Source organism: Coturnix japonica, chromosome 1 (genome assembly GCF_054131305.1).
Source record: "Coturnix japonica strain WE chromosome 1, WE-NBRP24, whole genome shotgun sequence".
NCBI lineage: Eukaryota > Metazoa > Chordata > Aves > Galliformes > Phasianidae > Coturnix > Coturnix japonica.
The window spans coordinates 76,469,762-77,594,846 of record NC_140663.1 but is presented as its reverse complement, the minus strand read 5'-3'; the positions used below and the strand labels follow the sequence as shown (position 1 = coordinate 77,594,846).

The window sequence follows — 1,125,085 nt, the reverse complement described above, 5'->3', positions numbered from 1 at the left end:
TTGGCCTTAAGTCCCTAAAATGCTTGGCAGAGTAGACTTTCTCGTGGCTGATTGGTTGGTTGTTTGCTGCTGATACTGAGCACTGCCCCTGAAGCATGTCATAAAACATTTCTTCAAGACTAAGTGCTATGGTAGGAATTTACAATTAGTGCCTGAATAACTTTTCAGAGAAGTTACCTGAAGAAAGCATTGCAAATTCACATCTGTGGCTTTGAGACACGCAGGTCTATTACACTGCTCTTGGTGCTGTGCCTGGTTTTATGCTTCATCAGAGTTATCAGAGATATCAGGCACTTATATCCACCACAGCAAGAACTCTCCTCTGTACTTTGCCATTTGCTCACTGCCACACATCTGTGCCTCAGTCCAAATGCATTAGAGACAAATTAGAGTTACACATGTTCTAGGATTACTTTCACACTGTAGTTTGACCAAGAATGCTCTTAAAGGCATCAGAGCCAGTTTCAGCTTGATCACTTGAGGCACTGCAAAGCACGCAGTTGAATAAAGAGCAAGTGCATACATTGGCTATGCCTTAAGAAAAGCAAACATCGACGTTCTCTTTTCATTACAACTTGTTGCAAGCAAAATAAATGAGAACTGAATACAAAGACCCATTTTATAACAGCCCAATTTTCAGAGGTCTGCTAGGGATATTTGTTCTTGTAGGGATTGAGAAGACACAGATTTAAGTCTGCAAAGTTTTAAAAGGTTTCTGGGCTTAATTCTGCCATCAGTAAAACATGTGGTTATATTATACGCAGCATTTTAAAAGTATTGGCTTTAATTGTTATTAATTATGTTATTGTTACATAATTATGTAATTACGTATTTTATGAACTTTTCCTTTTTACACATTGCTCGTAAAATTCTGTAATGATTTTTTGTTTTATTTTCAAGCTTATGTGCTCTCTTGGCATTAACCAGCAACTTGCCAAGCTCACTCTTACCACATATAAATGCATACCCCCTTAAGAAAGCCTTCCACATAGAATATCATGCAAAAATAACTACGGAGAGAAAAAAAAGTAGAAAGAGGAACCCTTACATGCATTAATAGAAGAGCTGCAGGTGAAGTATCTGAAAAAATCCATAGGTCGTGTAATTCGCACTGCTTCAAAGTGCTTGTTGTCCTTTGAGCTGATCTAACAGTTTGGCATATGCAATTTAGTGCAGTAAAGCCAGAAATGCCAAACATACTAACAGTAAGAATGTTCTGTATGGACTTCTCCACTTCCATATATTGAAGACTCAGAATGGAGGAACCTGGGGAAAGCAGAAGCACCATAAGAGAACATTTTGTACAACATGAGTATTTTACTTCTCATAATCTCAGTTCTTGAATGTTTGTATTGATGCTGTGAGCTGTGCAGGTGTGTTCTTCTACAAAATGAACATGTATGCAAACAGTGATCCTTATCTGAACTTCACAAATAAAACATCTTTGCTTTTCTTGTCAAAGCCCGTTAAATGAGAGCAAACATGATTTCTAAGGCTGCAGAAATATGAAAATCAGCTCTAAGAAGAATATTTCTGATTGGATGTGGCTTGCTCAAGTAGCTGTACTACACTCCCTGTAAGCAAAATACCTGTATGTGGAACTATCATGGCAGTCCCAGTGTCAATTCCGCAAACTCATGTCATGGTTTTAGACTAAGACAGGGGAGGTTTAGGTTAGATATTAGAAGGAAGCTTTTCACACAGAGGATGGTGACACACTGGAACAGGTTGCCGTGGATGCCCCATCCCTGGAGGAATTCAGGGCCAGGCTGGATGTGGCTCTGGGCAGCCTGGTCTGCTGGTTGGTGACCCTGCACATAGCAGGGGGTTGGAACTAGATGAGCACTGTGCTCCTTTTCAACTCAGGCCATTCTATGATTCTATGATTTCACTGCACTTCAGCTTGCAAAGCAGGTTATAACTCAAAGGTAATGTCAGACAAGGGAGATCTCATCTATTGTGCTCAGTCAGGGTCAAATACCAGGCAAAGCCAAAGTTTATCAGTTGCTGCAAAAGCTGGGATGTAGAAATATGAGACAAAGGACTTTCAGAAAACATGAGACATTCTGTCTACTAATGAAAGAAACTAAGGCTATGGAGAACTAGAAACTGTCCCAACCACTGTTAGATTCCTTCAGTAAAGGCACCCAAGAAAACCTTATGAAGAAACCAGCGGTTCTGAATGCCACACAATTCTCAGGTTGTATGGTGGTAAATAGAGCCTGTCATCAGACACAGAAATTTGGCAAGGAAGTGCAGAGACCAGCTCCATTCCCAAACGCTGTCCTTCATTTACACTAAATGAGGCGCTAGCCCTGTGGGAAAAGTAGTATGCAGTCAAATGATTAAATCATGTCACATAACACATGTTTCAATGGGGGAAGATGAGAGGGGGTCGAGCTAAGCTTTCAGTGGCAGCAGATTTTTCTTGTTCTTCACAGTTTAACATGTTGAGCCCAATGGTGCTCCTTTGACATTTTTTATGATGCAGTTTTGTCTTCCTCATTGTTTTGCTAATTTCTGTTCATTCTGTCTCTGACTCATGTGCTGTTCTCTGCACGTAGATCGGGTGAGTCAGGAGGGAGGGCTAGCAAGTGGGGAGCATATCGGGGTGAGCAACACTCTGGACAGAGACACTAAGCAGGAGCAACAAGAGGAGAAAACCTGCCAGCTGAACAGCAATATGAAAAGCACCAGCTGCAGTCCAAGCTGCAGGGAGAGAGAGAGAAATGCTTTTACTGGGGAAGGAGGAAAAGTGAGAAGAATAATATGGGGTGGGAGGCTTTGTGGAGGAGGTACGGGCTGGGAGATCAGAACTGTGTGTCACCATGAAGATGTTGCCTCCTGTGATATGTCCTTAGCTTGTCTAGCTTGCCTTCAGGCTCCTTTGTGGCCGTTACATGTCAAACTTTTGCCCTCCCAAAACACCTCATTTTTTGCCCAGATCCTTGTCTACCAACCCCAAACTTGCAAACCAGAGCCCGCTCTGCACTCTCTCCACTATGCTCCTCCACAGCGATGCCCTATTCAGATGGTCCCATTCAATACACCAGCTCCAGCTCCTTACTCCTGGCCTCACTGGCTCTACTTTCCCAGGAGCTACAAAGCAGCAGCTGTATAGCATCAGTCAGCTCTCCTTTATCTCTGCTGGAATCCATGTGTCCTGTTAGTGCTGATGAGGGTGCAGGCCCACCTCCACCTCCCTGCTGTAGTTTCAAGATGTCCGTCTGTCTGTCTGTTAATAGTTGTGCGATAAGCATCTGACTGTGCATTGGAACTTACAGGGCAATGTCAGGCAGCTAGGCATCTTTTTAGGAAAAGAGGTGGTAGGGAAGGAGGACAGTGAGAATGAGAAGGCTGTTTGGAGGAAGAAAGCTCAGGGAATGCAGAGGTGAGGTAGTAGAAAGGAAGAATATAAACCCAGCCTGCAGCACATTGCTGGTGTATGTCTGTATATATATATATCAGCTATGTATTTATGCAGCACACATACAAACATAGTCAGTATGGATCAGAACGTGATGGAGATATCTTGAAATGTGTTCCTAAACTTCCTTATTTTCAATTATATTGTATATAAAAGGTGCCTTTAATGTTTATTTTTATTGGGTGGAGGAATGCAAATTAAGGCTGTGTGACAAGTAAAGAAGAGCCATGAAATTATCTGTATAAAGCTGCATAGACCTTCTTAAAGTAACTTATGTGTTCTGGACACAGTTGATCTGTCAGAATAAAGGCCAAATAGGTGCCCTGAGGCAAGAATTTCCCAAAAGTGAGTATTAGAAGAGAGCTTCCCAAAAACTTTTGTGTATTTAACAGTGAGAATACAGACAGTAGAACTGACCGCTGTGAGCACAGGTGACAGACATTTTGGCCTAGAGAAGCAGCTCTTCTCATCCCTGGAGATGGGTGTGCATTGATCCTAAGGAAAGCAGGAGCCACAGGGACCTCTTTCCTTTTGCAGGGGCCCTTTTGGCCTGAGCCTTCAGAGTGTATGTTGGTGGGAGCACCCAGGGTGCACACCATCAGTAGCTCCCAGGAAAATGAAGGTGAACTGTGTGCTGGAACACACATTCTTGGTGTGAACTGCAGCACATCTGCTCAATTGGCTCCCTCTACTGGGAAATTGCTTTTTATGCTGTCTAGCCATAAAATGTTTTTTAAACGATGTATTTTCTATTACATGTGCTTTTTTATTTACAACTGTCCATAGAATTGTAAAAATATTTCACCTTCTTCCCTAAACACTGACATATTTCCATAACATGCATTGGGGTTGAAGGGGTTGGGTGTTGGTTTTTATCTTTAGAGTTGGTGTCTGAAGTGTATAAAAAGCCGCAAAACATAGAGAAACCTTGTAATGGATTACTTTGCTGAGTGAGGTTTTGATTATTATTTTTTTTTCTTTTGTAGCTGGAATCAAAACTTGACTATTCCTCTCTGTAGTCCTAAAGGATCATTTGTTCTTGGCTCTTTCATCACAGATGAAAGGAGTCTGTGACTGACATTGCTCAAACACATGGACACAAACTGTCGAACAGGTTGATTTCCTTAGCAGACACTTAGAATTACACCATTAAAAGCAAGTGGAAAAGAGTGCTAGCAAATAGGGTCTTAAGTGTTATATTAGCAAAGTTATTTGCCAGGAAATTTTATATGCACATCCATAAGAAATTAAAATCCTTGGTCTAAAAAATGTACTGAGTCAATGATACTAAGGAAGCAAGGGTACTGTTATTAGATGAAGCCAAAATCTAGTCCTGGAGACCAGAGAGAAGTAAGTATCAAAAGCCATCATCAGAATGTGCTATGCAAGATCCAGAATATACAAAATTTGATTTTTTTTTCCTCAGGAATGTGCTCTATTCAGTACTTTCTCCTTCAGTTTCTTTGATACCAGACCAACAAATATTGAAATTAAGGTTCTGTGTCTGAAGTACGGCTATCATCAAGGACACCATCTAAACCACCTAGTTTATCTCTATGGAAAGTGGTGAACCCTCTTACACCAGAAATTAAATGAATATTTTGCTTCTTGCCTGCAGTGTCAGTTTAGAACCATAGACATGTGAACACTCAGATGCTTACAGCTCCTTTGGAGCATTGGTATCTCCCTTATCTACTAATTCAGTCATAAAAAGAATGACACACAGTAGCTAGAGCAGTGATTCCAGCATGGCCAATCATCTTTACCCTTGGTCTTTGCATAAGTGCAAAAATACCTAAAAACAACTAATGGTCATACTGAGGAGTCCTCTGCTTTCTACAGAGCTTCTGATAATGAAGGATAGGTGATGTGTCTCCAACGAACATGAACATCACTTTCAGCCACCATCATTCAAGGTCTGGAGAAACTCATACGTAAAGTCCTTCTACTCTCCACATAGCAAGTTAAAGAAAAAAAGGGGCCTTGGATTTTGTCACAATACTTCTTTGTGAAAACTGTGCATACAGCGAAGTTCTATGTTGCTGTCAGTTCTCCAGTGATCATGGCAAATAACACATAGATGCAAATCTTTCTCCTTTAACAAAGGAAAAAATTTCATCAGACTTGAATGGTCTCAGCTCAGAATAACTTTTCGTTAAGTAATCAAGTTGCTGAGTAACCTAAATGAGCAATGAATATTAAGAATGATGCTTGGTATCTGGATTATAATAGAATCATAGAATGATTTGGGTCGGAAGGGACATTTAAGATAATCTAGTTCTAACCCCCTGCTATAGACAGGGACACCTCCCTCTAGACCGGGTTGCTCAAAGGCCCATCCAGCCTGGCCTTGAATGTCTTTAGGGTGAGGCATCCACAACCCAACTGGGCAACCTGTTCCAGTGTCTCATCAGCCTCACAGTAAAAAACAGGAATATTATGTCAGTTCCATGTAAAATAACAGAGTAAAGGAAAATCAACCCCCTAATATGCTATATGCTATGATGAGGAAGCATATTATAGCATTTGCTTGTTGACAGCTATCTTAACCTCTGGTACAGCAGGTAGGGAAGTATCTGTGAAGTTTGTGTGATTTTGGTACTTACTTCTCTCTGGTCTCCAGGGCTGGATTTTGGCTGCATTATCCTTCTGAACTTAGTTCAAGACATGCTCTTTTTTCAGTGTTTTTGGCAGATGGCTCTAGAAGTTCAGGGTCTCGTGATTATAAATTATTTCTTGATCAGTAATTCTGAACATCAGATTTGATTATACCTGTATTTAATTTTATATTTTTCACGTGTAGAGTGAGTGCATTCAGAGCCAGGGATTTTGCCTTGAAGATGCCCACCTAGGAGATCAGGTAATCACACTACAAGATCTCTTCTTACCCCTCTTAGAAAATACTGTGCTGTAACTGGATCTTGCTGCTGAAATGCTTGTACATACCCAAGCCCTAACATCCCACAGGAACACTTACAAGGTAGCTGAAAGCAGTGGGAAAGATCTACGAAGGTCTACCAAAGCTTTGTCTCCCACCTTGAACCACAGCAAATTAAAAATGTATTTCATGGACCTCTGAGACAGGTCAGTTTTCAATGACAGCCCACAGAATAAGTGAGCAGCCTGCCTCTGCTGCCTTCTTTTCCACTCTGTTCTAAAACTATTGTATGTGTTCTATGTTATCTGTTACTGAATATTCTGGAAAAGACATTGTTGATCCTTCTGTCTTTGCTGCCTGCTAACTCATCTTCTTTGTATCCAAGGTTTGGATATTGATCCAATTCATAGCCATCCCACTCTAGAAAAGAGAAAAAAAACCCAACATCTGGGAATGAAAACCCTCTAGAGTTCTTTTGATTACTTGTACATCCCAGTTCCATTTTCAGTTCAAATAGAAATATCAGTCATGCTATTCCAATCAGAGCTCTCTTTGAATGATTACCTTCCTTCTCAAATGCCTGATTAGTTATGGAATAATTGCTGATATCTGTGGAGAATGATTTTATTCCACTACGCAAGTTTAACTCTATAAGTAATGCTGCTTGCGTAAGCTACATGGGACTACACTGGAAAGTGCTGTTATGTGGTACAACAGAAAACATCTGAAACATTCTGTCTCCAGAGCTACACCACAGGGCTGACGGCAGGGCAAAAAAGAACAAAAACGTTGAAAAACTCTCCCATTTGAGAGATGGAATTCAGTGATAAATACGGGAGCTGCTTTCAGAGAGCTGATACAGTGAGGGGCAGACCTGCTAGGCTGCCTTGGGGGCAATGGGTCTTGCCTGTGCCTTCATGAGGTAGTCAATAGCAAATCAGAGCCAGTACTCATTAAGGTCCCTTCCAACCAAGCCATTCTATGATTCCATCCAGGTTTATTGTATTGCAGTCTTCAAATCAGGACTATAGGAGGAAAGTTATCTGCATGAAAATTTTGGCTGATGGAAGAATTTAATGAAAATCCAGTCTGGACTGGGGTGGACAGGAACATGCATAAGAATAAATATTTTTTCAGTCAGATTTATTATTTTGTAATATATGTTGCCAGGCAATAAACAGCTTACAAGCATTAGCAAGGGTTCAGCCACTTTCTTTTATACCCTCAGAGTCTTATATAAAGCAAAACCAATCCCAAAATGAAGATAAGTGTTATAAAGTTTTGAGGATGCCCTAAGCTCTTAGAAGGTTGAACATTCAAAATTAAGGCTCTAAAGTAAAGTAATAAAACCTTTGTTAATTACAGAAAATCCTGAGAAGAATACATTGTGGATTTTGATTCTGGCTCATAAATCCATCAGTCTTCACTATCCTCTATTACCAAAGCAGGCTTTCTTCATACTAGGCCTGGAGAAATTATTCCCAGTGACAGAAATTTTCTCTGAAGGGAAGACTCACATATCAAAAAGCTGTTTCTGAGCATATGGAAATTGTATTCCTCTGCAAAGAAGGAAATCTTACTTAGACATGATGAGATTTACAGTTGAGTTTAGGAGATCTTCAGCCAGAGAGAAAAAAAACAGAAACCCAAGACATGCTTATCCCTGGTGGCGGAGCCACTTCCCAATTCCTTTGTTTGGCCTTAGCTCATGAAGAAAGGAAAAAATGAGAAGGATCCATCACCCTGAATTTGTGGCAAGTATAATCAGCCCCTTGAAGATACTATATAGAAGTACAGGAGGCTGATCATCTCTGCTTTTACCAGAGGTTTGAGCAAGGCTCAAATTTTGAGGAGGCAGGACTAGAGTTGTGACAGAAGAGTCTTATAGCTACGAGTCGCAGCTACAAAACAGAAAACGGAGGGAGGAAAGGCCACAACAGAGGAAAAGCTGTCAGAAAAACTAGTTGTGTGACTTTGGAAACGAGACTGAGGACATGGGAGAGAAAAGAAGGATGTCAGAGAAATGAAAGTTGTATTGCAGGGACAGTGATAACAGCAGTGTGTGGAGGAGAGTGTGAGGGCTTGTTTTCTGTCACCTCCACAAATTTGGAGTTGGGAGATGGTCAAAGATAAGAGACCCCTGTTTCCAAACCAACTCTAAGTCAGAGTCAGGGCCAAGTGATGGATAACAGTTTATGTGTACGTTTTCTTTCCCAAACTTTCTGTTTGCAATTCAAGGAGAAATATAAGGGTTTCAATGTCTTTGCACTGCTCTGTAATACATAGATGTTCTCCTCTTAAACAAACAAACCCACTATTGTCCTACTGTAATGCTAAATCTGCCTGAAACCCTCTACAGGTGTGGTTCACTGCCCCATATCTCTGAGTGGGGTCGCATTCCTAGTGGAAAAAGAAAAGACAGGAATGTAGTAAAATGGTATCCATTATGCAGTTGAATTTTAGTTTCATTTTACAGCTTTGGATTTGCTCTAGCTAATAAGCTTCTTCTAGCCAAAACAAGAATGCTCCCTCTGTTCATCAGAGATAGTGCTAAAATTCATTAGCCCAAGACATTCTAGCTGCCTGTGCATCAGTATCCTTTCTCAGTGCTTGCTTGTGATGGGAACTGTTCCTTGTGTTTTGCAGGTATAGCATCTGAGCGCTCTTCTTCCTGTGCTCGCCCTGGTCCTGATTTCTCTCCCATTCTCTTGTGAGACTTGCTCTTCCTCAGATGCAGTCTCTCTCTTCTCTCCTTCATGCCTTCAGGTTGCTAAAAGGCAGGATAAAAATAAAAGAGAATTTAGTGACTCTTACATGATCAACAAAATCTGATAAAGATATTTCAGTAGTAATGTGTAGTGAAATACTCTATTTACCAACCTCAGACAGATCAGCTTTAACACAATGGGCTCAAACTCATGGCCTCAGCCAGAAACCCTAATACTCAGCAAGGGGCAACTCTTTTGATGATACCATGTGGGAGGTAGGAGGATCATCTGCCTGGAGAGCAAGCTTGGGAGAGGAGACATGAGGGAAAAAAAGGAGGCTCTGAAATTTCATCTCAGGCTCCTTTCTTATTTCATGTGATCCATGTTTCTTCTGGTCTGTAAAGTCATATATAGGGCGGTTTGAACAATACCCGTAAGGTTCCAAAAGCATGACTCTTCATATTCTTAGAGGACTGAGCACGCAGGGACTGTGACCATGGGGACTGATCATGTAATTATGCCATTTATTGAAGAGAGAGTCTTGTTTCCTCTCTTATTGCTAAATGGAAGGTCTGCATAGAGGGATGAAGTTTACTTCTCCATTTGAAACTATCAGTGTCAAAAAAACCTGAAAAAATAAAGGATACTTCCCTTTGTTGTTATTTGAGGATAATGTCAAGTGCTATTCAAGCACAGCTTTTCAGTGGGGTGACTGAATTTGACATTGTTCTTCCAATATTAAAAGGGACTTACTGTTCAATACCCACCCCTCCACTGTGTGATACAACAGATAGGATGTATCATTATGGTAAATGTGTTAAATTGTCATAGATAAAGGTCATTATTGGGTACTCCTTCAATGCAAGCCATGCAGAGTCATGCCTCAGAAGAGACTGACAAGGAGAAGAATGAAATAGGAAAAGGATCCACACTGTCTGCATGCCCTTACAGTGAAAATATAGCAATGTCAGCTGCTGCAGTTGTGCAATGACACTGCAGTACCAAGGAGTAAAGAGAAATCCCCAAAACACCATGATGCCTGGCAGTCTTACAGATAACACGGCCTGTGGTTAAACCAGGTCAACAGAAATGAGAAAAAGACCTGGATATCACAGCAAAAGTGAAGCAGATCTGTTTTTGTTTTGCCTTGTTGCCACAGAGAGTGCAGTGTCTCATTCTGAAGATACACACTTCAGAACAAGTCTAGATGGTGACACTACATCCAAAATGCTCATACTAATGACATTAGCAGATGTTCTTGAACTACAGTAAGGATCACATCATTCAAGAAATTCTAATTGAAGCTTATTTCTGCTCCTCCCCAAGCAAAAACACAAAGATTATACAAAGGATAAGGCTGGCCTGATTTATTTATTCTATTTTATTTATTTATTTATTTCTGAAGTCTTCATAAGGTTGCTGCTAGTTGTTACCTACCAAAGAAACTGAGCGTTTGCTCTTGAAATGCAATTGCTTCTCAAAGGACTCTGCAAATTCCTGCATGGAGTTTGATCTTGTCTCTGGGCCCGAGCTATCTCCTGAAGGTGTTCTGCTTGCCTTCTTGTGGCGATGGTATTTGACATCTTGGTCTTCTTGAAATTCCTTGGAGCCCTTGAGATGACCTGAAGATGAGCCTTTGGCAGAGGCATGAAGTCTTGTTGTATGGAGGGAGGAAAGCCTGGCCTGCAAAAGAAGAGGACTTTGCTGAGTACTGAATACTAAAAGCAAAGCACGCAGGATAGATTCTACTGCAGAGTACTCTCCAAGCAGTATTGCAGAACAAATAACTTTGCCCAGACTTCTGTAACTTTCCTTATCTGTGCAGAAGAATCACACTGTCAAAGAGCTTGCTTCCTTCGGGCAGCAGCAGAATTTACTCATTCCCATTTTTGAGTATCTAAGTTTTGGCACCCAAAATAAGCATTTGAAATATGAGGTGTGCCCACTGTCGTTGAAAAGAACTGGGACACTTCATAATTCCAAACACCCAGCTGTCCCCCCTGTGAATGGGTTCTAGGCAGGGCTTTCAAACATCAGAGACCCAGCCCTTTTGTGGCCAGATGAGCGAGACACTGGGTTTGACCCACAGGTGCTCTGGGTCTTCATAGAGATTTGAGGTCATTTGAGTGTGACAGAGACCATTCCAAGCCCAGTTTTATTATATCTGCTGCCCAGCCTAAATGCAGACAAGATAGTCTACTGTACATGTTTTTTAGTGGTTTCTTGAGCATATTCGCCCTGACGTCATAAGAGATTTTCAGGGCACTAAGGGACACATCCTTAATAAAGAAGTGATAGAATTGTAGAATCACAGAATTGATAAGGTTGGAAAAAAAAGAAGCAGGCTTTTCATGCTGGCTTGATGAGAGATGTTAAATCACCAGTAAATCTACTTCTGTTGCATCTTCCAGCAAAATACCACAGCTCCAAATCTACCATGTAGGTAGATTTGCCTCCCTCATTACGAATTCCTGCATGCAGCTGTTAGCAATAACTGAGGGATTATATATCCTGCTGCTTGTTAATTTATAATTCCCATTTTCACAGACATCTGAAACTCTTTTTATTGTTGTTGTTGTTTGGGTTTTTTGTTTGTTTGTTTTTGTTTTTATAGAAGTCTTCTACCTTCTAGATGTACTTAACACCTAAGGGTCACCAGCTCATATAGTGCAAGTTCAACTTCATTTCCAGCCATAAGCTTACTCTAGCAACTAGTATTATAGACTGCTGCTGAGAGTAGTGGTAATGATTCCTGCTATGCTATTTTTACTTTGAGGCATACTGGTACAACAGTAGTCAATATGGCTGTGATTTCTGTAAGGTCATATCGTATTGTCATTTGGAAAAGCATCAAAGCAATCAGATTGTTCTTGAGGGACTGGAGTACACATGCCACATCAAGTCTGTACAAGCTGATAATCTTCTATGCCATTTTAATGGTATCAATGTATATTGTTTCCTGGAAGCACACATTCAGGTGAAATTATAGTGAAGCCTGTAGTTCAAATACTAACATAGACACTATGGTTCAGAAGATGGACAGGCCTTCCTCTGAAATGCAGATTTGTCTCAGTGAACCTAGGGTACAGCTACGCATATGACAAGGGGAAATGGCTTTAAACTGGAAAAGGACAGATTTAGACTAAACATTAGGAAGGAATTCTTTACTGTAAAGTTCGTGAGACACTGGAACAGGTTGCCCAGAGAAGTTAAGAATGCCCCCTTCCTGGAAGCATTCAGTGCCAGGCTGGATGGAGCTTTGAGCAACCTGGTCTAGTGGGAGATATCCCTGCCTATTAGCAGGGGGGTTGGAACTAGGTGATCTTAAAAGTCCCTTCCAACCCAGACCATTCTATGATTTTTTGATCTTGTAATCACATTATAGTGGCCATGCTTCTTCCTGTGGTGCACACACACATTAGCATGTTACTGTCTTATGAACACAACCTGACAGAGGACATAGGCCTTAATACAACTGCTAAGAATGAAAATTTCATGGCTTATTAGTACAAAACAGTAGTCTTCTTTTATTTAAGATAAATTCTGGCAGCGAGTTTACATAAGATCCATACGGCTTTCTTACCATTTCTTAGATATAATACATGTGTTTAATATACAGATTTGGTGCCAAATGGATTCATGGTACCACTGTAAATAAGAACAGGCCTGAGACATCTTTAACTTATGCTTCCCTTCCTGATGTCTCAGCAGCTGCTGGAAACAGAGATTCCCTCTTTATCCACGCTCTCTTGTCCACTCACCACTGCTGCCTTCCCTTGCCAAAAGTCTCTGAGCATTGCTCCAGTGTCTGTTCCCATCCTTGCCCTACTAGTTGCCTCGTGCTTACATGTGGTGCCTCTTTAACAAGCTTCCATCATCTCTGGCTTCTAGGGTCTGCCCTTGAGTAGTTCTTAAACTGGAGAAGTGGAGAGGAGGTGAAGCAAGGAAAAGGCATGGGAAGGAAGAATGGTATCTGTTCTTTGGTATCAAAATAGGGAATTTTTGAGAACTCTCAATGCTTGTTTCTCACTCCCTTTAGTAATCCCCTTTTCTGTATGAGCCTTTGGATGATGCCAGTCATGCTTAGTGTCTGTTTACATAATAGGAAGCAGATTGTTTGCTAACACAGAAAAAGCACAGAAACAAAAAATCCTCAAGAACTTGGTGCCAATATCGTTTGTCTATTCTCTTGCTCAGTTTCTGTTGGAGACAAGATAATTTCTTCCATCTTTTGGCTTTGATCTGAGAACTCACACAGCTGTCAGTGAGACAGTTAATCTTCAGAGTGTCTGTACTGCATTCATTGTTTGCTCAAGTTTACATAATGACCCCAGTTCTCTAGGAATATTTTGGAAAATCTGACATTCCAGTTCTGTCCAAGAGCATTCTTTCCTCCCCAGAAGCTTATAGCCAAGCATGAATTCCTTAAAAATGTTTCAGCCTAGGCTTCCACTGATCTACAGTAATGATATTGCAATAGATGTTTAGTCTGATTTTAGTTTAGAATAATTGTCATTACCTTCAACTGTAGTCAGAAATTCTGCTCTTACCCTTGGCTGTTTCTTATCTGCTTTTCTGTCATGAGCAGCAATGTCTACTTCAGTGTGCTCCCATATGTAGGGTTGTAAAACTCTAACCAGTGTGCCTCTGCATGCAATGCTTTCCCCACAACAAAATGCCTGGGAAGTAGGAAACAGTCCTGAGTTGAAATGATAGAGGACAACTAGAATGTATCAAGCAAAGTCATCAGCTTCAAAAAGAGAATTACTTACTGTATCTAAAATTTGCAGCATACAGCAAGTTAATTAAAGCAGTTGAAAGCAGATGACTTAGTTCTCCTCAGGCTGTTTCCATATTCACTGCAGGCCAGTGCACTTTCCAGGGGAGTGGAGGTAAGTGTTTTAATGGAGGATTCTGGACTTATTGTTTTAGCCTGTTTTGGCATGAGGATTCCTGAGGCCGGTTACATGCTCTGCCAGTGTCCCAATGAGGGATGAATATAAGTTCTGATCATGAGAATGATCAGAACAAAGGCATTTTGTGAACCGCATCTCAGTATTGTTTGTATTACAAGGTATTATAAGATCTGGGGGAAAAAGAAATAAAAATTATTGTGTCTGTGAAGAAATCACAGAAGAATTCTTCTACAAGGCTTTGTTCATATTTTGAGAGGCTCCTAAATGACAGGATGCCACAGAAATCAGCTATAATGTTTTAAGTGAGATGAGCCAAGAAGTACTTGTGTGGAGGACTATCGTGAAGGCCAGACATAATGAAGTGTACAGGGTAACTTCGACTGACTGAATGGTCATATAAAAGGTCACAGTCTTCTCTCTCTAAGCTAACTTCAGTAAAGTTCTAGCTGATTCAGGGATACAATTATCATTAGCAAAAGCACTGAAATAGCTTTTGATCAAATTGAATTTAAGAACATGCTTCAAATTAAAAGTATGTGTACACACACAAATATGCGATGAAGCTGCATTCAGCAACTTGCTGAATAGAATGCAATTTAAAGTACATTCTGATGCTTCGATCTGTATTAGGTGTAAAGAAATCATGTATGTGTAATTCTCTGAAGAACAAAATTAGAATACAGTATAATTAATAAACAAATAAATGTTAATGAATTTTGGTTTTAGGCATTCTGATGGAATTCATTAGCAAAACTCTGCCTCAGAGTCTGTTTTTCAACCTGTGACAAAAGTATATGTAATTATACTATACTAATATTTAGTAGATGTTGCTGATCAGTTTAAATGAATGGATTGTGATTACCTTTCCAACCTATTCATGCATTTAAAGATTAAGGAGGTAGATTTGTTCCACTTCGCTCCTCTTAAGCATAATTTTTGAGAAAAGAAAAAAATTTTCCTGGAGGTGTTCAAGAAACGTGTAGATGTGACAATGTGGGATGTGGTTGAATGGACATAGTGGTGATGGGCAGATGGATGGTTGGAATGGTGGTCTGTTTCTCCCTTAAAATCTTACTTCATAACACAATGAGCTTTGTTATATATTGGGTCCTTATTTTCAGGTTCAGATACTTTAAACAAGGATGGACCTTACCCTCTAGCTTTAATTCAGTTACACCAGCAAGCAGCTAAATCCCAGAGAGTAAAGCACACATCTTCCTTGAGAAGAGTGGTTGTAGAATTAGGTCAAAATCCAATGAATGTATATAGGCTTATGTGGTTTTACGTGTGAGAAAATACTCATTTAAGACAAATTTGTGCATGCCAGATATCTGAAGTGTTTTTATCTCTGTCAGGTCATGCGTACCAGACAGAAAATCATAATGCACAGCTACAATTCCAGCAGTTATTACAGCCTTCTTCTTCCATGTTTTGGTCCCATCTTTCCTCATCTTGAAGTTTGCTTATCTTCCTCTATCCCAAAGCTATCTGAGGATTCTGGCATGGAGCTGAGTTCAAGAAGCAACTGATTTCTGCCAGTAGGAAGTGAATGTAGTTGACAAGGTAAGTGAGGCATTCTCATCCCAGCGTTATCTCCAGGGTTAACTTTTGGGATGTTTGCACTTAAGATCATATGTAAGCCACATGCACATGCACACAGAAAACTGCACACAGCTCTTACCGGAAGGGAGGCTCTCCTTTCACTAAGGGATCGTGTTTGACGTTTCTTGTGGCCTCTTCCCTCTTTCTCATTCTCATCAAGCAAGCTGTGGCCCCAGAAACTGCTCATCCATCTTGCAAAGGAAATATCATCATCCTCTTCATATTCCATGTACAGACAATCCAAACTTGCAGCAGTCTCCCAGCCAGACAAGGAAAAGCAATACTGAAGGATCCCAATAAGCCAATAGCCTCACACTGTTCTGTCAACGAGAGGAAGAGGAGATGCAGTTTCAGCCACTCTTTCTGCACTTCATCCCCCAAAGCCCAACCCACTGCAGCCCTAGGCACTGTCTAAACATAAAGTCAATCCTTTCTCATCTATTTTCAACAAGGTTTCTTTTAATCTTTCCATTGCAGAGATGTTCAATATGACAGTGCCGCAGGGAGCTGATAGGAAGGGAAATATGTGCTCCATATACATTGCAGCTGAGTGCACCAGCTGTCAATCCCAATGGAGAACTGCCCATAGTAACATGCCTAGGAGGCATGTACTCTAACCCAAAGCAGGCTTGTGATTTTGAGAAGCAGAATTGACATATTGACAGTGGTCAGAAACTGGCACATCTGCCTGCAGAGGCCTAACTGACTTTGTGGAAGGCAGGACAAATAGTCCTCCTCATGCTGCCCTCCCTCCTGATCTGTGTTGACTCTACGCTTTCTTTTGGTGTTCAGGAAACATGGTCTCTCCAGGGAGAAGGCTCTCCTGAGAAATTAATTTTTGGGTTATGGCATGATGCATGAGCATGCATCATCTGCTTTTCACTAAAGTCAATTCATCTGCCATATCAGGTTTATGGTGGGCCTGGCTTCAGCTCATTGAACACAGGGCAGGAATAAGTCTGACCACAGTCTTCGTAACCAAGCACTGGGTTTGGGCTGTCTTGGCCATGTCTACACTCTAAAACAGAACAGGGCAGGGGGCTGTTCCTCACTCCTGAGTCCAAGTGGCTACACTGGACTTCTCCACTCTACACTACATTTCTGTGTTGTCAGTATCTTGTTACAACATTTGTGGCTTTTATTTTAAATTTCAAAATAGCTGATGTTGCCTGAGAACGCTGTTGTAGCACATTAGAATGTTGTTTGTAAAGCATGAAGCTGAAGAATGTTGCACTATGTGTGCTTATTGCTCTCTTCAAATACCTGGAAGGTGCTTACACTAAGCGAGAGTGGGGTTGGTCTCTTCTCACTGGTGACAGGTGACAGGACGAGAAAGGAAGGGATGCCATTCAGAGGGACCTTGACAGGCTGGAAAGCTGGGCTCGGGTGAACCTAATGAGGTTCAACACAGCAAAGTGCAAGGTTTTGCACTTGGGCCGGAAGAACCCCAGGCACCTGTACAGGCTGGGAGGAGTTGTCCTTGAGAGCAGCTCGGCAGAGAAGGACCTGGGGGTCCTGATGGACGAAAGACTCAACATGAGCCAGCAGTGCGCTCTGGCAGCCCGGAAAGCAAATGGGATCCTGGGCTCCATCAGGAGAGGGGTGGTCAGCAGGGATAGGGAGGTGATCGTCCCTCTCTACTCTGCTCTTGTGAGGCCCCATCTGGAGTACTGTGTCCAGGTGTGGAGCCCTCAGTACAAAAAAGACATGGAGATTTTGGAAAGGGTCCAGAGGAGGGCCACAAAGATGATCAGGGGGCTGGAGCACCTCCCCTATGAGGACAGGCTGAGGGAGTTGGGTTTGTTCAGCCTGGAAAAGAGAAGGTTGCGGGGTGACCTCATTGCAGCCTTTCAGTACCTGAAGGGAACTTACTCCCAGGAGGGGAGTAAACTCTTCGAAAGGGCTGACAATAGCAGGACACGGGGAAATGGTTTTAAGTTAAAAGAGGGAAGATTTAGGTTGGATGTTAGGGGGAAGTTCTTCACTAGGAGAGTGGTGAGGCCCTGGAACAGGCTGCCCAGGGAGGTTGTGGATGCCCCGTCCTTGGAGGTGTTCAAGACCAGGTTGGACGGGGCCCTGGGCAACCTGATCTAGTAAAGGTGTATGTTTGGTGGCCCTGCCAGGCAGGGGGGTTGGAACTACATGATCCTTGAGGTCCCTTCCAACCCGGGTCATTCTGTGATTCTGTGATTCTGAGGGGAAATGGCCTCAATTTGCACCAGGCTATGTTTAGGTTGGATATCAGGGAAAACTTCTTTACAGAAAGGGTTGTTATGCACTGGAATATGCTCCCCAGGGAGGTGTTTGAGGTCTCTTCAAGGTCCCTTCCAACCCAAACCGCACTATAATTCTTAGTCTATGATCGCTCTGCACAGTGTCTGCAGTCCTCCACTCCTGCAGGCGGCGCTGCAGGCAGGGTTCTACCGGAAGTTCCCGCCTGCCCAGCGCTCTCCCGGCCTCCCCTCGTGTCCGGTGACCCCGTCCCTCCCCTCTCTCAGGCGGCGGTGTGAGCGCGTCATGGCCGCCTCGAAGCCCGTGGAGGTGCCGGGCGGCGGCGGCGGCCCCGGTACGGGTCTGTCCCGCTGGCAGCTGGCGTTGGTGCTGGGGGCTCCCATCCTGCTGGGTGCCGGCGCTGTCTACCTGTGGGGGCGGCGAACGGCCCGCCGAGGCGGGAAGGGCGCGAGCGAGCGGAAGACCCCAGAGGGGCGGGCGAGCCCCGGCCCCTACGGGAGCGGAGCGCAGCCCGATGGGCCCGGCCATGAGGACATGGTGAGCGTGTGCTGCCCCCGGAGCGAGGCCCATCCTGCTACGGGGCCGTTGGGGCGGGGGGAGGGGACGGGAGTCGCGCCTAACGGCCGGGCCGGGGTCAGTGTTAATAGAGATGCTGTCAGAGCTTCGTTTATCCCGCTGTGAATGACTTGGCTGAGGGTTTCCAGGTAAAATTGCCCTAGAGTTGAAGGGCGACTTGGAAATCAAAGTCCAAATCAGATGCGTGGCTCCCTTGCATAGCTGTGGAAGGTATTTCTGTCGTGTGCTTTCAGATGTGCTGTGACACTCGTGTTTGTGCTGAGGGGAAGTTGTGACTGCTAAACACACCTACAGTGTTGGATTTGGAGTCTGCTGGAGTAGGAGAGTAATCAGTGCTTTTATTTTTTCTTGTGTTGAAGTTCTTGTTTGCATGCAGGAGCTGGTTTTAAACTCGGCTGACTGGAGCTAGCTTAGAGCCACACTGACATTGTGAAGTAAATCCCATTATGGTATTCCTGTAGCTTTTTTTTCCCCATCTCCTTCTTGTATATGTCCCACAGAGTATCGTCTGTGCTGATCAGTGTGAAAACTGTTGAGGAGGTATGAAGAGGTAATTTTTAACCCTTAGCACTTCAGTGATAATGTTATGCAAGTGGTGGAACACAGAGCAGTGGTGGAGAAGGTGAGAGCTTTGCGGATAGGCCATGATAGAACTGCAGGGAGCTGTAAAACCTTTTGTCCTGGAGGCGGTCACTTGGATGTAAGGATTTGTTCAGAGCAAGTGATGCACAGGGGACTTTCTGTTGGACTCCGTGCATCCGAGAGTGAGTATATGGTTGAATGGTGCGACCCAGAGTACCTTGATGAGTGTCACTGTGTAGTGCAACAAAATGATGACAGTTACTTAGGAAAGCAGAAGATGGTATCAGATTTGCCTGATTATATATGACAATGCTGGTCTAAATATGGCTGCTGCAGAACAATTAATGTGGCAGCTGCTTCCCTTTGTGTGTGGGAAGGGTTGCCTTCCTGTTCATCACATCCAAAGACATCATGTCACATAGATGTCATGTTTCCATATACATTTTCTTAGTTATAGATACTATGCAGCTGAAGCTTTTGTTTTACCTGCTGCAGTAGCCTCTCATTTTTCTCTGGGTTGTGTCTGTGTTACAGGAACCTCCTGGCATAGATGTAGTGGCCAATTGTGACTGGCATCGTGTTGGCAGAAGCCCTTAGCACAGGTGCTATACTGGGAAAAGCTCAGAGACTCCCGACATTGCTTCTTTTATAAGCTTAGCTCCTCAACAGTACAGTGAGCTGGTATGCTCCTATCACTTAAACACTGGTGATAAAAATGTACCTATGGATGTTCTGATAAAGGTCGGAAAACCAAAGTTGTCATTGAGACTCATAGTTTGGGTGGAACGTGTTGTAACTACTCAGTGACAGTCATTGATTTTTAGATGCTCCGCTTTGTGGGGAAATAGGACACGGGGAAATGGTTTTAAGTTAAAAGAGGGAAGATTTAGGTTGGATGTTAGGGGGAAGTTCTTCACTAGGAGAGTGGTTAGGCCCTGGAACAGGCTGCCCAGGGAGGTTGTGGATGCCCCGTCCTTGGAGGTGTTCAAGGCCAGGTTGGACGGGGCCCTGGGCAACCTGATCTAGTAAAGGTGTATGTTTGGTGGCCCTGCCAGGCAGGGGGGTTGGAACTACATGATCCTTGAGGTCCCTTCCAACCCGGGTCATTCTGTGATTCTGTGAAATTGGCATGACTTAAAGTTGTTGGAGAAGAACTACGCTTTGCATTTATTGCATTGGTTCATACTCAATTGATCTGTGTTCTTTACTTATTCTGTGGTAACTTCTTAACAAGTTTGTCCTCCCTGTGTGAGAACAGTGCAGGCTGGTTAGTCAGAGGGTAACGTGTTGGATGTTTCAGTATCTTTTTTTTTCCATCTAAGTTGAAATAATTTCTTTAACAAATCTGTGATGGACCATATCTCACCCATTCACTGTTTCATCAGGTTTGTAGACTAACCTTATGCTTGAGGTGAGATTCTTGAGCTGTTCCATCTGTTTCTGCGTCATCGTGTGTCCCGGTGGCGCAGTGGTAGAAGTGCCGCGTTGCAACACTGGGGCCTGAGTTCGAATCTCCCTGTGGCACAAGTGGTAGAAGTGCCGCTCTGCTACACAGAGGCTTGAATCCCAGGGGGTTGGACTCGATGATCTCTAAGGTCCCTTCCAACCCGCACGAGAGTATTACTTATTACCTATATTGTCTGTAGCAGGCAGAGCTGTTTCTGTCCACAGCTGGACTTTGCTGTTATGCACGTTTTTGCTCAACGTTTTCCTCTGAGCTGGCTGTGCTCAGTGCTGGGTGAACGTGTCCAAGCTCGTTGGCTTGTGTGATGCCACATATCAGGATCAACAGCCAGAAAGTATGGCTCCTTTCCAGGATCTATTTTAATAGCCCTTGATGAATGTTACCTGTCTCAGCGCTGAAACGTTAAATCACTGTAGGAAAGAATTATCAGCCTTTGTCTAGATATATTTATTTGGTACTTTTTCAGAATTAATCTAAGCAAAAAGTGCAAGAAGTCGTGTCTGTTGTATTGTGCACCTATTGTATCAAAGGTCTTATCAACCTATTGTAAGTCCGGTGTTTCGTGGCAGCTGTAGGAGACAGGTGTAGGAAATCCAAATGTGTGTGTAAGAGCAGTGGAGCATTTGCTGGACTCCTGGCAGCTTGGGCAGCTCTTATTCATGGTAGGCGTGGACGACACTCATTTAAAAGGAAGGTGACAGATGAAGAGCATTGAACAGGCTGCCCAGGGGGGTTGTGGAGTCTCCTTCTCTGGAGATATTCAAGACCCACCTGAACACCTACCTGTGTGACGTGGTGTAGGGAGCCTGCTTTGGCAGGGGGGTTGGACTCCATGATCTCTAGAGGTCCCTTCCAACCCTTACAATTCTGTGATTCTGTGACCAAATGTGCTGTAAGTTTGAACTTGATTGTTTGTAATACGTCCTAGTTAGGGCTCTGAATTTGTAGCTTAGTTTTGTGGGATGATTGTTTGATTATTCTCCTATTTTTTTTATTGCTAAGGAAAGTTTTAAAACCATTTATGCTCAGTTAAAACCTTTCAGTGTGGTTCTGAGATAAGACTTGGAGTGAACATCAGTAAAAAAACAAAGAGGGTTGGGGGGGGGGGGAAGAAAGATGGTATTGAGTAGTAGTGACAACAATGCTTTTTTGGTGCCTGATTGTATCAAAAGGACCCTCTTGCTTGGAGAGGAAGAAAGAAGTGTATTACCACGGTTTCTTTGGAAGCCAGTGAATTGAGATGGGTGGCTGGAGTATTCGGCCCCTTTTTCCATGTTGTCTGTTAGCAAGGGGCTCATACAAATCATACAAATCCTTTTCAGCCAAAAGAAAATACTGAAACATGCCACTGTAAACTCCTGCCATCATTGGCTGGCAGCAGGTTTCTCATCCCGCTTTAAAAAACAATGTCCCTCCAACCTAACCAAACTTGTGATTCATTTGTATCAGCATTGCCGGAGGTTGCTGTGCTTCCCTCGTGCAGCTGCCTGTTGCCGTGAAGTGGCTGCTGTTTGCATGGCAGATTCCGAACAGTTTGAGGAGAGCACGTTTGCTGAGGTCAGAGTAATAGTTAACAGACATTGGCCTATGCTGCCTGGTCTTTAGAAAGCTCGGAATCTGCTTATTTAGTTAGCTAGATAACTGATCGCTTCTCAAATACACAAGTGTCCTTTGGCTTGAAGTCTTGGTTTTAAGACTTGTAGTGAACAGCTTCTGCAAGCAGACCTCAATACAGAGATGGGGTTGTTTTTTTGTTGTTTTTATCAAGTAACTTCAGAGTTGTATTGTGAATTTGTATTGTATAATTCTACTCCAGAGGAGATGCGTTAGCAAAAGTTACTGTAATTGCTGCTTTTATTTTGGCATCTGTGGGCGCTGTCCTTTGGCTATGTGCTGAGAACACCCAGGAAACTCCTACATTCTCTATGTCTGCACCGTGAGTGTCAACCTGGGATCTCTTTGCTGATATAATAGTATTATCTAATGTCTTTTGATGGGATCGAGTGTCACAGGTGAGAATGAGATAAAGTTCCCTTCTTGTTAAGTTGGGAGTAGAAGGAAGCCTTGTGGTTTATAAGCTCTGGGGCTTTGAGACATAAATGCATCGTTTTTTAAAAATGTTATTGCACATTTTGTATGATGTGTGTATGGGATTTGTTTTACAGACTCATAGAATGACCCGGGTTGGAAGGGACCTCAAGGATCATGTAGTTCCAACCCCCCTGCCTGGCAGGGCCACCAAACATACACATTTACTAGATCAGGTTGCCCAGGGCCCCGTCCAACCTGGTCTTGAACACCTCCAAGGACGGGGCATCCACAACCTCACTGGGCAGCCTGTTCCAGGGCCTAACCACTCTCCTAGTGAAGAACTTCCCCTTAACATCCAACCTAAATCTTCCCTCTTTTAACTTAAAACCATTTCCCCGTGTCCTGCTATTGTCAGCCCTTTCGAAGAGTTTACTCCCCTCCTGGGAGTAAGTTCCCTTCAGGTATTGAAAGGCTGCAATGAGGTCACCCCGCAACCTTCTCTTCTCCAGGCTGAACAAACCTAACTCCCTCATCCTGTCCTCATAGGGGAGGTGCTCCAGCCCCCTGATCATCTTCGTGGCCCTCCTCTGGACCCTTTCCAAAATCTCCATGTCTTTTTTGTACTGATGGCTCCACACCTGGACACAGTACTCCAGATGGGGCCTCACAAGAGCAGAGTAGAGAGGGACGATCACCTCCCTATCCCTGCTGACCACCCCTCTCCTGATGGAGCCCAGGATCCCATTTGCTTTCCAAGCTGCCAGAGCACACTGCTGGCTTTTTTGTGCGTATGGGATGTTTAACAACTGTTTTTCATATAAATCACTATCAGATTTATTCATTATGCAGAGCTGTATCAGCTCTAACATGGCGGCTATTTGGGAACGGTACACTGTGTGCATAGAGAGGGCTATGGCAGAATAACGTGACAAAGGTTGCAGAGATGCAACCATTCATGAGTTAGGAATCACGCTTCAGGCAGTACAAGAAGAAAGTTTGTTTCTTTCTTGCGTGGGCATTATTAGTTACTATTACACTGCAGTATGTTGTTCTCTGACTCAGGCCCCTCCACCGCCAAATTACTTGCCTCATTTAATGCATGGGGTGGTGAGTGATCACTGAGTTGGCATTTCCTTGTGGCTTACTGTATGTTCTTTGGCTTTACTGATAATAAGCAAGCCTTGTTCTGGTCACAGCTACTGATTTTGAAGGGGTTTCCCTTTGGCATCAGGCCCATATTCTCCAAGTTCCCCCATCCCTCAGTACAAAAAAGACATAAAGATTTTGGAAAGGGTCCAGAGGAGGGCCACGAGGATGATCAGGGGGCTGGAGCACCTCCCCTATGAGGACAGGCTGAGGGAGTTGGGTATGTTCAGCCTAGACCTCATTGCAGCCTTTCAATACCTGAAGGGAACTTACTCCCAGGAGGGGAGTAAACTCTTCGAAAGGGCTGATAATAGCAGGACTAGGGGAAATGGTTTGAAGTTAAAAGAGGGAAGATTTAGGTTGGATGTTAAGGGGAAGTTCTTCACTAGGAGAGTGGTTAGGCCCTGGAACAGGCTGCCCAGGGAGGTTGTGGATGCCCCGTCCTTGGAGGTGTTCAAGACCAGGTTGGACGGGGCCCTGGGCAACCTGATCTAGTAAAGGTGTATGTTTGGTGGCCCTGCCAGGCAGGGGGGTTGGAACTACATGATCCTTGAGGTCCCTTCCAACCCGGGTCATTCTGTGATTCTGTGAAGAGAAGGAAGAGTTGTAGAAAGAGCCATACTTGGAATGTACATGAAATAAGTATAACCTTCCCTTCAGGTTTAGGTCTTATTTTAGAAGTAAAAATTTATCATAAATACAATTCTTTGGTTTCCGTAGAAATATTTGCATTCCAATTCTAGTTTGTGTATCCACACAGATGAATCCACACAGATGAAAGCAATGGGTGGAAAGGGGTACAATCAATCATCTTTTACCAACTGGAATTTAAATCACTAAAATAAAAACTTAGAGAAATGCAGATTCTTTTGTTCCATGAGCAGTGGACATGGCACAGATGGCATTCCTGTAAGCCTAGTGACTGGTGAGGTGTTACTGAAGAGCTTTGCTGGCAGTAGGGATATTGAAGAGATACTCTTCCTTATATGGTTTCACTGGTAAGTCTCTTCAGGAGTATATCCTGGGTATAGTTGGTGATGCTGGCAGTGAATGAGGGTCACGATGAGAGACAAGTATGGTCAAAGAAGTACGACATTTATGGTTGCCAGCAGGCCCTAAATGATCTTTTCAGTGTGTATGATTCAGCGAGTGAGAACTAGTAGATCCTGCAGCTGTTGTTTAAGGCATTACTGTCCTTGGTTTTGTATACTTTACCCTCTTCCTCAGAGGGGTTGATCAAATGGCATGTGTGCTCAAACATCTGTTCCAGTCTGGTAGGCCAGCCTGAACTGACCCACTGTACTTACTGCTGAAGGTAGGCCAGGGAAGGGAAGTATAGATGAACATTAGGATCTTTTTCAGCTCTGTATGTGTTGAATATGAGTCACAGCCCTTTGATTAAAGGGGAGCTTTTTACGTATGATTCACTGTAAACTATGTTTATGATAACCGGTCTGTAAATCTGGGATTTACATGTGCAGGTAGCAGTGCTTGTTTCCTCGCAAATGCAGGTGATAAACAGGCTGCACACAACTTAGAGATTCATTTAGCAAGGTCTGGATAGCCCAAAGTTTTCCATCATCTGCTAAGAATGACAGAACTGTGATGGTTCAGCACTTTCTATTAGTGGATGGATGAGCAGGTTGTGTAAGGCTGTGAAGTTAATTAACCCAGTGGAAGAGAAACAAAGCAGTTGAGTTTTTCCAGAAAGTGTTTTTCTTAGTTTGAGCGAGCTGGGATTGTTCAGCCTGGAGAAGAGGAGGCTCAGGGGAAACCTTATAGCTCTCTGTAACTTCCTGAAGGGGGGTTGTAGTGAGCTGGGGGTTGGCCTCTTCTCTTGTGTAATCAGTGATAGAACTAGAGGGAATGGTTTTAAGCTGCGCCAGGGGAGATTCAGGCTGGACATTAGGAAGTATTACTTCTTGGAACGGGTAGTCAGGCATTGGAATGCACTGCACAGGGAGGTGGTGGAGTCACCGACCATGGGAGTGTTCAAGAAACATTTGGATGTTGTGTTGAGGAATATGATTTAGCTGGGAAGTATTGGTGATGGTTGGACTAGATGATCTTCTAGGTCTTTTCCAGCCTTGATAATTCTGTGATTCTGTAGTTCATGTTCTACTGAGTCAACTCAGATCTCACAGGCTGTATGTATTTCAGTAGAAAACTTTTCTTATTTGAATTGCTTTGAGAGCTTTGTGGTTTTCACACACTTGTCTTTGGAGAAATATCTCTCAATTTCAACAGTAAATCTCATTGGTTCTTCTGATCACCAGTCACAGGAGATTAAAACTCATCTAGCTTTCCAAAGAGAAATCACTGTATTGTTAAATACCGTTGTAGTGAATTTTCTTAGAAGCTTGTCTGCTGTTTCACATGGTTGCACCTGAAATATTATTTGTTTTTTTTTTCCCCCAATGAAACAGAAGGGAGGTTTTCAGAAGTCCAGGCTATAATTCAACACTGGCCTCCATTTTATATATCTGAAGATGAGCCTTTAAGCGCCTTGCTTGTGAGGAGCAAAGCTTTTCTTACTCAAATTGACTGATCAATTTGTTTTTCCATTTTTTTCTTTCAGAGCCCTCTTGATAGAGCCCAAGCAGCCAAGAACAAAGGAAACAAGTATTTTAAAGCTGGAAGATATGAGCAAGCCATTCAGTGTTATACTGAGGCTATCAGCCTGTGTCCTCCTGAGAGAAATCTTGATCTTTCTACCTTCTACCAAAATAGAGCTGCTGCCTATGAACAGCTGGTAAGAAAGTAGTGAATTATATGTTTATTCTGAAAAGTTGAATTTTAAATTACGTGTATTGTCACTTTAGTCCACTGAAAGATCCCAAGTGCTGATACGGGCTGTGTTCACAAGATGCCATTGCTTGTAGCTGTTTTTCTTTTGTTCGTCATACTTTTCCACATACAACTAAAAATATCTTCTCTTAACTGGAGTCTGTCTTAGGTGATCCTTAAGTATCCCTCTCTTATAAGACAGGGTTTTAATTTCTTACCCTCTGGAATAACTTTCTCTTTTACTTGTTAGTTTTGTTTCTCTTTACAAGACCATTGCTTTAGCTGTTGAGTGAAAGGCCAGATATTTCAGAGGATGCCACTTCAAAAATGAAATATCACAGTGCATCTACTAAAGCCCAAGCTCTTAATTTTGCACTCGTGGAAGTAATTACTTGGTAGCTGTGTGTATGTGATATTAGTTTTTAGAAATCAGCTAGCATTTATTTATTTTTTTAATTATGATCTCAGTAGATTTGCTTCTAAGGTCGTGTTGGTAAACTGTATAAAGGAATGGGAAAATTGGCTATATGTGGTCTGGAGTATCAAGTTAGAGACTGAATGATTTAAGAAATCAAGGCTTGAGCAGACTTTTTAGCAGGATCTGTGGCAAGAGAACAAGGGACATGGCTTCAAGCCCAGGGAGGCTAGATTTAGGTCAGATAAAAGGGAAAAATCTTTTACAGTGGGGGTGATGAGGCATTGAAACAAGTTGTCTAGTGATGTGATTGGCGCCCCATCCCTGGAGACATTCAAGGCGAGGCTGGATCAGCCCCTGAACAACCTGATGTAGGTGTGCATGTTCATTGCAGGGGAGCTGGACTAGATGGCCCTCTCCTTCCGACTTGTAAGGATTCTCTGATAGAGAATGGATACAACTGTTCTTGTTTAATGGAGTACCACTTATAATGCTAATTCATGCCATAATTAATGATTGACTAAATAATATATGTGGTTCTTTTTCAGTCATTAGAAAAGCCTCTTTTGACCATTAATTTTGAATCATAGAATGGTTTCGGTTGGAGGGGCCCTTTAAGATCACCTAGTTCCAGCCCTCTGCTATAGGCAGGGATACCTCCCTCTAGACCAGGTTGCTCAGAGCCCCATCCAGCCTGACCTTGAATGCTTCCAGGGAGGGGGGGGCGTTCATAACCTCACAGAAGATGTGTGTTTTTAGTTTTTAATAGTCATAGCCAGTTCTACATACACACTTATCATTCCTTTATAGTGTGTTGTGAATTGCAATATCAAATAAAAAGCAAACAAACAAAAACAAAAATTGAGTGAAGACACACAAAAACTAACAGTTTTAGTACTTTGTTAAACTTGTCTGGTGATTTTCATCGTGTTTTCACCTTTTTTCTTCTCTTGTTTGTGTACCAGTCTTTCAGTTCCAGTGTCACTTCCCACAAGTATCTGCATCAAGTCATTATCTTCTTCCATATGCTTTGTACAAAAACTGTCTGGTTTCATTTTTCTGTAGGAATTCCTTTTCAGTTTTGTGGCTCTTCTGGTGCAGGTGGCTTCCAGTGGCGCCTGGCAATTTCTTACTGAGAAACTTGCAGAAATAGAAGCAAGCAGGTAGAACCAGAGCCCTGGGAACTGCAGCTACTGTTAGGTGGGCATGACCCTGGAGTTGGTAGCAGAAAGCTAATGTCATGCAGCTGAGTAGGGCTTCTTTCATCATGTTTTTCTGCCCCACAGCAAAAATGGTCAGAAGTGGCCCAAGATTGTACAAAGGCTGTGGAGCTTAATCCTAAATATGTAAAAGCTCTCTTCAGACGTGCAAAGGCTCATGAGAAGCTAGACAATAAGAAGGAGTGTTTAGAAGGTGAGTGTCTCTTGATATGTATATGTAACGGTGCTCAGACACTTTGGAGATGATTAAACTTGCATAATTATTATTTTTTAAAATTATTGTAACTACAGTAGCCCCTAACTATTTTTAAATGTCATTTATAGTTACAACAAGTGCGTTTTGTTCTCTTTTAAGAAGAAACATTTAGGTCTGAAATAGCTCCTGCAAAATGGATCTTACTGTAGCCGCTTGGGGTATTCTCTGTCCAGGAAGCTCCCTACTTGTTGAAACAGAATTCATATAATGTGTTGTGTAGGTAACGCAGGCAAGGATCATTCTAATTCTGTGCGGTAATAAGGTTTCTTCCTTTTTAGAGAAACTGTACTGGTCCAGAAACAAGGTGTTTTCACACATAGAGGTGCTTAGCCATAGACAAGTGTTACAGCTGTTTAAATGCTTGTGGCAGGTGTAAAAGGCAAAACAGTTTCAGTAGCATTTCTGTCCTGATACGTAAGAGGTAGGCACATTAGAACAGATAAGAATAAAAATCCTTTTTTTATGTTAATGATGTGCATTTGGAAGAATCTGCTTTTTCCAGTTTAACTGGAAAATAAATAGGAAGAATCAATAGTAGCATTGCATTAATTAGAGGAAATAAAGATATTGTACCCTAAGAGTGCGTTTCACAATGTGGAGCATTATTGAGGCAGCAATGGGTTAACATTCTCAGAGGCTCTGTGTGAATGAAAGTGATATGAGTTAGCACTTCAAATGTGCTAGCAAGATGCTTCTTGTAAAGCTGTTTCTTTCCCATGGTACAGAGGTAGGCAGAAAAAGATGGAAATATAATACAGGAAGATATCTTAAGAGCTGAGAAAGGAATGAGGTATGATTGAACAAAAAGTGAAGTTTAAAAGCAGAAATTTATGTAGAGAATGGTGACCAGTCCCAGAAGATAAGCTGTTTTGATTCTTTTAAGATGCACAAGTTATTAACTTAATTTTCTTCATTTTCTGTTATTACAGGACATGTGTTAGTTTGAGGGTAACTCATTGTATTAGTGGCACATTTCAGTTTTTTGTAACTATCAGAATTGGTCGATAATCTCTATTTTTATATTATTTCCTAGATGTCACTGCAGTCTGCATTTTAGAAGCCTTTCAAAACCAGCAGAGTATGTTATTAGCTGATAAAGTTCTCAAACTCCTTGGAAAAGAAAAGGCCAAAGAGAAATACAAGGTAAGGCTTGTGATGCTGCTGACAAATGCTGATTTCTGACTGTTGAAATGTTGTTTGTTGGCATTCTGATAACAGTTGCAAGTTGGTCGCTGCCTTCACAAAGCTAATATGTTACCATTGTTGTTTTCTGGGTTCTGACCAAACAGCTTGAAACCTTTGTGGGGAAGAAGGGCTTATTTCTAACAATCAGGTTGTTTCCTTGTAATGTTCAAAATTATGATGGTGTTCAAGAGACACTCCTAAGCTGATGTGCTGCCTTACCTGGGTTTTTCTGGGCTCGGATGATAACGGATGTTAGAACAACAGCAGTCAAATGTTCAGTTGCACATCAGGTGTTAGGAAAGTTTATGAACAATAAATAAAAACAAATACAAAACTTTGATATGTAGCGACTAGCTTAAAATGAGAAGGATGATAATAGAGGAGGTTTTACTCCTAGGTTGTTATTCTTGGCTTTGTAGATAGAAATTTCATGCAGGAAGGATTAGGTCAACCATGGAATTTCTGGGTTTTAGAAAGTGGCTAAATAATATTGTTGGGTTTGGTTTTGTTCTTAAAAAAGCCAAAAAACATCGCTGAAAAGAAATGATGTAGAGCAAAATCTCACCTTTATATTCATGGTCAGACTTGCTGATTCTGACTTAAGAAATATGATTCCATCTCCCACAGGTTATTTGCAACAGTCCCTGTTCTTCTGAGTCAGTTATGTAAATGGATGCTTATGCTTGTACTTTTCTGTTTGGACACAGATTTCTTTGCATGAATGTTTGGAAACTGCAGCAACAGGAATTGTGGAAGTATAGAGTTAGCCAGGAAGAGTCATTTTAAGTGGCCTTAGGTTGGGACATACATTAAATTATATTGGCTTGTTTGTGACTGCAGTTTACCTACTGAAATCCACACTGACTTAGAGATGCTGAATTTCTTTTCTGTAGAAACTCACATAATTGTGTGACATCGAGGTAACAAAAAATAAATGGTACCTGTAGTAGAATAGTGGTAGCATCATAAAATGGATGTTCTCTCTGTCAGGATTATTATGACTGAACTTAATAGAGAAACAGAGAAGAGTGTATTCAGACTTCACCTGCAGGAGGGATCGAACTGTAATTCTCTTTTGCAAACTTCTTATGGCTGTACAAAGGATTTTGCGTCCAAGGTGTTATTTCTCATGATTCAGATAAAATAGTTGATGTCTGGGCCAAGCCCCAAGTAAGAATTAGGATATTACCATCTGATTTTACAGTCTAGTGAATTAACCTTGTATTTGTGTTTCAGAATCGTGAGCCTCTGATGCCCTCGCCACAGTTCATTAAATCCTATTTCAGTTCTTTTACGGATGATATCATCTCCCAACCTTTGCTTAAGGGTGAGAAATCAGATGAGGATAAGGATAAGGAGGGAGAAGCTTCCGAAGTAAAAGAAAAGTGAGTGTACAGTACAGTTGGAAATTGTTTGCTGTTAAAATTGTTTTTAGTGGTTTTGGTGTTCTTTTCAGTTTAACTTGCTGTTATGTTATAGTACCTGAGATCTGTGATAACAAAATAAACCTATGAAGTAAAATCAGTGTTAAAAAGGAAACTTTGGAGGGCTGTCTGACTAATTCCAAACTGTAAATGTCTTTGATCCCTTAAACAAAGAAAGTGCAAAATGGTGAAGACAAACTAAATATTTTCTAAAATACTGTTGTAGAGATTAAGAAAGAAGTAGAAAGTGCTGAAAGAAAGGAATAATTACATTACGCTAAAGGAGAATTCTGAAGGGAAAGAGCAAATCATCCTTTGGATTGAAAGGGAGAAGATGGGCTCAGAAAAAAAGCTGTCTATTGGTGAGAACTGAATAACAGCAACTGAGGCTGAAAGGATATTTATCTTTTTAGAATCAAATCGCTCATAAGCAAGTTTTGTTCTGACAAAGAAAAAGCATTAGTGCTTTTGCACTTGTTTGTTTTCTGAGTGAAGTTTGAGCGCTAGGTTAATGGGCCTTTGACTTATTGTGCTGCTTTCCAGTTGATATTCTGGAGGATAATCACTGCTATCAATATGGAGGCCATCACAAACAGCACAATGAATCTTTTAAATCAGGGTAGAATGGCCTGATATACAGGCAGATTCAGTGAATCCAGGGCATGAAGCTGAGAACAAAGCAGTATTTACTGTAATTTTTTAAATCTGAAATCCATTCTTCTGCATATAAACTGCGCATTGCTAGGTTCACATTTTTCTGACCTGGTGTACCATCTTAGGCCTTCTGTTTTGAAGTACAGATTCACATTGTCCTTAATGTGAAAAACATTCAAGGGACAAATGAAGCAAGTAGGTGGGGAAAAAAAAAAACTTCATTTCTTTCTTTCTGATGTTACTGTGGCATTTTATGTCTAAATTGTTTTGGATCTGTGGTGGTTCTGTCCAGGAATATTTGTTACTTTTAATGCTGGTGTTATTACTTAGTACAGCAGAAATTAGTGTGTAAGTTTTAAAGAAAAGTCTGAATTGAAATTGCAGTGTTCAGTGAATACAACTGTTCTTACATCATTTACAGCTCTGGCTATTTGAGAGCAAAACAATATATGGAAGAGGAGAACTATGACAAAATTATCAGTGAGTGCACAAAAGAAATTGAAGCAAAGGGAAAATACATGGCAGAAGCTTTGCTTCTGCGAGCTACTTTCTACTTACTTATTGGCAATGCAAATGCTGCCAAACCAGACCTAGATCAGGTCATCAGCATGGAAGATGCAAATGTGAAGGTAAGAAACTGTCACAGCTGGATTGAGGTTTGGGTTGAGAAAACATGTCTTGGATAATAAACTTGAAGTATAGCTCAGATTTTTCTTTATTTTTTCCAAGTTTTGAAGTGCTTTAATAGAAATGTTTTAGTGTCTCTTACTGTTCTGTCTTTTTTTTTCCCTTAGCATCTGTGCTAAGTGATAGAAACAAAAGAACAAAGGAAGCTGAATTAATTAGAGGCATACATAATCTGAAAATTAAGTTAATAAATAAGAAGACATTAATTACAGTTGTGTATTGAACTACTAAAAATGCTAGTTTATTTGTATGCATATGGAAATTATCTTTGAATTAATTTTTTGGGGGATGAAAATCAAATGAGGCGGAAGCATAGGGTGATATATTTGAAACTAGGCAAAGGAATTCAGTTGTTTTAGACTCAACGTGAAATTTATTCCTTCTTTAGTATGAATGTTATGTGTCTGTAGGAGAAAGCAGTCACTTGACAGCTTTAGTGTAATTGTAATGAAGTTCTAAACTGGGAGGAATGTTGGAGTGTTTAATACTTCTTGGAACTTGTTGTTTTACAGCTCCGAGCTAATGCTCTGATCAAACGAGGAAGTATGTATATGCAGCAGCAGCAACCTGCACTGTCCACTCAAGACTTTAACATGGCTGCTGATATTGATCCTCAAAATGCAGATGTTTACCACCATCGAGGACAAGTAAGAATCATTAGAGATTTTTGTCCCAGTACACAAGTGTTTCTGTGTGTACTAAAAGAATAGTAAAGAGCAGTACATAGGCACAGGCTGTGTATAGACAGTCTGAAATGTTTATGGTAGAAAAAGTTGAAGTCCTAATTTGGAACTATTGCACAGTAAACATGCATTCAGATCTGCAGGTTGAGGTTAGGAAGAAGCAGCTAATTGGTATAGGAGAAATGCAGAGCAACAGAAGTTCAGCCCTCTGTCAATACCAACTCTGACTTGAAACTATCAGAGTTTATATACACTTGAAACTATCAGAGCTTATATAAACTACTGTGTGAAGGGGCCCGATATGTCAGAGCAGTAGCTACACGGGGAAACTTTGTTAGAGCAGATGTAACCACCTGTTTCTGCTAACTCAGAGTCTGCCCTGGTACACAAAAGGCTTGCATCTGTTCATTTCATCCTTACTCACTTGACACTGCTGGGAGGACTACAACTGTGCTGATTGCTGTTGTAGGGGAAAATAAAATCATGCAGCCAAAGCTCAATTACAGTTAAAACTGACCAGTATTATGTGGGACAGCAAAAAGGGATTGTTTTAAAATAAGCTGGCAGCAAAAGGAGGACCGGAGATAACGTTGGTCTGTTACTTGGTGAGGGTGGTTGTCTCACAGATAGGGGCACAATTAAAGCATAGGCGTTCAGTGGTTTCTTTGCTGATGGTTTTAATAATGATGATGGTTTCTAGGACCCCAAAGCCCTGAGTTGGAGGTCCTTGACTGCAGTAATTCCAAGCCAACCCCAAACTTGTGCGCAGGGTTTGCTGTTCCAGCTGGGTGCATAGGATTCTGTGGGGCCCGATTAGGTTCACCCCAGGGTATTCCAAGAGCTGGATGATGTCATCATGAGACCTCTCTGAATTCGGTTTCAATGGTCTTGGACTTTGGAGAGATCCCGGTCAACTTGAAGCTGGTAGACTTTGCCCCAGTCTTTAAAAAGGCAAGAAAGAAGACCCTGGTAATTACAGGCCTATCGGTCTCACTTTGGTGCTTGGTAAAATTGTGGAGATTATTATCGGAGTTACTGGAAACAGCTGTAAGAGAGTGCAGTCATTGGTCACAGCCAACATGGGTACTTGAGGGAAAGCCTTGTTTCCCGAACTGAATCTCATAACGAAGTTACTCACTTAGCTGACCAGGGGAAGCCAGTAGGTGTGATCTTGTTGGATTTCAGCTAAGCTTTTTATACTGTTACTTGCTCACAGCTCATATTCAAAGGGTTGCAGTAAATATGATTATTAGATCAGGTTGATGGCCAGTCTCTAGTTGAGGTCCACAGGATGGTTTGGATACAGAACTAAGAGGTATACTTAGTTTGTGAACAACACTAAAATTGACTCCCTTGAGAGTAGAGTGGCCATGCCGATCTTAACAAACTAGAGGGTTAGGCAGTTGTGGAGTTTAACAAGAGCAAGTGCTGGATTCCACACCTGGGGATGCAGCAGCCCCGGATCTGTGTACAGACTGGGAAACAAGAAGCTGGAGAAACAGCCTCACAGAAAGGGCTCTTGGGGGTTCTGGCTGTCAGCATGCTGAATGTGATTCAGCAGCGTGCCCTGGCAGCCCAAAGGGCCAACCGTACCCTTGGGTGCATCACACCCAGCTCTGCCACCAGCTCTGCTCTGTGCTATGTGGCCTCTTTTGGAGGAATCAGAATATTAAAACACCAGTTGGGAAAGCCAAAATGTTTTGACATCCAGATAGTTCACAGGCATTAATTACAGTGAGGTAAAGTAACTTGAGAAAATATGGAAGAGTTTTGGAGACTGGACATTAAGCTCAAGCAATATTGGCAATACGCCAGTCTAAAATGAAGGTGTTCTCAGTCTCTACACATGAACGTTGCCTTTTTATGTATAAAGTCAATGTTTCATTGGTGGTCTTATTGTTTTATGACGGTAATTTATTTTTTTACTCATGGTTTTTGTAAATTTCTAGATCTAGAACTGAACTGTGGACAATATGAATAGCTGATGCTAATTGAATTATCACTTAAATGTACGAAGCACAGATTAAATACAGAAATAGGATTTTCTTTTATTCTGGCTAGCTGAAAATTCTGCTTGACCAAATTGAAGAGGCTGTGGAAGACTTTGATGAATGTATCCGATTGCGACCGGATTCTGCCTTGGCTCAAGCACAGAAATGTTTTGCTCTGGTAGGTAATGCACTGGTGTTACCTGGGTGCTTTTAAAGATTTCTTTTAAACATAACTTTGTTTCTCTGCTTTCTTCCAATTTTATGGAAAAAAAAAAAAAAAAAAAGCAATATATTCTAAGGCAAGAAAATAACAATCTTTTAGTTGGGATAAGGATTTACTATTATTTCACAATGTTCACTATTTAACAGTAGGTTGTCTTGCCTGTATTGTGATCGAGGAGCAGAAATTTGCACTCTATCACGCAAAGCTTTATTTAAGTCAGTGTTAAGTAAAATGTCGATCTTCAAGTAATTGGAAACAGTATTTCAAGCTGCGTGCAGAAATCTCCAGGGGACAGCTTTGCATGGTGTAAGAAAAGAACAGAACTAAGCTTGTAATTTCTAGGCTTTTGAAGTAGTGGGAGGCTTTTGGCAACTATTGAGTCTTGTGTATTCTTCCTCTCACCCTTTCTTCTGTTGTAGTCCATTCTGCTGGGGGCTCAGAAACATGGTAGATTCCTCAAAAGCAGGTTTGATAGGGTGTCACCTCCTAGAACTTGGAATTGTCATGACGCGTGCATCTCTTGGGGAAGTGAGTAGGTCTGATGAACTGTATTTTTCTTATTTTTTCTCTTTTTTCTATTTCCTTGAATAGTATCGCCAAGCGTATACAGGGAATAATCCTTTGCCTGTGCAAGTAGCTATGAAAGGCTTTGAAGATGTCATTAAAAAGTTCCCAAAGTGTGCTGAAGGCTACGCTCTTTATGCTCAGGTACATTTCACTCTTTCCTTTATAAAAACAGGTGCATTTTTGGGTGCCTTTTGTCTGGGATAACATACAGTTCTTGAAATAAAGATCTTTGAAAGTAAGTTCTGAGGTAATACACAATGCTTGGATTTATGGGTGTGGGTGTGCTGGGATGGAGGAAGTAGGCAGAATTGATACAGTCAGATGGTAAACAGTGAGAGTCAAAAGTGGTTATTAGGACGGAAAGGTCTGGAGAATATTTCCTATTGAATTCCTGCATGTATATGATAACTCATTTGATTAATGGCAGGGATTCTGTCTTTAATTTAGGAGTCATATGTGTACTAAGGTAGCAGAATAAAACTGCTACAAATTATCTACTCTGTTTGATCAAGGAGAATAAACTATCTATGTTTAAAGTATATTTGTAACAGAGAATGCAATTTATTCTTTAAGAAAACGTGCTGCTGATTGTGGTAGTATCAGATGTTTTTTTTTAAAGCAGGGGGGTGCTATGGAAGCATATATTTTTGATTCCTTTTTACCAGTTCAAATAAATAACTGAAGGAGAAATACATTTAAAAAGGAAGAAGTTGAGATGTGCATTTACGGACTTCTAAAATGACTTTTATTACTATCTTTACTTGCAGTACTCTTAACATGTTGCTTGGGGGGATCTCCCATTACAGATGGTACTGCAATCAGTAACTTCTGCACGTGAAAACTAGCAGCTTTCTTCTAAAAAGACTCTGTTTTGAAACTTAGTTGTGGTAACTGGAGTGCTTGGCCTGTTCTCTGATAAGAGAACTATATCCAATCTACTATTAGAATTAGTTTCTCTGAGAGGGCATGTTTTGATGATGTATTGATACATCGGTTTCTCTTTTGTTGCAGGCTCTAACTGATCAACAGCAGTTTGGCAAGGCTGATGAAATGTATGATAAATGCATTGACCTTGAACCAGACAATGCTACTACGTATGTTCATAAAGGGTATGTGTGAAGTTAGCAGTCCTTTGGGTCGGGGCAGTTGGCATATTTAGTGTAATCAATCCAAACTGAAGGTAGATGCTGAGAAGTTTAGCCAGAAGTGGCTTTGCAAAAACAACTTAGTGCTGTTGTTTCTACAGTCTCTCTTAACTGAACTGGAAATGAGATGGAAGTTTCAGTGAAGTTTCATTAATAATCATTCAATTGAGTATCTGCTTGAGGTGTAACTGACTGTTACTTTTAACTCCATCTTAATGTCTGCCATGTTCCACCCTTAAATGTGATCTGCGTTACTGAGAATATGTGAAGTTCTAAATTTTCTCTTTTCTTTTCAGTTTACTCCAGCTTCAATGGAAGCAAGATTTAGACAAAGGCTTAGAACTCATAAGCAAGGCCATTGAAATTGATAACAAATGTGATTTTGCATATGAAACCATGGGAACGATTGAAGTACAAAGGTAATAATGAAGCACAGTGTTAAAAATTCCAAGTTATCTTTTGAAATTACAGCAGTCCTTTAGCTTTTCCCCCAACCTTTCTTAAGATCATCTCCCAGTGCAGTGAGAGGCCAGTTCTTAACTGTTGTCCCAACTACTGTTCTATAACTCATGGGCAAAGCCTTGCTTATATTTGTGGCATAATTATGGTTTATGGTCTGGACAATTTCATACTTACTGGATAACATGTAGATGAGTCTGTGTGTTTAAATACATCCCTTCTGCATTTAAAATTACTTCATTCATCCTCATTATGCTTCCTACATATCTAATATAGTCCTTAAACATACCTTAATGGACTATTTGTATATGGGAGTCCTGACCTATACACCCAAACCTGACCGTTCGGGCTCAGAAAAGGTGCTGCAGGGATGCCAAAATTAATTTACCAGTCTTAATTGGATGATGTTTGGGTTTATTTCAGAGGTAATCTAGATAAAGCCATTGAAATGTTCAACAAAGCTATCAACCTGGCCAAATCTGAAATGGAGATGGCCCACCTCTACTCGCTCTGCGATGCTGCCTACGCCCAGACAGAAGTTGCAAAGAAGTACGGATTGAAACCACCAACACTGTAAAGACAAACACAAAGCAAACAAGAGGAGGAAATGACTTCACTTTAGAAGTTGCCCACTTCAGCCAGCCCTAGAGACGCTGTTGCAAACCATGTTGAATGGTGGAACTTAGTTTTTTCCCGTTCGTGGTGTTGTCATTTGCTACATCTGTTAAATGTTTAGGTGTTGTGGGAGTGGTTGTTCAAGAGAGTACGCAGTGTTGCATCTTGTTCTTTCTGCAGCAAGAACCTTAAAGAGATTTAAGGGGGAAAAAAAAGTTGCGGAGGAACAAATGGACGATACTTAGGCCATGCAAATAAAAACTTTATACTGGTTCATTTTGAGTGATTACGTTATGGGTGATTTTTGCTTTACTAAACAATATTACAGCATGTTTTTGTTTCTCCCCTGTTGATTTTAAAGGTAATACTAGTCAGTGCTGTAAAATAGGGTTCTCTTTTATATGCGATTAATCCTTGAGGGTTGATTTTAATTTTGCAAAAAGGAAAAAAAAAAACCAATTTACAAACTGTTTATTAACTGAGATTATTTTTTTTTTTAAGCCAGTAGCTGTGAAGAGAACTGTGTAAATATATGCAAGCATGAACCATCTTCCCTTCAAGCCCTTCCCGCCCTCTGCATTACAACTTAAAAATAGTCCTATGGCAGCTATTAGGGAATTCATTTGATAGTCCTTATCCTCACCCTAGAAAGCCCAGGTGTACTGTGTAGGAGAGCTGGTACAAAGGTTTCTTGGGGGAAGAGGTTAGGTAACACTACTTTAATGCAGATTTTACTGGAAGAGACGCCGTGTTCCTATGCAGCAATCTTTACTTGAATATGACGAGAAATTGTTCTGTAGGGTTCTGAGAGACTTTCAAGGATTGAAAGCACTGCTGGGAGTGGAGCTGCCAAGGTACGGTCATGCTTGCCTATGATCTTGTAATCTCTCTCTGTTGCCGAAACTTAACAGTTAATACAACTGTCTAAATTCTCTTCTTTGGTCCCTAGAGAATTCTGTGTTCTGCTCTATACCTTGTGATAGCCCTCTGCAGGAGTGAGTGAGATAAAGAACAAGGCATAGACTAAAACCTCAAATCATGGATGTAGAACCTTTGCTATTTTCCTTGTTCTTCAGGCCCTTTATTGTTTAAGATTACAGATACTGAACAAAAGAAGCAACTGTTTGGCAAATAGCACATTGGCAAGTTACTACTAGTATAAACACTTGTCCTCTAACTATGAACTTCACTGAGGGGTTCTCTGTTTCTTTGGGTTGATCACTCTGATGCCACAGTCAGTCTGTGGTGCCTCTCCCCAGGTTGATGTGGCTGGATAAAACTCATGAAAATAATTGATGCCACCTAGTTTATCATGCATTGATCTGGGCTTCTTCCCATCCTAAAATCATAATTTGCTTGTGCTGAATTTTCTAGTGTATTTCACCTCCTAAAGAAATGAAACAAACTGCCATCAAACTGTCCTGTTCTCTCCTTGTGACACTCCATAGCAGCAGCTTGTGTTTTCAACCTGACTTACCTTTCTCCCAGCAAAAAACAATTGAAATGGTGAACTGGAGATGCGGAGAGTCAATCTTTGTATTTTAGTAAGCTTACTAACGTGATCCGAAATCATAGTGTTGGCTTAGAATTGAAGGCACTGGAAGGTACCTGCAGCTGCTAAGGGCATTGCGTGCAACATCTTCCAGAACTTGGTATCTCTGCATCAGTTCCTGCATTTGTTCCTGAGAACAAAACTATGCCAGTCTGACCGAGTCGTCCTGTTCTCCCGAGGAGTTTCTATTTGCATGGCCTTATTTACATTGGCATTTTCACCTCTCCACCCTACCTTTACCCCGTTCCTGTCCCCACCAAACCAATTAAGGGAAAAAAGCATGTGCTGTCAAATACTAGCATTCCAAATCATCACAGACTCTTGCCTGTTCTTGAACTAGTTTGAAACTGCACTGAAAAGGATGCATTGTCTGTAATTCTTTTTGTAAATGACGTATCACCTGTAAACCAGAAAGAAAAATAAATATTACCTTCGAGTATCACTCTCTGACATGAATAAGAGCAGGTTTTGATGAAAGTTTTCTCTGCAGTGGTATTATCTGTGCTTATTTCGTGTCATTCCACATCTAGGAAGAATTAATAACTGACCTCATCTCTCACCTGAACTTTGAAGAAAAGATAAGGAGACACGGAATGAAGGAACCTTATCTCTGATTGCTACCTGCAGAGGTATGATCTGGAGGGCTGAAGATTACAGGGAGACAGGAGAACTGGGAATCTTGAGTAGCTGACACCCTCAGGCTCCTCCTGTCTATGGAAAAGGAATTCATTTCTTTAATGGCTGGGGCTGGTCTCTTCTCAGTGGTGACAGGACAAGGTGGAAATGGCCTCAAGTTGTGCCAGGGTAGTTTTAGGTTGGATATCAAGAACTTCTTTACAGAAAGGGTTGTTAAGCACTGGAATGGGCTCCACAGGGAGGTGGTTGAGTCACCATCCCTGGATGCGTTTAGAAACCATTTGGATGTGGTGCTCAGGGACATGATTTAGCAGAGGGTTGTTAGAGTTAGGGTACTATGGGTAGGTTGCTGTTGGACTGGATGATCTTTAAGGTCTTTTCCAACCTGAGCAATTATATGATGTAAGTGTGAGGTTTTGCTTTATGACAGGAATACACGTGAACCCACCTTGAAATGCTTTTTTGTTTGTTTTTTTAATAGAGGTCAAGGGCTGCTGTTGGAACAATTATTGCTGTTACTTAAAAAACAAAAACAGCAGTGAAATCATGTAGGAAGTTAGTACCGAAGGTCTGGATTGACTCTGCATATCATAGAGCCTGTGGGAAGTTGCTTCTCCGCATAGTTGTTACGCATCTTAATTCTGATCACATACAGTTCCTGCTGTTTGTGTTAAGACGCAGAGGCTAGTTTGCCAAAATGGAGGTGATTAAAAGCAGTGCCTTGATTTACTAGGATCTACTTTCACAGCCATTTCAGAGCTGGTTTTATGTATTTAACAGAATATTGGTGCACATGCATAAAGTGGAGCATTTCTTTAATCCTCCAAAGATAAGTGTTCCGTTTTGCTGTATATTAGTACAGAGTCGGGGTGGTGGGGAAGATGTGGTAGTTGAGAAGAAATGGATATATAATAGCTGGTGTGGTTTAGGAGTCAGACCCCTGTGATGGCCTTTTAATTAATGATGATTGTTATGTATGCGGCAGGCACCAATTTAATGCAGTAGCTCTGACTCAATATCAATTTTTTCTATATTTATTTTTCAACAAATAAATTTTCATTTCACCTTACGCTCCATGGCGTGTTTCTTAAGAGTTCCAGTACGGTGTGCATATATAATGCTGAGAAAGCACAGAGACAAAAGGCTGCTGGAATAGATAATACCACTAAGTGGAATGATGGGATCTGGCTTTTAGGTGAACGACTTCTTAGCGTTTAACTTAATGTAACCACTCATTCCCTTATAGGTGGCTGGGGCCTCTGAACAATGCAGCTGACTAACCCCAGAGAAGTCAAAGAACATCACAAAAAGAAGATAGCTGTGGGAGAAGGAGGATGGCTGAAGAAGGAACAGGTAAGGTGGTTTAGGGAAAAAGTGGCTAGATAGAACAAGACAAAAGCTTTCAGCTGACCTCTCTTGTAATGTGAAGTATTTTGCCTGTAGATCACCCCTTGTGCTGGTGAAAACTAAAAGCACAGAGGTAGAGAGTGAATAGTCATATGTGCTTTTTGCTTCCCACTTAAGGAAATAAACTGCCGTTTGCAAAAACAATACTTGGCTTTTTCATTAGAAGTGGAACTGCTAAGGTGCCCTCCTGCTAAGAAAAAATCTCTTTAAGTTCTTTAAAGCCACCTTTAACCAGTTTTCTGATCTCTTCAGCAAGAGCAGTGCAATGGGGCACTTGTTCCATGCAGCTGGAAGGAGCTGGCCTCTAATACAGATATTCCAGACAGGATCTGTTAACAGGTTCTTGCATAGTAACAATTCTGTTTGACTGCTTCTTGCATGATCTTTTGAGTAGTTCAGACTGGAATTTGGCCTATGTTGCTTAGTATGTTAAACTTTAAGCTTGCCTGGTTTGAAGTCGGGCATTTAAGAAACTCAGAGTTGTTCAGGTACAGATGTGGAAGAGTCATACTTGTAGAGCACCTGATAATTCAGTGAAAAGTTCATGATACTGAAGCTGACTTCAGAGGATTTCCAGAGAGAATGTGATTCCCACCTCTCTACGTGCTTCAAAAAAGCCTCAGAAACTTAAGAGCAAAACAAAAGTATCTAAATGCAGTAAAGACTGAAAAGATTAACTGCTACTTCACTGATTACACCTCCAGCTTTATCCTGTCTGTTTAATAATGTAAATTAAAGTTGTGCTTCAATCAATTTTAGAATGATACCAGTAAGTCATTTTGTTCCTAATTCATTATCTCAGTAGCCTGTGGAGCAACCAGTGAGGGAATCCTGAAGATGGAAGCAGCAGCTACTGTGCCACTAGAACCTTTCCCGTTCACCCAGCTTCACTTTTTCATCTCTATGCCATAGAGATCATAACGTTTCTGGCTTAAAATAGGAATTTGTTGACGGACTTCTGCAAGTTTCTTCAAATCTGGAGGGGAAAGAAAGAGCTATTAGAACAGTGGTCAAAAAGGACTTGCTGACACGAGGCAGGAAGAGAGCAGTTTTCACAGCGATTGAGTCTGTAGGGCACAGCAACTGGGCAACCAGAAAGGAAGCTTCAGCTCTGCTCTTTCCTAAGGTGGCAGCTTCCTCACAGTAAAGAAGCAGGAACAGTCCAGTCCTGCTGCTGCTTGTTCTTTCCTCTAATAAAGGTTGAGAAGGGGTGGGAACACTGCTCCATCTGGAACAGGATGAATGAGGACACAGAAAAAAACAAAAAAGCCTGTCTCTTTAGTCTTACGCATTGTACTCATGAAAGCAGGACAAAAACCTTTGCTTACCGATATCTGTGTAGATAACTGTTTCCTCAGGCCCAGCTTTGGCTATGACTTCACCCCTGCAACACGAAGCACATTTGTTCACAGCATTAAGGCAGTCTCAAGGCATCAGATCAGCTGCTGCTGTTTGTATAAAAGGGAGTTTCTACCCTTGATGTCCACAGCTGTAGCCACAGGGCTGTCCTCAAAATAGCATCATAACTCTGTGATAGAAACAGCTTCCGTGCTTTACAAGTGGCATGTTTTAAGTGTGGCATATACACATACTTAACATAAGCATGTTTCCAAAGATTAAAAATAGGAGTGCCAATGAGAGCCAGCGTGTGAACATGGAATGTACCTCAATGAGAAGGAAGCTATTTCATCAGGAAGAACAGCAAAGATTTTTTTTTAGAGAGTAACTGGAAATATGGGACTGAAGTGAGACTCGCATAGAACATTTAGCAATTGTTTTGTGGGTATTTTTTCCTGAACTCACCATGGATTTACTACAGTGCTGTGTCCCCAGGCAACGTAGGATGCTTTTTCATCTCTAGCAGGAGATACAGCAGCTACATAGACTTGATTATCGACAGCTCTGTGTTCACAAAAAGAGGGAAGAAAATGAGTAGGCTTCTCCCATTCCCTCCTCCCCCAGTACCACCAATTACCCAAGCAGGTAACAGAACTCCTGCCAAAGAATGTGCTGTCCAGCCTCCTGAAGGCCTTCCAAAAATCATAAAGGACATGAGGGTTAGAGGCAGAAGGTGGAAGGAGTCTCTACCACCTGCCCCAGAGTTAGTGGACAGAAAGAATTACATGTTAGTTTAGCATGCAGTAAAACTGATGGAAGCAGACCTGGTGATTAATACCGCCTAATTTGGAGTCTCAGGATCTATTTCTGTCTGCATTTAAAACAGTTCTCACATCACTGTTGCTGTCTGTTGGCCGTTCTGTGTAGGAAGTAGTCTACTTTGTTCTTACCGTCCCCTTTGTAGCAATTCCCAATGAGCCGGTCCTGTTGTCATATTAAAAGCCCCTGGATATATCAGCAGCTGGCAACCTTTATTAAAGAAAAGCAGAAGCCAGCCGTCACTAAGGAGAAGAGGGTTTACCTTATAGTGACTGCACATAGAAGCTCTAGGTTAGCTTTCCTTTTTCCCTGACTTTTGTCAGGAAATAAAGTGAGCCCACCCATGCATCACACAGATGATTATGCCAACAAAGTGCTATGATACATTGCAATGTGTGGGGCCATGTACATCTCCACGTAGCAGAAAATGACTGTTACTTTACTCAAGGAGAGTAGATATTCATTTCAATAAGAAAACCCCGTCCATAAGCTGCATTTTGTGTTAATGGACAAGGATAAGAGCTCCTGAACACACAGGGAATTCTCCATAGATATTACACACAGCCCCCTTTAGTTCATGCCTTAGGGCAAAGCATGACCCAGCCTTACCTTTCTGTCCATAGATTTGAGCCAGCTCAGCAAATCTGATGTCATAGCAGATGCCCAGGCCCACTTTACAGTACGCTGTTCTCAAAACACCAGAAATAACAACCGTATTACTGTCACAAGCACAGAAGAGAAAGACAAGTATTCCCCTCTGATTTAGATGCAGGCTTTTCAGCAATAAAGCAAGCACTCTCTGCACTGCATGGACCAAAGCTTCAGTTGTGTACTTTCTTAGGGCACGCACATTGCCAGGAGGAGAAAGTCAGCATGAGTCAAGACTCTTAGGAGAGCTCAGTTAAGGGGCTGTGCTAATTTCTGAAGATGGGATGTGGGTAGCTGTATTGTTTGAATCTGATGTAGTTGATTCAAGAGCATTGGGATAGGATTGATAGTTGATTCCCTTTGTTACAATACCATCCTCACATGAAACAATGTGCCAGCTGTTGGCTACATGTATTTCTTTTCCACATCATGTTTTATAGACATCGCTTTAAAAATGTAACCTCTATTAAGAGACAGTAACTTCTCTTCAACAAATCATTAGGCCAGCTATGCTTCATCCCCTTCTACTCCGTCCTTTTTCAATCACATTGCCTATCTTAAAACGTTCAGAACTAACCCCCACACTTGGAATATATTTGCTGTTGTTGCCAAATGGCGAATATAAACCTGACAGTCTAAAAATCCATTCCTGGGGAGAAATGAGAGGGAAGAGAGCTCTGCAATGACAGCAGGAAAGAAGGTTTGTCTTATACTCACGAGTGTCAAACATGGAGAAACTATCCCCTGGACTCAGTGTTTCAGACTCCTTGAACTGTATCTTCCCAGGAACATTAATGTCAAACAAATGAATCTGCAATTACAATATCATCAATAACAATTTCTCCACGTGGTGTTGGAGCCTTTTCCTATTTGGCACGTGTATGCTAGTCACTGCAGTCTGGATGAATCTTTGGCCAAGATCCCAACTAAATATTGCTTAAGATTACAAGAGCTTTTAAAGATGATCTAAAGCAGTTTTCTTCTTTACAGAAACACACCCGTCTAAAGTTATCTGGGAAAAACAACGGCAAAAACAACAACAACTGAGCACACAAACCCTGTAACCCAAGCAATGTGCCTATCAAATGTCATTTTCATCACCTCTGCCAATACTGGCCATGTGGATGAGGAACATAACAACTGCACTTTACCATCTTACCTTCCTGTGCTTTGCCAATATAGTGCCGTCAGGCCCAAAGACAGTACACGTATTATACAGCTTTCCACCATCCTCTTCTGGAATGGATCCTTTATAATGTAGATAACAAAGATTTATCCACCCTGCTGCATTCTAAGGAGTGTTGATTCAGTTGCATCAGCAGACATTTGCTCATTCACCCCCTGATAGAAGCAGTCGCTAGGAATACACTACCTCCAATGAGATAAATGCTGCACTCCTTTGCAACTTCCGAGAGCTTCTGCGTTGATTCTCCAGGGATCTTCTCTGCATATTCCTTAAAGTACTGGGTTCCGTATGGAGAATTAAAGCATTCCTACGATGATACAAGAATTAAGTTAAAATCTCAAAGCCGTGGAATCCTTGTGCTCGTCACCACAGCATGTTTTCTTCATTTTCAAAAGGCATGTAATACTTTTAAAGATGACAGTACAAACTGTCAGTACAAACTTTACCTTCCCAAGCAGAAGAAAACAGGCTTTTGCTTGAGAGGTTTTACTCTAAGAGCAGAAATTACCATTTGTTTGTACACATGAAAAAAGCAGCAAATAATAGATAATGTAGGAGGCCCAGACAGAACAATCAAAGGTCATTTTTGCAATAGAAGAGCTGTGTTAGTGCAAAGAAGAAGGGAAGGTTGCTTAATGTTTTGCCTGTGAGAGTGGGAGGAAAAACATTCTTTGTGTAAAGCATTCAGACCAAAAGTTCACCCAGAACAGAACTTTGCACTCCCAAGTCAGATGCTGTAGAGCACAGCACATGCATGGTCAGGTATGCTGGGAAGATCACCTCACTGACATACAGAGAAACAGATGAAGTCCAAAAAGTAAATCATAAGTGATCAAAAATGCTGTCATTGAGTTTCCACACAAAGATGTTTTTCTCTGTTCTGGAGCCTCATACAGCATCCATGCATAGAATCATACAATGGCCTGGACTGAAAAGGACCACAGTGATCATGTAGTTTCAACCCCCTGCTACGTGCAGGGTCACCAACCAGCAGCCCAGGCTGCCCAGAGCCACATCCAGCCTGGCCTTGAATGCCTGCAGGGATGGGGCATCCACAGCCTCCTTGGGCAACCTGTTCCAGTGTGTCACCACCCTCTGTGTGAAAAACTTCCTCCTAATATCTAACCTAAACCTCCTCTGTCTCAGTTAAATCATCCAAGCACATCCAGGGAGAAAAAGGAATAGGCAATGCCTGGATAACAGCAGACAAAGGTTTGCCAAGAGTTTGAAGTACAGGCGTTTTGAATCACAATGCAAAATTAGATTAAAACACTTATTTAATAAATTATGTAAACGATGATCTTTACTCACGGGCAGAGCCACAACTTTTGCTCCTTTGGCTGATGCTTCCCTTATCAGCCTGCAGGCTCGCTGAAGGTTATCCGATTTAACAGCAGATACATGAAGCTGAATAAGTGCCAGGCGGAAGTCTAATGGCAGAAAAGAAGAAATTACCCAGCGAAATTCCCCCAGGTTAAAACTTCACAACCTTAATTCACGAACGAGCGTGTAACGGAGTCTGTGTAATGACCACAATGATCACGTAGTTCCAACCCCCGCTATGTGCAGGGTCGCCAGCCAGCAGACCAGGCTGCCCTGAGCCACATCCAGCCTGGCCTTGAATGCCTCCAGGTTTCATTCCAGCCTCATGTGGCAGCAGCAGAAGAGCTGCTCGCAGCCCGGCCTGCAAGACAGCCCCCCCGCCCAGCTGTGGCCAACTAGGAGCGGGTGAGGCTGCAGGCCCGAGCCGCCCATTACAACAGCCATTAGCAGGGCACACCCTGCGTGAGGTCCTGCGTGAGGACCCTCCGCTCGACCAGCCTGGCCGCCACTCACGGGCCATGGCTCCGTGCACCGCCTGCATCGCCGCGCACCGCCCCGCCACGGCCGGCCGCATGCGCGGGGCCAAAGCAGTCCCGGAGCGTGGCTACGGCCCGGGGCGGAGCAACCGCGCACCAATAGAGAAGGGACCGAGCGGAAGGGCCGCACGGGTACCGGCAGCGAAAGGGTATCGGTGAGGATGGGTGGCGTGCAGTGATGCGTAACGTAATGTAATATCACAGCATCACAGAATTTTAGGGGTTGGAAGGGACTCTAGAGATCATCAAGTCCAACCCCCCTGCCAAAGCAGGCTCCCTACACCATGTCACACAGGTAGGCGTCCAGGCGGGTCTTGAATATCTCCAGAGAAGGAGACTCCACCACCTCCCTGGGCAGCCTGTTCCAGTGCTCCGTCACCCGCACTGTAAAGAAGTTCTTGTGCACATTAGTACGGAACTTCCTATGCTCCAGTTTCTGGCCATTTCCCCTTGTCCTGTCTTCATGTACCACTGAAAAGAGCCCAGCTTCACCACTCTGCCCCCCACACCTCAGATATTTATAGACCTGGATCAAATCCCCTCTCAGTCTTCTTTTCTCAAGGCAAAACAGACCCAGTTCACTCAGCCTTTCTGCACTGGGGAGATGCTCCAGGCCCTTCATCATCTTTGTAGCCCTCTGCTTGACACTTTCTAAGAGATCCCTATCTTTTTTGTAATGGGGAGCATATAAGCATATGAGATGGCTGGAATTTACAGATACCTCCTCTGTGATCTGCTCAAAAGCTCATCCTGCCCTTTTGGGAAAGCTGAGCACAGTTCACCCAAAATTACGTAATACAACAGTCAAAATTCCAGTATACTTACATTCATGCGCTACTGACAGCAGCTCCCCATGATCCATCACCAGCCGCCTCTTCTGCAAACAACGAGCTGAATTCCACTTATAACTCCCATTTGCAACATGCCTTTAAGAAAACCCGCTCATAGATTCAGTGAATCCCACACTATGCTGTCAGAAGTTATGTTCAAATTGTACTGGTTTATTTACATCCGTCGTTTTATAAACAGTAACACAAACATCTTTACATGAAAAAAATCTCATTGCTGAAGTAGGCACGGAGTCAGAGACTCTTCAGGGTATTTTCAGAAGGGAGTAAGAAGAAGAAAACGTAATACAACAGCTGCTGGGCAGAACTAGAAATACACGGGAGTTGGCCCAGGTGCAATTTCATGCAAATATCTTTAACCGTTCATGTTCTAATGGTATTTACTCAGATAGTAAGAGAAAAATAAACAAACAAGGAATTAGTTCCAGAATTAAGGTGCCCTAGCTTGATTCCTAGTAAAATAACTTAGGATAACTGGCTTTTATAAAGGTCAGTTTATTTTTCTCCCGATGATGTACCGGTTCACAGGTTTTGACTCAAATACTCAATACAGCAGAACTAATCCCTAACATTTTAACTTCACAATTTTTGGTAATGTCCACAAAGATGTCTACAAAGATGCTACGCCTCGGCCATAAGGACGTTCCTGTACTGGGCCTTCTAGCATGAGATCCGTTCTTGTACCACGTACAAGGCCAGAAACACACTATTACACATCTGCCTTCTCTCAAACATTCACTAGCTCACAGGTAGTTATTAAAGGAGTATAAACAAATGTTGAACCAATCAAGGCGGCCTTTATTGCAAGCATACAGCACTGGAAATCTCTTCACTTTAATTGTATTCATTAATTTTCCAGCCACATCTTCAATCTTCAATTCTGCGCTGAACTGAAGGCTTTTAAAAGTCTAACTTATATTTTAGACATTTTGCTTCACAGGATCCAGATGACTGGTATTCAATTGCCATACGCATCTCAGTGCGTGTACTCATCCTCACATGAGGAGCAATTCCAACCTATCAAATGTTAAGTTTAGCATAATTAATGAAATCACAACCCTGTAGTAAAGGTTTATTGCGCATGGTTCCTTTTGGTATTTAAAGATACCCTCGTAATCAATTCCAATTATTTACCTTTGTAGTGGAGAGGACTGCTAAAACATTAGCTTTCCAAACTGTTTGCATTTCTCCCCCTTCATATCTGCAGCCCAAGCTGCACTTACCCATTGCTGACTGGAAGGAAGCGCTATTCCTAACATTTTATCCGCTCTGCTTACAAAGCTTGTTTTAACAGTTCAAGTTACTACCCAGTAGGCAAAACTAAAATTTATAGACTGTAGGCTATGGAGGTATTTTACTTTCAAATCTCAGTCATTTAAAGCCATTCTGTCTTCAACTGCTTCTCCGCTTTGCCTCATTCTTTTGATATACTTGTAGGAACCCAGCAGCACGCTCCCCTATAAATATGCACATCACTCATTGAAGGTGCATCGCAATAAAACAAACTGACCTTTATAATATGTACTTCTACAAAAGAAAGGAAATTAAAAGTCCTGTTCAGAAATTGGTAATAATTTACCCTATCTTAAGCCTGCTATCCAGGCACTGCCATCAGTAAATTGAAAAAAACACAAAGTTAGTATTCGGTTGGGAAACCATCAGCTCATGTTCACATACAGTATCTTCGTCACTTCTCCTTTATAAACTCTTCTCTACAATGTCTTTAGTTATTAACTCTCCAAGGCATCCAATACTTTCATGATCTGTTGTTTTATGGCTTTGGTTGCATCACCTGCGTTTGGAATCAGATACCTTAAAAAGAAAAAAAAGCCATCATTAATTCACTACAAAACTTTCAAGCGTCAACTGAAATTCTTGCTTTCGTGTTTCTTTCTTGCACAGATAAAAGGGAAAGAGAAGGGAAAGCTATTAAAACTAAGACCTACTGAGGGACTAACATCTATTTTTCATGTAACGTTTTCTGTCTGTGAAACTGTATCCGCTGAGGAGGATTTCACAAACCATTCTAGAAAGGGAAGATCCTTCATTAGTTACCAGTGGCAGAGATTGCTACCGGTACCAATGTCTGACGTATGTATGGCAGCCCTTGGTTTTCTTTTTGTTTCTTATTCTGATGAATATCTCCAGGTAATTTAAGTTACCTGTGTCTCTTTTGTATTCACTCCACTCAATAACCTGGTGAGGAAGTAATCCAACAAGCAGTGTAGCTCTCTGCAATACGTTGAACTTACCTGTGTTGGACATAATATCAAACTCATTTTACTCTAAGCAGCCAACAGCTATATAGAAACTTTCCTATTGAAGCTAGGAAGCTCATATCTGAGTATCTGCTCCTAAATAAAAACTGTTAAGTTTCAACTCGATTTTGGGAATTACAGCACACATCTGATTTCCAGCTGACAGCATCCTGTATATCATTGCTACTTATACCGGTGCTACTAAGAGGGCTTACCTTTCAACGGCCAAAATTTCTATGCCTGAAGTATTGCTATTTCCGTATTTAAAGGTGATCAGTTCCGGGTGCTTCTTCTTGGATGTGATTTTGACTACAGAGTTGAGTGCCTGTCGAGACTGTATGTAAGCCAGTCCCTTTCGTGACGGGATCTCCCTCAAACAATACATATGGGTTGCCGTTACTAGGAGATGACTTGAAGGGAAAGAAAGAAGACAATTACACTTCTTATTTCACTAACTATCAGCTACTTAAAAAGCTAAATTTGACAAACAAGTTACACAGAGAACTAGATAAAACAGTCAGCAAATCTAAGGAGTGGTTTCTTGCTTCTGTAAATTAGGCATGTTTACAAAACACTTCCATTGTTCCCAGTTTACTGCATCATAACCATTTTTTTAACAAGCACTGCAGCCTCATCAGCACACATAATGAGTGAGCAGTTCGCATCAGCACCTCATCACATATGCTATGAGCGCTATCAAAGATCAAAACCCCCTCGAACAAGCCTGGCCATACAGTGCAGGGAAAATATCTCCATCCTCTGTCTTCCGTCCTTCAATCATAACCCAATGCCACCTCTTCATCTACAGTATTGCAACTCTATGTGTGGAGCATCAGACCTGAGCCATGACTGACTGCCTGTCACTATACAAGCACTAATGTGGAACTGCTCGCTTGGCCACTCAATTCAAGACCCACTTTCGGCTTCTTCCCAGAAGCATCGCATGTGTGTGACAATGTAGAAGTTGAGTGACAGATCACATTTCATACGACATGTGATTTTATGTTCCTATTAGATTCATTTTAACAAAAGACATTAACAGGCTGTGATGAAAGAGAAAGATCATTGTAATTTTCTGTCATCCATATTCAGTAGGATTTGTACTTTTTAGGGAAGCTAAAATGCAGTAAGCATAGAATTCTAGAATGGTTTGGGTTGGAAGAGACCTTAAAGTCCATGCAGTTCCAACCCAATGCCATGGGCAGGGCTGCCACCCACCTGCTCAGGCTGCCCAGGGCCCCATCCAACCTGGCCCTGAACACCTCCAGGGATGGGGCACCCACAGCTCTTTGGGCAGCCTGTGCCAGCGCCTCACTGCCATCTGAGTAAAGAATTTCTGCCTAACATCTAATCTAGATCTCCCCTAAAGCATCATGTCCTGCACTTGCAGGTTTAGCAAGGTCAATGAATCTTAGGGGTAAGATGAGCAAACAGTACAAGGCAGGGAGCTAGATAAGAACAAACTGAAGCAATAGGTACTTGGGTCTACAGACATTGCTACAGAATACAGACATTTTAATTATGTTTAGAACTAATTCCAGTACCTGGGAAACATATGTCCATTTTCTTTTACTTCATTACAGGGGAAGTTATACTTCACATCAGGTTTATTTATCCATGTTTGGATGTTGACAACCTCTTTTCGATCATCATCAGACATCGAAGAGCTGTCAATTTCATCTATTTGAAGAAAAGGTGGTGGTTTACAAGGAAAAAAGATTATTACATGTCAGACAACTTTTCAATTCACTTGAAACAACAGAAGCTACGCTATTTTAAACCAGGGTCACTGATGTGACAGAACACTGCAGTGATTCTTCTTACTCAGGCCTAGTAGTGCTTTTAAGAGCAAATGTGAATAGAAATCAGCTAAACATTACAGTAGGCATATCCTAGGCAATTAATCTTCTAGGACCTGGTTTTCTGAAACCATAGAAACTCTGAGCATCCATAATATTTTGTGATAAAGAATGGCACAAACTTAAACTTTACTGCATGGGACTCGGAGAAGTATCTTGTTCTTGTTAAAGCTCGCTTCATTTTGCTCCCTCTCAATTCTTATAGAAGAAAACAAGTGATCATTTAAACAACTCCAGATATTATAAATCTCTTTTCTTAATTTTCCTAAATCATTTCATTTTCAAGTCAACAATTCCTAGTCTACACATCTGTTTGGACACAGGATGGCTACTTGTGCTGTGTGTTCCAGTTTCGCCTGTAATTTTTCAAGTGGATGAAACACTAAAATCACCACTAACAGCCCTGATCAATGATAATACTTGGAAAAATGCCATACTGTAAGACAAAGATGTGAAATATGCACTTATGATTTACGCACACTTAATGTCTAAGTATGTTTATCTAAGCAAGAGGAAAATCATCTGCTTTACCAGTGTCATATTCTTCTTCATCTCCGATGCTGAATACAGGTTTCACACCACGGTAAGGTTTTCCTACTCTGTCACTGCTGCTGACATGTCTGCTGGCAATGAAAAGGAAAGAAGGGGCATTGGATGGATGGCAAGAAGACAAATAACTTTCAAACTGATGATATGAATCCTATCAAAACGTACTAGCAAAACATGAATGCAACCGTGCAATTGAAAAAGAGAGATTTCCATAAAGCTGCCTACAAGGAAGCTGGGGCTGACCCATCAAGCATTCTGGTTAGTGAAAGCGTGTATTTCAGTTATCTGGCAAGGCTCAGTACTGTAAAAAGTAAAAGGAACGCTTAGAAAGAGCTTCCGATCACCTTCTCAAGTGACGAGATACATTAAGAGACTGGAAAACTGAAGACATGCTATGAAGTTTCAAGCATGAAGATCTCAAGTTCTATCTGAAGTATTTCTGAACATCAAGGATGGGTTTCTAAAATACAGTGCCAAACTGGCATGGAGGAAAAGACAAAGACTCTTAATTACCAAATCTAGAAGTTCTTTTTCTAGTAAACAGGTCACTCCTCAGAAAGATAAAATACCTTAAACATCTCAGAGAGGGGGTATTATAGACCATTCACTGTAGTGTGAATTCTGAGTTCCTGTCAGGATTGCTTCCTCCATTATGAGTCCAGTCCTGTAATCTTTAGACAAGCAATTCGTACTGCTAACCTCAGCATCACTGGGATTTCTGCACAGATACTGACTGCAAAATCACATTCAAATCTGCTTCTAGATAATGTTAAATGACACAAGCAAACATAACTGAGTCTTAATGTTTAATATGTCTTCAGTTACCAACTGAGACAGCTTAAAGGTCCAGCTCAGAGTACTGTGAAGATAGTCACAGCTGCCATGTTAAAGGCTCTGCAGATCAAATGCAGGGAAATACTTGAAGCAAATACGAGAAGACCTCGGGTGTTCAGAAAGCCTCCAAATATGCAAGTGCTGAAGAACAAACAAAAGCAATACCAAAACAACAGTGCCCAAAAGTTCATGATTTTCACCTTTATAATGGGCAACATGTAACAGTTCAAAACAAAATCCATCACCCCAAAACACACCTGTACCTTTCTCCCATTGCAATTTCTATAACATTTTCTCCTCCACAACATCTACTCATGTTTCCTATCAACTACAAGACCCGGTTCCTGTTCTGAGTATGTTCACACACTTTATTACGTGATACTGTAGAACCAAGTTACAGAGGCCACCTCTCCACTAGTACAGAAACAAATGCTAATGCACGTGATAGACCTGTATGTACCTATCCGAAAGAAAATTTGAAAGCTTAAAGAAGCAATCTGCATTTTCTGTGACTAAAACTTATTAATGAAGATGAAACGAGGAAATGTTTAACAGGAAAAAATGCATTCTACAAAAACAAAACCCCAACAAAAAATGAACATATAGAAACATGCTAATTAGTGCTTTAGACAATAAGCATCAATGACACTGACAATTCAGGAGGGCAGTGTTTCTTTAGGTAGATTGTTGTAAGTACGGAATTGTTTTAGGAATACGTAACCAATTGAGTCAGAAGAAACACATTCAAATCACGTTGACTTGAATTACACAGGGAGGATTTAAGGGAAGGTCTTGCTGGTGTTTAAAGAGCAAAGTTAGTCAAGATGAGAAATGAAAGAGCCACTTCAAAAAAATAATGGTCATGTCTTAAACTAGAAAATAACTTCCTATGGAAGTTATAATTACATAATTACTCTGGTAAAAAATGAATGCAATTCCCTTCTGTGGCAAACCTGCACAATGAATTACGTTGGTGATAAAAACAAATGTGGATCCAATTAAAAGGGTGAGGAAACGTTTTTTCAGAGTTGCAGTTTAAAGAGGAGTTTTTGTGTGAGTTTAGTGTGAGTTTCTTATGGTGTCTGCCTCATAAGGAACATCAGCACTGTGAGTGAGAGCAAGTAAAATAACCCAGGTAGAATCTCACTACATCAAACCTTCTTTGTTTCAAAAACAAATATAACTGTGTGTACCAATGTCATAACATGTTTTAGTTGAAATTTTGGCACATTTTAAAGCATTCAAAAAATGGATCAACAAAATGGGCGTAAAAATTTCCACAATATTTGGGATTTCTAAATTAAGAAAATCTATCAGCTACTGGGACAGCTGCACTTTTTACTTTAGTTTTTTCAAGGACCCTGGTTAGTGACATTATTGGTTTTGCCTACAGGCAAATATTGTTTTCAAGCATGTACAAACAGCTTGGAAAACAGGGGAACAAAATCCTTGAAAACTCACAAAGCACATTAATTCTCCGTTAATCCCAGCAGCAGTCTTGGTGCTTTTCAGTCCATGAGGGTAAAAAGCTGTAACATGATGTTCCTAATGTATACGTAAAGTTCTTAAGTGATTACACAGTGACTGTGGAAGCATGTACAGGTGTGGAAGGTCCTTTGCTTATCACAAAGCCACACTGTTGGTTTGTGAAATAATGATGAGGTAATATACCTGACACAAATGTGAGGGCACTCCACACCTCCGTGAGATGCAGCAGTTACGGGAATAAGGTGAGGGAAAGTTTCAAGGCACGTTCACCTTATTACCTCAGCATTTTTCTTTTCCCAGTAATGAGTACCTCCGGTTCTATCAGTGTATTCTATCAGTGTATGCAAAGCAGCACATAAATTCCAGATTTACAGACAGAATTTCAGAATGGGTTCCTTACAGAGTAAGTCCACCCCCTTATGTTCTGACACTATATGAATAGTTCAAAGCAAGTCCTTTTTGTAGGCTCTACAAGGCCACAACTCCTTCAGTAACTGCTCCTGGCGTCTCACTAGTACAAGTCATTTAAAAAATATAATAATTAGAATGAAACAGAAAAAGAATTGTTCTGCAGAAAGTCACCATGAGGAAGAAAACAGGAGTAACAGAGCAGAACCCAAGAGAAGAAAGCACTTCCGATGCATTCTTTTCTTCCTCTAGTCCCGAGTAGTACTTGTCCAAAACTTTAACAGATTAAAACTCACTGAATTAACATGAAAATATCTGAGCAATTTTGTCAGTGTAACCAATGCTTACAAATATTGCGATGCCATGCTAAGTACGACAAGGGTGATTTTAGTCAGACTGCTGAATTCTCAAGCTTACCGCTCCAGGCTTGCTCTGTCTGGCCACGGAATATTGAAAGGTATTCTATAGCAAATTGGGGCAGAACAAAAGAATTACCAAAAAAAAGAAGAAAAGAAAGGGAAAAACCCAGAGAAGCAATGGAAATGTACTGGCAACGTGTCTCTCTCAAAGAGATCGCTTGTAAAGAAACTTAGCAATGCCCTGGGACAGCTAGCCATGAGATAGAGAAATCTGTAAAAATGTTATCAACGACGTATTGTTTAATGCTATCTGTGGCATATACATATATATATGTCCTACTTGAACTCCTCACAAGACAAAAGGTGCTATCAAGTGAGATTTAAGAGTTTTTTGCTTCCTGTTCTGAATAGTTAAAAGAATATTATTCTAACACACCAGCACCAATCTGTACATTTGATTAGATACAAGATTACTTAAAAATTGCTGTTGGTTTGACCTATGTCTTAATTCCTGCTATCAAGCAAACACTACCGCTGTGACATTCTGGAATACTAATGCCACATTATATGTGAAATCTAAAGGCTGAAAATGTAAGGTAACTTTTGTCTTCACATTTATAAAATAGCCACCTGAAATAGGTGGCATTCCTTATTGTTAACCATAGTGAGGTATAAAATGACCCACCTGTCTACTGGAGTGGATGTATTTTCAATGAAACTAATTACTTTTTCTTTCACATTCACAGATTTAGTCTTCAAAGCAACTGTCATTTTATTCATCAAGGACTTGACTCCTTTTCCATCACTTGAACCATTAGGAGAATCACCCTGTAAAAGTAACTCTTCTCAGGATTAATCATTAAAAAAAAAATCAGGCAATTTAATTAGGGGTCCTGTTTCTTTAAAAGACAAAACAGATCACAAGATATTAAACTCAACATAACATTAATTACAGCATTACACGTTCTGAATTCTATCAAATGACAGCGACAATGTGGGTCTGAACTAAAAATCTGAAAAAGCAAGCTAACAAACCATACTAATCAGCACTCTGTGTGAAAGATAGAGAAGGAATTCCATTTGTGCCAAACTGGATCCAAATTAAAAGCCAAGTTCTAGGTATAACACATTAGTTGTAGAGAAAAGACAACTGTGAGCTGTCCCATGAAACCCTATGCCACCTTTGGAGTATCTCATCCCCAGAGTAAAAAAAGGAGCCACAAACGCACTGTCTATTATTATACTCTGATGGAGCATGACTGCTTATACTCTGTTGAACTCTTGGAGAGTTCTTTTCTATAGGTAGGCTCTTCCTTTCCAGAGGATAAGAACCAACCAGAGGCTGAATGAAGTCTGAAACTGAACACAACTAAGAACAACTGTGACTTGCAGTAATGCACTTCACACGTGAAAAGGAGGAACATGAAGAAAAAGTTGGGTACATCTGGGGCTCTGAAACCACTGAATCACTTGACCTTAATGTTCACTTACATCGACAGAGGAATTTATGCTACTTCTGGAGCCTGAGGTGCTAGCAATCCAGTGACCGTATCCATTTTCTGGTCCTTCCACGTTGATATCTGCTAAGTGCTGCTGAAGGGCTGTTAAAAGGCCGTTAAAATGTTCAGAACTACAGTGGCATTAATCTGTAGATAAAAATACTGTATAACCAAGACTAATCTGAAACAACTTTTGCTCCGCATGAATGACTAAAGCTGATATATTCAGATACTGCTATAACTGGTTTCTTTTTGTGTTGCTCTTTTGAGTAATAAACGACATACAGCAGTTGCAAAAAAGAAGTCATTGCTTTGACCCTACAGGTAGTGGCACATATTGACTAGCAATACTTCTGTACTTCTGTACTGTACAGACATTTCCACTGCTATAGAGTTGTAGGTTGCCGACTGATTCCAGCAACCAACTGTGAAATGACAAATTAACAGTTTAAGAAAACACAATAATTACTAAGCAGCATCGTTGCATGGATCTGCAGTGTACAGAGACCAAACACAAGGAATGGACACTTAGAAGGATGAGAAAATTTCCCCTGCTTCCTACACTGATTTTTCACCAATCAGAAATGCAGGCATGCTGTAACAGTTAGCCACGCTTAAATGCAGATCGGAGCAAAACAAAACTGTGGCAAATGAAACATATTTGCCATTCATTTCAGCAATTTCTAGCCAAAGCCTAATAAAAATATCAACAACGTTAAGATAATGTGTTTTCTTAAGACAATATGAATACTGAAGTTGTTATTATTAGACTTACCCATAAATCCTCCTTTGGCTATGCTTACGTACTCCTTATTTTTCTGCAACAGAAAACATAATTCTGGCTGAAGAAAACATCCTTGGATTGAGTTTTGCAAGCATGGCAATCAGATGCAGCTTTGTTTTAAAACAAAAATCAACACAAAATCTGAATAATGATAAAACAGTTCATATTTGAAAGGGAAAAATAGTTTGTCATTTAAGTATCAATCATACATACAGATAGACTTTATTTCAACTATTAAAATCAACAGTAATTTAGTTGTACCTGTAAGAAGTGTGCCAGCACCATGTTCATATACATATCTTCTTCTTCCCTGCCACTCCCCATGAAGCAGAGATGTTCTCCACCAGCAATAGAGCCAGACTCAATAGACTGTTTTTGTGCTTCTAATAGGGATTTTACAGACTGTGCAAACTCTGATGGATTTTGAAGCATCTGTGGAATGCATTAAAAAGTCTGTTTGACACATAATGCAACAGAACTACTCCCCAAGAAAGAAATACAACTTCAGTTTCTCAACTTATTAGCAGACACTAAATAATGATGGGAATACGTCAGAGAGACCGGACTTCCCTTACTTCTATATGACCAAGTACAGCACTTTCTAACTTTGCCATTTTGGAAGCCTCTATAATACCTAGAATTTATAGGTGCCACTAAGGTTCTCCTCTTGTCTCCTTGGAAGGCTTTTTTCATTGCCCTACCAAGATTTGGGGAAAGAAGCTGATCAGAAATATAAGGAGATACCTAGAGTTCTTAGTACTCTCAAAAAGTTAAGGCTGTGGTCTCCTGAAGACCTATCATGCATGCAAAATCAATGAGCTGCTACAAAAAAGAGATGGAGAAACATGGACATTTTAGATTCATCTGAAATTTCTGCTTGCTATAGTGAAGAAGGCAATCAATTAAATCAGTGAGGTAATGCTGATCTGTAACTGGATTTATAGGGGAAAAAATAACCATTACCTAGCTTTTACACTGGATTAAATGAAGAATTACAAAGCACACAGGGTAGCCATCAGTACATTTGCCTGAATTTTAACTAGGTTTTCCTAGAACCAAGTGCTGGTGCTTTATTACTGCGAGCATGCAGTAAAATTCAGCCCCTATCTAAGGCTGCCAGTTAGCCAGGGAGTGTTTTTGCCCGTCAGCTTTCCCTAAAGCAAACTGTATTTTCTTTGCATTTAGAACCATAGAATCATCAAATTGCTCAGGTTGGAAAAGACCTTAAAGATCATCAAGTCCAACAGCAACCTAACCATAACAGCCCAACTCTAACAACCCTCTGCTAAATCACATCCCTGAGCACCGCATCTAAATACAATATATATGAATACACAAAAAGCACTGAATTTCCACTCATGGCTTTTTGTCACAAAGATTATTTTTTAATAATTTGTTCCTCACACTGTATTTCTAATAATATAAGTGAGTCTGGCAACATTTGTGTGGCATGACTTGCAATGGATCTTTAATATATCAACTGACGCACAATGCTACAGAGTAACTTAAATATGTAATAACTAATAACATCCAATTTAAAAATTACTTTTGTGGACATATTCCCCCATATGCTAACAAGCTTTATTAGCAGTTTATAATGCTTATTTTTACTTTATTGAATCTGGTATACAATGAAGTCTAGAAAAAAACACTCTCGTGTACTGCTGGGAAAGTTCTTCCTAAATAATGTTTTATCTAAGTTAAAACCCCAAACACTAAACATTTATACCTGTGCAAATCATACTTAATAATACAGTATCTTAACTACAGAGATTACGATACTAGAGGCAGGATTGTGTTTCTTAACTGAGAAAGGTAGAAAAGCTTGCTATGCCATATGTAAAGAGAAGTTAATTCAGAGTGTTTATGGGAGCAGTATGGAATGAAATATCAGAGGGTTAAAATAGAAATGAAGCACAGGTGATTTGGGGAAAAATGACAGAAGTCTGACTGAATGTTCAATTAGAAATTCATAATCAAGCGGAAACTACAGCGAAATTTTTAATAAAGTAATTAGTCTATAATACATCCCGGTCCCAAGATTAATGCACTTCCTCTCTCCTGCTATGTAGCCAGCATCTTAAAGGAGCAACCACACAGTTCAGGACATGTGCTCCTTACCACCGGGCTACCGTAGTGCCAAAAAGAGATGACTTCTCCAACAATGTCTAGATTTTTGCCTTTAGTTTTGAATCCTTGTAATGTAGCTAGACTACAGCTGTCCAGACAAGCTGTTCTTTCAGGACAAATATTCTTCTTTCCTTCTACTTAACATGGGATTCAAAAATCAGTCGAGAAACTAAAAACATACGAACCAAATCTGAGTCTAAATGAAAGGCTGTTGATAAGTGCCCAGCATTGTACTGCTCTGCAGGACGACAATCCACTACGAAGAACCTCACCCCGTCCTGAAAGAGAAAGATTTTACCTATTACAAAAATGTTTAAATCACATTGTTTGTGATAGGAATGTACATAATCCAACTATATTTTAGTAGTAGTTCCAAAGCTTCAGGAACCTCCCTCAGATGGGCCAACAGCTATCGGAAAACTGAAATTTAAGTACTCCATACTATTATTATCAGATCACCAGCAGTGTTTTAGTAGTGACTTCTCATTGATATACATGCATAACTTTATTTGGACTAGGAAAAGAAATGCATGCATTCTCCAGTGGAGGCCTATAAACTGCTACATAAAACCAGCAGTGAAGAAACACTGTAATCTAGCTACAGCATTATCCATGTATTGGTTTTAAATATTGCAAGCATTGTATCAAGATATCTTACATACTGTTCCCTGCATCAAAGTATGTCTGCAACGAACTACCACGGAAATAGCTTGAATCCATTTTTTGTGTATTTAAGCAGCTCTTTGACAAAAGACCATTATTTCAGAACATCATTTTTCTCAAAGGTGGTGGGTTTAAAATTTTTCTCTCTAGTAGCTACATCTGGAAAGAAATTCAAATTAGTGAATTACTTCAAGCATCCACCCCTCAGGTCTAGATCGTCTGTATTAAGTTCCCCTTTGCTGTAGCTCTAGTTGCTACAGTACTACACTACTAATAGTGCAGTCAACACATTTACAATGGGAAACAACTTCAGTACAAGAATACTTTCTCGTGAAATAGCAAATATTTATTTGCGTGTTTGCACTCAGAAGTAGAAGTCAGGGATTCCTCTATTTTTCTTAAAATTGGAGAAAAGTAATTCAGCATACTGACTCCTTGCTGCTGATTTGCTTGGAGAATCTCAGACACTGAAACCGCTAGACAGAGAGCCTGGCTCAAGTCTGTGTCATCATCTTTGAGGCCCAGTAAGCTGCTGCCAAAAAGACTGTGATTGTCCTGTAAAGGCAAGAGGGGATAAAAAGGTTAACTGAAGCCACTGTCTTTAAATGTGAAGGCACAAAGTAAAAATACGTTTGCAATATAAAAAATATTAAGCACAATATATGCATATTTTGTCCACATAGTCAAATCTGTTTCATGAATTCACTCAAGTCAGATTTCTTAGAGTAAGGAAGGGCTGCAGGAACAGAGCATGTGATGACAGCTTTACTTCAGCTTCCTTCTGCTTGCTGTTACAAGTACAGCGAGAACTGCTGTGCCGTCTGCTACAAAACAACAGCATCAGCATGGAATTTGTACTTCATTTGTTCTTACAAGAACCTGGTTTGCAAAACAAGGTCACCAGTAATGAAGCAGCAATACTGCAGGGAAGCTTCTTGCCAACACATTCTGCTTAAACTTCTTACCTTTCCAAGATTCTCAAAGTAAATGCTGCCAAGAGTAATAATGGGAAAAAGATGCCTAAAACATCACGATTAAATAATGTGATACCATCAGCAGAAGTTTTCAGTCACCAAAAAGAAGAGGATTTCAAAATTACTTTATTACCTTCCTGAAAGAAGCTGGAGTTTTGCTACAGTAATATTGTGCCAAAGAGAAGAGATCCTCTATATCTTCTACTTCAAGATTGGCTGGTGAAGTTTCTAGAAACTCTGGTACATACAGAAACAACGTAAATGCATCATTATTTCAGAGAAGAGCCAATGTGCCATATTTTAAGTTATTTCTAACTTTTTGATAAATTTGAATATCTTTTCAACTTTTTATTAACAAAGCACGACATGAATGTTGATTCATTCTCTAAAGGAAACTACTCCTCATTCTAAGGAAGCCAGTGCTATCTGACACAAATTCAAGGCTTTGATGCAGAGTAGTTCAATTTTACCACACTTGAATCTCTTCACAGTTTTAATTTTCAGTTGTAATATTAACTCAGATGTAGCACAGCAAAAGTACAAGAAGAAAGGAATTAGTAGGTGAGGGAATGTATTGATGAGAAAAATCAGTGGGTAAAACAGTTCATTGATATTCAGTTATTTAGTAATAAACATAAACAAAGAGGATTGTGCTATATGGTGAATATTTCACTAGGAGATGTATAAGTGAAGTACTTACTTAGCATTTCTTCTTTCTCTGATTCTTGTGCTAAGATAACATCCCTGAAAACAGTAAAGTCACAGGCAAAGATTAAGACAGTAAAACCAAAATGAACCCAAAGTAAATTGCAAATGTCAGCAAGGAAAGCTTCAAAGAACGAAACGTACACTTACTTTGCATTGACAAGGATGATCAACATTAAAAAATAAATAAAGAATGGATCTGCTTGTTGTAGATAACCATCCCATATTGCCTGAGTTACTTCAGTTGAACAGTAATAGGAGAAAAGGCTTCCAAGCTAAAAATTTAGAGAATATAGTGAGCAAGAGATATACATAGGAACAGTCTTATCTGAACAAGATTTTTAAGAGATATTAATCGGCTTAAATAAAAAAACGAACAAAAACATGCAAAAATATACCTTTTTGCTACATATTGAAAGCCAGTTATAACCTAAAAAACTAAGCAATAGGAAACTAATAAAAGAATACACTTAGTCAAGTAGCTCAGCAAACAAGAATTAAAGGATTCAACTAAGAGGCTAATTGAATATTGTTGTACATTAGTTCGATGATGTTATTTAATATTATATTATAATTAGTTTAGGCTGACTGATTGAACATTTGCAAGCAAAAGAAAATTTTCATTACCATTTAACAAACTGGCTGTTCCCACATTCCCATTTAAAAATACACTATCTGAAATGCAACGTTCAAAGTGGATAGAAGAAAGGGTAGAAATTCCCTTTTATGCATCCCAGATAAAATTTGTAATCTCAACTAATTTAAATGTACAGCAGCTGGCTCCATTGGCATCTTACTGAGCTTTCTGTTGCATTTAAATTTGTATCAACAAAATAACAGCTTTCAAAAGTCAGGATGTCCCTGACCAGTGACACGACAGGTCTCTGAATATTGCTTATGAATTTCTACACTAGAAAGCCCTATATAAGTTTGTAGTGAGTTTCAATGTCATCTCATAATATGAGATTTATGATTGTTCTCTAAACTTGTACATCAGAGAGCATGACACTGAGTCAAGACAGCAACATTAGCTCATTTCCCTACATCCTTTCAAACAGAATAATTTTTTTCCTAATAAATCACTATACTTTTAATAAACAACTTTAAAGAAGTTTCTGTTTACTAGGGAAAAATATAAAAAAGCAGGTATGTAGTAAAAAAGACTCAGTTCCTCTATTGAATATTCATAACTGGACAAAGGCCAGAGAATACAAAATTATTCCTGGATACATTTTCACATTAAAACTGGTAACAACCTAAAAAGTCTTTCTAAACACAATCGAGCATAACACTAACCTTATAGTTTAATACATTGTTTTAGCATTCTTTAACTTACATAGGGAATGGAGTTACAAAAAACATTGCAAAGCCAAAGACAGAAGACTATGGAAGAGCTTATGAGATGGTAATGAAGCCTTCTTTCAATTTATGTTCTTCAAGCGCTGTATCATGTCATTTTATTGTCGATACTAAGACCCACTGCAACATGAGAGCTTGGCTGCTTCAATAGTCCTGCTATGTAAACTTTACCAAAAACCTTTTTGATGTAAGCATCTTCAGAACTACCTGCAATCAAGGCAGTTTCGAAGCTAATAGGAGAAAATGAATGATTCTTGAAGGCCTGAGCTCTAGCAGGCGTAACAGCTGTGTGCTGTAGCACTGTACTAGGTAGTAAAATTTATCCACTGGATAACTGGATATTCTTATCTCAAAACAAGCTTATTCAGAAAGACCTGTGTTGATGTTTCTCCATTGATCTACAAGCATTCAACAGCCCACTTTAAAAACTAATGTCAAAAATTATGGTTGCTTAATATTTTGACTATGTTGGTTGCTCTCATTCCTAGTTATTCCACATAGCTTCTGGTATAAACAGCTCTATCAACATATAGTACAATAAAAATGTCATGTTTACAAGATCTTACACCTTGCATCACACAACTGAAGACAAAGAAGCCCACATTATGCCATGTAATTTATTTCAATTTACAAAGCTGTAGTCTCTTGTACTACTCTTTTCTAAACTGGCAATGTAAAATTCAGCGTAAGATAAATTTAGTTTTCATTATGTTTCCCTACTTTCACTTTATTACCCAGTTGAGTGCATATGAATCCGGTGTCATCTTCTTAGTATCAAGAAAGGAGCAGAGTTCAGGCTCATGGTACTGAAGAAGCAGCCTGAATAAGTGAAATGGTCTTCCCTTCAGAAAACAATCCCTGAAAACAAGCAGTGAAAATAATCACGAACCTCTCCAATAAAATTTCAGTCGTCAGACTTAAAGTAGCAATTCTTTATCAGCTGTGATAATGTAATTTCCAACATAGTTCTTATAATTCACAATCGCTAATCTTGAAACCAAAATACCTCAGAAAATTTAGAAAAACCGGACCCACAAACACCAAAAAAACCCATTGTGCTGATAAGATAGAGAAAGAATTTAATACTTCTGTATTATACCCTTTCTCAAATATTTGCAGTATTAAAAGTATTTAAATATCAAAACAAGCCTTGCATAGTTAACTCAGTGTTGTGAGCTCAAAATAATATTATTCTAATACAGCAGCCGATGGAATTTTAAAGGGTGGTAATTTTGCACACAATTAACAGTTAAATGTCAATTCATCAGGCAGGAACTAAAGCAGTATTTAGAATGAAGAAAATGGTTATTGATAAGGCAATAAGAACAGATCTCAAGTGTTTAAAAAGTCAAGTAAGCTTATGTGAAATGTGATGCACTGATCTCCATAGAGTTATCAACCTCACTTTCTTAAACAAAAGTACATCTAGGTTAGTGAAAGGAAATTATTCATAGCAAATTACATGTGGAGATTCTTTTTGGAAAGTATCAAGCGATCTCTAATTTCCCATTAAGTTAACAGGACAAAAAATGTGAAAAGAATAATGTTCTATTACTGAATTTAGCATAAGATTCTAGACTTCCATGTCATTTTCTTTGAATGGCTAATATGGTCAATTATTCAAGTCAGTCAGTAATTCCTTACCACATTTAAACAATAGGAATGGATATATATCCAAAAATAACTCCAAAAAGAACCTTCCAACATTTCTACTGACAGCAAAGCAGCCCTGTTTAGACATTTTTCTCAACCATTTTTTCAGTTTCTTTTTCCCTTTGGTATCTTCTGCAGTAATCAACTCTGAGCAGCACACCCAGCTTGGAAAAAAAGAAAAACCAAGCCACCTCATCAAGAATTTATAGCCAATAGGCATTGAAAAGTGGTTAAATTTATCAACATATCAGGGAATCTGACAACACTGCTAAAAACAAAGCTCCTGTAGCCCATACCAACATAAACACTGCTTCACAAAATACTTCTAATGCCCTTAAAAACAGCATACAGACAGAAGAAAGCATTTTACCTTGGAATGTATTTATTCATGATAGCGTAAAAGCAGTTGTACAAATCACTGCGTGGCAATCGGAGGTGAACCAGAGGTCTGAGGAGATGTATCCAACCAAGGCAAGAACTGTATTTAACATTGCGTGATTTACAGTAAAAAGTAATAACAGACTCAATGTCCAAAAGCAATACTGACTTCTCGTCTTCTGGCACTGACAACCGGTCTGAAATAAGCACAGACATAGAAACCATGTTAACAGCTTTTCAAAGAGAGTGAATAAGTTTAGTTCATAGCGCAACTGTACCACTATGGAATTCTGTATGCTTGGGAAAAATAAGAGAACAGCAAAAAAGCCCCAAAATTGGCAGCACAAATTAAATACTAACAGAAATACCTCTTGAAATGCATTGAAATACGAGTGACTTTTTCAGCCTCTGTAGATTGAAATGTTTAATATCACAACAAAACAAAATGTGAGAAGTTAGGATTTACTGGAACCTAAATGAAACAAAAAGTTAGAGCCTTTAATTCTTCTATTTCTATTTGATATGCTCAGCAAATAACTCCACAGCTCAACTCCACAGCATTTGAATTTCAGCACTGATCAATTCATAATGCATACTCTGCAGTTCCTCAAAAGCCCACTGATGCGCTGATTCATGAATTATCAGTAGTTTGATATCAGCAAGGATTGGAAACTTAAATTCTAGTCTTTATGTATAAATCACATTTTAATATCTACTCTTATTTTTGTAAAAGGTGTTTAAATTTGAGTTTCTTGGGTAACTATAAAAAGAAAACAATTTGCTTACAAACAGGTTTTAGATTAGGGTTAGCACTGTTGCTAATCTGAAAATACACCATGAACATATGCTCTTTTATATAGTGCAGTTCGTTGTTCAACTTCTTATAAGTGTTGTGAGGAACTGGAAAGTTAAGATGTCCCCCATTTACTGACAGACTACTTCTGAACCCATCAAATAGCACAACATTTGGGGATAAAAGCAGTTTGGTAATTGAAGTAGTAAGGCTAACACTTCTTAAATATCATCATGGCTGAGCTGGATACTTACACAAAGCTTCAGCTTTCATTACTTACAAAGCGTTTTTCTGCATAGACTCTCACTTAAAAAGCTGGCAACACTTCAGAAAAATTACTGGCACCTCCCTCAGTGGAGACAGTGGTTATATGCACTTTTGTGCTATGGCAGCTTTTCATATTAAATACTGACAATTAGGCAGTTAAAAACTTGATGGACACCACGGGAAGTTTGGAAGATAGAGCTTGGAAAAAAAGATACTTGTTCTATTTATTTTTTTTTTACCTCCTGGAGTTTTCATCCCACTGGACTGTGTCCACATTTGCTATCACTTATGAGTCATTACTTTAAAATTCCATGACATCTGCCATCTCAGGGTTTGAGCAGATACTTAATTTCTTACAATGTTTCTGACTTTCTGCGCGTTGCTTCTCATCTTCCTCATATCTTCCTCCAAAATGTAAACATTATTTAGGTTATTTAATTCAAATAACAAATCCCTAATACAACAGAGAACAGTTTTCACATAGGGGATCTAAACACAACTGAACTTACCAATTAGCTCTTGGCAATCCTTGTGAATTATATTCTGTTCTGGTAGATCTAAACAGCCATCCCAGGATGCGAGGCTGTCCCCCTTTCCTACAACATTAAGTGCAATCTGGAAAGAAGAATACAAAAAAATATATTCTGAATATTTTAGTGCCCTCAAAAATTGAACTCACTAAAGAACATCCTAAACCTGAATCAATGTACACACATTAAAGTTCACAGAATCACAGAACTGCAGGGGTTGGAAGGGACCTCTAGAGATCATTGAGTCCAATCCCCCTGCCAAAGCAGGTTCCCTACACCACGTCACACAGGTAGGCGTCCAATCGGGTCTTGAATATCTCCAGAGAAGGAGACTCCACCACCTCCCTGGGCAGAACATGGAAACATTCCAGTACACGGAAACAAGTTGGCTTGTTTGTGAAGATACCCAATAATTAAATCATTCACCTCTAATCACACATAACCTCTTCAGGTATTTCCTGCTTTTTAAGATTGTATTTACCTTCCAAACGTTGGCCCTCAGTTCAGCAGGTAACTGCCTTCCTTGAATGATGTTTCTTACAGTTTCAAGATCACAGCCTCCTTCTTCTAGAGCTTCAGCGAGATCTTTTTCCCTGTAATAACAATACATACTGTGTGTATTGAAAAAATAACTAAAACAAAACAAAAACCATAGAACAATGTAATACTTTTAATTCTGCATAGACAAGAGGCTACTACCAAGCAAAAAGACACACATATGTAAAGGTATAAGACAATTGCCCAGTTACCGAAACAATGACGACAAAAAGGTGAAACTATTCACTCCTTTGCTCTTAAGGCTGTTTGTTCAATTCCTCATTCTATTCTATTTACATGAGAGAAAAAAGTAAGTTCAGATCAGTTTTGTTTTTTTTTTTTATGTAGTGACAATGCTGGAAAATGCTGCCCAGGGAGGTTGTGGATGCCCCGTCCTTGGAGGTGTTCAAGGCCAGGTTGGACGGGGCCCTGGGCAACCTGATCTAGTAAAGGTGTATGTTTGGTGGCCCTGCCAGGCAGGGGGGTTGGAACTACATGATCCTTGAGGTCCCTTCCAACCCGGGTCATTCTGTGATTTCAGCAGTCCCAGTGCTGTCGGTAATGGGACAACCACAGCTGATGACTGGAGGAATTTCAGGATCATGTAGCAGAGCAGTGACAAAAGATCTGGTTGACTGGAAAAATAGCAATGGCAAAGATACATGCGTCCCATAGGCAAAGCTTCTCCCTCCCTGGATCCTCTTTGCTGTTCTCTTGGAGCTCTGACACATGCCTTAAGAATGACTCTGCGTCACCCACCTGACTAACCAAACACACACCCTGAGGTTTATAGCCACAGCAAAACACAGAATATGGCTGTTTATTCAGGACGGATAGTGAAGTATAAAGATTCACTCCTTGTAAAAAAGCACATACTTATTATACACATGGGATATCAGACATTAAGGGTGATCTCAGCACCACTCTCCACTATCCCAGATGTTAAGTGCTATTAATGCAATCTAATCCAAACACCTGTGGAAAAGAGTGTGAGCTTTTGAGTTTGCTCTACTTCTTTAATTTGCATGCATCCCCAACTAGCTAAATTCCTCACTACAAACCTTGACACTGTGTGTTAAATACCTAAATTCCATCAGTACCTCTGATCTTGACAAACTGATTTAAACCTCAATCCTATGCAAGTATAAGCATATATATCACAAGCAGCTACCATCACTTAAGACTTCTCAAAGAATTTATAAGGTTGAAGAGCAGACGCTTTCCTAGCAACACACCAGGGTTTCTTTTCCAGCACTTTTTGGCATTGCTTTGTATTTCCAGCATACAGTGGGGCACAGCCAGCAGCCAGTTTCTTTGGGTACCTTTGCTAACTTAAAGTACAGCTTACAATAATTTCCTTGTATTTCAGTACTGAATATAATATCCCAGAGCTCATAGACCTACAGACTGCAAGGGAAAATATTCACTCACTGACAGAATAATGAGGGGTAAAAACACACGAGCACACTTGCACATCATCTCCTATCCTGTTGTCTAACTGTGTATGTAACAATCAGTGCTGGAGAAATTAAACCACCAAATTGGTTCATCCTGAATATGAATGAAGGATTTCCAGGACACGTACATAAAAGACCTGGTGCTCAGCAGAACTGGATGAACTGATGGGTGATCTAATGGCAGTAAAAGCAAACATCAGACATAAGCTGAAGGGAGACAGATCTACCATGGCTACAGTCTATTTCAAGAAGCCATCTTAGCTTTGATTAAGACATGGACAATCCCATTCTATACATAAGCCATGACCTGAAAGGTTAATTCCCACAAGGCATGTGGCTCTAAATGTTATAAATCACAGTAATGCTATTAATGTTTCTGGAGTAAATTTCCACACTACAAAGGATCTCTGAAATTCAAGCCAGAGGCCAATGATCTTCAGGAACAGTGTGCCCAGGGGGCCAGGAAGGACAGCAGCATCCCGACTGGTATCAGAAATAGTGCAGCCAGCAGGAGCAGAGGAGAGATCTGCCCTCTGTACTGGGCACTGGTGAGCCCAAACCTTGAGTACTGTGTTCAGTTTGGGGCTCCTCAATACACGGAAGACATCAAGGCTCTGGAGCGTGTCAAGAGAAAGGCAGATAAACTGGTGAGGGGTCTGGAACAGAAGCTTTATAGGGAGTGGCTGAGGGAGCTGGGATTGTTCAGTCTGGAGAAGAGGAGGCTCAGGAGTGGCCTTATCGCTCTCTACAACTACCAGAAAGAGGTTGTGGCAAGATGGGGATCAGCCTCTCTTCACACTTAACAGCAAAAAGACTATAGAGAATGGCCTCAAGCTGGGCAAGGAGAGATTCAGGTTGGATATCAAGAAAAAATTCCTCTCTGAAAGAGTATTAAGGTGCTGGAATGAACTTTGTAGGGATATGGTGGAGTCCCCATCCCTGGAGGTATTCAAGAACTGTGTAGATGCGGCACTGAAGGTTGTGTTTAGTGGGCAATACTGGTAGCGATGAGCTGACTGTTAGACTAGATCTTAGTGGTCTTTTCCAATCATAATGTATATCAACTGTATCAACTGTAAGAGGAGGACAAAGGGAAATCTCATCTCTCGTGTAACCAGTGATAGAACTAGAGGGAATGGTTTTAAGCTGCACCAGGGGAGATTCAGGCTGGACATTAGGAAGTATTACTTCTCAGAAAGGGTAGTCAGGCATTGGAATGCACTGCCCAGGGAGGTGGTGGAGTCACCGACCATGGGAGTGTTCAAGAAACGTTTGGATGTTGTGTTGAGGGATATGATTTAGCAGGGAAGTATTGGTGATGGTTGGACTAGATGATCTTCTAGGTCTTTTCCAACCTTGATAATTCTGTGATTCTGTGTTCTAGAACATCAAACACATCCAGTTTGCATGCTACAGTTATTGGGAATGCATGAAAAGAGAACGCTAGGCACACACAGAGCAGTGATGCCATCACAACTACTAGCACAGACGGCAGGTATCAAATGTTGGTGCCACGCTGGATTATTTTATTCCCCTAATAAATTCTTGTGACAAGGAAGGAAGAGCTAAACTGCATTTAAAGCAGATGACTTTACTTTGAAGAAGCTCACAACAGCCTATGGTTTTATAACACATTCTAATTACACACGTGGCTTACTTAAAAGAAAACCTGGGAAGTGACAAATGCCTATGAACATTTCCCATGTCAATGGCTAATATCAATGTATTTTTACAGCCATCTTTTACCTTCCTGACACAGGAAACCATCTACATAAAGTCTACCATTTTCCCCAGAAATTTACTTTATATTTAGTAGCTGTGGTTACTGAGTTTAGTTTACGATCCTCCTGACCACTGAAAAAAAGCCTCAACAAGAGCCGTATTAAATCAAAAGTAAAGAAGACTGTCCATTCATAGAATGAACCACAGAATCACAGAATGGCCTGGGTTGAAAAGGACCACAAAGATCATGTATTTCCATCCCCCTGCTATGTGCAGGGTCACCAACCAGCAGCCCAGGCTGCCCAGAGCCACATCCAGCCTGGCCTTGAATGCCTGCAGGGATGGGGCATCCACAGCCTCCTTGGGCAACCTGTTCCAGTGCGTCACCAGCCTCTACTTGAAAAACAGAGGGAATAAAATGGTTCCAGGCACTAATAAGACACATTATGAGAAGAGAAAAAACAACAACAAAACCCAGCACTGTCACACTGTTATCTGAAACAATTCAGATTGTATTTTGGGACCCACATAATGAATAATTCCAATGTAAAGTGAAGGAAAAAATTCTAGGAAATTTTGGCAGAAATAATTCTCTCCATATTTAGATCCATATTTAATCAGTTCAGGTCTTAGCTGTGAAAATACAGATATTAAAATAAAAATACTACTTGATTAAGTTCCCAAAACACTGAGTATTAAACAAGCATCTGCCTCAAAGCTTAACAAGCTTATTCATTACTGTGTATGTCCTTACCTGAGATTGTGAAGAAGAAAAATTAAATCTATATCATTTATTTCCTTCTGAAACGAGGGGGAAATTATTATCTTACTTATAGTTACAATAATTGTCTGCATTACAGGTGATGTCACAGTCTCTGGAGATAGAATTGCATTTGTCTTTGAATCCCTCTAAGGAACTGAATATAGGACAAGGAAACAGAGCTGGTCTTTTCAGTCCCAGACTTCAGACGTACAGGTGCATCATTTTATGCTTCATTAGTTTTCTTTTTAAATGTAAAATGTTAGTGCACAACATCATATGTAGATTTCAACACTGTGATAATACAGTACCAAATCTGCTGTAACTACTTTTTAACTAGGACTAGTCAGAATAGTAGTATTGCACTATTAGGTCAAGAACCAGCCTTTGCATTTCATACCTAACAGGAACTTTATCAGCTTGTTGCAGTCTGAAAGACTAATACTCTTTCATCTTTGGTAATGAACAAGGTTTGAAGTATGTTTTTTCACAGATATTTCAACATTATTCCCTTATTCTATGTCCAAGGTTATATTCCAAAGTGTCAAAACTGAACAGTCAATGACTCCATCCTTAGTTTTGTAACTATATATACCAACTGTCAGGACTATTTAGAAATAATGGTACCAGACAGTGTACTTGTAAAAGCACTTCATAAACACCGAAGTTGCAACAAAAACCTAAACAAGAAAACAAAAATGAAACTCCAGTTCATTCCCCTTTGCTACTAAATTACACTGGGTTGTTTCATCCCCAAGAGCTGTATCTGCAGAACCAGTGCAGACAAAGAACAGACACCAGCTACATCTGCATGCTTGTCAGCTCTGCTTGTTTTCATAGAGAGACAACAAAGCACAAAGAAGCCTGGGCACAGTGAGCATCTGACTTTGGATCCTCCACATTAAAGTACAGAAGCAAATCAACACTGGGAAGGAGCAGCTCCACAACGCACTGTTTGCACAGTGCCTATGTGGAAGGGACAAAGAGCAAGGCAATAGCACAGCAATACACGCAATGCAGAAGCGCAAAGAGAAGAATAAAGGGAAGATACGGAGGTGGAGAAGTGTGGGGTGCAGTAAAAACAACTTCAGTGTTGAACGCCCCGTCCTTGGAGGTGTTCAACACCAGGTTGGACGGGGCCCTGGGCAACCTGATCTAGTAAAGGTGTATGTTTGGTGGCCCTGCCAGGCAGGGGGGTAGGAACTACATGATCCTTGAGGTCCCTTCCAACCCGGGTCATTCTGTGTGATTCTGTGATTAAATTCAGCCTCAGACACAGACGTGTGTGATACTGAGACCCCATCAGCACTGTTACCGCTGAAGTGACGCTACACACACACAAGAAAGAGACTGGTGGACTAGGGATACAACACAAAATGCATTCTAAGTAATAGCTGCGCTGGGGGAGGCCGAAAAGCAGAACTATTCTATAAGCAGCCCAGTACTTGGCAGACTTGCAGGGAAACCCAGCAAAGCCACAAACTGCCCGCACCATGAGGCTCCCGGCCCGCCCCAAAGCCACGGCCCGGCCCTGGGGCAGCCCCCATCCCTGCGCTCTGAGGGCAGCGCTTCCCCCTCCAGCACCCACCAAGGGTTGGGATGGGATGGGATGCGCTCGCCCCACTCTGGGGCCTACGGGCCCGGAGGGAGGGTGGCACCGAGAGGGCTGCGAGCACGGGGCCATCTCTTTCTCCCTCTCCACAGCCTCCCCCTCTGTTCCCCGGCCCCGCTCTGAGGTGGAGAGGGAGGGAAGGGACACCCAACTCACCAGCTGCTCGGCGGCGCCCCGTCCCCTTCCGCCATAGCTGTTGACGTGCCGCCCCGCTCGGCCGTAAAGCACCTCCGGGGAGTTGGTATGTTGTTGTTTCTTTGCGACAACCTCTCTGCCCTGCCGTCTACGAAGCTGTCGCAAAGCGAAGGCGCCGACCGCCAAGCGCGGAAGCCGGGCAGGGAGGAAGGCGAACCCGCGTGGCGCTGGCAGCATGGGGGACGAGCTGGACGAGCCGTGGTGGGAGGCGGCGAAGGGGGAAGGCGGCGGCACAGGTACGCCGCGATCGGAGTGGGCTCTGAACCCTCCTTTCCCTGCCCGCTGGTTTCCCCGTTCCCGTTTGCCCCCCTCCCAGTCTCAGCTTTTAACGTCCCGCTTTAAGTTTTCCTCTTTTTCTCGCCACCCGGCAAAAATTCGCTTTACGTGGGTTTAAATGCAGAGGGGTGGGAGTGGAGGAAGGCGGCACGCTGTGAGCTCTGAGGGCGGCTGCCCCATGAGGATACTTAGTCTGTACAGCGCTGCGTTCCCATTCGTGTTTAGCTGATGATAGAACCACACAGCATCCCGAGCTGGGACGGACACACAAGGATCACCGAGTCCACCTGGTGGCTCTAGGAAGGAGCGCCCCAAACCCAAGCCCTGTGTCTCGGTGCCGTGTCCAAACGCTCCTTCAATTCCTGCAACTCGGGGCCTTGTGAAAGGGTGTTGCTTAATGTGGGCTGATGACCATTATCATATGCGAATTTATGGTTCTGTGAGGCTTTGGGAATCCTAAACCCAGAGTCTCTGGAGGGAGAAGTACCTGTGGTACCTGAGTGCATCACCCATGTGGACTCACCACCCTACTGATGTGCTGTGGAAAGGACAGGAGCCCAATGGCTTCTTCTTCCCCTCTTTGAACACAGTGTTAAGGGTAATTTGTCTCTCTTCCCAATGGTGATGATATCTGGCTCTTACACTTGGTGTCTTGTTGTAGAATCGCAGAATGGTTTGGATTGGAAGGGACCTTAAATATTACTGTTTCCATTTCGTGCCTTGGGTAGGGCTGCCACCCACCAGTTCAGGCTACTCAGGGCCTCATCCAGCCTGGCCTTGAGGGCCTCTAGGGATGTGATATCACAGCTTCTCTGGGCAGCCTCTGCCAGACAATTTACTTTGAAAAGGCACTTGGAAAGTCTATTGAGAGAAACTGTACATAAATATTGTAAGGAGGGGGTCACGAGCCTTAATGAGGCTGCTGAACATTTCATTTTAATTCTCAGTCTCATCTGTGTTCTACAAGCACTTTCTATTCCCATGGCAAATGTTCTTCTCAAGGTATTTAGGACTCTTCAAGCCCCTGTGCGCACCCTGCCAACTAGAAGTTACCTTTATTGTGGCTGGTAAACTGCTTTTTATTTAATATTGACAGCTTTCCTTTAGAAACTCAGAGTGTTTCAGGAAAATGTTTATTCCCTTGGATGATAAACTCTTGGCATAATGGATAAATCACAGAATCACACAGAATGACCCGGGTTGGAAGGGACCTCAAGGATCATTAGTTCCAACCCCCCTGCCTGGCAGGGCCACCAAACATACACCTTTACTAGATCAGGTTGCCCAGGGCCCCGTCCAACCTGGCCTTGAACACCTCCAAGGACGGGGCATCCACAACCTCCCTGGGCAGCCTGTTCCAGGGCCTAACCACTCTCCTAGTAAAAAACTTCCCCCTAACATCCAACCTAAATCTTCCCTCTTTTAACTTAAAACCATTTCCCTTAAATCATCTGACTTTGAGCTGAGGATCCCAGCTCTCAGTTACACACAGCTCTTCTGGATTTTTGCAGTTGTAGGATTGCTAAGGTGTCTCATACAGCCCTGTGCTAAAAGCACTATATGTAGCAAACTCCTAAAATACTGTGTGAATGTTTTACTACTTAAATTGCAGGTGAATGTTGTGCACACCACTTATGTGTTCTGATCTCCAGATCCCACCTTTGCAAATTTGTTGACAGGTTCTTTATGTGGAGCCTGCTGTTGTATTATGTTGTCACAAGCCATCAGTTAAATAGAAAGACTGTCCATACATTTTTATTGTGTGTTGCTGCTCCTCACATACAGCAGATGTGAAATCAGTTGTTAGTTTGTACCACGTCTTGTGGACACTATAAAGTGCATTAAGATCAAGTGGCAAGAAATAGGAAGTCAGGGTTTGCAGTGTACGGTGCAAGCAGAAATACAAGAATATATTTTCCCACTAGAGCTTTTGACAGATTTGATCACGTTTATTTCTGTGAAACACATAGTTTGTTTAAAAAACTATCCGACTTCAATTGCTGACCTATTTTAAAAAGCATCTCCGCCACAATGATGGGTAGAAAGCAGGAAAAAAAATAAACTATATTCTTTAAATACCTACCTTGTGCCAAGTTCCTTACAACTAGCACTAGAATATAAACTGACCAATGAAATATTCATCCCAATATCTCAGCCCTCCTCAGTGTCTTCCATTTTAGTAATTTGTACTCGGAAGACACTACTTCTAAGAAATAGTGTATGAAAAGTGTTCAGACTCACAAAAAGAGGATGAAGGTACAGAACACGTATCCTAATAGATGGATGTAGGAGTAATCCCTAGTCTGATTTTGACCACATCATTAGAAACCATTTGTTTAGAGTCTGTATTAAAAATTGAAGGTAGTTACTCTCGCTTTTGGGACAGAAATGTTTGCATGAAGGGATTAGCCATCTATTTACCTTGCCACATGAAACAAACTAAAGTATCTTGCCCAGTAACTTCTTCAACATACTTTTTGCTTTCAGAGATGTGTAGAAGGTCTTTAGTGTCTCGAGTCATATAACTTCAAGGCTTCCTTCCTTCCATTTTACCAGTTCATGCCACAGTGATGTGCAGTACCGAATACCATTTTTGTGTTCTACTCAGAGCTAGAAGGAGACATGAAGGAATACTGAGGAGTTTGTTTAGTGCTGGGGTAAGACACCAGCTGTTTCCTTGTCTCTCCATGAACAGAGCTCTTCTAACAGCATTACAATGTCTCTCTTGCCTATTACAGGTGTGCTGCATCTCCCGGCAGGCTGAGGGAGGGGGACAGGCTTTTATTTTCCAGAAATTCTTCCAGTTGCCTCTTTTTTTCTGCTGCTATTCCTTGTCTTTCATTCTCTGTGCTTTCCTTGTCTTCCTTTATCCCGTAAGACTGTAGTATCTGTCCTTGTCAGTCCTTTTACATCCTTAAGGAAAAAAGCTGTATGGATCTTGTCCCTTGTAAGTTGAAATGAATTGTATCATCCCATGTCAAAGCAAAAGACATGGAAACTCTTTTACGCCAGTAGTAAAAACAGGTATGGAGTATAATATTGTACTGTGAATGATGATCTGACAGTGCTACCATTTGTATGCTCTAAATCAAAGGAAGTTGTGGGAATTCATTTTTTTTTTACCCATAAGTTTTTATGTTCTGTTTGTAGGCTGGTAACAAATGGTGCCAAGTGGCATCAGTTTGTTATGTGGGCTTTGCAGTTACTGAGAAGTGGGCTGTTCATTGTAGCTCAATTATTGAGAGATTTGTTGCGTGATCAGAGCTGGGATCTGTTGGTGAGCAGGCCTGTGTACGGAGAGTTTTCTCTCTTTCCTTTGGCTCATCCATCAGCTGCTGTCCTTTCTGATGAAAGCTGTTACTGTGCTGATGCTCCTCTTCTCATCTGTCTGATGAGCATGTCAGGCTGTCAGCTGCTTTTTGGAAACCACTGTACTTCTTTGCATCACACACGCTTGTTCCGTATCTTGCAGAACATATCACGGAGTGCTTCAGTGAGCTTTATTCGGACCAGAGCATATGCCACGTGTAGCTTCAGAACCTTATTGTTAGCTGTAGATTTAGTGAATTACATTGGAGTGCTTCTCTTTTTAATGTAGAAGAGGCTTTTCTTGATTTCTGTTCTTTGCCAAAATGTGTCTTGTAAGGCACATGCTGAAATAAGGTTTTGGTAGGCCGATCTTTTGAAACCTTCACTTTTTTTAACTACCCATAGAGAATTTCTTGTGAGGCTGTTGAGGGAGCCATAGGTTTCTGTTGTGGGTTTGTAAAAATAGTCCCGCAGGAGTGCTAATGTGTTGTACTGGCTCAGTGGCTAAGTTAAACATTTAGCTGTGAAATAAAAGGGAAACAAATTGGGTAACCGAACGCATCAAAAGCTCTTTTTGCTTCAGCAAAACGGTCCCAATTCTGGCTGTGATGTTGCGATCACCACCAGCTTTTGCTTTATTTAGGGATTAGGATTTGGCAGTTCTTAAAGAAAGACCTATGTGAAAGGAGCTTTCCCACAAATTATCAGTTGAGCCATTTAGACTGTTGGAATGCACTCTGTTAGGGGAAGAAGAATGAGGGAGACATTAATACCAGGGAAATAAATTAAGTCTTATATTCTAAAACAGTAACTCGGGTTAGTTGGTATTATGGAATTCCTGCGGTAGAGTTACTTGCAGTAATAGTACCTTGTTAGTTTTAACTTTTGACAATAAAACAGTCAGGAATTTTCTTGTTAGGACACCAATTGCTATTTTTTTTTTAGTTATTTGCAGATAACTAAAAACTAAGAACAAACGTGGAGCCTCTTTTAGCATTTGATTTTTTTGTTTGTCTTGGTTGGCAGGAAATTTGAGTGAATTTTAAGTCTTTAAAAGAAGTTGTACCTCAATTATTTCATGGGTGAGCAAGAACTACTTGTGCAAAGAATTGATTTGGCTTAAATAAACTTCACTAGAAGATATGACTGTAACTGTCCTTTTTCCATGCTAGTGGGCAACTGAAAGGGAGGGGCAGAATTGCAGAGGACCGAAATAACACAGTTGCACTTCTTTACAGTCACAAGTATTGTTATACTTGACACAAATTTTGATCAGTTTCAACCAATACTGTTTAAGTGAACTGAAATCTAAATACTGTATTCCAGATAAAAGAATGACAGCTAAAATAACTAATACAAGCAATGTCAATCTCAGTTTTGCAGCTGTTCTCTAAAGGTAATGTCTACACTAACACAAGTGGGGCAAATCAACTCACTGAGAATTGTTTGTCTTCAGGTTATGTTTCTAAAGTGATGTTTGGCACAGCAAGGAACTTAAAACTTCTTGAAGCTCTATGCATTATAAAAGAGTCAATTTTTTCCATCCCTCTCCATTTTTTCTTTGCTAGCTAACATAAAACACCCAGATTGAAGCACTTCTTTACTAGACTGACTGAAAATGAAACGTTCCCTTGTTCAACCCTGTTTCATGTAGTTTGTTGCATGAATCTGTAGAGGCAAAATTGGTGTTGCTGTTTGTGGAACATGTCAAAACTGATTGGTATCTCATTTGTTTCTTGTCTGCAAGGGCCATGTTCTGGAATTATAATAATAATTCCTATACACCTATACAACTATAATTGGTGACTGTTAACCTACTGACCATGTGGATGATTTCAGACTTCACCCCAATGGAAATAAAGGTTCAATTGCTTAAACCCGCATCATAGATGATAGAAAACAATTTACCTTCTCCCTCCGCTGTGAAGGCAGGTTTTAGACACAGTCCTTATAATATGTAGCTTTCCAGAACTGCTGTCTTGAAGTGGCTTGTTGACATGTCCAGAAGGGATTCTGACAGGTAGTTTAGTTGCATTTGTTGGCTTTGGTTTGGGAATCCGAGTTGGAGCTGATTGACGGAAAGCATCAGTAATCTTGAAGTAAATGAACAAACAAAAGGTCATGTTAGGAGGAGACGTTGGTTGTACGCTTAGCACTTTACTGTTCTTTTCCACTTCATGTAATTAAACATGTTGCTCTCACTTAGAACTGTCTGCCTGAACTTCCTTACCCTCATTGGTAATGAGAATGTAACACTGTTTCCCTTATTCATGATCCACCTAAGGGAAAATAGATTCACAGAACCATTGTGGTTGCAAAAGACCTTTGAGATCATTTAGTCCAACCATCAACCCACCCCCACCATGCCCTCTAACCATGTCCCTCAGTGCCACATCTACATGACTCTTTAACACCTCCAGGGACGGTGACTCCACCACTCCCCTGGGCAGCCTGAGCCATTGCCTCACCACTCATTCTGACATCTTTCCTAACATCCAACCTGATATCCAACCTCAGAAAGGCACTGGAATTCTGAGGTCTGAACCAATGCTAGGTCTAACAGTGTAACTTGTTTCATATTTTTATTTTTGAAATCAGAAAGTATTAATTTGTAGCTTTAATCTATACACTGAGAAGGGAAAGCGTTTGGCCTTGAAAATGAGAAAGATCATGTCTTTTTCTTTGCTTTGTGGTCTTTGCAAGATTTTACCTCTAGGTGGCAGCAAAGTTTGCGGGTTTGTAATGCATCGTTATTTAACTATAGCCGAACTGAAACTTTTAATTAAATGCTGAATTGAAAAAGGAGATGCATTTGAAAACGAATTTTGCATGTAATCACTCAGATTGTTATCACGAAAGGGAAAAAAACACAATTTCTTTTCCCCATGCAAATGATTTATACCAATGGTAAGTGTCTATGTTAGGATGACTAAACGTGCACATCTGCAATTGGACTGTATTTGACTGTATCACCGTGATTTCTGTTATAGGCAGGGATCTAACAAACTATTCACCTAGCTCTCTCCCTCCTTTTTCATCTCTTAAAAACTGTTTTTTTCATCATTCCTAATACAAATTATAGAGAGAAAGGGGTGAATAACTTAAATTTAAGGCAAACACTTAGGCTGATATTTAAGTTGTTGACTTTTATTATGTGTATAGCTAGATCAGTGATTCAACTTTATTTTTCTTAAGCTTGCTACTTGACTTAGTGACTCTGCTGTGAGTTGCAAGAATATTTGGGGGCAGTTGACTAGAGAAGTGCTTAAGCTGCTGTGTCTGTGACTGTACCTGTAAAGAGGGGGTGGCGTTATGTGGAATTTGTTTGGAAAGTACTTGGAAACAACTTTATATCAAAGACTTCACTTATTTCATTGCGTAGTGAAGATTTCTGAACAGTCCTCTTAGTGCTTTCCCTACTACTTGATCTAAAGGCCTGTATGCAGGTACAGTAGACATGACATGCTCGTATATTTTTAGGGAGAACTACATGACTAAAAAACTGTATGAAGATATTGGTGGCCTTTTCAGTTTGTTATTTAGCTCTTAGCTATTTATGGGTAGTCTGTGTGCACACCAAGAATGTCCTCAGATTTTTTTCAATCCTTTTTACCAATCCATTTCTTCCATCAAGAAGAATGGTTTTGTGTCTACCCCATTCTTCATTGCCATCTACTTGTTTCCTCAACTTGCCAGCTACGTGTTCATAATCGGTGTTAAGTTACAGCTCCTTGAGTTCTCATTTGGAAGACACTTCTATTTGCTTCCTTTCTAAGTGATGGAAGAGGAAATATGACATTGATCCTTCAAAAACCAGGTTGAACTGCCTTTCATACTCCTCTTTTCCATTTCCATCAGTGCTCTCAGAACACTCCTAGAAATTGTTTCTAGCTCCCTGGATAAGATTTTAGCAGTTGTATGTTTTTTCTTTATTTCAGTATCTGTAGATGCACTTATGCAAATATAGGCAAATAATTACAGCAACAGTAAAGCAAAGACATTAAACTAGTCATGCTTTTGAAATTATTAGGTTATGGAGCATGTCTATCTGTAAGAGTAACATTATTTTACTAATTTGAGGGTGGATTAAATAAGTAGGTAAAGAAATGATCTAAGGTACGAGAAAACTGCTGTTTCATAAAGGTTTTTTAACTTCTTCAGTTTTAAATTGGCTTCTATTGTTGCTGTCAATCACCTGAAGTAGGAGCAGGCGAGAGAAAGGGCATTACCCTGAGAACTTATATGGGGTGCAGGTGTTTGTTATCCCACAGTGGATGGCAGTGGGCATTTCAGGGATCAGAATAAACACTTCACAGGTGACAGCTGTCAGATTTCACACACAACTGTGAAAATTTCACACACAACTGTGAAAATGCCCTTTTGTAACTTCAGGAAGTTGGCTGAGAAGGTTTGCTCGGACATACCAGTATTTACATTCCACGTACCCTTCATTCTTTCCTAAGGACACAGAGGCAACTTATCAGTTATAGACACGGGCCATCAGGCGTTCTGCCACAATGCTGTGCTGGTTTTCTGGGGAGGGGCTAAGACAGGTGTGCATGTGGATATACACCTGTTTATGTGCTGCTGAAGTAGTTGTGCCTTTGGTCCTAATCTCATTTTGCTCTGGAAATGCGGTACATGCTTTGTTTCCTGTTTGAACTGTATTTGTTTGAAAAGAAGGGAAGATGTCACGCTTCTGCAGTAGGCTTTCTCACTTATCTTTCTGGTGTTGTTGTAGAACTGTGTCTAGGAGAAGTAACTTCAGATCCGGTTCTCTCTCACTCCTTAGATTTTTTAGTTTAACAAATTTCAGCAGTAGAAAGAATCATATGCAACATAAATGAAAGTGGCCAGGGGATGGTGCTGAAAAGCCCTTACACAGAAACCCAGATGTCTGCACGTGCAAGAGTGAGCTGCTTGCCAGACTGCAGCTTATTCCTGGATGACTGAATGCAGACAGAACCTAAGCCAGGTCTGCAAGTGAGGATGAGTTAAGATGGAGTGGCAAAACTAAATATTCCCTTTGGTGTCTATGCAAGATGTTTTAGGCTGAAATTTTCACTTGGGCCCCTTGAGCTGCACAGGGCATTTGACTATTTCCTTTTCTTTCACTATGTCCTGGCATCCATCTTCTTGGAATCCAGTGGGAAATTTCTCAGTTGCTCTGTATTTCCTTTTATGCGACTGGATTGTGTGCATGACTATATTCAGATAGCAGGGTCAGTAGTCCTTATTAATATTGGTTAGACCTCAGCCAGAGTACTGTCTAGCTTGGGGAATTGCATTTTTAGAAATAACACACACCATTATAAATAGCTGTGCAGTGGGGAAATAATTAGTGATCTGTATAGCTGCAGTACTTGAGCTATTAGGTGGGAAAGCGACTGGGTTTGTTTAACCTGGAGAAAACAGAAGTGAAGAAAGATATGTTAATTGCTTTCTAATATGTGAAAGGCTGCTGCTGAGAAAGTAGTTCTCCAATTCCAATGGGAGGACAGGAAACAAAAACTGGATATCAAGTTCAGCAAAGGGAATTCAGTTTACAAATTAGCAAGTCTTTTAGTGGCAAGAAAGCTTCAGCCCCATTACAGATTCCTGGGGTTACTGAGAAATTATCATTGCAGAAGTTTTAGAACAGGAGGGGCCAAGAATGGTTTAGGTCGAAGTGTAACAGGAAAATGGGTAGAAAAATGTCCTGAGGTCCCTTCTGTGCTCAGTTTCCTATGATTTCTACTGTTTTGCTGACAGTAGGCCCATTACAGTACCCGTGATTTCAACAACATGAAGTTATTTGACAGAAAGACTTACATTAAGATTAGAAATAACTAACATATACATGATGAACTGTACTCACGTGCCACCATGGTGTTGTTTGCTGAACACCCAAGCTTACATCTACTTTCTGATGGTGGGGTAAAGAAAAAGTGTTGGACAGAGTCGGGGACCAAATTGGAATTCCTAATTACTAAAGTTCTGCCATGGGACATCCTCACTGGGAAATACGGTAATCTTGAAACGTAAGGTAGTTATAGGCTCATTTTGGAATAGACAGATGACAAGGCACAGGGAAAGGTGAGTTTGTGTTGGGGGTCCTAGGATTTCTCCTAGGGGAAGGACTGACCTGGACTCACAGGGCAGTGCAGCCTGGCCCTTACTGAGATGGAATGCCTCTTGAATTGAGAGAGGCTCTTAGGTGCCCTATTAGGGCTTTGACCATCGCCAAGAAGAAACTGCGTTGTTTTTGGTCTACGGAGCACCATGCAATATTAATTCTGTCCATGGGAGGGCAGCGCTGACACTTAAATGTTTCTGCTGGTGCTTAAAAGTTTGTGTAGCTCTACAATGCGTTATTTTACATATGTTTATGAGATCATCAATTCTCTCGGTTTAAATCACTGCTGTCATTCGTGGAGTAGAAGTCTTGACATTGAGTCTCATTCTGTATGGATTGTGTGGGCATCTAGGGAGGGATGTGCTTGTATGTTTGTAAATATCCACCTCTCAAAGGTGTGTAGAACTGAACTGATACCTACAGGCAATTTTTAACGTGAAAGCATTCTTAGTATTAAAATCATCAGCTCAAAAGCTCTGTGAAAATATATTTTCTCATATAAATTATGATATATGTTGAAGAAGTTTACGGAGGTAACCAGGTTGTGTCCAAGAATACTCTGCATGGAGGAGAAAAAAGAACCCTGTGCTTTTATCATCAGGGCCTTTTTCCTGTGTGGGAACAGGCTGCTGTGGAGGTCACATTTAATGGTGTGTTAATGAGAGTCCCATTTTTACATGGAGACGTATATTTTTCTACTCAATTAATATATATGTAATTATATTATTAAACTAGCTACATGTTTTAAACATAGACAAGTCTTTATATATACTACACACATAAAAAAACACCTCTGTGTTTGTCCCCGTTTGTCCGTTTGTTGATGTTTCTATGGCATAAAGCACCACCTATAAAAGCTTCAGTGTGAGACAGTCAAAGATAAGAAATTCTGGATTTTAGTTAACTTCTCCCATTTTTCTTCTCCTCTCAGCTGTGAAGTGAGAGTCATTTCTTAGTACCCCAGAAGGCTGTTAGTAGGACTGTTGAATGGTGGTTGTACATTTGGAGTGCTTTGTGATGTATTTATGTGCTAGATTGCAAATCTGCAGACAGTCCTGGTAGTATCTAAGAAGATAAGACCAGCGCTTTGGCAGCAATTTCGGTATAAAGAGGTCTCATCTTTTGTTGCTTGTCCCAGCGGTTTTGCTGACATAGCTGCTTGTTTGAGCCGTGTTATGAAATAAACCCTTATTTTTGTTTGTTTGAATCCAGGTTAGTTTCTTGATCTGATTCACAGTGCTACTTCATGAGCAGTAATATCAGCATAACTGAATGGACAGTACCCTGTGGTAGGGGTAAGAGGGGAAGTAGCTTCTCTTGCCTATCCTTGTATGAAGACCCTGCTATGTCAGGCCAGCGCCTGCAGAGCGGAGTCCCTGATTGAAACAGGCTTTTCCTGCTGCACTCAAAATGTGCTTTCCGTGAGTGCTTACCTTATTAGTCTGGGGACAGTCAAGTGCAATTGGCAGCGCTGATAGTTGAGGCTTTTTGGATGTCCACACAATAGATGGGACATTTGCTGAGGGGCTATCAACCAGAATTTGGCTCCATCAGGGGGCCACTGACTGCAGGTTTGTGGAAACACTTCATTTGTTTTAAACTTTTAAGGAAAGCCTTTTTCTTGAGCAGTTTCCCACTTAGATTGCTTGGTGCTTATTTTGAAATGTATTTTCGCACCCACTCCTGCTGTATCTGAACCATAAGATTTTTTTCTCTTCTATTTCTTGTTAACATAATGTTTGGTAGTCTTCAGTTAAGCCTGGAGATTAGGCAGTTGCCAGTTATTGTTTTGCCTGTCTCAGTAGCTGTTCTTAGGGGTAAGGCCCCTGGGAAAATGGGTACTCCATTTCTATCACCTGACCCTGCAGAATCCACTCAGCCTTAATCAGAAAGTAATACTTTATAATTCTGCTTTTTATTATTTTTTCCTTAATGTGGGAAGTATGTTTTTTAAGCCTTTATGAGATCCATACATAGAGATCTTTTTTCTTCTTACAGCCTTGCATTCAGTCCCCAGGTACCATGTTGATGTTATCTGCTGTGCTTTGAATTAGGAAGTGTAGCTGGCTAGTCCTGTATTTGTTTGTCAATTATATTCATGAATTAGCAACTTGAGGGTGGGATTCATTTCTTAAACCTGAGATACCTTTCAGCTGATGGATGGGCACTCTACTCTCAGTACCATTATTAGCTCTTAGTCTCTTTTCCTTCCTTCCTTCACCTCCCTTCCCTCATCTGTCATTTTTTGTGACAAAAAATATATATATAAATATTTCAAAGGAAATATTTTATTGCATAAAGACTCAGAAATGCTGAGTACTGAATTGTTGCCTTTACACTACCTTTACTTGCATTCCTTTGCTTGCTTACAGAACTAAAACTGAAAAGAGAAAGCAGGCTGATAACTTCTGCCATTTCCTTTATCATTTAATTTTTCCTTTCTGTTTCTGGGGACTTAACATGACACTCAGCGGAGAGAGCGGGTTTGTAGATCTGAGAGCAGGTGTCTGCACGCTGTTTTGGAAAAGGGATGGCTTGATACTGTGATCTGCTGAAAACTGTTCTTATGTTCTGTTTCACTGTTTAATCCCTCAGGTATACCCTACTTAGTGGTTTGGGTTATTTTTTTCTTTGCAACTGTATTTCCCATTAATATTTATTTATATCGCTGTTGTAAGTATCTGTCAAATTTTAGGCTATTGGGCAAACACTGAAAAGTCTCATCTTCCAATATTAGAACAGCAGTACTTACCACTCGGTGTGCATCTGAGTCCTGGAAAAATCTGCCTTGGTTGGTTGAAATGTAATACAGTTATACTTGGTGTTTATGTTCAGTGTTTAAATCATTTTTCAGACATGTCATTTAATTTTTCTCTTGCTCTGTTCTTTCTTTGCCTGCTAAGCAAGTAGGTGAATATTCCCCCTCAGTATAAAGAAATCATCTGAAATAAGGAGCGCTGATCTGAGCAGCTTGAAGTAAACTTGTAAACACTTGCAGTTTCACTCTCTAAGCTATGCTTTCTCATGATGAAAATAGAGCTAGCTTGTTTTTATTCAGACAGCTGTGTAAGTTTCTGCTCTCAACAAGTACATTCGAGCAAATGTTCTTCTCTGCTACATATTTTGAAACGGGTATTGGGAATTTGAATGGGATGAACAGGTTCTATTTTGCAAGTAAAATTATTAGGCAAGATAATAACTGTATTTTTCATATGTTGAAAATCTATGACAAAAATTCCCGTGTGAAGTCAGTTAAGGTGGATTATTTAATTAATGGGGGGATATAATTGTACCTTAATCAAGGCTTGTTTTTTAGGAAATGTAGCAAGTTTACTTACATGTAATATTGGTACATCTTATTTGAGGATTAATGGTAATGTGTGACTAATTCCTTTGTGTTTTGTTAATTGGACAGTTCCCGGTAAACCACCAGCAGAAGTACTGAGACAGGAGCAGAAGTTCGGTCCTGTTTAATGATTAAACTTAAAAGCGTTGTGAACTTTGGCCTAGGCTTTGTATTGAAAACTTAACTTTAGATTGTGAAGTCCTTATTCATAGTATCTTGGGAACTGTCCAAAAGTCTAAATGCACTTTTTGCTATTATGTCCTGTTTTGTGATGTCTTTCAAAGACATTGTCATAGATGGGCAGGTAGTTAATAACACATTTCTGTACATTTTGAACACGGCTATAAAGTGAAATATTTTTCCCACAAGGCTTTAAAGTCTGATTGAAGAAAATGGTAGCGTTTCTGAAGGACAGTTGTTTATCCTTTAATTTGTAGAGAATCTGGCATCCATTAGTACGCTGTCAAGTATGCACTTCAGGCACAGTTACTCAGTACCATGCTTATAACATGCCCCTGCAGAGATCTTGGGTATCAATCAACAGAACATGCAGTATTCCAGATTCTAGACGTGCAGAGAATGCGTTCTGAATGGACTGCTTCTGCTTTTCAATTTTGGATGAGCCTTTCAGTTAATAATGTGTAAAGTGAATGTAAGAAAGTTACCTGTTCATATAATTGGCACGGTTATAGTAAATTTATTATAAAAATCAAGTTATCATCTTGGCTTGCCTGAGTGCTTGCTACTGTCTATATCAGCAACCTCTGCTGAAGTTGGTGGGCGCCAACTTGCAATGTCCTGCAGGATGAGACCGTTCATTTCTTCTGACCCATAGAATCACAGAATCATTTCAAGTCAGCGATGATAAACTGAAACAAATCTAGTGTGAAGGACCTCTTCTGAAGCTTGATAACCCGATACAGCAGTTCTTGAAGCTATTCATGACATTAAGCTAGACTTATACCATCCCACATTTTGACTTTAAAGTTTCTGCTGCTCAGCTGTAGTATCACAGAGTCATAGAATGGCTTAAGCTAGAAGGGACCTCAAGGATCATCAGGGGACCTCCACGTACATTTGCTACATTGAGTTCCAATCACAAAATCTGTAACTTCATAATTTTTCTTCCTATCACTGATTTAACCTAGAAGAAGTGTGTGTGGGTGGTGGGCTTTGCTTTTCAATAGAAGCTATTCCTTCAAATATCAGCTATTACCTACGGTTGTAACCATTTGGATTCCTGTTCAATAAAAGTCCCTTTGTTATGTTAAAGTGTGTGCCAAAGTCCTTTGCCGAATCAGCTGCTAAATTATACTGCAGATAGGATTTTTTTTTAAACTCCAGATAATGTAAGCAGAATAATGATACAGGTTTAGTGAAGAAATGAATAGGAACTTTGTCCTTACATGCAAACTTCCTTGTCGATAAGATTTTATATTAATTCCAGTCCTTCCACACCTGAACATAAGTTACTTAGGCACTTCTTTAGAATTAGAGGCTGCCTTTCCAAATTCACATTTTTTTTTAAGACAGCTTTTGTGATCTGAAAGTGCATTTCAGGTCTTTTGGCTTGATTTACATTCAGTGTGAAGCTGGTTTACTACTTGCAGTGTTTTCTAGGAGGTTACAGTTTGCTATTTGGCCCATATGTAAACTGAGACAGCACTGTTTATGTTTCTGTCCTTTTCTTACGCACTAATACCATGTCCATCACTGAAATATCTTAACCTGCTTTTGGCTGTACTTTGTATGGTATTTACCCTAGTACTAGAGGTCCATGTGTTCAGAGAGGTGGTCTAGTGCTACTTCTTACTACTTCAGTTGAGCTTCCTCTGCCTATTATGTGTAAAATATGATGGTGGATCACAGTTGCTAATCTTGTTTCTCCTTCAGTGTACTTATATAGCATGTTGGAGTGATAATGAAGAGCTTAGATGAAATTCGAGTGTTGTATGTGAATGCATTCCCTTTACCATTACCTCTTAGAAATGTATTTCTGTTAATTCTTTTACAGTGTACTTAAATGATAGTAATTTTTCTGTTGTATTGGAAAAAAAAAACACAAACATTTGCCTTATTGGGAGGGAATTAGGGTTTACATGAAGTTATAAAAAGAGATTTTATAAAAGGATGGGGATAAAAAGTGGTTGTCTTGGTCTGGAACATATCGTTTATGCATCATAAATCTGACACAAGATACAATACATGTTATTTTGATTGTGTGTGTGATATAATGATAATTATCTGAAATGAGAGCGCTAGGAGGGATTTGGAAGAAACGGAAGGTAACAAGTTAAGTCTTTTCTGACGTTAGCAGGCAATATTATGGCTTAATTCAAATTGTTCCATACATGCAAAATAAAATAAAATAAAAATACAAACACACACACACACACAAAGGAACCAAAAATGTTCTGCAAGCAATGATAAAAATAATCAATTATTTACTGTTTTTGTAATGTTAAAATATTTCACCAAGGCAAGTTGCAGTCAAAAGTAATGTGAGTTATTTTGAAAATGGAAATACATAAAGATGCATTTATACAAGTGCAAGACTAGATATTTTACATAACTGTATTTCAATTAGAAGATATACAGTAAGTGCACACTTGATAACACTAAGCAGGCAAAACTTAACGTTAGTTTCGTATACTGTTGTAAAGTTCATGCACAGATCTCTCCTATAGGACAAGGGCTGTTCCAAATAATTCTTGCTGGGATGAAAAACAGGATGGATTGCTGGTAAGGGTGTCAGCATGGATGAGGGTCAGTTATAGACATTACTTACTGTAATTTGTGATTGCCGTGGGAGAGGAGTGGCTGTTGGTGTGATAGTAATACTGCTGGTGATTTTATTGGTGGGCTTAGTGGGTATTCCATTAGCTAGTGCTGGAGTTCTGTTATCTTGCACTGGGGTACAAGGGCTGACGGTCTTGGAACCGGTGAGAGCTTGGACGTAAGGACTTCCTAAGTGGATGTGGATTTTGTTATCCTCAGTAGTTATTACACTTGATCCCGTGCTGTTAGATCTCTGAAACTGCCATGACGACTGCCTGTCAGGGGATACTCTGAAAACGGCATGCTTGGCTCCCATTTCCAAAGGCTCTGAGGAGAGCATTTGTTCCTGAGAACTTGAGCCTGGTAAAGCCAAAGGGGACATTGTTCTTTCAGGCGTTAAGGAACCACATGAGTCAGGAGTTTGAGATCTTGCAAAAGCAGCCATAGTAATGGGAGAAATGGCTTGCTCTGGGCTCATGTAACCTTCTGATACTTTTGACTTTACAGGAGCAAAGGAGGCATTTTGAATAATAGTTATTCTTTGTTTGGGAGTGCCACAGTTAGGTATAACTGCTGTGCTTGTATAGGAGTGAGGACTTTCAGTGTTAGGACTTGTTATTTCGAGTGTTGCTGTGTTCTGTCCATGGTCCGGAGTTACTTTTATGTGCAGAGGTTGGCCAGGTGTATGGCTTAGCACTAGGTCACCAGCCTGTGCACAGTTTCCATTTTGCTTTGTATGAATCTTTCCATTTTGGTGGTGGCTTTCTTTGGACTTCATCCAAGGGATCCATAATTTCTTGTGCCTGGCATTCCCGATGGATGAGTTGCTTCTGAAAGACACCGACTGCTCCTCCTCATTGCTAACTTTGTCCTCATTGTCACTGTCTTCATACAGCTGCCCATTTATGACTGCTCGCTCTAAAGGCATGAGTGTTTTGTAATCGGGCGGTTCATTGTCAGCAGGATCTGTCTGGACTTCTTTAGAGAAAACTTGCAAGTCAGAAATCCGTCTTCCATTAACACCGGCTCTGTGGCTCTTACTGAAACGTCTGTACCTCTCCAACTCTTTGGTGAGGCTTTCCATTTCTCTTGCTAACTCCCTGTTCTTGTTTTCTTGCTGGATGAGTTTCTTCTGTAAGACTGTATGATCACCTCGGAGGTGACAGAGTAGGTCTTCTGTTGCCATGTATTCATGCATTTTCTCTTTCAGTGCATCTACTTCTCTGGAAAGGTGACTTGATTTCGCTTCTTCTTCTTTGAGCTTCTTAAAAAGACGCTGCTCTTGATTGGACTCTGCCTTTTCTGTTAGTTTGTACCTAGCTACTTCCATTTTGACAGCCTCCAGCTCTTCTGACAGGAGCTTGGCTTTGTCCCGTTCATTGACATATCTTCTTTCTAGAGACTCAAATTCATCTTCGGTTTTCATAAGATCATCTTCTATGGCCTTCATTTCTTTCAGCTTCTGCTTAAGCCCCTCGACTTCTTGAGAAAGCTCTTTGATTTTGTTGTTCTCCTGCTGCAGGGAAGTGCTGGATTTAGTAGTCTCTTTAAGCTTATTTTTAAGAAATTCTTTTTCAACAGCTTCCAGTGACTGAAGTCTTTTTCTTAGAATATTTACTTTGGAAGCAAGATCGCTTCCTTTCTCCTCTTCTGCTTTGAGTTTGTTTTTCAGTTCATCTCTTTCTTTTGTGACACTGGACACTTTTTCCTCTGCATCAGATTTTGATTTCAGTGCCTTTTTACTTTCCTCAATTAGTTTTTCTGTAATGGACATCACTTTATTTTTTTCTACCTGGAGCTGAGAAGTTGCAGTTTCCAGCTTTTCTTCTGTTTGCTTTATTTTTTCACTCATAGTTTTTCTTTCATCCACAAGCATCACTGTTAGAGTCTTCAGCTTTGTTAAATCTTCTTTAAGCGTGGACTCGGTTTTTTCTAACTTGCTTTCAATTGCTTCGAGCTCTCCAACTCTAGCTTTTAAGCCTTCCAGCTCAAGGGACAGCTGTTTAGTTACCATTTTTTCTCTTTCTAGGTTGCATTTCAGGGAGTAGCATTCCTGTTTGCTTTTGCTGAAAGCATCCTCTAATTTCTCCAGCTCCATAATTCTTTTGTTAAGTTTGTCAACTTCCCCTTTAAGGTTCTTGCTCTGCGATGCTTCTTTTTCTAACTTTTTATTAAGTTCTCTGCACTGATCTTCCATTTTTATGAGCTCTTCATCTTTTCCTTCCATCTCCAGCAGCCGTTTCCTTAACTCCTCCACTTCAGACATAAGAGTGGAGTTCCCATATTCTCCCTTATTTATCTTATCCCTTAGGTCTTGCAGTTCATCTTCTGCTTTTCTTAAAGATTTATTGGTCTCTTCCAGCTCATCAATTTGCCGGCTGAGTGCATTCAGTTTTAACCGGAGCTGACGATTCTGGCTGTCTTCATTGGTTAGTTTGGCCATCATCGCTTCTTGATCTTGGGAAACCTTACTGCTTTGGACTTGAAGTTCAGCCTCCAGCCTGCTGGCTTTCTGTTCTTGCTCTTGAGCTTTTGCTTCAGCAAAAGCGAGTTTCTCATGTGCTTGGTCTGCAGAAGTGGTTAACTCTTGAATTTTTTGACTTTGTTGATTCAATTGCTCAGTGAGTCTTTGCTGTTCATCCACAACCATTAAAGCAAAGGATTTCAGTTTAGTCAATTCTTCTTTCAGTTTAGCTATTTTCTTGTTGTTTTCCTTCTCTTTTTTTTCTTGATATGCTGTTTCTTGTTCAAGAAGCTTTTTCAGTCTAGGGAGAGGAAATAAAAGAATATTTTGAAGCCATTTCAACAGGCATTTAAAAACACACTTGAAATATTATGACATCTGCCAGATGTGCTTGAACATTCACTTGTAACTAGAAGCAGACCTCTCCTTGTAGTGTCATAAGGAAGATCCTATAGGTCCTAGCTTTTCTACTCAGATTTCCTTTATAGTGGACACTTGAATAATTATCATTAACACTTAAAAACTTCCACAGTTATGCATCTGTAATTACATTTTTAGCTTTTGACAGGTATCAGTGCAATGCAGCTGTTTGATGTTCTGCTCTGGAACAATGCTGATTTTGGCTGTCTCCTGAGACTAGGTGTGTATGTACAGGTTATTTTGATAATCATAGTGGTTGAGAAATTAAATCAGTGCAGCCCTCAAGGGCAGGTATACGTTACAGCTTTATAAACCTAATACCTTTGAGCTACTTATAAACCATCCTGATCTTTTATGATGTTTATCATTAAACCTTACAGGTGTTAAAGTACGTGAAGGAAATGTACCCACACTAGGCTGTTAGATGCACTGACTAATGCCGCTTTCTAAACAGTGCATCAAAGCAAAAACCAAACAATGTCTCTCAGTCTGTCTTCTGAGATACAGATCCTATTACGCTGTATCACACCAAAAATCTTCTGTCAAGAGATAAACAGGGGTTTAGGTTGTGAATGTAAGAAGGCCAAACTTTCTTGCTCCCCGCTGGATTCAGATTTGGTCCCATATTAAAACTTCGAAGATGCACTGAAGAGCATCCGTACCTTATAGGACTCTTGAAACTTTTCACAATGATTTCCCCAAATCATTGCTTACAAATTTATACTAGTGCTCAGTCTTAGCCAAGATGCAACACACTTCAATGGTTCAAGGCCTGTGATGAGGTTGCACATTTGTTCATGTAAAATTCTAAGAAGCCTCCAAAAATCTCAAATAATAACAAAGTTCTTTTGCAGATTTTTTTGTTGGGGAGGTGCTTTTACATTGCATGAGTTAAGATTACATTTGGCAGCACACCTTCCTCCTTTCAATTAGATTTTTTCCACAGCTGATCTATACATTAAGTATGTTCTGATATTCAGTAAATTACTTAAAACCCTAGATTGAAATAATGAAGCATTAGAATTTTTTATGCTTCACTGTTGTTCATATATATACGATGTGTATTTAGTTGCATAGAGTGGCAATAGGGAGAAGGAATTGCCTTTCAAGAGTGTTCTTCCTTTTTCTGAAGTATGATAAGGACTTTCCAGGAGTAAGTACTGATGCATAAGGTTCGCGTTCTGCATTTGTCCCTGGTGAGCATTGTGATGTCCAAGCAGGGAGTCTTTACAGCTTTCCACTGACAAGTTCATGTTGCAGCCCTTCTTTTTGTTCAGGACAAGTTTAGATAATGGCCTCCTTTGCGCAGCTCTTTATTAGCTGTTGACTGACTGGAGGCATGTATTTATGGGGCTTTAATAGGCTGCCTCAGCAACATCCTCTTTGGCTGCATGGTAGATTTTGTGCGTGTAGAGAGGAAGCCCCTGCCATTCTGCAGCTGTCTGTCAGACTTGTCTGGTTTAATCACAGAATCATAGAATTGCTCAGGTTGGAAAAGACCTTAGAGATCATCAAGTCCAACCACAACCTAACCATACTACCCTAACTCTAACCACTCTCCACTAAATCATGACCCTGAGCACCACATCCAGATGGTTTTAAACACATCCAGGGATGGTGACTCAACCACCTCCCTGGGGAGCCCATTCCAGTGCTTCACAATCCTTTCTGTAAAGAAGTTCTCCCTGATATCCAACCTAAACTTATCCTGGTGCAACTTGAGGCCATTTCCCCTCGTCCTGTCACCAGTGAGAAGAGACCAACCCCACTCTCCCTGCAATCACCTTTCAGGCATTGGAAGAACCTGCCCTCAGCCTCCTCTTCCCAGACAAAACAGCCCCGGTTCCTTCACTCACTCCTCATAACGCATATTCTCCAAGCCTTTCACAAGGCTTGTTGCCCTTCTTTGGACCTGCTCCAGGATGAGGATACTAGATAGAAATCTATGACTATCAAATTTCTTAACACCTTCACCGCCACCCCCACAGCTTTTATTTTAGTGCAGCAGTTCTCTACGTTCAGCGTAATGAAATGCTTGCTGTGAAAAATTGGTGGAATGGGAAAAAAACAGTAAACTGAGTTGATCTCAAAGATGTCAAGCAGCTCCAAAGTCTTTACAACAGTAGATTAGTATAATGGAGAAAATAGACATGAAAAGGTGTAAGGAGAGAGGCACTGGTTTGGGAAGCGAGCTCAGAAGAATGTTGCTGGCTGACAGAACAAGAGGACTACACCATCTTCAAAGGCTGCTTTTTACTGTGCTGTCAGTGCATAAGCTTGGGTCATCTTTTTAATGTCAGTTAGCTTGATTTCATTTTAGCATAAAAAAATCACTCTCCCCTCCCCACCCTTGTCTCTGAATGCTTTAGTAGTGAAGTTCAATCGATGATTTACTGTTGCCATAGATATAAAAACCATAACAGAAGCACAACTAACAATTTTGTTTGGAACAGACTCATTTTTTTTTGTGTGTGTATGAAGTTAAGACATATTAACGTGGATAAAACAGACTTGAGCTATTATCATGTATTTTATTTTAGCTTGCTTTTTGTAAGGCAAATTTAGCTATAGTGATTAATATCTAAATTAATCTTTCTCAACACTTCTTTATTAACTAGTTGATATCTTTCTGGCCAAACAAAACTATAACATTCCAATGACTGATGCTCCTTAAACTGCTTTAGAAAGAAGACTCTTGAGCCATACATTAACCAACAATTCTAATTTTCATAGGGATGCTGTGTAATGTTTTATGGTGCAACTAAGAATACTGTTCATAAATAAATCAGTAAAGTTGGTTGGCAGATATTTGAGTGAATAATCCCACAAGTCCTTCCAGTGAGCATTACATACAAGTACAGTTTCTGTTATTTTCCCATTTTCCTTTTCATTTTTTGTTCTATATCTTCATTTCCCAAGTTTTGATTCAGCAAAGTGTGAGACTCCAGCCCAAAGTGAGCTCTTATCTGAGGGAGTCTAACCCAAACTGTGATCAGTAACCACGTATTCCCATGGTTGATTGAACAGAAGTGCTTAAACTATTAGTAACTGAACTGGATTGCTGTATAAGCTGATAAGAATTTCCAAGAGATTTTGTTTCCTTGGTCATTCCAAAACACTGTCGGGTAGGTGAAAGTGTTTCTTTGATTGAAAACATAAAGTGCAATTTTAACATTCAAGCATACATTGAAAGAAAATACTTCTAACCCCTTAAATCTATAACATGACTTCAGTGAAGTCAAATTATGGAACATAGTTAGAAGCTGTTAAATGATTTTAATGTTTTTCTAAATAGAAGAAAAGGGGTGTATTATTATTACTTTTATATATGTAATTAAATATGCTTTTGCACTTGCTTTTGGTAACTGTGGGACTGCAAAATGGAAACTGAATACTTGCTGGACTTTCTCCTCAGCCAATGTTAAGTCTGGCTTCTCTTGTCTTCTGTTATAAAGTCTGGCCACATAAGCAGAAGAAAAGTAAAAGTGAAGATGTGACTTTGGACCTGCTGTGTTTTTAGCCATAACATACGGTTCAAAGCTGCCAGGTCTATTTGAACAACCCAAGTATGTTGGATTTGAAGGAACAATTTCACCAATAGCATTAGCATGCAAAGGTCAGAAAAAAGGTGGCTTTAAAAAAAAAAAAAAAAGAAAGAAAAAAGGTAGAAATAAAATGGACACCCCCTATCCCATAAAATATTTTAGCTTTTTCATTTCCAGTTGAATTTCGTGATCAAGTGATTTCATTTTAGACAAAGGAAGGTATATTATTTAGACAAAGCATGCACAGATAATTCCAGGGAGTTGACTTCATAGGACTACAGGAACCCTTTCTGAATCCAGGCCAGCAAAAACAGGCACTGGAAACTGCTTTTATGAACATGAATGTTAGGTAGTTAAACAGAGTCGGACCAGTGTCTTATTACTCTTACTATGCAGCTTCTGTTATGAATTATTGTTTTATTGTGTCTTACTATCCTACCTGTTTGCAATACTGGTCTTTATAGCTAAAAGAAATACACTGTCATTGTAAACTCTCCTGTTCACTGTAATTGCTTTTCTCCATCCTCATCCTATAGCTTCTTGTCCTTGATATCATGTATTCAATTGAGTTGTCTTGGGCTGTACAACATTACACTTAGCAGCACGTGGCCCTTACCTTTTAAGCTTTTTAGTTTGTTCTAGAATTAATTGTTACTCTTAGGATCATCATCATCATTTCTAAATGCATTTTTTCTTAAGCAGTCGCAGAATGAATTCTCTAAGGATGCTAGTGAAGTAGGTGTTGGCTTTTGAAGCTGGACTTCTATCATCTCTTTTGCCAAACTATGGAGGAGATTTCAATATGTCTGTGATAAGTATCAATGTTTTGATTTGTATCAGCAGAAAAGACTGAGATTTTGAATGTCAGTAGTGCTTTTTTGCTAAGTTTTCAATGCACCTATTTTTTATCAAGCTCCTGTTATCTCCCCACTTAAATACAAGGCTTACCAGAGGTTCTACAGGTTATAACATGAGGGAAACTTGCTTCTAAGGTTTTTGGGGCATGCACTTGAATTTCCCCCTGTACAATGCAAATAAAAATGCTAAGCTGAAAGCTTTTAAATGTAGATGAAGTCATGCCTCTTCATCTGAGGCATTCTTCCCAGTTAGCAATAGGCCACGGTCTGGCTTTTAATAAGAGAAGAAATGCGCTTCATCATTTCTGGTAAATCTTACAAGTTGGTGTAATTTTTGACACCAATACAGCTAAGTATTTCTTTTCGGCAGAAAGCCAGTCTGTCTGTGCCTTCTGCAGTTTGTGGCAATAAAATCTGGGTTTGCTGAACTAGGTTTCTGGCCCTGGGGTGGCTACGCGTTTCTTTTCTTTGCCTGCAGTCCTACTTTCTGATGTGTAGCTTTTATGAAGACATATGTTTTGGCTACTTTTATAGCTCTCTTTATTATCTTTATTGATGCTTCTTTCCCCCCCCCACCCCCACCCCCTCGTCATAAAGAAAGTCAAAAGCCTTTGAAATCACAGCAGCAACAACATACCATAGCTGTTGTGTAATCTGTTGCCTTTATCTGAATCAGTCAGCACTTCCCAACAGAATGCTAGCACTTACTTTCATATTTTTTTTTCCCAGCATGTTATTTATGTATAGATATTTTAAATCATTAGTTTATATTAGGATGCAAATCTCCACAAAGGGTGTCTCAGCAGCAAGAGGCTGTTTGTAAGGCAGATCTCCTGATAAGGAAATTTATTAAATGAGGACTTTTAATTAGGGGAGTGTGAGTTCTGCTTATTACTCCACAGACTACCGCAGAGAGGTAATCACTGTTTTATCTGATGCTTAAAATGCTGACTTGCTTTGAAAGGCTTAATAAAAGTCATATATGATGAATGGCGTTGCCAGGTCTGGGTTAACTTGGGCAAAATTTTAAATGGATAACCAGATATACTTAGCTGTGATGCTGAGTAAATGTAAACAGGATTATTTGGTCTTTGAAAACCTAATTAATCTGTAGGAACAACACTGATTGTGACCATGATTTCACAACTACTGTGCTGCTGAAAAACCATCCTGGGGGATAGGGATATAGATATTAGGACTCTGGTTGGAGTCATTTTAATCCAGCACTAGAATTCAGTTTTATTTTATCATAAATTTTATCTTCAACCTCAGTTTAAGAAAAGTCTATCTTGAATTATGACCTTTTCATATCTGGAAGTTTGTGTAAATCATCTATCGGGTCATCAGTCTTCCATAAATTAACTTCGTGTCATTAACTGCTCATATTTGTAAGTTATGATGAGTTCTTAATTCTGGCCATTGATTTTTAGTCTTGTAATGCTAGCCCTGAGATTTGCAACACCCGAGATTTACAAGAAGATGCGGGATTCTTAGACAGGAGTGAAGATGTTGCCATCCTATTCACTTGCAGGCAGTTTAGGTTTTTTTTCTTGACTGCATATCCTGAGAAACATAATTGTAATGAGCTCTGTCTGAGCGCAGTAGTATTAAGCTTTACTTGGGGTTTGCCTTAATAAGTCTCATAGAGTTCAGCTACTGGAAAGCACGGCACGATGAGCTGTGGTCTGTGTTCCGGTGCGTTACATTTTGGAGATGTATGTCACTTTCTTCCTTCCCTCTTTCTATTAACAGCTATTTCAGGTTATTTAATTATTCTTCGAAGTTAGTATCTGTTTCTTTTGGCATTTCAGTGTCATGCAAGTGCTAATCCTCTTCTGTTCTGAATCTAAATGGATGAATAATTTCACAGGCTCACAGGAATACGACTTGGGTTTTGCTGGTTAATAGTGACAGGGATTTTATCATATTACCATAGCACATTCTCTCCTTCCCCCCCCAGCAAACTGCCTGTAAAGTCAGAAATAAAGCAAGTAATTTCAGAATTTGGAACTCTTCAATTTTGCGTCAGCCAGGAAATTATAGTTTTGCAGATGGAAAGCTTTCTGAAGGAAATGGAAAGATGAACCACAAGAGATGTGGTTTAGGGGTCAAAGCAACAAGACTGAGGCAGATCTTCTCAGTTACTAATCCAGGTCCTGCTTTTTTGCTTTTCAGCTTAAAAGAGTAAAATTTTGTTCCTTAACTTCAGATTTATTAAAATGGAAAAGCAGTGTTGACCTACTGTAACAGGCTACATTGAGAATTAATTCAAAGAGGTCTTAATGGTACTGTTGCTAGACAAAATAAGCCAACTAATGCTTTGTGTGACTTGTGAATTTTAAATGACAGCGTCACTGTGATTTCATTTTGAACAAATTAAATTAGTAGGAGAGATCATGTGTCTTTATGAACCTGAGCTTTGTATTTAATGTTTAACTATTTAATCATTGCTGGTAGAGCGTTACTGCTCGACCACATGTTGTTGAACTGTTCTTAGAATCACCAGTGATATAAAGCACTTGGTACTACAGGGGTAAACAGGATAGTGCATTCTCACCACTTTTACTCATTTTTATTTCCCATTGGCAGATGTATGTGTTTGCATTCTCTGTACAGAGTATCTGTACCGTTTATTCTTACCACCGCTGACTTCTACCTAGTATTACACTGCATGTAACACACTGTATGCTGTGTTTCCTGTTCATACAAGTGCCAACAGTTTGAGGGTTGGCTTTTTTTCTTAGATATCTAATCTCCATCATTCAAGTAACTGATGAGTTTGCAGAAGTTTTGAATCCCTAAATGTGTCAGTCGCTTCGCTCTAAGTAAGTGTGTAACACTTAAGCCTTCTTTTTGAACGTTTCGGTTGAATAATCATACTGCTACTAGATTAAGACAACAGTCTGAAATTTGTTATCTTTAAGCAATTTCAATAGATAACTCCTGCCTATAAATAGATTTGATTTCCTATCCCTCTCTCCCCTTGGTATATAAGAATATAGTATGTAGATTCAAGGTGGATCTCCACTTTACCAATGCTCTTCTGGAGGCAGCTGGGTAAACAGAGATGCTTTCCTGCTACCTGATTTACCTGGAGTTGTGCTTTTGTCTTGACCAGAACTGAGCACGATTGTGCAAGTATCCAATTCATACAAACTTTTTTTCAACTTTAATTAGTTAATATTTTTGGTATGACAGAAGATGGAATTTAGCCAACAAAAACACATCATGTTTCTCAGAGGAGACTGGTTAGTCATAAATGTCATTTTCCCATAACATTTACAGGAATTGGATGTTCTCTAAAACAATTTTAACACACGTTTAATATAGAAGTAAATGTCTGGGGCCACATTTTCATCCATGGGCAGAATAGGCATTGTACCTCACTCTTATGCCGCCCTAGCCTTATTTGTATGTTACTGATCAGCAACAATGCTAACATTTAGAATTTTCCATGCTCCCATGCATGCTTCTGTTGGACTGAAAGGTTGAACTTCCAGCTGCCACCAATCCTGGGTAGGCTTCTAAGTCATATAGTGGCTCCTTGCTCTAAGGTGGAATCTGGCTGCAAACAGGGACGCATTCTTCATGTGCTCAATGAACATGGCAACAATGTATGTGCTTAAAGTGTAATAAGATCATTTAAATTACATATTATAAGATAGGTGATCAAGGTACTTTAGTCCAGAATGGGATTTTCTGGGAAGACTTCGAGTTCTCCATCATTTTGAGGAATGGGAGATACATAAAAACAATCAGACAGACATTCCTCAGACATGATGGCGGTATCAACACTCCTGTGTGGGAGGACAAAACTACGTGACTTCTTGAGGTCCTGCTCATATCCATAGTCTTCATTATATACATATATACTAGGACAAAAATAAGCCATTTTTGGTGTGCTTTGCTTCTGAAGTAGCTCTGTGTATAATAAACTCTGGGTGCTTGAAGACTGGGCTAGGGTAGCACCCCGTTCCATTTCCTTGGGGCAGAAAACATGAACCTCAGTTGTTACTGAAAATTTAGACTGAGATAGTTAAATTTTCTGTGATGCAGAGTTGCATAAAGCAGTGCTGTTGAGGCTTACCAAAAAAGCAAAGTATTTTAATAAAATCAGGTTTCTTGATATGGCTGCAGTTTTTTCTAGTAGCTAAGACTGGAAGCAATAACATCAGTAATAACACTTATATAAAGCAGAGATTTCCCATTGAAGCTAAACATACATAGTTTTTCTTGCAGACCTGATAATATGGAGGTATCTGCTTTCTCTAAAATGGACTTTTCCAGCACTTCACCTTGGAGGATGCAAGTGAAAAGGAGACTGTAGGAATGTATTACAGTGCAGCCCACTGGCTAAAGATGGCTTTGAAGTTAAAAGTGATGAAGGATGCTGTTAGTTTCCACATTTGCAGTATGGTTCCCTCCGAAATTGTATTAAAACTATCCCTATATGTTACAAATCAGTTCTCAGCACAGTTTTATGTATTGAAGCTCCAATTCTGCTGACATCACCTCCTGGGAAATAACTCAGTTCTTTGCCATCTGTCCCAGTCCTCTAAAATGTTTTGCTTTATGTCTCCTACATCTGAATGTGTTGAGACTTGAAGTGTGAGATGCTCAGTTGTTGTGTTTTCTCTTGTTTCAGTAGGACACCGGTCCACCTTGGCCTGGGAATATTCAGTGAATCATCTAAAGGTGCAAAGCCAACACATTTAAAGCATTTTAATCCTTAACGTTGATGCTCTTGTTGGGGATTTAGATTGACATGACTGATCCTCTTCAGGAGGACTACTCCGCTGTTTTAGAATGTAGGATGGAAAGCTACAGTTGAGAGCTATTAATGAAAGTCTGAGAATTTTCTTTTAGTTCTTTTAGTAAAGAGGACAGTCATGTGAATTTCTATTTCCCTTACCCCTTCAAATAAAGACTTTTGCATTCCAGGTATTCCCTGATCTTCAAACAACTGTTAATTCAGTCACGCAATCACTACCTCATGGTTGTACCCCCGACTGATTTATAACTGAGTATCAGTATGTGACTAAAGGGCATTTGGCTACATGCCCTATTTGATCTCTTCTCTTGCCTCTTGGCTGACAACCTGTGATGTTTAGGTTATATTTTCCTATTTTCAGATGTCACTATAAATGAAGGACCTGTAGCATGCTTTCATGTACAGTATGCTTCTGATGTAATACATTTTAGCTTTTATCATTAATTTAAAAACTTATTTCAAATGTTGAAAATAAAAAGACACCATTATCTCTAGACAGAACTTGCTAGTTGTTTGGTTAACTAGAAATATGCAAGGGTCATATACAGGTTATAAAAAGTTGCATTGTCAAATTCTGATATTTTTTCCCCTCAGTTAATCCTGATTGAAACAGGAGAATTCTGCCATTTACAAAGATTCTCAAGCAGAGAATGGGAACAAGCAGACACTTTCCAAAGGTCTCCTTTGGCAGTTATTAAGCTGCTTCTGAGAGATCTCTAAGCCTTCTAACCTATTGTTTCTTCTAACTTCAGTGCAATTGTCGTGTTCTTTCCCAGGCCTTTGGAAGCCTGTAAAGGACAATGAAATTTGGTTCATGTATTGTTTTACTTCTCTGAAATGTATGCAAGATTAATCCACCAGCCCACGTTTAAAAAGAAATAATGGTAAGGCTTTTCAAGGTCTCAGTGCTGATTGTGTTGGATATTGTATAAACATGAAAACTGAATGTTGTTTGTCCTGTTGGGTGTGAATGCTGCTGGCCAGAACATCTGGCAAGATTAGCAGAAAGGTTTTTTGTAAACTAGAAATGGTCCTATTATGAAACTGTGCAAAGATCAAAACACCTCTGGTAGCTTGGTATTTTTTTCCTTGTCAGAAGTATTTCAGTTTACTCTTAGCATCTGCATTCTCAGTAGTGTTCTTCAGAGCTTTGTGTACCCTGCCTGTGGTACTTGTGTCACTGTCTGTAGAAGCCTCGGTGGGCTCTGCAAATAGGCAATATGATGAATTCTGCTTCATTACCATGGCAGCCACTCTCTGGTGGTCAACAACAGGTCTTGCACACAGCTCAAGGCTGAAGAAAAGTGTGTGCACGTGATGTGCACAATGAGCTGTAGCAGAAGAGGTGACTTCTGCAACAGAAAAAAATAGGTGTGTTTATCAACCTGGATGATGATGTGTTGTTTTGAAGTGTTGCCTAACAAGGTTGGTCTGAACTCTCACCCTCAAGCTTTTTGTTTTATAATCAAGGGAGGGTTACATGGGGTGCTGGTGCTGTGTGTTCACTTGTCTTGTATAACCTAGCACTCGCTTACTGCAGGAATGTTCCTCCGCTCTATCACCTCAGTTCTGTCACTCTGCTGAGCCAGCAGTGCTTTGGGTGGGACTGGCTTTACACTGTCTAACCAGGAGGCTATGCTGTGCTACTGAAATTCCTCAAATAGCATGTCCTTGAATTCCTGAATGCTCGAGGATGGTGGGCTGTAAAAGCTGAGCATGCTCCATCAGTCAGGCAGCAAGGTGCTGTTCTGACCTCCTGGAGACCAGATGGTGCCCCAGAGCTGCAGTCAGCGTGGGTCTTCTCTCACTGACAGGAAACACAGCAAACCCCAAAGTCAGCGGTACAGGCTGAGAGGTGTTAGGACTCAGAATGCCCATTACCTCACTTAAAGCACAAGGCTTATATGTACTTACTTAAGAGTATTTCAGCAATGTCTCCTACCTTCCTAGAGGGCAGGAGTGAGTGATTGAACTAAGCAAGACTTCAGCCACACCGAGAAAGCTCCTCGTGGATATCCAGTTATGAGGAATCCATTTATGAGAAAGACAAACCTAAGCAATGAAAGTTGATCTTTTTAAAGTGGTAAGGCATGGTTTCTAATTCACATCAATCTGATGACAGGCTGAAGTATTAAAGGGAACTATTAATGAGTCAGAATTAAATTTTATGGGTTAGTTTTTAAAGGCAAGTCTTCCTACATTATAACCTCCTTAGTACGCTCTGACTTAGGTATTTTATAGGGTATTTTAATTGAGTCTATAATGAGCTGTGTTCTGGTGATACCACACCTAGGATCTGAGAGAAGCTGTGTGCAGGAGAGCTCCCAAGGAGTGATGGCTGTGCACTTTCCCATGCCGGCCTACCCCTGGGTAAAGGACTTCTCCTGAAGAAAAGTGCCAGCTTTTAAGAACTGACACGAAATGCATACTGTCGCTGCAAGTAGAATCAGGCTGTTGGGTTTTCTTTTGTTGTATTTTTTTACCCTCCCATGACAATGACAAATGTGATAAATCATTCCAGCATTAGGTAAATAACACAGGGGTGATGTTATTAAGCCAAATCAAGCAATGACTTGTTTATACCGGTACTGGTGGGGAAAATAAAATAAGGACAAGTTAGATTCGTTGATCTATGAGATCAATCTCTAAAAATTCCCGTCAGCATTTATGCGACATCGGTCAGTGGAAGGAAGGGAGTTGACAGGGAAAGAACAGAGGGTCAGTGCAGTTAGATAGGGAGCTGACCCTCATTTCTGCTTGTTCCTAAAGCACTTTCCCTTTACATTGTTTGTTGTAAAAAAACTTGAGATACTTAAGAAAGTTAAGAGAAGAAATCCAGGTGCCAAAGAGCAAATTACATGATTATTCTTTCCCCTTACTGTTCTCTTTCCTTTTAGTGCTAAGTGATATCAGCTAAAGTTTTGTTTACTTAAAGCTTGATAGTTTTGAGACGTACTAGGAAATCTATGACAAAACAAAGGCATGTAATGCTGTGGGGGGGGAGGGGGGAATAAAACTGCAAAAGATGTTAATCGTTATACCTGAGTCTAATTATTTTGGACTTCTACCTGTAGAAATGAGATCAAAATTAGTCTTATAGGTATAAGGCAAAGAATGTTTTCCTTTTAGGTGTACAGAAGACAGACCATGGGAAATAAAGTAGTTTTGTTTTTTAACAGATACCAGGATTTGCATTAGACAGGTAGTATTCACAGCACAGATGGTATATGGATATTATCAAAGCAGTAGCTAATGATTCACATTGCCCTCATTCTGTTTTGGATTTGGAAGAGCTAAAGTAGTCTCTTACATACGGATAGGCTTTTTTCTGTTTCTAGTTACAACCTTCATAAAATATACTCATTGCATTTGTAGTACTCCTGCAAATGCTTTTTACTTTATCATATTGTAGTCCTTTGAGTTCACTTTCTCCTTTTCCTTCAGATCTACATGAAAGGCTGCTTTTAAATTCTGCCTTTAAACACATCTTCTCATTATGTAGCTAACATTTCCACTTCAGAACTTGCCAGGGCATTTTTAAAGTATTAAATTGACCGAATTTATGATGTATAGGAAACAACATTTATCAGGGAAGAGAAGTAGGTCACTAATCCGCAGATACAACAGAATAGGAAGCAGAAGGCTTTGGAAGGGTTTAGGATACTGACCAGGGGTGTTAGTTATCTACTATAAACTTCCATTTGTTCAGCTTTCTGGGGTTTGTTTCATTCCATATATACTATATACACTGCCCCTGAGATTAGGTAGTCCAGCGGACTGATAGCATCAACAGAAGTGTAAATTTTGCTCATTCCAATTAAAACTACCTTAGAAAAGTGACATCTATTTAAATGCCAGGGTTCTAATATAGAAACACCTGAGTTATCTTTGAAATGAAGTGTACATACATATATATGTAATGGTTTTTAGAGTCATGTGGAAAACAACTACTCGAATATTACGATATATACGATAGCTCAGCATTGCATACGGCTGTATAGCAGCTTAGACTTTTCTGAACAAGGATTCTGAAGGATTTTAAAGCACTGAACGAAGCCAAAAATAAATAAATAAATAAATACACACCTCCTCAACTTTCTGCTGCCTGTGCTAGCGTTTCATAGCCGTGTAGCTCTGATATTAAGGAAAACGAAAAGAATACAACAAAACCCGGTTTTTCCTTTTGAGTTTGCCCGAATTTAAGGGTCTCGCGGCAACACTTCAAAGTGCGCATCAGCCTGAATGGGCAGGTAGGACAGTGCAGCTGACCTGAGTGCGGTTGTTCCTACGAGCGGAGATGTGACGGGACAGCCGCGTGTCCCCGAAGACTCCAGCTAAGAGCCGTAGGCTGCAGCCGAGCCCGCCCGGTGCCCTTCCTGCCCTGCAGCGGCTTCTCTCCTTCGAGAATCGTTTGCTCGGTGACCGGGATTTCAGGTTTCCTCCTCACCCATCGCCTGACAGCTCGGCGCTGCTGTGACTTGACACTTGCACACAAGACACGGAAGAGGGAAGCAGCGTGTAGGAGTTGGGGAGTTTTGTCAGTCTCGGAGCTGATCGCAGCTTCTTGCTTCAGACGGAGCACAGCTCCACGGCACAACTGCGATATCGGCACCGTGAACTACAGCAGAAGTTGCTCAGAAGTCTGAGCACATGCTCGGAGATATCACAGAATCAGAATCACAGAATCACAGAATGACCCGGGTTGGAAGGGACCTCAAGGATCATGTAGTTCCAACCCCCCTGCCTGGCAGGGCCACCAAACATACACCTTTACTAGATCAGGTTGCCCAGGGCCCCGTCCAACCTGGTCTTGAACACCTCCAAGGACGGGGCATCCACAACCTCCCCGGGCAGCCTATTCCAGGACCTAACCACTCTCCTAGTAAAGAACTTCCCCCTAACATCCAACCTATATCCGTGTGCTGCATCCGTGCGGGTCAGAGCAGCACAGAGGGGCAGCAGTTCTCACGCAGCTGTAACGCAGCCGCGATGTTACCCGGCTACGGGGAAGCTCCCGCATCCCTACCTCCGTCCTTTCTCACCGCTGAGTTCGCTTGCTCCGCAGCACTCCAGCTACGCCAGGTTACACGGTAACAGGATGCTGTGCCAGCAATGTGCAACCTAGGGACTTTCACCCTCATCCCTCAACGCCCTTCCCTAAGCAGGGTCCCCGCAGTCCGTCCCCTACCTCCCTCTCTTACCTGCCGCTCCCGGAGCCGCTCGGGAAGCTCCGGCTCGTTGTGGCCGTGAGGGCTGCTCGCCTCCCGCCGCCGCTCCGCCGGCAGCACTGCGGGACGGGCGCCGGGCGGCCCGAGCCTAGGCGGCATGACGTCAGGGCCGCGCCATATAAGGCGGCGCGGCTCTAAGGGGAGCCGTGCCCCCCGGCCCTACACGTCGGGTCGTGGCCCTGGGACCACGGGGACGGTCCGGGCTAAGGCAGGTCACTTCTAAGGCAGGCAATCGAACTGCTGGCTGATCAGCTGTAACGCTTTGCAGTTAGGTTGAAACTTGAGACAAGAGGGGGTATATTATATGCGAGAGCATCTCCCTTAGTAACTTGTCCTGAAAGTCTTAGTTGGGTTCGTTTGTTTGAATTATATTTTTTCTCTTGCTTTCTTTTTACCATGACAAAAAACATGAGTTCAGCTCAGCTCTTCAGAGCTGATAGGAACTTAAGCTTTTTTTTACCTCTCCCCCCCCCCCCCCCCTTCTGTAGGGGTCTGCAGAGGATAGTATTTTATTTCCTGATGATGTAACTACCAAACAATTCTGCGAGTGATGATGGGAAGGCCAGATGAAATCTCTCTTTTATTTTTACTTCTTTTTTTTCTTTCTTTTTTCTTTTTTTTCTTTTTTTTTTCCTTGTCTGCTGGGTGTTTTTCCTGCAGAGTCCTTTCCTTCTCACATGTTTGTGTTCCAGCTCACACAATTAAGCGGCCCGACCGGCCTATTTTTAGTAAGGCCTTAGAGAAATGAGTCGTTTGTTTTAATGTTTAGGAAAAAGGCAGAAAGCCGAAAAGAAAGGTTTAGATGGAGGAGCTTAAAGCGTATCTCTTGTATTCCGTGTCCTTCAGTGTACACCCTGAATAAACATGGAGAACACAAGGGATAAATACCTGAAATAACAGTAAGATCTGTTGTGGAAATTCCACTAAGCTACTGAAATAAAGTCTTTCGGTGCTGATGAGTAAATAAGGCCATGCAGAGAGCACTCGGTTCTGTTTCGTGCAGCTCTGTTCATGTTAGATGCCACCACAACATTTGAATTTTAGTCTTCACATAAACTTTGGTCTGACCTACTCGTCGTATGACCTACCTAACCCGACCATCAGTCCATCCCCACCATGCCCACTAACCACATCCCTCAGTGCCACATCTACACAGCTCTCCAACACCTCCAGGGATGGTGAGTCCACCACCTCCCTGTGCAGTCTGTGCCAATGCCTCAGTATATAACACAGTTCAGTTATTTTGGGGTGCTGTCCACGTGTTTGAAGACAAACAGTGATTAAAGTATTTGTATTTCATTAAAAAGAAAGATATCTCCTTGCTACTTGCACTTACCCTGCACATAGTCTTAAAAATGCATTTGTTTTTCAGGTGGATTTCTTTAGCCAAGCCTTTGCACTGTGCCTGAATAAGCTAGGGCTTATTTAGAAGTACATTGCTAGTGTGCATGGAGGATACTGCTGTCCCCTTGTAAGTGCTTGAGGAAGTTCAGGCTGGTGTGATCAAAGCCTTCCATATCTCTTTAATAGTGAGATACCTCTGTGTTGATCTTTAAAAATCTATTTTTTATATATTTCCTTTTTTATTTAATGATTTGTTCTTTCCTTTTCTATTTTTTTTTTTCACCTGCATCTTGCCCTTTTCATGCACATCCCCTATCTCTCTGGTCTTCATTGTATGAAAATTTCCTGCATATTTGTCCTGCCACATGAAAGAGTTATTGTCGCCTAGGAACAGCTTTGAAGAAGACTTCCCAAAAGCAGGTAAACAAAAGAGCATCCTTACGTTCCAGTTCTGTTTTAGAGCTGTTGGGAACAGAGGTCAGGTAGTGCTGGCGATAAGTGTATTGACAGTCTGGGAGCAGGATAGAGCAGGGAACAGGGAAAGCAAGTCCTCCTGTTTAGAAGTCTGTTTACATCTGGGAATGGCTGAAATATGAACTTCAAGTTTCTTAATTAATTTTCCTCTGTAATACAAAAGTGCACATCTGTGACTTTCTGCAAAACCACTTTGTCAAAGAGCATCAGCTGAGTGTGCAATGACCTGACTTACTTCTCTTGCATTGTCACCACTTCATAAAAGACAGACTACAGCACAGTTTCAAACATTGTTAAGGAGATGCATGATTAAAAATTCCAGCTCTTGGATTCCTGTAACATAAAAAGCTTGTATTAGAGGCTGAGAAGCATCTTCCACTATCTCTAGGTGCAGATCTGTCCCTAGTGAAGGAGGGAAAGAATTGGTTCATGTGAACCAATCTGGTTTCCTTAGTTACTAGTCAGAGTTGTTCAGAACTGGTGTATTTGCAGGTACTGTGACAGCAAAAGGAACTGGATCTGTAGAACTTAAAGACGAAATGAAAAACTTATTCGCTGCATTCCCTGACAACGTGGGGCTACTTCCTGCAGCCTGTTTGCAGTATCTTCTTTCTAGTCTCTGTTCTCTCTCTGCTTATCATTGTGCTTTATTATTTGCAACCGCACTGTCTTAGGATTGGACTTGAAAAATTTGAAGCTGAAAAGATGGCAGGTTATCAGGCAGGGAAGAGATGGGGCAAGTAAGCTAAATGACTTTGAGGCTCTTGTTTAGGCTCTATCTTAAAATATCTCATTTCCTCCAGTAATTTCCATTGTTAAAACTATTACTCTTTCTTCCCATGGCAGCTCATGGCGGCCGTTTCAGTGTCCTGAAACCCACAACCTATCTATTGCAGCATTTGACCCCCTTCCTGTAGCCATTTTGTATCTAAGATAAATAAAGGAAATTAGAACTTGGGCCTCGGTTCAACAAAGCACTTAAACATAGTCCTGTGTATTTTTGTTGAAAAAAGTAAGGACTTCGGCATAAGCCTGATTTTAATGATATACTGGAATTCTTGGCTGGATTGGGCTCTTAGTCACGTTTCCTCCATGTAGATATTGCTGAAGTTCAGTCTTCAAAGTTCCCTGTGGGATCTAAGCCTTTTGGTTACTTTCATATTCCAAAAATAGACATCTACAGAAGTACAGATACTGTCAAGGCATTTGTTAGGATTCTACATTACTTAAAGCTATTTGCTTTTTTGGATGGAGTTCTGCTGAAGCTTTGCAAGGGATACTGGAGTATTGAAATGCATACAATATTGACAAGTCTAATTTAGTGGGTTGTATAAATGGGATCTGATGTTTAATGTTTTAATAGCTCATGTGATTTCAAGGACTTTTATCCAATGTATACTCAGCATTTTCTCTGAAGTCTATGGGAGTTTTACCATTAAGTCATTGGAAGAGGGCTCACTTTCTGAGTGTTTTCCTGGATTGATAACATCTTTTTCCATTTCCCTGTTCAATTTCTTTTTATTACTTTCCCTACCATCGTGGTTGACAATCTCTTAGATTTCATCAGTAAAGACTGTTTTAGTGTTTTATATCCCACTGCATGTATTGTTTTCTGAATATTATGGGAAGAAATGTGAAGGCCATTGTGGCTAAATGATAGTCTGAAACGCAGTGACTATTGATAAATTGCATGTAGAAGGCAAGGGGGAGAAGCAAGGGAAAGTTGTAAAGATAACATTCTTAAGATTCATGTGTCTGGGCTATGGACTGTGGACAGAAAGAGATTCGTATCTTCATTACTATGTGTTTTTAATTTTTTTGGCAGCAGGAAGAAATATTTTCCCAAACTCCCCTATTGTTTGCAGATTCCATTATTCTCCTTATTTTGTCAGATACAAACAAAATTCCTAGCCAAATACTAGGGATAATTTGATCACTTTTTGTTGAGTTCTGCCATGAGAAGTGTATGACCGCATCTTTCCATGTCATCACTAATGACTTCTCTCCTAAGAGAAACTGGCAAATGTTCCATGTCTTTTTGTGACATGGAGTCCTGTTGTATATAGAGCCAAGATAAATCTTTATGAAAAAAAGACATTTTTTGTGTGGGACAGAGCTTGCCATGAATGGACACCAACTGAATTTAATTCGTATGCCTTCTTGTATAAATCTTATGTGACCAAGTAAATTTTCTGTGTAATGAGTAGAGATAACTTCTTATGGTCTATGAAAACCCTGCACAATAGTCTATTTTACCAAGCAGTTTGGGCTCAGAAGTTTTAATTAGTGCTGTTTTGCATTGATTTCTTTTAATAATTTTTTATTTTAGTTCTGCAAATATGCCTGTCTTTTCAGTCTCTTTCTGGATGCATGGCAGTCATTTCGCTATTAATGCGGTAGCACAAGGAAGCTGTAATCATGGGAAGACTATTGTCCTGATTGGAGGGAGCTAAGTTGTGTGTGCTCAAACACATTTGGAAGTAGAACATATTTTCAGTGTCTTTCTTTGGTCATTGGAACCCAGCAAAATAAATAAATAAATAAGCAACACTGTATATTCAGTTGCTTACTTTTCTTCCTCTATGTCCTTTTAAAGGCAGCCAAAGCAGTAGAACTATACAGAAATAGTGACTGAAACATTTTAAACTCTAAATCAGAATCCGTGTCTCAGGATTCTTTTTCCTGTGTGTTAAGCTGTGAGTCCAGTCATTATAATTAAACGGAACAAATCTTTCTGAGCAGTTTACCTAACCTGCTGCATAGACATGACCTAAGCACGGTGTCAGTGATGGTTGTTCTTTTCAAGGCTTTGATGCAGATGAAGCAAAGATGTAGATCAAGTTGTCCCTTTAGTTCCTCCATATCACCAAACTAATGCTTTTCCCTTTGCGTCTGTTGTTTCTTTACTTGTTACTGAGTGATGCTGATCCACAGGTGCCTTGGACTGCTAAAAATACATTTTAAAATGTTTTCCTTATTCTCTGAAATTTCAGTAGTCATCCAGTAGACTTTAAGTTATCAGTGATTCAAGGAATCTATACTGAAATAACACAGAGGCAAGTCTATCCCATACAGGGCGTTTTAGATGGTGGATTCCCAGGGATGTAGTGTACCTTGAAAAACTTAAATCCCTTTGGGATTCAGAATTGCGGATCTATCTGATAGATTAATAGCTTAAAAATGTGACTTCATTTTGTGGTTCAATTCTGTAGTCTGGAAAAGCATTTAGAGAGTTTCTTGATCTCCTCGCATGTTGTCTCGTGTAGTTCTTTGTATTAGTATTGCCCACAGCAGGTACTGTTCAAGGAGTCTCTTGGGCATGGGGAAATGTATTTAGCAGACTCTGACTCTCCGTAGCTTTAGAGTCTGCAACAAAAATTTCACAAAACCCTTGAGTGAGGAAGGAGAATAAATGCAAAAAGGTATTAATTTGGCTATTTTTGTTGTTTTTATGGCAGCCTGCAAGAAAGTTGTCAACACTAAGACCTATTACCTTAAGCTCAGCAATGTTAAATTTGTGCCTGTATCTGGGAACATTTTTATTGATCTCATGTCTTTGGAAGTTGTGTCAACAGGACGGACTGTTACTAAGAAGGTCATACAGGAGATGAAGTAAATGCTTGAATAACCCACAGATTGCTTCATTCTTGAATGCCGTACTGGAGCACAAAGAAATGACTTAAGGCGATTCTATTTTAGCACCTGAAGCAAAGGCAAACAATTATTGTTAGTCTCTACAATTCTGTGCTCTTTTAACAGTCTTCCCTGCAACCTTCCCTGTGCTTTCTTGTCTCCTTTATCTTGTGTTGTTTTGGTTGTTCTGTTGGTTTCTTTGTTTTGTTTTGTTGTTTGGTAGCTTATTTTTAATCTATTTTTTTAACAATTACCTATATTTAAGTTTTGTATAAGGGCAGAGTTTCTGTTCTTTTCCTTTGAATGTTGTTTCTCCGTGATAACTTGGTTGGAAGCATTCTCACAGGGCATTGTTTCTGTTTGCTCCAGCCACTGAACTCAGCAGCTCACAGTATAAAGATCAGTGTTCGTTAGATGAATGACAGTTACAACTCGGATCAGTTTGTGTGTATGTTATGAGTGTGATGATGTGATGTACTATGTAGAACTGATTAAAGGTAGAGATGCATTGGATTCTCTCATGTAGTAATGCAGTTTTGTATAAAAGAAACCCAAAGTGATTCCTTTTGCTACCAGATCCATTGGTATGTTTGATAATCATTAAGCAAGCTGACTTCTTAAATGAACACATAGTTTCAAGTTGTAATCTTCCTTATCTTTTTAATCTAAGTTGTTTTTACCAGTGAGGGTAATACAATGGAGTAGTACAGGCTTTAGTACTCTCAGGTAATCCTTGAAATATAATAGAATAGTACAGTACTCTCAGGTGATCCTTGAAATACAAAGAATTGAGCATGGTAAATTTATTAATCCTTTTTTTTTCCCCTTCAAAAGTAAATCCATAAATGTATCTATAGGTAAACATATATACATAACTCTCGCCAGTAGCAAGGGCAGAAGGAGGAAATCAGTTCTAGTTACTGTAATATGATTCTTATGATACTGCTTGCAACCTTTTTGTGAAGAAATGACAACATTCATGAGTTACTTAAACTTTCAAAGTGATACCTAAAGAAGTGTCTGGATTCTGCATATGAAGAACAGAGGCCTAGCACTGGCAATTGCAAAAGAACATGTATTTTCCAAATTCCTAAGATATATTGTGTTGGCTAAATAAGACCCAGTTGTGGATGACCTGATAAAATTTGATTAAAGTTGGCTTTCCCTAAGATGTCTGCATTTGTGATGCTTGAATTTTTTTGTTCTTTGATGCATTTTTGTTTTACCCTGATCATCTGGTTTTATTTATTTCAGAATCCCCATAGTAGATGAGCAAAGGCTATTCTTACATAGTAAAAAAAAAAGTCTTTTTGATATTCCTGCTGAGTAAAGAGGAGAATACATGCATCCAACTCTACTGAAATAGAAAAGATTGTTTTACTAGAAGTCTAAATTGTGTCCAGAGTGACATACGGTTATACAGAGCTTAACAAGAATAAACACTTTTATTTGGGAGTTATAAAAATGTCTTTGACCTTGGAGCTGGAGTATGTATGGTGGAGTCTTGCAGCTATCCACGTGAATCTAAATCAGTGCAAGTCATGTCTGAATGCTGCTATGTATAGTTTGCTCCGTGGTCAATGTGGTGAGTGAGCAGAGTTCTTGGAGCAGTTTTGGTGCGATAGAAACCTGTGTAGCAGAAACATGCATGTCTCAGAGGCTTGTTGAAACCCTTACTGGTGGTTTTGCTTAGGTAGAGCAAGGTCTGAGTGGTGGTGAAATCTGAAATCCCTCCTGACCTTTAGGGAATTGCTCTGAAAAGTTTGCCTGTGTAAATGTACACAAAATAATTGTAGATACTGCAGAGCTTTTATGGGTGATGGTTGCAAAGGATGTTGATTTATTCAGTGTGTTATTCTTTAGAAATGTGTCTGAGAGCTGTTTATGATACTCTTAGCTTTAGATGCCATACCACTATGTTTTCCACATGTATTGATGTCACAATTTGGATTGTTTAAATGAACTTTTACCATTATTTTTGCTTCAGTGTTGTGGGAAATGATTTCTTGGAAGGATCTTCTCTATTTTAGGTATATCATAAAAGCAAGAAAGCTATCCATTTTTGGCAGTGAATTCCTACAGGCTTCAGGGAATAGCATTAATAACTTAAGTAATACAAACGGAAGATGGAAAGCATGTTTGAGGATCCTTTTAGAAGTATAGTAATTTATTTGCTTTAAGAGCTGCAGGAGAAACAGGTAGGTACAACCATCCTGATATTTTTATTTTTATTTTCAACTACTTCACCAGATGTTAATATGAATTTTGCTGTTCTCCTCTTGTGCTGTTCTGTGCTCATCTTAGATACTTAAGGGCATGCAGGAGCCAAAAGCTGTAAAAGAGGCAAACACTTTCATGTGGAATTCTAGTCTGCCTGTGGGATATTGAAGAAATTCAATGTGTAGGTTATTGGAAGGTGTGGGAAGGACCATGTGAAGGTACTGATGCTCGTTAAAGTGACTGGAAAGAAATGACTGAGACACTTCTAGCATTTGTGCTTGAATGAAGGGAGGCTTATGATCAAACTTGGGTTCCTTTAGGAATGTCATTGGACAAGAGAAGAGTACCAGAATAACAAAGTGGTCCTCAGAGAGTTTCAAACTCCATTTAGCCTTAATCTGAGTTAAGAAAGAATTTTACTGTGGTGATAATAGAATTTTGTTTTAACACTGCATGATTCTTCTAGTAAATGTCAGAATGTTTTAATTCTTGTAAGCTCTTTTCTTTTTTTCAGGGCTTCTTCATTGTCCTGTAATAGTAGCTTATATATGTGTGTGTATATATATATATATATAAATATACAAATCTGGTTTGATATCAAAACCTTTAAGAGCTAAAGAGGCAAAGAAATCAAAAAGGGAAAGAACTCCTGATGTCGAATAGTTCAGACTGAAATGTACTTTGGCTTTTGAAATGTGTGGTTGTTACTGGACATGCTCATATGTTTCATTACAGTGCAGTCACTTCCAGAGTAACATTACATCATCTTATTTGCAAAGTCACTATGCTGTAGTTGTCTTTACATCCAAAAGAGCTCTCAAGTGGGATATCAAATTATAAAGCATTACGTAATCAGAACAATGCCCTTATTGGTTGATTGTACCCTTAGGGTGGGATGCTGAATGGTAGTTGCATATGGAAGATATAATCTTTCAAAATTAACCATTTCTTAACCATTCTATCAACAACTATGGTGTTAAACAATTGACTGGAGGTAGAATTAATGCGGGAAGGGTGTAATTGAAAAAAACAAGGTTTTAAAATCAATGGAGCGTTCACTTTACTTTTGTAAACAAACAGAAGGAGCCAGAAGAGTTTTACAGACGTGTTTATAGACCAGTTTGCTGAAATTTCATGTGGTGTAATTCCTGTTGTTAATGAATTCAAAGGAGGCAGGCCAGTTTCCACTAAGTCTGTAGTTTTGATTTATTGGAAGATGATACTCTTAAAAATGTTGGAAAGAAACTCTTTGGTTATGGGATATTAAATTTGTCTTTCAAAGCTAATTGAAGCTCTTTTTAGAATTATTCACTTGTTGAGGACAGTATGTGCACAATTGCTGCTATGTGTCTGGCAACTTTAGTCAGCCTAGTCTAAAACTGATCTGATTTTACTAAGAACCTTTTTTTATTATTATTATTATTTTAAATGAAAGACTGCATATAGGGTTTATAGCTCTCAAGGTATATATGAAAGTGATACAGAGTTTGGTCTTTTATTGCTTGTCCTGACATTTTGTGTGATCTAAGTCTTGTTTTCATGAAGCTGGACTTCAGAGATCTTAGCCTTAATAAAATAAATAGGTAGGTCCTTGCTTGATGGAAAAGGAGACCATATTTAAAATAATAATAATAATAATAATAATAATAATAATAATAATAATAATAATAATAATAAAAACACCTAAAATCCTAAGCTTGCTGTTATGATGATCTATAGATGATTTCCTGTGTTGTTGTAATATACTTTTAATGTGTGCGTTAAGAGTAAAATTGCATTGAACTTTTAAAGTAAGACTGCTCAATAGCCTTTGGACATGTTTATCTTTTAGACCATGGACTGTTTCTCAGTGAAAACTCCAGCTCAACCCAAGGCTATGAGTTGAGCTCATAATATTCCTCTTAAATAAAATATTCATCTTGGTACTTCAAAGACAACTGGGACATGTGTGCAGTAACAGTTAAATTTAAAAAACAGGTAAAAAACCCCAGGTATTTCCAGGAGAGGTCACTTAGTAACAAAACACAGTGCAAAAGCAAACTGTGTTTGATAGTACTTAGCACCAGTACATCTTTTATTTTGTAAGGAAGATGTTAATCACTTAAAAAAAAAAAACAAAAAAAAACTGGGTTTCATGCAGTGCATTTTCATTGATTTCATTATTTTCTTGTGGATTTAAATGGAGGAAAAAGGTAATTCTTCATTCTCTGATCATGTAGTTTTCTAGCATTAAATTTGTGATTCCAGTTTCCTTTGAAAACTGCCTGTATGTCCTCACATAGAGAAAACAAAACAAAACAAACAATCTCAGAGCAACCCAGGCCAAAAAAGCCCACTATGATATAGAAGTACAAAGTGGCATTTTTTATGCCGACATTCATTATAAGAGCATCAGATAAGGAAATAGTGAACGCATTCATTTTCAGTAGAATTCATTTTAGTTTGATAACATTTTTTGGAATCGTAGAATGACTGAATGGCTTGGGCTGGAAGGTACCTTGAAGCCTATCCAGTTCCAATCCCATACACCTGGGCCTTGAATGCTTCCAGGGATGGGGCATCTACAGCTCCTCTGGGCAGCCTGTTCCAACACCTCACCGCCTTCTGAGTGGAAAATGTCAGCCTAACATCTATATCTCCCCTCTTTTAATTTAAAACCATTTCCCCTTTGATCTCTTATTATTAGACGATGTAAAAAGTTGTTCTCCCATCTGATTATAAGCTCCTTTTAAATACTGGAAGGCTGCAAGGATGTCTCCCCAGAGCCTTCTCTTCTCCATGCTGACCAAGCCCAGTTCCCTCAGCCTTTCCTCATAAGAAAGGCACTCCAGCCCTCTGATCATCTTCATGGCCTTCCTCAGGACCCTCTCCTTTTATGTCATGAAGAGTTTCTTGGGGGTAGATAAGTTCTCTTGAAACTATCCGACACATCTTACTTTTGTGCTGCGTTTGTCATTGAGCAGCTCCTGGAAGCATTTGGTTATTTTTTAACCTGCTTTTGAAAACGTTTCCTGATGGATGAACTTCCGGTAACCCCTCTTTAATGTTAGCTAGGTTGAAAGGTAGCTGCTGGCATCCATTTTAACCGATAGATTTTTTCTTCCAAATTATTAGAATGCTTGAGATAATCTGTCCCCATGGGCACATGTTCAGCCAGGTTTTCAAGGTGCCAGAATAACCACCTTCAGGAGAATGGATTCTTTAACACTGGGGGATTCTTTAGCATTTAAATCATCAAGCGGACTTGCTTTTTCTGTTGTTTATGCCTCCTATTTTATTTTCCTACATTGATCTTTTCTCCTATTTTTTTATTGATCTTTTACTGGATTTCTTTTCCTCTTTGAATAATTACGTTCATGACTTTATCTTTTCGTGGTCTTTTCTTGAGGGGAAAAACAAGAGCACAGATACAGCTATGCATGTTTTTAGAGGCCCACTGCACCAAAATGGTGTAGTGTGCATCTAGGCTGACCCTGGGGAAGTAGAAGTTCCAGGGACAGAGCTTGCAAACCACTGGTAAACTGAGCAATGAGTATACAGGAAAAGAATGTTGGATCACCAGTGTTGATGCTTTGGTAAGCAATTCACAAAAGAATCCTCCATCTGGAAACTGAAAGGAGAAAAGGTTTATTTAAGGTGGCCTTAAAAAAAAAAAAAAAAAGAAAAAAAATACTTGTCCAGTGCATGGCTACAGCTATATATTTTGTAGCATGACTCATGGATGGCTTTATAGTTACACATCCCCTTGCATAGGAGGAATAAACTTTGGAGAAGAGGAAGTTAAGAGAAAACAGAAGTGTGAATAACTGCTAATGGTGCTCTCTCTGGCTCCATTCAGTCTGCCATTTCATCATACATGAAGGGGGTAATTCAGAGATTCCTTTCTTGGCACATAAGTGGCAACATATGTTTGAAACAGTGAGTGGAAACTGTAGGAAAAAAATGACAGGCATATGGCAATAGGAAGGCAAGGGAAAATTTGTTGCCCTAATGTTAGCCACATAATTGGTACACTTAACTTCTGAGGGACTGATTTATTTAAAGACAAAAATGCATGCTCCGTTTATTCAGGTTTTCTGTATGTAGCCCATATCTTACAGTTTCTTCATAATGTCTGTCCAGAGAGCTCTCCAAGGGAATGGAAGGTGATGTGCGAGATACAGAGCGTCTTTGCCAAGGAATAGAGGGAAAATCTGGATGCAAAACATAACCCTGCCTTCAAACATATTCCCATTTTTAAAGGAGGAAAAAATGAAAACTTCATATATTTTCATATTGTTTGCTCTTTTTTTTTTTTTTTTTCCTTCCTCTTTTTCTCTTACCACATTAAGTTAGCAAGAATGTTTATGGCTTAATGCAACTTAAGATTTAGTACTTACTGAGAAGAAGAGCTGTCCTGGAAACTGACATCACCCAAAATAGTGTTTCCAGTGTGAAGTACATGCTGAGGTAACCCACTAACTTTAGTCAAAGGAGCATTGCTAGCCTGAGCAAACATCTGTGTACAATTGTAAGCAAAATGCAACCCCCCCAACTGTATGTGGCGTGCAGGAAATGTGCAGCTCTTTCTGTTTTGGTTAATTTTGTGTATTGAGTTAAATAATCAGTTGCAAGTGGGAGCATCATTGAGAGGGTCAAAGTCAAAACTGGTCTTAAAGGCCTTTTGTTGACATATTTAAAGTCATAACATTTTTAAAGTGTTCACGGACATCGTTTGGCCTGCAACTGAGAACTCTTCAGTCCAGAGAATGTTTTCTCAAAGCAAAACAAAACGAAAGGCTTAGGAGGAAAGCAGTGTGTTTTCTTTCTATTGAAAAATGATTGGGTGAACCTGAATGAGAATGCCCCTCACTGTATTTGCCTTTGGGAATATGGCCTCTGTCTTTCTAGAGGGTGCCGTGGCCCTTGGAAAGCTGTAACTGAGCAACTGTATGCAGCTTGATCAGTTGTGCTATGGCTTGTGCTCCTCAGAGATCTTAAACCCTTCCATAGGAAAGGAAAATGACACTTTTTATTTGTTCACTCTTCATTGTGACCTCCTCTGGCTCTGGGGTTCTATGGTCTAGTGGTTTAATTTTGGAATGGTGAGTGCTACATGATCATAAAGTAATGTTCATTTATGAGATGGTTGTGTTAGAGCAGCAGGTGAGCTGGGGTGAAGGATGGAGGTTCTATTGTTCCAGCTTAGGCTGGTAATGGAGAAGAGTAGCACACAGTATTTAAGAACAGATCAACAACTAACTCTAGATTTTTTTCTAGCAGCTCCCTAATTCGTACTCTGTGTTAGCAGCTGGCACACTGAAGACTTGAGAAATCTGAGCTGTGGGTTCCTTTCGTTTCTTTACCAGAGTAAATGACATCACAACAAATACTATAGTAAAAAAGAATGAAAACAAATTTTGCAAAAGGAAACCAATTTACATTATTTTGGTTGTCACCCATTCTAACTAAGCACTGGGAGAATGTATTTGGTATTTGTAGGAATCTGTGGAGCTGGTTAGGTTTTTAAATATACTTCTGTATTACTTGTTTAGTAAAACAATTCATTTGTCCTGTCGTTTGTTGGTTTTTTTTAGTAAGTTGACTTTGGTGAAGTCAGTCATATGCACACAGAATCCTGAAAGTCACTACGTGGACTGGTGTGATGTGGGTCAAATAGGATAATGGCTTAGAGCTCTGGTCCCTGATTAAGAGTCAGTTTTGCAGGGTGCATTTAAGGAAATGCTGTCATTCTGGTGTTCTGTTTGGGTTTCAGTTTATGAGAAAATAATTGTGAAGAAGATAGCTACATTTTGTACCCCTGTTTTGAGTTCTTGCATGAACTGGCTGTTGCATGGGCCTGACTTGCTCTTATGACTTGCCTTGGGTAACGCAGAGCTTGTTGCTTCAGTATATTTGTTAAAGTTATATCAACCAATATTCACTGTCAGGTGACAGAAGAGAGTTAACTGACAGCATTTACATCATAGTGTTCCACAACCATGAAACCGTGACATTTTTATGGTGTGAGAAACTCCGCATGATTTGTATTACCTTTTTAAGCAAGAGGGTTGCAGCTTGTCTGTGTGCCATGGCTGGCAACAGTCCTGCAGAAGAGCAAATTTCAAACAGACGTGCAGGCTGCCTGCTGGGCATGGAGAACATGTGCACGTGTCTCCATTTCTTGTGTAATGCTAACGTTTTCAGCACGAATGAACTCATCCCTTTTCTTTCTTCCTTCCTTTTCTCATGTCCAGTGCTGACTCTACTGCTCCCTGTTATCCCTGTCCCCATCCAAGGGACGCTGGATGAGGGCCAGCTACTGCTGCAGCTCCTTCCTGATTGAAGACTAAAATGCCTGAAAGGTCTTTTATGCCACCAGAAGTCTTGCTTTTTTTTCTATTGGAGCAAAATACACCTCTCAAGATCAGCTGAGCTTTAGGAACTACTTCTTTCCGTAAGACCTGGCAATTAGTTGCCCTATAAACAGTTTCTCTTTTTTAGGGAGCCATTGGTTGCTTAAAGCACATCTTCAAAGCTTTGATGCGTGTATGTGTGCAGCTCTGAAGTTCTGGAAACTTGCCCAATTTCCATCTATTTTGTAGAGAATTCAGGTAGATAATCATGTCAAGTATCAGGCTGCTGCTCATAGTCAAGATCTGCAAATGCATCAGTCTTTGAGAAGAGAAGGACCTAATTCAAGAACTAATTCAAGAGCTGCTTTGAGTATTTGTGGCAAGAGTTGGTCAGTGGGTTTGGAAGGGGTCTGTTTTCCATTGCCTGAGTTAAAACCCATCTAGTGCTCCATTTTCAATAGTCTGTTGTATTTTAGGCTCAATTATTGGTGGAGATGGAACTGAACTTCATTATATACTGTCGTATTTGTTTGGCTTGCCATCAGGGCTTTGGGAGAAATGTCTTTTGATCCCAGTCTATCATTGACTTCTTGGTGCTAGAATTACAGAGCATTGATCAGAAGTCAGTTTCCTCCAGCTACAGACATTGTACTTGCTGCTCTGAAACCCCATTCAATTTGCTACTCGGGATGTGTACTGAGCACTCTCGTCAAGCGTCTCTCCTTGCCTTCTTTACCAAAACCTTGTTCTTCATTCACTTAAGGTATCTTTCTAAGGGATGCAGGAAGATGTCTGAAGTTCTGACATTGTATGGATGACCAACACTACTACTACTACTACTAGCACTACTGAGTGGCACAACTCATCAGTGCAAGGCTGCCTTCTCTCTGTCATAGCTGTGCTGTTACGCAGCAGTGGGTACTGGTTATAGTGAGGCTTTGGAAATCACTGCCATATTTGGGTACAGCCTGAGAAAGTGCCGATATTCTTTAAACTAAGGCTTTTAACCTGGGTAGATATACACCTCTTTGCGATATAGATCCCTTGAAATAATTTCCTCATTTTGTCCAGCATCACCAAAGTAATTTTTTCAGGATTTGATGTGGGCTGTGTTGGTTTGTTCCACTGGGATGAGTTTCTGCTGTGGGTCTTGGGGCTCAGTTTTCTTGTTTACTTCCCCAGCCTGCCCACATTGCTGTTGTTCTTGTGGATTCTTTTTTATGTTGTAATTCTACTGAGAGATGATTAAGAATTGCATTCTCTTGGTAAACTAACAGACAGAAAATCTAGTGCTTTTAGGACTTTATTGCAAATGATAATGCAAAGTTTGTAAATATTATAAGAAAAGGATGTAAGATGATTGCAGTAGAGATCCTTTGTAAATATTTGTTTTTTAAAGCCTAGAATGTCATCTGATGCTATTTTATACTGTTTCCTTTTAAGGATACTGTTTGTATGTTTTTCAGTGATGTAAAATCTTTCGATATTAGCTGATTAGTGTGGAGAAATTAAGGTGTATTGAAAAAGCTTCCATGTAGGCTAATGAATAAAGTATTTCCATAATATAAATGGATGACAGTAATTGAAATATAGGTATCTACCTTTTGAGATTACGGTCACCATGTCAGGGTTTTTACATTTATGGTTGAATATGTTCTTATCTCCTTTCATGGAATAAACATTGCAAATTCCTTTCCCCTTGTTCCCTTTCCCTCCAAGGAAGCCAAAACATCCTAGTTTTATTTTTACACATTTGTTTATTTAAGTTTAGGGTACCACCAAGCACAGTCATTGTCATTTCATCATGACTTGGTAGTAGGGAATAAAAAGATTGTCTAAACTAAGTTTTACAAAATTTACTACAGTCTTTCCTACTTGTGGTTGTTTTGGTTTTCTTTCTTTCTAAATTATAGATAATTTCTGCCTTTTCCAGATGTTGCTAAAGAAACTGCAAATGGAGGTGTGTGGTGTAATATTGTTTTTGAGAGAAATGCAATACATTTTGCAATACATATTGCTGTGCACTACCATGTAGAGAGGCTGAAGCTTTCCTTACTTGACAGACATATTTGGAGATGAAGTTTTATTGGATCCTTTTTCTTATGGTAAGAATTCCTGTTGATCAAACATCAAAATGTAAAGGTTTCAAGCTTGTGCAATTTGACTCACTTTAGTAACCTGCAGCAATGCTAAATGTCACAACACAAAAAGCAGCTGAGGAACATAGTGTGTAATCCTGTGTGGATTTTGTTGATACTGTGAAAGACAAACTATAAACACAAAACTTAGAAAAATCTTATCTTGTTTAATCTGCAGAATCACTTCTACAAATTTCTGAATTACATTCTAAAGTATATTTTGGTGAGAAATGATGGGTCAAACTTTCTCATATCCTTTATGAGAGGGGCAAGCATTGTATGGCACAAGTACCCAAAGCTGGCATGGAGCCCTGGTTGTCTCGCTGTTCCTGCCATTTCAGTCAGTACTTAGGCAGTGCGTTGCCAGTACTGCTTGTAAGAACTACAGATAAACTACAAGCTTGCAGGGCATGTATTTTGTACACCATAATCTGTAGCTCTGTGCCAGACCTCATCCCAAGTTTGTGCATTTAGGATAACTTGAGGTTTTAGTTGATAACTGCTTTTTCCCAACTTCTTTTTCTGAAACCTCATTTTTGATCAGGAGAGCCATTCTGTGAGCCATGGGTTGGGCACAGTTTGCCCGCACACATCACCAGGCTTTTTCTCCTTTTACCATCTTTCCCTGGGGCTCTTCCATCCCTTTAACAAAACTTGTAGTTGGAGGCCACAAGGCCTTTTCTGCTCTCTATTTAACTGGTGGCTGAGATGCTGGTAGAGTTGCAACTGAGCAGGTTCCATGTCAGAGATTGGAAATTGTGTGGCATGTGCCCATGTTTAGAGTGGAACTAGTGTGAATGGGCTGTCTAAAGGATGAGAACAGCCATGCAATACTGTAGGGTGAACCCATCAGCCTGTGCACCTTTCCTCTGCACAACTGGCCAAATGCTGTTTTAAGAAGCATCGGTATTGTTTGCTCCTTACAGCTTGTGTAGCGTTCTGAATTTCTTAAGATACACAGTAAAAGAAAACACGTACAGTGAGCAGTCATGGTATATTCTAAAATACTGGTCCTGAATAAATCTTAAAAATAATGATATCCTTTGAAATCAGAGCCTTTGTATTGCTATGTTAGGGCACTTTGTCAAACATACTGTGAGGACTCTTTAACAGTGAATGACCTCGGATGACCAATGAACCAAACTGCAGGGTAAGCAGAGACAGGATAATTTCTTTGGTGATAATGTCTCATTTTGATTTCTAATAAGTGATACATTTGACCTCTGAAGAATCTTTTTCTTTTCTTTTTCTTGCTTGTCCCTGAATCCTCAAAAATTGCAGTAACTGTTATCTATTTCAATGCCCTTGCTTTGCATGTAAAAACACAGTAGATTTTCCTTAATTCTTAGGTTGAGAAACTTCAGGTGGAAGTGAGTGTCATCATCTGTTTACCAATAACAGAAAGAAAAAACTTTTGGATAATTTTAGTTTTGGAGTTTACATGTTTCTATGTTATTAGAAGCCCTCTTTTCTCATATAATAACACATAGACTGAAAAGCAGTTCCTGAGCAGCCTTCCCCATATTCATCATGCATTGTATGTGTGATGCATTTGATTATCCTCTCTCTTCGTATATAAAACAAGAACTCCAGTAGAAAGAGTAGATGGAAGAATTAATGTATAAATAGGTATAGAAATTTTACTGACTCTGAACATTTCATTTTGAAGACGGAATGTTAATATAGAACCTCAGATGTTCAAAACAATAAAATATATCTTCATGTGCATATGTGCAAAAATGTATGCATGTATGTATGCATATGCATGCGTGTATATATATAAACAGACTTTAGTTCATCTAATGCATTAATGTTGAATTCCCAAAAAGGTGGTGATGAAAGAGGACTGTTTTAGCTCATGTCAAGACAATATGCTTTAGTAATTTCACCATCCCTCGAGAGCTTATTAAACACTAAACAAAATGGCTCAGAATGTAACTGATTGAGTGTTTTAAATTATTCACTTTTGGTTGGCCCATGGCCAGCTTCTTGCAATGGCTTGTGGCAAACAAGACCTGTAATTTACACTGACAATGATAATACAGTTTATTCTGCTAGCTTCTCAACTCGGAGTTTTTGTAAACATTCAAACAAAGCTCAGGTTCTTGATGTAGATACATTTTATAACACTAAACCTAGTCAAACAGTTGAAATTGAAACAGTGATTGTACCTTTTCCTCTTTCCATGATAAAGTGCTGATACGTTTTTCCTTTCCTTTGCTGATAAATAGGAATACGCAACTTGAATAAAGAGAAGAGGTAGCACTAGCCTAAGAACTTTTTTTCAATCTCATATCTCCTTTTTAGCTCTGTGGCTTTAGCACTAATTTCCTATCTGTCTTATCCTCTACTGCCAAATGTGTCCTTGTGAGACTTGACAAAACTCCCATACATGGTGTATCTGCTAGCTAAGTTCCACTTGCTCCACATGCAGAGTGCAGAACAGAAGTTACTGGGCTTCTGTGAAATCTGTAATTTCTGGATATTTCTGGGATTTCCATCTCTTGAATTTTTCTTCAAAAGATGGTGGTCCTTCCTTCTTAAGAACTGGAAAGAGAACTCTAATTGTGTAAAAAGAGGTGGAACAGAAAGAAATCTCAATAGGCTACAGAAGCATATCAGGGATTTACTAGATCAAGTCAAAGGAGTATAATTTGATCATACAACTTTATATACGTGAATTTCGTTTCACACATGGATTTCATAGCACTTCACAGATGTTTGAGGTATGGACATAACTAAGAGTGTGAACCATGTCATAGATTTTATTATGTTAGATCCAGTAGTAGGCACCTTGGAGGTTTGTTTTTGTAAACACACTATTCTGGGCCTCGGAAAGCAAGTCTTATGGTGACATGGCACTCCAGCAAGAATTGTATCAGACAACAGGGCTCATTTCTGAAACAACTTCATGCAACAACTTGGGCCAAAGAGCATGGCACTGAATAGGTATGTCATATCCCCTATCATGCACCATCCCCTATCTAGAAACATACACATAACACTGTATTTGTGAACATAAACACCCTGCAGAAAAAAGAGAGAAACAAATGCACAATGTGAGCTGATAAACTGAAAAAGTGAAGTGTTGCTTCCTAGATGCCAGGCAAGATTAAATCAAAAGTTGCCTGGTGAGCCAGCTGTAGAGATTGAGGGGAAGATAAATTTAAGGAGAATTAGAGCTGAGAGAAGGTGAAAGACACAGCAGATGTGAACCTGCTAAGCTGGGTCAGATTCAATGGTCTGTGCTAGCACATGAGAGAGAGGACTAAGATACTCTGATATTAATGACTGTATTATAAATGCAATTAGTAGCCCAGTGAAGATTTGTCTTTCAAATTGCCTATGAAAACAGATGACACAGAAAGCAGCAGTGAACCTGAGATCTTAACAGCTGCCACTTCTGGAATGGGATTTTACTCCACACAAAGACGCCTGTTCAGTCAACTGAACAGGCCATCATGACTGTCATGGAAATCCATGGGCAGCAATGTGAGCTCAGCTGCCTGCCACACAGTAGAGACATATGTATGGGAGCTATGAGGAAGTGCTATGGTATTCATTTTTTTTTCCTACATTCATGGTTTCATTATCTTCTTGTGTTCAAATCCAAGTCCTCCTATATCATCAGTACTGAAGATATTACAGTGTCTTAAAAAATCATTATGCACATTCTATGCACTGGGGTCAAACTGGTATCTTGGGCTAAATGCCCTGAACGCTGAAGGATGATCACTGTCAGGAACCCAGCAGGCATTCCATAGTTTAGAGATCTCTGCTTCTTTCTTACATTTCTTCTGAAATTTGCTGATGGATGACAAAACAGAATGACGATGGAAAGGCACACAGCCGTAAAAAACTTAATTTTAAAACTGGCCTTTGTAAACATCTATTTCAAACAATTCCAAGCAGCTTGTCAGACCCTTAAATTTTGTTTTTTGGCGTGTCAGAGATTAAGTGCTTGAAAAACATATTGATGCTGGGATAGGGATGAATGAACTGCTGTGAGCTCAGTTAGTCTTGCTTCACTTGCAAATACCAGGGTTAATGGGGGGATAGAAGGGCAAAGCATTACTCAATTGAAGGACTGATGAGAATGGAGAGCAGACTCTTGGCACACAATTCTGCTTTCCTCTCAACTGGCTGGAATATATTTTTTTTTGTATTTGCCTGATATCTGTTAGCTCTATTCTTTCATTTCCTTTAATTAGCTGTCAAATCAGTTGAGTAAGTCTTCAGTTCTACTTGTGTTATTCCTAGAATCTCCAATTAAAAATGAATACTGTCTCCCAATTCTCTGGCTTTTCTAGGGGAGGAGTTAGCCATCAGATAATAGCTCACCACTGCTCATGCAAACTCGTTAATACCATTCAGTCCTGCTTGTTGTTTTGTGTTTGCCCAAATCAGACTTAAAACTTTTCCTATTACCAGTTCAGCTTTAGCTTGCTTTGTGAATTCATACTCCATAAAGAGACTCATGTGAACACTTCCTTGATTTCACCTTCTTTACAAAGGTGGGCAGTGATAGGACAAAGGGAAATGGACTTAAACTGAGACAGGGGAAGTTTAGGTTAGATTTTAGGAGGAAGTTTTTCACTCAGAGGATGAAAACTGGAACAGGTTGCCCAAGGAAGCTGTGGATGCCCCATCCCTGGAGGCATTCAAGGCCAGGCTGGATGTTCCTCTGGGCAGCCTGGTCTGGTGGTTGGTGACCCTGCACACAGCAGGGGGTTGAAATTGGATGAGCATTGTGGTCCTTTTCAACCCAGGCCATCCTATGATTCTGTGATTTCCCACATGGTGGAATCCAGTGTTGGCAGTCAGGACAAAATTAAAAAAAAAAACAACAAAAAACCCCTCAAGTAGTGCCCAGAAAATGAATTTTGTCCTTCACTGTTTGCTGAGGAGAAGGATGTCCATGGCAATTCCATCTTCTCCACTCTGAGTGAGATGCAGACTTTCCTCTAGACAGTTCTTAACAGCTTTTCTTTTGAGCAGCATTTCTATTTCTGATCTGTCATCCTGGTTTGAACAATTTCCCTTCTTATGATGTCTTGATGCCTACTTTATTTTACTCATTTTAAACTGTGTAGCGTGCTCTAAGGAGAATATTTTAGTTCGTTTTGATTTGCTGGTATGAATTTATATCGAATCTGTTTTGTTACAGTAGTTGTTTCCATGGTGCCTTCAAGCAGTTTTAGTCTTTTAGGAGCTGCATTTAATTAGGTTCCATCAGTATTATGTACCTATCTCACCTAGAGCTAATGTTTTTGTTTTGTTTTGTTTTTACTTTTCCTTTGCCCCTCTTAGAACTAACAGGTTGAATTTGAGAACTTACTCATCCCTGGCTTTTTATTATGTACACTGAGGGCTAGTTCCTTGCTCTAGCAGAAGCCAAAACCATAATTTGCTCCACCTCTTACAATTCATGATTTGATGTTTTACAGAAGTTAGACTATTTAAACAGCTGTTCTCTGTTGTACTCTACCGTGATGCTTATGCAGCATGTGAAAATAACTGCAGACTCCCCTTACGCCTCCACTTTCTACCTCTGATCACTCTGTGGTTAGTGTTGTTATTTTAGACTGATGGCCAGCAGTCTAGCATTCGTATGATCATCTGTTTCTACAGGGAATTCGGCTCACAGTCTTTCACAGGATTACATTTACCTGGTTTCACTCTGCTTTTCTTAAATACTGTTTTGTTAGACAGAACGTAGTGCAACCTGTAGAGGTCTCATCTCTTCCCAAAGCCCTTCCACAGTCTAGTAAAACTAAGCCATTTCTTTCTGCAGTGTTCTTGCAACTTTGTATTGAAATGCAACTTCACAGCCAGAACTGGCACTTCAGTACCTTCTCAGGGATGCAGTGATAGAGATGGGCTTTTAGTCAGGTGGTAAAAATGCTAAATTTGCCTCTGAGCACTTTTCAGATTCCTTTACATTTTGATATTTTTATCCTTCTCAGTTTTCTTCAAGAAATGCTCTGGATGCCTCCTGGGTGTCATAAAAACAGCGATCTATGCATTTAGAAATCAGAATACTCAATAGCAAGATTGCATTATGAAGTTTTAGGAATCACATCTTTACATAAGAGTTGAGCTACACGTTAAATGAAATGCTGGCAGTGAAATCAGAAACATTACGAAGTTGGCTTAGTCATAGGCTTGGTTACAGACAAGAAATTTACAGCAGAGGAATCCTAGAATTTGTTAACACTTTAAAGCTTGTACAGAAAACAAAGCCTGATTAAAAGAATGAACATATTTTAAATGTTTTATATGTTCAACTAGCAAAAGCTCTGTTGTGTGACTTCTTATTGTGCATCTGAAATTAATATGGGAAAATAGGAATTCATAGATATCAGGATCTTGAATCTGTAAGATGCGTACATTAATAAGACTCTACTGAGCCGCCATACTGTGCTGTTGGATTTGCGCTACTGCAAGAAATGATGATTTCAAAGTGGTATCTTAAATCTCCTTTCTTTCTAGTAATCTGAGAGCTTATGAAGCTAAATCAGCTAAGTATTTCTGTCTTTCTGTAGGTTCACTGCAGTGTATTTTGTTAAGTTCTAGTCGAGGTCTTATAGTCAGGGAGATAGATGTAAAGTGCACATAGACTGTAGCAGTGGTCTTCACTGTCTTTTCAATGGAGTTGAACTGTGCAAGCCCTGGTTTTATTCATTGCTCCTTCAGTCAGAGCTGCAGCATGTGCTGTTACGTTGTGCTCAGAGACCATAAGAGAGCTGGGTTCTGAACCAAAGATGATGTATGCAGGGCTGATATTTCAATAAAGATTGTGGATGACTTAGCAATTAATAACATGGATTTAGTGCTGTGGCACCATTTAACAATGGCGAGGCTTTGACAAGCATGTTTATGAGGTCCTTTGAGTTTTAATATAGTGGTTTTCATTACATTTATTTATAACCTATACTTTTCATTGGCTGTGCTTAAATCTAGTCTATAAGAATTTTGAAGGTTTATAGCAAACTTAAAGTGATATAAGAAGGTAAGTAACTTTATCCAGCGAGTGTGTTTATCCAAATATGTCATTAAACTTCTCAATTTCCTTTTTAGAAGGCCAGTTAGGGACAGACTGACTCATGCTCCCGTCTGACAGAATGCAAAGACATCCAGAGTTTAGCTGGCAAGACTATTGAAAAAAAAAAAAAAGGAAACTTTTAGGATTTCAGGGAGTGTGTCTTGCTTCTCAGTCCCCCAGCTGGATGCAAGATAAAGTGTTCGAATGAGAAACATGTGAAATCTTGTCTAAACATCCCAATAAATGTTGTCCAAATTTCTTGATTACTTAAAAGAAACTGGAGGATCTGAACATCCCTAAATGTCAGTTTAGCAGTCATATGTGTATACATCAGAATGTGGCTTTCTGATGTTCCTAAAATCATTAGCGTGTAAATTGAGAGGAGGGTGTAGCGTTTCCATTTCGGCTATGTTTTATTTTTGTTTCTGCAAGATCATCTGGTTTTGTCTTTTGTCTTTTTTTAAAATTATTATTATTATTTTTGCCCCCAGGTTATGAAGAAGAATGTGCAAGTGAGCTGGTAGTGATTATACTTGACTGAAGTGAGAGGATAATTCAAGAGAGCCCATTTTTTGTCACTTGTAATGGCTGGTGGCCATGTCTATTTAGGTTTCATTCTCTTTACTTGGAGCTGCCTTTTTATTGTCTCAGTTCAGACAACTTATATATATATAACAACAATTATAACTTAGAATAAAATAATACAAAATCCATCCTGTCTTTTCAGTCTATATTAGTAAGACATGGATTTTTATTTATTTATTTATTTATTTTCACTTAACTAGTATCATTTTGATACATCCATTTATACCTATGTTTATCAAATCCCTCTAAATAGACTGAAAAGATTGGATGGATTTTGTATGCAACTTACTAATAAGACTTCATTTTCTAAATAAATGTTCAACCTTAGCATTTTTCTCATGTAAAACAGTCCTGATTTTAACGTGAGTGTACTTCTTGACTTGGTGGGAGATAGAAAATTCCAATAGAATTCTGGATGGGATTTGAGTGTAATCAACATCTTCCAGGATGCAGTACCATGACTACCTTCCCTTGTTTTCTCCAATGACTTGGTGATGCTGTGAATCAAAATGATATGGCTAAGGAGCTCTGTGGTAGGCAGTAAAAAGTAAGATTCCTTATAAGTGGCTTTAAGAACTCTGTTCAAGTTGCAGGTTTTTAAAATCAGTTCTCTGGTTTTCAACCAAAAATTGGAACTTGAAATGTACTGGCAAGGAAGTAAATATAACATTGTTACAAAGAGTTGTTTCAATGATTTTCTTTTGTAGTTTAATAACCTGATGTTCTCTCCACTGAAGTCGCTAGGAGCATCTTGAGCAGGTCTGCGCAAGGCATATCTAGTCAAGCTCATATGCACCTTTGAGAACAACCATGTTTCTTTGTTCAGTGAGTTTCCCTTCTCCACAATTCTTGGCAAAGGTAGGGCCTGGGAGAAGACAACTGATGTTAGGCCAAGTTTGGCAGACACAAATCAGTTAGCTGTCTGGGTATTTTCAGTGTGACTGTCCCTTTGGCACTTTCATCTTCCTGCTTTGGGGGCGAATAAAAGTTTTCTTATGGCATAATACCTCTTCTTTCCTCTTCCATTAGTCTGACATCACAGCTGTTCCTTAATTTTCAGGCAGGAAAAAATAAAGTTGTCGACGATCAAATGATGGTTTGAGATCCTGTAGTACTGGAGCCTTGTGCTGTCAGTATGTCTGTACATTTTTTGGCTTTTACCACTAGTGTTCCCCAGCCCTAGTTTATCTGTGTGAGGGTAAAGGGATTGGCAAAGTCTCTATGCTTGCTCGGCCTTTGGAATACCTTCAAACCATGCCTCACAGAAGCTGCTATATCAGTTTCTCTCCCAAGGGGTATGTTTTGAACGCCAGTAAAGAGGACTTTCCAGTTCTCCATTCAAATGCCCCTTAGGTAGCAGACTGGCTGCAAGCCACTCAAGCACCAGTCTCGGGGTTTTTCTGCTATAGATCTTAGACAGACCTGTATCTATCACCTCTCTGGTCCAGATTATTTCTGTATTTATGTGCATTCTCTGGCTTTGTCCTGATCTTCACAGCTAAAAGGCTAAAATGTTCAACATGCTTTTTCAGCGTGTTCAGACTGCGCTCGGTCTTCAGATGCTAAGTAGGTTGCCTGTTTCTTTGTCCACATATGTGTTTTTTCTCATTGAAGTTTATATAGCATGCATTTCAGGTTCAAGAAACAAACAAACAAACAAAAAATGTACTTAAGCAAAAAGCAAAATTATCACATATGATAATTTTGTTTTCTTTTAAATGAGTTGGTTCTTTTTATAGTAATCCTTGTTCTCATTAGATTCAGTGCTACTGATTTTCCTCTTAAAATTACTGTCTTAAGCCCAGCATTTCACTTAAAGTGCTTCAACTCCCATGTAAGCTTCTTTCACTGATATACATATATATGTGTATATACAAAAGTATATATATATATAACTAATGCTCAGTGATTTGTAGTGAGGCATAAATGCAGTTAAGTTCATAATATGCCATGGGAAACTTGGTTGTGAATTTTGACCATGGGTCCTGATAACTGGTGCATGACCTGCATCTCCTGTTCTCATGGCCATTTTTCTCTCGCCTGTCCTTAAGATATGAAGCTAATAATAGCACATAGAGGTCGTTTAAATTGTTCCGTCACGAGAAAGATCTTAACTTCATTTGGATTTCTCCTCCACACTGAAAAAGGAGTGTAGTTTTTCCTACAGCAATGATTTGTTCTGAAAAATTATGATGGCATCAAACTTTTCTGCTATCTCAGAGAACAGTTTATCGATTCTTCTCTCTGTCTAATGCCAGGTGTTTTCTTTTAAAACTGGTTGCAAAATCTTGTGCCAGTTTCTGCCCTTTTCCCTGCCCCACCCTGCAGTGAATCAGAAGGGCACTGTGTCTTTTTTTGGTCACAGGTCTCAGTGCAGTCATCTGTTTCTATTGTTGCTTGCGATGAGGCAAGTTATGCTGTGCTGTATGTAGAGCAGTGCACTGCGTCTTATTTGGAAATTTAAATCAGTGAGTGGAGCAAGTGCCTGATTACTAAGTGTAGCATCTCACTATGATTATATTTTGCCAGTCCTTCATCACCCATGCTGGTCACTGGTTAGGTTGCAAATAGAATATATGGAGTTGGTGTTGATTTACAAGAGCCATAAATATTGTGGCACTTGCCAACTTTCAAAGATCATCTTTCCCTTTGAGCTGTGACACCACCATTAGAAGTGCTGACTAAAGCTACCACCAAGGTGATTTTCCATGCTCATCCCTCTCAGAAGAATTTCTTCCCTTTTGCTGTGAGGGCATATGATGATGCCCATTGGTTTCCCCATCTAGGAGGGAAGATAGACTAGTAGGGTAGAAGGGTGTTTGACTAAGATTTTTCATCGTGTCCTTTTGTGCCTCAAAGAACCCAAAGACAGTATGGATTTGTAGTCATGACAGTGCCTTTGGCAGTGGACAGTTATCTCCTGTACTCAAAGTTTTCCATGAATGTTGGTAGAGTTGCATGAGAAATGCGTATCACCAGATCTTGTACCTGCTGGCTGATTTGCACTGGGTGGAATAATTGAAAATTGCACCACAGATCCAAAAAAATGTCTCAGTTGTATTAACACTGAGTGGAAAGCCCTGATTCTGTTTGCCTATCTCTTTACTCTTTGCTTTTAAGTAAACGTAATTTGACCTTACTGAACAGTTTTGAGAGTTATAATTTCCTTTGATAACCTGATTTTATTCATGTATTTTTAAAAATGAAGTATTTTACCCTTCATCGTTCACAGAAACTGTTGCATAAATCTCTGAATCCTTGAATTTTGACAAGAGTTTAATTTCGCAACATCTGTTGAACGTTATGTAGTATAATGGTACAGAGTACTTCACGTACAAGCATGAGGTAATTAATGTGCATACATCACTTCCTTGTGTCTTGTCACTGTGCCTCGGTGGTATTTATTATTAGTGGGACTGTTCCATTGGGATGCAGTGCAGAATAAGAATGCTAATGTTTTGTTTGTGGTGGGTCTCCCTTGCTCACCTACAGAACACTGGATACCCATGAAAAAGGTCAAATGTACAGAGATCTGGCATCGATTTCACAACTTGCAAGACATAGTCTCAGGCATATGTAATATATATAACTCATTGCCAGAAAGCTAACAGGAAATGATTGCATTTGAGTACAATGCAATCTATAACAATAGTTTAGTGTGCATGAAATTAAAAACTGCTGCTAACATGTAGAATAAATAAGTTGACAGTGTTTATTTTTACTGCAGCTTTCTGTAAAGATAAGATCCTGCTTCTTATAGTATTTAATTGGTTTCATTAATAAAATCAACAAATATTAATTATACCCATGGTTACGGAATATTGAATTTTCCAGTACTGAACATACTGTTATCCCAACGTGTGAATGTGTCAGAATTCAAGTACATCAGTGTTACTCTGACAACATACTAACTAACTTCACGTCTGAGATGAGATTAGTTCTTTTCTTGATGCGTTGTACTGATTTTCCAGCATTGCTTACTTGACCTTCTACATGTAGCATGTAGCTTCATCTGTCACTTAAAAAAGAACTCTAACCCTAAGTGCACAGTTATCTAAAACCACACATCTTACCTAACTGTAGTACAGTTATATTGTGATGGAGGGTTTGGGCCATGTAGTTAAGTTCAAGTAGAGGATAGGGATGTGTTATAAAGGTACACAAGAGGACATACATAACCTTAATACAGTAATGATCATGCATCCATGGGGAGCTGAATGGAGAAGGATGAAGTAGCTAATGTGGAAATGATAAAAGATGTCTTTGAATGAAAGAACAGAAAAGTGCTGGCAGTTGGTAATCTTCTTTGTGTTTCTTCTTTCTTTTTCTTGGAGGTGTGAAGAAGAACTTGTGAGACTTAAAGATAGGAAGGTTCAGAGTGAAAATGGACCTAGATGTAATAAACTGAGTGACAAATAGAATGACTTCGTTAACGTTGTTTTATGAAATGAAGTGTTAGAGAACCTTAAGGATCAAACCACGGGCAGGGGATAAAAGATTGACTTCCCTTCTGGTTAGATAAAGTTCTCAGGTTCCTCACAAAAGGTGAGATTTTTGTGGTTCTGGTGGTTGGAGTAAACCTGAGAATCTTCAGCATAGAGGTGGCAGCTGATTTTGAGATTCTGTGAAAGTAAGCACAGAAAAAGAGGAAGACCTAAAGAATAAGACGTATGGAGTCCTGTAGACAGAGCAGAGGTGAACAAAATGGAATTTGCAATGCAGGGTACCGTTGTGCAGAAGCTTTTAGAGAAGTAAGGGGATTTCAACTGATTAACTAACTCTGTGCAGGTGAGATATCAAGGAAGCGTGTAAAATTCATTTGTGTCCAAGGTAGCTAAAAGAGAAGAGATGATGATAATGCTCTAGGTTGAGAGGTTTGCTAGAAAGGAGGTTGCTGAGCTTGTAATAATAGATGTTTCACGGCAGAAACGAGAGCAGGCTGATGCCTACAATGAACCTGAAAGAAAGGGTCTCCAGGCAAGGATGGCAAAGAATGTAGGAGGAGCCTATAGGTTGGCAACAGAATCACTGCCCCTTGGAGTTCTTCACAAGTCAGCTGGAAAAGGGTCTGAGCAACATTCATGTAGTGAATTTGAAGATGGACTACTTCTATTCACTGGGAGATTTCTTCCTTTCCTGCAGTCTAAGCATTCAGGTGTGCTGTGAGCAGACGGGGGTTACTTCCACTCATACCTTCATGTCCTTTTAGTATTCAAAAAACAGAAAATAACTGTGCTCACATAATATTTAAAATTCTTTGATATTTGCAGAGGAAAAGGATGTGTAAGTGCTTATCATTTTACTCTTTGTGTTTCTTTTCTCTTCTTAGGCATTTCATTTTGTTTTGTGAGGTGGAGAATAATACGTCAATATATGAACATTTGCATGCATATATCATGTTTTCAAACTAGAAGCATATCTATCTTGTAAACTGTCTAGTTTCTTATTTTAGCATTGCGAATTATGTCCTAAAGTAACTTATATTACATAATTGTACTCCAAGAGCATGGAATATATACAAATGTATCTGGACAAGTAGGTACATCCTCAGTAAAAATACAGTAGTACCTATATTTGAATCTATGTTTTAAAAATTGTTGTGTATTTTCAGGATTGTTTTTATTTATCCTTCTGTTTATTAACCACGCTTTCTGACAAATTGGTGGGAAAGGAAGGAAAGGGAACAGTGGTCCAGAATGTACTTATTCTTCATTCTTTGTAGCTGCCTTTGAGAATAAAGAGGAGAGGGGCAAAAATGGGAGTCTCAGGAAAGGGCTCATGCTTCTAGGGGCAATGAAATGCTCTTCCTGGCATATTTTTTCTTTCCAGCTTCCGTAATTGAACACTGAATTATGTTAATTGGTTGCAGACATTTAAACTTGGAATAGATTCTTGTTTGAGATACTGCATTGCTTTCATTGTTGCTAGCACGGGACTTGCAGTTAATGTGAAGTAAAAAGGTAAAAGTGAGGTGTGAGAAAAACAAAACATGAAAATGATAAGATGGGAGGGACCAAGGAATAGTTCAGGAAGAAAAGATTATGTGGTGCCAAACGTTAGCTCTGTTTATTTGAGAGAGGCAAAGGAAGTATTCTTCCTAGTCCTCAATCCTGTCTTCGACCCTGCTCACCTGTCATGAAATGCAACAGCTGAACAAGTTCAGTGGCTGCTATGCAATGGTTCTTCAGGTGCATCTCATGTGTCTAGTATCTGGAGAATCATGTAAACTCTTGAAATGATATATTTGGGGGCTGCTACAGTAGGGTTTTCCTCTATGGACTAGATTGGAGTAGCTCTAGGTCACTACATTGCATGTACAATTGGTCTGTTTCTATCTGATTTCTACACACAAAGAGTTCAACTCTTGATGAAGTGTAGGAAAGACCAACACAGTCATTGCCCACCGGCCTCCTCTTTTCCATAAAACTGTTTTTTATTCAATAGAAATTTGTCGTTACACTTTCAAACCATATACAACTAGTAAGTGTCTATTGCTTAGCAAATAAATGCTATTGAAATGATCCTTCTCCCCCTTACAAACTTGGAGAAGTTAATTCCCTTTTAGGTTGAACCTGTGAAGATTGAGACTTTCCAGCCTGGAAGATCCATTTTCATTTCTACAGGAAGACTATGGAAAACTATCGTTTAACTTTCTAATGAGAACTGTCATGTGTATAGAGGGAGTAATGCAGCAGAAAGACACTATGGTGGAGGCTTGCCTGGTTTTGTAAAACATAAGATCATCTAATAAAGTAGTTTATGACTCAAGTTTTCATTTACGAATTCAACAGCTTTACTCTTCCTGAGAACATACCTAAGAAAGAGGAAATGCTTTCCCTCCTCCTTATCTGATAATAGCTTTAATTTTATGTAAGAATTGGATCTGACTCTCAGTTTCTTTATTCTGGATGAGGAGCTATGAGATCTGGTTTAGTGGCTTGTAACAGGAGTAACAGGAGGACGGTTGGACTAGATGATCTTGTAGGTCCTTTCCAACCTTGTGATTCTATGATTCTCTTTCTGTTATAAACAGTAGTTTTCAGTCCTTCAGCAACACCACCCCATAACATCTAAGTCTTTTCATGTTGATCATATAATCATGTATTACTCAGATACATTGTTTGACTTGCATGCATTCTGTACTCTTGGAAGTTATCTTACAGCACATACTGTAGCCTTGCTCTTTCAAAAAATAAAACTCTTTTTTGACTAACTGAATGGAAATTCAGGATTTTGCTTCAAAACTGAAATCCTGTTACACTGTGTACCTTTCCACGCTGGAAAAGGAATACTGCTTCTTGTTGCAAAAGAAAGTTAGTTCTTCAACAAATGCTTATGGCTTTTCTGTATAGTTTGTTTTGAAATGGAATTTCAGCAGGGGGAACCAAAATTCATTGTCACTGTTTATGTATGAAACTTCTCACAGAGTTTTATTTGTTCACATAAGCCAAGAGCAAAATTTACATCCTGTGAAGATTTACAATGAGACTAAGATTTTTGACATGAAAGAAAAGGTCACTTTACTGTGTATGGGTATGTATTATGAACATCAAGTTGTTCAGGCTAACATAGAAGGAGATGTGCGTTAACTTGCTGAGCGCTTTTTGTTTGTTTGTCTTTTTTTTCCTTTTTATTTCTTTCTTTTTACTGTGGCAGGCAATTGCGTGGAGATCTTGATGGCGACATGACTTGGCAAACATTTTGGAATCGGCTCAATACGTGACATCACACCCCCTTACGGTTTTCCACATAAAACAAGTCCTCCAAAGAAAATAGAAAAATTGAGACTTAATCTGAAATCTATTATTACATTCTCTAAGGTCTCATTAAGCACCTCACTACTTTCTTTTTCTTTTCTCTTTCTTTTTCCTTTTCATTTTTCCAGGCAGATAGACTAAATGTTGCAGATCACAGTGGTAAATATTTTATGGGGAGAGGTGCAAGGAACGGAGTTTTATTCCCATGTCTACCTTGTTTTCACAAGGATAAAATCCCACAAAGATCGTGATGCTTAGTCTCTCCTCCTGAGCAGCTTTTCAGGCTGTGCGAGTACATGTGTCTGATGTAACGTTTAGCAATTGTGGTTGTTTAGCTCTGTCTCTAAGAGATAGATGAGTGACTCCTAGTATATGGGGAAAGGACAACACAGATGAAAGCCTCTGCTCAGCTCAGACTTTCAGTTCTCAATACATTGATGTTTCACAAATGCAATTTTTAGAGAAAAACATCCATTCTGCCCTTTGCAGGGGGACTGTATGTACCTTTCTGTGTGTGCTTGTGGTAGCTTGCATTAGTACTCTTTTTTTTTTCTTTATTTCTGATATGCAAATTATTTTTTTTCCCCAGCTTCTTTAAGCGCAGCATGTAAATATGGCTGTGTACTTGGTGGGAAGCATATGTGCTATCACTGATAGACATGAAGGAGAGAGGTGTAGTGGAAAGGGTGAAAGTAGTAAATGCTGCCAAAATACATGGAACATGATGTTACACAGGCGAAGCAGAGGAAGAATTATCTATGCATAATGTGAGTTTAGAATAAGCTTGACATTCTCACACCCAAACATTTCCATCTGGAAGCTGTTCTGAAGCAAAAGGAAACAGAGACAATATACTCCTATCTTCTGGAGTAGTTATCCACAGAATAGGAAATGTTCTTCCAATTTTTTTTTTTTTCCTTAGAATGTGTTCAGTTTTGCAGCAGATTCAGAAAAGTTGTCTTTTGAAATTTTAAAGACAGTAAATGGCATTAAATTCTTCTGTATCCTTCTGGAAATTGGTGTCAAAACCCTCACATTATGCTTAAACAAGCTGTTGCGATTTTCGGTTATGGTTTTTATACCAGTCCTGGTGCAGGAACTTATTTTCAAAGCTTTCTACAAACTCTGCCTTTGTGTCCTCATTCTGTGCTTCGATTTGTCCAAACACCTTCTGTTTTTCCTCATGTCTTTCTCTTGCCATTGTAGCCTGCACGCTGGATTTCATATTCTCTTACTTACATCCCACTGTGCACATGGAACATCTCAAACACACTGAAAGACCAACCTGCTTTATGTTGTTATAACTTAAAACACACCTGTGCATCTCCCTGGGCTCACTGTATTGTAACACACTTGTTGCTCTCTAATGGAGCTGATGAATCTACCAACATGCTGACCTACACCACTCTTACTTAGGTATAATTCATTATGCTTTTATAGCCAAACTCTTAAAATATGACTTCACAAATATTCCTATAGTAGATGCAGAAAGCAGACAGATCCGTACACATTATATTAAATTATAGTTATTTCTCGGTACTGTGGCAAGTGGTAACCTTACCTTTCACGTTCCTTTTCCAGTAAGCTTATAAACTCATCACTTTTCTCCATGTATTCACTGTGCTTCCTCTTCTCTTCCTCTAGTTCATACAGTGTCTGTCTGTGTGACTTTTCTACCATTAGAAGTTGCTCCAGCATTCGTCTGTGAGTTTCCTTCTGTTTCTCTACAACTTTATCAAGCTGGGGGGAAAAAGCAAAAGAAGTCCTGAAATCTTTCAAAATTCTTAATCACTTAGACTTCCATCAATAAAACATTATAGGATAAGCTTACTTACATAAAGTATGTTTAATAGCCTTATGGCTCTGTTACCTTTTTGGAAAAATGGACTTAATTTCATCAGTCTGAATCTAACAAAGTCGTAAAATTAGTTAAGGTACTGCTTTGTGGGAACATCGGTCACCTTCTGTGCCTCCTCCTGCCATCACTGGGCTTTTGTCATTGATAATTCTGATACAGAAACAGACACCTTGGTAGAAGTAGCCTCTACTTCACACAGAAGTAGACCCTATTTTTGACTGAATAGAAGTAGGAATCTTGTTTGTAGCTGTGTAGAAAATGAGAGCATTGAGTTGAGGCTGACAGATCATAAAGCGGTTTTCTGCTGGTTTCCCAGCAAATGTCTGATATAACCAAGAATGGAAAACAATCCTGTCTCCTTTGCTTACTGCATACAGGAATCTGTTTCTGGAACAAGTAAGTGCTAATGTTGTTAATGGATGGGAGTGTTTTCAATGAACAGTAGGATTGCTTTGAAGAAATTGCATATACTTCTTAGAAATAATAGCCCAAAACCAGAAGTAGGGAAGTAAATAGGGGGCATTTCCCATTTATTCCCTCAAATTTCATGTTGTGAATGCGTTTGCCTTGACTTGTAGCGCACTTTGAAAATCTAAATCCTTCCCCTTTTTATTTTTCTAAACAATTTTTTTCTAAAAATAGAGATAATTACATGACTGTTAAAATTATGAAGAAAATTATATCTATGAATGGAGATAAAACTGTCATGTTGAGGATTCCATTATAATTTTGAATTCAGTACGTGACCAAGTTATGCAAACATCTGTATGAAACAAGAAGGGATCTTCCTCCTTAGACATTACTCATCTAGCTGAAGTTTGAGGAGGGATCCCTGGAAGCCATCTAGAGACCTGAGGAGAATTTGTATTTGTGGACATTTTAGTTCATTGCTCATTCATCCTCCTCTGAGGAGGCTGTCTTCCTGATTAGGTCAACAAGAGAATCCTCAAATCTCTTTTGGAGAAGATAAATTTTCAATGCAAAGCCAGAGCCAGCTACTTCTAACCACAGAATATTCTAGCAGTTGAGCTGCTTTGCAGTAGCTACTCTATTAATAGGAAAGAATTCACGAATGGGCAGTGTGGGAAGCAAGACTGGTTCTGGTTCTCCAGCATTTCCCCCACTAGGAATTTCACATCCCGCAAGGCATGTTGGGCCTTCAGATTCTTAGAGTCACTGCTTATTTTAGGCAGTATAATTCAGAGAACAATAATAAATTATCTTCTCTTCATGCTTATTGACAATTTGGCTGATAGAGGCTATGTCAGGAATTACAATATCTGAACATGAGTTTCTGGAATGACTGAGAAAATCCTCTACTTTTACATGGGCTCCTCTGCTTACTTCTTTCTGAGCATATATTCTCTTGTTTTTCTTGTCATTCTAACTTTTTTTGTTGATGATTATATGAATAAGGAAATAAGGTCTAGAGACAAAACTTTGATGATGACTTGAATCTAAAACGTTCCATCAGAAATTATGGATCACTTTGAAAATTGCCTGTTCTTTCTGCTTATGGCATCGATGTCTTTACTGTTGCAATGCGCCTGAGTTACTTTCATCCATGACCTAAAAATACATAGAAAGTGATGGCTGTCCTTGTCAGCTGTTTTATGGTGCTATTGCAGTAGGTTGTTAAGACTTGCTCCATCCCATTCCCCGTCATTAGTGTACTTTTACTTCTACAAGGTCAATGGGAATTATGAATCTGAAGTAGGATCTCTCTTGGGATAACATTTCTTATCGAAACCCTTGCATACTCAGGCTTTCTCAGGAAACAAGTGTCACCTCTTCCAAACCCCTTGGCTGTATTTTCCATGTATTTTCCAGGGGTTGAAAACTGAATTGCCTTAAAAGGTCAGATTGAAAAAAATCTGGCTATATTTAATTTCTCTACATTCTTCTTCCACCAGGAATGAGGATTTCAAAATTTTAAATCTTTTGCTGTAGATTTGGCAGAAAGAGAGAAAACTTTCACTGTATTTTATCAGTCTTCTTCTCTGTCCAGGATTTCACAGGGGGGTTTTGTTGCAGCTATGGCACAGATGCAGGAAGCCTGAGTTGTGATCCTTGTGGTCTTGTCTTAGACCGTGCCTTAATTAAGGTGACTGTATGCTGTCCTCTGAAAGCAACCAGCATTGATAAAGTTGTGTTGTGGTGCTGTTTGTGGCTATGGCCCTGTCTTGCTTAAATTGATACAAACTGGGCCTCAGCCTTGCATGATCACATTTGCTGGTCTCAGCCCTCACTGTGAGGTTAGGTGAGGAAGAAAGTGAATGTGTGAAACTCTTACTTATTGTGGCCGTAAGCCTGTATGGATAGAGTTAAGAAAATGAAAGAATACATTTACAGTGATACAAACACTGCTTCAAAAGCACATGCAAGAATGTGAGAGGATGCAAAAATCATTATCATAAGGAAACAAAGTGAAATTTCTAGCTAAAAGCTGATCGTAAATCAAATGACTCGTGTATTCCAACATATAAATGACTGATGGAGATGAGAGTTACTTAAACTAATGAATGCAAACAACATGGATCAAACAGAAATATTTCTACTTCTGCATAGTTGGGTATGAAGGATGTGGGACCTGCAGTGGTGTTTTATGGGTTTGTTTGCTGCAGAGTATTTGCAAGGGACCAAGAAGAGAGCACAGTTATGATGCTCTATTGCTGTTTGGAAGCTCTGTTCTGTCCATGCAGGAGAAAAGGGTTCAACTTTGGGGAGCAAGTTTGCCCCTAGCATTTTCTTGTCATGACTTGCCCATACCAGCAGAGAGGAGGGAGAAACCCTGTGAGCCTCTGATAGCATGAGATACTCTCAAAAGAGTGTTTTCCAGCAGCTGTTTCTTCCTCGTGTTACCCTGTCCAAATGCTAGATGTGCACATATGAAGATGTCCATTTATATGTACACACAGTGTTTACTCAGCCTATACAGTTCTTGGCGGAAAACCCCAAAGAAGACTAATAAGCGGCAATATAAATGTCTTCTGTGGAAAATTAAAGTGATAAAATCTTGATTAAGTGATTTGTTGTTTTGTACTTGCTAACCATATGGGCTTGTTGCTAGAATTAATAGTTGAACATAGTGTACAATAAAAGTGGAAAGAAGAGGCATGAAGTTACGTAACCATGAATAGTTTAGCACATTAAAAATTCACAGGCATCTAATTGTTTTGCCACCAATTTGTGTTTGAAGTCAAATTAAGATGGTGCATCTCGTATTCATTATGTTAGAACTGAACTTATTGTCTTTCTCTTTAGCCTGCTTTGTGTTTGGCACAGAACCAGAATACGATCCAAGCTAGTTACATTTATTTATCCAAAATTTAGTGAAATGCTAGTCCTGCTAATAATACCCTCATGGTCATTGTGTGGGTGTAAATGTATAATCCTGAGCTGAGGATATCTGGAGACGGTGGGAGCAGTTCTTCCCTTGTGTTTTTCAACCCTGGTTGTATCAGAATTTCATGCAGATATATTGATCTTCTTTTGCTGAATGCCGTGTTATCAGCATCTCTTCCTGTGAGTGTAACTCTTTGGTTTCCTACAGCTGCCTTCCCTTGAAAGCTGTGAGGATACAGTCAGTTATACTTTGTTAAAAGGCTCATTCCTCAAGTTGATTGGTTCTGGGATTTTTAAAACGGGCTCCACTTTTAATTATCCCTGACTTATGCAGAATCTAGGCTTTTGTCTAACATCACTGCTTTTCAAGCTCTTAAAGTGTAAAGAGATCCTGTTCATTGAGTTTCAACCAGTGAGGTCTCCAAGTTTTTATATTTGTCTATCTAATTTGAAACTGGGGGGCAGTTATAAACCAGAACTGGCTTTCTAATTCCATGAAGGTTTGAAACTTGAGACAAGACAACATTAATTCTGCAGTATCGTTCTCTTTGTCTTCCCTCTGTCTCTTACTACATCACCTTGTCTGAGTTGATTTTTGTTTTTAATGTTATTATTTGGATGATTTAGGGTTTTTATTTGAAACTGTTAAAGTGGTTCTTTTGCAGTATTTACTATAATGTTGAATACCATTTGCATTCTATTCCAGAGAAGTGGCAATTGATCTGAAGCCAGAGTTTTTCATGAATATCTGACTCAATCATCTCAATTTATAAACCATGCAAAGATGGAAAGCCTTTTCAGAACTTGATGTGTTAGACAGGAGCAAAAACAAAGAAAGTCTATTTTCCTTTCTTTAAGCTCCTTTAAACATTAAGCATCTTATTGTATTTTGAACTGTAAGTAATGAGAAAACTTATTCAGCATTTGTTAAGTTGCAGAAAGGAATAACTGTAGAGCAAATTTACCTGAAAAACCCTCTGCTTAAAATAAAATAATATAAAAGTATATATATAATAGCCAAGGATGATATGATTTTGATGTATCACAATCCTCATTATTTTTGCAAAGGAAATCTATTACTACCAATTTCTGTTTTGCTTGACTTCACCTGTGAATCCTGTTCCTAGTGACTAAAGTTATCCAGTCACCAAATTTTACTGCTCCATTCTTAACCAAATTCACCAAGAAACTTCATGAAGTTTAAGTGAGATGAGTAAGTTGTGAGAGGATGCTAAAAAGTTTGTATTCATAGATGCACTCTGAATTTCACTGTTTTCAGTTGTGAACATCCTCTGTGTTCAAGGTCACAAAGCTGAAATGATGTGCTCTAGAGAGACTGAACCAGCAGGAATTTTGTGGGCAGAGAAGAAGATTCATTGCTATGGTGGCATGGGGGAGATCTAATGGTCATTTCCAACCCCCCTTTTGTGCCAGGTTTTCCTTCTCCTCTCTCCCTGCCACCCCCCCCTTTTTTTTTTAATATCTGAAAAAAAAAAAAAAGGAAGCAAAACCAAAATAGATCTTAGACTTAACTGGGAGTATGAAGATGTGAAATACCTGACAGTTATGGCATCCTTTGGTTTATGAAGACATATAAAATGCTAGGGGTCTTTCTACCTTTTCAGTTGCTCTTAGGATGTTTACTTTTGCCTCTTGGAATTGCCAAATCAAGTGGTGTTAGAAATCCTTTCTCTGCCATTAAGTGTAAGAGGGAAAAATCGTGTATAAACTTATGTAAAGTAACAGACTGAACTTATGTTTTCAAACCCTTTCGGACTTCTCTTCAAATCATTTCCATTTGTGCTCAAAGTTTCTGTGACATAATGCCACAGCGGGCTAAAATAAATTAACCTCCGGAGTTGAACTTTATCTGTTTCAGATTATAGTCAGAGATTTTAACCTCTGAGCCTCTGAAATGAGTGCTGACCTTTTGCCTGACAATCTTCTCTGAAATAAGCTTCGTATTCTTAGCTATGACTTTCATCAGTAAGTTTGGAAAATGCTCAGTAGAAGAATTTTGTTCATAATTTCTGTTTTTCTTTTTAAGATAACTATAATAAGCAGAACATTAAAGAAATGTTGATCTGACCCAGCAGGAGACATTGGGAATTCTTCTTTGGGAAACAAAAAATGTTACTGATATGAAGGACTTTTAATATACAGTGACTTGCATTTCAGGACACAAATGGAATCCGTGTTGCTTGTTTAGAAAGTATGATTCCTGCTACAGAGTAATTCAGCTAAATATTACTTATATGTAGTGTGAAAAGATTAGATTTCTGCTTGGATTAAGTAATGACAGTTCATTATTCAGATCATTCACATATACCCATGATTCTCATAGAATTAGTGTGAATTGGAATATGTGGGGGTAGATGGCCATGACATGAGTGCTGTGGAATAACCTCACTGAGGCTAACAGAGAAGTATCAGGCTGTAGGAGCTCTGAATTAGGATAACAAGAGAAAAAAAATGCAGTTTTAAGTGTTAAACACAAAAGGCTGATTATCAGAGTTGGAGGTAGTCATAAACAGTCTCTCCACAGTCATGTAAGTGAAAAACATCAACTACCTGCTTTTATCACTGGACCCGTTTCTATGTTAGATTTTAGACCTAGAGCACGTTTGCTTTCTTTCCCTGGAGTCAGTGAGATCTTTACTGTTGATTTCTGTGAGATCTATGGTTAGCTGTCAGTAGTACAATTCATACCTCTCCCATAGGCTTTTCATAGATGTCTTCTTGCCATTGCTCAGCTTTTGTTTGAATAGCATCTCGCTGGAGGGCTTCCAACACCTTCTTGGGAGTAACAAAGCCATACTGTGCTTCAAGCAAAGCCAAGTCAATTTTTTCAGCCTTCAGTATTCCTATAACTTCATCTTGAGCCTGCAGAAAGACAATGTAAGTTTTCATTTTGTTATAACCTCATTTGTGTATTTGCAGGTTAGTTGGATGCTTTTTACTTTTGGCTTTAAGGAAACAGAAGAACTTTTTGAAGAAAGCAACAACTATATAATGCCCCAAGGTAGTAACATGGGGACAGTTAAAGCACAAGGGAAGCACTGGTGTTTTTAGTTTGTGAGTCGTGCATAAAGAACAGGATTTTCAGAGTCTTCACTGGTGCTTATTTAATTCATTAGCAGTGAGGTTGAAATGCCATGTCGGGAGCAGCTTGTACTGGAAAAACTGTGACTCGTGGCATTAGAAGCTGATTTTAATTTTTTATTTTTAGTGAGTTATTAACATGGTTCTGGAAGCCTAGATGTGTGTGGATGGTTTGGGTACGGTGGTAGCTTTTGTAGTTAAAGCCAGCCTGGAGTAGTCTGCTTTTGTCATTGCACTGAGCGTGTTTGAGCGCTGAGTGTGGGGAAGTATATGGTGCAGGGGATGTGACCTTTCACAAAACGCATTCCAAAACCATGCTATAATGGCAGTTCTTTAAAACAAGATTGATTGCCTGCAAAGCTGGCAGTTGGGGCCTTAGTGCATGGATATGTACGTATGCATGCATACATGTATGAGATGGTGCCTTCTATACTTAGAGATATATAGATGTGCACACACTTGTGCATGTGCCCTCAACCAACCTTGCCACATCGTTTCTTGGAAGTAATTGCTTTAGTGGCATTCTCAATTTGCAAATGCACACTAAAGAAAGAAAGCACTTTAAAAGGTGAAGTTTAACATTAAGTTGTGTTATCTGGTGCCCCCAGATTGTGTCATTTTAAAATGCATAACCTGAAAATGTGCCCTGTACTTTTCCTTCTTTGATGTCACCGCATTTTTTTCTTAATCTGACAAAATATCTGATGGCATTCTGTTCCCAAAGAACAGACTCAGTATGCAGGTGCATTCTCAGTATGTTATTCCATGTATGTATTTCAGAACTGGTTTTAGACGCTGGCAAATGCACGTAACATATTCCTGTTTCATAGCATTGCTCTAAGTCCATGCTGGATTGTATGCCTGCAGTGTTTGAAATGGTCTGTAGACACTCTGCTCTTTAACAACAAAACACTTCTTTGTTCTGAAGTCACGAACTGAGAGATGTGAAGTTGGAGGAGACAGAATATCTCCTGTATATATTGTACTGATCGTCTGGAAGTCTCGCTACCAGTGATTGTGTTGTTTCACGGCGATATCTGCTTATCTGAATGTTTCCTCTGCAGGACAAACTGGCTCAGGTGACTGCCTGCCCCAGGCTGTGCCCAGCTGCTTCTCATGGGTAGATATTGTCCCCCTCCTCCGTGACAATGGCACAACCACATCATTGTCTCAAACATCACTTGCAACACCTCAGCTAAAAGCAAAACTAAGGACATACTAATCCTAGAAGGGAGGGAATTGGAAAGAGTGGTGTGTTAGGATCAGTAACAATTTTGCTCTGACTGCTGTTGGAAAGAACACTCCTATTTCCCTATTTGTGTCTGTGTTTAAAAGAAAAAGAGGAAAAAATCCATTTCTAATCTGTGTCACAGCAGAAAAAAAGCCAAGAGAGCGATCTTTGTGAACCTTAAATGGTCTGGAATGAGAAGGTTATGGCACTCAACTTTAAAACTTAATTTTATGTCTGGATTGTCAGCTGATCTTTAGAGATTTGACTTGGCATTATTGGAGGTGGAAAATCAGGGATAAAAAATGACTTCCCTCTTCTTTTTCATTGGTAACACTTTCTTTAGAATGTCGGACGCAATTGGAAATTTTCCTATCAGGCTCAATTGTTTTCCAGTTTCTCATTTCATTTTGTTCCGTTTTTAAATCTTCTGAGTTGAATTGAATGCGGGTAATATAAATAAATAATGTGTATGTATGGATGGGTATGTATTTATCTTGTGGAAAAAGAAGGCTCTTTTGGAGGAGCGAATGACATCTGAATTTTAATCTAAATTTAGGCAGGGTAAGTGAGCACCCCCAGAGACTGGCGTGTCTATCAAAAAGGACTCATGTAGCATGTGTGTTCCATTAAACATTTCTATTAGCATGTATTATGTAAATACACATGCATATGTTAAGGAGGAAACTACCAAGGTGCTAACCAGGCAGTAAACTGAAACAATGTGCTACAGCCATGGAAGCTACTATGGATGCTTGCTTATCTCTCTACTTGTAAGCTGTTTAAAGTGGCTGTCACTCTTTCTTTGCAGTTGTCCATTGTAGAAGTATCTCCTCTTTTCTCACTGGAAATCTGGTTCCCAGTTCCTGAAGATATATTTGGCTTCCTGGCATCATTGGCTGCTTGGCAGCTGACTTTTTCCAGATAGAAAAAATCACTTTCTTCACAATCTGGTATGTTGCAGGTTAACTGCGTGTTCTGCCTATGATGGGAAATGAAAGGGATATTTTGGTTTGCTAACAAAGTTAGAAAGCTGTTGTGTGAGTTACTTCTGGTGAGTTGGCGTGTGCCAATTGTTTTGTAATAATGCTCATGACTTCATAGGAGAAGGAAGACAATAAGTAATTAAGTAACATACCTTAAAGATCTCTGCAATTTCCTCCATACAGTTTTTATGGTACAAACATTTTGTAGTCAAAATACTTACATCAGGGCAGCATAATAGGAAAGTTCTGCAAGTTCTCTGAGAGTTACACAACTGTATATAGTGGATCATGCGTGTTTTAGTGTTATACAAACACACTGTGTATAAATTTTATTTGCACTTAGGAGAATGACATCTTTTCATGTTGATAACTGTTCAACTATTCTGAATATCTGGATAATCTATAGTTTTCCATGCTTTGTAGTTTATATTAGTCCTACTCCAGCAAACTAGGTAGGATATTTCCTTAATAGGGAAGCTGCATGTGTTTGCAGTAAAGTGCGGGGAAGGGGAAAAAAAAGAATTTTTTTAGCTTGCAATACAAAATAAGACAATAAGTCACCTGTAATTCACCCTCAAGGACACTAAGAAGAAATAGCAGATCATCACGAGAGAGGTCCTCTCTTTTCTTGAAAGAACTTCTTTGCTTTTTCTCAGCTTTAGGGCTTCTTATGATGGTGCTGGCTTGGGGCACATCATCTTTCTCCTTTGACCTTCTTTGCACGTTCCCTTTCCCACTGTAACCTGTCTCTTCTTTATGGTGGCCTTTTGGCCTTTGTTGGCACGGCTTTGGTCTGGTTGGGCTTTCTGCACTGTTACTTCTGGAGCGCATGGTTTCTCCGTCTGAAGCTGAAGGAAAAGAGGGAATAAAATAAAAGTTTTAACTGACAGAGAATATAACAATCTTATGCTATTTTATGGTGGTGTCCTTCCCTCCAGACTGGTAGTTTCCCCTCCCACACTGAGCTCCTTGTCTTTTGAAAGGAGCTGACAGCCTCGCAGGAACCAACAGGACTGAACTGTCATCCTTACTGGGTGTCGAGTGGCAGTGAAGGGAGACTTACCTAGTCCTGTACATCTGGAAAAATCTCTTGGCTAACACTTGCAAAGGCAGCACCCTTAGTAGCAATACTGCAAGCAACACTGCAGAACAGATTTCCCATCTGAGAGACAGTGTATGCTGTCAGCCTTTCAGGTGAGTCCTTCTGTGATAAGGCAAACTAAGCTTTAGAAGGTTTTCATTAGGAAGATCTTTCTGTCGTATTTCCCTTATTGGATATCAGAGTTTTCTTTTTCATTCTCTTTCCAAGGAAGAACTCAAAAGCGATCCTCTGCTACTTTGAGTTGTGTTCCTTCTAGTTTATGAAGCATAGAGGTTAGTATGTTCATACTGTTAGGCATGAGCCTCACCATACCTGCCATTCCCTAGTGATCACAGTGCCTCCCTGTTAACCATACAGTGTGAAGTCTCACTGCTTCTTTTCTGCTATACTCTGAGGCCATCACACAGGTGTTAGCACTTCACCACCAAGGGAAGCTTAGCCTAGCTTGTCCCTTTTGAAGTGCCCCTGTTACATAAATACACTGTAATGCCTGTGCAGACAAATTACTAATGCTGTATAAATATTGACCTCAGAAACTCTGTTTTGCTTATGATTGCTACAATGAAGGTATGAATGGATTATAATCTACCTCTACAGAAATACTGTGGTGTGGTCATGGATACAGTTTAGCAGACAAAAGCCCAATCATGTGATTGGAAGGGGAAATTATGTACATTCCAAATACAAATAAAGCACATTCTTTTCATATTAAAGTATGAAGCCAATTGCTGGAAGTTGTATTGGTGAAAGCTTATTGGTCATTACTTTGCAAAAGAACAAGGAAAGAAAGGCTTGAGCTCAACAGCAGCTGTTTGACTTGAAGTGATGATTGTCACCATAAAATTGTTATGACCCATGGGGGGCAAGAAACTATTGTGCTGCTTTTTGGCCATACAGCTCTGTGGCTGATAAAGTTCTTCCAGAGCTCCCCCTTCAGCAGGGTTCTGAATCTAAGTCTTGAACAACACTCTACAGCCATGCTCTTTAACCATGGTAATTTTCCACAGACTCCTATAAGCACATCCTTTTGCAAGAACAGAGGAAGGGGAAAAACATTTTGTTTGGTATGAATGGTGGTTGAAATCTTGCAAACCACATTTGTCTACACAACTAGCGCTAACATTCAGTGCTTCAGTACCACAGCAAAAATGGTCACATTTGTTTCTAAAACAGCAGTTCAGCCAAAACGCCTTGGCTGAATACATAGAATATTTTTAGAATATTTTGGGAAATTACAGTGTCAATGCATCTGAAGTGATGGGAGAAATGAAGGTTTTGTCTTTCCTAAAGATCTCTTCCCATCAAAATGTTATGATTTAGTTTACTGTCACTTCTTTCACTGAGGTCTGCTTATTTGGCTTGCTCATTTTTTGTATCTTGCTTACAGAATGTTGCTACTTTGGAAAGTGACTGTTGATTTGCTTTCAGCTTCAAGTGCTGCATGTCTGCTTGGTTTTCGTATGTGGGTTAATGGCCAGTGGTTGTAGCATCAGAGCCGTGAGCTGTGAGTTAAATCAGATAACCTGAACTCACTTTAGGCTCGTCCATGCTCTTTGATGATGCAGGCACAGGATGCAATGAAACGTGTAAATAGCCCACAAAGTCCTTCCATTTTTTCCCCTCATGTACCAGGTGCAGCAGCACGCTTGATTGGATATCAGGCTGTCAGACTTGTGACCAGTGTCAACATAGCATTCTTCACTGAATGGAAGTGGAACAGATGCATAACAAAGAGATTCTTGCTTTTCCAAGTTACTTTTCTTGGTTGACTGCACTGGAAACAGAATCCTGAACTTGAAAGGGCACAAGTCTCAGCAATACTGATAAGATGGACATCTGCCGCCTGCTATTTTCTTACTTTATATACATTCTCTTGGCTTCAAAGGCACATGCTATGCACAGTTTTCACAGCTGAGGAGGGCTTGTGATGACTTCTGAGCCTGTTGTGCCTGCTCCTTGATCTGGTAGGTCAGTCCTTATTACACTGACCTGTAATGTGCCTGAGAAGGTCAGCCCGCCTGCTGATTAGATCACCTTCCTACTGAGTTGGTGCCTTGGCAGAATCCCAAAGGGGATTTTTCTTTTCTCATTGAGCAGCCATTACCTACACTTCATTTGCATTTTGTTCTGGCATTTCTGAATGCTGGGGTCTACTATTAAACCTGCTAATGCCAATGGTTATCAGATTCAGCAATGAACACAAATGATTAAAGAGTGAAGTGGCATACTAAGTGTATGCTTTAAGCACTTCTTTTATTGGCAAAAGAGACACAATCTGGTATTAGTAGGCTGCTTTATTGCTGTGCTCCTTATTTATTCATTCATTTAGTCTTTCTTATTACCTGTAAGTTACCTGGCATTCTTACTGTCTGTTGTGCTGCATGCTTACATAATAATGATAGTACTAATAATGTGTTCAAAGGATGCAGATATGACAGACTTGGAGTAGGGTGGAATGTTTCTTTTTTGCTCAATGGATACTTAATAATTTGAACTTATGTTTGAATTAAAATGAAGGTATCAAATATCCATTTATTTATTTTTTTTTCCAGTTCTGAATTAGAAGCTATTGTACTTGAAGCTGTCTGCATGTGGTCTGATGCTATTGCATCAAGATTGAAAGGGACCATCCTGATCACAAAGTCACACCTCCTGACATCACAAACCATCATGTGCTGGGTATTTAATTCAGATGAATCACTGGACAGGACCTCAGAACTGTGCTCTTGTACTCTCTTTGCCACAGGATGCTCTAACAAACCAACTTTTAGCTGTGTTTTTTTTAACTTTACTACCCATGAGTGTACTGACGTTAATATTCTGCAGTACTGTTCTTTGAGTCCTGATACAGGCTGTCTATTCTACTGAAGAGTTTGCAGCAGTATCTTGCTTGATATCACAAGGTGATGATTTCCAAGTCTGGTAGATTCAATGCAGCTTGGTAGATTGGTCCCAGTTTCAAAAATGGAGCAAGGGTGATGCTTACATTGAAACATTCTGGTAAGCCAAACTATTGCAAGCAACATTCTCAGCAAAATTTGAATCTATTCTTAGCATTCATGTTTTTGTTCTTTTTATAGTTTGTTTCTCATTCTGTATTCTAAAGAGCTTGCTCATCTCTGAACGTCTATGCTGCCTTCCTGCATATAAAGGAAACATTTTCTCTTAGAGATGTGCATGTAATCTGAGGGATCAAAATATACTTTCCTGAAGAGCCAGATGATTAAATGACCAAATGTTTCTATGATGTTAACTTGGTCTCCACCCTCTCAATCATATTCTGAAGGAGATGAAACTGCGTTTGTCTCTTTGGCAGCAGCAAACAAGCAGGTGGTTCAGAAATCCTTCCACTTTTGTGGGAAAAACTGAAACATCCGTCAGAGATGACTTCATCACAGACACCAAAGGGTTTTAAGAGGCATCCATTATTTTTCCATCTATTTTTCCCTTTACTATTTTCTCTTTAGGTAGTGACTGACTTATGAGCTAAGAAAATCCGTCACAGGACCAAATCTTCTCTTAATCCCAGGGTAAGGATCCTGAATAGCAGAGAAATTTCTTTTTCTTCCAGTAATCCATGACTAAGCAAGGAATCAGTCTCTGTTTTTTAACATCTCTTAAAGTGATATAATAATGCTTTTGATTTGCTGAAATATATAAGGACTCTACCAACTCTACCAAACCTTTGGGACTGAAGAGATTATTGCTCAGTGTGTCAGTGTTATGGGAGAGCACAAAGCACATCTTCTCTTTCGAAAAGAGACATGGAACCTTCTTTTCACCACTATGAATGTGCTTTTAAGTAGTCGACTTATTTGTTACAGGGCATTTCTTGCATGACCATGTAGAAAAGCTGCTGTGAAGCATCATGCTCAGCTTGGAGTGCCATGTAACTGTCTGAGGACAAATTAATCTTCTGTCCCAGTTCTCTTGCCTTCTTGAGTGGCCATGTGCCAGGTATTGTGCAGGCAGAGGAAGGGGCTTTTGGCAAGTGGCCACATCCTGTGTTCTGCCAGAGAAAGCAGTAGGTTTGTCTTGTTCTCTTTCTGTAGTTCTGGTGTGGCCTGTGGGCAAACTATTGAACCATGCTGAGCAACAAGAAGAAATGAAAACTTCATCTTATTAATTGGAATCCCAGGATCTGGCCATTTTGTGGCATCATGGAGCATTTTCTGAAGCTGATACTTTCTGACAGAATGCGTTTCTTAGTTATTGGGACTTTCAAGTGGAGAATGCAGAGCTTTGTGGTAGTTTGGCACTACTTCCATAGATACAGCCCTTCCTTTTGGGCAGACTGTTTTAGCATTTTCCTTGAAAACCATTTGCAGTGGCATCTATCCAGAATCTTGTTCTCTTGTAGCAAGGCTGATTACCTCATTGGGACTGTGCTCTTATTCATAGTAGATTCTTGTGCTGTTTTGGTGCATGTGCTGGGCAGTAAATGAGAAGAGCCTTCTTTCCTGTAATGGGTTCTTCACCCAAGCACTCTGGAATAAATACACTTTTCCATCTTGGCATGGAAATTGCAAGATTAAACTGCTTTTCTGGGAAAACTGATGAGGGAGTGCTTACCTGCTTAGCCTGATCCATCTGTTGGCATGTGGAGTCACAGGGATTCAAGTTGGAGGAAGACAGAATAGATTAGAAGTCTGCTTTCCTCTCATGGAATCTTTTCAAATCTTGGTCTTTGAAGCCCTCAGGAGTCCTGAAGGAACAGTGCTGTCATTGTTCAGAAGAGGAATTACTCAGATGGGAAGAAAATCTGGATTCAACAGAGGATGTAAACACTACTGGACAGGAAAAGTGCATGGGTGAAAGCTGGATGTCATTTTTCTGTTCATCATGACTTATGTTCTCTTGACTATGAGACAGGTTTCTCATCCCCTGGAGTTAGGAAGCCTATTCTGAGGAGATGAAATGCTGTTTTGGAGAATGTTAGAGAATTGTCACATTAGTTACTTCGCTGATGGCAAAGGTGTTGTACAACTTCCACTATCTCTTGTCTCCCATTCCAGTGATTTGGCATTTTGCACATATACAGTGATTGGACTCCCTGTTGTATTACGTAAAACTTCTTTGACAAAAATGGAGTGGTTGCTTTGAAACCACAAAGACTTGGATTCTACACAGGTTCCAGTTTGGAGAACAGTTTTGTTTTCTGACAGGGGCTGAACTCCATTTGTCATTGAACTCCATTTGCCCAGTGTAGCTAATGGGCAAAGGCACTCCCATCACTTTCTCCTCTTGCTAAACCCTCAGTCTCTCTCTTCCACAGGCTCTTTGTGAATCCAGTTCTCCTAGTTTGATGTACGACATATTGGCAAAGTTGATGGTAGCCTTGGAAAACCACAGTATTTGTATCACTTTATATGTAGGCAGTTTTTGTAGAAATGGGTCAGACACATTGGATTTTTTGGAGCTGATTTATCTTCTCAGTGAGGGACTACACATGCCACAAGGGCAGAATGCACAGATTGGGTTTTAGTTTTAGTGGAAGGATGACTGTGGAGATGTGGACCCTGAACATGCTGCTGCAGTGAAACACTGCACTAGTACAATTCCATTTTCATGTGTTCAGATGTTTGAAGAGGAATCAAGAATAAAAGTAAAAGAGCTCGATTTTCTTCAGTGTTCTACTTCTGGGAATTGAGAGTTGTGGGGAATTTTGTGCAATTACACTGAAGTACTCCTGATTGACTAACATGGGGGACTTTTTCTCTGTTTGTTTGCTTGGGTTTCATTATTCTTTTTTTGTAAAGTGAAATGTTCAACATTTGTCTTTTAATTAGACTCTGTTTCGGAGGGCATGTGTAAAAAATGTTACTATAACATCAATTCAGAGTGTTCAATATGGGAAACTACAATTCTGTGTTATGTGTTTGTCAGTAAAAAAGTTAACCTTGCAGTTGTCTGTATGACAAAGCTTTGGTAGTAAATTACACTGAAATCAAATTCGGCAGTTTCAATTTCAACAAAATGAATTTACTCTCCAAACATGCAATTTTCTTATGTTTTATGAGCATAAAAACCAGTTAACATTATTTAATGCAGTGATTGTGGTTTAATACTTAATATTCTGCTGCTGTAATTTCGGCTTCAGTGCATAATTATTCTATAGTTACAGCATTATCCGAAGTGAATAATAGTGCTGCATGGGAAGAAAATGTTAGTATCTTAGATACTATTTACTTAAATTCAGGTGTTTTTTTTCCTGCATATCCCGAGATTATCTGAACTGCAGATATTTACATAGCAAGAAAATTCAGCTCCAATTTAAGTACTACAGTGCACATAATGAAATTTATTAAAAAGAAAAGAGAACAAAGAGAAAGAAGAAAGAGAAGGTTTTCTACTGACCTGTCTTTGGTTGTCTACACATCCTAAGTGATATTAGACCCACTCTCCTTCTTCATTCCCTTTGCCTTTCCCACAGCTCCTCCCGTTTCCTCTGCAACCACCAGAACAGCCCCACAATCCTACTGCATCTTCAGCATTCTCCTCTCTGCCATTCACAAACCCACATCTCTCTGCACAGCTCCCAGGAGGGCACTAAGGTGAAGGCATCAGCTTCTGTGGCTGGGGCTGAAACCAACGTTTCAGTTTTTGCTCACTGTGGCAGTCTCTCATCTCTTTCTTCTGGCTCCAGTCTTCCTGGACTTTTTGTGTCATCAAATTTTATATATATATATATGCACTTTTTATATAGTTGCCTCTCCCCAAAACCTCTCATTTTCCTCCAAGTTGGACAGTCATAGAATCATAGAATTACCCAGGTTAGAAAAGACCTTGAAGATCATCCAGTCCAATCACAGTCTAACCTAACCATAGTACCCTAACTCTAACAACCTTCTCCTAGATCGTATCCTTGAGCACCACATCCAAACAGCTCTTAAACACATCCAGGGCCGGCCACTCAACCACCTCCCTGGGGAGGTTACACTGGAATTGGTTACTACACTTGCTACATGGTCTTGAACACCTCCAGGGATGGAGCATCCGCAACCTCTCTGGGCAAAAGGAGAAGCCATCTTCAGTTCCATTTTAGTCATTTTTGATCTTGGTATTTGCATGGAACCCATGCAATGGGCTCTAGATAACACAGTGAGTACTACCAGGACTATACCTTCAAAGTCAGTATATGTTAATTTTCTTTTAGTGTGTTTCTGACAATCATAGCTTTGTTGAGACAGTTCTTTGTGTGGGTGGGTTCTTGCAGTATTGCTGTTCTCCACACATGAAAATAAGCCACAGGCTTTTAAATATCCTGAGAAAAGTTCCTTCAAAGAAAGATCAAAAGTCTTTATGAATGTCTGAGGAAGCTGCAAGGATGCCTCTCTTGTGAACTCATGTCTGTGGGGTGATGACTGAGACCATCAGTTCCATTATTCCATGGACTTGATCATTTGCAACCTATTATAAGTGCAGAAGTATTGCTTGAAGAAGGAGTAGGCAGGGGAATCTACAAATGCCTTCTGACTTTACCAAGATATAAATTAAAAAAAAAAACAAAAAACAATAAACCAAACTCTGCTGCTTTTGCCATTGTATTGTGTGCAACGATCGAGTTCAAACAGTTGTCTTTGACACAACATGTTCACTAATTCAGTATAAGTGCTAATGGATTGACGTTTTTAATACAGAATTTTATCTGCTTTGGTGCCTATCGCGATTATGTGAACTGTCCAGATGTGGCTTTCAAGGCTTCAAAGAAATTGTGTACTTGATTATTTTGGGGTTTTGTTTGTATTAAGTTTGGTTTGCCCTAATTTTTCATTGTCTGTTTCCGCACCTAAGTGATACAGAATTTATATTAACCAGACATTGAAAGTTTGTGTACCTCTTGCTTATCTGGAATTTCCCACCTTTAGACAGCTTTCAGGGCAACAATTTGACTTTTGTTCTTCCCATACTACTTTTAGACGATTGGACTGGATGATCTTTTAGGTCATTTTCAACCTTGGTGATTCTATGATTCTACGATTTCCTTACTTTTTTTTTTTTTTTTTTTTTTTGTAATACCTGCTTGACTTCCTAAACTGCATCTTCTCTACATCAGAGCAATGCTTTGTGTGCTATCTGGTAGTGGAAAATACTTAGAGAAGCTGTTGCTTTGTCAGTAGCTCCAGTTCTCTTCTTGCCTCGGGGCTAGAAACACTGATGAACAGTGCCCCATATCTCTGCCACCCTGTCCCACTGCTACTCTCTTGTGCTGTCACTGAGCTTGTGAGGACTGATGGCACGTTGTGACTTTCATGAGCACTCCAAGGCTGCAGGCTACTGTAGCTCTTGACAAGTTTTGAGAATGCTTTTGTTGCTAGAATTAACTTAAAGATGAACCTGCTGCTGTGTTGATCTTTTGAATCAAGTATCTCTTTACAACTAGAATTTGGATTTGTGTTTTTAGTTGTTTTGGAGGCTTTTTTTCTTTTGTTTTTGTTGACTTTTACTGGGTTTTTGTTGTTGTTTTTATTCTGGTTCATTCTGGTCCAATCTGCTCATTTTGTGGCAGCAGGATTCTCTTAATAATCTGCACGCAACTGAAAGCAAAGGAAACGTGAGCTGCCAGGTAGATTCTCAAGTCGGCTTTGTAGTTGGTTTTATGTTTTTGAAGAACGTTTCATTGAGTTTGATATTGCCTGAAGTAAGCCAAAGTAAAATTATGACTTTGAGTGATGGCTTATATATATATTTTTTTATTGTTCTTATTAATTGGTGACTGCGGCTATGTGCATTTGCCAGGAAAAAGTGAAAAGCAGAGAGTTTGAAAAGTAAGTGAACGGAGTGAAATTGATTTTTGTATGTGTTCAGATTACAGATTTTACTAGCCATGACATTCATTATTGTAACGGCTTACGGTTTGGGACATTCAGCTCCCATAGGAATATACTCTACTCTGATGACGCAACCTTGGAAAATGCAATAAAAATGCACTGGAAACCACAGCTTTCTAATAGGAAGTTTCTTAAAAGTTATAAAGTTAAATTGCCTCCACATAGAAAAAAGGAATTGGAATGAAGTTCAGTAAGTGAAGTAGATGGACCTCCTGTGTGTCCCTAACTACCTTCTTTTTCCCCTCCTTGCTTGAAATTTTGTCCTGAGGCCATATGCTGTGCTTTGGCATGGAGCAGATGGAGAAAATATGTATATTCTTCTCATTGCTCCGTAAGGACGCCACAGTTCCACTGAACGAGCTTCATGCTCAAAAGCAGCTGCTTTCTGTCCACAGCTGGGACTTCTCCTGGGTTTGGTTATACCGTGAGCCCTCTGGAGCAGGGCCAGAGCAGGGCAGGCTGGAGAGGTGTCACAGAGCACATGCTGTCCTTTGTTCCTTTCTTTGTTTTTCCACTTGTTCAAATCAAATACGGCTCTGGCCAGCTTCTGGGCCAGTTTTCAACGGGAGCTGAGGAAAGGGATTTTCCAGGCGTGAAGGGATGTGTGGGCATTTTAAAAGGTTGTGATGTTTGCAGAAGGTCTAAGGGCGGTCTGCAGCCTAGGTGCAGGAGGATAGTCCATACCCCTGTATAGGCCACTGAATAACTGCTTATCTATTTGAAATTATGGTAATCAAATCTACCATAAAAACAAAATCTTGATATCCCAGTCTTCATAGACCAAGCCTTGACAACCCCCAGCACCAGTTGCCATCTGCTCAGCTGGAGGTCATTTCCCTGGCTGCTGGCACCAGAGGGACTCACAGGGAGCTCACCAGCCTGTTCACCATGATGGTGACAGGCTGTGATGGAACAGGATGGAGGCAAGGTAAGATTCAAGTGCAGCAAAAGAGGCCTTTCTGCTGATGGTGTTCAGCATTGCAATGATCACAGGAAGATTTTGGAGGGAAGCACTGCCTGAGCAGCATGCACCATCAGTGGGGTGATCTGTCAGTGAGCAGCTTGTTTTGGTCTCAGCTGCAGCCACGTTAGGTTCTCCTAGTGGTATCTTCTTGGCAGCGGTGGCCAGGTATGCAATTTCTTAGGTGTGTTGAGAAAGGCATGAGCATGTAACTATCAATATTTGCATTTACATGCAAGTCCTTCCTAGCAAAGTAGTGAGTCATATCCTGCGGGCACACAGGGCCTCCTTAGAGCTGCTGTTTAGTAAGGCTTCTCTGACATTATTTTATCTGAAGCTAATATTTAGCTCCTGGGAGTACTGTGCCTCTTCTGCATGTCAACAGTGCTAATTTGTTATAAGTCATGTCAGGAAATTAATGCCACTTATGAAAATAGCTGTGTACCACATCTGAGCATATCCTCCAAACTCAGCGTTACACAAGAACACGTCTCTCTGATAAGCATATATGAAAAAAATACACTTCCTATTCAAACTTCATATATATAAGTTTGTTTGTGAACGTTTGCTTAGCAATCAAAAAAATAAAATAATAATAATAATTCCAAAGTAGCCCCATATGATTTCTGAATCACTGTTGATTAGTTGTAAAGGTGTTCCTTCTTACCCACAGTGAGTGTGGGCCTCATGATCACACATTCCTATGCATTAATAGTATTTATGTTCTTAATCTATGAGGATAATTTTTTCTTAGCACTTTATTCCAAACAATTCCATTTTGAGTAAGTGAACAAGTATCTCGAAGTGTTAACAATGGAGCGGATTCACCCTGATTAAAACAGTACACAGGCCTTCAACAGTAAGTTGTGCCTATATGTGCCAACAGCTCTGGTTGATTGATGATCACAGATCCTAAGATTGCTCTGACTGCAAAACTTTATGTTTCCTGCTCACATTTGTGGAGTTGAAATGAAGAGAAGGCTATTAAATGAAAGACTGGAGAACCTGTACTGCATCATTTCATACCAAACAACCATCATCACAGTGTGAATTTCTGCAAGCTGCCCTCTTGCAACTTGGCCTGTTAAAGGCTGTGGAGCTGCATGTGTAAAATTGGATTACAGGATTGAGGACTGTGTTTTTGTGACCCTTGTTTCTAGTATAAATCTGAGTAAATGCATTTTCCATTAAGCATTAGTACAAGCGTAGTTGTTAATGAAGGAAACAACTCTAGTGACAGTAAGATATTTTCACCTTACTTTAAGCATTAGTCATTTCCTTGCTGGATATCTAGAAAAAAGAAAACAACATGTAACATCCACCCTAAAAATCAGTGGAATGGGAGAGGGGGAGGTATTTTCATGATGCATGAGAAGTAATACTGACTGTCCAGATTGGCTTATAGGGTATCAGAGCTGAAGGGTGGGGAGAAGAAAAATGCTTACATATGATAAAAAGTAAAGTAAATCATGGCTCATAACAGTGTTAGTAATAATGACAGTAAAACTGTTTTATCTTATACATTGATCTTTATTTTCTTACCTTATGTGAGTCTTAGGTAGACTATATACATTAATACTCAAAGATTTTCATGGGTGATATTGTTTTTGTCATAATTTCAGGCTGTTTTCTTTTTTTGCAGTTCAGGGATGCAGACCTGAAACTTACTCAGCTATTTAAGATTGTTTATTTACTTACATATAATTATAGAATCATAGAATTGCTCCGGTTGGAAAAGACCTTAAAGATCATCAAGTCCAACCACAACCTAACCATACTACCCTAACTCTAACAACCCACCACTGAATCAATAGAATGCGTATGGCTGCAAGCAAATGCTCTAGCAGTAAATAACAGGGCTTAAGCATCAGAATTTGTTTCAGGAAATGTAATTAAAATGGAATTGTTTTAAGTTGCCTTTCTACTCTCCAAGAAAGTTAAATAAAATCTTCAGTCTTTTTTGAGCAAAATGAAAACAGGTTTTTGGAAATGCATATTCCAATTCTAATGTTGTTTTATCAGTACTTGAAGGATGATACATATTAGATCCTAGACTTAGTTCTTAAATGCCTCTAAACAAATTGACAAGAGTGATTGCTTCATTCAGAAATCTGGTCATCTTTACCTCAAAGCATCTGCATTCTGCAGTTCAGAATGAGATTGTTGCTGTGAGAGCATTGCAGTGCACCGCGTCTCTTCAGGGTCTGAATGATGAAAAAGCCTTGTGGCAAATTCTTGTGGCGTTCTTCATATAGCCATAAAACCAACAGTATCCCAGCTGATGTCCTTTATGTTCTGTGATCAGCAGGATTTGTCAGAGATGTGGGGTTTTAAGGTTCTGGACTAGATATAATTCAGTTTAGCAAGTTGAACTTGATGCTAAATGCTTACTATTGTTCAGGGCCTGTAAAAATAGTTTGGGGGCTTAGTCAGAACTACAGTAATAAATATAGTGTGCAAGCTTTGAAAAAAAATAAGAAGAAGAACAGGATCCTGTGAAGTTATACAGGCCACCTGTGCAAGACATAACCCTGAGGAGATTTAAGGCCGTCTTCCCTAGGGGCTAGTACAATACTTGTCAGAAAGAGTTTTGTTCAATTTGCAGCTGCCTCACTAAACATGGACCCTGGTCATCCCCTCCCCTGCTTGTCAGGTGTAGCAGAGGCAGCACTGGGGCTGTTGTCTCATGCCTGGAGCAGTAATGCCTGTCAGTCTGGCTCCTGAGGGATCCCCAGCCGCTGGCAGTGTCCCCTGTGGGATGGACAGTCCTGGCTGGGCACATGCTCACCACTGTGTGCTGGAGCACATCTCTGCACCATGAGGGAGTGGGGCTGCCCAGCAGAGAAGCTGGAGGATGGAGGATATGCCAGGAAGGGGCTTTGGTGAGATGTGTACAGCAGCTTTGGGAAGTGGCCACTATTAGTGGCATTTAATCTTTATTTTACAGAAGCTGTACATGTTGGTATTTCAGGGTGAACAGCACCAAGTGTCTGGAAGCCTGAGAGTAATGCTGCATTCTTATATATTTACATGTATAAATAAAAATATGCTTATGAACACTTACTGTCAGGGAAAATTGTGAGGACTGAGACCATGACACTTCGTAGGACACTGAATTCAGTGGCTGGCTGGTTAAGTCCCTAAGCACAGAACTGAGAGAACTCCAGTTCACTTGGATTACCAGTGCTTTGTCTGCTGGGACTACCAGACCATGACTGTTGAAATAGGAAAGAAAATGGAGATGTGGCACCTGATTTAGGGCTCAGAAATCCTGAATGACACACAAAGTATATGGAAATAAACATTTTCTCATGGTGTGATAGTCAGGAGACACTCCATGACTTTATTTGACACCATTCAAACAGTCACAAGACTAAAACAAAGTCAAGTACTTCCTTGCGCAGCACACATTCATACTATAGTAGTGCAGTGGGATAACACAAAGGCCAGAAGCAGTAAGTTCAGTAAGAAGATTCGTGGAGGATCAGTTCAGTTGTGATTGCTTAGCAGGTTGCTCTGGAGACAGCTTAAATCATGGCTGAGGGCAGGCTAGGAGGAAGGTGACTCTGATGATGTTCACTTTTTCTCCTTGGCCAAGCATCTGTCTTGGCCCCTGGCAGGAAGGTTTTGGAGTTCAACTGCTGGATTTTTTTCTGTGTTTATTCTTTGGTAGAGGTGAGGCTACTTCTTCTCTAGTACCTTTTAAAACCGGATAGTGAAATACATTTTGTTGCACTGATTATTTACAGAAGGGAGTCAGGCTAACTTTGCCTCGCGATATTGTATGTAATCATCAGTTACAGCTGTCACAAGTCATTATTTCCATGAAGAACAGTGATTCATCTTTCCATGAGTCGTCAAGAGATCTCACTGTGGGAGTGAAATTTTAACTCATGTCACCATTCTGGAAGGGGAAATACTTGAGTTACAAATGGAGACAAGACATGATGTTTGGGTACATGTGTTTTCAGTTGAACGGGTTGTCTTTAAGAACTTCTGTCTCTTTCCAAAGTGTTTTGAGTGAATTTAGTGTTTGTTCACTGCTAGCATCAGCATAGTTATTGCACAGGAAGAAAGCTTGCTGTGGTGTGCTCTTCTATGTGAAGGCCCATGAATGCTGGAAATCTTGGAAAGAGCAGGTATTTGGAAAAGAGAATGTAGGGATCTAGCCCTTAATAAATCCAGTGTATCACAAGTTACTTCGCACTTTGATTATGCCCCTGTGTTGATTTTGTTGCTTTTGTTTTCTTTTGCCTCGGTTGTATTTTTAATACCCATTATACAAAGACTGCAGGGGAGTTGGAATGGAATTTGGAAATATCTGAAATCCAAATGTCACAGTTTTATAAAGAGAATAAATATGTTAACAAAGAGCATCTGTATCAACTTGGGGTAACATTGTGCATATTTTGAAGTATTGTATTTCTCAGGAAGAGGTGTCTTTTATGTGAATGTCAGTTCCAGTGCTGAATCAAAGGACAAGATTCTGAGAGGTCTTTGAATCCCTACCATAGTAGGACGTAATGCTTAGACCTGCCCTCTAAGAGCTTAATTTTGTTCAGTATTTCTCCCATATTCTAGCTTTTGGAGCTAGGAAGCTAGCATCCCTGAAGTGATTCTTCACAGCATAAGCCCTTTTGCTGAAGAGTCTTTTTACAGACTTGGGGTTCACGAGCTTTGTGAAGCCACACGGGTGATGACAGTCAGAGAAGCACTGTGAGAATGTTTTCAATCTACTTTATCTCTTGGTGTTTCTGGCAGCACTCTATAGCTTAGGCAATGGTTGTGGTAAGAGGCAATTAAATTGATGTTAAGACCAAGTTGATTTGACATGTTTTTTAACCAAGTGTTTATTAGTTGAAATAATCTTGGGCGTTTTTTGGCATAATTTATGTTTGAGTGGGAACTTGACTCATTCTCAGAAGTCTGTGTGTATTTGAGCACGTTAAGCTGGTGTTACCAAGTGGAACGGTGGGAGGCTTTGGCTTATATTTAAGGAGTATGAACCAAAGCTCCTACCTTGCTGCCTCCAGAGCTACAAAAATATTAATAGAAATCAGAGATGCAAGAAAAAATGTATTCCATATAGCCTGTCAACTTGCCAGTTCTGGCTTTTTCCTCGGGCTACTTTCCACTGTTTTGTTCCATCTAGTTTTAAGGATCACAAGGGATGAGACTTCCTCTGCATTACTTTGGAAATTATTTTGCAGTCCTCATAAGATTTGGTGAAGTTTTTCCCCCAAAGCCTCTTTTATATTTCCCAGTCCTTAGATTTCCGTGACAGAACCTGCACCCGGACTGTCAGGGGTTGCCTGCCTGTTAGCTTTGGCAAAATGATTCGTGCTCCGCTCTTGCTGCTCTTTCTGGTTTTGTTTAACAGTTTGAAATGGTGAACATTTACATGCTTCAAATTACAAGTGTTTTAAGGTGGGCATTGGGATGCTTTCTGCAGAAGGGTGCTGTGAACATTGTAAGCCAACCTGCGTGGTTAAGTGAAGTAGCTGTAGCTGCTAGGATGTCTTTTCCACATTCTTTTTTGTTTCCCTCAGACCTATTCCCTGCACAGAGCTGGTGTCTCTTACATCTTCCAGTGTTGTTTCCTTCATTCCTCTATCCCTGATGCCTCTTCTCTTTACTGTTGAGGTGCTTTTGCATAAACCCTGTGATAGCCCCATGAAAAGGTCCATTATAGCCTACAGAATTATTCAGACACTTTAAGCTATATTAAGATAAAGTCTCTGATTCAACAGTGGAAGGAAAAAAACATAATTTAAGCTGCTGATTGGACAGTTTTTCCCCATTTCAGCAAAGAGAATTTGTCCCTGAAGAATGAGTTGTATGTATCTCAAGAGGTAGGGGCCAGTGCGTACAGAACACAAGACAACATTGATTTGTACTGTTTGAAGAGCCTTCAAGAGTATTGTAGTTTTTGTCATTGGTTCAAAACCCCAAATGTTTCTGGTCTGTTATCATGGAATTAGTCTCCTCTATTTCATATATATACATGTATATATATATACACACATATCCTCTAATCAGTATAGCTATGGAAAAAAATAGGGGATTGAGGCAACTGAGAAACAAATGTAAATAACAGTGTACATGTTTTCAGTTTTGGCTTTGGGAGGTTACATATTTTCTTGATTCCTAAGAATTAGTAAGTCTTGTTTGCTCTATAAAGAGGGATGTAGGCTAATAGAAACCACAAGGCATGAGCTTTATGCAGGGGTCTCTTATGCTGAAACAGCACAGATAGAATTACCAGTGAATGTACAGTTCTCAAATGCTTCTAGATTTCTGGAGCTAGAAAGGCAGGAAGATTTTGACCTTCTAAAACAGTTGCTTCCTAAATGAATTTGTAATACCTGTTCAGGGGTCTTGGCAAGGAAATGATGTTTGACAACTTCAAAATTCTTTACAGGAGCTGTTGGAATCCCGAGCTGTGTCCTGATACCTGCAGGCTCTTCCAGGTTGTCTGTGGGCCTTACTCCTTCATAATCTGATTTGCAATATCACTCTCAGTTTAGAGGAGAGGAGTTGGACAAAGTCTACAAAACATGGCAATTTTGCCCATTTAGCTAGAAATATCATTTTTTCCTGGTTCTTAGCTCAGTTGTCTTAACTCACGTAGCTTCTTGTGGCAGAGATGCCAAACCAGGTGAGATGCCAGAAATGGCCAAATACAGGGTTCCTTATGTATTTAATAACTAAGTGATTTGCAGATCCTTTGTTAGGATCAACAGCTTTGCCTTCCTTGAGTCCATCTGTCTCTTCCCAGCGCTAAATTATTTTAGAGACTATCCAAAAAGTAAAGAAAACAACAAAGCAACACATAAAAACATACCACTCCTGTTACTGTGGTGCTACATGATAATTATCAGCTTAAATGAAGCATGTCTTAGCCATCTCACTAATTGTCAGTGTGCCCTTAGCTCATTAAGAATAGTTTATGCTGCATTCATCCTGATGATTTTGTTCAAGGCTTGGGAGAAATCAAGCCAAACTTGACTCATCCAACTTCTGTTACACTGAGATGGACTTTCAGGCCACTTCTGTCAGTTGTCCATAACTGTGTGGTAACCACAGAATCATGGGGTTTTATAAAGGAACTCCCTTTTTTGGTCAGAAAGAGGGGAAGTGGACCCAGAGTTCTTCTGCCTGCAGTATTGATCCTAGGTTGTGACGAACAATCTGTTTAGTTGAGAGCAGCATAATGTTTATTGCAAGACAACTTCACACAACATTAGGAGGCTGTCATTTGACTCTTGAACCCAGTGAAATCTGGAAATCTCTAACATTCTCATTTGTTATTGTATTTTGTTTGCTTTTGCTGGGGGCACAACTGAGTTAATTTCTTCTGTGTTGGCTCCCTTCTCGTATCAGCCTTTAGCTTTCTATGTACAATAAGGTGCACTGTGGCAGCTGCCTTTTGAAAAGCTGCTGTTTGGAAAGGAGCAGAGAGGGCAGCCCTGCAGACCTGCACACACATGCACTGCGTCTGTATACGCCCTAGCCCAGGTGGGGACAGAAGCAGCCAAAGGCATTTGAGTGCTTTTGCAAGACAAGGTGACTTTGGGGAAAGACTTTTTTTTCCTTTCTTCTTTCTTTTTTTTCCAAGGTGAGTTTGTAAATGCCTTGTTGGATCTGGCCTGCACCCTGAAGTGTTGCAGTGCAATAATAGATTAACTGAGTTGCTGGCTGCCAAACCCTTGTGAAGTATGAATGGTACACAGCCTGAGGAGGAACACCTCTCTGTTAGAACTCTTCCAACCCTAATATTGTAAGCAAATAATGATTTAAATCACAGACGCATCATAGTATCCTTGAAATAAGTTGTATACGAGGTCTGCTTGACAAAAACTTAGAAGATGAACATGACTCACATGAAGGCATTGTGATAAAGGGAAGTAAGGAGATGTGGAAATCACGTTACCAGAACACTGGTGCAGCATAATCATGCTGTTTGTTTCTCATTGGTCTCATAGCAGGCTTATTAAAACATCTTCACACTCTGTGGTGCTGCTCTCTTTCTGCCTTTGTCCTACAACAGTGAATGTGGTAGGACAAAGTGGTAACCTGAACATTCTTTCTTGCTGATTTAATGAAAATATGGGCATGTTTGATACAAGTCAATCTCATACATTGAAAGATTCATTCATTCACTCAGCTATTGCTAGCGATTATGGGACCACCATTTCATGAACAAGTTAAAATGCTTCATAACGGCCCTCCTGACTTGAGAAAGCCTGCTTTAAAACGTCAGGAGGTTTTGTGATGCTGTTTGGGATGGAAGTTATAAGCACATTATCTCTAAGCTCTGCTTTAACTCAGAGTATGTTTTCCCACTAAAACAGGCTTAGTTGAGCTTTACTGGTCATGTTGACCAGCTGTACAATTTCATTTGCTGAGAGCCAGCCAAGTGGATCTCAGTGGAATGATGCTGATAAACCTTACTGCTTTAAACCCATCTCTCTCTCTCTCTGCTGTTCTCAATATAATGTCTAATGATACCTACAAAGGTGGTATCACTTCTCCATTTTATGTAATGAGGCTTGTTCATGTTCTTTTCCATTTTTGCTTACCTGAAAAGCTCGGTCTTTTATTTCCCTCAGTTAAGCACCTGGAGATTGTTCTATGGAAGGCATCTCATGCACCCTGAAATGTCATTGTTACTGTGGTGTTCCTGTAAGACTGTGAAGTCTGTTCTGATGAGGAAGTGAATGAGTTAAGGACTTTGGAGTCCCAAAGAAATGCTGTAAAGTATCCCTACAATTCTAGCTTACCTCACTCTTGTCAAACAACAGTGATAATATCCAAAAACAGGTGCAAGACGGGAGGTGTTGCAGGAAGCTGTGTTTCATACAGAGGCATCAGAAATGTGCGCTCTCAAAGGGCCACTTATTGTAAGATCCATATTAATTCAAAGAGAACAGTAAAATTCTGGAATGTGTTTTCAGAAACATTTTTTTTCTGTCCAAAATAACACTGTTTGTTGTTCTAGTGTACAAATGGCAAAAGCAGACAAGTTATCCACTCTCTGTTTTTAAAGTAATGAGATAGCTGCCTATGCAAGCTTACTTTTTTAAACATAAGGAGGATTTGGTTACAAGATATTAATAGTCTACAAAATTACCTGGGAAAAGTACCCAGTTTTCCAGATTATTTTCATCTTATCTAAAAACGAACATGAGAAATTAGCTTGTTTTTTTTTTCAACCCTCATTGCACCCACTTAAAAACGTGCATAAGTAAATGAATAAATAAATAAGTCCTACCAGTACAGATCTCTTTGTCTTGATAGTTAGGGATATTTCCCTAAATTTCCTTTGTTGTGTCCAGAATCGTCTCTTTTGTAATATGAATCTGTAATGAAATGTAGAAGTCAATGTAATTATTATTATTATTTTTTAAAGCGTAAGTAAATATTGCTTTTATCAAACATAAGTAAATAGATGAGATCCAGTAAGGATACTGCCAAAGTTATGCACTTATAGTATGCTCTTCTGACTTAGTTCTTTGAAGGCTGACGCATGCCTGTAATAATAGTAATATCAATTGCTGCTATTTAATCTCTGACTTTTGTTAATTCAAAGACTTGTTCCCTCAATGCTTGCTTCTGTATTCTTCTTTAGTTTCAAAAATATTCCTTTACTGTGACAGGGAGAGAACAAATTGTTGACTTAAGTTCTACGCATTTGGGAGTTCAGTGGTCATGGAGTTAGGTCACTGTTGTAGCCATCTTTATCAGAGTCTATCCCATAGCCAGGCAGAAACAGGAGTGGAAAGAATACCACAGTATTGATGTTGAATTATATGCAAGTAACCATCTTATTCATGGAGATGTGGCCGTGTAACTCAGTTAAAGCACAATATGAACTGAAGGCAGGCCCCGGAAAGACCTCAGTGAAACTGAACTTGATTCTGTTGTATGCTGAAGAGTAGAATGAATGTAATCTGCATTTATAGATGATGTTCCAAGGACTTAACAGAAGAGAAAAGGAAGGAAAGTGGGAGTACTTGGAGACAGGAAGCCAATTTTTTTTCTATTTGCTAGTAACAGCTCACTTAACATAAGCTCAAGACTTGTTTCAAACTGGATTATGCTTTAAATTTACTCATTGTTTTTGAAAGTTAATGCCAAGAGTGAAAGCCACTTAATGTATTTCTAGTATTAAATCATCTGATGGGTAATGATAGAGTAGACAGAGAAGGTACCAGTTAATCTGCTTTAGCTCATGAGTTCTGGATAACTTCTTGAACTCTTAGATTTCTGAATTTCTACCAGGCTGTGTCAGTTTTTCTCTGCTTTACTGATGTGATGAACTGTTTCCTCTACTGTGTCAATGTCAGGTCATTTCCAGTAATATCTTTATATTGTTTTCCAGATAATATGCCATTTAATCACTTTTCTGTAAAGCTGTAAAGGAAGAAGTACCGTATAAGGCAACAAGTACCATAACAGTTTTAATAATAGCTCTTAATAATAAAAGCATTCAGGAGTTTTTTTAGATTATAGATGTCCGATATTCTTACTTCAGTTTTATGCATTTTTCCTTTGTAACTTTACAGATGCAAGACTTTACATCTGTGATGGCATTATGGTTTAAGCTCATTAACTTCTGAACCACAGAAGTGAGGCTGTAAAGTCAACCAGGGCAAACATTTTGAGGAACTTTTATTGCTGAGTGGTTATTGAAGAAATTACAGGAGAGAGATAAAAAAAAAGATGAAGGCTGACACATCCCTTTTTTATGAACTGCTGGTGAGAATAATGCTATTAAGAAAGCTTCTGTGAAGGGCTGTATAAATATGCACCTTGCAAAGGCATCCAGCAATGTAACGTATGGGAAAGGATGTCAGTTCATCAGCCTTTCTACATGACTTTGTGTTTTTTTGATTGCTTGTTTTCTTTTGACTAACAACAATATGACTATAAGGAAATTCCTTGTGTCTGCTTTGAAGAAGAAAAGAAAAAATTCTACTTGTCAGTACAGCACTGTTAGATATTTTATGATATATTTTTGTCTTTAGCCAGAGCAAGCAGTGTAAGGCAGTATTAGACACAAATCACTGTACTTGTTAAGAAGGAAGAAAGGAAACTTTCTTACATAGCTTTCACAGATACTTAGGTCATAATATGATAATATAATGTCACTTGATGCACTGTCATATAACTTGATTATTAATTCAAACAATCAAATAGCTTTTAACAATGTTAAGTCACTCTTAGAGTAATGGCTTGCCACAAGTTTATTTTTTGGCTTTGTGGTGTTGTCTGGCAACTGCAGAGAGGTTTGTTCCATGTCCCAATCCCTTCCAAGATGTGATGAGTTTTTCTCTTCCATTCATAATTCTCACCAGGTCTGTGACTATCCATTTTTGATGTCACAGTATTCTACTCTTCTATATGTTTAGGCACCCACCTGGAGCATTACTGTAGGAATTTCTCTCCTTATCCACTGTATAGAATACTTGACACCTGAGTTCATCATCTGTGAATGAAATCTAGGAATCTAGAATGAACTGTTGCTGCTATACCTCTCAGAGGCCCCATCGTGTGCATGCAGTGTACAGGAGGACAACATCTTGCTGCTCTACTTGAAAAATCTGCATATTTGTCACCAAAGAGAGTAGAACTTTGGTTTATTTTTTAATCATTGAAACTAGCAAATTAAGATTTTTATTCAATCCATGTTTTAACCTTTGCTGTTAGTGGGGTAATGAAGATAAGTGAAAGAAGGCCTGGCATAGATGGCTTGGAAGCAACAATTTAGTGTGTAAAATGATATGTGAATGTGGAAATGCTCAAAATGTCAAAATATCAACACACTGCTGTCACTAGCATACTTGGAATATGAGCTACATATATATAGTAAAAAGCTCAAGTACTGAAGTATATGGGGCCTGTGCACGTCCCACTTCCTCGTTGTAGCTGAAGTAAGGCAATGTTTTGAAGGAACGAGGCTGTATTTAAGATATTCAGACACACCTTCCCTTAAATGATTGCAATCAAATACCGAAGTCATTCCAGTGTTGGCTCATCTTTGCACATTATAGTCTGTGTGCCCTTTTCGTAATGCATGCTCCGATGCCAGAAGTCAGGCAGGAGTGTGTGTCCAGTGTTAAGTGGGTTGTGCTCATTCCTCCTACATGCCTTTCTAGAGCCTGTGCTAGTGAAGTGCATGTGAATGCCCATGAGAGTCTATCATGCAAGCAAACAAATGCTACATCTAAGCTGTAAGTCAAATTCTGAGACCCCATGTTGAGACGTGGTTGTGGAAAGAAGCAGTGCCACAGAGAAGGGAAAGGCCTGGAAGGACCATGTGTGAGACACTCAAGAATGTGAAAAGCTCTCTTCACCCTTCTGAGTGTGCATAGAGGCACACACAGCCTCGCCCCATGGGACAGATAAATTATGCATTGGAGAGAAGTTCTGGGAGCTCTGGCTTTCTGCACAGTGTATGGGTCATTTGGAGCAGACTAATGACTTCCTCGAAGGGGGCAGAGGTCAGTTTAAAATTCTTAGGTGTAGTACGTAATGCAAATTATTGGCAGGTTTGGAAGATATCATTAAAGCCTTCATTAGGGAAGGACTTTGTTGTTACTGAAGATAAGGCTTTGGATGTAGGGTGGGAAGGGGTCTGTTTGCTAGATGTGTCTGAAAAGGGTTTGTTTTGAAAGGCACCTCTAGATTAGGCTTAACAAATTCTGATCCTGGTTTATATTCTGCAGGGCACCTGAAAATGAAAATCGTGGTTTATCAGAGGGCAGGTTTCCCCAGAGCACTCATATAGACTAGAACGTATATACAGTGCATATTCCATAGAATATGCATTAAGCTGTTGGCATTGTCTCCCTTAATCTTTTTCTTCATTCCGGTAAGTCTTAAATTAAGAAAGAATGAAGCAGTCGCACACACCCCTACCCAAATCCTGTCTTGTGAAACCATTCTTAACACCTTTGCTGAATGAGGCACAAACATGACGCTCACCAACCTACGGTTTCTGGCACACCCTGTTTATCTACGCAGGGACTCTTCCGAGCGATTTTTCACTGTTTGTTGCCTACATAGTCTTAAACCGTCCTTCAAAAAACTGTTGAGAAAGGGAATAGCTATGAAACAGACCACTGCCTATTTCAGATTGAAGATTACTGGCATTTTTCTTCACATGATATTGAACATCTATCAGGAGCAAAACAGTTGTGTGCTTGACTCAACATTGACTTGAAAGATATATAGAAAGATATATGGAAAGATAATGTTGACTTGGAAAGGGATATATCCATTTATGTACATTGAGAAAACCTTCAGAACATCTTGATTTCAGTTTTAAGATAGATTGAGTCCTACAGTCATGGCACAACAGAGAGGCTTTCCATATTGTGTAGCATGTTGTATTTTCTTTGATGTTATCTCATATTCCACTAATATTTTGATGAATTGTCTTAATATTTGAGCAATAAAATTAGTATTTCTTGTATTACTTTTAATATTGAGAAAGAGATGCCATGAATAATCAGCAAGAACAAAATAGTTATCCATTTTAAAATGAGCTGATGTGTGTAGGTATCAGTAGCTCCAATGCAGCCAATGAAGTAAGTCAAAGACTAAGGAGAAAAGTGGGAGATAGATAAATTATTTATTTCCTGACTCTGCTTTTCTATTTCCAAAACTTTGCTTTTGATGAAAAGTAGACCTACAACTCTACGGTTTGAAGTCATAAAGCTAAAATCAATTTAGCAAATCACAAGTTTGACATGAGATAGAATGAGAGGAAAGTGAAAGAGAAGGGATTGTTCTCTGGGGAGGAAATGGTGAGAAAATGGGCAGCCTACTCTAGGAAGACTTGGAAGCAGATGAAATCATGAGAACCTGAACAAAAGTTCATGCGCACTGAGGTTTCCATTTGGTTAGAGAGACTTCAGTAAACATTCTTGCTGTGAGTGCTCTCAAGAAACCTAAGGATAATTAGATTCTGTTTTTAATGCAATCTGTAGTGCTTTTTATTTGTTCCAGACTGAATGAATGTATCTGCAGCTTCTTAAAATGATCATTAACCTTTTGAGGCAATTAAATTGAATAACCACATACACATCTTAAACAAGCACCGTGCTTCTTAAAGTGACTACTATCAATCCGGAGTGAGAAATAATTTAAGAAAGATATTCCAAAGCTTTTCCTTTTTTTCTTGTTGCAGTGTTTCCTCGTCCTTCTTGTTTCAGTGGAGTAGACAAAGTAACAGACTGGGATATAAATCTTTTCTAGCGGCACATTTTGTGTGTGCTTACTGTAAACTGATTCACAACAGTTTGCTATGAAGGATGTTCAAAACCATTTAGGCAAATGTGAAAATTATGTAACTGCTGTGGAAACTTCAAAAGAAAGCTTTTTTTTCTTTCTTTCTCCTTGCCTTGTTTGGATGCATGTTCAGGCTGGTTCTCTATCTGTGTGCTCTTGCGCGTCCTTTTTATTTGTGCTTTCAATAACTGGTTCATCAGGAACTTTTAACCAAGCATGCAATCTCGCTGTGAGAAGATAACTTTTTTTGTTTGGGGTTTTTCTTTTTCCTAATTTTCTCGTTCTTCTAGGGTGTGGTTAGAGCTAAAATGAAATTTGGGTTGGTCTTTCCTTTTTTGACTTGCCAATGTGTTTGTTCTGTTAGCGTCGCTCTGCTCCCTGTAAATCAGACATTCTTCTCGGCTTGCATCAGGTTGCTAATGACATGATTAATGCAGGAAGGGTAGAGAGGGATGACGTAGTGGCTCAGGCAAAGTTTACCTGAGAATTATCTCTAGCTCTCTACTGTTTAGTGTCTGTGTGAGTCATGGCCTGAAGCCCTGCCATTCCCTGTTCTTCAGCTGGGCAAGATCACACTTACCTCATTCTATGTATGCATTTCTCCCTTTCCTGCCAGATCTGATTAGAAGTGCTTTTGTTTTAAACTCTAGTTTTATGAAACATTAAATGCCCTTTTAAAGATAGCTTCGCATAATGCTAAATGGAAAGAACCACAAATATATGTGGTCCAAGGAGCTTTGCAAACTTTCTCTGTCCTTACGTGAATTCTGATTTTATCAACACTAAGTCTTTTTCATGTTTAGCAATGGTAGTGTTATGGCATTAGTGAGCTTTAACCATGATTCGGCTGCTGTTGATAAAGCGTCCTGTCCCATTTTGTGCGTATGCACATATATGAACTTACAAAATACAAATAGCAAGTTTGTACTGCAACTTCCAGCCTTGGAAACTTCCTTTGACTTCAGGTACAGCTGTTCTGCTCACATTTGTTCCAGTCATTGATTCCTTAAGAGAGTAGTAAGGAAATTCAACTGATCTTACTGATCAAGAATAAGATGTGCACATTCTCTGATACACTTTCAAGGCTTTAAAATTCCCATAGTGTGGGCTAAACTGGAGGAATCACACCTCTCTTGTACATAAGAATCAGTATTTGTTCTACTCCGTGTATGTTTTCTTTAGTTATAAGTTCCTGAAAGAGTATCTGCATTATTTTCCCACTAAATTTCCTGGAAAGTGTGCTGTTGTGCTCTCAGGCCTCTCTTAAGGGATTGGCATAAAGACAGTTTGCAAGAAATGCTGATTATTTTTCAAGGTTGCTGTTACTTTTCTGTAAAACTATCATGAAGTCTTTGACATCCTTCAGACTTTAGTTTTCTGAACTAAAAGTATCAGCTTTTCTCTGTATGCACTGCTCAGTCTGAATTACCTTGCACAAAAAGTGTTTAATGTTTAACAGTAGAAGAGTGTGCTGAAAACAAGCTGTCCTTTCCCAGCTGGCACATACCTTTCAACCTGCCAAAGTCTATATCAGGAACGTGATGTGTGGGAAAAAAGTTCTGTAATGATAGACAGAAAAGCATCTTGTGGGAAACCTAAAATGCCATGAGACTCAGCCTCTTGATATGGAATGTTATTACAAGTACATCATCATCATCATCTCCCTTGATTTTTGATATTTTCAAAACTGAGAGCCTGAGAATGTAACATTGCGTAGAACGTAAACAACCTTGATACTAAGATAAGTGAGACTTCTTGGAAATAACATTCACTTGAGGGATGAAGAATGGTCAAAGTGAACAATTAGCCAAAGAAGATACTTCTATGAAGCATAGCTGTTAACTACTCCTAAGAAAAGCTGTAAGAATGCCTTAGATAAAATTTTAGATGTTCTTGCTGATACATTTTGCAAATAATCTGCTGGCTGCAGAAAGTGCACCAGATGAGTAAATATTGAATGTAAACATATTAGCAGTTTAAAAAAACCCCTCAGTTCCTTAATGCAACATGCTGCAAACTTTGCGTATACTAAAGCTAATGCGGTTGTTGATTGTAACTGTGTAGATGCCCAAATGTGGATGGCAGAAGTTTATGTCCAGCTTAAAGCTGTCTGCACTTTGTTTTGCTGATTGTAAAGGAACTGTTTACATGCCAGAGTAGCACAGATCTAGTTCAGTTGAGTCAGTGTTGAAGTAAAAAATCAAGCATGTTGTTTGATGTGTGCCATTGTGTAAGCTGTGTGACTAGAATTTATCTTTCAGCCTGAGCAGTGACATGGTATTTCTGGGTTTTGTTTTCTTCTTTCTGAACAGCCTTTGCACTGGCTGTGGAATGGATTTGTAGCTGTTCATCTGAACTGCTCTTCTTTTGCTCTTTCAATGAGAAAAGGAACCAAATGAGATTCACAAGTTTGATTTTCAACACTGAAATGTACTGAACAAAGTAGAAGAGGAGGGTGAGGAGGGGGAAAAGAACTGTCCTTAAACAACTTATGTTAAGCCCTCAGCCCCTCACTTGTCCCTCTATGAGGCAGGACGTTGCCTGTCTCACAGTTACTGTCAAGCACCTTGGTGCTTGAAGCAGCAGCCCAGCAGTGGGAAGGGATTTTTGTCCGGTTGCTGGGCTGGGTCCAGCCCCAGGCCAGTGGAAGTCCTGGTTGCGGAAGGGCCCAAAAAGCAGGAAGCAGATGTGAACAACAGGGGCCTGGCTCAGGTAACCTAATAACAAGTGTTCCAAGCCAAAATAAGTAAGTCAGTCGAAAGGCCAGAACTATATAGTTCATTGTCTTATTTATTGGATTACCTAAATCTGTATTTATGTGAGGATTGATGTGCCTTTTGCACATGCCTTTCTTTGTTTGGGGTTTGTAGTCAGTGTTCAGGCAGCTTTCCCAATGCTGGTGCATGTCACCATCACTGGGTATTTTTCCACATTACCTCAGGTTTATTTGTGTTCTTCAAATGTTTTGTGTTGTCTTTTTGTTATCTTGGTAGTTTTTATCTTACACATTAACATATACAAAGAGGCCAACATTAGAGCCCTACATATTCAGAAAAGGCCCTATGAATTCACCAAAACAGCAGAGACTTGTTTTATTTTTCTTCTCCCTGCCTTTCTTGCTATTGCTTTCTGATGCAAAAGTGACTTTGGCTCTTTTGGAAGGGGCTGCCACTCTACCAGTGGTAGAGTACCCATCTCTTCAGGTGTTTAAGAGATGTGTAGACATGACATTTAGGGACATGGTTTAGTGGAACTCAGTAGGTCATGTTGGTGAATGTACTTGACCATCTTAAAAATCTTTTGCAAACTAGATGGTTCTGTGAGCTGTATCAGAACTGTGGAACATCTACATATAGCTTCTTAAACTGGATGTTTGCACCTTGTCTTCTTTCAGTCTGCTTATGGATTGCATTCGTGGTATCCATTCATCATTTGAGAAATCTTTCATTACAGCACCCAAAAAGCATATGGAGCTCCTCCAAGTTAAAAAGAAACAAGGACTAAAGCAAGTGGAATTGAAGAAAATGATACTTTTAGGGGATAGGCATGATGGTCAATCAGTATGGCAAGTAGGCCTCACATGCCATAGGAAGATGGCTCATGCTGATGACTTGGTGGAAGAGTAACACAGAGAGGGATCCATGCTGGTTTGGCTTTCCTTTGCTTCACTCTTGTTTTTGAGGAGTGCTCAGGTATGGTCTCTCCCTTAGGATTTTTTGAAATGTTTGAGATTCTGCCTCTGCCAGGCCTCTACCTCTGCCTTCATTTCAGGCTTGTGGTTTTCCTGTACCTTAAAATGTCCCTTAGCGGGTTGTTGCTGGCCATTGGAGCTTTCTTCACTTGCCAAGTTGGATGGTAGGCAACTGCAGGGTGATGCAAAGGGTTTCCAAATGTGTTGTTACTCTTTGGTTTAACAGTGTGAGAAAAGCACATCATTTAACCATCAGCGATCTTTCTAACAGTAACATCTTTTGTTTTTTCCCTTATTTTCCCCCTGGGAGATGTGGGAATTTTGTTATTTTTTTGATAGGCCTGACTTTCCCTCTTCTTTCACAGTAGCTGCTGCACCATTTTTCCATTTAGAAGGTGTTTCCAAAGGTAATCTCTTATTAGGCTTCCTGCATGTAACTCTGTGACATTCTTAGTTTGTACATGTTATTTTCTGCCATTTGTCCTGCTTTGGAAATTTCCATTTCCCAAATCCATTTAGAGGAGAGAGGAAAAACTCACTTTGTGATGGTGATGCAGCAGAGGAGGGTGTATTTGTGTTTCATAACTCGGTAACAAATGTTTTCCATTTCCTCCTTCACCAAAATCTTCTTGTCGGTAAGTATTGGGATTTGCTGACTGCGGATCTATTTTAGCATTTTATAAAGATGTTTCTCTTTTGGTAATCCTCGTAAACATGTGTGAAAGATAACATCAAGTCACAAATCTAAACACTGCTAATAATATTAAGATGGTTCACAGAGCAAGGAAGTGTTTTTTTGTAGTCAAATACCACTTTGTGAAAGCTGATCAGAAGAATTCCGTCCCAGATCTGTTAGTTCTCTCAATTAGCTTGTTCTTGTAGGGAAGAAAGGCTTTTATCTGTTTGTATGCCAGTAATTCCTAGTAACCTCTGGACCAGTTGAGATAGACATTTTGATGATGTTAAGTGTCAGTGAGTTTCATGGCTGTGTCTTTCCAGTTACAAAAGAGAGATCTTGGAGCTCCATTGTTCAGAATTCTACAACATGAGCTTGCAAGCCTACTGAAGGTTTTAGAGTCCCTATAGGATGCAGGTTATCAGGAAGCCAAACCATGCTGGTTCCATTGCTCACAGAGCTGATTGCTGTATTGTGCCTTGTTTTGGTTTTGTTTGTTTAGTGTTTTATTTAAAAATCAAATGATGATTGCCTTTGCTTAACTTTTGTTGTGTTGCTAGCTTTTCTATTTATGTTATTGTTGCCAAATACTAGAAACCACAAAGAGAAACAGTGTGATAAACAAGAACAAATAAGGACAATATCTGAAACACTGTTACTTGCACATAGTTGACTTAATAACATCTGAAATGAAAAATCATTCCATTTTTAGTGTTTATTTTAGTTACAGCTTTTCTTATGCCCCTACGAACTTTTCTCCTACTGGAATATTAATAAATAGAGGAGGGCTACTGCTCTGTTGCTAGTATTTAAGAACCACAGACCAAAAAAAAAAAAAAAAGAGAGAGAGATTGAAATTAATACTTCAGGTTTAAGGAGCAGTTCTGGTGTCATAAATACCAATTTAAACTCTAAAAGTGTGAGCTACCTTCAATTCTGTATGTATGTTCGTCCTGAGAAAGCTCTGAAGTCGCCTTGTTCTGATAGTTGCTGATTTTTCACATTTTCTTATTTCTGATTCACATTTCTTAAGGTGATAAAATAGTCACCAAGACAACTAGTTTAGCTATAGTTCTTTAAAATGACAAGTATTGGGCATCAAAAGCTGAAGTTATAAAAGCAGTTCAACCTGTTAGTAAAGGCCGGTGATCCTTCAGATTCCTCCAAATGAGATTTGATTCACTTTAGATGGAAGTCCTCTATTTAAAGGCTGCTGAGTCTCTGTAGGCGGTTCTGCCTCCTCTTTAAAAATTTGAAAATTAAAATTTGATGGCTTTGTCTGCATGGTTCTCACTGCAGAATTGTTCGCATTTTCTTCAGAAACTCATCTCTTCAGGCAAACTCGTTTTCTATTCCCTCATCGCGGTGCTTTAAGACAGGTTTCCCTGTGGTAAAACAGTTTCCTTTATTACTTGTTTGTTTACATTAGTCGCGGTTTCCTTCTTAAGGTTAATTATTGTTTCAAAGAAATTGCAATTTCCTGTTCTGGTGCAGCTTGTTTGCTTTAGATTTGTTCCACGGCTGTCATGATGTCTGTAAAATATTGTTCTGGAATTCTTTGTGTTGTGAAGGTGCAATGTTCCAACTGATGATTATTCATCTTAGTTGTTTTTTTTTTTCTCTCTCTTTTTTTTTCTTCTAGGTAAGAACAACTTTTGCAGTGATCTTTGCTTTCAAAGAAATTCTCCTGTGGTAAAGTATTAATCTAATTTTCTGTCTTCCTTTAGTAACGGTATTATTTTTCTATGTATTAAAGTGGGGGGAGGAGAAGGAAAAAATAATCCCTGTCTGAGTGCTGTAACCTTTTGAATATGCTTCTATGATTGCTGGAAGAGCATTTTAAAGCTTGGAATGGGAATTTGGATTTTCACTTAGTAATTTTCTGTATGCAAGGTGACAGTACAAGCACAGAAGCAAGTTGCTGACTATCCCCTGCAGTACCCTGAACAAGTTTGAAATAGACTTTCCTTTAGCAAAGAATGCTTCAGATTTTTTGTTCTATATCTACATGTTCTAAGGCCCTGCCCAGGTTTCTACTTGAGCTTATGTAGTAGTAATTACTTTACCTACTTTACACCAAAAGAATTTGAAGCTAGATAACTAAAGTAACATATCAAGTAGCTAAGTTAAACATGTACTGTAAGTTAAATCATGATTCAGTGGAGTAATTAACAAGACTTGCAATGGCAGGATTCCAGAGCTGTTTTATAAAACGCGAGTCTGGTATGTCTAAATTTACTGTCTAGTAATACTTCAGGGTCTGTGTTCTACTGGGTTTTTCTCTCTACGGTCACTCCTAACTGTGGATTTAGAAGCTCCCTGTTAAAAAGATCTTTCATTTAGCAGGCCTAGAGACAACTTCTGATTTCCAGAGAATTGGTATATTGTGGAAAGTAATGGAACTATAAATACAACTTCCTGTGCATTAGACATGTTTGCCAGTTGCTGGAAGCTTGAAAAAGGAGATTTGTCTGACTACAATTCACAATCAACCTATGGAAACGAGCTGAGAACAGCAATCCATTTCTTTCATCGGGGACGCTATTGGTTCATTTCATTGCAGTTCTGCTTTTTTGTTCTTTTTCCTTTGCGTATCCAGTTTTAATTAATCAGTGAGAGGCCCAGGCATGAGGTAATGCTGGAAATCAACATCTTGAATCCTGTGATTCTTAATAGAGAATTAATGGAAACAGAGGTACTGCTATCTCCTCGGTCAAAACTTTGTGTCATTTGGACAGTATCTAAAGACAGGCACTGGGCTGCTGTGTGCATAAATTCCTTTGGGATTTGTATGTTTTTGGAAGACCAAAATTAAAACAAGAAATACTGTAATTCACACTGGGAAATAGACCTCCTAATCTTTGAAATTCACTGGCATCTGTATTGTCACAATTTGAAGTGAGAAGGGCCCTCCACAGTCATCTTGTCTGATCCTTCCTACTACACAAGGCCAAAATCTCTTGCTTATTATTGAAACAGATTTTATGTGGGCTAATAAAGTCAGTGGAAGTTGCATGAATTTTAATTTTCTCAAGGCTTAAATATGCTTTCTCATTGCTGTTCCATCTGAAAGGCAGTAAGGGATGTTCTCAAGTAAACTCTGGAGTATGAGATGCTTTGTGCCAAGAAGCAGAGCTTGTAGCTTCCCAGAAATGTGTGGGTGGCATTCAGCCTCAGCCTAACTGCTCCCACACCACTGGTTCCCAGCTGGCGAGGAGGAAGAGGTGAGAAGCAATGTGACAAGGAGATGGGAGTAGAGAGGCAGTGATACAGATGGCATGAGGGAGGAGGAGTAAGGAAAAGGTACAAAAAAGCTGGCATCAACGAGTCTCTGCTTCAGTGAAATAAGAAAAAATTGGCATATGAGATAAAAGATATGATCCTGCTAGGTGTTCTCTCTCTATTGGTTTGACCAGTGTTCTTCTAAGAGTCAACAGGCTTTGAAGAGACTGAGGTCCTTAGGAAGTGGTTGTTAGTTTATGGCAGGAATGAGCAACATGCATGTAGTCGGTCTCCTGCACACACTGTTGTACCCTTGCTCGTGTGCGCTTTCTCTCTGACTTGCTCAGTCTTTTCTTTCCTCTCAGTCTCTTTTGTTGGTTAAAGATTTATCACATTTGAATCTTACAGGCAGAACAAAGCTTTACTAATCAAGAGTGCTGTGTTAGTTTCCGTATGTCGGCTACACTCCTCCATAGGCTATTCCTATTACTCTTGAAAACATGATGCAGTGTTATGTACTCCTCAAAGGACCACAAACTCTAGCACTTGCTTTGGACAATAAAAATGTAGAAGAGGTATTTTACATCAGCATACAGTTCGTGTATGTATAGCACACACATGAGCAAGCCCAGGCTGTCTGGAATGGTCTTGCTGCATGCAATTTTCTCCTCACTCCTCATTCTCTCCCTCTTTTATTAATATACACATATATTTTCCTCTAAAGACAGTAGTCTGGCAGCAGGGAGGAGAGAATAATCAGGTCTGAAGAAACCATAGGTCTCACTAATTTGAGAAGACTTTTTGCTTTGGTTGAAAAGGAAGGAGGTTTTTATGCCTATGTCTTGCATGCTGGCAGCAACATTACTTTCTTTTATATGGATTCTGTCCTGTGACATAAAAGACCCGTGTTTCTACAGAAAAACAATCATTTCTTCTGAAGATTTTTGTGATCACAAGGCTCATTATCTGGGAATTAATTAGAAGTCCAAATCATTTAGTTTAAAATATAAACTGAACTGCAAATATCGTGTTGTTTGTTTTGCTTTGTTTTGCTTCTCCTGCCTTTGATTTTCCTATCCTTTCCAGAGTTTTACTCTTTAAAAACAAAACAAAAAAGAAGTAGAAATGAGTTAAATATAGATGTAGATGACATCACTTGGTCTGTAGTACTTATATTTTCTAGAAAGATATGAGTTTACTGCCAAAGTATGACTCAAAGGATCAATAGCAAACAATCTGTGCAAGTTTACACAAGAGAACTGAAGTATTTCATTCCATAAGAATTGTGCTTTAAAAGCACACGCTGCAAAAATAGATACTTCTTTGGGAACGTTGCTTTTTTAATTTTCACTGTTGCTTTCAGAAGTACGTCCAAATAGTTGCTACGGGGATGGTTTTTTTTTCCTGAGAAATCTGTTGCTGCACACTGAGAACATAGGGGAATTCAAATGGCTGTGGCTTCCAATGCTCGCATTTAACAGAGGTCAATCATAATATTTCCATCCACATAAGCAGTGTTAAATTTAAAAGATCATTTGTAATTTACAAGCATCTAATTGTAAGAAGGAATTCAAATAGGTATCAGAAAGACGTGTTCCCTGCTGCTCACAGTGGCTATGGCTGAGGAAGTTGCATTCGCCATGTCTTTAAAAACATTGCCATGCCGTGCATGTGATGTTTAATATTGTTTGATTATTTTAAAATCTTCTGGAGTGACTTATCTAAAATCTATGTAAGCAATGAGAATAGAATGATACCCTTTCCATGTCTGCACATGGATGACAGTATGAAGAAGAAAATTATTTGGACAGTAACGCTGAAATAATAGACACAACTTTTCCTATACACTTTTTGTGTAGCCCTATTTTGTTGACTTAATCACTTTGCTCTTCTGTCATTGTCTTAACAGTTCCTCTAATCCTTCTGATGTTGATCCATTTAGCATTTCAAGTGTCAGAAGGGAAATGAAGGAGAGCTCCCCACTCTTCCACTTCATTATCCAAGACTGAAAAAATAGATACAAACTATGTAGGATCAAGCTTGTGAAGAATCTCATCCCTTCTGCTTGACTCTTGCTTTTAGTTACTCTTTTTCTTTTGATGTAACATTATCCACATAGTAAATAATTAGTTAAAGTCTCCACAGTACTTCTAGCAGTTCCACAGGAGTCTTGACCATGTACTGATTGTAATGTCTGACAGCAGTGGCAGCTTTTGGGCTTCAAATGGTTTAGCGTCACAGCTTCTATGTTTGAGAAGAAGCACAAAATTTAGAAAACTGAGAGGGATAAAGTAGAAGTTATAGAACTAAAAACTTGGGGTGAGAAGGAGATGCTTTCAGCTTTGGGTTTGTTTCTGCATGTCCCTTAAATTTGGCACGTGTCTGTTGAGATTGCTGGAACAACTTTCATTATTCTTAGCAGTTTACCCACCGCAAAGTTTTGTTCTCCATTTACAGAAGACTTGTCAAAATGCTATGACAACTAGCTGGTTTTAGACAAACAGAACCTGGCTCTAAAAAGACAGTGAGTCTGTAAGTCAAACATGGAGGGCAGCCATTGGCACTGGAAGAAGCAAGAAACCACAGATTGTTTTCTCATTGGATGAAGAGCTTAGAGCAACGTAAAGTTAATTGAAGAATTCCTTGAAAGTGAAGTCAGACTGAAATAAAAGCTTAGGGGTCTATAATTTACTAAATGTGAAAGCTTTGTAAGCAGTAGTGAAGCTAAAAGTTTGAGAAGAACATATTTTAGTAAACATATCTGGCTTGTGTTACAGACTGTCCTGTTTTAATTATTTGTCCAAATAATGCAGATTTTCAGTAGGATCTCTAATTAGGCACAGTTTGATTTATTGAGCTGGCCCCATATAAACCATGATGTCATGCTGTACTGCTTGAAATTACAGCTCTGCTCATGCAGTTTCAAGATGATTATTTTTAACTTCGGAATGTTTCAGTTTTGTGCATCTTGGCTTTTGGCTTTGTGAACTTAAGATGTTCTCTGCTCCTCTCCTCCTCCCTCCCCCAGATCAAAGCATTTCGCTGCAATGTAACAAGAATAAAAGCCATTCAAATGGACTTCTAAACACTCTTCTGTTTAAGTGCTGTTGGTAAATAAGAAGAGAGGCAAGGACACTCATGCTTACACTAACGGGGTTGAGAAATAGGTACAGTCAGTATTGAACAGTGTGTTTTGCCAGGTGTCCAGATGTTGATGCCATTCCGGAGCAGAAATGCTTCATTTCTGTCTTTAAAAGATCTTAATTTTCTTTTGATGCTGCAATTGAAGCAAAAGGGGAGGGGGGAAAAGGGGAATCTGCACTGCTTGTTCCTGCAGGTAATAAGTACTTACTAGGAACAAAAGCCCTTAGACATATTCAGTTTTACCCGAATGTGTTGCATTTTCTGCTTGTGTCCCATTTGAACAGGGAAGTTTGCCTGTAGTTCAAACTACATCCATTCCAAATGCAAAGGGAAGGCTTTTCACAGGAGAGTTTCTGAGCTTCTGTGTAGGGGAGGTCTCACTTCACCAGAAGTGAGCAGCTCCTTGTCCTGCCAGCATCCTGATTTGGCACGGCGGGCTGCAGAGGAACAGAGGTCTGGGAGTGAGGTCAAGGTCTGGTCTGTCCTTCCAACCTCTTCTGGCGCAGTAAAGAGACCAAGGTGCGGGGGGGGGAGGGAGTCTTTCTGTGGAGTAGTCCAGGCAGCTCTTGTCTAGGATAGTGCTTGTCAGCAAACCAGGAAGGGAATCAGAAGTAAAAGAGCTGAGGTGTCATGCTTGGGCTGGAGACGCTTAATTACCCATAGCTGGCATGGAGTGGAGCAGCATCTGGGAGGCAGTAGCTGTGGCAGGGAAGGACAGGCTCCATTTTCTCCTACAGCCATAAGGAACATTTCTGAGTGGGAGGGGAAGGTGAAAATGTCTTCCTGTGGGTTTTAGTGGAGAGGCTTGGTGAGCTGCCCTAGGTGATGACTGCAGCGTTTCAGGCTTGTGTAGGTGGAGAATAATGCATTTCGAGTCACCGCGAAGCTGTGCTTCTCAGGAGGAGCCTTCATTACATAAAAGCTAACTCTGTTTCTATGCCTTTAATTGTGTATATAAACTGGATTGCAGCTGAAAAGACTCATAAACAGCCATGGGATTTCTTGGTGGTGTTGTTTTCCTTTTTGAAGGTTATTCGCAATAAGTATCACATTTTTAATACGATCAGCTGTTGACTAACATTTTTAAATGTGTAACTGCCTTTAGTTGTCTTGTAACTCATCACAGTGTAGCTATAGAAGACTGGGGAGAGGGCTGCTCAGAGGGGAAAGGGGAAAGGAGTTCATGCTCTCCCTGTGCTTTGTGCCACTGGAAGTAAATGGTAGGAAAGTATGTGCGAGTTTACTAACAAATGGTATTTGTAGTGGAAAGATTTTATATCTGAGCCCAGCTTTAAAAAAATACATATTCATTTGCTTGTTTTGACCTGGCAAGGTTGCCAATTGAAAACAAATTTAACCATTTAGAATAAGGTGGGAGACTTAATTCCTTGAGTATTCAGGTCTCTAGTTTCCAGTAACAGGGTCCTATAATGTCTTAGTTGTAACATAACCTCAACAGAAATGGTATGTAGCTCAATAATCAACAAGTTTCCACTTCCCATTGATTGTAACCTTCTGAGAAGCTTTTCACAGTAGCTGGAATCCAGTGATAAGCAGACCACCTGTCTTGTTTAGATTTGCTGAACTGAAGCTAAGTAGTAGATTTCAGATGATCTGAAGATGAGCTGCTCGTGTTTTGTCTTGCCTTAACAACACAGACATGCTTTTTTTTCATATCAATCACAAAATCTCAATATAGTCTCTTTTGCAGATAGTAATTAGCAGATAGGTGAAATGGATCCTGCTGTGAGATTTCTGTGGACTGACCAATTATCAGACGCTTGGTGTGAGTCTGTGTGCATGCATGCACATGCACTGCCTTTGTCCTCATTTTCTTTAATAGGTCTGGCAATATGCTAGGTACCAAAACAGAAGCAGACCTTGAGAAGCATATGACTGACAGCAGTTTAATTCTTTTCAGTATAATAACTGACTGATGTAGGTTTAATTATCTTTTTTTTTTTCCCTGGCATCTCTTACATGACATTTACTTGCTGAAACAGGTGTTGGAACTTACAAGAACAGTTTGCCTCTGAGAGACAAGTATAACAGGTACATCACCACATCAGAGATGTGGTAGAAGCCCTGTCCCCGGAGACATTCATGGGCAGTCTGATCTAGCTGTGGGTGTCCCTTTTCATTGTAGGGGAGCTGGACTAGATGACCTTTAAAGGTCCGTTCAAACTCTAAGGGTCCTGTGATTCTGTGATCACTGTACGTCTTGTCATTAAAGCTGGACATTCACCCACAAGCAGTCTCACAACACAGAGAGAAGCTATGGGTCTGAAATTGCTCAGTGAGGATCTGTAGCCTGCAGTATAGAATGAAGCTATCATACTTGCCAGACAAGACAAATAGGTTCTAATGACTGTAATGAGAAACTGAACAGGAAGGTGGAAGGGAGCATGTTTGCTGTGAGTCCTGGAGTTGCCAGGGGTCACCAGATGGACAGCAATGGTATTTTCCAGCTCATAGTACTTTCAGTAGCTTCCTTTTCTTTTTTCTCTTATAATGTAAAGCTGTTAATCATCATGTAAAAAATAATCGTTTCAATAACATGTGCTTGAATATTTTTTCTTCATATCAGTGCCAAAAATCAAGAGGAACAGCATTGCACAAAAATGCTGGAACAGAGAGATGGTTATATCTGTCTGCTGGGTCACAGCTCAATGACTTGAGTGTGGTTAGCAGAGAAGCCACGATGCCACAGGTCAGTGTGCAGGCTGTGTTAAACTTAACAAAATAAGTGTTTGCTCATTTAAAGGCAGATTGCTGAAATTGTTGGCAGAAATTAAAAATAGCACAGCTTTGATCCAGGTCTTTTGCAAGACTGCTTCTGACCGATGTAGTGGAAGGATGCTTTTCCTCAAATATAGCTACAGTTTTACTTGAGTAAAACTTCATCTGATTCTTGGTTATATCTTGAATTTAGGAGTCAATACTAAGATGATTCTTATATCTTATACTACGATGATTCACATCCCTTACTTAAACCTCCAACAGCATCCCAGGAGGCAAGTTTAGAGATGAAGAAATAGAATTGACTGGCCTAAAGGAGCAGGGACTCTGGAAATTCCTGAATTACTCAGGTTTGATGTAAACACTGTCCAATTACAGCACTGTCTTTTAGAGTAATTTATAAATCTGTGTCTGTAGCGAATATGATTTACATAAACCACATCCATTCACAATAAAAGAACTGCTATTAAGTTATTAAGTAATAACAAGATCACACCATTAGTGATATGGTTAAACTGTCCAAGAACCAAGAAAGGCTGTCACTTCTTCATATCTGACTTCTCCTAAGCGCTGAAGAACAGCCGTGTTGTATCAGGCTGGTGACCATCAAGTTTTGTATCTTGTCTCCAGCTGTAGCCCTTAGTCACACTCTGATCACAGGATCAAGGCATACAGTCATGCTCTCTTTGCCACATCTTGCCGTTTTCGTTAACATTCTGCTCAAATTCTCTTCTGAAATCTATGCTCAGTATTAAATTCTGGTTTTGTTGAAAACTGCGCATCCTTATGGCAGCAAATCCATAGCGAGCTGCCTTTTCTTGTGAACTGTATGACTAAGCGCACCCGGGCCTCCCTCAGACATGTTATCATCACCATCTGCTAGTGGCTTCTTGTCATCTCTACTTGCATAGTTGACATTTCTTTCACAGCAGGATAAATTCATCTGCCCACCATAGACTATAATGCTGCAGAAATGTGGTGAGACCAAGTGGTTTCTTCTCTTATGCATTTTGTAGCAGCAGTAGTGGTTATGGGAACTATTGAGAGGCACTTTTGTGTAGGGGTATGAAGAGAAATCACAGCATCACACAGTATCACAGTCTGGTGCGGGTTGGAAGGGACCTTAGAGATCATCAAGTCCAACCCCCAGGATTCGAGCCTCTGTGTAGCAGAGCGGCACTTCTACCACTTGCGCCACAGGGGGGATTCGAAGGAAGGCCCTTATAAAATGTGGAAGAGGTTATAGTGCTTTGTGTTTTCTTCCTGCAGCTCTGGAGCTGCCCCTGTGCTCAGGGTAGGCCTATCACTAATGTTAGCATCAAGTCACATGCTTGCAGTGAATGGGTTTTGTATCAGTTAGAGGACATCTGATGTGCAGTCTCTGATAACACCCTGCAATGACTTTGTATTCCTTCTGTGAGCATTTTCAAGAAAAAGAACACCTTTAAATGGTCTTATTAAAATTGGAAAGAGCGGTTAATACATTTTAAGAAGGCATTTTGTAAAATGTTAGCTATGCTTTATTATGTATGTCTGATTCAAGTAGTTTTAGATGTTAATGGAACAAGGGAATTCAGAAGAGCAAATTTCCCCTAAATTTCACTGTGGGGTACACAGGTTAAACACCAAGCACGTTGTTCTCAGAAGAAACAGTTTCATTTTTCCTAATGGGGACATGCAGTACTAAAGCTTGCTGGTTTGATGACTGAGTGGTACTAAAATTCTGATTATTATCAGTCTTTTCAAACCTGAATCATGTTATTTAACACAGATTTTCTTTTAAACTACTGCTAAATGTGCAGTATGGATGAGCACTTGGAGAAACCAATGGGTGACAGGAATTCTGATGCTTTTAGTTATTCAGACTAATCAGGAGTTTCGCACCTGGAGGGAAGATATTTATTTCTGTTCTCTAGATTTACATGTTCAATGAAAAGTGCAGCTGGATTAAAGAAAAATGCTGTAAGATAATGATGGGAAGTATAGTAGCCTTTTTCTTTGCTTGTGCTGTGCTTCTGAGAGCAATACTTGTTTAATTCATTTCATTTGGTGCCTTTGTAATCAGTTAACTTACTTTGTCCTTTTTGGGTGTGTTTCTTTCATGCAGAACAAGGCAAGGAAAAGAGCACAAACAAGAATAATCATTTATAGTAATCATTATAATAATAATCCATTTTCTTTTCTTTTATTCACCTGCTTGCTTGGTCTCAAGGATAAGAATCACTATAAAAAGCAATCCTTTAAAGTACAGTCTCCAGATATTTCCTTAGCACCCTGTGGAAAACCTGAGTATACCTACTTTATGTAGATGTTAAAGGCAGCACTGTGACTAGTACGGTTCTCTGTTATTTTCTACACAGTGGCTAATCATGCTGTCACTTTTTTTCTACCATATGCTTGTTGTAGCTCACGTAACTCATTGCAGTAATTAATTACTGGCAGTAATGCTGGCCAGTGTATGCTATAAAACAGGATTTGCTTTTATCAATAAATTGTCGGATGCTTACAGTTCGAGCCTTGATTAGCATTAAAGCTCTTGTCCCTGTTGCTGAGTCTTGGCACTTGGAACTAAGACACTGCAGAACAAGCTAATGCAAACTCCAACGCTGCTGTCTCCATGGAGAGCAATAATTTAGATGGAATGAGCATTATGCTAGGAAGTAGAGTGGCATTTGATTTCTTTGCATGTTCATCTGAAGCTTATGAACCAACCAAAGCAGGAGCAGAGCAAAAGAGTTGGACTAGATGATCTTAATGGGTTTCTCCGACCTTAATGTTTCTATGACTCTACAGATATATCTACTGTGTTCTTTCGAGGAGAGAATTCCTGTTCCCACAAACTGACAGCAACATCTCAAATTAAAGACAAGGGACCCTCGTTTCATCTGCCAGAACTAGAGCTTGTACCTGCTTGGTTGCAGTCACCTCTATTGTTAGTGGTTTTCAAATGGAGCACATGGTAAAGAGTTGATGAGGATGAAAACAAAGCTGACATTTTTTTTTCCTTGTTTTTCTTCTTTAGCAGAAGTTAGAGTGCTTTCTGACTAGCCTGTGGTGTCCTGTCTTCATGGATTGTTACTCAACTTAAATCAGGCACTCTTACACATGACATAAACATGTCATTGGGTAGAGGAACTCCTTTCTACCTATCCTTATCCCTGTGATGTCCAAACCCCTCTCATTTTCTGTGTCAGGCCCTTTTCTGGCCCAGCTGCTTTTCTCCCTTCCTGTGTACAATAGAGAGCTCAGGTATTTTAGTGGTGGTGTTGATTGCAGGATATTCCCCTAGACGTGCAACATAATTTATTAGATGAGTATTTAAATTGTAGCCTCTCACACAATTGTGTGTAACAATGAGGCTGTTCTGACATTTGCTGAGTTTTTCTAATGACTTGAGAGAAGCTTGAGGAGAATATTTATTTCCTGCTCCATTTGCATAACCTGTCGCTGAATTTAGCATGTTAAATTTATTGAGCTTTTCAGATTTTAATAGAGATGTGGCACTTGGTAGGCTTATAAATGATATATTAATGTTTCTCCCTGGGGTAAACAATGTATGGTTCCAGTTAATAACATTGGTGTTCAGTAAGGAACAGAACAGATGTGATAGTGGTTTGGGAGGCAGCTGAGGTAACATTGTCGAACATCTGGTGCAAGTTTCCCCAGCAGCTCAAGTAACTATACAGATGCTAAGTGTTTTTTCCCATATTCTGCCTGACATACTTGAACGTTCATCACTAGAATGGACACCCTCCAGTATATGGCTTGCATTTTAATCAGTGAAAGTTTGCCTAGGAAGCGGAAAAGAATAATTTGGAAGAGTTTGGAAATGCTTTACTCTGAAACGCATCAATGTAAAAAGAAAGCTCTCAGTCATTTCCCTTCTATGTACAGTAATGGTTGTATGTATTAAAATCCTCTATATTTTCCCCTAGGTCACAGGTGTTGATTTATTCATTTACAGCCATCTCAGGACCACCAAGCAGTATATGTAGAGACTCATAGATTTGGAGCTGAAGCGTTTATTTTCATAGACACTTCTCTGTGTGGAAGTTTGAAGAGCATTTTGCATTTAAGAATGGGTTTGGGTAGCTATTAGTTGCTGAGACCAGAAAGTTGAAATGAACAAATGAATTGACAATCTTGACCTCTCTCTTTGTAATCAAAATGATGTACTTTGAGGAGAATGCAACTTCATTAAATTTGTGACCAGAACAAGAAGTGTGATTGCATATTAATTTTCAGTAACATAACAAGTATGTTTTGAGTCCTTATATCTCAGTTGTGATGTTAACTCCCTTCATTGTAGCAACAAACAAGCCTACAGGTTTCAGAGCAGCTGTTGTGCTCTCTGGGGTGCAGACAGTATGTTGGTAGATCCCAGTCTGTGTCATGGTTTGAGCAGCAACGGAGCTCATTACTACATGCTACATTGCCTGTGGTTGGCCTAATGAAAAATGATTGTTGGTGGAAGATAAACAGGTGAGATAGAGTGGGATGCCCTCTGTCTCAACTGCACCAGTGACCATAATGGTGTTCTTACTTGAGAAATCCTTTACAGAATTTTTCCAAGAATGCATGATTTCAAGTTTGTGCCGCCATGTCTCTTGGTAATCCCGCTTAATGTTTGGAAGATGGACATGAAGGTCAGTTCTTTTTAATTAGGCTTAGCCTGTATGAGTCATGAATGTGCCACTTCTTACTTTGGCAGGTGCTTGGAGGCCTCATCTGTTTCTGAATACTGTGGGGGTTTCTTGCAGACTGAGTGGATTGAAGAGCTTTTGTTTCATTTATTAAATGATGTTTAAAGACAAGTCAGGGTACTTCATAAATGTGTTCGGTTTCAGTTCTTTCTATGAAAACACATCTAATTTTTCTCTTTGCACTAAGTACAAAATGTCAACCTCTGTAGCATGTGTTTTCAGCTTAGCATGTCTGAGCAATTTTGGCTTATACTTTCTGTGTTGCCCCTAAATGGAGAAGAAAGGGGGACTAAGAAGTCCTTCATCTTGCTGATTACATTTAGAAAGGTTATGCTACCCTATGCAATATCTCATCTAATGGATGAATGATTTGGTGCTCTTGGTCCCTTTCTGCTTTCTATTGGTTTACCTTTGTCTGCTTTTTGTTTTCTGACTACTAATTACAAGATGTTTTTGAAACTAATACGGACAGACAGTAATTAAAAGAAAAAGACTGAACTTTGATAGATGCCAAGTTTCGCTTGCCAACAACTTCGGCCACATGACCAACTTTGGGAGGGGGAGAAGGAAAGCGTTCCTCCCCCCAGTGAATTCTTAATTATGATAAATGAGTTGTTGCATTATTATGAACATAACCTAATGGCCTTACAGCTAAATATTTACTTGATAGTTTATTTAGTACAGCTTGCTTTCTTTTTAAGCTACAGATTTCTTCACTGTTTCTTTCCTTCAACTGCCTGGTCTTCCTAAATTCATAATCTTAGTATCTGTGATGTTGAAGAAACCAGAGTGTGAGGTCAAAATTTCCATTACATAGCCAGAGAGGAATTTCAAGGAACAATGCCAGAATCACTTAAAAAAGTAAATTTACAGGAAAGATGACTCATCAATCAACAATTGCAGTTCTAGAAAATAGAATTAGTTGTATATGTTCTGAATACAGAGAGAGACAAAATGCACCCGGCCTGACAGGCAGGGGGTAAATCAGAGTGATTTTGTTTGTTTCCAGAAATTTTTACCTTGTCCTGTGCTTCATTTTCACTCTAAAAGGAGGGATCCAAGTAATGTACAACCTAATGTTGCAGAAATCATGCCTTCTTAGAGCTACAGAAAGCAGGAGTTCTGGCTTGTTGCAGCCTGCCTTTATCAGCCAGGCACAAGGACCAAGGGAGCAATCTCCTCTGCTAAACATCTCTCCTAGCTGCAAGAAATTTAACATGAGGCCACCTAGAAGTGCAAAATATAGCATTTTATGCTTGGTGAAGGTGATGGGCTTCTGCTTTAGCGTGCAGTAACTTGAGTCTGGGAGAGGTGATAAAGGGCATTTTCCTTCCTTCTTAAATACTAAGTAAACAACACTCAGGAGTGGAAGTACTTCTGAGAAGGAAGCCTCTTGAGCTGTGCAGAGCCCGTCAGAAGCCTGGAGCTGGCCTGTTCTTTGTGGCATTCTGCTTTATGCCCAGCTTTTGGTGGAGAAGGCTTCTCATCTTTCTTCTTGCCTCAAGCTGCACAGTCTTTCTGCTGGGTTAAGATTACATGAGAAAAAAGTAATGATCAGTGGGACCTTAAGGGGATGGTGCTGGAGATGAATATGCCACATCCCCTGATGATTTGTTGTTTCTGTAAGCCTATGCACTTTCTCATCTTAAAAGGTGGAACGGAAAGGGAAGAAAGTGGAAGAAATGGTATAACCACTCACTGTACCTGTCACAACTGGTAGAATGGAGTGACTTTAAGTCTGAGTGTCCCTCCCTGGCACTGAGAACAGTAGTTCTGTCAAGCTTTCCTTCTCATTAGGAGCTTCAGCTGAGCAGCTACTGACTGCATCTCTCTTCAGCCTTAGAATTAATTCAGCTGAGGAAGTAATTGTTTGTAAGCAGAAAGCACTCTCTTGTAATCCCCAAACTATGTGTTGTTTTGCACGTGCACGTGCAACCTTGCAGTACCTGCCTTTGGAAAGGAAATCCTGTCTGCCACATGTGTTCTACTGCATTTCAACCCGATCCTTCAATATATTACGCATCTCCTGTTGTTACAGAATATTTTGATCTTACTTCATGTAATGATGCAGATCACGTTCATGAGCATGTACAACACTGGATCATCTCTTCTAGAGCCTAAACCTGGCAGGGGCATGGGGGACATTTCCTCTGCCACTATTGACAGGGAGGGAGCCTGTGTGTTAGGTGAAGAGCTGGAACTCTCAATCTCTGTAATTTTTAAAATACTTCTGAGGAAATGCAGAGACTTCTGGGTAGAGGCCCTGTTGTCCAGCTGTTCCCCAGTTCCAGCTGTTCCTGCAGCCACATTTCCAACATGAGGCCAGGGGCTCAGTGGGGGTAGCTCTGTGCTATGGTTGGGCCTAAGACCTGGCCCACAGCAGAGGAACAGTACACATTAGGTTGAGGTAAATGGGGCAGCGGTGATGGAACTGAAGAGTCCTTTTGAGAGTTAAATCGGAGTGCTGAAGAAAGCAGTACATTCCTTCATCTGCTTTCCTTGTGTTTAGTTCTGTCCCTCCACAGCTTGGATTTCTGCTTTTTTATGTGAGCGATAGTGCAGAGAATTAGGTCATGGATGACACATTTGAGTGATGGCCACTATACTTCCAGCGTTCAGAGCACAACCCGAGGCCCATCTCTCATCTTTGCCTTGCCCTCGAGGGTGATAAGAAGACCAAAACAGTTTCTCCCCTTTTTACTCAAGATGCATTCCCTTTTATCATTCAAGGTTGGGAAGCCTAGCAACTATCTGTGTGTTTTATTTTCCTTAAGATGCTGTGATACCATGGTGATGAGTTATTAATAAAACTCCAGGCAGATGGAGAGAGCTTTTAACTGAGTAACTTCTTGGGTATTTTTTTTTTATTTTTTTTTTCCCCTTTTTTCTTTCCATGCATCTAAGAATAACCATATATGAGCAAATGTCATGATTTGGTCTGTGGGGTGAAAAGGAACTGAGCCTTTAGCACAAAAATACAACTTAATCTGCAAATTAATCAGAGCAGACTTTTTGCTTAAATGTCAAAATACCAACGATGTTTATGGAAGAACAAATAATTGTAAAGCACTGCATGCATTATTTTAAATATATAAACATAATGATTTAGGTCTGAGATTTTTATGTTATTTTATTTTCTGATTTGTTGCATTTCTGAGTATACTAAGAGCTATTGTAAGTGCAGTAAGAGTTTCCCATACAGCACTGTGCTCTGTTTCAGTGGCATGGAGTCAAGATTCTGTAGTAAGTCTTTATACTAATGTGTGGTAATCTTTATAACAGTGACACTAATCCCCTCTACTAATATGGAACTTGAATTTTAAAATCTGTTAAATGTAGCTTTAAAGGAGCTTTTGGGACTTATTAATTTGAAAACCCTTCATCGGTTGTCCATGCAGATGCGAATATCTTTATAAAAGCAGAGCAAAGAGGTAGTCACATATAGGAAAAGCTGTGCAGCCTTGAGAGGTTTTTTTTTTTTGCTTATTTATTCTTTGTTGTAAGTGTTAACAGCAAAAGCTGCATAACACACACAGAGAGGTTGGTTAACAAATGGTTATATTGTCCTATCCAAAAGATTCACACTGACTGCCTCTAATTTAATGCACTGTGTTCATCAGTAGTCAGTTCGCAGTGCACCTAAACCACTGTAGAAGGTTTGGGTTGATAATATCTTACATGGCAGCACTGCAAAGCTTCTGATTGATCAGTTGATCAGATGCCAGTGGGAAAAAAGCAGATGCCACCACAGATGCTGAGAGCTGGGCAGAAAATTTATCTTTAATATTTGATGTATTAATTTCGGTTGAAATAGGTGGCTATTAAAAGAATAGGTCTTTTAAAGTCTCTAAAGGCCTTGACTTGAGTGAAGTTTCTTTCCCTATTTTCCCTATTTGGGGAAAGTCCTTGGTCAGGAATTGAACTCTGTGGTAGTGAAGCTCCCTGGGTGAATGGGTAAAATGGAAGACAAACCATGATGTCCATTGGGGATGGCTGCAGCACACGATGCCTTAGATAATTCTGTGTCCCAATATATTAAGCACAAAGCACAACACCAAGAAGGATTATCTGTGGCTAGTAAAGGCTTGGTGAGAAGTCTGTAACGAATGTTTCAGGGGCTTTCCAGGCATCTAACTAGCTGGCACAAGGGACAGCATCTGGATGATACAGGCTTCTCAGTCCCATTGAAGGTCCATGGGAATTACATATGTAACTCATGTAGGAAATTCTGAAAATGCTACAGATGATGTATAACCTTATTTCTTCCCTTTACTCTCCAGTATATACAATAATCCATGTCTTTTAAATGAAATCGGTTTTCCTCCATAATCTGAAAATTGCCTTAAAAATAATAATGATCAAAGCACGCTGAAGAACTGAATGCAAAATTTACGTGGCATTTTGACTGAGATATTTGTAAAATATAGGTGAAGTGCTGTGACATTTTATTACACATGGGGATGTAAGTGATTTTATAAAGAATTCCAGCAGAGTGAAACAACCAACAATATCTTTCTTCTGTGTGCGTGAGGTACTTCATTTGTTTTTCTGCCAAGAATGCTTCCAAGGGGAAATTATTTTATTTTTTGTCATTTTGGGGTTGTTGATGGCTGGGGTTTTTAAGCAAACAAACAAAGGAGCAAAACAAGATGTTCCATCTGGAAAATGTGCTGTTATTCTCCAAAGAAGCCTTTGTAGTAGAGAAATGTTGGAAAAGGGACATTCTTGGTGAAGCAATGGTCAAGGAAGCTGGAGGAAGAAGTGTTATTAAAATAAAATGTTTTACTTTCCTTTAGACCAGTGGTTCTCTTCTGCTTTTGAGGTTTCATCTACTCACAGGATAAAATATTTCTGACTTAGCAAATCAACTCTCCATGAAGAACATCGGACTGGTCTTTGTCCCTTGTGCAATGGGCTCCTATGTAACTGTTCTGCTGGGACTGGGACTCCTTTGTGTTGTATTGCAGAGAACCACACAGTCGCCTTGTTTTGCCATAGGGAAGGATAACCCATATCTCACAGTGGCCAAAGAAGTGTACTCATGGTTTTTAGTAATATAGAAGAGGGTCTGTTGCTACTGTTTATTTTTATTTGAACAGTGTCTGAGAGGCCTCTCTTATGAACCATGATGATAAACAGGGTGCAATACATAAGCAGTGGAATGACGGTTTCTTCTTTTGAGAGCCTGACTCCATAATGCCCTGCACAAGTGTGCAGAAATACCTCACCTGGTTTTGAACGAGCTTCCTGCAAGACTGAGAATGTAAGTGTGCTAGCACTCTCCTTTGGTATCTTTGCTTGTGTGCTGCATATGCATAGGCATGCTACAAACAAATTCAGAGGTTTACAGTGGTGTATTGGGCTGGGCAGATACCCTCAAAGAATAGAGATGACAGAAGGGTGCCAGCTGCTGGGGGATTTATAGGAGCAGCAAGGGGTAAAACAAGCTGTGGTTAGGGTTGAGGCAGTGATATTTCCTATGGATTTCGGCTTAGGATTTTTCTTCCCCCAAAGTAAATGCCTGGAAAAACAGGAAGTAAAGAATGACTTGAAGAGATCAAGAATCAAAGGACTGAACTGAATGTGGTGTGGCTGAGGAGTTCTTTCTGCACATCTTAATGACATGAATTTGGTGTACAGGTAGAGGCAGAAACCCTTTGGAATAACATTTTGGCAATAACGATTGGAATATTTTTTCCTACAGCTCGTTATTTCTCCAGTTTACAAATTGGTTTACCATATTTGGGGTCCTAGACATATCCCCTGATAAGGAGAAGTTGTTACTATTTATAATTTGGGGTTTTATTACTCAGACTGCTGTAAGTACTTAGAAGGCATGTATTATAAAAGGTAGTATAAGCTCTAAACCTAGTGAGAAAATTGCAGTATGTACAAGCATGATGTGTACTTTGCAGGTTGTATATATTTTTTAATTTCTGTTAAAAGAACAAGAAAATCATTGAAAATCATTCAAAGTAGGAAGTGGCATACAACGCTGATGTTAATGCTAATGCAAACACAAAAACTCCTAAGATTATCAAGCAAGTAGTGCATTCACTGGTCTGATAGAAATATTAGTCAGCTTTCTTAAAAGTGCCTCGTACACTTTGAACTGAACTGGACTGAAGTTAATTGAATATAGGCCGGGTTAAGGATATTTTTGTTTCCTCGCCACCTCTTCCATCACTTACTGCAATGTTTGTAAAAGCTGTGTGATCCCTTCTTCTACTGCTATTGGCTTATTTTACAAAGAGCAGAAGCTGCAATCCCTTCACCTTTTACATTGTACTGGCAGCAAGTGAATTCCACATTCAAAGCTTTATTTAATTTTGGCCAATATGACATAAACGGACATTGCACATAAAAGAAAGAGCCGTTGCATATGGCTCCTGGTACAAAGAGTATTACAGTAACAGAAATGCCCTGGTCATAAATTGATGTAAATGGTAACCATGTGTTTCTGAATGCCTCCTGTTTCTCATTCGAGTTAAATGTTACCCTATCAGTGCTTGCCAGATCTCTTGCACTCTCATGTCTTTGCAATATTTTTAAGCCTTTTGATGCCTTGCAGTTTTTGAAGTAGTCATATTATTTTTAAGATCCTTAAATTCGGTCATAACAAAAATATTTCTATTTATCTAATCCATTTCCCTGCTCTCACAGACCACTTGGTGTACTGTAGCATGTAATAAAGTAGAGAGGTTTAAATGGCTTACTTCAGTATGAGAGGAAAATGTTATGAAAATCACAAGTTTCCTTCAAGAGCTGAAGCCTTCTCAACTGACTGAGATATGATAGGAGTGGTTGAGAATGATTAAAGTTCCTTGCAGGGGGGAGGATTTGTAGGATACAGAGCTCATGAGTCACTAGTTCAATTTCTTTGACAAAATTAAAAAAAGGAGAAGAAAGAAAAAAAGAGGCAGTCAGTCATTTCTATAGCTGGTGAGTGCTGTGTCTTGGGTGAAGTAAGTGTTGTGCTCCAGTATCAGTTTTCCAGGTGCTTTTGTGCACTCTGGGTTGGAATCCTAAAGCTGTTCAGTTGTCACCACTCATGGAGTGAATGCATGGGTTCTGTAGTTTTCGTAATCACCCAGATTGTCAATGTAAGAGGTATGAGTTATCCACTAGGTCAAAAACTGGAGGCTCCAATCACTCTGATGGCACAGCACAGAATCCATACAGGCTTCTGGAGGTGTGCTTTGTCACTGTCACATCACCTGCATATTAGCCATTTAGCTCATAACTTAACTCATAACGACTCATAACTTAACTCATAACACCTAAATACTTCTGACTTCTCTCTCATGTTGTTTTCATTCAGTGCAGTGGGTAGACTGGAGCCTACTGTTCCTAAATAAAGATCTTGTAAGGAGGCAGTGGACTGATGAAGCATTTTGTCTGCATCCTGCTTATTTCAGAATAAGCAGTGCTTTATCAAACAAAGCCTGACTGTACCGTACATCTATGAAAAGCACTCAGTAGTCTCACCAAGAAAAAAATGTCTGTTGGAATCACGTAATCTTCTGAAATGTCTCAAAACTATTCAAGCACTGGCAGCCAGCATAAAGCCTTTGCCTGATCCTAATCTCCAGAATGCAGCAGGCATAATTGCCCAGCTATTTGCAGTCAGTTCTGCACCCTGCACGTCTAAAACTAGAATACAGCTATTACCGCTCTTTCCAACCCAAACTGCTGCAATGGCCCATCCTCCTGTCTTTTTTCTTTTTTTTGTAACCCCCCTTTGGATATTTAGAATACTCAATCCATTTGTTGAGGTTTTTGTTTGTTTTGGTTTTATTTATTTTTTATTTGTTTTTAAGGTTGCAACACTCTTTTCTGGAGAAACCTGCTCTTATCCTTGTGGTTGGCAGGCATTTGACTCCTGCCTGTCCTGATGTCTTGCTTAAATAAGCAATTGCATCAATGAAGTATCTATTCATATTCATAATTCTCATATGTATCTGTCAAGTTTTCAGAACAAAACAAACATGTTCTGGAAACTTTTGTGGGATTTAATCCTGGAATTGGTGATTTCCTCTTGGCTATACAGCCCAGTATTTACATATGTCTCTGTGTCCCCAGTTTATTTTCCTTCCTTGTTTTTCTCAGTCCTCCAAATTTCCAATTTAGCCAGTCTGTACACGTATCTTCATTGCTTTGTGGTGGGTTGTCAACGGCGGCTGTTGTTTGTCCCATGGCTCTAATCAGGATCTAACATACAGTGAGCTGATATCCCTGACACTACTCTCTCTCTCTCTCTCACGTTAAAGTTTGCTATACAGTAGTAGAAAACAGGATAACATGTAGTTGGAAGCTGCCTTCCATAAGTCTTCCTGACTTTCTGAGTCTTTCCATGAGTCTCTCCCTATCCTGCCCCTGTACTGTAAATGGAAACGGAGAAAGGGAGCTCAGTCTGTGGTGGACAGAATTCACAAAAGCTGAATTTGGTGGGATACACTGAGAAAAAGAAAGCAGCTGTCCTGTGCACATCTTCTTCATTGCTGTTAGTTCTTCCCTCAGATTCCTTTAAGATACTTTTTTGGTGCTTTTAGATGAAGATTTGGTCTCATCTTTTTTCTTTTTTAATCTGACAGTCTTTAATATAGTCCACAGAATCAAAACACTCTCAAATTGATGCTTCATCCACGTGGTTCAAATTAGGACTTCTGTATCACTTAAATAGATTCTTACTATAATAACATTTGAATGCGTATAAAATATCTTTTTCATTGGCTAATTGTTTAAATGTGCGTTTAGACAATTGTTAAAATGAACACTATTTGAATGATGTAACTGCATAAACCACAGCTGTGCTATAGTCTTTTCTGTAATTGAGAAACAAATAGAATAAAGTCCATTGCTTAACAACAAACTTGCAAAAATGACTTCATGCTGTATGTTGGATGTTTGAGTTGCTTTGTAGCAGCTTGGGATCAAGCTACAAAGATACCTTTATCCCTTTTAAAACTACTATAAATGTCTGTGTAGGAGTTAAATATGTATTTTCTACCAGTCTAACTCATTGTGGGGGTCAACTTCAAGGATTAATCCTTATTTTTATTGCTGCATTTGTAACATGACTGCAGCATGTAGTCCTCCAAAGGTAGAGCATTGCAGAAGTTCTTTGGCACTTCTTCAGCTGCCATATAAAGGTATAGAATGTCTCTCATACATAATTAAATTGCTCTTTAAAATATTTAGGGCTGGAGTCTGAATTGCTATACAGACCAAGCTTTTACATAGGAAAATAAGACTCACCAATATGCTTCATGTTTGACTGTGAACCACATCATCCACAGTATAAAATAGTTGTTTTTTAATTCGCTTCAGTTCAACATTTTAATTATACGTTAAAACAGAAATAGCTACAGGCCCAAATAATTCCCCTTGAGTACCGCTGTGTTTTTTCTTCCTTTTTAGTTGATGGAAACTGCCTAGAGTGTTGGGACAATGAAAAGATGCAAGGCTTCATCTACAAAAGTCACTGAAGAAATACTTGAGTTTGCCCTCCAGCTGATTATTTCGTTCCCTCCCTTTCTCCCTTGCGGAACACTTGGTGCATCTCAGACCATGCTCTGACTGAACACAGAATCAGTTGAAGTATTTCTTGTGTTCTGATACACTTTTGCTTTTTTGCTAGGTTGCATAGATTGGAGAGGAGTTGTGTTAGGTATCCATAGGGGGTAAAATTGAGGCCATTGTTCAGTTTGCTGTTAGTCGTGCTGCACTGTTTATTTATTTGAGGGTCGTGATTAATTCTTCTCAATTTTGTCTTCCAATAGCTCAAAGGATGGCTATGTAATTGCTCAGAGCATGGGCACAATGTTCATTAAAGTGTTTTTCACACATAAAAGCCTGTGCAAAACCACAGAAAGCCTGACCAATCAATTCTTTCTGGGCTTCCATGGCACTAATTATATCCATATCGTGTGGTGGTCCTAGCTCTTCAGCTCTCCTGTTACATGTTTTTGTCTCCAGAAGTCTTAAACAGCATTTGATCTCTTCTTGTTCTTATGGTATCTAAACAGAGTCTGGATTAACCCAGACTACAGTACAGTGTATCAGTACTAGGCTGACTGCATTATTTTAGGTTGTAACATAGATGGGATGCAAACTGCATTTTATGCACAGGCATAATTTGCCCAGATGCCAAATCCCATATACTCATTTCTTATATTTATTACAGCAGTTGGCCATGGAGAGACATGAATCATGACCTTCATATAAAGACAGATATTTCCTGCCTTTGTTGGAGTTGACATTCATCCTGAATTTGCTGAAGTAGTTACTGTTGTGTAAAGCCTGGCTCTTGTACCAGAGGTGAAGCTGGTTGTTCTGTGACAAATTCCTGTTGTGTGGCTTTCCATGCCACCAAACTCACCTTATTTAGCATTGTGTGTGTGTTTGGAGAAACATACGACCTTGCTACTGAGGTGTACTGAATCTGAAGTGGTGCTAATCTGCTGTTAAATCAGAATCCTGTTTTAATGCCTGGGCAAATGTAATGTTTACCATAGAAAAAATAGAGGTTGCAGGAATTACGATAAGATGCAGGCCTGAGGTCTAATTGGGTCCTGAGATGAGAAAAATCAGGGAGTGATTTTGTAGCTCGGAGTTGCTGCATTCCTTGTATTCAGCAGCTTCAAAGTCCATTGCAGCCACTGTTTTTGTTTGTTTGCTCGGTTTTATAATCTTTGTATATTTAGAGGTCACTTAATGCAAACCTCCATTTAAAGCTTGTCCTTCATATGTGTTGTCTTTGTGTCTCTTTAGACTGAGGGGAAGAGGTGCAGTTTTTTTATTCTTCCTGTCTTGGGGCTGTTGCTGCTTAAAAACAACAGCAACAACTACAACAAAAAACACTTCATGGGGATGGGGAGTTGCAATGATCCCTCACAGCATTAGGTTCATCATACTCTTACAATATTTTTTGCTGCAATGAGAGAGTTACTGTTGCCAGACTAGGATTACTAACAAGGTTCATAGATTATAGGCTAGTAAACCTGCACTGTATTCCTGCAGTCCTCGCTGGGCTGCTCCCATACTTGACCTTTACGGATTTAATAATGCTATTGCAGTGTCTAGTTTAAACATGTTTGGACACCCACGTTAGTTGTCTACGTGCAGTGGGATCTCTGCGTTCTCATTCCTTACTCTTGCAACAGCTCCAGCTTTTTCCTCCTTTTCAGCTTCTCTGATTATGTTTGAGGACAGAATTTTGTCCTTTTATCCTGCGTGATCACTAAATACTGGCTGACGGATAGTATGTTTCCTTTGCATTTCCTGCCTTACACAGTGATTTTGCATGTTTTCAAGGGACGTCAAACATTGTCAAAGCTAAGATAATGGCAGTTCCATCATTTCACCAAGTTTTTCCTCTTAGCTTCATTACTTTTCTGCTCGAGTTGAGAGCAATAGCAAGTTTTCCCGTTTTGCTTTCACTGCTCAGCTTGATGCTAATCTGCCAGTGTTTCTTTTTCTGATCTCTTATTGCCTGGCCAGCCTTGGTCCTGCTTATTTTATTCTTGTAGCTGTTCCATATTCTTCTTTTATGTCCTTCTCATATTTGTTTCTGTGTCATCTTTGTTGCTGCCTTTAATGTTTGAAGTGAACCTCACTGAGATCTCTAGTTGAAGGAGCTGCCTTTCTAGTGGCCTAGAAGGCAGTGAAGATGCAAACCAAGGAGAGGAGTCATAGCATCACACAGAATCACAGGGGTTGGAAAGGACCTCTGGAGATCATTGAGTACAACCCCGTGCTAAAGTATGTTCTATATAGTAGGCTACACAGGCAAGTGTCCAGGCAGGTCTTGAGTATCTCCAGAGAACAACACTCCACAACTTCTCTGGGAAGCCTGTTCAAGTGCTCTGTCACCCTCATAGTGAAAAGGCTTTTATCATGTTCATATGGAACTTTTTTTGTCCCAGTTTGTACTCATTGCCCCATGTCCTGTAGCTGGGCACCACTGAAAAGAACCTGGCTCCATCCACTTGACAACCACCCTTTAGTTACTTATGTTGTTAAGATCCCCCCTCAGCCTTCTCCATCACAGGACTCTCAGCCTTTCCTCATAGCAGAGATACTCCAGGCCCCTAATAATCTTTGCAACTCCCCTCCCAGATTTCTTTAGAAGTTCCCTGCCAATTTTGTACTAAGAAGCTCAGAGTTGGATAAAGTATTTCAGATGTGGCCTCACAAGAGCAGAACAAAGGGGGAAGATCGCCTCCCTTGACCTTCTGGCCATATTCTTTTTAATGCACTCCAGGATACCATTGGCCTTCTTGGCCACAAGGGCACACTGCTGGCTCATTTTCAACCTGTTGCCCACCCGTCATGTGGAACCAATGAGCACATGGACATGCTATGACCAAACAGATTTCCTTCTAGGTAGTATCGTTATCCCCACAGTGTGGGGCATCATGCAACTTTTAGTTTCTCCTTGCAGTCTACACCTTGCATGCTATGCGTGCTTTTGCATGGTCAAAAAGTGACCAGGTACCAAAATGGACTGGGGCTCTTAGTTTCTTTTGGTATATGCAGTTGGTGGAATTTTATTTTTTTTCTATCATACAATAAAGTTGTTCTTTAAGGACAAACATACTTGAGCTGCCTTTCCCAAACTTTGCAAGATACAAATATTTTATTCCCCAAAATAAGAAGTATTATATTTTAAAATACAGTGTTTTTAGATCAACTGTGGTGATTTCATCTTGGAATTACAGAGGTTCCAAGACTATGTTTTGCCCAGAGAGGTTAGAATGGCATTTCTTCATTGTGGTATTTCAAAGAAGTGATAGGCAGAGTTCTACTTGCAATTCAGAAGTACATAATGAATTTAAAGTATTTGGCCAGGAAATAGGCTTATGAATGAACTAGTACAGTAAGTGTACAGCCAGCTGCTTTGAAGTAGTGCTCACTTCTTTAATTTCACATTAATTTTTAATAATAAATCAAACCTGTTTAGTCTATTAAAATTCCAGTTGGTGTGGATTCTTAGACCTCCGTGGTCTCTCAGTGACACAAGGGATTTTGAGACATTAAGCTGTTTACTTTCTGAACTTTCGTTTGCATTGCACTCAATTCTTTTTAATAATTAAATGAGCATTTAATACAATTACAGTATCTGAGGTTGGGATTGGAAGCAATTCTTTTTCATCTGTTTCTCATCGTCAGTGAAGTAATGTGGCACTTACGTGCATTGAAGTTTCTCAGAAGAAAAGAAATAAGATCTGAGTAACCTAAACTATCCAAATTAGTGAACTTTCTCTTGGTGACAAATAGCCCCATGGAAGGTATCGGTTAATTCAGCTCAAATCTTTAAGAGGTAATTTTGACAGGATTCTGTAAATGCAGAAAGTTAAACAGAGTAACCAGAGAAAGGTTCCTAATGAAATCTTAGCTTTGGTGGTGAAAAAGTCTGTCTAGTTTTAATAAAAGCTTGATTAGGCCGCATTCATGAGGGTTTCTGCAAGTCTGCCCTGATGTCATATAAACTTCAAATTCAGCATAGTCAATAAAAGGCCACTTAATATGGCTTCATGTTTTGAGAGGTTTCCCAGTGATTACCCAGGTTGGTTAGTCTGTTTTCTAACCAACTTGGAATCTGCATGTGATGAAAGACATCATCCTGTGGAAGGCGGTACTTGTACAGTGCATGATGATGGGTAGTGAACTGGTTGAGACCTGCCCCCTCTCCTTCACCTCCTTATTTCGTGACCTTTCACAAGTGAGGAGACTGCAGCTTGTCTCCCGGCAGCTGGTTTCTAAATTGGGTCTGAAAAATGTAAGTGTGATAGGTGAGCCTAGGAGATCTGATCAGAACATACTGATTTAACAGCCACCAAAAGATACAAAAGAGCATAAGGAAAAACAATCAAGTATTGTCTCTTTATCATTGTATCAAATTGCTTTGCGTGGTCCCTAGTGAAAGCCTTTACTGATGGCTTTCAGCTATGTATCATTATAATACATACAATAAGCATTACATAATATGAAAAATATGCCACATTGAGCAATGAAACTAGTCTTAGCCAATCCTGTGGCCCCTATCAAAATGCTCTCACTAGCATTCACTGTAACAACACTTCCTCAGATGCAGTAGGTTACAGCATATCGTCAGCTTAACATTCATACATCTGCCTTAATGGTTTTTGCATGTTACAAGCAATGGCTGCCATTTCTTGTGAAAACAATACTTTTTTTTTTTCCTCTTTATATTATGGTATAGGCATTCTTCAGGCATATCATCTTCCACTACTGTATTTGCTTGGCTAGGTGGGCAAATCCTGCATGTATGTCTGTCAGGCAGTAAGGAAAGGAGAGAACACCAATTAACAGACAAAGAGAAATACGGTAATGATAAAACCAGAAGGATTAACAAGAAGACATTTAGTAGTGCTTAGCTGCTTTTCATTGTTGTGTCTCATTATAAATAGCTGAGTAGATTGCAAGTTGTGCCCATTTAATGGGGCAGTTTTATAGCAAGGAATTTGCAACATAAGTACATCTGAGGTGCATTTACCAGGATGGCAGATGCTTATTTCAGGAGTTCAGATGCGAGGAACTTTGAAAGGGTTCTTCTCCCTTAATATATATTGATGCAGCACTAAATAGTTGGGCTGGAAATACAAAGACAGCACTGGAAGTCAGACCTGCTGTCTTCAAACATCAGAGCTTCAGTCTAAGACAAGTCATGAGCTCATGTACTTAAGGCAGGGATCTCATGCCCAACTCCTGTTAGGAAACTGCTCTTAAATGTGTGAGTTCTTCTGGAGTTACAGTACTGTATTCACTAAGGTACCAACTGCAGAAAATGTCCCATAGCAGTTACCTGGCATCTTTATGAGGGTGATTCATCCCTGAGATTACTTTCTCTGTGGGATTGAAATTTTGTAGCTCTCTACAGTTTGCAGATTCTCACTTGTCATTTTGAACAGTTGTGAAGTGTTCAGCAGTGATTGGTTTTGTTTTGTTTTGTTTTGTTGAAGTATTAGATAAATACATTGAGAAAGTAAATTGGCTCAATGAAGTCAGTTACTAAAGGTTATCACAGAGGATCCTGCAGTGACAATTGGCATCCATCTAGCATTCAGACACTGAAGAAAAACACAAAGTTGTGCTTGAAGCTTGGTGCTTTGTTTCCTGAATGGGATTGATTCATTTCAGCTCCTGAGAATCTCAGCCTCTGCTCAGAGATCCACCATCCTGCCCAGGACTTGCTCTGCTCTTACTTGACATGCAGTAGGTAAAAGAGCACACTGGATGCGTATGCGCACACAACAGTGGCTGCTGTAAACATATATGTTTTCTTCAGCCTGCATATTAGGATTCAGTGGGAAACCTATACTGTAATGCTTGGCAATGGTTGTGTGTTATAAGGATGGTGCCGTGAGAAATAGTATGCCCACATCGTAGCTTGTTCAAACAGTTTGTCAATGATTTACAGCCATGCTCAACACCATGGTATGCAATTGCTTACCAAGCCCTCACAGCTGTAGTGGAAAGGGCTGGAAAGGCACTCAGCATTATCTATTGAAGTATCAACTTCAAATGCCTTTTGCTTTATACCTTGGAAGAATTTTCCCTGATATCAGCAGCAGTTTTGCCTGTTGCCTGAGGTCTGAGGTAAAATTGCTCAACCATCCTAAAAGTTGCCAGGAAAGTGACCCTGATGAAATTTGCATCAGGCATCACACTGGGGATTAATGTGTGGATCTGAAACTCCTGAAGTGGATCTTGAAATCCTGAAGTGGAAATAAGGTGAGGGCAATATACAAAACAAATTATCCATCTAGTGTTAGATGCATTTGTTGGGCACAGCTTCTTCCTTTCCCAAGTCTGACATACAAGATTTAGAAAACCAACCATAAACAGTTGTTTTGCTTCTGTTTTTCATGCAGGTTATGCTTCTGTTAATATAGTGGGGAGGATGTCTGCATAACCTGTGTCCCACTCCCATTGCTACATGACCATTGGATTAGACCCCATGACCATCCATTTCACCCTCTGTGCACCAGACCTTGCCCTACAGTCGCACAAAATGACATCTTTCATCCTTCATCACAGATAGAAACATACGTGTTGTGACACCACAGTAAGCAGGCCATCATTTATTTTTATAGCCTTTGTCTAGCTGTGTGTCAAGCTTACAGCTTATCTGTTAATTTCAGCAGAAAGCTGGGATGTTTGGAAGTTTAGATACCACTTCACAAAGTTGTCTGGGACAGTATGACTTACACAGATGGTAAGATGCACCATGACTGTGACTTTAACTCACAGATTTCCAATATGAGAATTACGAACTTACCCTGGAAGCTTCCAGGCTCTTTCTTTCCTCATGGTGCCCTGTGACCTCTCAGCCACAGGGTTTAGCACCCACCCTGTTATGTGCTTTCTTATCTCTGTCCTGCTTTTCCTCGTCAGGCTTTAGGCCTGCGTCAGTGCGGTTGCTCCCTGCCTATCAGTGCTAGATACAGCAGTGTACAGGATTGTGGTAGTGGATAACTGCTAAATCTTCACAGAGGAGCAAAGCATGCACATTTAAGATTTAAGAGTAGTCTTCCCAGTGAGTACCATAACAGAACAGATTTTTACTTCTGTTCTTATTAGCTCCTCTAGCAATTGATTTAATAATGTTTCCTTTCTGGGGTTAGTTTGGTGTTTGTTTGTTTACATATTCAAAACTCCTGTGTTGCATAAACATTTCAGGTAGAAATATTCAACCTGCAAAATTAAACATGTACATCAGCTATCAGTGGAGGTGCTGGATTTTCTTTGAGGTGTGGGGAGTTTGGTTTTACATGACCCAGGCTCCTGGGCTTGTGTACAATGGAGAGAGGACTCATTTTTCCCTCGCACATGTTCTGTCCATCAAGTTGGTGGTCTGATTTTCATTAGGGCATTTAGATGCAACAGGAATACAGCTAATGAGAAAATGATGGGTTGGTGAGTAGTTGTATGCAGTGCTATCCCCTAACAAGTTGTTGGAATACTGGAGTTGTCAGGAGTTAACAGCTCAGCGGTATTCTCCTGGAGAGGTAGTGGTAGAGCCTGGTGCTTTTACAAGTGAAGATGGAGGGTGATGTATCCAGAATAAGAGAAAAGGTAAATTTCTAGTCTGTTCTGCCTCTTGAACTTAACTGTTCTGTGCAGCAAATAGTCCTATTGCTGCAATTAACTATCAGCCAATTTACCATATTTGGATTCCAGAAACAAAATACAGTGTTTAGTCCAGCTTTGAATGGCAAGCAATTCCTTATGGAGCTTAATTGTTTTGTTTACATGTAGTTAGTTACTTACCATGTGGTAAGAACAATGGACTGACTGGATTTTTTGACTTGTGATCAGAATGAGATAAAACACGGGAAACAGTGAGGCTGGATTTCTTAAACAGACCTCACATCAAATCTAGACTATACAGCTGGTTGCTGCATATAAAACTTGCTGCATGGTGTACTCTTTGTCACATTTGTGACACTCTGTGGTACATTTCAGTCTCTGAAAGGTCTTTTAAGAGACCTTGAATCTGTGAGCAGACCTGTCAGACTGCGTGCAGTAAACATGAGGCCATCAGGAGAGGCTTTGGCCTGGATTTCTGTCATGTTGCAGCAGAGGCAGCTGCTTTTCCTCCTCAGTAAGGAGGCATGGCAGGTACTTGAGAGAAAACAAGCCTTGATTTCTTAACTATCCACAACTCTTGTGGGATCAGGGAGCAAAACAGAAGATGCTCCACTTGAGTGAGATCTCTGCCAGCTAGTCATGCCTGCTGATGAAAGGAGCCCTTTTAAAAAGGGTGCTCCAACCATACCACCACGCTCATGGTCATCTACTCTTCTAACTCAGATACTGCTTTGTGATCCAACATGACAGGAGTACATGACCCAACACGTTTTCCTGCTTATAACTTGAGATGTCCATTGGCAGAACTGTCAGAACAGCAGAGTCAAAGGGATTTTTTTTGCTTAGAACTCATGCTCTGATGGAGTCCCCAGCATCTCAGGGGAGCATGGAGTTGGCGCCAGGTTTCCCAGTGTAGCAGAGTGCTGTGAGGACGTTCCAAAGATTTTTATCTGTTTGCTTCTTCATTTCACTGATGGCTTTTCCCTTCAAAACATCTGAACCAGAAGTCCAAAAAATGTTTGCTGAGAAAGACTTAGTTTTTATACTTCAGGTGGTTTCTGTAGGTGGAATGGGAACGTTCTGTTATACCTACTCATACTTAAGGACTAGAGTGGGTGTTTTCTGTTAATTTACCTAAAGTTGAGTAAGCTGCACCCTTGTTAATATGAGCATAAGTGGAACAAGCCTTCTTGCCAATGCTACAAAACAGAGAACAGGATTCTAAAGCCTTTCATTTTGTGAATCTGCATACAGTTGGGAATAAAAATAGAAGTGTGGAGGAGTGCTTGTACTACAGACCAGTGGTGGCTAAAATCATATTTAACCTACTGTTTCATGACTGAATTGTCATCTGATGGGTATAGCAGTGTGCTCAAATCCTAGATGTGGTTTATGATTGCCACCCCAACTTGAAGAGATGTGAATAAATCTTTGTATGTTATAGAGGAGTGTATCTCAGCAGATGTAGGGTAGGGCAGAAATCTTTCATTTGTCTGTGTTTGTGGCACAGAGAAACCATATAATGTATGTATCTCAATGAGACCATAATGAGAGTGGTATGCTAGAGAACACCAAGAGTTATCATTTATATCATTATATCCTTGAACTGTCAGACTATGAAAGAAACCTTAAGATCTACTGAAGATTAAGTAGTAAGTCCCATTCCTTCCACCACTGCCCAGATACAGTGTGAGCTACTTCAAAAGCTGGAGGCTTTTTCAATAAGGACTACTGCTTGTTTTGAGTTTACTAGCATTTACAAGCATGTTATAAATTGAAAGGCTATCATGTCTGCTCTTGCTTTGTCAATCTTCTCTTTGTGTAACAGATACCAGTAGTCATCAATACATCCAAACACCAAAAACAAATAAACAAAAAACCTTTAGAAATGTATCTTTGAAGAGGAAAAAAAACTCACAAGGATCCGTTCTATTTCTCACAATAATTCAACATCTGAGTTGGGGCTTTTTGGAGGCTGATTTGGAAAGTTTCCAAATATGACCCTCATAGGAGTTTTCAAATTGTGGCTGTTCTACACTGTCCTACAGATTGATTTTTGTTATACGGCCCTTAGCCTGATGTCTCACCTATTAAGTTGCCCTCTGTGGACAAAACTCTGGGAACCCCTATGTTAAGTAATCATCCAAGAAAATCTTTACTTTGGAAGGCAGACTGAAAAAGATAATCTGTTTTGTCGAGTATTACCACACCTCTCCAAACATACAGTCTCCTCGTCTAGATGATCTCATGCATATATCTGTCAAAGTTTTTGCTTTGCTTTGAAACAGCAATTGCAGCAAAACAGTAATATATGTAATATATAAAAAGTTCTTGGGTGAGATCCAGTACAAACATCTCATGGTGAAATCATTCTTAATATTATTTAACAGGTACCTGGTGTTTGGTCCAGAGAAACCGGTCACAAGTGTGTGTTCCTTAAGTGAATGGAAGATATGAGCTTGGACATTCTGTGAATGTAGGGCAAGGAGACAAGGATCATAATCTGTCTCTCACCAAGACTTGTCAAGTACATTCCTCCTCCGTTGTTGGCAGTGAATTGTTGGTACTGTCATAGCTGCTAAACAAGTAGGAACTCTTCAGTACTCCTTACCAAAGTAACCTCATTTAAAAACTCTCTCTGTGCTCTTTGGGAGGAAAGTGAAGCAGTATTGCAAATCTCCATCTCAAAGCAAAACATTTGGTATTATAGAAGTTAAGTGAAGGTCAACTAACCTGCTGAAGCATCACAGGCTGGAAACCTGAATGTTCTGGCAGATGTCTTCATTTTGGGAACTGAGCAGGTAGCAGTCCTGCCAAGTTGCCATGGTCTTTCTCACACTGTGGGAAGTAGCGCCGCTGCCCGGAATCACAAACATCCTAGGTGAAAAAGTGAACAAGGTAAGAAGTGACACCATAAAAGTAAATACCTGGTTAAAAAAACCAACCAACCAACAAAACAAAAAAGCATCTTGAATACAGTAGATTTTTTGCTACCTTGGGGGAAAGGTCTAGGTGTTTCCAGTGAAAGGGATAATAATGCCTACCTATGATTAAATCTAAAAGAAAAGCAAGCAAACAAATAAACCCAGCAGTCTTACACAATTATTGTTTTTCAGCTTTCAAAACTCTTGTCTTGGGGAGATTTGCAAATGGTTGCTCCAAAACCCAGGCTGATCAAACACCCAATCTGCCTCTGGTTGCTTGGAAACAGGGAATGCCTGCTGTTAAAACTGATCCTGGAGGATGTTGGATGGAAGTTCACACATAAAATAGACATTTTTCTTATTTTTCATCACTCAGAGCAGCAATATGAGGGAGTCCACAGTAAGGTCCATACATCCAATCACACGCATAGTATAACAGGTACCCTGAGGTATTTTATGACAAATTACGCTTTATTGTAAATGTATATTGGCACTGGGGTTGCTGTGTCTGAACTGCTATAAATAGGGGGGGAAAAATATCAAAACTCTGTAAAGGATAGCATGCTCCCATTGCTCCTTATTTTCTCCAGCCAGTTTATTGTGGGCTGTAGTAACTATGTTGTGTGCCTGTTTTTGTTTGTGCCGTGAGAGTTAGTGAGTAACACCAGTAGATATTTTGACAGAATATGATAGGAGTGGTTTTCAGATCCTTTTGCCTTTGTTCTGTTCTCCATTCAGCCTACTTATATGGCTGTTTTCTGTATAGGCGAGTCTTACAATTTTCAAGAGTTTTTTGTTTATTTGTTTGGCACATCCATAAAGGATCCCTGGAAAATGTGGTGTTCTACCTTGTATTCCCAGAGCATTTTTTTTCCTTCAGAACATCTGTCTGCATCCGCCCATATATGTCATCTTATTTCTTTGTCTGCAATCTGTCTTAGATATCTTCAGGCAACCAAGAGATTGGCCTTTGATCTATCTATCTTGAGCTCTTGAGTATTACTCAACAACTGTGTAAAGCTTTTTTCTTCTCCTTCAGTGAAGATAGCACAAAGCTGGGAGTGTGTAATGGTTGGGCTTTTCACTTTTGCCAGGGGCTGTGATCTTACAGGTCTGAAGGTGGAGAGGAGTGTTCCTCACTTCATTCAGCACAGGTGCCTAAGAGTCCTTTGCTCCTTCAGCTATCCCAGCTATCCAGCCTGTCCAGATCCCTCTGGGAGTAGTGAGGCCCTACAGTGGGATCTGGACAGGCTGGAAAGCTGGGCTGAGGCCAGTGGGATGAGGTTCAACAAGACCAAATGATGGGTCCTGCACTTTGGCTACAGCAACCCCAGGCAGCTCTACATGCTTGGGGCAGAGTGACTTGAAGACTGTGTAGAAGAAATGGACCCGGGGGTATTGATTGATGCTTGACTGAACATGAGCCAGCAGCGTGCCCAGGTGGCCAAGAAGGCCAATGGCATACTGGCTTTCATCAGAAACAGTGTTGCCAGCAGAAAAGGGAACTGATTGTCCCCTTGTACTCAGCTGTGGTGAGGTCACACCTGGAGTACTGTGTCCAGTTTTGGGCCCCTCACTGCAAGAAAGACATCGAGGCCCTGGAGCGTCTTCAAAGGAGGGCAACAAAGCTGGTGAGGGGTCTGGAGCACAGGCCGTATGAGGAGCGGCTGAGGGAGCTAGGATTGTTCAGCCTGGAGAAGAGGAGGCTCAGGGGAGACCTCATTGCTCTCTATAACTTCCTGAAGGGAGGTTGTAGTGAGCTGGGGGTTGGCCTCTTCTCTCATGTAACTGGAGGTAGGACTAGAGGGAATGGTTTCAAGCTGCACCAGGGGTGATTCAGGAGGGATATTAGAAAATACTGTTTCTCTGAAAGAGTGGTCAGTCAATGGAATGGGCTGCCCAGGGAGATGATGGAGTCACTGACCCTGGAGGTGTTCAAGGAACGTTTAGACATTATGTTGAGGGACGTGTTTTAGTGAGAACTATTGGTGATGGGTGGATGGTTGGACTGGATGATCTTGTAGGTCTTTTCCAACCTTGGTGATTCTGTGATTCAGGCATTTTAGGATTCCCATTAGGGACTTTCTTCCCCAGCTTTCCCTCTGCTGTGTGACCAGGTAGGCATTGTAAGATATACAGGGCCAGTATGGACAGTAGTCCTAAAAGATAGCGAAACGAAATGGACCTAACACACTGTCTGTTTTCTTGCTCCTTGGTCAGAGGCTGTTGTGGATCTGAATAAAAAGTTAGCCCTTCTATCCTGGTTCTTCACTGAACATCTCCTGTAGAAATGCCAGGCTTAATGACTTAGTTCAGTATCATAACCTCAGCACTTGTGATTGCACTGAGGTTGGGTTTATTCTATAGCTTGATGTTCAGTTCTCTTGAAAATTAAGCTGTGACGAATGAAATGTTTACATCAGTGCTTTCTTTCCAAGATGCACAGGTTGGTTTTGATGATAAATGCTTGCCACTTGGGCAGACAATGTGCTAGGCTTAAGTTCACTTAAGAACATTTTATTTTTTTTTTCTTGGAGTGGCTCGTGTAACTTCTTAGCATACAAGAAATTATTAAGCTTTCACTTCCTCCACTCCCATTTCCTGTTTGGATGTTGAAAGGAAGCCCTAATTGCTAATTTGTGATTAGCCAGCAACCCAGAGCAAACTTATTCCCATGGGTTCACACGGTGCTTGCCCATACACATACTGCCTCTCTCCAGAGCTGGCAGCTGAGTCTCATGTTTCACGGTGGGAGCTGTAAACAACCTGCTTTTCTTCTCGGGAATTCATTGCTTATGTTCCTGCGGGCAGAGGTGAAGGAAACGTGGAAACTTTGGACGCTGTGAGAGCGGAGGCAGGAGTTTCTTCAGTCTTGCTTGCCCAGGAGATGGCGCTGTGCAATAGTGGGATTTTTACCTATGGTGTGGCGCTGTGGTAGGGTGGTGGTGCTTTGAGATGCGACAAATAAGCAGGATTCTTGCCTTGGTGTCAGCATGATGACTTTTACTTCTCTTAGGAGGCCAAAGCACTCAACTGGGTTGAAATTTGCTTTGCACTCCCGTTTTAGGAAAAGAAGTATGTATGTATGTATGTATGTATGTATGGTACATGCCTGAAAACAACAAGGATCTTTAGAGCCACTATAGGATCCTTCTTTCTTTTCTGGATGTAGCAGGGTATGTTTCTGTTCACCTACCAGTTGTTTTGGTTTAGTGCTTGTAAATGAAGCACACAGAGCTTTCTTAAAGCATCTATGACCACACCTGCAAATGCCTGAGCTGATTCATGCTGCCAAATGCAGGCCAGCACAGCTGAGCTAAATCAAGAAAATCCACCTCCTCTTCCTTTTTGTGATGTTGATAAGCTTGAGACCATTTCCTTTTCTCCCTCCAGTAAGAACCTGAGACTGAGGGAGCGTACAAATCTGAGGTGGGTTTCTGATCTTGGAGAAGAATTATTGTTTTATAAGATCTGAGTTAAAACCTTTCAGTTTTAATTCTGAGTAAGGTAAAAATGGGGTAGTTCTTTCTTGCCACGCAGGAGTGTTTTGTTACAAATGAGTTCCTAATGTACTTAAAGCTAGAAATACAATGTGAATGTTAAATATTTTTGTTACTATTAATTGAATCTTAAACGGCCTATAGGTCTGTAACAAAGGCTTCTTAGCAAACACATGCCCTTTGAAATAGCCTGACCCTTTCCACTTTTTCAATCATTAATGGTTTCCTGGCTCTGTGTTTTAGGAAATGTCGTCATAGTCTGGAAGAACCAATAAAAACATAAGTCACCTATTTTGTCTGATCATTTTATGCCAGGATATTTGAGGCTGGAAGCTGTGGAGGGGCAGGAGGGGGCTAATTTATGTGGATGGAAGATGTAAAAGTTTTAATACCATTTTAGTATCACTTTGCATATTAATCCTCTAGCGCTGTGTGAGCAATAGTGTTTTTGGAGTTTGCAGGTAGGGAATTCAACATAGTTTTAGCAACCAGTTAACTAGCTTCTCTCCTTCATAAACTTGCATTGCTTCAGTGCTTGAGGAAATGGACGTCATATGAGCATTTGCTCATTTTGGACTTATTTTGTTTTCTACTAAAGAAAGGGAGCTCTTAAATATATATAAATATCTATATGTATGTATGGCAGCGCCTTAAAACAAAAGATGTTGGTAAAAGATTGTGGAAAAAATGCTTGGACAGTGTCTTGTTGGATGTGGTCAATGCAGATTGTTTCCCACTATATGGGAAATGCGATTATTTGAATTAAGGGCCTACTGTATAAAGATCTCAATATAAAGTATTATAACATGACATTATGAAAGCCATGCTATGTTTGTAGCATGCATGCAGTGATGTTGTGCTCTATTACAAATGCTGCTATTTGCAGTGGGTCATATCCCACCATCCTTAAATAGTTTTGATTCTCTCCTTACCAAGTCAAAGCCTCCAGCAGGTGAGTCCTGATTATGATCTTTTGGGTCTGCAATTCTTATGTACATTTTGTCAGGTCAGGCCTAGGTTTGTCACTTTGTACTTTACTGTGAGAGACCCCTTTCAAATACCCTCTTGTACTGGAGCAACATGCATGGGAATCCCCATGGGAGTCAGGATCTCTGTGACATCAGGGTTATTTCTCAGTCTCCAGAACCTTTAAATATCTTAGGAGAAACCGAGGTGAGGCCTGTTACAACATTGTTCTTGTTGCTGGTCCCCCAAATCAAATTAAGAAAAAAGTTCCCATGGCAGGTGTTTCTACCAGCTGTCCTGGGCTAGCTAAGAGTGCAAGATTCCTTGTCCTCTTGCAGCCTGCCATGCCCTGATTTCATATCCATTGAGTGGCTGTGGGCTTCAGGGAAGTGGAGAAATTGGGCTTTTTCCTCTTATTCCTACTCCTTGGATTGCTGGGGCTTGAGGAAGGAGGGGAGAGCTGCTCTGTTACATAGTTCATTTATCTGCAAAAATAGGAGCATTCTGATTTGTACTGACTGCAATTAAACTGTCACAAGCCATGTAATGTACCTGTGCTTTTAAAATAAATATCTTATTCTTTCATCTAACATAATAAAATGTGATCTACACAAGAACCAGATTTAAAAACAGCATTAATAATTTTTAGTTCCCAGCTTGCCCTCTATTCCCCTCAGGGTACTGCTGATAGCAGGAATTTCCTCACTTACTGTAGATACTTTGTTTAAAAGACAAGCAAACAACAACAGCAACAAAAAAAAACAACCCACAAAAACAAACAATAGAACTCTCCCAAACTAAAAACTATTCAATCCCACCCAACGAGACTGGTGAAATTGAAACTGGAGAGGAGATGAAGGCAAGCTATTCCCTTACATTGTATTCATATTCTTGTGTCCTAATATGCGACTTGGCCGTAGCAGCTGTGTGAAAATGAGTCTGACCTCTTCTGTTAAGCTGAATACCAATACCCTGTGGTCTCAGTGTTTACATCAGATACAAGGAAGAGGCCTTGTCTTCATATGTGTCTGTGCGGGGCCTAGAACACTTTTGGCTCTACATAACTAATAATAATAAGGCCAAAACTTCTCCGCCAGCTAGTGAAATGAGAATGCTGTACTTCACAGCTATGTCATTGGAGAATTATATTTCATTAGAGCTGATATTAAAAACCTGATGTCAGTTGTGAAATGTGGCTGACTTCAAATTTGCAAAGCGCATAGGAATTTCTTTTGTGATGTGTTGTCACTTCAGAAGTCTGGCAGTCCTTTAGGTTCACTCATAAAACTTTAAGCTTTCAAAAGGGGAAAACCCCACAGCTATTTCCCCCAAACTTTAAAAGCTTTACTCCTTCTGCAAGCACTGCTTTTATAATACATGTGCAAGTAATGTTCTGGATGCTTCAAACAGCAGCAGTTATTGGGGCCTGTAGTATAGAGAATGGAATTGAATAGTCATAAGAAACAAGGTATTCCAGAAGTTTAAATGACAGCTTTTTAGAAGTTGGTGAGCAAGGTAGGCAATAGTAGTCTCAATTGTTACTGGTTCTTAAATGCAGAAATCTATTCCTTTGCCTGTTTTTCTTCCCAATTGGTGGCCTACAGGCTTGCTTTACTGGCACGAATATGTGCATAGCAGTTACTTTGAATTGGTTTCAGTGGGTCAATAAGCTGCATATGCTTCTATGCTAATCTTGTTTTCACAAAACTCTGAAATTCCTTTAAATCATACTTGTATGCTTTAGTCATGGTGAAGATGTGGGGTACCCACTTGTCAGCTTCTCAAAGTTTCACAGAGTGAAACTCGTTTAAAAGGGAAAAATTCTAATTCCCTCTTACATTTGCTTGCTAGTTAATTAAATTTCTGATGCAGTTCATGAGTAAGATTACTTCTATGGCAGTTAGATTTATTGTAGGAAATTGTAAGTAATACATCACTCTGGATGGGTTTTTCTAGTCTGCATTTTTTGATCAGGTGTAGAAAACTTGTGAATGTACATACACTGTAATTTGTTAATAGAAAATGATGTTATGGTTAAATGAGTAAACTGAAGTTGTTTGTTGGCCGACGATGTAGTAATAACAATAAAGGTTAGTTTCCTACTGATTTGTGTCCATTTCTGCTTGGTTACTTATACTTCCCCACTGACCCAAGCTTCACTGTGCTCCCTGTCAAACATTCCACCAGGCCATTGTGTCTAGCCAGAAGCAATGCTGGTGTTGTGTCACCAGACAAGATGTGTAATAGCAAAGTTTGCCTATTTTTTCTTCTATACGTGCTCTGATTATAATCTTCTTTCATTGTCTGCTTCGACTTCTCACCAGAATTTTAGCAGCTTTGTGTCTTTGGGACTTCCCTCTCCCTTTTGGAATTGGCCAACAGTGAGTGATAAGGGACAACATCTGATAGAGCACTGTAAAACATGCAGCACAAAGCTTACTTCTTTAGGAACCAGTATAGAATCAACCTTGTAAATCTGTTCTTACAGGTCTATCTAATGGTTCATGGTGTTTCTTATAAATTCATTGCATTTCATGGAGTTGAAGCAGTGAGTCACAGTACTGTGAAGGCTGTTCAGCAGGCAGACAGTGGTGAAATGCAAGGTAATCCCTGACCGGGCAGATTTAGCTGTTTCATTTTGAATTTGTCAGCTGATTTGTATGAGCAGGCTGTCTCCAGGGTGAGGGCAAGGAGCCGGATGCCTGTGTGAGGGTTAGGTCAGCCTATGGGATCGGGGCCTAGGTAAGGGAGTTTGTGTTAGGGTTATCAACTCTAAGGTGGGTGGAAATGAGACAGGTTAGATTTGGAAATGTTCCTGAGGTGTGCATCTGTTCAGCTTGTTAACTTTGTGCACTTAGGGACTGTAAAACAAGGGACAAACACTTTGTTTTTCTTCTCTTTTTTTCCTTTTTTTTTTTTTTTTCTTCTAATAAAGGCATTAAAGCACTCTCTGGAAGCAAAAAACATTCTCAGCTTTTATGGATATGTGGTCAGCCAGCTCTTGCTTGTTCCCTTTATAAGCAATGTTACTTAATTGTATGAAGTTGCTTCTCTTTGATGTCAGTGTGTGTGTTTGCTCTTGCAGTTGCCATGGCACTAGTAAGACAGATATGTTCTGTGGATGTGTTTGTGCTCTTATAAGATGTGAGGTTTTATTTTCAGTGCTGCGTTTGTAGCATGATACTGGTTGCATGTTTTGCATACCTCACCTTATTGATGTTTCTGTTCTATTATTTCTCATTAGCCATATGTTGGTCTGTTGTACATGCCCATGCTTGCTTGCATACATGAGAGTTTGTATCTCTTAGGGCCTCTGTATTTTTGGCTATTTTATAGATTAGTAGATACTTACAGTTAGAGACATTATGTCATGGTTGCAATCTTATATAAACATAAACCCCGGAGTCTAATCTCACATTTCTTTATACAACTCAATAAACTTGGCTGAGCTACAGCTTATCTTCTAAGGAGGTGCCCAATATTGATTTAAAGGCTTCAGGTGATGGAGGAACTAACGTATATTCCCTGTACAAGTCATTAGCTATAACTCATTACTGAACTTTGTCACTGTTAAAAAATAAAAATGCAGCTTTTCTTAAAATAAAGATGAGCAAAACAACAGCAGCAGCAACCATGGCCAATATCAACAATTTCACTCTTTTCCCCCTGTAGTGAGATTTTCATTGTGCCAATTTAAATCGAGTAACTTAGTTTTGCTTTTTGCTACAATAGAAATAACTTCTCGGCAGCCTAAAAGTTTTTACAAGTAACTTTCACAATCGCCAATGTATTGGAGTTTCTAGTCATTTGTGGAGTGGCCTGAGACACGCTGTCACCAGTGTTGACTTTCAGCTTTGCATATCCATTATTTTAATGAGACCTATAGCTAAATTCAGTGAGAATGCAGTTTTACAGTCTGATGTTAGTCTGTTTTCCACAGAAGAAACTGTATGTTCTGTCTGGGGTTTCAGGAAGAAACCCAGTCACGTTCTACATTCAGAATTCACAGAATCACAGAATCACAGAATTACCTGGGTTGGAAGGGACCTCAAGGATCATGTAGTTCCAACCCCCCTGCCTGGCAGGGCCACCAAACACACACATTTACTAGATCAGGTTGCCCAGGGCCCCGTCCAACCTGGTCTTGAACACCTCCAAGGACGGGGCATCCACAACCTCCCTGGGCAGCCTGTTCCAGGACCTAACCACCCTTCTAGTAAAGAACTTCCCCCTAACATCCAACCTAAATCTTCCCTCCTTCAACTTAAAACCATTTCCCCTAGTCCTGCTATTATTCAGGTATAAGGTATTGAAGGAAGCGAGAATTTTATAGCAGTCCTTTAAAGTAGGACTTTCAGTGTTGCTTTTTGCTGCTTTTCTGTCTGTCTGTTTTTCTTTCTAAGTAGCATTCTTAAGAGTCTAAAGCCACAGCTTTGAAGGAAACAGTGAGTTGAGAGAAGTCCGCAGCTACCAAAGCAGTCATAGCTGTTGCAAGGTTAGCGGAGTCTTGTAGAGACTCTCAAAGTTTTTGGCAGTGGATATAAGAAAAATGCAGCAGTATTATGTGCCATTGCAGAATATCAGAAATCACGTTTTTGAGTTTCAGTGAAGACAAGCACAGAGGCTGGATAGAGCGTGGCAGCGATCAGCTGTCCTTTATATAGGATTTCTACAATTTAACCTAAAAGGTGGATTGAAGGGACAGAAGAAACTCAGCCCTCTGTTTACTTTAGTTTGTACTTGCTGGAAAATCTTTAGGGGCCTCTGAGTTAAAAGTAGTTACAAATGAAACTGCTACTCTCAACTGTTTCCTTAACCCTCCTAACCTGAAGTCATCCTTTGGTATTTGCACAGGCAGAGAACTCTGCAATAACTTCTTTAAACTTTGCCAAGTGAGGCTATTTAAGGAAGAAGGAGCTAGTGATTTGTGTCATGCCTCTTCACGTTGGTATGTTCTCATGGCTTGTTTCTTTTTTGCATGTTACCATGAGATGAAGAGACTGTTTTTCCCTGTATAATTATACAACATTTGTTTCTAGACTGTTTTTCTGACTATTAGTATGCTCGAGTGTCATTCAAGTTGGCAGAAACTTGAGCGGGTAAGAATCAACCCAGTCTTGGTTATGGCTGTGGCAGGTGGGCTTGCTGGCATCTTTTCTTTGTGTAACCCATTTCCTATTGCAGATATAATCTGAAGACTATTGCTGTTATTTTGTTCTTAATTCCCATGCAGTTTATAAGCCAGTTCTTGTATTTGTTATGAACATGTGTTCTTGGACCATCTGTAAGTTTTGGGTTCTTTTAGGATTTGGTGTTTATTCCTGCTACAAAAGGCTTTCATAACAGCCTTTCTTGTGTTGATTTTTTCTGCACTTATTTATTATTTTGAAATTTGTCTGCATCACTGCTATTTCCTAACTATGAAATGGACTTTCCAGTAATCAGTATGTTGATTGGGGGGTTGTTACTGTTTGTAGAGGAGAGATTCTTTTCAATCTCCCCTTTTTTCTTGTTTTGCTGGTGTGTGTATATATATATATATAAAATATATATACATATATATTAAGTGACAGACCATTATATTAAGGGATAAAGAAATCCAGAAACTTTCCAGTTTAGTTCACTTCTTCGGGGGGTATGCTATGAACAGTCTCCACTTGTAAAAGAGGAGGACTATATACTGTCAATGAAGAGGAGATACATTTCCCATTTAAGAAACAAAATGAAAAGACTGAGAGTTGTCCGAAGGCACTTGGGGCTGCCTCCTTCCAGGAGTCCTTGGCCAAGCAAGGTGAAGCACAGGCACGCACATAAACCAGGCATCAGAGTACCTGAGGCCTGTAAGGCCCAATGCAGGATAATGCTGTTATTTGCATACATAGGACTCTTGTTATCCCTGAATTTCCAAATCCTGTCTTCTGAACTACACTTTAAACACAACACTTTGACTATTCCTAATGAAATTATTTGTTAGCATTTAGAAATGAAAAGCATCAGACTGAAAGATGTGTTGGCTCTTTAACTTTAAAGAAATAGGAACATCAGCTCAATTGAGGTCCCAGATTCACATCTGGCAAAAGAATGATCAAATAAATATTTTTCCCCGTGTTTGGAAAGAGTTGGTCCCTGAAATTTCATCAGGCTGCTCTGTGCAGGCCTCATTCAGCCTTATGTACCCAAAAGGTCCAATGCCTGTCTTGTCTTCTCTTGATGTGATGTGTTGGATCAGTTGAAATGTTCCCTTGTGTCAGATTTAACTCATGAAGTATTGCTTGGGCCAGGCTGGAGATAGGAAGAGTAGACATTAAATTAAATATTGAATTCTTCAACCGTTAATAAACTCAAAGTTGGTGACTGCAGGAAAATGCCTAATGCATTCTCCTCTAAAAAGAAGGATGTTGGAATTCATAAAATCTGTTTTCTGAAAATTTATTTTCATGCTTTCTGTGAGGATTGTTTGGTCTGATCCCGGTTCCTCTGTTTGTGTTTCTGATACAAATGCCTTTCATTCTTCCTCTAAATTATACCAAATGCTCAATAGGAAGAGCAGATGTTTTCCAATTATAAAAGAAAATATATTGAAAAGGGAAATAAAGCTAGGAGGGGGTTTTGGTTGTCAGGTCACTCTTGCACAAGGAATGTCTGATAGGTTATGTGAGCACAAAGGTAAATGGGGAAAACCAATGAGTACATTGCCCTAGGGCCTCCCAGGCCAGCAGAACAGGAGCCATCAGCCCACCAGAGGCCCAGCTCCACAAGCCCAGAGGAGCACAAGGGCACAATGGCAGGCAAAAGCCCAAATTAAGGACTCCAAGGAAGGGACATCTGGTCTGGGCCCTTCCCAGGGCTGCCGTAAGTGTAAACTCCATCCAGATGAGCTGATGCCAGAGTACATTTTAGACAGTAAGGGTTTGCTGCTGAGGTCCTTGGGTCACAAGTTGGCATGCAGAGCAAGCGTATATGAAGATTACACAGGACTTCTTATAGTATGTCAGGAGAAGAACCAAAGGCAGATAAAGGGTAAAAATCTCTTAATGAAAAATGGTAGACTGGCATTCATGTATGTTTCTAAGTTTTGCACAATGCCAGGTGAGCAACAAGAGCTTGAGTTAGTAGTGTTAATATTAAAGCAGCGGAAAAAGGTGAAGTGACCAAACTGACGTTTTTTAGCATTGACAGTTAAGCAGTGACATCCCATTGTGTTCTTTAAGTCACTAATGTACTTTCCATCCTCCCTGTACCCTGTTATGTTTTGGTTATTCCACATAAGGCTGTAATCAGACTCCAGAATACTCCAATAGCAGAATTAAGCACAATTTTTATCTCCTGATGGACATGCTTGTAGCAATTATTTGCAGAAATGCAAATAAATATGTCTATGAATTCCAAATATTGTTAAAATAACACATGCAGCTTATTTTGCAGCTGCGTGCAACCACCCATTTCCTTGATCATTAGCCAGTTTAGCTTGTTAGAATTTGCCCAGTGGCTAGTTTCTATTCATCACCACTCTTGTAAAAGCATCTATTAATCATGGTTACTTTCCTTTGAATTTTAAAATCTTGGTAGAGTGGATGACCCATTTTTTAAAGTTACAAATAAAAGCAGCTTCTTTGCTTCTTGCCTCTTGTTTTTTGTGGGGCCATGCTTGCATCAGCATAGAAAGATGAACGTTGGCTGATTCTGTTTAGATCAAAAAGACTTCAGGATGAAGCATGGTTCTGTATAAAACCATTGTCCAGTAGTGACAAGAGAGCATGTTGTCTACGGTTTTACTGAGGTTGATGACATGCTCAGCAGACATTTCTTTTTCCCATTTATTTGGTGTCGGCTAAAGAAAAAGAAACTACTCTTCGGGCTTCTTGCAGCTTATCTAAGTCACCTAAAAGTCAAATTGCTTCTTATGGGGTGTTGCTTCCCTGGTTCCCTTCTGTCCTGCCTGGAGTTTATTGAGGCCAATAGCCTGGCAAGGGCATAAGGATTTACCAGATGAGTACACCTGGGTTTTAGGAGGATGGGAACTGGGCGGAGGGCTGGCTCTTGGCTCAAGGCTGCTGCAGGGTCTGTGCAGCAATTGCAGTGTGCATGCTTCAGAAGCACATTGCTCCTCACCTGTGTAGTCAGACCCATGTTCCTTTCACATCTCTCAGGATCAAAATTTCCTTGTCATTAAAAGTAACTGCAGCATATGCATCTATTCAGTCCCACTCTGTTTATTACATAGCTCAATCTGTGGGATGAAAATCATAGCATGAGCAGAGAAATGCTGCCATTGGAGACGTTTTTCCATCTCCTTAACATTCACTACATACAGCTTTTCTCCATCATCTTCTTTTTCATAGCTGGGAGATGATTCTTGTTGGTGGTCATATATCAGCTAGGAGGACACACTGTGAGTTAAGAATGTGGCTACTTTTATTTCCCTTTACCTGAAGAATGAGAGGCAACAGACAGTATTCAACTGCACCGAATGAACAATTTCTGGGCTTGAAAAGGAAGCCAGGAACCCTGCTAACAAATGAGTTAGCTCTGTTTTGTTATCTCTGTCCTAGGTGAATGCAGATCACAAATCCCCTTTATGTTCAGTGCTTCTGCTGTGTTACTTGGGGTACCAGCTTCACAGCTACTGCTCCTCTTACAGAGAGATCTAAAAACCTGTCCCACACAGATGATGTGGAGTTACCATCAGTCTTGATAAAGCATGTTTTTCTACTGTTTTCTCCTTGATGGAAGGCACACTGAGATGGTTGTTTTGTTTGGGTTTTTTTGTTTTGTTTTTTTACAATAGACCATTTGGTATAAAATGTTCATCGGGAATTAAAAGGGCCTTGAGTAATGCCTCTGCCAGTCAAACACTTTAGGAGTCAATAAATTAATGCCTGTACTTAAACATTAGTCTTTTGTGAGATTAAATCCAGATCTTACATGTGCTGCCATCTGTCACATAGTAACAACACGTAAGGGAGTATTGGTAGGAAGGTTCTGCCTCTTCTCCCATACCACCTACGTCCACCTCTGATGCTGTGGGCCAATGTCATAAAATAGGAGGCATTACTTTTAGAGCATCCCTTCTGGCTGTTCAAAATACTTTTGAGTCAGTTTGGTCTCAGATTCTTTTTCTGATTTTTAATGGAGAAGTTTCAGTAACAGGGAATTAAACTTTGGTCCCTATGGAATCAATAGGAAGTTTGCCATTTAATGCAATGTGACTTAGATTTGGCTTATGGTATTTATGATCCTTGGCCTGGATTCTTCTCTGAGTTAAACCGATGAAGCTTGAAAATGGTTTGCTGGCTATTGACAGTAGTCTGCAGTGGGTGGGTTACTATAAATAAAAAGTTCTCCAAAGAGATTTAGTATTTGTTGAGGAAAGCTTTGGGAGGATTGTCTCTGCTGATCCCACTTCTCAGGCACGTTAGAAGAGGAAAGATGAGGCATTCCTCATGCAGTTGGGATGCAGATACAGAGAACTTTGTACCTCAAGCTTACTGAGCTTTACGTAAGCATCATCTGAGCAGGAATATGAAGTATGCTTCCATTTTGACTGCTCCATCTGTGGAAATCAGTGATGAGATATTATTTGACACGTCTCTAGAAAGATAAATCTTTGTCTTGGATGTTCTTGCAAGTCTGTTCTGGCTGTTCAAGCACATCATTGTGGATGGGATTGCAGGAGGATTCTGGCTTCTGTTACTGATGATATTCTAGAAATGGGTCAAACACTCTCCCATTGTGGCATTCAAAGCAAGCAAGTAGTTAATGCTTTAGCCCTTCCAGCTGTTTTGGCATTAATGAAGAGAAGCGGAATTGATAAACATGTTAATTATTCTGTTACAGTTTTTCCCCTAAAGTAAAATTCCCAAGTTACAGGAAGGTTATGGAAGTATTGCAACAATGCTCTTTAATGAGAAATCTCAGGAGCAAGAGGATGAAGATGACTATCTGTAATGGGAATGCATGACTTACTACCAAACATCAAGAAATATCCATAATAGGAATTGTGTTTTATAGCCTTTTTAATATGAAGCCAACAGATCTAACAATCCTGTTACACAACATACTTATGCACTTCACTAAGTTTTGATTACTAGACTCCCCAAGGAGTCTAAAAGAAAGGAAATAAAAAGCCCCTGACACTCGTGTTGCTGACCTCCTTCCAACCTGCCAGCAGTTCTTGTGACATTTTTATTGTTGGGGGAGCAAAACACAAAAAACTGTCTGCAGGGACGGCAGATCTCAGCTATTCTGCACTCTGCCATTGCTGGAGGCTGTGAAATTTGCACTTCAGTTTTGGAATGCAACGTCAGACACTGGCCAGGGAAATACTTTTAAAATGTTCTTTACCTAGAATTATAGGCGAATCCCACAAGGCTTTTTAGTAACTTATCTTATAGCGTCACTGTGGTTACACATGAGAACCATTAGTAATGCCATGTTCTATCTCCTGCATGATGACAGAGCTTGAGAAACACAGTACTTTGGAAAGTCACATTAAATATTTTTCCGTGCTTCGCTTGACTGTAAGTCTTGTTATTCATTTACTTTTAAAACACAATACAAAAGAACTTGTTAGTCACTGGAATGAAATGTAATTGACCTAACTGCTGTGTTGGTTCATTTTTTTGCTTTATTCTATTTAGCCATAAATGTGTGTAATGGCTTTAGAATTTCCTTGTGCTAAGAGAAAAATCCCTATGTAAGTCAGAGGTATAGTGAGGAACCCCAGCAGAGCTCATCACCTCGATGTGTTAGAGGGGTGTGAGCAGCTGGGTCTAGCTAAAGGATGGGAAGAGTTGGCATGTTTGGGTGAGAGGCTATGAAGAAAGTCCAATCAGTTTTAATAGAGATTACAGAGAGATTCAGAGTGGTACAGTTGCAGGACTGAGCAGATTGATTTGCTTGCAATCTGTGCTCAGTATGTTGTTATGAAGACTCATCCTTTACTACTTCTGTGGGTGCAATGTAGAAATAAAGCAATTCACGTAAAGGTTTTTCTCCCCACTTCATTTTTATGTGGCTGATAGCAGTGGTGGGTTTCTGCAGCTGTCCCTGGGTGTGCTCAGAGAATGCCGCTGGGAGCCAGCTTTGAAGGGTTTTACCTAGTTTATGTTCTAGGTGGGAATCAGCTCAAGTCTATCTGCAAACTCTGCTACCCTTTTTATGGTAGAGGCATCTAAGCAAGTAAAAGGCAGAGTGAAACAGCTTATGCAGGAATCTATGTGTTTCCCAATTTGTGCTTTGAGTGAAACATATATGAAAACGCAGCACAGCCTTGTAATCAAGCATGTGAGCCATCTAAATGTACATCATTGGCTTATATAGGGCAAACATTCATTTTTCTGTTGTTTCGTTGCTGTTTGCTTTTGTTAAGGCTATTTTTTGCACTGTTTGCTATATTTACTTCTTCTGGGTTTGGATTTGGTTTGGTGTAAGTTCTTCAGATTGAAGGAATATCTTAATCTGAATTATGCATAATAATACAAATTGGTGTCATTTGGTGCTGGTAATGTACAGATGCTTCATTTCTATGTAACTTGCTTCCTCTGTCAGTGGCTATACTTAGTCCATCCATTTTCCTTCTGTTCCCCTGATGTCTCGTATCCATAATGACTGCATGATCTGCAACTCTCCTCATTCTTTCCTGCCTCCAATAAAGTAAAGTATAGTAGTCTAGGATAAAACTACTGCTTGCTAACAGTTCTTTGAACATGCCTTCGCAGATCAAAATGCCTGGAGGAATTCTTTAGAGAATCACAGCTAGCATTACAGCTAGCATTTCTTGAATTTTCTAATTAATATCACTTCTTTTGTGAACTATTAACTTTTAAGTCTTTGTAGCATTTCATTTCTGTTCCACTGGGATAGCCCAGTTTCCAGCCACCCATTTTTTTATGTAGCTTAGCTGTGTAGCTACATGCAAGCTCTGAGAACTCTGTTCCTTTCTGAGAAGATGCACCTCCTTGTCTGCTGGGTGAGGATCATAATCTGCTTACATGTGGTATGTCAGAGTTTGGAGCCCAAGGCCAGAGTGCAATGCCAAGAGAAAATCCAAAGCTTCCTTCTCAGCAGGTTGTTTTCCTCTTTTTTGACACAGTAGTGGTCAGAACAAGCATCTTTACTCACAAACGAAAACGCAGGATGATGACAGTAGCTGATAGTATCTTTCTTGTGGCAAAGGATTGCTTCACGTCTCTCAGTCTTGAAGAAATCTGTTTCATCGCTGTGGTTTGGCCATCCACAGAAAGTACCTCTGCTTCATAGCAAACTGTGGTGACTAATGAGGGATTCCCCACTGAGGCCAATTAGAACCTTGTAGTAGCTCCTTGCTCGGAAAGAATAGAATGGAAGCAGCGTTTCTCCACCATGGAGACTCACTGGAAGGGAATAAAGTAGTATTTTTAAAGCAACTGCCACACTCCCTGTAGGTGATCTTGTCTACCTGCATCTCACTGCATACCATCGTCCATCCAGTGAAAGTCCATCATGCCCTAGTTTTACAGGACTTGTTTTCCATGTGCCTAGTGGAGCCTCGCCTGTCAGCTCAGCCATTTTCTGTGACTCCTCTGACCCAACTTTTCTGTGCAGTTCTTGTGGGAATCAGCTGTCTGCAGTCCTAAAGAAACCCTGCTCTTGGTAAGCCATGCTCCCACAGCATGATTTAAATTCCTGTTCTCAGCAAGTCTTGTTCAGTGGCTTCAGAGCAATGAGCTGGCACATTCCTGGGGACCCTACAAGGTGTACTGGTTAAGCCTGGCGTGGTGGTTTTCCATATTTCCCACAGTCAGGTTCCTGTCAGCCAAATATTCCAGGTTCATAACTAGGATTTTAAAATGTGCATCTTTAGTCTGGGAAAGTTCATTTTTTTTTTGTCATTTCAGTTCAGTCCCACATCTATACAGAGTTTTGCTTCTCTGAATCTGAGTTACACAGTCAGTTTCTAGGCTAATACATATGTAGAAATGCATCATCTTTGCCTCTAACTACAGATTATACTTCAGTTTCTGCATAATCTAGTGACACTTCTGAGAGAAACAGGATAAATATGCATTACCTTTATTGAGTATTGGAAGTTCTCACAAGAAAATGGATGCGTGGTTGCCTGCTCCTTTCTGTTCTGAAGAGGATTCAATTTTTGAGGGAGGCTTGTTTCTGTTTAAAGGAGAAATCTGAAGAGGTTGATTCTGACCTGCTGTCTGTGCACGTCCCCATTACACAGCCATTTTCCCACATACAACTCTTCTCCTGAGCTAACTGCCTTTAAAAGTGTGGTAAGTTCCATGTCACGTAAGGAAATGACTCTGGTTTCCCTTGCTCCCTGCTCTCTAGCACTAATATCCTTGCCTTAAGATCTTCCCCTCTGCAGGTAGGTGTGTATTTTGTAGCTACCCACAACAGGTTTAAGCTGTGGGAGTGTACATTGCTTTGTATTTCCATGCTAAAAAGGCCCACATAACCATAGTGCAGAAGATGGTCTGAGGACGTTGCTATTGGTGCTGGAAGTCCTGGAAGGAATGTGGCTTGTATGACTTCCTACATGGAGCTATGGCATGATAAATAACACGGTCCAAGCAATCCTTAGTTACTGACCACTAACTTCTGTTTAAAAACATGATGGTGACAAAACCCCCAACAACCTGAAAAGCTTCTTCTTTAGATCCTAACTCAGATAAATCAAACTGCATTTTGAATTAGCAGACTAATGTGGAAGATTGGCTTGACCTGTAGTGGTGTTGCTGGTTAGTGCATATCAGCTTCTTGCTTTCCTCTGGCAAAACAAGCCTTTTTATATAGCCACCTTCGTGGTATTATTTTCTGCACTTCTTTGTATTACAAAATATGTGTAGTCTCTTTTATTTTGTTAGCATAATCTTAAGAAAGAGAGAAGGAAAAAAGAAAAACAAACAAAAAAAAACCAGTACATTTGATCCCAGTCTTATGACTACGCTATTTTCTTTCCTTCAATTATTAAGCTCTGACGCCAGGAGAGTATATGAAGCTCAGTGCTGGCATCATGTAGTGTTCTAAACCTTGCATAGCAGTGTTGTAAATGATACTATAGAAAACATAGAAGAGACTAATTGCTCAATTTTATTTCCAGAAGTGGGGATAACAGTGTTTTCTTAGTTTCTAAGATTGGCTGTGTTCACTAATGCTCGGTGATTAAATTCAGTAGGGACTAGACGGTAGAGGGGCCTTTGGATCCTGCTCTGAAAATGCAGTCTTGAGCTATTTTGCATCTGGAAGGCAGAAAGTTCCAAATTTTGAGGTCAACCATATTAACAAACCTCTGCAAATATATTTTTAGTTCACTGAGTGAAAGTCAGATTTGGCTGGTGAAGGCTGGGTTTCCTTCTGTTAAGTGTGTTAGCTGGTAATTTATTACAAAATGAGGTGTTGTGTTTCCCATTTTTCTTGCAACTGGCAAGGCGCAAAACTTCCAGTTTGCACTTGGCCTCAGAGAAGACTTCTCCCTGCTTCCTCTCAAATTCTTGTCTGTAGCTTGTCAGTAACTTTATGGTAGTGGGGAAAAGTCAGAGAGATGTCACTGTTCTCAAGAAAAAAAAAGAAATGAGAAAGTTGCTAGTTCTTGTATAGATTTGAGGTTGCAGATGTTAGCCATTGTCTTCTCAAGAATGAAATTTAATTGTTATATGCTACTAAGACTTTAAGATAGTCGTGGGAATATTATCTCACTGTAAAAATAATTGAAACCTCCTTTCAGGATAATGCACATGTGGCTAATATAGACATTGGCCACAGAAGTTGCATCTGGGGATTTTAAGATTTAAGGTATTTTTTTGAACACTGTGTTGTGTTTTCATGTGAGTGGATATAAATCCTTGGACTTTGGTTTAATTTGTTCTTTTTTCATATGTGAGATCACAATCCCTAAAATCTAATTGCTAATATATATGTATATTTTTTTTTTCATGTTTTTTATTTGCCTCTTAAGACATCAGAACATATTAGAACAACTTTTTAGTATGCTGAATTTTCAATCCCCTGCTTTGAGCTGGGATTATTTCAATTCTGTTTAGGACTGTAAAGCCAGGGAGGTGGAACAACAGATTGGCTTTAGGATATGCTTGGACTGGTCGTCTCTTCTTCTGCAGATCCTAGTGGGAATGTTTAAGTTTTGTAATGTTTGCATTCAGAGCTGAGAGGTTCTCAGAGCCCTGGTGGGGTAGGCACTACCTGAGCATTTATGTTCCATTAGCTTTTTCACTGAATTCCAGATTTTTCTTAAATCAAGTGGTCCAGGCGCCAGCATAATATCCAGGTCTCGGTGTAGTGCAGCTTGGCTACAAGAAGGGGGGACACCCTAGAAGTAATTTATTTTTGGTTACTGAAAAAAAGAACCAAAAAATTTTTGCCCCAAAGGTGGTACGTTCTGTGGGAGACCTGAAGTCGCTGCAAGTCCAGTGCTATGGATTTGTGGTTGATAAATGCATTAAAAATACATCGTAGCTCTTTGAGTTCTACTGACAGAAGACACTGTATAAACAGACTATTGTACTTCTCCTTTGGTAGTTAGTGTGTCTCTAAGGAGAAAAACACAAACAAATGGAGCTCAGAATACTAGATGAGTATTCAGTCTTCCTTGCTGCTTTGAGCAACATGTGCCTTAGTAAATATATATCTATATATGTGGGGGCACCCTAACCCAGCTTAACTCAAGCAAAGGAGAAAAGTAAATATTTCCCTTGGCATACTCACTTTGATGTTCTGCTGGTTCAGTATTGTTCTCTGATTTTACCTCATTTTAAGACTGACTGTTAAGGCAGTGAAAAACAAGAGTGATGATCCATTATTTGAGCTCTAGTTAGTGTGAAATCAGTGGGGTTTGCCAGCAATCAAAATGGCCCAGTACAGGACCCATATTGTCTCTGAATTGTTAGTGTGGTCCATATAAGCTTGTGATGCAGCATGCAAAATGAGAATTATGCCAAACACCTCCAACCTTGGATTCTAATGTTGCAGCTGAGGTGATAGTGTTTTAGAGACCAGAGTACTTGACCTTGAAGTTAGTGCAGCAGGAAAAAATGTGAAGAAGTTTCAGTATATGATCATGGCTTTCTGCTGTAATAGGGAGCAAATTCTAGACCACTCACATCTATCTTCTGTATTGCTGATGTTTATCAACACTTTTGTTATCTAGCACGTTACCCTTTAAAGACTGCAGCAAGTTAGAAGGATAATAATCAGTATTACTATGTGTTTAATGGGCATACTTGAAATATAGAGTAGATTTCTTCCATGTACAAAGGGGAAACTTAGGAATGAGACTTGTCTGTGTGGGACCCCAAAGCAGACAAAAGCCAAAATGCTCAACCAATCACTTTGCTTATTCTCTGCAGGGTATTTTAGTAGGATGGGAAGATATTCACAAGTACTTATTGATTTTCTACCCACTGAAGTGGGTTGTTTGTTTCAAAGGTTTATTGGAGGGTTTTGTGTTGTTGTTTTTTTCCTGCTAAATCCTCTGAGAGTGGATCTCAATGTCTCTTGTGTGCTTCTGTAATTCTTATTTTTCTAATGCAGTGACCATGTTTCTTGAGTGTCAGAGAACTGTGCCTTTAGTTCTGTAAACAATCACAAGTATGCACATGTACGTCAGCTACATGGGTGGCTTTTGCCATGACTTGCTCCTGCTGCATTCCTGTATTGGGTCTAAGCACTACTTTAACCCCAGCCTGATCTGTATGTGTTTTCTGTGTTTTAAATTTCTTTGACTAACAAGTGTGTTTAATTCCTGCTAAACATTGTTTACTTCCTGCCTATGAATGGCAAAACCTCAAATGTCTGTTTTTCATATAAAGTTTCCAGGAACCTCATGCAATCCCAATGGTATGCCCTAGGGAATGGCTTATGAGGTCAGCCCCGCTGCTTACTTATCTTGGGATTCAGCCCTTCCGTACTTGTTCTTCAATAGTAAAATTCTTGGTTCAAAGCCACTATTGAAAGATGGAGATTGCGTGGAGAGCCCATATAGTTCACCTGGAGCTGATGGTATTGCAAAATGTGGCATTCCAGAGGGGCAGTCATCCTGCTCTGCAGCATTTGGTAGCTTTTTACACTCTGTAATAACGGTGAGGAATTTCTTTCTTTGATGAGGATCTTCCAAACACCTCTGGCAGGTTGTGTAGTAACGTGTGTCTCAGTCCTCAATCAGTAGCATCTTAACACAGCTAAAGGGTAAGAGACGCAGAACTTGAAAGAGCATAATGGCTGAGCAAGTTGCAAATGAAGAGGAGACTCCCATTAACACGCAAGTTCTGCCTTGCTTTTTCTTACAGGCACCTTCTAAAAATCCTTCACATGTGCTGACTTCACTGTTCTCTGTTGTACATCTCAACTGTATTTTAAAAGAACTTGAGCTGATGCCAGCAACAACATGTCTGAACAGCTTTGATGCAACTTAGGTAACTTTTTAGGATTGAGGTCATTTGAGAAATGTTGCTTTGGGGACTAAAGTCTTAAATATTATCCCGTCAGGAGATTCCTTGGACAGTTCATAAATGCCGTACGATTCTCTAGAGTTGAATGCAATAGCATTTATGTTATCTGTTTTAAAAGCTCAGGAATTAAATATAGTGTTTATTTTAAAACATACTGGACGTAGGACAGGAGAGTGAACTGAGATGGAGGTTAAGGTTTTGCAATATGTTGATTTGACATAATACTGAATAGTAGACTACTTAAATTACATTGTCGCTAAGAGAATGTGTTCTAACTCCATTTGCATGTAAAAATAGTAACAGTAAAGAAAACCTACTTATTTTCTAGCTAATCCCCATGTTTGTGCTCCCTTTATTTTTCCCCACTTGAATAACTTTTTATTGCTACTGACAACTTTTGAATACCGGTTGGAATTACTGAGCTTCTTTTAGAAATGAAACTGAGCGATGTCTTGAGTTGAGATAATCATATCCTTCAGTGCTGGCAGATCTACTAGCTTATTGGCATGCCCAACAGGAACAGTCATCCCTCCAAAGCTTTGCTTTTAAATGAAGTGGTTAAAAGACTTCTATTGCTAATCTAGTTGGCTGAGGAGAGGAGCTGACTCCCTCTGTTAAGCCAGCTGTAAATTCAAGGGGTACTTCTCAAAGTGCTTGGCTTTTCTGGATGGAGAAGTCAAATGATTTATTCTTTTTTGCCATCTTGGCTGCAAACGTTGCTATGCCACGCTGCTTAGGGGGCCTCACTTCACCCTCGACCTGAGGTCCTTGAGCTTGTTTTTTTCATTCCCCTCACCCACTGGAGATGTGAAAAATGTGATGCTGTTCAGTTTTGAGCATGCAAGAACGCAGCATTTCTTCTGAGCAGGTGCTATAATACATAGCTGGTGCTATAGTCCTACAACATCAGTATGTAATGCTCTAAGTTCTTTGTGGTCGATACGACCAAGGCTCTGATGAATTAAGCTGTTTATGCTGTCAGACACTTTAGAATATGTAAGATACAAGGGGAGACGATCAGAAGACATGAGGAAAATTGTTCTTTAGGAGAGGAGTAATAATGGAAAAGCTTTCGGCTTCTTTTGTTCTTCTGTACTTCTGAAGTTCTACTTCAGAAAGAAAAGAAAAGAAAAGAAAAAAAAAAAGAAGAAGCCCTGGGAAGCTTAAGCACAATAGTTAATTTTTAAAAGGGATCAGAAAGTCTATTGTGCTGTGAAAAAGGATTCCAGGGTACGGAAAATATCTAACTTGACGTTCCCACAAAGTTTTTCGTGTAGTCCACACCGCTAGTGGAATGATTTCATCACCCACGTGTTCCTGTCCCTTCAGCTTGTTAACGTCTGTTGCACAGTGGGATAAGATGGAGACTGTGGAGTGTTTGGGCTGACTGTGGTAATGAAAAACATGTCCTGAACACTTCTTTTAAAGTGGCACTGTTATGTTGTGCTTGGCCGCTGGCAAGTTTGCTCATCAGAGTCAGGTAATGTGTAAATGACATCAACTCCTGAGGCATTTTTCCCTGATGGGAGCGTCCAAAACTCTCAGGCAGCCATGATGGCGGCGGCCCGGCTCCATGTTAGCTCTGACGAGGCCCTGTTCAGAGGAGGCTGGCAGGTTGCAGGCAACATCATTAGGTAAAAAATGATCACTGCCCCAGAGAAGTACAAGCACAGTAGACTCGGCTTTTTAAGCCAAAATCCATCGCTGTCTGTGCTGATACATGATGGGAGCTGAGATGGAATATCAGTGAGGGTTTAGTGCGCCTAGCACGTTTCAAGGTTGTGGTTAAGTGCTTCTGCCCCTTGGTCTGACCACAACATGAAACTACAGTGAGTGTTGAGTTGCTAATGTCTCCTCGGGTTACTTGCTGTGGGTTTGTGTGCAAGCAGAACAAGGTGGCTGATGGGCAGGCTTGCTTAATATCAAGGGATGTTAGAGTATTTCCGAAGAGTGGGCCTGTAATATCACCTCACATTGCCTCACTGACAGGAGCAGTCATGCAAGGTGTTACTGAGCAGGGAACACTAGCCTGGGTTGAAATGAATGTTTTAAATATCCTTTACTGCTATATATATTTTTCCTACATAGATTCCTGCATTCTGGTGACCTAACCTAGTTGTCCTGGCAAGCAAAAGCTGAAGTGTTCTGTTGAGCAGCCCACTTGGGATTCCCACATTACTATGCAGGAATACATGAATAGAGGAGGATAACTAGAGAAAAAAGAAGTTGTAGTCCATGCATTTCTCTATGCACTAGTCCAGCCTTTTCCAATTCTTGCTAATACTGGGGAGATGTGTGGATTTTGTCAGGCATGGCATGAAGCCTGTTCATCACTGGTAAAAATGTACAGCTAATAGTAGCAGCTGCATTGAAAAAATAGCGTTTTATCACTGAGTATTATCTCTGTCAAACAGTGTTAGTGTTCTCTTTTTAGCTGCTGTAGTTTCCATGGAAATAAGAAGGCATTATTTTCAGAGCAACCTATTTCTATTCATCCAGAAATCCTAAACAGAGAAATGGCTATCCACTTTAGGATTGCAATTGCAAATGAAGTACAGGGCAAAAATATTAAACTGAGGTCTTTTTTCTGATTGCCTATTACAGGTTTTGGAGCTGTTGTTACATGGTCCATTCTGTAAACCTGGCACGCCAGATATTTTCCTTCTTGCAGGCTAGTTGGAAATGAATGCAAGTCGTTCAGACTGAGTAGCCAGATCAGTCTAGGAGCTTGTGGTGTGAAGTGGTGATCTGTTCCTAAAACTTTTTTTTTTTTTTTTTTTTTTTTTTTTTTTTTTAAATTCTTAAGTCTATGAGGAGGGAAGTATATATTTGTGTTAGTGCATTATCAAGTATCTAAAACTCCCTCTTGCTATTGCTGGCTCGCAAACAGATTGTTATTGCCAATTCACTGACCTCTCCTATGCTGATTATGCAAGACCAAGTTGAAGGTCTGTCATGTCATCACCTGGGAAACTAGAAAATAAATTGAATAAATCCCATTAAAGTATTTATAGAGATTGAGTCATGGAGGGTTGGAGTACACAGATATTTTTAGTGCTATCACTTACACTGATAATAGCTGGTTTGCTTTTTGGCAAAGTTGACATCTTCTATTGCTGGCAAGAGACTGTTGAGAGAGAAAAAAAAAAAAAACAAAAAATCCTCAAAAAAAAAAAAACAACCCAAAAAAAGAGTAATGCAAGAATTATATCAATGTTGGTAATTAGTTGTTGTGAAAAACAATGTTCAAAGTGTCACCAGGGGGAAGAAGAGAAGATATATGGGGGTGGAGAAAGGGCAGTGGTATTGGGTACCCAGACATGATGCAAGTGAGGTATGTGGAAAGCTTTGGATGGAGTCTGCAAGTCTCCTGTCATACTGTCTCTTCAGTTTCTTGGAGGTTAAAGGTTAAAAAGAAAGTGTGGCAAGTCTCAGCTCCTGCTTGCCACTGAGATCTTCTGCACAGCACAACAATGTGCCTTTGTTTCATGCTGTCTATATCCCACGTGCTTTCTGTGCTGTTAAATACCTGGTTAAAGAGTGCTGCTCTGGAGGGAGACCTGACATATGGATGGCTGAGTCGGAACTCCTCAAAACACAAAGAAGCATGCATTCTGTGGTTTTGTCACTGCTCTTCCAGCCTGGAAGAGTAATACATCCTTTAGTACTAAGTATGCCCTCATACAGCAAACTTCTGGTGGGAAATAGGCTGCCCTTTCATTATTATGCCAGTTGGAAAGTTTTCTGTTTCATGATAAGGTTTGTTTAAGCATGGTCCTTCTGCAGTGCTTAAGCTGGCTGAAGAGGTCACTGCCTGCTTCCCACAAGAGTCTGCAGATTTGCCAGATGAGTGTTTACTCTGCGACTGCTTTGAATTAAAAGGAGCAAGGTTAGTGGTAAACAGCACAAGTTGTGGGGCATTGCCAGACTGGTTCATTGGGGCTGCAAAGGACAACTAAGAGGTAGGGGTATTGTTGAGGTCAGCCTGCTCCTTTCTTACTTTCCTTGAACAGCCACAGTCAGTGCTGGGTGATGATATCACGTATACAGAGAAAACAGGCTACCTATCTCTTCAGAAGGTATGTTTTTTCTGTGTTTTGAAAGCATGTAGATGCAAAGTGTTTGGAAAATGGAAAAAAAAAAAGGGGGCGGGGGGGGGAGCTAGCTTAGGAACAAATATAATCTCTTGCCACACCTTTTCACAAGCTTTTTTTCTTCTTGACTTAGAAAACACAATGCCTGCTTTTATAAAGATACTCATTGTATTAGCAAATTTGTTTGCCATCCATCATCTTGCTATGTCCTCTTCTAGTGCTGGGGAGGATTTCTTAGAGGAGAGAAAGGAATAAATAATAAATAAATGAACCATCCTGTGCTCTGGCATACCTGCTTATGGTAGATTATGGACATCCTCTGAAAACTCACTCTACTTGTATAGCAGTTCCTTTCTAATATGTTTCTTAGTTGGTTTTGTTTGTTTGTTTTATGAGAACTATGGAAGGCGCTGGGAGAAGAGCTGCAATTTGCAGCATTAAGCTACAGCTTGAGTGTCCTGGATTTTATGAGATTTCTCAATCTCAACCTTAAACCCAAACTGAAGTACTAAGGTTTTAATGCTTTCCATTTGAACAGATGAACTGGAATGCCAAATGAACATTTCAGCTAGGCCTGAGAAAGCACACAAAAGCCAGGCATGGAGGTGCATGGTGGCATTTCTCAGAGATGGGCTGAACTCCAGCACAGTGGTCCCTGTCCCTTTCCTAGGATGCTACAGCTCAGAGTCTGAAACAGCTCACAACTACAGCAGGGCCTGAGGTGACGTTCACCTCAAGCTGGGGTCTGCTTTTGTGGGCAATGTTCAAGTGTCTGGCAGTTTTAACAAGAGAGGTGTGTGGGTTGGTGATAAATTATTCTGCTGTTTACTGACAGGCTAACCTTTTGTGTAAATGAACTTGAAAGAGACCCATATGCTCCTGTTAGCAACTGCTCTAGCTGAGAGTAAGTGATAGTGTCCTTTCCCACATCTTCAGCTGCTCCAAAGTTCTTGTGAAAAATTACACTTTGGAGGCTGAAATTTCCCTACATATACAGCATTTATTTATTTTTGGCTGTTCTGAGAATAGAAAAGTTCAACCGCACTTCAGTAATGAGAGAAGAATGAAACAAGATTTTCTTTGTCCCCAGAAATGTTAGTTTTAAACATCCTTTCAACTGAGCGGCTGAAATTTGAAAATCAAGATGTGACAGTAGTGCTTCAGAAAAATCCCAAGGGGCCTTTGTGTTTGAATTCGTGGTGTCATGCAGTTTTTGTGGCAGACACGGAGCCTATGAAGTAGACTTTTCCAGTTCATTTTTCTGAAGCACACAGCTGAGGAGAGATTTGCTACAGAAGCAGCTGTGGCTAATTTAGTAGAGTAGCACAAGGAAGTATATTGCTGTACATTGGTGCCGAGATCTGGAGCGGTTGTTGGATAGGTAGGGGAAGGCTGACTGCCTGGCCTTCAAAAACAAAAGGAATCCCTTCCGCTCTTGTTGAAATGCAGTACAGAGAGTATTTCATAAAGAGTTGTTGTGTAGGCTGAGATGGAAGATTGTCTCTCAAAGGCAAGGCTTCACCCCTTCCAATAGCACAGCTGATTTACCTTCACCTGTGCTCCTGCAGCTGGCTCATTGCTTGCCTCAGGTGGTCAATCAGAGCTTCAGGCTGTGATCTACAGTTTCCCATACACCAAGTGGGTCGTTCCTTCCTTTCTTCTAGGTCATGTTTGAGTAGTGGGATTTGACCACTCCTGCATTACTCTGTCTCATTTCACAGCCCTCAGTTCCTCACATGTCTCTGCTTAATTTTGGTCACATCTAAAAATAAAAATTAAAAAATGATGGCACTGCATGGGCAAAAGGATGTCTGGAGGATCACATCATTCAGGCTACACAATGCCTGGATCTAAGCCATTCTTTGAGTTCATTGCTTACATGACCTCTAAATATTTATTTTTGAAATGGGTTTACAAATTGCTCTGGTTGATTAAAAGACTCCTGAAAGATATGTATTCTACCAAACATGTGCTGAATGTTGGTTGGTTTTAACAAAACAAAGCAACAAAAAAAAAAAAAAAAAAAAGCAAACAACTTGTCTAGTTTTACGTGTAGTAACAGCTCTATACAAAACTAAATGTTATTTTATTCTTTAAGTCTTGTGAGCAGTGTCTGAATAGCCAATACAAATTCAGGATGACAATAGCTTTGGCAGCAATTCTCAAGTCTTTTTATCAGCATTTCTGCCATGAAAGTCGTGACCATGATTTTCTTTCAGTGTTCCAATTTTTCTGTTGTTGGTTTTTTTTGTCTTTTTAAGCGTATTCCCCTTGAGCTTTTACTTGGACAAATGCTGTGTCCAGTGTAATTAAAATCAAACTCTCTCCATTTGCTGTATACTTGAATTCCTTTTCCTGCATATATGAGCAGATCTTGTCTCCAAGTATGTACACTAGTATGCAAGACATCAGACTGTTAATACTGGTGGACAATTGGAAACCAGGTAGTGGAGTAAATTTCTAGTCATTGCCTTGTGATGAAAGCTTAGTGGATGTGTCTTAAGGACATATAGAGAAGACTCTGAGGGTCAGACCCAGGTAGGGCTGTGGGGAGGCCTTCAGGCTTTAGCTAAACAAGTATGTTATATGTGTTTATCTAGTCTTGCTTTGCTACCGTGATAAACAGGATAATGTCAGCTCCAGTCAAGCAACATTGCATGTACTTGCCAGGTAAATATAAATGAATAGGTTTATCTTGGGGTTGAGTAGTTTGGCCTTGTAAAATTTGAGTGTGGAAGTGTAATATTTTTTATCATTCTACTTGAAAATCTTTATTTTTTTCAAGTACTTTATACTAGAATTAACCCCGTGGACTTCATGCTATGAAACCATCAGCCTACTTGCATCTTGAAATACAAAGAGACTGTAAAACAGCTTTGAAGCAAGCATAGATTCAAGACAGTTTTTATTTGCATGTCTGAAGTTATGTGGTAAAAAGGGCAATGTAAAAAGTGTGTCTGGGGAGACAAATGGATTGGCCTACTAATCTTGCTTTCTAAACAGTACCTGAGAGAACAGTTGACTTGCATTGCCAACAATGAGCTTTAGAAAATAATGATGTCATTTTTTTTTTTATTATTTTAATGATGGGAGGGGTGAAGATAATACTATTCAGACATAGTGCTTCACTATAATTATCAATTAAAAATAATAATAATAATCTTGTGAGCATGTTAATACACTGACGCACTTCAAATTCAGCTTTCATAGGAGAGGCCAGCCGTGTAAAATGAGCTATACCTTTGAAGTTAATATTCATTTACCACACAGTGCCTCCCCACACAAAGGCTATAACATCTGTATTATGGGGGCATTTCTGTTGCTTTAATCACCACCTACAGCACTCATACTGGTAGTCAGTCATTAATTCTAGCAGTTAATGACAGAAGTCTGGATATATTAGTGCTATAAACCTGTGGGAAACAGTGAGTAGGATTAGTATTTTTTCCATAATACTGAATAATGTGTTTTCATTAGATGTGAACACGGTGTGTTGATTCCTGCAGTAAAATGACTGCATGTTAGCCATTCAGATCTTACTTATCTTTCATCAGCTTGCCTGAAGCATTTCAAATTGTAGAACACTTCCTCGCTTACTACGAAAGCCTTGGTCCCTGGTTTAGGGGACTGAAAACTAGAAATCATTTGACCTTATAGTGGAGGATTTCTGTTTTAAAATATCTCTCGCTTATAATGCTGTCACCACTGAAATCTCTGCCTTCTTTGGGAGGATGGGGTGTGCATATGTGTCTGCGTGTCACTGCTGGGACTGAATCCTGAAATTTAAAGATGGGGCCAAGATACAAGTTTATAGTGCAGAATTAGCTACAGAGCTTAGTGTTCTTTGATTTTTGAAGTGTTTAATCTGCATGCTAAGCCATGTATTTGTATTGCTGTCATGGCTTTATGGTTATCAGTGTTCCACATCATAACATCATATAGTTTGTTGGGGCATTAACACTTTAATTCCCAGTACTGCTACATGATGTTATGATGTGAAGTACTGATGACCATAAAACCATGACAATTGCATCAGTCAATCCAATGTCTACGTAGCTCTTCAGCCTTCTGTGAGATTGTCAGAGGCTTTGAAAGGTCTGTAAGTTACTAAAGATTGTTTGTTTTTTTCCCTGGTCTTGGGGGGGTCATTTGCTGTCCAGTTATTTATGACCACGAATGAGTACAAGTGTTATCCAGTACCTATTATGGGCCATTTCTTAAGTTCAGTGTAAAAAGTTCTTCCTTAGGTTGGTTGTCTTTCAGTGGAATTTGAAATCTGTACTCATGATGCTGGGAGCCATGTGGTATGTATTGGTTATAACGCTCCAAGGCCCATACAAACAAATGAACAAAAACCAACCAACCAAAAAAAAAAAGCCCTGACCATGGAAATTACCAAGTCTTGGAACCAATCCACTGAAGGATGACTAAGGAATAGAAACTAAGGAATTATGTTGTGTAGTTTTCTTTACAGTTCCATTTATAGGCTTTGGGAGGTGTAATGTTATGTTTTCTACCACCTGCATAATATTCTGCTGTTGATCTGATAAAGACGGTCTTGCATCCCGAAAATCAAGTGGATGACCAGGTTGGGGTCAGGTCTTTGTCTGATGGGAAATGGGACAGATATAAATACAAAAGGGAGTGTCTTGCACCTGTAGATGCAGTGACAACAGAATGGGATATGAATCACAGGCAGTTGCTTTGGTAGTGCATAGGAAAAGAAAGCGGAAGACAATTCTGAATCCTGTGAAGTTTTAAGAAATATCTTGTGATACTCGCACACGTTCTCTCCGTTTACTTGGGCTGAGTTTGAGACAGCTGATATTCTTCCAGACACTGAGGAAGCTGGGCGTCAGCACTGTCTGCTTCAGATAAGATTAATAATGTATAGGTTCATGGGGAATGGAGCCTAATCTGCTGGGATGCCATGGAAGGCACTCCTAGTGAGGAGGAGCAGCTGCCTGCCTTGAGCCTTCTGGTAGGAATGAGATGAACCATCTGAGACAGCCTCAGATCGACTCCTGTTGGGTTCTGAAGGCAAGTTGCTTGCACCTTGTAATTGAGTGTGTTGAAAGCAGCAGACAGCACAAGGATACTTTGAGCTTCCTGAAGTACATGCCAGCAGCAGTCCTGACTAACAAACCAGAAAAGAAGCTGTTATTGGAATGAAAATCTTTTGCAGTTACTTCTACTTCCCATCTTGAATTTAGAGGTGAAAAATATTTGACCTGTTGGAGGCTTCCTGTGTTGAGCACAGGTTGGAGAATCTGGGTCTTCCTCTCGTGCACCTCATGCATTACTGTCCTGCCCATGCTGGTGATGAAGCCACAATCTTCATCTAAATGCTGGATGTAAAAAGTAATTTCCCTCTTCAGAGTTTCTTCCTTATGCAGTGTTAAAATAGGACAGAAACTCTCCAGTCCTGTCAAAAAAAAATCCAAGCTTTGTCTGAGATGTTTTCCCTCTTGGTGCCCTGTACTTTTTTGTATTCTTCTTCACCATAAAAAATGACTGGAATGTCTGGATGGCTTTTTTCCAGTGTCACTGCAGGAGGCACTGCTGCATGGAGGCAGTCTGAACACTCTTGCACTTCCACTTCCCCTTCAGCCCTGCAAGTATTGCTTGGTGGATTCATTCAGATGTGATTCAGTCTTTTCCAAAGCACATTCTCCACTCCAAATACATGCATGAAGAGTTTAAGGAAGAGAATATATGCCTAATTTTCTAAATAGATATCTATAGATATCTGCTTCTAGATAGATATCTGGTTTCTAGATGTTGTGTTTTCTAGCAACACAACATTCCTGTGGTAAAAGCAATGCTTGCTTATCTTCGCTTTCTTAATTGCTGCCGTGTAGAAAGGTGCTGGGACATTAACAGCTCTTGATATTGCTGAGGAGGTTGGTTCGCAGCCAGTGGGGCTCAGAGCTGTGGGAGTGATAAGGCTCTGTAGGCTCCAGCTCTTTAGGACTCCCTTCAGCCCAAGCTTGCTCTTCTGAAGCAGCTACTAAAGTCAGCCTCAGGTAAAGCCTTCTGCATTGTTTACCAGTGTTCATCTTTGGAAGCAGTTAAAAGACAGAGTCAAGAACAGAGAATTAGGAGGGAAATTCTAGATTCCTCGAGGCTGCACAGTGGGAGCGCTGGTGTTTTATGTGCCCCTGGAATTTCCCTCTCCAAGTGCTTAACCTGAGGCAGGGAGATGAATAATGTCTGTTCCGTTCCTTGTGATCTGAACAGTGCTGAGTGTTAGTGTATGCAGCAGGTATGATATGCATCACTTGAGCTCCTCTGAAACCTCAAGTAAGTGCTCCGTTGGTCTCTCAGTGTGGGCTTGCAAATCTGTGCAGAAATTGACACTCCACACTGTGTTCCACTCTATGCAGAACTATTTCACCTTTGGAAACTAATCTAAATTGATGTTTTATCTTATTTTGGTTTGGCTTTTTATGGTTGTTCTATGGATACAGGGGAGTAAGAAACAACATGAAGCTGTCTTGCCCCAGCCTTTTCAGGGAAGAGCCGCAATTACAGCACCTTCTCAAAAGATCTTGGTCAGAGTTGGGCTGCATTTGCCCAAGTGATGCAGCATTTAGGGGCTCAACACCCCTCAGCAGGTTGAGGCACTGCTGGGAACAAGTCTATTTCTACTCCAGCCCTTCATGTTTTTCCCTAGTTTGGAACTTTTACTCTTTTTTTAATAACCATCTTGGAGGAAGATCCAGTTTCTACTGCTGTTGCTGTAGGTCAGAACAGCACACAGCCACCTGTTCAGGTCTCACTGTGTTAGAGGTAGGGAATGCAGTGTCTCAGAGTCAGTTCTGGATAATTTGCTGTTCTTGCTTCCACACGGTAGCAAAACACTGGTGAATTTAGGACACAGAGGAGAATGCAGAGGAAAATTTCAGTGCTTTGTGAATCCAAAGATATAAATCACATTGTTCCCGCTGAGTCTTGTGATGTATCAGTATGCAACTTGCTTCTTTGGAGATCCAGTTCTTTATTTGCCACATGTTTCTCAGACTGAATGTGTTTTGTCAGTTCTTAAGCTTTGGGTCATTTAGGCCTAGGTCACACAGATAATGTAGGCACTGCCCTGTTTGTTAAACTCTGAACATCCTGCTTCTCTGTTGTCACTGATGATTTATGCGCTTCTCCAGTAGCAAATGATACCTAGTATTATTTTTCTTCACCTCTGCTGAACATTTTAACTAAATGTTACTGCCGCTTGCCTTTCTGGATAACTATTGAAAATGTTTTGTCAACAAAAAATCACTTTTTATTTTATATTTAGAAAATTCTTGGTGCTTTTTAATATTACAAGACTTGAAGAGGAATTTGTTTTCTGAGCCTATTTTTGGCATTTCAGAAGCACACCGTTTTAGTTATTTTTAGTTGGAGTACCTGTTGGAAGCCTCCATAATAAAAATAAAGAAGAAACTGGATTACCTCTGAGATTGGGAAATACTGCTTAGTAATTTACTAGAGCAAGATTAGAATATGCGCTAAGCCAAGTCATGTTAGTGTGTGGGTTGAAAGGGGGTACCTGGGAATTCAGTGTTGTGCTACTCCAATAATTAAAGTGTAATCAGCTGAAACCTCCCTTTATAATCACAATTGTTCCCTGGAACTTAACCTTCATTACTGTCCTGGTGCAGCCTTCCAGAAGTGACCATTGCTGAGGTAAGTGATCAGTCAGAAAAAAATAAACAAAAGGATTAATTATCGTGACAGATTTGGGCTTTTTTCTTGCTAAGCCAGTCTTTGATAATACAAATTGTATACAAACATAACATCTGCTACCAAAGACAAGCAATGAAACGCAACATATCTGATTTGAAGGCTGTTCTGCTTTTTGTATTGTCAGACTTGGATTATTACATGGTTTCTGTTTTCTGTAGCTGTGGCTGAACTAGGACGCTGATCTCTCCTCTGCAGTTGCAGTGCCTATCTCATCTCTGTTGTGCTCTGTTGAACTGGGGGTAGTGTTCTGCTACAGGATGGTTTCCTTATCAGTAATTTTGCAGTAAATCAAGTAGGAGGAAGACTATGCTTTCCAGCAAGGTCTAGAATGAGGGATTCATAGCATGTGAATTCCTATAGGATACTGGAGGACATTTGCCTTAAGAGTCTGTCACCAGAGCTGAGACCTTCAAGGCCTAGATAAAGCACTGCTTCTGTCTCTCCCACACCAAATATATTCTGACCCCTGTTTTACATAATCTGTCATCAGTTTTTCTTTGAGCTGGATTCAGTAGTGAAACCCGTTAGATACGGATAACCTTTATCATTCCTTTGTTTCATGTCAGGGCATTCTTCCAGAAGCCTGTGAAAAACAGCTATGACAAAGAAACCTTTGAATGTGGCTATCAATACAGAGACCAGAGAACTGTAATTTCAAATTAAAAAGGATTCTTTTGAGCCTTGTCTTTTGGACAGAGGAAACCTCGTGTTTGTTTTTCATCCTAGTGATCTGAATGCAAGTGGTTTGTATTCTCTAAAACGTTAAAAAGTAATTATTTATACTTTTATGATGGCCGCTCTCTGAAGTATATCAAACAACAATTATTTTACTATACTATAGCATTTTCTTCAAGGATCACACAGCACTTTAACTGTGTTATTGAAGTTCCAGAATACCCCACTGTCATTTATGTCAGTAAGATGAACTGAGATGGAAGAAGTGCCAGCTAAATTGTAAATGCTAAGCAGTTACAATCAGATCTAGAAATGCTGACTCTGCAACTTCTTAACAATGCATTTACATGCACCTGTCTTCTATCCAAATACATCATCTAGGACTCCTCTGACCACGTGTTGTGTGTACTCAAAATGTGAAGAAAACACAGCGTATTAACTAATGGATGCAGTATGTCCTGAACAACTGTAAAATAGGAAACTGCTGACCTTGCACTGTTGTTCTGCATTCTTTACAGTAAAAATGTCTTCAGCATGAACAGCTCTTCTTAAATGCCATGTCATGGGAGAATACAATAAAGAAGTAACTTATTCAGTAGTCACTCAATACTTTGCCTTTCTTCATCAAACCTGGCATTTCTTTCTTTTGTTGTTTCACTGGTGGGAGGCAAGCTGAATGGGGGGGCCCGTCTTACATGCTTGTGGTGTAGCAGAATGGTTTAAAATGGAAAACAACCTCTGCTTTTAAAGATCTGTGAGATTCCTAAGATGCTCTGCCCATGTGAGGGGAAGAATCAAGAAACCTATAATTAGCCCACACCTTGTCCTCCACAGACAGCTGAAGGTCAGATGAAAGTTGGCGTGAGGGGGAGTGAATACTCTGTTTCCCCTCTTCAAGAGTCTCAAGTTCCCTGTTGCACAAGGGGTAAGAGAGGTCATGCTATTTCTGTCTTTTCATGTCTGCTTGTCTGTATCAAGAAACTCCAACATGGAGTGAGCTGCCTCAGCTCCTATGTGGGCTGGTGCTGGATGTTACATGGATTTACAGTGGGGAATGTGCAGCTTGTTGGCTGGACTGAAGGAGAAGCATGGCAAAACAGCACTGTGCACTAAGAAGTACAAATCTTGATGTGATCTCAACTCTTCATTTTTTTTTGTATGTTATCAAGCTAATTTCATTTTCTTCTCAAGTGGGATTTCCTTTTGTTGTCTTCTCACTCCTTTGGTTGGTATTGTAGGAGTGGACATACCATGAGTTGCATCAGTTTGTATTAGATGACATCTCTAACCATTATATCAACAGAGTAAAACGTACCAACAGGAAGAAGTTTGCTGCTTGTTTTGTTTAAGTGTTTACTCTTCAAGACACTCAAGACTTGTATGAAATGCCTGATTTTGACTGCATTTTGTGCATAATTATGTTGTCCCCCTAGAGGAAGTATTTAAAACATCTATTGTTTATTGGGGATTATCTTAAATTCTTGTCATCCTGTTCTGTGTTCTTATGCAGCATTAAAAAAACTGTCTACTACAACCATGTTGTAAATACTAATATTTTTAATAATGGATATTCTGTTCAGTTTTGGGCACCTCAGTACAGGAAGGACATTGAGGTGCTGTAGCAGGTCCAAAGAAGGGCAACAAGGCTTGTGAAGGGCTTGAAGATTATGCTCAGTAAGGAGCAACTGAAGGAACTGGGGCTGCTTATTCTGGGGAAGAGGAGGCTGAGGGGAGACCTTATTGTTCTCTTCCAATGCCTGAAAGGTGCTTACACAAGAGTGGGGTTGATCTCTTCTCACTGGTGACAGGTGACAGGACGAGGGGAAATGGCCTCAAGTTGTGCAAGGGCAAGTTTAGGTTGGAAATCAGGAAAAACTTCTTTACATAAAAAGGGTTGTTAAGCACTGGAATAGGCTCCCCAGGGAGTTGGTTGAGTCACCATCCCTGCATTTGTTTAAAAACCATTTGGATGTGGTGCTCAGGGACCGGATTTAGCAGAGAGTTGTTCGAGTTAGGGTACTATGGTTAGGTTGTGGTTGGACTTGATGATCTTTAAGGTCTTTTCCAACCTGAGAAATTCTGTGATTCTATGATCTCTAGAAATTGGATGCTGATATCATGTTTAAAGAGAATGCTTGAAGAAAAGACTGGTTCACTAAAGAGCTGTTTGTGAGTGGGAAAAAAAAGGGGGGGAGGTGGGGGTGAAGTTAACCTCCAAGGATTTATTTTAATAGAACTGTGTTTAGTCCAAGTTTCATTTTATGTAAAAATATAATTTACAGCTCTGCAGCTGTGCATATGCATTTTCACTCTGTGATTTTTGAGACAAAAGAATTCAGTGTTGTTGGATTTCTTTCTTTGACTTTGGAACCCCAGCAGAGATATCTGTAAATTTGCTGAGGCTGAAAGAACTTAGTATTATGTAATAGATGATTAGATATTTGTGTTAGACATTTTAATGTAGTACCAGTTTGAACCATCTCTTCCTGCGTGACTGTGCCACGCTGTGTAGGTGGAATTTTTACTGCAACTTGTTTTAAACTTAATGATATTCATGTTAAAATGAAGTGCAATGGTACCGTCTAGCATTGACTATAATCCTTTTCCTTGTCAGATGTCACAGAGCAGCAGAAAGGCACGCAGACAATATTCTGCTCTATTAAAGACTGCTCTATTAAAGCACAGCTTTTGCTGTGTTTTGCTAGGTTCCCAGATCCTCACAAGCTCCCTGCAGAGATCTTTCTGATCAGTGTGCCATGTGCCTACACTACACCTGTACAAATGTGCACCCCAATGGAGCCCTCTGTTTTCGGTTTACTTCTGTACTGTCAGTAAGCTGGGAGCTGGGGACTACTCTATGAAAATGAAAAATTAACCCATGCAGGTAACCAGCTGCACATCCTTAATTTTTACATACTTTTGAAAGCATATTTTCAAGTAGAGACAAACATTCCTGGATGTAAAAGTGTTCTCTCATACCACTGCACCCTTTCATGATATTGCAGGTGAACTGCTTCCAGTTGCTTATTTTCAATCTCATCACTGTTTCTAAGCAAAATTGTCATATTTGCTCTCAATTTAATCTAGCCAAACTGGGATTCCATATAAAATAACTACATTTTTTGAAAGAGATGCTTCATTTTAGCCCACCATAATATGTTTTGCTCTTAATGGGCAGGAAGTGGGTCTCCACCTCATACAGCTTCATCATCTGTCTTTGCACAGCTGTGTTATGTATATGCATGTATATTTCTGTGACTGCAAGAAAGATGCAGGCATGATCAGAGGAAAATTAGCTGCATCTGCTGTGTCCTTAGCTGCACCCATGAAGGTCTGGTCTGGCCATTCCTGCACCTTCCCCCTCTCTCTCAAAGAGAGAGAAATAGAGTCAGGGACCCATGGAGGGGTTTTAGTGTTGTTTCCCCCCCCCATTCTTGTACTTGAGGGAAGCCTTGTGAAAGCAAGTGAGACAAAGATTGGGGCTATTGACTTTAATTTTTTTTCCCCCCTTCCCTGTTACCAGTCAACCTTGGGAAAACACTCATCAGCACAACAACTGGAATTATTTAATTAACCATTTGCTTCACACCAGCTTTGTGATTTTTTTATTTTATTTTTTGTTTTGTTTTGTTTTCTGCACGTAAGTATCTCTTTCCTGTAAAGCACATATTGAGACATCCTCCTCTGCCTCTCTCTTCCTAGACTGATACAGTCACAATGATTTAGGAGTCATGAGAGTTATTTATGAGAGGTTTTGAAAGAGCATTTGTCTGCGGGTGTTGAGGTGCAGCTCCTTCTGCAGCTGTAACAATTCATTTGCCTATCAAACACAGTATCCCCTCCTCACACAGGCATATGCCCAAAGAACTGTACCCTCATATCTTGGACTGTCGCTCTAGGTGTCACCTTCACCCTTCTTGCTGTCTATTCCATACTCTTTGAGGTAACCCTGTCTAGATGTTGGCTGCAGCACCGACTATGCAGTGATGGCAGTGGATAGAGGTGGGCTCAAGTCCCAGTGTCCGACTCTGGAGCTGTGTGCCAGGTAGGCTGCAGTATCTGGCAGGGTCTCTCTGCCCACTGGCTTAAGGTATTTTTTTCAGGATGAGCTGAGAAACACTTAAGACTTCCCTCCCAACCCCAGCTTGCTTCTGTCACTGTGGTTTGGCCAAGGGACAGTGGGGAAGGAGGAAAATCCCAGCAGCATTTGCTGTTTGGTTGCGCCAGAAGGAAGCCGCCAAAGCAGGCTTGTAATTATTACAGTAGTAGGGATCTACAGGGAATTTCTTGCATCCCTGGCACTGTGTGGATTTACCCGCCTGGCTCAGGTTCAGGGTACACCTGTCAGCAGAGGGTAACAGCACCAGTGCCAGCAGTCCACAACTGTCTCCTTGGAGCTTTGCCTGGTCAGCTGGTAGTGTATATCACGAGCCAGACCTCCTCCTCCACAACTATAAGCAGGAGGTTGTGGCGATGCCCTCCCACCCACAGTGAGTATCAGCACCGTCTGAGGCCTTTGCTTCGTAAGTAGAAACAAAGGGTTTCAGACTTACTTTCTAATGGAGGGGAAAGGTAAGGAAGGGGAGGATGCTATAGGGTGGGATTGGTCCCAACATGAAGGAGATTAGAGGCAGATTGAAGTTTGTCCACAGTAGAACAATGAATCTTGCTTACTCAGATGCACTTCTTTCCTACTTCTTCCACTAATGTCCGACTCATATGTATCATGACAATGATATTACCATTTTCCATTGCTCTCACCTTGTCATCCACATGCAAACAAATCATCCAACAGTTTGTGTGACAGGAAAATAACGTTTTCCCACACAAAAACAGAGAACGGGTGCCGCAGATTGTTGTAAAACCTAAATGGATTCAATTAAGCAACAACTTCAGAAAAAACTGACTGTTTAGAAATTTATAAAGCTGCATTTGCTTCCTCTCTTTTCTGTCAGAGATGACAGCTTATTACTGAAGACTGTTACCAATCTTAGCACTCATTGCTTTTATACTATGAAGCCTCTCGATTACTGATGAGCTTCATGAATGCATTCACACTGCATCTATGGTCCACGTGTAAAAGCCTCCTCTTCAAATTCTTGCAATGGAAACCTTCTGGATGAGTCTGGACTGTTACATGCCACACAGTTCAACTCAACTCCTTGATGTGTTGCCCTAATTATTGTATGCTAAAGATTCTAGAAGGAAATTTATGCAAAATAGATAGTCTTTATAATAACATCCAAATAAACTTAATGCTGATACTGAGCATAAATTACCAAATAAAAATCAGAAGTACAGGAATGTTCTGTGATCCTATACAGAGTTGAGAGTAACCAGAATCAGGTGTTTCTTTAGCAGGTGATATTTTTGCAGTGATGTGAGCTTTTACTTATTCAGCCTGATGTAAGACATATATAATAAGCAGTTATTTTAATGAAAGAAGACTGACCTAAGTGCAGGAATCCATTCAGTTATGATTTAGGTGAACTCTCAGGTGACTCTGTGGCTCCTTTTGCCCTTTTCTTACTGTTAGTGTGGAACCCATCTGCCTCTTCAGGTGTTTCTGCTGAGATTTCTGCATAATGCTTTTGTAACAAAAAGCTTTTTGGTGCGGTGGTGCCTTTGTTTGGACCTGTTGGTCCAGTGGACCTTTCAACCTTGTTTCTTCACCATTCCTGTGTGTTAGCCTTGAAGGACTCTATGGTGGTTTTGTGTGTGGATGTGTGTGTGTGCATGCTGGAGTGCACCATGGCTCCAGACTGTCTTTATGTAACAACGGTCCAACATGAGGAGACTACACACCACTGAATCATGGTGTCCATGTGACCTGAAGTGTGTTAGGATCTCCCTACAGTCAAGCATGCTGTGTTGTATTCTTTCCTGGTGGCTGGGGTTGTTTGTTTTTTTTTTGCTTTCATTTGAGTGTCACAACGGTTTAAAACAGTGCTAAGGAAAGCTGTTTAGCCATATATGCTTTTAAAAGGAGAAGCAATGCAGCACTCATTTAAAGTATTCTGCGAAAAGGAGACTAAATAGAATGTGATCTTCAGTCTTGTCTGTAGTAGGGCTGAAGTTGGGCAACTTCTTTGGGTTTGTGAAGGAATTTGAGCATGTGTTCATCTATACATTATTTTTTAAACTGTGCTATTTGCCTAAAGCCCTGTATTTGTGATCATAGATTGAAGCCATATTTTCTCGTATTGTACAAAATTAGGCATATGAAACATCAATCAGCACATCTAAATGCACACTTGCATATAGAATTATCATGCATGTAGGCAGTTATCTCCTCTGTTAGTTTCAGAATTATATAGTCTGCTTGCTTGACTACGTACTTTTTAAATGAAATGGGTAAAATCATACTATATATTCTGTTGCACGTGCTAATATCCTCTTTTCTCATTTCCTTTAAACAGTGATAATGAAAAATGGTGTTATGAAATTGAGATGTTTATTATCTCCCCCTTCCCCCACCCCCCCCCCCCCCAAAAAAAAAAAAAAAAAAAAAAAAAAAGGTTGACGTGCAGAACTAGTCTAGCAGAGAAAGCATATTTGGTCCAAGTCATCCTCGGTTGTTTTCTAATTACAGTGACAGTACAAAAATAAAGCAAGCTTACCTCAGCTCTGGAGGCTTACTTCTGCTGTATACCAGGCAGTTCACTCTGCTTATTCACTTGAAAAGGGAAAATCCACTTGAATAAAGAAAAGAAGGCTCTAAATAATAAGAGAGCAAGAGATTCAAGGAATTCTCTTCTGAGCTCCTGATCCACTTGTTCTACTGAACTGCAAAAACCCAGCTCCGGTAGGTAGTAGCTCTGAATGGTTTTTCTCCCTTCGTATATTCTGTGGGCTGAGACTCTACAGGAATAAACCTGAGACAGTGCTGCATGGGAGAGACAGCGGGGGGACCTTGGCGCGGAGTTGGACCAAACTCTAAATATAGCCCAGCCCACTTTCCGTGTAGTTCTCTTCACACACTGAAGGCAGATGACCTTGTCAGAAAACTGACCTCACAGCATGCCTCTTTCTACAAAGAGAGGATCTAAAGGAACAGGGCTGCAGTGTGAGAGGACAGAAAGGCAATCAGCCATCTGCTTGCAGTACATGAATATAGGTATGAGCTCTATTTTTATGGCAGTTGCAACTGATCGAGTTGTAATGCGCTTTATTTGACCATTTGGACACGTGTGCTGCATGCTAGTTCACAAAAGACTTTTACAGATGAGAAACTGCATTGTAATGTCTAGTCTTGAATAGTGAGTATGGGCAGAGATGAATAGCCTGTCGCCTTTCCTCCTTTGAAAAATGTTAATTCAGCAAAGTGGATAGTACTTCTCTTTTATATTCCATTAATCTTCATTCATATGTAAGAGGTTTCTGTCTGTTAGAAGATGTTTTCTCTCGCTTGCTCTTACAGTGAGATTTTTGGGAAGATGTTATTTAAATCCACAAATGTGTATTCCAGTACTATATAAATTAGAGATACCAGGGTAGCTTGAAAGGGCAATGTAAAATTGCAGTATCTGACACCAAATGGCTGAGAAACATTTAGGACATGCAAAGGAGGAAGCAGGAGAATAAGAGGCTTAGAAATATAGCCACTGGGCCTTGGATCTCAACAGATGGTTTCATCTGCAGTGAGTTTGCCACTTTATGTGGCAACATGTTCAGGGTATTTTGTTCTTAACTTGAAGGAAAGTTTAATTTTATATGAGTTAATGTGATGCTCTTTCAAATGGACTTGATGTTGCAATATCACATCAAGACCTCTGAATATAGAAAGGATGCAGAAGTCTGAACAACTAAAAATGCTTTCTTTTACACCTTGTAGTGGACTTACATTGGGATAAAAGCTTGTTTGGAGTACTATTCTGTAATGACATATATTTTGTGCTAGTGACACATAGCTAAGTATGTGCTACATTTTATATGTTCGCGCTGTTTTTAATGTTCAGAGAAAACCTGGGGAAATGTCAGGTCTGTGATAACCTTATACCATAGGGTTATATATCTGCAAAACATGTATGAGCCAAAAAGGCATCAGTGAGATCAGTGATCAGTAAAATATCAACGTGAATATATGAAAAATAAAGTAATATGTGCAGTTAAGTTTTTACAACATGTGCTATATATTTTTTATGGAAGCCTACTGTTTTTGGCAAGTTTTGGTATGTAATTTTATCATGATCTATCAGCTTAAAGTCCATGGAGTCAGCCAGACTCTGTGTGTTACCTTCACAACAAGAACTACAGCTGTGAAGCCACAGCTGCTTCCCAAGACAGTGAGAAGACAGTAGGAAATATGAGTCTCTTGCAGTACTAAGGGAGACATCACATCTGGGCTGCACTACATTCCTGGACAAAACTTAATCATGGTCAGATCGAGGCTAGCACCTACCATTGAAGTAGTTTTATGGATTTCTCCCAAGTTTTGCTCCCTAGATTTGCTCCCAATTTACCTATTTCCTTACAATTAACAGCAACAAATGTTTCTAGGAGAAAATATTAAAACTAACGAAGGATGATGGTTGGGTTTGTTTTTTCCGGAGAAGTTGTGGCGTTCTTTTAGAATGGCTTTTATATCTGTTTCTTCATATGCCTCTGTTAGGATTGACAGCTGCTTCAAACCACATTTTTGGGATTCTCCTTCCAACAATCATACATTCTGTAAGGAATACTTGTCAATTGATTCTTTAATTGATTAAACCCAAATTCCAAGGCATTTGTAGTTGTTCAAAGATCCCATGGAATGTTTTGCAAGGAAAAATGTATGAATCACAATGTATAATATGGTCAACTGTGTTCTGATGCCTTTTTTCCCCTATTTCCCAGATTTTCAAAGTTAGATAGAACTCTACTGTTAGATAGAACTCTTAATGTTGCTCAGCATTGCTGGCATCTTTTGACTTGTTTCTAAAGTGCCTGTAAGGTGTACAAGGCCTGGCATCTGTCAAGAGAAGTCCTTTTTACAAGGTTAAGTATTTAGTTATTTAGTAACATTGATCCAGTAAAATTCTAAACAACCCAAAAGCCATGCTAATTCTAAACAAGCTAAGCAAAATCATCTCCTGCTTCCCCGTCACTCTAAGATCATGTTTTTAAGCTGAAATGGAGATTTAAAGAGATTCTCAGAACGGTAGTTTTTGAAAGAACAGAAGTAAGAGTAATGAGGAGGCTGCACTGACTTAGAGATGCCATCTGAGCCTTTGCTCTTGGTGTCATTGGCTTTGGGGTACTAGAGCAGACAGCAGACGTGCTGTGCACTCTGTGCTGATGTGTTTCTGTATCTTCAGGCTCCAGGTGCTTGTTTGACAGGCCAGTCGTGAAGAAATTAAGTTGGATGGCAAACAGTCAGTCTGTCACTTTCCTCACATGTGAAATCTTATGGTTTGCCCTTCATCTACCATGGGTTTTAAAACTAATGTGACTGAAAATGAATGTGAAGTCCTCCCTCCTTACCTCAGTGGTGACATGATTTCTTGTGTAAGATAGGAATGGGATGTCATATTCAGCCCACATCATGTGGGAGTGTAAGTAGCTTTTACCGGAGTAAAGGTGACCTACTACTTCTAAACTTGACCAGTTTCTTTCTGTTTTTTGAATGCGTTTCTGTTTTATAAGGCAATATGTGATAATGAGAAGGTCAAATTATGAATAGGCTGGATTGTAGTTGTATTGCAAACTAAGCCTAGCCTTGGTCATATGAGGTAGATACCAGCTATTGTCACTATTTTTAAGATTATACATACTAGTCCTGCAGACAGTTCACAGTAAGTTCTGCTTTGACACAGGCCTAATGAAGTCCTTTTCAGTCTTCTTTAGTACCATGTCTCTTCCTGCTCTGTTGCACATTGTATGCCCTTATGTGTGCTTCACAAATGCACTGTAAAATACACTTGTTTTAAAGTGCATTAGCAGGCCAAGTCTGCTCACAAGTGTGAGGACTTACTGTTGTGCTGTATCAGGACTGTTGTAGAGAAGGAGTTCATTCAGACAGAAGGGGAAAACAGTGCTTAGACCTTGGGGATGGGGGCTGCTTTGGGGTAATGACATCATGTCTGGTTATCATGGAGTCTGCCTCCGTGTTGGGCTGAGATAACTTTGTTCTCTGTTGCAGTGGGTGGTAAAAGCTGTCAAAATGATGGTACCCAACTGCTAGACACCTGCAGCTGAACTTCATTGCTTTTTAACTAATTGGCTTGATAACCATCTCCTCATCCCTCTCCTTTTGTCATAGAAGAAGCAATATTTTGAATATTTCAAAATATTCAAAATGTCAAACCCTTTTTCTTATGTGACCATCCCCCTGTCAGTTCTTTCATTGAAAGACTTCACCTGTTTCTTTAGGTGTTGGTGAATGTGGTGACTGGGACCACCTGAGCTTTGTGTTCCTTCGGCCTTGTGTGATGACTCTAGAGTGATTTGTTTAGATACTGTCATTGTCGCTTTCAGGCCAGCTGTGGTGGTCAGCACAACAGTGCTGTTTGATTGACCAATAAATAAAAACATAACCTGCAAAGCAACCTGAAATTATTTTGTCATCGCATGCCCAAATTGAATGAACCATGCTCACCTACAGAGGAATGTCAAGGACATGTTTTCCTGCAGCATGTTTGAAACTAGAAAGAGAGCATAGCAAATACAAAACCTATTTCTGCAACATCCTTGATGTTTTGTTAGAAAATGAAAACATGGGTCCTACTTTAAGTTTAGTTTTAGATGTGAGGCGATTTTAGAGCAGTCAGAGGAGGAAGGGAGTCAAAGGTGGTAAAAGGGGGGAGGAATGAAGTTTGTAAAAATAAATTATATACAAGCTTTGTTTTTCTATATGCAATTCTGGATTAGCGTTGATATATAACACTGGTGGGAGCAAAAGGGAGAATGCAGGAAATTCTGTAGCAGTTTAGACATGTGGGCTCTTGTAGCCCGGAATCCATCTCTGGCTGTGGACAGTGCCAGATACTTCAAATAAAAATTGAAGGAGTCTCTCTCATAGATGCAGTTTCCCTCCAAATTCTAGGGTAGAGATAAGTGTAACTTGAAGGCTTGAAGTGAACTTTTCCTATAGTGCCTTGTTTCGCTGGAGGTCTTCTGGATGCCAAAGAAATGTCTGACCTCACTGAGCTTCCAGGTTTAAAAAAAGAAACATCTCAAACTAATCGAAAGTATTCTCTCAGGTGTCTTTGGGTAGATAAGCAAAATAATATATACATAGATTTTTTCCAGTAAGTTAAACTTAGTCCTTAAAAGAACAAGTTATTTATATTTGTGGTCACTTTAACTCCTGTATTCACCACTTCATACTAGCAGAATGGCATTGTGGAAGTTGAAAGTGTCAGTAATGATGAGATACCAAGTATAAACTGTATGTGCTAGAGAATATGAGCAAAATTACATTCTCATAAAAGCATGTATTGTTACCTCCTGTATCATTAAAGCTTTCTCTGCTTTTAAAATAGTGGAGTAAAGGACAATGCAAAAATGCATTCTTTGTGCAGATAATTGTTAATAAAGTAGATATTTAAAGGGAATCTATTAAATTATCAAAATGTGTAAGTGCCTCTTTATGTACATGTATACATTTGTCTACATGCTTCTGCATTAATGCACGTGTACATATACATTCAGTATACTCACTGATGCACTGAGAGATAGGTACATGTATTGAATTTGTAAGGATTTAAAAATCCTTACACTGAATCAATTTAAATATTGTGATCATTATCATAAATGAGGAAGTCTGTTCATGGCAAGGGGGTGTTAAGTGTTAATGTTTTTTTTTTCCATCTCAGCACGGTTCAAGGTAAAATATAATTACCTAATGACTGGGAAGCCAGTTAGCGTGTGCGGTAGTGCTGATGGATAGCATGAAAGAGAAACACGAATTCCAGAGCTCTTCACCTTTTTATTTATATCGAGAGCATTACACAATTGTTTATACTTCGATGACCTTGTGGTTTCATAATGTCTGCCCATTGCAGGAAAGCAGATGCAAGAGATTGCTGAGCTGAATAGCATTGCCCCTTCAGCAGTGTGTTCCAGGAGTGCCTGCCCGCTTGTTTGCACAGGAGAGATGAAAGTCAATATTGTATTAATCAATTAGGTTCTGCCTTTGTGTCAACCGATTATTAATGAAGCATTTGTCCTTCCTTCTTTTTGGATATGGAAGAGTCTCCCGGGTAGCTTCATACCTCAGAGCTGGGCAAGCAGTGCTTCTTATGTGGGCATATTTGAAATCTGCGAGCTGGATACCTCTACTTCCATTCGCATTGAGTTATGATTTATTTTGTGGATAACCTCACAGATTTCAAGGTAACTGCTTAACGTGAGTAAGAATGGCATGGTCTGGCCTGTGGGACTTGAATGTCTAGAACAAAACCCTTCTGTCACACAGGAGTTGTCACAGTGTCACAGACTATCACAGACTGAAGCTTGCTACCACCTCAGGTAGGACGTCAGTGACTGTCAATGAAACAGACAAAAAATCCTACCGTTGTGTGAAGTAAAATATTCAAGTTCCGCAGGAAGATACACAAACTGGAGCCACTTTTGTGGTTGTTTTGTTGAGTTTGGGGCTGGACATTGGTTTCCTATTCTTTTGTTTCCAGCTGATAGTGGAGGAGGACGTTGCATCACAAAGTGCAGCCCATAACTCAGATGGGCAGTGAACAGGTGGTACATTGTTTGTCAGGCTATTTCATATCATGGAAACCATTTGTCCAGTTTTAGATTGCTATTACCAGCAGTGTATCTTTTAGTTATGAGAAAGAGAAGAGGTTATTTAAAACGTAGGCTGCCCCCGTTTGCCTTTCAGAACACGCCAAGTGGGTTTTAAAAAGGAATGCCTAAAGATCCCAGGCATTTTTCCATAGGTTGTTTAATGCTACTCTCATTTATTTCCAGTGTGGAGTGAATAGGTTAAGAAAGAGCTGGCTCAGCAATTCAGTTCAGTGAGGCGCTCATGGATATATTTAGAAATGGTGTTTGAGTCTCAAGTGGGAATGAGCAAGGACAAAGAGGAGGACTAGTTCTGATCTCCTGGGTGTTCTTCATTTTTATTGTCTATATACAGCCTGCTTGGATGTATAGCCAGGACCTGAAGGCTGTGGAGCTATTATGTGTAAAAAGTGGCATCTCTCAAGCATCTCTTCAAGTCACATTAAGAGACAGAGGAATTATATATGAAAGTCTCCAATGGAGAATTTGCTGGGGAAAGGGTAATATAGAAGTAGGCTTTGGAATGCTTTCTCCTTTTGAATTGTAGTGGCTAATAAACTCTTATTCCTTCAGCTGATGTATGATGGACACTCTTGGAACAGAAACAGCCATGTTTCAGCAGTAGTGTGGCAGTAGTGCTACTGGGGAGAGGCAGTCATTCTTCTTGCTCATGGTCTAAATGGCAGCTCAGTAATTGAGTCAATCTGACTCTGTTTCTTCCTTCAGAGGACAGGACTTAGCAGCTGCATAAGGGACGTCTTGATGTTACAGCTAGCCTGTGGCAGGGGCCAACATGAGGAACATCCTCGTTATTCCTCTGCCACCAACAACTTGCCTCATGTGGGATCTTGTACTTTTGTGTCATAGACTGCTCACATTTTTTTTTTCTCTGATGCTACTGTCTTTTTAAACCTATTGCAGTTTGCCAAGAATCTAATCTATATCAAATGAGATCTCATGATAAATGACCTGCTAAAATATTCACTGATTTTCTCTGATTGCTAGCTTTAAGTTCTCAAACTTTTAAGAACTCTTAAAAGCTGTCATAACTCCATTTTAGGATGCTGACTGTGATTCAAGCTTTTCAAAGTGTGATAAGGACTGCCAGTTACAAGGCAGTATTTTCTAGGCAAGTTTATATACAGAGTTTGTTAGCACTATGGATTTTAGAAACTATGGCCATAGCTGATTTTATGTCATTCATGTCCTCTGGCTTTCTCTTTATTCTGCTTACTGCTAATGATTGCATAGACATTATGTAATAACCAGTAGACAGATCTTCCATACTTTGTGTGATGCTTATGGAATTTTGCTGTTCCTATTTAAAATAAATAACTTCTATCTTTGAACCGGCAGCTTCCAACTTCAGCATATGGGAAGTCTGAAGAATCACTATATCTAGCAAAAGGGAAGGAAAAGTTCAAATAGTCCAGATAAAGGAATTCTAATTATTTAGTTAAGTAGATGATGTGTCTGTGTGTATAGTTTTCTTGCCCAAAGTACTCTGTGGGTAAAACAGGTGAATAAGAGCATGAATGGAGACATTTTAATTTAGATAGTTTTTGTTCATTACAGTAGAATTTCGTGTAGTTGTGGACATTTTGCTTGAACTGTGGGAATGGTGCCTTTACCTTAAAACGTGCTTACAGACAACGTTCATATATTTTTAAACAGAAGGAGATTGTTCAGATCTTACTTAGACTTCTTCCTCTTACAGGTGATTGTCAGCGAGGCATTCTGAACTTCTAGTTGGAGGTTGGGGTGTGTTTTCTGTGTTGTGTGTGTGTGTGTACTGGTGAGAGGTGCTTTTTTCTTTCTCTATCCGCAAGACTTCTCCTTGTAGAAGGAGATGACTTACTCCAAAAGGAATATAAGCGCGTTTAATGGGAATTGTATGTTCTTCTCAGTGATCCAACAGTCTGCGGAGCTGTTTGCCTTTGGTAGCAGAACTGTTGCTCATTTTGTTGTCTAATGATTTGTTGTGATAGGTCTGTAACTACATAAGTACAGTAGTATGGATCCAAAATCGTATATAACTTGTTCAGAAATAACACAGAGAGATGTCATGGAGTTGGAGGTGCTGGAGCTCTCTAGAAACATCTTTCAGTGTTCACTGCATAGCTTATTTCACATGCGTTTATGGATAAATTAGACATTTCTGCCTGTGATGCTGCAGATGGCACTGACTGTGCAGCATGCCAGAAAGATACAGAAATATCTCCTGCGACATCGAGTGTTTTGAAGAGGAAGCAAAAACTGGGACTTCTCCTAAAATACATTTCAAATACTAGTTTTCTAAAATGATAAAAATTAACATTCCAGCTGTACTTACTGCTAATCTTAAGGTTATATGATTTTGACAAGATTGCAGTTGAAGATCTTACTTCTATTTTTGAATGCAATGTTAATAAAAGATATATATATACATATATATATATATATATATATATTTTTTTTTTTTCCTTGTCAGATGCTTCAGATGATGAAGCAATTGAGAAACCAAGTGATGAGACAGCAACACATCAAGGTCTGGATTCCAAACCTGCTGTGACAAAGAAAAGAAAGAAGGTATGTAAGTTTAGCAGTTGTGTAGAGAATAGAGATGATATCACGTAGTAAAGTGTAATCCCCACTGATTCACTATAAAAGGATGATTTTCTTCACTTTTTGCCTTATCTGATCATATAATAGGATTTTTATATATTTTTGAATTATTTTTGCATTATTTAGAAGTGGTCTTCAGTGCATTTTGATAATAGCACTTGTTTAGTGCTACACTTGTCTCCAAGTAAGTGAATGCCTAGTGATAAATGCCTGAGTGGTGCTACCTTGTCTTTTTCCCTCAGCTTTTCCTCTTCCTGCACACAGAAGGTCCTGAAAGCCGTGTCTTAAATGTTGTTCAGCTTTACATAGAATATACCCAGGAAATGGCAGCAAGGTCTTTGGCAGTTAGCATCACTGTAGCAGGAAAGAATCATGTAGACCACAGCTGATTTCAAGGAGTCTCTTGTTAGAAAGTTAATTTCTTCTGCTTTCCTTATATCATACATGAGAACAGACTGAATGGTTGTCAAGTTGCTAAAATGACGTAGGAGACTATTTCTCCTTGAAGGTATGAATGTTAATTTAGACCCTAGGTCAGTAGTAAAATCACTGTATGATGCCTAGCCAACAGCCCATGTGAAAATCCTTTGTAAAGCTGTTCTTTGTTTAGTAACAGAGAAGTGTAAGCAATACGGTAGTACTTACCATGCTCTTGGTGTCTTTCCAAGGAGACCAAAGGTGAAATGAGTCAAATGTCTTAACTGATTCCACATTTTGATCGGGAAAGAGAAAACTAAGTAACATAGGAGAAAGTTGTATTGCCTTTGTACATGCCCTCTCTGAACATCAAATGCAAGGAATTCAACTCAGTGAGGATGCCTATGGAGCTGGTTGGGTTTTTTTGTTTTGTTTTGCTTTAATCACAACTATATTCAATTATGCATTTAGAACAAAGTTAAGACGTTGGTTTTTGGGTTTGTTTGTTTTGTTTTGTTTTGTATTTTTTTGGAGGAGTTACTTTACCCACTCTATGAGAACATTAGAAGGGATATCTGACACAGGTTGCCCTGCTGAGGAGGTCTGCTCAGCTGCAGTAGGCCTCTTGCCACAACTCTTTTGGTAATATAAAGAACATCAGTCTGTATTTTTGGAACATGGTAAATTGGTGTTTAACCACGAAACTCCTGGAGGCAATGGTTTGTGGGAGCTCAGTTGCCTGTGTTGTCGCATATCTTTTAGAGCAAAACTCTTGTGAAGTTAAATCTACTAGCTCTGCTAGCTTTCTCTAAAGAAAACTAGTAGTTCTGTGGTTCCAGTTCGTGCAACACTCTATCCTACTCACTCATTTCTGCCTTATTCATGGGCTGGAATCTATTCAGCAGTGGTCTTGGCATGTTAAAGCCAGTCAGGAGACAAGCAACCAGAATTATGAACATTTATGTTTCCAGTCTGCAGACTGTCCACAGAGTTGCAATGAGATGAATAATTTGTCTCCAATCTGAATGGAGCATTGATGTGTTTACTTTGTCACAAGCTCCAAAAGTCAGAGTACATGGCTGACCTAGAATGTAAACTTTCACACACACACAAGAATGTTTTCACTTTACATTTGAATTTCCAGTAACTTGGCAACTTGTTAAGAAAAAAGTTGTGTTAGAAATATAATACAGGAAATATTTTATGTTCTGCCTATGATTAACAAACAAGGAATTTATAACATTTTAGTTCATAAATCAGCGGTCTCAGCATAAATTTCCTGTTTTCTGCATTTTAAGAACTTCCATATAAAAATAGCATAAAAACACAGAGCACAGGGGAGCCATGTCAAAAACCAGCAGGTTGTCTGCTTTGTGTCTTGCATATGAAAAACATGTAAATGATTTTTTCCTAAGGGTGCTGTGCAAACAACTATTGCATGAGTAGGTAGGCAGCTAATATTTATCTAAGGGTCAGAAGTTCAGTTAGATCAGATACTTAAATATTTTAGACTGCAGATCATCAAAGACACGTAGATTTACAGCCATTCACCACCATGAAGTTTATTTTTCTCCTATGCCATTATTTTTAATGTCTGAATAGGACTTGCTAACAGCGTGCCATGCCTAAATACCTATATATGCTACTGTAAATAAGGGATTTTTGACTCCTAACATGGTTTTCAGAGAAAGTAAGACTTACCCTGCAAGCCTGCTGTGTGCTTCAGTTGCAGTTGAAAGAGAGGGCTGTACACTGTCTTCAGAGAAGAAACTGTGACATTCCATGATACTTCTAAGCATTTGAATGGAAGGCTTCCAGTGAGGAAATTTTCTTTCTCTTAGAAATCATTTTTCAGCTCTGTTACTTTGATACCTTCTTTACATATAATCTCTTTGGGAGCATGAGTGGAGTTCTGGAGATGTGTATAAAACAGTTCACACAACACGTGATGGAAGAAATGGGCTCAAAATGAACAAGACTTTTTTCTTTATACTGAAAGGGTCATAAATAGTGATGATTCTATCTAGCATAAGGATCCATCGTATTCTATGGGAAGAAAGAAATTCAGGTTCAACCTCTTTTAGCTTTTTGGTTTCTTGGTAGTATCTCATGACTAAATCAACCCAAAGGCTTGTTCTCTGCATAAAAGCTAATGTCAAACATGGAATTTATGATAGTAACACCTGGCAAGTGGTCTTCAAGTGTCTGTGGACAGCTGGAATATGTAAGGATAGATCAGGAACTGAAGGCAGAAGGTAGCTCTGTTTCAGTCTCAGTGTCTGGGAATGCTAACAGCAGGGATAGGAACAAAGAAATGTATGGTGTTCTTCTTAGAAGCACTAGAATCTGAGACAGGACAGAGCTTTTTAAATGTATATATAAATAAAACACAAAACTTACGTTAATCCTGAAACGCTTTTCAGAGTTGAAGTGAGTTTGTGCTTGCAGTCAGTTCTTTTATTATTCCTGACAAAACAGTGGGGACAAATCTTTACTTGTTATGGCAAGATATGGTCCTTGTTACAAGTTCTTATTGATCCAGGCTGTGTTATATTGCAGTCCTAGCTGTCAAGTGCTTTGCTGGCTCCGTTTAGTCCCCAGCCACATCTGCTGTGGTAGTTCCTAAATATCATTTGAAGCCTCAGACAGTTTCAGAGCTGTTTATATACATAACTACTGCTTTAGCGAGTTCATGACTTTATCACACAGCACAGAAAACAGGAGCAATCAATAGGTCATTTGTTTGTGAGGAGCATGGTGGTTCCTTGTTTGCTATATCTGAATTATCAGGGGAAGCAGGGGAGATAGGAAAGTGAGTATGGAGAGGCACAGACATGCTGGCCAGGCTCATGTAGAACAAGTGATCATGAAGGGCTGTCCTGCTGCGAGAGCAGCACAGGAAGCACTCAGAGGGCCTCAGCTGTTCTAAGCCTCTATTAATTTTTCTCTGGCCCTGCTGAAGTTGCCCTAAAAAGGGTATGAAGGAGCAGCTTCTCTGGCTTCTGATAAGACCCTCTTTCCTGCTCATTCTCTTCCTCCAAGCCCACCCCTGGGAGCACCGTTGGACCCTGAGTTTTTAATGTTCCTTGTGATGAGTCTTCTCCACTATTTCTTACAAGAGCAGATTTTTCCAGCTGAATGCATCCTAGTATCGGGGATTTCTTTCTTGAAGCTCATTTCCCCCTTGCACTTTGACAAATCACCTATTAGTTATAAAGTTTTTATATGTAGATTTGTTTGTGTTGCCAGAAAGTAAACATCCCTCAGAAGGAAAGAGAGAATTGCTGTCCTTAAAAACCTGTGCCTTACTCCCTCTGGTTTGTCTTTTATATAAATCCTAACCTTGGTTTATGTGAGCAGGGACTCTTACAAATGGATCACTTCAGCCTGCTTGCTCAGGTGCAAAAGTAGGTTAATAATTGCAGCATGTGTTGGATGAAGATTATTCTGAAATGCAACATGTTTTTTTGACCCTGCATATTTGACCCTGTCTGCTATGAGGAGGCAAATACGGAATGGAGCAGAACAAATTTGAAACATGTTTTCCTGAATTTTGCCTTACAAATGTCAAAGGAAATTCAGAGCATTGATATTTTCCCTTTATTGTCTCTCAGTTCCGTGGTATCTTGCACCATCTGGATGCTCACCTTAGGCTGGTTGTTTTAAGGTGTTATTGGCAACATTTAGAAAAACGATAATGTGCAATAATAGCAATTAAATATATATAGTTGTTGAAATGTTTTCTTCATGTTTGCCCTTTTTTTTCCCCCCCGTAATTTATCAAAACCTTCTTTCCACCATTTTATGGAAGCTTGACTACAACCTGTGTGTTTCAGTATCCTTTTATTCTTCTCTTGGTTACAACAACATAAACCTCAGTTCCAAAATTACTCCAGACTCAGGGCACTGTAAGAAATTGACCCTTTCCACAGGTAGGAAGGTTTGGTTTTGTTTCTTTTTTTCCCTTGCCTAGCATTATATTTCCTGTATTTCCTCTTGCCTCCCTGTGGCGATGTTTTTTATCCCAGATGATCAGGTATGTAATGCTGAATCTTTATCACTTTTTATTAAAATGTGTTTTGCAGCCTACCGAGTGTTTTCTCAGTCAGCCTGAAGAAACTCCAGAGATCACTGTAAAAGCAAAGAAGCGAAAGAAGGTATGAATGCCCTTTTATGTACCTGGGGACTGAGCAGTGGGTGTGCCTGCTGTTGTGAGATTCCAAATTGGGGTAACCTTGTTGCTGTGTGAAGCTACAGAGTTTTTTGGCCTTTATTTTAGAGAAGAATAAAAATTCCTACTCTTATGACTTCACTCAGATTATTCATTCATTACATGAACTGAACTGCAGAATTGTGCCTATGCTCTTCTCAAGAGTTGTGCGTTATTTATATCCAGCTTGCAGGAAAATGAAACTATCAGAGAAAGATGGCAGTTCAGTTTCTACAGAATCTGCCCTGATTCAGCTGTGTGAACAGGCTCCGGCATCCTTTGCACCAAGAACTGCCCTTGTTCCCTCTTCTCCTGGCATAAGTATATAAATAAATCCTTTGGGCTGACCATCTGGCTGCGCTCCATCCTCACTCAACAACAAACACAGTCTGCTGTCTAGATGGAAATAATATGGCACTAGGCAAGTTAATTGTCTTCTGGGACAGCCTGTGTTAAGTACTTGGCTCCCTCACAAGGCAGAGGTGGCTTTTTCATGTTATGTCAGGCCTCTTAATCAGCTAGTGAATGGGTAGAGGGGTAGAGTTGAATTTGGCTTTAAAAGCAGCTCTGGCAGAAGTGGCCATGGAGCTTGTTCCACTTTTGCTGAGTGAAGGCAACCCACAGCAGAGAGTGGTGCACCAGCCCTAGGGAAAAGACCCCCTTCCTAGGCAAACAACAAGCATTTGGTTACACCTTTAGCTTCACTGAGTCCAGGCCTCTGAAATGATGTACACAGCCTCTTAGCGAATGTGTCAGGAAGTATTTATCAGATTGATCCATTGTTTCCAAGCAAACTCCTCTCATGAATAGGAGGGGAGGGGGAACAACAGCAACAACAACAACAAAAGAAACGCACAAAAAACACCTTTGCTTTTAAGCATGTGGAACAAATTGAAAGAAAAATAATAAAACTTCCTGTATCTGGGCCATTTCCCCATAGCTCTCCTCAAAGGAAGAGAGTTTGTTCAGGTGTTCTTACTCTTATGGGCTTTCTCATTAGTATCAGGCTTCTCCTCTCAAGTGTGCCATAATTTTTTTGGAGGAATCAAGTGGTCCAGTGAATGACATAATGGTCCTGAGGAATGACAGCTTACACTGAGTTACCAAGTGAAATGAGCCCAACACTTCTGTGTTATTGTCTGCTAAACCAATTATTCCCAAATGCAGGTCACTGAAGAAGCTGGAGCTGGAGAAGAGTGTTTCCCCTTAGGGCCCTGCCTTTTATATTGGCTAGGAATAAGAAAGGAGTTTGTTTGTGGACCTCGCAATAGCTGCGTGTTCTGTAGGTGGCCTGTGGCCCTGCAATTGTTGAAAGGCAGAAAAATATGACAGTGTCAAATGGCATTGAAGCTTGGGAAGGAATACTGCGGATTCAGGTATTACAGAAGCCTATCAGCCATAAGTCCACTTCCAGTGACCACAGAGGGCTTTGGGCCACGCCAAAGACAGACCTAGAGGAACATATAAGTCCCGCAGTTACCTACCACCCCTCTGCAGCTGCTATAAGTGGTTCCAGGCCCGTTTTGTCTCTCTACAGGCTCACTTTTCCTCACAGATGCTCTGTTGTAACCATGCTGCCCTTCTGCTCTTCACTTCCAGGCTTATACTGCCACTCATCTGTATGACAGCAAGTTCAGCTTAGCTTTTACAGCCAAGAAACTGCAAGCAGCCCCTTCACAAATGACTTATTTCTCAGTGAGAATAAGAAAGGCTTCAGATCCATTCTGTTCTTTCCAGAATGTATCTAGCCTTGAAAATCTGCTGTATTCTTAAATGCTGGCAGATAATTCAGATAATGGGAAGCCTGGGCTGTTGTCAATCATCCATTTTAATTATGTGAGGAAAATATCATAGCATTATCTTTTCAGTGAAAATTCAAACCTGTTACTTGCTAACATTCCTGGAGTGTACAACATAATCATTATCAACTCTTCTCCAACCTCAAAAAAAAAATAGTTAGGTTAGAAAAAATAAGACATTTTGGAAGAGCAATACAGCTGCTAAACTTTTTCTGCTTGATTTCTGGTTTGGTGAGCTTCAAACTCAGTTTTATCACTGGTTCTATGATAATGTATATTGTGAATCTAGCTGACCATCTTCTCTTCCCAAAGAGATGGATAGTTACCCTTTTTAACTTAAAATGTAGCAGTCTTACAGTATCATTTGATTCCTGTTACTAATGCTTTAAGAACAACAAATTAAAACAAATGGTGAGAAAAGTCAGCTTTTGAGCTGCTACAGCAGCAAAACCCACAAAAGTGCCTCTCAGTTACGTTTTTGTTACAGAAGCGTTTCAGGTAAGTGAACAGGACTTTCTGTCTTCAGGGCCACAGGCCATTGTGTCAAAGTATCTGAGCTTGATTCAGAAGTCTGCATTACTACTAAAGACAGTGGGAATCTTGTCCTGTTTGAAGACCTTTTTCTATTCAAGCTTTTGTTAATGCAATTCGCTGTATAAAGTTGTGGAAGAATGTTTATTTATAATGATGTTATCTATGCTAAGAGCAGATATGATAGAAATAACATACTTACACCATTATTTGTCTCTTTAGAAGAAAATTTCTGATGTTCTGGAAAAGTCTCCACCAAAACCTGGTGTCCCTGAGGATCTACAGAATCTGCTTAGTCAACACTTCGGTACAAAACGTTCAGTGATTGAAATAGAGGAATTAAAACTGCCAGGTAACTTGTCCTATATTATATATATTTATTTATATATAATATATTTATTTATAATATATTTATTTATTTATATTTATATATTCTATTATTATTATTGTTATCATGACACTAGTAAGTTCTTTTTCTGTAGAAAAAAGGATATTTTTGGGACAGGCCTTGTGAGTTGCACTATTTGCTTGAATATTTGTTTATACCATGAATTACTTCACTGCTAAGAAGAGGTGTTAATTTCTTTGAAACAAATACAAGTATTTCTTCATGTATTAGATGTGAAAAAGGAAAAAAAAAACAACATGTAAAGAATGTGGGTTTTTTTTATAATAAGGTATTAATTTTAGGAGGTTGCTTTTCTATTAGAAATTGTATGATTCCTAATTAGGATGCTCCTTGATGCTGGCTGAGAAAGGCTTTGAAAATATACTTCATTTCTAGGATTATCCTCATCTACTTAAATGTGTAATAGGAAGACTGAGAGGAGTAGACAAAGAAATAGCGAGATGTGATTCTGGTATGGTTATGAAATGTTGAACACAATGGATTTTCAGGGAGTGGCATGAAAAAAGATGGTAGTTTTGGTCCAAGTTGAAAATGAACAAGTTTTAACCATGACTAAGACCCTCTTGGTTTTATTTACTGCCCCCAGTTCAAAGCTAATGATAGAAAAGCCAAAACAGGAGAGAGCAGGGGTAGTTTCTGTCTGTCAGCTTGAGAGTGTATTAGAGATTAAGGCAATGTTCTCTGCCTCTTACTCTAGAGATGAAGAGACACTGTCATTTTCTAGGCATTATTCCATTATTTGTTGAGAGTGCATATGAAGAAGAAACTGTCTGGTGACAAACCTGCATATATTAATACTTCTTGAACTGTAGGTGACCTATCCTATATCTTCTAGCCCAGCAATGCTTTTTTAATGCTTTCTAATAAATATGCTTCTCTTTAGGATCATGAGTTGACCATTCCTTTTTCTTTGGGCCAGCTTCAGCTTTCTTATTGAATCAAAAAAACTAAAAAAGACCTGTGTAGAATGCTTTCAAAAGCTTATGTTAAATATTTCTAGGCATGTAGGGATTTAGCAAATAATAAATTGCTTTGGTTTCTTTCTTATTGAAAGAGGTGTTTAGGTTAGTGAAGTGATCCATTTCCACATGGCTCTAGGGTTGGATGGGGATTTTTAATCTTTCTTTTTGTGCTGGGAGTTGGAGGCTGAGAAGCCAAGCAGTTCACTAAACTTCTACCGCTGTCAAGTCATTCACGTCAAAGCATTGAGCAAATAAGCAACTACTTAGAGTTGTGTGTTCTTGTTAACTGACACAGTGCAGAAGGTCGCATTTGTAGTCAGCATGATCTCTTGCTGCATGCTGAGGCTGTGTGGGTTTTCTCCCCCTTTCTGAAACTTTGAATAAAAGTTGTTATTACTAAGTTTTGCTGGAGTGTTGATGAAAAGTCGTTAACTGATGCTTGTATGCTTAAAAAACACCTTCTGAATGGTTTAGTCAGTGATGCAACTCAGTGTACTCAGAACAGCAAAACCACAGCTAATGTATTTTGCCACTGGGGAATAGAGTTCTCCTACCACCAAAGGTGTATGGTACTTTACCAGTCTCTGCCCTTCCCCACCAGCATCACACACATCTTTTAAATGTAATTTTAAAATTAAATCAGCCGTTGATATTTCAGTTGTACACATTCAACTCCTTTTGGAGCTGGAGCCCCAATAAATGTCAATCTCTGGTTTTAATGGAAAGGACTGGGGCAAAATAGAAGTTTTTGGCAAGACAACACCAATTAAATGAAGGATATAGTGACAGAGAGTGGCTGTTCCCAAGAAACTATACAGGCGGGCTCCATCTACAAACCAAGTTTGTCACACTGTCTGCTCTGGTAGAAACCATGGACAGACGGTGGCAGCATTAGCACAGTGTGCCATCCACGTGAACATAAGTAGTATGTGTAGGGAGACCTCTTGAATTTAGTTAAAACATGTCAGCTAACATCTCATTCCAGAGAGAGAGACACCCTGAGGTGCAGTGCTTCGTGCAAAATGGCAGCAAATATGTGAGTCCCTGAATGCAGGGTTGATAATGCTGTGAGGGAGAGTACTGTTCCATTAGGTAAAAGACCTATAACAGCTATGGCAAGTTTTCAAGCCATCTAATTTGAATCAACATTTTTAAGAACCTCCTTTTTTCTATAAAGGCACTACAGAAAAGAACTTTTCTGACTACCTTAGTTGGGATGTTGTCTTTCTTCCTAGCCCATATAATGGGCCTTAAAGGCAAATAGCATGTAATCTATGGTCCTTTTCAGATTTACTTCCTAATAACATAGGTGAAAGACAGGCAGTCAGTAGGAAATGAAAACAGGTGTACCAGTGCAGTGTAGGTGCTACTGTTAGGGCTAGTATTCATAGGTAAATTGCCACAATATGCAAGGCCAGAAAGTAAAGCCAGCTCACTGATGGGTGAGTGACCAGTATCTCATTTATTGGTAGATTCTTGTATTTACACTTTTGGCTAAAGCCTTTGCTTGATTGCGATAAAAAAATATATGGAACCTAGTTTTAAACCATGTGATCACTCTTGAGTTCAGAGTTTAATGGTCGGATAAAATGGAGGAATTGTAAATGGATGGTGAAGTGTTACCTTCATTGATTTATCCAATTTAAAGCCTCAGTTACATGAGATGTTCTTGAGTCTTTTTTCACATGAAGTAATGTATTGATGATGGATTTTAACACCCATATGATTTCATCAGTGTAACTGACCAATGACTGCGCCGCAAGCATTTAAGCTCTTTTTTTCCGTTGTTAAAAATACATCAACAAAAATATTTTCTCCTTTGTATTTCCAGATTCTTGCTTTTTGCCAGCCAATGATCTCACCCACAGTTTTTCTTCATACCTGAAGGAAAGTAAGTTAAAATGTCGGCCTCATGGATGAGATGAAAGTTGTGTGAAAAGCATTATTTACGTGCTATTATTATAGCTTTTATCTTCACTCTCAATTATTTTTAACTATGAAATTATTTGTTTGCTTACTTGTTTTGTGAGAGCTGTTTTATTTTTGTTTTTTGGACCTAAATGTTTTAGAGTTTCTTGAAACTGCTTGGGTTTATTTGTCATAAGTTGTTTGTCGTGGCTTCTTGAATAGATATGTATTATCTTACAGTAATAGTTTTGCCACTGCCTCCTGACATGAATCAAGAGAATTATTGTTCTCTTTTACCTATTTGTGTGAACACCTGGTCTGGTAAATGTTTCAATTGGTTTTACCTGGTACAAATTACCATATGTGACAAATTGAAGACTTGGGCTTGTTGCCTTCCCAAACATTTATTTTTAATGTTATCTAATTTGTTCAGCATTATAATATTTTATCTATCTTGGGTATTTCATTTTCCAGTTTCTCAGCCATGACTAAATGTGAAAGTGCTGCCAGAGATCCAGACCTCATAGGAGTCAGCATGTGTGTTCTTGTTACTGGCTGCCATTCATCATGTACTCTTGTAATTTAAAGTTGTGGCATGTATATAAGTAGTACTTTCTCTGAGTGTGTATGTGGGTTTTTTCATTGCAGTTTGTCCTAAGTGGGCAAAATTCCGTAAGAACCACAAGGAGAAGAAGTCTTTGGTGATGCTGGTTATCTGCAGTTCTGCCCTTCGTTCCTTGGAACTCATCAAGTATGTTGATAGCAAACATTATGCTGAGATTGGCTGTCAGTCAGAGGTTTTGTCTTGGAACCACAGACATAAAGGCAAAACTGGGACACTGTCCTCTGCTAGCCAACAAATTTACTGACTGAAACTGATGCAATATCCCTTGCTGCTTTAAACTGTGGGAGTGCGGTGTTTGGTTTTAGCCTAAAGTAACACTTAGTAGTTCAGTTGCATGGAAGCACTATTTCTGTTGAAAAACAAAACTGAAGTGTAACCAATCTGGGAATAACATGCAACGTGTTATACGTGGGAACAGAGTAAACCCATAAAGCATCCTAATCCACAAGAGAAGTCACGACTGTAGGGTTATGATGGTGATAGCACCAAAAGCAATGATACAAAGCATTGCATAGCCTCAAATGACAATGTCTGTGTCTGGCCTGAGTGCCTTCAAATCTGTGTCCATGTCTTCCTTTTTCATAGTATCATAGTATCATAGTCTTGTGCGGGTTGGACCTCTCTCTCCTTCCCTGTGTCATTCCAAAAGACTTGATGAATTAATGTATACCTTGGAGATTTCATGGTTGTCAACTGTGTCTTGACCCCGCTCCCTAAGATTTGCTTATATGTTGTACAAAAAGATAGAGTTGGGAAGTTTATGTCACACTTACAAGCATAGACATTGCAGGTGTGACTGTAGTGCTTAGCTCCTGTATGCAGATATTACCATCTGTGTGGTTTATCTGTATACCTGTATATAAACCTCTAGACTAGTGCAAGAGAAGTTTGAATACATGGCTCACTACAAAAAGTATACAGAGAATGTCTTAAATGAAATTCCTTAAGTACTAACTATATAGTCTCCTGCTTGACTAATACAGAACGCAGAGATCTTAGTGCGTACTCAAATAGACCATCAAAAGAATAAGTCAGGTTTTCAGATGAATGAGTTTTGCTCCTCTGGAACTTGGACAGTCTGAGCAGGAAAACATGTGGCCAGGCTTTCCCAGCAGCCATGCTGCAGGAAGATTTTGCAAAATGTACATTCATCCATACACAGCTCTTTCCTTTGCCTGCATGCACATGTTCATTGATGCCTATATGTCAGTACCAGAGTATTTTTTTAATTAGAAATTGATGATTAGTAGGTTTTGAAACTGTTGGCTGTGGAAGAACAAGCTGGAACTGTTCAACTTTATCTGAGAAGCTCTCTAAGCAATATTGCCATCTACTGATACCTGCTGTTGTATTTGTCCAGTTGTTTATCACTGCAAGTAGTGAAGGGAGGCTGTACGTAGTGTTTGGAGTACTAGCGTGGGCCACTGGGAAACTGTGTGTCTCAAGTATGTTGAGAAATCCTGGCTAGTTTTGTTTTCCTCCTGTGTGGTCCTATTCTAAGCCCTGATACTTGCATTTCCTTCTTCATTTTTTTAAAAATTTATTTCTAGGTCAATGACAGCATTTAAAGGTGACTGCAGAGTTCTGAAACTGTTTGCAAAGCACATAAAGGTAAGAAAGCTGCAAAGGTGATAGAAGAGCTAAACAACTAACTAGTGTTAGTTAGTTGGTTAATTAGGTTATCCAGTATTCATACATGCTAGAGAGCACAAGTTGTGGGAATATGGGAAGTAATAAGGTGGAAATTTAGCCTTTGATATAAATACTGTTAAACACAAATGTCACTTGCTTTATTTCATTTTTTCCCAGTGTCATCATCTTGAGGGAGTTTTGAGCTGACTCAAATTAGTTGGTTTTCCAAATATTTACAGAGAATTTGTTTAAATACTAAAGAAAACCTACTGTTCTCACTTCCAGAAATAGTTGGTGCAGTTGCAGGTATTCCAAGCTGAAAATAATTCTATAGAAGCGTGATGCCCAGCTGACTGTTATGCTCTCCCCGGATAGATCAGCTTGACAGCTTGATAGATGAATAGCGTTTGTTACTAGATAGTAGTCTAGAAAGAGATACTGTGTAATCTTGAATTTATTTCCAGCCTGGATATGCTCTTTGAGAAGAAATTCGAAAAAACTGTGGCTTCACTGTGGTTTGTCTTTCTTTGAATCAGATAAAAGAACAGATGAATATGTTGGAGAAAGGTGTGTTCCACATTGGAGTTGGAACTCCTGGGAGGATTAAAGCACTGGTGGAGCAAGGTAGGAGAAAAAGGAGGATTTTTTCAACACTTGATCTCTCACAGCAAGTAAGACTTTGAAGGACTTAGGTTGGTGTGAGTCCATGGATTTAGGAACTAAGCACTGCAGTTCTGCTTTTCCTCTTCTACTATGTCAGTCAGAATGAGGTCAAGATTATATAACAGTTGATTTAATGAGCACTTTAAGCTGGAATAAATTGGTGTTACAAGAGAAGGGCAAAGTTGCGCCTCCCCCACAATCAGTACCCACTTAGTCACTCCATCCTGTCTCTTGTTCTAGCACAAAGGTATGTTTGGAAGCTCAATGACCTGATCTCAATTAGAACTGATCCCAATTAAAACAAAACCAGCATGCACATAAAATCAGGTAATGAACAGGCAAAGGTGGGGGACTTCCTCATTTGGCAGAAGTATTGATTTATGCTGACTTGAAAATGATTGCAAAACCATGGTGTAAGATTTAAAGTTCCAGGAAACCAAACACTGCAAGTAAATCAAAAGCTAGTAATGGCAGAAGTCATTGTATCATGTGTCACTCTGAGCTCAGTGTAAATTTTTGTATGGGGTGGAGAAGATCTGCTTGCTGATTTTAGTTATGATTTGTGTATGATAAAATGAAATACATAAATGTCCTTTTCCCTTTCAAGTTTTACTTACTCAGTAGACACCATGTACACAAATTAAACAAAAATGACAAGGCAAGGCAGTTCTTTCCATTCCTCTTTCTAAGCACTGCCTTTCCCAAGCTATCATTTCTTGATATGAAAAACTGTGGACTTGGTGTAGAAGACTGAGGGAAAATAGAAGAGCTGTTGGAGGGCAGGTTCAGAAAGGACCAGGATTTGCTAGGAGCATAAAGGAATCCTTCAGCAGCAGCACTGACCTGACTCACATTCGCGTAGCACTTGGTCCTGTAAATTCCTAAACACTGTTGATTCACATTAATAAGATTTTTCAGGCTAAGGACCTTGTAACTTACCAGCTCCTCGTAAGCTGTGGAAATTCAACTCTTGTGGTTTCATCAAGAGGAAGCTTGAGGAATTACGTGCTGGCAGGATGTTAGCTCCTGAGAAGCCTGGCAACAGTTCTGCTTTTGTGTTTATCTTCCAAAAAGGCATAGGATTATGTGGTTAAGGGAGTTTGCAGTGTCACTGCATTAGTTTTCCAAGCACAAATGTAGTGTTCAAAGATTTGTTTCCTTGAGAACAGACAGCAAAAGATGTAAAACACAAAAAATGATGTTGATAAGCACGTATTATATTGTCTTTTTTAGATGGCCTATGTTTGAACTCCACGAAATATATTATTCTGGATTGGAACTGGAGAGATCAGAAACTAAGGAGAATGATGGATATCCCTGAGGTATTGTATGAGCACCTGTATATATAATATTCTGTGTACTCAGTGCTTTTGATTCCAGCACCTTGGTCAGTAAGGATTTACTTCTGTAAAGCAGACTTGGCAGTCTAGGAACACAAAAACAAGTCAGTGTTTGAGTCGCAAGTCTTTACTCTCAGATCTCAAAATTACCTCTTGAGAAAGTTGGTTTCTTTTGTTATTGTTGTTGTTACAGGTCACAGCTGTGACTGATACAGCTGTGCTGTAAATTTCGGCTGTTTATGCTCGTTAGTTGTTCTGCCTGTTCCTGGGAAATTCTCAGTAAGGGGACTTCATGCAAAAACGTTTCCTCAAAAACTAAATACAGCCTTGAATGGCATTTATTGGTCTCTGAGAGTAACATAACTTTGTACAGTCAGTACCGTACAGTTAGTTTTTGGAAAGAGGTTGGTTACAAACTATGTAGAACCATCCATCATTTGTAGTCTCTTTTTAAAATAGCTCCCCGTGCTTTTTAATTCTGTAATCAAACTTCCACATTAACTGCTATGACAAGATACTTTTACCATATGCTGTGGACCATCAGCTGGTATCCAGACAGCAGAAATAGGTGGATTCCTCTAGTAGTCCTTGCTAGAAAGCTTCCATTTGACTGCATGTTTTCACAGGCTGGTACATGTTCTACAGTGGGAAAAGACTTCCTTACATGTAGATAGGAAGCTTTTTCACAAGTGAAAGAAATGGTCAGTCATTACTCCTCTGCACCTGCCTCCGTCCTTGAATGTGCTGTATTTTATAGTCCCCCTCACACAGCAATGCAGCTTTCTAATAATCTTTGATAAGGCACCCTGCAAAAAATACACTGCAGAAATGAAGCAAAGAACAGCTATGCGTACAGAGGCAAGGAGGCTCCCTCTTGTGGTAAATGCTTGAGAATCTTTTGTACAGTGCTAGCACTGAACTGTAAGATTTTGAAGAGCAGAGAACCTGCATTCACAGGCATATTAATTACCTCAGGATAGCAGCACAAGTGATGGTTGCAGTGGGACAGATTTTTGCAAGTCAGCTCAAATAAATATATGCACAGTAGCCTATGGGTCACCCATTGAAAAAATAGATATAGTATTGATAACATTTAATTTGGGGATATTGCAAACCAGAACCATCTTTTTCAGTTCTCTGTAGGTAGCATCACAGCATGAATACAGGTCAGAATTTTGATTTTGGCTCTATTTCATTAAGGGACAATGACCATTGGTGAACTTATAGAAGTAATACTCAGGGTTAGTTTTAGATAAAACCAAGTGAGAAAAAAATATATATATCATATATAGTGTTAATCTAAGGGTAGATCTTTTATATACAGTTTCAGAATAATGAAAACTGCCAAATACGTGCTAATAATAGTCATGGGTTTTCTCAGAGAAGAGATGATTTTTAGTGCCACCAGCATGAGAACTGGCAGTTCAATGCACTGTTTTTCCTATATTAGTTGTGGAGGCAAAATTCTGCTTTAGAAATGGAAACAAGCCATAGAGACACATTTCCATTGCAAACCTCTCTTTGACAATATTTTTGTTATATGTTTAAGGTGTTACAGTGCTAGATTTCCTTTTAGTTACACTAGACTGTGTATTGAAATGTGCAGAAAACAGGAACAGCTGGAAGAATATGTGCCTTGTCTACTCATGGGTAAATCCATCGCTTCATTTTAAAGGTGCAGACTAGCTGCTGTTCCTGTCCTCATCTCATCTTCAGTGGAGAATAATGTTCAATGTGGTGTAATCTGAAATGTGTGTGTGTTTATATATATACACATATGTATAGACATATATATATATACACACACACATATATATACATATGCATACATATATATACAATTAGAAGTACATGAATCCTTTCCCATGATGGTATCTTTTTGTATTCACTGAATGGATGATGGGTGCTTTTTTAGTTGCCTTTACATCTCATTCATTAATGCTGGTGGATTCTTCTTTCTGTTTTTCTGTCCTTCACTGCATTCATCTTAAGCAGTGGAGAGAAGTAAACTCACAAAGAAACCAGAGGTCAAATGAATGAGTTTATCAGGCTGCTTTTACAAGCTTGAATTACACTATAATGTAAAGGTTTACATAAAAATCGATCATGTAATTTCAGATCTGAGCAAAGGACAAACTTTTCTCTTTGGAATTTTTCTCTATAGAGGTTGATGACCTGTCTCAATTCTTCAAATTATTATTATTATTATTATTATTATTGTTGTTGTTGTTGTTGTAAGATTAACATACAGTTTTTCAAATATTCTGCTAAACGGTTTATTATTTCCTTCTAGAAGCAATGTAAGCACTGAACAAGTTTCACGTTTTATTAAAGCAAAAGGGTTTGTAAGAAATATAGTCTAGTTAGACTTTCTTACATCACACATTCTTGTGCACAGAAGGGTATAAACCTGAGGAGAAGCTCAGAAATAAGTTATTCATGAGCAGGAAGAATGAAGCTATAAGGAAATTCTAGGCTTACCACAGTGAGAGAATCTTCTGTTCCTGCTGAAATATGTCATCAGTTCTTACCCTTGTTTACATTTGTCTTTGATCTTTAGATAAGCAGTACGGTACAGTAATATCCATGCTATAAACCGAAGTACTTTGCATGTGGCTTAGTTACACCTGACCTTCGTGCTCACTTTCATTCAGGAGTCTCAGCCCCAGACATTGTGTTGCTGCTATAGTGCAGAACTACTCTTGGACTCATTGATGAGGGTTGATACGCTGTAAAGTCCTACAGAAATCTGGCAGCCCAGGATGGATCTCTTGCTGTGGCGAGTTTATCAACTGTGCCAATTACTGTGTAGCTATGTTAGATGAGACTGCAAGGAGCTGTAGTTGTACCTTAGGACTGCAGAGCAAATGTTAAAGCAGAGGCCCCATGGTGACCTGCAGCCCCTCACGAGGGGAGTGGAGGGGCAGTGCTGAGCTCTGCTCTCTATGACAGCAACAGGGCCCAAGGGAATGGCATGGAGCTGTGTCAAGGGACAGGGTCTGCACCACAGGGTGGCGGGCATGGAACGGGCTGCACAGGGCTGTGGGCACGGCACCAAGCTGCCAGAATTCTGAGAGCTTTTGGACACTGCTCTAAGACATAGGGTTTGGATTTTGAGTGGTGCTGTGTGGGGCCAGGAGCTGGACTCAGTGATCCTTGTGGGTACCTTCCAAGTCAATATATTCTGTGAATCGGGGAAAATGGTACCATTGTAGAGCTAGGGGCATTGTGAGGGAACTTCTCCTTTAATTTCTAGTTTGATTGTAAAATACCTGAGTAAGTAAATAAAATCATGGTGTTTAGCTGAAGCTTTACCATTAACCTTTGATGCTTTCTTTGAATTTTGTTTTCCTCAGATAAAGAAAGAAACAATTGACCTACTGGAGATGAGGATTATAAAGCTGTGCAGAGAGGGATCTGTGAAGCTGGGACTCTTTTAATAGTTCTACCCACAAGGAAGTGGTTTACAGGTGGATTTTGCTTCTATCCTGACTGCAAGTAGTCAACAGTGATTAAATTAAGAATTTTTAATTTTCAGATATGTTTGATGCAGAAAGAATGTGCTGTGTAACTTTATTCTGAGGTTCCTTTTAATAATAAAGACAGAAGTGTTATTTGTACTTTTTTATTTGGAGTCTTTTATTGTACAGGCAGTGCAGCAGCAAAGTCAAATGTATGCTGCCTTCACCCACAAGATTTACTATTACGTGCCACTTTTAAGAGCAAAAGTGGGTGTGAAAGTCTTTGTACAACTCAGTTTACCTCTTTCTCTCACGGGACAGGTAAGCTAGCGCTTGCCTTAAAATATCTTTGAAAATGTATGAATTTTAGTTATGTGACAAAATATAGTATTTTTCTCTTATCTGTTGTCTAGCTGGCCAAATCCTATTTTTTGTTGTTGTTATTACATGATAAGTTATGTTTAAAATATCTGTCCAGCAAACTGAGAGTTCATTGTGGTTAAACTATTGAAGTATTCAAAGAATATTCTACTTTTTGTCCATTGGAGTTGAAAAGAAATTGTCTATGGGTGATTCTTCTGTCTTGTGAGTAGAAGGGTGCTTGTTTTTTGCTTTTTTTTTTTTGCCTTTTTTTGCATGGCAAGATCCAAATCAGACATTTTTAGAATTGATTACCTGATTGTGCTAAGCAATGCAAAGCATCTTAAGACTTTGAATTGCTTCTTAATCGACAGCAATGAGTGCAGGTTAAGAAAGTTTATTTGGTTTTACAAAATAGTGTTGTGTATCCAGTGCACTCAGCCCCTCCAGTCCTCCGCAATGACATCCAGTGAACTGGAATAGATCTTTTGTTTTATCACATTTGTTAGTTGGGCAGCTGTAGAAGTGAAGGGAGAAGAAATAATGAATCTGAGATTATCAGCTACACTAGAATCTGTGCAGTATCTGCACAAATGAATGAGACATAACAAATGCTTTTGAACTGTAGAACAGGAATAAGTATATAAGCTTTTTCAGGAAGCATGATCTGGGTGTACTGACCGAAGTACACAATCATCTGATTGGTACAAACTGATCGTGGCAATCCATACACAAATGTAGAAAAGGAGGAAGAGAGAGATCTGGTTAATAAGTAATTCCTCATCATAATGCAGATCTGAACAAGCAATACAGTTTCCCAACAGCAAAGACTGTATCTCAGCTTAAACACTGTCCAGCACAAGTGTTTTGTTCCTTCCTCTCACCAAGAAGAATATGAAGAATAAGAAGAGTTCTGCTCCACAAGAAGCAGAAACACGTGCTTCCAGGTGTCCAGATAACACTGCATTCAAACAACAGAAGCTACCGGCATGGAAGCCCCAGCTTACCATTGCATCTGTGCTCTCCACTTTCTTTCTCACTGGAGCATTTTGCCTTTCTGTGGGAGTCTCCCTCATAGTAGCTGCAAACAGCGTCAGAGAAATCCAGGTCTGTTTGGAGGGGGGTGTTTGGTATTATGATAAGAAAGAAATGGACTGTATTTGGGAGGGCAGGGAGGGGGAGAGCATTGAATTTGTGTGCTTGGATAGAGATGGTAGCATTGGCTTTATGTCTTGCATGCGTCCAGCAGCCAATATTCCTGTGAAAGTTCTCAGAAAGATGGTCACTGATGAGAGCCAAGCTCTGAGTGAGTAACTGAGAAATAATATCTGAAATATGGGCAGTAATTCTCACCACTGGGTGTTAATATCTAAGTGTCATTATTTCTTCCTTCAGGGTGTTTGGCACTAGGAGATAAATATTTGCTTGGGCAAAATATTAAAGTGCAGGGAGCCCTGATGGAAGCAGAATTGGTTAAACATGCTTCTGTTAATGGACTCCTGGTTGGAGCCAACTCTCAGGCACTACACCCAGACTGTTCATGAGTGGTGAACCATAATTCATGTGGACTTTCATCAGGCGTTACTTGGTCAGCCAGACCAAGCTGCAGAGGTGCTTGTCTCTCAGCACTCCTTTGCCAAGGAGCAAATTTGGAGGTTCTGCAACAATTGTCAAAAAACTCTTAAGCAGCTTTTAAATAGGGATTTATGAATGTTCAGTTGAGGCCAAGTCCTGATTCTCTATACCTCTGTTGATTTTAACAGTTTTGTTGGCAATCCAGAGTCACTTAGAACTGCTCTGAGAGGTCTTGTAGCTAAAACACTGATCTTCTCCTGCGTTCATGTCCTCTAATGCAATGTCTCTGCTTGTTCACTTCTCTGACAGATTGATTATTCAGATAAATGTTCAGATTGTTCAAAGCTTCGTGAAAATTCCTCTAATTGGAACATCAAATGCCTCTGTTCCATTAATTTCACACTAGCAGAAGATATGCTGGTAAGTGGATATGAGAAAACAGCCAAGTTGCTCAGTACTTCCTGATAGTTTTGTCCGTACATGATAAAATATGCTAAATTTGTTCTGTAGAACACCTGTCTAAATTTTCTTTTTACTTTTTAAGGATGTGAAATACTCAGAATGTTACTGTTTTGCATTTGCTGTTGGTCTGGGGCTTGTGTTTAAAAGTAATCCAGATCAGGCTGTCTCTGCCCTTGGATGGGAGATATCCAAAGAGAAAGTGGGGATGAAGGGAGTGGTGTTTGCCTGCGGAGGTGATTTCTCTGAGTCAGTAGAGAACTCTAGCCCTTGGCCTGGAGTTGTTACTGTACTGCTTAACTCTTAAATGAGAAAGAAATATGAAACTTTGACCACTTGTCATAAGTAAACCATTGCAATCCTTTTTACGGGGATTACACTGTTGGTTTCCAGGGTCCTTGAAACAATTCAAGTCTAGCAGTGGCATTCTGCAGTTTCATTTGGGAGAAGTATCCTTCATTTCCTGTCTTGGACTGCTGGTTGTGTTGCCAAGGCTGCTATAACGCCTCATGTTCTTCAGAAGGGATCTTAACGCTTTGTACTGCATAGATGAGCCCTTCAGATTATAGTGTGATTAAATTGTAAAGTCGCTTTGTGGTACTTCAGTATTAAATGTGTTGTTAACGTGCTTTGAGTAACCCTTAAGATATAGTTACGTCTGAGATCAGAAGTTTATTTAACTGGATAATGACTTTTGAAGAGATTACTAAACCTCTTTGTTGCTCATATTTGCCTGCTTAACGTTCTCCATTTAATTACAGGACTGAGCTTTCCAAAGGACTTGGATAATTGAGGAGAGGCAGTCTTATTTTTCACAAAATCTGCAGGAATTAAAACTGATGGCTCTTTTTTGAAGTTGTTTCGGCATCTTCCTTTTGTAGCAAATGGGCGTCTGACTCCATTCAATAATTCATACTCATTACAGTTTCAGGACCAGTCATTACTGTCTTGAGTAAAATATTAATGATGCCTTTTCATTTTAGGTTTGATGTTGTGTTTTAAAGTATGTTTAATTTTGTGCCAAATACAAAAGCTTTCAACTAAAAGGATACAGAATAGAAGTAATTAGTTAGAATGTAGTTACCAAGACACGAGTATGAATTATTCTCTCTTTCACACTTTTTTTGTAGTTAATAGGACTTTTTGTCTACTTGAGCTCACCTTATTGAAGAGATGCATTCTTGAATTCCAGGGTGATGTCTTTATGTACTATGGTCTGCAAAACTTCTATCAAAATCACCGTCGTTACGTGCTATCAAGAAGTGATGAACAGTTGTTGGGCCGAAATGTAAAAGTAAGTTTTTATTCTTCGTATTATGAGAACAGTACTTTTTACCAGGTCTGTCTTTGACTATATGGAGATCTAACTAAGCATAACTGTAAATTTTTTAAGATGCCTCTGGGGGAATGATAGAAAGGTACAGATTTTTGGTGTTCAGTCTCCACTTTTATGATCGTTAAAAGCAAATAACAGAGGAAAGGTGAGTAGATAAACAGGGGGTCAGTCCAGTGTTGTAGTTTCCAAACCTGGTCTGTGTAGGCATAGTGATTAAACATGTTATCTCTTAGACTTAGAGATAACATTTCCTTCTAGTCTTCCTTCTAGTTGTCAACCAAAAACCTTTTAATCTGTGGTTTTACTATAGGATTAGGGAATCAAGTTGTGCAGTCTTTCATTATGACATCTGGCTTTGGAGGTGGACAAGAAGCTGGAAAAGGTACATAGTGAAATAGGTCATCATGTAGCATTCTGAAAAATGCAATTCAGAAGTTTGTATAGGAGGCTAGATGGCATCTCTTGCGGCAGTGCGTGCACAAGGGAATTGGAGACTGAAATCATGTTAACAAAGGTTTTTTTTACTTATAAATAGAGAACATGGTTTGTTTGTTTTTGTTGTTTTTTTTTTTTTTGCTTAGAAGTAGCATTTCCATGTACTATCCTGTCAGCAGATATGATGATTGTACCATAATAATCCGTTGTTTTTATTGAATACTTCTTATAACTCTCAAGACATGTTCTCCATGTAACAGTTTCTCCAGGTGTCTGGTCAGCTTGTTTGCATTCAGGTGCAACAGCTTTTGGCTATTGTGCCAATCAATACACAGCATAACTGAGCCATTTGGAAATGTTTTTGTGCTATAATCGGAAGGCTTGCAGTTTCTCATGAGCTGGGGTAGAAAAGAGGCGATACACTGGAGGTGGGTTTTTGGTTTTCCTGCTGTGTTTTCATACATTAAGATTTCCCCGTGCTGAAGGAATGTCGCTAACTCCATCTGCTGTTCTACATCACTGAAGCACTGCAGGTCAAGATTATGAAGAATGAAAAATAAGATATTGTAAGGTAAAGTCAGGACCACACTGGAACACATTAAGTTGAAGCTATATTACAACAGCAGATCCCCAAATGGCTTTTTGTGGTCTGAGGTTAGCAAGGCAGCAGTAAAATTTGGAGATTATATTAGGTTTGCTTACTGTGATATGGAAGCTGTTCCTCCACTATAGACTCGTTCATCTGGATGTTACTTGAATGTGAGCAGAAGGTACCGGAGACCTAATTATTCAGTGTCCTTTCAGAAGGAGTGGGAGGAAACCACCAAAGGAAAATCCCCACAGTTTTTTTTGTCTGATTGTTCTGCAGGTTCAGAAGACCTACTGTGCACCCTTTGCCGCTTACCAGAATGGAACACCAATGGCTCCTTGTGGTGCTATTGCCAACAGCATGTTCAATGGTAAGTACCTTCTACATCTGTTTTACTAATTTCCACTTTAAACCATGATGTTGTCCCAATCCAGATGAGTATTGCAAAATGTTGTCTTTCTCCCACAAGAAGTTTTGTGTGACATTGGTACTGTAGTGAATAAGGGCTATGCTTCCTTCATTCTTCTATAGCAGGCCTGAGGAACTGCGTCTTGACGAAACAGGGAACAATGCTATACACAATAGAAACAACATACTTCCCTGCTAAAAAACTGGGAGAACACACATTCTACCTTCCTGCAACAGTATGCTTTGAAGGAAGTAGTGTGCTCTTGACATTGGTTCAGACCTTTAGATCTGTATGTTTGCATTCTGTTCTTTGAATGCTGGAAGCATCCATGGTCTTATGTGAATTGGTTTGATCTTGTATACAGTTTCCCGGAGGATGTAATTTGCTGTTAATACATATAGACTGAAATCTAGAAGAGAGGTCCTTGCCACAGAGACTAGATTTCAGATTGGATTTCTTTGGAAAGAAGGAAGACAAAAACACTTCCATGCACTTCTCCTTCCACTGATTCATCCCTTTTAATGTGTTAACCCTGTCTGTTTTTGGCAATGCAGCAGCTACCTGCAAGTAGCTGAACTGCCCACACCAGAGTACTTGTGAAGGGCAGATGTAGTAAATTCCAGATCCGTTTGATTTTCACCTGTGTGTACACCTGCTCCTGCTCCTCTGGAAATCTGATCTACTAGGCTGGGCTCAGACCTAGGCCTGCAGAGTTAACTCTCTGTAGTCCACGTGGATCAGAGGTCCTGGCTTCTGGGACAGAATTCTGCAGAGAGTTAGGGATAATATGACATTAAAATGCTAAAGGGTAAATCTTCCAGCACCTGCCTTTATATCAGTCCTTAGTGCACAGCATGGTGCCAGTTGCTGGTGGTGTGGGGGAAGCAGGTGATGTCTGAATTACCACTTTGCTTGCTCAGTTCTGTTCCTCTGCTGTGACAGGCTTATTTCCTGCCATAAGAACAGTTTTTAACTCAAGCTAGCAGATAAGGGAAAAGCTGAGTGAACTGCAAGCCCTGCTAATAAACTAATAACAAACAGCTGGAGATGTAGTGAGAACAGGAAGTTGGAACTAAATGATCTCTAAGGTCACTTCCAACCGAAAAGTCATTCTATGATTATTATTTTTTCTATTCATTTGAAAGGTGTTTCATTGTATTGGTTTTGTTAGTCATGCTGGCCATCAGATTGACTGTCTTTAACTCATATGTGTTGCTTCTTGTATTCCCTGCAGATACTATTGATCTTTCTTACAATGTGAACTCGTCTGTTATTCAAGTGCCGCTGCTGAAGACTGGGAACAGTTGGTGGACAGATAAAAATGTGAAATTTCGCAATCCAGAGTCGCACAATCTCTCTGCTGCATTTGCAGGTAAGAATGGCTCTGCTGGCATTCCTTATTTCTCAGTGGCCGTCACCTTCCCTCTCTCCCTCCCTATATGCAGAGCTTTCCCGTTCTGAAAAGGGAATTGCCTCTGTGAGAAACAGCTGGTGGTAGAAGCAGTGTTAAAGGGTGAATGAGAGCAACAGCCAGATTTAGCCAAATTGTTCCTTTCTTTTCCCATTGACCATCAGAACTGGGAGAAAGCGGTTTTGTAAGAAACAGTTAATCTGTTTCTCTGTTAATCAGAGAAGGCAAGGATGCAGTCTCAATATTTTCTACTGAAAGCATCTAAGGAAAAGTGCACATCATGTTTCCCTTCTTCCTACCTTTGCAGATCTGTAGGTTAATTGTGAGCCATGCAAGACCTATGTCTTGAGTAGCTATTTCCAACAATTGTTTGCTAGGTCTATTTCCTTGTTTAGATTAAACCATATTACAGGCTGCCCAGGGGGCTGTGGATTTTCCTCTGGAGATATTCAAGACCTGCCTGGACACCTACCTGTGCAGACTTATGTAGAGGGCCCTGCTTTGCAGGGGGTTGGACTCAGTGATCTCTGGAGGTCCCTTCTAGCCCATGTGATTCTGTGAGATTGAAGTAGAACTAAAAGCACCGTGTTCTGGATCAGGACATTGCTGTGCTGGATACAATAGGCACGATGCATCTCCCTGCTTCAGGGAGAATGAGTTATCTAAGTAGTTTTCATGTGGCAGATTCTAAATATGTATGAAGGATCCTTATAATAAGAGAGTAGGTTGCTTGCTGAAGAGATGGAAACCCAGCGTATACAATATGTTCATTTCTGCAAGGCACTTGTTTCTTTTCCTGTATTTAAAGCTTCTAATACAGGCCAACCCCTGGGGGCTGTTAAATTGTTTATTCATGTTTGAGGTGAGTTGAGATCCAGGGATGCAAAGCATTACCAGCATATATAATTCTGTGGTACTGGACAGTCTTGCCTGTCTAACTTCTCTCATATTCTATGTTGGTTGTGAGCAGGCAAAGAAGTTAGTAATTAACCCCTGTTTTTCCTGACAATATGTCTTTCCTGTTTTCTTTTGGTTATCACTAGGAACAGCAAGACCTCCATACTGGCATAAACCAGTGTATTTGTTAGATGAGGAAGATGAGAAGAATAATGGATACATAAATGATGACTTCATTATCTGGATGCGAGTATCAGCCTTTGCTACGTTTAGAAACCTTTATCGTCGTATCAGCCGGAAAGGGCAGTTTACTGATGGCCTCCCAGCAGGGAATTATACTTTCCATATTTCCTACAGTATCCTTTCATATTATCCGAGGCAATCCTTAACTACTAGATGGTTGCAATGTGATAGCAGTGGATGGGATTTGTATAGTAAAATGGCAAAGAAAACAAGCAAAACATTCAAAGCTAAATCATTGTGACCTGACTGTAAGGGTGATGACTGTTAGGGTGGAGTTTCTCTACCCAAGCAGATTGAATTAAGGCTTGTTAGACATGGCAGCACCCAGCTTTGGGTTTGATTTCTGCAAGGCAGTAGTAGGTTTTGCAGAAAAGATAGACCTGGAAGATGGGAATCTGGAGAGGTGGCTAAAATATTCAATCTTGGCCTAGTCAGCTTTGCAGTTACCATGGCTGGGGCACAGAAGTGCCAGAGGTAACCCTGCCAGTGAGAGCTGTGCAGCATCCCTGTATCAGCAGAGCCCTCTGGTGGATTTCAGCCGTGGGCTGGTAGGAATTTTTGTGCTGGTGAAAAAGCACTCACCCACAGAAGTGTGAACTTTGCTGACTAAAGGCCTCGTTTTGTTAACAGGAATTACATTGTGGTGACTATAAATTTCTCCTCAGTTGGAACTAATGCAGTTCTCTCTGTGCCTTGGGAAGGATTTTGAGCCCTATGTTTTCTCCTGCTGGAGGTAATGTGATCTTTGTTAGCGAATCCTTAACATCCTTCCGTCAGACTTACCTGTTTCCATGTTCAAGGGGAAGAAGTACGTGATCCTTTCAACCATGGTGTGGAGTGGAGGAAGTAACCCGTTCCTGGGAATTGCCTATTTGGTTTGTGGTGCAGCAGCATCCCTGACAGGTTTTATCATAACTGCCATCCACTTAAAGCTCAGAAAGAAGAAAACATACTTTCAGAGACGCTGATGTTCCCTGGATTGCTCAGCGAGGGCAAATGTGTGCTGTGAATGAAGAACGGCCAGCACGGATCTTTCATTCTTTCCCCTGAGCTCTGGATTTGCTTTAGTAGCAGGTTTGGTGAATGCAAGCAAATTGAGGGACACTGCTCGTCCATCATCCAAACCCAAACTTAAGCAAGGCTGCATTATTACTAATGCATGTATGATCCTAAATTTGTTTCCTAGGAAACTTGTAGTGAGGGGAGTGTCAAACAACGGATAGTGTAGTGGCTTGGAATTGCAATGGCAGCAAAACTAGGTGGTATTACTGTTCATCCAGAAGTCAAGGTCTGTACTCATTTCTTACTTAGCCCTTCATTGCTACAGTATTTCTATTGACTAAAATGCAGCTTTGGATGGGTAGAAAGTGAGATCTTGGTCCAACAAAGAGCTTGAGCTGATAGAACCTAATGCTGAAGCCCCCTTGTTGGCCGTGTGTGGGCTGACTGGCTTGGCACGGGTTGTACAAAGCTTTTTGAACTATCCTGGAAAAGCACACCGTTTATTTGTGTATTAGTGTAGGATAATCATCATAGTTCAATACTTAGAATGCAGATCATGTTTCAGAAACACGGAGTGTGTTTAAATCCTGTGTTGTGTTGGTTTTATATGAGTACCAGGAATTGCCTGCAGAGCCAGGTAGAGGATGTGAAAAAGTCAACTTATATTTTAAAAAAATAAGGTTTAATGGCATAAAGTAAAGGCTCTTTCAGTGCTAACCGTATCAGCAAAACTATCTAACCAATGCAACCTGCCTACTGCAGCCTTCCGTGCAAGACGCTGACACTCAGTGACATGGAATGTCTGTTGCACACTCAGGTCCCTATTTCTATGGTGCAGAAACTCAATGTCATAGGGAAGCTGTGTGATATTATCAAGTCTGGTTTGCTGTTAAAGATGCCCAGGTCTGCCTTTAAAAATTTATCGTGCACTTTGGACATGGAACTGTGGCAGGCAGCCTCTGTGGAATCAGAATGCAATGTTTCTTTCAATGTCTGCCTCTTAATTGTGTCGTGGGCAGCGGAAAACATGCTGCTCAGGTTCACAGCCTGGCCTGTCATTACAAGCTTGTTCCACTGATGTCTTATGCTGATCTTCTGGGTTAACACACATCGTCTTCTGCTCATCCCGGTCAGGGCCAGTCCCTTCCATCAGAAAGCTGTGAAAACAGGGTTCCAGGATTTCAAACAACCACATCTAATCCTGCCAGGGGCTTGGGAGAGCCCTATCCCTGACTGGACTGGACAAGACAGGGCACGAAGCAGTGCATTTAGCAATGCTTAAGCTCATTATTCTCAATCACTTTTAACAATGAGACATGCTCCTGAACCTTCTCAGTGCTTTTGAAAATGTAATCCCATGCAGCCCGCTGGAAGGGCCCCGCTGGTGTTGCTGACAAAGCTGAATCAGGACTTGCAGCTCCAAACAGACCACAGGACTCTTATTTTTTTCCTTCCTAATGCTTTTCCCCCCCATTCTCTGTGTGCATGTGTGTGTGTTTTCTTATTCTTTTTTTTTTTCCCCCCTTTCGTTGTTTCTTTTTGTTGTTGTTTTAATCCTGTGAGAAACTGACTTTCAGGAAATGATGTGTCATCTGGGTGCTTAGGCCACAGCACGGTTGCCATTAGTTCTGTTTCTTCATGGATTATCTAGTAAAAATGTTACTGAACGGAATGAGGAATGCGTTCCAGTGATTTGGTGTCTGCAATAAAGAAGAAGGTATGTGGAAAGTGCAGTCTTGCAAGTAGTGTTAGCGATATGTCTGTTATCTCCCAGAGGTTGCTGCAAAAACCTGGCTCTTCTCTTGAAACACATGGTGTTTTCCAAGTCCTCTGCAGGGAAAGCTGTCTTCAAACCAGTCTTCCTGTAACTGTTATTACCCAAGTCTTTGTTTTTAGGAACAAAAGCTCTTTTTCACCTTGCCACAACTTTAAATACGTCTTCCATCCTTATTGAAGGCCGCTGCTGTTATATGAACAGCTCTGCAGAGCGTCTTGTCATGTTGGATAGCGCTGCCTGGCCCACAGCGATGGTGGTGGCAGCTTTGATGAAGTGCTTGCAGGAGATATGTTTGCATGGGATCTGCTTTGCTCATAACGATAGAAAATAAAGTTTTAGCACCCTCCTTACGCTGCCTTTTGTGCAGCGCAACAAGTAAGCGGATCTTTTTCAGTTAGATGGTAGCACTTGTAATCTTACTGATTCAGTACATAAACATCCTGGTTTAAGGCTGCTGAATGAACCTAAGAGCTGTACCTGGTATGTGTAAATGAGCAGCAGCACCGTGAGTGCTCCATTGCTAAAGCCATTCACGACTTACTGCCACGGTCTGCAATGTTCGGGCATAGCAAAATCATTAAACTGTTCGAAGCCTTTTCCTACAGATGCCAGCACTTCAGAACACAGCATGATACACAAGGTATGTAGATCTCTGCTTTCAAAGGAAAATAGTCTTTGGGACTGGATTTCATGAAAGGTATCTGTATCCATAGAGGGAGGCGTTAAACAGAAGCAGCAATTACAGGATATTTCAGGAGTGCTTCAGATACAGAACGTTTCCAAGGCTTTCTAAGGGTTTACCATTTCACACCTATACATCCAGTGTCTGTTTGCCGTGGTTGGTTTTTCTCTGTTACACAAAGAGATTTGCTTCTCCCATGTGAAAATAAGATAACCAAGCTGGTGTCAGGGTAAAGTCAGAGAGAGAAGTTCAGGAAAGGGAGGGCTTGGAAAATCAGATAATATGCAGAGAGGACTGCATTTCAATTTGGATTTAAGATCTAAAATAGCAGAAAGCAGCTGCTTCGCTGATCAGGTGGTGCTGTATTCCTTGAGTTGAGAGCAGTATGGTGGGAGAAAGCTGATTTGAGAGAGAAGCTGAGCTGCTTCTGTGTGCTCTGTGTCCTGCTCCTCCACCCCAGGCTATGGGAAACCAGGCAAAGGAAGAGTCGGGGCTCATTTGGCTTCTGCTTAAATTTCATGAGTGTGTGAGAAAGTTGTGTTCCTTTGTCTTTTTCCCCAATGAGATTCCTGAGGAAGTAGCATCCAACCCTGCCCATAGCCCCGCTGGTCACAAGTTAGTTCGCCTTTGGGGGGTTACTGAGCTGCTGCTGCTGAGGTACGATGGGGCAGCTGCTACTTGGCAGCACAGAGAAACATCACAACAGCTCAGGACAATAATAAGAACATCTGCAGCTCATAACAGCCCTCCCTGGCGGGTGTGCCAAGGCATCCGGCACAGCAGCAGGGGACGGCTAGGATTTAGGGCTGTCAGTGCTTCATCCTGGTGGGTGGCGGGTGATGGGAGGAGGTGGCAGTCCTGCGTGGTCTGGCTTCTGCTGGCTGCTACTGGGCCGTAGGAGGAGGGGGGAGGGCTGTTCAGAAGGCATTTGAGAGCCCCGAGGGGCATTATGCTGAAAGCAGGGTGTGCTGCTGGGATGGCTGAGCAGCTTAGCATGCATCAGAGCCCGCTGGTGGCCTAAGTGGGATATAGAGATAAATCAGAGTGGGAGAGAAGGTGAGGGTGCAGAACTTGAGAAGACACGAGCCTGTTGGGCACATTTTGGGCTTTGTCAGGATGATTTTGATTGCAAATGGAATGTCCCACACGGCGTAAGTAAATAGGCTGCATTTTGTTTGCCTCGAAACTTACCTGTTCTGTCAGGAATTCTCATATCCACCAAAACAGGTAATAGCAAATGTGACGGAGAAATTATGCATTAATGTGTCAGGTGTAATTTTAAGTGTTCTTAGTGTTCTGAGAGACTGTGCTTTGGGAATGACTTTTTGGTTACTGAGTCACCTTAATAGAGTAATAGTTAATAGAGTAATAGTTATTGCAGAGAATATTCTTGGTACTATTTAATGCTAACTCACATACTTATACACGTACCTTATAAAAAGTCAGATTTGGAAATAAGCGCAAATGTTCAAGGTATGAAGATGGCTGTAGTTAAGAGCAGCCTTTGAAGTGGATGCGGTGGGAACTGATTTTTGCAGGCAGCTTCACTCATACTGGGTATCACGCGGCTGCTGCTTTCATTATGGCGTGAGCTTCAAATCTGCTACAGATGCGAAAGTCATTAGAAGTTTGGAATAGCAAATAATGGTTTCAAGTCCCTCGATGCTGACAAATTTAGTATCTGCCACTGTTCTGTGCGGGAGCGCTGCCAGGGAAGGTGTAGATTTATGGAAGGGGTTTGGTTTGATCATCAGTGATTTTCCTCGCTTTATGCAGACAGGCAGCTCTTGGCGTACGTGGTTTCACCTTCCTCTACCGGGTTGAAATCCTCTACCGGCATGAATGCGATATTGAAACATTGCTGTCAGAACTGAAATTGAGTTGTTATGTTATTTTGTCTCCCCTTGACGCTCAAGTATTGGGTTTTGGTCCCACTTAATCTTCTTCCCTGCTGCCAAAATAGCGCTGTGTTGTGGTTTGCTCCCATGACCAAAGTGGGGTGTTGGGTTGGAACAGGAATGGAAATTCTCAGAGTCTGTGGAGCTGAAGGAAGATCTGAAGCCCCACCAACTTGTTAGAAGTTACAAGCGAGGTTCCTGGGAGCGCACTGAGTGTCTGGCCCCTGCCAGTTTGGGCAGATCCTGAGATCTCATTATTCCAGTGGCGCACTCTGTGTTGCCCCACAAAACTGATATTGAAGCCGTCTTACGTGAACCTACAGAACCGGGATCTGTGTTATGTCAGCATCCGGCTGTTGCTGGGGGGGGGGGGAGAATGTCCTCCTCATTTATGTCACTCATTAAGAGCCTTAGGAATTTTATAGATGGACTGTATGTGTAAGAGGATTGTTTTGCTTTCTGCGTGCACCTTCCTGTTTGATTGGAAGGCCGCCGCCTTAGAGGAGGAATCTCTGAAATACTTCTGTCCTATAATTTACCTGCCAGGATGGAACAGTGTATGAGATACGGTGTTCGCTGTGCCAGATATGACTTCAGACAGGATGCTGTGTAACGATGTGAGGGCCACTTTCTGAAGGAAGATGACTTTCAAGGGTGGTAGCAGAAAGCTCCAAACTGCACTGTGTTCTGGATACTGGGAAGGTATTATATACATTAACTAGAATTTGGACCAGGCATGAAACTGAGGCTGGGATACCTTTTGCAGTAGACAGATGATTGGGTGTTACTGATCAGTGCAAGTAGTTTTTCCTTCCAGTTGCTCTGCGCTGTTGGGCAGGACGTGCTGGGGTAAGTTACCTTGTGATATGGGCAGCTTAGGGATTTTCTCTGGGATTTCTTTCTTCCCCTGTTATGAGTTTCATTCTAAAATTATCCTCATAAAATCTGAAGAGAAAAGCAGATGCTTGTTTGATGGATCTTCTCTCTGTGTCTAAACAAGCTTCTTTTTATTCTGCAATTGCAACCCTAACTGAATTCCACATACATTCTATCATACCTGTGTCACACGTGCAAATGAGTCTGTGTTTTTGTATGTGTTATATGCTCTTATCTCTGAAATAGAGTACAAACTAGCAGCGAGATGGAGGTGAAAGTAAAGGCTGTTAAGCACAAACATACTGAGCGTAATAGGTATGTACAATTTATTTAAAATACTTTTGACCATACATTAAAAAACCTCACTATTTATACAGTCTAATTTCTAGCAACATATACAGATACTGAGCAACTACGCTACATGCTGAGGTAAGAACATACTCAAGCCAAAGAAGGCTGAAATACACTTTATATCCATATAGCTTCACATGTAAAAATGAGACCCATTAATTGTACCTCTGCTTGCATTGTGCATTGGGGAACATCACTCTTAGGTCTGTCACACAATTTACATTTGAGAGTCGATGTTTAACAGTTTGTAGCATACACTTTAAACCCAACTATGAGAAATTCCAACTAAGCCCGAGCAGGTACAATGTAAATGTTGAAAGCAGTGAGGAAAGCAGCAGAGCAGGCTGTTTTCTGTCACAAAAAGGGCCTAACTCCATTCTTAACTATGACAGATGCTGCTGCTCAGATAATAACAGCATCGTGGCTGCTTGAACATAACCCACTCTCTTACACTGCCTCAGCCTACTGTTACGGTCATTGTTACACTGTATCTGGCCTAATATAAAAATCAAATGCAGGTTTCCAACACTGTTAACTAATTTTACCGAATTACTTACATAAATCCATGTGATCCACACAGATATTTTTGTTTCAAAGCCTGAAACCTCAAAAGTTTCTTCAAGTGAATTGGGAATTGGGACACCTTGGTCACACCTTGGTGCAACCAACCAACCTTCCACCCCTTCAAATAAAGCGCTGTAATGTCAAAGTTCTGACTGCTGCTTTGGGCAAGAGCGCATACCTGCCTGTTTAAGGAGAGCACAGAGGACTGTGAACTAGCTTTATCACACAGATTAAGTTGCAATTACATCAAGAATACAATTTATATGCAGGAAATTCTGCAGCTAGGCTTTGTATGCCACCCTCTGTTGCCTACTCAGATTTAGACCTAGGCTCTGAGTTCTATAAGACATTACCATTCTCATGATCAGAACAATGTAGAATTGAGTTTTAAGGCATCAGAGTTATATGCAGACACTCTGCAGAAAGACTTAAGTCCTCAGTCAGGGTGCTGTTCTGTACAAGCATGTTGTAGCTGTTCTCTTGTACATGACTTTGGCTTTGATGGGGATGGGAGCCACCTCGTGTCAGGCCCATGGGCAACACCAAAGCTGACTTAAATGAAGTTAGGAAAGCAAACAGTAACCATGACAGTCCATAAAACTGTGCTAACGTGTAGCTTGGGATTTTCACATTTATAAATTAACTCAGCATCCTCCCACCAGTGCTGTTACAATAAAAATAAAGCTATTTAAGAATCCTTATCTACTACTTAAAGAGAAAAAGCTGTGCTTTGTTTCTAACAAGATTTAAAGAAAGTAAGTGGCAAATAGGACACATCCAAATGGTTCCTGTTCTGGGATTACTGAGCTAAAACTAGGCTGGCCAGCCTCAAGCAGAAGACTGGAACATTCCGAAGATAACAATTCAATTAATTAAACGCTTCTCAAATGGACGCTCTTTGGGACAGCAATTGTTCTCAGTAAAAAGCACAAAAGATTCCCAAATCTTTAATAAGGACAACCATAAGCAATGCCCTTGGCCCGAGGGATTTCCAATTGTGCTACAAGTACCATCCGTGCTAAATGCATGTATGTATTAACACAAAACTACGCACCGTTACAATATTTGTGTGCTTCTTCAAGCACTCGCACAAGTATGTACATATCTTTCTTTGAATGTGCTCACCTCTTAACCTACAACAATAGATACTGCTGTGGGAGAGGGAACATCTCACAACTCGCTTCAGTCACCTTGAATGCCTGCATGCTTCTTGCAGAAGTTTAATTCAAGGCAGACACCAGTCAGAGCAGCCTTCTAGTAGCAGGGAATAAAGTGAAAGCATTGGCAATGTAATCTGCTTGTAAGACTTCAGACTGTACCTGCCGTATCCCCCCCCGATCAGGGCACAAAGGCTGACTGGCTTAAGGCATGAGGCAGAACAGAAAGTGGGTTGTACAGACAGCAGATCCTAGTTTCAGAAGCCTGACCAAAATGATTGATAGGAAACTTCTAAGGAACATGTAGCTCATGATTCCCCATCCTGTGAACAAAAGCCAAAATGAACATAATTTACAATCACAACCATTTTTAAGCTGTGAAGTTAATGGAATTTCCAGAGTTCAACACTGTTCGTGCATTTTATAGGGTACAATGAAATTCAGAAGCTGTAGCACCTACGTATCATAGAACAATAGAATTATCTGAGTTGGAAGGGATCCTTATCAGTCATCTGGTCCAACTCCCTGCAATGAACAGGAACAGCTACAGCTCCATCAGGTTGCTCAGAGCCCCTCTAACCCGACCTTAAATGTCTCCAGGGATGGGGCATCCACCACCTCTCTGGGCAACTCATGCCTGTGCCTATAGATTTTAGAACATCAGAAGTTTTGATTGTGGGCTATTATTTTTCCTTAGAAATAGTACCATTAGCAAAAAAAAACCAAAAAAAAAACAACAAAAAAAAAACGTCTTTCATACTTTCAACAGTTGTTTCTCCAAATTCACCATTCACATCTATGAATTATTGAAGCTAATCTTGAAGAGATCTTCTCTCACGTCTGACTGATAATTGTACAGTAGTGAAAAAAACACACACCAACAGAGCTCACGGTTATAAATGCAGCTGAAGAAAAGGCAGAATGACTGGTTTCCCAGATTTCCAATAATACATCTTTTGGCTCAACACTGTATTATTACTTAAGACTAACAGTATCAAAACAGTGTGATTAAAAAATGAAATCTGTCAGCTTTATGAAACCGGCTTTTAAAAACAAGCCACGTTTGCCATCATCCTACCTTACATATGAGCTAACTCGGTTCATCTTTACTGCTGATGGAATGGGCCGTGCTCTGTGGTACCTGGTACACCAACTCGTCAGCAGTGCCCGGCCCCAGCTGTCCCTTTGGTGTGTCATACAGTGCCTGTGCTGAGGATGCGCTGTCTGTCCTGGACAAGAGCTTATTGTAAGTTCCCACCAGTGAAGGAGCTTGATTCCCTGCTGCTTTGAAGGTGGAAATAGAAGGAACACTGAGAGGTGTGTTGGGATGACTGGACATGTCCATGACTATTGGAGTCGCATATTCTGGTCCAGTTATAGGCAGTGGTTCAGCATAGGCATGATAAACTTCTTGTACAGGCGAATTGTAAGGGTCCAAATCAGCATAACTTGCTTCTTTTCCTTCCTCTGGTTTGAAGGTTGATCTCTGATGAAGTGTGCCGACAATCCCGCCTACCAGAGGCTGAGCATACTCTGCATTGCAAACCCCAACAGAACAAAATTAAAATGCACTTAATGGATATTTTTCTTACAGCAGCAACACATTAAACACATCCTGTCAACAGCATCATGAAAAATATTATCCTGGATCAAAGTATTGTCTGGTTTCTGTCTGTTGTATCGAGGTGTTGGGGGGGGGGGGGGGGGGGGGGGAGGGAGGGGAAAGTAACCTTGGCCCAATAGAGCTATCCTACAGCACCCTGATAGCTCAGGTTTATCATTCTTCCCTTGTAAGCTACTGCTTCTTGTGCTGTAGATCTGTTTAGAACTAAGTGTTTTGAAACATGCTTCCCTGAAAGCTTAAATGTAAATGGAATCATCCTGTCTGGTACATGTGTAAACATGGCTAAAGAAGCAGTGCGTTCTTTATGGCATTTAAAACAAGCAGATTCCAGTTATTGCTCTAACCTGGGGAAGTGTCCACCCCCAGCACAACAGCAATCAATGAATGCGTACTTGCATGGGACTCACTGAGAGAACAGATCAGAAAAGGGCAGCGTTTTAAGAAATGTGCTTATCAGCACATTTGTTTCTATTCATTTCCCCTTCACCTCCCCCAAGCAAACATGAAATAATGAAATGCAGTCACATTTCTGCCATCTTTTCTCATTTTCTATACAGCATGTAGCCCAGGAAAACAGCAACAAAGTACCTGCAGATTCTGTTTGCAGCATTGTCGGGACTTCTCTTGGTCTGAGGTGACCGATTTCACTGCTGCTGTAGCGTACAGGAGTTTCTTCATGATCTGCTGCTTTGGTAGGGAGAAACTGCTTCATTCCTTTCCACCACCCTTCACACAGTTAAAAACAAGTAAATAAAAATGACAAGCAAGGATACTGATTCACTGTTAAGCTATTTACATGTTTTACACCACGTCTTAACTGTCTGCCCCCACTGTGGTCATTAGGTCCTGCTGCAGTGCTGGGGCAGTGCAATGACTTCCCCCCATGTGTCCCTTAATCACAGTGCTGCTCTTACCCAGCACATGAGCAAGCTTACAGAATGCAAGAGAAAAAATGCTGTAAAGTCATGTAGGAGGTCAATTTATAAATCAAATATTTACACAACATTATAACCCAGGAGTACATGAATGAATGGGCTGTTAGAATGTCTCATTCATTTTGGTTCAGAGAAGCACATTGGTGAATATTTGCAAAAAACTCAGAGACTGTTTTTAACTTCAGAGGGCCTGTAAGGAGTGACTGTGGTCATGGAAGTTCTCTTGGGAGAGAGGTTTGCCTTTGTTATACTCATTCCTCTCCCTGAGTAGCCAAAGCCCTTTTGGTTATGCTGTCCATGAATGCAATTTATTTAAGCTGTAAGAAACCATCTTGTAGGCAAAGAAGCCCAAGAACAAGCAGACTTAAAACCACAGAACAGTGTTTAACTAAGTATGAGGTAGCCTGTGGGGAGAGCACAAGCAGAGGTCCCACAGAGAACTGCAGCAACATCTTTGTACTACTGCATTCTGCCCAATGTCAGCATTCCTTTTATAACAGCCCCATGAACATTTAAACCAGCAAGGAAAAAAAAATTAGTGTATCCATCATAAGCATTTAAATACAGGAGATTTTGACACTTAACGTTCTAAAGCAATTATGCTGTGACCTGTCAGAAAACAGACACATAATAGAGATAAATGAGGTCATTAACAGGTTTCTTTTCTAATGAATAAGGCTGTATGTGAAACTGTCAGAGAACAAAGACATGGATGTGGCTGTTTTGTAGCATAAGGTCAGAAAAATGAAGCACAGTCAGTCATGCTGACAGTGAAAGCTTCGTGCTGCACCAGCTCTTTATGCTGCAGCACCGGAGTTTGTGGGACTTCTTCAAAGAGTTGCTCTGTGGAATTGCCTGACCTGAAGTTAATGGGGCACAAGATGGGGAAGACAGAAAACATAACCGGGAATACAAGGGGGATACTCAGGATCTGAGTAATCCCACATTGTTAATAGGACAATGGAGAAAGAGAAACTTGACAGGCTTCATACACCAAGATGAAATGGTTTGTTTTTTTCCAGCACAAAACAAGTACCAGAAATGAAAGACTATGACATGCACCAAAAGTTTCCTCGTAAACGATTTTTCCCCTCCTCATGCAATTAAGAAGCTCTAAACTTGTTTCATTTAAAAAAAGAAGACTGATGCTGTAAGTTGGAACTGGAGATATTTTCCATTTCTTCAGAAAACACAGAGAACAAAAAAGCCAAGTCTCATCAGCAGGCAAAAACATGACTACAGTTTGAAAATATGACACTAAGATTGCCAAGTAAACGATTTCATAAGCTCAACTGTTACCTGCGCGATCCCAGTAAGGTAGATCATATGTGCCCTCGGTTTTTTTCTTGCTGTGAGAAAAGGACAGAGTATTTTAGCCGGCCTGCCTACCAGAAGTATGTATATATATATCCATGCTCAGCAACCCATCACCTTGGCTGTAGCTGCTTCTCAAGCTCACAGCCCAAGCCCCAGCAACCCGGCCTGCTGCTACTGGAGAAATCAGCTTTCAGTAAAAGCTCTTGAAAGGAAACTATTAGCAACAAGCACTTCCGTTGTGCTTTGCTCTTCAAATGAACATTTTCTCATAAAGAGAAAATCATACTGAAAAACAGCCCTTCCAGAACTGCGGATCATGTAGTTCCCACAGCAACGCATGCAGAGTGCTTCATTCCCACACATCACACCAACATTCTACTCAGGTACTTTCATTAATCCATTCATTTACCGGTTTCTCCAATGCCACGCACAAACTAAGATAAGAATCAGAGTAGTGAAGACCATCACCAGCACTGGAACCAGAACTGCTGCCAACGCCACATCTGAAAGCCATTAAATTAAGTGGTGTCAGACAGAAGAGCTTCTCATAAATCAGTTCTTATTTTGAAAATTACTTGGGTAAAGCATGTAGTTTGCAGGTACAGCATCTATCACACTGGGTTCCCCTGCCAAGCTACCCTGCTGGATGCTCACACGGTTTGAACAGCCATTACTGTCTTCTCTCTTTTACATGTACACACAGCCAGTATTTTTGCAAGCTTTCCCAACACAACAGATAGCTTTGTTTCACTACACATACATTGTTCTCTTAGCAAAATGGTATTTTATCATTAACATGGAATGTTGAGAGCCCGGGAGCATGCAACCACTGAAGTCTGAACCTCTTATAAGAAGTAAATAGCACAATATCCTAATGATCACAACTCGTCCATGCTGAGTTTATGTGTGATGTGAGGGCATGTTCTGTCCGCTGCTACCCAAAGGACACTTCAGCAGTGCCTACATCTGCAGTGATCTTGCTCTCTTTCTGACAGCTTTTTAAATAAACAACATGAATACTGGTTTTGTTACCACATGCTGATCGATGTTTTGTTATAGCATAGAAAAACTGACAAGCAAACTTAAATTCAGCAAGCACATTTAATATACTGCAAAGTACTGGTAAGCAGTTCCCCAGTTTCTACTGCTTAAGTACAGATACCTTTGGTTACGCTTGGAGTCACTGTGGTGTTTTTTATTTCAGGTGTGAAAGTTGTTTTATCTGTCTGCAATGAAGTCTTCACCGAGTGGATGAAGTCCTCGCTGATGTCATCGACCTTGTTGGTGTTGTCCTGAGGCGGTGGTGGAGGCAGCATGGAGATTTTAGGGGCACGGACTTGAAGAGAAAAGTATTTACAAATGAGGTTGGCTTATTTTTGTGAAGTGCTATAGCTTTACTTGTTTCCTTGTTAAGAAAAGACCTGGAACACTTTGCTGTAAAATTTCCATTCATTTTATATGGTGAAGAAAAAAAGCTATGAATTAATAACATGGAAAGCAAGTGACTGGTGTCTCTCCAAACACTTTTTAATTGCTCGGTTTACACACAGCATGGGAAAGTTTTCAGTTGCCTTACCTATACTGAACTGACATCCCAGCAGTTCTACTTTCATTGCAATTTTCTGGTGCCATTTCAAGGGGTTAATCCTAACAAATCGTGCAATAATAGGTGGGATGAAATTGTTGCGAACTTCCTGGTACAATTCAGTGTTCCCTCGAAATACCTAGGAAAGAAAAAAGGAAACAAAACCAACAACACTCTGTCACACAAACGTAATAGTAACAACTGAGTCATTAAAACCAATTTTGATATTTCACACAGCAAAAATAACCAGTGGGGAATGCTGAGAATATTTCATACCCAGAAGAGTGCTGCTGCCTGACCATCCCCATTCACTCTGCCTTATGCTGAAGAAAATAATGGAGTGCGTATGTATGTGGACCAATGGGAATATTGGCTTTGTTCCTGCATGCAGTGTGTGACTGATAGTCGGTACCCTCTGCCTTCCTCTAAGCAGAGGTACTGTGCAACACTGTACTGATGTGACCCTGCTGCTACACAAATACTGTGTTTGCATGGCAATGAGAATAATTTTAGCTCAGTTCTTTCTAGATGTTTTGAGCTTCCTCTTCAAATACAGCAAACAGTTGTGATAATGTGAAAGTATTATCAGAGTCTTCACACTGCGTAATAGTTGAGGAACGTTCTGTCCTGTGAATGGATATGGCCTCTATTAGGAAGAACTAGTCTAGTATGTAATCACACTGTCCTCTAGTGGTTGCTGTCTACAATGACTTGGCTGCAAGCAAAATAAAGCAACTTATATTAAGAACTGAAATCTCTGGGTCAAAATCTCTTCAATACTACAAGAGAAGAGAGCAGAAATAGCCTAAAGAATGAGCTAAAGCTGATCCTTCACTCTGGTTCTCTCACACAAAGAACTCAGCAAATCTGCTACAAATCACAAGAGAGGGGACAGTAACAGAGCAATGTGTATTTTCAAAGCATTGATACTGATGCTTTGAGCTGTCTCGGATATAATTCCGAAGTCGGTTATAGCACTTACTAACACAAGCCTGAAAAATAAATGCTATGAAGATGCAGGATCTTTCTGCTCACTCACATTACTAGGTAAACACAATCCAAATTGTATAGAAGCACCAAGGCGCTCCAGTGTTTCATACTCCATATACAAAAAGACACTGCAGGATAATCATAGAATCATAGAATGGTTTGGGTTGGAAGGGACCCTTTAAGATCACCTAGTTCCAACCCCTTGCTATACACAGGGACTCCTCCCTCTAGACCAGGCTGCTCAGAGCCCCATCCAGCCTGGCCTTGAATGCTCCAAGGGAGGGGACATTCACAACCTCACTGGGCAAAACCTGTTCCAGTGTCTCAACACCCACACAAGCATTTTTCTTTTTTTTCTTATTTTGTATATAGAGATGTTAGAAAGTCTTTTCTTGAGCACCTCTTGAAGCTCTTTTCATAGAGGGACACAAAAAGTCTTGGAGTCACGGAAAACTTTCTAGTCTCCTGAGCAGGATTTTCAGACAACAAAAACCAACTGGTCAAACTGGTCATATTCACAATTGCAGAATCTCCATAGAATATTCCCAGCAAGTATACGGTAATTTTACCTTATCTTTATCAATGCCAGGTTCTCTGTATACTGTCCACTTTTGTGCATCGTCACTGTATAAGATTCTGTAGGCTGAGACATAATAGTAGTACTCTGCTAAGGTTGATCCAGTAGTTATAATACCTGGAAAAATGAAGGTCTCCAGTTATACAAAAACTGTTCACAATTTGTTAAAAAAAAAGTGTTTTTATACAGATTTTCATAATTAGAATTTCCACTGATCCAGTTACACTTAGGAAAAGTTTATCCAAGCTGTCAGGGTCTGAAACTCTGACAGTGACTAAAATTTCATCACCATTTTACTTACTTTTGTATATCTTAATCTACACTTCTCTGTCATTTCTTTATAAAAATGGCCTGTCCAGGCCCACTTCTGCCTGTAGGTGCCGAGGTAGCATCTCTCTTCCATGCTTTTGTATTGCCAAGCTAAAAGCACCACTGAAAGAACTGCAGGTTCCTCAAGCAGTCACTGAAGTGCTGTGGGGAGACTCCCCCAGCAAAGCTGTTTTACAGAAGGTCATGAGCCCAGGAATGAGAGGAGCCCAGGTGCGGATAGCACAGCAAGGTATGCAGCTGCATTCACAGAGACCAACTCAAGCACTGAGAGAGAGACAAACCCAAGCTGATCAAAGGGGATGTCTCAGGGAAGTCCTAAAGCCCAGGATTCTAAAAGGTACTTTATTTTTGACTTAAGACAGGTTGCAAAGATGCCCTTTGAACAACAGCAATTACCTCTGAACAAGCAACTGTGAATCACAGTCTAAGCACCACTGCATGAAGGGAGGTTGAAAGGGAGGCTGCCAGCTGCTTACTGCAGAGCGTGGCAACAGCTCCCACTTGTGCTGCTGGATTTGCTGTGGCTGTGGAGGGCAGCAGGGGAAACCTGGAAACCTAATACACCCATATCAGACTGAGCTGCCTGGATATGGACTTGGACTCTCAATAAAACAATCAGCAGGAACAAGGATACTCGCCTGTTAAACACAGGAAACACTTTAACAAATTCTGATCTAGGAGGTATTTTTTCCTACTATGAAACTCCACCTGTTCATCTTTAGGCCCTTCAGTGTATTTGCTAGGACACAGAACCAAACTTGTTGTAACGGTAATTAAATAACATCCAGATTTTACCTGAGACTAAACACTGGAAGAAACAATCTTAGTCACCAAACTTTCTGGAAGCTGCTTAAAAGCCAAATCCTATTAACTTACCTGTAATTCTCTTTTCTTTATTCAAGTCTATCTGCAGCCACTGACGTTCATCACTGTCCAAAGCAGCCCAAGGAGGCCCACGCCTTTTCAGTCTGGCATTTTCAGGTTTCCAAGTATTCACTCGCCCTGTTTGGTCTGGCCACTCAAGAATAGATGATGCCGTAATCTGGGAATCAGAGATTACCCCAGATTCCATTCCCAGTGTCCCATAGCAACCTGAGCAAAGGGAAAGGTGAGGAAAAATCCAAGTCACACAATGATTTTACTTGCCATGAAAATATTACACTGCCATCTACATTTATTCTGTAATAATCCTACTTAACAAACCACAGTGTCTTCTGCATTCTTCCAGTCAGGCTGGAACCAAACTCCTCATCTTCAGTATTAAAAGATTTACACTTGCGCTTCTTGCTTCTCAACCACCTTCCACACGGAGCACAAGGGAAGCTCTGAGGGAACTGTGGTGGTTTAAGAGTTTACCACGTGGTTGGTGCAGTAAAAGGAAAGAGATTACTCAAGTCACTCACTCCATTTGGAGCCTATTTAACTTTTAGTTTTCAAACCTACCTCAGTAAATCACAACATTAACTCAAAGAAAACACCAAAGGACGTAGGAAGCAATGTGCCGATCCTGCCCGAGTTCAAACACATCCTTGAAGTTAACTGCGTGTTTTGTTACTGTTCCTACTAGAAGCTCCTTCCTACATCACATACTTATGGCTTAAAAAAATAATGTTTTAAAAAATAATCCTTGTGGCCAGCTGATATTCACTGGCTCATTTGTTGCCTCTGCTGGATGTACATCACCTGCTACAGCACAAGATCACATCAGCACTTATTTAAACTCGAATTCTTTCCTTCATCTGTCACTGCAACCTAAGAAGCTGTCAATGTGAAGCAGAAATACAGCAGAGTCTATGTACTGACACACTGTACGTGCTCTGTGGTTCTTCACTTAACTTCTGTTACTCAAATCACCAGGGCAGCCAGGTCTTCACATACAGTGGTTCCATTTTCCTCTGCACATCTCTAGTATTAACACACACCACGATTTTGTCCCAAGTCATGACATCAACTGCTGCGAAAGAACCACACTAATAATGCTACCATAACCAGATAAATGTCATTCCAGCACACTACAAAATCCTCTTTTTCCTTCAGCCAATTCCAAGGCCATTCAGCTCCATATATTTTAATCTATGTCAGCCTCTTGCTTGTTCAGTAAGTTGTTAAATGCTTCCCTAAAATTCCACGTTTTGTCCAGATCAGCACTACGCATGACAAAAAGCCAGCAATCAAAAGATGTTCTCCTGCACAACCTGCTTTGTGGTAAAGCCAGGTGTCCCATGTGGTAAAGCCATTTTGTCCCATCTCTTCACATTCCCAGCCCACTGAATTACTTTCATGCAACCCATCAGATCACACTTTGAAGGACAAAAAAGCCCAACAAATGCTGCCCTGAGCACTGTGTTTCATTGTATTGTATCCCTACTGTCTTCATGGTATTTCCACCACTCATCCAAAGATGGCACATGAAGTGACTTCTATTTAGAAAACCACAGCTGCTCTGTTTGCAAAGGAGGCAATTTGCAGAAAGTAAAAACGTAAGAATCAAAAAGCTTTAAAATGGGGCAATGCCTGTTAAACCAATCATCAACATGGAACATGTTTACAGGAACAAATGAATGGCAGCCAAGGTGGAACACAGCATACACACAGAGCAAAGGACAAGAGATGTCTTTCCAGAGCACAGGAGAAAAGTAATTTATCACACAGCATTTAGTTGCAAGAATTTAGGGGAAAGAAAAAAAAATTAAAAAGCAAGGGAGAAAACTGAGTCATCATTTTGAAATTTATGCTAAGTTTCTTAGGAGGCAACAAGAAAGCTGCACAGACTAAACATGGAACAAAATCCTATAGTGCAGTTAGTTGTTATAAATAAAGAGTAACTAACCAGTGCCAAACACTGCTTTAAGCAGGGCATTTGAAGTGTGGGAGTCAAGTCACTTTAAAGCAGATTATACCAGAGGAACAAAACATGAAATACTCTCTTCCTGCAGATAAGCAGAGCTTCCCAAGGAATGATTTTGAATAGATTTTACGACAAATAAGTACAGACTGTCAGGACTGAGAAAGCAGGTTTTAGAATGTCTGCACTACTGAGGAAACCAGTCAAAACATTAAACTAACCGGAACAAAAACTAAGATATAAACTGGAAAGAATTTATATGACAGGAGCAATTTATATGAAAGGATTATGTAATAAAATTGACGGTGCTTACCGCTAGTCTTAAATGTGAAGAGACTTGTAGATAACGGTCCCCTGCAAAGAACAAAAAGATGGGGTTTGTAGTAGTGAGGAAAACTGATACAAACTGCCTTCTATTTATTTTTCTCATCTGACTGCTTGCCTCTGAAATCTATGTACGTGTGTCTGAACACAGGAAATTCACGACAACAGGAATATTTCTGTCACCAAGTTGTACTGCAAACCTGAAAGCTTGTCCAAGGATTCTACTGGTGTAACAGGCTTTCAAAGAGCCATCTACCCAGCAAGATGCAAGTGCTTCATTAAAATACTTCCCACTTAAATGAACTTTGTAATAGTAACAAGAATCAGCCTCCTCTGATCGGTTAATTCTTGGGATGGCCCACACATGCTCATGGGCCATTCCTCACACTGACTGAGCTCTCTGACCCAACCTCTGACCTCTTGGGACAAACCAGTAGTTGCCTTCACTTCATAAAGATAACCAAGGGAAGTGACCTTCCTCTATAGGTTTCAAACACTGACATCACTACCAAAACAAACCAGTTATTATTTACTGGATTTTTTCCCCCCAAGGTTTTGTAAAAAAAAAAAAAAAAAAAAAAAAGACAGGTTTATTCCACTGAACACATTATTCCTCGATTTCAGATTGAACTAAATAAACAATCACACCATAGAATTATGAGAACTTCACAGACGCAGCTCCACTCGCTGAGATTACTCCTGGGATGAGGCACTGCCAAAGCTTAAGGTGCTAAAGATAAGGAGGATGTAAAAAGGAACACTTACACTTTCGAGGTGACATTGTTAGCCAGGGAGCCTTCATAGTATGGAATGCCTTTGCTGATTACAACGTTAATTTGGCCACCCAAGGTATTTGACACGACGCCTGCATGAACGCCAGCCATGCAGAGTGATGATGACTTGTAGGGAAGAAAAAAACATTACTACAACATTGTAAACAAATTAAATATTACACTTTTTACTACAAACGCTGCATTGCCAAGTCATGTTCTTTGTTGCTATTGTTACATTAAGAAACTTTTTATTTAGCATTATCTCTGTTTTTTAGAAATCCTTAATCTTTGTTTTAATAGTCTTATGCAGAGCTATTCACAGGCATCTGCCACACGAAGCACTGAAGCATTCAGAGAATCACTCATCAACTCTGCAGCCCCTTGCCCTCATTGAGTGATGGATGTGGGATCAACCTGAATTTTAGAACATCAAGGGGGACCAAGCTATCTTTGAAAGATCACCTTAGTACATCTCCAGGTACATTCCATAAACCATATTTGGCTTTTTATTACCAGTGTAGCATTGCAGCATGGCTTTGTCTGAGCCAATAAACAACAGACAACAACTGCAGATTTTTATTTAATACTTGTTCTCCAAATCAATGCTGCTGGGTGTTACTACTAAATGAAGTTGTTGGACTTTTCTGCCAACCATTCCTCTGGGTGCTATTAATCCTCACAACAATTATCCTAAAACAAATCAGCGGATCTTTTCTAGAAAGAGAAACTTCACAGAACCACAGTATAACACGAGCTGGTAGGGACCACAAGGATCATGGAGTCCAGCCCCATATCTGACGTGTGGGGAGCAAAGTGGCGAGGCCAGGCTCATTTCAGCAGTGTGTGGAGACAGGACAAGGGGAAACAGCCAGAAACTGGAGCGTACAAAGTTCTGCATGAATGTGCACAAGAACTTCTTTATGGTGAGGGTGACAGAGCACTGGAACAGGCTGCCCAGGGTGGCTGTGGAGTCTCCTTCTCTGGAGATATTCAAGACCCACCTGAACACCTACCTGTGCAACCTGGTGTAGGTAACCTGCTTTGGCAGGGGGGTTGGACTCAGTGATCTCTGGAGGTCCCTTCCAACCCCTACAATTCTGTGATTCTGTGATTCTTATTCCCTACCTAACAGACATCCTCAAAACCTTCTAAATAAATGTAATTATGCCTGACTTAAACACCTGGTTTCCCACTGCCTTCCTTCTTATCTCCTCCCCTTGGAAGTACAAGTATGGGGATTCTGTAGTAAACAAAACTGTCTCCTCCCTGTTCACCAGAAGATGTCAGCAATGAGTGCTCCAAGTCCTCAAAGGGATTATGCAAAATAATCAAGATTTAGGGTATTCTTTAAAACAGCACACAGCTAAGATCTTTAGGAAGGGATGCAAGCTAAATGTCTACCTGAAACTTTGTCTTAAGTGCTTTACTGGGAAATTCTCTGCCCTTTATATGGAGCACTAAGGTATACCAAAAGAAAGTCACGAGGGATTTATTTGCTGAATTTTTTTTTTTCTCCATAGAAAAGCTTTCCCTGATTTTGACCAAAAAAAAAACCAAGCCCAACAAGCTACGCTCCTATAAATGCTGCAAAAATGAGAGGCAGAGAAACAACTCCATCTTAAAACTGGGCACAAAAATTATCCTGCAGCTATTTAGCAAGGACTCACTCCAGAACATAATACATAACTACTACACTGTGGTGAGTTCTTTTTTTTAACATATGAATAGTTATTTAAGCAGGTAGGCTCGGATTTACAGGTATTTGAGAAATGAAAGTGATGGAGCGGCACATTTTAGTTTTGTATTTAATATTAAAGATCATTGTACATTTTTTGTAGTATTCGAGATAAACTACATTACTAGGTTTCAATTTCCAGTTAATAAAACTACTAATGCTACAGTATAAACTGTTTTGCAACTGTTTTCATAGCTGTTCAGTGTAAACAGTATAAGTCATTGAAGGTCTGTTTAAAATATCATAGTATTGAGAGCAAGATGACTTCATAAAAAAAAAAATAGAAATGGTTCTCTCTATAAAACTGAAATTCACAACTTGAAAAAGCCAACAAAAACAAAGCAGGAAACATCAGGGTATTTTGGTTGATCCATCTTTTCCTCAGAAGGCCTTGCAAGCAAGTCTCTATTACACTACATCACTTCTTGGAGATGGCAACCTGGATTCACTGAATGGAAGGACCACCTAGTCCAACTCTGCTGCCAGCAGCAGAGACACGAAGTTGCCCAAATCCCCATCCAACCTGGCTCTGAACACTTCCTAAGGACGGGGCATCCACAGCTTCTTTGGGTGACCTGTTCTAATGCTTAATCCCCCCAGTGGCAGAAAAATCCTTTCTAAAAATTTGCCTAAATCCAGTCTCTTTCAATTTGAAGCCATTACACCTTGTCTATCCCTACAAGCCTGCACTAAAAGGCTTTTGTCACCATAAAACCTTCAAGCATTACCAAAAGGCCACAAGGTTTCCCTGAAGCTGCCTCCCCTCGAGGCTGAACAAGCCCAGTTTCTGAAATCTCTCTTCATAAGAGAGCACCAGCCCAGCCATGCAAAAAAACACGAGTAGCATGCCATTTAGTTTAGGAGGTACAACTTCCAGAACCCAGAAAGCAGAGATAATACAAATAACTATAAATGAGTTTTAATCAAGTATTTTACCACAATTAATGTTAGCTCACAGTATTAAGTTTACTTACATCTCTGTATCCATGGGGAATAGTGCCTGAAATATCAGCAAAAGGAATCACACATCCAGCTGGGCAATACTTGCTGGAAGAAAAAATAATAATAAGGATTCAAGTCAAGGCATTGCATGCAGCTACAACTCTTTCAAAGCATTACAAAGGAGATACTTTATTTATTTATAATGCACTGTTATCACTATGTAAGGATACATCCTAATCAAAGACATAAGAAAACAGACAAAAACATAGAACTGTCTCAGCTGTCATTCAGGTCTAGTCTAAATTATAATAAAATTGATATAAATACTACATGGTTTCCATGAATTGAAAGTCTTGTAGGTAGCAGTATTTATACATTATGTTTTATACACTAGAGGCCTCCATATCTATTGGTTTTGTACCTTTAAATTCTATATCTGAAAAGTAGTGCTACTTTGCAATGGCTCCTGGCCAATCTTTGATCATTAAAAAAGGAAGAACAAGTCAAATATTAAGCTAGCATCACTAGCTCAGGGAAAGAAACGAAAGACACCTGCACATCTGATGCAAGCCCATGTTTTAGCCAAGATTTAACAACCAACTTGGGTACAATATCAATTCAACGAAAGCTGAAGCAATTTTGCAGGCACCATGAAAACAATGAGATTTGGAGACCTAGGCACATATTGAGTAAGACTACAGCCTATAATTTTGGAACCTGGGAAAATGAATGAGGAATGCAGGTTTCACAATTTCAGTGCTTAAGATGTCCAAAAGGTAAACTCACATTTTTCATGATCAACTACTGCTTTTAATGCTGTTGTTGCTTTACACAGAAATGGAGGACAAAGTAGAGAAATTGTGTGTTTCCTCCATCAGAAAAGTATTTTGTATCTCTACAGAAGCTCGTTAATTCACACCAAGCTGTTAAATGGGTTTGTAATTTTTCACCTATTTCAGAGTTTAGTGTTCCTTTGATAACTTTAATGTGAATTCCAGTATTTAAAGTGTATATGTCCTGTAATATATATTTATAGATGTGGTATATTTTTTCTATGGGAATGCAATAGTAGCTTATATGTGTTAGCACAAATTCATGAGGTTCTTCTGCGTATGGTATGTAAGATTAAAAAAACAGGAGAGAGGATGAAGAACAAATGCAAATATCGCTCAGGTCTCTCCTCAGTCTCTTCATTTCTCAAGACCTCAATCTCCAGTTTCAAGATGTATCAGGTGTAAGTTATACAGTGAAATAGATACGCCAAAGTGACTTCAGTAAAGAGAAAGGGAGAAGAAGGGGTAAAAGCAATCTTACTTGAATTCTGGTTCAGAAAAATGACTTGCATTGTCTAAACAGGTAATTAGGTCTGGAAAGAAAAAATGTTGGGTCAAGAGGGTGATACAGACATCTGGTTTGAGCATGCTTTTTAAAGTGCACATAGTTTTCTTCCAGTCAGTCTTATGCTATAGCAGGACCTTGCAATCTGTCTTGAACTGGAAATACACTGAGACTTACAGAGACATGAAGAGAAGCACTACAAATATATGGCTTTTTTAGGTTTGTTTTTTTTGCATCTTAATTTGTAGCTATGCTTCAGAGAATCTACACAGGAGACATACATGAATAAGCCAGATAAACAGGTCTGTGTTTTCAGCATGTAACAGTCCAACAACACTGAACCCAGGCAGCACACAGAATATTACAGTGACATGTTACTGGCAACCATGACTTCTTTCAAATGTTATGTTTCTGTGCAATATGTGAGCACAAACAATCCAAAACAGAGAAAAGCATCAGAATATCCACAAAATAAACAATTTTTAAAATGTTTTTAAAACTTCCTCATCTGTTCTTTTTAGAAGTACATCTATAAAGTATCTTCTTGAGCTTTGCGCCTTGCAAAGCAGTTCCTGGTACTTCTTGTGTCCTTATGGACAATGTATGTCACTCACCTCCACAGTGAGCGGAAGCAGATGTAAAACACAGCAGCCTCTTTTTGAGGCTGGAGAAAAAACAAGAGAATAAAAACACAGGGAAAAACTAAACAAAGAAAAACAAACCAGCAAGAGAAAACAAGACAAAAAAAAAAAACCACACTGAAAACTACTTAGCAATCACAGAGAGACTATGGAGTTGAGGAAGTAAAGGAAATTATGACTCAAATTTTTCCATGAGGTGGGCGTGCACAGCATATATACAGTTAGATAAGAAAACATTTCAAAGTTATCTGTCATTTTGATTGTGGCCTGAAAAAATGCATTTCGTCCTTTATCTGGGGTAGTTATTTCATTCTTAACAGATAACTGTGATCCTTGCTTTACTGAGGGTAGGCTTTGATAACTTTTTTTTCCTTCTCCTTTTTAAACTACAGTAACTTAAACAATATCAGTTTAATTTCCTATGCAGAAATATCAGGAGGACTGTAACGTAAGTCATCACTTTTAGGTGTCAGTTTATGAGAATGTGGGTAATAAAACCGTTCTGCATTTTTATCAGACAAGTCCAACTTTACCAGCATAGAAAAATTCCGAGAATCTTACAAATACCTGATTTGTCAGTGGTGGAGTAAGCTGCAAGAAATCCACGCCCCGAAGTGTGTACTCCACTCATGAACTGCACTGTGACTTCATTACTTCTTGAAGTTATTAGACCATCCATTTGAAAGCCAAATCCACAGTACTTTCCTAGGGAAAAAAGGGGGAAAGACTCATGGACCCAAACCGACTTCAGTAACAAGTATCTTTCATTCCCAGTATAAGTTCACATTGCTTCTGGTGTATATCCAAAACCAAATACAGGCAGCTGATAGGAATGAATGTGGTCAGAGTCCACTTAAAGCAAACGCCGAAGTATATGTACCATATTTACTTAGACACTGCCAATAGATGAGAGTCAGTGGTATCTCTAACACTTGCACATAAATACAACCACATCCCATTCACCTCCAGCCACACACATCCAGTCAGTTCTTCCAAGATGAGAAAGATGGGGCAACAGGAATCTTTAAAGAAACTCTACTAAACTACTGACCAGTTACGGAAATCTTCTGCTCCATAGGCTCTCTTAACCAATCAATATTATAAGCCAGCCATGATCCTATTTAATACTCTATGTGGACAAAACCAACATCAGACGGCTCTGTGTGTTTCAATTTATCATTCTCTTGTTTTCATTATTACCATTACAACATTATCATCTTGTAAAACAGCAAAAACACTGCCTTGCAGAAACAGTTCTTGACTAATATCATTCAAAATGAATACAAAAACGTGTGCCAAATTCCTTTAAAAAGTGATCTGCACTCTCAAACACTATTAAAAATTAGAAATGCTAATTCCTATCATTCATCAAATGTATCTTTATTCAGATATTTCTCTAATACAAAGCATGGGTATTTTTGGACAAAAACAGAAAATAGATTTTACAATACTTTAATGAAATCTATGAAATTATCTAGGTATAACCTTGTTTTAATTCTTATTATTTAAGCTGGCCAACAGAAGAAGTTATGAAAAAATAAGTTCCCTTTTAGCAAGGCTCCACACGGACCCTATACTTTACCCACAATCGAGTTTCATTTGTTAACTAAATTCATGATGATGACAAGCATTAAACTCCTCTCAGAGTAGGTCAGACTATCCTCAAGATACCATTTAACCTCATATTTGGGCAAGTACATGAAGGAGGACACATAAATATACCTTGGATAAATTATCCGGTGCTGTATCACAGAGATACTGCCTATGACAAACTGTAGATAGATGCACCTTATGATTCATTGCAAGACATACTTTTGAGACTCTAAAATCATTTTCCTAGCTCTTCTTTGGCCTCCTTCCAGATTTTTAGCAAAGTATTTGCTAAAGTGATGACTGTCAATTCTATGTACAGAAAATTACCCATCTATCTGCATATCCTGAAGGAACCAAAGCACTTTTGAATAGCAATGCTACAGCAGGAGGTGAATCTGCACAGTAGCTTACATTCTTGGTGCCAATAGATCTGGCCTTACATCAAATACATTATATATTTGTCCATGAATGTCTATTAGCTAGAATGCAATGAAATCTAATACAAAACACCTCTAGATCTTACTTGAACTAGAGATGAATTTAACATTGAGGATTCAAAGCTCCTTTTGATTTACTGATAAATATTCAAAAGGCTTGGAGCGAGAACTAATGTTTAAGAGCTTCATAAGAAGCCTTCTCTGTTTATCAATGAACTAACCCAGTAACAATTCAATTTGGAATCTAATCAGCCAACTTTTAAAGCAATTTGGAGTTAAAGTAGGTGAAATCACTGAATTCCAGATTTTATGCACTGCAACTGCTTCAGTATTAGAACACAGCAGCGACACTGAATGAAAAAAATATTAGGACGAATTCAGAAGATAATTCCTTCCAAACAAATTCACATCACTGTTTAATCTCACTATTTGCTGCTTCAGATACAAACAGTTAAGAAATAGCACCATCTGTATCTGCCACTGTTAAGATCACTGTTTGTTCCGCAATTTAATTTATTAGGAGCAGAACACCACACACATTTGCTCAACATACTTTGCTACTACACCAGCTGGAAACAGCTGAAAGGCAAGAGAAACAAATGAAGTAGAAAATTTACTCCAACCCATTAAGTCACTTGTACAAGTGAGTAATAGACTTATCAGAACTGGACGTTCCTTGCCATTTAAGGACTTCAGTGCTTTCTATTTCAGACCAAGCCTGGCTCAGCAGCTCCAAGCACGTACTTATTTTCACACATGCTTAACTAGGTAAAGAGGGTTAACAAAGCTAACATTCCCCGAGCTTCCTTATAAAAAGACTCAACACAGGTTGCACTAAAGCAATCTTGGTGAAGTAAATCTCTGGATAAAGGAGGGAAAAGAAAATGAATCTGCACAAGAACAACCAGTGTTAGCAAAAGAAAATCAACATCTATTTGAGTTTTATGAAGAATAACCACAAGGGTCTTAAAATCCTCCAAATATCTTGATGTGGTTAATAATTTCACACGGCTATCTGAAAAATAACTGCTTTACAATCATGAAATCATAAAATGTTCAAAGTAAAACCACAGATTCTGTACCAGCAGAAAGTGGAAGATATTTAAATTGTAAATTATTGCAGCCTGACAACTTTTAACAACACCAGGATGAAGAGCTCAATAAAGAACTACTTCAGTACAAGAAGGCAGGCATTTCAGGTAACATATATGTGTATGTATATATATACATATGTATATGTGTGTGTGTATATATATATATATATATGTATATATATATATATATATATATATATATATGTATATATATGTATATATATATATATATATATACACACACACACACACTTCACTTTGCCTTCTGTTTTTCTTTTTAAAAACAACACTCAGAATTTTACAGTTCCCTCTTCACTGCTTACAACAGTCTCACAGAGTGTCTTGCCACTCAGCAAGCTACTGGGAAATGTAAAGGAAAATTATAATGGAGTTTCCTTCAAGAGTCTGAAGATCACAAAGTATCAAAGGATCTGCATTGCATTTGGTATCTAATAGTATGCATGAAGAAAACATAACATGCTCTGCTATAGTGGAAATTCATCATGTTTTCTGGGTATTCTTAGCATCTGTGAACAGGACAAACATATACATGCACTTTTGTAATACAGTAAAGAAAATGTGACCACTTCAGAATGGTTAAGAATACTCTGGCATTCCAGAAACCTCATCTGCTGAGCAACAATGGTAAGCATTTGTGAAACAAGCACGTCACCAGAGATGGTGGTAAAGTTGGTGAGGTACAGACAGAGCTCCATTATGTTTTACAGAGCTTTCTTGGCATGAAGCTCAGGAAAAACACAATTTTAACTACAGAATTTATAAAATTCCTCCCTTTGCCTTCTTTGAGATTCTTGTACATAACAAACACGTCCTTCTTTTCACCACTTCTCCTAAGTGTCAATATCTGCACTGTACAAAGTGTCGTATGCACGTATCAGGCAAGATCTCATCAATGTCCAATAACCAACTGAAGTATAACAGCTTTCAAGGGCTGTAGAAATAACTGAAATACCATAAAACTTGCTGTTATTCTATGCACAGCACAGGCTAGGAAGATGAAATTAAGAGTTACTTAAAGTACGAGAACCATCTTCCAAGTCCTATACAAGACAACAGCTTTCCAATACTGTAAAAAAACTTACCTATCTCTGTCCTGGTTGGGCCAATCCCATTGTGAACTCTCAAGTAACTGGAATGACAAGAATCTGAGTCATCAATATCTAAATCACCAAATTTGAGCTGAATTCGCTGCCCAGGCTTTACACGGATTTCCCATTCGCAGACTGTGCTATTGGGAGAGGTCTGTGGGTAGTTTATCGAAGCAAGAGTTCCACTTTCAGGGCCGAGAACAGTGTGTCCACATCCATCACCTACGGAAGAATAAAAATGAGTTAGCTATGTCATACTAGATACAACTAGATAAAAGTTTATCCTTAATGATGTTAAAAATGGCCTTAATGGTACAGAAAATGTCCTTGCTATTTCATGTTCCCACAACACCTATATACAGAAGAAAACTGGTTCTAAAAATGGAGGGAGAAACCCATCAGTAAAACTAGAGCATGGAATTCAACTGTTATTACATTCATAACACAATGAGAAAGAACAGAAGGGGAAAGACAAGGGACAGCAAACACTACTGAAAATTACAGCAGTCTGAACATCATCCAGGAGTTACTGCATTGTTTCCTACTGCAAAACAAGTTAAATGCTGTTAAATTAACTCTTGAAGGAATTCAGTTTGCTTCGCACACATTTCCATGTCAGATACCATTTTATCAGAGTGCCCCTCTGCTGCACAGCAGACAGGGAATATCAGCAAGGAGGTTCCACCTCTACTGCCATATCATAACCATCAGCCACTACCAGCATGGGCCAACAGAACTGTCATAGCAGCAATCAACATCCTTTGTGTTGCTTCGTAGATAAAAGTGATGGGCAGAAACTGATTCTTTTTACACATTTCCTCTCCTATGAGGAAAGGTTGAAGGAAGCAGGCTTGTTTAGTTTGGAGAAGAGAAGGCTCCAGAGAGACCTCATTGTGGCTTTCCAGTACCTCAAGGGAGCTTATAAACAGGAGGGGGAATGGCTGTTTCCAAGAGTGGACAGCGATAGGATGAGGGGGAATGGTTTTAAACTGAGACAGTGGAGGTTCAGGTTAGACATTAGGAGGAAGTTTTTCACACAGAGGGTGGTGATGCACTGGAACAGGTTGCCCAAGGAGGCTGTGGATGCCCCATTCCTGGAGGCATTTAAGGCCAGGCAGGATGTGGCTCTGGGCAATATGGTCTGGTGGTTGGCAACCCTGCACACAGCTGGTGTGTTGAAACTACGTGATCACTGTGGATCTTTTCAACCCAGGCCATTCTATTTTTCTATGATTTCCACTTCCTTCCTAAATCTAAAAACGTAAGCCATGTTTCAGGGACAAAGAATATGCAGATAGTGAAAATTCTTAAAGAAATTTAAGAATCCTTTGCATAAAAGAATTTCATGCCAGACTGAACGGAATGGCAGGACCCATGCACTGAAGGGGAAAAAAAAACAATTCAGTTGAACTTAACTCTGATTAATCTGCTCCCAAAAGCACAACATTCTCAGTGACAAAATGGTGTTTTTGTTCATAATCTGAGCACTTGAAGAGATAGCTGTATGATCCAAAATCTAAAGTGCTGCGGTTACATGCAGAATTACAAACAGATGGAAGCTTTCTTGCCAGCAGTCCTGAAATGGAATGATGCATCTTCTTTTTGAAAAGGTAAATGGACTATCTGCTTCAGTAAAATCTAAAGTTCTATCTGTAGAGTTGTTTCTTAGCCATGTTTTTCTCAAGTCTTTAGCAGGGTGTTATAAAGGACTTTGTTCCACCTCACAACAGACACTGCTCCCATTTGGGTAGTTGATAAACTACATTCTACTTCATTTACATTTCCCTTTAGGAGAGCAAACAAACAACACATCTGTATTTTACTTTCCTAAACTGCTATTATTTTAACACATGAGCACACAATTGTTCCAGAGGTAGCTGAAACACTAGTTGTCATTTATCATTTAATCCTGGTTTCTTTCTAAAGGCACGTTGTAGACTGAGAATATTATTGAGCTATCCCAATGAAGTCAGCTTTCAAACAAGAAATCATGGTAGCAATCCAAGTGCAGCTAAAACACTGCAAGTTTTAAACAACATTGAGAATTATCTTATAAAGACACATCTGTCAGAAGTGTCAACTGGGTATTTTAGACCTGGTATGTGTTTCACTTCGGTAAGTAGAGCAGGAGTGTCACACACTTTGTGCCTGAGAAGTTAAAGATTATCAGTGCATGTCTGGTATGCAATACACAGTACACCAAGGGCAGATTCATCATTCAGGAGCTATATGAAAATCTCTATATATAAATTCCTAGTGAAACAGTGAAACAGTGAAGCCTCTCCTTATTTTACTAGTTCTAGAAGGGCAGTACTTGAGCTCCTCTATACAAGTGGTGCTTCATCGCTTCTACTGCAGTTGTATAAACAGTACCAATCATCCCCAGAGACACCATCCATCTTTTGTCATGGAACGAACTGGCAACACTCAGCAATTTCTCTAAGAATAAGAGAAAGCACAACTGTCTGCAATACAGCCACACGTACAGTAACGTTAGATAGTTAATTCACGTAAAAGGCATTAATTAAGTACCACAAAATCTTTTGTTTCTGTTATCTTGTGTGTGGAATATTTGAATACATATAAGAGACAGATGTCAAGTCCTAAATCAATTACTCTTGCATGAGATGACAAATTCTGTCATTAGTTTGCAGTACACAGCTGAACGAGTCCTTTCTTTCAGCCCTGTCCATCACGAAACAGACACAGTGTAGTCACAGAACTAAGCAAGCTCCTCACTACATCACTTGTGCATACACATTCCACCTGACACTTGCTGGAAGGTCAGCACACGTGCATCGATTCTGTGTGCCCCAAGGAGCAGGTTCACAGCAAAGACAAATAACCTGAGTTCTTTGCTGAGCAGCGTCAGAAACACAGGCGCCTCTTCTTGAGCTGGTAGAAGAAAGCAGACCGATGTCGTCAGCAGAACCATTCGTCTCTTCCAGAGGTGCCTCCAAATGCAGTCTGAATGAATTACCCTGATGGATTACAGATGACCCCTGGGCTATGCACGCCGATGTCTGATGCAATCATGCAGCTGATTTAACATAATTTCTCATGTCCAAGTTCTTTATATCAACAAAACAGAGAATTTCAACCAACATAAGCATACCAGAGTGCATTTGATAAGAAGAAAATGTAAGATTTAATAAAACGAGAGGATTATCACACATGCAGAAGTGGGTGCTAAGTACTCTATTAATATCCACTAAAGAGATTAAATGACTTCAACAACTATGAAAATAATTATTAAGAAGTTTTTTTTCCCCTGAGATCGGCTGCTGCTAACAACCGCTAATCTTGTTTCTCATTATCAAAACATGTTAAAAATGAATCTTCTGACCTCGGGAATGCTTTCCCACTCCTTACTTGGGGAAGAGGGAAGGATAAAATAAAGACATTGGACAGTTTACGATTAAAGCATAACTGATCAAAACAGCAATCTCAATTTTTAGCGCATGGCACAGCCACTTGTACAGAAGACAAGACAAGGGGAAGTGGTTTAAAACTGGAAGAGGGCACTTAGACTAAGAATTAGGAAGAAAGTCTTTACTGTGAGGATGGTGATGCACTGGAACAGGTTGCCCAGAGAGGCTGTGGATGCTCCCTCTCTGCAAGCATCAAAGGCCAGGCTGGATGGGGCATTGAGTAACCTGGTCTAGTAGGAGGTGTCCCTGCCTATAGCAGGGGGTTGGAACTAGGTGATCTTAAAAGGCCCTTCCAAACCAAACCATTCTATAACTGGGATCTAACCACTGTGTTTCCTGAGCAAGTCCTGCCTAAGCAAGCTATGACTTTCTGTAGGCTTACAGCTACATACAAGGTGTAATTAAATCTTTCTTAACTAAGTAATGGTAGAAATTCATTACATAAGCAAAAATATATATTTACATCATTCGCCTTAGCTCCAAATATGCAACTCTCCCTACTTCAGTCCTCAGTGTGCTCATCTCTTCAGTTTAGCTCCTGCGCACCACATTTCCCTGCTCATTAGCAGCAGCATTGACATAGCATCTACTTTTTGCCTTCCTCAGTGCAGACAAGGAATGCTAAAGAATTAAGTGCCTCGAATTCTGAATAGCTTTTGAAGGTATTTTTAAATACCTGCTTCCACCACAATCCACAGAAATCTGTTCTTCAGGAGGGAATCTGCTCCTCTGTCAGATTTAATTTTCTTAACAAGCCAACAAGTACACAGCCCACTTTCATCTTTATGACACTGATTTGCCTCAGTAACATACTGTTGGAGCACTGCAGATGTTTCACAACATAAAACGCCCCACACCTCTGCAACGAGGCTATCGCTCAGTCACACCTGAAGGCACTTAAATTGGTGCAGCTGTGAACAAAAGGGAGCCTTGTCTGTCCAATGCTCTGGGCCACTTGTTCTCACACCCTTTCTGGTTCAGGAGGTAAACACTTCTGCAGCTACATTGTAAACCAGACTAGGGACTAGGAAACCAAACTAGACTAGGAAAGAGTTGTTAGTTTTAACCTAGAGTAATCACTCAATTTAATTTACAGTGCAAATGCAGTGATGCTTTCTCTGACAGAAGCTGCCTTCTCTGACAGAAGGATGGCTCAGTGTGAGGGTAGAGAAACATCAGCAATTACTTCTTGGATTGCTATGGATTTGAAGGATGGACTGTTTGACAGGTTAAGAATCAACTGATCAGAGGGCTGGAGCACCTCTCCTATGAAGGAAGGTTGAGGGAACTGGGCTTGTTTAGCTTGGAGAAGAGAAGGCTCCAGGGAGAGCTCATTGTGGCCTTCCAGTACTTGAAGGGAACATATAAACAGGAGGAGGGACAGCTGTTTACAAAGGTGGATAGGACAAGGGGGAATGGTTTTAAACTAAGACTTAGGTTAGATATTAGGAGGAAGCAAAAGCAAAAGCAGCTGAAAAAGGCAGGCTAGCTATGGTGAAAAGCGATTTACAGGAGGATTCCATCAATGCTCTGTGTTCAAGGATACATACAACAGAAGCCCTTTAGGATCTGCTGCCCATACTGAATAACAATGACAGTTCATGTTGTGTGTTGTCTTTTGTCTGGCACATGCAGCTTGCCTGCTTCCCAAGACGTATCATTTACTCAGCAATCTGCACCAACACGCTTGTAAAAATAAACACTGTTGTGCTTCAATGCTCGGAGTGCTACACAGCAAAACACAGCTGATCAAGGAAATGAAAAGGAACACGCAGAAGGTCACACAAAACTGGATCATCACAACCAGTAGGCAAGGTCAGAAAAAGCCCCAAATCACTTTTAAGGTATTCAAAATGCCTCATCCAGTCTGGTCCAAACAGAATTTCGGAAGTTTTCAATACTTCAACAAAGAAGTAGGAAAGTCCAGACTCACACTAGCAATACAGATACTAAATTATCACTACAGTCACTTTTTCCTCTCTTCCATTATCAGACCATGAGCACACAGCCTGCACTGCAGGTCCACAGTGGCACAATCTAAAAGGCAATGGCTGCAGCACCACCTTGGCCTCTTCAAACAGCAGCAGCTTCACAGCTCATGCCCCGCTGGCACTCACTGTATCCCTGCTAAGCTGTACTACACTCAGGTTACAACCCTAGTTGCCCTTTCCTGAGCATGGGCACACATACGGGTCAACAGGTGTCTGACAATCATGGTAGCAAGCACAGTGGAAGCAATGGGAGCTAGAACAAGGAGAGGAAAACCAGTTTGGCTACCAGAGAACAACAGAAGATGACATGAAGGAAGCTGATGGTTTGAATCCTTGAACAAAGAACAGGGGAGCATCCAGAAAACACACAGGAAAAGTTGGAATTATTTGTGCCCAGCAACTGCACCAAGAGCAATGGCTTTAAATACCAACCTCCAATGCTCATTAAAGTTCATACTCCAACTGCTGAAACAACAGCAGTCTACATCTCACCACTAGCATCCCCTTCTGCCTCGGAAGGTGACAGACAGCATTGCTTTAATTTATATCACACATTTTCAATGTTAGTTTCAAGATTACAACGAGAATTGTTTAGGGCCTCCCTGTCATGAACGACTCCATCTAAGCATCACGATACGTAATACACAATTTGTTCTAAAATGTAACTCAGTCTTAATTTTGACTTGTACCTGTTGAACGAAAAAGAAGATATTTCCATTCCTGTGATGGTCTACGAATACAATCAATCAAATAGATATTGATGTACTATCAAATAATAAGATGATTAATTAGGAAGAAGACAGTAAGTCTACTTAGATGTTTCTTAGACTTTTCTGTATCTGAATTGAGTTTTTACATTATAAAGACAGCATGGATGTTAATATACACCTAAACTTTTATTAGAGGTCACTTTATAGAAAGATGGATCCACAGCATTGTGGACCAAAAGGGCCCTTTTAAACAGGATTTCTTGTATGGCATAACTACATACACCTGGGTTGGTGCGACTTTAAACTGAGAGAAATCAGAATGCTGCATAAAATGTAACTTTCCAAATAGTTTTCAGACTTGATTTAAAAGCGTCTTGAGAAGGAAAAATCTTTACTGTTTCTGAGACTACTATGCGGACACAAAAAGACAAACAAGCATTTTCTAACTTAAATAATACACCTACTTTAGAACATATGGGTGAATTCTCTATTATTCAGTACTGGAATTGCCAAGAATGACAAAACTAAGTGCATAAACTTTGTTCAGCTTCCACAAAAACATTTACTAATGCAACAGCTATGTATGCTATCATAGCAGTGGCACAGAACTGGAACTTCCCTAACTCTGCTACCCTTCAAAACAAACAAGATACGCGAGATTTATGTTAACAAAAGCTCATTTCATCAAAAACCTGCAGTTTATTTTTTTCAGTGGGATGTTAAGAGCAGCAGCTCAACAATTCTAAGAAAATAGTGTTGTAGGAGGGAAAATTTCCAATCACCCATCATACAATTGTTAAAACAATTCCCTATAGCTGTTAAGAACTCCTAGAGGCTCGAAAGGCTCGCACACACTATGATATTTCACGCTCTTTTTTTGTGACCATATTACAATAGTTTTGTATCCACTAAAATCACAGCTGCAGTACAAGTGCATAAGGAAATATTTAAGAGTGTAAGTTGCTATGTATGGCCCATGCTTGATTTTCATGATGCAACTGGTCTCTCCAAGTCTAAGGATAACCAGAGACTGAGTTTCAGCACATGTCACCTGTTTGCTGGCCTTACTGAATGAAAGCCTGTGGTCACTTTAATTCCAGTCCCTGCATTGAGGAAAATAATCTGTCTAACTCAAACAGAACTAACAATTAGAAAAGTAGAGAGATTTGGTATGAAATGCCAACAAGCATCCACCTACCAGAAACTCCCATAAATCCAAGATCTCCGTGCTGAACGAAGTGAAACACAAGTAGCCAGATGAGGTATGAACTGAGTCTGCCTTAAATCGATTTTTGGAAAGTTTAACAGCCATAAAGAAAAGCATGAAGATACCAGAAATCTGGCTTCTCAAAGCCATCCCATTAATGACCAGCCTTCACAGCCAGTAACCCATTACTCTGTAAAAGCCTGAGCTGACAATTTTACAGACCCAATTTTATGCTAGTCACTATGTGGCCTTTTAAGTTAATACTACTGCTACCTGTCCATCCCCATAACGTCAGCTCAATAACAACTCTACAGCCTATGCTTTGCAGAATGGTTTCAACTATTCCAATGTTAAATAATAATAATAATAATAATTGATTGAGTAAATTAATCTAAAAGAAGCTCATCATTAGGTAATGCGGGAGGAGAGAAAAAGCCTTTGCCTACAGAACCAATTCTTGGTAATCCTTACTAAGCTCTTCCCCACAGTGAAGCACACAGTTGCAAGGATGGGGATGACAGGCAACAGCTTATTCAAAAACCGTTTAAAATATAGAAAAGCAACCAACAGAGAAACGTTTGTCAGTAAGGTGAGCAGCAGTTCCAACAAGAATCACATGTGTACTGATGATTACCTGAGTTAAGCAGATTCATGCTAGGCAACACTTCCCTAGTTGATGACTAGTTGATAAAGGAAAGCAGCAATCAGATTAAAAACCTTACACTTCACTTCTCAGAGCAAAAAGCAGGTGGGAGAACCACTGAAAAGGAGACAATTTGTTTTTCTCTTATGCAAGTAACATAAGACAATATTTCACCCTATCTCAAACTCCATCTCCCTTCAGTAGCACAAACATAGCTTTCGTGAAGATGTACTACTCTGTCAGAGGGCCAGTGGCTTAAGATGCCCAATGTAACAACCCACAGACTTCTAAATGAGTATTCATTTACATTAGTGCTTTAACACTAACTCACATGCTTATTTTTTTCAAGTCCTGTACACACACTATGCGCACCGTGCTGCTTGAATCCAAAGCAACATGCAATATGTTCTGGGATGCAGTAAGAGAAGCCTAAGAGCTTGGACACAAAATGGTGCTGCCAGCACACTCTCAGGAGGAGCAGTATCTCAGCAGGCTCCTGGACATCAGCACTGCATGGCAACCTCCCAGCCAGCATGGGTCTGCACAGCACATGTATGTACCTTCTGCCCACCACATCCACTTAACCACATCAAAGGAGGCTCAGCAATCGGAGGAGGAAAAATAGTTTTGCTGATATTCTTGTTTTCAAATGGGAAGAAGTAATCACCATCTTTAGGTTTGTACTTTCAATAGCAGCTCACTCCTCTCCTGCTTACCAGGAGCATTCCTCCACACAGTGCTGTAGGACACTCCCTCTCCCTAATGTCCACGCTGCAATGCTGAGAAGCAAAAGAGAACATCAGCAAACTCAAGGCAGCAGACACAGCAGCTATAGGTCTGGCAGAACTTCACGCCTCAGTCTTGAAAACCTCTTCTGTGCGTCTTGTCACGAGGACAAAGGGGATGTGCTTCAGCACTCCTGCCTACATGGCACCAATCCTGAATCCTCTAGAGTCAGCATTCTGCACAGTAACATCTGCACAATGCTGCATTCTTAAGTGAAACTGTAACATTAGCGAACAGTGAATAGTTCAACAGAGCGCTGCTCTCCTCATCATAAAAGACCTACTCTAATGTTTATTTGACAGGTGATAAATCTTTCATCCAACGAGCTTGGAGGGGGTGTCTTTTTAATCAAAATAATTCCTTGGGGTTTGGCTGCGATCCTCTTCTTCTCAAATGAGCCCAGCCAAGGACTACGGACATGAAGAGCAAAGAGATACTACCCAGCAGAATACAGCAAGAGGAGAAAATGGCACTGCTAAGAAAGGTAGCACAGGACAATTGTCACACAACAGATAGTCACGTGGTAGAGCTTCGGACTGACACGCCAGGAGCTCTTTACAAAAACCTGGGGTGCATTTTACACCCTTTCAGCTGGAAGGTTTTCCTAGTCCCCTAAAGGGATGGGCATCTATTTCCAACTCCACACTGACCACAGTAAAAGCCACAGCTGCTGGCTGCCTTGCTAGCTGGTGGACCAAATGTGAGGCAGGGGAACTGCAGAGAAGGGGAGAGTAGATGAAGGAGCTCCAGAGAACAGCCAGTGGATCCAGGAACCCTGATACTCCATTGCAAGACAGGAGGCTGTGGATAACTTTCACTAGGCTCCATGCACACAGTCATTAACTCTTTCTCCCAGTGTTTCAGATCACAACAACTCAGCACTATACGTTCAAAAGGGATTTTTTTTTCCTGCTGTGCTGTAGCAAATGTTTTTTAAGCTACGATGATGAATCACATTCTTGTAGGAGGCTTGATTGTGCAATAACATTCTCTTAGATTGGCAAAACATGGCAATCACATTCAAAAACAAGCACTGCAAAGTCTAATCTTTTAAAGAGGAAGTGGTAAACAAATCTGCTTCAAATCACTTGGCTATCAACTTCAGCACTGAAAGTTCATTTGATGCTTAAGGCCTTACATGCAAATCCATATTCACTAGGAAACCCATCAGATAATTACCAAACATGATAAAGTTCTTGTTCCCTACAACCTTTGTACCTTCAGAATAAGAGACATCACTTACCTTCAATTTGGGTGCAAGACAAGCAAGCAACCATTTCTCTCTAAGCCGTTTTACAACATGTCTCTACACCCTCAGAAAAGTTAACTAATAAACATGTCACACAGGATTTATGGCGCTAGTTGGACATCTGTTAGGAGCGCTGCTTCTCTAAATGCAATCCGCAAAGAGCAGGAAGCCTCTACAGGGCTGGCCTGCTTTCCCTCAGCTACTTAATTATATGGAAAACAACTAAAATGCTTTGTGTTCCTTTCTATTATCCAATTCCTAGCAGCAAAATAGCTGTTTGCTGAGAGGATCAGCCTCCCTAATGCACCGAGCCAGCCCGGGCTCCTATGTAACACGTAGGAACTCACTGTATTTCTTCTAAAAGAGATTAAAGGCAACTTGGAACTGTGGAATTTCCTAAGCCTTGGGTGCTTTTTTCCTGGTAATCCAAATATTCTCTTACAATTCCATGCACATATTTCATGTGCTCATTTAGTTTTGTGCAGATTCTTCTTGAAAAAGGTGCCGGTTTCATTTCTCTGTCTACTCTTTAACCAAATTAGAACTATGCCAATATTGAAGACACAGGCTCCTCAGCCTGTAGCAGGATAAATGAAAATACATGAGGAAGCGGTCTCTCACAAGCACAGTTTTCTCTGAATTTCCAACATTTTCTCACTATAAAGACCACTGTATCCAACAGCGCAAGAGATCTTAACCTTTGGTTACCAAACAAAATGAAGCTTGTCAATGAGCAGCTTTCCCTCCCTCATTGAAGCGAATCTTCTGAGCAAACTGCAAGCATTAAGCAGATGGACCCTTTAAAGTGAAATTCTGGGTTGAAGTCCATCAGCAGTTTCTCAGAGCACCAAAGGAACAACACGAACAGCACACCTGGAAATCCAGTATCCATGCGCTCCCACTTCTTGCTATGGTGGTGCCAACCCTTTTGCACACAGCTGACCACTCAATGAGCTGATTCAGCTCCCTGAGCTGAAGGAAAACTACGCCTCTTTCCCCCTGGTTATTTCAGTTTTCTCCTAGAATAACAAACACAGTCTGCTCACCAAAAGGTCAGACAAGTGTCAGGTCAGCACAAGCATTTGGAGCACACGTCCAGGAGTGCGATGCTTCAATAGCATGATCCAACACCTCGCTGCTGCCGGACTCATCAGAAACAGCTTTCAAAAGACGGAATGCTCCAACTGCCCTATTTCTTCTCATAAAACAAATGGCTCTTCTCCTCCTCTGTTAACAACAACAAAAGCATGCCAAATGCTTGCTGGTGTCAGCTTCTTATGTGTATAGGTGGAAATAAGATAACAAGATAAGACAATAGAGTAGTTTATGACACTTTTCCAGGCAAGAAATTCATTAAGATGTGCTTATCAGTAGACTGCATGTCTTTTCTGATCACCTTTGTGCCTTTAACTAGTGTTTGTGGCATTCAGCTACATTTCCACCTCTCCCTTCACACGTGCAGAAAATGACTTGAAGTGAGTGAGCTGGGTTCCCAACCCAAAGCCAGAGCAGCGCCAAAGCAAGGGGAGCTGAACACTGCAGCATTTCTCAAGCCCTGTATTCGCAGAAGGGCGAGCTTCAAGCTGCTGTCAAAACACTCACTCCCACCGCTCTCTCCCGAGGCTGTGATCAAAGTGACAGTTCCTGTGGCATCCTCTGATCTGCTGCCACAGAGTGACCACATCTCACCCTGTCATTTTCAAGCCGTCGAGGCCTGATCATTAATTCCACTCAAGGACAAACCTCACCGACTTCTTGAAACCAAAAACAAAAAACACCACCAAAAACCACCAACAACAAAAACCCCCAAAAAACGAAGAAAAAAACAAAACAGCCCGCATCAAACCACAGCGACCAACCCACCCTAACCACAGATTCCTCGCTTCTTCCCCTAGATCCGCTCCCGCACGTTCTGGGGAGCGCTCAGTGTATCTCCGCATCCAGCACGGCATCCCCTCGCTCTACCCCCCGCCTCACACCGCTCCACAAGCCCCCGCGGAGTTGAAGCGCAGCCGTGCCCGCCGCCCGGGGAAGGCCTGCAGCCTCGGCCGGCCCCAGCGCGTCGGGAGAGGGAGGAAGGAATGGGACTCTGTCCCCGAGAAGGGGCTCTTCTGAGTCTTCTGCACAGGTGGGAGCCCGCTCCCCACCGCGCAGCCACGTAGGGCCGGTTTCTCCCGCCCGCTCGCTCACCTTTCTGCGCCTCTGAGCCCCGCAGCAGCGGCGGCAGGAGGAGAAGGCCGAGGCGGAGTAGCGAGGCCGCCTGCCGTGTCCCCGCGGGGAGCGGCCGCCCCGGGCTCACCATGCCCCGCGGCGTGGCCGGCGGTCAGAGCGCATCGCGGGCTGCGGGGCTGCCGGGCCGGCCCGGGCCGCTTACTCTGCCCTGAGCCCCGCGGCCGCCGACGGACCGAGCTCACGCCCCCAACCGCCGCCAGGCGCCCCCTGCCAGCGGCCCAAGCGCTTCCGGGTGCGCTCCGCGGCCCCCGGTGGCTGAGGGGCTGCCCCGCTTCCTGCCGCCCCCGCGGCCCGCCCCCGGTACGACGGAGCCTCGGCTTCGGGAGGGCTCCTGAGGGGCGGGGCGGGACGTTCGCCCCGCGGGAGATGGCTCCGCGATGAGCTTAACCGCCCCTCTTTGTGCCTCCTCGGTTCTCCTTGGCGATCTCACCGAGAGCGATTCGGTGGAGACACGAGTTTCGCTGTTGCAAACAGAAAAGAATAAACTGGTATCGCCAGTCTGTGCTTATACACACGATTTCGACTTTGAGAAAGCGAGAGAACAGCCAAGAGGGCTCAGGGCAATGCAATTCTGGCTATTCCTCACCTAGCTCTAGAACGCCCAGTGTGTGCTCAGAGGCTGGTTATAGAGGGCTTTGCTGCTGTGTGAGGAACAGATATTACATCTTTCATGTATTTCAACAAGAAAGCAAGATTGTGCTTCTGGGGAGACTTGGATTAGCTGGTCTTGCACTGAATTAGTTGCCCAAGGCAACCACGAGAGCTTGGGGGGTAGCAAGCACTCAAAAGCATTCTCCACATCCTTCAGCAGTTCTGTGAGGCAGATGCTGCTTTCCCGACCGGTGGTTTCTGCACCTACTGCACCGCCATGGCAGGAAGGGCACCTCAGAAGTCCTCCCCAGCCACACAGCTGTGCAGTGAACTGTTTGCATGGCACACACCGACTGCTTTAAGATTACTGTTGCTAGTCAAGATGTTGAGAATAGACAGACGGCCAAGTCGATGCTCAGTGCTTGCTGAGGCTTTTTTTCGCGTAGAAACATGCAGGGCGCTATGAAGCATTCCCTCATGCAAGTTTACTACGTTTTATGCTTTTCTTCAGTTGATAACCTTTTTAGCAACACCTCAATGAAAGCAGTCAATGAAGGCTATCGGACGTGAGCCCGTTTTAAATCAGCTTGCAGGATGCAACAGTCACTGAGACATCCCGCAGCACATAATGGAAGATGGGCTGAAAGGAATCTATATGCTCTCCTTTGTCTCCCATTCAGCAGAGGCAGAGGTTCATACCGCAGGTCACGTGAAGCGGTTATATCACTGCAATAACATCCCTTCTGCACTATAGAGACCACATTCCTAGGGTCACTAATCATTAGCGGTATTTGTTGTGTACTGGAAAAATCGCTCCTTGAATAATTTGTGGCTTAATAGTGTCGTGCATTAACAGGAACATCCTACACATAAATCAGCGGTGTTCCCTGGTGGACTCGGAAAGGTTTCCTCCCGCATTATTTTTTTGTTGTAAAGACTGTGTGTGGTATTTTCCAAGCTTGATTCAACTGTTCTGAAGGTTTTTATTTGCTCATGTGAAAAGAGAACTGGATCTGGGAGAGGGCTGATTTCTACAAGGGGTGTGAGAACTTGCAGTGATTCCTAAAGCTGCCAGAGGCTGAATTTGCTCCATCTATCTTACAAGTTTGTCCTGGAGCCACATTCCCTAACCACAAATGGCTCATGCGGAGCCCTCAGATACATACTTTGCAAAGGGAACGCCATCCTGATGGAAGTGGTGACAAACTATGACAGTTTATCCACTCTAAAAGCCTTAAAGATTTATGGAATCTACAGAGCCAAAGAATGAGGAGTATCATTCCATTAGCAATGCAACTGTTTGGATGGCTTGTCTTAATACACACTTGTAATGCAGAAGAAGAGGAAAAAAAAAGAAGAGGAATTAGATAAATCCAGATGGTCTTCCTGGCTTTCAGAATCTTCCTCCTCCTAAGAAGAGTGCAGCACAAAATGAGTTTAAATAGACCATCTGCAGAGTGCTGCACATTTCAGTTTGTGAGAGTTCCCAGGCAACTCCTCTGGGGGAAACAGGACTGTATGTAAAGGCTCCATTTTAGATTGTGACTTAAAACTGCCCCTGTCATCAAATCAAAACAGATACATAACTAAAATGTTATGGGAAACAACGACAGTATCATGCAATAGTGATACCATAAAGCAAGGTACCAACAAATACCATGAAATCAGCACAAATCCTTTTTTTTCAAGAGGATAGGTCCAAAGATCAAACTAACTTAGTGCCAACAGAAAAATGCTTAGGCAAGCGAGCATTTCTGTAATGCTTCCTTCCCATTACAAGTAACTTCTAGAGGTAAATGAAGCTATCTAATCCCCATCTGGCCCTCTTCTCCTGAGAGGCTTCTGATGTTTCTTTCCCACTATGGTTCTCTAGCTTTTCCATTTGCTTATTATATCTCAAAAGCTAAATTCAGATGGAGGGCAGGGCTGCTACTCAGAGGGACCTCTGTGATCTACAGTAACAAGATGACACAAACCTCCCACACCCCAAAAAAGCATGTGCAAGCTCTTGTATCTGAAAGGAACTGCCCATTGCAACTATATATTCTGGAGGATATTCATAAGCTGGTCTGCAGAAAAAGAAACTGGATTTTCTAGTGGACAAGCAGCATGTCACAGTGAAGAAAGCCAGTGTTATCCTGGGCTATATTAGCAAGAGGTCCAGGGGCCAGCGGGGCTACGGAAGTGATCCTTCAACTCTATCTGGCACTTGTGAGTCTGTGTCTGAGTGCTGTATCCAGTTTTGGGCTCCCCAGTACAAGAACAATATTGATCTGCTAGATGGAGTCAATTCAGGAGGTCTCCAGTATGGTCAGAGGCTGAAGAACACAGTGCATATGATAGGGCTAAGAGAGGTGGACATCTTCAGCTTGGACAAGAGAAGGCAAAGGGGAGATCTCGTTGCTGCCTGATAACTATGTACCCACAGGACAGGACTGGAAGATGGGGCTGGCCTGTTCTCAGAGGTGCACAATGATAGGAATAGATATAAGTTGCAACAAGGAAAACTCCATATCCAGATAAAAGAGGAAAAAATACCATGAGAGTGTTCAAACACTGGCACTAGTTGTCTGGAGAAGTTGTAGAATCTCTAATCTTTGCAGGTTAGTAGCTCTTCTACCTAAAAAAGACCTTCTGCCAAAAGAGATCCAGTGTCCTCCTGATGCCTGCCCATGAATGACTGGATCCACATAATCTCTGAAACCATTCAAGCTCCATTTATGTACTACAGAGCAGTATATTCACTGAAATATGGCTTTGTAATTTAACAGCCATACCAACACTGGAACAAAAACTCACCCTTTGCAGATAATTTTTAGTTGTTAAATTATTTGAATTAAGACAGTAGCAAAGCCATTATTGAAATGGTTATTGTTCTCCTTTGCCGTAATTCTGCTTTTAGGAAACACTCTTTGATAAATGATTCCCATGGTCTTTTTAATTAAAAATCCAAAGAGGAGCAATGAAGAATTGTGAATAACTTTAACCTATCGTGAATTTTACCCACTGAAAATACATCTGGATTTTCAGAAAGTTATGTGACATTTCATATGTTACTCCATTTGCTGCAGTTACCTTCTACTGTTTTCATCTTTTTCTTTGTTCCCATTTTAACTGCCTGTTATACTGATTTTTCAGGGACAACAACAAAGTCCCAGTTGCAGAATGGGTTTGATTTCAACCTTTTAGAAAGGAAAATGGGTATTGATCGTATATTATTCACAGCAATGAAGGTAATTAATCTTGTCCCCAGAAACACATTTACAGAACCACCACGATATATCTACCTAAGATTAATTTTTAATCAACCTCAGATAAAAGCTTTATGATTGTATATAAAGCACATTTATTTGACAGTCTCTAGTTTTGTGCTTTTAAAAGAGAAAAACCACTTAAAATTTAGTTTCACATTATTTTGGTGGGAAACATCTGTTAATTTTACTGGGCCTAGAAGTCATTATCAGGGAAAAAATTAGTACCATAAATTCCAAAAACGATTTTCTATCACATTTTTACTGCATTGTGTATGTGATGCAATTTAGGGATACTGGGAACAACAACAACAACAAACTACTTTTTGTTTATTTCAACATAGTAACATAGGGAAGGGAAACTTTATGGAGGATTTCAAACTGTCTTCTACCCTTGGAGTAGTTCCTGATCAATCCAAGTCCTATTAAAACCCTTCAATGAAAAATGGTCAGTAAAATGTTAAAGAGAAATTGTGTTTTGTAAGTATTGGTTTCGTGCTCTTAAATAAGAGCAGTTTTCTGAAGTGGTGTGCAGTCTGAATTCCCCAGATGAAGTGAATCCTACAGTTCAGTGACAGCTAAAGGACAAGACTATGATAATTATGCCATTAATTTAGCACAAAAGCACAGGCAGGATACTAAGCATGGGTTCAGCCTCTGTGGGACTGAAAAGCACACTTAAAATTCAATCTGTTTTTTGTTGAATCTGCTGCCTCTATTATTTGCACCCATATGATCTCTGATTCATATTTACCCTATTACTCCCCTTTTCAGTATTTTATTCTTTTGCGAGGACCTCAGTTTCTTTTCTTAGCTTCACTTCTTTTATGCAAACCCTAGTTTGAAATGGGCTTTCATGATCTGTGCGTCTCATTCTGTATCTTACTTTATTTTATATTACTCTTATTTTGAGTCCTTTTCTCCACCTACATCTTTATCTTTTGCCATTCTTGCCTCTGAATCACTTCAGCTGTTGTAATGGGCTGATTCATAGGTTAATCTTACACCGATTCCTGCTTCCAATCTCACTGACTGGTGGCAACTACAGAAATATCAGACATCTGGCTCCCCAGAAGATGAAGCTCTGCAGTGATGCATTTATGAGATCAAGAAAATATAACCAACAACCTCATAAGGGTGAAAGAAAGCAATTAAGTGCTGCATGTTTCAGGTCAGAGAACAACATAACGTACTAATTTTATGCCTAAAGTTTGTCTTCAGGAGAGCCTCAGATGTAAGAACAAACTTGAGATGAGATTATAATGTTAAAATCTGATACCTGTAAAAACATTGTTGGGAAGCTAAGAACAAAAAGGCTGAACTTCAAGTAAGATTTTCCGTTCCAGAAATAGAGTCATTCTTCTGTTATTGCAGATGATATTAGTAATCTCTGTAGCAAAGGAGCTTCAAGAGGTTGTATTGTGTCTGCTCTTAAAATTGTGCAGTAGACCATGAACATACTGGTATCAGCTCTGTCTGTAACAGATAAAGAATCTGGACAGCAGTCTGTTTTCTTTGCCTGATTGATTGTAGTCCCACCAAATCAAATTGGTCTGATCTGGGTTGCTACCACATCAGTACCATGATGAGTAAAATGGCTTTTAGTGAAAAGAAGAGAATCAAAATGTGAAAATATACTCTAGAAACAACAGAATGGTGTCGAAAGCTGGTTATGCCTTTTGTATAGATGTCAGTAATGTGCTGCTGCGTGCAGTCCTAACTGTTCAGTGCTGATGAAATACAGAGCTACAACTACAGGCAAAAGCAACTCAGCTTCGAGAAAATTGGTGCTGCACTGAAATAACAGAGAATTATAATTTTAAACGGGAGGGAGTCTGAAAATATTTAAAGCTTCAAAAGAAATACTGCGCTATGCTAATAAAGACATACATGAATATGACAGCATATGATCAAATTTAAAGAAGAAAAAGGGCTGTTTTATATGAAATCCAAGCTTTACGTGCAGGGCTAACGCTTCTCCCTGGAGAACAGCTTTGCCAGTTACTATAAAACCCAGGAAATTTGTGTTGTTTTGTGTTGTTGCCAGCACTTAGATGCTGGCAAGCGATAATCGTACATGAGTTTCAAGAATAAAAACCCAAAGTAAAAAAAAACAAAACAAAAAGAGGGTGGGAAGGGGAGACATGGAGAGAGAGAAAGATGTTAGAAAAGAGTAAGTTTTTGGCCAGTATGACTGTTGAAAGGATTTTAAAATATGGCCCAAATTAACCTGAAAGTACGATAAAGCCAAAAGGAAGAAGAAAGCTCTGCTCTTTTTAACTGACAACTGATATCGTTGTTTTCTATCCTGGTGTTGTTTTTTAAAGTTTATGACTGGCAATATTCCGTTCCTCAGACCCTTTCTCTTTTCAGATGCATGAGGCAAATCCAATGTCTTAGAACACTGTAGAACAGATCTGTTCCTAATGAAAAGATTTCGTGCTTAAAATAAGGCATTAAGTACAGGGTTATATCTGAATATAAGCAGAAATCTCCCATCCCACAGTTACATTCAGTCACAGAGAGTGTCAGAAATGAGGATGCTTTCGGTCGCATATACTCTTCTGAAATATGAAGTCCAGTGCCCAAAGCCAGTCACTTAAACAATTTTAAAGTGATGGGAGAAAGGATATTTACTGAAGGAAACAATTCTTTGACCAAAGACTGTCAAATCATAGAAAAATAGAATGGCCTGGGTTGAAAAGATCCACAGTGATCACGTAGTTTCAACACACCAGCTATGTGCAGGGTTGCCAACCAGCAGACTAGGCTGCCCAGAGCCACATCCAGCCTGGCCTTGAATGCCTCCAGGGATGGGGCATCCACAGCCTCCTTGGGCAACCTGTTCCAGTGTGTCACCACTCTCTGTGTGAAAAACTTCCTCCTGGTATCTAACCTGAACCTCCCGTCTCAGTTTACAACCATTCCCCCTTGTCCTATCGCTGTTCACCCTTGTAAACAGTTGTTCCTCCTCCTGTTTATAAGTTCCCTTCAAGTACTGGAAGGCCACAATGAGGTCTCCCCGGAGCCTTCTCCAAGCTAAAATCCTATAGCCACTCACACAGGTTGTAACAATGACTGCCAGTTAGCAACACTAATATTTTTCTTCTGTCTCCTCCAGTTTCCTTAGGCAGCACCAGGTCCTTCATTTGCATGCCAGTGTGGAGAGAGTTCACTGGGACGTATTTTACGTTTCAGTAACTGATTTACATTCAGTCTGCTATAATAAAGGCCAGATGATCACCTCTATTATGCAAATGAATGCATGGAAACAGCTAGGAAGTCAGTAACTTAATGTGGCAGAAGGAACAAGTGCCATTCTGTTCTTCTCTCTATCCTTTGACCTTTCAATAGCTTTCTTGCTTGCAATTTTGAATTCAAGGGGAAGGGTACAGCCGGCCAACTGGAAAGTGATGAATTAAGTTAAAAACCATTTTATGTCACAGCTGACACTCAGCTTACACAGGGAAAGGTACACTGGAGATATAAAAGGTGTTCAATAAATAGAAGCCTTGTTACATTTGGACTGTAGTGCACATAAACTCTCAGTAGTTTAAACAGTTTAAAATAATGTTGGTTGTTAAGACATTGAAAGGCTTATTTTAATGAAATGCTTAGGGAGAGAAATATAAACAATGTACATGTCACTAACAGGAAAATATACTTAAAACAGCAGATTACCTACTTACATTTATATCTTTTGTTGGTTTATGTTTGTCCTTTTAGAGATATTTGACCACTGAAATAATTTGATATTTTCTTTTCTCTTCACAAAAAATGTCTTCATTCATCTGAAAATGTACTGTGTTAGGCACCAGTATGTCCAGAAATTACATCACAGGGTTCCAGAAATGAATTATAGAATCATAGAATCATAGAATGACGAAGTTGGAAAGGACCTACAAGATCATCTAGTCCAACCATCCTCCCATTACCATAGCTATAGCAAACCACTAAACCATCTCTCGTCATCTTTCTCTTCATCCAGATGCCTCTTGAACACTACCAGGGACGGCGACTCCACCACCTCCCTGGGCAGCCATTCCAGTGCCTGACCACTTTCTGAGAAAAGAAGTTCCTTCTTATGTCTAGTCTAAACTTCATCTGATACAGCTTGCGAACATTTGCTTGGGTCCTGTTGGTTGCCTGGGAGAAGAGGCCAAGCCCCATCTCATCATCCTCATCACAACCTCCCTTCAGGAAGTTATAGAGTGCAATGAGGTCTCCCCGAGCCTCCTCTTCTCCAGGCTAAACAATCTCAGCTCCCTCAGACACTCCTATTAAGACTTGTGCTCCAGACCCCTCACCGGTTTCGTTGCCCTTCTCTGGTCAGGTTCCAGAGCTTCAATGTCTTTCTTTCAGTGAGGGGCCCAAAACTGAACACAGTACTCAAGATGTGGTCTCACCAGAGCTGAGTACAGGGAGATGATTACCTCTCTGCTCCTGCTGGCCACACTATTTCTTATATAGGCTAGGATGCTGTTGGCCTTCTTGGCCACCTGAGCACACTGTTGGCTCATGTTCAGCTGAGCATCGACCAATGCACCCAGGTCCCTTTTCACAGTCATCCAGCCACTCAACTGCAAGTCTATAGTGCTGCATGGGGTTATTGTGGCCAAAGTGCAGGATCCAGCACCTGGCACTGTTGAACCTCATCCCATTATTAAGTAAATACACTCACATAAGTTAAATAACCAAGTCACCAAGAATCTGAGGAACAATTACAGTCATAAAGGAAGAGGTTTTTCTGACCAGCAGATTTGTCAGTATTATTTTGCCATTCTAGCTGCAATAGCTTACATTTGAATGTGTCCTTTGATAAAATACATATATATATATCATCATAATTGTGATATGTAATTATCCTAAATATTCAAAGTTACTTTATAAAATGTCATTTGAAGGGTGAAAACAGGAGTTGAAAGAGATTCACTTGGTAGCTGGTCTCAGAGCTTTACAGGTAACCAATGTGTTATGAACATTCTTATCTTGCCTAAAAATAAATAAATAGAATAAGTTTTACCTATGTAGGATTAATGTGTAATTTTTCTAATTTGTTTCATTTTGCCTATAGGGATCTCACTCTTTTTTTCTTTTTTTTTTTTTTCTTTTTCTTTTTTTTTTTTTTTTTAAGGAAAACAGCCCACAATGGAAGTAACAAATTAATCTATCATTAATTTCACATCTCTTTATATAGTGATTTAATACGTTAGTAAACTAAATAAAGAGAATAATTTGGTTGGATTCTGAGAAGGGACAATCATTCTATTTCTGTCTGGAAGGGCAGTACACTCGAATAGTAGTCCCAGAATAGGGCCTAATAGCCTTGGATTTGAGGACTTTCTGAACTTTGGGAAACTTTATGTGTGAGTCAAATTTTGTATCAGAGGTCCATTTCTAAAACTGCCATCAATGCTCTTGATTCTCTTCTACCAGTGTCAGATTTCGGTGGGTTGTCTATTTCAGTGGGTTCGTGTCTGAAGTAATGAGTATGTATAGTTTATAATCTCTTCTTTTGCTAAGAGTTCTTTCTTTCTTTTTTCCCCTAGAATTGCTTATCCAGATTTCTTGTAAGAACTGTTCCCATCTCACTATTTATGGAGCTTGAGATTTGTGGTTTCCACCTCAGACTATAAGGACCTGTGCTCCTGAAACATTCTTTTGTTATATCTCATCAACTTGATGAGAAGATGTTGCCTCTCCTTACAGACCTTGTCTGCACAACTACTGAGAGAAAAAATATGAGATATAAGGACAGTAACTCACAAATGGTTTAACCCAGAAGCCCTCATGGAAAAAAACTGCCCTTGCAATCAGATCAAGTTTTGCCTGGTCAGTTTTTGACGCTAGATTTCTAACATAAAGCCCCTCCTGGAAGATCTGAATTGAAATACCTAAGTTTAATCAGTATCAGATGTATGTATAAAACAGAACAAGGGACACAACTTGACCTTTTGGTGACTGACCTACTAACAAAAGCAAGGTCTTTCGGGATTTACCTCTTCATGCTTATAGTGTGGGGCAACAAGCCAGTATAACATCTGCTTAGTATTAATTGCAAAGCAAATGTACAATGCTGACACCATTAATCAGTTTGTCCAAGTGAATAAAATGTCAAAAACTGATGTAAGAAAGCTTGGCTTTAAAAGCAAACATTTCATACAGATCTGCATGGGTCCATCTAATGATGGATAAGTTAACCCTGGAGGATGAAGAATGACTCCAGCCTAATGTTAGAGGTGGAATGCATGTACATCTAGCTAAGTACACAAATACTGTAAAAAAAATTAGAGGTATGGGAACTAGTTCTACAAAAATCAATCACCTGCTCTCCGTGCCACAAATATCAGTGTGATATGTTAAACAGAATGAATCACAACATTTTGTTTTAAGCCCTACCTGCAAGTTGCAAGCTGTGCCCTTAAGACTAAGTACTGTACCTTCACAGAACCCCTAAAAAGTCGCAAGCTTCCCTTTTCCCTGCCTGTGCTGGGCCACAGGCAGGAATAGTACCTAAAGGACAGGCATTTGTTAGAATTAGGTTGGTACAAAACAGTGCAGCAGAAATTGAAATCTGGACTTAAATTACGGATGAAAACTGAGGATCAGTCAGTAAAGGGTGCTATTATTCCCTTATGTAATGAGGAGTAGAACATCTGTCAGGGAAGGAGGAGGTAGAGAACACAAACACATGGAAGATAGAGATGGAAAAAATCTCAGCTAGCCAGCTTTAAAATGTAGGACTAATTCTATTGCTTCGTCAAATCTGGCTTAAAATTTTTAAGGCTTTTGTGCTTCCAAGATTCCCTTTGGGATATGTTTCTGGACTGCAGTGTGTTTGAGTTTCAGTATATTTTTTCCTGATGCGCTATTTTTTTTTTTTTAACCTGAATTTCTTCCTACACAATTACCAGCACACCCCTTCATAACACAGTAAAAATCCACCTCCCTCATAAACTCTGTAGCATTCACTACAGCACTGACTTTCTTTTAGGGTCAGATTCTGTTATATCTTCTCAGAATTCTGTGCCTTGTACTGTAAATTTTCCGCACTGGAAATCATCAGAATTATTCAAGGGTAGGGCTCTAGTCTTAAAAAATAAAATGGACAGTGCTGGAATAAGCACAATGTATCTTGAAAGTATGAGACAACCATTGTTTTTTCATTGGGAAGAAAAGTCTGTGTATTAAACCAGCCTCTTCATTGCTATAAATCAGCAACTTGGTAAGGAGAGTTTCCATCATGTAAGCTGAAAGGACTGTACATGATGTACTGTTCCAACAGAAGCAATGCATATTTTGTTGTTGTTTCTCATTTACCTAGGGAAAATTCTTTACAATTTACTCTAAGTTGCCACTGAGGAAGGAAGCACATTCTTTGCTTCACCTGAAAGGAAGAAGAGCAGCATAAAATCATTTATGGTTCAATAATCATAAGTTAGATCATATCAACACAAATGAAATTAATTAAAAAAAGAAGAAACTTTATGAAGCCAAGAAAACCATTTGGTGAAGCTAGACTGAAGAGCTTCAAGTCCTGAATGGTCAGAAAATCTGGGAGATTTTCTCTGGTTGGAAAAGCAAAAATTCCTTATAACTTGAATCCCAAGTAAAGAAAAACACATCTAGAGGATCACTGTGCAGCAGAAAGTAATGATTATCTGCCTAAGACCACAAAACCAAATCAGTACTTTTTTTTTTTCATCATGTACAGTGGACGCTACTTCTGTATTTAACAATACAGAAGGAAGATGATGATGCACTTTCAGACTTCAGTAGTATACAAAGCTTTAGTACATGCTGTAATGGAAAAAAACTAGTGCAAGGCAGAAAGGTAATAAAAAATAGGGCAAAAAGCAGTCTGGGTTTACAGAACATGGACTGTAACAGATTCATCTGGCTTTTTTTTTCACAACTATCAACTATTTTTTAGGGAAAGAAAATGTAGTGAATCTATCATGACTTCTATAAAGCTTTCTCATACAGTCCATTAAATAAAGCTGAGAAGATACTGAATAGTATAATAATTACTTCTACATGTGAATACAAATGAACATGTCAGCAGCAAGATGGTTTTGGGAAAGAGCTGAGTGAGGGAGGCAGGGAACAGGGGTTTATTACTGAGCATTCAAGGAGGCATCTTCCAAGACTGCTTATGGAATTCAGTATTATAAAATTTTCTCATGAACTGCCTTGGCAGAAAGACTAATGTAGTCTGTTGATGACACAGTTGGAGGCATTTTCAGTACGGTGGCTGAATACTGTATGCAGAGAAGGAAAAGGAAAAGAACGTCACACAAAAATGATGATCAGTTCTGAAGTCAAGAGTGATAGAAATGTGATGGAAATGCAAAGACTTGTAAGATTTCCTGGTTTAAGTTGGCACTTTATCAACCAGAGGTGTACAAGGAGAATGACATATGTATTAGGTTGATGGCTCACCCATGACATGTAACTGACATGAAGCTATAAAAAAGACAAAGATGATCCTCATCTGAAAGATATTTTAACAGAGGTAATTATTAACTCCAATTTGCAAGAAATAATTCAACCTCCCCAAGGATGTCGCGTTCTAGTTATCACTATTTAAAAAATTAATTAGACCTGGATCAGGTTCACAGAACACATTCAGCAACTGGACGCTAGGCTGGTCAATAGGCTGGATACAAGGTTCATGAAGAGCCTGTCTTGCTAAGGCATCTAAATAGCTGAGGTTGCTGAAATGAGCAATTAGATAAGCAGTGATGTGATTGCTCCCCGTGAACACATCAGGGAATACATATGGAAGAGGAATTTGCTCTTCATTCCAAAAGAGCATCCTGGCACAATGACAGCTAAAATAAGGTTTCTAAAGAGCAGAGCAGGGAGTCACTAAAACAGCCCATTGAGAGACATAATAGGAGCAAGAAGACTGATTATATTTTAAAAGGATTGCCAATAGTTTGTGAGTAGGTTTTTATGATATGATGGTTCATCTTAACAGGAGATTGCTTTTTGTAGATTTCTGGGCATTTTTGCAGGCCATCAAGTCCCTATTTCCCCACTTTCTCCCAAAGAAGAAGAAAAAGCACCAAAGGGAAAAAGACAAAGTTGCCACTGTCATTTAGGACTGAGGAATCCGCTTTAACAGAAGTAGTTTGGAAAACTCTCAGCTGGTGTCTGAAAATTTGTTAGTGTTTAGATCACCCTCAGACTCTAGTGGATTCCTTACTCATTCTTTGACTCCTGACTCTCCTTTGACTCTCTGTTTCATTCTATGGAACTCCTGCTCAGATAGCTCTCAGACTAGACTGTGTTTGGACACAACCCTGAAAGACTTCAGAAACCCTGCAGCAAGATATCCGATCATGCTTCATCTGTATCTGATCATGGTCTGCCCATGAAATCAGACACAACTGGCTTGTCACCTTCCCAAGTTTATTTGCTGCCCTGTCTCGGCTTTCTCAACTCAACTCTATTCACTTCAGTTGTCAGGAGGCCTCCATAAACACTCCAGCTCAGTTATATGAGGACAGATACTTACCTGTCCATCTAGAGTTGTGCCAGTTCAGAACCTTATAGTCAGACCTGGATTCATAAAATTACAGTTAGAAGAATATGTGTATGGCAGAGGCATACCTACATGTTCACTTTCTACACACCTCAGAACAACTCTCAGAAAAGCTTCAATGCAGATTGGCAAAGTAACCTTCAGAAATACCTTTGAAATTGGCATACATCAAGCACAGGCAATGCAAAAGATAACTGACAGACATGTCAAACTGAAATAGAGAAAGGAATGTCAGCATCATAAAACATTATTTGCAGTGAATGAGTCTTCAAGAGAACTGTTCTCTGGTAGCTGCAATTTGAATTTTACATTACAGCTATTTAAAGAAGCTGAATTAAATTGAACAAAAAATCTGAACCACTATTAAACTGAAGGTAATGCTTTGTTGGGCAATTACATACCAAATTATTATGCAGTATCACAATACTTACGTATAGGATTATAGGAATTGCGTAGTGCTTAGCTTTCATGACCATGCGACAGACCTCACAGCCGTATGAAGGGCTGCAGAGGTGTATCTAGGACTGTAGTACAGCATACGTATAATGTGTATTTTTCACAGTGTTTTGTGAAATATATATATATATATTAAGTATCTCTTTTTTTCTCAGGTAAAATGCCATCAGAGGCTGGCCTACACTCAGGATTCTGGGATGTGAACTTCCAGTGCTCAAAGGGAACTTATATACAGGAAGGTGGCTAATTTTTTATATGGTTTGATAGTAGTATGTCACAGTCTGTCAAGGGGGGATGGTTTTAAACTAAAAAGGGGGAGATTTAGATTAGATATTAGGAGGAAATTCTTTATTCAGAGGGTGGTGAGGCACTAGCACAGGCTGCCCAGGGAGCTGTGGATGCCCCAGTCCTGAAGGCTTTCAGGGCCAGTTTGGATGGGGCCCTGGGCAGCCTGAGCTGGTGAGCAGCAACACTGCCAGAGGCAGGAGGTTGGAACTAGGTGATCTTTAAGATCCCTTCCAACCCAAGCCAATCTATGGTTCTATGTCATCAGACTTAAGTTATGTTACTAATATTGGTATCCACGATTAGTCAAAATCGTAATATTTATGTTTTGTGTTTCTATGAACTCAGGTTTGAAGATGTTCTGGAAAAGCACATGAGATGTATCACAGCTGTGTCATTCATATTTTTAAAAATAAGACTTTCTAATAAATGTATTTTAGGCATTAACTCAGTTAAAAGACAGTCTTCAGTTTCAAACCCATTAAACACTCATTTACCTTCTCCGTAATTCTTCATGTTCAGCTATAGGCAGCGACATTTCCACTTGCATGGCAAAAGCTGGAAATTCTGGCAGCTCAGCAAAGAGCAGAGGAATCATTTCAGATCTGTTACAGTAGGGAAGGCAGCCTGGGACCGTGAGATGAATATGGATGGAAGGCAGAATTAAAGAATTGCTCTGAAGTGATATGGTTAATCATATTGCTTATAAACAAACATTTTTCCTTTCCAGACTGACCTTCCCTCACCTCCAGATGATGAGGAGCTCATCCTTCTTACAGGTAATATTAAAAGCATAGTTCAGTATGCTGGTGTTATTGGCTAGAATTGTGAAACACCCAGACAGATAGACTAGAAACAGATCCACGTTATAAGCAGAAACAAATCCACTTTATAAGCAGCCCCCCTCCATTTATTTTTATTTTTATTTTAGTCCTGCCTATTGCAAGTTGGGATTCACACTTTCTGCTGCATCTTCCCATTGTGTAACCTGTGCTCATTTAGGGACAGGACTGTCCTTTGTTAGATGTCTGCAAAATGCTCACTGCAGAGCCTTCCCTCAGGACTTTTGAAATCCTTCTCACACCCTTTCATATAGTATCTAATAATAAGCAAGAGTCAAGACCACAATTATTCAGCAAATTCCATTGCTATGGAATCACGATATACACAAGACCCTGATAATATCTCTGTATTTTGTACATAACTTTGTTCCTAGACAACTGCACATAGGGTCAAGTGCTTTGGGAGTTTAGATCATAGTTGTTTCCTATGCATTATCTAAGTGAGGAATTGCAAGCAGGCACAGAGTGCCTCCTACATTATCAGGAAACATCTGGTAATTTGACCTACAGTTGCAAATGAAATTCTCTCCTTTGAGTTTCAGATGTAAAAGTCCTGCTTGTTTACAATATCTAAAGCCTTATTATTAGGTCTACACTTTATCATCTTTTAAGATGCTACTGAGCTTTTCCTTTTACATTTTTTACACACCTGTGTAATCTCCACTCTTTCAAACCTATTTAGCTGCATGGATAATTGCTCTGAAAGTAAGTAATGAAAGTCACCTTTATTTTGCACCAGACTTAATAGTATCCACAAAGGTGGACTCGTTACAATGCAACAGTGACTGACTTCCCGTCCATCATGAAGGCTCTCCTGAAGTTGCTGGTAATACATTCTATTTCACAAACTATTTCTTTGTCCTCTGTTTTTGTTTCTCCCCATAACAGCATTAACATGTAGCAGCATTGGTATGGCTAAAATAAGTTCCAATACATCCAGCTGGTCATTTCATCAATTCAAATATTCACCTTTAAATTCCTAGAAAATATTTGTTTGGGAGAAAGCAGGACGTGCTTTGTGTTTAACAGGAACAGGCTGCCTTGTGGAACGTGCATCGCTGTTAGTAAGAACCCTGGAATGAGAAGCTGAATCTTTCCTCAAAAGCCTGATGGATTGCTTTCCTTTTGTTTTGGCTCAAGGAGGATTCTGACACCATTTGTTCAGCTCTCCACACAGTTGCTGAGCCCTGCATTTCTGAGAAAGAAAGAAATAAATCCTGCAATACAGCAGAATATGTCCCTTCAAGTAGGAGGAGGCAGTAATGGGACCAGCAGGTCGTATAAAGAAATATTGCATTATAAAATGTTTGTTGCTCACAACATTTGAACCTGTAATTTTGAGAATATTGTTTCCTGTTCTTCTGTGAAATTTTAAAAGGAAACATTCCCAGGGCTGTAAGATCAGGGCCAGATAATTATCATACATGCATTTGGGAAAGTAACAGTCCTGTGTATCAATATACGGTGTTTTTCTCAATGAACCCGTGACTTCAGCAGTCTGCATAAAGGAGACGACTGCTTCATTTGCTCCCAACAGCCTATTTCCTTACAGAGCAGTAGACTTCATAGAAACTTATCAGTTCACAGACCACTTTTAGATAGGATTGATCTTCCCAGTGCTTTGTAGGCTGAGATTGCAATCTTGCCGAAAAATAGTCAGGAAGCCACAGAAACAGTAAAATCTTTGGAAGGAAAGGGATAACCCAGAGCGGATGGCAAGTTGAGTCAGTTCCTTGTGGCTGCTCTTCCTAATTCAGGAGTTGACTCAAATATTTCTCCTGTTTCACAACTTGACTTTTTCCCCACTGCTGGCCAGCAGCCAGCATTCCTGTCAGGCACAAGCAGTGGGTCACAGCCCTTCCATGGACAAAAAAGGTGCTGTGAAGATAAAATCTTAACTGCTTTCTGGCCAAGATGAGGCTGCAGCCATCATTTACTCATTCCTTGTCTTTCATGCTGTTGCAGCTGGGTTCGTACATCTGAAAGATGGGAGATAATAACATGTGAAGACTAAATGAACTTTTCTATACTGAAAACAATAGGGAAGAAGCTTTGGGAGCAGATACAGCAAAACCGGCTGTGGAAAAACTACCTTATGCAAAAGTGCATGGAATTCTCATGATTCAATTTTTACAGCACTTTTTCTTTTTGAAGACACTTTTGAAGTGTTGCAAACATTTTATTCACGTTACTGCCACTGGAAGTAAGAAAGTAGTATTATTCTAATATTATATATTGTAATATTGAGAAAGAGACTGTCAAGCTACAGAAAAACTGTGATTGAATTAGGACTGCATACTCAGAATATCAAGGAAACAACTCTCGCCCACAGCTTATGGTTACATTTTTTGCTGAACTAGGCCATGCAGGTTCTCAAATAGACTCCAGGAACTGACCACCTCTGTAAAAACACAAAAGCAAAGTGATCCCTGCCTGATCGATAGGGAATTGAAGTTCGAATATATTTTGTCACACAGGAAGTTCAAGGAAAAGGCAGGAACTGAACCAGATGTTTGAAGGTCTGGCCCAATGCCTTAAGCACAAAATAATGCTTTTACCTCATAAAAGTGCTCTAGACTAAAACCGATCTCTCTCACCTTTTACAATCTGTTTCAGTAAAGAGAATAGAGAGATATCTAGAAGTATGCTATTAACCCAAAGACTACTCCGTGATAAGAGAACATCCTTTGATGACTGTGGAATGTTATATAGCTTTTACTTACAACATTAAAAAAAAAAGAGAGAGAGAGAAAAAAGTGTCTGTTTTGTGGAGACAATTTCCAGACTTGGATCTGCTTTCCTCTTTTCCCTCCCTAAACTTGTTTTTTTGGGGGGGATTTTTTTGTTTTTGTTCTTAATACGTTTCTAACAAGATTACTCAGGATTGACTGACATGGATATGGATGGCACTGAATAAGCTGGACAACATAAGTACTTTTTTATACACTATGAATTTTTTGGTGACAACTTGGTAGGAAGAATGCACGGCTCCATTATCCACACTTCCACACTCTTGTGCTGTCATGTCTCCATCCCTGTGGATGCAACCTGGCCTCGATAATTAACCTTGGCTCCTGTGGGAACAGAAATGTGCTGACTAAACGACTGTTCCTGTTATCTGGGTTCCCTACTGTGCTGTGAGTTCTTTGCTTTAATTTCATTAAATGCCTTAAAGTTAAGTCGTGTGCAAAATGTCTTTTTTTCCTCTTCTTCCCCCCCCCCCAACAAAATCTGCATTAAGGTAAATGCAATTGCTTAATGGCCAAATCAGCAGGGTGAAGCAAACAAAGAGCTGCACTTCAGGTTCATATGTGAGCGAATGCCAATTCAAATCTACTTAACTTCTGTAAATTGATTTGAAGGCAGCACCAGATGTGCCCCTAGATTTCCATTTATTCCTCACAAAAAGTCAATGAAATACATGTCATCTGGAAATTGTCCCAGGGAAGCAGATGCAATATGTTTATTGAGGCTTTGACAGAAGACCAATTCTTGGAGTTTCAGATTGGTGTTCAGGGTGCAAAGCTGCTCTCAGGAGACTTCCAGCATAGTGGTAGTCCACAATGTAAGTAGAATCTGCTTTGTGTAATAAAACAGAGATTGAAAAGGTCTTCTGAGTAGATGGAAAACTAAGATCAAATCAGATATTTATACCATAATATCTTTCTCTACCTAACTCAAATGAGAGTAATTTGCTTCAATGATCATCGTGGTAATTCAGTTCAATTGTCTTTTCTATTGAAAAGTTCATTTCCTGTGGCCATTTTCTAAGATTTCAGTATTTACAGGAAACCAAACCCACTAACACATCCCAGTTGGAGGGGGTTTCTACTGCTCAGAGAAAGGTACTGAGAGGTACAAAAGTTCAAACGTACTCAGCTGCAGATGAGCTCACCCTCACCCGTTCTCTGCAGCTGATTATAATAAAAACATCACCTCCCATGTGACCAGCTCTCACCATTGGAAAGCAATAATGTCATCTCCAGTGGGATCCTGGATGATATACAACTAGTATTAAAACACAGATATTTCTCCAGATTTCCCTGCAGCCTGTAATTTCCTTTAGTGAAAAGGACTGGCTGATGGAGCAGAGTTTGGAGAGTATAAAGGAATAAATACTCTATCAATATTAAATAGCAAGAAGAAAAGATGATCACCTCAGTAAAACAGATTGTAGCTTGGCAGTTGGGGTAAACACATGGGACTGTTTTGACGTTAAGAGCTGATTTTTTTGTTTATTTGCTTTGTTGTATGTCATAAAGAGAAGTACACAGCATTAAATAAGTTGCTATTAGCATTTACTCCTTCAAGCAAAAGCGTTCTTTCAGGTTTGATCAAATAGTCCATGGAAAGATTAGTTTCACGAGGCCTCTGAGCAAGTCAATAAAGCATTTAGACAGAAAAAGTGTAATGCAATCAATTTGCTTTTCCATGCAAGACTGCTGTTTCCAAGAAATATCACAGACTTCTAAAGCATGCTGTGCCTGATGGCCTCAAGGAAAAGCAGAGACATTCCTATAAAAAGAATAAAGGGGAGAATACTTGCTGAGTAACTCTCCTTACTCAATATAGATGCGCAATTACTTGCCTAATATTTAATTTGCAGCATTCTTTTCTTCCTTTCTGGAGAAGAAGGACCGTTATATTATGCATGCCTGTCATGAAAGAGGAGATTACTCACAAACAAAGGAATTCAGATATCCTGAGGAACATCAGATAAGCATTACAATATGCCCCAGAGTTTGCTTGAGACAACATCGCTATGGGGAGGCTATATAATTTCTAGACACTCCTCTCAGCAAGATTCCATTACTGAACAGGGAGGTGTGCGATAAAAAAAACTCAATGTTGTTCCTCATGGCTTTTAAGAACCTATCTCCCATCTCTCAGTGTAGACAATATTTACACGAAGCCAAGGAAAGAAATATCCGCCCAACCAAAGTGTCTCTGGGAAGACCGAATGCAATAAATATTGTTGGTAAATTTTCTTATTGGGACATATTCTTTATCTACAGGGAAAACAGATCTTCAAAATAAAAGACACTGTTATTTTGACAGAACAAATAGAACTGCTAACATTGCAGACTGACTAATCAGTGCACTGGAAATTGCTGAACACTTACGGCTTTATCTTCACAAAAGCCAAACAGACCTAAGAATGTGTATTAACTGCTGACATCTTCAATAACTTATCTGAAACCATTTTTAGCTCATCCCAGTCTTCATTATTTCTCTGAAGAGAAATTGCTGGACTAAGTGGGCTAGAGAAGATGCATAACTTGCACCATACAATCTATTTTCTTGTCTTAGGGTTACTTTCAAGAGTCTTCATAAAGTGTGAGATGGGTCTATGCTTGACAAAGCTCAAAATGTGAGGAGGAGAGATGGGGCTCCTCGAGGTATGTTAGTGCTGTGATGCTGAAGCAACACTACCAGAGTGCTTTAGTGATGCACAGGGCTCTGACAATTAGCCATCATTGGCAACAGCTTGAAAGACAAGATAGAGAAACCAAGGTTTGTCAGTCATGGAGTCTCAGAACAGCAGGGGTTGGAATGGACCTCTAGAGATCATTGAGTCCAACTGCCTTGTTGAAGTTGGTTCCGTACAGCAGGTCACACAGGTAGTTATTGAGGCAGGTCTTGAATATCTCCAGAGAAGGAGATTACACAACATCTACAGGCAGTTTTTGTTAAATCTCATCAGGTTCCTCCCTGCCCAGTCTGGTCTCTAGTCTGCCCAGGTTTTGTTGAATGACAGCACAGCTTTCTGGTATGTCAGCCACTCCTCCCAGCTTTGTACCATCAGCAAACTTGCTGAGGGTGGACTCTATCCCTTCATCCAGGTCACTGATGAAGATGTTGAACAAGACCAGACCCAGCATTGGCCCTTGGGGAATACCGCTAATTACAGGCCTCCAACCGGACTCTGTGCCATCGATGAGAGCCCTCCGAGCTCTGCCAGTCAGATGCTTCTCAATCCACCTCACTGTCCACTCTTCCAGGCTCTTCTCAGTGATGTATAGAGATAGGACAATGAGTAATGGCCTAAAACTTCAACATAGGAAGTTCAGTACTAACATGCAGAACTCCTTTATGATAAGGGTGATGGAGCACTGGAACAGGTTGCCCAGAGAGGATGCGGAGTCTCCTTCTATGGAAATATCCAAGGCCTGTCTGGATGCCCACCTATGTGACCTATTGTAGAGTACCTGCTTTAGCATGGGGGTTGGACTCAATAATCTCCTGAGGTCCATTACAACCCCTATAATTCTGTGATTCTGTGAAACCTTATTTATTTGTACACGAGGTGACTAACTCACTAAAGTATGTATTCTGTGGTAAATAGTCGTGAGTTTAGATTTTATATAGTTCCTAATTTATTCTCTGGTACTCTTTAGAAGAAAAATAGCTGGCATGTATGTACAGAAACAATTTGGTATGGTTTCCAAAATGGTTTGGCTTTGGTCTAACTTACTCTGCCTGAAAACCCCACCTGCCATCAGTTATTTTTGTTCTTTCCTGCTTATGAAAGAAGCGTGTAGGCTGAGGAAGAGGAAAGCTAGCAAAAGATGTGTGGAGGTACAGTGATGTAGATTAGAGCATAGAAGTTAAAATGACATACTTCTTAGCAAAAAAATTACTCATCTGACACACTTCTCTTTCATGTTCTTATATATAGCTAGCTGCTAAAGCAGCGGTGTTAAGGCTTCTAAACCAGAAAAGCTGTCCTATCCATAACTAGGTGTTGACTTGGCTAGGTTTTGACTACAGTGTTGAATTTCTGGGTATGAAAAAGTGGGAGTAGACATTTTTGGACAGCAAGAATGATTTGAAAAACAATCATTCCATTAAAGCAGCCTGATTCAGAAAAGATTTTGTCACTCATTCCTCTAAAAAAATCCCCAAACTTAAGCAAGTAAAATTCATGCAAGATAGTACTACCCAGCCTATTATAAAAAGGAAAACTTAAATAATTATCTGTATCATTTTTTCCTGCAGATTCTTAGCTCTTGGTTTGCACTGAGTTAGTGAGTATCAGAGTACAACAAGGGCCAGCTGTTCCCTAAGGGTAAGGGAACTGTTGAGGGGCCAAGCATGACAACAAGGACAAGTAGGGCAGAGGCCCTAATTACCAGACAGAATCCAGACCCAAAGTAGTCAAGCAAGGAGAGCAGAGCCAGACTGGAGATAGGAGTCAGGGTCAGCCCAGAATCCACATCGTGCTTGTTAATGAGGCACATCTGAGGAACACAGTCAGAATCAGTGCAAAAGCTGATATAATGAAGTGTTCAGAGAAATTCAGTGCATCTTATGAAGACGGCAGAATGCAAGCTCTGCTGGAGAATCCTTAGGTAGAAAGGAAGTACAAATCACCTCCAGTGATTATCCTCTGTGAATGTAACAGAATCTGCAGCACATCACCTTTACGCCATCACCTCTCCCTGCCTGCACAGATCATGTTTGTTTAAGGCAAGATAAAATATCTTCTAGGACAAGGGCCTCACTACTTCATTTCTTCAATTCCCATCTTGGTCAGCCCTTGGAAAAGCAACATTCCGTACTGCTAATGTCTCTGAGAAATGTTAGACATGCTCTGGAAGGAAGAAAACAGGCAAAGCAGCGGCTTCATAAGTAGGGGAGATTATTAGAAAGTATAGGTAGAGAGAACAGGGTGGAATCATTAGAGAGTTCTGCTAGCAATAAGGCATATGCTTAAATTTTATTTCAGTGAAAAACATTCGCAATCAAACAAGGCATTCCACTTGACAAAGGCAGGGAGAAATCTCCCTTTGGGTTTAGCTGTTGGGTCGAGAGAGGAAAAAAATAGGAGCAACTTCTGCAATTGAATCAATGGTTGGGACAGTGCTGCTCTCTACTGGTGAGAAGCACACATTGCTCTAGCAGCGCACTCATGACTGGGTGTGCATGTAGGCAATGCTTGGAAAGGTATGTGAGCTATTTTAACCATTTTAAATAAAAGCTGTAATATCTATACAAATTCATACATTCTCACTATTAAAATTAAATACTTTTTACATTTTTTGAGTGTCTAAAAGCTTCGTTGCTTCTTCAGACTCTTTTGCTTCTAAGTAAATCCAGCAGTTTAATACAAACACGACACCATTGTTCTATGGTCAAGAAAATGTTTCCAACCTATTTTTAATTCTTTCTTACCTCCTTTTTTTTTAAGGAAAAATCACGAATTTTCATTGAAATGGGCAAATTTAGAGGGTGTTTGAAAATGGGTTCCAAGGGTTTACTCCAGGAGATAAAAAAACCAATATCCAATTGCTTGTAAAAAAAGTGAACATAAAAGTGGTACTCTGTTGATAGAACAACACAGGTACTTTCAAATAATGATGGATATTCACAAAGAACTCATAGTTTCAGATCATAGAGATTCAGACTCAAGCTGAAGATAAGAAGATAAACATAATACTCAGAATTGAATCATGGCTAAAATAATGACTGAGTTTGTGTATCACAGACACAAGGCTGAATGGAATGGTAGGCAATTATTTGGATGTGGCAACTTTTGCAGGTTGGATCAGAGATGATTCTTGGAGAGACTCTCTCTGGATTCTCACTGTGCACTTCTTCATCTGGATAATTAGACTCCAGAATGGAGATCGGTTGCCAAGAGAGCATGGCACCCTCCTTTCATAGAATGATAGAATAATAGAATCACCAAGGTTTGAAAAGACCTACAGGATCACCCAGTCCAACCATCCACACATCACCAACAGTTCTCACTAAACCATGTCCCTCAGCACAACATCCAAACGTTCCTTGAACACCTCCAGGGTCAGTGTCTCCACCACCTCCCTGGGCAGCCCATTCCGCTGCCTGACCACTCTTTCAGAGAAGCAGTATTTCCTAACATCCAGCCTGAACTTCCCCTGGCACAGCTTGAAACCATAAGCTTGAAGCTTTACTGAAAGAGATATTCCATTTTGACTAGATGTGCCCATGGTTTTATCATCTGGTTCTCTTTAGGCATACTCAGATCTTAACAACTTGCCTCATCACACCCACATGATACATGCCTATGACAGGTCTTCTAAGCATCAGCAGCAGCATTCCCTGTGGCCTTTTCTCACACTACTTTCACTTAAAAGTCTCACTACAAAACACTGTCCACCTTAAGTAAAACATAACTGCAAGGCACTGAAGTATCTAGACAAACAAGCATCCCTTTCTTGTGTAAAATCACTGAACATGGAAAAATATTAAGATACACCAATTTGCTCATTTTCTTTTGTTCTATGTCTCTCCTTTGCCTGGGGGACTGTCAGTTACAGACATGGTTCTCATGTGGTCTATAGATAGTCTTGTCTTGCAAATGGTTGTCAGTGTGAAGGTTATTCTGAAATAATTGAGCCACATCTTGAAGTCTTCCCCTTCTCTCAGGAGTGGTGTAGGCAGCTTCTGTTCCAGCAGGCAGCAGGCAACCTGATGGGCAGTATTTAACTGAGCAGAGATGCATCAGTCTTCCAGGAAAGGCTGACACTGCATTCTCCACAGGCATGGACTGTCTTTGTGTGGTCCTTCCCCTCACTCCACTTCAGTAACAAAATGAACAGTGAAGCACCAATTCTAATGGTGTTTGCTGAGCCCAGCACGGTAACCCAGCTAAGGGCCTCCATGCAGAAAGGTAACAATGGTGCTATACATTCATGTAGAATGACAAAAAGTCTCCAAAAGACATTAGGAAACATCCTGCAGTGCCTTGTTTAACTACAGGAGCAAACTGCAGATGAGACAGAATGCCACGGCACACAGGGAGCATTCATCACAAACAGATTGCTCATTGTTTTACACATTAACTAAGATCTGGAAAGCTGTAATGTTGCCCTATCGCCTGGAAGGCTTGGTCACAAAGTCTGTTGTGGGACTGTGTATACAGCCAAAGAATTTATGGCTAGAGTCTCAAGCACAGTGGCCTTGGTGGTCAATTGCTGAATATGTGTGATAATTTATTTATTTTTTTAATGTTGATGAGTGGCTATGATACAATATTAGTACTTTATTCTACTGTTTTTCTTTTTTCTTTTTCTGGCAGCTCTGTTACTTGCCATCCTCAGGAAGGGATTCACAGTGATTATGAGTGGAATCTCAGCCTCTTCTCTGGTAGTCATAGCAGCATACCCGGTCTGATGAGGAACTGCAAGACTCCAAGAAAGAATTGCCCTACCAAGATGCCATATAAAATTATCAGCTGTTTTTTCCTACTTGCAGGGAAGTTTTTGAGCTATGCTGCTGACCATGAGCAGCTGTAAATGTGCACCAGTAAGGGACAATTTGGCTCTAGGTTAATCTGGAGGGTACACAATAAGACATAAAGTCCCATATCACCAAGCTGAGTTTGCTCTGAATATAATTATACCCCAAGGACAGAAATGGAGCTGATGAAAATGTCATCTTTGTTGTGTTTGTTTTCTGAGAAAAGAAAATCCACTGGAGGTTATCAGGAGAACCATTTTATTTTTAGAACACCCTTGTTCCCATGGAACTCAAGAGAATTTGTGTCTTTTACTTGAATGGGAACAAAACACTGCCCTTGGGGAATGACTTCTTACATTACCAAAAAAGAAATATGATTAGGAAAACCCGTGGAGTATATTTTTTCTAGAAATTTGCTCTCGAAGAAATGCATCTACGGAAATATACTTTCTATAGAAAGTGTTTATTGTTCATCCTGAGACATTATTTTGTCATGCTGTTAGTTTCATAGGGTAGTGTTTTGGAATTTTTTTCAATGCTTATTGAAATTAATATGAATCACAGGTTTTTATTAAGCTCTGGATTAGAGGATTGAGTCTCTTAGCAGAATTCTACTAAGAAAAAAAGAGAATACAATTTTGCTCATCTATTTGATGCTTTTGCGATAAACTAAAGTATGTTCTAGCACGTACAAATGTAGAGGAAAGGCAAAGGTAAAAATCCCATCTCTATACTTTGATCTGAAGAAGAAAAGTTTTCCTTGTGTGGAAAAAACTTTTAAGTCTCCCTTTCTTTTTCAAACAATCCAGCAGTTGTCTGTTGGTTCAGAGATTGTTAAAGCACCGACAAGCTACCCTAAAACTAAAATCTGCCGGTCAAAACAAAATGCAGTTGAAACTGACATGGGATACCTTTTAAACCATGTATGTTTTCAAGCAATGATTGGAAGATAAATTCTCCTCAACTGGCACTTTGCTATTCTGTAATTCTAAACTCAGTTTGTCCTTCTAGCAAAAAACAGATTCAACTAGGTGAATATGTTCCTGGTAGAGAGAAGTGACTGGTTACAGTTAAAGGTTGCAGTGATGAGATTAAAGTCAATGCTCTGGAGGGCAGGGGTGTTGTGTGTCTATAGGTCGGGCTAGGGTTCAGAAAAGGATGAGTTTCACACATAAATTTACTGCAAGATCTTATAAACGTGGTGGGTCTAGCAAAAGAGCTAGTGATGGCAAGGATTTACGCCTTCTGGCTAGTTGCAATGGAAACTGGTGGCAGCAACTTTACTGTTAAAGGTAGTATAAATGCATAGTTTGGTAGGTTGAATGCATGGTTTGGATTTAGGAGAGCAGTCTGTAGAATTACATATCTCACTACTTCACAGCAGCCCTACAGTCCTTATTTCAGAGGCATAGGAGATCTGATGATGCATCCTAGAGGCAGCAGGAGTGACTAACTGTAGTGCAGGTCACTGTCATACTTGTCCCTGTGGAATCCTGACCTAACTGCAAAAGGGAAACTTCCATTTAATGTGTGCTTCAGTTGAGGTAGAATTGGGGCTCGTGTCTGAAAGGATGTCTGGCTCTGATATGGAAGCTGGCAATTCTGTAATGGTTAAAGAAAGGGGTCAAAAAAGGAGAGGAAAGTGGAGATTACTAACAAATCCAGTCCATCAGAGTGAGGCAGGAAAGGAAGAGTACAGTCTATATGCTATAGTACTGAATGGAGGACTTTAAGATATCATTATGTTATATTATATGTAATATTATATCCTGCTTATATGCTCCCTTCAAGTACTGGAAGGACACAGTGAGGTCTGAACTATCAGCAATTAAGGTGTGATAGGACTATAGATAACACATGTAGCACTTATGCAGATAGAGTTCAGGGAAGAAGAGGGCACAGACCTGAATTTGCTGTAGTTCCCATAGTCTTTGAAGAGACAGTTAGGGCTAATGCAAGAAAACTGCTTTACTCAGCATTAAGTTTGAAGTTCAAGACATATGCTAGTCTTCGCAGAAGGCTATCCTTCTGTGAAAGAGAAGATGGAGAGCTAAATCCAATGTTGGATCTTACCAGCTGTTAAAGAATAACTGAGGTAAGGGTTGATGCTTGTGGATGTCAACAACATCTTCATAGTATTGACTTAGGATAGGGTGAGTAAAGTTACCCACAAATGAAGGCCCCAATCTGGATATCTGGTTTCCATTTGGAAAACAGAGCTTGGAGGGTTGCCTTTGTTCCTGGATCCTGCCAGGCCTCAGGTTCCAGTTTCTGAACTGGCTATCCTCACAATAAAGATTGTGTAATTCATCCTACAACAGAAAAGAATAAATGAACTAAGGATGAGACAATTGGTAGAGTGGCTTAGGATCACAGGTCTGGTAGAAGATGATCATGGTCTTGGTGTTACGTACGTCAGTTCCTTAACAAGCTAAGGAAGAAAAGCTGAATTTGGAGTTAGGGATCTGTGCAGCAAAAGTCACAGATCAAATATTAGTGTAGTTTCCTGCAGGGAATGGATGCCTACAGCAATAAGTAATTCTACCAAGAAAGTAGAACTTAAGAACTTCCAGAACTTAAGAAGAAATTCAGACTCAGTGTTGAAATTGCAATTCAGGAAACCAGAAGATGCAGAGATCAGCTTATTGCTGGAGTCTTAGTTCTGTAGTGCAGGATGAAGGCTACTGTGAGGAAGGGACTGTGCTTTCTGCATGGGCCAGTAAGGTTTTCACTGAGAGCAGAGCAATGGTTGGTGCTACATTTTAGGTAAACTATGCTTGAGAGGCTTGTTCTGTTGCTGTGTTCTCTGAGACCTGTAATACCCATTTCACTGTTGATCTTTGTAATAGAGAACAGCAGGCATTTGACAGAAACTACAGTATACGTAAGATTCTAGACAAGCAATTTGCTTTGGATTTGCAGTAGTTGTTCCATCTTCAACACAAACCTTTATAGAACTGCTTTTGCGAATAAACGCAAAGTTTCAACATTCAGAGTTGTCCTTCTGGCATGTTTTATGAACGTTAAATATTCATGTATGAAATCTGTTCAGATCAAACCTTGGAATAATTCTGACTTTGTTCACGACCAATTAAAATGCCATATAAATTTCAGATTCTGCCATCTGAGTAGCTTGAATGCAGAGAATGAAGGACAATATCCTGTACTCCTAATTTAATTTTCCCATCAGTGTTTGTTTGAACTCTGTCTGTGGGTCAGGACAATGAATGTCTGTGTAAATACTTTCTACTTACACCAGCCAGGACTATGTGTGCATAATTCCAGATGAAATTTCAACAACAGATTATAGTCAGTTAAGCTGTCTTTTCCCACATAGAAAATAACACTTTCAGATTGAAACCTTAATTAACGGGCTATATCTGTCACTTGCCCGTGGCAGAGCTTTGATTTTATGCAAACTGATCCCCCCTCTGGCTCCAGATCTTGTCTGGAGTTCGAGGAATCTTATAACCTTCAGAAAATAAAATGTTATTGAACTTGGAACAGTCCCACGAGCATCAGAGATTTGCTGCGCACACAGAGAAAACAGAAGATAAGTAAATGGCAGAAGAATGCAGTGACTCACTTAACCTGAAGAAAGAAGGTAAAACTTGTGGAGGAAGACACTAGCAGGTAGAGGCCGCAGTTCCCCTTTGGGTCAGCTTGAAGTGTTTTTCCACTCACTTCTAATTTTTTGCTTTGCGAGTCCAAGTGTCAACAGCCTTGTACTTGGCAGTGACACAGAGGTAGAAAGAGGTGGAAAGGGCACTTCCATGCTTGTCAGCTTGGAAAAACAATGAGGGAACATCCGCCAAAAAAATCTCTGGTTGCTCTGGAATTTCTTGAAAGTCCCAAATATTGTTATTTCCTCTGGTTTTGTGTGCACTATCTGAACAAGATTGAGTTGTAAGTGTTCCCATGGTCTTTGCATGCACAAAGACAAATGAGATGATTTCAAACAATTACATTTATTTCACAGTGATGGAACAAGGGAGCCATGCAGCTTCCAAGAGGGTGTTTCCTCAGCATGACCCTGAAGAGAGTTTGAGAACAGGCTGGGTGCTCCTTCTGGGCACAGTCAGAGCTCCTGGAAACTCCAAATGGCCTAATACCAGCAGAAGAGACATGGCTGGCTGCTTCTGGCTGATACCTTATTTCTCTCTTCAAATACCTGAAAGGTGATTGCAGTGAGAGCGGGGTTGGTCTCTTCTCACTGGTGACAGGTGACAGGATGAGGGGAAAGTTGCCTCAAGTTGAACCAGAGGAGGTTAAGGTTGGATTTTAAGAACTTTACAGAAAGGGTTGTTAAGCACTGGAATAGACTCCCCAGAGAGGTGGTTGAGTCACCATCCCTGGATGTGTTTAAAACTGTTTGGATGTGGTGCTCAGGGACATGATTGAGTGGAGTGTTGTTAGAGTCACAGTAGTATGGGTAGGATGTGGTTGAACTCAATGATCTTTAAGGTCTTTTCCAATCTGAGCAATTCTATGATTCTGTGGGCAACATCATGCAGCAAAATTCAGATTTAACACAGGAATGTCCTCTAAGCAGGAACGGCAGGAGACAGGATTTAGGTGTGGATCACTATGAGACCCACTGTAGAGACAGCACATTTGCAAAAGCTGAGTGCATAGTCAGATATGAGATGCTCAAAAAATATTCAGAATTGGGCAGGGATTAGGCCCTCTGGAACACAGCATTAAGCGTTGCTACATTTTTTTTACTGCCAGTACACTGTACAGAACAAATGTGAAATAAGTTCAGCTAACTCATATTATGAAAGAGAAAACTCCTTTCCCACACTGTGTTTCTCATACCCAGACCGCTATGAACACTGAGTTCTCCTTCAAACCTCCACCTGGCTCGGCTCCCCCAAAAATTAGTCAGGAACAAATAGCTGCAGATTTTCACTGATTGAAAAAGTACCATCCAGAGTAGCTGGCAAGACTTCTGATGCTTTCCAAATGAAAGCCTGATGTAAAGATCACAATGGCTACATTTTATCCACTGCAGAGTAAAGCATGAAGAAAATGTACGGTACTTCAGAGAAAGATGCTATTTAAACTCAGTGGCCATTGTCAGGTCTCCTCCTTCCAGTGTTTCAAAGTTTCTCCATGGCTAAGATCCCATTTCCAAGGAATCCAGAATCTTCTAATCCCTGTCTGCAACACCAGTTTACGGCGCCTTTCACAACAATTCCACTCTTCCCATGTTGCAGAATGATGGATGGAGCTTCTCACAGTCATGATTTTCTTTAGGATAGAAACCAAGGGGTGAGGGAATTAAGAGGCGAATGGAAAAATAGTAAATCTGAAGTTTTGGAAGAGACAATAATAAAGAAATCCTACAATTTAAATGTTACATTTTGGCAGAACCAAAACAAAATGATCCTGATTGCAGATTTGAAGGTGGTTGTTGCTGGTACCTTTGGCACTTCTGTTCTCAAAGCCATTCAGATAGCAAATGTGATCTGGAGCTGTCACTCAGAAAATGAGGTCTCCCAGGTGAGGTTTTCTCACTGAGTAGATGTGTCCAAAATCCAGGCACAGCACCACAGGAGGCTTATATTGGAAGCATGTTAGTGTACTGATGAATCCCCAGATCCCCCTAAGGATACACTAGGTTGATAGCCGTGATGATATAAGCTCTTCCCGGTCAGTTCTCCTCTGCCTCTGCTCAGTGACCTTCAGACAAACACCATGAAAGCTGACCATCACATTCCATGAACATTACTTAAAACACGCTGTGGTGACTTCAGCTACAAACATTTCCTCCCATTTTTCTTCTTGTTGTAATCACTGCATGACTTCAGTAGCTTTAAATACTCACTATCACAATTGTTTTAACCTATCTGTTTTATACTGGCCAACCTATCTGCTTCTAATTTCTTTTTGCTATCAAAACAAGCTTATGTAACGACCAAAGATGGATTTTTGTAATTTCAGATCATTCCAAACAAGAAATCTAGATTACTATGGAGTACAATTGTTTATAGATACCATGGAACTATCTTTAAATCAAATTCTGTTATGACAGGAGCGCGGTGGAGAAACGAGGGTTAAGTGAAGGGGCTGCAGAGCAATGCTTGGGACATTCCAGACAGAAGAGGACTGGCATCAATACTTACGCATTTGGAAGCACATGCCTTATTTTAGTTTATTTTCTTAGTATTTCTGATTGGCTGCGAGCTTCTCAATCTGGCTTTAGCAGTGCCACAATTAAAATGCAGCTGAATTCCTGTCATGAAGAAAGGAGAAGAAACAGCAGCATCTACCATGTCATTTTTAGCAGCTGACACCTTTTAAAAGTTACTGAGCTCTCTCTTTACCTAGAAAAGTATTTATCTTTTCACTGCCACAGGCATTTGATTTTCCTTTTCTCTATTCACTTCAGCTTTCATCCTTACCTTATTACTCCATGTGTCTGTCAACACAGTCTTTACTGTATTATTTTCCCAGATACTGAATGCAGAACTTTGTAAAGAATTCTTAAAACAATTGTCAAGCTTGAAATGAATTCAAGATTAGAAATATCTGTATCTCAAGAGTTCCATATCTCTAAGATCTTTGGAAGCATTTCATGACAGTTGCCAAAATAGGTAAAGCAAGTAAAATATTATGTTCTGGAATTGGAACAGTTGAGACTAATTCTCTTCAGTGCTTTAACTCAGAAATACATACTTCTAATGATTATTTTTATCTCAGTCTTGGGGTTCCCTGTATTTGGACATGATTTCCATCAGACAGTTAAAAGCTTTAGATTAACCTTCAACTTATTAAAGCACTAACACCTTTCAATTGAGAAGCACAAGTTCCCCTAACAGTGAGAAAGAATACAGTTCTTGGCTCGTTCTTAGATATATTTTACATTTTATAAGTGAGAAAATGGAGACAACGAAGTTTCATAGCCAGCAAGTAGCTGCGGCGATTACAGATCCCAAAGATCCTCACTCCCCACTCATATGTTGCCCCTGAACTGGCAGCACTACAGGCATTTGCTTGTTCTCACTTTGTTCTGAAACAAAATGGACTGAAAAGATAACTACGAGGAGAAAAACCTTGTAGGAACTTGCATGTTTTAATTAACTTTACGAATATTCTGCAAGTAATTTTCTTTCTTTCTTTTTTTTTAATGTTTATCTCACCACACTACCAAACAGAAATGAAATACATTGATTGTGCCCAGAACTGGATGGGACAAATAAAATACAACATTTATTTTCCTTGGATAAACCAAGCTTGATGATTCTCATTTTCTCTTTTGTTTTTGTACATGATCCTATAACTGTGAAAAATTAAATGATGAATGGAAACCTCTCTTTGGTGTTCAGCTGCAATGAATGCAAAAAGCTTTCCACTTATTTGCAAGCCAGATGCAGAAATGATACTTAGACCTTAAATACAGTAGGGACAAATGGTAGATTTTTTTGGAGGTAATATTTCTCTCCTTTGATCCAAGATAAATTTTAATTCAATTTTGAAACATAAACAAAACATGAAAGTCTTTGGAGTACTGCCATCAACACAGAGTCTTTCATTAATTGTATCTCATTAGAGCTAAGGAGAGATTCCCTACAATATACTTGGAATAACATCTTACCACTTCTGTCTGAAGCATAGATCTGTTTACATAACTAGGTTGATCAGAGACAGTTTCTAGCCAAGCAAATGTTCAAGAAGATTAATGATGAACACATGTTCTATTTTATTATCTAAAACAACACCCAAATTCTTGACTGAAATCTAGGTTATGTGATGACATAGAGAGTTGGTTAGGGGTATTTCCTGTTTCCAGAGTGTTAACCCACTATGTCCACTTCAGTTGTTCTTTGGAGAACCCAGCTAGTTACATTTCTGTAGGATTTCACTTCATTACTTGGGAAACAGTGATTTTTTGTTTCTGCTGTTGAGCTGAGAAATGTAGGGCTGAGAGGTAGCCCAATAGTGCATGCAGAGAACAACCACAAGGACAACAAGAAGATTACGAGGAAAGGTGGCTCCTCTCTCATTTCAAGATTTCCTTGTTATCCTAATCCTAAGTTATTAGGATGTCATTAAAATGTATGGCACAGCACAAGGCTTGGCATCCAGGTTCACCAGAGAATAAGTAACTTGTTTCTGCTTCTCTTTGCTCATGGTGGTTACACAAGGATCCAGTCTGCTAACCTGGTGAACAGCTTGGAGGCCTTCTAGGTCTTTAGTGCTTGTAGATAATTAAATAGTGTTGATTTTAACAGTGCATGCAATTCAACAGTGCTGAGCATGTTATTCTATGTATTATATAGAAAAATCCAAGCAATTGCATCTAGATAGCTGAAGAAAACTGCAGCTAGAAATGGTCATTACTGTGGAGCTAGACATCAGATACTAGATCTGGGTGTCCTGATGGACAACAAGTTGAAAATAAGCCAGCAATATGTTTTTGCTGCAAAGGCAGCCAACTGTTTCTGTGGACAAGTGAGAAAGAGCATGGCCTGGCAGGCAAGAGAGGTAATTTTTCTCTACACAGCCCAGGGGAGGCCACATCTCAAGTGCTACATCCAGTGCTGGGTTCCCCAGTTGAAGAAAGATATGAAGACATGGGAGCCAGTCCAGTGAAAGGTCACAATGATAACTGGTGGACTGCAGCATACGACATGAGGAGAAGCTAAGAGCTGGGATTCCCTACCCTTGGGAAGAGATGCATCAGAGAGAAAACTTATCAACAGATATGAATACCTGATTTGGTGGATATTAAGAAAATAATGCTGAGCTTTTCTCAGCCATATCCAGAACAAGAGGCAAGGGCCCCAAACTTGAAATAGAAGTTCAGTTTAAACATCAGAAAAAAACTTCTGAGGGTGATTCATAACTGAAGCAGGTTGCCCAGAGAGGCTGTGTGTCTTCACCCTTGGAGATATTCAAAACCCAGCTGGGTATGGCTCTGAGTCATCTGTTCTTCTTGGACCTGCTTTGAGTAGAGGGGCTAGAACAGACGATCTCCAGATATGCCTTCTGACCTTTATTATTCTGTAACTCTGTGATTGCAGCCTTATTTATGCAATTCAGTCTGATACTTTAGGGACTCACTATTCATATCACCTCCACATTCAGTACAGATTCTAGTTCAAAAAAGCACATCCTAGCTGAGTATTCAAAATCCTGCGCAAAATGGTTTCTTAGGGCCTAGGCTGTGACACTTTGGTATTGTCTTTGACATCTACTTTATGCTTCACAACTCTTGTTGTGTTCTGTCAGTCAGTAAGGGAATATAGCAAATGCTGCTGCCCTGCATAAGGATGACCAAACACCTCATTGTTGCTGGATCTACAGCCCAAAGTCACTTCCATTTAGCATCCCAAATCCTTCATCTCACAAGGTAGAATGGCCATACTAAGTATTGTGCAAGTTTCCTCCACTTATAAAGCTGCCAAGCTATGTCCCTTAGAGAGAGACTAGGAGACACTTATTTTGGTTTGTGACTGTTCAGAGGCTGCTTGAATCCTATGCTATCAATGGCAAATACAAAATGGAACCTCTGGCCCCCAAGCATTTAGCTGGACCTGTTTTGCCACACATTGCAGTCTTTCTGTCCAGGACTGCATTAAGTTGTTTTATGTTGTAGGGCTGTGAAAATCAGTGTTGCTTTTCCATTTCACATTGCTTCTCTTCAGCAGTGGCAGTGGCATAACTATCAGCAAAGACTGAAGTACTCCCAACTGTTGGCCCACATCAATCACCCTCAGACAAACCTGCCATGAATAAGCTGATGACCGTCTTCACTTTACAGAGAAAAAAGACAGAGTAAAGCATAAACCCATGGGTTGCAACTTATAATTGCAAGTGTTTCTAGCAGTAACAGTTGGAAAGGGCACTTAACCTCAGCCTCACAGCTGTGAAGAAGTCAAGAGTGTGATCTGGGATGACTGTGGCTAGTAGCTTCCTAAGCCACTACAGTTAGGCATAACTATGTCAGAGCAGCATGGCAAACATGTGGAAGGAGAACCCAAGGCTTACATTTGTTGGATCTGATCTCCACTTGATGTTTTCTCCAACAATACATCCAGTCCTCGCCAACTAATTCTAAATGATTCATTTTGTTACTGGATAGTCATATTTTGTGGGTAGCCACCAGTCAGTTTGAGTTATTCACTTCTACCAAATACTTCCTCTAGAAAGTACTGTAAACAGAATTAATTTTTAAATAGTTTGGGTTGTTTGAAAGCCATGAGCAATGGTTATTAATATTGGCACAGCATAGGTCACATGCTAATGATTCAAAGGATGGAAACTGGAACATTTTGGACAGAGATGATGTTTTTACATTCACTTGCCTTACATCCAGACACTCTGGTGGCAGAAGCGTTAATTATACCCAGGACTGCAGACTGGGGAACTTACAGGTACTAAATACATGTGGACGTGGTAAAATAAATCTTTAAATGAAGAAAATCATATATATTCAAGTAATATATTTTCCATTTGTTGGCTACAACATGGAACTCTATCATACATCTATTCTGAAAGATGAGGGGAAACAAGTTTGTCATGCTGAAGGCAATGGAAAGTATGCTTGATATAGCATGCACAAATATGGACATGAAACTGGAAGACTGCACTGCTGACAACTCTTACAGATGCAAAGAAGCACGCACCCAGATTCCCAAACAGCGTACTGTGATGTTTTGACTTGAAATCTCTTGCACTGAAACTAATTCTTGTGATAAAAAAAATGGCCGGTCCTCAACCAGCAGGCTCAATAAGCCAAGAAAGCTTTACACGTGGTGACTGCAGCCTAGTTACCATTAGGAGAACTCAACACTATTCCGCTTCTCTAAAAAAAATAAAAACCTCCAATGCTTGCCACTGTTTGGAAAGAAGCTCTAGTTTTGGTTCTTGGTTTGGTTTTGTTGGCTTTTTTTTTTTTACTTTTATTTTTTTGCACATGTCTAGACTGGTTTACTGCTTTTCAGCGCAACTTCTTGTCATGGTATCACAGCCAGTATGAGCTTTTTGACTGCTGTTGGCCAAGGCAGACTCTAAGTAGTCTTCAAAAGCAAAAGAATTTGCCAGCAACTGAGTCAGATTTTGCTGCCTGCCAGGACTTCGCTGCATGCCATACAATACAGTCTTGAGTCACCTTCTAAAAACAGACTTGATTAATATGTTCTTAACAAGAGAAAAAAGACTGAAATTCCCATTTGGTCTTATGCCAAGACTCTACCATGCTCCCTTCTTCTCCAAAGTCAAAGCACTTACTTAGCTTGATTTCAGTATAAATGGCCATTCAAAACATCGCGTTTAGTGAGGAACATAACTGGGCACTGACTGCATGCCGGGCCTTAATGAACACAGCCTTCTGTGGAGAGGAGCAGGATTCATATGCAACAAAACACAAACATTGCATTGGATTCTAAGAGTGGCTGCCTGGATGTTCACATTCATGAAGGTGATGCCCACATCTATCATACTGCAATATGAATGAGAACAACATGACGATGGAAAAAAACTGCGAGTTCTTTAGGAAACTGCAGTTCTTGTCGTGTATCTCACCACTAGGTGTCACGACTTCTTCATTTTTAAGCAAACTGCTGAGTTTTTCTATGCCTTGGGGGAAAAAAACAACCCTGGGTGAAGCCAGCACGTTAGCCAAATATTCAAGCTGGCTCCAAACTAAATTCTTTTCAGTGAAGTGAGGTTGGTAGATAGCACATTCAGAGAAAAATGAGAAGTCATTTCCATCAATTTTGCAGACCGCTGTCATGACCGACCATATTTAAAACACTGAAAATGTCATGAGCACAGGTAGCTGTAGAGCTCAGCATTCATAGTGCCCTGCAGAGCTTCCCTATATTTGTCTGCTTAAATCTGTCAAAAATCTGCCCCACACTCAGTAGACTTACGGGTATATTAAGCTGAAAATAATTTTCCCCACTCCTATGAAATTACTCTTTCAGCGTGTCTCAAAAGAGCTGATTTTGTGAAGTCAGTTACTACTAACAAACAGAGCAATTTTGATAGCTTTGGAGATATATAAATACAGAGAAACAGACATAGGCATACATTTTAACATGTAATGACAGGAAAAGTGCATGTCAGGAAAAATGTCAGTACAACTTAGTACTGCCCCTCTCTATGCAATGTATTTCCATGCTGCTGTGCTCTCCGGGGAAGTTTCACCACCTTCTGCTTTTCTGGCTTTTCCATTGGGACTGAATTCAGTGGAAGTGTGCTGGGTTTACACTCTCCACAGAACTGTGAATCCTATCTCCTCTCTTGCAGATAGACCACTGTCATCACAAAGGGCTAGAGCACACCTGATCTTTGATCCCATGCGTTAGATGTAAACCAGCAAAGGAGTGAGAAGCTTTCCCTCCTTCTCAAGCCTTCCACAGTGGGATTAAAAATGTGAGGTGTAGACTTGTCAGAAGAAAGCCAAGCAGCAACTTCTGAGAAGAACATGAATCTACCAGCCCAGGATGAGGCAAAGACCTGGTACATCAGACTATGTACTTCTGGGCACTTCTTAGGAACTTGGCAGCAAGTTCTAAGCAATTCATTATTTACTTAATTAATTAAAACCAAGTCTGAAGCGGCTGCCCTGTATGGGCAGATGGTTTTTTGTCTGACCCCCGTGTAGAGAGCACATTTGCTGGATGATTTACAGCTTGCTCTGGGAGCCAAAGGAAAAATCCAAACATTGCTGGCTGCAGTTTGATTTTATTTGATCTCGTAAGTATTTTAACATGGTACTGGTCTTCTTTCCCCATTTTAGGTTTCTCCCTTCCAGAACAACAGAATGAATTTGGTGATGCAATTTCTAAACCACCTACATAATGCCCTGGGCTAGAAAAAGTGTAATAATTGCCTTTAAGAGCTCTTCTATTTCTGTTTGGGGACATCCACAGCAGCACAGGGAAACCCAGAAGGGAACCTCATGAGGGACTTCTCTTCTTAGGTGTGATGTTTTTATTGTAATGTACTTTGACTTTCCATCTTCCCATTTTATTATTTAAGAATTTGAGAATCAGCACTTGCACGAGAATTTAAAGCTACACAGTTTCCTCCGTCCTTCAAAGTAAAGCCATGTCACTGGGTGGTCTTGGCACTGAGCAATCATATGGGGCTAATAAAGGTGATTTTTCTCAGCACAGAACCTGAGATATCTGATTCATGCTGCAAATGTGTAATTAACCTACTGCACAAATTAAGACTGATTCACACTCTATATTCTATGTTGAAGCAACGGGAAAAGATTCCGCTCATTGGGATGCAGTGGACATTTTGGAAATTTGTTTCTAATGGGACTGCATTCTGCCTTTTTTACTTTTTTGTCAGAATTCCTTCAGCATTTCCTATTGCTCTTTTAAGATTCCCTTTGCTCTTACAGAGAATTGTATATCTTTCTCATTTTTCTTCAGTTTTTGTTTTTTTTTTACCTTGGGCATTTTTCATCTAATCTTCGCTTCTATTAAAATTGGAAAACGTAGTGAAAAATCCATTGAAAAGCAGGGGAATACAACAGCAGGTGCTAGGAATAAAATATTTTCCACTAGTCTTTGAAATAAATTGAGTGATTTTCAGATTTTCAGAGTCTTTAATTTATAGCTGTAGTTAATTGATAACCATACCAAAGAAATATAAGATAACCTGAACAGTGGGATATTATTTATCTCCTGTTATAGGGAACTAGAGTATGATACTTACATTTCTTTTCTAAACCCTGATGCCCAACTACCAAAGCACTGACACAATTAATGGTGCCTCCCAGATCTTTCCACATCTACAATTGTATGCTCAGTGTCTTCCAAGTGTATTCTATCCATGTCTTCTCTGGTACAGATGGTGTGGCTTCTAGCTCCCAAAAAACTCTTGCCTCATATAAGGACAGACTGTATAGGACAGATAAATCAGTAGGATCATTACCCTATGAAAAGTAATGTCTGATAGGAAGCTAACTAGATATGTCTTTAGAGACCCAGATATTCTGCTTTAGCCAAAAATTATGTGTGGGCATCAAGAGAGACATATTTTTTCAAGAATTCCAGATAAACTACGTAAACTGCTGACAAACACTTAGAGACCTGTTAAGGCTCCTACAGTGGTGAACTACAACACTACAACTACTACAACACTACAAACTGACTTGGCATGAAATATATACATTTTACTAAAACCAGCTCACAGATGATACCTGAATGGCATAGTAGCAGAAAGCTGAGGTAGGACATACTGGAGCCACCTGATTAAACTCTTGATTAGCAGATTTAGGGGTGAATGAGCCTTGTTGGAACAGAAATTGTCCTGAGCATATGCAGAAACACAACTCTTGGGAGGCTCTTTCTAGGAAAAGCTGGAGGATGTGAATGCTTCACAAAGTAGGATTCTACACATGGACTTATCACCTAAACTCCATTTAGATCTCACATTAGGGCTGAAAAATGAACATTATGACTTTGATCTGTACTCTTTTCCTTTCATCTTCTCAAAAACAGGGAGATGGATATGAAATAGTTTTTTTAGTGTTACTCTGGAGCTACTCAGCTGCTCTTCTCTTGTATTTATACTTAGGTGCTGACTGAAGATGTACATCTCTTGATGAGAGATGGCTGCAAACTAGGAGATCTCTCTGGCTTGTACAAATTTGGCTAATGATGTTCACTTGCTGCTGTGTTTTGGTTTTTGGCAAGCAGATCAATATGTGACTATGCATATGATTAATTATAATACCTCTGAAAATCAAAGAAACCTAGTCAGGGCTACATTGCTAGAAAACTATCCTCTGCCTGTATGGGAAAAGTCTCTTCTGAAGCAAAAGAATGTGATTAGAGGCTAAAACCATCATAAAGGGTCTCACTCAGGGAGCTAAAAGGAAACTACTACAGTAATTTCAGCGACCCTTGTAACAGGCAGTCATAGCTATGTCTTGGAGGCCCAACTTAACCCTGGAATAAGTCACAGGCATCTGCTTCAAAAATGCATGTCATCAAAGAGGCTGCTGAGATGAAATTGCAACTAATAGCCAAACATGTGCTTCATAAAAAATGCACTCACAGAATAAAATCCACACCAAAAAAAGCTGTTTTCACCGTTGTTCCATAACGTTCCTTAAACAGCAGATGGCAAAGATAGCTGCATGCACTTCTTGAGGAATGAAATCCAAACAGCTATCTTCAAGCTGTTTAAAGAGTGCCATTCACCAGTGGGTCATTCACCAGTGATGCTGTTTAATTTACTGGTCTCTTTTTTTCCAGATCTGTGTCTTCCAGAGCACTCATTTATGACACTGGCTTGATTTTCACGGCAACTGTTCGCATATGCTCTCACCGGAATCGTAGTTTCCAGAGTCTCTAAAATAAGTCTGCTTTTCTGAGTGGTTAAAGATGGCTTTTAGTTGTGTAACTTTTGGGCCTCCAATATCATAGAGTTTAGGCCAAACGGAGAAAGTTAAAGCAGATCTCAGGCAGCTGGTAAGTACTGCCAAACCCCAGGGGATGGTTTATTTATCAGATTTTATAAACTGAAGATGGTGTCACTTTGCTATCTGGGAGTTGCACAGTCAGTCAGAAAGCCAGTCAGGTGTGAACGCTGCAAACAGCATTGAAAATGAATTCTTTTGTAAAATGGCATGTCTCCAGCCAGCTGGACCAAACATGTTCAGCAGCCCTCATGTAGACTAGTCCTACCTTCCTGATGACCACAGAAGTTGCTGATACCCAAGCAAAACATGACTTGGGCACTGCAAAGAAATGACCTCCTGAATAAACACCCTGCTGACCACTGCAAGTACTAAAAAACTTGGCCTTGACTGATAATTTGCCAGTTAGTGTTAACTGGTCAAACTTGAGTTCTGGTTCATCTGGGGCACGATTTTCTTGTTTTGATTTGATATCTTGGCTTTGCAGTGGTGTCTTGGAACACAGGTGGGGAATTCAGGTGTATTCACATTATTATATGGCAAAGAGGCATAAATTTCAACCTGCTTGTCTTGTTCCTTTCCAAAGTTCAGGAATTTCTCTCTGCACTTTACTTCTCCTTCTTTTGTCAAAGAGAGATGTGCCAGTATCTGCATCTTAAGAACAGCCAACTGCATCTGATTGGTCTTACCGGGATCAAACTGTCAAGGTAATTGAGTGCATTATCTCGATCCATTCAGAAGTACAAAATGAAGATGGGGCTTAGTTTACTGTTACACACACACACACACACACACACACACACACATATATATATATATATATATATATATATATATATATATATATATATATATTTTGTGGAACATGTGGTTGCCAACATGTGATGATTTATGAACACGATTGTACAAGAAATAGCTTTTATATAGCTTATGAGAAATAATATCTTTTAAGTAACTTTTTTAATTTATTGGGCCATTTAAGTCATACTCTAAAAGACATTGCTTTGCTGCTGGTGTCAAAGTTCGGAGATACAAGTTCCTGTTACTGCCAATTAGACACTAATGAGATAATCTTGCTGCTGTTTTTGCTATAATGCTGTTCTATCACTGTCAGTACAGGTGAGGGCTTATTAAAGCTATTTTTTTCTGGGCTGAGCAATAATAGTTTCAATAAGCCACCAAAATCTAGCACACAATTTCCCTACTTTCTGGAACAAGATCCAAAATGTTGCTAGCTCTGCTTCATATTTTTGACAGAAATCATGAGTTCTGACTCTTCAACTAACACTGAGCAATTCATTACATGTTTTTGATTGCTCAGCCTCAACTTCAGAGCTGCCCCTAGATACAGGCAATGGAAGAAGTTGCCTGGATCAATGACGTGTTGGGATATGATGAGGCAGCCATGGACCTCTTTGTGTGACTATGTTGGCTGATGAAATACACACAGTTGCAGCTTATGCTGTGCTTTGAGTGTTCTACATATCTAAACTTCCATCTCAATCCATTCTTCTTCTATGGCAACAGTGATAGAGCAGTAAACTGTATTCTAGATCCTCTAGATCCTAGATTCTCACCATGTTCCCTGCAGCCAGAAGAAGCCATCTTCAGGCAGGGTGACAATTTTCAGCATTGCCTCTGGATCAAGAGTACACAATTACCAGGCCACAACACAGAGGCTACACCATCTTTGCAAACATCCATTAAAACACAGCATTGGCACTCATCCATTAGCTAGTTATCACAAGAATGATCTGCCTTTTCTCTACTGACAAATGGTGAGCAAATATCCTTCCCTGGCTTTTTCTCTCAGAGGAATCACAGAATCATAGAATGACAAGATTGGAAAGGACCTACAAGATCATCTAGTTCAACCATCCTCCCATTACTGTTGCTACAAGCCACTAAACCATCTCTCGTAGCTCCTCATCCAGATGCCTCTTGAACACTGCCAGGGATGGCGACTCCACCACCTCCCTGGGCAGCCATTCCAGAGAGAAAAAGCTTTTTCTTATGTCTAATCTAAACCTCTTCTGGTACAAATAATAATGCTATACAAACATGTCCCAACTAGATCTGCAAACTAAACTGCTTTCTTGCACAGGTACTTGTGGCTTTGGGGAAATAAAGCTCTTCAGATGATTTTGTGGAATTTCAGAAGATGACAAACCATGAAAAAAGTGTTTTGTTTGGAAATGGGGACACCAAAGGGTGCACAGAAATGCGAGGACTTTACAGTTTCCCTCCTTTATTAAAATGAAGTCAAAGAGATACAGTGTCAGTGAAGAAGAGCAGAAGCTCTCTTGAATCCATTGGGGTAGCATCCGCTGCCAGCAATGATTCAAATCCCAAACATTTCATTATTTTTAGCAGACTGGAGTTCCTTACAACATCTGACAGTATTGTTATGGATAAATGCCTAGTGTTAAAATACAGAGAGTGATAGTATTCAAGAAAGAGGATGTATAGGAAGTACTACATGCTTTCCTTATAATTTACCTGCACTACACTCTGATGATATGGCATCCTTGCTCTGAGTGCCAACTGGGTCATATAAGGCAAAGCATCAATTGAGCAAATCTTCCTTGCCAGACATTGGCAGCAAGAATTGCATTTGACATCTCTGACTAGACATCAGTTTCTGGCTCTTTGGCTCTGGTTTACAAATGTCATTGCCAAGATGCTTTGGCACTCTCTTATAACAGTATTATTCAGAGTTTTAATTTATTTGAGCTCCTGTACTCTTTTTGCCCTGACTGAAATAAAATAAAATCCAGAAATGCCACATCTCTGTTTATGACCAAGAAAAAATAGTATCAATGTAAAGAGGTAGAGGAGACAGAAGGCTTTCAAATAAAAAGAGAAAGTTATAGGAAATTAAATTGATGAAAATAATTAGGGAGATTACTTCATAGTCTAAGTGAACACAGGATAACTTTTGAAAATGTCACTGTGCAATAAGGTGAGTCATACTCCAGAAAGGGAAGGATAAATGTTGTGTTAAAAATAAAAAATGACATTAATTTATTAATAATGAAATAGCTTTCCTTTTAAAACCTTCATTTGAACTTATTTTATAGTCAATGCCATTAAGGGATTTTGTATGCAAATTGATATGTGATGGTTTATTGGAAATGTGTTCCAGCACAGATTAGTTCCATGCTAATAAAAAAACCCCTCAAGATCCAGTCCTCATTAACTTTGGCCTTCAGTGAATAGAGATTTAATATTCCAAAAAATCATTTTTTCAATGACTTTGGAGATTAGTAAATGTTATTCTAATTTTCATTCTAGAGGTGTCATTTCAAAGATTTGACATTAGTTACCTTGGTTACTCAATATCCCATTGGACCTGTGGTATAGATAAATGAGATAAAGAGGTCTACTTGCATTTGTGTCAGGTATTTTAAAGCATTGCCTGCTACAGTCACCAAAGACAGTTCTTTGAACCCAAGGTACCCGCATTTTAGCCAAAACACATCGAGTACCATAATCATTTTGTCAGTATATTCAAAAATATTTTGAGGGCACTGTTTCCAAAATATGTGATCTTCTTGCACATAGGAGGTCTGTGTGCTGTTCTGCATGGTACATCATAACAAGAAAACTTTTCAGAACATTAGATTATTTCAGGTCGGAATACATGGCGTGGGAAGGCAACAAAGTTTTGATGGAACATTTTTAGTATCAAGATTGATTTATTTCTGTCAGGAGCAGCTAAGAGAAGAGCAGAGTAGAGTAGAGCAGAACAGAGTAGATTCATCTTGCCCTTGAAAAGGGGTCCTCTATTTTTTTATGAGTGCAGAATTGCAATTGTTCTTCCAAATCGCATCTACATATTGTAGTTCAATCTTTTGGTTTTAGAGCCAGGTTAGAAAATAATGTCCTGTAACTCTAGGAAGTGGTGATAATCCAGTTTTCTAGACATCTGTACCTACATTTGAGAAGTCCTTCACCAGATACTAAATGTTTTAAATGACTCTATTGTCATGGATGAAATAAGACAGACATTGATTGGACAGGTCAGAACATTTCTATTAATCTAGCTACTCTGAGCCAGGCTACTGATGAGTATTCAAAAGCAAGAATTACCTATGTAACTATTTAATTACAGAAGAATTTCATAGACTAACAACAACAACGTGCTATTAATGACCAGTCTTTGATAAGACCAAATCATCCAAAGTTAGAGGGATACTGGTAAAGTTCACACACCAAAACAAGAATGATGCTTAATAAAAGATTCCAGAGTACCATCTATAGATCTTCACTTTGACATACTTTCTGTTTACACAAACAATATGGAACATGTAAAATTCACCAGTGCTACTCACACAACCGTTAGCAGGTCCACGGGTTTATACATGTTCTACTTGTTCTATAGCTTCTTCAGAAGAGAGGAACATCTAAGCTTATTACTGAATTTTGAATGTGTGTCCTGCCTTCATAGAAATGTAGAGGAACCTTGCTGAAGTTAATTGTGCATGACAGGATTAAATTTGGTGCAAAATCAAGCTTTCACCTAGCGTCTGTACTAAAAATATTACTGCAGAGGGAAAAATAGGAATGTTTTTAACAACATTTATTGGACAAGTAGAAGTATGAAAAGGAATGGAAAATGGCAAACATCTTTCATAAAATAAGAATTGTCCCTCCTTCACAGGCCTGGATAGTTTGCATGTGTGGTAGAAAAATGTGTAATGGAAACCTAGGAAACAAAGAAGGCTTTTCAGACTGAGCATTCCAGCTGTTAGCAGACTGTGGAAGTGAAAACAAACTTTATTCAGAGTCTGCAGATGCTTCCAAACTTTCACAGTTCTAAAACATAAATTAATTTACCTAATCAATATTAAGTATCTAAGGGAATACGTATTGCCCATTGGATACAGTTTAGGCAGTGAAGGAAACAAAGGACTTAAACATTTTCAAGCAGAAGGAGCTGGTGGCTGAGAGGCAGCAGCAGATGAAAACAATGACTGGAGACAGTCCATGTTGTAATGATAAATGAACATTCATTTCTAAGTTGCACTGATGCAATTCCACTGGCTTTACTGGAGTGCAGTGTAGCTCAAACGTAATTCACCTACTAGGCCTGATCACCTCTCAACAAGGATAAATTCTTTTCATTGTCACATGCTTCTGAAATAATGCTAAGTCAGAGGAGAAGGGGTTTTGGAGCCACAAGAATTTCCACAAGGGGAACTCTAGGAAAAGGTACTGGTGGGGACAACATAAGGCTGCACCACAGGAGAAGCTGAGTAAGGAGCAGTGGGTGCAGAAGTGTATTTGTGTTGTGAAGACTATTTTTTGCTATTTCAAAACCCCATATAAATTGTTATTTGTTGCTGCCAAGGCCCCATCTTTAAACAAATGACCTTTAGACTTTGACTTTGGTGGGGTCAGGATAGAATCATGCATCTACAGGACTCATAGCTGACAAAACACTATCAAGAATACGTATTAAAATTTTTTGGAAAACAATTGTATATGCAGCCTGAAACTGAAGCACATGGATTTTCTGCTGTTCTTGCAGACAGGCAGAGACTGTCATTTTACAGACAATAACTTCGCATTATCAGACAGAATCAAAAATACCAACTGTAATAATAATTAAATAATATAATTATTAAATAATATAATAATATTAAAGGCATACTTAGTCTATTGCCATATACAGTCTAGTTTTCAGATTTCTAATTTTCTTCACATGTGTAGGAAAAGAATTCAGTTCACCAATATTTGCACTCAAAATCCAAATCAAAATTATGCAGCTAAATACCAAACTTTGGTAAAATGTATCTTTTAGAAGACAGTGGACAAAAAACTGTCAGTGCTGTAATGTGTTGCAGAGTATTCAGGGCTGAGGAGATGAGGTCAAGAGAAATGAAAGCAAAGTGTTCCATTGCATACGTAGAAGCAGATTTATGTGCCTCATTTTTAATCATGCCGTAAAGCATCTTCCAGTATATGGTGGAAGCAAAGCAGGTTAAAATTTATGTTAAAGCTCTACCCAAGGTCCCTCTGGCTGTGAAAAAGCCTATAAGGAATAGGATTTAACTCATCTAACTATTAATGTTTTCTAATAATGTCTCTGTTGCATCTGGACAAGAAACAAAGCTTTAAAGCTGAATAGACAAGGATTTTTTTGTTTGTTATTGTTTTGGGTTTTTTTTTTTGCTTTTTGTTTGCACCAAAACCAGTGTGCTGTGTGCTCATAAGTGAGGCTTCTGTCATCAAATCAACGTCTTCCGATAATGAGCATGCCAACACATAGCCAACTCTCGACCCCCAGATATTTAGTTCCAGAATCACATCAGTCCCAGATCTCTTCACACAGTGTGTGCATGCGATACTCTCTATATAATAAAAGTTACACTCATCACTGAACTCATGAAATCTTTCAGTTCTGATTTTTTTTAAACAACAATCGACAAGCGAACAACAGCAACAAATCCCCTGTCCTTCTGTTCGTGTGACCTGCAGTACAAATGACTGAATAACCCCTGTCCTGCCATCAGTAACATCTGATGTGAACCTCTTTTCACTATAATGGGATCCTTTTGATGAAGATGGCCATAAGCTGAAAATCCTGCTACATTTAAGACAGCAATATACTTTGCTCATTTTACCCGTCCAGATGCTGATTTGTTTCTCACCTCAAATGGCCCTAAGAACATCTCATCTTCTCACAGTCTCCAATTCCTATGCATTTTTTGGTCATTATTTAATATCTTTTTAGAGTGTTACTAGCTCAAAACCCTTCCTTCCTCACAAGTCTAAATTTTCTTAATGCTTCACTGTCCAGAGTTGGCACAATTATATCAAATGATCTACTTTTCAGATGATTCCCAGATCATTCCCAGACTGTGAGACAGCCTGTTTATGTGATGGAAAGTACCAGAGGTAACTTTACACTGATATGTTAATTGTTTGTGTGGGTGACAAAAGAAAATAAATTTGACTTTAATGCTCTGCATTTACCCATGCTTCTGTCTGATTGTATCACCCTTGGCTTCCCTCACTCTTTCAGAAGCGCCATCACTTTGCTCATCTCCCAAGTTCACTTCTTTGTTCCAGTAGAAGGCCACCATACCTTCCTGAAGGCTGCCAGGACTGTAATCTAAGAGCTAAGCAGATGGCATACTTGTAGTCAAGACACGACAACTGTAAGGAAGGAATGGAGTGATGACACTGAATGGAGAGTGAATTAATGCCAGCAAAAATGAGGGAAGAGAACCATCATAGTAGATTAAGGGATTTATACACTTAGAAGCAATAAGCCACCATTATCCAGCAGCCAGACACTTAACAGTACTTGTAACTGCCTGTGCCCTGGTCCCTTTGTTCTATATTGCAACTTGCTCACTCATCCTTTCCTTCCAAGTCTGTTAAGGTCTGCGAGACAAGAACAATTTATCAACTTGTGAAAAGCACCTTTTGAGACTGTTGCGATGTTTTGTCCTGGACAGGCCCTGGAACTATTCCTTTTGAAGTGAATGGGGATTGTCCCACAGCTTTTTTGCTGAACATTTTGTTATTGGGTGTCTGAAGAAAATGTTTTCCCAGTTCTCCTATGTGGTTTTGACAGGCACACTTCACCCTTCACTTGGAACTGTTTGTTCCTCCTTTTACTTGCTATTATTTTCAAGGCTAAATTTACTTTCCCCTGCTATTTCTTTTCAGAGACTTCAGTGACTAATAGATAGTCTCTACTTAGTCTGTAACTCGTTGTTTATGGAGGTGGTAAGGAGTAGCAAAGCAAGGTACTGCATTAGAGTATCACAAAGACATGAGAAAGGTAAGAAATATACAGTGGAAACAGGGAAACTCATCCTGATGTGCAGCAAAATTTCTATCAGCAGAATTTCTGTATTGAATGTGTCTTTCTGGGAATCATTAAAACAAAACAAAACAAAAAAATGGAATTGCTAGAACCTGGACTCTTCTATAGAGCAAATTAGGACACTTCTAGGAGCTTGCCCATGAACACTGCTGACATTCATTTAAATGTATTTCTCTGTGGACTCCGACACCAGAAATCTTCCTTTGGTTTGTATTTTAGCTCTTATTTCTTTCCAGTACTCAGATCTTTTTAGTCTTTCTCTCTTTTCCAGTGCAGAGGCAACGTTTTAGAAATTGTTTTCTAAAAGATAATGTTAGGAATCAAAGCAATGTTCGCTTGGTTGAGTGCTTTTACCTCCCACTGAGCTGTTTTGTTTTACTCCAGCCTTGCTGATGATACCCTATTACAGAGAAACAAAAGCCTAAGAGAAAAGACAGTCAGAGGCTACCTGAGAGAATAAACTAAACCATGAAATAACTGGCTAAATGAAAACAGACAAATCTATTTCTGGATATATGCTTTCTGGACCACCTCTGAAATGTGCTCATTTTTGAGAACACACAGCTCCTCGCACGGAGAGAGAAGAAGAAATTGAATTTAGTTTGCAGTGGGGGGGCCAAAGTCAAGTTACCAGTGGAGGAAATTCTTCACAGCAATACTTGGGGAATAGAATAACCAGCTGCTATAAGCCAAATTGAAGGAAAAAAAGCCTCAAAGTAAGGAGAACAAAACAAAACAAAACAAAAACCAACCAATTCACAAGGAAATAAATAAATAAATAAAGAGTAAATAAATAAAGAGCAGCAGACCAAGAATTCTTTCTTCAGGTCAATTTTGGATGAAAGCACTGTCAGAAATGGTCAGTGACTTAACTAGCTTTCTCAACTTCCCTGATACAAGTGTTACGACCAAGATGTTATGACACAAAAGAAGGCCCAACGGTAATCCTCTGTATGTGGCACTGAGAAAGCTCTGCCCTCCTAGGCTTGTAAATCTGGCGCTGCAGACAAACACATGCTTAGATATTTAGCAGCAGCAATGCACCTTTTTTGACATCAGCTTTCACTGGAAGATGTTAGAAGAATGAGTTTCAGTGCTCCATTTAAATGTGCCTGAGCTAAGGTCGCATTTTTATTGGAAGCCATGAGTAGGAAGCAGCATGTACAATGCTCTCACAGCAAGGGCTGTCTGGCGATCCTTTTGCTCTTCATAAGCAATAATCACAGGCTGTCCCTTGAAATTCAGTAAGCACTGTGATATTCAAAAGAAAAACAGAAAACTGGGCAATGAGTGAGTCTCATTTTCTAATTCTCAATAGCCAGGAGAAGGGCTGAAATATTTAGGTTCCAGTTACTGCAGAGGAAGGTTAAAATCCTTTCCCTTCCAGAACTGAAACAATAATAATCCTTGGTTTTAATATATGGAAATAATTACCCCAATTTTATTTTCATCAAGCCTAATTTTAAGAAGTGTGGTGCTGGAATGGGACTTAAGAATTAGTCTGCACTGTGCAGGGCTGTGATAATACACTTGTATCTATGTGAGGCCATGACTAGACTTGGGTGTGTCTGAAGCTAGGCTCATAAATCCATACTTAGACTGTTAAATAAGTAAGTGGCCTGATTTTCTAAAATGCTTATGACCCAGCTTCTCCAGCTGATTTCAATAAAACGTGTGCGTATGCCTGCGTGCGTGTGTGCGTATTCAGTACTTCAGAAAGCAAACCACATATTTAGATGCTTAAATCTAGGCATCTAAAGTTTGAACATGTTGCCAGTCATAATTCTCCTGGCTTCAATACCGCGACAGTACACAGAGTGGATTCTAAATACAGGTGCTTTCACAAGAGAATAAGCTCTGTGAGCAGAGAGACCTGATGTAACTATTGCTTTTTTTTCAGTTCTTTCCAAAACAGTTCGGGAACTGCATTCTTGAAACATCAGTGCTTCCTTACCTACACCTGAGCAAACAGCCCATGGGAAAGCTATCACAGAGATTTCCCTGGATCCCTGGCTAATCCTCCTGATCAGCGCTTAATAAAACCAATCATAACACATTGCTTTACATGAATAACATGCAACAACAAGAAATCGTTCCCTTAAACTGTTTCTCTGATAATCACGTTTGAAGGGAACAACACTCAAAAAATGCACCTATTCATACAGCCCTACCTTCTTCAGTTTCAAGTAGAAATAGCAGGTTTCCATTTTCAGTAAGGCTACATGTTTTAATAAAAATTCACAGACTGCAAGCTACACTTCTGCGGAATGTCTGTCTTTCTGTTCTTTTGGAATAGAATTCAGCTGTAACCCAAATCTCAAAGCCATCTTTGAGCTGGCTGGTAAAACTTAAATGTACTCAACAACCATTAGTTACTAGTAAAGTCTACCTGAGTGTTTCGGAACAATTTACAACTGAAGTGAGGAACACGTCTGTTTGTTAGAGATAAAAAAGAAAGTGGTGAACTCAGTAATCCTTTCACACTACTTCTCTGTGTATAAAATGACCTGCTCATTTCTCTGAGTCACTTGAGCTTAAGGATAATGGAAAACATTGTTCTTCAGGTTAGAAGCCTGTTGTGTCGAAGAAGTTTCCTCAGCAGAACTTGCCAAACATTGATCAGCTCCTCATCACAGCCTTTGCATTTCAAGGTAATTTCAGCTTAAAAAAATAATAAATAGCAGGACTGTATAGAACAATTGTAGTTATGTTACAGTTAGAAAACTTCTAGTTTTATTATTAGAAAAAAGTCTTCCAAGAAAAATAACAAACATTTTAATATACTTACAGAATTATTCCATTGGAAAAAATTATGTGAAATCCAAGCACAGGTATCCAACAACAGCTGGAATCAAACTTACCACAGAAAGCATTTAAACTAAGAGACCGGTGTCTGGAAAGCTCATGTTTCTTTGATTTCCTCTAGGGAGAATGATGCTGGTGAGATGTAGGCCAACATTCACCTCACCTCCAACTTACTTCTTGTTCCCCTTACAATCTCTTCTCTATGATACATTTTCTGACTACATCCACTTACAAAAAAGAGAGGGACGTGTCTGCTGGAGTGTGCACAGACAACTGCCATGGTAAGGTGAGGATCCAACTTTCTGCCAGCAGCACTGTCACAAGTACTTAGCTCTTGAGAAGCACTGGGCACCCTGTGGTCAGTACAGTCTTTAAGAGACATTCAGAATATTTCCATAGGGAAGATACCACTGTCTCCACTCCTTTCACAAATGCATAGGGGAACTGACACGTAGTGCTAAGATACATTTTGCTGAAGGCCATACACAAGTGGCAAATCAGATGCTGGATGTGGTAACTCTGGCCATATGTCCTTGTTCTCACTCTGTACGAGTCTAGTCAAACTAGTACAACAGGACCGCACAGCTTATCCCAGTGTAAGCAATACATCTTAATTGAAAAGAAAAACAACGTGCAAAGCAGCCACGAAAGTAATGAGTAATATCTAGAAGGTAGTTATGAAAACAGTCTTTTTGAAATCAAAGCACTTGAATGAGTACAGAAAGAATAATTGTATTTGTGTTTTTAACATTTTCAGTTGCTGGCAGGGCATTTGTCTTACTGAACCATAAGCAGCAAGAAGTCTGTAACTCATTCTTAGGGAGCCAAATGGCTGGGCAGGCTGGAAGGGTCCCTGTGGCAGGGAAAACAGTATCCACTAGAAGCTGCAGTAGCTGACACTGGAGAGAGTGGGAGCATGAGATTTGTCACATCTGCATGTGTCACATCAGGTCTTGCTACACTCTGTTTTACTGTAGTGCTACAGAGTAGGGGTTGTACAAAGCACAGTAAGGCAGGAGACCAAAGACCTTTGTTAATACCAGAGGATGTATCAGGACCTCTTGTTACCCTGAAGTATTAAGACATGCTGACATGGACATTTTTACTTTTCATATCCTGGGCCATGTGTCTCAGGAGGTGCAACAAAGGAATATACAAGAATTCAAATTGCACTGTAAATGACACTCACTGCGTGGACACACATAAAAGAAATTTTCATGTTGCAAACTGATGAGAAAGTTACATGTGCATTTTGCATGTAGACTAAAGCCTGACACAAGACTTTAGTCCTTCCACACTTACAGATGTGTCTCACCTTATAAATGAGAGCAATTTCCTGAAAGTCAACTGGAACAAATGAAATCAATACAAATTTTTTGGTAGGACTGGTCCTTATTCAGTAAGTTCTTTAAGTAAATGGAGTGAGATGTTACTCCTATGGTTGTATACTGAATGGAGTTTTTCCTGCAAGAAATGCCACTTATCTACTGAGACTGTTTAGATAGGAGACATACTTTTTTTCTGCCACAACTAGACTCTGGTTTTGGACAGGTACATTAGGAAGTTAATTAAATAGCACATTATGTACTTTAACATACTGTCCCAATTTTCGAGGGTTAGTTGTTCAGCTACTTGGAGAAGCAGCTGCAGATCTTCTTAAAAAGAAAACAAAAAAGGAGGAACCCATCTGGTACGCCAGACAATAGTACATCACTAGCAAAACATGTCATGTTTTTCTGAAAACAAAACCTGAACATACTAGCAGGAAATTACAACAAAGGGGAGGTGTTTGTTTACTGTTAGGAACTAGGTGTATTTTTATGTCTGTTGTTTGTTTGTTTTCAAGAGGTGTTTGTAAAGTTTTAAACATGAAACTGGCAGAATTTTACTTCAGCATCTTTTGGAAACAATGCTAGCAGACAGACTTGGTAAAAGGGAAAATACTTCTGAGCTAGGTGACATCAGATTAGAAAAATTCTTCATGCTGTAATAAAAATTCTCTCTAGTGTCCAAGTAGCAAGAATGGACTTTCTGAAACATAATTCATAAATTACATGAACTGCAGAAAGAAATCCGTGAAATAAATAGAAAGCAATGCAGTATCAAACAAATGAATGTACTGGTCATTTGAATGCACAAGACCTAGACTCAATGTCTCCTCTCCTGATGTTTCCTTTTCCCCGACAGAACTTAAACACAATATCACCCTGCTGCAGATAGTTTCTGTGTTGTAGGTTTCTGGAAAACATGACTATGCTGGCAACATATTAAGTATAAGCTTGCCCCATTCTGATGCTCTTCTCTAGGCATCTGGTTTTGGTCACTTTTTGGGTGCAGGATCCTGGGCTAGCTAAAGTATGACTCAATCCAATCTGATACAGCCATTTTTCTCCCCATATATAATTAGCTTCAAAATGCAAGACGTCGTTAGAAAGGTGAAAAAGAAAACAACAAAAGAAAAAACCACAACTACCTTTTAAGGCTGAAAAAAAAGACTGCAACTGTTCAAATGTCAGTGAAAAAATGGTGGCAGAGGAAGGGATACATTGGACATTGTTGACAGAAGAGATGTTTGAGAGCTTTAATGTTCTTCCCCTCTCTAGTATTTTTAAATCAAATGGTTGGTAGTGCACTGAGGCTCTGGTCTCCCTGTATTAATGAAGGTTCAGACTACTCTGAAGTCTTCAGGAAAACTCTAGGCACTCTGAAATTAACCTTCTGCCCTTTCAGAGGCAGAATAGTAACCATGTGGGCCAAATATTGACTGATTATGTACACAGGAAAAACTATAACTATAAAAAGACCATAATTTGCTGGTACAATAGACCTGGTGTATTGCCTAAGTTTGAAGACCCTGAAAGTCTTCAGAGCAGCTATTTCATCTCAAAGTGGAATTTAGAAAGGATTTTCAACTGTAAAGATGTAACCACATGTCTATTCACAGTGCCTTCATTGTAGGTATTACTACATGAAAGAGTGGTCTACCATTCAGGTTCTCCTGAAACCAGCAGTAGAACTGTGGCTTTTTGGAGGGAGAGAAGAGTGGCTCTCCAGAATGTAATGCATCATTCTGTACTCTTACCTGTTAAAGTCAGTGTACTCACAGGGGCAGCACGGCTTCCTTCTCTCTGCTCATGAGTCTCAAATTCTGATTACTGCTAGTGCTCATTGTGTTTCTTTGCATGTAGTTTAGAATCAGTATCTCAGTTATTCCATCTGTAAAATGGAGATGAGAGACTCAACTTGTGAAACATTCAGAGATCAGTTCATAAAAGGTTCCAGGTTCCAAATAAGAAATAGATTTATATATATATATTAAATAAATAACATTAACTTTGGGTCCATGAGAATAGCATACTGCTGCAATACAGAGCCTCTTTATCTCCAGAATGATGCAATCTAATTAATTCTTTCAAAGTTTTCTTTAATGATACTTCTGACAAACTTTTTAGGAGTTAAGCTTTCCTGGTGCCCTACTATACTGAAAACACAATGCAAAAGCCTGAATGGTTTTCTTTTCTCCTTCTACCCCTTCCCTCTGCCCTCTCACCCCTCCTGACCTCCTGTTTTGCTAAAAAAGCTATATACTGGATTAGGTAAGGAGAGGTGTTACATTTGGTGTTCCAGAAGGAGAGATATTTCTCTCCATGCTACAACCAGACTTTGCACAACAGATTAAAGTCCACAGTGGAAATGTTTTCAATGGAGAGAAAATCCAATTCGACAAGGAACAAGCCAGCTCATTTCTAAAGATGGAACAGAGGCTGACTGGGACAATACGGCTGATCTTATCTCTTGAAATATTTTAGGCAATTGTAATGGTAGATGTTTAACCCAGCAAAGAGCCAGGTGCTGCAATAAGCAGTAAGGTCCTAACGTCGCCAATGCTCACTATGCTTTCAAGTTCAATATCTCTGTGTAAGATCTCTTTTTCATCATTATACAGATTTCTGGTCATTCTTTCTGTTGCACTAATGAGATTAAAACTAGGCAGGCCTTTCCAGAGCCAAGCTGGATGTCCTTTTGATGACAGGAAATTGAAGACCCTAGCACTGATCTTAGTGGTTTTATCTCAGACAACCTCTGATTGGGGATTCAGAGCAGGGAATGAGAGGGGAAAATGACCTGCTGTATTCAGTGAGCTAGGCTGAGATTGCTAGACTGTACTAAAGTATAATCTTAGTACCACCCTTATAGTCAGTATCAAAAAATATTTAACCTGACCACATTACTCAGCAGAACTCATCCTTTCCCTCTGACCTCTCAGATAACTTTTATTTTAAAAGATCTATGGAATATGCAATGTTACCTATCTCTAAGATAACACAGTCCCTCCGTCTCATATCTCTTGGTACTGCATGGAAAAATACACCGTGGGAAGTGTATTGAACTAAAGAAAAAACATCAAGATAGCTGCCTACTTTAGATTGTCTATGAATATTTACAAGTGGCCTCCACCAGAATAAAAATACCGATTTTTAAATATATTTTATAAAATAAAATAGAAAAGTAAGGCCCCTGACAGCGTCCATGTCCTGTATGCATGGATGCTGGAGCACAGAGTGGACTTAGAGGTGGCACTGGTGAGGACTGGCCCTGATCTTTGGTGACTGTGGGAAGGGCTCAAGCAGGGCTGACCCATCTGTGGGGCCATGGACCAAGACCCAGGACCAGAGGCTGACAACAAAGGACACATTTGGTGAGCGCTGGCCGCATCTGATACTGCTGATAGGCCTGATTCTGACCCTGTTTCACTGGCTCACATTCCTAGCTTGGGCCTGGACCTGCTTTAACAACACACCGTGCCCCATGCCCCAGACTGGGGCTGCCCTATGGCCTATCCCGCTCTCCAACAAGGAGCAGTAGGATGGACCCTGGCCAAAGGGATCCATTCCTGGCAGCCCCGCCTTTATGAAGAAGTTATGCATTGCTGTTCCACAACAATGAATTGCAGATATTTCACTTTCCTCTGGAAAGAGGACAAAGACAGTTAAAAAAACCACCAAAAAACAACTAACATCCTATGGGAAAATCCTGCTTTGATCAGATCAATATCTTTGGATCTTTTCTTTTTGCCAAAATTATCACAAGTAATTAAAAACAGCCCCTTAATAAAACCTAGTGAGTACTTTCAGATTACAGTTTCACAAATATGGGTTCATTCCCATCTATTTCAGTAATTAGGATTCCCCTTTTTTTGCATCACAAAGATATTAGGGCAAGATCCAGGAAAGACATCAGTATCTTTTCACTTGCTATTTAAGTATTATGTGTCTGAATTACATAGCTAAAGAACAGCTGACAGTATTCAACAGGCATAAGACAAAAGACAGGTGGAAATCAGGGGCTGATAAGAAAAAACATTTGAAGGTAATTTGGTATACATTTAAATGGGAATCTGCATCTCATGACAAATAGGTTCATTTACAATATCCAATGGTGCCCTCCCTTTCCCCAAACTGGGACACAGTACCAGCAGATGTTTTTCTAAACACCTTCCTTAAAGTATTTTCTGTTGCATGGTCCAGTTGTGCTGGTTTAGATCTCTGGCACATCCCTAGAAAATCTGTCTCTCAGTTTTCTGGGCTTTTAATTTGTCAGTAACGCCAGATGAGGCAAAAAAGACTGCAACCAGTTTCCCCACTGATAGGAAACTATTTTGCTATCACTGCATAAAGGACAAGCAGAGAAGCCAGCATGAGCCTTGCTGGAAAACACAAGAAGACAGGGCAGAATCCACAGACAAGCTAAAGGGAAAATCTATGGTGTTCCAAAGAAATGCCCAAATACAAAAATCCATTATTCTTTTAACTTTAGTTGGGCAAACTGGAATATATCGGAAACATTGACCAACTCTTAAGCGCTGCTGTACTCATAACTATGAAATGAAAAAACAACTAACTCTTTATAAAATGATTAAGGTTGTTCTTTGCAGGAATAGTAGATGCCAAAGAAAAACAGTCAGAAAGGTTGACTTCCAGAAACACTAGCAAAAAGATATCATATTTAGAAGCTGGTCTCTGTTAAAAAGTTGGAAATAAAAGTACTGTTTTGAACTGAGTACAGCTTTTCTCAAGCTTTTGACAGACGTGACTGGCTTATTGCTGCAACACAACTATTATTTAGAGGCTTAATAAAGGAGACTTTATCTAACAGATTCTACAGCTGAGTTTCACAATAATCAGAAGCAGATACAGACAGGTCTCTAAATGACAAACAGTGCATTCAGTGTACCTTAGGTCAGATTCTGTGTGGTAACAGCCCCCAGGGAACGGGCTGAATATTTATCTGTGTGCAAGGCTGCCTGCATGTCCCACCACAACTGAAGTAGAAATGTAGATGCACAGCTCTTTTGCCTGTGGGTGGATTACTGCCAGAGACTGATCAATTGTCAGTTAACAGAGGGTCCCTGACTTGTCCTGATGTAGTGAAGGGAGAGCTTTGCTGGCACACTGGCCTTCCTCTGCGATGATTCAGACTCACATATTCACATTGGTGGGCAAGCCTCCCATGCTTCTGTTCTGAGTTTAGAGATCCATCAGATTATTTTGAATTAGTGAACTTTTTCTTCTTGCAATTTAAACATGTTTGTTCACTTTTCCCTTAAGGGAAGTTCAATGTGAAATAGAACATGTTCTTTTTCTAGCTAAACAAAAACATATTCCTGGTAGCACTGAATGACTAACATAACTAAAAGATAAGCAGGTACAAATGGTCTTCTTGGGCACCCAGAGTCTGCATACACACATACTGACACACTCTCAGGCCTCCTCAGGTTTGGACACAGACATAGAGAGAAGACTGGAAAGAGGAGAGGGAATGAGAATTAGGATAGCTGTTAGCTTATCATGTGAACATTAAGTTGGAGAGCTATTTGGTGTGTTTACATTGGGGAATTACCATTCCCCAGCCTGCTCCATCCTTCTCTCTTCTATCATTGAGTTTAGTTCTCTTCTCCCTTCTCCTGCTTGTTTGCTCAACATACTTAAGTATTTCTCATTGTATTTCATGTCTGTCTAGATGATCTTGCAGTACTCAATATGAGTTAAGAGCTGCATGAAAATCTCTCTACAGTTCCTGTTTCATACTGCATGCAGGTAGTATCTATTAATATTCTTAGCATGTTGAAAGGAAAGCTACACTGGTAGCACACCCCATGGTTTGTCTGGTTTCACTGCATACAAAACATTTCACTACGTTTATCCTGTGTTTCTGTATTTCCAGTGAGAAACGTGAACCCAGTAATTTTAACAACTACTCAGAAAGGTCATTCCTGACATCCTCATAGCACACCAACACCGTGGGTATATTCCAGAGTGATGCTGTAATGCTGGAAGAGCCCTGATGGTGACAGTGGCTGACAAATTCCTACAGCTGAGATGCAATGTAAGATCAGTAAAATAAAGTTAAATGCATTTTTGCCCTGTTTTTGCAGAGGTACCTCATCACAGAGTAAGAGAACAATAACCTAAATTCTTCTAGGCACAGGCTTGGAAAGTTCTGTTCAGTTCCAAATGCCCAACACTTCAGAGCTGCAAGAATTTCCTCTCAGTGTAAGTTGCAAAGAGCAACACACTGAGAGGAAAATAAGCACTATCACATATAATCTGCTAAAAGAATGAGATGAACCATGGTCTAGAAGTGGATTCAAAATTTAAACACCAAAGAATGAGACAAGAATATTAATACAATATGTGAGATACAAATAGGAGTAACAGGAAAGAGATATTAGGAAAAAACTTAGATTGACATTAAGGAAAAGAAACAGAGTACACCCTCATGAAGTTAATGATTAGACTGGAAAATACAGTAGAGTAAATCTTGTCATCTGGGAGACTTAAAATGGGACGAGGAAAAGCACTAGCAGCAAGTAGTGGTGAGGGTTCTTCCTTTGCTTGGTGGTGGGATGATTCATTCACTAGGTTTTCCATCCAGGCTATTTTTTAACTGGTGAAGTGGAAAGCAGAGGCCGATGCTTTATTTTCAGCAGAAATAAAAGAAGTCGGGCCCATAAGCCAGGGGTTGACAGCAGTGACCTTTGAGGTACCAATGGTAGCTAATTTAGCCTGTGGTAAAATATTTCATGTCACTGCAAAGAATATTCAGAGGGGAAATTTCACTAATCTTATTGCTAGCCTTTAAAATTTCACTTTTTATAAGCCTTTGTAAAATTATCACTTTCCTTGCAAAGTATTGACACAAGAGCAGAATATTCTCAGAATTTGAGCATGATTTAGTTTGGAAACGACCTCTGGAGGTCATCTAGTCCAAGTCCCCACTAAAAGCATATCAGTCTTTGAAGTTAGAACAGGTTCCTCCGAATCATATCCTGCCAAATCTAGAATACTTCCAAGGACGGAGATTTTAATACTTCTTTGGGCATCTTGTTCCAGTGTTTGATCTTCACTGCACATTTTTTCTCCAGCATCTAAACATATTTTCTGTTGCTATCCCTATTCTCTCATGCCACTATGATGGCCCTGAAATAAAAAAAAACTTTAGGAATTATAAAGTAAATTACTAAAGAACAACAAAGTAAAAGTTGCAATAACATGATGATAGACAAAGAAGGCATACTTTAAAATCAACAAGTCTTTATGGGAATTTGCTTTCTCTCAAGGTCTTTTAGCAATTCTAAGAGTGGAAATTAGAATAAAAAAAAACGTTTTTCTAGAATGAAATCCACTTTCTGTCTGACTATAGATCTGTAGCCTTGTGTGATAACTATCTCTTTATGACTTTCTCTGACACCAAACATACAACAGTGAATTAAAAACCCAAAGTAATAAACCAATGATCAGATCTTCAAACATTATTCACTTAGTAATGCGTACATTAACACTAAATGAACACAAATGAAGAAAATACTGTGTATTTAATGTCGCTGAGAAGGCAGATCAGTAGAGCGTGGTGATATGCAGGCAACAATTTTCAAGCTACATTGACAGCAATTGAAAAACTGAAATGAGACGAAGTATGCACTAAAGAGTGGTAATGATTATGAAATTTCCTACTGAGACAAGTCCTATTTCTTGGCAGTATAGCCTCAGTTAAATTGGTCTGTGGACAACCTAAACAATGAGAAGCACCCAGACGAATGTCAATATTTGAAGTGAGGGAGCAACAGGCATTTTGGACAGCAGGCACATTTTCTTTGGATCACCCACCTTTTCAGCTTAATATTGTCCTGGAAGAAATTTCAACAATGTATGCTTTAAGGGAGTGTGTACGTGTCAGGATAGCAGCACAGGTCTGTTGGAAGGACCATCCAGCAGTTTAGAACAACTCCTGTATCTTTTCTATAGTCTGAAAACAGAGACATCCTAAAAATCAAGCTCTTCTTTTGTTTATTTTTCTGTGCTTCTTTCATGGTTGTCCCGCCAAGTTTGTATTGAAATACTATGTTGATTCTTTCTAAGCTGTCCCATCAGATTTCTCTGTGAATGTAATACTGAAGGTTTTGAAAGCCTCGATGTAGCCTTACTCTGATTAAAAATACATTAAATTGTACGTTTTCCTCCTGCACCCACATTCATGCTGCGAGCCTTTTCATGGACAAAGCTCATGTATTATTGCTCCCTTTTTCTTCACTTTAGTTTGAAGAGAGACGATTGAGATTGTTGCAGGGGCCTTTACACGGATGCTCACAGAGAACAGTCATGGAGTAAATATAGAAATCACACTGGAAAAGTCTTTCATTTTAATAAGGACTAAATTCATATAAATCTCTGTACTGACTTTCCCCAGACTCTGAAAGGAACAAAAATAGATGCCTTAAGCGATCAAATTCAGTCTCTGTTATTATCAGTCTGGGGATTAAATAAAACTTTCACTGCCTAATGACTCTGCATGTAGTCAAGCATGGGCACTGTGCTATATAGAATTCCTCATATAGTCTTCTGCTGGTTCATATTATCATCACATCTATCAGCCTGAACACCTGCTGGTTGGGGAAACAACTGCCAGTTCTGACATCTGAATACAATCCGGAAAATTATAACCATGCATCACTCAAAACATCCTTTTCAAAGATACAGTCCAAGCATCATAATTTCCTTGGTTAGTTGCCTGTTAGGATCCTTTTTACTAACATTTTGAAGATAAGTAGAAGAAGCTTCCAGATGCACAGCCATATATTGTAACTATCAGATCATATAGAAAACCATTACAATTAAAAGAAAGACAAATTATCAATTTATTTTTGGAGCTCTTGTAGGATTAAAGAAGAAAGACTGAGAAAGTCTTGCTTTATCGCAGAGTTTGTCTGTGTGTTGGTTAGAATAAGGTAGGCAAACATCCCGATTGCTTTTGTATTAAAGCATCAGATCAACGTGTTGAATGAAAAGTCACAAGCAGAACACTTTCAGGAACACAAGAAATCTGCTCTGGTTTGCATGGAAGTAAGAGAAAATACTCAAGGTTTTGTTTATAGCTTAAAAAAACAAACAAACAAAAAAAGATGAAGAAATTTCAAGGTCTGCATTTCTATTTTGTTTTTCTTGCTTTTGAAGACCACCTGCAGATGTTTTGGTAAATGCTTAAATTAAGACAGTGTAGGTATGTAATCCATATTGACAGCTGGAACTGGCAGCACGAATTTTCTCAGTGGGGATAGTAAGAAATGCTTGGGCAGACTCTTTAAATGTGGCTCATGCTCCTCCATCATGTGACACTGTGAGCAACACAGTGGAATGGCTTTGTCTTTCAGCCCAACAGAACAGTACTTTTGCCTGTAAATTTTCCTTGTCTGTAAATTTTCCTGCCCTGTCTGAAAGTTTTCTCTGTGCCACAAAGTCTACATGTCTCTACTAATTAAATTAATAAGGAAGACAGCTTTGTACAATGACAAGGGAGTTGATGTTTAGGAGGATCAAAGTTTTAGGGCAACAAGATAGAACTGTCTTAATTGTAAGCACAGAAGGCAAAGGCTCATGTTCTCAGTCCTGCCTGTTCTTATAACATAGACAAGTTTTTGTAAACAGAGAAATCATCCACCTTGGTTGAAGTTCTGAAGTAATTTCATGCTCATTTTAAGACCTCATTGTTTTTAGTTGTTGCAGTTCTGCCCAACTTGTTAAGTATAGACTTAAATGTTGCTGAAGCATTTGTCAGCTCTTGCATCACAGCAAAGAGAACTTGAATGAATGAAGAGCAGAAGGAAGGCTATCAGTGGTTCCAGTTTTGGGTCTCTAGTCCCAAAGTCACTACTGAATACACAACTCAGCATTACAGCAACCTACGCAGCTGAAGATCCTTCTTTTTCATAAGCTCCTACATCACAGAAATGTACTAAACAAGGAGTCTGCTCTCCTTCAGTTCTCTTGGGAGAAAAATTGGAAAGCTCATATGAGAAACTCCTAATCTTTGGTACTATTGGTCATCACAAGCATAAAATACAAAGATGCGCTGTGGATGAAGATAGACAAATGAGGTCTGATTCATTGGGTGCCCAGTATGTAGTTGTGTACTCTGGTAATATTGGCATTGAGTTAATCTACCTTAAGTGATCAATAACCAAAATAACAACCCAACAACCTTGCCTAGTGACTAGTCTTAAATTTTCTGCTTCCTGGACAAATTGAACATCAATGTTATTCTCCTGAAATTAATGGCACCTCTTATTTGGGGCAGCAGCTGGCCCGGTAATTTAGCTGGATTTGATCTGAAATGTCTGTGAAAATGAAATTCTCAGAAAGCATTTATTTTAAGATAGACATCATTATGTCACCTAGTAAAACTAAAAAAATAGCACCCACACAGCTCTGCAATAAATAACAATGCAATCTTCTTTTCAAACCTCTTAACTGTATGAAAAGACTCCAGCCAGGAAAGGCATGAAATACTTGACCAAAAAGATACATCTTGCACTGAAGTCTGGGAGCCTCTTTCCAAGTAGAATCAATTCCACTGCTTAAACTCTTCAGCTACACAGGAGTGAATATTTAAGCTAAATCATCAAAAGTGAGCAAAGTCAATTTAACATCTACTGTAATAAGTAATAATCACCAACTGCTATGAATAATTCAATTCAGAAGGCTTTTATGCAATCTATAATGTCTCCCAGCTGCTCGTTACACTGAATCCTCTCCAGCACTTAACAAAAGAATGTTTCCTTGCATCCATATTGAATAAAATTCCCTACAATTAAGAAAAAAAAAATCTTCTGAAAATATTCTGCCAGAAAGATGATTCTTTGCATAAACCGTGTGTTTCACAGAAGGTAAGTCCAGAGCAATAATTTCCCACCTCTCTTTACCAAAAGTACTGTAAATTTTTTGTTCTTTCACTGAGACTAGAAGGACACAGGTTTATTCTCTTTTTCAAACATTGCATAAAAAGAAAATCCAGAACAGGTTAAATGTTGGTTCTCAAACAGAAGAGAAACAAGATAATAAAATACCTCAGACTAAACATTTACACACTGTCTGCTTGGGCTGGAGTCTATGGACATTTGAGTTCTTCGGATTTCTGATGGAGTCTTAAGCTATAGCAAAGTGTTTGGCTGAACTGCCAACAGCACCAGTTTACCCAAGGAGGCTGCAGGCATCTTTCCATCATTTCGAGATTCAGATTGTCTGAACAAACAGAAAAAAATGTGAAAAAGAAGCTGAAGAATGTCAACGCAGCAGAGAAAGAACTAAGTTGGCCTTGTGCTAGCTGGACACCAACACAGCGTATTTCCCATCACACCTGCTACACTGACCAAGCAACATGCTTTTCCCGTGAAACGCATGTTCAACTGCTAAATAATCTGGTTTGAGATATACGATTTTGGAGGTTATTATGGCTATCAAAGGGGTCTAATATGTGTCAAATAGCTAGATTGCTTCCTCGCATTTCAGCTGGACTAAAAGCAAAATAACTTTAACAGGATGGAGTATCCATCTGGATTTCAGGCTACAAACTAAGCCAGCTTTTTCAGGAGAGTTAAAGAAAATCAGGGACTTAAAAAGCCATAAAATGGTATTGTTTACTGAAAGCTAGTTCCAGGCTTCCCAGCAATGTATGCAAAATCAATTTTTGTTGTCCTTAAGCTTGGGCGGGGGGGGGGGGGGGGGGGGGTTAATGAGAAGGAGAAGCAGAGCAATAAATTCCCATTTTGTCCTCAGCCTAGGTATGGCAAAATTAACTTTGCAGTAAAGTGGCTCCCCTTCATATTCTTCCTCCCCAGCCAGCTTTGGAGGCACTCCTCCCATTTCCAGGGCCATAGCCAGCCCAGGGGACAGCAGAAGGAGAGAGATCAACCACAGGAATTGCTTATATTTCCTTCAGAGAGTGTCAAATGGTCTCCTCCAACAGCAGAGGTAGGTGGGGTGTGGAATGGGAGACAGGCCCCTCTGCTTGGTCTTGCCCATGGATATGCCTCCACTCAGGCTTAGTGCACTGAGCTGTTCAGATGCAGTAGAGCTTATTACCTGCATTTGCAGTAGACTGAACAGCTATGCTTCTGAGTTTAACATACAGTAACTCTCTATCTGCTCTGTTTGAAGTAGGTCTATGCTCAAGAGTGAGGGTCAATTCAACTCATGACAAAATAGGCAAAATAGGCAAAAATGACTCACGGCAAAATAGGAGTAATTTGAAAAAGCAAATGAATATAGTCTCACCACCAATAGTTTTTAAAGTTCAAGCATTACTGATATCACTTTTTCTCCACATCCCAAACAGAATCAGATCAAGCACTTGGCACCTGCAAGGTGCTAGATAACCTATCGAAGGAAGATCCTCGGAAGAATACTATGAGCATCATTAGAATACTAAATAAATATCTTGCACTAAAGATTTGCCTTTCATAAATCTCTTGGAAATTACAAGAGCAGAAGAAATATCCACTTCTTGCACAAGGCCATCCTCACCTTCAGTTCTATCCTAACCCACTTTGAAATGCTACTCTGCTATTTTAGAGCTGCTGTGTTTCACTTCAGAACAGACTGCATTACAGTTGTGTTTGATCATCCCATCTCATTTATCAGTTTCTGAAGCACCACAGGAAGAAAAGTGTTAAATAAAAATAACTGTTGTAATTTCTGCTTAACAGAGCTTTCACAATATTTGAAATAGAACCCATGATAAAGAAGACCAAAAAATTTAAAAGCAGTATTAAATTCATTCAGTTTCTCTCCACACTGAAAAGAATGAAAACATTCATTTCACGAGAATGTTTGCTGTCTCTGTACACCAGGCCCAGGAGGTAAGCAGTTGCAGCTAAAAAAGGTGTTGGCTACTGAAGAACAAGTCAGATCTTTATAACCTGACACCACTGTTGGACTTTTGCCTTAACTGTTTGAATCTTCAGCTGCACCAGCAATTCAAATGTATGCAATATGTAACCGCAAAAGAGTAATGTCAAAGAAGTCAAGGCTTAAGAAAAATGAGTCAAATTCGGTGCAGAAAAGCTGAAAAGGTTTGGCAAAAATCATGTACTTTCCACATGTCTCTGCAGTTAAAATGTTCATCCTGTGCTCTGCTTCCTTTAGACTGCAGCAAAGACCATTTTCACAGAGTTTGGCAGTATTGCCCTGAAGAGGTACCTGGAGAAAGCTTAGATAGATAGCACACTAATTGGTGAATTCTTGATAAATTCCAAACTACTGCCACTGGAAAGCCACCCCCTTCACTCTACGAACAGTAATTCCCTTTGCACCTCCAACTAACTTAACTGTTTAAATTCCCACCTGCTTTGCATCCTATTGGGTGTTAAGAGCAAGGGTATTTTCATACTAAACACATGGTCTGCTCCAGCTACCCAGCTGACAGATCCGTTTGTCACTGGCAACAGAAAGTACTTCAACAGTCTGAAAGCCTAGGTTTTGTTAGGTAGTGCTAAGGAGGTACATGAAGTCAACTGGTCTGGACCTATTGAAAATCCTTTCTAAATTATTAGGTAAGCCTGTGCTTATGCAAGCTTGAATCTAGCACCCCATTATGCCTCCAAACCATCAGTAAAAGATTCTTCATCTCATTGGAAACATATGGACTTTTGCTTTATGGCTGGCAACTTGCAGCACACAATCAGCTGGCAGTAACAGCAAACAACAGTAGCATGAATGAATAGGAGCTGCTCTAAAAGATGCCACTGGTTTCTTAATCTGCAGTTACAGTGATGCGATTTTGATGGTAACTGCTTCACAGGATCACGGAATCATAGAATGGCTTGGGTTGGAAGGAACCCCAAGGTTCATCAGGTTCCAACCCCCCTGCCACAGGCAGGGCTACTGACCTCCAGATCTGGTTCTAGTCAGGCTTCATCCAACTTGTTCTTGAACACCTCCAGGGATGAGCATCCACAGCCTCTCTGGGCAGCCTGTTCCAACACCTCACCACTCTCTCTGTGAAGACATTCCCCCTGACATCCAAACTAAACCTTCCCTCCTTGAGAAACCTTCCCTCCTGCTTCTTCCTTGTCACAAGCCTTTAAATCTAAACTTCAGAATAAGCTGACAAATTTTGGTTGGCAGGCTAATTTTTCCTTATTTGCATTCCTGTTTCCCAAGAGACACAAGACAAGTAATTTAGTAAACAGAGACCTGGAGGATTTGGTGAAATGATTAACTTTTACAAACCAATAAGGAAATACCATCAGTCTTAGTACATTTTACAGAATGTAACAGGAGGGTTTCAAATAAACTGCATGTGAACTCAAAATTTCAAGACCATTTCTTTTGGAGACTGGATACCTTTCTGAACCTGTCCAAACTTTCAGGCCTGCAAAAAAAGTAAGAGCCCAGTGCAGCTCAGAAGCTCTGGATGCAGTCACCAGAACTCAGAAGAGAACACAGAAGAGTCTTTGAGGACATCAGTTTGCTAGTCTGGAGTGTCAGTCTCCCTGTCTGTACAAATTACATTGATGAACAAGTCTTAAAATGTCTTCCTGCCTGAATAATTTGTCTTTTTTATTATATGTTTCTTGAACAGCATGGGTAAGCTTTTCTTTAGGAGTTAATTCACTCACACAAGCTTCACCATTTTTTGTCAAAAAATCCAGTTTTCACCTCAGAGCTGTCATTCTTAAGCTGCCAGTCCCTCCTTTGCTCTGATTTTTTAGGCAAGAAAATTTGAAATGAAAAGAGACATGACTGTGAAAAGGACATTCATGTGGTCAGCATTATAATGTCAGAGACCAGGGTAAATAAGACCACTTTGTATACACAAAGATGTCAAGCCATCCTTTCACCTGGAAACATCTGGAACTTAATTATATTTTCTTCTTGAAAGCCCAGAAAATGACAAAACTTGATTCTTTCACCAGGTTTTGTGAGGAAATAAGACTTGTACAGAAATGTTGTCTGTGAGTTTGTCCACTCAGCTGAATCACTTGAATACGGCAATCAATTGCAATCAGGTTTGAAAGAGAGGGAGATAAAGGAGCTATGAAAACTGGTGTCAAACTCTGTTGGGTAGAAGAGAAAGTCTGAGGGAATGCAGAACTCAGCCCTTGCAAATACAATTTGCAGCAACCTTGCAAAAGAGTATACATGTATGTGTAGCCCTACAGTGCTCACAGCACGGAGTTTTCTTTCCAGGGGAAATATCAGAGATAATATGGGCAGAGCTGAGGTTAATTGTCAGGAATTTTACATGATGAAGAATCCAAAGGCATAGAAATGCTTTTCATGAAACAGCTGTTAATTATGAGGTCCTTATTAAGGAAGTAGCTCACAGATGTAATATCAGCATCTGCATGTGGTCCAAGATACTTTTCTCTTACTGAAGTGCCAGGCACTTCAGTTCTGATTTTGGATCATTAAGGACACCACATTGCTTTGGATCAGAGAAATACATGTGGAGAATCAATGTACACAGCCTCTGCCAAAACACCTGACATTTTACCACTCCTATCAGTTTTAGTACTTCTGTCTGCTGAAGAAAGAACAGCAGGGCTTTAACACTATGTAAATACCATTTGCAAATGTACATACATCTTTATGAATGAGACATGAGGCTCTGTCAGCAAAGAAAGTGCAACCATTCGCATGAGGTGACACTAAGTGATACAGCCCACAAGTCTGCACTGACGCAACTTCATCAGGTCATCTGCTGTCCTCTGCTCATTTACAATCTTCAAGCGGCTTTCAAAGACCTCAGTTCAAAAGTAACTTAAATGCAATTTGATATGAAATTTTGCCTCTTCTTTCTCCTCCTTTGTCTTCATGAGAAAGAAACATACTTACTCAAGGAGAAAAAGAATAGTAACTCCTAGATATCTGGTAAATTAAACATCCATTACTAGACAGACATTAATTTCCTACTCAGAAAAAATTTGTATACTAAAAATTCCTGGCAAGTTGGCCCAAAATGAACGGGATGCTTCTAAATTACTGTGAAAAGCAAATTACAATTTGCTTTAAAATTCAGATTTTAAAAAGGTATTTTCTAGAATATTACTGGTTGTACTTAAGCTTACTGGCTGTGTCTTGTGCCTTCTTATCTGTGTGACTGTTTATTAATGCAAATGTGCCTGATGGGCTTCTTGTGCCCTGAAGCCTTCTGAAAAAGGAAAATCTCCATCCTTTGACTTCTTTGCTTCCAGTAATGGATATGACTGATTACATTCAGTGTGAAAATTCTAAGCTGATTATGGAGATTCCTATTTAAACTACAGAAGAATAAGAAAAAAACTTGTACTTTGCGCCCTATATATTTTGACGTCTATCCTCTGTCTTTGGAGGTACATAGAACTAGACCGGAAGAAGCCATTAGCAAATTGAAATAACTTGAAAACAGGCTGAGTTGGGCTCAGACAGCATGACCTCCAGAGGTCCCTCCTAACCCAAAATTATTCACCAATTCTTTGTATCTTTTACATAGACATACACAAAACTGCAAACTTGAGAGAAGGAGGCTCCTCTATGAAACTAACTCTTCAGTTCATAGAATTATGGAAACCACTACCATTGTGTGAGACAACAGCATGTTTATTTTTCTGCTTCACTCAGGATAACTTCAGTGGAAAAAATAGTTCAGATGCACATATTCATGTACATGCAGAAAATCAGATCACCTTTCTATCCACAACCCACAGAAGCAGCTGTGCTCCACTGAGACTAAACGTGAAGAGAAAGACATATTTTTTTCTTTTAGACAGTGCTAGGGGAGAATAGAACTACTGGCTATGGAGTTCTTTATGGGAGATCACACCAAGTAATGAGCTGATGTAGGTCAAAGAAATAGAAAGGCCACTTCTTTAGCAGTTTTCTTTAAAAAGAAAACACAACAAAACTGTCCTTTTGCCTCCCATATATCAGATGGCCATCTCTACTATCTACAGGGGGAAAAAGTATTGCTTGTAGCACTTTACATATATAAAAACACTTCGAAAACACTAAAAACACTGGCTAAAAACAGTGGCACTCAAACATAAGCATTCACTCATTGCAAATCATAAGCTCTGTCTTTTTTTTTTTTTTTTTTTTTTTTGTAATCTAGAATTCTTTTCCTCGAAGAGTTGTTAGCAGTTCTAATTGTCATAATATACTTACAATGCCTCGCTATACTTGTTTATTGACACATTAATAAAACATGTACATGCCAGAACTAATGAAAAATCCAACAGAAGCATAAGCAGAAAATGCAGTTTCCAGAAACTCTTCCATTATTTATAGAAAATACTTCTGCATGCATGTGGTCAGACACAGACTGCGCTGGTGGTCTTGGACTCCCCATCACCTACCTCAAAGTACAAATAATAACAACAGAGACCGATAAGCACCTATTCACAAAGAAATGGCTCAAAACCAAACAGTTGTGGCAGATGGCTTACACATTTCAGAAGAAGCACGATGTGTGATTGCAGTTTAGAAGGTCTTGCATAGGACTGGATAAGTATGATGTGCGCGAAGTGGGAGGGAAAGGGATTGAAACAAAATCACATTATCTCCAACTTCCCTGATGGTAGTAGTATGTGTGTGGTATTCTGTAGAACATCAGCAACCAGTCTGGTACACAAAGCTTCATGATGCCCTAAAGCAGTACTTTGTAAATCCCAGGATGGTTTCTTCATGTATCGGGGTTGTCACAGGATTCAGTTATATTTGCCATACCTGTGGACAACAGTAATTTTCATTCTAGATTGTTCACTGCCTAAATGTGAAGGAGATCTTTTGTTAGACATTACTCAGGGCAGTTTTCTAAATGTTTCCAGTCAAATCTTCTGCCTGTCTTGACATCTGAATATTTTAGTTTCTGTTTTAGGTTTTAAATGTTTCAATTACATTGCTTACAACATCATTATCATTACCACAGGAGCACTTCTCCAACAGAAAACACAACTTCTGTTCCAAAGTAAAGAGTGGGAGGTGATGAATTCGATCACAGGTCTCCACTTCCCATGCCTTCTATGCGCTTCTGTCTTATTACTTCAAAAAGTTAAAAGACTCAACATACACAAACAATTGATGCAAAATAGAAGACAGAAAATGTTTTCCATGAAGCATTACTGGGCTCTGGAACTTCAGGTCAATGTTTATGAAGATAGATGAGCTTTTATAATTTGTATTAGACATTCCTCATCAAGAGCTAAGAAAGCTTCTTCTCTTGCCTTTGCTTCTTTTTCTTCTTTGCCTTTACTCTGTTATTCCCCCAGTATGACTCCTTGTGAACTGTGGCTCAGACCTGTCTAGATCACAGGATGCATAATATAGAAGAGCCAACGTAACTGAAACATGCTGAGACTTCTTCTGTCCTGCATGCTCCGTAACAGTACATAAATGTTGAATGCTTAAGACCAAATTTATTTCCTTCTTCCTTCCACCAAGTATCTCCCATGGGATACGTTATCTTTCATAATAATTTTATGTTTTCCTCTTTAAGTATCTGACAGCATGCTGGAAGCTGGGTGACCAGCTCAGTGTGCTGCCAGCCTGAATGAAGGAGAATAATGCAGTGTAAAACCAGAGAATGAGAGTTTGAGAGGGTAGTCCTGCGAGTGAACACAGCTTCACAAAAATTTAGTTTAGAAAACAAATACATCTGAATTTTAAAATCCTGAAGAGATTGGCTCATTTCACAAATTAGACGCTGAATATCTGAGTGATTTGGAGTGAATTATATAGGCATTGCCATGTTTGGGAAAAGGGATGCTTTTATGTCACAACTGGCATTCACTCTACTAGTTTATTCAGACTCGCCAACAAGCAGGAATACTGCAGGCTTTCTTGACCACACTGGAGGTTTACAAGACAAATGGTCATAAGATCCTGCCCTTAGTTTGATTTACAACAATATTTTACACATTTCCTGTATGAAGGGTTATCTTTGAGAGATGTCTGTCCAATTCAAGATTAGTCAGATATGCTGCCAAATTTAAATGCTAATAAAAACTAAGGTGTTTATACTTCCATGTTCTCTTTCCCCACTAGATGAAAAATACTGTTTCTTCTGCCTGTTACCTCTTACAACTGAGACTGTGCTTCATTACACATATTGCTGAACTCAGTGCAAGAAAGCCATTAGCATGGTTTGATATGTGAGATGGTGTGACAATGAGAAAGAAAGCAAAACTTTAAAGAAAGGCGATTCCTTTTAAAAGATATATTGACCTATTAAGTGATCATAATGTCCTTCTTGGATGACATAATAATGCACACGCACAGAAAGATTTAGAATCATAAACATCTCTTAAGTGTGATTTTTAACTTGTGCTCTGAATTCCCATCTGTCAACCAACACCAAACCTCTCTGCTGCTGCAAGGTGCCTTCTCTTCCTCAGGCACTGCTGAGCACAGGAGGTCATGGTTAAGGCCAGACCTTCTCAACCTCCTCATCTCTGCCCTGTTACAAACAATGAATTCCCTTCACTTTGGTTCTGTGGGGTGGGGAGGGATTTGCCTTGAATCTACAGCCACCTCTTCAGAGTTCACTGTCTGACACCCCATTATCTCAAAGGAGGCTGTTAAATGGAGTTCAGTGTTTCTCTCTGTCATAAGGACACATAGCGGCGTGCATTTGGGAGAAGGCACTGAGGACAATAATAAGCATTTAAATCAAGTTCAGTGAAGAGGGGCAAGCAGGTAACTCACAAGGGGAAAAGCAAAGGGAAAGTGGAATACTGAGCTGCACAGTGGTAGCCTCAAGCAAATTGTTATCTGAGCTGAAAAATCAATGGAGCAACCACCACCTCAGCTCAGTCACTTGTGTGTTTAAAAGAAAGGCCAAATCTGTTTTTTGTGTGAAGGCCTTCCACTGGAGCAGTGATGCTTCTCTACATAATTCCCAAGAACAGTGGAGAAATTTATTGTATATTTCCTGGTTAAATAAAAAAAGGTGGGGAAATGGATACAATAAATTGCCCACCAAACTGTACACGTAAAGAAAATAAAAAAGACTGTTTGAACAGCTGGAATTTAGAATTTATATTACCAAGTTATTTATTTTAATAAACGAACAGCTATAATTAAGTTCAAAATGACCACGCAAGCAGGAAGAGAAGCAATCATGTTATTACAGATTCCAAGAAGTTGCAGCCTGCAACAGGGTTTGTAGTGGGCCTGTGTTATTGGTAACTTTGAGAGAAATGAAAGTGTTTTTACCACAGCCATTTGAAAGCTATGAGCTGCTGTCCCATCTAGTGAGAACTGAGTGAAGAGAGGGCTGAGCTCGACCCATCTGCTTTTATATTTACTGCCTTGATATATTTTTCAAAGTACGGCTTCAATGGTGAAATAAGAACAACAATGATCTGTGCAGTAGCTACAAAAGCGTTAAGGAATCAACCTCATGATAGCATATATTTTGTTATATACATGCACATATTTGTTTGCTACTGTATTTGTTTATGGCTAGATGGTACCTTAAAATCTAAGGGAGAAAATGCTTTCTTCAGCCTTACAATTACAAAACAATTTGCTCTGCTACGAAAATTATCCTGGTTTTCACCTGGTTAGAAAATCCTTATGGAGGAGACACATAAGAGAAAACCCTCAGCAACTGTAACATCTTGCAGGAGGGATACAAGCATTCACCAGAGCTACCCAAAGTAGTTTCATCAGTAAATAAACCGGATCCAATGTAAAGTTGTCTGCATTCAAGTTCAACTTAACCAGTGCTGCTGGAATGTGGCAAGTAAAGGGAAGCTCCCCATTTTTTGAAGATATCCTCCAGAGGTGACAAAATGTTTATGTGGACCTCATCGAGAACCACAGAAATTAGTGAGGGCAGTATTTCAACATTGAAGTCATTTCTGAAGGCCAGAGAAGTAAAAAGAAAGGCTGCCACTGATTTTTATAGGTTTCGAACGCACTTGTTATTCACTCTTGGGAATCAGAGCAGAGTTTCATAAACCCGATTTGAGCACCAAGATTCTGTCCTTTTTGTAGGTATTTTCCCACACCCAAAACCTTCCCACATTTCAGTAAGATTAGCCCTTGCTGTTCATGATAGGCCCAGGTTTGTGGAGAAGTTCCAACCAGAAAAAAGTATCCAGGAGAGAAAGCTATACATTTTGCAATCGTATTTCATCATTTATGCCACGATATGCATTTTTTTCTAAATAATATTTAATTGCTTTCTTCTGAGGAACTCCTTTTCAAGCCACATTTTCCTAAATAAATCCAGAAGTTTCTACATCTCAGATGAATGACATATCCTGCATCTAGTCTGATTCCAAATAATTCCCTACAAAAACAAGCTTGCTCATTTCATTACAAAAGTAAAACAAAGTTAATCAGACTGGAGGAAAAAAAAACCCACTAAAAAGTTATTATTGTTTCTCAGTTCTTTTTTTGATTTTCTGTTTTAAAAAAGTACATGAAGCATTCAAAACCACATCTTATGGAAAGAGGTGAGGAAGATGGCACCATGCACACATGTTTAATAAAGCCTCAAGACAGGGCTCATCGATGTAATTTCAGATAATTCAGTCAGATCCTTTAAGTCATCATTTGGAGCAGGTCCCCTGTGTATGCTGAAGTGCTGTGGATTTGCTCAAACAAAGCTGGGAAATGGAGAAACATAAATGAAGATGAAGTAATTCAAGCAACTGTTATAATGAACCTAACGCATTGAAGCATATAGTACCTGTACGAGCAAGTTTCCAGAATCTGGCAATAAAATGGTTTTCCTGGCAGGAATTTGGATGGGGTTATTTTGAATATAGAGGAATATTATTATTATTATTTTCAGTGAGTGGTAGAAGAAATGGAATTCTGGAGGCAGTGAAAGAACCCACAAATTTTTTATCAAGATCAACTGAAAGAATTATAAACACTGAAAGGCTATTACTTCAGGTCTCTTAGTATGAAATACTTGACTAACAAGAGCTGGAGTGGTTTGCTTTGACATTTCTACTTCTGATTTTAAGATGCCATTTCTCCATTAGGAAGACATATATTACAAGAAAGGAAGAACAAAAATCTTGTTAAGCAAAACTAATGAAAACAGATTATTTTTTCCCCTCAGAGTGAATGAAGCATTTGGAGTGATCCAAAAACATCTATCTGTTGTTTCTATTTTCCCAGGCCCTCTAAACTCATATTCTTGTTCAGCTTTTTCCATTCAGGCATAGAGCTAAAAATCCATTATTCTCTCAAGACAAGTTATCAGACCTTACTTGAGTTATGGGAATTATCTTCAACAGGTATAGCTAAAAATCTTTACAACTTATCAAGCCAATGATAAAGTATTCTGTATGTTAGAACAGAGGTTGCTGTGCACTATAAAGGAAACTATACTGCAAGTACAATGAGAATTCTTAATTTTCTTATGTACCTACCTACAACTACAATAGAACTCCAAAAGAGACAGAATTTGCAGTTCTCTATTCAGAAACTTCAAATAAATCTGGATAGTGTTCCTTTACTTGTAATGTTCCTTATGTTCTTAGAGATTTCAAGGTAACACGAAGTATCTCACAAAGACCTGGGAGGCTTCTGTGTTCAGCTCTGATGAGACACTGCATCTTAAATCTTTGTTTGTTTAACACCTCAGGTGAGTGCGATTTAGAGCAAATGAACATAAAGCAAATTTCCTGGGTTTATATAATTGAAATAATAGGTCCATAACTAAAAGAACTAAAAGAACTAAAAGAACTAAAAGAACTAAAAGAACTAAAAGAACTAAAAGAACTAAAAGAACTAAAAGAACTAAAAGAACTAAAAGAATTAAAAGTAAAGGTCTCTGCATTTAGAAAACTAGAAATGATCCTTGAGGGAGACTGAGAGACTAAGGCAGTCAAAATACAAAATGATATTTAACTTCAATATATAGACATTACTTTTAAGCATTCACAATGTTTGTAACTTTTATGTCCTGTCAAGTACACTGTTCTTCAGATTCCATAATCTGAATGAAAAGAGTTCCAGAGGTTAAAACAGCTTCCTCCTATTGTACAAAACTTACCAAAATGACAGGTCTTTGGTATGGCAGGGTACGATGGCATTTTCTGTGCAGAACCCAAAAAGCAAAGGGCTGCTCACAGCAGATATGCCACAGCTTCATCATTCCTTTCAATAAGCTTTTAAGAGGACCTCAGGCACTACCAGTCTAGGGAGAGTATGCCAGATATTTCCCATATTCTCTGTACCACAAGTATACTTCAACAGTAACAAAACACCACTGCAGCTGCCAATGAAAAAGACAACTTCAGCTGTATCCTGTTTTTTCAGTCCTTAATAAAGGTAGTGAGGAGAATGCTGGCATCTTGAATCTTGATCTCTGGCCCCAACTAGAAACAAAAAGCAAGTGCATACGTGTATACAGTCATTGTGTATAAGTGTGCATGCATGCATGGAACTGGTACATTTGCTCACAGAAGTCATTATCTACATCAAGTATGCCCCATGGTCCTGATAAACGAACTGTTCAGCATAGTGACCTGGCTGAAGCATGGCATTGACCCCTTAGGCCCATGGTTATATTCCTAACAAGAAGGAGTGCCAGTCTGTATCCCCAGGGGCCAAGATGCAGTCAGATTATGTACCCATGACCTGGGAAGTTATCCTTGATCTGATTGATCAGAAAGTGCCAAAAGAAACACTCCACAACCCTAAACCTCAAAGTAAAATTGATTATCTCAATTTTATATCAGTAGACTTCATGTAGAGTTATGGTTACTAGCCCAAATACATGGACAAGAAAAATGAAATGAGCAGTGAAGGACAGGAACTGCAGCAACATTCCTCCTATCTTGCAATAGGTTACTAGCAGAGATAGAAAGAGATCTTCCATGCAGTCATCATAAAAGCTTGATGGATCCCTGGCAGAAATTAAGTTGGCAGGGCTCTGATCCAATGAGTAGAAATGAAGCCATGAAAACTGGATATTGAAATATTGATCGATGACCAGGAAGATCTGCCACTATTTAGCTAACTAATGAGTTATCATATGCCAACCTAATCTATTCACTTTCTGATTTGGTGATGATTATGTATGCAGCAAATTATTATTAATTACTGTTCAGTTCCTTCCCCCATCATACCCAGAAATACAAAGGACATGTAGCTGTAAGCCAGCAGATGGCTACTTACAAAGCTAAGATCAATTACACTTCGTTGTAGTTGAAGTCTGTAAAGATAAATTAATGCTCATCAGCTGAAGGATCTGGTCTCTTTTCTTTCCTTCTGAGGGAGACCATTCATGCATGAGTTTGTTGAGTTACTACTTCTAAATAAAGAGTTTTTCCTCTATTTTGAACTGTGGCAATCCCACCCACTCCTTTTGGCTTATCTGTCTTGGTGTGACTCCATGAGTGAGCTTCAGCTCTTTTTGTTCTGGGCAGAGCACTTAAAAATTGCTGCAAGTACTACATGAAGGGATAAACACCCTTTGGATGTTGCAGATAATAAAATTTCACACGAGTTCAAGAAAGACTGGAATTTCATAGAAGAGATATCACAGAAATCATAGAACATCCTGAGTTGGAAGTGACACACAGCAGGGAGTCCAACTCCGGGTTTCACACAGGACCAGCCAAAATTCAAATCATACTTTTGAGAGTGCTGTTCAAAATCCAGCAGATCTGTCCCTCACCCCCAGATGTCCCTTTCCTGACACAGCTCCATGCCATTCGCTCGGGCCCTGTTGCTGTCACACAGAGCAGAGCTCAGCGCTTCCCCTCCGCTCCCTGTGAGGAGCTGCAGCCACCATCAGGCCTCCCCTCATCTCATCTGCTTTGGGCTGCACAAAACAAGACCTCAGCCATTCCTCATACACCTTGCCCTCCTGGCACTTCCCCACCTTTGCTGCCCTTCTTTGGATGCACTTGTATAGTTTCACACCCTCCTTACATTGCAGCACCCACCCAAAACTGCAGTGCTTGAGGTGAGGCAGCAGAGTGAGAGGATACCTTCTCTCAACCGGCTGAGATGTTGCTCACTGAGGGATGCTAAATTCAACAATATCTATCTCAAAGCTCATGAGTTGCAACTGCCTGGAAGCAGAAAGGATATCTGGGGAAAATACTGTGTGTGTCTGCTTTCTCCATACACTTGTAGGCCTGCGTACAGAGATAATAGGAACACTGGCCTGACACAAAATGATTGCTTACATATTGCACTAGTTAAATGCTCATGCCCTTCATGGAGTCGATTTGTCACTTCCTGACTAGTCTAAAAACTACAGCAAACAGGAGCTGATTTGATGACAGGAGCTGGACTCAATGATCCCTTCTAACTCAGAATATTCTGTGAGCCATTCTATTCTGTTTCCTTCCTTCCTCCAAACCTGCATGAATTCACAGTGCATGCTCCCACTTTGGTGGCAATATTGCTTAAACTGGTGTCTGTGGCTTGTGCCTTCCCCTCTGTGGAGCTGCTTGTTCCTACCCTGTGCTGCATCCTGCACGAAGCCAACAGGCACTTCTGTGTTTTGTGTCCGTACAATGAACTGGGCTTGAAAACTGATCTGATCGTGACAGAAAGCATGTTCGTCTGGTGGAGTGTTTCTTCAGCCAGGTCAGCCCCTTGATGTGGTTCCCTGTGTGGCTCCACAGACTTGTGCTGGAGCCACGCAGAGGCTGGCATGCAGGACAGGAGCTGAAAGTCGGGAGGAAGGACAGGACAACTGCTCACACCAGCACTGCAGCCAAAGCAAAGCCAGTGGAACCACAGCGGGGGCTGCTAGTGATTAACACCACTTCTCCTACAACTTCCAGCCTACTCTTTGATCCTTTCTACAGACCCCAAGGGGACCACGACCTTCGCTTTGAAAAACACTCCTAGAGAACAATGAAGCAGAGAGGGGAAGTCCACTGACCCTACGCAGCTGTAAATCTAAGCTAAATAACAATTTACCCTGGATTTATGGCTGCCTGCCTTTCCTGGTGTACAGAGGCAAATGTGACTTAAGAACAGCAGATATATATATCTTTAAATTAGCCTTTGACAGTAAAACCCAAGTGTAAGTGAAATCAAAAGGAACGCCTCAGACTTTAAAAAGACTGTGAAAGAGAAGAGGCATACACACACAAACTGTACTACAAGAAGCCATTTGTCTTCCTTAGGCAGACACAAGAACAAAGTTCAATAGTTTGATTAACCAGTGCTAGAAATCAAGATGATCCTTTTTGCTAACACTGAATTTGTTTTTTACATTTTCTTTTCTCTATGTAAAGGCCATGCTCATTTTCTCCAAGTGTATTTCCATAAATAAAATAGTGCACAGTCCTTAGTGATCAGTAATAATGACTGTGTGCAGGTAATGACTATGTAAGCCACCTGAAGCTCCTTGTAATTTTTTGCTACACAAGATAAAAGGCAATAAAAATGATACCACTTCTCCCCTCTCCAAAATAGATCAAGTTGAAATGACACAAAAATATTTCACAGAAAAGGCTGCTTTCCAGTATAGGGTAGAAGAAGCCAACACAGACTGATATGGAGAACGTACAGTCTTTTGTGAGAATGTGTCCAATTGTAAAAAAAAAAAACAAAATAGAATCACAAAATAAATAAATCATCAGATAATTAAAACGTCTTGGCTGGGAAATGGATTGAAACACATTGTATCAAGTCTGGATAGGTCAGCAGCACATGGACCTAATGAAAACTAATCAGTTTTTTTTTTTTTTTAAAGTCCTCCCCTATGGTAAGAGGCTCTTGAACTTCAATGTCTCTCAGTTTTTTGGATCTTAGACAATGTAGGATTTACAGAGTCTGAGCCATTTACCAGTGGCTTTCTGAAAACATATTTGCCATGTCTGTTGCCCAAACAGAAAGCTATCTGATACTACTTCATTAAATAAATGCATATATTTGCAAAAGGAAATCTTGGCAAGCGGGAAAATATGATGATGCATTCCACTGTTTCATGTTAAGGGGAAAAGTAACAAATTAAATTAAGCCTTTTGGGGAAAAGTATATTGGAGGACAAATGAAGCTCAAACCTAGAGAAATATTCTCAGGGAACTAAATATAATTACATTCCTTTCTTTGGAATATGCTTTCCTACTCTTTTATCAGAATGTTCTGAATTTGGCATACCACAGAGCTCCAGCCTGCGTAAAGACTTTCACACAGACAGTGTTGCCTAAAGGACTGTGCCCTGTGTGGACTGGGATGTATTCCTTTCTATTTCAGCAGAGAAAAAAAACATTTTTTCTTATTGTTGTATGTTCTAACTGCTGCAAATGCTGACTGCTGCACTGGTGTCTATTTTGAGGCCCAGATGGATTTACAGCTGATTGCACATCTTTTTTTTTTTTTTTTTCCTATTAACAGATAAAATAATTACTTAGAATTTTGCAGAAAACCCATGGTACGTGTTAAAGGATCAAACTTGGCTGACCAAATAGAGTGGTTGGAAGGGACCAGTCTGACCTGGTATGGCCTTAGAAACACAAATAAGTCTTCCAAGAAGAGGTGAGAAAGAAGGTGTACAATTGTCCCTTTTTTTTTTTTTTATACTACTCAAGAACTGTCTCATAAGAAAGCCTACATGTCTCATTCGTACAGGTAATTCATTCCATATGAATCATCTGTGCTATGCGTTACTCCTGAAACTTGCCAAGAGCAAGTCCCAGGTAACAAGGCAATTCAGTGTTTCTGGAAGGTTCTGGTCTGACAGCCCAGGGGACTAATAACCCTTTGTTAGCCACGGAGTGGGTACAGTGTGACTATAAATAGTTCTCCCATTTTAGCTGCCTGCACACTTTGCTCCTCAGAAGGAAAAACTAGCTTTAAGTTGCTAAGTACAGAACTTTAACTAGAGCATCTTGATCTTGGAGAACTTCTGCTCTGATGCAAAGTTCCATTTGGAGAAAGAAGAAAGTTAACTGACATGCATTAGACTAGATTACAAAAATATCAGACTTGAATGACAAAGCAAAAAGATACCCATGAAAAGAGTTGAATGTTTGAAAGTATTTTGTGCTTACCACCACTTTGTGGCATTTCATATTATTCTTCTTACTGGAGTAAAGATGAGGTTAAACGTTATTAAACCTGTCACTACCATTTCTTATGATTGGAATAGAATATATTACAAAAACCAGACACTAAAGTGCTTCCTTGACTTCTCTACAACTCCTATTGCTTGCACGCCCTGCCTGTTACTACTTACTATTCACTTATATGCATGTATTTCTCCAGAGGTGTTATTCCTTCCCTAATCAACTCTCCACAGAAATACTGCATTCACTTCACCATTATCCAATTCTTATTAAAAGATTTTGACATTTCATGTTGTAAGAAACTGTTATAACTTAATTAAAATTTTACAAGTTCAGTTGAAATTTTCCATGCCTGGTGTTTGCTCCAGGCAGCTGTTTTTCATGTGTTTTTAAATTACAAGCATCATGCTTTCTGAAAGAAAGTTTCTGAAAAGAAAGTGAGGGAAAAATAAGTTTTGCCCACATAGAAAATAATTAGATCATCTCTTGTATGCAATTTGTTTCATGTACACAAACAAACAACAAAAAAAGCACACACGAAATCTGGCAAGGAAAGGGGCAATTCAGCCAGGAGACCTTTTTGCTGTCCCCATGAAAGCTTTTTTTTTTTAAAAAAAATGCATTTCACACATTCTTAGTAAAACTCTTCTTAATTTTCAAGTATCTGTGATCACTGGGGGGTTCTGGTACCACAGAATACAGTCAGACTGCTGCCAGCTTCTAGTGATTACCAACTACGTTGTGCTGTCATGGCAAGCTAGGCTTACCAGAGTGAGGACAGTAATGGCAACTTGAAATCAATATATACTACATACAGGAACTGAAAACAGGGAAACTCTTTGTTAAAAGCGTGATTGCCAGGAACCAGGAGAATGGAAGAAAAAAATGTGGTGAAGCAAATCCAGAAGGAATGTATGCTGGGCAGACTGGGAAGGAAAAGAATGGTTGAGAACAGCAAATCTAATGACAGAATGAAACCAGTACCATATGCTTGTAACTGAACAGACCAATTGGCTGAAGGGAGCATCTATGGGATCAAGTAAGAGGCAAAAAGGATGCAAGATTTTTTCCACGATCTTACTGTTGTACCTAAAACTGGAAAATGTCACACATAAACTGACATTTCATATTTACATTACTCCAAGTGTAACAACTTCGCTGATTTCAACTGGTGTTACTATCACTCTTTGGTAGCATTACAGAGAGCAAAAACTGGATCCTTGAGTTGCCCTGGAAAACTCATTGCTTTCCAAATGCACCAGTAAGACAGATGACTTTGCATGTGACCACTACACATGTGCTTGGTTTTAGAATGGATCAAGTTCTCAGACACCACACTATACATGTGCAGCAAACCATGGGCTTTTAGCAAGAACAGTCAAGCAGGGCAGAAACATGTTACCATTCAGCAACTTTAAATCTTGTTCCAAGTGAATCATGATGTATTTGGCTTGTTACATTCTTCTTTATACTGAAGACGCCGGCATAGTAGATGAAAAAAGAAGCAAGCTGGTTATTTATTTTATGGGTTAAGCAGTACAGAAATGTTTGATTTAGAAATGTCAAGAAAACACTGTCTTAGAAACTTTGTTTCATTATGGATGGCATTAGTCTATTTAATCTTTGATGAGTGTTTGTATTTGCAGTCATATGAATAGAGCATGGATACCTCAAGGAAACAAACAAAACCTCCACATCTGGCCATAGTCTTAATAGTATATACAAAGTACTTGATGTGATGTAAAGTTCACTTTGGGGTGGAGAAATAGAGTAGGAGCTGCAAGGGGCGTAAGGCCTCCAGGCCCTGCCTTGCAAAAACCCCACAGTCTGCTCATTAATATGGGTGGCAATCAAGCAGGTCTTGCCCATGGAACTGGAAGCTGAATAGATTATAGAGTTTAGACAGGCTCTATCAGCCTGTTTTACATTAACATCACTTTTCTCACTTGATTACCTGCATGGGAAAATGTTATGACTTCCCACAAAAGGGAGAACATAAAGCCTGAGACTTGCATCCCTCTTAAAGATTTAAGAAAACTAAACACCTGAACAAAACCATGTAAAGACAAATACAGTAAAATTTGCAAACATATGCTTGGCCAACTTCTGATCTCAGCTGAACTGAGGAACTGCTAAAACAGAGGGAGCTGGAAGAGATAAAGGAAGAGAACAGATGGCAGAAGCAGATGAAAACAAGAACAAATGTAGACAGTATGATTAACTTAGTTCAGAAAGGACAGAACCACTTATCCTTTACAGAACTACCCATAATGTAACACACACATTTTTCCATGTTCACAACACTTGAGTTGGTACAGAGACATTATGTGATTGTGAATGGGAGGGCTAGAGGGGATGAGACAGTCTCTCTGGCCCTAGATCAGAAAAGGATGAGCTTTGTCTTCTGTGGGCTTAAGAACATGCTGTAACATTTTCCTGAACTGGAATTTAGATCAAGAGATGCTTCATACTATGAAAATGTTGAGAATTATCTAGTTAGTAATCATGAGTACTTTGCACTAATAGCCAAATGATGTTGTGAAATTTTCTCTAAGTACTGCTTTATTGACCCTTAACATCAAAACCAAGATTTCTTATGCTGCTGAAATTCAGTGGAATGGGTTTAAACTAAAAGAGGCGTGGCACAGTCAATATGCAGAACTTTTGACTAGAGAAAGTATCCAGAAACAGCACTTGTGAGACTACAAAATAAAGCACTCAAATTTGAGGGGGTATCCGAATAAAGGGCTGCTTGATCAACAAGAACAAGGCTCTCCCACACAAATGCATTTTGGGGCATCCTTTAATCACAGAAAATCTATTAGGTTTTCCACACAGAAACTATGTTAAACAAACAAGCAATAAAAAACCAACACACTGAATTGCTGCCTTCACTGCCCAAGAGTGCAACGGCCTTACTCCTCAAATATCTCAGTTTCTCAGATCAGAGGACATGGATCTCTTAGCAAAGGACCACAAGGCCTGCTGACAAAAGCACTACGTAAAAGTTAGGTGTACTAATAGTAATTGCTTTATGACAAAGCTAGATGAAAAACAGAAAAGAATCAGAAATGTCTTTGCGATTTTACAAAGAATGCATTAATAACTGGATAGAAGCAGCTAGCAGTAGTGCAGGAGAACACAGACTATTAGTCATATTCTGGAATTTGTGCATAATGGCACCAAGGCACAAGTCCTGCCCATGAGCACCATGCTTAGAATCATAGAATCACTTAATTGCTCAGGTTGGAAAAGACCTTAAAGACCATACTACCCTAACTCTAACAACCCTCTGCTAAATCATGTCCCTGAGCACCACATCCAAATGGTTTTTAAACACATCCAGGGATGGTGACGCAGCCACCTCTTTGGGAAACCTATTCCAGTGCTTAACCAGCCAAGAAAGAAGTTCTTTCTGGTATCCAACCTAAACTTACTCTGGCACAACTTGAGGCCATTTCCCCTCATCCTGTCACCAGTGAGAAGAGACCAACCCTGCTCTCACTGTAAGTGTCTTTCAGGCACTGTAAGAGAGCAATAAGGTCTCCCCTCAGCCTCCTTTTTCCCAGACTGAACAGCCCCACTTCCTTCAGTTGCTCCTCATAGGGCAGATTCTCCAAGCCCTTCTCAAGCCTTCTTGTCCTTCTTTGGACCTGCTCCAGCATCTCCATGTCCTTTCTGCATTGAGGTGCCCAAAACTGAACACAGTACTGAAGGTGAGGCCTTACCAGTGCTAAGTACAGGGGCAGGATGACTTCCCTAGTCCTGCTCACCATACCATTCCTGATACAAGCCAGGATCCCATTGGTCTTCTTGTCCACCTGGGCGCAATGCTGTGTGCTGTCAGCCAACTGTCCATCAGTACACTAAAGTCCCTTTCGGTCAGGCAGCTTTCCAGCCACTCCTCCTCAAGGCTATAGCATTGCCTGAGGTTGCGATGATCAAAATGCAGGACCTGACACTTGGCCCTATTGAAACTCACACAGTTTACCTTGGCCCATCAATCCAGTCTATCCAGGTGTCTCTGTAGTGCCCTTCTCCCCTCTGGCAGATTCTGGCAGAGAACACTCCCTCTCAACTTGGTGTCACCTGCAAACTTACTGAGGGTGCACTGAGTCCCCTCATCAAGATCATTAATGATGCTTAGCTGATGTAAATTACCAGGCTGTAACCATCATGCTATTCAACATCTTTCAAAAGAACGTCACATGAAAGGAATCTGTTGTTGTAGTAATTAAGTTGTAATAATTAAGTTGTAATAAAACAACTTAAAGAAAGAGGAGCCTATGCAAATGACAGGAGTTTTGCATGAAAAGACTGATGTCTTCCTTTCCCTTTCAGTAAAACGGTATTTCAAGGATAGTGATTTTTGATAGCTGGTCTTAAGAGGATGGGTTACATCCTGCGAGACGTAGCTTTTTTGATCAGTCTGTTTCTATACACATTTGTAGCAGCAATAGAAACAGTGGTTCCAGTGGTAGATGTGATGTCATGTAAATCCATTGTCTTGTATTCACAAGACAGTCATTGTTGTACTCTCGCAAAAGTGACAAAGTGTAAGAAGAAAACAATTTTTGTGGAAGCTATTAAGAGGTAGATTGAGAAGTGGTGCTCTTGGAAGGAGCAAGAATAAAATAATCGCCATGGAAAGATTCTTTATTCCACAGTTAATTCAAGTAAGACATTAACTTCATCATCACTTTCAGCTAGGTTACTTACTCTTATTACAAATGCTCTCCCAATATTGGTGACCCTGCACATAGCAGGGGGCTTGAAACTAGACAGTCATTATGGCCCATTTCAACCCAAGCCATTCTATGACTCTTTGATCTGCTTGGAGCAGCGATTTCCGGGCCACACTCTGTCTACTGAGTTTTAAAGCGTTCATTTATCAGCAAAGTGATCGGGAGAAGCCACCTACTGAAAGTGCATAAGATGTGTACAATAGAAGAGGTACAGCGTTGGCATGGGAATTGTTTAGTCTAGATTTTATTCCATTCTCAGCTTTTTCAATATCTTGTTTTGCAGAGACCCCTTATTCCTCATTTGTTCTTTGCGAGTTTCAGCTTATTTTGCATGGGCACCTTATCCTTGTTTTAGTATCAGTTAACATATTTATGTGATTTAATTTGATCCTCTTCCTGGATAATCTCCTTGAAGTCCTCTTATCAGTCACAAGGTAAAACTCACATCAATATGAATATGAATATGTATCAAATCATGACTGATTTTCTTTTGTTTTAAATTATCTGGATAAATCCAGATTTGTTACATATTTTTTCCCTGTAGTCTGGCAATCATTTACAGGACATAAAAATGAATATAATAAATAACATGACTGTACAGAATGGAATCATAGAATCGTAGATTATTCTGAGTTGGAAGGGACCTGAGAGAATCATTGTTTTCAGCACCTGGCCCCATACATGGCCAGCCAAACTTCAAATTCTATGTCTGAGAGCATTGTCCAAACATTTCTTGAACTCCAGCAACTTGACCACTGCCCTAGAGAGCCTGGTTCCAGAGTCCAACCACCCCCTGGTAAAGAATCTTTTCTTTATTCCCATCCTGATTTTCCCCTGATGCAGCTCTGTGCTGTTCCCTTGGAAGATATTGCTGGTAACCAGAGATGAATTTCTTCTAAGTGAGCTCAGTGGTATGGCACACATTAAGAGTTCGGAAATTGATCTCACAGTGGCCAGGTTAAGCTGGGAATCATAACAACAGCAGACTACTGGAACACAGTAAGCATGACCAGAGTCCCTAATAAAGAGAGCCTTTCTTCATTCCTGGAGTATTAAAAAGGAATCTTAGATGCAGAGGGGAAGGGGAGTAGAGCTCTGGACTTCTGTTGAATCAATTCAACTTCTTTATAATATAGTAAATCTTGTGCTCAACCAGAACCACCCCCTTCTTGAGATGTCTTTTATGCGCTGGGGTAGATTCTATGAATTGCAAAAATAACACAATTAAATGCTGCTGATGGTTGCACTGAAAAGACATTGTGTGTGTGTATGACCTAGCTGTCAGAGTAGTTTCTCAGAGCTGTCATTCTTTCTCTTTCAAGGCTGGAATAAATAACCAACTTGAAATAAATAACCAAGATTTGGACTGTAGAAGGTCCTAGGAATTCAGTGCAGCATCTTACAGATAACAAAATTTGCAAAGTTCAAAAATGCAGTCTCAATCTAAAACACAAAGTCAATGAGCACCAGGGAACATGGACTGGAGATAATGCTGCAAAACCATTAGCCTGAAATATTTTTGGAGAACTTTCTGTTCAGCTCAATGTCTGCAGTAATATATGTTTTGTCTTGAAGGAATGAGTGGAATTATTTGTTTTGCCTGGCTCTCAAATCTTTTTTGGCCCACTGGAAGAGAGTGCTTGGTTTTTTTTTATATTCTGATCAATAAATGCATGAGTTCCCCATTTCCTTAGATGTTCAGTCACGGCCCTACTTAGTGCAGACAAAGGTTATCTCTGGGCACTGTTCTAAAGGGAAAATACATTCTTCTTTTCCACATTTTTTCCCTGAAGAACATCTTTAAAACTCTAACATTGTTCATCAACTAAATATCACATTTTATGAGGAAGGCCGTTGGGATAGTTTCCAGTACTGTTAAGAGTCATGTTTTCATGGACTTGGTAAGAAAGAAACATCAAAGTATTGGCCAGATTCTATCATTTTTCTTGCAGTTTTGGGGAAAGTTAAAGCCATGGTGTTAGACTTACTGCAGCACCCAATATTCCTGTATACAGCTGATACAGAAAGAGAAGCAATGAATGGAGGCATATCAAGATAACACTCACTGTGTCCAGAAACTAGAGCCACTTCTGCACTAAGCCCAGTATGGATTAGAGATCTTTTTCTTAACTTGGAATGGTATCTGGAAGGTTTTCTGTATGTCAGGAGCCATGAGAATGCAGTAACTTTTTATCTATGCTTGATATATCAGCATCTTCCCTTGCTGCCTGCCTGAGAGCAGGAAAGGGATGTCAATGGCTACTATGAGTTGATAGTATCCTTTTACTATATAAACTTTCTTTATTTCACACTGATATGCAAGCTATGCAAAACTTGCTTCTCACATATTCTATTTCTGAAGTAAAACTGCACCAGTATTATACAGCACTTCTCAGTTTGGTTCTGACATGGAGCGTCAACATGCTATATATGTCCAATAGCTGCCTTTTTGGGCTATACTAATGATTAAAACAAGAAATGAAACACCAGCAGTAACACCAAATCAATAAATAACAAATGGAAGTATCATAAGCTGTAAAAGAGTTCTGAAAATAAAATCCTAACAGCTGATAGGTTTAAGAGTATTACAGACATAAAAATAATCCCAGAATGTTCAAAGTTCAGTAGTAGTCACTGAGTATTTGAGAACTGATTTTAGATTTCCTTTTCTGTTCTCCAAAGGAATATCAGCAATGAGACCTGACTTCCAGTCCCCAAAGAATATAATATACCTACTCCTAAAAGTGCTTTTCAAAAAGGCTCTAATCCTAAAAATGCCTTCAAGGTGTGTAATTATATCATGAAATTATCACTCTGAGGCCTTCAGTCAAGATGGAAAATGTCGAGGCTTGCCACCAGAACTCCACAAAGGAGCAATCTCCAGATAGAGAAGATGGTCAACAAATGAAATCTAGGAGAGGTGGAGTCAAGCTCTACCCCTTCTGGGAGCACAGCAGAATTACCTTCACCTGTGCTCCCGCAGCTGACCCCACACTTGGCTCAGATGGTTTAATCAGAGGTTCAGGCTGTGATTAACAGTTTCCCATTCAAATGTTCTGCATGTGAAATTAATTACATTCTCCTCTCAAAATTAAAGTCACTAAGACAAACGAACCAAACTCTTTTAATCTTCTCTCCTAAGACAGGTTCCTCACTTCCCATTTGATTTACCAGCCCTCTTCCACACATCTAGCAGTATGAACTCAGCTTCCTGGAGTGCAGATGACTTTAACTCTTCATTGCTGTCTTGTGCAGTGGCATACAGAGACAGATGCTGTGCTGACAGGAAATGCTTCCAGTTTCATCCATGCATCAGTTTTTTATTACTCTTGGTGTGATGTCCATCTCCAGATTGGCAGGTTTGCCCTCCCCAGTCATTCTGAACTAAAGAACTTATTGGCTATAGTAGGAATCCCCTGTCAATCCCTGGGAATGGAACTGTAACACTTGACATTAAATCACCCAGCAATTAGGCATCTAGTCTACCTTATTTGTCAAGGTTTCCCCTACTGTTGGTGGTGGGAGTGAGGAACTGGAGTCAGTTTATCCCTTCCAAAGGGAAGGTATCAGGGATAACCAACAGGTGCTGCCTTTAGCAGAAGCCTCTGCCTCTCTTAAGTGATCACAGAGAGAACTTAAGGAAGCATGTCAGGCTATACACCTGTCTGTTCTGCAGATGGTGACCATTAGATGTTAGGACTTTTGGCACAGGATCTCCTTTACAGGGGAATGTTACTGCCAGGACTTTTAGGCTCTGAGATATCAGAATGGGAATCCACAGACACAAGGAACAACTTAACCAAGCAAATGGTGAAAGTTATGTATGCAGGAATAAAAGAAATACAGCATGCTGAGTAAGAGCTGCATAAGCCAGATGAACAGAAATGATCAAAAAAGAGGACCAGCCACAGTCTCGTCACTTACAAAATTACTTGAGAACAGAAGAAATTTTATTATCTTAGATATGTGGTCAGTCTCTTTTGGCAACTGGAGCTGCTGCTATTGTTTTATTAGGGAAGAAAAGATGCCAGACAAAGGTGAGAACAAGTCTTTGTCTCCTATAGCAGTGCAAGAAGTGATCACAAGCACAGGAAGGACATATCCCATAGGTCTGGGTGACTTAGGCCCTCTCATCTGCCAAGGCTTCATTCTCATTCCTGATACCCTGCAATGTGGAAACCAATGCTAAATGAAGCCATACAGGACTGGCAAAGCCAGAAAGTGGGTTGCTTTTTTTTTTTACTATTTTAAATTTTTGCTTGTTTTAATCTTGCCAATGAAGACACACCCTGCTATGCTTCAGACCTGGGGCCTCAGTGCTTTTCTGGTTTTCAGCCCTAAGTAAGTTCCTCACTTGGTAAAGGTCTGAAGGATGCAATTCAGGTTTCCTTGGATTGCTGGGACTGCAGCTCCATTCCTAAATGTCTAGTGGGGCTGCCAGATTTTTAGAGGCAATGAACAAATTTACAGCACCTGGGGAACTGAGTGGAAATCCCAAGTTGTTCCACACCTCTTAAAAATCAGACCCCTGTTTATTTTGATGCTTAAACACAGATTTAAATGTTTAGCTTCAGGCTGTGCACTTGAAAGCTCAGGTTTTAAAAATCCCTTTGAAATCCTTTGCTTGGTGGTTTAGGAAGGATCACCTGCACTCCGCTGGGCTGTCTGCAATGTTCAATTTCCCCCTCGGTTAATGAGCATTAGGGCTGAAGGCCGGCCCAAGTGCTGCACTGGGGCAAGGCCAGCAGCAGCAGGGGTCTGGGGCAATGGCAGGGATGCAGGGTCAGACAGTCCCCAGCCAGGATGTAGAAAAGACAGCCTCTCCAATGATTTCAGAGTGGGAGTCCATCTGGGAAGCCCTGTTATTTTTACTTATGAAACATCTTTGTCAAGGAAATACAGGCTTCCTGAGATGCAGCAATACTAGCAGCTGCAAACCACTAGCACAGTGTAACAATCCCCCATAAAATTTGTTTTTTACTGGACTGCCTGATCCTGCCTGTGTTGGTTGGTCAAATGAGAAGGCTCAGACCTGGGGACTGGCCAAAACGGTAGCATAGCAAAACTTAAGTGCCATCGCTGCTGCCTTGAACAGCAGCTGTGCCCAGGAGGGCACACGCTCACAGAAGCAGGGCAAAAGAATCAGTCCAAATAAGCACTGCTTCACTGACTAGAAAAAAGAGCTGGACAGACTGGAACTGCCTCAAAACTTTGCTTATACTTTACTTGTGTAATTTTGTGTCTGCTCACATTGCAGAAGTCAGTGGTGGCAGAAAAATGTAGACAGATGTACACAGGTTGTCCATCTCGCTATTGCCCTGAACACAGAGGGTGTTATGCTCTCTAGGCCATGTACTGGTAATAACTGCTTTTGGCATTTGAGGAGTTTTTGTTGTTGTTTTTGCTTTGTTTTGCAGTGAAATATCCTGATCTGATGGAGTTCAGGATTGAAGCTCTTTACCAAACAAAAAACATTTGCTGGGGTGACAGCCAGAGGTGGCACAGTCTCCTTCCGTTCCATGATGCACTAAATGGAGAGGCTGCCATACTAATAAAAACTGTACCTCAACCCAAAGAAAAATATCCGGTTCCCACCACTCAATAAATCTGTTCCAGGAGCCCTCATCTTGGGGGGAAACAACAACTAAGAGTTTTGGTCTTTTACTTGACCCAGAGTAGACTTTTCCCAGGGTATTTGGCTAACTGTCAACTAGGTAAGATTACAACTTTGTAGAGAGCAGGAGATGCTCGACTCATTGGATACAGCTTTAGAAAACAGCACATCAATTTGCAGGACTACTACATTGCCAATATCTCAAGTAACCTCTTGCAGGTAGGAATCCCCTTGTGCATGTAACAGGTGATTCAGCTGTATGTCAGTAAAGTTCTGCTGGGACTTCCAAGCCCAGTAAAACAATATTGATTAGGTGCTCACAGCACTACTTAGAAGAAAAGACTCAGATGGGACTATGTTATCATCAGCAATACTATAACACACTTTTCTCCTTTGTCAGTTTCACCAGCATTTGAAATTTTGCTATAGAATCCAAGGAAATCAAAATATGAGACCTTTGTTGAAATCTTTCTTTCTGACATGCATGTTTCTCAAAAAAAAACCAAACAAAAAACAAACAAAAAAAAACCCAAAAAACCAACAACAAAAAAAACAAAACCTGACTTGGAGCTCAGAGAATTGAGAAAATTGAAAATTATACACTGTGAAAATACCAAAAGTTGCTTTTTTTGCTTCAGAGACCTGGGCAGGTTCAGGGAAATGTCAGTCAGTGTAGCAACGCAATAACTCTCCTGACAAAGGCCTACTGGTTGATCTGTACTTTATCAGTGGTTTAAGAGCAACTGATCTCCTCTGGGCCTAATTTCTGGGTTGGAAATAAATAATACAGTTTTTTGGTGGTTTGTTTTTTTTTTTTTGTTTTTTTTTTGTAAGCAATTATGTCTAATACAGGCCAGACATCATCATCTGCATCTTTGTTAATATTTTGTTCTAGTGAGTAAAGTTTGGAAATTGAGCAATCGAATCACCAGTGTTCATGGGCTGTAATTTTCAGTTTTCTAAGGAAGATGCATGAAATGGAAATTGGCAAACCTGTGATTCCACTTCAGAGTGTCTGGTGAAAATATTTTGGATCAGTAACATATCTGAGAGAAGACTGGAGAATTGGCCAGACGTCCCGTATGAAACATGCCAGAAGAGCCAGAGAAGCATCCACTCAATTCAAAGGCTTTTTAAGGTTTTTACCAAGGTTTAATTAGAATAAGTATTCACTGTTTATGAAGTATGGCTTATATAACAGGGTTCTATATGAAAGCTGAAATTATCCATTAATTGATAGCTTCATCCTGGGGATGTTTTCTCCTGCAACATAAACATTTGTCTTGAGCATTTTTTCAAAATTACAGTAGACTAGGAGCTTGCCAAATATTTAGTGGTTTTGTGAAGTTGTTTGGTATTCACGTCTACTACAGTTCTACAAAAAACATTTCTAAGACCCACTGCTTTCACCATACGGCAATCCAGAGAGGGGCACAGGATCATAAACATTAAAGATGTAATAAAGAAAAATGTGACCTGAGCTGCTTTTAAAACAGTTGAAGAAAAAAAAAAAGAAGACTGTGCAGAAGTTGGATTCATGTCCTGCCAATATTTATAACGACGTTTATCATTAGGACAATGAATCTGCACGCGTTCAGTCAGTTCCAAAAGACAATGCTGTAATGTTTTCGGCTCTTGGGCTTCCCGCCTTCCTGAGAGTAGATCAGCGGCTGGCGGAAGCTCTTCTCTTCCCCACCCTTGTTTACATCCCTGCTGTCCCTGCAGCACAACCGGCACAGTAAATGCCAGAGTTTCAGTGCTCTTTGGTTCGCCTCCAACCGTGTCTCACATGGAGACAATTCAGCCCAAGCCTGGCCACTGAGGAATGTGAGGAGAAGATACAGGAGAGGTCTGTCCTGCATTTTGCCCTGAGGTGAGAACATAAGCAAACAGCCATTTCTCCCTTCTCTTTCAGCCAAGTAGAGATTAGTCCCTTCCTAGTGCATGGTCTCCCAGCCTTTAGCTGCGCTGAGCCACCTTCTGTTCTAACCAAATAGGTGAATCAATCCACCTTATTCACTGCTTTGTTCAGTCACTTTCAAGTTGGTCACAGCTACCAGCCAGCTACCATGAGACATTTAAAACATCAGCTTTGACCTGCGTTCTTCACCAGCAAGAATCTGTCCCTGGCTAAGCAGGACAGAGTATGCTGTGCTCCCACATCTGCACACTTTGCTCTAAGAAATCATTTCTTGATGTTCTGTGATTACTCCATTACCTTTTTATTTCATTAAGTACCAAAAATGTACATGGTGACAGACTCAGCTGGCAGGCTCTGGTAAAATCATTTCTACCTTTTTGTGTGTAAAATTTAAAATTAGAAGCATCAAGGCAAAAACTGGGTTCTCAAATTAGCTGTTCTGTAATCTCAGCTCGGTTTCAGGAATGTCTGCTTGGGAAATCCTTCAGACCATTTGAGGGCAGCTTTCAGTAACTACACAGAACAAGAAAGAGTCCGGAAAACATACAGAGAAGTCCACAGAGACAGTGATATCTCAGGAAGAAGTACCAACCCATAGGAAACAATACAATTCAGTACTATCAGCACAGTTTTGAGTTCCCTGAACTCAAAGGAAGGTTTCTGTTATGCTACTCTGATGAGTCTCACTCTATCAAGTATCTTGACTTACTATGGTCACAAATGAGCAAACTTATTTCTTGCTCCTAACATTTCAAAAATCAGGTGTTAAGTTTTTCATGTACATGCACTATAAACTCCGTCATGTGGAAAACACCCTTAGCCTTTTGTGCCAGGAATGAAGTGAGAACAGGCTTTGTCTATTTTTATCAAGTAGCAATGATACACTCAAGCAACTTTTCTATTTACAGGCCTGGCCTTTTGTTCTCACAGACTGTTTGGAAAGATTATAGAGAGAGATCAAACTGCAGGACAGACAATACTTCCTCCACTGCCTCTTCAGTTAAGGGACAAATTATCAGCTACTTACCAGAGAATCACCATCTGAATAATTGCTAGTTCACTTGAAGGCCTTAAGTGTTTGTCTTTATTTAATATTTACTTATACATTCAGACAAGCACATGAGAGTGGCCATAGAAAACAACTTTTGTATTCACCATATTTGACATTTGGCAGATAAAAAAAAACAACAAAACCAACACTGATTTTTGTCAGTGCCAGACAGTTGCTCACTATGCTCCCTCCGTGCCTGATTTCAGCTTTTGATACACTCATTGTTGCTCAGCTTCTACTGTGTCCTCTCCTGCTCTGTCTCCCATCTCACTGCAGGAGCCAACATTGCAAATGGACTTCCATCTTGGCTTACAGAATTTAAAGGGCCAGTCAAGACTGCCTGAGACCTCTGTCTCTAGTTTCCACCCTCCGCGAAACAGGCACCACACTAGTACATTTCCCTGGTATATACAGATTAATTATTTAAACAACAGTTTTCCATTTATTAGGTATTAAGCATACATATTTAATTCTCCCACTAGCGGAAGATTGCTAGGCTTTTCATTTGGATGACTGTTTTTAGTACTATGGTTTCAACCAGACATAATTGCCTCTATGAAAATCCATTTCTGTGCTGGGATCTCAGCAATTGGTTCCCACAGGAAAAATACTCTACAGAATTAATTGTGAATTAACTGCTTAAAAGCTGGGCCACAACCAAATGGTTTTCATCAACACCTAAACATGTTTCTTCAATTCCTAACAACCAGTTCTGTGCTACTCCCTTCCATTCTCCTAAAACTATGCTCGGTGCTCAGTTCATACTTCATGAGAGATTATTCTTGAAGACAAAAAGCCAGATCTGGATTCAGAAATCCTAACACCCTCTTAAGCTTCACTTCCTACTACAAACAAAAGAAATATTTGCTGTCTGTCAGATGCCCTTATTTGAGAGAACTTACATTAATATTTATGTTGGTGTAAGTCCACATCCTTGACTAGGAGTAGGATTAGATATGCAGAGAGCTTCCCTACTGGAGGTGTTCCAATATCTTGAGCAATATGTCCTAGCTATTATAAGTCACAGAATTACAATGTCACAGAACTGCAGGGGCTGGAAGGGACCTCTGGAGATCAACAGCCCAAATCCCCTGCTAAAGCAGGTTCCCTGCAGTAGACTACACAGGAAAGCATCCAATTGGGTTTTGCGTATCTTCAGAGAAGGAGACTCCACATCCTCTCTGGGCAGCCTGTGCCAGTGCTCTGTAATCCCTAAACTACTACTTTCCTTACACATATACAACTTCCTATGTTCCAGTCTGTGCCTGTTGCCCCTTGTTCTGTCACTGGGTATCACTGAAAAAAGCCTGGCCCCATTAATTCCCACCCATTAGGTATTTATCAGCATCAAATCCATCTCAGTCTTTTCTCCTCCAGGTTGACCAGTCCCAGGTCTCTCACCCTTTCCTTGTAATTGAGATGTTCTAGGCCCTTAATCATATTTCCAGCCTTCTGGTGATCCCTCTCCAGTAGTGTTCTGTCTTTCTTGAACCAGAGGAGCCCAGAATTACGGCAGTGATATCATTCGTATCACATATATGGGATAAAAAGAGCATAGAGGATAAAACTTATGAATATTATTTCTCTGTATCTCTATCACTGCAATTCAGCTAACACAAGGCATTATATTAGAAAATGTAGAAGACTTAAAAAGAGTAATTGGCACCAACTCTGCTTTCTGTCCTTACAATCTTATATAATTCAACAAGAGGCGAAGACTGCGCTACACACGTGTAGATACTATTGTAAGAGGGCTGGTGTTTAAACTGCCTGAGACTGGAGATACTGAGCATACCAGTGCAATTGACTTTCTCACAGCTTTGAAGTGGGAATCCTGCTTGTCTTCATTAGAATGAAAGGGTTTGTTGCATGTTGACTAAGAGAAATGCTAGACAGCCAAGGGCTATCATAATGATCATAGAATCCTTAGAGTTGGAATGGATCTCTGAGAACCATCTAGTCCAACTCTCCTGCAATGAACAGTGACACCACAGCTTTATCAGGCTCCCCAGGGCCTGATCCAGCCTCACCTTGAAAGTCTCCAGGGATGGGGCATCCACCAGAACACTAGGCAACCTGTTCTAGTGCCTCACCACCCTCAGTGTAAAAGATTTTTTCCTTATCTGATCTAAATCTATCCTCCCTGAGCTTGAAGTCATTTATTCTATTGTCACACAACCTGCTGAACAGCCTGTCCCCTTTTTTCCCGTAGCTCCTATTTAGACACTGAAAGGAATCGATAATATTGAGCTTGATAACTGAATGATAAAATGATAAACTGATAAATGAAACTGATAACACAGTTCCTGAAAGGAATGATAATATTAAACCTTTCGGTTTAAAAGCTTCAAGTTTGTGTGCTCAGACAAAGGAACTGAGTAAATACACTCACTCAGGTGTACATTTGTTTCATCAAGACATGTAGCAAGGAAGTTTGGCGAATTAATAAGAATCTGAATGTTTTGACTCTTTCAAAAGAATGTAGACACAAAACTGTCATCTTCAGTAGACTAAAAATAAAAAGCAACTTGTACCTCAGCTTCATCATCTTCACTGTGCCAAAAATAAATAACAAAATTAGAAGGTGTCTATGTGGACACCAGGGAAACATTACAAAAAAATACTTGAAATGAGATTTGTTCCTTGTGCTTCAGTGATTGAAAACTGGGCTTGAAAATTTGGTATACAGTTGACCTCAGCAAGGCACAGGACAGGTCCTGCAAGGATGGGAGTAATCCTGGTCTCTTGGAAAAGGAATGTATGAGATTGATGTGCCCTTTACTCTCATGATACAGACACGTTCCTTATCGAGAATTGAAATATATTAAATGAAAGAGGTTATGGCACAAATATAGATTCTACAGGGCAAAAATAGAAAACAAAATTGTTAAGATAAAACATAATGAATGAAAGTGATGAAAAGTAACTACAGACCAGAAAGAAAGAAATCAGGAAGAAAAAACAGACAGATCTACCAATATGAAAATGACCTAGATTTTATGGAAAACAAATCAGTGACATATCAAGAGAAAAAAAATATATGTATAAAAAATAAAAGATATGCCCCTGAGAACTGCAGGCTGGGAGAAGGAAAGCTAAGAGGAAGCTAAGCAGCAATAAGTAACAAAGACTTGAAAATGAAGCATGTATTTGAATTGGCACAAACAAGAAAATGACTACAAATATGGCAAAAATATTTAATGCTCTGTAAAATAGTTATATGCTTTCTGAATATAAAAGATTGGCTGGTATTAAAATGTTTTTCTAGCTCCAGACTTCACTTGACATTAAGAATTCCCGGAAAGGTAGTCTTGAAATGGTTGTTTTTTTCTCTACTCCAGGCCTAGCATGTACTTCTTGTGAGCAACCTTGCATGGGTGCATTGGTACAGTCAGAATGCAGGGTATGGCATGGTATCTTGTTAAATGAGCTCCTCATAACATAACATAAAACACAAAGAAAAAGGAAATTTCCAGTCCCTTCCTGGTGCACACGATAGGTAAGTTTTCCTGATGGGTAAGCCATGATCCAGCTTGGCCCTGAGTAATACTGCAGTCAGTTTTATCGGAGAAGGCCTGAGAGATGTATTCTCACCCACTGTACTTGCAGTGAATCATTATGAGAAATAGCCTAGGAATTTGGTTTGCTCGTGGGTTGTTTTTGGGGGGGGAGTTTGTTTATTTTTGATAGGCACTGTATAATGGAAAAATATCTGCAGTCCACAGAACTGACATAGATGTAGTTAGCCATGGTTTTATAAATAGGCTTTCACCTGTAACACTGAAAGTTGTCCTAAGTTCACAAGAACAGAACTTTTGCTAGTAAAATGCCATCTAAGACAGCCAACGTATGAAAATTCTCATCATGTTGACACAACAGATAAGGGGACTGAAAAACAAGAGTCCTGCCTTTGCCACTACACTGAAAACCATGGGGCAGGGTTTGCCCCAGAAATTGACAGGCAATTCCTACCGCACTGTAGGCATCTAACTTAGAATGGGCAGAGCCTTTAAGCTAGATATTGAAGTTAGATGGTGTTAATGCTCTAATCATCACACTCAGACCATAAGCCCCTTAGTGATATCATACTGCTCATCATAAGTAAGTGTGCAGCACCCAAAATCATGAGTATCTGGAGAAACTTAGCCTCAGCAGATTCCTTTTAACCACCCATAAATGCTCCATTGAAACAATATTTTTTTTTGTTCTAGGAACACCCCATGGTACAAATAACTGTGTGTAGAAATGCAAGAAGGAAAAACAGCAGCTCCCAAGCAGCCTTCCTGATGTATACTGCTGACCAACAAAATGTAAAGTAAGTCTCTGATCATTTGCCAGGGTCACATCTGTGTGCAGATAAAGCAGCAAGAGAGAGAGAGAGTTTTCCTTGTTCCTATTACCTGAATGGATTATGACATGTGTTTTACATTGGATAGGCAAATTGATTCATATAAAATAAAAGCTTAAACATAGTCTATTTCTTAAGCCATGCTTTCCTAAGGTTTTTACAGATTCGGAGAGGTATGTCTTCCTTTCCTTTTTAAGTCTTGTTGCTTGCTGCCTGGGTTTATCAAAATATGTTCCTAAGGGGCTGAAGACAGGTTCACTATTTTTAGTTCTTCTTGCCTCTCTCTACGTATCAAGGGATATCACTGAGCAAAGAAGCCAACAAATTCTGAGACCTTACAGATGAGGAGAAACAACAAGAAAACATGATTTAAATAGAAAAATAATAATAAAATCCAGCTTTTAGTTACTTGCACAGCATTATTTCACAGTTATCTAAGGATGCAAAGACTCTTCTTCAATATTGCACAAACATGGAAGCATAACTTCTGCTTGTCTCTATGTTAGCGGCCCCAGACCTATCAAATTGGACTAGTCAAACCTCAGCATACTACCAGATGGTTTAATGTGGACTCAGTAGATGCAGACCAATTCCCAGCCACAAAATCTGCCCTTGGCTGTATCAGGAATGCTGATTTTTTTTTCCCCAGGACCTCAATGGTGAAGCCAGAGAGTCATTAGATGTTTTTGCTTTTGAATTCTCTCTTAATAAGTCATGTTCATGGAGTGCTGTATAAAGCTGGTTCGCCTGTGCAGGCATCCACTGGCTGCTGCTATAGAACAAGCAGCTCAAGAAATAAGAATGTCTGATACAATTTTTCTCTGTGACTAATACTTACAAGTTGAGAAGGGAAAGCCTACACCACAGAGCAAGGATGACTCCAATATGAACACAGACATCCTCATACAGACCCACAGAAAGGCTCACAAAACTGCTCTTTGTGCTCATTTTTGTTTTCTTTTTGGAACTTAGCTCGTTTTTGTTAAATTGCTCAATAAAATTTAATGGGATTGGAGATCCATGCTGTGCTGAAGAGTTTACAATGCTCAAAAAACTGGCACTGAGAGTAAAAATGACAAATTCATTAAAATATTTAGACATTGTACTGGTGTAGCTGCTTTCATTCAAGAATTTCAGTAACACATTGTGATCATTAATCACCACATGCCGTGTATAAAAAGTATTACTGAACCAGATAGAGATGAAACAAAGAAAAGATGCTAATAGATTTGGCTGAACTCATTTGGGACTTAATCTAAACATTCTGCTCAAATTCATGGGCACTGTTATTGCTGTTGCCTTAAAATGGAGAGAGGGGCTTGACCACAGCTCTGGAGAAGAATCTAGGGATCCATAACCCCAAGTATCCAGCGCTGGTTACCTGCTCCCAGGATGAACAACAGGTATGGGTTTTGTGGGTCTACAATTAAATATGGCTGAAAAGTTATCACTGTGTAATTTCATGGTTTTGATGGACTTTCCATTTTTTTAATCAGATCTGTCATGTGCACATGCACCTATTTATTTGATTTCTTTTCTCACTGTTTTTTGTTTATTCCCCAGCCAGTTGCTTTCAACCTGTTTGCAACCCGATGAAGGAAAAAAGGAGTTGACACATTTATAAGGACACCAGTTAGCCATGTGCATTTAAGTCTGGGCTGAGTCTGTACCTATAGTCTTCTCTTCTCCAGACTGAATAAGCCCCAACTCTCTGTCTCTACTCACAGGAGGGATGCTCCAGCCCTCTGAGCATCATCATACCTCTCTTCTGAACCTGCTTCAAAATATCCATGTCCTTCTTGTGCTGGTAGCCCCAGAGATGAACACAGCATGCAGGTGGGGGGCCTCACAAGAGCAGAGTAGAGAGGGAGAATCACCTCCTTCACTCTGCTGGTCATGCTTATTTTTACGCAGGCCAGGATATGGTTGGCTTGATGAAGGCTGATATAACAACACTGACATGAAATAAAATCTGGAAGCTATTTCAATTGCCATTCTTCAGAGCACTGCACTAGATTGCAGTAAGAAGTCAATTCTGATAGGATGCCATTCCAGGTAGAAGGAAAGTGGTGATGGGTCTTTGGTAGTATAGCTGACATCTCACCTTCTGGGCAGCATGGTGCTGACATTCCCATAGTTTGAATGTGCTACTACCTATTGTACACTCCAAGAAAACATAGTCCAAGAAACATAGTCCAAGAATCGGTACAGCAGCTCAGTGTACTCTGGGAAAAACAAAATCTGCAAGGCAAGCCCATAGGCACTACATTCTTTGGTCACACACTGCTGCAGGTTCTTTCTGCGTTAAAACTTTTCAGTACAAGTATGCATTCTTCACACAGATGTTGTATATTTTGATTTCCATCCTGCATAAATTCTCAGTGTAAAATCAAGAATCCATTTATGTACTTTACCCAAATTTTTACAGAACATCTCACTTTCTTGAAAAAAAAAAAACAAACCCAAAACAATACCCCCAAAATAAATAAATAAATAAATAAATAAATAAAAACTAAATAACAATGTCTGAAACATTGATACGTTGATTTATTTATTTTTTACCTTATCTCCCATTTCTCATTCTGCTGGAATGTGGAAAAATAGCTGGTTTTAGGAGGTCAAGATTTTGTGTAAATCTGTCTTACAAGGTGTAGAGCATGGAAATGTCATTCCATAGGACTCCTTCAGAAGCTGTTAACTCCAATAATATCACTGTCTAAGACCTAGACGATGCTTATAGGTTGTCCACAGCAAAAGCCCATGGGAAACTTGTACTAGAAGAATGGCTGCATGTACAGCACTGCTCCTTTCAAAACAGAAGTGGGAGCCAATAGGTTGACAGGAACTGTTCCTGACTTAAGACAAGTTTATTATTTTAAACTGCTTTTGAGAATTTCCCTGGGTTTGACTTGGTAAAAATAGCAAGCTTTACAAAGACATAACATAAGAATTACAATAAATACTATTTCTTAAAATCATTGGCATTATTATTCCTTCACAGGTCTAAAACCTGAGGAGAAATTTGCTTAGGGCCATGGTATCATTCACACTAATATCCAAAGTGTTAACAAAATGACTGTGTTTGTATGTTTATAAGTAATTCAGTTTCAGTTTGAGAAAGCAACTCTTAACTTGTGAGAGGTTCAGGAAAAGGTGGTTATGAAGTTATTGCCAAAGACTCATATGTAACAAATGCCCTTCTGTGTTAGAAGTGTATTAAGTAACAGCAAGACCTTTCTGTTTTGGAAACTCTGTAATTTTTGTCTAGCTATCAGTTCCTAAGAGATTATTACAGATGATTTTTGACCCACTCAAAGGGACTCATGGTATGTGCTTGTGCCATCAGAAACAGGCATCTAAAATAAACGCTGTATCTTGAACTGAACTTCACAGGCAAACTGGTCTCTCTTCAAAGTGCAAAGAGAGGACTGCTGTTCTTTTTATAGCCTCTCACACTAAACCTCACATGAAATGTTTCTGTCCATAGCAGCGCTATAAGAGAGAGGCTCATAAAACTCTATCATATACCAACAATCGCCGTGCATGATAAAGGCATTAGATGACAATGATCTTGCAATGAAATACTCTCCTGTTAGATTCATTTGCCAATAAGAGAACATCCACCTTCATCCTAGAGCAGAACATACAAGACCTGTCAAGGCTTTTAAGCAGTAGAAGTACTAGGAATCAAGAAGAGAAAGATCATACCACAGTGCTGAGATTAAGGCATGAGATAAGAAGACCTGGCTGAAGATTGCGGTGACTGAGCAGGACCCATAGCAGAGATATCATAAGTTGCAAAATTCTTTATGTAACTTGGGAAGTTGACCCAAACATTTGAAAGACCTAAAATACTTTTCAGCATGAGCTCCTGAAATGCCATAAATCGATAGGCAAAACCTTTCGCAATTGCCCATCAACAAGTGGCTGATTAGAAGCTTCCTGAAAAACTTGTGATTGAGTAGCAAACACAAACCTCTGTAATTATTTACCTGGACAAAGCCTTATATTCAGGCAAAAGAAGATTCAGTACCCTATTTCATAACAAGAAAACAGAAAAAGCCATCAGGTTTTGTGGGTAGATTTGCCCTTAGTAGTGCACTGCAAACAGCAAGGAGAAAAGCAGAAAGCAGAGGTAAGCAGAATGGCAAAACATCAGTTTTTAGACTGGTGCTTGCCAGAAGGACAGGTGTGAAGCTACAGGCCAAGTCATTGTTTTTGTCAAATATGATTAGATGAATATAATTTGTGTACATCCTTTATGCATAAGCAGGACTGTATCAAATATGTACCCCATCATCATTATATATATATATATTTTTTTTTCAATTGGTAAAAACATATATGAGCTTTTATTGACTAATTGTTGGTATGTAAAAGGGGTATCAACTTTTCTTACAAAAGGAAATAACTTTTTTAATGATTCTTTTCCCTAAAAGAAACTAATTGCAAAATCATAGTTTGCTATTATATTAAATACTTTAAAAAGACATTTTAATGTGAATTCAGACAGCTAACAGGGTGACATATTACAATCTGTAATGAATATAGTAAAATAACAAAACCTCCTCAAAAACCTCAAATAACAGCCAGAGCAAGGCTGTTGACCCTCATCCCCAAAGCAGTTTGCAAAGAATAGCAATGCCCACAGAGATAGTAAATTATAGGTGCACCAAGAGGAGATAGATAAAGCTGTAACACAGTAACAGAATAAAAAAGTAGCTTTGCCTGGAATCGGAGTGAAAGCCATTGTGCTACACAACCCACAGGAAGGCAACGCAAAGCAAACACCTGGAGTTAAGCATCAGGAATGCAGAAAAATACATATTTATTAATCTATCAGTAAGAAGTTTGATCTGGAAAAGACTGAGAAATGATAAGGATACCTCAGTGCCATTTCTGATTTCAGTTTCTGAAGCAGGAGCTGGGCATTGGCTACCCAGAGAAGACCAGCATCTTCAGAAATCAACTGAGTTGCTTGGAATATAATTCATAGGATAGCTTTCTCAGATGTTTATAAAAATCAGTAAAGTAAAAATGCTTTAACTGCTACAGTGGTAGCTCTGCTGTACAGTAGGGGCTGACAATTCATCACTACCTTACTGTTAAAGGGTAAGGATAAAGGAAGGGTGGATACTGAATTTTTTTTTTTCTAAAACAGAGCTCCTGATAATATGAAGTGATGGAAATGGCTTCCCCTCCTATTTCTTCCATTTTCTCACAGACCCTTGAGATATGGCACCTTCTCAGTTCACTATATGGCACCATGAAGGTGGATTTGCTGTTTCTTTGCTTACTGTTTTCACGTTCCACGGGGAGAACAGAGATGAGCCTCCCAAACTAGCATACAAATTCAACTCAACCCTTTACAAAACAGGTGTAACTTCTTTCAGATGTTACCTCTTCCTCTTCCTTTTTTCAATTAACAAAAGGCATGTCCTGTTATGACTACATTCTACTGTTCTACTTATTCTATGCACTTGAACTTTCCCTAAACCTTCCTTTCTGGGGAAATTCTAAAAAGTGTGTGGCAGGTTCTTTAATTCATTTTTAGCTGTAGCAAAATATTGTATTTGGCTGAGTGATTAAGACTAACATTTACATGACACTTAGGGCACACTATTTTCTAGACTGTCTGTCACGAGTTGATGGACGGCAAAAAAGCCTGGATGTGAAGTCTTGTATATTCATGTGGAAAAGCAGAGTGGGGACTGCTTGGCTTGGAGGAAGAAAGAATTTGGGGTTTAGAAAGCCCAATTCTCCTCAGTGAGAATTTGTAAAGGGAACAATATCATAGAATCATAGAATCGTTTTAGTTGGAAAGGACACTTAAAGATGAACAAGGACATCCACAGCTAGATCAGGTTGTTCAGAGCCCTGTCCAGCCTTACCCTGAAAGTCTCCAAGGACAGGACATCCACCACCTCTCTGGGCAACCAGATCCTGTGCCTCACCACATTAACTCTAAAACACTTCTTATATCCAATCTAAATCTCCCCTCTTTCAGTCTGAAACCATTTCCCCTTGTCTTGTCACAGCAGACACTGCAAAAGAATCTCTCCCCTTCATTTCTGCAGCTCCCCTTTAGTTAAGGAAACTGCTACCACATCTCCCCAGAGCCTTTTCTACCCCAGGCTGAACAGCCCCATCTGTCTCAGCCTGTCCTCGTAGGAGAGGTGTTTCATCCCCTGCATTGCTTTTGTGGCCCTCCTCTGGACATGCTCCAGGTCCACACCTCTCCTGTACTGAAGACTCCACATCTAGATGCAGTACTCCAGGTGAGGTCTCACCAGCACAGAGCAGAGGGGCAGGATCACCTCCCTTGCTCTGCTCGCCATGTTGCTTTGGATGCAGCCCAGGATTCAATTGTCATTCTGTGCTGTAAAGGCACACTGCTGGCTCATGTGCAGCTTCCCATCCACCAGTACCCCAGGTTCTTTTTAGCAGGGTTGTGATCCATCCTTACATCCCCCAGCCTGTACTGATAGCACAGCAAGACCTTGCATTTGGATATGTTGAATCTCATTTATGAGGTTCACCTGGGCCCACTGTTCAAGCATGTTAGGTCCCTCTGGTCCTCCTGTCCCTTGGGCATGTCAACTGTACCACTCAACTTGGTTTCATTTGCAAACTTGCCATTGACCACCATTCTCAACCTCATCACCAGTTCCTTGTCCAACAAAGAAAAACACCCATCAAACCCATATCTCTACAGCCTGAAGAGAAGAATCTTATGGAGAACCATGCCAAAGGCCATACTGAAGTCTAGACAGATGACACCAGTAGTTCTTCCCTCGTCCACTTACACAATTACACCATCATAAAAAGCTATAATGTTTGTCAGGCAGGACCTTCCCTTGCTGAAGCCATGCTGGTTACCCCCATATCACATCCCTTTCTTCCATGAACCTTAGCATAGCTTCCAGGAGGATCTGCTCCATCATCCTCCCCAGCATTTAGATAAGGCTGACAGGTCAGTAGTTTCCTGAGTCATCCTTTCTACCCTTCTTAAAAATAGCTGCTGTATTAATTTTTCTCCAGTCACCAGACTCCAGTCTTGAATTTTTTAAAACAGTCTTCAGTCTTCATTTTTTAAAACAACTTATTGTATTTGATAGGTGCTACTGTTAAGTCAAAAGGATAAGAATTTATTTAAACACTAAATTTTAAATTTCAATTTTTAAATTTAAACACTAAATGTTTCTAGGCAGACTTGTTTGCATTTGCTCATTTGCAATCTGACTTTCTCAGAAGAACTTGAGAAGAACTATGCCTGAAATGACCCACAGGAAGCTCTGCCTGTTTGTCCAAGTATATGATCTAGCATCCATTTTAGCAAGTTTCAAAGAGAAAAGAAGACAAAAGAAAAAGGAAGAAGGGAATGGACTTGCATTTTCTCTTGATCAATATAACAAGCACTTAGCATTCTATTCTGAATAGAAAAATCTGACTTGAAAGCAAAAGCTGCCCTACAATTTCATACTATGCAACAAGTTCAATTGTTAGCCCACCCAGCTAACTATGTAAATCAATGTAAAAACGGGTAAGAGAATTGATCCAGAGATAGAAGACCAGTGGTATCCTGGCTTGTATCAGGAATGGTGTGGTGTGCAGAACTGGGGAGGTGGTCCTGTCCCTGTACTCAGTACTGGTGAGGCCTCGCCTCAAGTACTGTGTTCAGTTTTGGGCACCTCAGTACAGAAAGGACATGGAGGTGCTGGAGCAGGTCCAAAGAAGGACAACAAGGCTTGTGAAGGGCTTGGAGAATCTGCCCTATGAGGAGTGACTGAAGGAACTGGGGCTGTTTAGTCTGGAGAAGAGGAAGCTGAGGGGAGACCTTACTGCTCTCTTCCAGTGCCTGAAAGATGCTTACAGTGAGAGCAGGGTTGGTCTCTTCTCACTAGTGACAGGTTAAGGGGAAATGGCCTCAAGTTGTGCCAGGGTAGGTTTAGGTTGAATATCAGGGAAAACTTCTTTAAAGAAAGGGTTGTTAAACAGTGGAATGGGCTCCCCAGGGAGGTGGTTGAGTCACCATCCCTGGAAATGTTTAAAAACCATTTGGATGTGGTGCTCAGGGACATGATTTAGCAGAGGGTTATTAGAATTAGGGTAGTATGGTTAGGTTGTGGTTGGACTTGATGATCTTTAAGGTCTTTTCCAACCTGAGCAATTATATGATTCTATGAGCAGTAGCACTCATTACCTCACTCCTTTTTCACAGTTGCACAATGAGAGCAGGTTACACAGAGCAACCTGACTGGAAACATCTGTATCACACTCAGTTTTTTGAGACTTGAAACTCGCTACACTTTATATCAGATGGACAAGACAGAAATAATGAACACAAAGGGTCTAATAATTCATCTTTTCCTCCATTTCCAAATTATTCCTACCGTGCATTTTACTGAGGTACTTTCCCACTCAGATGCAGAGTTATGCCTAACCATTTGACATTTCTATCATTTAGAAACCTTTCCTGCTCGCCAAACTAGAAGATTTTTTTACATTTCTCCAGTTCATTTTGTCCTTTTGCAGAGAATGGGGAAGAACATGCAGAAATATAGAAAAAGATAAATTGCTGCTGAAATCACAGCAAATAGCATTATCATCCATCTCTGACACTTCACAACTCTTTCTTTTGAAAATGTGTATTACAGAAAAGGTTTGCATTTACAAACATTTCAGCCCAAAGCAATGTACACTCTCCACAACCCCCTTCAAAAGTTTCATTCTTCCTATATATATGTGTCTACATAGCACCATATTTGAAAACTAAAGCTGCAAACTCATAGTAGAGTCAAGTACTCAAAAATTCAGATATATGAAAGGCAAGATTAAGTTGGTCTAGCACACATCATCATATCTTCCCTCACTGTGACAATCACTGCCTCCTCTTTCTCCCTGCTTTCTACTTCATTCTTCCCAGTAAGTCATTGTCTCTTCCCATATTCTGAGCTTCTCAGACTTGTCCTTCACACTGTGTCTAACCAGATAATCCTTATTTCTAGTGTTATTTCAATTTTGGGCCCAGGTCCCAGTTGTACTGTGGAGATGGCTTTTCACCAGTTCCTTCACCTACTCAACCTCATACCTCCTCCTCCAGAGCTTCCCCTCTGACTGTCCTTTTTCTGCCCTAACTCACAGTTCTTTCCCTGTGCCTGTCACTTCAAGTTTCCTTTAATTGGTTGCTGACCTGCTTTTGGCATACTCTCTTAACAACACTGAACTGCTTCCTTAACGTGTCCATATACTGTCCAGTATGATACAAACCTACAATCAGCACTTCTTGGGAATGTGACAAAGAAATGCACGTAGACTTTAAGCAAATGCAGGTACATTTTTATAACAGTGGTAAAAGGTCCATCTTTCCTACTTCAGTCATGTATCTGGGATGTCTGAAGACTCACACAGGGAATACTTACATCCTTCACAAAAAGTCACCTTTGCTTTTACACTGGGCACAATAAGAAACAGAAAACTATTTTTCTGAGTTGCCTTCTCAGGAATGGCCAGACTCTTGGCTCCAGTACTTACACACGCACACACTGAATACGTCAGCAGAAAGCAGCCAGCCATAGCGAGGACTGTCAGCCCAGACATCCAAGAAGAAGACAGAGAGGACACAGGCACTGCAGCGGCAGGGCTGGCAGCTTGGGAACGGCCACTGCTGCTGACCCGCGGGACGTGGCTGCTTTGGGTAGCAGGCCCTGTCTCTATCTGACTTACTAAATTGTGTTTAATGGGTGTGAACTCTGGCCTTCATGTGTTCCTGAACCTCTTCCAGACTCAGAGACCTTCCTCACAGGAAATTTAAGTTTTACTGTTCTTTGGCTACGCTTTGTGGGAATGTAGATCTGTGAAATACGCCAGACTACATGATGGGGAAATGTTTTCTAAGCACCAGTTTTCTTCTATGTAGTCACATGGCCCTGTGTGAGCCAAGGATGCAGAAAGTATTAGCAGAGGTGCAAAACAAAAAAGTACTCTGAATTGTCTTTGCATTGTTGATCTGCTTAGAGCTCTCAAACAACCTACTTTAACAAATTTCTTTCATTTTATACAATTTCTCCTAAAAAATTGAACCATGGAACAGTTTTCTTTTTTCTCATATGTAGCATATGTAGCTTTTCTTTTCTTTTTCTTTTTTTTTTTTTTTTTTTTTTTTTTTTTTTCCTGGCTTATGCTTTGAAATTTATTTTGGAAGGAGACTGTAATTAGTGAAGGGTGCAAGACTGAACCATGTGTGTCACTCCAAGCTGCCAGGGAAATATACCGAGCCCTGCAGACACAGTGGTATTCTGTTGCCTAGAACATGCAGTATGTTGCAAGACACAAAGCTTCTGCCCATGAGGGAATAATAACTCTTTATGTATAAGGACTGAAAGAATAATGACTCTTACTGTAAGGACTGAAAATTCAATGTGAGGAAATGTCGCCTATGAAAATGATACCCATCAAGCTTACCATAAATCAAAGCTTAGGAAAGATATTATTATTATTATTATTATTATTATTATTATTATTATTATTATTATTACTACTACTATTATTACTATTACTATTATAATTATTACTAACTGGAGACAAAAAGAAGAAAAAAGTTTTATTTACACATTGCTAAGAGCCATGCCTGAGCCCCACTCCAGTCTTCCATTTTCCCTATTTATGGCTAAGTAATAGCTTTATATTTAAAAAGCCTTAAAATTACTTCATATGTGAGGACTTCTCAGATATAAATTACTTTACATAGGAACCTATTAATTACTTTATATCTGAAAGCAATGCCTCCTACTTTATTATATTAGCCCTTAACATTAGATGTGGATATTGGTGGTAGCAGCAGAGGCTGAACCATCTCACAAATATTCCATTATGTGTTGTTGCTGTGCAACAGATGGCAGCAGAGGGGCGGTCTGACAGAATAGTGTCTGATGTGGAAGTGTTTATGAAGCAAAAGCGTGTCAATGAAATCCTCCATGTAGAAAAAATGGCACCCACTGACAAGAGGAAAAACAGTTAAACTATGTTCAATACCATCCAAAGAATTATAAAATCAATCAAACAAACAAGAAAACTCAAAATGAAAAGTGCCAAAATGAAATCAGCATGCCCTCAAAAGAGGGTAATAATCATTTTCCAAAGCATCTCAAAACTAATTGCTGAGAGCAAGGGAAAAGTAGCACTTTTGGAATCATGTTTAGACGTACTGTTTGATGCCATTTCTTTTCTTCATGTACCTCCTCCTCATAGCTTTTCTTTTATCCTAATGCTTCAAATCTCCTGCTCCAGAGATTGAAAGACTCTGGAGATTCCTGACGGACTTAGGACTTATATTGACTTTTTAAATCAACAATAGAGAAAAACAATGCAGTTTTCTCTAATCTTGTTCTTGGAAGCATCTGTACCATTTAATCTGAAACATTAGAAATAAAAAAAGTCAGGCTAAAACAGACATGGAAAATATCGCTATGAACAGTTCAAATTTGGCAAAGTTAATTCAACTGCAAATAAAGCCATATAAAGGGATTTCTTAGGAAACCTTGAATTTAAAAGGCAAGTGTTTAACAGTTTTGCATGAAATAAAAGGCTATATAAAAGGCAGCATTGTGACTAAGTGCATAAGTCACTCAAGCATAACAGCAATGCACATATATAATTTCTGTGGACAGTACGGCCCTTCTAAACTCAAGCTCAAGGAAGAAATCAAAGACTGTCCAGATTACAGAGAAAAAAAAAAAACAAAACAAGACAGCAAAAACCGAACAGATAAGGAATGACAAAATAAAGGCAAGCCGAGTGAAAAGCTCAGAAATCCCATGCTGACCATTACTTTAAAAAGCAAAAGAAATCAAGGAGTGAGTCAGTTTTTAGTTGCTGGCAATAATCCTCAGATCAGTGAGAATTCCAGACCAGAAGAAAATAATGTCACAAATTGGCAATGCACCAGCTGTGCTTATCAGCTCAGATTTTGTCACTGAAAACCTGTAATTAGTGATTCTCTAGCTCAAATGTTATTTCCATCCTAACAGCTGAACATCCAACCTGGAACTCCAACATACACACCGGCTTTTCATTTAGAGCATTGGACAAAATGCATCTGCAACATTACTTCAGTATCTGTCAGAACTAAACTTATCTTTCTGTTTATGCGCAACAGAAGATAAAAATACAGCAAACAGAAATGCGAGCCCAAAACCTGTGCCTTGGGAAACCTAAACCTGAGCAACTGAAGGATCATTCCAAAGGTATGAACCCACACAAATCTTGCAACATACAACAGAAGATGAGGAAAAACAGACCAGACATATTGACATAAGAGAAGCCTACCAAGCATCCTGAGAGATGCTGGAATAGTGACAAACTTTAGGAAAATCCCTATGCTGCGGGAATGTTTCAGATAGAGTATTTTTTCTTTCTAATGCAGCCTCTGTTCTGGTGCCCAGCACTTAGCCTAAGTAGCATGACACGTAGTCAGTTAACCAGTACTGGGGAACTAAACTCTCAGTGAGATGCTCTGCATTCTTAGGATTGCAGCATCGCTGGCATATTGAGTTGATGAGTGGGTCATCTCAGAAACCTGACTGCTCCCTCTGTATGCAGGAACTTGGGAAGGAACTCACTCATTTGGAAGGAGTCAACAGCATGCAGAGATGCAGTCGATGTGCACCATCTGACTTCTGGGAAGAGCAAAACTTTCCTGACCCACTTCCCTCAAGAAGCCAGTAAATCTATAACTTATACTCCTGAAGCCATTAAGAAGCTGCTTGCCCCAGTTCAAGTAGCGCAGAGGGATAATTCCAGTAAGAGCCACATGAGCAGCATTTGGCCAGTAACAAATACAAAGCAGCTACACCTAGAGGTTCCTGAAAACACAGAACCTAAACCGGAGGAAATGTATCTGCCAACATAAGCTCCATAAAAACAGGTAAGTACAGGCCCTTAGATGTGCTCATCATTCTGTATGATCCTTCAGTATTGATTAAATGTCACTGCTTCTCTGCACTGTTTGGCCAGGAAAATATATATATTTTTTTTAAAAGGAGGGTGAATTCATCTTCCTATGTAAGCTGTGCTTGCTTGTTAATTTGTGCTGACACCTGGGCATTTGTCTGGCTCCCAGAGATGACCACTGAATCTCCCAGAAAGGGATGTATCAGTAGTTTCCCTGTTGGATCATTGCACAAATGCTGCTCTCTCTGTAAAAGCGTGGAAGTACTACAGATCTAATATTATGTATCTCCTTCAGTTGGGTTCCTGAAAGTCTGTTTTTGTCATAAGTCTCTGGCAGTGCACCTTGGAAAATCCAAATCAAATTTCCTCTTACTTAATTCATTACAAAAGCAAAAATCAAAAGCACTGTGAAATCCAATAGAAAGGCCTCTTAGTTCTATTCATGTGACAGAATTTTCCCTCACCTTATCAAGTGTGTGAAGTTTCTTTTCTATGAGATTTTTTTTTTTTAATCTTTGTGCAAAAGAAAAGAAAAAAAAAAGTATTGAAGTTATTACTCCTTTAATCAGGTCATATACAGTGTCTTACAATTCCTGGAGAACCACATGGCTCTGAAGTGGATACTGAAACAGCACCAGTGTCTGTTTTCACTTAACCCATTCTAAAGCTCCTTTTTACTTAAGCTGCGTCTGGCTTGCTTGGCATAAAACATCTTACTCACAATACTCGTCAGTGTTTTCAGCCAAATACTGAATGTGGGGTACAGTTAGCAGGCTTGGCATCTCTGTAAGTATTCTAGGCTACAAATCAAACTTCAGCTACTCATTTGGGGTTCAACATTTTTTTCCTCCCACATAAAACCTGACATTAGTCACTCCATGCCAAAACCTGTTCATGCGCTCAAAGCTAAATGTGGTCCAAGGAACTTGCTGTTTGGCACCTGTCATTTAGGACACATTTACACCATAATGCCTACAGTTTTCCCTCAGCAACTCGCTCTCTCAGATCTCACAGAATTATACGCATGCTGGATTTACCCACGTGACAAAAACAAGTCCAACTCTGTATGTTTTATATATGAACCGAAAAAAAAAGCATGTTCAGTGCGATATGATGTTTGCTTGGTTCTCCTCTAGTAACACATTGGATACATCCCTCTAAAATTCTTATGGAAAAAGAAGCTTCAAACAAAAACCAAGACACATGGGACCACAGATTAGGTCACTGTGTCGTTGTGTTAGGTGCAGTACTTTCATTACTATCTCACAAGAGTGTCTTCAGGACAGGCTGTAGCCATAGCCAGCATACTAAATAGAGTACCACTCTAAGCATTACTATTAATCTCTGTTTACTTTCAGACTGTGAACTCAGGACCATATGATTATCAGGATGTAAAAGAGGTCAAAATGCTACTGGTGCTGATATTTCTTCTTAGAAGGTATATAGACACACTTAGATGTGTATTTCTGAAAGAATCCCAAAGGGAGATACTGGTAGGATTGAATATCCCCATCCTTCCAGTTTGCTATAAGGCTTATCAATCTAATACTGGTCAATCTCTAGCTTGTAGGTGGGATGCATAAATATCTGTGTCAAAATTAAACACTTGCTAAGAAGAAAAGGCAAGTTCTTTACCACTAACAAACTGACTGATTTCCATGATAAAACTGTCAAATACATTAACTAATCTTCTTCGCAAATAAACAGAAAGAGATGTTTTTTGATGATAAACTGGTTCAATGAAAGGTGTGTAGTCATTCAGACATACTGGACTGTAACTTAATTTAGCTCATCTGGTACATAAATCTCCACCGCATCTCTTTCCATGAATGCTGAAAAGGGATACAAAAGGTGAATTAGAAGTTTTTGCTGTTAACACATAGCTTTGTGGCCTTCTGCAGTATTTCTGTAAGGAATGTAAAATTTTTATCCCTCTCCAATTGCAAGCGGTAATACACACCAACATTTCCAAGTAGTTTAATCTGGAAAGGATAATGCAACACCGGTGCCTGTTTCGTCTGTCCTTTGATCATCTCTTGAACCCTTTCCAGTGGATACACATAGTCTGAAATCAATCAAACATATGGAAGGAAATAAGGGAAAACGTTAGAAAAGCTGAAGGAAGAAGAGAGCGCTTTCCTTTTCTGCAAAATGAGATGTAGGGATGGAATACTGCACACAAGCACTCATAGAGGGGAATGGTACAGCTGACTGAATTTGTCAGTCTTTCTGGCTTATCCAATGTCAGATGATCTCTGCCTTTCTGCTTCCTCAAAGGCTGGCACTGGAACTCTCAGCACTTTAAGGTAACCTAACTCAGGTGATCCAGGAGTCAGTACATCTGTGCATGTGCTGTCCTTCCTACCCATCTACTGCCACATTCATATTGATGGTATTGGCTAGATATTGATGCCTATACTTGTAGTCTCCCTTTTAAATCACAGTAGAAAATCAAGAGCAGTCAAGATATGTATATATTGATGGCTGTTTACAAGGGTAGATAGTAATAGGACAAGGGGGAATGGTTTTAAACTAATACAGGATGTTTAAGTTGGATATTAGAAGGAAGTTTTTCACACAGAGGGTGGTGATGCACTGGAACAGGTTGCCCAAGGAGGCTGTGGATGCCCCATCCCTGGAGGCATTCAAGGCCAGGCTGGATGTGGCTCTGGGCAGCCTGGTCTGGTATTTGGTGACCCTGCACATAGCAGGGGGTTGGAACTGGATGAGCATTGTGGTCCTTTTCAACCCAGGCCATTCTATGATTCTATGATATACAAACTGCATGCATATAGATTACGATTTCTCCTACACAATCTCAAGTGAATTTAGTGGATTTGTTTTTTATAGTGAAAGCAGTAGTCAGGTCTCTTAGTCCTTATCAATAGCATCTTGACTACTACATGGAATTTTGTGAAATTACAGTTTGTTGGCGTATCCAGCAGGCTTCCTACTAATGTCACAGACAAGAAAACTATAAAGTGGCTTTGATAAATCCTTGAGCTAAGTATCTTTTTTGGCAATTCTCATTTGCAACTGGGAAAAATATGTATATCTGTATGCCATCAGTTCTCATGCTCTTTGCAGGCCACTCAGTGGAAATCAATGAAAATGGTTGAATAGTTAAGCTCATTATCCTACTTTATTCCTCGCGTGGATTATTCTCACATACCACCTTTCCTGACTGTACCCCATCCTCAAGGTGACAGCTACAGCATCTCTTTCCACTGACAATGAAAGATGTTAAGATGCCAGTTTTCCAGATTTTAGCAGTAGCTCTTGCACATGGTCCTGGGCACAACAACAAGAAAGCAGCCCCGGGGTATGGAGTCTCCTTTTCTGGAGATATTCAAGACCTGCCTGGATGCCTACCTGTGCAACCTGCTGTATGGAACCCGCTTTGGCAGGGGGGTTGGACTCAATGATATCTGGAGGTCCCTTTCAACCCCTATGATTCTGTGACTTAGCAGTTTGTCAGTTCTGAGGCAGAAGATGAAGAAACACAGAGTGCAGTTCACTCTGTGGACTGATTTAATTAGAAGACAGCATGAGCCAGTGAGGTGAAGAGTTGAAAGTTACTTTTACCAAAACAAGGACACAAGAACAAAAGCATCACCAAGGTACCTATCTTCAAACATCCTTGTTTCAGGTCTTTCTCATTTGTTCTGCTAACACCTATGAACATCAATTGGTTACCCAAATACACTTTCATTTGTTTGGTGCATATTTCTGACATCAACACTTTCTGAAACAACAGGCTTAGAGACTCAAATCTGGACTGAATTTTTGTTCCAACAGAGTGGGCCCTCCACCTGTCACTAGTCGTTAGAAAGACTAGACATACAATGCCTCTCAAGAGACAAGTCATTCCGTGTACTCAAAACCTTTTCCCCAAAACTATTTGAATCCACTTTCAATCTCTTTTCTTTGAAACTCCTCCTCTCCAGACCACCCACTGCCCTTTAGACAGGGGCATTTATCCAATAATCTGCTGAGAAAACTTTTCAAGTGCTGGCTTTACCCCTAAATATCCACCCAGATCCTGTTCTTCCACCTACCAAAGCCACTGGCAAAACTCCACATGACTTCAATAGAAGCAGAATCAGGTCGCTGATGGATAACTGCACTTCTTTCAACAAGCTCTGACATTGAATATTGGAGTTGGTAACCAGGCAAACCATCTATTTTTCTCTATTGCATTATAGAAATACTGCAAAAGTTTTGTAACTGTATAACGCTCTACGTGTCTCTAACACTGTTTTTTGATTCCTACATGAAGTACTTGGCTTCTTCCATTTTCTTTCGATTTCAGGTTCACCTGCCAACAACCACTTATAGGAGAAAAAAAAAGGACTCTTCTGGCCAAGTGAAGAAATACATTCCTGATATGATATCCAGTTTAAAACTTGAATAGGAAGTAACATACACAACAGTTACCTGTGTCTTCCTCCAACCCTTCATACCACTAATTTTCTGTTCTCTCAACACTCCCAGGGACTAAGCACCAGTAGTTCCTTTACAGGTTGAGCTTGCTCCAAGATATTTTATTACCTTAGTCATTTGTTTTATAGTGGTGGTTGATGAACGCAACCTGACAATGGCATAGGCAGAGAGGAAAAGGTTTGAGTACAATAAACTGCCCTGAATCTCAGCCTAGAACACGTGCTGAACTGTTTTTTGAATTACAGATTTATGCATGCAGTGCACTGCTTGGTTGCCTTCCTTCCCTGAGTTCTACCTAGGGTGCTCTGTCCACCTGTTCCCTGATGTTGGCCTCTCCAGTAATACAGACTTTTTCTGTAACTTTCAAGCCTTACTGTATAGTCAGACTTACATTTTGCTACAATTGACAATCTTTGCTGGAAAGCAGGATAAAAACAGCCATATAGGCTCAATACTACATATCATCAAAACAGCCATCAAATAAACATCAGCAGTGAGCATAAGCCATGGTAGTTATGACCTGCACTGTGAGCTTCTGTCAAAACACAGAGACTCTGGATCTGAGAGTTCTCCTCAATCCCTTTCAGAGCCAGACAGTCAAAAAAGTGAAGTTTGAATGCAGGTTTTGGTATGCCTTTAATTATCCCAAGCTGCATTAATTATGGAGAGAAAAATCAAGTTAATCTGCCACAATGGCATGATGGAAAATCTAAAAAATATGACGAAAGGTATTCCAAGATTCCTGTCAGCTTGCTTAATCAAATATAAATCTTTTATTTACCAATGAATTCCCATGAATATGTAATGATGTCACGGGCACACTCCAATGGAAATTAAGACTATCAATGAAATACTTGTGAATTTGCAATGTCGAGTAATTCTTACTCCTGTTTCTTATTAGGAAAATCTTGTTGCAAAACAGATAGCAGATCAGTCTGTGTTCTACCCATTTTTATCTTGGGACAGAGCTATTTTTTCATTTATTCTGTGTCCAAGTGAAGTAAACTGGTTAGTCAGGAAAACATCATTAACACTCCCTGCACATTTAAGTATTCTTATAGTAAAAGAATTTTTAAATATACTGTTGTAATTTGAAAATAATTAAGAGTACATGAGATTTTTTATTTTACTGATTACTTTATAATAATTATTATTTTACATGGATTTATGGTGCAAAATAATCACCCAGTGTGGTACTTTGGATTTTGGAAATAACAGCTAGAAACTCCATTTGAGGTTCTAAAAAAGTCCAGAACTGATCAAATCCCAAATTAAAAACAACCAGGTTTCAAGAAAATTCCAATTCTGGCAGATGCTTTGCAACCAAGTCCATTTGGGTACAACACTCCTCAGAAGCATTAGCGGATCTACAATTGGTGGACCTAGAAATTCTACATGAGCACAGAAATGCCCTCACAATGAGATCAAGAAAGTCCATGTCTTTTTAATTCAGCTTCACAGTTGGCCAACTTGGCATCTCTAATAAACAAGCTTACCAAAAAGCCTGTGAGGATATAATGGCAGCTGATGGCAGCTCATAGGCCACAAGAGCTGAGGCATTGCATCATGAGAACAGCAAAATGTTAGGTGCCTTTGTTAGAGGTGCAGCCTCTGAAAGATTCTGTGCAGGTATCAGAGCTCACTTTCATTCCTTGCTAATTCAGCCCCAGATCTTCTCAGACTGACTGACCACATTCCTATTTTGGCTTCTTCAATATTAACAGAACATGACTTTTTTTCTTTTTTTTTTTTTTAAATCTCATCATAAGTCTTATTTGCTTTTTCCATTTCAGCACCCTATTCCCCCAGGAGACCCTGAAAGAATCTTACCCCACAGTCATAACAAGAATAAAAATAATTGCACTTTTATCACGACTTCTCCCTATAGGGAAAAATCTTTTTTCACACATTCCTTGACATCTAATCAAGACTTCCAGCTGCCTCAAGTAGCCCAGGACCTCACCCTGTTTTTTAATAGAGAAGACAAGTGTTAGTGAGAGGCTCCAAGAAAAGCCCACAAGGGTGATGGAGAAAGAACAGTTTGCTGAGAAAACACGATAAATCATTTGTAACCTGAGCTGTTCTTCCTCATGATAGAGGGGCACCAACCACACTGCACTCAAGCAGAATCAATAGCAGCACCAGAGGATGTGTGATAATGAGGAACAGGAATACGTGCTTTTCTGTGCTATAAAATGGGGCAAGAGTTTCAAAAGCAGAAATGCCCATGCAAACTACTGATGTGCAACTCAGCATGCCAAATGATAAATAACCATCTGAGAACTTTTTCTCAAGAAGCAGTAGACCTTTTTATGCTTTTAAATATTATACCTAAAGCTTATAATTTCCTTTAAAACTAGGCAACTGTCTTAATATGGATGATTCCTCAGTGCCCACTGTGACAGCATCAGCTGAGTGCCCTTAGAGAATTCAAGGGCATCCAGATGAAAGCAGTCATTTTCCCTTCAGTCCCTGGAGTCTCTCTGTACATTGTCTTCCTCTTCTCTAGAGAGAAAATGTCTGATATTATGATTCAAGCAGAATGGCATGGATCCCAAACTGTGAGGTAATTAGCGCAGCCAGATCCCACTGTAGCACCTGCATGTTTCCAAAGCATTTCACAGCAGGGTTGCTACCTATGAACTACATAGTGGTTTTACACAGCTAATGCTATGTAAAGAACTTTCTGCCCATATAAATGTCACTCTATCACATCACTAAAGGAAAATGAATGGGATATGTGACTGGCAGTATACGGGAAAGAAACAGCTGGATGTCATATGGTGAGATGTAAAATGTCTGGACCACACCACTGCAGGCATAAAGTCCTTTCAACAGGACTACATCCTATCAACCTCTGAGCCTCTGCCAGACACCACAAAGGAAATTAATAACATTATTAAACAAAAAAAGGCAAAAAACACAAACCACATTCCTTGCAGCATTTTGATCCTCAACAACTTAACGACAGACTGTTTCTTGTAAAATGGAGTCCCTGTTAGTGATGTTAATGTGACTTATAAACGACTTTTATAGAGTATGATGATAGGCTGCAAAAAAGTTCAAGAACACACATCAGCACTCGGGAGATTATGAGAGAAGTATAGATGCTAGCGTGTTGTGGAATGAAAAGAAGTTGGCTTTTCAGCTTCAATAGTTCACAAAGTAACTGCAACAGTCCAGTAAAGATGTGAGAGAAGAAAATCAGCTCTACATGAAGAACTGAAGTTTATAACCAGTGAGTAAGCAGTGTTTTCCAGTATGGTTTTGTCAGCCTGCGTAGATGAGAACAAGTCATCAGCGCAGGTGAATTCTGGAATTCTATTAACAATGGATGCTGAATTCCACAAGACTAATATTTTTTGTCTGTTCACAGACTATATGTACCTTCAATGCCACAAAACATGTTAAGGATACAAGACTGACCTGTAACTTGGTCACACGGTGCTTGAAATAACTACTGTTTTACATTTTTATTACTCCTCCTGTGATAGCTGTCTGAGTCAAACAGCTCTACCTTGCTGTCTGAACAGAAAACCCTTCCACACAAACGTGTGAATCTGAACGTTTCTGCTAACAATTTTGATAGACATGTTAGTTTACAATTCATTACATTCTTCAGTCCTGTCTGTAGAGAAGTTCTTGCTTTATTTGAATAGTGGTGAGAACTAGCAGGGGGCATCATGACTTCTGTGTCTGATTTTGCCTTCTTTTTGAACAAAAATATTATAAATGCTTTTACTCCTGTCTATTCCTACTCTTAAGGAAATTTGACTCCCGTGGAATTAGGAGGAATCACCACATTATAATTCCACTTACCGAACTATTTAAATGTTCTCTAATCCATCTTTTCCAAATTCTTCTGCAATATGCTTTCATCTTTCAGGAAATTCTAAGCCTACACACCCCTAAAGTGGATTTTCAAGCAGAGTTCATACGTGAAAGAAATAAATAAACTGCAGAAGGACTCTACGTGAGCAAAATATATTTTTCACCATCATATGGAATATCTTTGCACAATCTTCTTTTTACACAGACTGCTTAATTTCACTGTTATTGCTTAATATTTAAGTGCTTAGAGAAAAGAAGAAATATATTCTAACAAATATGCGATGCTGCATAACTGTGTAACACAGTGCATATTTTTTAGTAAAAAGCAGTAGCAAATTAAAACAAATGTGGCCATTTGTGTTGATTCTTCCAACCAAGCCAAAATTAAACATCACCTTTCTGGGGAAATTATAACAACTGCTGTTGGTTGGTGGACCAGAAGGTCTTCCACTCAAATTATACAAATCTCTGCTAGTAGGAACGGGCAAATAAGTGTTTTTCATTTCACAGGAAAGCTTTAAAATATGAGACTGAAACAATTTGTCTTTTTTTTTTGTTGTTGTTGTTTAATTTCTTTTCTTTGGAAGAAAAACTGGAAAGAAAAAATAACTTCCTGAGTACGGAAGACTCCATTTGACCATTGACAGCATGTGGCATTCTAGATCATTTGTGTGAAAAGTAAAGCAACAGCAAAATGGAGAACATGCTTTTTTCTTTTTTTTTTATTATCTCAGAGCCCCAGAGTCTCCTCGTTGGGTTTGTCCACATTCCTCAAGTCTAGTCATTAATCTCCACTTATCTCTCTTCTTGTTGAATGCCAAAATGTAATTGGAGCATTTAATTTAACCTACCAAAAATGTCATTTGTTCACATTGGGCAGAAACTGAAAATTCAGTTTGGATCTGATTTTTAAAATATTTAGTTTTCAAACTGAAAATCAGTCATTAGCACAGTCCTCCATGGAGGAAATTTGGGCTGAAGTTAGTATTTTTATTTAACGGAGTACACTGCCTTGTGAGGATTTACATTGGGAACATATACATACTATAAATACACATGCACTATATTTGTAGAAGAGTGGAAAGATCATCTGTCTACAAAGAATAACAAAACATTTCCATTTTCAAGAAAAAGACCCTATTAAATCATATGCTCGAATCTTAATCTAAGAGAAACGTTCCCCTTTCAGACAAGAAAATGCTTTTAGAATGATAAGAGCAAAAGTTACTTTCCTGAATGACCAAAGCTGAATACACAGCTGGACTGCCCAAAGTCTTCTATTTTCTTTAATTTCAGTTTTGTAAGATCGCAGGTAACAAATCATCATTAATTTGACAGTCTGGCTTTCCGTAGGTTTCGTTTAACATGCTGGCATGCTGTCTTTGACTCAGGAGTTACAATAAATTATAACAAAGCCTCCAAATTCAAACAAGTTTCCTTCACATTATCAAATCTTAGCATGTTTTTAAAAATCTGCTTACCAGTTTCAAATGGCCAGTTGACTTGACTTCCCCTATCACTATATCCTTCAGAGTTCACACTCCTGGCATGACTGTTTGCAGGATATGATTTAGAGGTTTCACTCCTATGAACTCACAAAGTCTTTGGAAAGGGGAAATAACTCTCAGATCTTAAGACTAGAGATAGAAATGTTGAAATATGTTTCAGCAGCAGACAATAGCTAAACTCAAACTTTGCATGTTGCTATATGATTCCTTTGTTGCACTGATGAGCTCTGCACCCTATCATGCCACACTTTGTCAGCATTTCATATCAAAGTTCTCTTTAGCTTTTTGTCACACAGAAATATTTTCTAGGTTCTCTGTCCTCCAAATTAACTCCAACCTTCTGCCACCATCCAGGTAGCTATCCAAACCTGCTCTCTGAAAACAACAATGCACGCATCACTCTTCTTTCAGCCAAAATTTAAGAAGATTCCTGACTTGATTCCTCTTTAAACCATCCATCTTTTTTGTTTAGAGCTAATTTTCTCCAGAGAAGACATTCTTCTGGCTCTGCTTTCCTTTTTCCAGTATCAAGCCAACACAGAGCTGAACAATGCGTTCAATTCCCTATCACCACTGACAAGAGAATTCTGAGAGAGAGTTCTTGCCTGTGCTCAGCCTATTTCTTCTCCTGACATTACCCAGCTTTGGGGCATTTCTCTCCCAGACACAGACAGACACCAGATTTATCTCATCTTGTAGACAGCCAGGAACTTCTTAGGGCTTCTTCACTAGAGTGGCTCTCTCACTGCCTAGTATTTGCTATGACAACCTAATGAGGTAATAAAAAAGAAACAGGTCTCAATCAAAGGAAAGGTGTGATATTACTGATGTGTAGAAATACCTAAGGGAAAGAAGTAAAAAGGATGGAACAAGACCCTTCCCAGGGGTGTGCACTGACAGAACAAGAATTTATGAGCACAAATTGAAATTAATAAGTTTTAATAAGATCCTAATGATTTAAATGATGCAAGATGATGGATGAAAATAGACTTTCTTCTCTCTGATTACATAAAGAAAAAAAAAAAGAGTAATGCAAAAAGCTGAGAGAAGCATGGTGAGGAAACCTAGCAGGCAAGTCTAGAAGCTTGAGATATCATTGTTTATTCATCTATTTATATGTTTAAGCCAGTCTTCTCCCTGAACTAGCATCTCAACATAGTGGGCTATAAAGTTTTATTCAGTCACTCCTTATGCTACTAGTCAGTGGGTGACAGCCCAAGCATCAGTTAGATAGATGCTAAGCAACACAGTGAGCTGATTTATTGGTGTGAAATTGGAACGGAAGAAATGCCAAATTCCAGAAATCACAGTCTCAAAGACTGCACACTTTCTGTCCCTTTCTTCAGACTGTTCTAACCCTTATTTCTCCATTCCTACTCCTCTTTCTACTAACTCCAGCAAGGAGGTAACACAGCCACCATTGTGCTTTGCTGTACAGAGAACAGCCCAACCAGAAGGACGGGAAAGCCTTGATTCTACACAGCTGTTCTCAGCGAGGTACAGAGGTGCCATTCTCTAACATAGAGCTCTCCTTAACCAAAAAAAAAACAAAAAACCATCAACTTTTCTTCCTTCCTGAGCAGTTTCTGAAATCTCCAGTCTGTGAAAGCTCAGATTGATCCAGGAAAAGATGGCATGTGAAGAGATGAGGAATGTCTGCTTCCAGATGAGAAAGGAGTAACATAAATTAGTACAGATTACTATAGAGCTGGCAGTGCTGGTTAAAGAGCAGCAGGAGAGTTACCAAGATATTAGAGAGAGATGACAAGATGGTGACAAGATGGCAGGAGGTAAAAAAAGCAGCTACTAGTTGATCACCTTTTTATTTTTCCAGATCCAAGTAGGCCCGGATTTTATTTAATTCAGCTAATAGGGATTTTTCTGTCTTCCAGTGGGTATTTGTTTAACTCAAAATATAGGCATATGGGAATGATTTCCACACTGTTCATAATCAGCAGGAGCAGAATGGCAGGTGATCATAGAGATGGGCTGAGAAGTTTGGGAAGAATATAAGGCAGCATATGTTTGTGTGAAATATTCTGTTCATTCATTTCCATTTCTACTGAAACTACTTTCTAAAGGCATGTTCACAGTACACATTTCTCACTGATCTCTTTCACTACTCTCAGGCATAGATGGTCATCCAGCAGTATCACTGGCCCTAAATGAGCACTTACTCAGTGGCTGACATAACATCCAGCGTATAACCTTAGAGAGACAATGGCCAGATAAATCATATACTATGCAGGAAAGCCATACTTAGCACATTCATAGTATCTCTAATCTCCTGATACTGGAGAGATCTTGGAGAGAAAGTACTATCACAACCGTATTTTTCAGTGAGGGGAAAATGAGGCGGCAATAAGCTGAGCTACTGAAGCAACTCAAAAAAATAAAGAGCAAATTGGAGGAAGAGTAAGCAGCAGGACCCAGATCTCCTGATCTCAGGCTGTAGTCTCCTACACTTCCTGTGGCAGCTTAAATCTTCTAACTTTTCTACATATGTTGCCGAGCACCACTCAAGGTTTGTAAGCTTTTGATGGGTTAATTAGCACTGAAGCATTTTTTTTCTTCTGTGGTCTAGACATAGAAATATCCACATTTTGTTTCCCTTGAAAGGCAGCCCATCCTGGAAAATGTACTTGATCACCCATTTCCATGTTTTTCTAAGGCCAGATGGGGCTAAACATGAATTGAAGATTTTTCTTTTCTTTTCCTTTCTTTAATGTTTCTTTTCCTTTCTTTCACCGACTAGCAGCTTGTTTGTTTTCTTTTGAGGATGATGCCAACTGTAAAATAAAAAATGCAATTTCCAAGGTGGGGAAATTAGAGAATGATGGATTTGCTGTTGCCAAGAAGAAATAATAATTCCTGGACCTAACAAATAAGTCTGAAAATAAAGAAGGGATTATTAAATGTTATATAATTTCAACAACTTCAACGCCGAAAGAGCTTTCAAGAGACTGTCCTCATTTCTTTTTAACACCCTGGTGACCATAGCCCATATACTTCATGCTCATGCTGCTGTAAAGTTGTGTCCCTTCACTTGAATTACCTCAGATGTCCTTGATCAAGCAAAACAGGGTCTCCCTCTCATCCTCTGCTCTTCTCTTCTAAGCATATGCTTGGATGCAAACAGTGTGTTAAAGACCTGGGCCTCAGCCAAACAATATGGAACTAGATTTGAGTTTTCCCATGTGGTAGAAGATTCAAGTTTAGTGAGTTGTGCCTCTAAATTGAGTGGTCCAAGTCCACATACAGTGAAATACTGAATCCAATCTAGTTCTTCATTTTAATGCCACCGCTATCCTATTTGCTTCTAAATGTATTTTAAAGTGTAAAACCAATTTTTCAGCACATTCCTGCAGTAGTTTCTCCAGTATACATACAATAAATGCAGAACTAAGTTTGAAAAAAGAAAAAGAAGTGTCACTAGCACTCATTTGGGAATAGCTGTGCAACTCTTCCCCAGCGTTCCCACTTGAAAAACATCCACAATCTGTGAACAGCACATGCCACACCACACAACTTTACATCCTCTTGTTATAAGTCAGCATACCTGCTTTAAGTAGTCACTTTGCCAATACTCAGAAGAGCATTGGCCATCTGAATGTCAAAACTGGTTGGCCAAGAAAATTAGCATATAGTGGAGGTGGGGATTTTTACTTCACAGATCAGCTGTGCACTTACTGACTCAAACTGTGCAAGAGCAATAGTACAGTGTGCTCCGGATTTATTAATAAGATTTTATCTTTTTATGTCAAATGTAGGTTACTGCATATAGCAATCAAATAATGTACTGCCAGAAACAAATGACTTCCATGCGCTAGAACAAGAACGTACAATATTAGGATTCTTTCCAAATATTATTGCCTTGGGCACTCCATTCATATTTATTGGACATAAACACTGTATTGTGTTTCTACTGAAGTCAAGTTTATGAATGCTGACACACAGTAGTGACATCTACATTCTTGAACAGGACTTGAAAAAAAAATCTGTTTCAAGCAGTAAAGCAAGTGTCAATGTGATAAATTCTTCGGAAAACATACTATTTCACCCTTAATATAGTAGGATAAATGCTTGGAGCAATCCTTCTTCATTTGCCAAGGCTTAATTCCAGTTCTTTGCTAGTGTTACTGCCACGACTACACTGGTGTAAAACTACAGTAATGAAGTCCAGAATCAAGCCAAAGGGGTTACCCAGCAATGAAGAGTGCAATTTTATGGTCTGCATCTTGATCTTAAAGACAGCCCAGCCCCCTTGCCCTTTCCCCTCAAAGCAGACTCCTCTTCTGTCCTATCAAAAAACAGCTAACTAAGAATGTTAAGGTCAAAGACCACCTGGAAATGCCTGATATTTCAGGTAAAGACATTTTTCATGTCACTGACTGTTGCCAGAATTATCCACACATGAGCCAGAAAATAAATGATGAATAAATGATGAATAAATGGCCTGATGTAGATGATTTCACGTCTCTGCTTTTCCCTCTTTCATTTACTGAGATTACATTTCTTAAGAACACACACCATTTAGCATAACAACCTCCAGTCTCATGTGCTGTAACCAAAGGCGTAGCGCAAACCATGTTAAGGCTTTATTTACGGCTCTATTCACTTCCACTTTTTGCTGTTTTTTTTTTCTTTTTTTTTTTTTTCTTCTGTATTTCTGGTGTTCTATAGTTATCTGAACAAAAACCTATCCTGATGAGGATAACAAACTAAACATAACAAAATAACTTAGATTACTATACATAATTACAGTGTTATAAACATTAATATTTTGCAGGAAAATAAGGGTTTGGATTTCTACAAAGATTCTACTAAGGATTGCTATGTCATCCTAGAAGAAAAATCAGAAAAGTTAATGCATTTCACAGGTATTTGTTGCTGAGAGTAATATTGAGAATCTGCTATTAGTATCACCATGGTAGCTGAACGTGTTTACTTAAGTGCTATTTAACATTCTCCATGATGTGCAGAGCCATCTGAAGACTTTCCTGAACTGTCAGGGAGTACCAAGAGTGATGCTGCTTCATAAGGAAGGAGAGCCAGTAGACAGGGTCATGGAAAGGCAAGAAGGAACAACATCCTCACCAACAAAAAATCCAGTCCTACAGCATTCAAAGACGGGAAGAATCACAGAACCACAGGGGTTGGAAGGGACGTCAAGTGATCATCTGGTCCAACCCTCCTGCTAAAGCAGGTCCCCTGCAGTAGGCTACACAGGAAAGCTTACAGGAGGGTTTTGAATATCTTCAGAGAAGGAGACTCCACAGCCTCTCTGAGCAGCCTGTGCCAGTGCTCTGTAATCCCTAAACTAGTACTTTCTTTACATTCATATAGAACTTCCCGTGTTCCAGTTTGTGCCTGTTGCCCTTTGTTCTGTCACTGGGCACCACTGAAAAAAGCCTGGCTTCATCCACTCAGTTCCCACCCATTAGATATTTATCAGCATCAGAAGCATCTCAGTCTTCTCCAGGCCGAACAGTCCCAGGTCTCTTAGCCTTTCCTTGTAATGGAGATGCTCCATTTCCTTAATCATCTTTCCAGCTCACCACTGGACTCTCCAGTAAGGTCCTGTCCTTCTTGAACTGAGGAGCTCAGAACTGGATAGTTATCCACATGCAGGTCCATGAGGCAGAATAGAGGGGGAGGATCTCCTCCTTCAGCATCCTGGCCATGCTCTTTTTACCCCAGGATACTACTGGCCTTCTTGGCCACAAGGGTACACTGCTGGCTCACAGCCACCCTGTTGTTCACCAGGACACGCAGGTCCTTCTCTGCAGAGCTCCTCTCCAGCAGGTCAGCCCCTAATCTGTACTGTTGCATATGAGTACTCCACCCCAGGTCTCCTACTCAAACAGAAACACATAACAATAGCAACTTAGATTAGTATTCAGACTCTTGACAAACCCCTAAGGTCCAAGAAGCCTGTATTAAGAGAGATTTTTTTTGAATATTCCAGTTAAATTAAATCAGTTTTTTTCAGAGCCCATACAAAAGTTGCTTTCTTGGAGGTTTATAACCTGACCACCTGTGCTTTACACCTGTTGAGTAAAACAAGTCCTATTGACATGCAGCTTTTCCTCAGTGCTTTCAGCCTCATTGCCCCATAAAATGCTACACCTGTACCTTAAGGCATTGGCACTCTAGAGCTTTTGAAGGAAAAGTTTGCCACAGCTTTTTTGAACATGGTCAGAACCAACATATTTTCCTCTAGTCTTATTTTTGGAAATGGCTGAACTGAGTTTTCCAAAATAATCAGCCTTGGGCATAAAACTGACATGGAAAATTTCAGCCTAAACTGCAAATTTGACAAAATTATAAAACAAGATGCATTATTATTAATGGCTCTATGTCCAGGTGGAGGCCGGTAACGAGTGGCGTCTCTCAAGGGTCTGTCTTGGGACCGGTGCTCTTTAACATCTTTATTAATGACATCGATGAGGGAATGGAGTGCACCCTCAGCAAGTTTGCTGATGACACCAAGCTGAGTGGTGCAGTCGATACGGTGGAGGGAACGGATGCCATTCAGAGGGACCTTGACAGGCTGGAAAGCTGGGCTCGGGTGAACCTAATGAGGTTCAACACGGCAAAGTGCAAGGTTTTGCACTTGGGCCGGAAGAACCCCAGGCACCTGTACAGGCTGGGAGGAGTTGTCCTTGAGAGCAGCTTGGCAGAAAAAGACCTAGGGGTCCTGATAGATGAGAAACTTAACATGAGCCAGCAGTGCGCTCTGGCAGCCCGGAAAGCAAATGGGATCCTGGGCTCCATCAGGAGAGGGGTGGTCAGCAGGGATAGGGAGGTGATCGTCCCTCTCTACTCTGCTCTTGTGAGGCCCCATCTGGAGTACTGTGTCCAGGTGTGGAGCCCTCAGTACAAAAAAGATATAGAGATTTTGGAAAGGGTCCAGAGGAGGGCCACAAAGATGATCAGGGGGCTGGAGCACCTCCCCTATGAGGCTGAGGGAGTTGGGTTTGTTCAGCCTGGAGAAGAGAAGGTTGCGGGGCGACCTCATTGCAGCCTTTCAATACCTGAAGGGAACTTACTCCCAGGAAGGGAGTAAACTCTTCGAAAGGGCTGATAATAGCAGGACTAGGGGAAATGGTTTTAAGTTGAAGGAGGGAAGATTTAGGTTGGATGTTAGGGGAAAGTTCTTTACTAGAAGAGTGGTTAGGTCCTGGAACAGGCTGCCCAGTGAGGTTGTGGATGCCCCGTCCTTGGAGGTGTTCAAGGCCAGGTTGGACGGGGCCCTGGGCAACCTGATCTAGTAGAGGTGTATGTTTGGTGGCCCTGCTAGGCAGGGGGGTTGGAACTACATGATCCTTGAGGTCCCTTCCAACCCGGGTAATTCTGTGATTCTGTGATTCTGATTCTGTGATTATGGGAAGGACAGGGCCAGAACAGGTACCGCTACAAACCATACCTTTGATACTGACAAGTGATGTAGATATCCAAGCATAAGTTATCAAGGAATTACTGCAATAACCTCTCTACCTCACAGTTCTGTAACAATGAATTTTTATCTGAAAAACCCTCAGCATTACATCAAACTACCCTGAAATAGTCAGCAAAAAACACTAACATTCCAAGAACGTTCTCTAAAACAGCTAGTATGATCACAGAGTAATTTAGTATGAGTCTGTGGCATGACTGATAAGGTACACTTACAAACATTCTGCAACACACAGCAATGAAACAACAATCACTAATGTGTGAGGGTACATATGTCATTAGAGAGTCCTCCTTCAGAGGAAGAGGATGCAGAAATGAGAGAAATCTGTGATAAATCTCAGTTGACAGCAGGTTGTCTCTGTGCTGTGAATAACAATAAATTTTCATATATCACACCACTCTGCATATTTCACACTCTCCAAACAAATTTATCACAGACAACTGAAACCACTTAAGTCACTTAGGTGCCTAGACTTTGCTGACTGTATAGGCTTACCCTCTAGCCAAGGAAGGGAGACAAACCCTACAGGGAAATTTATCTGATCTCAGCATGGCAAGCAAAGTTAAGTGGAATAATTGTCTTCTCTGGAACTGCTGGTCTTCCTCTGCTGACAACAGGAAAAGCCCATATCAGGAGCTAGACTAATCGCTATATTTTAAGACAGCTAAAACAAATTGCTCCCAGCACATCAGCATCTACAAACACACACAATAGAAACCTTCTTGATCTACTCTCAGACTGAAATCCTGTAGTCTCGATGGTCAGAATACATCCAGCTTTTTAATGTTCTCTGAAAGATGTTTATAAGCCAACAATTTTGTTTTCCAGGAACATCTTTACTGTAGCTTAGAGTGGAATCAAACTAATACTGAACAGTAAGAGTCAGAAACATTTATTTTGGCTCCAAAATATGAAATTTAGCTCATTCAGCATTCAGAGACATTGGCAGGGGAAATGGCACAGCAAAAGCTTTGATTTTTAAAGAGTGTCAGCCCCACCTGACACAATGGAAAATATTAAAGATTTTCCTTGTACCTATGAGTTTAGAACAGGAATACTGCAAAGTTCAGGAATGATTTAACAATCTGAGTTGTGAATATATGTAGCACCATTAACATGATTAAGCTTGATACAACAACATACAATCTATTGCTTCTGCAGGGAAAAAAAATCTTGTCAATGACAATATGGTGCCTATACATCTACCAGTGTAGTTCTCAAAACCAGCTGAGATTGTTGCTGAAGAAATGGTTTCATTTAGCATTCCTTTCTTACTTTATCTAGCAAATATAAAAATAATATGAATACTCCCTATGAGACAAGCTCCCACTTTTTATTTAGTTGGTTAATTAAGGTGTAAGGAAGAGAGTTTGCCACGTTAACCCAGCCGGCTGCAGATGTCAGCTGTTCTCAGTTTCATGGCTGAGCATCTTACAGAGAGCTGTCTCCCCTTCTCTGCAGTGTTCCTATCCATATCATTCACAATCTTGGTTTAAAATCTCATTGCTTGTTTTCTTCTTTTTCTTTGCTAGCACCTGCTCCACTCCACATGGCCCCTTCAAGCCTCAGCCTTTGTCTTTTGGATCTTCCCCTGAATCTCACTGATGAGTTCCTTGCTGTCTTTTTAAGACATGTAAACTACTCTGTTTACAATGAAATATATTTCTAAAAACCTTTTACTTTTGAAAAGCATCAAGTTTCCACTGGGTAGCAGACTATACTTTCCAAAGCAGAATACTGCTCTCAGCATTCTTGCACAACTCATTTTTCCTGCACGCCTGTTCTTATTCCTCTATACATCCATATACAATCCAATTTTTAATATTCATGGCATGCATGGTAATATTATATCATATTATTTCAGGAATACAGACTATATACAGTCATCATATAATAGGTAACTGCTTAGTGGAAGAAAAAAAACAACATTTTCCAGTTCCTTACTTATTCTTGCCTCCTAATGCTGATCACACAACACCACATCAGGCTCCATATTACTGAAGCAGCTGAGCATCTACTAAGTACAACTCTGGGACAGTCATAAGGATTAAAGACCATCTTCAACGCTGTAAGTTGACAACAGACTATTTTTTGTCAGATGTTTTCATTAAACAGGAGCTGCACTGCAAGCTTTGCTGGGCAATGGGAGGCAGGAAGCATAGCTTGTGTAACAAGGAGCAGGAGCAGCACATGTTTTGTATTCAGCCCTTTGCCTGACTCAACAGCAGTGTCAAATGGCCCTGCTGGAAGCCACATCCAGAACTTCTTGGCCAGGAAGAACAGCAAGTAGAGTTCCAAGGTTTGCAAAGGTAAAGTAAGAGAGTACAGAAGGGACTCTAAGAGACCTGAGAGTCTGTAGAGAAATATCATGTACTGAGAGAGGAGAAATGACCCTCTAGGTCCTAAGAACTGTACCAGTGTTCAGGCTGAGAAGGGTTGAGAGAAGTAATGTAAACAACAGTGGAACTCTTTTGCAGATGGAAAATTAAGCTAATATCTCTCACTTTGGATCAAACCACATCCTATTTTCAGGATCGTTGAGTGTAGCCACATTAGACATGCATCTGGCCTAGTGTGCTTTTCCAAGCCCAGCAATGCCATAGCAGACATACAGTTCAGTTCACAGAAACTGCTATGTTCCAGATTTCTTCTATTATAAAATGAAAAAAAAAGAGAGGGAAAAAAAAAAAAAAAGCATCGTATGACAGCTCGAAGTGTCCAGAGAAGCCTTAAATGCACAAAATCCCTTTTAGTCTCATACATAAAATACATAATCCTATGTTCAGGTATCAGGGAAGCAGATCACAGATGAAGCAACTGCAAAGTATTTCTGTGTAGCTCTGTATGCCTTCCTTATGCTGTCTCGTTCTTGAGAATAAATCCCAATAATACCTCATTTTTCTTTTTTTCATTTACTTCTCTTGACTCAAAGATCAAGCTTCTCCTCTCTAGTGGACTTGGAGCTGCCTGCAAACCCTGAATCCTCTGTCCTGATTTATGGTGATGTTTACTGCATGTAGATACTGAATCAGTACAATAGCAGGACAATCAGGTTTGAAAATGAAATTGGGATTAGATTAGTGTTCTTCACTATACACCTGAGATTTAGGGCAAAAGCCTTTGTTGTTATTATTATCATTATTTTGACAGAACATGTAAAAGACAAATCTTTTCTTTCCAAGAGATAATCAGTCCTGGCATCAAGAGCAGGAACCCAGGGATTCAAGAATCTTTGAAGAACTGAACTCAAGAGAAAGTGGGAGAGAGATTTTGTTTTGAGACTGAGAAATCAGAGTCTTCTATATGATAAATTACAGAGAGGAAGACCCATTAGGATGCCTGGGAAGAGACAGTAAAATCCAAGTCAGGCTGTTGGAGAAGTGAACTATGTACCAACCTAGTGCAGTTTTAAAGGTCTGTTCCTCTAATGTTACACTTTGGTTCAGTTAGAACTATACAGCAGTTTTGCTTATGCAGACTGGCCTCCTTATTCACAGCCACAAGGTTACTAGCCCAAGAGAAAAACAATAGTCAACAGATACATGTGAGAACCTGCTGGGTGAGCCCGAATGATAGACAGGTTGCTTTTTTGTGACAATAATTCAAAAAAAGATGGAGGTGTGAAGCTTTGTAAGCCCCTGCTGGGGTATGTGCAGAGAAATCCAGCAGGGAATATGTCTCACATCATTGACTTTACCACGCTTTTCCTACTGTTAGATTAAAGTGATGGCAAAACATTTAGAAGCATAGGAAACAATCCTACATTAACAGGCTCTGTTATGTGCTCGAACTACTGCTTCCAATAAATACAACCTAATAGACAAATGTGTATTTAAACACTCAGATACTTAAGTTCCTCCTCTCGTTACCCTAACACCTATTTCAGAGGTTACTGTTGCTTGTATGGGTGAGTCACTTCTGCTACTGAAATACCAGCTTTCCTTGTCTCACAGCAGAAAAGGCCCTATGAAATCTAGGGCTGCAGTTTTTAATGCGATTGCTCCTGTGCTAATACAAATCCCAGCGTGTGCAAACTCAAACAAGTGAGTACATCTGCAAACAGCAGTTAGTCATGGACAGCTGTATTTGCAAAACAGACCCCAGAGTCACTATAAAGCTCCCTGCTTCTAGAAATGCATTTACTGACTTGCAATTAAACAGAATCATTTACAGAGCATGGAAGCTCAGCTTGCACTCTGCTAATCATAAGAGCTATTTACTTTGTTATAAATTGCTGACAGCACCAGCGAGGCTGGACATACAAACAGATGCTCCTACTGTGACTTGGTGACACTTGTTAAGTTTATTCCTATGTTGTAAATAGTAAAAATTTAGTTATCAGCTCTGATGCTGTATGTGAGATAATTTGAGTCCTTTCAGAGCATTGTTAACTCTAAAGGATGGAAGAAGCAAAAGGCAGTTAAAGGTTGCTTGGTGGTGTTTTTTTCCCCCACAATGCCTTTGATAAACACAAGCTAAAGCTCTGCTGAATAAATTGGAGCTGCTGTTTTTGTGTTTCAGAGTAGAATCACAATAGAAAAGGTTGCTACGGAAATGAAGGAAGGAAGCCAAAAGAAAATTGTGTTTTCTTTTTTCCTTCAAATGGACAAGTTTTGAAGTGGTTATATAATATTTAAGTTACTGAATACTGAATGCTACTCTGTTCAAGAATAAATGATTCACATATGTGGAATGATTCAGCCAAATTTACATTCTGTGAATAAATGTTTATTTATGAAATTACACATGCTGCACAATCGAAATGAAGCAGGGACAGGCTATGACAGCTCTCCTAGGATATGTGTGATACTGAATTCTTCACAGAGCTACTAAACTGGCAGATACATATTCAGCAGGTAGCTGAATTCAAAGCCTGTTTCTCACAACAGTGTTCCTGATTCATCCTTATCAGGCCATGCACACACCAGGTAGCCCTCCAGAGATGGTAGACTAAGAAAAGTTTTTCAGACACCAGGGATACACCGTAAGGTGGTAAAAGAAGAGGACAGCTGTTAAAGAAAGTCATCATCTAGCTCACCAGTTAGCAATCTGCACAGTCTGAAAGGACAGCATTATAGTTCAGAACAGAATGAAAAGCAACCATTAACAACTTCATTAATGTCGACACAACTGCAACCTCCTTAAGCTTCCAAAGGAATGGCTTTCTAAACTGCTGGAAAGGTTGAACAAGTTTCTCAGCGTGAAGGGTCCAAAGAAAATTTCTTCAACTTTGGCTTGCATGTGTATATCTTTGAAACTTGAGGACACAGTCACATATGAAAAATACGTGGACTGTACTGAAACTTTCTGCACTTGAACTTCACATTATATAATGCATTAACTTACAAGTTACCTTGGGGTATTTCCTCCTGCATCTTAATATACAAGACAGAGGAACTGTTTTTATGTTAAACAACCAAGCGGTATCACCTTTCTCTTTCCTTTTCAGGTAAGAAAGCAGATACTGACTAAACAATTAGCCCAGAGCTTAGAAAAACAGCTGATATATGGGAGCTAAGACCCTGCTTACAGCAGGGCCATATCTTATTTCAGATGCTGACTCCCTCCTCACCAGACCCTTGTGATTTTTCCCAAACTTGTTTTCCCACCTGTGAAAAGGCTGTAACAACCAGCCCAAAGGAATTCCAGCTAATTGTGGAATTCATACAGCTATATGGTAACCAAGCTGGAAACTGAATTTAGGAGGCTTTGTCCCAACATTTGTGCCTGTTTTTGTGAGCTTCCTAATTGAATTCAGAGGCACCAAAACTTGCAACTTTCCTAAGTGTTTATGAAAGCATGCCAGAGAACTCTGCAAACAGGTTCTTCACAATTTGAATACACACATAAAAATGCACATAAGCACTTCCCTGCATTCTGAAAAGTCAGACTTAAATATAACCAGTAACAAAAAAAAAACAAACAAAAAAACAAAAAACAAACAAACAAACAAAAAAAAAACATGAGAAAGGGGAATATGTTTTAAAAATGTTAAGTCTGTTTCTTCCATTTTGCAACTTGTCATTTATGCCCAATAAAATAAGTACAGATGCACTGCTAAAGCATAGTATAAAATAATAAGGAACTGAAAATTCTAGATCAGTGTCCACAATGTTAAAATCTGGTATTCAAAGCCTTGAGACTTAGTGAGAGACATGAAAAAAATGACAAGTTATAGCACGTATAGCTAAGCTAAGCTTCTGTTAAGCAAATGCAAACATATATGTTTTAGTGGGAATAGTGGAAATGTTCTTCACTGAGGCTGAGGTTTCTACTACTTGTCACTAGAAATTACTATAAAAGGGCATGTGTGCCCTGTTGAAAGTTTTCGGATACATTTTTCACATGTCTATAAGTAAGAATGTAATAATTCAGCCTGAAAACTGTGTGACTTATGAGCACCTGAAAGAACAAATTTAGTAAGTTACAAAATTAATCATATTTTAACTGAAAACTATTATCACCACCCATGTTCTCATTATACAAATCCTGTAAAATCAAGAGGCTGTATAATCTACTGTCACAGAAGTAATACAGCCATAATCACTTCTGTTGTTATGTAGTATTCTGATCAAAGGATTTTTATAGTATTCACGCTGAATGCTTCAATGGTGAAAAAAAAAAAAAATCAGGATCAGAGATCACCAAAGGGTGGAGCTTCATTTTGTTTCACTAGGAAGTATAAAGCCAAGTCATCTTCCTAAACACGTAAATTTACAATAATGTCTTTCAACTCCAGTTCTTCACCTCTCCCACAGATAAAATCTAACGCTTGCCATTTTACATATGAGCCAACTATAAGGCGACCTTGAGCAACTTCTTACAGTCCAACTGGAAGTGACAGCAATGGATGCCCTAGAATTTGCTCGAGCCTCTTGTCTTGGACAAAGTGATTAACAACACACATTAATATTGCAAAGCACTGACAATACTCCTACAGGTGAACGAGTTACAGAAGAGATCTAGATTGCTAAGAAATTCTTCAAATACCACTGAATTCAAGCAGCGTTACATAAAAACAGGAGCTAACAAAATGCACTATTGAAACTCTGACGCAAGGTGAAATTTGGTTGTATTTTCGATACTCGAGGCTGACTGAAACCTTGGAAGAAAGGCACTGCATTTGGAGCTCCTGCTCAGATTCAGAGCCGAGCCTTAACTCAAACAGAACAGGGTCCTGCACGTGGTCCCCCATCCCCAGGCGCTGCAATAAGGTTGCTCCCCCCTCTCCTCTCCAAAGCTGGATGAGACCTAACATCGGTAACAGGCACCTCATGCCGTCCCGCTTTCCCCCTCATTAAGACCCTGCCCATACCCCGCTGCTGCCCGTCGGTCGGAGGGGGTGGGCGCCACCTGGCGGGGCGGCGAGAGGAGCGCATCCCTGGCCCCGACCTGAGGCTGCCTCCGCAGCAAGAAGGGGCTGCTGCCTCCTCCCGTGCCGCGGCTGGAACGACCTTCCAGGCGTGTGCAAGGCAGGTCTTGCCGTGCAGCTTACCAACAGGGTTTCAATCTAAATGCAAAGATTAACACCACCGTGCTGTCTCAATGCTCCAAAGATCACAGCCTCTTTGGCCAAGAGCTGTTAGCAAGCTGGCAACGGGTAACATTAAGCGAAAATTAGAAGGAAAAAAAAAAAAGCCTCTTTTGATTCTCCTGAAAGCCATCACAAGCTTTTCATAATGTGCTTTAATGAAACTGGGAGGCTTTGAGACTCTAAGAGCATCAGAGGGTGTGTGTCCATGTGTTCTGGTGCTGCCATGGTGTGAATTTGCTGTGCTAGCTCTCTAGCCACCCCTGCTTACTCCAGCAGTGTTGTATGCCAGCCTCCAGACCACAATCATGCATCAAAATGGGCTGCTAGGCCCAGCTGTCACCAGCCTGATGCCTTGGATTTTGGGTGGAGTTACCATCACTGTGTAGATACATCCTAAAAACAATGCAGCTGACTTGCAGCTTTGAAACACCAAGCAAAAAATAACGCACTACAGAAACTCTACAGGCTTTGTCAGTTCTATTGAATTTACACTTGTTACAAGAGGATGGGTCCCAGGTTTCTAATCATACAGAAACTTTAAGAAATGGCTTCATGAATTACTGGTTTGGTTTTTTTTAATGTCCTTTTCTTCCTCTTTCCATATGTTCAACTTCAGACAGAATTATTAGCATTTTAATCTTTTAAAAAGTTGCTTTTCTCACAAAACAAAAATTGCTTACAGAGAAGCATAAACATATGGGGAAGACAAACTGTCAAGAGAATCAGCCCTCTTCAATGAATCCACTCATCAGAATCCACTCAGGAAAGCATTCAGCTCACCTCAGTGAGACTAAGGAATCAGGCCCACCACTGCTATCCCAGCCAGAAAGGAGTCAATTTCAAGGCTGCATCTCACCCTGGGCTCATGCCTTCAAGGAAAGGTCAAAAATAGGAATTACAAAGGAGACCCCTCTCAACCACCCCCTTCAGTTTTGTTCTTACCCTTTTAGAAAGCTCTTAAAGAGCAAGCACAGTTATATTAAAGAAAGACCAGGAAAATAAGCTCTTGTTCATAGAATTCTGATGCCCATAGCATAAGAATATGTATGAAGGATCAGTGTAGGAGCTTTCTGTTCTCAAGGCTTGAGCTTTGCATCCTCTTGCTGTGGACAGCAGCTCATGCACTCATAAGGTAATGTACTGGCTATACGTGCCAGAAGAGATCATTGTATGCATTGTATTCCCAAAGCATGGGAACCAGGCTTTGCATTTTCTGAAGGTTCAGAATAGTTCCCTCTTTGTTGCTAGTGGAAATAACTTCTTGTTTTAATGCACAGTAGGCAATATTTGCTTCATCCCAAAGCATTTCTAAACTATAATCAGAAAATAGTGTTTTCTTAAGTAGGATCACCAGTTTAAAATGAACAAGCAGTCTTAAAAAGTACAGTAACCCTTAAGTCTACAGATTATGATTAGCTGTACCATAAGATTTCACAGAATGCATTTCAGAAAGCTTATATTAAAAAGCATAAAGATAAAAGGAAGAGAAATGAATAAAGGAGAAGAGCAGGATATCCAGCAGTTGTTTGCAATTGTACATTTACTTCAAAGTTATGGCTTTGGTAAGTTCACTATCTATGAAGTATCAAGTTTTCCCACTGTGGTGTCAGCTTTGGAGAGAGATTTCTGCTTGTCTGCATTGCCATTCCCAGTGACACAGCAGCTTGTAACATTCCAAGAACTTTTCACTTGTTCTCTATGCTTTTATTTCTTTTTTGGTATCCCCAGTCTGAATGTTCACCAGATGCAATGACTGTTATATGAAAACAAGGGGAAAAAAAAGACCAAAGATCTAAATAGATGCAGTATTTCCCAGTGGCTTATTTTCTAGTGGGTTATCCTTGCTGAAATGAGTATGTAACAAACTCTGCTAACCAGTGGGAATTCCAGAGATGAATTCATACCAGATATACTCATCTCCATGTAGTTCTTGTTGACTATTGTGCAACAGCTGATCTAATGACTTGAATAAAAAAAACTACTAAATTCACTTAGTGGCTTATTTACCCCCACCGCCCCCATTTCACTTGTAACTTATGAAAGTTCACAGGACCAAATCTGTGTGCAAGAGAATATTTGTGATAGCAAGAAGGTTCTGTCTATGTTTGTGAGAAGGTCCATCTGCAGCAGAAACATTCAAGTACTCATACTGAAAATTCATTGCAAGTTTGAGTTACCCAATCAAGACACAGAACCACACCACCTGGAATGACTACAGTAGGCTCAAGAAATAAACTTCCACAGCTCTCTGAGGAAAGGATCTGAAAGCAGCTGATAGGCTGGGAGGTACTCATCTACACCCCCCACCAAACCCTTGGAAATCATTAGTTCATCTTTAATGGCATTTCTGCTTTGCCAAGCTTGGAACAATGCTGGACCTGAGTAGTGAAGGGTATCTGCCCAAGGACTGCTGATAACAGATAAGCAAGCGGAGAGAGGATACAGCTGAAAGATAACACCAACCTCCCCACTCATTGATATAAAGATGAGAAGCAGCAGTGTTGCCAGTCATGCTCACCTACAGAAACTTACTAAGGAGTGGTCCAGTCAGTTAGCAGAGACTGGACACTGTAACAAAACCAAACACAGGACCTCCAAAATGAAACAAGTAAGAACTCTCAAATGCTTTCTGTGAGGTCTGTCACCTTCCCAAGGTTCAGAAGCATCTCTGCCCCACTCCTATGGGATGTATTTAACACCAGCTCTGCAGAACTGCCAAGTCATATGATGAAACTACAGAAAACATGAGCTAAGAGAACAAATCTCAAATCACTTCACACTGCTTTTGAGGCTGTTTCCCTGCTCCCTTCCCCTTCAGGGATGGTTCCTTTTGAACTGTTGTCTCACACTCCAAACCCCTAATGCCTTGATATGCTCGGCAAGAGATGATATGTTGTGCATCTGTAAAAGGCACACTCCTTATTCAAAGGGTGGTGTCCCATTAGCAACAGCTTTAAAAAAAATGATTTAAACATTATGTTCATTGCACACAAACACTTCTCACAAAGCCTTCTGTTCCCATTGAGGCTAAAAAATTCCATTGTATGCGTAATCTTTTATGAGTGCATTCTTTGAATACTTTATATCTTAGAACTGTAACAGTGCTGTTTATAAAAAGGAATGATACTGATAGCAATGTTAGGAACTTTCAGAAGGGACCACTTACATCTTTAAATTTCCATATTAGTCCGGTTTCAAGAAAAATACAAAGCAAAACAAAGACCCTCAATTGCATAGTTTAAATTCTTTAAGAAACAGCTTCACATGCCAGGCTAAGAGGATAGAAAAACCAATCTTTGCCTCCTTGATCAGATCTTGCAGCCTTCTGAGGACAGATTCACATCAGAGGTTTTAATCAGGCACAGCTGCAAACTGATTTACAACTACTGAGTCAGATATCCCAAGCTGTCCTGATGGACTGGGGATACTTAGAGAAGATAAGGGAGATAAGAGGTCTGAGGAAGCAGACAGCCGACCAGTTTGAGTTGCACAGGGAGCGAGGGAACCTCTGTATGTCAACCAGGGCCTGTGTCCACAGGAAACTCAGATGAATGGTGCACCCACTGTCCTCTTATTAATACTCAGATGCTTTTCATTGCAAAGCCTCTGTTGTTAAAGATTAACACTTTGCAGCCCAACTCAATTCTAGCTCTAACAGCAAGGGACAACCTTTGTAGTCTAAGGCTGCTTGATCTTTATGTTGCCTTCAGCTAAGAGAATCTCAATTTGCTGCCTCCTTCTCTCATCATTTTCTTGGTTGTCCTCTTAGTTTGCTTCTGTGGGTGAAATCACACCTTATTCCCAGCTCCTTTTAAGCTCAGTACCACTCAGCCATTTTCCCTATTTCAAGTATTAGCCTGAACTTGAATGAATGAGCTTGGTTTATTTGCAAAAGCACTTGCCTCTCTTTGTTCACAATAGAGCTAGTGGAAAGAGAAATCATACCAGAATATATTAACAAGTGTTTAGGACACATGAAGTAGCTTTTCAGCTCTAGGTAAAGCCTCAGCAACAATGCATGAGTGAGACATGAACATGCCAGAAACAGTCTGGAAGAAAGCAAAAAGGAATAACTGGAGGTCTTCAGAGCAAGACCTATGAGGTAATACTGAATGAACCAAAATTGTTTTCTCCACTGCAGAGAAAAGCAAAGGGGGAAGAAACTGATATTTCCATACATTGAACACCACTGCAGAGTTGAAAAGGTTACACAGATCTTTCTGTTCATTGGAAATAACGTAGGTAGAGACAGGGGATTAGTTAAGGGAAGGGGAGAAAGGGGACCCATATGGTTTGCTGTTTTTCTGATTCCATGCAAACTTAAATGTTGGCACATTCTGTCCTCACTCTAGATTCTCTGTCCCTATGTTTAGAGTGATTCCGAGTTGTGGTTTTTTTCTTTTTAATTCTATACTAGCAGTCCTCACTATTTCAAAACACCTGGCTAGACAATGAGCCAGCTGATCTCATTTACATGGTAATCTTTGATTTTAACTTCAGTTAAACTCTTCCTTCACTTTTGGACCTCCCTCAGCTCGTTTCTTCCTTGCCAAAACACTACCTAGTGGTACTCTTCTCTAAATCAGAAATGTAATTTAAAGGTTCAGTGAGAGTGACTATTTCAAACTCCTTTTAATCCTCATACAGGAACACTTCCATTTGATGCCCCAACATATATTCTGGCTAGCTGCAAGCCTACATTCCAAGGAGTAGCCAGATTACCCTGCACTGTAAGTGACTGTGTTAGGACAGTGCTACATATTTGATAATATGGCATACACACTTGGACTCACCTGTGACAATGCAACCGCTTCACTTTGAACTGGCTTGAAGAACTGAAAGAATAAGGTCATTTCTTCCCAAAACATGTCACAGAAAAGTTTCCTCATAGTTTTTGTACCTTTAAGAACTTGCAAGTTACTAAATATGACATAATGCTTAACACTTGCAGTGATGTGCATCTGGTTTATATGTTACCTGATGGTTTCAACTGCAAGACACGTGTTATATCATCTCTGTGTGCTATGTGGCATGACACCTGTTTTAGAGAAATAGTGAGGCCCATAAGATTCCACTAAGGCCACAGGATTCCTTAGCAGACAAAGAGCCAAAACATGAGACTCACAGTTTTACAAAACATCTTGCATAAAACCTCAATTAAGACTTTCGAAAACTCACAAAATGTGTTTTGCATCTACAGGTTTAAGGAAGAAATTACAATCTTTTATTGTGCATCTGTTTTTCCAGCCATTTGTAATTCAAGCAGCTATTTGCAGTGCCTGAAATATTTTCTAGAAAAGAGAGAGAACGTGGTATTAGCAAACAGCAATTTGCCCTAAACAACCAGAAATCCTGTTTTCCTTACACTGGTAAAGGCTGACCCTACGGTGATCATTATGAAGGATTCTTTCAAGAATGTCTCCTTTAACTAAGAGCTCATAAAAGGCATAGAGGGTCAGTGAATTAACAAATACCAGCAAGTCAGGGAATACAATAACAGCTTATTTTCCACCCAAGAATTAACCATTCTAAATAGTTCAAACTCAGTTTAGAAAGTGAAAAGAAACTAGGGGCAGTGGGGAAGTCATACAGGACAAAGCTGTATTTTATATTAAATTTGCCAAGTTATTTGGAGAACAAAGACAGTCTATCAAAACAAAAATGCTGCAGTTTCCTGGAGCGCTCTGGAAACTACAAATCTTTGCATAGGAGAAATAGCCAACGCTAGAGGCCCAGTCTGTCAGTGGGAGCAGAGCTGACTGTAATTATTACATCTTTACCCCCATAAATCTTGTACCACTATTGCAGAAGGCATTCCTAAGCAGAGAACTCAATCATTTGAGCTGTAACTATTCTGTTACAGCTACTTCTGTATGACTCCCTCCTGTGGACACATTAGTCTAGAACAATTAGTGAGTAATTATTTCAAAATGAAGTCACTCTATTCTAGAGCAGGACGTCCACATGAGGGAGTTACACTGAGTAAAGATCTTCCACTGCAACACAGCACTGGTCAACTTCCCCATGTAAACAAGCCCCATGCAAGCCCTGTGACTCTGGTATTAAACTTGGTATTAAACTACTTTAATACAGATGCCTCTCAAGATTAAAGTTATGGAGTCCAAGGGAGTCCAAGAGAATCGATCTTCCAAAAAATTGTATAGCTTAAAAACTGACCCTAGAAGGACCAGAAACATATTAATACACCATTTTTTGTATCATAAGTATAATTCATTTTATGTTGCGTGAAATGTAATAGAAATCACTCTGGTGTTAAACAGCCACATACATACATACTTTGGAGTATCTTTGCCACCCCAAGTCACTAGAAAGCTCAGAGAAGCATTAAAATATGCTGTCACTCCAGAAGATTTTATGAGCACTCAATGACACAATAAAGATAAGGCCTACAGAAGATAGGTAAATGCTATGTAAATGAATTCAAAGTTCAATAGCTTGTACAGCGTGTTATAGAAGTGTAGAGGCAAAAATTTCACCCATACCACGCATTCATCCACAGGCATAAAAAAATCCAAAGAGAAAAATCAAGGAAGGGAATAGTTTACACATTTCTGTATAATCTGTAGGAAGAATATGTCTCTCCTATAAGCTGGCAAGAGGGTAAAAAGCATTTGTCTCCAAACTCAGAAGAGTACAATAGCAGTTTCCTAATTCTTTTTATGGAAGCTTGCCTTCCCTTAGAAATGGCAGAGAACAGGCTTCTGAACTGAACTATAAGTCTCATCTGCAACAAGAAAGGGAAACCTTCTGTAAAGCTCTCTTCATGTGCTTGGCCCCTCCTGAAGCCACCATGATTTCAGAAAAAGTCTCTCTGTTCTTCCTTCAAAAGACAGGTTAGCTTTGCACTGCTCACAAGCAAAAATCATCCCAAACAGACAGCTTAAGAGGAAAATAACCTATCCGGTATACTCTTCATTAGTTCCCCAACACCCAAGGAAAAATAAATTCGAATTCAGAGTTATTTTGTCTAAGCACATTCAAATATGCACAGCCCTTTCTGGCACCTTTCCCATCAGACTTCATCCTTCTACCCACACCCACCACAGCAGTACAGCTGGTCAAAAGAAAACTCTGTGATAATGGAAAAATCTATTTTCTTTCATTCTCAAAAGTGATTTTGTTGCTTGCATTGAACCTTACCAAAAGCATTATGAGCTAAGCAGAGAAAAGAAAAGGATTTCCTTCTCCACCTAGTCACAAACAGCAGAAATATAGAAAAATCTGAGGCCTATTAAGACAACAGTCCTTAGGCAAGGTAAGTACAGCTGACTGCATTCTATAAAATATATATAAAATAATTATAAATGACAGCTGCAACAAGCTCACACATGCAGGAAAACAGATTTAGTCCAAAACCAGGTACAGTAATAGATCTGATGTAGAGCTTTACCATATACAGATTTCCTTGGCACACATCCATTTTGTCAAATTCCTGCAGTGTTTCTTTGGTTTGAAGAACAATATCCCCAGTAATAGTATGATAGTAAAACAGATAGCTCACTACTAGAAGCTGCAGTAGTGCTGGTGGTTGCCTTAGCGCTCTTTTGTAATACCAAAAAGATGTGTTACATCTACAGACGCTGGGTAATGCTTTCATTAGAGCCAAATGGCTTAATACAAGATTCATCATAAACAGGTTGTGAAATAGAAGTGATTTATATGAACACATTTGGAGAACATTCAAGGACTTCATGTATGAAGTCAATCCTGATTTATTCAACAAAGCTGACAAAGTTATTTATGCAGTAGAAGATGCATATGGGAATATTTGCCAAGATTTTCACTCTTCTATAGCACAGATGTATACATACTTAAAAACACTATACAGAATATATCTACTCCACTGGGTAGAGACTGATCCAGCCTCATTCTGCTTGTGCTCTGAACAAGCTAGACAGAAGCCAATCACAGACCAAAATCCATACAGCCTTCTAAAATGATGTTTGCCAAACTTCAGTGGATGTGTACATAATCAAGAAATATTAAGTAAGGCAACATTTTATTAATTCTCATAAATATCTGCGTGACTGTGACTGGCTATGGTACTATTTGATAGATTTTGTTTCCCTGTAGGATTGGCACAATGGTAGCAAAGTAAAAAATACATATATATTAAAAGCTAGAGGTCAATTCTTACATGGGAACATTCACTTTTTAACATAAATCTTAAAATAGAATTATTGTTTTGGTCATCACCATTATTTGTTTTGACACATCTAACCTGAGGAATATTGCTGGTGTGCTCTAGATAATATGGAAAAAACAGACCAGATAACACATTTCTGACATGAGTTAACATGCGCTGTCAGTATCATATGCCAAATAATGTGCACACCAAGGCTCTTGCCAACATACATTCTTTTGTGTTTCATGTGGGGGAAACTGTATTAGCTCAATTACAGCATGAGTGACAAGTTCCTAATTTGCTGTCTTAATTCTAAACATACTTACAATGAACTCTGATGTGAATCATTTAACGTCTTTCCTTTCCCCAAAATGCATTCATTCATTTTTTAAGGTCCTGCTCAAAGATGTCTAAGTCATTGCACCACCAAGAGAAGGGACACGGATCCTCAAGTAGTTAGATTGTAAGGCAAAATTAAAGGGTTTTCTTTGGAATGCAAAGGAAAACGGAATGGGATAGAATGTAAACAAATCTATAGTGATAGGACTGAAAAGTACGAGATAATAGAATCATAGAATCACCAAGGTTGGAAAAGATCCACAGGATCACCCAGTCCAACCATCCACCCATCACCAATGGTTCTCACTAAACCCCGACCATCAACACAATGTCCAGATGTTCCTTGAACACCTCCAGAGTTGGTGACACCACTACTCCTCCCCCGGGCAGCCCATTCCACTGCCTGACCACTCTTTGAGAGTAGCAGTATTTCCTAACATCCAGCCTGAACCTCCCCAGTGCAATCTGAAGCCATTCCCTCTAGTCCTATCACCAGTTAGGCCAGAGAAGAGGCCGACTCCCAGGTCACTACAACCTCCCTTCAGGTAGTTACAGAGAGCAACAAGGTCTCCCCTGAGCCAAAATGCAAGATGTTAATTACTATTGTTAGTAATTTTAACTGAAAGTGTTATTCTACAGTTCTAAATATCACTGAGAAGTTCAGAACTGAACAGATTCAATAGGCAGTGATATGATGTCCATGACATAGTTTTCCACACCAAGGAAGTAAGGGTGAAAAATCTTCATTTAGTCAGTTTTAAAATGGTTAAATTCTTATTCCAGACACTGAGAAGTGGAGAATTCTTATTCCAGACAAATTTCAGTATTCATTTATTCAGTTTTACAGTTCTTCTTTAATTAACTTCTTAAGACCCTTCTATGTGGCTTATAAAGAATACACAGTATTTAGGACGCAGCTGCATTACCCCAAATATCACAGCTTTTATTGTGAATGTAAACCATACGTGAAGCCATCTGTAACGAGCCATAAAAACAAATCTCTTGGGCTTCACTGAAAGGCTGTTCATTCTGAGAAAGTGAATGGTATCTTCTGAAGTCAACAGGAATTTCCAGAATTTAAACATACACAGTCTTAGCTGTTATAGCCTAGTAGCTGCTCCTTAGGGTGATGTAACTTCTAACAAACAGAGCAATAACGTCTGAACAGGTAAATATGCAACTACTAGGCTGTTCTCAAGAATCCACAGGAGAGTCTAAGGAAAACAGCTCTTAAGAGCCAGTGCTTCCAAAGCACTGGCTTGCTATTCTCTAAGATGAAGTTATAAGGCAGGGCTGCAGTATAGCTGTCTGCATTCTGACATTGCAGGCTGAGAGTATGGGAAGGAAGGAGGTTTAAAGACAGTGCTGGAACACACCCTAACCTGCTGGCCAGATGAGTTAAAAAGAAGTTGACAACTGCTCACAGATTCACAGAATTTCAGGGATTGGAAGGGACCTCAAAAGATCATCAAGTCCAACCCCCCTGCTAAGGCAGGTACCCTACAATAGGTTATACAAGTAAGCATCTAGATAGGTCTTGAATATCTCCATAGAAGGAAAATCTACAAAACCCCTGGGCAACCTGTTCTAGTATTCTGCCACCCTTACCATATGGATGTTCTTCAGCATGATAGTACAGAACTTCCTACATTCAACTTTTTTTTGCCATTCCTTCTTGTCCTATCACTGCACACCAATGAGAAGAGCCTGCCCTCATCCATTTGGCACCCACCTCCCTTTAGATATTTACAGACACTAATCAGAGTCCCCTTAAGTCTTTTCCCCCAGGTTGAACAGACCCAGATTACTCAGCTTTTCCTCTTAGGGGAATTGCTGCAGACCCCCCCAGTCACCTTTGTGACCATCTGCTGAACTCCTTCTAGGAAATCCCTGTCTTCTTTAAACTGGAGGGCCCAAGAACTGGGCACAGTATTCTAAATGTGGCCTCACCAGGGCAGAATACAAGGATGCTGAGGAAATGCTGGTTTCTTGCTTACTAAGGATTTTGTAATCAAAGTCATGAGGAAGTTAATGCTTTAAATAGGCTGAAAGTCCTATACCGCAAAGCAATGAAAATCCAGATGACATAGAGGAAGCAAAAGGAACACAGCAGCAGTTTTATCCCACCAGTTCTGCTTCAGATATCAACCTGAGAGATGGAAGTGAAGCAATTAAAATTGCTAGCTAATCTCAAATTATCCAGAAACAAATCAATACCTCAGAATCACCAATCAAACAATAAAGCCTTGTGACCTCTGCAAGAAGTGAATTCTAAGGCCGCAAGAATAGATAAAGCATCTTCCAAGACAGATTTAACATCTTTTAAATGATGTTTTCTATGTTCCCATTACAGCCCTGCATACATTTCTTTGCATGTATAGAATCACAATCAAAGGACGATTTGGGTTGGGTGGCATTCCAAGATCACCTAGCTCCAACCCTTCTGCTGTGGCCAGGGCCATCTTTCACTAGATCAGGTTGCTCAAAGCTGAGCTGCAACTTTTTTCTTTTAATGCAAATATGTTCGTGGTCTGTGCCTGTTGGATTTTACTGCTCATGCCCTGGACAGAGACAAGATACACCCAGCCACCTTCCGCAGTGCAGATGGGAACAGCAGTCTTGTGGGCTCCTCATTGGTTTAACTATCAAGATGGAAATTAAACTTTTAACAATGGCACAAGTCATGTCAAAGGCAGATGTTTGTTTCATATCAGTTTTTAAATATAATAAATTCTAAGGTTATTTAGTATAGTGTCTGGAATATGAAGAAACGCTACATGATTTTCAGTACAAAGCCTAAGATAAAATATTGCCTCAGAACCCAATCCTTCCATCTTAGGATGGAAGGAGAAGAAAAAAGTCACTCTTTTTTTCAGCATCTGATTCTTGCTTTTGTTCCTCTCAGTCCTTTCCCACTTGGCTCTGAGTGCCTGGTGTTCAACTCTGGTATGGCTGCTGGTATGTTCAAATGGTCCCAGATCACTTTGTAAGGTTTTTAGGTCATGACTTCCATAAAAGAAGCTAGTAAACAGTAAAAACTGCTGGGATTAGTTACTGGTGAACTTCTCGGAGAAACAGCATGTTAGAGAAGCACTGAACAATTGAAACCAATAATTCAAGTTGTCCAGCTTTGTTACCAGCCATCCCCAATTTGTGGAAATCATTCCATTCCCATCTGTCATCATAGTGAGTAAGAACTTCCAACACAATCTTAAATTTCTAGGAAATATCTTTATCATAATAATTTACAAGTAGAACTTTATCCGAGACTCCAGACACCCCTTACAATAAAAATAAAGCTGCCCAGTGCTCAGCACGTTGCCCCAAGGCTTTCATTGTCATGATGCAAATTTAGGTGAAGCAACTGAAGCAGAGATGGTCAAATTATCCTGTGTCAAGAAAAGACTCCAGTGAGTATTTAATTGATCACAAACATTAAGATAGAGATCCAGTCTCAAATTACTGCTTTTTGGAGCACCATAAAAGGTAGGAAAAAATCTGCATGGTTGTCTATAGGACTACCCAAACAAGAACAGCTTTCCAAGGGTCCCATTAACTTCTCCTTCAGAGAATGGAAGCTTAGGCTACCTAATACTTACTGATCTTTTAAGAACTATGTGTCTGAAGCTTCACAGACACACAGGACAAAATGTGTAGTGATGAATTGTATAAGGCTGGTTCAAGGAACAGAAAAAAAAGAAAAATCAGTGCTCTCTACACACTGATTTCAGTGTTTTGCCAACAGGTAATCTGCATGTAGAAGTATAATCAAAATCCATATGCCTGGAAATAAGCATATGCTTTATTATCATTCAAATTCTTTAAGAAGAAAAAGCTATCTTTGTTAGGAAAATGAAACAGTGAGTACAAGGGAGTTTCTGGAATAGAAAGAGGAGCTGCATGCAAAACCAAGTATGAGAAGGGACTCCAGATATGGAATTTTCTTCTGAGACCAAGAACCCTCCCTGGAACTTGATCCAAAAAGTCTGTATCACCTACATGTCAGTAAGAATAAGCAGATTTGCAGGGATTTCAGTGGGAAGTTACATAAATAAAAGGATCTTCTTGCAAGACTAGGCTGGAGGCTAGAAGAGCTCCCATGATACTCATATATCTAATTAAGAACAGCAGATTGGAAGGGACTTTTGGGTCACCGAGTTCAGTCCCTTGTTTTTGCAGGCAACCACGCCATGTAATCTTTTTCATATGCCGCTCAGGCTCTGCTTAAAATCAATTAAGAGATTTTGTGTGTGTGTTGGGAAGGGGGGGGCGGGGGGGGGGGTGAGGGAGCAGGGTTTTTCTTGTGTTTTGCTCCTGGTACTCTTAGGGAAAGTTGTCTTAGACTCTTTTCTTTCAGGATGAGAAATGCTTTAAAATCCAGAATAACTGCGCTCAGATTATACCCATCTTTTCTTGTGTTAGCATTTCCCTTAGCTTAAATAGCACTTTTCCTAATATATTTATAGAATACAGTCATAACACTCTTTGATTGGCCTAACCAGGCTGGCTCAGCTCTTTCTCTCCATGATTTCTCCAGACCTGGATATTCTGAGCATTTTTTCCACCTGTCTCTGTTTGAATGAAGTTTTCTTAATTAACAGGTATTCTGGCTCTACTCAGTACTCAGATGAAGACTGCTTGCAGCAGTACTTCCCCAACAAAGCTTTCGGAAACATCTTGATTGATGCAGCCTGGTCCATTTAAGCCCATTTCTATTAGACTTAGTAAGTGGAAATTTCAGCAGGAGTGAAGTTAGTCGGTGAATAGATTCTTTGACCAGCTTTAATAGAAACATACCCAAAAGATTTATCAGAAATTATATTAAAAATTACTCTTTCACATGAAAGAATTCAGATTTATCTGCTGCTGGATGCTGCATTTGGCATGAACTGCAAACTTGCAAAAGGGTGGAGGATTTGATCAGAAGATCCAGAAAATTTATGTGGGTAACTGAAGCCAACCTATTTGGCAAAACATACAGATAATGTTACTGTCACATTGCTTTGATATTCTTTGAGTTTGTATTTCATAAATTGGAAGCAACGAGACATAATAAAAGGTATTCTCCATAGGATAAAATAAGCAAAGAAGATGCAGGTTTTGAAGCTGCTAAGAATCTGTCTTGTTATATTCACAGTACAAATCCTGGGACCTAAGATTTGTGTACCTGTCTGCTACACTGGCCACTTTTGAGAAAGTGACAGGTGACACTCAGTGACAACTGGATAATCTCAAATTGATACATACCTTCCTGATTTTTAGTAATACTACACTCTTTGGACTATGTCCCTAAGTAGAGGCATTTCAAAATACACCTGAAACCTGAAAATACAGGTAACCATAGCTGGTGAGTATGCTTGCTACTTTTGTTTATAAGCAGCTAAGTATTAATTGACCAACTTCCTAGTCAAGAACATTAACAAGATAATCCAGCTACATAACAGTGATAACAGGAGTGACTGACATTTATGGGAATTTCCCAATCAGCAGCAACATACATGGTTAAAACAGACTACACTGATGTGTAATATTTTTATGACCAAAGCATGCTTCCATTTATTTACACTAATCACACTGTAAATCAGAACTAGTTTTGTATATGCTTGCAAGAAGAAGATTTGAATGCTTTTAAAAACTAGATTCTCTAAATGAAAATCCCCCCATATTTCCTTCTTTGACAGTTACCCCATCTAATCTATAGACAGGATTGAAAGAATCACCATTTCTTCTAAAGTCAGCCTGGCATAAGCTGTGCTGCAGTTGCCAGTACTAATTAACATTTCTGCCAGCTGTTTGCTGGTAAAATGAGTGGCATTTAACAGAGAACCATATTACTCTCAGACCAAGAATAATGAGCTAGGGTTTCCTTTCTGATGAAATAAAACCCCTCTTGTTACCAGATGCTTCTTGTCTAAAATAATGACTTAATCTTGGTGGCACTGAGTAGTTAAGTCTTTTCTCATAACCTCTTCATGAAGCATGTTCAGTCAGTGCCTTCACCTTCTTAAAACTTACACGTAATTGTGATCCCAGACACTTGAAGTTGGGTTACAGGCAAGCTGAAGCCAAACCAGAGCCACAATATTCAAGCTCTGGACTCTTAAAGCTATGTGCGTAGGGGTACACATGCATACAAGTTCAAGACCTTGGGCTGGCAACCTCTTCCTACCCCCACTCCCCCCATCAGTTATCTTGCCCATTTTATTTGGAATTTACTTCTCTCCTTTTACTTTTGTAGGCACACAGTAAACAAAAATGGGGGGAAAAAACCCATCCCTATACTGAATAATGCAATCAAACACTACCATGAGAAAAAAAAGAAACTGTTTCAACATGAGAAACATTGCAAACATTAAGAGTAAACATTAGCGCCCAAGCTGAAATCCTATGAAACTCAACAGAGGAGGACATTCACAATGCAATTATCCGTATTGTAAAGGTACACGCAGCCAAGGAATAATAATATGTGGGAGTCTTCCAATAGTTGTCTACCTCATTTAAAGTAAGTAAATCCTGTTTTACTTCCTTTCCCACTTAAATCCTGTTTCCATGAAGTTGAAACTAACATGATAAAGAGCTAAGCCAGTAACAAAAGCAATACTTATTATAGAGGTATTCACCTGAAAAAGAGAACATCTCAGCTCTCATATTGATCTAAGAACTGCTAATTCAAGCTGTGCAAACACCTGACCTGTGGTTTGAAAGTGACAGAAAGGTACAGAAAGAAAATCTGAAGATGTTGTTTTTGTTTTCAGACAACCAAAAGGGATGATGTGTTTAATTTCTTTTTTGTTTAGGTCTAATGAGAATGGTGTTCTGAATGACAGCGTTTTTGGAAACATACTTTAAAACTTAATTTGTCTTTTACATTTGAAGCAATTAATTTCAAAATGTTTTATTTACTAGAATTCAGACTACCATTTTTTTCCTGTTGCTTTTCCTCAAGCATTTATTTTGGCCAAAAACCTTGACCTATACCAGCCCATACTTATGAAATGTTCCCATTCAACATTTTTTGAACACAGTTCTGACCAAGATGTTTTTCCTGATCCATTTTAATTTCACTTATTCCTTTCTGGAGAAGAGCAGTGTCCAGGCATCAACATTCAGATCCACAAGCCATGCAAGAGCTCCCGAGATGAAAGGATTCCACTGAGTTGTTTGGCAAGTTACTCCTCCTCTCCTAGTTTCTATCTAATGGCACAAATATTTGCTCTCTTGCCTCACACCCAGGGCTCAGAAAAACCCCACATCGGGTGTGCAGCACCAGACTGAGAAGCACAAAGCTGTCAGAGAAGCTGGATGCCTTTGGCAGCTTTTAGTCCCTGCTCCCAAGAAAAGCACATGCAGTGGTAGAAAACACCAAAGGAGAAGTTTTGAAAGACAGCAATAATTACATTCCTGGGTGTCACTCGTGCATTTGGAGACTACCACGCCCTAAAGCAATTTCTTACAGTGGAAATAAATAGTTAATTGAACCATATTTTATAATTGTAACCATCTCAAAGTGAGAAGAAAAAAGCTCCCACATGCCTTTTACTTTCTTGGACAAAACTAGTTTGTCTAACAAAAAAGACCCATGTGTATTCCTTTTTGTTTCTTTCAATTAGCTGCTGCTTTTCTCCATGGCTACCAGCATTTAGCTGAACAGATATCATTCATTCAACTGACAGCAGAGTGAAAAATGCCATTTACTTTCACTGTATCTGACATGATCCTTACTTTAAGCTACACCCGAGAGAATTAACCCACCAGCAATGGCAGAGAGCTCAGATACTTCCCAGATAGGCCATTTGAGGGAAACGGAGAATGTTTAACCACTGCCTACCTCTGCTGGAAAAGAAAAAACCTTGATGCCCCCTGCTGCTGTCAGCTGATGCTGGTTCTCCTGTAGCATAGTGCCATAGTGATACCTTACAACTGCTAAAGCTTTCCAGGTAAGATATTTAAATCTGCCAAATACATCACCATGCCTACTTCAGTCTGTAATCAGTTTTCAAGTAAGTGACATGCCCACACCCACTTCCTTATGCCTTAAAAAGAAGTGGAAGGCCTTAGAAATTAATTGCACTAGCATCATTTGCCACCCATGCTTGGTGGCACTTCAGCGCTTCTTGTGAGTTACACACCTTATACAGCTGCCTCAGCAGAGCATGAGGAAAAAAAAATAAAACCACCTCTGGCTTAACCCCTTTTCTAAACAATTCCTTCATTAAAAAAGGAAAATGATACCAATGCCCAAATTAGGGCATCACCAAATCTGACGATAACATCTGTGGGAAATTTAAGTGGCAAATAGCTTGTGTCTATCAGAGCATGAGTGATTCATAACAAATTGTGTTGGCAGGAGCTCAGATACATACATTATATATGTTATACATTTTAGCAGAATGCATATTTAAACATGAAATAAATTACTGTAAGCAACAACATATACACACCACAGGCTCAACAAATGCAATCTCCTTTGTAACCAGAAGGACTAAGTCCCTTCTGCTCCATTTGCACCATCATTTTCAATTGAGTCCAATGAATGCTTATATGAGAAAACTGTTGTTAAGTATGTGGACTGCGTTACTCATTTCCATGTCCTACAGTACACACCTGCAACAGTCTGACTGTAAAGTTGCTGAATATTCACTTGTGTAGTGTCTCAGAAGAGCAGGCTGTGACTGACAGCAGGATTTGCCTGTCTTTCCCTCCACAAGTAGGAAAGGGCCACAAAACACCATTCAAGCAAAGCCACGGGTCACAGCAAATCTAACCCTTAAAGGCAAAGAAAATCCAAGCAAAGAAGCTTGGCTCCCATTTGCTTTCCATTGGCTCTTGATCTTCTAAAAACCAATCTTCAACTTGAGATCCAGCAACAGACCCAAAGGATTATTTTGTTCCTATTTAAGATTAATGCTGCAGATATGTGGGGGCTACACATCGTCCAGTGACAGAAAGTTTCATCATCAGCCAGTATTTTATTAAGAGAAATCCCTAAATGCTGTTACTCATCTTCATCTCTGCCAGTAGCTAGCAATAAGTTGCTTTTTCAGCTTAACTACATCCTTCCTTTCACTCATCTTTAACTGCAAGAGAAGAGCACAACAGTGGCTGGGAGGTGGTGGTATTATTTCATTCTGTAGCAAATCTCCCACGGAGAAGAGTTCAATTGCTATGCTCTCAGACAGAGATTACAAAGTCTGTTAAGATTTTAATTCTCCCAGGGGATACGCTGTTTCATACTATGTTTTTTGTATAAGGCCAAGAAAGAAGAGGGCTTGATCTTAGGCATCCAGGCATTTCTGTAAGATTAAAAACAAAATCTAAGAACCTCACTTTCTCCCCTGGCTCATTTCCATTCAGAGGTTGCTGCTATTGTAGAAGTTTCTGGAATAAGCAATAGATGCAACCTATGCTCACTGAGGGTGGCGAAATTGGCTTTATTGACAGCCAGTCAGAAAAGGCATCTAAACAATGCAAATGAAAGAGCCACACCACCCTATGCTGTTTACTGGACCAGATGCTGTTTCCATGTAAGAGCAATGAGGCCAGCAAGCCCAGACCAGTGCCACATCCCTCCACCTTCTCCACTAAGGAGGAGAGGACAATACTGTCATAATCTAACTGGGGAAATACCTGCCATACCACTAATCCTTTGTATCTGATATTCCCTGTGTATTATACATATAATGTATAGATTATATATCTTATAAAGATCACTTACATTTGTAACACAATGTTAATCACAATTTCCAGCCCTAGGAGCTAAATAAAACAATGTTATCTACCATACAGTATAATATATATATATATATATACACAATAAGCTTGAAAAGTCTTCTCCTCCTCCCCAGAGATGCCTTTCAGTCTTTCTTGAAAAGAAATATTTTCTGCCTTCAGTTCTTGTGTTTGGTCTGTAGCCAGAGCAAAATATTTTGGGAAAGTGTGAGGCCACTTGGACAAGACATCCCTGGGAAACTGGACTAAAAAAAAGGAGGTGTTGTCACTTGTCACTTCAGAAAAAAATTGCTTTCCCTCTCACTTATCGTACATACAGGCATGTCTTCAAAATCTGAGTTGGCAGATAAACCCTAATAATGACCTTTTGTATTATCTAAGAATTACAGGATTTGTTTTCGTAAGAGGAGGCACAACTTTTGAAGACAACTGTCAAACAATCCAGACTATATCTTATCCATCACAAACAGCTTTGCACCTACCACGTCACTCCTGTATGTATAGTTGGATAGTAGCATTATGGATCTGTTCATGTACAGGAGGTTTACTGCACACAGAAGCAGCCTGCATGCAAAGACACCCAGCTATCAAGAGAGAAGTTGCCCAGAGAAACAGATCCCTTCCACATCAATCGCTATATTACAATTCTGTACGACAAGAAGGAAGTTCCACAATCTGACCAAGCCACTTTTAAGTCATTCACATGACCCTGAAAAGCACTTGTGGTTCCCTGGACAGAATGCACAGGTATTGCAGCACATCACTGCTCTGGCACACAAAGCACGGAGCCCCAGTTACAGTCACATACAACAAAATTCAAATTTATCTTATTAAAGGCAACAGCTTTCAAGAGTCATCTAAGGGTGCCATTCCGTCCTCTCTAGTGTTTTATAAACATCACCTGGAAATCCTTCCTTTGTAGGCTTTTAGACCAACACAAGAGTAAAAATTCTCCTATTTCTTGACTAAAAGAAAGAGTGACTAGCAAGCCTTTCTGCAAGAACAGTAATCCCAAGGCTTCCTTTTGGTGATACTTCTGGCATTCAGACACAAAAATATTTTTGTATTTTTTTCCTCCGGCCACTTGTACTGGGGCTAGGAAAATGACCCTATCACACAGAGAGGAATCAGTCTTGGAGAACTATACATAAGAGCAACATTGTGTTCCATCTCATAATGTGGAAGCTGAAAAGAACTTATAGGGCAGGCAAGGAAACTGAAGGCACAAAACAGATACAGGCATATGAATGTCTTATTCTTTGTAGCCTTTGTCTTATACATGGCAAACAGATAAAGACCATTTCCAATTTCCTGGAAGTGGTTCTTTAGTTAGAGGCCTATGTTTCCTACAGCAAAGGTACTCATAGGTGCCAAACTGACAAAGCCAACACAAATGGGAAATAAGGACAGGGAACAGCTGCCCCACTATCCCCAGTCCCACAGCAACTGGGACATGTGGTTCTGCCCAAAGCAAGGACAAGCAAGAAGGAAGGGTACACTCAAAAGCCTACAGCACTGTTTATTTGGTAACTGTGCCACAATATTACATCAGTCTCCCTTACTAACAATATTATTTTGCTCCTGAATATCATTCCCTTACATGATCAATTCTGTGGTTCAGACTCAACAACAAGCATCCATATCTAGGTGTAACTGTGCTACAGCTGTGAAAGGAACTCCACAAATGCCCAAAACAGACAGAAGACCATGTGGCTTTGACTCTCACAAATACTCATTGACTTAACAGTGCTCACAGCAATATTTTTCCTTACAGTAAGCATTCCTTAAACACATTTTTAAGGCTCTTGCCAAAGCTTTTCTTACACTATGCGCTCACATGTGTGTATTTTTATGTATACTTATTTTTACAGTAAATTTATCAACACAGTCCTCCTTCTGCCTGCTGGTCAGGAATGCCAGTCCTGCACTGAATTTCTTAGTCTACAAGCCCTTTCAGTAACATACAAGTTTAAATTTGTAGAAATTAATCAACTCAGTGTTTGCTTTGTCAGCTGGTACCCTACTGTAATACAACAGGAAGTACAACAGTGACAGCAGAGCAGCAAGACCTCAGACTGCAGCAAAGCAGGATTTGCTCAGACACAACAGCCATAAGCACAAAAATATGGCAAAAAAAACCACCTTCAGAGGGCCTCAGGTACACAGAGAACCCCAAAGAGAGACCCTTGCCTCCACTGCCATCCTTTAAATGAGGTCTGGTCAATCAGGTACACTGCATGCACCTGAGCTCCCCTGAGTTGGCCCTCTCTTCCTACCAGGTGTTTAATCATTGCTTCAAGCCATGACCCAGCACTTCCACTACACTCCACCACTTCACAGCATGAACCACTGACTAAACAAGGTAAGCCCTTTCTAAGACAGTGATCCAGTACACCACAACACTGTACATTGTAGCAGGCAAAACATACAACTGACAATACATGAGACAACTGATTGATGATGGTTGAAGTCTACACTCCTTCATAGTCTAATACTCAATGGTTCTCCTGGCTGGCTAGCCAAGTGTAACACAATAGGAAGCGCAGCAATGACAGCAGAACAGCAAGATCACAGGCTGAAGCAAATGAGGATTTGCTAAAATGCAACAGCCATAGGCACAGAAATAAGGAAAAGAGGCTACTTACCTTCAGGAAACCTCAGGCCCATAGGAATCTCCAGAAAGATACCCTTGTCTCCACTGCCAACACATACGTGAGATCTAGGAAGGAGTGAATCCTTCTTCCTCCACCCCTTCCAGTCAATCAGGTGCAAGCAGTGCACCTGAGCTCAGATGGGTTGGTCCTGCCTTCCTACCAGGTGGTCAATCACTGGTTGAAGCTGTGACTTAGCATTTCCACTACCCCTACCTTAAGTCAGGCCTCGTTACACATTGCTGTGTATAAGCAGGAACTTTGGGTTGAAGTCAGAATAGATGACACAGGCCATTTCACAAGGTGGGTAGTTGTGGATACTAGTAGGCACTTTGCCTTTTGGTTTGCAGACTAAGAGGCTTCACCTAAACAGCAGTGCACAGTGAATGAGGCCCATAGTAAAAAGATAGCTGAGGGTGGGTATAATAGAGATCTATAAAATCAGAACCATCACAAGAAAATTGTCTGCTCTGCATTGTCTCTCCTACAACAGAAGTATGAGGCATAGTTGTTCAAATCCAAATGCTTTAGGTGGCTCTGATAGTAAGCATGAAAAGTTAAAAGCACTTAGAAAAAACAAAATCTGTTTCAGAAGTATGTATGATGTGCTAGAAGCTCGCTGGGGTAAACTGAGCTCTGCGAGTCTTAACGTTACAAATGCCTTCTTAGAGCTTTAATTTTTACTTAGGCAAATAAGTGGGACCCCAAGCAACAGGTAGCACTGCAGGATTAGGTTGTACTCCATGGTCATCCAAACAATTGCTCAAACACAATGTGAAAGAACAATAGAACAAACATTTGAACATTCACATCAGCCCATGGGGAGAGACCATTCATAAAATACTTGAAAGTGGCTTGTGTCATAATGAGACTTTATTTTGTATTCTCAGATATATTTATATGGCCAGACATCTTCACAGCTTACATGAGAGAGAAAGTGAGAGCAAAAATGATAGAGGGAAGGAGAGACTGAGGTAAAACAAATGGATGGATGCACCATTGGAATCACCAACATTTCTCCCTGTATTTCTTCTGTTCTCTCTTAACAACAGATTCTGCTTCCATTCTTCTGTGTTGCCATACTTCCCAGCTTCTTATCCTTTTATTTTGAGTGAACCTTTCTTCCAGCCTGTGAAGAACTGTTTCTATTAAAGACATAAACTGCCCTTATAGATTTTTATGTAAATTGGTGACATTCAGTTATGAACATTGCATGTTCATTGATAAGCTAGATTTGTTCTTTCCCATTACTAGTCCTAACAAGCCTACAGCATGCACTATTCTACTGAACTGCTAAGAGATGTCTACAAGCAATCAAACACACACACAGTAACTGTAGCTGCAGCAGCTTATCATTTACAAAATGACCAAGTACTGGGTGTATTTCAGAGACAAATGCAGCAACTTTTGTTTTTATTTTTTAATTGCTTACTATCTTCTGATATTGATGCTGAATTCCCACTTTACACTTGGATTCTTCACAATCCTGAGTGTCATGTGTGATGGCCCTAGCTTCACAGTATTCCCTTTATCTACTGAAAGTCATCACACTACTTATAAAGACACGGGACTCATACGCTAAGCAGGTTTTCTTCTCTAATTAAAAGCAGCAGTATAACATCATTAGAATTAAACTGATTACCTAGAACTCTAGAAATGTTCTGCAGATACTGACTGGATTTTGGAAGGGGAGGGTGGGTTATGTCTATTGAAGATGTTCCAGGGAGAGGAAGGAGGCTGACAAGTTGGAAAGGGTTACTTTAAAATCACACCAATATTTTGTTTGTTTCCCGGTTATGTGGGACTGAGCTGACACTGAAAGATCATGTTAATGGTTTTGAAATACGTTAAGATATAATTTGGGAAAGATTGTACATTTTTCTTTTTCCAAGCAACACTCATTAAAGCTCTTTATTAACAACTCCATGAACAAGGAGTGAGAAATATGTAGACACGGAGACTGGAAACATCAGCACAAAATAACCATTTATGTTTAAAAAAGATTAATGTGAGCTTGTACTAGTAGAGGAAATAATCTGAAACATAAGGATTGAGTATAGGGGGAAACCTGGAATCAGTAATTCTGAATGATTCAGAAGTGAAAATAAATACTGAATGATTCAGAAGTGAAAATAAATATTGAATGCGGCTGGACAGCATATAGGAATAACTTAGCCTGCTTAAGGTCAGAATCAATCACTGAACAGACTTCAAGCATTCAGAATTATTCAAAATCACTGCAAAGACTTCGAACATTCCAAATTATTTAACTCTTTTTTACGTGACCATGCTCCACTTCATGGACTTCATGCACGCCATTATTTTATTTTTTTTTCAGTGAAAAAGGTCTTCAAGTACTTGCTATTCAGAGCATGTGATCCATCATTTCAAGTGCTTGATAGTGATTCACACACTGTCTGGATAACTCCCAGTGCAACACAGAAGTCTTTAAAGTTGGCTGCACAAATGTTCCAATGTAAATAAGCAGACTAGTTGAGATCCTTCTTCAAATAATAATAATTTTAAAAAAAAAAAAAAAAAAGATAGCAAACTTTCCTATTTGTTGCTCCAAATTTTGATTTTATTTGTTTGCCTCTTCCTCTCTGCAATGCCCTTTCACATGCTTGTGATGATAGTTAATGTTCCCTCTATATATTTTCTTTCAACCAAGAAGTCCACACTCTCCTTCTTCCTTGGAAGTCAAAAGCCACAGGGCTCTGATCATTCTTCTTGCTGTGTTCTGAATCCTCTGCAATTAATCTGAATCTTTCTAGAAGTGAGATGTCTGAAGCTGGACTTCTCAGCACTGGGCAAAGTATGAATATCTGCATGTGTAAAAGATGCAGAAATTCAGATGCTCTCTACAACACCCTGGAAGGAGGTTGTAGTAAGGTGGGTGTTAGCCTCTTCTCTCAGGTAATTAGCGATAGGATGAGAGGTGATGGTCTTAGCTGAGCCAGAGAAGTTTCAGGCTGGATATGAGGAGATTTCTTCTCAGAAAGAGTCACGAGGTATTTGAACAGGCTGCCCAGGGAGGTTCCTGGAGGTTTTCAAGAAACACGTAGATGTTTCACTGAGGGACATGGCTAGTGGGCATGATGGTGATGGGCTGACTGCTGGACTAGGTGATCTTAGTGGTCTTTTCTAGCCTTAATGATTCTATGATTCTACATTCCACCTATAGTGGTGTGCTTCCCCAGCCCCTCCTGTCTACTTCCCTCAATTTCTTCCTTTAGACTGGCCTAACACAGAAAGCCTTGCACAGGAAGACAATGATAAGCAACAGTACTGGTAACAACCACAGATCTGTCTCAAACTAGGGGAGGCTAAAAGAACTGAAAGCAGACGTTGGTTCAACAGTTGAGGACCAACTGAGTATGTACCTAAAGAAACAACTTATGACTATGTGCCAAAGGTCTTAGCCCATAAACAGCGAGCAGCCGAAGAGCCCCCTAAGCTCTTTTGCATGGCTGCAGGCTGCCTGACAGAGTCTCCCATTGAGCAGGGATGCCTCTTGAGATAATGCCTGTGCAGAGTTCACTTTGACATCAAGATGTCTTGCTAACACAGATTCTCTGTAAGTAACTAATAGTTGTTTTAGGCTTTCTTGGCTTTGTAAGATCATATCCTAGACTGACTGAAAGGTGTTGTTTTTTTTTTAGCTTCACTAAGATTATATCTTAGATTGATTGTGTATATATTATCCCTTCAGCATAAACTGTTGACCAAGCCTGGGACCATGTCTGGGACCCAGTCACACCTAGGCTCCTTACCTCTGCTGTTCTAGTTTAGAAAGCAGGGGTATCCATTCTAAATGATGTGTCCCAACAGAAGAGTCTCCTATATGTGTGGGTTTTCCCTACCCACTATGCAGTAATTAATCAAGTGTATCCTACCTTCTTGAATCTTGTTATGTCACCGCTTTATTTACAATTAAGCTCAGTTAAATTACTACATTGCTTCCAAATTATATCAATAAATATTTTCTGGCTTCTCTCCTGCAAGTGCAGTGTAATGTAGTTGTTTCCATCTATGACACCATCTATGGAATACCAGGATCTCTAACATTGATAAAGGGGGATGTAGATTACCAGGAATGATGTGCCATCTCTTTCATAACTCACTATGAAGTCATTCCCCATCAATCCTGTATAGGACAGCTACATATGTCAGTGCATACTTTTAAATACGCACACCGCCTTTAAATAATTATACGTAAATGGTACTCAAAAACTCATATTCTTACATAAAAAGTCATAGATTCCTTCTTCATACATAATATAATTCATTTTCAGGTGTCTTTAGGAAAGGGGAAGATGTTATGCCATGAAATGTTATTTGGGGTACTGTAGAAGTCTGGTATTTTTGTTCAGTGAATATCCTTGATCTTACTTCTAAAGCCAGTATGGGTAGTGCAGGTATTTTAAAATGGCACTTTTAAATATAACTGCTCTCCTATTTTACTTCCAAATCAACCATTGATCATGACTGGCCTCTGATTCTTCTGCATTAAAAATGGATGAAAAAATAAGAGTAAGGAAAAAAAAAATCAACTAATATGAAAATGTTCTTAATGAAAAGTTCTGTAGAAAACCAGCTGAAGATTCCAAATCAATAAGTACATGAGACAATGTCCTTGTCATCCAAAACCACACATCATAAAAGCCTGAGAAAAGCTGTAGCCACAGTATTTCCTCTGTCACCAGAAAGGTATAGAATCCTGTGAGAAAGGCTATTAATCTGTTCTCATTGTTCCTGAATCAGATGGTATATGCAAGTATCTCTGTCTGTAGTGAGCTATCCAAACCAGAGACTGGACAAGAACATACACCCGGAATTTCTCTGGAATGGATAGATAGGATTTATCAGGTACCGTGCGATAAGCAATGGCACGTACATACAAATACAGGATAACAAGTTGGTCAGCATTTTACACCAAAGTCCTCTACCCTGAACAGAACACTATTCAGGTACCTCTGTCTGCTGCATGTCAAGTACGTGCAGGTATGATTTGCCAAACAGCAGCTGACTTGCAGAACAGCCAACTTTTCTGCACAGTCAGTGGTGTATGTCTGATACCTCGTTTCTAATCATCTTTGGGGAAAAATTCTTCTATAAGTGGGACTGAGAAGCCCAAAGGAGCTACATGCAGCTGATTCCATTCTTATATTTTTTTTTAAATGCTTCCTTAGTTGGCATAAACTTCATCTGAGTTCTGTGAGACAAAACGCTTTTGGCTTTGTGCTTATTCAAATGTTAACAGTAACACATAAACATGAAACTGTTTGAGAAAAAGTAATGCTTGGACACTCCATCCAGTCCAACACAAATAGAAACAAATGTTTTAAGATACGAAGTGCCTGTGCATCTGGATTGAGCAGAAAGGCTTTCACAGAACATGCTACGCCTAGAGAACCTTCAGTATTTCAGCCTGCCTTTTCTTGGTGCAGCTGGGTGAGTGACAGATCCTAGCTAGCAGAGTTGCTGTCCTTGTCTAAAATAAGTCTGAACTGAGCACTCACAGAAATAAAACAATGTCAACCTCTCTATAAATTAAAAAATTTATAACGCTGAGCTCTGGCTTGGAAAGTGGTAGTTGAAGTAGTTTGATAAACAGTCTAAAAGTATTCTGGTACAAGAACGCTGCACTGTTAGCTCAGTGACTCACAGCAGAGGTCTATGAATCTCCCACAGGAGAATGTAGTGTCTGTACTAGCAGTACCACTCACCTACTTACAGAATAGAGGAGGCACATTCCTGCTACAAAGCTGTGACAGTTCTGGATGCTTCATCTCTCTGACAGTACTACAACCAGTCTGCACTAGGAGAAGAATTCTCTAATTAATCACATACAGTATGTTTCTCTTTCACTACAGAATCACAGAATCACAGAATGACCTGGGTTGGAAGGGACCTCAAGGATCATGTAGTTCCAACCCCCTGCCTGGCAGGGCCACCAAACATACACATTTACTAGATCAGGTTGCCCAGGGCCCCGTCCAACCTGGCCTTGAACACCTCCAAGGACGGGGCATCCACAACCTCCCTGGGCAGCCTGTTCCAGGGCCTAACCACTCTCCTAGTGAAGAACTTCCCCCTAACATCCAACCTAAATCTTCCCTCTTTTAACTTAAAACCATTTCCCCTTGTCCTGCTAAACTGTTCCACACAATGTCTAGGCCAAAGGGAGATCAGAGAAGAGGAAAGCCCTTTCTGCAGGTTGTTGTGTTGCCACTGAAGTCTACCCAGCAGGTGCACACAAATAAAAACCAAGTTTACTACCATCATCATAAAAGCAAAAGGCCCTTTTTGAGTAGGTGGTGAGCTTACTCTCTCGTCACTCTTTCATCTAGTATAACTCACAGCATTACAGTGCATTAGCAAAAGGCTGTTAAAGCTTAGAATGGATTTAAATTTTAAAAAAGCCAACATTTATCTAACTCCTCCAGTTTCAGTAGGAGCAGATGAACACACCAAGAATGAACCCATGATGTGCAAGGAGACAAGTTAAACCAAGGAGATTATTTTAAACTCTAAGGAGCTGTCTAACAGAATTTCTACAGTTAGGAAAATGCCTTTGACTGTCCAGAATATAATACATAGAAAAGATCATTTTCTACACACTCCTTCCCTTTAGTGTTTTCAATACTGAAAAGAGCTTTTTCCTGATGAAACATAAACCAAAAAAAAAAAAAAGAGCAGAAGTGCCAACTACCAATTGGGAATGCATGCAAAAAGTGCCAATGTGTCATGAAGCACTCATTCTATATTCCTTTCCACCTCCTGAGGAACATGCTGGTAAGCAATGTTTTACTCAGTGATACGCTGATACTTTGAAAAAAAATAATTAGGATTATTGAAATTTACTTGAGTTTGGTATTTTTCCACCAAGAGTGATGGAAAGCTTTTAATTCATACTAGAATTTCTTTCAGTCTAGTTGTTGCCCAGTGGTAATGATTTCAGTGGTTTTCCATGACAAATCTGAACTACAAGCTGAACAGATCACTCAGACGTTGTCTTAATCATCATGTTAGTGTGAACTCAATACTTGCTTGCAGAGTTTATTGCTCTTTTGGATATTCATTGAAGTACTTTGTTGTGGGTTTGTTGTTTTGTAAACTCTTTTGGTTCCTGTGAACAAATTAGCATGGTTTAAGGTCTGCACTAGAAAAGAGTAATGGAAGCACTAAACTAAGAAGCAAAGATCAAAAGATATAAGACTGTCTGCAACTTTATATATAGTAAAAATAATGGAACTGATGAAACACTTGCAAATGGCATCAAGCTGAGTGTCTTTGCTAGACAGTTCACAGACCACACTCCGATCTATTACAGCAAAGCAAGAAACCTGAAAAAGAGACTAAAGGAATGAAAAGCAAATCCACTGAAATCTTATGAGCACCACCAGTCATATCTGTGTACAGCGGTACAACAGCACAACTGAGAGCCGAAGCTGACCTTATTCCTTGACACGGTATTCTGTGCACAAATAATACTGTCTGCTCCAGCACTAAAACATTATGCAATTTGAACAAAGTGTGTGTCATTATTACAATGTGCTTCTGGTGTCCTCTGAAAACCGTCCCTTTCCAGAACAATTAGGGATATTTTAAGTTTCAAAACATTAATCAGTTTTCAAAATTAATTTCAAAAATGACCAAATACACATATTTTCAGGGGGAAAAAAAACACCAAAACTGTTAAGATATTTGGACTCAGGTTCCTATGGTTTAATGGTAATAATACTAGGCAGCTTCACAAAGATAATTTAATCCTGTCTCAGCAGGAAGGTTTGTTTTGTGCAGAGGGAGAAAGAATATATTAATGATATAATCAAGGTAGCAAAAAATGTTTGTCATTTCAAAACTTATGAATTCTATAGGGACAAAGTAAGCGATATCTATGAAATAAGGCTCAAGTTCTGTGTAGTAGAGCTGGAATAGAAAACACCAACATTTAATTCAAATTGTGTTTCAATCCATTGTTAATCTCACTGTCAGTGTAGCAAATATTTCCTCTGATCAGAAACATGTTTTCCCCAGGATGCTATATTTCATTTGAAACAGAGCACAAATTAGCTTCCTAAAATAAAATAAAATAAAAACGCTATATAAACTTTTGGCAAAGAGATTTAAAAGAATATATATTACAGCCAAAATGCATGCCACTTGGCTTCATTAAATAAACTTTCAGGAAACGTATTTAAAAGAAAAATACTCAAAATCTACACACAGAATGCATAATACTGCCACCAAGCACGTTCTGGTGGAACTGAAGAAAAGTCTTATTTAATCCCCAATCATACGCTGAAAGTTAAGACCTTCATTTGCAATGTGTTCTTTTTCAGAAACGTACACACCCACTGTTTAAATACATGGTCACTTTATCAACTTTGATCGTACTCTGGGTCAGTGCCTCAGTTTCTTAAGTGCAGGTGAACTGAAGATCAACTAATCTGAACATTTCCACAGTATCAGGTGAGAAGTCTTAGTATTACTGTCCAATAGCATAGGACCACATATTCGTTTCATTTGGAAAGGAGCTCAAGAGGCCTCTGGTCTAATGCCCTCCCTGAGGCTGGGTCAGCCATGAGGTCAGAACAGGCTGCTCAGGGCTTTGTCCAGTTGGTTCTTGAAAATCTCCAAGGATGGAGGCTGCACAGCCTCACCAAGCAACCTGCTCTGTCTACTGTCTTTCTATCATGCATCACTGCAAAGAGATCTACTCCACCTTCTCAATAAACCTTCCATAGGTACCTGGGGACCATTGTTTCTTATGTTCTCTCCAAGCCAATTGTTGGCCAAGCTGAATAAGCCCTGCTTCTGCAGTCTCTTCTCACAGATCAAGTGCTGTGACCCCTCTGGACTCACTCCAGTTCACTGATATCTTTTTTACATCAGGAGGCTCAATATCAAACATAGTATTCTAAATGTAGTCCAGTGAGCACTGAGTACAAGGGGATGATCACTTCTCTCAAGCTACTGGCTATGCTCCTGCTCCTGTAGCTCAAGGTAGCGCTGGCCTTCTTTGCTGCCAGTGCCCACTGCTGTCTCACATTCAGTTTGCTGTGTATCAAGACTGTCCCATGTTTTCTGCATAAACTCACCCCAACCAGTACGTTTCCAACCCTCATATGTTTAACCTAGCTTATGTTATATCATACACCTTCTGAAAAGTAGACAGTCTAAGCAAACATTGCCAAGACAATAATCATTCTTTTTCTAATAAGCATTTCTTTTTCATTTATCAAAATGATATGATGAGCATGAAAATCAGCTAGTGTCTCCCAATGGAAGCCCCAGAGCTGACCCTCAGACATAGGAAGTCAGTAAATACAGGACATGAACAACACAAACAATGGTAAGCTGGGTGGATTGATCTAATAATAACATTGTTGGTCTGCATTCCCTTATCACTCATGGATTCAATGCTAAACAGGTAAGACACATTCAGAATGATGTCAGTTATGGCTAGAGAGTGTTCTGCATCAACTCTTTCCAGTTTTCTTAATTCTGTCTCAATCAGGTTATGTGATTACGTCTGCCAAGCAGGTGAAAACACTGGTTGAGGTTGGCAGGTGCTGCTTCCATACTCACACTCAGGCCTTGCTGTATGCTTATCTAGAATGCAAGACCCGCACTTAAAAAATGTATCCTGATTTTGCATCCTACATTGGAATGCCATAAAACAGTTTGTAGCCAGATCACCTAAGTGTCCCCACTAGCAAGCTGTAATCAGTCTCATAATCGTAATGTGCTCTAGGGATACTGTTGGCTATACCAATATTCTATGTAGTAACACTTATGCCATAAGAAAGCTGCAAAGGCTGCCTGGGGGAATTCTTTTATAGGATCATTGCCAAGTTTGCTAAATGATAAGAAAATGTCAGGGCACTCCAACCCTTCTTGGAAGAGTTCAGAGTTCCCAAATGAATTTAAATGTATTTCAAGAGACTTTGCACAGAGCTCTGTGTGGAGCCACAACAAAAAGGTCAGCTGAATTATGCCAGATGGTCTTGCTCTCTGAACCACCACAAAGTATTTCTTAGCTGAGCATGCACAGTTCCCAAAAGCATGGTAAAACACTCTTCCCAAGTTTAAGGCACTTTCACAAAGCTGATTCCCAAGGTAGCAGTTCCATTTTGTACAAAAATAATACGCTTATTATAAAATAAAGTGAGTGCATTATATGGATTTTGGATGTGCTAAAAGCATGGGCTACTCCAAGCGATTCTTGGAAATGAATAGTAAACCAATCTGGACATTTTAGAATAAGAATTGAGCAAGAGGACTACACCACTGAAAGTACTCGTGGAAGGATAACTTTGCTTTTAAGAAATAGATAGGGTATAACCATTTTAGACAGGCTGAACGTTTTTCTTGGTCACAGAGACAAGACACGTCCACACTGATGATACTGTCTAGCCTGGAAGTATGCCCTGAAATCTACTTATTCACGTGACAAACTAAATCAAATTTCCAACCGAGCTTTTGGTAAATCTCGTTGGTAGACGAGCAATGCAGTGCAGTGACTAGGTAAATACATGACTATACCTAACATTCTAGTCTTATCAGGTAATCTTCCATATAATTATACCGTGGTAGTGCTTTAACAATCATTAACACAGTCTGATACTTTTCATCTATTTAAATTTAATATTTGTAAAGTGCTTTAACGTTGCCTGAAGGAGAGAACAAAAGAAAAACTTGTTTGTTTCTTCTCTTCTGTAAGTACTAAAAGGTAAGTTTACCCCTCAGTCTGCATACAGCAGGATGTGTAATCATCTGTGCACAGCCAATGGCATATGAGTTCACTTGAGTATTGACTCACTTTTGAAAAGTGGTACTTAGCATCTGAAGATAAGAGTCAGAAGGTTAAATAAAATAATTCTACAGATAATTCTCTACATTTATGTTTTTGTTTCCAAGAAAAAAGTAGGCTGACCTTCAGAAGGTATTGAGCTTAAAATAAGTATCCATTGATTCCAAAGGGGATGTGGAGAAAGGCCAGCAATTTTGAGACAGTAACAGTTAGTCATTAAATAAAGACTTAGGTATATATTTTACTCTCTAATTTCTGAAAATCTTGACCTATATTTCAGTAAGCTCATAACCAACCAGATGTTAGGTGAGTATAATTCCAGTTTATGTGCATTATTTAATCTATCAAAGCATCACAAACTGCCCATGCCCGAACTAATTATTGCATAACCTTATTGCTATCACTTACACCCTTTATAACCCTATTCCTGTTGTCATTACTTAATGTAGCCTTCCTAAAATCATACTGTAATCTCTTCAGAGAGCTCATCTCTTCATAAGAACTATAAAAATCCATTGAGTACTGCAGGAATAATTAACATAATTTTTGTTGGTAATTAGTTGCAAGAACATGGTTGTCCAGTCCAACAGTCACCAGATACTACAGAAACCTTAGCAAAACTTAGCAGCTTAACAAGTCAGTTAATATTCTCAGTCTGCATCATTACGGTTATGCAGCTATTTCTACCACCTAACACTGATATACAAGTGATTTGTAGGTAGACAAAACCAAATGGAATTACATGCAAGCCTGGTCAACTCATTCAGTGCTCCTTGCACAGGATGCTCAGAGAGGCTGTGGATGCCCTGCCCCTGGAGGTGTTCAAAGCCAGGTTGGATGGTGTCCTGGGCAGCCTGGTATTAAATGGGGTTGGTGGCCCTGCCTGCAGAAGGGCATTGGAGCATGGTGATCCTTGAGGTCCCTTCTAACCTTACCCATTCTATGTCTCTTTTTTTCAAAAATGCTTATTATAATCTAGAGAAAAGGAGAAGAAAACTAATAATGTGAATTTCAACCTGCGTCTGTATTAAGAATTAATCTGCATTCCCAGCATAAATGTCCCAGGACTTGATACCTAGTTAGACTGATAATAATATAATAATAATAATATAATCAGATCACAGAAAATGGACACAAGCGTCCACCACTAAGAACAAATTCAGGATGTTGACAGAAGTGTCAGGGTTCTATAAGCATCTCATAACTCTTCAGACAGTGATTACTTTGGCCCTTTAGTGCAAGAAGCGGCATATATTACACTTCAGAGTGTTCAGAGGAGGGCTACGAAGCTGGTGAGGGGTCTGGAGCACAGGCCACAGGCCTTATGAGGAGCGGCTGAGGGAGCTGGGATTGTTCAGCCTGGAGAAGAGGAGGCTCAGGGGAGACCTTATAGCTCTCTATAATTTCCTGAAGGGGGGTTGTAGTGAGCTGGGGGTTGGACTCTTCTCTCATGTAATCAGTGATAGAACTAGAGGGAATGGTTTTAAGCTGCATCAGGGGAGATTCAGGCTGGACATTAGGAAGTATTAATTTTCGGAAAGAGTAGTCAGGCATTGGAATGCGCTGCCCAGGGAGGTGGTGGAGTCACTGACCATGGGAGTGTTCAAGAAATGCTTGGATGTGGTGCTGAGGAATATGATTTAGCCTGGAAGTATTGGTAATGGTTGGACTAGATGATCTTCTAGGTCTTTCCCAACCTTGATAATTCTGTGATTCTGTGATTCTGTGATTCATTCTCCATTGCATTCACTACAGTCTTGCTCTGTAAATTCAGATTGCCATTTGTTTTCCTCCTGGTCTTGCCCAGATTGTAAAGCAGGATGTACCTCTAGCCTCTCCCTTGATTTCATACCACTTTTCTCCTCTCCCTGTTCTAACTTTATGGCTTTCTCCACTCACACATGTTCCAAAATGACACAGACATTACTCACGGATTATGGTAAATAACACCAACAAGAGTCCAAATGTCTCATTCAGATATTAGTGCAAATACAGAATCAGTGTATTCCAGACAGGTACAACTGTTTGTTTTACCTCCTGGAGCCCATATCTGGATGCTGTGCCACCCATTCTCCCATGCCCTAAAAGCAATGAATGAGTTAAAATGAACAATGAATAATTTTATAAAGAAACCACCAGGAATGTGTATTCCTACTGGTTTGTCTTTCTGGCTACATTTGCCTTTTGAGAATACCAGTTGGGAAAATTGTTTAGAACTCAGACACACAGAACAATAAAACCACTAAACTGAACATAAAGTTAGTGTGTAGATGGAACAAGTTACAGCTGCATTAAGGAAAAGCTGGGTAGCAGTGCACGAGAGAAACATAGAAGGGGTTCCAGAGCCGTGATCAAATAGATGCTTTGAATATAAAGCAAGCTGTTTATTCATAGTTATTCCTTTTCAGAAAGAGAAACACAAGCCCTTCTGATAACTACTTTGTGTTACTATCTACGATTGCTACCGAGTTAAAAATCTTTCCAAAAGACTGAGACCTAGTAGCATTATAACTGTAACCAGAATAATGCACCAGAATCACAGAAACAAACACAGTAGAAAATCTTCAGTTAACTAAACTATTTGAAAACAAACCAGTAAATCCAACACTGTTTCTCCTGTGAATGCCATTCAGCATGCTTTTCCCCCCTCCTTCCGTCCCCAAAGAGCAAAATCCTACTGTGCAGTGCCTTCTGAAGGCTGTCTGCCTGCTGTCCTTACTGCCCACCTACCGTAGGGAGCAGCTCCTCCCACCTGCACATAAAAGCCAAGTGCATGCTACCAGCAGCTGATCAGAGCACTTTCTCAGCCCTCCACTGTTTTGAACCAGTGATCTTCTCTCCTTGGATCTTGTGCACTCAAGGTAAGGTTACTGCTGCTTCAGGTTTCTGTTCTAACCAGCTATCGTGAGGAAGTCTTAATGTGAACGAACTCTAGCACTGCCTTACTGGGTGGTGCTGGCAGGGTGCTTTGCTTTTTATTTTTTTTAAGATGCAGTGTCATCTGACAGTTAAGTTAGTAACAATCTGTTGTTGTGGCAATGAAATAAAAACAGACCTTGCTGGGAAACACTGTGTGGCTGAGAAATGGTCTTCTCTCCCTTTCTGATGGCTTTTTGAAGAGATTAGTATCCCCTGGCCACTCCTAACTATGTATTACTTCTCTCAGTAGTCTCAGTCCAGTCGAAGTTATTGGGGGAAAAAAAAAGTACACTTTAGAGCTGCCTTAGGTTTGAAGGAAAAAAAAAAATAGCTTAGTGATAAGTCAAAGTGCTGACTCAAGAAAGGATCTTTTTAGTACTATAACTGTTGTTATATACGAGGCAGGCTGAGACAGTTTTGCGAATGAAGTGCACCTTCACAGGTTTCACTGCCCTTTAAAAAAAACATATCATTGAACTTAGGCTCCCACGGGAGCACAGTAATAAGGCTAATGGAGTTTGCTATATGGTGTCAAATATGCTTAAAGGACATGTTCCACAAGCAAAATTCTGCTTCTTGGAACAGACTTCTTCTGTCTATGAAATCTGTTAATCAATTTGAATTGCATTTTATCAAGGTTGCCCACGTAGGTATTTCTAATGCCACAGGAAGGAGTAGTTAACTGTCTCATGCAGACAGCTGCTGAATAGTTGAAACAGTAAAACATAAGTGCTTTCAAAACCGTGTTTGCCCTCCCCTCTGTTCATGTATCATCCTCTCAGAGATGAATCTATTACTGAGTAGTGTTCTTACGTTGTGTCAGTGCGCTTTTAACAGTCACCTGCTTAAAGAAACTCCATCGCAGAAATAAATCCTCATTGTAGAATGCTTCTACAGTGCTCAGGGATGAGAGAGCATGAACTACTGAATGCAAGCAGTGCATGCTGACTGTAAATAGTTTGTTTATATTATATGTAATTCACTCTGCTGTTCAGGTAGTTTCCTTTTTGAAAGCCAAACATTTCTCTGAAGAAAGAATTATCTCCATGCATATCTGTACTCACAGTAGCTGAAATTTTTAAAGCTACAACTCTGTATAATATCAGCAGAACTCTCCTCAAAAGACCTTTTCCTGCATACTGTAAGAGTTTCTTCTCTTTATTTTACATGTTATTTGTTGTATCTAATGGAGAAAAGAAAACATTGCCTTCAGCTACTTGCCTGGAAGATTACATAAGTAACTTTGCTTTAAAAAAAAAAAAAAAAAGTAACTATTCAAAACAAAGTACAGTGCTTTCTACAGCAGGATTACAGGAAAACTACATTTGCATCCAGGTAATCCATGCAAGTTGCCTATAGAAAACATGAGCAAAATCATTGAATTCTATTCCTATAACAGGTATTCTGTCTTTAAGCAACCAAATTTTATTCCTTAGTTAACACTGGATTTTTATAGTAAACCCCCCTTCCATCTACTAAAAGTGCCCCTCTTGTAAAGCACAGATATGTGATTCTAAGTGCAAAGCATATAGAATTTGCATCTAAAATCTGGCAGTGAAGCCTCCACTTTCATACAGAACTTTAACAGATAAATAAACTCCTATTGGAGCATTTTTTTTTCAATGAAAAAAAAAAATAATTAAAAATGCATTTGCCACAAGAAATGTGTATATAGCAAAATACCTTTTATTAAAGCCTGCTGTGAAATGTGATGTTTTGGCATTTCAAAAATGGATTGCAGGGCATATTAGGAAAACTCCACTGAAAGGAATGTATCTAATTTAGATCAGAATCTCCTCTGAGCAATTTCTCTGTTAGGCTGAATAGATCATTCAGCTGAGCATCATTTGGCAGCAGGGAGTGAAGGGAAACTGTAACCAGCTTATCTCCTGGAGTACTTAGGTATCTAGAAATGCCTTTATTGACTCATGTGCTCATCTGAAACTCCTATTTTAAAATCAAAACGTACTGATAGTAAGATAAAAACATCATCACTTTAAAATAAGCCTATAACCACAATCAGAAGTAAAAGAGAGTCAGTGGGAGAAAAAGGAATTCAGATATATATATTTTTCTTGAGTGATGACCACAATATTGAATTTATTTATTTATTTATTTTCTACTACAGACCATCCAATTGTTCAGAAGGCATTCTCAGCCACTTCTCTTGGTGGTGGCATTTGAGAGTTGTTGTTTTATTCTGGTGTTCCTTTAGGGCACAAATGCCCAGTGAAATTACTAGCATAATTCCTACTGCTGTTACAAATGCTAGGCTAGATGTCTGAAAAAGTTATACCTGTGAAGGCTGAACTACTTAGTCAGTGGCCTGCTGTTTCCACTGGCTCTGAGACATTCTGTTCTACACTGATTTATTTTCACTGCCTCTTTGTGATGCAGAGATATGTTTCCTCTGGCCATTCTGATACTCTGAGGGCTATCCCCAAAAGCACCGTCTTTATTTTATGTTGTACGTAACATCAGAGGTGAATGTTGGTGGTATTGCAGTAGAAATTAAACCTTCCCACCAGCATTCCCTTACATGTTGTCGCTGTGTGACAGATGACAGCAGTGGTACAGTTGGAGAAAATGGCATCTGGCGTGGGGGTGTGGATAAAGCAAAGGTGTATCATTAAATTCTTCCGTGTGGAAATAAAATGGCACCCATTGTCATTAATCGACACTTGCTGAACATTTATGGAGTCCAAACGGTGGATGTGAGGTGATGGTGTGTTTCAGTAGCGGCAACAGTTAGAGTAGATCAACACCTCCACTGGTTCATATAGTTACGAGTGTGTCATGAAAGCTCCTGTTCATCACTAGCAAAAATGCACAACTAATGCTGGCAAATATGTTGAAAAATGATATTTTGTATCTGAGACTTTGCTTTATGAAATAGTGTAAATGTGTTCTTTGTAACTGATGTTGTTTCCATGGAAATAAATAGCGCTGAAAGCGATGCCCATCTATATAAATACATGGACTGTTTGGCTCATGGTCACAGTGGAAATTCATTGCAGAACAGAGTCAGATTTAGCTCTTAAGGGTTCCAGTCCAGTACTTTAATCCCAAGCTTCATTTTGAATTCAGCCTTATAAAGTACACCCCTTTGCAGCTGATCTGTCTTTGCAGACAAAGAACATTTGCAGAACAGCAGGGAGGATTTCAGTGCCACTTCTTAACAGAGGTAATTCAATCCTAACACTTTGGATCTTCCTTTGAAATCATTTGCAACCCCCTTACCAGGATTTGAAAGTCATCCTTGGAGGGGAAATAGATACAGAAACAAATAAATAATCAAATGACCTCCCCTTTCTTATCTTCTATGGTTACCTGAGACTAGCCCACTCTTGTCAGAATGAGCAAGCAGAGGTTCACTGCCATGGACCAGAATAGGCAACAACACCTGACTATAACAGTGCGGTCTTGGTAACACAAGACTGGTCTTGTGAATGTTGCATTATCAATAAATAAATACAATTAACACATGCTTATGCTTGATTTCTGAAGTAAGTGCCCTACTTGCTTCTGGAGGTCTTGTCTATCATTCCTCTACATGGAAAGTTACCACAAAGCTTGCACTGCTCAAGAGGCAACTGGAAAATTAGTTGGGGGTGTGGGGGGAAGATTACTTGACATAGTATTACCTGCAGTAGAAGTAGGACAGTTGTTGTAAGTAAGTGAGAAAACCTGCAACACAGCGTTTTCAGCCCGTTCACTCTATGTCCTGTTATATATCTCAGGGGAGGAAGGATTACGTTTTATTGCTGAGCTTTAAATATATCCCCGTATCTGCCCTTACTCTTTTGGCCTTTCAATTACCCTAGCACATGGATTCCTTCCTTCTCCAGAGAGATAATTGTTTTTTTTTCACTGGTGTCATATTTCTAAAAGAGCACTGGTTTTCAGTGGAGTTACTGCAGTGAGGAACAAGAAAAGACAAAAGCATAGTGATGGCTTGTTCTGTCTTTGATTAAAACCAACAAATATCTGTATTCAACTGTGCAGAAGTTTCTTACTTTTACCTCTTCACTGACATGAAATCCTAGCAAATGTATATTTCCTTTTTATAGCTTTCCCTCCAGAAGGAAGTGAGATCTATTCTTTATGCTAAAAGAATTTTGCTTCGGCAAAAGTTACGAGTTTAAAAAGATAATGATGAGTCCTGATTCTGAAGCCTTTTGTGGGTCTTGTGCAATAACTGTGCCTATTCTTTGGACACATCAGTAAGCAATTGTGCTTGGTCTCCCCATACTCCTGAAATGTTGGATGTGTTTCTGTAATTGTCTTGATTTGTAATGAACTTAATGTCTCATAATTGCACCGCAGGAGATTAATACCACTGTGCAGTCTAGGGACATCTTTTGATTATTAAATCTTCATGCAAGCCCACATTTTGTAGCAAAGGCAAGACAAATATAAGTCTCTTGCTTCTTGGATGGCAGGTGAAATTGCTGAGGGGTGACATGTAATGGAGTGAGTGAGAATCAGTGCCCTCTTTTGGTTAGAAATAATATATAAAGAAGCCCTATGAGAGTGTTTATCAGTTCCCTCTGCTGGCTACAAAGCCCACAGCCAGATGAGCAGCTGTGTTTGCGGAGGCGAAGGTCTTAAGTTCTATTCCCAGTGCTATGTGCATGCGGTAAACTGATGACTGTGGTGTCTATGCACGTATGTGGACATCATTCTTCATAGGGTCTCATCAGAAACTATACTGAGTTCAACATGAGGGCACTCAAAAATAATATGGAGTTCCTGGGAGGTAAGAAGCTTTCCACAAGCATCCTAGCAGCTACACCATTCTTAATATTATGAAGCAAGAGCATCATTCTGTTATGTGTCATGCTCTACATTCAGGTTCACTCCTTGATTTTTCCACCTCTTTGGGACAAGAACACCTGTGCTCATTACGTTCAGTTTAGAGATGTCTGGTCAGTTATCACAAATATTCATAGCAAGAACACTCTAATTGGAAAGAAAGAAGGAAAGAAGAGGTATTAAGAAGACCACAGAGAAAGAAAAGAAAACCCAACAACAACAACGGAAAACCACAAAAATAAGCTATATCGATCTTTTCCACTCTCTTAAGGAAAGGCCTACATATTCTGGTTATGCAACTGGAGAAACAGGGTGTGTAATTTATGCAGCTTCTCTGAAACAAAACTGAAATGGAAAAACTAAAGTATATTGCAAACTTAAGAGGGATTTTTTTTATTTTAAATAAACATCTATACCACTAAAAACGAGAATTTCCTGAGTCAGGTAGCCAACTTCACTTCAACTCCTGGAAACTTCTCATAGCAATGTATAGGATACACAAATCTATACTATGAAATCGGAATGAGTCAGAACTAACAGTCTGACATACTAGAAAACAAATGTATTTTAAAAGTCAGATTTTTGAAACATCTGCAGCATGTTTCCTGCTAACTATAAAAGGAACCTCTTTTTCTAGACCAAGATACTGCTCTGTCCTTATTTCAGAGTAAGAAGTGGCCATATGGTACACTGAGGAGTTGCAAAGCAAATCAACATTCTAACACGATTCAGTGTTAAGAGGTGAAGCAACAGTATATATACATAAAATGCAATACAGTCGCTGAAATATCATTTACTTGATATAATTTTCAGTGGGACAGAATGATGATGGCACAGCTCTGGGCCCGGGAATGCTCAAACCAAATGCAATCAGCTTACCACTGAAAAAACTAGCAGTCAAGTCTGTTTATGCCAGCAAAGGGCTTACCTCTGTTCTGGTCCTCCATTCTTCCCACCACATGCAGAGCTCCAGTGAATGTGGAATATCAGAACAAGGATCTTTTATGTAGCTCAGAGAGCAGAACTTTTCCTTCAGTTTGCCTTTAGGAAAAAAAAGAAAAAAGGAGAAGAAAGTGTTCATATATTTCCCAGCAAAAGAATAAGGTGAACTTAGTCCAACTCTCAGATGATGGACATTAATATAAAACACACAACTGGGACCTCTCTTGGCAAAGCTCAGCAAAAAATAAGTCAGAAAGTAGTTAATTTAGGTCAAAGTTGAGAAATAAAAGCAGGCTTGCAGGAGAAATTTATGTTGCCAACACTGATATCTGTCACCTGTACTGTGGATAAAAAGCAAATAAGCTAAGAGTGGTTAAGCAAATACACCCCACAAGCACTAGCAGTTGCACATAATGTATTTTAGAAAATGAAGGAAAAAAAGACAACACTCAGTACTTATTTGCTTTCAGTCAGTGGCTTGAATTGAATTTACCATAGTAGCACATCACATTGTTCGCTGCAGAAAAATGCAAAGTTAGGCCTTTAGGACTAAGTCTCTTGTGCTTTACTGGTTCCAAAAATGTCAGTGCTTGTCAAAGTGTTTTTGAAATAAAACCAAAAGCATGTTAATAAAGTGAACTTTCCAAGACAATGCTGGCCAAAACTGATTCTTAGATTTCTTTTCAGTAACAAACTGCCTCTGCGGTTGCTGAACTGATAGGAAGGAGGATTTAAAGGGCCAAAGCCAAATTCTGGTCAACTCAAAGGGGGTAAAAAATAAAGTAAAAAATAGAGCTCTCAAACAGAGCACAACCTTCCAATGAATCAAAAGATTTTTGCTGAGAGTGGGCAGAGCTTAGCAAAATCCAGCTGAGCTTTCAAAAATGCCTGTAATCACTATTAGGCTCCCCTTGGAGGTATTTTGAGACTGTAATACTTGTGGGTATGATTGGTGAGGTGCTGCTGTAGGTTACTGGACAAGGCTCAGTGCTTATGTAATTTAGAACTCACGAGCTGAGCATCGGCACACAGGACCTACCCTGTTTATTTGTTAATTCCCTAAATGAACTGATGATACATCAAAAGGATTGTCCCATCTTACTCTGGCCATCCTCAAAAAATAGCTCCAGAAATAGGCTCCAGTGAAGAATGAAGGTATTGGTGATGAACCGAGTTCCCACTGTGCAGACAAGCTGCTTGCAAGTCTGAGTGGAGAGATGTCTGAACTGTTTGGCTGTATGCACATCTGTAGCAGCAGCTTCTGTTTCCCACTGAAGAGTTCTACAGTAGCTGGATGCTCCATGCCAGTTACAGGAATCCCTGCAGTCTGCCATCCCCAGCCAGTACAGCTGGCATTAGGAGTCCTGTGCTGACATTAGGAGGCCTATGCAGTACAACCCAAGTTGTCACTGTAGAGGTGCTTTCTTGGTTCTTGCTTTCAGGAACTCCTACAGGCTACTATTATCTTTGGGGATCTGAGCATAACGCATTACCTCAGGGAACACAGAAAGCATTTTAGGATTACTCTCTAAGCTTGCATTACCAGCCACAGCTAAAAATTTCGTTCATAATATCCCAGTAATAAAAGTGTATGTCAGCATCTAAGCCTGATATTTGATTAAAGATTCATTTTCCAGCAGTAAAGTTTTTATTTTTGTACTGGTATAAATTTACCAGATGACTTTAAAGCTTTAGTTTAAAGGAAATCCACTCTGCTCTGCTTTTCTAATGTCACAAGCACTGCCTTTTGGTTGCAGGAGAGCAGGCTAAAACAAGCTGCAAGCAGTATCTAAAACCTAACCAACTTGTTCTTTTTGGCACATGGCTCTCAAGGCACAGCTCTGTTCCACAGACAGAACAAGATGGCTCTTAGATTCAAATTTTGAACACAAAAACTGCCTTTCACTGAGTTCAGAATTAACTTGCAATGAATATTTTTTATTCTCCTTTTGAAACCCCCTATTTTCAACATCACATCTGTCACTCGTATGTCGAATACTCTCAAGAACGCAATACAAAAAGTCTGTGAGACACAAGTTAAACAAATTTAATTTGCAACTGCTCAGAGACATTTTCTCTGCTACTCTTGCTTTTAACTTTCTATTAACTGCTCATGTCAGGAAAACAAGGGTCTGAAAAATAAACAAGTGGAAGTCTATTATATTTTCAGTGTTCCATTCATCACACGTACTGAGAGCCGGAATTTTAGCGTGAGGGATGCTCACAACATCCAGCCTTAACCCTCAATAATAATGAAGGTGCTCTGACTACATGCACAAGACCAGAAGCTGCTCCTTTAGCCACTGCTGAGGCTGACTCACCTGCTGCTCCACAGGGCACATGGGGCTGAGAGGGGTGCAGCCCTCCCTCCCTTTCCTGCATTCCCCTCCCTGCTGCCCAGCACCACGGGGACAGACATTTCAGCTCGCTCAAATATGAAACGTCTTTGAGGCCTCCATAAAGACACGAACTGTCATACCTGAAGCACCAATGCTCTCAAGGTGGTGTTTTGTGAAGCTGATTCAACCTGCTAGATTGCACTTCAAAACAAACAAACAAAAAAAGAAACCAAAAATGAACTAACAAACAAACAAAAACCCCACCAAATAATCCAAAACAATAATGAAAACCCTACTTTTGTAGGCATTAAGCACCTGCCCCCCAACCCATCCCCTCAGCAGCAGGGTGTCCCCACTACCATTAATTGCCATTGCATGGCAACAGGGCATCCCACCCTCAGTGCACTGTGGGCAGGGCCAGAGCACTAGGCAGCCCTGCTTGTTGCCCCTGCCAGCTGGATCAGACCCTGTGTATTATGTTCACGCCTTCTGTCTCCCGTTGTTGTGCTGTGGTGGGGTCAGCGCCACGTCTGCCCACGGGGCGGTCAGAAAAGTGATGTGGAGCCTGCCCTTCCCTTACCCAAAAGGAGGGGTGAGGGTTGAGGAGCGCAGAAACTCCCTGTAGCCCAGTCAGCTGAGGAGCGTTTATGGAAACAATGCGTTTGAGGTTTTTTTGGGTTTGGGATATACAGCCCAGGGGCTTCGCTTCTGCATGCCAGCCCTCAGTGCCCCTCGGAGAAGGATCTGGGCAGCATTAGCACACACAGATGCTGACAGTACTGGAAGGCCAAAATGGGGGAGGAGAGGGAGTTGAAGCTTCTCTGTCAGCTGGAAAGAAAATGTCGCATCCTGTGAGAGGGCCGCTCAGCACGCACAGCGGGAGGTGCAGGGCCTTTCAGATTTCTCCCATCTGGAGGCAAAATTGAGGACACTGTGAATTTTAAAGTAAACTAGAGTTAAAGTGCCCATTTCAAAGGCAAGGTTCTTGGAAAACCCCAGGAAAGCCCCAAAATAATGCCGTATGTGGGTATCCAGTCTATAAGGAGAGCAGCCGATCTTTTAAATTAGAGATCCGAAAACACCAAAACTCCCACATGAACCACCAGACACTTCTTGTCTGCTGTGACAAAAGAAAACAATAAAACTGCTGCATTCAGAGGCAGAGAGGAGGCAAACAGCTGCACAGAACAGCTTTATCATTTCTTTCCAAAGAAAATGGCCTGCCCTGCATTGTTTGTTGCAAAGGTTTTTCAAGGTGCGTCATTGTGATCTCTTTGTTACATCCCCTAGCATGGCAGAGCCCTGCCTCACTCTTGGGAGTTTAAGGCAAATAAAAGCAGCTCCTGAACTTGACGTCCTGTAAATCTTACATACAGTAAAGCTGATTCCTGGATCCTGCTCTATTCCCTTTATCAGACTCCTTCTTACATAGGTGATTGGTATGTCTGGAAAGATATGACGCTACAAACACTTTACCTCCCTCTCCTGACTGCAAAGCATCACCTACATAGACTAATGAATTTATCCTTACAAGCACCCTGGCAGCATCACTCTCATTTTTTAAGGAACCAAGGCACAGAGAAATTTGCTGTGTAGCATTCCAAGGGACAAGCCAGATTCTCAAGTGTCTTCCCATCACGATGGAGACTGGTGGGAGAGCTCAGTTCGTACAAGGGCACCTCAACTAGACCCAGATTTTCAGGAGTGCTCAGCACCCAGTAGCTCTCACAATGGCACTCACAGCCAGTTTTTCTGAAGAGTCCCTTTGATCATCTGGCCACTGCCTCGATGGAAGCAGAAAGCTTTTGAGCAACCTGATCCTGTTTGTGGGTGCTGAGCACTTCTCAAAATTCTTGCTTAAGTGACCCAGCCAAGGATGCGGACAAAAATTTGAGCAGACCTCACTTTGCTTAATGCCTGGGCCAGTGAATTAACCACAGGCGTATCCTTCCATCCTCAGCAAGGAAAGAATAGGCACTAGTTGGGGCAGGAATCATAATGCCGAATAACTGCCAGTACCCCATGCCTGCCAAGAAAAATGCCCAGATACCTGTGGGCAAGCCAGACAGCCACATTTCGGTACCTTCCTGAGAAGGGATTATTCCCAATAGCACTGCCAGCATCTGGCAACCTGGATTATGCTCTTTCCAGATGTACCTATTTCTTTCTGGGAGAAAACTTTTGTGAACATGCTCAGGCACACCCTCCCTGCTCTTCAGTAAAAACAGCAGCTATCCAAACACTCTGCTGTCTCCATTATCCTTAGAGAGCCAGGCACACTTGGGCAAGACAGCAGTATTTTGTGTAATTATTAAGAAGCAGTGGTCGAGTCAGTGAAGATTCTTGTTTTCATGGAATATTTCATTCATTTCTGAACATAAGCAACCACTTAGCTGCAGTTGTGCTAGATGCAGAGGAGGAAACACATGCTATTCTTGGCTGGACTGTACCTCTGTGGGAAGCAGCAGCAGCAGCCTCCTTACAAGTCTCTGTCGGCTACATGATTTAGCTGCACTTGTGACTGTCCTAAACTTCAAGCAAGGACATGCCTCCAGATTCTGAGAACCACCAAATGTGAAGGCAAGCAAAACACCCAAAGGTAGTCTGGAACCTTTATCTCATACTCTGTTCACCTGAGGCCTGTTTGCAGACAACACTCTCCAAAGCCATGCATTCCAAGCTACTTTAGAAATCCCTCTCCAGGCTGACCACTTGAGATGCTGTCACTCAACATTAGCTTGTTGGGCTGAGTATTGCTGGCCCCATCTCAGCATCAAGCTTTTATTAAGTGCTTCCTTATCTTTGGCCCAAGTTTTCAGACCACCTCCCAATTTAGTCTCTAACCAGTCTGCTAATAAGAAGATAAGGCACTCAGTCTGTCGTGGTTTTAAGGAAGCAAAAATATAATACACTGACTATTGAATGAAAACATTTACAGAGAAATAGTTTTGTAAAACAGCTCTGACTAAGCTGTTGCTTAGGACTGAACTCAAGCTATGTAAGCCAAAAAATGCAGCTGCATCTTTTCTAGCCGAACCTAGGAACAGCTACGTGTACTGGAAAAACCTTTGACTGGAGAGAAAAAAAAATAGTAAGGATACTGTCCTAATAAAGGACTATATCTGGAAGCAAGTGTGAGCATTTGTTTCCTGCTACGTGTGGTCTCATACCTGTAACGAAGCAAAGAAAGTGATGTGGTCTACATTTTAATTGCTACAAAACAGTGCTTTCACTTCATTCTGACATCTGTTGCAGAGACTTTTGTAATAACAGTTACGGTCACTTCAGAGCAATACCACAAGCAAGTTTTACAGCATTTATAAACAGCAAAACTGAGGTAGAAAGGGATGAGCTCATGCAGCATGTTTATGCAGGGAGTTAATTGCACATGGTTTAATGTAGAAAGTGTTAGGCAGCACCACTGGCATAACTTAGATTACAATTAGTAATTCTGTAGGCCTTCAGTATTTATCAGCAAATTCAAGACTAGAACTTGTCACTTTTTCTCTCTCCTATCGTGGGCCCAGTTCTAGAAATCTGTCTTAGTTGTTATGTCCTCCGAACTCAACATCTAGCAACAGTTCAAAAAAGGTCTTAGTCTGGAAACCAGCAAGGTGAGCATGACACAGTCCACTTGTAAAAGGACTGGGGGATGTGGCAATAGAGCTCAGGTACCAAAAATGGCCCAGGGAGAAACCCACTGTGTGTAACGGCCCCAGCCCGGTGAGCCGGTAAGCAGAGCAAGCAAAGGTACCCACACTGGCAGGAAAGGATGCAAACGTTAGAGAAGGGTTATGAAGAATGACCCTGCAGTTGGCCTCTACTGGAGCCAAGGACTTCTACTGCAAGGCTCTTGTATTTTCCTTACAGTTCCAGGCACTCTAGCACCAATTTTTCTACCTGGTCTTAAGGGCAGTTTGGGGCTTGTGTCTTTGTTATCAACAAAGCAGTACTGTACAAACTGGGGTACTCAAACTGCAGGTAATTGATCTCCTTATGAGATACTGTTACTCAGGGAAGGTTATGTTTCTCTCTAATTTTGTCTAGAAATTCCCTCCAGGACATGGAAACTACAACTAACTAATACATCTGTTTTCAACAAAGAGCTGTAGTTTTGAATTGATGTATCCCGAGGAAAAAAGAAAAAAAAAAAAAAGAAAAAAGAAAAAAAGTTTTGCTTTGAAATTACTGCTGATTTCTTTGGGAAATAATTATTAATTATAACCACAAAGAAGCAGAATTGCATTCTTCTTTTTGTGCCCATGATGACTGTCACTTGAAACCAGTGCCCACTGGTGCAGGTCTTAAAAGAACTTCTGTCTCATTCTTAACCCAGACCGGCATTATGGAAAGCTGTACTTCTGTAAACTACACAGTTCAGCCTCCTTGAAGATTCTGCCAGCCTTTACAGATTTACCCATGACAAAGCAAAACAATTGCCAAGCCTGACTGAATTTATACAGCTAAATAAATCACTTTTCAAGTGTTTAAATATCATTGTGAGCGTGAAAAGATGAAATGTGCTGTATATCATCTCTCCAAAACCAGAAGGAGTTATATTATAAATAAACAGAGTTTGCTTGGTATTAGGGACATAGGAAATTCCATTCAAGAACAGACAAATGGCACATCTTGTCTGGTATCCTGCATCTGGCACAGGCCTGTAGCAGATGCTTAAAATATTTGGCTCTCTTGGTTCCAGTCTCCTCCGTTCCACCTACCACCAATGTTATAAATCACACAGTTTTGCTAACTTCTGGTGAGAGTCTCTTTCCTGCTCACTTGCATAACGTGGGAGTCGGAAGCTCAGGCCAGATAATTACATATCTGCCCTGTGTGATAGTTATAACTGTGGCGGGTGCTGAAGCTTGCCTGAGCCGTGGCTCTGCCTGTTTCAGAACATAAATGGTATTACTGCCTGCATTGCCCAAGTATCCAAACCAAGGAGCACACAAGCAAGGACTATGCTTGGCTCCAGAGGAAAGGGGAGGAAATCCTCTTCTCTCTCCTACCTGTCCATAGCTAGCAAGCATACTCATCATTTCTAGGCTGTCATTAATAGACTGCCCTCTTACTGTAAAGGCACTGCCACATAATTGCACTTAATGCATGATGACCAAACACTAAATTAGTTTAGTGTCTATCCAGCGGAGTTTGCTTTTGTTCTGTCTTTATTGCAGTGGTTATCAAAATACGGTTCACCCAATAAGCATCTCACCTAACGCAGACTACTCTCTTTAGGAGCCTTGTTGTTCTAAGTGCTGTCACAGGTATATGTATACACCTGAATATAAGCATGTGGAATTCATCCTTACCAGAAACATGCTTCCCAAAATTTCCCTTCATTTTCTACAGTTTTGTGCACAACCAACATAAATGCAATGGCACAATCCATTAGGGTTTTTAAAAAGGCTAAAGAGAATTTATGACTATGTGTAACTTCCAGTTGTGGTTGTGGATGGTTTATGCCATCTTACAAAAGCAACAGGAAGAGAGTGGCAGCTGTAGAAATTATAGCCTCACATATAGGCTATATTGCCCAAAAACAGAAATTTTAAGTGTCCCTGCGTCTGAGCGTATTTTCTCCACAGTTGCTGAGCACTGCTGTTCTTAAGGAATATCGTAAGAATTTTTATATATTAATAAGGGAAAATTTAATCCTGATGGTGAACCCAGACTGTTGGGTATCATTTCAGATGTTGGCTTTCTCCAAGCTCAAAGATTATCCAATTTTGGCTCCATCCTACCAAACATAACTTTCAGTGTCAAAGGTGTAAATCTAGACCAGACCTTTGATCCAGCAACCCCAAATGTGTGCCTGTCTCAGCCACAAACCACGGACTTTGCACTGCCAATCTTCCTGAAAGTACTGAACACATTAAAGCTATCAAGCAGAATTTTGCATCCTTTAACATGCTCCAAATCAAATATTCATTTGGAAACAGCTGGGCTCAATACTAGCAGGAGCTCCGTGACTTTCTGCACTTCTCCTGTTGTTCAACAAGAGTGACTTCTAGAATATCCGTCTTGCTTCACTCAGGAACAGAAGTAGAGTTTTTTAAGGCAGACGAATGAGTCAGCCACTTGCTCCAAATAAATGGTAATGGTGTTCCAAGTTTCCTAGACAGCTTCAAAAACTACATAGAGCAATTCAGCTGCTTGATACATTGGGTTATGCGCCTCACAGTTAAGACAGCGCAAAATCATATGCTTTTTAAACCAAATAAAAGTTGCTTTACTCACAGAAGTCCAAAGCCACCTCATTTTGTCTCTGTCCTCTACATACATGCTAGTCGCCTTGTTTGTGCTATTCTCAGGAGCAAAAGCAGCACCCTTTATAGTAAAGAAAAGCAGCTGAGGCTCCTGTGCTGCCACAGATACACTAAATAATACTAAGAATGTTAGTGATTGTGATTGCATACGTTCATTTCTATAACAGGAATGTTAATATTTTGCTTTCTGAAGAGATGTAATCCTCAATTAATATAACAGTGACAAACAGGGCATAAATTAAATTTTTTAAAGTGCATTAAAATAGATTATCTGCTTGGATAAATAACTGTAAGAAGATACAGAAAACTGCAAAACTAATTTCTTTACTTCAAAATTTGCCTTAACCAGAAACATAACTCCTTCCTGCCTCAAGAAAGCTGAATACACTGACTCATGTCTTTAAGTGTCATGGCAAGTTTGTTCTTTTATAATGTGCAGTAGTCTAGCTTTGAACTTTTGATTTTTGGAAAAGGCAGAGCGGAAAAATGTTTTCATGGGAGAGGAGTGCACATTCCAGAACTGTCGACTGTTATTCGTTTATGGGGGGGGAGAAAAAAAATCTGCTTGGGTTTTAGGGTTTGGTTGATACAATTTGTTGTTTTCTGCTGTTGGTTTTGTGTCACTCTACAGTGAAAGATTCCAGTTTTCACCCTCATTTTTCCAGCTATCACTTCTTCAAATCGTTGAATAGTCGTTATTTGTAGGACACAAAGTAGTCCACAGGGAGAAAATAACTTACAGCTTGCTGTGAATTACAGAACTATGCACAAGCATCATGTGGGAACACAGACAAATTTTACTCATAAAAATGAAATAAAAGAAAATGTGAGCCCTTCATGGTGTCTTTGTAACCTGAGCAACAGTTTTAAACACAATTTTCTCTGCTGTCTCCTGTTTAACTTTTGATTGCTTCAAAAAATATTAGAATAGAAAAATAAAATAAACTTTCTGTAGTTTATTTATTCAACTACAGTAAAAACTATTTCTCTGATGTTCTGAATATTTTGAAGATTATTAACATACATGCTTTCTTTCCTTCCTTTTCAGAAACAGAAGAAAGTTCAGACAGTCAGAGCCCTTCACATTTGATACTCAGCACTATTATGTTCTCTTCATTGCCGGATGTCAAGTCTCGATATCAGAACAGCTTCAGTGAAGTACTTTTCTATTAAGCTGAGGTAATTTTCTTCCTAACAACTTGTTTTTAAGCATTACAGAAGTCTTCTGTTCCCTCCCAATAACGTTTTTCTGGGCAGAACATTTTGCTGTGAAGTATAGCATCAGTCGGCCCAAAAGACTGGAACACTGACACTTTCACTACCAGATTAAGATTTAAGCCCTATCTGTTATTACAAATTTAGCAGTAATGCATTATGAGCACATGGATTTTGGTTTGGAAAGCAATTGGAAGCATCCATTCCTATCCCTTCATAAATAGAATATTGACATGATAGATGCAACATTCTGGATTCGTGGCTTGTCAGAAGACAACTGTATAACCACTAGAGATACGTCAGAGACTACATTTGGTGATACACTGGCATTTAAAGTCACTGAGTGCACAGAGAAAAGTGTAATGCTGGAACAACTAATAAGTCTTTCAAAGTTTTGTTTCCTTTGGGAAACTGTAGGCTTTGAAAGCATCAGTCTTGTCAGAAGTTCTAAGACATAAAGAAGAAGCTACATAAAAGCATCTGTCCTAAGCCAGGCAAGGAGAAAACTCCTACATGTCCAAAGCCAGCTCTCAGCATATTCTTTGGGGAGATCATCTGCTTCTCAGGCACTTGCACACTGAGATAAGATTCTGCTTAGTGAGATGGATGTTCCTACTTCAGGTTATTTTGTAAATATTATTCACTCAGCATGAAAAGCTGCATTCATGAGAGCTTACCAGTCCCTGGCCAGCAGCATCACGTTTCCTCCCAAGAACACAATCGCTCAGTGTAGGACTGATGCGATCAAAGTTAGCAACAGGAACATGCAGCTTAGGGTGCAGGCTGGGAGGCATCAGTTCACTAAGCTGTATTCCAAAAATAGGAGGTAGCTTCTGTTGCATCTTGTCTAAGAATCCCGAGATGCAATTAGTCTTGGAAAAAGGGTACACAGCAAACATTTTCATACAGATTTATACCCTCACACAGCTTCGGTGTTTCCCCTCCTTTTCTTGTACATCAGTAGTGAAGACACTGACAGCATTCTCTCTGTTGCCCTAGTAGAAATGTGGATCTTTCACAATGTCAGATGTAGTTTGTAGCTTAAAATCAAGAAGTTTCTAGAAATGCACACCAATGTAGCTGAACTGTGGTAAACTGAATCAGAAAAATATATGCTATTAGTTTAAATAATTAATTGTTTTAGGTAATGTTCAAGTAAATGTGATACTATATAAATACCAATGCAGAAAAGAGAAGGGAAAAATACAGATGTAGGTACATAGGGAGATTCTTATTAGTATTTCTAACAAAGTTGCCTCAGGCTCCACATTTGCTTTCAAAGCAATGAAATTCTATTACAGGGCAGTAACCAACGTGGCACATAATTTTTTGAGGTCATTTAAAGCTTGCCTGTTAAGCAAACATTACTCTGAATTGTCTTCCAAGGATTCATATTTCCTGTATACTTGCAGCATACTTTTTGTCCTATCTGTCTCCTAAACTATCATTTTGAGCCACTGACAAACTGTTTGCCTAAAACCAGAACTCTCTTTTCATTGCCTTTCTGTTATTAATATTCCTTCAGTTACTTTTCAGCTTCCACTCAAGGCTTGCTGCAAGTTTTTTCTTTTTGTGGAAGTCCACTGTACTTTACCACGGATCTCAATTGAACTAGAATGCACATAGAATTATTGAATCATAGAATCATAGAATTACCTGGGCTGAAAAGAACCACACTGATCATCGAGTTTCAAGCCCCCCTGCTATGTGCAGGGTCACCAACCACCAGACTGGGCTGCCTGGAGCCACATCCAGCCTGGCCTTGAATGCCTCCAGGGATGGGACATCCACAACCTCCTTGGGCAACCTGTTCCAGTGTGTCACCACCCTCTGTGTGAAAAATTTCTAACCTAAAAATTTCTAACCTAATATCTAACCTAAAGCTCTCTTGTTTCAGTTTAAAACCATTCCCCCTTGTCCTGTCCATATCCACCTTCGTAAACAGCCATTCCCCTCCTGTTTATATGCTCTCTTGAAGTACTGAAAGGTCACAGTGAGGTCTCCCTGGAGCCTTCTCTTCTTTTCCAAGCTAAACAAATCCAGTTCCCTCAACCTTTCTTCATAGGAGAGGTGCTCCAGCCCCCTGATCACATCATCACATAATGTCATGTGAACTGTAAAAGATAATATAACGTAAATTACCCAAAATAGGTTGAATCAGGAGTTGTAAGAATAATCATAATCATATTTTTGTTAGCTAGTACAGCCAATATGCCATTGAAGCTGTTGTATTTTTTTTCTCCACATAGCACAGAATACAACAATTTCAGTATCCATAGCAAATTAGAAAAGCATCCCAGTAAAACAAGATGCATTTTCCTACTTCTATCAATTTTATGACCTTCTTAGCACTCAGTGGAAAACTTGAAGAACTTTATACTGAGCAGTATTATTTATGGGAGATGTGATAATTGCTCATGTTCTTTAGGTGAAATATATGCCCTTGCATACTTGCTTGTATTTATGTATGAAATCATATGTGTTTTTAGTATATTTTGATGCTAAATATTTTAGACCAACTTACAGTTTTTGGTAATGCAGATAGAGAGGCAGCTTATTCAACATCCATGAATACACCAGTTTAAAAGCAATAGGAAGTTTGTTATAATGCCATCTGTTTCATATGTCTTCACAGAACTTGTATTTAGAACCAGTCTGTCACTGACAGCAGAATATAAATCATTGTCTTTCTGTTGCTGTTGTTGTTGTACTGGGTTTCTTTTTACTGCTGACTACGAAGGCCTTATCAATATAAGTGGAAGTTATCTGAATGGAAGCCAATGTATAAACAAAGTGAGCAGCCATGATTCAAGGCATTCTCTTTTTTTTAAGCATTATTATTTAAGTATCCAAAGGTCATACAGGCAAGAACTTAGTCCCCATCCTGTGAGATGGAAATATTGTTCACCTCTCTTTGCAAAACCACAGACAATTATATCCAAGTGATTAAACCAGAGCTAAATGCTTTCCTCATCTCTGAAAGGTGGCACCATGCAGCTCAGCTGAGTAGTGGCTACCTGGAAAAGGGAAGAATTTGGCCATCTATGCCTGAAAAGAGACATCTTAAACTTGTTCTAACCATGGCGTAGGTTCTGCTAAGCTGGATGATTTCACAATGCTGAGTTATTTCCCACGTTTCTTTGTTGCTCCAGTAAAGTTAAAAAAAAAAATAAAAAAAATGCAGGAACTGCAAAGTCATATGATCCATGGAAGAGAGAATAATGTGGTTTCTAAGAAAAATATTTATTACCGAGCAAGCTATATTGATTTATTAAATGACAGCTTCCCATCAGAGTGTTTGTTTATATGGTGCTTGAAACCACAATGGTTATATAAAGCCAGGACATTATTTGTTTAAAGGCATCCACTTGTGTTTTTCTTAATAGAAATATCAGTACATGACAATGCCAGGTTTGCAGAAGCTCATCCAGGAACAAACTCCTGAAAAATGATTTTTTTCCTAGAGCATCCACTAAGCCAGTGCAGGCACTGCGTCTCACTGCTAGTCTTCTGACATAAGATTTATAGGATGTTATAATTAACAACAGGTGGCAGGGAGCACTGTGTGCACGGCGAACAAACTGAAAAGACTAGCAGCTCGGGAGACACTTGTGAATCATCAAAACTATTCCCTGGATAAACTCGAGTAGTAATCCTGATAGGTTTTATAGCTTTTTCTTTCTTTCTAATTCCCCACTCCCTTTTCCTTTTTTTTATGTCAGAGATTAAGGCCAACTCTGAATATCCTAACACATTTGTCTTTACATTACTTATCTTTCCCACTTTTATGTTTACCTATCTGTAATGTCAGATTAATTACACTTCCCTATCACTGAGCACTTTTTGGAGAACTACAGACAGTTCCATGCACAACATTTCTAAATGATGCAGATTTTTTGTGCCTCCAATTTTCCAGCTCTCTCAAACACATTCGGCACAAAAGAAACCATACAGAAAAAAAAAAAAAAAAAGGTTCCATTCAAAATATACACAGAAGCAAGAAAACCACATTTTCACTTCAGGACTGAAAAGAAGAAAATGGTAAGGATGTTGTGCAGGGAAAGGCTTTATTGACTTATTGAAAGGAGGACTCATATCTCAAATCTACCAACTGATCCAACTTTCAGCAGTCATTTCCAATGTACGAGCCTGAGGAGAACAAGACATTCACAAGGTAATCATACACTATAACATAATGACTATAAGAAGGTACTTGTATTTGGCTTTTATTTTTTCAATTAAGAAAATATTTTGGATAATTGGCTGTATATCCTCACTGAGTAGAAAATACTTTAAATGCATTAACTCGTAGGAAAGTACAAATAGGAATGTTCAAGCAAACAGGAAAAAAAACAAACAAAACACAAAAAACCAACAGTATTTGTACTATAGAAGGGATTTGAGATTTTTGCTGAGACATTCCACATTCTTGCCAATACAGTCCCCTCAGTTCCTCTACAAATAACTCTGATGCATGAGATTAGTTTTTCCTAAAGCCTTTTTAGGGTGTTTCTTCCCTTCCCTTACCTCCTGCCCTCAAACCCCAAGTACACTTGAGTCACTAACTGTAGTGTTCTTAGCATTACTGCATTAGAGAGTAATGACAGTTATTCTTGCTTTTTGCTACCAGGCTGCCAACATGAACACAGGGTGGTAAAAGTTTGAGATCTTTATAGCGTAGAGAGCTAAAACTCCCTGAGAACTCTTCACGTTAACTGTAGAACACGTTCATTTTTCCTGAACATATGGGACTATTTCACACAAGTGCTGGATATTAGTCCCTGAGAGAATCTAGGCTGTGACAGTGCTACATAGGTGTGCATTTATATTTAGTTGTATTTACATACAACTTCATAATAGAAAGCAGTCAATTTTAGTGAGTGTGCTTTATAATTCTACAATTGGACTACTTCTCTCAAATCCACCAGCAGATATTAAGTTGTGTGCTTATTCAGCACAGCCCAAACTGGCACCAATGTTTTGGATAAGACATTGAGAATTGTAGTCTTAATTGATTTTTGCTGAACTGCTTTATTGCCTAGCAGCGACTGCTGTAATGATGAAGTTATCCTGCTAGTTGCAGACTGCATTGGATTAAAATTCACATAGCAATGTCCATCTATAGCTGAGACACTAGTTGCCCAAGGGATAACTTGTTACTCTGGATAATTAATCAGAGGTGATGGGAAATTTTTCTTAATGTTCTTGATAATCCCCAGGGCATCGTCTATGAGTGAAGTGTTGGCCTCACTGAAGTGGAAAGCAAGTTTCATCAGTAAGGAGGGGAGGCCAAGAGTTTTCTCACAAAGCACTTAACGACCTGGTGTCATCTGGCAGAGTTTCTCTGCTCAGTCCTTTTTCCGACTTGGAGAAATATAGCTCATTTCTATTACATATTTCATATGCATACATACCAAGACCCTTGTTTTAGTAACCATAGACATTTTAAGGAAGGTTCCACACATTCTTTAGGTTAAATAGTTTGTAAATGGCTTGAATCTATATCCAGACAGTCTGTCAGTTCTGTGTGCTTGAAATCACATCCTTAGTAGGAGAATGTTTCTGCATAGGCAGAAGGGAGGTAAATAAGACTGTCTAAAATGCTTGGAGATTCAAGTCCTTCACTTGAAACAGCCCAAAGACTATTGCGCTGTAGAGTGAAGCTAGCCTCAAAGATCATTTTTATTTATTTTTTAAACAAATAAAACCTTCCCTCTTTTTATCAGATGTCCAAATATAGGGATTTAATAACTGGCTTACTAAAAACAATTGCTTTTAAAAAAAAAATCACTATTTCTTCCAGTAACATTTTATTTTTGAGAGTAGCCATAGCTTTTAGATCTTACATATGTAGAGACCAAAATGGGGTGCTATTCTTATTTATATGCTTCAGTATAGCTAGACGAAAGTAGAAGAAATTAAAGAGAAACTTGAAGTATTTTCAGTTAAGAAGAATTCTCCCCAACCCAAACCTGTCAGGCTTTTTGTTTTAAACTCTTCAATGATTTAGACAGATGTTAAATCCCACTGAAACTGACTCAGCAATTTATTTCCTCTAGTCAGCTCTTTCAGGTGTGATTTATTCGTCTTAAATCTGAGAGATGAATTAGCACTTGGCATTTTTATTAGCTATTCACTGGTTTAGCCATCCTTGCTCTAAAACCAATATTTTCCTCAGCTGCATCTATTTAAAATAGAGATATTTTAAGAAATGTAAAATAAATACATAAAACAATTTAATTATGGAAGTTTTGATATACTGGATGGAGGTATAAACTCTCAGTTATAATTTGACTGATTTTTCATTTGTGTCTTGTAAAAACATACAAAATGTTTTCGAATGAGTAACTGCTGAACACAACCAGATCTTAACGTATAGATTTTGCCAAGCTCCTAAAGAGAGCTATAAGCTTTGCATTCCTTCTTTCGATTGCCCCCTGGCTCTGTAAATTTGACTCAATTAAGAGCATACCATGATATCGCCGAATGCTCTCCTTTTGAGCATTTCATGACAGTTTCAGTGTAGCAGGAGCTAACCAAATGCTTATTTTTTCATATTGCTCAGCAGCATCGTGAACTCTAGTACAGACATTTCAACAGCCTTATTTCTCATTATGGCTAATTCAAGTTCTCTGTAAGAGGTTCTCAAAGGTATCAGCACTTCTATGAATATAGCAAAAGTACCTGGCAAGTTCTTTTCATGTGCCTTAGTTTCCCATTTGTTAAAACACAGTTACCGCATGCGCTTTAACATCAGGGTTAGGATGGTAAACTGACTATAGTTTGTGAAGTAATGACATGCTGAAAGCTGTTTACAAATACTCATTGAATGCAAGCATAGAGCTACATAATTTCTGCCATAAAGAACTTCCAATCTTACTACTAATTTGTGAGAGACACAGCAGGAACCTGCCTGAGCTGTCCAATAATCCTGATCCCAAACAGCCATGAGTAGTTCAGCCAGTGGAGTCGCTGTTGCTGGCATGGCTCTATCATTTGAATTTTTTTAAACTGGGATAGAACAAACTATCTGCTGATATTTAACCTTTAATATGTTGATCAGAGTCCTTTATTTATGGAAATGTACACACATGCCTGTATACATGAGAGCACATAAAAGAAGTTTACTGGGGGAATAGGCACAATAAAACACCTCAAGTAAAATGGAAGACAATACTGAAACATTACAATCTATGCTGTATTTTTTCTATAGGAATAAGATATAGAAAAGATAAAGGCTCTTTGTAAGAGTAAATTATCACAAACCTTGTAGTAAATGGCAAAACACTAAAACCACCCAGCAAAAATATCCTCTGTGCTTCTGTTCCTTTATTAAATGAATGAGAACTAAGTCAGGTAAATGATACAGGTGTGGTATGCTTGTCTTTATATCAACTCTACTCACATCAGCTCAGATCCATATAGATATATTCACTTACTGACATTATTTTATTTTTAGCAAACTTGCTGCTTCTTGCAAAAGATATAAATATTTCCATGAAATCAGTAAAATATGCACAAAACCAGGAAGCAACCAACTAGCCTTCCCTTCAATGAAAACATGTATCTGCTCACCACCTCTTGGGGTTTGGGTTGTCCTGAAGTATCTCCGGAATGTATCTGAATTACACTTCTTTGGACACATACTATGTTGCCATTTACTCTAAGGTGCGAAAGTTAAGAATGGGACAAAACAAGTCAGTCACACTCACTCATCAGGATAATTTGAATTCAGCGATGCATTATAATCAGTCCATTATTCTGCTTTTGGTAGAGCTCCAGTAATAGTTTTCTGGGACATGACAGAAGGACAAATGCCAAGCCATCATAGCAGGAACCTGTCCGGACTACTTCTCTCAAATTCTCTGGGATCTTCTTGTTCAGGACTGATTGCAAACAACACAAACCCACCAATCCTCCTCTCTATTTGACTTATCAGATCCCTGGCAGTTCTGGTCTTCCAAATGTAGGAAAACATTAAACTATGTTGTGAGTCATAAGATAAAAAGATTTTGGTAGTTATCTACTCATGTTGAAACCATTAGACTGGTATTTTCCAAGCTTTGGTCCATGTTTTATTTTAAAATGAAAGCCATAGTTTTCACAAGATCTGAACTTGATGTAATTAAATCTTCACCATTTAAGACTTGGCAGCACCGGCACAGTTACCTTTAACAAAAACTATTACTTAAAGTACAGATCGGAACAAGCAATGAACAGCTCTGTTCATGTAATGAATGCAGTAAGTGTAAGTAATTCAGACTCAGAAGTTCAGACTGAGGGTTTAGTTTCAAAGTCTTACTACCCCCAAAACTCTGCAGGTGTAGGCTGCAGGCGTCCCTTGCAGAAACCAGCTGTAACTATTCATACTTCACCTAGCAGATCTGGAAAGCAGAGTAAGTTACATGAAGGGTTATGATTTGATGAGCCTTGGGACTGATGGGTCAAAAATCATTATCTTGAAAAAAAAATAAAAAAAATAATAAAAAAAAATGATTCCCAGTTCACAATATTTTGGAAAGAAGTAGGAAAAGAAAAGAAAAGAAAAGAAAAGAAAAGAAAAGAAAAGAAAAGAAAAGAAAAGAAAAGAAAAGAAAAGAAAAGAAAAGAAAAGAAAAGAAAAGAAAAGAAAAGAAAAGAAAAGAAAAGAAAAGAAAAGAGAAAAGAAAAGAAAAGAAAAGAAAAGAAAAGAAAAGAAAAGAAAAGAAAAGAAAAGAAAAGAAAAGAAAAGAAAAGAAAAGAAAAGAAAAGAAAAGAAAAGAAAAGAAAGGAAAAGAAAAGAAAGGAAAAGAAAAGAAAGGAAAAGAAAAGAAAAGAAAAGAAAAGAAAAGAAAAGAAAAGAAAAGAAAAGAAAAGAAAAGAAAAGAAAAGAAAAGAAAAGAAAAGAAAAGAAAAGAAAAGAAAAGAAAAGAAAAGAAAAGAAAAGAAAAGAAAAGAAAAGAAAAGAAAAGAAAAGAAAAGAAAAGAAAAGAAAAGAAAAGAAAAGAAAAGAAAAGAAAAGAAAAGAAAAGAAAAAAAAGGCATCTACACAGATCTGGATTATTCTCAGACAAGTTGAAGATGGAAAATAATTAGATCATCTAGCCCATTTCCCTGCCAACACAATATTGTTCCCTGCAATACATATTCCAGTACTTAGGTTTTGTTGTTGTCTGAAGTCCCTTGGAAAGGGAGATTCCAGCATTTCCTTTGGATACATGCTGGCACACTACCAGGGAGGCTTTTCCTTCCCTGTTTAGCCAAGCATTCCCTGTTCCTTCATTTTTCCCTCCTTATTTCTTCTTCCAGTAAAGAGCCCTTCTTCCTCCATGGTGCCAGCACCCTTCATGAATCCAGAGGGGATGATTTGCCAATGTTCCTGAAAAAGGATATTCCATATTACGGAACCCATCACAAACAATTTTAGCAGAACATTCCTGTAACATCTTTTTGTTTACAGCCAGATGGGAAGAACACATCTATAAACTACTTCAGCACTTTTCAACATCTTTAATGCAATAACTCTTCAGGATAAACTTCAGGGAGAGTATTTGTTAGACCCAAAGCTTGATCACTGAGTTCTGTTTTTGACAAAGAAAAGATTTACTGCCATTCAACAGCCTGTGCGCAAGCTAAGAATCTTTATGTGTGTTTGTGAAGAGCTCCTCCTGTAGTTCCCACAAAAGCTGTGGTTCACAAGGAACCACAGGACAAGACAGCCTGCTTATTTTCAGACATTTAAAGAGTCAGGTCAAGGCAGGAATTTAACTGTGGTTTGCTGAACGGAAGCGTCTTCATGTTAACATTGTCAGACTGAGTAACACAGACTTCTAACATAAGCAGTCCAAGTCTGCTACCTTGATGAAAACTGTAGTATAGGTCACAATAAATGTCATTCCCAAACAATAAGTTTAATTTTGTCTTCTACAGGCCTAGCCAGAGTAGTCAGAAATATTTTCTTAGAAGAACAACGAATATTAAAGATCTTTTTGCTCATATTTGAGCCAGTGGACTTCTTGGTAGTTGGTCATAGAAAACAATTTGCACAATGGAAGAATGAAATTTCCATTACCTAATTCAAAAGAAAGGACAAATATAAAAGAAAAACAAAAGAATTTGATTGTAAATCTGTCCGCCTCCTTTAAGGAACAGAAATATTCTTGGATGTGTTTTCTCATTTGACACATTTATACTGACTGCAAATAGAAGGGGAAAAAGAGGAGCATTACATCCCCAAACTGCCTCAAAGCATTCCCTGGGGAGAGGCAGAGGAGGCCTTTTGGGCACACTGTGGCTTCTCTGCTTAGCAGTAGCTTTAGTTTTTTTTTCTTCAGTGAAAAGGGAGAGCCTGGGAAGGCACTGGAAAACTTGTTCTATTTCAGTGAAAGACCAAACTTAATCCATTCCACAAAGCACTTCTGTCAACAGATGACAAGACAGCCTAAGTGAAACTTTAAATCTGTGCACTGACAACCAGCCAAGTGAAGATCAACCATGTTCACTTGAAAGTTGTTAATGGATGGCGTTACACTTTGGACAAACCCCATCAGGGTTCAGAGTTAGTTTCAGAGTAAAGATGGCACAATGTTACCTCAGGGTCTTTAGGATCTACCCAGTGTTCTCTATCAGCAGTGTTTTGTCCTAAGCTTAAAAGAAAAACAAAACAAAACAAAACTTTATGTTCAAACAATAGTCACAACAAAAATAATACATATAAAAAGAATACCCTCTTCATTAGTGCATTGCATGTAACTTACCCCCCATAATACTTCTTATTCTGTTAAATGCACAGTCAATCAGAAAACTTACTAATAGAAGCACAAGTTACCTCAAAATTCAGAGGTGTGTGTGTGTGGGGGGGGGAGTAATCAGGTTTGAGACTTTCTACCCTCCAACACCAAAATAATTGGGAAAAGAAGGCGACTTTTTTTAGGCATTTCCATCACTATCACTCCAATCCAAAGTAGAAGCTTCTTTTTCCTAGGTCTGGACCCTTACACGCACACAAATCAACGAAAAAAAGAAGAAAAAGCAACAACATGCCCCCCCACACACACACACCAAATACACCACAATCAAAGAATTTGGCAAAGAAAAAATAACAGAGATATGGGCGAGTAACATTAAACTAAACCAATCTGCATCCTAGCACATCCAAGATAGAGGCCTTCTAATGAGCCAGGCTCTTCCTACAACAAGGAAAGAACATTTTCTTGTGTTACATTTCCTGTTTTCCTTTCATTCTTACAGAGAGGGATGGTTCTTCTCGTCAGGGCAGATAATTCCACAGCCTACGGTATTGCTTTGATAAATGCAGAGGACAAGAAAGCTTCTTAAGTCCAAATTCCCATGAATAAGCGCACCAGGCATCCTAGGCAGACTTTGTAACAGTTTCCAAGCTCACAGATAACACTGCCTTGAAACTGTCCAGCGAAGAGGATGAAATTGTGTAAATACAGCAAAGTGTAATTAACTTTTTAATTTTGTAATGTCTAAAGTAACTTCTCTATAATGCAATTATGTTGTTCTTGGAAAGACCTACTGCAGAGCCAGATTACGCTCTGTTGCATTCTCTTTCCAGACAGAAGAATCGCTATTCATCAGCCTGAATGCTTGCCTTTTAACTTCAGGAACTGCATGGCTCTGCATTCACATGTGAGAAAACCACCTTCTTTAATAAGCCTCTAGGGCTTTACATTCAACAGAACAACTGACAGTCTGTGGCTCAGCAGTTGTCAGCCTGCATATGCCAACAGAAGCCAGCTTGACATAAACCATTTCAGCTTCATTTGCTATTCTATACCATTTGTCTCTCAGCTGCTGCCTCATCCCAGCTCCACATCATGGAAGGCACTGGAAATGCAGTGCATGGCAGGCAGGAAGAGCTGGCAAAAACTCACTGTAACTCGTGCTGTGCACTGGTTCAGGGCAAAGTGCTTCCTCTGGTATTACAGTAACACCACTGAAACCAATGCTTGCCCAGCACTGTACACAGCAGCACAGACATTTGGATTTAAAATGACAGATGATGGCACCCATCTGTGAGAGACAGAGGATAAGTTATGTTTGTAGAGGTCATAGACAAGCCCTCCAACAAGAAGTGTCAATGATTTTTTAACTCCCTGCAAAGCAAATATGGTGTTAGTCACTGATAACATCCAGCCTTTCCTCTGTCTGTCTGATGCTTAATCTCTGCCAGCTCCATAACAACAGCTAAAATAAATATGCAATCCCACTAGTGAGTCCTTTACTTCCACTTCTGCTCCCCTCCCTATTTATGTTCTTGAGGTTCTCCAAAATAAAAGGGGAAATAAAACGTGGCAGTTTATTTTTGACATGTAGAAAAGGGACCTCAATTTTGTATCTCATTAATTTACCAAAGCTCATGGAATATGTACTAATATTGTCCAATGATTTTAACGTGAGTAGTAGTATTTCACATGATAGAATCAGTCTCTGCAGAAGAAAGTAACTTCCTCAGACTCTAGAATGGCTAATTGCATAATGCTCTGACTCCCCCATTGTATTGCCTGATACGGGCACTCCACCAGAGTGTTCCACAGAAAGATGTATCTTCCAGGCAGATTGTTTTCTCTTGTTCATAAAGGTTTTGACATACTAGCTAGCAAAAGAGAACAAATGAGTAGAATCATAAAGCCCAGAACTCCAAATCATGGAATCACAGAGTCATAGAATGGCTTGGGTTGGAAAGGACCTCAGAGATCATCTAGTTCCAATCCCCTGCCGTGGGCAGGGCTGATACCAACTTACATCAGGCTGCCCAGGAATCCAACAAGCCTAGCCTTGAAATCCTCTAGGGATGGGGCATCCATAGCTTCTCTGTCAGCCTGTGCCACTCTCTGAGTAAAGAATTTCTTTCTAATCTCTTTCAAATCTCTTTTTACTGTAGTAAATTGTCATCTATTTTGCTTTTTTTTTTTTTTTTCTTTTAGATATCTTGTATTTATTGTAAAGTTACATGTCAAAATTGTATATATAGTTGTCATGTATTTTGTAGATAAGATATATGGCTTCTTAGGTCAACTTCCCTATGGTAAGGTCTGCTGAGCATTTCAAATGAAATGCTTCCTCTGAACTATCTGTAAGTCCTTCCATTATAGTTCACATTTATTTTATTGGTTTGGTAGGGGAACTAAGTTTCTTAGGAGCATCTCATGGAAGGAGTCCAATGCAGTAAGAAACACATCAAAATCATCAACAAGAAGGCTTTATTACTTTGTAATTTATTTCCTGCTGTTAATTCCTCAGCTGATTTATCTCATTTCTGACTGATTTCACAGGTCACTAGACTTGCCAGCACATTTTTGCTTTATGTCACTTCCTTGCCAGACCAAACTGAGAAATAAAAAGTCTTCATAAAGAGAACAAGCATATATTTCAGTCTTCCTGCTTCCATCACTGAATACAAGACAAGATAGGAAAAGAGACTATTACAGGCAATAAAAGGGGCGTGCATACCTCTTACGGATATGCACACATCCTCTATACTCCATGCAAGAGACAGTTTAAAGAGTAGAATTCTAGGAAACATTTTAAAACTATTAACACTGGACTCTTCAATCATGGATCAGGACCTCTCTGTAGTACTCTGAAAACATATAGCAGGAAGGTAGCTTCTGAACTAAAAGGCTTTATATTCTGAACTAGATCTTCCAGTTCTTTCAGTTTTCCACTTTTGTTAGTGGGCTTCACAAAGCTGCCAACGTTAAAACCCACCTTGGAAAGTGAGGACAAGTCTTCTTGTATTTAAAACAAAATACTCTGTTACTGGATACTCAGGTTATTTCTTGTTACAAATTTAGCCAGAAAAGCAAAAGTGTAGATCCCACCACAAGCTCTCCCTGAGAGAAGAAAGCGTCTCAATAATACAGTAGGTATGGATGAGACAATCACTTTCACTTCCTTTGCTGGGACACCATTCTTGGTTTTCTACAGCCAAAAAACCTTAGAAAACTGTATAATTAATTTATTTCTACCCTGATGTAATTTTGCTTTTCTCATGAAACAGTCTGCTTTATTTGTGTCCCTAAGATCTTACCTTTATTACAGGATAAAACAATTGTTTAAAGGTTAACTCTATTAGGGCACTTATGCAGGGTCTCTGCACAATGTTTATGAGATAAAGTTTGAAATTCAGACATGTTCTGTTTCTGATTTGTGCCACAAAAACTGCAGTGCAGCTAGGAAACATACTTCAGTGAGTCACATCTTGGAAAAGAAACAGATAAGTGGCTAAAAATGCAATAATGGTAGGTTATCAGGAAATAAACAGTAACTGAGCTAGTAGACTTGTTTGTCATCCTGCTCATGACCACTTCTAGTCCATGCTTAGGATGAGACTTCAACCATCCAACTGAAGAAAGCCCATCATTACTCTTGATGATACAACACTCATATCGAAGGCCAAAAAGAACTAAATTTGTTTTTTTCTGCCAAGTAAGGGAACAAAGGTTGAGACTCTTGAAAGACAGGAATTTATAATTTCAGCTTCTAGCTGATCAATAACCCTTAGCATTTGCTTTCACATCTCAGAGTTCCTTGGAAATATAATGAACACCTACCAGTGCTTTAGTCTCCCCAAATAGGTAGTGTTATACCAGCTACCCTGCGTAAAATCGAAAGTGAAAGGCTGTAATTCCCTACATACCTATGGAAGCAAAAGTGGAGATGATGATGAGTGCTAACAACTCTGCTGGTGTCATTATACACATACAGTCTTTTTATTTTTCTACGTGTAATCATTACATATTTACATACAAATGCCGAAGAAAAGAAGAGGTCACTTAGTCATGAAATGCAGCTTATTTGTCAAAGCAAAATTGCCTTTAACTCTCTGTTACTTCCTTACATTTCAGCCAGGATCAGCAGTGGAGGAAGTCACAGCCCAGTTCCTCTGTAAAGCAAAGGCATAGGCTAAGCCCTGCAAGCGACACACTGGCAGCATTCATCTCTGAACCTCTCCCGTTCCTTTAGTTTTTAAACCCATTCCCACAGTTGGAAGATTTTGAGTTACGGCTTCAGCTTTTGTCAGGAGAAATATCTCCTTTACTCCTCTGTGTTACCTCAAGATGGCTTTTCCCACCTTGCAGAGGCTAGATCAGGAACAGGACCAAGGTGATTCTTACCTGAAGCAACCTCATAAAATATATTAAAAAAACATCTGTTCAATGCTTCCATTACATTTGCAAGTTTATTTTTTGCTTGGGTACAATACTGACACCTCTTCAAAGTTGCTAGAAATTTATTTTGAAGCAAAAACAAATGGAAAGATGTCCAACAGGTCATTTGATTTATTGCAGTAAAACTCTTTTAAATGCAGTGTTAAAGTGATCATGTGTATAATTGTTAGGCATTGTGATTCTGTGGAAAGATTTAAAGTAATAAGTGATACACATATGCTTTTCTAATTACAACTGAATGGTTTTTGGGGTTTCGGTTTGTTTTTTTAAGTTGCTTAAAAGCAATGCTGTATCACTGTATAGTATGTTCAAGCTAAACTAAGAGCTTACTTCAGAGAAAAGAGTGAGAAGACATACCCTCCAGGCTAGATAGCAAAAGCTTTGGCACCTCTGAAGTGGATCTGGAATGTTTCTGCACATAGGTGTGATTCAAAACAGTTTCCAACAGCAAGATTTGTAATTCCTCACCATCCTACCAAAAATGCTAAAGGAGTCTGATAGTTTGTACACTATCTTGGCTGAGCCTGTGTTTGCTGATGCCAGATATCATTCCTAATGTTCTCAGCCTCTTACATGGATTTCAGGACTTTGAATCCAAGAAGTCCCTAATGCTTTTGTGAAAAATGTTATTCTTGAGGATTACTGCATGCAAGGCTTACATTTCATTTTATGATCTTTTATAGAAAGAAAAGTTTATCTCAATATGCTGTTTCCTTGTCAATCCATCCATTTATCTACTCCTTCCACCCCAAGAAAATATTCAAGCTTGCTGGGCAATATGAGTTTCAAACTGAGAAAGGTCTAAAATAGAATTCTACCCTTGCACAAGTTCCTGAAAACCAACGGGTGAGCAATGGGTAGAGACAACTTGGCAACATGAACACAGAGGGAAAGACAGACAAGATTAATATGTTAGTCATTCAGTTTGGCCTCAGGAAAGTAAAGAGTGTAAATCCAGAGGAAATCAGAACTCATTGGTTTTGCTGCTCACACAGCAGCTTGGACAGTCCAGTTGGGTGATACAGTAACGGAACCATTTAGGATCCAAATGTTTTACCCATCCTCACCATAGGACACCAGGAACACACATTGTCTGAATACAAGTTGGAAGTTAAGACAAGTACAGAATTTGTGGAAGGAAAGGCAGAATTAGTCCTTCCCGTTGCCCTTTTGGTTTTCTTCCTCTTCCTAAACTCCTATTTAGTAATATATGGTAATCTGCAAGATAACTTAAAGCACCTTGGATGTAAAATGCACCAGTTGACAGAAAAGCAGGGAAAACATGCTTCTAGACTATGCATTTACATTAAAATGGATGCCAGTGTAATGCATCTGGCAGGATGACCACATACTAAATTTACTCAAGGGAAAAGGTGAAGGAATCATTGCTCTCTTGCCAAAGAAATACTTGACAAACAGAAAAAGTGCTGTACAGGTAGAAGGAATTTGAAAGTTTGCTATGCAGTTTACTATATTTACTATCATTAAAACATCTGATTCTATTACACGTTTGTTTTTTTTTTCTTGTTTTTTTTTCTTTTTTACTTCCAATCATACAGCTTAAGGATTAAGCAAAATGAATCACATAGTGCCTTATATAGTAATAGAACATCCTTAAAAACGTTCACCAATTTGGATATAAATCAACTGTCAGAGTTTTGCTGGACTACAGGAAAATGATGATACTGAGTGGTCTCCACAGTGTCATCGTGTCTTCATAGCAGTATAAATCTTCCTCTCTAGCACAAACCCAGTCTCCTGTATTTTGCCTATGTAGTTCAGAATCTGCATCCACTGCAGGCATGTTTCAGGTTTGGTAATTTTCAAACATTTGTATTAAGTAAGTCCTCGCACTTTTAATAAAATATGAAAGCCATCCTTATGGGGTCCAGTTTTGCCCCTCTGCCCTCAGCCAACACTCCTACTTTAAGAGTGTGCTTTGCTTCCTTAAGTCAGGCACAGGCACCCGTCACAGTATCCACAAGTGCTTTTCCCAAGAATGCAAACCTCAGTTCAGGAAACAATATTGAGAAGATTAAAAACAGAAGTGTGGGACTACAGTTTTTAAACTCCCTCTTCAAAAAGCAGAGTCGTTATAAATGTCATAAATGTATTTGTTGTTATTAAAGCCAAAGGAGAAAATGAAGGGGAGAGATGCAACAAATCAAGGCATTTCAAGTGTCCTTAGTGCAGCACGTCTGTGTTCCATAAATCCACCTCTATAATCCAGAAAAACATGGGAGACACCCAGTAGATTAGTTGGCCCATAGGAACTGACAAAAGGGACCCCTCAGGGTAGATACACAGCATCTTCCCAGCCCCAAAATAAACACAGCAAGTAAGCATAAGAGCAAATTTACTGTGCTCTGTGCTCTGCAGCCATTTGCTGAGCTGACATTGGTAATGTTTGTGAAGTAGACAAGCCATCAAAATTTATAAAGCTGTTAATCAAAAAACTTGGAATACATTTTTTCACACAAGAAATTATTTGACTTTCCATTCCTGTTCTTTCATACACATTTAAGTTTCTATTAACTAAAGAAGTTCGTTTCATAGACTCAGAGATACAGTATACATCTCTAAGTATTGAAAGAAAAAGGATTCTTCATTCAGGTTGGTTTGTTTGACTGTTTTTCCAAACTGCAGTATGATATAAAATGTTATCAGCACAAATCTTTATGTCCATATATATACTACTCTATACGTGTATGTATTTGTTATTCCTCCCCCCGAAGAATTATAGTTAAACAAGAATACAAACCCACCTCAAAAGACTCAGTATTACTTCTAGTTCAGAAAGTTATTCTGCCTCTTTGAGAGTGGCAGAAAGAAAAAAGAAAGTATGAAAGAATGTACCAAGAATCCAAAACACCACTCAGGAGAAGCAAGGACAGTAAAGCTGCAGCCAGCTCAAAAATGACCCCTCTAGGGCTGTAGCTGCTTTGCTGTACCAAAAACAAAGAGAAAGCAACAACAACAAAAAAAGCATAGTGGAGAAAGAAGACTTCTTGTGACAGTCTTGCCAGCTCCTTAGCCAACTGGTATGGTTCACTATACATTACATGTCCTCAAGAGAACATATGATTTTACAGTTCTTAATTAGTAACTGCAAAGTGCACGTGTAGACTTTCTGCAATGACAAAGATACATACTGCATCATAAAGTATCAGAAGCCAAAGTAAACAAGAGGAACGCAAATCTGCTAGGTAAAAATATACTTTTACATACAAATATAAGCACAAATTGTCAATTAAAAAAATAAAATAAAATCCTTTGGCTTCTGATATCTAAATCATTTGCAACGATAGGGAGATGGCAATAATCAACTATCAAAAAACAGCTGAGGGGAAAGTTAAGCAAGGCAAGGTTGCACCTTATTTGAGAGGCTTAGGTTTGTACGTGGGGAATTAGCAAGTGCTTTCTATCGTTGCAACACCTCTTTGAGATTTTTACGGTGTGCAAGTTTCTTTCTGCATCTTTGGTTTTCACGGCCTGTTTTCGTTATTACATTCACTACAAAGAACAATTCTTACTCTTTTTTCTTTTTTTTTTTTTTTTTTTCAAGGGCAAACTTTGAAATTTAAAGAAAGCAACAGATTAGTGCTACATTTTCCCATCCCACATTCCTGTGTTAAGAATGTGCTTGAATCCTGGAAGCTAGTCACACTCACATGAACTTTACATTTTTTCACACTGGATAGTCCCAATGGCTTCAGGAATCTGAAGTCAAGCCTTCCCTTCCAACTAGCATCTGCAACTCAATAAAATGTTTGTTGCTTAACGCCATTTCATATAATATCTAATTCAAACCTGACCTTATAAAACTGGACCCCACATGTCCAACTTCTGGCACAGTTTGACTGGGGAAGAGTTGGTCCCAGTCCATATGATTATTTATTATTTCCTTAGCACCTACATTTTCTTCTGAAGCCAGACTGACTGAAAAAGACCTGCAAGATAAACAAGCATTACCTACACACAGCTATTACTGTTCATAAAGAATTTTTGTCCATATTATCAATGTAATGTTGAGTATATCCTAAAACGTCAGCTTACTCATATGCATATGATAGAAAATCTGCATCTAGGCATTATAACATCCAGTTCCTATCCCTAATACATAAATTCCAAGTGCTTAAACTAACATTCAAATCCATACAAGACCACAAAATGCTGAGAAACAGCTCTTTCTCTAGAAAGTTTCTGATGCTCAGAGCTTCTGAAAAGAAGATTGCTTATTAGATGCCAAGTTTTAGGCATTGACATTTGGAAAATGTTGGCCAAAGCTCCTTGGTTAAGCTCTAGGGATCTTGTTGAAGTAGTTCATAAACATGAAGCAAACAAGCAGTCATTGTGTGGGCTGAAGAACACTCTTTGAGATGCACACAAAAGGAGTATTTTGATTAAAGGATGTGATACCAAGTCAACATTAGCTTGAGGTTGCCAAGAGGAGGCCACCAGATGACTGACAAATGCAAATGCACCCTTAGCAGATGTTTCTCATTTCTATGTATTACTCTTTAATCATCACAAGTTTTGTTTCTCCCACTACACAGGTTAAATGCCTGAAGACCTCTATAGCATACTTAAGAGCTCAAATACACCATTGACATTTTCCCTACAGGATAGGTAGCATTGGAAAGAAAGGAACAGGACATTTTTAGAAGAATTTTTAGACAAGACCTAGGTGCTCCGACTGTATTCTACTTAGCTGATATTTGACCCTTTTCTTTTTCTTTTGTAGCAAATGGTTCTTCCCTTCTGAATTTTTTATGCAGTGTTTTTGCAAAAGCAGAGATTTCTCATTACTCATCATAGCTTGTACCTTTTTTATTAATTTGAAGACACTATTTCTATGTTGTCTAATCTTGGTAACTCAAGACCATTTGCCATTTTAACTACAGTCTCGATAACAGTGATAGTAAAATTGACTGCAGTTGTTAGAAACAGGATTATTTTTACCAAATTCTTCAACAACCTGTAGTTACATCTTTTCATTTGAACAATCACTGCTAAGTTACAAAGCTGATTTCCATTTTCGTTCTTGCAGTCAGTCATTCACTCACTGTTTGTGGGCACATTTGTTTCACTGATTCAAGTTCCACATACATCAGGTGACTAAAGTTCAGGGAGTGTTTAGACATCGCTCTCAGATATAGGGCTTGAATTTTGGGTGGTCCTCTATTGAGCCAGGAGCTGGACTTGATGATCTTTTTAGGTCCCTTCCAACTCAGCATATTCTATGATTCTGTGATTCTGTGAAAAGGTATTTTCAAAGGAGATGGTGATTTTGAATATTTGGCTTTCCACAAGTGCCCAACTGCAGACTGTGCCAGCCACTCAAAAAGTACTGAACACTTATTTCTGAGAATAAGATTGCTTTAAAGTATCTCAAACTGAGTATTGGTCTGTTTTCAAAATGTACATAGGCAAAAGCCATCATCATTTGTGTCAGGTATAAAACAAGAGTTTGTATTAAAAAACCTTAAAGAAGCTGAGACCAGAATGTTCACTGCTTTTTAAAACCAAGTTGCAGTTTTTCTGTTTGTGACAGCATCATCAGTTGCTTTGGAAGTTATGACATTCTAGAACCAGTAATGAAAAGCTGAAATCGTAATCATACAAAATTCTTTTTTTCTGTTGAGTTAAGCTGGAGGAAGAGGAATAGAAGAAATCTACAACATATGAGCAAAATTATCTCTAAATGGAGTGTTCAAAAATGTTTCCATCAGGCATCTGCAGACGGGTCTTTAACTGAAAGCCAAGTATTAAATGGCATCTATTTTAAGTTTTGCATTCCAAGAAAGTACGAGCCAGATAAGTTAGTCTGCGTTGACATGCAAAGAACATCACACCCATTAGTAGGACAGACATGGATCTAAATGACCCAAAAGATTCTCTGTGACTCAACTGAATACCAGAGAAAAGAAGCATAAATGAATTTGACCACTGGTAATTCAGTTGTAATGATTGCACCCCTGAATCAGCCTGTATGTAAACTTCCACTAGACAGAAAACACCTGGAAAAGTTCTCCTGAGAGGGCTTGCTTCTTTGACAGCTTTGGATGACAGCCTGCATAAACAAAGAGGCAAGAAAGAGACATTGTCCTTTTCTTTTTTCTTCTTCTTTTTTTTTTTAAACTACAGCATTGTTTTTACGATCCCTTCCAAAAGGCCAAATGTACAGTTCCAGAGCTTTTCCTACAAGCATTGCATATACATACGGGCTTGGAGTTATCAATATATACTTAATATTTTCAACATTCTTTGCTGTAACTCATGCTAGTTTTCCTTCAGAGTTTATATTTAATTTTCCCCGGAAAGCTCTAAAATTGAATTTTTTTGCACACATAAAAACTTCACTCCTCAACTATTAGTCTCATGTATGATATCACTTCCTTTTGTTGTTTATAAGCAAGAAGATTGTTCAGAAATTTCCCAGATTTGTGTATTCTCAGTGAATTAAAAATATTAATGTAATCTTTATTTATATGAAGTAATTAGAAAATAAGTGCGGCGTCAAACTTAGACTTGTTTCAGTAGTAATGATGGTAACTGATTCAGTCTACTTAACAACACTGTTTAAATTCTTCCTGCCTCCCCCTGAGTCAATTATTTTAAAACTCAAGGGATTTCTCTTATGCACATCTGCGAATTCAATGTCAGTTCCAGACTCGCATTCTGGTGGTGAATCAAGCTGGCCTCAGTTCACCCAACAAGAGGCCAGCTTTTACCAGACAAACAAACTGAGGTGACTTAATACTTGTGGGGTTTCACTGACTGATATCTGGCATATTCACTTGCTTTCACCATCCTTTTTCCACCTCTAATGAATCAAACATATTACTACATTCTGTTGACAAATTGAAGATGATAGAAGAGAGCAGATGAGATAGACATTAGCAATTTTAAAGCAAGGATGCATGGCTTAACTCCCTAATATCTGACACCACCAACCCTTCAAAGGGAGGCTTTCATTTGTGGGAAAGGATTGAGAAACAGATCAAAAGTTTCAGTGTTTTCTTATAATTAAAACTAAATTATTGGGAAACTATGCAAGAAATAACAATTCCAAATTACTGCACCATCCATCACCAGTGAATGTCCTAGGTAGTATACATAGAATTACTTAGTGATACGGGTTATCCATATATATGGTATCTTCTTATAAACTTTGGGAAACTAATCATAGAATCATAGAATGGCTTGGGCTGAAAGAGACCTCAAGGATCATTAAGCTCCAGCCCCTCTGATGTATATATATTTAGTCATTTACCCACACTTTATGGTAAATATAAAGTTTGATTCAGTTTTTTTAGTACAAACTTGAGTAGTACCAAAATGAGAATTCATTACTTAGTGTCATATCATGAACAAGGCCATGTTACAAAATTAAACACAAATTGCTATGATTTGGACTTCTTCCATCAAACAGGAACAATGTTGGGCTCTTAAAATCCCTGAAAAAAGAGAACCGTGCAAATAAGTCATAAGACCAAAAGCCTGGCACTGCCAATGACTTCCCAGGAACCTTTAGGCAAGTTACTTTCTTTTTTTCCCTTGTTTTCCTGTTCTTTCCTGGTAATAACAACATTTATTCATACTTACTCTGGAAATTCTTGTGCCTGTAAACTATTGGTTCTTGACCACTAGGCAGAATTAGTACAAAACTGATGGTGATAAACACATCATTTTGTTGAGAACGGAAACATCATTTCATTTTTTTCCAGCTGTTGTTTCTTGGCATACTCCCATGTAGTACTACTAGCACTCCTTCCAGGGGGCTTTTCTCATCGTTACATAGCTTTGTTTCAGTGCTGCCTGCTCATAGTCTTTTAGGCCTGATCTTGTGGCTCTTGCTCACACAGAGTTGTACACATCACTCCTCAAGCTCTTTCATGAGAGTTACTGAGACTAATTAATAGGCAAGGAATTGCTCAGGCTGAGAGAAGCCATGCAGAGGGGACAGAAATACAACACACCTAAGATAACCTAGGCCAAACAAGGATTATATGCCCATGTTGATTTATAATATTTTCTGAGCGGGCTGCTCTTCCCACCTTCAGATGTGAGACTTCCAGTCTTTTCCTTAAGAGATTTGAGTTTTCTTGTCTTGCCCCATCATGCTATACCTTTCATTTAATTTTCTCTCAGACAGGTGCTGTTTTTGTAGCATTCTTCACTGCTTCTCAGCCAACTGTCCTTTAGTGTCTGTCATAATTTTTTGGCTTGGTAAGTGTCCTTTCTCATCCTTTGCTCTTTGTGGATCAACCTTCACTTACACTGCATAGGCCACAAAATCTTTAAGGTGTACCTGCCTTTACTACACAGCATCCGTAGTGCCCTTTTCCTTGGCAGTCTGACATCTTGTTCTTTTAACAAAACCAGACGCTGGAGGCAAGTGGAAGAACAGAACACATCATATTCCCCTACAAGATAGGTATCTTGCTTGCTGTCAAATATGGTGTGCATACACATTGAGCCTCCTGACCAAATTTCTTGAAGATGTGTTTTTGGAAAAAGTGCAGTGTTATTGTTACTAAGAGCAAATGCCAAAGCAAGCTAGTTCAAAGAAATACCTTGGAAGATTAGCAGTAGATGTTAGGAGCTCGAATCCCAATAATTACCATAGCATGGGAAAATTGATAGATTTTCTCAATAGCTTTCCTAAGAGATGGCCCTTCTAGAAGACCTGTTTAGCAAAGATTTTCAACTTAGTAGGCTGAGGTTCAATGTAAAACTTGAAATCTGCCATAAAAATAGAGTGTTAACAATATTGATAACTTTCTACCATAAGGGGAGACTTGGAATATCATAGAATGCTTTCTGGGTCACATAAAGCACTATGTATTTGGAAAAGAAAATAGCCAGCAGACTGTTTCTAACTGAATCACAAGCATTTCTGCTGAGAAAGCAGCAGCTGCCTCAGAGCCATTAAAAATGAGGTCTGCTTTGAAGAGATAAAGCAAGTTTATTTGCTCTGCAACAGAGTAAACCTTTAGTTCTGACTTTTTTTTTTTTTTTTAAACATTCTTTCAATAGTTTAGCCTGGGTTTTGAGCAACCTTTTTAGAATTAAGCACCCTACCAGACTGCTGCCAACAAAGGTTGGTTCATTCCTCAGTAAAGTGGAAGTCTTGTTATTTAAATAAAGTAGCTACTGTAGTAGATTTGCAGATATGTTAAGAGTATTACAGGATCTAGAGGTAGATTTAGGAAGAAAATACTATAAAGCAGGAAAAAATTAAACAGTGTACTCATTGAAACCTAAAAGACATTACGACATGTGACATGATTGCATCAGATAATGAGCAGGTGGAACTGTGCTAACTGTATGTGTGATGCAATGAGTGTCACAAAGTGAAACCTGTTTATAGTTAGGCTCTTCCTTTACAACAGACACCTCTTAAAACCTATGCACTGCCACCCACTACATCAGGGGAGGAGTAATGAGGCTGCTGTGTCCTTCTGTCCCTTTTTATGAACTACAAAACACTATACTGTGTTTTCCTATGCACAGGCAGATTGTCCAGCACCTTTTTTCCTCAGCGCCTGAAGCTGAAGTGGTGCATGCACATGCCAAATATTTATTGTGACAGGATGTAGCTTCTGGTAATCCTAATGAGCATGATCAGAATGACACAGAAAGATCACTTGATGCACAGTCTCCCTAAATAAAATATCTGCAAACCATCACTGGAAATCACCAAACTGCAGTCATATACGGAGACTGAACAGCCATCGTAAGTGCTCCTAAATATCCAAGGCCTGCTTATTCCTGTTCAGTACTGACCACATGAGGTCTACACGCAGGGAGTTTCAGGACTTACTCACCTGAACCTTTCAGGCTTATATTCTTAAGGGCAGACCACTGTGTTTTGCCAAGATAAAAGTTACACCACACCAAGATAACCAGAGAGTCATATACAGGCAGCAAGAGGTAGGAACAGGTCAGTAATGCTTTCACAATGGTTTTCTTGTCTGAGGTTCATAGTATGTTAGGGGTGGATTACCTGCCTGATGCTGTAGGGCAATAGCTCAATGTGAACTGTATGCAACAAGGTATCAAGCTCTTGCCCAGTCTTGGCGTAGAAGCCTCATGTGTCCCTAAGTGGAACTAATAATATATGCTCTGGAAGCACACCACTAGTATGATGTTTTTTCAACTAGTGAAAGTTCATCTGTCAGGCCAATCTCTAGAATAAGAACCCTGGAATTTTACTGGGGAAAAAGTACTTTAACAGAAACATTCTTATATTCAAAAACCTGCATGCAAATTTACTCCCTTTAGGGAATAGACTCAGCTGCAAATATTTTATTGGCAGGTGATTAAAAGCTTCAGTTTTTTGATAAAATTTCAAGAAAAAAATACAGATTCTTATAGGAGACTGACAATACAATAACAAGAGGAAGAACGCAACACTGGGAGAAATGCATAAGCAAAAACAGAGCCAGATCTCCTCAGAGCTTGCTTTGAATAAATTGCTGATGATCTCCAGGGAAGCCCATAGATTTGCATGAATTTAAAGAAGAGTCAGGCAACTTGTTTTCTGAGTATAGGGAATGCATAGGAATCATTTCACCTCCCCAGATACTTGGAAAGTGTCCTACTACAGGAAGTCACAAACCATCTGAGCATAGAAATGTGGGAAGAGATTAAACTCTGGAATCAATTAATGTTTAGCCTATGCGATGATCAATCTTATTTTTTCTGCTAGGTATTTATTACATCAATTATACTCCTTCAGCATTTCAGCATTCCATTAGGTGTCCAGGGAGTGCTGCCTGTATTTAAAATTTTCATAAACTACCCAAAAGCTTTTTAGATACACTTACAAATCATTAATCATTGTAGGGGAGTTTCTGGCCTGTTTAAAGTCAATGGCAAAACTTCTCTTGACTTCAACAAGGATTGAATTTCACCTCACCCCATGAGTCTAGCAGGTGCCATTGCTTTTAATGCCAATTACCATCAGGCGTCTTTGCAAGCATTTCCAAATACATCACTTTCTTTATTATCCAGTATATTAGAAACCCGTTTTCTGTCTGCTCATGCGGAGCTTTCAGTTCAAGGTGGAGGTTGTGAGATCTACCCAAATGAGGCTGTACACTGCTGGAATAAATTCCTGGCTCCTTTCCAGGCTCTTGCTCTCTGTCTCTTAGTGGCTTTGGAGCTAACCAAGTAATAAATCAAAGCTGATTTGTAATTTACATGGCCCAAGGGTTGCAACAAAAACTTGGTGGATCTACCAAAACATCCTGCCAATTAGAACTATTTGTTATGCCACTGATCTCATGTGGTGAACTGCCTGATGCTACGTTGCATGTGGTCACATTTTAGGCTGATGTTGCAAATCTGAGCAAATCATCTAAGTATGGAATTAATAATGCTAACAAGCATTCTGGACTTCTACTTCAGCTTCCAACCTTAGAGCTGATGATAACTACACATTAATTCATTTCTTCCGGCTTCCACTATGAAGTATTATCATTTAGCAGACGGAGAAACATTAGTAAAAAGCTGCTAAAAGGCTTGCCCACCTGCTGATACAATATCTATAGAAGGCGGATCCTTCCTCTCATAATTAGTTTTCATGTGCTGCTTATCTATTATCTCTACATGTTTGCCCTATTTGCTCCTTTATTTCAGACTCAGATTAAAATGTACCATAGATGTGAAAAAGGAATTCATAGAACTATCCCATTTCACATCTCCTGCTAGAGACATTTGTGCTCACTAAACTGGTGACCCATGCAAGAGTTCATATATCTAAGTAACAAAGATTTCATCTTTGGGAAAAAGCTACTCATTGAGTTGTCTTTCTATCTATTTTCATTTGCATCCATCTGTTCTTGAATGAAGAAAAAGCTGTTTTTATTTTTCCAGTTTCCAAAAGCCAAAGATTATAATTCTGTGCTCCCACTTAGGTTTATTCTACCACTTCCAAACATGGTATCCATTTATGGTCATTCCATATGAAATACATACCAATAGTTAAGTCCCATGGAACTGTTTACCTCCCTATGATTTGGATACCAATGAAGGTATTGATCTGTTAAATTTTCAGTAGTTAAATGCATGGAAAAAGAGGACGGTTATTTTTTACAACATTTAATCATAGAATCATCAAGGTTGGGAAAGACCTCCAAGATTATCCAGTCCAACCATCCACCTACCACCAACATTTCCCCACTTAATCCATGTCCCTTAGCACCCACATATGAACATTTCTTGAACACCTTCAGGGACAATGACTCAACCATGTCCCTGGGCAGCCCATTCCAGCACTTGACCACTCTTTTAGAGAAGAATTTTTTCCTAACATCCAATCTGAATCTCCCCTGATGCAACTTTAGGCCATTCCCTCTAGTCCTATCACTAGTTATGCAGGAGAAGAGGCTGACCCCCACATCGTTACAACTTCCTTTCAGATAGTTATAGGGAGTGATAAGGTCTCCCCTGCAACTCCTCTTCTCCAGACTAAATAACCCCAGTTCCCAAAGCCATTCTCCATAAGACTTGTGCTCCAGACCCCTCATCAGTTTTGTTGCCCTTCTCTGGTTACACTCCAGGACCTTGATGTCTTTCTAGGTGTGAGGGGCCCAAAAGTGAACATGGTGCTCAAAGCTCAGCCTCATCAGTGCTTAATGCAGAGGGTTTATAGCTTCCCTGCTCCTGCCAGCCACAGTATTTCTGATACAAGCCAGGATGCCATTGTCCTTCTTGGCTACCCTGGCACACTTCTGGCTCATGTTTAGCTAAGTGTCAACCAACAATCCCAGCTCCATTTCTTCCACACAGTCTTCCGGCCACTCTGCCCCAACCTGTAGCATTGCCTGAGGTTGTTGCAGCCAAAGTGCAGGTCCTGCCACTTGGTCTTGTTGAATGTTAGCCCACTGGCCACAGCGCAGCAATCCAGCCTGTTCAATTTGCTCTGTAAGGACTTCCTTTCCCCACATAGATCAATGCTTTCTCCCAGCTTGATGTAATCTGCTAACTTACTGGGGGTGCACTCAACCTCCTCATCCAGGTCATCAATAAAGATATTAAACAGGAGAATGTTACACCTAAATTATTTTCTACCACATGTACCATGTAAATTATCTACAAGTGATAGTAGAACCATTCTGGATGTAATATAAATATAGATCACTTTGACTCTCAGGCCATTGTAGAAAAGGTGGAACTTATCCTAAAAATGGTTTTATAACCAATACAGCACACAATTTCAAGTGAATTCAGCATAAAATACCATGGATAACAGAAAGAAGGGTTAACTGCTGGAATTGCTTTTCCATGTGCAAGCAAATTTGATTTCAGTCCTCAGTGCAGTGCAAACTCCACAGCAGAGAAGCTCTATTGCCATATTTGGATAGCTCCAGTACAGGGAACATTTTGGACATAACCAGCTCATCTCACTCCATTGAAATCCTTCTCACTACCTCCAGAAAAGGCCAATGTCAAACTCCGTTCAATAAGGGCTGCTCTGAAGGCAATGCCTCCTACTTTATTATGTTGGCCCACAACATCAGAGGTGGATGCTGGTGGTATGGCAGTAGAGATTGATCTTTCCCACCAATATTCCCTTACATGTTGTTGAAATGTGACAGATGGCAGCAGAGGGGCAGTCTGACAAAACCATGTCTGACACAGAAGTGCATATGAAGCAAAGGAGTGGACCTGAATTCCTCCATGCAGAAAAAAATGGCACCTACTGACATATATCAACAACTGCCGGACTTTTGTGGAGACCAGATAGTGGATGTGAGCAGAATGAGGTGGTGGGTGATACATTTCAGCAGTGGCATTGACAACATGAATGACAAGCCATGTTTTGGATGGCCATACAGATTTTCAGGAACACACCATGCATGCTCTTCTTCATCACTGGTGAAAATGCACAGCTAACGGTGGTGCCTATGTTGAAAATAGTGTTTTGTAGCTGAGACTTTGCTCTATCGAGTAATGTTATTGTGCTCTTTGTGCCTGCTGTAGTTTCTGTGGAAATAAACAGGAGGCATTACTTTCAGAGCAGCCTAAATACATTTATGCTAATTTTTAATGAAAGCAGCGATCTACCATCATTATGAACTGATTCTCAATTAATTTAAAGTAATACATTTGATTTATAGTTGAGAAGATTATTTCTAGTGTGCTTGCCAGACCACTGCCCAGATTTTGCGGTCTACCTGTTTTCAGGTTCTATACTTTTCACACTCTTCATAATTCCAGAAGCTTTAGGAATATGATTAGAAAGATTCTTATCACCAAAATCATCCCATCCATCCAAATCAGAACAGACATTTTCACTTAGAATTACCATTAATATGTCTTTTTATTCTCTATAGGATGGTCCAAGGAATCCATCCATATCTGGACTCCTGTTGCTTTTTAGAGCTGACTTGTTTCCAGAATATTTGCTTAGGTATATTTCTATAGAAATGTTCTTTCTGTTCCTACACTATGTGTGGAAGTTCATCTAAGTCAAAGTACTCGTATTTTGCGGTGCTTGTGCTGTCTCTTCTTGCATAAGTATTTGAGGAAATCCTTAAACACTTCCTTTAAAGTCATTCACAAATGCTCTCATTTTAACCAGCCCACTGTATTAATTAAATTCATTCAATGGCATTTGAAATGGTTATTTCAGTACTCATGCATGACAGATCTGAGCACCATTTCTGACTTTTCGCACACTTGACCTTGTAACTGCTGTGTCATGGCAGCCTTGAATTTATGTTGCATAGCAGCTGGGAGTCTAGTACAGTCTCACCTAGAAATACCACCCCTATAAATCTCTAACATTTTGAAAGAGAAATTCCAGGCACGGTGGAAACACAGCATGTACTGTAAGTTTGAATTACCTAATGACGATCTGAAGATAAAAACTATTCTGCACTTGAAAAAATGCAGGCCACGCTTTTTGGCGCTGGGAAGGCAAGGGGCCAGGGGACATGAGATCTGGCTGGGATGGCAGCACACACCTCAGGTAGAACACAGTTCAGGAGGTGGGTTGTGTTGCAGATTCCTCTGCACATTCGGTTCTGGTTAAAGCTTCATATTGCTACAGAAAGGTGGGTGACCCACTGACACAAGCAGAGAATGGCTCTCACCTGCCTATGTCTTTAACACCCCTCCAGATTAATACTGGACAAAGGATTTGGCATGTCTGTCTTCATGCACCAGCAAACAGACAGCAGAGGCTCTTCATTATCTCGCAAGGTATTGTGAATATCTGAATATTTAGGTACTACTGTGATAGTGACCAAATAAGCCTCTGGTATGAGCTTATTCTGTACTATATTAGCACAGAGAAGAATTCTCCTTCTTGCCTGTAATGGGAAACTTTTAAAATCTGGCCTTAAAAGGAGTGGACAACAAACAGCCAAAATCCCTGAGGGGGATGAAAGGGACATCATACGTTGCAGTTCGCAAAGGCATTTTACTTACAAGGGTGGCATTTTGAACATATTTTCAGTACATTTTCCTCTATAAGCCTGAAAGTATTTCACTTTATGATGAAACACACAGTTTCTACTTTTTTATTAGGGTAATATGTTCCTTTTCATTTTCTCAACCCAACCTGAGTAGAAAATACCTATCTGTTTGAGAACTGCTTTAATGTTTTGATTTTACTTGAAAGAATGATGATGAACAAAATAAAAATATGCTTTTCTGTAGCTGATATTTTGCTCTCTGCTAAGTATGGGGGCATTTCCACCAGCTTCAGGCCCTGATTCAGCAGAAGGAACTAATCTTGCACATAACACAGTGTACACAAGCAATCTAATTTAGTTACTCTCAAAAATAAAAGAGATGCATGTTTTGCTACTTCATCAAATATGTTCTCTGGAGAGTTGAAACAGAAAATATTTCCTTTATGATGTGAGATACTATAAGGCTAGAATAGCAATTGCTTGGAAAGCTTGGAAAGCTCATGTCCTTTAAGACTTACCCTGTGGTAGGACAAGGGAAAATGGCTTCAAACTAAAGGGGGAGATTCAGACTGGATATAAGGAAAATGTTTTTTACAGTAAGAGTGGTGAGGCACTGACAAGGTTGCCCAGAGAGGTGGTGGATGCCCTGTGCCGACAAACATTTAAAGTCAGGCTGGATAGGGCTCTGGGCACTTGGCCAAGCTGTAGGTGCCCCTGTTCATTGCAGGGGAGTTGAACTAGATGGCCTTTAAGGGTCCCTTACAACTCAAACAATCCAATGATTCTATGATTCTATAACTGTTCACCGAAGGTCAAATATGCAGTGTCCAATATTCACTTATCTGGGTATCAGCAGTGGAGGACATAATTTGCTTTCTTGTTTATTCATTTTTCTGTCCATAAAGAGCTCTGACATTTCACAGTGATTATATTTAAGATATTTTGGAGAATTGTTCCAAATATATTACTTGGAAGTTAGCATAGTCCTTACAGCAGCAGCTCAGCCTTTTATGGTAAATTACACAAAAGGATATGGTGTGATTCAGGGTGCTCTGCTAAACAAATAAACAAAGGAACAAGAACTGACTAGTGCAATGATGGCAAGGAGAGCTACCTATTGCTGTGGTGAGTAAAGCACCTTGGTCATTGCACTCCATACTAGCAATTTATGTTCCGACTTATATAAAAAATGTGCATTTTGGTTCATTTCTCCTTATAACATGAGACTAAGCTGATAAAAATTCCAGGATGGATAAAGAATTGGTTTGTTAAGATTGGCACCAGCAAGGACCTGGAAAGTTTACTTTTCTGATATATTTTTATTTTATTTTATTTTTTAAAGAAGCACGCATAAATAACCCGACTAAAATTACTCAATGTCCTTTATGCCTTATGTTTCCTTCTACAGGTACCTCTCACAGAATAGCTAGTGTTGGCTGGCAATAGCAAATCTTTGCATGTATTATTTAAAATTGGGGGGGAAAAAAATCAAGAAAGAAATTCAGTAGTCTTAACAGAGCTTAGATTTCATCATAAATGTGAAATTCTGTCCAAGTTCATGGTGTAGAAACATACCAGAGAGAAACACACAGTGATACTTAATTCTGTCCTGGAGGCCTGGCAAAATTTCAGTCTGGGCCAATAATATCTCCCTATAATCTCCCTGGCACTTTCCACCTACTCTATTAAAGCAGTTCAGCATGCTCATACAAACCCTTTCTTGGGAGGCGGTTTTGTAGGAATTAACTTTGGCTGAAAAGCCTGAGAAACTTATCGCTGTCACAAACCACTACTAACCAAAAGCATCTCTTGTGATACTCCCAATAGTAGCAAAGAAATCACCTGCCATAATCCAGTATCTACCTTTACTTCAATGTAAGTAGCTCACGCTGCCTGGCAAGCAGATACTGAAACACTGGTTTTTCAAGGACTAAACAAAGTGCAACATCTGTACCTACTTGTATGCTAGCTGTAATCACACCCAAATAGCTTCTAATAGTTTAATCACAAAGAATCAAGTTACTGATATTGAACAATGTAAATGTGTTCCACATCAGAACAAATCCAAAGTAGTGCATTAATGAAGAAGGTAGAAAAATTCCTTAGACAAATTAAAGTTGGAGAAAACAGAGACCGTGATTTCATTGGCTTAAGGCAGTACTTCTACAGCTAGACATTTAAAGCACTGTGCTGGTTCCTAATTATACAGCCATGTATTTCTTCCAGTAGAGTCCGCAGGAATTGTCTGGATAAGACCACCCATTCAGTTCTTAAATTCTAATCCTTAATCTTTCATGTTGATTTTCCACAAATGGTGTGTTCAGTTTCCGTACTTAAGCTCTCCCACACAGCAGGAGAAGGCAGCATGAAAGTGGCCCGGCCCAGCCCAGGTATGCACCGTGAGCAGCTCCTTGTGTTATCTCACAGAGCACAGACAGAGCTGGGCAGCAGTGGATAGAAGCAGGGCCCCAAAGCAGTTGGAAGTGCAAACAAGTGGCACAAACAGAACTAGCACTCACCTACCTCAGTTACTTTCAAGATGAGAATAGCCACAGCATGGCTCAAGTCCGATAGAGTAATTCACTGTACAAAGCATGCAGCACATAAACAATGGCAGTGAAGCTATCACAGCCAGAGAAATACCTGCTATGATGCACGTGCTTAGATCTCCCTGTGCCAAAGTATTTTTCTGGGTTGCGGCCTGGCAGTCCAAAGCGTCTGACATTTCCCACCTGAAGCCCTTGCTGTGCACCTCAGGGAAGTGTCTTGGCAGAGGAGACACTGAAAGTAGCAGGTCCTTCTCAAGGCTGAACCCTGGAGGTGTTCAAGAAACATTTAGAAGTTTTATTGAGAGTGGGAAATAACAGTGATATGTGGATGGTTGAACTGGATGATCTTATAGGTCTTTTCCAACCTTGCTGATTCTATGATTCTATTCTGTGATTCTATGAACACCTGCATTCTGCTGCCCTCAGCTCCCCATAAGTACCACATCAGAAAGAGGGAATGAATGAGGAAAAACTTCCTCGTGTTTTAAGAACAGAAGACTTGGTTCATCTAGCAGTGACTCAAATTACAGACAGTATCACCTGATCACATCAGATGCAGTGATCCGTGTTTCTTCTGAAGTCTAATAGCAAGTGGAAACTACTGAGGACATGCCTCATCTACCATCTTCTAAAAAGGGAGTGAGATCATGAGACCATGCCCCATAGTCAGCCTTAATCAGCCACGTGCATTGTAGTAGGAAAGTAGTGGGATTAGAACTATCCTTTTCCAAGAACAGAACAGCCAAGATTTTTCTAGCAGCACAGAAGTCTGATAGACCCAATGGGAGTCAGGATGACAAAAGCAATTCAAGAGAGCAGATGCCGTGACATTCCCCTTTTTGTTTTTACTATCAGTCACTGGTAGAAATTTGGCATACCGTTTCTGAAGCAATCATGGCAAACACGATATTTTCTTCTTTGCTGGAGAAATATAAAAATATTTTTACCTCAGTGTTGCTTAAAGTCTTGGTTTTGATTCAAGCATCTCAAAATATTGGGAATAATTGCAACATTGTGTGCCGCCAGCATCTGCAGTACAAAACTCTTTGTGTTTTTCTCACACTTTATGTGAAAAAAAGAACATTTTGCACCTCAGTGGATGGCTGTGGTTTTGGATCACAAAGCACCAAAGGTTTTGATCTGTTCTGATTCCTACCCTCGTGTCTCATTTTTCTCATGGTTTAGAACAAAATATTAATGTGACTCATCTGTCATAAGTAATTCTCATATCCTCGACTGTATTTTAGTGCGTGTGGTTTTGTAAATGTGTCTGTGTGCTCTGAATAAGGGAGGACGGGAATCTAAGGTGCTTTAATCAAAACAAACAAAAAAAAAGAACAATGGCAGTAGAAAATGGTGAATTATAAACAAAAGCAACCTTTATGTGCTGTAATTAAACACAATAAATCCTTTATAACACACTATTTCAGTTTAGTACTTCCCAGCTTTAAAAATCACAGCTGTCAGTTCCTGGAACACTGGAAAAGGAAACAATCAATGGCAAAACAATATATATTTAGACTTTGTGGACTGGCGTGTCCAAAGTGAATCCCAAATGTGATAGTTAAACATTTACAACAACACTAATTATGCCTGGAAAGCCGCTATTTGAAATTGCAAATGTCAGTTCCAGGATGTCAACATTTTCTGGTACTGTTTAGGAAATCCTGCGTAGTTTGCTACTTTCAAAAGGCATAATTATGTGCGCACATTCCTGCGACTTTGCTCCAAACCCAGCCTTCTATTCCACGATAGTTCTCTCTCACTAAAAAACAAACTGAACAATTCAGTAGAAAATAGCCCAAACAATGAGTACAGCATCAATTCTGCTACAGAAGCATTTGCAGCAATTGACTGGATTCTTCTTTTCTCCACCAAACCAGACTGAAATACTTTACTAAATAGATCCAGCTCGTTGCAAACCTCATTCCACAAAAGTCATTTGCATTTGGGCTGAATACTGAATCAGAGGAACTCAGGTCTCCGCCTAAAATAGAGTTTGTATTTATATAACTGAACCAGGGGTCATGCTGCTTTTGTGTTAAAGAGAGATGACTGCAATTTTCTACATTTCCACTCTTGCCTTTCTGCACTTGCATTGAAAACACAAATGCTGTTTTCCACACCTGGCTGAGACCTGCAGCCAGCAAAGTGGGGGAGAGAGGAGAATACGTGCCACCTCCGATATATTAAGATTTTTTACATGGAACAAATCCTCCTCTCTCCTTTCAGCTACAGATTAGCACTAAAGGGTTCTTAGCAGGGCAATGAAATGCAACTGTACCAATCAGGAAATCTAATGCTTAAGTTTCCTCTTAGGAATGGTTTCCCTCATTCTTTACATATTCCTTCTCCCCTTGCTCCTCCAGGAAGCCTTAACAGGCCCTCTTTTCTCCAAAACAAAAATGACTGCCCTGTGTTGCTTTACTCTTTCAAAAACTGTGGGTTTCCACTTGTAACATCTCCATGTAGCCTTAATCAATATATCAGGATCTCTACGTGTCCCAGTAACACGGGGAAGACAAGGCACGTAGTAGACATTTCATGAGATTAATTTTCTGGGATAAAAAATAGTCATTGCATCATAATAAGCTTTCAGTTCTGAAAGAAGTGAAAAAATGCATGCGCAGCCATCAGTCTCAGGACATGAAGAGCTGGATAATAATAATATTAAAAGGGTTCGTAGAGAACAGCACCTCAAAGCAGACGGCATTTTCTCTCATAAAATCATAAGGAGCCAGAATTTGGCTTTTTGCTATGCAAAACCCAACTGGTTTGGGTTACTCACTGGCCAGGAATGTCCATGGAGCAGAGGAGGAAGGCAAGGGCAGCAGTGGTGGCATGGAAAGAGGAAAGAGGTGTGTGAGAAAGAAAGGGTGGGGACCATTGGTGATGTAATAGGAGCTTTGTGAGGACCAAGAGAGAACACTGTGAGGAAGTTGCGAGAGGGCAGGACACTTTTTTCTGCTCCCAGAGTTGGATTTTATCCTGTGGATCACTTCATCTTTCTCCTCCTGGATGGAATACAGAGACTCTCTGCTCCCTTCTGCTCTCTCCATCATCACCTTTATTGTCAAGGAGGAGTTGGTACAGGTTTGGAGGAGCAGGAGTTAGGATAGGAGGAAGGCAGAAAGCCAGGGAAATCCTGCTTCTCCTGGAGGCAGAAAGGGCAGGTGTGACTGCTACTGTACTGGGACCCGCTGGTACATGCTGGCACTCCTTCAGCCGCCCTCTAATCCCACAAAGGCAGTAACAGCAACATGGATGGTACAAACTGCAAGCAGGAATGAGCTGCTTGGCTGAAACGCCTAATCCCTCACTTCTCAGGCACAGGCAAAGTAACTTGCCATCCCCTCCAGTCTGGCAGCTCTCCACTTCATTAACTATTACAAGCTACCTCCAAATTCGTGACTTTCCTTCATCTACACAAGAAGCTGAGCCAGAGCCCAAACCTACATACCTGGAAGCTGTGGAGAAGATCATGTCCAGAGCCAAACTTTGGTGCCCAGGGCCATCTCTGAAGGTGATAAAGATGTCTGACTTACCAAATCATTGCTTAAAGACCTGCTTGTCAAGATAAACAATTAAAAGCGACTAAACTAGGAAGCAAGTGTTAATGAACCTGGCAATTTCTGCTCTCCAGGCTGTGGTATCCTCTCAGGAAAGGTGCCAGATGCACATTTCTTCATCCAGCTCAAAGGGGTTGGAATAAATCTGAGGTGAAACAGACAGGCGACCATAGGTTTCCCTTGTAAATTCAGTATTGCTTCTTGATTGTCTTCCCTTTCCAGATGCTCTCTTTTTCTAAGGTTATTGCAGTTTAGTGGTGGATGGGCCATCTGGGGCTCAGCTCCTGGAGCACACCAGGTCCTGGGGCAGGCAGCACTGTTGGAGTTCAGCTGAACAAAGGTTAAGAGCATCTACTCTTGAGTTTTCATTTTGTCCTGGCTGATAAAATGCTTCAAGTAAATTGAGAGAGACCTTTGGGTATGTGGCTTTCTGGAGCTACTCTGTCTATTAGGGAAACAAGTGACTTCAAAGGGGCAAAAAACAGGCCAGGGAGATCTTAGGCCAAATACTTAACATTTCAACCACAAGGCCAACCAGTACCCTGCTTATCAAAGAGCTGTTTTTCTAGCTGTCTGGCTTTTAGTACGTGATGAACATCGATCAGCAAAAGGAGTATGCTGTCAGCAGCAGCGCAGGGCAAGGCTACACAAACAGGCGCTGGTCTCCTTCTAGTCCTGTTCCAGCAAAGCACTCATGTATGTACTCAAACACCATCAACATCTCCAGAATTCATGGTTCAGATCAAATCCTAAACATCCAGGTGGCAGCTGAGTCCACCAGAACACTGTCTTCTCTGCCATGCCAGAGGGATGTGGTTGGTTAAAGTATCTATGATGTGGTAGTGGTTGCGTGAGAGTGATTAGCCTATAAAACAGATAGACATGGTTTATATTTACTTGGGATGCCAGCATTGCCTGTGTTTCCTCTTGCTAACACCTCCACATTGTGAGTACAGTGATGTTCAGAAGTGTGTATGACAGTTCAAAGCACTTCCTGTCAGTCTGAGCCTTTCAGGGATTAATGATTGCAAGGCATGATTTGTATGTACGTTTTTGTGGGGGAACATGCAGAAAGATGAGAATAAGTAAATGTTTTTCAGCTCCTTCAAACGGATAATTTTGTACTTAATAATATGAAAAGGCTACACAGCATCTATCCAGAAGGGTGGAAACAAGAATCAAGGAACTTTTCCTGAAATCCAGACCCAAGCTTTGATTTATTACAGGATTGCCAACAAAAATATCAAACATTAAGATTTTCATTCTGTATTCAAATTGCTACATCAGTTTTTGCAAGCACTTAAAAGGCTGCCTAAAGTGAATGAGCTGCCAGGTTGTCATACTTAGGAACAGCAGATCTTGAATAAGAAGTCTGAATATGGAATTAAGAAACCATGCTAAGCCGCTATGTTTGAAAATCTTGGGCAAAATTCCTCAATATTTCTGCAAAAGAAGTCCAGTGTGCTCCTACATTTCTTATAAACTTTCTTTTCCCTCTAGGGACCATCTTAAAATCAACAAAATAACAACGGGCCTTACGCAAACAGGAAATCTAGGTCTCTTACAGTGAAAAGCAAACAACCTGTCCTTCTGCCCTTTCCTGAAATCTGAATGTAAGTATATCCAGCTTTGAAATGCTGAATGAGTTATGCATAATGCCAAAACCAAAGCACAAGGGTTTAAAATTGAAGTTGTCTTAAAGCTAGCATGAAGTAGGATTTGATAAATTACTCAAATGTTTGCTATAAACCAAAGATTTTGAATTTTAAGTAGAAAAATATATGGTGCGCATATTTTGGTGATTATCGTCAGCAGCGTGTTTTTTTCCTAGATAATTAAAAGATCTACTTTTTCAGACGTTCTCTGAAGTTTAATAGGAAAGAACATGTAATTTTGGCATTTTATGTTTAAAGAACTTTGTTTAAAAATCTATTTTACAGTCAGTTAAGATTAAGGGTGGGTTTAATTAAAAGGTGATGGCAAAAAACATTCTGTCCTGGGAATAGAACGAACTATGCTACTGGTGTACTTTTGCTATCCAAAATACGTACATACACATCTGCCTCCTTACGTATGTGTATGTGAAGACAAACAGCAGTAATGTTCATTTGGAAATCCATTTTTAATACAATGTGTAGTTTAGTTCAATAATGGGAGGAATATGTTAAACATCATTTTAAGCCCTAATGGAAAAGTTTCTGACAACTAGACATTAGCTCATAGTATCCGCAGTCATCTTAAGCCTATGACTATTGTTTGTTATCAAGTGTGACTTTTGGAAGAAAAAATGCATTATTGCTTAACAAACTACATTGCAGTAGTGTCCTGCTCTCTGTTTTGGTTTATAGATGGCTAATTAAAAGCATCCAAATGTTAAGAATTAATCACAAAAGTTACTCAAACTTTCTGAATGCCTCTTTGGGAAGACGAGCGCCTCGTTCTGTTGTGTATCTGTCTTACAAAGTAATCCTGCAGGATATGTCTGAAAGGAAACGCATGGTTTCATACAAACATGGCCTCTCCAGACACTGGGGTGGGCTGGCCTAGAGCCAGGATGTCCAATGCCAGGTGCCTGCCAGCTCTTCTAGCCAGCCATGCGACCCACACCATACGATGAGGATCCTGCGACCAGCCCTAAGGCAAGGTGCTAAACTAGTGTAACATAGAAAAAAAAGAAAAAAAAATGGAGAAAAAAAGAAACCAAGGGGGGGCCAAGGCCCAAGCTCACAAATGTTATAGAGTATAAAATACTTTCCTGCTAGTATTTAAACTGTCCCAGAACAACTATAAGAAAGTTTTAGAGCCTAGTCCACCTAGCAATAAAACATCCATCCAAGAACGGCAGTAGATTTTGATAACTTGGTTGAGAGGGTTATATAGCAGCTGATTAAAACATTCTGTGAGAACACTGCCTTTGTTATTAGTCTTTACTTCAAAGCTTTTGAGAGAGATTATCCAGCATTATACTATAATATTGATCACTTTTAAAAATGTACCATTTATTCACTGCCTCAGAGTCCTTCACCTATAGCTGGTGAAATGGGAATGTGAGCTACTAAATATATGTACCAGGCAGTAAAAAGCGATGGTTAACTTGGTCATTGCAAATTGGTACCTGCTACTTTTCACATATGGCAAAATTGCTTTCAGGAAGAAAACAAAATACTGTCCTCTCCAACACAGTGATATCAAGGCACAGTGAATTAAAAAAAGAGAGAACTAGAGAAAGGTTGAAAGTTCTGGAAAATGTTATTTCCTTCTTCTTTTTTTTTTTTTTTTTTCTTTTTAATCTATTCCAGTGAAGAGAGAAGAATTTCAGCAAAACATTCAGATTTGGATAGAAATATCCCTCAAATTAAAAGGAAACAAAGCCCCAAACCTGCAGCGAGAATACAGAAAATTTCCTGACTTGAGCATCAACTGGCAATTAGACTTGAAAGGCATTTGGGCCCTGAGCTCCTACCAAAATCAACAGTCTAATTGTCTCAGCTGAAACTGGGGCTTAGCTTTTGGGTTTCCTGTAACTAAACCCTGCCACAAACAGCTCTGCTAAGTTTTTCCTTCAATATAACAAAATACGGCAAAATTAAGATAAACACAAGAGACAATGAAGATGAGTACGTAGTTCCCAATGTAAGGCAGGGAGCAGAGAAGCTTGTGAACATATCAAACTAGAGCTCGTCAGTTCTAAATGGTTGACATGACAGCTCTTCAAAAATAAACAATCAGACATCTGAAAGTAATTGCTAGACTAAGGGATTTAAGTTTATTTTATTTAAGCAATAAGGTATTTTAAAAATGCACTCAGAATGTCTAGCTCGCTTCAGATTGCTTTGGTTTTCTACATAGTGTCATGGTAGTCGCTACACATCCAAATGCGGTATTTGAATAATATTTTTAAACTGAAAAAAAAAGACAACCGAAATTAAGAAAATCAAACTATCTGGAAAGGTTACCAGAATGCAGAGTTTAGTTTAACTTCAGACACTTCATAAGCTGATCAAGAAGGAGAATGAAAAAATGTATTGTGCTGCATTTGTCGGCCCTGAGTCAGGTGATGAAGTTATTCAATTTTACGTGGTCTTACTGAGGTCTGATCTTGAAATCAAAGGAAATTAAGCAATTGAAAGTAATATCTCAGTTTGTATATTTTGATATTCTTTCTCTCTGTCCTTTCTCCTGGTGCCTTTCATACTTTCGTGTTTAAATCTTATGAACATTGTTTTCTCCTCTGTCCTCAGATTCCTCCTCATTTTCTTGTGCTCTATGTTCCTCCACACAATCTCCACATATGTGCTAACAGGGATTAGTTTGCTAATCATTCTTTTCCCTGTCTGACTTGGGGACTTGGAAGTCCTAGAAAGTTTTAAGGAATTTAAACCTCAAATCATTCATGCATTTATGAAAATGTTATCTCACATTTCCAGGTCCGTTGATTTTTCAACAGAAGTCAGTGGCCCAGCTCCTTTAATCGCTCTGGAAAACCTAGCTTCAGATTCCTCCCAGCAGTTCTGATGGGAGGAAATTAAAAGAGAATTACAAAAGAAAAAATCCCTTCCAAGCATAGCAGTGTTATTCAATAGCTTAGAAATTTACTTCTCTTTTCCTATTGGCAAATGTGGTTTCTTTAACTAATCCAAACATTTTGTGCACATACCCAAGGGTTGCTTTTGTCTGCATTTTGAAGAAGAGGGGCTTCTTTCAGGCTTTGGTAGTGATAACTGACGCATTAAGCTCTGGTACTGGGAGCACAGAAAAATGACGAGATGAACTTGCCTTCACAAATCATTCTATTTGGGGCGATTCCACAGATACCTCCTGCTTGCTGTTAGCAACCATGATGACATGTTTATGACCCCAGGCTATGCAAAGCAGAGCCCCATAGGACCTGCTGCTCTGCAGACTCTCTGCTGCTTCAGTCCCCAGCTCCCCAGCCCACCTCACACATGCACACACGGACAACCTCACTTCTGGTCTGTGGAGTCAAGCTTGCCATTAATGTTTTGTGAGGAGAATCAGCCAAATCAATGTGCTTAGGCTGAAAAAAGGCAGATTTTTATCCTGATAGCTGCAAGCTATAGAAGGCAACGTGTCTGTCTGATTTGGGAAGCTGCAAGTCTTTTAATGGGCCTTGCAGTAAGCATAAATCCCTTGGCTATGTGCTGAAGTGTGTGGTTTGATAACAGATAGTTCAGTAACAGCAATATATAGAACATATAGCTGCAGTCATCACATTGCAAATGTATTCCACATGTTTTCCCATAGCTTCTATGTCCAGAGATAAGTAGCACTAAGCACACCTCCTTCTTTCAGAAGCCTCATTAGCATGATTTGTCAATGCAGCAATTCCTTGTGGACTAGCTGAGTTTCTTTAGGAAACACCAATACATTTTCTGTGCAGGAGTCTCTCCAGAAATGTCACAATTTTGTCCTGTTTTCTAGACCCAGAGGGTTCAGATACAAGAATTTTGTCTTGCAAAGTTCAGAGAACGCTACCACAGTTCAAAGTAAAACTTGAAATACAGTCACATAGAATACCCTGTTAGTAGTTAGCTCACAGATATACCAGGTTGGTAAGTGAACCATCAGCTAAAATACTTGCTATACTCTTCAACTTTCTGATTAGTTTTAAAGTTCAATGCAGCCATTGGGTTTTAATAACAGATTAATTATATCTTTTCTAAATTGCAATAGATACACGGTGTCCAATATTATAGTTTATAGTAGTATTCCATAGGAACACAACTAAAATCCCCCCCGTACTTATTCCCTGCAGTAGTCTAGCTCATGCTTTACCAGGGGTAGGGGAATACCAGGCACAGTGCTGAAATCATGGATGTTTTAGTTGAGAAGCTGGAGCAGGAGTTTACTGGACACATTTCTGGACCATTTACTCCATAGTAGCCTGAGTATTTCTGGCATAAATGGGAGACGGTGTAAATGGGGCCAGCTAGGCAGCACTATGGCATCAGCACACAGCGTGGGAATGTGAGCCATGCCAGCTGATGGCTGCAGAATACTTGCTTGCATGCTGCTTTGCTTGCACTACGGGTATTTTTAAGCAATCCACGATGCAGAGACATAGTATTTCAAACCTGCAAAGGATCTGGAATGTGCTCAGGCTCCCCCTCCTGCCCAGTGCCTGTGAAGCTGTCTCCCAGAACATGATAAACTGGGAAGACAGAAAAAAAAAGCAGCAGTGTGGAGGCAGTGCTGACAGAGTAAATAGAAATTGGAGTTCACTGGACAAAGTCCGCAGTTTGCAGTGGAAGGTCAGAAGGATTTCAGGCGTTTTTTGGTATTTTGTCTCTGCTGCCTGTATCAAGCAAATTCAAAAGCAAAACAAAACACCCTGATAGACAGCTTCCAGTTCTGTATACTTGGCATCTCAGCTCAGCCTGAGGAACACAGGAAGCTCTGTCTACAATTATTTGAGGACATGCCACCCTAGTAAAGCATTAACACGTACTCCTTCCCGGATTCCCTGGTACTTTTTCATGTGACATTTGATAATCTAAAAGGCTTACCCTGCTTCAGCTAATCCAAGTGGCCTGCAGTTTTGTTGCTGAAAATGAGGTACTGAATTTAGCATGGGGAGGAAGAGTCCAAAAATGTTAACTCTTAAGAGGTGATATTCCTCTTCTTTCATCGAGTGCACAGTCACATTACAATGTCAAATGCTTTATGAGAAATATCCTACAGTCTGCAGCTGAAACAAAGGAGACTTTGAAGAGTCTGATGTATTTTACAACTTTTGCCCAAATTCATTCTTCTTTGGGTTTTGCTACATGTAACATCTCCTCTAGGGAAAGCTTAGCCTTGGCCTCTGAAATACTGATGGTGACATTTTTATTTCCTGGTCTCAATTAAACTTAAATGAAGTGGAGACTGTTTTGCTGGCAGTACATAACCTCAGAAAACTAAAGAAGAGTTTAACTACCTCTGCAGCTAGGAGTGCAATCACTGTTTTTTGTGAAGTTGCTGCTTTGTTGCTGAAAAAAAATCATATTCATCCTGTTCTTGAGTTCATCTCATGGGTGATAGAATATCTAGAGATTCCTTAGGAGTGTGAATAGGATTCAATAGTAAAAATAGGACAGTAGGCGATCCGGGGCCAACCACCTGAGCCTGTGTTGTGCCTACAGGTGCAGAGAGGTACCTGGGGGTTTCCCTGCCATTGCTGACAGCATTAGGAGAGATCTGCTTCCAGCCCCAGCTGCCTGGCTGCTCTGAGAACCTTTTCCTGCAAGCTCAGGAGAAACTGTTCTAGCCGCTACTAAACACAGTTCAAACAATACTTCGTTGTTTTCTTCCTTCACTGGATTTTCTTTACTGCACTTGGATTACAAGAGCAGTACTGCACACACAAGCGTTCAGTGGCTGTGAGGAGCTAAATGCAGGTCTATCCAGGCCCTTTCCTTTGATTTCCCCTACTTTTCTATTACTTCTCCTCCCTCACTTTCTACCTACAGATGGAGGATTTTGCTGTTAGATTTAGTAATACTCAATGGAGAAGAATAAAACCTAAACTCACAGCATAACATTGCCTCCTCCTACCACGGTCAAGTGTGGGATACAAACACCCTTTTATGTGTGCTTAAACCTAGACAGGAATGAATGTAACTCCTAAATAGGAAGTATAACTACAAAAGAACCACAGACACTCTCAAAATTCATTTTCGTTCTTCCCTAAATATGAAAAGATTAAGATCAAAGGGCTGCTGTTCAACACTTTCTTCCAGCTCAAAGCGGAGCACATTCCACCACAATCCACTTCTGGGTTAGATAGAAAACAAAGCCCCTCGCCTCCTGATGAACAAGAGATAGTGTCTGAAAAATTAAACAAAGACTAAAAGACAGAAAGCCAGAAAGGACTGAAAGGGAAAAATGAGTCAATTTCTTTTCTCAGGTGACAAGTGACAAGATGTAAGGAAATTACCTCAGCTTGCCACAGGGGAGGTTTAGATGAGACATTAGGAAGGTTCATAGAAAGGTTGGTCAGGCATTAGCAAGGGCTGTCCAGAGAAACGGTGGAGTTACCGTCCCTGGAGATATTTAAGGCACTAAGGAACACAGTTTAGTGATGGGTTTGGTAATGTTTTGTTGGTGGTTTGACCTGATGATCTTAAGGATCTTTTCCAACCTAAATGATTATATGACTCTCTATTTGTTAAGGCTCAGCTTGTATCAGCTTTGCCCTGTATAACGCCAGGAATATGCTGTTTTGAAGTTGCTGTCTCTCGTTAATCATTACATGATAGTTCTGGCTTGAAGGCAGTATAACACAGCTGCATCCCAGCAAACACTATGTGAAGGTGTAGCCATGACACCAGTAGCACCCAAATAAAGAACAATTATGAGGACACGTCTTTATTATTTTGCTTTAAAAATAACGTCAAGCAACTGTCGGGGCTGTACCTGCGCTCGAGTGGATCGCTCACGCCACCAAGGGGCAGCTTCAGTAAGGAGCCGTCTGTGTGCTCTCAGAACTTTGACTCCCCAGGAAAAGCCACTGCATTTCCGATACTGCTCAAATCTTGCTCCAGCAGAGAATTGAACTGGCAGCAGTACACATCACTAGCTAAATATGTACACATTAATTAGAAGCATTTGACCTTCAGATGCACTGCTGAAGCATCCGAGATTCACTGTGCTTGATTTTATAAGCGTATTTGTTAACCATCCGTTTTTTATCTTGGTTACGAATAAGGATTCATAAACATCAGATCCTCTGTTTGATTACTGATGCAGATTAGTTATGGTGTCTGCTAGACTTGTATTAGAGAAATCATAGAAAATGAGCTTCAAACGTCAATTCAATTTCATCTTCTAAAGATTGTCACAGGGAATCAAATAGAACTTGATGCAAGGCTTACAAAGGCGACACTGCTCACAACAGCTGGCTGTCCTTGAGCTGCTCCATGCAGCATTGCTTTGGGCCTAGATGAACACCAGCCTGTGGCTGTGGTGCCAAAAAAGCACACAGCACCTTGTCCTTAGGAATAACAGCATACCCTTTGTACAACTGTGCAAGTGCCAACCTTTCCAATGCTTTCAGAGGCCCCTTTCCAGCATCCCTTTTAGCTCTTTTTTCACTCTTTCACTTTCATTAACACTACCTGGCCCTTAATTCATAGTGAACTCCAAAAATAGGGTGCAGCACGAGCAGCTGAGCCTTGAGGTGGGGGCAGCCAGATGGGACTCGAGAATTACTGGAAAAAGACCAATTGGCACATTTCTATTAAATATATGTATATATTTACATATATATACACATATGTATACATATACATATGTATACACACACACACACATATAATATTTTATATATATATATATATTTTTTATTTATATATATATATATATATATATATATATATATAATTAAAACAATACATGAGTGGATTTAAAGCCAGAGTTAATAGTTAATGGACGAAAGCAAGACAATTTCAGGAGGCTCCAAAACATACAAAACAGTGATCCAACCCAGGATAAATGATAACATGAAGACAAAGAAAAGTGTCCCTTTAAGACAGCAAAGGCAAATGATCCTGAAAGCCAGTGTTAATTAAAGGCACAAGGGGAGTGCTTGTGGTGAGGGGAGGGAGCATAACAACAGCTCATTGCATGTGCCCAGACCAAGCAATGAATGCAGAAGCAGCAATAGCATATAGAAGCTGTGTGATACGGTGAGAATTTAAGGAAAACTGTGACTAGCACATACAGGTCCATATTAACTGCAAATAAAGTGTCCAGCTTGCATGAACCAATTAGAATATGCACTATGACAATATGGCACATACAGCAGTAATGCTGGGGAAAAAAAAGGCAGCAAAAATGCAGCATCTAGTATGAAATTAAATTTTAAAAGCAGCTCCAGTCCTGAGATACCAAGAGACAAATCCATCTGAGTTTGTTTAAGCAAGCCATATGGGCGGAATGTCCTGTTTTAATTTCTCTTTTGGACTCTACTACATTGTTTATCTTGAGCACTCATCTTCTTGACAAATATATTTTGAGGAACTTTATTCTTTCGGGTCTCATAGCCCTGGAGAGAGCCTGAATCAATGTTTCTGCTCATCAAGTGTGGCTTGTTGTCTCTGCGTGGTTTTATTTCAAGTCAGGCTCACAGAGACCAAGAAACAACATGGTACATGAAAGAGATAACTGCCAACACAAGTTTCTTCTCTGCATAAATGTGTTAGACACAGATAAGCAAGAGAATTATAAGAGAAGGCTGATTACACACTCCAGCCCTCATTAAAATGTTTTTCAGAGCTAAGTAAAGAGTGTCAGAACCATTTCGTAGATGAGGAACAGAAGGAGAATGGTGACATGTGGCAGTACCCATACTGCAGTCCAGGAGGATCTGTAGCATATTGCAGGGATATCAAAGCTTAAGTCCAACTCTAAACCAAGCAGCATGGGTACCACCAGGCAGACAGGTTGCAGCACCTTAAGGCTCAGTACAGGTAGGACCATGCAAAAAAAGCCAGAACTGGGGAGAAATACCAAGGAATGTATATACACGTGCAGACAGAGTGGAGGCTGGTGGGTTATGTCTGCTTTTTCCACAATTAAATAAAAACATGGTACTCTGAGCAACTAACCCAGGATCAGAGAGTGGTTTTGAACAACCTTATACATATGCTTAAAATCTTCTAGTTGTAAAATCTGAGTTGGCAGCTTGAGCAATGGTGTCTGGACAGACCAGCCTGAGGCTCACAGCCAGAGTTTTGCCATCCATGCCATCGTGCTGTGATGTGACCAAGCAAACGGGAGTCAAGTCCTGTATAGTCATTTTTCCCAGAGGCAGGGGTCAATCCATTCTCTAACTCAGAGATATTAGACAGTTTATAATCTGCCTTTGGTCTTTTCCAGCAATTCCAGCACATCTAAGTCTGTCCTTAAAAGTTCATAGGGAAAAAAAATATCAACCAGGTATTTCTTTACTTTTCAAGGAGCAGTTTTTCCTATTAGGGGACAGGAACAATTATCACAACTTACAATTATCATTTTCTAATCCCTTCCCTTCCAGCACTGTAGGAAAGAAAGAACAAAAGACTCAGCATGTGCTTGTTTCACCTTTTTGATTCAGAGCATCAGCCTCACATTCAGGGATAGCAGCTGTATTAAACTTGTAGTGAAAAAAAGAAACACCAAAACAAATCGGCTTTTCAGGACCTGGACTCTGCCACCTCAGCTCATTTCTATGGGTGTGCTTTGGCAGCACACAGCCGAGCAAAGCCATAGATGTGTCTTTTAGAACATGGTAGCCTTCTAACTTCATTAAGAATCATCTATATTGTATTACAAGGAAAAAGTGTGGCACCGCTGCATTTCTTTCCAAACTAACTCAATTTAGGACCATTGCCTTATTGCTTTTAGTCAGCGAGGCATCATCACCAAGAGTGAACAAGACTGAACAATGAGTAAGTTTGAAATGTCTCTGAAATGAATTCAACACGTTTCGAAGACCTGGGTCCCCTCATGCACCAGTTTTCTTGGGTTGGACAATGATCAAACACAATACTGTGCGCAGCCAGCACACAATATACGTGATCACTTTGGTTCCATTATAAAAAAGACTAACATCTAACTTGTCCATGTCGTGTTATTTGGCAAAACTAATGATATAATTAAATGGGTCCAAATATCAAAACCATATGCATCTGCTTACATTTATACTTTTTTTCCATTTACGAAATAATGCTTTCATTAGAAAATAAAATTCAATGAGCTTCATATGCACTGGTGGAGTCCTGCAACTCAATAATTTCTTCATCACAATGGCAAAAGAAATTCCAGCACAAATAATCTAGATTTATAGAGCTGATTGCAGTGTTGGCAGTTGGCCTGCAGAGCTCTCTAGCAGGCCAAAGAGAAGCAGTCCTTTCCACAGGTATGAAGTGAGCTGGCTGATAGCATCAGCAAAGCCATGGTGAATGATATGGGCAGAATGCTTACAGCCCTGCTCCTTGCAGGACTAGAAGTATGATGTGTCAGTTCCATGAGTGCTTTAAGCAAACTCCTGCAGGAAATGGGATCCGTGTACTTGTTTTCTAGGGAGTTCCTTGTAAAACAATAGTCATGTCTGAACATAAGTATGTATTTTAGTTTAATTTATAGGTTTACTTTACATTTTGTTCCCTCCTTCTCCTACTGCCTGTAGGATTGTACATCAACAGACACTCAAAGTCTGCTTTCATTTAATTAAAGGGGATCTTCATTGCCAGTCATAAAAAAAAATAAAAGATACCAGATATGTGAAATAATGTCTGTTCTCATGACATCTTCAGCCCTGTTTCCAGGAAGATTTTGGGACAGTTTTGAATAGATGAAACAAATGATAAGAAGCAAAAACACTTCCTTTGAAAAAAAAAAGAAAATAAAAAAATTTAAAAAATAAAAGAAGAAAGGAAGAAAGAAAGAAATAAGGATCAAAGGGAAGGCTTTCCCCCACTTATCTTCCAAATTTTCAATCTTTGGAAGTTTTTCTTCTAGCTCAGAGCCACTAGGCAGATAACGTTGTTCATCTGAAACATCCAATTGATCCAGCATCAAGGCCAGGTTGGACGAGGCGCCAAGCAGCCTGGTCTAGTATTAAATATGCAGGTTGGTGGCCCTACCTGTGGTGGGTGGATTGGACCTTCATGATCCTTGAGGCCCCTTCCAGTCAAAGCCATTCTATAATTCTATGATTTATGATTGAATTAAGCATCATAATTGACATAATATTACCATTATCAGTAAATTTGGCTAGGGAAATATCTGGAATCAGCGATGCTGGTTTTTCTGTATATATGCAGGAATTACCTCCACTGCAATCCATGTGCTACCATAAAGCAGGGGCCAGAAGTGGATACCTGTTCACTGTGCTCCACATTAGTCTGGGGTCTGGGAGTCCTTAAGCTAATATAAACCAGAGTGATTCCTATTTTACTGCCTGAAAATTGGAATTTTGTAGATCTAATTTGACATTTGTTCCTTGCCAAAATATTTTGCACTGGCACTTAGTGTTGGAAAGGCCAGATTTTGCCTACTGCCAAGAATTTAGTAAAACAGCCAAATTCTTCAGTTCCTAATTGAGCAAATTTCTCATTGTAGTTTTTCTTGATCAAGAAAGACAGGCCATGGCCAAATGCATGGCTAACTGCCTGGGTATCTAAGCGTATAGTTTGAGGGCCGTATAAAAATATCTAACAACTATTGAGTTTGATAGAGGTTATAGTTCTCATTAAAAAAATAATGGGGTTGTCTATAAATGTCAGCTTGCCAATCTGCACAAGTGACCCTGGCTGCTGAATTTCACTAGCTTCTAATGTTGCTAACTGCCACATGGAAGTGATTAATCAAGTCACTTGAGAAAAATCTGTTACAGATCATATGGGGTTTTCTTTGCTGTAGTAGAGGCATAAATTACTGAACTCTAGGAAATCTTATTCCTCTTTTTCTTTTTTTTTTTTTAAACACATATGTATATATATGTATTTATATATACATATATTTACCAATGTACTGGGAACTGGTAAGATACAAGTTTCCTACTAGCCACAAAAATTCTTCAAAAACATTGTGTTAATAAGTTTGCATTTCCAAAGGAAAGATAAGTAAGTTTATCTTCTCTTCTGCCATTTGTCAGTATACTGTGAATGTAGAACAGTGTTGCGTGGTCTCAGTGTACTGATTACTGCAAGTGGAAGGAAGAGGAGAAAAGCACAAATCCTACTCTGGATCATTTATCATGTTTCAGTCCTTTGAAGACAAGTTTATCACAAGTGTCAAATTTAATAAAGATAAGAACATTGTCAGAAACTAAAGGCCTAACAGCACCTCATCATTAATATCATATCAAAAAAAGAAATAATTTTCAGCTGACCATTGTTAAGAGACTCTGCCTCCTTTGGGGAATAAATACAAGACAGGATGAAACTAGGTGTAGCTGTTAGTCATAGATAAGAGAGATAAAACAAGGAATTTGAGCTATCCATTGCAAATAAGGATGCCTGCAATCCCTCACCTTCTAGGAGCTCTCAGAGGAAAGATGTTAGATTGCCCCTCAGGTGCAAGCCACTAGGAGCTCAGAAATGTCTTCATCTCTGCCCCTCAGATCTCAGCCCAGCTTTCCTTTAGGCATTCTTCAGGCTGAAGTGCTGCAACATGGCTATGCTACACAATGGTAAAGACGCAGCAATATCAGCAAAGCTGACTGGAGTTTGTGGTGTTTAGTTTTATTATTATTACATTATTATTATTATTGTTCTAACTGCTTTTCATCTTTATTTATACATACGTGCATATACAGGCAGGGACTTTCATCCCCACACAGTTGAGAGTTGCTGTTATGGCTCCTCCTCAGCTAGAAGCATTTTGCCAACCAGCATTACTTTAGCAACAAAGTAATGCTGCTTTACACATAGGCCAGATTTTACTTAAGTACTGCTGTTTGCCAAGGTTTTTGGGGTTCACAAAGCTGCAAATACATCTTTGGGAAAATCAGTACCTGGATAACCATTAGCACAACTTGCAAGTAGGGTTCTGTAGAGTTCAATCCTGTAAGATCGAACCAACCTGTCAATTCTTTTATTGAATTTATTGGAAAATTTGCAAATTTGATAAAATACTCGGCCCTAAGAAAGCAGCTCTCTAACCAAACTCTGAGCCTGTGGACTACAATTATGTACCCCGTAGTACCTACTGCTCTGGTACAGTTAAACGAGTCTTCCACAAAGAATCTCACAAGTATTTCTATTAACGATTTCTGCTAACATCTGAAAATCTGAGCAAGTTTCTCAACCTAGCAAAAAAAACAAACTTAGACTGCGTACCCCACGCCACAGTCACAAACAAACCAGCTGCCCCTGTAAGACTGCTGACAGCCACACTCTGTTGTTTGGAGAACCAATCTGTCTCCTTGCAAGTGAAATATTTGTCTAGTGGACTTATTTTGGGTTTGGTTAAGCCATGGCCTGGAGGTTGCCATGAATCTTTTGCTCCAGTGCTCAGCAGTAAGAGTCTGGTGGAAAAAGTTTGTGGGGAAGAAGAGGATTTTACTGAGGTGCAATGATTTCTGTAACTGTAGATCTTCTGAAGTCAGTCTTTGTTGTGTTAACCACATCACCCCGGGAACAGCTAGCACATGCTTTAACCACTCCTTTCAATAGATACAAGAAGAATTAAAGACATGCGTATCTGCCTCGAAAAAAAATAATAATCCAGATTTTAAAACAAAAGGAGGACCAGGCAAGGAAAAAAGAGGCCTTAGTTGATTGACAATACGGGATTTAAAATCTTTCAGATCCTAATCCATGAAGGGATGTTTGCATCTGGCCCCATAATGGAGTCCACATGCCCAAATTAGATGCCTGGACTCCGTGCATGTGCGAAAGGGAGTTAAGTGCCTCAGAAGGGGATTCACAAAAGCCACTGTTTGAGGAGCTGCCTAAGCCAGCCAAATAAGAAAAGCTGAAGACTGCACTTCATCCTAAATCCTCGCTCTCTCGTGGTTTTAAGAGCCTTCTGGTGAATGAGGCACACAGGCTCAAATCCCTCCATATGCAGCTCATGGCCCATAATCCTCTTTCTAAAGTGGGTGCCAAATTTTTCTTTCAAACCATAAGGTGCCATCAGCAGCTCAAGCACACGCTTCCTTAGGCTGCAGCAGAGGGGTTTAATTCCTTCTTTCATCAAAGGGCACCAACACACCCATTCTCCACCCTGAGGCACAATGCAGCCAGCTGGCTGCAGGTGATGGTGAGCTGCAACAGTGTGCAGCAAGCAGGCCAAGGAGGACCAAACCCACAAGAGAGATTGTCTCAAAGCTTTGGTAACAGCTAATCAGTCCCTGATCAGAGACTTGAATTTCATCTAAGGACTAAATCATAGACCCATAGAATGGCCTAGGTTGAAAAGAACCACAGTGATCATCTAGTTTCAACTCTGCATAGTTCCAACGGACCTCTGCTTCATATTGCTGTCAGCAACCAACATGAGGCTAGTGTCCCCCATCGGCCTCAAAGGAGAAGTTTGGTAGCATCAGGTTCTTCAGCCTACCACCAGCAGTGCAGTCCTCCATCCTGGCCACAGTACTCATGAAATGCAAGTGCCAGTTCCCACTGCAGACATTTTTTATGACCTTTCATTTTCACTGGTATCACAGTTACCGATCATGAGTCCAAACGGTTATGCTGAACATTTTGTATTGTTTCTCTTGGAGCAGTGTTGTGAGATTTAAGCAAGTGATAGTATTCAGTCTCCAGTGCTTGGCTTTGATTTCCCTTGGCTCTTGGTTGGGTTATTCCAAGGTGATACAGTAATTTCAAGTCCTTTGAACCACAGCACATTGGATTGCATATAGGAAATAAATACCGTCTTGTAGCATCTTAGGGGTCAAATCCAAAGCAAATTAAGTTGAGGGGACACAATGTATTTGTTTCTATGAGAAGAGAATCTGGCTTTAAGTTGATTAATTCCTTATTTTGCACAGACATATATTTCCATGGATCCAGGATAAGTTTGTTGGAGTGAAGGAGAGCTCTGCACATATATGTTTTTCAGAACTATTATTTTTCTTTGGACAGACCTGATAAACAGTTACTGTCAATACTCACTGAATCAAACCTATGATGAGTGTTTCAAAACTCAGGTTAATAGTTTTTTGATGGTGGTCCTTACGGGCAGATCTGTTTGGAGTGGTATGGGGATATACAGAATCATAGAATCACTGAAGTTGGCAAAGACTACTAAAATTGATCAAGTCCAGCCACCAACCCATCCCCACCATGTCCGCTAACCATGTCCCTCAGTGCCACATTTATACGGTTCTTGAACATTACCAGGGATGGGGATTCCACCACCTCCCTGGGCAGCCTGTGCCAATGCCTCACCACTCCTGCTGAGAAGAAATGCTTCCCAACATCCAACCTAAACCTCCCATGGTGCAAAGTAATGCTATTGTGCAGTTCAGCCATAACAGAAGTGCAGAGATGCACGTTAGAGATTTAGATAGAGATGGCACCCAGAGAGCCAAATTGGGAAGAAATAAGCACTAGTAGATCCACCAGTCAACCATCCAGCAACTTCCAGTTTTATGTTAGACCACACAATTGGCCCAGAAAACAGTGTTTAAAAAAAAAAAAAAAAAAGAAGAAGAAGAAAGAAAGAAAGAAAGAAAGAAAGAAAGAAAGAAAGAAAGAAAGAAAGAAAGAAAGAAAGAAAGAGAGAAAGAAAAAGAGAAAGAAAAACAGCCCAGTTTTTAAAGCATTTTAACTGAATGAGTGCTTAGCTGTGGTTATTGTCATCTTAGTCTCCATCTAGACATATAAGAATGAAAATAAGACTTGCCACTTGCCCATTTAGGGAGTAGGATTATGGAGTAACATCTGTTTGATTTGTGAGAATGAAGCAGTGTCAGGTCATCACTAAGATCGGCACGTTCTAACAAATATGACAATATCTGCAGCATTTGACAATAAAATAGAGAAATTTCTCTTGCTAAATAATTTTAAAACATCGCTTAATGATTTTTATCTGACTGGCATAGTCTTGTATGCTTAACCTTCTAAGGAAAGATAATCTCTTCCACTGTTTAAGAAAAGGTAGGGAAAGTAGGCAAAGGATAGATGCAAATACCCTCCCACTACCCCTAGTAGACGGGAGGTTTTTTCAAGAAAAAGATTTTACAGACATTTCTTATTGTTTTCATATCTCCCTTGGACTGGGACTTTGCGGTTCTGAAGTACTGTAAAATCATAACACAACAAAAAAGAACAAGGGAGAGAAGAGCTGATCTGTCCCTTGACAGGCTCATCAAAGCAGAGCAAAGGGAAATATTGCAAATGGTAACAATTCGTCTCCAAAATGGGGTCTCCAAAGCCTTTTGCTTTTATACAGAAAGAAAAAATTATGAAAAAGCATGAGGGCAAGAGCAAAGAAAAAATATTCTGTATACCACTGAAGTAGGGAAGTGAACAGGCAATACTGTGCTTTGTTAGTTTCAGAAAGAGGGAGACAAGCAAGTTTTATGGCAAGAAGACCATGTAAGGCCACAGGATTGCAACAGGAGTCACAGAGAACAATAAATTGCTTCAGATGAATCAAGCCAAATACTTCAGTCCCGCACAGATTTCTGACTTTAGAGTTCAAGAACTCCAGGACTGTTATAGTAAATGCAAGCTGCGAAGATTACAGTGTAATCAGTGGGAAGGGACACATAAAATGAAGCTTCTCTGTAAAAAAGAATCATAGAATGGCCTGGGTTGAAAAGGACCACAATACAGTTTCAACCCCCTGCTATGTGCAGGGTCACCAACCAGCAGACCAGGCTGCCCAGAGCCACATCCAGCCTGGCCTTGAATGCCTGCAGGGATGGGGCATCCACAGCCTCCTTGGGCAACCTGTTCCAGTGCATCAACACCCTCTGAGTGAAAAACTTCCTCCTAATATCTAACCTAAACCTCCCCTGTCTCATTTTAAAACCATTCCTCCTTGTCTTATCACTGTCCACCCTCATAAACAGCCATTCCCCCTCCTGCTTATATGCTCCTGGAAGGCCACAATGAGGCCTTGACCCTTCTCCAAGCTAAACAAGCCCAGTTCCCTCAACCCTTCCTCACAGGAGAGGTGCTCCAGCCTTCTGATCATCTTAGTGGCCCTTCTCTGGATATGCTCCAAGAGTTCCATGTCCTTTCCATACTGGGGGCCCCAGGCCTGGATACAGTATTGCAGATGGGACTTCATAAGAGCTGAATAGAAGGGGACAATAACTACCCTCTCCCTGCTGGCCACTCCTCTTTTAATGCAGCCCGGCATATAATTGGCTTTTAAGGCTTTAATCAAAGAAGACCATACCCAGAATTAGACACTCTGTGAGATTTCATGATGTTGACACCTTTTTATGTTAATGGCTCCCATTTAGACCACTGGAAAATGCTCAAACTTCATCATCATCTACGTGAAATGCCAGAAAGAGGAAGGGTGAAGAGGAGAGTTACAGGTCTAAACTTCTAAGAAACCTCTGTTTTGTCACTGATAGCAGAGACTAATCCACTTCCTTTTTTTTACACATACAGACTGGCTTTCCTAAAATCATTGAGAGCTGCTAGCTTGTAACAGGCTACCCCTCTAAGCAGTCTTCTCAGAGTCACGAGAGAACATCTTAAACCAGTCTATGTTAAATACACATGTGCCCTTAGCTGAGCCTTGTTTGCCTCTGTAGGAATCAATGCACCTTCACAAAGAATATATTTTTGTACTACTTTTAGTACAATACTTCCATTCATCAAATGAGCAACTAAAAGTTCTCTGAGAGTAAAACCAGCAGATAACCCTGAGGAGACTCTTGACCAGTTATGTTTGGGTGAAGATTCGGGTCACATTTAGTTCAATTTCATTGCCAGAGCTGGGAGCAGCCTCCTGCCTCTCTCTGCCTACTCACACACCTGATACAATGGAGCATTCCACCCCTCTACCCCTCTACTTCATAGCCAACCCACAGAACAAGACCAGCATCAGATCCACTGTCAGCTGAGCTGGGGCACATATCAGAGCCCCTGTCAACTGCACCTGGCTGAACAGAAAGACACCAATCTGTAAAACTCTTTCACCTCTTACAGTGAGTACAATTCATAGCAGGACTGATTGTCTTGTATTAAAATACTGAAATACTAAGGAACACCTTGCAAATCACTACAGTCTGGGGAGTTTTTCCTGCATGCTATTAGAAACTCATGAGGGATGAAGTAAAACCAAGAGCAGATGAAAATGGAGGCTGTTTTGTGGCCAGTAACGGTGTGAGGTTCAGCCTGTGTTGGGCAGTGCACCAGGAGGGTGACCAGAGCTGATAAGCACACAAGCAGCACCAGGATTTGATCACTCTGTGTGTGGGCATGCATTATGGGGTGGCAGTGTGGCCAGTGGTGAAGGTGTCTCCATCAAAGCCATGTGTCCATGACTACAGGCAAATGGTTCAGAAGAGAACATTAGACAGAGGATTCAAGCGCATTATACACGGCAGGAAAATGTATTCAAATGCAGGTGTTTGCTAAATCCAACCCATAATTAATTCTAATCCCATAATTACAGTCACACGCTTTTCTGTTAACATTCCCCTAAACTGGTCCTCCCTCCAGGTTCACAGAGAAGACTGAGGACAATACAGTGAGGTCTATATGGCCTCACTTCCCCTTCCCATCTGCTGCTTCCAATCAAAGGATGTGCTTTCACACAAATGCACACAGACCTGTCTGCAGGTAGACAAATACTATATGTGTAGCTATAGACATACACACACAAATGTAAGTTGTTTGAAAGTAGGAAAGGGGTCAGTTAAAGGGTGCCATTTCCATTCAGATAGCCAGCTCACTATCCAGTCTGAGCACATACACAAATCTGCTTGGAAGAAGATTGGAGCAGAACGGTTGCTTCATTTTTGGAATGGATTTACAAATGAATAAATGGAAATATCCCCAGGCGCTGAGAGAAGAGATCATGTAATTACCATGAAGCAAAAGGCAGCTTATAGATGATTATCTGTTATTAAGATTAAACCATTTACTGAGATGTTTTCACGCTTCTCCAGGAAAGCAACTTTAGGCATCATTTTGTTTTAAAAAAGACAGAAACAGCATCTGCCACGTATTGAGTACTCCCCACTCGCAGCAAGTTTATGCATGTGTGCATTCAAAAATGTTTATTGTGACAATCCATGGTATGACTGTCTTAGATTTACTAAATACCATGTGGTAATCAGCTGCAGTTTGTAGACCTTCAGCAAAACGATTTATTTTTAACATACTGAACAATAGCTGTTTCTCAGTTACCCAAGCAGAGCACAAACACTCAACACTACTTTGAGTCCTTGAAGGGGGCAGTGAAAAGGAGGGAGGCAAAAAAAAACCAACAAAACCAAACAAACCTGATCTTTGTGGGAGAATCTCACAGGAGACAAGAATGCAGGACCACATTCAACAAACACCAGTTTGCCATGACTGGTCTTCCCTGCCGAGTACTCAGGCCCTTCAGCAAGGTAAACTCTACACCCACAAGAACCAGGCATTGTTGTCCCAAGTAACACTGAGCACTGTCAGAAGCAACATGGTAAAGGACACTCCAAGCCTGGCATAAAAGAGCTCTATCCTCCTGGCAGTGCAATGGAGCCCATGGATGGGGTCACTTCCCCACCTCCTTCATGCTCTCTATTGCAAAAAAAAATAAGGTTTAAGATTAAATTGGCAGAGTGAGCCTGAATTTGTGTTCTGGAAGTTTGAAGGGAATTTTTGTGCCAAGCTGCATTTTGTTGTCCTTCCTGTTTACATGTGGGTTGTGACTAAGAATTCAAAAAGAAACTTTAAATTAGAGGTTTAATTAGTTTGTTTGCAAATGTGAAAATAGCTGTCCAAGTGACATATAAAGCGTTGTTCAGTGAGTGGCACTCACCCCAGCCATTCCCTGGTGCTGAGCAACCACCCTATATAAAGCTCTAGTGGCTACTCTTGTCATTTTGTGATGCATTTCTCAGAAGAAAGGTAGCTAGAGGAGGTATCCACATGCTTGCAGGTTACCCAGAGGTTAAAGGAACAAAGTCACACAACATGGTAGAAGCATAGGTTTTTAGTTACCATCAGAAATGAAAACAGACAGCAAATGGCTACCACCTGTGGTGAGCCTCTTTTTGGCTCAGCACCAGCTGCCACTTACCTCTGTCTATGAGCTGGGAGCCAAGGGGGAGATATGCTGTGCCTCTGAACCTACCAGTGCTCTGCCACACAGCTGTGCTACTCCTCACTCTTGAAGCACTTTAATGGCTGCTTCCATGGCTTTCTGCTGTCCCTGTGTTCCTCTGCAGACAGGGAGAGACTCGGGTGAGGTTCAGGAGCTCCCAGGTGGGATTGGAACCCCCAGTTCCCAGGACAGGAGCCATCCCTGAGTACACCGCTGTAAATGCTTGGTAATGTGATTAGTTATCAAGGATAATCCTGAAGTAGCTAGAAGTTCCTAACCACTCTTGATCTCAAGTCAAAAAAAAACATTGCGGAGAATGCAGCTTTTTGGCACCAAATATTTTCAGTAGCGCTCCTCTGGGTGCCAACCACCCAGAGACATCAGGACGCCTACTTTGTGAGTTTCCAGCAGTCATGTCCACATGGCAATCTGAGCAATGGTCAGCCCATGCCCTTGGTGCAGTGGGGAGCAGGTCCCCACAGCTCCACCATGGAATCGACCCCAGGGCAGAAGAGTTCAGGTCACCATGATACAGCTTTGATTGTGCACTTTGGAGAAACCCAGCAGTTCAAAATTATCTTGGCAATTTAAGCCAGTAGAACTAGTCTTGGGACAGATGTCCTACAGATCATGAGACACTGGTAAATCATATGTAACCCAAAAATTGATTGCAAAGCAGTCATTTCCCTGTCACAACTGATTAATCAAGGTCCGGTTTCCACCCTTTGCGAGACCACCTATGATTCCAAGTCTAGACGGGCATCACTCTTTCCATACATTCTTCACCCAATTAGGCTAAACAGCCATTATTTCTTCACACTAATATAAGAATTATGAGTGCTGGTACATTTTGTTTTGTCTTCGGTTTCTGCTGACAAACACAAACAGCCTAAGGGAGGCCCCCAGCTTTCTCAGGAGAAAAGCTCTACCAAAGAGATTATTGAGAAATGTTCTCACTTGAGCTTTGCCCATAAAAATGCTTTCCTCTTTTTTCCATGGACACTCTCCACTCTCTCACCCACAGAGTGACCCACATGCGTTCGCACACAAGCAGTTAAATATTGTGACTTGGGATGATTTTCCTTTGCCTTCCAGTTGCTTGCCCCACCCTAGGTAAAGCAAAATATTTACTATCTGAATGACAGGAGCAAAATGATGTACCACACTGCTTTTGCTATTCGTACACACCAATGGACCTAACCAACAATTAGGATCTACACACTTATGTAAAAACCAAGACCGGGGTCTTTAGAAGCTTTTAGGCGTTTAAAGGTGCTAATAGCTTCCTAGCAGCTGAGAGGTGCTTTGCAGTAGCAGTCAAACATATGGCTTCATCACCCCCATCAAGGCTAATTTTGCCTGACCCTTTCTCCTGTGGGAGCTGCATGGCCACCAACCAGCACAGCCCCTTCCCAGGTTCCTGCAGTGGATCCAAGACCCCAACAGCATGCGTGAGGCCACCGGGGAGACGCTGACCTCCTCCCACAGTGATGTCAGCCAAGGCTCATGGGGCCCAAGGTCACTCAGTAAATACACCCCCTACTTTCCACTCCACAGCCACCGGCCCCAGCCAAAGTCAATAGATCAGAAGCAATCTGTCATTTCCAGGCCACGCTGTTTTGGTTATGATGAGTCAAAGACTTGAAAGGAAACGCAGATGTAGTGAGGTCACCTCATCTCTAGAGCCTTCCTATCTCTCAAAGCTCTGGCTGGATCGCCCTCAGAGCTTCCACACAAGCAGGCACATAAAAGGTCCTCACATGTGCACATTCGTGCCTGCAGGTGCACTGCGAGAGGTTTGGTGTGGTCAGTGCTCGGTGGCAAGCACAGAGAGGTTCAGTTCTCTCTACACCGTGGACAGACTGGTGCCTCCCTGCAAGAATTTACTTCCATTACTTCAAATGGCTCCCACTCGCACACAAAAACCACATCTTGCAATAAAAACAAAAAGAAAAATTAAGTCCAAAGGAATTTTACCTCTTTCCCTTTCCACTAATTCCACCAAAGCAATCTTTTTCTTTTTTTTCTTTTTCCCTTTTGAAAGAAAAAAATAAAAATAAAACATTGGCCACCAGGAGAGCAAAGTAGCCAAAAACACTAATTTAATAAGCTCATTCTTCCAAAGCCGCCCTGCCCTTCATACTTTTAGGTTTCAACAACAGTCTCAAATTATCCCGCACCTTGTACTGCTTTTCTTCAAAAGCTTCTGCGGCGATTTTCCCATCACACCAGCAATGCTTTTCATCCAGAGCAAACCCTGGCAGAGCTGCACGCTCTCCAACAACAGAGTGCTCTTTGCTCACCGAGGCAGCAGGTAGATGGAGGATAGTTACTAGCTGTGGTATAGAAAGGAACAGAAAAAAGCCAACGGAAGACCCTTCCAAGCAGGTCTCTATGGGCCATGTGCGCAGCTCAAACTCCCAGACGACCCCCAGCCGCTGCCCCGGTGCAGGATGGCCTTGCACGCGGCCAGGGCTCGTGGTCACAGCGTTCAGCTGCTTGAGGCTTTGATGCTGAGCTGCACAGCAACCCCAGAGCTTCCGCACTCCGCTTTCCTCGCCATGCGGAGGGCAGCCGTGGGACGTCCGCTCCACCTAGCGTTAGTTCGCCTGTACGTCGCTGCTTCTCCGGCTCGTTTGCCCTCCGTTCTGACTAATGCAGTTTGCTTTGTCTGCTTCGGATCGTTACCGAAAGTATTAACGCTGGTTTGTTTTAATGTGACAACAGTGACAACATCGACGGAGAGAAAAGCTTCCTGAAGAGCAGACATAGGGAAATGGCAGAATCACAGCTCACAGTCACAGGGGTTGGAAGGGTCCTCTAGAGGTCACTGAGTCCAACCAACCCCCCTGCTAAAGCAGGTTGCCTACATCAGGTTGCATAGGAAAGTGTCCAGACAGGGTAAGAATATCTCCAGAGGAGACTCTGCCACCTCTCTGGGCTGCCTGTGCACAGCTCCAGCACCCTCACAGTACAGAAGTCCTTCCCAGTGTTTGTATGGGATTTCCTGTGTTCCAGTTTGTGCCTGTTGCTCCTTGTCCTGCCACTGGGCACCACTGAACAGTGCTTGGCCCCATCCATTTGACTCCTGCACTTCAAATGTTTATAAACAGTGCTGAGATACCCTCTCAGCCTTCTCCAGACAAGAGTCCCAGGTCTCTCAGTCTTTGGTCATAAGGGAAATGCTCCAGGTCACCCATCATCTTTGTTACCCTCCTAGGTGAGGGATAACGCTCTGTAAGAGCAGGCCCTTCTCCAGATGCAAATTAATAGAGAACTCAGAACAGGAGCAAAACAAAGAATTAAGCGAGATGTCACTACATGGTCCAAAACCTTCATAACAGCAGAAAACAATCTCTGCCAACTGTGATTTTTTTCTGTTTTCCCACAGGCGATGGCCGTGCTGCTCACTCCCACACAGCTGCTGGCAGTGGCTGTTGCCATTTCCCTGCAGCTGGTGAGGACCACTCAGGGTGGTGTCTATTATGGAATCAAGCAGCTGCCACCCCAGGTGCCCCAGTACCAAGCCCTCGGACAACAAGTACCTCACATGCCGCTGGGCAAGGAAGGCATCCCGATGCAGCACATGGGCAAGGAGGTACCACACATGCAATATGGTGGCAAGGAGTATCCTCACCTGCCTCAGTACATGAAGGAGGTTCCCCAGGTGCCAATGCTCGGCAAGGACATGGCTCCCAAGAAAGAAAAAGGTAGGCATGTTCCTCACCAGCCTGGCCCTGTCACACTCCACACATCAGTGTTTGGCCATGGGTGAGTGGGCTGCCGTCAGCTGGATGTGGTGTAGATTTGCATTTCTTACTGTATAGCTGTAATTATACAAAAGGCAAAGTAGATGGATAGCCAGAGGTTATATAGGAAAGACTCACCAATGTTGAGGCTCACAGTCAAGATGCTTACCAATTAACATTGGTTAAGGCTCACTGTAGAAACTCCACAAAGGAGCGATTTCCAGAAAGAGATCCAGTCAAATCTTTTGCCCTGAAACCTCTTCTCTCCTTTAATTGAACCCCAAACCTTTCACTTCTTCCAGTATAGAACGAAAAAGAAACCAGACCCAAGCATAACCACTCCCAGGTGGCACCACCTTCACCTGAAATGCTGCATGATCATGTACACAAATAAAAACATGGTTTGGGGTAATATAAAGCATTTTGTGAAGTGTTTAGAGTGAGCTCTAACTAGCCATGCCCACACCAAAAACTTTTGAGAGCTTAGCAATGCTGAGTGAGGCTGCAGGTTTCCATTAACATCTTAAAGGGAGCTAAAGCCTTGGTGAAAATGCAGTCATACCAATGCATACATTTCTGACCAATACAACCTTATGTATTTTTGATCCTGCCCTTCCAGCAATAGTATTCTTATGCCAAAACTACTCCTACCACACAGTCACACCCCGCAGCTTCTGGGTCCTTCTGAAACTCACAAGTTAGTCTACAGTAATACAGGAGAGAAGTCAGATTTCACAGCTTAGTATTGCACACATGGAAAATGCTATTAAATGGCTCTTATGTGAGGAAAAGAAAAAAAAAGAGAGAGAGAGAGAAAAAAAAGAAAAGAGGATGCAACACAGTTCTTTTATATAAACAGAAACATGCACAAGTTGGAAGTAAGCAAAACAGTGAGAACATCCTCTTAATTGCAAACATCAGCCAGAAATTTTCTGGACTTTTCCAGCTACCACAAAACCAAGAGGTACCATATGAGCACGCTCAGTTCAAAACTGCCTTTGTGTTTTTCAAGAGTTGTGAATCCATTCACACTCCTACCTTTTCCTTTTTCTTTCTTCTCCCACCCAGAAATACCCATGCGCAGCTTGAGGGGCGAGCAAGGTCCCCCTGGAGAGCCTGGACCAAGAGGGCCACCAGGGCCACCAGGATTACCAGGTCATGGCGTGCCAGGAGCCAAAGGAAAACCGGGTCCACAAGGATATCCAGGAATTGGGAAGCCGGGTTTGCCAGGGATGCCTGGGAAACCAGGGGTGATGGGACCACCTGGGCCAAGAGGGGAGATGGGGCCGAAAGGAGAGGTTGGGCCCATGGGGATACCGGGGCCACAGGGACCACCAGGACCTCATGGACTCCCAGGAATAGGGAAGGCAGGTGCTCCGGGGTTGCAGGGACAGCCAGGACCAAAGGGTGAACCTGGGATGAAAGGGCCCCCAGGGGTCCCTGGGATCCCTGGTCCAAAAGGGGAGAAGGGTGTTGGGATCCCAGGTTTGCCAGGGCTGAAGGGCCCACCTGGCCTGCCCGGTCCCCCTGGCCCAGTGGGTCTGCCAGGAGTGGGGAAGCCAGGTATGGTGGGGTTCCCTGGCCCTCAGGGCCCTGTGGGCAAGCCTGGTCCCCCAGGTGAGCTAGGGCTGCAGGGACCTCCAGGAGTCCCTGGGATGCAAGGACCTCCTGGCCTGCCTGGCGTTGGCAAACCTGGTCAAGATGGCATCCCTGGCCAGCCAGGTTTCCCAGGTGGCAAAGGGGAGCAAGGCTTGCCAGGCTTGCCAGGCCCTCCTGGTCTCCCCGGGGTTGGTAAGCCAGGCTTCCCCGGCCCCAAAGGTGAGCGTGGGGTAGGTGGCCTGCCTGGTCCTCTGGGGCCCAAAGGAGAGAAAGGCCATGCAGGGCCTCCAGGCATGGGGGGACCACCAGGGGAGCCAGGCCAACCAGGCCTTCCAGGCATCATGGGCCCCCCTGGTGCAGTTGGTTTCCCAGGACCCAAAGGAGAAGGCGGCGCTGTGGGGCCACCAGGACCAGTGGGGCCCAAAGGAGAACCAGGACTTCAGGGGTTTCCAGGGAAGCCAGGCTTTCCTGGGGAAGTGGGAGCCCCTGGGCTGAGGGGGCTGCCAGGCCCCACTGGGCCCAAGGGAGAAGCAGGGCACAAGGGCTTGCCGGGACTGCCAGGTGTCCCAGGGCTTGTAGGGCCAAAAGGTGAGCCAGGGCTGCCTGGTGCCCAAGGCCTTCAGGGCCCCTCGGGTATCCCTGGCATCGCAGGGCCCAGTGGCCCTATTGGCCCCCCAGGGCTGCCAGGGGCAAAGGGGGAGCCTGGCCAACCGGGTCCTCCTGGCTTTCCTGGTGTGGGAAAACCTGGGGCCGCAGGGCTGCAGGGCCCTCCAGGGAAGCCTGGGGCACTTGGTCCTCCTGGCCAGCCAGGTCTCCAGGGGCCTCCTGGTCCCCCTGGGCCACCTGGACCCCCAGTAGTCATCCCCCCGACTCCACCAGCTGCGGGACAGTACCTGCCCGAGGTGGGGCCAGGGATAGATGGCCTCAAACCCCCCTACGGCTATGCAGGCAAGAAGGGCAAGGCCGGCGGCGCTGTCTACGAGATGCCTGCATTCACGGCAGAGCTCCTCACACCCTTCCCCCGGGTCGGTGTGCCCGTGAAGTTCGACAAGCTCCTCTACAATGGCCGGCAGAACTACAACCCTGCAACAGGGATCTTTACCTGTGAGATCCCTGGGATCTACTACTTTGCCTACCACATTCACTGTAAAGGCGCGAGTGTCTGGGTGGCTTTGTTCAAGAACAACGAGCCGCTGATGTACACCTACGATGAGTACAAGAAGGGCTTCCTGGACCAAGCCTCTGGGAGTGCTGTCGTTCAGCTGATGCACGGAGACAAGGTTTACGTTCAAATGCCATCTGAGCAGGCAGCAGGACTCTACGCCGGGCAATACGTTCACTCATCTTTTTCAGGATATTTATTGTATCCCATGTAGAACACAAACCAGACACACACACACAAATCTAAACCTTTCTTCTCCGCTTCAAACTCTTATACCACAAAAGATGCATTTAATGACCATTTTGGACCATTTTGTTAAAAAAAAAATAATATGAAGTTTAACATGCACAGCTAGATATTAAAAAAGAAAAAAAGTGTGGTGAACATATTTAAAGGCGTGTATCAGGTTCATAAGCAGTTGTTTCGCACCCAAGGGGGACATATTAGCTGTACATTATATATTCCTGTGATGCCATGCTTCATTTCATCACAATAATGCAATACTAAGGTTCAAATCAGATTATGTCACTCACTCCTGTTGTGTATTTGACTGATGCGTTGATCATAGTTATGAGATGAAAAACAGTGACTGAAAACAGAGCAGGTCAGTCTCAAATTACATGGAAAAAAAGAGTGGCTTGTTATTTGTTTTAGGGGATTTTGGTGGTGGTGGTGGTGTTTTTTTGACAGCGGGGCTGCCTGACAAGCAGAGGTTCTCTTACTGGAGAGCTTTCCCTCTCTTCCCTCTATGTAAGATATACCTGCAGGTTTGTTTTTGTTTTTGTTTTTTTTTAAACAATCTGTTTATTATGGAAAAGGAATAGTGACAGCAGAACCGTTCCCTTACAGCTGACTCCAGGGGTCTCTGGACTCAGCACGCCACTTTATTCCAGCAGGTGCTGGGTTCCCCTCCAAACACCACAGCACCTTCAAAAAGCCTCCATCCTGTACTCGCACTGTTGAAGCAGATGCGGTAGGTCAGAGAAAACGTTAAGGACTTGACTGTTTGCATTATGCCACGTGATTAAGACATATTGTCCGCCACGTGGCAATGCAGTGGTATAAATTAGCATAGATTCCCATATTGGTGCTATAAACCTGCAGTTTGTCCAGCTTGTGAAAGGACACATGTATTCTGCCACTCAGACCAAAACGGAATCTGTTTACTCTTCCATGACTAGGTGAAGCAGAAGTAGCTCTGTTTGCTAATTAACCAATTAACTCATCTCCTGAGATCAACCAATAACCTTATCCACAATGCTGATCACGCAGATTTATCCGAGAATTTCATTTTATCTAGCGGCTGATTTCCAGTCCCTATTTATACGCTACCAATTGTCTAGGAGAATCTGCAGGCCTCAATCTTATCTGTATCTGGGAAAAGCAACTCTTATGCAAGAACTGTCTGTTCATCAATGGTGCTAATCTCACCTCAAGAGTATTAATTTAAGAAACGACAGTGTCCTTCTCTGTGTTTCCCTGTACAGTGCTGCACATCACACACCTACGTTAGTTGAAAGAGTTAACTGCTCCTCACTTCCTCCATGTCTTAGCTAATGCTACTGCTTTTGATTCAGAAATGAACTAGATTTTTTTCACGCAGAACTAAAATTGGATTTAACTGGCATTACTGTTATTTAAATACAGAGTTTAATGCAGTCTGACATTGACTAAGGACTCCAGTGATATAATGTGGTGCTTTATCTCAGAAATTTTATGGAACGTTGGCAGGAACAGACGGACAGCTTACCAGCCACTGGTGACTTTGGTATGTTTCCAGAATATATGAGATATGTCAAAAGCAAATAATTTTGTATTTAAAATTTTTGTACTGATTTGAAAAAATAAATAAATAAATAAATATATCTTATTAAATATCTTAAAAAAAAAAAAAAAAGAAAGAAAGAAAGAAAAAGGAAAAAGTATCCTCTCTTCATTTAAACAAGGTTGTTAGAAGGAACGTTCAACGCACTAACTTCACGTGCCAGGCCTCAAGGACCGATTTTCCTCCAGCTCCCCCGTGGTGGCATGGCTTACTCAGCACACAGCAGGGTTAGAGCTGGGACAGCACTGGGAAGGACTGCCACCAAAAAAGGCATGGGGGTATGAGAGGAGGGGAGCAGAGAGATCAGATGTCCATGAGATGTGCTGCTAGGTGGACATACTTGGCCAAAAAGCCAAAGTTGGCTATGGGACGTCAGGCCAGGAGACATGAGCTACATCCCTATAGTGTGGAAACAACTTTTCACACTCCATCCACCTCCCCACACCCTGTTGTTCACCCATGGCAAAAAGCCGATGTGAAAGCGACAACTAAATTTGTCACTGATCTAGGTCAGCGGTAAACTGCAATTCCACTGCAGAGGTTAAGTTACAGCCCAGGGTGTGCCGCCCCTGACCTCGCTTCAACGATGAGCATTTCCTCCATGCTGGTGAACTCCTGAAAGGGCACTACCAAAATGAATACGTTAGATACCCATGGCAGGAAACTGCTTTTTGAATTGCACTGAAGCTGCTGGCAGAGCAGGAGTGAAAAGAAAAAGAGTGGAACATTGCAATCAGTACCCATCCCTTCCTACCTAAAGTCTTTCATCACGCACCATCTTCTTAGTTAAACACCACTCATTTTAGCATTCTCCTGAAAGAAACAAGATAAGATAAGATCAGAAAGCCAAGAAATGGTCTCAAGAGGATGTTTGTCTTGATCTTACCCACAAATCCTATATCTAGTTTTGCTGTTAATCAGCCCAGAGCAATATTTCTACCTGCAGCACAGCTTGGCATAACCAAGTCTCAAACATTTTAAGACCCGTTTGCCTTTCTAACCACAAAGGTTTGTTCTGAAGCATGATAACACATCTGACAGTGCTGTATTTACTTTACACAGCACTAATAATGGGACTGGGCACGCACAGCATAGACCTCGCCAAAAAAAAAAGAGAAAAAAAAAAAAAAGCTCAAAGGTAGCATTGCAACAACATTTAATCACAGAAAAATAATTGCTCTCCATCTGTAGCATTCAAAATTTCACTTGAAACAGCAGCAGACACTTGAAAGGCATGTAAACTTAAGAAAAATGGCAAATAAAATAGTGAAGAATTAATCTGTATCAGAAATGGGTGCTGAGATTTGCATATTTCTTAGGATCAGGCAGCACTTAGAAGTGACAGCACTTTATTACCTGCCAGGGCACTGCTAAACAAAAAAGAACCCTGGCACAGGAACTAAGTACCGTACACTGAGCAGAAAACACCAAAGCTGTGATTCTGCATTATTCTTAACACGCAGCCATGAGAAATGTGATTTAGCTGAATCTGTTAGGCACTGTCCAGTTCATATTTAGTGTAACAATATGTAACCTTCCTTATCTCAGTATTTCCTTTATTCCAGTAAAGATACTGTCAAAAGGAAACCGGCACCCTAATGGTCCGGGCCAAACAGAACTTGGGCTGATAGATGTTATCCAGTTTACTGCTTGTGTGCACTTTGGAACTTTAGAAGTCTTTCTAATGGTGCAGCATTTTGTAGGGTTAGCAGATAAAACACAGGAGCATCTCTGCTGCAAGATGCTGCCCACGTGAGCTTCAGTCCACTGCTGGGGAAGGGGAAGAGAGGAAGCAGTGCTGAAACTGTCTGACTTTGCAATAGATACAGAAACTTCACAGGGTACTTGGTACCTATGGAGTCACACTGCTAGACATGAAAACAGAGCTTAAGCACCTTGGGATTCACAATTTGACAGCTTCTCCACTGATGATGTGATCAATGTAACTGGCAGCTTTCAAAGGAAAATTTCAGTGCAGAATCCTCGCCTTCAGGAAAGGCAAAAAATAAGAAGTATTCGAGGTATGCATTATTGCCCTTTCATTTCTTATAATAAAATTTTAAAGCCCTTGGCTAACCCTTGATATTACATGCTACCATTTAAAATGTGGAGCCGGATATAATAGGCACCACAACCTGCAGACATTATTGACAAAGTAAATACATTAATTCCTGCCCTTCAGAAGTCCACACAGAAATGCTGTCTGTTCAAGGTAGAATAGCAGAAACGGCCACGTGAGGGTGGGGTGACGCTGATAAAGCAGGGCTGGTATACACAGAGCCCTACCAAAACATGTTAAGGGAGGAAACCAGTGAATCAGATACTCACTGCTAATTGCTGAAGATAAAGGCTGCTGGACTGTAAGCTGTGCTTTAAAAAATAAACAAAACCAACAGTACCTACTGTTTATCAATACTATCAAATCCTGCCTCAGTCCTGAGCAAACAGGTCTGGCTCTGAACTTCACTGAGAGTCACCCTGCCATGGCAGTGGCCTCAGCCCATGCAGGCTCTCTGTTCCCACAGGAGAGAGGGATGTGGGGTGAAAGCATGCACAGGAGTACTGCCTAATTATGGGAAGGAGAAAGTCATAAACATGGAAAGACTTACTGAGAAGAAATTAAAAAACAGCAGCTGATAGGGATAAATGCCTGCAGGCAACATTCTGAGCACAGTTACAATATCAAATGTCAGAAAAGAAGCTTAGAGAGACCATAATGCTGATGTGATTAAAAATGAGAATAAAGGAATAAAGGAGACTATTATAGGTAAAAAAAAAAAAAAAAGAATTTTGGGACACCATCTGTTTACCGTGAAGTCCTTTTATTCAGTTATTTTGTTTGTGGACACCAACAGGATGCAGCCCCCACCTCTGCCCTCAGCACAGTGAGACTCCTGCAAGGACTTCTGCACAAGCAAAGCTCAATGCTGCCGGCTGCATGATACACCTTGCCTTGGCCTTCTGTTTTCTTGTGGAGCTGCTGACCATAGTCTGAATCAGTGCAGGGCTGGTGCTGCACAGTCACTCACAAACCTTTTCAAATGACTGAGGTAAACATGAGACATAAATGCTGATAGAGCTAAAGGCAGCATCACTCTTTTCTGGCACAGAACTCCACCTACTTCTGTTCAGACTTTTTAAGTAACACCCCTTCAGCCAGTTTATCATAGAATGGCCTGGGTTGAAAAGGACCACAATCATCATACAGTTCCAACCCCCCTGCTATGTGCAGGGTCACCAACCAGCAGCCCAGGCTGCCCAGAGCCACATCCAGCCTGGCCTTGAATGCCTCCAGGGATGGGGCATCCACAGCCTCCTTGGGCAACCTGTTCCAGTGCGTCACCACCCTCTGAGTGAAAAACTTCCTCCTAATATCTAACATAAACCTCCCTGTCTCAGTTTAAAACCATTCCCCCATTTCCTATCACTATCAACACATGCAAACAGTCATTCTCTCTCCTGTTTATACATAAATACATCCTGTGAAAGATTTAGACTTTTACTTGTTCTTTCATTTTTGAAAGTTGTAGAGTACATTCCCAAGCAAACATAACTTATTTGGTAGGGCTGTCTGAAACAAATCAATACAAGAAACACAACCTTCCCAATAAATGTCTCCATTAAATTCCCATGTAAACGCCCACTGATTTAGCTCAGCCGCATCATTTAAACCTATAAGTAAAAACAAGAGAGCTAAATGGAAGCCAAACAATAATTCAGCTTCTGCAATCTTCCATAGTCCCTAGCACATTCTGCTGCTGAAGACAGGAACATTCATTGTTCATACTGATGCATTTCAGCGTTGTAAATGCTTTGTGGCACACTAAAAAGGGGATTACATTTGGAAAAAATATATTGTCATTCTTGGAGGAGAACAGAAAGATGTATTAGATCCTATCCTGGAGGCCTGGGAATCCAACAAACCAGCGCTTTTAGGGTTAAACTCAAGCATGAACACCTCTGTCTGAGCTCATGTTCCTGTTGTTATTTGGGGGAAGCAAGAGACACAAGTAACCAAGACAAAGCTTCAGTCTTCAAAATTCCTCTGTTCTAAGAGAAGTCAAAAACTGTAAAATTTATTGGAAGCACAGCACAGGTCATATGTTTGTTTGTTGTTTTTTTTCCATAAACCAGTACAACACGAGCATTGTCAATGCCAGCATCTTCAGTAAACAGACCAAAGGGTCTTCACCTTTGGCACGCACAGACAGCAGTTCAGAGTCGATGACCAGTGCAGGTTGTGGCTTCTTCACAGAAGATGGATGTCCTCTGCTCAGGAGGAGGGCAGACTGAAGTCTGTATGTTCCGCATGTTTCCCCTTCTCCCAAACACACAGTAATGACTTAAAGGCATTGCTTTTAAAGCCACTTTTGTATTACAAGAAAGATTCAAGCACTGACATCCATCCACTACTTAAATAGTTGTCTCAGTCTCTTAACAGTGTAATCCTTTTGGAGGACGTTAGAAAAGAATGTACTCCAGAGAAGTAACCATTTGGAAAAAAAAGTTCTTGCTGATAAATAAGTAACGTGAATCACATTTTTATACATCCCTGATACTTTCAGCTGAAAGTTTTGTGTTTTTCCCATTAAATAGCTTCACAGAAATTCAGTTAGCTCTGCTTGGAATAGTCCATCATCCTCCGGCTTAGAAGCTTCTGCCTTATGAGGTTTCCATGCTGTTTCTCAACAGTAAACAGTTACGTTGCACTTAAAAAATAAAAATGTCATACAAAAAATAAAAAAAATTTGAGATCTTGAAAATAGTGATTGTTCTTCATATTTTCCATCCAGCTTTCACGTCAAATTGACCACAAAGTTCTTGTCTATAAGCTTCTTCAAGAATTTCTGCTCAGCACTGATGTCATGGTATTCATTCTAAAGAGACGTGAGGGAATAATCATCATTAAAAAACTTAAACTCAGTGTATTACCAGAAATATCACTTCATTGCTCCTTCCTCCTCATTTCCTGTGGGGGAAGACACTAAGAGATGGGGAGAAGACTTCTTAGTATTGGCTGTAGTACAGTCTTCCAAGAAAACTGATGAGTGACCCCACAGCTCAAAACTAGACTATATTTTCTATTAGGATGCAAACCAAACTGATAAGGAAATGGTCTCATGGATATCCTTCCTTTACCAGCTCTCCCACCTCATCTCTGTGCTCATAGGCAACAGCTGCTTAACCACATTTGCAACATAAGCAATCAGAAAACAAGTGGCTCTCAAAGCTCATAGTTCTCAAAGAGCAGCTTAAACATGTTCTGCCAGTCAGCTTTCCTACAGGCCAAAACTAACTCACTTTCAGTGCTCTATGATGCAGGGTCCTGAATATATAAGAGACCGCTGGGGTTGGTGAGGGATAACACAAGGAAACCTACAAGGCATTCACTGCAGACAGCAGAGAACACACAGAGCCTGGTACATCAGGTTAGCTTACTGGAAATCTTGGACAAGAAATCCAATAGATTAAAACAAACATCGTGTCAAACATTGTGTAAATGTCACATAAAAGACTGAACATGCATAATATTTAGAATAAAAAAATTAATTAAAAGCATCTGCAGAGAGAAACCTCAAAATAAAGGTGAGTTCAGCATCAAAGGAAAATCACCTTTGAGCAGAAGGCACCTAGGACTCCTCAGAGAGATATGATGTCCTATGGACGTTGCCTCATCCTTCCTCTTCAGGAAAGGGAGGAAGAGATAAAATAGGTCCCATGTGGAACCAGTGTACCACACCGGGTGTGCATGTGGAAGAGAAAACTGCTCACACTGAGGTAAAGGACTGAGATGAAAATGCTTGGAGTGCAGATCTGAAGGCAAGAGCAGAGACAAAAAACAGAGACTAGCTGCAGCAAAGCCCTTCTTTGCAGGAACAAGAGGCTTTGCTGACATCTGCCAGCTTCCTGCTGCTTCCTCCCCTGGTGGGCTGTGGTTTCTCCCTCCTGGAAGTGTTTCCATCTTCTCCAATCCCTTCTTATGAGCTGCTTTTCATTTCTGAAATTCATCTCTCTTCCTAACTGCAAGTTTATAGATCTTTCACTGCTTCCTTTATCCCTCAATTTTGTTATTAAAGGAATCTCATAACTGTGATCACTTTTGCAAGCAGCTGCTGAAGAAAAAGAATGGAAATGTGAACAGTGCCTACCCATGTTCTAATGGTGCTAGCAAATATGCCTCAATGAATAAGAGCTGTCCAGCCATCATTAAAGGAAAACAGAACACACAAATGGACAAATTAACACAGACACACTACAGAGTAAAGTGCAGCTCGAGGGACACAAATATCATTATCCACATTTTTCAAAAGCAACAGCAGAGATTAAGAGACTTTAAGCAATAAAAACCCATGAGCAGCAGAGAAGATGGGAAGCCTTTCTAACCTGCAGTTCCATTTAACTAACTGCACTGCCTTCCACACTCACCAGCTGTATTTCCCTAAGCATGCCCCTCAGCATAAACAAATGCATGTTACCTGCATCATCTGAGACATTGTTTCGTTGCCATAGTAGTGCAAAGAACTGTTCCTGTCAGTGAAGTCATATTTGAAGCCTGCCAGGTGGACTTCGTGACAAATGTGAAATGCTAATGTAATGGCAATTAGCCCCGTTGTTGGATGCTTGGGTTTCTAAAACAAAACACAAACAACATGCATACATAAAAAAACAAGTCAGCTTCACATGAATAGCAAAGATAAGAAAAAAGGCAGTCAGTATCAGGGAACTTAGCTCTTCTATGGACCTTTGTCTTTGTATTTGGACTCCCTCCTGCCTCCTAAGGAGTAAAGTGCTACCTGCAGCGATTCCATTTGTCAGGTCAGCACCACATGGGCTTCTCTGGTTTCTAACAAGAGCTGAGCACCTACTGTGGCCTTCCCTTGGTAGAGGAATCAGCAAAGTCTCTCCACCATTCTGCTCAGAAACCTGTTTTCATGAAACTGGTCTGACCTCAACACATTGAAGAACATATATCCTTCATTAACTTTGACTGAATTCTCAGATGCGTCCATATGTTTCTAGATGCTGGAGACCCAGACAAACACAACACATCTCAAATCTTCACACTGCCAAACTAAAGAACACAGATGTTATTGCTGCATTAAGTTGGCTACCTTTCATTTTCTTCAGAGCAGTGAAATTGCTGAGGAACACATACACAATTGTTCTAGCAATAGCTAAAATGATGAGGACTTAAATTAGGCAAGGTTTGTACAATGAAGTGACCTCTTTCATTAGATCACAGATGACAAATTTTAGAGGAAAAAATTCCCAGAAATGGACAAAATGTTGAGGCAGACACAGCTGGCTTGGCTAAAATAACTGAGGCACTGGCTGTCTAAGATGGTGGAATCACCATCCCTGGTGGTGTTCAAGAGCTCTGCAGACGTTGCCCTGAGGGACGTGGTTAGTGGGCATGGCTGGAATGGGCTGACGGTTGGACTACATGATCTTGGAGGTCTTTTCCAACCTTAACGATCCTGTGATTCTTATTATTACTTCTGCAGTACTCCAACAATGTCAGGAATACCGCTAGTTGGAAATCTCAGGAGTATCACCAGCTGCAAACTAACCCTCTTCACCTCTGGTTATTATGTGCACACAGCTCAGAGGAATATACTAATGAAAATCAAAACTGCTTTTAAAATATATTGTCATGCTTTAAGCATGCTCTTTTGTCCAACCAAACCACAGAGAAAACCTTGAGCGTGGCAAAGAAAGAAGCCTTCATCAAGCAAACTGATTTTCTGCGGATTCTGTTAAGCAAAACTGCTGCCACCTCAGTGTTCCTAGCATAGCCAGCAATATCCTGGCTTACAATGACATTTGTTCACATCTGATTTACAGTTGTTTTTTCCTGGCTCAGTTAACACCATCATAGTCGCTAATAGAGAAGAAATGTTGCTGGACAAAGCACAAATGAACAACCAAGGAACAAAATTTTGGCTTAATGGAAAAGGCAGCAACAGCAGGGAAAGTAACAAATGTCTATGGCATCTCTCCCAGGCAGAGGGGGCTGAAGCACAGGACAGAAAAAGGCAGCACCACACAGACATGCTACACAACACGCCTCTGTAAAATGTGAGAACTGAGGACTTGAACAAAGCCATTGCTGCTGCCTGGGATGATAGGCTCCAAAACCCCATGGAGCAAAGAGGATGCGGATGAGGTGGAAAGGGGAACTACATCCTGTCATGGACATACTCTGCTCCAGCTTTGAGCAGGAGAGGAGTAGAAAGCATGCCCTTTTTTAAAGTGACAGAGAAGCCTGCACCTTTGTGTTAGCTCAGGGACATCACGCACATCTGCTTGGCTCACTGACAGCTCACATCAGTCCTACTTTTACTCACACTGATAGGGGAGCAGCACATGAATTGACAGACTAGCTATTTTTTCAACTCAGTTTTTTCATCTCTGAGCATCACCTAAACCCAAGCTAATGTAACATGATCCTGAAATGATATTCTAATGGTGCGCTACAATGAAGAAATAATTACTTCTTTGGTTGCATGCAACTAGAAAGCTCACCTCTTTTTTGGGAAATCTTGTTGGGAAATGAAGCCAATCATAAGCTGTTTTTCTGGTGATGCTGGGATCAAGAATCCTGATTTGATTAGATTTATATATCATGTTCAGAGCTGGTTTCTTCCAAAAGCCTTTAGCACTCTGTAATTGACAAATAAATGCATGTTATTTACTGCTACTTTTTAACAGTTGATTTCATTTTTGTTGCAAAAAAAAGACATTTCCAAGAGGATTGCTTTGTGGTGAAGATTAAACGTGGTTTTGAGAAAGAACAGAGGCATATAAGGGAAAGGGAAACCGAGCAGACAGACTGACAGATCCAGTATGGTCCCTAGCCAGGAGGGCTGAGGGTAAAAGCAAACCAAGTACTTTTCACAGGAGAGGTGCATGGCAAGCTGAGCACAAAAATGCATAAGTAATTAAACTCACAATTTTCTGACCGCCCAGTATCTCCCAAAGCCACTTTAAATCACGTGGTTTGAAGACAATAATAACAACAGTAGTGTTAGGGTCGTAGTGGATTGGATCCGAGAAGATGGATTCTGGGTAGGAAAGGCGAAAAGTCGTCCTTCTCCCAACATCCTCTTCGTACCCTATAACAGGGCCGTTATTCATTCTGGAAAGAACAGAGACACAGAAATGGCAATGACTACTCCAAGCATGCATCCTTACTGTGCAGCAATTGGCACACACAGAAGTCTGAAAGGCAAGCAGCATGCCCAGGTGTGCAAGGCTTTAGTGTTCTGGCATTCACTTATCACATTACATGGCAGATAATCAGTTATCAGGTGCCTCCTGCACTCACCTGCTAATCCAGCAGGATCAAGAACATACGGGAACTCAGCCAAGGCGGTTTAGAGTACAACTGTACGATTACTTATCGTATGTCACTCGAACAAAAGACCTTCTGATTTTGTCTCAAACAAAGCAACTGAAGAAGATCTAAGAGAATACCTGGCTTGGAGAATTACTGACCACTCCATTCAAAGTATTAGATGATTTGAGAGGCAATTGAAGAATGTCTTAATACTCTTCACTATCTACATGGCAGTAGCGTTTATGACTGTATACCTGATACTCATTCATCTTTGTTAATAGCTTTTTCCCCCCCTCTCTTTAAAAAATACCTGCGCAGCTACCATTGCCTTGTAACACAACAGAATAGTAAGCAGTAGGCAGGTGGATAAAGTATCTTTTGCTCTGAGGCACCAAAGAGGCTGTGTTTAACTCTTCATCTTGTAGATTTTGTTTGGTAGCTGCACTGCATATTCTTTGGAGCACTCAGACACCATTCCTCTACACCCTATTCCTGCCAATACGACTGACTGCTCACAATAGGAGGTGTGCTGCTTGGGAGCAAACATTTACAAAACAAGGCATGTAGACAAGGGAACACTTCAAAGTTTTAATCAGAACAAGTTTTAAATATAGAATATAAACATGACTTCTTTGTTTGTTCACAGTAAACAAATAGGTACTGTAATTCCAAAGCAGTTTTGGTTTTAGAAATAACTGCTTTAAAGAGTGTAACACTGGCATATATGGATTCCAATTTTAAGAAGAGTAGCTGCATCTAAGGGGAGCTTTTGATTTGAACATTTAAATCCAAATACTTGAAAATAAGGTCAAAATAATTAATGGGGATCTTCCTTGCATTACTGATAGCAAAGCAACAAAAATGAGATTGAGACAACAGCGAAGCAGAAACTGAAACGGCAGCTCAGAGGTTTTACTGAAAGAGGACACACCATCTGACAGGACAGTTGCTGGCACAGAGACTGATTAGTTACTATCTCCATTTCTATTATAAATTCGCCCATCAGTCTGTTTTCAAATCGCTTGGTGCTTGAATTCCTCCCCCCTTCTTGTCTTTCCTCTCTAAGACTTCCTTTGTTTCCCTGAACCAGAGACCTCTTCTTCTGACCCAGCATCCTCTGGTATACTTCCAGTATGAGACAGTATGTTTGAGAAAAGGGAACAAACATTGATATCATATACTGTAGATGACGAGTGCCTTGAGGTGGACCTCACAGCATTACTTCCAAGTGATGAATGTGCCAGCACAAAGGGAAGACAGGCACGGTGTGGAAGGTAAGAGGTAGGGCTGGACTCTAAAGCTACTGACTTTATATATATATATTTTTAAATATATACATGTAGAAAAAGAATGAAAAATAAATGCCATTTACCTTATTATCACATCATATGAGTCAATTTTCCCCCCTAACGTCTTATTTCGAAGTACTCCTCCATTACCGACCACAACACACCGTCGACAGGCAACACTGTGAAACAAACAGAACATTGATAGGCACAACACCTCATGTTTCAATACTGTGATGAATATACTTGTCTCACGAGCATGTAGCTGACTTGTTTATCTGTGCTGTATCTTGGACACTCCTGGTCTCCTACACAGGGGCCTCAGTCCTGTTTCACACACTAAATATTTCAGAGTGTTGCTGCATTATTTCAGGGGCTACAAAAGGCAGGTAGTGGCTGCTCCTCTGTAAAAGAGAATTTACATGCTGTTTTCTAGTGGCTTACTGAACGCACAACCAGATTGCAATGTGGGTGCCATTCAGTAAACCATCTCCCACAACACTTGAGATTTTTCTCTCTGGGATACATGCGTGGAAAACTCCCTCAAATGCTGATGTTCCTGCCACAGCTTTAGAGACCTCCAAGGAAAGCTACAGTGGGAAGATTTAGGTTCACAATTTACCTTACAAACCTCCAAACTGAAAGGGTAAAATAAACCTTAGCCCAATGACTCATGATGGGCTCTTCACACGTTGAATTTGTTCCATCCACTGATGAAGTGTCATCTAAACATGTTTAAATGTGCTAAACTTGTTTAAAGTGCATGTAACAGGGATGTGCTTGAAAAAAAGACATCTTTTTATATCACTAAATTCAAATCAGGCACTATTGTAGGCATACAAAACACTGAGCTAAAAAATAGATTTTATGATACATCCATCCTCTTGAATTTAATGCATATTCACAGCTAGAAAGCATATGTAAAAGTTAAGTAAATTATAATGCTAAACTAATGAAATTGAAGTCTAACAGTAAAATTTTCCAAGGAGTTGTCCTGTACCTTCTAATGGTACCTTTTGCCCTCTATTGCATATTTCAAATACTAGCAGAAGGTGTGCTCTGCTTGCAAAAGGTTTTTTTTGACAGGCTTGATCTTGTTTCACTTGGGAAATCTTGATAGCACGTTTGCAGTCCTAAACACCAGGTATCAATTCCTATGGTTCTTTGAGCAAGAAAAAGGCTTTGCGTCATTTCCTACTGCCAGGGATCACAATACGAAGCAATAAAGAATACTGTAACCTGTGTCAAATGCTCAGTATATCACGTTATGCAGACTCCTCAGTCCAACTTATTTTCTCAGCTGAGGAAAGTACTGTTAAACAGCAATGAAAACAGATGGTCCCAGACCAGGCTGACCCACGCTCAATGGACAGTGGACTTCCCTACAATTTTTCTTTACAGAATTGTAAACACAGTTAAGCTGCACTGCATACAAGCTAAGGAAAATCAACTAGATGCAAAACCAATGCTGCAAACCTAAAGCTTATTGAAAACGTCAAAGGAAAATAAACACCTGTGGTTGAAATAGCCACACTTCAAAAGAAATGCTGAGGTGGCAGGCTCTCACTTGCTGCTCCTAGGACCACATCTGCAGAGGAAGCTGCCTCTAATTAAATATGTATATACATGTACTACATGTATATTTTATATTCATCTTTGATCAGACTGTTAAAGATCTCTAAATCACTACACACACATCCAACAAAATCCAGCATTGCTAAATACAGCTCTGAGAATGAAACGATACCAGAAAAAGCTGTCCTACTTTTCTCTAGTTTCCTAAACAGTTTAGGAGATTTCAAGTGCTCACAAAATGAAAGATATTTCCAGCTAATGCCACAATTTCACATGACCTGACACCTCTGAAACCAGAGGTACAGAACCTCTTGCACCCTCATGTCCTCAGTATGTCCATTCCCTCTACTACCACAAAGTCATTCCCTCTACCCCAGGACTGCTTCATAGCTTGTTCATTTCCAAATTATTTTTTTCAATCTACTTACATTTCATCTGCATGCTTTCTCAGGATATACTTGCAATGCACGTAGATGAACTAGCGCAATGATTACAGTAGGAGGAAGGGAGCAGAAGTTACCTTATAGCTTTGTAACTTGCAACTAAAGCACAGAGCTCAATGCGAGCAATGCAAGACCCTAGGGCACAATGAAGCAGCAGCAAAGAGAAATGGGAAGGAAAAAGGAAAACCACACAAAACCCATAATCTAAGTGATTAAGGTGAAATGAGGGAAAGATGAAAAAAACACATCTTGCTTTTCTGTCATTTACAGAATGTCTCAAAAACACTGCATTTCAATCATCTGGGCTGCAGCTGGGTAACTGTGATGTACAAACCTCACAGGTTGCAAACCCAAATAGGTGACTCCTATTCTTCTGACCATGGCCCGCAGACAAGAAGTTACTTGAAGCTGCACTTCTTGTTCTGTTCTCTGTAGCTGAATTTTAAATTATTCCTTAGGCTAAGTACCTTCCTACTTTTGACCAAAGTAACACTTTAAGAAGCTCCTTTGCTATATCCATCCTACCTACAATGTAGGCTTCCCAGATTTCAGATGACACCTATTGAAATAATGTCTTTCACTCTGGTGTAAGAGCAAGCAGCTCTTCAGTTTGTTCACTCTGCACTGTGCAGTTGTGATGCAGCCCAGCATTCAGAGCAAAGAGGTAAAATAAAATGGGACTTCAGAGTTGGGCAAGTGCTCTCAGGTCAAATCCATTTGCCTCTTCTTACTGAGAGATGCAGACCACATCTTGATAGTGGCTTTTTAATAACTGAAACACTACTCAGACAGAGAAACAGACTGAAATGTGGCATTTGAAAAGCTTTCAGACCTCAGCACCCTCAGTAACATAAATACTGTAAAAAAAAAATGTTATTGGCTGCCTTCAAATAACTGATCATGCATCTAGCATTGGTTTTGTGAATTTCTGAAACTGATACCACAGTCAAAAAGCAGGTGAAATACTCACGACTTGTACACATCGTTGTGGAGTCAGAGACAAACCCAAATTAGAAAAATCTCAGTGCCCAGGAAGATAAAGGCAGCCAACTCAAACAGGAAGTTTGGCAAGAACAGACTATTTCTGAATTAGCTTCTCCTTTTAGCTGCCTCCCCTAAGTGTTTGAGTGCCTCCAGTTGCAATGATAGGCCTACATCTGCAGTAACAGAGTCCACTGATAAACAGGTGATGAAACTGTTTATTTTAGAGACCAGATACACTTGATGCATATGTGTAAATGTTAAGACCAATGAAAACAGAACATAACTGTATAAGAAACCTGTTATGAAATAGATGTTAAAAGAATGTAGCAAGCCTGGACTACATTCAAAGATACTTGACTTAAACTGACTTCTGTTTATTGCAGATTACAGAAGTGAACTACTGATTTTCAGCAATTTGTTACTTCCAGATATTTTACCCATCTCATTTCTTAAAGTTTTTTGTATTTTCATTAAAAATAATAATAATGTTCATCTTTTCTCCACAAGCACTAATACTTAAGAAAAAGAAAAGGATTAAAATCTCAGCTATAGCAACGTCTTGGGTGACTAAGGGATTACATGTAAGTGTACACATGGATCCTGATACAAATGGCACAGTAACTGATCTCTAACACCAAAACGTAATTCCTAAAACAAACACTCGAGCCCCTTTATTCACACTGCATACAAGAGCCTCTTAACATAAAGGTCAGGCATGAATTTGCATATTTTGGTTATGTGGTGAAGAAACATTTTCCTAGCCCCATAGGAGAAAACTACTGTTCAGTGTCAATGGAGCCTTTAAAGTGAAAATAAAAACTCCATCCTCAGCATTCCTGTTTTTCTGGAAAGAAAAAAAAACAAAACAAAAAAAAAAAAAAACCAATGACAACAAAAATATATTGACCTCAGCTGCTTTAGCATACACCCACAGCAGCCTATTGAGGAATGCAAATCATTTCCTTTGAGGTTGTTTTTGGTAAAAGGAGGATGCAGAGGTCACATCTTGTTGACTCAGTATTGTGTAAGTGTATTCCTAAGAATTTATTGCTGATAAACTTGAAAAGTGCTCACTGAATACTTGCGAAAAAAATGGGTGGAGCACGTGTTTGGAAGGTGTTCTGAGGATATACTGTTAGCATGGAAAAACCTTCCCCAGCAGGCTTCTCTACTGAAGACAATGATACTCTTAATTCCAAACAGCTTTGCAAAACTAGACCTTTAAAGTAAGATTTTGAACTAAGATTAAAAAACTGCACTGATCAGAAAAAAAAATCCTTTTGTATGAAACTGTGGTTTTACTGATCACAGAACCACAGACTCACCAAGGTTGGAAGAAAAGACCTACAAGACCATCCAGTCCAACCATCCACCCATCATTAATAGTTCTCACTAAACCATGTTCCTCAACACAACGTCCAAATGTTCCTCGAACACCTCCATGGTCAGTGACTCCACCACCTCCCTGGGCAGCCCATTCCACTGCCTGACCACTCTTTCAAAGAAGAAGCTGCCCCATCCCTGAAAGTGTTCAAGGTCAAGTTGTATGGGTTGCTGGTCAGCCCAATGTAGTGGTTAGCAACTCTGTCCACAGCAGGGAGGGGCTGGAACTAGATAATCTTCCAGGCTCTTTCCAGCTCAAGTCATTCTATGCTTTGCTTGACTGTAAGTCTAAAAAATCATTTGCGTCACTTGGTAAATATATGATTTTAGTCAACTTGCCAACCCTATCACCCTACTTCAAAAAAAAAAAAAAAAAAAAAAAAAAAAAAGGAAAGAAAAGAAAAGAAAAGAAAAGAAAAAAAGAAAAACCAAACCAACACAAGAAAACACACACATACACAGAAAAGACAGCATTCAAAAAAGAACCAAACAAAAGAAACCTAGGAGAAGTGGCTTCTATCCAAGATTCAAACAAGACAAACTAACAAACAGAACATGAGTTATCAAGGGCACACTCCACTCTGTGCCAGGCTCCCAAACTGCCAGGAAAGATCTTTCCTGGCTGCATAAAGTCTCCTTCGGGAATACAATGAAGTCATTTATGGGAAAAGGAAGCTGAACATACATATGAGTAAGTGTTTGCACCACGACAGCAGATGGGAATTTGGGTAAGATTTCTTGTTTAGAAATGGTCAATCTCCAGTCTTCTGAAAATATTTAAGTTATACAAAGATGGTAGAAGTAATCCACTTTCACCAGTGATGACTTCAAAAGAGATTATATGCAATTTATAAGGGTTTAAGTTTCACTTTTTTGAGTATAGAAAGACTAGAGAAAGCTGGAACTAGGTTCAGATAGCAAGATCCTAAAGCACTTAGGAAAAAAAGATCCAGAATTTCAAGCTCCCTCATCGGAAAAAAAATATTTCTTTATGTTGATACTATAACTGTTTAAAATTGAACTTATTTAAACCTTGGAATCATTTATGTACTACTCAGACACTGTAGGTTAGATTCACATCGTACCTAACTTAAGCAAATTCAGGATAACGTCACTGACACTTTTCAGACAAATACCAAATATTGAAAATGTAAGGAACAGAACCAGTAGAAAAAGAACATCTCACCTGTCGCCTTTGTTGAACAGTCCACAGTGTTGCAGCTTTGAAAGGGCTAAACGAAAAAATTGTTCTAGAAAGCAAACACAGAGAAGATTTGAATTAAAATATTCAGTGCTTTGCAGTAAAAAAGTATGTCAACATGACTATAAGTCTTTTCAGACACAATAGTTTTTATGCATTATTCAAAAGAACTCAAAAATAAAACCTCTTCAAAAATTCACATTTATCAGAGCTGCTCACTTAGAAGTTTTCCTGACTCCACACTCCACTGCTGGAAAATGGCATAGGATTTGCACCCAAAACAACTCTGGTTACAAGTAAGCAAGCATTGGAAGGGATTTCATGATCTTTTTTATTCTTCCCATCTTCAGCTGAAACAGATGCAGCCTCGACCGCTCAGCTAAGGACAGGAACTGTAGTACACATTTTGGGAGAAGACATCAAACCAGTCTGTACTCACTAAGAAATATGGGCAGAAGTCCCTAACAAAACACCAGCTAATTATCATCAGCATTCCAGCCCACCTACCAAGAAAAGGAAGTTGAATAAACTCCACCCTCCCTCACTCCCACCTTTTTGAAGCTTCTCTGACAAGAGGGAGAACTCTCTTCCCTGCAGCACTTCCTTTGTTAAGAGACAGAAGTTGTGAGGTCAGAGAAATGAAGCAAAACCATTAGATGATGTAGGTGCCCCAAAATCACTAACATCACTGAGAAGGAAACACCAGGCCTGCAGACTGAGATGGCCTTATGTGACACATAGGTGTTTCCATTAAAAAAATAAATAAAAAAATACAACTACACAGGGAACACAAACCTGCTCTCTTTATTCCATAAGGTAGCTCGAACTTATCACTTCCATGGAACTCTGCCACTCTGATAAAATCACTGGCACACAGGAACGGGTATATTTTGTCAACACTAGTGAAGAGAAAAAAACAACATGTTTCAAAAAGCCACATGGTGTATTTGAATAATCCTGCAGTTGCTTTTAAATATACTTTCTTACCCTACTTGAAAAATATAAGTATTGTCAAGTTTTAAACAAAAACTCATGATTACCGGGAAAGAAAAAAAGTGACAGGAAAGGAGAAGGTATTATGATGAAAAATTCTGTTGGGAGTGAGATAAAAGGCCCTCTCTGCTAGTATAAGTTACATAAATTCATTAAAATTCTGTGCAGTGAAAGAGCTCACACTGTGAAACAGAATATTTGATAGAAACTGTAACCCATTAAGACAATGAGTTACTGCTGATATAAAAAGTAAATAATCATGCTGAGGAAAAAAGCAATAGAGACAGCAAGAAAAACATGAAAGTCATTATTATATACTACAGAAATACCATCTCACCAACATCTGCCTCTTACAGCGTGGGCCAACATAATAACAAAATAGGAGGCATCACTTTTAGAGCAGTCCCCATAATTAACTTGAAAATATTATCTCAACTAAGCTGGTTTCTTCAGGGGAAGTGCACCCATTTCAAATAAAGGTCATGTTATGGCTGCATTGACATTATTAAGTAGTTGGGGGCAAGAGGAGTAGATCCACACAGCAAAAAGGTAAGTAGTTTCCATTTTGGTTTGGACTAACACTAGGAGGGTCCACCCACAGAAGGTACATTCCTGAAGTGCACCTTGTGACATAGCACTGTCTGAACAGAGATCATTCCATCTGTGCCACAACTGCTCTGCAATGGGAAGCATAGTACATGGGAATCACAAGATATCCCTCAAAAAACACAGCCTGCAGACTGGAACAGGAAGGCATCAAGATGTATGCAAGAACAAGAACAGGTCACTTCTTCAAAAGGCAATAGCCACAGCTGAGGGTTATTTTACAGCAGGGAAGGGACTCTATTATTCTATCTGCTAAATACCAAACCAAATGAATGAATCAATCCAAATCCTGCCACATGCTACCATGCCCTCAGATTCACCTCAAAGTTAAGTCAACTTGAGCTCATCAAACTGGCTGACTTTTCAATGATCCTGCATATGAGGTCTTAAAAAACGTATTAAAATGTAAACACAAGTATGCAGCTACAGGGAGAAAAACAGAGTGCTGCCACAGCCAGCATATGACTTGCTGCTCCATTAAGAGTATTAATAGCCGTATACACATGCCTCCCTTTAACAGTCTCACAAATCAAGTGCTTCATTCTTTAAGTTCCACATAGTCAGAAAGTATGCGATAATAAAAACAACGAAAACTACTCTACATACCAAAAACTGTGCTACAGGTTAACCAAGCAGATCAACTAACTTTGAGACATTATGCACTAAATGGCCATCCTAAATTGGTAACTTGTCTTGCTGTTCAAAAGCAGCTGGTAAGCTTAGCCATAATAAATAATTTACCTACAGCAAAGGGATTCTTAATTCTAGTTCTTCAAGCACTGGTTCTGGTTTTCAATAAATAATTTGTCCAGGTTAGACACCCCTTGAACACCCTCAGGCTATTACAAAGTGCACAGACCAGATCTTCAGCTCACAGAAGCTATTCCTGCAAAGGAGCTATGGAAATATCCAAGATATTCAGTTCATGCTCTGAACCTCCCTCCAGAAGAGGGGGAGTGTGCATTTCCAGGTCCTTCCCTGCTTCTTTGATCAGGAGCTGATCTACTCTGTTGTGTACCCGTCATCAAGGAACGCAGTAGTCAAGGAACTTTGGACAGTCTCTCTAAGCAAAGCAACTAACCGAGACCCACAGACTAAGGGAAAGCAAGCCTCGAGGAGGAAAAAGCTCAAGATCTTTGAATGTTCTTTGATTCAGTGCTATTAGTACTTTTAAAGTCCTACAAGAAAAAAGAAAAAAAAGTAATAATGGCATCTTTTAAGAGTCCTTTGGCCAGGACTTGATCTAAACATTTTCCCAAGCTTTTCTCAGGCCACACTCAATGCTTGCTCAGATAAAACACAAAGTCAAAGCCAACAATATGCCTTGTCTGCTTCTGCTCCTGCAGCACTTCTTTGATCTTTAAGACGCACTTCCAATAACATAAACTACCGGTATTTCCTCACAGACATCTTGGATGCACTTCTGTGATCAGACATCTCCTATGTTTTGGGTTTTGTTTCTCTTTTTTTGTTTGGGGGGGAAAAACAATCCTATTTCATTAAAGACTGAATGAATTTGTTGCACATTTCATTCTCCTCTCTTTGGGGGAAAGAAAAATAAAAAGAGATTTCCAAAATTTCTTTGGCTCCTGATTGCTAAAGAAGTGCTTAGCTGCCAAAAAAATCTTTATCTTAATTCAAGGCTCTTCACAGCAAAGTAACTGAGCTTTAGCCTAGGATGCAAAGGTTTCTTCAGTGAGAAAAGCATGAGCGGGGTGGAAGAAATAAGGGCTCATCTTTTGATCAAGAAAGTAGTTCCTCCGTTACTAACTACAATACATGAATTGATATTTATTTACGCAATATATACAAGAGCAAATTGAGTTATTTGTGCTGTATCCTCTCTGATGCTGAATAATGACAATCTAAAGCATTTGTGTTGCTATAGCCAGAAAAAAAAACCGAAAACGAATACAAACTCAGAAGATGTACTTACAAAAATCAAAATGTGAAATAGTCCAGAACAAATAAATAACAAATATTTCTACCTAAGTCAGTATGACCTTTCCATCTCTCTACTCCTTTTCTCACAGAGTACTCACTCCAGTAAAGATTCAAACGCTGGTTTCAGAAGGCAAGTTTCTAGTGCATTCCTTCTCTCCACAGCTGTAGGTGGCAGCCTACAAGAGAAGAATTTCAGAGAAATAAGAAGAGTAATAGGTAGTGGCAACAAGGTAGGGAAACTTGGACAACCAGAACTAACAAGCTGATTACTGAGTTAGCACTGTGCAGATGGGAAAACTTGGCCTTTGCTGGTACCACAAAGATGGGTCCTCCTGATGCTTTTATAGCACAGTGGTGGTGCTCCAAGGGCCCACAGCCTCCCTTGCTAGGCAGCACCTAAAGTAGCCACAAGCAGAGGTTAGATCTCAGACCTACCTGGAGAGGAGCAGCAGCACACCTCAGCTGAATCATCCCTGCAGCCTACAAGATTGTATCAGCACTCCTCAGAGAGGAGAGAGGAACCACACAGGGTGCTTCAAGGAAAACTAAATTAAACGAAGATAATTCATTCCCTCATAATGAGACTAGAAAGCCAAGACTTATATTTCTAGACATTCCCAGCTCAGTGCTTTAGCTTGTTTAAGAAGAATATGAAGCCCAGAAGAGAGGGTAAAGTTCAGTGAGAGCAAAGCCTGCATCTGGGTTGCATTAGGAAAAGAAGGATGAAAATACCACATTAGAGCCACAAGTCATACAGACCATTAAGGTTAATTGCTTTCAGTAACCTCAGGTTGCTATGTGAATACTGACACTGAGAAAGTATCCTGTGAAATGGATCAGCTAGTCAGCTCATTGCTTTCCAGCACCAACCTCACAGACAGCATTTTGCAAGATAGCTTCAGAGCTAACGGAGCCCTTCTTCCAAGTTTTAGCTCAGGCTCTCATTAGTCTCATAAACCTAGTTGCAGGAATTTACCAGCACGGGATTTGCTTATACAAGCAACTCCATATCACACAAATGAACTACACCTCTGATTTCCTAAAATTAAACACATACGTTGCCCTCACAGCTGTAATTTTAACTCATATTTGACTTTGAATTGTGTAAGTTTGAAGCTGTAAACAAACATCCTTTCAACAATTCTCTGCTTTCCACAGATAGCCACAGTTAAGTGGCCATAAATATTAAACAAACACTGGAAATATGAGCAAATTCCTTTGAGCAACGTGATCTACCTGTAGAAGTTCCTGGTCATTGCAGAGGAGTTGGACTAGTTGACCATTAAAGGTGCCTCCCTACTCAAAACGATTCTAGGATCCTTTCTTCCAGACATGCTACAATTACGTTCATAACACTCCACAGGCACAAATATACAAAGACCAGTTGAACTGAGGCTATGGAATTTAGACTCACTCCCTCCCACCTGCCCAAAAACCAAAAGGAAAGACAGCAACAACATAAAAGCAAAAACAAGACCATGCACAAAAAACACTCAGCTGCTGAACTTACTGGGTAACTCCACTAGCCTCACTGGAAGAAGGACCCCTCACAGAAGAAGTCTGTCCATAAAAGCTAATCCTGCAAAAGGGGAAATGGTGCAACACTGAGGTTTGCTATATACAGAAACCACAACAGAGAGCCATTCGTATCAACTGTATGCTCTAAGAGAGACAAACACAAGTAAGCCAAACACTACTGTTAAAAGCCACCACGATAGTCTTCATAACACAAACACAACTGTCAGCCCTGGTTACACCAGTGCAAACTCCAATGGAAACAACTTCTGTGTAGGTCCCAGGCCACCTGTCCTCTGCCCCCTGGAGACAGCAAGGGCTCGCCTTCCAGAATTTTGCCCATGTGACCTGGTAAGCTTCAGTTTTGCAAGAAGGTGCTCACTCCACATGTAGGTATTCATTCTCGTGTGTGGGGCAGTTCACTCCCTCATTTATTTAAGGTAGCAAGCTAACACTAAACATACAAGGCAGGAGCGGACACAATGCAGACACATGGCACACAGATAAGACCTTTCTCATCACAGGAGCACCTATTTTCATGGAACTCAGAGTGGCTTCCTATCTTTGAGGACTTTAACTCTAGATTCACATTGTTTGCTAGGCTTAAAAATGACATGAGGGAGAGGGTGACAGGACAGAACAATCACATCCATTCCTTCATTGCACCCACAAGAAAGCAAAACCAAAAACAAAGTACACGTAACAGAAAAAAAACAGAAAAACACGTAACGCCCACAGTAATCATACTTTCTATCTATTATTCACAGACAACTGTTCAGTAACACAGCAACTAACAGCCATGTATCTCATACAGCCATGACGGTATTTGCACTACAAGTGAACAAAGTGTCACCATACCAGTAGAAGTTATTTCTCCACAGATTTCCATGCAGTATACCATACATAACAGCAGCAGCCAGGATGAAAAACAGAAGAATTCGTTTCATGACTGATAGACCTGAAATAAGAAAGAAAACAAGATATTTAAATCCAAGTTAAAATATCAAAATGAACTTTCATGAAACATCTTGCAACTATGGAAAGAAACTACTATTATTACAGCCATGCTCCATCACCATAAATTTCACAGGGGACCACTGCAATTTGATTTTTCAAACTGAGTCCCAGTGACATTAGTTGAATGCTGCTCTGCATCTAAGACACACACTTAGTCTGCACAGTGACACAAATACTGAGGAAGGCTCACTTTAGGTTCTCTGTGAAGACTGTGTAGAAAGACAGGCTCTTCCAAAGGTGTGTCAGAGACGGAGCTCCACTTTGCCCACTGGCATCCCAAAAGAATCAGCCTCATGGGACAGAAAGATAGTCTTTGCAGGTACCTTTTCTATTCTTCCTGCTTACCCCACCCACTGTCTTTTTCATAATTACACAGCCAAACCAGCACGCACACTCTGCAGGATACAGATAGGCTGACGCAGATAAATCTGCCACAAATTGCTGCTGGCTTCTCAAGGAGTACTGAATATTCTTAACATCCGGTTTTGGTCATTTAAAGCTGCAACAAGGCTGCCTGCTCATTCTCCAGCTCCTGACACAGGCCAGGCTTCACTGCTTCATGAAAGAAGAATGCAACATTTATGCATAGTACAAGCAAAAAAGGAGAGAAGTTAGGACCCAATCAGCATAAAGCACTTAGGAACTGGTAAGTTTGGGAGCAACAGCAGAGAAAGTGTTTGCTTTTCAAGTCAAGTTTTCACCTCATTGCACAGATTAGCAAAACAAAACCAGAGAAATACCAGAAGCTTGTGCTCCTACAGACACGCAGGGGAAAAGTTCTGCATTGCTCACATCTTAACAGACTGAGCTGCCCTTTCAGGAGCTATGAATGAATCGTTGTAGCTTAACCCTCTTGAAAGTCCAAAATAGACATTCTGGCCACAAATTACTGTGGAAATTTACTTGAGAGCTACATCCTTCTATTATTTTGACCTCTCCCCCTGTCACAGTAAGGGAAAGCAGGTTCAGAGCACACAATGTGTAAACACCTACTTGTCCACTTATGTTATTTTAAAGCAGAGGTAACAAATAGCTCTCCAACAGCAGCAAGCCATATCCAAACAACCATACTGCTGTGTTATCCAAAAACAAACCCTTTGGCTTTCTGATGTGGATTTCAGGGGCAATTTTTTTATTATTATTTTTTAATTCCGTATTCCTTCATAGAATATTTAGAGCTGCTGCTATTTTAAGCTTGCACTTAAGAGCATGAAGACAACAAAACCCGAGGTATAAACAATCAAAGCGATTTATAGCAATACGTTTAATAGTTAAAAAGCAAACTACTGCCACTCACAGATTCCACCCTGAAGAAACACCTATCAGTGACCCATTTGTCGCAGTGAGTGCAGAAAGCCAACAACTCCCTTATTATTTCTTTTTATTTCTATATCCTTTGCAGAGATTGAATTGTAGGGTCAGGGACAAGGTTTTATGACAGCATCCTCCAGTAACAAAGTCATACAGTGAGCAAGCTATAATGTATCAAACTCAAGTATACTCCCTAGGGCGCTCCTGCTCTCTTCTGGATGGAAAACCATAGGAGGCAGCTATTATCATTTCAACCTTTTTAGTCAAGTCTCATTAACTGAATCAAATAGCTCATTTACTTGGAAAACATACTGTTCTGCTATATTGTTTGGTGGGTATTTTTCCATATAATTGTTGGTATCCTTGTGTATTCCTACTCTGCAAATAATTGCTAAAATATACCACTAAGGTAGAAATCAACAGTTTGCATTTTACCCCCTAATTCAATCAGTTCAATGGATTGTATCACCGATTTCACCTACTTCAGTGCAAACTGATAAAGCTCCATTAACAGAGAACCTTGCTGACAGGTGAGATGAAGTTGCATGTAACAAAGACAAGGCAAAGCTACCCAGTAAAGGACCACTCAGCATCAAAAATATTGTTCTCATCAGTATTATTTGCAGAAGGAAAAACAAATTCTCCTGCAAAGTATTTACAAAGATATTGATAGAGTCTGCAAAGCATTAGTGAAAATAAGAAGTCATCACAGTTCTTCAAACAAGATCATAAGGAATCTGTAACAACTTTCAGCGTCTTATGTAGGACATTCATTCTGGCACATGCACACAAACATAGTATCATTAAGGGTGTTTCTAACTCAGCTCTTAGGAACACAGAATGGTCTTTAATTACATAAGTGCCTCCTCACCATCCCATCCCCCCATGCCTGGCTTCACTCAGGGTTCTGAGGAGACAGCTCTGTAATCAAGGAAACCCTTTTTTAAGTGAAGACTTTCTTAAACTGGTTGAGTAAATAGAAACATTGCCTTATTTGCTGAAGAAATTATGAGTTTATTTTTAAATAGTGACAGTGTTTTCCCTTCCCCTTTTTAAAATAGATGACTGTTAGAGAAAGTTAGTCAAGGAAAAATAAACTTATATGACACACATATTGCACTAGAAAATTCCCATACTGAGAGATGCAAGAAAATAGGGAACTGGAAAGATATGCTTTGGTTGTAAAATGCAGTCTTGTTCCAGCTTACTTATTACAAAACTAGACATCTAGATTTAAGTACATCTATATAATTGACAGAGCTCATGGTGCCCTTAGGTCAAGGTTGACCACGGTTAAGTAAAGCAAGAAGGACAAATCCTTTTCTTCCACTTGGCACAGGCAGGGAACCAACATCCTTGCCAGAAGTGCAACCTTATTTACACTAGTATTTAATCTGCTACTTCAGTAAGCACTGTCTGACCGGAGCCAGTATTTCATAATCTTACGTATAGTTGCATGTGCAGTTGATGTAGGTACCATCCTGTTGGACTGTAGGGTAAGGACAATCATGCAGGCAGCTACATCTGATTGATCAGACAACCACAGGATCACATTATAATCACCTTCCTTCATAACCCCTATAAAGACTTCTTTTTGTTTTCATGCTTAATACTAAACTGTTAGCAATATAAAATGCTGGAAGCTTTGCCATCCATCCCAGTTATTTTACCAAGGGCCCTAGGGGATTAGTAAAGTAAACCATTAACAAATATTTAACTAAAAAAATGGTTGCTACTGAATTAAGTACTATTCATCTTAAAACAGTCTTTGCTCCATACCCAGTCTTGTGACAGTTTAACTTTATGCTGCTGCAATTAACTGACAGCATGAAAATCTCAGTTCACTCAGGCCTCACATTCCTACCCTTGTAGCTGTGGGGGAGGAAGGGCAGCAAGCTTCAAAACATACATTGAGTGGACCTCGCAATTTAAAGTGACCGTAGGGGAAACAAGAAAAAGAAAGAAGTACTTGTGATTGCCAGCCCTGCAGTACTGTTACCTTTTTGTCAGTACTTACAGGTGATGAAACAGCCCCACAGCAGAACGATAAACAAGCCACCGTTCTCACATGATCATTTCTCTCAAGTTAAGCTGCCAAAACGTGGGCATACTATGACACATCTATGTATTTCTGCTGCTACATCTATACACTATTCACCATTTACTCTTCCAGCACTTGCCTTTAGCATCTGCAGCATCGTTTATTATTTCCCTTATTTTCCATGAAATGCCATAACAGACAATAAAATAGCACTGCAGTAGTCTTAAAGGTACTAGACTAACTCAGACACCTCAGTATCTTCTTCCACAGCATCCCAATTACTTTGGGAAGAGATAGTGATCTCCCACAGAAAGGAGGGATTCTGAAGCTTCCTGTAAAACTTTACATTTTCCAACAACAGCAGAAGATCTGGAAAGAAGTAGCAAATTCGTCTCTTCTCTAAGGACTCAGCTGCAGGCAGTGGTGTCCGGTAGATTCAGTAGCACAGAAGTAGTAACATTTCATAGATTCAGCAGTTCAGTAGATTTAGTCAACCTTTGCTTTTTACCAGCTACTACAGGCTGAAACACAGCCTCTGCTGACTTTACCTGGGAGAGGTGCAGACTGGAGCTGTACCCACCTTGGACCTTCTTTATGGTTGCACAGTGCTTAAGGACAGCATGCGAGAGCTCGTAGATTGGCTTAAGTGCTTGCCTCCCGCTCTTTCATTATCCCACGAATGGTGGGCCCTACTCTGTACTATAAGGGACAGCAGCAAGTTCATCATTTGATTTCATTTTTGTCTTTTAACTGCAGACATAAGTACTTTTGTTCTTCATCAAAGCATGCCTGCCAGCTGGATCAAACAACAGGGAACAGCAACTTCAGCTGTATCTTTCATAGTTAAGTGCCATTTCAGTTTGCTTCTCTTCAGAATCTTCAAGATTTCTGCATCACTTTTGTTCTTACGTGATTCTCCAGTCCCACTTACATGCCAGCCACGTTTCCCAAGCAAGCATATCCTTCAGCTAAAATGTGTTGATAAGGAATTCAGGTCCAGTCAAAACATCTATTGTATTCTCACCCAGCAATCTTCATTGACTTATGTGGGACAGCTGGTGGAAGAGAGAGAGGTTGGCTTCCTTCCAGAAGTCTCAGGCAGTCAGTCCTTTCTTCCAGGTAGGTCCAGGAAAGGGCATAGTTCATGGACACAGAAGACAACACAGGAGCCACACCCTGCCCAAACCATCATCTCCAGCCTCTCTCACTCAATTAATCCCCACTAGCACCTTCAAATACAAGAAAGCAGGCATGGTGGCATGATTCAGCCAAACACAAACCCTTGTTCATTCCAGACAAGACCTGTAACTCATGATTTTACAGCCTCTCTTTGTCTCACATGCAAGAGACACAAGCCATAAGTTATGTTATCAACAGGAAAAATTCAGCAAAATGCTCCAAAGGCACGCATGACCCGATTCACTCTTGGACTTATCACTAAGGCCCAGGCTCTTGCTCCTCCCTCCTGTTTCTCCACAATCTTTTCAGTGACATCAGCTCTTGTCTACTCCTCTTCCATCCGCCTGGGCACTTAGCAGCATTCTTAGATGCCCTGCAGCAGCCATAGGAACAGAAACAACAAAAAGGAACAGGACAGAGAACAAAAAAGGTTGCGTTCACTCTTTGGATGGTTTCTTGGAGAAGAAGACGACACAAGTATAAGACTGAGGTCAGTTATTACAAGTGTGGGGGCTTTTTAGACCCTCTCAGGCTGCTGTGATCCTGTGCTCAGAGGTACCACAGCAATTAGTGATGCATGTTGGTTCACAGACGTATCACTTTGGGGTCTAACTATGTTGAATTCACTGCCACTGAGACCAAGTACCTGCTCTGCAGATGAAAAACAGCAGTGCAAAGCATAAGCCAGAGTATCCTGCCAGAAAACCCTTATGTATGAAACACAACAGAACACAGGCATCAGCTACCACTGAATGTGCCCTTAAATAGTAACACCATTTGGTGCAATGACTCCATTACAAGCTAATTAGCCCTGCTAAGTGATAGAAAACGTTACCTCCAGCTTGAGACTACAGTGGGGTTGGTAGGTGACCCTTGACGTCTGACACCTTTGCCGAATCCTGCACTTTGGCCACAACAACCCCAGGCAGTGCTATAGGCTTGGGGCAGAGTGGCTGGAGGATTGTGTGGAGGAAACGGACCTGGGGGTACTGATTGATGCTCGGCTGAACATGAGCTGACAGTGTGCCCGGGTGGCCAAGAAGGCCAATGGCATCCTGGCTTGCATCAAAAACAGTGTTCCTAGCAGGAACAGGGAGGTAATTGTACCCCTGTACTCGGTATTGGTGCGGCCGCACCTCAAATACTGTGCCCAGTTTTGGGCCCCTCTGTGCAAGAAAGACATTGAGGCCCTGGAACGTGTTCAGAAGAGGGCTACAAAGCTGGTGAGGGGTCTGGAGCACAGGTCTTACGAGGAGTGGCTGAGGGAGCTGGGATTGTTCAGCCTGGAGAAGAGGAGGCTCAGGGGAGACCTTATTGCTCTCTATAACTTCCTGAAGGGAGGTTGTAGTGAGCTGGGGGTTGGCCTCTTCTCTCATGTAGACAGTGATAGAACTAGAGGGAATGGTTTCAAGCTGCAGCAGGGGAGATTCCAAGCTGGACATTAGGAAATTTTACTTCTCGGACAGGGTAGTCAGGCATTGGAATGCACTGCCCAGGGAGGTGGTGGAGTCACCGACCATGGGAGTGTTCAAGAAATGTTTGGATGTTGTGTTGAGGGATATGATTTAACTGGGAAGTATTGGTGATGGTTGGACTGGATGATCTTCTAGGTCTTTTCCAACCTTGATAATTCTGTGATTCTGTGATCTGAGCTAATATTTTTACTCAGTTCACACAGGTCAGCATAGATCCATGTCTGTAGCACAGTGTAGATGCAATCAAAGCTGAAAGCATTAAAGAGCCAGCTGGTTTGCTGTTTTCAAATTATTTTATCCCATCTGAGAAAGAAAACAATATTCCATAATGTTCTAAAATGGCTTAGGGTTCATTCCAATAAGTAACATATCTTCCGCAGCACAGCTGAATATCGCTAACGTGGATCTCCCCAGGGCTGCCTTTTAACCCCAAATCCAACCAGTGGCTTTGGAGGAGAGGAAGAGAAACAGTTACTCCCGGACTCTCATCTAATTGGTACTAAGTATCATATATTTTCAAGACCTGGCCTATAGTCACAATCAAGAATAAGACCAAGTCCATTGTCCCAGCTTCTTTGCCTATGTTTATTCCTCTAGATGAGGACTAGCAGGACAAGCCTAGTTTCTGCAAGAAAAAATACACATAAGCTGGAATCAGACTTTCATACACTTTGCCAGTCCTGCTTCTCCACAGGCCTTTCTCCAAAACTTCTCTTCCTGTGCATCTGAACACTGACAAGTGTGCCCAGCAGCAATAGAGCTCCAGTGCAGCACAAAAACCTCTGAGTTCTGTCCAAAGCTAACCTATAGCCTATGCAAAGTCCAAAGCACATATAAGCTGAGCAGAGATAGCTCTGCTTCCTCAACTCTCAAAGCTTCAATCTAAGCAAATGCTATAAATCCAGTTCTAAGTACAACAAATAGGAAAATAACAATAAAACACACATAAGGCAACACAGTCTTGATGGAAAGATCATAGAAAGGCCTAGGGTTGAAAAGGAACTTAAAGATGATCCAGTTCCAACCCCTCTGCCACAACCCAAACCACCAGATCAGGCTGCCCAGGGCCTGAACACATCCAGGGGCGAGGCATTCGCAGTTTATCCTCTTTTAGTTTAAAGCCATTCCCCTTGTCCTATCACTAATAGGCTCTAAAATGATTTCCCCAGCTCTGTTGTACTCTCCTGGATTCAATACCTAAAGCTTTAGCCAGCCTTCAGATGGACTCCTATTTATATATCACACATTCTAGTTGTCAATGTGTACCCAACAGAACAAAACACAAAGGGAATGGGAGGTCTGAGGCCATGCAGACTCCTCCCACACTCTGCGGGGCCAACACGTCTCCTTCTCAGCCCATGTTTTCCCTTTTTCTTCAGATCTTCTTCCAGAAAGACTGGAATACAAACAAGTCTAGCAACATGTACTCGGGGCTGGAGTTCAAGTCCTTTTCTCCACATACCTCAACATGCAAAACTGAAAAGGTTTCTGTTGCTTAGGACCTGAAGATATAAAGCATGATAGTTTTGGCTAGTTTTGCCTCTCCAGGTCCTCAAAAGTGAACAAACAGACAAAAGAAAACATGCATATACTACACACTGCTTGAGAAAACAGAAATCAATTAACAGAGACAAACCCCACCACAGCATCACTTGCTTGTTCACAGCCAGTGGTGTTGGCTCAGAAGTGCCTGCAGAATCAGAAGCTCAAGGTCAAGCAAATAGTCCTTTGGTTACCCAGATAAGAAAGGTGGGGAGGGGTAGAAGGAAAAAAAAAAAAAAAAAAAGAAAAAAGAAAAAAAGAAAAGAAAAGAAACTGGAAATAGCCAAATTAGGCAGGTCTCAAGATGGTTCAGTTACAAACCATATCAGATCACCAGATTATCCCCAGAGGCCATGATCTATTTAGACAGAGAAGGAACAGTCAGAGAATTCTACCATCTGTATGATAAATGCACATTCACCTGTCTTCTAACAATACCTAGAATGTTCAAAACACCCAGCTGAGGTTGATTTGGAGCTAGGGACGTAATCTCAGCTCTCTCAAAAGCAACTGGGAATCATGCAACTGAATCTACCAGTTTGTGGAGATTACCTTTTACAGATTTGCATGGAATAAATAGGCAAGCAAATAGGTGCGAGCATGCTTGTGCTAGCATACAAAGTGGAAGTTTCACCTTCACCAAAATAATGCACAAAACATACATGCAGTCATAGCCCCAGGGAAACTGGTCACTGTTTTTCACCACTCAGCTTTCAGTCTAGCCTCAGCTGCTTAAAAATAACAATATCAGCAAACACCATGCATACCCCCACCACCAAAAGCTGGCTTTTGGGAATGGTATTTACCCCCAACAGCAGACCTGGCACGTCAGTCTGCCGTGGTGCATGTGTGCCAATGGAGAGCTCAGAGAACGTAGAAGCAGGAATGTAGCAAAACAAGTCAGTGAAAAGCATAATGCTAAGTTAATTGAGGGAGTAGGGGAATGGAGGCAAGTGGTAGCACTCACCCTGCACTGCTGGCAGGTCTTAGAAGCTTCCCATAGCAGTGATCCTTCCTGGTTAGAAGTAAGGAAGCTTTGGGACACCAACAGTTTCAGCAGCTTCTTTGATAACAAGAATGCCTGACATTTCCAGTACTCTCAGTTCAGCACTACAATGAATACATTAACATTGCCTCTGGGTCACAAGTGTTAACCAGAAGACTCCCTTTAGCTGCTAACTACTAAAAACTAAATCCAAAGAGACACTGTGAAATTGGAGAAGTTCAAATATTGCAAGTATTAGTGCTTTTTCCAAGAGCTTTCTTTACACACAGCTTCATTTTCTTACCACTAAAGCTCAAAAACATTTCCAACGCCACACATGGTAAGAAAAGCTCAAACATCAACTTCATAGCTGAGAGTGCTTTGTGTGTATAAAGTGTTTTTGAGCTAACAAAGAACGGTTGTACAGGTAGCAGCAGAGTGCCTGAGGGCTTTTAGCGCTTTGTTTCATTTCTTGAATGTGTGTATAGGAAAAGCCACCAAATACAATTCTCAAACAGTACTTAACCTGAGCATTTCCACAGCTATGAGACTCATGCCATAGCTGAAAGACACAGTACTAAGGAACACGTAATGCAGAACAAGAAATCTTACTGACGTTTGCAGAATGGGCAAAGTTACTAAGAATTCTACATCTCAGAATAAAATCAGATCATATCAATGCATTCTTCACTCTTTAAGATAATAAGAAGTAAAAAAGAATTTTCTTCAAAACTCACGAGCTTCCACTGATGTAGCTGTAGCTGACTTCAACATTAGGAGTACCACTAATTGCATGCTTCCTTAGACAACTCTGAGATCCAGTCCACAATAAGAACCCAGGGCAAAGATGTGGGCAAGAAGACAAATTCAGAACTGGAATTGTTCACAGCACAGCTGTGCTGGTTGTTACACAGGAGCTTGGCTCTTAAAGAATACTTCACACAAGTTCATTTACATGTTTCTGTGTCATAGTTACAGTGATGCGGTGCTATAAGGCGACAACACAACAGCCTGTTAGGGGCAGTCAGCCTGCTGGCTTTCTCTGCCCTGATTTATGCACCTTTGTTTCCTTGCCTGTACATAAGGAAAGCTAATTACCTCTGATGGTAATCTTCAGTTGCCATCTGTCTGAGAGGAAAGCTGCCTAAATCAGTCGGTAGGGAATGCTGGGAAGGCTTATATGCTTTTCTCAGTGCTACACAGAGATCCCTTCTTCCCTCTAAAACATGAATATTTATGTATCAGCGTTTGGGACGTTTGTTTGCTTCTGAAGAGGAAAGCCACCCCTAAAACCACAGTGGCCCAGAGGAACGTTTCACCCTACCACACACTCTCACGTCCTCACAGTCCTCCTACTCCTGCTGTATCTTCAACACCTACCACCCCTGCTGCGAGCTGTGGGGCACAAAATGTATGCAGGCCAGCTCTCATAGTGGGACGGCTGCAGGCACACAGCCCTGTCCTTCCCACAGCCCACCACCTTCACACCCTATGCACACTGCTGGTTGTCAGCTCCTGGCATAGCTTTCACTTGTCACTTTCTCAGCCAGTTCTGATCTGCTGGAAGTGAAACAGCACTTATTTCTGCTGTCTGATTCTTGGTTTCCACAGCTGTTCAAAGCTACAGCAAAACAAGCAGGATCTTTCTCACGGCTGTGATATTTTTAAACATGTTAGCTGTCCTTCCCTACCCCATCTTTGCTAAGCATCAGATCTGACCAGAGTTGTATGTGTAAAGTCTCCTACCTGAAGATAAGAGCAGCAGGTGAGCCAGCCCCATGGCAGCACACTGCTCACCCCCCCAGCAGTCACAGCAGTGCCATGGACTTCCCGCAGCACGGATCTGCTCCTCTGTAACCAAACCTGACTACATGGCATATTCCTGCAGCCGTGAAGCCTGATGCTGGTTTCAGCATACAACTAGAAGTCTCCGGAGCAAGGTATGCTGTAAGCATGAACAACTGCATCATCTATCAGTGTCTTTTCCTTGCTGCTCGAAGCACGCTGAACCCAGCTCAGCTTCCAGCATCGCCAAGATCTATCCCATTGCTATTCATGCATGGCGCAGAATGCCATTAGAGCATGAAACACAGTACAGTAACAGGTGCTTTGTTCTGTTGCAGCACACACGTTTGGAGCACAAAATGAAATGTGTGCAATCATATTCTGCATGCACCTATCCTTCCTTTCTTTCCTTATAGAGGTTACATTTTAAGTGCCACTTTCAGCCACTTACTAAGTGGCCTTAGTTGAGTTCAGTCATTCAACTTCCAAACATAAATGAATAAGTAAATAAATCAGACACCAACCAGTGTTTGTAATAAGAAATAAGCCCTGTGATATCCAAGGAATAAGATGCAGGCTCTATTTTACTTCAGCACCCTTTCCAAGGAACCTCTGAGCAGCATTCTTCATTTCAGTTAAAATCTTTAAACACAAAAACATCTACTTCCCAAGTCGAAAACAACCTACAGCATGTCTTCAACACAGAAGGAATGAAATCAGATACTCCACTGCTCCAATTAAGATCTCAGAATCATAGAATGGATTGGGTGATGAAGTAACAGTATTTTCTTACCATGTTTTGCAAGAAAAAGTCAGTCTTAAGAAACTGTGCAAATGTTATTTGCACTGCCAGTATTTGAACCAGCTCTCTAGGTCACAGCGTACACACCTGCTCTGTGCTCTGCAACACAAGCTGAGCAGCACGAGCAGGAGAAACACGCGGCTATGTCAGACCTGTCTGCCTCCAGCAGCAGCAGCAGAGGTAGATGCTATTTAGGGAGAGCACACAGCGGACACTTTGTGGTCCATTCCCCTCCTACACATACAGCATTTACAATTGCTCTGCTAAGGAGCTGGAGGATGCATCCTTGCCCAGCCATTTTAGCATTCTTTTGTGAACCTGCCAACATCTACATTTGGGAACTGCACAGCAAAAGGAGAGGATAACCACCAAAGGAGATTGCAGGGACTGCAGCAGTACTGCAACATCAGAGCTGCTGAACCACGTGGCAATCGCTACCGAGTTCCTCTGAGAACTGGGGATTAAAACCACCACAGGCAGTTACAAAACTAGTGGATGTGGGTGGGAAGGAGAGCCCTACACAGCCTTCCAGATCTTCAGCTGAAGCAAAAATTGTCTCCTCGTCTCATTAAATATTGCAAAACGTCTGGGCAAGTAGAGTGAGCTGTAGTTTTCCCTTAACTCTTTTCAGTGAAAAACAGGCTTTTCCCAGTTAACTGAATGAGAAAGCAGTAACTTGTCTGCATGCAGGGCATGACCAAGACTAGCAACCACATGCTAGCAAGCCTTGTGCATGTTCACCATACGGACAAATCCTGACTTGCTCTGGTGTTTCATCAAGTGGATTTAATATTGTGTCTCCATTTAATCTTGTGCAAATTTTATGTTCAAACAAACCCTACAGGGTATCTCTCATCTACGCCACTAACCCTGCTCCTGGTTTCAGCTCCAAACATCAGCTTCAGACTATCTGCAGCACCATGGAGATTGAGGTGATAGCGTTTCCAAGGTGCTCAGACATGACATTGATGGAGGACATGGACAGGCAGGTTCAAGAGCTTCAGAGAAACAGGAAATATCTATTTTAATTGCCAAAAGATGAGTAAGATCGTGGTTTCATTCAGCAACAGCAATTCTTAAGCCATCAAGCACCCTCCTCACTTCCCATCTCAGAACAAAAATCTGTAAGTTCCTTCCCTTTTGTGCCCCTCGCTTCATGCTGGGGTGCTGGCAGGTCCCTCTCCCTAAGCAGATCATTTCTCCCACACAGGTCATCACGTAGCCAAAAAACTGCACCAGCACAACGCAGAGCAGCAAAATGAGTCTGCACAGAAAGGAGCTGCATAAGTCAACACCTACAGCTGAAAGGAGGTAAAAAGATGTCTGTAGCAGAAAGACAACCTCCATTCCTTTCTTACCCTGGGAAAAGGGACTCCTCCTCCCCTGCCCCCTGCATGATATCTTACACAGGCACATATGCATCATTTACTATTAAACAGCCATTCTGTATGCATATTTCCACTGCCTACCTCTGTCAGGGCCCTGTCTGAGCTGCTGACATGCCCCTCACACCACACTCATTTCACTGCCAGCCACAGGGCTCCAAAGAAAGTGGTAGTGCAAGCAAGCAGCACCAGGTTACTGCCGTGTGAGAGAAGCACCAGCCTGCAGATCCAGATTAACAAAGAGCTGCTCTGAGCTCTGCAGCAGCTGATCTTCATTTTCAAATTTCCATCTCGTACTCTCAAGGGTGAGAAAACATTGTTATAAAAGTGAGTTGAAGGGCCTATGGAAATCTAAGACTGCTAGCCACCCATTTCCCAAACAGCTTTCTGTTGGCTAGCGGCCCAAAAGAAAGCAATACTGCTAAAGAAATGGTAACTTGCACTCTGAACCAACAGATGTTAAGAAGAGCTTCACTGATTTAGACAAAACTTCATTTCATTCCTGCCTGGTCTTAAAACCATCCCCTTGGTTACTCCATCCCTCCTCCAAAAGGAGGGAAGATCAGCTTTATAGCTTCTCAAGTTTTCCAGCCCTTCCTCCCCAGCACACGAGGGCTATTCAACTTTTTGCCTTGCTCCTCCTGGCTCCCCACAGATGCTGGAATGTAAAGAATAGCTCCAGTACAATGCAGTTGGGTTTTACTGCTGCTGCCGGAGCTGGGAGTGGAACAACACCAACAGTTACACAGAGACTTCAGTTATTATCTAGGAGATGCTTAAAATTCACTCACTCTGTGGCAGTGCTGTAAAGGATCTTCCTGTTGAGATACCAACGTTTCAGTCTTGCCATTAAGAGTAAGTTATGACTGTATTCAGAACACCAAAGAGCTACTCCACCCTAACAAAATGAATTTGAAGGATGTGATGTTTTAAGTTGATACATCCTGAACACAGCATTACTGAAGCGTTTTACCATAACCTGCACATGCGTTTATTCAAACGGCAGTGATACCATGAGCAAGCTCCATGTTTCTGTTTCTATTTAATAGCACACACGCTGCCTATCACTCCTCAGCTTTTCGAGCTTCCTGCACAAAGACCAGCTACTGATAGCAGTGATTGAAACACCGAACCACAAAGTGCAGCAGATTTATTTCTATACACTGCAGAAAGGTGACCTGCAAAGGCAACTGCAGCTTGCACGTGATGTTTCCCTCCAACCTCAGCAACCACCATGAAAAGCAAAGGGTTCAGATTCTTCTGTAGGATGAGGATAAAAGGCAGATAGGGAAGATTTAACACCTCCAGAAGTTCACACACCAATAAGGAGGGAGGGAAAGAAGAAGAAGAAAATAAAGTTGTATTTTATTTCCCCCCCTGAAGATTACAAATAGTAGAGGGTTAGTAGTATGTAACACTGCAGAAGTAGAAGCACAAAGAAAACTGGATTAACGGGAAAGTTGAGGGCTTTTTTTTGTTGTTGTTCTCCTGCTAAGCTCCTGGGCTTTTACATAAACACATGGCAGAAAATAGAAACTCTGAAATAAACCCAAAAACCCTCCACACTCAGTTACCTCAGATTAATTTCCCTGTATTTTTCACTACCTTGTCTACCAAGCCAGCCCAAATAAGGAACATATAACTTAAACGAATGACAGCTGAGCTGTCATAACTTTGGTAAATCGAACTCCTCTTAAAAACACAGTGCATATTTCCATTTATTGTGCTATAATATTGTAAGCATCTGTAAGAAAATGTTTCTGAAGAAGCGTTTCGAGTCATCTGGAATCTGCTCCTAAAATGCCCTTAACTAGAGGGCCACAGTACAGTATCTCATACAATAATTAAAAACAAAAAATCATGCTTAAAATTAAAATAACCTGAATCTTCAGGCACGAAGATTAACAGAACAAAAACCTGTGCTACAGTGCAAACCATACTGTGCAAAACAAAGAGTTTTTCCTTACAGACTCCTTTGAGGCAATGGTGTGGACAGCCTCACAGAGACTCACAGCACTCTTCAAGTTACATTTATAAGGGACCCATCGGTCTGTATCCTTTTCCAGGCAAAGCACCTGAACCAAAATGGCCAGCAGCACGTGGAGGGCAGAAAACCACAAACTAGCCAGGGCAGACTTGGGAGAGCTCTTGTAAAGCTGGCTTGGAAGGATCAGTTGCTTACTGAGAGATGTTTATCATAACACCCAGAAACCATCACCAAAAATGAGTGCAGGATAAAAAGATGCTCATGGTACATAGAGGCCATCACAAAGACAACTGTTCTTCCATCCAAAAATGAGCAACACGAAGAAGAAAGCTGTCATGAGAAACCCTCTAAGACTATCTCTGCTTGTAACTTTTCAAAAGTCTGAGAAGGTGAAGGACCTCGAGCACTTGGCTCTGTGAATGGGATCATTCACTACGTGGACCACAGCATTTTCCTTCTGAGGAAGGCAACACCCATTTGTAATTTCTAAAGCCTCTATTTAGCAGTGCACATGGTAGATATCAAAGCAGTGTCTTGCCTATCTCCTCATCTAACCAAAACACCATAACTCACCTATTTCCTTCCACCTTTACAGTTTGTGCCCTTGTGATCCCACAGACATCTCTGGGGTCCTACTGCCCTGCTCTGTCCCCCCCCTGCAACCGCTCCATGGGCACTGCCCCAGGGCAGCTGTCCTGCTTCAGGCAGAGGAGTGCCTGGATACTGGGAGCCTCAGGGGGTGACTCATACATTCCACATGCAAAAAGGGTCTCTCACAGCCAGAAAGACCCTCGGGGAGATCATGGGACCTATCCCGTGGACCTTATTGCTGCTGGTTTTTTTCATAGGCAGTTATTATAGGCCTGAAGAATGACCTCACTGACTGCTCCAGCTCAGCAGACACAGACATGCCCAAGATGCAGGCACCTCTTCAGGCTGGACAGAAAGACCCATGGATTTATTTCACGTAGGTGGAAAGAAAAACAAAGCTACCACTGGTGCAATGTGACATACAGACAGAGATACTTTGCCTTCAGAAACATCACATCCATGACCTAATCAGGTGGGAATATTCTCTTCTCCTGAAATGGGTTGGTAAGAAGCCGTGCTCATGCACATTTCCTTTGTCTCTACACCCTCCTCGAACTTAGTTTTCAACATTTTGGACTGACAGGTCTGGTACAACCACATTCTCCACATAAGAAACTGTATGTTATTACATACGGCAACTTTTACACCATCCAGCAGCAGGAGTTGCCGGGTTGCACCAAGTAATCTCATCCCACAGCACAGCCCTGCAGCCACGTTGTTCCTATGAATAGCTCTACGTAGGGTCAGTAAAGGAGAGATACACCAAACAAATGAGGTTTTAAGCAGGGTAACAGGAGTTCAAGGTGCACTGAAAACAACAGATAGCTCCCAAAAACCTTGGTTCCAACTGCGGATCAGGAAGAGTTCCCGCTCCTCTCTATGGAAATTTCAAGTTGAGCAAGAGCAACAGGGCTGAGCACACGGCTTGCAGCGGCTAAAATAGAAACACCGACCACACTGCTAAATAACAACTCAGCGTAATAACACTGAAAAGCAGGCAGCACGAAGCTTCCAAGGCTCGTTCCCTCCACCACAAGCACACGCAGAACTCTAACTAATGGCTTCGCGCAGCTCAAGGCAGAGTCACCTATACAGCCATTGTTTCTCCCCACGCCGGGCCTCCGGCAGCTCGCACAGCCGCCTCCCTCCCGGCGCCCCGCGACAGCCCCGCTCACGGCGGCATTACCAAGCATTACGAGCGGCTTAGCGGCAGCAGCGGCGGATCTCCCTCCTCGGCTCCGAACGGAGCCCGCCGTCTCCGCCCGCCGCACCCGGCCCGTTACTCGCCCGCCGCGGGCACTCACCGCCCGCCGGGGGTGCCCCGAGGCGGGGGCTCCTGGCGCCCGGGACTCCGCCCGCCGCCCCGGCCCCGCAGCGGGGCCGCCGCGGGGGAGCCGCGTTCCGCCGCTCCGCCGTCGGGCGGGGCCACGGGGCCGCCCCCGGGCCCCCCGCCGCGCGCCGCTGCCCCACCTGGCTGGGGGCCCCGCAGCCGCCAGGGGCCGCAGGGTGCTCCGTCACCGCCGCTCGGCGCCGGCGTTCATCCCGGCGGCAGCCCCACGGCGTGACTCCGCTCGGAGCTCGGCTTCGCCAGGAAGTTTCCGAGGACCTCTGGGAAAGGTCTGGGACATCTCATCTCGGCAGCTCGAGCCAATTACGACCGCAGCTCGCCTTCAAGACGGCTTGCGGAGGCAGGCTCCGTCCTTCTGGCTGCGCTTTCGGCGAGGAACGCGCGGAGCAGCGTCAGCCCTTACGGCTCTGTCTCTGAACGCGCGGTGACTTACACGGAGCAGCAGCGGCAGAACCTGGAGGAGGCTCTAAAGCTGTAAACTTACTTGAGGGTAGCTGGGAGCTTCCCCGGCTGACATAACGCAGGAGAGCGGAGAGATATCCCATGGGGAAAACTCGGAACCGAGCGCTCCGTTCGACAGCCGCTGTGGGTGCGACACCCTCTGAGCGCACGCAGCAGAACACAAAGCTAAACGGGCTCCGTACGGCAGACGCGTCCACTTACCAATTGTCAACAGGGAAAGGACTCCAGATCAGACCGCAGAGAGAAGATAACACGCTGCTTCTTATCGGGGCTGTACCGGCCGCAAGCAGCTCCAGCCCGACTTCCGCACGCTTAGGGCAATGATGAGGAAGAAGAGCGGGGCTTCGTTCAGCTGAGACCCATCTGCAAAAGAAAACGTGGAAGGAAGCATGCTGCGCGTTAGGATGGAGGTGGTGTTTGACTCGCGTCTGCTGAAGCTCCTCCTCAGCTTAAATCGAAGCCTTCCAGGGGAGGAGAGCCTCGTGTGAGGGAAGGCACCGCGCTGCTCCATCCCCCGCGCGTCCTCCCTCACCGGCTGCGGTTACAGAGGCTGCTGTTTCCTCCTGCCCACCCGCCTGCGGGAAGCGCTGAGTCCTGGGCAGCGAGGGGAAGCAGGGCACCCGCTTCAGAAGTAAAAACTGAAAAGCCAGGCGAGCTGAGCGGCACAGGGTTCTCCCTTTCCGTGCCGCTGCCTTCGACGATTCCCACCCACGCCAAAGCCCACAGGGCACCGGGGGAGGAACTGGTTCTAGAAAGCTGCTACAGAACAGGGCTGCACCTTTGCTGCCCGGTGTTACCGGCCCGGAGACAGCCGGGGGTTCCTGGAAAGTCTCTGCTTGAAGCAATGAGATCCAACTCAATGGCTCTGCCAGCGGCAAGGGGCAAACCAAGAGCAAAAAATCACCTTGTATGAAAGCACGTACTGCATCTCTGTTGTATTTTTGTGATGGGGGCTGTATCGCGATCCTCAGCGCTGCTGATCTGTAATTTCCCTACGTGGTGCATCAAGAGTGTGCTTTAGAGACACGAGAGAGCGTTACTTCCTTCACTGGAAGTGCAGCTCCTGGGTATTTTTGGTGGTTACCATTGCCACCGCTGTGGTCAGCCTCAGAAAGTACAGAGAATGCCCAGGGGTGGGATGTGGGAAGCAGAACTTTAGTACGATCTCTAGATGTACGTGCCATGACATCACAGCTAATGGATGGGAAATTCAGTCTGTTCTTAAGAGGCTCTTCAAAGCCAAACGAGGTGGTGTCAGCGTGTTCTGGGTTGTGAACCAAAGTTCAGGCTGTTGTAACTTCTCTTGCCTTGAGCTGAAAATACCTTCATATTTTTGATCCCTTCTCCCGAGAGGATCCTCAGGTTTTCACCCTTTGCACCCCAGCACTTAAAAACAATGCTACTTCAAAGTATCTAGTTAGAATATCTGCCTTCTAACGTTATTTACTAATGCTGTTATTAGCCTTTTCCTATCACCTCTCATCTTTTCTGTCCATACCCTTCAGTTCACCCCAATGGGCACAAAAACAAATTTAAAAAAAAAAAAACCAACAAAAACCATTATGGTTGCACAATGAAGGAGTCAGAAGTTAGGAAATAGCAGAGGACTGGCTATATGACTTCACCTCAATCCTCTTGCACATGTGCTACATGACAGGCTTAAATTACACAGCCCAGCACTATGTTGCTTTGGCCTTACTTCGCTTGCTGAGGCACATCCTTTGTTCAAGACACAGGATGGGCCGGCTTAGGGATGTGCCAGGTTTCTACAGCACAAGATAGTGGGACAATTCAATGCAAAGGAGCATAGGAAGCCTTGAGGAAATGGATACTATTCCTGTCTCTGTTCCAGACAGGATGCTTATGCTGCAGCTGCATCTTTTGCACATGAGTTCATGAGCATGAAATTAACTTCACATCAGCTAGCCTGGGTATTAATAACAGCGCAGTATGGGTCTCTGGGCAGGGAGACAGCAGCTAGCTTGTGGATTCTGTGGGAGTCTTGCACAATGTGTGTAACTCTAGGAAGAGCAAAGCATTCATAGCTGCAGTTTAAGAGGGGAATGGTTTTAAACTAAGGGGGGATCAAGGCAGAATAGTTGTAAACTAAGATAGGGGAGGTTTAGGTTAGATATTAGGAGGAAGTTTTTCACACAGAGGGTGGTGACGCACTGGAACAGGTTGCCCAAGGAGGCTGTGGACGCCCCATCCCTGGAGGCATTCGAGGCCAGGCTGGATGTGGCTCTGGGCAGCCTGGTCTGCTGGTTGGTGACCCTGCACATAGCAGGGGGTTGGAATTACATGACCATCGTGGTCCTTTTCAGCCCAGGCCATTGTATGATTCTGAAGTCCACAGGCCATATAATGAACCCGAGAGAAGACCTGTTGCTGACAGACTGATTCCCTAGCATTAAGACTCCGTGTGTGAATAATAAATGAAAAGATACATATAAAAGACACCTGAAAACATCTCTCTCCGGGAAAAAAATAAAAAATTAAAAAAAAAAAAAAAGCAAGAAAAAAAATCTGTGAAATCCCAAATTCTACCACAACAGTTAAACAATTTAATGACAGAGTTGCTTAACAATTCTTTCATTTCAATTTCTTCTGGCAACTGTACCTACCCAAGGCCAGCAGCAGAATGGAAAGCACTGCTCGTTGTAATCTAAATAACACCTCTGACTGAATTCAAGGATTTAAGTGCCAGTTTGAACAATGGCTGTGGTGCAAAAAAACCATGCAGCATTTGGTTCCTAGCCTTTTTCAAAAGGATCTGCACAGTCCAGAAGTTAATAACTGAACCATAGCACTGACAGATTTATTTGGAAGAAAGTACGAGAAATCACTTTTCTGGGATATATCCCATTGCACACAAACAGTATCAGCAATGATTTGACAATGAGTAGCCTACAAAATACTTTGTGAAAGGATGACAAGCAGGAAGCCAAATGAATGCCCCTGCAAGCAAAAACAATGCATGTGACCAAAAGTCAACAGAACTCTTTGGCTTTTTCTGTTCAAAATTAAACTCCCCTGAGACACAAGCCTTTCCCCAAACCAATCGTAAAAGCCACAGAAGCCTCTAAATGCAAAGCAATAGCTAAAATAAAAGGAGGTACATTTAAGTGCCAGAAGAAACTGTGTGCCTCCTTGTGAAAAACAAAACTGTTTGTCTCAAAGCTTGCTTTGTGAGGCCATTTTGGTGATAAGACTTTAACTGATAACTGTGAATTCTAGGGTGGTGAGTGGTGGGTGTTACCATGCCACAGTACTTCTGCTTATGAGTGTAAAGACAAGCAGAAGTGGACAAGCAGTCTTTCTGTGGGGATGAAGCCTGAAGGAGCTGACCACTGCAGAAGACGATAATGCTTGTGCATGGCAAGGAAGGAGCTACTCTCTGCAGGCTTATCTGCTGGGCCGGGTATGTCACACTGAACTAAGAGAAAAGAAGAAAAAAACTGAGAAATGGGGGATAAAAAGCCATCACTAAACTAAGGACTCTGAAGAAAAAAACTCCCAAAGAAACCTTTGATGGAGAATTCCCTGAGGGGAAAAACCTCTTTGGAAAGCCCCCACCCCCCCACACTCCCCCACTCCCTTCTTGCCTTCCTGGCTTTCTCCCATCCCCTGCAGTGACTGGATGAGTTTCTGAGATCAACAGACCTACTACGAACCTCGGGACCCATGGTGGTGACTCTCTCTCTTGCTCTCTACAAAGACTCCTTGCTTTTTATTTCCTATCTTTTTTCTATCACCCATCTTCCCTCCCCCGCATCCCTAAGCGACTAGGATTTGTATTAAACTGGTTGGGCTAACATTTGACCTGCTGTGTCTTAATCTCGTCGTCAGGTATACATATATTAAAAGAACCTCTTCTCCCTACATTGGAGTGAGGCAGTCCTGAGGCTTCACTGATGCTGAGAAAAAAGTTACAGCCAGATTCTACCCCAGCTTGCAAAATGAGAGAGAAACAAAGAGAAAAATTACAGGAAATGGAAGGAAAACCTGTTGGACATGGGAAAAAACAAAGTAGAACAGGAATAACAGAATGGAAAGCTGCACCATCATGAAAGTGATTTCCTCTGCTGCAATCCGGTAAGTGAGACAATTTGGTAATCTGGCACTGTGCACATCCTACCATATACCCCTGATCCTAGAATTAAAATGCAATTGAGCTTAATGACTCTAAGAGATTAACACAGAAATACAGGATATCACAACATCCCTTTCCAACTCATTTTCTAGCCTTATTGCCTACCATCAATTTAATTCTAATCTCCTACTTGTCATACCATGAGGACAGCCCTGAGTCCCATGCATGCCCAAATTTCCATTGTGGAGCGCCAAAACCTAACAGCACATCCCTGTTTCACAGTGCTTCTCCTAGTCCCATTGCCCCAAGTGCTAGGGCTCTGCTAACCACTGCTCTGACTGCATGAGCTGTGCTAAGCACCAGTCCTCAGGTAGCTTGTTCATTCACTGATTAGTGGTCGCATGATATTTCTACCAGAGACTTGGCAGGGAGACAACTTGACAAAGCCTGCCCCAGGAGCCAGTTCAGTGCCACCTGAAGTGGTGAGGACACCAGTGAGCACCATCCGCTAAGCAAAATGAAGACCTCAAGGTATGCATCTACACATAAGACCATCCACAAAACCTGTAAAGTAATACATCATACAGTAAGGATTAAGCATCCTTGTGATTCACTGGGAGTGTGCAGAGGTAAAAATAGGTCTAACACACCCACCTGAAGAACAGTGTAAGCAAAACTAAAGGAAGAAGGAGAGTGAGTTTGCAAAATTATGGAGAATGGATCACAAGCAGCTAGTGTTCTTCACCAGATCAAGAATAATATTAAACCACAGATTCCTCCCTCCAAGTTTGTTACCTCATTCCTGTCAAACTACATTGTCTTACGGAACTCAAGGTAAGTTTCACACCAGCCACCAAGGCTAATACAGACCAAAGCTTTACAGTGCTGAGAACAGCCCTTCTCTCACGGACAGAGGACAAGGGATGACATTTCTTCCCCTTGCAGGAAACAGACCTTTCAAGATCCTCTTCTCCCACATGCCTAACAGAGATGCAGCAGTCACACCTAGACTATCGTTCACAGAGAATGCTGGCCAGGGTATCTAGCAAGAGTTAGACCTGGGGGGATGGAGAGAAATGACACAGTGCACAGGAGAGAGCAACCAGCCAATGGGGTGGCAGGGTGCTGGCATACCCTTATTTTGTAGTCTGCTGCTATGTCACAGCCACAGCATTAAGTGCAAGCAGGGCCCTGAGCTCAGAGGAAGCAAGGAGTCCTTGTTCCTGTGGCTCTGGGTTCCTACCTATTCAGCATCATGTGCTCAGCTCACTGACATAAGCTTCTTTATGTGGCCTTTTATGCAGCTCTGTCATTCCTACAGTAACACCGTGCCCTGCAGGACTCACTGTTCCCTGTCTGCCATTTCAAGAGCAGGACAGCATGTGAGATGCCTTTTCTGTTTTAAGCACAGCTCAATGCCCAGATTCTTCTTCTGTGCATTTTATGAAAAAGTTTCCCTGTTTTTCCTTCTGACCCCCCACTGCACAGCCTATTCTGGCCTCCAGCCCATCAAGTTTCTGTACTGTGCCTTGCAGGCTTCACCTATCCAGCTGAAGCCATTACTGCAAGCCTAAGGCAGCTACTGCAGCTCTCATTATATAACACTTTTGGCACATTTCTTTGGCTGACAGTAACCAGTCTGCACTTCTTTACTGGCTTGTAAGAGCTAAACAATTGGGAGTACTCCTCAGATTGGGCCTATGCATGAAGACATGATGATGATGTAGCAGTACAGGATAAGAGACAGAAATGTAAAAGTGATACAAACAATCGTGATTAGAGCCCAAGGAAAAGGTTAAGAATGCTAAGGGAACCTATATAAGTCAAGAATGCTAGAAGCATCACAGTATGTAAACAGGAGACTAAACGCAATGAGAAAAGGATGTGGATAAAGAAGAAGAGGACTTTGCACGTTTCTTACTTTTAGAGGCTCAAGATATACTCAAACACATGGCACAACAGCTGGGAAAGGTTAAAAAGCATTTCACCCCATGATTGACTTAGTTTGTAGCTTCTGCCACATAATCACCTCAGCCACAGGTCAGAAGACTCCAGTATGTACCCACAGGAAATAAGGCTGGCAGCATGGAAGAGGGAATCCTGTCATCATGGCACTCCAGGCTGAGGAGAGCAGCCTTAGAGCAGAAAAGGCTGGTGTGGTCTCCTCAATGCACAAGAGCTCATGGAGGGGACCTTCCTTTTACTTCTCCCCTCCTCTTCCAAATGGGAGTCAGACCTGAGCCATGTGAATATGACTTATAGGCAGATATCCAAAACATTTCAAATCTTAATACAATACTCCTTCTGTTTCAGTGTTTAGACATTTCATACAGCCAAGAGGATAATACCAAATGATATTTGCTATTTATTTAAAGATAAGTCATCTGTCTGTCAGCTCATCATCATTCAGTTCATCATAAAATTCTCCATTGTACTTGAACAGGAAGAGCCACTTCCAGCAGCCCAGACCACCTGTTTGAAGCCTTTGTTTTATGAGGAGTGGCTGGTTTTGCTTTGTACACCTCATTGAAACCTGGCCTTTCTTGTCTACTGTTAAAATACAAAGGTGCAAGAAGAGGTCTGTCATTGAAATGTTATTATAGAAACATTACTGGGAATTATGCCATGGTCAACTTTAACTTCCCCAACACCACTTGGAAAACAAATGCTTCTAATAATAAATTTGGGCCCAGCTAGCCATGGGTATGATAGCTGCCAGATTTCTTCAGATGACTGTAGTCGCTGAGACAAGACACAGCCTCAATTTAGTAAGTAATGAAGGCATTCAAAAAAGCTGGTAGCAGAAAATAGCACGGGCTGAGTACTCAGCAACTGTTTCCATTTACTTTAAACAGAGTAACAAGCAGAAGTGGGTTAGTAATTACTTTTATCAACTTCAGAAGGGCAAACTTGGTCAAATTCAGGAAATCTGAGGTGAATTTACCTGGACTGAAGAGCAGAAAGACTTGAAGGACCTTAGAAAAAGGAGCTTAGGAAATATCTTAGGAGTTTAGAAAATATCTAATTAAAGATATAAAATCTATCCTGTTTATATATTGAAAGCAGGAGAAAACAGTATTGGGAAGTACTCTAGGCCTGAGTAAGTGGGAAAAAATGCCAACAGAGTTTCTCTCAGGAGTCACAAATAACAAGCAGTGCTGGGCAGCAAAGATAGCTGTGTCGTAGAGATCAAGGTGCATAGGATTAAGGCCAGATTAGCCAAAGTCAATGAGATAGGTTATCGAACAGGCTATTGAACTGAACAATAAGTAAATCTTCAGCCATTCACAGAAAAGGAGAACATGCCTCAGGAAGGACACTATAGGTAGAGAAGCCACTATGTAGTTGTACAAGTCTTTGTTTTTTCCTTCAGGACATAGTATATGATATGGGCTCTCACACTCAAGAAGAAAACAGCTCTGGAAAAGATGCAGAGATGGGTTACATGGAGAACATCTTGAGAGAGGAGCTGAACAATGCTGGCATAAGAACAAAGCAGAACAAACTGGCTGTGAATGTAATGAATTCCTTGCCATGGCACAAACCTAGAAACTTGTTGATGCTCTTGCTCTGCTTTCTGCCTCTCTGTCTGTGGCACATTATCCTTTGCATCTTTCTACAAGCCTGAGGTTTGTTGTAAAGCATTGAAAGAACTGGCATTATGCTAGAGGCACTGGTGTACCTCTTGCCTTTTTCTGCTTTGTTGGATAAAGCCTACTTAAGCCTGTGAGGCAGGTGTCAGAGCCTAGGGCTAATTTCCTTTCTTACACTAACAGCTTCACTTTCTAACACTAACAGCTACCCTTTTGAGTAACTAAAATGTCCGCATGTCTGCTACATGTAGTCATCTACGGCTGTGAGATGACCAGATCTGATGACACTAGTGATCTTTTCAGTCTGAGAACAATAATACACATAGAAAGGCTGGAAATTAAAGAAATTCTAAGGGAAGTCATAAGTAGGGTTCAGGCGATTCCCCTTGCAGAAGCCCATCTCATTTCCTATTAATTGGTGTACCTGTGCTTTTGGTCGAAGGGATTCAGTTCTCCTTTTCTCTTTGTCTCTGTGGTATTTTTGTCCTTGTTCTGGATCTGTATTACAAGCAGAAAAAATGAGGATGATCCACTTGAAGTGAAAGAAACCAAAGACTGTATATAATAGAGAGGCAATGTCCTCAACCCAGATTCAGTGATGCTTAGGCAAATTGTGCTGTACAAGTACTTCTAGCCAGGCTTTAGCCCAGCTGAGGAGTCTCACTTTATCAGCCAGCCCTCGCTGCACAAAGGCTGAAAGCACTGCCAGCAATTTTCAAGCAGTTCACACAGTCCTTTTGTCCTATGCTGACCTTGGCACAGACTTGAACTACACTCTACAGTAACTTATGACGCTGCAGAAATATTTAACCTTGATCCTCCACTAAAAGTGCGCTCTTTCAGCAGTGAAGGTAGACCCAGAGTACTCAGAGCTGGATTCCAGTCTCCATGGAGCTGCCCGTTTGGAAAGCACAATGGAATCAGAATCGAGACCACTGTTGTGTCATTACCAGTCATCTCCTTGAACTAACTGAAGGAGGTGCAGCCTGCAGCTCGCCTTCACTGCAGCCAGCTCTGCTACAAGTTTAGATTATATCTTCCTTAGGAGCTCTCTTGGAGCCAGCCTCTCTACAGTATGTTTGACTCCAGCACAGTGAAGTCACTGAAGTTTAGAAAGCAGACATATTCAACATGCTACGTAAGTGTACATGCAAGAGGATGAAAACTCATTTGTATGAAACATTCCCTACATAATGTCCATCATTTAAAGCCCAGTGGAATCTCTCATTTCTTGCCATAAAAGTTTAGGTGATCTAAGTCAGAATGCCTATAAAAATATCTATTTTCTTTAGCTGGCTTGTTTTTACTGTGACCAAGCAGGAAAAAAAGGCTGCAAAATCATCTTCTCTTACAGAAGTGTGACCAGATTATTTCCTGTTAAGATACACTCTCCCTGTGCCAGGGAGAGGTTTACATCTATATTTCTGCTTTTGAAAGAGATGTTCATCTTGGTAAGAATATGTAAAAGTGTCTGTTATCCTGGGAGTGCACAAACAACTTTTGTTGAAATCAATATCACCAAAAGCAGTTCCATCTCATTGCCTGTTTTAATAAATAAAATTCTATCTAAGTGAATAGTTCTGTTAAGGATTTCCCAATATATGACTTGGAAGGAGATCCTAAGTAGCTCTGTATACTCACAACAAACATGAAGACTATTTTGGAGGACAGTAACGGCTGAATTCAGAGGATACTTTATAAAGTGAACAGTCACCTTTAAATGACAGAAAGGTTGATCTGAAATCAATATAGGGGTCCATGTGCTGCATGTGGAAATAGAATGCTTTTGTAACTCTACTGATGTTACAGTGTTGTGAAAATGTGGAACAAATACAGAACTACCCCAGTGCTACTACTGCTGACAAGCAATCACAAACAATGTTTTACGATAGAAAACAACAGATGAACAACAAATGTAAGGGGACATTATGAAACAATGATCCCGCAAACCAAAAGGCCCACTTAGTTGGAAAAATGACTCCAGTAATCTTTCCAGAAAAGTCAAACAGCATGAGATGTAAATAGCTGTGGCTACATGCACTCATCTCTTAGGAGAAGAAGAACTGATTCTTAAAGAAGTCACACCAAGAAGTAAAGGTATATTTTCAGAAAGAGCTCACAAGACCTTACCTTCCCAGATGTAACTTCTTGTCTTTAACTCTGTCCAGCATTTCCAGTTTCCAGTTTTCTTCTCTAAGCTGATGTTATTCTTCCAAAAGGCAATGATCTGCTGCTGTGTCTAGTTGTGAAGAGTGTGTATATAAGGTAACTCAATCTGCTTTCTGGACAGGTTTTCTTTTATAGAAAATGCCTGCCAAGAGGATGATTACTTAAACCTTCATGCCAAACTATCACATGTTAGCAGAACTTAACTGATATTTTTAGGCCTTTAAATGTTAAGTAGCTTCAGCAAAATAAATGCAGGTGAGTCTTGCAATACACTGCTCCTTAAGTGGAAACATTAGGTTTCCCAAGAACAACAACAGAAAAAACGCCACTCGTTTCATTCTTCAACACATATGCACAATTGTTCCTTGAGGAAGAACACTAAACTGCTGCCACAGAAATGATGATATATATCTTGGTTTTTCAGTTCTTTCAGACCAGTAGGCAAGGAAGGTGGCTTTAAAAAGAGAAAAAGTTGAAAAGTTCTTGACATTATGCAGCCTTTTTATTTTATATTTTTTCAACAGATATTGCTTGTTTCTTATGTTGATGCTGTTCATGAGTGAGAATTTGAGCCAGTCCTTCAGTTCAGGCACATTATGGTTCAGATCTATTTTCAGTTTTTGGTATCTGTGGGTTCTGTGAACAACTCTCAGATGACTCAGAAAACATTTCAGAGCTTAGGAACAAGAAGACTGAGGTACACTGCAGCTATGAAACTGGAGTAGAGGATTGGTTTTGTTTTAAGCCAGTGTAGATCTGATGTAAATCTGTGTCACCAAGAGGGAGAAATTCTCAGTGATTTGCAATAGCTCCGTTTAACTGGTGACAGTCACTCCTGGCAGCATTCCCTAGGGGTGTTCAGTCATCATTATCTAGTCCATCTTTTTGCTTGCTTTTCCTCGTCTACAATTACAGTTGTGTATTTTCAGTCAAAGCCAAGAGGCACTTTTCCTTCAGAGTGCTGTAAGAATTTTTGCTGTTTTACTCATTCTGTTCCTCAGAAGTTCATCAGACAAACTGCGGGGACTGCTTCTGGTATCTTGGCCTCCTGACAGCCCTATTAAGCATATTTTTTTTTTTTTTTTTTCCAGGAATTTTCTTAGTCTTTCTAGGAATAACAAGAGTCTTCTAGACGTTGGCAGCACTCTTGAGAAGGAGACTCCAGGATTTTTTTATTCCTTGTACCACTAGAAATAAGAGAATCACAGATGCCCCTTCATCTTACCCCTTGAGTATCCCAATATGTGGTCAAAAAGGAAGCAAATGTGCCTTGGGTTCTATGGCAAATACAGAAGTTTTTGAAACTGGAAGCCTTCACTTCCTTAGTTTGTTGAAATCATCAAGCCAACATTTTTCACATTTCTGGTCTGTGGAGAGCTTAGCAATTATGTTTTACTATAGTTTGCAGTTTAAACAAAACTGCTGATTTTCAAAGTTCTCTGCAATATGAATCTACCATTCTGTTTCCTTGTGTCTGGTTTTAGAAGGTGCCAGAATACCTGAGGAGAGAAAGATGGGTGAATATAGGTCTGAATAACCAGTGATTAATAACTGTCTGCAGATGTCATGGTTGATAGTATGTAGAAAGAAAACCTCTGACAAATTAACAAATACACATTCAAAAACATATCCAACTTTTGTCATGAGGAGATATTTAAAGGAAAAAATAATTTTTAAATTAAAGTGAGAAAAAACAAAAAACAAAAAGAACAACCCAACAGTGGAGATTTGCAAAAGCATATCTAGAATGGAATGGAATGGAATGGATCATGAAATAGAATAGAACTGCTTGGTTTGGAAAGGACTTTTAAGATCACCTAGTTCCAACCCCCTGCTACAGGCTGGGACACCTTCCACTAGACCAAGTTGCTCATAGCCCCATCCAGCCTGGCCTTGAATGCTTCCAGGGAGGGGGCATTCACAACCTCACTGGGCAATCTGCTCCAGTGCATCACCACCCACATAGTGAAGAATTTCTTCCTAAATTTAGTCTAAATCTTCCCTCTTCCAGTTTAAACAAACTAGTTTAATCACTAGTTTCATGAGAGAAGAGGCCAATCCCCAACCCACCACATCCTCCCTTCAGGTAGCTGTAGAGAGTGATACAGTCACTAAATAATCCAAGTTCCCTCATCATCATTTCATCTACACAGTCTTTCAGACACTCTGCCCCAAGCCTGCAGCATTGCCTGGGGTTGTTGTGGCCAAAGTGAAGGACCTGGCACTTGGATTTGTTGAACTTCATCCCATTGGCCTCAGCCCAGCAATCTAGCATGTCCAGATTGCTCTGTAGGGCCATCCTATCCCAGGCAGATTGACACCTCCTGCCAACTGCAAGTTGGTGTCAACTGCAGACTTACTGAGGGTCACTCAGTGCCCTCATCCAGTCATCAGTAAAAATATGGAAGAGGACAGGCTCCAGTGCCAACCCTGGGGAACGCCACTCATGACCGGTTGCCGGCTGGATTTAACTCCATTCACCACCACTTTCTGGGCCCAGCCATACAGCCAGTTCTTTACCCAGCAGAGTCTACCTGTACACGGACTGTCAGCTTCTCCAGGAGAATACTGTGGGAGACAGTTCAAAACCTTTGCTGAAGTCTAGGTAGACCACGTCAACAGCCTTTCCCTTATTTACCAAGCGGGTCACTAGATCGTAGAAGATCAGGTTGTTCAAGCAGGACCTGCTTTTCATAAGCCCATGCTGGCTAGGCCTGATCCCCCAGCTGTCTTGCACATGCCATGTGATCTCCCTCAAGACAATCTGCTCCATAATCTTACCTGGCACTGAGGTCAGGCTGCCAGACATGTAGTTCCTCAGATAATTTACTGGTACTTGGGCTGGTGAACATTGTTCATCAACTATGAAGAAAAACATGCCCATGATAAATCAGTATGAAAAAGCTTTTTCATAGTTACAGTGAAAAATTTCCACTATTTGTTTATACACCAAGAGGCTCTGATGAGAGAGAAAATGCATTTTATCCCCGAACACAGTACTGTCAATTGTCAATACCAAATATGCAAGTCATTTGTAAAATGAGAAAGTTTCAAACCTAATTATTAGAAACAATAGTATATTGGTAGAATTAGGAATATTAAGCAAGTTTATCTTTTTGTCCTATTCCTCTGTTCCCTACAAACAAATCTTGATACTGTAGATTTTCTAATTTGTAAAAAACACTGTAATATTGTGGAGAAAAATTGCAAGTAGAATAGCAGCACCTTGGTTAACATTTGCTTTTGGTTAGCTCATATAAATTTAATCACTAAAAACAAACAAGAAGATAAAAAAAAAAAAAGAAATAAAGGAAAGAAACACAAGGGACACAAGCTCTGTTTTCAGAGTTTTGCTCAAAAATGGACTTTGACTGCTTATAATATTCATATAATACTTGTAGGGATAAGTCACTTGGCACACAGACACAGGTGTGTATTGGGGTGGAAAGATAACAAGTAGCAAGAGGGAGCTCATCAGTGAAACACTGAATCAGGAAATTGCATGGGTCAGATTTTAAAGAGCTGTCATACCTTTGTAAGGTATGTGATCTTGAAGAGTCCTAGTAAGCATTTTGTCACTCAGACAAAATCTTGTCCACTACCTGGGAAGGAAACCATATAAATACATCATGAATGTAAGTAGCTACAAAAATGGTCATGGTTACATTGTCTGAATTACTTGAATTGCTTCAGTGTAACGTTGCAGTACAACCAAAAATGCATTAAGGAAATTAAAGTTATCTATTCTGTGCCACTTAACTCGGTTGGTTGGATACCAATGATGAGAGTACACAAAGTTTTGAACATTATAACATTAGGGCCTTCTAGGGTGATCCTTATTAGATACTCCACACCTCCTCAGGAAAGAAGGAACTGCAATGAAATGAAGAAAGTAGTATTTGTCTAATGCAGCGTTTGCGCCCTGGCTATTCAGCACAACTTCACAAACCATGTATTTCTGTTAGAACTTGGATATCCTTGTAAGATCCCCAGCAGGTGACCAGTCAACACTAGTGGGGGGCCAATAATGTTTAAATTAACCAGCTGTGGACAAATGGACATTACACATTGAACACAAGTTTATAGTACTGAGTAGTAACATTTCTCACTCTACCCATGGAGTAGAAGCTATGAAGTTTTGACATTATAAGTGGCCATCTTCAAAAACAGTTACAGCTACCCAGAGAAGCCCTAAGCTCTTGTTAACCTGCCTTACTCACTACCTCATGCACTAACTCTCTGTAATAAAACCACAGTACCACAATACACAATCCTGTGACACAGTCAATAATACACACTCAAGGAACACACTATTCCCTCTCTTCCCTTCACAATGGCCATTCTTGATTTAAAATCAGACATTTTGATTAAGGTACATCTGGTATGCCACAGATTTATTTATAGTAGAAAACAACAAACAACAGAGAAGACTGGTAGAGTACTCTACGTCAGTATTTACACAAAGGAAAAGCTGTATTCTCTTTTTCCGTGGTAACAATTTGTTCCTGTGCTGTCTGTATTTACTCATAAATGAGCTTTAATCTACTCCTATCCTGAATTTCTCAGGTTGATATCCACTTGGTAGCCCAGTTCTCTCTCATATCCTCTCCCCAAATTCCCTCATTTCTGTTCTGATATAAGGCACGCCCATTCTCATACTTTTTTTTTTTTTTTAATACTTTTTTCCCCCTGAACTTCGTTAGATCTTTGCTATTTACGTAGCACTGAATCCACAAGAAACTTATGCTTTGTCTCAGACTAAGAAGACATAGCATTACTGGTGTGATAGATACACCTGTCATTATGACAGTCAGTAGTAGGCATTACAGTCTCTGCCATATAACACTTCCAGCAACAGTGACTGCAGCTCTGGCTATTAACCTGTCTTTAAAACTGATTATGATCTCCAGATTTTTTCTTCTTTTTAGGGCAGTTCTGCATGTAGGTAGTTGCCCTGTTTTTGCAACAACTGTTAGCACTGTATATGCTAGAGTGGCACTGTATGTAATTAACTCTGTCCCACAAGGTAGTATTTATATATAAGATATCACAGCTGTAACAGCAGGGCAGTAAAAACAGTGTTCATACTAGTGATTAGGGTTTATAAAATATAAGCAGAATGTAACAATGATTGAGTTTTCTGCTTGGTTGACAGACATGCATGAAACTGAAGGTGCCATCACAGATAAGACCTGTTGCTTCAACAACACTGTAGAACTTAGCCATTTTCTTCCGTTACTTTCTTCAGTATAGCTGCAGTTTTCCATAAATACCTGCAGCTTCTTTCTTTGATTTATGAAATTCTTGGCAATGACTCAGTCTGTTATCATATTTGGGGACAATGCCAGCAAACACTTTTACACATTAAACCATCTCTGAATGTCAGATGTGAGGTACAAAAGGGGAAAAAAAAATCAGCAGGAAAGTTTTGAAATTGCTTTTGTTATATGGTGTAGAACCTATGCTAAACAACCTATGTTGTTTTGTTTTGTTGTTGTTTGTTTTCTAATTATTATCTTGTTGTTAAGTTTCTCGTTGTTTTTTATAAAGCTTCATCAAGGCTAGCAGTGGTGGGAAATCTCCAAATGATCCCTTCCAGCTTTAGATGTTATTCCTACAGTTTCCTATAACAACACTCAACATTTATAGTGAATGAAACATAAAAACCCTCTGTCATTATATCCACATAATATCCCTAAAGATACTTTGCCATTATGAGATGTTTTGGGATAACACTGAGACAATCTACATTGAGTAAGTCAGAAAGATCCCCAGCTCCTCTAACAGTGTCCCTAACATATCTCCTTTAACTGTAATACGTGGTATCATGAAAGGTACCAAACACAGCTTTGCTCCTCCAAAAATGAAATATCTTAACTTTATGAAACAAGCTGATTACAAAGTCAGTGACTGAGAAGGATACATGACTCAGCACAATTGTTCCAATCTATTGTTATTCTTTCTAGTGTTCTTGCCATTTTGATCAATATAATTCTCCCCACAGTCTGAATGGGAAAAAATGACTTTTTTATGACAGATGCTCCTTTCCTTACCTTCAGAATCTCAGCAATGATTTTCACACCATGGAAAAGGACAGCTGGAGAAGATTTAGGTCGTCTCAAACATTAGACTCTGACTTGGCTGATTTAGTTGAAAGGTTGACAAACTGAAACTGATTTAACAATAGATAAGAGACTGAATCAGATTAATCTATTAACAGTATGTTTAGGAAAGAGCACACAAAAGGCATTTGTGCTAGTTAAAGTAAATAGAGTCAAAATGATTATACTTATCTTCCTCTTGGATTTTCATTCCTACAATAGTTTAAGAGAGACCATGACACAGGATTTTAAACAGAAATGTAGATAAAATGATTATCTTCATTTGCTCAGAAAACTCTTCTAATTAGAGTGCATGTGGTGATCATCTGGAAAAGATAATGATAAGGTAGAATGAACAGACATAAAGAGCATGAGACCACTTATGTTCCAAGCCTGACACTGCTTAGGAAGAGCTGCCTTTGTGTGAATTCATTAATCAAAATTATGTGCTTGCTGTATCATCTTAGCCAGACTGCAAGTGGAAATATTTAAAGACATTTCCTTCAAATCCTGGCTCTTTCTGCTCTGTCTGGGTCAATAAATACTGAAAAAATGGCAGAGATAGAAGGAAAAGGACAATGAAATGAGTTATGAGTCAAGTGAGTTAAAGATGTCTAGGTTTAAGTAGTTTTACCCTTTAGATCTCACAGTACTGTAATGAATACACATAGGACAAAAATAAGTGCATGGTCCTATGGCTCTGGGGTTCCCAACATCATCACTGGGTTGAAGGTACAGCTGAAGGAGACATTAAATATCATAGCTTTTTCTGTGTCTCTATTTGTGATGTGACTATCCTCACCAATTAATGGATCAATAACATCTCTAGGCCTCCTTTTGCTGTTAACATATTTTAAAAAGTCCCTTTTTTGTCCCCCACAGTATTAGCCAGCCTCTAACTAAGCTTTGGCCACAGAGATTTTCTCCCTACAATGGAGAACAGCAACTCTATAGACCTATCAGTTCACCCAGCCTTTCTTCCAGTGGCCATACACCATTTTTTAACTTCCTAAGCTCTAGAAGAAGATCCCTGCTCAGGAAAGTCAGCCATCTGCCTTGCCTGTATGACTTCTGACATTTTGGAATTGTCTGTTTCTGTACTCCTAAGAGGTGATACTTAAAAAAGTTACCAGCACCGATGAACCCCAATGACCTCAAAAGCAATTCTCCTGTCGCCCTATATTATGGCATGATCATATCTATGTAGCACATACCAGCATACTGTGGTTAGTGCACACTAAGTAGAAAACTGCTCAGGTAGGAAAGTAGAAAGCAGAAAGTGAATTAAGGTGAGCTGGAGGAAAGAAGAAAATGATAGGAAGAGACAAAGGAAAGGAAGAAAAGGAGACAATAAAGGGAAGGTATTCGTAAACTGAAGATATATTAGAAGAATAAGATAGATTTGAAGAGGAGAGCAGTAAGAACATCACTCATACAATTACCAGAAGCAAATCACTTAAGCAAGTGACTTAAGCAAGTCACTTTTCACTTGTGAAAAATTTATCCAGGACACAGATTGTTTTCTGCTGGCATTAGAAATAACATAGTTATCTGTTGCTTTCCCTTCCCTTTGCAGCAGACTATGCAACATGGGTTCAGCAGGACCCTATGTCAGACTTCAGGTTGCTTATGTGTTATAGCATTATGTACCAATGAATGGTTCAAGGTTAGAATATGTCTAAAAGTATATTTGCTCTGAGGGTTGGATCTGAATTCTGCTTTCTAAAAGAGAAGGACTGAGCTCAATGTATCTGAAAACTAGACACAACCACAGACTGGTTGTGAGTCACAGGGGTTCAAGAGAAAAGCAGCCTCCTCTAACTCTCAATTTTTCCCCCCGATTTATACCAATGCTTGAATCAGCTGTGAAAACTGGCCAAGAGATCTAATCTTTTCCTTGCTGGGAGTCCTGATGGGACCTTGAGAAAGTCATGCCATCCTTATTTAAAATCTTGTTACTCATAAAACTGTACACTTACCTATCTTCCTAACTGCCTTTCTAATTACTATTTCTTTCATTTTTTTCTATATGGAATTAAAGGAATTGAGATCTTTTAATGTAGTTCTCAAAAAAACCACCAACACTCTAAGCACAAAACTAAGGGGGAATCTTAATTCGGGTTAAGATAATGATCAGGCAGTGTGAACTGGGCTGGCTGAAGTTTTTAAGATTATAGAGAAGACCAGAGTTGGGCAGAAGAGGCTTAGCCCTTGTTCCACTCAGAACTGCTCTGTCTTTACTGTTATAATAGCTGAATGCCAACATAAGCTCATCACATACAGTTTTCTTGTTTATATGCATCTTCAAGCCCATGGGCAACAATGAAAAGTGATAGATGGCACAAATTTCTCTTTGGTCGAGATAAATAAATTAAGATACATTTTGCTTTCCACTTCTTAGGAAGATGTTATGCAACTATGAGGCCACTAAGGAGATTCTGGAACTAATTCACCCAGTAATTACAACATTTTTAATGTCATAAATATTGCCACACACAGAGGAAGGATGAGACATCAAATTAGATTAAAAAAAGGATGGGCACACACTGTAGTTCTCTATTGTCTTCAGTGAAATTCACTTTCATTCTTATAGTGATATCAGACTGTCTGAACCATTGCTGGTAATTCGCAAGCCCTGCTTTGACATACATAGAGTCCTTCAAAGAAATGTGAGCATTCTGTTGACGTAGCACCCACTTGCTTAGAATATGCCACTCAAAGAAGTTTCTTACCTTCACATGGAACAAAATGTGATCACCCTATGGCTAGAAAGAATAATCATTACCGCCTTGAGAATACAGAAACAAAGCTTTTTTCTTTCATTTTCTTATGAGGAATTAATCGAAAATCTTTCTTTTCCAAGTGCTGGAAAGCAATTTAAAAGGACAAAAATGCTACACCCTGTTGCTATGTCATGTAATACTGGTATTTCTTTCTGAAGGCCAACTCACTTGATCAGATGACTGCACATGACCTTCAACTCCCTTGGCAGAAGTAGTCTTTCATCAGTCTGGTTAAAGATCTAAAGCAGAAAAATTTGAATCCCTTGGAAACAAGGCAAATAGAGAAAAACCTCCAAATTATTACGTATTTTAAACAAATCTTGTGACTTTGCTATCATCTTCAACTGGGTGGATTGGGCAATGTCGCACCTCCTTATCTTTCACTTTACTTTGCTGATAATCTCTGCGCCTGAGATAACATTTTACTTAACAAGCAATATCATTTTAAGAGAACTGTGTTAAAGGATGTTACCTTCGAGGACATTTGTGTAATGCATGGCAGAAGGAGGCCTCAGAGGACACTCAGGTTCACACCCCTTTAATGTTTCATCCTGAATAAAAGCAGAGCAGGAAGATAGGCTAATCCCCCAGAAAGCTTACTATCTAATGATCCATGCAGTTATTTTTGGATACTCAGCTTGAAACACAACATGCTAGTTTTCTGAAGTCCCAGGGAGCAGTTGATCTCAGCAAGAAGAACTAGAGTTGAGAGTCTTCAGCATCCTTCAAGACAAGACTAAGGAAGAAAATAAACTCTTAGGCAGAGAGTTTCAGGGCCAGCACCTCTGCTTGGCATTGTTTTGTTAAAGGCATATGGACTGCTAACAGGAAACTAAGCTGTTTTACTAGGGCCTAGCACACTGCAAATCCCCCAGATGTCAAAGATCACAGCACTAGCAAACCTTCTGAAAACGGTCCTGCTTGTTCTTGTCTACATCAGAATGTAATGCAAAGCAGAGCCTACATTCTCCAAATGGTTCATTGTTCATTGTTTAATATTTTACAGTTAGTACAACTTGACTGATATGACTTAAGAAGATTCATTAAAAAAAAATAAAAAAAGAGGGACCAATTTATTCTTAACTAAAGCACAACATCTATTCTAACAAGCAGTAAGCAGGGACAACACAATCCCTCATTTAGGACTCTAGGCTTACCTGAGTTTGTGGTTCAAGGCTTGATTTTGACTTTGATTCATTCTTAACTTGGCTATATCATACAGAAAAGAGCTCAACATTTCTTGTTTAAATATTTTGCATCTAATTTCACTGAAGCTAACTTCTCAGTGTGAGTAGTGGGTCTATTTTAACTTCAGATATCCTATATACTCACCCACTTATGCATTTTAATCACTCATGTTACAGTGCCAACACCACACTGTTCGCAGCACAAGCCTAAAGATATGAAATGGCCATCCTCTGCAGTCAGTACTCCTTCACAGTTGCTTAGCAAATGGGAATTACGGATGTGGAATTTATGTGAGGGTCTAAATATCCAGAAATTCTTTGAAAAGAATTTTTTAGCAAATGTGCAGAACTTGCTTTCATATACTCTGAGATAAGCACTCACATTTTAAAAATGGAGGCCACAAGTAAAATTACTGCTGTATGGAAATAGTTAATGGGCTCATACTGAGTCATAGACGTTTTTGAAACTAACAAAGGGGCAGCCCCAATTTTCTTCTTTCTGCCGAAGATGCTGCATTGCCACTTCTTATTAACACACTAACTAGTTGCCCTGACCTTTTAACAAAAGGTCAAGTCGATCTTCAACACAAAATATGGTTTCATTAGGTATAAGGTTAACAGGAAGGAATTATCTTATGGTTTCTCCTGATGTAAGTAACTTATGTTTTATAAATAAAAGAAAGAAAAATTTGGAAAGTGGTGCTATTGGTTTGGGGTTTTTTGTTTGCTTGTTTGTTTGATTGATTTTGAGCAATTCACAAACTTGCTTTTAAGCAGCTTAAAATTCTTTAAGCGATGTCCTCAAAGCCAGTGACATCTCTTTGCATACATATCCATTTTCCTCTGGAAAAAAAAAAAAATTAAAAAAAAAAGTGTTGGAGAAACTTAATGAGCCTTATGTCTCCAAGGTTTATCAGAACACATATCTGCCTATTTCACAAAATAGATATGCAGTGAGCATTACTCCTCCAATACATTTGATCTGTCTCTCACTCTCCCTCTAGTTTTGGTATCCTTTCAAATGCTTTCATCTTGAAGGAACTGAAAGCAGAACCAAGATAACAAGCTAGATGCTGTCTAATGTTTAGATTCATCAGAACTTAAATTAGAAGTGGAAAGTATGTCCTACTTTCTATTTGTAGCTACAATTGTGTATGTGGTACAGGATGTGTCTTCTGTCAAATGTTGTTTTAAGTATCCTAACAAGTTAATTAGCGTTAGAAGGTAACAATACAGGCACAGGTTAAGTCCCAGATGGCAGACATAAATGTTCTCTAGACCAAGAGAGGGCAAGGAAGATAAGCATGAAAGCAACTTCCTCCTCTCTACCCCTTCCTGCCACTGCATAAAAGCTCAACTGCCTCATGTGAAAGAGGGAAGTGTTTTTCAGTCACTCCATTCTTGACAGAAAATAAAAGATGGATTGTCATGTTTGTGACTAAACTTGTGACACTTATTGAGTGGGAGGCACCAGCAGAGTACAGCACCTACCACAAAGACTTTCTAGCACCAGAACTAAGTGTTGCGGTAATAAAATACTTCCCTCAACTCTATGTAGTTCTACTAGTTTTGCTTGTATCATCATAGCATCAGAAGACCCAAAATGGAATATGTATTGAATAAAACACATACACAAAAAATACAAAGACTAAAGCACAGTAAAGTACAGATGGAACTTCAAAATCCAGTCTTTAGCTGATCTTAAGGACAGCTCTTCAGTAAATCACAAGGTAAAAAAAACCTGAGTGACAAAATTCAAATGAATTCTAAATAAATCACGGGTACTTGTATGCATTGCAGAAGCAACAAGAATATTGCCTAGAAGGGATGAGAATGTCAGACACTCCTACAGATCCTCCCACAGAAAAGCATTTATGTGGGACAGAGAGCAAGAAAAGAGAAAAAGAAGAAAAGAGTCAAGAAATACATCTAATGTAAAACAAAATTATTCCAATATCAAATTAATTGGTTATAATTTGTCTTCTTGTTCTACCCACAAAAGTAGCTTTGTGTAACAATTTTATCAGAAATGACTGGATTCACTCTCTGAAGACAAGCAGGGCTTGATCTTGACAAATACAGCAAGTAATGATTTGCATATAATCTTCACAGAAGGCCTAGCACACATGAAACAATGTCTTAGAGTTTTCCTTGGAACTCTTTGTTTAGCTGATGACTTATTTTATAAGTTTGTAAGTATTTTCACATGGTAACTTGAACAAAAATATCAGTCTGTGACCTCAGGACTTTGTTACATCACAGTGAATCAGAAACAACCCCACTGTGCTCTGTGAGTTCCTCCTGGCACATACAAAGAGAAAACAGAAGTCAGGATCTGGGGCCCAGGTTCCAGACCGAGCTGGAAGAGACAGATAACTACTCTCAATCACATAAAAGAAAAGCTCAATATACAAACAAAAGAGTCACCCTGAATTGTCAGCAGACACTGAACAGTTCATATTTTAGTACTGAAAAATTAAATAGAATGGATTGCCACGAGACTCTTGTGAAAAATTGCCCTCTTAATCTTATTTTTTTCAAACCAGTCATCCATATTAACGTCATTTTTCTGCTGCTGAAACGTAGAGTGGGGACACTGCCTTTATTGTGAATCTTTTTTTTTTTCTTCTCTGTTTCTGGCAAGCATCCTAGATCTTGTAATTTAATATTCCTGCCAAAAGCACTGGAAACATTTGAGATGATCCTCACGGGATTAAGGACAAACTGCGGATTACATTCTTGGCATTGGGCTGCACTGGAAGCCTGCATTTTTCTTGCTGTTCCTGAAAATTTGTGAACTAAACAAACAAGGCTGCAGCAGAATGAAGAACAACTCAGTGCTGTTTTATTTCTGCTTCTCAGACCATCAATGCATTGCCAGAATATTAAGCGACAAACTTAGATCCAAGGATCCAATGTACTCCTACTCTTATCTGGAGAATATGCTTCAGTTAAGTGGATGTGTTTATGCTCATTAACCCAGTATTTACATTAATAAAATGAAAATATGCTGTGGTGCAGCTAAAGGCATGAATTTTATTTTATTTATTTATTTTCCTGTAGATTGAGAAACATATACTTGGCCATGAATTCTACTCCTGTTTCACAGATGTGAGGGATGAATAACTTAAGGACACCCAAAGTGATTTGGATCAAATCTCGAAAAACCTAAGCTGCTTCACCTGACAGTGGCCAGTAATGGGTACTTTAGGAAAGAGTACAAAAAAACAGGGCAAGACTGACTCTTCCCTTAATACTCTAGTGAGGTTACCTGCGGTAACACCCTGAGACACTCAGTCTTTCAGTTTGGTTCTACAGGGATCTATAAAAACAACTTGCTTTTCTTTGATTTAAGCCTGCTGCCTGGGAACTTCAACTACATTTGGTACTGTGAGAGAATAATCCTTCCCTAACAACTCTCTGTGACATACGCTTGATATCAGGGCATCAGCAGTAGAACCACTATTTGTCCCAGCAGTGAGGCAGAGGCTGATTAAAAGCTACAGGAGGAGATACAGAGACATATTAGATAACAGGAGTTTCACTTTTTGCAGATACTATAACCACAAATTGCAGGGAAATCTTTTACATAAGTGCAAGTGAAATGGCTGAGATAAGGACAGTAAATGCAACACTGTCTCCAAATTAGCAAGAAATCAATCAGTTTTAAAATAATAATAACTTAAAAAACTTGCTTATTTTCTATAGCATAAAATTCCCCCCCCCCCCCCCCTCCCCCAAAAATAGGGATGTTTCCCAACACACCCATTCTTTCATGAAGCCCAGGGTTATACTATATAATATTGCCGTAATCCTCTGTGACCAAACTGCCCTGAAAATGCAACAGAACTGAGTTAATATGTTTTTAGAGAAACATCTATATACTAATAGACTGTTTCACTGATATAAGTGGATTGGATTATTATATAATTTGGATTATCTAGCAACAACAACAAAAAAAATAACTCAATTTTCTTTTACATTGGATGGTTCAGTTAGTATTTCACAACCTTATGGGACCCAATGCACAATTGTAGGATAGGTTAATATTGTTGCCAACTTCTTGTTGTAAATCTAATATCCTTTGTTTTCCTTCTTGTGGCTAAATATAAAACAAGAAAGAAACGGATCACAACAAGAGAGGGTCACAGCGATACCAGGATGTGGGAACTGAATGAATATTCAGTTAGTGTAATATATCTATATCCTCCACTTCCCCAAGGTCACAGATGTGACCTTTTACATATTTAAGAAACTGACTGTAAAAATGCTAATGATGGATCAAAGGCCAATTCTTAATGATGAATCAAAGCCCAATTTTTAAACGCATTTTGGTAATGTGCAACTGAACTTTATAACCAAAGTGAAAGCCTATCTTAAAAGCAGCAAAGATAGGTGGGTTCTCTATGCCCCATAATGTTCACATGGTCCCTGCTTTTAAAAATGAAAGCCATCTTTAATTCTTCCGTTTATAGAGAGATGAAAACATAAGAACTTTCCCAAAGCTTCCTATTAAAAAACAAATTAAGCAAGAAATGCTTCTGTGACTGCCTGGTATCTCACAGTAATGAGGACATCTGTAAGAGAGCAAACATTTAAAACTGATGGGAGAGGAAAATTCATTGGTGTTTTCAACAAGTAAGAGTAGAAAAATGCACTTCTCTGCAAAAGAAGACTCAGGATAGTCATAAGAATTGTGTACATGGTCAAAAAAAGGCTCCTGGGGAAAAGCAGTGATGAACATGTGATTATCTGGATAGGGACTTTCAAGGCAGTTTTAAAGAACAGGGGAAGAAAGGCATCAGGACAGTGCTCTGGGTTTTATTACATTAAAAAAGGAATGAAACTGAAGAAGTACCCAGAAGGGGAAGATATTGTGGCACTGAAAACCAGTATTGTCTGGGACATTTTGTTTCACTTAAAAGCTAAAAAAGACAATGAAGTCCCACAGAAGTCAGGACAAAACATGTGAAGGCTGAGTTGTACAAATAGGCAAGAAAGGAAGTCTGATGCTGAGATGCTGAGGTGGTGCACCTACACCTCATCAGAATTTCCAAGACCTTGTCATAAGGGATTATACAGAGCAAGCTGATGGAAAACAGTAGTACCAGTAAATGGTAATGGATTTCAGCATGCTAGCAAGCTCCACAAATCCATTTTAGTCCATGCAAGCCACACCACACCTGGCAGAGTTCCTTCAGAGTTCAGTCCACTTTGGAAAACTAACTTAAAATATGCTACCAGCCTCCAAGCAAACAGTACCCAGAAGCTTCTACTCTGTCCTTTGCTGTCCGCTGTCCTGCAAAGTACAACATTAATCTACAGAGGAGGCTCCTCCACTTCTCCACACTAACTCAGTCCACAGAACCCCTGTCCATAGACCTGCCTCTACACTCCCCAGCTTCTTGTGGGGAGTGTCATAATGGTCTTAATGCCAAGTCCACAGAGCTAGACTAACATAAGAGAATTAAAAAACTCTAGCAAAAAAAGGAAGTGAAAGCTGTGATTCAGAAGGTGGTGATTCCTCTTTGGTAAGACTAAAAACAGACACTTATTGATTGACTTTTTAAGGTTCTCTTTCACAAACCAGACTCAAAAGTTCACAATAACAAAGCATTGTTTGTTCTTCACCACTCTAAGAATTTCTTCCTAACACCTGGCCTATACTTACCATCTTTTAGTTTAATGCCATTCCCCTTTGAATTTTTTGAAAGACTGAATGATCGTAGAATTCTCTTTGCTTAGATAAAATATCCAGTCAAATCTCTAGATAATGAAAAGTTTCTTCCAAGCTGAAGATCATTGTTCTTAAATGCTTCATAGCTGACTTTTAGACCGGATGTTCTTCTTCCTTCCTTCATTTGCACTGTGACTTGCACTGCTAGAGCTGCTGTCATGGTAATTGCATCCACCCCAAACCCTTAAGGTAATGAACCCAAGTTATACAATGCTGATGGTGGAGAAGAGTGTGTATTGTAAGCACTGTATCCAACTCCAACTGTTTTCTTTATATTTCAGTGATTCCAGAATTGTCTGCTTCAAGTTCCGCTCCAAATTTAGCAAGTTCCTGGTCAAGTTTTCTCACATGATGGTTTACCAAAACATATATTTAATTAGCCAGCTGTACTTATTCATCTGCATCTTCCAAAGCCTCATGATAATTGTTTTTTATTAATGTCATTTGTTCTTTTCTCTGTTCAGGATTGTTTTTCTTTATGTTCATTAAAAAAGCATTTAACCTCTGTTCAAGCTGATCCATTACATCCTGCACTTGCAGGTCCATCCTATGCATTTTGGTGAACTTGTCATGAAGATTCATGGGCAGCTCCTTGATCATGTCCAGACAGTTCTCTGGATACAGCATGGCAGTGGCTGGACTAATGCTAGTGAGCTTCTCAGCATCAGCAGCTCATCCCTTCCAATATGGTGCTGACACCAATAACACTGGTGGCTCAGAGTCAAGGTTAAGTGATGTGTTCCTGGCAGATACTTTGCATGTACTGACAGTCATCACTATTCAATTATTAGACTAGAGTTGTCCATCTCCTGGTGAAGAGACACCTTAGAGTGCCCTGGTGGCATGGAGAAGAATTTCACTATCTTTTTAGATATTCAAGAGAGAGGAAACATCAATAAAACTAAGAGGAGATGAATTATAAAGAAGTCCTGCTGACCCACAGAATTCCTGGGGAGATGATTTTCTAGCTGTAGAAAATCAAGTCCTTGAATGGGCATTTAGAAGAGAGGTCTGTTAATATAAGTAAATGCAGACTGTAAGGCTGATGCAGAGCCTTGAACACTGCAATAAACTGTACAAAAGGAATGTGAACAATTATTAGAAGTTACTGGTCTGAGTACAATTTAGTCTGGTTGATTAGAGATGAACGAGAACCTAATGGCATAGCTTTTATCCCGCTACCATGCCTTGTGCAGGGAAAAGTTTTGGGCACACAAGCAGATAACACTTCCACAATCTTCACCCAAGCTGCTGGTGTTACTGTTACTGGTGTTACACAGAGAGCAGTTTTAGCATCTGGAACATCCTTCTTCCTCTTGCCTTTTTCTTTTATAATTCATCTCCAGAAACAGGCATCAGGCACTCCTCTTCTGGCAGCCTTTCAGCATGCTAATTCTTTCCCATTTTCCAGACTTGGGGGTAGTGTTACTAATCACAGACTCTCCTGTGACTTCAGGAGGGGCAGAAGCTCCTGCTGGCTCTGGCATGTTTTCTCCTTAAAGAGACAAACCAGATGGGAACTCCCATGACACTGTCTCTGTTATAGCTCTGTTACATTACTATCTTACTAAAAATACTTCAACAGATGCAGAGCTAATTCATTCAATGCTGTAAGGTTTTGTCCATACTCTAGAGGTTAAATAATAGCTGGAGAAGTATAAATCTGACAGTATCTTTTTGCTCACTGTTTCTCAGTGTTCTTCAGCTGGTGACCTTATCTGCATTCACCAAATAAAATAGAAGTTGCAAAGTTTCTGAAGCCATTCACTTTTACCACAAAAACGAAAAGTACCACCAGTGTGGTTTTGTGATTCCTGAATGGTTTTTGCAAAGGGTTAAGAATAAATGCGCTCTTGGGAAAGGGAAGAGAAATATCTTATTTCATACTATCCGTGTTTTCTGAAACCCTTAGAATCAAGAGCATTGCTGAACTTAAGGAAGCAGAAGCTCATGATTTTAGATCTACAGATCTTGAGTTTTAGTTCTTGTGGTTATATATAGGAGGATTTTTCTGGATCTCTGCGGAGCAGTTTCAATCACACAGTATATACCTGTTATTTGGAATTAGCTGCTCACACAAGTCTCTTAAGAGCAATGAGCTAATTCGTCTAGTCCAGAAGTTTAACCATAAACAATGTATCAGTTATTCCAAGAAAGATGAAACAGTGTGTCTCTTGGCTTCAGAATGGACTTTCATAACAGCAAACATTACATTTAGTCTGTAAAAAATTAGTACAGTGGCATGCAAGAAAAAAGAATATATTGTGACACTCCCCCTTGGGCAGGAAACTAGTGTTTTTGACCTGGATTTTGGTACAGGAAAGAAAGCAGGAAATCCACTCCAACAGATCACTTCTTCTTGAACTTTCCCACTCTTTGAAAGCCTGGAAGACAGATCCTAATTTGGCTCCTTAGCCTTGAGTGAATCCACAAATGCAGCAGCTATGCAATGAGCTTTGGATAATTACTGATGTTTTATTGAAGACAGTACAAAGCAATGGCAAATCTGAAGGCAGAGCTGAAAAAAGGGTTTAGAGGAAGTGGGAAAATAATATACAGACTTCTAATTGCAGGGAAGACTATAAATCCTGATCTGGAGTGTCAGTACATTTCTAAATGAAGTTGAACACAGCACATTTTGGGACCTGATTGAGAGTGAAAAGCTTTCCAAGGGACACACTCTACTTGCAAAGCTACATTTTCCTTACTCTGTCCTCTTCTATTAACACTATAAAGGTGATAAAACATTAGGAGGAAGAAAGTCTTTCCTGAGGTATTTTGTAACTTCTCTTACCTTCTTGCAGGTAGACTAAAGCAACTTCAGTGAAGCAGTTTTCTGTTCTGTAGTTTCTCTTTCCCTCCTTCATATGTCCAGGAGAATCGGTCCTGAATTTCTGCATTAAAAACAAGAAAGAAAGAAAGAAAGAAAAGAAAAAGAAAAAAAGAAAAAGAGAAAAAGAGCAATTAGGTGGAACCTTCCAAGCAGACAAATTGCTGAGATCACAGATAGAGAAGGAAAGGTTATCAGCTTTCTCTTACAACCTTCACATCACCTCCTGTTTCAGCTCAATTCTCAAAGATTTTACTTCTCTCATACATCCAGAAAAAAAAATCATTCCTCTTATATTGCCACATAAAACCTTTGAGATGACCTCTATTAAACAACAGTACTTGCTAGATTCTGCAAGTTCACAGCAGCACTTAGAACTCACAATCAAGACTTGGTGTAACAGAGTAAACGGGATAAGATCTGCTCCTTTAACTTCACAAGCAACGCCAACTTGAAAGCAATTTTTTCTGCTTATCTTCTAATTCTCTGATAAGCAGCTGTACTAATTTAGTGCTCATAACAAAAGTGTCAAACAGAGCCAGTGAAAGCATTGTTCCTGTCTCAGTCTGAATCAGACCTGATCATGCTTCACTACCTTAGACCAGTTTGTATCTCCTTTACAGTTTCTCCTTTTCTTTTGTTATTATGTTACTTGAGCACAAATCCTCATAAATAAAACAAGACAGACAATCCCTACATACAGGCAGCAGGAATTTTTCAGAACTCTTTAAAGAACAAAGGAAGAGAACTTGCAATATTCTTTTCTTCATTGGAGATCCCCTTACATAAACATGTAGTTATGACTCTCCTCCCCTCCTGAGGTCACTGGAGTCATTTCAGCCTTCTCTAGAATCACACTGGCTTGCGTTAGTAGAAATGATGGCTACTCTGAATAGCATCGGTCTCACTGAAAAAATAAAAACCAAGGAAGCATAAGACTCTCGCTACCACATTATGTACAGGTATGAAAAACATCTAAATGGATGATCCACTAAGTAATACAATATTAAACATCATGTAAACTTTCAAAGCTCAATTTCAATTTCAATCAGTCTTTCAAAACTGACACTGAGATGCCATAGGGAAACCAAGATCTTGGAATTTCATCTAGACCACTAAAAAAGGTTCAAGTATATTTCTGCTGATTCAATTTTTAATTAAGCAAATGCAAGACCTATTTCCAAAGTTTCTTTTTGCCTTTGACCTAAACTCATGAGAACTATTTTTTTCCCTGTCTTCTTCATTTCCAGAAGTATCAGAAGAGCGTATAAATTCAATGGCACACACACAAGTTGAAATTCCCCAAGCTTCAACTCAACAGCACACACTGAAAGCACAGATAAAAATGTAAGCTACTTTTCTTAAGGTCTTATCACTGTAGTTGTTGAGCTTCTTACGTGTGTGCAATATGTGCTACCCTTCTCAGTACTGTAGAGTGTGGTAAGACAAAATAATGTGGTGAGGAACGTTAATTCAAATGCTGAACAACGTTTCCTTTACTGGCCAGCACAGTTTGGTTGTACATACATAAACAGGGCTATAAATAATCATTCCTGCATCTTTCTCACTACTGCAAAAGGAAGGTATATGGGATTTGCTTGAAGTTTCAACCTCAACCTGCTGTTGTTACAGCAAAGAAGAACCTCACAAAGGAGGACCTCACAGACTGCTAAGGATGAGAGGACTCAGCAAATAGGGGGAGCATCACATTTACAGTGTCACTCCCCCTCACTTTCACCAGAAATTGCAGAGTAACCAAACTCCAGCAGCCAGCCTGAGAAATCCTACTCAGTAAAGACATCATGCTTTCAAGGTTCAGCAGCAAGCAAATGCTGACCTGATAATATAGCAACAGCAATAGAAATTCTTGCTAGATGTGAGGAAAAAAAATATATTCCCTGTGATGTGATTGCAGTGCTGGGGTAGGAGCCCAGGCACAAGAAGAAACTTGCACACAAAAGCAGATGAACAGAAAGGCCCTGAGCAGCCTTATCCAGACAGGGAGCCACGAGCTCCTGGACTAGAGACATCTAGAGGAAGTGGCCCTGCCCAGCCTGAAATGAGGTATTACAGCTCTCCATGGATAAAGAATGGTGCAAAGAGCTGCTTGGTGCAGCTGAGCTAAGCAATCTTACCACAGCCCATGTAGTGTCCTCCCTCAGCCTCACATCTCTACTGCAAAGGACACTTCCTTCACTCCTGCTGCTTGTGGTTTAGGTCTCCTAGTTCATCCTGGGATCTTGAAAGGATCCTGTCCTCCACAGCTGGTAACAGAAAAGAGTCGAGCCCAGAGGTCTCTTTTCCTTCTTACTTGCAGAGCTTCAGCAGTTTCACAGCATCCTCTGCTGCCAAAGAACAGAATCAAATAAAAAACAGCCTAAGCCTTGGAGTGAATGTAGTCACTTTACACCCTTATTCAAACTACTTGACAAGGAAAAGAAGCAGATAATGAAGCCCCAGTCCACGTTAGGGACATCAAGGGTAGCAAGGGTGATCTCCTCTTAGATACTACTGCTGTAAAGCACTCCTTAAATAATAGTAGCTCACTGTTACCAGGAACTGTCATATGCCATTGTACAAATCTTGCAGGATCAGACTTCTGACACAGCTGATACTTTTCTCAGGATAATTCTGACGTGGGTCCTCAGTCAATAATATGCTTAATTTAAAAAGCATTAGTAAATCTGCCTCTTGATTGGAAAGAAAACTCTCGTAGCTTAGTTCAACACAGTACCCATGGCTGTCACTTACATGTTGGCTTGAGGAAAACTGTGGCTTTACTTGCTTGCTAAAGCCTTTGGTCACTGTGCCTGCCCTTCATTGTACTGTCTCACGGTTGACGTAGCTCATTTATGAGCAGCTGAAAAAAGAGAAAATCAGTTTAATGGACACAGCACCAATACTGGCACAAACAAACAAACAAATCAAACTCAGAACTGTAAATTGGTGCCTTTCCATATCCAGCTCTACGATAACCATACTTCTTATCACTCTTATTATGTGGGACACTCTGAAAATAGCATCTCCTGTTTATTTCCACGGAAACTACAGCAGATACAAGGAGCACAATAACAGTATTTGACTATTTCTTGGCTAAAAAGCAGTATTTTCCAACACGGGCACTGCGATTAGCTGTGCATTTTCAACAGCAATGAACAGAAACGTCGCATTTGTCATAATCTCCACAAGCTGGTCAGGCATTAACTAGACCAGCACTGAGGATGAAAAGCAGCTACACAGCACACAGATGCATCTTCCCATGCCTGAACCTGCTCAAGCCTTTACTCACAGCACAGCTGCTCTGCATCCTACCACAGGGAAATGTGCTACGTGAGAGAGGACAAGTCAGCTCCTGCCTTTGTACCACACAGACTGCGGTGCGTGATTACTATGTAGTCGTTGCGATTTGACCCTCTCAGACTTTGAATCATGGTTGGAAAAGACTTCTCTGACCACATATTTCAGCTGTCGGCCTATCTCCACCATGCCCACTAAGCATGTCTCTCAGTGCCATATCTACACGGCTCTTGAACACCTCCAGGGACGAGCCCACCACCTCTCTATGCAGTGCTCTATCACTCTTCCTGGAAACAACTTGAAACCTCTTGAAGGAATAACCTATAAAGACTCCTTCAGATTGGAACAAGCCACAAGATATGAGTAGAAACAAGAAAACGGCAGCGCATTGGGGAGGCTCTTCTTCCAAAGGGCTCCATCTGCTCCGCCCCGGCCCTGCCCTCTCTGCTGGGATCCCGCCCCACAGCGCCGCTGGGTGTCCGTCATGGCGGCCGCCGCTCAGCTGCTCCGCGGTGCCTCCCGCGCCCCGCCCGCCCTGTCCGCCGCGTCCCGCCGCTGGTTGGGCTCCGCTCCGCCTGGAGTCCCCGCGGTCCGAGGCGGCCGACGCTGGGCGCTGGCGGGGGCTCTGGGCGGGTTGGGGTTGGGGCTGGGGCTGTGGCGGCAGCGGGCCTCCATGGCGGCGGCTGAGGAGGAAGAAGAGGAGGAGATGAGACGGAGGTTCATGGCACCGCCGGTCAGCGGGCTGAGGGAGCTGCGGAGGAGGCGGCGGGAGCTGGGGAGCCGCATGGAGCTGCTCATCATGGAGACGCAGGCCGAGGTGTGCCGCGCACTGGCGGCGCTGGATCCAGGCGCATCCTTCGCCGTGGACACCTGGGAGAGGAAGGAAGGTGAGGTGGACGGGGGCGGCGGGGCGCGGGGTGAGCCCGGCCCTCGGTGACACGGTGCGGTGTTGGCAGGTGGAGGAGGGATCAGCTGCGTGCTGCAGGACGGAGAGGTCTTCGAGAAAGCGGGAGTGAATGTGTCCGTGGTGTTCGGGCAGCTGTCCGAGGAGGCGGCACGGCAGATGAGGAGTAGAGGGAAGGCCCTGAAAGCCAGCAAGGACGGTAAGGGGGCTGCGAATGGGGAGGGAGGGAAGGAGGGGGCTCAGGGGAGGTTCAGGTTGGATGTTAGGACAAATGTCTTCTCAGTAAGAGTGGTGAGTCATTGGCACAGGCTGCCAGGGAGGTGGTGGAGTCACCATCCCTGGTGGTGTTCAAGATGTGGCACTGAGGGATGTGGTTAGTGGGCATGGGTTGAAAGTTGGACTGGGTGATCTCTGAGAGGTCTTTTCCTACGTTAGGAAAAATGATACTATAATTATTCCTAAATGATAGGAATAATTCCTAAATGATCCTAAATGATACTATAATTATTCCCTTTTTTGCATTTCTAGGACAAATGCAGGAATAAGGCCTTTAAAGAGGCACTTAAAAATATTTGGACAAGAAGCAGATTTCACACAGAGTAATAATGGTTGTGAAATTCTCTTGTAGCTGAATGACAGCTTGAAAACTAAGGATAGATAGCAATGTTCCTTAAAGAGCAATAAATGAAGGTATTTGGAAAACTATAGATTTTCTTTCTGTGTATCATTTTACCCAGGAAAACTGCCCTTCTGTGCCATGGGTGTAAGCTCCGTGATCCATCCAAAGAATCCTCACGTTCCAACCATGCACTTCAACTACAGATACTTTGAAATTGAGGAAGCCGATGGTAAGAACTATAAGGTGGTATAGCACACTTGACGAGCACCACACTGTATGAAGGAATTGTGAACGCATGGCTAGGCTAAGAAGATAACAACCAGTGGAGTTCTCTTCCCAGCTGTGCCAAGAAGCTGCAGAGTAGCACCACTTTCTAGAGTTTAATAGAAGAAAGGTTCATGAAGGACTGATGAGCATTCTGATCAGGGTACATAGAACCTTGGTCTCCAAAGTTGGGAAGATGTGCTGTCAGGAACACGGCTCTCTACTTGCCTTAGGTCCTTCTTCCCTGAGTTTGTGAAACTTGCTGCTGTTGATGCAGGCTTCTGGGCTTGGTGGTCTAGAATGGGGAGCTCATTTGTGTGTTGTGATTGCACCTACACCCATCATTCAGATTGGAAGCTTTAGAGAGGCTTTGAATTATGTTGCCAGAGCATTTGGGATGATTTCTAACCAATTACTTCCCCTGGGTTTAATAATGTTTCCTTTCTTTGATATGCAATAATGTTTCTGGATTACTGAAGTATCCAAGAAGTTGCAGTTTTCTTGTTTTATATAACCAGCAGAGGTAACAGTGACAGTAGCATTGGGCAGCCCTTGTATAATAGGCTTGTTACTCTATCAAATGCTGTAGAGCGTCCAACAAGTGGTTTTCGCTGCCTTGAAATTAGTTCCATATTTCCCTGGTTATTGCATTGCCTTGACCTCAAATTTTTCATGGCTTGTTAAGGCTATAATGGAGTAATTGTTTTATTTTGTACCATACAATAGTTTTCTTGGTGAACCACCAGCAGTGTATTTCTGTTTGGAAGGTGGGCTTTTTGGTTTGTGCTTGTTCCCTTTTAATGTTGTTGCTTGCCTCTCTCCTATAGGAACTAAACAGTGGTGGTTTGGTGGTGGAACAGACCTCACTCCGACTTACTTGAATGAAGAAGATGCTGTACATTTCCACAAGACTCTGAAAGAAGTTTGTGACAAGCACGATCTGAAGCTGTATCCCAAGTATAAGAAATGGTATGTGAGAGAGATACTCCGACTCCAAAACTTTGTGAGAACAGAAAGCAGCATTAGAAATTGCCAATTAAGTGTATTCTAGGAACAGCAGGTTCTCTTCTGCCTTCTGGGAAGCATCAGTAGACCCTAATGAAAGTCAGCAGATACACGCTCTGGGACAAAGTGTAGTCTGAAGCAGTCTCTTATTTACAGAAGCCTGAGTGAGCTGACAGCTGGGATCCTACATCTGTAAATTGGATACAAAAATAAGCTGACTCTACAAGATTTTGTAAGCCACAGACCTCATTAGGCATCTTAACTGTTCTTTTTACCCTCTGCTGTCAAACTAGGATGAGATTTTTGCCTTTGTGGGCTTTGGACTTGCACTTATCCTGCTTACACTGAACTGCATTCAACATGTCTTTCATTATTATTTATTTATATGCAATGCAGGGAAAGGAGCTTCTCCTTAATATAGAGGCCTTGTGATTTTGATGAAGCTGTAGTTTTGTTCCCAGTGACACATTCACATAGTGTTTAACAGCGTATTCTCTAAAGATGTGAACTCTGAATGTTCTTCTTGAGCTGAGAGATGTAGTTGGTGGGATCCTTCCCTCCTGCTCAGTGTGGGGGCTTGCTGCTCTGTCTCTGATAATCCTATCTGCTGCAAGCTATGCTATCCAGAAAGGACCGTTAGCCTTTTGTCATCTACCAGGTCTTGCCTGAGGACTGGAGATAACGTGGGTGTTGTAGCTTGGGTGTGAACCACTTAGTCCAGGAGCACATCTTTAAATTTTAAGATTACAGTCTGTCTGATGAATTTTTTACGTGCTGGTTCAGAATGCCTACCCTAATGGTCATGCTGTTTGCAGGACAAGGAGGCAAGCAATGCCGGCAGCTGGAGATAGAGAGATGGAGGTCTGTTCTTAGTCTGAGGGCAGCTCAAAGGAAGACGTTTGTCCATTGTGTCCAGTGGACAAAAGCAGTTTTCCCGATCCCAGCATGAGCGTTTGTTGTAAGCAGCAGCTGTGTAGGGCGTTCTCATTGCTGGAGGGCTGTGAATCTCCTCTGTGCTTCTACTAATTTGTATTGCCTTTTTTTTCATCTTTTCTCAACCAGAAAAGGTCTTGTTATGTTTATCACATTACCTTACTGATCCAGCTTTAAAACTTTGGTCAGGTTGTGGTTTTGACTCAGCCTTTTTTCCAAACTCTGCTATAAAACAAAAAAGCTGATCATCTCAGTGAATGAAAAAAAACAGGTTATCTGTCTTCCTGTCTCTCCTTCTATGGTTGTGCCACTGTATTGCTCATTAACAGTGACTATGGATGGACACATGTATGGTGTGCTAGTCCTAAAGGATGACAGGATTTCCTTCTTGTGGTTGGGTTCTGCTTCCCTTCCATTTCTGCCCTAGGTGAAGACTTGCAGGACATGGTTGCCTAAGCAAACAACTGCAAGTTGGGCGTGGATACAGTGAATCGCATACCTACACACTCCCAGTAAATACAGAATAGATTAATTTCCTCCTTGTTATGAGTTGCACATATTCTTTCATGAACTTGACGGTGAGCTGTGAATGGCCAGTGCTAGAATGACTCCATCTTCCAAACTTAAACTGTTATAAAGTCTTCTTCCAAGGAAGGCTGCCTCACTCTTTTTTCCCCCTCCTTCTCTGTAAGTGACAGTGGCTTTTTTATCCAGTCTTGAGTTGCTGATTTATTTTATTTTAGTTTTAGTTTTGATGCAGAAAATCAATTTTTTTTCCCACAATAATAGCAAAAAGAATAGAAAGATTATTTCTAAGTTCATAGATTTATTTCACATTTGTCTGAAAGCTGTACAAATAGCCTGGAATCTGTATATATTTCAGGGAATGAAATCTAGAAAGATCTCCTACGGTGAGCTTTTGAAATCAGGTATCCCTGCTCCTTGTAGGTAGAGAAGGTGGATTAGGTGAATGTTAGGTGACTACATGTGAAAACATGCCACTGTTATAAGTTCAGTGGCCACAGCTTTGCGATGCCCATTGAATCAGAGCTTTCAGTGCATGGGGCTGTACAGTACTGCTTGTAACAATCAGTGAAACAGTGAGGCACCTGGCACTGTAAGAACTGGCTTCTCATCAATATTTCATTAGTGCTGTCCTGTGCCGGGTAGCAGTTAAGGGAGTATTTTTTGTGGGTCTTATTAATAACTGTCTGCTTGCCCATCTAGGTGTGATGACTACTTCTATATCAAGCACCGTGATGAACGAAGAGGGATTGGAGGTATATTCTTTGATGACGTGGACTCTCCTTCCAAGGAGGAAGCATTCCAGTTTGTACAGAGCTGTGCCAAAGCTGTTGTGCCTTCTTACGTTCCCATTGTGAAGAAGCACTGCCATGACTCCTATACACCAGAGGAGAAACTGTGGCAGCAGCTTCGGAGAGGACGGTGAGTATCAAGGTGCAAAAGAATACACAGGAGGTGGATGAGAGTGGATAGAATAAGGTGAGCTAGTTCTTCATGGTCACGGGGCTCATGTCCTCAAGTGCGTTTGATATCCTGTCACGGTGTGGGGTTAAGTTTGCTCAAACACTTCAGAGTTGCAACATCTCTGTGTACAGAACAATTTTCAGTATTCAATGCTGGCTTGCTGGGCAGGATGCAGAAAAGGTACTAGCACACCCTCATCCTGTTCCTCTCACTCTCCTGTGTTGCAACAGCATAAACAACCCATACAAAATGCCACTGTTTCTCAGATTCCTTTAAAAAAAGACAAAGAGAAGCAGCTGCATTTTGTAACAAGCAAAGGGGTGCATGTGTGCACAGTGCCCTGAATTCCACCTTTTGCAGACCAGTGATATGCCCTGTCACGTGAGGAGCATAAGGGTAAGGGAATCGTGCTTACTATTCAGTAATGAAGCTAAACCCCAGTAGGGCACTGAATTACTGTACCCAAGGGTGCTTTCAGTTTCTTCCATACTTAACTCTGACATTTTTCTTTCACTGAAATGAGTACGCCATGAACCCTTTGCAAAGGAACAAAGATACAGAGGGCTTCTGTTTTTCTGTGGTGGCAAAAAGTCACTGGAACTTTAAAGACTTCAGAGGATGTGTATTACAATAAAGGACTATTAATCCTGCAAAAGCTTAAGTTCCATACTGACACTCAGTATGGTTGAAAATCTGTTTTTGTTTGTTCTGCTGTCTGAAGAAAGCACAATCAACTTCTGCTAATAAACATGTTTTTCTGCTGTATCTTTGCTCCCTGTAGGTACGTGGAGTTCAACTTGGTTTATGACAGAGGCACAAAGTTTGGCCTGCTAACACCAGGATCGAGAATTGAAAGCATTCTTATGTCTCTTCCATTGACTGCAAGGTAAGGGAATAGTTGTATGGAGTTACAGGTAGCCACTGTTTTTACCAGCATGCTTTATAGGATTAAATCAATGATCTGTTTCGGTGTCTAGTTTCTTTTAACACTGGTTGGTTCATGCCTGATACAAGAAGTGGCCAAATATATGCAGGTCTTTTCCGCTATGCTCACTCATTCACCAGTAACATATGATTTAGATGCTTTCCTTAATGCCTGCTTAGTGCCTCTTGATAGATATCCCCTGCTTCCTATTTGAGTGAACATCTGGCAGTCTTGACAAGCCTGTGGCAAGGAGCTTTACAGTTTAACTCTATGTTGTTTGAGAAGGTGCCTCTCTGTTTTCTACTTGCAGCTTTGTTTGACTCCTCAGGTTTTCTTCTCATTTGTTTTCACTGTAGCAGCTCTTATTTCATAGACTCCTAATGTTAATTGCCTACTTTCCAAGCAATAAGTGCCCCTCTTTTATGTCTTTGTACATTAGCTGCTCCACACTTTTCATCACACTTGCCACTTTTCTCTAGGCAGTTTTCTTTGTCCTTTCTGAGCTGAGGATAAGGATCAGACAACAGAGGCTGTATATCTGAGATGCAGGTGTGCTGCTGACTCATACAGTGGCAGAAGGATGTTTTTGGTCATTATTATTAACCTTAATATGCTGCTTGCTGGTTTTGAGTTGGCTTTTTCATAGAACTGTTATGCCACAGTCTTATCTGGGCAGTTAACTCAGTCTCTCAATGTGTGGGTATTTTCTCTCTGTGCACTAATTTAGAACAATATCAAATTGCACCTAGCAATGTTCAGTTATTCAATGTTCAGCCTGTAGGTTTGCATCCTTAGGAGAGGCAACTGCAGGCAGCAGGGCAGTCTCAATGTGTCTCCCCTTTCTCTGCAGGTGGGAATACATGAACACACCTCCAGAGAGCTCAAAGGAAGCTAAAATGCTAGAGGTTCTCCGCAATCCCAAAGACTGGGTGCACTGACGTGGATGGTGAAGGTGGATTGCTTATACTGAGCCATTAGAGAAGAGGAGGAAAGCCTGCAAGCCAGCTCCTCTGAACTGCTGCTGCACGGCGTCTTACTAGAGCTATTTATACTCCTACCTGGTGCCTTAATGATGATGCTGTAGACTTGTTGTAACTTGCAAATATGTGACCTCTTTCTTTTTAAGAGAGATCGGCTGATGTTGTCGTCCCTTGTTGATGTTGCCTTGTGAAGGACTGGTGATACCCTCCCAGGGCTCGTGTGCATGCTTATCAAATTCAACTGATTTGTGTGTGGTTGGAAATGTTAAAACTACTGTGAAGCGTTTCCCCAGTGGAATTAAAGCACTATCTGTGCCTGCGTGGCACTGCTTACTTGAGAATAATGTTGAGATGTTCTAGAAATGCTTTTTTTTAAAGAATAAAGTGAATATTTGGTATGATTTTTAAATCTTTATAGCTGTTTAAATGACCCTTTGAAAAAGACAGGTAAAACCGTGTTTCATCCAGAGGAGGGAAGCAGTGGAAACCAGGACCCACACTTAGTTGTGCCTGCTGGCTGCAATAGTTGGCTGTATGCTTTAAAGTGAAGCTCTTAAGTGCTGCCCTCCCTAGTTCTGTCTCATCTGTCATCACCCACACCAACAGCAGCTCTGTCCATTCCTTGTCAGGAAGGGCTGGGTTGGTCAGGAAGCTGCTGGGTGTGGCCCTGGGTTTCCTGCACAGACCTGGCTGCTCTGATTGCACTTTCTGCCTGCACTGTGAACCTGGACTGAGTGCATCCTCAGTAACTTGTAGCTCAAGTGGGGGGAAGTGTTAGTCTGCCCAAGGTGAGGAAGGCTCCACGTGGATCAGGATGGGCTGCACAGAGGTGTTGAGGGCAGTTATATGTGCCTAACCAAGACCAAAGGCTGCTTCGTTCACAACTGTGTAGTTGTGGCACTGAGTAGTGGGCGCAGTAGTGATGGACTGTCACCTGTTCTAAGCGGTGTTATGATTCCTTCAAAGAGAAAAGCTGAAAGCTGCTCTGCTGGGAAAAAAAAGAGCGCTCTCCCCGTCGGGGAATCGAACCCCGGTCTCCCGCGTGACAGGCGGGGATACTCACCACTATACTAACGAGGAGTGGTTACCGCAGCCGCTCCCGCCGGCACATCCTATGACGTCAGCGGTTCGGAGCCGTGAGGTGGCGCGATGGTTCCGTGCGGTTCTGACCCTAAACTGCCCCAGCTGGTTGTCCCGGCCATGCGGGGCTGGAGGCCGCTCTCACATCTCAGCCAGCGCGGATCCGCTGCTTTTTCTCTCCCTTCTGCAAAACACGTGGCGCAGGGAGCATGTAAACTCCTCCGTAGGGAAACGTTATAAGGTGTGCTGCGGTTCTTCCTCGGTAATCAATGAAATCCAACAAAAACATCCTCAGCATCAAAACACAACTGGCCCGTACGGGGATCGAACCCGCGACCTTGGCGTTATTAGCACCACGCTCTAACCAACTGAGCTAACCGGCCACTACGGTAAGACGTCTCATTGTGTCCCCAGCTCAGCGACCCTTCCCAGGTCCCGTGATAGAGAATGCAAAATGTCTCAGTACCTGATTTTGGCAGCTCTGGCTGCTGTGCGCGGCATAAAGCGCAGCGCAGTCCCTTCACAACTGCTCGTGGGGCACTACAGGGCACGGCCAAAACGTAAAGCCGCCTCCCCGTCGGGGAATCGAACCCCGGTCTCCCGCGTGACAGGCGGGGATACTCACCACTATACTAACGAGGAACTGGGCGCACTCAGCGCTGCCCTACCGCCTGCAATGAAGATCCCGCAGCAGCAGCCCGGTGTGTGGGGGGATCCTGCGTGAAAAACTTCTTCCTAAGACCCAACCTAAACCTCCCCTGTGGCTGGGACACTCCAGACCTGCTGGAGAGGAGCTCTGCTGACAGGGACCTGGGCGTCCTGGTGGACGACAGACTGACCATGAGCCAGCAGTGTGCCCTTGTAGCCAAAAAAGCCAATGGCATACTGGGGTGTATTAAAAAGAGCGTGTCCAGCAGGTCGAAGGAGGTGATCCTCCCCCTCTACTCTGCCCTGGTGAGGCCTCATCTGGAATATTGTGTCCAGTTCTGGGCTCCCCAGGACAAAAAAGACAGGGATCTCTTGGAAAGAGTCCAGCGGAGGGCCACTAAGATGGTGAAGGGCCTGGAGCATCTCCCCTATGAGGAGAGACTTAGGGAACTGGGTCTGTTTAGCCTTGAAAAAAGAAGGCTGAGAAAGGACTTGATCCAGGTTTATAAATACCTGAGGTGTGGGAGCCACAGTGGTGAGTCTGGTCTCTTTTCAGTAGTGTGTGGGGACAGGACTAGGGGTAATGGGATGAAAGTACAGCATAGGAAGTTCCGTACAAATGTGCCCAAGAACTTCTTTACAGTGAGGGTGACGGAGCACTGGAACAGGCTGCCCAGGGAGGTGGTGGAGTCTCCTCTGGAGATATTCAAGACCCGACTGGACGCCTATCTGTGTGACGTGGTGTAGGGAGCCTGCTTTGGCAGGGGGGTTGGACTCGATGATCTCTAGAGGTCCCTTCCAACCCCTACAATTCTGTGATTCTGTGAAGACCGGGAAAGGCAGATCTTAAGCCGGTCTTTCAGTGAAGATATTTGCCCGCAGGTTTTAGCACACCGTCAGCGTGAAGCGGAAGGGTTTAAGCCACGAAATACCGGTCAGGAAAGGCAGCAGGTTCCAGAGCTCCGGCAGCTCGAGCAGCCCGTGACCCCGCACGTCACAATCTCCTCAGGCGTCTCACAAGCGGCCGAACAGCAGCCGTCCCACAAGGCGCACCGCCAGTTCTCTCCTCGTTAGTATAGTGGTGAGTATCCCCGCCTGTCACGCGGGAGACCGGGGTTCGATTCCCCGACGGGGAGACAGCGTTGTTATTTTACGCCCCGCTCCCCTTTTGATCCCCGCGGTGCTGGAGGCAGATGGCGGCACAGCGCCACAGCGTGTGCGGCGGTGGCGCCGGGCACAAAGGGGCCGTGATCGTATAGTGGTCAGTACTCTGCGTTGTGGCCGCAGCAACCTCGGTTCGAATCCGAGTCACGGCAGGAAAAATTGGATTTTTTTCCTTTTGTTGTTTTTTTTTTTCCCTTCCTTTCTGTGTGTTATTTTTATATATATTTTCGTGGCTGGGACGAGCTGCACGGTACTTTGGGCTGGCTGGGCGGGACGCCTGACAGGATAACACGAAAGCAGGAAGGAAAAAAAAACACAAACAAAAGTTGAAACCGCAGTGGCCCGTACGGGGATCGAACCCGCGACCTTGGCGTTATTAGCACCACGCTCTAACCAACTGAGCTAACCGGCCGGCCGCATGGCCTCGCCCCACGCCTCCATCCGCCGGCCGCCCTCAGTTCCCGCTGCCCGGTGCTCACACCGCGCGTTCCAATGGCTGCCGCTGGTGTGGCCGCCTGAGGGATGCGGGCAGCGGGGAAAGGGCCGGGGCTCATAAGGATGGACGGAGCAAAGGCTGGATAGAGGAGGTTCACCGAGGAAACGCGAAAGGCCGGATGGAGCAAAGGCCGGATGGAGGAGGCACAGCACGGCGCGGAGCCGCGCTCAAGGGCGGGAGGCCAAAATGGCGCAGTGTGCGGTAGTCGTGGCCGAGTGGTTAAGGCGATGGACTAGAAATCCATTGGGGTCCCCCCGCGCAGGTTCGAATCCTGCCGACTACGGAGCTGTTATTTTTCCACCCATCGCCGCCTTTCCTCACGCACCGCTCGGTATCTTTATTTATTTATTTATTTACCTCATCTCTCCTACAAACGTTTTCCCTCCGCCGTGTGAGCATTACGGCCGGCTCACCCCGAAATTCAGCTCGAACACAGCGATGTTTCCCCTATCGCCGTGCCCGCCCCGCGCTCCCCTCCCCCACAGCCGCCCCGCGGCCCATTTGGGCGGGGCGCGGCCCACACGGTGGCGGCCTCCCCGGCGCCGTGGCTTAGCTGGTTAAAGCGCCTGTCTAGTAAACAGGAGATCCTGGGTTCGAATCCCAGCGGTGCCTGTGGCCGCAGCGATTTTTGTTGCCGAAGATACCGGCTGACGGCCGCCGCCTGTTGTGCACCCGCAGAGCGGCTGAGGTGCCCACCCGGGGCTCAGCCCTTTGGTGCCCCTCACCTTCTACCAGCGTGCCGATGTTTTGTATTCATAAAAAAAAAACTCCGACAAGGTTCCAAAACACAACTGGCCCGTACGGGGATCGAACCCGCGACCTTGGCGTTATTAGCACCACGCTCTAACCAACTGAGCTAACCGGCCACCTCTCTTACCTCCTTCAACGCCTCCCCCGATCCCGCTCCCCATCTCGGCTCCCGGCCGCTCCTCCATCCCCGCCGCGGTCCCTCGGGCGGCCGGGCCGCACCTCGCCCACCACAGCAACAAAAGCGCCGGCAGAACGCGTTTCCTCGGCGAAGCCTCCTCCTGCCCCACCGTGCGAAATGGCCTCTCCGCAACCCCTCGCCCTTGGGGTTCGGTTGTGCCGTCCCCGCCCTCGGCTGCTTTCCGCCCGTCCTCCGTGTGGGCGCGATCTCGCGGCCCCACAAGGGGAAAAAAAGAAACAAAAAAAACCCAAACACAAAACAGTTGTCAGGAGTGGGATTCGAACCCACGCCTCCAGGGGAGACTGCGACCTGAACGCAGCGCCTTAGACCGCTCGGCCATCCTGACTTGCTGATTGCAGCTTCCAGCCGGCCAACCTCGGCCCTGCCCGACCACAGCGCCTCGTCGCTCCGGTTCCTTCTGCCCTGCGGACAGGTGGGCAAAGGTTTGTGTTAGAGCCTTATTGCAGGCACTCCGAGGGTAGGAGCTCAGGTATGCGATACAGGGAGAAGCAATAACCCAAGTTCTACTCATGTAAACTTCCAGCTCAAAACAGTTTTGGAAAGTCCACAGTCTTCCTGTTTTGTTGAACTGAATGTATGTTCTGCTATTCAAAGGCCCCAGCAGGGCAGGGAACTCCCAGGAGCTATGCTGAGCCTCACGTAAATGAATAATCAATTGGAAAGCAGAATATACTGTAGTTACAATGAAGGTATATTTGCCTAGAAATAGCAGTCAGCTGCACATATTGCTTCTGATATGAAACATGGGATTTGAAAATCATCTCCAACTGAATAACTAAAAAGCAACACTTAAAGAGTAAATCTGTGTTGAATAAATCCATGTTGTGAGAGGTAGCAGGATAAGGTTTTTACACAGAGGGTGGTGACGCACTGGAACAGGTTGCCCAAGGAGGCTGTGGATGCCCCATCCCTGGAGGCATTCAAGGCCAGGCTGGATGTGGCTCTGGGCAGCCTGGTCTGCTGGTTGGTGACCCTGCACATAGCAGGGGGTTGGAAATACATGATCACTGTGGTCCTTTTCAGCCCAGGCCATTCTATGATTCTAAGGTTTGCACTGAAAAACCTTACTCTATTTAATACTTAGAATAATGAAATAATCAGAAATTCAGGATGCTTTCTCTGATGTTTCTGTTCCCCTACATCATTTTGTTACTGGCACATTCCAAAGCTGCTTTCATCTTCCCTTACCACTATCCTCAAAATGGCTTTTTTTTCCTCATTGCTTCAAGCCAACCCAGCTTGCTTTCCGATCTTTCCTCCCTCACACTCATCTCTCTCATTTCCTTTAGGACTTTAGGACAGTTCCACCTGTCTTGAAGAGGAAAAAGTTTTCTAACTAAAAAACAAACACAGGAATCCAAGAAAAAAAAACAAACGTTCGCTTTTAATATTTTCCTAAAAGTGTTTTAAAATAGCTTAACTTATAACGATTTTATTAACTTTTGGATACACAATCTCATTTTTGTACTACGTTATTAATGTTGGTAACCTTTTCCAGAACAATTACAAAACTGTAGTTAATTGTTTAAGAGAAACAACTGCCTTACAAGAGCAGTCCTGTCTGCTCAGTTACCTGAAGGTATAATATCACTTTCCACTTGTATTGCAAAGGACAATTAGATGCCAAAGAGATTTTTGAGGTCAGCCAGAGTGAGCTTTGAGGTTTCCCCTTTGCCTGCCAGCACCTGTTGGGCAAGACCTTTCTTCCTCGTCTGGAGTTGTACGATCTTTTCTTCTACCGTTCCTTCACAGACAAACCTGAAAATCCAAAGCCACATCACATCAACTGCTAGGAAAAAAATGACTGCTTATAGAACTTATAGAAATAGCTGACAACTTCCTCTGTAAACGTTTGTCTCTAATATTAATGGCTTAGTATGTGACTGACAAAAATAGACCTGTCCACCAAAAACAGCAGTTCCCACATAGATGTTACAGCATTTCAGCTTTGGCCATCTGGAGCAACAGTAAGTTTGTGATAAATTCCCATCATGGTGGTTTGATAACAGATGCCACCTGTAACACTAAAAGCATTATACTCAAATCAGTGTCTCAGATTTCAGGTGCTTTGAATTGGCTGTGCGTTCACAGTAACTGAGCTATCTCAGTTACTCTCTCTTATAGGCTGACAATAGCAGGACACGGGGAAATGGTTTTAAGTTAAAAGAGAGAAGATTTAGGTTGGATGTTAGGGGGAAGTTCTTCACTAGGAGAGTGGTTAGGCCCTGGAACAGGCTGCCCAGGGAGGCTGTGGATGCCCCGTCCTTGGAGGTGTTCAAGACCAGGTTGGACGGGGCCCTGGGCAACCTGATCTAGTTAATGTGTATGTTTGGTGGCCCTGCCAGACAGGGGGGTTGGAACTACGTGATCCTTGAGGTCCCTTCCAACCCGGGTCATTCTGTGATTCTGTGCACTTTCTCTCAGTGCCCAACTCACAGTCCCACTGTCTGACTTTGTGCCCAGCCTCACGTAAGGGAACTGGCCTCAAAAGAAGGGCTGCTGTTTCACAAGCTAAAGCCAGACATGACAGTGCATGACTAACAGCTCCATTTACTGCTGAGAAGTCCAGACCTGTGTATCACAACATCCTTCCTCTGCCCAACACGGTAAATGCGGTCGCAGGCCTGTTCCTCAAGTGCAGGATTCCTGCAAGAAAAGAAACAGATCACATAAGCCCCTTCAAAAGGCTTTTGCTCAAGAATATTACATAAGAAATGGCTGGCATGCAGAGGGAGTCACTTCCTTATTGTAGAAGTATCTCCTTAATGCTATTTGATAGCTAGATTACGTACAAAAGCAAGTTAGTTTGCTTTGGAGGTTCCCACTCACAAATGGGTAATAAAAAATAGTAACAAAATGTGGTTCTGAATGATGAGGGACAGTATAAATATCAGGAGCTCGTACGTACTGTTTTCATAGCTCTGTAAAACCCAAGGTACACTACGCTAGCTATGCTTAGCAATGATTCTATTATTTATTTCAATCCAAATTCCCTGTAGGCATTACTGCACCTTTATTTATTGCTACTTGAAATGAAAGCCAGGGATTTTTGCCCAGCAGGACTGGACTTTGTGGCTGTGAGCACTGGATAGACAAATCTGAGATAGAGTATCTTGGAGGAAGGCTGGAGTAAAACACTTTTCTACAACTTAACCATTAGCCCTTACACTCAGCTGAACAATTCCTTCCCACTCAGCTGTATCAGAAGTCACAGCACACATGGTGTGGAAGAAAGCAGCGTGCCCTACATACTTCCACATAGATGGAAATCTTAGTTTTCTTTACCAGTGCATGTCAAGGAGAAACAGGTGGTTTCCTCCAGTCAAGTTCAGGCCAACGCCTCCAGCCAGCAAAGAGACCAACATTACCTTCAAAGGACAAAACAGAGAGAAGAGAAAATTAATGCTTCATATATGCCACGTTAATTTGAAATTAAGTCCATACCAAAGGATTTGTTTATCCCATTTATATATATATATTTATTATGTGTCTGGAGATATTATCTAATGAGACACAGAAAGAAGATTCTTGTACAGCAAGAAAAGAAGTGAATTTGTTAAGTACAGAGCTATTATATATTTTTATTGCTAAATTTCATAGTATGTTAAAAACACTGATCTTGTTTAAGAACTTAGCTATTCATATAGCTCGTACAAGTTGTCTTTTGTTTACGTCAGAATCCAGAAGGAGAAAGTTGCTTTCCAGATAGCAACTTGTTTAAGAAATCTAGAAAACAAGCTAATGCTTCACTTACTCCCCTCCCAGTCTCAGATCCATCCTCGGAAGAGGCAGCCTGTCCTGCCTAAATTACAGCGATGTCAATGTTTAGATCAAAGTGTACCACTATGAATAATGAATTTGGATTCAGACTTCTTTAGATGTTTGGCAAGATTCCTTCCCTTGGCAATAACAGACTAGGAACTACTTTCATGAACAATACCAGCAACTGCTTCCCTGCCGTGATTTCATACCTGAGGCCCTTTGGGATTGTTATTGAACTCTTCTACCACATCCATTCTCTGTTTAGGATTAACAGAGCCATCCAGCATTGAATACTTCAGCCCTAGTCTCTGGAGGTGCACAGCCACAACTTTCAGCATGCTTGTCCACTGAGACACAACAACACTGGAGAAAGAGAACAAGGAGTTTAAGACAGATCCTGTGTGTAGTCTGAGAGCTTGGTTATTGCAGTGTCTCACCCAAGAGGACAGTGAGACAAGCACTATTCCCAATTGCAATCTGGGCGCAGAAGTCCCCTCCCAGTTCAGAAACAGATTCACTATTAAGTTCAGTGGCACAATCTGCTGCACAGGGCTAATAACCAACAAACTTGAGTCAAAGTAACTCTATTTTCACCACTATTTTTGGATTTTACATTGCAAGCAACCAATCTCAAATTGTAGCATTTTCTACAAAGCGAATCAATAGCGAACACCAAACTTGGATTTCTCAGGGTCTCTCACTCCCCACATTCTTTGGATTAAACACTTGGGAAGGCAGTCATTGTTCACTAAGTTTTTTCTTAGAGAATGGAAGTAATGTTGCTGTCCTCGTTCATTTGGTAGGAATAATCTTTTGAAGAGAGTTTGCGCCCCCCAGGCCTGACAACACAACTGTAACTACTTTCCAGCCACATATCTCTAGTGCATTCAGCACTGCTTACCAAAAACAAGCACAAAGCCCTATGAGCAGTAGGGTTGGAGCTGAGAGCAAACGCTTCTCTGCATGACCAAATACTTCTCAATCCTATTTTAGGAAAAGTCTGTTTGGGCCTCAAAGCTCAATATTCCTCACACACTCCCCTGCTACATTTACACTACTCTACTTTTTAACTTGCTCTCTTACTTTTTATCAGATTTTTTCAATCAGCTTTCATATATTGTAGTAGCTTCTCCATTTCACCATTCCTGAAATCTGTATTCAATTGTTTTAAACTATGCACACTGTCAAAAGACATGCTTCTCTCAGTCACCAAGACTTAATAAAAGGGCACATCTACAAACCTTTTCTGTGACTCTGAGTGACTCTGAATAGTTTTCAGTTCAGCTAAGAGGTGAGATACCTGCAAGAAAAAAGAATACGTCTGCTCAGTATCATAACCCAGGTCGTGCTCAACTATTCTTCACGAAACAGAAAGTGATTAAAATAGCTCTTCACCTCTATCTTTCACCATGCTCGGACTTTCAAGATACATTCATAATTGTAAGTAAGAAATGGAGTCATACAAACATGTTTTACAAAGTCCAGCATTTCTGTGAGAAGTTACTGCATGCAACCTCTCCTTATGCTCTGCACAAGCACCATGCTCACACCTAATGGTTTTCTAAACTGCTATGAATCCAGTGCTCAAGATTTTCGCTGATTTTTTATCAGCATCAAGTTCTCATGGCTTTAATAGAGCTTCAAACTTCTGATTACACCTAAACTGTCAGCTTTGCAATTAGCAACGTGTGACAATTCATTAACGGTTTAAAAGGAGAAGTTCTGAAACCAAGCTTCTCAAGGGAGGCCAGAAGATCAAATACCTTGGTGCTCTCCTTGGTGATTTCAAAGAGATCTGTTTTAAAAGCTGTGCCATTGAGGTAGACTGTTGACTTGGAATCAGGAGTCTGGAGTTCAGACAAGGTCAAAGCACTAAGTTGTTCCTCAATGGAGAGAGAAAGGCCTTCACTGGTCAAATTAACTTGGTCCAGAGCCTGCAAGAAAAATGCAATATAGTAAGAGATGTCAGCCAAGCCTGAGATCAAATTAAGTGCTTATCTACAGTGCAATGCCTGCTGAGGTCAGCGAGTTGGAAAGGAGCTATGTTACACAATACGAATACAACACCATAAAGAAACATTACTGGGTCAGACCAACAGTCTCTTTATCCTCATATTCCAGCCCAAGCAGGATTTGCAGGGCAAGCATATGAGGCCAGCCATCTTCTACGATCTGGTCTCAGAATCATCCCACATCACTCAAGATTTGTTAGGGGATAAATCTCTTCTCATTCTCTTAGAATATGGATTTACTCCACAGCTGCTTCATACTGCACAGCAACAAACTTCTGAAAGATCAGCCTCCTTAATGCAAGGCAACTTCAGCCAAGGCACTTAGAGAACTCAGTCACACACAAGCCATTGATAAACGCTATTCTTGTGGACTTAGACACTTTTCAAGATTTGATTAAGATCAAGACTTATCCTTTGCCATTAAAAGTCAATTTATTTATTTATTTGATGTGAATAAAGCTATTTCCAGAGCCGCAACTTCCCCTCACAGGTCATATTGGGAAACTCTCTAAGGTGTATGCTCACCCTACTGAATGTGTCCATTCATAAACCCCTAGGTAAGCAATCCAACAGTGTTAAAAAGTTCATTACATTACACAAACGACTGAATAAACCCCTCCACACCACCATTATTGCAACACGATGCAATTACCACTTTCAGTAAGGAGAGATGGCAGCAGCACTGACGGAGCCTCAACAGCAGAGACAAGACGTGGGCAGTACTTGAGACTTGGGAAGCACTTTGAGAGCTTGCTGGGAATTCCTTCTGACTGCAGCCAAAATCTTGTGCAACTGCCAAGGGAGGAACACAGAACAACAGGAGATCTTGGAGGCACTTCCAAGCGCTGCCCAGCAAGCATTTTGAACCAGCACACAAACACTTGATTAAACTCAGGAACTCAATCTCCCTTAAAAAAGCAAAACTAACAAAGAAACAAACAAAACACAAATCAAAGTACTACATTTCTTATACTGACACCTCTTCTCTGGGCAATCACACCTTTAGTTCAGAAGGAGCCTGGGAAGTTAAGAAAATTTCCCACAAAAAAAGCCACAAAAGTGGGAACAGACCTTTGGAACACTTTGGAATACCAACAAACTTTGATCATTGCTTTGGTGTCCCTTGATTCATACCTTCCTTTATTACCCACAGCCAATGGACAGACTGGCAGATTCCTCAATAACAAAAAAGGACTTCCCTGAAAGCTAAGCAGGAGGAGGTGTCACAGGGGCTTTAAGCCCCAAACCAGATTCTTTACAAGAACATGGAAGCAGCTAAACAGTTTCCAACGAATGTCTAAATCTTGAAGCCCCACGGGGCCAGGTTTGTTCCTCCTCACTAACTGTGCACTTAAGAGTTACTTCTGCAATTATTTTCATGGGAGGGCATGCTCAAACCTCTCTCAAATGGGTTATTCCCAGCAAGCTCTTTGCCTTCATTTTTCTGCTCTTGCCGCTTTAGGTAGGACTGCAGTGTTGACCTGGAAAAATAAGATAAAAACTGTGGAATTTACAGCAAGAAAAAAGGCAAGAGGCAGTTGAGTTTAACAAGCAAGTTGCCAGTGAATTAAGGAATGTTTCTTTAATTATTTACTTTCTCATACTCCCTTAAACAAAACTCTGACTTCAGGAGTGTACATTGACAACATCAAATGTACTTTTGGAAAGCAGAATGTTAGTAAGTCTGATTACCAGAATACCCTGAGTATAACAAGAGCCATGGCCCAGTGGACAGCATTCTTCGTAAAAATACAAAAGGTGTCTTTAATTATACAGTTACAAGGAAAGAAGACTACAGTAGCACTGGTGAAAAGAGACCCTGTGAGAACACAAGGTGCTGTTGGTTTGCTTTATAGCCCACCTAGAAAGGCCTGATTAACTTCAGATCATATAAATATCACAAGGTACAGAAGACAAATTGTCTCCTACACAGATGCCGGGACATCATTAAGAATTACTGTCACAGTTCCAAGCGCTCCTCCATGGCAGGAGGGCTGGAACCAGATTATCTTTTTCAATGAAAACTATTCTGCAATTCTACGCTTGACAAATAGTCAGAAAGATTTGCTCATCTAAAATGGATTAACCATTCTACTTTTTCATATCAGTAAGAAACAAAACCACAACATACTGTATTTCTTTTCACATTCATACCTGGATCTTGCAAAGATCACATTGTATATGGACTGCTCCTCTGCTGAAAGTTTTAACTGATGCAACTGCATGCTACGCTGTGGCAGAGATACCTGAAGATACACAGCACCAGATACATATTTGCAAAAAATCATATACAGCATCACAAAAACCAGGGTCCCAATATTTAACATAGTATTCAATGTCTCTGATGAAAAAAAAAACAAACAAACAGCTATCTATGAAGTTATTTATATTAATTAATTACGACACAAAACAGATATGCACAGAATTCCAAGTAACCTGGTTAACACTCAGGATGAAAATCTTTATTCCAAGTCATAAAAAAAGGCATGAAAACTAAGAATAGGCTGCTGTATAGCCGTGACCGAGGAATTAACTCACTGCACTGCCAAAGTAGCTTCTCAGCTTCCCATTCAGAATCAGACAGTAAGCAAAACAATATCTTTTGAAATTCTACAGACACACTGATAACCTCTGACTCAGATTAATGGATTATCCGTAAGGAATAATGGAGAAAGCCAATGCCCCAGTACACACCAAACCCATTTCACACTTTGCAGCTTTAACTCAGAGACCTAGACTATCTCACTATGACATGGATGTCTACTTGCAATTGCTTGACACGTTCTCTTCTGCATTTGACTTATAACTAAAAAGTTTCATTTTCCCATATATTTCTGTATTCTGGATAAGCAGACAGCATCCCAAGGGGATTTATTCCTCTTTCTCAAGAGAGTGCAGCACACAGGAAAACCCACCCATTAGCAAACATATGCATGTGAAGAGTTAACTGGCTGCTGCAAGGAAAGCGATGAGATGACTGTCTATATCTTACCAAGGGCTTTCCAGTTGAATCCAGCTGGTCCTTAGTTCTCCGTAATAAGAGGCTCCTAGTTAAAAGGCTTAGCCTATCTCCTCCCTTCCTAGTGTTGTTGTCTACCTGGTATTTCCACACCTTGTACTCATCAAAAGGAGAGCAACGTAGGAACCTAAAACAGAAGGTAAAGAAACTTCACACCAAACTCTTCAGTTACTCCTGAGCGACCAAAACAAAATTCCTTGTTATTTAAAGAGAACAATTTCTAATTCAGCAAGAAGCAACCAAACACTTCCAGTTCAATGACATCTATAATTTGTTTGGTCAAAGGCCTGACCATCACTAGCATAGTGAAAGTGACATTCTGATTCCGTACCCATAAAATCCTTTTAGCCCATTATGACTCAATCAAAGCACACCAAGAAGCACATCCACTTGCCAAAAAGCCTATTCATTTGTTAATTCCAAATTTCATACCTCTTAATTGAAAATTAATTTCAACTCTCCAAAATTAATTTTAAATGCAAGTTTTCTGGTTCTCCAATACTTCTCTACTTTTTCTCCTCAGCAATAAGGGAACATAGAGTTCAACCTGTTAACCATTTGTTTAGAGAAGCCAGTTTTCTACTCTTTCCTTAATAGTATATCTCTCTTTAAAGACTTATTAGGAACAAGTATTACTACACAAAAATTCTGATCGTTATCATTGGTTTTGTGGATATTCTCCTTGAAAACATAGAAGATCTTTAGTAATTTTCCCTTTGTCTTCCATCAAAGCAGAATAAAAACACACAGCAGTAGGCACATGGTCTGGTTCATTTACATCCTCTGCCTCACTATCCCTTTTATCTCAGGGATCGCTCCAACTTAGAAACAACTTCAGCACTGTCAGTGAAGAATCACTGGAACTGGAGCCCTATCTCTGTGCCTCACATGCAGTCAGTCAGTCACCTCACCTCAGAAGAGAGTACATGTCCAATAAGTTGTTCTGTATTGGTGTCCCAGTGACAGCCCATCTGGCACTGGCTCTCAGCTTGCACACAGCGATGGAGGTTTGAACCTTTGGATTTTTAATAGTGTGAGCTTCATCCAATATAACTCGAGCCCAAGCTACTCTGAGCAGAGGGGAACAGGGAGATGACCCGCTCTGAAAGAAAAAAAACCATTTTTAACACAGAGCAGTAACCTTCCTAGGCAATCTAAAGAGCCACAAGCAAACATATTTCCAGCGAGAAACATTTTCTTGCCACCTAAAGGCTTCAGGAAAATCAAAGGCTTGTTTGCTCTAAGACCTACATATAGATCTGAACGCAAAGGTTGGAGACAAAAATATCCAGCAAGGGACTTCCTCTCCACTGCATACCCAAGTTCAACTGGTATTTAACCATCACTTTATTTCCACAGTCTAACAAATACATTGCTGTTTCTTCATTACAGAATATAAGTCACCTCCATGTCAGTTCAAACTGACTCAGAGCCTGAGCATGACATGCTTCTAGTAGTTTAAAGGGGCACTGGTGCTTCTAACAGCAAACGCCAAGCAGAAGAGTCTAGTGTCCTTCACAGTCTTGTCTCAAAGAGTGCACAGTTCATCACTGCACCCTTAGAATTACTTCCTAATAAATTTCAGCCGTGCATTCTGTAGCACATTCTGTATTATGACAGAACAGATTTATCGTAATTTTTCACGCCATCTCTCTGCACTTCACAATACTTTCTCTCATGACTTTGTTTTTATTGCACAGTCACAATAGTATACTTATGGAAAAACGATTCTTGTCTTCTGCTCATTGTAGCATTAGGTGCTCCCTGAAACAATAACAGCTTGCATCACTTCCAAACAAAAAGATTAGGACAATCTTTTATCGACAACACGGTTTCTCACCCCCACTTCATGGTCCTTAGCAGGGAAATCACCCTCCTCTTTGCTCGTGGGAACCTCCTTAGAGAGAAGGCTGTAGGTTGTGACAACAACATCATATTCAGAGAGCCTGCATCAAGGAACAGTAAGAATCAGAAGCAAGAATGAACGAAGAATCCATTTTGCAAAGCTCAAGGTTTAAGAACAACATGGTTCTACAAGAGCTATATGGAATTCTATAGAAGACTGAACTTCACTGCAGGAATGCCAGATGGTCTCTGTTTTCTAGACACTGAATGTAGATACATCAAACTCAAGAAGGCAGTAAGAGACAAAGAATCCACACCACATGAAATGAACATTACTTAGAATGCGGTATGCAGAAAAACTGCTCAGAATAGCCTGAAATGGTATAGAAAATTTTCAGATGTACACATAAGGATAATAATATAACTACAAAGCACAAGTGTGGAAGAAACTGCTATTTAATCTCTGCAAGTAAGAGATGTGCATTAGAAGACATACACTGTTTTTGTTACCAGGAGTAATAATAGCCTGCACCAGAACCACCTGGCATGGGTACAGGGTGTAAAGGCTTTGCTATATAAAACATGAGGGCAGACAGCAGCCTGACCCTCTCAACCCTACACATTTCCATACTTCACGTTCTTCCAACATTTTACGACCAATGAATTTCAATTCTGATGTACACAATCTCTTGTTAAATTGTATTTAACTTTTCTTGGCCACATTTACAATTTAGCACTTACACCTCTGCGTGTTTATCTCTGTTTGGCCCATGGTACAAGTAGACCCTCAGTTTTCCAAAGGCCACACGTTTGTCAATCTCTTTCTTCCAGTGATGGATCAAGGATGCAGGACAAACGATTAAAGTGCCGCATGAAGGGATAACAGTAGAATCTGCAGGAAAATATTGCAGGCAGGTTTTAGCATCTTCACATCACTCCACAGAAACCAAACTTCCAACAGTCATGACGGTTAAGAAAACAGGACTGATGTCACCATTTGGAGCCACGTTTAAAAGAAAAAGGAAACTTTCAAACACAAAAAAGCATCCCAAATCATTACATGAATATGGGGACAGTGACAGGGTGCTGACACAGAAACAAACACCCAAACAAAAAACGCTCCATATCTCTGTGAACAAAGAAATAATCTTGTGAAGGGAAGGGAAAAAGATGAGTCACAGAGGGGTGAGGAGTCACTGAAGCCCTTACGCTAAGAAAATGATGCAAACATCCAACATTTTTTCAATACTGCATATGCAGGTTTTACCTGATTTGGTGAAATAACCAACAAAAATGCCTGCAGTATATAAAGTAATGAGCTGGAAAATCCTACACTCGGTGCCACTGAGCAAGCGAAAAGCTTTACAAGGGAGTACAGTAAACATTACTCCCAATGGAATGCTCCTACAAAAGGGAAGTAAACGCAGATAGTTGATTGGTTTAGTAGGCTTTAACCTATAAAAACTACAACCAGAATGCTTTATGCATTTCAAATGGCATTATATCAGAACGCACGTATTGTACGATATAAACGATTCTGTACCGTTTCTGGACAGCCACATTTCTAACTTCTTGCTTTCCTTCTCTGCCTTCACCTGCTTGTGGGTCAGAATTAGTGCAATCATCGTTAGAGTCTTCCCCAGGCCCATGTCATCCGCTGGAAAGAGAGACATACACATTACGATGACCAACAGAAATGTGCCTGCCTAACTCACATCTACACTGAAGTAACTACCAGAGCAGCAAACGCCCTGGCAATATTGAGAACAAAAATACATGTATATTTCAGGATATAATACTGGGTTCAAATCCCCCTGTGGCGCAAGTGGTAGAAGTGCCGCTCTGCTACACAGGAGGCTCGAATCCCGGGGGTTGGACTCGATGATCTCTAAGGTCCCTTCCAACCCGCACGAGACTGTGATACTGTGATAATATAGTAATGGGTTAACAGCTCCTCTACACATGTACAAAATAAGTAGTTATCAGCCTCAGAATAAGTTACATGTCAAGTTTGTGCTGTTCTATCTTCTCCTCAAAAAGGTACTTTCCCATTCTGTTGCTCACCCAGAATTCCTCCACATGGCCTTTGACTCTCTCTCCAAAGCAGCCATGCAAGTGCTTGCCTCTGGTGCAGCAGCAATGGAACCTGAGAGGATGAGACAGAATTAGAAGAAAAAACCTTGCAAAGTTCAGACGCTTCTGCTTCCTGTAGCAAATCGTGCAGCTGAGCTACCTACTACAATCCATCCTTGCCAACTCACTTTCAAACCGGAGGGATCCTCAGCTACCGTCTGTTCTGTTGGACAGGATTCCAGAGATTTGTGAAGATGATTAATAGCATCATTTGTTGCACTGAGCACAGCCCTAATTCGGTTTTCTGTCATTCTTCCTCCATACAGATTCTGCACACCAGAGTTCACTGAAAAGATAAAAGTATTATACATGAAGCGTTTTTAGAAAGCTAACTCGCCCTTGGAGGTCTTTCATCTTAGGCATTTATTGCAGTAGCTACAGATGCCCAGGGCAAAATATGCAACTCATGCTAACAAAAAAAGGTTTAGTAACTGTTACACATCCACAGTTTGCGGGATTCTGTCAGGCCTAGTCCTTGTCAGCGTTCTTTAATGAATAGGCTTTCAATACTTACTTCCAAAACTATGGCCAAAATATTCACTGGAACCCAAGGCCGCAGCAGAGGGGTGACTGTGTGAGCTTGAAGAGGTTGCTGCCTTATGATCCCCAAGAGGCAGTGCTGGTATCAGCTTTGTACCACCTGGTCTGCTGAATGAGTTAGGCAAAGGTTCCTCACGACAGCCACTGCTTGCACTGTTCTCCCCTTAAGAAGAAAGGAATTGCAGGGTGAAAAGGTTGCACAATGGACCTCATAGCCTTGCTTTCCAGCCCAAAGAAGGGTCTTCATTTAGCCCAACGGCTTGCAAAAGATTAACTTGTCACATTGATCTAACAGCAGGGTAGTGCGTTACCACACTGGCTGAGCCACCACAGCTGTTCACACGCATGCTCTTAGCTTGTTCCTGCTTGACAGCCAATGCAGTTCAGCTCAGGCCTCAGTGTATGGTTTATACAGTGAGCTCTGCAACTGTGATCAGATTAATGCCTACACAAGGTCACTTTTGCACGTTGTTTCCAGTGTTCCACAGTTCCTGTCAGAAGCATCTTTCAAAACCAAATGGCTCAAGAAATCTGACCTGTTCCCTCCTTCCTGGAGAAGAATCCTGCTTTAAATCAGATCTTCCATAAGGCATTGCGACTGCTTGTTGTCTGGAGTAACCAGAAGTTGCTTATCTTGCTCACGTTAATTTTTATGTCCAGACACAGATTCCACAGCCAACCTCCTACATAAGCAGCATGGCTCCATATTGCGACAAAGTTGAAGTTAAACCCTAACTGCTGAGTTCTCAAAGAAACAAAACATTCTGCAAAGTTTGGGGGGGGAAAATAAAGTAGCCTTACCTTTTTCTGTAGTATCTGTCGTTGAAATGTTAAGAGCACTGAGTGCAGCTTCCAAATCCTGCACTTGCTTTAGTAACCGTTGCCCTTTATCTGGCAGCATCTGAATGTTCACCGTAGCCAAGGTACTCTGCAAAGAAAAATAAACAACAACACAAATGAATCCCAAACCTAAATGTGCTTCACCAAACCTTCTGCCAAGAAGGGAACAATCAAGGTTCAGAAACATTCATCCTCTACTGCAGTAATTCCTACTTGAATGCAGTTCTACAACCTCCAAAAGCATTTACATGCCATTTAGTGCGATTAAATGGTATTTTTAGCAAAGGGTAATTAGCTATTCGTATACTACAGAAAAGATGGAAAGAGGCAGGGCTCCTCCTCACAGTCCTTCAAAACAGGATGACCAGGTAATCAAGTAACTCAGATGATCTTAACATCTCACAAAGCATCCAGCATCCAAACTACTTGCACATCTCTATACAGACAGAAAGCTTATTTAATCTTAGTGCAGGTTTTCGTGGCTACATCACTCTTTCTACACAAGCCCATGAGAAACAAAAGCATTAGTTAAAAAGTCTAAGCTGGCTGCAGTTACATCTTACACAAACTAAGTATAAGGCACACATAAGCTCAGACAAGTTAAAATTAAGCACATCTAAATACAGATGGTTACATTAGGGGTCAGTGTCTCATAAGTGGATTATTCCCCTCCCTATAGCCCATTATCTCATATGCTCTAAATATTTCATCAGTTCTACTCTGTGGGGATATAATATTACAATTGCCATCGCAAGTGAAAGAAGTCACCTTGAGCAGAGAACAAAACATAAGGAATAAGAGGTAAAATGAGTTACCTTCTTCTGCCTCAGCTGGATTTCCAGATGGTTACAAAGAGCCTTAGGGTCTTGTGGTCCTTCCATGTGAAGTGATGCTGCAGCTCCCAGCAAAGACATCTCCTGGGTACTCTTCCCTGATGCTCCCGCAGAAGCCACGCTTGGCTGCAAACCCTCAACTGATTTCTCAGGTTCACCTTCATCCGATGAGGAATCAACAAGTACAACTTCATCACCGTCACTGTCAGAAACTTCATCAGCGGGCTGTTCCACACTTGGCCTGACTTGTGTCTTGAATGGTGCTGCCGCTGCTCCTTGCTTTGGGAGAGCACACAGTGATGCTGCTTGTGGTACCATTGTGGAAGTCGTGTTTTCTTTAGGCATTGGTTTCATCTCTCCGTTCTTCCCACCAGTGCATTCTTTCTCTCTGTTTTTTCTATCACCAGAGTTTTCTAAGCTTTTATCCCTGTGCTGCTCATTCTCTGGAGACTTGCTACTTCTACTCTGCTTTTCAGAACTGACTGGGGGTAGTTCAGATTTGCCACCTGTCTCTTTCGCCACACATTCAGATTTCTTGGATTCCCTGCCACTTCCTCCATCCTTCTCTTTATCCTCATGGGTGTTTTTCCCTTTCCAAATCTCAGAAGGACAAAGTTTAGACTCAGATACTGTGCTTTCCTTAAGTTCTGGACCACCCTTGGGTTGTTTCTTTTCAGTTTTCAGCCCTTCTAAATGTTCCTTCTCTGTGGAGGACCCAGAGGTGGACTTCTTTACTTTATGTGACTCTACCACATTATCCTTCTCCGCTTTGACTTCTTTTGCTTTCCTTTCCCCTCCACCACCTTGCTTAATTTCTTTCCAGGATGATGCTTCACAATTCTTGTCTATCACTTTGAATGGATTTCTTTGGCCACTGGGATTGAAGACAGGTGCCGCCTTTGGCTGCGATTCTATTTTTTCTGATGCTTTGGTAGCTTTTGAATCCTGCAATACACACAAGTAGCTTAGTACTAATACACCAGGAATAAAGCTAGATAACTATACACACAATGCAGTTACTTCAAGCAAGGCTTCATTCTCTACAAACATCATCATTTCTACAACGTAGCAGGAGCAAGATGAACATTTTGCAAGGAGACAAAGAGACAACATTGCTGTTTTCCTGCTCCCTTAGATATTCCCATGGCTTCTGGGGATCAAATCCTAACAGCACTGTGGATGGCTGGAAAGCAAACCCAAGGGTTATTTTTGTGGCTTTTTTTGGTTGGTTGGTTGGGGTTTGTTTTGGAAGACTGAAGAACAGCGATTACTTCCCACAATTTAGCAGTCAGAAGTCTCAAATGGAGGACAACAGAGAGACAAGGTTTTCTACTGGCAAATACAAAGTCTCTCACTATGTGATCTCAGAGGCAATGATAGCAGTTAGAATGAAGTCATGCTGGAATAAGGTGACATTGCGATATAAAGGAAACACTCGTACCTGCCATGGCACACTTCCACACCATTTCTTCCCATTCAACTTACTGTTAACGCATCGGAAAAACAACCTACAAACAAATAAAGCAAGATTTGAAGCGAAAGTGCCATTAGAGGAGCAATAGCTGTTCCTTAAAAACTGGTGTGGCACTGAAAACATCACTGGATCTGAGCTTCACATCCAGACTTCTGCATACCACAGAATCACAGAATGACCCGGGTTGGAAGGGACCTCAAGGATCATGTAGTTCCAACCCCCCTGCCTGGCAGGGCCACCAAACATACACCTTTACTAGAGCAGGTTGCCCAGGGCCCCGTCCAACCTGGCCTTGAACACCTCCAAGGACGGGGCATCCACAACCTCCCTGGGCAGCCTGTTCCAGGGCCTAACCACTCTCCTAGTGAAGAACTTCCCCCTAACATCCAACCTAAATCTTCCCTCTTTTAACTTAAAACCATTTCCCCGTGTCCTGCTATTATCAGCCCTTTCCAAGAGTTTACTCCCCTCCTGGGAGTAAGTTCCCTTCAGGTACTGAAAGGCTGCAATGAGGTCACCCCGCAACCTTCTCTTCTCCAGGCTGAACAAACCCAGTTCCCTCAGCCTGTCCTCATAGGAGAGGTGCTCCAGCCTCCTGATCATTTTCGTGGCCCTCCTCTGGACCCTTTCCAAAATCTCCATATCTTTCTTGTACTGAGGGCTCCACACCTGGACACAGTACTCCAGATGGGGCCTCACAAGAGCAGAGTAGAGAGGGACGATCACCTCCCTATCCCTGCTGACCACCCCTCTCCTGATGGAGCCCAGGATCCCATTTGCTTTCTGGGCTGCCAGAGCGCACTGCTGGCTCACGTTGAGTCTTTCAAACCAAACTCATGAATGATGGTAACAAAGCTTGCTACCCAATTATCATTCTCTGAATATACTTCCTTAGGATACGGGGGAGTTGTTTTGAATCACAGAATGCCTTAGGTTGTAAGGGACCTTAAAGATCAAGCTCCAACCCCCGGCCACAAGCTGGTTTGCCACCTGCCAGATCAGGCTGCCCAGGGTCCCATTCACTAATAAAAAACCCGAGCATTTTGAAAAGACTAAGCAAAGGCCTCAAGAGCAGAGGCCATGTTTTAGCTGTAGAAGGGACGTGCAGGTCAGCCATCCCAACACAGTTCCAGATATCCACATGTGTACAGCTAATCTCAGCTTCCAAATGGAGGAACTTACTGATACTCATCTCTGAGCTGCTGCTCAACCAGGATTTGCAGCTCCACCATGCAGCCCTCATGGACCAAACAGTACGAAGGAGGAACGCTGAAACGAGGAAAACAAGAATAAATACAATCCATCAAAGATACAGTGACAGCCCCAAGACTGACTCGGGACAAAACACTCGGAGAATCTTCTCAAAGACCATTTAGCGATGAAAATAAAGCCCAGATCTCCTGTCACGACACCCAATTTCCCTGTATCCAACACCCAAAGTCCTGCAGCTCACTCAGCCCCGCGGTCCCCACACGCACTCAGCCGGCACGACGAAGCCGCACGGCGCCGGGGCCTGCGTCCCGCACACGTAAAAGCTCTTCCCCTTGTTGGGGCCATCGCGGATGCCGGTCTTCAGAAGGCAGAGGGAGCCTGCAGGGCGGAGGGCGAGATGAATTAGACACCACAACGACAACGACAACCTCCCTCCAGCCTCTCCCTGCCATACCGCCCCTCACCGTGCTCCGCGCACACAACCGCCTCCATCGCCGCACAACAGTCCCGCCCCCTCCCTGCAAACCGACCAATCACAACGAGAGCCTGCTGATGGACCGCCCAAACGAGACGGAACAGCCAATCAGCTCGGCGCTCTGACTTTTCTCCGCCCCTCGTTCAGTTCATCTTTTCGACAGGGCGGGAGGAAACGGCGCTGCTATTGGCTGGCGCGGACAAGGGGGCGGGAGTGCCGGCTCCCCTACGGTCTCCTCAGGCTCTCCAACTCTCGAAAAACCGCCTGATTTTCGCTTGGGTGTCCATAATAACACGTCTTGTCTTTAAATAAGAAAGGAAGTCCCGATTTATGCCTCTCAGCTGAGAAAGCTGCCTTACTGTTAAGCTTCGTGTTCCTCCTGAGTCTCCAAGAGCCTAGGGCTCACCATACAGCCTTCCTACACAGGGATATGTTCTTCACCAGAGGGCGTTGCCAAGTTCATACACTAAGCTTAATATATTTCTTCTTACATGAAAGCATTTTAAATAGCTTTAATTTAAATTTAACTATAAACAAATTAATTATAAACAAACATCTTGGACCATTAGAAACTTTTTCCTTCTGTATTTAAGACGAGGGGATACGATCGTACAAACTGTGTGCATTACTGCGTTAACTTATGACAAAGTGATGCTGGTGATAACAGAAATACGCAGAGGCTATAATTTCACTAGCAAAAATATTAACAATGGTCATACTAAATAACGGATTAGTGAAATGAACACTGAGAGCCCAATTCAGTGCTGGTGTGAACAGCCTGAAGACTGAATGTGGCTCAGCATCATTGTGAGAAATGTCCTTTTTACAAAACACAGGCGATTTTGTGCATTCATACATGACATGAGCATTTTTGCTCCTAAATACCCCGCTAGTTTTGGCCTAGCACGGTCTTCACCCACCTTTGCCCTTTCTGCATTCACTGACACTTGAGCTCAACTTGTTTGGAAGCAGGAATGTGAAAAAAAAAGGGATGCAGACAGAACACTTTGAGCCCTCTGAGGGAAGCATGTACCTTAAGGAGCACTGACCAGTACAAACAACTGCAATTGCAGTATTAATTATGGCAATAACATCCTCAGTGCATGGCATTTCCTGGCAAACAGTGGGATCTGGATTTTGAAGTGCCCCAAAGTGCCAACATACCTAACACACAGAAAGTGAAAAAAAATACAGGAGTGTGAAGCTGGTACACACCATTGCTGCTCAGAACATCAGCTTTCCATCCAGTCCACAGCTCGTTTCATTCTGCATTATTCAAAGAGCCATCTTACGGTACTTAAGCGTTCTTGTTTTAAGAGCCCGTTCTTAATCAGCAAACCATGTACTGAATTTTAAGCATGCAATTAAATCTTATGTGGGAATGTCATGGACTGAGGTTAGTTCAAAGATAGGCTGCTTTATCCACAGACAGATGTAAGCTTGTGCTGAAATGTATTTCTGAGTTGAGAAGATGGACTAAAAGGACGTCTAAAATCAGTACAGACCTGAGGCTTTGCCTCAAAACTTATTTTTGTTCCTGTGCCTTTGAGCAAGTTTAAGCAGGAGAATAGACACAGAGTAAATCCAGCCCTTGGTCCATAAGTCCATTTGCTACTGACACGCAAGAAACTGACTCAAGAAATGGATATCTACTGATCCATCTCCTTGAAATAAACATTAAGGCAGGGCAGTAACTTCCATAAAGGAAGAAAAGGTCCAGGCTAGGAAGGCACAGGGAGGTTCCTCACGCTGGGTATTCTCATAAGATCCATTTCATTCTTCTTTTCATAACAAACCTTTCCATCTTGCGGCTGCTTTCATTTCTGGCTCAACCATTGCTGCATTCCTCTTCTTTGGCAAGCAGGGCTGATGAGCCCTCTCACACAGGCCTAACAAGGTACATTCTGTACAGTGCTTAGAATGTGCAAGGTGCAACGTAAGTGCTAAACGGTCTTATTAGAGATTAATGAAAAATATATGCACTGAGGTAACTATGAAGTTCTACATTAAAAAATAACCCATAGAATTTCCTTCTATAGAAAAGATAAATCCTGCACATATGATTAAAGTGGTAATACCTTATTTATGTCCTGTCAAGATTCCTGAAGCTGTAGGGTGGTCTTTTAGTCAAAGCAAAAGCAGGGAAGAGAGTTGCGGTTCTCAGAGAAACTAAGAACTCTGCAATGCTGTCTTTCTCTAATACTTCTGTGATACTTCCAATGCTGGCCTGCTTCCACCCATTGCATGTGGAAAAGCTGGTGTCTCATTAAGCAGAAGCAATATGCAATTAGGTTTCATACCTAGCAGTCTGACATGCACCCAGAAATATCTGCTAGCAAGGGTAAGAAGAATCATAATGTATATGAGCTCCCTGTAAAGCTCAGCTGTTGTCCCTTAGTGAAATCCATGCTGTTATTTGGGAATCTTGACAGTAAGGCTGCACGTAGTAACTAATGTATAAGCTCTCATCAGAACACTTGAGCTATCAGGTACAAATGGATGATCTGAATGTTCAGAAAAGGATCGCTACAATTATTAAACACTGCACATACTTTTCATTTCTGTGTCAGCTATGGCCAAAACGAGACAATGTGATTCAATGGACAAAACCAAACTCTGTGTTCCTATGCTCCGCATGACAGGCTTAAGATGTGGCAAAAAGGAGTCCAATAGCACCCTAAACAATAAGTAAATACTGCTGCAAAATGCTGATGCAAGTACCAGAATTCAACTGACATTCAAGTGCTCAAAAAACACTGAAAACATCCCAGTGAGGTATCCTGTTTCTGTTAAAACAGTAACACACATGGTAGGTCCTGCTTAGTGGTTTCATTCAGTTATTTTCCTTCTGTCAAATGTTCCCTTCATCGATGCTCTGAAGCTGAAGCCTTTGGCTGGCATGGGGCCTGACGCCACGCCGGCTGTTCATTCCGCTTCCTGGCAGAGTCCGTACTGGAAACAGAGCTCCTGGTAAAGCACCTTCCCCAAACAAGCTGATTTTCACATCAGCTTCAATAGCTCTCGCTAAACTGGATGCGTAGCTGTCCAGAGATTTATGAACATCGGCTTTTACGTGAAGAACGGAATTCTTTGCGGTTTCTGAAAGGGAAAAAACAAAGAGCAGTATATAAGAACAGACAGCCTGGCCATGCAAAAGCTTCAGTATCAACTCATTTGTAAAGGTGCATTTACACAGTGCATTTACCATGAACACCCAGTGTTTACAAACCATCCAGTGAGCTCAAAGCTTCAGCTCAAACACAGGTTAAGTAGGGAAAGATTCCCTTCAATTCAAGTGGCAAAAAAAATGTGATCTGATGAAACAAAGTGTTTATACGTGTGTGTTTAATTTCCAATCAAGTGCATGTTGAATGTTTTTCTGAATCTGATGAGGGGGAACAGTTTTAGACTTAAAAATGGGAGATTTTGATTACATGTGAGGGGGAATTTTTCACTGAGAGGGTGGCGAGGTGCTGACACAGGCTGCACAGAGAAGCTGTGGTGCCCCATCCCTGGAGATGTTCAAGGCCAGGTTGGATGGGACCCTGGGCAGCCTGAGCTGGTGGGTGGCAGCCCTGCCCACAACGGGAGGGAACTAACTGATGTTTGAAGTCCCTTCCAACTCAAGCCATTCTATGATTCTGATCTATGTACGCCCTTATTATTTCCTAATTGTAAAAATGAGCTAGGTTTTATCAGTACTTGATGCTTTGAGGTACTCAGTTCATTTGTGCATTGACCACAATAACTTATTACTCAGTAAATTCAGTCATTCATGACCAAGACTTCTAGCTTACACTCCCACAACTATCAGCCTACCTTAAGCTAACCTCACAACACTTACAGGTCCCCACAGTAACACTTTGTTACCGCAGGATCAACATGAGCTGACTGAAAAAAAGTTGCAGATTCATCCACTTCCAGCCATATCTACTGAGAAACGTGCCCAGTCAAGAAAGTTAAGAACAAAAACAGAAACAACTCAATTCTATTTAGATCAATGAATCTTTTCAACCCAGGCCATTCTGTGATTCTATGATACAGGCTCAGGCAATTCTAAAGGTCCCGAGAGGCTTCCTGAGAAGGTGAAGCATTTTGTTCTGAGCGTTTTCATACTTACCCCTAAGCCCACCTTTAATTTGCTCTACTTCATCTTCAAATGTCACTGAACTCCTTCTTCTAGGAGGACAGACACAATGTGGAAGAGAAGGGCCATCTGAGCTATAGTCTTCAAGGAGCATCGTGTCTGTTCCTGAAACAAAGCAAGTGTTCTCAAAGGGAAAAGGAGCAATGCTCAGATACGAGAATAAAATCACACTAAAAGAGAAAGCACAATGTTAAGAGCTGGCAAAATCTTTTCAGTCTGCAGTAGTTCCTCCAAAAGATGCCTAAACCCAGATTTTGCAGGCAAATTTTAGTTTTAATTAAATACTGCACACAAAATGAATGAGGTCGGAGATTTCATTGAAAAATTTGCAATTCTTTTGTCATTAGCAATATAAAACCTCAAGTGGCTCCAAAATGCTCAACTGCAGAGATAGCAATTGTTTAAAGATCACCCTCTGGTGTCTATAGAACAGAACTACTCTAAAATAATGACAGTTCAGTTAAGGAGTGGTAGCTGAAATCATTGCCAGAAAAATCTAGTTACAGTTTTGGATAGAAAGTTACTATCAAAACTCTTTTTCCCTTTTCCAAATTACCTTCTGTTGAGAGATCTTAAGTAATGACACAATCACAATCTGAAACCATCTGATGCAGTTATGTTTAGACTGTAGGGTCAATGTGCCAAAGCCTATTACAAACTGGGAATCAGAGAAGCATTCTCCACGTCACTTTGTTGCTCTGTTCCTTGCAGATACAGGCAAAGTTCAAGAAGAATGACAGAAACTGAAGGAGAAAATCATAAGCTGTACGACCCGTTCCCAGGAAGCATTAGCAAGGGAGGGTCATTATTCCTTGCAAGTAGACAAACTGAGAGCAAGGAAGGAAAAGAACTGCAGTAGTTTTATTGTGACAGCTGGAACAGATTCTTCATGTTTTCCATCCACCAAGAGACATCTGAATATGTAAACACTGATTATCCCAGAGAATTTTGCCAAGTTACAAGTGCAAACTCCTGCCCAAGAAGAGAGAGCAAGAGCCTTTATTTACCTGAATCCTGTGAACAGCTGAAACCTGTGTCTCCTGTGCTGCTGCTGTTTCCTAAAGGCCGCCCACCTGCCATGAGGGCAGTGAGATGAGGGGACAGTCCCAAATCTGCAAGAGAGTTTCATGCCCATTACTCAGTAGCTGCTTGTCTATAAGAGTAAGAACTTACAGTCACACTGACTCTACCACCTCCTTTACTCTTATATCTGTAAAACTTACTCTGCTCTTCCAGAGTGAGCAGCATCTTGACTTCCCAACTTACAAGTAGAAATATAAGGCGAGCTGCTTTCAAGTATCTTTGGAGTCCTTCCATATGGCAAACCTCTCTTCTACCCACACCATCTCTCTCCCACTCCATTTGCAATTGCATGTTTTATCAGCAAGCCAGGCTGAACACTGAGCATACACACACACACACACAGATGGGATCACTTGCTAGGTACCTTCTATGCAGAGAACCACCTGGTAGCCACCAGCAGGTGAGACAGGCCATTAGCACGGCAAGAGATTTAATAGCAATAGCAGAGCACTGAGAGAGCTGGCTTCTTTCTAATCCTCAAATATGGGAAGGGGGAGAATCTAGGATTCTTACATAAGTGCTGCCTTTAGATGCTGGACAAAGATATATATGTGTGTGTGTATTTTAATCGCTATCCAGCTGGTACGCCTGATACATTTGAAACTATCATCAGTTTCTTATCACTTGGAAAGAGAAAGTTTTCCTATCTTTTCCCTCCCACCTCAGTTTATAATGTACTCATCCACATCATCTCCTGGACACAGATTTAGTAAAGGGTAGAGAGTTAGAAATCACTTGCAGCTTGTGATGTGATGCAGCTGCATCAACTCCTAGTCCAACCATCAACCCAGCACCAACCATGCCAACTAAACCATGGCCCTCAGTGCCACACCTGCACGGCTCTTCAAAATCTTCAGGGAGGGTGATTCAACCCCCTCACAAAACATGCAGTCAGTAGTGCTTAAATCTCAATAGAACAAACCAGCAGTAACATGAGAAGAGTTTGAGAGAGCTTATTTTTCTTCACTTAATTGCTGTATCTTCTCTGGCAGGGCAAACCAGTGGGCTAAGAGGACCAAGTTATCTCCAACAAAAAGTACACTATCCTTTTAAGCATCTGTGATAAACCAAAGGAGATTGCTGAAGCCTCCAGAAACATCCCAGTTTGTTTACAGAGCTCTGAAAGGTGCCAGCTGGACACAGGTATGAAGAATTGCTCTTAATGGTATTAAGAATGCCTTACCTGTGATCCTATTGGAAATGCTGAATAACCTGGAGGTCCTATGCCGCTGAACAAACGACTCCCGATAATACCGATCCCCAAAGCACATTCCTAGTAGTTCCTTGCGCACCGTTTTGTTCCACAGTCCATAAATTAATGGGTGGCAAATGGCACTGGAAAAGGACAACCACGTAGCTAATGTCTCCAAGGCAGGGGAAATACTGTTTTTTCCCCAAAGCGCCTCTGATGTAATTACTACCATGTAAGGTCCCCACGTAATAACAAAAGCACCGATGACAACCAAGATGGTTATGAAAGCTTTGCACTGGTTGGCAGAGTAGACAACCCCTTGGAAAGCGTTCCTTCGGCTTCCTGAGGAGGACGTGGAGGTGCTGGAGTTCTTCCTCCCGTTCCTCTGGGAGTCCTCCTCCACAATGACAACGCTGCCACAGTGGATTTTGCGGGCTTTAATCCTCGCCACCCGGAATATGAACCCATAGCAGATCATCATGACCACAAAAGGCAGCAAGGCACACCAGACCTGCCAAAAGGCCGTGTAAGCTGCCTCTTTGTGCCACGCTGCCACACACATCCACTTGAACTGGTCAAACTCCAAAGACGACCAACCAAAGAGGGGAGGGAGGCAGCCGATGAGGGAATGGAGCCACACGTACACAAGAGCCACCACTGCTCTGTTGCCTGTAATCTTCATCGGGTAAACCATAGGGTAAAGGACAGCATAGTACCTGGTGAACAACAACAACAAAAAGTCAACAAGGAGCACAAACGATGAACAGCAAAAACCGTATTGGAATGATGTTAATGTATACTACTATATAATGTGTAGTACTATACTATCAATGACAGGGTTTTCTTCTTCTCTGTGTCAAAATTTCACGTGGGACTGAAGGAAAATGCCATTGCAACTGCAAGCAGTGTCATCCACAGCACTGCTTCTCCAGCCTACAAACAGCCAACAAGTCACCCTATGGATTGACTGAGCAACTAGTTGCCAAAGACATAGAGATTTTGGAAAGGGTCCAGAGGAGGGCCACAAAGATGATCAGGGGGCTGGAGCACCTCCCCTATGAGGACAGGCTGAGGGAGTTGGGTTTGTTCAGCCTGGAGAAGAGAAGGTTGCGGGGTGACCTCATTGCAGCCTTTCAATACCTGAAGGGAACTTACTCCCAGGAGGGGAGTAAACTCTTCGAAAGGGCTGACAATAGCAGGACTAGGGGAAATGGTTTTAAGTTAAAAGAGGGAAGATTTAGGTTGGATGTTAGGAGGAAGTTCTTCACTAGGAGAGTGGTTAGGCCCTGGAACAGGCTGCCCAGTGAGGTTGTGGATGCCCCGTCCTTGGAGGTGTTCAAGACCAGGTTGGACGGGGCCCTGGGCAACCTGATCTAGTAAAGGTGTATGTTTGGTGGCCCTGCCAGGCAGGGGGGTTGGAACTACATGATCCTTGAGGTCCCTTCCAACCCGGGTCATTCTGTGATTCTGTGATTATGAAAAGCCACTTACCGGTCTATGGCTATGAGTCCAAGTGTAAGCATGCTGGCTGAGCTGATCAGCATGTAGAGCAGGGCTGAGAAATTGCACCAAACGACTCCAAAGATCCATTCCCGCCTGATGGAGCTGGTGACAACAAAAGGCAGCACCAGGACAGAGAGCAGAAAGTTGGAGAGGGTCAAGCTGAACACAAACTTGTTGCTCAGCGTGAGAAGGTAAGACTTCCGATAGAGGGTGACGACAATGATGAGGTTGCCCAAGCAGATGAAAACAGCGATGACGATGATAGCAATGGCTTCAGTGACTCTGACCACACCGTCTTCCTGCGTGGTAAGGTTCCTCAGGCCATTCCCATTGCCGAGGGAAGAATTGCTGCTCATGGTCAGAGTGAGCAGAGCAGGAGTGACCAAGACATGCTGAGCATCTAGAAGCAGAATGACACCGTTTAGACATTTTCCAGCATCATTTTCTCACACTCTCTCCAAAGACTCTTTTGTCTGCGTCGATTAAACCTTACCTGTAGGACACGGGAAACCATTTTAGGTGGGAAACCAAAGGGGCATGAGATTGCCAGTGGGTACGCTGCAGGTCGGTGGCAGAGCCAAGCCTAGAAAAGGGAAGAAGCTATCTGAAAGATAGAAAGAGGCAATGGAATGGGAGGAAACAAAGAAAGTTAGCATTTAGTCACAGATTTCCTAAGTACCTTATTTTTTTCTTAGCCATAGCAGCCAGCTGTACGGCTAGGCTGGGAGAACTGAAAGTGATGTAACTAAATCTTTGATTATCTGAAGGAAGGTGAACTTTTTCTTTTTTAAGTTTGGCCAGTTGATCCTGATTGTTATGCTACATTTTGCATATCCAGTATTTGCTGGTGTCTGTGGATGTCTGGCTATCCACATCCTGCTGACTCTTAACAGCTTCCAAGTAACATCCAAAGGCTCAGGGATCACTGCACGTATTCCATCCTGCTGCCTCACCACCTCCTTTGGTCAAAATCCCACTGTTCCCCCCAGCCCCTTCTCCCCGCTGCCTCCAGCTTGTGCTCCCACCTCTTTCATCCAACCCCACACCCATCTGCAGCCCGACACACCAGAACAAATAACACTTCAAGTGCAAATATGAAAACTAGAAAACAAGAGTTTGCTTTCAACTTCTCTCCACAGAGTTACTATTCACACCCCCTGGAGACAGAGGGGCTGAAGTTCCCCTGACGTGACCACGGTGCCCACCTGAAACCCAAAGAGGGCAGGGAGCGCTCGGGGCATCTCTCTCACACCCGGGAGGCTTCCGAGGCCGCGGGAGCGCCGTCAGGGCCGCAGAGCCATCTTTTAGTCACTTTTTTATCTGCGCTTTCCTACGGCTCTGCCTGCAGGCGCTGCGGGGCCGCGCTTTATCCCGCACAGCTCAGCTCTCCTCGGGGCGTTCGCTGCCGCGCGTCCCTCGGGGCTGCCCGGTCCCGCCTCACCCCGCCCGAAGGAGAACGCACCCCAAGGCCGGCGGGCAGGGCCGGGGGATCGCCTCCATTTTGCCCCCGCGCTCCCTCCGGCAGCGAACAAAGGCCGGGGTGGGGGGAGAAGCTCACGGAGCGCTTCCCGCAGGCCACGCCGCGCATCCCTCGCCTCTCCCGGTGCCCGCCCCGTCCCGCACGGCAGCACCGCATCCACTCACCCGCCGCCGCCTCCGCCAGAGCGGGAGGTGTCGGGTGTCGGCGGCCGAGCCCCGCCATGCCCCCGCCCCGCGCTCCAGCCTCTCCCCACCCACCCACCGCCTCCTCGCTCTCTGTCGCACCGCCCCCGGGTGAGAGCTGGAGCATCTCCCCTGCGAGGACAGGCTGAGGGAGTTGGGTTTGTTCAGCCTGGAGAAGAGAAGGTTGCGGGGTGACCTCAGTGCAGCCTTTCAATACCTGAAGGGAACTTACTCCCAGGAGGGGAGTAAACTCTTCGAAAGGGCTGACAATAGCAGGACACGGGGAAATGGTTTTAAGTTAAAAGAGGGAAGATTTAGGTTGGATGTTAAGGGGAAGTTCTTCACTAGGAGAGTGGTTAGGCCCTGGAACAGGCTGCCCAGGGAGGTTGTGGATGCCCCGTCCTTGGAGGTGTTCAAGGCCAGGTTGGACGGGGCCCTGGGCAACCTGATCTAGTAAAGGTGTATGTTTGGTGGCCCTGCCAGGCAGGGGGGTTGGAACTACATGATCCTTGAGGTCCCCCTTCCAACCCGGGTCATTCTGTGATTCTGTGAAGGTGTGAGGGACAACCACGTGCGGTGCCGCCTGTCCTTAGCTGCAGCGTTCACAGTATCACAGTCTCGTGTGGGTTGGAAGGGACCTTAGAGATCATCGAGTCCAGCCCCCGGGATTCGAGCCTCTGTGTAGCAGAGCGGCACTTCTACCACTTGTGCTACAGGGGGGATTCGAACCCGTGGCTCGGTGTTGCAAGCCGCACTTCTACCACTGCGCCACCGGGGCACACAACCATACGAGACTCAGCGCTCGGCGCTGTCACACCCGGTCACTTGTAAGGGCCGCCGCCACAATGGGGGCAAAGGCGGAGGGACGAGCAGCCACCCCCCGCCCTCACAGCGCAGCTCAGCGCAGCGCGCCGCTGCTCCATGACTTCCGGGCGTGCAGCGCCGCTCTCCCGGAAACGGAAGCTGAGTGAGGCGGCGGTTGCGGCGCTACTGCGGTGAGGGGCCGGGAAGGGCGGGCGAGGCTGAGCTGCCGCCGGTTCCCCTGCCGGCCTTCTCCTCGCTGGGGTCGCGCCCTCCGCCTTCGCCATGCACCCCGTTTTCCAGAGCAGCCGCCGCGACTTCACCTTCGGGCCCTGGAAGCTGAGCGCCGTCTGCACGCACATCATGAAGTCGGCGCAGGCCGAGAGGTGAGGCGGGAGCGGGGTGCCAAGGGGCCGAGAACCCGAATATGGGAGCGGAGGTTGCCTGAACGCGGTGTATCCGGCATTTCGGGGATTTTATGTTTCTTCTTGAAGGGTCTGAGCTGGTTTCGATTCCGGACAGCTCTCAGAATCTCCTGATTCACGGTGGTGGAGCTCCGACCTTCAGCCATCAGGCACCCACTGGCTGGAAGCTTGAGTTTTATTCATTATCTTTTAAGCACCATTAAGATGCTTTTATATGTGGTGCACTCCCGTAAGCTACTGCATCATAACATAAAGGGCTTCATTAAAAATGTAACGTTTGCTTTCTCCTTGCAGCAGTAATTCCCGCTGCTGTCACACCGTTGGATGCAATGCTGCTGTGTCAGCTTCGAGTGCTTAAGTCAGATTTGCTAATGTGGAGCTGAACGGTTCAGCTGTTGGGGCCGTAGCTGACCTCGGTGGCAGCTGAGTTTGACAGATAATTCTAGGCTTCAGTTTCCAGAATAAGTCTATGGGGACACTTTCTTTCTATATTATAATAAGATGAGTAAACTTCATATTTTTTTGCGTGTATTATAGCAGCATTATGCTCATTTTTTAAACTACATATCCACCTCCAGGCACGTGGGAATGGTGTTACTGTTTTTTACTCTGTGTTCAATACATGCAATAGTCTTCACTAAATGCTTTTCCCTAATGGTCTTGCAGTTTTTGTAGCTGTCAGTAGGGCAGTAAAATCACAGAATCACAGAATGGCCTGGGTGATCACAGAAAGGACCACAGTGATCATCTAGTTTTAACCCCCCTGCTAAGTGCAGGGTCACCAACCACCAGACCAGGCTGCCCAGAGCCACATCCAGCCTGGCCTTGAATGCCTCCAGGGATGGGGCATCCACAGCCTCCTTGGGCAGCCTGTTCCAATGCATCACCACCCTGTGTCAAAAACTTCCTCCTAATATCTAACCTAAACCTAAAGTAGGTGTGTGTTCTGCACTGTGCTTTTAACATACTCTGCCGTGGTTGTTTTCAGGTTCTGTTTTCTTCTTTCTTGTGTGTGAGGTTTTTATGCTGTCCTGCTGGAGCAGGCAAGCTTTAGGAATAACCTTGCAGTGGAAAAGTGACTTAGGGTCAGTGATTCTGCAGCTCGTGTCAAATGATTAACTGGAAGGGTGACAATGTTTTTAAGACATGCTGATGGTGTGTCTTGTAGCTTGCTGTGCTCTATAGAATACTTATAAACACATTGTTTTCACTCAGCTGTGGCTGACTGATGTCTCCTAACTGGACTGCTATTTTTCTTTGCAGACTGGCTGAAGAATTACACATGCCTTCCCTGCCAGAGATGATGTTTGGAGACAATATCCTGAGAATACAGCATGAACATGGTTTTGGAATTGAGTTCAATGCAACAGATGCTTTAAAATGTGTCAATAATTGCCAAGGTATGATCAAAGTGGCTTGTGCAGAGGAGTGGCAAGAGAGCAGGTACAGTATTTTATTACCACAGGGCAAGTACTGGTGTGTTGTATGCAGAACCGTTATAAAGTAGTTAAAGCATCAGATGACTCCTAAAGACCGTGTTGTATTTAGTTCTGTCCCTGATGCAATCAGTGTGTGATGGCAGAAATCACTTAGCTTTCTTTTTCTTTGCCATCATCATCCTATCTAGTACTGGGGGTCAGCTGCGTTTTTCAATCGCTTCCTGGCTTTCTTAAAACTAACTGCATGTTTAACGTGGTTTAGTTCTGTTTATTGAGATTCATGGGGGCTTGCATGTTACAAAACTGGTGTGTAGAAGTGCAAAGCGCTGTAGTTCAACATCTTAGCCTTAGGATAATCACTGTGCATGAGAACTTATTGTACTGCTCAGTATTTACCAAATCGGTGGCAGAGCTCCTAGGAATAAGTCAAGGAGAGAAATGAAAGCTGTCTTAAAAACAGGTAACACTGTTAATTATTGCTGCGTGTTGTCAGCAGGATGATTTCTGCCTACTTTCTGAAGCAATGCTTGTGAACTACAGACTTTTCAATAGCATTTACAAATGTTTATTTTGCCTCACAAGCCCGAGGCAATGTTAGCAGAGGAGTTTGGGTAATAGTTTTCTAATTCCCTCTGAAAAGAGCTGTTGTGGAAGAACTGATACTGTGTGCTGAAGTCTTGACATCATCAGTCCAGTACAGATAATACTGCTCTTTTTCTTGAATAGTTAGGACGCGAGTGTGGAAATCACATAACCTTATGTGAGGTTGTAAGTTTTTAACAGTTACTACAAAGTGTGCTTTGTTCTTTTTCACTTCTTGAGGAGCGAGACTGAACACACGAAGGAAGTTGTCAAGCCTTATGATTGGACTTACACAACTGACTATAAAGGAACATTGCTGGGAGATACTGCAACACTAAAGGTAAGCATTCTTCCCCTATTGCATGCTGATTACGTGTCGCATCAGTCAAACACAGAGCACTTTTTGGACCTGTCAGTAGGCTTTGATAAATTCTGCATGGTTCTTAGTTTCTGACTTCAAAGTATACCTTCAGTTTTTCATGTTTCTCATCATATTCACTTAATTACGGCTTATTAAAACTTCAGGTTTAGTGGGTGGTTGGTTTGTTTGTTTTTGCAACAGTAATTTAAGTGACAGGCCATCCCTTGACTTTATTTGAAAGTAAGGCTGAAGATCCCAGCTTCTCAATACTGTATATGGATTGCATGCTACTAAGCAGATAATCTGTATTATTTCTCTGGGATTGTGTTGGTTACAGATCACAGAATGACCCGGGTTGGAAGGGACCTCAAGGATCATGTAGTTCCAACCCCCCTGCCTGGCAGGGCCACCAAACATACACCTTTACTAGATCAGGTTGCCCAGGGCCCCGTCCAACCTGGTCTTGAACACCTCCAAGGACGGGGCATCCACAACCTCCTTGGGCAGCCTGTTCCAGGGCCTAACCACTCTCCTAGTAAAGAACTTCCCCCTAACATCCAACCTAAATCTTCCCTCTTTCAACTTAAAACCATTTCCCCGTGTCCTGCTATTGTCAGCCCTTTCGAAGAGTTTACTCCCCGCCTGGGAGTAAGTTCCCTTCAGGTATTGAAAGGCTGCACTGAGGTCACCCCGCAACCTTCTCTTCTCTAGGCTGAACAAGCCCAACTCCCTCAGCCTGTCAACTAGAGTTACTCTGGAATCAAATGTGTGGCATAAAAGTAAGCTGCCTTGTTGGCCCATATTCTTTAGGCAGCAGAAGTCTATGAGCACATGTAGAGCACGAGATGGAAAAGCTCTTGTTACTTGATTTCTGTGGGAAGGCTTTATTGGAATTCAGGGTTTGCAGTTGGCTAAAACAGCCAATTGCATGGAAAACTGTTTGCAACCCAGAAGGTCTCAATTGCATGTTAAACATGAGGCATCTTTGAATATTTTCAAATTCATCTTGCTGCTGAAGGCTACAAAACCTGTACTCAGATGACAGTTTATGTAGAACTTTCCATTCTCAGTTCTTGCTTTGCTCGGTGTTTCCTCCTTGAAACTTTGGCTTCAGTTTTAACTTAGAGAATTCTCTTACAATTCTGGATGTCTTAGGTGTAGTGCTCTGAAAGCTTTTCCCTTCAGAAAGCTAGCAAATAGGGGATTTTAAAGGTCAGGACAAACTTCATCGAGTTTGACAGCAAATTAGTGTACTAACTATTCATCTTTCTCTTTAGGTTGTTCCTACAACAGAACATATAAATACAGAGAAATTGAAAGCCAGGGAACAAATCATGTTTTTTGAAGAAGTGCTTCTGTTTGAAGACGAACTTCATGATCACGGAGTGTCAAGTTTGAGTGTAAAGATAGTGAGTATTGAGAGGTGAATACAAGAGGCTCAGTGACCCAGCCAGCAGATGTAGCACAATGTAGTTACTGCTTTGCATTTTATTCCTTCTAGAGTTTAAAGTTTCAAGTGAAAATGTCTTTACTCTTGCTTTTTAAATTGGTGCTATTGAAAATGGTTATCTTGAAATATTTTTGTCACTTGCATTAGGGAGCTCGTCAGTTGCTTGTCGGTCTTCCTTTCTGCATCCCTAAGCTCTTTAAAAACAGCCTGCTCTGCTGATAGCTGTAGTTTATCACCAACCCAAGTTAGGAATTTTACTCCTGAGAGCTCGCTTATATAGTTTTCCATTGTGAATTTCTGCTGCAAGTAAACACGTGGCTAAAGTTAAACTTTGTAACGTGCCGAATGGAACATCTTTATATTTCCAGAGAGTGATGCCTTCCAGCTTTTTTGTGCTCTTGAGGTTTTTCTTGCGAGTTGATGGAGTTCTTATCAGGATGAATGACACGAGGCTTCACCATGAGGTAAGTCTTCATTCGCCATTAGGAATGTTTTACAGATGCTCACTTACAGTATTGCTTTCAGAGAAGACCTGCCGATATTCCTATACTTCAGTGCTGATGCTTGGGGATATGGGGGTTACCCAAACTGAACTTGCAAGTTTATTTTGTAATGGTGGTGCTGAAGGAGCAACCAAGTGCTAGGTGTTATATGAGCAGAGTAGCCTATAGCTTATGCTAGATCATGATTTAAATATATTTGACAGGCACAGTCTAGAGAGGCAGTATAAGACAAAAAATAGACAACAGTGAATGGTGTGATGTTGTTGTTACAGGGTTGGGTGGGTTTTTTTGCTTTTGGCTGGTCTAGTATTATGACTGTAAGTTTAACCTTGCAGAGAACTATCTATGCCATGCTGAGTTCAAGTATCCCATAAATAGGACAGAACATAAGATTTGCTGATGATCTGATGCAGGAGTTGTGTGAGAAGGCTGACAAACACATTCAGTCATAGGCTTTCCAATTCTTGTGTGCAAAAAGGTGACTTTTGGAAAAGATGCCGTTCTTTGTCTTTGGGAGTCTGAATATCCATTTGTGCTAAAGATCCGTGGTCAGTCACATTCAAATGTTTCCTGAATTTGATGTTTTTACAATGCTTGTTTTGCATTCTTATAATTTGGTAATGATTTTTGTCCTTTTTTTCCCCCCATCAGTCTGACAAGGCTTATATGTTGCGAGAATATACATCAAGAGAAAGCAAAATATCAAGTTTAAAGGTATTATGGTTTTGATGTTTTTTTTTCCTTGCCTGCTTTTTAGTGTTCTTTTATGGTCCACAAAGAAAACACTGTCTGTCCGTAACTGTTGTGAAAGGTTGGTAATCCAGGCAGGGGGAAGGTCCTCCTGCGTGTGCAGTTTCTATTTTAGGCATTTCAAGGCAGATTGGCCTTTGTAGGTGATTCAGTGATCCCATTTACTATATATGGGATGGGGTTAATTTTTGTACTTTTGAGTGAATAGCTGTTTCTATTGTTATTTTATAACTGCTCAGTCACAAAACCAGGTAGTCCTTTCCCTGTGATGTTGAATTTCAGCACTGGCTGTGTGCTCACAACCTGTCTTAGAAGTCAGAATCTGTTTGCTGCTACAGATTCATTTGGGCTTTTCCTCCAATTTTAATAGCTTTTCTTAAAACCCAGGCAGTAACTCAGAATCACTTGTGGCACATTTACAGTTGTAATATGGACTTTTTATTCTTTCCCCAGTGTATGATTTTTAGGTACCCTCCCTTTTTTTCTTCACCTGTAAAATGTGACTAATGTGATACTAATGTTCTGAGGGAATGTTTTTGCTCAGCTATTTCCTCCTTAAGGAAAAGGACAGTTTCACATTGTTCAACACTAAGCAATCCCTAATGAAGGCAATTAAATGAGGCGCAGTCTTTTTAATAATGCGGTGGTTTCTGAAATGCAAGTAGTTGATCTACATTTCATTTTAGTCTCGTACTTCATATTGCTCTTCTGTTCCTTAGATCATCTTCAGTAGGTAAAGGAGAGAATTCTCAAGTCAGAATTAATTGAAATGGCAGTAGAATTCCTTGCATGTTAGGAGTATCTGGCAGTCAGGTTGTACTTAAATAGCTCTACGCTTCTTGCTTACGGGATGTTGTTAGAAAGTTGAGCACTCGGTGTAGGCTGTGGCTGTTTTCACAGAATCACAGAATTGCAGGGGTTGGAAGAAACCTCTAGAGATCATCGAGTCCAACCCCCCTGCCAAAGCAGGCTCCCTACACCACGTCACACAGGTAGGCGTCCAGGCGGGTCTTGAATATCTCCAGAGAAGGAGACTCCACCACCTCCCTGGGCAGCCTGTTCCACTGCTCAACTTCTTTTTGTCCTGACAAACATCTGTGTGTGAAGCTGTTTAATCTGCAGGAATCTACAGGGAAAAAGATCAACTTAGACCAACTGATTTCTTCAAATTCAAAATTAAAATCCACTTGGTTACTATTCCACATAAATAGCTGAACATTGTTTGTGGTGGGCTTCTTCAAACTGCAGTGTATGCTGAGATATCAATATCAATTTTCAGTAGCTCTGGGGGATGTACAGCGATGACCAGAAGACATTAAATGTTAAATCTGTTGTGGCCATCCTGGTCTCATCCAGAATTAAATTCTTAAAATTAAAAGACAATGTGCAGCACTGAACTATGGACACTGTATATGTTTTGGAACATCCCTGACTTTTGTGTGAAGACAAAATCTGCTATTTAGAAATATGAAATGCTTTTCCTTAACCTACTGATGACACTCAAGAATTAAGAGATCATATGTGTTATATTTAAAGTAGTAATCTGAATTTCTCTGTGCCTTATGACTTCAGGGTGCTTAAATCAGGTAAAGATCAGCTGTCCATAATTATTTGTTTTTTGGAATCCTTTCCTTTCTGTTCATTCATTTTATCTACATTTTTTTGCTCCTTAGCATGTGCCACCTTCCCTGTTCACGGAACCCAATGAGATCTCTCAGTATCTACCCATAAAGGAGACAATATGTGAAAAACTAGAGTTCCCAGGAACGCAGGAATCTCATAATCCGGAGGCATCACTGGAAACCACGTGTGTTAAGTCAAAATAAATGTGACTCTATCTGGACTGAATTAGACTGGAGATGGTGTGATCGTGTAGGCGTTACTGGGGGGTGCGGTTTCACTACTAGTGGAATAAAGAATTTGGCTATTTTTTCTGTAGCCGTGAAAGAAAACAGAACTCATTTCAAGAAGGTTTTGCTGATGTTTGTTCTATCTTTGTTTGTTTGTTTCTTTTAAACCTGTATCTGGAGTTAATGATAAAGCGGTGGTGTAAATCGCAGGCTTCAATAGCACTGGAGAAGGACTTAGGCAATTAGAGAGTGTGGGGTTCTGCTCATTTCACCAGTAGGCAGGACTGTTGTCTGGGCCATCCAACGCAAACGCTTCCAGGAAGATTTTGTTAGTCTCTTGATATCTGAAGCAGCAACATTAGTCGTAAAATTGGCATAGTTTTATTTCTATGGAGAAATAATCTATGGTAGAAATTGAGATAGACTTTGCCTGGCTTCTCCTGCTGCAAGCCGATAACCCATTGTGTTACTTCTTGGCTGGGGAGAAAGGGCATTTATTGTGTTCAATCCCTCCAAGATTCTGGTATTTGCAGTTTGAGAAAGAGGAGCTGACGTAGCTTCAAAAGGATGCTAGCGTGTATTCCAGATGCATAATTCTGGTTTATTTATAATCTTTAAGTTCTGATATCAATAGAAGTGTGATCACATGTGCAGTCACTGTTCTATCTTCACATTTTGTGGATTAAGCTTTTAAGTAATTCTGTTGCTTTTGGAAATCTTAAATTACATCAATTAGTTTGGTCTAAGATGGGGGGAGCTAAACAGGCTTGTCTAAGTTTGCTGCTTACACTCAGGTGTGAGAAGCTGAGGGCTTTTGACTGGACAGGGGCTAATAAGAATGTGTAGATTCTGATGACATGGACTGTTTTAATTAAATCTTCATATTCTACACTGTGTGTCTTCAAATAAGTTTTGGGGTGGGTTGTTTCTCTTAACCACATCTTTTGAGAAATGGTTTTCATTTAAAGACAGTGCTGATGGTTTGATTAAAAGTGCTCTACTATTAAAGTGACTGCACTTGGTTCCTAAGGACTGTAGTGTCAGGACAAAGCATTTATCTGGCTGGAAATGAATGCAGAGTGGAAGCAAATTCATCTGGAAATGGAATATTATTGAGGTCCCTTCCAGTGATAGAGGGATCTGAGCAGAGAAGGGAACAACAGAGAAGAGATATTTTGCTGGTGGGAGTATATCAGGGCACTTTTCCTCTAAGAATTTGCTATTTTATGTGCCTTACAGGCTTATAAAAGCACAATCTAAAGTCAAAGCTGGTGGTGATTGAGAGCTGATGTTGTGCTAACAGAAAGGAAACTATAACTGCATTCATTAGTGAAAATGACCATGTGGGTTTACTCTGTGATGCTAATATGAAGCTCTACTGAGCTCAAGTCTAGTTGGGGGGGACCTACAAAACTGACACCTGGTGTTGAGAAGGGTGCTCTGCATGTTAAGTTGATGTGTATTTGACCTCCTCCGTTGTACTTATAATCTGTGACCTGTTGATGCAGTCGATTAGCCTTGAATCCTGAATATATAGCTCTGATATCCATCTGTTTTGGGTGCCGTGCATTTAAGTGGAACACAAATAGCGGAGAAATCACAAGGACGTCATTAGGAAGTCAGTTAGCACAAAGCAGAACATAGACACCATCCCTGCCCCTCTTACACTGTGCGGATTATCAAGAAGCACTGAGAGAAACTCTGGTATCGCTTCATCTGAGCAAGGTACTGCTGTGCTATGTAACGCTGGGAGGAGGGGGGTGATGCTCCAGCTGTTTTGTAGCGAGCCGAACGTAAGGCAATTTATATTCCCTCTTGTATGTTAATAAATAAAATATACCCGATGTTTCAGAACCCTGTTCTTATCTGAGTGAAATCAACTTAAGGCAGTGATGCTGTGCCTGGGTGAGGGCACCCGCAAGGCGGTGGGGGATCCGCCATTTCATAGGTCGCGCCGCCCGCCCCGCCCCTCCCTGCCCCTCCCCGCCGCCTACACGGCCGGGCGCAGGTAGGCGAGGCGGCGCGGGGCCTGCCGGGGCTCGTAGTACACTGGGCGGAGGGGAAGAGCCGTCCGACCGCACTTGGGCGGCATGGATAAGCTGAAGCGGGTGCTGAGCGGCCGGGATGCGGAGGAGCCCGGCTCTCTGGCGGAGGTAACGCCCCGCTACCGGCACCTGCGGGGGCCGCCGCCTCAAGGAAAGCACCGGGCCGCTCCTCGGCCTCTGTGCCCCGGGCCTCTACCGCCAGCCGGCGGCACTAAGAGCTGCGGCCCCCGGGAAGCTCAGGGGTGCGGTGTGTGGTGGGTTGTAGCGATAACTAACGGCGGTAACGCCCGATTTCTGCTCCCCTCGTTTGCAGGTTATCGACGCGACTTCGTTGGGTTGGGGCACCCGAGTGAAAGGCTTCATCGCCTGCTTTGCGTTGGGATGCGTGTTCTCTCTGTTGGTAAGCACTGGTTGTTCTGAGCTGGGCAGGGCTCACGAGGAGCTGTACCATGCCTGAGGTTTCTGGGTCTCCGAGAGCACCAGACTTGGTTACAGTTAGTTACAGCATGCTAATCATTAACGAGAATGCTAACACACGCACTTTTCTCTTTCTGTTTTCCTTTTTAGGGCAGTTGTCTGCTTTGGGTACCAAGGAAAGGGCTGATTCTCTTTGCAGCATTTTACACGTTGGGGAACATAGCATCAATTGGAAGGTAATGATCTTTTATATTAGTTTGGAGTTGGTGTGGAAGTAGTAAAAACCAACCTGTTTGAGTGTGCACATTTGCTTACAGAAATTCATAGAGTCATAGAATGGCCAGGGCCACAATGATCATGTAGTTCCAACCCCCTGCAATGTGCAGGGTCACCAACCAGCAGACCAGGCTGCCCAGAGCCACATCCAGCCTGGCCTTGAATGCCTCCAGGGATGGGGCATCCACAGCCTCCTTGGGCAACCTGTTCCAGTGCGTCACCACCCTCTGACTGTGATTATCTTTTTGCTAAAAAGAGCAGCACCTCCCTAGTAGCACCATGAAAGACAATACCGTGAAGGTATTTTTTTACTTATGCCTTAAAAAAAGAGTGGTCCAACTGATGCTGACCTCGATCTGTACTTTGGCATGTGAGTTCTAGGCTCAGTCAGTCGTTCAGTTATGATTATTGCAAAGTTACAGAACAAACAGCTTGGACAAAGGAGAGCAGGGATGGATCTTGTCTCACTGTATATCCCTTCTCTTTCATTGTGCACTGATTGCCATAACGACATGGTGTCCTGGTATCCCATGTGACAACAGAAAAGTTTACAAAATAAATATCCTTTCTCAGGAGTCTGGCTTGGTTTCACTTTTGCCTTTCAAGCCTTAGATGTTCATCTTGTTTTGTTTTTCCATTCCACAGCACTCTCTTTCTTATGGGACCAATGAAACAATTGAAAAAGATGTTTGAGCCTACCCGATTGATTGCTACTATTGTTATGTTAGTAAGTATCAAAGGACTCGGTTTTAACTCATAAAATCACCAATGCTGGAAAAGACATCTAAAATCATGCAGTCCAACTGTCCATCTACCACCAGTATTTCCCGACTAAACATGTCCCTCAGTCCAACATCTGAATGTTCCTTGAGCACCTCCAGGGATGGTGACTCACTTCCCTGGGCAGCCCATTCAAGCACCCAGCTATTGAGCCCTTCCTCGTAGGGTGATGTATGTCTCAGGATATGTTGTGGGTGGAGTTCTTTCTGTACAGTGTGGTGACAAGGTGTGTGTAGCACCAGCACTTTCCTGTAAGAAAGGGCTGAACCAAAGTCCGATTGTAACACTAAATAAGCATTAAGTATCTGTAGCTGCTGTGTATAAGTCCTGCACAAACGTTTTTAGGGTGCTTGAGGTCATGTCATGGTATTTTCTTGTTGCCTAAAGATGAAAGGCAGGAAACTGCTTTCTTAGTCGCACTGTGGAAGTTGCGAGGTGTGTCTTATCTTGCATAGTTTTGTGTTTCTTTATACTCCATATGAGTGCTCTAAAAAGCAGTGTTGCTATTTCCACCCTGATAAAATATTTGTTTCTGACAACAAAAAGGGATGGAATCCCTGTGCTGTGGTGACCTTGCATTAAGCATAACGTCATCCCAGTTGGCTGATAGGTTCAGGTTTTGAAACGAGTGCAGCACAACAAAATTGTGAGCACAGCATTCAGCTGCAGTCAGCCCTTTCAGTTTTCATCTTCTGAAGATGAGAATTGTGGACAATGTTTTATTCCGGGGAAGAATTGCTGATAATTCTCAGGCTTCCTCTTGTTCAAAGTGCCTTCAGGCTTTTTAAGCTCTTGTACTTTCTCTTGGAGAGTCTAAAATCAAGAAGGTGATTTAACTTGCAGGAAACTCCTCCTGTTTTTCACTGTGAATGGCTTCAGAGCACTCATGTTTTGTGGTTTGTATTTAAACATCTGTGAAGCTACAAGCAGCACATACAGCTTAGGATGCTGACCATGTATGCTCACAGATAGCAGCAGCCAGGATGCCATTGTGTGGTGTGTCTGTGTGTGCAGTTTGGCTGCACATTACAGTCTGTTGTAGCACAGTAGTAGGTTTGCATTGCCAGTGTCTTGTCTTTCTGCTGGAGCAAGGTGAAGTATCAGCATCTGCCATAGCTACATAAACTGCCATATCTTAATCTGAATATGAAGACTTGAACTAAACAGTATCTTCTGTTAAAACTAGTAGTAAAGCAGGAGATAATCTGAAATAGGCTACCAGTTCCCAAAGACACAGTGTAATGTAAAAAGAAAACAGTGCCTGTTTGAATGGCTGTGTTGGGCTATGTGTTAAAAAGGGATGTTACAAAGCAATACCTGAAAGCACTTGAAAGGATGTTGTGACTTCAATTGATGAGAATTTTTAAGAGTGGAAAGGATGACCCATGGAACTACTGACCCATCAGACTCACCTCAGTGCAAGGGAAGATCATGGAGCAGATCCTCCAGGCAGCAATGCTAAGGTACATGGAAGAAAGAGAGGTAATCTGGGATTACCAGCATGGCTTCACCAAGAGCAGGTCCCGCCTGACCACCCTGTAGCTTTTTATGATGTCATAACTGCATCAGTGGACAAGGAAGGAGCCACTGCTAGAAAGGACATGAGGGTACTGATGGATGGCAAGCTGGGCGTGAAGGAGCAGTGTGCCCTCACAGCCCAGAAAGCCAACTGTATCGTTGGCAGCATGATCTGCAGGTTGAGGGAGGTGATCCTGCCTCTCTGCTCTGCACTGGTGAAGTCTCACCTGGAGTACTGCATCTAGATGTGGAGTCCTCAGTACAGGAGAGACATGGACCTGTTGGAGTGTGTCCAGAAGAGGGCCACAAAAATGATCCAAGGGATGGAACACCTCTCCTATAAGGACAGGCTGAGAGAGCTGGGGCTGTTCAACCTGGAGAAGACCTGTAAGCAGCTTCTTAGTGTCTAAAGATGAAAGAAGACAGACTCTTGGAGGGTCTGTGGTGATAGGATGAGGGGAAGTGGTTTCAAACTAAAAGAAGAGAGATATAGTTTGGATATAAGGAGAAAGTTTTTATGGTAAGAGTGGTGAGGCGCTAGAACAAGTTGCCCAGAGAGGTGATGGTGTCCTTGGAGACATTCAGGGTTATGCTGGATGGGGTTCTAAGCAACCTGGTGTAGCTGTGGGTGTCCTTGTTTATTGCAGGGAAGTTGGACTAGATAACCTTAAGGGTCCCTTCCAACTCAAAATGATTCTATGATTCTACTAATTCAGTAATTACCTCTAGTTTCGTTACAGTAGTGGCCTTAAGAATGAACAGGAAATGTGACACATACAGAGTCAGAAGAAACAGTCTTAACTGGCAAGTCTGACTTGTGCTAGAAGCTGAAATGCAGCGAATACCTGCTCTGCTGAGAAGTGTATGAGAACATGCTGGTGTTGCATGAGTATGGAAATCTGCTGCTCTTGCTCCTTTGTAGACATTAACATGTTGTCTGGAGATATCAGACGGGTGTTTTCTCATTGCTTCAAATGCGAAGTAGCACGAGTGTTTTAAATAAACACTTAAATAAAGGGAACTCTCGTACCTCAGTGTATAGAACTGTGAAATTATGTTATCTGTCTCTGAAGGAACCCATTGCAGTGTTAGAATATCTGTGGAAACTGGAGAGTTGTTTGTATGTTTAATAGAAATCATTTGTTTTCTTCCAGTTGTGTCTCGTATTAACGCTGTGTTCTGCTTTTTGGGTGAGTACTTGAGGCCCGTACGTGTATATATACTGGAGTATATTTAAGAAATGAGGTTCTTGCATGGTTGTCTCACTGGCTGCTGTGTTTCCTCCCCTTCCCCTGCCCTTCTCCCTCAGTGGCGTAAGGAAGGACTCGCGCTCCTTTTCTGTATCTTACAGTTTTTTGCCTTGGCATGGTAAGTGATCTCCCTTGTGCATGCACCTCACTTGGCCTTAGGAATAACCGAGAGTAAATAGCAGGACTGTGAGTGGGACTTGAGCATGGATGCATGAAAGGGAAGGAAGGTTTTGTACCCTACCGTTCCCCTGGATGCAAGATAGTGTTTCTATGAAGTGATGTATTGCTGCTCTTTGTTCTCTCCTTCTACTTCTGGAAGAGGTTCCTTCTGAATGTGTTTAATTTCTTTGAGCCTCTGTACTTGTTAGGTCAAATGACCCAGATACACCAATCAAGTTAAGCATCAGTTTTCTTTAAGTTACAGTATTGTCTGTCAAATGCTATTGAATTAGTACAGGAATGGGTAGGGAGGCTTAGCCAGCCCTCAAAAGCAATTTTATCCCTGTTGGTGTCGGAACACAAGGGCTGCTTGGGGCAGGAACCCTTGATTCCCATGCCTCTGCAGTGGGCCCTCTCGTTTTGGCATTTCTCAGTGTGGCTGAGCTAAGGTTACTTGCAGTGATGCTCCTTCTTCAAAACATCAGGTCTTCGCTTTAGTTGTGTATCTTGCAGCCCTCTGTTTAGAGCAACACAGTTATGCTTTTTGCAACTGCAGTATAATCTGACAAGAGTAACCTTTATGATGTTCCTTCTTAGGTACAGCATTTCCTTCATACCATATGCAAGGTAAGGTTCCCTGCTCACATACCTCTTATCATCTTGAGGCTTCGTGTTACTAAAGGTTCCTATATGGGAGCATTGTAATGTGTGGATTTAAGCTTTTCCATGGCAGTGTTTTAATGGGAGGAAATACTTGTAGTTGCTTAATAATGGGACTAAGCGTCTTCTCTGGTGGTGGTGGGGGAACACAAGTGTAACAAAATGAGAGGGCTTCCTATGAAGATATGCAAGTGTGCAGACCAAACGCTAAATATGTTTGCCTTGAGAATGCCCAAATGCTGGTGCAAAATGCTACTGGGCAAATGTGTTCTTCTGTGTACCTTATTTTTCTTCACTGTTCCCTCTGCTGTGAGCACTGTCAAAGCATTTGAACACAGTTTGTCAGCTCTATTCTTCCTATATGGGTGCTATTACCATTGTAACCGGGTGGGTATGGGGTGAGCAGACCTGCTTGCCTGTGATACAGTCATGTAAGCACAGTTAACAGCTGGTCAGCTGATCTCTGAAGGTGTGAGTGTTGGCGGTGCTGCACCAGCATGCAGTGAGTCATCCAGCAGCAAACCAAGGTGACTGTTGTTTTCTTTCTCCTGCCCATAGGGATGCTGTGAAGAAATGTGTGTCTGTCTGTCTGTCCTAAGAGGAAAGCTGGACGCTTTACAGACTTCTAGGAATCATAGCAGAACTGTGTTAAGATCACTGTGTATGTACTTTGCTACGTCCGTCCTAAATGCGTGCCTTTGGGTTGGTTGTTAGAGGCTCTTTGTGTTAAATGCAGTGAATGCAATCGTGTGTATTTGTTGCCCGTAGGACAGAGCACTCACGTGACCAAATGAAGTTCAGCCTGGAAGAACTGGGCTGAGACTCAGACTTTGTTATGATGATTTTCATCTAAAATTATGTGGTTTTGCAAAATTAACGAAGTAACAGGTGATGTCTGTAAAATGGAGACCTTGGTTCTGGTGGGACCGTGGTGGGATTCCTTTTCAAAGAAGAAAAAGAAATCTCTTGCTAGTCGATTCCTTCTTGAGAACTCTTATCGTAGCCTTACATCACTTAATCTTTGCACTATTTATATCAGATAATGGAATACTGGTGTTCTTTTTCTGCCCCTCTTGCAACAGTTTAGGTCTATGGTATTTTCAAAAGGTTTAATTCCAAATGAAAAGGCTGTTTTAGAGTAATTACAGAATGCTTGATTTTGTTTTCTTACATGAAAAAAATCATTTCCAGTTTAGATTGGTGGTATTTTCTTAAAATACATGAAAGGGACATTTTCATCTGCAAAGATTGATTCCTGCAAGAAAAGCACTTGCAAAATCAGGCTAATCAAGCTTTTTAGTTGCCAGGAATGTGTTCTTCACCCTGACTCCAGCTGAATGCAATACAATCAAGCTAGGAAATGAATTTATCACTTGAAATGAGGTGGTTCTCTTCTTTCCAGCTGTAGCACAGGAGCGATGTGAGGCTGAGGGCACAACAAGTAAGCTGGGAAAGAACCTGTGTGTGTCCTTTCTCAAAGGACAAAGTCCCTGTTGATAAGGTAGAAGCAGGCTGGTGTTTAAGCAAGTCCAGGGCTGGAAAAAGACATTTTCTTCTGAACCTGTGAATAAGTTAAAACTGTAACGTGTCTTTTTTGTAAGTGAAATTAATTTCATTTATCCTAAAATTCTCTTCTGCACTTGTGGATATCTGAGGAGGAAGTACAGCTTTCTATTGTTTTGTGGTTGTTTAACCAAATGAAGCATTCAACAGTCTCACTGCCAGCTTCAAACAAGCACTGACTGCTCAGTATCCAGATTCCAAGGCCATTGCCCGTTTTTCTGAGCTGTGTGTAATCATGTACTCCCAAACCATTTCAGCGGTCACTTGTTTTAATATCTGAATGCAGGTTCCTGCTTGTACTGTGTTGGGTACTGTTTAACTTCTCTTGCCTTTCCTATTAGCAAGCTGTCTGAACTGCTGGCTGTGAGGCTCATTAGCCAGTGAACTTTAATATGATCTGAATCCTCTTTCCTCATCTACATAGAGTTTAGACATCTAACTGCATTATGTTAGCATAGCATGTGTATCCTTGACTTGCACCACAAAGACAGTTCAGTAATATAAACTGGGAAAGTTCTGTTAAGGTGTATAATCATTCCAGGCCTATCAGCAGCCAACATTATGGAGTTTTAGTTCTGTTTTGTTTGGGTTTTTTTTAATAGTTCAGATTAGGAGAAGAGAAAAAGCTTTTTGCTCAGTCCTTGAGTAGCTTTTGCAGGACTGTAGTACCATAGCTCTCTAGCATTTTCACCGTAAAAACACTAGATTTGGGTATGCTGCATACTGCTTTTTCAACTTGTATACTGTAGCTACGTGGGACCTTTTGGTGTTGTGAGCTCAGCCACTTGGAACTAGGAGTTTCTTTTTCACTACCAAGAAATGGTAAACTTGAATGGATTCACACACACTTTTTTTAAAGCTGTAATTCCAATTCCACACTTTGATACAATAATAAAGAAGAACAAAGGTTTATTTGACTGCATAGCACACGAGGCTTAGCAATAGTGCCCAGAAGGGAAGGGAATTCCAAAGGAGGTGGCGAAGACATAAGTGATCACCATAGTGCCTCTAGGATTCATGTTGCCTTCTGGTGCTGTATTCTGTTTCCGTGAAGGTCGGGTGGTAACAGAGTTTCACTGTGCCCTTGTCAATATGTGAAAACTACTCAGGGTTTGTCACTTCATCTACAAGCAGTTTTGATTTAAAGGTAATTCCTCTCTATCAGAGCGAAACACTGTAGATTCCTACTCACGTGTATAGTGATAGTTGTACACAGGTTGTTGCCAAGTATAGCAGTAGAACATTCTTCTATCTTGTTACACATCTATATTGTAAAAAATAATTTATATGATCGATAGGTAAACCAATATGCACGTTCCCTCTTGATCAGTTTCAGTCTGAATTAGGTTATAGCATTTTTGTCATCAAGATTTCTATGTGTTTGGAGTTGATTTCATGAGCTTTGGTTATCTGCTTACCAGGAAGCGTGGTGGACGTTTTTAAAGCCCTCTAGCTTTCTATCATAACGTCCTCCATGGCAGGAATGTTAAATGTTATTTGTGTTTTAAATCATAAGGCTCCTTCCTTAATAAAGGCCTTATGCAGTTGCCTACAGCACTCAATTCAAGACTGACTTACTGAAGAAAGTTGGATGCCCAACTCAGCAGTTTGGTGCTCTACCAGTAAGTGCTTCTTGAAAGCCTCACTGTTGGTCAACTTGCCCAATGACTTTTGGGGTTGTTTTCTTTTTGTGCAGTACTATCACTGTAACCAAACAGCCTTAGCATGAAATGTGCATATCTGGGATCAGCTGACTTTTCAGATACAGTAGAAATGGAAATGGGTGATGGTGGGTGTTTGTTCCCATAGCACTGAGATTCTGAACATGTAAATGTGGGATTTTTTTCATCGCTCCAGGGTTTTGCTCTGGTTGGTGTGATTGTGAATACTGATGCTATCTGAGATGGTTCTACTGTGCTGATGTGAACAAGGTGGTTTTGCTTAGTATTTGCTATAGTGAGACTGCCCATGAGCTGCTCTGAAACCCAATGCAATTCTTGGGGAGAGGGGAGTTGTTTCCAGCAAGGTGCAGGAAGATAGACCTGGACTGGCTCTAACTTGAGGGCAGATGTTAGCTGTGCCTGTAATATACTTGGGGGCTTAGAGCGCTGTCGCTTACATGCAGTCTGAAGCTGATGTTTAGGAAACTCCATTGTGGAAAAACATGGATCCTTGAGGGTTGAGTGCTTTTGCTGTGTACTAAGATTGAAAGCATTTGTTGAGTTCATAAAAATGGTTCTTAATCTGTTTTGGTACAAGATGACTGTTGCTATTTTGGACTTCAAAACTGAGGAGGAGGATGACACACAAACACACGTCTCTCTTAACTATTGATGTTTACAAGCATAGCAAATACTGATCACGTAGGATAGAAAGCACAAAAATGGTGTATTTTCTTAAAGGTGTGTGTGCCTTGCTGTCTTTTGACAACACAACTTTTTTTTTTAACAGCTGTGGGAATTGTTTTGTAAAATAAAACCTGGACTCTCAGAATTTCGCCACGATGTTTTGTATTGTTACTGATTCTCCTTTTCTGTGTATTTGCACTGTTTGATTTCTACTTTGATAAATAACTTTCTTTTCAGAACTTTTTCTGTAATGAAGCCCTCACTTACGACAATAAAGTTGTAATTGCATTCAACAAATGGCTCTTGCAATTTGTTTTAATTTGGACATTGTAATGATGATGACTCCTTCACAGGAAGGTCCAGTTTTGTTGTGTTGTTTTTTTAATTCAATGGAAGACACTTGTCATTCAGTAGCACAGGAACCTAGAGGTTTATATTTTATGTTTTTGAAAGGAGCTTACAGGAACCAGGGGAGTCTCGTGTAACTTTCTTGTCAAGACAGCTACAAGTATGAATCTAAACCTACAAATGCAATGGATCCTTTATTTAAATGCTTAGTGCTTTGTTTTCTCTGCCTAGTTCAACCTGTGCCATGAAGATGATCAGAGGGCTGGAGCACCTCCACTATGTACGTAGGCTGGGAGCATTGGAGCTCTTCAGCCTGGAAAAGAGAAGGCTCAAGGGGGACCTTGTAGCAGCCTTCCAGTACCTGAAGGGGGCCTACAGTAAAGCCTGGGAGGACTTATAATAAGGACACATAGCAACAGGGTGAGAGGAAATGGTTTTAAATGGGAAGAGGGCAGATTTAGACTAGATACATATCAGGAAGAAATTATTTACTGTGAGGGTGGTGAGAGGCTGGAACAGGCTGCCTAGAGAGGCTGTGAATACCCGCACCCTGGAAGCAAATCCATGATTGATTTGAGTTTAGCAATGAGACTACTGGAAGGCTGCTACACACCTAATGTCTACCCTTTCCCCTTCTTCCTCCATGAGGTCTGATTTATAAGAGAGTGTTTTATGGATGCATGTAGCTGGATTTTTTTCCCTTTGTTTACTTGTTTATTTCATATTGAGCTCAGGCTTGGTCACAGTATCCACAGGGTAAAGGATTGTAAACATGCGCCTGTACTGAACTGTGGAAACTCCTGAAGAAACTTCAGATTAATTAGAGATGGAACAGAATATCTAAGCTGCCAATCTTTGGGATTGCTATTTTCAGCCAGCCTACTTGAAACCATTTTAAGTTTTTCTCAGGTTCCCATGTGGCATCTCTAGAAGAGGTTATTCCTGAGAGTTTGTGATATAAAATCTGCAGAAATGAGGAGTAAGTAACACTGATGTAGCTGAAAAATGGTATGTTAGAAGTATAGGCTGGCCAGCATGATTTCAGTGCAACTCTGAAGGGATGTCACTTCCAAATATGTGAAAACAAATTATTTTATCATAAGTATTTGCTCTTGTGTTTTCTAGTTGTGTGTAATAGAGCGTATAAGTCTTGTTACTTTTGAGAGAAGCAAGTATTTCAGCTATGTATAATTATTATTAGTATCACAGAACATCCCGAGCTGAAAGGGACCCATGAGGATCATTAAGTCCAGCTCCTGGCTCCATACAGCACCACCCAAAATCCAAACCAGAACTCTGGCAGCTCAGTGATGTGCCCACAACCCTGTGCAACCCGTTCCATGCTTACCACCCTGTGGTGCAGACCCTGTCCCTAACCCCCATCTGCTCCTCCCCTGACACAGCTCCATGCTGTCCCCTTGGGCCTTGTTGCTGTCACACCTCCACTTCCAGATTCTTCACTTTCTTCATATTCCCCCTTTGCACTCTCTAATGGTTTTATACCCTTCTTATCTTGTGGTGCCCAAAATTGTACACATTATTACTTATTTTTCTGTAATACATTTATGTTTATCACCATCATGACTAGATGAGGGGTTTTTTTGTGTGTAAGAAAAAAGAAAAATTGCTCTGAAAAGCTTCCCATGCTTTCTGAGCTGATGTTGATCATAATAGCAGACAGGGAGGTGCTACTTGAGCAGTCTGACTGAATAACTGCTAAAAACGTACCTGGCTGAAGTTATTGAAACTGTCCTCTCCACCACCCCAGCACTAATGAAAAGGTTAATCTTCTCTAAGTCTCTTCTAACCCAGCAATCTCTTAAGGGGCTGGATCCGTGATTAAAAACAGAGGGAAAGCAGCTGTCTTTTTATCCTCTCGTAATTATTCCTTGGTCGTCAATAGGTGTTGATTTCCTGGGAGTGTCATGGTGATAGAGGTTACGTTTCCCTGTGTTACTGGGACTAAATGTTCAGGGGCGCTGAGTTGTTTGAGTGCTCCACTGGGAGCTCTGGGGATGGAAAGTGTGAGTCTTGTTCTCTGTGATTGCATCGCATCGTGAAGGTTTGGCTTATTTTGGAAACGTGCAACCTAAAGGCCAAAAAAACAGCTATCCAGTGTCAAGACAAGGAGGGGCCTCTTTAATTACCTTCTCTCTATTCTTTTTTCTTCCGCTGTATCTCTCCAGCTGGTGGTAGGAATGGGTTTAAGGATGATTTTAATTACGAAGTCAAAACCAGCGCACTCGCTTTTTACTGCTGGAACTTGGTGAGTAAGTTTCAGTAAGTGTTTCAGGTTTGTTCTGTCACTGCTGTTTCCAGACCTTGTCACCACAATTAGAAATATGAGTCACTAAATTCTTATTGGTAAGTCCTGGACACAACTAGAGTTGTCTCTAAGCGTTGTACTTACACTTTTGACTAGAAAGGCTTAACTCTGGATGGCTGTGAGCCACAAGATGGCCGCTTCCTGGTCAGCAGCACCCAGCTCTCTCCATGGGGTTTCAGAGGAAGTTTTCAACGTTGCATGTTTGGTACGAAAACTTCCTACTACTTGGGACATCCATACCTATCTACTTGTTTAATTGCACAGCTACAGATGGCAAGTGCAAGAGGACGAATTCACGCTGTGTCCTACTTTCAGTGGCAGTGACTGTCAGTCACTTTGTTACTCTATTACTTGGTAAGTGCAGTTACCTTTTTCTTCAAATTTCAAGTATGGGAATGCTTCCAGCTAAGAAAGAACCCATCTGATACCTGAGAATGGGTTATTCTTAGTGTCCCAGGAGTACCCAGTGATGTTAATCCATTTGTGTCTCATTTTCAGCATCTGCAGACTTGGAAAAATTCATCTCTCAAGAAGGTAGGAAGGAGAAGGGATGTTTGGGAAGTATTCAAGTTTGTTGTTTAGTGAACAAAGGAGACATTTAACATGCAAAGCGTGTCTCCTAAAACTGGCCAATTATTTGTGGTAAGGATTCCCACCCTTAGTATTTTCTAGAAATTAAAAGTCAGCAAGAAGCAATCAACTCCATGAATCTATTGCTTTGGTTTTTCTCCTGTAGATCCTCCTCATGGCAACAGTCTGTATGCAACCCAGAGGCAGTGTATGATGTGATGGAGACCAGTGCATGGGGTGGGATTCATACAGGTCTGAATGTGTATTTTTGATTAACATCTCTGGCCTGGTTATATCAGGCTGATGACTTCTCTGACATGCAAGCAAATTTGTTATTTCTTTGGCTAATTCTGGGCTGTAAAGATGCATCAGTGGTGAGATGCACCTTGTGAATGTACTGTGACATGCATTGCCAATTGCCCTTAGAGCCCGAACTCTTAGAGCTGAAGCACCCTTCCCCATGCTCAAAACCAGCAATCGGCCTATGCCCATTAGCCAACCACAGGTAACTACTCTTGGAAAATACCGAGATTGCATATAGCTTGAGCCACACTAACAAAGTTATAAAGTAAAACTGTGTGGAAATGAAGTATTTTAAGAGGTGTTTTTCTTTCTTTCTGCAAGAAAAATTTCGATGATCAGGCACCTTAAGGGATAATTGAAAGCAACCAAGTGTAACTTACTTTTGGCATCTCTGCATTTTATTGTTGCAGTGGATGCAAGTTTTAATACGGTATTACAAAGAAAACGCCTTTGTGCCTCTCCTGCAGGCACAAAAAAAAACTGTTAAAATCCATTCTTATTGGTTAAAAACGCAGAAACTTCCTAGCATACAATATTTCATGTAGCTCTGATTCATTCACATTTTGTAATATATTGAAAGCAAACAAGTATTTCATGGTCTCTTATGTGCTTGCTATGCCATCTGTGGCATGTGCAGGGAGAAATTATAGAGCTTCTCTCTGCTTTCTGAGCATTTGTAAAGGAAAGCCCAAACACTGATCTATTCAGTGTTACATGACATTATCTGATAAACGATTATTTTTCCAGATGCCAAGCAGCACACTTCAAAGTACCCAAATATCCTATAGATTTTAATATACATTCTTTGTTTGCTCAACAATGAAAGGAGGCAACTAGAAGCTCTGGCTGTTGCCAGTGGGGGCGATGATACCTCTTGCGTGTGGTATTCTCATCACTTAACCTTCACTCAACCCTTTAGCATGGAACTGGACCCAGTTCTCTCAGATCCTTGTCTCATTGCTGAAGTTGATGGATTTATTGGTAAAAAATAGTGGCTTTTACAATTGTCGTTCATGGAAACTATATGCAGTTCAAAGAGACTTGCCAGATAAGGTCTCAGGCTGAGAGGAGAGGGAATTCTGGTTTTAGGAACAATGAGGGAGCTTTTGGATGAAGAGATCTTGTGTCGGTCAGCAGTGCCAGGCCTCAAGAGAGTTATGCCCATACCCAGCCTCAGAAGTGTGGGATCTGTCCCTAGAAATGCAATCAGAGGGGAATTGAGGAACTTATAAGGTGCTGCAGGAGTTTTGTGAATGAAACTTGGGGACCAAGGGATGGACAAAGCAGGCATCAACAGTAGAGTGTAGGGGTGCTACTTTTTCCTTTTGCTATCTAACATATTAATTTAGGAACTTGGAGGATGTTGAGTGATGAAGCTAATGCGTTTATTCAGCATGCTGGGTGAAAATAAGACTATCCTCTTCTATCTTTAAGACTATCTTCTCTGTTTAACTGTCTTGACTGTTTCTAGCTCCTTCAGTTAGAGTCCTCATCAGCGGGAATGCAATTTCCATGCATTGTTTCAGTCTGGAAATGAAATAATTTTCATTAATGGAAACCTGGTTCTCAAGCAGAACAATTAGACCCACTTCAGGTTGAAAAAAGATAAAAGCATGCTAATTTGGATGGAGGACTCTTCTTTCAAGGCAGCCAATTGAGTCATCAGCCTGCCACCCACCTGACCGTCTGACAGGTAATTAGGAGATAGTCCTTTTTTTGTGTGTGGAGTGTGTGCATAAACCTGCACGCGCTGGTGTCACTGCCCGTTGGGACTTCCAGAGGAAGGAGCTAGTCAGTGGCAAAAGAGTGAGGAGGGCACCTTTCTCAGGCTGTGCCCAACGATCTCACTTGCTTCTTGATTTAGCTTCAGATTTCTGTCTTTTAACAGCCACCCGAAGTTTCTGGCAGTAAAGTCATCATGGCAGACCTAGGTTGCAAAAAACCCAGTGACTGCACCGTCTCCAGGCTGCTCAGCGTCGTGGAGAGCGAACTCCGGGCAGGGAGAGACAAAGGTGACCCCACTGAGAAGCAGCTCCAGGTTGTTTTAGAGGATGCTACCCTCTGGCAGAGATTCAGAGAAGTCACCAACGAGATGATTGTGACCAAGAATGGAAGGTGAGTGATCTGTGTAGCACTGTGGGCTAAGGGTGGGTGACAGCCAGGGGTGTGAAAATGTCCAGGTGAGTGCAGGTGTGAAGGAGGTTTAATAGTACGTAGTGTGCGTATAGGTTAGAGAGAGCTGCAGTGAGCATGTAGCAGAGTGGACCCCTAAAAGCAGAGTAGGGACAGAATGGAGTGTCCGTGTTCCTTTCTGCAAAGCCATTTGTGCCACACTTTATTCTTGCTTGTGAAACATGCTGGAGAAATACACTGACAAATAGGGAACTTTCACCAAGGAGTGGACAGTATCTTTCAAAATGTTCTGGGCTGCTTCTTGTGCTACCGGTCAATAACGTTTATCACCGCATCCCTACCTGTAGATCTCAAAGGACTGTACAGAAGCAGACCAGTGCTGTTATCCCCCTGTTGCTGTTCTTGTTTCTCAGGCTTTGGAGATTAACAGTTTGCATGCACAATCTGTACTAGAAAGGGATACAATCCAGCTGTGCTCTGTGGCTTGTGTGTGTAGTTCAGATCTGTGTGGTCCCACAACTGTATCACTCTGTAGTTGTTGCTGGTGTACATGGTAACCACTGTAGAATGCTGGCTGACATGCGGAGCTTTAAAAAGATAACAAATTGGGATGTAAGAGGATCACATATCTTAATATTTTCTGAGAGCAAAACCTGGAGAGAAGAATTTTAATTCTGAGTTGGATACTGGTTTGAAGGGAGGCTCTCCAGAGAGGCTCTGCTCTGAACTGGGAAGGCAACAGAGTCCAGGTAATGACTAGAGGAAAGTTTTCCTGTACTGTAGTACTAAGGTTTTTACTTTACTCTTGCTACCCCTGCCACCCCTTCCCATCCCTACCTACATACATGTTTCTTTCACAAGGAATATCTGCACGGGAAAGCAGGATTAAGAGACAGGAGAAAAGATTTACTCACATGGTGTGAGTTCTATCAGTTTTGCAGAGATTTTGGTTGAACAGAACTTGCAGATGAGATCGCTATTGCCTGTAGCCTGACAAGGGATATAGATGAAAGCAATTAAAAGGGGAAAAAATCTTGTCTGTTAGCTCAGCAAGGTTCTTCTGCTAAGAGAACAGTTCTGCTCCCAAAATATCACTGCTTGTTGTCTTTCTGATTCCTAGGAACCTATAAGGATAGATGCTGTCTTCTGTTGCTCTTCTTTACACCAAGAAGCTGCTTTTGCTTGATTTGAATGCTTATAGTTGCTGTTAGACTAAAGGAAACTTTGGAGTGGATTTTCACTTAAACGTAAAGTAGATTTAAACTGATTCCTTATCAGCACAAGTAAACAAGATGAGAATAAATTTGCACCAAATGAATGAGGTGGATTCAAAGGATCGTGCCTTATCAGCAGGTTGTGGGTTATTTTTTTCTTCAGTTTCTTTCCCTGCTGCTAATGTCAGTTGTGATGGCAGGTGATGCTCTTTCTCTCTAAAATGTCCAGGTGAGTGCAAGTACATAAGATTTTTATGCTGCTGAGAAGAAAAATCCATCATTATTTGAATATGCAGTGTTACATTTTAATTGTGGAAGCTTATTTATTTTACTTTGTTCAAACTTAGCACTGTCCTAATCTTATTTTGCCAAAAGCCAAGAGGGGCAGGTTTGTGTTCTTTCTATCTGATCAAACTGTTGTAGTCTCAAACTAAGTTCTTTTTAAGAGTATTTTAGCAATCTGCATGAACCCTTGTAATGAAGTTCCTTAGTGACTACAAAAAAAAAGGGGGCTCTCTTTTACTTGTGAAAGTGTTTTCCCTTAACAAACACACCAGCGCAATGAAAAAATGGAATAGACAGCGGCTGCTGCAAAACCCTCTGAACGACTCCATGCTTTTCCAAAGGAGACAAACTTGGGACAGTTTCCTGCAAGTCCTGAGCTTTTTTTTTCAGGCTCAGAATTCTTCAGTGACAGTCTTTAAAGGGGTTCTCAGAGGGAAAAACATTGATCTAATTCTGCTGCTGCTGCTTACAGCAATAGAACCAACTCAGGCATTCTTGGAGGATATGTGAGCACTTTTGAAAAATGTTTTCCAAGATTAACAGGAAAAGCCAGCCTGAACATGGGTGTCTGAGAATGAAGGAGGATTTTGCTAACAGTATTTCCACACAAATTCAGAAATTAAACTAAAACTTGATGTGGGAATGTTATCACAGAATGAAAGGCTGTCTGATACGGTCCTCAAATGTAAGATTCTAGTATGCACGCTTCTATCTGTTGAGTTTGAGTCATCCCTAATTCATACTGAGGGTCCCAAAATGTTCTGAACCACCTTCACTGTTAATACATAGAAACTTCTCCATAGCTGCACTGTGCTTCATTATACGAATCACCTGCCACAGCAAAACACCCAGGTACAAAGGGAAGGTGGATGTGTTTTTAACAGAACAGATACCAGTAAAATTGAACTGTGTACTGTATCACAAGATGTATCTCAAATGGTTCAGCTCATCTGCTGAGAATCAGTCTCCTATTTTACTCAGATGTATCGTATTCTATTGGCATTTCAGCATTTACACAACCCATTTGCTCACTGAGCAAGTTTTCTTACAGTGTTGATACCATTTCATCTATGCAGTATCCCAAAACATCCACATTATTGTGTGGAGGCAGAGAAGGGACAATATTCCTCTTTATATATGGGGAGGATCAGTACTGGGTCAATGCAGAGAAACATGGAGAGGGATGTGGGGAAAGGCTTAAATGCTAAAGCAGCTTTGCTCACTACTTCGCATGCAGATTTGATACTGAACATCTTCCCACTTGAGCTCTGTACTGTGAAGTTATTGTAGCAGATCTTCTCTAATTAAATGGAAGAGACTGGAATACTCCACTATTGCAGTAACAGAGGTCACATGTGCATCTACCTGATCATGGGAATAAATTCTGACTGAAACAAATTTGTTTTGGATTTTCATTTGCCATGCTACAGCATGCAATTTGAACTGTATAGCCATTTATCTGCTCAGCAAGTGAGGTGGTAGGTATTCATCATTAACGCCTTTACAATCAAAGCATGCTGATCCAAATGAGATAGGAATTAGTTGTGTGTACAGCGGAGATTAATACAGGAAAATGCTGTAACTTATGTGGTGCAGGAGGTTAGAGTTGATGCTGACTCTGCTCTCTTGGGGATAAACTCAAGCCTGTCAAGTAGAAAGGCAGAGAATTTTGCATTGTGTGCAGAAGAACTAACAAATAATTCTGAGAAATCTGGCAAAATCGAATTTTTTGAGGATGAGTTTTCCCCTCTGTTTCAATTTCAGCTAAATACGTAAGCTGAAGGTGGGCTGCAGGTGACCTGGCTGTGCAGGGAGCAGCACATACACAAATTTAATCATGTTCCTGTTTGAAAGAAGGGGGAGCCTGGTCAGAAAGACGTGTTAAATGTAGTGGATAGATTCTTTGCTAAACTTCTACTTAGATCATGGTTCAGCATATCTTTCTCAGTGTTGCATTGGCACTGAGTCACCAAGTACTCATACTGAATGGAAACTTTCTCAGAGTGAGCGTGCAGAAGGTGCTGAATGTATGTCTAGAAAGGTAAGAAGTGAGTAGCATGTCCTAAAAGGCAAAGGGGATGGTCAGCAGTCTGCATGTGGAGCCTGCTGAAGAATGTGAGTGCAGGGGCCTTTTGGTGTCACTGGAGAGGGAGTGAATTTTCAGTTCCCTTCTTGTGTATTTTGGACATCTTGCACTGCTACCTAACTAAGCCTAGAGAGCTATCATCACCGTGGACCTCATGCAGTGGCTGAGGTGTAACTAATCTTTCTATATATAGAGAAAAGAAGTTTGAAGACTTATTGCCCTGTGCATAAAAATGTGGCAAATTGTTGGTTTCCAGAAGTCAGTGTAGATGTCTCTGGGGCCAGGAGGGCTCATGTTTGTATGTGAACAGTAGGAGGTGACATATAGCACCTGCAGTAATTATCCATGTAATGATGTGTATGATGCCACAACCTAAGAAACATAATGAGTAAGGTATCTTTGGGAAATGTCTGCTCTGCTACTTTTCCCAGTCCCTGAAACTGAGAGAGCTCTACTAATTCCTTTGCCGTAGACTTGTTCAGGCACTGAGATGCCAATTTTATGCTGTAATCATGGGTACTGGAAGAGAAAGAAAATTGACAAAAGTCTAGTAGTGAAATGCTGCAAATATTTAGAAAAGAAGGCATAATAAATAGAAGGCAGTTACGAAAAAGGGGCATTGGAATCAAGGACAAAGATGCTTCAAAGTGTTTTCCCAAGACTAAATGAGGACAGTATTTCAGTTTTATATGCACAAGGTGGTGGGAAGTCTGGATGATCCCTGTTCAGAGCTCTTAGTAATGGACAGCATTGCATCTAAGGTATAGCTATAAGTGGAAGAATGGGATCAAGCTGACGAGGACAACGAGTATAGAAGGAAGGGAGCAGATGACTGGAAGAACTGCCAAGTGCAGGTTGGACAGCAAGGACCAGACTTCTCAAACTAGAAACGTTTGTACTGATCAATGGTGGAACAGTATGAGAATACTTCTTTTAAAAAAGGGAGAAAACTACAGTAAAAGGTATTTTACTAAATATTAAGTCATGCTTGACTAATCGTGACAAAGGAAATAATTTTACACAAGGTAAATGAAGCCAAATTATTAGTGCACTCAAGTATTGCTACTTGGAAACTATTACTTAAGTGACAGATACTGGGATTTAGCAGATGAACCAAAGGAAATGAACCAGAAGAAAGTGAATCATTTAGCTCACAGAGACTATGGAGCCATCCCTTCCAAAGAAGGAAGAAAAATCTTTGTATATTGTGATGCTTATCTGCCTAGGATTATGTCCTAAAAGGCTGGAAATGGCAAGGTGATTTTAGAGGATATATGCAGAGTGAGACAAAGTAGAACCTGGCCACTGGACAGTCTTCTGGAGGAGAATAAAAGCACCAAAATGCAATTTATTGCAGGATTCTGTAATGGATGCAGTTAATCTGTGGTTCGGCTTCACGTTTTTGACCATCTTTGAGTCTGTTCAATCATGCCTTCTTGTCTCAGACCTAAGGATGTATTTAGCATGTCCATATCCAACAGATGCTGCTGACACTGTGCAGAGCTGGTAAATAAAACACGTTCACAAATCTAGATCAAGATCTCCTGAGTACCCTGCTTCAGCAACAACATATTTTACCAAAACTGTAAAAATAAAAAGAAAGATTAGACTTCAGGAGACTTTTCTTTGGCTATACAGAAAGAGATGGAGAGGGAGGATGTTTTTTACCTTGACCTAATCTGTGGGTTGCTGGCCACAAACTCACTAAGTTTCAATTAGCCTTTCAAAACCAGTTTCTAATGGTATCTCTGCTTTTCATTTCTTGAACAGGCGGATGTTCCCTGTTTTGAAGATCAGCGTATCGGGCTTGGACCCAAATGCCATGTATTCTTTCCTGTTAGACTTTGCCCCGACTGATGGCCACCGCTGGAAGTATGTCAATGGAGAATGGGTGCCAGCTGGGAAACCAGAGCCGCCAAACCACAGCTGTGTCTACATCCACCCAGATTCTCCCAACTTTGGGGCCCACTGGATGAAAGCTGCCATCTCCTTCAGCAAAGTCAAACTTACCAACAAGCTCAACGGGAGCGGGCAGGTATGGGTATGGCCTGATGTTTCCCCATACACCTCTTGGCTTCGATTGCAAGCACCTACCAATCAAGAAATATCAAGGGTGCATTTATATAATTATAGAGGCCCTTACAGTCCTCTTCACCCACAGATGCCAATTATTCTCTGGAGGCCACATGTAAACAGGAATAAACAGGCCTTAATTGGCGCTTTCAGATTTTAATGGACTTCTTGATGTTAAGAGAAACAGAGTGCTGTGGTTTACTTAATCATCAGGGGGCTTTTGAGAGTTGGTCTTGTGTGCTGTGGTTGTTGGTTTTTTTTTTCTTTTACATAGGACTTCAGAGAAGGGGGAAAGAATGGTCACGGGTATTAGGTTTTTGTTGTGCTCCCCCATGTTGTTTGGTGTAAGTGGAATGTTGGCAGGAGTCAGATAGCAGAATAAAAGGCTGCTTCTAAATGAAATAATTACTATGTCTGCTTCTGCATCATGATAATTATCAATATTCTATTGAATCAGCTTTGGCCTTTGGAAAGAAACCACATGTACCAGAAATAAGTGACTTTCTCTTTGAACCCCTTAAAAATGCAAACGGGAAAATTAGTTTTGCTTCATGTTTTGTTTTTGATGATGCATCTAAAGATAAAATATTGCACAAGACCTTTTGTTTCCTTGTTTTTGCACAAAACTCCCACGTGGGATGATACTTGTCAGCCCAGAATTCATTTTTTTCACATAAATTTTGTATGTTCTCTACCCATTATTTCAATTTGGTTTGTGAGGTACCTTCATAAGCCTAGTGCCTTAATTAGGTAGGAAATTATCTCAATTTTTAGAGACTGAAGAATAGAAAGATGACCTGACTTTTCATAAAGTAACATGTAGAATTGGCACACGGGACTTAGTGTGTAGCACAGAACAAGATCTGAAATTGCAAATTCTAATCCTGCATCCAGGACCTTAGGAAAGTTAAAAGCCCAAATGTATGCACTGTAGAAAGAGAGGGACAAGAACAACAAAAAGACAATTTGGAAGGTCAAAGAAACCTTGAGGGGAAAGACAGGAGAACAAGATCTGCATGTATGGGCAAAGGAAGAAAGAGAAAGTAGAAAGGAAAGGTGGAAAAGCTAAAGGAGAGACAATCCAAAGAAAAGTCGACTAAATGGCAAACAATTGAAGCTCTCCTTGTTTTAAGTTTTGGCAGCAGTGTTAAGGTAAACCACATCTCCACTGTGCTTCAGCTTCCCCTTTTGTGGTGTCATTAGAAAGTATTAGCAGAAAGCACTGTTAGTCAGCTATTGGCTCCTGTTCCGTCTCTATACATGCACATAGCACATTCCAAAATACACTTTTTTCTTAATTTTAAATATATTTTGTTGCATTAGAGATAATTAAGTAATCAAAACAGGCTTCCTGAGGGAGGTATTCTGTAGAATTACCATTACGCACAGCTTTAAATGCTAGAGTAGAGACGTTTGCCAAGGCTTGTTTAGGTAAATCTTGCCCAGAAAGATGAGAGGTGACTACCTTAGCTCTATCCTGGCCTTGTTTTCTGTGATGCTAATTCTGACTCTTTCAGATAGCAGAAGCAGGACAGATTGCCCTTTAACTGCCAGAACAACTTCAAGTGCAGTGGAAGCCCAGTGGTACAAAGGCCATGGTTACTAACACATATGCTGCTGTATCAAAATCTTTAAATCCAAGCCTGCTCTATTCAATTCTGTGGATTGCTAGGACTTAGGAAGGCACCTGCCCTTCTGCTTTCAATAACAAAAAACTGGAGGGCTTTAAACTGGTCTGTTATAGTGCAAGAATGAAAAAAAAACAGCTGTGGGACAGATACGAGTGTCACTGAGGTCTTTCTGTTATGTTTTCTGCAGATAATGTTGAACTCACTGCATAAATATGAGCCCCAGGTGCACATAGTTCGTGTAGGAGGCCCCCACCGGATGGTGATGAACTGTTCCTTCCCTGAGACTCAGTTCATAGCTGTGACTGCCTACCAAAATGAAGAGGTAGGCAGATGCCACTCTGTGCTCTCGGATATCATTGATGAAACGTATTAGAAGCATATTAACTACAAGATCAGTGTGAATAGACCAGTTCTTTTCTCATTTCACCACTAGTTGCATGCAGTGTAATGCTCCATCCAGTCTAATACTGTCTTTTTTCTGTAGTTGAAAACTGTTCAGTCCAGGGTCTGGCTCTGCAGTACTAAGACAGATTTAGCCTAATATTTTGCCACTGCTATTCCAGATTGGTCCATCTGTCCTGGCATCCCAATCTCTTACTGTAAAAAAAACAAACACAAAAGAAAACCCTGCGGTCAGCTCAAATATCTTTCTATAGCAATGACCAATGATTTTAATGATAATCTTAGCTCTTCCCTCTCCTTAAAATGCATACAATTATGGAGAAGCATATCACTCTAAGGGAAAATTTCTTTCCAACCCTAAAATTGGAATTGAGGGATGATTTGGATTGTGACAATTGTTTGCTCATATGCCATATCTCCTGGCTTTTGTATTTGATTTGTACTCTTCTCAGTTCTCTCAAAAGGGTTCACAATCCCACAGGGTTTATCAGACTAGACCACACCATTAACTTGCCCCTTTTGGTGTGCTGCCTGTGGCACTGATCAGTACACAGCACCACACAAAGAGCAAATCTCCCTCCAACCACTCCTGGAAAACGATACATGGGGATATATTTTGTTTGTCTAACCATGGCAGTTTCACTTAGTTTACTCTGGAAGATGTTGTTTCAACTCTCTATTCCAAGTTGCCTTCACTAACATGCCTTGTTTTCTGTAAACTCAAGATAACAGCTCTCAAAATCAAGTATAATCCCTTTGCCAAAGCCTTCCTGGATGCAAAGGAAAGGTGAGTTGATCCTTTTCAGCTCTGTTAGTATTTGATTGCTGATATGGTTTAAAACTGTGATATTGCCAAGGGGAAAAAAATAAATTATACGTAACTTAATCTTCTTTCTATCATCTTAAATCTAGAGTCACCCCACTGAAAATAGTGGGGAGACTCTATGTAATTGTCACCATGAGATGTCCTAATGTGGGTGAGTATTTTCTTCAGGGCGGAAGGACACATGAAATGAGTTTTCCCAGTCATGTTATGCACCTCATATGGGCACTACATTGTACTTACACTCCAGTTATTACTGGAATTCAATAGGTAGGGGAAAATAAATGCTACATATTTCAAAAAACATAGTATTGGTAACATAGATATACTGCTATTACTGAACCTGTGTGATAGTCTATGCTGTGTTTATTAAAAGTAACCTGTTGGTGATCATTATGGTAGGGACGTATGCTACGTCTTCTAATGTGATATCTCCCACATGCCTGCAGGAGAATCACTTTTTCTTTCCTTTCCTCCCTTGGAGCTGCTGCGTCTCAATTCTTGGTTGCAGAGAGCAAATGTTACCTTTGTCTCACATCCCTAAGCAGGAGGCAGAGCCTTGCTTTAGACTGAGTGGGACGCAGGAAGTCCCAGGTGTTCCCGCAGGTAGACATAGCATTTCAGGCTTGGGATGCTGTGAAACATTATTGCTTCCTTTATGACAGAGTGCAGAGAAGTCTTTTTGTGTGTGTGCGTGGATAGTTTTCAGTTTTTAAAATGTCTTTTCTAGTTTTGCAGTAAGAAGTTTTACCACTAGCTGTTTTCTTTTTCAGAAACCATCCCAAGGATGCACCAGAAACAGTGACTGAAGGTCAACATATGGCATACTCTCACTGTAAGGTTTTTGTTCGTGTGAGCTGGAGATATTGTTGTGTGATAACTTAGATGCTGGGAAGCCAGGATCTGCTTAACTTTATTCTTTGACATTAGTGATGTTTTCTCTTAGTGTGTTTTTAGGTCTTGTTTTTAGTAGTGGGATTTTTTGGTTGGCTTTTTTTCTTTTGGTTGGTTGTTTTCTGCTTGTCCTTTGCTCCATGAGGCACTATTTTGACATTGGTTTGATTTTTCCGAGGCTCAACTGGTCTGCAAGAATCCTGACTACTATTTTATTAGACTGCAGTGTTTTAGTGCAATAATAGTTTTCTTCTCTTTCCCCTCAAAGTGGGTGGCTGGTTGATTTCCAACCCAGATACAATGTGTGCATCAGGAAGCTCTAATTACCAGTACACTGCACCTTTACCTTTGCCAGCTCCTCATACTCCCCACGGCTGTGAGCGATATTCAGCACTGCGAGGGCATCGGGCTGCTCCATACCCACCTTCCTACATGCAAAGGAATCATTCACCTACAGGTACAACTGCTTTGCTCCCAGGAAACAGTCACCCTGACTGACCTTTGCTTTAGTAACCCTAAGCAGTATAACAATTGAGAACTGAAACTAGGAAAGAGCAGTGTGAGTGTCTGTGACATTCTAAGTTGAACACTAAATGCATGAGGTGCGGTTAAGGCAACAAAAGAAGTGGAACAGAATTGTTCAGAGCACTGTAACTGCTAATTGTAAATAAGAGTGAATGATCCTGCTTAAAGTCCTTCTCCCAGTTATATGGAAGTATCAGAGCATTGTAGGCCCTTTTTAGTAGTGTGCCACAAAGCAGTTGCTCTTTCAAGTTCTAGCAGTCCTTATGAGCGTGGCAGATGTTGATTTGAGGTGAGGGCTTCTTGGTATTGCCAGGAGATCTTTCATGTCCTACCTGCACTCAAGATCTGGGGGTGGAGATACAGAAACTGGTTCTACTTTGATCATATGAAATTGACCAGAAACAGGAGTAAGAATAAAGTAATCTGTTTGCTAGCTATAATTTAGCAAAGCATCCTGCTTAACTGAAAGCTCAACCTATACAGGAACATGTACCAAAACATTGCCAGTCATATGGCAGTCATCATGAATCAAAAGATTCTTGGATAAATGCACGTTATGAGGATTTGTTCTTTTCCCTTCACAGTGAATTTTTTGGAGAGCTCCAGCAATAATCTTCAGGTATTCTCAGGACACGACAGCTGGACTTTGCCATCCTCTCCACATGCTAATTTGCTCTCAGTGCCACACACCAAGGGAGCTGCCAGCCCAGGGCCCAGGTAAGGTTACAGAAAGGCTACTGGTATTAGGAGCACCGAGGCTAGTAGGACTGCCATAAGGCTCCATTCGTGCCCGACTTCTTAACCAATTCCCACCTCTGCTACATACACAGTCTTCCTTAGGTGAGTTGCCGCCTCAATTTTGCAAGTGTAAAGTAGAGATGCTATTTAACTGAAGGACTTATCTGACAGCAAAGTTTTCCCATGCTACATGAATGTGAAATACTACAGAAACAGCACTTACTAGTATGTGTGCACACTTGCTATGTCTCTCCAGTATTTTATCTAGTAAACTATATCCCAGATAAACATGTACTCCAGAGGTTTCAAAAAATAAATTGTCCAGATGTCAGCTTGCCTCTGTCATTTTAGCCTTTTTTAAAATCTCTTTATATAAAATTTACAACATGTGGAATTGTTTAATCCTCAGATCTATAGAAATGATTGGGCTTGTTAGTGACTTCAGGAATAAAATGGGTGTTGTGTTTTCTTTTGTTTACTGCTGAAAGATGTAATGAAGACTCAATTTTAGGAAGAAATACAAGTGAGATTTAATGTAGGAATGAGAATTAGGATGTCTAATCTGACCATACTACCTTAACTCTAACAACCCATTGCTAAATCACATCCCTGAGCACCACATCCAAATGGTTTTTAAACACATCCAGGCATGGTGACTCAACCACCTCCCTGGGGAGCCTATTCCAGTGCTTAACAACCCTTTCTATAAAGAAGTTCTTCCTGATATCCAACCTAAACTTACGCTGGCACAACTTGAGGCCATTTCTCTTCATCCTGTCACCTGTCACCAGTGAGAAGAGACCAACCCCACTCTCACTGCAAGCACCTTTCAAGTATTTGAAGAGAGCAATAAGGCCAGTGTTTCACTCAACAGAGCATATGCTCATGGGCAGCCAGCTTCCCTGTGAGGACACTGTAGGGGACAGTGTAAAAGGCTTTAAACGCTTTATGTTCCACCATGGTCTTCAGCTCCTCTGCTTCCTCTTATGCTTCAGAGTATAGAAAGTGGCTGTATCCCTAGTTTGATGCCACGGTTTCTCTTTAACTCCTCAGTCCTGTGCAGCACATGCTGGAACAACAGTGATGTTGCCACACTACAAGAGAAAGAGAAGCTTCCCTAATCTCTCATACCATGCTTTATGTCTGCTCACATCAAGTATTAAAAAAGAAAAGAAAAAGCAAAAAACAGACTTAAATCCTGAAGCATCACATGTATTTGCATGTTTCTCTATTCCTATCTTCAAGGCCAACAAGTATAATGGCTGCTCATGTTTTTCATATAAGATCTACAAGGCTGATCTAGTTCAGCAACTTGATTGGGATACCTCCTTTTGAGCAGATAATGCACTTGACCATAGGAGTCGTATTCAGGTTTTGAAACAGTCATTCAGTTTGTACTGCTTTTTCTTTTTTCCAGCCATTACCCTTGTCTGTGGTCAGTGAGCAACAGTGCTGTAACTGTCGCCAACCCAGGAAGTGAGGTGAACAGCAACACTTCAAGCATGTTTCTAAGGGGTAATGTACCCTTACCTACTGCATCTTCATCTGTCCAAATCCCTCTGCAGCCAACTGTGTCTGGCAGCATGGAAACACAAGGGGAAGCCCCTCTAGTCAGACTATCTGACTCTGCGTGGACATCCTCACACTCCTTTTAACGGACAGGCAGCTCAAAAGGAAAGCTCAGCCAAACAAGAGAGACATCAATGGCAAAGAATCCCCAGGAACTGAGCTCAGAACAGGGATGTGTATGCAGAATGCTCCCCATCAAGCATCACTTTCCACAATGTATCTCTTGTGTGCCAGAGAAACCAAAATGCATAGTGCAAAGGAGGGAAATGGTAGGGGAACTGGGAACTGGCTTATTACTGTAACCTACCTGTGTTATTGAGGATGATGTCCAGAAAGAATCTTTATAGTTGGCCTTGCTCCTTCCTCACATCAAAATAATCAGAGATATGGGACTGCCTGAAGCAGACATGGCAGCTGAATATTTGCACGTCATTTTGGAAGGGTCCTTTCTGAAACTGAAAGCCAAGTCCGTGGAAACTGTGGAAGTTTGCAACCATTGATTTGAAGTGATGGGGCTGCTTTAAAGGCTTCCTGAGTTTGTTGCATGAAGGTTTCCTGAAACTAAGCTTTTTAGGGGAGTTGAGATTATTCTGACACCCTAATGCAGCTTGAATTTGATATTCTCTGTCCCTTTCCTTTTTTCATCTCCTGTGTGCTCTTTCCATGTTACAGGGATAAAGGACAATGCTCAGGCTGAGAAAGCAGCTGCACTGTAAGAGCAGGTGAAGGGCATCTGGTTTAGCATTTATAGTCTGATGTTAAATGAAAAGTTCTGATGTTTTCTGCATGTGTTATTTTTGAGAGGATGGAAGGAAAAGAATTCTAGAAAAAAATTCAGCTTACATTTTCACTTTGCTTCAGGCACAGAGTACTAATAAAATATGAATCAATGGTGTATTGTGGTTTCAATGCATTTCCAAGGTGTAACTGTGCAAACCAGTCCATTTTACTTACTAGCCTCTGAGAGAATTTAAATTAGCTCCTGCAGAAGAACGCTGTCAGGAGTTTTCTATTGCTCTGCTAATTACTGGCCTTATGATCCTGATAAAGGATCACATGGCATTCCATGTCTTTGTACCTGTTTTCCCTCTCACTTTTTGTTTGTTCATTTGCTTGTTGAAAAACTTCCTTTTCCAGGTTGTAGCTTTTCCTTTCCTGTGAGAGAGTACAACATCTATCACAGCAAAAATCTGATCCTGTCAGCGATATCCAGCTACCATTAGTATAAAGCAAATAATAACATGCACCCTTGGATATTCCTTGTTTACTTCCTCAGTGAAGCCCCATTCACTGTTTTCATACACAGACACCTTGCTTAAGGACTAGCTTTGCACTAAGAAAGGAAGTGAGCAGCAGTAAAACATGTGAATGTGAATTACAAGCCATACTTCTGCCTTATACTCCATACTGATGTACGTTTTCCTGTCTGAGTCTGTTGCAGAAACCCCATGCAGTGTCAGACAGCATGTGTGAAGATGGTGGGTTTTCTCACGTTCTTAGGCCTGAAGCATCCCCTGAAGGCACTTTCAGTGCTATACAGTTTCGTGACATTCCCATCTGGATTTTTAGATGTACTACAGGCAAGGCTCTGCACCAGGGCGTGCTTAAGATGCTGTTAGTTTTAGTAATGTGTGTAATGTGTGCTGTTCTTAGCTGAAAGCAAAGTCATGAAGTTGTTGCAGACACACATCTCTGCTGAAAGAGGCATTGCTCAAACAGGAGCTAACAGCAGGTGAAAAGCTCTGTTGCCTACTATCAATCTAATTGTTGACAGTTCTAATTTATATCTTCCTTCCCAAATTCTATCAAAGCTCAGCGACAAATTTCTCAGTATTTTCTTTCTCCGCCTTGCAGCCAGAAATGTCAGTAGGTGTTTCTCTCACCAATAGCTCTGCTTTGCAGATGAGGCTGATTAATTAACGTATACTACCCTCTTCTGGCTGCTTGGATCCCCGCAGAAAGTGCTGAGTCTACATAAAATGTCCATAGATGCTAAAAAAAAGGCAAGCGATGACTTTTCTGTGTGCCAGGACTTGCTATGCTTCCTTCACAGTTAATGAGTTGGATAATTGCTTAGTTTTCCCTTGAACTGCATTACAGTAACGGATAAATGATCATAAGAAGTTAGTTATGCAAACGGGAATTTTATTTCACAAGTAAACAACCTGGAAGAAAATCCAATTAGCTTTCATGATAGCCCTGCAGGACTGAGGGGGCTGATAAAGGATTGTAAAGATCAGGCAGAAGAATCAATTTCCTTATCGCTGTAAAAGCAGCCATGACTTGTGTCACAGGAGGCAGAAAGTTCAGGCATCTCAGGAGCAAACTAAGTTTTTGTCATTGCAGAGTCTGGTTTAGCCTGAGGAAAGACATAATAAGATAAAAACAGCCCAATGCCTCAAAGCATTACTGCTTTGATAAAGGCTTTGTGAACTGGGCTCTGGCAAGGTATGGCTTGCTTCTTAGGAGCAGTAAGCACACAGGGGATAGCTTTTGCCACATGTCAACAAGGAAGAAATGCCACTGTAAATGTGCAGGCCTCATTTCTCCAGCACAGCACAATTTCCTGCATGCAGCTGCCAGCTCATGGCACTCTCCTCCCTGGGGAAGAAGGCCCCTCAAATATAAACCATCCCCCTCATGTAACACCACCATTTTGGATCAGATGGGCTTCTGTTTCTACCAGAAGCACAACCAAGCATTTCTGACATCTTCCTCTCTCTTCTCTACCCGAAGACTGAAAGTGCAAAAAGAGAAGGAACAGCTCCCTGTTTTTATATATTTCGACAGATGCTTCTTTGTGGTCTCTCGTGAGCAGGCACCTGTGGCACTGAGGCAGGCCATGACCTTCCGTCTGCTGGGGTGCCGCCATTTTAGGCAGGCAACATGGCAGGTGAGAGTGGCTGCAGCTCCTCGGGTAGCGTGCATTTTAAGCCTGTAAGGAAGGCTGGTTATTTGTGATGCAGGTGGGCTAGCAGTCTAGGTGGCCTCAACCCAAAAAGCCACACATGGGACCCCTCCTGTGCCTCACCCTCTCCTTGCAAAATCCATCCTTCCCTCTTGTCCAGTAGGAAGCCCCTAGGCCTCACCTTATGCTCCTGCCCATACCCTAACAGAAGGGCAATGCAGCTTCTAATTTTCCAGTCTACTACTGTGGAGTTTTTAGGGAACGTCCCTTTCCTCACTGACAGGCAGAAGACCAAACAGCACACATGTACCAACAACTGAAGTCTCCAGCTCAAATCGTGGTCCAGCCCTGGGCCCCCATCCATCAGCAGAGGCCTGTTCCTCCACCACCAGCGGAGACCAAGCAGCAGGTAGCCTCCTCAGAAGGCATTTTCTTGACTCATGTCCTCATTGTGCCCTGTTCCCCCTTCAGTGGGCTGCAAAACCTCCCCTCCACAGGAGCCCATGTCACTCTCAGTTCAGCTGGTCTGCCCACTTTGTCCTTCAATGACTGAGGTATTTTCAGCTTCTCTTGTTTAGGGAGTTTCGTAGACCTTTTTACTTTTTCCTCCTTTTTTTTTTTTTTTTTTTTTTTTCCTCTGTAGTTTTCTGACACGGTATTAGGAACATCCTTACTTACGTGCTAGGTTACAGGTACCAGGAATTGAGTTATGTAAACGAAGACCGGGGAGGGCAGTCACAAGAGAGAGAAGAAGCCAGCATCTTAATTCAGCATGTGCTATTTAAAACCCTTGAGGGGAGTACAAATAATTATCAAGAGCTCAGGTTTACACGTTTTCAGGCATTTGGGAGTCTTCAGCCAGGATGTTATGCCTGCTGTGGAGATGCTTTAGGATGACTGCTTGTCTTTTTCCCCGTGCATACTGCTGTAACAACAAACAAGGCATCTTGTGAAGGCTGGGTGTTTGACTAGGGGCACGGCAAACAAGTGGGGAAGAAACCCTCTGCAATTTGGCACAGTTCAGCCTGATTCATAGTGAACAGCACAAATGAAAATAACACAAAGTGGCTCCCAAAACACTTTCCAGTCAAGGGCACATCTGATTGTAGATTGCTCTTACAAATGCAAAGCTCAGAAGTGCCTTCTAAACTCTTCTGGGACATTGTCTCAGAACCTGAGGCGGAAGGGTGCACTGTGCTGAAATCTTCAGCACGACTTCCATCCATCTATGCATTTTCCTGTTCTTGCTTTCATCTTTTTTGCCTTTCAAGGTGTTTTTTTTTAGTCAGATTGTACATACTTTCCTCCAAGAGAACAGTTGTAAATTGCAGGTTAAATATACTTTGCTTTATTAATGTCTATTTTCTCCTTGCTTTCCTCTTCCACTCCCGGTGTGCACTCTCCACAATACTGCAATGGTCCCTGAGATCTGGACTTGATGTTTTAGCATCCTGCATTTCAGAGGTATCCAAAGCTTTGTGTTCAAAACAAATTTGAACTGCTTTTGCAAATATGAGTCATTGTTTGAGTCTGAAACACAATACATCATGCAGAGCTTACCCTGCAACTTACTACTGCTTTAGGACGTAGTGGAAATGCTAAGTCACAGCTTGAAGCAGTGATTGAGCACCTGGTAGGAAGGCAGGACCAACCCTTCCTTGCACCTGAGGGAGCTCAGGTGCAAGCAATCCACCTGACTGACCAGAAAATGTGGAACCAGGATCCAACCCCTTCCCAGACCTCATTTAAGGTTTGGTAGTGGAGGCAAGGGTATCTTGCTGGAGGTCACTATGAATCCTGAGGCCTTTTAAGGGTAAGTGGATTTTTTTCATTTGTCTGTGTGCATACAGTTGCTGTATTTGTATATATACTCACTTACTGTAGCCCAGGACTTTGCTGCTATGCTGCCATTGCTGTGCTTTCCATTGTGTTACAGGATTCAGTCTATAACTGGAGGCATTGCGCGTGTTCCTAGAAGATAGCAGTTTTCCAAACACCAGGTCGGTTGCTACTGTCCTAGTAGTATAAAAAAAAGCTTTGTTGCTTCCTCTGAATCTGAGAAGGCAACTTGGTAGCATCCAGGTGACTAGGCTTAGCTGCCAGTATTTCCATTATCGCCTGGTCTTTGGATCTGTTCTGTCAAGAAATGTCAATCCTCTGTGCCTTTGTTGGCTGAAATGTAGCAAATACAGAAATGAGAAAACTGGTAATAAAGCTAAACTTTATTTATAAATATAATAATCTTTAAAAACTCAGGAAAAGAAATGTTTTGTAATGTAGCAAAACATTTGTGCTAGTTTAAGCTGAAGTGCTATTTTTTTTTATCTATGTTGAGGATGGATTCTGGGCTTTTGGTTCAGCTCACAGCTGTGGTTTTGTCCTGAAGCCAGGTCTGAATACTTGTCCTTGGGTAAATCACACAGCACTTCTGGGTTCTGTGTTTTTGTTTGTCTGCTGCTAAGCTAAGTACTAACAACTGAAAATATTTAACCATGTTTATATTTTTACTATGTAGTATTGTATGGGAAATTGGTAATCACAGCCTGAACCTCTGATTAATCAGCTGAGGCAAATGTTGGTCAGCTGTGGGAGCACAGGTGAGAGTAATTGAGCTGTGCTCCTGGAAGGGGTGGAGCTTGACTCCACCTCCTCTAGACTTCATTTAAGGGCTGACTACCACTAAGGCAGCATCTCTTGGGGATTGCTCCTTGGTGGAGATTGCCTCAGTGGTTCCCAGCAGACCAAAGGCTTCCATGTGGGTGAGTTTTTCCTGTAAATAACCTTTTGGATATTTACTACCATCTTTTCATTATCGTCACCATACAAGTATGTAGCATGAAGTCACGTTCTCCATACAGGAGATTCATTTGAGGCTATTTGGAGGCATGTGTATCAGTGGAAATATTTTGAAGGAAGTCAGAGATATAGGTAGAAAGGATCCTTATTTAGCTCTCCTTTAATAGTTAAGTAAGTACATGTATTAAAATTAATCCTGCTAGATAAAAACAGTCTAATTTCCCCTATGGTGAATAACACCACTGTTTTCACCTATGATGTGTCACAGTCCACTAAGCCTGAAGCAACAATAAATAACAACCCCTACCACAGAGATGTCAGCGCTTACTGGATGATTTGAAAATCTCCTACTGGGGATGTTACTGAAGCATGAAGTATGAGTGATTTCATGCTAAGATGAAGGACACACTCAGTTTTTAAATGAGGAATTAGCAGAGAAAGAGCGATATATGCCAGGGTATTAATTATCTGAAGGAAGTTCCTTGAGTTTTTATAGCTGTTCTGTGGAACTTAACATAAATGGCTTACAGGCTCATAGGTCAAGTGTCTGTGTGTTGTGTTGTTTTTTTTTGGCTCAAGGACCATTATGTTGGATTGGACATCCCCTGTAAGTGGGCGTTTTGCCTTTCTCTTAAATCTCTGTAGCAGATCTACAGAGACCTGAGGCAGAAATTCCTCCTCCTACTGTATGTACGTACAGCACCAGTACAATGAAGCTGTCCCAACGGGGTCTTCTGGAATGCTACTATTTATAACAATTACAGAGCTTTGAGTATTTATACCTTTATCTCCAGTTTTTAGTACTGTGGTTCTCATACTCTCAGATCTCCAAGATAGAAATAGTCCTTTTAAGTAACTTGCAGTGCTGGACAATGCTACAGAAAATCTTTTAAAATGCTTCAGAAATCAGAACGTGCTATGCTGCACCTTTGCAGTGACACAGATGTAAAGCTGTCTTGTCTTTCCAGGTTGCTCAGTGAAAAATCTGGAGAACTCCTACATAGATCACCTTGTGGTTATTCTTGTTTTAAGTTTGAGGCTCAGGCCATGCTCTGAGCTGCTGGGAGGACTGGGCCAGGTTTGAGGGCTTTGCAGGTTGCGCAGGAGCCCCAAATGCTAGGAGCACAATCAGTGACTTGTGTCATTGCAGTTCCCACTCTTAGCAAAGGAATGAATCACAGAATTATCAAGGTTGGAAAAGACCTAGAAGATCATCTAGTCCAACCATTACCAATACTTCCCAGCTAAATCATATTCATCAACACAACATCCAAACGTTTCTTGAACACTCCCATGGTTGGTGACCACCTCCCTGGGCAGCGCATTCCTTTCAGTGCCTGACTACCCTTTCTGAAAACCAAAAGAAGAACTGAATCATCCAGGTGCTTGCTGGCTGCTATAATTATATCCTGTACTTTATATTCCAGCATCTATGTTGCTTTTCAGAGACGCAAACCCCACAAAATATAAAAATGTAACTTCCTGATGATTACATATTAACAAAGGCCCTTATTTAAATGATTTTTTTTACTGTAACCCTTGGTTTTGTTAGTTCTGTATTAATATAACTCATTGAGGTTTCTACCTCTCCCTTGCCTTCAGGCCCAAGGGATGCATTTAAGCTCAGCCTGGGTGTTTTGTGTCTCTGTTTGGATTGTATTGAGGGATGCAGCTGCCCCAGCTCTATTCCCGGGTTGTTTGGCTTTCCTGGAGCTGGGTTATCTTCTGGCCTAGTGCTCCCTGGGCTGTTGCTGGGACCTATTGGCATTATGGCTCTGCAAACACTAGAGAGCAGCACTGGTACTGCTGCCCTCGAGTTTGTAGCAATCCAACCTCCACAGCCGTTTATGTGGTCATCTCTGAAGAACAGGGAGCTTCTGCAGTGCAGTCTTGGTGCTTTCCTAACTGGCTTCAAATGTGTGTGGATTAATCTCAGTTATGGGTATTGCATTAACATTCCGAATGATGACACTAAACATACCCCTGACGGCAGGGCATTAGTTGAAGTTCATACTTGTGCTGTACACATAGTTAGAACTTTGGAGAGAGTGAGAGGGTGTTCCCTAAGAAAGAGCTATTTTACTGTCCTCCTCTGAACTTGGAAGAAGAGAGGTTATTCCTCACTGTAGTGGCCTCTCTTGGGTGTTGCTAGGTGCTTGGGGGGGGATGTGGGAGAAGTGAGGATAAGTCCATCTAATGTTTCACCTCTCCTGAGATGTGTCTTGTTTGCCCTGTCTGCTCACGCTTTGAACTCTCCTGAATCAGGGCACTCTCCCTGTGCTTGTGCTGCAGTTCTTAATTGTGTTTTTGGGGAAAACAAGGCTTTTAGTCACAAACGCAACGATGAATAGATGTTTTGGCTTAAAATTGCATATGCTGATAATACGATAAATTAGCTGTATATGCCTAGAAAAAGGTGAGTGTTCTTATGCCTGGCGCTTGTTGTTGCTGCTGTTATGAAATGTCAGGGCTTTTTGATGTCTGTTTTTAATTTTTTCAGGGAAGGCTCATCTTCACTCATTTTTAAATATTTTTGGAGCTGTTCAAGCATTGCTTGAAATGTTCGTAATGATGCTTAAATGCCAGTAGTTTGAATTACCCTGTATTTCAAAATAGAAGGTTTTAAAATGAATAAAAGTTGATTTTTTTAAATGGTTCTGAACTCCTACAGTTGAGAAGTCTACAGTCATTTCCAGCCAGTCTTGTCACTTGCTTTGTGCCTTAATTTTGAATTCTCTGGATATCATATATGTATATTTAGAAAAGGGTAGAGGATATGGAAAAGGCACCTAAACAAATATTAGGTCTGTTAGAAACAGACAGTTGTTTCCTTTTTCCTTCCAGCAAAGTTGGTAAGAATAGTAAAATCACTTTCTATAATTCTGATGTACATAAATGCATATGTATATTATATGATATAGGTGTATATTAAAAACAGTCATAAGAAAGCTGCTTTTGTTTCTATGTGCCCAGGCATGACAGCTATGACTTTAGTTTTCATATGCTGTATCTCTGAATTTCTTTTGCTCTGTCCTCCTCAGCTTGTGCTTGTGAAGGATAGTGGCTGGTTAAGACATAATCAGAGCAGAACTGTGGCAGTTCAAAGTGGGAAGAGAGTGAGAGCAGATGTAACATAAGCATATGAGTGAATGGTGAGACTGAAGCAAGGTCCTGAAGGCAGCTATTTTGTCTTTTGCTTTTCTGGTGCCAAACCCCTTCCCTTGGGCCAGGTGACTTCATAATGGCTGACAGCATAGCTCAGTGTGCTGGCAGCACTGCTTGGACAAAAGCATGGCACCCCGGCCTTCCCTTGCCCCTTATGTGTGGGCACTCCTCCTGGAGGCTTGGTGCAGTCAGGCTTTAAGTCCCACATGCAGATGGTTGGGGTAGGAGCAGTGCTTGCTGCACAAACCAAGCAGACCTGTGAGCAGGTCCAGGAGAAAGACTGTGCAAGGCGGGGCTGCATGGTCATAGGTTCATGTTTTTTCTTCTTTTTCCTGCATGTGTAAGTATGTGGGAGACGCTTGTTCACTAGCATGGAAGTGCAGGAAAGAGCTTATTCTGCTCTTGGGCAGATCCTGTTCTGGCAGAGAGTTGAGCTGACTGCTGGTATTCAGGCACCAGAAAACTGAGTTCTCTCAGGGCAGATTTTCAGTGACTGTGAAATTCCAGCATGGCAGTGGAATGGGTTTTACCAGCTGAGCATCCCCTTTTAAAACCCTGCAGTGTCTCTAGCCCAATCAGTTTTAGCTCTGGGATAAGCTCTGTGTGTGTCTGTGGGTAATCTGTGTTTGTAACCCTTACTGTGACAGCAGCTCGCAGTCAGAAAGCTGGCCATATTCTGTATCTGCTGTGTCTGAATGTCCTCGGGTCCTTGCTGTCCTTGCTATAAAAGATCCTCTCTGCACAATAAATAACCAGACCAAAAAAAAAAAAAAAAAAAAATCAATTTCTGTAACATATGTTGGTCAATTGAGCCAATTTTGCCCTGAAAAGTTGAATTTCCGGAAGGGACACATTGCTTTTGATATATTCTGTCAGCATGCAATAAAATGCTTTGTCCAGATTTATTTACATCCTTGGCTTGGATTGCCTGGAGCAGAGCTTTTTGACTTCGCTTTTATAGCAAGAAGTCTACTTTCTGGAGCCCTTTAAATGCTTTCAGTAATTTTTCCATTAGCAAGGTTGACAAAAACAGGGAGTGTAGGAGTGGAAGGGACTTCCAGGTCCGTGTTCTCTGCCCTGTCATTGGGGAAAAAAAAACCAAACCTTGTGCATTTCATAAACTGATTGGTATTTTATTGGCGTATTAATTGAGGCTTTGTCTCCAGTAGCCCAGTGAGAAGGCTAAAGTTTATTTCCAGCCCAAATGCGTTTATAGTCAATTTATAAGGATGTGTTCTTGGGCTGGCATTTCCCCTTAGCTGAAATTGCTCATCTCTTCTATCATCATTTGCTGTTTCTAGGGTTGGCTTTTATCTTTGTGCTTTTCTTTTTTTTCCTATCTGCGGTGCTTAGCAGCACTTTGTAAATTGCCATCTTAAGACAGCGTTACTCTGCTGCTGCTGGAAGAGGAGATGCTGCTTTGCTGCTTCTTTCGTCAGCCCCAGCAGTGCTGCAGCAGCAGCATGAGCTGTGGCAGCTCCCCGCTGTTCAGTGTAAATGAGGCACTAGAAACATGCAGCGGGTGGGATGGCCCCTCTGGTAGCAAGCTGCTCTTAGAGCAGGTAGAATGCCATGAATCTGCAGCCCCAGCCTCAGTTCTGCTGGCTAACCAAGCAGAGGTTTGGCTTTGTTTCCCATCCATCTCACGTAGCAGGTGTTCTATGATGTTTGCCTGGAGCCCTTTTCTTTGTTGTCTGTTGAAATTTACTCATTCTGAGCTTAGTGAGCAGAGATGTACTCAGAATTTGAGGCAGACTTACCTGCATTTTGTACAATGCACAAAATCTGCCCGCTCTCTCTCTCCTGGGAATACACTGACAAATTCCTCCTATGACCACACTTGGCCTCTATAGCAGAAGGTAGACTTCCACCTTAGGCAGCACTGATGCGTGAGGCATGACCTTTATTTCCCCTTAGTGCTATAGAGATCCTCTGATTCAGAGCGCCTCGTGGTTTTCACAGCATTATCTCAACCAACCTGGATAGTTCTGTGTGATGTGAGGTGCTTCCAGAAAGCCTGGAGCTTAGGGAATCTGAATAAGGGGAGAGAGATGCATTGTTAGTTATGCAGTGTACAATCCAGGCATTACTCTCAGTGACTTGACAGAATAGGGATTCGATGAAGATAATTTGTCCTTCAGCACCACGTCTGGCTGACTCAGGGCTTCATAAAAATAAAACCAAATCTCATGTCTAATAACTGTGGAACATGTGATTCATTCCTAATTTCAGTGTGAAAATAGGAAAACAGTGGGGAGATGAAAGGAGTGGGAAGCAGAAAACTCCAAACATCCAGAATGTTTATACCTGACTTAAATTCAGCCAAGCTTATGCTTTACCTTGGTGACAGAAAAAGCTTGGCCACTCCATTCAGTGATGTAAGAAGCTAGGAGATGTGTGCAATAAACTTGATCTGAAGAAGCAAGAAAGGAGGTGCGGTCTCCTGCCATAAATAAGCAATTAGAAGCTATTGTCTTGCATTTGTCAGCAGTGGCAGCTGCTTAATTAGAGCTAAAAATATCCCTGCCCATCTCTGAAGCACACGTGTGCGTGATGAAGAGATAACTGGTGCTTTAGCCTATGTACAGGATGCAAGAAATGAAGGACTAGTGCCTGAGCTAAGTATTGGCTGCCTCCTTGCTGCAGAGGCTCTGCATCCCCAGCCTCTGACTCATGCTGAGGCACTGCATTTTCAGCTGAGTGCAGTCCCTTCTGCACGCCTTCTCTGTCAAAATTCCGCTCTGACTTTGCAGAAGGTTTGCTTTCAGGGTAGCTTCTTTTTTTGTGTGTGTTATTTTCTTTTTATTTAATCAAGGGGAGGTAGAGCAGGACTGCAGATCAATGGCTGTATTAAAGCATAATTGCATGGTGCTGGCCCGTGTACAATCTGTACAAAATCCAGAGCAGAGGACTGCTTGTCTTTGACTGTGGTTGCCTATTGATACCAGCAGACTGGATTTGCCTTTCAAAAAGGGGAAAGAAAACAAAAATAAGGTGGTGGGGGGAGCAGGGGAGTTGCAGCAGGGACCTCAGTCAAAGCCAATGCACAGGCACCTTAGTGTTTTGCACCTTAATGGTTTAATGGTTTCCCCGGCAGCAAGATGCTGGCATAATATTTTTTCTGCACAATCCAGCAGATGGTGTTAGATGGCTATTCAATGACTAGCATGGGACTGAAAGATCTTGTTGGTGTCTGAGCTGAAAGGATGAGGGGGAAAAATACACTTTTGCAGAGGTGTTCAGTGAATTTGAAAACTGGGATAAGCTTATGCTTTAAGAATCTGCATGTATGATTTCAGCTTACTACTAGTGGGGGGGAGGGGAGCTTCATAGCTGTAGTAATCTACCAGAAGTGAAATGTGTGACATCTATCCTTATTTCACCAGGGGCTTAAGTGTATTTGACTCCAGAGCAGCAGAATGAAGAAAACCCTATATCCTACTGGATACATTGAGACTGAGTGATTTCCAAATTATTTTTCCTTTTTTTTTTTTATTCTTTATTTTATTATACTTGGTCCTTGCTTGTCCATGAAGAGGAAGAGGTACAAATTCTCTGCAGCGCACTGCTGTGGCAGAAGACATTCCTAAAACTCACTATGCATACAAATGCAAAAAGTGTGGTGGAATGAATAAAATATAAGCTCAGCAGGTTATACACAGTTCAGTAAGGCTTGAAAAATTGTATGATCATAGAATGGTTTGGATTATAGCAACCTCAAAGATCAATCAGTTCCAACCACCTTCTGCAGGCAGGATTGCCAACCACTAAATCAGTGAAGTCTGTTCCAAAAGCTCTGCAACTTTCTTCATCTGGGAGCCCCAGGCCTAGACATGGTACTCCAGATGAGGCCTCACGAGGGCAGTGAAGGATGACCTCCCTTGCCCTGCTGGCCACCCTCCTTTTGATGGCAGCCCAGGGTACTGTTGACCTTCTGAACTGCAGGGCACACACTTTTGAGATGGAGTCAGTCTGTCTGCTTTTCATTAGTAGGTGGGCTGAGTGTTTTGGTCTTGGTCATCATCCTAGAGAACGTTTTGTCTACACTGCTGGCCTGAACCATAAGAGATGATAATATTGCTTGATGGAAATTGACTAGTGTGGGGCAATTAGTGCCTATGGCTGTGTGTGTGTGGGAGGGGGGGACGGACAAAATCAGCCAGATAAATATACAGATATGTGCAGACTATCATTTGTTATTCACTGAGAAAGGTCTTGGAGTCATTGTGGGTATTTCATAAACTTTCTAGTCAGTGCACAGGAGCTAGAAAGTAACTGTAGGAAAAGACAGACCCTAAAACATCCATTCTGTTATCATGCAAGTGGATGTTGTCACCCACCTCTTTAACACTGTAGTCAGTTCTAGCAACTCTTCCTCATAAAGTCTATAAAAGAAATAGAAAAAATATAGAAATAGAGTGGAGCCCTTGCCTTTGGCTGTTCTTGCCCTCTGTGAGAAGAGGGCTTAGGCTTGGTTTCACACTGGTAGAGGTAACTGGGGTGGGATATGGGGGAGAACTCTGCTATGTTAAGGCTATTTACAGCTTCTTATTGCACATCTGGAGGCAGTGCCTCAAAACTCTTTTTCTCTTTATAAAAAAAAGCAATAAAACCTGCTGTTTGGTGCATGGAATTATGTTTTCCTATGTAATGAAATTGTGGAACTCATTGTCACCTGTTCTTCCTAATTTGTTGGTTTTTTTTTTTCCTGTAAAATTCAGAAAATAAATGAATCCAAAATAGGTTAGGCAAATTCAGAACAGAAGACCTGTTGTTGGTTGTAAAGCATGCTGTACAAATGCAGGGTCTGCTAATATGCCACAAGAAGGGGCGGGCTCCACGTTCCCTTTTCAGTCTCTTGCCAGTCACAGCTTTCATTGACTGCTGCTGATAGGTCAGCTGCATGTCTGTCCAGTGGCTGTTATGAACAGAATTAGAGGCCTGGGAAGGTCTTCCTTTCCTGTGAGATGATGACACGTTTATGCAATGGACTTAAGCACTTGAACATTAGATCTACAGCAGTTCACCTATAATGTACTCTGTCATTCATGAAGCTGCTTCTAAAACTCAGTGTAAATATCCTTCTGCTTAAAGCAGTCCTCATTCTAGATGCCAGGGCTCAGTTCAAGTAAGTTGTCCAGATTCATTTTAACATGAAAGAGTTAAAAAAATGATGTGGAAAACCATCAGCAAAGCAGTCCTGACATGCCAGTCAAGAGAATAATTTATGCAATTCCAGGAAATTTGTTTTATAAAGTGACAGCTTTTAGCGATGGGATAATGTGTTCTACTTGGTAGACTTGTTCCTGAGCAGTCACTAAGAATAGCAAGCATTAAAGGATACAGATGTTCTGTGTAGGGGTGCAGAAATTAAGACAAATATAGAGCAACGTGACTTATCTGCTAATAGACTGCAGGACTGGTGCTTTTTGGGAAGGTTTTTTCCTCTGGACAGAAGGCAGGTCCTGTAGTCCGTGAGAGGCACTGCACAAGTTCACATGCATTACAGGCTACTAGCAACAAAGGGGACTTTATTAGTGTATATAGATAGGGACACTGAGCCAGCTGTGTGACCAAACCTTGGATAGGATGCTAGTTGGGAACTGGCTGTGCTGGGCTGCTTGTGCTGGGAAGAGGGTGAATTTCCAGGTTTTATTTGAGCCTCTTATTCTTCCTTTGCTTGATGATGACAGAGAAGGTATCAGGACATGTTGTGTTCATTCTGACCTGCTAAAAAAAAAAGGTATGGGAAGTCCCATTTTTGAGTTTGGCTGGCCAGCTTGTACTATCTCCGAGAAGAGGGATAACCATCTTGAGTGGTCATAGGGGATCTGAATTTCCTATGAAGGGTCATTCTTCTGTTCTTTGTTGCTTTGCTCAAGAAACAGGCTGAGAGAATAGTTCCAGCTAGTACACCTCAAAGTGTAGAAAGTGTAGGTATGATAGCACAATAGTAGATGAAGTCTACAGGCTTTCCTTTGCCTTCTTATTGTCAGTCTTAACAAACACAAAGAATCAATTAAAGACATGGATGCAGTTCAAATGTGTTCAAAATCCTCCTCTACTTGCCACTGGCTGCTAACCAGGCAGTACTGGTAATCTTTGCTGTTACTAAAGGAAGTAATCTTGCTTTACACTGAGGTAAAGCTTTTAGAATCTTCAGGGCAGTTTTCACTCACACTAAATTTGAACCAAAAGATTGCAAATGGAAGTATTGGTCAGGAATCCAAATATCTTCCCCACCAATATGCTTTTATAAAAAAAGTTTGCCCTGTCCTTACAGGCAGTCTCATAAGCCTAAAGAGATTATTTCATGTACAAATATTTCCCATGGGCAGAAAGAATACCGTACGTTATTCAGATTACCTGTATGTTCTAGTTATTGTGTTTTGGTGTTCATTCTTCAGATAAATTTGAGTGTAACTTCACTGTACTTAGGCTCACTTTCACTCTCTGGTGCTTGTGTGCTAATGCCCTGCCCTTGTGTCATCTTCCTGGGATGAGGAAAGGTTTATCTTGCCTGAATTTTCCTGGTCTTTTTTTCTCTGAGCATTAAGAGATGTCTATTCATATAGGAACTTTGGAACTTGACAGGTCCATTTTTCTAAAGTATTTCCTATTTTCAAAATGAAATAGTTGTATATTCTTCTTTGTCATATCTATTTTGTGTGTTTGTTGTAGCTGTAAATTTCACAGGCTGTACAGATGGATTAAACTTTGTTTAATAACCTCTTTTTCCACTGCTACTCCATCCTTTCTTTGCTGACACAAAGTATTTTTTGTTACCAGAAATTGTGATTCTTTCTTTAGGAATTTTTGATTATGTTATTCCTCTTGCATTGTGTGTGCAGTGTCAAATGAATGAGCCTTAAATGACCTTGTGGCTTGAGACAGGGCTTTCAGAAGTTCCAGATAAGGCAACTGCCATATGATATTGGATGCTATTCTATTTTTATGCTCTGTTGATCTTCTGTGAACTTCTGGTACCAGTGGCTTTTGCTTTAAGAACTGTACTTTGCTTTCTGTATTTCTTTACATGATACTTGTTTCAATAGTAACTTAAACTCTGCTTCCTTGCTTTTCCTCTTTTCTTTTGGAGGAATTATTTTCCATGCTAGATCAATGTTCCTATCTGTTTTGAGGGCTGAAAGAAACCGGTTGGCTACCAAAGGTGTAAAATAACTGCAGTACCTCATTAGCTGCCTGGTGATTTGAGAACTGACTGCTGGTGGCCATTGTTTGCAAGCACCAGCAGTGGAAGCCTGTGGAATTCCCATGCACACTGCTATGTGCATTCTGAAGAGGAAACTTGGTTGTGGTCTCTCTTCAATTATTTAGCTCCATATTTGAGGCAAATTCAGTAGATCAAATTGGTGGGGTTTACTCTTCCTGCAAGTCTGTGCTGATCTGTTCTACAGATCATTCTGAATTTTGACCAGGTCAGGGAAGCTGTTGTGATAATTTGCTCACAGACACCTTCAAAAGTAAGCGTTAGCTGTTGGATCTTCACTCTGAGCTCAATAGGATGATGCAAAGGAGTTAACAATGCTTTTTATCCATAGTACAGGAAGCTGAAGTGCTTCCCTCATCTGCAACAAATGATACGGTGTCGTTTTGGAAATGGATAAGGAACCTAATGTGGTAAGGAAAACTCACCAGTAACATCATATCTCTATGGCAAGGATGTATGAGGTTCCTTCTGAAGCTTAAGATCTGGAGCCTTCCTCTGATTCTGCCCTCAGGCCTGGAGTTATGTAGCAACATGCTAGAGAATTTAAAGCATGAAATGAAATTTGGGTGAGTGCTGAAATGCCTGATGAGATCAGGAAAGCAGCCAATATTCACTTTGTCTTTCCCCCAATCTCTTGTCAACAGCATTTATTTGTGATAAGTAAAGATTGTTCTGGTATAGGTGTTAAGTCCCATACTCCTCTTTCTTCTCTCTCCTCCCCTCACAAAGGAAGAGAAAATTGCCTGCTATTCTTCCATCGTGGAGCTGGGGTGGCATAAGAATTACTGTTTCTTACTGAGAATACTTACCAGAGGGACTTGGGTAAAGAGCTTTCTTTTCATTTGCCTGGTTTTTTTTTCCCACTCAAATAAACTGAAACAAGGGATATAAGGAAATAGGTATAAGGAAAAACGTTTTCCCCGTAAGAACAATCAGGCTGTGGAGTAGGTTGTTCAGCAGGGTGTATGAGCTCAGCCTTTGCAAATTTTGATGACCCAAATGGATTAAAGCCATTGGCATTCTGCTCAGACATCACAACAGATTATGCGTTAAGCAGCAAGTTGAAGAAGATGCCCCCAAAAGGTTTCATCCAGCCTATGAATGTGAACTTCCCCCTAAGCCCTAGGCAGTGAAACCATGTTTGTCCATGCAGACTTGCACCAAACAAGGTCCCATGTTTTCAGCATTACTCACCTATGTGAATTTAGTGAAGGCTTTGGGTAATCTACTCCTGACATGTAATCTTAATATTGTAAGTAATAAAGGTACTACTGGGTGTATTTTCAAAATCACATGGGAACATCTGGAGTGTGCATCAGCATGCACTTGGTATAGGATGACTTATTCTTGTTTGCTTTCCTCATCCTCACTGGTAGCTTTATTGCTTCTGACATAACTTCAATTTCTGTCTACTTTCTAGCAGAACATTAGCACTTTAATTACAGTGTTAGAATTTATACTGATTCTACTGTAATTCTCTGTAGGTATTCCAAGAGATGAATTCCAAGTAACATCAGAAATTCCAAGTAACATCAGAAAAAAATGTGCAGGTAATGAAAGTTGTTTGTATGCACAAGGAACTAATGCTTAACAGTAATAATAACATACTTGTATCATCCTAGCAAATTATCTTTTGCAAAGATGCCTGTTGACTGTCATCCTCTTCAGCTTGATCTAGAAGGGCTTATTAGGCTTAAGCTGGTTATAGTTAGCAAATTAGTCCAGCACCTTTGTATGGGACCCAAAAGCCTGGAAGCTTGCGTGATCTCTTCAAATTTATACGCCAAAGTGCTACACAAAGCCAATCAGGTTGTCTTACATTTTGCAGGGCTTCCTCCTTGCTGACTCCTTTGGGTCACTGAACAGTCTGCTGCCATTCCCATCCTCTGCTCTAGTTCTGGGATTCTCAGCCTTCCCTTTTTTTTTGCATGTGCCATCTGCCCTTTGCTAACAGAATCTTCAGGAGAACATTTTTTAACCTAATGCCTTCTGTATTCTGTCTGTAGGGCAGGCAGCTACAGTGAGGCTCAGGCAATGGCTCTTCACCAAAGTAATCGCTTACCTGCTCTTCTGTAGACTTTTTATTAAATGCTACCATGAATGTTGGCTGGAGAAGGAAATATCAGAGGATTGACTTGCCCTTGGATACAAGGTGACTGTTCTTCCTTCAGGTAGTGGATTTTGAAGAAAGACTGGTATGTAAGTAATATGTAAGCTGTTCAGGCCTTTATATGCCTATGTTGCTTCTGAAACCCCACAAGGGAAACTGAGTCAAGCAGAAGTGCTTCAAATCCACCATACTATTGATCTTTGTTCAGTCCATGATTGGCCCCAAATTGGCACCTCCAGTGTGTTAACTCTAGCTGATATGAATGGATAACTGAAATGGGAGCCATATGAGAGGCGGAAGGGCTCACGTTCCTGGTTCAAGTGCCTATGATTTGAGCACGCACAGTCTGGGGTCAACATTGTTTTCCATGTTAATTCATAGTCTCCTCCCTGCCTGCACCACAAGTGCTGCCCTCACTGACTTTCTTTTCTGCCGCACTGGGGGGATTGCTTTATCTGTAGCTTTTTGCATTCCTGTAGCTAATCTCAGGCAAAGTGTGTCTGTGCCATTCGTTTCCCTGATCTAGTGAGGTCAGGCTCCTATCCAGCAGCCATTTTAAGCTGCCTTCAGGGTATGTTCACTCAGGGCATAAAAAGGAGGAGGTGAAAACAAGGGATATCAGACTAACTTCACTGAAAATATTCAGTAGAATTTGTGATAGCATCACAGTAGATGGGGACTTGGGCTTCCTTGTTTCAACTGGCATCCATCTGCATTTACCTCAGAGGGACGGGGGAGAGTGTTAATTTCAATAGGTGTTGTTTTAGGTCTTAAGTATTGCTAAGCAACAATATTTCATCCCTTTTCAGCCGTATCTTTGCACTTGAAAGGTGGCGAATAGGATTTTTTCCAAGATGAAATTACTTGCCTGGGCTTATTCTGCCTGTCAGCATGGGAGATAAGGGCAGGGCCTGGAAACCTCAGCTCAGTGCTCAGTACTATGGCTGTGAGCTGGAAAATGGTGGTGCAAATGCCTGCTTCAGAGCATGACTTAGGTTATGGAGCAACTGACATGGATGTTGAATATCTTATGTAGATTTCTAGGACGAGACGTTATGTTTTATTTATAGGTATTACTTGGCGGTAATGGTAGTAGATTCTTTGTCAACCCTGCCTGTCATGGATACGATATGCAGGTTGAATAAAACAGTGTTTTCTCTCTCCTCCTTTGCCCCAACTATTCCTGTTACTTTAGGGCCTAAGACGAGCGCGTTCAAAATGCAAATGCTCCTCGATAAGAGTTTCGTGACTTTGTTGCATTATCTGTGCAGCTCCCGCTTTCAGGAGACCTTCATACAGACAAAATTGATCAGCAGCAGGAGGAAGAAAATAGCTGTTGCCAGGGCAACCGGCGATGACTCATCCCGGGGAGCAAGCAGCAAAAGCTGTGAGGCTGCAGTAATTTTCCAGATGCTTAATCGAGCTCTGGCTCCTTTATTTCTCTTGCTGACAGGCAGCAATCCTCCTCTGCCTTTCTTTGCTCGGAGGCTCCCGCAGACGTACGTGATGCAGAGTAGACCGTGGTGGTGCTTACCCAGAGCGGTGTCATAGAATGCGTCTGAGTAATGCAGATGAGCTATTGAACGGATTGAACAGTAGCCCCCAACGACAGTAAAAATAGAACAGCAACTGCCCAAACTGTCTGCACGAATACCCAAGTGTGCTGTTGGTTCCCCTCTGTTCCTATCTGAACAGCTAGCATTGCATTTACTGTGCCTTCAAGCTATGCTATTGCTAAATCAGTTCAGCTTGTTCCTTTCAGTAATCAGGCTGTGCAGCCTATGCTGCATACAGAATGCGCTAAAAGGGAAGAAGCAAACTGAACTCAGCACACGCATTTCCATGAGCTAGCATCCCTTCTCCGTGACTTGCTCTTTTCTGTATGAGAATGAATTTGATGAAGTTGACCAGGTTCAGAGTCTTACCCACGAAAAGAGAAGCAAAAGGAGCAGCACCTTCCTTGCTGCTCAGGGCATGCCTGCTTTGCAGTTGTCCTGCAGTGACTGCATTGTAATACAGGCATCGCCCCATCTGGGGCACTGTCAGAAATGTCTGACTTGTTACTTGCCAGCTTTGGTGGTAGTACGAAGTTCTTCATGACTGTGATGTGATGCTGCAAAACCCAAGAGAAACTAGAGTAAAGCTAGCTTCTATTTGTTTGCACAAGTGAGGTGTGCCTTCCCGTCTGAAAGAGAGGGATGAGTGCTGAGTGAAAACAGAATCCAGTTTTCCTGCTCAAGTGAGCCCATCGTTCTGTGATGGGGGATGCTCACTTGCTCTGCAGCATAGGAACGTGAGGAGCTTGTGGGAAATGGACAAGATGGTGACAGGAGAGCTGTAGGTTTGCTTTGCCAGGGAGAGGACTATTCTCTTGAACTTTCCTGTGCTTCTTGGGTGTTACGCTTGGTGCCTTGATTTCTGGTAAGGTGGAGATGATCCTGATTTTCTCTGATATTACGTATTAGCCTTTTCTGAAATGATGAGCCTGTTTACCAAGTATTTGTACCAGATGGGCTTCTCTTGATGTACAACACCCTCCTTCCTCCCCAAACCACACACAGCACTGGGGTTTTCTGGTTGTTCAAATACGGAGATGTAATGCTGGGGAGGAGCTGTGATGCCAAGGAGTGAATGTCTTTGCACCAGTGCCCAGGCTAACTGTGCTGATGGCACCAATGCTGCCAGTTACTGTTGCATGTAATCCCTACTGTTGCCAGATCAAATGAGTCCATCAAGTTCTCCCATAATGCAGCACCTTGCATGCAAGTCTTTCATAAAGGTTCTAACAGGGGTTGCTGCAGGAATGAGCTGCTGCATTGCTGACAGGCTGTGCGGTATGGTGTGGCTGGCTAATGGCCAAACCCATGTCAAGCTGCTAAGTGTGGGGGCATGAGAAAGCTGTATGTGATGTTTTTGTTTTCCGCTTTTTGTTGTGGTCAAGTTATCTGCTGGTAACTACATGCATGAATACATACTGCCTTGTATCTCTGTCTGCTGTCAGTGGGTGGAATGCATGAGCATTTAATGAATGTCCTGTCACTGCTCTTTAGAGAAAATGATTGTTGTTGTTTTTTAAGAGCAATAGCAAATGCTCGTGATTTTTCTTGAAGATCTTGAGCTCTGTTGCAAAGCACAGCTGTTCCAACTGCTGGTGGGTTTTGTATACTCATGGGAAGCAGCGCTGTGCATTTGGTGTCTGATGCTCAGGGTGCCAACCCTATTTCACTTCTCATCTTTGCATAAGAACAAATGTTACTGTGTGACAGCTTGATATATGTAGGGAATTTGCTATAAAGTTGTCTTTTTCATGGGTACTGACCTTCAGGAATGTAACAATGAAAGCTGAATATGAGATTTTAATTCTTTCAACCACCTCCAAAAAGACACCAATTACTTCCTGCCTGGGATAGTGCAGATGTATAGAAGAGAAAATTCTACTAAAGCAATCTGTGATTTCAGCAGCAATTACTGTAGGCTTGCATTGTTATGCTAGTTTTATTATTATGCAAATATCTACAGAGCACCAAAAGTTCTGCAGTCCTAGCAAACTCCTGATGTGAAATCACCAGATACCATCAAATGCATTAAGTTCATATATATATTTCATGGGTCCTAGAAAAGATGCTGGCCTCTTAGAACTCTGTGGAAAAGCAAAAATAGTAGTTTATACCTACTTCTTTAGTGCCATAATACTTATTGTTATTAATAAGGATGTATTGATTTGCTAGTACATTTTGTGATCAGACTATTAAGTAAGTTGCCTGAAACCTGGTGAAAACACACCTGCTACATAATGGTAGGTAACAGCATTTATAGTCAGCTGTGGGCAAATTGCTTGGTTAGTTTGCTTGAAAAGGCACATTCTGGCCAGGTGCTGGCTGATGCTCCTGTGCCCAGTGGAAGTCTCAAGGGACTCCTTGGCTTTTGGCATGATTTAACAGGGGAAAGAACCTGTGTCCTCTAAGTAATACTGTATTTCCAGTTGCCTTTTGGAACACTGCATTAATGATTCATCTAGTTAAAATCTTTAATCATCAAGGCAGCTTTTGGGTACCTGAAGTTAAACAAATTGTACTTTGTTAGCTTTGCCTTCTGACAAAGTATGTAAAATGGTATTTCAGTTTTCCCTTCTCTGGATATTTTTTGAAGGCCTTTCTTTACTGGGGGCTGTGCTTTTCTGAGTTCACTTGTTGGGCATCCTATACTTCAGGGGTGGAAACTGTAGTTTGATTTATAAAGGCATTCAGTCCAGCACTGGCCAGAGGGAGCCACTGCTGAAGCTCAGGAAGACACTTCATCTCAGCTCTGAAAACCATGCTGTGAAAGAAGTAAGCCACCCAGCCTTGCATGTGAGCAAATGATCCAGCCCACGTCACAATCAGCGCTGCATCACCGATTCCCACCTTTTTAATCTCAAACTGCAGTTGCTAGGCATTCAATGCGCTGCAGAAACTAATGTGAATAGATTGGAAGTGAAAAGAGAAGTAAGGAAATTGTATTCAGTAGAGACACACTGAGTGGTGTGGTTCACTGTGTATATGGTATCTCAGCCAACTGGCAGACAAAGGCTGTTGGAGCAGGAGCACCATCCATCACTGCGTTAAGCTGAGGTAACATCCCCCTGAGCCAGTCATCTCTGCAGCCTGAAGAGGAGCTGGCATTGCATCTTTTGAGAAAGGAGAAAAGTCAGTAGCTGCCCTTGACTTCACTAATCTCCAGGCTCATTTATCTCCGTGGAATTGTTATACCATGGAGCTTTATTTTTGCTTATCTTAAACCAACATAAAGCAAAAAGTGTTTTACAGGAAAGAATGGTTCAGCTTGTAGGAATGGATTGAACTAAATCTCAGGTTCTAAATGCTGAGCATAGCTTTAATTTGTATTTTGAAACTGCCTGCTGTTAAAATATGCTCTTTAAATCTCTCTGATCCAAACTATTGTTTACAGAATTTAGAAACCATCTGTCTTTGGAACATGCAGCCCTGGGGAAGTTTAAAATCCAGGTATTGCATTTCATGCTACCCTGTGCCAACAAGGGAGAAGGGAGCTCAGTTTTTTCTCAGTCAGGCATCTCTGTGGAAATTCCCAAGCAGAAGCCACTTGCTACTGATTTAGTTTTGGCATTTGGATGGCTATCCTTTGAAAGCAATATCATGGACTGCTGAAGAGAGTGCACAGTCATCTCAATAGTGGGATTTACAAATGGACTGTTCACCTTCATTTTCTTCCATTTTCCTGGTAGTAAGATGTATTAGTTTGATGGCCTTGTAGGGAAAGCAGAAGAAACACTGTTCTCTGAAACCCTGAAAGCCACAGACACAGAGAGTGTCTGGGACAGGTACTAGACCTCCTCAGGTAGTTGTACAGGCCCTAGTGGATATGGCTGCCATTTTACCCCTAATAGAGGTGTGATGCTCATCCCGTTACTATGAAATTGTGTTCTAGTTATGAGATATTTTAAGGATGATGAGTAAGAAGATGTACCTCCAGTGGCGCAGTGGTAGGAATGCTGCGTTGCAACACTGGAGGCCCAGGTTTGAACCCCCCCTGTGGTGCAAGTGGTAGAAGTGCCGCTCTGCTACACAGGGGCTCGAATCCTGGGGGTTGGACTGGATGATCGATAAGGTCCCTTCCAACCCACATGAGACTGTGATACTGTGAAGATGGATCCAGTGTTACTGGATAGAGAAAATCCAAATTACATTGTTTCCATGTTCTTTGTTCATGAGATTTACTTTTCTATTTTGTGTTCTTTCAAAGTTGCTTACCTGAACTTCCCATGTTTACAGATGCATGGAGCAGGCTGGCTATAGGTGGCATGGAAGAAGTTGCTTGCAGTCAAGATCCTGTAATACTAGTTGCAGAACTCATCAGGGAGAAATAATGACTTGTATCACTTGCTATTTGCGCTCTTGGTTTTGGTTTTGTGGAAGTGAGGCCGAACGTAATACTTCATGAAAGATAAAAGTCTTTCTCTCATGAAGCACATGCAGTTCACTCTAGAACAACTCAGAGTGTTTTCCTGCTATGTTTCACAGTCAATTCCATTATCTCTTCATGGTATGTCCCAAATATCCATGTCACTCTCGGGCACTGATACAGACTGCAGTGCTATCTCCTTCTATGTCTAGCTTTAAGGTGTAGTGAGATTTCTCTGCAGATCTAACTCTGAAGTTTGGGCCACGTCTGCTCTGCTTAGATAAGACCTATCAGTGGTGAATGCAGTTGTCTCTAACACTGAGAAAAGTTATCTTTAGTTGTCTTCCTGTGATGGCTACTTACATGTTTTCCTCATGAGCACTGCAGAATTTCCCCTGGTCAGCAGGGTGTCAGCTCTGAAGCTTAATTAGTACTGGTGTGACTAGGTGGTTTGGTGCCGAGCACAGGTTTAAAAAAAGTCAGTGAAGATGTTCCATGGAAGTGTGTTTGTTTGGTTTTTTTTCTCACCCTTATTATTGCATTTGCGCTGATGGCTATTTTAGCTTTGCAAGTAAGAACTCTATAAAGAACTCTCCATCTCTTGTGCAAAGCTAAGCTCACCTGTAAAAGGGAAACTGGATGATCTGTCGTTATGAAGAAGTTGGGAGAAGTCCACTGTACTGCTTCAACAGCCCTTTCTAATTCCTCCTCTTCAAAACTGCCCTGGAACAAGTCATCTGTATATATAATCTCCCCTTGTCCTTTGTATATGTCATGGTTATATATGTCATGGTTTATATGTCATGACAGTATAACAGGGCCGTGCAATTGATATGTCATTTGTTGGTCTGAGGCTTCTGTTGTCAGAGAGGTTATCTGGCACCTTTTGTTAGCAAAATATTCTCCACAGTACATATGTGTGTATGTACTGTGGAGTACACAGAACACACACATACACGCACACAAATATATATATATATATATATATAACCCCTGGAAAGTAAGTTTGTACTTTGCAACTTAGCTGTAATAAAGGGGATGAATATTTCTAAGGCTACCGTATTAATGAAGTAGTTTTGTATAAGTGTACTACACTGTTCTCCTGAAAAATGCTTTAGTGTCCCCATGTGTCCCCATTTGGCTTGAATGTCAGCTACTGCCCTGAAGAACATTATTAAACCAGCCTCTGGAAACCTTGATCTCAGTTTAGGAGGGCCTTTCCTAAGTTTGGAGCCCCTTTTGCTTTGTTTTTCCAAGTCCTGCTGCAACCCTGTTGGCAAACTGAATGAATAGTGAGCACACAAAAGATTTTTTTTTTTTTCTAGCTCAGTATCCAAGACTGGTCTAAAAATTGCCTCTGCACCAAATTATTTAACTATTATATGAAGGTTGCTGCCTTTCAGCTTGCTGAGAGACTATGAAATGATTACACAGGCACTGGAAAAATAAAGTTTAAGCTCACTTTTTCATTTAGCTTTAGTAACACGGCTCCTTATTAAATTCATTCTTAATATCACCACTTACAATTTGTAGTGTTATCATCTATCTAATAAGAATTAATGCTGTTAAGTGTATAAAAATACAAGTGAAGTTTAAAACAATGAAGTCATATAATTCTTACTTGAAGTTTTGAACTGCTGCAGAGTTACTATGAATGGTGGTTTGCTTCTTGATGAAGAAGCTGGTGCAGTGCCTTCAGGGACAGTGCTCAAAGATGCAGAATGACTCACTGGCCATTCTTGGTAATGGAGATCAGCAAGAAGTACAGACCATACAGTTACCTCTTTGAGAAAGTTGCATCCAAGACTTCTGTAAGGGTTTCCAGGGGGAAGAAAAGTAATTTTCACCAGGACCTCTTATGCTGAGGCTCTAGCTGTTAATATGTTGTATTTGTGCAGGAAGAGTCACATATCTAGCTTTTTTTTCTGGGCTTTCCCTGCTGCTGTGGTGTAACACATGCTCCTAGGAGGGCTTCAGGCAGGTGTGACCAGGTAGCAGCTGGTATGTGCTCCTGCCTCCAGACCCATGGGCACCTCCAACCTTCCCTTCCCTCCTGACAAGCGTGAGATGGCTATAATTCTTTAAGCCAAAGTGAAAGGCTCAGAGGATTGTGAATGGGAGCTGAGGCATTTTAACCACTCTGCTGGCTCAGCCTGCCAGTTTTTCTGCTTTATCCTGAGAGAGTAAGCAAGACCTAGATGCCATTTTCCCTCCCTTTCTTAAAGCTGCCTTTAATTATGAGCTGCTACAGCTCACAAATCTGGTACGTGTCACTGAGGGCAGGTGGTTTCTAAACATGGGCCACCTAATCACATCTTCACTGCTAACAAAGCAGAGGGAACCGTCCAACCCTATCTTTTCTGATGGTTAAAATGCCATCAGTCTGAATCTTGAGTGAAAACCAAATGATTTCACTGTGGTTGCAGAATATTCCAGGATAATTCTTAATATACTGAGAACTATCCTAAGCACCTGATAAGCAGAATGGCATTAAGCAGCTAGAAAAAGGGAGCAGGAAGTACTGAGTTCTCTTCCTGCTCTACTAAATGGATGTGAACAAATCTTGCTTTTCAAGCAAATCATCCACTCTTTATCCCTGTTTTGTCTCTTTTAAATGTAGATTAGTTGGTGCAAGGCTATTTATTTGCACGCTTGTAGAGCACATCTCCAGTCTTCCTCGGGGCTGCAAAATGATGATCATGTTGGTTTCTAGTTTCAGCTGTAGATGAGAGAAGAGTAACAGGCTGATGTATGAATACTTGAAGTGTTTTCTCTTAATATACCGGATCATTGTTATTATAAATATTTTAGGGAATATTACTAGAGAATATTTACAAACATTGGGAATTGCTTGTACGAGCTGAGCCAGCAAGACATGAGTGGATGTATTTGTCAGTTGTTCTGTATCTTGTGTGAGGCCTGAAGGATGCTGTAGGCCTGACACACATATAATAACTAGCCAAGATCTAGAGCCAAACACACAAGTTTCTTATGTTAGCAGCTGGGACTTAGCACATAGATTTGGGTCCAAGGTTGTGCCAGTTTTGTCTTTTGTACCCTTCCTTATTCTGACTTACAACTTGTTATTCTGATATCTGGTTGGTGAAGTAGGTAGCTACATAGCTTCTCCCCCTTCTGTTTTTGTCTGGTATGCCTTTCTGTCCCCTCACAAACTGCCAGCTGGGCATTGTGGAGAGAGATGCGAACAGCAAAGCTCCGCTGTTTGCTCTTTGCATTTCTTGTGCTCCTCCGAGCACACACACAGATGCACAGGCTGAACATGGTGTACAACCACACCAGAAAATTATCATTTGAATGCTTTTTCAGAAGCATTTTCTATTTTATAATATATGCTATTAAGAAGCAACTCAATGAGTACTTCTGTTTGGCACCATAGTGCCTGACACTCAGTCCTATGTTAGTTTTCTTTCTGTTCTTGAAGTGCGTACTGCTACACTGGCAGAAGCCTTGCTTCAGTCCTGAAGTGCTAATGCTGTATGAAGGAGGGTGGGGGAGGGGAAGTCAAATGAGACTCCCCGGGTTCTGCCTGTTGTTGCAGAATCTGCAATAAAACACTTCACTTCTACATGAGAGGGGAACAACTGGGATTAAATAGCGCTGTTCTCCAAGGAAATGGTTTCAGCTTTAAAGCATCAGGTTGTTGAACACAGACCAGCAATCAGAAGTGCTGTCTTAGACAGCAGGGTGCAAGCTGGAGGCCTGGCTGCGAGGGGGTGTCAAGCACTCCAGCCTTTGTTTGTTCTCCCTGTAGGTATTCCATCTGGGTTTGGCTTCCAGAACTCAGGTTCAGGCCATGTGATGGTGTAAGCATTCAGTGGTGGAGAGAAAGCAACTTCCCAGGAGAAGGAGGAGATGCTGGTTGTTGTGCTTAGACACTTCTTCTTGGCTTTTACTTTCTAGTTTATATAAAGTCAAAGACTAAATAACCATAGATAAATGTAAACTAATATGCTTTAGCTCAGGTGTGGTCTTGCAAAGGTACATTTCTGAACCAGGATCCTGCTCATTCTTACTGGTGCCAAAGTTAAAGCAGATCTTTATTCCTAATGTGAATTCCACAGTTCCTTTTTCAAATAATATTTTCTTTTAAATGGCTTTGCGCTAGGGATTATCCCAAAACTGAGTAGAGAGTTTCCAGAGAGCTGTGAATGAATCTTTTCCTAATGGTTGCTTAAAATGTTGGGATGTTGAATGTCAGACATGGCCTAGACAATGAAAGCACTCAGTGCAGGTGCCTATGGTTTTACTTAGTGTTGGTGCTTTCTTTGCAGACTGCCTTTTACTCTGGCTTTTTTAGCTATTACACTGTGATGCCAGAATATGATGTAGGGATGGGATGGGAGACAAAGATGTCTTTTACAAGCACTCCCTTGACTTTAAAACTCAGCCACAAAGGGCAGTAGAATTTATGTCACAATTTATGCCAGGTCTCTTTTGTTTCTGATTGATATCACTTCAGCAGTAAGCAATAGTGCCCAGCTGATAACACTTCTGCTCTTTGCAGTAACAAAGTTAGTAATTAATAAAGCCTCAGATGTGAAACAGACCACAAGGTGATGTCTGTAGAGGAAAAATCTACAGTAAGTATGGCCAAGGTTATTTCTGGCAGCTTATTTAAATGTATAGACTTAAAATCAGACGTTAAGTATAATTGCTAAAAGAGCACAGCCAAAATGCAAACAGCCAACTTGTCAAAGATTCCTACCTTGATTTTTGTGGCAAACACATAACGAAGGCAGGCAGCCATTAGAAAATGTCTTCTCATACTCATCCCTGCTATTCTTATCACTCTATTTCTGGAAACTGTCTTTCTCTACCTTGAAACAAGTGAAGACACGTACAAGTTTGCCAACTATTATCCTGCAATTGCCATCTGGCCACAGATTCCAAGTAACTATCTAAAATAATGGAACAGTTCCTGGGACATGTCATCCATCAGGGAGATCTTGGCTGGAAGAGTGGTGTGTTACTGCCAGTGTTTTTGGGTAATTGGGTGTTAGCTCTTCCCTCCTGTGACCCTACAGCAGAGTCTGGAAAAACTAAAAGGTGGAAGGAACGACTCAGTACCTTGGATGGCAGCTACCTCTGGGACAAAGAAGGATTTTAAAGTTGGTGATAAGTAGATGCTTTAAAAATGAAGTCTTCCCAATATACATATATGTAATAAAGCAGCCTGGTGCCTCTATCAAATGTGCTTGTTGTGTGAGTAGAGACTTAAGAACCTTTTTTGTAGTTGTTTCCTCTGCAAAAGCACTCTGGTTCTATGCGATGATGAGCTCCATGACAGAAAGGGAACGAATCAGATATGCTGATTTGGTTTAATCAGGTTTAAACCTTTTAAAAGGTTTTAAAGGTTTTTAAAAAAGGTTTAATGGTAAAAAAAAATAATAATAAAGAAAAAAGTCACTAGATTTTTAATTAGAAAACATGCTAGGAGCAGTTCTACCATGCAGTTTGTATGCCACATAGTGTAACATCATCTGCATCTGAGAAAGAAAAAGGCTGATCAATGGTATTGCATTCTCTGTCACTTAAAATTTCAGCTCAGCTGCTGTGCTTAATCCTAACCAAATTTCTCCTGCTGGCTCTCCAGCAGTGCAGCAGAAATGTTGAATCATGGCTTGAAGCAGTGATTGAACACCTGGTAGGAAGGCAGGGCCAACCAAGGGGAGCTCAGGTGTGAGCAATGCACATGATTGACCAGAAGGGGTGGAGCCAGGATCCACTCCCTTCCCAGACATCATAAATGAAAAAAGGGTTGGCAGCAGAGGCAAGGATATCTTGTTGGAGATCTCTGTGTACCTGAGGCCTTATAAGGGTAAGTGGATCCTTTTCTTTGGTTCTGTGCCCACAGCTGCTGCATTTGAGCAAGCGTTCACCTGCTGTAGCCTAGGGCTTTGCTACTCTGTTGTCATTGCTGCAGTTTCCATTGTGTTAACAACACTATAAGGGGTGTGTTGTTGAAGGTCACAGAACTGTGGTATGCTATGAGTTTGAAAAGGTGGTTCTCTCAGATATGTCAGTAAGCAGATTGACTCTGCTAGGGATAAGGTATGCTTCTTTCAGTAGTTGTATTAACTTAAATCACTTGGAGATCTGGAGTTTGGCCTCCTACCCTGCCTTTTTGAATCAGCACCAAATTTAACATGTGGCACAGCTGGGAAGATCTCATTGGGTGGCAGTGGAAAATAGAAGAGAATAAAATAATGCAGGGCATTGAGCAATGGTAGCCCCCTTCCAGCCAACTCTCTCCAGTTTTATTGTCAAGCATGATGCCATATGGTATAGAATGTCTCTTAGGCTATCCCTTGTCAGTCTAGGTTTACTCCTCTACTCCTAATAAACTGATATGAGCTTAATCAAAAGCATATGTTACAGTTGTACTATTTCTGACAGCAAATTGTCATTTTTACTTCTCAGTTTTCCCTTCTGTTCACAGTGCTTCAGTTTTGCACATGTTTTAGTACTGTAGTAGAAAAGTGCCATTTCCTGAATTCTTGATCCTACCTCCTGATGGTACAAATGGGCAACACTGTGCTCAGTGAGATTTAGCTAAACAAGGTATTGCTGCAGGCGTAAATAGAGACAGGAGCAGCAGCAGCATAGTTGGGCAGCAGAGAAGACAAGATGGTAATGAAAGAGTAGGTTGAAGCTGAGAAAAAGGCTTTACTGCAAGGAAACAGCCATACGAAATACAATGTAAGTAATAATAATGAAGACCTAAGTGAAGTAGGTCTTAGGCTCTGTATTGCAAGTTGTCAAAGCATTTAGCTACGTGGCTATAAATGTTAATGTTGTGTGCTGAGGAGATGGGTTAGGTGTCTCAAAATAACTTTCCTCACTTTTCTTTCCTTCATACCCTCACATCGAAGGTGTCAGAACTTATGTTAATGTTTGAAAAACCGCAGTCAGGAAACTGAGGCAGGCAGCATTTAATTTTTTCCCCCAATGAATTTTTCAAGAAAATGTATGGCTGTCCCATCATTTGGTCAGTGAAACCCAAATATGTTCCTGCAAATAAGCACATTAAACTATAAATCATTCACATTTGAAGTGAGACTTATTCTACAGAAACAATAGATATACTCAGAACAGAATGGATTGTGAAATGTCTTGTGAGAAAGCAGGGTGGTTATGGTTCTCTGTGATATGACTTGTTTCTTGCTACCATTTCCATGCTTTATTTACTTTTTTCTAGTCTTAAACTTTTCTTAACTGGTACTTGTTAAAGATATTGAACAGTTAATATCAACGTGTACTGTTCTCTGAGTGTTTGTTTTTTAATTTAATGAAATATAAGTGTTGGTGTCACAGACACCAATAGTCTGTCTTGTGTACCAAAGAGACATGGAAAATCTGGCAGAGGCAGAAAGAAATGTCCTCAGGTGGTTTATTTCTTGACAATCTCCTTTCCAAGTAAAAGTAATCTTATTCTTGTGAGAAGTGGGTAGAGGGACATACAAGGGCTTGGTAAGTGGCTTGGGCTGGGAAGAGAAGCTGAGCAGAGAAGTGTCGCTTGTTTATAGGTTAACTCTATTTTCTTCCTTCTCTAGATTTTGAGATGTGCAGTGTAGATGCCTTCACAGTTAGCAGAGGAGCAGCTGGTCAAGGCTTGTGTTTAAATAGTCTGGATTCTCTAGGGTAAATTTACTCTTTGTTGTTCACACTGTGGCCTGTGGTAATTTCCTGTTGTCCATCTCCATGCTAGCAGCCAGCACTACTGCTGGCATGGGCTGCTCGTTTGTCACTTGGCTCCAAACAGTTGAGAGTCTGGGCTGGAGAAAAGGGAACTGAAGAGCTGCCACAGGAGCAGCCCTCAGCTGCTCTGCTTGTGGCTGCAGACTGCCTCCCCAGCTGGTCCCAGGCTGGGGTCCAGCTGCAGCTCTATCTTGATTCTCAGTTGGTCAGAGCTGAAATTTATCAATAAAAACAATCTCCTAACTGCTTCAGGTCCCTATGTAACTTAGTATGGATTTAACTGCCTGTATGGTCATAGACTGGCTCTTTCTTTATAGCAAATGAGAGCAGTGTGCAGCTGCCTGTAGTCCGTATGTACCTGGTCTCACAGATCTCCTGAAAGGCAATGCTGGATTCACTTCTTTATGCCAGACATGAGATGTTCACATCACCTCCAGGACTGGCAGTTTCCTGGGGGAAATGCGTGATGTCTTGTTACTGTTGCACTTAAATGACACCAATCACAATGGCGGTATGTGAGACAAACAACAGTCTGTGCCTGGGTACTGATAGCAGGAGTCTGGATGCAAGATGTGGAGCAGTGAGAAGTTTGTCCCTTCTGGTGCAGAATGCATCTCATGATGTAGAGCAGTAATGGAAGGGTAAAAGTGGAATCTTCATAGCTACTGTTGACATCAAAAGTCTACTTTGTTTTCTCCTTCAGTAGCTGTAATGAAATTAATGGGGCTGCCTGTGCATTGAGACACCAGGTTTTGTAGTAGAATTGGGTTCATAGGGATGCAAGTGTCATTAGTTGTTCTGGCTTATCTAAGCTCCTAAAGAAAAGCCATGCTTCTCCATGGGCAGCAGGAGATGGATGTTATACATCACTTTAATTGCACTAAGCAATGAAAATGCTGCCTGCGTGCATACCTTAATGGATGTAATTTCCTGTTTTTGTGCAGTTTGTCACACCTGGACAAATGATTCTGAATAATGCTGCCTTGCTCAATAGGGTGTGTTTTCACAGTGGAGCAGACTGTCAGCCTATCAAAAGCCCAACAAAATAATCTCACCAGGCCTTTCTGGCTGGGCATCCTCTAGCATATTTAGCGATGTTAATGGTGCTTTAATCAGAAAGACGAATACCTCCATCCATCCATGGAAAGAGTGTTCTCTGTCACTGGGGCTGGTGACACAGTGAGGAGCTTCTTAAAAAATGGCTTGCTGTCTGAAGCTTCTGAACTGTGGTCTGCTATTCCATTGGCATTTCATCTTGCTTATGAAATCAGTGGGAACTTCCATCTTACTGACTAGCAGTTAGTATGCATTTTGTCTTTCCTAGCTGAAAAGGATTCTTTTGCAGATAAATAGGGCCTTAATTAGGCTGTTCTTTGTGGAAGAGAAGCTGTTTGAAGGAGGATATTAGAGTGGTCGGTTATTTTCTTTATTTTTCTGCGCATGGCTGAGTTGAGGAGTGATATTCTTTGTGGACTACAGCTACTGCTTTTGGTTACTTTTGTTATGTTGCTGGTATTTTAAACTGGAGCGTGCACTGAATAAGCTGGGTATTTTTCATGCTTAATTCAAATAAGTAGTTAGGCTTTCTAGGGGGATTCAACCACTCTAGTGAAATTCTGTTCCTGCCTTGCTTCCAGACTTGGGGAGTGGGAATTGATTCAAGATACTAAGTTCTCACTGTGAGACATGGTGAGTATCATAGCATATGTTGTATTATAGCATATGTTCTGTGTCTGTGAGGTAGGAATGAGCTCTGTCCCCTGTTTTATAGCTGGGAAGATGACTGAAGAACACAGGCTGACTGATTTTCAAAGCTATTCAGACAGGTGGCTCATGGATTTGTATGTATTTTGCTCTGTTCTTCAAATCCCTTCCTGTATTAAAATCGTTGAGTTGGAGACCTGGATATTTTGGAAATTCAGCTGAAAACCTTTCTGTAATTTTAGATGTCTGAATAGATTGCAGAAAATCCCTTGACCAGACTTTCAAAGGTCATGAAGAGACTTTGGGAATTGAATCTGATTATGTCAAAACGCAGAGCTGAAGTTACCCCTTCTGCCCTGCAGGGTGGTACAGTGCCAGTTTTCTGGTGACAACCCCTCTATTCAGCATGTCCTGAGAAAAAGGATCCAGGAGCATAGAAATGCTCTGCAGGCAGTGCAGCATTCCCTATTCTAAAGAATTCTGCTTGCAGTGTGTTTACCATGGAGGTACTGCAACAGCACAGCAAGTGATTTGGATTCCCAGGAGGCTGCTGGCAGTGGGGAGCCTCCTGAGCACTCTCAGCCTCATGGTACACTGACAGCAGGGCCACACAGCGGGTGGCTCCTCTGAAACACAGCACGTAGCTGAGGGCATATGTGATAGCTCCCTCCAACAAATCTATTGCATGGGTACAGCAGAGACAAAGATTTTCTGACAGTTTTCCAGTGCCAATACTGAGAAAGCTATAGCTGTTGCTTTTCTGGTTTATTTTAGCAATCGTTTACTGACTGTAGGCAGCAGTGTGATCTAGCAACACAGTGTGATGTAAGCTCCATCATAGAGCATCTCATATCAAACTAGAGGTAGCTATAGGTACTGCAAATATATCTCCTCCCTCCACCTCTGTGCGCTCAGCAGGTTGTATTTAACAACAAAAAACAGCCCTCCCTGTACCACAGGCTATGGCTCCAGCTGCATATTAGTGTTGCTGCTTGTTTTATATCTTACAGTTCAGAATGATTGTTGCACAGCGTTTTGGATGCCTCAACTTCTTGTACTGCCAGGGGCCTTCTCCTCATGGCTCTGCAGTCCACTTCATAGGTGCAGCTCTGTGCCCTGATCCCCCGACTGCCAGGGTTGCCTTTCCCATTGCCTCTGAGCAGCGGTGTCTTTCCGCTTGTTGATAGTCTCATAGTATTGCACATCCTGAGGGGATTTCTGCTGCTGTGAGCATCGCTGACTGTGTTCTAGCCCTTGCTTTACATTATGATGCATGCATAGAACTGATGTGCAACACCTGTGCTTGCTCCTCAGGTGCTCTGATCAGCACAGTGCAGGGACAGCCCATAGCTGATGAGTTGCTCTTGCTGGAAATTACAGTTACTAGGGATGAATAACCTGTTACACTGGAGGGGAGGATGATGATTTGGGGGCCCTTTCCTGGGGGTCCTGGATGGCCAGTGGAGAGCTTTCCCCTCTTGCTTGCTCTCTTCCTTCCCCCCAGAAGAAAATTCCACCATTAGAGCCGATGTACAACTTTACTTGCTGCTAAATCTGTGTGCATCTGTTTTTGTGAGGATATTCCAGTCCCAAGTAAGACAGTCCTTTAGTGTGCCAGTAGAATGAATGCACCTAACACTCGTGATGGCAGACATCAGAAACAACCTGTCTTCCAAGCACAGTTATACAATGATTAAATTCAGTAGCTCTTGCTTCGAATTGTGTTTGAGGCTGATTACATTGAGGTCCACGAATTACTGCAGCTTGCCATGTACTGGGAAAGAGTCATTCTCCACATTAAATCAGTATTATCTGACAGGATTTTCAGCAGGATTTTTCAAGGAGTAAAGCAGCCTGTCCCCGCTTCCACACCACCTTCCTGACAGGAGCAGAAAGCAGCTATGCAGCTGTGGCATTGATGGTGCTGCTTCACACAGACACAAGCAGAAGCTGTACAACCTCAAGAAATTCTGTGTCAGGCAGAGCAGGCTGCTGGTTTGAAGAAATTCTCGGGATCACTGGCACTGGGAATGGTTTTGCTAACCAGTCCCTAATCGTGCAGGGGCAGTTACAGCTTACACACTACTTATAAACCCTTGCCTCTTTTCCTTTCATTTAATCTTGGGAGATAAAGAACAACTAATGGCATACACACAGCCCGCACAATGAATGCACAGCTGCAGGGCTTTCTTCTCCTGCTCCTGTTGCCCTCTTGCTGCCTGGGTGAAGGTTGTGCTGTGCTATGGCAGAGTGCCAGCCAACAGCCCAGCGCATGGATGCTGCTGCTGCAGTGTAACGTGCTCGGGGGAAGCAGGGCTCTGTCCTGCCTCAGCCTTTGCTTCTCTTTGGTTTCCTCTAACTTCACCGTGGGAAACACTTTCTGACTTGTACCTGATCTTGTGAGGGGGGCTGTGAGCAAGTGTGAATGTTTCTGAAGTGCTTGATTATCTGTTGTGATACACGTTAAGCCTTATTTTTTTTTCTTCTCATATTAATATATACTTCAGAAGCTTTGGGGAAAGGCTTATTTGGCAAATCTTGCATGATAAAGTCAAGACGTGTTTGCAGTAGGAGATCTCTTGTAGATGGGGTGGGGATGAGGAGCACTTGAACATGGAGACTTGCAAGTAGGTGAAAGTGCAGACAGGTGTGCAAGCAGAAATGTGCATCCCTGTAGCTGCATTAAAGCCTGGCAATTTGGCGCTGCTTCTGTGAACTTGGCCTGGCTGATTGCTTTGCTTTTAGAGTTATGAGGTCAAACCTGCAAGGAGGGATTGTTATTTGAAGGTCTTTTATTTTTTTCTTGGTAGTGCGGCATATTCAGCTCTGTAACCCATTATGAATGGGCTCTTTTCCTGTTTGCTTTCCTTTGTTATCTGTGTTCTCTGCAGTAAGACGTATTAGCCAGACCGCAGAATCACAGGCCTTGGAAGTAAATAGGGAAGAGACAAAGCACTGCCAGCACAAAACTGAAATGGACGCAAGCCAGTCTGGCATGGAAAAATGTGGCACCGCTCATGGATGAAGTGCAGCTTAACTGACAGAAGTTGCTTAGGCAACTGAGAATACTTTGGTGCCATGTGGTGGTACATTTAGTCTCTTTCAATTTCTGTCACTTGACAATGTTTGGAGAATAAAGGTTTTTCACAAAAATGTTACTTAATATAAGAAGGATGTATATGAAATAGTTCATTTTCTACTTTCACAGAGGTCATGGTTAGAAGAAAATTCTATTTTTCACATACATGAAACATGAACAATGTGACATTGAGGAATTCTACTAGGACCAAGCTTTCAAACTGCAGCATTTCCAAAGCAGATATAGGACCAATTTAGGAAAAAGTTTCAGCTCTTATTCAGAAAGCAATGAAATGCCCATACATGTATGCTTTAATAAGCTTCAGTGCCTTGGAGCAATCAGTCTCTGCCTGAAAGTTAAATCCAGAGATCTTTTGGAAAAAATCTCACATAATAAGCTGTGAAATGGTACAGAACTATTCTAATAGAACGAGCCTGGCATGTGAGCCATTGCTTGGTTATACCAAAGAAGTGAATCAGCTGAGTCCAGAATTGACATCAGGATGTCAGTATTAGAGTATGGAAGTCATCTGAATGCCAGAGAACCTTTAAAACTAATTTAATCCGTAGTTATAGAGCAAACATTTTCTTTCTTTTTTTTTTTTTCCCCTTAAAGATCTGACCTTGTTGTTCTGTCCATCAAGGGAACCATTCTGAAGGACTGTACAGTGTATATGAAGGCAATGCTAGATTTGCAGTAGATAAATGGTGCAATGGAGGGGAGGGAGGAACAATCAGCCATAAATTCCTACCATCCTTCTGTACAGAGGTGTCCGATACTTCACTTTTGTGCTGTAGTAACAATGCAAAATGGCCTATGCTGTGCATTCATAGCTTTTCTTTGTCTTTGTAGTGTACAGGCTGCCTTTCTGTATACCGGCTGAATACCTGTTAAAGCTGCTAAGCCCAAATCTGGCAGAATATAGGAACAGATGTCAAATGTGTACCTAATATAGCACCAGTTTCTGACAATGACCAAATGTGAAGTGTAGAACAGCATTAGAAATGTGCATTCCTCTGACTGCTCACTCAGGCCTGGCCAAGATTGGTGTACTCTAGTAACTCTGATTTCTCTTTGAATTTGTCTGATCTCATCCCCATCCCACACGTACTTGTACCATTTAGAGAACCCTGTGCAGTGTGGTTGGAGTTGTGTGTATAGAACAAAGAGTCATTTCCTCTGGATTGTTTCCAACTTTTCTCCTGCCAGTTTTTTCTGATATCTGCTAATCCTTGTACTGAAAGACATTGCCAAGTTGTCTCTTACACACACAATCTCTTCTGACTTCAGTATTTTACAGACCTCTGTCATTCTTCATTCTCAGTCATCTCTTTTGCAGAGTTCGTTTGTGTCATGACTCTTTCCCTTGCATGGATGTAGCACCACTATGATAATATAGAAGCAGAGAAAAGCACCCACAAAAACAAATAGCTAACTAGAGCTGAATTTGTCTTCAGATACTGTACTGTAAAATGCATAAAAGCACTGATTTTTCTCAGGTGTTCCTGCTCTCCAAAAGGGAAAACTAATGCCTACTGTGTTGCATGCCCTGTTTGTTCACCTGTGCTCTGAGTACATATGTGTTGCACAATGCACAGTCCAAACTAGTAGCAGTCTCTGCAAAAAAAATGAAATTAGGACTCACTAGGAGAGTGGTGAGGCCCTGGGACAGGCTGCCCAGGGAGGTTGTGGATGCCCCGTCCTTGGAGGTGTTCAAGACCAGGTTGGACGGGGCCCTGGGCAACCTGATCTAGTAAAGGTGTATGTTTGGTGGCCCTGCCAGGCAGGGGGGTTGGAACTACATGATCCTTGAGGTCCCTTCCAACCCAGGTCATACTGTGATTCTGTGCTAATGTGACTCTGCAGTGTTTGGTAAGAAGCTGTCTGGTGGTTGGCTGGATCAGAGCACCTGGAGTGGGTGTGAGACTGCCTCTCTTGCTCTGAGCTGTGCCACACATCCTGATCAGTGTGTTCATTGCTACCGCATGGTAGGGGAGCAAAGTAAGAAGCATCTCTAGGGTGGTACTTTGCCATTAATTAGCACTCCTGTTTTGTTTAGGGTCTACTACTCAGAACTGTGCTGAAACAAAGATGCTCTTGTGCTAGCTCCTTTATTGCAGTATAGATGTATACTGCTGTGCGTACCTTTGTAAGCCAAGAGGCTATATAATTGATTCTTGATTTTGAGGGAATAGATATTGAGGGTTTCATGCCTTTTTTCTTCTTTTCTTCTCTCTCTCAATTTTTTTAAATTATTATTATTAGTATTTTTTAATGGCAAACACAGCTTCCTCGGTAGTAGATTACAAGGAACTGTAAAATGGTCACAGTATTATTGCCCCGCCACAGCCTTGAAGAGCTACACTCATGGGGGCTCCTCCCTGGAGACACCAAGTGGGCAGGAGGAGGAATGGCATCTCTCAGCGGGCCCTTCTGGCCATACATTACTGGTACCCTTGAAAACAAAAAAAGCATTAAGACTGTTCTCCAGGCAGAGCTGACCTGAGCAGTCATGCCAGTGTTTTGGTACTTCCTGGGCTCTGAACTTCTTCCAATGGCAGTGTTGACTGGGACATGTGTAACTGCTTTGACATAAGAGGAACCTTGATATATTTCATCCTGATAGTATTAAAGGGAGAACATTACCAGTGTTATAAGCTGGCAAGATGTTCACTGAGCATGGCTGTAGTGATACTGGTACGCTACAGTCTGCTCCTTGCTGAAAGAGTTGAGGGGAGCACTGAGAAGTTGGAAGGGATTCACAGGGAAGAAAGGAAATTGATGATGGGCCTGGAAAGTTTTATTTATAGATAAAATTAAAGTGCTCTGTATGTCAGACTAGAAAAAATGTCAGATGAGAAAAGATGACAGTTTTGTACGTATACTAAGAAAGAAGAGTTATTTAGGACCCCTTCCAAGATCTGAAAAAGGAAGGTAAAGTACTGAAGCAAGGGAAGAGAAAGTTGTATTGGATAGAGGGAAAATCTTTTAAATAGTGATGCGCATACTGCATTGAAGATATAATTATTCACCTGAGTACTGCTTAGGTCCCCTGATATCAGATGTAGCACTGGACCCCTTGGGTCATCATCCCGTTTTATTCTGGGATGACCTGTTTCCAAGTCTCCGAAGTTACTAAATGAAGGTGAATCACTGTTGTAGTGGGAACTGCTGCTTCTCTGACTATCTTTGAGACCATTACCCCCATCTAAAAACTGTAAAACTATCAATTTTACTTCCTCTAGTTGTTTGTTTGTTTTAAATAAGTTCTGTTCCCTTCTCTTCTGTTTCTCAGCGTTATCTTTTGTAATGTCTCTAAATTCTTGTTCTAAGAGTAGTGTACTGATATCTTTGTGTTGATCTGTTTTCATGTAACATCTTTCACATTAGACGCATTTTCAAGGTGAAAACTGTCATGTTGTTAGTACATTATAAATACTGAAGTAAGAAATATAACTAGATCACTGTATCCTCTTTCCTGGTTTTGGTACGTTGCTTCCTAGTGCCAAGAGTTTCTTGCTATTTCAGTGGTCAGTAAGGTTTTTTTCTCAGTCTTTTTTCTTCAGTCACTTTGTTTTTCTCAATAATGATCCCTTGCATGGTACTTCATTTTATTCCTTAGTATTATATGCTCCAAAAACAAATTTACAACGTGGCACATTTCAATGCATTACCAAGGAGGTCAGTATTAGTGTTCCTACTTTACAGGTGTTTAAACTGGAATCCAGAAGGGAAACTGAAACACCAGAGAGCCAGGGACTGAATCCCCAATACCTGTTCTCTATCTGATGCTCTTTTCAGCAAGGGGCCCTCCTTTCTGCTAAAGTTGTTCATCTCTGCTAGGCACTTTGATTAACTCAGCTCTCTTGGCTTTGCTGCGGCTACTGATGGACACATCTGTTGTCTTCAGGAGTTTCATGAAGGTTGGATGTATTAAAACCTCAGCTTTTTTAGGAGGCTAGGCTTCTTCCTAACAGTAGAGATGAAGCATTCTGGTGTATCATATAGCCTTGTCACAAGAAGTCCAGATGAGGCCTATGCTTTGTGTATTTCTAAATTTAGCTTCTCTATAAGAATGTGGACTTGCATAGTGTGATCTTCTTGTTATTTAAGTTACAGTAATATCTGGAAGCCCTTTCAGAGACCCGTGGGTCTGTGCACTCCCTTAACACCTGTCAGGTCATCAGTCCCATCGAGCGTATCCTCCTGTATGTAGGAAAGGCCTAAACAGTCACTTAATTTCCTGTTGCAGACCAGAGCATGAGTTCCAGTATCAGGTTTGGAATATATCACTGCCTTAAACAACTGCTTGTTTCTATTTAGAAAGTAGAAAGTCAAAACTGACTGGATACTGTGATAGCTACAGTGCTCCTTTGTGTGCCACCACCTGAAGGAGCAAGTATTACTTGTCTGCTTTAACCTCTGAGGAGATATGCATCCACTCTGGTTGATTATGTGACTTACAGGAGTATCTAAAAGCTGCAGTCGATTTATGTGCTGGATGTTGTATAGGACTGAGCATAAGGAACTTCTTTGTTTTAAGTGACGGGAAAGTTTATTGCCTTTGGCACTGGTGCTAATGATTCATTAGTGCTCTGCTGATAGGATGTGGTTTTCTTTGGTTTGGGCTGTTAAAGTCACTTAGCTAAAGCCTGCCAGCCAGCAAGTGGAAGAGCTAGAACTAGAATGCACACACAGCTGGATCTTTTCCTTTAGTTTGTGGCTAGACTATTAGCTAAAATAAACTTCAGGCTGCCTTTATGTAGACAGACACTATTACATAACCTGGTATCTATCTTAAGTGACAGAGATAATGTACTTTTCCAATGGACAGCTTGGAGTGTATTACTTTATGCTCACCTGTTAATTCCCCTCTTCTCAACAGTGAGTAACCTTGTAAGTGATTCTGATTAACCCACATGGCTGTGTTTCTGTTATTCCAGCCCTCCCTACTGTCCATTCTGTTCTCAGCAGATGGAGTGGGCTTGGTACTCCAGTGTTAGGGCTGCAGATGATATGTGCGTGCTTGGTGAAAGAGCGGACTGAGTCATTCAAATATTTATGGTGTTCTTCCTGTTGAAAAGATTAATGGGGAGATGAAAAGTAAAGTGCAGAAAAAATTGCTTTGCTGCAGAAATCACTGTGTTTCCCAGTAAAGAACTGTAAACAGCAATACTGTAGGGATTGATTTATGAAGAACAGAACCAGGAGGAATTCTGCAGACCTCAGTTGAGTGATGGCAACTGCTAGGCCATGAGAAAGGTAAGGTGCTATTTGAAGTGGGACACAAGGGCATAGCTGAATTGAAGGAAAAGAAAATGAGTGTACGTAATGCTGGCTGAATATTACTCAGATGTTCTGGGCAGTGAGACCTTTCTTCTGCTTCCCCAAAGGGGTGGTGGAGAACTGCATCACGTGGGTTAAGTTGGTTTTGTACTGATCAAAACAAGCCTAAATTGTGTCCTAGAACTTTGTGCAAGATTGTAAGGAATAAATACAAGCTATTCAGACTTCAGATCTGTCTGTGTGAAAGCAACTACCTGCTTCTCTCTTGGAGCAGGTGTGTGAAGATCAGCAGGTGGATGCTACAATTCCTTGTCCAGAATCTGCCCTTTTCTGCTTTTGATGAGACCAGAGAATTCCAGTAACTCCTCCAGCTCTTTCATGAATCTTATTTTTCTTTCCTTATAGACTGAATCAGTTCTGGCTTGCATTAGCTGGAGATTTTTACAACTTTGGAGGAGAGTTTTAATGCTAAGCTTAGGTCAGATGCTCAGGCTTATATATTTTTATATATATATATATATATATATATATATACACACACACACACATATATATATATAATATATTTAATATTATATATATTATATATATTTATATATTTATATTTATTTATTTTCTGGGGAATTGGAAACTGAGGTAGGTGCCACATTTTGGGAATAAATTCTAGAGATCTGGTCAGGTCATCCTGTGTGTATATGTCCATGTCTCTGAGGTGGCAAGGAGTGTATTCATTTAGGTTACTTGTTTATTAGAAAATTCCTCAGCTCTCAGGTTACTCGGAGGGGCTTCAGCTCTCTTCCTAATCAGTGCAGTCATATTGATTTGCTGAATGAAATAAGCTTTGAATATCGGATAATTTACCTCCAGATAGAAATCAGCAGTGATGTCAGATGAGTGAATCACAGAGTTAGAAAGCGATAGTAGAGTGGAGTGAGACCTCACCACTGAACAATGAAGCTTTCATGAGTTTTGAAGTATTTTTTTTTTCCTCCCTGGTAAAATTCCTCTGTCCATGCAGAGATGTACAGTTAGGTACTGTAGTGCATTTTCTGATCTCTCACAATTTTAGAATGTGATTTTTTGAGGATCAGCCAAGCCCTTGAGATGTGCTGAGTGTGTGGGTATGGAAGCAGGCCATATGTTTTGCACGTATCATGTCTGTAAACAGAGGAGCTGCAACGCTGGTCCATTGCTAAGAGCAGAACAGCTGTCTCCAGCAGGAACTAATGTATGTTCTTCAGAAGTTGGTTTAAAAAAATCCCCTCTTTGCTTCATGGCTCAGATTGGATCAGTAAATAATGCTTCTTCCATGCCTTATATGGAGAGCAGCTTTTTTTGTCTCAATAAAGAGAATGGAGAGCAAATTATGATTTTTATCTTTATTGGTGTAACAACACATACTGTATTTCAGCTATACCATCTCCAACCTTTTGGTTGGCTTTTACAAAGTTACCATTCTGTACCACATCCCCTACCATTTGCTTTTCTATTATACTCTTTCCATCTTTTCTAGAAGTTCTGAGGCATAAAGTCTCCTCCAATTTCTGCCACATAGTCTGGACTTGGAGCCTGATTAAATGCCACAGTTTTACCCTATGGAAGACTTCTAATATCATTTGGTGAACTGGGCTTTTTTTTCCCACATTCTTCTGTAAAATAGTCCTCCGAATCATTTACTACTTTTCTAGAAGATGCTGACACTTGATAAGGAAAATCATAAAGATAACAAGACCTTGGGCTGTCTATTCTATGCCATTTGACAAATCAGAATAGGTTTATTGTTTTGTTTTGGGGTGATTTTTTTTTATTTTTATTCTTTTTGAGAAATTTTTCCAATGGACTCAGACGATGATTTTATTTTCCTGTCAACATGGCAGATTTTTGTGACTTTAATATATGATGAAAGTGTTGACCAGCTCTCATCGTTCTGATTGTTGTGCTTTTTAAAATTGTCTTGCTACCTAGCAACTACTGTTGCCTTTTTCTTATTATAACACAGGTAAAATTATTTATGTTTTTAAATTATTCTTTAGCTATGTCTGATGGGTGATTTGGGGACAATGCTACCTATGTAATTTTCTTTCTGTTATTGATAAATAAGCATGATTGTTTTTGCTTTGTGCAAAGTCAGCTGGGAGTTGCTCCTTCCATTCAACAGTTTAATGCTATCTTGATATTATCATCAACAGAACTCATAATGATGCAGGTAGGTTTTATAATATTCTGTTATAGTTATTTGCCTCTAACAATTTCATCCCCTATGGATTGTGACCCCATCCATGCAGAGAACAGTAGAATTGTTACATACTTGTGGTAAACTGGCACTCCCCATCTTCAAGGGCACACGGCATCTTCAGTGGCATACAGTCCTTTGGGGCTTATATTTGCTACTAAATCATTTTCTTACAATGCAGCATTGCATACCCTTCCTAAGTACTGTGTTTGGGCGATCATCTTTCTCTGGCACCTTTATGGTTTCTTCCAGAGTTCTATATAACTTGTTTCAAAGTGCAAGGAAGCTCTGGAGAATTGTTCCAGTTATTTTGCTTTATCTATTATCTGTTTAGAGAATTATTGCTCATCTGGAGAGTTAACCACTCAATTTAATCCCAAAGCTACGTGCTACAGCCTTCAGTAGTATTTGTGATTAAAAATAAATGTAATGGTTATGGCTTTTCCTTGCTGAAGATAAGGCACTCTCATGACACACGGATTTCCTGAAAGAATATCTTTCAGGGAATCTCACATATTGCTTCCTGCTTTTGGATATACTTTTACTTGAAAACTTTCCAGTCTGAATCCTTAGGCGCTTGAAGACGGATCTGTAACTAAATCATAAAGGAGAAGTATTAAAGCATGATTTAATCAAGATATTCTCTAGCAGTATGCACTCTGTGCATTACGGTAGTCACACCTGTTTGGGTGTTATTGCTGTTTGTTATGGGCCAACCACAGGCCTTTCCTGTGATAACACCTGTTGGCTGTCCTGGAACTAAGCTGCAAATTGTCTTTATTTTACTTTTTGCAGAGCACAGATCTGATGCTGGGAGTTCTAGAAGTAGTTTTGAGGAAGCTGAAGATTCTTAAGAAACTGTGTTCCCTCTGACTCTCAAGCCAAAGAAAAAAATGCCAGATAAAAATCCACTGGAGAATTTATAGCGCTGCTGATAAAAACCATTTCTGGCAGTCTAGTGTGAAGCCTAGTTTTTGTGAGATGTCAAAGTCAGGATAGTTTAAGTGTTTAAGTTTGGCTGCTTTTCCAGACCCTTAGAGCTGACCTTGTAGCTTCTAGCTGTGTCTTGGTACTTGATAATTGCTAAGGATGCTATAAATAAGAACTGAAGGTCAGACCAAATGCAAACTCTGATCAAAGTCTCACAAGCAAAGTATAGCTGACATTCTTTTTTGTCCTAAACTGTTGCACTTACAAGCTTTAGTACTTTCATGTCACAGCTAGTAATAAAGATTGGGCCATTGCAACTTGATTCTTTGTTGTTGTTCAATTAATGATGAACAAATCAGGATGAAAATGGCTTCTTTCTCTTTGATGTTCTCCATTGGGTAAAACAGAAAAGCACAGCAGCGTCTTGCTACTGGCTTCCTTATGAATGCAGTGGCGTTTTTCTGGGTCTTTTTTCCATTTGCTGACTTTTCTGGTCTTGGCCACGTTAGAAACCCATATCTTAACGTCAGCTGATGTCTGCTAGCTGTGCTCGGATGCTACTATCCATTTGCCCATAGCAAGCCTATGTGAGGCTTTGGTACCCTGCAAAGCCACAGAGGGCTTTGCCCGCTGTCCCCACGGGGGCAGCACTCACCTATTTATGTGCTTCCCCACAGCTCCTTTCCATGACAGCAGTGATGGTGAAGTATCCTATAGGTCAGGAGACAGATTTTTTTCTCCTTTCTCTCTGATCACAGCAGGCCTGTTTCCAGTGCTTAGTGAAACTCATTTCTTCCACTGTGTTTTTTCTCCATTAGTCTCTTTTTCCATGGGCAAATGAGCAAGTAAAAATGAGAAGACCCCCCTCATCCTCAGAAGTGTGATCAGCAGATGAATGGGGAGAGGAGTGAGACTGAAAACTCAGGAGATGGCTGTATCAGATGAAGGTGGTGATGCATTCATAGCATGGCTCAACTACATTTTTTGTATGGCTTGAGGAACCAGGCAGGCAGTAAGGCAAAGCTGATTCATAGAAGCATGTTGCAAGACATGGTCACAAATACCATGTTTTAACTTTATACCCTGTTGATAAAATACAAACATGGTTGGATCTTCTCAGTTTTTCAGCCGCGAGATTACCACATGATGTGACTTTATTCATCTTTGATTGGGCAGGCCCAGACATTGCCTTGTTGCCTTGTGATGAGAATCGCTGTGATTTGTCTCACGCCTTTATGTGTGAGATAGAAAAGAAGAAAACATTTCTGCCTTCCCCCCTCTCCCATAGCTTGCCTTTTGGGCTCTGTATACCAGCCTGTTTGGATGGATATTTAGCAGCAGTAGAATGTTGTGCAAAACAGTGGTTTGGAAGCAGATCAAGTTACTGTGCCTGTACTATTTCAAAACTCCCTTGAAGTGTTCTTGGTCTTTATTGTGTATGACAGGAGTCTCTGTATTATTTTCAGTGATTAAAGAGAGCATGCAAGTTATAAGGGCTGACAATGGACTAGTTTTTAATATTACCAAAACAGCGCACTTTCCTGATGATTATCTCCTTTTAAAAATGTGTCTGAGCCTGACCTGCGCCTTCTCTGTGGTCTTGTGGATTTTGCAGCCCACAGTGACAGGGAACAATTATGTTGTTGTCTTCTTGGTGTGGTCAAGGCAAGTCTGGCCTTGTGTTTGTGCTGGGAATTCTCTTGTCTGATGGGGCAGCAGGAGGTTATCTGGAGGTTTCAAAGACCTTCTCTGGGTTTGGGCATCAAGTGAGATGAGAACATTTACTGAAAAGATGGGTACTGGTTTGTCTTGTTGCTGAGCACCCTGAGAATTCTAATAATGTGATAAGAGGACAGCTCTGGACAAGTCTTTATGTGTGGATAGTCTTAAGTACAAGATGTCAAAATAGGGTGAAGTAGCCACAAGAACCACAGGAATAAACCATCTTTTCATTTCTGATTTCTTTTATAACATGCTTAGACACTTCATGCTCACCTCAGTCCTGGTTTTGGCTGACACTGTTGACACAGGCTGTCAGGACACCAAGACCAACTGTTCAACATGTCTGATGCTGGGCTGTTGGTTCAGCAGTTCCACCTTGGGCAGACTTCTATGTGACATCAGCATCTATGCATGAAGTTTTCACTGAGAAGCAAATGTTTTCACATTTTATTATCAGAGCTAACACAAAAAACCCTGTCTTCCAGTTCCTAAAGCACAAGCCAATTGCTTTTATTTTTTTTTTAATTTTTTTTTTTTTCCCTATATCTTAAGCCATATAACATTTGTTGGTTGAGTTATTTTTCTTTGAGCTTCCCTTCCCAAATGATTTACAGGGATGGAAAGTTGGCAGCAGCTGTACAACAGTTGTAAGTCTGTGCTGCTTTGTTTTTCAGTGCTTTCCTAAGCTGTTAGAGCAGGACTGAGTAGTCAAGATCTGACTTCTAAGTAGTATTTTTTATTCTAGTTCATTTGCAGAAGGGAGTTTTCAGAACACATATTTTATGGGAATGTTTAGGTTTTTCTTGCATAAGCTGCTCATGACCAACTGAGCTGAAGAAATGATAGGGCATCCCTTAGCAGAGTGGAACAACAGATCTTGGATCAGATAAGGAACAGTATTAAAATTTTGAGCTGAAATAACACTACCTGTTCTACTATGTGTGATGATGGACATGTGACAAATATAACTCGTTAATCAGATCCAGCAAATGACTGTACTGAAGGCTTTGCTTTCTGGCGACGAGTACTGATTAGTTGGGCTTCCTGAGCTTTTAGGGCTTGGTGGGGGATAAATTTCACATGAGAAGAGAGGGCATACATTTCTTTTCACAGACTGTCTGATGAAATCCTGTTTCAGACATGTGGCCCGCAGCCCAGGCTCTACACCCAGGTACCATTTACCTGAAAAGTATGGTTTGGAAAGCAGAGTCGTGCTGAGCAGCAGAAAGTTCACTCCAGTTCCTGTGTTTATGGGGTCCAGAGAAGTGAACCTTCTCTTCTGAAGGAGATGGAGTCACTTAAGGGAGATGAAATTAAACGTTAATGGAAACAGTTTGTGGAAGCTGAGGAAAGTATGCTCATCTTCTCTCAAGAGCAGGGCTTTCACTATTTCAGGAAACTGATTGCTTCCTTTCTTTCATCTGGTACGTTTTGCTGCCGTACTGAGGTCTCAGGCTTTAATTTGCAAGGCACTGAGCCATACAGAAGAGAGGGGATTATAAAATCATGACCATTTTGAAGTCCTGCAAGGATATTTGGCTGTTTATTGCTCTGAGACAATGAATTGAGATATGAGAGAGAAGGGAGGAAAGAGCCAGGGAGCAAATAAGGAACTTAAGTGATTTTGAGCACCTTACATCTCTTCTACTGGATGAGTCATTTAATTCAGCACATTCCTCACAGATTATCAGTCTTTTCTGTGTCTATGACTGTTGTTAGCGAAAGATGGCTGCATTGTTGAAGCTGCTCTTTTCAAAGCAAAATGTAAAATAACTGGGGTTCTCCATTTGCATGTCTGCAAAAATCATGGTTTGCTGCAAACAATTCCCATTTGTCTCTTAAGATGTTCCTGTTTAGACATATGAGAACTGGCAAGAAAAGCCTAATCCAAAATCATAACGGCTTTTCATTGATGTGGTATCAGTATCTCTTTGAAAATGGATGAAGAAAGTGATCCTCGGAATTGCAGAGAAATGACCATCTGATACAGAGCCAGAGCATTTGGAAACCTGCAACCCCAAACACATTAATGTATACTCTTTGTGGATATCAATTCCTCTTAACTTCTCTCTGTCCATTTAGCCTAATTAGTCATCCATTGCTTCTGCAACTCTACCCACCAAACTGGCAGGGTACCAAACATAGAGGGGCTTCTAGTCTTTCCTTTTCTCTGCTTTGCATCTTTTTGCATCGCACTATACATTTAGTAGTCTTAATCGTGTAACTATTTAAACATGCACAGACTGATGTGGGTCTGGTCAGATGTGTTTTGAACACTCACTAGCAGTATGGGGAAGGAAAGAAAGTGTAGGGAATTTTGTAGGTTGTGGTAATTTCTTCCAGTTGGTGAAAACTCATGAGGTTTGTTAGATACTGTAGGGGGAATTAAACGTCTTGGCAGTCCAGTGACAGATGAAATTTGACACGTGTAAGGCTACAATAATGCCCACTGACTAAAGCAATTTAAGTTTCTCTTACCTGTGTCAGCTCTGTGTTTGCAATCTGCTTCCAAGGCAGAGGGAGCATTAGGATAGATGTTATCGCAGATAGCTTAATGAAGCGTATAGCTGCAGTTTCAAAAAGGGAACTGAGCTACTTGCATTAAAAACAAAAGTCCTCCACACATGGAGTGAACTCTGTGTGGATAATCTGGTGGCAGTTAATGAACAACACATAACACAAAACTGACACTGCAATTGCTTCCTGAGAACATGAAGTCAGTGGGTTGAAAAGAGTTATCTACTTGAATAGTTATTAAAAGCACCTCACATTAAATGAGAGATAAATACTTAGAAGGCTAAGCATTCTACCTGTATTCTTCAGAGGCATAAACTAACTCCTCTGAGGCATGGAGTAAAGTGTTACAGATGTTTCTTAGATAATTCTTTCCTTATATTTTTCCTTGCAACAGTAGTATTGGCTGCTACCAGTGGGATGGAGCATCAGGATGGACTGTAGATCTGATCCAATAGGGAAATAAGTGATAACTTTGACTGCAAAATTATAGTGATACATAGTACAGTGCTCTGTCATTTCAATACTCAAATCACCTCTCCTTCAAAGAAATGCACCATCATCTTATTAAATGCTGGATCCATGAAATTTTATGCTGAGATGGAAAACATTTCAACTGGCCATATGCAGCTTTCAGGAAGTCTAAGAATTAAATGCAATAGATAAGTTTTAAAATAACCTGGAAAGCTCAGCACTCATGATGAAAATGAGATGTTTTGCTACCAAGTTGGCCTCTCCAGGAGTGAGGCACAATAGAATGCATGAAAAATATTCTGGCTTCCTAAGATGAGGTGCATGGGATGTACCAGAAAATAAGAGGAAATCCAAGGGTAAACACTGCTCTTACATGTTGTATAATGCTCTTAACATTGAAAACAAGTGTTTTTATTTCCTACTTCTACACATTTAAAATGTTCTCAAAACGAGCATAGTTTTCCACTTACAAATGTATGGTAGACAATGTAGTCTTCTTATAAGGTGATCAAGTGGCACTGGGTTTTAATACCGTATTTCTTGATTTGCCTCTTGTATATGTGTTTACCACATTAGTTTGTGAATTGGATGCCATCTATGATGCAGCCGTATGAGATATTCTTTGAGTGTAGATCATCTCTTTTTGAGGAAACAAAACAAAGGCTGACTAGATTGTAAGCTGTTGAAAAATGGGACTTGAAGCTCGTCTGTTTTTACTACATAAGGAGTTGAATCTTGGCCTTCGAAATCTTACTTTTTTCTTTTTTCTTTTTCCACTTTTTTTTTGGTGTGTGTGTGTGTGACATGAGACAATTATAAATAAATCATAAAAATTACAAATAAAAAGTGAAAAAAATATCCAACCCTTTTCAGTTGTGAGTTTTCCAAAATAGAAGTGAACGTTCAGAAGTAGGAGTCATAGTGTTTGGACGGGAAAGCAACAAAGCTTTGTCACGAGTCTGTTTGCTGTTTTCCTGTAGTAGGGGAAGAATTCTGAAATCTGCTGCTGCTCTAAAGAAGTTGTGCTCCTCTAGAATGGAAGAGCTGTAATCTTGTTACTGCAGATTGACTCTGTAGGCATTTTGTCAAGATTTCATAGGATTGTTACTGAATCCAGGATACTCACCTACAAGAAATATCTAGTTTTTAGTGTCTCAATCAATGCACCTGAATTCTGAGTGGCTGCTGTCCTTCTGTGAAAAAGAACGTTTAATTGTTTTAAAACATAATAGCAACTACATTTATTGATCTGCACTCTGCACTTGCTGCAGACTGTTATTTACAGCTACCATTTTGGTTAACCCATTGGAGCAGAGGCCAAGAGCTACAACTGCACCTCTGAGCATACAAAGGAGTAAACAAAATATTTTTCTGCTGAGGGTCTTGAATTACAGTAAAGTTTAATGGGTTCCAGTCATGTAGTATCTATCCAAAAATTGTACTTCATTGTCTTTGCGTCAGTAAGACCATCCATGTTACTCTGTTTGCTAATACATATTGATACAGCCTTGCACTAACTACACTGTGTGTCAGCACTAGAAAGATCAATTGTTGGAGCAAACTGGCTTATCAGTTGTGTTACGTACCTTGCTAGAACTGCTATGGGTTGATGGCTTATTTAGCAGTTCTCAGGATCCTAATGTAATGATATAAAATTTCATTTTCTTTCTTCTTGCGCAACTTGTTCTGGCCCAGTACCTCAAGAAATGTCTTAGTGTCTTATGACCAAATGTCTGACTTTATTAAAATTAAAAAAGAAACACAACAAAGCAAACAAAACAAAACAAAAAACTCAATCAGTCATTTCTCTCTAGCTAGAATTGTATTATTGTGTCAGGTATATGTTTTGGGGAGTGAAAGGCAGGATCTTGACACAGCTAGTCTGGTTCCTGTTTTGCTGAAAACTGCGTATGCTTTCACCAGAAGTCCTGCAGCTTGCATTGTGTATTTACTGTCCTGTTGGGAGACTCAGATGAAAGTCCTACTAGCATATACAAATGGAAAAGGAATTGTCTGAACTTATAAGTGAGAGAAGTGTAAGTTTATCCACCCATGCTGCTTAGGAACTAGAATATTACTAGGTATGTATACATTGTCTACTAAGGATGATGCTGAGGTGCTGCTGTGTGATGTTCGTTCCACAACAGAAATGCAAAGTTAAGCCTGAAGTTTTTACAGGATAGTATGACAACTGAAAGGAAGAACTTAGCTGTGTACAGAGATCAGCCTGCTGGAGTTATGCTCAATAGAAATAAATTCTGGAGCTGCAAACTGTCTTTCGGTTGTGCAAAGTAACTTCTGGTGTCATTTAGGATCCAAATGCTTGTTTATTCACTTTTTAGTCAACAGCACTTTGTAAACCTGAGCTTCTGCATAGCCCCACAGGAAAGCTGCTGCTTGTTTCCTTCCTTATCTACTTCATGTTTCTGAGGTGGTTAAGTGGAAATTTGCCACTGTCCACATCCTTTAACTCTGAAACTTGATTGTAAAGGCTATTTAGACTTGCCCTTTATAAGGGACAGGAAAGGTTACAGTTGATTTCTCAGCCAATCCCATATATTTGACAGACCTGTACAGTGTTTCAGTTTCTTTGGGGAAGAAATTGTTATCTCTATTTTTAATGGAAAAGTTGAGAGGAATCTTCAGGTAAGAAGCTACTGTGAGATTTCAGATGTTTTGAGAGTTTCTAATGATTTATTCATTTCTATTGAAACTTTATCTTCCCTGGAATACAATTCACATTCATATAGTGGAGAATTATGCACCTGCACAGAATTGTGGACACTTTTCATGTTTTATGGATTTGTGTGGCTATCTAGGCCAAGAGATTATGCTAGAGGAGGTTGGTTGGCTACAGAATAGCAAACAAACCCCTTCATGGCCCAGTCCTTGCCTTGAAGTATTCTGAATTTCACATGTAGTGATAATATCTGATGGTCATAAATCATTTTCTGATGGCCTATGTGAAATGAGTTGGTGTTCTCTGTCCAGTCTGAATGAACCGACACATAGATATCCATCATCGGCCTCTGATGAGGGTTGCTGTGATTGATATAAATGTCCATCTCCAGCACAGATTTTCAAAAACGAGCCACTCCTGTCTTTCTTTTGCTTACATTTCCAATATGTGGAATGAGAGTGGTCGCCCTGCTTGCAGGTTGTACAGGCCCAATGCAGAAGCAGAAATGGACACCACAAGAAATTATAGTAGAGGAATCTTCACTACTTTTTTTTTTTTTTTTTTTTTTTTTTTTTTTTTTGTGGGGGCCCTGTCTCTTTATAGAGAGTGGTAATTTTCATTTAGGAAGTAAATCCTCTGTATCACATTCCAGATCTGTTCATATTGTTACTTTTGCCTTGTTCATTTTCTGCTTATCAGAGGATTTTAATTTCTCAGATTTTTCGTCATCACAACAGTTTTTTTGGCATGACCAGTCTGAAATCATGGAGCTGAGACCCAAAGGCAGGACCTCCATGTGGGTTGGTTATTGATGCTTGCTGGAATTTGTGACAGAATTGACAGAGGAACTCAGTCTCACAGGGGAAAGCATGGCTTGCTGAAATGCACAGCAGCCTTGTGGCCAGGAAATACCATTTCTGCATGGTGTGAAGTATGTGGTAAATGGGGGAAAATACATCTATGATGCAGTATACTTGGAGGGTGAGTGTTAGCTGAATGGAGGGATAGAGTGTGTGGGGAGGGGTTTGTGTGAAGTGCATGGGTGGGAAAGGGTTTGTGTGCAGGGAGGTTCATGAAAAGGCTGTGAGTTAGTAAAGGAAAGATTGGGCTTTGAAAACTTTGTGTGCTTAGTGATATTTTTGGCTTGCAGAGGAGGAGAATTGTGGATAGAAGAACGGTGTCATAAGGCTCTCCTGAGGTAATAACTGGTGCTTTGAGGAGACTTACCCAAAAGCATGGGTGACTGTCTGAATGGTTGAAGCAGACAAATATGCATGCTGGTTCATTTTGCTTCCCTTTCAGCTGTTATCTGTGGTTTTTAAATAGTGGCTTGGGGTAAAGCCTTTGTGTTGAATCATCATGGAAAGATTGAAACACAGAGTCCAAATCACACACACTACTTCCTTAGCACCTAGGTTATAGAAGATGCTCTCTGAAACTAAGGGCTTCCAGAAGTTTTCGAGGCCTGGAACAACTCACTTACAAAGACAGGCTGAGGGAGCTGGGCTTGTTCAGCCCGGAGAATAGAAGACTGGAGGGAGACCTCATTGCAGCCTTCCAGTGTTTAAAAGGGAATTATATAAAGGAGAGGAATCAACCGTTTACAAGAGTAGACAGTGACAGGACAAGGGAGAATGGTTTTAAATTAAAGGAGGGAAGGTTTAGATTGGATGTCAGGGGGAAGTTATTTACAGGGAGAGAGTGGTGAGGTGCTGGAACAGGCTGCCCAGAGAGGCTGTGGATGCTCCATCTCTGGAGGTGTTCAAGACCAGACTGGATGGGGCAAATGTGGTCTAGTACTAGATCTGCAGGGTGGTGGCTCTGCCAGTGACAGGGGGATTGGAAGTTAATCTTTGAGGTCCCTTCTAACCCAAGCCATTCCATGATTCTATGGTAAGTTACAGTTCATCAAATGAGAGACTGAAATAACTCATAACTGGTGGTTCTGCCCACTGGACAGTTCTTGAGTTCACTGTAGTCTTTTTGGCTAAAAAAACAGCAACCACCCCCCTTTTCTTCCATCTTGCAGGGATTATTTTTGTGACCTGTAGTTGGGATAGCTATTCTTCTCCTAGGACAGCCGCATCTTCTTGGCTTTATGTAGATGTCTGGTTTAGCAACATCTCCTTTGCAGTTAATTTTGTAGTACTTAGTGCTGGAGAATAGTGGGACTCCAGTAGCTGGAAGGGATGAACTCCAGATGATCATTTACAAGTTAACAAGGCCCAGTGCCCACATCTGATAGAGATGGACTCCTTGTCCATCCTTGCTTGTCAGCTACCACAGCTGACTATATAGGGAAATGGTTCCACTAAGTGAGCCAGTAGAAAATTAGTACCTCCAGTATTAGCATAGTGTAGAAGTAGAGATTGTAAATAACCACAAACCACTAGCTTTTAGTCAAAAGTAACGTACCTTGTGTAACAATAAATTTCATGCTCAGACCTCTCAGATCTTAAATATTAATAATTTTACCACTTCACCAGACTGTAGTTCAAAAGCCAAGTATAGTACTGATGAAGTGCTACCTGGAGTCACCCCACCCCTGAAAATTCAGGCTAAAGAGCAAGAAGCAGATTTGATTGCTGTTACATGCAAAACCGAATGTTTCTTTCAGTTTCTTTATGAAGGAATGTCCAAGTGTAAGTGAGGATGCTTGTGAGGTTTTATTTTTAATTGAAAATTAAACAAATAATCCCTGGCTGTCAGGTTAAATCCAGTTAATTGTAAAGAATTACCATGTTCCCTAAGGTGACAGGCACATGTATTGACCTGGCAACATTTGGAGACATCTGTGGTACTTTGTGTTTGGTAATATTTACCATGTTGCAGATGCTTTGCTAGTCCCCAAAATGCATCTTGTGAAAGCCAGCCTGTAAAACAAAGTTAGAAGAATTTCAGTTTTATAGCTCTTATGAAATAAATAGCTTTGCACTTTCTGGGCAAGGAGCACTGAAAATCCACAGAGGGCACAATTCAGACATACTTTTTAAGGACAAATTGACATGATCCTACCATCTTCACTGTGGAGACTTCAGTGGTGATCCCTCTCTGTCTGTTGCCTTTCTCTTTGGCTTTTTGGCCTCTGATTCCAAGAAGGTCTGAGACAAGGCCCTGGGCTTTTGTTACTGTGGACTTTGGTTAAAGAACAAAACAACAACAACAAAACTTTCCAAAGGCTGGATTCATGGAGGAATATATAACAGTTTGGTCTTTACTGCATTGCACTGGCATAGAGCTGTACAGAGGGAATGGGGATAGCTCAGTTTCTAAATGTAAACTGCATGAAAGCAAGACTTCAGAGAGAGATTGTTACAGGCACTTTAAAGCCTTTATTTTAATAGTGCATCCCCAGGCTTGATGGATAAAGAACAGTGATTCAAGGTGAGGGTGAAACAGAAATTCCTAGTTAACATGTTTTCAATTCTATTAATTTATTTATACTGAAGATGTGGTTCTTTTGGATTCTGTTTCAGGTAATCTAGTTTTATTGTAACTGGTTATTATTGTTGGCATGGAAAAGAAGGGAGCAGCTGCAGGCTTTGTTTGCTTTGATTTTGAATTTTACTTTTGGCAAAGGCAATTTTGTACGCAGGATCAGTCATTTCTTTTCCATCTATTTGTTATAAAACCAGATAAATAAAAGTCTGCCAATGCAGAATTTGGAAGAATGAAATCGTACCATTAGATGAAAAGCCAAAGGCGAAGAAATGACCTAGACACCATATTCAATACCTCCCCTCCCATCAATTATGATGTGAAACTGCATTACCTGCCCTGCCACAGAAATAGTTTGTGTTTTTCTGTTGTATAAGCTGTTGTAATCAAACTTCTCTGGCTTACATAAAGTTTCTCAGCCCATCCCTAGACTGTCTCCTTATGGAAAAATCCCTTTTCTCTTGTAGTCCCTACATCTTCATAAAGAAGCAGGAGAGTAGCAAACATGAGGAAAACTAGCAAACTTGTATCTAGGTTGGATCTGGAGTCAGTGACAGAGAATAGATACAATTGTATCACCACGTTTTTGCAAAGATATATTTTATCAAGAAAAACAAATGAATGAGCATATAGTGGTAAGACTAATGCTGTAAGTATTTCTTTGCTGGAGAAGGCCTGAACTGTATTTGGACCAGGTGACGTATTAAGGTGGCTGTCTATTTAGCTATCTATTTGGTGTATTGAAACTTCACTTTGGCTGCATGCCTGCTGGGAAGATACTATGGTCATCTTAGGAGCATTACTATTCACAGGAATATACCATCATTGTGGGTAACTACGAAGGAAAGGCAGGTAATTAAAAATAGCATTTTTGTTGGCTCAACAGATGTCTTTTCAGTGCACAGTGACTTGTCTGAAGTCTGTGCTATGTGAAGGTATTCAGCCTTGTATTAGACTTCCCCACGTTCAGCACTGAAATAGGCTTTTTGAATTACTGCTTGTGGTCTGTATGAGATGTACTTTGTGCATCTGTTTGTGCTCTGCAAATTCTCAGCTGTGTCTGCTTGGCCTTTCAAGCCTATTTCAGTTCAAACTAATGACCTGAGAGAATATTACAGAAGCCCACAAGAGTTTTCCTGCACTTGAATCAATTGAATTTAAAAGCTAGGAGGAAAATAAGTATGGAGGATAGATAAAGTATAAAAATGGATATCCAAGTTGGGTACTCTCTTTAAGGAAATGTACATTGGGAACTTCTTCTGGAAACAGAACTTCCTTTTGAAAGCCCAAATTTGAGAAATCTGGAAAAACATCTTCAAAATTAAACAGGATCTGCCATTTTAGGTTGAAGAACACGACAGTCTGTAGTATAAAACAATTCAGACTTTGTTCCTTTAAAAATGTGGCTTGGTTTCAATATGTATAGCAAGGGCAGGGACCAGCTGTGAAGCATTTTACTACAGTGTTCAGCTGAACGTTGCAGGGAATCTGTCACACAGCTGTGTTATCACCTCAGAATTTGTTCCCAGTCCAGAAATATAACATCCTTCGCTTGCGTTTGGTGAAACAGTTAAAGGTGACCATGAAGCAGATGTGGCATATCAACGGCAGTTTCTGCAGATGAGTAACAGAGCTCTTTAGGAGGGCTAAAAATAATCCCATACTATAATCATGAAGAGGCAATCCCTAGCAGTCAATCTATAAATAACTAGCTAACAACTAGTATGGTAGATTTGCATCTTTCATATATTTTAAGCACTTTTCAAAGCAGAGATAATGCGTACAAGAGGTTAAAGCAAAGAATTGGGAAGTGAAGACTGTTTCCAGCCTCTGAGACCTGGTTTGTAGGACCCACAGAAAAGTGGTGCTGTGTTGTTCAGCCTTCAGCTGTTTCAAAATTCAGTCATTTAAGATGGGAGGAAGATTTTAAAATGCAGGGGATGGGAGAAAATAGTTATCTTGACAGTGGTTTACAGCCCCCTTATTATAAGGGAGGTACAGTGATTTACTGTACATGCTGCTGCTTGACTCTGCTAGCTGATTTTAGGTGTAATTCACCGAACCCAGTGTAGATGCCCTGACTCTCTTTGTTAGACAGAGAATAAGAGCCATGTCAGTAGTTTGTTTTTTCCTTTCTAAAAGTAGCTCTTTAGAACCAGGCAACTGAGAGACCTTGTAGAAGTACTTGTTTCTCCTGTGCTGAATTATAAAAGGGAGCTGAGGGGATTTATGAGAGATGTGTCCACCATCTCTGTGGGTGTCAAAAGGCAGAGGAACCACGTCTCACACCCTTCTTGTAGCTGCATACTTGTAGATGTATGCACACATTTCCACACTTACTTTCTGGGGGATGCTATGCTTCCTACTGGACTGAAAGATGATTGAAGACCCTCCTCTATCTTTGGTAACGTGAAAGACTTGAGAGAAGCCTACTTACTTAGTTTCATTGACTGCCTCCTACTTCAGCAACCTCAGGAGAACAGGGATGTCTTGCCCATAGCACAGGGCTCCCACTGCAGGCAGGGCTCTTGCATGCTGTGGGCTGCCTGGCCTGTCTCACTAGCGTCACAAGTGCTCCAGCTCTGTGGTTATAGCTGAGGCTGATGTAGAATCATTTCCACACCTACTCCCTTCTCCAGACAGCTTTCACTTTAACTCATGGAAATGTACAAATGCTCAGGAGGCCTTCAAGTGGGGTTTTGTTTAGTTTTGTACAGTTTTTGTCTGTTACGATACCTAAACCACAGTTCATGTGGTTCTTCATCTTCAAAATGACACTGAGAGACTTAGGGCTTGATTCAACCCATGGTGAAAACTAGTAGCAATTTCTTCTGACATTCAGTGGTGATAGCTGAGGCTTCTGATTCAATCAGCAAATCCAGATGGGCTCCTGTGTTCAAATATTCCAGCAAAAGTGGTTGCAATTGCAATTCAGTTGGAAGTTGCTGACCTGTAAGAAGCTTTTAGAAAGAGCTCTCAGTATGCATCTCTAAATGCTGTTCAAGTTATGTATTTCCCAGATCTTTGTTAATGCTAATTTAAAAGGTCAGAAGTTATGGTAACCTAGGTCACAGACTGTGTGAAGATAGGAAGAGAGACAAAGCAGAGAATGGACAGAATGTACCTGTCAGAATACACCTAACTCCTCGAATGTTGTAGAGGTTTCCTGCTTCCTTTCTAGCATGTAAATGTGTGGTTTTACTTGCAAACAGCTGATGATGTGAACGATACACCTTTGTATTTAGGTACTGCTACTTGATGTCCAGTTTTTCTTATTCTTTAGAAGTGATTGACAGAATGTTCCTTTCATGGTCCTGCAGGCTTTTGGAAAGTTGGATCTTGTGTGTGTATGTCTATATGTATATATAGATAGATATAGATAGATATACACACTGTGCAAGCAAAAAATACAGACAAAATGTCAATACACAGCAAAAGCTTTCTGGTTTGGGGTTGAATGCTCAATTGGAGGGATAAATTCTTTTTATTTCCTTGTTTTTTGTTGTTGTTGTTGTTGTATTTCTAAGGACAGATATCCATCTGAAATGTTTGTGGGATCACTCCCATCCTCTTTATCCAAGAATTCTGGCCAGACACCTTCCAGGAGTAGTTTTCTTAGTTGTTAGTTCTCCAGAATTTTACAGTTCTAGTAAAGCTGCTGTACCCCCTCAAACAACAGCAATGCAACAACAAAAACCTCTGCCTTTCAATAGGAAAATATGAGTTCAGCAGTAACTGTGAAAGAAGTATGCTTCAGTTTCATGGTGGGAAGGTCGTCTTTCTATTTAATGGTGATAAAATAATTCTTTAAGCATTATATTGTTCATCACCCAGCCAGGACAGGATTGATCTTTGGCGCATGAATTCCTTTGTTCTTCCAGAACAGTTCTGAGTGAGAAGAGAAAGCGTGATTTAGTTGCTGAGCTGAGAGCCAGGAGTGCTGCATTGATTCCCTTGGTCTGTTTACTTGAGCAAGTTACTCTCTGATTTCATGCCACATGAAACAGGCTGTGATGTATTCACTTGTTGCTCATCTTGTCTTTGTAGGCTGAGGAGCATGTGGTGCGTGAATTGCCTCTTGGCCCTTAGGAAACAGGAAACTTAGATCGTGGTTGTGACTTCCAATGCAAGTGATACACAGGAACAGGAAATGAGCAGGTTTCTTTGTCTTGCTTGTATTTTGGAGCGATCCTATTGAGAATGCTTTTGTATTCTTGCACTTAATCTGTGAAGATAACCAGCTAATTCCCAGATGGGGACCAGTCACTGTTAGGGTGAAAGGGGTTGTGACCAACACTGTCTTCTTGCTGGGAGAAGGCCCTCTATGGCTGACCCCATTCTCCAGACATGACTTCTCACTCTTCTTCATATGACTGACCCTTATGTATGAGTCAGGAGGGAGGGGGACAGGAAATGTGCATGGTAATAATAAAAAAATGGATGCTTAAAGCAGAGTAAGTGTTGGTACTGGGGAGGAACACAAATAGGACAAGTGAGAATCTTAGTTAGTGAAAGGGAAAGTTTTGGAGGAAGTGTCAGTGTGTGGCATGACAGTTCTGCACAAGGTGAAGTAAGAGCTGCAGAGCGCTGTAGGCTCGTCTGCTGCTGTCACAATAGTAAATTCACTGAAAATTTCCACTGGAAAAATGCTGTCTTTGAATTAAAACAGTTATAAAATGGCACTTCATCAGAGGAAAAGACACCTGAAAAATTTACAGGCCAATCAATATTGTGAAATGGTGATTTTTATTTCCATTTGTCTTAAAATGCTTTCGTTTTTTCTTATTTTTTAACCTAAGATTTATAGGAATTCTGTTTTAAACTGCAAGAAAAATTATTCTTTTACACAAAACCAAAGGGGTAAGCTTGAAATGAGATTTTTCTTTCCTATTCACAATTATATGCTTTAATAGTGAGTAAAGTTTTTCTCGCTTTCATTTATTATTGTTTGTTTGTTGTTGTTTTTTTCCCCCAGCACATTTTTAACTATTATTAAGGCACTCAGTGTTGTTTTAGGCACGCATAATGTTTATTGACAGTTGAGATAATTCAGTGTTTTGTTGGGAATGAACAGCTGTAGTGCTACATGTATATTGCTCCTCAGTTAATCCGGGTTTGCATGGCGTCTTCTGCTGAAATTGAAGGCCTGAATGGATTACAGAATCATTAAGGTTGGAAAAGTTCTCTAAGATGACCTAGTCCAACTGTCATCGCATCCCTACCATGCCCACTAACCACATCCCTCAGTGCTACATCTATGTGGCTCTTGAACACCTCTGTGATGGTGACTCCACCACCTCCCTAGGCATTCCGTGCCAATGCCTCACCACTCTTTCTGAGAAGACATTTTCCCCAGTATCCAGCCTAAGCCTCCCCTGCTGTAACTTAAGGCCACTAGCACTTGTCCTAAGGTACAGAAGCACCAACATGTTTTCCATTCATAAAAAATGACAATGAGAAATGGATAGTCTCCAAGAGTATGTGAAACTGTGAGTTATCATCACCTACCCTTCCTCACAGGGCCAGCTGCAGGTGTAGGAAGCAGGCAGCTGCCCAGAGTTAAGTCAGCTAGTGTCAGCAGGAAGGAGACTGCCTTCTTGTCCCGTGCCAAGGCCCTGTGATGCTGTTGCTGCTAGAGGCGTAAGCCCTGACCCACAGTGCCACTGGTCTCGCAGCAGCTGCGCTTCACATCCCACTGCTCCTCATTCCAGCTTCTTCCCTTCCTCAGTCCCACCCCTTGCCCTGGCAGGAGTGGCTTGTCACTGGTCACTCATCCTTGGGCATCCGAGCTGCTTTGGTGTGTACCGATGAAATGCCCTCAGCTGGCTCTGCTTGGCTGTGCAGTGAGCCTGCAAGAGCTTTTTTTTTCTTACTGTGTTAAGTGCTGCTGAGGTATTCATCACCTGCAGCTGCTGATCAAAGAGAAGGGAGATTTTTCCTTGAAAATACCTCCCTGCACATTAAACAGCACACATTGCCTGAGTCGATCTAATTTTTAGCAGACTGCCATGAATCTGTGAGCCCTTCTCTTTCTAGAAGAGTATCTGCAGCTTTCCTTTTAAGATAAAAGGCTAGAAGAAAGTCAAGCTGACAGCAAAAAAATAAATTAAAAAAAAAAAATTCCTTATTTGTATATACAGTTTGCATAAAATACATTTCAGCAACGTTTGTTCTGTCAGCTGGAGAACAGAGCTGTTATTTTTTTTACATTTACACTTCTGTGTTTTGGTCTATGACATACCAGGCACTCTGGAAGAGAGTGAGAGCCTGGCTGGGTTGAAGCGGTACATAAACGGTTCCATTTTTGGTGCAGATCTAACATCAGAATGGACATCTTTGAGATGTCAGAAAAGAAACTAATTATGGTCATGAGTTTTGAACTGCCACCCTCTCCTGACAAATGGCCTGGGTAATTGGAAGCAGTAGAAGAATCCATGTGCACTCTAATCTTGCTGGGGGAAAAATGTCATCTATCATCAAATAAATCTTTCTCTTTGCCAAATGAATGTTGAAATGAGAGCTCTCTAGCATTTTCTCTAGATTCTACAGAAATAATAATAATCCAAAACACGAGTAGAATAAGTTACTGTGTTAGCACTGTGTATGTGCAAGAAGCTGCAAACAAACTATTTGAGAAAAGGAATTAAAATTAAAGAAGCAGGCTAGCATTTGGAGCTCAGAGATGTATAATGTCAACATATTCTGGCCATCAGGTACCAAAGGCCGGGTTTATCTGGGATGCCTTTTAACCTTAAAAACTATCTGGTATATGTTGGAGTAGGAGCCATCTCACTGACACTCATACATCTCTGGCAGTGAAGGGTGTGAATTGATTGCAAGTCCAGACCCCAGACTGATGCAATGGGGATTTTTACACTTCATGTTGCAGGAAATACAATCCATAAAATAAGATTTAAAACCGAAGATGCGGTTGGACTTTTTATTACTTAATTCCCCCCAGATCTTTGTCTTTGCTGTAGTTTTGTTACTTTTGTTTCTTTCCATGGTAAGACTTGGTTGGTCTGATATTTCTTGTTTCTTCTTTCCAGGCTGTTTTGGATATGAATTATACTTGAATCCTAAACTCAAGCTTTTCTTGCTGGTGCTCTTGTTATCTAAGTATTAAACAGAAGCTTACCTGTTTCAAGAAGCCCCTTTTGGAATTAAACATAAGTGCTTTGAATGTCTCAGACACTTTGTGTGGTGCAGCACTTCCTAGAAAATGGCTTAAACTGAATCAGAGTCCTAATGAATTTAGCATGCTTATGTTGCTGATCATAGCTGTATGATAGCGGTTGCACATGGAGATCTGAGCCTCATTGCACCAAGGCGCTGCATCTCAGAGTGGACAGTAACTCTAAGTTTTGCATTTATTGATCATTTATTTATTTATTTATTTTAGTTCTTTGATTCATATTTTAGTGGTTTTCAAGCAAACGTTTAGAAAAATCATTAGTGCTAAGCAGACAGAGTGCAATAATTGTCCTTCTGAGAGCTTGCTCTGCAAAGCTTATGCGGCTTTTTACTTATTCAGCTTTAGAGCTGGTGTCTTTGAGTATAGATTCTTCTGCCTTTAATAGCAGACATCCTACACTTGTGCCAAGCATGCTGTATTTTCTGACCAATAGGCCCCATATTTTTATAGACCAGTCCTTCGTTGGAAGAACTGGAGCTTGTGCAGTGTATCTCCCTGCCTTTATACATTTACCTCAGCCTTCTTTAAACCTTGATGAAAGTTTGACTCTAACTCCAGGGTGCTTACTGTGCCACAGTACCCCACGTGAAACTTTCTTAACATCAGAATTTAAAGTGATTTGCTCAAGTTATGATGTTAAGCATATGCTTCTCATTGCAGAGCCCCTTTGTCCAGTTCTCCTCTGTTTGTATACAATCTTATTTATCCTTGATTAATCTGATTTGCACCAGCCTTCTTCACGTGAGACAGAGGACATTTTTAATCTTCTGTAAGTCTGAGCCTGGTGTAGAAATATTGTCAGCAGCTAATAATAAGGAACTAATATGAATTCAAAGACTACCATCTTGGTGCAGTTTTATTTATTTATTTATTTATTTATTTGGCGATACGTCATAGTTTCGCACCAATGGCACTAGGAAGAAGTTGACTTTTCACAATGTTCCACTGAAATTGAACTGGAAATTTTCTGATTCAGGATGTTGATTTTTTTTGATGTTTGTTTTTATTTTTCCCCAGTGAAAATATGGAATGCTTGTTCCTTCCCTCAGAAATGTCAGCCTTTCATATGAATACGCAGAAGTTGAAATTCATTATTGTGAGTACACAGCGCTGCTTCTATTGCTGCTTTGCATTTGGAAAAGTAACGTTTTAAAAGCAATGAGTACTGAGCCAGAAAGTCAGGTCTCTAGAGGTCTGCCCAGGAATACAGTTTGCAGAGACATTTTTTTTCCCTATAGATGTCACAAAGGGAGCTGGGGCAGCAGTTTCCCAGCCCTGCTCTTTTATTTCTGTCTTCCAGGACTCTAGCAGATAAGCTCTGGTAAATCATGCTCCAGTGAGATAAGATGTCACCTTTCTCTTGCTACTCACCCTCTGTCAGTTTGCTGGACTTCATGATCATGTAACAGAACTGGCAGATAAATGTACGTGCCTTTTTGTCTCAGCTACTCCAGTGAGACATATTTGTCTGGTGTGTTAGTTTACATTCCTAACAAAACAACGGATTTGCTCTGCTTTGCTGCACTTGAGAGCTGAAACTGCAAGCAGATACAATAGTCTATGCTGGAGTAAAGCTTGTGGAATTACAGCAGAGATGGATCTGGCCAACCCTGGTTCTGCTGACTTGATTTTAGTAAACATGTGTACGCAATTAGAAATGCAGGCAGGTGCTGGGCAGCAGCTGGCGTAAACCTTTGTATCTGTGAAATTTCAGATCAAAGAAATGAATTTCTTTAAAAAAAAAACATATGGACTGTATTTGCTCTTTATTAAGCATTCTTGCTGTAGTCAGTGTTGAACATGCATTTTGTTGGGACTGGTCACGTTTAAAAAATTCTCTCTAACTTGGATCACTATCCATGTATCCCAGTTCATCGCAACAATTAAACTATACTGCTGAAGTCTATAAAATAGTTCCCATTATTGCTCCTTGAATACAAATCCTTTCTGAATTAAGGGAACCAAGTGTTAATTTGCTGTTTATGAGGCAGTATTAAAGTGTCAGGTCTTTCCCCACCCAATAATAATAAAATCAGAGAATTATCCCTAGTGATTAAAGCCCAGAGCCTTCAAAGTACTTCCTGGAATCTGTTCTATAACCATATCTCTGTAGGCTTATGTATGACTGGATATACTTAACTGTATGCCTAATTTTTTTATGGGCTTAGTAAAGATGGGGAGTTGGAGAACAGTGTGCAGGAATGAATTTGTTCTGGGGGCCCTGGGGTAGCCCTGCTTTATGTACTTACATTTCAAGAACAGAACAAAAGGCCATCAATAGGCTCTGCTAGATTCTCATGCTAGTGTTATAGTTTCTTTTGTTTCTTTTCCTTTGCATTTTTACTCTTAGGAGGAATCCTTCAAGCTTCTTTGGACAATTTAGAATGGTTTCCCTATAGATATTTCGTTAGTGAAGCAAGTGCTCTTTTCCTCTGGAGGATGTAGCTTAATAAACAGTTGGTGTTATCTGTTCTTTTTTTTCCCCTCTGTAGTATTTATCAAAGAAAGTGCCAAGCATGAAAATGAATCAGTGCAATTCAATCCAAAGGCTGCTTCAGGTTTGTGCTCACCTGCTCAGTCTTACTTCTGAGTCCACTGAGGTAAAACTGAGGTTCAGGTTTTATATAGCTGACTTTCCATGATTGCCCTTCCAATATCTCTCCAACCCCCATTTTACTCACAAACCTGAGTATCGTGTATAGGTGTGTGGTGGAATAGGAGGAGTAACTTGAAAGATGGTGATAAGGAAAGCAGCAGAATTGACTGGGACAGTGGCAAAAGTTTGGAACAGAAGGTATGGTAGGAAAAAAAATGGGGAAAACAATTACTGAAGCCCTCTCTTCCTACATCATCTTACACTAGCTCTACACAAGGCTCACCTTGTCTCCACACAGAATACAATCAGCGTCCTGTAGAGTTTTGTGTAGGTGTGGGGATCTGTCCTTAGAGCCGCCTTCCACTTAGTGCTGCCTAAGGAAAGGGACAGTTGCCAGGAGAAAACTAGGGACAAATAAAAACTAATGTTGAGGTGCAGTCCCAATTGCAGCACTCATCATCAGCGGAGTACAAGCTTGGTTCCTGTGAGAGAAAATAAGACAGCCTTTTTGGAGACTGAAGAGAGAAGCTGATCTCCAGTATAGGCCAGTAGTTTGGCAAAGGGAAAGTACCCAGTCAGCACTCTAAGCTGTTGCTGTTTTTCTTTGTCCTATTTAAGGCTCTAAAACCTTTGTTAATATTGGGAAAATACCTGCATTTTTAATAGGCTTTTATCCATCATAAGATTATAAAAGCTTTCAGAGAACACTTGCTGCCTCTGGGAAGGCTAGAGGGACTAAACTTCAGATTTCAGGGCCTAGGATGAGGAATCTGCTGACAGGGCTTTAAAAGAAGTCACAGTAGAGCAGTCATGCTTGTGAACCTGAAATAGACTGCCAAGGGAAAACACTCATGCCTACTCACTGGAAAAGCTCAAGACGAAAATCTCAGCTATCACTGTGCAGCTGAGCAGTCCATTCAGCTCCTTTGTGGAAAGTTAAGTTGGAATGTCAGCAACAAGGAGTCTCTGGCTAGTTAAATCTCTATTTATAGATCTACTATATCGGTATACCTTATGGACTGCTGTACCAGTTTCTGGCAGTGTGCAGTGGTAAGGATCTTACCATGCCTGTAGGTAGCTATTTATGTAGATAGAGAAGGTTGAAACAGTGCTGGTTATTTCTGAAAATTCATCTGATTAAACTAACGTGTGCTTCTGTACAGATAGCGTGTATCTGTCTAATACACAATTTCTTTTAAACTTCTTTTCAGAAATAGCCAGCAGTTCGAAAACACTGCCCTCAATGAGGATGATACTGGAGTCTTGGATTCACCGAGTATCAATGTATTCAGTTGCATTTTGGTTATGTCATTTGAGATGGGATGCTCAGTTTCTAAAAGTATGTACATAAGGCCAGGAAGAGAGATTTCAGTGGTGCAAGCAACTTTGTTTGGGGTTCTTTTTAGATATAGGAAATGTTTCTGTCCTTTGATATATGTACAAAACTGTTAGGAAAATGAATAAAAAGGATATATATCTGATGGACAGTAAGAAAATACTTGCGTTTCAGACAGATCTGTGGTCTCTGATAGATCTCTGGAGGTGACTGAGACCTTACATGTGTTTAGAGAATCCACTAAACAGTAAGTAAGCAACAGATGACTTATACTACTTGAAACTGTGTAGTGCTTAAGATATTTTTTATTAAATTAACTTCTATATAAAACAATAATAAATACAAGAATCTGCAGATTATTTTCCAAGACCACAAGAATGATTTGGAACAAAGACTCTTGACCTGTTCCTATCTCTAATGCTTACCAGCGGTTTAACAATAGATATGCCACTCAAATTCTGTTTTATTTTAACCATTGCATGATGAATGTGTAAGATTTATCAATACCTAACTACTGGTGTTGCCATTAAGTCTTAATAGACATTCACTATGCAACAATGCATGGTCAGATAGGAAATTTAGCTTTATAATTCAATATAGAGGTATTGAGATGATTTGTAGACTCACAGGCCTCCAACCTGATGCACATTTTCTGCCTGAACACCTTCAAAACTAGCTTTCCTTCTCAGGTTTCACAATACTGTTTAATGGGTACCAGCTGAAAGAGCAAGAAGAGAGATTCTTTATGAAATCTAGATCCACGCTGCCCAAAGCAAGCTGTGAAAACACCCAGGGGAGGTTATGAAACATTGAAAAAGCTGAGAGATCAGCAGCTCAGTTTATCCAGAGATTCTGCAGTTCTAGGTCCTTAAATAACTCTAGATCTTTCAGTGATATCCGTGCCAGCACTGCTTGTGGACAGCTATCCATTGGCTGGCCAAAAGCACTTCCTTCATAGTTAATAGGCTGCCAGGTGTCTTCTCAAATCCCTGCTTTACTTACCTACAGAAAGTATGATAGTGCTACTGATAAGGGAGCACAATTCTTTTAGCCTGTTATCTGTCCCTCATACATCAAACAAAGCCCATTTATCATGGTTTACTAAACAAAACTCTTAGTTTTTTAGATGTGGACTGTGTGGTTTAATCCTTATGAAGGATCTTCCTTGTTACCAATAGCAGCTCAGGTTGGGTTCAGGTCCAAATCATTCATTATCAGCACACAATACACTAGAATGTAGGTTGTTTTCCTCATCATATCTCATATGGGACCTACTGTTTTTTCAGAGGAGAACTTTCCTACTGTATAGCTAACAAAAAAAAAAAAAAAAAAAAAAAGAGCTTTTGATGACCCTGGAATCATTTGTGTAAGGAGGAGAATTTTGCTTATGCTTAGCTAAGCAAGCAGAGCTAGCAAAGGGTGGTGACTGGCAAAATGGTCTTGCAGAGGCTCAGATAAAATGACTGTTCAACCTTCCATACCAGAAGATGCACATGTGATCTGAATAATCACTGGGCATAACAAAAGTGTTCGACTTTTCCCACAGAAAGGTTGAGCATCACTAGCAATTTCAGTGGGTAGAGTATGCCTGATTGAGATTATGTGGATGATTGGACTTCCTTCTTGACCTGTAAGATTAATATGAATTCAGCACGTGTTTTCAGAGTTAAGAGCAGAATGAAATGAAGCAGTTAAGTTTGTAATCTGTGAATTTAAACTGCTGGACTATATTCTATCAGTGGAATTGAAAGTTAATGGGAGCATCCATGATTTACACTGAAGAATCTAACCCAAGTACAGTAAAGAGAGATGTTTCTTTGCATGTCTGTAATTCTATCTGACTTGGTCGGAGACCAGGAAGAGAGGTGGAGTGGCTCACATGGAAATGCAGTCTCATGCATTATTATTTCATACTTGGCAGTTCTTTTGCCTTCTTACCTTACCCAGCTGTATATGGAGGATCACTGATTCCTCACTGACTGTACTAGCTTGCATCTAGAGACTTGAAAGGATGACTGACTGAAGTAAACAGGAATCTCGTGCAACTGTGCTTGTCCATACCACTCAGGAGCAGAAGCAGAAAGGCTGTCATTCATACAGTGCTAAAGAAATTCACAGGAGAGTTTGGCAGAGAAAAGGGGCTGAAAGTTAGTTGATCTGAGCAATCTCAAAAGTAGCATTAGTCTCCTACATCCAGCTCCATAAGATCAGAATCAGTTCTTTAGAAATGTGAAACATTTTCCAATAATCCACACTTGAGCAACAGTAAAGAGTTCCCATAGAAATAATCAGCTACAGCAATCATGATTTTGGCAAATGAAAACTACTGGGCAAAATTCAACAAGTCCCTCATCTGTCTTCTGCTAAATACGTGCTGGCAATGAAGGTAATTTAGCCCAAATAAGAGGGTAGTAATTGTCTGGTGCTGCTGGACTGAGTGAATAATGCCGAATCTGGTTTCCATTTCACTGCAGGAGTACCAACAACACTTGTCTGTCACAGGGATGACCAAGAAGCTGTAATTGGTGTTTGTCAAATAATAAATAGCAGCAAATGAACAGGCTGAAGAACTTGATTGTGTCCCAGAATCACAGCTGAGCTGAAAGCTAAGCATTAGGGAAATAAATAGCACTGCATGTTTAGTCCATAAGATCTAGAATTTGGAAAGAGAGTCTGGCAGCATTTTCAAGAAAGTTGAGAAACTTGGAAGATGAGTATTTTTGCTTGTGTTCGTTGTGCTCTAGAAAGTATTCCTTCTCTTCAGAGATGCCTGCAAAGATTGCTCTTGTGGCAAAAGCAAGCTCCATGTGGCAGTGAATACACTTAAAATAGAAGGCTTCATGAATCCACCCTTGGTTTGTGCCAGATGAAATGCAGAATAGTTTGTTTTCTTCTTTTTGTTTACCATGAAACAGTGAGGATAGATAGGGAGCATGGCCATAGAAGATTAATCTGAAATAACATAAGTGAGATGGGAGATGAACTAATTACAGTGTTGAGGCTGAACAAACTGTGATAATGTTTTCTTCCAGATGTCATTAACTGATCGTGGGCATAAACTACAACAGTACAGACTTTCCCTCCCTTCCATCCATTTCTCCTTTGTTGATGTGCTGTTACAAAGGGAATTTGCATTCCTTGGGGGCATCCTGTTCCATTTAGCAGAGTCTTTACATCTGTAAGGAAATAATTGTATGTTACTTGATTTGTTAAGTATATTTTCAATTGACTCCCAGAATTACAAGCTTCCTAGGTTTTAAGGGGATTCTTCCTTCTTTAGTCATTAAGTTATCTAATCAAAGAACTAATTGTATTAGTGTAAGCCTGGGCAGCTCTTAAACATTTGCTAAAAGGTATATTGTGGCTAGGTGATCATAAATAATACCTCGCTGTATTAAGTTACAATTCAAAAGTGCACCTAGGTGTGCTCGTTTCTTCTCCCTCCTGTTCAGTTGAGCATGGTACCTGTGTGTTTTGTTGGTGGTGGTAGTTGTTTTGTGTTTTTGGGGTTTTTTTTGAGGGCAGTGCCTGACTGTGATCAGAACAGTGCAGTGAACACTGAAGCAAGCTGCATCCTGCAAGATAATTCCCACAGTCATTGAATAAAAATGAGATTTTGTTGGACCTTCCCCAGCCAACCTCATGCAACAATTGCTTTGTTCATTGTGGCTTCCTTCTTGATGTATTTTCCCCTCCATTAGCCCCCTATTGCCAGCCCACCACTTTGTTGTATGTGTAAATGTCAAGTGGTTACAAAAATGAATCAGAATACTATTTCTGCTGCCCGTGAATATCTATAATCATCTCCAGTTCTGTACTTGCCCTCTAACGTGCTCTTGGTGCTTACTTAGTAAGGGCTAAGCTGGACTAATTTAGTAATAGGACAGTGCAAAGTGAATTACTGGAACTTGCTCAGTTCCTCAGCCTGATTTCAGATTTTTCACATCCTTCACTAGTTGTAACAGCTAATATGTTTAGTATCTCATCCCACACCATGTTAGCACCAACAGCAGGATATGGGAGGTTTTGTGAGAATACTCTTTCCACATTTGGAGTCAAGTTATACCAAGACACAAACTTAAAAAACATTTTCCAGGGAGGTTATCTTAGTTGTTTCTTCAATTTTTTAGGCTTTCAAAGGTATTTTTGAATTAAATGTGGAATTTGAATATTTTTTAAGATTTTAATATGAAATGCAAATACAGACAGTTGAAGTATTTAAATATTCCAGGATTTTTGTAGGATAAGCCGTTTGTATTCTCAGCTCAATCACTGGCCAAGCTGAACATAGATTTTCAAATTGTTTTGGCCTAACTTTTATTTCAGTAAATAAACACATTTCAAAGTTTCAATGACAAAATAACAAAATGTCCTCTTCAGCTCCATAAGCAGCATTCTTTATAAATGAAATTATATGCTGTGGCTTCAAGGGGCAGTTCTGGTTTATCCAGCAAGCATGGGTTCACTCAAAGAGCTGTTGTCTTGAAGAACTCAAACCCCAACTTTCCTCTACCAATGGCCACTATGACATTCCATAGTAGTTATTCCCCAAAGATTCAAGTGGAAATGTAACGTTGAATGGAGCCTGTGTTTGTACAGAGGCTTCCTTTCTACCTGGTGAACAGCGGTTTCATACAGTTGGTATGTGTAGTTTGTATACCATGATGGCTGCTCCAAAAGTAATGCCTCTTCTTTTATTATGTTGGCTGACAACATAAGAGGCAGATGTTCATGGTATAACTGCAGAGCTTTCCACAGATATTTCTATACATTTTGTTGCTATTGACAGATTGCACCAGAGGGGCCATTTTACAAAATGGTGTCTAACATGGAAATGTGTATGAAGCAATCCTCCATGCAGGAAAAAAAAATAAAAATGGCACCTATTGACATTCTTTGGCACTTGGTGAACATTTATGGAGACCAGACAGTGGATGTGAGCTCAGTGAGGCAGTGGATGGTGTCTTTCAACAGTGGAGACAGTGATGTGAAAGACAAGTCATGTTTCAGACAGCTATGCAGATTTTTAGAGGAATAGCATTCAGACTTTTGTTCATTGCTGGCAAGAATGCACAGCTAATGGTGGTGGCTATGTTGAAAAACTGTATTTTGTAGCTGAGGATTTGTTCTATCAAATAGTGTTATTGTGATCGTTGTTTCTGTTGTAGTTTCCATGGAAGTAAATAGGAGGCATTACTTTTGGAGTAACCTATGTATTTCCTGCTATATCTGATACCATATTTAGTTGTCTGCATTGTTGCCTGTGTGTTGGTTTTTGTACATCAGTGGCTAAGAGAGTACATTTGGGAGAGAGGCTGTGTGATTCTGGGTATGCTTAGCTTTAGAAGTTACCTCAGGAAGGGATGTGGTCTTGGGAGCTGTGTTGGAAGCCATTTTGAGGATATATTTAGTGGAGTATCTGGTGCTGGGAGACGCAGTAGATTTGGGAGTAAATGGAGCCTTATGAATGTATTTGGAAGATGATGTGGTTTGGGGAGGAGTGTTAGGAATGGAATTGGTCCTTGGGGAAAATGTGGTCCTTGGTGGGTGCTCTTGGGGGTCCTTTTGGACTGACTTTGCCTAACAGTGTTGGATCTTGTGCCCCATGTGTGTGTTAGGTCTGGCACTTTTGACTGCTGGAAAATTCTTCTTTGACATGTCTTTTGCTTTATATTTTCATGGCATATTGCATTAAGTGGAGGTCAGTCCTCATCTTGCAGTGTGCTGTAGTAAGGGACTAGCAAAGAAGGAAAGCCAAACAGCCTTCTGCTTTCTAACATGCAATGTACTGCAGAAGTTGCAGCAAGACCTTTTAAATTAACTTGTCATTGCATACACCATACAAAACCAGCTAGTCATATATTGTGGATGCTTACAGCACAGTCCCTGCTGGTTTGATTTCATGGATTCTGCTCTGGCTGACAATGAATCCTGAACTTATCAGACTGCTGATGCAATGATGTTGGGAAATCCTGTCTTCCTTTTGACTTAAAAACCCGTTTCTCTTGTTGTTGTGCACAGTGAAGCCACCTAGCCAAAACGTTTCCAGGATAGCTGTGATACGGAGTTTAATTTCTGGTGTTTTCTATGTTAAGGCAGGTAAGAAAGGGAGCCCCTTTTCATGAAGTTTGTGTTGCTACCCAGTGGTTGTGTCCTTTTTTGCCAAAATGGGTAATAGAGTAGTAAGAAGGGGTTACATAAGAAGAAAATGTCAATTTTGGTGACAGAGAACGACCTCCTTCCTGTCCATTACCTGTTGGTGGCCACCTTGTGAAGGTTCTTCCTGCTCAAACCGTGTTGTGGTTGACATTCTCTGAAGTAAGTGTTATTTTAGCTACTTTTCTGCACTGTCTCAGTTTTGAACACTGTACGTAAAGTGCCCTGCAGAGACACAGAATAACAAGGTTAACCCTTTGACCAAGAAATTACTGGGAGAAAAAAAAAAAGAAAAAAAGAGAGCATGCATTCAGGGGAAGATATTCATGTTAATGGAAGCAGGAACAATGTGCCCCAACCACCCCAGACCATATAAGTCAGTGGTCACTCTCAGTGATATCTTTAGAAGCAGCTCTGTACAGGGCACTGCACCATCCACATTTCTTCTTTCTCCTGACCTCCAGGCAGCTCAGGCTGATATCACAAAGTCCATGGGACACCTGAGGGAAATGTGCAGAAGGCACTGACCTGCAGGATGCAATTATCTCTACAAGTCATATTGAGAATCATGCCTCTTCTGTGGGGGCACTGTGGACAGCCTCAGAGACATCTGCAGGGCTTCAAAACAAAACATTTTGGAGAGTTTGCAGATTTGTTTCTATAAATCCAGGCTTTCAGCTGAAGTTCTGAGATCTCTTAAGTGATCTTTGAGATAAAATAACCCAATTACAGTCTACTAAAGTCTTTTGCCACAATCACAAAGCTTTTTTCCAATATTTTCTGATTATTATTTTTTATGGTTGTAGATTTAAAGGTTGAATTTAAATGTTGTGGAAACTTACAGTCACTGTGAGTAGTCACAAAAGGGAGGAATGAGAAAAATGATTTTTAGTAGTGAAGTTTATTCTAGTGTTTTGGTTTTTTTTTTTCCTCCAATTGAAAGCTTTTCATTTAAAAAGTTAAATCCAATACATGTCTTATGCTATTAATTTTTAAAAGCAACTTACTAGATCAACAAGATCTAGTGATTGTTAAGACATTCAATGTATCTTTTTATGTAGAAAATCAGGAAGCAAAATCCTTACAAATTTCAGCTTTATCAAAAAAGGCAATATTCAGAAGGGTTTTATCTCACCTAAGTTTAGTCATCAGAAATGTGGATATAAGCACATCAGTACCACTCCTAAACCAATAGAATGAAATTGTAGATTTTAGGCTATTATCTGAAATCTCTGACTTGATCAATCTTGAGTTTAGTCTGAGAATTAGATCCTTTCATCATCTTGGAAGTATCTGTTTTGCTCTGAATTTGGGAGATACTTTAGACAAACATTTCAGGGTGCAGCTATCTGCATTTGTTCTAGTGAAAACACATTTCTCAAGGCTATTCCTGTGTAATTACCAGGCTTTGAGCTGGATTGAATTTAAATCCAGTTTTAATCTATTCATGAGGCCATCCTTCATATTGGAAGACTTTGCACATTGGAAAACAGATGAAAAAAAAATATTAAAAATCACTTTAAGTTATTGTGATTTATCAAAATTTAAATGGGACTCCATTTTTCTTCTTGATATAAACCATGACTAAAAGTGTCAGTTACTATGCAGTACATAATTACCAGTTAACTTTTTTCTTCATAATAATCTTGAAATGGAGTTCTGCAGTATTTTACAAATCCTTATGAAAGATGCTGTGCTAGGAGGCTTTAATAAATCAAACCCCAACAGGCCAGGACATTAGAAAGGGCACCCTGAGGATGGTATCACATGAATTGGCAGCTCATGCTGTGTCAATTCCTGTTCAGAGTTTGTTTATTGGTAGGATTATGCCTGGAATCGGATTGGGGCCCTAGTAACAGTCATTTTCTTATCACACAGCACAGAAAGGTGCTAAGTAATGTGGGTCACCAACACTGAGGATCAACTGGTGAAACTTTACCAGTCTCAGTGCCTGACATGTGTAGGTGGACATCCTGCAGCAGGTGTTTGGAAAGAAAGAAAGAAAGGTTTTCCTCACTGAGAAACAGTGTCCAAACAGGTCTGTTCCCTTATTCTCAGATCTCCTAAACTGAAGTACAAGTTAAAGGCATGGACGGCTTGATAGGAAGGGATGGGAAACAGCAGACATAAATAGCTCTTAGTAAGTGCACAGGCATCACTGTAGGCAGTAAGAGGAAAACAGCAGAATGCCCTTGAAACAGGACAAGCATTGTGTCAAGAAGAGCTTTAGTCATACCTAGAGAGCAGATAGGTTTATTGGAGTGCACAGCAATGATGATTCCCATTGTAGCGCTATGCATTCTTACTGCTCCATGGAAATCAAATGCACAGCTAAAACTTTCATGCTGAATTACAGACAACCACTAGCAGTGTAGTGGTGTTACTGGTTCCTAAAAATTCACTAGTGGAAGCTTAGGGCCTCTAGGTTTATTGTACATCTTTTAAGCCTCTACTACCTCAAGGTAATGAGAAACTTGCCCTAGGACACATGCAACAAACAGATGTAATAACTCAAGAGAGAAAGTGAGTTGTTAAAAGTCTAAATAAGACCTCAATGACAGCTAATTAATACTACTTCCTCTGCAACAACTCCCTGCTCCTGTTCTTCTATTTGTTATTTCCCTGCCTTTCCCCTCACCTTCTACTATATTGGCTTACCGTAAAGTTTGAATTCGTGTGTTCTGTGTCAAACCTCAGTAATTTGAGTTAAGTAACTAATTCATTTGTGATTTAAATACAAGGTTTAACTTTCCAAAATCCATGTGATACATTGCTTCACAGGGAGGAGACAAGGGAAGTATTCGTATCTCCTCAGTTACTATGAATTTCATGTCATGGAACAATATTTGGCAGAGTAGCCTCAATGATGCATTAAAATCTGTACAGAGATACTTAGTCTTCTTTTTTCTCACATAGGGTCTTGAACAATCTGTTAAAATATGATCAACAGGTGAAAACACAAATGATGGATACTGAAGGCATGCAAAAAATGATCAAGGAAACAGTTCATTGCTGCGAGTTTGAGTGTTACAATGATGGTTGCAGTCAGAGCTGATTGTTATTGTAGATTTAACTTTCCAGTTCCAATAATTATAAACAAACAGTGAGAACAGTACCACTGCAGTTATATAACTTTGCTGCCCAGGAAGTATATTTTATGCAGAAAGCCCCCATGTACAGAAGGAGTGTGTCCTTACCCCCTCTGAAGATAGTGAAGCTATAAACGTTCAGAGTATTTGAGTCCACAGTGTTATCTGTTGGTTATTTTTTCTCTGCTAAAGGTTGGTTTTTTTTGTTTGTTTGTTTGTTTTTCACAACATGCCCCTTCTGTATTTTTGGTGTGGCAGAAGACAAATGTTTGAGTTGTTTCAAACATTGTTGCCCACTGCTCTGCCATGTGTATTTGGAGAGTCCCCACTGGCAAATGGAACCACGGTTCTTACAAAATGAGTCAAAGAAAATCAATGTTCATATTACTGGACTAAGTCTAGCAGAGGATGAGCAGAAAGGGAAGCAGTCTCCATGATCCCTACCTCACCTGGGGAAGAAATGAATGGGCAGGCAGGTGCAAGGAGGTCATCAGTTCAACTACAGCCCCAGATTTTCAAAAGTACCTTAGAGTCTTCTGTTTTCTTGAGTGAGATGTTTCTTAAGGATGATACGGAGACTAGGACTGTGGTCCTTACTTGCATCCAACACAGCAGCAGCACTCTAATTCTTCATTTGGTACTTGCATTTTTGTGTATGTGTGTGTGTGAGAGAGAGAGAGAAAGAGAGATTTTAGTACTATTTTCCTTTCTTTTTAAAGCAGTTTGAGAGCCTCTGGAAAAGAACTAGTCAGAAGCAGTACTAGTACAAATAAACCTCAAGGTTATATGTAGCTAGAGATGATAAAAAATAGCACAGACCTGGAACTAGAGTAAGGACAGAGGTGAAATAGGCAGGGAAAGACAGAAAAATCCCTTAGGTTTAGTGGCTTGGAAGAAATAGGTGTGAAATGTACTGGCCAGCCATAATTTTCTCCCAGGAAGTACAGAAGGATCATTACAGATCTTGCAGTGTATAACAAACAAGGTTCAATTAAGGAGGATGATTCATTCTTAGAAACTGTTATTAATTAGTTCATGAACTGTGATGAAGATGAGCAGATATAAAATATTAATTTCTATGTGATGTTTAATTAGTATATCCTCAGGTTATGGTTATATTATTAAAAAAATAATATATTCACTTAGAGATTAATTCTGTGATAAGATGCTACTGAGGATGAGCTTTAAAGTCCTATTTGCCAGAATGCTGTTTTAAGTCAGTCCTGCTCTCGTAAGTGGAAGCAGATTGTATTTGTCTAAGGCAACATACTGCAGAGATACTTTCAAAGGTAAACTTGTTTTGTAGTCTGCTGGTGTTCTGATAATGGTGAAGAGAACATATGTGTTTCTGTTTGCTATAATGTGAGTGATTGGGGTCTTCTTTTAGTCAGTTCAAAATGAAAGGTAATTTATATACTGGCATGTTCCAGAAACATCTCAATGTTGCTTTAGACATGTAAAGCTTTTCTTACTGGGCTTGTAACATTTCTTCTAGTATAGATGCTGACATCTTCAGCTCTGTTTTGTAGTGTGACATATGCAGTCATCCTTCTTCCCCACCTGAGCAGTAGCACTGCTTTAAAAACTTTCTGTCCTGCATAATAAAATGTGAACTCATTTCTCTTCATTGAACTAAACCATGGCAAGATGTGAGACATAGGAGAGAAATGTTATGTGCAAATATGACCAGAGCTGGGAACAATCAGGGCTGGCTTTTAGAAGAACATGATCTTATTTCTGTAGTGTTGTTTGGAAGTGCTGTAGTTTCACATGTATCGCTGAGAGGTTCTGTAATGAAAAGCCCATGTTTAGACACAATACAGGCTACACGTATGTGGGTAATACAGTGGAAAGTTGGTGCCTGGTTATATGCTTATAACTGTCCTCCAGCCCTCAAGTTCTCTGAACACCAGTTTTCTCTCTTTACCCAGAGTTCTTGTGTATTTAGTACTGGTAATGTGAGGGTCATCACTGGGTTGTTTGAGACCTGACTTGAAGTACCCAAACTTTTGACAAGGTATTGTCTCAAATAAGGGGTTTAACAACAGAAATATGATATAGAAAGCCTAGAATCAGATTATATGAGGGGGAAGTAGTGTCAACTCTTGCTGGCTTGCCCAAATGACTTAGCATTTGAGCAATCAATTCAGTACGTGTTTCAGCAGTCTTAGTCTGCACGACATACAAGCAGACAAATGTATGGTCTGACTTGAGGCTTAGAGTAACTTTATTAAACTTAAAAGTATTGAAATTCATTAGTAGAATATGTTGAATTTAAAACAACAGTAGATGTGTACAAATACTTTGTTTTCTGGGCAAGGAATTCATATGAGTTGGTGAAGCACTGACTCCAGCCATGGTTTGTTCTTGTTTATTCAGAGAAAAACAGCGGGGGGAAAAAAAACCCAAGTACCTTTCTTTTTTCTTTTTTTTCCAATTCTGTTTCAAATGAAGGTGTAACTGAAGTAAAATGAAAGTCAGAGAGTAGGATAAGTCTTCCCAAGGATAAGTCTGAATAGAGTTGCATTCTTAAACTTGCCCTGAATTTGATCCAAGTCATCCCTCGGTGAAAGTATTCATACATTGCTGTGGCTAAAATCAGAGCCAACAGTGCAATACTACACATAAAAATAGAAAGCCCGAGGATGTCCTTCTGAATATTGCACTGCTTGGGCGATGCATGAGATCAGCTTTCTTATAATTTTGAGTCTCAACACTCAGTGCAGAACATTCACCCCATCAGCCTGGAGGTCTACTCCTTTCCATCTCTGTGAGAGGTATTTTTCTTCCCTATAGCATGTGAAACCATCTGCTGTTTGTTCACCCTTAAATCCTATACTAGTCATGACAGCAAAGATGAGAAGATGCCTACATTTATTTGTAAATAAATATTGACAAGCATTTCAGACAACAAATGGTGTAACAGAGTCTAGATATAATATGAAGAAGTCAGCAGACATTGAACCAGTGATTAATAGATTCCGATGAGTTCATGTTTGTTCAGAAAATTTATTGCCAGTAGGACTTAAAAGCAGATAGCAAGGCTTTCTTCCCTGTTGTGTGTGGCAGTGATGATTCTTCCATTTTGTTGGCCTCAGGTGCCTGCCAAGGACAAGATTATCTTCTTCTGGCAGTACGTCTTCTTTCTACTCTCTTTATAGCAGACTGCACCCATTTCTGATCAGGGTGTACACAGATCCTGATACCATTTGCTGTGATAAACCTGCAGGAGGAAGGAAAGCCAGGCAGCCATTAAGTTCTGGTCCCCAGAGCCAGATTTGCTGGTCTGTTTTTTTTATGCAGTTCATGAGGACAAGTGTGGTAAAACCATATTGCACGCTAGAGTTTAAAATAGTTACTTGGCATAACAGCAGCTAGCAATATCAGTTCCCTATTCGTGGCATAGGTAAGCATGCAATATATATGGTTATATGCATATATGCTGATACTTAATTTAAAACGTAGCATTCCTCATAATTTGAAAATTTGTGTGAAATTGTGATGCTCATTTATTTCCTAGGAGTAGGTGTCCTGGATTTGATTAGAAACGGCATGTGAGATACAGAGGCCAAATACATCTCCTGCCAGGGGTTACAGTTATTCCACACACTTCCACAGGACCTTTCCCCTTCGGTCAGTTCAGTGCCTATGCACTCCCTGAGATTTCTTCAACCTTCTGGGTAGAAAGATTGTAGATGTCCAGTAAGAATTCTGCCAGCTCTGGTGAGTAACATGTGTCTTCAGGCTCTCTGTCACGCCACCTTTTGCTCCTCCCTATGTCAGTATGTGACTGACTCCTTCACAGGGAAGTGGAAGGGTGACCTGAACTAGCCTGAGTCTGCAAGCTGGGCTGTGAAGTGTCTTCTGATACCTTTTCCCTTTTTGATGGAAGCTTGTTTGCATAGTTGAGTGTGGAAGTGGGCTGTGTATTAGATACTTACATGACAGCTTCCACTGGAACTTTCTGTTTTTCATAGCTGACAATACTTCTGATGTCCACTTTCTGTGCAGACAGATTTACGCAGGACAATTTGCGCATTGACTGACTCGCAACACTCCCTGCAAGGGGAAGAACAGATGAATGACAAAGGCAGTCAATACTGTATTCACATTTTAACTGCAAAAACTTCTTCTAAATTGTGAGTTCCAGCTGATTTCCAGCTGTGGTTTGAATGTGAGCATCTCATGAGATGTGCAGACAATACCAGTGATACAAGAGAGCTCAATGCATCTTTTGTGAGACATCCTACTGTCTGTTAAATGTCATTTGAATCTTTGTGGTGAAATCTGTATCATCTACATTTATGTGCCCATGTGAAGTAGTGCATCTTTTCTGTATAGATTTTGAAATATTATCTGAATGTAGCTCAGTATTACTGTCCCTGCTATCCATCTAAAGGAGAAGTAAGTAAAGCTTCTTCCTCAATAGGCACCCCAAACTAGAATTTAATACCATGCCAAAACCACATCAACTCACATACTAACTGTTTAAATACAGGAGATTCAATTCACAGAATGCTGATTGAATTGCACGCTTGCTGCAAATCTAGTATCAAACCCAATAGAGTGCTAACCAATCCTCTCTTCTGTCCAACATTTGCATATGTTTCAGGGAAATGCAATTGTGATTATTAAGGAGGCTATATTAGTATAAAATTCTCTGGGAAACTGTTACATTACATAGTAATAATGAGGAATAGCTGCTTAAGTGAAGTATAAATATATATTACTAGAAGCTTCTGCTTCTGGTTTTTCTTCACCCATCAAAGATATATAGATGGGTTTGGAAAGGCACAGGAGGACAAACAGAATGTGGCTATATTCTGAGGTTTATTCTTGGGAATGTATAGAGAAGCTGGCTTGAAAAGCCCAAGAGTACCTTAGGTACAATTTGCTAACCATAACATCTGCCTTGAATAATCTTATTATCTGTGAGCTTTTTTTATTTGAAATAATTGCAACGTGAATTTAGCAAACACTTCAGCCTGCAGAGTGGCTGCAGCATGGCCAGTGATGGCTACAGGCAGAACTGCTAACTCCTGGGGTTTTGTTTGCCTGAAGGAGTTTCTTCTGAGCTTGCATTAGTCACAAGCAGTGCCATAAGTTTTCTCGCAATTCAGTACAAGAACATACCTTTCTGCACCCCTCACATTGCTTTTTCAAAATGTGGTATTAAAGAGCTCAAAGGTAGTTGCAAGGTTTTTATTATTCCAGTAAATATCCCTTGTACTAATGCCTTAATATCCCTTCTGCTACATCATTTCCAGGGAAAATGAATAAGGAATAACACAAGGAATACCCACAGAGCTTTTCTAAAATGGAGAATAAAACCAAAGCATATATCCTGGAGCATGATAGTACAAACTGTCAGTTGGTAGCACTTAGCCACGTATTGCTGAGATGAACAGCAGCAGCATTAATCAAAATATGAGCATGTAGAGAGATCTAGCTCTAGAAGCAATAAGATAACGTAATCAGTACACGGATACATCATTTTATGAATGCTTAGCAGGTCTCAATTTGGTTTCCATGTGGTTTTGTGAAGTGTTTTTGTATCTGCATGTTTTTGTGGGTTTGCAGTCAGCTTGCATGAGTGTTTTCTGTGATTTTTCTGCGCTCTTTTGCATGAAACTAGTTGTGTAAATGTGCTACATGTAGTATATTTACATGATACACATGGCCTAATCCAAAAGTCATGGACACAATCATTGCTAGTTGTCAACTCATTCAGAACATGACTTAAAAACATGGTTCATTACAGTGCATATAAGTGATCTCCAACAAGATATTAGATTGCATGAAACCTGAAGGAGAGAAAGCCTTGTATAAACACCTTGTTTTCTTTGCGCTTCTTGTTCTTATCTGTTCATTCCAAAATACTTGTTTAGAAAGAAGCAAATATTCAAAATACAGAACAGAACTGGAAGAACTTCGATCGTCTTGGGACATCAAAATTGTTTATGGCTGTATGGTCTGAAAAGGTTCAGTAACAATTGAAAACATACGTATGATAGAATCACAGAATTGTCTGAGTTGGAAGGGATCTAGGGACCATTAAAAGCCATCTAGTCCAGCTCCCTGTAATGAACAGGGACACCTACAACTATGTCAGGTTGCTCAGAGCCCTGTCTAGTCTGACTTTGAGTGTCTCTGAGGACGGGGCATTTACCACATTGCATTGCATCTTCAAGCTTTCATGGCAAAACTCTGTAAGGATTATAAGCCATAGAAACTCTCCTTGCACTGAGGTAGAAGCCAACCTTTTCATCAACAGAACGTCAGATTAAATCTCCCACAAATCTCCTTCTTCTTTAGCCCCTTTCCTTGCAGCTCTGATCTGGATTTCTTGGAAGTTTGATCTCATGCATCAGCTCTGTCTGAGAATGAATCCTATGTAATTCTTCAGACCATTAGTGCAATGTGGAGCAATTCCTTTCTCAGGTTGTACACTTACCTTCTGCTGTACGCAGAGCGAAGACGCCAAGCCAGACTATGACCAGGATGAGTGTGGTGTGGAGTTTCATTGCTGGTGGCTTCTCTCTTGAGGCAGAAAAGAAAGTGGTTATGGTGAGGCACCTTTCACAGAGCTTATATATTGTCAACCAGTGGTCAGTTCTTGTGTTCACTCTTGGGGCGTCATGGTGGGGTTGAGTGCAAGTGGAAAAAATTGAGCGGCAGTACTTTTTCTGGTGACAGAACCACCTCCTTTCCCCCACCCATCCTTCACTAGCCCCCCTGTGAAGGCTTTTCCTGCTCAAACCCCACTGTGGTTGCACTTGCTACTGTGCTGCAAGTTAGATTTATTTCAAGCTGCAAAAAGTGAGAGCTCTTGCTCTGTAGTGGAAACCTTTAACAAATGTTCCTGTCCTTTCATGCCTCAAGTTACAGTGCTGCAGCTAAGCCTGACCACAGAGTACAGAATAACATTCAGGCTTACCTCTTTGACCAACAGGCTGCTTGAAAAGGGAATTATGAGCTAATGGATGGTGGAAACACGAACAATTCGGCTTTTTCCAAAGTAGCTGTAGATTGTTCGTCAATTTAATATTAAGCTTAAGATGTGTGGAATGCTATCAGTCCCATCTCCTGTATGTTTTGGAGCTTGCCAAATCTTCTGTTTTCTCTGCAATTTTGAGTCAAAGCGGATACCACTAATGTTCTGGGAAAAGGAAGAATGAGTATACTGTTATATAGAGAGCCAGATCTACTAGCTCTCCTGCTAGTCTTCCAGAGCTACATCACGGTGGTTTCAAAGAGGAATAAGAATTCATTAAGCCTAATTCTTTTCATATTATGCTCTATTACAAAGAAAGGAGGTAGAAAAATAACTAAGCCATCAGGCACAGTTCACAGGAGACAGGAAAACAGTTCACTATGCTTTTGTGTAAACATGGTGTCAGTAACAGGCCTGTCAACTTGTTTTTCCACTTATGCCTCAGTCAAAGGTGTCCTTTTACACAGACTGTGTAGTCAAATTACCCCATGTTGTGTTCTTCCTGTGTTAAGGTAAGGTGGTCTGGGTTACTGTGCATTGTTGTACATCAGAGGTTTTACACCTGCACGTTTTCCAGGCATGCTGTGAAACTCCAGGCACCACATGAAGCAGTACCTGAGCTGACATCATTATCTGGAGCCTCTAAGGAGAAGTCTTCCCTCATGCCCAATAGAGAAGCCACACTTTTAAGGCCTTTGGAGACCCAGCTGGGCCTTCTATCAATAGGTAAGAACCAGGCTACCTGATGCATGAGACAGAAGGCAGTGGTTTAGAACAACTGTCAGCTCAAAGCCTGGAGCAGATGGAAGTCTTGTTGTTTCATCTCAGCAAGTTACTCCTAACTTTTTAAGTTCTTGGTATAAATTGCTTTAAATGGGGAAGTACAGCCGTTCCCTAAGATTGCTCAGAAAAATTAAGATGGAGCAAAGAAGTGAGTTCACATGTTTGGTTCCTAGGTTATAGTAGCTGACTTGTAAGCTCAGGAACAGCTTGTAGCTCTTAAAGCTTCTATAAGAACACAGTGCTTGGTTTACTTGTCCATACATACACACTATTTGATATAGTTTGACTCTTTCATCTAATATGTGTCATGCAATCTAAGGAAAATTAATGGAAAAAGTAGATTGTAAGCAGATGTAAGATACTTGCTGCTTTGTTTGAATGGCTGTTAAATCCACTTGTAACACCAGCATAAGTTGCGTCAAATGGAAAATTGGACCCAAAGCTTTGAAGCCAAAGCTTCAACCCAGAGCACCTAAAGTCAATGTCTAGTGCCACACAGAGGAGTAGTTGCACTGACCTGAGCAGTGCTACTGGGGAAACTTAATGTTAACTCTTTGTCCAAGCAGTGCTGCTGAATGCTGCCTGAAATAACTCTTTGGGATATTTCAACTTGGTGTAAGGCAGCTTTGAGATGCAAGACAGCAACCGTGCTAAGAGAGCGGATGCTCCCCCACTTCTCACTGATATGGTGCATACATGAATGTATAGGCTCACTGATACTGTACCCACAGCTCTGAGTGAAAGGGGCACCAGCTGAACTGAAAGAGAACCAGCTCAGAAAAGAGATATTTAGTGATCTCTGATGATGCAATGTTGTATGAAACTAACTTTTTCCCATAATCTAATATAATTATGGTTCTGCAAAAGCTAAGTGCAAGATGATCAGATGTCTGGTCTTTCTAGTTTCTTGCTGCTAATTCATATTAAAAAGACTGCTAATATGTGCCCAGAGGACTTTTTCTTTTACTGCTTTCTCAGCTGTAAGTAAGTGGAATGCTAATGATCATTCTCCTGGGCTTGATGGACTGTTGTGTGGTTCACTTATTGTAGGATGCTTTCAGAGCTTGCTGGAGTGAAAAGATCATTTGCAGCTTGTGATAAAGCCATGGATGAGTATGATTTTTTTGATTGTACAGTCTGAATTGTGGATAAAGGTGATTAATTTGACTGTGAGGCTTCCCAAACTCTTGGCTACAGGTCTGATATTTTGCATGCTACAATAGCTGCCCTTCCCCCTCTGCTGTATCTCATGGCTGACACATGTCCTTTTTGCCTAGAGAGAGCAGATGCCCAGAGTGGATAGCGCAGATATGGATGTATAGATGTATCAGCACCTAGCCTTTGGAGCCTACACAGCTATGGAAAACCACAAGCCTTGAGTTCATATCTCAGGCTCCCTATAAAATGTGGGGAGAAAACCAGTCAGCTACATCTTGAGCCCAAGGTTCTAAAAGGTGGTTAATAAATACCAAAAATTAGACATTTAGGGTTGCAAGAACAAATGATTCTGACTGGGATCTGCAGCCCTGAGGCTTTTCCTGGAGTGCTACTCAAGCTGCTTTCCGAGAGCACAGCCAGCCAGGCATGGTGCAGTGGGGCACTACTCTCTGCTGACCACATGTATTGGGTTAGAGCTTGTTCAGGATGCTTGAGAGTTAGTTTCAGTTTTTTCCTCCATGCAGAGACTCAGGATGCTCAAAGGCTCTCCACAGCCCTTCAGCAATTCAAAATGAAATGAGCGTGTTTACATATTCCCATATTCTAGAAACATCTCAGCACTGCTATCAACTTGTAAAGCTCTTCTTACTGGGCTTGTTGTAACATCTATTATTTTTTCTAGTGTAGTTGTTGAGAACTTTAGTAGGACAGTGTTGTTCCACATAACTGAGGCTCAATAGCCTGCCTTGGCTCTGTTTAATAGCATGATGTATGCAGTCATCCTTCTTCCCCGCCTGATCAGTAGCACTGCTTTAAAACCTTCTGTCCTGCATAATGAAACATGAATGCATTTCCCTTAATAGGACTAAGCCGTGGCAAGATGTGAGCCACAGGAGAGAAATGTTATGTGCAAATATGACCAGAGCTGGGAACAGTCAGGGCTGGCTTTTAGAGGAACGTGATCTTATTTCTGTAGCGTTGTTTGGAAGTGCTGCAGTTTCACGTGTATCACTGAGGTTCCATAATGAAAAGCCCATGTTTAGACACAATACAGGCTACGTTCATGTGGGTAATACAGTGGAAAGTTGGTGCCTGAAGTCTCTATGCTTATAACTGTTCTTCAAGTTCTCTGAACACCAGTTTTCTCTCTTTACCCAGAGTTCTTGTGTATTTTGCTTCTGATAATGTGAGGGTAATCACTGGGTTGTAGACACATACAAATAATTTATTTTCTGGGCAGGGAATTCATATGAGTTGGTGAAGCAATTTATGTGAAATCATGATGCACGATTATTTCCCAGGAACAGATGTCTCTGATTTGATTAGAAAATGCATGAGAGATACAGAGACCAAACACATCTATCAGGAGTTAAAGTTATTCCAAGCTCTTTCACAGATGAAGGACAAAGGCAGTCAATGCTGTATTCACATTTTAACCACAAAAACTTCTTCTAAATTGTGAGTTCCAGCTGATTTCCAGCTGTGGTTTGAATGTGAGCATTTCATGAGACGTGCAGACAATACCAGTGATACAAGAGAGCTCAAAGTGTCTTTTGTGAGACATCCTACTGTCTGTTAAATTCCATTGGAATCTTCATTGTTAACCCATGTGAAGTAGTGCATCTTTTCTGGATAGATGGATTTTGATCTGGATTTTGACATATACCTGAATGTGGTTCCATATTACTGTACCTGCTTTCCAAGTGAAGGAAAGGAAAGCTACTTGTTTTACAGTGTTATTACCTGTGTGCTCTTCTCTGTTTAAAGTAATTGCAGTGTGGCTTCAGCAAATGCATGTTATCCTTCAGAGGGACTGCAGCATGGTCCGTGCATGGCTACCAGCAGAACTGCTAATTCCTGAGGTTTTGTTTGCCTGAAGGAATATCTCTTTTGAGCTAGCATTTGTCAGAAGCAGCGCCATATGTTTTCTTGTAGTTCAGTACAAGTACATACTGTCTCACTCAAATTATCAGAGCGAGAGGGGAGATTCTTTGATATACCTGTAGTGAGACTGAGACACAAGTGAGGTCAAATGTTATCTGACCAATTAATGATCAGTTCAAGTGATGGGGAAGGGAAAGGCTGGTGATGATTACAAATTAAGATGATCGGGAAGGGAAGACAGGTGATAGGAAATATAAGAAAAGAGCGAAAAGTATGTAAGTGGGGATAGTTACCACCAAGGATACAGCAGTGTCTCATTTTGTGCCATTCTCACAGTCCAAGGACAGGGCAGGAGTAAGGATGCAGGGGGAGATGGCGGCAGAATAGATGGCCTTATGCAGCAAGTAGATAAACAGCAGGCAACTGCCAGTGGGTCCAGGAGAAACAGGCAGGTCTCAGGTAGCAGGCCCAGGAGACTCAGGCAGCAGGCAAGTATCACACCACAAGGTGTCCGATATCCAGCAGTATTGGACCGATATCTCCTGTAAATCCTGTTTTGCTCTAGCCCTTTTCATTGTAGCTCTGATGTAGATTTCCTGCACATTTAATCTCAGGAAGCAGCTCTGTCTGAGAATGAATCCTGCCTGAGCTCCTCAGTAGTACAGTGTGGAGCAGTTCTTTTCCTACTCTTAGGTTGTTCCATCACGTGCAGAGTGAAGACCACAAGCCAGACTATAACTAAGATAACTGGTATGGAGTTTCATTACTGGTGGTTTCTCTCTAAGGGCAGAGAAGGAAATTATCATGAGCCACCTGTCACAGAGTTTATATCCTGTACAGCTGGCCAGACATGAGGCAATGGGTCACTGCTCTCTGCTGACCATGTTTTGGCTTAGGGTTTGTTCATGATGCTTGACAGTTAGTTTTAAGCTTTTGCTGTGCCTAAAAAGACTTGAGTCCCACAGCCTTGGTCTCCACAGAATAAAGTACTTTAGCTCAGAGACTGTAAGATGCTGTCTGATTTTCCAATCTGAAATATTTCATTCTTTGTACTGACTAGGCTAGTAAATATTACCTGACATAAAGAAGGCAAGGGGCATCTGGGTCAGGCTCTCATGTGGAAGAGAAGAGAGATCAGCTTCAGTTAAACATTGACTACGTTAGCTCTTCCAGCAAGTGCAGCAATCCAGATGAGACACAGCCCTGGGAGAGAAGAGCAATAACAAACCTTGCTCAAGGGCTCTCCACAGCCATTCAGCCCCTATTCAGGCAGAGCAGCCTACCTGCATTTCACAGATAAAACAACTGGACGCAGAAGAGTGAGAGGGACATATGAGAACCATCATGCAGAGCAGAAGCCAAAGTCAGAGCCTACTCTAGTACAGCTCCTAACCAGCTAGAGAATGCCATAGTTTTCTTAATTTTATGAGATCATTTAAACTGCAGCAATTTTTGTACGTACCCTAATTCATGTCAGCAAACCCAGTGAAGGAAAAAGAATATGCGGTGAACATTGGGCCTGATATCAGAATTTCCTTACCAGGATGTGAGTCTGACATACTGCATTTTCTCATGCTGTCCTTATCTTTCAAAGAGTCAGGCCAAGATCTTCACAAATAAGTAAATCAGACAGTCCTAGAAATGAGTGTCCTTAGTGACTATTTCACAGCCCTTCTTTGTGTCAGGTGAGAATATCTGTGGAATATTCTCAGGCTGCTGTTTTTTTTCCCCTTCCTTTTGTTGTTGTTGTTATTTCTGCTTTTTCTTCCTTCCTTCTCCAGTAAGACACAGAATACAGTTTTTGTTTAGCATTTCTTTCTGTGCATGACTTATCTGTGTAAAATCAAGAGTGTGCAAACCAAGTCTTACTCTATTAGCATGCAGGAGAACATTCAGACTTCTTGTGTGACCACAGGCAGTCTATATCTGTGGACCCTGGAGATAGATCTGAACAAATGGGCTGCTTCTAGGTAAACATAAGCTTTCCACAGAAAACTAAAGAAACTCAAGTTCTTACATTTTCTCAGTAGGAACAGCTACTCAGCTGTACCTCATACTCTGGAGAGAGCCTGGACAGTCAACAGGAGCTTGGATTTCTTTGCTCCATGATGGTCATATATTGAACTGAAGTTATTGGGGAAAATGGGAATTGGAGACATAAGAACACAGATAAGTGGTGTTTGCATGTCTGTCTCATCTGTTGTGCGTGCAATATTACAATTATGCAGGGTTTTCCTTACAGTACCAGGGAATAATTCTGCAGTTGAAGCTATTTTAACAAATGTTCAGAGTTGAGGGCTAACTCCTGCTAACTCCGCTTGTCTCCACACAAGAATTATTCTGATTTCTCAGTGTTTGTTTTCAGCAGCTAGAGAAAACCACACATGCTCTATGCAGTCAGAAACAGATGAATAATGTGACATTTGTTTTCTGAAATGTCCAAAATGGAATCACTGGGATTCTGTCCTATCTATTTATTCAGCACGTAGCCAGTTTCATTTGTTTAAAACAATAAGTATTAGCATTTCTAATAACCAAACCTGCATGAGGTTCCTGAGACTGAGTTTAACAAATTTGCTAAGTGTTAAGGAGTGATGGATATACAAAAGGGCCATTCCAGTGTTACTGCGACAGAAATTTAAGGGATTTGTTTCTCTTTTTAATGAGGATAATTTTTCTTCCTTCAAAAGCAGTTTAAGTAAGCACAGTCTTTTGAAGAAGTACTTTTGTACTTTGTCTCTCAAATGAAGAACTATCACACTTTCTAACCACACCACTGCTGAGGTGCACTGCCTTTCTTCATGCTAGTTACTATAATCTGATGATTTGGGGCCACATCCTGTTCTGCGAAGTGTTGAAATATTTTTTAAAACTGATCACAGCTCCTGATCCTAATCTACTCTTGCTCTGTGAAATAAAACATGGTGCTCACGCAGCTGTACCTTTCAAGTGATACAGACAGGGAGGAAGTATTTTCCTTTCATTTGGCTTTTCTCTTTCCTTAGCAGTTTGCTCAGTAAGCCAGTGATGGAGTAACAGCACAAATGAAGCCTTAAATGACAAAGGTGATGAAAAAAGAACTCAGCTCACACAGGCTTGCAGCAGACACCTACTCTTGACAATGTTCCACTCTGAACTTTGTGAAAGAATCCTTGGGGTTTATTCATTCTCTGGGTTTTTCCCCTCGTAATCACTATGAGTGTGAAAGTGTGTGTTAGACAATTGCTCCAGTCTGTATTCTTCATCTGGGCTCACTGCCGTGTGTGATGCAGTGTGGTAGGCAAGAGGGTATGGGAAAATTCCCCCCTCAGCCTTCTTCAAATTAGCATTCATTTTATACTTTGTAATTTCAAACAGTGGGCTGTGGCTGTTAAATGCTGTTTCACTTTTCCTTTGCAACCTAATTTTATCCCTCAGTGAGGCCTGCAGAAAACCCCACCATGTCTAAGGCAGCCATAAATTAAGAGCTCCCTCCCATGGCTGTCACATTTCTTGCATGTAATTCAGTAGATTTTGGCATGACCTTGGGTGATTTTATTCCTCTCCTATGGTTCAGTATGACCATATGTGCAGCACTCTGCTCAGTGTAACAGGGCATGCCAAACCTGGTGATTGCCATCACTCTCCTCTCACACACAAATCCACGACAGGGGCGAGTAAGTTTACCTGCTTGTGCCAGGTCTAGTTTCCATTAACTGATTTGCTCTATACATGTGAGCTTATTTATTGGCATGGGACGCTGGTTTCTTCCACCCCTTACACTTCCTCCTCTGTCATTTTCACAGAATGGCTGAGTTGGAAAGGGCCTTTGGATGTCATCTCGTCCAACTCCTCTGCTTAAGCAGGAATACCCCAAGCAAGCTGCCCAGGCCTCATTTTAAACACAGAAAAGAAAGCTGCTAATTTTATAATTTCAGGCACACACAAGAATAGGTGACCTAATTTAAGAACTGCCTTGTCTATCCTGGTTCCTACCTTGTTCCAGCTCTTCTTGTTGTCAGTCCACCTGTGACCTCATGCTGTTCATTGCAGGAGAGTTGAACTAGATGACCTTTAAAGGGTCCTTCTCACTCAAACAATATATGGTTCTATGAGGTATTTTGCCTCCTCCCACCATGTGCAACCAGCACATTCATCACAAGCAGTGATACAGTCTTTGTATAGTGTTTCTCCCATGAGGTTCTCAAAAAGTTGTAAGAACATTGGAAACTATAATTAGCATCCTTCATGGCAAAGGAAGAAACAGGTCTGGCAAAGTAGAGAATTTGTGCTATAGTAGTGCACTTTTCCTCAGATATTGGCTGTGGAGAGGCTTGTCTAATAGCTAGACTCTAGGAAATAGCTACTGTGACTCTTGACTCTTGGGGCTGAGTGGGGTGAGACAGGCGGGTCATGGAGGCTGCTGCTACTCTCCACTCGCCCTTCCTTCAGACGATGGCGTATAATGTAGGTTGCTGTATCATGAATATGAGCAATACTGGGGTTCCATTTTGCCATTCTTCTATAATAACTCAGCACATTGGTTTAGCGTAGGTAAGTGTAAAGGAAAGAGGGAGAACATGATGCATTAAGGGAATATTGCCGGGGAAAGCAAATGGAAGTAACTGTCAATTACTGTCCAGGTAAATTGAATTCTTCTACTCTCTTATTACCTATTCTCTGTTTGGTAATGTAAGCTTTGCCTCAGGGAAAGAGAAGGTTGAGAGTTGAGCCCTAAGTTTGGGGCTTTACACCTTGGGGAATTAGCTAATGTGAGCAACCAGGGGAAAACTGAAATTGCAGAGAGAAGAAACTGGCAAACATTGAGCTTCCTTTCCCTGGGCAGAAGAGTTGGAAGGAGGAGAGAAGAGGTGGAGATTTCCAAGATTTAGAGACCTAGTTGCCTTGGGGAAATGGGTCTTAATGAATGTATTTCAAGGGCAAACCAAGTTGCTTGCTCTTGTTGTGAGGTTAAGAAACCACGTGCATCACCCGCTGTGACCACTCCTCCTTCTTCCTGGTCAGAAAGCTGTCCTGGTCTGCCAGTACCTTACTGCATGTTACAAGGAGGAGCCATCTCAGCATTTCTGCAGCAGTCTTTTTCATGCAGGAGGTCAGGCTAGGAGGTCTGCCAGTCCTTCTGGGTCTGAAAAACTACTAAAAAACACATTTTCCTGCAGTAGAACTTGCCATTACAGCAATCCAATTTTAGCTGACTTTGGGCATGTCTTTGCTTGGGCACCTTCTCAGTAGAAGGAAGGAGGACAGAGTTCAAGCAGGTGAGAATCAGGTTTTGTGCCTTCATAATCCTCACGGCAGTTGTGTTTTGGAGGCTCAATATAGTGATAGGAGATCAGGCCTTCCCAATACCTGTTTCATACAGTTGCAGTGTGAACAAGTAAATTGTTGAACAGCACTTGATGCACAAAGGGGTGTATATGTTTTGTCATATCTACTGTGTGACACATGGAATTGTTCCCATTGTCCTTCCCCTTTATAGGAACTGGAAAATAATGAATGATACTCAGCTGAAGTAGAGCAGAGAAGAAATTAAATATTTCTCAGCATCTTCTGCCCTCTGTGCTATAATTGTTAAGCAAGGACCTCTCCTTCTCACACCACGCTGGTTAAATAACGGAGTTCATACTATCAACAGTCTGTCATTTTCATTTATCTTGGTATTTTAAAATCCTGATCAGGATCGAGAGGAATTATTTACTCATAATTTTTAAAGGCTCAGATACAGGACATGTTGATTTGTGAAAGTGCTGAAGCCCATCTAGAAGCTGGTTTGGGTGAAGATGGGCAAGGTTTTCAGAAATGTCTAATAGTGTATGTTATAAAGAAATAAATAATATTCAATTCCAGAAGTATGAAATAGTGACATAAATGAACCTGCCAACTGCGTGGATGAAGCAGAGCGTTTTTAAAAGCCTTCTGTCTTTGTTCCTTGTGTCCCATCCTGTTTCATACCTGTGGCTTCAGCTTGTGTTTAGAGATCTCTCTGCCCTTCACACTGGGGCTGTGTAGCAGCTTCTTTCCAGGAGAGGTTTAGTTTTTCCTTCCCATCTGATGCTGGCTTTTGTTAAGAGCTTCTAATCCGAGTTATCAAAGAAAGAGGCTCATTTTTTTTATCAGAAAGCATTAAAAAAATACTCTGAATATCTGGGTTCCTGTCACGTTCTGATGGTTTCTTCCTGTAACCTTTCTGTGTATCATTTGCATTGGCTATGCCTAGTCAGTGAGGATACTGATACTGGAACAGGCTGCCCAGGGAGGTGGTGAAGTCTACTTCTCTGGAGATATTCAAGACCCGACTGGACGCCTACCTGTGTGACGTGGTGTAGGGAGCCTGCTTTGGCAGGGGGGTTGGACTCAATGATCTCTAGAGGTCCCTTCCAACCCCTACAATTCTGTGATTCTGTGATACTTCTATTTCTTTCTCTGTATTCTTCACTTAAAATATATACTAAAAATCTCTTAAGACAGCATGATGTTCAACTTGTACAATCCTAATCTATTAGAAGCTGAAGGCCCTTCAGAATAAAAATTCATGGCACTTTTTCAAAGAAGGGATTTGATTTTATTTTTGTGAATTTGAGAATTCTAAGTATTTAGGGATATGGTAATGTGATTTTGTTAAGGTCATCTTAAAATATCTTGAGGGATAGATTTATTTCCTTGAATCATAGACTGGACATATAGATAGCAATGGAACAACGCCATGCCTAGGGAGAGCTAATCCATCAGACCCTGAAGGAAAAAGAGAAATCAAACCCCGCTCTAAATTTCCATAGAGGATAATATGCTCACCTCATGAGACAGCAGGGAGGCAACGTCAGGAAATGCAACTCTTCTAGCTGTGCTGGGAGTTCTGGCAATGCTGAATGTCAGGTGACAAATCCCTCAGGCACAGCTTTGAAATTACACTGTTCTTATGGTTTCCCTGCTGCTTCTGTTGGGCATATGGTTCAAAGCAATGAAAACTGAGATGAGTATCAGCCCACCACTGCCTTTGCTTACTGCTGTGCCTCTGACTGGTTCTTGTGCATGAAACAGCTGGTTTGTTTGGAAGGTATTAAAGCACCCCAAAGCAAAACTGGCCTCACGTGGCAAAAATGGTTTTTCCTTTCATCACAGGTTTTTCTGTTTGAGCTCAGGCTTCTCTCAGGCCATTGGCAGTTAAGTGCATACTCATACACATTTCTAGCTGAGTAGGGTGCCTCTGTGCTGGCTGCTTTAGCCTGTGCTCACGTTATTGCAGCGGCAGATCCAGGATGCAGAGCTTGTGGCTGTTTTACTGCCATCTGTAAATGTCTGGACTCCAAAGAGGCTTTGATCAAGATGGGCTTCCTTCCTGCCCCTGACTATATGGCTGTTTTCCAAACAGCCCACAGATGAGAAGCAAAGCGCCTCTCCAGGTGAGCCAGGCTGTGAGCTGCCCCACTTGGTGAGTGTAGATTCCTGCAGGCCCTCCAAGTTCCACTCCAGCCCCACCTGGAAGTGGCTGTAGCTGTTTTCCCTGGTAAACAGAGTAGCTGCTTCTGAGTGTGGCCTCAACTGTTTCACCAGAGGGTTACAGACCTTACAATGAATTTTGGGATCCTATTCTGAGAATGTGAAAGGCTGTCAGCTTATATAAAGTCTTATGCAAGAAATTATTCTAGGGAGAATTCAAAGCTGATTTTTCCTCCCACCTGTGGCTATCCATTACATTTTGCCTACGTGTTCTTTCCATGCCTTTTTTATACCGTAGTGAACTTAATACCTAAGCTGCTGAGTGTATTAGTTATGCTTCATTGCAGCCCCTGTGCTTTGATGCCACTGCTCTGTTATTCCAGGAGAGGGAATGTCCTTGGCCACTCACTTGGCTGCTCTGTGACCAGGAAACAACACCTCATTAATATCTTTTACTGACCGGTGATTGCTAGGTACTGCTTTGTGGAATGAGAGTAGGAAAAGACTCTGTTGTGGCACTTGGCCTATCTCCTGGATATTTAAAGGTCTGCTATGCCTATAAATAAACTCCTAACAGGAATTGTCTCACTGCAAATTATTGATGGGCCTGCTGTCATGACAGTGGAACCTTCTGCACTGTGCCAGCACGCGCCTGCTTGAAGGAGCAAGGTCTGGGGCCTGCTGCACTGCTAGCGTAGGACAGTAGGACAGTGAGTGCTGCAGGGAGAGCAGGCAGTTGGGGGAAGCAATACTTCCATCCATCCTGTGAAGCATGGGACCCCTAGCACACGCTACTAGGGCCTGGGTGCAGAACCGTGAGTGCAGAGCTTATAGCAGGTTCAGGACCACGAGAGACACCACTGCTGCTGGCTTCTGTACATGCTTTCACTTACGTCAGGAGCAGCTTGCTGCTAGTGGGGTTAGCTATCCTGTGTTTGCCTCGTTCTCATCTTTCTAGTATGCCATATGTTAAAATTTATCTGTGATAAAAATGCCTCTTTCATGACGTTTTGTTGTTTTTTTTATCCTTGATGGAGAAACTAAATGGTGCTGTACTGTAACAGTAAAGCAAACAAGTATAGATAGCAGCTTTTGAGTATGGGAAGAGCATGTCATCCAATATATATTCTTGTGCATACGCCAGAGCTCAGTGGGATGGATTTTCCATGAAGAATTTCTGTCCCTAATTTAGAAGGACCTTTCATCTGAGATTATAAGAGAGAAGACAATATACTGATTCATTCTGCACTTCACTCTGAGAGAACTGCTGAGTTTTTTATACCAGTTGCCCATAAATGCTGTGTTTCTGCTGGGGAACAGCAGAGGCACCTCTGGGTTTAGTGCATCCTAGTGGTCAGGAGTTGCATTTAAGGATTTGCACTTTAGATTTTCAGTTGAAAATAAAAGTATTAGTGCTGAGGGGACCTTTGCTCAGATTCGTACAGTACCATTACAGCTTTACTTTCATTACTTAAAAAATAAACCCGTTTTATATCTCAAATGAACATAACCAAGAATAATTAGTTATATATTAGTAGTTATATTAATAGTTATATTATAAAGGAATGGAAATGTCATTCACTGAATGGGTGAGCTTTTGTAAGCAGTTAAGTCAAATTATTTACAGAAAGAATGAGGTGCAATATCTTTATCTAAATTACCATATCACACTTCATAATTAAAGTACAATAAACGATTTCATGAATTAACAAAGTTTCTATTCATTCAAATGTCAGCACCTACAGAGTTTCTATATTGGCATATTCACTGCTGTTATCCAACATCCTGTAGAACGTGACTTTTACTTTAATTTAAAAAAAAATTATCCATGTGTAAAACTTATTAAGGGATAGTAAAGACAGTTTAAAATGTTAATTTTCAATGGATGAATCTGAATTCCAGTCTCCTTTCAAAATTAACCTGACACAAATAATAGGTAGAAATTTAACAACACCATAAATATGGAAACTGTAATTCACCTTTTCCTCATTCATCTCTCATCTACTGAAATTGGAATATTAAAATGAAAAACATTGTTGCTTAAGTGCAAGAATTGCTCCAAAAGTAATGCCTCTTATGTAATTATGCTAGTCCATGACATCAGAGGTGGATACTGGTGGTGTGGCAGTAGAGGTTGAACCTTCCCACCAACACTCCCTTATATTTTGTTGCTGCTCAACAAATAGCAGCAGAGATACAGTCTGAAAAAATGATATCTGACATGGAAGTGTGGATGAAGCAAAAGTTTGTCATTGAATTCCTCCATGCGGAAAAAATGACACTCATTCAACTACATCACACTTGCTAAATGTTGATTTAGACCAAAAAGTGGATGTGAGCACAGTGAGGCAGTGCATGGAGTGTTTCAACGGTGGCAAGTGACAAGCCACATTCCAGATGGCCAGGCACAGCTGTCACACCGTGTAATGCGGTGTCTCTATCATCTCATCCACACAGATTGTCTAGTGGTGGTGACTATGTTGAAAAATAATGTTTTGTTTTTTTTAATGAGAATTTGCCCTATCAAATTGTGTTCTTGTGCTCTTTGTATTTGTTGCAGTTTCCATAAATTGGAGGTGCTACTTTTGGAACGACCCATGTATCATTTTGAGTAATTAGTTTTCCTCTACTTTATTTACTTACAATAAATTGAAGCAGAAAAATAGCTAAGGCTCTCTCATTAAATATAAAGACTTCTGAATTGAAAGAAACTATCAAGTAGTCAGTAGTGATTACAGCAAATTACTGCAGGTGATTTGTAAGAGCCCAGGTTTCTAATACTGATGCAAATCTGGTTTGCCTTCATGTTAAAACCAATTTAAGAGGTCTTTTTATTGCCTGCCAGTATTTTAAATTACCAGGATGTATTTAAACTCTGTTCAGGAGATGAGTGTTTAACTGGTACTGGATTTATACCTCTTTGGGATGGCTTAGGGTATTTGTGATGTTGGGTAATATCAATGGGATGCTCATTGCAGGTGTCAAATCCATCTCTCCTCCCAGTTCTGAGGGATGCTTTGTACTTGACTTGAGTAGATAAAGAAACATCCTCAATTATCTCAATTAGACAGATATAACTCATAATTCTATTTATATATGTATTTTTTTATTTAGTAAATTAGTCTACATTCTATTCTGTTTTTGGCACTGGAGGTTGAACTAGCAGTCAGAAGTCTTGGGATACTGCTTTTTCTGCTTCATTTTATTTTATTTTATTTTATTTTATTTTATTTTATTTTATTTTATTTTATTTTATTTTATTTTATTTTGCCTGTTGTTGCTTATGCTGTCACTTTGCAGCTTTGATCACAAAGCTTTTCTTCTTCAGCTGCTTTTAAGAAAATATAACTTTAGATCAACTGAATTCATAAGCATAGAGCTCAACTCCCTCCTGTTTAAAGAAAGTTAGTGTTTCTCAGTGCTGGAACGTGCATGTCTTGAATGAGGAATCCACAGCAGAGAATTAAGATGTTTGACTCATCTGAAAGAATTCTGCGAAGCACTTTTGTGAAATGATGTAAATAGGATGGTAGGTTTTGAAATACCATTTAATGTATATTTGAGAGAAATGAAAACAAACTTTTGCTTTCTCTTTGTAATGTAGGCATAATGAAAATGTAAGTTTTCATTGTGGATTGATTTCACAAAGAGCTCATCTCAAGCTGGCTGAAGTGCAGACAGTGAGCAAGCAGACTGGCTAGTGGATCCGTTTTACTGCCTTAGTTGGCAGGTGATAGCATTTTACTTCTTTACTTTCTTTTTTTCCTTCTACAAACAATGGTCAGTCGGCCTCAATCTTTCCTGTTGTCTTCAGGATATCCGATGTTTAAGGTTGGAGTGATATGAGGTACTGGACAAAAATGCACAACGTTTCCATGGGATAAAAAGAAAAGTTGAATATTTGTGTACAGTACTTAGTTTTTTGTGATTTGCCTGTGGTTGCTCTAATCACGAACGCCTTTTAAAATAGACTTATCACTGCATATCCTCTGATCAGCAACATGCTATATGAGGTCACAATGTTTTATCTTAATCTTGGGCTCAGCAAGATTGCAGGGCTCAGGATGCTATCACGTTAAGTAATAATATACGATAATTATCTTTACAGTGAATGACCAAATAGTAACAGAAATGCCCAAGGTATGTTGTGTATAAAGATTCTTCTATTCCATGTTCTTCCTAAGAATTTGTATTTGAAGAAGTTTTACACTTTTCTTGTCTAGCAATTTATCACCTCATGGACAAGGAATTACAGCATTTTTGTATGTCCTAAACATTTGATTTGTTGGCTTTTAATCAAGGGAGAGCCAACAGATCACTTCTGATTCCAAAGGAGATGACATAGGCTGTTTAAGCTCAGAGATAGGTGTTGACTATCTGATTATATCTTTTCTTATACATGGTTTAGATCAGTGCAGGTGATTCCTCCATTGCATTGCATATCTTATATTTCTTATGTGTCTGTCTGTAGTTTCATCTATTATTCAGAGATAACTGCCTCATGTAAATGTAATGATCACTTTAATCGAAAGCTTAAGGAGGTTATTTTTGGCCTTAGGAAAAATGTTCTTTGTCATCATCATAAGATCAAGGAACCTCAATCTTACACCAGTAACAATTTTAGCATATAATACAAATGTGAGATAGGAACATTCAGTGAAAGGCAAGCCTACAATCTAATAAACTGAAAGGCCCATTTCAAATTGGCACCTAAAATAGTGTTTGAAAGAAGAGCCCTAAATAGAACACTGAGGTTCTGACTGTGTCAAATGATTTCATGACATACTTTAAGTCTTCTGAGCAACATAAATATTTATTTATTGTATGTATAGTATAGACATTATATATGTTTCTTATGAGATTTCTGGAGATATTTTTAGATGAAGATGTGAAGTTCACTGTGCGTTTTTTTAAGTACAGAATATTAATAGGTCTTTGTAATAGTACCATGTAGATTATTCATAGGATGGAAGATGTCTGAGCCCATTTCTCATTCACCCAACTTGTCAGGTTGGTAGAGTGTGATGCAATGCTTTCTTATTTCTTTCTGTGTGCCTTTACAGTTCTCACATGCAGAGAAGAGAATAGGGAAATGGTAAAGTAATTCTGAATGTGGTAAGATAGAATAAAAATGATGAAGAAATAAAAGATGTTCACCTAGGAAAGGTAAAGCTAGCCAAACAATCGGTTGTGCACAACAAAAGAACCTGGGGTCCAAGGGGTCCTTCTTTCCCAGCTGACATTCTCTTTAAAGATTAAATTGTTACATGACACTAAAGAAAAATCATCACAGTCTATGAACAAGGGACCCCCTAAGGAGCTGGCTCCATCTTTTTTATTTTATTTTATTTTATTTTATTTTATTTTATTTTATTTTATTTTTTATTTTATTTTATTTTTTTCATTCTCTACCTAATTGTGTGCTGGGGATTTTTATTTTATTCATAGTGTTTGTTTGCTGTTTTGTTCATGTTAGCCTATGGTATAATGAGTTTATTTTGCATATTTCATTAGGCTTATTTCCAGCTGTTCTGTCCCTGGCTATGTTGTATAGTTGTGAACAATTAACATCTGAAGTTTACAGTGGCAAGTGAAAGAAGCATGGGTAAAGGATCTCAAAAAGAAAGTTTTCTTGTTCATGTTTACAAGTGGATTCTCACTTTTAATATTATAATGCTTGGATTTATGCTCATGGCCCTTTGGTATCAGCAAAGGCAACAATTTTGAAGGAAAAAGTTGCATCTTTTATTATACCAGTTGAAATATTCAGAATGCAGAAATAAGTTCAGGGTCATGAGAGGCTAAACTGATGGAAGAATGGAGTAAACCTACATTCAGCCTCTTGGGGACTAAACCAAAAACCATAAATATTCAAGTTAGAGGGTTGCTTCTGTATAGGGTCCCTTTTTCTCCACACTCTTTATTATTTTGTTTCAAGGAGTTTATATTTGGAAATGGTCTCCTTTTTTTAGCTATCAATAGTTACTTTATGAACATGCAGTCATAAGTCACTGTTGTAAGTCTTTATGAACATCCAAGGCCACATGTTCGTAAATCTAAAGTGCAGGGGTTTGCAAACCAAGAGTGAAAAATAAATGTGAATAGATGAGGGGATTAATATAATGAGTTCAGAAAATTCTATGTAACCTGTGAATCAGACCAACAAGTATTTATGTTAAAATCATTTACTGGACGCATTGTGGGAAAAGACAGACAGTTTTAGTATCCTCAGTTTAAACTCATCAACTACCTACATACAAATACACTGAACAGTGCCAGAGATTCCCAGATCACAGAATCATTTGAGTTGGAAGATCATCTAGTCCAGCTTCTAAGTCATTTCATTTTATTGATAAATTTCTTGTCAATAGCACGTTTTGATCCTAGCCATCTAATACTCTCCCAATTCCCATAGACAGCTTGAAAGATAACAAGAACCAAAATGGCAGATGAAGACAGAGCCAGCTGGTACTAGAGAACAAGTGTTGGGTGCATTTACTTTCCTGATATAAATCTTAGGTATCCAAGGGGTAATGTTTTGTCAGCAGCCCAGGGTGGATGGATGGTTGCAAAGCTGTTGTGTCATGAATTAACCAAAGCTGAATCTAATACAGACTTGGAAAAGACTATTTTTGGCCACTATACTTGGTTCTGACCTGAAAGTTTAGTGGATTACAGTGTTGCTTTTGTAGAATCATAGAATCACAAGGTTGGAAAGGACCTACAAGATCACCTAGACCAACCATCCTCCCATTACCATTGCTACCATATTTCTTTCCAGAACAGGTAATCTCAGTGTAGAGCGTGTATCTCATCTGTATAAGTTGAAATAATCATGTTAGAGTTGCTTTTAATCAGTTTCCTACTACATGATAGCTTTCCACCTTGAAACTGTTTCTGGTCGTTATTTCATTTTTTAAAAGACTGCAGGCTGATGGGAGTTGGCCTCTCTTCCCAGACACCAGCGATAGAACAAGAGGTAAAAATTGTGCCAGGGGAAGCTAAGTTTGGATATTAGGAAAAATTTATTCTCAGGAGTGGTGGGTTATTGCAACATGCTGCTCAGGGAGGTGGTGGAGTCATCGTCCATGGAGATGTTCAAGAAAAGGGTAGAGGTTGCACTGAGTGACATAGCCTAGACCAGTCACAGGTATGGGTTAATGGTTGGACTCACTGATCTTTCTGACCTTCATGATTCTATGATTATATGAAATGAGAAGGGCAGTGGATAAGTGGGACTCCTTGTGAAATTTTGGGGAAGCAAAAAGCAAACAAACGAACAACAAAAAAACCAAAAAACCCCAACACCCGGTGGCGCAGTGGTAGGAATGCTGCTTTGCAACACTGGAGGCCCAGGTTCGAATCCCCCTGTGGCGCAAGTGGTAGAAGTGCCGCTCTGCTACACAGAGGCTCGAATCTCGGGGGTTGAACTCGATGATCTCTAAGGTCCCTTCCAACCCGCATGAGACTATTACCTATTACCTAATCATTACACTTCTGAAATGCTGTCATAATTCCTAAAAAGCTGTTTATATCAGCTGCTTCCAGTCCTCTGCTTGGTTTGGGGCTGCCTCCTTGAACTACATGTCCCATATTGCCCCTGCAGCCTTGGCAGTCTCCTTCCTGCAGGAGATCTGGTGCCTGTCACTTGCCTTTGCTGAATCATGTGTGATGATATTCCCTAGGAAACCTGTTTGCAAGCAGACATTTTTATGCCTAGTAATTGAATCAAAATCCTGTATTTGTAATCTTCTCAGTCCTCTGTGGCTTCTAAAAGAAAGCCAGCCAGCCAGCCAGCCTAAGGTGCAATGGTGTTAACTCTTTACTCAGCACTGAAAATGCTCTACATTGTGGGAGAAAAACTGCTGTCCCCAGCTGATGGGCAGAGAGAGAGAGGCATGTTATCTAATCCAGGGTGAATAGCATTGCTTGGGAACAGAGTCCCAGTCGGGTTCCCCCTGTCAAGTGGTAAAATAGGTGACTTAGAGGTGAAAGGCTGCAGCTGTGCAACAGCCCTGTTTAGCAGTGATTAACATTCCTGAAAAGCCTGCCCAGGCTTATGTTAGGTAGCCACAATTTACTGCGTCTGAGAGTCTTTATATAAGGCTTTACATGCCATCTGCAGCAAGCTCAGATGCCTCTAACCCTGAATTTTAATTTGTATTCATCCTCTTAATTTAATTGAGTAAAATTCCCTAACGTTTACAGGAGTAACACAGAGAGATGTTATTTCTTCTGATCAGGTGAACAGCCTGGTGCTGTAAAACTTCACTAAGGCACTGAACAGATCTGGTTAAGAAGAAGGAATGAAAACCAGAAATGAACTTTGTAGCTCAGTTCCTTCCTGTGCTGGCACAATAGAGCACTGGCAGCTGCTGCATCACCCAAGCTTCCCTGCCTGCAGTACTTGTGCGTTGCTGCCTCTAGTGAAGAGGTACCTCCCCTTCTAACGCAGCAAAGCTAAATTTAGCCCCTGCAGAGTGCACATTTCCTATATTTAGTGCTGTGAAAGTCAGATTTCAGCAAGTAACTGGCTAGCTATGAAGTGCTCTGCAGTCCAGGAGACTGAAATAGAAATGCAGCTAAGTGCCTCCTTGGGTTTTCCCCCTCTGGCCAGCCTGCAGTGACAGTGGAGGGGCCTCTGCAGGGCTGGGACTTTTTATAAATATATATCGGGGTAGTACGACAGCAGAGAGCTGCAGAGCCCAGTGCTGCTGGGAGGAGGCTGAGCATTGCTGCTGGCTGTGTGATAAAGGCTGGCTGCTCACACAGCTCTGGCAGCTTTTGGGGACACCGTGGTGGCTTAGCTGGCTGCTTTGGTGTTCCCCCTATGCCCTGCCCACTGCAGGGGTATGTTAGGCTGCCTTTTACTCATGTGCTGAATGTTTATATACCCATATATCACATCTACAGAAATAGGCATATATGCATGGATATATGGCAAGGATCTTATTCTTTTCTACCTAAAGATTGCCTTGTGTCACCTTGGCAAGATTTGTAAGGCCACGTAACATCATTTGCTAAGCCACAATATATATTTGGCAGCAGTGTACCTTGGGTCCTGCATCAGTGCAGGTGATGCATGTTGCAGGTACTGTGGTGGGGGTGGAAATGTGTCATGGCTCATTTTTCACAGCCTCCAAACATGAATGGGTAAATGAGTAGGGTGGGCACGGTTGCACCCTGACAGCAGTTTTCCATTTGCCCAGCCCTGCCTGCACAGGCCCTCAGACATGATATGCACCGCTAGAGGGCTCATAGACTGTGCCTTACCACATCTACAAGTAAACGTGCATTCAAAGATGTGCTGGCTCTGAACCCTTTTTGTGCTACCTGGGAGGTTAACTGAGTGAGTGAGTGCAAGTAGGCTGGTATTCAGTCATCACTCCAGGCTGCCTCTTGGGTACCACAAGCCATGCGATTCAATTCCTTTGTGAATTAGAAAGCATCTTTTGGGCAAGCATCAAATTGATTTCATCGACTAAATCACTGTTGTTTTTTTTTCATTCAAGTCTTCAGAGTCTTCACCTTGAACAAGACTGGATTAAAGTTTGATCAAAAGGACTGATACAGTAAAGAGACGGGTCTCCATCAGGGTTTTTGAAGAGTCCTGTGGGAACCTGTTTTCAAAAGAAATGTAAATGCTGTAGAAATAGAAGTATGTAGGGATGGAAAATTCATGAAGTGATCCCTTGCTGTCATAGCTGTTGGGTCATAAGACGGTAAAACCTTCATATTCTTCCTAAAAGTAGCCATGTTTTTTGCCCCCTGTATTCCTCCTGGAAGGCTCTTCCAGACCAGCACAGGAAGAACTACTTTCTAATCTCCAGCTTAATTTTATTGTGTCTCATTTATTTCCATTTGCTCTTGTGCCATTTGTTCTTCATTAGCTGTTCTTCCTCCCAGATCACATCTATAAATGTACCTGGGATAATCAGATTTTGTGCCAGCCTTCACTTGACTGGGCTAAATAAGCAGAGCTCTTCAAATTGTGGATTCTAAAATAAGCATCACCAGGCATAAATACTTCCTTTTCCACCTTTTCTTTTTTTCACTTCTTTGTCCAGAGTGTGGCACAATGGGGTTAATAGAGCACAGGGAAAATTGGCTGTTATGTCTTATTTTGAAGTGTGGCATCAGAGTAACTTTCTGAGAGAGAGCATTGCACTGAAAGAATTGTTGTTATGGTGCAGACACTTCCAGGTACTGATCTACATGGACTGCATATCTCTTCTAACACTTTGATTTCTCATTTTTTAAAATGCAGAGTAGGTTCATTACCATCAAGAGTCACACCCAGTTATAAACTAAGGAGCATGACCTCAGGTAGGGATTGAGAGCAAAGCAGAAGAAGCAAAGAAAAAAAAGAGCAGAACTTCAGAACACCTCAAATTTTCCCATATTTTCTGTAAAATGTCAGAATTATATTAGAAGTATTCAATTGTTCAGATATTTGTTGCTTCTTACACATGGGCTGGTCCTTGGAAAGAGGAAGATGTGTCTAGTGTTGCAGCAATGTTCCAGACTGAAGCAAGCCTCATGTTCCTTTTCCCTCTGTCTCCTGGCTGAGTTTCAGTGCACGTTATGTGTTGCTGTGTATGTTTTTTGACCACTCCTTTGTGCTGGGTACAAGCAGCAAGGAGCTGACAAGGTCTGTACTTGGAATCTGCATGGGAATGGAGAAGAGGAAAATATCTGAAGACCAAGGTTGCGCCCATGCAGCAAAGCAAAGCTTGTAGCGGAGAACATTCTGATAAGCATTCAGTAACAGTCGTCATCTCCGGAGTCGTGAAACCTGAACCATCATGAGGTGGAAGGTGTCTGCAGCACATTACTGCCAAGAATGACAGGCACAGGACCATCCCATCCTGCTCCAGTTCCTATTTCATTTGTCTGTTACCCATAAAGTGACTTGAGCATTCATTCATATACACAAACATTAAGTATCTATGAAAGCTTATCTATTTTGACATCCTCTGGCCCATGTAGAGTGCATTACTCTAGCTGGAGGCCTAAAGCTGCTAGAAAGGAATGGAAATGGTAGGGATTCCATGCTGATGGTAATTAGGAAAGATCAAGTATTTAAATGAAGTGAATGCTTCAATGTGCTTAGTGTGAATGCTGAATTTTTCTGGTCTGAGAAAAAGGGTTGAAATACTGGTGCTCAGGTTTGTGCTAATAATTTTTCCATGTGCTACTGAATGATCCAACTTGCTTTGTTGTGGAAATGATTCAGCCAATGTCCTGAGGACTCCAGGAGGACTCAGTGCACAGAAAACCAAGAAGATCCAAGACTTGAAGGAAATGGGGTCCTTGTTTTCCAAACAATGCTCTTCTCAGTAAAGAATTGTAAGTAAAATGCAGTACAGGTGCTTCTACAGCAGCAGGGTAATTCCTCGTGGCTTCCTATGGCCACACTGTGTGGCAGGTCACCAAGGTGATGTCTAAAAATTGGGTTCACAAGGACTGTATCATCCTTACCTCACTTAAACTGGGAATGTGTTCAGAGATGGACCCCTGTGTGAGGGCCAGCAGGGAGTTCCTTGTCACATGGAGCAGAGGTGCTCCACGATCCAGCCAGGATGAGTCTCTCTAGGCCATGGGTATCCAACTTTTAGCCTTGCCTGGGCCGCACTGAGTGAAGATGAATTGTCTTGGGCTGCATGCACAGTACGTACTATAGTTATTATATATAAGTAACAGAACTTTTAAAATATATTTTTAATTAAAACATAAGAAAAGGAACAAAAAAAAAACCAAAAAAACCCAACAAACAAACAAACAAAAAACCCATGAAGCCAGTGAGATACATGACCTTGTTTTCTTTGTTGAAACTAATGCTTCAATTTGCTTTGATGGCAGCGGCTGCAATTCTCAGTGAGCTCTCATGTGCCTGTCAGAGATTTTTGATGAAATTTTACTCTTCCTGTGCTTCATCCTTGAAAATAACTGTTCACAAATGTATGTACTTCCAAAAGTGATGACAGTGAATAAGGTGTCTCAAGTATATGGTGTCTCGAGTATATAAAAAAGTTGATTTTTTTCAGCAATCTTGAAACTTGTTCTTAAATCCCTTTATCAAAATGAAAAGTGTGGCTGCATATTTTTTTGCTGTTCAGAGGACAGTGTTCAGACAGTCTATCAAATTGCATACAGTTATTTGCCATCACTTGAGTCAGCAGCACACTGCACTCTGTGATCAAGGTGCAGCCCAGGCAGTGCAGTTCACACTGTGCTGTGTGTTTGTTGTCAGCAATGGGTGCACGCCTGGGGTCGGGCCAGACTGCTTGGTGAGTAAGAGCCGCTGCCATGATGGTGTGGGGCAGGGAGCAGCTGAAGGGAAGGATGGGACATACAGCCTGTGGTCTGTGGGTTGGACATGCCTGCTGTAAGCAGTAACATGGTATGGTCTTTGCCCAGGCCTCCAATCTGTGATGTGTCTCTGCATCACATGGTGGCAAAGCTGTGATGAAAACTGTCTGCGCTCAGGTCAGTTGGCATGTTGTGGTAATTCTGTGGCCAGGATTCCACCTTCGTGAGATGCTCAGTAGCATCATCCTTCTCACAGCAATAGCCTGATTAGCCAAGAGATACAATACTGGTCACTAGCTAGTGAGTACCAGTTGTTCATTTCCTGTCTCTCAGGTGCTTACTTCTGTTGGCAAAATGTCTCTCTCTCTCTGTGGCAGGCCATGTAGATGGAGGATGGCACCCCTCTCCCCTTCCCCAGATGGTCACTGCTGTCTCCTTGTCAGCCACCAACAGCTGAATGTGAAAAGATTCATGACATGAGTGTTGGCATAGTGAGAGGCTGAGAAATTCCCAGGCTCATTGTGTTGTCCTCAGCCTGACCTTCCACTTCATCTGTATTTTTGTGTGCGCTCAGGGTGGAGGAGGGAGGCCGTGACTCATCCTGGGGGCTGATGACTCATTCTCAGTCAGAGCTGAAGCGTGCTGAAGGTGTCTTGAGACCATGCCCAAGTTTTGTGCCCGGAAGCTCAGCACAGGGGAGGACTCTTTCTATCAGGCTATGTGCATGGGTTTTCCTCACTGTGATTTCTAGTCCCTAATTGTCTTTTCTCTATTTTGCTGTTTCCTCCCTTGCCGGTAGCTTTTTTTCTCCCCCACAATCCACCTCTGCTTTACAGTTCTAGAACAAACCTACTTTCCATACATGCAGACATTTTCTTCTAACATACCATACAGTTCTGCTGCTTGGAGAGAGCAGACAAGTATTTCCCATCTGTATGAGATGCAGCTCTGTCATAGCTTGGAGAGCCTGCATCAGTATGCTTAGGTTGTGCTAAGAAGCACCACACTCTTTTGAGCACTCAGCTATTATTAAAGTTTATATGTTACTGTATGTCATTCTTCACAGCTGGTATCACTTTGGGTTAAAACGTTTCTGAGTGTATATCTATGGTTCTTAAAATACCCATCCAGTCTTCAGTTGAGGTTTGCGTATCATGCGTGGTGACTGGCTGAAGCAGCTGCTAGGCCCAGGAACTACTTGTCTCCTCTTATGTGAGTCTCACCTTCACATCGGACAAGAGTATAAAGAAGCAAGTTGCATTGGATCTTGGGGAAGAATGGCAGATAAGAGGTTATCCACAGCTGCAAGTGGATAGGTCCAGTCAGCGTGGGTTCATGAATGGTAGTTCCTGCTTGACACACTTGATTTCATTCTATGACAAGGTGACCCGCTTAATGGATGAAGGTAGGGTTGTTGATTTGGATTTTATTAAAGCCTTTGATGCTGTTCCCACAACATCCTTCTGGAGAAGCTGGCTGCCTATGGTTTGGATGGGCATATGCTCAGCTGGGTGAAACACTGTCTGGATGGCTGGGCCCAAAGAGTTGTGCTAAGTGGAGTTAAATCCAGTTGGTGGCTAGACACAAATGGTGTTCCCCAGGGCTCAGTACTGGGGCTGTTTCTATTCAGCATTTTTATCACTGATCTTGATGAGGGGATTGAATGCACCCTCAGGAAGTTTGCAGATGACACCAACTTGGGAGGGAGTGCTGATATGCCTTTGGGCAAAAAGGCTCTACAGAAGGACCTGGATAGACTGTATCAATGGGCCAAAGGCAAACTGTATGAGTTTCATTAGGGCCAATTGTCAGGTCCTGCACTTTGGTCAACCTGGGCAACCCTACAGGCCTGGGTAGGAGTAGCTGGGAAGCTGCCTGATGGAAAGGGACCTTGGTGTGCTGATGGACAGTCGGCTGAATATGAGCCAGCAGTGTGCCCAGGAGAACTTACTGCTCTCTTCCAATACCTGAAAGGTGCTTACAGCAAGAGCGGGGTTGGTCTCACTGGTGACAGGTGACAGGACGAGGGGAAATGGCCTCAAGTTGTGCCAGGGAAAGTTCAGGATAGATATCAGGAAAAGCTTCTTTACAGAAAGGGTGGTTAAGCACTGGAATGGGTTGGATGGGGCCCTGCGCAGTCTCACATATTACTTGGTCTAGCAGCTGGTAACCCCGCCTGTAGCAGAGGGGTTAGGAATTGATGATTCTTGAGGTCCCTTTCACCCCAAGCCATTCTATGATTCTATGAAAGGGAAGAGATGCAAACAAGTTACAGTCTAGCTTCATGTTTTTTCTCTAATTTCTTTCTTTTTACCTAAATTGTAAATAAAAACAGAAAACAGGCAGAGGAAAGTGAAAAATAATTCAGTTTGGGGATTTTCACTGAACAAAACAAGTTAATTTTTTTTATATTACTATAAATATTTTTCTTCTTCTTTCTTTTTTTCTTTTTTCTTTTTTCAAAGACAGCCAAAATGTATGTTTGTTGGGTAAGAAAATAAGAACAATGTGAACTGAAACTTTGAAAAGAATGTTCTTGAAAGAATGAAAGAAATGGCTCTTGATCTTTGTATCTTTGCTGTAGTAGATTTAAAGATGCAGTATAGATAAGAAGAACGTAACTACCACACCACTTACTAAACTGCATCTCGCATTTTGTGTGATGGGTTAAAAAACTTGTATTTCATATGAGCCGACTCATGATGGAGAATAGAAGTTGTTAACAGATTGTGAAGGAAGTGAAGTCATTCTGCATTCTTTTCTAACCTTGAGTTTTAAAAAGAGTTATCAGGTCAGGAAGTGTATGCATAGAGAGGTTCTCAGATCTAAGTGTCCCCAGAAAAAGATTTGTTGCAATAAAGTAGCTTTCAAAAAAGTTTGGATAGTTGCAGCGCTACTGGAGCCAAGGCCCCTGGTAGCTGCCAGCTGTGTTGTGTGTCTTTTGGCACCTCTGCAACATACGCAAATAGCTGGAGACCTTTTTGCAGCCAGGAACAAGTGAGATGAGAAAAGGCCCTGTTTCTAAATTTGAAAAGAAAGCTGTAAACAACAGGCATGCTGATTGTAAGTGTGCCAGGGGACTTCAGGAGTCTGCCCTCTGGTCCTCTGTGCAGGCAAGGTCAGCCTCCTGTCTATTTTTTTTGTAAAAACAGATGTTACATGACCATGGTCTGGGACTGCTTTTTCATGAGAACCGAATTCCAGACTGGTAAGGGGAAACTTATCCCAGTGCGATCAGAGTGACACCTTAGTTAAGGTACTGCTTACAAGTTGTCCAAAGTGGCTGCTTTAACAGTGCATGGTCCTGCTGTGCTTAATCTCACCTTTGAAGAAGTAAGGAAAGACTGAATTTAGAGGAAATCAGAGTAATAAATAAGGACCTTAGGCTACAGATCTCTCTGCCAAGTAATGTAAGTGGCTGTTCTCTCCCTTGTAACCAGGAGTCCTCAACCTACCAATGTTTATGACCACCAGGTATTTGGCATCCACCCAAGTGAATTTGTAACCGATATTAGATGTCTTTGCTGTTCCCCAGTCCTGTTCAAATGCCAGCCATATTACCAGTCTCAGCAAACCCTCCACTGTGGGCCACAGTTTCTGTTAATAGTACAGTTCTAATCATCATTAGTGCAGTCAAGAGACAGCAACATGTTACTGAGACAAGCAAAGCCATATGTTCAGGAATCTTTTCCCAGATTTCCATTATTTATAGTCTGAGTCTCATTTTGAAATGATAATAGTTTATTCCTGTCTTAAAATTTTGCTATATTATTTCACGGAAGTGTTTATATATTTCACTTATCTAAGGAGAAATGTAATCTAACAAGACAACTGTGGATTCTTCTGGGCACAGCATTGTGTCAACAGCATTTTTGTTCCTTTAGGAAACAAAAAAGATTGTCTACATTTATAGGTGGTATTATGCATCATTGAAAACTGTAGCAGAGTAGGCAGCTGCACATGGTATGTTTCACACCTCATATACTCAAAGCCGCTAGAATAACTTTTCAGTTATTCCTTCCTGCAGGCAAGGTTGTGAACTCAGAGAAAACATAAACAAATTCCTAGTAATAGAACCACAGAATTACAAAATGTCTTGGGTTGGAAAGAGCCTTAAAGACCATCTGGTTCCAACCCCTTTCCACGGTCATGGACACCTCCCAGTAGGCCAGGTTGTCCAAAGCCCCATCCAGCGTGGCCTCGAGCACCTCCAGGGATGAGGCATCCTCAACTTCTTGGGGCAACCTGTTCCGGTGCCTCACCATCCCCATAGTGAAGAATTTCTTTTTTATATCTAAATCTACCCTCTTTCAGTTTAAGTTTAAAGCCATTGCTACTTGTCCTTTCACTGCACTCCCTAACAAAGAATCCATCCCCATCTTTCCTGCAGGCCTCTTGTCTTATCTAGGCTGAACAACCCCAACTCTCTCAGTCTGTCTTCACAGGAGAGGTGCTTCAGCCTTCTGAGCATCCTTCTAGCTGTCCTTTGGACTTGCTCCAGCAGCTTCATTTTCTCACAAGAGCAGAGTAGAGGGGACAATCCCCTCCCACAACCTGCTCCCCACTCTTCTTTTGATGCAGCTTGGGATATGGTTGGCTTTCTTGGCTGCAAGCACACAGATAGCTAATGCTGAGCTTCCCATCAATCATAGTAAGATAGAATGATAGAATGGCCTGGGTTGAAAAAGACCACACTGATCATTCAGTTCCAACCCCCCTGCTGTGTGCAGGGTCACCAACCACAAGGCCAGGCTGCCCAGAGCCACATCCAGCCTGGCCTTGAATGCCTCCAGGGATGGGGCATCCACAGCCTCCTTGGCAACCTGTTCCAATGTGTCATCACTCTCTGAGTGAAAAACAACCAACACATTTAAGTCTTTCTCTTGAACACTGCTTTAAATCCATTCTCCACCCACTCTGTATTTGTGCCTGGGATTGCCCTGACTTTGTAAGTTGGATAACCTTACACTTGACCTTGCTGAACTTCATGAGGTTTGCATGGGTTCCCCCCCAATTGCTCAAGGTACTTCAGATTATCAAGTTTTTTGGCTGCTTTCTATATACCTTTCTAGTACACTGAGGTGATCCTTCGAAGTTTTCAGCAGCTTATAGGTGAATCCTGGGCGCAGGCATTTCTTCTTAGCATTGCTTCATCAATACATTTTGTATACCATAGTTTAATCATTTTTAAATCAATTTTCTATTTCTGTCTTTGATCTTGACAGCATAGAACAAGTCAGCTCTGTGGGCCACGAAAATGTTCTTGGTTGCACTTGGTGATCTGTTTGGTGATTTGGTTTGAGATGATGCTCTTTCCTCCCTCTGGCCAGTCACATTTACCTGACGGCTTTGGCATAATTACAGAGTTTTCCAGAAGCCGTATCTCCTTTATCAGAAATGGTCAAGAAGTATTCAACCGCATACATAAACCTGGTTCTCCCCAACTTACCTCTAGCCTGCTGTAGATCTAGCTTTTTTTCATATTTTCTGTGGCATTCTTGAAAATGTTTTAATGCTGTTCATTGATTGCACCTGTCACCACAATAAACTCAACTATATTAGTTGTATGTAATACTGGTTATTAGCATTCACAGCATCCTCTGGACACTGCAGATTAGATCAGTTCCTCTGTTTCACAAGGGAGCACTGTTCTTCCTGTTTTATAGACATAGAACAAGGCCTTCAGGAGACTATCAGGAAAACCATTGCAAAATCCAGTTTATTTTCCATCTTTTCTATTATCCTAGTCAGAGGACAATCCTTCCTCACTGGCATTACCCTTGAGCTGTGCCTTACAGCTTGCTTAATTACCAAGTACTGATGTTCTGAGTGAGAATATTTTGTTCCCAAATCTTCATAACTTCAAGACACAAAAAATAACTGTATGGAAGAAAGAGCTGTTACTTTAGAACAGCTGTTGAAATGCATGTAAATACCCTGTTGAAATTGCTCTGGCTGTTTTGCATATTGTTTAGTAAGAGGCTTTAATAAAAGTTTCAAGCATGAATTCTCAGATCATAGCAAATGCTGCTACATGTTGTATTAGATTAAAGCACTACCAGAATTCTGTTTAACTGAGTTGTGTATTGGTAGCAGAAATGACTGAGGAGTAAACTGTCCTGGGGATAGGTAATGGAAGGTGTTTCTTTTCACCTGCTGCATTTTGCTGCTTAATCATTCTGTCCCAAAAGTTCATGCATCTAATGGTTTCCTAAGATGCTCTGTGCTAGGAATTTAAATGCCTTCAGTTGCATTCCAAGTGAAGCATTACTGTAGTAGCATAGCTGAAGCCTTGTTTATTTTTTCACTGTCAGAATGGGGAAAGTATTAGGACAGTAGGAAGACAAAGCTGTTCTCTCAGCCTGGGACTAGGCTAAAGCTCATTGCAACAAGAAGGAAACGTATCCAAGGTGCAGGAAAGGAGAGGGCTGCTATCCCTATGGGACTGCTCTTATGTCACAAAGTATGCTTTTTGTTCTCACTTAATGAGTTGCTGAGTGAATGAAGCAAAAAATACAGACATATCAAAAAGATGTATACACCTGCATTTCAGACATTTCATACAACTATGGGGAAACTGCATGTGTATGGGAAACTGTTGGTCACAGCCTGAACCTCTGATTAACCATCTGAGGCAAGCAACGAGTCAGCTGTGGGAGCACAGGTGAAGGTAATTCTGCTGTGCTCCCAGAAGGGGTGGAGCTTGACTCTGCCTCTCGTAGACCCCACTTAAGGGCTGACCACCAGCAATTTAATTTTCTAAGTCTCATTGTATAACACACAGCAATTTAGCTAACAGAAGCAATCCAAACATTTCCTTGTTATTGTTACAGAAGGAGCACAACTTCGCTGTTTTTGATTATGTTATAAGTATGAGGTGGTAGTTTTAAAATGTTACATTACTAATTGTGTATTGTTGTTTGTTTTCAGACATTTACAACTTTTTTCTTTCCATGCAGGTGATGAGTTGCTGAACAAATACTGCAGATTGAAGCCAGACCTCAATTCTCAAGGAGCATGCTTGCAACTGAAAGCAATGGGACTTTGGTGTGAATTTCAGGTAAGACCAGGCACAAACCATCTCTCACTTTGCTGTGGTTTCCTTACTCTAAACTGGAGGATAAGGTCACTAATTTGTCACTGGGAGGACTGAGCAAATTTGCTTGTTTGGTGATGATGAAAAACAGCAGAATAAGCTGCTATGTAAGTAAATAATGAATGTTGTCAGTATAGGTTAGTTACGCACTCTCTGTGTTAGCTTGTACATGCCTCCTTCCATGTCTGTTTTAACTGTTTCTTGTGGGAGCTGGTCCTTTACTTCCAAATACACCAACTCACACTATTGAGCTCTCAAAATCATGGTGTAGTGTTGCATGAAAAAAATATGTTACCATCTGTCTTGCATTTAAGTGGCAAACTTTTGTCAGTGGGGGGGACTCTGTCAGTGGCCTTTATGGGAAGAGGCCGGGGGCTGCCCCCCACTGCATGCAGTTGGTCCTAGCTGATTCCAAAACAGCCACTGCAGGATACAGCCAGGCTTGTCAGTAAAGCCGGTGGTATCTCTTTGAAAATATTTTAAGAAAGGGTAAAACAGTTTGGAATGATGAGGAATGGGGGTGGGGGGGAAGAAAAAGTGTGAGAAGCATCTCTGCAAATGCAAAGGCCAGAGCAGGAGAGAGAAGTACTGCAGGCACTAGAGCATTGATTCCCTTGCATTATGTAGAAGAAACTACCGTGGACATTTCTTGAAGGCCATGTAGCCTTCTGCTACAGAGGACTATAGAGGACTGCTTTTGTGTTTATGAAGGACTGCAGTCTGTGGGATGCACCCACATGGGAGCAGGGGCAAAGTGCAAGGAAGGATCATGTTTTCTCCCTCTGTCCTGTTGTGGATGGGGAGAGTGAGAGAATAGCTGGGTGGATGTTTGGCAGCCAGCTCAGGTTGGCTCATTGCTGCATTTCAGAGTGCCCCAGAACATCACTGTGGCTTTTCTGCAGTTTCTTGACTCTAATTCAGGTAAGGCAGATTGGCTCAGTGAGCAGCAGTGGCAGTCTTTTGGCCTGGTCTCTAATGGCAGTTCATCGTGTCTCTGCTCCTCTCAATCAACAGCTTGGAAGGGAACAGCTGTGTCATATTACAGCTACATGTGGGCATGCAGCTGCACAGTATATGCATTCTTGCCATGGCTGTGTTTACTCTTGGTGATAGCTCATAACCCGCTGAGGCTCCTTGGGCCAAGGCACTTTTCAGTGAACGAGAAGGGCAAGAAGTTTCCATATGGAAGTTTTTCTTTTTGATATTAATAGGTCACATGTTGTGACAGTGTTACAATTTAAACCTGAAGTCAGACTGCAGTGAGGCTGTTGTGGAGCTTGTTCTTCCCCTCCCAAACTGCTTATAGCATCTTTAATTGAAGATAATTCCAGAAATTAGGAGTCATCAAGATTTGTGGAATTAAAGGGGGATATAAATTTAGAGAGCAATGGCTAGGAAAGGGAGTTGATTCTTATGTGTTTGTCAGGTAGTTATCTGGCTGTGTAAGTGCATACTCTCATCTGATTGACCAAAATTGCTGAAATAATGGTCTTCACTCATCTTTCTGGTTGCACTGCTTTATTCTACTTGCAGACTGATAGACATAGAGTGAAAAAGATGTATTTTCAGTTTGTTTTCTGAATGTGAAAGTCGGATTGGCAACCAGCCCCTTCCCCTCCTCCCGCTTTCTGGCATATAGACAATGTGTTACATGTATATACATTTTTGTCTATGTTCTGGAAGTTGCTACAGTTGTTTTAACACTTGTGCCAAAGTCACTCAGAGAACTGCACTTCACAGGTCACTGTGCTTTTCAAAGTGGAAACAAGATTCGTGATAGAGAAGTGCAAGGAAGGAGAGGGTGAAGGGAAGTCGGTTATCAGTCACAGAGTCAGGCTGTCTGCCTGGTAATGTTTCCAATTGTACATTTTAATAACTCAAAAAACAAACAGAATCACACTCAAAGAGTTTCTCTGGGCAGACTGAACATGACAAATAACAATATGGAAGAATGGAGTAGAGATGAACAGAAATGAGTATTTTGTGAGGAAAGTGGATGCCACCTGTGTCAAAGGGAGGAAAATTTGAAGGGAGAGGGCAAAGGTTTACCTGACAAAGAACACTGAAGAGGAATAATCTTGTGCAATTTTCATTTGATGAGCTCTTACAGTTGGTATGAAGGCATCTGTCTAGTTTACTTCAGCAATCTAGACAAGAGCTCAACAGTTAATCTTCACCTAGCAATCGGCTGCTGATGCTGTGATGCATTACAGAGAGAGTCTGCATTTCATAAAATAAAAATGATTTATTGAGAGCAAATCTTAACAGGCCTCTGTTGGGATAAAAAGGGAACAAAGAGACTGATGCATTTGCAATTTCACATTTCCAGTAACCTGATTACAGAACTTGCTTCATTTAAGTGAAAGGTATGACATTTTAAAGCCCAGTTAGATGCCTAAGGATGCGCAGAGGTGCCTCATGGCATTCCCAGAAGTGTCTATGTATCATATTTCAGGGCAATAAGTAACTTTCATTTCCTTACTTAAATTTTAGAAGTTTCTTTTTTTTTTTTTTTTTCTTTTGAAGATAATGCTAAGAGGTCAGATATACCACAGCTTATGTTTACTTTATGACTAATACGTGCTTGTGGCCATGAGTGTTGTTTGCGTATTACATCAGGAATGAGGATTGGCTATGTGTTTTTCTAAGGAATTTATAAAGATTTTCTCTCTGCTTTCCACTTCTTGTATAAAATGTGTAAATAGTATTGTTTATATGGTGACATGCAGTGTTAATTGCTCTGAATCTAGACTTATTTATCTCTTTACATTTATGATTTTCTCTCTAAAGAATTCCTCTTCTCATCTGGAGTGATTTGATTTCCCAGTGACTATTTGATAGTGCCTTTTATTGTAAATATTGGGCTAGACAAGACATGAAAATGAAACCTTGCATTTAACAGTGGTAAGCAATCAATAAACAAAGTGTATGCATTGCAGAACGTGCAGTCTGGAATGCAGAGCAAATGCAAGAAAACAATAAGCCAAGCAGTTGATTTTTCTTGTTGCTACTTGATTAGCTTTTGCTATCTGCCTTTTTTTCCTCTTTTATTTTTCCTCATCTTTCTCTTTGCCTTATTACCTGACCTTAAGTGGGAAGTTATATTCTTAGCCCTCAGTACAGTACTTAAACACAAAGCCTATGTCTATTGGCAGTTCAAGGTGGTAAGTCTTAATCCCCCTGTCCCTTGGACATAAAATCCAGGGAAAGGAATGGTCTGGAATAGGAGCTACACTGACACTAGAGATAGAGCCCTCACTTTTTGTAGGCAACCATCAGGGCTGCAGGATGTTTTCTGTGTATAAGCACAGTATCAAGTGCATGTTGTTAGGAAAGGCAATTAAGAAATTCAGAATATCTACTGAAAATCTGTCATAGGAGATTGAAGAATTAAGAACTACCATTGGTGTAGCAATTGCAGATAATAATGTGAATTTAATTAAAATAAAAATATATGCCTTAGGGTGCTGGAAAATTACTCTTTAATTATTCATCCACAGACTTGTTTACTTGTCAGACAAGATAATCCATCTGCTTGAGTTTTCAAGCTGTGGTCCTATTTTTTTTATTCCAGCAAATTTATAACAAAATACAATATGGCCATGCTTGTTTAAAGGCTCTTCTTGTGTTCCACATGTTTTGTTTTGAGGTGATGAATTCAGTTTCTCATTCTTGTGCATCTAGCAAAGGTTTCTCACGTTGCCAGTTTGGATCATACTTAGACATTCTGTTTATTCTGCAGGGTAAGTTGAAATGCGTACTGCTGTTATTTTCTGGTGATTAAATCATACTAATGCAAGAATATAAATCCTATTGGCCAAGAGGAATATATTTGTGAGGATGTTGTTTAAGTTTGCTGGGTAGTTTTGCTTATTTTTCCATTGCTTATGTGGTCCCCCAGTGCAATGCCATCTCAAATCGAGTCATGGAACCTCCTCAAAGTCCCATATCATAGTAACAGAAAAGGACAAAGAACAAAAGGGAATGAAATGAATGAAAAGGACGGTAGAGGCTTGTGAAAAGTTGTGGTGACTGTGAAGCAGTTTGCAGTACAGGACCACTAATAGCTGTGACAGTTGGAACTCACAGAGCAGCACAGACGCCTTACAGGACAAAGCGTGGCAGGATTTGCAGGTGACTCTGGTCCATCAGCTGCCTGATGGAGATAAACCTCTTCAGCCTCTTCTTGTGGTATTTCATTATCTTCCATCCACAGAGCAGGCTCCTAGAGAAGAGCAAGGCAGCGTGATAACTGCTGCTCTGGGTACTGCACTCCTGCTGAAAAGCACTGGAGGTACTCTCTGCTATGTTGCTTGAGGCACCAGTAAAATCAACAATTGTTGGTATGCCAACAGGCTTGAAAGGCTGTCCTGCAGGTGGTATCCTTAAATCCATCAAATCTTAACTCAGTGGTGAAAGAGTGGGAATTGGTGGTGAAGTGTGAGTCAGGCTCCTCTTTGAGCCTGGGAGGAGGCGAATGAGCCTGAGAACAGGATTTGTAGTACATGTAATTAATGGTATTGAGTAGTGCTGGATAATACTTGTTCTTTCTGTAAAATCACTGCAGGTGATGGCTTGAAAACACAAATAGTCTCTGGCTATCTGGCAAAAAAGTGAGAGTAAAGGCATCTGCGTTCCAGATAGAACACAACAGTCCAAGAAGGCTGGCCATATCCTGGGCATTGCTAACTAGTCAAGGGAAATGATTGTCCCCCTGCACTGATGCAGCCTCATCTAGAGGTGAGGCTTTGTAGTTTTGTGTGCCACAGTAATAAAAGCATGCAAAGCCATTAGAGAGTGTCCAGAGGAGGGCTGTGAAGAGGGTGAAGGCTCTGAAGGGCAAAGGGCACGAGGAGCAGCTGAGGTCCCGTGGTGCACTCAGCACAGAGCAGAGGAACTGAGGGGAGGCCTCGTGGTGGCTGCAGCTCCTCACAGGGACTGGAGGGGTAGTGCTGAGCTCCGCTGTGTGACAGTGACAGGGCCTGAGGGAATGGCATGGAGCTGTGCCAGGGGAGGGACAGCTGAGGGTTGGGGATGGGTTCTGCACCCCAGGGTGGTGGGCACAGCCCTGAACTGTCAGTATTCAAGAAATGCATGGATAATGTTCTCAGACGCATGATCTGTTTTTTTTTGTTTTTTTTTTATTTTTTTATTTTTTGGTGGTCCTGTGTGGAGCCAGGAGTTGGACTCAATTCTTGTGGACCCCTTCTAACTTGGGATATTCAGTAATGATTCAGCTCTTGGAGGAGAAACAGGGGAAAAACAGGTTACATAAATCTGAGTGAGAGCAAAGAATGGGAGGCACATAGAACAGAGCTCTGTGTAGGGGGTCTGTGGACTTCCATCTTCCTGCCTCAGTAATGGAACTCTGACCACCTTCCTCTCTAGTAAATCAAATCTTGCAGCACATTCTCAGTGCCCTATAATCAGATGCTCTTATGCATTCCAATGTATATAACTCCAACATATAATTCTCCCAAATTCAAACCTAGAGAAAGCATGTTTTGTCCTGCTTCTAGCTTCCCATGGGCTATAGTTTTTGCACCAGACTGGGAGTCTTGCACAAAGTGTATATTTCACTTCCATTGTTTTTGTTCTGTTTTTTGTTTTGCTTTGGAACTTAGGAACTAACACATGAAGTGCTTTCCATTTCATTTTGCAGGAAGGTACAATTGTGAAACTGAACTGGCTGCCTACCCTGTGTATTAGCCAAGTTAGGATGAATCAGAACATTGTCAAGAGGTCCTAGATATGACTGTGGGGGCAGTTAATCTTCAAGGCATGGTACATCCCCCTGAGCGTGAAACAATCCAACTTTACTACATAGTAAATGTCATCAATAAAGCTAGGATCTGACTGGCTTCTTCAGCAGCTTCTGGCTGAGCAGGTATGGGGTGTAATGAATCCCCCCTGTGGCGCAAGTGGTAGAAGTGCCGCTCTGCTACACAGAGGCTTGAATTCCAGGGGGTTGGACTCGATGATCTCTAAGGTCCCTTCCAACCCGCATGAGACTATGAGACTATGAGCTGTTCTTCTATGGAGAGTGATCTTTGAGCATTGTATTTTTCAGACTGCCTTATAGGATGCATTCTGAGTCCTGTGTGCACTATAATTTTAATAAATAGTATAAATATTTACACATTCTGCTTCCTTGTGACTCTCCAAATGGACTCTCATGAGAGAGAGAGGGAGGAATATTACATGCTTCCCACTCAGTCAGTAGGGTATGAACTGATATTTGACCCTATGGTGACTGAGACTGTCAGAATCAGAGATTTATGGACAGCCATGACGTGACCTTCATCTAAAGAGAGAACTGCAGGGCTGTGAGTGTGTCACAAAATGCAGGATTGCATGCTGCACTGACTCATGCAGGAAGAAAGGTTTCATTTGCTGGCAAATGCGTGCTTGAGTTTTCACAGCCAATGGAGAATGAAGGGAACATTATTTTTGCTTTTAGAGAACTTGGTTTCACCAGGAGCTAGTGAAAGGCAATAAATATTGACTGCAAAACTCCAATATTTAATAAGTCTTAGGGACAGAAATAAGGGCTTCTGAGCTTATTATAGATGGTATGTATATATTCTCAGTGGCTTCATTTTAATTGCCTAGCAGTGAGATTTACTACAGTTTCTGTATATAAATGGCAGATGCGGCTGTGCTGCATTCAGCAGATTGGTCAGACTTCCCCTTAAACTAGTTGAGATGCAAAAATCAGCAAGAAAGAGGTTTTCCTTGGGCAAATGACATGAGCCTGCTTAATTTCTTGCGCAGCATCCTCGCTTCTGCCCTATAAGAGGAATCGGATTTAAATCATCAGCAGCCAGTGAACATCACATCAGGTTGCACCAATTTGACCACTGTGAAGCTGGACCTCGTTGAGATGGGACATGTGGACCTGAAATGCAATTAGTTGTATTATACATAAGCTCAGTGAATCCCTCTTTGTCCAAGACAGGCTCCTGCCATTCTCTCTTGATTACTACAAGTCTCTTCCCTCGTTTAAATTTTAGTTTGTGTACTAATTATAGCTGTAACTGATTTCTTTAAAAGTAATTTTTCTACCATCTTTGTTTCTTCATTTCTTCTATAGCTGCCGCCTTGTGATCATAAAATGATCGAGCAGGCTGACTCTTTTACAGTAAATTAGAAGATAAAAGGGAGAAAATGTGCGTACAGGTGCCACGAACACTGTGACCCAAGGGTAATTTTGCCAACTGTTAACAATCTTCCAGCTTTATGAGCTCAGTTCTTAACTTGAAATTCATTCTGACCTAGCACTTTATGCAGAGATTTATTATGAATAAAGAACAAACTGGGTGACTATTCCTTTGTGTATACACACCCACCCACGCACTTTTATAATTTATGTTTTCTTCCTTTTTTTAACCTATAATAATGAAAGAAAAGCCCAAAGTATGAGAAGTATGGCTTGGCAGAAATTTAGATTCGTTTGTTGAAAGCATTCTGTGTTGTTACGGTATAAAAACGGTTATTCGTTGCTAGGTCGGAAATGGATGCATAAATCAAAATCTTTTACCCAATTATTTCCCTAATTTTCTTGCTTAATGAAATGATGTCACTGACTAGTTAGATTTATTTGCAGTGTGCTGAAAAAATGAAATAGGATGCATGGGCAGGTGACAGGGATTAGTGGCTGTCTAAGCAGTTAGCTACATTTAATAATCACTTTGGACAGTAATGGTACCTGAGGCAAGGCTAATTGCTTTTCCCTGAGCTTCCTCTCGGAGAGACCCTGCTAGACAAGGTATTTTGGAAGTTTGTGTAATTTTGAGAGGCTATATGCCTGTAACATGGCTTTTCCATCACTGACTTTCCTGGTGTGATTAGGGTGAAGCCAGGCTTCTTTGGCAAGTAGTATCTGAAGGTGGATTCCAAATGTAGATTAAATTCCAAAATGTGGGAGTGTCAAAATATGGAATGTGAGAGTCCAACATGTGAAAATAAGAAAATATCAGATGGCTACATATTCTCTGTCTTCAGTGTCAACCTCTAATGAAGTTTTCTTGGCCACCCAAGAGGGGAGAAAGAGGGAATCTCAGTGGTTTTCACTGTCAGGTGACTAATCTACTGCAAGATGGGAGATCCCTGATGATGGGATGTCTGTATAAAAATCTTCTTTGTTGACTATTTATTGCTGCTGAAGTCAACATCCTTTGACTCTGAGAAGGTAACAGAGCTTGTTATTTCTCTAAGGATCTCATTTTCTGTATTCTTTTTTTCTTTTTGTTCTAAAAGAGAATGTTTCTGATGGCAGCGTGTAGAGCATGTGTCTGTGCACCAGCACATGCTGAAAAGGTTGCCTTGACACTGGCACTGGTAAAGTTCCCCTATCTTTAAAACCTAAACTTGCAGTTCAGTTATTCCATATTCCATGTTGCTCCACTTAAGAAAGTCATCTGTAACTGCTGCCTTGCAAGGTGTCAGCTTTGTTTACTAAAGCTACTTTGATCTGAAATAAGTAGGTAAATTGCTCTGTAGGTGATTAGATTAAGAAGAAGAAATACGATAAGAAGAAAGTCCTTCTGCCTGCTGCGTGATCTGCTCTGGCTGTGTGATAACGAAATCAAATAGCCAAAATGTCATTGATGACTAATCTGCTGGTCTGTGAGGTCAGGTTCAGTTGTAAGCAAGGTTTTGTCATGCAGTATTAATGAAACTGGGAAAATGTTAAGTTTGTTAACATCTGTGCAGTAGGCTTCTCTTAATGCATCTTTGCTTCTTTGCTTTATTAGGACCTGGGAAAATTAGAAAGATATGATTTGTTATTTCAGAAGGCATTGTTGTGTGGAAATGTGTAATGAGGTTAAGCAGTTGAGCTAATATGAGCTTACACTGATCTTATGTTTTATCTTCTGTGCACTTTGAAATGTTATTCTTGCTATGTTTCAAGAAACAAATATTAGTGTTCTATGTCCCTTTCTTGGAAATAAGTCATCTTTGCAAGTTAATACAGTGCCGCCATATTTGTCGAGTGAGACTGTATGTTAGGTTTTCCTGAATGGACTCTGGTTGCTCTTTGCAGACCTGGGAGGAATTAGTCATGGATTATACTGGGCATAAGTAAATAAATGAAAGACAAGAATACTAAAAGGTAGTTTCCATGATGGAGAGCTTTTGAACAGATGACAAAAGGATAGAAGCTCTGGTACGGTTTAATCCCAAGGGTCCTTTATGTTCTGCAGAATATCTCTGCTTTCCCAGAGGTTTGCACTGGATGCCATATGGAACTGGATCAGAAACTAAAATGCAGGAGTGATAGGCAACCTTTGGGTCACGCATGTGCTGCCTTTTCCTAAATCCCACCCTTTCTGTAAACTAGACTAGAGTTAACAGCAGTTGGATTGCTTTATGCATCATTTGTCTTTGAAAGTGCAAGGGAGGCCATCTATAGAAAAAGCTGCAAGATACCTTATCACAACGTCTCTAAGAGATCCCCTACTTCAGTAGTTGCTGTCCCCTTTTTGCTACTCCTTTCTGGGAAGTAATCTACAAGATCAGTTAGATCCCATGTCTCAGAAGAACTGTATCACGTTGCAAATCACTGCACAGTAGGATTTCTTTTAGTACAAATTCACCTGTAATAGGCATATGGAATAATTTTGATGCAAGCCCTTTTAAAACCAGTTGGGAGATACCAGACTTTTTTGTGATACCAGATTTATAAAAGGTTCCGTTAGCTTTCATTTTTATCTATGTTTGTTCTAATTTCTTGGTGTTTGTTAAAAAAACAAAACACTTTCTTATTTGGTTGCCCAAAGGTTGTTTTGTTTCGTGAAATATCAGATTTTTTTTTTTTTTTTTTTCCATGAGCACAGAGGCACCACAGTGTTTGAAGATGTGAGAAGACTTCTGTGCTGGTTGGCCACAGGGGCTGTTTGAATGCTGAGGAGAAGGTGTGAGCTTCCTGTTGTGAGTGAACTTGTTCAGCATCAGAAAAAAGAGGGAAGTGTTTCTAAGCCTATTGTCTTGCTGCAGTTCACATGGCTCCCAGTGGGTGAGGTCTTCTGTAGCAGTATTGCCAAGCATCAGGTAACAGGAATCCATCTGGGGAGTGTGCGATCTCCAAGCAAGCACTATTCCTGCTGCTTGTGTGAATACAGCAGCTCTAAACTCTTTTCGCAGCTACAATGCATTTCGTTTCTTGTGTGAATTGATGCAATGTTATGCTTAAAAATGCTTCTATCTGAGCAACAGGCCCTATCTGATGGATCAACTGTGGCCTGTTGGCATTACCATGGGCCTGCTCAGAACTGGACAATGTGCTCCAGTACTGAGTTACAGGACAACACGAGGAACACCTCAGGCTGTGCCAGGAAAAACAGAGTTGATGTTCACTGCCTGTTGCAGTCAGTTGCAAAGTGAGTCCAGTGTATAAATGGAAAAAATGTGCCTTGGGAGGCTGTTTTGTAGGGAGGAAATATCGAGATTCCTGTCACAGCTGTGACACTGACTGGATAAACCCTTTTCCCTGGCTTTCAGGAGCTGTCAAATCAGCTGCAGAATAATATTTACCTCTGTTATCTTGGAGTGATAATAACTGGGAATGCTTTGAGGTTTGTAGGGAAATGGCACCAGATTTATTGAATACAGCATGTGGCATAAAATGCCAGAAGTGTTTTAAAGGGATAGATGGAAAAGGGCCAACTATAGAGCCCTTTGAAGTCCGTGTTAGTTTTCTCAGGTTTCTTGGGGCTTTTAATCACATAATTTTACACAAGCTCATGATTTACTTGTACAAAACAAGTGAACTGGTGAAGCTGTGATGTGATCACCCTTTATGTTGGTTATCAGAAAAAAGGAAGTGGAGGTTAATGATACTGAGATCCCATTGATGCTTAGCCAGGTTGGAAATGGATCATGGAAACTGTCTGGATTTTTCTGTCCATAGATGATGATCTAGTGGTGTGCAAATGCATAAAAATAGAAAGTACACACTCTGTGGTTACCCTGCTCATCAGTTACACTCACAAATAGTCCCACCAGCAGCTCAGAGTCGCATTACCTGGATTATTGCAAGGGTCAGTGCCCAGCTAAGGAACGTGACACCTTGGGACATTTATGTAACACCGAATCATGTAACAGGTGAGCAGGGAGCCCACGTACAGTGCAAACAAATCCTTTTCCATTTTTCCCTGCATTGTCAGGCTGGTTCCGATGAAGGAATCGTGCAAAGCTGAAGCCAGGGATCAAAGATTGGAGCCTGATGGCAGTTTCAGGAGGAGGCTCTGCACTGAGGGTGCTTTCATCATGTTTCAAGTGAAGACTGAAATGTTTTCCTCACCTTCTCTCTCTCATTTGTTAGATTGCTCCCATGCTGCCTTGACTGTGTGCTGGGGATACTTGTGCTGTGAGAAGCAGTTGATGGCTGGTTGATGCCACAGTGTGTAGCATGGCACCAGGAGCTGTGGTCTGCATGCAAATCACTATGTGGGTCCTGATTGAGTTACAGCTCTTGGTTTTCTCATCAGTGAGTGATGCATTATAAAGGATGCTGGGTACCTCTGGTGCTTCCCAAAGGAGTAGGTAGTAGTCTGCAAGGTCTCCTCCACGCAGCTTTTATCTGAGAGCCAGTCAGGCAGTGGCTGCATAAGGTGAAAAAGGTGCTGTGGCTTCTCTTACACGTCTACAATCATGCACAGCTGCTGGTAATCAACAGCTTTTCTCTCATAATGAATTCATGTTGAAGAAGAGCTCATACATCTTTTTCCCATGGTCAAAAAAGAGCGTTTACATTTAGCACCTCTTAATTGTTCAGGATCATTGATTTGCTCAGCAGGGGCACACCACAGGTTCTATAATGAATTCTACATCTTAAGCAGCCTCCTCTCCCCTTACATGCAGCATAGTGTTATACCTAGAAAACTCAACCCATTTTTAAAAAAGACATTTCTCCCGGTTTACTAGAGCTCTGCTATACTTATCATCAATAAGAATATTTAACTACCAGTAGCACCTTCTTGAGGGGAATATGGAGGAGCATTGCTTGATATTGACTGAGTATTTTTCATCCGTGTATCATAATTTGCTTCATGTTTTACTTGTGCTTTCTCTGACAAGCACATAATTAAAGGCAGTGACAAACACATTGTTTTGTGCCTGATAAATATATTACTAGCATTTTTTATCAAGTTAAAGGGAGATAATTGAAAGATAATGCCTCTGGTTAAGTCAATCTCAGAAGATGAATAACTCTTACATCTAATATATTTGCCCAAGCTGAGCGCAGAAACTCTATGTTGTACTGCTAAGCAACTGAAGGTTTCCTGTTTGCTTCTTTTAGTCTGTGCTAAACCCTCTTTACTGGAAACAGTGGTGAGACAGTGGAAACAATTTAGTAGCATTTGCAAAGCAGGGAATGATACTGTACTAGTCTAGACTTGCTGTAAACCCACTAAGCTTCATGGAAAGCGTTGGCTGTGGCTTTGGGTCCTTGACTTTGGTGTTGAGAAATGTCTTCAGTAGCTCAAAAATGAGGCAGTTTCTGCTCTGGTGAGGATTTTAAGTAGAGGATTCCTTTGGAAGATTAGCCAGTGTCTAACATACGTAGCCTGCTGTATGAAGGCTGCTCGGATCACCGTCCTGCACTGTGCTTTCATTTGCTGACTTCTGGACTCAGTCCAGCATCCCTGACGTCCCTCCATTGATTGTGACTTGTACTGGATTAAGCTAAGCAGTCGTCCAAGCATATTCATTTCATGGTTGTTTGTGGGCTGTATTTTGGAGGTTATAAGGGTGCTGACTGTTATAAATATCTTTATAGACTGGCCTTATAAAAAATGCAGTGCCTTTACTGTGTTCTCATGTCTTTATTACGATTACTATCAAGTTACTTCTTTGAAACCTTCCATGGTTTAAAAGTGGAAAAACATTCCATTACAAAAGACTAGAAGTCTTCTCTGTACAAAACGATTTAATGTCGAGTCATTAGCTTTGGAGCATTTTGACTCAGTTTATTTGCATTTGCCCAAAGCCAATGCCACTTCCAGCAGGTAGATGTTATTTCGAAGTACTCTGTACTCAAGAGTTTTTCTCAGCTCTGTAGCTTGTAAAAAGCTCTACTAAGTAGAACAGTGACTATTCCATGTGTCACTAGCTATCTATGGAGACAAGTTTTGAGAACATGGAGCTAAAAAGGGTTCACATTTTCTTGGCTGCTGTATCAAGCAGCTTTATGGCAACGTCTTCAAGTTACATCCAGCCTTGACCTTCAGTGTCTGGCCTAGGACTTTCCAGAGTGAGAGTCTTCAAATGAGTAGTACCAGGGCAGTGGGGGCAAGTGTCTGATCTGTTTCATGTTGGCTACCACAGGGGATGCATGTACCATTGCACTGTGTTTTTCATATTCAGTTTGACAAAGAAGCTGGAGTGCCCTATTAGATTCTTCTGCAGCTCCTTTCAACCCACACCCAGCAGCTGTTTTGCTCAGAGGTGTATGAACTCAATGTGTGTGTAAGTCTTCCTAGAAAATCCTGACTAATTTATGTTGCTGAGCACTAACTCAGCTGTTTGGTTTCAGTTGGCTCCAGCCTTAAAACCCAGCAGGGCTCTCAGGCATCTCTCACCTGCAGGACCCCAGTGAGCAGATATTCCCAGCTCATAACGATCTGTTTCAAACTGTGCACCATACAGCAGTGGTTAAGCTTACTCAGAATGTAGGTGAACCAGCTTGTGGTCCCTTTTCTGCCTTCTTTGAAGTAAGATTTTTCCTTCAGATTTTATATTTAGAAGGCTGGTCTGTCTTCTGGCATGCAGAGCTTGTTTTGCTGAAGCTGTTCTGTCATCACAAAAAAACTTAGTATTGGTTAGAGAAAAAGGTTTGCTGCAGTTGAAAATGTGAGATGATTGAATTTTCAACAACCTCTCTCACTAAGGGACTCAGTGAATGCTAACACTGTATAGACTGTTATAAGTTTTCACAAGAATCTGCTTCCTTCTGAGATGGGTAAAGGTGACAGAAGCTGGGTTTGTTCCACTATATCAGTGCTAGTAAGCAATTGTAACTAAGCGATTGCATCCCATAACAGCCATAACTGTGCAAAAATGCAGGCTGATGTAGTACAGGGGAAAGATCTCCATTAAATCTCTTAAATCCTATCTTTCTTTCTTGCAAAGTGGGTTTGTACTTACAATGTTTCACTTTCCCTGCTCTCCTTCTCTCTCCATACCCTTGCTGCTCTCTAAAGCCCTCTGTTCTGCTCATTTAGGTATGGACTGTCACTGTGCATGGTTCCCAGGAGCTTTGACTGAATTTCAGCGTTCTTTGGTTGGTTATGCTTTGCAGCTGCACCACCTTGTCTAGCACCATACCACTATTTGAACAAATCCCTGAAGAAGAAAAAAGGCATCTTTCCCCAATGAACAGACTTCTTTGCCTCTTCTGAATAAAAGCAATGTGTGCTTGACCAAAGCATCCGTGTGCCAACCTGAGCAACTCTTTACTTTCCTGACTGAGAGATGCAAGGTAAACTGGCATAGAAGAACAGAAGAAAATACTAATGATTTACTAGTGCTTTTGGAGTGAGTCTGAAATAGATTCTTATACCATAAGGAGTCTCCTCTGTAAAATGAAATTACTTGGTAATAACATCACAATATAAGTGGATCAAAGTGTGCACACTTCCTAAACGAAAATTACATGTCATATTCTAGTATACAGCTGGTAGATCTAGTTGCGGGGGTATGCCTTGCAGCTCCTTGGTTTGGTGTCTATAATCTGTTTACAGCTATCTCATCGGTAATGTCTGTGTGCTGTAGTTGCACTAGCAGTGAAGATTGAAGTGGGTCAGGTGTGTTTTGCTGCTTGGATGTGTTGTTCCATGCCACCATTCCCAGCTTCTGATGTGTCAGAAGTCCCCTGAGTGGGGAACCTAGCATTGTTTGGTGTGTTGTGATGCCTGTGCTGACTGGGAAGCTGCTGTGTGAGATCAGGAAGACCTGTGGGGCATCAGAGCCCTGAAGAGCTGGACACACTGCTCTTGGCACTGGTACTGTAGCAAGCACAAAATGCCAGAGATGGAGCCAGTAGTTTCACACTATGATTCATCTGATCTGTTGTCTTTAGAGGCATCTCCCTTTCTCATCATAGCATTTTAAAGCCTCAGTGTTTTCACTGAATTTAACTGCATACGATGCCACTGATGGCTACTATACTTGTTTTTTAAAAAAAATGAGATGCTAAGAGATGCGCGGCATGTTTCATACATCTAAATTATGTACAAAAAAAAGTACAGTCTTGGTCAAGTTAACCAAGCTGTCCTGGCATCAGGCAAGCCATATTAACTGAAGAATGCATCTTGATTAATTAGCAGTCTGGTCATAATGACAGTATTCCTTTGAAAATATGGAATAGCATCTCTGATGGTTTTTCAGCAGTAGCTGCCTGCTCAAAGCTTGCAGTGTGATCTCTAGCCTTGTTCTGTCTACTCAGCTCTCAAGGAGAGTGGATGACAAAGTAGGGAACTGCACTAGATCCTCTCAGGCCCCTGGCTAGTAATTCAGCTGCTGGACAGTTTTTCCATGGGGACTGTTCACAATTAAACTGTTCACAGTGGTCTATGAGAGGATCTTTCAAGATTCTCAACAATTTTCATTGCTGGTGTTAATGCTTATTCTCCAGGACTCCTTGACATTGTAGAGTTTTATTTTCTAAATCAGTTCCTTTACCTCATTTATTTTATTTTATTATTTTCTGTGAAACAGTGCCTTACATGACTGAAATCTTTTTGCCTTGCTCAAGTATTTAGGTTACAAAGTTCAGCATGAACCATCTGGTGGAGCATGGTTCTCTAAACTATGGGTATCCAACCCTTTGGCTTACCAGGGCTGCCCTGTGTGAAGAGGAATTGTCTTGAGCCACGTATAAAGTGTATAATACAGCTAATGTATCTAAGTAACAAAACCTCTTTTTTATATATTTGTTATTAAAATGGAAAAGAAGAGGGCAACAGAAACATAAAACTTGTCAATTAGTATGGTAGAGGGGATAGAGGGTGGAATGGGTGTCTCAGACGGCTTGCAAGGAGTCAGATCAAAGTTTGTGCACTGTGTAGATGCTCATGGCATGCAGTGTTGTTCAGGCAGAGCACAGAGGCTGCGTGGAGACACTGGTTCTGCATTTCCGTGGTGCAGAACAAGCAATGCAGATGTGGGCTTATCTCATGCCTAAATAGGTGAAGTCCCTCTACTGCATCCTGTCTGTAGTAGCCAAGGGACCAAGAGAAAAATTCAGTTTAACAGAGTTGTAACAGTTGCAGAACTGTTACAATTTAATTGCCATCTGAGTGCTGATCTAGAATTAAGCTTACTGTCAAGAGTCAATTCCTAGCAGAAAAGCCATAGCAATAGCATTTGTTAAGCCCTATGTTGCTTGCCTCAGCTATACAGTTGTTGCTGAATGAGCCAAAAGCACTCAGCTGTTATAGGCTCCAAAAAGTTCCAACCAGGTGAGATCAGAAAAAGAGCTGTGTCTGTTATGGTAGTTAGGAGTCTTTGCAAGGCCATCTTGTACTTTCATGTGTGCCGTATTCAGTCTGATTATGTGAACATGAGATAAACAAGCTAAGAAAGGAATTTTCCTTGCAAAATCATGATTTCACCAGTATCAATGGGCTACTGGACCAGGACTTTGAGAGAGCATGCAAACAGGCAATTGCAGAGCAAAATCACATTACTCTAAGGGGGAGAGGCTTAGCCACAGTGGCAGAGAGGATACTGGTTGCTTGCCTTCCATGTTACAGTATTCTGGCTAAGGGCTATCAAGGCGAGACCCACAAAAGGCCATTACGGATGCTTTGCAAGGTTGTCTTCCATATGAAAATAGAAGGAAGGAATGAGGAGGAAAAATACTGTGAGCTAGCCTGGGCAGAAATCAGTGGATTTAACCATGACATCTGTTAGATCTCAGTTTAAGATGGAAGCACTTAATTTTGGATGACTTCTGTTGTTATGGCAGTGATTTTGCTGATGAATATATCCATTTCTGAGTCAAAGCTTGTTCACTTACAAGATTGGTTTGAAGCCAAACCTGGAGTCTTAAGCAACTTCAGACTTGGAAGGATCTTGTACAATTTGTGTATGCTAGCTGAAGCAAAACCTTTTATGAAACCTCAAACAATCACAGAAAGCCAGGACTTCGGTTCTGGGGCCACATGTTGTATAAAAGGCTTGGGCTTTATTAATTTGTTGGGGATTTATTTGCTTCTGTTCTTTTGTTCTCTTTCTTCATCTGTGATTTCGCTTCCTCCTGCTCACACTTCACTGTTAGCACAGTGCTTCTGGTCTTCTCTCAGTTTCCTTTGGTCAAGAGTACAGAGCTTCCAACTCATATTAAAAGAATTGTATCAACATTATCAGCTGGACCAGATTCAATTGGCAAGTTCTCTTCTTTTCAAGGACGATATTTGATAAACTGTACTCGTTCTTTACTTTGCAAAGTTACTGTGAGAGCTTTCTCCAAATTCCTGAAATTTTGCTAGTATGAAATATACTACTCATTGTGTCTCCTAAGATACCAAAGCATGTTTTCCTTGGAAGGAATTACATAATTCTTCAGATGGCAGCATGCCTCTCTTGCTCTGCCTTCCCTTGAGTTGTTCTCATTCTTGGTTTCTCACAAAAAGCACCATTTCTGTTCTGAAACTGCCTTCTTCTCTGTTCTCCACAACTTGGACTGATCTATTTAGGACCACATTCTGCAGCATGGTGGTTTGTCTGGCTCTAACAAGGTCTGGAGAATTTGATTCTTCATGTAAACTCTTTATTCTTTTAAAATAATTTAAAGCTAATGTAAGGCAGCATGTGTCCTGTTCTCTGAGACGAAATCTGTTAGAATATTGTATCTGATAAAACAAGAGCATGTTAGACGGTGCATTAGACAGTGCTTGTCCTTCTCCTTGTATCTTGGAAGACGCTTTCATCGATTCTCTCTAACTCAGACCCAATTTTTCCAGCCTTCCTTGAAAATACGCACCAGCTAAGCTAAGATCCTGAAAAGTATTTAGATGTCTTGCTCTTGCTTAAGACTGAACCCCATTGATTTTGGCTGAAATCTGCAAGCAGACGCATTGATTTCAGTACGTAAGACTGAAATCAATGCTGTTCAGATATGCAGCTCAGACCGAGCCAAGCCTGCTGGCTTTGACCAACAGGCACTTGTGCTTGTCTTTAACTTCAAGCATGTGTGTAGCCATACTGCCTTTTCTAAACTTCTCAGTGCATTGATAGATCTAGATTACTGTGAAAAGCATCAGCCACACACATACCAATACCCTGGAATAATGAGGAAGAAGGCAGCAGGCCACTGTGTATACTACCCTGTCTTGGAAAGTAAGTCTTGGCACAAGCAGTGTTTTACCACTGGTAAAGTGTTGTCAGCAGAAGTCCTGTAGCCTGTGGTTCACACCAACAGCTCTGGAACTGAGCGCTGCTACCGGTAATGTTCATGCTCTGTCTGTAAACAGTACAGCAGCCTTAAAGATGCAGGCCAATACAGTAACAAGTTGCTGATGTGATAAACATGAGTTTGAAATAAAGCTTAAAAACAGAAAATGATTTGGTGGCTGTGTGTCAAGGGTCATGTCTAGTCAAGTTCTCCTAAGTGCCAGCTGCTCTTCTGCCAGGTCATCTTTGTCCAGTCTGATTTCCCTTCAGCTATGTTGGCATCCCCCTGCTTTGGTGCTGCCATGTCTTTATGTCAGGCTTATCTTGCATTACAAAATCCCAAACACTGGACTGGAAAAAGCTGAAAGATCTCTCTTGATCTTACAGGAAATGTGCTGTGTTTCAATAGGGTCACAGGTTTGCTGTTTCTTTTTTTCTTAAAACCGTGCTTTGTTGCTAAGTCTGGTATATTTTATATTTGATTTATTTGATGTCCTGCAAAACTTGTGATTAAACAGGAATCTCAGCCATCACTTACAAAGCACGTTTCCAGTCTCAGTGTTGTTGGGAAGTAGCTAAAAAAATACTGTTTGTTGTACTTAAAAATACTAAAAGAGGAAAATGTTAAAAAAATAATGGAAGCGCTTATGTACTCTGAAAACTGAGGAATTTGAGGTTTGCTGCATTTTGCTTTGTGAGAGCAAATATTGCTCTGCTTTAGTTTGACTAAAAAATCACTGGTGTGCTGATGGTGTGCTGCCTGCAACTCTGGTAGCGTGACTGGGCAGTGCTTAGCCATAACAAAAGAGGGCTTTTCTCTTAGGAGTCTGAACTAAATACAAACTTTTGTTATTTATGAAATGCATAAGACTTTCCTGATATTTTATTTAAAAAAAAAAAAAGTTAATTGAAAGTATTAGGCCTATATGGGACTTTGGTAATGCAATACCTGCACAGGTTCTCAGATCAGCGTTACTCTTTAGGAGTGAGATAGGGTGCTTCTGTGCTATGAACACATCAAGCTGAGGAAGTGCTTCGTACTTCCTTTGCCACCTGCCAGTTCCCAGATGCATTTGGACTGAGTGGTCATGTCTCTGTTTCCCTTCAATGGCCTCCCTTCAATGGTTTGTGTTAGCAAGAGTGGAATGTGTTCCAGTCCAGTAAAGGTGACCTAAGGAGGCTGAAAGGCTCCTTTTCCTAGAATAGTTTTAGGAATGTTAAATCAGACAGTACCTTGAGAACTCTTGCAAGGCAGGCACATCATTGCCTTGTCCTGTGCTGAGGATTTCTGGCTAGAACCTTATTAGCTCTGGAATGATGCCTTCCTACACACAAAGAATACCTAAGCATTAGAGGCGGATGCTGCAACAAAGATAATAACTAAGTTTACTTTCTAGCTTTTGTTAACTGGCTGTCCTAGGACTTCACAGAAGGCACGCTGTCTCTGCTCTGTTCTTTGTTTTATGATGTGTGGGGTTTCTTTTGTTGTTGTTGTATTTTGTAGTTTTTCTTTCTCACATCCCATTTCTACTTTCACTTGAGATATGTTCTGTTTCCCACCCACACCTTTCCGCATCTGAGAATTACTTAACTTTCTGAAGAGGAGTCCTGTGAAATGTATCCCACACAGATGCACTGCTAGGGTAGAGCTGGGAACAGAGCAGGGGTGGAAGGAAGTGACTGGGTCAGATGAGGGAGAAAGGTGGTAACTGGGTCAATGTGACACTACAATTTCAGTGGACAATGGACCAGAGCTGCTTATTTTGTAGCACTGTGAATCTGGGATCCCCAGTGCCCTGAGTTGGAGGACCACGACTATGGTAACAGTAAACTCCCAGCCAACCCCAAAATTGTGTGGGATTTGCTGCTCCAGCTAGATGTGTACAAGACAATGGATCCCAACGAGTTTTGTCCCACAGTACTTGAAGAGCTGGCTGATGTAATTCTGAGACCTCTCTTGATTATTTTATGATGGTTGTGGGGTCTGTAAAGTTCCCTGCCAAGTGGAAGCTGGCAAATGTTCCAATTTTCAAGAAGGGCAAGAAAAAAGACCATGGTAACTCCAGGCCTGCCAGTCTCACTTTGGTGCCTGGCAATTTTCTGGGGACATTTATTCTGGGAGTTTTTGAAAAACAGCTAAAAAACAGTGCAGGCTGTAGTCACAGCCAACACAGATCCACAAGGGAAAAATCCTGTTTAATGAACTTAATCAATCTCTTTTTATGACAAGGTTACCCATGTAGTTGACCAAAGGATGCCAGTGGGTGTGATCTTTTTGGACGGAAAGCAAAGCTTTCAGTACTGTTTCAAGCAGTATCATAGTATCTTTCTGGACAAAATATCCATCAAAGAACTAGGAAAAAAAAAAAAAAAAAAAGTACAATGGATAAAAAATTGGCTGCTGGCTTGGGCTCAGAGGTTTACAGTAAATGGTTTGCATCAGGCTGGTGGCCAGTCATTAGTGAGGTTCTATAGAGCTCCGTTTTATGGCCTGTTCTCTCTGATGTTTTCATCAATGACTTGGATACAGGGCTCAAAGACATGCCAGGATTGTGGATGATGTTGTAACTGCACTGTTGTTCTGCCCTGCTCTGTGCTCACCTTCTGCACTGGGTGCACATCTGGGTGCTACAGTGTAAGAAGGACAGAAAGTTATGAGAAAGTTTCAAAACCAGGGCTATGAAGATGGGAAAGGCTATGGAGGGCGTGTTTGAGGAGGAGGGTCAGATTGGGTGTTAGGAAGGTGTTCTTCACCAGAGGGTGGTCAGGCAATGGAATAGGCTCCATAGAGCTGCAGCCACAAGCTTCAAGAGTTCAAAGAATGTTTGGACAATGTTCTCATACTTAGGGTTTGGATTTGAGGTGGTGGTGTGGAGCCAGGAGATAAACTTGATGATCCTTGTGGGTTCCTTCCACCTAGGGATATCCTATGATTCTGTGATTCTAAGCTGATTGTACACTGTCCCCTCAGAGGAATCCATGAGCCCATAGTGTGCACGCAGAATTGAGAGCAGCCTAAGTGATCAAGGTAAAGATTGTGGCAGGAGAGGACACCTCTAGGGCAGGTGTCCCCACAAATGTGCCTAAATATAGTGCCGGTCCTTTTCCACCAGCTCCCTGGCATGAGTGCCTTCTCCTCTTGTGCTCACCTCTTTGGAGCTCTTATGACTTCCTTTGCCTGTCTACCAGTGTCAACTAACAGTCTTCTCCAGCTTCTCTCAGCCTCTTAATTTCTCTTTTAGTTATTTGCTTGTCTCAGCAACTGGCTCTCATAGAAAGTCCCTAGTTACCATCATGGTCTCCAAGAATGGAAGTTTCTTTGTGTGCAAATGAGTAAGTTGTTGTAGAAAAAGTGTAATTGAAAGAGAAACAAGGCTATAGCAATGCCAAATCTATTATTCATTTATTGGACAAGTGTAGTTTTAAAGCTCACATTTGAAAGTATGCTAGTAAATGTATTAAAAGTGCCTGGAGCATGGAAACTGACTGTCTAATACTGCTGTTTCTTATGAAGCTTATAATCTTAAATTGATGTCTGGCATCACCATGGCTCTTGAGCCAGTGCTGCTGAAACTGCTAAGTTTGTCAGTGAGCCAAGAAACTGGACCCTAAATTATGTTTAGCAAAGCAAAAAATCCTACCTTGGCTCTTCCTTGAAGAGATCAACAGTCTTTCTTGTTGGAATACCACTGCACAACTGCTGTGCAGCTTTGAAAACATGGTCAGTTCATTCTTTGCATGAAACGATATATGCAAGTCAGAGGAACTGAGGTCATCTAGATCATTAACTTTATTTGTCTACTCTAAGCCAAGAATATTATGAAGGGTGGTACAAGTGTCCACAGTGGAAACCCAGTCCACATTAAAAGTAGACTCCTGAAAAATACAGTATGCATATTTACTGAGAGTGTGGCTTGGCCTGACCTGTTCCTGGGTTCACCTAGAAAAGATCTCCCAATTAGTTATGTGATTGAAAAATTTTAGGACAGTATAAATTAGTTTTATTGATGGATCTGTGCCGATTTTAAACAGCTACTGACATCTTCCGATTGTAAATACCTGGAATTTCCCCATGGTGGGAAGACATTTGTAGTGATGAAGTTCTGCTGGAGGCTGTAACCCCAAATAAATTTTGTCAAGGGCCTGCTTTGTCAAGGTACTGCTTTCTGCACACTTCTAGCTACTAAACACTGAGAAGCTAGTAGAGATCACTGGGTTGGTTCCAAGTAGGAAGTGGAAGACAGGAAAGATTACTGCTTTCTGGAAAGTATATAGTATGTTTCCACTTGGAGTGACTCTGCTGGGAAGCAATTTATATAAAGTTGCTATGTGAAAGAAGTTTTTATGTGTTCAGAATGGCTACATATGGATATATATATAAAAGGTAATTAACAGATCTGTGTACCATTAACACGTGTGTGTCCTAAGCAGTATTAGCTGGGGGATACAACTGTCAGTGCAGCTCAAAAAAGGAGTCCTCCAAAATTTTTGCTGCAAGCGTGTGGGCTGGCAATTTGGTGAATAGCTCCAGAGGGAAGAATTGTATACTCAACAGACAGTTGATGAGTCTTGCTACATTTTTTGTGAGCCTAGTTGCTTTTCACCCATAATCTCTAACTCTTATCACACCTTGTCCATCCTCAAGCTTTCCAATGTGGGTATACTCAATATTTTTAAACGTTTTGGAATGGGCAGTCGTACTCTGTCATCCTGCAGACAATGAATTTCCACTGACGATCCCTGCATGAGAGAAGAGACAATAGATGGATGTTAGTGAGATGGCAGTGGCAACTGCAGAGGATAACACTGTATGAATAAGAACAACTTTATGCAAGGTACTGTGTTAACAAGAAACATTCATCTACCTTTAGCTGTCTTTCTTCTGAGTGCTTCCTGTTTTTATAGAGTATAAGAAGGTTGAATATTTCCCATTCCTCTACAGAACAAGAAAGTCAGCTCTCTGAATAATCATAGAATCATTAAGGTTTGAAAAACCACAGAGATTATCTAGTCCAATCAGGTCTCCGAACATTCTTCAGAAAATAATGATTATTGATAATGATCAGTCCTAAATTAACTTTAAATCAGTGTTCAAGTGGAGAAGGATGGTTCTGTCAGTACTGCTGCATGTGATCCATTGCTCAAGAGTCTGAGTGAAGTAAAACATGTGAGTGAGTTTCAAGCCATTTCTAAGAGGATAGTTAAACACACTCTCTCCCTCTCTCCCTCTTTCTTTCTTATGTCTTCCAGCTAGTGATCTATGTGAAAGATAGAAAGGAGTCAACAGCAAGAGAAATTAAACTTTCTTCTCATTCTTGGTCTCCAAAAATCACATGTGAGACAGAAAACTTTTACTAGTGTAAAAAAAAAAAAAAAAAAAAGCTTTAACTGCTTTGTGAGTAATTTAATGTCTGGTTTTGCTCAGGGGAGTGATAGAATATCTACCAACAATAGTTAGAAGTGTGGTAGGCACAGCAGGATTCAACAGTGGGAGCCGGTGATTTAGTGCCCAATAACAGGCAGCAAATTTCCACCTTCCCTTACTGTTCATTATATTCCCCTTGACAAAAAGGCATGAGTTCAGAGGATCAAATACTAACCTGCTGTGGAGCGTACACAGTGCAAATGATCAATTTAGGCTGCTTAGTACAGGCTTATAGGGGCGTTCTGATCTAAAGCACAGTCCTTAAAAATAACAGCACTCTTTAAACTGGTAATGGCTTTTGCTCCAGGTTTCTGAATGTTTGGATTCTGCTAGTGGTGGTCTCATAAACCTGACATGTGGAACAGGCATTGCTGCCAGAGAGGTTCAGCAGGAGCTTTCTTTACAAGACCCCTGCACAGTCCCAGCTTTCTGGTGGCCACCTCCAAGTGGTGAGGAGACTGGTGAAGAACCCATTGCTACTCACTGATCTGCTGAGACATGAGGCCAGATGTTATAAGAGCTGCTGCTCAGTGGTTCCATTGCTTGGGTGACTGCGTCATGCAATAGGATTCATTTGACTCTTCAGCTCTTTGTAGGCATAAAGTCTCTCATTTCAGCTTTTACTTGCTCAGCTTTTTTTAACTGAAAGTTCTACTATGCTGATTCACAGATGAATGCTGAGTGCCATTTGAAATTGGGACTGTCTCATAATCATCAGTAAGTCTTTACTTGTATGGTGCTTTTTAATTTGTTTCTTTGAAGGCCTTTCCTAGATAGGTTTTTAACTGTCACTTAAACAGTATAATAGCATAAGACTGTTACCAAAGGTTAATGAAATTCAAAATAAATGTTGAGGTTTATTTTAGGAAGTCTTCATTTGGACCATTTGTGTGCTCTTTAGAAACACAGTTCTTCTGGTCACTGAGTTACCCAGAGAGACAAAAACAGAAAAGATGACCCATGGATTAATTGGATTTTATGGGTCATAATGATGGTCTGCTAAATTAGCATCTATTGTCAGAGAGCCTTTTATCTCAAAAGCAGAGGTACAGTCACTTTTTTTTTTCTTAAAAAAAATAAAAGAAAATGAAATAATTATGTATTTATATCTAAAAATACCTGCTGGTGGAAGTGATGAGGAAAGCCTACACTAAAATATCTTCAAAGGCTTCTTGTTAGCTCAAGAACATTGCCTGTCAGGGGCTAAATATCACGAGCACAACTTTAATGTGCCTGAAGATAAAAAGCAGTCTCAAAATTTACAACGTTCTTACACTGACAAGCTGCGTGTGTGTGCCTCTCTGATGGGCCAGGGCTGGGAGGAGCTTTCTTTTGTTGCTCCTATTCTGCCTAACTCAGTTGCAAATAACTATGGGACAGCCAACTTTGCTGAGCTTCGAGAGAATCAGCAGTGAGTGCTACTAGGTGAATTTAAACTGCGAACTGACATAGCAGGACTAGGCAGAACAAGTTGGTTTTAGGCATTCTGAGAGCTCATTAGCTGAAAAACTTCCTAGATTGCATTTGTAAAAAGTGTTTTTTACAGCTTTCAGTGTTATCTGTCCTGTTCTTTATGAGGGCACTGTGGAACCAGGATTAAGAATAGCACAACAGAGTAGAGGTGTCCCTTGCAGCCTTATAACTCTTTTATCTGAAAGGATGTAGAGATACTTTTATGTCAATTGTGAAAGTTACTCTTCTACTTGTAAAACCAGATTACAGACACAGCTTCAACTTGCTAATAAATAGGGCAGCAAATGTCAGCCTGCAAAGTATGGCTACGGATCTGGAGCAGTCTGATGGTTTGTATTTATTTCTGGAAAGGCTTTCTTATTGTAGGAAACCTTTTGGCTCAGAGGATCTCTAAGAACAACTCTGGCAAGCTGAAAGCATCCCAGTGACAAAAGAGTCTTGGCTCCTCTGGGTGTTGTTGGAGACAGCCTGAAATGTCGGTGTGTTTGAATTCCTGTTTCTCTCTTGCTCACTTCTCCTTTAGCCAGGCTTGGTAACAGTGGGCCAGAGCAGTGCAACTTGTGTGTCTGTATTGTGTAGGATAGCAAATACTTTGATGTGCTGAACTTAAATAAGAGGACTGGACTGATTAATGATCATCAGCAGAGAAATAGCTCAAAGAACTGATGAATTAAAGATCAGCTTGAGATGAAGGAATCAGGAGCCGTCTTCCACAGTCAGATTTGTGTGACTGCTTACACTCAATAAACCCAGACAGCACTGTTGAATTTATATTTGGTCCAAATTCTAAAGCTTTGTAATTGTGCATAGTAGAGAGTGGGAGAGGTATCCTTTTAACTGAGCAGAGCAATGTGTCCCCATTTGCACTACTGTAGCATCATTAGCCTTGCTCAAGAGGAACATTACCTGTCAAGTAATGACCAGATCTGAACAAGGAAAATTAATAAACTCATTTTCTGGAAAGTGATTCATGTGCATCACATTGACAGTAGTTCCTGGTGTGGGCTCATATCTGTTAGAAATGTGTTGCAGTTGATAGGGCAAGTTACAGCATTGACACTGCAGTTTGATCTTCTATTTGCATGCTAACGGATTCTCTGCTTCTCTTCAAAGAAGGTTGAGCCAAAACGAGTTCCTGATCCACTGAAAGGTCAGACTTTTCCATTCTGAGGATTTACTGGGTTAAAATAGATACTGGCTCAAAATAGGTAAGAAACAATTTTGAAGATGTGTTGCACTTTGCAGAGCTCAGATGTAGCCATTACCATATATTTCACTACTCAAATGGACAAGACAGATGATCCCTTGTGCATGAAGTTCCTCTTCTCCTGATTCACAGCCCTGGACTGTTAGCCATGTGCACTGTAGTCTGGTACCCAAAAGCAACAGCCTAATGCTGAGTGTCATAGGAGATGATGTGTAGCCATGCACTGTCTAGGGGAAGTAGAAAGGAAGATCTCTCTCTACTTCTTTTTTTTTTTCCCCTAGTGAAATAGATGAAAAACAAACCTGTCCACAGCAGAGAAAGTTGTTGTTGCCCCACGGATGTAGTAGTCATAAGTGTACATCATCATGTCCATATCTTCTCCGTAGTGCCCTGGGTATTCTGTTGTTAACCTTTATGTGAAGGAAAAAGGATAAAAGCATGTAACATCTTATAGAAAAATCCAGTTGACTGAATGCAACTCAAATCGTGTATTTTCCAGTTTCTTCAGATGTTTTTGTTTCACTACCTCTGGCACTACCAGATGCAGTTTTACCTCTAAGGCTGCTTTTCTCTTCTGCACACATAATTCTTGTAGCTTTCTGAACAAATGTACTGAAAGATTAGAATTGTTTAGTGCAAACTGGAATATTGTTTGTATACATACATGTATATATATGCACACACAACTACAAAGAGAGATATAGATATATATATTGTATACATGTATGTATATATATATATACACACACATAGATATACATATATATATATCTCTTTGTAGTTGTAGAAGCAGCCCCTAGCAAGAATTTAAAACTTGTCTATGACTTAGATTTTTACTGCAGGGATTTTCCTTTTGTCAGCCTGCTTGGGTTGCTGCTGTAATGTTCTGTAAATGTTGCCAGGGCAAATAACTATAAGTGTTTATCCATTTTTTAATTATAGTAAAGGAATATAGCAATTAATCCATTCTTCTTTGTTCTTTCCATTTTCTGCCTGTCTTGTGATGTTAAAAAAAAATAAAAAAAGGTGTGGACAGCATTTGCTCAACGTATTTTCTCTAAGAAGCTCAAAGTGCTTATGCACTTATTAAACAAATTATGATTGCTGCTTCCTTGGGAAATGCGAAAATAATTCTGCACTTGATTTTACAGACATGTTATGTTACACATTAATGAACAGATGCTGGGAGGAGTTGGGACCTTGACCAGTAATTTACACCAACGTTATGTTAGAGATCAGGAATGGAAACCGGGTGCTCAATCTTCTCCTGCATTACGCCATTTAATGTGGGAGTTGTTGGTGGTGTTGGATCAGCTTTGCTCCAGAGTGGCACAGAAAGAGGCAGGTGTCCTGTAAGGGAAACACTGTTCCTTTTGAAACAGCTGGCTGCACTTCTGTGGAGACTTTGAAAGAGTTAGGTACAGAAGTCCTGACAGGCCAGTTTTATGACTTCATTCAGCCCAGCAGCATTATACTTGAACAAAGCTTGAAGGTGAACCTGGCATACCACAGCCAATCATCTGTTCTTTCATACTGTTATATCCGCAGAATATGAGCACAAGCTTAGTTTACTTGCTAGGAATATAACTATTGGAATGATTTTAATTTTTTAAAATTAGATGCTTTGCTGGTATTTGGGGCCCAAACAGCAAACTGTTGGAATTCTCAGAAATGGAAAATTTACCTGAAAAATGAGTGACTTTGGAAGATATTCTATCAGGTTGTGTTTTCCTATACATGCTTGCTATAACAAAAGAATTCTCTGAAATCGCCGTCTCTGTCTGTATATTTTAAATGTATTTTTGATCACTTTATTTTCCCTTTTCTTACGCTGTTTAAATCTTTCTGAAGTAGAACTGAATAAATCCTGGGTCATTTGCAGCTTGTTAAAATGAAAGGAAAATCATAACATCACTCCTAACAATTCACTGTTCTTTACCAAATGAAAAATGGGGCATAACATCAAACTCTGATACGTCCTTACAAGGTCCTGAGTTTCAACAGTCAACTTCTTTGAACATCTTTCTTTCTCGTGCCTCCTGCCCTTTGGCCATGACAGCCATCAATGAAAGTACAGGCTGTGGTACAAGAACACCTGTGGCCAAGCATGCGTGGGAAGCAGATCAGGGCTGGATATGGCGTTTGTTGTCAAAGCCGTGTCCAAGGGCTGGGGTTTTGTGGAGCCCACACAGCACTGTGCTGTTGATAGGAAATGAGCTGCAGTATTTCACGGGTCGTGGAGGCAGCTACTGCAGACTGGGAGAAATGGAAGAAAATGTGTATGCCAGCAATTTTTAGGACAGATGAATAGGTAGAGTCATCAGCAGGCTCTGCAGGTGGGAAAAGCAGAGCTGCAGTATTCAGTCCAGTTCCCAAGAAAGTCTGAAATGAGATCACTGCGGATTTTAGGGGAAATGACTCAAATCCAGACAAAGATTAATTACAAAATATTACAAAACTGTTTATCGTGGCTTCTCACCACTTAACTGGTAGTTTTTTCCTAGACTAAAGATTGTCACCTTAATGTGTTTCCAAATCATGGCAAGCATAATTAATCCACTGTTTTGACTGAAAGCTGACAGAATCATTTTTGCTTTCAGGACGTTTCCTCCCATGCTCCCGTATGTTTGTATTTGTAAAGGTCAGACAGTTTACAGCACAGATTTGAATACGTTGTGTTTTTTTCACCTAGACAGCCTGTGACTTGAATCTCTGATACACCATTCTGGACCCATTAAAGAACCTTAACCTGAGTGTAAGCCGATCTCTTGGTATAGCCCTTGGTTTATTGCCAAAAACCTTCATTTGTCCAACAGCTGCTTTTGGGGCTCTGCACTCCATGTCTGGAACTCTAATAAGAGCTAGAGAATACAGTTCACAAAGCCTGACCTTTGCTACCTGTATTTTGTTCAGTGTATCTCTTTACCTGCACGACTGAAGCTATGAGTCTAAATCTGGGAACTCAAGCATGTTTCTGGATCCATAACTAGAAAACAAGAAACAGGGACTTCGACTATAGTAGTAAATTTAACAACATTAGGGAATGTTTCTGAGCGCTGTAACTTGATTGACTAGGCTTGTAAATTCTAAGAACAATCTCTGGGTTTCCTAGTTTTTGACTGGGATTGAATTAATTTTCTTTCCATTAGCTCACAGTGTTTAGAATTGAGAATAATGTTGGATGAGAATAATGTTGGTAGCACACCAGCATCTTAGTTGTTGCAGAGCAGTGCTTGCACACTTTGAGTTTTTCATGCTGCCCTGCCAGTGAGGAGCTGGGAGGGATCTGAACCAGAACAACTGACTGAAGTGGCCAAAGGGATGCCGCAAGCCATGTGGCATCGTGCTGAACAATAAAGCTTGGGGAGCTGCCTGGAAGAGGAATGGGGAGGGGCTGCCACTACTCAGACTGGCTGGGCATTGGTCAGCAGGTGAAGAAGTGCATTGTGTGTCCCTTTTTTGTGTATTCTTGTTGTTGTTGTTGTTTGGCTTTTTAAAAATTTCTTTCTTTCTTTTTTCTTGTAGAACTGTCTTAATCTCAACCAGTAAGCACCAACCAACAGAATCTCAGCAGATGCTGTTTGGGAGTTAGACCTCTGAGATACCATTCCTAAAAGGCTGATGTGGACACTGTCTCTAGGGTTAAGAAAGCTCAGTAACATAACTGCTTCCGTGTACTAGAGGAGATCCTCCGTATATAGTGTACTGATTTGTTGCCTAGTGCCTGAGAGTGCATCCTTGAAGCTTCTTGGAGCACAGCAGATTTTTAAAATATGGCATAAGAACCGGATATGGCCTAGGATTTCATCTCACATTCCTCCAATTTCAGAGTTTGGGGCTTGTTTGGGCTATCATTTTGAGTGGGCTATTATTTTGAGAAGAAACTAAGATGTGTGTTTATATATGTTCTACCAAATGTGTCATAACATCTGTTTGGCATTCAGCAAGGAAAATGTTCTGTAATGTCGACTAGCAGTATGTGCGGGGCAGACCAGACTCTGAAAAACGCGAGGTTAAAAAGCTGCTTCAACTCTACTCAGACACAGAGATTAATAACCACGAGTCAGTAATTTTAACTTGTTTAATGATCTTTCCATTTTAAAAGTAAATCTGATGACAAAATGGTGAATTACTGTGAAGTGTCTTACAAAACTTGTACAGAAGCAGTGTTATTCTGAAGTAAATGGGTACAGTAGTGAGGCTTCCCTCTCTTTTCTTTCTGCTTATTACGGTTTCCCCCTTCCTCTATGCTAATGTCTCTGTGCTGCTGTTGAGCCACTCATGGCAACTCTACTAAGATAAATTCAAAAAGCAAGTTTGCAGTTATAAAATAATAACAGGACTTGAACTGTTCTGAAGATTTTCTTGTGACATGGACAGATGCCTACTAACTCCATTCATTCTGGAGGGAAAGATTAGTGCTATGAAAGCAAAATTCAGGTTCACTTGTGTCTGTGTGGTTTGTCTAATTCTTTTGACTTTGATGTTTTCTGTACTCATTTATGAGATCATTCCCTTAAGCCAGTGCATCTCAAGGTCATCTGGATAGTGCAGTATCTTTTGGAGGAAAAATGCAATTCATTATCCACACAGCAGGGCTCTTCTGAGTAATATAGCCCTTCTCTATTTTCTCTGTTTCTCACAGAGTCAGAGAATCCTTAGAGTTGGAAAGAACCTTTAAAGGTCATCTAGTCTGACTCCCTTGCAATGAACAGGGACATCCTCAGCAAGATCAGGTTGTCCAGGGACTGATCCAGGCTCACTTTGAAAGTCTCCAGGGCATCCAGCACATCTCTAGGCAACCTGTTCCAGTGCCTCACCAGCCTCTCTGGTTTAGACTTTTTCATTATATCCCACCTTACTCTACCCTCCTTAAGCTTGAAACCATTTCTCCTCATTCTGTCACTACTGACCCTGATAAAGAGTCTGTCCCTTTTCTGCAGCTCCCCTTTTACTGAAAGGCCACTATCAGGTCACACTGGAGCCTTCTCCAGGCTGAGCAGCCCCAGCTCTCTCAGCCTCTTTGTAGGAGGAGTGTTCCATCCCTTGGATCATTTTTGTGGCCCTCCTCTGTGTGTGCTCCAACAGATCTGTGTCTCTTTTTGGAATCTCCCAAAATTTATCTCCCCTGAGAAATTGTACTCTAATGTTTAATACGTAGGTATATTTTGTACTTAGTTTTCTTGTCTTGAAAGGGAGAATTAGTTCACAAATACAGAAGCATTTGTGAGCCACACATGGGAATTCATGGTTTATACCTGAGAGGATTCAAGAAACAAGGAAGAGGTACCTTTTTGCCCTTTGGGAGGCTATAACAGAGACTTGCAAAGCAGCTGTGAGAAGACCTGTGTTGTGTTAGTTTGGTACCAAGCAAATCCTGCAGAACATGAGGATCAGTGCAGAAGCTTGCAATTTGAAGTAGTTTATTTGCTGCCTATATCATCCATTTGCAAGAATTAATACAGAAAATAAGGGGAATTTTGCTTTTCCATGACTATGGCTCAGTCAGTGTCTGACAGGCAAGGAGTGTTAGGGCATCTAGCAACAGGATGAGGGCCAATGGCTTCAAACTGGAAAAGGGCAGATTTAGCTTAGATGGTAGGAAGGAATTCTTTACTGTGAGGGTGGTGAGACAGTGGAATGGGTTGCCCAGAGAGGCTGTGAATGCCCCCTCTGTGGAAGCATTCAGGGCCAGGCTGGATGGGGCTTTGAGCAACATGGTCTAGAGGGAAGTGTCCCTGCCTATAGTAGTGGGCTAGAACTAGGCAATCTTAAAGGTCTCTTCCAACTCAAACCATTCTATGATTCTGCTTTGCAAATCCACCTCAATAGCATTAATTGTGAGATGTTTGAATGCAAGACACTTGCAGCAGTTAAGGCACTGTTGAGAGCAGAAAACATAAGTTCTACATTAAATGCTGGGCAATGAAAGCTTCTGTGAAGGGACATAAGTGATTCAATGTATGTACAGGGGAAGGCAAGAAAACCTGTCAGGAAAGTGTTGGTATACGATGGTATCTCTTTAGACTGGTTTGCACACCCCACACCCATACCCAAGTTTTTCTGATATACTTTACTATAATCCTGTAAATTTTGCTTAAAGCAGGGAAAAGAAAATAAAAAAATAAAGACAGAATCTGTTACAGGATTACTGTTGTTACTATTTCAGTCTCGAAGTAGTAATGCTGTTTATTTTCCATGGTACAGAATTACTGTGTTAGGGATTAATAGAAAACAGGGTTATTCATTTAGCACTGAGAAGAATGTTTTGACTAAGCTAAAGTGATCCCTAGCACTCTTTTAACGATTGACTTCAGAGATAGTTATCATGAATCTGTTTTTCGCTGATAAGAAGATGTAGTTGCACTGAGGCCTCTGTACTGTTATATATGCCTTCCCTTACAGAAGTAAATGGGAACCGTGGACATGCTTTGCCTTCAGATATGGAAAAAAGAAATGAGTCTTTCAAAATATCAAAGGCAGTCAGTGGTAGAGCTCATGGTTTCCTGCTCCAGCTGTTGAACATAGTTATTCCCTGCTAGTAAGTACATTGTTAGGGAGTGCATTGTCCTTTTCTCTTCTTGTGCAACTACAACACTAACAAGATGAAGGGCTGCTCTTTAATCCTCTTTTTTTCTCTTTGTTGCTGAACTCTTCCAACAAAGCTACAGCCAAAAGAAGGAACTCTTTCATTTCAATAGGGTAGCACAAGCTTTAACATTAACTTTCTGACCTTTGAGGACAAGGAATGTCCCATGAATAGCCATACCTTTTCAGATGTTACTTAGATGTGGTTCAGGAAAATGGTTTTCCTCAAGAAGGATTGTGTTTCAAGGAGCATGAGCCAGCATTCCATATTCAGTGGCTCAGGAATTATGTACCTCTTCAGTCAATCGCAATTTTTAACTCCAGCTGGAAGACAGTGGGCATCCCCTTTTATAAAGCACACTGCACTGAAAAGTCAGAGAAAGTCTTGAGAAACTGTTTACAGAAATCCCTGCTGATGTGTCCTGTATAAAGCCCAGATTGTTGGGCTGCAAGGGAAGTAGAGATGTCCTGGAGTTGCTCTAGAGATGAGCAGTTTTCTCACAGCCATCTCATGCTCGTTTCTGGATTCATTTCAGACTCCAGTGCTTCTCAGGACATGATCTGAAATTGTTGCTTTACCTAGGCATGATACTTCTTTTTTGTTTCACTCTGTTGTGGTGAAAACCACATGTTCTCAGAAGAGTGAGGAACCTTGAGGCCAGCACAGCGGTACCAAAGTTCTTGGAGGCCCACGGAAACTAGTGCTCAGGGCACCTTCTGCCCATTTCTCAAGGAAAATGTGTCCAAAACAGCATTAGCCAGCTTCTTCTGTGATACCTATGAAAAGTGTTGCTGGAGGTTGAACTGGAAAGTTGTATTTTCTTGGGTGACAATAAAGTCAGTAAAAAGGAGTCAAGGGGAATTAGGTTGTCCAGAGGCATATTTTTTCTGCCATGTGTATTCTGACTTCACCTCCTAGTTTTATATCTCTGCTGTCGGTAAGCCTGCTTAGGATCTTATCAGTTTAAAAATGGCTTTGGGAGCTGGTTGAGTCAAGAAAACAAATAAGTTCTTTAATCCTCATAGCTCTTGGAAAATGTAATTGTTTGCCTGGACAACGTCACTGTGACAGAGAGCAGCCGCAGCTCCAGACAGACCTTCTGGCACATGCGCTGCTGGTTGTTTGGAGAGGGAAAACAGTCATAAACAATCTGTGCAGACTTGGGGCTGCTCTGTGACATGTGTTTTCTTTTGAGAGTATGGAGTCAAGCTTTCAATTTCCTGGCAAAGAAAAAAATCTGAGGTCCAGTGGGACCATTTAATAACACTGTCTCTGTATCTGCAGTGGATTTGCTTCCTTTGTGGTCTGAATAAGCATACAATTGATTTTACTGTGGTAAAATTCCCCAGCCAGGTAAAATAATTGGATCTTTTCTGCCTCCTGTGGGGAATGTTGATTATTTTCAGTATGGTAAAAATGTGCAGAATCCATTGCAAGGCTCAGCACAGTGAGAAAGGAAAGAAAGTAGATGTAGGAACAAATAGAATAAAATAAAATAGCAAGTGCAAAACTGTGAAACTAGTATATTTATTTGCAGTATGTCCTTAGTGTGCAGGTAAGCTCAAAATTAATGGTGAGAAGATGAACTGTGAAACTTCTTTAATAGCTGGGCTATTAAATGTAAAGGTATGGATGGTACCAAGTAAACTAAGGAAACTGATAAAGTGCATTTCAGTCTGCATGATGGAATTATAAAGTAGGATTTCAATAAATGTCAGTGGGACTCAGGGCACAAAGAAGATCCCAGCTGTAAAAAGTGGATCAAATTCTAACAGACCATTTGTATGGCTCATATTCAACACTGTCTTTTTCATTAGAGAGAACAGCACATTTAAGGACAAATAGTCCTGAAGAAGTGCCAAGAGAAACCATATATGAGGATCAGCTGTACTACTGCTTATATATTTGCCAGAGAGACATGTAAGGAGACAGCTGGAAGAAGAAAAGATTGAATACCAAGGTGAGAACTAATTAAAAGCAAGGAGTTTTGTTCTATCTCAGTATTTCAGTTTTCCTAAGGTATGCCTTTCTGCCTATAGCTGGTTTCACAGTGAGGGAATTCATTGCAAGTTAAAATTCAGGGCTCTTCAGAAATTATGTGGTGTGGGTTGTGTTGATTTATTTATTTCATTTAATATGGATTTTCCTATATGTCACATATGATTCATGAGGTACCAGAGTCACTACATACTTTCCTGGTATTATTTTCCATGTAGTCCTGTACTGATAGATGCTTTGTTTGTAATTAATCTGCTTCAACCAAGAAAATAGGAGTCAGCAAGACACGATTAGCCATTTCTCCACAGCTGCTTTTTTGTTTCTTTGGGTTGTTTTTTTTTTTTGGATGGCTAGTTTCTGGAAAAGAATAAATATAACTATAGGCTTGGGTAGAAACTGTTACATATAATGCACTATGCACATGCACATTTTTATTGTGTTTTATATGTGTATATGTTTTGAGGCACTATCTGTGGTAGGCTAGAGCTGCTTTGTGGATTGTTTGGGAAACATAGTTTCTGTGGCAAATGTTTCTTAAACAGAGTGCAAGATACAGACCAGAAGTGTGATGTGTAAGCAAGGGTTTTTAACGATAACTTGGAAATGCCATTGGAAGTGGATTTTTGAGTGAGAGCCCCTGGGCTTAGCAAATGGGATGTTTGGTTGCTGTACACTGAAGTTTAGCAGTTCAGACAAGTCACATCTGTAGCAGAGGTGGTTCCAGGGCATGGGGTTTCATGCTACCACGTTGCTGTTCATGTTGCTTATATTCTAGCATAACAGCTGTCGCTCCCCATATACTGGTGGGGCAGAGTAAAGGGAATAAAACAGGAAAGGTATTGTTCCAAGCATACAATGAGCAGGAGACCGCTTTTGAAGAGGAGGGGTAGTTTTGCTGCATGATGCGAGTCCACCAGTGAACTCCTCCTCCTGTTTGGGATTACAGAATAACTCTGGCAGAGAGAGACCTCAGGAGGTCTCTGGTACAGCATCCGCCCAAAGATGGGTTAGCCCTGAGGTCAGACCAGGCTGCTCCAAACTGATCTTGAAAACTTGTAAGGATGGAGCTTGCACAACCTCATCAAACAACCCACTTCTCTGCCTCACTGTCCTCACAGAGTTGATACTATAATATATAACATAAAATATATATAAAATATATATCCTAATATCCAGTCTGTATCTCCCTTGTTTCAAGTTATGTCTTGTCCTCTTGCTGAGGACAACACAAGAGAACAACTGAAGAAACCTTCTCTTTCTGAGAAGGGTCCATCTCCATCATCTTAACAAGCAGTGTGTACATACTGGAGGTTGTACTTCATGCTCAGTCTCCCCATAGAGGCCTAATAGCCTAGCTTTTGGCTGTTCTGTTGCCCCTTTCAGGACTTTTTCTAGCTGATTGACATTCTTCTTGCAACAGGAAGTCCACAACTGAATGCAGTATCTAGATATGGTCTAATGAGCGCTGACCGGAGTGGGACAGTCACTTCCCTTGAACTGCTGGCTGTGCTGCTGATCTTCCCAGCTGCCAGGGCCCATTGCTGGCTGCTGTGCAGCTTGCTGTCCTCCAAAACAAGAAAGCTTCAAAATTGTCAGTCCCTAGTCTGTATTGTTACTAGGGGCTTTTCTTTCCCGTAAGCAAGACTTGTTGAATTTCATAAGGCTGCTGTCAGCCCTTTCCTTCAGCTTGCCCAGGTCCCTCTAAATGCTCACCCTCTAATGCATCAACTTTTCTCTCCAACTTGGTGCCATATGCAAACTTCAAAAGAGTAACTTCAAATGCGACTCAAGTAGAAGACACTGTGCAGCAGACTGTTCAGAGTGAGAGGGAATATGAAAGTTGCAAGACAGACCAGTGGCTTGAGCAGAACAGCCTGGGCCCACACAGAATTGTCCAAGGCTGGCAATATCTGGTGCCAAATAATTCTATAACTAACGCATTATAACACAGTGCATGCCAAAAGCTTTTCACAGATCAGGTGAAGATTTATGGAAACCTTCTCAGAGGTTTTAAACTGTGATGTTCAGCTCTCCATCCTGACAAATGTGAGCATATGGGACTTCTATCCTGCTTAGGGGCAGAAACACTTCACCTGCCTTTGAAATGCTGCCTTTGCATGGAAAGACTGTAGCTGCTAAATTGTGTGAGGCACTCTTTTCCAAGTGCAAGAAATGAAGTGCTGTCACTGGTCAGAGTAGGAGTCTGTGTGCAGCTGGGATGGGAATGCCAGACATCAATAACCCCAAACATTTGTATTTGGGCTTGCACTACACTGGATGGCAATTTGCAAGACAAAGCTGTTCCAAGTTGTCAAGACAACCTCTACAGAACTGTTGACAACAATTAAAGAAGTCAGAGAGGATTTCTGTTGTTTCACTGAAAACACAGGCAGTATTAGAGGAGTAAGAGAGTTTGGAAGAATTGCTTAGGGGTTAGTTTTCCTTGGAGGGAAGAGTGTGGGCAGTTGTGTAAATAAACCCAGAGGTGGAGAACATCCGTAGGCAGGGTTAACTGGAGAGCAGGCAGAAGAAAGTTCAAAGACTTTTATAGAATTGCTGTCGTTTTAAATCCTTAAAAATAATAAATAAATAATTAACTTCTATTTTCCTCCTCTGCAAGAATGAAGTCTGCAAAGCAAAGCACTGCTGTTGGTTTTGGCCAGTAGCCATCCAGACAAAGAAAGACCAGCAGGCATGTAAACAGTTTGTGCACATCTCAATAGGAAATATACTTCAAAGCTGAGTTCTAAAAGCAAAGATTCAAGCATGGATTTTTTCCCCTTCTTTTGACTATTAGTTATTCTTTTTTTTCTTTTTTCTTTTCTTTTTTTTTTTTAATTTTAATTTATTTTTTTTTAATTCAGTGGGTTTGTTATTTGTATCGGTGAGAGTAGCTGGATTAATAACCCCAGAACCAAAAATGAGGAGTTCCTTTACATTGAATGGACAGGAGCAACTTGAGATTTCTCTATACAGTCTGCTCTGTTAGAGGAACCACACTTGGGGCCACAGGGAAGCTCTAGTTAAAAAGCTTCTTTTTCCATAGTCCCTGTGAGGTTATCTGCACCAGCTGTGATTCCATGTTGAGGTGAGGCCACCTTTTCATTAGATTTTGACTATGATCACGATCAGTTTTGACTTTGGGCTCCCAACAGCCTTGACACAGGAAGCAATTTGTATGCTATAAAAATTAAAGAATCCAAAGCAGTCTGCCAGAGGATGTTTGTTTCTGAGGTAGCTGGAAAGAAGTTCACTATCGTTAGTCATTATAGCAGAATAGCGTAGCATAGAAATGCTCCTGCTCCTGTGAATGTACTGGATCAGGAAGCAGGAGCTATATGGTTTTTGAAATGCAGTTTCACTTTAGAGATTCCTGTTATATTTTCCAGCATAGCTAGGCTGCTGCTGATACTCAGACCTGTTCATTTAAGGCTAACTACTGCATTCTATTGTACAGTACTCTCATTCATTTCCCTTAGTCATGTATCATCAAGAAGTCTGTGGTCAGACTGGAAATGGATTGCTTAGCTCTGTAAAATGCAGTTAAGTTTTTCTTGAGGAAGGATGTAGATGGGATTAGTGGCCAATGACACTTCCAGGAACTGCTGAGGAAGAGGGTTAATAGGTTCAGTTTCTATTTGTACTTACCAGCATGAATATGGGCATCTCCGGCTGTAGCGGCAGCAGTAGAATTGCCATTCACGGTCAAGCACAGAAGGAAAATACTGGCTCTGGAAACCAGCCACCAACCCATTGTTTGAGCAGGTCTGGTACCTAAGAAAGAGGAGCAAGAAGGGAACAGGTAAGGAAACATTGTCTCACCTTCCCGGATGGTTTTAAGCACTTCTGAAAACAGCTTTCTTGGTTCAGGTTGAGAGATGAGGGCTTTGCTATATATTTAGTTGCCACTGTATAATAAAGCAGCAATGGTCAACAAATAATATCTTAGCAATTACATTGCACTTAAAACAGTTTGCATGTATTTATGTATTTCATCATTCCAATATGTAAATGAGGCAAGAAATTGTTCTGCTGTTGTCCTTTTCAATCATTTACAAATCATGAGATTTGCTTTAAAGTAGCCTATTAACTGTTGGTATTTGAGCGTTTGGAGTTCACTGGGGTCATTTTCTCAACTGCTTCTTTACAGAAAGAATCCTTGGAAGATCTTTTATGTGAGAAGATCAGCACTTTCTTTTTGCAATAATTTTTTTCAAGGAGAAGGCAATAACTGCAAAACATTATAGGCTTGAGATGAAATGATGAATTAATAATAATCACAAAAGGAAAATTGAAAGCCACATCTTATGAAATTATAAGACTAAAAAATTTTGTAATGGGATTTCTTCATGTTTTCTGTGTACTCAGGAAATCTGTCGTATAAGTAAATCAGTGTCTTCAAGGAGAATATGCATCATCTTCAAGAACACACCTCTCTTTCTGCTAAACCTGCAAGTACATGGACACTGATACCCAGAGTAGTTGAAGTGATAATCATAGTTTGAATAGCTCACTTCTTATTTTATTTTGTTGTTGTTTTTTTTGTTGGGTTTTTTTAAGACAAGGGGAGCGTGGAAACAGACAGCTTATTAACTCGGATGTTGAGCATTCATTTTCTCAAGGACCCTCTTATCTTCATTGTTTCCCTGTTGGAGAAAATTATTTGAATTCAGTTTCTTCCATTGGTTATGTTTGCAAAAGATGAGGCTCAAGGTCTTGAATGCAAAAGCTGAAAAACAGATAAGCTTTGACAAGCACATAGATGATTTTGTACAATCACAGAATCCCCAAGGTTGGATAGGACCTCTAAGACCATCCAGTCCAATTCCTTTTTCAGCTGCCACCTTTGAACCACATGTCTCTTCAGTATGTCCTTTCCATGCTGTTGCACTGGTCAGGCAATATTATTTACATATGTTTGTTTCCCCGCATCTCACAAATTGCTGGGGCCACATACATGTGCTGTGCTTTGTGAAGCTCTTCTGAAGACCTTAGCAGTGAAGTAGTGATGGGGACTCAGAGTTGCTATGGTATCACACCAAGTAAAGTGGTTTGACTCACTCTCAGAGGATTTCATCAGGACTTTGGTAGGAAGTTGTTCTGCTTTTTTGGCACATAGGCCATGGGAACATATGGCTAAGGCTCCATGTAAACATATTGGATAGTTTCAGATAATTGGTGTTATCCTGATAGAAGAAAAGTTGATGCACAGAAATATATGGAATGGTTGTACCTGTTGCAAAATGAGCAGTTTTCTGCATTAATCTGTGAAGTACAACCAAAACTTACATCTATTCGTTTTCTTCTGCTCTCTCCTTCCCATTTTCAGGCATTTCCCCTGCTCAATTCCTTGTGCGCCTGGGAGATTTACCAGCTCTTGTTCATAGACACAATAGTGGGAGAATTTTTTTCCCCATTTATTTTCCTTTTTTTTTCTCAGAGGCTTGGCATTGATCTGCACTTTTCCATTTTTAGTGATCAAAATCTGTTGTTGCTCAGGCTTGTCTTTGTAGGAGATTCTTCTTTCTCCTTTTGTATCTCCCTACCTGCTTGCATTCAATCTGGAAAGTCCTGTTCTCTGTCTTGGTCTATTCCTACAGCTGCTTTATTTGTTTTCTTTCTTGACACCTCTACTAATATACTCCAACTTTTACAGAAATATTGTTTTTTTCAGAAAGATGTCACAGATAAACTCTTCTTCCTATAGATTTTAAAAAATCTAGCTAATATAACACTCCCTGACTTACTTACATACATACACATTTGGACACCCAACATCAGGAAGGTTGGGTTGTTTTTGATCATGAATCCATCTTCTAAAGAACAGACTCTTGTTAAAGATATATATACCTACATTTGTAGTCTCCTTAAAAATTAGTTTCTTTGATGAAGAGTGTATTTGGAAATAAACCATTCCATATAATTACATTGCTGTTGTACTTTAGAAACATTCAAAGGAACATTTGAAGTGACCTTTTAAGCTCAAGTTCATTTCTCCCTCTCTGCTTCTGTCACATATACATAAAATCTTGCAAACTTTTCTATATTAGGTTCAGAGAGATAAAGATAATGGTGAAATTGAAGTACTTTTATTTAGCTTTGAGACAACCCAAGATAATTTTTCTTCTCATCTTTCTATTTTTCAAGTCAAAATAATCCAAAAATTAAGAAATGCTCTCAGAAAATGGAATGCTTATCTGTGAGTTTGTGTAAAATCTCCTCTTCTCCTTCCTTTCCCTATTTGGCCTTTTTCCTATAATCTAAAAGCAATTCTTCAAGTGAAACAATCAATCAGCCTTCTCCTCACATACCTTGTTAGTCAGATATTCTACATAGTAATCTGAAAACAAGTCTTAATTTGTGACCGTTTCTTTCTGTATCAGCCTCAGTACTCGTGTCACAGCTAATCCTCAGACTCCTATGGTGAATCAAAAACAGTGAGTCAGATCATTTGATATACGGCCAAGTCAAAAAATGGCCTTTTTCACCAGACCCACTCCTTAGCACTTCTTGTTATAGAGGATAATTTGGAAATGTTGCTGGGTTCTCCATATTCTCAAAGTCCTGACACTGCTAAGAAGAGAGGAAGATACCTTTTGGAAAGTGAATGCAGAAAAGCATGAGAAACCAACTGGAACTGTGTGGGATGAAACTTGGCAATGGATGGACTGTTTTATTTTTCTAGTTGGCTCAAATTGGATTGCATGAAGAGTTGCCTTTTGGATCTGGTAGTGGTGGAAGAGGAGGTGAGCTGACTGGTAGATGGAAGAGTGGGAAGATTGGGGGGGAGGGGTCAGATGCTGTTGAATGGGATGTTGCCCTTCCCTTCCTCCATTCACTGGAAATGGCTGCAGGGTTTTCTGTGAAGAGTAAGTAAACTACAGAGCCTTATTTTCAGAGGGCATTCTGTGTAGTAGCAGGTGTGGATATGGTAGCTGAGACTTCCCACTCACTGCCTGCTGCAACTGCTGTGAAAAGCCTCTCACTCCCCACATCTTCTTCTGAAGTGGCCAGTAATTAGTGTTGTACAGTTTTGTCATGGCAAGAAACCAAAGAATGTGTCTATGTTGGCACTTTAGTTCACATCAGGACTGCACTTCCAAAGTAAGTCTCCCAGTGATCCCTGCTTACTACTGTTTGGTTGCTCTATAATAATCTTGTAGCATTTAAATTGAATTTGCTGCAGATGAAATTTAACCAGAAGGCTTATTTAAAAGCTTTCATGGTTGCCTATGTATATTTAATCATGGGGCCAGACTAGATCTGATCTGAAGTAAACCTACTCAAAATGCATGTATGGATTTTGGGTCCTGTGCACAAACTGTTTCACCCTACAGATCTGCTTAAACCATCCCACAGAATTTGCATGTGTTGGTAGCCAGTGTATGGATCTTTGACTCAACTCAATATCCTGAAGACAAATTTTGCTTACAGCACTATTGTTTTGAACTAAAGTACCAATTGTGGTGACACTTCCTGATTATGTCTACATCCTATTTTTGTTCTTTGCTAGACTGTGTCCCACTGTGTTATACCTCATCTAGTGCTGTGCTGTAAACCTTTGCCTGAGACCCTCTGTCCCTCAGATACATTAGAAATTAGCCCAAGTAATGTACTGTCCCTGAGGATGATGACACGTAGAGGAGCAAATCTGTCAAGCTGCAGCAATATATACTTTTAGAGCCCATGTTGAGCCCATCTCTGGAGAAACGTAGTCTGACACACAGCGCAGTAGGCACCTGGTCATGTTGCATAAAGGGCGGTTTGTTCCTTATAGCAGAGTAACCTGAGAATGTCATTCTACATACTTCCAAAAATCATTTATCTATTTACCTGTTTACTTTTGTTGTAGAGCAGGTGGCTTCCGTAAAATATTTATCATTAATTTCTTTCTCTGGAGCCTATCAGAGAGGAATGGATCTGTATCTTATGGAAAGATGTCAGATATGACATACTGATGCAATGGCACTGAAAATACGTGCTTGCTTCTGCAGTCCTGCCTGGAGTGCATATGGAGAGGGATGTCCTAACCTCATTCAGCTCCTAAGACTGAGAATAGAGTGTGCGAGGCATTTTTTCACAAGTTACATGGTATGCTGTTTTCCTCTGGTGTTTCACCAAAACTTGTTACTTTCAGTTTCCAAAATTTCTGGTACAGTTTTGGGGGGGAGGCCCTGTCCTGCTGTCCTGAGTTGTTTTTGTGGACTTTCCTTCCCCTGTATAATTTGGTTAGTTGCATGATGAAAGCTAATTTAATGATCCTTCTATTACAGATGAGTGGGGAGTGGACACTTGTACAAAGTAGTTTTTACTGTCTGTTGTGGGGTGGGCAGACATGCTGTCGCTTGCTTCCATATACCAAAAGAAACCTCATTCTGAACTTCTGCTATGTTTTTATTTACGTCATAAGAGACAGATAATCAGTCAGGGATAGGTGCTGACTTTCCTTTCTCCTCACTGCACAGAGGGAAGGCAAGTTCCTAATTCCCCTCTTGATCTCTTTCTCACAGCCATTGGTGAGACCTCCCTACCCACCTAAAGACCTCTCTTCTTTGAAGCACTCCACTGGACTCAGTCCACTGCAGATGTGTGAGAAGCTTGTAGTGTTGTCCCTTTGACATAAATTGTAGAAAAAATTGTTTGCATATATAGCGCAAATGGGAATATTTTAAAAAGCAGCTTGATGGTCAAAAATGGAGAACAAAGACAGTTCCCTGTAGATGTACTGGTGTGAGCTGCCAATGTCTGAACAGAAGGCTCCTATAGACATTTCCTTCCTTTGCTCATGAGTCTATTTTGTACTTGATTTATAGGAAGTTGGGTTGCATGCCTGCTTGAAGGGTATGTTGTTGGGTTGGGTTGTATGCCTTTGTGTGTTTGAGCATGGAATGAAATTGCAAAGAAAAGCAAGAATGGGAATGGGGTGGGACAATCTAGAGATCTGTTTTTTTTTGAGTCCCTTCCAAACACTTTCTTGTAAGTCTAAACAAGGGGGAAAAAGGGCAATAAACATACATTAAGTAGCACTTTCATGGAAACTTTTACACTTTGTACTATATGGATAACTGGGTGTACACTGGGGTATAGCACTGTTCCATCTCTGCTTTAGTTTATTTGTTTCTGTCAACCTTGTCCTTTTATACAATCACTTTTAGTCAAGAAAAAACATTTTTCTTAAATACTTCATTTGAAGTCTGGTCTGTTGAGACAACTCTGTAGTATCCAGGGAAGCAGTCTTTCTAGCTTAGACTTCAGACCTTACATTTTCTTACTAGGTGAAATATTTACCTGAGGTCAAATCTCCTCCAGTACAAATTGAAATGTAATCCTCCACTTTATTTGGCTTGAAGAGGCACAGTTCCTTGTGAAGTCACAGCAAATAAATAACTAGGACTATGTAGAATCAGAGGGTATCGTGAGAACTTTTGAGTACTCACAACATGATTATTTTCAAATTATTCAGGAACAGGTTTGCTTCCAGTTGAATAGCGTCTTGGTTAGCAGATAGATAGCCTGTAGAGGCAGTACAGCCAGTGCTAAGTTGTTGGGACAGATTCAGCAAAGCCTCTGTACACATACTGAACTTTGAAGTAGAACACATTCACACACTTATGGAGCTGAGAAGGCTGAGAAGAAATCAGCTATCTAATCCAATCTCTTCCCCAAATATTCCTGAGAGTCTTATAAGACATTCTCAGGTTTCTTGTGTCTGTTCAGCAAAATAAGAAAGAACATGCTCTCTTCAGAAGTGCAAGTACCCATAGATGATGGGATTGATGCCTAATATGGATCCGTACAATTACCCTCTCTTTGTTGAAGACTTTTTTCATATCTGTAGGATGAAAAACTGTATGGATTTAATTCTTGAAGTTCATGTAATATGTAATGCTAGTATAGGAAGCAAACTTACCTAAGCCATCTCTGCCAGTCATCCTTTCCTGCCCTCCCTTACCCCCAGCTCTCCCAGTCCAATACCCTCCACATCCTTTCTGCCATTTTTCCCCATAACACTGATGTCCAAAGAAAACAGAGTGTTGGAGATTATTTTCCTCTTTCTGCTTTGTATTCCCACTCTGTTTTCTCTCTAAAGCTTTCCTTGGTTTGTTGGCTTTTCTAAAGAAACATCTCTTGGGTTTGTCCTTATTGTGCATAGCATAGTAGTCAGAAATGCTGATCTGTGACATGTCACAGACTTAATTTATCACAGGTCAGGGTTTTTTTGTGTGTGTGTTTCTGCATGAAGGCAGAGCAAGGAAAACAAACAAAAAATAATCACAGCAGAGAAAATGTAGCTTAAAAACTTTCGGAAAAGCTTTGCAGTTATTGGTGAAAGAAAGCATTGAATATCCCTGGCTGTGATGTGCAAAGTGAGACAAACTACCCTGTGACCAGAGCCGAAGAAGAAATATTACGGTCCTTGCTCCCAGGATTGGAATGGATGAGCTAGTTCATCAGAATGCTGCCTCAGCTGACATGAGGATGATGTATGGCCCACCAACACATTGGTTAATCAGAAGATCAACACAGAAGCAGAGGTGGCCAAACAGGAACTGATAGAGATTATGATTCATATTCGTAGTCCCTATTGATTACTGAGTAAATCTTTTTAGAGCTTGAAGCAGCTCCAAAGGACACTGAGATGAGTGTGGAAGAGAGAAGAAAAAAAAAAAAAAAAAAAAAGGCTATTATGAGAAATAATGTAAAGACTACCAAGAGAGTAGGTGTAGAATTATCAAAGGCTCTGCAAGATATATCCACATTGTCACATTAATTTGAAGTTTAAAGTTTACCCTTGGACGCTCCAGGCTGGCTCTATGCTGGCCCAGCTGTGACCCCCTTCCAGGATAAGCCTACTGGATTCTTGGGCAGCAGTGCCTGGGCACAGCAGGGGATGCACTTGCGTGCAGCAAATCCCATTCTTAAAGTGCTGAATATGCAACCACCTCAGCCCTGTAGTACAGAAAACTGTGGAGTACAACTAGACACATCTAGCTAAGATGAACAGAAATAGCCAAAATAATTAAGATCACAGGTTCGCCTTTGCAAAGAGGTGTGTGTTCCCAAATCACTTTGGTGCATTTGACACTCGACCCACTCCACCTCCTAAATAGGTAGAAGAAGGAGATCTTTGTGGAGCAGAAAAGTAGATGTAAGGATGACTGACTGGAAAGGCCAGCTAGGGAAGAAGTGCCTATGAAGTTCCAAAAGCTAGGAGAGAGTTAAACAGAGTTAAAAACATTAAAGAGGGGTTGGACAGGACTCCCTACTGGAAGGAAAAAAGGATTGGGTGAAAGGCAAGAGGAAAAAATGTAAGGACAAAGTGAAAAGATTATTAAGATGTAGAAGAAATATGATTTAAATAATTTGCTGTTAGATTTAGGTGCACTAAGCATACGGAGCATGATGACGAATGTGGCTCCAGACAGCAGAAGAAAATGTTCTATATAGACTTACATAGTGTCCTGTTTGTAAGAAGCAAACTCAAGCAATTGCTGCCAGGGATTTTTGGAAAGAAAACAATTTTATTTTGAACAACAGAAAGGTCTAAAGCAAATTTATTGTGTAATAAGTAGAAATTGCATCAATGTAAGAACGACGAAGAAGTCACCCAGTATTATCACTAGGTCTTCTTTCTGCCTGTTTTGCAGCCCTCGCCCTTTATTTTCTTATTCCATAGTGAAGTATGGGGTCAATCTTTCCTCAGCAGTTGCATCAGCCATAGGAATGCATCACGTGGTGAATGAAATACCATGAATAATTCAGGACAAAATTTTGACTCATTTGAAAAGCAGAAGCTTAGCATTTATTGTTAACCTGTTCCCATATGATGTGAAATCTAGAAAAAATTATACTGCAATTTCTGGAGAAAAACCATTTAAAATATTTGAAAATGTCCTTGCATTCATTTCATTTTGTTCAAAGAATGTTTCATATTTGGAATGTTCTAAAAGTGTATTTCACATTTTACCAAAAAAGAAAAAAATTCAGAAGAAAATCAGATATAGGGTATATAGTACCTAAACATGAAATGCCATACATTTTTCTATAGATTACTGTGGCCACAAAATGTGATTACTTTTGTCTCAAAGCTGAATAGGAAATGTAACATCTAGTGCACCAAAGCTGACTGCACCGAGGAGTTAATGCCGTCTTCTGTGACCATTATCATGTATATAAACACCACCATTGCCACTCATTAACATGGGTTTTTGGCTCCTGTAGTACCAGCATGACTAGAAAACTGCCTTTCACTGGGTTTAAGCCAAAAAGCTTAGCAACAAAAACACAAAGAGAAAAGCCAGCGCGATAAAGAGAATTCTTTGTTTAGTGATAAGGAGGTCAGAGTCAGGAGCTAGACAGTTTGTTCCCCAGCTTAGTCACTGATTCATTGTGTGGCCTTTTGAGAGTGACTTTGTCCTGTACTCCCTGAAGGTTTCCTCAGCTCTGAAATGACAGCCATAAGACCAAGCCAACAGGCAGCTGAGGTTGTGGGTGACCTACCAGCTCAGCACTTGTAAAGCACAAAGACCCTCCAGCAGGAAAGTGCTACAGAGAAGGCAGAGGAGATGCTGCTCACCCCTCACACATGCATCATGAGGAATGTGTTCAGGCAGCGAAGCCTCTGGCTAAGATCACATTGCTATGAACTGGCATTGCATTGTATGAGCACCCACATTCTGTATGGGGTATCAGAGCTGTGCCCTCCCAGGGTGGTGGGTCAGAGTGTCCTACCATTCGGTTCCCGCCCTGTTGATCTCTTCCCACCAGCACTCTGTCGGCTCACCGAGGCTCTGGGCTGCCGGCATGCAGGCATAGTTCCACAGTCTGTCGGAGCCTTCCTTCTTGCTGAAGACACTCCTGATGGCCACAATCACCTGCCCATGTGGGCACTGGAAGTTGAAACCCTGCCGGTATACGTTGACCCATTCATCGTTATCTCCATAGTTATAGGGGCCGTAGTAATAGTCACCATACTGGCCCCATGCCACTGACACCAGAGGCAGGAATACCCAGAGAAGGACAAGGTCCATCCTGAGGATTTTTCTGGCTTAGAAATGCCCCACTGGCTTGTTGGGCTGGCCCTTTTATATCGTTTCTAACATTTGGCTTCCAGATGTTATGCTTCCAGATCCAAATGCAATGTGTCATTGCTTAGCAAAACTTCCCTGAGTTACAGACACATCCAATTGCTTTTAAGGTGGAATTCGGCAAGTACAGTAACTCTGCAGGCCCTTGGAGCAGAGGGGTCCAACCACCACAAACCATCTATGCACTCAGCACAGAGCTACACTTTAGAGCTAGGTGCAGGTTGTAATACAACAACTGTCACAGACACCCCTCTTTCATCCACAAGACAGCAGTTAGTTAAGTTTGAAAATGGCTTTATTGGAAATTAAAGCTCTATTTGAAGATGCTGCTTTCCATCATGAGTAACATCCAATAAAATGTGATAATTTTTGCACCTCCCCCCCCCCCCCCCCCATTTTTCTTTTCCTTAACTATGTTTGAAGAGATTCTGACAGTTCCTAGAAAGACGGGAATAGGGTATGGTGGAGGAACTCACTGCTGCTGTTGTGAAAAATCCTTTAGACATTTTAATGTGGTTTGGTTGGAGGAGAGGTGGAGCCCAAATGACTGAGAATTTGGCTTGACGTGAAAGCAGCCACACAATGAAGCAGGGCATAAGTGTCCATGCAGAGCTAATTTTACTGTGACTGTGAGTGAGCACCATAAAACGTGCTCAGTGAGTATTTTAGTGTGAGGATAAAGCATGTAAATAAATTATGATCAGTTTCATGTGACACTATATTCTGTTGGAATCTTTGAGTTACCTCACCTTTATCATGTGCTAGAAACAAAAAGTTACACCTGGGGAATTTCTGTGCTGCAAATTCAAAACCTGGCTTACTGCATGGAAGTGACTTCATGTGCCATGACCTTCAACCGTTTATCAGAAAACAACCCTATTCTAGAGAGCATGGAATGGTGTACTTCATTTAATTCTGTACTTCATTCATCAAAAACCAAGTAACTTGAGGATGTTTTAATAAGTAATGAAGTTTGAAGTCAAACTAACATACTCTGCATGTGCATATGCTACCTCTACTGTGTTACTATTGAAAAGTATGACCCTTGGATCGACTCCGGATTCACAGAATGACAGAATCATTAAGTTTGGAAAGACTACTAAGATTATGTAGTCCAACCAATCAGCTAATGACTCTGACCACTCTAGACCATGTCACCCACTAAGACATCTACCTTTTTCTTGAAAACCTTCAGAGATGATGACTCCGCTACCTTCCCAGGATGCCTGTTCCAATACCCCACTCTTTCCGAGAAGACGTTTTTCATAATATAGAACCTGAACCTCCCCTGATGCAATTTAAGGCTATTACCCCTTGTCCTGTTACCTGGGATGAGACTAATCTCCACCTCACTACAGCCTCCTTTCAGGTAGTTGTAGAGAGTGATAAGGTCTCCCCTAAGCATCTTCTTCTCTAGACTGAACAATGTTGGTTCCCTCAGCTGCTCCTTATAAGACTAGTGCTTCAGTGCTTTCACCAGCTTTGCTGTCTTTCTCTGGATGTGCTCCATGGCTTCAATATCTTTCTTGTAATGAGGGGCCCAAAACTGAACACAGTACTCAAAGTGTGACCTCACCAGTACCGATAATCTCCTCCCTAGTCCTGCTGGCTGCACTATCTCTCATACAAGCCAGGATTACATTGGCCTTCTTGGCCACATGGGCCTACTACTGGCTCTTGTTCAGCCAACTGTCAGCTAACACCCTCAGATCCCTTTCCTCCATGCAGCTTGCCAGCAGCTCTGCCCCAAGCCTGTAGCTGTGCATGGGTTTAGGAACAACTTGGCATTTGGTCACAGAATTAGCCTCAGCCCATTGATCCAGATCCCTCCGCAGGGCTCTCCTATGCTCAGGCAGATTGCCACTTCCTCCCAGCTTGCAGTCATCTGCAAACTGACTGACTGCACTCAATGCCCTCATCCACATTATCAAAGATATTAAATAGTGCCAGCCCCAGTACTGAGCCCTGTGGAGCACCACTTGTGACCAGTCACCATCTGGATTTAACTCCATTCACTACCACTTTCTGGGCCTGGTCCTCCAGCTGGGTTTTTACCCAGCAGAGAGTACAACTTTCCAAGCCACAGACTGCTAGCTTCTTCAGGAGAATGTTCAGACCGTATCTCTTTCAGCAAAATTACCACAAAAGATCCAGAGCTTGTTTCTTGCTGCAAACTTCTCTTCCAACCCTTTTACTACTCCTCTTCCTCATTTTGGCTATGCGCAAACAGTTCCATGGGAACTTTTATTCTTTTAGTAATCCTCTCTGAAAGAAGGTTGGTGATGGATAGATGAGTGGATTTGCTCCAAATAGCAGCCCTTCTCTTGTCATCTCCAGACTCACAATGCCTTGCCTGGTCACTGTTTTGTGGGCACCTTTACTGATCAGCCTAGATTCCAGGAGCTGCCTTTGGCCTCTTAAAACAGGTGCTTATATACCTATAGATAATGACTTTATTTATTTATTTATTTATTTATTTATTTTGGTGGCAGAAAAACATTTTGGTTTGACAAAAATGTAAGTACAGAGTTGAGCTCTCTGCATGGATCACACTGCAGCAGTAGCTGAGTTGCCCAGGCTCACAGCCATTGCAGATCCATATGAACTGTACAGCTGAGAGCTGCTTATCTTGCTTAGGACCTCATCTCCAGCTGAAGCAGATGCTTGGAGAAGGGGGAAATACAACAACATAGAACAGCCCTTTCCCTGAAGCTACCTTGCTCAAGATCTTAGTTAATAGTAAGGGAGGACATAAGTTGCCAGAGTCTAAAGAAAGAGGAAATTGAAGGCTGAAAGAACATACTGTTCCCATGGGCATCAGACTGTAGGCTTGAAACTGCACAGGCACACATTAGTTTTTGAGCTAACTCAGTTGTTTACATTTTTTTTCTCTTATATCTTTAGACACGTAGTAAACATCTGGGAATGCTGCACACTGCTGGTCTCTGCATGCCCAAGAGGCATTCTGGAAGTAATTTGAGCAGGAATTTCAACATTATTATATATATGATCGTCACCTCACATAACCCTTTATAAGCACTTTTCCTTGGAAAGAGATCTTCCATTAAGACCCCCAGGTCCTTCTCTGCAGAGCTCCTCTCCAGTAGATCGGCCCCTGATCTGTGTCAGTACATGCACTTATTTCTCCCCAGGGGCAAGACTGGGGAGACACTTGCTCTTGTTACATTTTAGTCAAGTTCCTCCTTGCCCAACCCTCCGGTCTGCCTAGGTCTTGTTGAATGGCAGCACAGCCCTCCTGTGTGTCAGCCACTCCTCCCAGCTTTGTATCGGCAAACTTGCTGAGAGTGGACTCCGCTTTTTCATCCAGTTTGCTGATAATGTTGAACAAGAGCGGACCCAGCGCTGACCCCCAGGGAGCACTGCTAGGCACAGACCTCCCGCCAAACTCTGCACTCTTGGTGAAAACCCTCTGAGCTCTGCCATTCCGGTACATCTCAGTTCACCTCACTGTCTGCTCATCTATCCCACACTTTCTAAGTTAAGTTTCGTAACAAGGATATTGTGTTGAACTGTCAAATGCCTCGTGAAAGTCAGGGTAGAAAATATACACTGTGCTCCCACCATGGACCCAGCCTTTGATGACATCATAGAAGGCTACCAGACTGGTCAACAATGACTTGGACTTCTGTATAATCGTATCAGTACAGGTTTGGACATGAACTGCAGGAGGGGAGCTCTGAAGAGAAGGACCTGGGGATCCACGTGGATGACAGGTTGGTGATGAATCAGCAGTGTGTCCTGGTGGCCAAGAAAGCCAGTGGTATGCTGGGGTACATTAAAAGGAGCAGAGCCAGCAGGCCAAGGGAGGTGATCCTCCCACTCTTCTTTGCCCTGGTCAGGCCTTATGTGGAGCACTGTGTCTAGTTCTGGGCTCCTCGGTACAAAAAAGACAGGGATCTCCTGGAGAGAGTCCAGTGGAGGGCCATAACAACGATAAAGGTCCTGGGGCATCTCACCTATGAGAAAACTTGGTCTGTTCATCCTTGAGAAGACTCAGAGGTTATCTGATTAATGCTTATAAATATCTTAAGTGTGAGAGTCAAAGAGACATGGCCAACCTCTTTTTGGCCATCTCTTGGGACAGGAAAAGGAGAAACAGCCATGAACTTGACATAGGAAGTTCTGCACTAATATGCAAAGGAACTTTTCACAGTAAGGGTGATGGAGCACTGGAACAGGCTGCTCAGGGAGGTTGTGGATTCTCCTTCTCTCGAGATATTCAAGACCTGCCTGGACACCTACCTGTGCAGCCTGCTGTTGGGGGGGCTGCTTTGCAGGGGGCTGGACTCAATGATCTCTAGAGGTCCCTTCCAGCCTCTACAATTCTGTGATTTCCCCTTGGTGAATCCATGCTGATTACTCCTAATAACCTTCCTTTCTCCCAAGTGCTTTTAGAGAGTACCTAGAACGAGTTGTTCCATCACCTTTACAGGGACAGAGATGAAGCTGACTGGCCTGTAGTTGACTGGATTCTCCTCCTTGCCCTTCTTGAAGACAAGAGTGACATTGGTTATCCGCTTCCATTCACCAAGACCTGCAAGTTCTCTTAGCACACACATGTGCATCCCATTGTGTGCATTGATTTTGGCTAGATCCTCTTTGACCAATGGAAAAATCTTCCTTTCCCCAGGCTCTTACCTCCAGGGTCTGGGATTCCTGAGGGCTAGCCTTATCATTAAAGACTGAAGAAAATGAGGCATTCAGAATCTCAGCCTTCTCAGCATCCCCTACTACCAGCGCACCCACCTCATTTAGTAGGGGAACCTCATTTTTCCTAGTCTTCCTTTTACTGCTGACAAACTTGTAAAAGGATTTGTTCTTATCCTTTACCTCCTTTGCAATATATAATTCCAAGCAAGCCTTAACCTTCCTTACTGCTTCCCTACAGGACCTGACAATATTCCTACATTCTTCCCAGGTGGACAGGCCCTTTTTCCACATTTCATGGACCTTCTTTCCTTTTAGTTTACCCATGATTTCTAAACAAGTCTCCTGACACCTTTCTCTGACTTCTTATGCTTAGGTATGCACTGATTTTGAGCTCAGAAGTGGAGCCTCCTTACCTTCTAATGCTCTAGCCCGTAGGATACATCCAAGTAGCTCTTTGAAGAGGTCACAATTGGCTCTTGTGAAGTCCAGGCTAGCAATCCTACTTATTGCCTTGCTTCTTTCACACAAGATCTTGAGCTCCACCATCTCACTATTGCTGCAACCTGAGCTGCTCCTAACCTTCACATCCCCAACCAGCCCTTCCTTGTTAGTAAGAACAAGGTCGGGCAGCACACCCTCCCTCATCAGTTCCTCCAGCACCTGCGTCAGAAAGTTATCTTCAATGCACTGCAGGAATCATTAGGACCGTGTGTACCTGGCCATGTTGCATTTCCAAAAAATACCAGAATGGTTGAAGTCCCCCATATAAACCAGTGCCAGTAATTCTGTGCTTTTTGGGTCCAGTGTTTTCTGGAAACTTTGAATAATGTCAAGGTTCATTTTGATAACGAATAGAAACAAGAGAGCAGAATTTCATACAGGAGGTATGTGATAGTTTTTAGTTGCCTTAAAAAGGGGGGTATTTGGGAGTGGGAGGAACTGTGGTTTGGAAACACCTATTAAGAGTTATAAAAAAGAATCATATATATATACAAATTTTCATTCTGAGTAGCATTCATTAAATAGAAGGCTGCTTGGTTCATGGAGCAAAGCTTAGATTACACAGGGCATGTTTCGTTAACTTTTCACACCACTGTTCCAACCCAGATAATTCCACTGGTGTTGGCAGTGCTGAGAGATGCAATTTTGGTTGTGTTTCCATTGACTCACTATGCTAACCACTGTGCTTTTTTCCATTCTGACCAGTGAGTCAAACTGAGCTGTTGAAGGTCCGGTGGCTAATAGTTTTGAACAGACTTGAGAAGAGCTGCAAACTGATCTGCAGCTGTGTGTCTGAGTGGCTTTGCACGGAGTGCATAATTCAAAGGTGCTTAAAAATCTGTCTCTCTGAAATAATCTCCTCATTAATATGAGTTTAATCAGGTCAGCTGCCTGCCTTGCACATTCAGTTTTTGAAAAAGCAGAAAATATCAATGAAGTAGCAAATATGAGGTTCAAGGGCCAACCTTTTGATATTAGTTCCTTGATATGACATGTATATTGGCTGGTGATTTTATTCCATCTTATTTCTTAGAAATGCTTCATTTAATCCACATAAAAGTGTTTGTTTTCTGTCTTGCCCACATATGGCAGATAAAAGTGATTATTGTTTATATCCCCCCTCCCTGGCCCAACTTTGAAGTTTGCTCTTCTTTCAGCACAGTTAAGGCTAGAAACTGTAAGAGAGATGACCCTTCCAACCTGAGTTATTCTGTATTTCTCTCCTGCTGCAGATACTGTATGCAGCATTACCTAGCACTGCAGGCGTTATGAGTGCTTTGGAGCCATTAGAAGTGCTGCAGCATTCTCATTCATTGCCATGCTATAGCCGTGAAATGCAGAAAGATAGCAGTGCTTGGAACTACCATCACAGTTCCAGCAGGGTTATTCAAATGAATAACAAGAACCATCATCTTAAGGGGGATTATTTTAGCATTTAAGCTCTATTCAAAAATAGGAGAAAGGAGATAAAAGCTTTATGTATTTTTTTGGTAAATAATAATTTGATGTTCTTCCATCTGAAAGGTGTAACTCATGGACAATCTTGTTTGTTTGTTTTTTGCCCCCCTCTGAAGGCAGAAGGGGTGTGTAAAGGTGTTATTCACAACATTTGGTCCTTCTGGTGCATGAGAAGAATTTCATTCCATGCAATGCAGGACTTGGAAGTGAAGCTTTGCATTTTGTACTGGGGAAGGAGTCTGAACGTGTATCCCCTGAACCCTGAAGTTCTCTGTACACAGGTGGGGCTGAAGCAGCAGCAACAGCAGTACACTGCCTGATTCCAAGCTAATGTGGCCACGTCATGCAAGTTTACAGTAAAAAGAAAGTGTTTTTCTTGTCAACTCATCGCATCCGTGGGGTCACGCATTTTGTATATTTCATTATACGTTGTCTCAGAGTGCTGCTGGCAGCCCCAATAAAGCAGAGCAGCTTGGATGAGTCAGGGGATGCTGCTGGAGCTGTAATTTGAACTCAATTGCTGATTACTTTTCTGTGCCATCTTTGCAGCGTGACATTTTCTCGTATAAGCTTTCTGCACTGTCAGTTTTCATAAAGGTGTGAGGATTTGGGGTGCCTTGTTATGATTTTGAAATGAGGTTATGCAAGCCTTGGCAGTGTGGAGAATGATGAATCTGCTAAGAGAGCTGTGCTTCACAAGGGGCACTTTTCTTGTCAGCTTTTTATCTCAACAGTATTACTTTACTTTTGAGTAATACGGGGAGGGCTGAAGATCATTTGTCAAGATTTCCTACTGTTAATGGCATTTTTTCCTAGCACCTTTCACTTGATGTTCTCAGAGTATTTTGATTAAGTTCATTCACATTCTTGAAAAGCAGGAAATGTTGAAAACTCTTTATTTATGCAGTAGGTCCAGTGGTCTGACCAGTGTCAGATACCACCTCAGGTCTAGAAACAGATTTCAAACTCCGCAGTCTAGACCATCACCTTTTCCCACCTCCTTGCTTCAGCTTCCCTACAGAGACCCTGCTTCAGCTTTTGCTTTGCATTGCTTTCTGTGTAAAAGGGGAGTTACTGCTTAAGACTGAAGGATATTAGAGGATACCACAGAGTTGTGACGTCTTTGAAAGTAGCTGTAGAAAATTCAGATGCGATGCCATCTGAAATATTGCTGTGTAGAAAGAAAGCAGTGTTGTTTCCAAGGTTATCATAAGTCTTTTGCATCACTTCTGTAGGCTTCTGCCTGAATGCATGTTATTAAATAATGGTCTTGTTAATAGAAAAATGAAATGCAAACTTAAAGTCATAGAGACCCTGAAAAAAGGAAAAGCTAAGGAAGCTGCACTCATGAATGTTAGTAAAAAAACAACTGAAGCAAGTTTTCTTGGGCTGGGAAGCTGTCTAGATGCTGCCATAAATCTTTTCTGTCTTCAAATCTGAAATGTAATGCTTTGGAAATCATAGAACCATAGAATGGCCTGGACTGAAAAGAACCACAATGATCATCAAGTTCGAACCCCCCTGCACTGTGCAGGGTCACCAACCAGCAGCCGAGGCTGCCCAGAGCCACATCCAGCCTGGCCTTGAATGCCTCCAGGGATGGGGCATCCACAGCCTCCTTGGGCAACCTGTTCCAGTGCATCACCACCTTCTGTGTCAAAAATTTCCTCCTAATATCTAACCTAAACCTCCTCCGTCTCAGTTTAAAACCATTGCCCCTTGTCCTATCACTGTCCACTCATGTAAACAGTTGTTCTCCTTCATGTTTATATGCTCCCTTCAAGTACTGGAAGGCCACAATGAGGTCTCCCCCGAGCCTTCTCCAAGCTAAACAAGCCCAGTTCCCTCAACCTTTCCTCATAGGAGAGGTGCTCCAGCCCTCTGATCATCTCAGTGGCCCTCCTCTGGACCCGCTCCAAGAATTCCACATCTTTCTTGTGCCTGTTGTTGCCACTGGTGATTTACAGAACCCTTCACAGAAATAATTTCTAATAGATTTACTAGGGGACAGTTGTCCCATTTCTGGCACAGCCATCCCTCAGGTAATGGCACAAGGAACCATGTAACTTGATTATTGTACATGTATATCAAGAAGTTGTGAACAGTTAATGAACAGAAAAATATACATTACTTGTTTAACTCTGCTAATAGCAAAGAAGTTAGATGATCCCTGCTCTTTAAACTCTGGCACACTTAATCATAACAATACAGGCTTTTGTCAGAGCAGCGATGTAACTGCACCTTCCCACTCCACGCATCAGGCTGTGAAAGCTGCCCCAGTAAAACCTGTAGTATCTCTTGCAGTTTGTGCTAATAAATTCATTCCCTAAAGTTGTTGCAAATTACAGAGCTGTTGCAATTACAGTGATTCTTCCAAGATCATTACAGTGAGGAAAAGCCAATTTGATGAGTGTGTGTAATTACAGTTTCAAATGTCAGGACAGAGCACAGTATTTTTCCAATTACATGTCACTGCTGAAGTCCAGGTGGCTTTTCCTAGTATCCTTTGTTAAAAGGTTTTTTTAAACTTGCTGTTACTACTATTGTCATCACTATTTACTTTAGCATGTATGCCTAAAATCCAAACCAGTTCTCTAGCTGCAGTTCCGTACTAAGCTGCGTCAAGCAGGGAACAGCAGTATTTGAAGGTAAAAATGCCAAAAGGAAAGAAAAAAATCCTCAAGGCTTCATCAAATGGAAGCACTGATTCAGGAGAGAAGCCAGATGCTTCGGTCTGAGTCAGTGCTGAACCTCTTCACAGAATTAGCAGGCCATGTTTTTCTAGGACCTTTTTATGCAGGAGTTGAGTAACTGAATCCCCTTTTTCATCAAATGTGTCCTCATCTTTTTTTAATATCGTCATTTATGTCTACTCTGTGGGCTAAATTCCAGCTCAGCTACTTTGGTACTACCTAAAAATCGGTCATTTGTACTTTATATAGCTGGAGAGCTTTCTTGGGAGAGTAGTCATCACCACATCATCAAAGGCAGAAATATTCTGAAGCTTGTTATTATTCTTTCATAAAGATATTTCTTCACTGAACTTCTTGGACCTTTGTATAAAATTGGTATTAAACACGTCTCTTCTGTCAGCAGCATGCAGCTCGTATGCAGCTTGAGCTCTGCTTCATCAGCAGTTGTGTGAGAGCTGAATTTTAAGCCCTAGCAGCGGGAGTGGGAAAGAAAGACAGGAAAGCAGTGTTGGTGAAGGTGGTGACACCAGTGAGGGTAAGGCACAGCACGTGGCTTCTGGTCATTGCTCTTGTGAGAGCAGGGCAAAACTGTGGCAGAAAGTCCCCAAATTCCAGAGGTGTGAGTGTAGCCATCTGACTGCACAGCGTTAAGAGCTCAGTCAGTTGTGATTCGTGTCATGGAACAGAGATGTCCGTGCTGAGTGGGTCTCTCCTTCACATCACTTTGGTATCATTAGAAAGCTTTCACGTGGCATTCTCTAGTACATACCGTGACTTACAGATCATAATATCACTGTGAAATGCTGGGGGGGAAATTCTGAACTAATCACTCATAATAGCTCTGGACAGGCCCACAGGGTAAGTTTGAGGTCAGGGCTGGATTGATCTTTGATGTGAGTATGGCAGTAGCTGTAATTCGCTTACTGGTCATGGGAATGAGACTGAGCCAAAACCAGTATTCCTCATGGTAGATAAGGGAGCATGGGGTAAAAATGTGACTTACAAGAGTTTCATTTTTACAGTGATGCAATGGTCCCTGTCTCTGCACAGTTAATTTATGCTAGTGCAATACAAATGCTGAGCAGAGCTCGTGGGGTTTCATCCCAGTTTTGTGCTCTCTCTGTGCAGGTTTCTTTATGTCAGAGTAACAATCACTAAAGCAGGCTGCTATTCCCCAGTCCATATTATGTGGAAAATGAGAAGAGATGCTTATATGTTCCCTTCTGGACATATGGTCTTTGAATCCTGATAGCTGGAGTGACAACACATCCACCACAGCCAAGCTCCTAGCCCTGCTCCTGGTGCCTTTCTTCTGTTTGCATTTCATTTACTGGAATGGTTTCTCTGTTCTTTTACCTTTCCTTCTTTTGTAGTATTGCAATTGATTGGAGAAGAGGCATGGAGGGAGGTTGAGAAAATGCGGGGAAGGGGCTTCTGCATACTGTCACTATAACTTGTTGTGACCTATTGGATTTTCATGCTGGCTCAGCCATCCACCACTCCTCATGTGACTGTCACCTCACGTTGTTGTAATAGAAACTGCCTGTCCCAGAGATTTAATGGTGGAAGTGAAAATGTTCGAGAAACAATCTGCCAGCTTCAAATTAACACTGTTGCTGCAGGCAGATTCTTCTCCAGCTCTGGACCTGTGTAGTTGCTCAAAATGTCCTCCTGCTTTGTCCTAATCCAGAAGTAGCTTCTGAGCAATGAGGTGAGACAATCCCATGCTCCTGATGTTGGAATTCTGCTCCCTTATTTCACCCTGCCTTGTTGTCCATACATCCACCCCATGCTGCTGCACAACCTTTCCTCCCCACATGTTGTCCCTCTTTGCTGGCTCTGAGAAATGAGGCCACTAATGAGTGCCATCAAGCCAAAAGGCCTGCGGTCTGTGCGGGTGGACAATAAATGTGGCTTTCTGCAGCTGTGCCAGAGGAGCTTCATCTGCCCAGAAGAGGCCATGCTGCTTGGTCTGCATGCAGCTTCTCCTTCCCATACAGGTACCACTGAGGTGCCCAAGTCTCTTGCAGCATGTCCCCTTACGTATATTTCTTACTTTTAGAGCATCCACACATCTTTCTGTTCCTGGATATTGGTAGTCATCATGGTGATTCCACTCCTAACTGTGAAAGATGGTCCCTGCAGATTGCTGTTAGCCTGAGGTGCTGTATTTCAGCTTCACTCCAATTACAGATATTATGCCATAGAATTATACATCTCTTTTATGTCACAATACCCCAGATCCATTAAGGTATTTAGAGCTTTACCTCTGTTAGTTTCTGTTAGTTACTGGTTAAACCTGCTTGTTGGCAAGTGTACACCTTGATATCTGCATCAGGTGCTGTGTGAAGGAAGGTCAAATAACATTAAACATCTCTCTCAGGGCCTTACAGGCTTCATATTATTCAAAAAGATTAGGAAGCTTTTCAGTCATAGTGGAAATGTAAGGCAATATTTGCACCACCCTGCTATATGCCCATTATTAAATGGGAGAGGGGAGGTTTTTTCTCAGCTTCCCTCAGCTGTCATTCTGGATTTGGCTCCTGCTTCATATCTACTACTCAGACTTGAAGCCTCTTTACCTTTATGCTAACAGCTACCTCAGTAGTGTACTCAGCATCTGCTTGTTGCTCTGCCACAGGCCCACAGAGTATTCTAGGCTGAATAGTAAGGAGAAATGTTGTGGCATTTAGAAATGTAGGAAACTTGTACTATTCTACCTGGTGCTTCCCAGAGTGGAGAGAGGGAAGAAAAGCATTCCGAGCTACAGAGCAGAGTTTTGCCTTATGCTTTTTTTCCTTTTTTAACCTCAGTCAGGGATTTTAGCATCTTTGCTCCTGTGGAGACCTCAACCAGGTGGATTCAAGCTAGGTGAGATCTGCTTTCTCCTTCTACAAGTTCCTTACCTTTGTGAAGGGATTATAAATTTTTTCCAAGTGTGACCAGTAACTTCTGTTGTCAAGGCTCTCATTACATGGCATTTACATATCTTGCTTCATTATCTTGTGAGCAGAGGGAGGCTGGAGGACATTTTTGTTGCTACCCTCTTTGGCTAATTATGAGCAGCTCCTGCTCACCTGCTGTGCAGAGGTGACAGCTCAAAGGAAAGTTGCCTTACCCCAGGGATATCTGGAGTTTGAAATGAAAAACTGGAATATGGAGAATGCAGCATACCTGAAAGGCAGTCTCAGTGGTCATTGTGTCTGTTCAAATGAATGGAGAACAGCTGGGTAACAAAGATATCCTCTTAGTCCTGCAGTTCAGCTGACTGATTAACTGTATCAGCGCAGGTGACAGGTAGATCTGATGCTGTCCTTGCTCAAATAGCATTCCAGTACAGTTAGAATAGAAACAAAAATATATTTCCATGACCTATTCTCCACCTTATTACATAGGCGTGTTTTTTGTTTTTCACTGTCAGGTTCAAAAAGTGTGGTACTCCAAGTCCTTAAGGTGAGGCTGTACCCTATTTTGCGGCAGTCCCACGCTGCCATAGTTGGTTCTGATCCATGATGTGCTTTTCTCACCGTTGCTAGTTGTTGTACATTTCTCAGTTGGATTTCTCTTGTTTGTGGTGCTGGGCCAGAACAGTTCTTCCTCATCAACACAGCAGGTGTTTCTGAGAGCCCCTGCAATGTTATTTCAGTAGCTGGGATTTGTACCCTTGAGCCGTGCAGCTCCTGAGCCTTCTGTTAATTTTTGAACATGCAGAATTTGCCATCACACCACACAGCTTACCATGCCTTCTGCCTATCCACACAGCGGGTGAGTTTTGTAAAAGCACTCTTGTATTTTTCACACTGTGCTTGATCCAATAACTGCTTTCACCAAGAAAGAAAATGCCTACATGGTTATTAATGTCTTCAGCTTTTCTAATCACAGCAAATTCTGATGGCTTGTCAACTACATCCACAGAATAATACTTCTATTCCTTTTCTTTGCTGTATGCTCTATGTTATTTTATTGCATTGAAAGCTCCAACAGCTTTATTAGTGCACCAGGCTCTCCATTATTCTTCTCCCTTTAGTGTATTTGCAGCCCCCACTCATCATCAGAGGTCACTGTGAGTCTGTCTCTTGAAGAATAGCCTTGAGAGTGAATAAACTTGCTGTAAGGGAAACTGTTTGTTCACAACCTGAACTTCTGATTAACCATCTGAGGCAAGTGATGAGTCAGGTGTGGGAGCACAGGTGAAGGTAATTCCGCTGTACTCCCAGAAGGGGTGGAGCTTGACTCCACCTCTCCTAGATCCCTTTTAAGGGCTGACCACCACTAAGGTAGCATCTCTTTCTGGAAATTGTTCCTTTGTGGAGTTTTTGCAGTGAGCCTCAACATTGGTGAGCATCCATCTCAACTGAAAGCCTCAGCACTGTTGAGTCTTTTCTTAGATACCCTTCTTAGATACTCTGTAATTACAACTATACATTTATTATTTACTTTATTTGGATAAATGAAGGGAGGGGAGTTGACAGAAAATGTAAAGACAGGTGTGGAAAGAGTGAAAAAGAGCCATCAGAACTCTAAAAACCTCAGGAAAAAAAAGTTATGTGTTTGGGTTGTACATAAGATGAAAGTATAAAAGGGCAGGTATGGGAAGTGGGAGCAGAGTAGCTTGTATTTTTATTTTGTGACATGATTAAGAAAATTCTTCTGCTCATAACTTGAATGTCTGGCTATATTTGATGTCCACTCAGCGTCAGCACTCACTAGTTCTACAGCTTGTGCTTTAAGCTAACTGGAGTTCACAGAACAACAGAATCACAGAATGGCTTGGGTCAGACAAGACCTTGGAGCACATTTAGGTCCAACCCCCTGCTCTGGGCAGTGACATACCCCACCAGCTCAGGCTGCCCAGGGCCCCATCCGACCTGGTGTTGGATGCCTCCAGGGATGGGACATCCACATCTCTCACATCTGAAATCTCCCTTCTTTTAGTCATTCCCACTTTTCCTACCACAGATATGGATGGATATGCCTTTCACTACTAGGTTAAGCTGCTTCTGTAGTCATATCCCTGGTGGAGCACAGGAAACAGTGGTTTGTCTTCAGGAGCCAGCAAATTTTCAACATGAGCTGAAGGGGATGAGAACTGGAAGGTGCCATTTTGCTAACTGTAGACAGTGGCACCCATAGTCCTCACACTGTGATGAGTACAGGATAGTTGAATGTGGAGGGTGCCTCTGGAGGTCTCTGCAAGTCAGGGTCAGCCAAGATCAGACCCAGCTTTACATAGCATCATCCACTCTTGAAAACCTCCAAGGATGGAGAATCAACCTGTATTTATTCTTCACTCAAACAGAAAGTTTCTGTGCATGTTAACAAAATACCTTTGTGACTTAGTGAACTTGGAAACAGAATTGAAGCTCCCGTTTCTCTACTACTACTGCACTCCTCTGTTGTTATCTTTATCACTATCCCATTCTAAGTGATGTATTGAAAGCTTTGCATGTTTCCATTTAAGAGGAGTGTGCTGCTTCTGTGCCCAAAGTACTTAGGAGCATGGGTATAGATGTATGCCACATATGCAGCGGAAGTCAAAGACGTTTTCTCAGCCTATATTAGGCACATCTACCAGCTCTCATCTGGTTATTTCAATGAAGCATGCAAGAGACAGCAGTTAAAAAGAGTACATTATTGTTTTTTATGCCAGCAGTGTGTTAGACCAATTGCCTGGGGAACTGTCATTGTCCCTGGCTCAGTGGTGCTGCAGCTCTCCAAATGCCCTGGCAACCTTGCACCCAATAAATGAACTGTGCTAATTGCTTGAAACTCTTTTTATGCCTTCCTTCCAAAAAATATCCTCATGTATTTAAACCTAAGCTTTGATATATCAGCAGCTCAAGGGAAGGTCCTGGTTTACTAAATCCCTAAGTCTTGGACTGATAAATCCTGACATATGGGGTTTAGTCACAGCTAGGCTGTTCTGTATCCTGTAGGAAGTTACTGTAGCTCTTCCTTTTAGGCCTTCTGCTCATTTTTGACCTTTCCAGTCTGATGCTGTAGACTCAATTTTTAAGCTACTGTCTCTTACTACAAATTAGTCAATAAGTGTCTTGCACCCCCAAGCAAATGCCCATATGTACTCGCTATTCACTATTTGTCTGTTGCTTCCCGCTGCCTGTCTTTTCACAAGAAAACTGTTAAGAATCTCTGTCTTGTACCCCTATGGAATGAGATGGAGAACAAAGCTTGCAACAATTCAGCAGAAAATGAAAAATTGTTTCTTACCCAGCAGTTATAATAACCATCATGAACCTGTCTATCCAGACATACGATTTCCCAACATTAAATGAATTTGACATTTACAGCTGCTTTTATTTGTTCCAAGAGCCTTGCCTCTTTCTTCCCACTTAAACTGCTGTTATGCTCAGAAAATTGTTAGTATTGGCACCAAGGGGGTTCCTTATGTCTTATGTCAAATTTACTCAGAGTGCAAACATGGATCAACAGCAGGAAGCTCCTTGACTTTTGTGGCATTTGGGTTGTAGTGGGAAAAGGCTTTTGCTAACTCATAGCTCTGCAAACACAGATCTTAGGGTCTGCCTGAACAGTGCAGAAGTGATGGAGGGCATTGAAGGAGAGCGTGACATACAGTGGCTGTGCAGCAATGACAGAGGCAGCTGGCTTTACACCCTCATCTCTCTCCTGCTGCCACAGAGAATTTATGATGTCGTAACAGGCTTTGTCATGAGCTGAATACCAGTAGCGCTTCTCCTGGGCCATAGTACAGTCAGCATTTTTGCTGCATTGGCTTCATTGCCCTGTTTAAATACTCCAGCAAGCTGACAGGCCAAGTCCAGAGCTGCATGCTAAGATCTCATGCTGTGCTGCAAGCAGAGTAATGACAGAGTGGCAGGAATAAGGAAATAATGTGCCCTGTAAGGCAGAGATTGACTAGGGAACAGGGAAAAAAACCTTAGGGAGAGTGTTGCCAAAAATTCCTTCCTCCCTGTCATCCACTGCAGAGAAAATAATGTTCATACAGTTACTGCTACACGAACTGTCTGATGTAGTCTCTGCTGTCAGTATCAGAGAGTTATGAGCTGCCTTCATACATAACAGACAGATCCTGATTTCTGTAAGCACCAGGATGGGATGATGGGATCACTTATTGTTTCACCAAGATGAAACTCAATTAGAAACAGTATCTTTGCTGCAGGGTGTACTTGTCTTACTAACAAACTCTGTCTATTGTTGTCTCTTGCTCACACTCCAAATATGAAACTCTCAAGTGAGGATCATTAGGTGTTTGTGTCAACAAAGAATCACCTATGTATGATAAAACCTGAGGAAGGGTAGCGTGTAGGATTTGTGGATTATATTGTTCTAGTTATTCGTAGCCCTTCCAAACAGTAACATAACTCCTGCGCGTGGTTATTTCCAAAGCTCTGGGTGATGTGATTTGTGGAATAAGAACGGTCAATTCAAAACTCTGTGTTTCTGCTGACACAGGTATTCTCTGCATTTTAAACACCGTGTAAACACCTTATACAGTTAGATTTGTTATCCTGTTTTTAATGCATTGAAGCAAAGAACATCAGCTAAGTATGAGGGGAAGCTTATTGCCAATGTAAGGACACAGCAGAAGCTGTCTGGCAGTTGCAGTAAGAGAGGAACTTTTTTTTCCCCCTCCTTTCCATTCCTTTGGTCTTTTCCCCACTTCTTCCACTCCCTCACATTCACTCCTGAGTAGATCTAAGAGTTCAGTCGCTGAATCAGTTCTTGCTCACTTCACTACAGCTGTTCAGTAGAGCAGATTTATGTGTCATGACTGGTTTTATGATGTGGGTGGCACTCCTGTGTACACTAGGTTGATAGGAGCTAGCTTACAGCCCCTAGCTTACAGTGGGTCTGGAGCACAGGCCGTATGAGGAGAGGCTGAAGGAGCTGGGAATGTTCAGCCTGGAGAAGAGGAGGCTCAGGGGACACCTTATTGCTCTCTATAACTTACTGAAGGGAGGTTGTAGTGAGCTGGGGGTTGGCCTCTTCTCTCATGTCACTAGTGATAAGATTAGAGGGAATGGCATCAAGCCGTGGCAGGGGAGATTTAGGCTGGACATTAGGAAACATTACTTCTTAGAAAGGGTGGTGAGTCACTGGAATGGGCTGCCCATGGGAGATGGTGGAGTCACCGACCCTGGGAGTGTTCAAGGAATGTTTGGATGTTGTGTTGAGGGACATGGTTTTGTGGGAGCTGTTGGTAATAGGTGAATGGTTGGACTGGGTGATCTTTTAGGTCTTTTCCAACCTTGGTGATTCTGTGATTCTCTTCTATCCTGTTCAGTGTGTGCTGCAGACTGCTGACACTGAGATTATTTGACTTTCTGTATCTTCTCTAAAATGACTTCTACCTACCTATGTTTCTCCCTTAAAGACATTAAAAGATCTCTGAGACTATGTCTTTTAAATGAGTGTTCTCAGAGAGATGACTCTGCTTGTATCACCTTGCCAGTTATCTGTATTAAGGCAAGGCAAAACAGAGATTAAAAAACAACAATAGCCCCATGCTGCTAATCTGCCTACCAGCTGGTCCAATTTAGCAGCATATGCCAGTTACTTCTACTCAAGAAAAGCACCAGAGACTGGAATAATAACCCAGATGGAAGATTTGCAAGAGGTTAAACCAATACCATGGGGGTTGCACCTCAAATGCCATTTTGTCAGTCAGTGTCATTGTCCTAGGTGTTCCAGTGCTGGTGGAAATGGTAGCTTTAGATGGGACAAAAAATGAGCTTCCTGCTGTGCTATTTTTGCCCATGAATAGAAGCTGTCACAGCCTTATTCTAAACCAGTGATTACTTATCTGTGCCTTTATGTGGCACTTGTTGCTAGATACTGGTTTTCTTCTGCCTTACTCAGAATTTCCCTGTCATTCTTCATTTGTAAAATCAAACCTTCTGTGTCAAGCCCTGGACTGCTGCTAAATAAGTAGATGTTTTTCTGTTGTGGGAAATTTGCCCTGGATACAGAGTGGAGGGTAGACTGAAAAGGCCAATGTCAGCTGTGTTAATTGATGGAATGATGAAACTTGTTCCAGTTGAACAAATAGTTTTGCCCATATGAATGACACTATAGTATAGTGGTGGAACATTGATATGGAAAGAGGAACTTCTCTTCAAGTTGGAAATTCAGGTACAGCTGGTGAATCCGCATCTAATGATGGGCTTTTGTTCCCCCTTAAAGTTTTAAGCGCACTTCAGCTTTTGAAGCTAACCCACTCTGCTGGAGGACTGCCCAGCCTTGCTTTGGCTTGCCTTTCTCTGGATTCTGGCCATGTGAGAGATGTTAGCTACTTTGGTTGTGTTTTAGAAACATGGAAAATGTGGCTCATGTAACCCTATGTTAATGGATTGCTGAACTCTTCAGGCAGAGGTTGTCTTTTGCACTTTCCATTTTGTGCTCAAGAAGGAAGTTTATTTTTTGTCTAAATCTCATCCCTCTTGATAGTTTGCAAAGAGAACTCTTTTGCAGAAGTCACAGGTTCTGCCAAGAGCAGGAAGGGAAGCAAGCCTTACCATGAAGGCATATCATTTCCTCTATTTGACTGGAGCTTTGCAGCTCTTTTCCTTGCTCTTTGATGTCCCCTTTTGCTGTACTTTTGATTTGTGTCTGTGAATGCTTAATCGCTGGTCAGCAATGCTTGAGCTGTCTCATAGCTTTCTGAGGTCCACTGATGATAATCACTCAACCCACAGCCTTGTTTTTGTATCAGCAGGGTGAAAGGAGGGCTGTCTAACAGAAGCACGTCCTACTGGAGGTTTTAGACAGACAGCCACTTCAACTTTTATCTCTATAGATAAAGATATGCTTATTGAGTAACAGCAATGCAAGGTTACAAACAGTTATTTATTTGATAAAACATAATATACATTTACCTTCAAAATTAGGGGTTATCAATGAGTATCTGCAAGATCACTTTGATGGGAGGTCCTGAGACCTATGGCAGGTTTTTCTCCATATGGCACAGCATAGGCTCCCTCACATCCTTGAAGGCTTACCGTTGTAAGGTTGGTTGCTGTAAGATGAAGTGTGGCTTTGCTGTTTGAATTTTCCCTTTATTTCTTCAAGTGTGATTTCCTGCCGAAGGTATGGCAACATCACCTTGGCACTCAAATGGCTCCAGAGAACACAGGTTGGCTTAACAACTGTACAGCTGGAATTTTTCATTTTACAGCTTCATTTTTCTTTTGGCCATGACTAGGCCACAGCAGATAACCTTGCTGTGTGTGGCACGCAACAGAATTAAGGGGCCTGGCCTTGGGGGTAGGGGAAAAGGCTAGAGGGATCTCAAGACATGAGAAGTGCCATCAAGGGATCTGGAAAAGATTGACACCATGGTGTTCCATTGACTTCTGTGTCATACAGATATGATGACTGTAGCCATGCTTAAAATCCAATGTTTTCTTCCAGGGAAGGAGAGAGCGCATAAAAGAGGCAGGTCCATTTGGAACTGTGCTGAAGCTCTCACTCAGTTGTGAGCCTCTACATCCATCCTCTTGCTGAGAACAATAGGTTGGCCCACTGCACCAGGTTGCATGGGATTCATTTATGTGAACAGGGGAAGAGGTTGACTCTGTGCCATGCAGGGTTCTTAGAAGAATTAGAGGAAAACTTGGGCATAAGAAGGGAGTGGAAATAAATCTGGCAGCTGGAAACCAAACAAGTGGATTTCTTAGGAATTACATTAATAGCTGACGACAACAACGGGATCAAGATGAGTCACAAGGACAAAGGGCAGTAATGGGACAGTTTCTGATACAGATTTAGAGAAATCTAGCTGTGGAACAGCATTCATTCCTGGGAACAAGAACATGGAGATCTCTCTCTTGTTTATAGCAGGGTAAATCTGGATTGAATCTGTTAAAGTCAGTGCAGTTGTTGTGGCTAGGTGAAAAGGAGGATAAAGACTCATAACCCCATTGCTTATGAAAGGGACAGCCCTGTAGAGCTAAAGATAAACTGGAATAACTGGCATCAGAGGCTGGAAAGCAGTTTCTTCCTATGTAGCACTGTCCAGCCAACTTTGAACTGTAGGGAGAGTTACTAAGTGGGGGAAAAAAACTGCTCTGCTCCCTAAGTCCATTTTGGCCTCTGGGTCTCTGTACCATTAGAGAAGTGTGTGAAGTGCCTGGCATCACAACACCCAGCAGGGCATCTTGCTGTTGTCCCAGGATGGGCTACAGTGCCAGTGAATGACCCTAAAGGAGCAGTCAGTTGCGGTGACTGCTGATGCTTTCTTTCCCCACTTTTGGCCATTGCAAACCTGGACAGAGAATGCAGCCCACTGCAGAGCTGCATATCTACGGAGCAGCACTCCCACAGTGTCCAGGACAGCAAGTGTCACCAGTTCTGCTTCCACACACATTGTGTCAAGCTTCTCCCAAAGAAAGTGTTTGGTGTGTTATAGGATCTTCTTAGTACAGACAGCAAAGATGGCACCTTATTCTCCTCCGAAATTGTCCCAGACTATAGCTTTGACTAACTTCTTGGGAGACCTTGGTGGGAACCTGTTAGCGCTGTGGTAATGTGCTCCTCCACAGCACTAATTATCCTTCATTGGCCCAGCTCTCACTGATACTGGCCTTCTATCAGCAGCCTCAGGGAGAACTAGATATGAAGTGTCCCTTTTTTCCCCCACTGCTTATATGGAAGAGTTAGTGATAGAGCTTGGAAGAAAACAGCGGTATTGAAATTCCTGCTTATTGTCCATTTTCAGTCTCCACTTTCTCCTGTCAGCACAAGAGTGTATATTTCTGGATTATTTTTCCAGTTTTAATGGAGAATGTGTGCTTGTATTTTCCAGTTGATTGTATTTATTTTAGAGTGCAATATTATAATTTTATCATTCAGTGTGGCCTTCTGTTCCCTCTAGTGGTGGACTAGGCTATCCATAAGGCATAGCTGCACTGTGAGTTTAGGTCTGAGCTTCCTTCCAAGATCTATTATGTCCTACATCTGTACTGTTTATACAGATACTCACTAATAGGGCTAGGGGACATTTAATCCAAGCTCTGGAGTCTGGGAATCATCCCAGTGAGGACCTAAAGATTACACGGCCTGGTGGTCTAGCACCAACATGTGTACCAGAAGCTGAGTGGTTTCCTAATACTGCAGGCACAGAATCTGCAACACAGACTTGGCCTTCTGAAGGGCAGTGTGGGTATTGTGCATTATGGTCCACAAGCAGGATGCAGTCAATCTTTGTTTGATACAGCATACCAAATGAAGATGTGTGGATCACAGGACATGGTGTTCTTGAGCCAAGATCTCCTCCTCTCCATGTAGACAGGTACCTTTCAGGGGCTGAAAAGCCTGCCATTGCCTTGGTGACTGAAGCTGGCTCTATTAGGACAGGCAGGGAAGTTTCCTCTGGTATAGTCCAGAGGATTAAGAATAAGTCCCTGCAGCACCATGCAAGAAGGGTTGATGTCAAGGATGATGTGAAGCAGATAGCATATTTTGTGTCACGTTTAGCCAGTGTGAAAGTACTGGATTGAGTAAGTGATCTGCTTATCATTCCTCCACAGTGCAAAGAGTGCATTATCTTTTCTGTATTCCAAAAGCCTTTCATCTTTGATAACTTCACTGAGAACTAGCGTCCTCTATCAGCATTACCATCAACAGGCAGTAGTTTCTCCGGCTTTTGCAATGGAAATGAAAAAGGAAAATCAGTAATAATGTTGTATTGGTCCCTGACGAATGCACAGGAGTATGTACTAGCACCATCTAGCCAGCATCCCCATCACTGCATCACCAACTGCTTGTTTCTTCCTATTTTTTCAGTTTTACAACATGATGCAAGTAATTACATTGTATTTTAAGTTCTGGCTCTCAAACACTGCCTTGTATCCTTTATCTTCTTGCATTATTACACATTCTCCACAGCTCCCCACTGTCTCCCAAGGTGAGGGTGCAGCCTTGCAGGTGAAGCCATTAATCATGTCCCGGTGTTTGGAGTTCAGGAGGAAGAATGATGTTCTGGTGATATCATAAACCTCAGACCCCTCTGACAAGGGGGAAGCTGGTGTATTTCTGCATTTTACTTACCATAAGTGCCTGAAATTTTGAGAAAGTGGCTACAGATCTTGTGTTGAAGCTTCCCCCGAGGAATTTCTAGCTTGACACAAAGCATGACTCAGCAGCCCTAAAAATGGAGCTGTAGAGTCACCTTGCTACCTGTCCTCTCCAGGTGGAGTAGCTCCGGGCATGGATTATTTGGACCCTGCTGTCTGATTTCAAGTCCATGTATCCATAGCAGCAGAGGGAATGCCAGAAGAACAGCAAGAAATCACTTGAGGCAAGTAATCACCAGAGATTAGGTGATGCTATGGGAGCAGCCATTCCTCAGTGCCGTCCGTATAAGCAGCACCCCATTTCGTGCCTTGGAGTCTGTCCTGGCTGCCCTCTGTGTCCTGAGGCTTCCACAGCTCCTGAGTTTGGTCTCAGCACCCTTTCTTGGGCTGTGCTCTGCCTGGGTGATGACATTGTATGTGGCACAGCCACATGTAAGTGAGGGCGGGATATCCCTGCAAGCCCCCCATCCTCCTCCTCCCCAGCAGTGTGTGAAGGTCGCTGGCTCCCGGGTAAATTTCCATCAGATGCGGCACTCTCCTGTTGCGACTCAGCATTTCTGACACCCGACTGCAGCTTCTCTTTCTCATCTGATCATTTTCTTGGTGAGAGGAACTAACAGCCGTTACTAGAGTGATCTGGCCACTGTCCAACAGCGTGTGTATTACTCACATATTTCCCTGCTAGCTAAACGCTCTGTCTGGTTGCAGCCTCTTCCTATCTTCATCATTAGATAGCTCGGAAGGTCAGTGCTAAAAGGAGCTTTCTTTACAACCAGAGGAAGGGTGAGCCCAACTGAACTGCTTCTTCAGTAGGATTGTTTCTGATACAGATGAAATCATGATCATGGAAAATGGGATATTTATAGAAACTACTGCCCTGATTGGGCAAATCTCAAGGTCATCTGTGTACCACTGCAAAAAGAACGGCCAGATATTGCTTCTGTTGCCACAGCATCACGAGACTGTAAGATCTTCAGCACTGAAATCCGCATACAAAATTGGTTCCTGCTCCCTCTCCCTAACAACCATCTCTTCTGAAACCGCATTAAGGAAACACACAGCCCAATAACGAGGCTGCTCGAAATACCTGCATGGCTTTGTTGCTTTTTCTTTCTTCACTGTGAGAACATAAAGCTATTAACTCTAATCCCCTCCGCAGCACAACCAAGCTTGTCCACAGTTCATTTCACATATGTGGCATCTTAGGAGTTTGCCTGAACAATGGAGAAGGACCGAGTGCTGGCCTGAAGCCAGTTCTTTGATTTGTGAGCCCAGCCAATCCCTTGAGGAAATGCTGTGTGGAGGTGCTGAGCACTGGAGCCCCCAGAGAGGAAGGAGGAGCAGAGCGTTCTTGTTTTCTTTGAATCTGTTATGTTCCTTCACAAAGAAAAGTCCTAACCTCATCATGAGGTGAACCTTCCACTGCTCTGATGCCCCCAGAAGTGCTACTTGCCAATGAAATCTCTGGTAACAGGGAAGAGGGAGAGCATGGCTGTGACCATTGCTTTTTCATGCAGGCCCACACAAGGGGCCAGGCATAAAGAGAGAGGGATCTCCACTGGGGAGAGTGGAGGCAGGGAGTCACTGACCTGAGGCAACTACCCACTTCTAAAGCTTTAAAGCACTCTCCCCTTCAAAAATATTGAAGGCAACCTTTATGCAACCTTCCTGAATTGCCATTCCTGAGCACAGAAGGAAATCTTCCCTAACACTTTGTTTCTGACAGTTTCTCCTGAGATGGGGCTTGCAAGAGCCTTAAAGTTCTGTGTACAGGGTTAATAGGGTAAACGAGGGTAATTATTCATACTCTCAAACATTATTCTGCTCTAAGCTGAAATGCTTGGATGCAGTGACAGTATTGTAGCCAATGCAATGCACAACAGTGATAAAACCCAAATGTATCCACACACAACAAAAAGTCAGCCTGTGTCACAGTGATCTGTGATGAGTGTGACAATAATCCTTGCAGCTGCAACCAGGAGCAGGCAAAGCAAGCAGCAAAGCTGAGTTTTTGTAAGCATACTGCATATGGAGTGATTTTTTTCTGTTGCATGACTTTGGGCTAGATTGAGCTAGGCCAGCAAATACTGTGTGCCAAGCTGTAGTGGAGCATGTCCTTTGCAAAGGGGTGCTCACTAGAGTGAGGCTGTAGGACTTCACCTTTTAGGTTCCTTAGCCCTGCAGCTCCCCAGGGTTACATTTTTTTCAGCGTAGATGGAAGCAGGTTTGAGTGTCTCCATGGAAATAGCAGAAATACTGCTTACCCATGAGGCTGCATTCCAAGTGGATTTAAACCTGGAATAAAAAGTCTTAGCAAGGGGTCATTTCTGATGTAGGAGTGGGCAAGCAGCTGACCAAAATGCGTGGCCCAGGGAAGTTGTGGAAAAGCACTGGAAGACAAGCAGGTTTGAATACAGCGGCTAATAATCAGGGCCTAAGTTGAGCTGGATGGCTCATTAAGCACAGGTGATAGGTGTTTGTGGGTCAAGGGGAGCTGGATAAGGAAATATACTTGTGGAAAAGTTCAAATTAATGCTGAAAATGAAGGTGAGTGTTCAGTGTGAACATGCAGTGCTGCAGAAAAGGTTATGCAAATGTGAGAAGGAGATACAGGGCAGTCTGAAGTATTTGATGAATGAATTCCAGAGCAAACCTCCCTGGTCTGGGAAGGAAAAACATACAGATTATGCAACTTTAAAGATGTATGATATGGGAAAAGCAGGAGGTGATCGTCTTTGAAGATAGATATGAATAGAGAGATATGAATTCCTAGCCTAAGATGGTCCATTTTGGTAGGACTTACATGAAATTGAATCCACTGTAGGGGATTCAGACCAGAAGGGTTGCAACTAATACAGGACATTCTCAAGGATTAGAAAGATGATTTTTTTGTGAGTCAGATTACACTGGAGAGGTTGGCACTGTCATATCAAGGTGAATCGTATTATCCATCCAGGAGTATGCAAGACAAATATGAGATGACCTGGTGTATGAAATGTAGAGGCAGCTTAGTTACGTGGAAGAAGATGGTGAAATGCACCAGTGGGAGAGAAGCTTTTAAGTATAGTGCTAATCTTGATAAACTTTAAAAATGGGAGCAGAACTTTTCTATGTCTTGTGATCAGTGTTGCCTCAGCCATATTTTGGAGTGTATAGGGTTGGCTTTTCTTAATGAGGCTCAGCTCAAAGTAGGCAGATAGTGCACCTTGATGATAAATATGTAGCTGAGGTGCTAGGTAGCTTTGTAGTGGTGTCTGATAAACAAGAAAGACAAAGTTGTAGCTCAGACATTGTTGAAGCCTTTGTGTGCTCTTTTGCCTCTATTCTTTTATCATCACTTTCTGCATTGAAGTAGAAAAGTAATGTAACCAGTTACTATGCTTTTGTGCCTGTCCATGTTATCAAAACATGACCAAAATTCTCTTCATAGATGTTGTCCAATAGATGCAACAACCATGTTCACTCCCTCCTAGTAGATGTGGGAGCAAATCTGTGCATTTCTAACACTGGCACAACTATCCTTGACAGCACAGTGTGCTAAAGGGACCCTACTGATAATGTACAAGTTAGGGCTGTTCTGGGTAAGAGGGACGTAGGCTGTTCACTCACTGCCTCTAACACTGTTTTGTACTTCCCAAATTCTGCAAAGTCAGAAGAAGCTCCTCCTGCTGTTCACGTTTTTGAGAGACCTCCAAATAGAATGACCTCCTTTTCTGCTCCCTTGGTGAGAGGACACCCTTCTGCCTACAGTGAAATGAAGCAAATAATAGCATCTGCTAGTCCAGGGGGCATCTTTCCGCAGTGAAAGCGTACAGATTTTGCCTGGTGTCTTCCCTCATCCTAAAGCGTGAGTTAATAGTTTTGACCTTTCTAGTAATTTGATTCCAAAAACTGTGTTGCTGCAGCTGAGCCTTAAGCTTGTCATTTTGAAGAGAAGATTATTATTGCTTTGAAAGCAAGGCAAAGAGCTGCCCGTTTAAGCCTGTGTGGAGATCTCCTCATGTACTTCATGCCTTCCTCTCATTCTCTCTGAGCCCTGGGCCTGCTGTTAGTCATATCCCTTCTGCTTGGCCATTGTGAGGGTGCATTTGCTGCTAATTCTTTGCATCCGTGTAGTAAAGAAAAATGACAGGAGTGCCAAGGTGGCTGAATATTGTAAGGTGAAACCAAGGGCATCCTGTACATATGTACCTAGGATCAAGATGTGTTCATGTCTAAAAGCATATGTTAGTTTGCAATGGTCAGAAGAACATATAGGCTGTTTGCACTTAGACTGTGTTTGCCTGAAGCAGAAGCTGGCTCACACAGAAAGGGCCTCCTTCAAGATCTGGGTTTTCTTGGCTCCTCCCTCAGTGTGAATAATCCGTAACATTTTTGGTGACTCAGTGGATTTGTGATGAAAATTCATGGCAATATTTTCCAGGTCCCAGTCTAATACCTGAGCCCCGACAGGATCCGTTCCCCCACATCTCTGGCATTTTGCACGGTTATGTAATGAGTCTTACTCACAGTGCCTAAATATGGAGCATGGCCCTGTAGTGGGGAACTTGTGAAATTCAGAGTATGCCCCAAACCTCCACATCGCTTCAATCTTGAAAAACTCTTCATTCATGTTTAGTTTTGCACCTTCTTTTTAGTGTGATTTTTTGGTGGTTTACATTTGCAGATAGTTTGCTCTCCTGGCAGGAATAATTAAGGTCACAGCTTTATTTTTAACTTCTGCTTTTGCATTGCAAAAGTCAAATTACTATACAGAAAGGAAGTCCAATTAGCTGCATCACAAGGCTAACAGCCTCAAGTCTCGTTGTTTTACCCCCTCTTCTCCCACTCCTCTTCCTCCTGGTCTGTAAATGCTTATTAAAAGCAGCAATTGGAGGAGCAGGGCTGTACAAAAAGAGAAGTAATCTCTCCCATACAAGCCCCTGAGCTCATGGCTATGTCTCTAATATCAATTGAATAGAAAGATTCTGACAGTATATATCATCTGTGAGGTTCACTGCTCAGTGCAGAGCGATGTCTGTTCTCCATGCAGTTTCCAGATGCTTTATGGAAGGTGTCCATTTTGCTGTGCATTACAAAGGTTGTTCTCCCAGGTTAGACAGGGCATTGACAGTCACAAGTAGACATCACAGATCCTTGTCATGGGGCAGGTACACTAAGGACCATAGTGTCACCATATGTGTGACTATTCAGATATTTCTGTGTCATATTTGGAGATGGGATTTTGCCTGGCTAACTGCAAGGTAGGGGTGAGCCACTGCATCAAGTTCACATTCAAGAATGCAATTGGGACTAGACAGTGCCAGACATAACTCTTGCCTGCCTGCAGGATCTGCGTTCTCTGGGCCATGATCTCCAGACTGCGTTCCTCTATTCATACAGCCATGGTCTCCCACAGTGCATGCTGCCTACCCTAGGGTTACAGCCTGAAAGCAGACCCACCCGCAGACCACTGTACCAGCATCTGAAAAGCAGGCAGGGAAGACAGGATCCAAGAAGCAGTCTTGAATTGCAGAGGCACTTTCAGGCTCTATTTCACAGGTGAACAAAGACAGATGGGGAGAAAGTGAATTGCTCAAAGCACTATGAGTAAGGCCACTGGCAATGCCCAGTTTTGAAGCTAAGCCTGGCTCAGGCCAGGTTTTGTGCAATGTGATAAAATGGACTGTGCCATCCCTGATCTCCCTGTTCCTGCCCCCAGAGAGGCTGCAGGTGACTGGCACCATGATGCTGCAGCTGCACCTGTGCTGGCTGTGTTCCCACAGTGCACCTGGGAGATCCTCCTCTTTCTTTCTCCTGAGGGTGTCTATCGTGACACTGAAAAAAACCCCACACCAAACAGAGGCTGATTCTTCATACAGCAGGTGCTCTGTCTTAAATTAAAATAATCCCCTCTGGGTTTTGATCCTGTTTCGCTCAGTCTTCAGGTTTTGGGCACAATATGCAGTTAGGTGAATGTTTTATAGATACCACCTGGCAGAAGATATGCTGTCATTTGAAGTGTCAGTAAGGATGAAACAAAGGCTTTGTTGTTTGGTCATGTTCAGAGAATAGGCACCCTTCATGTTTCTCCTCTTCCCCTTGTCTCTTTGTTACCACCTCCTTATTCACTCCAGTCTGCAGTTTCCACTTCTTCCTTCCTTCTCTCCCTAGATTTGGTTGCCTTGGTTTCTTTACAAGAAGGTGATAACTCAGCTGCTTCATACCCTGGTTGCATAGAGGTTCCAGTATATGATGGGCAAAGGTTGAAGCTGTCAACTTCTTTGCAGTCAGTTGTGTTGCAGTGTGATGAAGCTGGATTTTCACAAGCCCTCCAAACTGGAAGTTCAGGGTGGACTGGCCTGCCCTGTTCCTTCCTGAGCAACCTTTTTCTGTCCAATTTCTTCTTTCCATTTGTCTATGTCTAAGCACCTGCTTGACCTCTGTCTTTGCCTTGAGAGCATTCTTAACCCATGAGCCCTATTCCAGACTTTAATCTTCCCTCTAGTCCTACAGCTTGGCCAGGATTCAGGCTTGAGGAGACTGGTAGTTTGACAATTTGCTCTGCAGTGAGAGAGAGCTGCGAAGGAGGGATATGATGAAAATCATCTCAAACAATATTTGCCAGAGAGAAATGGTTTAATAACCCATGAGGTGACATGTACCCATCTTGGACCATCTGTAATCCATCAGTTTTTCTGGTCTTGCAGGAAAAATAATGGTATGGAAAAAAAGCAAACAGATGAGCTTGTGCTGGGGCTAGGGCTTTCATGGCTCATATGGTTCTTCCATGCCTCATATGGCAGACAAACCTATGATTCACCGACTTCTCTGCTTCAAACTTTGTCTAACTGTCCAATGTCCCATGAACCAGATGGTTTCCTGAAAATGAATTCTCCTTGCTGTCACTGCCGTTTCAGCCTAGGATCTTTGGCAATCCTATGGCATTTTTTATACTGTTTGAGATGCTTGGTCCTGGACTAGATCAGCTGGGAGACCTTGTTGTTGTTCTTAGAACAGCACAACCCTCTTTGCAGTGATGAGTTTTTAGGATAAAGTATATGAATGTTCTGGGTAATGTGCTTTACTTTTAAAAAAATAAAGACAGAAAAGAGCAGAAATACACACAGAAAGCTGTCAAATAATGACAAGCAAAGAGATTTCTAAAGCTCTTTTTTCAAGCTGGTTACTTGCCATTCAAGTAATTAGAAAGGAGAGTGGCATGTTTCAGGAGCTAGATGTGTTGGAAAGGATAAATTGCTCCAACCCATAGTGATACCAGTAAGTCAAGCGTGTGCTGTGTGTCAGGGAGGAAGGCATGCTCCATTGCACAGCATCTCTACCAGTGCTGACAGTAATAGCTTCAGTCCTATATATCCCCTTAATATCAGGTAGCTTCTTGTTCCCCTGTTGCATGTCAGTGTTGACACTTGGTAGGTCACAGTGCCTGCCATAACAGATCAGCCAGCCGGGTGGGTTGTGCCTGCCCTCCTGAATGCACTCCAGTGGAAAGACAGCTGGGAAATCAAGCTGGTGGGCTTCAGGCTGATGGTTGAAAGTCATTATCAAGATCCCATCACCACTCTCATTTTGCTGATGCCAGCCCTGTAGGAATATCCCAAGTCTTTTCCAGGTGCTTGAAACATGTACCTGGAAGCCATGGACTGAACAAGAAGGAAAGATGTGATGATTGAGATCTTTTTTTTCTTTTTTTCCCCTTTCTGGCATGTACAATGATGTTATTTGGTGCTGTGTTATTTGGTGCACATAAGCAGGATTTGTGCAAGCATCAACACAGGAGTGAGTGTAGTTCAGCTACCTGGAAGGACATAAGTGCTCTGATTTATTGTAGGGAGTGTAACAAATGGGAATAAAACTAAACATTTATCCCATTTATGGAGGGTTTTCTATGTGTCTGCTGTGTATTTTCCCCCTTTGGACAGGGCTGTCAGATGGCTGTCAGCACACTGAAGGCTTTTAGATATAAGAGAAAGCCAACCTAAACCTCCCTCATCTGGTCTGGATAATCTGACTGATCTCACCATTCCTGCTGAACAATGGAAAATTGCCTGAATATTTAAACATGCATTGTTCTTAGGGAAACAAAATGTTCAGCTAGTTTGGTTGCCTTAGCAACATCCACTTCTAAAAATACAAAAGAGACAATCCACAAAATAAGTGAACGTGTAGAACAGGCAAGGAGAGAAAATGCTCCTTTCTCCCTGACCCAGAGCTACTGGGTCATGGGCATGAAGTTCCTTCATTTAAATCTCTGTGAAGGATTTAGGGTGTATCTTCACACACAAGATTGCACAAGTTTGATTTTAAGTAGTTTAAAATGTGACCACTGTTAAACCCATGCAAGCCTCTGTGACATCTCTTTTGTACTGGCTCCAAAGTGATTTTTGACAACGGTACATTTAGAGTGATGTAAGCCCAGAAGGCACAGGCTCACCAGAAGTAAGTAGCAGGTCACTGCCATAGCTGCTGGCATGGAAGGGGGCTAAATCTGTAAAAATTAATTAGAAGTGATCAAAGAGCAACCTGAGACAGACCTTCAGGAGGAAAGAAAAGAAAATGACAACTAACTCCTCTGTGACGTGTCATGGAGAGGGTCTACTCATAAGGGGAAAGTAATGAGAAGGTCGTAGGTGAGACCCAAGGACAGCGAGCATACAAGTACTACTTCAGCTTTTGATAACTGTTAATGGAGAGCACAGGGCAAATGCTGTGTGTATAGAAAAGGAAATGACTGTGATTGAGATGAAACCAGAATGTAAGCATCTCTATGAGCTCCAGGCATGGGGACCAGAATATCTCAGAATATTGAGATAGCTGGCATATGAAAAGGCAACTCTTTTAGGGCGGATTTTTAATTAATCTATCAAGTTGGTGGTGGCACTGTCTGACTGCAGAATAACAGATGCACCACTTCTGTTATCTCTAAGAAAAGTGTAATCTAGGGAAATGAAGACCCACTTTTCTGACCTCCTCAGTGCATGCAGCTTCAGAGCCAATTTGTAGGAATGAATAATGAAAAAATATGGAAGCAAATGAGCAGTGATGCAATACAGTGAATTATTGGTTTGATGAAGGTAGAGTGTGCCAAAAGAATTTGATATCTTTGATAACAGTTTTGGCCAGGGCAAATGATGCTGATGTATCTGACCTAACTACAATAAAGTTTTTGACACAGTGCCAAATGCAAAATTAGTCATTAAAAAAGAAGTTATGAAAAAGTTAGAAGGCGGATAAAATAACTGGCTGATGGGGAGACAGAGGTAGGTTGTATAGAGAAGGAAAGTATCAAGTTACAAAAATGGAAATCAGAAATTGTCTTTGCTGGTGTGTTAGCTTTAATATGTAGAAATGTGCCAATTTCCATAACAGAACCACTGTGGTATCTCAACAGTTGGCAATGCCAGAGAAGCACAAAAGTTTGCACAAGAAATAGGTAATATTGTCGTCACAGAAGGGCTGTGAGCTCCAATGTGTTAGAATTGTGAAAAGACAAACAGTACCCTACAATGTATTGAGGGAGAGAGATAAGACTGAATGGGTTATACTGTGCTCGAGAGACATCTGAACTGAGAAATGATGCGCACTTCTTGTCAGCTACTTACCAGAAATATGTATTCTTGTGGGAACAGGTGAAGAAAAGAGCTCTCAGATGATACTGGGGACAGGGATGCTCCTAGCCTACGTACAGAGATGGGGAAAGAGTGGCTTTTTCAGCCAGCAAAATGAAGGAGGGGTTTCATTTCTTCTCTATAAATGTATCAGGGTGTAAAGACTGGAAGAAGAGGAAATCATTAATGTTGAAGGATGAGTTTATCCCAAGAACAAATGGATATAAGCTGAGCATGAAAGAACTTAGCCTGGATATTAGAAGAAAGCTTCTAGCCATCAAAGCAATTCGGTTTTGGAGCAGTCCTTAATTGCAGAAGTGAGGAAAGGAGCCCAGCTTGCTTCAGGAGGAATTCATTCTAATGATGAAGATGTTTTGTGCCTTGCCTGTACTCAGTCACCCAGAATTTTCTATGGCTATGTTTGCCTGATGATAGGAGCACTGGTCCCCGCTTCACCTAAACATAAGTCTGTGCTTTCAGCCACACCAGTACAGCTCAGGGTGCAAACTGGTGATCCACTGGGAAACTCCTAGTGGGAAGAGAGTGGCAGCAGGCAAAGGCAAATGCTAAATACAGCAGGAGGTCCTTGTCTAGTATTGAGGAATACAAGATGACTCCACATTTGCCAACCAGGGATGAAGTCCTGTGTTGCTGATGCCAACACATGAGCTGAGAGAGCTTCTTAAACATATAGACCAGTTGTGGAAAAAGACAGAAGCAGCCTTGACTCTCTCCTGATCTGTGCTCCTGTCTGCTTTCCCTGTGAGCTATGACTTTGCTGAGGCTGTTCAGGTGAAAGCCATATTTATTCTGAATGTTTTTAGGCCTGGTTTTACCACCTTGAAGGTGTTTGTTATTCTGTATTTCTGCTCCCCACTGCATTTTATGATAGTTCCTCTCACAGCAGCTTTTGACAGAAGAAGAGCTTATGTTAAAAACCAACCAAGTGATGTGCCTAAAGCTGCTCAAGAAGTCTGAGGCAGAACAGATTATCTGCCATGTCTCTATTCCCTGCCTGACCACAAAGCTGGCATCTCTTCTACCTTTTCTCCCTTGTTTGATTTTTCCTTTTCACTTCAGTCTACCTCTCAATCTCCCTCATCTATTCTCCTTGCAGCTGAAGCACACAGATCAGGTGTCATGTGGCAAGCCACTGTGGCATCTTTTGGTTCCCCATTTACTCTATCCCTCAGCTCTCATGGCTGTAGACAGCCAAAACAACAACATAGAGGTGGGAAGGAGGAATGTAACAGACATGAATTATTGTTGCTGTGGCCAGGGCAGCATTCTAGCAATAGAAACGTGTTACCAATAGAAATGTGTTACCAATACAATCATAGCTTTTGGAGTGTCTTGGGTTATGCAGTGAATAGATACTAACCCCGCAGACTTAGCAGATCTTGCTCACCAAGAGTAGAAACCACGCACACGTGTCCCAGTTTGTGTCCTTTTTATCCTGTGTTTGCTCTGCAGCATTGCACCTCTCTCTCTATGCAAAGACCTCCGATGCCAGACACAGCTGGTGAGGGCATCATGTGATGCCCTGAGGAGATCTTTGGTGACTAAGTGTCCCAAAGCAGGACACAAACTTGTTGCGATGTCATGTGAGCCAATGGGCCACATGCACTCCTGTCAGTATAATGCAAGGAAGAGAAAAAGAGTTGAGAGAGAAGAAAGCAAAGGCAGAAGATGCTGCAGTTGCTATGCAAGGCTGCTGAAATGAGCTGAAGTGGCTATTCTGGGGGAAACTATGAGTATAACACAAGGAACCTCACGTGTAGGTATGTTTCAACAGGCAGAGTGAGCTGCAGCTCAACTCTGCGTGTGCTTCAGCTTGGAGAAACAACAAATTATATATCTTTTACACTCTACTGTAATTATTCTGTCTCCAGAAACAAAATTTATGTGCAGTCTGTCTATACCGCTACAGCCTTTGGGATGAGCAGGCTTGTGAGAGGCTGGTGTTTTCAGTAGAAAAATTTTCTGTGAAGTACTGTAGCTAATATATTTTAAGTTGCGATGAGGATGAAGACGGTTCTCATCAGATATGTGTGTTTTCAGTCAGGCAGTCTCAAAAGCAACCATGGTGAGCATGATATCTGAATAGATAGCTGCTTGCAGAAGATCCTGCCTTTCACTGTCTTCCTGTCTCTGTCCCATTTGTATGGATATAAATTTTGGTGCAATTGCAACAGTCACGCACCAGGGAAATGACTTGGTTATGTATAAATGCAGCTAGTGCCACAAGTGTCTGAGAAATGATTAATCATAATGGATCAGATTTGCAGATGAATCAAGTTAATATTTGTCTCAGAGAAAATTATGCAGGGCAAGGTGACTTAAGCTAACATTTTACCCAGCTGACCCTTATCCTGCAGAATGATTAAAAAGGATCGAAAGAAAATGTTATTAAAAGGAGTTAAGGTTTGGCTCTAACTATGCCAGAGGTTGATGTCCCTTTAGAGACTGCTACAGTGGCCAGAGATTTATATGTTCTCTCCCCTCTCTGTTGCCAAATAGCAAGAGAATCAGGAGACATAAAGCTGGGTATTTCAATTCAGAGCTTATGAACTTCTTATGCAAAAGCAGAGGTACTTGGTAAGATGTTAAAGGTTTTCTAGAACATTCTGTGAAAATACACTCAGAAATTAATCACACATCCCTGCTTGCAAACAACAAAAGGAGAAGGTAAATTATATTTTATCTACATAAAGAGGGGGGAAAAAACTAAACAAACACAGCATTTTATCCTAATTAGTAGTTGATTATGAAGGAAAAGCAATGGTGTTTCTTTCATAACTGGATTGCTAAGAAACACAGCTCTGCTCTCTCTCAGTTCAACTCTGTTGATCAGCTTTCTTCCTGTTTTGTATCACAGACTCTGACTTCTCAGTCTTCAAGGAACGATTGGATGTTGTGTTAGGGACATGGTTTAGTGGGAGCTGTTGGTAACAGGTGAACGGTTGGACTGGATGATCTTTTAGGTCTTTTCCAACCTTGGTGATTCTATGATTCTATGAAAGATCTTTCCCACTCTCTCCTCCCCATCCTCTCTCCCATGCTAAGCAGCTCACACACTATAGTGAAGACTTAGGGGCTCACATCTCACCACCCCCAACACCACACCTCAGTCTTACCCTCTTGAGAATGTTGTCTTTCTTGTTGGCAGTAGTTGAAGGGAAGCCCACTTTAGAAGCATGACCTCCTACATTGCAAAGCTTCACACAAAGCTTTCTGCTTTGCTCAGGAGTATTCTTCTTCTTCCCCTTCGTAGCTCCAGTTTGTGATTAGCCAGATGAATGATGTTGGCTCATCCTCTTTCCCCTGAGGGATCATATCCTGCTAATATCCACATACTCTATCCCTGAGGCCCACAGGTCAAAAACAGTGAACTCATGATGTGATCATCTTTCCACTGCATACACAGTATTGCTTGGCCTCTCTCATCAGGCTGCCTACTTGTCACATCCCCTTCTCTGACAGTGATTTCCAGCTACTGGTTTCGTACCACTCCTTTTCAGAACTGTGGTTAACATTGCTTTAAAGTAGCTCTGGGAGTTCACTGGCTCAGAGGACTACCATCACATGCTTTGTGCATGTGTGGTGATGTGGCAGTGCATTGCCTTGCAGTATGGGGACACAGCATAAGGAAAATGAAAGGAAAAAATAGTGAACTAAACTCCAGCAGTGGTCGTTCTGCTGAAGAGTGTGTTGGCACACAGTCACAACATCTGTATGTGTGTGTAGGTACATTCAACTCATCGATCATAGTTGCCTACACTGCTTTCCAGCAGGTGGGAGAATCTGCAAGGATTTGAAAGCTTATCTCAGTGGGAGACCCCAGGATTTTCTCTCTTGTCAATTACAGAACCTACCCAGCTCATCTATCACCAGCTTTTTGCTGGTGGCTTTGATGGCAGTTACTGATCTGCTCCTGAAATTGGGAGCAGAAATCAGTACGACAGCAATAACACCTTTATTCCTATTACCTATATTGTAAAGAAAAATGGCCTTAAACTTGGGGATCCAATTGGGCAAGGCCAGGAGATGAGTGGGGCTCCCTGTTGAAGAAAGGTCATCATACCCTAGGGCTGCTTCTGCCTTCCCATTGTAAAAAAAACAACAATGTCCTGAGCTTGGGAACATCACCACAGGCAGACACTGGTTCCTGCTGTTGTTTCTGTTGCACAGCCATTGCCTGGGACCTGGTAGGACTGTGAAGCCAAACTTCCATTATAGTGTAAGTGTGTACTGTGAAACTTGGTCTGGAGCAGGTTGGTGCCTGTTCTCAGACATGCAAAAAGCTTTGTTTCAAGATATTTATGGAACAGATCACACGGCCACAAGGAGGAACTGAGAAAGTTTGGCTTGTTCAGCTTTTCTGTCTGAACTCAAAACTTCCTCTGTGATTTCATAGGTTTTGGATATGGGGTGCATAATATAACTGGAGGTTTTCACTTAACAGCTAGCAGAGGTTTTCATCTGGAACAGTTCTAGGTGGATTGAAGTATATGGCAGAATGCCATGAATATGGTGCCAAATTTATGTTTAACATGAAAAAAAAAAAAAAAAAAAGCACCAAATAGAGTGGATGAAATTCTCACAAAATCTTCTCATTGCCAGTTTTTTTCTTAAGGGTCCAAGTATCATTTTGTGCTTAACATGAAAACCATCTCCTGCAGAATACCTTAATGAATTTTAGCCAGCAATGGAAAAGCAAAATGGTTAGCATAATGCCACCTTGAGTTCATCACTCCATGTGAAGTTATGCACCTTGCTCTTATGTGTTAGTTTAAATTAAACATCACTTTCACCATGCTCAGAACGCGAGCAAAGATTCTGTTGTTCCCCAACAGTTTCCTTACCTCTCTATTCCGCACCTCCACTTTCTGGATTCCTGAGGGGAACATATCTTGAAGCACTAAAAGTGACAGGATTACCCCAGCAGAAGGCCTGAACCTACAGCTGCCTCTCAAGGCAGTGTCCCCCATTAATTCTCTAGCTGATGTCCCCACCACTGTGCACACCCACAAAGGAATCCCACCCAGCTCTTTACATTCTTTCCAGAAAATCTGATGAGATCACAGCACAGCAGTGGGCACAAGAAAGGCTGCCCTGATGATTGCCTTTAAAGACGTTGTCAGCGCATAGTGTTCATTCCCAAGTCATGAAATTTATTCTGGGACCACTTGAGAGCTTCAAAGGCCCGTCCTCTTGCCAGGAAAATATCTGTGCTGTTGAACTCTCCTTCAGATTCTCTCCACATGCCATAAAGGGAATGTTCAGAAACTTAATCTGAGGAGGATCGGGCTGAGAATTCTTGTCTGCATCGATATCATGAGGCACGAACTCCGATGGTACTGTATGAATCAGGTGGTCTTTCTAATGCACATCAGCTGTGTCATGTGCCTCCAGCAGGGTGGTAAGCTCTCATGTGTCGCTATTGCTTCAGATCTCTGGGACTCTGTGTGTGCACTTGGGAAGATGGACAGCCTGTAGATAGGACTGCTGCTAGTTAAGCAAATAGGAGTGACATGTTTTTCCCTTGGGGTGAGAGTGACAGATGAAGAATGGTCTTGTGACTGAGGTACTGAGCTGTGACTCAGAAAAACAGAAATTTCTGTTCTCATCACTGTTTCTCAATTGTTGAGTGACCCTGACACATCTTAATTACTATTTCAGTTCCCATCTTTGAACTGGGAAGATAATGTTTTCTATGTCCTACTTTCCTATGTGTAACTTGTTTTGTGCCCAGCTGTCCTCCATGGTGTGTTTATGTCACCTACCTAGTTAGCCCTCCCCTGTGGTCAAGTCTTTAGATGCTATTATGAGAACCCTGAGTAGGAAAAGAGCGTTGGACATGCATGGGCATTGCACCAGTCCTGACAGCTTCTTGATGATCCTATTCTCTTGGTGCATTTCAATGCAGCAAAGGCTGTCAAAGTCTCTTGAGCATTGAACTCCATGGTCTGAGCCACAAATAACAACCACAATCTCAAATGGATAAACATCAGATGCTAAGCATTCACTGTCAGGTTGCTGCATTGTAAGTGAAGGCAGATAGTTAACCTACTTTGGGTACCTCATCCAGGATATCAAGATGTGACCTCAGTTCTGCTGGCATAGACTTGATAAGTCAAAATACGTAATTCTCATGGGAAAGGGCTAATGTCCTATGATTTGAAAGGCAAAAGAAGTGCCAAAAGCCTAATAGTATTTGGAAGGGAGATGATTCCAGCAAAGGAAGGAGTGTTTTGGACACGATATAGAAAGTGCCAGCAATTGTACAGGAAGACATCTGAAAAATGGGAGCCACTTTCTTAAGACAGAGAGCACACACTAATCAGGTGGGAGATGGAGGTAGAATACATATCCTTACAGAACAGACATGTCCTCAGTAAAACGTAACTATTGGCAGGATCTCTTATTGAGTCATAGAATCTTAGAATCACCAAGGTTGGAAAAGACCACAAGGTCACCCAGTCCAACCATCCATCCATCACCAATAGTTCTCACTAAACCATGTCCCTCAACACCATGTCCAAATGTTCCTTTAACACCTCCAGGGTCGATGACTCCACCACCTCCCTGGGCAGCCCATCCCACTGTCTGACCACTCTTTCAGAGAAGTAATATTTCCTAATGTCCTGCCTGAACCTCCCCTGGTGCAGCTTGAAGACATAAAATAATAGAACTGAGTTGCAAGGGACCCTTAAGGGTCATGTAGTCCAACTCCCTGCAATGAACAGGGATACCTACAGCTACATCAGGTTGCTCAGAGCCCCATCCAACCTGGCCCTGAATGTCTCCAAGCACAGAATATCCACCACCTCTGTGGTCAACCTGTTCCAGTGCTTCACCATCCCTATTGTAAAAAACTTATTTTCTTAAATCTAATCTAAATCACCCCTTGTTTAGTTTGAAACCATTTCCCCTTGTCCTGTCACAACAGACCCTGCTAAAGAGTCTGTCTCCTATCTTATAGCCCACCTTTAGATACTGAAAGACCTCTGTCAGGTCTCTCCAGAGCCTTCTTCAGGCTGAACAGCCCCAGCTCTCAGCCTGTCCTCACAGGGAAGATGTTCCATCTTTGTTGTGGCCCTCCTCTGGACACTTTCCAGCATGTCCATATCTCTCCTATACTGAGGATCGCATATCTGGACACAATACTCCAGGTGAGGCCTCACCAGCACAGAATAGAGGGGCAGGATCCCCTCCCTAAGGGGAGGCCATGCTGCTTAGGATGCAGCCCAGGATACAGTTGGTTTTCTTGGCTTTGAGAGCATGTTGCTGGCTCATGTCAAGCTTGCCATCTGCCAGTATCCCTATTCTTTTCATGCAGATCTGTGCTCTATCCTTACATCCCCCAGCTTGCAGGGATTGCCATGACCCAGGTGCTGGAACTTGCACTTGGATTTGTTGAACCTCATGAAGTTCACCTGGACACTGCACAAGCCTGCCTAGGTCTCTCTGGATGGCATCCCATCCCTTGGGCATGTTAGCAACACCATACAGCTTGGTGTCATCTGCAAACTTCTAGAGAGTGCACTTGATCCCAATGTCAGTGTCATGATGAAGATATTAAAGAGCAGCAGTCCCGGTACTGACCTCTGAAGAACGCCACTCGTCACTGATCTCCATCCAGACATGGAGCCACTGACCTCCACTCTCTGGGTATGATCTTTTAACAAGTTCCTTGTCCATCAAACAGCCCATGAATCAAATCCGTATCATTTCAATTTGGAGAAAAGAATGTTATGGGGGACCATGTCAAAGGCTTTACTGAAATCCAGATAGATGACATCAGTGTCTCTTCCCCTGACCACTGGTGCAGTTATGACATCATAATAAACAGCCAGGTTGGTCAGGCAGAACCTGCCCTTGGTGAAGCCATGCTGGTTATCCCATGTCACCTTCTTGTTTTCCACGTACCTTAGCATAGCTGCCTGGAGGATCTGCACCTCATCTTCCCCTGTGCAGAGGTGCAGCTGACAGGTTAGTAGTTCCCTGGGTCGTCCTTTCTACCCTTCTTAAAAATGGGTGTAACATTGACATTTTTCCAGTCACCGGGGACTTTACCTGACTACCATGACCACCATCACTGAGAGCAGCTTGGTGACCATGTCAGCGAATTCCCTTAGGACTCTGGGATGCATCTAAATGGCACCCAAAGATTTATTAACATTCAGGTTCCTCAGGGTGTCACAAACCTTATCTTCACTTAGAGCTGGAAGGGCATCACTCCCCCACGTCTCACCCATCCCTGCTTCCACTGCCTGTGCATTTTCTTCTTGCTGTCCAGTTTGACCAGCAGGTCCTAGTTCAGTCATGCCATCTCTTGCCTTCCTTTCCTGAATTCCTCTACCTGGGAACAGAGAGCTCATGTGAACCAAGGAAAACTTACTTAAAGATCTGTTGGCTCTGCTCCACTCCCTTGTCCTCAAGGATAGATTCTCAGAGGGTTTTGTTGGCTAACTGCCTGAAGAGCTGGAATTTGGCTTTCTCAAAATTAAACTACCTGATTTTACCTTTTGCCTGTCCAATATCCCTTAAGACCATGAACTCCACCATTGTGTGGTCACTGCAGCCCCTGCAGCCTTCAATCTTGATATCACCAATCAGTTCACTCATGTTGGTGAGCAGCAGGTCCGCCATGGCATCCCCCCTGGTTGGGCTATTACCCAGCTCAGGAAGTAATCCTCAATACATTTCAGGAGCATTGTGGATTGCCTGCAGCTCACTGTGCTATGTTTCCAGCAGTGGTCAGGGTGGTTGAAGGCTCCCAGCTAGGCCTGAGAACACAATGCCTCCTGCAGCTGGAGGAGGAAGGCTTCACCAAGAGGCTCCACTTGATCAGGCAGCCTGTTGTGGGTTGCCAAACCACAAGTCTCCCTTTGTTGCTTGTCTCTAACTGTCACCCACAGGCTTTCTGCTTGCTTGTGGCTGTTCTTAAGGGACAGCTCTTCACACCCTATCCCTTCTTTGATGTAGAGGGCAATACCTCGTAGCCGTCAGTCATGGGAATCATCCCACTCAGTTTTGGTGACAGTAATTACGTCATGGTTTTCCAGTAGCATGGTGGCTTCCAGCTCCTCCTGTTTATTTCCCAAGCCACATGTGTTGGTGTAGAGACACTTCAGCTGGGCAGCTGGTCTTGTCATCTTCCTGGAGGATAACTCCTTAATGCCTTTGAAGTATTTACCATTAGTTGTCCTGCTGCCTTAATTATCAAAAGATGCAGCAGGTAAAGACCCCCGCTAGCACCTTGTCCCTTTAACTTAGCTGTGCTATCCTGCACTTTGTTATGGGCAGGCCCACTATCACCCCTTTTCTCCTTCAAACCAAAGCCCTGCCAACAAGCCCAGCCAGAATTCTTTTCCCCCTTTAACCTAGGTCTTCTAGGGCCTTAAAAAACCCCAGCTAAGTCAGTTATTGAGAATGACCTTTTGTTTCCATAAGGTGAGCAGAGTAAAGCCCTGTATAAATGGAAAGATCTGATTGAAGGAAGAGACTGTGTAAGATCCTGCTTCAGAATTCAAACCTGAACTAACTTTTCTATACCCTATGAAGAATGAGAGTATTGGGATGGGTTGAGTTGAATGGCAAGTGAAAAATTGAGAGAGGGTGACAGAGAAAGATCGTGGGAAGAAACTGGATGGAAAGAAGGAATAGGGACAAGGAGGTTGGGGAGAATGGGGTGAAGAAATGAAGTAGGTGAGTTATTGAGGGAATGTGAAAGAAAAGATGTAAGAATGCGGACATGATGAAAGGAGATAAGCATTTCAGTGGGAGTGTGGTGAGACGTTTGTTGAGCCAGGTGTAATTTGGAGCAGGCCTATGTCCATATATTGCCTTGAATGGTGTATCTGTAACACCGCTAGTAGATCTTGGGAAGGAATGTTATATATTTTCCTCTTGCCTTTTAATCTAGAAAAAGTATGTTATTAAGGTCCTGGCCTCTTCTTTAGCATCTCTCAGTATTAGAGCAAGTTAAAACTAAAATGTTCTGCAAACATGCTTATGAAGAGAGACATTTTTTCAATGCCTGGAATTCCTTAACGTCTTGTCTGTGATTTGAATAATCCCTACAAAGCTATGTACTTTCAGGTATATCTTGCTGACAGCAAATGAAGATTTAGAGAATGAGACAATTTCACAGAGATATCCTAAGCCCTCAAAGGAAAAGTCTTTTTTACGATAGGAGATAGCTTCATAGGTTCTTCCTGTTATTTTTACAGTCCAGAAATATGCTGTTCTAGCTTATATGTAGGGTGAAGCTCTCTTTGCTTCAGCCTTCCTCCCAGGCCAGGCAGTTACTGACTACTCAAGAGCTAGATGTGGCAGTTGTTTACTTATTTGACTGGTAATGTGTTCGTATAATGTGTTTTCTGTAGTTTTGTGGTATATTAGGATTTGAAGATAGCTCAGGAAAGGAAACTGTGATACAAACTGTTGGATTAATTTCTTTCAGTGTATTTTCTTCCCAGGAGTTGTTCAGTTTGGAACACAGTGGCTAAAGAAAGTGCCAAGCTTTGCAACAGTAACTTGTTAATGAAACTGGGGGCTTTTTAGTCTGGGGAAATCTGCTTAAAGACTAGATCATGAAGTTATCAGAGTGGAAAGTACCTAGATTGCACATCTTTTCTGGCATTTGTATAGATGCACCTCTAATTTAAACAAGCTTTAAAACATTGTGGTATGCTTGAGAGTGCATTAGAAATTGTTCTGTCCAGCCTTTTCCTCTGAATTCTGCATGATTGCCCAACACATCCAGGCATTTTGCTTGACCTTCCAGAAAAGCCACAATTCCCAACCCCAATTATGTACTCCTTAGTTTAATCTTTGGCTGCTGTAGCAACACGAATCAGACCCTAAAATTACTTCCATGATTAAATAAGCAACTTCTGTTTACAGTTGCTTTTACCACAACATAATTTGTTAATAACTCTCAAGAATCTTCTCTCTCAAAGCACCCCACTGGCTAATACAAGCTACAACACAGAAAGATTACAGAAGGAAAAATCAGATCAACAAACAGCCTTGCACGCAGGTTGAGTCTCATCTCTAACCACTGTGCCTAATATACTGAATCTGTGAATCTAATCTAGACAGCATCTAGGAACCTCTGCAGCCAGATGACAACCAGTAAGGAAATTATGCTTGGTGCATGAGTTTCATATCACACCTCCCAGACAAACCAACAGTCCCACCAAGTCCCCAGGAGCAGCAGACTAAGGGCAGTGCTCCTGTTGGGTCTGGGGGCTGCTACCATAAAGAGGGAAAGGGTGATCTGAACTCAGAGGCAACTGGAGGAAATACAGAAGCCTCAGTAAATAGAGAAGAAACTGGAAGCAGTGGAGTAGAGCTGTAGCTCTTGAAACCCAGAATTTATGAAGTCCCACAAATAAGAGGAAGGTGAACTCTTTTTGTCAATTCCTTGTATTTGCATAGACTGTATATTGGCTAGTCTCTCTTTGACAGTGGATTTACATGAATGTGTCTGTACTGCACCCAAGCAAATGGTATTTAGTTCTCAAGCATTCCTGAGTGTTATTTATGCAGTTCTGGTGTCTTAAAATGCTGTATGCCTGGCAAAAGTTCGATTTCAGTAATCAAAAGGAAGAGATTCACCCTGTGGGACAGGAAACCCCCTTCAGAACTGCAAGTATGTTGGGATTCCAAGGTTGCACACACAGAAATAAGAACTGCTCAGCTGTAGCTGGCTGAACAGCTGTTGGGCACTGTGTGACACCATATACACTTAATCAGTTCAAGAAATACAAGACATCCATTTGTCAAGCAGATGCTGCTAGGACACTCAGGGAGGGAGAGAGTACTAGGAATTTCAATTGAGGTGCATAATTTCCGATAATAATCCTTTAGAGAAGGCATCTTTAAAGATTTGGTCTGTTGCCTATTTGCAGTGCATCAGAGAGCATCTTTAAAAGTCTAAGGGGTTGTAGTAAATGGGGTTACATCAGGCTGGCAGCTAGTCACTAATAGAGTTACCCTAGGCTCCATTTTAGGGCCAGCTATCGTCAATGTTTTCATAAGTGAATTGGATATAGAACTTGAAGGAACACTAAATAAGTTTGTGGATGACCCTAAATTAGGAAGAGCTGTTGGCTCTGTTGAGGCCTTGCAAGGAGATCTTGATAAATTAGAGGTCTGGGCAATCACCAACTGAATGAAGGTTAACTGGAGCAAGTGCTGAATTCTGCACCTGGATGGAGCAACCTTGGGTATTTATAACAGACTGGGGGATGTGAGGCTAGAGAGCATCACTACAGAAAGGGATCTGGGTTGCGGTTGACAGTGCGTTGAATGTAAGCCAGTGGAGAGCCATGGCAGCCCAGAGGGCTAACTGTACCCAGGGGGTGCACCAGGCACAGCACTGCCAGCACCCTCCTACATCTCTGCTCTGTGCTGTGCAGCCTCACCTCCTGCTCTGGGTGCAGCAGTGGGTGCTACAATTTAAGGACATAAAGCTTCAGAGAGTGTCCAAAGGAGGGCTGTAAAGTGTGAGGAGCAGCCAAGGTCCTGTGCTGTGCTCAGAGCAGAGCAGAGGAGCTGAGGGGAGGCCTGATGGCAGCTGCAGCTCCTCACAGGGAGCAGGTTAGCAACGCTGAGCTCTGCTCTGTGTGACAGCGACAGGGCCCAAGGGGACAGTGTGGAGCTGTGCCAGGGGAGGGGCAGTTGGGGGTTGGGGACAGGGTCTGCACAACAGGGTGGTGGGCATGGAACAGGCTGCACAGGGCTGTGGGTACAGCACTGAGATGTCTGAGTTCAAAGAGTGCTTGGATGCTGCTCTCAGACGTAGGGCTTGGGTTTTGGGTGGTTTCAAATGAAGTCGGGAGCTGGACTTGATCCCTGTGGCCATTTCCAAAATGGGATATTAATGATTCTGGGAAGAGTTTGTGGCACCATGTAGTTATTGGCTCAACGTTTTAAGCAAGAGCTTCTTTTATGTCTCTCATCCAAGTACTGACAAATGTGACTCACCTTACTGATAATGAACAAGTAAGACCACAGAAGAGTGGAGTAAATAAGTTCTATTTAAATTCAGTGAAAGAATAACAATACAACATGCTGAGCTCTTTTGAAAACTTTGTTATTAATAGGGAAACCAGTCACCAGGCAGCAAACAGCTTATAAACTGTTGCTCACTACAGAGAGAAATATGGATAAATGTGGTTTGTAACTAAAGTGGAAAAAAAAACACAGGAAAAAACAGAGGATGCTGTGGTACCTTGTATCTGTTGGTGTGACTAAGGTAATTAAAGCGGTCCATATGGATTTCAGACCACCCACCCACCCCAACCCTTAGTCAAGTCAAAACAAAGCATTAATTTTTGAAAAGCTGCAGCAGTAGAAAAATGAAGGCCTCCTAAAAAGGCTTATTAGACACTGCCAAGATCATTTCTGTTGAGTATTTCTGTTAATTTGACAATGTAAATAAAATACCTGGGGTTTCTGCTATGGAATGTAAGGCATGGTAGGAGATCTTTGGAAGATGTTCCCCTTCAGGGATTGTCTGTCAGAGGGAGGCAGATGCAGATGACAAGTCATTGTGGCATCTATTTGGATTGCCAGTTTTCTCACGTGCATCTCAGTAATCCAGATTCTCCTCCCTGTGGTAAAACAGGATGAATTCCATAGAAATAAGTAGCACAGAGCGAGCACGAGATCATCACTTGAGTGTGAGGTCACAAGCAAATCTTCTGCATAGAGAAGCAAGACGTACCTTGTGAGGTGAGCCACAGATGGGCCAAAAATCCATGGCCCTGTGAATTACATGTTTCCCACTGTTAAATATTCCCATCCAAGTGATCTAAGAGCGTGATAGCCACTTACATGCAAAATTAGGCTCCTCTGTAAATTCTACCATGCCCTCAGTCAGGAGTTCTCTAGTGGTTAGATTTCTTGGTTTGCATAAGTTATCTTCATCCTATCACCAAAGGTGGTATGTCTCCTCAAATGTAGCTTGTTGACTGAAGTCTAAATACTCAGTGCTGTCCTCAGGGCCTGACACAGTGCTCTGTGTGACATTTTTGCAGAGCATTTCTGTAAGCTGTTGCAGTGCTCAAGGAACAGTGGGACTGTTGTAGCAAATTCCTATGGCTCTGTCCTCCGTTATGTATCTTCTGCCCCTTCTCATGTTTTAGTTTCTTTGTAAAACACTACTGTTTCCTGTGTCCCTCATCTGGATGATGCTGTTCTTGGTTCTGGTGTGCAAATGGATCGTGCAGCCTAAAGAGACTAGGCATTGTTTTTAGGAAAATGTCACTGCCCAGAGCTCATGTCTCTGGAGAAGGAGGAAAACAAGAAGGATTTCAGGGGGTTGCTTCAATATTGCAGACAGAGCCTTTGTTTTCTTGCCTCTGGAGATCTGAGTCACCTCTGTTGTCACACTTCTGCTGGGCTAGCCCTCCTTTTCCCTTTTGTTCTTACAGGATTTCTCTTTCCTTAGCCTGGATCTTTTGGATAAGGTGAGCTCTGTGACTGCATACATCACATTCAGTCATCTTTTCAAGGCCAGGGCAAATCTACATGAGGATGTTCTGCAATTCACAGATACACTAGTAGGACATAGCAACTAGAAAAGATAGAAAAAACAGAGACATTGCCAGGTTTATACCAGTAGTCAATAGGAAACTCTATTTTTATTTATTTATTGATCCCTAAATATTTCCTGTAACTTTTGGGAGAGATGCACAGAGGTGCTTTTTGTCTTTGGATTTGCTCATTTTCAAAAAGCAGGGAGGATCAATAGGATAAGTCCCAGCAGAAAAGTCAAAGAACGTGGCAGTAAGTGCAGCTCTAGTCACTACAGAGAGACAGCTGCAGCTCACACATCTGTCTCATGGCTAACAAAGAGCAAGAAGGAGTAGATGCTCTTGAGCTCATCCCAACCCTTCTACTGTCCACCTGATTTCAGCATTTGGCACAGTTGAGCTCCTCCCTGAGGCAGCAGGACAATTCCTCAGCAGACTGAGACAGCAGAATTGCCATTATGAGGCTTGGGTTGAAGAATCAGAACACGAGAGCAGTTTTGAGCCACTGGGACTGGATTAAATCACTGCCTTTTCCAAAATAACTGAAAGCATCGTGAATTCATATTGTTCTCTCTCCGCTGAGGGGAGATGACCATCATCCACAGACAGTCAGGTCTTTGAAACCTGGTATGATCCATTCCTACTGCTTACTGCAGAGACAATACAAGGCCATAAGAGAGTCATGACAAGGTATAACTTGGAATCTTTTTTTTCCTTTTTTTTTATCCTTCTTTTTCCCCCTAAGAAATGTTATTAAGAGTGAAGCTTTTTAGTTCTGTCCTTTAACTTGCATGTGAGACACTCAGAGATGGATATTAAGACACAGATAATGACTCAGGAACGTCAAGCGGACAGGCAGAGTGAGCTCTTCAGAGCAATCTCAGAGGGAAAGAGAAAGAATAGCTGCAAGTACATTTCAAGGTCAGCTGTATGGAAGAGAAACAAAAGGCTGTAGGCTTTGAAGGCTGGTGGCTCCTGGATGGAACTGCTGCCTCCTTTTATGAAGCAGAACTGTTGGAAAAAATCATGCATACTGGGGCAATAATTCAGGACAGTGAATTTTGGGAAGCCCTCCAATACTGTGACAAAACAAATCTCAAGAACTGTGACAGAACAATCTCAGAGGGTTTGCATTGTGAGATTTGTCTACACAGAGAATTTGCAGTGGCTTTAAATATCCTGATGGAGTTAAAGCTCTGTGCTTGCCTTTAATGTGAATTAACATCATATTTGTATAAAAGTGTATTATGAAATAAAACCATTTCTGTTTGTTTAAAAAACAAAACAAACAAACAACCACTCCTGACTGAAATAGTTACGGCTTAGAAAGATTGGCTCAGAATTACTAAAGAAGAATTTGTGGAACATACCAAACCACTCTAGAAGACTGTGTTATGGTCATTAGGAGATGGTTTATGTCTTTTGTAGCCTTGACTAAGACTAGATTTGAGGTTGGATTCTGTACCTCCTTGTGCCTTCCCCTACAGCTGCTTAGTTATGAGGGGCTGAAGCAATTGGGCCTGGAGGAAGAATCATTTCCTAATTTATCCAAGCCTGTGGCTATAGATTTTAGTATTGGCAATTACATATATGAACTTTGTTAATTCATGGAAGTGGATCTCATTAGGTAGAAAGTTATCCAGAAAAGTTTATTAGCATTGAGATCCTAGGCTTGTTATGCAAGTGTGATCCGGTTCTGAATTTTTTCAGGTCTTCTGAACTGAGACAAATTTTATATGGATAGATGAGTTTACTTTCAACAGGTATATAACTTTTTGTGTATTCCTATATATAACTAGTTACATGAGGGTGGGAGCTTTGGCTTGAGCTGAACTCTGGTGAAAGTGACATGTCACAGTAAAGTCCTGGGTTGGCCTGAGTTGTCTTTAACTATCTCATTCCAAATATATTCGGAAAACATTGTTTGAGGTAACAACAATAATGAGGACTTCCACACACAGCTGTTTTGGGAGAATACCTCCTTCAAATAGTTATCAAAGTTAGCTGGCCTGGAAAGAATAGTGCCCCATGATGACCTTGCAGTGAGTGGGGGAAATTAGGTGAGTGTCTTGCTGAATAACTAAATTCAGCTTTATGAGTAGATATAATTGAGGTCTCCAGATAGGTAATTCAGCTGCCACAGCTGCTGGTTTTGTGAATTCTTTGACTTTGAGCTTTCACTGACTGAGTGCCAGTTTCCTTGTCTGGTTAGTAGTTGGAACAAAGAGTTTCAGTGTTGTTTACCCACGATGATTCTTCACCTGTAGTAAAACCCACAGTTACGTAAAGTCACTAAATGTTCACTAGATTTTATCCTCCTTGAACCTATATTACTTTAGCAAAGTTGTAGTCAGTTTACAGTAATGCTATCAGGTCTGTATAACTTAAAATGATATTTTGTATTAATGTGACTGCAGAAGCCAGTAATTACAGACGATTCTAGTGTTATATTGAATAACAAAGGTCTGTGTAGCTCAGTAACATGTATACTAGAAAGGAATACAGCTGAATTCTCCCACAGGTGAGATGTTTTTGACAGTAACATCTGTGCTTCAGTTTGTTCCTTATAATGAAGACAAGACTTGATCCTGTGGAGTGCTTATGGTTTTCTGAACAGCTGCTGTAATTGTTAAGGCTAAAAGCACCTCTCTTGCTTTCTCTAGGATAATGGAAGCCCACAAAATAAGCAGCTCATCATGTGAAATATTTATATTTTCATCCTAATGAAAGAACCTACCCCATCTGCAAAACTACAGAGAAGCAAAACACAAATATAATAGTTTAAAATCACTGTTAAGGGCTCCCTAATGGATTCATATAAATTTTAACTGACCTTCTTTATATTTCTCTTCACTGCATCTTCTGTCCTTAGAGAGCAGATCAATCTTCTTGAAGCACTGAGTACAAAACATACTGTTTGCAGTGCATAGAAATGGAATTCATTGTAGAAAATGAATTCCAGTGTCAATGACTGTGCTTTCCCATGGCCCTGTGGCCCTTCTTAGTTGAGCTTACCTCTGATTTCCAAGAAATTTATGGGAGTAGAACAGCAAAAGTGTGCGGATCAAAATCTTAATGCATTTTTTGGGCTACTCTGTTCCACAGTGAGTGCTTAACAGCTTGAATTAGGGATGAAAAGGAAGGAAGATACAATAATTTAAGTATTAGTCCAGAATTCAGAGACCTTCGTTCAGTTCCTAGCTGTCATGAGATGTTAGTCAATCCATTCTGTAAAATTCCCTACCTGTAAAATACATTTAACAGATGTAACTTTTCTTTTCTTTTTGGGAACTATTATAGAATTGTATGTATCATCATCAAGAAAGCTGTGTGAGCCATTAACATAAGCAGGTAGTGCAATGTTTTTTTTTTCTTGTTTTTTTTTCATGTAATATATGGACCTGAAGACTTTCCATTACAGGTGTAGAGGAAATGCTACCTGCATTTTAATTGTTAACTTATAGTTTGAAAAGGAAGGTGAAAATTTACATGCAACATTCATAATGTGCAATTCTGTCAGCAATAAAATATGAGATAAAGTTTGATGGACTTATGAAACCATCCCACATCTTACCAGCTATCTCTTACGTTCTTTCTCTCTTCTCTTTTCTTCATAATTGTGAAGGTATCTTCCTATCTTATTAGATGACTAATAAGAAGACAAGGTTATATGTGTTCAAGTGGTTATGAGTACTGAGGTGTGTTTTCTAGCTCAATAACTAATTACAAGTCTTAAAAACTTTTTGTTTTGTAAATCATGACTTTTTGCAATTTCTGTAGCCTCAATTCTTTCAGTTTCATGCTCAAGACAGAGGGTTAGTCAGGTGTGCTTGCTATGCCTTGTACACTTAGTACAGCATCAGGACAAGGTGAAGAAGTGGTGCAAAAGTTCTGCTCAGACCCAAGAGGAGACAGAAGATTCCTCCTGATGTCTTTGCCCCCTTTCCTGTTGTACTGTAGGAAAGTCAAAGTGTGATCTTAGGAACATGTTTCTCACTTTGAGCCTTTAGGAACTTTATGAAAGTGTAACTACTTTCATCTCATCTTCCCTGAAGCCTCTTCTAACCTTAACTGAAATAGCAAAGAATGCTTCTTTGTTGGGAAGATAAAGACAGAAGGGAATAAGTGGGAAAATAAACTCTTTAGAATCTAGTTGGAGCTGGTGATGCATTTGCTGTCTTGCAATTGTCATTTGTTTCTGCCATAACACACTAATGTAGTCAAAAAGCTAACTAAAGTCATTGAATGACTGCTGTTTTTATTCCTTTCTCTTCTATGTCCACTATATATTTTCATAGGTTGGACTGTCATTACAGTGAAGGTAAATTTTCTGTCCTTTTTCTGGGGACTAAATGTATCAGAAAATAAAGTCACAAAAGTATTTATAGTATCACTTGCATTGTATCTGAGTATACCTAAAGTCTAAAAATACCTATTTTAATTAGAGACCTCTTGGGAGCGAGCTGAGAGTTCCATTTTTAGTTACAAGATATTGAAGGACATGGAACTCTGGGACAGTTTCAGGACAATAATGTAGCACAGATTTCAGTAGAGTAGTTATTTGCCCAGCAGAGGAATTAGGAAAGTTAGTGATTGTGCCATTGAACACCACAGTGTGCTTATACTGTGACTACAGTGTGACTGAGCCACCTTTAAAGTCATAATGTTCTATGATAAACATTGATCTGTTAAAACATGAGGGAGCAAGAGCACTGTTATGGGTAAATTTAGGTTGGATATCAGAAAAAACTTCTTTACATAAAAGGGCTGTTGAGCACTGGAATAGGCTCCCCAGGGAGGTGTCTGAGTCACCATCACTGGGTGTGTTTAGAAACCTTTTGGATGTGGTGCACAGGGACATGATTTAGCAGAGGGTTGTTAGAGTCAGGGTAGTATGGGCAGGTTGTGGTTGGACTCGATGATATTTAAGGTCTTTTCCAACCTGAGTGATTCTATAATTATGTACTAAATTCCTAAATACAGATGCTTTGGTTGGAAGGTATTGGTTGATGGGATACATGGAACTTGTCTTGTAAGGAAAAACTGCACATTAATCAGTTGTATAAGTTGTTTCACACAGTTGTACTATAGAATTGATCTCTGAGTTTTGTTTATGTGTTCCTGTTGGAATAAATGTGAGTGTACGTCTAAGGCAGAAGGCCAAATAACAGTACTGTGCTAAGTTGCCAGATCTGTAGCCTGTCACATCCTGCTGTGTGACTGTCCCTATTAGGCAGGATTAATAGTGCTGTGGAAAACTGAACTGAAGATTGTCTAATTTACTAGATCTCAATCTTAACTAATATTATTGTACATAAATGGGAGGACAGAGGAGGAAGCGTTTATCTTGCACAATGCAGTAAAACAGTGATTGTGATTGAAATGTGGTTGTCTTGTTCTACTTAATTTTATTGTCCTCAAATAGTAATGGTAGTTGACTGTTTCCTTGACTGTTTCCCTTATGTACGCCTCTTGTCACTAGACACATGTAGATGTTACTGCAGGTGAGCTGGAGAACAAGCTCAGTTGCTAGCAGGTCTACCAGACCTCTTCGAGCTCTCACCCTGGAGTAAATTTCAACCAGCTTGCTTTTCATGTTTACTCGATACAGGTATTTCAGAGCAGCATGCAAGTGTGACAACAGATAATTCTTATTCCTGTGCTTTCACAATAATAGCATCGCACTGACTTTGGTAGAGCACTGCCTGGTCCTGAGTATAGCTGGATCAAACTAGCATCCATGGGCTGGAGGTTTCAACAGGGCACAGAGGGGTGAGGACGGTATCCACTACCTCATGGAGCTCCCTTAAACCTTTGTTGAAGTACTGCATGTTGTGCTTATCTCCATGTTCCAAGTTTAGCTCTGGATGGTTTAATAGCAGTGAAGTTATTGCTGCATTCTGTGATTGATGTGATATGCTATCCATGTGCAACCAGTGTTGGGTATCTGCATGCATAGTGTCCAGCTGTAGTTATGTCAGATGAAGAATATGAATCAATTCTGCTGAAATCAATGGGAACTTTCCCCATGACTCTGATTTGAAGCTAGATATAGCTGTATTTTGACATGAAATTTATGCATACTTCCTAGAAAGTGTCCCCGCAGGACAATGTTGGAATACAATGTTGGAGGAAGATTTAATAGAAACTTGTACGGCTCTGGACAAAGTTGCACTGGCGAATGTTCTTGGCTGCGCAAGCTAACCTCTTCCAGCTCCATTTACAGCAGGTCCCTCTCTTTTGTCTGAGAGTGGTGCTATTTTTGGTGGTTTGTCCTTTCAGTTGCCTGTTCTCCACCAGTTATTGTCAAATAGATTGAATTGTTATAGAACTTCTCTATTTGTTATGCTGTTATATGACCATGCATTTATGGGAACAAAAAGTCCAGCAGGTGTGTAATGGTTTCTGTTTCTCAATGGCAGGATCCATGGCAGCAACAGCAGATACACGCTAAGAATATCTCCTGAGGAGAGAGCAAGAGCAAGGATGCATGTAGGTATCACTGTGCACACTGACACTCTCCTCCCAGGGGAACTGAGGAAGTAAGACAATTAAGCTGGAAATAGGGAGTGTTAATTGAAGATCTTTCTGTCTGACTCTGCAAAGGTTTAACCAGACCAAGGTTTGGTAGGAGATTCATTTTGAGGCACAACTGCTTAAAAATCCCCCTTATTTCTATGCTGTCAGTAAGAGCTTTTGTCAGCTGCTCCAGTGGCTGCTATGGGATGTTTATTTCACGTTAGGATGTGCCCTTGAAACTAAAAGCTTCTGATTAGTCACAGAATAGGTGTAGCAGTGGTAACAAATTCTACCAATGTGTTCAAGTTCTGGCAATAAGCTCAGTGACTGGCCTCTCACTGAGAATGAGTATGGCCATCATAGAGTAGATGAATCTTATGTGAAGTGATGACCATAAAAGACTGTGAGAGATAAAAGTCTCTGTAGTCCATTACCATTCTTCTGAATCTTTCATGTTATTAAATTAATTTCATTATAATGCCTCTTTTCAACAGGAAACTATCAAATGGATCCCAAGAATGTTGTCATTCTGGCACAGCTCATTCAGATTCACTTATCTCACCATAAAAAGTCTAGCTGGAATATATCATCGGTACAGAAGATGAATAGTTCCGATGTCTATTTGGAACTACTGTAAGTAGATCTTTTCTCTCCAGTAATGTAATTTTATCTTGCTGTATCTAATTGTGGGTAATTGTTGATTCTTACGATGAAGTTGCTCTATTTTTTGTCTTAATAATGTCTCCAAAGCCTTAAGCTATGAAAAGTCAGTATTGCTTAGAACTGTTCTGAGTGATTCCACAGAAGAACTTTCCTTGGGCTTTCATTGTACAGAGTTATATTTTTAATGGGAAAGAACTTCTAAAACCTACTGTAAGATGAGAAGTTCTGTGAATCGGTTCAGTAGTCAACCCTGACATGTGAGACAGAGACTGAACTAGCCAGGTGTTCTCTTAACCACATCATACTCAGAAGCCATTTCTGACACTCCCGAAATGTAGTTATCATGTGATGCACAATTTTATGTTACCCTTCACTAATTTACATGTGATTTGCATGAGAATTTCTCTCTGGGGCAGCAGAATAACTGGTAGGTGTGCACTGTTGAAAACACCTCAGTGCTCTCACTTTTATAGCCAGTTTAGCACCTAGAATATGACTTTGGATGCTCCTTGCCAGCCATAGTCCTCTCGTGCTTGAGTAAGAGCTAACTTTTCATTCAGCTCTAGTTCTCTGTTCCATTCGTAGCTATCCCCATCTTAAATTCTTCAGCAAATTTGATCCCTGCACTAGAGGGCAGTCAGAGTCAGCTGCACCAGCTGGGAGGTACATCACAGCAGCCCAGCAGAAGTGGAAAAATGTGTGAGCAGATGGGGCTCCCAGGTCTCAGGACTTGCCTTTTGGTTCTTCAGTCCCATAGTATTCATTAGTTTGTCAGGGCCATAAAGTAGCGGCTCAGATACTGCTGTTTTTAATCTTTTTTAAGAACCTGAAGTGTAATGGCTTCTGGATCCTACTCCTGAAGGCACTGATGCAGTCAAACCCACTTGGTTGTTCTTAACTGCAGCTTTGCATGTACTGGGTGGTTTTTGGGCCCTCCTCATAAGTATTGCGTGAGCTGAAACCAGAGGGAAAATAACTCGATAGCAATGAAATGCAGTAAAAATTGCTGAATGACATGATTCCAGTGGGATACGACTTGAACAGCTGTGACTAATTTCAAAAGACAGGCTTGGGTTTGTCTAGAAATTCAAGAATTATATGTCTATGTAGTCCATTATACAACCATGCAAGCCATCAAAACATTTCCATCTCCTTCAAAGCATCTCACTATTGGCAGATCTAATTGGTTTGCTCCACATCACCTTCATGAACGGCAATATTCACTTGTTTGGAAGCTCCTGCAACATTGCAAACCCTCTGTGTATTGTAAGCCATTGAGAGTATCCCTTTCCTCACCTGCTTTCTCCCCAGGGTGGATGAATGTGCCTGGCTTCTGGCTGCAGTTTGGTATGGACTCAGGGGAATGTAGCATGCAAGTGCAAGATGTTTGGTAGATCCTGTTAAACAGGGGGTGGGCTCCCCTGGGCCACAGTGCCCATGAGATTTGGAAAGGAAAACCATCATAATTGGGGAAGTGTATGTGAAGCACAAAGCAGAAAAGAAGATAGAGTTTGATGGCACTGGGAAGCTGTTCTGCTTAGGAGAAAGGGATTTTTCTCATAGGCATCACTGCATTGTCTGTGGCATTTAGAGTTTGCCTCTTGAGAAGCAGGCATTGCCTGCTGTCTTGGATAGATGTTAGATGTCACGGGACCTAATGCATCGTGGCCCAGGAAATCCTGCAGTATGTTGAAGGCAGAACCCTGGCAACCCCTGCTTGGAAATTCCTGCCCTTGTATGCAAATTTACAGCACCATAAGCATGAGGAAAGCATACTGAAATAGGAATCTCATGTAAATACCATGCTGATGAGTGAATGGCAGGTTTTAGTCTTTGTAGACCAGCACCAGCACCTGTCAGACAGGGAGGTGGTCAGCTCTGTTACCAGCTGTGATTGCAGGACCATGCTACCAAGCCATGTTGGTGAATCCTCCTCCCCTTGTACCCCACAATCACTGTTCAGGGCTGGGTGTTGTGAGCGAGCAGCCAAGCCTTGTTTTGTTCTGCACAATCTGCAGCTGACAACCTTTTGTTTTCATTTGCTGCTGCCGTTTGTGGCTCTGGCATGGCAAACACAGAACAAGCATTACCAAAAGCAGAGCCCCATATGGAGGTGGTAGTTTGTATCTGGAACTGATCCAAATTGACTGAGTCTTCCTTCTCCCTTCACATGCTTAGCAGAAACCAGGAAATATCTTCAAGGGATTTTTCTTTTCTAATTCCTGCTTATTCTTTCTGTAAAGGGCTGGCAATCTGTAAATATCCCCAAAGCATGAGGTGTGTTCTAAACATTTGCTTTCTCAGGTTTCAGGTCTGTTTATACTACGATAAGACTAAATAAAAGAAGGGCAATTGAAGCATCTCCCTGCTTGTTTTTCTGCCTGGTATTTCAAGTCACTCTGGAACAGTGGAACCCAGATAAGGGATTCCCACTACTGTCAATCCTGTATTTCTTTTATTTTGCATGTCCTGAGATCCCACAGATTTTGTTAGATGACAGTTAGCCAATGGCAGCACCAGATCTGCCAGCAGGAATCTTCTATGTTGAGGCTAGAGATTTGTTTCATCTTCTTGTGCTAAGTGTAATCCTACTGATGCAGAATAAGGAAATAAGGAATACAAATTCTTGCCTTCTGATTTCATAGTATTTCACAACACCTTCTTTTCCTTTTGCTTCTTCTTTCTTCTTCATCTTCTCTTCCCTTTTTCCCCTCTGTATCAATGTTTTCATCTCCCCCTCTTTTTTCCTTTTCTTCCTTTTTTTCATTTCTCTTTCCCTTTCCTTCTCCCTTCTCCTCCTTCTCCTTTTTAATCTCCTCTTCTTTGAGCACCCAATTTTATTTTAGCATTCTCTTCCAAATTTTCAGACAGCTCTGGCCTCAAACAGGAGCTGATGTAACAAAACCTCATGAGAGAGGTCTATTCTTATTATATTTCTGGCCTGATTTTTCTATCGAGAGAGATGGATTCTCTCTGATGTTCAGGGTGGTATCTACAATTTCAGATGTTTCCCTTGATCCCTGTGGCACTTGACCAGAACACATTCTCTGTTGGACACTAAGTACTTGTCCACTTGCAAGAGGGAAAAAAATCACTACACAGGTAAACTGCTGTCAGTTTGGAGAGCAGAAAGGTTGGAAAAACAGACAGCATATAGTATGGAAAGAGCATACCATAAAACGACACCTGAGGCCCCAAGAGTAATGATTACTCTTCAGGTCAGGTTTTCCTGCACCTGAGGTATGTTACCTGCTTGAAGAATTTTTCTTTACTGTAATGTTAGTAAACAAGGTACTTGATTTACGAAGAAGACTCTGAAAGACCGAGTGATATAGATGACATTTCCTCCACAACACACAGGTGATGGGACTATTCCCAAGGAGGAAGTGTTGGCTTATAGGTAGGCCACTTTCAAGTGAGGTACCAAGCACTCTACAGTACCATTCCATCAACCATCTGTTTAACCTGGCACTGACTGTAAGCCCTCAGTTAGTTTGCCTTTTTCTGTAGATTTGTTGGCCTTTTAAAATCTGGCTTGATCATATCTGTACAAACTAAGGCTGAAGATGTGACTTGGGTTGTGAAAGAAATGAAAACCAGAGAAACCAGAGAACTGGAAGATGGTTGTTTCAGACTCACTCCTGGGGTATCATTTTGGGAACTCAGCAGCACAGGCCTCTGTCACTGAAGTCTGTGTAGAAAACATTGATAGTCCTACAGTTCTCTAAAATCTGTGGTGGATCAAAATCAAGTTTTCTACATAAACCTTGTTAAAGGCTTTGCAAATCAAATCCTGCCTCCTCGGTGCTTTTCCCCATGGGTTTTGTTGTGCCTCAACAGATACATAGCTAATCTGGAAGGCAAACATGATAGTGATGATGCCCAGGGAGGGAGGAAAATTGAGTACATTGCCTTCATGCTGCTGAATAAATGCAGACAAGGGCAGAAGGGATGGGGGAACCCACTGTGTTTCACTGAAGTGAGAAGAGTTGCTTGAGAACCATTTCCATGGCAGCAGTTCTGTTGAGTTAGTAGTATTTTTACACAACAGACTAGAACTGCAATTCAAAAAACCAAAGGCATAAACAACAACAACAAAATAACCTTAATGATTATTTCTGTCTTTAAGATGTATTTCACTTTTGCTGTCTCATTTTCCTTTCTTTTTTCCTTTGGAGAAAAATGTCTAAGATGTCTGTGTCAATTGCTACACAATAGCACATAAAATGAGAAAACTTTTCCAGTCTTTCTCTCCTCTTGTTTTAGAATTTCATTCAGGCCTGCAAACAGATGCATTCTTCACTGCATTAAGTAGTTTATTCCGTTTTTAATCAGCCACATGATGCTATCCAAATATAATTTAACCTATAATCATCTTTTGTCCAGAAGCCAGAATTTGTATTGTTAGTAAGAACTCATTAAGGTGGCATTCTCAGATTTTTAATTTTTTTCTGAGTGCTGCCAAGTAATTAAGTTACAATATATTCAGAGGTTTGAAAGGCTGTAGTCTGAGCACTCTCCCTAACTATAAGATAACAGTTCTGAGAACTAACTATCCCATTGTTACAATTAGCCACTTCTGGTAACAGCAGGTCCAGCCTGGTCCACAGAATCACAGAATCACAGAATCACAGAATCACAGAATGACCCGGGTTGGAAGGGACCTCAAGGATCATGTAGTTCCAACCCCCCTGCCTGGCAGGGCCACCAAACATACACCTTTACTAGATCAGGTTGCCCAGGGCCCCGTCCAACCTGGCCTTGAACACCTCCAAGGACGGGGCATCCACAACCTCCCTGGGCAGCCTGTTCCAGGGCCTCACCACTCTCCTAGTGAAGAACTTCCCCCTAACATCCAACCTAAATCTTCCCTCTTTCAACTTAAAACCATTTCCCCGTGTCCTGCTATTGTCAGCCCTTTCGAAGAGTACTCCCCTCCTGAGGGGGTCCAGAGGCAACATGCCTGGTAATGCGTCATATCATAGCTTATACTGAGGTTCTCTTCTGAGAACAAGTCCAATCACCTCGATACAAGAACACCAAAATCCTTGAAAGTCTATACAGTGTGTGGTGTTGCTAGGAATGCTCCTGTTCTAAAATGCTAACTGTTTACCAAAGCAAGAAATCTGTGGCCTTTTTGTTTGCTAATAGATTGTGGCAGTGTGTGAGGCCAGGGCAGGTTCCATTAAATTCTAGTGAGCTTGACCTAGCAGATATGAAGGTACCATCAGGAAGTACCACTGTACGTGGCAATGAGGATCTGTGAACATAAGCAAATATTCTGGTACCATGGACGTTGTAGGTCTTAAATACATGCTAAGCCTTCAGATGAAAGGATCCCTACGTGTTTTATTATGCCGATTTACCTAATAATATTGTGCAAACTCCAAAGTACCAGTGTTTGGTAAACATTCACTTACCCGCCTCTGATATGGAGCAATTGCAGGAATCAATCATAATCACTTTCTAACAGCATGAAACAAACTGAGCTACAATCTGCGGCTAAGGGAAGGGAAGCCCTTATTCATTCAAATGACAGGACAAAGTCTTGTAGCTAATGCCCTTGCTGTAGTTTTATGTGTGCTTACCTTGTTCTTACAAAAGGAGAAGAAGAGATGAGTGCCAGGCTGGGGGCAAGGTACTACCTGATTGCCAGGATTGCCCAGGAGAGCTTTTCAGGGGTGCACAAGTATTGAGCCACAGAGGTAACCAAGATCTCCTGGAGGTGTCCAAAAGAGTGACCAGGGTGAATGGAACCTCAGTTGTGGGCACTTGGGTTTGAGGAAGGATCGAAGGGGAAGGTGAAAGGGCCCAGGCTTTTGAAAGACACCTGAAGGCTCCTCTCTCCAGTTCTACATGGTATTGCAGAGGTGGCTGTGCAGGATGCACTTCAGCACTTCCACAAGCTTTGTGTTTGGGCTGGGAAGGATACCTCAGCTAGCTGGCACTTTGCTGCATGTACACAGCATGACATTGGTGCTCAGGATGGGAAGCAGTGTCAGCAGTGTCCAATGGAGCTGGCCCAGAAATTTCATTGTCAAGTAAACCCATTGTCAAACCCTTTTGGCTATATTAACACACAAGGTGGTACAGCAGTGGATTTATGTTCATCACGACTGGTGACCCCTTTTTTTTTCTAGGTGTGGCTGCATTTTGGTTGTTTTTTTATTCCTCCACACAAAGGATTTTAGTTTTATACGTAGCTTGCTCCAAAAGTAATGCCTCCTGTTTATTTCCACGGAAACTACAACAGCTATGAAGAGCACATTAACACTATTTGATAGAGCAAATCCTCAGCTGTGAAACACTATTTGTCAACATAGTAATCACCATTAGCTGTGCATTCTCAACAGAAATGAACAAGAACCAGCATGCTATGCTTGTGAAAATTAGTACCAGCGGAGGTGACCCACCGTTGCTGTCACCACTGATGAAACAATGCACCCACTGCCTCACTGTGCTTATATCCACTGTACAGTCTCCATAACTGTTTAGAAAGTGTCAGTGAAGGTCGGTGAGAGCCATTTTTTCCACATGGAGGAATTCATTGATACCCCTTTTGCTTCATAAGCACTCCCATTTCAGACGCCATTCTACCAGACTGCCCCTCTGCTGCTATTTATTGCACAGCAACAAAATGTAATGGAATATTGGTGGAAAGATTCAGTCCCTACTGCCATACCACCAACATCTGCCTCTGATGTCCCAGACCAACATAATAAAATAGGAGGCATTAGTTTTGGAGCAGCTCTCATATTATATTTAAGCCTGTTTCAGGCTTACATGAGCCCAAACAATTGACCTAAAAATTCTAAGACAAAATGCTTTCTTTGATACAAGAAAAGTCGTATCAGTTTTAAAAAATTAAATGTGTTCTCATCAGCAAAACAGTGCCTTTAAGGATCAGGTCTCAGGTTCTGTGTCTGCAAGTGAGTGCTGATTCAAGTAATCCAGTATCTTACAAGCTAGTCAGCACCCCACCGTGTCACACTGAGGCTCAAAATATACTTAAAGCAGCTGTGTGCTAAGACCATGCATGTGCCCACCCATTTGTTTACGCTACTATCCTGAATACAACAAGGTCAAAGCTTTAGTGTAACTTAGCTACGATTCTGTAAAGAGAAAATCCAATATGCTTTCCTTCTTGTTTTCAGAATAGTATGCTCTCTAACTTAACTTAAAACCTTTCCATTTCACTGGATAGCAAAACGTAATGAAAAAGTGAACCTGGCCAGAAGTAAATGGTGAAGGTAGACTCTTACTGTTCTGACCCTGCAAAGAGCAAATCCCAAACACACAAATCGGTGCTACGAACAGGAAAGCAAATCATCTCCTTAGCATTCTCACAGCTATGTCTGAGTCATGGCATTTTAATAAACGCCACAGCGAATGCTATTACAAATTACCTAATTATTCGAGGAAGAAAATCCCAGCCTAGGCTTTTTTCTAACAAATCGCTTCTTGCTGTTGCTGTAGGATTACTCTGAAAAAGGATGGCCTTACACTGGCAGAACCTTGCTGGATGTCTGTGGACTCCTGTGGGAGTTTGCTATAGCTGTAAACTGTAGGAATCTGAAAATCAGGGTCTGGTGGTAGGTGCTGTATGGTGAATGGTTGAGCCAAAGAAGGATTTGCTGATCCCCATAACAGACTGTGGCTTAGATATATTCAGGGAGTTGGTCCCATATCTTCCACTGTCTTTTATGGTAAACATACTAAAGTTCAAAAACTTGTTTAGAACAAAGAAAGCAGTGTGTTTTTAGGAGCTGTGGGTAAACATGGGCAGTAGCACATAAAGGAGTGTCTCTGTGAGGTAGTGAAAAAGCCAGAGGCAGTGATAGATTATCTGATATGCAGATGGGTTGTGCTGTTTTGCTGGAGAGAAAAACAGTGACTGCTGAAGCAAACATGGTGGTACCTAGCAGCTTGCTGGCAGTAGTGCCAATGATGTGCTAGTCACAAGGAGAATGAAGCCAGTACACTGGCATCTCTCAGCATCTCCCACAAGCATTTGAGATATTGCAGGTTTTCTGAAGAAGAGCAGAGCATAGAAGGAATGAAATACTAGATTGAGTTGTGTCCTGCAGTTACCTTGCGTCCTTCCAGAAATCCTCTGAGGCCACTGAACCAAATGCATATACTTCACAATCCTTGAGTCAAGAAAACACAATGGCATTGAAGAAGCTTTCCCTTCAAGAGATCTAGGAATAAGTCTGTTCTAATGCATGGGTGAAGTTGTCTACTGAATTGCTGCATGTATGGTTTTGATTTCGCAGTTGGCAAGGTGAGATTCCATCAGTAAACCATCACAGATGAAGTGAGATCCAGGAGTCCATAGAACCTGAGGGAATGGCATGAAACTGTGTCAGGGGAGGTTGGGGTGGGAGTTAGGAACACGTTCTTCAGCAGCAGGTGCTGTGGGTCCTAAAGCAGGCTCCCAAGCTGCCAGCATTCAAGGTGTGTTTGAACGCTGCTCTCAGACACAGGGTTTCATTTTTTGTGTGGTCCTGAGTAAAGTCAGGAGTTAGGCTCTATGATCCTTACAGGATATTTTATGATTCTATGATCAGAGTCAGGCTGTGACACATCAGACTGACCCTGCTGGCTTCTTAGAGTCACTGCTGCATATTCCTGGGGACATGCATACTCTGCAAGCAAAATCCTGTGCTGTATGCTATGCAGAAGGTCTTTTAAACTATCTATCTGTGTACACCCAGGTGCAGAGAAACATTGCACCAGAAACGAATCTTTCCCTGGGCAGGCACTGAGGGAAGAGGATTTATTCTTCTCTTCTTCAAGCGTCTCAAAGGCTAATCTTGATGGCACTGAAATCTGAGAACTGCTCTTTGCTGAATCTCTGCATCTGTGATCCACAGAGGACTTTGTTTTGCTTTGCTATACAGGCTTTGGGGCTGTGTTAGCAATCAGTTTTCCTGCTCGTGCTCATGGGAGAACAGCCTATTTTAAAATAAACAATTTTGCCTTGTTAGCATAGATCTTCAATTGTGGCTCCCGTGGAATAACTGGGCTGTGAACCTAGCTAAGAACTTGGAACAGATCTGCTCAGTTAAGATGGCAGGTTAAAGCCTCAGTTAGCATCTAACTTCTAAAGGTAGATGTGCTCTGAGATAAAATGTAAAGCTTGTTTTCTTTGTGCAAAGGTACGATATTGATTAATTCATTGTAACACATCAGGATTTCTGTTAGAACGAGAAGCTTGAAGAGGAATGTATATGTTTTGAGAGAAGGAAAAAGACAAGAATTACATATGAACAGCTACTGGAAAAATTTAGACATATCCAAGCCCTACTGCATCCATATAAAAGATGTTACATCATTTTAAACATTTCAAGTGCAGCACTCGTGTTTGGGGTGACCAATTATCCACCACATTTTCGTGTCTAGGGGAATGAAAAGTGTTACAGTAATTGCAGGGTTTGATCAATTGATGAGTCATTTAATGAAAAAAATTGTAGCAAAGAGCCCAAACATTAATTCAAATGCATTTTACGCCCCAGTCCTGTTTAATTATGCAGCTATGGTAACTTGGGTGGAAACTGATAAAGACTGTATCAAGTGTCTTAATAAGAGTTCATTTGTAAACAGTCTCTGAAGAGGATGATAAGTAGGACTACATCCTGACCTCTCCTGACTGGTGTTGCCTTTACTTAATCCAGCTGAAGAGCACGCACACATCATTAAAAGGAGTTTAGTAAAACTTCAGTAAAACTGGAGAGTCATCACCCTTTGAAAGGCAGAAAGAGGAATGTGTGACAGCTTGCGTTATGACCTAGAAACTAAATCTCTCCACTTTTTATATCTGTTCTGCACCAAAAGCAGAAACATAGCCCTGCCCCGCTCTAGGGATTATAAGGTGCAGTCACACAGCCTGTAAAAATGTATGGAAAATACATGTGTTCTCTGAATTTATCTTTTACTTTATTGTACTTCTAATCTACCTTGTTTTAACTATCTTTGGTATTCCATGTTTGATAAAGCTATTCAGGAATGCAGCACCAAATGATGCCGTGTTGCAGCTCTGCCATTTTTAGATGAGAATATAGCCTCTCAGCTGTGCTCATCCTAGGTCATGATACCTATCTTTACCCACAATTAAGGTTGTGGCACAATTATTTTTGTTACAAGAGCCTCTTTTTTTTTTTTTCTTTTTTTTTTCTTGCTATAAGTTTCTTACAGCCTTCCTAAATTGTACTGTTCAGACTGAAATTTTACTTGCTAAGTGTCTTCGTTAGGCATCTTTTACTTCCTCATGCCCTTAATCATATGCTCTAACTTCTGGTTATCCCTGAAGTGGTCAGTCAGTTGGATTTGATGATCCCTGTAGGCCCCTTCCAATTGAACTATGCTATTCCATTCATGTTTAGCACGTATGTTTGAAATTCCTTGGCAAACTAGGTGCTCAGGGCTTCCTTCTTCCTTCCACCTGAATAGTTTCTCCTTCATCTCAAGGGGTGAAAGACTGATGAGCAGCTAATGCTCCAGCCATGTGTAATAAGCCTTATGTGAGAGGCTAGGGTGAAGTTTTGATGTTGCCTTTCTTTACTTTCCTTGCTTTTAATACCTTAGAAGCTTTAGGGAGCTTGATTCACATAACACCATGAATGCTGCAGCCCTTCAGAAACCAGGACAGACCTTGTGACTGTATTCAGTCATTCAGTCCTTCGTTATGGCATGACAATGGTATGGAGACTAGAGCAAAATACTTCTGAAGCAATGACGCCAAGGTGACATGCTCAAGAGCTACATCCACCTCTGGACTTTTGCTCATTATGCTCTCTCCTCTGGAACTTTCCCTCACTCTTCACTAAGAAGTTTCAAAGTATTGCCATTTTCTTTGTATCAGGCTTCTTTCTCTTGTTCCCTCTGCCTCTGGCTTGTGTTGATGTGAGGAAAGAGCACATGCATGGCTAAAGGCAAGAGTTATGGCAAGTTGTCAGATCTTTTATCACAATAACTAGATATCATAAAAAAGGCAAAATTTGGGATTTTAAAAAAATTATTATTATTTTTAATATAATGTTCTATTTGTGTTTTTCCTCTTCTGACAGAAGCTGTAGAAGCAGGTCTTTGAAATAAACACAGATCCAGAGCGGCTACATAGACAGGTCTATTGCAAGCACGGACAACATAGGTCACTGTCTTAGGCAGCAAACTGCCACAGATAGCAAAAAGCTTTGGCTGCTGGGTTAGGGTCCATCCTTGGCAGCTGCTGAACCTTGGCATGTCTTGGATGTTCCTATGACCTTGGCATATCTGACACCTCTTCTGTTTGTACCTTCCCTCCTGCTCTGACATGTCTCTCCTCTCTCAGCAACAGAGGTATCTTTGCCTGTGATGCTCAGTCAGCTTCTTCTGTAAGAGAACATGGAGTTACTGCTGATGACATTCTAGAATAAGATTCCTGAACATTACTTCACTTATTTAAAAACTTTTTAAGAGTTTTTCTTCTAAAATACAGAACATTGAGCTCTAGGAATGATCTACACAACTGACTAACACTTTGACACTCATGAGTAATGCAGACATATCAACCTCAACCCAACTCGGGAGCCCCACACCTTGTCCTTCCCACCATACTTACATTAAAAATAAAATTAAAAATTGATATTAGCAGAAACAAATGATGTCAAGAAATAATAATTAGTATGTGAACAAAACCAGCCAAAATCCAGCCAAACAGTTTTCTGCATTCTGAGGTCAAATTTACTCTTGGTGTAGATATTACAAAATGGGCAAGCCCAACAACTTCACACTTGACTTGTGTTGTAGAGTACATCACGACTGATCATCCAGGCAAGATCACAAGGCAGTTCATCAGCTGCATTCGACTTAGAGAAAAAATTGCAAGGAGTTCATAAAGTTGGAAGTGTTCATGTTTGAGAAAGTTGCTGTGCTAGAGTGGCTTTAATACAGGATCTCTGATATCCTGCTGATGTTGCTTAACTCTTACTACTAATGAGTTTAAGTGGCTTAGTTATCTTAAACTGTTCTAAACGCTTTAACTGATTTAAGCAGTTTAGCTTAAAGTTATTCCAGTCACGGTTCATAGGGTTGACAAGTTCTGATTAAAGCAATCTATTGTCTGGTACTGTCAACTCATACTGTTCAGCTCTGATGGACGTTCAACATTTTGAGAACAGCATAAATTTCCAGGCTTTGTTTTTCCTTTTTCTTTGTTTCTTTTTTTCTAAATAGAGGACTATCACATTAAAATAGAAGCTTTGCAACACTCACGGTCAAGGCAGACATAATTTTGCAACAGCAAGGATATTCCTAACACTGGGACTAAGAGTTAGTCTGAAATTTGGAAACAATATTTCAGTGTTCTTTGGCATTAGAAATTTGACATTTCCTTGCTTTTTATTTTTCTCTTAGAATGGTTCTCTTAGAATTTTCCTCTAGGAACAGATTACTTAAATAATAGTTTTTTCTATAGTTTCACATCTGCTCAGGAAAGTATGTTTGTAAAAGTATGTAAGTATGTGGGAAAGCATTGCCCACTCCAGCTTAAAGAAACATTGTTGGCAGTCCCAAAGTTTGCAATGGCTACTTCATTTTCATCCTGACAAAGTAAGAAGGACACCAGCTCCTCTTCTTTCTCCTTGAGGAGGAAACATGCAGTTTCCATGAAAGAAGGCTGGGTCAAGACCCATTGGACCAGCCATCTGTCTGGAAGCATTTTTGTAAAAGGCAAAGATAAAGGACCATCATAAGCATCAGGAAGAGGTTAAGGGCGCAAAGAAGGGAAAAGAGCAAAGACCTAGGCTGGGTGGGGACCACAGAGGGCTCCAAGGGTGGTGGTACAAACCCTACCGCTGCGTGACAGTATGTGTCAGCTTCACTAATCATCATGTGGAGAGTGAAGATTTTTCCAGGACCAATTGATTGTAATCATACTCTGCATTAGCGCTGCTTTGCTGAAAGGCTGTCTGGAGCTCAAGCTTCAAAGGAGGATTACAGCCCTGCTTTTCTTTTTAGTGTCCCTTACGTTAAAGGGTTCCAAGACAAGGTGGTTGGCCTCATCTTACAACTCCTCACTCCTGGTGAGAGTTTGTGTGCTCATTAGCAGTGAGTTCCTCTAAGGAGGGGTTGCTGTGCTATTAACTCAGTTGGAAATGTAAGAATGGACCTTGCTGAGTGAATATTTATGTCTGAAAGATGTTTAACTTACTTGGCACACTGCTAGGAACATTCACTAATAATAACTCAAGAAAGAGGAAAGAAGCAAGAGGTGTAGAACATTATGGCTGTCCATTCATCTCGGAGCACTGTCAGGAAAATCCTTCAACATGCATATCTGAATTAAAAATTGTTTTTCCTGCTGCCACAAGTTACAATTAGTGAAAAGATCTGTTTGCTACTGCATTTCAGATGAAGAGGTACATTTATGTGTTCCTTTTTTTTGTTTGTTTTTCTTATTTCCCAGGTGATGTCACTGAAATGCTAAAGAGGATAAGAGATAGATGAATAGCAAAGAATATGATAATGCCAATTGCATTTCTGTGGCCTTCAATTTATTTTTTAGACCATAGTGAGCACAGACACATTAGTCATAGGCACACATGACATGTCCTTTGGGTTCTGTCTCACTTCTGTCATTTTAAGATCAGGCTCAAAGCATTCCTCTGCTCTCCTTTTACCAGTCATTCCCAGCCCTTTAGCACCATCATCACTTCACTGCTTTACATTATAAATACCTCCACCAACTGTCTTGTGAGGAAAGAGACTGCTACTGTACCCATGTCCTTAATGGGCAACCAAATGACGGCAGTATTTAGTGGTTTATCCAAGGTTGCACTGAAAACCTGGGTGAGTCAGGGAGCAGGACCTGCATCTCCCAAGTTGCAGCCTTTTTCTAAGGCTGCAGAGTTTATCAGAAGCCTGCATCCTCCTAGCAAGCACATGTGAAATGCTGACCCTCTGTATTAGATCAGAATTTGGAAAAAATACATTAGCTCTTTAAATGTCAAAGGTTAACTGTTGCGTTTAGATAGGCACATTTTATTACTAATGGCTCTGTGTTGTATATCCAAGTTTACATCATGTAAAAGTGTAATCAGTTCTGAAAGAGAGTATGGTAAAAATCTTACTGCAAGTAGCAATCCTATAAGAAATCAAAGAACAGCTAATAAAAATGACAGGAGATCATTTGTGTGTCTGTAGCGTGGACCAATCTTTTCTAAAGAGCTAATGGGTGAGAGGGATCAGAAATTGAAACTACCTACCCAGTTCCTAATTGTCCCAGCAAGATCCCTCATTATGGGAAGTTATGAAAGAACCAAATGAAGTCACACAAATGACTGCATCTGGGTTATAGAAAAGAAGTGGAAAACACACTGGGAATCTAGAGAAAAATGCCTGCACAAACAACATAAAAGAAGCAAATGTAAAGCTCAGAGATGTTTTTCTGCTGGTGAAGTGAGCTATATTATACCCTTGCACATATTTGCCATGCAGTCAGAAAAGAAATGAGGAATAAAATCCAATTGGCCACGTGGTGTACAATGGTTTAACCTGTTCCTGAGACCATGAATTGACACAGCTAAGAGACAGTCCCCATGAGCATCCTTGTCTCAAAAAAGAATTACATCAAAGGGACAGGTGCTGCTGATCAACATTCTGTGCTAGATAACTAGGCAAGATAATGGGTTATGCTTTTATCTTAAGGAATTCCACTTTGTGAAAGATAACAAATTGCAATTGGCTAGTTGCAGTAAACAGAGAAAGGCTGAAAAAAAAAAATCACTTCCTTTGGCTAGGTTGGCAATCCAGAAAAAGTTAGAACCTTTACTTTCTAAGACTCAATCCTGTATGTGCAAAATAAGGTTAATATCCGTTTCCTACAACCTCTTAGAATTGTTCTGAGGATATGTCCATTAAGGTTGTAATAGATAGCAAGTGTGTTTTCATGGCTGTAGGGCACATGCATTGTTCAGTGATGGCCACATGAGCTGGCTTATCACCTCGTCCTGTGGAGACCTGCAGTATGGTACTATGTTGAGAGAATCAGGAAGAAATACCATTTGTGTGTTCAGTGTGAGACTCAGTTTGTGTGCAGGACGCAATGTGTGCCAACTGGAGTGGAACCAGAACTGTAAGAATAAGCATGTTTGTTTATTTGATCTACAACTTTATGAGATAGTAACCCCAATTCTTGGACAAGAGTAGAAGTACCATGGCCACATGGTGCACTGAGCTGAAACGGTGCATACTTTGCTGGGTCAAAGGCTTCTGGAAGAAGTGAAGGGACGCTCTGTTCTGGCAGACTGTGTATCATGCAGTCTGACTGTGCTTCAATTACTTCATGATGAGTCAAGTGTTCTCTGTCCTTCTACAGCTAATGTATGTCCCCTGTATGAGAGCAAAGCATCCTAATGGCATCTTGTGAGCTTTGGCTGAAAAGATTGTCGAAATATGCTTGCATCTGGTCTGGATAAAATTTGTAGCACTCAGTGGCCTAGTAGTACAAGGCCACCTATCCATAATTTCAGTTCAAGTTCACCAGTTCCCCACACAGTGTGGTACAGGTTCCTCAGACAGAACAACCTATGATTCTGCAATTGAATATCATACCACAGTGTCCTTCCTCCAACAGGGAACAAAGGTTTCATATGCAGCTTTAATCCTGGCATTTCCTACCTGTGAGTTTTTGTGTCCTTGATCATGATCTTTTTCTGTCATATGATCCTAAGTCTACACTTCTAAGCATTTTTCCATGCACTGCTTGGGTATTTTGTCTAGCGATCTTTAACTGTCTGCTTTTGTGCCTTCCTTTGCAGAACTTCTGCCACTGTTCTATCTGTAATGCTCAGTGATTGATTCGGCTATGAAACAAAGTAGCCTAAGACATGATTGCTTAAGTATCTACAGTAATGAGACTAAATATTTTGGCATTAAAGAGTTTCTTTAAACAGAGATTCTTTTGTGGTAAATGCCAACTGGACATTATTGAAATCTCATATCAGTGTTTTTGCTAAGTTTTAAAACATACTGCTTCCTTTATTACCTGCATCCTTAGCAATTCTTCTTGTCATTCAACAAATTAATAACGCAGCTGTGTTAGAAGCCAGTTCAGCATCTGAAGGCAATTCAGCTACATACTGTGCCAGATGTCAGGTGCTGGGGCCAACCTGGAACAAATACTGAGCTGGTTGTTACTAAACTCCTGCAAGCAGGGCTGCTTTCACATCTCGGCTGGGAAGGATTGAGCAGCCATCCTCACTGTGAGCCTGCTCCTGCTGTGCCTAACCAGAGGGTGCTGGCAGCACCTGTCCCATCAGAAGCTACAGCATCTAACCTCACGACAAATCAAAAGAGAAAGTAGCTGCTGTCGGTATGAGGAACAGATACTGAGGTCTGTGTCTGTGACAGAAAGGGGAAGTGGGAAGAATGGTGGTGACCCTGTTACATCTTGCTGCTAGTCCTGCTGCTGCAAATAGCAGCTGTCTGTGTCCTCTGAACCCAGTGCAGTAAAGGTGGCAGCAGCAGAAGCAGTCTGATTTTTCAGTGTTCTGGAATAGGCAAAGTAGGCATCTAGGTCATAGCTAGTTTGCATTTCGTGCTCTGTGAAGTCAGCTGTGCTCTTCACTCGTAGCCCCAGCTCTGCACCTATCCACAGCAGCCCTGGAGCAGGAAAAAAAGTGAGCAGTATCTCCTCTCTCTCTTCAGGCAGAGTGGTGCTGACTCTAATCAAGATGATGAGATGAGGGACAGCCACAGTTCTGCCTGGACCCCAGGGCCCTCGCTGCTGGCTGTGAGCTGGTGTGGGAGAAAGGGAATTAACAGATGGAAATGAAGCAGAGAGGGTGTCATTCAGGGAAAGCGGTTGGTATTCAGGAATGTTGTCCTGGGGACAGTTGTAGCTTTTGAGGGCACCAGACTGGGGAACACAGTGTGTTCTGTCATAGAATGGTTAGAAAGAGTACTAGGCTTAGGAAGTGCAGAAATGAAGCAGGGAAACCAAGCCAACTCACAGAGTATAACCCAGGAGATAGTTTAACAACTTCTATATTTACATGGAATTGCTTACTGAATTGCTAGGCCTTGCCATTTAATACGAGTTGCAGAGCTTAAAGAAAAAAATGCAGCTTCTAACCTCTTCCCATTTTCTGATAGACCAAACGTGTAGAGCAGGCTTGTTTGGATCTCACAAAAGGCTGGAAGGTGACATTTCCCACAGTGAGCTGTGGGCGGGCCAGATTGGAGCAGTGTCCCTGCTGACCTTGCACACTAGGAGCACTACACACTGAGTTTCCCTTGTAAGCCAGGCTTTGCTCCGGTTTAGGAATTGGGCAACAGCTCAGGCTAAACCACAAGAGCCCACTGAAATGTAAGGGGTGGTTACCTGACTCTTTGCACTGCTTTAAAACTCAGCTTGAAAACTTACTTATGAATTTATTTTTTGAATCCATTTTAAACAAGTGCCATTTTCTTGTGGTAGCAGGGACAAAAAGAAGGGAAGCAAATGGACAAGTTCACTCTCTTAAGAGTAGACCTGGCTGAAGCATTTGGATGCAGCTCTTTCTTTTCTCTTTAAAAAGTCCAGAAACCTTACCACCTTCCAGCTGTTGATAGCATACCTGGGTGGGACAGTGTCAGGTTGGCTTCTCATTGCAATTTCAGAGAGCAGCAGAGCAGAAGCATGCCTAGAGTTGTGAGAGGGGAAAATTAAAACTATGTGTTCACTGCCAATAACCTACTCCTTTCAGGCAGATGTGTCATATAGCTTCTATGTGCCTGGGATGGTACCTGATAACAGTCTTCTTTAGTAATACTGGTTTCAGATTTTGCTACTTTACTTCCCAACGTCATCCTCTTCTCCTTCTTCTCTCATCCCTCCAGAACTCATTCCTGCTCCAGCCACTGCACGTTGCTGCCATGATCATCAGTCACTGTTTGCCCACTAGTACTGTCAGTCTGCTAACTATTGAGTCTGAAAATATCCACGGTTCATGGAGCAGTGCACAACTGAGGGTCAGCCTGCTTGGAGGTGGAGATGGCACAAGGGATGGCGTGAGGAAGAGGCAAAAGTGGCAGGCACTGAAGACCTTGCTGCCAGCACACTGTAAGTATGGAGAAACCACAGACTCCATTTTAGCACTGAAAAGCAATGAGAGGAGGTGCTGTGAGTCATCAGTGAAGGATGTTTTTGAAGTGTTTTGAGATCCTTACAGATACCTTGTAGAGAAATGTCCTTGAAGAGCAGAAATCGCTGTTCTTACCCTACAAGTTTTGCTAGGTAGACAGTAATAAACAAGAACTATAGCAGGTTGTGGCTAGCCTTAGATCATGAACTCCTGCTTGGGAAGAAGAGGCATGGATCACATAAGAGTCATATATTTCGAGAAGGTGGTGGGAAGTGAGGAACAGTTTAGGTTGCAGATGCTTCACTATTGTGTAATTGCAAGAAGGTGGAGACAAGACTTACAGCTATGGGTCAAGCTTTTGACCCTGTTCAATATGTAGTGGACTAAGCAATTTTAGTCAAGAAGGCTGCAAATGTTGAGAGCAGTAAGGCTACAGTTTGCTGTTAACAATGTAAATGTCTCCCATTCCATCCTAGCTGTTTGCTGTCATTCTGCCCCTGCTAAGTTGTCTTGTGTGTGGTACTAGCACAAGTGCTTATGTGATAATGCTGTGAACCAAATAATCATTTTTAAGGGAAGGTTATTTTTCATCCTGAGCTATTCAACAGCCAGCTGCATGAACATGAGGGTCTATGCAAGGAAGAGTGTAGACCAGGAGCATGAATGAATGGTTAAAGCTGTGGAGCACCAGGTATCTTTAAATCAAGTTAAGCAACGCTGGTGTCTCTGTAACCAGAGAGAGAGAGAGGGAAATGAGCACTTGCTGTCTTCCAGAAGCCTTGACTTTTGCATATTTAAATGACAGATGAGCAAAACATATGCACCAAGATTTGACAGTTAATTACAACCAGGAGAAAAAAAGGAGGAGGGGAAAAAATAAACAGGTTGGGCAGAAAGATCTTACAGAAGTATTTTGTGTTGCAGAAGGGTGTTTGAAAAGGAACAAGCACATGCAGCCCTCTTTCAATGGGGCCTTTGATTGGGCTGCCAGTTCACTGCTCTCATGAGATATGCTAATCCTCTACTGAGGTCCTGGGCAGTCACCATCATACCCGCACTCTCTGCTGTGCAGCTCAGCTGCCACTTTTGGTAATCAAGCAAACTGGATCACCTTTCTGACCTAGCCAAAAACTCACCCATAATAAACCACTGGATCTAGCACAAAAGAAGGGCTTGAAACACGCAGCAGCCCCAGAGATTGAGAAGTTCAAACCAACTGTGAAATGATCAGGGGGACGATAAGAGGCCTGTGTTTCTCCATCTCATAGCATATCTGTTTACTGCCACAGGCTGCCCAGAGAAGCTGTGGATGTCCCATCCATGGAGCTGTTCAAGGCCAGGCTGGATGAAGACCTGGACAGACTGAGCTGGCGGGTTGCAACACTGCCCATATCATGGAATTGGATCATCTTTAAGGTCCAACCCAAACCATTCTGTAATTCTTTGAATGTGGGAGCAAGAGGGCAGTGTTTGGTGAATACAGTTGGCCATGTAATGCACTATATGTAATGCTAAGCAGATGGTTACAATGGAGGAAAAACTCTTTTACAAAGTTCTGTGATCAGGTCACTGTTGTGTTAAATGTTTTGTATATGAGACCAAAGTAGAGCAGGTAACAGCTCTTCTGCAGTGATGCTGCTGCTGGGTTTTGAGAAGGGAGTTTAGTGAGAATGGTTCTGCTTTAAAGACAAGAAGTGAGGGAGGAGAGTGAGGAGAAAAGAGAGAGAAGTGAGAATCAATTGTGGAAGGGGGGCTGGTCTGGAGAGCAGGAACAGGCACATGGGAGCAAATCGCTGTTTGAGAAGAAATGCCTTATTTAAAATGGTAGAGAACATATGGTTGGAACTAGATGATCTTAAAGGTCCCTTCAACCCAAACCATTCTGTGCACAAGTCTATGATTCTGTGGTTGACACTGTGACATTATGAGTACAAGTTTGAGTTTTCTAATGTGATTCTGTGTCTGTTTCTGCTAACCTCCAATACAGTGATATATATACTTGGCTTTTCTTTTTCCATAAGCCTGAAGGCCCCGGGGTAAAAGACTACCCATGGCTCTTTGTAATAAGGAGTTGGTCTTGTGTAGTTTCTAGTATGAGGAATATATCTGCTTGTAGTGGAGTTTTTGCACCTAGGTGGTTAGAAGAAAGGAGTGCCCCCTACAGCAGCAAACATCTTTTCTTTGCCTGTGTGCTGTTGGTGTACATTGCTAAGCTCAAATACCACTGTGTTTGGGGAACTGCTAAAGACCTTGGAATGGGATGCACTAGGCCAAAGTGAAAATTGGACAGCACTTGTCCTTTAATTGCCAGCTCTGCACATGCTCATGGAGTCACCACATTCTTCTAACTGGACTTCCCATAGGCTTTCTGCCAGCCCAGTGTTGTATAAATTCTGCATTACTTTGTGTGGGGGTCATTGCGCGGCACAACTTTAAGCACTGCAGGCTGCATTTCCTTTTCATTTTTGTTTATGGCTTGTTTGCATTATTCTGCCCTTTGTTTCTTCCATCGTATTGTTCATTTATTTGCACTCCCTTTGTGCCTTGTCTCAAGGCTGTGAGCAACGTCTCAGTGCAGGGAATTCATTGCACTAACATGTCATAGTGGAAAGAGCTCCATTCACACACACAGGAGTATTTTGTTTAAAGGGGAAACCGCATTATTCACAGCTTCATGTTTGTACAGTGCAGTGTTCAAACATCGTCCCCTTTAGCACGGCTTTATCTCCTGCTGCTTATGACAGAGTATGAATTGAGGAAAAGAGAAATAGTGACAAAGGAGCCTGCTGGAGCCTGCTGAAGCCCTGCAAGAGCAACCAGGGCCAAATCCAAAGCCACAGGCCACAGAAGGAGTCCGTGGAGCACAGACTGTGACGTGGTGCAAGGCATCTAACAGGCAGGTGGGAGCGCAGAGCTGGGTGTTCACCTCCAGGTGAGGTGTCACACTTCTGCTCCTGAGCCACTGCAGATCATAAATGCACTGCCTTGATCTGCTCTCAGTTTAAGCATGCACCCAGATGTGAAATGTAGCAGGTGAAAACCAGGTACATATCTATATCTGAATAACAGAGAGGGCAGTGTAGCTGCCAGGCAGCCCTGCAAAATCTGTCTCTGAATGTAAGCTAGTGCCTGCTGTTCCAATGAGGGGTTCAGGACAGTGGGGCCATCAGAGAATCAAGCTGCCACATCAGCAGTGAGAAGATTGACTCCAGTGGGCTTGATAAAGTGAAGGATAAATGAAACAACAAGCCCACAGCTGGGAGAGTTAAAATATGAACAGAGATGCTTGGGAGGGGAAAAATAAGGATGCCCATTCAACTGCATAGTAGTACAAGGCAAGCATCGGCTGGAGGTGGGCAATACAACCCCACTGGTGCTCATTGTAGTAGATAATGCCTGTACTAAGCTCAACTGCTGGAGTTTCTTGAAGAAATAGGAGATGAGGATGGAAAAGCCAATGGACACAGCTGGTGTCTGTGGGCAAGGGGAAGGAAACTGAAGGCCCTGAAACTAGGCAAAGCTATGGCATATAAAGCTATATAAGCAAGTGCTTGATTCCTTGTTGCCTTCTATAGCTACCCCTGCTTTTAGCGGTGTACAGTCTCTTCCTCGGATAGCACTCAGCAAGCCGCACATGCTGCAAGGCAAGAAGAAAGCATGGTTTAAGCTGGTGTCCTAGAGTGAGAGGAGAACTTGCAGGCTTGCTTAATACAAGAGGAGTTTGATAAAAACACAGCTTCCTATCTGTGCTCCCCTTATGCAAGTACTTAGCAGCAGCTGGCTCACGCTGAGACTTGGTACTGGTCCTTTGCAAGACTGGACCCTATAGAGAGCTGCTCTTGTTTAAACTCACATGCTGACATTCCCAACCGAACGGTTACATCTGGCTTTCAGGCACTGGTTCTGAAATACTGTGTATTTTATACTGAAAGTAGATGCATGCAAATACCCATGTCTTGAACCCAAATGAGCTTTTCACCTTTATCTTTCAGAAGGTGAATATTTCTTTGCATGTTATGAGACTTGGAGACTTTTCATTTCAGTGATCAGTGTGACTTCTAATAAGCAATTAGGCCCATGGCAAGTCAATCACTCTATAATTAGCTCCAATCTGTGTTCCCGTTAGCTACAAAATCCTTTACCTGCCACTGAACAGCCATCAGTAAAAGGTGTGAAAATGTTTGTGACCTTGGAGGTGCATCCAAACACTGAAGAAATCCTTTCCACTCAGTCCTGCAGATAACAAGCAAGACGGCAAGCAGAGGCCATGTGAGAGCCAGTATGGCTTGACTCAGAAGAAGATGCTGCTGCTAACCTGACTTGCTGGACCCTGTGCAGGAGCCAACCTGCCAATGGGCAGCTTGTGCCCCTGTCTGCTTAGTGTCTGTGCTGGAAGTCTGTGGAAGAAACATGCATCCCGCCAGCTCCTTCCTGTGGCCCTGTGCTCAGGACAGTGTCTGTGTGGGACAGCAGAGAGCTGTCATTACAACAGTCCCATTAGGGCACTTTTTGACTGGATGTCTGTCACTTTTGAAACAGCTCTAGCTTTACAGGCAGGACCAGATTTTTTCTATAAGCAATACAGCAACATGAAGACAAAGGCATTTAATAGCATTTTAATGCTACCAGGCAATGCAGGGAGGATAGATACCTTAGTGGCACTAATCCCTAAATTGGGGCGTTGCGTAAACCTGATTGCAGTTTGGATTTGGTTCTCTCACTGCTCTGCCTTTAAGTAGTGCTTGTTTTGAATGTATTCTATCTAGTGTTTTCTTTAATGCGCCAGAATACAGGCATACATGTGGAAGCTAGTATTCATTCCAGCAATATTCTTCTGCTTTCCTTCTCATCTCATGGTGTTTTAGTGTGTGCATACTTCATCAGATACAAATGACTATGCAGAGTGCATCATCACAGAGAAGGCAGCTCTGCCGTGTCCCATTTAGCAGGAGCACTCCTTTGCCTCTGGATGCATGCCCTGCTGGAAACCATCACTGCACCTCATTGCAGTTTGTGTGTTCCTGTCTCAGTACATGAACTGAGGCTACACAGACTGCTTGTACGGAAGCAAAGGGCCAAGCTGAAAATGGGCAGAGACTGTATACATAAAGGGGGAAACCTTTCAGGCATGACAGGAAGATTCATATGTGGAAGGTGCTGAATGGGCAATCAGCAGTGTCCCAGAGAGCAGTGTGCTTATGAAGGGAAGGAAAAAAAACCCCTGTCTTCTTTCACTGGACAGATGATTTTCAACCTCTTTTCAATTTGCCAGTCACTAAAACTTCCTACAGAGTTATGGACTTCTGTGGGTCAAGTCAATGTCCTTTTCTTGGTCTTCATCCATGGACTTAAAAATAATTGACGGACCCTTGAGATCTCATGTCCAGTGGGTTCAGAACTGCAGTACTAGATCAGTCTCTTTAGATGAGTGTAGATCTAGATCAGGTTCTTTACAGAAAGGGTTGTGAAGCACTGGAATAGGCTCCACAGGGAGGTGGTTGAGTCACCATCCCTGGATGTGTTTAAAAACCATTTGGATGTGGTGCTCAGGGACATGATTTAGCAGAGGGCTGTTAGGGTAGTATGGTTAGGTTGTGGTTGGGCTCAATGATCTTCAAGGTGTTTTCCAACCTGAGCAATTCTATGATACTATGAACAGATTCACCATGATGAAATGAGCAGGTCTAAGACCAGATGCAAGTACATCAGAAATAGGGTGTGGTTAGTCCAGCTTTGTTTGTTAGGTAATGCATCCCTATGGATAAAGCTCTGATGTAACAGCTAGGAGACTGAGTAGCAAAAGAGCACCTGTGGTTGTGCAGTATATTCTGCAAAGGAGAAAGTATGGCTGATGGTTGTGGAGAAATGGGTATTTAGCTCAGTATAGAAGCAATACTGAATAGAAAACTAGCTTCCAGAAGGGACTAGTAAGAAAGCATGTTTTTTGGTTGCAAGAAGTTGTGAAGAAGAGTTTTCCTGAGATACTGTGTTACAACAGAGGGACTTTTTCTGGGATGTTAGCAGAAGCAGGTTTCCTATGGTGCTTAATGTTTCCCAGTGCTTAAAAATTTGTGACAGAGAGAGTCTGTTCATGTCCTGGTGCCATGAGAAGGAATTTTCACCATGTAGAAGACCTGGATCTTCTGTATGGCAGGACACAGTGGGAGTATAGTACTTCATTTAAAAGTTCAACACATCACCAGGTAAGACTATGCGAGCTGGCTGCAATTCAACCTACTCTTTCAAAATGCTATCATAATCTTTGAACTTTGCCAACAGGCTTTGGAAGACCATCACATTCAACTAATAAAGTACAAGGGCTCAATCTTCCATTCCACATCCAAATTGCTGTCTGATAGCAACCTGCTGGTAGGACATGTATGACATGGGTCGTACACCTCCTCTATGAGTTAGTGGGCTGGTGAAGCTATCTGAGAGATATCAAATTTTTGCCAGAGGTTTGTGGAGTACTGAATACACAGGAACAGCAGAATGGCTTGTTTTCTTAATAAATGTGCCTCCAGCCTGTTGGGTAAGAATACAGGAACTGTCTAGATATTGCTTTTTCTAAGCTAGGTAAATGAGATCTGTACTCTTGCTGTTTGGATATGCTCCTAAGTGCTGAGGAGGCTGCTGCAAAACTATGGCTAATTCTTCACATCGTACCACACTAGAATGTTTTAAGTGGTGGTTGCTGCTGTTCTTGAAGCTGAGTGTTTGGAACTGATCAGCTTTAAACAAGACTAAACAGGAATTTGTCCCAGAAGGGGATCCAGTATAGGAAGTTGTTGAATTATGTTCATGGTTGGAACAGACATTTCAGTTCTTCTGAAAGAAAATCTGTACAAGGAGGAGAAGACTACTCTGTTCTCTCAAGGAGTCAGTCCTAGTTTGGTGGATTAAGAGAACAGCATTCTTGAGATTTAGCCTGCATGAGGTCCAGAGATGCGGAAACATCCATCCCTTCTTTTGCAGGTACAAAAACGGTATCAAGCACGATGTCTGCATTCTGCTTTTCCTGCACTAGAATATATCTAAACTCTTTCTACTGTAGATAGAGAGATGGAATATCCTGTGGCTTCAGAGTCAATTTGGGACCATCCTGTCCAACTGCCCATGACCCACTGCATTTGTATGCAGATTTTACTCTACATCTGACCTCTCATCCCCCCCATCTATCTGCTAAACACTGCAGATGTCACATTGAGTCCTAGGACTTGCAAGGACAGAGCACTTGTCTAGTAATCTTGTTACTCCTGGAAAGCTTTTCAGGAGCAGAATGTGCTGCTCTTCAGGCCTGGCACTGCCTTTAAGTGTGTCTGGCTCCCACCTCTCTTTAGTCACAGGTACTGCTACACCATTAGAAAGCTGCCTTACAGCCACTCCTCTGCTTTCACTTTGGTCTATGTCTCTGCCTTTTTTTTTTGGTTCAGAGATCAAGTACAGTGATACTTGGCATTTACAGAACACTGTAACCTACGCAGAGTGTTGCCTGGATAGAAAGCTGCTGACCCACATGCCATCTGTATGAATTAGGTCACGCTGGCTGTGTTTTGTCTTGGTAGTACAGATAAGGGATGTGATTTATCCTTCTGGAAAGTGGGCTGAAAGTCAGCGCTCCCTGCAGCGCTTGTGGTGCTTCATTTACTAGCCCTAAGTGGGGATAATAAAAACAAAAGGCAAAAAAATATCAGAAAGTGCAAGGTGCATATTGTGTCTCAATGAGAGGATGTCGTGTGTGAGCCTGGGCACTGCCCAAAAGGGGGAATGTCTCTGCACTGATTCTGAATTCACTGAATACAGTCTGTATTACTGTAGTGATAGTAGGAGATCCCAGTAAGAAGCCTTATTTTATTAATCTGCAAGCAAATGCATAGGAATATGCCATCCTTGCCCCAAAGGCATTACAGGACATTTGCTGGAAGGGAAGCAGGAGAAGGATCCTGCTCACAGAGAGCTGAGAGGAGGTATGATTTTTCTGATGTCATGTTAAAACTTGTGATAGAGCCAAGATGTAAACCCCTTCCCCCTCTTGGTGCTTTACCATCCTCTATTCAATTGTCCCTCTCCCACTGTGCCTGCAAAGCTGTCATTCTGAAGAGCATTAGGATCTGCCTCCAAAGTGACTTGGGCACGGTTTCTCTCTTCCTCACCCCCGCACCCCTTCTCATTAATTTCAAAACTCCTATTTATAAACCTGCTTAAGCCTGCTTGTTCAGGGAGGAGGAGCCGTAACATTCAGCGCACAGCCTAGGAGACTCAACAGCGATGCAGGCAGAACTGCTTCTCACTCAAAGGGTAATAACCAGATGGAACAAGTCAGCAGGAAGAGTGCCTGAAATGTCACAGAAATGAGATCAAGCAACAGCTCGAGCTTTGTGTCTGCAGGCAGAAGGGGGAGAATCAGAGCATTGCAGGAAAGAGTAAGAAAGAAGGGCTGAGTGGAAAGGAAATATTGAAGTGGGTAAGCACATCCCACTAAATGGCCTAATCATCTCCCCAGACCTTTGGTAGGTATCTTTGACACTCTGTCCCAGCCTCCCTAGCAATGATGCACAGGAGGCAATGAGAAGCTGGCATGCTGCAAAAAACTGCCATGCTGCTGACTGTGAGTGACTTGTCACGTCAGTTGTGAACCAGTTCACTCCCTCCCTGCATCTCACTGAGAAGCTGTTCATAAACACAGCGCTTGTTTAGCTCAGGCCTGCCGCACCTGGTGATTTTGTGCTGGCAGGCTGGAGAACAGGCTGATGACAATGTGAACCCCTGTGATGGGAGAAGGACCTAAATAGCTGTCCTGCATTGTATGGCACTATATGCAGCAACCTGACTATTCTTAACTTTCTTCCTGATGGTGTTTCATGGTAATGATCCAGACACAACCAAACTGTCTCTGCTGTGCTGGAGAACCATAGGGCAGTTTTGAAAGACAAGTTCATCTGCTGTGAAGAAAGAAAAAAAAAACAACCAAAAACCTTAGTTCTTAAGGTTTACATAAAGAATAAACACAGTGAGCCATAAGGAGTCACATTCATGGGTAGAAACAGAACCACATTGTTCACAAAATCAGAGGAGAACAAAGAGGTTCAATGAGAATCCACGAGCCATTTCTGCCAAGGGATTGGCATCAGCATGTAGAACAAAACCTCACCTCTTCCGCTTCCGGTTTAACAAGTGATTTCATGGGGCTGGTGTACAGGCACTTCCACAAGCTGCTCCTCTTCCCTGGGTTTGTGCCAGAGAAGACAGAGGACTTGCTGTTGCCAGTGTTCTTTTCCACCCCTCTCCAGCCTAGATTCTTCCCATTAGTCTTACTAATACTAGATTAACTCTCTTTGCTATCTATATTAGGTGATTTCTCATTTGATGCTTTATTACTTTACTTAAGAAAAACATTTTAATGCCCACCATCTCACCAAGCTAAAAGCCCAATGTATTAAGTGACTTTTTCTGGATCTACTGAAGGATAATCATTCCTACAAGACAATCACAAGGAGACACAACCAGGGGTTGAAAAAGTCCAAGGTAATGAGACCAAGAGTTAGAGTAACGTAAGTAATACAATACGCACAGTTGCAGTTCATCTTGATGATTTTAATAATCATGTTCTGGACATATCAAGGTAATGAGATACTCTCATGATAATACCAGAAAGTTTCTAAAAGTTACTTAATTTGCCTATATGTAATTGCTTTCTTTGCTGGAGGAGATCTAATCCAGTTTGTGGTACATTCTGACATGTCTCTGCAGAAGCTCTCTGCTATTATCGGAGAAAAGACATCTCCTCATCTATAGCATTTCTGTGTATGAGACACAAATGGAAGTGGCATTAGAAGTGAGTAATGAAAATGGTCACAGGCTGTGATAAACTGGTGGAAGTGGGAATGACCGAAGGAATTGGGTTTTCTGGGTTTAGGAGAAAGAAGATGGAGGGGGAACATAGAAAACTGTCTTCTGATGATGTTCTGAAAGGGATAGGGATTAATTGTTCCCTGCTTCCATGGCTGAAGGGTTATACAAGAAATAGTGAGCGGCTCTGTTTGCATAAACAAAAGATTTTGTTTAAGTGTAGGAAGTAGATTTATACTGAAAATGAGAAGAGAAAAAGCAGTGAAGCAGCATTGGAGTCTGTGAAGTCTCTGTTCATGGAGTCTTTTAAAAATAAAGGTAGTCTAAGCATGTTCTCTTTATTGTAAAGAAGGAATCAGTGAGGTCCTTATCAGTAAACATAAATGGTCATCTCCATTGGGTTCCCCTTCCCTCTGGAAAGGAAAACAAGAGGTTTGGTAAAACAAACACAGCAAAAAAACCTTTATGTCTCTATAGGTGTAACTAGGCCCTTTATTTCCAGAGGCAACTGTAAAGAGGGGCTTGGCTGGAATAGGCTACAGAGGGAACAAATGGATTACTCCTCGTCTTCACTTTTGTGAAAGGAAGAACTGGAGGAAATGGGTTTGTCATGTCACTAAATAGAAGGCTTCAGGGCTGCCAGTGGGATACAGCCTGTATCTCAGTGACTGGGCTCACAAATGTACAAATAACAAAACTCATAGGTAATAAGATATTGATGGAAATATCCTGGCATAGCCAAAGGGATTCATTATTTCAGAGGTTGAATAGGAGAGAAAATGAGTGAAATTCAGATGCCTATATTCCTTGTCCAGTGTCCAGAGAGAAAAGCTCAACAGCACGCAGGCAAAACAGAGGTTAAACTGCATCATCATTAACCTATGGTATAAGCAATGCATTTTTAAACAGCACCCACTGATCTTGAATTAAAACATTAGATTTTCTCAAATGTATATTCTCTTAATAACACTGCATGTGAGTTGCTGCTGTATACATAAAAATATAGTGTTTGCCTTGAACTGGGTTGATCTAACCTTGATTAGTTTTTTTTTTCTCTTCATCCCAAGGCACTTGCTGATAATTTGTATTTCTGATGTGTCAATGTTTTTGGTTTTGCCTTATTTTTTAAAGAGTTTTATTTTATTAAATACAGGGGTTCCTAAATAGTGATAGATCATGAGTCATGGCCCTACCTTAAACTCTCCAGCATAATATTTAAGACTGTGGGCTTAACTCTGGAAGATGTGACTCCCATTCAACAAACTCTGTTTGTTCTGGACATAGTCTGATTCAGCTGAACTACTTGCATGCTCCAAGATAAGCACTAGGAGGGAGAATAATTAAATCAGGACCTGTTGGGAAAAAGAGAAGCGCTCTAGCACTGATTATAGCAGTGGTAACCCCAATGACTTCAGTGCAGTTCCTCTGAAGCTAATTGAGATAACAGGTATTTATCGCTGGTTTATGATAGTAAGAAGTTGCTCCGGTTCTGTAGAAATTATTTGAGTTAACAGAACCTAATTAACATGCCTCCACCAAGATGATTAAACTTGGGAGAGTTCTGTCTAAAGTTCACCATGGTGTAAGGAGCAGGCTCTGTCACACTGCTTATGTTGTTAATGGCTTGGAAAGATGAGCTTTTGGGACAGGTTGGTGTGAACTGGCAAGACCTGGTGCAGCTCACAACAGACAGAGCTCACAGCTGCTCCAGATGTACAGCCTGTCTGAGGGAGGAGCTTTTTCGGGAAACCTTTGTAGGTAGGGAGTTGTAAAATTGAGGCTGTGTCTAAGGCTGCTGGCCTGCTAAGGATGGCAGCTCAAATTCCAGCTTCCTTGTGCCCTGTGCTGTCTAATCTGTGATTAGACAGATACTCCTATTGTCTAAGAACCTACTGAGATACAGCAGATTGATGTGACTTCTTACCTGTAAAGGCATAATGAGGAAAGTACTTCATAACGGCCTTCAGCAGATGTTAATAGCATAGGTATGACTATGTAAGGATAAACCACATTATTAATAACTATGTTGTTTATAAATTATGCTGTGTATCTTCAGATGCCATTTGCTGTTGTTGTTGCTCCCTGCTACCTGGTTTCTCTTTTTCTGTTTGTTTTTATTTTTTTTTTTGTGCCCTCCATCCCCATCCCACTCAGGTCTGAAAGATGTACATTGTGGCCCAGCAGTGCCCAAAAGTAGGCTTAGGGAAATGGACACTTTCTTCTTCCTGCCTTTCCTATGCAAACTGCACAAACTGCATCAGGAAGGTGCTCAGCTGTCCTCCCAAACAATCTGCTCTTTGCAGTCACCAATCCAGACAGACTGAGCTTGGTGCAGAGCTGCTGGGCCACATCCAGTTGTCTACTCAGTGGTACTTCTTGTATGTTGATAGGAGAAGGCGAAAACAACAACAAAAAATCCCAACTAATGCAGGGGTGTTAAAACCACAAAATAACAAGAAAAATACTATTCTCTCACACACACTTCTGGTTTTCTGCAGTTTACTCTCCTTGCTGTTCCCTGCCCCTTCTGTAGTCTCATAGTATGTAAAATATTCTTCATTGCATAACTTACAGTGTTGATTTGGTGCTTGGCTGACGGGATTTTTTATTAGATGCAGTGATTAGAATCTAAGCAGTTATCATCACTGTACAACTTCTATAAATCTGTACTTGTTTCCAGTGGGATTTTCTCTGTGTTTGTTAAATATCTGTCTGATTCAGAACATTTAGCATGACATGGGAGAATGAGTGTGTATGGAGAAGCGTGGGGGGAAGTTCTGGATTTTTAAAGCCTCGTCAGATGACTTAGAAGTGGCAAATCAGTATTGTAGAGTAAGGTGCTTTAGTTTATAGCATTCTGACAACTGCAAAACAGCTTGCAGAAGAAACATGCAGACTCAGAAATATTATTAAGGTGGTTCAAAATGCATTTTCATTGCATTCGTGAATCAAATGTAGCCCAAGGCCAGTGCTAACTGCTCCTCTTGAACTTGTTGGGAACTCTGGAAGAAGGACTAAACAAATCCAGCATCTGTATTCCTAAATGCCAGGCCACCTGTGAAGGATCAGGGATTGGTATCCACCTGAAAAGGTGAGGAGGGGTCCAGGAATCTCTTGTGCTGTCACATACAGTCCAGATGTGAAGAGAAATGGGGAAACTGCTCTTCAAATGAACCCATGTCTGTGCTTCTTCTTTGTCTGTATATGCAGTGACTAACTGGAGCGTCCCAGTGAGAACAGTGCTCTAGGTCAGATGAGGAGGGAATCCTATCCAGCTGTATACATTTGATTTGTTCATATGAGTGATGGGCTCGCAGGAAGAACAATTTTAAAGGAGCTTCTTTTTTTCCCATTAGTCTGAAAGTTGTGTTTTTCATGTTCTATTTCAGTGTTGTTTTCTTTTTCTTGGCACATCTGAATGTAGCTGCAGGTATAGTTTCTCCTGATAATGATAATGGAGTACTGACTTCTGGTTTGAGATAATCCACTTCTGCTCTAGATTGTAGGTGCTGCTCAGTGCTGCCTGGACTGTTTCTTCAGTACCATTCCCTCTCCTTTTTTCTTTTATGGCCATCTTGTGTCTTCAGGTTGACAGTTTTTCTGCCTCCTGCTCTACATCTCTGTAGTCCTTGGAAGAGCAGAGCCTCTTATCATAAAAAAATAACTAGGAAAAATGAACGTTTTCAAGCACGTGTCCGTGAGCACATGCAGCAAGTACCGTCCTTGGGAGATACCAACTCAGATTCAATGTTTAAACATGTGTTCCGGGACACATTGTTCATTCTGGAGAAGTCATCCGTAGGTGTTTCTGAGGCGCTACACCTCGTTTATCAGTTCAGTGTCATTTGGCATTTTCTCTCCTCCTTTCTCCGGAAGGAAAAAAAAAAACAAAAACACAAAAGGGTCAATGCTTATGAAAGGTCGGTCATTCCAGATAAAATGCAAACCAAAGGCCTGCAAAAAAAAATCTCCATTGAGCAATAAAGCACTTAGAATTTGACTCTGTTATGCAAGAGAGAGGCTTTCCAGTTGGCTGGCAGTGGTTCCGAAGGGTGTCTGTGTGGTTATTGATTAATTAAGTCTATTGTTACCCACTTCTCTCATTAATCCAAGTGTTTTCTCTTCACTCGTGTCCCTGCACAACCTCGTTTTAAAGGCTTGGAATCTGTGAGAGGCAACTGTTCTGAATATCAGGTTGCTTATTTGAAGTGCTAACTCTTCCGGTTCGGAAATCTCTAGGTGTGGTATTTTATACCTCACAAGAATAAGAAAGCTGCTTAAAGTTAAAGGTGGCCTGGCCCCCAGTCTTGTGTTCAGAGCTGGAACACTGTGTCCATGTGTAACAGAGAGGAGGGTGCGGGAGGCTGGGCTGGAGGCACAGCTCTTCTGTCTGCAGGGCTGGGCTCGTTTCCACTGCCGTCACTGCATCTCCAGGGGTTCCCTGCTGAGCCGAGGGGAGGTGCTGTTCAGGATCGTAAATCTCCAGTGGAGTTGTGAAGAGGACTGGAGAGCAGTGTCAGCAAGCCAGCAGTAACGTTTTGCTTCCAAATAGCCTCCAACACGCCATCCTCTGCTTGTGTTCCCAGCGGTTAAAAAACCTGAATGGCACTACTGCCCCAGCACTGGAAGGCTATGTCTGAAAAAACAGAGTAGAGCCCATCTCCTGCTCAGCCACCCAGTCCCTGGCATCTCTGTTTGCTGTACTGAGGGTACTTTGTTCCCAGGTTGCTGGCCCCAAGCCATGATTCATGTCACACAGGAAGCTGAGCCGCTGCCAGCTGGGAGCAGCTTCTGGTCTCTGTCTCCAGTCATCAGTGCATGGCTGCAGCCTGTTAGCTTGGCTCCTGACTGCCCGCCTTGCAGGTCCAAGCATTTGCTTTCCGTTTAGAGCCCTTGAGATAGCAGCCTGTGCTATGAGAATGAATGCATTTAGAAAATACCAAGACTGAACTAAGCACCGCTGGGTACCAGGAATCTTTAGCTTCAAGATATCAGCGCTGGCTAGAAGCAGTCGTCAGAAACTAAGACGGACTGAGTTCAGGCCAAAGAGCAGGACACTCTTCCTTGGCTATGCTTCTCCCCAGCATTAGTGCTCATTAAGAGATTCTTTATCACAGCAGCCACAAGTCAGTCATGCTTCCTTCCTGTATGATGCCAGTATTATTTCCAGTGAAACGCAGGGATCATATCATAAGCAAGCGGGTCAGGAGGGCACCGCTCCACCCCTCTGCAGCAGGGGAAGGGAGGAGACAATCCATTTGTGACCACTTGGCTGCTTTATAGTTGTGTTTGGGAGGACATGAAAGAGGCCTGGAAATTCCAGAGGGCTATTTTAGGAAACCGCTTACAAGTGCCTCTAGGAAATGGGCTTTACCCTAACAATTCAATTAATTGCAATTAATCAGTTGATCCTGAAAGCAGCAGGAAATTGTATCATGCATTTTTCATACAGGATTTACCTAAGTATTCTGGTTTTTAGCTCTTTGGCACCTGCTGTTTGTCCTTTTGGCGGTACTTTCAGCTGGCAGCACCAATACCTTTGTACCAGAAAGGTGGGCTTCCTCTTCTGGGAGCTTCACAATAGTGCCTGCTGGCGTCAGCAGCACCGCTGCAAGCTCAGTTCTTGTAAAGAGCAAGCACATACAGATAGTGCATAGGTTTGTCTCCCAGTGCACGGAGATATGTGGAAATGTCCATTTTCTCCAGCTGTGTTGAGGGAAGTTGCAGCCAAACTGATGTAGACGAAACAATATATTTAAACATAATTGCACTAATTAGCCAAGGACACTGTTTTTAAATCAACAGCCTCTGCCTTCCTCTGATTGAATTAAATCACGGGGCAATTGTCCAGCAGATGTTCCCCACCACCTCTCCCAGCCCCCAGAGGTACGTTTGCAGTTGTGTTAGAGCAGCCTGAGGTGCTACAGCCAAAGGAGATGCTGGCAAACTCATTTTACTCTGTGCTTTAACAGAAGAAGGATTGGACCCTTGAAGGCCACAACAAGCAGCGGTATGGGTAGGTCATCTTATCTTCACTCACCCTCTCTTTGTTTTCCTCACTGTGCACTTCAGATATTTCTTTGTCAGTGTTTCAGATCACTTCAGTGAAATGGGAGGAAAAACTGCTTTTGAAAGAGCAAAGTAACAGCTGGATGGCCCAAACCCTGTGTGCTCTGCTCCTCCAGGTTCCCTGGAATGCAAGTGCCTGGCCCCATGCAAACTGTGGCCCCAAGCAGTTCTGCCTTTGTGTTGCTTTAAATTTGCTGGAAATAGGTTGCCACATCTAAGAAGGACCATAAGAAAAGAATCCTAAACATTTTAATTAGAAGGCATTTCTGAATTGGCAATGCTCTTGACAGTGCACAGCAGAGCTTATAAATAGAGCTTCAAGTACCCGTGATGTCACGGACAGCAGGAGCTTCTGACTTGAGATTTATTACATCAGACCGTGGCTTGCTCACAGGCTCGTAACTTGCAGCCTATTTACAGTTAGTACACCCTGTATTATTCCTAAACCACCCCCGTATTTAGTCCATACGTAAATGCTGCCTGGGATTGAAACAGTAAACAACCAATTAAAAGTTTAACCTCATCCTTTCCAGTTTTGTTCTGTATTATTAGCTGAGGATACTGTTGCCTAAATTAAGGTGTTTTAAGATAATAGAAGTTATTTAATTTCCTGTGTGTATTCAGATTGATTAAGTAACATTCAGATTTTAAGTAACCTGTTCTCAGGAATTAGGGTAGGATCTCACTCGCTTTGGCCATGTTTTGGAAGAGCTCAGAGTCAAGACTGGAAGATTTAGGTACAGGACACTGTAAACATCAGTCATTAATGAACCTTGAATTTAATAACTTCAAGACTGGAAAAAACCTGTGTCTCTCTCATGTCCCCTACTATTTCTGATTTCCAAAGACTTCAGGCTGGATATTTGGAGAAAATTCTTCTCAGAAGGATTGGTGAGGCAGTGGCACAGGCTGCTTAAGGAAGTGGTGGAGTGACCATCCCTGGAGGTGTTTAAGAGCCATGTAGATGTGGCTCTGAGAGAGATGTTTTGGTGGGCATGGTGGGGATGGGATGACAGTTGGACTATATGATCTTAGTGATCTTTTCCAACCATAATTACTTAATGACTCTCTGACTCTATGACCTGGTTTCCCTTACTCCAGGGAAAGGCACCCAGCAAGAAATCTGCTCAAAGAGACAGACCTGTCAGCCTGTGCTGGTTCAGCTTGAAACTCTACCAAACAGACAAAGCTCACCCTAAGTAAAATGCTGTGTGATGATACCCAGCTATCTAAAAACTGGTGTATGCAGGGATCTGAAAACAGACAGAAGATAACTGCATTATTCAGAAATGGCAAAATGGGAAATCATTTATTTGGCTGCTCTTGGCTGAATGTCTGTAAATATCACTGGGACATTAGTATGTGTTCTCTGTCAAAGCTTACTGTAAAGCACTCCTAAATGTATCGTTGTGATTTACTCTCTCCTTAGAAAAAAATAATCATCATCAGAAGTCTACCAGAGAACAAAAGTAATTAGTAGTACTAACAGCCTGTAAAACACTTTAGACTATGCCTTGGGGTTTCATAGTCTGTAATCTTAAAAGCATAGTATAGCCTGTTCTGTGAAAGCCTGGCACTGTCCTGGGATCAGAAACTCCTTTTGTGTTCTTGTGGGACAAACTACCCAGAACAGTGAGTAGAGCAAGATCAAATGCTACATGTCAGTGTAATTTGCAAGGGAACACAAAGGAAATTTTTCTCTAGCCAACTGGTTCTTTCTAAATGTTCATCTGTATTAATGGAAGGGCTTACAATGTTAGCAGCTCCTTGCTGGAGTTGGGACTGAGCGCAGGTGCAGGAGAAATCTAATTTACTGCAGTCCTCTCTGTGCAGAGTTTACATTTTGTTCATAATGTTGTTTAGTAAATAGTGAGTTGTAGTGAGCACCTGGGGGAGGTATAACCGCATGCATCGGTACAGGTTAGGGGCTGAACTGCTGAAGAGGAGCTCTGCAGAGAAGGACCTGAGGGTCCTGGTGGCCAATAGTATAATGGGATGTATTACTTGAGCCAGCAGGTTGAGGGAGGTTATCCTCCCTCTCTGTTCTGCCCTGGTAAAGGCCACATTTAGAATACTGTGTCCAGTTCTGAGCTCCTCAGCTCAAAAAAGACAGGGATCTCCTAGAAGGAGTCCAGGAGAGGGCCATAAAGATGATTAAGGGCCTGCAGCATCTCCTGTCTGAGGAAAGGCTGAGTAACCTGGGTCTGTTCAGCCTGGGGAAAAGAAGACTGAGTGGGGATCTGACAAATGTTTATAAATATCTGAAGGGAGGTGGCAGGCAAATGGATGAGGCCTGGCTCTTCACAGTGGTGTGCAATGGTAGGACAAGGAGTAATGGCCTAAAACTCGAACATAGGAATTTCTCTACTAACATGCAGAAGAACTTTACAGTAAACAGAGCACTGGAGCAGATCGCCCAGAGAGGTTGAGGAGTGTCACAGGAAAGCATCAAATATTGTAAAACTTCCCTTTATAAACATATGCAGATTATTTGTAATATCCATCAACCAGGCACTGGCACATTTTCTTTGGTTCAGGGTAGCACTGGAGGCTGCCAAGAGACCTCCAAGAGGAGTCACTGTGTATTTTCCTGTCCTGTCACCTCCCACAGCACATGGTAGCAGTAGTGTGGATCCTGAAGAGTTAATGACCACTCAGATTCATTTTTCTTCCTCTCTAATTACATCCCAGTGGAAAAACGCCACAAGCCTCAACCATGTCCTTAATCTCCCAAACAACAGAATCAGTATTAAAAGAAATCAGCTCTTCCTGGGAGGGGTGGATACTCCTCAGTGTCCCAGTGCCAGGTTCCTGGTGCGAGCCGGGCTGGCCGGGGCACGCAGGTCCTGCTCACCTGGGCTGGACTTCTGCCAGTACCTTGTGTAGCTCCAAAACAGCCTGCAATGTGGATGGCAGTAAAGAAAGGGAAGGAGAAGCCAAGGAATGTGGTGAGCACCATGCTTGCCTCTGCAAGAGACAGCTTCCTTCTAGGTTGGCAACATGCTGGCAGAGGGATGAGAGGACAGGTGCCTTGTGCTTGCAATGTAGCTTTAGAGAAGTGCCTTCCCTCACCAGCTCTTTTGGCTCCCTGGCACCATAAATACCTCTGTGAACCGTGTGCTTCTGCATGGTGCAGAAAGCTTCAGCCAGCCTGGCAAAGCAGTTTCCCAGTGGTTCCTGTGTGCATCAGGAAGGCTGCAGACAGCTGCCCAGGACCATTATCAAAAGAACTGGGACATAAAAGTGCACTCACTAACCCACCCTCTCCTCCTCCTCCTCCCTCTGACTCAACAAGTGTTGTAAGCTGCAAACAGCATCCTTATCCCAGCAAGTGAGTGCTTTATTTCCATAACAAATTGAGGTAGTATGAGTTTTAAACCCCACACATTTCTCTGAGTTATATAAACACAGAGGCATCTAGATGCTCATGTTTTGTGCCTTTAGAGCAAGAGGGAAAATCCTTTCAAGAGCATGTGCCTGGCCCATGGCTACACTGGGTTGCTGAGCAGGGTTATTCAGAGTGTGCAGCAGGCTGAAATAAAAGCCCAAGAAGAATGCGGAGAAAACTGCAAAAGTTTCCCAGGTGAACCTTGGCAGAACTAGAATATACTGCAGTCCTGGCCCCAGAATCAAAAGTCAAGTGCTCCTGTGAATGAACTGATGCAGAAAGTTAGCTAGCAGGAGAAGAAGCAAAGAATACTGAAAGAAAGAGGGTGTAGCTAGACAGGTAAATATTGCATTCAGTGTTTTCCAGTATACTGCATTTCATTTTCCTCTTCCTGCTTCCTTGTTGAGACAGAGGGCTGTCATCTGGACACAAGGAGAAATTTCCCATTGATTTGTTATAATAGGGTATATGGGGGAAGTCTGGTGGTGGTTTAGCTTTCCTCAGAATGACGTTCTACCTTTAGAACTGTCACAGACACTGAGACTCGTTGCTGGATGTCTCTCTTGGTGGACTCGAGATGTTGATAAGTAGGTCCCAGAGAAAGTGGCCATTTCCTTCCAGCAGTTTTGGCATTCTAATCAAAGAGGTGGTAATGAACTCAGTGTTAAAAACAGCTGCTCATGCCTCATACTAGAGCTCACCTTCACCATAGTAGCTCTGCTGAGAAGACAAGAGTGATTTCCTGATATGGATTCAGACCAGCATAGGTTTTGCCCCTAGTTTTCTTCTGTGAGGCTCTGCCCCTTCCACAGAATGGGCAGCCTACCTCTGTCTACCTTCAACCTACCATGGGATGTCCAGAGTTACAGCAGTCAATGACATGACCCAACCTTATCTCCCACTAAGAAATTATAGAGCTATTAGGAATGCGGAAAATACATTTTCTCCCCCTCTCCTCCCTCCAGACAACTGCAATCAGCAAAAACTTTAATCTAAGGGCAGTGATTCAGGAAAAAGCAACAGGAGTTGGTTTGGTTTGGATGGGGTGGTTTTGTTTGTTTGTTTTTGTTTTTCCTGGTATGGCTCATTTACTACCTGGGAAAATAAACTGCAAATGCAATAGTGAACTTTGCTAGCTACACCTATAGCTGTGCCTTGTGCAGGAAAGACAGTGAGATCTGAAACTGTGCAACCAGCGAGGCAGGAAAATGTTTTATTAAAAACTACAGCACCCTGAGGAGTGAAGGAACTAAGCTGTAGGCGCATAGGAAGAGCATTCAACCACATTATGAGGACATCCACGTGCACACAGAGCCTTTCTAAGGAGAGCTTCTCAATACCTCTATGTATGTATCTTCTTGTCCCAGCTTGTGTAGGCTGGGATGCCAAAAGCAGCTTGGTATGGATATCATCAGGTATTTCTGGCTGACAGGTACTGACTGTAATAGTAAGTGGCTGACTCAGTTTCAGCCTAGTGGCCTCCTAAATCTCTCAATTTGTGCCAGATATGAGGAGCTCTCCATCATGCGGGTATCTCCAAAGCACCTGATTGAGGCCAGCACATCCGGGCACACAGAGTACTAATCAGTCCTCCAAGGCTGAATCATCATCCGTTCTTACCAGACCTGGTTTTGAATCAGGTCAGAGGATCAGCCATTTATTGTAAAAATTCTTAAGTTCTCTATCCTTCCTTGCCAGTAAAGCTATTCAGCTTTCCACTGCTGTTTCACAGAGTTACCCTACGTGGCTTGTGCTTGACTTCTCCTTAATGCTGCTCTCCAGAGAGAAGCAAACATAGCATCACCCTAGGTCAGGGCAGGGTGCCATCTGTGCATGACCTTTACCATGCTAACCTGCCCTCATCTTGCCCGACAGCATTAATTGCCTCTTAGGACAGCTTTGTCTTCAGCCCTGGGAGGTTAGGACAGACAGCTCATGCTTCCAATAGTTAGTTAAGAACTAGTAATAGCCACTTGGGATTCCAGTATGAGAAAAGGAGAGACTGATCATAGCCCTACTTCAGCACTCCATTAGAGCAAAGGAATCACCAAAATGCATGCTAGTTTCAGCCGAACCCTCTCCCTTACCAACACAGGATCTTCCTCTTCTCCTGTCTCAGCTCTGCAGCACAACCCACGTGAGGAGGGTATGATGCAGTCTGTTCTTTTTTTCCTCCTTCTCCGGGTTCCTATCAGAAACACCACTCTGAATCAGAGGCTGTGACTGAAATGAGAAAACTCAGAAATGCACAGATTTTAGCCCCAGCTCTGCAAAAGAAAACCAGGCCTCAAAAATCTGTGAGATACTGAGCAAAATAGTGGTTACAGAAACACTGTATGAATTAGAAACTGCACAGCAAGCAGCAGAAAAGGATACCGCAAAGTGGCCAGCTTAACAGAGGTAACACAGGAGTCAGAGGTGCTACGTGACCTTCTACTCTCTTGGAATATCTGCTGTTTTTGTACATTTGTTTGAGAAGAATCCCTGCAAGATCATTCTTCTGTTCTATTGGGTGGTGATGGCTGGGTTTTCCAGCACAAACATAGCTGTTCTACAGTGAGAAGTTTCCAGCAGGGATATTCTTTTCACATGCATTTGGATGAGAAGTTATTTAAAAGCCCATGCTCTGCATTTGGTAGTTAGGGACAGAGTACCACAAAGCAGCAACACGTGTCGAAATATTCTAGTTCCAGACATGTAAATCTAGCTGCTGGCAATATGTTCCCATTGTACATTAAGCAGCACAGATCTGGAAGTATCTGGAAATACTTCCTGCATCCAGATCTCCCCAGCAAGAACCATGTCTTGGGCAGGCTGTGTTTTTATTGCCTTTACTGCCTCACTCAGACGATAGCCCAGTGCTTAAGGTGAGCTGTGTGAGTAATGGGATTTCAGTATAATGGAGCCATTTGCATCTGCCCAAATGAAATGGTGTTTAATGGTCTGTACAGTTATACGACCTCTGGTTGCAATCTGATCAGATATTGCAAAATAAATGGAGTCTTACTGATAAAGAGAGAGAAACAGAGTGTTAGGGGGCAAGTTTGAAAGTTAGGGTATTGCCCCGGTAGGGGTGATCACTAGGGGGCAATCTTATATCTGAAGCAGGAAGGGCTCATGACAGTGCTAGAAAATTCCATGCTGCCAGCCATGTTTTCCATGAGATGTCTAATCATGTAGTCTGGACTCTTTGGGTTCCAGTTCTAATTGCACTGATTTATTTTTTTCTGTGCAGTGTGTTAACCTTGCACCATTGCCAAGTCCCAGATGTTATGACTAGGCTTTCTTTCCCTTGATTTTTCCATACCTTTGGGTTGCATATCAGATAGGTCATATAGCCTCCTCCTAAGGTAGACAGCAGTATGTGTAACCTTACTATTTGCAGCTTGAAAGCTGCTACAGAATGGACACACTGTGCACATATAAGCTGTGGATTATTATGAACTGAACCTGCCATTACGATGTATGAGAGTTGGAAAGCTTGGTACTTATAGCATTGAGTGGCCATCTCATAGATTTTGCTGGCCTGGTTTGTCTGTGCAAAGCCAGTCAACTGCCCCAGTTTGATCCACACTGCCTTTAACTCAACAATGCAGTTTAGGCATCTTTGCTGAAACAGCACTGACTTGTGAAATGCTTTCATTTGGAGCTTTTTATTATATACGAGGAAAGTACTGCAAACCATTTCCAGAGCATTTGACCTCATTTGCAACCTGTCATGTGGGAAAGAGGCCATGAAGCAGAAGGAGAGTGGTTGGGACCAGTCAGGGAGAGCACAGCAATGGAAGCATTTGCGATATGTGTTGTCCTAACAACAGCAGCTTTCTCTAACCTAAGATTTCCTGTGTTTAACATCTTGAAGAATCTCTGGGTATGGCCTGTTACCTGACAGGAACTTCACGAGAGGGAGGAGGTGAGAAAAAAACACATGCTGCTGCTTTAGGGCAAATTTAGCATCGATGAGATAAACTTGCTCACAGCCTGGAGCCTCAAGCCTTGCTTCACTCACACAGATGTGGAGGACAGGCAGAGCTGGAGCAAACACGTCTGTCATGCCTTTGCCATGAGAGTGCAGGTCCATGGGAGTGCAGGTACCATCCTGACAGAAAGGTTTTTCACGGGGACCATTCTGGGACTACTGTCACTTAAAATGTCACCATACTCTGTACAAGCCTGAGTACCAGCCACCAGTACTCTGTGCCCTCATTTCAGTGAAGCAAGGTGAGGGAGCTAAAAGCAAAGTGGCTTGAGCATGGTTACATATCAGGTTGCGGCAAGGCCAAAGCCTTCCAGATCTTTGTCCTTCCTCTCAGGTTAGAGTAATCTCAGCATGTTCAGATCTTAGCCCCACAGCTGAGCAGCTAATTCGGGTCCATTGCAACCAAGATGTGAACCACTGAAGCCTAAAACTTGTTTCACTCAGCCTGCCAGCAACCACTGACTGGAATTTGACAGCTAAGCACTGCTAGTCTGTGTTTGATTTACTCTGGCGGCCTTCTCACTGGGAGTCAAGGTCAACAGGAGCAGCACAAGGAGGTGAAGAGGCTGTTACAGCACACAGAAGCCACCCAGACACTCACATGCAGCTTGATTTCTCGCCCTTCTTCACTGCCTATTTTTCACAAAGCATGTCCACAGATTTAGGTTGTAACCCCAGAGGTGTTGCAACAACTTATTTCACATTTCATCTGCAGCGCTTACACGGTCTGCTTTGCAAGCAGCCTAGGCTTTCCTGGGCACACCAGAAGGCACTTGCACAATGGCCGATACTAGGTGAGCTGCACACCGAGCCTGGCACGTTGCCACAGCAGCGTTGCCCCACATGTTGCAAGGATGAGCAAAGCATACTGGCATTTTGGGAAAAGTCCTCTTCTGTGTCTAAGACAGAAGTCTTCCAGCTTGAGGAGCCAGTCTGGGGCACACAGAATCACAGGCAGGACTGGAGGAAAGGCTGGGACATACAGGAAGGCCTTGAGCCTCTCATCTCACCTGGCCTATTTGTGCCTGTTCCTTCTCACCTTTGGTGAAACACTGCTTCTCTCTGAAGGCCATTTCCTTCCCAATCACCTACTGTATCAGTCCTCAAAAAAAGCTTGCTCTGAAATGAAATGCCTGGTCAGTCAAGCTTCACATCTCCTCTCCTCTCTCTTGACCTTGTCTCCAGCCATTTGCCCCATCCCCACCCCATCCCCTCCTGCCTGGAGGCCTCAACACGTCCCAGAGAACTTGGTATGGGGGCTGGGAGGACAACAGTGCTGGTGTAACTGGTTTGGTCAGCACAGCAAGCTGCCCAGAGTGCAGCAGGTGCTCCTCAGGGCATGACAGCCACTGGGTACTGGCATCCTGCACTGCCTTGTGCTCCTTGCCCAGGGCCACACAGGCCAGGGAGCAGGATCCTGCTGATAAAGGGTCTGCAATATGGGTGGTGGGAAGCCAGCAGAGAACATTCAGTGGTGCTGGGTTCAGCAGTGGGGAGTTAGGGGTCTCCATGAGGCTAGGCAAAAGGACAGAGATGCTGTACATCACCTTTAGCCCCATGTTCACAACCAGGCACAATCAGGCGCTGCCGGCTGGTTTGTAAGGGAGCAGTGTCCTTGTAGAAAAATGACTCTCACCAGCACTCTCTTTTGAAGTCCTGAGTTGTTGCCCTGAGGGAAGTGGAAAAAGCCAAGGGAAGAGTCCTGTTTGGCTGCATTTTCTCCTTGAACTTCAGAAGGATAGGTAAAGTAATTGTAAATGGCCATAGACTCCAGCAGAAGCCACACATCCCCATTGGAACGTTTCTGTCTAGCTGACAGGGATTTGCCTGAATGTCCAACAGGCAGCCCAGGGCAACATGCTGGCTGGGCATGTTGTGTTGTGGCAGTTTGCTGGTATAGTTTGCCAGTGTCCAGATGTTCAGGAAGCTGGAGGTGTGTGTTCCTGGCTTCAGCAGCTTTTTTTTTTTCCTGCTCCTCCTCCTCCAAGGGCTGGTATCCAACAAAGCAAAGAACATCAGGCAAGGACAGCTAGCCCCTTTCTTCTACCAGTCAAGTCTTCAGCAGGAGATTCCTGCTCTGGACTTCACTCTTAAGCCAAAGAAACATCATTGGAGCAAAGCAGAAGTATCAGATCCCAAGCCTTGAGCTGAGACTTGGTCTTCACTTCTGTCACACTGGAACGGCAAAGCCAAAATGGGTTATTCCCTTTTCATTTTTGAATTCCTTTTCCCTCGAGGTCCCAATGCTGTGGACAAGTGCAAAGAACCTCTGGATCTCTTTTCTTTGGATTTGTATCCTTGGGACAAGTGATCTTCCCTCTCTATCACCAGTGATTTTATTTTTTAACCCTACTCTCTGCAGTGCGTTCCAGTGAGAGAGGTGGCCTGTAAGCCTGTCATCTGAGATCAACCTGCCCTCAGCGAGCCAGGACTCGCGGAAAGGAAATCTCTTCAGGCCAGGAATGTGTTAACAGTTCAGCATTGGCTCTCCCATCAGGGGCTGTGTGTTGTACTGGGGATTTTCCACCGGTTCTGCCTGTTCCAACTGCTCAGCTGGGTGCGTTTTCCCACAAAGATGTGGCCTCAGAAATGCCATCTTCACTGTAAAGTCACTCAGGTAAAGAAAATGGTCAGAGCGTGGTTCTCATACTCCCTCCTTGAAAAGGAGGTGCTTTGCTTTATCTTGCATTATAACTGAGACTGAGCCTTTGCAAAACTATGTGTCAGGACTGAATTATTTATAGTCATGTCAAACATTCCTGAGTATATGGGTAAAACCCAGGATAACGTATCCTGGTATGCGACTGATGAGAAAGGCGTATTTTGCTGTCAAAGACGGTGTTTGCCAATCAGAGCTCTTTGTTGTTTTAGTAGCGACATCAAATAACGTGTCGTATTTTATGATTACCTTAATAACCACATATATAATAATGCATTTTGTCAGCAGCAGACTGCAGCAGGAGACAAAAGCCAAATTACATTTGTGAATTTGACTGGAGGAGGTTGCTGTCTGTTCTCAGGCCGCGTTTGCACTGCTCACCAGAACAAAATAGTACTTAAATAGAAGGCTGGAGACCCTACACCGCAGCTAATACGCGACCCATTAGAAATGCTTGAGAAACAGCAGTAGAAAAAAAAAACCTCAAGAAATTTCCAATAATTTCTCCCCAATACAAACCGTGGGGAGGCAGTTGTATGGGTGAGTCAGCAGTGAGTCCAGATCTCGATATGTAGCTGTTTATTTTCTTCACAGTCTATTTGCCCTTTTTAAAAATAACACAGGCTTTATGCAAGCGGGTGTTAACTATACAGTGATACATTGTTATCCAGCTTGTCCTTTAAATGATTTCCTACTTAAGAATATTCCAGCGCTTGTAATGCTACACCTCCTATTCAAAAAGTGCTTTGATTTAGTGTCTGCGCTTACCTTTTCTCAGTGTAACAACGACCTCCACCATCTCTATATTTCCATCTGTGTGGGCATTCCCATTGCCCCCTATGAGAGGAAACTGTGATAGATTGTGCCATTCATTAGAGAAGGTCTGAACATGGACACTTGGGAATTCTTACTCCCTGATTTCCTGTTGAAATGGGCTAGAAGGTTGTTCAGGCTGTTGAATCTGAGCCAGATCTGAAATGGTTCAAATGGAGCATTCAAGGGCATTTCGATCTTCTCAATCATATTGTACCAATATATGCTTGCCTTCAAAAGTGGGTAGGCTTGCTAAAAGATCAGGTCCTCTGATTTGCTCTACGCTTATGCAGAAACAATCTTGAACCATGGAATACCAAAACACTTTTAACTTCAACCTTTCAGCTGAGGAATGGAGAGAACAAACAGTTGAGCAAGTTTGACTATAATAATGTAATGCTTTACGTTTCTGTTTAATAGACAGCTGTAGTGGAGAGAAAAAACTGTTTGATCTGCTTCTTCATCTTGACCACCAAACCTGTTTCTCCTTGGGAATAAATGTATGCATCCCTGACAAGCCATTGCCAGGGAACCCAAGCACTTTGCACTGTGTTTTGAGGGCAGCTTAGGTTCTCTGCTGCAGATTTGATTGTGATTTCTTGATGGTTTTAGTTCAGGGGAATACATTTATTTTCTGGTAAAGCTCAGACAGTGGTAGAAGCTTCCTGACCATAAAGGAACCGTTGGCATCTTCAGTGCATTAACATCTGCAGAGAGACCACTGAATGGAGCAGCTAAATAAAGTATGGGAGAAATTGAGTTAACTGCTGTTGGATCTCTGTCAGTGCTGTGTGACTTAACTTATTGGAGTGAATGTTTTTCCCTAGGTTTGTTTTTCCCCTAGTGATCTGGTAAAGTGTAATGGTGATACTGATTATGTGCATGCAGATAACTCTGCCTTGAAAATTTTTGCTGTCTGGTCTGAGAAATACCAGTTGGGAGAATACATGTCCAACTCATATCAGTGCTGGCCCTAATATCATTTCATCAGTGCTTGCAAAAAATAAAAATAAAAATGCACAGCTTAGTCTATTTAGGTAGCTAAGAAAATAGCTCCTTCACTGGTATGAATGGCATCTCTATTACTGAAATATTTTTGTCACGGCTCTAGCAATATATATATGCTGAAAAATCCCCTCCAATGCAGACACACCCAACAGGAACATGATGTCCAGCTCGATGGGAAGATCATCTAGGTGGCTAACTGTCATAGACACATTTGAAATTAATACTGTCTAAAGCCTGTTTTATGTATGTATGTATTTATTTATTTTTAATCTGAGAGTTCACACTATTCGTATTCCCTGTGGGGTCTCTGACCAACATGGCATCACCTTTCCTCAGTCCCAAATCCAAGACCACCTACCTGCTGGTCACCCTGCCTTCAGTGTGGGCTCTCAGCCATCCCTGGGCAGCAATGGCAGGCCTGGAAACCTGGGCTGGGCTGCACTGGGATGGAGAGAAAGCACCACAGGCACTTGGAAGGGATGACTGAGCTTGTCAACAGCAGGCAGCAAAGCCTATGTTAGCTTAGCCATGGCCAATCAAGGCACACTCCCTTCTAGTGAATTAGACCTGCCCCCACGATGCAAATGAAGTGGAAGATTTGGAGTGTTATACCAGTGGGTGTAGGTTTCACTTGTTTTAAGATACACAAATCCTAAGCCTATTTTTCTCTTTCTTTTCTGCCTCTGGAGCTAATGCGTTTAACTCTCAAAGAGGAGACAGCTGGTTGTTAGCTTCAGCTTGTCTTGATGTTCATTTTCTTTCTAAACGAGCTTGCATATTATTCTAGCTTAATTAGATCTTTCTACAGATAAAATCCTTGGAAGGGGTCCACCCCCCTCCCCCCACTCTGCTGGGTTTCTGGCTTGATTCCTTTCACATGTCCCTTCCCCAGTGAATTCATCTGAATGTTACGTGGCATTAATTAAGGATCTCAGTTGCATATTCGCCTTTGCAAAGTCGTGACTGACTGACAGCATGAAGAACAATGGAGAAGCCTTAACAAGGCCTGGCAAGGCACGACACTGAAGGGCAATCAAAGGGGAAGAGCTTCAGCAGAGGTTTTCAGGTAAATCTCTGTCTGGCAACTGTTACTTCCTTAATCATCAACAGTAGGAAACTGCTCAGCCCTGCTGCAGCTGGTGATAAAAGTGTCTTCCCCCAAGGCCCACCACAAGATGAAATAACTGCGTGGCTTGAGGTAGAACAAGCTGTTCTGTAACACAGTTGTATGGTTGTTTGGGGAAGTCTTGAGAAACTGTTTCTTTCCAGCAAAGGAGTGAGGCTGGGACAGGTTGGTGCTGGGCTGTACAGCTATGCCAAGGTTAGATGCTTGTGACAGCAATGCAAACAGGCTTCCAGATGGGAGTAGGCCAGAGGCTCCCCAGATCAGCCATCTCTTCTGCTGCCCTTCTGAGGTAAAGCCTGACAAAGCCTGCATCTCCTCACGCAGGTGGCCCTTAAGGTCACTAAGATGTCGCCTTTTTGGTTTCCTAAGTAATGGTGAGAAAATCTTGAGGCAGAACAAGTAATTAAAATTGAGTTTCCCATTGGTACTCCTCAGGGAATTACTTCTGGGATTTCCTGCCCACAGACAAGACCACTGCAGCATGTAGCAAGTGGGCATAGTGGCAAAGCACTACAGCAGCTCAGTGGTCTGGGATCTGATTTGTTTGGGGAGCAGTAGCACAATGCTGCAGCATTAAAGCCTTTCCCTCCATCTGTCATGCCTGAAATGGCATTTACGCAGGCAGATCTCTATGCCAAGGAGTCACGTTACAGTGCAATTCTCTGTTAACCGTGTTGCTGCATGTCTTTTTCCTCACCTGTGTATGCAAGTCCAGTCCGTGTTACAACTCAGGGGACAAATTCCTTGCTAAAACAGAGTTTGCCCTTACGTGTAATAACCAATACTGCAGCAGGATCCCCAGGCACCTTTTGCTTTGCAGCATGGGGAGGACTCTCACACCAATGAAGGAAGACTTCCAAAATGAGGTGTGCACTGTTAACTTTTGTGGGGAATGATGTGCAAATCTATAGAAGTTGGCAATATCCTTTTAGGCAACAGTGCAATTATTATTTTTTTCCCCTTATTTTAGCATCTCCTCCCTGTCGTGTGCCAGTCTCCTGAGCTGAGAAGAAGCACTACAGGTTGGGTGCTTGGGTGCTGGCAGAGCTCTTGGGAGACCTGGAACCAGGATCATTGCCTGCTGCAATCTTTTGCATCTGGGCTGGGAAAGCCCCTGAGGTTACGTTTGTATCAGGTGAATCAGGTGAACTAAGTGTCTGAGAAGCTCTTCCTTCTTGCAGGCCACAGCTGGCTAACTCTGCCCAAGGAGAAAAAGGCATGACTATCTCCTCACTGATTTATAGCTTTTCTCTCTAAGAGGCTGAATGGGCTGCTGAGCTGGCTCAGCTGCTTGTGAAGCAGTTGCTGAAGCACTGTGGTTAACAACTCTCAGTACTGAGGTATATTAAGACCAACATAAAAGGTTTCATGTGAAAAATGGTCCTACAGTCTCACTCTAAATGTTTATTTGTTCTCGTTTCCCTTCTCTTGGTTGGTAGCAGATGCTTAAAGCAAAGTGCATGAAAATGGTGAGCCTCTGGTACACAAGGGTGCGGGTTCCTGAAAGCTTCCCAGTATCTTGCTGTTTAATAGCCCTTAATAGCCCTACCTGTGACTTTGTCAAATCACTTTTCAAAATGTGTTTTTGGCATCCACACCACTATTGGCAGCAAGCGACAGAAATGAACTGTGTGTTTCATAAAGCATTTCCTCTTGTTAGCTTTGAATCTGCCACCTTTTGTACCTTTGCTTTGTGCTGTGTCTCCCATGTAGTCCTATTGTGTGACAGAAGTGCATGTCAGCCTTTCTGCAGTCACCAAGGAACATTTTAGGCCAGTGGCTGATGTACATCTGCATGGCCAGCAACTGTTGTGGCTGTGTGGATGTGTCAAGAGGAGACTGTTTTTCACTTAGGACATAGAAGTATAAGTCCAAGTTAAAATTCCCCAGCAGGAATTTTCAATGCACCTCTTCTCTCTTTGCTTTGCAGAAGTGAAAGCTTTGCCCATGCAAAGCACCAGTGCACGAACATGACCATGCAGCAGCCCCATGGGCAGAAGGCAGGGCTGTGATGCAACAGAGAGGCCAGGAGGTAACTTGTGCCCTTGCTACCATAAGCAGTTGGTAGGTCACAGATTCTCCAGCAGTAGATTTAGCCGCTGGGGCTCAGCCAGCTCGACAGCATGCAGAGCTGTCCCTCAAGTCATTTGAAAGAAGAAGCACAAACATCCTTATGAGGTCCCTTCCTGTTCTAAGGAATTCTCTGCCCTGCAATAGCTGTACTTATGACACAACATTCACTGGAGACCTATGATTTGTGTTCAAAATCTGTGTTCCCAAGTCCACATCTGACAATTTGACAAAAGACTTGATTTTTCAGGAACCCCTGAGTTTCTATTAAAAGCAGCGAGAGAGCAAATTTCTGCTCATTAGAAATTCAGGCCATCTACTCAGGAGTCTAACTGTGGAGTTGGACTTTTATTTTATGATGTATTGGCCTTTGTCTTGGGCTGTCATAAAGAAAACATGATAAGGTAGCGACTGGCATAAAGTTTTCAGTCATTTACTGAATGTTGTAGCAGCACAAAATGAAGTAGAATTACCAAGGGGTCAAAGGCATAGATTAGAACTAGCATTAAGAAATGGCAAGAATTACTGATAAGTCTTAGGATCTTTGTTTCATTACTTCCCTGTCTCTGTCAGATCTGCAAACACATTGAATCACATATAATTGAACAACAGCTTCATTGTGAAACCTTCCATTCTTAGCTCCACTACAGAAAATATCTTTAAAAACCACCCCCACTTCCTAGCATTGTGCAAAGAATTACAGGTCGTCTGCCATAGGTATGCACCACACACAGCATCTTCTTCCTTCAGTCCTGCTCCTTGCCCTACTGCCCTCCAGCTCCTCACGCACCTTGCACATGTTACCAGCAGTGTCCTCTGGGCTGGTGTCCCATAGCTGCAGGGCAGGGCAGCGGTGCTGTGAGGACATGTGCCAAGGTGACCTTCGGGTTCCCAAAGCCCTGCCCACACTCTGCACGGCACATAGGCAAACTTCCCTGAAAGCACTTCAAGATGAAGTGCGTTCTGCTTCCTTCTCCTGTGGGCTATTGAATGTTGCAGCATCTGCTACCTGTGATCAATCTTACATCGTTGATTGCTCTTATGTAAGTAAAAAGGATTGGCTGTCTTGGAGCATTTGCCCTACATTTCACTGTTTTGCTGGTCGAAGCTGAGCTGGGTAGGAGTGTGGAAAAAAACAAAGCTTCTGAGAGCCCTGATGTTGACAAGAGTTATGTCACCAACAAAGCATTTTTTGTCCTGATAACTGACTTCCTTTTGGAGGATGCGTTCTGTTGCTGCTCTGAGCTGTGGCTGTGTGTGGTACTGGCAAGCCTCATCTGAAGCAGATCACAGAATCATCTAGGCTGAACAAGAACTTCAAGCATTGCAGAGATGCCCAGCTACACAGTCCAGCTGGGTGATGACTCAGTCTGTGTGGTTCTGGCAGATACTCAACCTACTCTGATGACCTTGGTGCACCTCCTCAGAATGGTATGCATCTATTGCAAAGTCTAGGTATCAGGAGGGTGTGCAAGAGGCTTCTGACCTGCCTCCAACTTATGTTTTTTAATCAGTGAGATATTGCAGCTGCAGGCTCGGAGGTTGTTCACCTCTGCTTCTTTCAATTCCATCACATAGGGCACTCTGCAGTGGAAGATATAAGAGTTTGGAGGAGGCTGGGTGATCCTTTCAGTCAGATGACAGATTCATGTATGTGAGATGCTCCATGCTATATAATAAATCCCTCTTTCTTAGAACATATAAGGGTTTGCAGTGTTGATGTTGCCATAAAGTAAACCCACTGGAGTGATCTAAAGTGACCCAACTGAGGCTAAAAGTGATCGTTCCAGTCCAGATAAGCGCTTCATTGGGCCATTTACATGAGACTGACCATGTGAGTCACAGTCTCAGACCTGAACAGCCCACTCTGTTACTTCACTGAGGATTTCTCTGGCTCTGTCATTAATCTTTTTTTAATTATTTGTTGCTGTTTTAAAACTCCTCATGCAGTCAAGATCAGGCTGGAAATTTCTCTGCAACACTGGTGCATTCCCATTGCCTCCTACTCTCAGTTTTAACCTTTAGTCATTTTGCTTTCAGCCAGAATTGCTGAAAGCCCCTTCCTTCCAGTCTGCACGCTAAAGATTATGAAAAGCTAATGAGAAAAGCTAAAACTCATTTGATCAGAAAGAATAATTCCATCTCTCTTCTACGGCAAATGAGAAAATCAGGCAAACATAATGCATTTGTCAAAGACAGCTGAGTATCCCATGTTTTATTCAGCTTTATGTAAGGGTACTGTAATAAAGGTTAGGGCTTAAATCCCTGACAGGTTGACTGTATGACTGAATGATTCTAATGTTGTTTCTTCAGGGCTTCTTAGAGCTCCATAGCTCTCCCACATACAGGACTGAAAGCCTGAGGAAAGGGCTGGGCTCAAGAGATCCTGGTAATACAGAGGGTGGATATCTGTTATCATTGCTATAGCAGATTGTGCCTGCAGATCTCAGACCTGCCACTACATCCAGCTTTGCCGTTGTCCCTGTGGGCTCTGGTCATACAGGTCTATGGATCAGGGTGCCAAACATGCAGTAACTATTATTTGACTTATAAGCACTGCCCCCAGTTCCCTAGAAAACATCCATCCAGTGTCACCAACGTAGAGTCACTTTTCCCCATCTCTCAGTTTCTGCCTCAGGAAACACCTCACCCCACTTTTGGGATAGGTGAAGAGATGAAATTTATGGCTCTCAGAGCTGCCTTGAACTCCTGTAGAATGCTTCTGCCTGCATCTACCTTGTAATGCCTGAAGACGCCAGTGTTCCTGTTCCAGCTGCACTGCTGACATGGGGAGGTAGATAAACAGCCACTGTACATCCTCAAGAACTTATATATAGCAGCGAAGTCATGAGAAAGGTGTTGAGACTTGGAAAAATCTGCATTGATGCAGGTGTAATAATTTTGGGCTGCAGGAAAGCAATGGCTTTCTGCCCTCTTTTATTTAAGCTGCTACAGATCAGAGCTGTGTTCCCGAGAAAGCAGTGGCTGTAGATTTGCAGAGAGAAGCATGTCTGGTAGAGGGGAAAATCTTATAAATTTAAACAAACAAACAAACAAAGTAGTTTACTAAGAGCAAAATTGGTTTCAATGGCAAACACGCATCCAACAAAATGCCTGGAACCATTTGACTGCAGCAGATATCTGACTTCATGCTTCAGTCAAAGATAAGCTATTGGGCTGACTGAAGGAGTAATAGAATGAAATTATACTGTCTGTGTTACGCTGGAAGGGCAGAACAAATGATCCCCAGACTCTGCAGTCCTGAAGAACCGTGGCATTTTCATGAATTTTCTATGCAGTGTTACTTGCAGCCAAACAAGACTCCTGATAGTTTGTGCTTCCTGCCTTGCCTCTGCTGTTTGGCAAAGCATGATCTGGTGGGACAGGTAAAGAGTACAGTAGGTCTAGGTCCACAGAAAACCCGTGGGCCATCCTGGCATGCTGGAATGATCCTAAATAAGGCCCTATTGCTCCCTCTTTACAAAGTTGAGCTCAGGAAGATGTCATCTCAGTGAACTAAAAGTGTGAATTTCAAATAGGTGAGTTAACTGCATTAAAGCAGACACCTTCAGTAAGGGTTAAATGGCGGACTAAATTAATTTGCTTCAATTTGCTTTGGAGGTGGAGTATACTGTAGAGAATAAACACACCTCTAAGTAAAAATGCCCACATGGGGCTTTAATGTGATTTAATTATATTTACAAGTTTTGTTAGCATGCCAAAAGTTCATTCAGATTAGGCTTCCAGACCATCTCCATGCAGTCAAACTGATAGCCTCTCCCACTGATGAAACGAGGACCTTTCTGCCTTAGAAAAGCAGTACTGCCGGGCTCAGTTCATTAACATCTGGAAAGCATTTTGCTATTTGGGAGGCAAGATGCACCTCATTCTCAATCACAGGTCTGGCAGAGGCAGGCTGTGGGCAGCTGCCTGCTATCTACAGGGATGGGGCTGGCACCTGCATGGAGCTGTTTGCTCTTCTGCCCCCAGATTCCTTCCAGGTACCTGTTTGTACTAACAGGGGCCACAGCAGCATCAGCACACTTTAAAGCGGAGAGGGGAGAGGAGGATTTGCAGGCCTGTTGTGAGCAGCTAATGCGGGTGCCTTCTCCTGTGGCGTTTTGTTACAGGAACTCGTCTGCAGCAGATTCCTGGAAATCTGATCCCTGGGATAAATGTGGGAGAAACAAAACAGCAAAATCTGTCCAGAGCTTCACAGTTTCAATTCAGAGGCGGGTCAGAGGATCCCTGGCCTCAAGCAGGGCTGTTGGCATAAAGACAGCCGTCCTCATCCATATGCATCCAGTGGGCTTAGGTGGAGGCAAAAGGTACATTGAACAGCTCCGCTGCTTTCAGAGTCACGGCCTGCTAGCATGCATTTTCTAAGAGACTGATGACATGTAAAGCCCTTTGAGTAAACTGTTTGCTTTCCATTTTAAACAGGAAACTCATTCTGCTGTTTGTCACAGAATGAAGCACAGTGATCACCATCCCAGTCAAGAAAATGTTTGCCACCTTACAAATATTGCCCCGGAGAACAAATACACATCTTTGCTGTTAAACACCGCCTCATTAGTTAAGCTGGGACAGGTTCTCTTACAAAGGTATCAGATATAACAGAGCATCCATCTTGCAAACCTCACCAGCCTTTTTCCAGATGGTGTTTTGAGTACAGTATAGATGAGAGGCCTTGCTAACCAGCCCATTATTCAGTTAATTAGCACTTGGAAAGTAAGGATGTGCCTAACAGCATGTCATTCCGTGTGGCCAGAAAGGATGGAGAGCCATTGAGCCACCACAGGTAACACGCTGACCACCTCAGTTGAAAAACCAAAGGCAGAGTAATTTGTGTGTGCTAAGAGTCCAAAGAAGAAACTCAAAGATCAGAGCTCTCTGCATACTCTTGTGCTACAGGCTAGTGTGCTCTTTGGGGTTGCTGACGTTTAGGTGACTGCTCAAACAGCACTGTGAAAGTAAGATGAAGGTGCAGGTAGGCACCTTGCTCATCAGATACACTAGCACATTCCTGCAGTATACCTCTTATTGCTCAATCTGTAGGAAGGCTGATATCTGGGCACCCTGAGGCTGATGATGGCTACATAGTTGGTTACATAGTGATACCACGGTCAGCTTTAAACACTCCTGCACGAGCTGTGATGATAGCTAACAGTGCAAAGCCCAGCAGAGGCTGTAGCTGCTCATGCGTAGCTGTGAGACCTGCCCTCACCTCTACACAGCTGTTGGCCTCTCAAGTTTACACAAATGAATGTGGAGAGGCTGCAGCCACAACGCAGAGCTGGAGGGTGAGGTACAGCACACCAGGTACAAACTGCTGCTCCAAAGTGAGAAACAGATGAGGTTTGGGGCTATACCAGTTTTCCTTAGCTGTCAGTGTACTCCCTGGTTTGGGAAACCCTAAGCTGTTGGCACCTGGGAGGTTGGTTGGTCACTCTGCAATCTGCCCTGCTCTTAGGAGCTTCTCTGAGCTATTTGCTACTGGCCACAGCTGAGAAGGCACGCTGGCTTAAATGGACTTTGATGCCTTCCAGGTGTGTCCAGTCTTATGTCCTTAAAATTGACGAGACCGGCTTGTGATAAAACTGCTTAGACGAGGCTGTTTTGGCAATGAGTGTTCATTTGTGAAGCACTTTGAACATACGCTGATAACAGCTGATCTTTGATTACCAGTAGAAACTACATTTTCAAAAGGAAATACAGATGGGAAGGAAAGGGAATTTGCATTAAATTCCCAATCCTGGTTGCCGGGGGAATAGTTTAAGATGCAGAAGACTACATTTGCATGTTGGTATTTTGGGAGCGTTTCCAGCAAGAAAATAGCGCAGTTCAGAACTCTGAGTCCTGGGGTCCTTTGTCTTTTCACAATTATATGGGTATATATTATTCAACTGACAAACAGTGTTTAAATAACAGCAAAACAAAGATATTGCCTCATGTCAGTAACAGCAGCAGCACACGTGCTGTCCTCTACCTACCGTTAGACCAGACATGATGGAGTGGCTTGTTTATGGTGTTCACTTCCCTCTGCCTGGAACTTGTGGTTTCATATTCAACAAGATGTACCTGAAAAAGAGCAGAGGGATCTGTAGACACAAGTGCCAGCTCCTACTCTGCCTTTGTAGAACAGATAAGCTTCATTGTGGGCCAGGCACAAATGCCCATGTCAAAGGTAGCTGAGCTACCTGAGCAGAAAGGCTGAACCACAGAAGTCAAAAGCAGGTCTTGCAAGGTATGCAAGCATCTAAAAATACAAAGTGAGGTCCATCTGGCGTTTCCAATGCTCTACATATTCTGCCTGGCCCTTAATTCGCACTGATTATAATGAGAAAGACTTCAGCACTTTTTAAAAGCCTTTTAGGCAGGTGTTTGCCTCCACTGGCCTGTGTACTGATGACTCTCATGTGGAGCCCTTCTCAACCAGAAATGAGGCTGTGAGACATGCTGTGGTCTGTGTAGGACTAGTTAAAAGAAAAGATTTCAGATTCAAGTGTGGTTACCACAGCACTGAACTTAAGTCAGGCGAATGAAGACAGATAGTTCCCATTGCAGAAGCAAAGTGTGTTCTGTCACAGTAACTGGATGTCAAAGAAAGACTGAAGACAGGTTCTCCAGTCAAAACGTGGTCATTTTTAACATGCATTATTTTACTGTGTTTCAGGTCAGGGTGCAGTGTTGGCTATCGCAATACGCTGCAGTCATACCAAACAACCCAAACCAAAGCAAAGGCCAACAAGAAGTCAACAGAGGACAGCAGGCTTCCCAGTTGGTAGACTGAGCTACCTTCATATGGTAAGAACGTATAGTGTGAACAACACCGGGGTAATCTTTAAAGTTATTAAACACATTTGTAAGGTTGTTTTAGGGAACAGACCTCCTGTGAGAAGGAGGAGAAAGGCCTCTGACAAGCACTGCAAATCACGTAGCATCTCATCCCACTGTGGCCCTGTCTGAACAATTAAAACAAGTTGTTTAGGAACAAGTTGAACCCTAACTTATCCATTCCCATTGCCAGTTCCTGTGTGGGGCTGCTTAGATAAGTCTTGCTCCTGATGGCTAAAGATAGAAATGTTTTCCATTCAGATTTTTGTTTTACTTTTAATGCTGTATTAGAGCAGTCCTCGGAATAGTTCTGGAGTTCGTTTAGTTCTCATTCCCTGACTTGCTTTAGTGCTGGCAGTCCCAGAATGGCCAGACCCGGGGACAGCCACAGGTCTTACAGGGGCAGCCAAGCAGGCTGGTGCCTAAAAACAACCTGCCATCAGAAATCCCTATCTGGAGTGAGTAAAAACTGAAGCCTTATGATGTTGCTGCCAAGACAGAAAACTAACGATGGCCTGTTTCAATGGTGCATAATGCTGTTCTATTCAGGAGGAGCCAAACAGGGACCATTTTGCGTCAACCAGCAGGGGGTGAGGCTGAAGCAGACCTCTGGAGCTGCAGGCTACATGTCTCCCAAGCTGTGCAGACACTGAATCAAGAGCTGGTGTAGTGGCTGGAGCTCGGTGGACAGCTACCAGACAGCTGGCTGCAGCTCCAGTAAGGGCTCCTGGTGCCCGCTGGCGCAGGATATGTGCTGTTCCTGCCAGCTTCATAGCTTGTTCCTGGGTAACACTTCTTCCCTGTGTGAAAACAGGGTGGATTTCCTGCAGGAAATTATTTTCGTATTATCTCCAGTGAAGAGATTAATTATTCCCTCTTCAGCCAAAAGGAGAAATCCTGGCAATATGGTTTGACTTCTGCTGCCTTAACAAGTTGCTGTTGCACCCATTGGAACTGTGTTGGTAGCTGGCAGGTTGTGCTGCTAGTGGGTGTGCTCAGACACGGTGACTCCGTGCTGTCCACCCGTGATATTTATCCCGGTTACCGAACACCAGGCACACAGCATGCTGTCTGTCACACATCCCCCTTTCCTGTCTCCACTTTGCTGCCAGCCAGGCCACTCCAGAAACCACCTGGTGTCCTGCACCTGGTCTCCATCATGAAGTGAATGTTTTTTTCACTTCTAAGCACACAAGCCTTGGCCCGCCAGGGCTGGTGAAAACCTTACACCAGTTGGTCACTGTTGCAGAACAACAGCTCTGCAGAAACAGGGTCATTTCTGATAGTGCAGGTTCATCCTCCCCATTCAGGTCCTTCTCCTCATGGAGCTGTGCCTGCTCCAGCTTCTGGGGTGCCCATGCTGCTCCCTACTGATGCACCCACCGGTGGAAAGGCACCCCAGCAGGTTACCAATGTGCACCTAAAGTGTGGGACCCTGCCCACAGGGTTAGGCTGCTGACAGCATCCCAGTGACAGGACACGCCTGAGCTGGGCAACCGCTGCCAGCACCAGGATGGGTTTTCACTTCTGCTCTGTCCTTCTTTGAAGCTTCTCCCCACTCTGACACATGTTTTTGTGCTTCTTTTCTACATCTTTCTGCTGCCTTTCAGACTGATGCCTTTATTTGGAAATTCCCTTTGTCATTTCTTGCTTAACGCTTAATTCAGCTGATGGTCACTTTCCTCTTTACCATAATGGTTGTTTCCCCCTCCAGAAAGATCATTTTGGGGTAAACGCCCTCTCAGACAGTTCTGGGTTTTCCATTTACACATGTTGTTTATGCAAACTTCCATCTTAGCAGCTGTTGCTGCCAAGGGTGAGCTGTGCAGGCACCCCCACAAATAACATTACACTGCCATAATACTGGTACTAGAGAAAGGAATGGTGGCCTCACAGCTGAATTTCCCATTCTAGATTTTCTTATTTTACCAGTTCACAACATGTTAAACTTGGTTAGCTCACATAGCTCTGTGTGGAAAATTGGTTCAAATGCACTTATCACATTCAATAGGACCAACCATGTGTGTGTCTATAAGCCTAATCCCTCTTCATCCCACATCTGTGGGGAACAAGGAGAAAGACTTGGGAGCTATTTTTGCCACACCGTGCTCTGGGATGCTGCAGGTCCCACCTGAGCTGATGTGAGGCTGAAAATCAGAGGACAGTGCCATGCAGGACCAGGAAGTTGTGTGGGGACCATACCCTGGCACACCCTTCCTGGAAAGACTGAGGGCAATTCCTGAAGGTCGTTCCCCTTCCCTCAAGGCCCCACGCAACTACCAGGGGGCTGTAAAATGCTGTCAAATAACCGTGTGCCATCTGACCCCTGGCTTTCAGCAGGAGAAACTGGGCTGTGTGTTGCAGAGCTGCAGCAGCTCCGTCGCCAATGCAGTTCCTCACCCCCTCTCACCTGCTGTGTGCTGCAGGCCCCGTGCCAAGCTCTTGAGCAGCTGCCCTTTTCCAGCTCCAGGCATGCCAGCCTGAGGAGGCCTAGCCCCATTTGTTGGAGGTGGCAACCCACGAGCAGTAACTGTTTAATGCCATTTTGCCCACTTCTGATATCTTACAGCAGCTCTCAGTCCCTCAGCCCTTGAGCCCCTCCTGACAGCGTGCCTCTTCCTCCATGGCATGTCACAGCACAAACCACAGCTGCCTTCAGAGATGGTTCTCACATTATACCTACACTTTCTGCCCGTGACCATCAGCTGCAGTGCCTCATTTCACAAGTCACCAAGATAGGCAAACCAGAGCTTTGCTCTACTCTATGCCCTGCCCTACATCAAATGTCTGCCCTCCATCTGACCTTCAGTGAGACCCTTTGCTTTCTTCCAGCCCCATAACACAGGAAACCCCAAGGAATATCCTTGTTGGGCAAGTATGGCTAAACTAACTGGAAGAAACCAGAGTGCTCTTTGCAAGCCAGCTCCTAAAGGCAGAAAAACAAACCCTAAGTCCATCCCAAGGGCTGTTCTTTCCTAGGTGCTGCCACAGCTCTTCCCAGCCCCGTCCTTTCTCCCACAGCTAATCTGGATGTGGATGTCTTCGCACATTTTGTTCTTTGTTCTTGGCAGTTTCTAAAGTTGCCTCAGGCCCTTATCACCTCAAAAGATCAGATCATATACTGGTGGCCTTAGAGACGGCCTGATTGATATCCGAGCAGCCAAACAAACGGTAAATTTGAATAAAATATGGCACCCTGCTGCCTGTTAGTTCTGCTGATTCAGAGAGGGTAATGTGCTGACATCAAGCAAAGTGCATGTCTTGGGCGTGCATGGGATGGCAGCTTCAGAAAGAGCTTTGCAGAAACAGTGCACAAGCCTCACCGAGTGCCTTCTGCTCATCCCAGCCCCTGCATGCCCTGTCCTGTGCAGTTATGGGGATTTGGTGCTGCTACCAACCCACCAGGGCTTCTGTGTTTGCCCAGAAATACAGAGTCTTGCAGGAAGTTTGCAGGTGATCCTTAAGCAAACAGCAATGCAGCCAGGCGCTCCTGCAGCTCAGCTTCCACAGGCACCATCAGTTCTGGTAGTGAGAGAACGTGCTCGGAGAACGATCATGTTTCAGAGTGGCCATTTACTCTGTAACCGTGATACGGCTGCTCAGGTTAGATGGATCATTCATCTTAGTTGCTTTCTCCAGACTTACTCTCAATGGCCATAAACCTGCTGGTTTCACTTTGGGTGTCCCTGTTGCTTGAGCAGAAGGCAAGGAGGGGAGGGCTGCATTAGTTGCTGCCATTCCACCTGCCCTATGCCAACTTGTGTGGGATTTCCTTGGCTTATAGACATGGCATCCATGGACAGGCTGCCTTATGAGGCCATGAGGAGCATCCAGGATAGCAGAGGGAGCGAGTTCTCTTACCAGGCAGAGCGGGTGGCCCACAGCTGAGGATGCTGCCTTGCTGGCTACAATAGCTACAGCACTGGGATCTGAACATTGGACATGGGCAGCTATTCCTCCCACAGCGTCTTGTTTATTGGCTTGATTGTAATCACAGTCCTCTTAACTCGTAACCAATACTCCTCCCTACACGGCACACGATGTTCGCTGGGTATCAGATCCTGCTGTCTGTGTTTGCTCTTGTTATCGCCCACCATCAGCAGGTCTCTTTAAAGACGAGCTCTGACAAACACCACGGAGAAACGAGATGCCACTCATCCTCTTCCCCCTTGGAAGATCAGCTGTCTGAACGCCATTGGAAGCAAGTTCCCCTAACCTACCCAGGACAAAAGTCCACGTGGCCGGCTCCTTTGATCACCCATAACATACTCAGCAAACTGGCACTCCCACTTTAAACACACTCAAACTGTCTATTCTTCCTGTGTGACACTTCCATTGCACGAGCTTTGGATGCTCTGGGAAGCACCTGCAGGGTGTCCATGTGGCCTCAGCAGGCCAAGGTGCCCCAGAACCATCTCTGTGTTGGTTGTTTCAGGGGCTGCAGCTGTGTTTTGGCCATGGGACCTATGAAGAAAGGCTGAGGGGGCTTATAGCCCGGAGCAGGTGTCAGGGAAACCTCTTTATGAGGCCTTGCAGCAGTTGAGGGGAGCTAAAAGACTCAACTAGAAGAGGGCAGATTTAGGTTAGACGTTAGAAGAACCCTTCCACTCAGCAGAGCGGTGAGGCGCTGCCATTGCTGCCCACAGGAGCTGCGGTCCCCCATATCTGTAGGCTCTGAGGGCCGGCTGGGATGTGGCCCTGTGGATCTCAGCCGCAGTGTCTCACTATATATAAAGTCGCACCCATTCAGCCCTGTGCGCTCCCGCCCCTCCCTCGCTCCCCGCGCCGCAGCCCCGCGCACGGCGCGTCATGCCGCAGCCCCCCCTCCCGCGGGTCACCTTGCGGGCCCGGCTGCGCCCCGCACCCCCGGCACAGCAAACGCAGCATCGGGCAGGTGCCGGGCAGGTGCCATGCGATGCGTGTGGTGCCCGGCTCCCCCCGTACACCGAGGCGCACAGCGGCACCGAGCCCGCTCCCCGCTCCCCGCGCCACACCTGTGCGCGCTCCCGCGGGCGCGCTCTCGGCACGCTCCCCTCACGATCCCGGCTCCTCCCGCCCCGGCCGCCTTCCCGCCCTCTCGCCCCGCCGCCGGCTCCCATTGGCCGAGCCGCCGAGGGGCGGGAGCCGGCGCTGTATATGAAGGGGCGCGGCGGGCGGGGAGCGCGGCCGTTCTGTGCCCGGTGGGCTCCGCTCGTTTCTTCTTCGCCCGTCGCCGCCGCAGCCCGCGGTCCCGTCCCCCCGCCCCACCGGGCCGGCGCCGCGCGGCCGGGAGCCCTCACGTCCCCCCGAGCCCGGAGTAACGGCCGGAGCCCGTCCGACCCGACGTTCGCTTTCTCTCTTTCCTCTCTCTCGCCGCCCCCCGCCCGCTCGCCATGGCCCGCGGGAAGGCCAAGGACGGCGACGGCAACTGGAAGAAGTTCATCTGGAACTCGGAGAAGAAGGAGCTGCTCGGCCGCACCGGGGGCAGCTGGTGTGAGTGCGGGGCCGGGGGCGGCGGGCACCGCGGCGAGGAGCGCCACGCCTCCATCCCTCCTTCTCTCCCTGCCCTGCGGCGGGGCTGCGGCGGGGCCGGGGGCTGCGCGGCGGGCGGGCAGGTGGGGCGGGCAGGGGCGGGGCGGGGTGGGCCGACCTTGGAGAGGGCGCCTCGTCCTTGGGCCGCCTTACCCGGCATCGGCGCCGCGCCGCTTCTGCGGCTCTACCCTGGCCCTGCCGTGGCCAGGCTGCGGGCGGTGCGATGTTGGGAAGCGCTCCCCGTGCCCTCCCTGCGGCACGGCTGTGGCACGGCCCGCCAGGTGCCCGTGTCCGCTTCAGGGTCACTCGGTGTGTCTGCCCTGTGCCCGGCGACGTGCCGACCTGTTGCGGGCACCTTTCTCGTACGGTGCCATATTCTCGTACGGTGCCATGTGCTTGGGCCTGGACCTGTGTGTTTTCTGAAAGCTTGACCTTTAAAGGTGCCTTTGGTGCTATGAGCATCCTGCCTGGGAAGCTGATTAAACGCGCTACCTCCCGGCACCGGCCCTTTGATGTTCCAGAGCTCAAAGGCGTCGTTACACTGCAGACAACGGCGATAGTGTTTGGTTTGTTACAACAGCACCTCCTATGACCGTGCTCTGGAAAAAATGTCTAAACGCTTCTGACGTCACGGCCATTGGCTTTACGCTGCCTGGATACCAAAGAGTGTTTTTAACTCGTGGAGAACCGCGCTGTTGTACCAAGCTCTGCCCACCAGCCTTGGCTGTGGGACGTGCCAGGAGGACAAGAGGATGGAGTGCCCGCTCACCGCATCCATCAGCCTCCATTGCTGGCGGTTCCTCTGCTCCTGGTTCCTTAGCAGACGAGAAACAAAACCAGCCGGAGACAGCTGCGTTAATCAGGAGGCTGCTCCGATGATGGAGGCTTTTGTGTTGGGGCTCAGGAGAGGAGGAATACTTTCACCTGCTGCGTCCTCCCCTGCCCTTGTATCTGCTCACCTTGAGGCCTCCAAACAGGCTTCCTCTCCCTGGCCTGCAGCAAGGTCAGGGCACTGGGATCAAGTGCTCAGCGCCTGCTGCACTGCCTGGCTTGTCCCCGCGGCCGCATTAGCATACAGTTGCTTGGCATGGGCTGGCTTATCCTGCAGGCGGCCTGGTGATGCCTAGTACGGCGTGTTACTGTGCAGTTAATCAGTTGAGATAATCTCTGTAAACCAGTAACCGATACCCAGAGTATGAGCTGCGCTGGGTCTGAGGTTATTTTAGTCATCTCTGTTCAGACCAAAACTCAATTCAGTCTTTCATTATTACACAACTCTTTTTAATTGGCATCGGCGGCGCTGGGCTGCCCTTATAGATGCAAGTGGTCAAATACGGAGTGCTGTGATGCGAGTCCTTCCCTACATTTGAGATGGAGCATCGGTGATTATTTGTGCCCGATTCCTGCTCCTGTTCTTGGACAGAAGCCAGACTGTATTACTGGGGAAGGTTGGACTTTACCGGTGCTCATAAACCAGAATCTAATGGCTCCTTAAGATTCCCTGGAAGCAGCTTTGAGGCTCAGAGGAACATGGAATGGGTGTCCTTCAGAAACCTACTGTGTGCAGCCTGTCTCCTCTGCGCTGGGCTTGTGACCCACCAAAGCCTGTCACCTTGTGGTGGCATTGTTTGGCTGAGGGATCCATGGTAATGCAGAACTCATTTGAAGCTTTGTGCTTCAGAATACCGAGCCTTGGGGCTTGATTCATCTTTCCATTCCTCTCTTGCAGTTAAGATCCTCCTCTTCTATGTCATCTTCTACGGCTGCCTGGCAGGGATCTTCATCGGGACCATCCAAGTGATGTTGCTCACCGTCAGTGAATTTGAACCCAAGTACCAGGACCGTGTGGCACCCCCAGGTAACTGGATGGAGGCACGTGCCTGGCTGTGCAGACAGTTCTGGGGGCAGCTCAGTTACTCAGGGAGGAGGATGAAAACAGTATCTCCTTGCTGCAGTGTATATTGTGGGGGGGTGGGTATGTTCCAGGCCTTCTGTGAGCAGCACTGGCGCTTGAAGGCAGTCCTGTTAGAGCTCAGGCTTGCAGCACATCAGGTATTACTCCTGTCTGAGAGAAGCTTGAGCCTGGATTAATGCTCTCCCCTTAAACTGGAGCAATGGATTGAGGTTCAGACTTCACTTGGGAATGAGCTGTGCAAAGAGCTTGTGTTCGGATTCCTTTATAGCCACTATATTCCCATGGGGGAAACGAGGGGGCAAAAGTAAAATGCTTGTCAGTGAAAATGGGGAGGAGAAAGGGACAGTCCTAATTCTGGATGTGCTTACTGAATTGCATTGATTAATGCTAAGTTGGGAGCTCCGGGAGGCGACAGCAGCAGCAAATGTGGAGTGGGAGGGTCAGAGGTGAGTGGTGTCCCCTGATGCGCGGCTTTTCTCTGTTAGATCAAGCAGGGGTCTGCCCGAAATGCAGGTATCTGCTTGAGTTGTGCCCAACCCGCCTCCTGTGGCTGCTGCCGCAGGGTCCCTGCTCTGCCTGCTGCCTCCTGCGGCAGCTCTGCGCGTGGGGGGAGCTGCGCAACTGCTGCCTTCCCGTATCGCGGATGACCTTGAGGCTGCTTGGCACTGGGGACGGTAATGATCTGTCTCCAGTTGCTCTGTGAAACAGCTTTTAATAACGGTGGTATTTAAGTGACAATTGTGAGGCTGATGGCTTGTGGCTACAGAAGCTGGCTCTGGTGTCACACGGCATCTTGCAGTGCTGCTGTCTGCAGGGCTGTGCCGTAACCGTTCCCTGCTCTGACAACGCAGGGAGCGCTGCCTGCACCAGATGGTGTCAGTATCTCAGCAAAGAATCAGCTCTTTTTGGATAACTGCTTTTCCACCAACACTTTGAGAACGGAGAAAGGAGCTGCTGTCAGTGTGTGGCAGTTCCTAAGGTGCTGGGATAAGCGCTGCCTTCAGTGCTGACGCTGGTTGTTTCCACCTCTGCATTGGGCTGTGATGCCTGCAGTAAGGACTCCATAGTGCTGACACTGACCAGAGCTGTAGCTGCGTTTGAAAGACAAACATGGCTAATGGGGGATAGATAGTTCTTAAATGTGTTTTTCCTCAGTCGAAGCCCAGGCATGAAATAATGAGCAGAAAAGTGGATTTTGGGTCTCATCCAGATAGCTTTGCTGCTTAGTCTGGTGTCACCTAATTACTCATTCTAGGTAAACTGTTAGGATCACGGACTGCTGTTACATGGAGCTAATTGCAGAGCAACTCCGGAGTAAAATGTCTATGGAAGATTTCAGCCTGCGGGATGTTATTTGTCTCCTAATTGCCTAATGCACCACTGCTCTGAGCTTTAGCTTTCCTTAACAAAAAAAGGGAAATGAATTTCAAGATGCTGGCTTAATGTGTGCTATAGGTACTGACACGGAGGAAGAAATAAAAAGGCTTTAAGGGATTTTCTGAGTTTGAAATGGGTTTATGGGACTGGAATCAAGCCGTATAAGGAAATCCAACTCTTAGAACAAATGATGGTGTTCAGCCCAATAGAGAAGGTTTAAAGAACAACTGGAATGGCATATGCACATCATTTAAAGGGAATATTACCCATGGAAAACACAGAGCCTTTTGCAGGGCATCATCTGATGGTTTTCTCCACGTGTGGACAGGTGAGGGGTAGCTCTTACTGTGGTATCTGTTTGTTATCCTGCAGCATGACACCTCTTAGACCACACTGCATCAAAAAGCTTTCATAGAGACTGACCTAGAATGGGCTGCAGGAGTTGGCTGTCAGCATTTCCCATGTTCCTGTAGTATGCAGAGGTCTCCCTGCATTGCTGGCAGTTAGCACATATTCACTCACGTGCTTGAGGAGCATCTAACTCTTAATTTTCCATAGCCCTACAGCCTATGAACTACGTTTAAAAGGGGAAAAAAAAGTGTTATGCAATTCTAGTTCCTGTTTTTTGTATGGACAAGTTGCATGCTGGGTTTATATAGTGGCAGCTTGATAGGCCACAGATGTCCTGGGAAAGCTAGAAAACCTGGTTTTGTTCCTTTGTCCTTGAGCAAGACCCATTTTTTGATCCCATAATGGCTGGGCAGGGTGAATACTTGACTCTCCTTCAAGGTTAACAGGAGGAAGTGCTGTAGCGGCTGCTATAATGTCCTTCTAGTTCTGCAGTATGAAAGGTTCCTGACAGCGGCAGGAGATGCAGGACGTTGGGTTGAGTTACTGATGTGGGAATATATCTGTAAAGTGCTGTTTGTAGCCAAATATCATTTATATGCTAATTGATTTGTGTGCTGAGCACAACGGGAATGTGATGCAGCTTTAGGGCAGCTGAGTACAACGCTTTCCATGGTGCTCTTCCCTCTTTTGCCCTGGGCTGGGAGCAGGGGCAGTGCGGTCACCTACTGCCCAGCCTTGCTGCTGTGGCAGTAATCACAGTAGGCTTCCATGCATGCAGTGCCTCAGACTGCTTTAGCCACAGCTCTATACCCTGCTAGCAGGGAAGGGCTTCTTAAACTCAGAGTATTAAATGTATATATTTTTTTAAGTCCATTTTGTTTTTCCCCGGTGGAAATGGGGCTTTGTATCCTGCCATCTCGTGGCGCTCCTCCTGCACACCATGGTGTGCCCTGCAGCTGCTGCAGGGGTAGGAGCCAGTGCTGCTCCTGCTTTGCAGTGGTAGCAGAAAGGAGGTGGCCTGTTCCACTTGGGAGAGCTCACGTCTCCGCCATGTTAAATGCTGCCTGGGCAGTGGCTGGTGGGAAAGGCTGCTCTGCTGTGTATTCTCCGCTCGGCTTATTCAGCTCAGATAGCAGCAGGGAGATGGAAACCAGGGTGATAGGAAAGCCCCAAGGGGCCTGTACCACCTCCTGTTGAGTCACACTTCTGTTTCTGTCTCTTATCTCAGCACCTAAGCATGAAAAACATCTGAATCTCAAGCTCCGGGGACGCTGTCTGCCTCCAAGCCAAGCAGATTTACTGCATTTGTAGAAAACTTGCACCTGCTTTTTTACACTTCTGGGATGAGATAGAGGATGATTAGAGCTTGGAAGGGCATCAGTTAGCACGGAGGCTTTGAAAGCCCACCCTCACTTGAGTGTGTGGGGTGTGAAGTAGGACTGCTGTAGTGGTTGCTAAATTTGTCATCTGTGTCACCCAAGTAGTGTTTAGACTCATTCTGAACCACGGTGCTGGGAAATGAGCACTGCGTGATGAAGCAACTGTAGTTCCTCCAGGCTTGCACAACTGCTGTTATAACAGCCCTGACCTACCGCTTCTAGTTTCTTCTCCCTCGCCTTCAGGACGGTGCTTTTTCTCAAGCGTTGTTCCTGCAGCTTGGAGTGATGGAACGTGGAACGTTCAGTTGGAAATGAAACGGGTTAAAGTGCATTTGTAATCAGCAGCAGTGTTCTGGGGGTGGAACTGTGGCTGGAGAAGGAATTAGTGGCTTGTCAGACTTGTCTGGTTTGAGATACTTCAGTGCGTTTGGAGTTAGAAACCAGTGGAAGGTGGTATCTGTTACTGAGGTGAGGCACCATTCATCTCTTGTGCAGACAGTGTCAGTCAAGTGAAAGCAGTGATGTTACTGCCTCGCAATGCACTCTGAGAGGCTATTGCAGAAGTAGTATGGCAGAATCAAAAGTGGTTTTGTCGCTGTTTTTATGGAGATGAGTGCCTTGCTGCTACTGCTCATGACATGGAAGCATCACCAGCTGTGACTGTGGTAATGACACGAGGTGACCTGTGGCACATGGATGTAATTGGAAAATGGAGAGAGAGAGTTTTGTTTGGACTTCTGGCCATGGGAACGCTCGAGGCTTCATTTCCATCTCCCACAGCCTGCTGATGAATGGCTTCCTCATGGGCATGAGTCCCTAAGAGCCTTATGTGGCCTTGTACTTCTTTATTGCCCATCAACAACTGGTAGGTAGCACTGGGATGTCTCAGCCCTTGTTCTGATGCTTGCTTCAGTTCTCCCAGTAGGGATGAGAAGCTCTGAGGTCACAGAATGTTTTGGAGAGGTTCACCCCTCTTGTCTTACAAAATCAGCATGTTCTTTTTAAACAGGGTTGCTCAGGAAGGGTTTTTCCAATTGTGCCATTCTGGAAACAGCACTGAAGCTTTTGTTTTGAATGTGAATGTACAGGTGGCACAGAAGGGATAACAAGGAAATAAATGAGAGGCCTGTGCTTAGGGCTGTGTGTGCAGTCGGTCACATGCATGTGAGTACGGAAGTTGTGGTGGAAAGCACTGATAGGTTCTCAGTCAGCATCAGGCACCTTTTGTCTTCACATAGGTTCCCTTGTTTGTCTCCAAAGTGGAAAGGCTGATCCCTGCTTTGTTCTTGCCCTGAACAAAGCAAGCCCCTGTGCCACCAAAGCGCAGCTCCCTGAAGTGCTGGGCCGATGGCAGCTGGGCTGTGCTATGGCCAGGAAGGGCTTTCTCTTGGAGCTGCTGCTTGGGCTCTGGTGCTGCTCTGCAAAGGTTTGCAGGATGGATCCTTTGGGCTGGGAGCCTGTTCTCCACGTCCTGTGGATGGGTGAAGGATTGGTGCTGGGCCATGTGTGCCAGTGGCCAGGCTCTCCTGGCAGTGAGCTTGGGGCTTTCACTAGGGCTGCAGGGCACGCTCTGCTCTCCACCCTCACTGTGCCTGCCTGGGGGGCTGTGAGCACGATAAAAAGCAAGTGGGGACTTCCTTGCTGCTAGCAGGCCTGAGTGAGCTAACAGCTCAACGGTGTGAGCAAAGCTTAGCAAGCCTGGCCGAGCTTTCCTCAGTATTGTATTTACTCACTCAACTGATAAGTGTAACTTGAACTCTGGAAGAGGCAGGTCCTGCAAGTCACTGAGAGTAACTCCGGACTCGCTGCTTCCTGGTGGATCAGTAACGTGAGGAGAGTTACCGGAATAGGCTGAAGTCCTTCACTAAAACTAAACACAAATTATTGTATGCATTTATAACCATTGGTAGGAGAAGAAAGCGAAGGATTGCTTGAAAAGGGGTTGAAAGCTCCTCTGACTTTGAGGAGTGAGACTTAATTCTGCTGCTGGAATGGTGAATTGTTTCTGAATATGTAACGCTGAGCCTGGGCACTTTGTACCAAAGGGAGCTTGGAGAGGGCAAAGCTGCTTCCCAGAATAAAACCTGAAATCTCTTGCTAGGTGCCTCGCTATCTTCAGCCCCCAGGAGCTGCCTTTTGGGGAACAAAGCTCATCTTTGTCCCAGGTTACAAATTCCACCTCAGTGGGTAGGGGCAGCGGTGAGCTGACCGAGCAGGAGCACAAGAGTGGCTTTAGGAAAATGGCTGGAGTCACAAAGTGCTGCCAGCTGGGACCAGCCTGCTGAGCTGCCCCAGCCTTGCACTGCAGAAACTTGCTGGCAACAGACCTCTGCTGAGATGTCAAAGGAAATGCTGCTCTCCTGCTCGTTTTTTTTGTTCTTGCTAAAATGAAGATGGCAAACTGAACAAAAGTCGAGACCTCAGTAATTACAGTGGCAGGCACAAAGGCAGCATGAATTCCAGCTCCCATTGCTTTAAATGTAAGCGTTAGCCATGCATCAGTGCATTCAATTAAAGCATGACCTAAATGTCACTCGAGAGCAGCTATTTCCAAGTCCCACACTGACAGGCAAAGGGCTTAGTGTTTTTCATCATCTACAGGCACTGCTTATATCTAGTCCATGCATTCTTTTTCTGCTTGTCCTCCTGAAGTCAAAACCAGAGCCAGTCAGCCTTGAGGCATCTCTCTGGTGGAGCAGTGGTGTTTCTCAACTCAGCATTGCAGCTTTCCAGGTCACCCTGTGAGGTGTGCATGTGTAGGAGCCAGTGTCCCTGGGTGCTCATGGTGTGGCTGCTCTCAGGTACCGGCAGCTTCTTGCTGTTGTTGGGGAGGAGGCAGGGGCCTGCAGTTGGCTGTAAAAAACTTGACTTGCAGCCTTCCTTCTGGGCCTGTGATTTTATCTGTGTGGTGATGCAAACCTCGTGATGAATATTCCAGATGCTTGGTGAAAACTGGAGATAAGAGCCCTTCAGGATCCCCCTCTTATAGTGAGCTTACATTGTTTTCTGTGAGTCGTGAGGCCTGAAAAAGACACATTAGTAATACTGCTTTGTGTGCATAGCAATGCCTGCAGGCCGTGCAGCTCCTAAGTGTACTTAATGTTTTCTTCCTGATTTTGCTTTCCTTAGGACTGACTCAAATCCCCCAGGTACAAAAGACAGAAATTTCCTTTACTGTCTCCGATCCCAAAAGCTATGACCCGTATGTGAAGAATCTGGAGGCGTTCTTAAGCAAGTACAGCGCTGGTGAGCAGACTGACAACATCGTGTTTCAGGACTGTGGAGGTAAGTCCTGGTTATTACCTATACTTTGACCAGTTCCTCTGTCAGGTCCATCAGCATCTGAGGGTCAGTAGTGGCATTTTCTGCCTTCAGCTGTCCCTTCCTCCATGCCAGCACCACACTGATTGAGCTTTAACCAGCAGGCATTGGTTCCAGTTCTGTCAGCTGCTCATTTAAAGATGGGTTTGAACAGACTGGACCTGGCTGGGGATGTACCAGAAGCTTATTGCAAAGGTTATGTGGCTGGGGACTTGCAGATGGAGATTGCAGCTGATTCTACACAGCATATAGCACTGACCTTAAAACTTCCCATGGCTTTCAGGGAGGTTTTACTGACACAGTGTCAGTAATGTTGGTGCAATTCTGCAAAACATCTGGAAGATATTAAGAGGGAAATGAGACAATCACCTCTTAATACACATGTTAAATCCCTCAGTTACAAAAAGGTAACGAAAAAATCTCTGTGCTATTGTATTGTCAGTGTTTGCTCTTGTGTAGCCTGTAAGAACTCCCATTTAGGCAGAGAGCCTCACAAACTTGCTGGGCTGCAGCTGGGAACAGGCCTGTGCCACCAGCTTAGGAGATGGCATTGCCCATCTGGGTGAGTGGGAAATCCTAAGGGCACAGTGATGCAGAAATAGGGCTGATGAGAAGGAGGTCACGCTGCATGTGGTTGTTTTTCTGTTCCTCCCCTGTGATAGATGTACCTACGGATTACAAAGAGAGAGGACCATACAATGATGCCCAAGGTCAGAAGAAGGTCTGCAAGTTCAAACGTGAGTGGCTGGAGAACTGCTCTGGGCTACAGGATAACACCTTTGGCTACAAGGATGGCAAACCATGCATCCTCGTCAAGCTTAACAGAATTATCGGCTTCAAACCTAAGGCAAGTACCTCCTCCCTTTCCAACTGAAGCTACTGATGAGGGTACAGATTTGCTGTGGGTCTGGAAAAGTCTTTCAACTTGTGCCTGCTTTTCTGTCTCTGTAGAGAGAGATCAGTATTAACCCTGTTCTGCAAAGGAGAGACTGTGAGACCATTGTATGTTCAGCTTTAAAAATGGTTTCATTAAAAAGCAACAGAAAATGCATGCTTCAGGTTCACAGCAAGTAGCCATGAGCTGTCACAGTGCAGACTCCTGCTCAACTCCTGCTCAACTCTAGTGACTTGCAGAGCCTGCTAACTGAATTACTCCAATGAGGTGTTTTCTTCAAGTGATAAAAAAAACCATGTTAACCCATGTGCTGCTGCATGACAGTCCCAGACCTACGGTGTCTGCAGTGGGATCAGCCAGTTGTGTTGTGCCTCAGACGCCTTCCCCAGGTGCTGCAGAGCTGCCTGTCTTGCTAAAACCACTTAGTTCAGTGCAGTAGTGCTACGTTAGGTATTAGACTATGCGTGGTAAGCTACATCTGAGAGTCTGGTACAGCTCTCATGGGAAGAAAGACAAGGTGATCTCCGGGTTATTGAATGCAGCCTCAGAGAATCACCATGTGTTTCTGCTGCTCTGCTCCACGCTTGGTGCTGCACTGAGGCTGGTTTATGGCAACTGTTGAAGGAAATTCATCTGTGCAGGAACTGTTTTTACTCTAATTTTTTTCTCCAGTGCATTGAGAAGCCAAAAAGTTCTGCAAGAGCTCAAAGGCAGAGTACAAGTTATTGAATGAGGCACGGTGCTCAACGCACCGCTCCATCTCCTGGATGGGAAGCCATGTGCTTGTACATCAGGCTGGCTCAATAATGTGTTTAGAGGCTAACTTATCTACAAAAGGAAGGATGTCCTGTGCTACAAGAGATCAGTTGGATCTTGAATTATCTGATCCTAGCTGGAAACTGTGTGTGCAGGAGCTTCCCATGCTGGGTCTGTGGTGATTGTTGCAGGCTGCTGCAAGGTGCACAGTGTGATTGAGGGAGAGGACAGTTTGGTGTGCATTGAAGAGCAGGGTCTGGGCACTGTGTGACTTCAAATGTGTGTGGTCAGGTGGGCAACCTCCCAGCACTACATCTCCTGCCACTGTGTGACATGAGACTGCATGAAATGAAATGATTTGTAGGAGCAGATAGAAGCTTTACTTGTGTGCACTTCAGTGCTCACAGTTGTGTCATGCTGCCTGTCCCATGAACCATCAGCGACAGCTACAGCTTCAGGAGCTGAGCCAGAGGGATTCCTGTTGGCTGTGGTTTGGTGCTGCTGAGCTCTGCTGTTGCAGAGGTGCCCCAGTCAGTGAGGATGCATCATCCAGTGCGTTAACATTGCCCTCTTCTGGGTTTCTTCCAGGCGCCAGAAAATGAGAGCCTCCCTGCAGACCTTACAGGCAGATACAACCCCTTTCTCATCCCTGTCCACTGTGTTGCCAAGGTGAGTGAGATACAACAACAGAGGGGGGGGGAACTGCAGGCAGAGTCCTTGTCCAGTGGTAACCGCCTCCTGCTGCCCTTCAGCAGGCAGTTGGGGTGGCTCTCACATGGGAGCTCTGCCCTCAGTAGTGGGAGCTTCTCAAGTGCCCTTGGTGATTAACAGCAGCAGTGCCCTCAGCAGGAGGGTGAGGCCAGAAGTGGCTGTAGGGCTGCTGAGCGATGTACTGCAGTGCTTAGCAAGGATGGCTCTGGTGAGGAGTTACTTACTTTGAATGCTAATACTGCTCAGAAGCAGCAGCAGAAGCTCTTTTTGTTGTTTGTTGAACCTAAGACAGTGGGTGGGTATGATGAGAAGCTGTGCTGACTTCTGAATGCACAAAGAAGTGGTTGAGTGAGTCTTTAAATAAATGAATGATAAAAAGAAGTGCTTGCCCTGGCCGCGTGTGCTGGGAGGTGCAGCCCTTGGTGATCACCAAAGCGAGGATACAGTACTGATAAAATAAACCAGACGACACGAGAGAACACAGCTACAAAATGGGTGTTTTCATCTTGTGTTCTTTTTCCCCCATCTCAGAGGGAAGAAGACATGGACAAGATCGGCACGGTGGAGTACTACGGGATGGGTGGTTACCCAGGCTTTGCCCTGCAGTACTACCCGTACTACGGCAAGCTCCTGCAGCCACAGTACCTGCAGCCACTGGTGGCGGTGCAGTTCACCAACCTGACCTACGACATAGAAGTGCGCGTGGAATGCAGGGCCTATGGGCAGAACATCCAGTACAGCGACAAAGACCGCTTCCAGGGACGCTTTGATATTAAATTTGACATAAAAAGCAGCTGATTGTAAGCACAACTCTCTCTCTCCCCCTCTTCCTCCTAGCCATTTAAAAAAGGTTTAAAAAAAAAAAAAACACACAAAAAAAAAAGAACAAAAAAGAAAAACCTACTAGTCTTGAACAAACTGTCATACGTATGGGACCTACACGTAATCTATATGCTTTACACTAGCTTTCTGCATTTACTAGGTTAGAATGTAAACCAAGTGTAGCAATAGCGACAAATATTTATTCTACTGTAAATGACAAAAGAAAACAGAATTGAGCCTTGGGACATGCCCATTTTTACTGTAAATTATGATTCCATAACTGACTTGTAGTACAGCAGTGTTTCTGGCCCCTAAGTATTGCTGCCTTGTGTATTTTATTTAGTGTACAGTACTATAGGTGCATACTCTGGTCATTTTTCAAGCCATGTATTGTATCTGTTTTCTACTTCTTGTGAGCAAAGACTTCCGCTGTCCAAGGTGTAAATACTCAATGGGACTAGAACTGGCATGATACTTCTCATTACGTTGTTCCTCTGAAAAGAAAGGCCCACCCGCCAGGCTCTGTTGAGCAGCACTCCATCGGGCTTCTGCCCCTCCTGTGGTGTGAGGGTGTTCTGTTAGGAGGGGTGGCAGCTGAACTGACTTAAATAAGGTTAAGAGAACAGACCATTTGCGTTCCGTGCTTTGTTGCGAATGCTGTCTCTCTCTCTCTGCCTTTTCCCTCATCCTCCAGCGTGTCTGTGAGAGACCTGGGTCAGGCTATTGCCGTCCTCAGCGATAGGCACAACTCTTTGCTTTGTATATTTTCCTCTTCTTTTTGTTTTATTTTCCTTCAGGAGGCATCGCACGCAGCGGTGCTAAATGTCTTTATTGAATGTTTTAACCATTTTCATGGTGGATGAATTTTATATTTATGCAGTTGTACAATTTTATTTTTTTTTTTCTTCTGCAAGGAAGTGTAATGTATGAAATAAACCAAAGTCACATGTTTGAAAAATAAATCTTTATTTTAAACTTTATAAAAAGCAATGCAGTACCCCATAGAATGGTGTTAAATGTTGTCTAAAGTGCAAAACTCTATGTTCTAACATGTAATACTAGCCAGGAGTACCGTGCTCTTGTTGATCTTGTATTTCAGTCAGGTTGACATATTGGACAAATAAATGAATGAACACTGCTGTGTGCCTGTGCCTTCTGCTTTGGGGGTGGGTTCAGTTGTCCAGGATCTTGAAGAAGTACTGCACCTGGTTCAGGAAATAAAAGACATCTTTCTCATTCCCAGCTGAGCTTTTGAGAGGGTTGAAATAGCCGTAGCATCCACTGTCATTGGCCATGAACTGCTGCTGCCACCTTTGAGCATATGCTGCAGGCGTGCTCTAGAACAAAGTGTTCCATGATGAAGTAGTGGCTTCTCTCTCTAAGCTAAGCTGCTCCCTCAGATGCTGCAGCAGTGTGTTCCGCAAATACACTTGTTTGAAAGGCTCAGCACTTTCATCTTCACATTCTCTGGGCCTGGGCTGCCAGCCACTGGGCAGTTAATGGTGCATCCTTAGTGTGAAACAGCCACCAGAGGTGAGTGCTACGGGAGAAGGGACGGCCTAAGTCACAGCAGCAGCAGGAGGGAGCTGCAGGGCAGAGAGCTGGGCTGGGTGCTGCACTGAGCACAGGGTGCTGCACCGAGCACAGGGTGCTCCTGGCAGGGCAGCCCAGAGACTTGATGAGGTTTGACAGCCAATGCTCTGTTGGAGACACCATCATTTCATCCTGCGTGAAGCAGACTGCCAGCAGAAGGTCTCAGTGCTAAAGTAATGAAACACTGATATCCCAAAGCAAGCGCTTGAAAAAGCCTTCATAATTGGAATGCAGTACATTAGAAAAGCAACCTGCTGAACTTCTTGCTGTCTGCTAAGAGGACAAGCACAGCTACTGTGTAGTACAGCATTGAGCATAAGCATCTGATCATCCCAAATGCAGAGCGGGAACAGCCTGAAACATGGACCACCTTCAGCTGTCTGATGTGCTGCTGGGGCACAAGTAATCCTTGTTGGCACTAAAATCCTCCCCTGCAGGCAGGCCAAAGGCACAGCGTTAAGAAGGAACACGCGGCCATTTGGCGCCCAGCAGTCAGACGCTGTGATCAATCACAGGGTGCGTGGATCCCTGGATCCCAGTTTCCTTAGACACAGCCTCACCCCTACAATTCATGCACTACGTGCATGGCATTAGAGAGACACAAAGCTTTCATTTTCAGAGCACCAAGAGATAGCTAGATAATTTATCTCCTAATTTACCATGTAAGAGCAAAGTCCAAGCACAAACTACTAATAAAAATGATCTCTTATTCCAGGGTTTGGCCTAACATCGTAGAAACCTTAGAGCACCTGTGTGTCCTTCAGGGAGCACATCACAACGCACTTGGAGCATACGCCCTGATTAACACGCTATAAAATCATACAACTCCAAGCTCCTATCCTCAGCTCACACCCTGGCACTAACTCAGTGACCTCACATCCCCCATGCACGAGGTGCCCACAACTGCCACCCTCCCACCCTGGGGACCAGTAGGTGCCACGACAGCCCCGCTACCAACAGGCAGCTCCTGGCCCCAGCCGCAGTGGGGTCAAAGGGCTTCAGGCTGTCCATTTTCTTCCTGGGTTCTTTTTGGTTTGTGTTGTGTTGCCTATGTAAAAGCTGCTCTGTGCAGGCTGCCTCTGCCTTACCGCCCAGCAGTACTTCACCCTATAAACCACCCACCCACCCCACATGAACACTTTGTTCCTTCTGCCAGGTTGGCACGACACCGTTAAGTACAACTATAACCATTAAAGTGAACTTTATCACCCACTGTGTTGATACGGGGCACCTGTGTTTCTGGGTTACAGAGAGAGATGCATAAAAATACTAACAAAAGGAATAGCAGAGCGACACATAGAACGACAGGCACCTTTAAGCCTGTGCCAGCTCTACCACTTGCACAAATAAATACACAACAGCAACCAGTGTTAACAGTGCCAAACGTGAGAACTTTTGGTCTGGTTTCACCTACTTGGCCCCAAAGTCCATGGCCAAAGCCCAGTGCTGGGCTGAGCCATGGTGCTCACAAAGCTGTGGGCTGCACAGGCCCCATGGCTGTGAGAGGTGGGCACACTATAGGCAAAGAAACTCTGACAGCTTCCACCACTCCTTTGGACGGTCCCATCCCTCCGGGCTACTGCAGGATGCTGAGCCAGTGCTCACTATCTGTCAGCACCGAAGGTGTTTGCTCTGACCCCTCGGGTCCTTCACTGCCCCTGACTTTTGGCATGCAACCCACCCAGGCCTGGCTGAAAGCCTTGGCTTGCTTATGACCTACAGGAGACATCAGAACAAGCACAGCAGTTACGCGTTGTATAACGTGAAAATGAGGGCCACTATGTTCTCCTCATATATAATTATGATGTGGGTCAGCCGCCTCCCAGTGCCCATTAAAACCTATTAGCAGCTGAGACGGCTGTGGTACATGGAAGGCTCCTCACCCCAAGAACCTCACCCTTGGGAGAAGCGCCAGACAGCAGTGTAACAGCTGCCAGCTGTCGTGCTCACATGGCAAAGCACATGGCACTTTGCAGAGACCAGAACGCCAAGCCCAAAGGCTTCAGCACCACCAACAGACAGGGGATGCCCTCCCATTCACAGGTCACAGCTCCAAGAGTTCAGTTAGAGAAGCAGCAAGCCATCTCCTAAGGGGCTGGGAGGTACCCATACTGAGCCTCTGGCCAGGGTCAGGCTTTCCACAATGCCCAGCATTCCAGGAAATGCAGCCACTCTCATTCCCAGGGTTCAAACAGCATAAGCCACAGAAACAGCCTCTCAGCACACCTCAAGTTTGACCCAAGGCAAGATCAGCTCCCATGATCCACGCACACCTCCAGTTTCTTCACAGGATGCAGAGGCGGTAGGGGAATTCACCTCTGCACACACCAGACTGGTCTGAAACCAACTCAATCCATCCCATGACCTTCAAACAATGCTGATATTCAGGTGTGCTCACTCCTTCCCGGGGATGGAAGAGGATTAAATTTAAGATTGGCTCGCTCTTCGCAAATCCCAGGAACCACCTACCTGCTTTACAGCATACCGCTATGCCTGCTCCAGTTCCTGCTCAGGGACTAATAACAATAACGTTCAGGAAGTAATAACAGGGATGAATAACCGTGACTTTCTGGCTCTGACCTTACAAACTGCTTCACCCAGGAGGAGCTGAGAGCTGCTTCAGTTCCCTGAAGGTTTGCTTCCATCACACGCGTATATTGCACAACTCACTCTGATGGGGTCGGCCGCTCCCGCTGGAGGCTTCCAAATGTTACCGCAACGTTTCAGTAGTTAATAAGGAAGGTAATAATGAAATCCAGTCTAATGCCCTGGCAGAGCGCAAGCAATTATCATTTGAACAACGTGTGTATGAAGAGCCAGACAAAATCAGAAGAAAAAAGGAAAGAAATCAAGTGAGGCATCCAAACCCAGGACACAGTGCAGGCACAAAACACCCTTAAGATTTCAAGCACAAGTGGTGCAGACACTTACAATTTACCCTTCTTTTACTCAATAAACAAAGCAAAAAAGCAGAGCTGATGACAGGTGTTGGCCAAACATGGCTTGGCTCAATAATGACACAGAATGACAGAATGGTTTGGGTTGGAAGAGACCTCAAAGACTGGGTGTTTCCAACCCCCTGCTGTGGGCAGGGCTGCCCCCCACCAGCTCAGATTGCTCATAGCCCCATCCAACCTGGCCTTCAGCACCTCCAGAGATGGGGCACCCACAGCTTCTCTGGGCAGCTGTGGCAGGGCCTCACTGCCAAGTAAAAAATGTCTTCCTTATGCCTAATGTAAATCTGCCCTCTTTTAGTTTAAAAATGTTAGTCCTTGTCCTGTCACTACAATCCCTGACAAAAAGCACTGCTTCATCTTTCCTGCAGCCCCTTTTAGGTTCTGGAAGGCCATGGTTCATTCACACTGACCCTTCGGTGGGCAGTTCTGGACAAATAGTATTAGACTGATGAGGAGACACATCAGTAAAAAACATGCTGAGATCACAGATTCAATTCACATCCATCATTCAAAACATGCCAGCAGTTTCAGTCCTTCTTCATCACTGCTAAATCAGAACTGGCAGACAGGAGACGGAAAGCTTTTTCATCCCTGTATTAATTTAGAGCCACCAGCCATCTCAGTGCCTTTCAAGAAGCCAGACACTCATCAGTACCCTCTCCATGAAACCACCATGAAACTGCACCTTCTTGACTCAGTGAAGGTATCCAGCAATATGATCCAGGGGGATGTTTGCTGACCTCAATTTACAGCATCACTAGAAAGTACCACTCTCCCAAACACTCAAGTCTTATAATTTTTACAGGTTATTTCACCTTGAGGTCACTAGTTTGTTTTGAAGATCAGCAGAAACTTGGAGCCTCTAGTGCACCCCTGGAGGCATTCAAGGCCAGGTTGGATGGGGCCCTGGGCAGCCTGAGCTGGTGGGTGGCAGCCCTGCACAGGGCACAGGGTTGGAACTGGGGTGGGGTGCAAGGTCCCTTCCAACCCAACCATTCTGTGATTCTGTGATTTGCTAATGCCTAAAAAACCTTTCAGCTACACTTCACTCAGCTCTTCCCTAGGCTGTTAGGTTAACACACTCAAAACATGCAGATTCCTAACATCTTTCCAGGCAAAAGCAGTGTAGGAATGAAAGCTGTTGTCGAAGAAGAGGGTCTAATTCACTGACCATAACGAATTATTTTCACACATACACCTGAAGAGAATTTAATCCTAGAAAGTTTGTTCAAATCGGAAGTTACTCACATCCACCTCTCTCTAAGGCATCAAGCACCGCAAAGCCTTGTAAACAGCTGTCCCTCCTCCTGTTTATACGCTCCCTTCAAGCACTGGAAGGCCACAATGAGGTCTCCCCAGAGCCTTCTCCAAGCTAAACAAGCCCAGTTCACTCAACCTTTCATCATAGGAGCTCGTTTCAAGTCTCAGCGACCCCCTCTGATTACAGAACTCTTGCCACGGGCTGAGCCCTGAGCTGACCACACTCCTGTTCAACAGCTGAACTGTATATGACAACTGCCACAGGAAGCCCTCAGCTCCCAGATTACAGTCAGATATTCTCAGCACCGTGTCCCTACTCAACACAAGAGCAACAAATGCCACTCAGATCAACACAGGGAAACTTGCCCACGTAGCCATAAGATACACTTGTAGATAGATCACTCCCCATCTATATGCCAATGCACTTAAGGATCAAAGAGGAAGAGGGAAAATTTTACTCTGGCTGGTGACTTTAAGGAGCCCATGATAACAGCCAATATCCTTACAGGGGTTCACCACCATTTTGCTCATCCTGCTCTGCGTTTGCACAGCTGCCAGCACAGGGTCATCACACAAGGCCTGAGCCCTCAGTATTACCATAACAGAACACAAAACCAATACGAGCATGGCACTACACTTTGAGAAACTGGATATTATTAACTGTGCAAGAAGAATTGGTTTATAGAGCTCTATTACTCTTAAGACTGTCCATGTTGTTAGCGTCTACGCTAGACAGAAAAACACATGTTCACAGTCTTCTGTCCAGATTAACACAAGTTTGGCTTCGTTCCCTACCCTCTGTGCTTCACATAAATTTCAACGCACGCATGCAGATGAATGGCTTCAATTCTTTTCCCAATTACAGCTAGTATTCAGTGGTCAGTCACAGAGAAAAAAAAGGGGTTACCCAATACAGAAAGTGCAAATACAGCTGATCATTTGCCTACCTTGCCTCTGAGGCAGAGCTGGGACGTGCAGCTAGATGAGGTCAGGAATAGGAATTCATGTAAAAATCTATTTGCATCACACAGCTGTGTGCCACAGGAAAACAGCACTGCTATTACAACTAGAAAAGGTGAAGGACTCTGTGCTTAAGAAATCAAAGGAGATTCTGAGCTCCTATGTAACAGTGCCCACTTACTGCTTTTGCTGTATAAGGCAAGTTTTTTCCTGTTCTTGCTTTAGTCTGCCAAAAGAGCCATTAAGCTGCGGCTTAATTGCTGTTGTTTCAGGTAGAGGAACATGGAGGGATAGAGGAAACAGGGCCTAGGTTTGGGGGTTCAAAATGTGGGAACAAAGGTAGCAGCTGACTCAAAGCTACAAACTAGGCCTCAGATGAGTTACGAAGAAGCATCATGCCTCCTCTCTGCCTTGACCTCCCCTCCACAAAATGACCTTGCTCAGCGCAACACAGACAGGTGCCAACATTCCAGTGCACACAGGTTACCCTTCAGGAGAAGGTGAGACTCAAAGAGCTGCTTGATTGACACTCGCTGGCTGCTCCTCTCTAACACTCAAAGAGCTCCTGGCAAAATGAGGAGGAACCAGACCTCACATCTCACCCACAAGAGGAAGCACAAGGGCTGAACTATTTCACTACTCTATTTAAACAAGACTCTAATTTAGTTTGCCTGTCTGGCCCACAAACTTAATAATTATACAACTGATGTTCAAAATTAGACTGCAAGTGACCCAGTATCATCATTTAAAAAGAAAGAAAACAAAAGATTATTACCAATGTGCTCAAAATCCATCCCTCTATTGTTGTTTTACATTATCCTTTCTCTACAAATGAAGATCTAGCGGGCACAATGGTGACGGGTGGATGGTTGGACTAGATGATTTTAGAGGTCCTTCCTAATTCTTTGATAAGAATAAGCCTATGCAAAAAGCTTACTTAATTCTCTGTACAACTGTATATACAGCCTCGGGAAATGTTTGGAGACAGAATTCCAGTGCTGACATTCTCTGATATGCAAAAACACCACCAAATGAGAAGAAGTTTTCCTACACTCCAGATTCTTTCCAACCTGTTCCAGCAGCTGTTAAATAAAAAGTGTCAAGAAGTTAAAATGGTGAAGCACTTGGAATCATAAGAAGCATTACCTGACAATGCTCGCTATAGAGCAGAGAGACTGAAATTTCCAACCGAGGCCTGAAATAGCCATTGCTTTGATGAAAACTTGCAAAAAAATTAGAAACAACAACAATCAAACCTTCCAATTTTTCATTTCTGTTCACTGGAGATGATTAAAAGCACCTTACACTGGATTATGCAGCTCAGTGTGAGCCCCTAATAAAAGGCTTCATTGCAAAACTGCCGTATGACTGAGTGAAACAATGGCTGCTTTATTAATATTTTAAAGGCTCCCAAGGGAAATGCTGTACAGCTGAAATGCCCTCAGTGAAAGGTTCATTGCCATGCTATGCACTTCTGCTGTGTAATGTTTTACAAGCCACGCTACCCTGTGAATGGAGAGAGTTAGTTCTCAGCTGGTAGAGGCAGCTTGCATAATGCCAGACAAGTTAATCGGTAACAAGCAATGCAGGAGACCTTTGTTCAGAATGTGACACACACGAATTCCACACTAAGCACATTGACGCCTCTGAGAGTTACTCATTGACATGCTGTATTAAATGGCTTGGACTATACCTCGGTGCACCTACAGATGAGTTTAACAGAACTCCATCCCTCCGATCTCTTCTGTCCTAAACCACTGTGTTACAACCTAAAGGCAGCCATCAGCTCACGGCTGGTTCAACAGCATTTCCACCCTGCGGCACGTTCACACGTAGAGACAGTGGCAGTGAGGAGGAAGGAAGGAGTAAGCAGGAAAAAGGTGGGTTGGCAGGGAGCAAGAGTGGTCCTGTAACAGGACTCTGTGCTGACGGAAATGGTTATGGGAAGCATTTGTCATGTCCCCCTGCTGCAAGGTGAGTGCCTCCTCATTCACTCTGATAGCTCACAAGGTCAGCTTGCTCTTCGCAGACTCCTTGAATAAATGCAAAGGGAAAGCAGGAACAAGGCATGGTTTCTCATGGCACTGCTTGGAACACCTGACCAAGGTACAGCTGGATTCTAGCAGGTGGAATGAATGCCGCTTCATAACCCAAGGGCAGCTCTTAACCCTTCAGAGCATTTAGTTAACGCAGAGCCTAACAAAAGCAATGATAGTTTGCATCACCCGCAGCACTAGTGTGGACTAAGCTCAGCCGTGAACTGGCCCATCCTGTCACTGCTTATTGCCTATCATTGCCTCCCACTGTCCTGAGGCTGGATTCAGCCAGCTGAACTTCCTGGTGCCAGAATGTGGGCAAGTCTGTCCTCTAGGTCTCTGTCTGTAGTCTGTGCAGCTGGCTGATACCACGTGTTTGTTTAGAAACAGCCAGCCAGCCTCACTGGCAGGGGAAGAGCTTCCAGCAGTACAGACTACCTGCACAACTGACTTTTAAAGTCATGAGGAAAAACATCACACATTTTGATGTAGAATAATGGAATTGGAGGTTGCAAGGGACCTCAAAGCCCACCTGGTTCCAGCCCCTGCCATGGGCAGAGCTGCCACTCACCAGCTCAGGCTGCCCAGGGCCCCATCCAAGCCGGCCTTGAATGCCTCCAGGGATGGGGTACCCACAGCTTCTCTAGACAGCCTATTCAAAAAGAAACCAATAGACCAACCAACCAAAAAAATCACCTCTCAAAAGGCAAACAAATCCCATTCTTCTTGATAACAGCAAAACCACCCCCACCCAATAGGTTATTTTCATATCTGTGGAAGCCACAAATAGCTCGGAGGTAAGGGAGAAGGGCAGCAGATGATCCCGGAGGAGGTTCTCACTACTGCCTGTCTGGAAGGCTGCCTGTGACACTGAAAGCTGACCCATCTGCCTCCACAGTCCCCCGAAGGCAATGCCTGATGGCAACTGGCAGCCATACAGAAACACACGCACCCTCCAAGAGGAGTCAATGGAAAGAGAATCCATAGATGCAGGCACAAGGCCAAGAAGAAGGCTGGCACATTCTCCCTAAAAACTGGCTTGACACCTCCGTCCATTCTACTGTTTCATACATAGCCTAGAAGACACATAGTCCCACAGCAAATGCCGTGTTATCATTCACTAGAAGAATTAGTCATCTAATAACATATCTCCCTCAGCAAAAGCAATGTTATCCCATCCTGAACTCATACACAGAGGGACATAGTTTAGAGGGGAAGTATTGTTGGTAGGTGAACAACTGGACTAGATGATCCTGGAGGCCTTTCCCAAGCTCAGTGATTCTGCTTTGAACTATTTTGTTGCTTATCTCGCTTACAGCAGCATCCTCTGCCTATAAATACATATATAAACATATGACTACTAAGCATTTTTCAACAGTGCAGAGAAGCTGCAGGAGACTGACCCTGCCCAAACACCATGACATGGGAACACAGGGCTTGTGGGGACAGCTCAGATACGGCAGGTTGCACCTCAGTGGACAGACCTTTCAGACAGCCCACAGCTGGGGTAACCTATAGTCCCTAGTGTCTGGCTACGGTGCAAATGCCCTTAAGGAACCACTCACAAAAATACCTTGAGCTGCATGATATGGGTAAAAATTTACAGGCAGAGCATGACAAAAGCTAGAAATACTGGTTTTGTAATAACAACAGGCTTAGGATAGCAGCTTTTTAATGGCTGCAGATGATGCGGATTCCTGCATAATCTGGAAGGTGTTCTGCAACCTGGAGCCGCAAGGAACTGAGGTGTGTGCACAGCACCACCTCCTGTGGAAAGCTGTACTCACTGTATTTCCAGTGATGTGAGATTTTCACAGCATGACTTTTTAATTTCCCTTCATTCTCTAAGGGGGCACATCAATCGTGAGGTCTGGTAGCCACAAAGTGTTCTGGAGTGCTTCAACAAAGCACAGACCAGGAATGACTAATTTCAAGGAACCCTGTTTGTCCACGGAATGCTGATTCATTGGATCTGATGGTTTGCCAACACACCTATCACACCTATTTCAACAGCACTTTCACCAGAAACGTTTCTCAGGTCCAAGATGGTGAGCCGAGCCAGAGCAATCTTGCACTGCGTGCACACGAATGAAACAGATGCAAAACCATCTTTGGTGTGTTGGCTCAGATTCAGAAGAAAATGTGAATCCAGGTGAGCACTGTAACTATCCAACTAGTTGAAAACAGAAACAAAACCTGCCAAGATGTAGACAGGCACCTGCTTTCCATATGGGAAACAAATGGCAAACGCCTGCTCTGAATGAATATTCTAAGCAACATTATCAATTGACCTGAAAAATAAATTAAAAAAACCAAGGTTTTAGCCATTACCTGTGAAACTCCAACATTTCATAAGCACTCCATGTCTGAAAGCATTATTTCCTTACTTCCTCCTTCGTCTCCTCTCCCCATTCAAATGGGAGAGCTGTGAAAACGAACTGTTCCGAGCTATTTGTGTCTATATGTTGTCACTTGTGACAATACATTTTGTACTGATACAAGGACACACAAGTACAAGAAATCAATAAAAAAAGTGCCCTGCCCAGTAAGTCAAAGTGCTCTTCTAAGTGGCTTCAGGGCTCACTCCTCCTGTATCAGCATACTAATAAAAACATTAGCTGCTAGGGCTTTACAACTGAAAATACACTGGTTTTTCCACATGGCCAGTTATATTTCAGACTCACTGCATCACCCCTCATCTGCGGAGCCCAAGTGAGTTATTCATTAACTCTCTGATATGTTTCTGCCACTGCCCTAAACGTGAAGTAGATCGTAGAACAAAGACAGGACTTAAGGGTCAAATGAGTGGGAGCGAGCGCTGCTGTTTGGTTTTCAGGGTTGGGCTTGTTTGTTTGTTTGGTTTTTAGATTAAAAAGTGAATGTTCCTTTTTCTAGGTCCATGGAAAAGAGGACTAACACAAAACACTGGAAAACTACTGCACTACATGAATGAAATATACTGCTCAAAAGCTAAGTGTATAAGCTGACACTTAGTTAATCAGCCGTTGTTCCTGAGTGTTGTTCCCTTTCCTCCGCCAGTATATGTCTTTCTTGATCATGATCTTGGGGAGAAAGTTCACTACCTTCCCTTTCTGCTGACCTCTGAGTCTGTGAACTACCAAAGACATCTGACTATTAATGTCAGAAAGCATCTGATCTTCGATTACCTATCTCATCTCTCTGAACAGTTAAAGACATTGCTCCATTTATATGCTGGTCAGATCTCTGTACAGACCCACTAGGCTTACTGCAGGCTCAGGGATACTGAAAAATCCACTGTGCAGGCCCTTCAGCCTGTAAGGGGAGGCAGTACTGGAAATGGAAGCATGTGGAAAACGGTGATTCAGCCATAAACATGGACAAGGCTGCACAGAAGCTCTGAATCAAAGGTAGCAAACACCGTTATTCACTGTCTATAAGACTGACTCTGTCCGTTTTTGGGGCTGCAACAGTTGGCTACAGCCCACCTCTCTGGTTAACCAAGAGCTCTGGAAAACTTACATCGCATCATCCCCTTTCCAAAAATACTTATTGGGTTTAGGGGTGGTGCAAAACCTGACAGGATTCAGAAGAGAAATTAAACCATTTCCTGTTCTCTGGATTAAAACAGAACACAGAAGGTGTATGTGGCAGGAAATAAAGAAAAATGAGGAAAAAACAACATCATTATTTGCAATAATGATTCTGCAATTTGCTTTCTAAAACTAGTTATACGTATTTTTGTCTTCTCCAAAATGGAATGCTAAGTCAGAACATCTACATACAGAATGTGAGAGCCAATTAGTTCCATGCCAAAATTTGAGAAGGGGTTTCTTTGAACTCACACAAAATCAGCACCAGAGTTAGAAATGAAACTTAGAAGTTCCTAGCTCTAGTGCCTGACTTCAGGGTGCCAAACTTACCCTTTCAAACAGCAAAAGGGAGCGCAATAATTTGCATTTAGTCTGGTGTTTTGAGCTACACTGGATGATACCTGTAATAAAGTAGTAACCCAGAACAAAAAAACAATGCCACCTGAAGAAATGAACAAGATTGCTAGTGATTATATGCTTTCCTTTGGGGTTCTTAAAAGGATTGTTCATCTCTGTACTGTAAACCTAGTCGGTCAGATTTCTTTCTGAGATTTCAGTCAACAAATGTACTGCAGTGCATTTACTCTGATCTTCCTACTAGGATACCATGAAGTTTTTATCAGAACAGCAGCATTAACATCTCAGCAACAGTAACGCCATCTTTCAGGACACAGACACAACAAGTGCAGACAAACTACACTGAAAGAAGCAAATCCCACTGCTACATTTGTACAGGGAGACAACACTCTCCTCCACAAGTGCTTTATCTATCCCTTAGTTCTCCCCCTCTGAAACTAATTGCTGTGTTCAATTCACCATATTAAAATATTCAGTTACTTGTTACAGAATTAAAACGTTTTCCACCATTCATTAAAAACAGCATATTCCCTATAAATGTTAGCCTGGCACAGTGCCTTTGGCTTAAGTTTTCTTCTGTGGTTGTCCTGCACACCACACCATTACTTTGCCCAGGACATACAGCACTATTAGAGTTAGTGGGGATGGGCAAGGGGAAGGACTGGCTTCTGCTTGCTAAGCAAGTGAAGCCTCTACTGCTGATTTTAAGTACAGAAAAGCTTATAGATTAAGTTTCTCCCAAGGATCACCTCAGAGTGCACTGGATCATTTATTTTTCATCATTACGAGTTTAAATAAATCCAGATGCTTACCAACATTTTCAGGCACCTCCATTTCTTACAAAATAAGGATCTGAGGAAGCTCCATAAGGTACAGTTCTGATAGTAAAAGGTTTCCATATAATTCTCATTTGTCAATCAAAACTAGGCATTCACTCAACTGATGTCTTTTACAACTGCTGCTTTAAACCTGAACTATACAGAAGAAACTAGAAATGTGAAGAACCACATTCTGTATATAATTATGCCTGTGTTCGCTGTAAACTCAATATAAACCATCAGCAAAATGGAGTTATAGTTGCTTTGCACCACCAAGCAGCATGCAGGAGACTGACAGTGCATATGAGAGAATTCTGCTTAAGTGCAAAAATGCTGCACTGGTGAGGTTCTCTTTCCTCCTGTGGATTACGTCTTTTTTTCCTACTATCATTTAAAAGAAATAACTGATAAATCTTAAGCATGTGGTGAGAAATACCTGTTTGCTTCCTTAAATCCAAATCAAAAGCTGCCAACTTCCAGTGGCAGCTTGGAGATGGTTTAAAAAGCTGCGACTTTGTTGATGTTGGCTTCAGTTCTCAATTAACACTATGCTATTTTTTTTTTTAAGTTAGATGCAGTTTCCTGTCAAACAGCACTTTAACCCACACATCTAATTTTACCTCATTGATGGTAAATCATGATGCAGTTAGCTGTTCTGCCTCCCTCAGTGAAAACACTTTTGGCCATATAAAATTATCCAAGCTAGGAAAACTCTTGCTGCTTCATCATGTTTCTATAGTCTGACATCAAACCACTCATAAATGCTTGTAGAAAGCATGGCAGAAGCTCTGCACACTAGAAAAACACGTACTGATGAAAAGACTCATCCAAAATACACTGACACACTACTTCAACATCTCTTGTCCAGACCTCATCTCTGGGGCATGGCATTAGGTGACTGAGTTTGTTCTGCCTTTGTAAACTCCTTTAATTTATTTTCTTCCATTTTTTTAGACTTAACGAAAGCACACAAAGCCAAACTCAGATAATAATGATTAGTAACTATAAAACACAGGAAATTCCATATGACATGCATAATTATGCCCATTTCACCTTACATTTCCTATGATATAAAAGCATATGTTTATATCTAGCAAGTCTTACCTCCAGAAGTCCATCTTCTGGTAGATCTGTGCAGTGGACAGCATTCTGAATCTTGTTCTTCCCAAAGACAGCACGTAGAGTTCCAGGTCGGAGATGACGAGCTATTTCCTATTAAACACAAGAAAATCAAAAGGCCTTGTAAACTACATGGTGCTGTAGAAACTTATAATGCAAAACATTACTGTGATATACTAGCACACGTGGTGCACCAGAAAAGAAAACAAGGAGGGTAATTTCAGCTTGAACCACACAGAAACAAATGCTGACAAGTCAAGATAAAAAATTATGAAAACTGTCCACTTGAAACTGAGTCAACTGAGCCAGGTTATTTGGAATGAAGGATTCTCCACATTACAGATACTCCTTCCTAGCATTTGTAATATTATAGTTAACTTGTGTTAACAATTTTACAGCTTCCAAGCACAGAATGTGCTAGTACTTAGTGAGCAGACACCACCAGCACAGAGCCTGTAGACTGCCTCCACAAACAATGTCTCTTCTTCAGAACCTGATATTGGGGACAATGAACTACTGAGCAGCGCTTCAGCCATCCAATGCTGCTGTGCTTCTGTGACCCTGTGACTACCACCAGTATGGTTTTCAACTAAGGAAAGATGTTGTCTTTGGTTTGATCCTTCTCAGTATCACCCCAGACTCTTTGCATCTCTGTGTTCTCACTGTTCTTTGTATTTGACATTTCAACCCTCTTTCTTTATCTATAATATCAAGCTTCTCCTCGGCCTTCAAGAGTACGTTTGATTACTATAGCAGATATCACTCAGATCTCAAGACAACAATCCTCTCCCATCTCTGCTATGGTGAATTTCTCACCTTGTACCTCACAGGACAGCCTCTGTTGGCTTTTACCCCCACTATAGTCCTTCTTTCAAGGCATACTGCAACCCTGCTATCCTTCTCTGCTCTATCACCTTGCAAACTTACCTTTTGACCCTTTTCCTATTCCAACCATGCCAAACCTTGTTGATCTGTCCTCCCAGCATATTAAAATGTCATCACTTTATAAGTGGATAGCATAGTTTTACAGTGCCCCTCCTAGGTGTTTGCTTTGCTGTCACAGCTGATTATTCCTGACCCCACAGCCAAATCACCAGACTGGGTTGTCCAAGCATTCCTTAACCTTTTGTGTCAAGGTGGTTTGAAGCAACTTGGGTAATGGCTCCTGGCTGACCTGGACATCTGTGCACAGGTACAGATGAGAACCACCTGCTTGATGTATACTTTCTTTTGGGAAAGCAGCTGAATGAGTCCCACAAGAACTCAGAAGAGCGTATCTGCCAGCACTCTTCAGCCACTTTTCCAGTTTCTTTCATTTGCTACATCTCATCACAAAACTAAAACAACTGGACTTTCAGGGCAACATTTTCTCTTAGCTCAGCAAGCCCCAGCTATTTTCCTGTAATAATAATTAATAACTGTAGTAATCTATTACCCAATAAATCTAGCTCCGTTTACAATGCTGATCTGCTGCAGACCCATAAGACAAGCTGCTATAACACGTGAAGTACGTCTAACATGGTAAAAGTTTCAGTTCTCCACTGCTACTACATATACATTACTGATCAACATCTTTAAATATGGATGCTGGGGATATTTCAGTAAGATATTCTTGACATCAAGCAGATTTTTCTTTAAAGGTTCAGAGTTTGATAACAAAAAGCCAACTAACAAATGAACAGAAACCCTCCTTATGCTCCTCACTAAAGCCCTGATATGAGAAATGGAAGTCACATAGCGGTTAACTATAGCTATGTAACACTTAATCACTTCCTTAAAACAACACTGCTGATTCCAGTAAGAACTTACATGTCAGAAAGCTGGCAATAGGCTTGGGAACATCAGAAAAAAATGGCTGAGGCCAAGGAACCTTTGGAAATACTTTAGTAAAAGATAGCTTAGATCTCAAAAGCTAAACAGAACACGAAACACCTAACTTTATCTCCTATCTATCAAACTCCTTGGCTGAAACTATTCCCTCCACCCACAGATCCAAAAAATGATGCTTCTTAAGAAACTTTCATAAGTTTTTCCTCCTTTCTCACAAGACTCATTTTTGCTTCTTCCCCTCTCCCCCCCTTAAAAGCAGCAATGGCCATTTCACTTGACATTTGCCCTTAGCTACCATTTCTTCTTCACACCAGAAGACTTTGCTTTCATTCTTCTCTTGGACTCAACTTGCTCTCAGTAGGGCTGCTAAAGGCTCCCACTTGTGCAGTACATGACCCCCTCTTCTTCCTCCAGTTTTCCTACATGGAATATGACACATTCTCCTGCCTCCTTGAAATTCATGAAGCTTCCTGCACAAACAGGGACTGATTCTGTCTGCCATGGGTTTAAATTAGAAGGAGACAAAGGCAGGTGCTGCAGCTACTTACATTGTTAGCACTTGATTAATAAGAATCTAAATAAACCTTTCCAGCCATCAGTTAATAAGCAGAACAAGAGGTAGGACATTCTCCATTTACAATTACATAGCCAGAAGAAGAAAACAAGAATCGATTCCAATGTGTTATTAATCCATCTCTTACAACACCACTGAGAAACCTCCATGGAACAAAGTAACAGTAAAGGATAGGGATACGAACAGCCATATATGGCCCACATGCAGGTGTTTGTGTGTATGTATAGTTGGAAATCCTGGGAATGTTTCAGAGAGGTGGGAAGAAAGTTCCTTACAGAATTTAGTCCTCATAGCACATCTTAATATACACTCTTCAGCTCTATGACAGGATGCTTGCTGAGCACTTTATTTATAGTGCTTTATATGCAACAACGGAGAGATGCAAATATAATAGTTGTGGGTTTTGTTGTTTTTTTTCTTTAAACCATTTTTTATAAGCTTGCTGCTGAGCCTAGTTTTAGGAATATATTTTGCATTGTCACTTTCAAGAACTTCCTCAGAGGAGCTAAGGCAATGGCTTCAAGTTGTGCCAACAGAAGTTTGGACTGGATGTCAGAAAGAATTTCTTTGTGGAGAGGGTGGTCAGGCATTAGAACAGGCTGCCTAGGGAAGTGGGGGAGTCACCATCCACGGAGGTATTTGAGATGTGTGGACGTGGTGCTTAGGGATATGGTTAAGCAGCAGACTTGTAGCGTTAGGTGAATGGTTAGACTTACCAATCTTCAAAGTCTTTTCTAGCCTAAATAATGTTATGATTCTGTGAAAGTAGGATGATGGAGCAGTTAAGAGCAACTACAGCTGCTCTACCATATGCCTAAGAGAGGAAGAACATGCATGTGTGCAAATGAGAATACTACAAACTCACTTCTCCCATGAAAGTTACACCATGTCTGTAGCAAACCAATCCATGCTAGGCTCCATCCTCTTGGATCTCATGCAGCAGGTTATTTCATCACACTTTACAGACTGGGCTTTGATCTATAGCCAGCCCTTGGAAGAGCCCTATCCTCTTACACAAGCTACAGACACCTGTATTTGATGTTTCTAGCTAACTTTGCCCTATGAAAATACTACCTGTATGGAAAAATTACAATGTGCTAAAATCTATTCCTATATAAGTGGAAAGAAAAAAAATCACCATTGATATTGGTAGAGTAATATGTCAAAATCAGACTGAAAAATCATAAACATTCTTCATGAGCAAAACTCATGAACCACATTTCCTTCAAACAACTGATTTTTCATGTGCTGGACAGGAAGTCATTATTTGGAATGTTAAAGTATATTGCAGCCAAAACTGCAGATTTCAAGTAAATCGGCCAGATTTTTTTTTTAAAGCATCTACTTTATTTGGATGTCTGGAAGGGCAGAAAGCTCACTGCTCTTAAACATTTCTGCATGCTTTACTGTTGTTTAAATAGCATTCAAGCTAAAACTAAAGCTGCAGCCACTGGCTCTGTGTAGCAACCCTTTCCTCCTTCCTCACCAGGAAACCACACCAACTTCAGATGTAGCAAAAGCACACACTGGAACTTTTATAGCCTAGAACTGTGTTCCACTTAAACATCAACTGGAACAAAGCAACCTTGACAACCTGTTGCTAGTTCTCTTGAGTGAAGCGAAATAAGAGAGCTTGTGACCCATCCCTCACCTATTACAGTATGCCACCAGAACAGGTTCATTCTTCCACGTTTGCTTTCAGGAGAGCAGCTTTTAGAGGACTTCTTGTAATGCAAGAAACCCTGCACAGTCCCCTCTAAGCCTCAGCAAAGCATCCTGCTTGCCTTCAGCATTCCTCATTCATCACTCTTTCAAAAGGCTTTATGATGACCTGGTCTCCAACTCCATACTCAGGAAGCTTCCTTCTCTCCTTCTCCATGCTCAGCTACTGTCATGAAAGAGACGGCCTGTGAGGGTGCCACATGATTCACAAGGCAGGAGCCAGAGCCAGGCAAATAAGACAGGTGCTTTTCTCCTCCTACTGACCAGCTATGCCTTTTTTCAAGAGAACAGAACTCACATTATCAAGGACTAAAGTAAATTTCAGTACTTGCAGTGGAATTTGATCTAACTTTAGTCATCTGAAAGCTGATGGCAACTGAGCTTCCTCTGTACTGAGTGAAGGGTGATAAGCCCCTTCAGAAAGATTCCTTCGCAGCACAATTTGCAAGGCAGGTAGGATAACTGACTTCTCTTCCCATCAATACAGCTTTTCAGTGGGCTTTCATCCGGGGAGACTTTAGCACCAGTCACACAGTGCAGGTTGCAGCAGGGAGCTGCACAGAACAGTCATTCTGACACAAAAATAAGAAAGCTGCACAGCCTCTGCTATGCAAAATGCAATGCTAGACCAGCATTTCCTGTAATGGCTATTCATGTGAAGAAGCACCAGAATAATACTGTTACAGTGGAAGCAACTTCAATCAATCAGTCTGATACATCCTTCTCAGAAGCTCTCATCCAATGGCAAAGGCTGTGCTGTCAAAATCACATCTATGATGACCTTAAGCGTGGTATCACAAGGGCTAGTTTGCCTCAGCTTGCTTTGTATGCTTTCTTTGAAATCCATACTTCCTCCAAGCTCAAGCCAACCATTTTGACAGGGGTGTTTTCCCCATCACCACTTTGACTCTGACAGGGCTGACATTCCCCAGTTTCATACAGTGAGTCACCTTACACTCAACATCAGTCACAGCAGAACACCTCTTCGTGCTTCTTCATCACTGTTTAACAGACAAATGCACCACTGAGCCTTCTACCTACATTACCAAGGGAAGAACTTAAAGAAGATGGTACTGTCACCAATGTGAAGTCTTTAACTGAGTAAGAAACCATTTTGCCCTGGAAGCTGGGGCCCTTCTGTTGACACTCAGTGACTTTCTAAATACAACCCAGGTCAATGTTAAATAGAATGCAGAAGGTTTCCTTCCGCTTTCATTTTCTAAGTCTCTTGATGAGAGTGATGCATTTTCTTGTCTTTGTCCACAGCAGCTGTAGCAAAGTCATATACGTAATCTTCTATCATCTGAGTACTGCACATATGACCTAGACATCCAAGCTGTCTTCTCCTGATTGATGATAAAATATTTACATTCCCGATCACTTATTGGATGTCATAATTAACTGAGTCAAGTCTGTGTGCACATAGTTATGTTTCTGAAGTAGCGTAGTTGTAAAGGTTTGTTCAGCAAACTCAATGATCAGAGCCAGGCAATAGCATTTTCAGCTGCAAGGTTGTAGAAAGTGCGTCAGAGACTTGTCTTCTGAAATCAAATAGTTTTGCAATGGTAACAGCAAGTAATCAAATCATAGTTTATTTTGTTACAAAAGCCCACACCAGCTTGGGTTAAAAAAAATCCATCTGCTCTTCTGTTTACTTTAAAGTCAGCCTACCTCTGAACTAAGAGCTCCGCGGCTCAGTATCTTCTGGAATTTTTGTTAGCAGCCTTAAAATTATATTCTATACTCCAGTGTTGGCAGGTTTTTGTGAAGCTCACAAGTCTGCAGAAGTTGTTATACTGTCTGCTTCTCACCCTGCGTCCCCTTGAGGCACTTTCATTCTCTCCACTTCACTCCCACACACATTCCCTACGGTGCCTCCTCACTGGCAGCCCAAAGGTGCCACACCAACTCTCCACAGACTTCTCTGTGGGCAGTAAACGTGGCACATTTGCCAGCCTGAGATTGCATTTTTGCTGGTCTTAGCACTACTGATTGATGTATGAGCAATTCTACTGATAACCGCCCTGCTCAAATTTATTTACTGTTGTATTTATGTGCATATCTGACACAGCTTATGGGCTTAATTTAGATAAGAGCATGAAGCCACACTTTGGCGTTAAGTGTATGCTAGAGCTGATGATGTTTTGAGGATAACTGACGTACCAAGTGTTAGTTGGCCACAAATTAGAAATAAAGATAAAATACCTACTTATCTTGCTTTACTACCGGGGTGGAATAACATATTACATGCATTACTCAACAAGCTGGAAAAAGCATTTAGCAACTAACTCCACAAGACATCAGACAATACAGTATAACTGTAAACTGGTCTATTAGTTACTTTAAGCTTTGAAGATGAAACATTGGTCCTACTGATCCTTTTCCACCACCTTCAGTGCATCCATTTAATCCATTTATTAACGCTCGCGTAAAACAAGGACAAAAAACAGAATACCAGGCTGCAGGGGATATTGTAGGATATTAATCCATGTTAGCAAAACACACAGAGAGTATCCAGTGAAAGTCACTATGAAACTGCAAGACATTTTTAGCCTGCAGATATCTTGGCTAAGAATAATTGCAAATTACTTCTTTTTTTTTTTTTTTCTTCAGAAATTATAGAACAGAATATATAGACAGAACTTCACATTTACAAAAGCAGTCCAGATACCTGAACTTCACACTTTGCAAGTCAGAGAACACTGCTTCTAAACTCCTACCAAGATTTCCCAACTTGAACCCATCCACTTCAACAGAACGTGCAAACCCTTCTCACTCGAAGCTTAGCAACACAGTGATTTCCCTTCCACTCTGTGCCCTGGAGCCTCTCCTAGCCAACAGCCAGCTTTTCTTTGGAGGCTGCAGTTTCTTCCCACACAGTTGTGAACAGCCCTGTTCAGATGGAAGAATCACTTGTTATTTCGTGTAACAACTACATTCTCTAAAGCTCCTGCTGTGTTCAGGACTAGCTGTACTAGTGAGCGTTCCTAAACGTACCAAGACCAAGTTGCTGGTCTGAAAATCCTGCCATATGAACAGACACAAAGGAAAATATAAGGAAAATGGGATAGGAAGATAGACAGCAATTTCCTAGAAACACAAAGAAATACATATTTCACAAGCACCATAAGCTCAATGTCGAGTTCTTAGCTCAGATCTTCCCAATCCAGTTCCTCAACTATTCTCTCTCCTTGACTTAATGCTGCTTTAATTGCAGCGTAAGCACACTGTTCATATGTCACAGTCTGCAAAATCCAGATCGTGCCAGTCACCAAAGGGAAACAGAGAGCTACCATGGAAATATACCATTGCTCAATTGGAAGGGACCTTGAAAGATAACCTAGTCCAACTGTTAGATCAATTTAGGGCTAACTAAAAGTTAAAGCATGTCACTGAGAACATGATTCATAATGACTCTTAAACACTGACAGGCATGGGGTATCCACCACCTGTGTCGGAAGGTTTCTAGTGTTTGACCACCTTAAGAGTAAATAAATCTTTTCTGACTCTTCCCCCAGAGCAGCTCTGTGCTGTTCCTATCCTGCCATCAGTGACCAAGAGCAGACCCCAGCACCTCCCTCTGCTTCTCCTCCTCAGGGACATGCAGAGAACAAGGGCCTCCTCTTCTCTAGACTGGGCAACAAGAGAGCCTTCAGCCTATCCTCACAGGACATGCCTTCCAGCCCTGTTACCAGCTTGTGGCCCTTCAGTGAATGCTTTCAAGTACCTTAACATCCTTTTCATATGATGAAGCCCAAAATCTGCTTAGTATTCAAGGTGAGGCTGCACTGATGTAAAATATAGTGGCAGAATCACCTCTTTTGACTGGCTGGATGCACTGTGTTTAATGCGTCTCAAAACTTGGTTTGTCCAGAAAGATGTTATGAGGGACAGTATCAAAAACCTCATTAAGTTCCAGAAAGATTACATTCTGTGCCTTTCTTTCATCCTCAAAATGTTAAGGTCAAGCAGGTGTCCTTATCTTAGGAGATCAAGCCCACAGTGACAACATCTGATAAGTGTTACTGAAAAGAACAAAGCTGTTAAGATAACCTACTCTGTAACTTTTCTAAGGACTGAGGTTAGGCTAACAGAACTGTAACCTTTCCTGGGTCTTCCTCTGTGCCCTTCTTGTAGATCAGCATCCTCCATGGGCTTCCAAGGCCATTTAAATTGCTGGAAGGTTCAAACAATCAGAAAGATGAGGGCATGCAATGAGACATTTGTCCGAACTGCCTTCAGTGTTAGTGATCTATAGACACCCATGACAACATCTGCTTTGTCATCCATTCCCTTAATTCTTATCCAGAGGTTCTCTACTGAAACATCCCTAATAACAATGCCAGTACAACCTGAACTATCCCTTATGCACAGTGAAACACTTTTACTTTGTTTGCCCTGCTCATCCCTTCTGGACAACAGCTTTTACAAGCACTCCAGTCATGGGACTCCTCGCACTAAATCTCACTAATTTCCACGCCAGAGCTCTGGGAAAGGACCAGAGCTTCCAGTTCATACTATCTGTTCCTCCTACTGCACGAGTTGGTAAATAAGCATTTTAGATGTGCTCCTGAGCCCTCAGTGCTCCCTGGAGCCACACAAGTGCTCCTATGACCCTTGCCACCTTCAGCGTTCTAACAGTATCCTACTCTTTCTCCATCAATCCTAGTTCAAAGGTCTCTCAATGAGTCCTGCCAAATTACAAGCCAAGAAACACGGTCCCCATCGAAATGAATGGATTCTGTACCTGAATGATCCAAACCCTGGGGAGGCAGGCTTTTCAAAAAGGAGGGTCTGATCTGCAGATGGAAGCCGCTGTTTCCTTCAGGAGGGAGTCACCTTTGCCTATAACTTGCTGTTGTTTCTTTGCAGCACTGTCCTGATATTGCACTTGCTACATGGGGTACATCTGACCTTGGTGGGAGAACATACATGGATTCCTCTTTTTCTGTCTTTTCACATCCCTTTCCTACCATACCCAGAGCCTCATGGCTATCCCACAAACTCCTGCTGACAGGTCTTCTACCCAACCTCATTCTGCCCTTCTGACCAGTAGAACAGGTGCAGAGAAAGGGAAATCTTCGAGATAGAGCTATTCAAGAGAAGTCCCATGTGGACATCAGATACATGCCATCGCACTGTAAAGGAATGAAGCTGCTAAAAATTCTGCTCAGGTGGCCCTGCAGTAGAACAGAAAGAATCAGCCTAAACCAAACAAACCAGCAAACAGAACCCTAAATTTCTCAGGTTCTCAGCACTTGAATTACTTATTTTATATCTAATTTTCTTATCTTTTTTTTTGTTAATAACACCCAGAGACAATAAGATTGGTGCTATAAGACTGAAAACTCTGACTGCAGCTGTTTTCAAAGCTGTCAGCAATTGCAGAGAGGGGGATTTAAAGAACAGTAATAAAAACAAGAACATATCCATCATCACCAACGTCAATCCAGACTATCTATTTCTTTCTGTTACAGAAGGGAAGACTGAGACCACAGATTAACTTTCACCCAACTTTAAAACCATTGTAATGAAGCTCAAGCAATAATTTCAATACATTCTGGTCATAGCACACACATCTTGCATTATTTTAATGGCATACAAAGCACTTATAGAATTTCAGTCCATATGCACCTTGTTAAAATGTATAGTCTATAAATATGACTTGCCATCTACAAAGCCAACCTATCTGATTTAGATAGGTTACCCACCTGAGAAACTGATATATCTCCTTCTAGCAGTGAAGAATCTCAATTTTGTGTACTCAAAGACCAATTTATCACCAAGAGTATATAAAATAATCCATGATCCGCACTTCTTTTTCTGTTTGGTTATGATTAGCTCTACCACCTATTTATTAACCAAGCAGAGCTTGAATAAGCAGTCCTCTGGGATAAGAGTTTGTACAGACCTGGTCATCCTCTCCACTTGCCTATTCCAAGAGATCTTAATAAAAGACAAAAGTCATGGCCATCCAGGAATTGCCTGCTCATAAGTTGCTGGGTAAAGGACATGAAATCTTTTGGGACAGCTGCAGTCAACTCCAGGACACACAAGCTCACACCATTATCATGGTTATATGGAAAAGTAAGGACACTGCTGCCTTTATCTTGCATTTTTGTAACTTCCTTTATTGTACATTTTCAGCACGCACCTCTGTGTGTGGACTTTATACTGTATACTGCCTTACACAGGGCTCTGGAAAAAACCCTTGCAGCCTGGCAAAGTTCGAGCCTGGTATATTATTTTCTTACATTGTTATTTACTGGCAATAGAATTCATATTACTTCATAAATTAAAGTATACGTAACAGTAGTACAAAACTACTGTGTTCCAACCTTCAGTTAGGAAGAGTTCAAGGGAAGGACAAGCCTATCTACAGTCAACAAAAGCCTGAATTGGGCATGTAAGGCAAACGCTTTTAATCAATTCAAATCAAAGATTCTGCAAAAACACAAGGTCACTGTGACCAGGATGTATATCTGTTCTACACTAAGAAACCAGAGAAGGAAAAAAAAATGTTGTTTGGTGCATAACAATAACATATTCTTTCCCAGACAGAGTGACGTCAGCATTTCCCATATCTTCTGAAAACACTGCACCCTTTTTCCAAGCAAGTTCTAAGGTCATACGGAATTCCACTTTCTTTTTACTTCAGTCCCTCTTTCCAGGGATTGGCTTCATATATTCAAAAATACTGCTGTTCAGTGTAGGAGAATGATTTGCTGCCTACTATAACCAAACACAACACAAGGGAAACAAAGACAAAAACACCTTAGACTGAAACTAACCCAGAACCAAGGATTCAAGGGGTTCAAGTTTTCAAGGAGGCTCTTACCTTGTGCTTTTGTGGACTGAATATTTCAGTGAATCTATTCTCAAAACAGTAGGAGCTAAGGCAGAAACCATCACAGAGTATTTCAAAGGCAGAATTAAAAAAAAGAGGAAAAAAATAAAAAAGAATGGCAATCACCAAAGGTGGATCTCCCATGACTGCAAGAGAAGACTATAGAAGACTATAGCCTGTGAATTCTGATGACTAGATTTTCGTCTTACCGGCAAAGATTATATTCCAAAGGGGAAAGAATATTCTCATTTTTAGAATAAAGTATTTAAACCCTCCCACTGGCAAGGTAAATCACATTTTAACCCTGTCTAGATGGGAAAAACAAGCCCTGGAGATAGAATCCCATAGGTCACCTTTGATCAGCCTGCCTGTGGTAAAAGCACATTGTGTATCTGTTGGCATCAGGCTGGTGCCACACAATCATCTGGCATGTTAAAGGCCTACCTCTTTTCCTACAGTAGTGAGAAACAAAACATTTCTCACTAATCCATCTAAAACACACAAGGAATGAGGGACAATTAAGATACAGTATTTTGAAAGAGCTATTAAACAAAAAAGCAAAACAAGTAAATGCTAAATGAAACTAGGTATGACAAGCATTTTTAAAAAGTTAAAAAATATAATGCATGATCCATTTACATGACATGGGCAGCTCCAAAAACAATGCCTCCTATTTATTTCCATGGAAATTACAACAGACACAAAAAGCATGAAACACTATTTAACAGAATGAATTCTGTCTCTCAACATAGACACTGCCATCAGCAGTGTCTATATGCATTTTTACCAGTGATGAACAAGAGCCTGCATAATAGACTCGTCAAAATCTGCACCAGTGGAGATGACCCACTGCATCACAGCTGCTGTTACAGCATCACTGCTAGGAAAATGTTGCCCACACAGTCAGCCCATCTTTCATCCCTCTTGTTAAAAAAAATCCGGATCCTAAAGGCTGAGTAGACAAACGTATATAACTCACAGCATTTGTAAGAATCCTGTCTTTCTTCATCACAGAAGCTTAAAATACCTTATTTTTAATAACACCCACCTATTACTTTGAGACATACACAGACTGAGTGCAAAGGGAGCCTTTACAATCCCTAAGACAATTTTTAAGGCTTCCTTCACAATTATTGATGGATGCAATTAGTCTTTGTGATTTCAGATCAGTCTGAATGTCTTTACCTGTGAAGCATCTACAGAGCTGAACAGCAAATAAAAGTAAATATTGTAAGTACAGTTTAATTCTTTATAAAATGATTAGGCCTAAGATATGTTGTAAGGAAAAGTCTAGAAAACCAAGTTTCAGCATTCCTTGGCATGTTACACATACTAGGGCATAGCTAGGAAGTCTCTGTGGCTACACAGCAAGTCAGTGAAGATAGAACTAAACCTAGCAAGGGATTCTACAGGTATGTCAGTCAGAAGAGACTGGCCAAAGAGAGCATACCTCCTCTGCTAAGTGGAAAAGGAGGCCTAGCTACAACAAATACAGAGAAGGATGAGATCCTCAGTGAGTTCTTTGCCTCAGTCTTCACCAGCAGTTAGGATTCTTGCATCCCTGAACCTGAAACTCTAGGTGGGAACTGGGGGAGCAAACTCCACCTCACTGTAAGGTCAGAGCAAGCCTAAAACAGATTCATGAGACTGAATGCATGCAAGTCCATGGGACCAGATGACATGCATCCCAGGGTCCTAAGGGAGACGGCTGATGAAACTGCTAAGTCTCTCTCCATGTTTGGAAAGTAATAGCTGTTAGGCAAAGTCCCTGGGGACTGGGAAGTGGGAAACGTCACTGCCATTGACAAGAAAGGGATGAAGGAGGACCCAGGGAACTACAGGCTGGTTACCCTTACCTCTGTGTCCAGGAAGACCAAGGAACAAATCCTCCTGGAAGACATGTTAAGGCACATGCAGGACAAGCAGGTGATCTGAGACAGTCAGCATGGCTTCACCGAGGGAAGGGTGTGCCTGACCAATCCGGTGGCCTTCTATGATGGAGTGACAGCATCACTGAACAAACGGAAGGCAAGTGATGTCATAATCTACCTGGACTTCAGCAAGGCCTTTGACATGGTTCCCCACCACATCCTTATCTCTAAATTGGAAAGAAATGGATTTCAAGGATAGACTGTTCAGTGCACAAGGAATTTGTTGGAGTTTCGCAGCCAGAGGGTTGTGGTCAATGGATCTCTAACTAGGTGGAGGTGAGTAACAAGAGAGGCTGTGGATACCCCATCCCTGGAGGCATTTAAGGCCAGGTTGGATGGGCAGCCTGATCTGGTACTTGCTCTAGCAGCTGGCAACCCTGCCTGTGGCACAGGAGTTGGAATCTGATGATCCTTGAATTCCCTTCCAACTAAAGCCATTTAATGATTCTGTGAGATCAATAATCAGCGCTGTTAATGCCTCGTGGCACTTTTTTCTTTTTTTCAGTCTCTGGTCTTATGTTCAGCTTCCTCCTCTTGCTAAATACAAGCCTTTATTTCAGCCTGGGAACATGCACAAGGAGCCCAGAGCATAAGGGAAATGCAGCAATGCAGATGAGCACCCTGATGCTTCTAAAGCTGATGCTGATTTCTAGGAGGGCATACAGAACCTTTGATAAAATACTGGTAACTTCCAGCATCCAGAAATTTCCGTTAAGAAGGGGCCTTTGTTGACATGGGATGCTAAAACACCATAGCAATGGGCAGCAAAGGAAACTGAGAAAGAAAAAAAATTGCTAGATAGGCTGGACAAACTTTGTTGACAACTAATAAAATAACAAAATACTACAGCAACCATAAACAAGACGCAAACACACTCTACTTTCAGTTCTCTTCCAGGGGTCTCAGAACCTTCTCTCCAGTAGATGCAAGCAGCAGACTCCCCCCGAGTCATACCTCTGTGGTGGTAGTGGGCTTGATATCAAACCAGGCAATACCTTTTATTTTCTACTATTATCTATTTTATCAAATGACTGCAGTTTGTGATGACTAAAACTAAGTCCAATAACCTCAGATCTAGCATTTATTTAGGCAGAAAATGTCACACTGTTGACACTGTCAAGTCTGGTCGCTCTGGAGCATCAAATAAGGAGCAGCAGATAAAAGTTCTGTTCAAACTGTAACCTTGCCAACACAGCTCAGTCACGCTGGATTAAAGGCAGAGCTCAGTCTTGAAGACATTCAGCACTTAGTCTCCTGATGATGACAGCCAATCACAACTAATAACAGTCATTTTCAAAATGTATCTATTAACTCATTGAGCATCAACATGCACTGACAAACTCCTTTTCCACATGACCCTAAATGGTCATCATATGACAGTGACCTTTGGGCAATAATAAGTAACATTTAAAGCAGTATCTGAAAGCAGCAGTCTCACTGCTTCTAGTTTTCTGATTTCTGTTCTGATTTCCTCACAAAGAAGTATTTCTGCAAGGCTAAAGCACCTCTTCCTATCACAGGACATTCCGTTACCTGTTAAAGATGACTTTGAGAAGTCAGTACGCAATAAACAGAGCTCGGTCATCTCAAAACTGTAACCAGATTGTGCATCCTACAAACGTAAAACATATATACATGACAAAGCTAGGGGTCAGGGGGCTGGCAGACCTTTATGATGCCCATCCAGAAGCAAGAGGAACACATCAGGAAAACTCTGAACTCATAACTAAAATTTTTCATCAGATTCTTAATTCTCAGCCTCTCCTAGAGCTTCAAATACAGGTTTAAACAGAAGAACAAATATGACATTTATGTATCAGTCTGGTTTTCTTGTAAAACCAGTGCAGACTCTGTACATTTTAAACAAAGGAAAGCAAAGCACTACCACAGATGTGGGGTTTGACATCCAAAGAGCCACAATGACAACAAGTCATAACACTTGGCAAATATCACATCATACACCAGTGTATGTGGCATATTCTAAAGCAGCAGTGCCAGCTCATGGCTATAGTCACATTACAGCTATGGATCATTAGCGTACAGCAGCCTTAACGCTACCATTCTTCTCGACAGCGTCTTAATAGGTCCCCTGCTCCCCCTGAAGGTAGAAGTCCCAAGTTTACTTTGAGCTATATGAACCAGCAGCATCAGCTCAGCCAAAGCACCACAGGGAAGAATCTCTCTCTGCAGCCTCTCAGTCAAAAAATTATCAACTAGCAGGCCTCAGCACTGTCTGTATCACATTTTCATTAGACCTGCAGAGTTTGATGGGGAAATTAAAAACCGAAAGGACAGAGTCAGATGACTGACCCTGGATAACATCTAAGCAATTCAATCATGCCTTTCCCATCGCAGGCTTAGACAGCAGGATATCGTAACTCGTATCGATCTGTTTGCTACTCTAGCTGATAATGGTCTGGCGCTGAATGAAAGATTTTATTATTATTACATGACTCAGACTCTCTGAGCAGGCAGTTTATGATACGAAAGTCTTCATCAGAGAATTAGATTAATAAACCCTATTTCTCTTGAGACACATTGTGTATTTGATTGTCAACACCCTGATTGAGGCTCACCAGGCTCCAAGGAGATCCACACTGAAACAGCTCTGAAGGTATTACCAGAACACACATACTTGACAGCTTGAAAATAACCTTTATGTTTCTTTCTACTTTCCTCTGAACCCATTCTTATGTGCTGTAATAAAAAAATACTGCGATTCTAACACAATGGCTGAGCATAAACATTTTTTAGCCTTGCACATAGATCATTTCCAGTGCTAGATATTCACAGGAGGGCTATGCAGATAAAAATCTTACAGCAACAATGCTTTTTGGATCATACTGTTATCCCCGTTTAACTGATGTGATAACTGAGGCAGAAACATATTGAACCTTTTGTCCAAGGTCACACAGCGAGGTCAGGAACGGAGCTAAAGCAGACTCCCACTCTTCCAGTTCACTGCTTCGCTTTAAACCATCCAATCTCTCTTTCAGCTCTTTGTTACTGATGCAAAAATACTAAAGACTATTAATACGCTGTTACACTTCAAATTGCAAATCCCCACCGTAAAAAGAATGCAGGTTAGGATCAAAACCAAGTATACAAAAACCGCCCAGCGGACCCAACCCACCAGATGCAGAAATACTGCACTATATCCCATCGCATTAATAATGTTTCACAGTAGAAGGTACTTGAGTAACTTTTAGCATACTGCCACTCCCAACTAAAAGGAGATAAGATTACTAAAAATTACAGCAGCTAATTCAAAACAAGATGATGTGAAATGAAAGCTGTATCTTCAGATCTAAGTATTAGCAAAAGGCTTTTGAGTGCTTCAGAGGCCAAAAAACCCACAAACACCAATCAGCTGAAACATCCATGTCACTGAACTCAAGTAGAATTCCCTGGACTGTTCATCCCACCACGAAGCTGAGGTTTTCAGTGCTAACCTTTGCTTCCTGATACACATGAGACAACAGATACCTAAAGACCCTTTGCTATTTGCAGCAGTCCCACCCTTCCCTGTTCTCAGCTCAGTGTGGAATAATTTTTGGCATTTTTGGATTAGGTGCACTGTGTTGCATTTACCCCCACCATGCACTATCATTTCTCAAGGGAAACATTAACTTCTTTTCTATTTAACTTTGGTTGCAGTTAGCAACTCTTTTATTTCCAAGCAAGTGTGCACTGAAGTTCAAGTTAACTGACTTTTCAAGTCCTCCTATCAGCTTCCTAGATCAGCTACCTTTTTGTCATGCATTTTTTTCTCTCTCAATTTCAGAACAACACCATTAGAAACAGAGTGAGATAACAGCACCCAGTATGAAATATATAGTTTGATAATCTACTTAACAAGATTTAATAAGGTGGCATGATTTTGAAAAAGGGTTTAATCGATTCAGAAGCCATTGAAAATCTGTGGAACTCAGTCATTTCAGAAATCCCATTCCTACTCAGAACTCAAATATCTAAATAGAATCATTCCACTGCTCATAGGATCTTGGTATCTCACACCTCCTCACTTTTGGGTCTTAGGAGAGACTGCGGCTTCCTTGAGAAGCAAAAGACCAGTGTGGAATTCTGAGACCTTTGTTTTGAACAGCACGTGATCAGTCTGAGGTGTGGTTGCATAAATGGCTAACTAGAGGCCTGCAACCAGAAAACAAGACAACCACCATCTGAGAGTACAGAGAGGCCCCAGTTGAGGCCACCATAAGCAGAAAAAAAATCTGGCTGTGCCACAGAAGATAAACATGATTAAAGACTCTGACAGATTGCCAAGAGTGTAATAGCCCAGACAGCCAGAGCGATGTGCCAGCGTAAAGTGAGAATGCAGGAAGCAGCAGGATCTGCAGGAAAGCGTTTCTCGTTGTCCATTCGCTACCCAAGAGGGACACACACACCAAGACTGTGGCACTGATCCCTTCTATCAAGTCAGGGACAGTAATTTTGAGAGTCAGAAAAACCAGCACAGCTCCTTACAGACATATACCTTTATCCAGCTCTCCTGATTTCATAGGTTAGTCATATTCTCCTACACAGAAGCTCAGAACAGGTTTTTTGTTAGCGGTCTTTCCCCAACCACCACCCAAGACATTTTAATAAAGTATTTAAAAGCTGTTTTATAATGAAGGATATTTTTGGCAGAGAGCCTTGCTGACCTGTGGTGCTAACAAAATATTATCCAGTTGTAGAAAATAGCACAAAGTTCCATTTCATTTTTAGCATTGTAAGCCAGCAATTTATAGCAAGTTTATTAAAATCTAATGCTCAAAATGGAACAAGTCCGATTCTTTTTTCAACCTTAGTCAGAGACTTGGACAAAAACTGAACCTATTTCTAATCAACATCTTGCTTTGATTTGGCAAAATATGGATCACATCTCTTTGGATACCTTAATAAAAGAAGCATGCCCCAGTCATCTCCCTGCAAAACCAGGAACAGACTTAGAGGGCTGTTGACAATCCGATCCAATTGCAACACATGACTTGCCACAGAGTGCTTACTACATTTGCTACATATCTGACATATAATTCACAGCACACATGATTGAGAGCAATTCGTTACGTAAGTCAAATTCCAGTTCCTTTACTAACTTTTAACAGGACTGTGCTTCGAAAGTAATCACTGTGTTCTAAATACCACCAAGTGGAAAATATTCAACAGGAGCCAGAATGACTCAGATATATTTTGTACTATAGCTACAAACTATTTCTCACTTGTATTTCTAAGTAGGCTGTAAACATACCAGGACCTAGCATATATAAACAAATGAAAAAAGAATACAGATAGATCCAGAACTCCCAGTCATGATACATTATTTGCACAACACTTACATTTACTTTAACCACTAGAACATCAAGTACACAGTATCTTAATGGCCTCTCTATAATGGCCTTTTCCAACCTCAGTGAATTTATGATTCCATGATAACCTTGCTACATAATGTAACTCCACTGTGGTTTCTGATACCTCTATTTGAGACAGATATTTTCACTGTAAGTTCATTCAGGAGTTTCACTGACTACACAGGTTATGAGTGACAAAAAGCTACTGAGATACCTCAGCCACTTCTACCCCAAGGATAAGCCAGAAACACCATCTGAAGGGATACGCATTTCAGGCAAAAGATCACTCTTGAAAGCAGGCACAGTCACTACACACACTTTAAGAGCCAATTAGCTTGAAATTCTTATAGAAAACAGCATACAGAAATACTTGACACAGCTGCCTATCTTCCAAATAGACATTAGTGCAACTGCTATGAAGCTGGTATCCAAAACTTGCAGGTTGTGCTCTGTTTACATGATGCTAACTGAGTAGAGGAACATTTGTAACATTCAGTGCGACCAAACAGAAGGGGAAAACAGGTTTGGATAATGCCTTTAGCTTATATTTCTCCTCAGATACGGAGAAATATATCCCAAACAAATTGCTCTACACTACCTGTATAAACCTTTGTGATTTCCAACCCCCCCAACATGGAAACTGTTAAGCTCACCCAGTCTGCAACTAAAGCATGAAATTATAACATCTAATGTGATATCATTGCCTCCATCTTGATTCTTTATTTTGTGAAGTCTGTGTAGTATGTCAGTATTCATTATTTAACAAAAAATGGCAAACCCTTTGAGATAGCATTTATGCTTTTTTTTTTAAGCTTGTCTCCAGACTGCTTAGGGTATCATGCATATCCAATTATTTACCTCAAGAAATTAAAAATAAAAGCTGGAACTTTTAGCGTAACGAACAGCTACAGTAAAATTTGCATTTTTTTGTTGCTTTACAAAACCACAGAAATTGATTCTCCTTTCATAGTTTTGTGCTAGAACAATGCTACAGACTGCAGTGGACTAACAATTGCTGTACGCTGGCATACAATCATAATAACTATTTGATCCAGGGCTCTCAAGACTTGTGTTAGAATACTTATGAATATTTAACTGATCCAAACTCTAGCATTTCACTTCCATAATAATGTAATGCTCATGTGTTCTGAGGAAATACAACAGGTACATGGCAGTTATACCACACTGTGACATTTCGGTTCACGTAAATTTCAATTCATAGAGACACTGCATCAATTTTTTTTAGCATTCCTTATCATTAAGCAAGTACTTACAGGGTCAGAAGGACCACAGAAGTTTCTGAACACATTTGGAGGTTCAGGCTGTATAATCTCCATTGCTATGCAAGGGCCAGAGCACAACTCTGTAACCATCTCCTGGAAGAGAAAAAAAAGACCAAAACAAATCTGAGTTTTGAGCACTATGGCAGGTTGCATTCCTCCCCAAAACGTGACCCGAACATACCAGATAGGAAAGCAAAGATGTGAAGCAGTGATATCATTAGTATTCATATATATGTATGTTTTACATTTTGCAACTTAGTTTACATGGTGGAGCTGGAGATAAGTTGAATATTCAGCTTCTCTGGGATATTGAACAACATACAACAGTAACCACAATACTTTAAATTCTCTTACAGGTACATTCTTACTAATCTTGACTTGGATTTCACCGAAGTATCTCATAACTTGTCAGTCTAAACTGAATCAATGCAACAGACTTTGCTAGGCCTAAGTCTGAAAAATGGCACCATGCTGAACAAGTTCCATAGACAAAGACGTGTTAAACAACATTCCCTATAGGAAGTACAGGACACAGCCTATACTTCTTTCCAAATAAGCACCTATTTGACGGCTTAAAGTCAAGAAAACATCTCTTGGACTTCTGGTTCTGTCATTTCTTCATGTATTGTGGAAGCTGAAACACACAGGACAGCAGAATCAGGAATTTAAATTGAAAGCAGTATGTGGCACATCATTTTAGGCAAAAAAATCCTTGATCTGGCAGTATTTTTGTGTGTGTTGTTATCACAATCTGGGTCACACTGAAATAAACCTTTTCGCTGGAGCCTCCTGAAGTGTTAAGAGACATCAAGTCCTCAGTAGGTGATAAATACAGGTTTTAGTTTTTGTAATCTTTAAGAGTCTCCAGGCATTAGTGTCAATTTGGAGTTTGTCAATTAGAGGCATAGATTTCAGAAGCAGAAATATGCTACTTTAATGCTGTAGTCTAAACTCATTCAAAAAAACAAAAACAAAAACACATGCCTTTATAATTGCATTCTTATCCAGAAATTTGGGCAGTCAAGTACTGAACTTGTGTGCCCCAGTGGCACAGTGGTAGAAGTGCCGCTTTGCAACACCAGGGCCCGGCTTCGAATCCCCTATGACGCAAGTGGTAGAAGTGCCGCTCTGCTACACAGGAGGCTCAAATCCCGGGGGTTGGACTCAATGATCTCTAAGGTTCCTTCCAACCCGCACGAGACCATGATACTATGATGATGAAATAAGGGTATCTAAAAGAGCCAAAGGCAGTGAGGAAAGAGAAAAGAACAAAACATTCACAAGAAAGCAGAGAGAACAGGGAATAATGCACAAGGTGCTGCGATCGAGCTCACCAACTCTGCACAGGTCAAGGTTGAGCTACAGCAGAGAACAAGAGCATCAAGAGCAGGCAAAAAAAGCAGTAGGAAAAGAATGAAATCCACTTTTGTGTTTTAAGAAATACGATGGAAATGAAATACTCAAAAGACTCCAAGTCAAGCAACGCTGTTCCAAAGAGTCGCTATGTTTGTAATAAATATCACGTTAAGAGCACACGATTCATTTTAGCACTCTGAAGTAAACAGAATTTTAGCCTAGTGCCTCTACCATCAATCTGCTCCTATCAACTGTAGGTAGAAATATTTCTGACAGCATGCGAGTGCAGGCTAGTTTCACACTTTACAACAAAATAATAAATATTTCCCTTCCAAGAATGGCCTCATCACCAATGGCCTTTCTGTTAACAACAGGACAAAGAACAATATATGTGTTCTTGTTAAAAAGCAGTAAATTTTCATAGTCACTACTTTGCATAACTTCACTGAATTCTGTCATTTATAAAACTGTTACTAGGAAATCAAAGGAAAAACGGGCCTTCTTCACATCAGTTGAATCAACTGAATTTGTCTCCATAAATTGTGGTTTTCTTTATGCTTCACTTCTCTACTGTTTCTGTATCAGCACTGACATCCCACCAATGAGGGTAAGTGGCATGAACAAAGTTACTGCTGACTGCTTCTTTACAACACAACACTCAAAACCAAAGTCCAGTTGCCATCAACTACAGCAGAGAAGGAGATGAGAACGCAGTAGACAAGCTTGGTATGGTATTCACATCCTCACCAAGTAAAGAGCTTAATCTAAATAGGAGTCACCCTTTCTCTCTTTGGCAGAACTTGCAATTAGAGCTAAATTAATTTTTCTTCTGCAAATGATTTATTCATCAGATAACACGGCTTGTGGTCCACCAAGCCCATTCTTGGAACTGGATGAAGTTCGAGCATTTTTGATTAATAAGGTGCATTTAGAGCTAGCAGAAAACAATCTGCCTCCATTTTCCCATTTCCTAGTCCTGCTACAGCAGGAAACACAAAATAAAACAGCACAAAAACTAATCATCAGTATACAAAATGTTATGTAGGACCTATTGTTTAGAGGAGATATCAAACCTTTTTTTTCTTCTTTCAATTCAGCAACTGTTCAGCATTCTTATTTCACAGATACATGTTCTGTGTACAATGTGTCAATCCTTTACCTGACTATAAAGGCTTAAATAGAAAAAATGGGAGTAAGTTTTCTGAAGAAGACTTATCATCCTTAAGTATCTTCCGCTTCTGCACTGAGTTATTTTAAAACGATAAATAAAATTCAGATCAAAACAGACTGTTCTGAGTCACAGATATAAGAGGTCATGTTCTTTATTCAATTCCTTATTTCAAAATGTATTTCTTCCCACTTGGCCTGCACTGACAATATCTACTGCTGTTCCCATATGCGTCTTTTCTGGATGTCTTTAACACCACGATCAGCTTTCCCACATTATCCTGTTTCACAAGCTGAGTACATGAAGATATCCCATTAATTTCAACTGAGTGCGTCAAGCACATATGGCTTTCAGGACAGAGCCCCAGATTCTCACTTGAAACCCCATCTGAAACAGATTTCTCTATTTCCTTATCCAGTTTAAATGTCACCTTCCTTTCTGAGCAACTTTTCAATCACAGTATATAACCTTCACCACTGATCTGAGGGTCAGCGTATATACCAAACAGCAGAAAATGATAGAGAATATCCAATTTGCTTCAATTTGTGTTTTTGTAATACCAGAGAATTCTCTGGGTCTTGAAACACCAGTCAAGCACTACCATGTTTGAGTTCTGCAACTCACCTCCAGGTCTGTCTGTCCAGTCTTATATGGGTTCCTGACACAAAGAATGTTAGTAGAGGAAATTTTGAAGTATTCCTTAATCTGACAATGTACAGACCGTGTCCATAAACTATTTTAAGAGGAATCTATAAACCCAGTGAACTCAACCACCTCCCTGGGGAGCCTATTCCAGTGTTTAGCTACCCTTTCTGTAAAGATGCATATACTTACAATGTAAAGATGTAACCGCTTCCTTGTTTAATCATGTTTTATTTACAAATAGAAACTTCAAATTTATGCTTACCATGTATTCAGCAACAACACCTTTGTAAATCTCATAAAATTCTTCTGCATTTGCACGCTCCATATTGAACTAAGAAAATAAAAAATGTTAGTCATTTGCATTTAATGGAAAAAAAAATAGATGCCCCTTCTTAACCAGCAAGAATTCAGAATGCAATTTAAGTTTCACACAGTAAAAGGAATTGGTTTACAACTGTAACATTTTTATCATACTTTGAGCCAATGGTGCCACATGCAAAAGAGCACAGAGCATCTTCTTCTACCTTACACAGCAGTAGACAATGTACTTCATTTGTAATGTTGGCTAATACCACTATGATATACAAGAGGATCTGTTTGTTGCATAGGAAAGTGAAGGAACTGTTCTTCATTTCTAGAGGGTATCTGAGTCGCAAGGAGATTTCAGATCTTATTACTTTCAGAAAGCACAAAAGGCAGTTCCTAAAGGGCTACTTTCAGGAATCATCTCTGTGCCAATTTCCTTTCAATTCTGCTGGTGATGAGGATGCCAATCCTTGAAATATCTTCAAAAACTCTCCCATAAATTCACACTAACTATAAATTTAAAGACTTGAAGGATGTTAATCTTTTTCCTAATCCTAACTAGTACAGTTTTCAGAAGATATCTTCAGTTGTTGCAGAAGGCATCAATATCATTATTCCCTTTACAGCCATGTGAAACTGAGACACAGAGAGATAAAGTCTCTTGGCTCACGGTAAACAGCAAGGGAAAACAGATTATCTGGTCAATCAAACAATAAAATACAAATATAACAAAGGCAGTGCTGATCCCAAAACGTAACTACACAGTCTGCACAAGGGGGCTGTATTGCAGGAAGACACCTCTGCATTGCTGTGAAGCACATAAAGCACATCTCCAGCCTCTGTGTGTCAAAGAGATAAAGAAAAATGAAAACCTACCATCTGTAAAGCTGAGATCTGAAATCCTTCATTGACGATGGCTTTTATAATCTTTCCAGCTAGTCCTGAGAAAACATACAAAGTACAGTACACAACAGAATTTACAGTTGAAAAGTATTGCGCTGCCTTAACACTTAAAATCCAATGTCTGTGTAATGCTGTGAAAGAAGCAGGGGGCAGAACTCCCTGTCTAAATACTCTACGTTTATATTTATGAACTTATAATATGTTTATTCTTTACCTAAAATGATGCAGTGACAATTTTGAACAACTAAGTTCCATTCAGCTGCTGAAAAATGATTAATTATGTTCTATCCAAAAAGGTCACTGGTGAAGTCTTTGCTTTCCTAAAATCAACTGCAGAACAGCCAGTAACTTCAACATCAAGATTTATATTTGTAATGAAGTTCCAATGCCAATATTTATAATTTAAACAGTAATCAATTCAGGACATAGGTTACCTATATTGCAGCCTTTACAGTGTTCACCAGAGATGAGACCAACACTGAAACAATGCAGGATGATAATAAATATCAGCACAGAAGTTCATGTCACTATGTGCAAAGCATGTTAGAGAAAAATAGCCCACTGCTTCTGATGTTCTAACTCACAAATAGGTTTCTGCTGATCATGTTATTTTATTCTATCAAAGTATGCTCAAAGACTGAACGACATTGAAAAAAACAAAATATTAATGTAGGAGAACAAGAACCACTGATTTTCCACTGAATGAGCATTTTAGATTGCCTGCACTTATAAGACTGTGCCATTTGAAAGACCGAGGCAGCCAAGCACAGTACTCTATTATTTGAGAATTGCAGAGCATCCATGTTTTTGTAGAACAAAACTGTCTGCCCTCTAGTACAAACTGTGAGCAAATACAAATTTCTGGATATTGATTCAGAGCAGAATGAGACATAGAAGAATATTCTGTAATAAATTACAACAGCAAGATTTGACTCTTAATCACTGAATCCTTTATTTAACTAGTCCTTAAACTGAAAGGTTGTTTGTTTTTTTTTTTTTTGTAACACCATATAAATTCAGTAAATGAAAATAAACTAAAGCTGACATCTAAGTTCCAGCACATGCTAGACTTGACTCGTACACGGTCTGCTAATACCCTGCTAATATTTCAAAAATAATCACTATACTGCTAAAGAAAAAGCCTGAGATCTGAATGCGTATTCAGTGCATGCAGCTCTTGGGGCTTTCAGAACAAGTGGAGGTGAGTGCAACTTCTATTGTCAAAATGCACCATTACATCATGGCTCACTTGCACTGATAAAGTTTCCTTCTAACTCTCATGTAAAGCTATTTTTCAAAGGAAGTTTTTAAAAAAATTGCAAAATGAAGAGACTCTCAGAGTCTAACACAAGAAATACAAGACTATATAAAAAAAAAAAGGATTAAAAGACCTACAGTTTCTTTTTGTCTACTCTACAGGTGTCTACACAAAGGTCGTAGGGAAGCAACAAACCTATAACTGTGACTTCAGAGATGAATGGTCAGGCTGGGAAACCTCCAGGAAATAAAAGATTTAAATAAGTAACTGGCAGCAGAGCATGAAGATTTCCTCATTCTCAGTCCTCAGATACAATATACCAGTTAACAGCCACTGCTTTACAAGAAATCAAAGACTGAAGAGCCAGGCAAAGGGCAACCAAGGTTAGGCTGATACGAGAAAGCTGCTTGGCCCAACAGCTGCCCTTCTCCATTGTACACTGTATCAGTAAAGAACAGCCCACTTACACACACCCTCACAGCTGGCAAGAACTCTAATTATAACATTTATCAAGTATAAGGTTCTGAGGAGATCTGCTTTTTATAGACCTTTTGTCCTCAGGAATTTTACACACTGTAAGCAAAATTCCTCTTTTAAACTTCAGTACTCTGCTTTCTGGGCTGCTTCTTTACTGAAGTGTTAACATTTCTCTTCTCTGCAGGGACAAGACGGGCAAAGTCAAAATGAAAATATTATTCACAAAATACTAATATAATATAAGATTGGTTTAATATTTGACTGTGATAAACATATCAAGATATCCTGTATGTTTATTTCTGACTTCACTCTCACTCCAAGACACAGACACCATAACTGCTTGGGACTGCAGCACTGAAAAGGCTTAATCACAAGAATTACTGTCACCACTGCACAAAGACAGATCTCTCTCTCTTCTCCACTCTACAGCAAGGGGGAACAGTTTACATCATAGATACATGAGATATATACACACACACACATACATATTTACAAGGGTGAACACCTTTAAACTAAGACAGGGGAGGTTTAGGTTCAATATTTGGAGGAAGTTTTTCACACAGAAGGTGGTGACGCACTAGAACAGGTTGCCCAAGGAGGCTGTGGATGCCCCATCCCTGGAGGCATTCAAGGCCAGGCTGGATGTGGCTCTGGGCAGCCTGGTCTGGTGGTTGGCAACCCTGAACGTAGCAGAGGGTTGAAACCAGACGATCATTGTGGTCCTTTTCAACCCAGGCCATTCTATGATTCTGTTATATATATATTTGATATATATCAAAGTTCCTTGAGTGAGAGTCATGAGATCTCATTTATGTTCACAAAACAAGATGCTAGCTCCAATTCCCAAAGGCAGGAATCAAGGCATGGGAGGATACATGAGCTGTGAGTAGCAGCACAGGTCTGCAAGTCCAGTGACTTGGCCTCCACTACCCTGGTTTAGGTAACAAATGCATCACTTCTCCCAGAGATGCCCTCTTTTTTATGTTTTACCCAGAACAAAACAGGAACAAAAAATGAGAGGCAATCCTGAAGCAAATGAAAAGCACAAGCTCAAGGCTCAGCCTGAGATGTTTCAGGCTTTCAGCCAATTACATGACTGAATTGGGACGTATGCTCTCCTCTGTGGGCAGATAAGGCCAATGGAAAGAAGAACTAATTAGACAAAGTGTCATTTCAGCAGCTTTCCACAAATTGTTTTCAACTTTAAAATCCAGATCTGTCATGGAAAATCAACTTCTTCAACTTTTTAAGGATCCTTCAAACAGGGCCCGTGCATGTTTAAAATGCGATTACAGTAAGAACCCAAATCAAAGCTGCAGATTAGGCACTAATTATGATGAATTTTTAGTCATGAAACACAAAAGAAACGTAAGTATTACTAAACACAACTAAGAATTTTAATACTAATCCTAACAAATGACGGAAAGAGAGACATAGAGCACTAAGTCTCCTAGAAAGCATTGTTCCTTTGCAAATTACACTGGACAAATGATCTTCCAACAGAGTTTGATCAGATGAAATGATGAGATCTCAGTGAGACTTTATTCAACAGTTTCTCTGCAACACAACATTTGCAAATTGTACTCTTTAGTGGAGCAGATAATAGCAGGGAAGACAGACTGAAAAATACTACAGAACTGTGGATTGGAATGAAAAAAAAAGAAAAAAAAAGATAAAGCAGTTCACAAAAGTCACTTTTAACCTTAAAAGCACTTTAATTAATGAGATGTAGCAGCTGTGTTCCTGGGATCTGCCAGACCCAGGCACTACCAACCACCAGCCCTGTGACTAGGGACGTTACATTCTCTTCCCTTTGTTCTTGGCCCATTTCCCATTGTAGCCACTCCACTGTTAAAAGCTTATTAAGGAAGACAGTCTGCCTTCAAAGCAAGCCAGGCATCTCGGTCTCTATACTTCATTTACTTATTAGCCTTCCAATAATTAAAAATAATTCCTCAGGAACAACAGAAGATTTTTCACAGGAATACATAAACTGCCATCAGCAGTGATATCAATGATCTAACTAATCCAATAATGTATTTCCAGAGGCAACCAGAACAATACACTTAAATTAGCACCGAGTAGCCACTCCATTTTGTGTCTGTTTTTTGACATTTTGAAATGCATTTCTGCTTCACAATATAATGAAAAGAAAAAGGTTATCTTATTCTTTGCTGCCAAGGTTTAAGGTTCTGCCCTAGAAGATCATCAGGCTTGGCTCCAAACAAATCCTTCTCCCCCCCTGCCCCCCCCATTTCAAAAGAGAAAAAAGGGGTGGGGTGGGGGGGGACTCAAAACTGGGCCTTCTTGAAATGTATTTCAGCTGTCAGTCAACCATCCTCTGAAGAACAAAGCTCATTGGTCCCTTCTCTTTTCCTTTTCTACTGAAAAATAATGCAACCCTGAGAATTCTTATTAAGCAACACAGACACACAATTTCTAGACACCCAAAACCACAGTCACAGTGATAACCTGCAGCTACTGATCTTCCAGCCTCACTGCAAACTGTATGAAAAAGGATTTCCAAATGTTTTTTATTTGCTTTATTCTGGAGCAGCAAAAAGTGGGCTACAGAGGGAAAGAAGATGTTATGAGTGACTCACATTGCGAGGGGAAGCGAGGGGAGAAACCCAAGTACCCTGGGTAGGAGAACGTTTCCACAGTTATCATGACTTTCATTTACCTCTTTCCTGAGCATAAACAATACTAAACCTGTTTGAATTGAGACTGTACCACTGATTTATATGGCAGGATCTAACACGATCATTCAAACCATTCATGTGCTTATTAATATATATATATCTTTGTTATTCCTCCCTGAACATTGTGCATGAGATTGTACATGAATGGATATTACAAAGAAGTGGTTAAAATTACTCCTTGCAGTTTGCATTAGCACATAATTATAAATTGCAAAACTAATCTACTATCGCAGTATCAATAAACTCAACACTAGAAGTGAAAACCCTTAAGAGATTCTCTATAATCTGTTCCAGAATCTGCTAATATTGTATTTTACTTCCTGTGGAAAGTTTGCCCAAGATCATTAGTAAATGTACTGTAAGCTCTATCATTTATTTCTGCCTTGGCAAAAGACCATCTCATACCTCTGCACTGTGTTTTAACTCATATTGTTTTTGCTGCCTGTTGATGTTACTAGCAAAACAAAGTGCCTACAAACTGGAGGTGGTACACAGGTTGCAGCCTTACCATCACCGAGTAGAACTAAACTGTGTCCAGCATTAGCAATGCTGATTATGCATATGATACATCACTGTTCTGACCACTTCTCTACAGGCTTTTCACTAACACCCAGCCTGTTCCTGTTTTACACATGTGCTTCCTCTATTTTACACTTGTACTTTTATCCTCCTTCCTCCATTGTAGTGCTATGAAGTTGTTCACATTTTCATCTTCACATTGTTTCATTTCTGCATTTCATCAGGAATGTTTTGACTTGTGATCACATCCTCCAAAACTACTGTAGGTGGATGGTACCAAACATGCTCTGTCCTCACTTGTAAAGCCCGTCGAATTTGACATGCTCATGTCTCCAGTTCAGTGTTAGGGGAAAAAAAGTTTTAAAGCTAATCAGACACTTATTCTGCACAGATCTGAACATACAATTTATTTCACTAAAGGAAAACTTTAGTTTCCTAACTCCAAGGTCCCTAATGAAAGCCCCAGTGCTCAAGCGAAGTAAACTATCTGGATCTGATTTATCTTCCTTTACATAAAGTGTACTTAGAGAACTCAAAGACCAGTTAAGCATGTTATCCTTTATAGAAGACATGCTGGTAAGTTTCCATCGTATCATCATTATCTAAGTGGTTTAAATTAATTTATAGACTCTTGACTCATCACTTTTCTTCGTATTAAAGCAACGTAATTAGCCGGAAATTCCCTGGACTACTCTTAGAAACTATTAAATCTAACTACAGCATTAACTTTTCTTTAACACATTACAAAAGAAAATTCCCAAATGCAGTAATAAACACTCCTTCTTAATGTCTTTCTTACAAAATGTTAAGTCCATCTTCTGTACACAGGGAGGATGTTCAAGTGAACACTACTGAAAAAGCTATGGAAGTATGCGTGGAAATATAAAATATCTTAGTATGGGATATGAGCTTTGTGGTGCCATTTGATCTTCTATTTTTCCCCTGTGAAGTACAGCTCCTTCTCTTCCCTTCTGTCTAAAAGTGTCAGATTGAATGTGGAAATCCTTTCTACCTTCCCCTCTAATTAATCCAAATGCAAAATATATTTTTCATACTTGGAAAAATGACATTTCCCAACTAGCCACTGAAATCCAAAACAACATAGGCTGAGTTTCAAAAGACAAGCATCCCAAGAACAGAATTTTTATCATTACAATTACAGCAGAGAATGTTTAAAAAAAAAAAAAGTAGATGGACTGATGCTTTAATGGAGGCTAAAATGTTTTCTCAATTCTAAAGTGGGAAAGTAGGTTGTTTTAACTGATTTTTCATTTCTCTATAAAGAAAATTACCGCTAGACCGATACTTCTGAACAGTTCAACACCCTAACTATAACAGATCCAAGAAATATCTTAATGCTTTAAGTTTTACATAAATGCTTCTTCTTTCAGTGTAAATCCTTCTGCAAAAAGACACCTGCATCTGAAACCATGGTGCTTTACTGGGTAGTTTTCATTTGACTGCAGCATTAAGATTGACATGTTGCATGTGAGACTATCCAGAAGTCACACTCAAATGATTCACTGTGCATCTCTCAAGCTTCTGCAAAGATTTGTATCCATTCTGCTTATCACTGATGCCTTTCTGCACTCGACCTTGCAGACAACGACACACAAAAACAGAGATACAAGTCCTGCCTACAGTGAGGTGTGGTTCATAGCATCTACGTTTCACCTTTCTATAATGCATACTTAAAGAAAACTTAAAGAAAGAAAATATGCTTTCAGATTACTTAAAAGAAAAATGCATTCCTATTTCTTACACAAGTATAAGAAAACGGCTTTCTGAAAAGCTTGCTTGTTCTATACCTGAAGTCTCCTTGAAATGAGTTACTCAGACATTATCTGTTTAAAACCCAGGGTGAGAATAAGTGATTTCCAGAGCTTGTTTACAGTTTTTCAAAGCCTCACATAATGTATACAGATTATCTTCCTAAAACACGAGATAGATGCCGTGACCTGCAAATGATGACAGATTTGCACCTCTCCTATTATATCCTCACCTACTTTCCCAGTTTGTTTACTTTCCTAACCACATACATGCAGTTGCACTTATCACACTACAGAAGCAAACTGGACATTTACACAGTGATACCTTTTCCCATTCAAAGGACAATAACTCTGTTGCATGCCAGGAATGGCTCCCCTGTTTGCAGTCAGACATATAATCTACAGCAATGCTGGATTTTAGTTCTCTCTCCACTCTGTCTTGTAAAGTAACTTCATTTGAGATCCTACATGAGCACACCCTATTTCTTCACCCGCTTTATACTTAACTGCTGTCTTTGCTATTCTTTTCAACAAACTTAAACTTGTCTTTGGAGCAAAGAACTACTCTCAATTACAGTTTTTTTAAGGCATTGTATAAAGAAGGAAATAAGACACTTACACTGAGCTGCCATGTAGCATTTTACCAACCAATATAGAACTCTGTGATTTGCTAAAGCAGTCCAGTAAGTACTAAGTTAAGAGAGCTGGTGATAGCTCTTGAAGATTTACCATCCATTCAGAATAAAGTTGTATTTGTACTGAATATCTTTTCCATTTGAGAAAAAATAAAGTAGTCCAGCTCATTTTATTTTCTATGAGACATCTCAGTTAAGCAATAATGTGGAAGACAGCACTGTAATTACTGAAATTTTTTTCATTTAATTACAAAAAAAGGCATAAGAGTTTAGCATTAATGTTAGAACAACATATCTAGCTTAACACATGCCAGAAGAATAAACCTGTCTACATAGACAGTCACACACCTAGAAGTCCTTGAGGCCACAAAGGTTTCTGTATCTTTAGGCAAGCTTTTCAGTTTGTCTCAGATCCAGCAGAGTTCCAATTATAGCTTTGCTTTTCAAGTTCATGTCACAGTTTTAGCCTCAAACCTATTTGCAGGAAAACTCTGACTTCAGAACTCATGTCTCTACTTGGGAGTGCAGAAACAGAGGGCAGGATTTCAACTCTTCAGCTCTGCATTGTAAGCTACATATGTGAAAACACGAAATAAAGCACTTCTGAACCCAGCCTTTACAACCTGATCACTGCTATTTTCATTTTTTTTCCCCCTTGCTTATTTTACAAGGAAATAAAGTAAAAGTCATATTAAAGAAGGTTTATACCCAGAAAGTCATGAAATACCAAATTCTAATTCCTACAGCAAACGTGACTAAACTATTACACATAATAAATTAAAGTTAATTCCACCCAGTGATCTACAAAGCACTGTTTCTGCTGACAAAATAGTTGAGTCATAGCTGTCCTCGGTGCATTAAACTGAAGTTCGTATATGTTAGTGTATTTAAAATTTTGTCTTCTGAGCACTACTGGTAATACCTCTAGAGCTAATAACGTGACAGGAGTTACAAAAAGAATGTCTAAATGATTAGAGCTGTGGCCTTGTATACCTGAATCATCAGATGCTCCTAACACATGAAGTGGGAAACAGCAACACTAATGCTCTTCAGTTGTTAACTAATTAGGTCCTAAAATCCTAATTAACAAACTGAAGATCCACGCTCACTAGTTACCATCCTTCTTGGCTGAAAAACCATCCCCAAGACAAGAGAAGGACATAGCCAGAAGACACTGAAAAGTACGGCAGACTCCAGAGGGGCCGAGTCAGGTTGTGACCCTCAGACATACTTCTGGTCAGATCAAGTAGGCAGCTCAATGCAGCAGATTGTTTTTTTTTTCAACAAAGAGGAACTGGAATGCTCTTGCAAACCCTCTTCAGAGTTCACAGGCAGAGCCCTGCGCTGTGTACTGGGCTGCTTAGCAACTGGTGTTTCTGTGCACTGGTCAGGAGCAGGTCAGCAAGGCCAGAGATTAAACTCATGGTGACTTTCCACTGCTTTGGCACTGGACAGGAATTTGTAAACTCTCTACAGTAATCAAAGCCAGCTTCTAAGAATGACTCTGTCCTTGAAATAACCAACGTGAACTAAATACTGATAGCAAGGGAAGCTAACTGAAAAGCTTTTTTTTGCTTACCTATGGCTAAGCAAACCATTTACTAGACCTGAAAACCTGCATATTTTTTCCTTCTAAGAACTACTCACACAATGGACTCTGCAGGAAAAAAGAGAAAAAACACACTGGAAAAAGAAAAGGAAATGAAATTCAAATCAGAATCCAGTTAAAAATTCCTACAGAAAAGACTAAAACTCTGAGTAAGCTCAAAGGTTTAAGAGAAACTTCATGTAATTGTACACATGTAAAGAGCAGATTACATTCATGGTAATTAGATAAGTTCAAAGGCTCAGCAGCGCATAGGAAACTGCAAAAAGGTTTATTTTTAGATACTCAATACTGAAAATTTATGGAGCACAAATCAAATCTGCAGTGCATAAAGAGACTCTCCTGCTTTGACCCACATAACTTTCCTCACTGGGCCTCAGACAAACCATCTCCTGGCACTGATGGCTACATGGGATTTTATCTCTCTCCAGATGCTATATTTTACCTTACATTCTCCCTGCCAGGAAACAAAAACAAAACAGGAGTGGACAACTGTTTTGTTGGGAGGAGTGGGGAGAAAGGGAAAGTAAGTTGCTTATTTTTTTTATACCACACAGTCTCCTACCAGCAATTTTGCCTGAAGGGAAGCTCATTAGTTGCTATAGCACCTACTCTAATTGAGCTACAGGAGATGTTGCTGGCACAAACAGATGGTCTCAGGTATCACCAAACACAGTTACTAATAGCTGTTAGAAGACAGATAAGATGAGCAGGGCCACATTCACATGAATGGGTCACCCAGATTCTTTCAGCATGCTTCTACCTGACTCCAAAACAATCTCTATGGGGAAGAAGGACCAAGCATAGCAGGTGTTGCCACTCTGCAACAGACTAAAGAGGAGTACAAGAGTAAGGACTACAGAAGGAGGCAAAGATAACCAAATATTTCTCCCTGTGACACTCTTGGACCGCTGGGAAGAGAGTTCCTGCAGCCTTTGTGAAGATGGATTTCACTCATTTCTAACTGTTGGCTGGAACCACTCCAGCTTTTTGCAATTTTGAACAATTAAGGACACTAACAATCCTACCACAATGAAGTCTGCCTGAAGTCTCCTATTTGAGGTGTGAAAGGTCTGGAAACCTATGGCCATTTCTTCTGCTGTCTCCATCTTAGCTGTCCATAGAGACATGACTAGTGCGCTGCATCTGACCAAGAAAAGTCTAGACATGCTCACTTGACAATATTTATTTCACACTCAGAAATATCGTTGAGATGCCAGAACTGAAATATTTTACTGCGCTTACTACTGCTCTTACACATGCTCCTGTATCTAAGTACATGTTACAAAAGCAAGGTTATTTCAGCAGGGTAACAATTGGGCATTACACTTTTCTAATGCTCATACAGTAAACTTGCAGGATATACTCCAGCACAGAAAGAACTATGGAGTCCTACAAATGTTTGCTACTTTCCATCCCCACAGCAATCAGCAGAACAAGATTCATGTATGGAAAAAAATGTCCCTTTGTAAGAAGTTCTAATGTAATATGTTACTGCGTAAATGGAAGACCTTGTAAGACAACCAGGTGTCCTGCTTTCACCCTGCCATGAGGAAGCTAACCTCCACTAGAGTGTTGTAGACAGATAGGAGTAAGGATACAGTTATCACAGCTTAAGTGAGATTAAACGAATCTCATTTATAATTTTTTGTATTTCTTTTTCCAGTCTCTTACTGTTTATTCTGAAATTAAAATTATCCACACAGCACACAACCCATGAAAGTAAATTGAAGAAATACTAAAGGTGTATGGAAAAGGATTTGCATACTCTTGCAAGTACAATTAAATACTCTGTGTTCCTACTATTTCACATTTTCACACACACAAAAAAAAAAAGCATAAGAATGACCATGAAACAGAACAAAGCATTATTTTCTTTTACCTCCACTATTCATATTCCTTACCTTCATTAACTGCATGAGGCTTAATAATGCAGCAAGTACAGTTTGTGAACTTCGCGCTGTTGGCTGGTCCGTGACCTCCACTGGAGGGAAAGAAGAACTCCAGCTCCTGAAAACAATTGTAATTGAATTCACTTTAGTTTTTAATCTAGCTTCATGCATAAGCTTCCATCCTAAGTAACAACATCTGAAGTACTCATAGTTACAGAAAACTATTGATTTTTGTGCTACAAATACTTCTCCCCTACAATATTCTACACATCTTTCCAACCCTGGCAACACTGCTCCCATCATAAAAACTTCATTTGAATATTTCTTGTAATTTCCCTTTCTGCTTTCACAATACAATCTATTTCCATTCAGCCACAATCATTTGGCAGATGAAGTATCCCCAGATTTCTAAATTCCATTTCCTCAGTATTTTTCCCAGGTCTACTTCCACATACAGATTTTTAGCTTCTCTCTTCTCACAACATGTTTTCCTCCACTTAAGCAGTAACACAATGAGCATCCGGTTTTTCCTGATACAAAACCAATCTTTTTTTTTTTTCCCTTTTGTATTAAAAAACTTTCACCTAAAATTGTTGGCTCCACTCTCATGACTTATGGACTCCTACCCCTCTTTTCTTTTTTCCCCCCTTCAGCCTTAGTGAATGGAAGATGGGCTCAGTTACCCTAATTTCTGAGAAGAATCAGAAGAACCTCTTTGCCTCTTTGTTTCCCATTACTTCCTTTCCTCCTTCCATCACTATTTGGTCTTAGACCATAGTAAGCTGGACACCCAAGCTTCTTTCCTCAGTGATTTTATTTATTTATTTTTACTGCTCACTGCCAGCTTCATGCTTTTTCCATACCATTTATTCACATAGCTTACACAATCTGCCAATAAACATTAGTCAAATGCTCGAAACGCAGATTCCATTTAAGACCTATTGGTCAAATTAAGTAAGAGAATTGATGAATTTCTATTTAAGGGAAATAATAATAACCTGGAGATACTTCTACCAAATCCATCTAATTTTTTTTTCATGTGTAACACTAACAGCGCTGAAGGCCATTTCCTGGCATTGTCTCATTTAATTTACTAGCTCAGTTCAGACAGAATAAACTTAACTATTTCTCAATCTTCTCCTCACTTTATTCTGGCAATTCCTGTAATCCTGACTTGAACAATTACACAGTTCTCACTCAGGGATCATTCAACAGGAAGGAAGGCGAAGTGTTTTTGTTTTCTGTGTTTTTTCCCACCTAGCAAACAATGCCCATCTTGAGTGCTCATGAGTGTTAGTTTCCTGCACCCTTCTTCTGAGGACATGCTGCATCCCTCTTCGACCTTGTCCCATTCTGTTAACTAATGTTCACTCTAAAAGCAGTAGCCAGGAAAAGTTAGCAAGGTACTTAAAGCATCTAACACTTTCTTTGGTCCATTAAATGCCAGAAGAAAAAACTATCTAAATAATGCTGAAGGAATAGGATAATGAAATGCTAAACAAAATTCAAGTGATGTTTTAAAAAGAAAGTATGTTTTATTTATGCATAATATAAAAAAAAAATTTAAAAATGATCCTGCAGAAAGAGAAATAACCTTAGAAGTACACCAGAGGCCTACTTTCATTTGTCATTGCAATGTCCTGTTCTAACTGCAACCAACTAGTTTCCAGCAGCTATACAAATATATAGTTCTGCACCTACTACATTAAAGTAGGTAGAGGCCTATTAAATTCACAATTTCAGTTATCTTACCAGAGATGGGTATTGGTAACACCACAAGGATGCCTACATCTGCCAAAGTTCAGCAATACAATAATGTTGGTCATAAAAATACCACAGATGAGCAGAGCCTTCAAACTGCTGAAATGTAAAAAGAGCTACCAACTTAAACCAAAGCACGTAATTAAATTTATAGTCAGAATCTTACGTTAATAGATACTGTCTCCTACACTCTCAGGCAAAAAGCTGGCACAGCAGTCACTGCAGCACAAAAACGAAGAGAAACCTCCCCATTTGAGCACAAAGACATTGGTCAACTGCCAGAATTAAAGACTTTTCTGACTGAAATTCTCCTTTATAAAAATTCAACTTTATCCAAACTCTTTCTAGATAGGTACCACTTCCACTAGACTTGCCACCACAAGAAGTACTCCGTGTCTGGAAAGTAACTTATTAAAACTACAGTCATGCAGAGAGGCCCCGTAGACCATGTACCACTCAGACACCTGAGCATGGTGCTTAAGCAATGCCCAGGCCTCACAGTGCTGAGCAAGGACACAGCAGCTGCAGCAAGGGGCTGACTCTACCCTGATTGCTAGCACATCGTCGCTACACATATTTTCTAGTACACAGTAGCTGGTAGTTTATAAGTTATCCCAGAACTGGTCTCTTTCAAGCTGTGCTACTGCAGCTGTTCCAGTGTAAGAAGAGGAAAAGACTGGGATCCAGAAGGCAACAGTTATCTTTTCCCTGCTAGTCTAAAGCTAAGATAATACAGTGCAGTACCAAACAACTGTTAGGTAAACTATATTCTAGCCATTGCTTATCAGCAGATCTACCCCCATCAGTGAACATAAACACCTCTGTTCTATAGAAATGCTGGTAATATTTAATCACCCAGCCCTAGGGCTTTCTTAACACTCTAAGAAAATACAGACTACAAAGAGAACTCCTAGAAGCCAGGCCCACCGTATTATCTTTCAGAACACAAAGCAATACAAAATGGTCTGCCTTCATAAATATTTGTTATGCATAATGGGAGCAGAGTTTTTCGAAGACTAGGCATGTTCTCCTGATCAAAGTATCCAAAACTTCCGTTTATGACAAAGATAAACAAGATTCCTGTTTCCAGACAGTCTATTTTTGCAGGCTAAAAAGGAGCAACATAGAATACCTATTCATTCTGAACTCAAACGGGAAAAAAAGAAATGAGGAATTCCTGATCTAGTAGTGTTATCGAATTAAATTAATAAGAAAACTAGTTAAGTGACACAGTCAAAAACTTACTCGAGCGGCTGAGGCTACTGAATCTGGGCCATGAGCTGCATTTTTTAGGCCATCATGTCCGAAGTTTGCTCTGATGCTTCCCGGTTCATCAGTTCGAGCAACTGCAGAATTTGCAGGCCCCAATAATGTCTTCCATTTACAAATTGCATCATCCCGTAAGATTTCCATAGCAACAACAGGACCACTTGTTATAAACTGGAGAAGCTCACTGCAAAATGGAAACAGCATATGGTGATCCAGGCTGTAAATTAAAGCCAACGAAAATATGCAATCCAGTAGAGATGCTCAAAACTCAACTCAGCAAAGCCTTGAACAACCTAACCTAACTTTGTAGGCTCTGCTCTGAGGACAACTTTTGTTCTCGTTGATTTGAAATGATTTATAATTGTTTCTAAATTTGAGAAGAATCCTATATAGAAGATGTAGTGAATAACACTCTAGAAGGAAAGACCAAGCAAGCATGGACAAAAGCTTAAGGTCCCACAGATAACTACAAGTTGTGTAGACAGACATCTGTGAAATAACAGCACAGGCAAAACTCTTGCTTGCAAATCAACATATTCAAACATAATTATTCAGCAAAGAAAATGGAGTTCTAGATCTCCTGATCTCCATCATGGTCAGACATAGCCCGTACTTATGTCTCACTGAAGGGCTTGAGTTTGGACCCACAATAAATCAGTTGCTGTTGCAGAACAATAAATACATGCATCAAGTTAAAAAAACAATGTACCTACTTATAAAAAGGTCTTGATTGATGGTCTACGTAGAAATCAGCTGCTTCTTTTCTGGAAGAGTAAACAGACACAGCTTTATATATACACAGGCATTTATATGTGCATATATATATATACACACACACTTGCACATACATATAAACCCTGAGAACCACAAACTATCATTCATCAACATTTTTCTACACATAATGCCTTCCCAAGTTGGAAAATTTATGGGGCATTCATACCCAGTAAAAGAATTCACACCCATACACTGCTCCAGAAGTAATGCCTCCTATTTATTTCAACAGAAACTGCAATAGATACAAAGAGTACAATAACATTATTTGATAGTATTTGTACCTGAGAATCTTCTCTACTTTTTAACAGTTACTTCCACTAGCCGTGCATTTTCACCAGTGATAAACCAGACCCTGCATGCCACTCCCATCCAAAACTGCACCGGTGGAAGTGACCCACTATTGCTGTCACCAGTGTTGAAGTGCAACCACCTACCATCTCACTGTGCCCACATCTGCTGTTTGGTTCCCAGAAACACTCAGTAACCATCACTGAATGTCAATGGGCGCCATTTTTTCTGCATGGAGGAATTCAATATGACACACCTTTGCTTCATCTGCATTCCCATGTCAGATGCCACTTTGTCAGACTGCCCCTCTTCTGCCATCTGCCACGTGGAAACAGCATGTGAGGGAATACCGGTGTGAAGGTTCAGCCTCCACCACCATCTCACACAATATCACAGGAGGCATTACTTTTGGAGCAGCACTCTTACATTTAACTTTGTCATACTGAGCATGGTCAGAGGTGTAATCGACTCCTCTTCACAGTCCTGATCTGGGAAGGAAGTTATCACTGCAACCTGTAACTAAGATTTTCAAGGTCACTGATGGGCTCCACATTCTCAGGTTGGGAAACAAACAGCAGAAACAGCCACTTGACAAGCTGTTCACTGTTACATTGCTTTGATCTTGCAGTTCAGCTTGAGTGTGTATGTTGGGTAACGAAATCTGGTTTTAAAGCATAAATAAACAATTTATCTGCTTCATTGAAACTTATTTCCTTATTGGAGCTAGTGTTTGATGACAGTTAACAACAGCATATTGCATAATCTGGTTTCTACTCAGTATCCACAAATGTTACAATTCAAATAGGCAGCACAACCCCTCTAGATTAAAACATGCTTTCTCATACTCTTTTCCCTTTGATAACTGAGTATTGTCATGCACTTCCCTCAGGGAGAACTCCTGTTACTAGCATTGCCTTCTCTCATAGCAAGGGATTTCCATAATGAGGAGGGCTCTGTATCTTGTCAGGTAGACAAAGGCCAGCAAGCACACAAAGTATCCGTACTGCAGCTGTTATTCAGTCACAGTACCTAAGTACAGAGATAGCACAGCTGATGCTGCAGGCTAAATGCCAGAATATTCATCATTAACACAGGATGATGGCCCTCTCCAAGCTTTGCATCGCCACAGCCATGCAGCTAGTAGTGCTCAGTTTCAGGGTCTGCAGTACAGACCCACTTTCCATCCACCTGTGAAACATCATTCTGGCTTTTCACCTTCCCACTTCCTGTGCTAGACAGCCCACTTTCCTCCCTCCTTTTTCTCAAACCACACCTCGTGCAAACTCTTGCTGCCTTCACTGTTTTTTCTACATGAAAACAGCTAGAAGAATCTATGAGAGTTTTCAAGTTTAGCTGTTATCTTCCAACTGCAACTTCAAAATTCCAGTTCAGAAGTGCAGGTTTGGTCTTGGCCTGCTCCAAATCCTTGTGCGTAGCATATTCTAATCCTGGAATTTGAGGAGAAGGATAAGCTCTTCAGATGGACAGGCAGCTGAAAGCAAGTAATACTGCTGACCTTCCAGTCTGCGTACAAAGCTCATAATCAAAGCAGAGATGCACAGAGACTGAAAGATTCCCATTTGGAAACAATCTCCTGAAATTTTATGGTCTCCATGATTTTGCTCACTTCAAGCAGCTCCCCTTTCTGAAAGAAATTACCTCAATATATTTCAAGTAACAGGCTGCAAGTCTGAGCCAAGTCGCAATAACTGTCATCTGCAATGCAACTTTTCACATCTCTTTTTCTTCATTTGCAGTCCAGACTTAAGCCTGATATTGCCAGAGGCAAGAAATAACCTCAAGGAGAACTTGAAGATAATTTAATTTTGCTGACATTGACAAAGACTTTAACAGTCACAAATTTCTTCTCTGGGGACTCAAAACAGCTACCTGCCCATTGGAACTGAACAGTTCCTGGTTGGCTGCTTCAAAAATAATGCTAGTCACAGGAATACCTGCACTCTCCACCTTCAAGCGAGTTTTTGCTTACAATTCACTATTTCACCAGAACATACACTGCTCAAACTAATTCACCAAATAACCTTGGAAAGCAAATGGGAAAGAGTACACAAACAGATCCCATATTATCATTTCTGAACAAGTTGAACATTGCTACTGGGTTAAGAATTCCTATTGCAAGAAATATAAAACTATGATTGTGTCATATAACACAGGTCCTTTTTCATTTCATCTCATCTCTCATTACTGCTCTGCTTTTAAAGAAAGGAAAACAGCGTTCACTGGGAAATAACAGACTCGACTCAGGTATCTGTTCTTACTTTTCTATCTTGGCTACAGTTTTTTTTACAGAAGGCATAAACCAAATTAACAGGGATTGCCAGATGAATGTCAATAATATTTTCTTTACAGAAAGCAACAGATGATGACGCTTGTTTGAGCGAGTATGCCAGATCTAGTAGGAGAAGACTTTGGCAAAGCCACAGTTCCAGCATTTTAAAATGGCAGTAGCAAGAAACAACGTATATGTTATGCAGAAAAACTACAAATACTCATACATCATTTAACTAGATTTCGTACTGAGGGAAGGGATTTCTATATAGGCAGTAGGCAATAAAAGTTTAATTCTCAGCTTCCATTTCCTTCAAGTCACGCGACTTGGCTCAATAGTGCTCCAAGTTCACTGACACTGAAATAAAGAACCACTCAACACCTAAGAATCAAATATCACAGACTGCAGGAAAGCATGCCAAAGAAAAAAAAAAACAAAAAAAACACTGGCTTGAAAGACACTGTGAATTGTAAGTCAGCACTGCAAACCTGACTAAACTCATGAACTGGAGTTGTTTGAGGGAGCACCTGGGACCAGCCTCAAACACTGCAGCAAGTGAACACAAACAGGAGGAAGCATTCAATTTTTATTTTTTTTTTTTTTCCTTTAAATCATTATTTCAAAAAGCAAAAAACTTTGAGGTAGGATAAAATCGTTCCTGACCTCACACAGAAATCACAAGGACCCATGAAAATAGTGTTATTTAATACAGATAGTTTTCCTGTCAAAAAGACATTGCTTATCAATAGGCTTGGCAAAGCAGCAACTGAGAAATACCACAGTAATCTTGGAAAATTCTTCTATGGTAAATTAATCATCTTTATGCTTTCCTCTGCAAAATGCTTTCCCATAATCTTGTGGTTGAATGAGGCAGGTGGAGAGCAGCAAAGGGTGCTTGGAGGTATTTAGGAAGATGCACCTGTTCAACCCTACAATGAGATCAAAAGATCACCTGCTTTACATGGGTTGTCGAGTTATTAAAAACACTAACAAGTTCAGGTTTTGGGAGCAAAAATTAAGACAACAGATTTACAGAGTGTGAAGAAACCAAGTTTTTTTAAGACAACTGTGTTATAATCTGTAATATGGCTCATATCAAGAAGCTACAAGGTGAGCACGTAAAGACAAGTCATTGGTGAATACCACTGAATTGCTGAAGTAACGCTAGTCACATTGGATTCACACGCACCTTCATTTAATCACCCATACTCATTTTGCACAAAGCTTTGTAATGCTTAATTTTTTTATATGCATTTAGAAACCTACACATTGTTACAGAACAGATGAGTCTTCCCTTAATTACTTACTGGAATGGCTTTAATGTGTAGAACAACATGGGGTAACTTCAGAGAATATCTTGAACTGCATAAACGGTACATCCAATAGAGCTGACCTTAATTTCTTACCTTGAAAGCATCATCATTTTGGCCTTAGTTATTGTAAATCCAGCATTAATAATGATATCTATTAATTCTCCAATCTTAGGTGTTGCATCAGGTTTAATCAAAGCCAATGTTCTGAAAGAAAAGGGAGAGAGATACAGTCAATGTTACTTTACATAAAGAATTTAGTATGCATGTTGAGTTTATACTCAGATGGAAAAGCACCACAGAAAGAAATTCTTCCACAGTCAAGCATTCTAGTCCCAGTGTCTCACCAATTTCTGTGCTGTTCTTGAGTGTCTGTGCAAGCCATTATTGTGATGAGAATAAGCTTTGCTTACTGCAATCTCCTTAGCTTCCTAAGCCAAGTCAGCCCATAGTATTCCACCATCCATCACTATTTACCAGCTTCTCCCCTTACTGAGAGCAAACAATCTGATCACTTTAAGAAGTGGTGCATACCTCTACCCACAGTAAAAGCTACCTTTCCAGACCCAAACTCACAGCAACTGTTCACAGCCTGCTCTCAAAGTTCAGTGCTTCTCTTTCACGCATGAAATTCCTTGTATTCTGAACACTTGCCTGTTTCCTGATATTCTCAAACTGATATTCTTCCCACAGAATCCACACAATTCAACACCTACATCGCTTTTTAAGTAGTTTGTCTGTGAGATTTTATTCAGTGATTTCAGTTTCAAAGATCCAAGGACGATAACCTCATAGTTGCACAATTGTGCCTTTAACAAGACAAAAAAGAACAGCTTCCTGGAGCATGAAAGGTATGAGGAATATTCCATCAGAAGGAAGTATGAGATGCATATTAAATTTCTGAAGCACATCTCTCTCATGCTGTAAAGGCAGATAGTTTCACTATGCTCCTCACTGCCTGCTTTGAGGTAGAACATAACTCATCATTTGTTTCTTCCTCCCTCCCTACACTCACTCTTTCCTTAAGTAATCATTATATACATAAAAAAATCAAGCCAATCAACTTCTGTATTTAAAAATATTACTTAAAGACATGCTTCTCCCATGGAAATCAAAGTTAAATCATTATTTCATTATTACTTTAAAAGTTTAGAGGCCCCACTGACAGGAAGGTTCAGTTTTCCTTCATACAGTCCAAACATTTCATGGCATATGGTTTGTGTGCCACAGTAGCTGATGCTGACAATGGACACAATAACATGTTGGGAGATAAGGTAGTAGGTACTGACTAATATTTGTATTTTAAGAGAGACCAATCATAAAATCTCTACGCTTTCCCCCACATTTTTGTTTCTAAGTACATCCTATCTTTTCAGTAATTATCTTTTTATACTGTACATCCCCAAGGCCAGGACAGTTTTATTAGTGTGCTTTGCATCAGACCAAGTACACCATGCGCTAAACATATTATTAATCAAAAGTAACAAGCAAAAAAGAAGGTCTGTAAAATGGCATTTTCTATTTGCATTCATCTTGCGGTGAGTCAGCTTCAAATGTGCTCAGCTTACAAATCAACAGATGATTTATTCAAATCCCGTATCTCCGAAACTGTGTCTCTGACAATCCTAAAGAGCTCTTTCCATCTTTTCATACTGTTTCTAGTAATGAAGGCTACCCAGGATAGATTTTTTTAATACAGTACATCCATAAATGACAGATAAATACATGCAAACTTCTTATTTTAATTAGCAGCACAATATGGAAAGCAATCATTAGGCTTGCAGCAGTATATTCTAATGAGAGTAAATATGCTGAGGATACAGGAGACAGATGAACTTCCACTAACTTTCCTATGCTACCTTAAGCAACCAGAGACTGCCAGATGCTTTGGAAATGAACAGGCTGCCTATTTTACAGCAAATCTAAAGGAAGAGACATGTCAGAACAGTAAACAAAGAGGGAAATTTGAACACATGCAATATTGCAAGTGAAATTAAGAGAGACATAGATGGCCTTCAGGGTTCAGATACCACAGATTTCCACAAGCATCAAAAAGCTCATACACAAAAAACAGCACAGCCCCAGATCTGTTGGGAAATATAACACAAAAAGACTTGTGAAAATGATTTAACTCTGTCTTCAGGCCAAGGAAGGCTGACCTCAGGAAAGTATACTAGCATAATTCATATGGCCCATAGGCTGACCAACCTCTTCCCCAAGGATTTAATAGCTCCAACTCATTTTGTGATATTATTTATCATATGACAGGATGTGCCACGTGCATCAAGGCACGTGAAGGTGAGCGGCTGTGTGCTATACCCATGACAAGCATACCTTCTCTCAATGCATGATGTAAGCCCTGACTCAATAAGCTCTTGACTTTCCCATTTACCCTGATCACCAAGGATCAAACCACTGAATAAAATCTCCAGTGAAGTTTGTTTCCTTCAGGATTTCTTTTTAATCTATGCTATTACACAGGCTGTTCAGCACAAAGTACTAATACTAGAAATAAACAAGCCCTTACTTTTCCAAGTACAAGCTTTCCAGTAAAACTCTAATTCCTAGCAATACGTAGTGAAACATTGCTTTAAGAAGTAATTTACCTAGAAGACACTAACAAAAACTGCAATAAACAAATCTAACAAAATCTTTTATATGGCATCAGTGTACAAACTAACATCTTGGTGTGAGCTTTTCAGAAGCAAATAGGGCAAGAAAAAGAATAATTCAGGATGCTGAAGACTGTTCCTGAAATCAGACTGATTCATGTGTCTTATTTTTAGTTTTAATTGGCAATATGTTATTGTGGTTTTACATGATGCAGTCTGCAAAGTACTTTTTGAAACAGTCTTAAGTTGAGGAACAAAGAATGAAAATTGATCCTAGTTTTTTACATTTTCAGAAGGGCTGTTTGATAGTACTCCAACAAGCACTAAAAACAGAAGATGGGAGCTGATCAAAGGGACGGTGCACAATTTGCGTTGCAGCTATGCTTGTGAGATCTACTTATTTTTAATAATAGGACTGTTGCACAGTAGCTTATGTCTTGTAGGGGAAGAGACGCTGATTAGGTCACTGCCTGGATGCATACAAATAACATACCCAATTTAAAAAGACTGAGTATTTCTGGTTGAGACAAGTTTTCTCATACCATTTTCAAAATCATGGATATTTGAGTACAGACTACTTAGAAAACACACATTGCTCAGACAAGCATTTACTTCAGGTTACAACTGCCCAGGATCACAAGTGAAAGACTACACAACAGAAGTCTCTTAAACCTGTGTTTCCTTACACAGGCCTCTTATCACATCTGTTTCATACCACATGCAACTAGAATGACATTTGCTGGCTTTCCTGACAAAAACAAAGACCCTTACATCAAAACATTTGCTTTTTTTTCTGCTCATGTACCTTGCTCACTTTCCCTCGCAGGTCTTTTCTGAGCTTTTGCATACTGAGCAGCCAAAGAATGTTTATTTCAGCTTCAGAAGTAAAGTATAAAGGCAAGGAAAGACAAGAATATTTTTCTTCATAGAACTTGCACAAAATTATTAGTAAAATTCCAACTAGAAATTATTTTTGGGAATTAAGTGCTGCAGAAATGTTACTATATACGTGTAACGAATAACTACTTTAAATGCTGTCAGAACCAGGCCAAAAAGTCAAACAGGCCACATGTAGCCATGTTGCACAAGGACACCTCCACTATGACCCTGTTCACTCAGTGAAAGCCAGCTTCTGTGAAGAAATTAGATTTTGAGGATTTCTTCCCTATTTAAAGACACCTTTCACTACATTCCCCAAGGCCATTCTGAATATGTAACATCACTTGCATATCTATGTTATCTTTCAGCTGACATTCCTAAAACGTTTTCCAAATAGCTGATGTCATAAATTCTCTCCTCCCTTTTGTAGAGCACCTCCTCTACCAGGACCACCTAACCAAGGCATCTATGGTGTTGCTGACCATGCTTGTACAGCAACACTATATAGCTTCTCTTATGAGAATAGTGAGCCATTTTACCACAAGCTACCTTTTCTTATTACAAATGCATCAGCACCAGGGCTTATATGCAAGTTTAGGCAGAGCATGAAACATGCAGTAATAAAAAACTGCATTGAGATAAAACCCATAAACAAGACAGATGTAAATCTACTCAATGCTCCAATGTGAAACAGAGCAGTATCATATACAAGTCCTTCCCTGCTATTCTCTGCCCATTTTGATACTCTTCACCATTCCCAACTCCAGATTGAAGAAAAAGCACCAAAAGAAGTCCTTCTGGAAGCTTCTTATAGAAACTTATTATGGCAGTCATTTCCAAGGCAATATTTTTGTGGAGACAAAGATGCACGTCAAAACTTGCAGCTGTTCCAAAGTGTCCAGTTACTTCTTCAAAAAGAGTTCAAACTAACACCAGACAGTGGAAGGGGCAAGGAACAAACTGGACAGGACCCACTGCAACACCATGCCAAGGAAAATACTCCTTATACTACTGGAGGAAATGATCCGAATTTCCTAATTTTTGAATTCAGAAATAATATGCTGTGCAGGCAAATCAGATTTAAGTTCCTCCTAAAGTAATCTGATTATCATTTTATTAAGTTTCTCCTACTACTTTTGTTCTTGGATGGGCTCTTAATGTCTTCCCAATGAAAAGAGATAAGTCTTAGCTTTACCTATTAAGTTTGTCTTAATATACAACCCCATAGGTTTTATTGACATTCCCACTCCACACTTCCCATCCTCACGCATGCACAGTTTACCAAATGCTGAAAACATTCTCAGATGAAAAACCTCCATAGCAAAAAAAGCAGCAGAGGATAGGAATGGGCTTCTCTTATGTTCCTACTGTTCAGTTACTAATGATAATACAGGGTAGATGCATTTGATAAGGTACTAGCTTTCTGCACAGACTGCAGGGAGGGAGAAGACCATTTTGAAGGATTCTAGCCAGCACCCATTAAGGTTACAACACCAATACTGCGCTGAGAGAATCCACAAATCACAAGAATACTATTTCTACTGGCCCTACAGGGAGTAGGAAAGCTGAGCTGGGGCCCATGTTTTCCTTCTCTACCTTTTCTCTTTAGAGAAATCTGGAGGATGCAGCATGCGACACCACAGATAAACTGGCCTTGAAGATGTATCAGGTGGGAGGGATAATGGTAGGTTTACCCACAAGCAGGGAACTGTTTCCCTCCAGCTAACAGTATGCCAGATGACTCCGAACCTCATGCAGACTTGTGACTAATTCCTCCTTTTCCCACAGTACAGGAATCTTACCTCATTTCCAGCAAAGAACAACTACCCCAGTCACAAAGGAAGACTTAAAAAAACAACAGGTTTTCTTACCTCTCTTTGCGGCCCCCTAGCTTGCGCGCTGTATATTGATCCCCATAGTCCACTAAGGAAAGATGACGGGAAAACACAGTAATTTTGTTGCCCACAAACAGATCATCAAGGTGTAAGCTCTCATACTTGGTGCGCTTCAGAAAGGTACGATGGTTCTTCACATCATACTGCAGACAAAAGAAGATTAGAACCTACTACAGCAAGAGATCTTAAGCTGTTGGCAAACTCCACGTAATTCTTACTTTCCCTTCAGAAATTTCCATAGCTCTGTGGGATTTAATCTGATCATTAAATTGATTTAATTCTTAACCCTGTGAACTTGCACGTGCACCAGGAATGCTTAGAGGATAAAACCACACATTTGTTCCAGTTAAATAGTCTCAGGGTGATGGCTGTCTTCACAGTTTTTATTACTTGCTTGTGCTAATTCCAACTATGATAGATGCTTCACATCCCTTGTGGATATCTCTACTCAGTCTCAATGAGAATCCCCCACCCCCTCCAGCAAGTCCATGTTGTTTCACAGGCCAATGGTTTGAAGCAGTAGTGATCATAATACACACTGTGGCAGGTCTCCTCTTCAGGGCACTGTTCCAGTGATATTATGCTTTATTTGACTGCTTAAAACTCTGAATTAAGGATGGATGGATGGCTGCAGCACTACGTTGAGAAGTTCTCAACTGCCTAGAGCTGCAAGCTCAAAAGCCCGTCAAGACGATTCAGCTATGTATGGACATTCTGAGCAAGAAGGAAGACATTAATGTGAGATTTTCTGGGTGGACTGCTAAAGCACAAAAGACAACCTCACAAACAGTTTCTTCCCTGCTACAAGTAAATATTACAGATCCCTTCAATTTCTTGGAGAAACAATCTTAGAAAAGTTTTGTCCTCTTCAGGCTAAACTTTTTTTTTTATTTGATACTTTCTAAGCAGGATTCCATAATAAAATCATCCTTAGCTCTCACCTACATGCTCCAGCTCAGTGCTCTTCAGTTTCAAGAAGAGTCCTATTAACTGAATCATAGTTATTAACTATGGAAAACTTGGATAGTTGGAGATGTCTCTGTCTAAGTACCCAGTCTGATCACAAATGGTTGCTTGCTGTCCCTGGACAAAAACCTGTGCTGCTTTCTAACGGATGCAAAGCAAGCAGGAAACTGGTCACATTATTTCCACTGTATTTTTCCTTCACGGGAAGGAGCAAGATATGAAGGAGTAAGAAAGAAATGGGAAGTTGAGAACTTCGCATAACATCAATGTTCAACAGCTCTATTCCGCTTTCAGCTGAAGCATGTACAAAGGAAAGTTATCACTGCAGAGGTGAGAGAAAGGTGATGCAACTGCTCTCTCATAAGCAGAGAGAAGCCGGCTCTCGTCCATTACCTTTCTTCTCTGACAATGTACTAGAGGTAAACTGAGCAGCTGCCATCTCCTTGGGAAGATACGAAAGATCCAGAAGAATTTTGTAGTAATGAAGAAAAAAAAATAAACTGCCAAACTCCAAATAAGTTTTAAAAACCAAAAATAAATCCAGAAGATAATCTTAAATGTAATTTCTGTCTACAATTCACCTCCAAACTGATCTTGTAGAATTCCTTCTGCAGAGATTCTACATACATTTTAGCTTTTTTAGCAGTTGTATTCATCACACACAGTCCATGCAAACTCATGACTGAGTACACACAATACTACCTCAACCCTGAGAACACAACTGACTAAATAAGAACCTACCAAGTTGCAGATGTTTGATGCATAAGGCTCTAAGACAGCCCAAGAGCACCTTGAAAGCTCTTGGTTTTGAGACATCCAGGAGAAATGAACAACAATTTTGTCAGCCTACACATGGCTGTGTAGGAAGATTATTACGGCTCCTGACTGATTAGCTTAACTGTGTCTAAGAAAAAAAAGTCCTCACGTTTTGACAACTGTGCACACATATCATACAAATAACTAACTTAAAAGGGACAACATCATGGTGGAGTTTGTTTAAAGAGGCTATCAGTAAAAAGTGCAAAGTGCATCTCCTCACACAGATGGGTACCGTGGTTTCAGTAAGCAATAGTTTGGATAAGAAAAGTAAGAAAAGGTAGATTCTGATAGTTCTGTTGTTTCTGTGTTTGATGTGCAAGGCAAAAAAGTTTAAGAACTATACTGAAATTAATAGATGTGAATACACAAATTTAGGCTATTCTTAGACCTTCAGATGCTCATTAAAATCTAGAAAAGACTAGTAAAAGAATAAATAATCATTAATTCATTCAAAAGGGGAGCACAAAGCATTGGCTATTTTGTTGGATTACCTGTACAGGATTATCTGTACTATATGCTTGTTTTATCTTCATTTTTTTTTTATTGTTAGAAGGCTTAGTTAAATGTACCATAAATCAGAAAGGTCCATACAAGCACCAATAAGGGGAAAAATTTGTATTCCATTCTCAGAAACATCCTTTCATGCATTAAAACCAAATTAGTTTACCGTTTCCTTCACTTTGATAGAAGTTGTTTACAGTTAATGCTTCAGAGGCTTCTAGAATTCTAACTGAAGCCTACTCTTGTTAGGAATCACCTTCAATTTGTTCTTCATGCAGTAGGTTGATGCTGCTGAGTTCCAATACTTAAATGCAAAAAGAGATTAAATAAAAACAGATCTGTGAAAATGAAATGCTCCAAGCTTAAGATAAAACTCATTAACATGGAAGCTCTTGCATGTGCTCCACTATGAACTAGCACATTTGTTTTTCTTCTAGTTTGAAAAACAGAATTATGTCTTAAACTACAACTTAATTACCTGGAAAAACAAATGGCAGTGGTTTTCCATTTTATAAATAGCTTAATAGAGTAATATATTTAAAATTACAGACTTTTTTATTCTTACCATTTCAACTGAGCTATCTTTTGGATAATACAGAAGCTCGTAACGCCGAAAGAGTGAAGCATTCGGGTCATACCATTCAGCAGTGAAAGCAAATCTGTCGTCTTGACTCTGCAAAAACAAAAGGGAAGGCTACTGAAGTAATCATACACTTAATAAACTGCACCATTTCCTTGCATTTATTATCAGAAAAGTTAAGAAATATCATTATTGAATGCACTTGCACACCCTGCATATCTTCATTTTCTTAATGCAGCTGGGGACATCTTTTTACTTGATACATATCACCTTTTAAGCATGATAAAAACAACATGGTAGTTTTCCAGGAAATCTCAAAACTTATTCTGATTCCACCACCCATGAAATCTGGACTTTTGTAGTAGATCTTGTGAGAATTACCTTTATGACACTGAGTCTGGGACTAGATTTATTTTCATTTATTGAAAAAATGTGCTTGTTCCCAATTAAAACACTGAATTTTGACACATTTCCTGCACAGCTGACAAGAAAATCACTTTCTTCCTGAGCAGCGACACCTGAACTTCTGTTAACGTTGAGATAAACAGAACTGAGGACAGTAGTTTGACTCATGAGTTAACTTCCTGAATTGTATATAAAGCATAAACAACCTGAACGAGTTTACAACTTATTTTCTGCTCTTAAGTGTGCTTTGAAATGTAGACCTGCAATAATTCTAGACCTGTGGTTTCACATGTCACTCCCCTCCACTCACCCTTGAGGGAAACAACCACAACGGTGATGCAATGCATGTGGATGTGCAGCTCTAGCACCTCTTAGTGGCGTACTTCAGCTATTGATACCACAATATCAGCTATTTCACAGCTGTTAGGTGGAGTTGCAGCCAACTGGGCCTTTTTGTTATCGTATTTTAGAATACAAGAACATTTTAATTGCTTCGAAGACTTCCCACTAAGCAATGGGACAGAAAGATTGTGTGGGCTTGCATGACTGCGGAAGTAGGTAAGAAAAAAAAGTCATTTCTGTGGTGAGTGGAAGTCTATAGACATTAAAAGAAAACAGATCCACAAATCTTTGATCTTGCTTTTGTTGTCAAGTGCATTTTTTGCTTTAACATCTCCAGCTTAAAACTGACTTGGGAGTTTCTGCAGGTTATACTCTGAGCATGAGCAGCAATTGGAAAGAACACGATAGGGAATCATTTCAGAATTTTACAACACAATGAATAATTAGAGCTAGGCAGTTAAAAGCATCATGTCCTACTGTGAGCCCCTATGCTGCAAAATAAATAAAGGATCCCATCAGAAAGACTTGCCCAGCACCATGTGAAAGCTGCAAAACACTCATTTCTAAACGTAGAAGTTTGTACAGCAACAAACGCAGTATTTGCACAGGCTACTTTATAAGTTATCTCTACAGCAGACACTACAGCCTTTGATATTATTTAAACACATCTTTTAGGCACAGAATGATGCACAGAAATTCCCTGCAGACTTACCCTAGTTTCTGATCCTTAGTTAAGTTAGTCATGCTTGTGTTTTCACTCTTACTGCCATCATTCTAGATAAATATAAGCCAGATTAAACATGTTCCCGTGGCAAATCTCACACTTTAGGTTTTCCACATAGGCCGGTTCTACCGCTTGCTTTCTATTTATATACTTTATACTAGCTGAATGACCATTCTGTATTATCTTCTTTTAGGATGGCAAGCAAATCCAATGCAAAAAAGGCTACTTAGTCTTGGAAGATGCCACTGAGCTACCAACTCAATGTACAGTAATGGAATCAGTAGGAAAGTCTGAACTCATTGCTACTTTATACCTGAAAAACATGCAGAGCTAGTGGTTTTCTAAAATGATCATAGCAAAGCCTGTATATCATTTCAGGAAATGGCTGAAACGTGTCTGTTGCCAGTAAAAATCACATCAGTGTGAACAATTCGACTACTAACAAGTCAATCTATGCATCTCATAACAAAAACTTCTCCCTTTAAAACAGTTCCCGTTCTTTTCCATCTCTGTACCCTCATCACAATCACATGCAGCCTTCATGGCTATGCTATTAAACAAGCGATAAAACTTAACTTCCTTTAGGTTTCACACCTGTGGAAAAAAATACCAACATTAGAAAACCCAGCCATAACTGCCTGCTTTATAGTTAGGTACCAATGGTTTTAAAGTTGCTGTCCTCAGTTTTTTACAGCCCCTTTTCATTGTGAAAACCAGCACAGAAGAAATCAGTGACATCAGGAATTAACCTGATGTGAAGATGACAAAATCCCATCTCTTCCTTCTTTCATGGGCTGCAGAGAGAAACATTTTGATATGCATGCGGGTTTAGCTAGCCTAGGTTTTTTTACTTTATATTTCCATGTATGAATATAGAAGTATGGTTTCTATGGCTCTGTGCATATGAGAAACATTTACTGAAATACAGCTGAATTTAAAACAAAAAAAATATATAAAATATTGTACATAGTACTGAAAGCAATGGAAGTAGCAGCAGCTCTCAGCTAGCATGGGGCTACATTCTGGAAGCTAAATCAAAGCATTTATGACAAAATTGCTTTCATAAAAACCTGTGCTGCAGAGGGAAACTGTCTGTCTGGAACATAGCTGCCAACGAAGCCCATAAGCAGAAAGGAGAATGCTTAGTAAGCTGGGCAGGAAATGATCTCTTGCTTTATAAAACTCTTAAATTTCCACGGGGCTTCTGTTCAGCAGTAAAACAAAAGTGGAGCTTTCAAAGCTTTTCAGGTGAAGCAACCCAGTGATGGAACAGCAGAGTTCTGGCATTAAGGAACCTGCACATGAAGGTGAAGAAATAATATCCCTCTGATTCAAGCTAGGCAGAACATGTTCTGATGCTTCCTGACTGCCACATCACTTTACTTTTATGGGATACACTCTTTTATACTCTTTCTCTAGTTTTGATTAGAAATTTCATCCTGGAGCTTTTCTTATGATGGAGAAAACAGGAAATAAGTGCCTAAGTAACCTGTTTTCTACTGGACATAGGTACTTTCTGGCTCATCACAGTCTAAGAAAAGGGCAGTTGAAATGATTCCCTGTGTTAATATTGTTAGTATACAAGTAACAGCTTTTGGTTTTGTGTTTGTTTTTGTGTTTGTGTTGCCTTTCATATGACTTTTTCTTATTATACAGATAATTTTGTTCCATCCATAACCCTGATATTAATATCAGTTAATATTAATATTTTAATATTTTTCTACCCGTTTGCCAATTCATGATCCCCTGCTGTAATCTCTCTGATCTCTAATTGAGTAGAAGTAGAAGCAACCACCCACGTTTACAATAGTTACCAGCCGGGAGTGTTTCATAACCTCTACAGCTGAGTACTCAAGAAGATTTCACATGGAACTACCAAAACAGTTCTTAGAATTAAAGGAGACCTAAGGTATCTATGAAGTTATTATTACATGCTATATGTAATCTCACCCCTATAGTGTCTGTAAGCCCCAATCAGGAACTTCAATGTGCGTGAAATATTTGACATGGCCAGCTGCCCACATATTTACAAGTTTAGAAGTCACAAATATTATCACTGTTCTAAGTCAGCAGGATTTATGTCTGCTGCTCCTTAGATTTTCCCAGCGATTCTGAAATCAGATCAGAAGGAAAATAAAAAGAACATGAATCAACTCCCAGAGAAGCAATAAAAGAACCGCATAAACCTCAGCAGAAGCTGAATCAGAGCCAGAAAGATCCACCTTGGTCTCGGCATTCTGTACTTTGTAGAGCTCCATGCTGTCATGGGGAAAAAGGTGTGCTCAAACATGGATTTTATGGTCAATAATGTAATAATTTGTCCCTCCTGTGTCAACCTGGTGGCTCTGTCTGACATATTTTGGGTGAGCAAGAATATTTTTAATTAAAAAAAGATGGTATCAAAAGCCAAAGATAGAAATCATTTCAAAACTTTCCAGCTGACAATCGGAGGCCAAATCCAACATAAGGTCGTCTACTTATGCACTAGAGCATGCAGACAGCTTTGTTTTACCTTCAGCTGGATGCTTCTAGGTGTGCCTGCCTAGGGAGCTGCAGATCCTATAGGGCACCTGGCTTTACAAGTAGCACCGTGTGCTTGTGAATCCAGACAAAACTCGTCACTTCAATTAGCTTTAGAGAAGGTCTCTGCCAGTGGGCTCCGAGTGCTTTTCTTTTATATAAGGACATCTCAAATGTGACAGCACCCTGCAGAAAAATTCATGATGCTGAAGGACTGAAAACCAAAACCGTTTTAAACAATCAGAATCTCTACAAATGCGTTATATAAAATGATGAACCTGAAACAAGACATGTCAAGCTAAATTAGATTAGAAAATAGCAAAATACTTAATGAATTGCCCTGCTCCATTCGTGCAACCAATTTTCAACCAAGAGAAGGGGGAAAATGTCATGAAATGTCTTCTGGATTGTTAAGTGAAGGTTGATGGAAGACAGGAAATAGGACTGGGATTTCTCTGCTCCAGCTCTTCATGAACTTCCTGTGCTACCTCAGGCAAGTCAACTTAACCTCACATGCCTCTTCTTCCAACGAAATCTTCACTCTAGAATTGCATGCCAATCCCTGGGCACTGGTAAATACAAGATACTTGTATCAGATGAGCTGGAAAGCCATTTTAGTTTACATAAAACAAAGAGTATAACTTCCTGTAATGCAATCTGTGCCTGAACTGCTACAGCAAGATGCTCCTCAGAGAGCACAGGAAAAGTCAACAATGTGGATAAAGTCCCTTTATCACAGACTTGCTGTTTCACTCTACAAGCTTGTCTTCACACTTTCCTTGTTCGCTATGTTCTTCAGTATTATTAAATAAGGCCTGTACACTTCAATAGGTAACAAGATTAAGCAAATACACTTTTATATAACTACACTCTGCCTTACTTTAAGGCCACCTGGCATGAATAAGTAGCAAGAAATCATGAGAAAGAATGAAGCCTGGTTTTCTGCAGTGGCCTTTCTCACCCCTGACCATTCTGAATTCAACTTTTCTTCAGCTGAAGTATTAATACAGGCCCAAGCTCACCTGTATTCTCTGAAGTGTAACTAGGGCTGCACTCAACAGTGAAGTCTTTCTTCAAAAATTTCTTGTAAGGTTCCCTCCCCCCATTCCTGTGATACCCAGAGGAACATCATTATACCTCTGTCAAACCTGCCTGACATCTGCCAGTAAAAAACTTACTGGGGGAAAAGCAGAAGGTGGGGTCAGATGCACACACACACACTGTGATGAGAAAAAGCTTGTTTTAGTGAGGCAAACATGTTGAAAGCAGGTATGTGAAAATGTATATATATATATATATTTGCACAGTAGAAGTGCAATCCACCATCAGTACTTCATTAAAACAGAAATCTCAATTTGTGAAAGAAAAAGGTGCAAAAATAGGTTAAAAAAACCCACAGAAGTAGCTAAGCTATTAAATGCCAGAGGCCATTTTACAAGATATGAGAGGTTTCAGACATACTGATGGTATTTAACAAATAGCATCCTGAGTGGCGGAAAGTGCTCTCATTTCCAGCATCGTAATAACCCTTAAGTCCCAAAATAAATCCTGAGCAATGCATGCTTATTAAGTTCTGTTATTCAACCCATCTCTGCCTTCCACGGTTCTTTCAACATAGGATAACTTCCAGGTAAAACTGAAATCCACAACACTGCGTAGATAAAGATCTCAATTAGCTCTGTCTCTTAAACCTCATTTTCCTCCTCCTCTTCGTTCGTGTTTCTGACACAGGCACCAGTATAATTTCTAGAACTGGTATAATGTTACAGAACAGCCCCCTCACTTGCACCTCCCCCCACTTTCTCAACAGGCTTTTCTTCAGAGGGTCAATGAGACCACTTCCAAATTGAGAAACATCTGGAAACTGCAATTTCCATGGCAGTGCCTCAACTACAGACAATTCACAATCCTCTCTTTAGTTCCAGTTTTCTTACTCCCAGTATCACCAGTGCCCAGCTTCTCAGATGCCTTTTGGACTATATGTTCATATGACTTGCTGCTTAGGCCGTCTGCTATGAAGTAATAGGGTTACTTCTTTCCCTGTTCTATCCAAGTGAATCATCTTTGACTGGGATTTCGGCTCAACAAATCAATTCTGTACATGCTGGGGTCTTGATGAGCACAGCTCTATAAGGCTGAAGACACACATTTTCTTCTCAGATTCAGAAATGTGCATAGCTACCCCATAACAAAGTTACCTGGCCCTTCTGTCAATTTACTAAGGAAGAAATCCTCTTAATAGATTACACAAATTCTGCAGGCTTTGTATGAAGCATGTAGGCACGATTAGTGACAGATATTCCCTAGTTTTTTCCCCTGTCCCTCACATAAGAAAGTCAAGAACTGAAATTCTCAACACTTAATTCTAGCCCTGTGTAATCACGTTTTAATTAAGTACTTATTTACAGGATTCATATTATCTGTCTAATGATGTTGCAGTGCAATTTCTCTAAAACACACGCAGGATCTTGTATTGCTATTGTTGAGGTCCAGCAAAACAGTCTTCATGGAATAGCTTCTCACTTAATGCATAAGCCACAATGCACAGTCAGATGTACATACATCACTCCAAAAGTAATGCCTCCTTTTTATTTCCACAGAAACTACAACAGATACAAAGAGCACAATAACTCTATTTGACAGAGCAAATTCTCAGCTACAAAACACTTTCTTCAACATAGTCACCACTGTTAGCTGTTCATTTTCACCAACGATGATCAAAAGCCTGCATGCTGCACTCATCAAAATCTGCCACAGTGGAAGTGACCCACTGTTTCACACCTGCTTTGACAGCACTGCTGCTAGTGAAACATTGCCCATCTAGTCCACGTTTCATTGGACCAAACAGATAGGAGTAAGAAGGTGCTACGTACAGTGGCTGTAACAGTCCAGACAAGATCAGCAACGCGCTCCACCATATTCCAGCTGGCATGGGGCCTGGCAATATGGTGTTGCAGGAGAAAGGATGTCATCTTCTCTGGCCTGACTCCACAAATCAGAGCCTTCAGCTTAGTTAGCATTACAATGAAGCAGTTAAAGTTGATGGTTTGCAGGGGTTCCAGGAAATCCAGAAGAATTGTCCCTTCCCTATTCCAGAAGACAGTGCATATTATTTTACCTGCTGGGGGCTGCCTCTTGAACTTTTTCTGCAATTGGAAATTTACATGTTGCCACTCGATGGACTGCTATTTTTACTGTAACATGTACTGAAGATACTATGCCTCATCACTGGTAACGATTAGATACAGGAAACTGTCCTTTTTAACTTAGCATTGGTTCATTAGATCCTGGCAAACAGAACAGTATATGCAAGTTTCTGTGTGAAAATTCATTGGACTCATCTGGCACAAGCTTCGCAATATTCCAACATTGCCATCATCACTTCCAGTGCACTGAAGCCAAACTCCCTCTTGTAATCTGCCAATTTGCATCAACCAGCTGATTGAAACACTCTTTATTTGGTACGTGACAGCTGTGCACAGCTGACCAGAATACAACTTGTCTTTCACATTGCCGTTGCCACTGCTGAAACACATCACCCACCAACTCACTGTGCTCACATCCACTGTCTGATCTTCATAAACACTCCATGAGCAACAAAGATCAATGGGTGCCTTTTTTTTTTTCCTATGTTCTTCTGTCAGTCTGCCTCTCTGCTGCCATCTGTTGTATGGCAACAAAATGTAAGTGAATACTGGTAGGGATGTTCAACTTCTACTGCTATACCACCTCCATCTGCGTCTGATATTATGGGCCAACATAATAAAATAGGAGGCATGACTTTCGGAGCAGCCCTTGCAATTGCTCTTAGAGTAGTTAGTAGTGCTCTGCAGCACACTGTCTGTTTCCACCAACTCAGAAAGAACATGACACTGACCGGAGTGAAAGCAGAGCTCTTCCCTGACTCAGAAAAGCATCCACTACACAAATAGTCTCATTTTGCATACAGTCTTGGAACATTTGAGCGTACAGCTTCAGTGCTTAGAAAAATATATCACAAGAGGCAGAACCAACACTGCCCTGATCAGCTGCTGAATGCTGGGTCTCTGACACTGGAATGAGGTTAGCACCTGCATGTGAACCCAGATGGCAACAGGGCTACATATATTCTAAGGTGCTTGTGTGCATTGCATTACATGCTCTCATCTGCATTGTATGCATACTTTTGAAAGACAAAGCTCAGCCAAACATTAATGCTGACAGTAATAGGTAGTCTTCCTTTACAGAGACTATTTCTCTGTTAAAAGCTCCTGGAGGAACACTAGATTGTGTCAAATATTAACACTCTAATGTAACGCGACTAAATCCATGTTTTAACTAGCACAGATGTCATGGCCATTTATTCTGCATCCTGCTGTCAATCAAATGACAATTAACATGAACAGAATTTGTCATAAAAACAGATGTTCAGCAGCTTCCCATTAGTGAAGTTGTCAAAAAGTAAAAACCCCCATAGGGTAAAGGAAGCAAAGTAGATACTTATAATCCAGAAAAAGGAGGCTATATAACATACTTCATCCTTTTGTGAAACAGTATAAATCATCATCACTCCTTTCACAGAACAGAAAGATTTGATGGATAAAATACCCAGATTCTCTTGTGTGTAATGCACCACAGTGTTTCTCCAAAACCAAGGCAAAGGGAACCCAGTTCAACCTCATTTCCCACTTCTTCATTCTCCTCACTGCAATGCACAAGCCAGACATTGAAAGGAAGAAGAGCAGGGCTGCTGATGCCATCCAGCCTGGCAGCTCCACAGATGCCACCAGCAACCACTGTTAGTCCAACAACTCCCCAGGCGATGGAATGGGTGCCCAGGGAGGTGGTTCAGTCACTGTCTCTGGAGGTGTTAAAGAAACACTTAGATGTTGCACTAAACAACACGGTATAGTGGGGAAAATACTAGTGGTAGGTAGACAGCCCAACTGCATGATTTTAGAGGTCTTTTCCAACCTTGGTGATTCTAAAATTCTATAATTCCTGTCTTCTCACCAGTGAGCTGTGAATGTTTAGGCCACAGCCCAGTCAGTTAAGAGACGTGCCATAAGAGAACATCAAACACAGTAAGGCCAGCACTGAAATTAGGCAACTAGAAAACATGCTGCTTAACTTAGTCCTGCTCCACAACCACAACTCCTAGATACTACAGTAAGTGAATGAATATACAGAAAGAATAAGAACAGAAGGGTTAGTAAGTTTAGTGAAAGACTATACCTGATATGCATGGCATTCATATGAAAGAATTTGCACATAGCCTCAAGTATGCATGCACACATTTCCCACTCCCCATCTCTATACCTTCTCCTTATAAGCCTGTTAGAATAGCCTGCAGAAATAAGCATGACATTTTAAGGAACAACGCAGTTAGAAAATTCCATGCAAATAGAGAACAGAACAGGCTCAAGACATCTCCAGAAGCAAAATATTTACAAATATAGGAGCACCACCTAGTGTTCAAAGGTACCATCTCAACAATCAACTTCTGAAAGTGATCAGTAGGAAACCACCTATGTTTGCTATCACTCCTAAGTATACTGCCTCAAAAGCTGATACAATGAGATTATATAAAACAAGACTAAATTACAAAGCATGGATCACTACAATCTTGTCCATAAATTTCCTTCAATGCCAACACCACATGTGTTAGAGGAGCTTCAGGACAACATGCAAAGACAACCTCATACTGGAGACGTATTTATCTATAGATATTACTATGGGAGGAGGGGAAATAAAGAATCTCATTTCCATCTGTGTAAGGACACAGGTGTAGACAAAATAGCTTTGGAGGGTTAGGTCAAGCACAGTTCTTAGGCCCATGAAGTAGTACTTGTAGTGATTATTCACAGTGGCCACAGCTGTAGATAAAGGTCAGTGTTCATGGAAAAAGCCTCAGGGTTCCAGGCTCACAGCAGCAGATGTTCCTTACCACCTCTGTTTTTCAGCAGTCAGCTAATGATTAACAGAGTATCCCCACCTGGATGCAATAGATCCCTCCAATTTTCATTTATTTTTAGGAACTTGGTTAAAACATTTAACTGAACAGCTAAAAATCCTTTCCAGAGACCCACTATTCTTAAATGAACAAAGAAAGGCAAATCCTTCTGCTATTCAGAATTTTGCCACTGGCCAGCAAAACCACCACAGACTATAGAACAAGACATGCAAGATGGAGCTGAGAGAGCAGGACCTGCTCAGCCAGGGGGAGAGAAAAGCGAGAGGGACAGCAGCTCACAGCTCCCTGACTGCCAAGATGGGCTCAGCCTTCTCAGAGACTGAGAGCAAAAAAAGAGCAAAGGACAAGTCGAAATACAGGAGTTCCCAGTAAGGATTTATCTGATTATTTCTTTCTTGAACCAGGAAGGTGGATGAACAGTGGGACAGGCTGCCCAGGGGAGCAGAATCACCATCTTTTGAGAAGTTAATGACCACCCAGATGTGGCCCAAAGCAACCCAAGCTGATTAGAACCGTTTTGAAAGGGGGTCAGACTGGGTTACCTCAACTAGTCCCTCCCAGCCTAAATATGATTCCATATTTTCCTTGTCAAGTTGGCTGCTTCTTGCCTAAGGGTTAAGACCTAACTAAGGGTCTATCAGAACTTTTGAGTTCCTCCAGATCCTACAGAGACCCATGGGCTTCTTACGGTAACCCAACGTGCTTTCATAAATAATTCAAAGCTCAGATACAACATTAAGTACAAATTTTATCCACATGAAATCTTCTTAGAACAACAATTTAAATGAAACCACTGACTCTGTCAATAAGTTGCTTTACTTTTTAATCATAGACTTTCAATTGGCAACTTTTTTAACTCTCCTGGCAATGCTTCACTGAGTAATTCCTGAATTCCTTCATTTTCTGATGCTATTGAAATGAAAAAAGGCAAAAGCATACAACTAGAATAGATGTCCCAAAGTTATTAAAAACTGCACCTATAATCTAAAGGATCCTGAGTGACAATTCTGGGTAATAAAGGGAGATTAAAATGGAATTTATCGTTATGTAATGCTAGATAACTTTGCCTCTCATACCATCAGCTACTTCAGACACATCAGTCACAAGAGCTATCATTGCATCTAAAATTGCTTTTAGAGATAGCAGCTCCTGCAAGCCACAGCTCAGAGCTGGCTAGAGTAGGAGGCAATTTATCCCATGGATTTCAAATCTGTCAGCTTTATATATGTAGAATGGTATTTTATATAGCAAGTCATGTTGTAAAGATGGCAGCATCAAACCCAAAAGGAGCTCCTGAAGCATTGTTTTCCACTGCTTAATCAGATACATCTCACCGGACATTTATTTTTCTATATATAGCAGTTTCCACAGAATGACCTGTGTTGGAAGGGACCTCAAGGATCATGAAGTTCCAACCCCCCTGCCTGGCAGGGCCAAAAACTATTATTTTATCAGATATACCTTCTGCCACATTCATAGCCTACCTGCCCAAGAGAAAACTAGCACTACTAGGAAACATTATTTCAAACAGAAACCAGATCATAATTCTTATGCTCATAAGAACATCCACCATGCAACATTTTTCATCTTCCCCAACGATGAAATGCTGCAAATGAGAGTTAGCCATTGTGTCAGGAAACACATTTGTGTCATACCAGCTTGTAATGGAAAGGCTCAAACTCCACTTACTCTGCAGATGAAAAATCAGGGTGAGTACCTGCAGTGAAACTCAGCCTTGTTTCTAGGCCACAGAAGCAAAGCAAAAGAAAGCGGTTCTCAAGGGAAGGTTTTGTATCTTTTTCAGGAAGAATTTAACACTTTTAAAGTACAAGCATTTTGCAACAAAAGGTACAGAGTTTATGAAATAACTTCTAGTCATTTGCAAATGTGCACTTGTTTAGCTTAGTATGTTTTCTTTACACAAAACATACCATTTTACCAGCCAAACCACCATGGTTGAAATTACTGGCTCCCAAATGAAACTCCAGCCTATGAGCCTTACCACCTCTACAATGCCTGCAGCTGAAAATCTGATCACAACAAGGCACCCTGGTCGTGAGCAGCCCAGGGTTCTGCAGCTGTGTTGTAGAAATGGCTGATTTACTACCTACTTTGTAACATCCATCTCCAAAACACAAAGTAAATCTTTGCCACTGATGAATCAAAGTTGTTTTTTCTTAAAGCATTGATTTTAAATAATTACTCATTTTACAAGAAAATTACTTATTTTTCTTCCCTGTCTTAACCAAGCATTTATGTGTTAGCATTCACTAAGCTGAGCTTTGAGGGTTTACCAGTGAACAGAAAATAACAACAAACATATATGCGTTAGAAAATTCCCTGTTGGAGTTCGCTGAACTGGTCACCTCCAGTTATACTCTTGAGTATAACTGAAGTCAATCTGGCATGATTACAAGCTCATGCAACCTACCCTAGGGAAGTCTATTTCATAGATGTTTTCCTGATTTTGTAGAAAGAACTAAAGAAGCTGGAAGCCTAAATTCCACTAACACAAACCCAGATGAAATCCTATCAGGCTAAAAAACATATGAGTTGGAGTAGATGCTTTAAGTCACAGTGTCAAAGCCTTAGAAAAATGCACCCATAGCACAATAGAAAGCACAGCAACAACAGCAGAGCTGTAAGGCCCTATGCTATGGCAAGTGAGGAACAGTTCAAATATAACAGCAATAGGCACAGAAATAAAGGAAAGAAGATGCTTACCCTTATAAAGCATCAAGAACACAGTGACCACCAGCGAGATATTCTTATTTCCACTGCCAACACTTAAATGAGGTCTAGGAAAGGGTGGCTCCTGGCTCCACCCCTTTTAGTCAATCAAGTACACTGCATGCACCTGAGCTCCCATGGGTTGCCCCTGCCTTCCTGCCAGGTGCTCAATCACTGCTTCAAGCTGTGACACAGCATTTTGGCTACAGTATCCCACTTCTAGGATGCTGTGTCCCTACCTCACTGTGTAGCACGCTGTCCCACAACACCTTCTCTCTCAACATCTCCTGCTACCACAGCATTCCTTCAATGAATGAGTGAGCACCTGTAGAGAACAGCCCCAGGGACTGAAGGAGAACAAGGCTGGGACTGCTCACTCAACTGCAGGCTTTGGAAGATAACAGAATGAGTTATTAGAAAATCAGGGAGCATCTCTGAAGACAAAATAGTAATATAAAGTAGATAATGTTAATGTGATGAGAAAAATAAAACCCTGTCATGAACATTTTCCTTCTCAGACTTGGTAACTGGGCTAAATAAATAAGGGAGGAGACACTGATGTGACACACTTGGCTTTGATAGGGCTTCTGGCAAGTGGAGTATGGAACTGTGGTGTTCATTAAGGCACAGTTACAAGCACCATATGCAGAAGTAACCAGGAATTCTTCTTTTGCAAGCTGGGAGTAAATTTCAAGTGAGGTTCCAAAACGTTCTGTCACACACCTGGTTTTATGTCATGTTTTATTTCACTACCAATGAAACAGAGAAGTGCACTTTCAGAATCCAGGCTCACCCTGAGCTGGGAGAGACCGCAGTTCAATGTGATTTTGACTATCTAAGAAACGGCCTAAAATCCTGTAATCCCATAAGAAAAAAAAAAAAAAGCACAACAGCAGCTTATAAAAATCATTAGTAAGTCACCAAGTCAAGAGCCCACACAGCCCCTACCGCTATAAAAATCCCCCTTAGGGGACCAGCTCCCCGCTGCTTTAACCCCAAGCGAGGAGCCCACCCAGCCGCCCCCATCCCCGGCGCTCACCATGGCGGCGCTCGCCTCGCCTCCCGCGGCCTTGGCAACCGACGCCCCGCCCGGTCGGAAGCGGAACTTGGGTAGCGCTGGCGGAGGTGACGGTTGTGGGGCTGTGGTGGCTGTGCCGGTAAGGTTGGGGGCCGAGGGTGGAGGGGCTGATGGGGACGGGCCTCGGGAGCGGGGCCGGGTGGAGGGAGTGCGATGTTAGTGCTAAAGGTGGCGTGAGGGCTGTGCGAGGAGGAGGGAGACTGGGAGGGGGGGGTTGAGGAATGGAAACTGGACGAGCAAGAGGTGGAAGTTGAAGCAATAGGATAAGCCAAGATTAAGTTCAATTGAAGATGTTTTTCCCTCTTTTCCTCCTCAGGATCACGTAGTTAAGAGCTGATTGCTAGCAAGAAAATGACATCTGTAGAAAAAGGTAAATAGTTGGTGTGGTGTCTGAGCAGGGTGGATTAAAAGGGCTTTAACCTGAGTTCTTGGGTCTTGTTTCTGTGGCTGCATGAAATGAGCAGTTAATTAAACTACATCTCCTAACGTGGTTTTGTTTGTAAGCACGTTGTAGGACTTAAAGCCTCTTTAACTCCTTATGGTGTTAATAGCTATGTTGCTTAATAGTAGCTTTATATCAGTGATCAGCTCCCAAAAGCTGAAGTTTGCTGTCAGTCCATAGGTAACACTGTCAGGAGTTTTTCTCCTTAATAGTTCTTGATCATATTGCATCTACCTAATATTATGTGGTGGAAATTAGTATGATTTATTGACAGATGTGTCATAATTAGCAACACACACTTGAATAATGGCTTTCCAGATTCTAATTTATGCTTGATAGCTCCTGCTGCAAAGGGCTGTTATGTGCATGCACTGTAAAATTAAAGCTTTCACCTTTGATGTACATAAATGAAGGGAAGAGTCGCAGTGACACTAAGATGGTGAACTTCCTCTGCTGTTTCTGAATTGTAGTTGACTATGCCTCGTCACCCATCCGAGGACCCGGAGATGGCATGGAAACAGAGCAGACGGATGAACCGGTAGAAGTAAGCAGTGGAGCCAGCACTACAAACCATCACATCCACCACAGCCCACAAAAAAAGACAGCCTCATCTCTGAGTCCCGGAGTGCTCCAGCTAGGGCAGATACATGCTGATAAGTCTGTAGAAGTTGAAGCCGTGCGTATATTAGTCCCCAAAGCGGCTATCACCCATGTTGTTGCAACTAAAAATGCTAAAGTAGCTAAATCGGCGGGACACAAAGGAGATGCTTTCCATCAGTCGGACGGAACTGCAGATCCCAAGAAAGAACAGACTGAGCTAAAAAATGCGATCGAAAAGCTGAAGAATTCAGAAAAGAGGTTGTTACAGGATAAAGAAGGTCTCTCTAATCAGCTGCGTATACAGACAGAGGTAAGAAACAAAAAGGTGGTTTTTTTTTCCCCTCACACAGTTGTGCTGCTTTGGTTTATTTAGTTTGTGAGTAAAACAAAAAATTACTGCTATGACACTGAAGCTTTGAAACACATTGTTTTCTTTTTGGAAAGTTAAGTTGCCTAAGTTGCACTGCATACAAAAGCAGAAAGTGTTTCAGTCTATGTTGATAATGATCAGATAGTTTGGTCTAATTCTAGGTGAATCGGGAGCTGAAGAAACTGCTTGTTGCTTCTGTTGGGGATGATCTGCAGTATCACTTTGAACGGATGGCTCGTGAGAAAAATCAGCTTATCCTAGAAAACGAAGTCTTGGGCAGGAATCTGTCTCAGTTGTCTGAACAACTGGAGCGCATGTCCATACAGTGCGATGTTTGGCGAAGCAAATTCCTAGCAAGCAGGTATTCCCACTTAAAGCACCATTTTCCTGTAGGCTTTTATTATACCCACTGAGGCACTTGGGAATGTACGTATATATGCAGAGGGCAGCCACAGCAGCTATTGTAAGACACTTACTGTGAAGTTTCCATCAGTAGAAGAGATAAAAAGAAAGTAAACTCCTTGTAAAGCTCAGTTGTTCTGCCTTTCAAAAGTAATAGAGTGTGTCATAATACTCTTAAAATGTGAACTCCTGTTCTTGTTAAGTTCTTACTTCTGATCAACTGCATCCAGTTTAGGGTTTAAAATCATCTTCCAGGACAGATGAAAGTATGATACAATCATCAATTTGTAAAAACAAACAAAGTTAATTAATTTTTCAGGGTTCTACTAAAAACAGCAACAAAGGAAGGAGGAACAGGAAGACCTCTTCATTAAACGCTGGTTGTGTTAGTGCTGGGAACCCAACAGTTACTTCTGTACTCATAAACTAATACACAGCAAGAGCTGGGAGCAAATCTTAAGCTGGTCTAAATGTCAGTCTCATTTGACAAGGGATTAGACTTTTAACTTGCTAAGTGCAGATGATCTGCCAGTGTTAGGATTTTAATCTTCTACTGTACCCATATGCAACTCACTGCATCTTAAATAGTGATGCTTAATGCATATTATGAAAAAGACTTCTTCAAGGAAATGGGAATATTTATTCTCCTCCATTTAAGTTGCTGGTACTCAGCAGTTTTGATGTACTGAGTGAATAAACAGTTGTGATAGTACTATCCAGGCAAGTATCACTATCCCAGTTTAACTTGTTTCTTCAGCATTAATAAGAATCTTAAGATCACTGGAAGGGAACCCCTTTCAATAATATTTTTAACAGTGTGGAGATGTGATCAAGGTAACACCTTTTCTATTGCAAGGTTCTCATTCATTCAAGTCTCAGATTTCTTACTGGTAGTTATTAGAATGCATTCTGTTCTTGGTATTTGCTGTATCTCAGGCATTGAAATACCAACTCCAGTGCTCAGTGCCAAGTCTGTTGGCACAGAACAGCAAAATATCACAAGGGCTTTCTCATTTGCAGCTCTCACATGCTTGTATCCGGAGCATTTAACATCTAGGTACTGCTCCCTGAGAGAAGCAAAGAAGTGAATGCAGCCTGCAGACATAGCTGTCATCTTTAGAAATGACGGAAAACACATGATTATAGTGTACTTGCAAGAACCCTGTCAATAACAAAGTGTATTCAGCTTTATGTGTCAGGGTATTTGTCCACCATACTTACTTACCTATTTGCATAGAGTGGCATTAGATTGTGTAGACTCAGCAAGCCATAATGTAATTTTGCACTTGTGTTGAATGCAGTTGAACCAAAATTACTCTTAATACATGTCCTTTGTAATTAGGCTGACATGTTCTGCACGGAGATGGAAGGGGAATGGCAGCTTAATCCTTAATCTGAGCAGGTTAATTACTGTCTGCAGTAGAGTGAAGGTGACTTTCAAACTGCTCGCTTAAATTACTAATTGGAGATATCTTTTGCAGGGTTATGGCTGATGAACTAACCAACACCAGAGCAATTCTTCAGCGTCAAACCAGAGATGCACAGAGTGCAATCCAGGATCTGCTGAATGAACGTGATCAGTTCCGTCAAGAAATGATTCATACACAAAAGTACGATTTTCCTAATCCAAATTACCTCTCTACAAACTTCTCATTTCAGTTGGTTTATTCTGGGCTGGAAAAGAGTCAAATAACTTTCCCCTTTTCCTGCCATATTTAAGAAAAAAATAAATATGCTGATGATTAGTACAGCTGCTTTCCATTCTCAGAGATGAAAGCCAAAGTAGCATTAATTCAGTGTTCCATAGAGGTGTGAGATCTTGGAGGTCATATTCTGTGGAACTAACACCTCTTATATCTGCAGACTTTATATAGTAAATCACTTGCTGTCTCAACTTCAGGCATCTTCTCTTTCCAAACTAACAGATTCCATTACCTGCAGTGACTCTTTAATACTTCGTCTGATGAGCATCTTTTATCACTATTAAGAATTCTGCATTGGTGAGGCCTTCCCTGTGAGAGAAACCTGTTCTGCCTCCTTGCTTTAAATAGTTAAACCTTCTTTGATTAACGTTTGTCTCATACAGCAATTTTTGGGAAGATTCCACTTAAGCATGTGTGCTGATAATATAGAATATGAAAAGCACTAGATTTTTTTCCTCTCTCTTCAGGCTTCTGGAGGAGCTGATGGTGTCTCTTCAGTGGGGGAGACAACAGACCTACTACCCCAGTGCCCAGCCTTACACTACAACAGAGCTAGCAGCTGTGAACTGTAAACTAGCCAAAGCTGTAAGCTCACATCTTCTTGGAAACGTTGGATGTAGCAGTCCGAAAAAGACTTCAACAGCTGTGGAGTTTTGCAATACCCCTGCTGAGAAAATGGCTGAAAGGGTAAGAACCATTTGTGTAACTCAGTCTTTCAACACAGCACAGGGTCAGGATCGTGTTTTCAGAAAGAAAAGCCTTATGTTGTGGCAACAGCTTAATATTGTATTGAAAAAGGATTTGCAGGGGAAACATGCTGGATAGTGCTGTCCGGTGTCTAAAAATCAAAAACATGGAAGAATAAGCACAACGATTTATCTGTATTGTCTGAAATCAAGTTGAAAAACTCTGCTTTAGAGCAGAAAACCATCCTTGCTATTAGAGAAGGATAAATCCTATTAAGCTTTGTAGATAGATTTTCATTCTCAGCTTTTCCTCCCTTAGGTGCTACATGTTCTGGATCCAGCTGCACGTACAGAAACATCAGCAGAAGCTTCTTTTTCTGAGACTTCTTCCTTCCTTTCTACAAAAAAGAATATTGGAAGGTTTCACCCATACACAAGATACGAAGATATCACTTTCAATTGTTGCGATCACTGTCAAGGAGAGCTGATAGCCCTTTAAAAACATATGGCTGATATTTACAACTGCACATGGCACTCTTTCTAAAGAATTCCACTAGTTGGTGTTCAGCAGGCTTCCCTTGTTCCTCTTTCTTTCTGTATGAGTGGGTTTATAATTGGAAATCCTGTATTTTCTGCTTCCTCTGCCTCTTGAAGCCAGGGACTGGCAGGATTTCCTTATTCTGTGGGATACTCTATTACATTTTGATCTGAAAAGTTACTTCCTTCTACAAAGGCAAGACCAAAGACTTTACTGGTCCAACCTGCAGAGCATAGAGATCCCGCTGACAATCTTATTAGCAAATATTAATGAATTCATCATCTTTAGAGGGAAGCAAAAGCATGAACCATACCAAAGCAAAGGAAGTGCTATATTTTTAAATAAGAAATAACAATCCAAGGTCATTAGAATATGGTCAGCTCCATGGTTCTTTAACTGCAATGAACTCTCCTCATGTCTATGTTCAGCCTTTTAAATGTAGTCATAAGGAGTGTATGCAGTGAGTCCTTGTAGCTGTAAATTGTGAAAGACTGTGGAGAAGAGGAAAAGAGCTTGAATGAACTCTAGCCACAACATATAAATAGTAACTGGTTTTAAATGGATTCTTAAAAACTGGAGTGATATTCTTGTATTTTCATATAGCTAAAACAATGGCTTTTCCCTCTTTCATTTTGTAGAGTCATGCTGTTAAGTAGTCAGTCCTCAGATAAGCAACACGGACACACTTCCTTTTGTATACAGTGTTGAAAGCTAAACTAGCATTAGAGTTCATTCCTTGCCCAGTCTTCCTGGGTGTTATGGGAGGCTGAAGATAAGCACTACTTTTGCACAAGTATTAGTAAAAACAGGTATTAGTAAAAAAATATTTTTTTACTTTATGATATTGTTATTGTGATGTAAGTTCAAATAAATGCTCCTGCAGCTTATCTGCTAAATCCAAAGATAGAAGGTGTCAAGGAAACAGAGGAGCAAACATGGAGGAAAATTAGGATGATGCAAATAAGTATTTTAATTTAAGTCCCAGATTTACCATTAGTACTGTCAAGTTTAGGAAAAGGGTTTCTACAATAGCTACTTTCACTCTTTTTAAATCTCATACCATGAACATAATTTGCAAGTTACAAGTTCTTGGGTGTGCTTTGGTTTGCATGAAGAATACAATAAATTTTCTTTGCTTATAAGTTACAATTTTGGATTCAGTACAGCTCATTTCAGACCTTGTGTTCCTCACAGATAACTTTGCTCTCATCAGTCACTTCAGCACATTTATCACAAGTTCCCAATATCAAGGTAATGGTATATTTTAATAAATGTAGCAAACGTGGAAACGTACACAAGGAATTCAGCCTCCTTGATATGGGTAAAGGTCATAATTTACATTATCTTTCATTTCACGGAATAATAAGTTACTAAATGTGAATGCATCAGTTTGACTCACAGAAATAAAGTTCCAAAAACCTTCAAGTTCACATGCACATTAGCCATTAGTCGCCACTTTCCCTGAGTTAGAATAGTCCTTCAGTTGGGCTGGAACAGCTGCTCCACAGGCCAATAGAAAGTGGCAAAGATTCCAGAAAGCATCTTCCAACACCACAAGTTACACACTCATCACAAGCAGTAAATAGCAATATTAATCGAGCAAAATCAAATCAATAATAGCCTGCATCCAGGAATTCATGGTGGAGTTCAGTATAAAGTGCCTTTTAAAAGGAAATACATATTTGCCACCCTCACAAATAGATCTTGCTATTTGATTTGGTCGAACCAAGGAGATCCCTGAGTTGTGCATCAAAGCAGGCTTTTCAACAATATTAATTATAAATAAGTAGTAAAACCATTGTCAGTGAAGGGGACTGTTGGATTTGCTAGAAAGCTTTAAAAACACCACAAAGTCGGTAGCTAGAAAGAGCAGTAGTTCAAGCCATAAAAACTAAGAGGGCTGTCCCCAAAGAACTCAGTGGTTACCTCCAAATTTTCAATAGTAATTGTCTCTGAAGCGAAAAGATCGAGGCTCCGAACTAATGCTGTGGATGTTCTGCATCTGTTTTGCTCTTCTGGCTTCTAATCTAAGCTGCCTTACTGTCTCTTTAGCCGCCAGTTCTTCCGCTCGCTGTTCTTCTCTCTTTCTTTTTAGCCATCTGTAGAGAGAAAAACACGACTGACAGATAAAACTGAAAATTTTATTCCATCCATTCAAAGGAGACTTGGCCTCATTTAAATAGAGCCCTCTAGTCCTTCATGATAAAGGTGCTACAGCCAAGTCAATCTAAAAGCCCATCTGTCCCAAACATGGGAGGCACTGCTTCATCCCAGCACTCCTGGTGCTGCACCCACATTTCCCTATATCTCCTTCTATTGAGCTGATTCAATTAAAAAATGCCTTCACAGATTAACTTTCTACCTGTTCAATGTGCTGAATCAGCACAAGACTGCTCTACAATAGGCAAGAAGGGGTAAGGAAGAAGGATCTCCCTTTTCTAGCAGAAGCAGTTTGTTATTTCAGCTCAGACTCTGAAAAACTACTTCCAAACAGCAAACAACACTATTTTGCAATGTTGATACATAATTTTGTTGTATGTATGTACGTATTATACACATATATATACGTAGTAATTAAAAAAGACCAGCAGTAACAACATTCCACAAAATGAGAGTCTGAGTATACAAACTATGTTATTTTCCAAATGGATTCCATAGGATTTTACTCACTCTTTAAAAGCTCTGTTGCATTCCTCTGTCCTTGGAAAAAATGTAATTCCCTCTTCCTGCCGTCTCAAAATTTCTATTTGTTTTTCTTTCATGTGTTCTTGGTGCTTTTTTTTAAGCCATAACCTGTACGCTTCTTCTGGATTCCTGTTTCTCTCCTATTTAAATAAGACATATGCCCAGGGGTCATCATTAAACAACCTTTATAGTAATTGTACTCCTATAATTTCATCACTCTGCTGTCATCTCTCATTGAAATTAGAGAAACTTACAGCATATGGATGCTTGCTTACATGTCGTGGAATAAATACATGAGCAAGCATTCAAAGCAGCATGTTATAAAAAATACAGAATTTAGCTTTCTCAGCTAAATTGAAAGCTAAATTGAAGCTCATTGTTACAACACAGAAGAGCATCTGAATCATTATTCTCTGCTCAGGCCACATGCATTAGGCAGTTGCCAACAAGTTCTGATGGTAAGGAATAAACTTAAAAGAATTTTCTGGCTTGCTCACAGCTGGGCTCAATCAAGTCATCCACTTGCTAAACAAAAAGGGCATCACTGCATCTCCTGTGATTTTATTGTGGCTAAGTTCACAAATGGAGCCTGTATGATAAGAGCCAACTTGCCAGGCAGAACCATTCAGAACATGCAAGTCAGTCTAGTTCTTTCCTGCAAGCAGTATGACAGAAAAACTTCCCATCACTGCCCATTTTCATAGACTTAGCTAAGAGCACAAGCTTACAAATAGAACCAGATCAATATGGCTCCCAATCCCAATACATTAGGGTGACCTTACTTTGCTGTTCAAGTTTTCTAGCTCCTTTGCACGACGAATTCGCTTTTCTTCTTGCGCTTGTTCTTTCTTCTTCTGTAGCCAGGCTCTAAACACCATCTCATTCTCCCTTCTTTTCTGTTCTTCTTGCTCTTTTTTCCATTCTTCTTCCTTGTATGAAAGTAAGAGCAAATAAAGCTTTACTTGTTAAAACGACTGCCTTAATCTGCAAAGGCCTTATTGTCACAATGGACAATAAGTAATTTGAATTATATTCTGACAAAAATATTGATGAAAAAGGGATAACCAGACTGTAGCTAGTAGGTACAATCTAGCTGCAATAATATCACATTTGTATCACCAAAGCAAAGCAGCCCTGTTATTAAAGACCCTGTAATAAACACTCTCCCATACGAGAGTTGTCTATTACCTGCTTCATCAGCACACAAACAGGCACCTACATGACTGTGGTTATGTTAGCTTTCTCCACAGATTACACTGCAGTGTAGATGTGATACCACATACAATGTTTCAGTAAATAATGGGTTTGCAATAGAATTTAGAATGAGCCAATGAGCAAAAGCTATAAGTATAAAAAAGCAAAAGAAAACCTATTTATGACAGGCTGATTTAATAAATACTTTGTTTCTCATGTGATCTAGGTATAATCCTATGCCATTATCTATAGCTCCGTTGTGCTTTGGTTTTCTTTAAGAAAATGAAAGGAATTTTAAGAGATTCTGCACAAACTCCAGAGAATGAATATTATGACTGCCTCTTTTATCATGAAACAACAGAGTAAATGCTGTGAACACGTGGCGTTTATGAAGCAGAGGAATGTGATGGTCATCGTGATCTGCTTGTTGCCTCTGTATCTTTACCTCTTTCCTCAGTCTTTCCTTCCTTTGTTCTAACTGCTTCCGTAGTTCTTTTTGTCTGGGAGAGAGGCAGTAAGTGGAACTTCTCAAGGGCACACTTGCAGACTGTGATCTTGGTGGGGCCTTCCGTTTTCCCAGACCTCTTGCAGCGTTGATAGCAGAATTTGGGCGATGTTTAGGGTTAGACGGAGGCCTAGGCAAAAAGGCACACTCTTCTGCAGCAGGAGAAAAAGAACGTACGCCTGCTCTTACTGGATGTACTTCCTTCATTCGAGAGACGGTGCCAGAAGAACTGAGGTGAGAGGGTTTTGGAGATGTACGTTGAGTTTCAATGTCAGTGAAAGAAACACTTATTGGGGGCAAAATGCCCTGGCTTTCGATATCACGTAAACTTAAGAGTTCAAACTTTCCATCTTTTTCCACTAGGACTTTACCATTCTTCTGTTCCTCGTTCTTGCCAGCAGGTAATGAAACTGATGCGCTTTCTGGTCCTGTATCACTAGAAATATGCAACTGAGACAGCTGCATTGAAACATCACCTCCTCCTGCAAGGTCTGTTTTATAAATTTCAGCATCTTCAAGAGGAGGAACTTCAAGATCCACCAACGTATCCTTAAATTTTAATTTCCGCTCTCTGTTCTCACCTACAGGAGCCTGATTCTCCAGCAGTTTGTTGGCTTCCTCAATCTTTTCCAAGACATAACGCTTTATTTCTTCATCTACTTCCTCATCCAGCTCCTGCTGGTTTTCCAGCTTGGATTCCTGGATAGAGCATTCACTATCAGTATCAGAAACCTGGTCTCCTTCTTTTATGTCAGATCCAGACACCAAACTTTCTTCCTCACAGTGCTTCACTTTCACATCTATGCCTTCTTCTGGAAGCCCATCTGGATTGTTTTCCATTTTCTCATAGTCTTCCTCAAAGGTCGCCGCAGCTTCATCATATTCCTCCTCAATGTCATCTTCTTTCTTTTCAGGAGTCTGAAAAAATAAGCTATCTCAATTTATTCTCTCAACAACAAATAGTATCCAAGAAACAGAAAAGAAAAAGTGAAAGAGAAAAGCAGCACTAACTACACGTGTTTTAAAAGAGGCAATCAAATAGAGAACATCTTAACAAATAGCTTTTTTGGCACTAATAACATTTTTTCCATGAATACGTATAGATAGATAGATAGATAGATAGATAGATAGATAGATAGATAGATAGATAGATAGATAGATAGATAGATAGATAGATATGCGAAGCATAGCTAACCATGGCTTGAATATTGAAGCAATCAGTGATGATGTGCAACAGAGCAACATGCTGCACAAGCACTCAAAGGAGCCTGCACTGGAAGCAGAAGTACTTTTGTACCAAACACATTTTCAATGAGCACTTAATTCTTTGTTTTAAGACAACTGTAAGCGAACTAACCAGGTCACTGGATTAATTTCTGCTGTCATTCCAAATAATCTTCCTTGTCAGATCTCAGCAAGCTTATCCATACATCTCAAACCACACTGAATTTAGGGCTTAGTATTCCTAACACATACTCTTTTGGCATTCTAAATAAGAGACTACTAATATTTAATTTAACAAATACCTCTCCTTCACCAAGGTTTTCCTTTTCCTCTTCATTAATTAGCCATTCAAGGCCTTTTTCAAAGTCATCCTCATATTCTTCTCTTTCTGTTAAATCATCCATGTTTTCCTGCCCACCTTGGTCTTCATTGTCACTCATTTTGGTTCTATGGTAGAGTAATGCTATGAAAGAAAGAAAAAAAGTTTTAAAACTCCAGCACAGAACATGGCTATCTCCCTTGGAACCTACATCAAACTTGTGAGCAGTATCAGTACAACCATGTAAGGCATTGCCACAGCACCTCTGAACTAAAGATGATTTTAAAATATGAATGGCTTTGGGCTTTCTAGCTCTAATTAAGAGAAGGAAGATTTGAGTCAAAAAACAAGGCAAGGTGACATACTCAGCATATCTCTTACCGACTTTAGAGAAAAACACACCGTCTCCTAACTGGCATTCTCCTTATTTAACAAAAAGATCACTATTTTCTCATTTTCAGAAGTGTTACAAGCTTTCTGTGCTCCCAGGTGGGTTCTACATCCTAAGCACTGCTCTTTACCTGTCTTCCCCCCCTCTCCTTTAACCTATCTTAAATTACATAATAAAGCTGTGGGATTCTAGAAGATCTATGTCATGCCTTAAAAGAGAAGGAGCCGTCAAAAAGCTTCTATTAAAATGAGAAGACGTTCACTGACTGAGCAGGAGCCTTCTGCTACTATTACCAAACATATACAAGCAGCCAGCATTCACACTGTGTTATCTCCACTAATATTTGGGATCAGGAAGTCAGACACTAAGTGAGACCACCAGAAAAAAGATTCTGTTCTGATTTAAATGACTGAAAAGGGTAATGATGGGAAACAGTAGCCAGTTGATTAAGCTGGATATAGTCAAACTCATGACAAAACTGAAGATAAGCCACCACAAAGATGGAATCTTTTAAGCAGTCTTTGGACTGCACAGCACATAGGTGTCTATGGCTCCTGTCTGGATGCCATGGTTCCTGCCTGGAATCATTCACTCCCATGTAAAGACACAAAAGGGCTGAAGGTGTGTGGAGACACAGACCAGACAGCTGATTCTGTTCTTTTTACAGTTTGTGCTACATCTATTTCCATTACATTTTACCTGCACCTCTTCTCATGAGAGACACAAACCTTTTTGCTTGGAAAAGCCCCTTCCTTCACAAACTCTTTTGCTGTGGGTAGTGACACATACCTAAGTTCGTAACAGAGGCTACCTTACTCTAGGACATACTCAGCACAAAGAACTATTCCTCCTACACTTCTTCATAATTATGGTTAAGCAGTTTTAAAAGGTAGAAAGCTGAATCGTGCCTTTAACAAGACACATTCACAACAGTCTCTGCTGCTTAATAGTGAAAATTATTTTCCTTTTTTCTTTTTTTATGATGCGTATAACAAAGGAGGGCAGCGTCAGTTCAACCTCTTCTGTCATAGCATGATGCAATTGTGGCTGAAGAACACAGTTTAGCTCAACAACCCTGTTCCAGAAGACCCTGAACCAGCTCCTGTTCTGTTCAGGGAATTATGAAGTAAGAATTAAAAGCACTCAGCTTCCAAAGGGTCCATAAGTTTTTAGGGAACCTCAGGTCTTCAGCTTCATAGAAAGGCTGGGTTGGTATTAATGGCCCTTAATGCTCATCCACATCCTACCCTCACCCCCCACCAGCTCAGGCTACCCAGGGCCCCACCAAACCCAGCCTTCAAAGCCCACAAGGATGGGGCACCCACAACCTTTTTTGGGCAGCCTATACCAGGGTCCCACCTCCCTCTACATGACAACGGTCTCTAAAGCGTAATGTAAATGTAGTTTAAAGCCGTTACCCCTTGTCACACCAGCGGAGGCCCCTGGGGCCTCAGGCCCTCCCCTACAGCCCACGCAGGTGCACACAGCGCGGCTCGGGCCGGCGCGGCGCTGTCAGCGTTGCCATGGCATCTTCCCCCCCCACCACGCAACAACTGTGGCCGTCGATGGTGGCCCCCGAGGACCAAACTCCTTCCACAACCGCCGTCGCCCCGTCGCTATGGGGACAGCATGGCGGCCCGCTGGGCAAAACAGGGCGTTCCGGTGCTGTTTGGCTCCGGTTTGCCTGCCTGCAGCTCGAGCTTTGGCGCTGCATCGTTCATGCCCCGACCCGGCAATAAGTACTTTGATCAGAGCTGAAAACCGTGGTGTCCAAACAGGAACGTTTGTTAGTGCTAAGCCTCTGGGGAGGTGCCCCTCTGTGTTAATCAATCATACGTCAGCCCTATAACTTTGAAATGTGAACTAATAAATAAACAATCCTAAATAAATTGCCTTCTGGGTGACCTCGTTGCAGCCTTTCAATACCTGAAGGGAACTTACTCTCAGGAGGGGCGTAAACTGTTCGAAAGGGCTGATAATAGCTGGACTAGGGGAAATGGTTTTAAGTTAAAAGAGGGAAGATTTAGGTTGGATGTTAGGGGGAAGTTCTTTACTAGGAGAGTGGTTAGATCCTGGAACAGGCTGCCCAGGGAGGTTGTGGATGCCCCGTCCTTGGAGGTGTTCAAGACCAGGTTGGACGGGGCCCTGGGCAACCTGATCTAGTAAATGTGTATGTTTGGTGGCCCTGCCAGGCAGGGGGGTTGGAACTACATGATCCTTGAGGTCCCTTCCAACCCAGGTCATTCTGTGATTCTGTGATCCCCACCAGCCCCACCAAGCTGCAGGCCCAGCCACCCTCAAGTCACTTCCCCTTGTAGAGCATGATGCTTCCCCACACCTCACTGCGGGTTCCTGCTGGCATGGAGGCTGGGGCCACAGCAGCACAGTGGGCATAGGTGGGAGAAGGAGATGTCCTGGCATGCAGCTGGTTATTCCCAACACAGCAGTAGAGCCCTGTTTTGATTTAAAAAGGCCTAACAAAGCTGAAAGTGACAGCCTAGAACTACACCAGAAGGCCAAATGCCTCCTCAATGGGAAGGAAGGGCCCCCATTACTTACCTCAGATAATGCTTTGCCTTACTGATGGTGGTCTCCACTGCAGTAATGAAAATGTCAGTCACCAGCCTCATGCAGAGTCAGGCAGATAGCCTGTATGTGAAGATGACACTCCAGAGTTTCATTTTCCCACATTTACAGAAAGGTGGCATAGATAAGTTCATAGCATCTAAAATAAAGCTTTGATATTGCCCCAGTTCTCTTTGTGCTTTTCTACTACAAGCACACCCTTCATCTTACAAAGAAGTGCCGCCCTTTTCATTCACCAGAGATGCTTTATTCTTCTAATTACAAGTCAACCTGATTGTAAGACAAAGATTAGACTCAACTGCATGAAGATCAAGCTTTGATGCCTCATAATGAATATGTAATTATATTTCAAGATCAATCTGAAAACATGCATATGTTTTTGAACCCGTATGTCATTAAGTTTACATCTTCAGATGTTCCCTTTATGACGGAACTACAACACAACACAGTTGTGAAGAAATGCAATGGAAACAATAGCTGAGCAGTGCAGCACTCCAGGGACAGGCTTCAGACACGCCGGTTGCTCTTTTTTGTGTCACTAATGCACGAGATATCGCATTTAGGAAACACCAATTTATTCAGGGCAAGCATGCTTAACAGAGGAAGGCTGTGTGACACCTTTAGAGCACCACTGAACAAGCATGGTCACACCTTTTGTAGGAGGCACCTGACTAAGTCAAGAGTCACTAGGTATATATAGGATCCAGGGCTGCTAGCCCCCTATCCTCTTTTATAACTAAAATCTCTCTTTCCTTCCCGATTATCAGCTACTATTGTGCAAATAAAGTAGAAAACGTAATCACATCTGTGCAGAGCCCTTCCCTTCCCTGAAAGCACAGACAGAACAGCCCCTGCTTTACACACACACAGCCTCAGCAAATTTTAATGCAACCCTGCAGCACATTGGCAGGCCCTCAAGTCTAATGACAGCCCAGGGGCACAGCACTGGGTGCTGCCTGCTGCACTGCATCCTCTAGCAGCTCCTGCTATCCCTTATCTTTTGGACACAAGCCTCTCCCATTAATAAGGACCAGAAGCCCAGGAGCTATGCTAAGGACCTCAGCAAACCCAACATAGGATGCACAGACTCAGTTTTAACACTTACCTGAACAGGGTACCAGCCACCACGTCCCAGGGAAGCAGCTCAGCCACGCGTGGTATTTCTCTCACCCCTATCAAACCACACCTGCTGCTAAGGCATTAATCCAGTTCGTGGCAGTAGCTTGACGTTCCTTCTCAGCTATCACTGTGGCAGCGTGAGATGGGAGGAGCAAGGGGGATTTGCCATGGTTCACGTGGACCTGCTTTGCTCACAGGCGAGAAGCAGCATCAGGATTCTTGTCACAGCACCTTTCATCAGCACCAGAGACTTGAAACGCTTGAATCTGCCTTGAAATGTAATGCTTTGCTATCTAAGCTATTAATTAGTCCCCTGCTTTATGCAAGCATAGATTTTAATCCCCTGCTTATTCAAGAAGCTAAGGCTGGCATCCCTGTTCACCCAGAGAATGAAATTCACATCTGACATACTGACAGTTACATCCATCCTGCCTCAGCAATAAGGCTCTCAAAGAAATACTTGCAAGAGCTGCATTTTTTCTTAGCACACACACACACTCTCCCCAGTCACCTATTTTTTTTTTTCTCCTCTTAACAAGCCCTGCAGAAGGCTTGTTGGCTACTCCCCACACCTAGCTACAGACTGGTAGCTCAGAGAGTACTTCCCCCTTCAGCCCAGCCTGCACTAGCATGTAGCAGTCATCTCTTCCAGAAGCACAACACAGGGACAGATTCCTAATGTAATTAAGTGTGGGTTTGCCAGGACAGGACATCTATAGTGTTTCTTCCTTAGAACCTCAATTTTGTTATCCAGATGATGTAAATAGAAAGGTCTTCCTTCATTGTAAACACACCTGCTTTCCTTTACAGCCAACCTTAATGAGGCTTGTGCATCCTGCCCACAGTTACTCTGCACCACCACATTTCTCCCCCAACTGCACCAGTCCATACTTGAACTACAGAGATTTCTGAACTGCTCAGCAACTAAGGAACCCCAAGGCAAGACACAGGACACTTGCACAGAATACTGCAAACCTACACAAAACAGTCAAATATCATCATCTTTAAGACTTGGTTCTCTTTGCATGGTTTGTCCATATTTTTGATACTCAAGACAACCTGCAAAAGTTAAATGGCAGAAGCAATACTATGGATTAGCAGGATAACAATACAAAGACACCAACCACACATGATATCCTGAAAAAGTTTTATTTAACAAAAATATCTATTCAAATAGAAACAAGCTGGACAGGTCCTCCCAACAGCATCAACATGCTTATGGAATTTCATAGGCATCAGTAATTCTGTGTACAGCTGCAATCAGCCACTGGCATCTCATCACCACACCAGCAGCACAGCATAAGGACATCCAGATATATCCTTCATACTTTGACAAGCCTGAAGATGTACACAGTGTAGCATGCTGCTCTATTACAGTTACCACACAATTTCATTACTTTGGTAGGAAAAAAGTCATTGTTACTGCTGTAACTCATAGCTATTGACTTGGTTTTTGTTTTTGTTTTTTGGGTTTTTTTTTTTTTAAATAACTGGGTTGCTCCCCATCAAATATTTATTCTCTGTAAGAAAAACAGTAAAATTAAGCTGCTTCTTTCAGTCACTTGATACAAGTGCCATGTATCCATGCCTCATCTCATGTCACAGCTGCCATCAGCCCAAGGAGCCCAAAGGACAGGAAATGCTCTTTCTACTCCTTTCTCAAGGCAGCCTGTCAGCTAGACTTCACAGCTTCAGTTTTTTTTCAATACATTAAAGAACAGGATATATGCATAGATGGCTTCAAGTTTCTATCTCAGGATAAGGCAGTTAAATTTATGTGTGTCAGCGTCACTACAGCTGAGCCCTGAAGACACTTCAGGAGGTGGGCTGCTGGCACTATGAAGCTCTGGAGAGATCTCCTTGTGCAGCCAGCCTGGAAGAGCTCCACAGACCCCCAAGAACATATCTCAAACGTGTTAGTCATTCACTTTGTGTGGTTAAGACTGAGGCTCACACAAATGAAAAAACGGTGAGCTCTCCACAGCACAAGACAGACCAAGCAATAAAATGAAGTTGCCTCTTTAGGCCGACTGGAATAACTCCAGCTGCACAAGGAGTAGGCATGGAAAAGAAGCAGACTGTACAACATGTTCTCCCTTGCCAGTTCTTCCGTATGCTTAAAACCACAACCTGCACAGCAACAGGGACAACATACAGGACATGCCCACAGAGCTGTGCTGGTCATGGTGCCTGAGTACCCAGGTACCCAAGTCTAGGTCAGCTCTGAGTAACTCCTTGGTGGTGCTAAAGCAATAAGGAACAAATAAATTATATTAAAAGCCAGGTATGAGGCAAGACTCAAATTGTCAAGACCAGACAAAAGAAAATAAAAACCCACTTCTCCCACAAATATTCTGTTCTTTCTGCTCAAGTGGAAAGATGAAGCAGAACTAGTGGATGCAGTCCCACCAAAAACAAAGGTGCTTTAAAGAGGGAAGGAGTGACAGCAGTTAATCAGCATTTCCCAAAACCTCAGGTGTTCATTCTGTTAAATAAAGTAACTGAAGTAAACACAGTAACTGCAGTCACAATTCTGAGGTTACAAAGAACAGCTTAAAAATCTTACAAGTCACCTTCCCCCTCCAATGGTGCACTCACATCCACTGTTCCACTGAGACAGCCCAGCTGTCAGGGTTATGGATCAGTGACTCCTACAACTGCAAGAATCTGCAACCCTAGAGGACAAAGGCAAGGACATCAAGTGGTTCTGTAGACCAGCATCTAGTCCACTTGTAAATGGATCCCTCTAGGGTTCCCCTATAGCTTTACATTCCCTTGGGCACAGGCCTTCACAGCAGAAGTAGCATTGCTGACAGCAATTCAGTGCTGCCACAAGTTGCCCAAGGACACGGTTAAGCTTTTAGAGAGGTAAGACTATTGGCTGTAGAAAGATCTGACAGCAGAGATGGCAGACAAACAGCAGAAAGTACAAGCGAGCATGTGCGTATGCAGAAACTGAAGTGTGAGAGTGCTCAAAACAGAGCATCCAGCATCACAGGGCAGGCACAGTGAGAACTATGCTGCAGAGCACAGGCCTAAGGCCACCACCTCTCCTTGGCCCAGGTCTCTGCAGAAAGAAGTCTATGAACACACCCTTCATGCAGCAGCATCTTAACAATAGGAAAGAATAGTGGCTGACCAGGCAATCCTAAAGCTGCCTTTTCAACGGCACCCTCCAGGTGCAGAGCCTTAGACTAAAACCTCCCAAGGCTTTCATTTTTTTTGAGGTTTGTTCTTCATTGCACATCTCAAACATGCAACTGAAGAACAAAAGGCATTTTAGAAAGAAGATACTCGTTCTTACATAAGTAAGACCTAATACATTTACATTCTAAAGCGTACTACTAATATAGTATAAACGTGGATCAAGTACCATCAAGATGGCTGCCTTGGGAAGAAAAGGCAGGGATTAAAAACAGACCTCTGTCTTCATACGTGGCCACAGAGTCTTCGTGTAGTGCACTAACAGCTTTCAGGAGATCTGTTTTGCACCTGCTCTTGTCTTCTGTGTGCTCTCATAATACTGTATAATCCACTGCCCAAGAACACCAGGGAGATAGCCGCAAAATAAGATGCATAAATCAGGAACTGCAGAGAAGAGAAGGAAAAAAAGTGACTAAGCAAAACAGTTACTAATCATATAAGAAGGTTAATTCATGAGCTTCTTTCTTAAATGTTAGGAATTAGTAAGCATTTCTTTATCAGCAAACCCTTGCCCCAGAAACAGGTGGCTGAGAGACTTCACAGCCTGTTTTACTTTCCTCCCTCCCACCAGTAAAGAAAAGTCTTGTCATACCTGGGTGAAGATGTCCAACCCAAGCCCGCTGGCATCCACGACAATCAACGTGAGTAAAGACTGAAGTGCTAAGGCAATGAATGTGTTTACCCCAAACACCAGAGCATACCGCTCCACACTGAGATTTGTAGCAATCTGAAACCTGGAAAGACAGGGATGGTTAAGAAGAAAGATGAAGAAGAAGAAGAGAAATGTAAGACTTGGAGGAACATTTTCATTTAAAACACCTAGGCAACCTGAGGAGCTACATGTTTTCTACTGTTAAATTAGCTTGCACTGGTAGTATACTTGTCTAAATAGGATCAGGTCACACTAGTGGAGACTCCAGAGACATCTAAAAAGCTACAGATACTGTGGGAGGCCTGTGGGTTTCAGTCTTACTGAAGCAGATCCATCTGATGCAGTCTGAACAGGTACAATGCCCTCTCATCTCAAAAACTGTTGGCAGCCTCTAAGCATCAGCCTACCTCAGTGTGGGCCATGACCCCCTGCAGAATCCTAAACAGAAATCCCTTTGCAGTTCCCAGTTTTACCATCTCCCCTCCAAAGTACCTGGGCTGTCACACAGCACTGGGTATGGAAGCTCAACAACAGCTCTGTTTACCTCCTCAAAGCAAAGGGTGACACTGAAGAAGTCTTCTCCAGCACATGGTAGGGAAAACTGACCCCATAATATGGATGAAGTATTGTTCTTTCCTCATGGAAAACGCTTCGCCCCAGCCATGTTTACAGAATTAGATTCCCCTGGCAAGAAGCACTGATATTTAAACATGTAGAAAAATATATTTCTAAATATTTAAAGATATTTTTAAAATAAAGCCATTTGACCTAGGCACACTTCTAGCAAAATACACACCATTGGGCCTCATTTCCAACTTGAATCACAGCACAAACCCTTGCAACGGATTTCCTGAATCAGGGTGAGTGAAACGCTGCTTACATAGAATATAGGTTAGCTTTCACAGCAGTTGTAGCCTTGGGAGCAATTTACATTTATATATATATATATATATATATATATATATTATGTATGTATATACTCACGTCGCTATTGTGATTAGCAGCATGTAAATAATTCTGAAGACAACATAAGATGCGTAGCACACCCAGATGTTGTGAACAGTGTCCATAATATATACAGCAGCAGCAATAAGAAAGGAGAACAGGGCAAGTGCCACTTCACCCCACATGGCCCAGGATGTTTTTATGTGACCCACAACAAATACTGCAACAGCTCCTGTGAGGGGAAGGAAAGCAGAACTGTTAGTTACTGCACTTGGAACAACTTGGACACAGTATTAAGAGCTGTTTGGCCTCTACTAGCTAAATACAAGTGAAGTGGAAGACATTAATGTGCACATCTTAGCAGCTCTAAGCACCTATTTATGCTTATGGGGAAAAACAAAATAGGTCAGTACTGACTCCTCCTGCAATCTCCTCCCTGGCTTCATAAGCACAGCAATCTCGTGACTCAGACCATAGTTGCTCTGATCATAGAAGTGCTGTCAACCAGGCAACAGAAACAAACACGGCTTCACAGAAGCACCCCGTTAACAGCATTGTGGTGCTTTAGGGTCTGTATTCACTGGGTATATACCCACTTTGGTAGAACTCACATTTAGGAGGCAGGAAAACCTACACTTACTGTCATCTCCCCACTGTGCTCATTAAGTAAGAACATGGGATCAAACCCAGATCTAAAAGGACAAAATTTCATTACAAACTATTGAGGCCATAAAAAAGGAAAAGAAATCTTACCACTAACTGCACAAACAGGCCTTTATAACCAGAACAGGTCTGTAGATCCTGCTGGATTTTAGAAAGGCAGAGCTGGGACAAACCAGATTCCAAGACGAGTGGCATGAAATATGCCCTTCTCAAACAGCAGGCAAGGAATGTTTCACGCACTGCTACAGCTGTAACTACTGAGAAACCAATATCTATTACAAGAAAATCCCTATTTGAAGTAGGCTTTGTTTTGCAAACAAGTCAAAGAGCAACCAATATTGTAATGCAGCTCCTGTGTCACTACAGTGAACTAGACAAACAGCATACTGATAAAGGGAGGTTTACTGTAGAGCTCTGGAAAACAGGGTTGTATTCAGTATTTGATCACCATACAGAAGTGCTGCACTGCAGCATTTAGGCTTCGTAGCCCTCAACTGGACTGTTCTCTTAGAAACATCTCAAAACACAGAGGCTCTTTGTCAGGGCATAAGCCTGCAATCCTGTCAGAACTCACAATAATCTTGCAGAAAGAAAAGGTAATTTTCTTTGCCTTGGAAAAAGAACATATTCACCCCAACCCAAACTCTTCTTAGTGCCTGCTGTGACACTACCTGATTGATTTTGCTCTTTGAAAGCCTGGCTCTCCCTAGTAGAGAAACACTAAGATACAAAAAGTTAGATCCTAGAGCCTTCTTTCCATCATCTCATTAACTCTGAGACATTCTGTGTCTCATTCTGGAGATCGAGGGACAACTCAAAGTTGTACTCCATATAATGCTCAATATTATACCAGCCTTATCATAGCAACATATACAACCTGTGTCCAGCAATTAGATGTGTATAGCCAATTCAGTTTTCACATCTCAGCCTGATGAAGGTCTACCACAACCCTAAGAAACTGCATAAATGTGGCTAAACAGTCAATTGACCTGACTAGAAAGAATAATATTTATGTTGCACAGGACAGGAAGCTGAGAGCCATATGAGTCACTACTCTCTATTCAAACCCTTCTGCAGAACAGCACATGTACAGGCAAGGATAGCAGCAGCATCTTCTATGAAAGTAAACAGACATTGCTCATAACTGGTCACAGAATGACTAAGAGCCATGACAATGGCAGATAAAATCTGGGATGTACCAGGACAGAGATCAGAGACTTCCAGTAAAGAGAGAGAATTGAAACGCATTCATGTTCTTCTACAAGATTGAGTCCTCCTTGAATAAAGAATGCTGTTCTAGGCATCCATCTTCAAGAAGAATGCAACTCAAATCAAATATGAAGCAAAGTTGGTGCAAAGAGGAGCCAGTGAGATGAGCTCAAATGTAATAACGAACAGGTAGAAAAGCTTGGAGGCACTGGCCCATGATAAAGAATGTCTACAGATAGGCCAAAATGAGATGCTTTTGGCAAAAGCATAGCCTTTATGTGAAGCCATAGATAAACAAATTGCTCATAAATACATTCAAACAGGAAAACAGAAGCGAGAGCATATGCATTACCGCCTAGAAAGTCAGGTTATTGGATGATCATCTCAGATCCCTCTTAGTCCTATTATACATAAAAATCACAGAATGGCTTGGGTTGGAAGGGACCTTGTAGATCATCAAGTTCCAACCCTCCTGATGTGGGCAGCTGCAAACCACCAAATCAGACACTAAATCAACCTGCCCAGAGTCATGCTTAGCCTGGCCTTAAACACCTCTAGGAATAGGACATCCATAGCTCCTCTGTGCTAGTGGCTTACCACCCTCTGAGTAAAAGCCTTCCTCCAGCATCTAATCTAAATCTAAACTAAAGGGGACTCTTAGTTGAAAACCATTCCCTCTTGTCCGTCACTATCAAACCATGGAAAAAGCTTGTCTCCCTCCTGATTATAAGTGCTTAAGTACTAGAAGGATACAACGAGGTCTCCCTAGAGCCTTCTCTTCTCCAGGTGAACAAGCCCAGCTTTCTTAGCTTGTCTTCACAGCCCTGAACAAAGTACTCCAGATGGGGCCTCTTGAGAGCAGAGCAGAATGGAACAATCACATCCCTCATCCTGCTAGCCACCCCTCTTCTGGGGCAGCCCATGGATACAGTTGGCCTTTCAGGCTGCAAACATACACTTGCCAACTTTCCCTTGTTACCATTTCTTTTCCTTCCTGAGGCCAAGCATGTCATGGGAGACTCATGTCAAATGCAGAGATTCCCTCTCCTGCATGCGTAGTGGAACACTAATACACCTCCAAAGCATGCTTTGGCAACAGTCAGAGACATAAAACATTTCTCACAGCAGAGCAGGAGCTACGTTAGCAACTTACCCAGCAATGTTGAGGCTGCCTCCACACCACCATTGTAGATCTCCGTGCTGTGAGAAGGCAGCACCATCTCCCACAGGCCCTGAGCATAGTTGATGACCTGGAAGTAGCCACAGGTAGACAGTGCCCACCAGACTGACCAGCACAGCATGGTCCGAGATGAATAGCACTGCAGGAAGTCCTGCCAGAGATCCTTGAGCACTTTTAAGGCATCTACTTTCTGCTCCTGCATAAGTTGGAGAGGGAGGGGAAATGTTAGTCTGTTTATAAATACTTCAGGCTACTCTGCAAAATTACAGCTTCCAAGAGGTCTGGTCACTGATGAGTAGCAGAACCACTTTAAGACACAAAGCTGCAGCAAGCAATGTACAAGGATTCCCCACCACACACAGGTCCCAATAGCTGCCCTAACCAGGGCTGACCCCTTACATGGGACCGAAGGCCTCAGTCACAAGCACCCTCCATTCCCCTTTCTGGCTTTCATTACAGAGCAGTACCTGCTGGTTACCAGAAGTGTTTCATGAGTGACTAACAGGTAACAGAGAGAAGAGACATGGGACAATATCTACTGTGAGGGAACAAGATCAGAAATCAGTCATTTCTCACAGGCAAAAGCATCACTGACCACTCATTTATTAAATCCTACCAAGTCTGAGTTTGGATCAGCATGGAAAGAGTTCAAGTAACAGTATTTTTAGAAGTATTTCTCCTCACAGATAAAAGTCAATTTTCCTTAGCACTAGCATTCAGGGGTTAAGTATTCAAAGATGGCACATCCTTGCACCACTCTCTACCCCTGTTAATGTCAGTCAGTGCTCTCAGAAGAGAGATATTGTCTGAGGATCTAAAGAGGAAGAAAGGTCCTTCCAGACACCACCACAAATAACAATTCTTGCACATAGAAGTTCTTTGACAAAGGGGATGAGGCAGGGTGAATCTTTCTCTACCAGATCTTTCTAGAAAGAACACAGAAGGGAGAAGTGGGAGGAACAGACCCACAAAGTGGTTTGAAAACAACTTTTAAGTAATCAGACTTAGTGACAAGGGATAACGTTCCTCACCACTTTGTGCCAAATCAGCAGAGGAAGCAAGCACGCGTTCACTTTGTAGCCAGAGCTGCTTACAGTTACTTCACACGGGTTGTAATTCAGTTAAGACCCTGATTCCAGCTGCATCTCCAGCCCCATGTGAGCTGAAACTCCCTGCAGGGAAACCTGTAGGTGTGAGCTCCTGCACACAGAGCCACGGCACATCACTCCCCTTGAACCACAAGTCTCATTTTGATATGTCTCTACTGAAATCAAACAGTGATTGTGACTGTCACACACTGCAGACTCTGATACACAAGCTTGATGCAGGCTTGTGCCTGATAAGCAGGACAGGCCCCATCAGTCCCCCCCCTTCACCCTTGCCTGGCAGTGCTTCTGTACATTAGTGGCTGTGCAAATAATAGTACATTCATCAAATGTGGTTGCCATTACCTTAATTAAGGCTGTAGCCAGGCAGCAGTGCCCCTCAGATTTTGGCACCTGGTGTGACCCAACCCCAGGCTGGTATTGAATTCTTCCCCCCTACCTTCCCCAACATGAGTTCTGGAGCAGTCCTGGCAACAGGTGGTGGGAGCCACGGTAAATAAAAGGGGCAGGGAGGTAATATTAATCTTGTAATTGTTATTAGCACTGAACTTCAGTCCTATTTAACAAATACTCAGGCAAGTAGAACATGGATAAACACACTTTTGCTTTTAATCTCCTCAGCAAAGCCACTCCTGCCCTAAAAGCAGGAAATTTGCAGAAGCACGTGCAAACGCCACTGAGGTGCCACACTGCTGCCCTTCCTTTCCAGCAGAAGGCAGAGCAAGATAAAGATACATACATCCCTCCTTTAAGAAAAGAAAACAAAAAAGCAGCAGACGTGCCTACCTTGTGCCTTGCTCTCAGAGAAGCATGACTTCTCATAGCTGAGAGCAATGCCAGCCCTCCCCAGGGCTCCAGGCCCACCCTGTTTCACCACAGTTTCTCTCACACCTCACCCAGCTACAAACACATGTTTAACAGCCTGCAGGAGCCCCCCCACTGACTGTGCTCAAACTCACAGCCTGCAGCACTGCTGGCATCAGCTGTGGTGCACAACTAGGATACACTAAACTGAACACCAAAGGTATTCCCTGCAATCCATCCCCTGTAAGTACCCAGCTTCAGTCTGTAAATGCTCTCCAGAGCACTACCACAGCTTCCTTCCTGGATCATAAGACAGAATCCAATTGCTACACAGCTTATTACTGCAGTTTGCATAACATTCAGAGGAACAAGTGTGTGTTCAAGACACAGGTGCAGGAAGATCTGTTTCTTTCTTCTGAGATTCACAGGCATATCTAGAAGCAAACATTGCATCTGAACAAGCACAGAACTTGCAGCAACTCGAGATACACCTTGTAACGTTGGATAGGGGATAGATAGATAGATAGCTATAGATAGACAGATATATAGATAGATAGCACTGGATAGACAGCTAGAGAGCTCTAACCAAAGCCAAGCGATAGGTGCAGAGTGACTTCAGAAAAACAAGGAGCAGCCTACTGAGCTCTACCAGAGAGAGGAAACCAGGAAGATTTTCCTGTGCCATAAGTAAAGCAGTGGGATAGGCGAAGGGATGCTTTTGGTACCTATGGACATGTATATACACAAACACATGAGGTATATGGGGATGCAGCTCACCTTTTTCTCTGCTGAACGTTCCTCCCTGTTTAAGGGCATTTTGACTTCATCCTCCCATCCAGGCACCCTTGGCACACCAGGCTGGTCCTGCACGATGGCCCCGTTCTTACAGTCCATGACCTTCATCTCCAAACTGAATGGCTGGGTGGCAGCGTGGTGGAAGAAAAGGCTTTTCTGTGGCATTGGCAGGAACCAGGCGGTGCCAAAGGCAACGGAGATGGAGGTTAAGGAGATGACATTGAGGCTGAAGAGGGACCACCCTGCCAGGGACACGAGAAGCTGCCCACACACAGAGCCCACAGTGTACCCCACCAGCGTGGCACTGCGGCAGTAGCTGGTGACCTTGCGGTACAGGTCCACATCCACAACGCTGTAGATATAGGAGTAGTAGGCAATGTCTGTGGCTGTACCCATCCCATAGAAGAACTCGAGGAGCTGGAAGGCACGCAGCCCTTGGGCATAGAGCAGCAAGAACCAAGTGATGATGAGGCTGAGGCCCTGCAGCAACACCACGGGCTTGTAGCGCAGATAGTCCGTGGCCAGGAACACGGGGAACAGCAGAGCCAAGTACGAGTATGTCCACACCGGGTAGATCTCGTTGAACACCTGAGGAGAGGGGGACAAGAAGAGACGGTGAGCACCCCACGGCAAACAGCAATACAGAGCTCCGGGCGCCCCACTACCTGCGTCTCGGTGAGGTTTTTGTGCGGCTCCAGCAGGTACCGGGTAAGAAAGGGCTCTGAGGGCCGCACGCTGCAGAAGAAGCCGTATCCACACAGCAGCGCGGTGGGCAGAGCCCAGCAGCAGCCGGGGCCACTCCTGGCGGGCCGGGCCCCCCTTGGCCCCGCCATGCCGGCACAGCAGGCTCGGAGGTCACCTCCCTCCCCAAAGGCACCTCCAGCCGCCGGCCCGCCGCCCCGCTCTTAAAGCCCATTCGCTGGTGCTTTGGAGGTGGGACTGCCTGCCGCCGTCTCACTGGGCGAAACCTCCTCCTGCCGGGCAGGCCGACTAATGGGAACGGGGAGGTGGGAGGGCTGTGGTGGGAGAAGAGCACGTGTGTGCGGGAGGGGGCGGGCTGATACCCCTCTTGTGTATGGACGGATGGAGAACTCAGTGTGTTAGCATTGCAGCCCTCACAGCTGGCAGACATCGAGGTGCTGGAGCAAGGAACTGCTTCTCTCGGAAAACAGCACGGTTGGAGTGAAACGAGACAAAACAATGAGCGATAAACAAAGTGCAGTGGGAAAGTGGAATAGAAATGCAAGGCTTCTCCTCACTTAGCTCACCAGCAGGACATCGGTGTGCTGTGGCCCCATCTGGGATGGACCGGGACATAGGGCACAGTGCTGTGCCAGCTCAAGTGGTGGCCAATGGGGATGTGCAGTTTGTTATGTGTTGTGTTATTGTGCTCCTTGTATCTGTTGTCATTTCCATGGAAATCAATAGGAGGCATTACTTCTGGAGCAGCTGCGTATATGTGGCCCAAGACAATTCCTCTTCACTCATTCAGCCCAGGCAAACCTAAAGGGTTTGCTAAAGGGTTTACCTAAAGGGTGGGCGCCCGTGCCTTACAAGTTACATTACTGGATCTAAGCTCCTGAACATACCCCATCCAGGAGCCCAAGACAAGGATTTAGTCAGACAGGTCTGTATCATCCCTGTTGTATGATTCTGAAGTTAAAATGTCAATAAGAAACCAAAGCCACAGGGAATCCATTAAAAAAAACTTGGCCTGATCTTGGATGCAGTGATGCAATTTGCATTAAAATAAATGGCACTTGGGTAGCAATAACCAAGCCCTCATCTTCAGCTTGTCTATGAAGAAGCACAAGTGCAATGGAGAAAATACGAACCTCTGAGAATCCCACCGAGCCTGGTGGCTGCAGATCAGTGCCCACTGAATTTGTACCTTTAGACATATCTGGGTCACGGTGGGCTCAGCGTAGCATTTCTCCTATTAGGAATGGCATCACAGATGTTCCCAGGAGCCCTGAGAATGATTCCAAGTTCCATTTTGGAAAGTTTTCTCCAGCTTCTATGAAGATGGTGGTTATTGTAATTAAAGCGTAATGCAAACGCTGGGTGTAACAAACAAATGGAGAATAGGGCATGGTAATGATAGGAAAGTGCGGGTGGATAAACTGGGTGGATGAGATACAATGACCATGAATAAACAAAATAAAGGAGTGAGAGCAAGAAGGGGAATGTTCAGCACTCACTGAGTGGAGTGAATGACTCAGTAATAGGGAACAGCAATTGGTCACCCCAAGACAGTGTTGCATCTCATTTCTGTGGTGATAGATATTAACACGTTAATAAAGAGTCTTTCCTCACACCTTCCTCCTCCAGGTATGTCTCCAAAAGGCCCTTTCTTGTCAGAAATGTACCTCCTGCACATCCCTGCATATGAAGTTGCAATCGTTTTACCCCTTTGGCACAGGCCCGATATTCTGGTTAAGCCACCTGTGCTCTCAGCTGTATCAGGGTGCTGCTGAAGGCTGAACACCTGCAAGATTCCTACCTACATCCCTAACACATAAAGTGTCCCAAAGCCCAGATCCTCCTTTGCATCTATTTTCATGCACATCTTGGGAGATTTATGGGAGAGTGAACACAGACAGACAATCCGCATTGACTCTGATCCCTGTGTAACATGCAGCTTTGTATTCCCACTAGGCCTTGCTCTGCCTGTGTTGTGAAGGCAGCCACCCACTTGGCAAACAGCAGGACACCTTGGTGGAGGTGAGCCTGCTCAGCTACAATCCTACCATGCCCAGAACTACCAGCAATGAACCAGCAAAACATGGAGCCTTCATCTATTCTGTGAGCAAGAAGGGTGCTCTGCTGACTGAATCGGCTGGAGACTTTTCAGACTGTACAAAACTGCCTGAATATTGAGCTCACACATCTGTGTCTGAGCTGCTCAGCCGTGTTTATGTGTACGTC

At 41.2% G+C, this 1,125,085-nt stretch overlaps 24 protein-coding genes, 5 long non-coding RNA genes and 10 other non-coding genes across 118 annotated transcripts; 19 read left to right on the top strand and 20 right to left on the bottom strand.

Annotated features, from left to right (window-relative positions):
• Nucleotides 1–7,464: 7,464 nt before the first annotated feature.
• On the bottom strand, nt 7,465–16,129 carry LNP1 (leukemia NUP98 fusion partner 1). The gene is made up of 3 exons (XM_015876931.3): nt 15,611–16,129; nt 10,451–10,696; nt 7,465–9,075 (listed from the first exon to the last, which is right to left on the bottom strand). The coding sequence occupies exons 1-3, from the start codon at nt 15,758–15,760 to the stop codon at nt 8,896–8,898; spliced, it is 576 nt and encodes a 191-aa protein (XP_015732417.2). The 5' UTR covers nt 15,761–16,129; the 3' UTR covers nt 7,465–8,895.
• Nucleotides 16,130–18,021: 1,892 nt separating this feature from the next.
• TOMM70 (translocase of outer mitochondrial membrane 70) lies at nt 18,022–39,868 on the top strand. 2 transcript variants are annotated; one of them, XR_014938005.1, is made up of 12 exons: nt 18,022–18,300; nt 26,142–26,315; nt 28,052–28,178; nt 29,275–29,384; nt 30,663–30,811; nt 31,926–32,133; nt 32,704–32,838; nt 34,824–35,043; nt 35,680–35,796; nt 36,667–36,764; nt 37,097–37,219; nt 37,683–38,150. XR_014938005.1 is itself a non-coding variant. In XM_015876918.2 (12 exons), the coding sequence occupies exons 1-12, from the start codon at nt 18,049–18,051 to the stop codon at nt 37,834–37,836; spliced, it is 1,755 nt and encodes a 584-aa protein (XP_015732404.2). In that variant the 5' UTR covers nt 18,022–18,048; the 3' UTR covers nt 37,837–39,868. The 2 variants fall into 2 exon arrangements, 1 of the variants encoding a protein (XP_015732404.2); XM_015876918.2 differs by having other exon boundaries at nt 34,936–35,043; nt 37,683–39,868.
• Nucleotides 39,869–41,080: 1,212 nt separating this feature from the next.
• On the bottom strand, nt 41,081–48,196 carry NIT2 (nitrilase family member 2). Of its 3 annotated transcripts, none has more exons than XR_014938181.1 (10): nt 47,297–47,345; nt 46,772–46,890; nt 45,647–45,767; nt 45,434–45,522; nt 44,432–45,085; nt 44,236–44,381; nt 43,758–43,836; nt 43,273–43,371; nt 42,798–42,853; nt 41,081–42,445 (listed from the first exon to the last, which is right to left on the bottom strand). XR_014938181.1 is itself a non-coding variant. In XM_085525788.1 (10 exons), exons 1-10 carry the CDS (start codon nt 48,179–48,181, stop codon nt 42,357–42,359), a joined length of 858 nt encoding a protein of 285 aa, XP_085381914.1. In that variant the 5' UTR covers nt 48,182–48,196; the 3' UTR covers nt 41,081–42,356. The 3 variants fall into 3 exon arrangements, 2 of the variants coding, with proteins under 2 accessions (XP_085381914.1, XP_015732390.2); XM_085525788.1 differs by lacking the exon at nt 47,297–47,345 and adding an exon at nt 48,145–48,196 and having other exon boundaries at nt 44,236–44,310; nt 44,992–45,085; XM_015876904.3 differs by having other exon boundaries at nt 44,236–44,310; nt 44,992–45,085.
• A 103-nt stretch (nt 48,197–48,299) lies between these two features.
• TBC1D23 (TBC1 domain family member 23) lies at nt 48,300–73,964 on the bottom strand. Of its 6 annotated transcripts, none has more exons than XM_085525408.1 (19): nt 73,902–73,964; nt 68,139–68,250; nt 67,637–67,742; nt 66,060–66,264; nt 64,771–64,894; nt 62,828–62,952; nt 62,673–62,716; nt 62,106–62,209; nt 61,431–61,553; nt 60,521–60,613; nt 58,467–58,637; nt 58,197–58,239; nt 57,414–57,523; nt 56,608–56,750; nt 55,981–56,025; nt 52,816–52,907; nt 51,970–52,105; nt 50,641–50,835; nt 48,300–49,979 (listed from the first exon to the last, which is right to left on the bottom strand). In XM_085525408.1, the coding sequence occupies exons 1-19, from the start codon at nt 73,934–73,936 to the stop codon at nt 49,898–49,900; spliced, it is 2,088 nt and encodes a 695-aa protein (XP_085381534.1). In that variant the 5' UTR covers nt 73,937–73,964; the 3' UTR covers nt 48,300–49,897. The 6 variants fall into 6 exon arrangements, with proteins under 6 accessions (XP_085381534.1, XP_015732280.2, XP_085381543.1 ...); XM_015876794.3 differs by having other exon boundaries at nt 52,816–52,904; XM_085525417.1 differs by lacking the exon at nt 55,981–56,025.
• Nucleotides 73,965–74,081: 117 nt separating this feature from the next.
• CMSS1 (cms1 ribosomal small subunit homolog) lies at nt 74,082–280,385 on the top strand. Of its 4 annotated transcripts, none has more exons than XM_015876868.2 (10): nt 74,082–74,176; nt 262,136–262,233; nt 266,772–266,843; nt 269,449–269,578; nt 272,429–272,488; nt 273,154–273,256; nt 274,681–274,741; nt 275,299–275,386; nt 276,659–276,747; nt 280,122–280,385. In XM_015876868.2, exons 1-10 carry the CDS (start codon nt 74,116–74,118, stop codon nt 280,203–280,205), a joined length of 846 nt encoding a protein of 281 aa, XP_015732354.2. In that variant the 5' UTR covers nt 74,082–74,115; the 3' UTR covers nt 280,206–280,385. The 4 variants fall into 4 exon arrangements, with proteins under 4 accessions (XP_015732354.2, XP_015732362.3, XP_085381895.1 ...); XM_015876876.3 differs by lacking the exon at nt 74,082–74,176 and adding an exon at nt 219,457–219,577; XM_085525769.1 differs by lacking the exon at nt 74,082–74,176 and adding an exon at nt 221,834–221,922.
• Nucleotides 76,145–253,903, bottom strand: FILIP1L (filamin A interacting protein 1 like). 9 transcript variants are annotated; one of them, XM_085525307.1, is made up of 9 exons: nt 253,566–253,839; nt 212,318–212,461; nt 169,268–169,355; nt 149,661–149,947; nt 146,493–146,666; nt 140,142–140,320; nt 89,775–92,529; nt 79,434–79,618; nt 76,145–78,262 (listed from the first exon to the last, which is right to left on the bottom strand). In XM_085525307.1, exons 4-9 carry the CDS (start codon nt 149,928–149,930, stop codon nt 78,172–78,174), a joined length of 3,654 nt encoding a protein of 1,217 aa, XP_085381433.1. In that variant the 5' UTR covers nt 149,931–149,947; nt 169,268–169,355; nt 212,318–212,461; nt 253,566–253,839; the 3' UTR covers nt 76,145–78,171. The 9 variants fall into 9 exon arrangements, with proteins under 9 accessions (XP_085381433.1, XP_015732213.2, XP_032303613.2 ...); XM_015876727.3 differs by lacking the exon at nt 169,268–169,355 and having other exon boundaries at nt 253,566–253,903; XM_032447722.2 differs by lacking the exon at nt 169,268–169,355 and having other exon boundaries at nt 76,145–78,046; nt 253,566–253,903.
• Nucleotides 280,386–280,531: 146 nt separating the features above from the next.
• On the top strand, nt 280,532–290,684 carry LOC107320698 (cell cycle control protein 50C-like). Its single transcript, XM_015876846.3, has 7 exons — nt 280,532–281,693; nt 282,471–282,581; nt 283,813–283,914; nt 285,260–285,350; nt 286,624–286,761; nt 287,844–288,053; nt 288,718–290,684. Exons 1-7 carry the CDS (start codon nt 281,481–281,483, stop codon nt 288,906–288,908), a joined length of 1,056 nt encoding a protein of 351 aa, XP_015732332.2. The 5' UTR covers nt 280,532–281,480; the 3' UTR covers nt 288,909–290,684.
• Nucleotides 290,685–294,484: 3,800 nt separating this feature from the next.
• DCBLD2 (discoidin, CUB and LCCL domain containing 2) lies at nt 294,485–343,349 on the bottom strand. 3 transcript variants are annotated; one of them, XM_015876825.2, is made up of 15 exons: nt 343,316–343,349; nt 316,431–316,658; nt 312,771–312,908; nt 311,539–311,590; nt 310,257–310,329; nt 307,540–307,673; nt 306,764–306,804; nt 304,482–304,697; nt 303,268–303,392; nt 301,700–301,847; nt 301,286–301,459; nt 300,533–300,626; nt 300,106–300,155; nt 298,460–298,597; nt 294,485–297,780 (listed from the first exon to the last, which is right to left on the bottom strand). In XM_015876825.2, exons 1-15 carry the CDS (start codon nt 343,332–343,334, stop codon nt 297,338–297,340), a joined length of 2,073 nt encoding a protein of 690 aa, XP_015732311.2. In that variant the 5' UTR covers nt 343,335–343,349; the 3' UTR covers nt 294,485–297,337. The 3 variants fall into 3 exon arrangements, with proteins under 3 accessions (XP_015732311.2, XP_015732292.2, XP_085381522.1); XM_015876806.3 differs by lacking the exon at nt 343,316–343,349 and adding an exon at nt 328,644–328,880; XM_085525396.1 differs by lacking the exons at nt 311,539–311,590; nt 343,316–343,349 and adding an exon at nt 328,644–328,880.
• On the top strand, nt 342,679–346,837 carry LOC107320715 (uncharacterized). 2 transcript variants are annotated; one of them, XR_001558357.3, is made up of 4 exons: nt 342,679–342,772; nt 343,549–343,597; nt 344,400–344,486; nt 344,690–346,837. It is a non-coding gene; the product is annotated as an uncharacterized LOC107320715 (long non-coding RNA). The 2 variants fall into 2 exon arrangements; XR_014938186.1 differs by lacking the exon at nt 344,400–344,486.
• A 36,174-nt stretch (nt 346,838–383,011) lies between these two features.
• Nucleotides 383,012–551,115, bottom strand: LOC146762537 (uncharacterized). Its single transcript, XM_085525802.1, has 4 exons — nt 550,794–551,115; nt 548,100–548,270; nt 505,004–505,116; nt 383,012–383,145 (listed from the first exon to the last, which is right to left on the bottom strand). Exons 1-4 carry the CDS (start codon nt 551,065–551,067, stop codon nt 383,137–383,139), a joined length of 567 nt encoding a protein of 188 aa, XP_085381928.1. The 5' UTR covers nt 551,068–551,115; the 3' UTR covers nt 383,012–383,136.
• On the top strand, nt 421,291–429,400 carry LOC107320468 (uncharacterized). 2 transcript variants are annotated; one of them, XR_014942323.1, is made up of 3 exons: nt 421,291–421,481; nt 426,792–426,895; nt 428,492–429,400. It is a non-coding gene; the product is annotated as an uncharacterized LOC107320468 (long non-coding RNA). The 2 variants fall into 2 exon arrangements; XR_001558266.3 differs by lacking the exon at nt 428,492–429,400 and adding an exon at nt 427,578–427,943.
• COL8A1 (collagen type VIII alpha 1 chain) lies at nt 499,038–581,726 on the top strand. Of its 2 annotated transcripts, XM_015876563.3 has the most exons (5): nt 499,038–499,202; nt 514,677–514,807; nt 553,075–553,187; nt 576,686–577,004; nt 578,112–581,726. In XM_015876563.3, exons 4-5 carry the CDS (start codon nt 576,689–576,691, stop codon nt 580,016–580,018), a joined length of 2,223 nt encoding a protein of 740 aa, XP_015732049.2. In that variant the 5' UTR covers nt 499,038–499,202; nt 514,677–514,807; nt 553,075–553,187; nt 576,686–576,688; the 3' UTR covers nt 580,019–581,726. The 2 variants fall into 2 exon arrangements, with proteins under 2 accessions (XP_015732049.2, XP_085381503.1); XM_085525377.1 differs by lacking the exon at nt 553,075–553,187 and having other exon boundaries at nt 499,065–499,202.
• A 2,708-nt stretch (nt 581,727–584,434) lies between these two features.
• On the bottom strand, nt 584,435–653,013 carry ST3GAL6 (ST3 beta-galactoside alpha-2,3-sialyltransferase 6). 34 transcript variants are annotated; one of them, XM_085525611.1, is made up of 19 exons: nt 652,054–652,394; nt 651,438–651,647; nt 650,088–650,209; nt 649,267–649,366; nt 636,718–637,091; nt 634,196–634,266; nt 633,446–633,526; nt 630,626–632,163; nt 621,011–621,172; nt 603,758–603,857; nt 602,895–602,963; nt 601,483–601,560; nt 598,637–598,740; nt 597,827–597,890; nt 592,342–592,437; nt 590,582–590,768; nt 590,156–590,293; nt 588,106–588,258; nt 584,435–586,506 (listed from the first exon to the last, which is right to left on the bottom strand). In XM_085525611.1, exons 10-19 carry the CDS (start codon nt 603,844–603,846, stop codon nt 586,426–586,428), a joined length of 1,059 nt encoding a protein of 352 aa, XP_085381737.1. In that variant the 5' UTR covers nt 603,847–603,857; nt 621,011–621,172; nt 630,626–632,163; nt 633,446–633,526; nt 634,196–634,266; nt 636,718–637,091; nt 649,267–649,366; nt 650,088–650,209; nt 651,438–651,647; nt 652,054–652,394; the 3' UTR covers nt 584,435–586,425. The 34 variants fall into 34 exon arrangements, with proteins under 34 accessions (XP_085381737.1, XP_085381765.1, XP_085381732.1 ...); XM_085525639.1 differs by lacking the exons at nt 602,895–602,963; nt 650,088–650,209 and adding an exon at nt 628,920–628,993 and having other exon boundaries at nt 651,438–651,644; nt 652,054–653,013; XM_085525606.1 differs by lacking the exon at nt 650,088–650,209 and having other exon boundaries at nt 652,054–652,922.
• Nucleotides 624,659–625,433, top strand: LOC146762536 (uncharacterized). The gene is made up of 2 exons (XR_014938189.1): nt 624,659–624,904; nt 625,320–625,433. It is a non-coding gene; the product is annotated as an uncharacterized LOC146762536 (long non-coding RNA).
• Nucleotides 653,014–653,061: 48 nt separating the features above from the next.
• CPOX (coproporphyrinogen oxidase) lies at nt 653,062–660,126 on the top strand. The gene is made up of 7 exons (XM_015876576.3): nt 653,062–653,486; nt 653,556–653,702; nt 654,241–654,351; nt 655,214–655,355; nt 657,552–657,770; nt 658,594–658,698; nt 659,588–660,126. Exons 1-7 carry the CDS (start codon nt 653,084–653,086, stop codon nt 659,673–659,675), a joined length of 1,215 nt encoding a protein of 404 aa, XP_015732062.2. The 5' UTR covers nt 653,062–653,083; the 3' UTR covers nt 659,676–660,126.
• A 599-nt stretch (nt 660,127–660,725) lies between these two features.
• TRNAD-GUC (transfer RNA aspartic acid (anticodon GUC)) lies at nt 660,726–660,797 on the bottom strand. Its single transcript has one exon. It is a non-coding gene; the product is annotated as a tRNA-Asp (tRNA).
• Nucleotides 660,798–661,057: 260 nt separating this feature from the next.
• Nucleotides 661,058–662,779, top strand: LOC146762535 (uncharacterized). The gene is made up of 2 exons (XR_014938192.1): nt 661,058–661,186; nt 662,328–662,779. It is a non-coding gene; the product is annotated as an uncharacterized LOC146762535 (long non-coding RNA).
• Nucleotides 661,107–661,180, bottom strand: TRNAI-AAU (transfer RNA isoleucine (anticodon AAU)). Its single transcript has one exon. It is a non-coding gene; the product is annotated as a tRNA-Ile (tRNA).
• Nucleotides 661,368–661,439, bottom strand: TRNAD-GUC (transfer RNA aspartic acid (anticodon GUC)). Its single transcript has one exon. It is a non-coding gene; the product is annotated as a tRNA-Asp (tRNA).
• On the top strand, nt 662,510–662,581 carry TRNAD-GUC (transfer RNA aspartic acid (anticodon GUC)). The gene has a single exon. It is a non-coding gene; the product is annotated as a tRNA-Asp (tRNA).
• Nucleotides 662,690–662,761, top strand: TRNAH-GUG (transfer RNA histidin (anticodon GUG)). Its single transcript has one exon. It is a non-coding gene; the product is annotated as a tRNA-His (tRNA).
• Nucleotides 662,780–662,947: 168 nt separating the features above from the next.
• TRNAI-AAU (transfer RNA isoleucine (anticodon AAU)) lies at nt 662,948–663,021 on the bottom strand. Its single transcript has one exon. It is a non-coding gene; the product is annotated as a tRNA-Ile (tRNA).
• A 285-nt stretch (nt 663,022–663,306) lies between these two features.
• Nucleotides 663,307–663,388, top strand: TRNAS-AGA (transfer RNA serine (anticodon AGA)). Its single transcript has one exon. It is a non-coding gene; the product is annotated as a tRNA-Ser (tRNA).
• Nucleotides 663,389–663,643: 255 nt separating this feature from the next.
• On the top strand, nt 663,644–663,717 carry TRNAT-AGU (transfer RNA threonine (anticodon AGU)). The gene has a single exon. It is a non-coding gene; the product is annotated as a tRNA-Thr (tRNA).
• Nucleotides 663,718–663,897: 180 nt separating this feature from the next.
• Nucleotides 663,898–663,971, bottom strand: TRNAI-AAU (transfer RNA isoleucine (anticodon AAU)). Its single transcript has one exon. It is a non-coding gene; the product is annotated as a tRNA-Ile (tRNA).
• A 325-nt stretch (nt 663,972–664,296) lies between these two features.
• On the bottom strand, nt 664,297–664,379 carry TRNAL-CAG (transfer RNA leucine (anticodon CAG)). The gene has a single exon. It is a non-coding gene; the product is annotated as a tRNA-Leu (tRNA).
• A 1,031-nt stretch (nt 664,380–665,410) lies between these two features.
• TTF2 (transcription termination factor 2) lies at nt 665,411–682,239 on the bottom strand. 2 transcript variants are annotated; one of them, XM_015876549.3, is made up of 23 exons: nt 682,189–682,239; nt 681,966–682,102; nt 681,695–681,781; nt 680,480–680,546; nt 679,021–679,983; nt 678,167–678,293; nt 677,340–677,528; nt 676,954–677,111; nt 676,757–676,838; nt 676,236–676,349; nt 675,434–675,584; nt 674,688–674,793; nt 673,759–673,949; nt 672,821–672,974; nt 671,983–672,074; nt 671,227–671,309; nt 670,481–670,620; nt 669,580–669,750; nt 669,058–669,116; nt 668,026–668,179; nt 667,340–667,422; nt 666,626–666,700; nt 665,411–665,812 (listed from the first exon to the last, which is right to left on the bottom strand). In XM_015876549.3, the coding sequence occupies exons 2-23, from the start codon at nt 682,067–682,069 to the stop codon at nt 665,671–665,673; spliced, it is 3,492 nt and encodes a 1,163-aa protein (XP_015732035.2). In that variant the 5' UTR covers nt 682,070–682,102; nt 682,189–682,239; the 3' UTR covers nt 665,411–665,670. The 2 variants fall into 2 exon arrangements, with proteins under 2 accessions (XP_015732035.2, XP_015732026.2); XM_015876540.3 differs by having other exon boundaries at nt 681,991–682,102.
• A 530-nt stretch (nt 682,240–682,769) lies between these two features.
• GPR161 (G protein-coupled receptor 161) lies at nt 682,770–691,844 on the bottom strand. Of its 8 annotated transcripts, none has more exons than XM_015876501.3 (7): nt 691,330–691,844; nt 690,618–690,728; nt 690,113–690,524; nt 688,613–689,337; nt 687,354–687,458; nt 686,320–686,451; nt 682,770–685,298 (listed from the first exon to the last, which is right to left on the bottom strand). In XM_015876501.3, exons 3-7 carry the CDS (start codon nt 690,478–690,480, stop codon nt 685,051–685,053), a joined length of 1,578 nt encoding a protein of 525 aa, XP_015731987.2. In that variant the 5' UTR covers nt 690,481–690,524; nt 690,618–690,728; nt 691,330–691,844; the 3' UTR covers nt 682,770–685,050. The 8 variants fall into 8 exon arrangements, with proteins under 8 accessions (XP_015731987.2, XP_085381615.1, XP_015731997.2 ...); XM_085525489.1 differs by having other exon boundaries at nt 686,332–686,451; XM_015876511.3 differs by having other exon boundaries at nt 691,587–691,844.
• Nucleotides 691,845–692,757: 913 nt separating this feature from the next.
• TIPRL (TOR signaling pathway regulator) lies at nt 692,758–701,801 on the top strand. Its single transcript, XM_015876486.3, has 7 exons — nt 692,758–692,973; nt 694,276–694,455; nt 695,274–695,373; nt 696,672–696,803; nt 697,213–697,308; nt 697,999–698,061; nt 699,771–701,801. The coding sequence occupies exons 1-7, from the start codon at nt 692,873–692,875 to the stop codon at nt 699,921–699,923; spliced, it is 825 nt and encodes a 274-aa protein (XP_015731972.2). The 5' UTR covers nt 692,758–692,872; the 3' UTR covers nt 699,924–701,801.
• Nucleotides 701,802–701,957: 156 nt separating this feature from the next.
• On the top strand, nt 701,958–711,260 carry SFT2D2 (SFT2 domain containing 2). The gene is made up of 8 exons (XM_015876473.3): nt 701,958–702,100; nt 702,306–702,392; nt 702,560–702,645; nt 703,331–703,412; nt 706,138–706,173; nt 706,293–706,351; nt 706,990–707,019; nt 707,611–711,260. Exons 1-8 carry the CDS (start codon nt 702,038–702,040, stop codon nt 707,648–707,650), a joined length of 483 nt encoding a protein of 160 aa, XP_015731959.1. The 5' UTR covers nt 701,958–702,037; the 3' UTR covers nt 707,651–711,260.
• A 2,212-nt stretch (nt 711,261–713,472) lies between these two features.
• Nucleotides 713,473–729,778, top strand: TBX19 (T-box transcription factor 19). Of its 6 annotated transcripts, XM_085525519.1 has the most exons (11): nt 713,884–713,991; nt 714,136–714,171; nt 714,374–714,444; nt 716,399–716,625; nt 721,999–722,263; nt 724,120–724,254; nt 725,060–725,121; nt 725,931–725,992; nt 726,320–726,508; nt 727,161–727,293; nt 728,732–729,778. In XM_085525519.1, exons 4-11 carry the CDS (start codon nt 716,429–716,431, stop codon nt 728,967–728,969), a joined length of 1,281 nt encoding a protein of 426 aa, XP_085381645.1. In that variant the 5' UTR covers nt 713,884–713,991; nt 714,136–714,171; nt 714,374–714,444; nt 716,399–716,428; the 3' UTR covers nt 728,970–729,778. The 6 variants fall into 6 exon arrangements, with proteins under 6 accessions (XP_085381660.1, XP_085381645.1, XP_085381653.1 ...); XM_085525534.1 differs by having other exon boundaries at nt 713,473–714,171; nt 726,407–726,508; XM_085525527.1 differs by lacking the exons at nt 713,884–713,991; nt 714,136–714,171 and having other exon boundaries at nt 714,336–714,444.
• A 19,559-nt stretch (nt 729,779–749,337) lies between these two features.
• On the top strand, nt 749,338–872,975 carry LOC107320504 (uncharacterized). Its single transcript, XR_014937934.1, has 3 exons — nt 749,338–749,514; nt 842,691–842,791; nt 872,860–872,975. It is a non-coding gene; the product is annotated as an uncharacterized LOC107320504 (long non-coding RNA).
• LOC107320485 (lymphotactin-like) lies at nt 808,021–822,918 on the bottom strand. Of its 2 annotated transcripts, none has more exons than XM_015876406.3 (4): nt 822,775–822,918; nt 811,618–811,703; nt 809,105–809,222; nt 808,021–808,386 (listed from the first exon to the last, which is right to left on the bottom strand). In XM_015876406.3, exons 1-4 carry the CDS (start codon nt 822,777–822,779, stop codon nt 808,281–808,283), a joined length of 315 nt encoding a protein of 104 aa, XP_015731892.1. In that variant the 5' UTR covers nt 822,780–822,918; the 3' UTR covers nt 808,021–808,280. The 2 variants fall into 2 exon arrangements, with proteins under 2 accessions (XP_015731892.1, XP_015731898.1); XM_015876412.3 differs by lacking the exon at nt 822,775–822,918 and adding an exon at nt 812,101–812,322.
• Nucleotides 864,614–890,984, bottom strand: DPT (dermatopontin). The gene is made up of 4 exons (XM_015876395.3): nt 890,654–890,984; nt 881,570–881,695; nt 869,637–869,744; nt 864,614–865,969 (listed from the first exon to the last, which is right to left on the bottom strand). Exons 1-4 carry the CDS (start codon nt 890,950–890,952, stop codon nt 865,903–865,905), a joined length of 600 nt encoding a protein of 199 aa, XP_015731881.2. The 5' UTR covers nt 890,953–890,984; the 3' UTR covers nt 864,614–865,902.
• A 64,765-nt stretch (nt 890,985–955,749) lies between these two features.
• On the bottom strand, nt 955,750–1,096,844 carry NME7 (NME/NM23 family member 7). The gene is made up of 13 exons (XM_085525248.1): nt 1,096,797–1,096,844; nt 1,083,069–1,083,176; nt 1,080,194–1,080,360; nt 1,074,928–1,075,038; nt 1,070,883–1,070,933; nt 1,070,146–1,070,353; nt 1,067,152–1,067,257; nt 1,056,255–1,056,319; nt 1,055,335–1,055,403; nt 1,051,895–1,051,996; nt 1,032,351–1,032,458; nt 999,812–999,899; nt 955,750–956,123 (listed from the first exon to the last, which is right to left on the bottom strand). Exons 1-13 carry the CDS (start codon nt 1,096,797–1,096,799, stop codon nt 956,110–956,112), a joined length of 1,200 nt encoding a protein of 399 aa, XP_085381374.1. The 5' UTR covers nt 1,096,800–1,096,844; the 3' UTR covers nt 955,750–956,109.
• Nucleotides 1,005,818–1,018,831, top strand: ATP1B1 (ATPase Na+/K+ transporting subunit beta 1). 2 transcript variants are annotated; one of them, XM_015875367.3, is made up of 6 exons: nt 1,005,818–1,006,127; nt 1,007,896–1,008,024; nt 1,014,318–1,014,473; nt 1,015,172–1,015,356; nt 1,016,749–1,016,829; nt 1,017,403–1,018,831. In XM_015875367.3, exons 1-6 carry the CDS (start codon nt 1,006,028–1,006,030, stop codon nt 1,017,667–1,017,669), a joined length of 918 nt encoding a protein of 305 aa, XP_015730853.1. In that variant the 5' UTR covers nt 1,005,818–1,006,027; the 3' UTR covers nt 1,017,670–1,018,831. The 2 variants fall into 2 exon arrangements, with proteins under 2 accessions (XP_015730853.1, XP_085381404.1); XM_085525278.1 differs by lacking the exon at nt 1,005,818–1,006,127 and adding an exon at nt 1,006,308–1,007,812.
• A 14-nt stretch (nt 1,096,845–1,096,858) lies between the features above and the next one.
• On the top strand, nt 1,096,859–1,102,725 carry BLZF1 (basic leucine zipper nuclear factor 1). Of its 2 annotated transcripts, none has more exons than XM_015875357.3 (7): nt 1,096,859–1,096,914; nt 1,097,152–1,097,205; nt 1,097,748–1,098,187; nt 1,098,409–1,098,608; nt 1,100,131–1,100,259; nt 1,100,820–1,101,039; nt 1,101,358–1,102,725. In XM_015875357.3, exons 2-7 carry the CDS (start codon nt 1,097,187–1,097,189, stop codon nt 1,101,535–1,101,537), a joined length of 1,188 nt encoding a protein of 395 aa, XP_015730843.2. In that variant the 5' UTR covers nt 1,096,859–1,096,914; nt 1,097,152–1,097,186; the 3' UTR covers nt 1,101,538–1,102,725. The 2 variants fall into 2 exon arrangements, with proteins under 2 accessions (XP_015730843.2, XP_032303519.2); XM_032447628.2 differs by having other exon boundaries at nt 1,096,859–1,097,003.
• Nucleotides 1,102,726–1,103,502: 777 nt separating this feature from the next.
• On the bottom strand, nt 1,103,503–1,111,768 carry CCDC181 (coiled-coil domain containing 181). 6 transcript variants are annotated; one of them, XM_085525139.1, is made up of 7 exons: nt 1,111,586–1,111,768; nt 1,110,454–1,110,619; nt 1,107,487–1,107,647; nt 1,105,901–1,106,878; nt 1,105,044–1,105,190; nt 1,104,247–1,104,401; nt 1,103,503–1,103,675 (listed from the first exon to the last, which is right to left on the bottom strand). In XM_085525139.1, the coding sequence occupies exons 3-7, from the start codon at nt 1,107,622–1,107,624 to the stop codon at nt 1,103,513–1,103,515; spliced, it is 1,581 nt and encodes a 526-aa protein (XP_085381265.1). In that variant the 5' UTR covers nt 1,107,625–1,107,647; nt 1,110,454–1,110,619; nt 1,111,586–1,111,768; the 3' UTR covers nt 1,103,503–1,103,512. The 6 variants fall into 6 exon arrangements, with proteins under 6 accessions (XP_085381265.1, XP_085381259.1, XP_085381269.1 ...); XM_085525133.1 differs by having other exon boundaries at nt 1,110,454–1,110,543; nt 1,111,586–1,111,752; XM_085525143.1 differs by lacking the exon at nt 1,110,454–1,110,619 and having other exon boundaries at nt 1,111,586–1,111,743.
• Nucleotides 1,111,769–1,112,732: 964 nt separating this feature from the next.
• On the bottom strand, nt 1,112,733–1,123,107 carry SLC19A2 (solute carrier family 19 member 2). 2 transcript variants are annotated; one of them, XM_015875280.3, is made up of 6 exons: nt 1,122,823–1,123,100; nt 1,122,140–1,122,745; nt 1,119,426–1,119,648; nt 1,116,440–1,116,632; nt 1,115,396–1,115,537; nt 1,112,733–1,115,187 (listed from the first exon to the last, which is right to left on the bottom strand). In XM_015875280.3, the coding sequence occupies exons 1-6, from the start codon at nt 1,122,988–1,122,990 to the stop codon at nt 1,115,062–1,115,064; spliced, it is 1,458 nt and encodes a 485-aa protein (XP_015730766.2). In that variant the 5' UTR covers nt 1,122,991–1,123,100; the 3' UTR covers nt 1,112,733–1,115,061. The 2 variants fall into 2 exon arrangements, 1 of the variants encoding a protein (XP_015730766.2); XR_014937870.1 differs by lacking the exon at nt 1,116,440–1,116,632 and having other exon boundaries at nt 1,122,823–1,123,107.
• Nucleotides 1,123,108–1,125,085: the final 1,978 nt, after the last annotated feature.

Coding starts and splice junctions, on each gene's coding strand:
- LOC107320485 (XM_015876406.3), bottom strand. Junction 809,223..811,617: donor CGCTCTGCGTACAGCAGAAG/GTAAGTGTACAA, acceptor TTCCCCTTGCAG/GGAGTGTTGCGAGTCAGTCA. Junction 808,387..809,104: donor GTTCCAGTGGAAGCTGTCAT/GTAAGTATCTAA, acceptor TTCCTCCTGCAG/GTTTATCACAGCAAATGGTA.
- SLC19A2 (XM_015875280.3), bottom strand. CDS start 1,122,990: ATGGCGGGGCCAAGGGGGGCCCGGCCCGCCAGGAGTGGCCCCGGCTGC. Junction 1,115,538..1,116,439: donor CTGCTAATCACAATAGCGAC/GTGAGTATATAC, acceptor CTGTCTTTCCAG/GTTTCAGATTGCTACAAATC. Junction 1,115,188..1,115,395: donor GGTTGGACATCTTCACCCAG/GTATGACAAGAC, acceptor TCTTCTCTGCAG/TTCCTGATTTATGCATCTTA.
- ATP1B1 (XM_015875367.3), top strand. CDS start 1,006,028: ATGGCCCGCGGGAAGGCCAAGGACGGCGACGGCAACTGGAAGAAGTTC. Junction 1,006,128..1,007,895: donor CCGCACCGGGGGCAGCTGGT/GTGAGTGCGGGG, acceptor CCTCTCTTGCAG/TTAAGATCCTCCTCTTCTAT. Junction 1,008,025..1,014,317: donor GGACCGTGTGGCACCCCCAG/GTAACTGGATGG, acceptor TGCTTTCCTTAG/GACTGACTCAAATCCCCCAG.
- LOC146762537 (XM_085525802.1), bottom strand. CDS start 551,067: ATGATGGAGAGAGCAGAAGGGAGCAGAGAGTCTCTGTATTCCATCCAG. Junction 548,271..550,793: donor TCCATGGACATTCCTGGCCA/GTGAGTAACCCA, acceptor GAACACCTCCAG/GGTTCAGCCTTGAGAAGGAC. Junction 505,117..548,099: donor AAGCACGTGCATCATAGCAG/GTATTTCTCTGG, acceptor TTTTTCCTAAAG/GCAAACTGAAGGAAAAGTTC.
- ST3GAL6 (XM_085525555.1), bottom strand. CDS start 620,192: ATGCTTGGTAATGCCGCCGTGAGCGGGGCTGTCGCGGGGCGCCGGGAG. Junction 590,769..592,341: donor TCATATGATGTGATAATAAG/GTAAATGGCATT, acceptor TGTTCTTTCCAG/AATGAATAACGGCCCTGTTA. Junction 586,507..588,105: donor CAATGTCTCAGATGATGCAG/GTAACATGCATT, acceptor ACGTCTCTTTAG/AATGAATACCATGACATCAG.
- SFT2D2 (XM_015876473.3), top strand. CDS start 702,038: ATGGATAAGCTGAAGCGGGTGCTGAGCGGCCGGGATGCGGAGGAGCCC. Junction 702,393..702,559: donor GATGCGTGTTCTCTCTGTTG/GTAAGCACTGGT, acceptor TTTCCTTTTTAG/GGCAGTTGTCTGCTTTGGGT. Junction 706,352..706,989: donor CAGTTTTTTGCCTTGGCATG/GTAAGTGATCTC, acceptor GTTCCTTCTTAG/GTACAGCATTTCCTTCATAC.
- BLZF1 (XM_015875357.3), top strand. Junction 1,098,609..1,100,130: donor AGCAAATTCCTAGCAAGCAG/GTATTCCCACTT, acceptor TATCTTTTGCAG/GGTTATGGCTGATGAACTAA. Junction 1,100,260..1,100,819: donor GAAATGATTCATACACAAAA/GTACGATTTTCC, acceptor CTCTCTCTTCAG/GCTTCTGGAGGAGCTGATGG.
- TBX19 (XM_085525519.1), top strand. CDS start 716,429: ATGGCAGACCTAGGTTGCAAAAAACCCAGTGACTGCACCGTCTCCAGG. Junction 722,264..724,119: donor AGCTCAACGGGAGCGGGCAG/GTATGGGTATGG, acceptor TGTTTTCTGCAG/ATAATGTTGAACTCACTGCA. Junction 725,993..726,319: donor ACATATGGCATACTCTCACT/GTAAGGTTTTTG, acceptor TTCCCCTCAAAG/TGGGTGGCTGGTTGATTTCC.
- CMSS1 (XM_015876876.3), top strand. CDS start 219,472: ATGGTTCATGGTGTTTCTTATAAATTCATTGCATTTCATGGAGTTGAA. Junction 272,489..273,153: donor TTCTTCATACCTGAAGGAAA/GTAAGTTAAAAT, acceptor TTTTCATTGCAG/TTTGTCCTAAGTGGGCAAAA. Junction 273,257..274,680: donor CGTTCCTTGGAACTCATCAA/GTATGTTGATAG, acceptor ATTTATTTCTAG/GTCAATGACAGCATTTAAAG.
- TBC1D23 (XM_085525408.1), bottom strand. CDS start 73,936: ATGGCGGAAGGGGACGGGGCGCCGCCGAGCAGCTG. Junction 67,743..68,138: donor TGAGGGCCAACGTTTGGAAG/GTAAATACAATC, acceptor TCTTCTTTCCAG/ATTGCACTTAATGTTGTAGG. Junction 61,554..62,105: donor CTCCAGCTTCTTTCAGGAAG/GTAATAAAGTAA, acceptor TTGCCTTTACAG/GACAATCACAGTCTTTTTGG.
- CCDC181 (XM_085525139.1), bottom strand. CDS start 1,107,624: ATGAGTGACAATGAAGACCAAGGTGGGCAGGAAAACATGGATGATTTA. Junction 1,105,191..1,105,900: donor AGGAAAGACTGAGGAAAGAG/GTAAAGATACAG, acceptor CTTTCATACAAG/GAAGAAGAATGGAAAAAAGA. Junction 1,104,402..1,105,043: donor TAGAAAACTTGAACAGCAAA/GTAAGGTCACCC, acceptor TTATTTAAATAG/GAGAGAAACAGGAATCCAGA.
- NME7 (XM_085525248.1), bottom strand. Junction 1,032,459..1,051,894: donor TCTGTGGTCCTTCTGACCCT/GTAAGTACTTGC, acceptor TGTGTTTAATAG/GAAATAGCTCGTCATCTCCG. Junction 999,900..1,032,350: donor CAGAAGATGGACTTCTGGAG/GTAAGACTTGCT, acceptor GCTCTTTTTCAG/GTACATCTTGTTGAATATGA.
- CPOX (XM_015876576.3), top strand. CDS start 653,084: ATGGCGGCCGCCGCTCAGCTGCTCCGCGGTGCCTCCCGCGCCCCGCCC. Junction 653,703..654,240: donor CCTGAAAGCCAGCAAGGACG/GTAAGGGGGCTG, acceptor CATTTTACCCAG/GAAAACTGCCCTTCTGTGCC. Junction 655,356..657,551: donor TATCCCAAGTATAAGAAATG/GTATGTGAGAGA, acceptor TTGCCCATCTAG/GTGTGATGACTACTTCTATA.
- FILIP1L (XM_015876727.3), bottom strand. CDS start 212,369: ATGAAGACATCTGCCAGAACATTCAGGTTTCCAGCCTGTGATGCTTCA. Junction 149,948..212,317: donor AGCCTGTGATGCTTCAGCAG/GTTAGTTGACCT, acceptor CTTTTCCTTCAG/CTTCAGACGGAGAAACCATG. Junction 146,667..149,660: donor TCCTTGAGGGTGAATTACAG/GTGACTTATTGT, acceptor GTCTTTCTGCAG/GCTCAAGATGAAGTTATAGG.
- TIPRL (XM_015876486.3), top strand. CDS start 692,873: ATGCACCCCGTTTTCCAGAGCAGCCGCCGCGACTTCACCTTCGGGCCC. Junction 692,974..694,275: donor AAGTCGGCGCAGGCCGAGAG/GTGAGGCGGGAG, acceptor TTTTCTTTGCAG/ACTGGCTGAAGAATTACACA. Junction 697,309..697,998: donor ACACGAGGCTTCACCATGAG/GTAAGTCTTCAT, acceptor TCCCCCCATCAG/TCTGACAAGGCTTATATGTT.
- DPT (XM_015876395.3), bottom strand. CDS start 890,952: ATGGACCTTGTCCTTCTCTGGGTATTCCTGCCTCTGGTGTCAGTGGCA. Junction 881,696..890,653: donor AACAGGGCGGGAACCGAATG/GTAGGACACTCT, acceptor CCTCTTTCTTAG/GTACCAGACCTGCTCAAACA. Junction 865,970..869,636: donor ACTTTCTCTGCTGTGGACAG/GTTTGTTTTTCA, acceptor TCTCTCATGCAG/GGATCGTCAGTGGAAATTCA.
- COL8A1 (XM_015876563.3), top strand. CDS start 576,689: ATGGCCGTGCTGCTCACTCCCACACAGCTGCTGGCAGTGGCTGTTGCC. Junction 577,005..578,111: donor GGCTCCCAAGAAAGAAAAAG/GTAGGCATGTTC, acceptor TCTCCCACCCAG/AAATACCCATGCGCAGCTTG.
- NIT2 (XM_085525788.1), bottom strand. CDS start 48,181: ATGGATCATGGGGAGCTGCTGTCAGTAGCGCATGAAT. Junction 45,768..46,771: donor CAAAAGTTGTGGCTCTGCCC/GTGAGTAAAGAT, acceptor GTATCATCGTAG/GAATGCTTTAATTCTCCATA. Junction 43,372..43,757: donor GAATTGCTACAAAGGGGACG/GTAAGAACAAAG, acceptor TTGTGAACACAG/AGCTGTCGATAATCAAGTCT.
- GPR161 (XM_015876501.3), bottom strand. CDS start 690,480: ATGAGCAGCAATTCTTCCCTCGGCAATGGGAATGGCCTGAGGAACCTT. Junction 687,459..688,612: donor CATTTCCAATAGGATCACAG/GTAAGGCATTCT, acceptor ACTCTCTTGCAG/ATTTGGGACTGTCCCCTCAT. Junction 686,452..687,353: donor CAGCTGTTCACAGGATTCAG/GTAAATAAAGGC, acceptor GCTTTGTTTCAG/GAACAGACACGATGCTCCTT.
- DCBLD2 (XM_015876806.3), bottom strand. CDS start 328,755: ATGGTGAGCCCGGGGCGGCCGCTCCCCGCGGGGACACGGCAGGCGGCC. Junction 316,659..328,643: donor GGGCTCAGAGGCGCAGAAAG/GTGAGCGAGCGG, acceptor ATTCTTCCGTAG/GTGATGGATGTGGACACACT. Junction 303,393..304,481: donor TAAAGAAAAGAGAATTACAG/GTAAGTTAATAG, acceptor TCATTTTTCCAG/GTATTATAACTACTGGATCA.
- TTF2 (XM_015876540.3), bottom strand. CDS start 682,216: ATGGAGGCGGTTGTGTGCGCGGAGCACG. Junction 675,585..676,235: donor AATGTGGCTGTCCAGAAACG/GTACAGAATCGT, acceptor ATTTTCCTGCAG/ATTCTACTGTTATCCCTTCA. Junction 672,075..672,820: donor ATTCAACTGGAAAGCCCTTG/GTAAGATATAGA, acceptor GTGTATCTTCAG/GTATCTCTGCCACAGCGTAG.
- LOC107320698 (XM_015876846.3), top strand. CDS start 281,481: ATGAAGAATAAGAAGAGTTCTGCTCCACAAGAAGCAGAAACACGTGCT. Junction 282,582..283,812: donor CACTAGCAGAAGATATGCTG/GTAAGTGGATAT, acceptor CTTGAATTCCAG/GGTGATGTCTTTATGTACTA. Junction 286,762..287,843: donor TCTCTCTGCTGCATTTGCAG/GTAAGAATGGCT, acceptor GGTTATCACTAG/GAACAGCAAGACCTCCATAC.
- LNP1 (XM_015876931.3), bottom strand. CDS start 15,760: ATGGAATATGAAGAGGATGATGATATTTCCTTTGCAAGATGGATGAGC. Junction 10,697..15,610: donor AAAGGAGAGCCTCCCTTCCG/GTAAGAGCTGTG, acceptor CTTCTTTTGCAG/GCCAGGCTTTCCTCCCTCCA. Junction 9,076..10,450: donor GCAAACGCTCAGTTTCTTTG/GTAGGTAACAAC, acceptor CCTGCCTTTTAG/CAACCTGAAGGCATGAAGGA.
- TOMM70 (XM_015876918.2), top strand. CDS start 18,049: ATGGCCGCCTCGAAGCCCGTGGAGGTGCCGGGCGGCGGCGGCGGCCCC. Junction 18,301..26,141: donor GGCCCGGCCATGAGGACATG/GTGAGCGTGTGC, acceptor TTTTTCTTTCAG/AGCCCTCTTGATAGAGCCCA. Junction 26,316..28,051: donor CTGCTGCCTATGAACAGCTG/GTAAGAAAGTAG, acceptor TCTGCCCCACAG/CAAAAATGGTCAGAAGTGGC.